The sequence below is a fragment of the Lissotriton vulgaris genome, chromosome 4_1 (assembly GCF_964263255.1).
Source record: "Lissotriton vulgaris chromosome 4_1, aLisVul1.2, whole genome shotgun sequence".
NCBI classification, from domain to species: Eukaryota; Metazoa; Chordata; class Amphibia; order Caudata; family Salamandridae; genus Lissotriton; species Lissotriton vulgaris.
In genome coordinates, this window is record NC_141691.1 from 944,705,318 (window position 1) to 945,858,750 (window position 1,153,433).

Below are 1,153,433 nucleotides of genomic sequence, written 5' to 3' on the forward strand. Positions count from 1 at the left end.
AGTATCGAGATAGATACTCATTTAATCTCAATATTGCATAAGTGATATGCTGTAGGTAATTAGACTGTATATTACCAACAACTAATATACATGTAATATGTACCCTCCAAATCATTAAGCTTATAATTTTTCGCAACAATGGCTTTGTTTGCAAGGAGTATTTGCAATATACAACTTTAATATTGGATATATGTACAATTGTGCAAATGTAATTTTTGCTTATATGTAGATCGACAATGTACACTGCATATATTGGCTACATGTTCTTGGCCTCACAGTTCGAAATTTTTATAGCACCGGGTGACGAGCACTAGGATAATTTTGCCACACTCACTATATATAATCCTGATGTTTTTATCAGGATCAGTATATTTCCACACTACATCGCACTCGATCTATCATAGAATTAAGAGCACTCTTCTGCATCTATCAATGAACAAAATGTCTATTCGTATAATGGACACCTTTGAAATATGGCTGACAGAGACGATAACATTTTACAATTAGGTTTCAGCGAATATAGGTACCGGAAGTATAAGTATCCCTTCCGGGTCAAGGACGCTGACTTTCAAAATACGGAAGTACGCGCCATACACGAAGCAGATTACGCTGCCCCAGGACTCCAAAATATTGGGAGGTAAGATGCGTTTAGATAACGAGTCCTCAGGGATAAATAGATACGATTAAATCACGCAATTGGAAATAGGATTCACACAATTGATAAGTTTTTCTGTTACACTCGGCAGAGGGGACCGACTTTCCTTCGATAATATCACCGGAGGAATGACTACACCACTTCCCTGAATTACTTGATCGGGACAATATTCTCAGATCACAACGGGGATCAAATATTTACTCAATTGAAGGTAAGCTCGTTACCATAACAGTTGATAGCATTGAATTACTATACATGCTCATCTAAATGATGGATTATCACAAAATTTATCCTCTTATGTAAATTTTAGAGACGCCAAAGATACTAAGACCAAGACCCGATAAGAATTTTCACCCATGCCACATAAGGCTGGGTCGGAATTATAACCAGCCAGAAGGTACGTTGCTATGTTGTACATAGCATTCAATATAAATAGTGCTGTATCTCATAATTGATGTGCTGACCCATTAGTTAATTCTATATTATATCACAACTTGGTTATTTCAGGCATAGAAAGTTTATAAGCGTCGAATAGCAGGTAAGCCTGAGTATACGTACTCAGCATTCTAATAAATTAGATAGATCACGTATTCATAAACACCAACCTTGACGATTTAGCAAACCCGGCACGGATAATCACGGAATGATGCACAATACGGGCTAGTGAACGCTGGGGTGAGCACAAGACCACTGAATTTCTAGCAATATAGTACCACAAATTGATCTATTTCACGAACTGTGGGGCATTCTACCATCTCTTGAAATGAGAGATTGTCACTCTTTTCCCTATGGGAGTTTACTGATAATCTCCCTCCTCCTTACTTCTTTACGAACGCACAGATCAAATGCTCAGGGATATACATGTAAAATGTTGACTCACACTTGCTTTCATGTAAATATAATAACTGAGTGTATATTTGATGATCATGAGATAATGTATCTCGAAATTCCAATATTCTTTATATTTTATTTTTTCCCAGCCCTGATGAAGTCGTGGGTTCCTGCCCAATCGACAAAACACGTGTTGGCTGGACTTTGGGAAAGCCTCAAAGATTAAATGAATCATAATTTCTACCTGACTTCTACAATTTTTTGTGAAATGATATACTGTATCAAATTTCATTGCTGAATAATTTATGTTGGTGTGATAGGTCTTGTATATATATACTGAAATCTGTGGATTACTGGTGGGTAAGGATGACAACCCATGACTAGGCACCCAACGACACATATAACTATTAGCGTAGGTGATATAATCAGCCTATTTACTGTTAAGCGCCATAACCGCCGAGATCAGTCATCCCTCTTATCTTCATAACTTTTCGTATTGGTGGGGCAGCTACAGAGGCATAAATAATTTCTCATATCTGACACAATGGATAGAGGTAAAGAAGCCGTGGAACTTTTTGATAGTTTAGCAAGAGGTGAAACAGTTACTACCTCCCTGGCAAGTGGGAATGCAAGCAAGAAAAACGAGGGATTGAGGTTAAAATTTGCTAAATTAGAGAGATTAAAAATAGCGGAAAATTCAAAATGGTGGGATGGAGCGACCCTAGAACAATATGTACGTCTTAAGAGAATTCCTAGGGGACTCCGCTCACAAATACTACCAACTTATGACGATCTTGATGAGGATCTCCTGTTAGCCTGGGAAAAAGAGTTAATTTCCAATTCCAACAATCTTATGAACATTCTAATTGAGAATGCTTCCCGCAAAGTTAAGAAATTGCAAGGGGAAATTGCGCAATTGGAACTGGAAATTAAGGAACTTAACCTCCCGGAAGCAACTGAAAAAAACTATGAAATTCTGAAAGGGTACTAGAGAAACATCAAACAGATATTAAACAGCGTAAAGCTCGTAAGATTAAGCGAGATGAGATTGACTACAATCAAGGTAGGGTTTTTACCTACGCCCGGAAATATGACCATCTAGTAGACAAGAGCACTAAGGGAACGATGGCACAAGCTCAGAACCTGACCCCAGCTAGTTCTGTTTCGACATCTTTGGAGACCCTTCCTAGCGAAAATGAAGGAATCTCATCGGATGATACTGCACAATGTAGTGCATTTTTAAGGGAGGTGAAAAGGAAAAAACGGGGAGACAGGGATCAATCAAGACAAAAGGCAAATACAACTAAAGGACAAGGAGGGGAAAAAGAGGAGGATCCAAATGCAGGAAGACAGGGAATGAGATTGAGATCTTGGAGGAAATAACAGATAATATGAATGAATGTATGGATGTACAAGTGGTGAATCTCAGTGACAAAATACTTTCTCCAAATATGATTTCTGTACTTGAACGTGGTATGGGTTTCTGCCCAAAGGAACAGGGGGATATCCACAAATCTATGATTGACTTATTCAAATTCACGAGAAAATTACAATTGAAGAAACATTTTGATTGTATTCAAACTGTGAATAAAAGCATAGAAACAGAACCCCCTAGTGTGATTCGTGTGATACCTACCATACAAGATATCAGAGATTGTGAAATATTGTTATCTATAATGGATGATGACAGAGACCATATGTCTATAGATGAACTGTTATTTGACCACGATATAGAACAATACCATTTCCAGTGGCCTACACAATAAATCACGATGGACCCCGACCTTACCTAGTGGTAATAGTGTGGATATGTTTCACAAATTAGTCACTGAAGATTTGTATAACCACTTAAAACACAATAGAAAACATAAAAAGTTTTCAGACAACTTAAACACACATGAACGTCAAGTACTAGTGGAACTATATAAACTACCCGATGTTACCATCAAGGAGGCGGACAAGGGGGGTAACATCATGGTGATGAACACGACAAATTACAATACTGAGATACTTACACAATTGAGAGATGTAACTTACTATGAGAAACTGACAGTAAATCCTATGGGACAACTAAAAGTCAACATCAATACTCATCTAGAAAAATGGTGGCAGGAGGGTCTCATTAGCAGGGAAGAACTGACATACCTAAAAGTAGATAAACCAAGGTTCCTCTGCATCTATATTTTACCCAAGATACATAAAAACGCCCAATATCCACCAGGGAGACCGATCATCTCCAGTGTAGGGGGTCCCACTGAGAGATTATCTCAATATGTAGACAATTTCTTACAGCCACTAGTATGCAACTTACCAGCATATATCAGAGATACTAAGCACATACTAAGTATTCTGTCGGATGTAACTTGGGAGGATGGCATGATTATGGCAAGCTTAGATGTCACCTCCCTATACACTAATATTAGAACAGACTTGGGTCTTCAGGCAGCCAGGAAATTTCTTGAAAAAAGGCCAGCATCTCAGTGGGCTCACACTGAGATGCTTATGGACATAATGAATCTAATACTACAAAACAATGTTTTTCTATTTGAAACTGCATGGTATCGCCAAAAACAGGGAGTAGCCATGGGCTCCAGGTTCTCTCCTTCTTATGCAAACCTGTTCATGGGCAAGTTTGAGGAGGAGTGGATCTGGGGGCCCCACGGCGCCAAGTGGAATGAATATATCATTTACTGGGGTTGCTATATTGACGACTGTCTTTTAATTTGGGCAGGAGATATGGACAGTCTCTTACAATTCTGTGAATACTTGAATTCAAATTTGATGGGTATACACTTAACTCACTCCATAAGCACTACCCAACTAGAATTCTTAGATCTATCACTGTTTATTGAAGACAACAAAATACAAAGTAGACTATACAGGAAACCGACATCATGTAATACTCTTTTACATGCTGGGAGTTCACATCCAAGACATCAGATCCAATCCATTCCCTTTGGAGAATTTACCCGAGCAAGAAGGAATTGCAGTAAAAATGATGACTTTGTAAGATGTAAGAATAACATGAAAAGTAGGTTTAGAGCTAGAGGGTACAACATGGACATGATCACAAAGGCGGAACAGAGAATAGACAAAACCTCCAGAGAGGCAACTCTACGTGATAAACAGAAAGAGGATAACATGACAACCAAAATTAGACTAATCACTAACTATGATGATGCAGCAATCACATTGAGGAACAGTATGAGAAAACATTGGTGGATATTACAGAATGACAAATCCTTAAACCAATATATCACAAAAAATCCCCTCATTACATACAGAAAGGGGAGGAGTATAAAATCCTGGATAAGTCCAACCTACCCAATAAAATCTAAAACAGCTCCAGACTGGCTCACACATACAAGTATAGGTTTCCACAAATGCGGAATCTGCAAACTATGTCCCATGGCCATGAATAAAACCAAAACATTCCGCAATTACTTGGGGAGAGAATTTACGATTAAACAACTACTCAACTGTAACAGTTGTTTTGTAGTTTACATGATTAAATGCGAATGTGGCAGCTTTTATATAGGCAGTACGAAAAGATCTCTCAAAGATAGGATCTTTCAACATGTAAGAGCCATCAAACATCATGACACAAGATATAACACTGCCACACACATCAATCAATGTCCTAAACAAGGCAAGAATAAAACAATCAGCTTCTGCACAATAGATCAGGTAAAAAATGATCCAAGAGGGGAGAATAGAGAATTGGCCCTGAGACGTAGAGAAGCGTCATGGATACTCATTATGCGTGCAGTAGAGCACGGTATGAACTTAGACCAGGAACTGCACTACTATTTGGGTGGCTGATACATAGTATCGAGATAGATACTCATTTAATCTCAATATTGCATAAGTGATATGCTGTAGGTAATTAGACTGTATATTACCAACAACTAATATACATGTAATATGTACCCTCCAAATCACTAAGCTTATAATTTTTCGCAACAATGGCTTTGTTTGCAAGGAGTATTTGCAATATACAACTTTAATATTGGATATATGTACAATTGTGCAAATGTAATTTTTGCTTATATGTAGATCGACAATGTACGCTGCATATATTGGCTACATGTTCTTGGCCTCACAGTTCGAAATTTTTATAGCACCGGGTGACGAGCATAAGGATAATTTTGGCACACTCACTATATATAATCCTGATGTTTTTATCAGGATCGGTATATTTCCACATTACATCGCACTCGATCTATCATAGAATTAAGAGCACTCTTCTGCATCTATCAATGAACAAAATGTCTATTCGTATAATGGACACCTTTGAAATATGGCTGACAGAGACGATAAAATTTTACAATTAGGTTTCAGCGAATATAGGTACCGGAAGTATAAGTATCACTTCCGGGTCAAGGACGCTGACTTTCAAAATACGGAAGTACGCGCCATACACGAAGCAGATTACGCTGCCCCAGGACTCCAAAATATTGGGAGGTAAGATGCGTTTAGATAACGAGTCCTCAGGGATAAATAGATACGATTAAATCACGCAATTGGAAATAGGATTCACACAATTGATAAGTTCTTTTCTGTTACACTCGGCAGCGGGGACAGACTTTCCTTCGATAATATCACCGGAGGAATGACTACACCACTTCCCTGAATTACTTGATCGGGACAATATTCTCAGATCACAATGGGGATCAAATATTTACTCAATTGAAGGTAAGCTCGTTACCATAACAGTTGATAGCATTGAATTACTATACATGCTCATCTAAATGATGGATTATCACAAAATGTATCCTCTTATGTAAATTTTGGAGACGCCAAAGATACTAAGACCAAGACTCGATAAAAATTTTCACCCATGCCACATAAGGCTGGGTCGGAATTATAACCAGCTAGAAGGTACGTTGCTATGTTGTACATAGCATTCAATATAAATAGTGCTGTATCTCATAATTGATGTGCTGACCCATTAGTTAATTCTATATTATATCACAACTTGGTTATTTCAGGCATAGAAAGTTTATAAGCGTCGAATAGCAGGTAAGCCTGAGTATACGTACTCAGCATTCTAATAAATTAGATAGATCACGTATTCATAAACACCAACCTTGACGATTTAGCAAACCCGGCACGGATAATCACGGAATGATGCACAATACGGGCTAGTGAACGCTGGGGTGAGCACAAGACCACTGAATTTCTAGCAATATAGTACCACAAATTGATCTATTTCACGAACTGTGGGGCATTCTACCATCTCTTGAAATGAGAGATTTTCACTCTTTTCCCTATGGGAGTTTACTGATAATCTCCCTCCTCCTTACTTCTTTACGAACGCACAGATCAAATGCTCAGGGATATACATGTAAAATGTTGACTCACACTTGCTTTCATGTAAATATAATAACTGAGTGTATATTTGATGATCATGAGATAATGTATCTCGAAATTCCAATATTCTTTATATTGTATTTTTTCCCAGCCCTGATGAAGTCGTGGGTTCCTGCCCAATCGACGAAACACGTGTTGGCTGGACTTGGGGAAAGCCTCAAAGATTAAATGAATCATAATTTCTACCTGACTTCTACAATTTTTTGTGAAATGATATACTGTATCAAATTTCATTGCTGAATAATTTATGTTGGTGTGATAGGTCTTGTATATATATACTGAAATCTGTGGATTACTGGTGGGTAAGGATGACAACCCATGACTAGGCACCCAACGACACATATAACTATTAGCGTAGGTGATATAATCAGCCTATTTACTGTTAAGCGCCATAACCGCCGAGATCAGTCATCCCTCTTATCTTCATAACTTTTCGTATTGGTGGGGCAGCTACAGAGGCATAAATAATTTCTCATATCTGACACAATGGATAGAGGTAAAGAAGCCGTGGAACTTTTTGATAGTTTAGCAAGAGGTGAAACAGTTACTACCTCCCTGGCAAGTGGGAATGCAAGCAAGAAAAACGAGGGATTGAGGTTAAAATTTGCTAAATTAGAGAGATTAAAAATAGCGGAAAATTCAAAATGGTGGGATGGAGCGACCCTAGAACAATATGTACGTCTTAAGAGAATTCCTAGGGGACTCCGCTCACAAATACTACCAACTTATGACGATCTTGATGAGGATCTCCTGTTAGCCTGGGAAAAAGAGTTAATTTCCAATTCCAACAATCTTATGAACATTCTAATTGAGAATGCTTCCCGCAAAGTTAAGAAATTGCAAGGGGAAATTGCGCAATTGGAACTGGAAATTAAGGAACTTAACCTCCCGGAAGCAACTGAAAAAAACTATGAAATTCTGAAAGGGTACTAGAGAAACATCAAACAGATATTAAACAGCGTAAAGCTCGTAAGATTAAGCGAGATGAGATTGACTACAATCAAGGTAGGGTTTTTACCTACGCCCGGAAATATGACCATCTAGTAGACAAGAGCACTAAGGGAACGATGGCACAAGCTCAGAAACTGACCCCAGCTAGTTCTGTTTCGACATCTTTGGAGACCCTTCCTAGCGAAAATGAAGGAATCTCATCGGATGATACTGCACAATGTAGTGCTTTTTTAAGGGAGGTGAAAAGGAAAAAACGGGGAGACAGGGATCAATCAAGACAAAAGGCAAATACAACAAAAGGACAAGGAGGGGAAAAAGAGGAGGATGCAAATGCAGGAAGACAGGGAATGAGATTGAGATCTTGGAGGAAATAACAGATAATATGAATGAATGTATGGATGTACAAGTGGTGAATCTCAGTGACAAAATACTTTCTCCAAATATGATTTCTGTACTTGAACGTGGTATGGGTTTCTGCCCAAAGGAACAGGGGGATATCCACAAATCTATGATTGACTTATTCAAATTCACGAGAAAATTAAAATTGAAGAAACATTTTGATTGTATTCAAACTGTGAATAAAAGCATAGAAACAGAACCCCCTAGTGTGATTCGTGTGATACCTACCATACAAGATATCAGAGATTTTGAAATATTGTTATCTATAGTGGATGATGACAGAGACCATATGTCTATAGATGAACTGTTATTTGACCACGATATAGAACCGGACAATACCATTTCCAGTGGCCTACACAATAAATCACGATGGACCCCGACCTTACCTAGTGGTAATAGTGTGGATATGTTTCACAAATTAGTCACTGAAGATTTGTATAACCACTTAAAACACAATAGAAAACATAAAAAGTTTTAAGACAACTTAAACACACATGAACGTCAAGCACTAGTGGAACTATATAAACTACCCGATGTTACCATCAAGGAGGCGGACAAGGGGGGTAACATCGTGGTGATGAACACGACAAATTACAATACTGAGATACTTACACAATTGAGAGATGTAACTTACTATGAGAAACTGACAGTAAATCCTATGGGACAACTAAAAGTCAACATCAATACTCATCTAGAAAAATGGTGGCAGGAGGGTCTCATTAGCAGGGAAGAACTGACATACCTAAAAGTAGATAAACCAAGGTTCCTCTGCATCTATATTTTACCCAAGATACATAAAAATGCCCAATATCCACCAGGGAGACCGATCATCTCCAGTGTAGGGGGTCCCACTGAGAGATTATCTCAATATGTAGACAATTTCTTACAGCCACTAGTATGCAACTTACCAGCATATATCAGAGATACTAAGCACATACTAAGTATTCTGTCGGATGTAACTTGGGAGGATGGCATGATTATGGCAAGCTTAGATGTCACCTCCCTATACACTAATATTAGAACAGACTTGGGTCTTCAGGCAGCCAGGAAATTTCTTGAAAAAAGGCCAGCATCTCAGTGGGCTCACACTGAGATGCTTATGGACATGATGAATCTAATACTACAAAACAATGTTTTTCTATTTGAAACTACCTGGTATCGCCAAAAACAGGGAGTAGCCATGGGCTCCAGGTTCTCTCCTTCTTATGCAAACCTGTTCATGGGCAAGTTTGAGGAGGAGTGGATCTGGGGGCCCCACGGCGCCAAGTGGAATGAATATATCATTTTCTGGGGTTGCTATATTGACGACTGTCTTTTAATTTGGGCAGGAGATATGGACAGTCTCTTACAATTCTGTGAATACTTGAATTCAAATTTGATGGGTATACACTTAACTCACTCCATAAGCACTACCCAACTAGAATTCTTAGATCTATCACTGTTTATTGAAGACAACAAAATACAAAGTAGACTATACAGGAAACCGACATCATGTAATGCTCTTTTACATGCTGGGAGTTCACATCCAAGACATCAGATCCAATCCATTCCCTTTGGAGAATTTACCCGAGCAAGAAGGAATTGCAGTAAAAATGATGACTTTGTAAGATGTAAGAATAACATGAAAAGTAGGTTTAGAGCTAGAGGGTACAACATGGACATGATCACAAAGGCGGAACAGAGAATAGACAAAACCTCCAGAGAGGCAACTCTACGTGATAAACAGAAAGAGGATAACATGACAACCAAAATTAGACTAATCACTAACTATGATGATGCAGCAATCACATTGAGGAACAGTATGAGAAAACATTGGTGGATAATACAGAATGACAAATCCTTAAACCAATATATCACAAAAAATCCCCTCATTACATACAAAAAGGGGAGGAGTATAAAATCCTGGATAAGTCCAACCTACCCAATAAAATCTAAAACAGCTCCAGACTGGCTCACACATACAAGTATAGGTTTCCACAAATGCGGAACCTGCAAACTATGTCCCATGGCCATGAATAAAACCAAAACATTCCGCAATTAAATGGGGAGAGAATTTACGATTAAACAACTACTCAACTGTAACAGTTGTTTTGTAGTTTACATGATTAAATGCGAATGTGGCAGCTTTTATATAGGCAGTATGAAAAGATCTCTCAAAGATAGGATCTTTGAACATGTAAGAGCCATCAAACATCATCACACAAGATATAACACTGCCACACACATCAATCAATGTCCTAAACAAGGCACGAATAAAACAATCAGCTTCTGCACAATAGATCAGGTAAAAAGTGATCCAAGAGGGGAGAATAGAGAATTGGCCCTGAGACGTAGAGAAGCGTCATGGATACTCATTATGCGTGCGGTAGAGCACGGTATGAACTTAGACCAGGAACTGCACTACTTTTTGGGTTGCTGATACATAGTATCGAGATAGATACTCATTTAATCTCAATATTGCATAAGTGATATGCTGTAGGTAATTAGACTGTATATTACCAACAACTAATATACATGTAATATGTACCCTCCAAATCACTAAGCTTATAATTTTTCGCAACAATGGCTTTGTTTGCAAGGAGTATTTGCAATATACAACTTTAATATTGGATATATGTACAATTGTGCAAATGTAATTTTTGCTTATATGTAGATCGACAATGTACGCTGCATATATTGGCTACATGTTCTTGGCCTCACAGTTCGAAATTTTTATAGCACCGGGTGACGAGCACAAGGATAATTTTGGCACACTCACTATATATAATCCTGATGTTTTTATCAGGATCGGTATATTTCCACACTACATCGCACTCGATCTATCATAGAATTAAGAGCACTCTTCTGCATCTATCAATGAACAAAATGTCTATTCGTATAATGGACACCTTTGAAATATGGCTGACAGAGACGATAACATTTTACAATTAGGTTTCAGCGAATATAGGTACCGGAAGTATAAGTATCACTTCCGGGTCAAGGACGCTGACTTTCAAAATACGGAAGTACGTGCCATACACGAAGCAGATTACGCTGCCCCAGGACTCCAAAATATTGGAAGGTAAGATGCGTTTAGATAACGAGTCCTCAGGGATAAATAGATACGATTAAATCAAGCAATTGGAAATAGGATTCACACAATTGATAAGTTCTTTTCTGTTACACTCGGCAGCGGGGACAGACTTTCCTTCGATAATATCACCGGAGGAATGACTACACCACTTCCCTGAATTACTTGATCGGGACAATATTCTCAGATCACAACGGGGATCAAATATTTACTCAATTGAAGGTAAGCTCATTACCATAACAGTTGATAGCATTGAATTACTATACATGCTCATCTAAATGATGGATTATCACAAAATGTATCCTCTTATGTAAATTTTAGAGACGCCAAAGATACTAAGACCAAGACCCGATAAAATTTTTTACCCATGCCACATAAGGCTGGGTCGGAATTATAACCAGCCAGAAGGTACGTTGCTATGTTGTACATAGCATTCAATATAAATAGTGCTGTATCTCATAATTGATGTGCTGACCCATTAGTTAATTCTATATTATATCACAACTTGGTTATTTCAGGCATAGAAAGTTTATAAGCGTCGAATAGCAGGTAAGCCTGAGTATACGTACTCAGCATTCTAATAAATTAGATAGATCACGTATTCATAAACACCAACCTTGACGATTTAGCAAACCCGGCACGGATAATCACGGAATGATGCACAATACGGGCTAGTGAACGCTGGGGTGAGCACAAGACCACTGAATTTCTAGCAATATAGTACCACAAATTGATCTATTTCACGAACTGTGGGGCATTCTACCATCTCTTGAAATGAGAGATTTTCACTCTTTTCCCTATGGGAGTTTACTGATAATCTCCCTCCTCCTTACTTCTTTACGAACGCACAGATCAAATGCTCAGGGATATACATGTAAAATGTTGTCTCACACTTGCTTTCATGTAAATATAATAACTGAGTGTATATTTGATGATCATGAGATAATGTATCTCGAAATTCCAATATTCTTTATATTGTATTTTTTCCCAGCCCTGATGAAGTCGTGGGTTCCAGCCCAATCGACGAAACACGTGTTGGCTGGACTTGGGGAAAGCCTCAAAGATTAAATGAATCATAATTTCTACCTGACTTCTACAATTTTTTGTGAAATGATATACTGTATCAAATTTCATTGCTGAATAATTTATGTTGGTGTGTTAGGTCTTGTATATATATACTGAAATCCATGTATAAAAACCCATGGGTCCGGCGCATCTACAACCAGGCCACGCACCGGTGGTCTGACCTCCTGGACTGTGAACACGACCTGCTCGACCTGCTAGGTGTCGAGATCCCCGGGCTTGGTGAATAGTAGTAGCTATTTAATTACTACTCTGTTTTCTCCTGCTCTATGTGTTATCATATTGCAAATGTTCGTTTTTTCCGAAGAGCAATAATGCTGCCGATTAGATTGCAGTTAAATTATGTTTCAAAATGTTCTGTGATTGCATTTCAGGTGCACTGCTCTCCTGCTCAGTGGCGGTGCTACTATTCCTATTTGTTTTCAATTTGTTGTGCTCATTTCATTGGCCTGAGTAATTATGTATGAGTGTACTTTACAGAACTGCGTAATGCTAGACACTAAGGGGCAGATTTACAATTACTGGCACATCCCTGCAAATTAGCAGGGATGCGCCAGTAATTGTGCACCACGCCTCCACCACCCATGGTGCACCGCATTTACAATGCGGCGCACCATGGGGCAAAAACAACACAGAAGCGTCACACCTCTGTGCCATAAAGGCAGCGCATTGCTGGAGTTGCGTCGCTACCACGACACACCTCCAGCAATGCTCTGGGGTGCCCCATCTCCCCAATGATGCGTCAAGCCGTACGTCTGCTTCAAGCAGGCGCAGGGTTTTGAGTGATGCAGCATTGGCCTAAAAGTGACTGAGTGAAATCTTGAGATTTCACTCAGCCACTTTTAGGATGCGTTCCTGGGCAGAAATGCACTCCCTTGCGCCGGAACGCCCCCTGATGGCGCAGGGCTTTACAATGTGATGCATCTCCCAGATGCGTCACGTTGTTAATATACCCCGCACGATGGCGCCTCTTTAGCACTGCCGCTGCTTCACAAAAGTCACGCAACGACGGAGCAAAAGAGCCACAAGGGACTTGTAAATCTGCCCCTAGAGACTCAAGTCTAGTCCTTCCTTTGTACACCTGCCACTAAGAAGAGATAGTGGTGGTGGATTGATAGTTTGAGTATTTTAATGACTGGTTATGTAGTAGGAAACTTACTTTTTAGTGTTCTCACTGGTCTGCAATCACAATGGACTTTGTCTGTCACTTCGCGTGCTGCGGAGTGCTGCCTGCCAGAACTAGTCAAACCTTTTTATAGTTGGTTTAGTGAGTTACATTCCTTTCCAAGTCGACGGTCCGCGAATCCAGCAATACTAATATCCTAGTAGACCACATCAGATGGATCAATAAATATAGTGCAATTGTTGTCTATTTGCTATCTCCCCAAACTAATTTGTTATTGTTCTTTTGAAATGTTTGATTTGGTTGACAACAATCATCCATGTTTGGGTCTTTCTTTCATGCTGTACATCAGCTCCCCCAGGGGCAAGAGGACAGAGGAGGAGGAGGTAGCGGCGCCGGCGGAGCAGGAACAGGAAGGCCAGGATCGGTCCGGCGAGGGCTCCCCTGCTGGCCCCAGTAACTTTTCATGGTAATAATAATAATTATACTTCCCTAACTTTTAGAGTACCTATTCTTTACTAACAGTCCTCATTTGATTTTTTCTAAATCGTCTTTGATCTTCTTGTAGACTGTTTCTAAATTCTTATCCTGCCTCTACTATGACTACCTGTGTTACTACTAGATTATTATTATTAGTCTGTCTGTGTAGCTAACTAAGCTTGCACAGTTGGCAAAAGGTGTTAAATGAAACTCCCATTCTATTCAGCAATAGATATATGCACCGAGTGCAGTCCTCTGGGTTGTCCATAATGTCTTTTGAAGTCTTCTAAATGTTTATGCTTTGACAATTCCCAACAATAAAATGTCAATGACCACCAAGAAAGAATAAGATACTAGTTTACTTTTTGATTGGATAGGAGGACAATCCATACTACTATTGTTGCAGGGACAATTCTGCACAAACAGAACGATGAACACTAAATAGTGCATTGTTTACCAATTATAATAGGCGCACTTAGACTTTCCACATACCTCAGTCATAACAGAATTTGAACCCCCAATCTCCTTACTGACTAGCTAGTGTGACAGAGTCATTTAGCTCCCTAATTGATCAATGATTGATCCCCAATGATGATTATCCAACCCAGGACATAAGACAACGGAGTCAGAGTCCCGAACTGTCAGAGCCACGGACTCATGCTTGCAAATTACAAACCCTTTCGCTCACTCACTCATGACTAAAAACCACAGAGTCTATGTAAGTTTTAAAGCTTTATTAAAAGTAAAAACATTTATGAAAATCAAGTTCATCATACAACATAAACGGTGGATTGAAAATGGAAAAGTGCTTAATGATTTCACACATTAATTGTGGGCGAGCCCTCACCTGGTTGGACTTTCAATTCTTCTTTGTGGTGCTGAATCGTTGCTGACTCCGTCCTAGTGATGATGATCTGATCTTGCTCTTGTTTTTAGAAGGGAAGCTTATGTCTGTTATGAGAAAAACAGTGCGTGTTAAAAAGCAAGCATTCATCAGTTGTGCCAAAAAGTGTAGCAAGACAGCACGCTTCCCTGAAAAAAGGGCAATTTTTAGTTTTGACTAGACAGTCACAAATTATTAAATTTGTTTGTGTAGTCGTAGTGACATTTGTTCATTCCTAGACAAAATACTAGGGAGTGGTGTATATGGCATCTAAGAATCTGAAATGTATTTTCTAGGCGGAACATCGGCACAACCATACACCGGTGCCGGGGCCAGCGTGGAGGTGGGCACTCCTGGGGTGGAGGCGGTGCAACAGCCAGCGGAAACTGCTGTGGGGGATGCCACCATAGTGGCGGACAGTGGTAAGCTATTATATTCCTTACTTATTGAGATTGCAGACTGCAGAGTGTGCTCTCTGCACAGGTGTATATGTTGTACAGTACAACTATACTATGCCGTTAAGAAGACCAACAAATTTAGAACTAAGTTTTTATCAACCAGGTAGTAGCCTCCTCTAAATCAACTTCAACTCAGCTGTGAACATTTTTTTGAGAATCCAAGTCAGATCAGAGATGAACTTAATGGATGGGATGAACGAAAAGGCAAAGAAGGGTGTAAGTAAGTGTGGAAGGACGAGCAAGTTAAAAGTAATGATGACTAGCAAAGAATGATACGTGTTTTGAATGCTGCCCGAGGTGCCTGGGAATATGATGCATGGCCGGTTGAAGGATGAAGCAAGAATGGGTGGAACAAGAAAGGGAAGAGGACTGCCTGGGTGGGTGAAACAGAAACTGTATGTGTGCGCAATATATCCTTTGGTTGAAATTCAAAAGCAAGTCAAGCACGGATGCATGGCTTGCGGTTTCCAAAATAAACTGAAAATGTTGTTTTCCCGTGAGAAAAAGTAAGGTTTGCCCAGTTGAGACATTAAGAAGAATGATTGACATTTACTTTGAATGGGTGGATGCCTGGATCATGGTACTATCTGACTCAGAGATAGCATATGTGTATGTCGAGAGAGTAGACGGTCACTGGATGAACTAAGTGTTACTTTGAAGAGCATATAACACCGCACCCGCACGTCCTTTCCAGTTTAGGAAAGGCAAGGAAAAGAAGTTGTAATTTTTCTGAATACTACCATGCATAGTAGCAGTAGTTTGTATTGTAAGAACAGTATATATCCGGCGATTACGGGGGCCACTCACTACCTCTGCTAATAATTTTAGTACAACTCTGTCATTCATGTGTGGCCTATCAGTGTTCACTCAATAAAAACCAAAGCACCTAAAGTCATCCCATATGTAATCAAATACATATCCTGTGAAGGGAAAGATAATCATATTATTTATCGTCTTCATTTTCCTTTTATAGTAGTCATTGGCACTGTAGGGTGAAAGTTAAATTAATTAAGCCCTTGTAACAGAGTATTCTCAGTGCCACCTGTAATAGAAAAGTAAGAGCTTCACCACCTGCATGTACTGGACTGGTGCAGTAACGCAAGCCTGTGTCATCATGGTGTGTGTCTGTTTTTCTCGGGTGCAAGTTGACTGCGCTGGCATTATGCCGGCTTCCAGAAGTTTACGTACCAATTTTGCTAAACAAGAGAGAAGAAGAAGAATAAGACTGGTGTACTGTCATAGTCGACTCCAATTTAGTGAGTCCATAGTGCTCATAGAATTGATTCCTGAAACTCCCACTAATGTTAGAGCAAGGCTGAAGTAGTGGGAGGTTAGGCCACAAATGTTATGTACTGTGCTTGCAAGTTGCTAGTTCTACTGTGACACAACTTTCTGCTGAATTATTTTGTGTTAATCTTAAAGAGCATTGGTTACAGACTATGTTTTTATTTCTTCATATAGATGCTCCTTCAAAACTGTCACGGAAGGAGCTGGCTAGAAGTACCCGGTAACGGAAACTGGAGGCGACTGTCGCTGAATATCGGTGGCTGGTGGCCCAGGAGGAGGAGGAGGAGGACACGCAGTCGACCTCCACAACATCCACAGCGCCAGCTGCATCCTCCTCCGCACTCCCTGGGCCAGCCAGTCAGCGCAGGCCTCCAGCGGTACGGAGCCTTGGTACCGCAGCCACCCGCCACCGCCAAGCATACAAAAAATCAGCTGCCCCCCACAGCAGGTGCAAGGCACGCGTGCACCGCCTAACCCTCAGGGTGTCCTACCTTGAGCAGGAGCAGAAGAAAATGAAAATCCTGCTCAAGAACCTCCGCAAGGAGCATGACCACCTGGCCCAAAAAGTACACCGCCGGCGGCATTTCAATGGAGGATAGACTGTCCCTTGCCCCTTTTTTAAAGATTTTTGGGGGGTGGGAATTGGGAGTTGGGTTTTTTGGACTTTGGGGACTTTTTATTTCACGGACATTCATTGAGGTTAGGTATTCTTGCGGGATAGTTTATTTTTGTTAGGGATATAAATAATTATTACTTTCAACTTAAACATAGCATGCATGTTTTCACTGCAGTTGAGGCTGGAGGGGGGGGTTTAACTGTAAGTTTGTTTTCCTGAAACTTAAGTGGCTTCTTGATTCAAATTGTGTAAGTAATTGCCCAAATGTTTACAAAAGTAAGTCCCTCTCACAGAGTTAGTGAATTCAATTGTCCTAGGACTTTACTAGTACTACCGTCAGTCTCTCGTCTCTCCTACTACTCCATTATTCTTCCTCCCCCAAACGCTTATCTTACCTGTAATTTGTGTTTGAAAGGAATAGGGCTAGGCACAGGGCTGGCTGCATTGCAAATGGCGATTAAGGTTGCCAATCCTGGGCGGATGAAATGGCATCATTGCGGTGGTACTAGTGGTGGTACACAGTGGCAGTTGCAGCATATGAAAAAAAAGAAAATGAAACCTTGATTTGCCTGTGCGGAGCATTAGAACGGTACAATAGATACTATAGCCCATGACAATACACTAGAACAGTGCCATAATGTAGAATTATAAATGATAAATTATTGAAAGTATAACTACTACTTGCGTGGAATTTGACATTGGCTATTACTACATGAAATAGTACTGAAGGTGAAGGACACAGCAGCGTAATCATTTGCCACGTGTAGGAGGAGGATGTTCTTCATGATCAATCCAGTTGATGGCGCCCATGAAAATCTCCTTTGATTTGCCAATATCATCAAATCAAAATAGAGAGAGAGGACTAGATAAGCTAGTCCGGATCCCCATAGAGAGCTTATACACTAGCTTACCCCAAGATGCTACCTTACAAGTACTACACGATCTCCTGATGGACAATACCTGCTAACACCAAACCCCACGTCAATTCATCCTTGACTGCGCTACCCTTGCGTTAAAAGAAAACTATTTTGAGTATGAGGGTAAGTTCTTTTTCCTGACAAACGAAACTTCTATGGGGAGTGTTTTCGCCCCCAGTGTGGCGGGACTTTATGTCCACCATTTTGAAAGGACCTACATTGAGGCACCCACTAACCCTTACTCAGCCAACATAATGACCTGGCGTCGTTATATCGATGACATCTTCATCATTTGGGAGGGCAATAAAGAAACGCTGGAAAACTTCCTCACATGGATCAATAACCGTGACACCTACCTCCGGTTTACTTGCACAAGTAGCTCTACCGAAATTGCCTTCTTGGATCTCAACATCAAAGCAGAACATAATGGCCTGACAACCACCACATATTACAAACCTACAGTGAGGAACTCATTACTCAGATTTGACAGTTTCCACCACAGGCCCCTTAGGGAAAACCTTCCCTTCGGACAATTTCTGCACATTCGAAGCAATTGCAGCAGCATCAAAGACTATAAACAACAGTCTAAGGCACTAGTCCACAAACTGGAGGATCGTGGATACCCCACTAGAATCATCTCAAAAACCTGCAAAAGGGCGCGGAATTAGAATAGAAAGGCACTTTTGGAAACCATTATCAAACCACCTGAAACACCAGTGGTCACATGTGTTACCACCTACAACACCGCCTCTAATCAAGTGTCCAGCATAATCCGCAGAAACTGGAAGATTATCAACTCGGGAACCAGAAACTTAGAGACCCCATGCTTCGCGTACAAAAGAGTCAAGAACCTAAAGGACCAATTGGTGTCTACCAGACCAAGAGCGACCTCTCGCCCCACAGACAACACGATCCTAAATGCTTGGGGCCTACCAAAGCTCACTGGCCACCAACCGTGCAAAAATTGCAGTGTCTGCCACTTGACATCACCCTCAAAAACTCTTGCCCTGGAAAACGGCAAAACCTGGACACAGCGCCAGTTCACCAATTGTAATCCATGAAACCTAGTGTACCTCATAACGTGCTGGTGCGGCCTCAGGTACATTGGTATGACAACTTGGAAAGTCAGGACAAGAATGACTGAACACAGGAGTACCATCCGCTGAGGTAAAAACATAATTAAACTTACGGAACATTTTCTTACTCATAATCACACCCCGAATGACTTCACATGGACAGTGATTGAACAGTTTGATGTGACCCATTTCCATGAAAAGGCCCTCCTTATGAAGGAACAATGCTGGATATACCGCCTAACAACGCATATAGATGGGCTGAACGATTCCATCCCATGGAATGCGTTGACAACCTGAGCAGTATAGTACTTTTAAACAATCAGTATATCAAAACTCCCCCCCATCGCGCATTTTTGCATTTTTTCAGTACATTTCCTACTGATCAGCTGTATCACTGACTGAATCGTATAAATACTCAGTTTTTTCCTTTGTAAAACACTTTTCCTTTGTAAAACCCGACATCCCAGTCTGTTTTTCAAGCTTTAAAACATTGCCATCTGAATGGCCCACACCTTGCGGGCCTATTCTCGGCTTTGAGCTGCCACACGCATGCGCTGTAACCCGGCACTACCATGAGCTCATTGCGCATGCGCACGCAACACTTATCCCGCACGCATGCGCAGGGCTCCAGATGACTCAGCGCTTCTAGCGCGACCGCACCTCTTCCATTTTCATTCCCGCTCCAGGTGTTGCGAATCATACGGGCTATTTAAACCCAACCGGAGGCCTCACTCATTTACCCGGAACATCGCAGAAGCACAACAGGTCTAAGGAGCACGCAGATCGGCAATTCCGTGAGTAAACACGCTGTTCTACTGCTACGATCTAGGTAAGCTGCAGCATCTTTCTCCCTACAGGTTTGGCGCTAATCTCTGCCTTTCTACAATGTCTAGGGTCTTTTCTCCCTGCCAGGTGACCCAAGGAAGCTTTAACAGCAAACAGCAAGTGTGAGGATAATGTATTATACCTACCTGTACCTCACCCTGCACTTACCCCGCTGTTTAGCCCACCACCCCCACCCCGGTTTTACGCTTAAAACCACACCAGCCACGCAACCAGCATGGCCACGTTGTTCTGCAAGTTTTAGGTCATTTCACACACCTTAGTAGCCGGCAAAACGTTGTGTTTTTAAATCATCATTCTAATTGACTCTACCCTGTACGTCGGTCTGTGTCATTCATATTATGTGTACAGTAAAGCAGAGGGAATCCTCCTCTAACACGTAACGCACCTTAGCGAGTGCAACACTTTTAATTACACCACAATTTACTTAAAATATTTATTGTCACCTTCACATACTCATTGGTCCTGAGGAAAGCCAGTTTTAATCAAAAGGCCTGGCTGAAACATGTAGACCACACAGGACGAAGGAGGTCATAATTCACTCCAACACGCCCGTTTGCCTTTTTAGTTGCTAACAGGGGCCCAGTAATTAAAGTTTATCCATACACCCTCGGGTACTGGGACCCACTCTATAGCTTTTAAAATTTCACTTTCACATTCACCAACACTGCACACTCAGCGAGTATACCAGGTCCTCAGTAATCTGGAGTCGAAGCACACCCGGGACACATTCGGTGTCACTGTGGTGGGCCCGATGATGAAGCATGCCACCAACTAGGTTGGTGGGTGAGGGCTTCATGACCAAACCAAATGGTTTGCCAACATACGTACCCATTGAGTCCTTTTACACAACTTAGCTAGTCCTTCTTGATAAACTACATATAACCTAGGGGATCCGGACTAGCTAATCTAGTTCTCTCTCCCTATTTTGATTTGATGATACTTAGCAGCGCACAGCTGCGAGAAATACCTTCTACACGTCATGGCAGAGAATGCAGGCCTAACTTTTACCGAGGATGATGTCAGCGAAATCCTTGCCGACCCCTCTCTCCTGGCAGATTTCAACATATCCACGACCATAGCACAAACTACAGACTGGGACACTCTCACTGAGAAAAAACGGAATAGGATACAAAAGATCTTGCATGGTGTCTTCCTTGCACAAAACCTACGTACCAACAAAGCACCCAAAGGGCTTCTAGTCATCAAGGCACCCAGAATCTTCCTAGACGATGCCACCTTTAGAAAGGTCTGGGCCCAAATTACCTGGCACTGCACCAGGGACTGGCTCATACTAATTATAAAAACTGCCAAACGCCTTTCAGATGCAGTGATCATAGAAATCCAGGCAACTGAAACCCATTTTAAACCCACACTTACGGGTTACAAAAAGAAACTGGACTACCAAAATCGTGAAATGACAGAATACAAGGAATATCTTACTCAATCCAAAATTAAGAAATTTGAGAAAGATCTAAAAAGATTTAGCTACTCCAAGACCTACCCCTATGCTGCTGACGACTACACTATACCCACAAAGGGAACAGATAGCTCAGGAGACAGCAGCTCCGTCTCAAACGACTCTAGCGCAGGATCCATTAAACCTAGAGGGAGACGACGTAGAGGCCAACAATGGCAGCAACCCTGGCAAGGGCCCCCATAACACCATACCTTTGAGCCACCACCATTTGGCCCGATACAGCCACCATATTTTGGATATCCGAACCTATATGCCCCAGGACAAATGCCCTACTATCAAGGCAACCAGAACCCAAGATTTCCTTTTTTAGGCCAAGGCCGCAGACCATGCAGCAAAAGAAGGAACCCTCAACAAGTGCAATGGGCAACAGAGGAAGACCCTGTGAGCTCCAACACACTGAACAAATCCCGGGAGTAAGCGGGACCCAGCAAACAGTAACTCCCCACACTACCAGCCCCCTTGTCTTCAACATCTCCAGTGCGCAACTCACTGACGAGGAGACTGCTGTCCTCAACAAAGGACTCTCCTTTGTTCCCACCACCAGACTGGACACTTTCAAGCTCCATGTGGAGCTAGCTGAGTTTTTTAGGAAACTCAAACTAAAAGCCTTTTTTGAAAAACAGGAGAACACTAGCAACAATACTGAGACTACCAACAAAACCGGCTTGAAATTGAAGTCCAATTTCATCCCCCCACCAGCCAGCATACCGGTAGTAATGTCCACATTCGAACTTGCGGTCTACTCAGAAATTGAGAAGCTACAACCCAGAAATACGTTCAACAACCTCTCCTACCAGGACCGGGAGATTATCAAACGCCTACAAAATGACCCCACACTCATCATCAAGCCAGCGTACAAAGGGGGCGGTATTGTCATAATGAACAAGACTGACTATGATACAGAATGCCGTAGACTCCTGAGTGACACACGGAATTACAAAAGCCTAAAAAAAGATCCAACTGAAGAGTTACAAAAGACAATAAGCCTACTCATTAAAAATGCCAGTGACGTGGAGTACATATCTAAACAAGAGGTGGACTACCTCTGCACCAAAAATGCCAAAGTACCCTATTTTTACACTTTGCCCAAAGTGCACAAAGGGGTCACTCCACCCCCAGGCAGGCCCATTGTGTCGGGCATCCAATTCCTCCTGGATCAGCTATCACGCTTTTGTGACTTCTATCTTAACCCACTGGTTCAGAAGACACCTTCCTACATCAAGGACACAAAACATCTCCTCAATATCATCAAGGACACCAGTTTCAACCCAGAAACGCAACTCCTAGTCGGACTGGACATAGAGAGCTTATACACTAGCTTACCCCAAGATGATACCTTACAAGTACTACACGATGTCCTGATGGAGAATACCTGGGAACACCGAACCCCACGTCAATTCATCCTTGACTGCGCTACCCTTGCGTTAAAAGAAAACCATTTTGAGTATGAGGGTAAGTTCTTTCTCCAGACAAACGGAACTTCTATGAGGAGTGTTTTCGCCCCCAGTGTGGCGGTACTTTATGTCCACCATTTTGAAAGGAACTACATTGAGGCACCAACTAACCCTTACTCAGCCAACATAATGACCTGGCGTCGTTATATCGATGACATCTTCATCATTTGGGAGGGCAATAAAGAAACGCTGGAAAACTTCCTCACATGTATCAATAACCGTGACACCTACCTCCGGTTTACTTGCACACGTAGCTCTACCGAACTTGCCTTCTTGGATCTCAACATCAAAGCAGAACATAATGGCCTGACAACCACCACATATTACAAACCTACAGTGAGGAACTCATTACTCAGATTTTACCGTTTCCACCCCAGGCCCCTTAGGGAAAACCTTCCCTTCTGACAATTTCTGCGCATTCGATGCAATTGCAGCAGCATCAAAGACTATTAACAACAGTCTAATGCACTAGTCCACAAACTGGAGGATCGTGGATATCCCACTAGAATCATCTCTAAAACCTGCAAAAGGAAGCGGAATCAGAATAGAGAGGCACTTTTGGAAACCATTATCAAGCCACCTGAAACACCAGTGGTCACATGTGTTACCACCTACAACACAGCCTCTAATCAAGTGTCCAGCATAATCCACAGAAACTGGAAGATTATCAACTCGGGAACCAGAAACTTGGAGACCCCACGCTTCGCGTACAAAAGAGCCAAGAACCTAAAGGACCAATTGGTGTCTACCAGCCCAAGAGCGAACTCTCGCCCCACAGACAACACGATCCTAAACGCCTGGGGCCTACCAAAGCTCACTGGCCACCAACCATGCAACAATTGCAGTGTCTGCCACTTGACATCACCCTCAAAAACTCTTGCCCTGGAAAACCGCAAAACCTGGACACAGCGCCAGTTGACCAATTGTAATTCATCAAACCTAGTGTACCTCACAATGTGCCGGTGCGGCCTCATGTACATTGGTATGACAACTCGGAAAGTCAGGACAAGAATGACTGAACACAGGAGTACCATCCGCTGTGGTAAAAACATAGGTAAACATACAGAACATTTTCTCACTCATAATCACACCCCGAATAACTTCACATGGACAGTGATTGAACAGTTTGAGGTGACCCATTTCAATGAAAAGCCCTCCTTATGAAGGAACAACGCTGGCTATACCGCCTATCCACGCATATAGATGGGCTGAACGATTCCATCCCATGGAATGCATTGACAACCTGAGCAGTATAGTATATTATAGTATAGTATAGACCCAAGTAAGCTTTAACAGCAAACAGCAAGTGTGAGGATAATGTATTATACTTACCTGTACCTCACCCTGCACTTACCTCGCTGTTTAGCCCACCACCCCCACCCCGGTTTTACGCTTAAAACCACACCAGCCAGGCAACCAGCATGGCCACGTTTTTCTGCCGTTTTTAGGTCGTTTCACACACCTTAGTAGCCGGCAAAACGCTGTGTTTTTAAATTATCATTCTAATTGACTCTACCCTGTACGTCTGTCTGTGTCATTCATGTTATGTGTACAGTAAAGCAGAGGGAATCCCCTCTAACAGGTAACGCACCTTAGCGAGTGCGATACTTTTAATTACACCACAATTCACTCAAAATATTTATTGTCACCTTCACATACTCATTGGTCCTGAGGAAAGCCAGTTTTAATCAAAAGGCCTGGCTGAAACATGTAGACCACACAGGACGAAGGAGGTCATAATTCACTCCAACACGTCCGTTTACCTTTTTATTTGCTAACAGGGGCCCAGTAATTAAAGCTTATCCATACACCCTCGGGTACTGGGACCCACTGTATAGCTTTTAAAATTTCACTTTCACATTCACCAACACTGCACACTCAGCGAGTATACCAGCTCCTCAGTAATATGGAGTCGAAGCATACCCGGGACACATTCGGTGTCACTTTGGTGGACCTGATGATGCAGCATGCCACCAACTAGGTTGGTGGGTGAGAGCTTCATGACCAAACAATATGGTTTGCCAACATACGTACCCATTAAGTCCTTTTACACAACTTAGCTAGTCCTTCTTGATAAACTACTTGTTTTGCCAATAGTCATGGGTCTGTGTCAAGCTGAGTAAGAATATATCCTCAGATTCCTTCACCAGCCTTGAAATGTAATTCATTTTCAGTTGCTATGACCTTATCCTCCCCATCAAGTTTGTGGAATTATTGCTGTCATTTACTCACACATCAATGAAAACCACACAGCCCGGGAGAAGAGGGTTAGGGTTTGGAAATTGGATGGGAATGGGGTTTTTCGGGAAAGATTTGTTGAGAGAGGAAAAAAAAAACACAGCATGGACAAACAACAAATGAAGATAAACAAATCTTTGGATACGAAGATATCCATAAATCTTTTAAGGGACATAAAGGAAGTGCATGCACTACTGCAGGCATGAAGTTGATTGATAAATGGATGGTTAGGTTACTTAAACTAAGTAGTACTTTCTAATGAATGAAAGAATGCTACAGTGCAGGGCTGCAGCGATTATGCATTTTCACTTGCCTATCTCTGCACTCAGAGAAACACTTTGTTCATTAAATTAGTTTGAAAAATAGCAAAGTAAAACTATACAATGGCTGGAGGGATGAATTTAGAAGCAGAGAGCAAAGAAATGCAGAGTCACACTCATAGAAGTTCACAGCAACAACATTACTTAAAAGATAAGGCGAAAATAATGGATACTGTTACTGTATGTTGTTGTACTTGTCCTGTTGAATTTGGGAAGTTGCATGAATCCAGCCATTCCTCCTATTTGCGGTACTCCTCCGTTCCATCTGATGCTCCGTCAATCAATGTTGGTGACCAGAAGACACCGTGTCCACTGCCTGCCTGGCGGATGCTGAATTGTGGCTTGCTAATGTGAAGCCTTACTTCATCCTTTTTTCCATTGCACAGGGTGAAAGCCGCCCTGTAAATGTTGATGGAAAAACAGGAAGTGATATTAAAGTGATATTAAAGTGATATTAAAACACCACTGAGAAAAAAATATAAGGTACGTATGCTGTGTAGTGCAAAAAGTCACACTTTCAGTTTCAGAATCGACAGTACAATAGTTTCGAAAGGGCGTAGAGTCTCCTTTTGAAGTATAAATAGGTATGGGCGAATTTTGCGGATCTTTCCCAAAGCTAGGTCTACTGTAAACTACGATTTTAGAACAAAATTAGACCTTCCTAGCAGTGCTCCCAGACCCTTAAACCGAGACACTAAAATGTAGAATACCCCCAATCAGACCCCAAAAAAAGTGCGATACTGCTACCTGTCTGAGGCTTAGTGGAAAATGGTGACAAAACGTACTTTGAACCTACTTTGAAAGTAAAGTAGGCCCAATACCCCCTTTCCCACCATGGATTTTCTTCAAACCACTTGCAACCAAAATTAGACATTTCTCGACAAGTGCTCCAAGAGTAGACCCTAGAACCCAGTTGCCAAAATCTCGAACACCCCCAAACACATGCAATACTGCTAACCCTAACGAGCCCTAAGTTAAAAATAGTGTCAAACGCTTTTTTCAACTAGGCCCTAACTCCCCTTTGCCACCATGGATTTTCTCCAAACCACTTGCAATCAAAACTATCCATACCCAGCGTTGCTCCAAGACCCCCCAAGACCCCCCAAACACCAGGAACCCCCCGAAGCAGGCCCCCGAAAACACGAAAGTGAGCGAAAACTCTGAAAAGTGAAAAACTTTTTCACCATGGATTTTTTCCAAACACTTTTATCCGGTATTAGACCTTCCCAGCAATGCCCCCAGACCCGTCAACCCAGGCAAAAACAAGTTTAACACCCCAAACAGGCAAAAAGCAAAAATGCAAAAACGGGGACTTTAGGCCTAGTTCCCAGGTCACTCCGTGCGCGCTCTGCAGCTAGGCCCTAACTCCGCTTTACCACCATGGATTTTTTTCAAACCATTTGAAATCAACACTATCCATACCCAGCGTTGCTCCAAGACCCCAAAAACCCCCCACAAACACCGGGAACCCCCCCAAAACAGCCCCCCGAAAACGCTAAAGTGAGCAAAATGTCAGAAAATGGAAAATCGTTTTCACCTCTGATTTTCTCCAAACCACTTTTATCCGGTATTAGACCTTCCCAGCAATGCCCCCAGACCCGTCAACCCAGGCGGAAACAAGTTTAACACCCCCAAACAGGCAAAAAGCAAAAATGCAAAAACTGGGACTTTAGGCCTAGTTCCCAGGTCACTCCGTGCGCGCTCTGCAGCTAGGCCCTAACTCCGCTTTGCCACCATGGATTTTCTTCAAACCATTTGAAATCAACACTATCCATACCCAGCATTGCTCCAAGACCCCCAAAACCCCCCACAAACACCGGGAACCCCCAAAACAGCCCCCCGAAAACGCTAAAGTGAGCGAAATGTCAGAAAATGGAAAATCGTTTTCACCTCTGATTTTCTCCAAACCACTTTTATCCGGTATTAGACCTTCCCAGCAATGCCCCCATACCCGTCAACCCAGGCGGAAACAAGTTTAACACCCCCAAAAAAAGAAGCCAAAGCTCAGATCGCAGATTACAGGGTGGATCCGAGCGGTAGATGGCTAATAGCCAACATCCAGCTCGATGGGAGGGGGTTTACTAAGGGTGAGCGCAAAATCCGTTCCGCTCGCGGATTTCGTGGATTTTCGCTAAATCGGCAATACGTGAATAAACCGAAAATCTGCGAAATCCGCGTGCGGCGGATTTTGGGGGCAAAAGTTCAAGCCTGTTGAACTTGTAACTATTTTAGGATGGCGCCGGCAAGCTGCCAGCGCCATCCTAAAATAGTTACTAAGTTAGCTTCAACAGGAGGCACTAATAGATAAAATAAAGCAGGTGCTCGAGCACCTGCTTTATTTTATCTATTAGTGCTTCCTGATGAAGCTAATTTAGTAACTATTTTAGGATGGCGCTGGCAGATTGCCGGCGCCATCCTAAAATAGTTACAAGATGATGGGCACTGGCAGGCAGCTCACTCAAGGGACCCCTGCGCTCTTCGGTGTGATGGCAAAGTTAATCAGCCCCCCAAAAATGTGAGTTTTGTCGAGGCTGGGCAGGTGTGCGTTCTCCCAATATCTATCATCGAAAATTAGCTTTGATGCTTGATGGAGGCCTTTGCATTATTGACTTTCACGAGCTCAATCCCGGTGCAGTTCCTGTGACCACGAGCTTCTCTGATGCGTGCCTGTCCTTTTATGCACACAAGAGGCATGTGAACTCGCAAATAAGGCTCGCCCGTTTGGCCCTGCCCCTCACACTAGCGATGTGCACCGTTTTCCCACCCTTTACCCACTATGAAGGACAGCTCACTCGAGGGACCCCGGTGCTCTTCGGTGTGATGGCAAAGTTAATCAGCCCCCCCAAAAATGTGAGTTTTGTCGAGGCTGGGCAGGTGCGCGTTCTCCCCATATCAATCCCTGTGCAGTTCCTGTGACCACGAGCTTTTCTGATTTGTGCCTGTCCTTTTATGCACACAAGACTCATGTGAACTGGCATATAAGCCTCGCCCGTTTGGCCCTGCCCCTCATACTAGTGATGTGCACCGTTTTCCCTCCCTTTACCCACTATGATCCGCAAAATCCGCGAATCGGCAAATTTGCGGATTTTGCGGATCCGCAAATCCGCAAATCTGCGGATCGTGGATCCGCGAAATCCGCCCATGCTTAGGGTTCACTCTGGTTGGGTACTATGGCCCTAACCAAGATGACCCTTCCCACCTTGATACAATACAGAATCATTTGATCACGTCTCAGAATCCAGTGATATGGATGGGAGACTTCAACCTGGTCCTAGACCCGAAATTGGATAAATCCCCCAGCTCTAGAGCGGTACCACACAGCAAAGCGAGGTCTACCCTTTTGACTTGTATGTTGAACTTGGGGCTGGTGGAGAGAGCAGGCAACACCTTGGGGGTTTCGTTTCATATTTACAAATACAAGCACAAATCTCGTATTGACTATGCCCTATTCAGCTTCACCCTCAAAGATTCCCTAAAAAGCTTGGTCTACTTTCCCCCTCACTTGTCTGATCACTCGGCTATTCTTTTTTCATTAAAATTAGGCCAGAATGTCACTGACACCTCATGGTCTTTCGATCGTACCATCCTACTCGAAGAAGAGGAGAGCAAATTCCTTATATCTGAGTCCGCTGCTTTTCTGGAGCGCAATTTAAATTCTGCCCCCCTGGTGTCTGAGTGGGAGACTTATAAGGCCTATCTAAGGGGGTACATCTCCAACCGCGCCTCCTATAGAAAGAGGAAATATAGAGAGGAGTTATCAAATATAGAGAGAGACCTGACGCTCATAGATTCGGACGACCCCATATCCTCGGCGAATTCAGAAAGAAGGTCTGTGCTAAAAAATAAATTAGATACTATATTGCAGGAGAGAGTGAATAAAAGGTGGCAGGCTAGCAAGCTTTCCCACTTCGAATACGGTGAGGCTGCGGGCTAATTGCTTGCCTGGAAAATCAAAGCAGACCAAGCTAGAAACTTTAATAAAGAAGTGAGGTAGAGGGCGAAGCCAACAATAGGAACTCAGACTTGGAAATAGGGGACGCCTTTCGGGTCTTTTTTCAGAATATATATATATGGAGGGAATCGGAGTCAATGCTGAGAAGAGAGATATGTGGTTGGAGAGGGTGGGCCTTCCAAAACTAACTAAGAAACAGAGCGAGCATCTGGACAAGGAAATAACAGAGGCAGAAGTCACAAGAGCTATCAAACAGCTGAAGCAGGGGAAGGCTGCAGGGCCTGACGGCATACCCGGCAAACTGTATCGGGTGCTAGACTCGACTATCATCTCAGTCTTGACGGACTTGTTTAACAACATATTAATCAGCGGTGAGGCACCGCCTACGTCATGGGGTGAGGCAAATGTCGCCCTAGTTCCAAAATTAGGAAAGGATCCAGCTGAGTGTGGATCTTATCGCCCGATCTCGCTCCTAAACAACAATTATAAGATCTTTGCAGCAATTTTAGCGACACGTTTATGGAGTGAGATCGGTACGATTATCCACCAGGACCAAAAGGGCTTCATTCGGGGATGCCAGTTGGCTGATTTGACCTACGTTTTGGTCTGGGCAATAGATATTGCTTCAACTTTTGCCCTGCCTCTTGCGATCATGAAACTTGATGCTACGAAGGCATTCGATAGGGTCGATTGGCCCTATCTAGATGCCGTAATGAAGAAATTCCAATTTGGTCCTAAATTTTGTCGAGCAATTAGCCTGTTATACAGTGATCCGAGGGCTAGCCTCTTGAATAATGGCACCCGCACAGAACCTTTTCAAATTCGCAGGGGGACAAGACAGGGGTTTCCGCTTTCCCCCCTCCTGTTCAATCTTTATGTTGAACCCTTTGTTCAGACCCTTAGGGATGATCGTAATATTCTGCCTTTCTCCTTTTATGGCTGGGAGTAAAAGGTCGGGTTGTATGCGGATGATATTCTCATATATACAACTGATCCTGGCCAGGTTTTTCTCAGGGTTATAAAGAGGGCCAAGGAGTTTGGGAAGTTCTCGGGTTATGAAGTCAATGCCGGGAAAACCGATCTCATGGCTTGGAATATTGCAAACCTTCATCTCCTAGTAACACCTTCAATCCGCTATCTGGGAGTCAGAATTACAAAAGACATTGGTATTTTGGCTCAGATTAATTTAGATCAGATTTCCCGCGAATCTAAGGCACTGATGAAAGCATGGTACTTTCTCCCTTTTACTATTTATGGGAGAACGAGTTTAATGAAAATGACTATCCTTCCTAAATATACATTTATCTTTAATGCCATTCCGTTGGCATTTGATTCTAAGCAACTTTTTAAATGCCAACAGGACATTAACTCTTTCATCTGGGGTTTTAGATCTACCAGGTTGGCTTGGAAAAAGTTAAGAAGAAGGAGGGAGAAGGGGGGCCTTGCACTGCCAGACCTGGAATATTATGCTTGGGCTTTCCACCTGTCCCACTCTAGGTGGTTATTAAAGACCCCCGAAGACAACTCAAATGGTTGCATGTTTAAGGCAATGTTATCTGGCTTTAATCTCCCGCTTGATGGATTCTTGTTTAAATTCGGGCACCAGAGATATTTCAAGAGAGTGCGGTTAAAGATCCTATATCTGCTTGTAAAAGAATGGACCCAAATTAAAGCTAGGGTTGGGCTGGCATACTTTTCTAATTTCGCTCCTATTTGGGATCTTCTGGGGCTCTCTCCTCACCTTGTCGATAGCTTTACATCTGTGCTATTGGAGGCAGGGTTATTAAGATGGGTAGAGCTGGTGGCAGGAGGGATTTTAGTAGAATGGGATGCTTTCTCTGAGAAGGTCGGCTCACCTTTATCCTGGTTTATATATATGCAATTGTCAAGCTGGTTTCGAGAACAGATAAAGAAAAAGGGTAAACTCGGGGATATAGTTCTTTAGAGAAAAAACTTGTAGAGAAAGTAAGGGGTGGTAAGGAAGTTGCTTTTTTGTATTGGAACATTATGGAGGAAGCGGATGGAGACTTCAGCCTCCCGGCTGAACTGTGGGGAGAGAATGGAGAAGTCCAGGCGGAGGAGTTATGAATGAGATATTTTAGCCTCCTTCCTGTATAAAGTCATCAAACCTGCCTGGCTGAGGCGCAACCATTTATTTACTTTGCATCGCGCATACTTCTCTCCCCAAAGACTTTCTAAGTTCCAACTAGGGAAGTGCTGTAATACATATCTCCTCCTAGCAGCCTCAAATGTCCACATGTTCTGGGAATGTCCCAACATTAGTAGCTTCTGGCAGGAAGTTAAGGCTTCTCTAGAATCAATCCTCAAAATCCTGATTCCTTTTTCTTGGTCCTTAGTTATTTTTGGACTAAGTGATAACATCGGGGGGTTAGAGAGGTCATTTTTGTTTTATGCTATTATGATAGCAAGAAGTCAAATTTGTAAAAACTGGGTCAACGCCAACCCCCCGACTCATGCAGAGTGGTTGACATCACTCTATGAAATATCCAAAGTAGACATGGCAAGGTCTTGTAGTCCCCGTAGTTTGGCATTTTGTAATTTTCTACTTAAGTGGAGATAAAAACTATTCTTCTTTTTTTTCTTTTTCCCCGGGTCCGATAATTAGGCCCAGTACTCCAGGTCCAACGGGAGGCTCCCCCATGCCACGACGAAAGTGGACCGACAGCCTGATTTAGGCTTTGCCGGAGTAAGATCGTCCGGAAGGTACCTCCCGCCAAGCTATTTGGTTTGTTCCTGGGAAGAATGGAACTATTTTTTAGTTACCTGCCTTTCAAGGACCTTTTTTGGTGGTTAGTTATTTCTTGGATCGATAAAGCGGCTAATGAGGACAAACCCCCCCCCAAAAAAACACCTCCAAACAGCCAAAAAGCAAAACCGCAAAAAGTGAGACTTAGAATAATTTAGCCCTCAATCCCAAATCACTCCGTGCGCGCTCTGCAGCTAGGCCCTAACTCCCCTTTGCCACCATGGATTTTCTACAAACCACTTGCAATCAAAACTATCCATACACAGCGTTGCTCCAAGACCCTCCAACCCCCCCCCCAAACACCAGGAACCCACCCAAGCAGGCCCCGGAAAACACGAAAGTGAGCGGAAACTCTGGAAAGTGAAAAACTTTTCCACTATGGATTTTCTCCAAAACACTTTTATCCGGTATTAGACCTTCCCAGCAATGCCCCCAGACCCCTGCAGCTACCCGCAAAAAAGCAGAACACCCCCAAACAGGCAAAAAGCAAAAATGAGCCTACCTTCAATTCAGTCCAAATATGCACTGCAGCTAGGCCCTAACTCTCCTTTTCCACCATGGATTTTCTGAAAACAAATGCAATCAAAATTAGAATGTGCCAGCAGTGCTCCCAGACCCCAAAACCCACCCCCAAAAACCTAGAAGCCCCCCAAACAGCACCCAAAAACAGGCAAGTGAGCAAAAACGGAAAAACTTTTTCACCATGGATTTGGTCCAAAACACTTGATTCCGATATTAGACCTTCCGAGCTTTTCCCCAAGACCCCTGCAGCCACCCGCTAAAAAGCAGAACACCCCTAAACAGGCTAAAAGCAAAAATGCATAAACTAATACTTAGAACATTTTCTGCCAACCAGTCAACATTGGTCCAAACGCGCTCTGCAGTTGGCCCTAACTCCTCTTTCCCACCAAGGATATTCTTCAAATCACTTGCAATCAAAATTATGCTATCCCAGCAGTGCTCCCAGACCCCCAGACCCTCCCCCACAAATCTAGAACACCCCCAAACAGCCCCCCAAAAACATGCAATACTGGTATATTCAAAACATGGCAAATTGCGCTGTTCACAAAACATTGCTGTTTTCAGCACTTCCACTACTTCGATCCTCTTGAAACTTACCTGGACAGTCACTTGTTCCAGCGATTCATAAGAATCTCAGCAAGGCAGAACAAAATCGAATCACTGCGCTCTTTGAAGAAGAAGAACAAGAAGAAGAAGAAGAAGAAGAAGCAAGTCTACGGCTAGTTTTCACTTAGTTTCCACCCAAACACATGCGCCTGCAAAACACCCAAAAAGGCCAAAATTCTGCCAATTCTGGGCCAAAGAACACCAAACCCCCCTAAAACCTTGCCAACATCATTATGAACGAGCCTGCATCGGGCCCCGAGCCCTAGAATCAGCTTGAACCATACCAATTTAAACCGAAAAAACCCTAGTAAATTGCACTGAACCCTAAATCCTGGATATGCTTTGTCTGTCTGTGTCAAAGAGCCTAGGTATGCTATATCAGGAGGATGCCTCACTCAGTGGTGCCTGCCCATGCTCGCGGCAGGGCCATGCAGACGGTCAAGGCAGGCACCACTGAGTGAAGCAACCTGATGTGGCATACCTGGGCTCTTTGTCAGACAGACAAAGCATATCTAATTGTATGCAGCAAGCCACATAACCCCAATTTTACATGAACTGCTGTCTGGTCTGGAGTGGACTCTGCCTGGCATAACAACAACAGTACACTGCCTCGCCCTCGACCACTACATACCACGAATAGACAGACATGTAGTTCTGCTGTAGTAGTTGTTGTAGACTGGTTTACCTGTTTGCCACTCACGAATTGGCCATAGTTCTTCTGTAAACTGACGCTGATGATCCATCCATCCCAGTGAGTGATTGTAAAGAAAAAAGATATATTATTTAATCAATCATCATGGTATATTGGCAAGTAAGTCCGCTCCAAGGACATTTTGCATATTGTGAAATGCAATATAGTGGCCCCTGAATTTGAAGTACAATTTGAATTAAACTTGGTAAAAAAAAACAGAGTTGTTGACATGAGTTACAATTACGGTGTAAAAGAATAAATAATAAGACAAGACATATGAACCATCATTTCATGCACAAAAAACAAACAGCAATTGGTTTCATCAGAGCCAGACAGCCATTGCTGTCCACTGCATGCCATCTTCTCAATTATTCATTACCTGTTCTACTTTTTGCCTGCATCTTCTTCGGAAAGTGAGGGCCCACAGGGCAGCCTCTCCTGTCAATATCAGAAGTAACTCTGTCAGAAATCAGCAAGCATGTAGTCAGTCAGTAAATTCAGTCCCACTTGAGGGGACTCATCGTAATCCATCCATCTGCCATGAGGGAAATGGATAGGGGGAGTCTGGAGGAGGAGTATAAAGGAGCATGATTGAGTTGTGAAGTTGTGAACCTCAGGAATGCAGACTGCGGCACCTTCAAATCAATAAGGAATATAAGATGAAGACAGTGCTGCTGATGGACTTGTTGTGATTAGGTGATTAGAGTTTTGTTGTGGTAAAAGTTGCAAAACAAAGAAAGACACACAGGAATAAAAGTGAATAAGGACAAAAAATTGAAGTCATTTTCAGGGCTCGTTGTAGAGCTCGTCCTGAAACTCCATGAATTGAGACGGGAGTAGGTCAGGTAACAGAGAAGAACTTCCGTCACCTAAGTCGGTGTCCACTTCTTCCTGCGTGTATTCAAGTACTTTGTAATGTGGTGGTATGAAGTGCTGATTCATCTTGATCAGTGTTAACCTCTCCACATTTTTGGCCGAGAGGCGGGTCCTTTTTGAAGTTACAATGGCACCAGCAGCACTGAAAACACGTTCAGAAGACACGCTTGCGAGTGGGCAAGACAAATATTTTACAGCCATGTTCATGATCAGTGGCCATAGAGCCAATTATCTGTACCAATACAGCAATGGGTTCTTATTAAGGAAGACGTCTGTTGGGTCATCCAGATAGGCATGCACCATCGATTCAAGGTTCTCCACGGTTGCTCCACTATGCGTACCATCTGTGGCCTTTGCAGCACTGGAACGAGCAAACCCTTGATGAGTTAGCCAATCTGCTTCTGACAATATTTTGGCTGGGTCTGGTGCAGGTGAGGATGATGATACAGTTGCTGCTAGTGTCGTTAACGGCTGTGAGGGAAAGTGACTGTCTTCGCCCACAGATTCAGAAGTGGAACTTGACGCCAGGTGGCCTGCTGATTCAGTTGGACTTCTGCCGGCTCCTTGAATTTTCTACCGATCTTTTTCGAACCGAGTGGCTGACACAGCTAGCCAATGTTTGTACGTTGAAACATCTGCTTCATCAAAAGGAATGAATGCGCAAATGTAATGTTGTTCTGTATGTATGTTTTTAAGCCTTTCATTAGCAACTAGGCGGCTTAACAAGCTCTCCGCCAACTGATATGCGTCTTGCTTTTTTTCACCAGCATCTCTGAACGTTGAAGACACCGCCTTCAGTTGGTGCTCTAGCATGACCAGCAATGGGATAGCTTTGCCCAAAGAACAGTCCTCCCTGCTAACTTCACGCGTGAAGACCTCAAAAGGATGAAGCATGTCTATCAGGCTTTTAACTAGCTTTGATTCCTCCAACTCTAGCCTCATGTCTTTCATAGTAGAACCTAGTTGAAAGACATAGTGATTGATTACCATGCACTGCTCAGACAGACTTTCAAGCATGTAAAAGGTTGAGTTCCAACGTGTTGCCACCTCCTGGATGAGTCCTTTGACTGGCACTTTACATTCATGTTGAATGCTCCTCAGCTCCTTCGGGGGCTTAAAAGAATGGCTGAAATGTGTGCAGATTCTTCGGCAGGTGGTCAGTAACTTCTTGACTGTGCTTTCATTTTTCAAGAAATCTTGCACAACCAGGTTTGTACAGTGCGCCAAACATGGCACTCTGAAATATTCACCTTGCTGCATTGCCTTAACTATATTACTGCAAAAATAACAGTTGATGGACAGAATGCCAAACAATGTCATACATTCACCCCAGTACAGAGATCTTTGCCTAAATCCATCGTTTTTTTGCACTCCACACCACCCCAGTTCAGACATGGCCATATGCAAATCAGCCTTGATCCTGTGCCTCATGGGAACAGTCCAGCCCGAACTGCCAAGCCATGTCTTTCCTGGACCGGATTCAAGCATCCTAGGACCGGTTTCTGGCTATCAGCCATCTTCAGCCAGGATAGCTTGACTCCAGTGGTGTGTAGAGCATGGGACTCATGTCTGAGCATACCCATCACACTCGGGGTGACAAATGCAAAAATAACAGTTGATGGACAGAATGCAGAACAATGTCATACATTCACCCCAGTACAGAGATCTGGGCCTAAATCCATCATTTTTTTGCACCCCAGTTCAGACATGGCCATATGCAAATCAGCCTAAACCCTGTACCTCATGGGAACAGTCCAGCTCGAACTGCCAAGCCATGTCTTTTCTGGACCGGATTCAAGGCAGAACAGAGTTCTGCAAGCAAAAAGGAGGGAAAATGTAGCCTTGCTCTCTGAAGTGCCAGTGTCATTCCCACTTTTCCTAGTTGTTACTTTTGGCATTGCCTCATAGTGATGCCACCCTTGAAATGATGGTACAGCATCTGGCTATATTCTAATTGCAGTGCCCTAAACATCCCTGGATACATTGCCCTCACCTTTCACAGTGAGACAGCATGAGAGGGTTCCTTATTTCTAAGGCATTGTTAAGCCACAGAAAGTGACTGACTGAGGACTTGCACTTTAGAATAAGTCCCTATTGCCAACACAACTTCACTGAAACAGTCATTGTGGTTCCAATAGCGGGTGATAGATATGTGCCATTACGAATCTTCATCTATGTGAATATGATGAGCTATATCTTGGAATGTGACATGCAATGACCCCTATCACAGCAAGCTTTGTGCACCCCGTTGACTGTGAGTAGACCTACCAAGTGACACTTGTTAGCAATGCTAAATGGAGACACTACTTGTGGCACACAAATGACTTGACACAAATGTTGTATCACGCTGCACACTGAAATTGACTTGAGTTCAATCTGTTGTTGCGTGCTCTAGGGTGTACTCTCCGTCATGGAGTACTCGTATACAAGAAAATAGCGTGACCCTGTGACTAGGGGACGTCACCCAATTAAGGGTCACGCTATTTTCTTGTACACAAATGACTTGGGCATGTTTCCACTCATGCCTATTCCCATTATGTACATAGGGCAATGTTGTAAGCTTGCAAAAATGTTGTATGTTAGCAATGAGGGCAAGGCTAGTTCCCACATGTGATAAGTACAGGCCTCAGCAAGGCTCGTCAGTGCAAAGGGTTCACCCTTCTGTGCACGAGGTCCTCAGACTATAGAAAGAAATTGGCACGGAAACTGGAAATACAAAAACATGGTTTAATAAACCTTTAAAGGTGGTCCTACAGCCTACACAACACTCTACAGTATTGTACAGGGTAGCACAAAGAAGTCAAGCACATAGCCCCCTTTTATACGCTGATCAAAGACAGATGTGATTTCTACTGAATATGCGCTAGACACACAAAGGGGTCTATTTATAGACTGTTGCTGGGGAGATCTTAAGAGCGACTAGCGAAGAGGTAGGACTCGTCATGTGGTGGGCACATGGCAGTATGTAGCATACAAGATGAAGGACAAAAAAACAAAATGGAGTCTGACCATTACGAGAATTAGAGCGACAAAACGCAACAAATGGCTCATATTATTATGACTTCAGCTAATGCTTAACATTATTGCTGTTTTATTTACAACAGATGACCCTTTCAGCATTAGCTGAAGACATTCGGCTTCTTAGGATAATCTAAATACTCATCGTTAATATCGATGCTCATCATTTCAGCTATCTCTCTAGTCATGCTTTTCCGGTGGACAGTCTCAGTGACAACTCTTTTAGAAGGAACACAAAATGAAACACATAGGGAAGATATCATTGGACTACATTGGATACATACACAACATGAAAAAATAATTGCAACAATTATACAAAGGCCAGTAAGAACTTTCCAGCCCCATGTGGAAATCAAAGTCCAGAACCAACTTGAAAATGTCCAGGTTCCATTTTCGACATGTATATCAGCAGCGATCTTATGTAATTTATTGATTGCTTTGTATACAGAAGGAGTGTGATCAGGAATAAATACACAGCAGCTACTCCCAATAATTCTACAAGCACCACCTCTATCTGCTAACATTACGTCCAAAACCATTCAGTTTTGCAACGCAACAATTCTAGTAATTTGCAGCTCTTCGGTAAGATTTCCTAGGGCTGCAGCAGTTTTATTCATTACGGCTCCTACAACTCTAGTTAATCATCGTATCTTTCTGCTATTCAGAGCATCTCCAACAAAGAAAAATAACCCTAAATTAAAATCTATGTACTGTTGCAAAGTAGTGTCGGTTTGATCTACATCGTCAATAGAAAGAGTTCGCTTATATCTATTTACAGTTACATTATTCAATAATTTCAAGTCTTTATGATATGATGCAGGTGCTAGGAATACAGGCGGCAGCAAAAATGCTACATAACACACTCCAGACTATCAAGCTGGTAATCGGTAATAACCTCTATTACCGTACACAAAATAAGTATTGTGAGAGACCAAAAATGTGCTGTTATTCAGACCATCAATATTCAGCACGATAATACAGTTGCTAACACCTACAGGGATATAACCTACACTCTGAACACATAAGTCTGCTTGTGCTTGAGCAACTGAAATCACAAATTTCTCCTTTCCAACAATATCTCTAGTGTTCGTAAAAATGTAGGGCGTTGAATCATTGTCCGGTCGATACTCTTCCCACTCCCAAATACTTTCATTGGCTTGTGGATAGCCTTCTTTGTCCTGATGGCATTCTTTATTCAGTCTGAAGAGCAGTCTGCCTACTGTAGGTTTTCTTGTAGCAAAAAGCAAGGTGTACCATGATCGACTAGAGCCATTATGAGAGAAAGGGAGAGGTATAAACGGTGTTCCCCCCTTCTTCTGATGTGCTGGCATCATACCCCATATCCAACAGTTTGTAGCATTAGTAGCAACATGGGTATGGTGTAACATCTGGATAAAAGTGTTATTCAAATATGACTGTTGATGTTTCAACTCTTGATATGGAAGCGTATAAAAGAAATGCTCATCTGGCACTGGAGTGGAAACAACATACAACTCACGGGCAGGAATTGCATCCTCGACAAACCACGTGATTGTAGCAACAACTGCTACAGCAGCAATGAACCCTACAGCTCAAAAGATTCTCTTCTTTTCCATTCGAACAAATGCACAAACAACATCTTCCTGAAACTAAAAAGGTTTGTCAGAACTCTTCCCCCAAGGCAGCCGTTGTTTTCTTCACCGATTCAGAAAAGGGGGTGGTGATGAACAGAGTGTCTGAATTAAGCAGACCACTCTTACCCAGTCCAAAGATCAGGGCTTGATCCATCACCGTTTTTTCGCTCACTGCACCATCCCAGATCAGAACCTGGCTACATGCAAATTAGTCTGACCCTGGCCCAGTGCATCATGGGAACAGGGCAGACCAAACTACCAAGCCAATTCTTATACTGGGAAGGAAACAAGCTTCCGGGGACCGGTTTCTGGCATTTCTGCCGTCTTCGGCCCGGCTTGCTTGAATCCTGATGGTGCAATGATCAAGGGACTCACATCTGAGTATACCCTTCCACGCTTATGGTGGACAAAAACGATTCAGAAAAGGGGGTGGTGATAAACAGAGTGTCTGAATTAAGCAGACCACTCTTACCCAGTCCAAAGATCAGGGCTTGATCCATCATCGTTTTTTCGCTCACTGCACCATCCCAGCTCAGAACCTGGCTACATGCAAATTAGTCTGACCCTGGCCCAGTGCATCATCAGAACAGGGCAGACCAAACTACCAAGCCAATTCTTATACTGGGAAGGAAACAAGCTTCCGGGGACCGGTTTCTGGCATTTCAGCCTTCTTCGGCCCGGCTTGCTTGAATCCTTATGGTGCAATGAGCAAGGGACTCACATCTGAGTATACCCTTCCACGCTTATGGTGGACAAAAACGATTCAGAAAAGGGGGTGGTGATGAACAGAGTGTCTGAATTAAGCAGACCACTCTTACCCAGTCCAAAGATCAGGGCTTGCTCCATCATCGTTTTTTCGCTCACTGCTCACCACCCCCTTTTCTGAATCATTTTTGGCCACTATAGGTGTGGCAGGGTATATTCAGACATGAGTCCCTTGCTCACTGCACCATCAGGATTCAAGCAAGCCGGGCCGACAACGGCTGAAATGCCAGAAACCGGTCCCCGGAAGCTTGTTTCGTTCCCAGTATAAGAATTGGCTTGGTAGTTTGGTTTGCCCTGTTCCCATCATGCATTGGGACAGGAACAGACTAATTTGCATGTAGCCAGGTTCTGAGCTGGGATGGTGCAGTGAGCTAAAAAACGGTGATGGATCAAGCCCTGATCTTTGGACTGGGTAAGAGTGGCCTGCTTAATTCAGACACTCTGTTCATCACCACCCCCTTTTCTGAATCGTTTTTGGCCACTATAGGTGTGGCAGGGTATACTCAGACATGAGTCCCTTGCTCACTGCACCATCAGGATTCATGCAAGCCGGGCCGACGACGGCTGAAATGCCAGAAACCGGTCCCCGGAAGCTTGTTTCCTTCCCAGTATAAGAATTGGCTTGGTAGTTTGGTTTGCCCTGTTCCCATCATGCGCTAGGACAGGAACAGACTAATTTGCATGTAGCCAGGTTCTGAGCTGGGATGGTGCAGTGAGCTAAAAAATGGTGATGGATCAAGCCCTGATCCTTGGACTGGGTAAGAGTGGTCTGTTTAACTCAGACACTCTGTTCATCACCACCCCCTTTTCTAAATCGTTTTTGGCCACTATAGGTGTGGCTGGGTATACTCAGACATGAGTCCCTTGCTCACTGCACCATCAGGATTCAAGCAAGCCTGGCCGACGACGGCTGAAATGCCAGAAACCGGTCCCCGGAAGCTTGTTTCCTTCCCAGTATAAGAATTGGCTTGGTAGTTTGGTTTGCCCTGTTTCCATCATGCACTGGGACAGGAACAGACTAACTTGCATGTAGCCAGGGTCTGAGCTGGGATGGTGCAGTGAGCTAAAAAATGGTGATGGATCAAGCCCTGATTTTTGGACTGGGTAAGAGTGGTCTGCTTAATTCAGACACTCTGTTCATCACCACCCCCTTTTCTGAATCGTTTTTGGCCACTATAGGTGTGGCAGGGTATACTCAGACATGAGTCCCTTGCTCACTGCACCATCAGGATTCAAGCAAGCCGGGCCAACGATGGCTGAAATGCCAGAATCCGGTCCCCGGAAGCTTGTTTCCTTCCCAGTATACGAATTGGCTTGTTAGTTTGGTTTGCCCTGTTCCCATCATGCACTGGGACAGGAACAGACTAATTTGCATGTAGCCAGGTTCTGAGCTGGGATGGTGCAGTGAGCTAAAAAACGGTGATGGATCAAGCCCTGATCTTTGGACTGGGTAAGAGTGGTCTGCTTAATTCAGACACTCTGTTCATCACCACCCCCTTTTCTGAATCGTTGTTTTCTTCACCAGCGGGCCAAGACGGGTGTCACTACACTAATGCAGGGCTGACCCCCCCCCCTTGCCTCATTGGCTCTCCGTTTCACTAAACTAGGGGCTGTTCTGACAACATATCACACAACTGCAGGCTCTTTCCTTGGTCGTAGATTGTATCTCCTCACTCCAGGAACTGTCGGTCCGGGAAGAACTTCTCAGATTCGTCAGGTACCACAGCACGGCCTCTCTCCGCAGTCAGGATTTCTCGATGGTCGGTCAATACAGCAGGCTCCACTAGTCTGGGTTGCACCTTCCGACAATGTATGGAATGGATCCAGTTCTTCCGGTTGGTGACTTGGACGGCTGTTCTCAACGAAAGGAGAACTTGCTCGGGACCACACCACCTCGGCTCCAGACTAGTCGGCCTCTCGAATGATTTTATAAGGACGAAATCTCCGGGCCTGAGATTATGGCCTTCACCTGTGAACCGGTCAGGGAGTTCTTCTCGAACCTGTTGATGAATAGAAACCAAGCTGTCAGTTAATTGTGCCAAATAGTCATTCATTAAAACACAAGGTACATCATAAACTGAGCTTGGTTTGGGCACTCCCCATATATTCTTGGGACGCCCAAAAACAATCTCATAAGGAGTGAGACCTGTTCGAGAGTGTGGTACCGATCTCATAGACAAGAATGCCAAAGGCAAAGCATCTTGCCGAGGCAAAGAAGTAGAGGCTTGTATCTTTCCTATTTTAAGCTTCAAAGTACCATTCTAAAGACTGTGGGTGGAACACTGCATGAAATTTCTATTTAATTCCCAATCCTTTCATAACATACTTGACAACGTCCGCTATGAAATGAGGCCCGTTGTCACTCCACAACAATCTACAAACACCATATCAAGGAAAAAAATCCTTCATTAGCACCTTTGCCGTAGTAATTGCAGTATTGTCTTTCGTAGGGTATGCTTCAATCCATTTGCTGAATGCACAAACCACAACTAAGACAAATTTCATTCAGATTATTACAGCGTTCAAGCTGAACATAATCCATTTGCAAAACTTCAAAAGGTGCAGTAGGTGTTGCAAATCCTCCTCCTGGAGTTAGTGTCCCTTTTCCTGGATTGTACTTAAGACAAATCATGCAGGTCTGTACTACTCTCTTAGCAGTGCTAGCAATCTCTGGATGCTCCCAAACTTGTGTAAGCAATTTCACAATTGCTGAAGCCCCAACATGTGCTAGCCCATGTGCCATCTGAACCATAGGTTGTACAAAAGCTATGGGTAACTTCCACTTATCCATCTGCTTATTTCTCCAACAACCTTCATCATCCAACTCTCCATCCTTGGACCATTGCTCCCGCTCTTGATCAGAAGCGGTCTTCTGTATCTCTAATACTTCTTTCCTAGCATCGTGCCATCGCTCAGGTTGTGACTTCACAACTTACATTGAAGTGGAATCAGGCTGCATCGCAGTTTCACAAGCTACTCGATCTACAAACACATTTCCTTCTCCCACTTTATCTGTTACTTTCTTGTGTGCGCTGCATTTCACTATATCTATCTTCTTTGGATACGTCAATACAGTCAAACGATTATGTACTAATTCTCCGTACATTATCTGTGCTCCATGTGATGTCAAAAAGCCCCTTTCTTTCCAGAGTAGGCAAAATTGTGCGCTACTCCAAAAGCATAGCGGCTATCCGTGTAAACATTCACGCATAACCCTGCACTAAGCTCACATGCTCGTATCAATGCTATCAATTCCGCTGCCTGAGCTGATTTCTGCGGTATGCGTGCTGTCTCCACTATTGTATGTAAAGTAGTAATTGCATATGCTGCTGAGGTAGTACCATCTGGTAACTTCAGGCAAGACCCATCTACCCACACCTCTCCATTTACATCTGTATAAGGCGTGTCCGGCAAATCATTATGACCCTTTGTCTGTTCATCAGTCACAAAAATGCAATCATGTGCTTCTTGCGCCTCAGGCTGGGTCACCGGAAAGGGCAACAACGGGGCTGGGTTTAGTGTTGCACATCTCTTCAATGTAATATGAGGAGCCAACAACGTCAACTCATATCCTGTTAGACGAGCGCTAGTTAAATGTTGCGTTTTTGTCTGATTCAAGAGAGCATCAACAGCATGGGGGACCAACATCAATAACTTATGAGATAACACGATCCCCTCACTCTGGCGTATTGACACAGCTGTCGCTGCAACCAAGCAAAAACAACCAGGTAACGCTCGAGCAACAGGATCAAGTACTGCCGAGAAGCATGCGCAAGGGTGCTGCTTATCACCGTGCATCTGCACTAAAACTGATAATGCGCATCCATCTCTTTCATGTACATACAATGTAAAAGGCTTTGTGTAATCAGGGGTGCCTAACACTGGTGCTGAACAAAGGGTCTGTCGTAATTGCTGGAAAGCATTCTCACACTCATCTGTCCAGGGAAGGGGGATTAGAGTGTCTTTCGTCAAAAGTGTCAACAGTGGTTTAACTATGTGTGAAAAACCCAGTATCCACTGTCTACAAAAAGAAGTAAGGCCAAAAATGCTCAAACATCCTTCTGTGTAGAAGGTGCTGGTGTGTCCAAAATTGCTTCAATACGATCTGGTGTGAGTGCACACCCCTCCTTAGACAAAAGGTGACCTAAGTAGGTCACCTTTGGTCTACAATGTTGCAGTTTCTTCTTCGATGCTTTGTGATTGTGTGATGCCAGAAAGGAAAGCAAAGACACTGTACACTTCTCACATTGCTCAGGGGTATTGGCTGCCAACAAGATGTCATCAACATATTGTATAAGCGCCACACCAACAGGCAGAACAAAAGAATCCAGCTGTCGTTTCAACGCTTGACTGTTAATACTAGGAGTCTCTGTATAGCCTTGAGGAACTCTACAAAATCTATACTATCGATTTTTCAAAGTGAAGCCGAAGAGATATCGGCTATCAAGATGAATAGGGATCGAAAAGAAAGCTTTCTTCAAGTCTATAACGGAGAACGTGGTCGCAATTGTTGGAACCAGAGTAAGAAGTGTCATAATGTCAGAAACCACTGGGTATTGAGGTATCACTATCTTATTCACCTCCCTCAGATCGATAATAAATCGATAAACCCTAGTGTCAGTGTCTTTCTTCAGAATCGGTAGGATAGGACTGTTACAAACATTGTATGAAACCTCTTCTACTACCCCCGCTTAAATGAGATCCTGCACAATCTGTGTAAGCGCCTCCTCCCCCTCCTTTGAAATGCGATATTGGGGTAGGCGTGGCAACACAGCTCCCTCCTTTACACTAATGTGCACCGGGGGAAGGTCCATCTGTCCCACATCAGTATCTGAAGTAGCCCACAAGGTGCTAGGTAAAGAGGCCAATGCAGTATCCTCTTTAACCATACACACCCTGTCCATTGTCGGATAGTTGTCGTTTAAAATAACACATACTCCTTCAGGGGAGCAACGTATTGTGGCCCTGAAATATTTGAGCATATCCAAACCCACAATGTTATCAGGCGGGTTTGGGGAGAGCAAAAATGGACATGGTGCAGCAAACTTATCTACATAAAGTGCAAGGGGTTGTGACAATGGGCTAAGGGAAGGTGTTCCATCGAACCCTATCGATGTAATTGTTAAGCCAGACAGGGGAGCCCTCGGAACCAATTGTTTAGACAAATCGCTACGAGTAGCTCCTGTATCAACCAGAAACCGATCAGTAGAACCCAAAACATGTGCTGTTACATAAGGACCCCTCTGATCCACTGGCACTTCAACTGATTCCTTACCCCATCCTACGCAATCCTATGCATACTGTGAATCATGATATTCAAGGCGGTTGTAATCTGATATTTGGCACTGATTCCGTCGATCAAAAACATTAGACCCATCTTGCGGTCGCATATTAGAATCAAACCTAGCACGATCATTCGAGTTTCCCGTGGGCCTGGAAAACCTCCTCTATTTCTCGGTGGTCCTTGACCACGTACTTGCCGCTTCCCCTGGGGCCTGGAAAACCTCCTCTATTTCTCAGTGGTCCTTGACCACGTCCTTGCGCTGTGCGCGCAACAAGGACACTCCTTAGCTCAATGGCCCATCTGCTTACAATACGCACATTGATCCCTAGCCAGATCCGGACGAACAAGAGAAGAACCATAAGATCCTCGACCACCCCTACCAGTACCTCTACGGGGCGGTCCGTACACTTGTGCTAACATAACCTTCGTTTTCAAATCTTTAGACTTCTTTTCTTCATTACTCCTAGCTACTAATTCCTGACGCTCATAATACTGAGCCATTGTCAGAAGGGATGCCGGAGACGAAGTCGTCCAAGAGCTTTCACTCACTTTTAGCCAAACTGCTACTCCTGGCAATAAATTTGAAACATACTTATCATCAAAAAGATGTCGGCCCGTGTCGTCCATAAGCGACTGACCGCTAAAGTCATGAAAAGTTTTCTCAAACCGTGTAAAGAATTCTGAAACTGATTCATCTGCCTTTTGCTTACACGCTAACATAGTCCGATCAATCTTTTTAGGGGGAATAATCGTTTTTAGTTTAGTTATAATGGCAGCAGGAAGTTCTAAAATCGACCCGGGTGGCTTCTGTGCGGGTTTCCTTTCTCTATCCTCATCCTCAAGATCCGCCCATTTTGCCTTAAAAGTTACCAGATCATCTACTTTCCGCACAGTTCTCCACATATCTGGGGGTAATATAAGCCCAAAAAATAAATCTATATCGGCTAATGTCATAGTACAAGAATTTAGAGCCCCCTCAACTTCCTCATAAAAGGCGGCAGGATTCTTTCATTGATCAGGTAATACAGCTTTTAATGCCATAACATCTGCTCTATTCCAGGGAGTGTAAACCAAATTGTAAATGAAATACCCTCTAGCATCAGGAGAAGATTTGTCCGAACTAGTACCCGCTCCTTTAGGGGGAACATACAAAAGGCGCTGCCTCTCGCATAGGCTTAATATGCACTAGCTCGATCTTATCTGAGTGAAAGATAGATGACTGCTTCCCGCCGCCGCTCGGATTCGTTTGCTCCTCCTCCGCTTTCTTTTGGTGCGCTTTTTCTCGTAGCTGAAACATCTCATCCCGCAACGCAAACAGCCATCGTACCGCGTCGGGCACCTGGGAAGGAAGGAAAAGACCTTTACGCAATTCTTTAGAGTCCGATACCACATCATCAGGTTCAAGAACTTCGGAATATTTCCGAAAAGATGTAACCACTTCATCAGAAAGAGATTCAGTAAAATATAGTTTCTCCCTATCCTGCCACCCCTCAAGAGACTGCAATAACTCAGAAAGAGAAATAGTAGCCTTGAGTACTCGATAAGCGAGCTTTCGAAGATCAGCCATACGCTCAGTCGATAACATGGACCGTGTGTCTACCTTCTCTGCGGGTGATCCAGAATCCTCACCTCCCCCTCTTGGGGCGGACGGACCAGCGTACGGAGGCGGAGAGCAATCTAATAATGAAAAATCATCATCAGCTTTATTAAGGACAGGATAATGAGACTGTCGAACGTCATACTGGCCAGATATCTGCAATCTGCTTTCCTTTTCCTTTGTTTCTTCCAATTCCTTTACTCACGCTTTCTCACGCTCACTCTTTCGTTGTTCCTTCTCAATCAGCGCTTTCTCACGTTTCTCGCGCTCACGCACTTCTTTCACCCGCATATGCACACATTCAAACATATCTTGCCTCGCTCGTAGCTTACACATGCACTGCTCCACATACTCAATTTTACGCAAATCAAACGATCCATACAAAGGCCAACGTAACTCAGGATCCTTTTTCGTGTATTTTCTCCACAATGTGCTGTACATTATAGAGGAAAGACCAAACTTCACATACATGTCCCTATTAGGCGTCTCCTCTGGGGGAGCCGGCTGTGATTCCTCAAGTCTTAACCAGTCACTTCCAAAACAGCAGCACCACTTACGGAGTGCGCTAAAACCAGGCATGTCAGAAATAATGCAAAATATGCAATATTATAATCAAAATGGCACTTAAAACTTTGCGCCACTCAAATCCAAAATTCAGGAGAAATATCTCCACATTACCTGCCTATATGTGTTGCAACGCATATATCCCAAATCCAAAACCAAATATGACTAGTCCAACAAAACCAAATAGCCGCACCAATCGTATCCTAAAACTGTCTTGCCAATCCAGGCTTCCAAAAGCTCGCAGCAAGTATCGTACAACGGTTCTTACCAATCCAGAGCGTCCAGATTCCAACTGCCAAGTTGCAAATTCGCCCAAACGGCCACTGCACGGTAAACTGACAGAAGAGGTCTCAGTCGAGGACCGGCGCCACCCACATGGTCAGATCAGAAGGGAAAGGAAGAAGATCCTTGGGATGCCAGGACTAAAAACGTCGCTGGCAGTGATCACGTCCCCGGCAAGGTTCCAATCCTTTGTCACGGCCAGTCCTTCGAGCATCCGAGTCGCCGATGAACCCCACGTGTCGGGTGCCAATTGATAAGTACAGGCCTCAGCGAAGCCCGTCAGTGCAAAGGGTTCGCCCTTCTGTGCACGAGGACCTCAGACTATAGAAAGAAATTGGCACTGAAACTGGAAATACAAAAACATGGTTTAATACACCTTTAAAGGTGGTCCTACAGCCTACACAACACTCTACAGTATTGTACAGGCTAGCACAAAGAACTCAAGCACATAGCCCCCTTTTATACACAAAGAAAGGGGTTCATAAGTAGGCGGGTACAACACAGAGCATGATTTACGACCATATGGACATTTCTAAACTTGATCAATACATGGGTGGAGTTAACGGTTCTCGAAGCCTGTGAAAAGCACATTCCTATCTACGCTGATCAAAGACAGAAGTGATTCCTACTGAGCATGCGCTAGACACACTGTCATGAATCGTACATACCACCACATTCTGCTCTCTAGTGAGCAGTTTTGTTCCCATAAGAAACCCACCCCTGTCCCCTGCAACCAGCACGCCAAGTGTAAAGTATTGTGTGTGACTTTTAAATACGTTTGATGCCATTGATGTTAAAGAAGTACATACTGAACTTTTCAGTATATTGTATTCTTGCTTGCATTCGTTTTTGTGCTAATGCCATTTTTGTCAAAATACTTAATCTGTGCATTTCGAGTGATTCTGCTAGGATAGACAGCTTCGGATTGCATTGCCGTTTGTGAGCCGATGTGGAAGTTTCCAGACGCATGCGCACGCAAGGAAATGGTGCGCAATGCGTCACCGTCTCTCTGGGTGTGGCTTGCCTATAAAAGGCCACACCCAAGGTTTCCTGATGCTTCGCCTCCTGCCGCGCCCCCGTGAAGGATTCATCTGAGAGCGCCCTAGGATTTTGAACGCCAGCCGACGCCCACAGGTCTGCAGCAGAGTTTCTTCAGTTTTCAGTCTTCGAATCCAGCGAGTGTTCCTGAAAGAGAAAGAAGATAAAAGCTAAGTGAAAACTTTTCTTTAATTACCTTAAGGCGCCCAACGCAAGCAAGCAGCCAAATACAGAAAGACTTGAACTTAACTGAGAGGCTTGAATTTACCTGCAAAGAAATTTCCAAAGGCATTGTTTGAGAATTTCGATCTAAGAGACAATAATTTCTCCTGAAAGAAAAGAAAGGCTTTGAGAAAATATCAAAGCGTCGAACATTATTTATGGACAATAATTGTAAAGTAGAATTTTGGTAAATTGTTTTTATGTTCAAGGTTGTTTCTACCTAGGTTGAGAAGATAAGGGAAGAATTAACAGAGTATGCTGAGTAAGTGAAGTGTATAAATGTGGCAATCTTTAAGAGAGTGAACAAACTGTAAAAAGGGAGTAACTTATTCACAAAACATTATCTTTTCTTAGGAGAAAGAGCAAGACTTCCCTTTCTTGGCTTCAACTCTGAATTCCTCCAATCTACTACCTCGACGACAACACGGACGCGACGCTTAGAATTATACCGTCGCAGGTAGGCTTTTAGGAGTAAAAGAAAGAGATCTGTAAGAGAGTTGTACATTGTAAAGTTAGGAGATAATTAGATAAATGTTACAAAGTTTCTTTGTTGCCTCGCAGGTCGACAACTCAGGAACCAGGTAGCGTCCACGATCCGGCCTTCCTCCCTTCTTTTCTATTTGATTACCTAGGTGTTCTAAATAATCACTAGGTGTTGCCTAGAATTTTGGGGAAGTTGGTCCATAACGTCTCTGCGAAATCCAACTACAGGCAACTCACAGGTAAGAGTGCTTGTAACCCTGACACACACAAAGGGGTCTATTTATAGACTGTTGCTGGGCAGATCTTAAGAGCGACTAGCGAAGAGGTAGGACTCGTCACATGGCGGGCACATGGCAATATGTAGCATACAAGATGGAGGATATAAAAACAAAATGGAGTCCGACCATTACGAGAATTAGAGCGACAAAACGCAACAAATGGCTCATATTATCATGACTTCAGCTAATGCTTAACATAATCGCTGTTTTATTTACAACACATGCCCGGTCATCTCACTACCTGTTTGGGACACAGTTGAACATGAACATTTATCATATCTATCTCGGTTTACGTTTTGATGGATTCACTGGCCAACATTTTTTTAAGGTTTCTGTACTTGAATGGCCATAGGCAACACACATCTGTATGACTTAAATATTTTTATTTGCATGTGCATTGACTTTGGTGAAGACTGGCCCAGTACTTGGTCAAACAACCCCACATTTCATAGATGCCCATCAGAGGGCCTTACAGAGTCCTTTGGGGGGATAACATGCCCAGAGGAAGAGGCAGAGTTCAATCAGCAGGCTAAGTGCTGTGTCATTGGGAACAACACAAATTATGGCAGTCCATATCCAGGTCCAAGGTGAGTGTTGACGTGAATCTGAGGACAGTGGAAGCTGATGTTCCGGGCATGATGCTAAGCACAAATCCAAGGAGAAACAGTCCATTTGTCATAGATGAATGCTACAGCTTGCTTCTTTGAAATAATGCAGGTTCATCTACATCTTCATCCTCTGATGTGTAATGTGCCTCCTGTGTGAGTGATGGTATATTGGCTGCAGCACTTTGAAGCTCTGACTCATCAGGGGTCTGAGATTTGGATGTTGAAGCAGCAGCAGCATTCATCTGTGCCAAACCTGGAGGCAGTACAGCTGTGATGAGCAGCTGCAGGGTATGGAAGAGTCTCGGCAAAGTCTCTGTGGTGTGAAGCCATGGCAGCCATTTGTGAGGCTTGCATTCTCTCCTTGTTCTTTTTGATCATTCACATGTGATGCAACTCCTTGCTGACATCGCTGGAGCCACTGAGACTGGAGAGTTGTTCTTGTCTCTGAGTCAGTATTCCAGCAATGTCAGCCATGGAATGCTGGAGAGCATGGAGCGGGCTGTGGGTGTATGTGATGATCTGTAGGTGGTCCCGAATGGGACTGAGACACCCACGTACACAATCTAATTTGGCCGCCAAGCTGTAAAACTCCACCCGCACCTGACCAGCCATCTCCCCCTGGACCTCTACCGCAGGATCTTGGGATACAGCTGTGGTGGTAGGTGCATGCTGCTGGGAGGTTTGTGCAGGGGAGGATTTTCCACGACGCTGCTCGATGGCCCTATTTCCAGAGATAGTGTGCTAATTAAGTCGAGCAGTGGTTGGAGGGTGTCCTGGTTGATGGCTGCATGGTCTTCATCTTCATAATTGAAGAGTGGGACAGGCTGCTGTACAGGAGGTGATGTTTCTACCTCTGCAATGTAAAGGTGAGATGCAGTTGTATGTGTGTTTCAAGTATGATCATGCATTGGATACCTTTACAAGCAGACTGCATGACAATGTCTACTCAGAATGTTAAAGAGGAGGTGCCTATTACATGCCGGATAGTGATTCATTGTACAACATCACAGATGTGACGTTATAGTTGTAAATTATCATCTCACAGTTTACAAGTATGCCAAATGTGAGTGACCAATTTCTACACACATGCAGTACCGGTTGTGTCCTCTATTCAGTAGTGTCAGTGATGTAGTTTGTACCACATTGTTGCCAATGTTGATTAGCTCAGATGTATGTGTCTGTGCACTGTATTGTGGGAGAGTCACCCCTACTCAGTACACCCTGATAATTTTTCAAGCTTGCTCTTTTTTGAGGGGTGGATTGCATGGTGCCACACCTAGCTGTTGGCTATGCAACATAATTGCTTTTGAGCCATGATTAGGGCTATCCCACTGCTGTGATCTTGGTTGATATGATGTGCCACATGGTATGGGCAAGGAGATATGCCTGATTTGCCATGATACACACAGTGTAGTTACTTGTTCATTTTGTTAAGTCAAAGGGAGTGATGCCATCTTAATGGATGAATGTTGATCTGCAGCTTTGGTTTTACTGCCCCTTATCCCTTTCACCCAGGGACCCTTTCACTTATGTGCATTTCCAATGATGAGATGTTGCAAGATTGACTAAATATGCGTCTTGGTCATAGTTGGGACACTTGTGCATTGTTGTCCAGCAGATGTCTTTCTTACATCAGGGGTTGTATGAACATGAGGCAGTTACAGAGTGTGACCTGCTTCTTTAAGGATGTCAGGTCAAGTCAAATGAATTTTTATTGTATACAATTATTAAAAATTATTACAAATACATGTTGTAAAAAGTTAAAAACACATGTGTAGCTATTACTTATATTAGAGTCTGCTGGCCATATGAAGAATAAAATGACATATATTTCAGTTTGATGTTATAATTCCCTGTTCGCCTAGCTGTAGGAGGGATTGTGCTTTCATCATATATTTAACCCCCCTGCAAGCCAACATAGGAGATGATCCATCTGTCGTAATTTGACAATGACTGGGTTAGCGTTAAGCTTTACTACACGTTATGTCCCTTATCTTGGCCTTACTTGTAAACGCCATTTTGTATGTTACGGCGGCCATTTTGGAGAACGAGTCGCCTCGTGCTCATCGTGCCCTTTAGTCCTTTGTCCGTACCACTGACCATTTGAGTTTGCCCAGCAACAAGCTATTTTTAGTAACGGTCAAGCTCGCACATGCGCAGTTCTGACTGACCAGTCAGAACTTAGGAATGTTTCGCCAAACTGACCAGTGGTGTTTTAACCCCTCCCATGAGTTGGCTGTGTTCCAAAAATGACCATATATGTACCTAAAACTCTGTAACCATGTACCGCCTACCTTTTAATGTCTGTAAAATTGTATAAAAGAAGGACTTACACCGATGTTCGGGGTGATACTTCTTGCATTACCGAAGGGTGCTGTAAGAATGTACCACCACCCCATGGGGTCTTAATAAACTTGTCTTTTACATTTTCTAGTTTCCGTGGCAACAGTTCTTATGGTGTAGAGGGTATTCTGCAGAGTATGTAGGCCTGGAGAACCCGATACCACAAATTGGCGACCACGAAAGGACTCATCGGCGACTCGGATGCCCGAAGGAGAGGTCGTGACGAAGGATTGGAAACTCGCCATGGACGCGTACGCTGCCACTGAGTGACCCGAGTCTTGGCACCCACGGTGTTTTCTTCCCTTCCTTCTGATCTGACCTTCCAGATGGCGCCGGTCCCCGACTGAGATCTTGCTCGTCTGCGTTGCTGTGCAGTGCCTGTTTGGCTGATTTGATCAAAGACCTTGGCAGTTGGAACCTGGATATTTGAGACTTGGGTAAGAATTGTGATTGGTAAGGTAGTCTGTGGACGCTTACTGTGGTTCTATGAATATGACTATGATTTGAGTTAGCTAACATTTGAGTTTGTGAATTTGATTCTATATGTGTAGTGCACTTCACATAGGCAGGCATGTAGAGATGTTTCTCTAACTTCGTTTGTACTTTGAGCGGCACATTTGTGTGAAGTATAGTAAGTGCCATTTTTACGGTATCACGTTTCCGTGGTACTTTTTGAACATTCCTGTTTTAAGCACACTCCGAGGGATGTGCTGTCTTGGAAATGGTACCACCTACAGATTAAACGAATCTCAGCCGGCTCCCCCAGAGGGGACCCCTAACCGCGAAATGTACATAAAATTTGGCCTTCCCCCTCTATTGTACAGTAAATTATGGAATAAATACACTAGTTCTGATCCCGAGTTGCAATGGCCACTACATGGGTCGTTTGATTTACGAAAGGTTCAGTTTGTGGAGCAATGTTTTTTTCAGCGCAGGTCTAGACAGGATATGTTTGATTGTGTGCGAATGTGGGAGAAAGCAGTGCGTGAACGTATGAAGCGTGAGATTGCCTTGGCGGAAAAAGAGCAGCGCAAACCTGCTCGAGATAAATCTTTACAGCTGGAGGAGAAGGAGTTGCAGGAGAAGAAAGAGAGGGAGGCACGGGAACGTAATTTGCAAACGGCCGGTCAATTTCCTATTCGACGTCCACTTTATCCTGTCCTTACTAATGAAGTTGATGATTTTTCGTTATTAGATCGATCTCCGCCTCCGTATGTTCAACCTACGGCCCCAGACGAGGACTTTGGTGATGACGATCGGGATAGTACGAGTACCAGGTTAACTGCTAATAGAGCCGCGGAATTGCGTAGTTTCGCTAGGAAACTGAATCTGAATAAAATTACTATGTCAGAACTTAATGTTGAACGGAATAAATGGTCAGAACGAGAACAGATGTGTTTTTTAAGTACTTTTGCAGATGAAGTTGTTGATCGATTTCGCAAGAATTCAGAGGAATTAGAATCTAAGGATATTTCAGTTCATCATGAGCATATGCGTAAAGGTCTATTTGATATTTCAGATGCGGATACCTTTTTCCTACGGTTAGTCCAGCTACGGGATGAGGCGTCCAGATTGTAGGAAGCACGAAAAGCAGCAGAGCAGTCCGTGCCGGGGTCGACGGAGTTAACCAAAGAGTGTTCTATCTTTGGAGCAGATAAGAGTTCTAAAGTGCATGTTATGCCTATGCGTGAGGCTGCACCTTTGTATGTTCCCCCTAAAGGGCAAGACACCAGTGATGATAAATTGTCTGGGGATGCGAAGGGGTATTTTATATATAACTGGGTGTATACGCCTTGGAATAGAGCGGATGTTATGGCGTTGAAAAATGCTTTGCCCGATCCCCGTAAAAATCCGGCAGCTTTCTATGAAGGAGTGGAGGGGGCTATTTCTTCTTGTGTTATGACGCTCGTTGATATAGATCTTTTCTTTGGGTTAATACTCCCCCCCGATATGTGGAGAGCGATTCGTAAGTTCGATGATCAAACAATGTTCGGAGCAACTTTGAAAGATATAAGCCAAGCTGATTTAGACAGGGAGCCTGCATGCAAACCTTGTCAGTTGATTTTAGATCTTCCAACAGCTATTTTGAATAAATTAAAAACGCTTGTTCCCCCTAAAAAGATTGATTGGACTATGTTAGCATCGTGTAAACAGAAACAAGATGAGTCGGTTTCTGACTTCTTCACACGTTTTGAAGAAGCGTTTCATGATTACAGTGGACAATCGTTAACAGATGAAATGGGTAGGCATTTGTTTGTTGATAAGTATGTGGCTAATCTCCTACCGGAGATTACGAAGTGGTTGAAAACAAGTGAAAGTTCCTGAACCACGGCGACCCCTGCGTCTTTGTTAACTATGGCTCAGTATTACGAGCGGCAGGAATTAGAGGCTAAAGAAAGTGTAGATAAGAAAGTGAAGGAGTTGAAGACGAAAGTGATGTTGGCACAGGTTCGCGGTACGCAACTTAGAGGGTATGACAGAGGCAGGCGAGGAGAGGGCAACGCGTCGTATGGCCGTACCGATATTGCTGAGGATCAATGTGCGTATTGTAAAGAGTTTGGGCATTGGGCCGAAGATTGTCCGGTGCTTCGTGAGCAACGTAGTTAGCGTGGTCGAGGTGGTGGAAGGTCACGGAATAGTTATTCGAGAGCGAGAGGTGGTGGAATTGATCGTGGTAGGTTTGAGGCGAGGGGTCGTGGTCAGGACGAACGAAACACTTTTGATCGGCGAAATCAGTATCAGATATCGGAGGATGAGAACGTGGAGAGTCAGGATTATGTGCATGCATAGGATTGCGTAGGATGGGGTGTGGAATCGGTTGAAGTGCCAGTAGATCAAAGAGGTCCATATGTATCAGCGGGCGTTTTGGGTTCTACTGATCAGTTTTTAGTTGACACAGGAGCTACTCGTAGTGCTTTTTCTAAAAACTTGGTTCCAAGGGCTCCCCTGTCTGGCGAAATGATAACATGTATAGGGTTCGATGGCACACCCTCTCCAAGCCCATTATCACGACCTCTTGCATTTTGCATTGATACATTTTTTGGTTTTTGTCCATTTTTGTTGTCACCCCATACCCCAGACAATATTATGGGCATAGATTTGCTCAAATATTTTCGAGCAACGATACGCTGCGCTCCTGAAGGAGTGCGGGTTATTTTGAATGACAACTACCCAGATTCAGGCAGACTTTGTACCATGCAGGAAATTGAAGCATTAGCCTCTCTCCCACACATGTTATGGGAGACATCAGATACGGATGTGGGACAGATGCTTATCCCGCCTATTCGAATTACTGTTAAGGAGGGAGTATCTTTGCCACGTGTACTGCAGTACAAGATATCCAGAGAAGGTGAAATTGCCCTGATGCACATCGTTCAGGATCTGATTATTGCAGGAGTAGTAGAGGAAGTTCCTTACAATGTTTGTAATAGTCCTATTCTGCAGATCCTTAAGAAAGACACTGACGATTTATTATTGATTTGAGAGAAATAAATAAAATTGTCATTCCCCAGTACCCGGTGGTGTCTGACATCACTACCTTACTTACTTTGGTCCCCCCCACTGCCACGACTTTCTCTGTTATTGACCTTAAAAATGCGTTCTTTTCCATTCCCATCCACCCCGACAGCAGATACCTATTTGGCTTCACGTTAAATAATAAATCGTATAGATTTTGTCGTGTTCCTCAAGGTTACACAGAGAGCCCTAGCATTTATAGTCAGGCTTTAAAAAGACAACTCGATTCATTTGCATTGCGGTCTGGAGTAGCTCTTATCCAATACGTTGATGACCTTCTATTGGCTGCAGACACCTATGCATAATGTGAGGAGAGTACTCTTGCCTTGCTCTCCTTTTTGGCTCAGAATAATCACAAAGTTTCTAAGAAAAAGTTACAATATTGTAGACCAAAGGTGACCTACCTCGGTCATCTTTTGTCTAAGGAGGGGCGTGCATTAACATCTGATCGAATTCAAGCAATTTTAGATACACCAGTCCCCTGCACTCAGAGAGATGTACGCGCCTTTATAGGATTAACGTCTTTTTGTAGACAGTGAATAATGGGGTTTTCGCACATTATAAAACCTTTGTTAGTGTTATTGTCCAAAACTACACCAATGCCCCTTGAATGGACAGATGAATGTCAAAATGCTTTTGAACAACTGAGACAGGCCCTTTGCTCTGCACCCGTGTTTGGTACACCAGATTACACAAAGATGTTCACGTTGTACGTGCACGAGAAAGACGGGTGCGCATTATCAGTGTTAGTGCAGACACACGGGGATAAGCAGAGGCCATGTGCGTACTTCTCAGCCATTCTTGATCCTGTAGCACGAGGGTTACCTGGGTGTTTTCGAGCAGTTGCAGCAACAGCAGTAGCTATACGGCAGAGTGAGGGAATAGTTTTGTCGCACAAACTGTTGGTGCTAGTTCCCCATGCAGTGGATGCCCTGTTAAATCAAACGAAAACACAGTATCTTACAAGCGCACGTTTGACAGGATATGAGCTTACACTTCTGGCGCCACATATCACACTAAAAAGATGCGCTACCCCGAACCCAGCCACTTTATTGCCGTATCCGGTTGCTGAGGGCCAGGAGGAAGAACACCATGATTGTGTTTTCCTGACCGGCGAACAAACAAAGGGTCGTGTCGACTTACAGGATACGCCACTTCCAGATGTGGATGGGGAACTGTGGGTTGATGGATCGTGTTTGAGGCTGCCAGATGGCACAACTTCTGCAGCATATGCGATCACGACACTTAAGACGGTGGTAGAAACAGCACGAATACCACAGAAATCGGCCCAAGCGGCGGAGCTGATAGCTTTGACAAGAGCCTGCGAACTGAGTGCTGGCTTATATGTGAATATCTACACAGACAGCCGGTACGCCTTTGGAGTAGCGCATGACTTTGGCCTACTCTGGAGAGAACGTGGGTTTTTGACCTCGCATGGAGTACACATTATGCACGGAGAGCTAGTGCGCGATCTCCTAAATGCGTTACTTTGTCCAAAGAAAGTGGCGATAATTAAATGCAGTGCACATAAAAAGGTCACTGACAAAGTGGGACAAGGTAATGCCTTTGCAGACAGTATAGCAAGACAAACGGCTATGTCACGAAATGACTCCCCAATGTATGTAGTGAAGTCACAGGCCGAGCGATGGCATGATGCTAGAGCAGAGATATTAGACATTCAGAAATCAGCGACTGAGTCAGAACTTGCAACTTGGGCAACAGAGGGAGTACTGGATGATGAGGGTTGTTGGAGAAGTAAAGATATGGAACAATGGAAATTGCCTGCAGCTTACTTGCAAGCGATGGTTCAGATGACACATGGGTTGGCACATGTTGGAGCTCTTGCAATTACTCGATTGCTAACACGAGTTTGGGAGCATCCTGAGATTGCTAACACGGCCAAGAGAGTAGTGCAGACTTGTTTGATATGTTTACAGCACAATCCTGCAAAAGGGACGCATACTCCAAAAGGAGGGTTCGTTCCACCTTCTGCACCATTCGAGGTACTTCAAATGGATTACATCCAGCTTGAGCGTTGCAATAACCTTACGTATGTCTTAGTGGTCTTAGTGGTGGTGTGTGCTTTCAGTAAATGGGTTGAGGCCTTCCCCACGAAGGATAATACAGCTTTGACAACGGCTAAGGTTTTGCTCAAGGAGTACTTTCCTCGCTATGGCGTTTGCAAATTTTTGTGGAACGACAATGGTCCCCATTTTGTTGGGAAAATTGTGGAGTACGTGTTGAAAGGACTGGGAATACAGCAAAAGTTTCATGCTGTGTTCCATCCTCAGTCAGCAGGTCTTGTTGAACGGTACAATGCTACTTTGAAACTCAAGTTGGCTAAGATTGTGGCATCCACGTTTTTGAAGTGGCCGGATGCCTTGCCTTTAGCATTACTCTCTATCAGATCAGTGCCCCATTCTCGAACTGGCCTCACACCTTATGAAGTGGTGTTTGGAAGGCCGATGAATATATGGGGAGTTCCTAAGCCTCGATTGTTACATGATGTGCCTTGTATAATGATGAACGATTATTTGGCACGATTAACAAATGATTTACTTTCTATTCATCAACAGGTTCGAGAAGCGCTCCCTGACAACTCCATTGGAGAGTCTCACAATCTTCGTCCTGGTGACTACGTTATTGTCCGCTCGTTTGAGAGGACGAACAGCTTGGAACCGAGGTGGCGTGGCCCTGAGCAGGTATTGCTCGCAACTCGTTCAGCTGTGCGAGTTACCAACAGGAAGCGGTGGGTGCACTCTACTCACTGCCGTCGTGTCTCTCCGGATCTGGTGAGCCCGACAGCGTTGACTGACTACCGAGACATTTTGGACGAGGAGAAGAGCCCAGCTGTAACGTCTGCCGAATCAGAGGGAGCCTTCCTGGACCACACTGTTTCTGGACGACGAAGATACGATCTGCGACCACGATAAGAAGAATTTTTTTTGGTGCAAGACTGGTTGAGTTACCGCTCTGGGGTTTGTGAAACGGAAGCCGGGAATCTCAAGGGGGGGGATCAGTTCTGCCAAGAGTAGCGACACCCGTCTTGACCCCGGAGAAGAAAACAACGGCTACCTCGGAGCTCAGCACTCACATTTTTATTTTTTTAGTTGTACATTTGAGATATTGTGAACTTTTGAATTATGGCGTCTTCTACAGCACGAGACAAAAGAATCCTTGGTGCTGTACTATTTGTGTTGACAATTGTAGTAATAGCTGTGATAGCCTGGGTAGTGGAACTTGTGGTACCCGTACGAGAACATTTGCTGCCGACTACCCCGGCTCCATCTGAACATTTTCATTTCACCTTACCATACCATGAAGAACGGCACCGACAGACTTACTTGAACAATAGCTTCATTCAAATTTTGCATCACACCCACAATATGACAAATACTTCTAACTGTTGGGTATGTGGGATGTTGCCTGGGCATCAAAAGAAAGGAGGCACACCGCTTATCCGACTCCTGTTTTCCCAAAATGGATCTTGCAATGCCTGGTACCCTCTCCTGTTCACTTTGCGCTGGCCAACAAAAGGGGGGCTACTCTTCCGTTTAAATAAAATATGTTTCAATGATCGGGACGGCTATCCACAAGCTGAGGGTACTAGGGTCGAATGGGAAGAGTACCGCCCGACAATGTATCTGCACCACGAATTTACAGCAATCAACGAAATATTAACATGTCCAATTCTCATGTTATTAATGTCATTGATACAAAGGCTGATCTCTGTATACGTAATAAAGGTACAATTCCAGTTGGTAGAAGTGAATGTAACACCACACTTACCTTTGATAGCCCGAATGGCATTTCATTTGTAGCCTCCCGAAATACGTACTTCATATGTGGCAATAAAGGTTATCATCGTCTCCCGTTAGGATGGTTAGGAACATGTTACATCTCTTTTGTATTGCCCCCTGTATTCATTGCCCCGCCAATGTATCATAATGATTATGTTTTGTACCACAACTTTGTACTGAATAGAGTCAAAAGAGCAGTAGTCCTTGAAGACATAGACCAGACAGATACCGCACTACAACAATATGTAGACTTCAATTTGGGTTTGTTCTCTTTTGTGGGAGCTGCTCTGAACAGTCGGAAAATACGACGACTAACTCGTGTTGTTGAAGCTGTTGCCAATGATACTGCTTTTGCATTGGGGAATATAACTGAGGAACTTCAAATATCTAGAATTGTAATGCTTCAGAACTGGATGGTTCTAGATGTAGTTCTAGCTGATCGAGGGGGGGCATGCCGCATTATCGGAAGTAGTTGCTGTCTGTACGTCCCCGATAATTCACCATCTGTATATGATGCCATATCTAAATTACATAAAATTGCTGCTGAGATACATCCGGACAATGGTACATGGAACTTTTCGGGGTGGTTCTGGTCAATGCTTAGTACATGGGGCTGGAAGTTACTGACAATCTTATGTATAATAATTGGGATATTATTCTTCTTATGCCTATGTATCCAATGTGGGCCTGCATTATGTTCTATGTGTCTATCTGCTTGCATTCCATCCAGACGAGCTTTTGCCCAAAATGAACAAATAATTTGTAAAGAAGTGGCCCAAATTATGTCTATCGATATAGAAGATGAGTATCCCGATTATGTCCACTATGAGGTAGCTTCAGCTAAACGTTAAAAGGGTCGGCTGTCGTAATTTGACAATGACTGGATTAGCGTTAAGCTTTACTACACGTTATTTCCCTTATCTTGGCCTTACTTGTAAACGCCATTTTGTATGTTACGGCGGACATTTTGGAGAACGAGTCGCCTCGTGCTCATCGTTCCCTTTAGTCCTTTGTCCGTACCACTGACCATTTGAGTTTGCCCAGCAACAAGCTATTTTTAGTAACGGTCAAGCTCGCACATGCGCAGTTCTGACTGACCAGTCAGAACTTAGGAATGTTTCGCCAAACTGACCAGTGGTGTTGATACCCCTCCCATGAGTTGGCTGTGTTCCAAAAATGACCATATATGTACCTAAAACTCTGTAACCATGTACCGCCTACCTTTTAATGTCTGTAAAATTGTATAAAAGAAGGACTTACACCGATGTTCGGGGTGATACTTCTTGCATTACCGAAGGGTGCTGTAGGAATGTACCACCACCCCATGGGGTCTTAATAAACTTGTCTTTTACATTTTCTAGTTTCCGTGCCAACAGTTCTTATGGTGTAGAGGGTATTCTGCAGAGTATGTAGGCCTGGAGAACCTGATACCACAAATTGGCAACCATGAAGGGACTCATCGGCAACTCAGATGCCCGAAGGAGAGGTCGTGACGAAGGATTGGAAACTCGCCATGGACGCGTATGCTGCCACTGCAGTGACCCGAGTCTTGGCACCCACGGTGTTTTCTTCCCTTCCTTGTGATCTGACCTTCCAGGTGGCGCCGGTCCCCGACTGAGATCTTGCTCGTCTGCTTTGCTGTGCAGTGCCTGTTTGGCTGATTTGATCAAAGACCTTGGCAGTTGGAACCTGGATATTTGAGACTTGGGTAAGAATTGTGATTGGTAAGGTAGTCTGTGGACTTTTATTGTGGTTCTATGAATATGACTATGATTTGAGTTAGCTAACATTTGAGTTTGTGAATTTGATTCTATATGTGTAGTGCACTTCACATAGGCAGGCATGTAGAGATGTTTCTCTAACTTCGTTTGTACTTTGAGCGGCACATTTGTGTGAAGTATAGTAAGTGCCATTTTTACGGTATCACGTTTCCGTGGTACTTTTTGAACATGCCTGTTTTAAGCACACTCCGAGGGATGTGCTGTCTTGGAAATGGTACCACCTACAGATTAAACGAATCTCAGCCAGCTCCCCCAGAGGGGACCCCTAACCGCGAAATGTACATAAAATTTGGCCTTCCCCCTCTATTGTACAGTAAATTATGGAATAAATACATTAAGTCTGATCCCGAGTTGCAATGGCCACTACATGGGTCGTTTGATTTACGAAAGGTTCAGTTTGTGGAGCAATGTTTTTTTCAGCGCAGGTCTAGACAGGATATGTTTGATTGTGTGCGAATGTGGGAGAAAGCAGTGCGTGAACGTATGAAGCGTGAGATTGCCTTGGCGGAAAAAGAGCAGCGCAAAGCTGCTCGAGATAAAGCTTTACAGCTGGAGGAGAAGGAGTTGCAGGAGAAGAAAGAGAGGGAGGCACGGGAACGTAATTTGCAAACGGCCGGGCAATTTCCTATTCGACGTCCACTTTATCCTGTCTTTACTAATGAAGTTGATGATTTTTCGTTATTAGATCGATCTCCGCCTCCGTATGTTCAGCCTACGGCCCCAGACAAGGACTTTGGTGATGACGATCGGGATAGTACGAGTACCAGGTTAACTGCTAATAGAGCCGCGGAATTGCGTAGTTTCGCTAGGAAACTGAATCTGAATAAAATTACTATGTCAGAACCTAATGCTGAACGGAATAAATGGTCAGAACGAGAACAGATGTGTTTTTCAAGTACTTTTGCAGATGAAGTTGTTGATCGATTTCGCAAGAATTCATAGGAATTAGAATCTAAGGATATTTCAGTTCATCATGAGCATATGCGTAAAGGTCTATTTGATATTTCAGATGCGAATACCTTTTTCCTACGGTTGGTCCAGCTAGAGATGAGGCGTCCAGATTGTGGGAAGCACGAAAAGCAGCAGAGCAGTCCATGCCGGGGTCGACGGAGTTAACCAAAGAGTGTTCTATCTTTGGAGCAGATAAGAGTTCTAAAGTGCATGTTATGCATATGCGTGAGGCTGCACCTTTGTATGTTCCCCCTAAAGGGCAAGACACCAGTGATGATAAATTGTCTGGGGATGCGAAGGGGTATTTTATATATAACTGGGTGTATACGCCTTGGAATAGAGCGGATGTTATGGCGTTGAAAAATGCTTTGCCCGATCCCCGTAAAAATCCGGCAGCCTTCTATGAAGGTGTGGAGGGGGCTATTTCTTCTTGTGTTATGACGCTCGTTGATATAGATCTTTTCTTTGGGTTAATACTCCCCCCCGATATGTGGAGAGCGATTCGTAAGTTCGGTGATCAAACAATGTTCGGAGGAACTTGAAAAGATATAAGCCAAGCTGATTAAGACAGGGAGCCTGCATGCAAACCTTGTCAGTTGATTTTAGATCTTCCAACAGCTATTTTGAATAAATTAAAAACGCTTGTTCCCCCTAAAAAGATTGATTGGACTATGTTAGCATCGTGTAAACAGAAACAAGATAAGTCGGTTTCTGACTTCTTCACACGTTTTGAAGAAGCGTTTCATGATTACAGTGGACAATCGTTAACAGATGATACGGGTAGGCATTTGTTTGTTGATAAGTATGTGGCTAATCTCCTACCGGAGATTGCGAAGCGGTTAAAAACAAGTGAAAGTTCCCGAACCACGGCGACCCCTGCGTCTTTGTTAACTATGGCTCAGTATTATGAGCGGCAGGAATTAGAGGCTAAAGAAAGTGTAGATAAGAAAGCGAAGGAGTTGAAGACGAAAGTGATGTTGGCACAGGTTCACGGTATGCAACCTAGAGGGAATGACAGAGGCAGACGAGGAGGGGGCAACGCGTCGTATGGCCGTACCGATATTGCTGAGGATCAATGTGCGTATTGTAAAGAGTTTGGGCATTGGGCCGAAGATTGTCCAGTGCTTCGTGAGCAACGTAGTCAGCGTGGTCGAGGTGGTGGAAGGTCACGGAATAGTTATTCGGGAGCGAGAGGTGGTGGAAGTGATCGTAGTAGGTTTGAGGCGAGGGGTCGTGGTCAGGACGAACGAAACACTTTTGATCGGCGAAATCAGTATCAGATATCGGAGGGTGAGAACGTGGAAAGTCAGGTTTATGTGCATGCATAGGATTGCGTAGGATGGGGTGTGGAATCGGTTGAAGTGCCAGTAGATCAAAGAGGTCCATATGTATCAGCGGGCGTTTTGGGTTCTACTGATCAGTTTTTAGTTGACACAGGAGGTACTCGTAGTGCTTTGTCTAAAAACTTGGTTCCAAGGGCTCCCCTGTCTGGCGAAATGATAACATGTATAGGGTTCGATGGCACACCCTCTCCAAGCCCATTATCACGACCTCTTGCATTTTGCATTGATACATTTTTTGGTTTTTGTCCATTTTTGTTGTCACCCCATACCCCAGACAATATTATGGGCATAGATTTGCTCAAATATTTTCGAGCAACGATACTCTGCGCTCCTGAAGGAGTGCGGGTTATTTTGAATGACAACTACCCAGATTCAGGCAGACTTTGTACCATGCAGGAAATTGAAGCATTAGCCTCTCTCCCACACACGTTATGGGCGACATCAGATACGGATGTGGGACAGATGCTTATCCCGCCTATTCGAATTACTGTTAAGGAGGGAGTATCTTTGCCACCTGTACTGCAGTACAAGATATCCAGAGAAGGTGAAATTGCCCTGATGCACATCGTTCAGGATCTGATTATTGCAGGAGTAGTAGAGGAAGTTACTTACAATGTTTGTAATAGTCCTATTCTTCCGATCCTTAAGACAGACACTGACAACAAAGTCTATCGATTTATTATTGATTTGAGAGAAATAAATAAAATTGTCATTCCCCAGTACCCGGTGGTGTCTGACATCACTACCTTACTTACTTTGGTCCCCCCCACTGCCACGACTTTCTCTGTTATTGACCTTAAAAATGCGTTCTTTTCCATTCCCATCAACCCCGACAGCAGATTCCTATTTGGCTTCACGTTAAATATTAAATCGTATAGATTTTGTCGTGTTCCTCAAGGTTACACAGAGAGCCCTAGCATTTATAGTCAGGCTTTAAAAAGACAACTCGATTCATTTGCATTGCGGTCTGGAGTAGCTCTTATCCCATACGTTGATGACCTTCTATTGGCTGCAGACACCTATGCACAATGTGAGGAGAGTACTCTTGCCTTGCTCTCCTTTTTGGCTCAGAATAATCACAAAGTTTCTAAGAAAAAGTTACAATATTGTAGACCAAAGGTGACCTACCTCGGTCATCTTTTGTCTAAGGAGGGGCGTGCATTAACATCTGATCGAATTCAAGCAATTTTAGATACACCAGTCCCCTGCACTCAGAGAGATGTACGCGCCTTTATAGGATTAACGTCTTTTTGTAGACAGTGGATAATGTGGTTTTCGCACATTATAAAACCTTTGTTAGCGTTATTGTCCAAAACTACACCAATGCCCCTTGAATGGACAGATGAATGTCAAAATGCTTTTGAACAACTGAGACAGGCCCTTTGCTCTGCACCCGTGTTTGGTACACCAGATTACACAAAGATTTTCACGTTGTACGTGCACGAGAAAGATGGGTGCGCATTATCAGTGTTAGTGCAGACACACGGGGATAAGCAGAGGCCATGTGCGTACTTCTCAGCCATTCTTGATCCTGTAGCACGAGGGTTACCTGGGTGTTTTCGAGCAGTTGCAGCAACAGCAGTAGCTATACGGCAGAGTGAGGGAATAGTTTTGTCGCACAAACTGTTGGTGCTAGTTCCCCATGCAGTGGATGCCCTGTTAAATCAAACGAAAACACAGTATCTTACAAGCGCACGTTTGACAGGATATGAGCTTACACTTCTGGCGCCACATATCACACTAAAAAGATGCGCTACCCCGAACCCAGCGACTTTATTGCCGTATCCGGTTGCTGAGGGCCAGGAGGAAGAACACCATGATTGTGTTTTCCTGACCGAAGAACAAACAAAGGGTCGTGACGACTTACAGGATACGCCACTTCCAGATGTGGATGGGGAACTGTGGGTTGATGGATCGTGTTTGAGGCTGCCAGATGGCACAACTTCTGCAGCATATGCGATCACGACACTTAAGACGGTGGTAGAAACAGCACGAATACCACAGAAATCGGCCCAAGCGGCGGAGCTGATAGCTTTGACAAGAGCCTGCGAACTGAGTGCTGGCTTATATGTGAATATCTACACAGACAGCCGGTACGCCTTTGGAGTAGCGCATGACTCTGGAGAGAACGTGGGTTTTTGACCTCGCATGGAGTACACATTATGCACGGAGAGCTAGTGCGCGATCTCCTAAACGCGTTACTTTGTCCAAAGAAAGTGGCGATAATTAAATGCAGTGCACATAAAAAGGTCACTGACAAAGTGGGACAAGGTAATGCCTTTGCAGACAGTATAGCAAGACAAACGGCTATGTCACGAAATGACTCCCCAATGTATGTAGTGAAGTCGCAGGCCGAGCGATGGCATGATGCTAGAGCAGAGATATTAGACATTCAGAAATCAGCGACTGAGGCAGAACTTGCAACTTGGGCAACAGAGGGAGTACTGGATGATGAGGGTTGTTGGAGAAGTAAAGATATGGAACGATGGAAATTGCCTGCAGCTTACTTGCAAGCGATGGTTCAGATGACACATGGGTTGGCACATGTTGGAGCTCTTGCAATTACTCGATTGCTAACACGAGTTTGGGAGCATCCTGAGATTGCTAACACGACCAAGAGAGTAGTGCAGACCTGTTTGATATGTTTACAGCACAATCCTGCAAAAGGGACGCATTCTCCAAAAGGAGGGTTCGTTCCACCTTCTGCACCATTCGAGGTACTTCAAATGGATTACATCCAGCTCGAGCGTTGCAATAACCTTAAGTATGTCTTAGTGGTGGTGTGTGCTTTCAGTAAATGGGTTGAGGCCTTCCCCACGAAGGATAATACAGCTTTGACAACGGCTAAGGTTTTGCTCAAGGAGTACTTTCCTCGCTATGGCGTTTGCAAATTTTTGTGGAGCGACAATGGTCCCCATTTTGTTGGGAAAATTGTGGAGTACGTGTTGAAAGGACTAGGAATACAGCAAAAGTTTCATGCTGTGTTCCATCCTCAGTCAGCAGGTCTTGTTGAACGGTACAATGCTACTTTGAAACTCAAGTTGGCTAAGATTGTGGCATCCACGTCTTTGAAGTGGCCGGATGTCTTGCCTTTAGCATTACTCTCTATCAGATCAGTGCCCCATTCTCGAACTGGCCTCACACCTTATGAAGTGGTGTTTGGAAGGCCGATGAATGTATGGGGAGTTCCTAAGCCTCGATTGTTACATGATGTGCCTTGTATAATGATGAACGATTATTTGGCACGATTAACAAATGATTTACTTTCTATTCATCAACAGGTTCGAGAAGCGCTCCCTGACAACTCCATTGGAGAGTCTCACAATCTTCGTCCTGGTGACTACGTTATGGTCCGCTCGTTTGAGAGGACGAACAGCTTGGAACCGAGGTGGCGTGGCCCTGAGCAGGTATTGCTCGCAACTCGAACAGCTGTGCGAGTTACAAACAGGAAGCGGTGGGTGCACGCTACTCACTGCCGTCGTGTCTCTCCGGATCTGGTGAGCCCGACAGCGTTGACTGACTACCGAGACATTTTGGACGAGGAGAAGAGCCCAGCTGTAACGTCTGCCGAATCGGAGGGAGCCTTCCCGGACCACACTGTTTCTGGACGACAAAGATACGATCTGCGACCACGATAAGAAGAATTTTTTTGGTGCGAGACTGGTTGAGTTACCGCTCTGGGGTTTGTGAAACGGAAGCCGGGAATCTCAAGGGGGGGGATCAGTTCTGCCAAGAGTAGCGACACCCGTCTTGACCCTGGAGAAGAAAACAACGGCTACCTCGGAGCTCAGCACTCACATTTTTATTTTTTTAGTTGTACATTTGAGATATTGTGAACTTTTGAACTATGGCGTCTTCTACAGCACGAGACAAAAGAATCCTTGGTGCTGTACTATTTGTGTTGACAATTGTAGTAATAGCTGTGATAGCCTGGGTAGTGGAACTTGTGGTACCCGTACGAGAACATTTGCTGCCGACTACTTCGGCTCCATCTGAACATTTTCATTTCACCTTACCATACCATGAAGAACGGCACCAACAGACTTACTTGAACAATAGCTTCATTCAAATTTTGCATCACACCCACAATATGACGAATACTTCTAACTGTTGGGTATGTGGGATGTTGCCTGGGCATCAAAAGAAAGGAGGCACACCGCTTATCCGACTCCTGTTTTCCCAAAATGGATCTTGCAATGCCTGGTACACTCTCCTGTTCACTTTGCGCTGGCCAACAAAAGGGGGGCGACTCTTCCGTTTAAATAAAATATGTTTCAATGATCGGGACGGCTATCCACAAGCTGAGGGTACTAGGGTCGAATGGGAAGAGTACCGCCCGACAATGTATCTGCACCACGAATTTACAGCAATCAACGAAATATTAACATGTCCAATTCTCATGTTATTAATGCCATTGATACAAAGGCTGATCTCTGTATACGTAATAAAGGTACAATTCCAGTTGGTAGAAGTGAATGTAACACCACACTTACCTTTAATAGCCGGAATGGCATTTCATTTGTAGCCTCCCGAAATACGTACTTCATATGTGGCAATAAAGGTTATCATCGTCTCCCGTTAGGAGGGTTAGGAACATGTTACATCTCTTTTGTATTGCCCCCTGTATTCATTGCCCCGCCAATGTATCATAATGATTATGTTTTGTACCACGACTTTGTACTGAACAGAGTCAAAAGAGCAGTAGTCCTTGAAGACATAGAGCAGACAGATACCGCACTGCAACAATATGTAGACTTCAATTTGGGTTTGTTCTCTTTTGTGGGAGCTGCTCTGAACAGTCGGAAAATACGACGACTAACTCGTGTTGTTGAAGCTGTTGCCAATGATACTGCTTTTGCATTGGGGAATATAACTGAGGAACTTCAAATATCTAGAATTGTAACGCTTCAGAACTGGATGGTTCTAGATGTAGTTCTAGCTGATCGTGGGGGGGCATGCCGCATTATCGGAAGTAGTTGCTGTGTGTACGTCCCCGATAATTCACCATCTGTATATGATGCCATATCTAAATTACATAAAATTGCTGCTGAGATACATACGGACAATGGTACATGGACCTTTTCGGGGTGGTTCTGGTCAATGCTTAGTACATGGGGCTGGAAGTTACTGACAATCTTATGTATAATAATTGGGATATTATTCTTCTTATGCCTATGTATCCAATGTGGCCCTGCATTATGTTCTATGTGTCTATCTGCTTGCATTCCATCCAGACGAGCTTTTGCCCAAAATGAACAAATAATTCGTAAAGAAGTGGCCCAAATTATGTCTATCGATATAGAAGATGAGTATCCCGATTATGTCCACTATGAGGTAGCTTCAGCTAAACGCTAAAATGGTCGTCTGTCGTAATTTGACAATGACTGGGTTAGCGTTAAGCTTTACTACACGTTATTTCCCTTATCTTGGCCTTACTTGTAAACGCCATTTTGTATGTTACGGCAGCCATTTTGGAGAACGAGTCGCCTCGTGCTCATCGTGCCCTTTAGTCCTTTGTCCGTACCACTGACCATTTGAGTTTGCCCAGCAACAAGCTATTTTTAGTAACGGTCAAGCTCGCACATGCGCAGTTCTGACTGACCAGTCAGAACTTAGGAATTTTTCGCCAAACTGACCAGTGGTGTTGTAACCCCTCCTATGAGTTGGCTGTGTTCCAGAAATGACCATATATGTACCTAAAACTCTGTAACCATGTACCGCCTACCTTTTAATATCTGTAAAATTGTATAAAAGAAGGACTTACACCGATGTTCGGGGTGATACTTCTTGCATTACCGAAGGGTGCTGTAGGAATGTACCACCACCCCATGGGGTCTTAATAAACTTGTATTTTACATTTTCTAGTTTCCGTGCCAACAGTTCTTATGGTGTAGAGGGTATTCTGCAGAGTATGTAGGCCTGGAGAACCCGATACCACACATCTAGCCATCGAATTACTGCTTGCCTACATGTCCGAATGTTCAATTTGTTAAAAATGTCCTTTAAAAGCCGTCTCCTCAAATCCTTAAGCGCTGGGCAAGCACATAATAAGTGAGTTAATGATTCATTTTGATATCCACATAGATGACAATGAGAGTCAATGTAACAATTTTGCCAGGATGGTAATAAGTCCTTTGAAAACTGTAGGCCTAATCGATGTTTTATATATCTTTGTTTTAGGAACCTATTGAAGTGACTTTCCAGATACGTCTGTGGCTTTATCCCGGATTATGAATTTATCACGGTCCACCCGTGTCGTCGTTTTGAGGTTCTTGTTTTATGTTCCAGATAGGATTCCCATTTGACCGTGTTGTTTGCAATTTTGTCAAAGGCATTTCTATCTGGCATTGAGTCCCAAGTTTCTTCAATTCCTATACAGATCAAGGATTGGGACAAAAAAATCTCCCCAACTGTTTGGCATGTGTTGTTTCTGCTGGGTAGCGATTTCTTTCCAACACAGGTTGTCCAGTGAACCTTTTTCTGATGTTCGTATTTTATGGCAGAGTTTCCATGCTGCAAAACTTCTGGTTCAGCAGGCCAAATTCTAGATGAACCTACGCCGGTGCTGCCGATTTTGGGAGGTTTAGGGCTGCTTTGTATATCTTTGTTTGTAAGCTGTTTAACAGCCCCGCTTCTTTGCCACACCAGGTGACCAATGCATATGACAAGGTGGGTAGGGATTGAGCTTTCATCACTTCCAGCAGATGTCTGTAGTTTGGGCAGCTTAGTTTTTTTTGCAATTGTCGGTATGCGTAGATCAAAGACTGTGTTTTTGCTTTTAGATCTGTTTTGTGTTCTTTGTTCGTTTGGCCTCGCCCCAGTTTCAGACCTAGGTACTTATATGATGTTTCCTCCTTTATTGGGGTACTATTTGCGTACCATTTGAATGTTGTCTGTTTTGGACCCACGATGCGGACCACTTTGGTTTCGTCTTTATTTAGTTCCAAGCATTCGTGTTCCAAATAAGTTACCAAGTTGTTAATCATCCTTTGCAGGCATATTGGCGTTTGACTCAGAGCGACATTGTCATCTGCATACTACAGGAAGGGGATTAGGATTTTTGACAGGTAGGGTGGATGACCTTCCCCGACCTCCATGTGACTGACAATGTCTGCCATATATAGGTTGAATAATCTTGGTGCCAGTACACAGCCTTGTTTCAGGCCCTGTTGTATTGTAATTTCGGCCGTGACGCTGCAACCGTCTCCAATTTAACTCGAGCCCAGGTGTTACTATACAAGCTTATAATTGCCTCCAGTAATTTCTTCGGGAAGCCCCATGATCTTAGTTTTCCTCATAGTCGGGTTCTGTTCACCCTGTCGAAGGCTGCTCGCAGGTCTATAAAACAAGCGTACCGTCTTGTCTTCCTTTTTTCTGCTTTTTCTTTCAACAGAGACAGGGTTATCAGGTTTGTTAGTGTACCGGTTCTTGGCCGGAAACCCGTTTGGAACATTGGTATTATATTCGTGTTTTCCATCAAGTCATGAAGGTGTGATAATAAGCATGACCCATATAGTTTTGCCTCCACATCCGTCAGTTAAATCAGCCTGTAGTTCTCAGGCTCATTGTGAACACCTTGTTTGAAAATGGGGTGAATTATGCTCCTGTTCCAGGATCTGGGAAGTTTTTTCTGGTTGTAAATTGCGTTAAAAAGTGGTGATAAATATTCTGCCCAGAATTCAGGCGAGTGTTTAAAGATGGAGTATGGAAGCCCGTTGGGACCCGCTGCCCCCTCTTTTTTCAGGCGATTTATTATTGTTTTTAGCTGGTCTGTTGTTACTAGGGTGTCGGGCACTGTGTCTACTAATTTTTCTGATTTACTAGTGAGAGTGTTTTCAGATTTCCTTATGTTCCAATTTTCACAACCCGCAGTTATCTTCGGAGTTTCTTCTGGTGGTCTGTTTCCTGTTCTTAAGATAGTACCCGCATGTTCGGAATTTCTAGTGCAAGTTTTACAATCTGATATACATTGCCGGTTTTGACCATCTGCCCTATCGATAAACATGTTTTTGACATGTTGGATCCACTTACATTCTCCAATGCCTGCCTCCTGTCTTAGGGTGTAACCCTTTACCAATTTGTTGATGATACCCCAAAATTTTCGGGCGTTTTTGTGTTTCCCGGCAATTAGTAATTTAGTCCAGATTTCATCTTGGTGTGATGTTTTTGTGCTACTCAGCATGGTCTTGTATCTTTTCCGCATGGCTTTCAATTTCAACTTGTCTGGTGTTATTCCACTTTTTATCATTAATACCTGCTTCTGGACTTCTCGTGCGATTTTCCTTTTTTCCTCTCTCAAGGTAATATTATACCAAGGCTTTTTCCCAGTACTGATTCTTCTCGCATTATGATTTGTGATTGGGGGGCATCTTGTTACTACTTCACATAGGTATTCCCATGTTTTTATTGGGTTTTCTTTTTCTTCCAGTGTTAGTCTGAGCAGTTCGTTTTTGAGTTTATCCATTGTTGGTTTTATGTCCTTTCCTCCCCATTTCAGTTTACGCAGATTGAATTTTTCAGTATACTGACTGCTGGTGTTTTGTTTTTCCGTCTTACTTACCAGCTTTTTTATTTTGGTAATTAATGGAAGGTGGTCACTTTCCACGCGTTGCCCCACCGAAAATGAGCTCACCTTCGATATCAAATTTTTGCTCATTATTGTGAAGTCTATTGTTGACTTCCGGTTGCCGCTTACAACGGTTATAGGTATGCCATTGTCCCCATTGTCATTCTTGTTCAGGATAAAAAGGCCCAGTTTACAGAGAGCTTGGATTATTTTGTCATCTTTTGTTAGATTGCTTTTAAAATCCCCTGAGATAATCATGGAATATGACTCATGGGTGTTTTGCAATGCCCTGATCAAAGTTAGTAATGTTATCAATTTTTCATTTTTCTCTTTCTTTTCCGGGTGTACATAAACATTAATCACTAATAGGTTACGAATACATGGACCCTGGTCCAGCTTCTCCGTAAGTTTTATTGCTCGTATCCAGTTCACCCCAGTGTCAACTTCTTCTGCTTGCCATCTGTATTGTTGGGCGATGTATGTTCATAAGCCTCCTTTCGGGTGACCAAATTTTGATAATTTCTCAGCGAGGACGTGAAACTCAATATAACCCGGGATGGAAGTTTGATGCAGGTTCCAAGTTTCTTGTGACAATATTAGGTTGTGCTGTTCCAAGAAGTTTGCGGTTTCATGGTCGTGCCCCATACTATTAAAACCATGAACATTCCAGGAGCAGAGGCTAATTGTATGTGGGTTTGTATCAATTAAATCCTTTCGGTTACAAACTGTTATCTGTAGATCTAATTTTCTATTTTCTTTTAAATGTTTAGGCTTGCTAGGTACACTTATTGCTCAAAACCGATGCCACCCAGGACCAGTCAGTAATCTGTCCCTAAGCTCCTCCTTTCACCACTGCCATTTCTTGACTTCTTGTGTTTTGTGATACTTTTTTGCGGGGTTACTGAGCATGCTCCCTTTAGACATGATTTTTGGGTATTCCCCTCTTCCATTTTCTTTTTGCTTGTGGTTATGCTTTTTAAAAGTGGGAATGTGTATTTTTTCCGTTCTTCGCGCCTTAGTCCTATTCCCCCACGCTTCCAAAGACGTGCTTGTAGCAAGTATTCTATCAACTATGTCCTTAGACGACCAGGTGGTTAAAGACTCTTCTACTTTTGTTTTGTTTTTTGTGTGTTTAAATTCTACAGACAGAAGGTTTTGGGATGTAATGTCGTCCAGTTCTGGTATTTCTCTCAGCAGCCGCATTATATTACCTCTGTTCAAAAAGTCTTGACCCCCTGTTGTCTGGTAATCTGGTGTAAATACCAGTTTGTCGTTTGTATCTGTTAGTATTTGTGAATTCCATTTTGCTTCTTCCAAATTTGAATCTTGTGTTATTTCACCGTTTACGATTATTCTTCTCCCTTGGCTCAGAGTATTTATTGTTATTTTTTCATTGAAATCGGCTGTTCTTCTAGGGTGGGTTATGGGTTCGTTAATCCTGTCCGTGTTCAGTTTATAATCCTTGTTATTTATTTTATCCATGATTTTGTCGATATTTCTATTTTGGAGTATCTGAGTGCACATGGTTTGTTTGTTTGTTTGATGAATACTGCAGGTTCGTCCATCTTCATTTGAATTAATTTTTATTGGTGTTAAGTTTTCTTTTTCCTCTACACTTTTTATGGATTGCCTTTGGTTGTGTTTGTCTATTACATTTTGTATGTTGTCCGCATTGATTGCGGCATTTTGATGTCTCATTTCTTGATTTAATGATTTTACCTCAGGTATTTGCATTTCATCTGTCTGGTGAATCGTTACTATCCGATTTACACAGGGCTCTTGAACTAAAACCCTTTCGTCAACCTCATCTTGAGAATTGTCTTTATCCTGCGCTCCTGCAATGGGGTGGATTCCAGCCTTCAGTTACTACTAGGACCGTTTTCCTGGTCTCCTTGTCGTCTATGACTGGTTTGTAGACCTTGGCTGATCTTTGAGTATGCTTCTAACTGAGATTGGTTGTTATTTTCTCTTCCTGTGTGTCTGTCCAAGCTTATGTCATCAGGTAGGGAGAGGGAGGTTAGTCATGAGTTGTCCTGTGAGGCATTATGCTCAGCCCCCAATTTATTCCCCGTTATTGTTTCTTTCACCTTTCCCTTATCCTCGATCTTTATTTCCTCGACTCTTTCGTGAATTTGGGAGTCATTCCTGTTTATTTGGGCTGTTACTACAAGGGGCTTACAAGGGCCAATGTTGATGTTTTGCTTGGCAGGGGACCGAGAGATTTGTAGCTGGTCTATTGGATTGTTTGTTGGACTATTCTCACTATGAGTACCTTGTGATTCTTTTTTTTCCACCTTCTTGGTGGTAGATTGCTCCTGCGCGTTCTCTTTCACGCTTGGTGCCGGTATAATTGGCTAGGTTGTTCCTGCGTTTGTCCATAGATGGCCGCCATGGGGTCCTTTAGGTAAAAGAATGGCACTTTAACTGAACAATTCTTGGATTCCAAAAATTCTTATCTATTTGAAGGTTTTATGGACATCATTTTCCCCATTTTAGCAAGAAAATTGTTTATTCAATGGAGGTTAAGCACCCTGCCCTTTAAAACCTTTACTTGTAAATGGACAATGAGGGATGATAAAATCTGTCCAGGGTGCAGTAATCATGATTAACCCTGGGCGTAGTTCGCGGAGTCGGACTCCGCGGAGCTACGCGAAGACGTAGTTGCACTCCACGAACTACGCGTAGCTCCGCAAGCATGCGGAGTTGCTTGCTGGGCCCGTTCGCGCGCCGTTTTTCGTCTTCGGGAGTGCGGTGCGCGTGTTCGGGGCGTTGCCTGCATGCTCGGGATGGCTAGCGCGCTAAATTACCACAGAGGTTTGTCCCGCCTGCTTGCGTTCCCTTATTTCCTGTTCCGGGTCACAATTAACGTGGTCGCGTTCGCACAGCTGCACGGAAGGGTTTACAAACATGGTGGCCGACGCGACCGGGAAAAAGCGAACGCAGAACCAAGGTAAGCCATTGCCGCGCACGCGATAATGTTATTTAGCGCGCGACAATGTTATTTAGCGCGCGACAACTACGCTCCGCACCGGATAGCGGAGTTATCGGCAGCTACGCGAACTCCGCGGAACGCGGAGTTGCCAAAACTCCGCAAACTCCGCAAACGGAGCATAGTTCTTCGCCCAGGGTTAATCATGATGAGGAGGAAATTCACGTTCTGTTTTTTGCCCAGCTTACAATAGACCAAGGAAATACTGGCTAGCTCCATTATGCAGGAACTTGGGCATAAGGAACCATTTACACTCATACAGAATACTGAAAACAAGTACCCTGCCCCGCATAGTCTTTGCAGTTGCCAAGTTTATAATGGCTATGTGGCAGATAAGGAGAAAATTAGCAAAAGACTGAACACTGATATGAATTGTAATGTTAACTCCTACTCATGTCCAGATTCTCCAAGGAAATGAATTCTTATGAAATGTACATTGGCATGTTTTTATTGTATGTGGATGTTTTTTAAATATTGAATGTTTTTATTGTATCTTTTATGGTCTGAAAGGCTGAAATAAAGAATTTTTGGATTGGATTGGAAAATAATTTTTTGATCCCAATGTTACTTTGTTTTGGGCTTGGAACTGCTAGCTCAGGTGCAGACACTAGTCTCTCTCTTTGTTGTGCTATCCTCTTCCTTTCTCTACTTGCCTTTTGTATGCCCTGGTACGTATCTGCCTCGTTTTTTTTTACCTTACACTTATATTCAGCCGCACTTTCCCAGATCTAATTCTTTCCATTTTTAATAAGGTCCGTCCGGCTACCTATGCCACCTCTGATCCACTTCCTACTCCACCTCCACTCCCCCTCCCAAGCCTGTCTGCCCCTATGAGTAGGAACAGCTGCCGTCAGGGAGGATAGTGAGGTGTGATTACGGTGTGTAACATATGGGTTGGGGTGATTGCTGGCGTTGAAAAAGCACTTGGGAAGTCAGGATATGGTGGAGCCCAAATGGAGCCCGATGGAGCTCTGTCTTGCGTGAGATGTTTTAATAAGCTGTTGGTCTGCTGATACCTGTCACTGCTGTTAAATAGCTTGTCAGGTGGGCAGTTCCTTAGTTACCGTATGGCCTGTTATAGACCCCGACAGCTGTTGCTGAACTTTAGCTGAAACTGTAGGCCGTAGCCTAATCTGCAGAGTCTGTTGGATTGTGGCTGCACGGCTACACGCTACTGCTGTGTCACTCTTTCACTGTTGCTGCTGCCCTCTGCTGCACTCTACTCTACTAGCTGCTCTACTGGCCACTAGCACAGGCATGGCATTGGCACTAGCACTAGCATCAAACAATTGTTTTTTCCCTAAATCAGCCAACAGCATTCAGGCGCCAGCGAGGGACTGTTCCGAACAATGTGGGGTGGATATGGGGTGAAAATAGTGAAAATAGTCTCGTACCCCACTCACCGGTGCTCGCCGTAAGATGTTGCAGTCCGTGCTCTGTAATCTGCAGCGACCATCCTCCAAGACCGCCGAGATGATCGCCCTCCCACAGTTGCAACGACGTCCTGCTTAGCGTCCTTAGCGTCCTTCTTGCTTGTTCTGCCTCTGCCACTGCTCTCTGCTCACTTTCACTGCTGCACTCCGCTGCTCTCTGCTCCTGGACCACTAAAACACTCTAAGAAGCTGAAAGCGTTTCACTCCCTGTTCACTGAGCTAAGCAGCTCTCTCCCGCTGTCCCCTGCGGTCCTGCTGTTCTCTGAGCTAAGCAGCTCTCACCCGCCATACCGAAAAACATATTCTACATTAGTCCTGGTGTGAGTTGCCCATGACACCTTGATGTGCAGTGGCAACGGACGGACGTGCGTGAATGCCAATCTGAGGCTAATGAGAACAAAAAAAAACAGGTCAGAAAAAAATAGGAGTAAGAAGTAAAATGTTTGGGGATAACCCTGCCAAAAGGCCCATTTCCAACAGAAACCCTGTTTGAAAGCATGTTTTGAGGCCCCTAGTAGGGCCCCCTTTCCCTTGCGGCCTCCGGTTGGGGGCCGAGTAGGCCCCAATGGTATGTTATGTTATGTTATGTTAGCTACATTTATTTTGCGCGCAGCTGCTCCAGCGAAGGAGCATCCTGGCGCACCCCCCTGTTATTACAAACACCTTGGGGCAGGCACCTTGAGGTGCTTGCCACGGGGTGCAGAGATTAACACAATCTCCCATTTCCCCATGGGAGCTAGTGTTATGGCTGGTTTAAGGCTGTAACACATGCTTGCATAGGGAAATGTGGGAATGCAACTGCACCATGTGCCGTCTCATCATATTTAGGAGGTCAGGACCACAGATCAGAGGTCAGTCCGTCCCGTTTCCGCAATGGTGTTAATTGAAGAAGACTCAAACCGAAATCGTAATAAGGCCCATAGCCTCTTCATTCCAAGCCTTAGGATCAGAAATACCATTCCTATAGAAATACCTGGGGCTCCCAACCCTGTGGATTTCAGGAAATCCCAAAACAATCTACTCTTCAAGAAATGCCTCATCAACATGTGAGATACCTGTTTGAGAAATGAATACCAACATTTGCTGGGCCAAGTGTCAATTGAAGCTCTCAAGTGCCCAATTGACTTTTTAGATACATTAATGGAGTAACTGCTTTAGCTTAATATTGCAGACCTCTCCAAATACTGGTCCTTCTGCCTTGACTGTGCTCCTTCTTTTCCTGGCATGCGAATAAACTGTTAAAAAGGTCTTACAGATAACTTTTCGTAGCATAGTATGGTATTTAGTAGTAACATGCATAAGTACAAGAATACAGCACAAAATAGTTACTGCACGTACCGCGATTTTGACCAAATCTGTTGGACTCAGTAACACTTTTATGTAGAACTCACATATGCCACAAGCCCCTCATTTTCGTTTTTTTCTGTACATCTCTTTTGCTAATTAGTGCTGTGCTCATGTCTGCCTGATGTATGCAGAATGCATCATTGCATCCAAGGTAACGGATCCACTTATGGTTTTATTTTATGTGGGCCATTTTAGAATACAGAAGGACCTACGTCCATTCTTTACAGCCTATCTGCATTGAAAGAGCTAATGCCAATAAGCCAAAGGGGTAAAACACATTTTGGCGGATAATGTTGCATTCAAAATAATGTAAAAATAAATTGGGAAATCTACCAAATTGTCATAGCCAACTTCATCTGAATGTCTACTCTCCCAGTGAAAAAAAACCAGAATCCACTGCATCCGTTAGACTTCGGCCTAATCAATTGCCTAATTTCTCCCTTATTCACCACAAGAATAGGAGAAATTAAGGTGGCAGTGGCTCTTTGGCAACAGTGCTAAAAGGATCTGTGGACTGGTGACCATGGCATTTTTGTTGGATCACTGACATAATATCGATGTCAAAAATATAGAACTACAAAAATATTGAATCAAAAATATCGTTGTAAAAAATATAGCTAGTCAAAATATCAAATTTTTTAAATGTCTTAAAAGTCATTTTAAATTAATATAATAATACATATAATTAACTTAAACATACTTAATATACTTAAATAACCTTACAACTAATAAATAATTAATGTAGCTTAAAAAAGAAATATTAATAATTAATATATATATATATTCACTAAAAAAACAGAGGTTTCACACCAGTTATAGTTAGGAATTAGCATTTAAAAAACCTAAGAAATTCACTGAAAAAACCATAGGTTTCACACCAGTTATAGTTAGCTGGAAATTTTACTGACATAAAACCATTGAAATTCCCACGTTATAGTTAGTTGGACTCACTATAACTTGCGCGTGTAATGCACTGCTGATGACATCACATATTACATCACTCATGACATGGTCAGTGACATCACTCATGACATCACTGATGACACCATCCTTGTGAATGTGTGTCTTTCTGAAAAATAAATATGTTTTATATATGTATATGTAAAAGTTGATTGAAGAATAAATGTTTAAATAAGTGTCTAAATGGATTTTTTTTTTAAATTGATTGGTTAACTGGCTTATTAGGTGTATCTCAGTGAATACATATATTAGCGAATAATGTTTAAAAATTTAAATATATGTATCAGTGTTTCGTTTAGTGTATAAGTGGCTGCATGGGTTGCTGAGTAGCTACGTGTGTGTATATGGGTTATTAGATGTTTTTTTTGTATCAGTATGAGTGTCTGTATGGTTTGGTGGGGGTGTTACTTAGCACATAGATGTATCAATGACTGACTCACTGTTTGTATGTTTTTTGAAAACAGCATATGTGCAGGACTGTATGAGTGGATGAGTGTGTATATGTGTGTGTTAGTGATTGAATGCCTATCTCACTAGTGTGTTTATCAGTAACACGATATATTTTAATCTAGTATATGTGAGTATTGATGTATATAAGTCAGTATATGTGAAAGTGAGAGATTGTAAGAGTTCCTGTTTAAATAAGTATGTGTTTTTATAAGTGATTGTTTAAAAGAGTACATATGTGTAAGTTTCCTTAGAAGTAAGGTGGTAGTGTGTGTATATCTGTATATGCAAATAAATGGATGTTTATTAGTTTATTTGCATATGTGAGTATATGTGTGAGTAACTTTTTGATGACTGTCGGTGTGTAACAGGATGAATAGGTGTATCACTACATATGATGAGTGAGTATATGTATGAATGACTATATAAAACTGTTGGTGAATGTGAATGTGTACATAGATGGTGAAATTACTGAATTGGTTGTTGTAACTGGTATGGGTATATCCACTTTTTTAAAAATGTTAGTTTCTATTTTTGAATATGTGTTTCAAGGGTTACTTTACAGTGAAAGGAGATCAGTCACTGTGTCACAAGGATGGTGTCATCAGTGATGTCATGAGTGATGTCACTGACCATGTCATGAGTGATGTAATATGTGATGTCATCAGCAGTGCATTACACGCGCAAGTTATAGTGAGTCCAACTAACTATAACGTGGGAATTTCAATGGTTTTATGTCAGTAAAATTTCCTGCTAACTATAACTGGTGTGAAACCTATGGTTTTTTCAGTGAATTTCTTAGGTTTTTTTAAATGCTAATTCCTAACTATAACTGGTGTGAAACCTCTGTTTTTTTTAGTGAATTTTATAGGTTTTTTAAATACTAATTCCTTTCTATATCAAGTTTCTATCCTTTTTTTTTTTTTTACAATTTGCTGTTTTGTGTGAGTATTCATTTTTTTTTTTATATATAATTTTTTTCTTTTGCGCTCTTGGTGCGCGCTCCGGTAAGCTCTCCGGTAAGCTTTCCGGTAAGCTAACCGGTGAGCTCACCTGAAAGCGCACCCAGAGCGCTACTTTCGTTCGTGAAAAAAAAACATGAATGAAAAGTTAATAATAATGCAAAACATTACGTACCATACAAATAAAATCAGTTTTTTTTAAAAAGGAAAATGATTATGCTTTTCCGTAAAAGTTTAATGATGTCACTTCGGCGCGCAACGTAAGTGCCCTCGGAAGTGCCTACGTTCGCGCCGCGTAAACGCACCCGGAAGCGCCTACGTTCGCGCCACGTTTGCGCACCGGAAGCGCCTACCTTCGCGCCGCGTAAACGCACCCGGAAGCGCTCCGGAGCGCGCAGCGTAAGCGCATCGGGTCATGTGACCTTAAAATAACACTTTTCATTGGTTGCTAACAGTTTTTTTTACAAAGAATGAAATCCCCACCCATTTCCTTCACTTCTTGTTTCACTTTTGTGACTGAAAGACCTGCCTTTTTGCTCCAGGATATTTCTTGGTTTTTCAATGGCTGCCAGACAATCCAGCAGTGAGGATGAACCAGAATTCATCAATGAAGAGCCTCCTCAACGAAAAGTTAAGGAACATTTCATTTGGAAATTTTTTATAATCCCACCTGGACTCAAAGAGGTAAATGCTCCAAAAGTGCAGTGCAAGATCTGCAAAGAAAAGCTGTCACGAGGAAACCCTTTGAAAAAGTACTCTTTTGGGAACTTCACAATGATCCGGCATGTGGAGAGGAAGCACCCCCAGAATTTTGCCCGAGAAAGTGTCAGGGCTCTGGCACAAGAGGTTCCCAGTGATGGGGCCTCTACATCCACCGGAGGAGCAACTTCTTCTGGGAGGGGGCAATCACAGGAGCAGGTGCCAAACATTCAACCTGCATTTAACCATGGTGTCCTCAGATGCAGATACTGCAATCAACTCCTCACCTATGTGGAGCAAATTGTCCAGCTCATGGTTCGAGCATTGGAGAACCATCGCTGCCCTTCCCACCCCTAATTTTTTTTGTTTTATTTTGCTCCTGTTGAGCAGTTTCCATTCCCTGTTTTTGTTCCTGTTTTGAAAAAAGAAGAAAACCAAAAGTTCTTTTCAGAACTACCTCCAATTCTCATTAAAGAGCTATATTCTTAAAAAAATGAAAAAGAGTAAGTGAAATAGAGTGCATTGATAATTGAAAGGAGAATGAGTAAGAAAGAACAGAAAGGTATGAGAGGAAAAAAGAAGTGAAGTAGGAGGACTGAAAGAAGGTGAGTGTTAGGAAAGAAAGTTATAAGAAGAAGAGTGAATATGGGGAATATTGTAATTCAATGAAAATGTTGAAAAAGAACAGGAGTGTTGAAGGATAAGAAAAGATGCATTGCTGGAGTTGAAGGTAGAAGGCCTCATTTATGAAGCCATGCGTCATTTTAACGCCACCAAAGCATCACTTTTTGTGACACAACATTCCAATAAAAAATGCACCTTATTTATTCATATTTACAAAGTGGCGTTTCTTGGTAAATACATCACTTTGTAAACCCCTGTGCCACATTATTCCTACGTCAGGTGTAATGTATGCAAAAGGGACGTATTGACGCAAGAAAGGGTCATAGAGGTGACACAGTGAATAAACTGGAGGCCTCATTTCTGAAAAGTGACGCATCGCTACGTGAAAACAGTAATGCATCACTTTTCTGGGCGCACTCCTTACGACATTCCAGATATGTCATATTTAATTTATGACTAATCAATTCGCAAGGAGTTACAGATACGTCAGTATTTCTGACGTATCTGTAAACACAAAAGTGACGCATTGCTGGAGTGCGTCACAAAAGTGACGCAACTCCAGTAATGCGTCCTTTCACATGGGGAAAGCACCATGTAAAAGGTCTTGCGTCAGTCTTACACCTGCTGTGAGGCAGGCGCAAGATTTTGACGCAACAGCATCTTAAAAGTGACGCAGTGAAATCTCATATATTTCACTGCGTCGCTATTACCAAGCTTTTTGCGGGGGAACGCCCCCTCTGCATACATTATACCTGACGCAGATATAATGTGGCGCAGGGTTTTAAAAAGTGACCCATCTACCTAGATGCGTCACTTTTTAAATATAGCGCAACGAGGTGCATTTTTTACACCACTGGTGCGATGCGTCACTTTTCAGGGCGCACTCCTTACTACATTCCAAATGTGTCATATTTAATGTATGACGAATCATGTCGCAAGGAGTTACAGATACGTCAGTATTTCTGACGTATCTGTAAACACAAAAGTGACGCATTGCTGGAGTGCGTCACAAAAGTGATGCAACTCCAGTAATGCGTCCTTTCACATGGGGAAAGCACCATGTGAAAGGTCTTGCGTCAGTCTTACACCTGCTGTGAGGCAGGCACAAGATTTTGACGCAACAGCATCCTAAAAGTGACGCAGTGAAATCTCATATATTTCACTGCGTCGCTATTACCAAGCTTTTTGCGGGGGAACGCCCACTCTGCATACATTATACCTGACGCAGATATAATGTGGCGCAGGATTTTAAAAAGTTACCCATCTACCTAGATGCGCCACTTTTTAAATATAGCGCAACGAGGCGCATTTTTTTACACCGCTGGTGCGATGCGTCACTTTTCTGTGCGCACTCCTTACGACATTCCAGATGTGTCATATTTAATGTATGACGAATCATGTCGCAAGGAGTTACAGATACGTCAGTATTTCTGACGTATCTGTAAACACAAAAGTGACGCATTGATGGAGTGCGTCACAAAAGTGACGCAACTCCAGTAATGCGTCCTTTCACATGGGGAAAGCACCATGTGAAAGGTCTTGCGTCAGTCTTACACCTGCTGTGAGGCAGGCACAAGATTTTGACGCAACAGCATCCTAAAAGTGACGCAGTGAAATCTCATATATTTCACTGCATCGCTATTACCAAGCTTTTTGCGGGGGAACGCCCCCTCTGCATACATTATACCTGACGCAGATATAATGTGGCGCAGGATTTTAAAAAGTGACCCATCTACCTAGATGCGTCACTTTTTAAATATAGCGCAACGAGGCGAATTTTTTTACACCGCTGGTGCGATGCGTCACTTTTCTGTGCGCACTCCTTACGACATTCCAGATGTGTCATATTTAATGTATGACGAATCATCTCGCAAGGAGTTACAGATACGTCAGTATTTCTGACGTATCTGTAAACACAAAAGTGACGCATTGCTGGAGTGCGTCACAAAAGTGACGCAACTCCAGTAATGCGTCCTTTCACATGGGGAAAGCACCATGTGAAAGGTCTTGCGTCAGTCTTTCACCTGCTGTGAGGCAGGCACAAGATTTTGACGCAACAGCATCCTACAAGTGACGCAGTGAAATCTCATATATTTCACTGCATCGCTATTACCAAGCTTTTTGCGGGGGAACGCCCCCTCTGCATACATTACACCTGACGCAGATATAATGCGGGGCAGGGTTTTAAAAAGTGACCCATCTACCTAGATGCGTCACTTTTTAAATATAGCGCAACGAGGCGCATTTTTTTACACCGCTGGTGCGATGCGTCACTTTTCTGTGCGCACTCCTTACGACATTCCAGATGTGTCATATTTAATGTGTGACGAATCATGTCGCAAGGAGTTACAGATACGTCAGTATTTCTGACGTATCTGTAAACACAAAAGTGACGCATTGCTGGAGTGCGTCACAAAAGTGACGCAACTCCAGTAATGCGTCCTTTCACATGGGGAAAGCACCATGTGAAAGGTCTTGCGTCAGTATTACACCTGCTGTGAGGCAGGCGCAAGATTTTGATGCAGCAGCATCCTAAAAGTGACGCAGTGAAATCTCATATATTTCACTGCGTCGCTATTACCAAGCTTTTTGCGGGGGAACGCCCCCTCTGCATACATTATACCTGACGCAGATATAATGTGGCGCAGGGTTTTAAAAAGTGACCCATCTACCTAGATGCGTCACTTTTTAAATATAGCGCAACGAGGCACATTTTTTTACACCGCTGGTGCGATGAGTCACTTTTCTGTGCGCACTCCTTACGACATTCCAGATGTGTCATATTTAATCTATGACGAATCATGTCGCAAGGAGTTACAGATACGTCAGTATTTCTGACGTATCTGTAAACACAAAAGTGACGCATTGCTGGAGTGTGTCACAAAAGTGACGCAACTCCAGTAATGCATCCTTTCACATGGGGAAAGCACCATGTGAAAGGTCTTGCGTCAGTCTTTCACCTGCTGTGAGGCAGGCGCAAGATTTTGACGCAACAGCATCCTAAAAGTGACGCAGTGAAATCTCATATATTTCACTACATCGCTATTACCAAGCTTTTTGCGGGGGAACGCCCCCTCTGCATACATTATACCTGACGCAGATATAATGTGGCGCAGGGTTTTAAAAAGTGACCCATCTACCTAGATGCGTCACTTTTTAAATATAGCGCAACGAGGCGCATTTTTTTACACCGCTGGTTCGATGCGTCACTTTTCTGTGCGCACTCCGTACGACATTCCAGATGTGTCATATTTAATGTATGACGAATCATGTCGCAAGGAGTTACAGATACGTCAGTATTTCTGACGTATCTGTAAACACAAAAGTGACGCATTGCTGGAGTGCGTCACAAAAGTGACGCAACTCCAGTAATGCGTCCTTTCACATGGGGAAAGCACCATGTGAAAGGTCTTGCGTCAGTCTTACACCTGCTGTGAGGCAGGCGCAAGATTTTGATGCAACAGCATCCTAAAAGTGACGCAGTGAAATCTCATATATTTCACTGCGTCGCTATTACCAAGCTTTTTGCGGGGGAACGCCCCCTCTGCATACATTATACCTGACGCAGATATAATGTGGCGCAGGATTTTAAAAAGTGACCCATCTACCTAGATGCGTCACTTTTTAAATATAGCGCAACAAGGCGCATTTTTTTACACCGCTGGTGCGATGCGTCACTTTTCTGTGCGCACTCCTTACGACATTCCAGATGTGTCATATTTAATGTATGACGAATCATGTCGCAAGGAGTTACAGATACGTCAGTACGTCTGACGTATCTGTAAACACAAAAGTGACGCATTGCTGGAGTGCGTCACAAAAGTGACGCAACTCCAGTAATGCGTCCTTTCACATGGGGAAAGCACCATGTGAAAGGTCTTGCGTCAGTCTTTCACCTGCTGTGAGGCAGGCGCAAGATTTTGACGCAACAGCATCCTACAAGTGACGCAGTGAAATCTCATATATTTCACTGCGTCGCTATTACCAAGCTTTTTGCGGGGGAACGCCCCCTCTGCATGCGTTATACCTGACGCAGATATAATGTGGGGCAGGGTTTTAAAAAGTGACCCATCTACCTAGATGCGTCACTTTTTAAATATAGCGCAACGAGGCGCATTTTTTTACACCGCTGGTGCGATGCGTCACTTTTCTGTGCGCACTCCTTACGACATTCCAGATGTGTCATATTTAATGTGTGACGAATCATGTCGCAAGGAGTTACAGATACGTCAGTATTTCTGACGTATCTGTAAACACAAAAGTGACGCATTGCTGGAGTGCGTCACAAAAGTGACGCAACTCCAGTAATGCATCCTTTCACATGGGGAAAGCACCATGTGAAAGGTCTTGCGTCAGTCTTACACCTGCTGTGAGGCAGGCGCAAGATTTTGACGCAACAGCATCCTAAAAGTGACGCAGTGAAATCTCATATATTTCACTGCGTCGCTATTACCAAGCTTTTTGCGGGGGAACGCCCCCTCTGCATACATTATACCTGACGCAGATATAATGTGGCGCAGGATTTTAAAGAGTGACCCATCTACCTAGATGCGTCACTTTTCAAATATAGCGCAACGAGGCGCATTTTTTTACACCGCTGGTGCGATGCGTCACTTTTCTGTGCGCACTCCTTACGACATTCCAGATGTGTCATATTTAATGTATGACGAATCATGTCGCAAGGAGTTACTGATACGTCAGTATTTCTGACGTATCTGTAAACACAAAAGTGACGCATTGCTGGAGTGCGTCACAAAAGTGACGCAACTCCAGTAATGCGTCCTTTCACATGGGGAAAGCACCATGTGAAAGGTCTTGCGTCAGTCTTTCACCTGCTGTGAGGCAGGCGCAAGATTTTGACGCAACAGCATCCTAAAAGTGACGCAGTGAAATCTCATATATTTCACTGCGTCGCTATTACCAAGCTTTTTGCGGGGGAACGCCCCCTCTGCATACATTATACCTGACGCAGATATAATGTGGCGCAGGGTTTTAAAAAGTGACCCATCTACCTAGATGCGTCACTTTTTAAATATAACGCAACGAGGCGCATTTTTTTACACCGCCGGTGCGATGCGTCACTTTTCTGTGCGCCTTCCTTACGACATTCCAGATGTTGCAACAAGGGGGTTACTGGACTGTTCCTAAACGTGACTGAGGGAAAGATTAGTTGGCGTGACCAAAGGCGATTTGCTGTAAGTAATGTAAATAACCCTTCCCGCCGAGCTCTCACATCTACTCGAGCTCGGCGGAGAAGGGTAGGTCAAGCAGCCGGGGCGCAGGAGACTAGAGGTGAGTGCTCCAGCGGGACGAAAGGGCTCTAGGCTGGGAGCCACTCGCAGTAGTAGACACTGCTAGTTCATTAATGCTCGCCTGGCTGTGTTGTTTTGTTTTAAATCCCAAACCCAGTCTTGACTATATGACTCATACACCGCTTGTGCGATGCGTCACTTTTCTGTGCGCACTCCTTACGACATTCCAGATGTGTCATATTTAATGTATGACGAATCATGTCGCAAGGAGTTACAGATACGTTTACACTGCTGGTGCGATGGTGCTTTCCCCTTGTGAAAGGACGCATTACTGGAGTTGCGCCACTTTTGTGACGCACTCCAGCAATGCGTCACTTTTATGTTTACAGATATGTCAGAAATACTGACGTATCTGTAACTCCTTGCGACATGATTCGTCATACATTAAATATGTCACATCTGGAATGTCGTAAGGAGTGCGCACAGAAAAGTGACGCATCGCACCAGCGGTGTAAAAAAATGCGCCTTGTTGTGCTATATTTAAAAAGTGACGCATCTAGGTAGATGCGTCACTTTTTAAATATAGCGTAACAAGGCGCATTTTTTTACACCGCTGGTGCGCCCCAAAAAGTGACGCACAGGCTGCGCAAAACTGGCAGCACAAGGCCTTCATAAATATGGTCCTGAATTTTCCCCGTGCTTCGCTCCCCGGTGCGCTTCCCGGTGCGCGTACCGGGCGCTCCCCCCGCGAAAATCGAAAAAAAAAAAATGTTGAGACCCCGCGGGCCCTTTAATGGCCCCCACATCAAACCTAGGGGGACAGGGGGTGTCTACTCTGCCCCCTTATGGTCTTTTACCCCTTTGTTTTGGCCACCTCTCATGTCTCGATCCTACCGAGACACAAGATGGCGGCCGCTCCGGACTGTTTAGAATATTTACAGACAACCGACAGCCAATCAGCTTTCCGTGCGCAAGTCGCGTGGCGCGCCCGGAGCGCGTACCGGTGCGCGTACGGGGCACGGCTATAGATATATATATTTTTTTGAACCTAAATTACTCAAAATCCACTGGACCACATATCTTGAGACATAGCAAAGGCACATCGGGCTACCAGTCCCTACAATTTTGCCAAGTTTGGTGTAAATCCATTCAGCCGTTCGGGCTAAAAGTGAAATCGACCGCCTTATGGAAATTAACATGGGGAAAACGTGTTTTGGGACCCCCCTTTTATCTCGGCCCCCGCTTGACATATCCCCCCGAACTTTCAGGGAAGGACCAGGGCGCCACGAGGCTATTTTCAGGAAATCTCAGGCAGATTCGTCAACCGGCGCCAAAGTTATTCCAAATAGAATTTTGAGATTTAACATTGAAAAAAATCCTAACTATAACTACCTACTGGCGACGGCCAGTAGGTAATATATATATATATATATTACCTACTGGCGGTCGCCAGTAGGTATATATAGTTAGGATTTTTTCTCCATGGAACTTTTGAAAATTCTATGTCTAATAACTTTGGCGTTTGTGGACGGAATCGGCTGAAATTTTCAGGAAAATGGCACATTTTGTTTATGAGCAGCCCCAAAAAATTTGGGGGGTTTCATCAAGGGGGGGCCGAGAAAAAAGGGGGGTCCCAAAACGCATTTTTCCCATTCATTTTTCCATACGGCGTTTGGCCTCACTTTTAGCTCGAACGGCTGAATGGATTTACACGAAACTTGGCAAAATTGTAGGGACTGTTAGCCCTATGTGCCTTTGCTGGGTCTCAATATATGTGCTCCAGTGGATTTTGAGAAATTAACTTTAAAAAAACAGATATATCTGTGACAGCGTCCCGGATAGTGCTCCAGATCACGTACTTTTCGCGTAACGGAGCTTTGCGAAGCGAAGCTGATTGGCTCTCCGGTGTCTGTCAACATTCTAAACAGTCCGGTGCGGCCGCCATCTTGTCTCTCGGTAGGATCGAGAGACAAGAGGAGAAAAACGAAGGGGGAATTTAATGAAAGGGGGCAAGGTAGACCCCTCTTGACCCCCTAGGAATGATGTTGGGGTTATTAAAGGGTCCAGTGGGGCAAATAAAAAAAAATGATATTTCGCGGTAGCAGCGCTTCCCTGTTCGCGAACCGGGTTGCTAACTGGTAGCGAAACGGGAATTCGCCATTTTGTGTTTCGATTTAATTAAATTAGAAGATGGAGGAAAAACAATGTGAGAAATGGGTATAAGGGGGTACAGGAGACGTATCCTGACCCCCTATGTTTTCTGAGGGTGGTTGAGGAGGCTCATATATGTTGATACTTGTCTTCCAGCGGCTGCGCGTGAGCATTTTTTTTTTTTTTTTTGCTGCGTGACGTCTGTTAACGTTCGATTCGAAGGAAATCAGGAAGTGTTGACCGCCATTTTGACACTGCGAGTAAATATATTGTTAAAAATAATTGTTATAAATTAATCCGTATTGATAAACATTGTCTGCGCCATCTTGCTTTTTTTCCAATGCCACACTTTTGTCGTGCACGGCAGCCATTTTAGATTCCTTGACCAGACCCACTCTCTGTATGCCGCCGATCGTGACGTCTGTTAACGTTCGATTCGAAGGAAATCAGGAAGTGTTGACCGCCATTTTGTCAGTGCGAGTAAATATATTGTTAAAAATAATTGTTATAAAATAATCCGTATTGATAAACATTGTCTGCGCCATCTTGCTTTTTTAACAATGCCACACTTTTGTCGTGTACGGCAGCCATTTTAGATGCCTTGACCAGACCCACTCTCTGCACGCAGCCGATCCTCAGCATGGCTCCCCACCTTCGCAAGCATCTCCCCACGCACTGGTCACACACGCTCACTCTCTCATGCATGGGCCATAAACCTCCTCCCATATGCGCTGCTCTTCCCTGAGAATCACACCCCGTGCTGAGGAAAATTCAGCCCAGATTACAACCGATGCCCAGGCTGCTGGCACGAGACGCCACTTAGTTCCCAAATAAAGAGACGGGCGCTGGAAGCAGGAACACAAGAACAGAGTTTTATTTCTCATGAGGAGAGCCTGTCATTTCAAAACATACATACATACACACAAACTCGGGCGGGGGGAGACAGTACATGTATTATATACAAAATCCAAGACAAAACATAGAACAGTTGCTGGCCAAAAAGATCTCTTCCTGCATGCTGCGCATCCTTAGCATCCTACTTAATTCATCTGGGGGCTGAGCTCTTTTTACCTTTTTCTTCTCTCTTATCGTCGGCTGCCTTCGCTGGTGGCTTTGGTTGCAAATACTTACACCTTTGCCAATTGGTCGGGAACTAACCTGGTCGGGCTAATAGGGGGGATCTTCGAATCATTTTTAGCGAATGGGTTTCCAGGCTGAGGCAACGGTAGGTGTCAGTCGGGAGAACAATGGGGCAGCTTTGAGTTTCATGTCTATGAGGGTGCGAGAAGGAGGTGGTAAATCTTAAACATTGGCAACATTCCTAGTCCTCCAGACGGAGGGTACTTGGGTAAACCTAACCTCGGAATATTCCTTAAACTTTCCCTATTTATTTAAACGTAGGAATTTATTCATTGGTGCACGTCATTCTTGGTTGTATTATTCGGGGTGCCAAGCGAAGTCATATTTTGTCATCCTGTAATAACCCGTCAAGTTTCTGCTTCAGGCTGCCCTCCCAAGCGCTGGGTTCAGAGAGAGACATAGTCATTGTTTGCTCGTCGTGTATAGGCACCATATTCAAACCCTTTTTCTCATCCCATCGGCCGTTAAGTCACCATTTTTCCGTACTATAATCGACGTTCCGAAGTGACCTGCAGAAAAGAGGGAAAAAGAAGGGGCGGGGGCAACGTTTAAAACACATCAGCGCGCATAAACCCGAAAAGGCTTTTACTTACTACATACTCGGTCTATCTCCACGGGATGCAGTCCCTACCATCTCGGCGTTTAAGCCCAGGGGGGACCGGTAATGTGGGAGAGATAATTATCGGAGGCCTGTGGATAGCATAGGTCGCCCAAGTGTGGCATTACGGATCGTGTGCAGGGGAGGGTCAAAACAAAGGGCAGTCGGTGTAAAGTGGGGGCGAGCTCGTGCTCTCCTTTGAGGAAGAGAGATAACCTACAGTGGTACGGGGTCGTTTTCGTTCGTACTAGGGGGGCCAGGTGACATTCCTTCGGGGTGGCTTAGGGGCATTTAAAACAACTTCCCTGATACAGGTAGCATATAAAGTAGAGGCTAAATACCAGGACCTTTATCGATTGCTTTATGCTGTACAAAAATGAAAAACACATACAACAAACCTGGACCATTCATATTTGCAATGTTTCTGCGTACTATACTTTTTAACCCTTAACTAATCGAGCTGCTTCATTTCACCTGCTTTTTTTTTTTTTTTTTAAATCCGAAACAGTGGCCATTTATTCGAAACTTACCAATCTACGCGTTACAACTACGTTTGCTTTTTCAAAAACCTTTAATAAAAATGTTGGTGCACAAATACGGGCCTACAACCCCGTGGGCCGGCCACGGAGCATGCTGGAACTGTAAATGGGAGGGTATTTATTTGTGGAAAACATAACAGAGTCAGTGGTCGTTGATTTCATAGTAAAAAGTGCGACAAGTGCAACAAAATCATATCGATAATTCATTGTGAGCAAGTACCAAAAGTGTCGACAATTCGAACCTTCAATAAATACAGTAATCAATGATGCATTAGAACTTAATTTCAATTCATTGTCCGAACGTGTAATCAGTACCCGTCCCATGTCAATTCATTGTTCGAACGTATAATCAATACCCATCCCGGATCAATTCATTGTCGGAACATATAATCAGTCTTATCCCATATCAATTCATGTGCTAAAAACTGCATACATATCTCATGATATCAAGGCTGAGCAATCGGGGCACAACAAGGAGTTGAGAGTTTCATTTGTACCGGCGCCATTTTGGGTGAGGTCAGGAAGGTCCAAGTATAGTTTAAATGTCTCCACCAACTCGTGGTTGGACCGGGACCTCTTTCGGCAGTCCAAAAGTTTTCGTTGAAGGGTAGCAGAGGGGACTGGCGACATGAACCATCAGTCAAAGTGGGGTGGGAGGCAACAATCTCTCCTACCGGGTCATACTGGTGTCCCACCGGAACTGATCAAGTTGGTAGTCTTGCAGGATTTTGGTCATTTCAAGACTGAGGCCGGAGCCGTCATGAGCGCGCCGACGTCCCGCGGCTACGTCGTGGTCGTTCCGTGGGTGATCATGGCAGTCATTCCCCATTGGGGGTGTCTGCGGGGGTCGGGGGCCCCCGTGGCTCTTATAGAATCTTCAAAATTGAGGAGAACGTTTCTGGACGCAGGAAACTAGAAACGCCGTTGCAACAGTGGCGAGACCCCCGCTGGGTGAGCGGAGCATCATTGCCTTGCAATAGTGGACGAGACCTTTTGTTGGGTGAGTGGAGCGTTAGGGGTACAGCTGAGGGGCCCCCACCTGGGGGGGTGGGAGAGGCTCGTTCGTGCTGCCTCTCCCTCCCAGCGCACCCCACGCCGACACCTGGCGTTGATATCCGTGATGTCCGGACCAGGCGATAAGAGGGGGGGTCGGAGGTAGAGGGAAGACATCCCCCCCGTGGCCTGCAGGGCGCCGCTTCAGGACCGAACGGGGAGCTCATACCAAGCCGGGGCCAGACCAGGAGATAGGAGGGGGCATGTGCAAGACATCCCCCCCCCGTTGTCGCAGCCATTATTGAAGAAAGAAGAGGGATCCCGTCGGCCTCGGCTCCTCTCCTGGCCCAGGGGGGGGGTCGGTGGCATGTGCAAGACATCCCCCCCCTGTTGTTGCAGCCATTATTGAAAAAAGAAGAGGATGGGACAAGGGATCCCGTCGGCCTCGGCTCCTCTCCTGGCCCACCTTACACGACGACCTCCCCGGCCGACGGCTGCCAGCAGGACTCGCCCTACACGTGCCGAAGGCCTCGTCTTCCGGATGGGCGTAGCTGCGAACCTGTTGCACTTCGGGAGTTTCCGGAATGGGGGTAGGTATCTGCTGATTTGTATCTATTTCATGTTACCGTTATTGGGCGTGGCGGGCGGTGGAACAGATATGCTTGGAGCAGTGGGGGGGTGGCGGAGCCTAGCTACCTCGTGGCTGCCGTAACGTCAAGCTTGGCTTCTCTCACCACTTTCATGTTTCTTATTTCTAGCGAAGTCAAAAACTCATCAGTGGCCTACTGATTTTGTTCGATTTCTTTCCCTTCCTTTTCAAGTGTGTTTCATGCTAAAGTTTCTGTTTAACAGGATATAGTGATTACTTCGTATTTGACATATGTCTTCTTTATTAGGGGTACCCTCCGGTTGAGCCAGATGATGTACCTCTAATAAATGGTCCGGGTGGAACTAGTTTATCAATCAGTGGGGAGTAGATGGGCATCACAGATTACAACGGGGTGCAAAGGTCCGCATTACCCACCCTTCACTACTTGCAAAGACTAGACAGAATATTTCTATTCCACGTTATTTGCAAACAGAGAATACCTCGAAAGAACTATTCCTTGAACAATAAATGTCCAGCCAATCAATCAATCAGTGGGGAGAAAAACAGGCATGACGGATTACAATGGGGGACAAAAGTCCGCATTACCTATCCTTCACTATCTGCAAAGTGAGACAGAATATTCCTATTCTTCTCTTTTTTTAGACAGGGAATATCTCAAAGAGCAATAATCGATAAAAAATGAGTAGGATTATAACACTTTCATAACTTATAAATATATACATCGCAACAAAAACAGTAAACACCTTAAAACATTTTTTATTAAAACAGAAGCAACAATGACAACTAACAGTAGTGATATCCTGGGCGGGTGATGAAACTGGGATTGTTAATGGAAAAACATCTACAGAGAAAGCTATTGGTGAATTATACTTCTCCGGAAATTTAATACTCACAAATGTTTCATTTGTGTAATCGTTTCATAAACATATACATTAAAAAACTAAATATGCTCCACGGTTTTAGAAAATCTTTACAACTTGCTAGATCACCCTTTAAAGTTACAACTACGAAAACCTACTTACTTAAGCTGTTGAATTCGGCTTCAAATGTAAAGCATAAGTTCAAGCTAGCATATCATATGTCTAAAAGGTGTGACATAATTGATATGCAAATTTAAATACTACCCTTTCTTAATGGTGACACCTTATCTCTCCTATATCCCACAATTTCCATGAGCAAAGCTAAAGAAATTCTGAGGCCCTGAAGAAATAAGGCTTACTGTGGGGTTCAACTCAATCTGGTGTTTGTCACGCACCTACTAAATCCTTCATCAAGATACTTATACATCCACTCATTCTTCAATATGTAAGACATATTTTAACTTTACAGAAACATCAGGTCACTGGGTGTTGTCATCAGTGATGTCATCAGTGATGTCACGGACCATGTCATGAATGATGTAATATGTGACATCATCAGCAGTGGATTGCGGGTGCGCGATATATAGTTATTGCAACTAACTATATATGTGAATTTCTATGGTTTTGTGCGAGTAAATTAAGGTTTTGTAAATGCTAATCCCTAACTATATATAGTCTATAACCTATGGTTTTTTCAGTGAATATATATATATATATATATATATATGTATATATATATATATATATATATATATATATGTATATATATATATATACACATAACATTAACAGAAAATATACAATATTTTTACCGTAGGATAGCGAGAGGGTTAAATTTACTATTACCACTCCAGTGAGTGCAACAGTAGAGAAAACATTGGATAGCTAAAAGGTCAAAATTACTATTCCCACTTCAGAGAGTGCAACAGTAGGGAAAGCATTGGATAGCGTAGGGGTGAAAATGACTATTCCCACTCCAGTGAGTGCAACAGTAGGGAAAGCGTTGGATAGTGGGACAGTAAAAATTACTATGTCCACTCCAGAGAGTGAAACAGTAGGGAAAGCGTTGGATAGCAGGAGGGTAAAAATTACTATTCCCACTCCAGAGAGTGCAACAGTAGGGAAAGCGTTGGATAGCACAGAGGTACAAATTACTATTCCCACTCCAGTGAGTGCAACAGTAGGGAAAGCATTGGATAGCGTAGGGGTAGAAATTACTATTCCCATTCCAAAAAGTGCAACAGTACGGAAAGCGTTGGATAGCGGGAGAGTAAAAATTACTATTCCCACTCCAGAGAGTGCAACAGTAGGGAAAGCATTGGAAAGCGTAATGGTCAAAATGACTAATTCCACTCCAGTGAGTGCAACAGTAGGGAAAACATTGTATAGCGTAGGGGTAAAAATTACTATTCCCACTCCAGAGAGTGCAACAGTAGGGAAAGCATTGGATAGCCGGAGAGTAAAAATTACCATTCCCACTCCAGAGAGTGCAACAGTAGGGAAAGCATTGGATAGCGTAGGGGTAAAAATTACTATTCCCACTCCAGTGAGTGCAACAGTAGAGAAAACGTTGGATAGCGTAGGGGTAAAAATGAATATTCATACTCCAGAGAGTGCAACAATAGGGAAAACGTTGGATAGCGGAAGAGTAAAAATTACTATTCCCACTCCAGTGAGTGCAACAGTAGGGAAAGCGTTGGATAGCGTAGGGGTAAACATACTATTCCCACTCCAATGAGTGCAACAGTAGGGAAAGCGTTGGATAGCAGAGAGTAAAAATTACTATTCCCACTCCAGAGAGTGCAACAGTAGGGAAAGCATTGGATAGCGTAGGGGTAAAAATTACTATTCCAACTCCAGAGAGTGCAACAGTAGGGAAAGCATTGGATAGCGAAGAGGTAAAAATTACTATTCCCACTCCAGTGAGTACAACAGTAGGGAAAGCGTTGGATAGCATAGGGGTAAAACATACTATTCCCACTCCAATGAGTGCAACAGTAGGGAAAGCGTTGGATAGCAGAGAGTAAAAATTACTATTCCCACTCCAGAGAGTGCAACAGTAGGGAAATCATTGGATAGCGTAGGGGTAAAAATTACTATTCCAACTCCATTGAGTGCAACAGTAGAGAAAACGTTGGATAGCGTAGGGGTAAAAATTACTATTCCCACTCCAGAGAGTGCAACAGTAGGGAAAGCATTGGATAGCGAAGAGGTAAAAATTACTATTCGCACTCCAGTGAGTGCAACAGTAGGGAAAGTGTTGGATAGCGTAGGGGTAAAAATTACTATTCCCACTCCAGTGAGTGCTACAGTAGGGAAAGCGTTGGATAGCGTAGGGGTATAAATTACTATTCCCACTCCAGAGAGTGCAACAGTAGGAAAAGTAAATACTTCATATATGAATACAAATAAATTCAATTAAATATTAATACCATTAACAAATAATTTAAAATAATTAACAATTTTATATAATATATTAATTATTAATTAACAATACAAATGAAAATTAATTATAAAAAAAATTACCTACTAACACAAATTATTTACAAATTAACAATAAATTATTTAACAAATAAAAAATAATTAAAAATTACAACAAAAATAACCAATAAATAACTTTACAAACGTAATTATTTACAATTCAATTACTTCCCACCCTATTCCCTATAAACCCAAAACCCACTAATGAAAAGAAATTAATAAAATTAACATATGTATCAATTAATCAATTAAATACAATTAATTACCAAATATATGTTAATTAATTACCAATTAATATTTAATTAACAATTAATTCAAAATAAATACCAAGAAATAAATTAACATATTTATTTAATGATAATTAAATTACTTCCCACCCTATACCCCTATTAACCCACAACCCGCTACAGAAAGTAAATTAAAACAATTAACATAATTATCAATTAATCAATTAATTAAAATTAATTACCAATTATATTTTAATTAATTAGCAATTAATAATTAATTAGCAATTAGTTCAAAATAAATACCAATAAATAAATTAACATATTTAATTAATTATAATTAAATTACTTCCCACCCTATTTCCCTATAAACCCACATCCCGCTACAGAATTATATTACGCAAAAATTAAATACCATAACATTAATTAATTAAAATAAATTATAAAATAAATCTACACTTTTCACACATATAGTAACATAAAAAACACTTTAAAAAATTCATATTAACTTACTTACCTCAAATTCAATATTTTTGTTGTCTACATTCTATATTTTTGTTGTGTATATTCAGTCCATTCGATATTTTGTCCATTCTATATTTTGGATTTGATATTAATGCTATTCTATTCGATATTTTAGTAGTTTATATTCTGTCCATTCGATATTGTGTTCATTCTATATTTTTAATCCGATATTAATGTAACTCGAAATTTAAAACTCAATATTTTGAGTGTATACCATTTTTTATCTCACAAGACATCTAGGAATCACGTGATTATGGTGGCAATCTTGAGCTTCGTTGAATATGCAGACTGTGGCTGAAAAGTCTAGTTATTGAGAAGTTTTGTCAAGAGAGGACTGCATTACCAGCCTAGCTTTGCAGATTGCGTTTTCAGTCTAGCTTTGCTGAAACCTATCTGATTTCAGAAGTTTGTAATACAGTTCATCTTTCAGGTTCATTTACAACTGATCAACTGGTATCAGCACAAGAAAACAAGAGCCAACAAAGAAGATAGCGAAGTAAGGGATTGTAAAATTGTATTAATGTCCGTAATAGGTTTCTACTTACGTATTAAATTGTCGATTATAGTGGATTATGTCAACACAACAGACAGGTTTGTCTTGCTGTGTAGATAAGACAAACTTTAAGAAGAATAAAAGACAGTGGAAACCTTTTAATATTTTTGGACTAAAAACTAACATAATTTTGAATTGTATAAGAACTGGAAAATGTTAGGTTAATAGTCATACGCTTATAAATTAACATTACTGTTTTGACAGAACTTTGAAAATAAACAACTACAGAATAAACAAAAGAGAGCATTTCAATTCTGAGTGAAGTCAACTCAGATATTGTAAACCAGTTTAAATCATAAGGTGAATGAGAAGCTGACATGTAGTGTGATAAGTTGAAAAGAGGAGAAGCAGGGTGTTCCAAATTCTAAAGAGTGGGACTGACTCACTAAGGTAGCGTACACTTTTGAGCCGTGGTGAAGAAAATTAGAGCAAGGAATTTGAGGGGCCACACACGGACACATGTGCACTCACTCACACTAATGCATTCACATCGCACATACACATACGTTCATACATACACACACGCATGTATGCACCAAACATTAAAAAACAAAACGTACCTGCTGTAGTGTCTCAGGGAGGGAAGCCTCAGTGGTTCCAGAAAGGTTGGGACAGCTGCTGCTCCCTCCTCTCATTGGCTGACCTAAGGGAAGCCAATGAGAGGAGCCAGCAGTTCCGTACATGTAAGAGAGGGGGGAGGGGTCAGGGAAAGTGCTAATCCCATCCCTCTCTATGATGAGGTGTCAGGTATAGCACACGGTTGCATGTCCTCAACACGATTATCTGCCAGGCTGGCCTTTGAACAGCCTGGCAGACACTCTTTATGTTGGGAGGAAGGTGAGGGGTTCCGCCCTTAATGTTAGGCTGCTGCTGCTGTTGGGTAAGTTTACACTTTGGTGTAAGTTTACTATTTTCTGAATTCACAAACTCCGAGTTTAAGCTGACTATAAAGTGTATGTTACATGGCTTAATTCCCAGAGTAAAGCAATTGGCTTACCCCTGCGTGGATGTGACATGCCTCCCTATGCCCCTCCCTGATCCTCCCTAAACCGTTCATACTCATACCTAATTCCATCCCCCTTAGGAGCAAGTCTGCCCCTTTTCCCGCCCAACTCCTTTGTGTCCCTCCTACATTTACTACTGAAATCTTGACCTACTTGTGCGGAGATTCCACAGTCTGGGTGGACAACTCTACACACATAAGTATAGGTAAAACATACATTTTGTAGTATGTTTTGTAGTACTACAAGAGATTTAGGGGCCCATTAGGATGTCGGGCGGATTCCCCCCGCCAGGCTAGTGGTAGCCACCGCCAGCGTGGCGGGGGCAATCCGCCCGACATCCATACTCATTTTCCCCCCCGCCATATTAGTATGGCGGGGGGACCTCGGCGGATGGAAAGACCGTCCGCTGCTTTTCCGCCCGGTCGCCTTGCGGCCAGGGTGGAAAAGGAAAATATGGAGGCGGTGTCTATTAGACACCGCCAGCCATATTATGATGGTTGTTTACAGGTGCCTTTCCGCGGCGGCGATGCCGCCACGGAAAAACATGTGGTCTTCACTCTGAGGGCCCCCTGCGGCCCCCAAAGTGAAGGAGAGGTGGGGGTGCACACGGGGGGTACCTGTGGTACCCCCCTTCATTTACATTTACAAAGCAGCAGGCACTGCGCGGTGCCTGCTGCTTTGTAAATGCAAATGCTGAAATGCATTTTTAGCATTGTGGCGGGTGGTGCAGAGAGCACCGCCCGCCGCAATGCTAAAAATACAGGATGTGCCCGCCACAGTGGCCGGCACATCCTAATAACCCCTACGGTCCCGCAGACCGACAGGATGGCGGGTGGACTTTGTCCGCCCGTCATCCTAATGACCCCCATAGATTGTACTCAAACCCACAGTGTTTATATCTGCATTTTAGAATCCTCAAAAGGTGTGTAACTCTTATAAACAGAAGCAGTTTAAAGTCTTGAAAGCATTGACAGTGGTATATGCCTGATGAAGAATGATCCATACAAAGACATCCTGGTAATGAGATTTAAGTGTAAGTTAAAAATTATTTCAAAGTAATGGAATATCCATGTTTTTGAGATGATAGGCTGGTTCACATGTGTAGCTATCAGACCCCATAGTGCTAATTCTTCCATTGAGTAGAAACAAGTGTTTTGTGGTCTTTAATAAAAGGAAGAAGAAGTTTTCACTTTTCTTTCTCGATCGATATCAAAAGATATTTATTATCGGGGTGCAGTTGGGACCTCACGAACATTGGTCCCTTGCCACTTCACCTGCAGTCCTATTGATAGCACTGCCCTTGCTCCTCTCCCTTCCCTCTCGCCCCAGTCTCCTTCCGCCACTCCTTTCAGTTATCCCCCATATCTACTTCCAATCTCCCCCCTCTGTCTAACATGTCATCTACTTCCTGCTTTTATAGCTTTTACCTCTTCTTCTCCTTTACCACCTCCTTTACTTCCCTCTTACTTCCACTGCGCGTCTCCCCATCCTCTTTCCCCTCTCTTCTATCTGTGTCTTAGACTTCTATCCCCCTTTCTATCTCTCACACCATTTTCTACTTCTCATTTTCCCTATTTCCTCTCTTGCATACGATTAACCCACTTCTTTCCTTGCTCCCCCGTACCTTTACTCTCTTCATCATGTCTCTTTAGTGTCTCCTCATATTTTTGTATTCTCATGTATTTCTCTCCGCCGCATCATATGTTCTTTCTCCCTGGCCTTTCTCTCTACTACTTAGGGTGACCAGACGTCCCGGATTTGCTCGGACAGTCCCAGTTTTTCGGCAGCTGTCCTCGCAGATTTCAGGAAATTAAGCTCATGTCCCGGTTTTTTTAGAGGGTCGGCTGAAAAGGGTGGGAGGTATTTGTTAATGTTTCACAAAGCAGGAATAGTTAGGAGCTGTTATAAAAAAAGCAATTTATTAACAAACAAATGACCTTTTATGTATTTTCTTACCGTCTTTTCCTTAATTTTCGTCTAAGGGGCAATGTCATTCTGTATGTGCACTGTGTTGAAGTCAAATTGTAGTCCTTTCTATGTTTGGGAAATGTCCCGTTTTTTTGCTTTATAATTTCTGGTCACCCTAATTACAATCCGCACTCCATTACTTTACTCTCAAATCTCCCCCCTCTTTCACTCTTTGTGACAGCGACTTCCGCAGCACGAGATAGGCCAGAGGCACTAGCACAAGAAATTATTATACCTACTAAGTGAGTTGACTTTAAATAAAATGCAGCTGGTGACTAGAAGGGCGGGCAACACACCACCCTGGACCCTGGTGTAAATGCACCTGCTGCCCCGCCTGATTGCTGCCGCTTTTCTTGCTATGCCCAAGATCTTCTAACCTTCAAAATGCCGTCGAATTCTGATGGTTTGCGACAAGTTATGATTGATAATGAGCAGTAAATTCCTTATCAGTGGTCAGAGGCTCTTCCAAGAAAGATCATGTTGTCCCCAGGCAGTGCATTATTCTGGTTTTACGACTACACGTATCAATTTTGCAGAAGCACTTCCTGTGACGTGTCTTGATAACGACTCGCGAGCACGAGCAGCTGTTGCGTAATTTGTTCAACCTTCTATCAATACTCCGGAATATACGGAAATGGAATTCATGCCTAGTTTTGATAACGTTCGTCATTCGCAGAGGCCGCCTTTTGGCTGATGAAGTGAATACACAGGTATTGCATTGACGGGTACAGCAGTGAGGGACTGAAATCTCTGGCGGATGTACCGTACCGTACGCAGCTTCTGATTAATGGCTTGCATGAAACGAAAACATTACCCTGACATGATTTCCAGGAAGACAAAATAATGTGTTGACACAAGAATGTAGTTGCAAACACATTAAGTAAATTAATAACTCAGATAATTGAAGATTAGCATAATCACTTTTGGGAGTTTGCATTAGAAAGGGAGTTCTTCGCCCGGGCTCCGCGGAGCTATTGTGTTTGAAATATGTTCCAAATAAGCCCACAGAGCGTGCGCGGGATTGTCAATGTTAATTTTCAGCATTATGGAAAGTACCTTGGTGATATACTTTAACTCATTCACAGTTTAAATAACTGTCCCTGTGTGTGAAACAGATGATTTCAAACTGAAGAACTTTAAGAATGATTAATGGCAAAAAGAGGCCAAAAGGGAGAATATTGAAGAAGGTCAGAACTGGAGTAGCATCATTTTGGATCCATCCTTTTCACATTTAGCCAGCACTTATGTCTCTTTACTTTTGGACTTATGCACCCATGTGTTCCAATATTAGCAATGAGATGGGGCGCACCAAAGTCATAGAGAGTGCATCTTTTGTGTGCTCTGACATATATGTTTGTGTGTGCATCAGCCGAGGCCGGTGCAGGTAACTGCAGTGGGGGGGATAAGGGGGAATTTTGAAGGATGATGTAGAGGGAAAATTAAATAAGCATCACATATTCCCCGACACATCATCCCTCGGAATCCCCCTTACCCAGCCCCATCCGCCTCACCTCAGTTATCTGCATGGACCGCGGCTGGTGTGCATATTAGCATTTTCTTTTTCAGAGATACCTGGATTGTTGTCCTTAACGTTCTATAGGTTAAGATTGTAAGGTGATGCGCTAAAATGCATTTTATGCAGTGCATCTGCCAGGGATTAGTAAAAATTAATCACATGTGTTCACTTCTTTGTTTATAAATTTTAAGCAGTTGTCGTTTTTAGTTAATAGTATACATGTATTAACTTATTGTGCTGCATACAAGAGTACAGTATAATATATTTGATATTTTCATTAAAGATTTCGGGGCATATTTACGAGTTCTGGCGCATCTCTGCATATCATCAGAGATGCGCCAGAACAAATGCGTCATGCAAAACTGCCCTTGTGCCTCGGCAGATGCTCCGCATTTACAATTTACAATGCGACACGCCGTGGCGCAAGGGTAAGTAGATGCGTGACGCATCTCGTGACGTAAGGGCGGCGCATGGCTGGAGTTGCGTCGCAAGCGCGACGCAACTCCAGCAATGCTCAGGGTCGCCCCATACTTAACATGCTGCGTCAGTCCTTACGCCTGCTTCAAGCAGGCATAAGGAATTGACGTAGCATCTTCGCGGAAGTGCCTGCGTGAAATCTTGTAGATTTAACGCAGGCACTTTTGCGAGGTGCACAGGCGCCGGAATGCCCACCCTGCGTGGGAACGCCCCCATTGTGGCGCAGGGCTTTACAACGTGACACATCTCCATAGATGCATCAAGTTGTAAATGCCTCGCAGGGATGCGCCACGTTTATGCCGCTGTCGCATCATGCAAGGCGGCGTAAACGTGGTGCAAGGGGCTTGTAAATCTGCCCCTTCATTTATTGGATTTTATGTAGGGCGTAGAATTCCTATACATTTAAAGAAAACTGTTAAGGTAGCCTGATTGTTGGCCTTAAGATTAAAGTCGAGACATACAGTACTAACGTAAAAGTTGTTTTTCAGCATGTTGAAGCCCTTCATTACTTAGTGAAAAGCACAGTTTATTTCAGAGATATTGAGGCGAAAAAAAATTGGCAAGGAGGAATGATTTTAATAAATAAAAAAGTGAGTGTTGCCAGTTGGCACTATCAGATGAAGGGAAGAATCCTGGGACACAATGGAAGCGGAGACGAATATGAGAGTAGCGTTAAAAGTGCCAAGTTCTTTATTGGGAACTGGAAAAGTACTGTGATATGTATGAGGTCATGTTTCTCAAATGTTCTTTGTGCATTTTAATTACTGAACCCTCCTTGGGCTCAGTGAGATCCCCTTTAGACTTAGAAAGGTACAGACCTCTCTTCTCATCTCCGATTGTGTGGTTTCATGCTATACATTACTCCTTACTTATAGAACTTCTACAGAGGTTCTGATGCTGACACCTTTCTTGCTTCCTTGCTTAAATAGTGTTTTCCCTATCCTTAGGTTAGTGTATGGTTTAGGAGATGCTAAAAATATTTTCGATTTATATTGAGAAGGATCGAAATCATTAGTCTAGTCATCAAATTCTTTTCCTTATTTTTCATATTGCTGCCACTGAAATTCTTATATGCTCGGTGCTGTTGAGGACCAACATTTAATGCCACGTTGGTCTTCCTTTAGTGATTTTGTACCTATACAGTATGTTCTTGAGATTGATTTATATTAGACTGGCTTTGAATCAGTGATAAACCTCTTAACTTCAAGTTATTGACTCAGACTTTTCAGTCAGTCAGTCAAGGATCTTTATTTCGATTAATTAAAATCATAAAAAGCAATACAAGCAGCGTAAACCTCCACAGTTTAAAAATATTTAAGAAAAAGACAGTAAAAACAAGCATTCATTATTTACATTTCATAGATACAAAATCTAAAATCAATAAATACAGGGAATAGAATGTAAAAAGACCAGTAACCAACGGCTATTAGATCTAGTATAAAGTGCATCTTTGGGTAATTCAAGTTAAAGCCATGAACCCCTTTTAGTCCCACTGAATGATTACATTTAGAGGGGTCTTCTTTTGTTTAGCCGAGCTGCGGCCGTCAGAAAGCTGAAAAAAAAAAAAAAAAGATAACAATGGGGGGAGGTAGAGTATAGAGATAGGATTCTCACTCCACGGGCACTGGTAATTAAACAAGAAGAATCCTACTCAGAGTGCACACCTCAGTGATGGGGGACACTCAGTGTTGTGAAAAATACCCCTCACACACCAACAGGCCCCTTGGTGTCATGCTTCATCATTGGGGTCTTCGCATCCCGCTAGAGGGATGCGGCGTGCTACGACCAGCGACTACGCGGGAGCACTGTAGAGGTTGACTATGTGTGGTGTGTGTTAGGTGCAAGTTATGGGGTATTTGAAATGTGAGTGAAGGGTGTGGTGAGGATTAAAAAGTACCTGGCTAGTCGGTTCTGTGAAAAAACTTTATTCGAGACCCCTAGCTGGTGCTATTAAAAAGAAGTGCAAAGTGAGGTCAGTTGTCTTTATTATGGACACTACCTCTGGTGTGCGTCGACATGTTTCGGAACTCGGTGTTCCTTCTTCAGGACGGGGGCACAACTTCCCAACCCTACTCACGTGTTTTTAAGAAAAAATTTATTTCTCTTAAATTAGAAAAAAGTGAATTTATTTACAGTGAAAAAAAGGCTACTATGTGCCCACAGCGGTTTCTTTGGGGTCATGCAGTTGCATGTCTCATAGTGACTGTTGTGTCCTGCCTCATGAGCATATCCAGAACGCCAGGGTAGGTAGGTGGATTCTTAATAAAATCCGCCTGAGTCGGCCTCCTTCTACCACCCTGCGCTGACCATCATTTTGAGTGGTTAACTAAATCGAAAGCTGAAGAAAGGTCCATAAAACCTAAATATAAAAAGACCTCACTAGCCAAAGTATTTTTGCTAATGAGGAGGTGTAAATTAAGGTATTGATCCATAGTGTCCCTATGTTCTCTGAAACCGTACTGAAGGTTGGAGAGCACCCCCCCTGCCCATAAGCCAATCCCCCACTCTCTGAAGAATGACCCTTCCCAAGATTTTAACGGCAGAGTCCAGCAATGAGATTGGCCTATAGCAGGAGGGGTCCCCTCTATTCCACTTCTTAAAAATCGGTACGATCACAGAGGAGGACCAAGAGGGAGGGAAGCCAGCTGTAGAAACCGCATTAAACACGTTGGTCAAGATCTTAGCCCAAAACTGAGGATATGTGATATACAAGTAAGCGGGAACCCCATCTGGGCCTGGGACCTTGTGTCTAGTTGTCTATCTAATAGCCTTTTCTACTTCAGTAGAATCAAACCTCAGCGGTAAGGCATGCTGCACAACAGATGTGAGGTCCGGTGATAATTCCCTCTGATCAGGGTCATAAATGCTCTCAAAATGTTGGAGCCAACTATCGTCGGGGATCATGCAATCCGTGTCTGGGTTCTCTTGTTCTGAGAAAAAAGGCTGATTAATGATGGCCCAGAATTTCCTGCTGTCTCTTAGGACATCAATGGATAGAAGGTTTTCCCAATACTCCTCCTTAATGTTGCGTTTGCGAGAGCAAATAGCAATTTTGTAGTCCTTACGAAGTTGAGCTATTAAAGCTTTGTCCTTGGCTTATTCTTAAGCTCCTTAAGTAAGGCGCTGTGGGCCTTTGAGCAGTTTGGTGTCAAACCATTTAAAGGCCTTGCTCGGATGTGTAATATCGCCCATTTCTAAATCGTTGGCAATCTGCTTGCATACCGCAACATAGGCTTCCACAACTTGGGCCTCTGCAGCAGTATCATCCAAGCAGATGGCCAGATTAGCCTCACATTTAGTGGCAAGGACCTCAAAAAAAGCTTCAGGGGCGACCCTATTCCATTTGATTTGTCTCCCCTGATCAGTGGTGAACAGGAGCCTCGGTGCCCTCCTTCTTAAATCACTTTGCACCCTAAAGACGCCAAGATCAACCTCAAGCTCAACAGGGTTGTGGTCGCTAAAAGTCGAGGTGACTACTGTATAAGTCAAGGGTTTGGCTAGGATGGCAGGAGATAAGAAAATATAATTGATAACAGAGTTTGCACCTCGCCCTATGAAAGTGGCGGTTCTGTCCTCACTCGCACCAATACCTGGTTCAGATAAGTTCATGTAGGAGAGGAGGGCCTCAAGGGCCTCACCCTCTTTACTATGCTCAAAATAGGGAACTCCCTCCCCGGGTGACCATCCGTACTCTCCACTATAACAGTCCCACAGGCAGGGGTGTATATTAAAATCTCCCAGAAGTATCACCTCAGGGGTGGAAGACTGCTCCTGATTGTAGACTAACAAATAATGCTCCAGGGCCTTAAGGTGCTCATTTTGAGTTGAACCATCCCTGGAGTTATAAAAACTGATAAGTAAAAATTTCTGCTGATCTGGGACTATCCACTCAATTATTAGAAAATTATTTAAATCAGCCTCTAGGTGTTTGAAAACCCCTACCAAATTGAGTGAAAGCAGGACGAGCAAGCCCCCTTTAGGTCTGCCCACTGGTCCAGAAATAGCGGGGATAGCAAAGCTAAGGTAGCCATCCAACAAAAAACTGTTTGAAGTGTCCCAAGTTTCTTGGAAGGCAAGAATATCGTGCTGCCTAATAAAACCCAACCAAATAGGGTCTGTGCCTTTGGATTTAATACCCACCACATTCCATCTTAGATGTTTACATACGGGTGGGTGCGTGCCTGCCTAAACCCTCTCTTTACCCGGTCCACAAGGTAGTCAATTATTCAACTCCATCGGAGACAGGGGGGATAAACGATTAGACAAACCTAAGTCCAGGATAGGTGTCCGGCTGTGGTGAGAAACTGGGGAGTTACCCGCAAGACCCCCAACCGCCCCCCTTACTGATTCTTGAGTGGTGCTAAAATGTAGGATAATGTTGGACTGGTGCCCTGGAGGTTGTTGACTGTTGCGGGGGACATGTTCCCGATGTTGCTTCTGAGGAATGCCAAGAGCCCTATATGGCCTGGTTGGGGGTTAAAAGAACCCCAAGGGATAGATTTTGAGCAGCGCCCCACCCAGCTAACCCTTCTTGCCATAATGACGGAGCTCATAATATCTTTACCTCCGCTACTAAAGTGAGAACACCTTTCCCTGGCCAACAACATGAGATCATGGGTTATTTCTTTTGAACCTACCCTTAGAGGGGGGACTCCTGTAAAGACAGCCACAAGAGGGGCAGCTCCAAAAAACTGTCCCTAAAAGGAGCCGGGCTATGCTCCTCAAAGTTGATATTATTCCTATTGCTAGAGCCAGAGTTGCAATGAGCAGAACCAGCCCTCGTAGCCCCGCGCCCACTATGAGCGTCTTCTTTAACCGGGCTTCTATCCCTTGGGGGTTCTAACACCTTATACCTCATGTTGCCCGTGGCCTCTTTGGTGAGGATTGTATTGGAATGAACCGGTGACCCATTAGTTCCTGAATGTTGTTTCAAGAAGGCATTGATTTTCTCACATTTGGACAATATCCCTGCCGCACAAGTGTTTACTTTGTACACAATGTCTTTTGCAATGGCTACCAGTGCTGGCTCCAATCTAGAGACAAATAGGTCCTCAACCATTTTGCTAACATGGTGCCTTAAGCTGACATCCGAATACGCGGACTTGTCCTTGGGCTTGTTCCTTCTGGGTGGTTTTCTCGTGTACCTACGAGTGCGTGTGGAATTCAGGGGTGTAGCCGAGGGGGGTATATCCGTGTGGGGCGGAGGCAAGTGTGAAGCACTTGACTGCGCTTCCGTGGCATCCGTGGAGGAAGGGTTCGATATCATGATTGAGGGTTCAAGCGGGACCCTGGGGCAGTGTTCTCTTACTGGTGCAGGCTCGGTCTCAGCAGGAGCCAACCCAAGTTCTTTCTCAGCACTGGCAATTTCTTTCGTTAAGACCCCCACCGCAGATGTCAGGTAGGATATAATGGAATCAGATTTCCTGGAAATCTTAGCTTTTTTGCTCTCGTGATCGCCCCGAGATTGCTGTTTCCTCTTACCCATGATGAAATATCAGTGGGGTGGCCCAGCCAGGCTTAGCCCGGCGCCGCCCGCGACACGGAGGAAGCTGTCGCTGTTTAAGCACCTCCGGGCGCACTAAGGCGGAAGTGGGCGGTGCTGGTCGCTGTGCAGGCTGGGAGCTGTAGTCTCCCCCCACAGCGGCCGTGCGTTGTCACGAGCAATGGCGGCGGGGGAAACACACAGCGTCAGGGCCCCAGGAGCAAGTGTGGCAGCAAGTGATGCGGTGAGTCTTCGTTGCTCCTCGCAGGTTTCTGATGTCCCCGCTCCACCGAGGGAGCTGTCGCTGTTTAAGCGCCTCCGGGCGCGGTAAGGCAGAAGTGGGCGGTGCTGGTCGCTGTGCAGGCTGGGAGCTGTAGTCTCCCCCCACAGCGGCCGTGTGGTGTCACGAGCAATGGCGGCGGGGGAAACACACAGTGTCAGGTCCCCAGGAGCAAGTGTGGCAGCAAGTGATGCGGTGAGTCTTCGTTGCTCTCGCAGGTTTCTGATGTCCACACTCAGACTTTTATTGTGTGGTCCTAATGAACACCCTGTATTTTAAAATGAGAATTGTTATTACCTCCTTTTCCTCTCGGGATACTACAAAGGTATTTTGACCAGAATTACATTGGAAGATATAGCTCAGAGAGTTATCAGATAAGCATACCAAGGATGGATAGTACCTGAAGTAGATGGGTTATGTTAAATTTGGGGGTATCTAGTGGCACAGGTAGGTAATTGTGACAAATAGGGACCCTTGCCTCTAGTCAGGGTAAGGGGGTACACTTCTAAAATACCCCCTGCTCACCCCCTTGGAAGCTTGGCTGAGTAGACAGGCTTATCTTAGAGGCAGTGTGTGAAGCATTTGTGACCACATACAGTATTTAAGTGACAACACTACAGATGGACACCACAGAGGTTTTATATCAAAAAGAAGTATTCAATATATACACTTATCACAAGACCATAAATGAAAAAAATCCACAATACTGTAATTAAAAATGATAGTTTTAGCTTAGTTCTGTTCAGTTCTCAAAATGTAACACTTTAAGTCAATGTACCTACCATGCGTGACGCTTCCACAACAAAAGTGTTGCAGCGATGGAAATGCGGCAAAGTTCTAGTGCAAAGAAATAAAGACGTGAAGATCCTCTAGATGAGGCACGCTTCTCCGATGTTACGAGAAGTCTTGGCTCGACATTCTTCTGCCTCGATGCAACAGCTGCAGTGCCAACACCCTTGTTCAGGGATGCAACGACAGCGGCTCCGACGGCGGCACGCTTCTCTGTGGATGCGAGGCGCTTTTCTTGATGCGGTGCAATGTGTCAGCTACAGCAGCAGTACCCTTGTTCTGAAATGCGACAGCAGTGGCGGCGACGGCGACACGCTTTTTCTTTGGTGCAAGACGCTTCTCTTGATGCGATGCAATGCATCAGCTACAATGGCGACACCCTTGTTCAGAGATGCAATGGCAGCGCCTGCAACAGTGACCCGCTTCTTCCTCTTGAGACGCTCTTCCAACTCCTTGCGACATGCAGTCCCTCAGAAGGCCCAAAACAGCAGCAAGCCCTTTGAAAGAACTCTTGGGGAGCTGAGGGTTGAAGTCTGTTGTCCCTGAGACTTCAGCCTTAGGCAAGCTCTTCTCTCAAGCCCTTGGAGATCCTTACAAGTTGAAATAAAGTACACAAAGTTCCTTTCTCCTTCCTTTGGCAGTCAGGCAACCACTGCAGGCCAATCCCACAAGCAGCACTTCAGCTAAGGAATAGTCTCTCCTCAGTTTCTTCAGGTACCTCTCCTCAGTAAAGGTTTCTTCTTGTTTGTCCAAAAGTGACCTAATTTCATGGGAACCGGGTCCCAATATTTATAACCCAAAATCCTTTGTCATATAAGGGCAGACAGGCCTTTGCCCAGTCCAAATCATTTCTGGAGCACTCTGTTGTCAAGACTCCTTCTTTCCTTTCACATTGCAGGGCAGAGACATCAGCCACACCACAGGAGGTGGAGCCAGCATTGTGGAGGAAAGGCACAGCCCAATTCAGGTCCCAGGTGCATCTGCTCCCACCCATCTAGATGCAGATCTCTCTATTCACCACTGGGTGACTCATTCTGTCTCCTGGAACCCCAGCCATGTCACTCAAACTCCAGACAAGGAATACACAACCTAGCAAAGGCAGGCTTGGGTAGTTAGACAAGAAAAAACCTACTTTCTAAAAGTGTTTTTTTTTAAACACAGAATGTTAAAATCAACTTCACTAAAAGATGTATTTTATCATTCTGACTTCAGCCATACTACTCTAATTTCTACCACGTTCTCTGAGTCAGTTAGGATTATAAAATGTAATAATCTAACTGCCCATTCTGGCCTATGGAGAAGAGATAGCCTTGCAATAGTGAAACAATGAAAATGCCTGTAATTCACTATTAGGGCATGCCACACACACCAGGGCATGTCCTACCTTATACTTGCAATGCACCCTGCCCTTGGGCTGACCGTAGGGGTGTCTGATATGAATAAAAGGGAAGCTTTAGGGACTGGGAGGTGGGTGCAATTGCCCAGGCAGCATGGCAGTACCAGACTGCACACAGGGTCTGCAATGGCAGGCCTTAGACATACTTTTATAGGCTGCTGCTGTGGGTGGCACAACCAGTGCTGCAAGCCCACTAGCAGCATTTGGTTTACAAGCCCCGTGCACTCCTGGTGCACTGTACTAGGGTCTAACAGTTAAAACAAACCAGCCAATCATGGAATCACAAATTCATACATCAATTTACAATAGGGGGCACTTGCACTGTGGCACTGGACAGCAGTGGCACAGTGCCCAAAGCATCTAACACCAGAAAAAACACATGAAGCAACAGCAAAACATGGAAGGGAGACCTGTGTCAATGGTGCCAGGTCTAACAGGTTAATAAACTACTACTTTACTATATTCTGGATCCAATCTCAGTGGCTTATTTACAAGCCATGTGTATTTCGTCATTCTACGAGCGTGTGAAAACCGTGTGCCTTCCAGTATGCCTTCCCAGGGGTGGCATACTGAAGAGAAATAATATTATTTCTTCTTGTTATTTCACTTTCCATGTGAGCTGCATATGCAGCACACAGAGAAAGAGGAAAACACCTCTAATGATTGTTTTTCTGAAGGACGGTGTCCCTTCCTTCATAAAAACAATCATGTCAACAACACAGACACCTTTTCACCATGGTGCAAGGATGCCTGCATTGGTGCATGGCTGCTAATTGTGCAGCAGCTGAAAGCACAGGAATGCATGATATTCTGTTAATGCGGTGCATTCTTGCTCTTTCTAATTGGCGTAGGGCACAGCAGAAAAATGACTTGCAGATCTACGCTACACTGATTCCTTTTAAATAAGCTCCTTAGTTCCCAGTGCCATGTTTAGACTGGGAGATTTGAAATTGGGACAACATTACAAGTTTGGTGGTGCGGGAGCAGGACCGCCCTACTCCCGCACTGCCAAACACGTGGTGGAACCACCTGTCAGATTGGGAGTTTTCTCCTGTCTGGCAGGCGATTCTTTGTCATTTTCACGCTGGCGCCTATGAAACAGGCACTGCAATGGGAACATCAAAAACAGTCCCTGCACAGCATGGACTGCTGCATTCCATGTCCTGCAAGTACTGAGGTACCATGGTGCAGAGGCATAAGCCCCCTCTGTTGCCTCACCGCCACACTTTTATGGTGGTCACACTTGTAATATGCTTGGTGGGGTCATATTGTGGCCTCTTAACTGCTACAATACTGCCAGGGATCTCTGGTCCCTGACGGTTGCAGTGGTCCCAGGGTGGTCATAATAGGGCGGTCCCCCAAGAGTTTGGCAGTCCATAGACTACCCTACTCGTAAAAATGCCCTTGGTGTTAATGATGGCATGGTGGTTGTAACAACGTAGGAGTGAGCATTCATAGGGTTGTGTATAGGCAGCTGATGCGTACCTTGCAGTGTCTGTGTCAATCTTCCGATGTTTTTAAGAGATTGCATGATATGATGTGATAATGTTTTAAATGATCGAGTGAGTGTAGCGCTTATTGCGAACAAGTTGTTATCAGGTCTGATCTCAGACCGTATTCGATCTTAAAAAACGCGGCAGGATCCGAGGAACTATATAATATTCCCCCAACGGTGGTCTCCAACGTCGACACAAGTCTAGGCTGGGAATGGCTTCCAGCAATCCTGTCAACCAAAAGCTCACATTGACCCTCTGAAGTAGAGCTTTCTGCCGATAACTACAAACCCCAAGCAATGCCAATTCCACCAGTAGTTACATCTACAACCGCTCCAATTCCAGAAGCTGATCCAATTTTTCTTATATGTTCTTGGAACATTAGCGGCCTCCACCAGAAAATTACGCACCCTGACACTTTTTCTTTCCTATGCGAACATGCCGTAATAGCCCTACAGGAAACCTGGGCTACAGAAGGATTTCCTGTCATTGGCTATATTGAATTATGGAAACCCGCACTCAGGGACAGCCGCTACGGCCATGCCAAAGGTGGCCTTTCAATATACATATCAAATAACCTAAAGGCCCAATCTCACGACTAAGTATCAAGGAAGACTGGCTACTCGGGGTTAAAATTAACTCGTGGCGAAAACAGCGCCCACTTCTTCTTTTTAATGTATATATCAACCCCAATACACGTACAAAAAAAGATCACCTGGCGCGCCTAACGGAAATAATGAGCGACATAGCTGCGGAACACCCCGACTCAGACTGCATTGTCACGGGGGATTTTAACACCAACTTATTCCAGGGGGACTTAGCAGACACCGACGGGCCCTTCTTATTCCCCATTACTGAGGCCTTGACACAAATCAAACCAACCAATCAAGCCTATTGCGGTCTGGGTGAGATCTGTGTGATGAAACTCTACAGCGCCGGCTACCTGGTAATGAATGGCAGGTCTTCGGGGGATATCCCCCCGAATTGGTCCTGGTCTAACGGTAGCAAACACTCTTATCTGGATTACACCATCTGTAACGCGGACCTGCTTCATTGTCTGACCAGCTTCTGTATCCTTCCACGTTCTGAAAGTGACCACAGACCCCAGGTCATATCCCTTAACACAAACACAGTGAAGCACAAACCCGCACCCTCAGCGTGTCTGGGAACATATACGGAAAATCTTAAGCGCCCTAAGTGGAGCGATGATATCAGCCCAATTATCCTACAGGTATGCATGGAACGTATAAAAGGTGGAAACGATCAAGATATCTCCCCTATCGTAATATGGACAACGCTGTGCTCCCATCTGACCAACTGTTTTCCAGTAATACAGCAGGCCCGAAGGACAACTCAGCCTCACAATTTCAAACTTTCATTACAGTCAAAGATACTTAAGAAAGCCAGGAACAAGGCCCTGCGGTCACTTGCAAAAAATCCTGGGAACAGCGAATGTTTAAATCTCTATCAAGCTGCCCAAAAGTCATTTAGGTTGGCGACCTTCAAAGACAAACAGAACCACGAAAATCAATTTTGGTGCAAACTGGTGTGGGAGAGTAAGAGCAAAAACCCAAGAAAGTTCTGGGCCCTAATAAACCACACCAATCCGAGCACCAGCAGCTTCGGATCAGCAAATATCCAAGAGTCTGAATGGGCATCATTCCTCACAGACCATTTCAGTTCCCCAGAACATCTAGGACCCATAGGATGTGGTCCGTTGAGAGAGACCGTGATCGGGGCCAGCACCCAGCGGAACACACCCATTGAGCCATCAAGCTCACTCAATATGGATCTTCAGGTGTCCCAAGACAGAGTAGCGACGGTTGTGACTAAAGCAAGATCAGATGGAGCACCGGGCCCAAATGGCCTGCCACAGAACCTTTTCAAATCTGATGTAGCTTTTTGGTCAGGAACTCTAACAAACCTTTTCAACTACGCCCTGAGAACCGCAACCATCCCAGACTCATGGCGGGGTGCAATAATACATCCAATTTATAAATCAGGATCTCGCGCTGCCCCTAACAACTATAGACTCATAGCTCTTTTGGACATTGAGGCTAAGCACTATGCAGGCCTCCTCTTGGAGGACCTGAAGCATTGGGCAACGGAACACAACCGGAATCCGATGAATCAAACCGGGTTCGTTGCCAACTCAGGGACTATGACCAATCTCCTAGCAGTGTCAACCATCGTCGACAAAGCACTCTTAACATCCAGGACAGTGCTATGCTGCTTTGTCGATTTCAAAGCAGCATTTGATAGGGTTTCTAGGGCGGCTCTATGGGAAAAGCTAAGGAAGTGGGGGATCCCTGACAAACTACTGGAGGCCATGATTCAACTTCACTCTCGTACCTGGGTACGAGTGAAGTTAGGGTCCGGCACGCATCTCTCCCGGAAAATTATGACAACGAGAGGTGTAAAACAGGGATGCGTGCTGGCCCCCCTTCTCTTTAATCTGTTTATAGCAGATCTGTCACAGACCCTGGATGAAACTAATAGTCATCCTCCAAAGGTGGGCGGCACGGCACTCAGTAATCTGTTATATGCCGATGACCTAGTTCTTTTCAGCCTCACCAAGGTCGGGCTGCAAAGGCTCCTTGACACACTGCTTCGCTACACAATAGCGAATCAATTAGAAGTCAATCTAAAGAAAACCCAAGTAGTCCCCTTTGGGAAGAAACGACATGTCTGCGGTGGGTGGACTTTCAACAACATAAGCCTCGCGATTGGTTAATCGTATAAATATCTAGGCGTCCACCTGGATTCAAGGGGCAACCTTTTAAAACAGCGCCATGAGATTGCAGTTAAAGCCACGACTCTTGCAGTATCTTTAACCAAGCTTTCGAAAAACCTCTCAGGTCCAACCCTTTCGCCCCTCCTGGAAGTCCTGAGAGCGAAAATCGGCCCCACCCTATCATACGGGATAGAGTCATTCAAGGGTAAATTGAATACGGCCCTAAACCAACATACCACCAAAATCTATAAAAAGGTCCACCAGTTGCCAACTTCTGCATCTGCTGCACAGATAAGACTGGAGATGGGGCTACCAAACTATGAGGTTTTCAATATTGGTGCATACCTAAACTTGTGTCACAAGCTGAGGCAGGCTAACCCAGGCTCACTAGAATCTCTAGTCTGGCTGGAAATCTCCCAGAAAAATCCAGGTGGAACGTTTGGTCGCCTTTTTAAGGACTACATTCAACAAATGTCAGCAGGTGACCTATGGGCTCTTAACCCCAGTCAGACAGCGTTTAAAATCGCCATCAAAAAATGTGTAAGAATGAGATCACTCATCACAGACAAAGCACTCTTCTCAAAACGCAGCCATTCTTGGGCCCTTGTAAATTCTTACAGTCGGCTACTCCCCGCCGCTTACTTTTCCTGCACATATCCACTGTATCTAAAACGCACCCTTATAGCCATTAGAATGGGTGATTGGCGTTTTCTGCAAGATTTACCTCCTTGGAGACGGACAGTGGAAGATCTAACCTGCAGAGGGTGCGGTAAAACAGCCGAAACATTGCTACACGTGGTTTGCCTTTGCCCAGCCTTTAACCTCCAACGCAGGTGCAAACTAAAAGCCGAATGGAATAGGTTGGGCGCCCGAACCTGCAGGCAAGCCATCATTGTGGCTCTGAACCCTGAAAACACTGACTTGAATATCAGACTTACAAAGTTCATCCAGCAAGCATATCGTAATTTTAACTTAAAGAGGTCCTGCTAAATCCTCCCTCTTATTTCCTTTTTCCTTTTTATTACTTAATGATCCTTACGATACATCCCAAATTTCTAGGGGGATGAAACGAAAAGAATATGAGTAGTACCCCTAGGAGAATTGGGTCGTTTTTTAGTTGTTTGATATCCAATTCAGTGAGAGTAAAGAAAATGGGGTGAAGTTCCCTGTATATTAGATTTTAACTTTTGTATTATTTTTTCTTCTGGTTTTTATCCTTTATAAAAAAAAAAAAAAAAGTTTTTTTATGGACCTAGGAGGCTGAGGATGCGGAATTTTTATCATGCCTGGCTAATTGACTGTCTTGTTGTTTTTATTTTTAATAAGTTGTATACAACGTGAACTATGTAATCCTCTTTTAAAGATATCTGTGTTATATCTAAATAAAGAATTTCTACCCAAGGTCTGATGTGACCTAAGATTCCCGGATGACATTTCGAAAGTATAGAAGACACTGTATTGTAATTGTCTGCTGAGGTTTTGTGGGGTTTGTTGTGAGATATTGTTGCGAACCAAAACAAGATAGGGACATTTATCTACGTGTAAAAGTGAGATATGATTATTGTGGCTGACCTTTTGCACAGAGGAAAACTGTACTGATAAGAATGATTCCCTGCAGGAGGAGGTTTGATTTAAATGTGTGTTTGTGTTACTTTCTCATGATTGATTTCTGTTGATTCTTTAGTAAGCCGACAATTATTAATTGTTGCTATCGCATTGTATTTTGATTCAAGTGTATTGCTGAAGAGTGCGCTTGTGGAAATTGTAAAGAGGGTGAGCTGCTGCGAGGAGGGATATTGTTATCACAGTGTGCCATGCTGGGATAGGTCAGTTGGTGCGAAGCTGCACTGTTCTTGGCAGTATATGTCCTAGGGTGCCGCATTGTTATTGGTTGATGATTTGAAATGAGATTTTAAGCAAAATATTGATTTTTTGGTCAAAACGAACACATTTTTATGAAAATTAAATGTTTTAATTTTGTACAAGATTTGTTTAGAGGAGAAGATCTGATACATCTTAGAGGAGGGAAGAAACCCTGTCCGAAGACACAGCAGGTCATTATATGGTGATTCATTTAGGGTTACGTACAAAGACACAAGTTTACTGAGAAAGGAAGTGCACTAGCTTTTCCACGTTATGCTATATTCAATCTGAGAATCATTGAAAATTTGAGGGAAATTCTATTTGAGATAAAACTACAGTATAGACCCACACAATTTGAATTGCTGAACGCTTGGGAGCATGCGTCTCCTGTTTCATGTGAAAGAAAAAGAGGAATATCTGGGACGAGTGAAAAGACAGTGCAAACTTATGCAGATGCAAGGTGAGATGCAGAGCAGAAAAGGTGGAGAAAAGATATGATAGGAGAGGAATTATATCCATTATTAGAAAGTGGAGTAGGGGCAAAAGGGACCAAAAAGAGAATGAAGGATAAACCAAGATAATTCAGAGGGAAAGATGAAAACAGTGATAGTGACGCTTGTAACAGCCTTTTAGTTGTAATAATGTCTGAGCGACCACCTCCATATAATGAGATTCAAACAGAGGGAGGTGGGAATGAGGCTGCAAGTGGGAATGCCGGATTGCCTAATGCACCAGTGAGCATGAGCTTTGGTATAATAGGTAATTCCCTTATGCAGAAGGATCAGAGTGTGATGGTGACTATTACAGTGAATCCATACATGATAGGATGACATTCGGGTCTGGCATTCCTGAGTCCTCCACTGCCTGTACAGTTGCTGATGCACTTACAGTTCCTGTTACCATTGGACAACTGCATTTGGACCTTCAAGGTAATTCCCTGGTTTACCAGATCTGGGTACACTTGCTTGGGAACTGCCTTTACATAAGCAGAGTAGCACACCTCAAGTAAAGGTAGTTTCTAAGGACCCTGTGATACATCTTGGCCTTAATGTCCAGGAACCTGAAGACTTCTTAAAGGTTCTTAATGCTACATCGAATGAGAGTGGGAGTATAGAAGTGAGTCAGGGAACTCTTCAGTCCACTTTGAAAATAAACTTGGCTAATATGGGAAAATGCAAGTTGGAATTGAATGAAATGATAAACAATTGTCTTGCATAAGATCAAATACAAACTTAACAGCAGTGTAAACTTTTTTGTGAGTTGTAAGGTTGTTACTCGAAGAGCAAGTCAAGCCCATAACAAATTACTACGAGAACTATTCTGGTACTAAGAGCATCGTAGAAAGGATGGAGTCCCACCCTAGAGTAGAACATGCAGGGCTGCAGGATCTAGTGGTGGGCCAGATTCAATGTTCCTTAAGAGGAGACCTGGGTGTTCTTTGTTCGAGGCTATGAACTTATTTAGGACTGGGGCTACTGGCAGACCTGATAGGTCAGTGCCTAAGTACTGGCCTCATCTACAAGGGTTACCTTGCTCCACTTCAGGTCCACCCGTGGAGCTACCTTGCAGCAAGTTATATATGTTATCAACTTTGTTTTTAAAGAAAGTGGCTAGCTCCTTATATCTCTCCTTCGAGAATTGATGCGGAGAGATACCTTGCTCTATTGAAGTAAGTGACTTCACGATTTTAAATAATTCCTTGGGGGAGTTATAGGCCATGTTAATTCTCTTCTTGAAGTGTGTGGCCTGGGCTTGCTTTATTTCATCATGGTATTGTCTGATGGATCTTTTAAAAAGAATCTTAAGTCCTTGGGTGTAGGTCTTTCTTCAGTTCCTTTCAAGTTTCTTGCAATTATTTTTTTAAGGAGGCTCTTTTGGACTTGCATTGCAACCTTGGTCTGAGTTTCTGAAAGCATTGGTCCACTGTCTTATTGATTCAGTCTGGCCAGAGCATGTCAGCCTCGCTAAGGACTTCTGTTGGTGGGGTGGAGGACTCTAAGGTGTTAACTTCACCCATCTTTCTGATATGACACTGGGCCATTTTCTGCCTCAATTTGTTTCACCAGTAAAGGTGATTGTGTGGGTGTTTTTGAATTTAGAAAGGGTATAAAGCAGTGGTCGGACCAAGGGACTGTTAAGGGTTTGAACATCAGTATTTTAGGGTCATAGGAAAAGATAGGATTGAGAATATGCCATTTCTCATGTGTGGCAGAACCCACAAGCTAGATAAGTAGCATGGCTTCCAGGTCTAATAGGAGTCTGCTGGTGGATGGGATGTTAATTTCATCAATGTGAATATTGAAGTCACCTAGCATGGTGACACCTCCTTTCTCTCCTTACAAAGTACTGGCTAGGAGATCAGGGAGAGTATCTAAAAACTTGCTACACGGCCTTGGAGGCCTGAACATTAGAATTCCGGAGAAAGAGCATGCGGAGGAAAGTGTGATTCTGAATTGCAATGTCTCAGTTAGTGACTATCAGGGGGGTGATAGAGCATCTAAACTCCTCTAATGCATTGCTAAACCACTTGACTGAGAATTGAAATAAGGTGTCCCCGAAAAAGTTGTACTACTGTTTGAAAGAAGTCTTCTATCTTGGTCATTATATCAAGAAGGGTGTGAGAAGGGTGTCACAAGAGAGAATTTTGGTGATCATGCAAATGAACCCTCCAACAACACAGAAAGAAGTCAGGATGTTTTTGGGAGTGCTGGGCTACGGTCGTCAGTGGATACCCAACTTTTACTGATGGCTAAGCCTTTACAGAGGCTGGCACACAAGGATGTGTCGGATCCAGTGCCTTGGGAGAATAACTGTTTGGTTGCCTTTTTACAGTTGAGAGAAATGTTCTGCTGCACTGCGGCACTAGGAATGCCTGAATACAATGAATCATTTTTGCTTTTCTGCAGTGAGGGAGAGCGCTGCACTCTTACAGTGTTAACACTGAATCATGGAGGTGCCCAAAGACCAGTTGATTACTTCTCAGGAGTGTTAGATTTAGTGGCTGACTGGCTGCTTTAACGCAGTGGCAGTGCCAGGAGTCAGCTTCAAAAGGTGTGAAAGTATAGTAATGGCTCATCTTTTAACTGTATACGCTCCTCATTCTGTTAAACCTTTGTTAACTAGAACGAGGACACAGGACCTTACAAACAGCCGCCTGATCTGGCCTGAGCAAACTATGCTGGCGGCCGAGAACGTATTTCAAAACAGTGTTCCATTTGAATCCAGCAACTTTGCTACCTCTTCTTGAGAATGACAATGATGATGGTGAGGTGGAGCTTGATTGTCTTGATGTCACTGAACTATGTAACAGGTCTAGTTCATATATACAAGTTGAGCCACTATCTGAATCTGATTATGTACTATTTGTGGATGACTCATGTTTACGAGATTACAAAGAAAATTTCTGAGCTTTTTATGGAGTCTGTACTGTTTCAGGAGTAGCGCAAGATGCTTAGCTACAATGAGCAGTTTCTGGCCAAATGGCTGAATTGATTGCTTTTACATGAGTATGCTAAGTTTCAGATCAATAACAAATGACTATATTTACCGATAGTCAGTACGGCTTTGGTGTGGTGCCATGACATCGGACAGCTATGGTCCCAGAGGGGATTTATGACATCATCAGTAACCTCTAGCTGTAATAGTGAGTGGGTAAGAAAACTGTTATAGGCTTTGAAATTGGATGCACAAGTTGTGGTTGCAAAATGATCTGCATATTGCAAGGAAGATGACTATGTGACAGTTAGCAAAAGATATGCCAAAGAGGTTGCAAGGTACTGCCCTTACAATGCTTGCATTTTTAATGGTGAGTATGCAGATGAAGTAACAGATTAAACCAATTACAACCGTTTGCTCACAGCAGCTGATACTCGGGAGGTAGGTACGGTATTACAGCAAGAAGTGTCAGAAGCAGAAGAGCAGAGTTGTGTAAAAGCAGGTTGTGTTAAAAGAGATATAGATGATATATGGGTTTTAAGAGATGGCAGACCTGTGTTGCCAAATAGTTTGTTGCAGCTAATGGCTGGACATTAAAATGGTCAGACTTATGTAGAGAGGGATGCCATGTTCAGATTGTTTCACAAAACATGTATCAATACAAAACTCAGGTTGATGGTGGAAGTGTTATGTCACAGATGTGTTGTGTGCCAACAGAACTTGGTAGGGAAAAGATCCACTGTGACATTGATTGTTTTGTGCATATTTCACAGTGGATTTTTTGAGTTTGGCAGCCAAATATTCAGGTTTGCCGGTGTGCAAGGCTTTGTGTGTGAGGCAGGTCTGTAGTTCCCTTTCCAACATGAGGCGCTCCTCTCGCTGCTGTGTTTTCAGGGAGGTGGCCAACTCGATGCACTTACCACGGACTATCGCTTTGAATGTGTCCCAGGTGTTGGCATGAGAGGTAAGTTTGGGATAATTCTGCTCAAAGAACTCTTTAATGGTTTGCCTAAGTTTATTTCGCAGAAGTCTATCCCTACAAGGGAGGTGGGGGTAGTACCAACGTACTTGTTATGGGCGTGGGTTCAGACAGGTGAGGGTCAGCTCGAGGGGGGCATGGTCAGCTAGGCATATCGGGTGGAAGTGTGTCTGTAGTACCGAGGGGAGCAGAGATTGGCTTGCAAATATGTGATCAATGCGGGAGTATGTTCTGTGGGAGCGGGAAAAGAAGGAAAAGTCACGTACGGTTGGATTATTATTCCTCCACACGTCCACCAGCCCCGTATGCTGGAGTTTTGACCTAAGTACCTTCCCAAAAACCCCCCTCCCTCCCTATGTGGATGGGTCATGCCTAGCCCCTGGTCCCAGACAAGATTGAAATCTTCCATCAGGAGTATGTCCCCTTGTGCAAAGTTCTCCAAGGCCATAAGGAAGGAGAGTATAAAGTCCTGCTGTCCCGTATTTGGTGCACTGCCAACCCTTCAGGTCCACCCGAACCATGATGTACCTCCCTGCTTTGTCAGTTTTGGTATCATTGGCTTGAAACAGAACCCCTTATGGAAAAGCAGTGCTACCCCATTCTGTTTTGAGGCTCGAGAGGATCTGAATATAGGAGGGTAAGCTTTATGTGGAGAAGTGTGGCTCAGGGGTTAGAGGAGGCAGACCCGGAAGCTGAGATCGGTCCTGGACCAGGGTTCAATTCCCCGCCTCGGCGGGTCTTGGGCTCAAAAATTCCACGGACTCGATAATTCTCGTTCCGGTGCCTACTCGACTCACGGGTTCACACTCTACGACTCTGGGCAATAGCTTGCTTAATCTCCACTATAGCCCCTCGCGGCGGGATGCCTGGCTTTCAACTTGTGGATACCCTGCTGGGGTAATCTCACAGGGGAATACCAGGACGGGTTCCCAAGACAAGTGCCTTGATGCCTTCGGGTGATACGTGCGCTATATAAATCGCAATACATTTACATTTTACATTTATGTTTCAGACAGTGTTCCTCATATTTTTGGAGGTGGGTTTCTTGGAGAGAGGCCACTTGGATATTATGGTCGATTACATATTTTCAAAGGCATTGTCTTTTGTTAAGGGAGTTTAGGACCTGGATATTCTATGTTAAAGTCCAGATAGCCATATTGTCTGGATGCTCCCCTACCTCCCCAGGCAGGACCCCTGCTCTTGCTTTGGCCCTGGTGCCCCCTCCACTCCCCATCCCTGCAAGTGAAAAGTGTAAAAAAAGGCACCATGAAATCTAACTAACGTAATGAAACCAAATAAACAGTAAAATTGAGTCCAGAGAGTCCCCCTCGTAGAGGGGAACCTCCTTACCAGAACTGACTCAAGAAAATGACCCATTCCCATTCCCCCAGCCCGTAAAACATTAGCTGTTAAGGTATATGCATAGTGAAATTATACAGTCACCCAATGGCTAACACATTCCCGAGCACCCCTGCATTAGTTACTCAAGTCTGTCAGCTCTGGCTGCTCCATAACGGTCCGGAAGATTGCAAGTCCTCTGCTCCAGCCACTCTCCCAATGTAATCTCTTTACCACAATAGTGACATGCAGCTTTTCACTTCGTTCACCTCAAGTGCAGCTCGTGCATATGGCCCAGGGGCCACAAGCATCAGTCCTAAGTCTACATAGATGTGACCAGACTAATGGTTTCACCAAAGTTATGCGAAGGCCAATTCCTCCTCTTCATCCAACTCTCCACAACAACAACTGGCTGCCCCCCATGGGGTGGGGGGATAGAGTATTTTGTCAACTGTAAATAGTCTGGTTGTGGGACCCTTCATTCTTGAGATTCAGTCGAGATATTTGTTGCTCCCTTGCCCTACCCCCCGCTACTAGCCTTTCCCCTTTCACTCTCACGGCCTTTCCCCTTGTAGTTGCTGCGCCGTTGGGCACAGGGATCTTGGCTCCCAAGATATCTGCCGCCTCAGCCAACTCGGTACAATGCAAGTGTTTATTTTCCCATTGGAAGGCGATCCAAAATGGATAGGTCTTCCTGTACTTGACCTTCTTCTCTCTCAAGCAATCGGTGATTGGGTGGAATTGCTGCTGGCGCATAAGAGTGGCTTGAGCCACGTCCTGGTAGAGTACACATTGCATTCTGGAAAGAGACTATTTTGGTGTTTCTAGTTTTTTGTAGGACCAGTTCTTTGACTTTAAATGACCTTAATTTTGCCATAATGTCTCGGGCCTACTGCCCTCCCCAGGGAACCAAGGCACCACTCTGTGAACTCTCTCCAGGTGGATCTCGGGGCCATCCTCTCCCAAGACTGTTGAGAAAAGGCCCACCATGAAAGCCTCCAGATCAGGACCCTCGCAGTCTTCCACCAGGCCATGGACTCATATATTATCTCAGCAAGATCTATTTTCTAAGTAGTCGCCTTTAAGCAAGGTGACTCATAGCTGTCCACTTAAGTCCGCAGAGCCTTTCTCCATGGGTTGAATGCAATGTCAATTCTTACACTTTTGCCTCAAGATCAAGGGTTCTGGTGCCCACCGAGTCCATGTCGGCCTGTAAGGTCATCAATTTCTCCCACATTTCCACCCTAAACTAATCAAAGGAGACGTCCATTTCATCTTTGATGTCTGCTCGGAGCTACTTTTTGAACTCTCGGAGGGAAGCCAGGAGGTCCTCCCTGGTGAGCACCATTGCTCCTGTAGATTGCAACATTTCTTCTCCGAATGACCCAGCTGTTTTCTCAAGCTTACTACCGATAGCACTGCCTGTCCTTCGACTGTCCTGTTTGGTTCCTTCTACAGCGCCATGAAGCCTCCGGGCGTACGAGCGCTTAACAAATCCCAACTAACATAGTAACATAGTAACACCCAAAGCGGCAAAGTAGTTGGAGACCTTACTGTTAGGGGCCTTTTTCAGTGGCATAGGTGGAGGCTTTGCTTGGTCAGCTCTTGGCTGCCCCAGGTGCCGCGCGGACCCAGGCAGTGAGCTCTTCGACCAACTGAGGGTCTGATGCCGGGCCTCTGCCGTTGTAACCCCGGTGCTGCTTGTTAGGGCTCTAAAAGCTGGTCAAAGGGCCCTCTTGGTGATGGCAGCATGCATACTAAGTATGGGACGCTTCAAAAAAAGAAGGCGGCCATCTTCCACCCGTCTCTAGCGCCTTTCACTGGTCACAAGGAAGTGGGTCTTGCAAAGTAGCTCTAATATTGCTGCCAGTGTTCTGCCAGTGATGGTCCTCAGAGTGTGGTGGCCACGTTGGGGTCAGGCAACAAGGGGACAGCACCTCGCAGAAGAGTTGACTTTAGACCCCCTCCACTCCCAAATGCTTCAAGACCATGGGTGACCCTACGCTGGAACATTCCAGACCCCCACTGCCACTCATGCCCCCGTTTCATCAGAATTCTTCAAAAAGTCCTAGCCAGCTGTCCCAGAGACCTTGCAGGCAGGCTGGTTGTTCTTGAGGCCACCAGGACACTTTAGGATGTAGCAGGAGAAAAAGCCAGCACTCCTGTATCTCCTCCGCTGTCTGAGCTCTTCTTTCAGCTCCAACGCGCCATGGCGGCGATCTTAAGGTCAGGTACCAGACAGCCCATGTTGTTTCACTGAGTCATCCTTTGCCCCATGTGTGCCTTTTGAAACATTAAGAGCCCCCTAGGTGCGTTATTACAAGTTATTGTAAATGTGACTGCGCCTCAAATCTATTTGTAAGCATTTCAAGGCAATCATGTGGGCAGATAGTCTAGTGAGGGTTGGCTGGCCTATCCCTCTCAATCCAGCTTGGATCGTATTTCCTCGTGGGTCAGAGTCTGTGGACCACATATTCCTTTTGCTCAGCGCTGCCTTCTAGTAACTCTGCCTGCTGCCATGTTCCATTCACCCACTCACAGGAGAAGCCCCAGGCACAACGCTCACCTCGCTAGCTCACGAGTTACCGCTGCAGTGGGAAAGCCACCATTTCAAGAGAGCTGGGCTCAGGGCAAACACCAGTGTTCTGGGCCCCATGCATGAGGCAGTAGGGGCTCACCACAGTTTGGGGACAATTAGTGCCTGTTTCTGAGTATTGTGCTGTAGGTGGGCCCCCACTGCTAGAGTTGCTCTCCACTCTCAGATAGGGTCGCGGCTATTTTGCGGGTGACAGACAACTGCTCAGCCAGCTCCATTGGACACTTGCCACACTGCTACAGCAGCACTGTAGGGCATGTGCCGGGGACCGCCAGTGCTCTGCTCACTGCTCCCACGATCCGGTTCTCAGGAGCATCACCCCTGGGAGCCCTTTGCAAGAGGGGCTGCCATTTTGCACCAAACGCCGTGGGGCAGCCACAATCCGCCGACTCCTCTCTGCCCGTCCCGAGGGCTGAACCGGACACCAGAACCTTCCAAGGCGGTTCCCCCACACCAGGCTGTGTATGGGGGTGGTCGGGATCAGCATGGCAATACCTTAATTCTTCATTACAACAGGGACTGGGACGGAGCCGATCAGAGGCACGTCCGATCGGCCATGTTGCCTGACCACGCCACCAAGATTTAATTTTAGTGATAAGGGATGAGGAAGATTCGGAGTGTAGAGACCCATACATTGACATAGACATTGATGGTAAGCCTATGAAGCTTTTAGTCAACTCGGGCGCTAAAATGACAACTATTAAGGAACACTAGTACAAAAAAAGAGTTAATTGCACCTGATAAATGCCCTGTGTTTTATGATGGCAAGAGACTTGATTTACTGAGATATTTATAAGCTTCTGTGCAATTTAAGAGGAAAGTCATTCATGGGAAGAGTTATGTTACTAAGAAAGGACTCAATATCTTGGGCTGGTATCACCAGGGATTGTTTGGGATGACTTTAAGGCCTGGTAAAGAAGTTCAAGTTTCTCTAGTAAGAGAGAATATTAGAGATGTAAACAATATATGGATGGACACATTTCCCAACATGTTTGAAGGAAGATTGGTAAATATCAGAGTTTTTCAGAGCAAAATTAAAGTTCAGGAAAATGTGGTACCCATTAAACATAAGTTGAGGGGTGTGCTGTTTAGTATCAGAGAAGACCTAGCAGATGTGAATTGAAGAGATTATTGAGCCAGTCAAACCATCTTTGTGACTGTTCCTTTTAGTTATTGCCAAAATTGAGATTTGAGTGTTTATATTGATCTACACAGTTTGAATAAATCAATTTCGGTGTATTCACATCCTTTGCCACAGATTTACAATATTCTCACATGTTTTGCAGGAGCAAGCATACGTTTACCACCAGGTGGTATTGGAACAATCTTGTAGACATTTCACTGCCTTCACTTCTCCTGTATGCACATTTCAGTTTGAAAGGCTGCTTTCTGGGCTTGCATTCGCTGGCTTACTTTTCCAGCGCATCATGGAGTCTGTATTGAAGGGCATCAGTGGAGTTGTTGCTTTTTAAAGATGAAATACTTATGGCAGGGAAAAAACATTCAGGAGCACAATTAAAATATGTCCATGGTTCTGAAAAGATTAGATTAGGCAGGAATTGTTGCTAATATAACGAAATTTGAGTTTGCCAAGCCAATTATTGAGTATCTAGGTCTTGTAATTAAAGTTAGGGTAGAACCACAACAAGGTCTGGTTGGAAACATTAATATTGCTTTCATCCCTAGCAGAAGGGAACAAGTTGCATCTTTTTTGGGTGTTTGTGAGTTTTTTTGTAAAATGTATTATAGGTGCTGTAGATAAAATGGAAAATTTGTGAGCACTACCTAAAAAACAAAATAATTTTCACTGAGATGAGAACTGTCAGCCAAAGCAAGGTGTGGGGGATCATGGTGGCTGGTTCCCAACGGTAGAGGGGGGGAGAGGGGTGGTGGGGGGCACAGGGTGGGGAGCATTTGGGAAAAAAATAGATTCTCATGACAGTTTGTTAGGTTTGTTAGGTTTAAACAAGGACATATCCATAAATCCATGTAGAGAGGAGCGGGTAGGAGACCACCCTACAGGTGTTAACCTGGAATGTAAATGGTTCTAGATCTAATGCTAGGCAGAGATTAGTCTTGAATGATCTGGAGGAGTCTAAAGCACAAGTTATTATGCTGAAAGAAACCCAAATAAAGGCAAGAGAACTATATGCTAGGATAAAATGGATCGAGGGGTTTGAAGTTTCAGATCAAGCTGAGTACTGTAAGGGGGTGGCTATATTGATTAGGGGGGCTCTGGAATCAGCCTAATAGCCCATAAAACGGACAACATAGGAAGGTGGGTTATAGCAACTTTAAGATGTGCCAGCATGGTATTTACTTCTGTGGCTTATTACGGGCCAAATATAGACGACCTCCAGAACATAATCCCCTCACACTTGCTATTAGCTGGCGTTTCTACTCCTAATAATATTGGAGGAGATTTCAAACCTCTACTAGATCCATTATTAGATAGATACAATTATAGGGGTAGCGGACAGACTCAGGCACCTAAAACAAGGCAAGCCCTGAAGCACATGATTTATGAGATGGAGTTGGTGGATGTATGGAGACAGGTAAAAGGGCAAAAACAAGGGTATACCTTCCGTAGCAAAAAGTACTCCCACTTTTCTAGGCTAGATTACTCATTAGTAGATCGAGTATGGGTGGGGAAAGTAAAATACATAAGTATTCTTCCAATCCATATCTCAGATCATGCCCCGGTTAGCACTACATTAGTTGGGGTGAGAACAGGCTTAAGTACAAGATGGACTTTAAAAAGATCAATTCTACTAAAGGCTGAGGTCTCCAGGACTGTGAGGGAAAGGACTAAGGAGTTCTTTAGGGAGAATGCCCGCTCCGCTTCCTTAAACATAATATGGGACGTCTTTAAGGCATATATGCGAGGGTTATTACAAAATCCAGCATCATACCTAAATAAATGCGACAACGTTAAATTGAAGCATCAGAAAGAAAGAGTTGGGGAATTGGAATTAATGATGCAATCTTGTGATCCCTCTCATCATGTTGAGTCCCTAATTAAACAACTGGAAGAGGCAAGATTAGATTATAGAATGGCCTTAGAGGCTAAGTGCAGTGAGAAGTGGGTGACCGGTAATATGGATCTATTTGAGTATCGGGAGAAAGCTGATGTATTGCTAGCCTGAAAGGCTAGGGCTGATAGGTCCCAGAACTCCATCCGAGAACTAGTTATCAATTGCTAAGGAGACATTTCAAATAATCAAGACGAGATGAAGGCCTGTCTGGTCTCCCTCTCCTCGGAATTACATACTGAGGAAATTAGACCAGAAGAAGCTATAGTAAAAAACTGTTTGGATAAACTAGATCTACCAGTCCTCTCAAGAGACGGTAGAGAGACTAATGGAAGCAGAAATAACTGAAGGCAAAATTAGAGAACAAATTAAACAGCTAAAAAGAGGGAAAGCAGCAGGCCCGGACTTCTTGCCAGGAGAAAGTATATAAACTAATTGCGGAATAAATAGCCCCAGAAATGTCAGTATTGTTCAATTCAATCTATAAGGGGGAGGAAGAAGTCCCAGCCTCATGAAAGGACGCCATAATTATATTGATCCTTAAACCCACAAAAGATCCAAAGAGTGCGGATTTTCTGGCCTATCTCCCTGCTAAATGTCGACTACAAAATCTATGCCTGCATTTTGGCGGGGAGATTGGCCAAGGTAGCTCCTCAGCTAATCCATATAGATTAAAAGGGATTTGTTCCTAGGAGACAGATTCAAGAATTGACTCTGTTCATGATAGGGATCATTGATTTAGCAATTGTACGATTGTTTCCCCTGGCAGTAATCACTGTAGATGCTGCCAAGGCATACGATGGTGTATGTTGGACATGCTTTTGGGCGGTGTTGGAATCAATGGCATCAGTATGGTATTTATTAAGGCCATAACAAATGTATATCAAAGCCCTACAGCCAAGATACTGGTAAATGGAATGCTGACTGAACTTGTTAAGAATACTAGAGGTACGAGGCAGGGCTGTCCATTATTCTCCCTCCTTTTTGATTTTTACATTGAACCGCTAGCTCATCTTCTACGGAAGGATGATCAGATTGTTCCAATTCACTCACCAGGTTTTTGCTGAAAAATAGCCCTATTTGCAGATGATCCTATAATATATGCCTCCGACCCAGATAAATCAATACCAAGGATGGAACAGCTGACTAAAGAATTCGGGGGAATGTCAGGATATGTAGTAAACACCACTAAAACAGAGGTGCTGGGACAGATGGGAAGATAGAAGCTGTATGGAGGTGAAACATTTGAGGATCAATATAATGAAACATATCAAGGATATTCCGGCCAGGAACCTAACTAGAGTGGGAAAATAGAGAGACAGAACTTTGGCTAGATGGAAAAACCTCCCTCCTACCATCTATGGGAGGGTGAATTTAATAAAAATGTCTATCATCCCCAAATCAACATATATATTAAACTGTATCCCGCTAAAATTCCCCAAGAAAATGATCAGTAAAATTCAGGGGAAGGTAACTAGTTTTATTTGGGCCCCTCGAGGAGTACGCTTTACATGGAAGAAGCTAAGAAGACGACTCCATGGGGATGGCCTAGCATTACCAGATCTTAAGATTTATTGCAGGGCATTCCAATTTAAAAACTTTTGAATGCTTATAGGGGAACCCGATTTAACTACATGGAGACTAATACTGCGGGAAATGACGAAGAAGTACGGAACAGCTTTTTTGTATAAATTTGGGGCCCAGAACATTTTGAAAAAGGTAAGATTAAAAGTTTGGATGGCATCTCTAAATCTTTGGTTCATAATGAGAAAGATGCTAAATATAGGATACTTCTTGGAGTTTGCCCCTATCTGGGACTCGTCCGGTACTCCGGAATGCTTAAAAGATGGTTGATAAAGTGGGGCTAACTAGTATTCGAAGGTAAACTGATTTCCTGGGAAGATTTGAAATTTCGAACCAAAAATAAAATCGAAATTCAAATTTATTCAGCTGAGCTCATGGCTTTTCACAAATTCCTTCGAGATAGGATCAATATGGGATTTCGAGAATGATATCCAAAATACAAGGGCAAAAAAAAAAGAAGTCTCCAAGTGGTATATGCGATTGGGGGAAGCGGAAGGTAGGAAACTAGACCCCTCATATACTATCTGGCAAGACATACTTCAGGAAGAGGATATCCTGACAACCTAGAAGAGTTCTTTAAAAATGCTATATTCTCTGGTCACACCAGCAAATCTTAAAAGACATCATATCTTCACAATAAATAGATTGTATTGGACACCGTGTAAATTTGCCAATTTTGTACTTCAACCAATTCCCAGCTGTAATAGATGTAAATCACCAAAAGCCAACGATATTCCTATTTGTTATACATGTCCTGAAATAGAACAGTATTGGAAGGTGGTAGAATCTACTCTCTGTGACATGCTGAGGACACCATTAACATGGTCAGTGACTCTTGTGCTCCTTGGGGTACACTGTGATCTGGATACAACGCTTGATAAGACTTCAAGAGAGTTGCTTTTCTATTTGATATTGTTGGCTCGACGAGAGATATGCAAATAATGCAACAATATCACACCATCCTCACCCCAATGGTTGGTTGGCAGCGGTCAGGTGGATATGTAAAACAATACCAAATGGCAACTTACCGTGAATAAGGGAAGTGTGGAAAGCCTCAATGGGATGCCTCTTTTCTTCTTGCCTTTTTTTTCTGGTGTCCTATGATTACAGCACTAAAGTGGGAAGGTTTCTATCCTCTGGGCTAAAAGAACATTCTAGATTTACTGGACTTGAGTCACATACCAAAAACCGATGCATGTCTATCAATGTGAACTTCAATTGGATTTGTGACTGGCGTTCTAAAATGCTTATTCAAGACTCCTACAACTTGGATAGTTTCTCCCTACAGCCTTCTGTAGCTTTTAGGTATTATTGCAACAGACAAATTACTTCGGCAGTGTGGCTTTGTTACCACACTCTTCTTCAGCCTACTTCAGGCTGAAATAATTTCCCGGATTCCTCAGGTTACTCCGTTCCTGAACTTCCAGACAACATAAAAACTGGACACTAACTTTTCACATTATGATATATAATATTTAATCAATAATCATTACTAAACTAATCAATAACTAAACCATTCTCTGCTATCAATAAACTGATCCAGCGCAAGGTCAATACCTGATCAGTGATCAATATTCAAATCCGAGAACTAGTTATCAATTGCTAGGGAGACATTTCAAATAATCAAGACGAGATCAAGGCCTTTCTGGTCTCTGTCTTCTCGGAATTATATACTGAGGAAATTAGACAAGAAGAAGCTATGGTAAAAAACTGTTTGGATAAACTAGATCTACCAGTCCTTTCAAGAGACGGTAAAGAGATAATGGAAGCAGAAATAACTGAAGGCAAAATTAGAGAACAAATTAAACAGCTAAAAAGAGGGAAAGCAGCAGGTCCGGACTCCTTGCCAGGAGAAAGTAGATAAACTAATTGCGGAAGAAATAGCCCTAGAAATGGCAGTATTGTTCAGTTCAATCTATAAGGGGGAGGAAGAAGTCCCAGCCTCATGAAAAGACACCATAATTATGTTGATCCTTAAGCCCACAAAAGATCCAAAGAGTGCGGATTCTTACCGACCTATCTCCCTGCTAAATGTCGACTACAAAATCTATGCCTACATTTTGGCGGGGAGATTGGCCAAGGTAGCTCCTAAGCTAATCCATATAGATTAAAAGGGATTTGTTCCTAGGAGACAGATTCAAGAATTGACTCTGTCCGTGATAGGGATCATTGATTTAGCAATTGTACAATCGCTTCCCTTGGCAGTAATCACTGTAGATGCTGCCAAGTCATACGATCGTGTATGTTGGACATGCTTATGGGCGGTGTTGGAATCAATGGGCATCAGTATGGTATTTATTAAGGCCATAAAAAATTTATATCAAAGCCCTACAGCCAAGATACTGGTAAATGGAATGCTGACTGAACTTGTTAAGAATTCTAGAGGTGCGAGGCAGGGCTGTCCATTATCCTCCCTCCTTTGTGATTTTTACATTGAACCGCTAGCTCAGCTTCTGCGGAAGGATGATCAGATAGTCCCTATTCACTCACTAGGTTTTTGCAGAAAAATTGCCCTATTTGCAGATGATCCTATAATATATACCTCCGACCCAGATAAAACAATACCAAGGATGGAACAGCTAATTAAAGAATTCGTGGGAATATCAGGATATGTAGTAAACACCACTAAAACTGAGGTGATGGGACAGATGGGAAGATAGAAGCTGTATGGAGGTGAAATATTTGAGGATCAATATAATGAAACATATCAAGGATATTCCGGCCAGGAACCTAACTAGAGTGGGAAAAGAGAGAGACAGAACTTTGGCTAGATGGAAAAACCTCCCTCTTACCATCTATGGGAGGGTGAATTTAATAAAAATGTCTATCCTCCCCTAAATCAACGAATATATTAAACTGTATCCCGCTAAAATTCCCCAAGAAAATGATGAGAAAAAATTCAGGGGAAGGTAACTAGTTTTATCTGGGCCCCTCGAGGAGTACGCTTTACATGGAAGAAGCTAAGAAGACGGCTCCATGGGGGTGGGTTAGCGTTACCAGATCTTAAGATTTATTGCATGGCATTCCAATTTAAAAACTTTCAAATGCTTATAGGGGAACCCGATTTAACTACATGGAGAGTAATACTGCGGGAAATGACGAAGAAGTACGGAGCAGGTTTTTTGTATAAATTTGGGGCCCAGAAAATTTTGAAAAAGGTAAGATTAAAAGTTTGGATGGCATCTCTAAATCTTTGGTTCACAATGAGAAAGATGCTAAATATAGGATACTTCTCGGAGTTTGCCCCTATCTGGGACTCGTCCGGTACTCCAGAATACTTAAAAGATGGTTTGATAAAGTGGGGCTAACTAGTATTCAAAGGTAAACTGGTTTCCTGGGAAGATTTGAAATTTCGAACCAAAAATAAACTCAAAATTCAAATTTATTCAGCTGAGCTCATGGCTTTCCACAAATTCCCAAGAGATAGGATCAATATGGGATTTCGAGAATGATATCCAAAATACAAGGGCAAAAAATAAAGAAGTCTATAAGTGGTATATGCGATTGGGGGAAGCGGAAGGTAGGAAACTAGACCCCCCATATACTATCTGGCAAGACATACTTCAGGAAGAGGATATCATGACAACCTAGAAGAGTTGTTTAAAAGTGCTATATTCTCTGGTCACACCAGCAAATCTTAAAAGACATCATATCTTCACAATAAATAGATTGTATTGGTCACTGTATAAATTAGCCAAATTTGTACTTCAACCAATTCACAGCTGTAATAGATGTAAATCATCAAAAGCCAATGATATTCCTATTTGATATACATGTCCTGAAATAGAACAGTATTGGAAGGTGGTAGAATCTACTCTCTGTGACATGCTGAGAACACCATTAACATTGTCAGTGACTCTTGTGCTCTTTGGGGTACACTGTGATCTGGATACAACGCTTGATAAGACTTCAAGAGAGTTGCTTTTCTATTTGATATTGTTGGCTCGACGAGAGATATGCAAATAATGCAACGATATCGCACCACCTCACCCCAATGGTTGGTTGGCAGGGGTCAGGTGGATATGTAAAACAATACCAAATGGCAACTTACCGCGAGTAAGGGAAGTGTGGAAAGCCTCGATGAGATGCCTCTTTTCTTCTTGCCTTTTTTTTCTGGTGTCCTATGATTACAGCACTAAAGTGGGAAGGTTTATATCCTCTGGGGTAAAAGAACCTTCTAGATTTACTGGACTCGAGTCACATACCAAAAACCGATGCATGTCTACCAATGTGAACTTCAATTGGATTTGTGACTGGCATTTTAAAATGCTTATTCAAGACTCCTACAACTTGGATAGTTTCTCCCTACAGCCTTCTGTAGCTTTTAGGTATTATTGCAACAGACAAATGACTTCTGCAGTTTGGCTTTGTTACCACACTCTTCTTCAGCCTACATCAGGCTGAAATCCTTTCCCGGGATTCCTCAGGTTACTCCGTTCCTGAACTTCCAGAGAACATAAAAACAGACCACTAACTTTTCACGGTATAACATATAATAAATAATCAATAATCATTACTAAACTAATCAATAACTAAACTATTCTCTGCTATCAATAAACTGATCCAGCGCAAGGTCAATACCTGATCAGTGATCCCTATTCAAATCGTACATTTACAATGGCCCATACACATTCACCCAGAATCCCAGATGCGCTGGGGTCATATTGTTACGTTTAATGTTTTTCTGCGAACCATGTGAAACGTCATTGGAATACCTATCAATTTAATTAATCAACTTTCCTTCTACTTGGTCGATGGACCAATTAGTTGAATAGTTGATGATAATGATTACCCTCCCTAAATTAACCCTAAATAACTAAATAACCACAGACGCTTGGTAAAATTATGAAACGTTATCTTAATTATATATGCAGATTGCTCAATGCATAAAGTCATAAAGTCATAAATGTAAATAATGACGCCCTCAAAGGGAGAGATACACATCAGCAACATAAATGAATTTCAAACTCATCTCTTAAACCAATGATATTATGCATGAAGGAGTGGATAGATTAAGAGACAGAAGTTTCAGCGAATTCATATGCAATAACTGGATACACCTAACGGAGGGGATAGATGAAGAGACAATAGTTTCATCTAAAATAATAAGTTCAATGTGTCAAAATGGAGTGGATAGGTGGAGATACAAAACATTCAGAAATCAATAAATTTGCAAATAAATTAGCATGTGTGGGTCAGAGACAGAATGCAAACCAATTTGTCTGTAGTAAAACCACCTCCTGGGCCTAGGAGATGATGGAGTTTCCCCAAAATAGGATCAGGGAACAAAGGTTTAAGAGGACAGAAACGGGACAGGTCAGGAACAGCTAGGCCTCTCTGCAAACAGACGGACAGCGATTCATCTCCCCTCTCTCTCTCTCTTGCCAGCCTAAGGGTAAACCACACCCCTAAAGGCACCCGAATTATAACCTAAAATTGCCATGTCCATCCCACATGTGTTGCAAACTTTCACAGAACTCGCAAGTGGAGTGGTGGGCTTAGAGGGTGGCGTTATCACACCACTATGACGTCACCTACGATTTAGCTAATTTATTATTCCACATTCTTTCCCAGGGTTTGGTTCTTAGCTTGTTCTCATGATTTCTTAGACATGTTACATTTAGACAGTCTTTTATTCATAATTTTAACATCATCCGCAGAATGTCTCTCGGTCTCACGACTTGATCATCATTTGGCAGTCGATCAGTATTTTATCCTTCAACTCCTACAATTTGATCTGTGGTGTACAGTGCTTCTGCTGCGCTTCTGACAGATCAAAGTCACTCCTCAGCTTCTCCTCCCACTTCAGTCAACTTAATGTAGAGAGCACATTTCCAGCACACTGAAACAAATGAAATATGAACACACATTATGTGATAATGAAACCTTCACTGTTTACTACCCACATTTGCACTATTCCCTGTTAGCATGTTTCCCAGCATAGCTTGAGGCAAAAACAAAATTAATTAGTACTTCAAAACAAGATGCAACATGCAACTACTGATGCACATATGGCCTAGTTGTGCAATACTTCTCGATTACACAATGTTGTTACAGTTTTAATTCTTTAATTTATTTTCGTGTTAGTTCAGGCATGCGCAATGCAATTCCCTTGTGTTTATGTATGGTGTACGTTAGGCTTCTATTTCTACTTACTGTTAGTATGTATTATAGGGGTATTAATCTGAGCAGGTTTCTTTTTTCGAACCCCTGCTCCATCAATGGATAAACAAGGGAGCAAGAACGGCTGCTCAAGACAAATGTAAACTCCCTAACTGAGAGTAATCTCCCTCAGAACACGGCTGTAGGTTAGGATTGGGAAAACAGTGTTGATTTCGCTATTGAAGCGGTTTGAACCTCTTCTAATGCTGGACAGAGAGAACTATGAGTACTTACAATGATTCTGCAAGCACCCTCACCGACGGCTCAGGCAAAGAGTGAAGCAGTGCTATGGAGGCTGTGAAGGAGGCACCACTGGAAGGGGTTTCACAGGATAACCAGGACAGAACAAGCAGCACTGTGGAGGAAATCCTTTCAATCCTACAAAAAGTCATAATGACAAAATTTGAACTCTCTGAAGCTAATCAGAAAGAAACCAATGGGCGATGTGGTACCTTAGAGAGAAAATTTGATGACTTGGCAGCATAAACTGCTACTCTGGAGTAGAATCTAGGAAAAATTAGTCTTGTTGCATGTTCTTATTCTCAGGGGATTGAAGGAATAAAGTTGCAAAATAGGACATTAATGGATGACCTAGAAAGGTTGGGAAAATCATTTGAAGGAGAATAACCTGCGGCTACTGGGTGTTCCACAGTGATTGGAGGCAAATGATCTAAAGGCTAATGTGATGGCCATTTGAAGGAGGGGTTCCCACAGTTGATGCCAATAACAGTGGACTGGGAGCAAACTAATCTCAAGTGGTTCATCAGATCGAGCAAGTGGTAGGGTTTGCTTCCATGGTGATGAAAGACAATGAAAAAAATGTTTTGTGTCATTGAAAAAGATGGCATGTTGTTGGGTGGTTGAAAGGTTTCAGAGCTTTATTTTGGGAAGTAAGTTTTTGGTCACCTTTAACATCTTTTAGTGGTGATGTGAAAGAAGATGATGAAGAGAGTATAATAGCTGCTGTTGATGTGAATGCTAAAGGGACTTTTGATCAAGATGAATGGTTAACCAGTTTGGAAAAAGTGCTGCAGATCGTCCGTAAATAGGTGGTTAAAGGGTGGTGAAAAATTTTTTTTTGCCAGGTGATATGCAACCATTTTTTTTAAAATTACAGATGAGTTGACTTTGCGAAAGAGAACATCCTCTTTAGAGGAGACATATTCATATGGTAAATAGTTGAATATCGAGTTTTTATTGTCGACTTGCACTATTATTGATTGCAAAATATCGGGATACCAAAATATCAACTGTCAGAATATTGTGGTACAGAATATCGAGTCTTAGGTAAGTAATAACGTTTTTAACAATATTTATGTAATTAATATTGTTTAAAAAAATATCAAAGTCATTACTATAATTGCAAAAATATAGTTGTTAAAAATATTGTTTTTTAGTTAGTGTTATGTATTTTAGTATGTGTTTTCAGTGTATGTGTTCTATTTTTTTTGTTTAAGTATTGTATTTGTTTTTTAATATATGTATTACATTTTCAGAAGTTATTATTTTATTCTAAGTAAATTTTGTATTTTAGTTCCATAGCGGGTTGTGGGTTTATAGGGGAATAGGGTGGGAAGTAACTTTATTATAATAAATGCATTAATAATTTTTAGAGGTTATTAATTTTATTTTAATTAAATATTGCGTTTTAGTTCTGTAGCAGGTTGCAGGTTTAGAGAGAAATAGGGTGGGAATTAATTTAATTATAATGAATTATTTAATGTTTTTATTCATTATTACCTATGTGTTTATTATTTTATTATTAATTTTGCTAATTAATTTATTATTAATTGTTTATTAATTGGCTGTTTATTATTAATTAATTGGTAATTATGTTAATGTTGTCATTTTTTTAGGAGCAGTTTGTGGGTTGAAAGGGGAGTGGTGTGGGAAGTAATTAAATTATAATTATTTAATGATTACTCTTTATTAATTAATATTTTTATATTTGATATTTATTAATGCTAATTGTGGTGATTACTTTATTATTTTTTTATGAATGTGTTGTTCATTATAATCAATTAATTGGTAATGATGTTAATAGTGTAATTTTTTTAGGAGCGGGTTGTGGGTTGATAAGGGAGTTGGGTGGAAATTTAATTTTAATACATTTTTTATATTTTTATATAATATTTATTTAATGGTATTTTATAGTGTTCTTTGTGTGAATTAAGGTATTATTAATTGTTTTTATTTTGCTTGTTGATTCTTATTAAAAAAATTGTTAATTAATTAAGTTATTTGGGTAAAGTTTTACAGTATTGGTGGCATCACTTATAGGGGAATATGGTGGGAGATACATTATTTATAATTAATTGATTATTTGTAAATGCATGCTAATTTATAAAAAAAATATAACATATGCTAACTGTGGAATAACGTTAATGTGTGCGTTGTGGGGTCTATAGCTGTAAATGTTGCAAAGATTTTTTTTAAACTATTTAATGATTTGTTGTTAATTGTTATTAATTTAATAATTTAAAATTAGTTATATGAATTGTGTACATATCTTTAGGTGTGTGTTTTGGTATTTATTGGGGTAGAGGGTGGAAAGTATTTTGGTTTAAATAAATTAATCATTAGTTAATCATTAATATTTATTTATTAATTGAAAAATATTTTGGTAATTGTCCTCTTTTTATTTAGTTTGGGGATTTATGTTCTATAGATGTAATCTTTGGTTGTATCCCCTCCACTATCCAACACTTTCCCTACTGTTGCACTCATTGGATTGGGAATAGTAATGTATTCCCCTCTGCTATCCAACACTTTCCCTACTGTTGCACTCATTGGAGTGGGAATAGTAATTTTGATCCTTCCGCTATCCAACACTTTTCTTACTGTTGCACTCGCTGAAGTGGGAATAGTAAATTATTCTCCTTCACTATCCAACACTTTCCCTACTGTTATACTTGCTGGAGTGTGAATAGTAAATTATTCCTCTGCGCTATCATACACTTTCCCTACTGTTGCGCTTGTTTGGAGTAGGAATAGTAATTTTTACCACTACGCTATCCAACACTTTCCATACTGTTGCACTTGGTGGAGTGGGAGTAGTAATTTTAACCCCTCCGCTATCCAACATTTTCCCTACTGTTGCACCCATTGGAGTGGGAATATTAAGTTTTACCACTCCGCTATCCAACACTTTCCCTACTTTTGCACTTGGTGGAGTGAGAATAGTAATTAATTCCCCTCCACTGTCAAACACTTTCCCTACTGTTGCACTCCCTGGAGGGGGAATAGTAATTTTGTCCCCTTTGTTATCTAACACTTTCCCTAATGTTGCACTCATTGGAGGGGGAATAGTAATGTATTCCTCTCCACTATCCAACACTTTTCTTACTGTTGCACTCTCTGGAGTGGGAATAGTAATTGTATCCCCTACTCTATTCAACACTTTCCCTACTATTGCACTTATTGGAGTGGGAATAGTAATTTATTCCCCTCCACTTTTCCTATTGTTGCACTCCCTGTAGTGTGAATAGTAATTTTAATCCCTACGCTATCCAAAACCTTCCCTATGTTAACACTTGCTGGAGTGGGAATAGTAAATTATTCCTCTCTGCTATCCAACACTTTCCCTACTGTTGCGCTCGTGTGAGTGGGAATAGTAATTTTTACCCCTACGCTATCCAACACTTTCCCTACTGTTGCACTCACTTGAGTGAGAACAGAAATTTTTACCCCTCCGCTATCCAACACTTTCCCTACTGTTGCACTTAGTGGAATGGAAATAGTAATGTATTCCCGTACAATATCCAACACTTTCCCTACTGTTGCACTTGGTGGAGTGGGAATAGTAATTTTTTCACCTCTGCTAACCAACACTTTCTCTACCGTTGCACTCTCTGGAGGGGGAATAGTAATTTTTATTCCTCCGCTATCCAACATTTTCTCTACTGTTGCGCTTCCTGGAGTGGGAATAGTAAATTATTCCCCTCTGCTATAAAACACTTTCCCTACTGTTGATGTCCCTGGAGTGGGATTAAAAAAAATTCCCCTCCACTATCCAACACTTTTTCCTTTGAATAATTGGATGGTTGAAATGTTCAATGACAATAACAACAACTTCCTGTTGGAAGCGGTTGCAACGTACTGTGCCTATAAGCTGTTGGATTGAAGCTCCACGAAAAAAAAAAACTGTCAGCTTCATAGAAGTGTAATGGAGTGAGGAAATTATTTTTCCCTTCATGTTGCATATGTTTTGACACTATACACCAATGTTGAATTTTGCCATGTTTATGATTTACTAATTCAGATATTACTCCCAATTATTCAGTTTGGTGAAATTTTGAACTTGGTTCGGTCTCATTCGAACTTGAACTCTGCATTCTAAATATTGCCCCCGCTATTGTGCATTCTCCGATCAATGGAGGATGTAGTAAGTGCTAGACCTTGTTGCCCACATTGTTAGGTTAGCATAGGCTTATTAGAAGTTTAAACACTATTTTACCTTTTTTGCCGCTTTTGCACACAACACTGCATATAACTGTTGTTGCAATTTAGGCTGCTTGAAATGCTTCACATGAAAATGGCTTGTTAACTTTGAAAATTGTCGGCAGTAGGTCTCGTTGGAGCAAGATGGCGCCCACCTAAGTGGATTCAGCGAAGCTAGTTGGCAGTGGTCCGGAGCGTAATGTGCCCATTGTGAGCAGGCTTGCTCGTCTCCCGGTTTGGCTTCCTGCCCCCCTCCCGTCTTAACAGCGTAGGATGCTGTACTCACCCCCCTGCTGAGGTTGAGGTTCGACGGCATGCGGCAGGCGGGAGGCGCTCTCACCTCCTTGGAACGGGTTTCCTTGTGTGGCGTTTCGTCTCTGTGTGACTGCGGCACCTGCTGCTTCAGCTCACCAGCGCCCCCGTGATAGCTCCGAAGATTGCGGCCAATGTTTCATCGAAGGCATCCGCGGCGGCTGCCGTAAGAAGAGCGCGGAGCGAGGCAGCTCCTACAGCAAATGAGTACGCCACGGCAAGCACGGACAACTAACCGGGACAACCCTCTAAACAACGTCCAGTGGAGCTGAGGAGAGCGAAGGGTGGTACAATTGCCGGCAACAGTAGGCAGAAACTAGGAGGACCCTCGGTGGTCGAGCTGCTGCAACGGAGCAAAGAGCCAGGATTGACTGTGAGTACTGCTCCTGTGAATTCGCTCAAGGGATGCGCTTGGGGCAGCGGTGGGTGGCCGGGCTGCAGCCGGTGGAAGAGCAGTAATAACGGTTCATCCAGCCACTGTAATACCTGAAAAAACTATATGCCCGGAAGCCTCTCTCAATGCTGAAAATAAGGGGGGTCATCAACAGGAGCTATTGCAGGGGCAAACTGATGAGAACATGCCGCTTTCAATAAGTATTGTGTCCCCTAACCTAGATGATATCCCCCCGTTGGAAGAAGGAGCACCACTCACTAATAAGTTAGCAAAGGAACTGGATAGACCCCCAACAATGTTTCAAGAGACAGTATGTCAAAAGGGGCAAGGCGCGGTTACTATGGTACCGAAGGACGGTGGGGAAGACGAGAAAGAACAGAGTGATTGCTTCTTCTCACTGACTGAGGAAGCAGAGTGGTCAGAAGACACCTTAAGCATGTCAGAGGGGGCTAGCAGCTTGGAATCAGATTTGGATTCTGAAAAGAGCGATGTGGACCTACCATCTACAGCAAAAAAGGCTTTAGGCCGCCCGGGCAATGCGAGTAAGCATAAAAAAGACCTCTCTTGGGACTATTCTGCTAACACCCCACTGTCATGAACCAGCGAAAACTCTGTTGCCCCCACAAAACCTGAAGGACCCTCTACTTTGGAGACTATTTATCAAGCCATTTTGGCCCATAGAGAGGAGGAAAACCCAGGCAGGGCTGCGGAAAATGCAGGGAGTAGTCCGCAAACTATCCAAAGCTTTTTCTACTATGGGTGAGAGAGTTACTCACCTGGAGGACAGGGTAATGGGCGCTGACAAGGAAACGTTAAAGGCAATTACAATGGTGGAGGCACATGAGGCCCATATCAAAGACATACACTGGAAGCTGGAGGAATCAGAGAACCGACAGTCATCGAGAAGACAGTCATCGAGAAGACAGTCAACACACAGCTGGCCGCCTTCCTCGAGACGAATGGATCCCTCGACCACTCACAGTCCGGCTTCCGGGCCAACCACAGCACCGAGACCGCCCTCATCGCAGCCACCGACGACATCCGAGCCCTGCTCGACAACGGGGAAATGGCGGCCCTCATCCTTCTGGACCTCTCCGCGGCGTTCGACACGGTCTGCCACCGCACCCTAGTTCAGCACCTGCACAACATCGGAATCCAGGAGAAGGCACTGGAGTGGATCATCTCCTTCCTCACAGGAAGAACCCAGAGAGTCCGCCTCCCCCGTTCAGATCAGAGGCCACCGAAGTCATCTGCGGCGTACCACAAGGATCTTCACTCAGCCCCACACTGTTCAACATCTACATGAGCCCCCTTGCGGCCATCGCACACCAACACAACCTCAACATCATCTCCGACGCCGACGACACCCAGCTGATCCTCTCCCTCACCAACGACCCTGACACCGCCAGAACCAACCTACACGAAGGGATGAAAGACGTAGCCGAGTGGATGACGAACAGCCGCCTGAAACTGAACTCTGATAAGACGGAAGTTCTCATCCTGGGATCATCACCCTCCGCCTGGGACGACTCCCGGTGGCCCCTGCCCTCGGCAGTGCACCCAAACCAACGGACAATGCACGAAACCTGGGCTTCATCCTGGACTCCTCCCTCTCGATGACCAGACAAGTCAACACCGTCTCCGCGTCATGCTTCAACATCCTACGCATGCTCGGGAAGATCTTCCGGTGGATCCCCACCGAAACCAGAAAGACGGTCACCCAGGCCCTCGTCACCAGCCAACTGGACTACAGGAACACCCTTTACGCCGGAACCACAGCCAAACTCCAGATAAGACTCCAGCGCATTCAAAACGCCTCAGCACGACTCATCATGGACATCCCCCGACACAGCCACATCTCCGGACACCTGAGAGACCTGCACTGGCTCCCCGTCAGCAAGAGAATCACGTTCCGACTCCTCACCCACGCTCACAAAGCTCTCCACAACCAAGGCCCAAGTTACCTCAACGACCGCCTGACCTTCTACACTCCCACCCGCCAACTCCGATCGACCACCCACGCCCTCGACGCCGTTCCTCGCATCCGAAGAGCCACAACGGGGGGAAGATCCTTCTCCTACCTGGCAGCCAAGACATGGAACTCCCTCCCCATCTACCTCCAACTGACCCAAGACCACCTCTCCTTCAGGAAGCAACTCAAGACCTGGCTATTCAAGCAGAAGAGGACCACAGAACCGCCTTGGGACCCTCCGGGTGAGTAGCACGCTATATAAATGCTTTGATTGATTGACTGTTTGATTGACAGAGAAGGAACAGCTTAAGAGTTCTCGGAGTGCAGGAAGGAGTGGAGGGGTTCGATGTCAGGAGCTATATCATCACTCTGTTTTCATCCGCTTTCCCTGAACTATCAAGCTGGGACTGGGCTTCTGAAATACAAAGGTTCATCGTATCCCTTTTAAACTGCATCTACCGACGAAGGAAGGAGACAAACCAAGGGCCATCCTGGTCTTTTTTGGAAATTTTTAATTGAGACAATCCATATCGGATAAGACAAGACCGGACGCCAGGAGGACATGTGGGGAGATATATTTTTTTGTTAGGGTGGATTTCTGCCATATTACGGTGGAGAGACGTTGGAGACTCAGGCAGATGCTAAAACCATTTCAGGACAAAAAGATTCAGGCTTTTATGATTAATCCGGCGCAACTGAAAATTATTAATCAGGGGGTTACCCGATACTTCTCATCGGAGATCAAGGCCAAGGAGTATCTGGACTCTCTGGGTTAAAGCTGTTTGGGGGTATCTATCTTTTTCTTAAAAAAAAAATGTGGGTAGAAGACAGTGGATAAGAAGAGTGAAGTTTTGAAAATGCTGGGGGCTGGGGAACGGAGCAGGGTATTATCTTTTTCTGGGAAGATACACACCGGGCACAATGGTTAGAATTGTATGGGTGTTCTATTAGGACCCACTGCCTTCTAGGCTCGCGTTCATCACATGCACAGACTAAGGTCTGAGCGCTCCCTGCGAGCGGCAGGTAGCTTCCAGAGGGGTGGGGGGTTGGGGGCTGGAGTTCACAGGGTTGAAGGTGGTAGGGTGCAGGGTTTGGGCACTTTTGGGGGGTGGGGGAGGGGTCGGAGGTGAGAAAAGAGGAAATTATTGGAATCATGTGCAAAGTAGATATAATTCTAAGGTTGAAGGGTCAGTTCTCTGCAATAAGGCATCATGAAAAAGCTTAGGATCTGTACGCTGAACATTGGGGGGATGAATGATGAATGATGGGCTCAAAAGGCAGAAACTGGGGCATTTTGCAACATTGAATAGCTTACATGTTATCTGTATTCAGGAAACGCATCTGCCATGGTCAAAGAAAAATTTGTTAAATCTAAAAGGTTTTGACCTTGTGGGCTGTTCATAGTATATTAGTCAAAGCAGAAAATCCCCTTTAGTTAATATTCACACTTGCATCATTTACTTATAAGCACAGCCTAAAAGCATAGATGTTTACCAACACAGCATTAAAAAAAGGAGCAAAAAGTGAACATATAAAGATAATAACAATGAAAAGTGCATAAAAAGGTATACAATTTATTTCAATAAGAAACATTATACATTGTTAAAAAGACAATAGTCACCATTAATTAGTTACAAACATACAGTGGGAACAAAAATAATAAGGAAAATATTTCCTATTGTTAAGACAGAGCTACACTAGTCAAGAAACACAATCACACTACACAATTCGTATAGTATCATAGTTGGAGCGGTTGTAATAAAGACTTAATGTAGTATAACTCAAAAGTTGCATCGACGCGTTTCGGTGGGCATGAAAATAGAGACCTGGTAATATAGTCATTAAACCACCAAGAGTTGCAGGCTTAAACCACTATGGCACACATTGCATAATATCAAAACAAGATAAAAAATGGAAAACCTGAAAGTAGTTTTTTGGAAAAATATATATATATACTTTGTGTATTTATTCAGATGTAAACATTTTATCACAGTGATAACAAATCATTAAAAAATATACATATAGTACATTAAACATTTCATTAAAAACATTAAAAATCACATGAAATAAACATTGGTTAAAAGTTCAAAAGAACAAGGGTCGACGCAGCGTTTCGGTTACGGGCTAACAATAGATAACCTTCTCAGGACCAAGTTCTAAAAGGAAACAAAAAATTACTTTTTTGCATTTCCAATTTTTCAAACAAAGCATTTTTCCAAAACAACACTATTGATTGGCTACATTATTTGGTGGTTGGCGCTAATCAAAAATAGGTGGTGGTTGACACTATTGGTATTGCTAAAGCACATAACATTTTATTAGTAGTACCCTTTCGTGAGTTCCAGTTTATAGTTATCGGGAACAATTTCATTAGTGTAGACATTTTAATATTATTGTCTTGTCCTCGAAGTTACCTGTATTATGTTAATGGCTTCCAGATAGATCCTGGAATGCCGTGAGCCGGTTCTAGAATCCGGTCAGGAACTGTTATAAGTTCGCGATGTTTAAACATACGCTGTAACGGTATCTATAAATAATAATAAAGTTTAGATCAATACTTTGTGTGCTCTATTTTTACTTAGGAGTGATACATTAATATAGCACGTCACTACCTTGTATTTGTATAAGAATGGATTTTGCTCTGGTAGTAGGAGCCACCGATATTGGACTTCAGTTATGCTGTAGATAAATACACCTATTACTATATTGTAATCAAAGGAGTGATTATCAAGTGTCAATTCGGTTTTTAATTAGTTATACTCACCCAGATTTCAATGACTGGCAGCTATATATAGTCACAAGCTTTTCAATGGGCTTGTGTATCGGATTTGGCGTTCATACCATGGTGGGGGTTATCCTGCCACTGTTTAGTTAAAAAAATGGAACGTTTGTTAAAATCCCAGTTTATTTAATAGCACATTTAAAGTTTTTTAGCATGGGGTTTCTGGTAAACAACCTCCCTATTAATTTGATATTTTCTACCATGCTATTAAAAATTTTCCTTTACACAAGTATTATGGCTGACTAAATTGTTATTAGGCTTATTGTCATGGTGTTACTGTAACTGGTATTTCTGTACCTTTTTGTAGGGACATTTTCTACTCAAAAATAACATCGGCATTATTATCGTGCCCAAAAGGTTAAACAACACGTCGGACTTGTAATTATGCTCATGACGCGTGTAGACCGTAATTACATGTGATTAATATAACACTAGGCAGGAGATATCCCCTACAGCCACACCTAGGGTTTAACATCATAAATTCTCACCTACTCTTAGGTACAATGCTGTGCTGGATAACAATATCCCATACTCCCAAACATTTTATTTAACACATATGTGCCAAGTTGTGTAAAAACAAGGTCTATGCAAGATGCAGCTAAATTTATAAACTGTATAACACAATCATTTATGCCATACATCTGGCACAAAATAAAAAAATATAATGGTCAGTCCGAGTGCTTATGCAATCCTTATCGCCAATACTTCCAATTTACCGATACATATTAAATATGGAGACTCCCTGATCTATAGATTAGAGTCGAGAGTGGTTCCTACAATCAGGGAATCCTCATCCGATTTTTAAACAATACAGCACTGCACTACTTATAAATTACTGGCAATCTGACAGAACATCGAATTTAACTTTATTGAAAAATTCCCGCTATTTCTGTAATATCATATATTATTCCACACATGCATCTGATCACAACGCGAGAATCGCGCTAGATAAAACATCACTGGTACATGTCTGTATATAAACTTGACAGGTCAGGTGACACTGTGTCGACCAATAACAACCAGGGATTCCGGTTTCCAAACAGTACTGCACTACATCACTTAGAAAATACCGGTGAGTTTATAGTTAATCGTATTCTTCCTCACTTAATAATCATCTGTTGGTATGAGGAATTTATACATTATTGTGTAAATCATCTATACTATAATGATATAACCGCGATAGACAATAAACCACTTGTGAGCGTTTACAAACAAACATGGAAGGTCAGGTGACATCATGTTAACCAATAAGGTAGGGTGTGATTAACCGCCCAATTAGCCGCCTTGTACTATAAGTAAAGCAAACACATCGCTCCCTTGATACTTTTATTCTGACCCGACCCGAGAACACGCTGACGGAGTAGGAGCAGGGAGGCCGAATTTAAAGCCCGAGGTAAGCAGAGCGCTTTCGTTCCTATTACCGGCACATTCGCCCTTACGCTAAACAGAATCTGCTCGTCATGCTGGCTGTTTTGCGCTTTGATAATCTGTGTTTCCTGCATACCTTCGCCTAATTAGAACGGCGAGATTCTTGAAATGAGCTGTATAAACACTTAGCGGGAAAATAATCATAACGCGCTGGAGCCATTCACGATAGCATGCGTGACCTCTATGGTGCCGGAGAATTAATTACGGTCTACACGCGTCATGAGCATAATTACAAGTCCGACGTGTTGTTTAACCTTTTGGGCACGATAATAATGCCGATGTTATTTTTGAGTAGAAAATGTCCCTACAAAAAGGTACAGAAATACCAGTTACAGTAACACCATGACAATAAGCCTAATAACAATTTAGTCAGCCATAATACTTGTGTAAAGGAAAATTTTTAATAGCATGGTAGAAAATATCAAATTAATAGGGAGGTTGTTTACCAGAAACCCCATGCTAAAAAACTTTAAATGTGCTATTAAATAAACTGGGATTTTAACAAACGTTCCATTTTTTGAACTAAACAGTGGCAGGATAACCCCCACCATGGTATGAACGCCAAATCCGATACACAAGCCCATTCAAAAGCTCGTGACTATATATAGCTGCCAGTCATTGAAATCTGTGTGAGAATAACTAATTAAAAACCGATTTGACACTTGATAATCACTCCTTTGATTACAATATAGTAATAGGTGTATTTATCTACAGCATAACTGAAGTCCAATATCGGTGGCTCCTACTACCAGAGCGAAATCCATTCTTATACAAATACAAGGTAGTGACGTGCTATATTAATGTATCACTCCTAAGTAAAAATAGAGCACACAAAGTATTGATCTAAACTTTATTATTATTTATAGATACCGTTACAGCGTATGTTTAAACATCGCGAACTTATAACAGTTCCTGACCGGATTCTAGAACCGGCTCACGGCATTCCAGGATCTATCTGGAAGCCATTAACATAATACAGGTAACTTCGAGGACAAGACAATAATATTAAAATGTCTACACTAATGAAATTGTTCCCGATAACTATAAACTGGAACTCACGAAAGGGTACTACTAATAAAATGTTATGTGCTTTAGCAATACCAATAGTGTCAACCACCACCTATTTTTGATTAGCGCCAACCACCAAATAATGTAGCCAATCAATAGTGTTGTTTTGGAAAAATGCTTTGTTTGAAAAATTGGAAATGCAAAAAAGTAATTTTCTGTTTCCTTTTAGAACTTGGTCCTGAAGAAGGTTGTCTATTGTTAGCCCGTAACCGAAATGCCGCGTCGACCCTTGTTCTTTTGAACTTTTAACCAATGTTTATTTCATGTGATTTTTAATGTTTTTAATGAAATGTTTAATGTACTATATGTATATTTTTTAATGATTTGTTATCACTGTGATAAAATGTTTACATCTGAATAAATACACAAAGTATATATATATATTTTTCCAAAAAACGACTTTCTGGTTTTCCATTTTTTATCTTGTTTTGATATTATGCAATGTGTGCCATAGTGGTTTAAGCCTGCAACTCTTGGTGGTTTAATGACTATATTAGTTGGTTTATGTTCTGTAATTCAGCCCTGTGCATCTTATACAATTGTGTGATTGGTATTGCTAAACATCAAAAATTAACTTGGTACCATTATTCCACTCCTTACCAATTTAGTGGTAAATTTGTGGGACAATTTTTGTTTACAATATATCTCCCCTGTCCCAAAGCTGACAGACAAGGGGGCCTCCTTTCTACTTTCCATGAAAATAGAGAGCCAACACCTTCTTCGGGATTAAAATACAAAGATCCCACACAAAGATAAAGTATCTGCAATATAAAAAAAATACACAATATAAGATAAATAATTCATAAAATTATAATTAACAACACTTCATAGTTAGATCACTACACTTCACTAAATGCTCCATACCAGTATCTTCTCAAATATATATACAGTGAAACAGTTTTTTATATACATACAGCATTATCATAATTGCTGCACATAGTCTTGCATATAATACTAAACGCTCTTTCTGTGATGTTTCTATTAGTTAATACAATACTCTAAGCCTTCATCATCATTCCACTAATAGTTGGAATTGATTTACCACTGTTAGGATTATAAACGTGGTCAATCACTGCTACATGTTGCATGGCCTAGGCATCCAAATCAAAATTTATACATAATTTACCTCATATAGTTCGCCAAATGGTACTTCAAACTCCCCCATATTAGACAGCCATACCATAAAATGGTTATCTAAATATAGGAGTAAGGGAAGGTACGAATTAATATTAATGATAACACAATAATGTTGCATAAAGTAAATAGCCATTTCTATTAGGCAACAACGCGATAAAAAAGAATTTAGAATCAGGACCTATCAACACGCACCTTAAGCAAGATTGTGGTTAGTGTATAATGTTCATGATGATCCCAGAATTACAGCAGTATATTCAGAAGGATGTCAGTATTTTATTTAGAAAAATATAATAAGAAAATATGAGGATGTATCACCCCTTCCTTCTAAGTGAGAATTGTCACCAGATATATTCCTATCTCCTCAAGATAAATGCATTTACTGCATTTAGCTGAATCGAACAGCTTCTTAGGCTACATACGATGTTCCTATCATTTATTCTGAGACAAAAATGATATATAGAACATAATCTGAAAGGGTCGTCATTCCCATCAGCAACCCTATTACATATGTTGGGAAGAAAGAAGACTACTATCAACATTTTATCAGAGTCGAAAATACCATCATACTGCTAATATCCATATTATTTTACTTGATAGTGCCAATATATATTGGGAGCATCAGCCCACAGGAAATTTCTTGTCTACCAATTGTGTTACTAGCACGGCAGGGTATATAGATCATAAATCTCGAAGGCAGCCAGAACCGCCCGTGATCTAGGAACATAAAAGGGAGAGAAACGTATGACTAATAAGCGTCTTTCCCGTTCCCTATGTTACCAACATATGTCTAAGACCTATCAGACATAATATCATAAGTACGAAGCATAAGGCATTTTACCTGACGGTGCGGATGCTTTGGGGAACGATTATAAGCTTAGACAGTCACAAAGTGGTTTTCTGTTTGAAAATGGCACGGATGGTATTGATCCCGAGTCTCTTTGTGAGCATGACCGCCCGCAGTCTAGCAAACATCCATGATAAGGGGGGTTGCCATTTTAATCAAAAGCTATCTCGGAGGATGTAAACGGTACCTATCAGATGTGTGGGGTATATGGGCCATTGTGGAATTAAATATAGGTGTCACCATATGTACAATCTATTGGTCAAACCAAGATGATGCTGACATGTTTGATAGCTTGGAAGTGGAACTACTTAACTGGCCACATCCGATGGTAGTCTGTGGGGACCTCAATATCTTGGCGGATTTCACGTCAGGACTAAACTACATCAATTATGTTGGTCATAAACCCAAGGTATTTAGAGAGGTGTCAGCATTAGTCAACACTCATTACCTGCTGGATGTCGGGGGTTACAAGGAACCGCAAAACCCGGGATTTACCTACTTTTCCTATCCCTTTAAAAAATATACCAAGCTTGATTATGTGTTCATTTCACAAACAGAGGTAGGAAAGATAGACACACGTAAATTGCCTAAAATAATCTCTGATCATAGTCCTTTGGTTTTATTATATGATAATGATAATCTATCCCCTCCACCTTTTAAATGGATGTTCGAGAAGAGATTATTAGCTAACCCAGACTATGTGAACCATCGTAAAAGCTGGGCTCAGGGTTATCTCGATATAAACAGGTATGGTGCCTCTCGCAACACAGTTTGGGATGCGTTTAATGCGGCATTAAGAGGGGAGACTATTAGCTTAGCAGCTCTCAAAGAAAAAAAGCATGGGAGATTCATCAATCTCTCATGGATCAGCTGGCTCAGTGTGAAGAACAACATCTGAGAGACATTGTGCAGATGAGGGATACTAGCGAAAGCCTGAGTAAGATTCTAGCATTGAAGGCGGGAATCTATAAGGCAGATGCTCAGAGATGTGCCGACAACTATCAGATTTCCAGGGGTAAAATGTATGAGACAGGAGAACAAGCCAGTAAGCTATTGGCCTTGAGGATAAGGCAAGGAGTAAGCAAAATCCATATCGCTAATATTCAGTCAGGCAACCAGGTTTATACAGACCCTGAGGATATCAGACGGGTGTTTAAGGAGTTTTATCAAAATCTGTACCAAGAGGCCAGGGCAGATCGCACAAGTTTGGCTTTTGATGACCTAGGGCATCCACTTTCGGCGTACGAGAGGAACATGTAAGATAGGGATATCGAACTGGATGAAGTCCTGTTAGCTCTCCAGAATGCACCATCCGGTAAAGCCTCAGGACCCGATAATATTCCTGTTGAAGTATATAAGTGCCTGCAAGATATACTTGCTCCAATACTATTGGATTTATTTACAAGCATTATCTGGTCGGGTACTACCCCGGACTCATGGAAGGAAACCAACATCATTGTCTTCCATAAAAAGGGCAAAAAGAGGGAGGATCCGGGGTCGTAAATTCTGACACGAAAGTATATGCCATGGTCATGGCTAATAGGCTGGCAGGGGTCATCGGCGGACTGGTCTCCCCTTGGCAGCATGAGTTCGTGCCGGGTAGGGGCACAACAGACCATACTAGACGCGTCATTGCTTGGTTTGATGCCCTAGCTGCCTCGGGGGGACGCGGCGCCATGATCCTTCTCGAGGCCTAAAAAGCCTTTGACCGTGTAACCTGGCTATATTTATGGGGAATATTGGAACAGAGGGGCTTTGGCCCTAAAATAATTAAGGCTATAAGGGCTATGTATGTATGTATGTATGTATGTATTGGCATTTATATAGCGCACTACTTACCCGTAGGGTCCCAAGGCGCTTCGACCGCTGCGAAACCCTTCCTGGCTTCCCTGAGAGATGGTCCCTTAATGGGTATCTCCAGGGTGAGACCAGGCATCCCCGGCAGTCTGGTGGGGCCGTTAGTGAAGATGAGGCAAGCTAATGCCCAGAGTTGCCGAGTGTGATTGCTGATCAGAGTGGGCACCGAGGCGAGAGAATTATCGAGTCCGCTGACCCTGGTCCAGAAACCTGCCGCGCCGGGAATCGAACCCTGGTCCCGGGCCGTTCTCTGCTCTCGGGTCTGCCGCCTCTAACCAGTGAGCCAGTGCAAGTATACAGCTAATGGGAGGGGCGTCGGATAAAATCTTGATTTCCCGTGGGACCAGGCAAGGATGCCCCTGTTCCCCGTTCCCCGTTAGTAAGAAGGATTTTGGGCAGCAGGGTCTTTAATCCATTGGTAGTGGGTGGTTATGAGACCAAGTTGTTGGCTTATGCGGATGACCTGGCAGTTTTAACTCCTGAGCCCGCCACTGCGATGTTGGACTTGGAGGCAATAACTACAGAGGTTGGTCACTGCTCAGGTTACCTACTTAATGTAAACAAAGCCCAGATAATATGTACAAGTAACATCTTCAAACAGGATATTAGATACACAGACTCAGCAACTTATCTGGGGGTCAAAATTAGCCCGTCGATGGATTTTTTACTCAAAGAAAACTATGACCCGTTGATCATGGCAGTTACAGTGGAGCTAAAACGGATTGATACTATCCATCTCTCATTAATAGGCAGAATTAATGTTTTAAAGATGACTATGATGCTGAGATTTCTGTATCTTTTCCGAGCTATACTGTTAATGCTGGCGGAGAGAGTTCTCAAATCCATCGAGAGCACATTCACCAACTTCCTGTGGCAGTATGGTAAGACAAGACGCGCACTAAAATATCTAGCGCTTCCGCAGGAAAAAGGTGGCCTAGGTGCCCCCAGCGTTAGGAGCTATCTTCTTGCTTCCCTGTTTAGCCAAATGGCGATTCTTCTGGGCAATGCCAATATAGTTAGTCACAGGTGTCCAGGGAGCATCTCCCTACCCACTATTTATGAAGTACTGCTGGGGAAGGAGGCTGTGGGTTCACTTCTATGCAATACTGATTGGCGATATTACAACAAAAAAATATATAAAGTATTGGATACGGCATGGTGGGTCTGGAAAGAAGTCATAAAATCTTTAGGAATTCCGAAATTTAATTATTATACACCTTTATGGAATTCCAAACTTTTTCCCTACCTTAGCAGGGATGGAGGGTGGTCTGAATGTGAATCCCTGGTTATTAACAGAATTGGGGATGTATGGGACGGCTCCTCCCTAATGGGTTTTCCAGCTCTCCAACTGAAATATGGATTGGAAACAAAACATAGCTTTAAGTTTATGCAACTACATCAAACACTGATGGGCATTAGACCTAGACTTAACCCAGGTGGAAGAATTAACATCCTTGACTTTCTCTTGGGTGGGAGGACTAGGATCGGAACACTCTATGAGGCCCTCTCCGAGACATGTTAAGATGATATGGAAAAGGTCGAGGCCTCGTGCGCTGTTAAACTAAGGGGATCCGGATGTGGATTTGGACAGAGCGCTGCTGATGGCAGATAGCTTATTCCGATCCACAAACCTCAAGGCAAACCATTATAAAACCTTATTTAAACTGTACTACACCCCAGCCAAGCTTTTTGAATGGGGGAAAAGAGAGGATTACAAGTGCCCTAGATGTTTGGGGGGGCCGGCTAATTTAGTCCATATGTTTTATGATTGCAGCACCTTGAAACAGCTTAAGTGGGAAATGGAAACATTTTGGGAGGCGCTGCTAGGGATCAAGATCACCCTATCTCCCGTCCTGACGATATTTGGATTAGATTCTAAGCTAAAACTGAAAAAAGAGGCAGAAGCTTTTGTATTTATCGGTGTTGCAGTCCTTAAAATATTGGTGGCGGCACGGTAGAAGGACTCCACTGCACCCTTATTCCAGATGTGGCTATCCAGATTACTCGGTATTCACAATATTGAAGCCACCTTATATTCCCGTAGGGGCAGGAAGATGAGGGTGCTAGGGCAGAATATCTGGGCCCCACTTAAAAGCTGTAGAGACGCCAGTAAGCCCTAGGGGCAGATCAGTTATGTATTTCATGCCTTCTTAATTGTTTTAAATATTATTTGCACCGAATTGTCCTAATTCATTATGTGTATTATTGCTTTAAGCTATTTAAAACGAATCGGCCATAAATAGTCGGAGAACTGCTAGAAAGTTCTTTTAGTTTTTAGAAAATTTTAGATCTCGCCCAATCTTTGTATCTCTTTGTATCTATATCTTTTTCATGATATGCACGGATTCACTTTACAACATGATGCTTTTTGTAATCTATATGAGTTATTTAAGATGAAACGAACCCGACTGTGTAAAAAGAATTAATTGGATGTATTTAATGGAAAGATTTTGGTTTGTTCACATGATTTCAATTTTAATTAAAAAAAAGAGAATGGCTTGTTTTCAGCATCCCTAGACTTACATCGTGACTCTAGTCTGCACACTGAGTTCTAAAGCCTCCAAGGTCATTATAACCAGGTGTTTAAGGGGGATGATGAGCGTGTTAGGTGTTACGTCTTTAGTATCCTTAGGTTCAATCCTTTTTTGTATAAACAAAATCAAAAGAGTCCTTGCTTTGTAGAAAAGTTGCTCTTTATTTGTGTAGATAAAAGCGTGGACAGCCGACACGTGTTTCGCCCCTATGGCGAATTGCGCCAGGGCTTTTTCAAGGCTATTTACAGTGTCATTGGCGTGCTCTTGGAAGTCTCTCGTTTCTTCTACCGCTATCATGAAAATCCTTTTTCGTGATAGCGGTAGAAGAAACAAGAGACTTCCAAGAGCACGCCAGGGATTCAACCCCTAATAAATTTAAACCGGATTTGATGTTGAAAAATACTATGTATAAAATGAGGAAGTGTACAGAACCAATGACACTGTAAATAACCTTGAAAAAGCTCATCATCCCCCTTAAACACTTCATTGTCTGAAAACTCAAGAGGTCCAGAGTTTTCTTGAGTGTGTTACCATTATTAAAACCTCGTGAAAACTAATGTGGACTTGGATTCCTCTGTGGACCACCTCCCCTCTGTAGAAAATCATTATAACCAGGTAGCTGTTATTCTGGCTCATCTGCTAACGTTTTTAGACATAACATAAATGCAGCTGCAACCAACGTGATTCTGGCACCTTTAATATCACACTGTAAGCATGATTTCAAACACTTGGAAGAAGCCTGTTTTTCCAGAGAGACAGAGATCTTTTGCAGATCATGATGTGATCCATTCCTGCTGATTTTAGAGGTATGGAGTCCCTCGTACAAGCCTAAGAGACCTTCTATATTTTATAAAACATAGTTCCTAGCTAGGGAGTGTGATTCACTAGGTGCTATAGAACCTATTTTCACCATCATTGTAATATGATTTCTCCCTTTGTGTTTTATGGAATTGTAACAATGCTGATCATATTATTTCTAATCATATGTCTGCTTTTGTTAGCAAAGATACTGCATCTTAGAGAACGTCATTAAAATAAATATTTTAACCCTTCCTGTATCTCTTTTTTACTCCTGTTGTGGACTGGTATGAGAGTATAACGAAAGAGCGTTCTTGCTTCCCACCATTCATGAGTATAACCTAAGTCGCATGTTCTGGGTTGTCTAATCATTGGTACCTTTGCTATAGGATGAAGAGCTAATGTGACACTGATGCTAGCTGGTTAGGGTTTCTAGGCACTAAGGTGAGTTTTTTGGTACACCACCATTCACTGAGGTCCTGGGTCTTTGTGCACAGTTCTGTGTAGGAGCATAATCCCCGAGATAGTGGCACCCACTCCCAGGCTGTGCGAGGTGTCATGGGGACCCATACCTTTGTGTGTTGTACACATTACCACTGTGATTGCCACCTGTACATTTCAGAGCACGAGGCATGAACACAGTTGCAGGGGTACATTGTGTATGACATGTGACATACACCCTGACTCTTAGGTGGAATGGCATGTGTGTCACAGGTGTCACAGTGCCACAAATGTGATGTTCATCCACAACATGTGTGCATTTAGCAATGCAGATGACTCTGATTTCATGTGCTCAATGTCAAACGGTCACCACATCCATGAGTGTTGTCAATGTAAGTTGATGTTGCATCTGTGTAATATTGTAAGATTTTAAATAATCACCACAATAAACTACTTTGTACTTGTACTTGCATCTGTGTATCACAGACATCCAGGTATGACCTGCAAACAAATCAGGTGGCACTTCATGTGGGTGTCATGTGTACATTGCGGCGTGTACATGAGACGCTACATCATGATAGTGGCCTTTTGGCAATACATGGTCCCTGTGTGTGTGTCTGTCAGAAACCTGTGACGTGGGAGAGATATCTGTCCTCACTAGTCACTGTGGTGTGTGTTTGGTATGTGACACTGGTACTGATGTGCTGTGACAGAGCCCATAGATTTGTCACACCACAAAATTGACAATGTTGTGTAGACATGTAGAGCTGAGATGTCAGATGATGGGCATGTATCTGGCATATGTGCTCATACCCAAAAGCACAACATCAGATACTTGTGTCCTGTAATGTTGTTTCATATGCTATTTTGCATGGACACAAACATAGATAAGGGAACTGACAACCCATTTGTTACTCATCTATGAACTGCAGGAGACCAGCTGTCCACAAATCGTTCCCTGGCCTTGCAACCATGGTTGAACGTGACTGCATCCGAAGGTACCACTTCACTAGGGCCACTGATTGATGATTTGGCGGAGCAGTTGACCCTAAACTTGCAATCTAGCCGGCCATACCCTACAGCGCTAACCCCTAAGGTGAAGGTGATGGCAACCCTACACTTTTTTGCCCCGGTACCTTCCAACACACTGTGGCTACTGCTAGTGAGATGTCACAAACCATGTTCAGCCGTGTGCTTTGAGATGTGTTGAAGGCAATGTTGCATTTCCACAACCACCACATCCATTTCCCAACACCACTTCAACTTTCTGACATCAAGAGTGACTTCTATGCACTGGAAAGGATGCCAAATGTAATTGGCTCCATTGATGGGATACATGTGGCTTTGGCTTTGGTACCACCACAGGCACATGAGCTGACATACCGAAACAGGAAACATTTCCACTCAATCAATACTCTGGTGGTATGTCTGGTGGACATGACCATTTCACATGTGTGTGCACGTTTCCCAGGTTAAGCGCACAACGCAAACAGACTGTGGAGTAGTCGCATCCCGACGATTATGTCACAGATGCAGTCCCAGCGTTCCTGGCTTCTTGATGTGTACTGACTGTTAACCATTGTGTGTGTTTTATTGAAGTTGTTCCCCACCCTCTTTTCAGATTTATCTAATGTCTAATTGTGTGTATGTAGGTGACTCTGGATACCCCAACATGCCGTGGTTGCTGACACCCCTCAGGAACCCTGTGACACTGGCGAAGATGCGTTACAATGAGGCACATGGTCGGACTAGGAGAGTGATCGAGCAGACATTTGGTCTCCTGAAAAGCAGATTCCGCTGCCTGGACTAGACCGGAGGGGCCCTCCCATATGCACCAGCTATAGTGTGCAAAATCTTCATAGTGTGCTGCATGCTACACAACCTGACAGTGAGGAAGAAATCTCCTCTCAGCCAAGATGACGATGACCAACATCCGCCAGCCGTGGAGGATCCTGCCCAGGGGCATGATACCAGTGATGGAAAGGGTGAAGTCCGGGCCCAGCTGATCCACAACTTCTTCTCATGAATGTCAGTATACAGTGATGTATTTTCAAAGTATTGTGTTTGCCTGATATATGTTGGTGGTGCAGTGGTGCTGCTTGAGTGTGGCTGTGTGCTACTTGACAGGATGATTGCTGGGGTTTGTCCTTTAGTATGTACTCCCAGACTGTGTTTACCTGATTACTAGGTTGTGTTTACATAGTTTGGGATTTGTTTTGGGCATGTACATTGTAGTTTTATGCTGTAAATCTGTGTATTTGACTATGTTTTCTGTATGTCCTTCACAGGGTACTTTGGCTGCTCTATGGTGAGGTCTGAACCCTGACACCCAGATTCCTGTTCCAGAGTGCAAGTAGTCGTTTCCCAACCAATGATGTGCCACACACCCCTAGACGTTCACTTTCACTTTAACCACTTGGTTACTTTTAGATCACTGTCACGTGAGGTTACCTTGGATCCGTTGTGAGATTCTCAGGTTGTGAATACTCAATAAACGTGTGCTTCACTTTGGGATGTGCTTCATCTGTATACACACATCCAACAATCCTATGTATGCTGTACCTGTGGGCTGATTGCCACTTAATACGGATGGGTGTTGTGTATGTGCATTCCACTGTATTTCCTGTCAACATCAATGTAGGCAATGAGTTAGATGGCCGTGGTGAGTATGTGTTGTGTTGCCCTAGTTGTGTGTCTCCCTTATATGTGTCACATTACCATGACTCACATAACGGTGTTCACATTGCTGTAGTAGTTTGCATGCACAGTGTTCTTCAGCAAATCATCATCTCCATGGCACCAACCAAGTTTAAATCACAACTGAGACAAGTATTGTGTGCTTATGATTTTAATTACAAACATGCATGAGGATAGTAAACAAAATTGAAGTGCTGTACAGTGTGATGGTAATCCAAAGTTCACAGGTGAGTTGGTAGTGTTGGAAGATGAAATGTCCATATTAAGACAACAGTAATTTGATGCATTGTCACAACTTAGACCCTTCATGTCAAGTGGGTGAGTTAGGTGTCAATCAATAAGTTCAAATGGTTTGCCCACAAAGGACGATATCAAGAACAGGTGTTGAGTTCCTGGGGGATGTCCATGGCCATCAGCATCTCACTTGCCCTTCTTCGGATGACTCCTCTTCTTTCTCGGGGGACCCTCAAGTGCAGGCTGCTGTGGTGGCCAGAGTCCTCCTCCCTCCCTGTGGCAGTTGCGGATGTTGTGGCAACAGATGTCATGGGCGCACAGGGAGGTGTCATCATGTTGGTGCTGATCTGGCGGAGACATGTCAGTATGTCCCTATATACCACTGTTAGATCGTCCAATTTGTCCCACTTGGATTCCATGCTGGACATGTGTATCTCCACCCGGGACATGTGGGAGTCCAAGCATGCATAATGGCAAGCCTGCTGTTGTTTGAGGTCCTTGAAGATCCCCACTACCTGGCTAAAACCTCCAGTGCTTTCACGATACCCATCTATGATGCGTCCCAGGTGTGGGTCATCATGCAGTCCAGCCCGCTCTGCAGGCTGTGACCTCTGCCTGCCCCCCCTCCCACTGCCACTAGCCACACAGGCAGGACCTGCCATGGCAGTCACAGGTTATACTGGGCCCCCTTGGGTGGTGGCACTGGTGGTGTTGTCTGTCGCTTTCAGGGTTCCCTGTGTACCTGTGCCATCAGTGGTCTGTGGCCTTGGTCTGTCCGTGTGGGCAGGGGTACTCTCTCTGTTGTCAGATGCTGCAGGAGTGATTGCAGGGGGTGCTGATGTTCCTACTGCTGGTGCTGCATGACAACTCACACCGAGGTGCCCGGTCGTTTGTGGTTGTCATCTGAAGAGGACAGAGACTGATCCACACTGGGGAGCTCCTGGTCCGCCATCGTCTGGAACTCTTCTTCAGCTCTTGCTGTGTCCCCAGCATCCCCTGTGGTTGGAAGAGACACACATTGTATGTTATGGTTCTACTGACATCAACGTTTCACACACATGACAGTTGCCACTGGACATCATTATGAGAGTCTGTACATTGCATTGCCCTAAGTTGTGACAGACAGAGGTTGATATTGTTAAAGCACTTTATCCTGGCAAGCTGAAGCATTTCAATGCGCACATCAAGCTGTGTGCTTGACCAGCTCAAGTATTGATCAATTGTGTGTAGATGGCCAATGCTACACAAGTGCCATCACATGCCTGACACAGCTGTATCATCCCTGTCCACATTTGTGCTTTAACAATGACATACGTACAATTCCACTTAGGGTATGTTGCAAGCTTGGGGCATGTGTGGTGGCAGTTTGTGCTTGTCTTTGTGCGTCACATTGGTCTGTCTGAACAACATGGTTATGTCTGGTATGCCTGAGATCTAATGGGAGATACTATTTGGTTGTCTGTGTTCCTAGTTCACATCTCATTTCATGAAAGTCATGTGGTTACCGTAGCTAATGAAACTGCAGCTGAGTTTTGTCCATGCTGATGTCATTTATCTCGTCACGTTCCTCCATGGAGAAAGGGAGTGAGCACAGCAACTTTCTTGCTTTTCCATGCTCATGGCAGTGATGGGCAGAGGTGTGTGTGTGTTGCAGTTCTGCTGCTGTGAGTTGCATGCCTCCTCCAATGCATTCCAGGTCAGTCATTGTGTTTCGATTGTCTATGAAAGTGAGTGTTGTGTTGTGCGAATGATGCATACAATGCAGAACAATGTGGGATTGAGATACAGCTCACAACTGCACCTTTTGGGAATGACATCATGCTACTGTGTCAGCTATGTTGGTGTGCACATTCTAGTCACTGTCAGGTGTTCCCTGTCAATAATGTCTAGGTGACATTGTGTGTGCTTGGTGCTAGGTACTATGTCTGCATCTCCCCAATTGTCATATACGAGACACATCTTCACAGCCAGGTCTGGGGACACCACAGGGACACTGCATCCCCAGACCGTGAGAGAATACCTACAGTTCCAATGGCTGTGAGAGTAAATGTGTTGGAGTTTGCCAGTGCGTAGGTATGACTTGCAGTCAATTCATACATCAGGAGCATGTGTCAGCCATCATGCCAAGACATTTACTTTCGGAGTGACTGGTTCCAAGGGTGCTATTTGTTCTGGCTGAGAAGGTGTGTTTTGAGCCGGCCTTGATATAATTTGGAATCATTGCAGGACCTCCTTTCACCCACAGAGGCCAGGTAATCCCCCATGTGGCATGATTACATTGCAGGGAGTCACAGTTTACGTTCAGGGTGTCAGGACGTAGTGTCCTGTTGTTTGTTTGAGCCCAAGTCCCACCAGGGCCTTGTGCTCCCCACAGCAGGGCCTGGTGTCAGCCATCTTGTCAGTACTTTAGCACTCCCTGTGAGGTGAGCATGGTTCACTGTGAGCTTGCTGGAACATGTGGGTGGGGGACTGTTGGCTGTGACTGCAACTCCCATTATGCTGTTGGCTACACCCACCCTCCACAATACCTAACCTTCCTACCTGTGATTAATTTTCCCTGTGTGGTGGTGTGCCTGTGCTGACAAGATGACAGACAGTGGTGTCCTGGTGTTTGTTTGAACACGAGTCCCAGCAAGCCCTTGTGCCTCACACAGCAGAGCTCATTGTCAGAGATCTTGGAAGTGGCTTTTCATTCACTCTCTTTTGAAGCATGATCCCAGGTGTGTTGTTTGGTGTTGGTGGGAGATGGTGTCTGTGTCAGGGCCTGCTGGTAGATGTAGTCAGAGCTGGCAGTACTCCTTCCCACTAGACCAGATATCCCACCATGAGACATGCTTCCATTGCAGGGAGTGGAAGTTACCTTTCAGGCTGTCAGGCATTGGGGTCCTGTGGTTTCTTTGAGCCCAAGTCCCAATAGGGCCTTGTGCTCCCCACAGCAGGGCCTGGTGTTGGCCATATTGTCAGTACTTTGCCACTCCATATGAGGTGAGCATGGTTCAGGGTGGGCTTGATGGGCCATGTGGGAGTAGGACTGTTGGCTGTGACAATGACTCCCATCATGCTTTTGACTACACCCACCTTCCCTGCATACCCAAGCTTCCTTCCTGTGAATCAGCTTACCTGTGAGGTTGTGTAACTGTGCTGGCAGGATGACTGACAGTGGTGGCCTGGTGTTTGTTTGTGCAGAGTTCCCAGCAAAGCTGTGTGCGGCCCACAGCAGAGCCCAGCGACAGACATCTTGTAAGTAGGTTTTGACTCACTATCTTGGGGAGCATATTCCCAGGTGTGTTGTTTGATGTTGTTGGGAGGTGTGTGTGTGTCAGAGCCTGCTGGTAGATGTAGTTAGAGATGGCAGTATTCCTTCCCACTAGGCCAGATATCCCACCATGAGGCATGCTTCCATCACAGGGAGTGGAAGTTACCTTTCAGGCTGTCAGGCATTAGGGTCCTGTCGTTTGTTTGAGCACAATTCCCAGGAGGGCCTTGTGCACCCCACAGCAGGGCCTGATGTCAGCCATCCTGTCAGTACTTTGCCACTCCCTGTGAGGTGAGCATGGTTCAGTTTGAGCTTGCTGGGACATTTGGGTGGGGGGCTGTTAGCTGTAATTGCAACTACCATCATGCTTTTGGCTACAACCACCTTCCCAGCATACCCAACCTGCCTTCCTTTTGACTCTGCTTCCCTGTGAGTGAATGAGACAGCAAGAACAAGATGACTGACAGTGGTGTCCTCTTGTTTGTTTGAGTACAATTACCAGCAGGGCCTTCCACTACCCACAGCAGAGGCCATTGTCAGAGATCTTGGAAGTGGCTTTTCACTCACACGCTTGTGGAGCATGATCCCAGATGTGTATTTTGGTGTTGGTGGGAGGGGTGTGTGTGACATGGACTGCTGGTAGATGCAGTCAGAGCTGGCGGGCCATCTCCCCCTGTAGGCCAGATATCCCACCATGCAGCATGCTTCCATTGCAAGGAGTGGAAGTTAAGACTCAGGATGCGAGGCTGTGGTGTACTCTTGTTTGTTTGTGCACAAGTCTCTCCAGGGCCTTTTGCTCCCCACAGCCGAGCCCATTCTCAGCCACCATGTCATTTCTTTTGAACTCCCTGTGAGATGTGCCGTGCTTGGGGTGGAGCTTGTTGAACCATGTGTGAGGGAGGCTGTTAGATCTGACTGCAACTTTCATCAGGCTTTCTGGTACAAGCACATTCCCAGCAGAGCCAACTTACCTTGCTTTTGACTCCGCTTCCCTGTGAGGTTGTGTGACAGTGGTGGCAGAACAGATGACAGTGTTCGTTGGTGATTTATGCCACTGCCTTGCAGTAATTGTTGTTAGGTTTGTATATGCCATGACATAGTTCCATATTACTATGTTATGGCAGGACTTGCGTCTGTGTAACTGGCATATATGTCACAGGATACTTGCCTTTCTGTTAGTATATCGTTGCTAACAGTACTTGGTTTCACTTTCCCCTTGACAGTGATACATGTGTATTGCCGCACAATATTGAGTATATTAGCTGTGTACTCACCAGGCTCTGGTACTCCTGTTAATCACTGGATGCTCTCTGGTGGTAGGATGGCCCACACCTTCTCCTCCCAGGACCTGAAGTTTGTTGGTTTGGCAGGAGGGCCACCGCCCGTCTGCTAGCTCAAGGTGTGCTCCCTGTTGCTGAGCTTCTTGACCCTCCTGTGCACATCAGAGTACCTCTTCTAAATATGATCCTTTGTGCGCAAACAAGGTGTTTGTGCGTTGATCTTTTCGCCGATTTTCTCCGACATGGGGACATGTGGGTCTGTTGGACCAATTTGCCAAACAACTGTGGCTTTACTCTGCGGATTTCATCAGTCATGACTTCCAACTCACTATCTGTGAACTTTGGATTCTTCTTGTGGGCATAGTGCTGAGTGGGTGTGGGGATGATGTGTGTGAGGGTGTAAGTGAGTGTGTTTGTGTGAGTTTTTTCTGTGAATGTGTGATTGATTTTTTGTGAGGTGCAATTGGTGTAGATGTTATGTGGTGTGTGAGTTGTGGTGTCTCCGCAGTGTGGTGCTTTTGTCTGCTGTCCTATGTCTGTAGTTTGCAAAGGATCGTGGTAGGGCTGTTTGGCCTTTATGTAGGTGGAGTGGTGGGTGTGTCTTTGTTCCTTTTTTTGAAATGTATTTATTGGCTTTGTCATTGCTTGTTTGGTCCCTTTTTGTCTTTTTTCCTTTGGTTTTGTTGGACATGATGGAGACGTTCATTTGACCAGGACACACGCTGCCAGTGGCTCTTGCGGGGTAATCTGAGTCTGTCACACTGACATTCTGCAGTTTTTCTACATTGGCATATGCTTCAGTCGCAAGGGAGTCTATTGTTTGCTAGTCACTGTTTTCTGTATGTCTTGGTCTTCCGGATTGTGCTCTGTACGAGTTAATCTTGTTTCACACGCGTTGCATCATACTTCATGTGTCGTACTGCGCGGGTACGTGTCGGTCGGTTCTATTCCTGATGCGTATTGGTCAGTTCGATTCCCGGTTCGTTTACGGGCGACTCACAGAATACCGTATGGTTCGGTCATGCGGCTTGTGTTCCGTACGGGTGAGTTGTTATGTAGTGTAGTTCCTATTTTCCCAATAGGCTCTGCGCATTGGAATAACATAAACAGCAGTGTAGACGTAGGACTGAGGTCATCTAGGTCTCTACTGACTATGTTAAACTTAATTCAGGTTTGCGCCAGCTAGCTCAGAGGTCACTAGAAACTTTCTTGAATGAAGAGGGAGGGGTGAACTTCCCTGACTCAGACAAGAAGGGATTCAGTTTCTGACAACCGTATAAACATGACAACTTTGTTCCTTCAGAATAAGAGTGTATCTCTAGAGTCGTGTGAAAACAATAGGCAGCTATTTCACTCAGTCAATCGTGCATACTAGGGGGCATATTACCAAGCAATAGCGATAATTATCGCTATTGCTTGGTTAGCGGGAATAAAATATCGCTGAGCACCGAGGATTTTTACCGCTGAGATACCTTGATATTATCAAGGTTTATCTCAAAAGCGGTAAAAATCCTGCGAAATGCATGAATATCGCTGAAAAATCAGCGATATTCATGCATTATCGTGACAATGCTCTTAGCCATGTTATCCACCTTCCATTGGATAACATGGCTAAGAACTGCTTTTAGCAGGCGTTAACTTTTGGAGATATTTGCGCTTAGCGCAAATATTTCCAAAAGTTGTTAATAGGAGTTAGAGATGTTAGCGACTGTTTTCAGTCGCTAACATCTTGGCACGCCCACTTTGCATGTCATTAGCGATAATTATCGCTGACATGCAAAGTGGGCGCCTAAATGCCCGCTATCGCCTACAAGCTGTCGCTAACTGGTGTTAGCGACAGCTTTGTAATAGGGCGATAAAATTATCGCCGCATTAGCGGGAAAAAGTCCCGCTAATGCAGTGATAATGCCCTTGGTAATATGCCCCTTAGTTTCACCAGAGTGCAGAGAAATAGAGAGACGGGCGATTTCAATAAAAAGGTGTTATTTATTGAGCAGTCTTCTTTCTCATGCAAGAGAAATGAATTGCAAAAATTGCAATACTTATCATAAAGTAAAGTGCGTATAGTAAAAGTAGTATTACGAAATAATACTGTAAAAGCATTGATATGGTTTCTTAGCCATATGGTACTTTAAAATGGATAAAATATATACATACATAAAACATTGACTAACGTACTCAACTGGTGCTTCTAACTACGCCTACCCCGGTGTACCTGACCTAAGCCTAATACTTGGGAAGGAGTAAGTAAGTAGCAGTTTAAGTTAAGTTGGTTAAGATAGTTTTGCCAAGAATCTGCATCAAAAATTCTCTTAAGGGTTTAGCCAGCTCCGTACCTTGATAATAGAATGTGGGAGGCCTGGTATCTCTTTCCTCAGGACTCGATATCCCAGCCACCTGCAAGAGTAGGCTGGAAACACCGGAGCTGGATTTTCTCGGCTGGAGAAAAAGACAGCGTCTCTCTCAGTGCGTCAAACGGGAGGGGCGGCTTCCGTGGGCTCTCGCATCAGCTGGGCTCTCGGGCAAGTAGATGGCCGCTCTGCTCCAAACCACTGTGTATTTGCTTACGGCAACCGTTAGTATATTTATACCTGAAAGGGGCCGGGTTTGACGTAATGTTGAACATAAGACGTCACTAAGAACTAACAGTTCTTTCTGGACTCCAGGAGTTCCTGCTCAAATCAAAACAAAAGCAGGGGGGATTTCCCGGGCTGCTGGAGGCTTGCTTTGTTTAAAGAACGCGTTCTGCTTTCTAGGAGTCGATGGGAGTAGCCGTGCTGTGTTTTGGACTGCATGGGCTATTACTGAATATTGATCTGGTTCTTATGCCTTTATCAGGATATTATTGATTATAACCTCATAAGGGCATGAATCGGGAATATCGAATTAGGGTACTAGATATAAACATAACAGTTATTCACACGCGTTGCACCGTACTACGCGGGTCGTAAGGCACTGGTATGTGTCGGTTGGTCTCCATTCCTGGTCTGTGTCGGTCGGTACGGTTTACAACTGGAATCGGAATCGGCCCTGCAGTGTGAAAAAATAGATGGGGTGGACGGCTGGAGTTTCATGGAAAGAGCAGCAGACCATGCTCTGTTTACCAAGCAGAAACGCAGGATAAACTCTTCCATAGAATGTTAAACCACAAATAAAGGACTGAAAAACGAAAAGGGAAAATAGTTCCATAACAACAGCAGTGGAAGGATACATCCAATCCAGAGCTTTGGTGAAAAAAAAAATGCACCAGAAGAGGGAAAATCACAGGAATATGGAGGAACGTCCTCCAACCAAGTGCAGGAAATGAGTAAGATCTGAAAACCATCCATCATGATCAATAAGCTGACTCAAAAAACACTCTCTGTGTAGTGCTGTATGCAATGGGTTGTACTCTGTAGCAATATCTGAAAATGGACAACGTTAGCTACAATGCTAAGATTGCTGATCAATAACCAAATACCATTTTCATTGGTTAACTTACTCTTTTCAGCCACATTCATAAAATAATTTAGGGGCATATTACCAAGCAATAGGGATAATTATCGCTATTGCTTGGTTAGCGAGAAAAAATTTTCGCCGAGCTGCAGCGATTTTTATCGCAGATAAACCTTGGTATTACCAAGGTTTATCGCAAATGCAATAAAAATCGGCAATAATGCATGAATATCGCTGAAAAATCAGCGATATTCAGGCATTACCGAGCTAATGCTTTTTGCCATGTTATCCACCTCCCATTGGATAACATGGCTAAGAACTGCTCCTGGGCAGGTGTTAGCTTTTGGAGATATTCGCGCTTAGTGCGAATATCTCCAAAAGTTGGTAATAGGAGATAGCGATGTTAGCGACTGTTTCCAGTCGCTAACATCTTGGCACGCCCACTTTGCATGTCATTAGTGATAAATTTTTCTGACATGCAAAGCGGGGCCCAAGATGGTTGCTATCTCCTACTAGCTGTCGCAAACTGGTGTTAGCGACAGCTAGGTAATAGGGAGATAATTTTATCTCCGCATTCTTGGCTTTTAAAGCCAAAAAAGCGGAGATAGATCCCTTGATAATATGCCCCTGAGTTCTTTATTTCAAAACAGACTGGTATTCTTCTTACTTCAGGTTTCAACATGTGCGCATTGCCATTATATGAGGTTAAAAATGCACTTTATAGAACTCCTTAAAAACGAATTTCAAGCCACCTTCTTTCTTTCCTATTCCCCATGAACCTTGGTTCTGTTTACCATTGTAGGAAAATTGTTTGCATTCACTTGACCAGAGTTTGAATGAGCTCTTTTCACTAATTAAATCTTCAAGTTTTATTGCATTTGCAAATTTTATCGTAGTATGTCCTTAATTGCACACAGACTCAATGTCAAACATTAGTCATTTTCAAGTATTCATAACACTATAAAAATCAGTATTATCGTGTTTGTAGATTCGCTTAGGCTTGTGGTGGTGTCCTCGAGAATATGAATTCATTATGTGCGCCTTTGACGCATGCCTAACCTTTCAATTATTTCTAGGACAATAAAATCTGCCATTACAGTAATGTCCTCAAGCCAGCTGCCTGTTCCGCTTCTTTAACAATTTCATCTTAGTTTCTTCCACAATATGTTGATGTTTGTTATGGTCTCTGGTCTTCCACTGCGCATTTTTTCTTCCGACCTTACCTCTGAAAATTAATAAACTGCACGTCCAATATTTTAATTGATTAGAGCACCAGTTAATTAAGTTGTATTGATTCTCATAAAACTTCGAGTTTTAGCCAAAAATCATGTTTCACTATTAAAATCTCAGCGCACAACCAGTAATAAAAATATTATGGGAGCACAAGAGCAAAGTGTTTGTCCTTCATAATATCTGTTTATGTTTATATTTACATTAGGCATACCAAACAGCAGCCGCGTCCTGTGAATGTAACAGCGGTGGGGTCACTGCTGTTACCTGCACGGACCGGGGCTGTAAAACAGTGCTGGCCTTTCATTACACAATATGATTTTGCACGTTGTTTCCATAGATGTGTATCTCTGGCCACCTACTGTTTTGGGGTGAGCCTTCAAGCCTACCTATAAACCGTTGTCTGCTGCTCAGGGGCTGTCTTAATGCACATCTGTTCATAAAAACGCTACTGGTCAAAGTGGCGATATGAACCCTGTTACCACTAGTGAGATCATAGGTGACTCCTTGGCCCACCCTTAGTCCCTAGTGTATTACTATTTGTCCATTTTTTGCTGTTGAGGGGCTAGGGGAAGAACAGGGGTTTGAAAGGACAGCTAGTAAGCATGGACTACAGTGCAATGTTTATACTTTGCTCATGCTTCACACTTCATGACCACTTACACCCAGGGACGTAACATAGGCCCCTGCAGTTTAACTTAACCCGTTTCTTGCTTCAAACGTTCTGTGCCAGTGCTGAGCGTTCGAAGAAACGGGTGGGGCTGTGTCGGTCGTTGGACATGTGCAGCACTACGAAGGTAGTGCTCGCAACGTCCAACGACCGACGGCAGCACTAAAGGGGTTAAGAGTGAATGTGTAAAGTATTTTTCAACAATTCAAACAATAACACAATGCAAACACCATAAAAATACTCCACATCAAGTTAGAATATTATATCATATTTTTATGAGCAAAACATGACCAAAGCGACAAAAGTCCTATAAGTAGAACCACAGTTATTCATTTTAAAGCATATTTTTAAATCTAGTGTTTAAAATCATGAAGCATCAACCAGGGCTATCTGATTGCACTAGACAGGATCAAATCCAAAAGTTCAGACATGATGGAGTACAGGTCAGATACATGTGCCCAGTAGGTCCCGCTGAAAAGTACCTTGGTTGGGCTGTCGATGGAGCAGAGATGTGTGAAGTAGGAGGCGATGCATTGGCACCAAATTATGGGTTTCATAGGTGATGCAGCATCTTTGAGCAATGTAACTCAGGGAGGCATTGTCATAGAGCTGTGAAGGCTGTAGGCGATGAGCCGAACTAGTAGATCAAAGCAGCACAGGCAGCAATGGGATGTCCTTGGTTTTTGTAGTTTTGGCGATGCATCAGTGTCGAGAGCGATGTGGGTGTTCAGACAGCTGCCAATTTGTTGATGAATGGATTTTGGCAGATACAGCACTTTAGGCTCACTTCAAATGATCCAAGACTGGATGGGCACCACATGGCAGGGCAGGACTCACAGATGTAAGCGTCCAGTTGATGTTAGTGAGTGGAGCAAAGTCTATGATGTCCCTGAGAATTCAACCAGAGGCAAGCAGACAAGCCCATTGAGCAACCCCAGGTTCGAGTGATGTAGGTCCAGTCTTTCTCACCCAGGCAAGGAGGGCAGCAGGCGACAGGTCAGCACAGCAGAAACACAGTTATTCTAGAGCAACAGTCCAGCAGAGTGGCAGTCCTTTATGAGCAAAGCAGTCTTTCCTAGCAGAATCTTCGCAGGTCCAGAAGTGTACTGTGTTAGTGGTATCAGGGATCCAGTACTTATACCCAGTTATGTCTTTGAAGTGGGGTAGACTTCAAAGAGAAGCTTTTGAAGTGCACAGTGTCCCCGCCCTTCCTGTCCTGGCTTCAGACTCATGCAAGGGGATATGCAGCCCTTTCCTGAGTATTTGAGGCTGTGCTCTTCTCCGCCTCCCCATCAAGTCAGTTAATGGTTCAATAAGGCTCATCAAGTCACACCTAAGCTCCCATTGTGTGTAGCTGTCAAGAGGTAATGCAAAAAAGCCCAGCTGTGTAATCAGAGAGAGACAGAAGGCACCACATGGCTAAAGTAAGAAATTGCCAGTTTTTTAAAAGAACCATTTTCAGAATTACAATGTAAAATGTAACTTCACTATAAGTTGAGATTTTGAATTGTGATCCAGAGACATCAAACGTGGGAGTCCAATGCCTTCCCAATTGGAAATCACACTTATAAGATGTAATAAGGTAACCCCAGTGTTAACCTTCAGGAGGGGTAGGCCTTGTAGTAGTAAATAAACACATTTAATAGTTGTTCACTATTAGGAGAGATAAAACTTAAAAGAATCGATCAGACTTTTTAAATACATTGCACGCGGCCCTTCAGCAGTCCAGGGTCTACCTTAGGGATGACACATGTATTAAAAAGGAAGGTTTAAGCCAGGCAACAGGGTTACCATGCCAGGTTGACATGGCTGTTTAAAACTGCACATATAGCCTCTGCAATGGGAGGCCTCAGACATGTTTTAAAGGGTACTTAGTGCGTAGGGTACCAGTGCTGCAAGCCCACTAATAGCATTTCATTTACAGGCCCTTGGCGCACGTAGTGCTTATTATATGTGGACATGGAAGTCAATTAAATATGCCATGTGTGGATAAGCCAATGTTACCATGCATTAAGTAGTGAGCACATGCACTTTTGCAATGGTTAGCAGTGGTAAAATGCCCCGAGTCTTATGGCCAACAAAAAGAAGGTCGGAGAAGGCAAAATGTTTGGAGGGTGACCGTGTTTAAAGTGCCAGGTCCGACTCTTATTCAATGATTACATTTATGATAGTAAAAAGAAAGCACCACTGTGGATTTCTCACTTTCTTGCGTGCTGTTATGGGTCATTAAATGTTTGTATTGAAGTAAAAAGTAATACATTTTAGTGTATTCACAAACATTTCCAATAAAGTTCTCTGCCAAATTTTTTATGTAAAACTAGTTCATAAAGACATTTGTAGAAGCATGAATCCACTTTTAATACACTGGCTCAAATTAGTGCAAAATGCTGAAACTCAACATATCTTTGCCTAGTAACGACTGCTACTGAACAGATGTGGTGGGGTGGGGCAGCTAAGGGGGGGATTAAAAATAAAATAAAAGGACTTACCTGGATGCCGCTGGCCGCCACCTCATCTTCTCCATGCTTCAACAGGAAGCACACAGCCTTCCAGAAACGCCTGGCCAATCACAAGGTTGCCTTGAAGTAGCATTCTGATTGGTCTGAGCAATGTGGTTAGGTGCTCGGACTAGGACATGGAGGCTGTGCATGTTCCCCATCAGGCTGTGTAATACAGCCTGGCGGGGAACATGCAAAGTGTGCGCAACTTTTTGGCTGGCCAAAGAGGGCCAGCCAAACCATACTGCGCACTTTAGAGTGATCTCAACACTCCTCCCCCTGGCCCCTGCTCTGGCGAGCCCAACCGCACCTGTCCCACCCTGCACCTGAGCAGGATGTAAAATTAAATGATAATAACATTAGTTATTATCATTTTAGTCTTACTTTTTAAACTTCTAGCAGAGCAGTGGGGCGATGCTGTCAAACAGTGTAATCTGATCGAACAGTTTTTCTTAGTAATTAAATTGCTACACTGAGTAATTTCTTCTTATCCAATTGTGGCATGCCTTACCTTATCTTTGAGCTTTGAGTTGCTCTAATGGTCAGATTCAAACTCTCATGAGATTTCCTGTTCTCTTCTTCAGAACCTGGACTAACCTCTCCATGAACTTGAAGGTAGAGTGGTCCTTCAAGAAATTTAGGTCAAAGTCTAAAATCCTTGCTGATGTTGCAACTGTTGTCCTTCAGGGAGTGCTGCATTGAAAACTGAAAACTTCGAGTATGGGGACTATACAAATGTAGGTATTTAGTTTAGTTAGTTAGCTACATGATTTTGGATACTTTGGGGGTATAAGAGTTTATTCAGTGGGAAACATATTTTTACTGTTTTTGAAAACAGTGAATATGTAAATACACTTTCTGTAAGTATGGAGTAGTAGAAACACTCCTGAAAATGTGTAGTTAACATTGATGTCAAAGAGTATACCTTGGTTTGGGTGTGAGTTTCAGAATATTCATAAATATAAATACTTCAACTAAAGCTGTACCAGAAAATGAATACAAATACACGCGGTAGATGTCCACCTATCATTTGCATAGATTTGCACCCTTTGTCAAATTAACTGCATTTCAATGAGTATGTAATAGAAATATATGAAAATTATAGCTTTACAGACATACTTCTGTCCGCTTATGTAGTCTTGGGCCAGTGCCTGCAGAAAAAAGTAAACAAAAGTATGAGCTTAGATAATTTCTACATTTTTGTGTAATTAATATATTACTAAATTGTGCAAATTATGCCAGAGGTAAACAAAATAGAAATGTTGCACAATCCTTACTATTGTAGAAGGACATTTCACATTGCTCATAAGTCTGTCTGAACTCATGATCATTGCTTACCTTTTCTCTGGGTTACCTTTCATCCAATTTAATTCCAGGGTTAACTTGTATCCTATTTAATGTCATACAAAAAATCACATCTACAAGCAGATTATCCAGAAATCAAAGGCAGCCTTTGGACTGCCATAATAAAAAACAATATATGGTTTAGCTTGCCATTCTGATAAACATACACGCTAATGGCACACGCTATGTGCTATTAATTGCATTTTGGCCACGTAAGAGCTTTGATTAAAAAATTGGGTCATCTCCACAGTTTAGTACATTAAATTCGTAGTGCTTAATTTGAACCAGTGGTTGCCGGCGGGGGCCACCAGCACTCATTTGTAGGAATCAGCTCTTATATTTTTTGACAGTACATTTCCCCAGAGCTAGAGAGAAAAAAACACAGAATGGGCAAAGAAGGACAAAGAAAACGACAGAAAAACCGCCACAAAGGGAGAAAACAGGAACTTGCAAGAGTGAGATAAAGAGGAAGGGGTGTTTGGTACTGGATTAAAGAGGCATGAGGTGGATTGAAAACAGACAACATTCCCAAATGGGAAGATGGCTAACGGGGACAACTCCTCCTTTGGGAATGGGTTACAACTTTCCATGAGGACTATGTAACTTCTACATGTTTTGCAACCAACATTGCTGGTGCAAACCATTGATGAATACTGTTTCAAATCATAATTAGAAGTGAACACCTGTTTCACATCCCTTTTCTAATTACTGTTCGAATAAACCAGAAAACCTATTTTGTGAGTTGGAAATGATTTTCCAACACACAGAAGGGGTTTCGCGCATTGAAAAATGACATTTAGCACTTGTAAAGCCTTTGATTTTGATAATTACAGGATTTAGGACTGAAAATGCCTTTTTACATCTGTCACTTGCTGCCCTTCGTATTCTAGAGCTAATGACCAATTTGCCACCAAACACGGATACAATGATTGTGATAGATGATGTTAATTACTGGCTTGAGTACTCCCAAATTTCCAAAATCAAAAATCTGAATATGCATTTTTTTACATTGGTATTATTCAACATTTCATGACCTTCATCTTTTTAAAGGTCACAATTTGGAAGCAATCTGTGCCTAGAACGACATGGATAAAAGCGTGGCGATTAAAGAGATTTCACAATCTGACCACGTTTGTATCTAGTTCAATATTTTCATCAGCATTCCCATCGCCTTAGAAGAGCAGTACATTTCTCGTAATTGTTGCAAAATTGATATTCCTACTTTAGTCCAGGCCCTAAGATGATCCCTCCCGTCCTTTTCTGTCTTCTTTGTGACAGGGTAATATAAGGCCTTCTCATCTTGAAATTCGAAAGCGTCAGAGTCAATCAACCCAGAGGAAAGTGACACTGAAATCACTCATTCTAAACCGACCTCTTGTTCTATTGAGTGCTGTGTCTCTTCGCGGATACAGGAACATATGCTACAAACTTCGGCAATGATTTTATTCTACAAAAGAATCCCAAAGCATATAACTCTCTTTAAAACTATGGGGTTTATTTACATGGGGATAGCTCCACCATAAAGTCACTTTAGCGACGTGCTTGTGGCACTACGCCCTTCTCCATATTTATAAAGCGGTGTCAAGCCACTTTTTATGGCTTAACGCCACCTTGTAAATTAGCGCCCTTTACATGTATCACTTATCGTGAAAGGTGCGTGTAATGGGTGTTGCTGTGGGCATTCCACCGCAACACCTATTGCTTTTTGACACTGCCCCGGATTTACAAGGAAGTGTAAATCTGAGGCAGCACCAAAAACTAACCCCATGCAGTACCAGGCGTTACAATAGGGAAATGAGGAGAAATTATTGTATTTCTCCTCATATTTGCTTTTTTATGTGTGCTGCATACTGCAGCACACATAGAAAGAGCAAAACGCCATTAATGTTTGCTCTTGTGCAGAAGGTGTATCTTTCTGCACTGAAACAATCGATAAATATGGATGATTTGCTACAGCACTCATAGAAGTAACAAAACACCATTATATATGTTTATACGCAGGAAGGGACACGTTCCTGCACAAAAACAATAATTCCCTGCAATGCAGGCACCCTTGCACTATGGTGCAAGCATTGCTGCGTTGGCGCTAGGCAGCTAATCTGAGCACCAGAGCAATGGAAAACACAGGGATGCATTGTATTGTTGCAAACAAGGCACATCCCTGCATTTTGAAAATGTAGGAGCGCTGCTCTGCCAAATTTGGCGCAGCTCCATGCTCCGACATTTCCTTGTACATATGCATCTATTTCTGAAGTCATTAGACATTAACAGACAACCCTACAGTACACCCGCCTTTCACTTCATCCAGAAATCTTTGCAATTACATCAGAAACGTTTTCTCCAAGAACATTCTTTCCATTTGAGACCCTGTACATAAAACCAAAGCTTTGTCGAATAACTCTGTTAGTACATCTCTGAGTGAAATGCTACTAATCATTGAGGGCCAGATGTAGGACGGCAAATACCAGTCGGTAACAGACGATTTTGGCCGTTACCGATCGGTATTTGGGTTTTGACATGTAGGTGGCCTTAATTTTACCGATTCGGTAAATCCAGATGTAGGTGGCACTTTAAACAGTGCCACAGGCCATTTCCGATTAGTTATTTACCACCAAATACTAATTGGTGGTAAATAACGAATACCTGTGTACATGCACATCTGTGCATGTACACCTGTGCCATATGACACACATACATGCCTTTAGGGCATGTATGTGTGCCACATGGCATACAAGCCAAAATCAGAGGTGCAACAGGGTGTCAAATTGACACCCTGTTCCCCTTGACAATTCTGTATTTTTACCAAATCGGTATTTACCGATTCGGTAATGGACATTGATTCCTATGGGCCTCAAGGCCCATAGGAATCAATGGCAATTACCGAATCGGTAAATACCGATTCGGTAATTACAGAATCCTACTGATTCAGTAAAAAATACCGAATTTTTAGCTGGATCTCATTTACCGAATCTAGAATACCCAATCGGTAAAATTTGGTATTTTAGAGTCGGTAAATGAGGATTACCTACATCGGGCCCTAAGTCCTTATGATCTTTGGTGAACGTGATCATTAATCATTGCGTTCAACACTTTCAATCTTACATGTTGGGGTTTCAGCTAATGCCAATCCTATAACAGCACTTCAACCTAGCTATTTTACAGTATGTTAAATAATTTCGGAACCATTCTTTGAGGTCTTGTCTGATTCTAGAACATTTGAAACATGTTCTTTTCATTCCAACTCTAAAAAGCAATCCAAATGCCTAACCTGGAGACCTTCCCGAATTTCGTCCAGTATTTTGTCTCCTTTCTTTTTACAAAACTTTGGAAGATCCTACAACTGTTAAAGATTAGCAGGAAAATAAAACTCGTGGTAACAGGGACATTTTAAGGATTTTGGGGGCAATGGGCCAAGCATACTTTGGGGACCCCTTAGAGTAATAATTGTGAATTTATGATCCCATTTGAGTTCTGTCATGCTCTATTTGGCCGAGTCACTGATAGTGCAATGACACACGTGTACAAACTCTAACTGTGTTTACAGGCAATATTCGGGGATAGTGATGTGTTTTCAATATTGTAACACAGAAGCTGATCGCTAATTTTTGTGCAAATTATCTCTGTGACACTCTCCCATTTCTCACATGTGAGGTCCTGATTTGATCTAAAAGAAACTATTTTATGAACGTTGCAGGAAACTAACATATTTCTCTACAAAATGGCTATCGCGCATACTGCTGCTGCGCTTTTTAACTTGTGTGGTCTGAGATTTCAACTCAGCGCTGCTGGCATTGCGCTCGCATTAATTTACCTAGCTCCTAAAATCTTTAGCCTACCTTAGACATCGTCGCTCCTTAGGCCGGGGAAAAGTTTGGCTCACTGGCACAATAATTGTATCTCACCCGCATTCGGCGGGACATAGGCAGCATTAGCGGGTCCGACCGCCATCTTGGGTGGGTTCTGAGGCGAGAGGCACTTTGGGCGCCATCTTGCATAGGGAAGGGGCTCAGGAGGCGGACTTCCGCACTTGGTGAGCTTACATAAGCCACCCTGCTGAGGTCAGTGAGATCTCCTCGCTATCGCGCATACTGCTGCTGCGCTTTTTAACTTGTGTGGTCTGAGATTTTAACTCGGCGCTGCTGGCATTGCGCTCGCATTAATTTACCTAGCTTCTAAAATCTTTAGCCTACCTTAGACATCGTCGCTCCTTAGGCCGGGGAACAGTTAGGCTCACTGGCACAATAATTGTATCTCACCCGCATTCGGCGGGACATAGGCAGCATTAGCGGGTCCGACCGCCATCTTGGGTGGGTTCTGAGGCGAGAGGCACTTCGGGCGCCATTTTGCGTAGGGAAGGGGCTCAGGAGGCGGACTTCCGCTCGGCGTAATATCATAAAAGGATGGACATACAGGCGCGCAGCGTCCGCGCACAGCGGGCATGACGTAGGCGCGCCGGAGGTGCGCCAGAGGTAAGCCCGTTTGCGCCCGTTCGCGCAACGGGCGCGCTTAGTGCCGCCACCTCTGGCCCCTCGCATCTATCACGCATAGTCTACTCTCGGTCTGAATTATTGGAATGTAGGCCGAGTCAGGCGCCCGTTAGTCAGCAGGCTAGTATTCCCAAACCTAGCTATATCACCTGTGGACTGCTCAATGTTCGGTCCCTTTGTAAGCACCACACTGAGCTTGCCTTCCTCATTGAGTCCGCGGGCTTGATGTTCTATTCCTAATGGAAACCTGGACCCGGGAGGATTGTGAGGTCGAACTGGGCTTGGCCTGCCCTCCAGGCTTCAAAATCAACCATACCCCTTGTGTGAAGAACCGGGGTGGTGGGATTGGTTTTATTTTTAGAGACACGCTAGCTCTCTCCCAGCTCAAGATTAGAGAGGTATCGGGCTTTGAGCTGATGGGGTTTGCTTTCAAAGGTCATGAGAAGTCACTCTGCTCAGGTGTCTTGTGCTATCGTCCGCCGGGCAATGCACCCTCCCACCCCGACTTCATTGACCTGATCTACGACCTCTCGAACACCCACTCTAAGTTGGTGGTCCTAGGGGACTTTAATCTGTGGCCGGGTGGTCTACTGGACAGTGCCTTCTCCACTCTGTGCCAAGCCTGTAATGACATCCAGCTGCTACAGCTTGTCCGTTCTGACACACATCGGAAGGGTCATGCCTTGGATCTTGTATTTGCAGATGCTCAACTAGTGACGGTGAATGACATCTTCTGTCAGTACTGGACGGATCACTCACTGGTTGCTTTTTCCCTCTACTTGGAGGATTACTCATCGGTGGAGGCCGGGTCCAGACAGGCCAAGATGGGCAGGCCCTGGTCCCGACTGTTAAAATCCGCGCCCTTGCCAAGCCTACTACCGGACAATTTTAGTCTGAGAGATTCGGCTGAGGAGAGCTATACCGCCTTATGCAGATCCATTTTGAACTCTTTGGACAAGGTGGCACCACTCCGCAGGTCTAGGGGTAGGCTGAATCGGGCTTGCCCCTGGTACACGGATGACCTGCAGCAGTTAAAGCTGAGCTGTAAACGCGCCCAAAGGGCATAGAGGAAGCAGTATTCTGACTCTTTGAAGGCCATCTTTAGACAGTCATTGCAGGAATACAAGGCACAGATCATGGTGGCTAAGGCGTCCTATTTGGAAGCCACCTTGAATCAGGCTTCCAACAAGTCGCAAGCACTGTTCAAAATTGTCAGGGACCTGACCCATCCTTCATGCGCGGCCAATAATGTCCCTGCGTCGCAGGCTCTGTGCGACTCCCTGGCGAGTGCCTTCGAAGAGAAGATTGCTAAAATCTTGGAAGGTTTACAGAGTCCAGCACCTAACCCCCCTGGTCTGGGAGTTCCGGACGGCTCGCCCAGTCGACCCCAGCTGAGCGGCGCTGCTCTCAGTTTGGGAGCTCCGGACATGTCACCTAGTCGACCCCAGCCGAATGGCCGTGCTCTTAGCTCGGGAGCTCCGGCGATCTCATCCAGTCGACCCCAGCTGAGTGGTCATGCTTTCAGTCTGGGAGCTCCGGACGTCTCAGCCAGTCGACCCCGGCGGAGCGGGCCTGTCTCTAGCTTAGGAGCTCCGGACACTTCGCCCAGTCGACCCCAGCTGAGTGGACATGCACTCAGCTTGGGAGCTCTGGACGCTGTGCCCAGTCGACCCCAGCTGAGCTGTTTCCCTACCCCCTCCTTTGAGGAGTTTTGTAGTGTGGCACAAATGGTATCATCTGCCTCCCCTCTTGATCCACTCCCACCTAAATTTTGGAAAGTGTTTCAGGACGAACTCTTCCAGCCTTTGTACTCCATCTGCCTCCAGTCGTTTGACACCGCAACGGTTCCAAAGTGCTGGAAACTGGCAGCTGTGTCTCCTCTCCTTAAGAAATCCACCTTGGACCCCGCCTGCTTGTCTAATTACAGACCGATTTCCTTGCTCCCCTTCCCCGTTAAGATCATGGAGAAGTTAGTGACCCGTTCATTGTCTGGCTTCCTGGAAGAAAACATCTGGTTCGATGAGGCACAGTTTGGTTTTCGCCCAGCACACGGGACGGAACCCGCGCTGGTGACCGTGCTTGACAACTTACGTTTGCGGGTCGACAGTGGGCGGGCAGCCTTTTTGGTGCTGCTCGACATGTCGGCCGCGTTCGACACGGTCTGCCATCGTACCCTCATCAGGAGGCTGGAGGAGTGCGGGGTCACGGCATGTGCAAGGGACTGGCTGGTCTCTTATCTGAACAATCAGCTGCAGGTGGTGGCGTTGCCTCCTTTCAGTTCGGAGGTGCTGAGAGTAGGGCAGGGGGTACCTCAGGGCTTGGCCATCAGCCCTATACTCTTTAACCTTTACCTCGGCCCTCTGTTCCAACTAATTAAATCATTTGGCATCGCCGCATTTAATTATGCTGATGACACCCAGTTGGTCTTTTCGCTGGAAGGGAAGAACGCGGTCCCGCTGGAGGCTTTCCACCGATGCATGTCTGCCACAGCGGATTGGCTCCGGTCCAACTCCTTGCAGTTTAATAGTACAAAGACTGAGGTGTTGTATTGTTCCATGGACTGGATTCCTCGTGATCTCCCGGAGAACTTCTGGCCCTCGACCTTCCCTGAGATTGTGTCAGCTGCTGAGTCGGCACGCAACCTGGGGGTGATTTTCGGCCCCAACTTGCAGCTGGATATGTACGTGAACAAGACCACATCCACGTGCATGATGCTGCTTCGCATGTTGGGTAAAGTTCTGCCCCTTCTCCCTGAGCAGGCCAGGCCTGAAGTAGTGCGCGGTACCATCTTGAGTCGTCTTGACTATTGTAATCCTCTACTTCTGGAGGCTCCAAAAACACTGCTGGGGAAGTTGCAACAGGTGCAGAACTTGGCCGCCAAGCTGGCTCTTTCCCGCCCTAATCATAGCTCTTCAGCAGCAGCCCTACGGGATCTACACTGGCTGCCTGTGCACCTACGCGTCTGTTATAAGGCTGCATGTTTAGTGTTTAGGGCGGTGCATGGACTAAGCCCGGTTCCATTGCAGAATATATTTGTTTGGTACTCCTCTTCGCAGTCCTTACGCTCTTCTTCGGCTCAGCTGCTTGTGGTACCGAGATTCCAGAGAGTGAGGATGGGTGGCCGTTCGTTCAGTGTCGCAGCGGCCAAGCTCTGGAACTCCCTGCCACTGTCCCTAAGAAGCCAAAGGGACTTCTTCCCGTTTAGAAAAGCCCTGAAAACCCATCTTTTCCCCAGGGTTGTCTGAGCAGCGTATGTGGTGTTAACGTTGATTTCAAGCGCCAGGATGCCCTTGGGGTGACAGGACCGCGCTATATAAGTACACATACAATTACAATTACAATAGACACACATATCACTGCATTGAAAATAAAGCAAAGGAAAGTGGTATTTAAAACAATTTGTTTAAGAATCATTCACTGCCATCAAGGCTAGACTCTGCATAGCATATCTGATTCTATCAGGGGCCCAGTGAAAGGCTGGGGCCCTAGGCCAGAGCCCACCTTGCCCATGCCTTAAAACGTCACTGCATGGTAAACTGGATTCTGTGCAAACCATAGCACTGGGAGTCCGTACTAGCAAGTAGCTCAGGGGAGTTTGAGAAAAGAGGTGTATGCTGGCAGCATTGGAGCTTTGATATTAGACCTTGCTGCAACTCTTGACACCGCCTTCTCCCCTTGAACACCTAGGGCCAGATGTAGGTGTCCAAATACTGGTCGGAAACGGCCGAAAATACCGATTTTCGGCATTTTCCGACCGGTATTTGGACATTGGCATGTAGGGGTTGCAAAATCATACAGAATCGGTAATTTTATCGAATCGGTAATTTTACAGATTCGGTAAAATTACCGATCGGAAAAATTACCGAATCTGTAATTTCTTATGTAGGTAGCACTTTAAACAGTGCTACAGGGCCTTTAGAATTCGTTATTTACTACCTAATACCATTGGGTGGTAAATAACGAATTCCTGTGTACATCTGCGCATGCACACCTGTGCCATGTGGCACACATATATGCCCTAAGGGCATGTATGTGTGTCTCATGGCACACAAGCCAGAAACAGGGGTGTAACAGGGTGTCAAAGTGACACCCTGTCCCCCTTGCCAATTTGGTATTTTTACCGATTCGATAATTACCGAATCAGTATTTGCTATTGATTCCTATGGGCTTCAAGGCCCATAGGAATCAATGGCAAATACCGATTCGGTAATTACCGAATCGGTAAATACCGAATCCTACCGATTCGGTAAATATTACCAAATTTTTACCTCTTATTTACAGATTCATGAATACCGAATCGGTAAAATTCGGTATTTATGAATCGGTAAATAAGATTTACCTACATCTAGCCCTCAGTCTCTAGAGGAGTTATCGACATTTCTTTCACTTAGATATATGCTCCTTCCTCACTGATTGCTCAAAACCTCTTACTCATTCATCTTTTACTGCAGAGGCTCGACCTTTAAATGATGGTGTTACACAAGGTTCTGCTTTGTAACACTGTCTCTTTCATATCTAAGTTGAGCTTCTGGTTAATTCCATCGATTTGTTTGATACCAGCTTTATCATCTGCCTTTCGTGCAAGGGCTCACTGGCTATTGGTTCACAAACACTCCTTTCTCAATTGTCAATTCAAGGAGTGGATGGAAAACTGCTGTGTCAAATGTAATGCCAGGTAAACCAAGATTCTGATTGCACCTTTTTCTGAACATAAGATATACATTTTTAATGAGCAGTAAATTGGGTCCATAAATAAGTTAAAAACGAAAGCATGGCTATCAACTTTAATTTAAGCTTGGCTCCTGAGCATTTAAAAGTAGTTTTCATCTTTATTTTCCGGTTTGAAAATTAAAGTATGTTTTCCCTTTTAAACTGCTGATGAGAGATGAACTGAAATAAGTGCAATAGTTGATTACCCCCAGGTCCCTCATGTCCTCACCCCATTCATAACAAGTGGGATAATCCTATCTCACGAACAGAAAAAATACAAAGGAATGCTAGATTCCTACCCCACCCCCTCCCACCGGGAAGCCATTAGCGTAGTTACCCAGCATTCCCTCTGTTCTTCTGAGATTCTGGCGGGTTCGCGTCTCCGCTTCTGGGTGGTAGGGGCATTGCTGGTATCTTGTCTACCTCTCTGCCAGGCTTCACCTTTGGGTCTTTGTTGTGGTTTCTTCTTGTTTGCTATCCACACCTGCCTTGTTGCTGGGCTCATTGGCAGAGTGTCCTTTCCTGGTGAAGCAGCTCTGTGCTCCTGGGGAGCGCAACACTTCCGAGTCTTGTTGCCTGGTTTCTGGTGGTGGTTGCAGTCAAAGAAGTCAGGAGCGTTCATGCCAGTCCGAAGCTCGGGACATTTGGATTCCCAGGTCCCATTACTTGGTTTATCTGGCGGCTGCTGGTGAGTACCGCATAGCGGTTTTGTTGAGTGCTGAGTCAGTTTGACTGGGGTGTGCCTTGGCTGGTGTGTTACTCTTACAACGCATCTATTACAACGTAATGCTGTTACAACGCAGCTATTACATCGCAAATACCATTACAATGCATGCCATTACAACGCATGGCATTACATAGCAGATGCTATTACAACGCATACCATTACATCGTAAGTATTGGTAAGTATTTATTTTTTATTTTTATTTTATTTAATATTTTATAATTGATTTAATTATTATTAATTATAAAAAAATATTTATTTCGTTTTTCAATATTATTAATTAAATATATTAATTTAAGTATTTTTTTAAATAAGTATGAGTATAGGAGTATATGTTTTGGGGTACTGATGTATATGTTTTGGGGTGTTTGGGTATTTTTAGGATTTAGGGCAGTGTTTGGGTTTTGGGGTACAGGGGTGTTTTTAGGTTTTAGGGCATGGTTTGGGTTTTGGGGTACAGGGGTGTTTTTAGGTTTTAGGGCATGGTTTGGGTTTTGGGGTACAGGGGTGTTTTTAGGTTTTAGGGCATGGTTTGGGTTTTGGGGTACAGGGGTGTTTTTAGGTTTTAGGGCAGGGTTTGGGTTTTGGGGTACAGGGGTGTTTTTAGGTTTTAGGGCATGGTTTGGGTTTTGGGGTACAGGGGTGTTTTTAGGTTTTAGGGCATGGTTTGGGTTTTGGGGTACAGGGGTGTTTTTAGGTTTTAGGGCATGGTTTGGGTTTTGGGGTACAGGGGTGTTTTTAGGTTTTAGGGCAGGGTTTGAGTTTTGGGGTACAGGGGTGTTTTTAGGTTTTAGGGCAGGGTTTGGGTTTTGGGGTACAGGGGTGTTTTTAGGTTTTAGGGCAGGGTTTGGGTTTTGGGGTACAGGGGTGTTTTTAGGTTTTAGGGTAGGGTTTGGGTTTTGGGGTACAGGGGTGTTTTTAGGTTTTAGGGCAGGGTTTGGGTTTTGGGGTACAGGGGTGTTTTTAGGTTTTAGGGCAGGGTTTGGGTTTTGGGGTACAGGGGTGTTTTTAGGTTTTAGGGTAGGGTTTGGGTTTTGGGGTACAGGGGTGTTTTTAGGTTTTAGGGCAGGGTTTGGGTTTTGGGGTACAGGGGTGTTTTTAGGTTTTAGGGCATGGTTTGGGTTTTGGGGTACAGGGGTGTTTTTAGGTTTTAGGGCAGGGTTTGGGTTTTGGGGTACAGGGGTGTTTTTAGGTTTTAGGGCAGGGTTTGGGTTTTGGGGTACAGGGGTGTTTTTAGGTTTTAGGGTAGGGTTTGTGTTTAGGGATAATTAAATTATATTTACCATTTTAAAATTGATTGAAATATATTTAGTAAATTATATTAATTATTTTACACTAATTACATTTTTAAATTAAATTAATTAAATTAAATTAATTATTTTACACTAATTAAATTTTTAAATTAAATTAATTAAATTAAATAAATAATTATTATTAATTTAATTTAATTTCATTATAAAAAATATGTACTTTAAACTAATTACTTTTCTTTATAAAATTAAATTAATTACTATTTTTAATAAAATTACATTTATTAAATAGATATTATTTATTAAATAGATATTATTTAATTAAATTAATGACAGTTTTAAAATGTCTTTTAATTAAATTATTTTAAATAAATTAATTACAATAAACTAAATAACATTTTTTAAAAAAGGTATACTTACCTATACTTACGATGTAATGCCATGCGTTGTAATAGTATTTGCGATGTAATGCCATGCATTGTAATGACATCCGTTGTAATGGATCCCGCGTTGTAAAATCTGCGTTGTAACGGAACGCGTTGTAATACAACGCGTTGTACTGACACCAATCCGCCTTGGCTGTGCCTTGGCCTCTTTTGGTGTCCTTGATGCTGTGACCTTTCCTCGGCTGTGTGTTTCCCGATGCTGGTGTTTATCAAGCTGGACAAACATTCCAGAACACGCAAGTATTTGGAGGATTCTCTATCTACCTCTTCTGGATCCTCTTCTTCTCCTCCTCTGGCACAGTCAAAACGCTGCAGGAAGGGGGACGATGCCCATTTCAAGCGTCTTGTCAGAGATACTTTGCTGGAAATAGGTGGGGGTCCGGCCCAAGAGCGCTGTTCATTTTCTGCCCTCTCAATATTTCCAGTTTGGACGAAGATGAATGGATGGGGCTGAGGAACATTAAGGGAAATATGTGGATAAAGACAAGTTGCCTGAGTTGGTGCAGCATGTTAACTCCAACACAGGCTTTCCTGAGGATGAAGTGCCCAGCACATTTGGGGGTTCTTCACTTCGCCAGTTCCAGAGTATGGCCCCGGTGGATGTGTATGTCCATCCCTACATCCATGAGGTGTTAAAGTGAGAGTGGAAGGATCCAGATTGAAATATGATGCCCCGTTTTATGTCCAAGTTATATCCTCTTCAGGACATGTCCGCGGTCTTGCCAGACTCTATTCCCATTGATTCCTTTGTAGCCAGCCTGGTGGGCCAGACCTTGTTGGTTGAGGACAGTTATTAAAGATCCTGTGGATAAGAAGGTGGATGCGTCCTTGAGAAAAGTTTTCTCTGGGTCACATCTGGTCCTACGTACTGGGATTTATGAGACGTGTGTTGATCAGTCCCTGCTTTCTGATGTCAAAGCTCTTTTTCAGCTCCTGGATTATACCACAGACTGTGCGCGGCTTTGAGATTATATTGAGAGAGGGTTGAAGTTCCTTTTGGATGTGTCCGTTGATGTGGTGAGGGCCTTGCTCTTTCAGGGGGTGCCTGTGTGGCAGCTCGCCATAATTTGCTTTTGAAGGATTCGGAGACTGATTCAGCTCAAAAAGCCTCTGAAATGCATTTGCCTTTTCTGGGGACTATGATGTTTGGGAAGGATTTGGAGGGCAAGTTGCATAAACCTTTTAAGGAGAAGATGAACTCCTCTTTTTTTAAGCAGTCCACCGCTAATAAGGGTTGTTTGAAGCCTAAATGCCCCTTTGTTAATCCTCAAGGAGGCAGTTGTCTTGAGGTCATGAGAGGGTTTCTTCTGGTTGGGGTCAGGACAGGAAGGTGAAGTTTACCCAGCCTAAACCTCACTCCTGACTATATGATGAACGTCCCAGGATTGTTGTAGGAGGACCGATTGAGTACACTTTTCCAGCCTGGTTACAGTGTTGGGTTCCGGACATTGTGCTCTAGGGGTCCCGCATCGTGTTTGAGGAGCCCTTGCCAGATTCCAGGTTTGTCGAATTACTTGGCCATCCTTTCAGTCCAGGAGGATTTGCGCTCCTGCACAAAGGGGCAGGTTAGATGGTACCTCCTCTGGAGAGGGCAAAAAGGGTTTACTCTCGGATCGTTCTTGAGCCCAAGTTGACCGGGGGGTTCTGTCTGGTGCTGGATTTGAAGTTTTCTCTTCGCATGCCTTCAAAATGGAGACTCTTCAGCAACGGATCATGTTGGTACTCCCAGGGCATTTCCTGTGCACCCTGGATTTGCAGGACACTTACTTTCATGTCCCAATTCATCCCAGCTGCTGCAGGTTTCTGCAAGTTTGCCTCTGCAGCAGTCATTTTCATTTTCAGTTTCTGCTTATTGGCCTTTGGTCTGCCCATAGGGTGCTCACCAAGGTGGTGGCTCTATTGGTGGCTTCCTTGCATCTGCAGAGGATCCTGCATTACCCTTACCTTGATGATTAGCTGATCCATGCTCCATCCTGGGGTTAGCTGCTGATCAAACAGAGTATGTGTGTTTGGCATTGGAGGCTCATGGGTTTCTGCTGAACCTTCCCAAGTGTCAACTGGTACCCTCTCAGGCCCCGACATTTTTGATGCCTGCTTTTGCATGGGCGTGAATACGATGTTCTTGCCAGACTACAGAGCTTTGATCTTGGGCTCCCTGGTCCTGTGCTTCTTGCGAGGGGTCTCCTTTCTGTTTAGGCTTTGGGTGAGTGTTCTGGGGCTCATGGCAGCAACTGTGTACATGATCCCTTGGGCCCTATTTTATCTCAGGTCTTTGTGTGTGCATCTGTTAGCTCATTTGATTTCCCTGTCACAGATTCTCTGGTTTGTGGCTCCAGTGTATCCTTCTCTTCTCCCGGCTCTGCATTGGTGGACAGTTTTGGCCAACATTTCTTGGGGGGTTGACATTGCAACCCTCTCCTCCTGTGGTCCTGACAACGGATTCCAGTGCTTTCGGCAGGGGGCGACATTGGAGTTGTGTGCACTGCAGGGACATTGTTATCTCCAGGAGGGGAGGCGCTTCTCCGATTGGAGGGAGTTGTCTGCAGTTTCCCGGGAGGTCCAGTGGTTCCGGCATATGTTTTATTTTTTATTTTTATTGAACAGAGCAATAGGTAGCCGATGGTACAAAACATATTTCACTTTAAATTTCAATATCAATACATTACAATACATTTCTAAAAAACCTTTGGATATAAAACAAGAGATAAAAAGAAGATAAAAGGGAGCGAGATTCCTCAAGATAATAAAAACAGCCAATATCATCATTAGAGCTTTCAAGAAATTATGTGCGAAAACCACAATTTATAAAACTGCAATAAAGTGCTACTGCAAAGTGCAAACGGTACAATAAAGTGCAATCTTATAAGTGCTAGTGCAAGCTAGTGCAAATAAGCAGAAGATATTAATAAAGTGCAAGTGTCCTAAAAAAAAAAAGAACACCTGTAGCATTCATAGATGAAACGGCTGATAATAATGAAAAAACTTGTATTATCTAACCTCGATTTTTTTTTGGAATCATCCTCCCTTCAATTGTTCTAGATTCCCAAAATATTTCAATTGTTTTCAAATCTCCCGATGGCTCCCACTCTGCCAGCATAGGCTTTTTCAAAAAGACAAGTTCTCCTCATTTTGTTAAACCATTTTAATTGTGATGGGATCTCCCTGGATATCCAGTTTTGACGTATTAAAAATCGAGCAACAACACAAGATATAAAAATAAATACTTCTTCAGCTTTATTAAACATACTCCTCTCCTTGCATATACCGAACAGGGCCGCTTCTACCACTGGCAGAGCTGTTTTCCCAACGGCCTGTTCGATATCCGCAAATATCCCAGTCCAAAAAGATTCTAGCTGCGGACAAGCAAAGAAAATATGGTGCCATCCTCCCTGACCACTAGCCATACATTTAAAACACTTGTTCTCAGCTTCAGGGTACATACTCTCCAGATCCTCTGGTGTATAATATGTTAACCAGTGAGATAAAAAGGACATCCTCTTATAATTGGCTGCGCGTAGAGATTTATTTCCCAGCTGGCACAGAACCTCCCAATCCTTAGAAGAGAAATTACACTGAGTTGAGAGGCTTATTTTCTCCAAATGTCTGTCTACTAGTGCGGTTTGTCCAGAGCAATGAAGCATCTTGTACCAATGTCCTATACCTTTATTTTTTTCCTCTGTAAAGGGCTGTTAACAAGACATTAGGAGAATTAAGCAGACCACTTATCTCTTTTGTAATGAAATAGACAATCTGTATATATTCAAAAAAAGCCGGTCGCCTGGGATTATTCGTTCTAGCTAACACTTCCTGCCAGCTAATTACCCTGTTTTGGACTACCAGATGTCTCAACTCGCGGAACCCGCAAAGTTCCAAATTTTTTATGTGGTTCAAACTTACTTGGAGACCTATTTGAGTATATTAAATTAAACTTAAATAATGGGAGCCTTCGGAACCGTGTTTTTTAAAAAAGAGCGACAGTCTTGACGCATATTCTCTTAGTGTCTTGTATCTTAACCTCTTTGGAAACTTTGCAGTCTTCAAAAAAATTGGGATTTGAGAACCTGCCTCTTGTAGCATCTTTTCAAGAAAGAAATGATCTCTTGTCTGATTAACCCTCAGCAATCCTGCCACTATATCAAAAAATGCAGCTTCATAGTAGGTCTTTAAATGGGGTAGAGCCAAACCTTCTTGATCTACTAAGAGTTGTACCACTGGCAGTTTGACTCTCGAAGCTTTATTGTCCCAGATAAATCCTCTCAGCATTGTTTCCAGCTCTTTAAAAAAACCTAAATTAATTTTAATGGGAACATTGATAAACAGAAATCTAAGCAGGGGCAGCACTGACATTTTAATCAATGATACCCTGCCTATAACTGATAGAGGAAGTAAAAGCCATTGATCTAGAAGGTTCCCAATTGTATTCTTCATTCTAGTATAATTCAGGACAAAAAGCTTATCGTATTCACAAGTCACTAAGATACCCAGGTATCTAATTGGGTCGCTTCTTGCAGCTTGGGCCTGCAAATAAATAGGAAGAAAATGTAAATCGGTGTTCAAAGCAAGGACCTCGGTTTTTTGGGAATTTATTTTATAGCCCTCTATCTTTTCATAGTCCTTGAGCTCTCTCATTAGGTTCTCAATATTTTCTTTTTAGGTGTTATATAAAGGATAATATCATCGGAAAACAGCTTTAGCTTTGACATACCAATGATGGGGGGCAGAATAGCCATATTGTCCCTGATCTTTACCACTAGAGGCTCAATAAAGAAAGTGAAGAGCAAAGGGGAAAACGGGCAACCCTGTCTTGTTCCTCGATTCACCTTAATCTTCCCGGCCTGTTTTGCATAAATTATTACTTGAGCCGATGCTCCCTCATAGATATTATGCAACATCTCAATATTTAGGACTGGGAATCCAAATTGGCCGAGAGAATAAAACAGTGCTGCCCAGTTGACCAAGTCAAACGCCTTTTCCGCGTCGACCATTAAAATACAAGCTGGAATCGAACTAATATTAAATTAGTCCAATGCCTGTATTAGGAACTCGGTGTTTGCTGCCATATAGCGTCCTGCAATGAACCCAGTCTGATCTTGGTGGATTACTTCCTGGGCTGCGAGTACAAATCTTTCCGCCCATATTTTCATGAGTATTTTATAATCCGAATTTAATAAGCTAATTGGCCTGTATGAATTCACGTCGTCTTGGTTTTTATCTTTTTTAACAAAACATATAATTGTGGATTCTTTAAAATCCACAGGGACATGCCCACCTAATCTAATAAACCTAAATAACTTTTTCAACGGTGTTACTAGTTCTTTAAAAAAAAAAAACTTGTAGAATTCAATTGGGTACCCATCTTGTCCGCATGCCTTTATACATTCTTGTATTTCAGAAGTACTTATATCGAGCCCGATTTGGTTAACCCGATTTTCTGAAATTCTGGGGATCTCTATATTTGCAAAATATTCCTGGATCATTTTTTCCTCTACCTGGTATTCCGTAGAGTAAATTTTTTCGAAATGGTCCAGGAAGATCCTTGAGATCTTGTCCCCATCAACATCCTCCAGTCCACTCTGAGGGTCTCGGATTTTCACTATCTTTGATGACTCCTTCCTCTTTCTCGCAGAGTTAGCCAGTATTTTCACCACCAACTGGCTGTCTTCTTAGACCTTTTGCTGGAAGGCTTTCGAGCTATTTATCTCCTCCACAATAAAAAAATCCTGTAAAAGTGCTTTGGCCTGCTCTAATCGATTTGAGTGCTGTTGGAACTGTAGGGCATATTCCTTCTCTACGGCTAACTGTAGCTTAGATATTTTTAGCTTTCTTTCATTCGCCTGAGCACTAGTATACGCGATAATCTGGCCGTGTGCTGCTGCTTTAAATCCGCCCCATACTGAAAAGGGTTCAGCAGTATTATCATTCATTTCAAAGAATTCTGTAATCCACTCTCTGAATCCTGAAACCCAGTCTTGATTTTGGAGCAGGGTACGATCCAGCTGCCACCTGGGACGCTCCCCATCCACCCCTCCAAATACTAGCTCGAGTTCGATTCTGCCGTGGTCAGAATACGTATTGCACCCAATCTGAGTTTTTGAGATCTGAAGAGATCTAGATATCAAAAAGAAATCTATTCTGGATGCAGTCCGAACCGGAGGGAATAGCATGTAAACGATTCTTTTTCTACGTTCCTGCAGCGCCAGGGTTCACGTAATTGATATTCAAATAAGAGCGCTTCAAAAAAACATTTTGTTTTAGGTTTTAACTGCTTCTTTTTCTTATTAGACGTGTCCCTTATCAAATCTTGAATATAGTTGAAGTCTCCTCCTAGAATAATCTGCACTGGGGCTCCCCTTAAAACTTCGTAAATTTCTGTCAACCCAGAAATGTCATCAAGGATGGGGCCGTAATAGTTCACAAAATTTACTACTTTCCCTTGAAATTTTGCTACAACCCATAACCAACTCCCCTTGGAATCTTTTTGAACCTGTAAAAATTCCCAGGGCAGAACCCTCGAAAAGTAAATAGCGACTCCTCTCTGGGCCACCCCTGATGATTAAAAAAAACATGAGAAAAGTATCTTGGGATAAACAACTTAAGGGCATTAGACTTTAAATGTGTCTCCTGAAAATAGACCACCTGGGATTTAAGAGATATTACCCATTTCAAAAGAGCCCCATACTTCTGTTTATTTAACATTCCATTAGCATTAATTGGCAGGATATTGCATGTATTAAATTTCATCTAAAAAAGGTCTTTTCTTGTTAAGTACCTACCATTAAAAATTGAAGAAATGCTATACCTATTGCACATGTTCCTTTTTACTGCATTTACCCCCTCCCCCTTCCCCCCTTCCCCCACCCTACCCGGGAATGTGGAAACTCCCTTCCCTTCCACGCTGTCCACATTCCTCCCACTTCTTCTATTTTGGGTGTCCTCTTGCTACACCCTGAGTGACCCGTTAATCTGGGGCCGCCCCATTCTTACTATTATTTTACGATTAACGCTAGACAACGCTCCTCTTTTACCCCCCCAAAAGGGGAAAGAAAGAAAGAAAGAGAACAAAAGAAAAAGAACAACTCAGAAGATCAAAGCATTGCAAACCATGGCTTACGTTTTTAGGCCCTGGACCCTGTAGACATCTCCTTAAGAAGAGATTGTGCCTCTTCTAAGTCAGTAAACAAGAAAAACTTTCCCTTGACCAAGACCTTCAACTTAGATTGCTGTGCAATCGAGGCTTGTGCGCCATTTGCTTTAAATAGATGTAAAATGTTAACAGATTCCTGTCTCCTTCTTGCAGCTGCTGCTGTCATGTCAGAAAAGATCCTACATTTTGTTGTTTCTGACACCGAAAACGGTCGTTGTTGATAGGCTCTAGAGAGAATCCTCTCCTTAATCCTATAATCAGCAAAATTTAATAAAATAGTTCTTGAAAATGTTGAATTTGCAAAGCGCTGTACCGGGACCCGGTGAGCCCTTGTCATAGTCAAATCCCCCTCAATTTCAGGTAGAACTGTTTGCTGAATAAAAGAGTTGACCCACTGAATAGTGTCCGAGCCTTCTGTTCCTTCCGGAACCCCTACAATCCTTAAATTTGATCTTCTGGAGTGGTTTTCGAGCTCCTCAAGCTTGTTTTCAAGAGAGTTTTTCTTCTTGGCTGCCTCTCTAGCTTCCCCTGTGACCAGGTTCATTTGATCTTCAAGGGCAGAGATCCTTGCCTCTGCCTCCTGTAATCTACTAGGGAGCACCAAATTTGTCCATCCTTGAATGTAAGGCAGCTATCTCCACTTGCTGATTATTCTTTATTTCCCGGATCTCATCAAGGATCAAATTCAGCATTTCACAGATATCAAGCTGATATCTCGCCTCAGATCCTGGGAGGCTGAATTTTTCTGCCAATAATTCAACATTGGTACTCATGTTTCTCTCATTAGGACTCAGCTGCACGTCTTCTCCCTCTACTCCTTCTACCCCAAATACTCCGCTTTGTAAACTCGGTATTTGAGAAGAATCTTGCACAGAATCACCATTGTCTACCATCTAATTTGTGAAAATTAGGGGAGATTGCGGTAGGGATTAGAGCAGAGGTTCAGGTGGATGTATGACGTTACAACGCATACCATTACAACTACCTACCATTACAACGCGACCATTACAACGAATACCATTACAACGCATAGCGCTTAGAGGTGCTGGATAGTGGTAAGTATAATTTACTATTCCAACTCCAGTCCCCGTGGACACTAGGGAAGGTGTTGGATAGTAAATTAAACGTATTCCCTATCCTAGAGCGCCCCCCAGCGCAATGCGTTGTAATGGTATGCGTTGTAAAAGTTGCGTTGTAATGGTAGGTAGTTGTAAAAGTTGCGTTGTAACAGGTCCCTGTTCATGGCAATGCGTCTTAGTCATTTTTGTCAGACCTGAGTCTTCGGACATTGCAATGTTAGCTGGTGTGGCAGCAGGAATTGGGGCTATAGGGGATTGTGAGGGGAGAGACTTCGGAGTGGTTTTCTTTGCAAAGAGTGGGTAATCCTTCATCTCCTTTCCTCCAATACCACTCTTATTTTTCCCCTCTTCAACCTGAGATGGTGTTTCTGACACAGATACCAAGGTAGAAGCTGGCACTTCTGCTTCTAATTCAGATTGATTTAGAAAAGGGGGGTGGTGATGAACAGAGTGTCTGAGTTAAACAGACCACTCTTACCCAGTCCAAAGATCAGGGCTTGATCCATCACCGTTATTTATCTCACTGCCCCATCCCAGCTCAGAACCTGGCTATATGCAAATCAGTCTGTCCCTGGCCCAGTGCATCATGGGAACAGGGCAGACTAAACTACCAAGCCAATTCTTCACCAGAAAGGAGACAAGCTACCGGGGACCGGTTTCTGGCATTTCAGCCTTCTTCGGCCCGGCTTGCTTGAATCCTGATGGAGCAGTGAGAAAGGGACTCATGTCTGAGTATACCCTGCCACACCTATAGTGGCCAAAAACGATTTAGAAAAGGGGGGTGGTGATGAACAGAGTGTCTGAGTTAAACAGACCACTCTTACCCAGTCCAAAGATCAGGGCTTGATCCATCACCGTTATTTATCTCACTGCCCCATCCCAGCTCAGAACCTGGCTATATGCAAATCAGTCTGTCCCTGGCCCAGTGCATCATGAGAACAGGGCAGACTAAACTACCAAGCCAATTCTTCACCAGAAAGGAGACAAGCTACCGGGGACCGGTTTCTGGCATTTCAGCCTTCTTCGGCCCGGCTTGCTTGAATCCTGATGAAGCAGTGAGAAAGGGACTCATGTCTGAGTATACCCTGCCACACCTATAGTGGCCAAAAACGATTTAGAAAAGGGGGGTGGTGATGAACAGAGTGTCTGAGTTAAACAGACCACTCTTACCCAGTCCAAAGATCAGGGCTTGATCCATCACCGTTATTTATCTCACTGCCCCATCCCAGCTCAGAACCTGGCTATATGCAAATCAGTCTGTCCCTGGCCCAGTGCATCATGGGAACAGGGCAGACTAAACTACCAAGCCAATTCTTCACCAGAAAGGAGACAAGCTACCGGGGACCGGTTTCTGGCATTTCAGCCTTCTCGGCCCGGCTTGCTTGAATCCTGATGGAGCAGTGAGAAAGGGACTCATGTCTGAGTATACCCTGCCACACCTATAGTGGCCAAAAACGATTTAGAAAAGGGGGGTGGTGATGAACAGAGTGTCTGAGTTAAACAGACCACTCTTACCCAGTCCAAAGATCAGGGCTTGATCCATCACCGTTATTTATCTCACTGCCCCATCCCAGCTCAGAACATGGCTATATGCAAATCAGTCTGTCCCTGGCCCAGTGCATCATGGGAACAGGGCAGACTAAACTACCAAGCCAATTCTTCACCAGAAAGGAGACAAGCTACCGGGGACCGGTTTCTGGCATTTCAGCCTTCTTCGGCCCGGCTTGCTTGAATCCTGATGGAGCAGTGAGAAAGGGACTCATGTCTGAGTATACCCTGCCACACCTATAGTGGCCAAAAACGATTTAGAAAAGGGGGGTGGTGATGAACAGAGTGTCTGAGTTAAACAGACCACTCTTACCCAGTCCAAAGATCAGGGCTTGATCCATCACCGTTATTTATCTCACTGCCCCATCCCAGCTCAGAACCTGGCTATATGCAAATCAGTCTGTCCCTGGCCCAGTGCATCATGGGAACAGGGCAGACTAAACTACCAAGCCAATTCTTCACCAGAAAGGAGACAAGCTACCGGGGACCGGTTTCTGGCATTTCAGCCTTCTTCGGCCCGGCTTGCTTGAATCCTGATGGAGCAGTGAGAAAGGGACTCATGTCTGAGTATACCCTGCCACACCTATAGTTGCCAAAAACGATTTAGAAAAGGGGGGTGGTGATGAACACAGTGTCTGAGTTAAACAGACCACTCTTACCCAGTCCAAAGATCAGGGCTTGATCCATCACCGTTATTTATCTCACTGCCCCATCCCAGCTCAGAACCTGGCTATATGCAAATCAGTCTGTCCCTGGCCCAGTGCATCATGGGAACAGGGCAGACTAAACTACCAAGCCAATTCTTCACCAGAAAGGAGACAAGCTACCGGGGACCGGTTTCTGGCATTTCAGCCTTCTTCGGCCCGGCTTGCTTGAATCCTGATGGAGCAGTGAGAAAGGGACTCATGTCTGAGTATACCCTGCCACACCTATAGTGGCCAAAAACGATTTAGAAAAGGGGGGTGGTGATGAACAGAGTGTCTGAGTTAAACAGACCACTCTTACCCAGTCCAAAGATCAGGGCTTGATCCATCACCGTTATTTATCTCACTGCCCCATCCCAGCTCAGAACCTGGCTATATGCAAATCAGTCTGTCCCTGGCCCAGTGCATCATGGGAACAGGGCAGACTAAACTACCAAGCCAATTCTTCACCAGAAAGGAGACAAGCTACCGGGGACCGGTTTCTGGCATTTCAGCCTTCTTCGGCCCGGCTTGCTTGAATCCTGATGGAGCAGTGAGAAAGGGACTCATGTCTGAGTATACCCTGCCACACCTATAGTGGCCAAAAACGATTTAGAAAAGGGGGGTGGTGATGAACAGAGTGTCTGAGTTAAACAGACCACTCTTACCCAGTCCAAAGATCAGGGCTTGATCCATCACCGTTATTTATCTCACTGCCCCATCCCAGCTCAGAACCTGGCTATATGCAAATCAGTCTGTCCCTGGCCCAGTGCATCATGGGAACAGGGCAGACTAAACTACCAAGCCAATTCTTCACCAGAAAGGAGACAAGCTACCGGGGACTGGTTTCTGGCATTTCAGCCTTCTTCGGCCCGGCTTGCTTGAATCCTGATGGAGCAGTGAGAAAGGGACTCATGTCTGAGTATACCCTGCCACACCTATAGTGGCCAAAAACGATTTAGAAAAGGGGGGTGGTGATGAACAGAGTGTCTGAGTTAAACAGACCACTCTTACCCAGTCCAAAGATCAGGGCTTGATCCATCACCGTCATTTATCTCACTGCCCCATCCCAGCTCAGAACCTGGCTATATGCAAATCAGTCTGTCCCTGGCCCAGTGCATCATGGGAACAGGGCAGACTAAACTACCAAGCCAATTCTTCACCAGAAAGGAGACAAGCTACCGGGGACCGGTTTCTGGCATTTCAGCCTTCTTCGGCCCGGCTTGCTTGAATCCTGATGGAGCATTGAGAAAGGGACTCATGTCTGAGTATACCCTGCCACACCTATAGTGGCCAAAAACGATTTAGAAAAGGGGGGTGGTGATGAACAGAGTGTCTGAGTTAAACAGACCACTCTTACCCAGTCCAAAGATCAGGGCTTGATCCATCACCGTTATTTATCTCACTGCCCCATCCCAGCTCAGAACCTGGCTATATGCAAATCAGTCTGTCCCTGGCCCAGTGCATCATGGGAACAGGGCAGACTAAACTACCAAGCCAATTCTTCACCAGAAAAGAGACAAGCTACCGGGGACCGGTTTCTGGCATTTCAGCCTTCTTCGGCCCGGCTTGCTTGAATCCTGATGGAGCAGTGAGAAAGGGACTCATGTCTGAGTATACCCTGCCACACCTATAGTGGCCAAAAACGATTTTGAAAAGGGGGGTGGTGATGAACAGAGTGTCTGAGTTAAACAGACATCTCTTACCCAGTCCAAAGATCAGGGCTTGATCCATCACCGTTATTTATCTCACTGCCCCATCCCAGCTCAGAACCTGGCTATATGCAAATCAGTCTGTCCCTGGCCCAGTGCATCATGGGAACAGGGCAGACTAAACTACCAAGCCAATTCTTCACCAGAAAGGAGACAAGCTACCGGGGACCGGTTTCTGGCATTTCAGCCTTCTTCGGCCCGGCTTGCTTGAATCCTGATGGAGCAGTGAGAAAGGGACTCATGTCTGAGTATACCCTGCCACACCTATAGTGGCCAAAAACGATTTAGAAAATGGGGGTGGTGATGAACAGAGTGTCTGAGTTAAACAGACCACTCTTACCCAGTCCAAAGATCAGGGCTTGATCCATCACCGTTATTTATCTCACTGCCCCATCCCAGCTCAGAACCTGGCTATATGCAAATCAGTCTGTCCCTGGCCCAGTGCATCATGGGAACAGGGCAGACTAAACTACCAAGCCAATTCTTCACCAGAAAGGAGACAAGCTACCGGGGACCGGTTTCTGGCATTTCAGCCTTCTTCGGCCCGGCTTGCTTGAATCCTGATGGAGCAGTGAGAAAGGGACTCATGTCTGAGTATACCCTGCCACACCTATAGTGGCCAAAAACGATTTAGAAAAGGGGGGTGGTGATGAACAGAGTGTCTGAGTTAAACAGACCACTCTTACCCAGTCCAAAGATCAGGGCTTGATCCATCACCGTTATTTATCTCACTGCCCCATCCCAGCTCAGAACCTGGCTATATGCAAATCAGTCTGTCCCTGGCCCAGTGCATCATGGGAACAGGGCAGACTAAACTACCAAGCCAATTCTTCACCAGAAAGGAGACAAGCTACCGGGGACCGGTTTCTGGCATTTCAGCCTTCTTCGGCCCGGCTTGCTTGAATCCTGATGGAGCAGTGAGAAAGGGACTCATGTCTGAGTATACCCTGCCACACCTATAGTGGCCAAAAACGATTTAGAAAAGGGGGGTGGTGATGAACAGAGTGTCTGAGTTAAACAGACCACTCTTACCCAGTCCAAAGATCAGGGCTTGATCCATCACCGTTATTTATCTCACTGCCCCATCCCAGCTCAGAACCTGGCTATATGCAAATCAGTCTGTCCCTGGCCCAGTGCATCATGGGAACAGGGCAGACTGCACAGTTATATTTAAAATGTTTTCCCGATCCACAGCTGCCTCCTTTGGCTCTGTAACTTGCAGAGAGGTAGAAGAGAGGGGTAGGTCATCATCAGAGGACTCAAGCGTGGTATCCTCAGTCGAGTTCTCTTCCCTATTTTTATCTTTATTTTTATCCTTATCCTTGGCTGCTTTTCGTGAAGCCTTCCTGGCTAAGGCAAATCGGGTCTTTGTTTTCTGGCGTGCAGCCGATTCAGCTTTACTAGGCTTTATAGACTCTTCTCCCTCCTTCTGAGGCTTGCCTATTATGCCCTTTAATTTAACAGGAAGAACAACTTTTCCTCCACGCGGTTTTTATATTTCTGCCAGCCAGCCGTTACTCACAGTGTATCCCTCCGTCAGCAGCTTCTCCAGCCGTTTCTTCACATCCTCAAACACTCCTGCCCTTGCAGAATAAAATTTCTTGGGAATCGCGTAGAAGCCACAAGCAACAAGCCACGAGCAAGCCGTAGAAGCTGTGTATTTGAGTCAGCGACAGGTTCAAGGATAAGTTCAAGCACCCCAGCTTTCTCACTCAGTTTGCGGGAAGTCGGTGTCTCGGCCCCCGTGAAAATCCGCACAGCGCCGAGAAGCAGGATCAAAGACGCAGCAGCAGTCCCTGTCCCAGTCCGTTAGCTAGCGTTTCTCTGCCGCCATTCCAGGGGCGGGGTCCCAGGTCACGGGTCAAGGGAAGCTACACGGAGGCGTGGTACTCTGTAGCCATCCTCCCTCCGGTTCCGGCATATGTTGTGGGGGAGAATGTGGTTGTGCGGTTCAATAACATGGTGACTGGGGCCCAAATGAATCATCAAGGGGGATCTGCTTTCGGTCTGTGAATGCAGTGGTGGTTCCCTTATATTGTTGAGCAGGAGCACCTATTGTCTCTGACAGTGGTTAACATCAGGGGGGTGGGCGATGGAGTAGCAGATGCCCTCACTAATTTTTTGCCCACTCCCAGAATTTTTCTCTGTCTCCAGAGGTCTTTTTGGAGGTGTTGAGGTTTGGTCATGCCTTGCTCGACTTAATTCCTTCCTGGCACAATGCTCAGCTTGCTCATTTTTGTTCCAGGGTTCCTTGGGTGGGGGCTCAGGGTGTGAAGCCTCCCTGTTGTATGCCTTCCCTCCCATTGCTCCGATCTTCCAATTCCTTACTCACCTGGTGCAGGAGTCTCAGGAGGTGGTTGTGGGGATGCTGTTTTGCCCCATCAATCTTGGTTCCCCAATCTGAGACTGTTGGCTGTTCAGGGTCTGTGGTTGCTCCCCTGCTTTCCGTGTCCTCTGTGGTCGGCTCCCATGTTACCTCTCCTGCGGCTGCCGGTTTGGAGGCTGAGGGGCAAGTGTTGCAGTGTAGGGGTATCCTTGAGCATTTAGCTTGGGCTATTCAGCAGTCTTGCCGGCCTTCAACTCTGAAATCCTACAGAAAGGCACTGGGGAAGTATCCAGCACTGCTATCATGTTCTAGGGTTGTCTCCTCTGGAGTGTTCTCTGCCGGAAGTGCTGCAGTTTCCCTGGGATTGATTCGAGAAATGTTTGACAGTTTCCAACATGTTGGCTGAGTGGACCTCAAATAAGGTGTTTCATTTCTTTTGGGGAAATTTGTTGGATGTGGACAACTTAGTCTCCAGATTGCTGACAGTTTTTTTGTTGTCCCAAACTCTGATGAGGCCTTTATTCCCTTTATGGGACCTTCCCCTTGTGTTGCATGGTTTGGTGGCAGCTCTGTTTGAGCATTTGGCTTAGGTGGACTTAAAGTTTGTCACCTTGAAGGTGTATTTTTTTGGTAGCGATAATTATGGCCCGGTGGTTGGCAAGTTGGGGTCTCTGATGGAGCTGGAGCCCTTCCTGTCTTTTTCAGATGATGAGGTGGTGTTGCGTTTGAATTCCTCTTTTTTACGAAGGAGCCTTTATAGTCCCATCATTCCCAGGAGTTGATTTTACTTGCCTTAATCTGGGGTCCGTTGTCTTGGGGATGATCCTCCTTGGTCTTTACTGAATTTCAGTTGTGCCTTGCTTGTCTATCTGGATCAGATGCCTCCTTTCTGGAAGTTGGCCTTCCTGTTTGCCTCTTTTAGGGTTTCATTCTGGGGTGGGAAGGCTTCTTCTTTGTCCATTGGCCGTTGGTTGAGACAGGTCATGGAGATGGCTTACTCCCTTTCCGGTTCCCCTCCTCTGGTTGGGGTGCAGGGCCGTTCTAATTGTGGAATGGCAGCCTCATGGGCTGAGGTGCGGGGGTTTCCCTGTCTGAGATCTGTAAGGCTGGCACATGGGCATCCTCTAACACTTTTGTTAGGCAATATCGGATCCAGAATTTGCTGGGTGATGATGCTAATTTTGAGTTGGGGTGCAGCAGGCTGTGAGCTCCTGACTTTTTGCTTCTGTGTTCTAATAAATCACTGGGTGTTGCTGTTTTCTTGCGTCCTGGTGGTTTGTTGTTGATAAATACTGATGTGCTGCTTGGGTATTCCCACTTGTCCTAAATGGGACAAGACAGGAGGGACGTGGGGGCAATGCCCTATTACTTACTAGTAATCTTCATTACTCCTGGTCCTGGTGTCCCCTCCTTCTTAATTAATTCCCTTCCTCCTGTTCTGCCGGCCTTCATCTGGGTCTAGGTAGTTGGAAGTAAATTCTTGGTGAGTACTCCTATGTACTCCCGTGGGAGTGGGTGGGGTAGAGGGTCCAGCTTTCCTTCATTCTTTTTTCTGTTGGTGATACAGGATTATCTCCCTTGTCAAGAATGGGACTAAGAGATCGGGACCAGGAGTAATGAAGATTATTAGTAGGTAATATGGCATTATCTCACACATTACTCTAATGCATAATATCTGAACCCAGTTCAGGATTTTGTTCTGAAGTACAAATTCTTCGGAATCTCACTGCCCATATGATTCCTCATGCCCTAAACGTTTCAATTGATGATCCTCGTCTCCACAATGTGCATATTTTTCTCAATTCAAGCCTGCGTTTAATTAAAAGCAATCTGAGTCACCCATACATTTGTTCATGGAAAAACTCCTGATCTCATTGGCTTCGGACTTCAGCCATATAATCTACAGCACCCTCTGTGATGCAATATAGCCATATTATTAGCTGTAACATGATTTAGTGTATCTTGGATAGGAGCTTGATGTATTCGATGCTGGCATCCTACTCAGTGGAACTCGATTTTGAACTCGAAGTCCACTGTCATCTAGTATTCTGTCTACTAATAACTGATTTGCTTGAAAAATAAATGGATTGCATCAGTAATTAGTTGAAATTGCTTCAAGCAAAGGTATCTTCAGTCTTTCCTGTAATGAGAGCTACTTCTGATCAGTGAAAACTGTCATGAGCTACTGAAGGCCAAGTAACTTGTGAAAACTGTCATCAGTTACTAAGGTACAATGTTACCAGACACCCCCTCGCCCAGCTTCATTGACTTCAAACCCAATGTCCATTGAGCCCGATACCTTGGTTGGAACAAAATACAGGGACTAGGGGTTCTAGTATAGGATTGTCATGAGAGTCAGTGAGATTGTGGTCTTTGGGGATATCTGAACATGTGTGTGTATAAATGGAATATAAGTGTATGGGTCACTGAGAGCCTCTGTCATAGGTACTTATGTCACAGGACATACCTTTTGCCATATGCAGCATCACAAACATTGTCACCTTTTGCCATATGTGGCAACACAAACATTGAATCATTTATTTTTAAATGGGAGACATTTAAAGTGCAGAATAAATTTCAGCAAAAATGTTCAGAATAAGGAACATTTTTCTTTACTTGATGGAACTTGATGCACTTTGAATTTCACCCATTTAAAAATAAATGTCTGTATTTTTTAGTTATAAATATGGCAGTGCGTCTACCAGCCACTGGGAGCAAGATGGCTGCTGTGCGTAAATGTGACACTTTGAAATGGGATAAAATTGAACTGAAGAGTTAGTTTTATGTTTATATGCATTAGGCAAAAGTCATAATTTAAATTTTCTCCCATGCCAGAGTGTGTTTACAAACAGCAGTCATATTACTGTCAGTGGTCTATAGACACAGTGCCATATTTGTAAGAGGAAAATACAGTCATTGTTTCAATATGAGAAATCCAAAGTGAAGAAATATGCTTCATATAATATTAGGACTTAATTGGCTTAATTTAAAGTGGAGAAAAACATTTAAACAATGTTTCATAGATACATTTGTCTTCACTTTACTGTCCCCCCTTATAAAGGAAAATTACTATATTTTTAGTTATAAATATTGAACTGTGTCTACCAGCCACTGGGAGCAAGATGCATGTTATTGCATACTTTGGAAAAGGAGAAAGTTGACATGAAAATGTAACTTTATGATTAAAGAAACGTTTTATTAGAATTTTCTCTCCATTGAAAGCCTTCAGAATTACCATGTTGTTCTCATGCTCCAATATTGAGTCAAGAATGACTTTTATTTAATAGTTAAGTACCTCAGTGCTTCTGCTCTGATCTTCTTTGACCCACCTGGCTCATAAATCTGAGCAAAGCGCTTCTCATTATCATGCTCTGCTATCTGAAGCCTGATAATAATGTAAAATAAACATGCCCTTCCTTTAGATTTAATAGGAAAATGCAGCACTTACTTATTGTGGTTCTTTTTAAATTAACTTGAGGCTGGGAGCCACTCTGAGGGTTTCTGCAAGCCACTGGTAGCTCACAATCAACTAGTTTGAGACACCTGTTCTATCACCTTAATGATGGGAGTCAATGTTGTGCATGCAATAGGAGACAAGTAAAATGACATACCATAGCCTAACATGTAGAATAACGTAGCATAACATAAAATAGTAGTTCACTCAATTCTTATTTTTTTGCATAATTTGGGGAAAGGGCTATTGTACAGGAGACTGGGTTACTCGTACTGATAATTACTTGTGGTCCTCTCATTTTCACACACTATTGCCTCCAAACTTTATGATTTTTCTTTGTCTATGCTTTCTGTATGTACCAATTCCATTCTGGAAATTAGCATTCTGTTTTCATTTTGAAACGTTGAAACACAATCGTCTGTACTCCTAGTAGTAATTTGTCAGTTAAATCAATACAGAGAATACATGTTTGATATTTATATAGTGAAAGTGGTATTGCTTCTATCAATTAACTCTCTGATGTCATCCAAATTAGGTGAAAAGTGCCCCTGTACAATACATTTTTGGGGAGTTTCATGAACTGACGGTCTTTGTACTCTACTGTCCGAAATTAATTATGGGCTTATGGAGTTCTGGGTTTGAGACAATTGTGATAATTTAAAAGTGTTCTGGATAGAAATTGGATCTTTAGTTGGCAGAGGTATGCAATCTGTCCAAGTAGGGACCACAATCCTAGTCAGGGTAAACTAGATGCGCTCTAAAAGATAGCCTGTGCTCACTTTCCAGCAGCTTTGAACCGAGCAGTCAGGCTTATATAAGGAGGCAATGTGTAAAATATTTGTGAAACACACAGTAACATAATGAAAACACTACGAAAATACTCCCTAAAGGGTTAGAACAATAGAGAATAATTGTATGAGTAAAACAAGACCAAAAAGACAAAAATCCAATAAGTACAGCTGGAGTTATGAATTTGTAGAGAGTTATCCAAAAATAGTGCTTAGAAGTCAAAAGCGCTAAGAGGGTAATTGAGGGTGTGCTAGATTGTGGTAAATCCAAAGTTCAGGCTGACTACTATGGAGGGCAAGTCAGCTACTGTTTGCAGACTGGTCTCGCTGACAAAGTAGCTTGGATGGACTTGTGAGAGGAGTCGAGGTGGCACAGCATCATCATCGATCCCATTGAGGGAGGAGAAGCAGTGGCACTGATCCGCACAGTCGAGTAAGGTTTTGACATCAAACCCCTTTAAAAGCAGGTGCTGAGTCAATGTCAAGCAGCACTGTCCATTGTTGTTGAGGCGCGCAGTCCGTCGAGGCGATGTCACAATTGTCTCCTGCGCCAATGTCGAAGGGCAATGCATTGGTTCCCATCAGCACAAAGTCATCACTGTGTCAATGCTGATGGTTCTGGACTGTAGAAATCACCTTTCAAGGTCCCAGGGTTGAATTGACATCTTTCGGCAGGGCAGAACTCACAGATGGCAGAGTTCACTTGCTGTTGCAAAGTTGAAGGAAGACTTTGATGGCCCTGAACAGCAAACCCCTGGAGTCACTCTGGGCTCAAGTGAGATTGGTCCAGCCCTTGTTCCCAGCAGGGAAGAAATCAGCAGGCAGCAGGACAGATCAGCAAATCAGAAAACAGTTCCTTCAGAGAAGCAGTCAGAAAACTTGGCAAATCTTGTAACACAGAAGTCCTTACTCCTTGCAAAGTTCTTCACAGGTCTAGTAGGGTAATGTCTTGGTAGGGTCAGAGCCTTAGTGCTTATACCTAAATGTGCCTTTGTAGTGGAGGTGACTACAAAGCAGGCCCTTGAAGTGCACATGTCCTCTTTCCTCCCAGCCCTGTCTGCCAGACTATCAGTAGAAAGGGTGATCAGCCGTTTGTGTGGGACAGAGGACACTGCCTATTTAGGTGTAAGCATCAGCCTTCCCTCCCACTTCATGTCCAGGAAGAGCTATTAGTATGTAGATGAATGCAGATGAATTCTCTGTCACACCCACCCTTCCTGTCTTTGTGGCTGTCTAGAAGGACAGCAGAAATGTTAGCTGTCATCGATCAAAGATGTGTATTGGAGATAGGCTGCAAGGCACACAGAGCAGTAAGAGCTGAGAAATGTAACCTTTCAAAAAGTGTCATTTCTAAAACAGTAATGGTAATTCCAACTTTACCAGCAAAGACAATTTACCATTACCATTCCAATGATATGACACATGAAACAGCTACTTCTTTCTAATCAGGAATTACAGCATAAAATGGTTTTAAGGAATTTTCAAAGTTAGTCTATGGGAGAAGAGGCCTCACAGTGGTGAAAAATGAATGTATTTGTTGTCACTACCTGGCAATGTAAAACTTAAATGTACATGTTCTACCTTTAACTTATGCTGCATCCTTCTTTTATGGATACCTAGGGCTTACCTTAAGGGTGTCTTATATGTAATAAAAGGGGAGCTTAAGGCTTGGTAATTGGTTTAAAATGTCAATTCAATGTAGCAGTAAACTGCAGACACAGGCCTTCCAATGGCAGGCCTGAGGCAGGTTAGAAAGGCTGCTTGTGTGAGTGGCTCGTCCACTGTTGCAGGCCGACTAGTAGCAGTTAGAATACATGCAATGGGTATATGTTATACCACTTTGCAAGGGAACTAGTGTAAACTAAATATGCCAATCATGTATACTCTAATGTCACCATGTTTGGGAAGAAGCACATGCACTTTAGCATTGGTCAGCAGTGGTAAAGTGATCAGGGTCCCAAGGCCAACAAAAAGATATATCAAAAGTGGAGGTAGGCAGGTAAAAAGTTTGGGGTAAGACCACCCTAAGTTAACATGTCTAACATTTCTACTTTTAGAATTTCAGATGTATGTATATGTATGTATGTATGTATAAACCATTTTATTACGCGCTCCGTTACTTGAGAGTATCCTGGCGCGGGTACAGGAGAGGCAGACAGCAAAACAAAAAGAAGGCATCTTAGCTTACACTCTTGAACAAATGTGTTTTCAGGTGTTTTTTGAATCCAGCCACTGAAGGCATAGAGCGCAGATGGAGAGGGAGAGCGTTCCAGGCCCGAGCCCCGATCACGGAGATCGATTGGCCACCGAGTCTTGCTTGTTTGAAACGGGGAAGGTACAATTTGAACAGAGAGGAAGATCTGAGGGTGCGTGCAGGGACATAGCTGGTGAATCTCTTTCTCAGATACAGGGGGCCCTGATCGTGAGTAGCACGAAACGCAAGCACCAGGGATTTAAACAAAATGCGTTGTGCAACAGGAAGCCAATGGAGCGTGCGTATCTCTGCACGGACGCTCTTCCATCTAGGGATGTTAAATAATAGACGGACAGCCGCATTCTGGATAATTTACAGGCGTTTCACCAGATAGGCCGGAATGCCACTGAACAGTGCATTCGCGTAGTCCAGCCTTGCCAGTATAAGTGCCCGAGCAACCGTCTCCTTAGCATCCCTAGGGAGCAAGGGGAAAAATTTGCGGAGCATTCTCAGAGTGGCAAAGCAGGTGCCTGTAAGTTTTTTAATATGGTCCTCGAATCTGAGATCCTCTGTAAACCAGATGCCAAGGTTTTTGGCAGGTCTCCCCATCTCTTTCGGGCTGGGAATGTTTGGAGGCCACAGTGTGTTTTTAAACGAGGGGGGGAAGGAACCATAGAAAAGCACCTCAGATTTTTCCTCGTTGCATTTCAACTGGGCCTGCGTTAGCCAGCGGAATACAGAGGACAAACACAGATGAACTGCCGACGTATACAAATTATAGTCTGGCCAGGTGAACAGCGGTTGGGTATCATCTGCATACCCTATGATCTTAGCCCCAAACTGTTCTGCCAAATAAACCAGGGGGGTAATATAGACATTGAACAGTAGGGGGCTAAGAGTGGACCCCTGCGGGACCCCTGTAAGCAGTAGTTTAGGCTCAGAGGCGTGAGGAGGCATCCAGACCTGCTGGGTCCTGTCAGATAGAAAAGAGGACAGCCAGTCTAAAACAACCCCCCCAATGCCAATGGCCGACAGCCGGCGGATGAGGAGCTCATAAGGGACGGTATCGAACGCGGCAGAGAGGTCCAATAAAATTAGGACCGCTCTGCCGCCTCCGTCTAGGCAGTCCCGAATTGCCTCGGTCATCTCCACCAGCACCGTCTCAGTGCTGTATGCGGCCCTGAAGCCTGATTGAGCAGGGTGGAGGGCATTGGAGGCTTCAACAAAGCTCTCCAGTTGTTGAAGAACTACCTTCTCACAAATTTTCATGAGTGCCGGTAAAAGGGAAATGGGCCGGTAGTTTCCGGGAACCGACGCATCCAGTCCTGGTTTTTTCAGAAGTGGCAGCAGTTTGGCCTGTTTCCAAACTGAGGGCACCGCGCCGGCGGCCAGGGAAAGATTAACTATCTGCGTGATCTCAGCGCAGACTGTTTCCGCCACTTCCGAAAGCACCCAGGCCGGGCACGGATCGGCTGGAGAGCCAGACTTCAGAGACTGGAGGAGAGGGAGAACAGTACACTCCGCAATTTGCGCGAAGTTCGTAAGCTGCTGTCCCGGACATGGACATAGTGAAGGACCCAAGTCAGCTGTTAGGCAGTCGGCGGGAAGAGCCGCTAGAAGGTCCTGCTGAATCCTCGCTATTTTAGTAATAAAAAAGGTGGACAACTCCTCGCACCATCGCGCAGAAGACGGGAGGGAAACAGCATCAGCAACAGGTGACACAAAGCTTTTAACGATAGCAAAGATCTCTCTGCTATTGTTATCCGCCCTGGCGATGCGCCCTGCATAGTAGTTCCCCTTAGCTACCTTAATGGCTGCATAATAGTCTTTCTGGGCGAGCCGTAGAGCGGATTTAGCCTCAGAGCTATATCCACATCTCCACGCTCGTTCTAGTTTTTTGCACCCCAGTTTCATCTCTCTCAGTTCAGGGGAGAACCAGGGTTGGGAGGGAGAGCGCCTGGCTCTAGTCAGCGTGCTTTGCTTAGTGGAGGCAGTAGCCGCCTACCGAACCCACTCGTTAAACTCGCGAGCCGCAACGTCCAGAAGCGTCTTAAGTTTTGGGCGGGTTCTGGACAAAGCCTGTCTAAACGCGGGCAAGTTAATCTTTTGAGGATGACAGATGGGAGGTGGGAGGCTGGGTTCTGCCATTTCCCACGTAAACCTGACCAGATCGTGGTCGGACCAGGTTGTTTTTTCAACAATCACGGACTGAATGGGGAAGTTGGAGCAAACCAAATCGAGCAGATGACCACCCGCATGCGTCGGGGCAGTCACCCATTGTTTGAGCTGAGCAAGCTCGAGGATTTCACCAAGTCTGCGGGCTTCAGGGGAATCAGGAACATCCATATGAATATTTAGGTCGCCGACCAGCAAAAACTTGGGGAAGCCTAAGGCCCGCGGCACTATATATTCTTCTAGGGAGTCCAGAAAATGATTAGCCTGGCCCGGGGGCCTATAGATCAGAGATCCACCTAAGGTGAAATGGGGAAAGTTTTTATAGAAAAGTGAAGAACCTCACCCCCTACATCCGCAATCGGAGGCTCAGAGGCGAAGCTCCACCCATCCCTAAAAACAACTGCTAATCCACCCCCTCTGCCCAGGGGTCGATCTACCCTAGCTATCTTAAAACCCCTGGGGACAGCAAGTTCCACACTGGGAGCGGAAGTACTGGTCATTCACGTCTCCGTGAGGAACAGTACCTCCAACTGGCCGTCCACCAGTAGTTCATAAACATCAGCGGCATGCCTCACCGCAGATCTAGCATTAATCAATCCCGCCCTAATGTTGGTGACAGTGGCGTTATTGACTAAAGGTGGGGGGAGGGAGGGTTGGGGGTGAAAACCACAGTTGGGGCATTTGGCCAGAACACAGTCTGGAACCGCACGTGGGCAAGGCAAACCCTTGACGGGGGGAGCAAGTCTCCAAAGATCGTTGCGTGAGTACTTGCGTTTCTCTAACATGGCCATCCCCATAGGTCGCCGAGCAGAGTGGCTGGCCCTAGGCCCGTCCGGGGCACGGACGGGCAGACGGCCCTCCTTTGGCGCTCCTTCGGCGCGCAGACGGCACGCCCGCTGCGCGCGACCGCTGCGCGCCCTGTGGGGGACCATTATTTAACACCCAAGCCCCTCCCCGATCTGGACCGGTACCTCCCGACCAGCCAGGGACCGGGCCTCACTCAAGATGGCGCTGCCCGACCTGGCCCTCCACTACAATCAGCACAGAGCAGCCGCGGTGGAACAGGGCACAGGGGAACCGGGAAAACAGTGCAGGAATTAAAAGCGGGTGCAATACATACAACGCAATTAGTAAATTCAATTGAGTGTAAAAGAGCAAATTAAATTTTTTAAAATAGCGCTACAGCTACAGTGCAGAAAAGCGAGTGGGCAGAAGAGTCAATCTTGCAGTCTGCCCGTCTTTCTCCAGCAGCGTTTCAAAGTGCTGCCACCACAATGATCAGCCACGAGGGTCAGGAGAGCAAAGGATCTATTTAACACCCAAGCCCCTCCCCGAGCTGGACCGCTACCTCCCGACCAGCTGGGACCGGGCCTCACTCAAGATGGCGCCGCCCGACCTGGCCCTCCACTACAATCGGCACAGAGCAGCTGCGGTGGAACAGGGCACAGGGGAACCGGGAAAACAGTGCAGGAATTAAAAGCGGGTGCAATTTAATTAAAAATACATACAACACAATTAGTAAATTCAATTGAGTGTAAAAGAGCAAATTAAATTTTTTAAAATAGCGCTACAGCTACAGTGCAGAAAAGCGAGTGGGCAGAAGAGTCAATCTCGCAGTCTGCCCGTCTTTCTCCAGCAGCGTTTCAAAGTGCTGCCACCACAATGATCAGCCACCATGGTAGCCAAATTAGTGTTGTTTTGTTCTGATGACTCAGATTGTTGTGTATCTTTACACATATTCTGGAAGGTAGCCATATTCAGGTGTAAAAGACTATCCCATTTCCAAGACTTACTTACATCTTGGCACTGACAAAGTCAATAAAAACTCCCCTACACAAAATATTAGACCATTTTGGAGACTAGTTAAAGACATTCTGGGTCTAGGGACCCTGTCGGTGGAGAAAAGATAATTGCTACAAGCAAAGGTCAGAGAGCTAACAAGCAACACATTTTATCAACTTCAATATATATGCACCTCCCTCGTCTGGAGTAGTACATTTTTTACTGAACATCCGAGAGAAGGTAATAAAGCACAGAGGTCCCTAAAACTCAAAGTAGAGTTACAGAAGACGTAACTGGATTAATCAAATCAGAATCCTAAAAGTGGAATTTAGGAGAATCCAAACTATGAAAACCACAATTTAAACTGAAAGCGCAAAGATAACAAAAATGCAGATATTGTACAGCTGCATGTAGAATTGACAGCAGCGGGGCAAACCGAGACAGAATCTGGTGTAGCCAAGCAGTGAGCAACCATGTAAGCCACTAAATATTTTTATTCAAGCTCTGCTGCCTCAGAAGTGCTCTGTATAAACATCCTAATTGAGACACCAACTAAATGTGAGTATTCAAAATGTCTTTGCCTCTGTTTTTCCTACCATTGCACAGAGTGAACCCATCCTGGTTGTCCAAGCAGATACTCTGGGCCCGATTCACAGAAGTAACTTAAGACAAAATCCTAAACTTACTACCATTTTGTCATTCACAGAAGACACTTACTCATTTTGGTATTCACCGAAGGCACTTACTCATTTTGGTATTCACAGAAGTTAGGAGTGCTAACTTTAGGACTCCTAAATGCCTTCTGTGAATACCGAAAGTCTTAAAGTTAGGATTTTTGTAGTTTAGGAGCAATAAAGTTAGAACTCCTGACTTTTGGACTCCTAAACTGAGAAACATTCTAACTTTAAGACTTTCAGTATTCACAGAAGGAATTTATGAGTCCTAAAGTTAGGATTCCTAACTTTTGTGAATACCAAAATGAGTAAGTGCCTTCTGTGAATACCAAAATGAGTAAGTGCCTTCTGTGAATACCATAATGGTAGTAAGTTTAGGATTTTGTCTTAAGTTAGTTCTGTGAATCAGGCCCATGGACACTGAACATGAAGGTGCAGGCAGTAGGATCCCCAGAAGAACCTAAACGAGATGCTAAAACCTTCAATCCGACAGTCAAAAAAGGCTGGACAACCATGTCACACTAGCGGACCAATCAATGAGAGCTCAAGCAGGAGGTAGCTTTACATTCAGAAAGCCCTTGTTTGCTGCTTTGTATTATGCCATACAGATTCGAAGCTTTCAGACATTTGACTTGACCCATGGTACAGAGGAAGCAAAATAAGTAGTCTATGCAGATTAAAACCCAGCAAATAGATAAAAATGTCTATCATCAGAATTCTTCTGCATAATGTCTACAATGAGAATGCATTGATACAGTTAATGAAGGGATAATTCATTTAATATTTGATTGCTAGATATACCTGTTTAGACTCATCATCTGACTGAGGATGGTAACTTATTGATTTGTGTCTTGAGACACCCAGGATATGTTACAAGGTCTACCAAAGTCTTTAAAGAGAGTACAGAATTCTCCCAAAGACCACAAAGACAGACTACTATTCTAGAATGTAGATGCAACTTAAGGAGTCTCATGGAATTTCCTCAGTGGACTAGAGTAGCCTTGTTTTGTTACATAAAGAACAATCATTCATGGGGTATTGCACATTTGAAAGCTGGAATATCAACAGTGAAGTCCATTGATATGTTTTATCTAGGACACATTGGTATAGCTAAAACAATATGAGATCCATGAGTTTGACATGATCTCTGTTTCTTTGTACACAAATGACACAGTAATTGACAATTGAGGGGGGGGTCCTTTAGACTCTGGTAAAGCATCTGACAAACTGCTGGTGTGGACCTTCAGTCACCCAATGGCAGCCTGTATTTGCAGATCCCCGTCACTTTGGGGGACGTTTTTGATGAGAGTATCACATTTGTCAAATGTAACAACAGCTAAGCAACTGTGGCATGATGTCATGATAAGCTGGTCTGCATTTATTTTTGTTGTGCATAAACAAACCCTAAAATAGGGACTTTTCTGAGAGAAAAAAGACATGTCCATGACTCTCTGTTATTTTATTTCCAGTACCTAAGACTTTTATTTACATGTTTCATGTTTACGCGCACCATGGTTTACATGACAGTCACACTCATGCAAAATATACTTCAGAAAGCACATTTTACAAAAGGCCAATGTTTCAGATGATGGGGCCAACTGGTGATCTGATGTCAGAAACCCTGTGGTTAACTCACTACTAAATGAGGCAAGATGACATCAAGTTTGATAGAATTGGACACCCGTCACTTTATGACAGATATAAATTACTGCCAAACTCTAAATGACCTCCATAGTCTTGCACATTTTGTTGTAAATGGGATGATCTAAATGACCTAATATGTCAATTGTTCTGCGAATTTCTGGATGTCCAGCCAAAAGTGGTCATAACACCTTTGCAATATTGTTTTTTGTAGTTTTAGAGTAATTATATATATTTTTTCCTCTTTATAGATATTGTTGTATTGTATTCCTCTTCCTTTTTTTTTATTAATTTTTTTATTCATCATCATCAAACATAAGACATTTCATTATTCAATTGCTTCCGCCAATTTATAGATCTCAATCTTGTATAAGTAAAAAAAAGAATACATATCAGAAAATTATACAATATATCTCTACATAATAAAACAACATACTAAGCAAATTATCCATTTGTAATTAGGCTACAGAAAAGAAGAGAGAGAGAAGAGAGTGAGAGGGAGATAAGAGACAAAAAGAGCGAAGGAGGAATATAGTCTTCTAACCATTTTCTAGCCTTTGTTTCCAATCAGTTATAGGTGCCCATATCCTTTTCCCCAGTTACTTTATCTTCCAACCCTTTTTATCATACATCGCATTTTCTAATACATATATCGCTTGCAACCGTGATAGCCATTGTTGAAATGTTGGCGGATTTCGATCTTTCCACATTGTTGCGACACATAACCGGCTTAGAGTCATTGCTAAGTATACAAATTCATATTGAGGTATTTCTACATCGTCCCTGGTAACCCCTAGAACCATAACTTAATTTGTTATGCTAATTTTAATCCCTAATTCTCTATCAAGAAATTTCTCTATTGAGTTTTTAAATGAGTCCAGGGCTGGACATGCCGCAAACATATGTATAGTGTCTGCCTGAGTTGCTTGATCTAGGGCAGACAACCCCCGTTGTTCCGCCCCATTGAGCGATTCTGTGTGGTGTATAATAGAGCTCAAACAGGGTCTTGTATTGCTGAGCTTGTAGATTGGTTCCTCTTAACACTTAATTTAATAGCTGGAACGATTTTTCGACCTCATTACCAGATAAATTTAACTTAGTATTCCATTTTAGTACGGCCTTTCCACAGTCATCCTCCTTAAACTGACTCCATTCCCCGTAAATCTGGGATATCGAACAACCCTTCCTATCTCTTAAAAATTCCATAATTTCCTCTCTCTTATAATTGATGTCCCCTCCCTGTTTTTTTGCCAATGCTGATCCTATTTGTAGATACTTGAAAAAGTCTCTACGATCTAAGTTAAATAGCTGCTGTAGATGCTCGAATGTCATAAGGCCTGTCGTATCTGTAAGGTCCCCAATGATTTTTACTCCCAATGTGTCCCATCTCTTCATTACTTGGTCATGAAATATCGCCGGTAGGAGTTGATTCTTAAATAAAGGCGTATAATAATTCATTCTCCCCATTTTTATTTTCTTCCTGAGGGCGGACCAGATTGATATTGCTGGTCCGAGGTTCTTGAACTTGACTTTTTTGTAATAACTGGCTTCATTAAATGTGAGGAGCCACTTGTTAGAGCCCTTAATTAATAGCTCATATGTGTCAGGGACACTCCCCCCCCCCCTCCAATGGTCCACCATACTCCCGCCCACTAACCCTCTGATACACTGCAAGACAGTCGCCCAGTAATAGGCCTTGAAGTCGGGAACCGCAAGGCCTCCTCGTTCCCTTGGTAGTGACAGGAATTTTAATGCTCGCCGTGTTCTGCCCTTGGCCCAAATCAAGCGATTTGTAACTCCCTCTATTTCGCCAAACCAATTATTATTAAATTTCAGTGGAATGGTTCAAAACAGATATAGTATCTTAGGCAGAAATGTCATATTTATTAAGTTGCAACGAACAATTATTGTTAAGTGCAAATTGTTTAATCTGTCTAGATCCTTTTTGGCCTTTTTAATCAACGGTCCCAGGTTCATTTCGACTACCTTAGAGAGATCTGAGGTTATCGTTACACCTAAATAAACTGCAGAATCCGTTATTCTTTGATCTACCATTGTTATCTTTTTATTAATTACAATTTGAGTTTTACTTTGGTTTAATTTATAGCCCGACAGCGCCCCATATAGGTTTGCTTCTCTTTCTATTTCCGATAGCGCCGTAGCCGGATCAGCAGATGTTACAGCTAGATCGTCGGCATAGCCTAAGATTTTTGTTTCAAATCCGTTCAAAACGATTGGTATAATGTTCTCATTTAGCTCTATCGTTCTAATAAAGGCATCAATATAAAAGGGGAAGAGCAGTGGGGAGCAGGGGCACCCTTGCCTAGTTCCTCGTCCAATGTTTATGGTCCCACTCTGTTCCCCCATTATCCTGAGTCTTATCGTCGGGTTCTTATATAAGGCACTTAGAGCCTTGATGCAAACATCGCCGATATTTACCTTTGCTAATGCCGCCCAGAGGAAACCTCACGAGACCCTATCAAATGCTTTTTCGGCATCTAGCAATATTAGAGCCATAATGTCTCGTGAGGCTGCCGTCCCATCAAACAGCGTGCACACTCTTCTAATGTGGTCTGCCGTGCCCCTGCCTGGAATGAACCCATGTTGTTTGGGGGATATAATTTTACCTATGAATGAGCTTAATCTATTGGCTAAAATCTTAGAACAAATCTTCGTATCACTGTTCATCAGACTTATAGGCCTATAGGACCCATGATCAGTTGGAGGTTTATTCTTTTTCAGGAATACCACCATAGTGGCCTTCCCCCAAGTCTCTGGAGGTGCTGCTCCTTTCTGTATCGACACCATAATCTGATAGAGATCCTCTGCAAAACTGGGTAAGAAAATTTTATAAAATTCCAGCGGGATGAGATCGGGGCCCACAGCTTTTCCAGCAGGTAGATCTTTGATTGCTTTTTGTATTTCTTCTATCGTGAAGTCCATTTCCAGCCCTGCTTTTTCCGCCACTGTAAACTTCTCAACTTGTGCCCTTTCTAAATAGCTTTCTATCTCCCCGCTATCGGCATTGTTGTCAGGATTATATAAATTCTGATAAAAATCTTGGAAGATTGAGCAAATCCCCCTTGGTGTTGTGGCTGAAAGCCCTCCCTCAGAGACAATTTGTGAGATTTCCCCTTTAGTAGTCGCCTGACGGGTTCTGATAGCTAATATAAGACAAATCTCTTCGCTAAACTCATATTGGTCCTGCTTCCATGCCATATACTTTCCTGCTGCTTTAACTGCGAGTGCCTCACCTACAACTGCCTTTGCTATACCCAGCTTTTGTAGTATCTCTGTTACATCGCGCTTAGCCCTGATTGCATCCGTTACTTCTTCTTCAGTGACAGCTATTATCCTTTGCTTTCTCTCTATTTCCTCCTTCTCTGTCTTGTTTCTCTTTATCGAAAAGCTGATAGTTTCCCCCCTTATGCCAGCCTTCATAGTATCCCAAACTATTGCGGGAGAAGCAGAGCCTCTATTTATTCTTAAAAATTCTTTTAGCCAGCAGTCCATCTGGGCCACATACTTGGGATCGTATAGCAAGGCTCTCTCAAAGGTCCAATTACATTTTTCTTTTTGATGATTTGCAATAAAAATATCTAGGACCAATGGATTGTGATCCGACATCATCCTCTTCCAAGGTTCTTGTTGAAACAAATACTTGCATTATTGGTAGCTTGTTTCTGCTGTTCTACCAGCTAGGTAGAGTAGCCATTTCATATATCGAATACATGCTTTAAACTTTATTTGTGGTTGGTAAATCCTTCTCATTGGGAGACTACCAACAATTTACAAATCACTGATTCCAGGTCAATATGTGACATAAAATATGTAATTATATAGAAGAGTATCAATCAAGGCTTTTGTTGGTCAAAATGTTTTCATTGTTTTCAGGAACCCAAAGGTCTTATGGTCTGTATATATCCTCTTCCATTTTATGTAACCATCCAGTCAATACACCTTTGATTTGAAGTAATTCTGCCATGTTTGGTTTTCTTACCTGCTGGTGTTGTCAAAGGTTGCAATATTAAGCAACTGGAAGTAGCGCTTCTCATATTGGGCTGCTTTATGACAGAACAGTAAGCAACACTGCGGCGTGGATGAATCAGTCTCTACAATAAAAGTCAAACCTGATTTTGGATGATGAAAGGAGCACATTGACGTAAAGTCTTACTTTAACTTCTACAATACTTGTTTATTTCTGAACTCCAAAGACACTTGACAACTTTATGGATGAAAGAAATAATGAGAGATATAATTTTGGTAAAACAAACGTGTTAGGTATTTTTCATCATATCTAACACAGTTTTTAACTCTTTCAATGGACGTCTGTTTTTATTTGTTATCACAAATTCCCAAAAGTGCATAACTGAGTTTTTAAAGATATTTTTTCCAGTTTAGAAGAAATTGAATGTTTTAGTAAATCAGAGATCACCTCATTCATATGGATGCATTAATCTTCCTCTGATGATAAAAACATATGTACCTCATACAATGCCTAAGGAGTCATATATGTCCAAACTGATAATACGCCTATGTTCTGAAGGAGCTTAAAGATTCTGACAGGCCTACCCAAACATTAGAACTGTTCATAATGTGTTTAAATGACTCATTCGTCCTTGTCTGCTATTATGAATAAATCATAGATACCTGCACTATCTAGTTTGGAAAATACTGCAAATTACGTTAATCACAGAGGCGGAAAGATAGAAAAGGAAGAGAACATGATTCTAAACAATAACGTGTTCATTTATTTATTCACTAACTTAATCATTTAGTTGATTTGTAACACACACAAAGGTTGACAAGGCTAATTCATAGATCAGGTAAACAGTTTCAGCAACATTTTTGTGAACAGAGGAGGACAAAAGATCATGCAAATATCAATTGCAGAAAAAATAGGCAGTCTCAAATGTTATAAAGGACACTTGCTGCTTTAATAATTACATACGGCCAACGCAGGTTTCACTTTAATGCGACTGCATTACCCGCGCTGCTACATTTTTAACCTGAAGATTCGGCGCCAGAGAACATGGCCCATGAATGGCATCATAGTAGACAGCTTTCACTCTCGCTACACGACAGTGTCGCGACCTCTGGAACCCCGCAAGCCACCCCCTCCCCACGCATTCGTTGCCCTTTCACGTTGATAATACTTTCCTAAAGATTAATGACTAACCTTGCACTAGTTTCGTGTTTATTTCTATTTTGATTCTACATTTCTGATGGCTTGTTCGACTTCAGCATTTGAATGAACGTATGCATATCACCCCTCTTTTCAAAATGAACCCTAAACTCTGTTACTACTGTGGCTACAATACTTTACTGGGGTTTACTACATATACATAAAACGTGTATATAAATTTGCTATAACCGCACTAATACCATGATGACTTCATATTTTCAAACATAACTTTAATCATATGACATCTTTACCATGTATGATGTTATAATATCAAATATGGGGCATGTTTATGATTTCGATATGTATTTTACATACATTGTCATTTTATATGCATCCACAACTGGTGCGCATTGCGTGTAACTTAGATATTGAATCACAGTTTCTTCCTTTCTCTTCCCTTTCGATTCTTAACTGTTTTGAATTCCCTAACTGATTATGTCCTTTATTATTTTAGCATTTTTGGAAAAACGGATAACCGAATTTGGCAATGTGTGTTTACTTTGATATGATTTTTCATTAACGGATTTATTTTATTTTGCACACATTTTTCTGTGGTTTTCTTTGCATTTACATATCAGCCTCGAAAAATCCCCAGGCTAGCAAGCCAAGAGGGGGCGAAACACGTGTTGGCTTTGCCTCATAATTGTTTAGGCTCTCATGATTCTGTCACATTAACCCCTTCCATGCTGGTGACGAACCCCAGCCGTCATGCACTACGGTGCTCGTGTGCTGATGACGGCTGGGGTTCGTCATGGCCCGCCCGTGTTCGTCCGGCGGCCGCACACGGGAAAAATCGCGGCCGCACGGAAGGGGTTAAGAATCACTTTTTGCAAAATAAATACCAGATGCCTATATTCAAACGATTTTTCCAGTTTAATATGAATAAACCTACTTGTGCTTGCACACTTTCGCATCTACGTAACCTATGAGGTCAGCTGTTGCTTGCTTGACCGGCACTCTGGTGCTACAACAGGACCGTACTAATTATGGTCTTACATTTTTGCAGAGAGCAAAGCTATGGAGCTTTTTTAACTTGACTAAATCAGGCGCTACTTTCAGGTAGGAGAATCTGGCAAAACAGAGCATTCAAGAATGACTGACTACTTTATAGTGTACAAAGGCCGCTTTAACCCCTTAGCTGCGGTGGAAGGAGCCTCGGGTGGGCTGTGCTTGTGACGTAACGGTTGCATCACGGCCCGCCCACTTAATAGAACGCACCGCACAGGTGCGAAATCAGCTCCGCGCAGGCGCGGTGACTGGGCCGTGACTGAACCGTTCGGTCACCAGCACAGCCCACCCGAGGCTCGTGACGGAGCGGTTCCGTCACGAGTATGCAACAGGTTAATGAGACAGGTGCACATAGGATCACAATCCTTGGCTTTAAAGCTTTACATACTAAAACAATCTGTTCTCACTATGCATTTTGTAATTATCCATAAACCCTACCTCCCCTCTCCCCTAAACAACCCTTAAGAATTTCATCCACCAAAATTCACAAACTCTTGTCATTCAACTCTCCACATCTCAACCTCGTGCCTAACCCACTATTGCCATCTTGCTCCATTCCTGCAACCCCCCCCCCCACCACCAGAAATAACACTGAGTTCTTCTGTTCCCACAAATAGGTGTTACATTCCTGTTGGTAAATGCAGCAGCCCAGCCAGCATGCTATGCACCTGCGCCAGGTATAATTATACACCAATGTGAGACAGATGGAACCCATCCTCACAAACTAAATCTACTGCCTCATACCAAATGTCTGGATGTTCCTTGAACAAGAAAACATCTGTTTTGCAAACTTTTCACAACTCTCTGTTCCCCTTATGCCTGGCCCTGACAATCGCCCCTGGCTTAGTAGCCCACGACAAGTTCTCCTGGGCAGAAAATAATTGAAAACCACTGTGGTCCCTGACCAAAATGCTTTAATCTCAAGCAAATCTTGTTTTACATTTTTTAACAAGGCCAAACGTGTGAATTGAAGCAATTCATTTTCTCCCAGGTTCAGTATCAAAATGTCTCAGAAATGAAGACCACATGAAATGGAATTTAATTTTGGCAGTAGCTCATGCCACCTCATGCCACCTTTTCCAAACCATTTTAATTGGACAGTGGTCTCAGGCAGTCCCAGTTGGAGTCCTCTTTTCCTGTTGTCAGCATGCCTCACCACCTATTTCACAAACGAATGCCCACAAATACAAACTTCAATATGGCCCCTTGCCATGCCCACAATGCAACCTAGGAGGTAAGGAATTACGCTACTGAACATCATTGAAAACCCATGTCGTGGTGAGCCTCAGCCAGGCCTACCAGTGCTAGGGGTTCGCCCTTCTCCGCACAAGTCCTCAGACCAATAGAATAGAAGTTGCCACGGAAACTGAAATATAAAACAAAGTACTTTTATTTACCTCAAGAGGTGGAACTACATTCACACAACACCCTTCGGTAGTGTATGAAGTAGCACACTGAACAGAAGGAACATGGTCCTGTTATACCCACACAGGGGCTCAGAAGAAGGCGGTACAAGTACAGAAAAGAAGGTTTACATACATAAAAGGTCTTACAGAAATGCACAGTCAACAGTAGGGTGGAGATTAGCAGTTTGCTAATTGCAGTAAAAATACCCTGACAGATACAGACTAAGACATATGTTAACAATTGCCGTGTCTTCTGCGCAAGTGCAGAGTAGCAGAGTCTAAATATAGTCTGTCCATAAGTAGAGTACAAGAGTAAATGATAGCAAGGAAGGACAGAGCACATGGTGAGCACATGGCAGACAAGTTGGATGCCGAAAACAAGATAGCTTCAACTAAATGCTAACCCTGATCGCTGCCAAATTACAACAGACGACCCTTTTAGCATTACCTGAAGACATTTGTTCATTTAGGGTAATCTGGATTCACATCTTGTACATTTATTTTCATTATTTCAGAAATCTCTTTATTCAGCATGTGTTGGGCTTTTATTTCTGCAACTTTTCGCTTGGCAGGTGTACAGTCAGTAATGCAGATGGAGCAAAACATTGGACCACATTGTATACATACATAGGGAGTAAATAATATCACTAGTATTACACATAGGATGGTCAATAGCTTCAGCTCCAAGCAACAATCAATGTCCAAACCCAGCTAGCAAAATTCCAGGGGCCAGTCTCTGGGTGAATGTCAGCAGCAATCTTATTTAGCTTAGAGATTGCATCAAACACTGAGGAAGAGTGATCTGGAATGTAGACGCAGCAACTACTACCGGTGATACGACATCCGCCACCTCGATCAGCCAGACAACATCTAAAGCCATACAATTTTGGAGTGCTACAATCCTCGCAACTTGCAGCTCTTCTGTAATGTTTCCAAGTGCCATAGTTGTCTGATTGATAAGAGCTTCCACAACACAAGTCAATTGACTTATCTTTCTGCTGTTTAATGCGGCACCCACAAAGAAAAACAAGCCCAAATTGAAATCAACATATTGTTGCAAGGTGGTGTCAGTCTGGTCCACCTCATCAGTGCTTGTTGTCCTCTTATATCTGTTCTTAGAAATATCATTGTATAGCTTAAAATCCTTGTGATACGATGCAAGAGCCAGAAACACAGGGGGCAACAGAATTTGAATTTAAAAACACTTATAAAGCGTGCTTTTACCTAGCGGTTTCTTGGCGCTGGCGGACTTAGAACCTGAGTGGTAGCTTTGAGAAAGCTAGACTGGGAATGCTTGCAGAAAGAGATGGGTTTTTAAGGCCTTGCGAAATTCAGGGTAAAGTGGGATGGATCGGATATTGAGGGGGAGGGAGTTCCAGAAAGTAGGACCAAGGACCGCAAATTTCACCCCCCCCCATCCTCTTTTTCCTGAAACGGGGAACGGAGAGAAGGGACTGGGAAGAGGAGCGGAGCTCTCTGACTGGTGTATAGCTGGAGATTGCCGAGTTGATGAATGCTGGGGCAGTTCCAGCTCCGGCCTGAAACGCAGAACAGCCAAGTTTGAAGAGGGCCCTCTCCCTAATGGGCAGCCAATGCAAGTTCTTTAATACAGGGGTAGCATGATGGAGTTTAGGGAGACCATGAATGAGGTGGGGCGTTTGGTTCTGAACCAGCTGTAAACGTCGGAGGGCATAAGCCGGAATGCCGTTATACAAGATGTTACCATAGTCCAGCCGTGATAAAACCATTGCCATCATGATGAGTTTAAGGGCAGGAGGGGAGAAAAATCTAGAGATTTTCCTAATCGTGCGCAGAGTTAAAAAGCAGGAAGACACAACCATACTGATCGGAGAGTGCAGGGTAAGGTTTTGGTTTAACGTGATCCCAAGTGTTTTGACTGAATAAGAAGGTGAGGGGGGGGACCTAGTGAAGGGGGCCAAAACATAGGGGTCCAGGGACTGGATGCACCACCAGTCAAGACCAGCTCAGTTTTGTCTGGGTTGAGTTTGAGGTGGTTAAAATTCATCCCGTCCCTGATAAAGATCATAATTGATTGGAAATTAAAAATAGATTCAGGAGAATGCGAGAGGTTGAAGATCAACTGGAGGTCGTCTGCGTAATTGAAGACAGTGACCTCCAGTTGTTGTAGAGCAGAGATAAGAGGGAAGATATAAAGATTGAACAAAAGAGGAGAGAGGGAGGAACCTTGGGGGACACCACACTGCACCTACGTGGGGGAACAGAAAACCCTTCTAGATGGATGGCCTGGGTGCGGTCCCTCAGGAAGGAGGTAAGCCAAGCCAGGGGAGGCCCACTGATGCCCGCTGCCTTGACACGGGTGAGAAGGATGGAATGGTCAACCGTGTCAAAGGCAGCGGACAAGTCTAAGAGGACCAAAGCCTGAGGGCGACCCCCATCCATTCCCTCCCTGAGGCTGTCCAGGACCGAGACCACGACCCTCTCGGTAGAGTGGCGAGGACGAAATCCGACCTGGCAGGAGGCCAAGTAGCCACTGTCTTCCATAAAGGAACTGAGGACAGAGGCGACATGACTTTCCAGAATTTTTCCCAGGTAAGGGAGAAGGGAAATAGGGCGGTAGTTAGTGATGGAGGCAGGGTCAGCGCCGGTTTTTTTCAGTAAGGGAATGATTATGGCTGATTTATGAAGGTCAGGGACTGTACCGTTCCCGAGAGAGTCGTTCAGGAATGCCAAGGGAGGAGAAGGGCAAACCCGAAAGATTTCTCTCAGGATTGGCGCTGGACAGACGTCGGAAGGAGAGCCTGATTGGACTCTCACCACCAGAGAAGATAGCGTTTCTCTGGTCAGTAGAGGGATGTAATCTAAATGAAACCGGTTGGGAGGGGGTTCAGGGGCCGGGGGGAATGGGGGGGGGTATGTTGGTCTTAATGGATTCGATTTTCTCCACAAAAAAGTTGCTTAGGGAGTCGCAGAGGGCTTGGGAAGGGGAGGGTTTTAGGGAGGTTCTGTCTGACAGGGCCAGCTCATGAACAGTAGAGAAAATGTCTCTAGACTGATTTCCCGATGTGAGTATTTTATCAGAGAAATAATGAGTCTTGGCTGAAAGGATAGCGCTTTAATATGCGTTAACCGTGAGCGAGTAGTGGGCTTTAAAAATTCGGCAGTAGGTGCGCCTCCATGCACGTTCTGCCTGGCGGGCAGCTAACTTCTTTCCCTTAAGTTCATCGGTGAACCATTTGTTAACATTCTGAGCACGTTTCACAGAAATGCATTTCAGAGGGGCTACCTGATTACAAGACCTCGATAACCAGTCATTAGTAGCAGTGACCTGAGAAGACGGGGAGATTTCCTCCAGGGCCGGGTAGGAGTTTTGAAGAGAAAGACAGAGGGCAGGAATGCCAGCCTTGTTCCAATTACGGGCCCAGACATTCCTGGGGAGGATTGGGCGCGTAGGCCGATGGAGGTCTAAAGTGAACGAAATCAAAAAGTGGTCAGACCACAAACAGGGTGTAATGGTAGGGGGAGAGACCGAAATGTTCAATGACCAGATTTGGTCTAAGATGTGACCCTTGATGTGAGTGGGAGCGGACACGTGGGGAGTAAAATTTAGGCTAAGAAGGGAGTCTGTGAAATTCCTAGATGCTGCGTCTTCCGCAGGGTCAGAAGGCCAAAAGTTAAATTCGCCAAGAACTAACACAGAAGAATTGTTGACTGTTAAAGTGGCCAATAGTTCCTGGAACTCAGTTAAAAAGTGGGGGGCAGGGTTTGGTGGACGGTAAACAAGGACACAAGTGATGGGGGTTTGAAAAGAGGCGGAACGCATCATCAAGCACTCAGGGCCCGATTCACAGAATGAACTTACTACTTTTGGCATTCACAGAATGCACTTACTACTTTTGGTATTCACAGAATGAACTTACTCATTTCGGTATTCACAGAAGTTAGGACTACTAACTTTAGGACTCCTAAATGCCTTCTGTGAATACCGAAAGTCTTAAAATTAGGATTTTTCTCAATTTAGTAGTAGTAAAGTTAAGACTACTAACTTTAGGACGCCTAAATGCCTTCTGTGAATACCGAAAGTCTTAAAATTACGATTTTTCTCAATTTAGTAGTAGTAAAGTTAGGACTCCTAACTTTAGGACTCCTAAATGCCTTCTGTGAATATCGAAAGTCTTAAAATTAGGATTTTTCTCAATTTAGGAGTAGTAAAGTTAGGACTCCTAACTTTACTACTACTAAATTGAGAAAAATCGTAATTTTAAGACTTTCGGTATTCACAGAAGGCATTTAGGCGTCCTAAAGTTAGTAGTCCTAACTTTACTACTCCTAAATTGAGAAAAATCCTAATTTTAAGACTTTCGGTATTCACAGAAGGCATTTAGGAGTCCTAAAGTTAGTAGTCCTAACTTCTGTGAATACCGAAATGAGTAAGTTCATTCTGTGAATACCAAAAGTAGTAAGTGCATTCTGTGAATGCCAAAAGTAGTAAGTTCATTCTGTGAATCGGGCCCGGAGTTCCCTTGATGACCGGACAGGAAAGGATTTGGAAGTGGAAATCCGACCGGACAATCAGAGCAACGCCTCCGCCTGCTTTGCCCGGCGGTCGATCGGCCCGTAAGGCATAGTAAGTGGAGGGTAGTGATGCGAGTATGTTGGGAAGGGAATCTGGACAGAACCAAGTTTCTGTCAAAAATAAAACATCCGGTTTGTGGAAATCCAGGAAATCAAAAAGTTATAATTGGTGTTTCACAGCTGATCTAGTGTTTAAAAGAAAAGCCAAAATAGCAGTCACTTGGCTTGAAGGCTGGCCAGGTTCTAATGAAAGGGGGGGCGAAGGTGAGGGGAAGGGCCGGGTGGGTGAAATGGGAGGGATAGACTGGGGCAGAGCAGGGCCGAGGCAGGAAATAGTGGACGCTGAAGCAGCGCTAAGGGTTCCGTGGCTTTGATAGCAGTGAGGGTCGTCTGAGGAGTAAGTTAAAAATTGGGCATAGTAAGGTGCCCCTTGCCCCGGCCAGCCGCGGACGGGCGCAGACGGGCTTGCCTTTGGCGCGCAGCCGGTGCGCCCGCTGCGCTTGTCCGCTGCGCGTGCGCATGGGGCATCGCTTTTGTGTCCTAGGTGCGCAGTAAACTAGAGCGCTACCCTAGGGAATGCTCTGCCCCTCCAAGATGGCAGCCGCAACCCCGTCAGCCCTCCGGGTCAAGCGGCACTCAGCCGTGCCGGACCGTGGCTAGGGGAGTGGCGGTAGGAGTGAGAAAGCAGCAGCCAGGTAAAGGGATGAAAGTAACAGTTTTAAAATCAGCAACACAATTAAAATGCTAAGCGAGCCCACAAGCACCGCCGCAGCCCCGAACCAGCTGCCACCAAGTTCAGGCAAGTCCGCTGCGCGTGCGCATGGGGCGTCGCTTTTGTGTCCTAGGTGCACGGTAAACTAGAGCGCTACCCTAGGGAATGCTCTGCCCCTCCAAGATGGCGGCCGCAACCCCGTCAGCCCCCTGGATCAAGCGGCACTCAGCCGTGCCGGACCGGGGCTAGGGGAGCGGCGGTAGGAGTGAGGAAGCAGCAGCCAGGTAAAGGGATGAAAGTAAATTAAAATGCTAAGCGAGCCCACAAGCACCGCCGCAGCCGCGAACCAACTGCCACCAAGTTCAGGAGCGTCCGCTGCGCGTGCACATGGGGAAAGGACACATAGCATACTCCAGACCATCCAGCAGGTAGTTGGTAATATCCCTTGTTACCACAGACAAAGTAGGTATTATGTGAGGATATGAAACTACTGTTATTGGCACCTTCAATAGTCAGAACTACAGTACACTCACTTCTTCCTACTGGAATTCTCCCAACACTGCCTATACACAAGTCTGCTTTTGCTCTAGTAAGAGAAATCACAAATGGTCCATTGTTTTTAATAGTTCTCATCTTTGGGAAACATACGGCGTGGAAACATTTTCAGGTTGATACTCCTCCCATTCCCATTTAGTCCCTTCAGCTCGAAGATAACCTTCTTCATCTGGATAACACACTTTATTGAGATGATAATTGACCCATCCTACTGTCATCCTTAAAATGCTAGCCTTTTCAGAGGCAAACAAGAGCGCAAACCAGGTTTGCTTAAGAACCTTTATGCGAGAAAGGAAGAGGAATAAAAGGTGTTCCTCCCTTCTTCTGGTGAGCAGGTATCATCCCACACACCCAACAGTCAGTATTATTTGTGGCATTGTGAGTGTGATGTAACATCTGAATAAACGTGTTGTTCAGGTAGGATTGTCAATGCTTTTGCTCATGGTATGGAAGTGTATAGTAATGATGCTCAGCTGGTACTGGAGTAGTGGGGATCAGAAGCTGTCGAGCAGGAGCCACTTTCTAGACAAACCAGGTTGTCACTGCTACAACTACCATAGCAACAACAAATCCTATAGCAAATATGGCACAGATCTTAGTGACAGTTGATCTCCCTGCAGACATGATCACTCCGTTGTTGAATCAATCGTTGGAGCTCTAAAGTCCTGGGCAGCCTTTGGTTTCTTCACTGAGGGTCAAGACGAGTGTCACTATGTAGGACTGATCCCCCCCCTTGCCACATCAGCGCTGTTTCACAAACCCAGGACGGTAGCTCAACCAGTATTTTTCAACAATGTAGACTCTTTATGTGGTCTGAGTTGATATCGGGATACTCCAGGGATCGTGTGGTCCGGGAAGACTTCCTCAGATTCGTCAGGTGATATGGCGTGGCCTTTTTTCGTATCCAGAATCTCGTGATGGTCAGTCAGCACAGCAGGTTCCACCAAAGTAGGCGATACTTGCTTACAGTGAGTGCTGTGAACCCAGTTCTTCCTGTTCGTCACTCAAACTGCTGTCCTCCTGGCTAGGATCACCTGTTCCAGTGCTCGCCACCTGGGCTCCAAGCTGTTCAACCTCTCGAAGACCTTGACCATCACGTTCTCACCGGGCTGCAGTTCATGGGCCTCACCTGTGGACCTGTCAGGAAGAGCTTCTCGAACCTGTTGATGAATAGAAATAAAACTGTCAGTCAACTGTGCTAAGTAATCACTCATCAGAACACATGGTACATCATGTATCAGGCGTGACTTAGGAACTCCCCAAATGTTCATCAGTCTTCCAAATACCACCTAATAATGTGTAAGCTCAGATCGTGAATGTCGCACTGATCTAATAGACAACAATGCCAAGGGCAACACATCAGGCCAATTGAAAGACGTGAAGGCCAGTATTTTCACAAATTTCAATCTCAAAGTAGCATTATAACTCTCCATCAATCCTGCTGATTGTGGGTGGAAGACTGCATGGAAATGCTGTTTGATTCCTAATCCTTTCAGGACATACTCAACAACTTGACCAATAAAATGAGGTCCATTGTCACTCCACAAAAGTTTACAAACACCAAATCTAGGGAAGAATTCCTTTAAAAGCACTTTTGCTGTATTGAGAGCCGTATTATCCTTTGTAGGGTATGCCTCTAGCCATTTACTGAAGGTACATACCACCACTAGGACATACTTATGGCAGCGTTCAAGTTGGATGTAATCCATTTGCAAAACATTAAAAGGTGCGGTTGGTGTATCAAACCCTCCTGTAGGACTCTGTGTCCCTTTACCAGGATTGTACTGCCAACAGATCAAACAGAACTGACCCATCCTTTTAGCTGTGTGGGCAATTTCTGGATGCTCCTAAACTTGCGTAAGCAATTTCGTTATTACTGAAGCTCCAACATGTGCCGGCCCATGTGCCATCTGAACCATAAGCTGTAAATAGGCTATTGGCAGTTTCCACTTATCCATCTCTTTATTGCGCCAACAACCCTCATCATCCAATATTCCCTCTTTAGACTATTGCTCTAGTTCTTCCACAGAAGCAGATCTCTGTATGTGTAGCACTTCTTGTCTAGTATCATGCCCACGTTCAGCTTGTGACTTCACTACATACATCGATGTAGTGCTTCGCTGCATCACAATCTCATGGGCAGTGCGATCTACAAAGGAAAAGCCTTGTCCTGTCTTATCAGTCACTTTCTTGTGTGAGCTACACTTAACAATAGCTATTTTCTTCAGATATGTCAGTGCAGTCAAAAGATTATGCACTAGTTCTCCGTGCATTATCTGCATCCAGTGGGATGTAAGAAAGCCTCTTTCCTTCCAAAGTAGGCCAAAATCATGTGCCACTCCAAAAGCATAGCGGCTATCTGTATAGATATATTCACACACAAGGCAGTGTGAAGTTTTGTAATTGCATCTGCAGTCGTGCCATCTGGTAACTTCAAACAAGACTTATCACCCCAGAGTTCTCCATCTACATCTGAAAGAGGCATATCTTGCAAATTGACGCAACCCTTTGTCTGTTCCTAAGTAAGGAATATACAATCATGAGACTCCTGTGACTGAGTCTCAGTCACTGGATATGGCACAAAGTTGCTGGGTTCAAAGTCACACATCTCTTCAGGGTAATGTGAGGGGCCAACAGTGTCAATTGGTTTCATGTCAAGCGAGCACTAGTCAAGTGTTGCGTCTTAGTCTGGTTCAAAAGGGCATCAACTGCATGGGGTACTAGCACCAACAATTTATGTGACAAAACTATCCCTTCACTCTGATGTATAGACACAGCTGCTGCTGCTGCTGCAACTAAACGGAAGCAACCAGGTAATGCACGAGCAACGGCACCCAGGTAATGCACGAGCAACAGAATCAAGAACAGCTGAAAAATATGCACAGGGACACTGCTTGTCACTGTGTGTCTGCACTAAGACTGACAATGCACACCCACCTTTCTCGTGTACATAAAGTGTAAAAGCCTTTGTGTAATCTGGAGTGCCTAACACTGGTGCAGAGCAAAGAGCTTGAAGTAACTGACAAAAAGCATTCTGGCATTCAGTCGTCCATGGAAGTATCTTTGGTCAGGAGTGCCAACAAGGGTTTAACAATGTGTGAAAAACCTAATATCCATTGCCTACAAAAAGATATAAGACCAATGAATGCACAGACAACTTTCTGAGTAGAAGACACTGGTGTATCTAAAATTGCTTAAATGCGATCTGCTGTAAGTGCACGCCCCTCCTTAGATAGAAGGTGGCCTAAATAGATAACCTTCGGTCTACAATATTGTAATTTCTTCCGTGACACTTTGTGGTGGTGTGAGGCAAGAAAGGAAAGCAAAGACAAAGTAAATTTTGCACACTGTTCAGGCGTATCGGCTGCCTACAAGATGTCATCGACATATTGTATGAGAGCCACTCCTTCAGGCAAAAGGAAAGAATTAAGTTGTTTTTTCAATGCTTGGCTGTAAATACTAGGACTCTTAGTATACCCTTGAGGAATTCTACAAAATCTGTACGATCAATTATTCAAAGTGAAGCCAAACAATTATCGGCTATCAGGATGAATAGGAATGAAAACAAAAGCATTCTTGAGGTCAATCACAGTAAATGTAGTTGCTGTCAGAGGAACTAAGGTAAGAAGAGTCGTTATGTCAGAAACCACGGGGTATTGGGGTACTACAATCTTATTAACCTCTCGCAAATCAATGATGAATCTGTAAATCTTAGTATCAGTGTCTCCTTTCAAAATGGGAAGAATAGGACTGTTGCAAATCTTATAAGGAACTTCTTCCACAACCCCTACTTCAATTGAATCATGAACAATGAGTACAAGTGCTTCTTCGCCTTCTTGAGAAATTTTGTATTGAGGCAAGCGTGGAAATGAAGCGCCCTCCTTTACACTAATATGTACTGGCGGAATAACCATCTGCCCTACATCGGTGTCTGAAGAAGCCCACAAAGTACTAGGAAGTGAAGCTAATGCAATGTCCTCTTTAAAGAGACAAGATCTCTCAATCGTGTGGTAATTGTCATTCAAAATAACACGTACACCTTCTGGAGATCATCGTATCATAGCCCTGAAATACTTGAGCATATCAAGACCCACAATATTGTCCAGAGTATTCGGAGAAAGCAAAAATGGGCATGGAGCATGTGAGGAAGTCACCGCCACCGCCAAACCCGGGACCTCCAACATGGCGGCAGCGCTAAACCAAACCAGAAGTCAGGGCAGCGTTTTAGCTGCTGACGCACACCCCAACGAGGATGCGACCAGCAAGCAGGCGGATAAAGAAACGCCGGTGATGGAATCGGGAGCTTGGCAAGAGGAGTCAGAGGAAGAAAGAAGCGGCGAGGTGACGAACAGGGAGGGCGACGAGACGGAGAGTGAAGGAGACAGCGAGCTGAGGAGCAGCCGTGTCGGGGAGCAATCGGCCACAGGAGAGCGGGAGAAGGCAGAGACCAACGGCTATACGAAAGGACATTTCCTGGTTCTCCCTTCACCATGGCTTCGTAGGATCGTGATCACAGGAAAGTGCCATTAGCACGTTTCCTTTCATTTAAGGGCAGGTGCAAGGGGTTGAAAAGCAGCACTTAGAGCAGTCACTTGACTCCTTCTCACCCTAGGCACTACACAATCAGAACACGGGTGAAGGTGTGCACAACCCCCCCATTTTTTATTTGTTCTATATAACAGGCCAGCTGCCTAATATTTGTTTTTCTTGTATTTCTTTTTCTTTTTGCTTATCATTTTGACTTCTTCTGCGACGCCACGAACAACCCATCGGGAGAAAGCAAAACTCCCCTTTTTCCTCCAGGAAGACTCAGATGACAGAACTGCACTAAGTGGGACACTGGCGCTACAACCATTAAAACTGGCAAATCATATATATATATGCATTTCCTGCATTTAACTTCTTTTCTGGATTAAAGACCTGTCATCCATCTTGTGGTCCGTCTCCTGCTTTTGCGCTTCGCCGATCTGTAGGTTGGAAGTGGCGTGTTGGGAGTTCTGTTTGAATATATATATATATATATATATTCCATATTACACCATCGGAGGAATGGGATTTAAATCAACGCCGGTCCTGTGACCCGAGATGACACATTGAGCCACGGAGGCAGCCCAGAAAAACCAAGGGCGGAACTTTTCGTAATTCAGCAGGCTTGTGGAACCCTTCTGCACGTCTTTAATGGGCGCAATCCTTTGAGAAAAGTCCATGCGGACTGAAACGCGTCAGGAATGCCTAATTAAAATTATCCGGAAATAAAATCCTTTTACTGCTGAGGTAGCGGCTCGTTTCCCTTCTTCAAGGAGAAAAAGTTTGTTTTCATATATATATACAACAGCTATTTAAAGAACTTGAAAAACTCCGCAAGTCGGAATGCACCAAGTGGTGGGAGCACAAATCCCTGAGTAAATATGAAGAGGTGGGCCGAGTCCCTCGTGGGCTGCGCATTTTATTAGCGCCCAGTTTCGACAAACCCGACCCGGCCATGTTACAGGAGTGGGGGGAGAGCAACCTGGCGGCATCGATGAACTTGGTGTGTATCTTAATCAAATACGCCGCAAGTGACCGCTTGAAACTCTTAGAACAAATAAAAGCTCTAGAATCTGAAATAAACGCCCACCCAGACCAACAAGAAGTCCAGAAACTGACAGATAAAATGACTGAGCGCCTTCGGAAACACGAAGAGAAAATAAAGGAGCGAAAAGCCTCTAAATTTGCACGGGACGCTGATGATTACAGCCAAGGTCGCATTTTTACATTCTCCAGGAAGTATAATAATGCTAAGCGACAAGCCTATTCCAACAAGAAATCTGGGGAAAGTTCCGGTAATAAAGGCATACCTGTCTCCACTCAGCAAACCAGCTCTGGCAATGTAGCTACCTCCATATCTAACGACGAGAGCAATGACTCCACACCACTACAAAGTGATTACAGTAGTGATGCATCATCTAGGGGCTCCTCCACAACAGATTTAAACTTACAAGGACTTGCGAGATTGAACATACAGCAAGAATTGGATTTTGTGGTGGAGGAGAGACTTCAGACTCTGCGCTCATGGCAGCCCAATCAGCAAGCAGACAAAGGCGAAACCAACGCCGGAAGGCAAGAAAACGCAAGTGGAAGCAACGCCGGAGGGCAGCCACAGAAAAAGAAAAAGAAAACCTGGGGGAAACGGCGATAGCGGACAACACCATCGTAAATTTATCCAACATCGTCTTGAACAAAGCAGAAGAGCAACTACTCTCCCTAGGCCTCAATTTCTCGCCTATACAAAGTTTCAATTATGCGATGACAAGAGTGGACTTATTTTGTTTTATACGCAAATTGAAACTAAAAAAACATTTTGCTTTGAAACCCACTAAAACCGCTGACGTATCCGACATCGCTAACCCTGCATACAACTCAGATGGCACCGCTCGTCTAAGCGCAGCAGACACTCATACTTTCTTGGATGCATACGAACTAACCACCAACCTTGAACAAGTGGAAACTGATTCTGATATAGCTACGCAAAACCGTCTACGCAGAATTTCCATGGAACAAATAGGGGCGGGCCTAAGTCCATTCCGCAGCAAGTCCAAGTTTATACCTATGATGCCAAGAGACGCCGTGGATACATTCCATGACTGCGTTGTTAATGACATAAAAAAGCTGTATGTAAGATCTAATAACAAGTTTCGTAAAAAAGAAATACACAGGAGAAAAGCATTTGACGCACTAATGAAAAAGTTAAGCAAGAACCATGAAATTGTCGTCAAAAAATCAGACAAGGGAGGCAACTTGGTGATCTGGCCTAAAGCAGACTATATCTTGGAAGCCAAACGTCAACTAGATGATTCCAGCTGCTACGAGAAAAGCTCACAAAAGGACTATGAAAATGCCAAAATGAAACTGCACAAAATGCTAGGCCAGTGGAAGCGAGAGGGCCTTATCTCTTCTGAAGAGTATAAATTTATGTGCATCGATCACCCTATACTGCCCTCCCTGTATCTCATACCAAAAATCCATAAGGCTGTCACACCAGTGCCCGGGAGACCCATTGTGTCTGCCATTGGAAGTGCAGGAGAAAAGGTGGGAGAATACATCGACTATTTTCTCCAGGACTTTGTCAAGGAACTACCTAGTTTTGTGAAGGACACCAGTGACTTTATTAAGAAGATTGAGAACATCACATGGAATACAGACATGTGGCTCATTTCCCTCGATGTGGAAGCGCTGTATACTAGCATAAATCACAAGCAAGGACTTTCAGCTGTACAACACTTTTTATCCAAGCGCCCCATTGAGTTATACGAACATAATAAGGTCATCATTAATTTAATGGACTGGTGTCTCCATCACAATTTCTTTTCCTTTGGTAAAGACATATTCAGACAGCTTCGGGGTGTGGCGATGGGGGCCTGCTTCTCTCCCAGCTATGCGTGTTTACACGTAGGCTGGTGGGAGGAGCAGGTCCTCATGACATGCCACAAGGCCTGGATGGATACACATGTCATCAGTTTTTTACGTTATATTGACGACATTTTCATAGCATGGCAGGGCACTAAGGCGGAAGCTATTGAATTTATAGATGACATCAATCAAAACAATCTTAATCTCAATTTTACCGCCCATGTGGAAAAACAACGTATTCAATTTCTAGATGTGGAAGTGTATATCGAAAACAATAAGGTAAACACCACCTTACACAGAAAAAAGACAGCGGGCAATGCCACATTACACTGTACCAGTATGCACCCTAGACATACCATCACAGGCATTCCTTACGGAGAAATGTTAAGGCTTAAAAGAATATGCAGCTCCAATTCTGATTTTGAATCAAGCTTAAAAGACCTCAAATCCCGTCTTAAAGCTAGGGGATATTTGGAAGCACTGCTAGAAAAAGCCTACCAAAAATCTTTATCTCGTACTAGAGAAAGCCTGTTCCCTGAGAACAACACTGATACTGAGAACACCACCAGCAGCAGGCCTCCAGATATAGGCCCTCGTATGGTCACTACTTTCAGCAGAGAAGAGAAGAAAATCAGGGCCATCCTGAACAAAAATTGGCCAATAGTTTTAAGTGACCATATTCTCGATCCAGTGTTACCTCCTACTCCTTTAGTGTCTTTTAGGAGAGCTAAGACCATGGGCAGCTACTTAGATACTGCTGCGCCTGAACTAAAAACCAAAGCAGCGTGGCTACGTCCATCTAGAGGATTTTATAAATGCTCCAGCTGTCGGGCATGCAAATTTGGCATGTCCACTACTCACTACACTACCCCATTCAGTTCTGAAGACAAACCTATACTGGGTAACTACTCCTGCAAAACTGACTATGCCGTGTACGTTTTGGTATGTACCTGCGGACTTCGATACGTGGGGAGTACCAAACTCCAGGTACACATGCGCATATTACAACACCTACGAGCCATCCTCCATAACGATCCGGCTTACCCGGTCGCAAGGCATTTTAACCACACTCACAAAAGAGATCTGTCTTGCCTTTCTTATTTTGTAATTGGCTCTGTACCTTTGTCCAGGAAAGGTGGCAATAGAGAGCTGTTACTTAGGAAGTTGGAATCGAGGTTTATACTAGAGTTAGATACCCGTTGGCCCAACAGGCTTAACAACATTGAAGAAATGCACCACTTTTTAGAATGATAATCCATCCCATGCATTTCACTTCCAGTCCATAAGTACATCCCTGTAAGCTCTCAGACATCTCAAGTTAGGTTCCCTATTTGTGATGTCCCAATATATGTGTGCCCTTTTCTTACCCAGTTATATACACCTTTGTCCTTCAGACCACTAGTTCTACATAAGTTAGGTTCCCTATTTATGTATCAATCTAATTTGAATCTATTTCCCTGCCATGTCGCATCATTTCAGTATTCTAACTCTGTATCCTGATATTGGTGTGTTGATTCTTGCACTGTGTATAGTACTGTATATAACTGCTTTTTACATATTTGCACAATCCAACCCTGTATTCATGATCATTCGATCTGTCTAAATTGATTGTAGATATTGTTATATTTATAAGAAAAATTTTTTTTGATACCTGCTTTTTAACACTATTTTAACACTCTTTTCTACACTTTTGATACTTCTTTTACCTTCCACGACATCGATTGCCTTTATGTATTTATGACCTATTTTAATTCAGGGCTCTGAATTCAGTTATATTTGCTGCTTAGGCTTCCGTTGTTCTGGTGGTATTCGCGGCTTGACATGTACTTCCATAGATGTTGCTCATCTTTCGTCGCAATCACTATTTATGCACTTTTTTGTCACATATGCACTTTATTATGGTCTATTTGCTGCTAAGATTACATTGCTATATTTTGCACACTTACACTATGGTTCTGACGTTTTTGCACTGATTAGATCCCTATTCCTACATCAGTAACATTTTTTGTACATTCAAGGTGTTATGTATGCAAATACAATTATGAACAATTCTGTACAAATGTGGATTTAACCAGTCATCAAGTGCAACTCATTAACGCTGTTAAATAATTCAGGATTTAACCTGACATTTGCCCTCTTGTTTTAAGTGTGCTTAGAAAGATTTCCAATTCAGCGATAGTCTTTTTTCACTTATATTTATCACGTGATATGGGAGGTTACCACCAGGGGGTGGTAACTTACACAGGTGACATGCATTTAAAAATGGCTTGTGATTGTTTTATTCTTGCATCGCAGCGTGAGCAAGGGCATCCGTGCTCGAAACGCGTCGCTGACAAATGGCTGTGTGAACTGCAATAAATAAACACTATTTGCCTGCCAGATTGGTGGTTCGTCTTTTCCTTCCTGTGGTTGGCGTGGAGGCTGTGACCGCGTACGCAAAGCTGGAGAGAGGGAATCCTGTGCTCTCATATATATATATATATATATATATATATATATATATATATCAGTCCTGAATATCCTGAACGATTTCTCGTTTGTACCCGTCCACGCGGATACTGCTGAGGACACAGTGCAGGACAATCAGCAGCCCAATGTCCAAATTTCTTACAGGACGTACACTGGTCAGAAGACAAAGTCAGATGAGCATAAGGAGGAAAAGACGGACCATAAGACACATGTCCACCCTATCACTACCTCTAGAAGGCAGACCATAAGCCTGAGCTAACATAACCTTTGTTTTTAACTCATTAGTCTTCTTATCCTCATTATCCTTCGCTTCTAATTCCTGCCGTTCATATTACTGAGCCATAGTCAAAAGAGAAACCGGAGAAAAGCATGGAGTAACATGGGGGAAAACATGGCAGCCGGCTAGGAGTGGGTCGGGGTGTCAGTAAAGGCGGTGGTGCGGCGATATCATGTAATGCCCTGCACGAGTCGGGAATGAGCGACTGACAGTGCAATGATTAGCGGTTACCTTGATGGTTTCTTTTCTGTCGTTTTGTTCCGGGAAATTGCGGTTCGGCGGTGTATGGCGGCTCCGGCTGCAAGGGGCTCTCGGACACGAAGGTGGAGACGGATCCAGTAGTGGAGATGGAGCTCTGCTGGGGAGAGCAGGATTCTGTTCCGGGGAGGAGGCATTCGTGGAAGAGGCAGGGAGGCATTTGCTTTAGGCAAAGAAACAAAAGAAAAGCAGCCGCCTGTTTTAAATGCAGCGGACGATTTGCAGGACTTTGGAGGTATAGAGCAAATTGCGGGCGCTTTAAACTCTGAAGCTCAGACTGTAGCTCGGATTGGGATTTCTAGATACGCATTGAGGAGTGCTGCGAGGGGGGGGTTTGAGAAGTTGCTATCTAAGCACAGTGGTTCACCTAAAGCAGGCATTAAGGGCCCGATGTAGGTAGGGCGTTACCGATCGGTAACGGCCGAAAATACCGATTTTTGGCCCTTACCGATCGGTAAACAGCCATCGAGATGTAGGGAACCAAAAACAGAAAGAATCGGATAGAAAACCGAATCGGAATGAGTACCGAATGGGAAAGAATCCGATACGTACATACCGAAAATCGGATATGTAACGAATCGGAAAAACACCGAATCGGATGTAAAGACCAAATCGGTCCAATTACCGAATCGTTAGTGACACCGAATCGGGAAATCACCGATTCGGTCCAATTACCGATTCGTTAGTGACACCGAATCGGGAAATCACCGATTCGGTCCAATTACCGATTCGTTAGAGACACCGAATCGGAAAATCACCGAATCGGTCCAATTACCGATTCGTAAGTGACACCGAATCGGAAAATCACCGATTCGGTCCAATTACCGATTCGGTACAAATACCGAATCGGACATGATCCGAATCGGAAAACATGCCGATTCGTATGATTCTCCGATCGGGAAATTCCCCGATTCCGACAGTTGGGGAGATGCAGGGAGGCACAGAAACACCGAAATCGGCTCAAAATCGGTAGAATTCACTCGGTATTTACCATGGATTGCAATCAGGTGGTAACCAACTCCAACCCATATAAACAGTCCCAAAATGCATTGCAACTTGCAGGATGGCAGCTTTCTATGTCATTGCGAGGCGGCTACGGCTACAGCAGGAAGGACAGAGGGAATGGCTAAGAAATGAACAGGTCTACAGACAGAGGGTAACCCTGTTCATGCTCACTGAGGCTGAGATCCTACAGAGATACAGGCTGGACTCTGACACCATACTCGAGCTCATCAGGGACCTTAAGCCATTCTTGGACCACCACACCCCAAGGGCACACGCCATCCCAGCGCACGTCCAGGTGCTATGCAGCCTACACCTGCTTGCGTCTGGCAGCTATCCAAGTGGAGTAGCAGCAGCAGGAGGGGTGAGCCAGAGCAGCCTGTCAAGGTTCTTCCACATATTCCTTGACGCCATGATAGACAGGATGGACCAATACATCTCTTTCCCTGCAACCCACGCAGAACTGCTACAAACTAAAGCTGACTTCTACCAGATGGCACAATTTCCCCAAATCATCGGTTGCATAGATGGCACACACATTCCGATTTGCCCACCAGCGGACACCGAATACATATACCGCAATCGGAAATCTACACACATCATCAACGTGCAGGTGATCTGCAATGCCAAGTGCACCATCACAGACCTGGTAGCAAAATTTCCAGGGAGTACCCATGACTCCTATATATTCCAACAGAGCGGCATATATGCACGGCTGATGGCTGGCGAATTTGGAGAAGGATACCTCCTAGGTGAGACACATCATCAGACCCCCATAACACATAGTAGGTAGGTGGAATACATGTATGCATGTGTCTAATGTGACCCCTTTCTCTTCCAGGCGACAGTGCATATGCCCTCCGCTCATTCATACTCACCCCCTACCTCAACCCCTCCACACCCAGCCAAAGGAGGTATAACCGGGCCCACATACGCACAAGGAATGTTGTCAAACGGACCTTTGGCATCTTGAAAAGTAGATTCAGATGCCTGCACAAGAGTGGAGGTGCAAGGCAGTATACCCCCATCACCTGCTGCAAGATCATAGCTGTATGTGCAATGTTACACAACCTTGCGGTCAAGAAGGGCACTGAGGTGGAGTTGTCTGACTACGAGGACTATGACGACGACGAAGCTGTGCCACTGACACAGCCAGCTGGGGTGTGTACGCCAAGTGATGGCAGATACAGACGTGAGGAGATCACTGAGAACTATTTCTGACTGAGTACAGATGCAAAGACAGCTAAATGTTGCTTGCAAAAAATCAAATTTTAATAGTGATGCACCACAGTTACAGCACTGATGTGCATCAAAAAATGGAGTATGTAAAATCAAATAAAGTCCAGGGTACTGGTTTGCTCATCCCCCCTTGCCAGGCTATTTTTTGGCCCACTTGCCAGACCCACTGGGGTGTCCCTCGGCCCCCTCCGAATGCCCAGCAGCATCAGCGGATCGCCTGGTGCTCCTCCGTGGTTCAGATGCAGCGCTGGCCGGGCTGCTGCGGCTGCTGCTGTCTCCAGCATCACCCAGGTCCAGGGCAGGATTGGAGGCGGTGTTTGATATTATCATGGCCTCCATGGCCGTGGTGATCCTGGCCATCCCCCTAGTGAGCTCAGCCGTATGCTGACTGAGCACAGATTCTTGGTTGGAGCTGCGATGGCACTGTTGTGCGGTCGCCGCTGCAAGGCGGGCCATGGCCCGGTTCAGCACCCGGGCATCCCTCCTGCGTGCAACCTCATGCTCCTCCTGTCTGGCAGATGAGTGGGTGATGGCAGTGGTCAGCCTGCCTAACCCTGCTGCCACCTCCTTGTTGCTGTCCACAACAGCCTGGAAACCCTTCACCAACTCCCCCATCTGCATGTTGTGCTGCAGGAGCTGGCGTTGGCAGGCCATGGTGGATCTGGCCTGTTGGCGCTGGATTTTAACCATCTGTCCCTCCAGGCCCAGGAACACACTGCCCTCCCGTGCTGGTGCAGCAGTGGTGGTGGTGGCACGGCGTCGGGCACTGCTGCTTCCGGCCTGCTGAGTGGGCTGGGGTGCCACTGGTGGGGGTGTGGTGCTGGCCGGTCCCGGAGCCCCTGCTCCCAGGACAGGTTGGACAGGTGGCAAGGCCACGGTTGTGGCAGGAGCTGGTGTAGGCGGAATGGTCTGCCTTGTAGGGGAGTTTTGTGGTGAGAATTGCAAGGGGGGTGTGCTGGGCAGTACTGGTGAGTGCACTGCTTGGAAGTCAATGACCAGGACTCCCTCCATTCCTAGCCCTGGGGTGTCTCCTTCCTCATCCTCCTCCTCCTCCTCCTCCTCCTCCTGGCCAGCCTGGCTGGTGCTCGGCCCTGCGACTGCAGTGTTGGATGTTGCTGCTCCCTCTGCTGTCGCAGTTGTTCCGCCTGATGGGGCCCCTAGGTACAAAGAAGCATTTGTAAACTGAGTGCCGATGTATTACAGTCAGTACAATTATGGCATTCCACATGTCCTTGCATCTCCTTACACCGTGTCACACTGTTTCCTGTCTTGTGATTCTGCACTGACATATTTGGCTAACTTCTGCTGACTACATGTACCATGATGCTTGTCTCTTGTATGTTGGTGACAGTACAGTGCTGGTGTTTGCCTATGCATTGTGTCTAATGGGGAGGTGTCTGGTAGGGTGTGTCATGATGCGCATGCTTCTTACCTGTAGCTGTGGCTCTCGCAGAGCTGTCCAGGGTCCCGATTCCTACGATACTCTCCCTCTCGATGGTGCTGGAGACAATTTCCTCCAGCTCGGTGAGGGGTGGCGCCGGGTTGTTGCCTCCTCCAGTGAGTCCAGCCTGCCTTTGAATGTCAGCCAGCTTCCTCTTCGTGAGGCTGCGGATGTCGTAAAACCTTTTTTTCAGTTCCTCTATGGACCTGGGGGTGACACCCGCAGCGTTCACCTTCTGGGCGATGTCGGCCCAGATTCTCCTCTTGGTGCTGTCTGGCACGTTGAGGGACAGCTTGCCAAACAGCTGGCGGTGCACCCTCACCACCTCCTCAACCAGCACCTGAAGTTCGGTGGTGGTGAACTTGGGCTTCCTCTTCTGGGAGGACTTCTGGCTTCCTGACTGATCTGCCATTTTCTCCTGTTCAGTTTGCAACCTCCTTCTCCCACTGCTGCTAACTGTGTGTGTTGGGCTCAGGCAGGCTTTCCAGAAACTTCCAGAAACTTCTTAATTAGCTGCACCTGCCAGGGTTGCCACTCCCTGTTTGGGTGGGGGAGGGGGAGCCACCTCATTGGCTGAATCGCCTATTGCCGATTCGGCTTTTACCGATTCGGTAATATCCGAATCGGTAAAATCCGATTCGGTATTATCCGATTCGGTAAAGGCCGAATCGGTTCATTCAATGCATTCCTATGGGCTTTTTCGCCATGGGTCTATGATTGCCGAATCGGATTTTACCGATTCGGCTTTTACCGATTCGGTATTCGCCGATTCTGGAATATCCGATTCGGTGGTAGCCGATTCGGTGATTTCCGATTCGTTGTTGGCCGATTCGGTACTTTCCGATTCGGACCGAGCAGAATCGGAACGTACCGAATCTCATTACCGATGCCGACCGAATCGGTATTCATTCGGTTTTTTTTCCCTACATATCGTTTTCCGATTTCACAATACCGATTCGGCCCGCCTCGGTATTTTGAAATCGGAAAATCGCGTTTACCTACATCGGGCCCTAAAAGTGTTACTGAAACCAAGTCAAAAAATATAGTAAAAAAAAATAGTAAGCAGGGTAGCAGGTGTAATAAGCTGGGGAAGGTAGGCTCACTGGAGCGTAAGATTAAGACAACACCCTCTCTCACCTCATTTTTTATAGTCATGTCAAGGACTTTGATATTAAAGGGAGAGTCTCCACCGAATTTAACATGTTTATCAGCATCTCTTAAATCCAACCAGGCTTGTTTGAGTACCAATTGCACTTTGGAGGGGGACAGGACTACTGGGCAGGTGTCTGCGGATATAAATTTGTTAGACTAGTCTAAGCATTTGAGTCCCAATCGCTTTCAGGTCCTTTCTTTAGACATGGAGGAGGCAGGTCATGGCCTGCAGGTTCAGATGGATCCAACTGGCAGTGCAGAGGGCAGCACAGAGCAGCTCGCCCTTTCCTCAAATGTAGTTGTCCAACTCCGGGGGAGATATTAGGGTACAATTAACAAGGAAGGGAGGTAGAGTACAAAAATAGGATTCCTACTCCACGGGCACTGATAAATAAACAAGAAGAATCCTACTACCAGTGTGTACCACAGGGAAGGGGAACACTCAGTGTTGTGTAAAATACCCCTCACACACCAACAGGCCCCTTGATGTCATGCTTCATCATCGGGGTCTTCGCGAAGACCCCGATGATGAAGCATGACACCAAGGGGCCTGTTGAGATATTAGGGTATTCAGAGAACATGAGTAGCCCGAGCTTATCAGTTGTTGAGGAAGAGAAGTCTAATCACTTAAGTTGTCATAGTGAGGAAGGGCTTGAGTTAGATCCCCAACCAGTACACTGGTATCTTACCGGTATTGCACTCCTAAAGAAATTAAATATTGACATGCATAAAAGGTTTGAGGTCTCCAAGTTGAATCAGGAAAGTATTCGTGCTGCCTGTAGTCTGCTAGAGAACAAAGTTGATGATTTGAGTTCCCGCACAGTTGTTTTAGAGGCGGAAGTTAAGGATCTAAGGGAGGAAGTCATGGTCAACCGCAAAGAGCTAGATGCCATCAAGATTAAGGACAGGGAACACGAAGAGAGGGTAGAAAGATTGGAAAAGATGCAAAGGAGGAATTACTTGAAGATTTTAAAGCTGCCAGAAGGCAAAGAAGGGGCTGATATCAAGAAATATGTAGTACAGCTACTTAAGACTGAATTGCACCTGGAGGAGGGTGAGGAGGAGATTTTTAGGGATATCCAGAGAGTGCACCGCGATCCCTTCAGGTTGAACCCGAACCGTGCCAAGCCCAGAAGGATTCTGATTAATTTTTTGACTTATGGTCTGAAAGAAAAGATCCTGGGTGCTGCTCTAAAAATAGAAATTATTGAGGTAGATGGTGCTAAGGTAGAGGTAAGATCTGATTTGTCACCGGTAATTGCTAACAGGCAATGGGAGTTAGGTAAGTGGATTGAGCCGTTGAGAAAACTGGGAGCTTCAGTCCAATTTAAGTTTCCGGCTTTCCTAAAGGTCATGTGGAAAAGCAAAATGCATTTGTTCCGATTTGTTGAGGAGGAGGATAGTTTTCTGGAACAATGCCAAGCTGGGAGTTTATAAGTAAGCTAGCACTATTTTATGGATTTCTTTTGTTAGGACCAATTTGTAGATGCTGTGCAGGTATACTAATAATTTAGTTTAGTGTTTATGCAGACCGTCCGCTGTAGGCACCCAAAGGGACTCAGCCATGGGTAGTTTGGATGGGTTTTCCGGGGTGGGGGGGGGTTGGGACTTCAGGGGAGGGGGAGAGAGGGGCAAGGGCAGAGGGGAAGGGTAAGGGTAAGGGGAGAAAAACTGGGAAATTCATCAGAAGCTTTTTTGCTGTCAGGTTCTATGATCTAGTTGGTTTAGGCTATCATGAGTGGAGTTAACTTAAAGGAGCTGAGAATCCTATCTTGGAATGTAAATCGGCTGTGTCTGAAACAGAGGAGAGAGTTAATCTTGAAATATTTAAGGGATTCTCTGGCTCAAATTATAATATTGCAGGAGAGTCATTTTTCGGGGCTTGAAAGTAAGGAACTTTTCTTGGCACAGCGGTGGGTGGCCCAAGCAGTTTATACGCCTCAAACAGCGGTCACGAAAGGTGTTGCAGTTCTAATCAGGCAGGGGGTAAATATCTCGGTGAAGGGTAAAGCTGCAGATGTAAAAGGGAGATGGCTGATTGTGAAATAAAAAATGGGAGGGCAAATGTTTATTATCATTGGTCATTATGGAACGAATCAGGACGATGTAGGTCCTTTAGATGAGCTGGCCAGGGAACTATTGAGTTTTTCTGGTAGTATAATTATGGCGGGCGATTTCAATACTGTTTTGGATCATAAGTTAGATCAATCGGAAAAGAGTAGAGCAATGGTTAACTCTAAAATGTCGAATAAGGTTAAGATGTTGATCGCCCAGCTAGGCTTGTGTGATATTTGGAGATTTAGGTCTTGCCAGCAACTAGGATATATATTTTATAATAAAAAAATATAACCATAAATCTCGCATCGATAATTTTTTGCTGGATTCCAGGCTGATTGATTGTGTGACCCATGTGGGTCATGTCGGTGCGCCCCTTTTGGACCATTCAGCCATCACATTGTCGTTGGAATTAGAGGACGGTATATCGGGTTCAACATAGAGGTTAGATCGTACGGTCCTCTATGACCAAGAAGCATTGGAGGTTTTGAGTGAGGAGACTGATGTTTTTCTTGATAAAAATTTGGGATCAGCTAGGATCGAGATTGTTTGGGACACATACAAGGCATTTTTGCCATGGGAGTGAAGAAAAGGAGATTTTTTTTATAGCAAGGTCACGGAGCTGGAGGAGAAAATCCATCAGCGTGAGGCTGATATGGTAAATCTTGGTGGGTCTGTGGTGGATGAAAGGATCTTGCAAAAGTTAACAGAGTTAAAATCAGATCTAGCGGGAATTCTGAGTCAAAGGGTTAAGGAGAAATGGGATGCCAGTCAACTTGCGCACTTTGAATATGGTGAGGAGAGCAGTAAACTGCTAGCCTGGAAGGCGAAAAAATATCAAGTTCGAAATGTGATTAGAGAAGTAAGAGTTGAGGAGTCAGGTTTGACGATCACGGACAGTAAAGGAATAGCGGCTGCTTTTCACGAATATTTTGTGAAAGTTTACAATGAGGACCTTAGGGTTGAAGAGCAGGCGTTAAAGGGCTGGTTAGAGTTTCTGGAGCTTTTGTCTGATGAGTTCAAGGATGCACTAAATCAGTGAGTGATGAGGCTGGGCCCCAATTTTTGCCGATGGATCCAAATCCTGTATCAGGCCCCCCGTGCAAGGGTACGACTGGGGCCTGCCCGCTCAGAGGAGTCGCAGTTGGGATGAGGTACCCGACAGGGGTGTCCCCTCTCACCGCTACTCTTCAGGCTGGCTATAGAGCCTTTAGCCGTTCGGATCCGATCGGAGATGATGCAATGGGGCATATGAGTGGGAGACACCTGTAATGTTATATCCCTGTATGCAGATGATGCTTTGTTTTACCTGAGGGCCCGAGCGAGGCACTTCCAGTGTTGTTACACCAGCTAGACAGGTTCCGAGCTGTGTCGGGACTAAGACTCAATAGACATAAGTCCCTGATCTATCCGCTGTCGGGACTGGTGTCAGTGCCCCGGGAGGATCTGCCAGAGCTAGGGCTGCGATGGGAAAGAGATAGCTTTAGATATTTGGGTATTCATGTGGCCTCCACGGTGGTGCAATCACAGGCCTGTAATATCGATAGAGTATTTAAGTCCCTGAAGCGCTCGGTGTCTTTTTGGAACACCCTGCCGTTATCACTCATGGGGCGGTTGGCCGTCGCTAAGATGGTGATGTTGCCTAGGACACTTTACATATTTCAGAACACGCTGTGTCCTCTTCCCCCGAGGGTCTTTTGGACTCTAATTATGCTCCTTACTTCTCTACTCTGGGCGGGCAGGCTGAGCAGAGTTGCCCTGCATACAGTGGTGTGCCTCTACGAGGAAGGAGGCCTAGTGGCCACGCAATTTGATTTGTATTATTACGCGGCGCAGCTGCTACCGGCTGCTAGATGGTTTGTGGATATGGAGGTCTGGGAGACACAACTGTTGGCAGGTAGGGCAACGGTATGGGAACTGTGGGAGGCTTTGCTGCGAGGCAGGGGGGCGAGTGAGACTTTGCCTTACGTCGTGAGGCACACTGCGAGCGTTTGGCACCGATATGTAGAGAAGGTGTTGCAAACAGCACCATTCCACAGGGACTTACCGATCTGGATCCTGGCACCCATGGCGATCATGGAACAACAGATGTCCTTCCGGGCCTGGCGAGAGGGGGGGCTGCGATACACTGGCCGACCTGTACCCCACCAAGACCTTTCTGACCTACGATCAAGCAGAGGAGGCCTTTGGTCTCCGGAGAGGGCAGTACCTGCATTATCAGGGGCTGTGGGACATAGTGCGGTCGCTTTGGACTCATTATCCAGAGGCGCCCCCAATGACTCACACCTTAACCATTTTGCTGTCTTGTGGCAGGGGCCGTAGCCTTATTTCCCTACTATATGATTTGATGCACCGGGACTTGGCCCCGCCGGTGCCACCGACGTGGGTGGCCCGGGAAGCGGACATAGGTACACCAATCGACCAGGAGCAACGTAAGCAAAAAGGGGCCCTTACACGAAAGGTATCCTGTAACGCAAGCTTTAAATGATTAGATTTTAATTTCCTGCACCGCACATACCTCACTCCGATCCTGCTGAAGCGCTGTTCCCCGGACAGGGGTGATGCTTGTCCTAGATGTGGCGTGAGAGGGGCAGGGTTCCTGCACTTGGCTTGGGTCTATCCGATGATTCAGAGGTTTTGGGTGGGAGTAGTAGAACACATAGGGGTCACGACGGGACTACGGCTCACGCTGATGCCTTTGCACTGCCTGTTGGCACTGGTCCCTAGGCCAAAGAAACAAAAGCTGTCTTATAGACTACCGCAGTTGATGATGGTATGGCCAGACACAGGGTGGCTATCACCTAGATGGGTCAGAGGGCCCCGAAGATATCCACGTGGCTCAGGGATGTGAGGGAGTGGTCCCTAGCTGAAGAGACACATATGCAGAGTAGCAAGAGGGATGAAAATTTACAAGAGGATCTACTGGCCTGGCGGGTTATGTGTGCTACAGGGTCGGGGGGACAGGGACACTCTTCCCACAGCGATTCCAATGGGGTGAGTGCAGAGCTATTCATGCCGCGGGGATCGGAGTCTGAAGAGGAGGTTGAGGGAGTCACCTAGGGGGGAGATAGACTAATGCGAAGTGTATGGAATGGTTATGTACTCTCAGTAACGCAACTCTTGTATGTTATTCTGCTATGCCTTTGGAGGGATCGTGTGGCTCAGTGGAGCCTCTAGCCAACAAAAGTGCCTTAATGAGGTAGACGATGTGAACACGTGCAGTTTGGATGCCATTTGAGGGGGGATGTTGTATGTTGTACACTACAAACTGAAAAATAAAGTTAAAAAAAATACATTATTTGTCACCAAAACAAAAAATATCTATTAATTAGGAGAGAGTTGTAGCAGAGATTCTATTGGTTGGCAACTGTTAGATCTGGCACCATAGGCGTGGCTCTCCCCTGCATTTTTTGCCTTTGTCTCCTGTGTTTTTGCTGTATGATGGACTCCGTTTTGATAGTCTAGATGCTTTGGGCACTTTGCCACTGCTGTTCAGTGTCAAAGTGGAAGTGTTCCCTGTGCAAATTATTGTTATGGATTGGTGTTTCCATCATTGTCTAATTTGATTTACTAGCAGGTCCCTAGTACAGTGAATTTTGAGAGCCCAGAGCCTGTGAATCAAATGCTGCTAGTGGGCTGCAGCACTGATTGTGCCACCCACCTAAGCAGTCTGTGAATGTAACTATGACCTGCCATTGCAGAGCTTGGGTGCAGGCCAGTATTTCCTTGTCAACTTGGCAAGTGTACCCACTTGGCAATCCCAAACCTTCCATTTTCTTACATGTTAGTTACCCTTAAGGGAGGCCTTGTTGGCAGGGTGAATTGTACGTGGAAGGTAGAACATGTCCTGGGGTGTATGCCATGTCCTGGTAGTGAAAAACTGCCAATTCAGTGTTTTACTATTGCAAGGCTACCTATTCCCGTAGGATAGAATAGGGAGTTTATTTATAACATCTTATAAACATAACTATCCTTGGGAACAAGGTAGGAAAATACAGTTTAGTATGCTTGAACTCAGAATGTTATAATGCATCTTTTATTGAGGGTGATTTTTACATTCTGTTGTTAAAAATACCACTTTTAGAAAGTGGGTATTTTATTCTTTAGCCATCCAGTGTGCCTCTGTTAAGTTTGTGGATTGCATGTCTGACTTTTGGATGACAGGGGCTGGGGAGGAGCAATGGCTCCAGAGAGCTTGATGAGTCTGGGCTGGGCTGAATAGACCTGGGCTTCATTTAGAGCAGGGGGGGAGATTTTTGTCACCTGAATGGGCCTGTTCTGCCTTCAACAATGCTGTCTTCATCTCCTGCCAGGAAGATGTACCGGAGAGGACAGAACGATTTTTGACCAAGCACAGGGCTTCTCTGCCACCAGAGAACAAAGGATTTTGTAGTATAAATATTGGGGCCCAGAACTTTAGATCACTTCTGGGAAATCAAGAGGAACCTTTGCCAAGGAGAAGAGCCGTAGAAGCTGAAGAGGAATACTGTCTCTGTGCTGTTTGCTGTCTGGGGTTGGCCTCCAGTGGCTATTTGCTGCCAAGGAAAGGAGAAAGTACTTTGCTGTTTGCTGTGTCCCCTGCTTGAAAAAGATCTCCAAGGGTTTTAAACTAAGCTTGCCTTCTGTTCTGAAGTCCCAGGACACAAAGACTTCACCACAAGCTCCCCTGAACTGCCTTACTGGGAGTTCCGTCCTGCAAAGAGGTGCCTGCTGTTGTTTTTGACCTCTAGAGACTGTATTTGGCATTGAGCTGGAAAATCAATGCAATACTGAAAAGCGTGATGCATCTATACCTGTTTCTGAAGCATCGCCGAAGAAATCACTGCATGCCGCATCGAGTGCAACAATCTCTGAAGTCTGAGATCACCGCACTGATTCCAACTCATGCCCTGCTGTACGGCTTCAAGAATCCACGCATTGTACTGGATCATCACATTGCGACGCATCACCTCCGTCAGAGCATGGAACCAATGCATCACCTTCCCTGAGTGTAAGGAACCAACGCATCACCATCCCAGCGGCCCGTTTTGTTTGTTTGCGTGACACATACAAGGTACTTTGTGTGAAAAATGTTGCACCTGCACTTTGCTTTGAACTGAACTATTTCTACCATCTGCAAGTAATATTTGTATTACTCTATTGTGGATTTTTGTTGTTTGGTCTTATTTTGGGTTTAGATAAAGATTACTTATTTTTTTAAACTGGTGTCCATATGCAGTGTTTTCACTGTATTACTGTATGTGTTCACAAATGCTTTAGACACTGCCTCTGAGATAACCTTGTCTGATCGTGCCAAGCTACCATGGAGGTGAGCAGGGGTTATTTTAAAAGTTTATCCCCTTACTTTTACTAGAAGCAAGTGTCCCTAGTTGAACAAAGATACCTACCTCTGCCAAATAGAGACCCCCATTTCTAACAACAACAATCATTAGTTCTGTTTTGTTTGGGTTGAATTTCATTTTTTTTATTTCCAGCAAACTGTTAGGCAACTAGGGTTCCATAAAAGTGGTCTTTTGATCCAGAATGACAATCAGTTTATCGTCATTGAGGTAGCTTATAGCTTTATGATCAAAAGAGCCAATGGGTTGATGCAGAAGTCCAATATATATATTAAAGAGCTAAAATGACAGGGTAGAGTCTTGCAGAATCTTACACTCTAATCTGAAACAGAACAGAAGGGGGGACGGGGAATTTTCGCTCCATCGGTCATCGATGCAGCTGATAAATCTTAATTTTTTTCTTTATTTTAATTTTTTCTGAACGCCCACATGTGCATTCAATCCCTCCAAGTGGTCACACTTTACTCTATGCCCATGCTTCCTGGCCAGGAGGACTCTGAAGCTGTCCTTAAACTGTGTGGCACTTACCGGTTCACCACCCATCCCATCAATGGTTCCCTCGTTACTGGGCATAGGCGCATGAATTCCTCATTACCTTCGCTTCTGTGTGACTGCAGGAAACTGGGGGCATATTTACATGAAAATTCTGCAACCTGGTGCTGGAAGCAATTTTGGTGCACTGAGTGGCATAATTTTACAAATGCAGGGATGTGAAATACTCACAAGAATATGGTGCATCCCTGTGATTACCCCTGCACCAGAGCTAAAAAAGCTGCTTAGCATCAACGCAGTCACCCTAGCACCCTGGTGCAAGGGTGACTTTGTTGCAGGGATGGTTGGGTTTGCAGAGAGAGGGAAACCTTTCTCCACAAAAACAATAATCAATACCGTGTTGCTCCTTCTATGTGTGCTGCAGAATGCATCATATGTAGAAAGATTTTAAAAAAATTATTGATTCTCATTGCGCAACATTAATGCCTTCTTTTGAAAGGCATTAGCTTTTGGTGCTGCCTTAGATTTTCAGATCCTTGTAAATCTGGAGCAGGTTCAAAAAGCCATGGGTGTTGCTAGGAACACCCAGAGCAACACTCATTGCTTGCCCATTTGCAGCAGAAAACTGCATTGCAGACGGCCATATTTACAAGACTCTGTTAAGCCACACAAAGTGCCTTAGCACGACCTTGTAAATACAGACTAGCTTAGAGCGACACCGGAGCGTAAAGGAAAGTGACTCTCTTGTGGTGTTTGTAAGTATTCCCCCTGGTGTTAAGGGCACTGTGCGCATCTCAGTTCACTGAGAGTTCTCCTCTTCAAAGGACTGAAGTATAAATACATGTCCTCCCATTTGTGTAGCTCAGATGCCGCTCTGATGGGGTCTGCAATTAGCGCTTCCTTGACCACCACTGCTGTGCACATGACTGCACACCCACTCAGTCGCTTGACAGAAAGACGAGCATGACAAGCAACCCAGGGAAAGACAAGTAATGTTCCCTTTGCTGAGCTTTTTTAATGTTTTATAGTGGTTGTATCATCCTTATTGCCTTGATGATATTTAGCGGATTGGGGACATTGAGGAAAGCCTCACTTTTCCACTAAATCTTCAAAAGCAGGCCTGGATTCTACCGGGGGGGACCCTGGTGGCCCATGTTTGGGATCCATTAGTAGCCAAGGAGTCCGATCTTTGGACTAGGGGCTGAGCCCAGCCCTCATGATAGTTACTTGCCCTTGTTGGGCATTGTGGTGGCAGTGCTGGGGACACCTGGACATGAGACTTGGAACCGACTCCTTGTTTAAACTTGAAGTGAGTCTTTGGAACCAGTGAAGCAAGCTCTGATAACTGGTTTTAGTGGAGGCAGCGGCGATAGTAGTTGTGTGGGCTATCAGTCCCAAGCATAAGAAGGGAGGAGGTAAGCAGCTTTGTAGTGTGATATGAGGCCTCCCAAGCATTGGCAGGCCCTGTGCATATGATAGAGGGGGGACTTGAGAAGCACCACAGAAGGGATTTCACAGATGTAGTCTATGAGAAAATGCTGCAAGCCAAAGCTAAAGCATGGGGTGGCTAAGCCCAAAAGAGGGGTAGTTGAGGTGATGCAGTAAAAAGGCATCTGCCACAGGAGCCCTGTCATAGTGACACTGCTGGGAGTATCATTATTGGTTCATCAGATGTAAACACGATCATTAGCATTCCAGGGGAGGAAGACCCCAGCGTAAAACTGTGAAGCCACCGGAGGAAGTAGGTGTGATGCCCTTGGGACAATCCATAAAGGAGTTTGTAGGTAAGTATTTTAAAAAGAAGTCAAGTACCTACTGTCAGTCTATTTTGTCGCCAAAGTTACTCACTGAAGAAATAGATGAGAGTGGGGGAATGTAATAAGGGACTCAATTCACTGGAGTCCGTGGCGGACCACATCCTAAGGAGAGAGTTGGGCATAGAGACTGTGGGGAGGCTTGTGCCTGAACCAAAGTTCTCCTCCTCACCTTCTCTCTCTCCTTTTGTGGTTAAAGGTTTTCTTGTGGATAAGGAGGGTCTATCCCAGGAAGAGGCTGACTTAAGGGAGGGCAACACAGGAGAGGGGAGATTAGGTCATAGGATAATCTAAGTACAGAGGTTTATCCTTGGTGGAGCCCCTCCCCCTCCTCTCCCTAAAGAACTAAGGGGTTTGACATCTCAGCAACCCCTTCCTCATCTATATTAGAGGAGGTAGGCCTCATTTACGAGCCCATTGTGCCATCTGTGCATCACTTTTTTAAGTGCACCAGTGACGCAGTGTGCCTGCCCATATTTCTTAGACGACACAAAGTCACTCTGCGTGGATTTTCATGGTCTTGTAAAGAGGTGCCCCTTTCATGCATTACCATGCCTGAAAGGGTATTCCATGGGAGTTGGTGTGGCTGTTCCCACACAACATTCATGGAACCTGACACATCCCAGATTTGCAAAGTGTTGTAAACCTGGGATTGTTTCATAATCCTACACCTCCCCAGGGGTGGCGTGGAATGGCGCAATGAGGAGACATACTTTTATTTCTCCTCCCTTTTTTTCTTTTTATGTGTTCTACACCTATAGGAGGAACATATACTCTTTAACTGTTCATGTGCAGGAAGGCGTCCCTTCCTGCACATAAAACAATCATCCCTGCAACCCAGGAACTCTTGCATAGTGGAGCAAGGGTGTGGCTCACTGGTTAGAGGCGGCAGACCTGAGAGCAGAGAACGGCCCGGGACCAGGGTTCGATTCCCGACGCGGCAGGGTCTTGGACCAGGATCAGCGGACTCGATAATTCTCGCATTGGTGCCTACTCCAACCAGAGATCACACTCTGCAACTCTGGGCATTAGCTTGCCTCATCTCCACAACGGCCCCTCACAAACGCCGGGGATGCCTGGTTTCACCTTGGAGACTCCCAGGAGGGACTATCTCACAGGGAAAGCCAGGACGGGTTCCCCAGCGGTCTATAGCGCTACGAGGCCTGCGGTGCGGGTAGAAGTGCGCTTTACAAGACACACACAATTACAATTACAATTGCTCTGGCACGTGGCTGATGTTTGTGCACAGGGGAGAAGGATGGACATGTGCCGTATCTTGTAGATACGTGCTTTAAATGGGCCCAATCCCTTCTTGTTCATAACCTTGTAGATACAGTGCATTCCTGCCCTTTTATTTTGATGCATGGCAGTAAAGCAGTAAGGCTTGCTATGCTGCTGTGCATCAAAATACAGTAAATTAGACCCCCTGTTAATGCAGAAAATGTTACAAGCAATATTAGAAGTGTTGATGGTAATCAATGGGCTGGGAAAAGTTTAAAAGAGTGAGCTACAGGCAATTGCTGGGAAGTTAAAACAAATCTATAATTTTATGCCTACCTTAGTTAGCCCTGTGATGGAAATATATCTAACCATGGAATGCCAAAGACTATGGATTCCAGTTAAGCTGCTAGAAGAAGATACATTAGGACATTTCCCTTGGCTTGGGGCCTAAAGCAGTTCAATGTCTGCCAACAATACAATGGTCCACCCTCAATTCCAGTATGGGGTGGAAGCACTAACCTCATGTGACAAACTTGATTGGAATTATGAAGAGGGTAAAAGTGTGAAAAGACTCCTTGCATTACTACCTTCAGCTATTGTTCAAGCAATAAGAGTGGAGAGCTGGCTTACGGCTGGGAGTTATTTGGGGTTTGTAGCCATACTAAGGTTCTGGCAGAGATTATCAAGGGAATGTACTTCTAAAATATAACACTTATGTAAAGATAAGGTTGAGAACAATGAGTGGAAATGGTCTATCCAAGTGAGAAAAGCACTTAATGAAATATGCAATAGCCTGACAATAAAGCTGAACCAGTAGAAGCAGGGGTTGCAGATCTCCAAACCAGAGCTACGTACACTCATAGATAACTGTGTTAGAGAGGAGGAGCTGCGGTATCTGAGAGGAAGATATTCCACTCAATTTTTGTTAAAAGCTTTGAGCAACGGCATAGTTTTCCGTACATTGAGGCCTTACTTTACCCCAACCTCAGGGATGCAGTATTAAAATGTAGGGTAGGTATATATCCTTGTTATGCTGATATGAGGATGGTTGGACTTGGCCCTTTTTTCAGGGTTATCCCCAAACCTTTTGCTTCTTCCTCCTATTTTTTCCTGACAAGTTAATGTTGGCTATATGACTCTGGGCACTTTACCACTGCTAATCAGTGCTAAGGTGCATGTGGAATCTGTGTACATTGTGTTTACGGATTGGTGTTTCCATGATTGGCATATGTGATTTACCGGAAAATCCCTAGTAAAGTGCACTGAGTGTGCCAAGGCCTGCAAATCAAATGCTACTAGTGGGCTTGCAGCACTGATTGTGGCACCCACGAGTTGCCCTGAAAAAGTATCTCAGACCTGCCACTGCAGTGTCTGCGTGCAGTTTTTAACTGCCATGTCGACCTGGCAAGCGCAACCACTTGAATGTGAAATAGAAGGTTGTCACTAGCACCCCAAAGGGTACAAATCAATAGTCCTGGGAGTAAACAAAAATGTTTATGACAAAAGTGAATCAAACTGAAGCCTGCTACACGGTATCTGAGGGCTGGCAGTCCCTCGTGTGATGTGAACGTGTAAAGTGCTTCAAGACAGTATGTCTAGACTGACATGTGCACAGCTATAAGAAAATACACTTGCTATACCAATTTTTTAACAATGTGTACACAATTTCATACAACATATAGTAAAAACAATGGTCTCACACTGAAATAACCATTGGTTTTCATTTACTTGCAAGGAAATGGACAATTTAACAAGATTCAATGTATGCACGTACAATTATCATTGCTTCATGATAATCAATGAAGACAAAACATGCCATAGTTAAAGCATTATTGTGATGTAAAGAAAGAGAGTGGCGATTGATTTTCTTCGGCCCAATGCATTTCTGGACCTCGTGTTACTTCTTCAAGGGCCACTTTAAGCGAACAACAAACATATATCTTGATTGTAACAATGCAGAATTATGCACTGAAGTTTATACACAAACAAAAGGGGCCATTATCCAGCAACACAGCAGGTAACTTGGCTCGCATAAATAGAGAAATGTGCACCCTATACACATTAAACTTATGTCAACCGGTGCAGAACACAAAAGAACAGTGGTGACACTCCAGAAGACGGGATAGGTCACATGAAGGCACACCTAGAAGCCACTAAGAGTAAAGGTAAATGTGAAAAGATACAAAGAGAAACCCACCTGGGTAGCACGCAAGTGTTCAGATGGAGCAATGCCAACAAAAGAGCTGCGTAACACTTACTTGAGCAAATACGAAAATCTGGTACCCTGAATGAAGGTGTCTAACCACGAGCTACTGAGAACAAAAAGTGTGGTATATGAAACAGGTGAAGCAGTGAAAAATGTCGAGAATGAACAGTGAAATGAGGAAATGGACATACCTATTGCGCAAGGGCACAAAGGTTGACTATGCTTAAAAAGCGGATCACCTGAAACGACAATGCAATACACTGAGTACCGGTACGTGCTCAAAACTGTTATTAAGCCATTGCGGGAGAAAACTGTGGGGTAAAACAGTAACTGACCTTACTGTCTTGAAGCACTTAACAAGTGCAACCACTTGCCAAGCTCTAACCTTCCCTTTTCTTACATGTAAGACAACCCTACGGTAGGTCCCAGGTACCCCATGGGCAGGGTGCAGTGTATGTGAAAGGAAGGACATGTACTGGTGTGTGTGACATGTCCTGATAGTGAAATACTGTCAATTTCACTTTTCCTATTGAAAGGCTATCTGTCCAATAGGAAATAATGGAAAATACTTTGCAAAATCTTTCAAGTTTAACTTCCCACTGGGACAACAGAGAGAAGTAAAGTTTAGGCTCTCTGAACTGAGATTAATACCACCTCTTTTAGTAAAGATGGTTTTTAAATTGTGTGTCTGAAAACTAGCACTGTTAGAAAGTAGGCATTTTCTTGTTTAACCATTCTGTGTGTCTCTGCCTGTTTGTGTTATTGACTGTCTGGTTTTGGAGTGACAGGGCCTGGGGATGTCCATTTACTGTAGACAGCCATGGGGATTGAGGTGTGCCTGGCCCTTCCTGGATGACTCGGAGCTGGGCTGAATCAACCTTGACTGAATTCAGAGTAGTGGGAGGAGATTTCCTTGCACCTGATTAGGGCCTGTCTCCCTTGCACAATGTTGTCTCCACACTCTGTGGTCATACTGCATCATTAAGGACAAAACTGGTTTGGAAAGGGCTCACAGACTCTTGCACAAAGAGAACAAGGACAAAATGGGGCATAAGTAGTATATCTTACACCCCAGAATTTTAGATTACTTCTGGGCTTAAGAGGAACCTGCCCCTTTGCTGTGTGCTGTGTTGAGTTGGCCTACAGTTGATGTTCTGCCAAGGGGAAAACAAAGACTGGAACTTTGCTTTAAACCTGCTTTATGAACATCTCCAGGGGCCTGTGTGTGCTGAAGCCTCAGTGTCACAAAGACTTCCCCACCAACTCCCCTGAACTCTGTTGCTAAGAGTTTTGACAAGCCAAAGGTATCTGTTTCAGTTTTGGGCCCCTGGAGGTTCGCCCGGCTGATTGGGAGCTGGAAGACAAGAAGAACTGAAGAAATCGATGCATCGCTCTTCTTGCGGCTGTTTTTCTGACGTAACATCGCCGTGCACTAAGAACCTACATGCATTGCTCGCAAACCAATGCAGCGCTGCTCGACGCTGCCGCATCGATCGTCAATGCATCCTGGATTTCCAGGCATTGTACCTGCATAGCAAGTTTTCCAGATGCATCACTCATGGAGTAGAAGTGCCTCCCTAGCCCCCTACAGACTGAATTTGACACACCACTTGTCCTTCATGCAGCAGAACTGTCACATTGCCTCCCCATGGTCTCAGGAACTGCTGCATCTCTGCGTTTCTCAATACCTCACATCATGGTGGCTGCTTGGTCTTGTGAATTTTTACGCATCTACAGGTACTTTGTGAGAAATCACGCATCCATAGTTTTCTATGGACCCAGGGGCATATTATCAAGACAGGAGATAAAATTATCGCCACTTTGTCGGCAGAAAACTGCTGATAAAGCGGCGATAATGGGCTTGATAATATGCTCTATGTAATTCCAATCGAAGCCCATGTTAGATGTCTTGACATCTAACATGGGCTTCGTTTGGAATTCCATAGAGCATATTATCAAGCCCATTATCGCCGCTTTAACGGCAGTTTTCTGCCGATAAAGCGGCGATAATTATATCTCCTGTCTTGATAATATTCCCCCCAGTTGGTTGAAACCTTTAAAAGTCCTGTTCTTATAACATGTATGTTGGATTGTTGTTGTTTTGGTCTTGTTGAGTTTAGACAAAGATACTTTATTTTTCTAAATTGGTGTGGTGTCAATGTGTGGTGTTATCACTGTATTACTGTCTGTTTTGAGAACAAATACTTTACACATTGCCTTTGGGGTAAGTCTGTCTGCTTGTGCCAAGCTACACAGGGGTATCTAAAGTGTGTATCACCCTTATAGTGACTAGAAGCAGGGGTCCCTATTTGGACATAGGTATCTACCTCTGCCAACTAGTTACCCCCATTTCCAACAAGGACAACATCAGCAATGAGAGATGAGCAGAGTAGGTGCACTTCTGGGATGAAGAAAAAATGTAAAAGGGCACACATTTTAATGATTGTTAATAGTTTGTTAATGTGCGGAAAGTATTTTTAAAACCAATTTTATCCAATATAGAATTATAATTCGTGATCAAGCCCACAGCTTATTTGTGAACATGAGGTTTCTGGATGTTACGGGTGCAATTTGGAGATTTTTTAACAACAATCAAGGGGATTTAAAAAGATTTGGGGCTTAATTTACAATATTTTTCCATAGGGCAGTGCCACCAGCCTTCCTGCTGCACTGCACTACAGCAAAAGAAAAGGGCAGGAATGCGCCGTATCTATGAGAGATGGTTCCTTCCTATCCTCTTTCCATGTGCTGGCACTGAAATGGCTGCCATGCACCAATGCAGGTACCCTTGCACCATGGTGCAAAGGTGACTGCGTGTAGGGATCTGCAGGAAGGTAGACCTTCCTGCACAAAAACCTTCAATGGAGACGATTGTCTCTTCCAATGTGTGCTGCAGAATGCAATATGCAAAGAAAGAGGGAAGAATTAGAAGAAATAATGTTATTTCTCCAAGTTGCATCTCCCTACAGCAACCCTGGGGAGGCGTAGGCTGTTGATAGATTCCCAGGTTTATATCTTGTTGTTAAATCTGAGATTGTGTCAAATGTCTTTGGTGTTATGTGGGAACACCCACAGTAACATCCAGGGCACACCTCCTCATCAGAGCGTGAGGCAACGTTGCCTCACTCCATAGCTACAAGGCCATGAAAAGCCATGCAATGTGGCTTTACGTGTCATTGTAGATATGGCTAAGCCCTATGTGTCATCTTAAGGTCATAAAAAGTGAAGTTTCAGCAGTGCACAGGGCTCGTAGATGAGATCCTGTGTGGAAACCACGTAAGGAATTAGTGGGTATTTATTAGATCCTCAATTCCGCTTTATTTAATTTACGTTATTGCGTGTATTACTTATCAAATGTATTTTTATTAACTTTTAATGTATATATTAGTTTAGGAAGCATTTCTGGTGGCTTTAACAGACTATGCCCTAAATAAACAGAGTTTTTGACTGACTACAGTGATCAGACCAGAAGGCTGTCCAAATTAAGCTGATGGGTGTTGGTTAGTTTCCCCACATATAATGGGGGAATGGTTGACGATGGAGTGCAATATACTCTAAGCATCAGGAATCCTCAGGGCTACAGCCTTGCCACTGGGTCAAGCAAAAGTATGCAAGGAAAGTGCTACTCACTCTCCATTCTAGACGGGACACCTGGGGTATGCACTGCTCACAAGCACCCTGGGAGCATACAGCCCCAGTTAGGGATTTCTTCACTGCTGTGGGTGCTTCCTGGCACAAAGCAACCAAGGCACAGCTATTGAACATTATAAACAAGTGGCTTAATAAAGAGGGATATTAGAGGACTCCATGGACAAAATTGCACGTATTTCGCAATGTTTCACTCCTGATTGGGCACTTCAGCCGCCATCAGAGACAATTGGAGTCTCACCCCTTCAGTGAGAAAGATTTCAAAGATGTGCCCCTGACAGCCTATTTGGGTTCTATCAGACTCTGTCTGAGGAAATGCCCAGGTTGTGCTCCTGGTCTGGGGAGCGCATGAGGGAAGCTGACACCCCAAGGGAGTGATTCTTGAGTGGCCTGTGCTGGAAAATGGCCCACCTAGTGTTTCTGCAGAATTCAGGAGTGCACTGTACCAAACCATACATAACAGCATATATATTGAAAGTCTACTGTAGGCTCAAGCAATTGAGTCATTGTAGCAGTAGCAAATCCTGATTAACTCAGAGGCCACAATTGCTCCAATTGTCCTTGCCACAAGAAACTCAGGGCCTCATTTACAAGCCCATGTACGCCTATGGAATGTCACTTTTATTGATGTTCCAGTGGTGCACATTGCAGTGCCATGTCTTCAAGGCCAAAGAAAGCCACCCTGTGTGTCATTTCATGGCCTTGTAGGTATGGTGTGAGGGAACACAATGCAAGTCCCTGTTTTGCCTCAAACTGTGATGTAGAGGCGTGTCATGGTCGTTATGGTGGGTTTTCTCATGTAACACACATAGCATTTGACACTTTCCCAGATTTTGAATGTTCTGTAAACCTAGGAATATGTCAAAATCCTAGGACACCCAAGGGGAGGCATAGGGGAGGTGCAACGGGGAGAAAGAACTCCTTGTTTTAGCCTCTCTCTATGTGTGTTACATTGAGTGGCATACAAAGAAGAAATAATTAATTTCCAAACTGCAACCACCCTTACACCATGGTGAGAGGGTGCTTGCGTGGACGGATAGCAGCAATTTCTTCTCCATCACTGGGGAAGAGGACAAGAATGTGTCATATCTGATAGATATGGTGCATTCCTGGAAAATTCTTTTGCCGTAGGGCAGCATAGCAAGAAGGCTTTTGGCGGTGAACTATGTCAAAAGTTTGTAAAATGGGGCCCTCAGACCAAAAGCCCCAACTACCATCACCATCACGCGCTGCAGCAACCATGGACAGTTGTGTTGCTGAAGTTGGGTGCTGCTATGAATGCTGTCCCCCTGAGGCTGGCCTGTAAGATTTATTCTGAAGCAAAGTGGTCACTGCCACTTGTCTTGTAGAAGGAGAGGAAAGCAGTTAAAGTGGGACAAGAGTCTGAGATGTGCGCAAGCCCAAAGCAGACATCTGAAGCTACTGTGGAAAGAAATGCTAAGATACATTAAACTGAGCTGCACTTTGGGACAGTGAGAACTTTTTGAGAAATCTGCTCTTGAGCCTATTCTTGCCGTCCACAGAGGAATAATAGCTGGAAACCTGACCCTAGCAATAATGGGAAAAAATTACCAGGAATGAGGGGTGTAGGGGCGCTAGAGGGCGCATAGCAGGATAGACGCACTGTAGTGCAGCTCCACCGCCCATCTTCAATTTCCTGCATATATCCTGCTCCCTGGCAATCATCCAAACCCCACAGCGTGAGACAGCACTTATAACACCATTTTGATTCGATCTAGAGATCTGCGTGAGCTCTTACCAGCCACCCGAATGGATCCTGGAGTGCTAGGCCCCTGATAAAATAGCGGTGCTGGAATCGGCGAAGGAGGTGGTTTCTGACTGATTGGGGATTCGAACACTGACTCGATCTGGATACATCCTGAACTACGCTCTGCACGAAGGCTGCGGTGGGAGTGCTTGCCGGCCTGTTGGCTCGACAGGGCGCGGAGTGGGACTAGCGACAAGAAATGACTGCTGGAATTGCTGCTGGCCTGTCTGCTGAACTCTGGCATACCAGCACCGAAGCGGAGTGCAACTGAAGGTACCTGCACCCTTTACTGGACATAGCCCGCGACGTTCCCTACCACAACCTGCTCTGAGTGGCGGCTGTGGTGGTGCTGGCGCTGCGGGGCTCAGCCTCCCTGTCAGCCGACTGTTGGGCCTTTGCGCTGCATCCCCCTGTTTCTTGCTGAGGCGTGGGCACATGTGGAGGCTGTGCGAGCTATCAGCTTAGATGAGCTCCTGCGGTGTGCAGCTAACTTTGCAGTGAGTACCCATATTGTGAGAGTGAGGCTGGTGTAGTGTACAGTACCTTTAATAGACTTAACAGCAGACTGCGCATTGGGAACATTGTCAGCCATGGCTGCCCTTAAGTGAGGCATACAATATCAGCGCCAGATTGTGTAAGTGGACTTGCATGCGGACTAGATAGACGATTGGGCGATTTCTGTGGGCTCCCTTCGGACATCATGCACACATACGGTGTGCCTGGTGCGTGCGGCCTGTGTTTGATGCACTGATCACTGTCTGTCACTTGGTCCTTGCAATTCGAGTGCGTGGTTTGGCTCTGCTGTGGTGCACGTGGGCTGGGACAATGTACTCCACCACCATGGGCAAACCGGACAAGAATCAACCGCGGCTCAACTTTGACCTGCGCAAATCTGTTAGATCTGGGCAGTCTGTGGCCTCGGACTCAGACCTACACACCGCTAGTGCACCACCAACTGCTTTGGAAAAGACATTCAATGCTGTACAGGCCAGCCTGCAATCTATAGATGGCAAAATTGAAGCCCTGAAAGGCTGCATGGATTCTATATCTGCCAAACTGGACAGACATGCTGTTTGCATAGGGAAAGCTGAGCAGCGAATGTCAAACACTGGAGATGGGCTGCAGCAGGTCACCACGAAGCTTTCGGACATGGCAAAGGTTCTGACAGTAATCCACGAAAAAAACAAAAACTTGGAAGCGCGATCACGGCACAACAACGTGCACATTTTAGGGTTGCCAGAATCTACAAACGTGGGCAGATTGGAGACCTTGGTAGAATAAATGGTACACAAAATGTGTGACACCGAAAATCTTTCAAACATGCTAGTTGTGGAGAGAGCCCACCGATTGTTGGCCTCTCGTCCGCCCCAGCCAATTATTGCTCGCCTGCTAATTCACAGGGACTGGGATGCAGTTCTACGTATTTCATGTCAAAAGGGAACTGTCTCCTACCAGGGCAATACCCTATCCTTTTATCCGGACTTCACAGCCACTGTTCAAGCAGCGCGCAAGGAATTTCAAGAGGTGAAAAAACTCCTAATGAATGAAAACATCCAATTCGCCATGTTATATCCGGCCCGCCTATGTATTGGGGTGGAAGACAAGGCCCGGACATTTGACAGTCCCAAACGTGCCATGGAATTCGCTAAGTCTCTCTGCCGCAAGAAGAAACCCCCTCCAGATATGTCAGACAACGATGATTAAAAAGGGGCCAGATGTGCTAATTTGTGGGACTCATGAGGCTAGTGGGTGCTGTTGGGTTCTGCTAACTAGGGACGGATCCTAGGCTCCCCATTCAATGACTAATTGATTTAATGGTTCCCACTATGAAGATGATAACTTACCGTTTTCTCCTGTTGCCCTACTTTATATGATAGGGGGAGTGTGGCTCACCAAACATGCAGACTATGTTCTCAGTTACTCTGATGTGTTGCCCTCACAAAGGGGTATCTTTGACATGCTAGAAATATAACAGGAATTATGTTATTGCAAAAACAGCCACCTCCCTAGGTCATCAGGGAGTTGTTGTGCCACAGTGTCCCCCAATGGGTGTACCCCATCACCAGTTTGAATGTGTTCTACATGAGCGAATTTGATAAAATTTGGGACTATGGCTTTGGTAAATTGGGGCTCCTAAAGTGGGAGGGGGTGGGGATTAGCCGAAGTTTTAATGGTGAATTGTTTTTTTTGTGATTGCACTTACACACATGCCACAATACATACCTACAGTTGCAACCATATATGCTTTTATTCAGAACTCGCTTCAGCTCTGGATTGTCCTTCTCGCCAATGTGCGATAATTACAATTGCATGACTAGGAATGTTAGAGGGCTTAACACCCCCAAAACAGTTTGCCAGGTTTCGGCATCCCTGGACAGAAAAAAAGGTACAGATAGCTCTCCTACAGGAGACACACCTCACCAAATCATCTAAGGCTAAGACTGCTGTTAAATGGGCGTGTTGTAAGGTAGAGTCTTCATTTTCCTCATATGCAAGGGGGGTTATTACAATGTTTAAAAGGGGACAGCTTTTTACACCTTCTAAAACATACACTGACGACGAAGGCCGGTGTGCCATGATTCATGGAAAATTAGGGGTATCACACCTGGCCATAAGCTGACATTTTATTGGGAGGGGGGGGATTTTAACACACATTTGGACCCAGCTAAGGACAAGTCGAACTCACAGGGAGCACGTACCATAGAGGTCTCTCAATGCATACTAGATGCAATGGTGGAGTTGGGGCTGGTGGATGCCTGGCGGGTACGCAACAACGACATCAGGAGTGGTACACATGTCATGCCCGCACACAATAGCTGGTCCTGATAAGATTACTGGCTTCTGAGCGAAAAACCGAATGGCTGGATCACGGATGTTGTTCCCCTTCAGCGCACCCTGTCAGACCATAACCCAGTGAAATTGGGTCTCAGTATTCACACCACTATACACCGGCCGTTCACTTGGAGCTTTAGGGCTGAAGCATTGCTAGATCCTCTCTATAATAACACCACACAGAAGGCAATAACCCAATATTTTAAAATAAATGTGGGGACGGTTGAAAGTCCTCCCCTTTGTGGGTGGCCTTTAAAGGTCACAGTGCGGGGGACTGTTCAGGCACGACTGCAGGTATATTTCGGGACTTACGGGGTCAACTTTAAAAAATTGAGGCTACACTCATGGGTCTGGAACATGACTACACGAGGGACCCTAACACCGACATATTAGTACAAATTCACGAGCAAGTACTGGAATACAACACACTAGCAGGCTCTGAAACCCCCCACTTATCACGTCGACATGTTGCAAGAGCGTCTGCTGAAGGAGGTCGACCTGGTAGACAACTGGCCACTCAAATTCTATTCAGATCTGAACACCAACATATTACAAAAATAGTGGACTCACAAAGGGAGGAACATTTCACACCTTGCGGAATAGTGGAACAATTCAGGTCCTGCTAAATAGAAATGTACATGTCGCGGGGGAGCATGGATGAGGATGCTCTCGGAGATGACCTCTCGGACATTGCTTGTGCATGACTAGCAGATGGCCATCGCGAGTACATGAGCCAACCAATTGACAAAACTGATATTTAAGCAGCGATCCGATCCCTGCCAAATAAAAAAGCCCCAGTCCCGGACAGACTCACAGCAGAGTTCTATAAGGAATATCAGATCTCTTAACACCCTACCTTCTAGAGGTGTATGCGGAAGCTCATGACACTGGAATGTTACCACCATCTCTGCAACAGGCTCAATTTATTAGTCTACTGAAAAAAGATAAAGCCCCAATGCAGCCTGACTCTTATTGCCCTTTGTCACTTATCAACTTGGATGCTAAAGTACTAGTCAAAATACCAGCCACAAAATTCCAACCGGTAAAGTCCTGCCTGGTCCTACCGGATCAATCCGGCTTTATACCGGAACGCTCTACCTCCCATAACTCGAGGACATTATTTGCCATGTTCCACATTTTAAATCCAGAGCTCCCAGCGGGCGCAATCATGTTGGATGCGGCTAAGGCCTTTGACTCCAGCGAATGGCGCTATATGTTTTTTATCATGAGACACATGGGGTTCCTGAATGTTTTCATACGCTGGGTACAGTTGCTGTATAATAATCCATTGGTGAGAGTAAGGGTGGGGAGTCTTACATCCGAGCCATTTTCCATTCATCGGGGCACACAGCAGGGCTGTCCACTCTTGCCGCTCTTGTTTGTCCTCATGTTAGAACCACTAGCTTGTTCAATTCGTCAACGCCATAGGGAATCAATGCTAAATTTTAACCATCGTCCTATCGGCATATCCCTATATGCAGAGGACATGGTGCTCTTCATTCGTGAACCACAAAAATATCTGTCCCCTGTTCTATGGGAATATATCCATGTTGGCTTATTCTCCTTTGAAGTCAAACACTACACCCCTACGGATGGAATATCCGCTGATATGGTCCACTGATCCTGTGAAATATTTAGGAGTGTGGGTACACCACGATCAAGAGATTGTGGTACGGGAAAATTATGGCACAGCTTGTGCTGCCCTTGAACTTCAAGTTAAAAGATAGGCCTCATTGCCACTCTCCCTGGCCGACCACATTGCCCTTATTAAAATGATCGTGTTGCCACGGTTTCTATATCTGTTTAAAAACATCCCAGTCCGGTTGCCGATGCAACTCTTTCACACCCTTTGCTCCCACTTACTTAGACTTATCTGGAAGGGTAAGCAAGCTCAGATAGACTGGCACACACTTATCCTGGACTAAGCCCAAGGAGGCTTCTGCCCACCTGATTTATACCTATACTACCTATGTGCACAGGCACATTACGCCTACTAAAGATACTACCCACATGCTTTTACACCACACGTCGCAGTGGAGGATGGGGATGCGCATCCTGTTCCATTGGCTGGAATCCTCACACATACACGCAGGGGTACACCCAAGACAGAGATAAACACAGTGGACACCACTATAGCTGCTTGGCAATCGAATCGCAAGCTGGCAAAGTAACTCCTGATTTATGCGATCGGCCATGCCGATCGCACACCATGCCTCACTTTCAGTCATGCAGGAGATAGGTTTGATCCGCCCGCTGCAAGTGGTTGATATCCAACATATGCATGATATCTTCATATATTGACACTTTCTCACATCTGAAGACCTGCAATACATTACAAACCAAACACCCTTATTTCGCTTCACTGTCCATTGCTTGAAACTTGTTCTCCAAAAATATTATGAGTCATATCCCGTGGAGTCACCCACATTGCAATCTTTGCAGTTATTGTTGGTGGCACCCTCGAGGCAGGAACTGGCAAACAAATTATATAAATCAGTATGTGCTGAAACTATACATAGGGAAGACTGTAGCTTGATTCTATGGAACACTGTACTAGATATCCCGCTGACCCCGACGGAGGGGGAACACATATGTACGTTAACAGGCTGACTGACACCCAATGGGAACCTTAGAATAATTCATTTCAAATACATTCATCCGATCTATCACACACTGTCCAAACTACACATGATAGGCCTTCGGGACACAAATAATTGCAAATGATGTAATGCACAGGATGCATACTTTTGGCACTTGACATGGCACTGTAACCTTGTCTCACACTACTGGATGGAAGTCATTCACTATTTGCAGGTCATGTCCAATCAGGTCTTGCAGTGTAAACCGGTGGCCTGTTTGCTATGTTATGTACCTTACATTAAGGGCACCATGGGGAAGTGTTTGAAGATTGCTCTGTTACTAGCAAAACAGCGGGAGGCGTTGATGTGGGAGAGCTCATTGGCCCCCATGTTGATCACTGGCTGAAGGACATGGTGCATTGTAGAGAAACTCTTGAACTGTATGCAGAAGAACTCCCGTCCTCCTCTAAGCCCAAAAACACCTGGGAGCCATTACAACAATATCTTCTAACGAAAAAACAAAGTGACCACATCTCTGATGTTTAAATAGTAGATTGTTGCAACAAGACAATATTGCTCTGTGATGCAGAAGTAATGCGGGCCTTTTATCTTCAACATATTTCCATAAGGTAGTAGCAACCACACCTGTTTGTTGTTGTTCTTGTTCTCATTGAAGTATGCCGTCCTGCGTGACAGGTTCTGAGTACTGTCGCTGCTTGAAAATTAAAAAAGAGAATTTAAAAAAAAAAAGAAAGAGGGTTGTAGTGCTCCACTTTCAGGTCACAACATTGGTAGCTCTGTAGAAATCGTTATTGAATTCTGTAGTATTTGTTTATGCTCTAAAATTAAAGCAAAAAGAACAGATGATAGACGGAATGCTAAACAATGCAAACATTCACCCCATCACAAATCTGGGTTTAATCCATTGTTAGTTTGCTCAACACACCACAACAGTGTGGACCCAGCCATATGAAAATCTGTCTTCACCCTGCTCCTCACAGAAACAGTCCAGATCGAACTGCCAAGCCAGGCCCTCCCTGTATTGGAAACAAGCATCCTGGGGTCGGTTTGGGGGTATCACCCTTCATCGGCCAAGCTAGCCTGAAACCAGTGGCACAATGAGCATGGGGCCCATGACTGGGTATACCCTTCCAACTAAGGGTGACAAAAGCAAAAAGAGCAGATGAAATACTGAATGCTTAGCAGTGCAACCATACATCCCCAGTGACAGATCAAGGTTTAATCCAATTTTTTGTTTGCTCACCATGCCACCACAGTAGGGAAGAGGTGTGGTGCTGCGGCCAGGGCGACTGACACCGGCCGCTGGGGCTCACGTTTCTGGGGTTAGATCCCCAGCACCGGTGGCAGGTCAGCCCAGCACCATGTGACTCTGGGCAATAGCTCGCTTAATCTTCCCGACGGCCCTCAGCGCCAGGATGCCTCCGGGTAGCTGTGCGCTTTACAAATACTGGATTTTTTACATTTACAGTTTGGACCCAGCCATATACAAATCCGTCTTCACGCTTCTCCTCCTATGAACAGTTCAGGCCGAACTCCCAGGTCAGGTCCTACATGGACTGTAAAAAGCAACCTGGGACCAGTCTTGAGGGATTTCCCCTCATCAGCTAGGCTATTTTGAATCCAATTGGACAGTGAGCACAGGACCCCTGTCTAGGCATACCCTTCCCACTTAGGGTGACAACAGAAAAAAGAACAGATGATGGATGGAATAGTGAACCTTGCAAACATTCATCCCTAGTCACAGATCTGGGTGTAATCCATCTTTTTCTGCTCACCAGCCACCCCAGTTTGGACCCAGCCATATGCAAACCAGTCTTGATCCTGCTTCTCATAGGAACAGTCAGCTCGAACTGCCAGGCCATGTACTCCCTGGACCAGAGACCGGTTTTGGGATATCATTTCTCATCAACCACACTAGCTTGAATCCAGAGGCACAGTCCACAAGGGATTCAAAAAGAACAATTGATAGACATAATGTTGAATCAATTTCAAACATTCACACCCAGTACTGAGATACGGGTAAAAATTTCTTTTTGTTTGCGAACCATGCATTCCAGTTTAGACACAGCCATTTGCAAATCAGTCTTGACCATGCTCCGCATTGGAACAGTCCAGCCCAAACTGCCAGGCCAGGTCCTCCTTAGACCAGAAACAAGCTTTCTGCTGCAGATTTCAGGGTATCGGCACTCATCACCCAGGCTTGCTTAATTCTATTGGCACAGTGAGCATGGGGTCCAAGTCTAGGCATACCCTTCCCACTTAGGTCACCAAATGCAAAAAGAACAATTGATGGATGGAATGTTGACGCTATGCCAAACTTTCACACATAGTATAGAGATCTGGGCCTAAATCCATCATTTGTTTGCACACCATGCCAGTTGAGTATAGAACCAGCCATATACAAATCGGTCTTGATCCTGATCCCTATGGGAACAGTCCAGCCTGAACTGCCAAGCCAGTTCCTCCCTGGACCGGAAACAAGCATCTTCATCAGCCAAGCTATCCTGAATTCAGTAGCAGAGTCAGCATGGCACTATAGTCTGGGCATACCCTTCCCACCTAGGTTAACAAAATCAAAAAGAACAGATGACTGACAGAATGATGAACAATTCAAACATTCACCAACAGTCGCAGATCTCGATTTAATCCTTCATATTTTTGCTCACCGCATCATCCAGTTTGGACCCAGCCATATGTAAATCAGTCCTTGACTCTGCTTCTCATAGGAACAGTCCTGTCTGAACTGACAGGCTAGGTATTCCCTGGACAGTAATCAAGCATCCCTGTACTGGTTTCAGGGTATCACCCCTCATCATTCAGGCTAGGTTGAATTCAGTAGCACAGTGAGCACAGGACCCATGTCTGGGCATACCTGTCCCCATTGGGGTGACAAAATCAAAAAGAACAAATGATGGATGGAATGCCAAACAGTGCAAACATTCACCCCCTGTCACGAATCAGGGTTTATGCCATTGTTTTGGCTCACCACGCGACCACAGTTTGGAACCCGCCATATGCAAATCAGTATTGTTCCTGCTCCTCGTAGAAGTCTAGCCTGAGCTTCCAGGGTAGGTCCTTCCTAGACCTGAAGCAAGCATCCTTTGACCGGTTTCGGGATATCACCCCTCATCAGCCAGGCTACCATGAATCCTATTGCACAGTCAGCACAGGACCCACATCTGGGCATACGCTTCCCACTTAGAGTGCGGAAAAAAAACAGAAGATGGACGGAATGTTGAGCAATGCAAACATTCACCCCAGTCACAGATCTGGGTTTTGCCAATCATTTTATTGCTCACCACACCAGTTTGGAGCTAGCCAAACGCAAATCAGTCCTCACTCTGCTCGTCAGAGGAACAGTCCAGCCCAAACTGCCAAGGCAGGCCCTCCATGAACTGGAAACAAGCATCCTGGGACCGGTTTGGGGGTATTCCCCCTCATTAACCAAGGTAGTTTGAATCCAGTGGCACGGTGAGCATGGGTACCACGTCTGGGCATACCCTTCCCACTTAAAGACAACATAAGCAAAAAAAACAGACAATGTATGGAATGCTGTACAATCCAAACACTCACCCCAAGTCACAGATATGGGTTTCACGAATTGTGTTTTTTCCTCACCATACCACAAATTGGACCGAGCTATAAGCCAAGAGCAGATGATGGACGGAATACTGAATAATACAAACATTTACCGCCAGTCACAGATCTGAGTATAATCCATTGTTTATTTGCTCACCACGCCACCCAAGTTTAGACCCAGTTGCATGAAATTTTGGTTTGACCCTGTTCTTCATAGGAACAGTCCTTCCTGAACTGCCAGACCAGGTTACTCCTGACTCAAAACAAGCACCCGGGGACCAGCTTTGGGGTATCACCCCTCCTCAGCCAGCACGGATGAAATGGAAACCAAAATCGGCCCTGGCAAAGACCTCAGCCGGCCCCTCGGGGGGGTGGGGTGCTACCAAGCTGCAAAAACGGCCCTGTAACAAAAACGGCCCCAAGTGGCCAAAATTCGGCCCTCAGCCTGGCGGCCCACCAGGGAAACACCCAGTGCCCGCTATGGCCAGTCCGGCCCAGTCAGCCAGGCTAGCTTGAATCAAGTGGCACAGTCAGCATGGGACCCACGTCTTGCCATTCCTTTCCCACTTAGGACAACAAAAAGAACAGATGAGCGATGGAATGCTGTACAGTGCAAACATTCACCCCCAGTCACAGATATGGGTTTAGTGAGTGGGTTACTGACACTGCATTGGTGCTTACATTCATTCCTGTCGAGACAAATGCTGATTTGTGCACTAATGTGTCGATAACTTTACATACTGGGTGAGTTCCATGCATTACCGTAATGTAATCGAGCTGTATAAAATGGTAGGTATATGTATTATTTGCCAAGTGATGGTGCTTCATATTCTATTTATTTTACTGTCAAATTGGTGGTTGTTTTCATGATGCCGGGAATCTGGATTACTGAATGCATAACAGAGGTATTTCTGGCTGCTTGATCTGTAGTGATGGTTCATATGTTATGGTCAATATTGGTAAGTCTCATGGTAATGGTGCTTTAAAAGCAGGTGGTTTTATTAATGACTGTTTTGGAAATTGTATTGTGCATACAGGAGTTGGTGTGCATTTTTTGTGTGCCAATGTGTGCTTTGTGGTTATATATACTACTGTGACGTTGATTTTAAACTGCAGAGGAATACCGCACCTTGTACTGCCGCAGACCTTTGTATATGGGCATATTTCAATCATTTGAATTCCAAAACAAGTATGCAGAACCAATAGAAATTTGATTTGGAAAGAGCCTTAGCAAAGCTAGCTTTCTGGTACAGCGTTGCAAGCAACATAACTTTGCACCATACCAGCTCGCGTGGTCTGCAAGCTTCACGCTGCTTCATTTACTTTTCCGGACAGAAGAGCCGCTCAAGTGTACACAATTTCTAAATGTAATGGAAATAGAACATTAATCTTGGAGCAGGAATCAATACAAGATTTCATAGGGGGATTCTAGGAAAGCTGCCGCCACTTCAATTGTCTACACATGGCTGCTTTTTCCCTGCTAGGAAACTGTAATTAGGTGCATACCGTATGTAAGTGCAAGCGAGGGGAAAATACCACTGAGAAAAGAGTGGGGAGCCGTGCGGTGCGACACACGCATGCATATTAAGAGCTTTTGCGCCAGCCCTGTCTTAACAACGGGCTCTTTCTCAACAACAGAACATTCAGATACTTTTGAACGCAGATGGAGCGTGCGTTATCCATAATGGGGAAGTGAATAAATAAGTGACACAACATAATAAAAAAGAATTACTGCTAAATATGTATTTAAAAAGGTATCACATCACAGTTTATTACGTTTTCTTTTTACAGCTGCTTCCTGGTGCCCGAATAAGTTGAGATTTATTACAGTGAAGAAAGATGATAAAAATAAATTTAGGAATAGTGGGGCATATTATCAAGGGGGTTTATCTCCGCTTTTTTTGCTTTAAAAGCCAAGAAAGCAGAGATAAAATTATCTCCCTATTACCTAGCTGTCGCTAACACCAGTTAGCGACAGCTAGTAGGAGATAGCGACCATCTTGGGCCCCGCTTTGCATGTCAGTGATATTTATCACTAATGACAAGCAGAGTGGGCGTGCCAAGATGTTAGCGACTGGAAACAGTCGCTAACATCGCTATCTCCTATTACCAACTTTTGGAGATATTCGCGCTAAGCACGAATATCTCCAAAAGCTAACACCTGCCCCTGAACAGTTCTTAGCCATGTTATACAATGGTAGGTGGATAACATGGCTAAGAGCATTAGCTCGCTAAAGCATGAATATCGATGACTTTTCAGCGATATTCATGCATTTCAGCCGATTTTTATCACTTAGGAGATATACCTTGATAATAGCAAGGGTCCTAAGCGATAGAAAATCGCCGGAGCTTGGCGATAAAAATATCGCCGCTAAACCAACATAGCGATAATTATCGCTAGTTGTTGGTAATATGCCCCAGTGTTTTTCTTGTTTGGTTCCCTTGTCCTCTTTTTTCATGATTGAACCAAGTCTGGCTCTGATGAACAACGGAGTCACATGCCATCTTTTGCAAAAGGTCCTTATGTAGTGCATCATTACAGGTTGCAATGTAATTCTGATGGAAATTTGGACATGGCTGGTAAAAGGAGTTACCAATCCCATGGGAATTACGAAAGCTGCAGGGATTTAGAGAATTTAGGGCATATTATCAAGGACGGCATTAAAATGAGCACTGGCTTAGTGGCTAAAAACTGCAGCTAAAGCCGCGATAATAGGCTTGATAATTTGCCCTGAAGAATTCCAATGGAATCCCATGTTCACACCAGAACATGGACTTCTATTGGAATTCTCAAGGGCATATTATTAAGCCCATTATCGCCGCTTAAGCAGCAGTGTTCTGCCGCTAAACCGGCGATAATTTTTAAGGCCGTTCTTGATAATATGCCCCTTCATGACTTTCACCCAGGACCTTCTCTTGAGATACTGAGAAGAAATGGGGAATAACCAGAGAAATCAACACAGAATTAGTGATGTCTCCGGTAATTGCCCAATCCTAAGAGGACCCTCAGCACCCACGTAACACTTTGTACCTTCCCCTCTAATGTTACAAATTCAAGCAGTATCTGTAACTTCTGATGGGGGGAAATGGGGTAGAGATTCCGGGCAGCCAGAAAGAGGATCTTAGAGTTAGTTGTCAATTGCAAATACAAATTCATTAAGTCAATTGAACCATACTTAACATGACTCTGATACTTGGGAGCATATTTACAATGAATGGTGAAGCGCAATGTTAAGCTAAAATTTGCTAACGCAGCGCATTCTGAAACCGCAGGGATGCGCCGTATTGACAATGATATGGTGAACCACTGCGTTTTCCCTAGTGCTGTTGCTAAATTGAGCTGCTTAGCGCCAACGTAGGCACCCTTGCATCAGTGCAAGGGTGTCTGCATTGGGGAATGATTTTTTTCAGTGCAGGAAGGTGTCCTTTCCTGCAACCTAAACAAGCAGTAATGGTGATTTTTAACTCCTATGGGTTCTGCATTGTGCAGCACACAAAGAAGTTGCAAATCATCATTTTTTTAAGCACATAAACAATCATTCATGGCGGTTTGCACTTTTTATGTGTGCTGCACAATGTAGCACACATAGAAACAGCAAAAACAAGGAGAAATTAATAATATCTCCTAATTTCCCCATGTTAAGACCAGTTTATTTTCGGTCTTATTTTTGGCGCTGCCCCATATTTATGTCACCCTTGTAAGTAGGGAGCAGCATTAAAATCAATGGGTTTTGCAGCGGAACAGCCACCGCAATACCCATTGCCAGACATTTTCATGCTAACTGTAGCTTTAAAGGGGGCCTTATTTACAAGGTGGCGTTCCTGGCTTAATGTCACCTTGTAAATAAGATGAAGGGTTTATCGCCACAAGAACTTCACAAAAAGTGACATTCTTGTGATGATAAGACCTTGCAAATATGCCCCCTGGTGTAAAGTGCTGGTACTGCATTAGAACTGCAGTAATATAAGTGTAAACCCGTTTTCTATCGTCCATTCTCCACTCAATGTTAAATCTGTGGTAGTGCTACGGTAGTAAAGTGCAATAATAAACATATACATGAGAGATAATGTTATGAAAATTCCAACAGAATCTAAATAAGCCCATGAGGTGGCAATAATCTACATGCAGTAGGATGTAAAAGCATTAACCAAGCATTATCAAGGCCAATAGTTCTTGCCTGTGACAATTGGGCACAGACATATTGGCTTTGCCAATGCTTCCTATAGAGCACGCAGCACCAGCAATAAATCAATGTCCAGCCAAATACTCACTTTATAATAAAAAACAGAAGTATTTTATTTCTATCTCTACTCATTCACAGGAAGAATCCAACATTTACAAATAATAACACATTCTCCCTTGGGGGTCGGGGCTCTAGTGTTTCTATGGCAATTCTCAGTCTCACTCTTTCCTCGCAGTGTAATAGGGGTTATTCACCATTCACTGTTAGCTACATCCAAGGAATGCTTATCGAGCAATCCATTACTCACAAGCCCTCTCTGACTCTTAACATCAAGTCAAGCCAAAAGTGTCTTAGTGCTGCAGTACGCTCTTTGCAGTGTCCTCCTGGGGCCAGTAGACCTGAAACAAGTCTTACCTGCTCAGCTAGGACTGAATCATGCAGATTCTTGTTGAGCGCTCTGTCTGCAAGTTCTGTGACATTTGTCAGTGGTTTTACAGCACTCTTATTGCGGGGTAAGTTTCCATGCTCCCAAAAGGGAGGGGGTAATTCCAGTCCTTCTGTCCTCGATACGAATCTGGGGTGGCAATGCTCCCACAACATCCTCACTTGTTCTATAGGGTTGGGTCAGTTACAGTCCTCATTGCTCCTGGTCACCTATGGGCCACCACTGCTCACAGTCTACAGGCTCCTGCCTGATTAACTCAGTAAAAGTTCTCCTGGCTGCCCCTCCTGGCATACAGGATTGCCACACAGCTGCCTCACAAGGCTGCAGACCTTACTCCATGGCAGTCTTTACAAAGACAGCCTTTCCAGGCATACGGGTCACTGCAACAGTGTTGTGCAGGCTTCGGCCCTTCTCCACAAGGCAGTATTTTCCATGCTGACCCCTCCTTGCACACCAGGTTGCTGCAACAGTGCCATGCAGGCTTTCACATTTAGTGCACAGCTATTTTTTCTATGGCTAGCTTCTAGGCGGCTGTCTCCTGGTAAACTGTAGTCACCAACTCAGTTCTGCACATAGGCACTGACCCGATCAGTGCAGAAGCTGTTTTCTCACACCTCACACTGAGAGTCCACTCAATAGGGCTACCCAGGGAAATTTGCTCCCTCCAATCCTCTCCTCTTTCTCACAGGGCACATTGGTCTTGGCATGCAGGCAGATGCTAATGCTGCAGACTCCAGGGCAGATCGTCTTGGTTTCCCAGGATGATGTCCCTCACCCAGCAGTGATCCTAGCAAGTCTTGGTCCCCAATCCTGCGCACAGGCAAAAGTGCTTGAGAGCTTTCCCTTTTCAAACATCTCATATGGCTGCTTGGAAAATGACAATTTTTAGGGTCTCAAACTCCCCTTTTCATAGTCCATTTCCAGACACCAAATGTGATTTAGGATCTGGGACTTCGAAGTTTTATGTTCAGGTTCTGCTTTTTTTAATTACATACTCCTCCGCTCCCTTTTCCACTCGAAAAGCCGTCTGGCACAACAGGAGAGACTCCAAAGCTGATTGCGCCGCAACTCAGGCCATGGGAGCGATTAGAGTTTACACCTGGATGTCATCCATCATGATATGTGCATCAAAAGGTTAATATTGGGCTCCCAGCCTACTCTATATGATTCCCTTATGAGCCCCACCTCCTTCTTGAGATGTGTCCAGGCCCCTTCCTTGTGATCTATGACTGAATCAAAGAGCACCCTTTGAAGTGTACAGGTAAGCCTTGCTCTCTCCAACATAGTGTGTCCTACCCAGTTCACAGGAATGCAGCAGTACACAAATCTGTCTGAATGATTACTCTACTTCCTCATGCCATCACAATGCAGGCCTGGTCTCCCAAAATGGAGCCCAGGGTCATATATACAAATATACCATTAGGCGCGCACTTGCACTCAAAGCATGTACACAGTACACACACTGTCTGGCACTGTTGCTTCCATGTATTGTGCCACAACATGCACACATACTCCTAGCACACACACACTCTATGCATGCACTGCATAGCACTGTAGCATTTCTGTAATCTGCATTTGGAAGGACACATACACCCAGCACTCAGATTCACCATGAGCATGCTGCACAACACTACATCTCACATGAGCTGTACTCCTCACAAGTACACTTACTCAGTATATGCACTCACTATGCACAAACTGCACAGCACTGCCGTAGCCCTGTATTGTACCCTTTCCAGACACACATACACAGTGGAGTGTCACCATTCCTGCGCTGGCCAACACTTCACATCCAACCGCTGTCGGCCAAGTAACAAGCTAAGCAAACAGAAGCGGAACTTTAAGAAGTGAGTGAGCCTGTAGGCTTCACTCCCAATACACAGATTAAAAATGATCTGTTTGCTGCAACAGAACACTACACAGTATGCTGCCACTACTTCGCTTCTGCTGCTTAACACCTGGTGAAGGCAGTAGCCTTCCAACACTTATGAGGGTGGCACTTTGGGTGCCCCTCCTGGTCCAAACTAACCGCAATCTGTCCAACATGCCATTGTCATGGCGCACAAGCATAATTGATGTTAGCCGATGACAACAAAAATCAACATGACGGATCCAGAGAACAGTCAGTTGGGCACTTAGAGCAGGGATTCACTTCCATTACCATGAAGAGGACTTGTGAGTCCCAACAGTTATATACTTTCACTCATAAGAAGTCACCACCTGTTTTCTATTAAGATAAGCACTGGAAAAGGAGAAAAAACTTGCCAGCCTAGTGAAAATAAATCAGGACCAAGCTTACATAGCCACATTTTATCCTATAGAAATAGAGGGAAGAACCTAGTAGTATACACTGACTTGAAAATAAATCCCTTCCAAATTATAAGTAGTTCTCCAGGTAATATAGTAGTTATATTTTTTGCATTACCATCTGCTTGCAAGATTGGTTACTTTACGGACATAGCCCATGTTTTCTTCTCCAGCTGGTTCCCTCCTTTGTGCCATGTCCAAATATGCTAAAGCTGCATGCATTAACACATTAAGCCCAGGCCTATTGGCTTTCCCAAGGCTTCTCTATTGTTGTTCATCTTACTATGCTGGTCAATGTGCACAGCCATTGGCCTAAAAAAATAAACACATAATTAATCTCGAATAAGATCACCCAATTTCCATATTTTTCTGTATTTAAATATAAATATAGACATGAAAACAGATTTTTTTTCCTCTCTTCATGTGCAAAATTCAGTAAATGCGGGAAAACAGGAGCCTCAATTATAATACATTTCAAACATTTTAGCTGGTGAGAAACAATAACATCTTTCTTACTCCAACCACCACTGTTACAGCAGCAGCTTATGCATATCATATCATGCAGTATTGGCAAGAATAGAAAGTAAACACCAATCCAAGAATCCTTATTAATGTTTGCAGTTTATGCCTTTTGCTCACCCTTTAGTCTCATTAGCATACAAGATGTTATGGGGCTAAAGACGGAACAAGTGGTCAACCATGTCACTGTTAGTTAAAAACTGAGGACCATATGAACGAAGGCATTTGGCATTTCTTAACACTGTGATTCGCAATTTCAGGCCTTTAGGAAATACAAAATTCCATTCCCGAATATACGAAATGCTGTTTTGGTGGCACAAAATATGATTTCTATCCAGGGTGAATTTGGTAATGGTTTTTAACTGCGTAGGCGAACTGCTGACTCAATTAAACAGTGGGCAGAACTGCTTCTGTAATGTGACCAATGGTATTCCTTCTCATGCTCTTAAGGAGACAGTGCATATGGCTTATGTCCCTGGATACTCACACCATACCTGACTCCTAGAACAAGAAGTTACAGTTAGTACAACAAGGGACACTAGACAACAAGCTTCATCATTGAAAGACCATTGGGATTCTGAAGTAAGGTTTTGTTGCCTCCACAAGACTATGGGAGCACTACTGTAAGGGCCTGAGACATGCTGTATGTTCATTGCCACATGTGCCATACTGCACATCACCATTGATGATGAATCTGACTCAATGACTCTTCGCACATGTTGTAGCAATCCAATGGTCTTGTCTCTTCTACAATTGCTGCATCGACCTTGACATGTTTAGCAGATGCCGATTGACAGTCTTCATTTGTTTGGTTTGCAGGTGATGTACAGAGATGATGGACTTCTCCAGGCCCACAAACACAGGAGAACTGTCTGCTATGGGCCAACTTTTGTGTACTACAACTCCTGTGATGCATTGCCAAAGGTAGTGCAAGCATCTCAATGGATGATGTTTTATTTGAAGAATTATAAACATTACATTATGTTACGTAAGTAAAGGTAGCTGACGTACCCTGGATGGTGCCAGCAGGATTGGAGGTGTCAATGTAAGACACTCCCACCACACTTTCTGGCTCCAGTCTCCCCTCGATGAGTGTCTCCATGGGAGTGGGAGGTGAGTGTTTTGAGGATAAACCACCTGTGCCATGACCCTATGCCACCCTGCTGGCCACCTTTTTCATTTTACGTGATCTCAGGTCATACCAGCGTTTTAAGATTGCAGAGATGGCCCTCTGTGTGACACCAAGAGAGTACACCTTCTCCAAAATGCGGTACCAAATCTTGGTCTTCTGGCTCTCTGGAACAGTGATCTCGGCATTCCCAAATAGCTGGTACATTTAGGAGCTCCAACTCCATTATCGAGAACTTCACCTTCCACTTCCTGCTCCCAGTATCCTTATCCCCATCTTCCTTGGACATAGTGCAGTGCAATCACTGGTGTTCCCTTCCCAGTAGTGAGACAGATGCACTCCCCCCTTCCAGCACCTTCCTAGGTTTTTAGGTTGTGGCCACACCCTCTATTTCTTAACTTCCTGGTCTGACATCAGAATTCTGCATCCAGAACGCACATTTTTCTATTTTGCAAGGGTACATATATCTCATATTCTGATTCCCGTATAAAGATTTCTACTGATTCACTATTTGGAAATTGCAAAGCCTGACTTTTGTTCCTTTGGACCTGAGTGACATCACTTTTGCTTCCCCTAGTTTTTTAGGGAACTGATATCCAGGTAGGTAACAGAGGAGCACCAAACAAGAAGATTCCTGTACTCTATTCTATATCCATCTGAGGAATTTAATGGCATCCTGCTCAAAAAGCAGGCTCTGGCACTTACCTGTATCCAAGGAGTCACTGACAAGGATGAGTCAAATATCAACTAGCAAAGAGGCAGAGACCCAATTTTCGTGTACACCTACTGTAATCCTTATTTCAATTTAATTATTGCTTTTCTTCAGTCAATTGATTCCCTTCCATGCCCTCCCTACCTGTAATATTCAAACTAATTCATATTTAGTTTCCTTTCTAATTTCAGGAGAACCTACCTGACATTTGCGCATGTATGGAACTAGAATCCATGTGTATGAATTAGTGATCCAAGGGGCCAAATGTAGATATTCCACAAAATGAGGACAACGAGAATTTCCCAGAAATCCCATGCATGTGACTGACTACAAGAGGCAGACACATTTGGTAGCATTGTCATTTATGCCACTGCAGTATTACATGTTGAAAATGTAAAGCAAACAGGTGACAAACTTTGCTCATATTTACAAGAACATGAAACCATTTAAATTCACAGTAAGAGACTCGGGCCACTTCCATGATTTTCCAAACATTGTTTTCAAAGAGGCATTGATTTAATGAGCACCTTATCGAAGAAGAAGAAGTCATGGGTACTGCTGTTTGTACATGTCATTATATTTTAAAAACAAGTTCTAAACCTTGCACACTTTTGATGCTTCCTCTGATTGGTGTTGGATCACTGCTGACATTAAGCAAATGCAATGGTAAAGGATGTCAGTGAGAAGTCTGCTGTCTTTAAGCTGCACCTTTGCAGGCTTTTAGGTTATATGTGTTGCTGTACAGGCACCACTTGCATACAAATACCGCACACAGGGACATATGTACAAGGACTGGTGATAACTACCCCTCCTGCCGTACACCACTGAAAATTATTGCATGGTTACCGACGTATTCACAAGACTTTGCTACATGGCGATGGCTTCAGAAATCAGCAGTGAAAACTGCCAGTAACATTAACATGATGGCGATAGGAATTCAGGTGTTAGCGGGAGAAAACTAACTAAAGGCCCATTAGCGGCAAAAACCGCATGTTAGTCAGCCCTAGGTGAGATTTGTTTGCCTCTATAGCCAGAAATAGCGTATCAGTCATCCTCCAAAGGCAAAAAAACAATGGAATTCAGAATGGAGCAGCCAGGGCCAAGTGCAGCACACATCAACAACCCCCTCAAGACCCTAAACATCCAGGATGACCAGCCAGAGTCCCAGGGAAGGAGGAAATGCAGGGCTGCACCATGAAAAGAAGTGCATCTGGGTGCAACACTAGTGATGTATCACTTCTCATTGTGCACTCTTCGCAACACCATGGCTTCCAAAACCCTGAAAGCACGACAGTCCTTGGGGTCTGGAGGCCTTGCTGGTCCTGTGTCTGTAAGCCTGGATGCTTCGCTGATACTGCATCTGGAGCCTTGATGCATTGCTGGACCTGTATCTGGAGCATGGATGCCTCGCTGGTCCTGCGTCGGGAGCCTGGAGTGGGATATGCAGGTGCTGTGAAGTCAATGAGCCATGGCGGTAGACATTGAGGTGCGATGATCGCCCTTACCTGGTGGTGAAGTCTGGCAGGGTGCACGGACACATATTGTTGACCTGTGTGAGAAGACTGCCTTGAACCCCTTGGAGCTGTGAATGGTAGAGGCGCTCCTGCGCACAAATTTAGGAAGGACTGCATTGCATAATACGATCCACCACTATCCCCGGGTGCATGGAGGGGATTACCAAAGGTGGGTTGTGCCTCTCTGCATCACAGTATTTACAACAAGGGGTGGTGAGGGACAGAGTCTCTGAATTAAGCAGAAAGCTCTCACCCAGTCAAGAGATCAGGGCTAGATCCAACACAGTTTTTTAGCTCACTGCACCATCCCAGTTTCAGAACCTGGCTGTATGCAAATTAGTCTGTTCCTGTCCCAGTGCATGATGGGAACAGGGCAAACCAAACTACAAAAGCCAATTCTTACACTGGGAAGGAAACAAGCTCCCGGGGACCGGTTTCTGGCATTACAGCCGTCTTCGGCCCGGTTTGCTTGAATCCTGATGGTGCAATGAGCAAGGGTCTCACATCTGAGAATACCCTTCCACGCTTAGGGTGGACAAAAATATTTACAACAAGGGGTGGTGAGGGACAGAGTCTCTGAATTAAGCAGAAAGCTCTCACCCAGTCAAGAGATCAGGGCTAGATCCAACACCGTTTTTTAGCTCACTGCACCATCCCAGTTTCAGAACCTGGCTGTATGCAAATTAGTCTGTTCCAGTCCCAGTGCATGATGGGAACAGGGCAAACCAAACTACAGAAGCCAATTCTTACACTGGGAAGGAAACAAGCTCCCGGGGACCGGTTTCTGGCATTACAGCCGTCTTCGGCCCGGTTTGCTTGAATCCTGATGGTGCAATGAGCAAGGAACTCATGTCTGAGTATACCCTTCCACGCTTAGGGTGGACAAAAATATTTACAACAAGGGGTGGTGAGGGACAGAGTCTCTGAATTAAGCACTATAGGTGTGGCAGGGTATACTCAGACATGAGTCCCTTTCTCACTGCTCCATCAGGATTCAAGCAAGCCGGGCCGAAGACGGCTGAAATGCCAGAAACAGGTCCCCGGTAGCTTGTCTCCTTTCTGGTGAAGAATTGGCTTGGTAGTTTAGTCTGCCCTGTTCCCATGATGCACTGGGCCAGGGACAGACTGATTTGCATATAGCCAGGTTCTGAGCTGGGATGGGGCAGTGAGATAAATAACGGTGATGGATCAAGCCCTGATCTTTGGACTGGGTAAGAGTGGTCTGCTTAATTCAGACACTCTGTTCATCACCACCCCCTTTTCTGAATCGTTTTTGGCCACTATAGGTGTGGCAGGGTATACTCAGACATGAGTCCCTTTCTCACTGCTCCATCAGGATTCAAGCAAGCCGGGCCGAAGACGGCTGAAATGCCAGAAACCGGTCCCCGGTAGCTTGTCTCCTTTCTGGTGAAGAATTGGCTTGGTAGTTTAGTCTGCCCTGTTCCCATGATGCACTGGGCCAGGGACAGACTGATTTGCATATAGCCAGGTTCTGAGCTGGGATGGGGCAGTGAGATAAATAACGGTGATGGATCAAGCCCTGATCTTTGGACTGGGTAAGAGTGGTCTGCTTAATTCAGACACTCTGTTCATCACCACCCCCTTTTCTGAATCGTTTTTGGCCACTATAGGTGTGGCAGGGTATACTCAGACATGAGTCCCTTTCTCACTGCTCCATCAGGATTCAAGCAAGCCGGGCCGAAGACGGCTGAAATGCCAGAAACCGGTCCCCGGTAGCTTGTCTCCTTTCTGGTGAAGAATTGGCTTGGTAGTTTAGTCTGCCCTGTTCCCATGATGCACTGGGCCAGGGACAGACTGATTTGCATATAGCCAGGTTCTGAGCTGGGATGGGGCAGTGAGATAAATAACAGTGATGGATCAAGTCCTGATCTTTGGACTGGGTAAGAGTGGTCTGCTTAATTCAGACACTCTGTTCATCACCACCCCCTTTTCTGAATCGTTTTTGGCCACTATAGGTGTGGCAGGGTATACTCAGACATGAGTCCCTTTCTCACTGCTCCATCAGGATTCAAGCAAGCCGGGCCGAAGACGGCTGAAATGCCAGAAACCGGTCCCCGGTAGCTTGTCTCCTTTCTGGTGAAGAATTGGCTTGGTAGTTTAGTCTGCCCTGTTCCCATGATGCACTGGGCCAGGGACAGACTGATTTGCATATAGCCAGGTTCTGAGCTGGGATGGGGCAGTGAGATAAATAACGGTGATGGATCAAGCCCTGATCTTTGGACTGGGTAAGAGTGGTCTGCTTAATTCAGACACTCTGTTCATCACCACCCCCTTTTCTGAATCGTTTTTGGCCACTATAGGTGTGGCAGGGTATACTCAGACATGAGTCCCTTTCTCACTGCTCCATCAGGATTCAAGCAAGCCGGGCCGAAGACGGCTGAAATGCCAGAAACCGGTCCCCGGTAGCTTGTCTCCTTTCTGGTGAAGAATTGGCTTGGTAGTTTAGTCTGCCCTGTTCCCATGATGCACTGGGCCAGGGACAGACTGATTTGCATATAGCCAGGTTCTGAGCTGGGATGGGGCAGTGAGATAAATAACGGTGATGGATCAAGCCCTGATCTTTGGACTGGGTAAGAGTGGTCTGCTTAATTCAGACACTCTGTTCATCACCACCCCCTTTTCTGAATCGTTTTTGGCCACTATAGGTGTGGCAGGGTATACTCAGACATGAGTCCCTTTCTCACTGCTCCATCAGGATTCAAGCAAGCCGTGCCGAAGACGGCTGAAATGCCAGAAACCGGTCCCCGGTAGCTTGTCTCCTTTCTGGTGAAGAATTGGCTTGGTAGTTTAGTCTGCCCTGTTCCCATGATGCACTGGGCCAGGGACAGACTGATTTGCATATAGCCAGGTTCTGAGCTGGGATGGGGCAGTGAGATAAATAACGGTGATGGATCAAGCCCTGATCTTTGGACTGGGTAAGAGTGGTCTGCTTAATTCAGACACTCTGTTCATCACCACCCCCTTTTCTGAATCGTTTTTGGCCACTATAGGTGTGGCAGGGTATACTCAGACATGAGTCCCTTTCTCACTGCTCCATCAGGATTCAAGCTAGCCGGGCCGAAGACGGCTGAAATGCCAGAAACCGGTCCCCGGTAGCTTGTCTCCTTTCTGGTGAAGAATTGGCTTGGTAGTTTAGTCTGCCCTGTTCCCATGATGCACTGGGCCAGGGACAGATTGATTTGCATATAGCCAGGTTCTGAGCTGGGATGGGGCAGTGAGATAAATAACGGTGATGGATCAAGCCCTGATCTTTGGACTGGGTAAGAGTGGTCTGCTTAATTCAGACACTCTGTTCATCACCACCCCCTTTTCTGAATCGTCTCGCATCACAGGCCAGATAAAATTGCGTGGCCGGACACTGTGGAGGGTGAGTCCCTTGAGCTGCTCTGAACTTGTGTGGCAGGTGCGCTCCAACTTTATGCCTAAGAGTGCCCTGCTGCATCCCCTGCATCAGGAGGTTTTCCAGCAGATTTGGCGGTGATTGCTGTACCCAGGCTTGTGAAATCCCACCTAGCTGAGACTCCTGCTGGCTGAGTCACAGATTTGGAGGGAGTGCAGCTGATTCTGCCACAGTGTCAATGTTCAGGTAACGCGAAGGTGGTACGCGTAGCAAAGGAGGACCGGGGGTCGAGTCGCCCAGGTATAGCACCTGGTGTGGCACACCCCCAGTGGTGGCTCATCCGTAATGATGGAAGAGCACACCGCACTGCTTTCAAGCAGACCCAGGCGAGCAGAAGCAATGAGGACATGGGACACGGCCTGGAGGTAAGATGTCTTTCATTTAAATATTTGCAACACCCGCTCACACACACACCCCAGTGTCCCTGCCTCATCCAGTGTCCTTTCCGGTCTTTCCCTCCTCCCAGCTTTCCAGTCCCCCAATGCACTTCTCTATGGCGGGCGCTGTGTGACCATGCGCAGCAGGCGTACCACTGGTGTGCCAAAGGTATATATGATGTTGCAACGCATACCATTACTTCGCATTCCATTACAATGCATTCATATATACTCATATTGCAACAGTAGGGAAAGTGCTGGATAGCGGAGATGAAAACATTACTATTACCACTTCAGTGAGCACCAGGCTAAAACTAACCCTTGCCCCCAAAACACATCCTGGACCCAAAAATTCATCTTTGACCCCCCCCCAAAACACACCCTAAAGTTCATATTTGACCCCAAAACAACCCCCAAATTTAATATTTTACCCCATAATACACCCTAAATTTAAACTTTGACCCCCGAAACCCATACCCACCCTAAAACTGAAAAAACACCATTACTAACCTGACAATGCGTTGGAATGGAATGCAATGTAAAGGCACCTGCGTTGTAGTTGCGTTGTCAAGGCATTACGATGTAATGCCTGCATTGTAATGGACACCTCCCGTGCCAAAGGAAAGCCTGTCTGCATCCATCTGCCCCTGGACTACGCTCAGCACCAACGCCCCTTCCTCTCGGTCACTCCACCGCTATGATGCCAGAACCCTCCTCGCCATCAAGCCTGGACGGCACATCGCCTGACAGGACCAACCTCTGCTCTTTACCAGACATCGCTATCGCCATCACTGACGGCTACTAACTCATCCACAAGGACCACCCTGACCATCCAGGAGGAGGTATTGCCATCACCTACAGAAGCACACTCTGACGAACTACGCACTCTAATGACCCAATGTGACCATGGAACACGTCAACTTCCAGATCCGGACCAACCCCATTCTCTACGGCACCCTCATCTGCTGGCCCCCCAGGCCATGGACCCCCATTCTCCAATACCATTGTAGACCTCATTGCACCCTAGGCTCTCCCATCTACCAACAATATCCTACTCCACAAATGTTACTTCTACCTGAACAACCCCAGTGACCAGAACACCACCCCTTCCTTAGGAAGCTTGCCAACATCAGACTCAAGCAGCAAGTCACTGCAGCAAGCCACATAGCAAGACACACGGTAGCGCACATCTCCGCCAGTTGTAACTTCAACTACAGCCACACCACCGGACTCTCGTGGACTGCATACATTGTATACATCATGTCTTCACCATGCCCACCGTACACCACTGCCATCACCCCCCCCCCATCGCAGCTGGATCAAGGCCACTGAAGAACTTCTCATCAACTCTCTCTGCTTCACCACTCTGCCAATGTTTACAGGCAATAACACTGCAGCGCGCAACCACCAACGATGGATCGCCAACTGAGCTGACACCCTGGCAGCCCTCAAGAAAAGACCAAGCAAAATCTAGCACCATGTTGTGCTGTATTTGCAAAGTGACGCATGTAGGCATCTGCATGATCTTGTGAAGCCCTGTGCCACATCATACCTGGATCAGGAATGATGTATGCAGGGTGTGCGTTCCCACATGACAAGGCCTCATAGGAGTGCCACATTGAAATCCATTATATTTCACTGCAACAGCTGTAGGATGGCACTGCGTCAGTACCTTACACCTGCCTGATGGCAGGCGTAAAAGTGATGCAGTACAACATGTATAGTCTGGCCCCCTGCATTGCTCGAGTTGCGTCATGCTTGTGACACAACTACAGCAATGCGTGTGTTTAGTGCAGCCAGATATGTCAGGATTCCAGACTTATATGTCATTACTTGGGTCATGGAGCACTGTCCTCTGAATACACCACATCCATGGTGTTCCAAGAAGGGCTTAGTAAAAAGTGTTGAAATATTGTCTTGTCACAGCGCTGCAACACTTTTCCTGACTGAGGCCAAGGAAGGCACACTATCTGATTGATGGTGTGCATTCCTGCCCTGTAGTTTTGTCGCAGTGCAGCACAGCAACATTGCTTGCAGCGCTGTCTAGCATCAAACTATGCTGAAATGAGGCCCCAAGTGTTGTCTCCATTTTTAAGACCAGCTATTTTCTGGTCTTAAAAAACTGCCTCTAACTGCGGTTGGAGGCAGTTCTGTTGGTCCTCCTACCTTCAAGAATTTCTTTGTTAATATTGCGAAGTAGGGTTAAAGGCCCTTTTTCACGTGAACGCCTCCCTTGCATGTCATTATCGCTAACAGAAGTGGCGATCTTTTCTATGGAAGTTTTTTCTGAAAAACTGCAGCTAACAGAGGTTAGCGACAGCGTGTACATATGGCAATACAAATACTGCAGCCGAACCATTGGAAAAGTGCAGGTAAGGCTGCGTTAACTCCTTTTACATATGCTCCACATTGTCTTGAGCCCATCATAGAGGTGGTATACAATCAGGTACTGCACTAATGCGAATTCTGGTCAAGGGTGCACAAACTGACATTTTCAAACTTGAATGGTTCACACAAAAAAAATCTGTGTTCTTTCCGTAGCATTTTGTAACAGCACTTAATCCGCTAAATGAAGATATATGGCATTTAATTGCATCATGCATGTTTTACTAACAGAGAGTACGTTTTTTGTCTCTTTTTTTTGCCAACATCGTCGTCATAATTGACATCAGAGAAATCATAAAGGGAAGAGGCTCCTCTGAGAAAGACATTTATGTTCAATTGAGTGATGAGACTCCATTGCCACTCTTGACAATGTTCAAACGTTTTTTATCTTTCCCAGATTCAAATTCTTGCAGGTTGAAGTGCTTAACTGATGTCTGCAATCCTATGTCACTACTACAAGCAAGCTCAGAAGTGGATGGACTCCAACTGTAATCTTTGGCCAAACAGCCAGTTTTAGTGAGGGAATGCTGTATAATTCTGGGTGGTTATGATGATTTCAGGTAGAAGCGAAGCCACTGAAGCAAGTTAAAATTTTGCCACAAACCATTAGCCTCGAATGCTTCTTACTCAGACACTGGCAATCATTATTGCTGAACTTTCAGCATTCTGATCGTTTGTTTTGGCATCCATTGCCTTCCATCCATAGGGATCCTATACTATCTAAAAATGTAATGCACTTTTGGCCCTATTGTTTTTTTATATTGCGTTGGTGATTGTGTGACACCTTCAGTATGACCCACGAGGATCATCAAAATTGCATTGTCCTGATGACGATCTTCCATATATTTAAATAAGCAAAACAATGTCAAAGCAGATAAGATGAGCCCAGGGCGGTCTAACATTACATTGGAAGTTTCCTATTGTATTCCTAGACATAGAAAAAACTCAGGGGCATATTATCAAGCAGGGCGATAGGCAATTATCGCCGCTTTAGCGGCCGTTTTCGGCCACTAAGCGGCGATAATTATATCGCCCTATTAGCAAGCTGTTCGTAACTGATGTTAGCGACAGCTTTTAGGCGTTAGCGAGTTTTTTGGGGTCCGCATTGCATGTCAGCAATGTTTATCGCTAATGACATGCAAAGTGGGCGTACCCAACCAGTTAGCGACTGAAAGCAGTCGCTAACTTCGCTATCGTTAGCAAGTCAGGCGTAGCGATGGAAATATTTGCGCTAAGCGCGAATATCTCCAAATACTAATACCTGTGCAGACCAGTTCTTAGCCATGTTATCCAATGGGAGGTTGGATAACATGGCTAAGAGCATTTTGTCGCTAATGCGTGAATATCGCTGTATTCTCAGCGATATTCACGCATTTCGCCGCTATCGCTGGATATTTTAGCACAATGGAGAAAAATGTTGCTAATAGCATGTTTTCTCTGCTAACATATCCAGCGATAGGCAGCGATAAAAAAAATGCGCTAAGCGCATTTTACAATAAATATCGCTATTCCTTGGTAATATGCCCCTCAGTTTGCACCTCTTGCACCAATTGTAGAATTCTTGTATATGTACAATTTTCTCCATATGTACTATGTCAGTATGTGAACCTTTTAGAGCACATAGCATTGCACGATAACAAAAGTCTATTATCTTCATCTCATTATTGTAAATAATATATTTTTTGTGATTATTAGTTGACAACCTGGCTATGTTATATGCCAGCTTAGTGTGGAAAATGCATTCCAAATGAACCCAGGATGAACCACAGCCTGTGTGTATACAACCGTTAGTAACGGCATCCGTGCTGTCAGAGCTATTGGTGGTAATGACTCAATGGCTTTCTGTTGTGGTTGTTATGACATTTTGGAATCTGAAATGAAATCTAGAACACCAATTGGAATTCCATTCAAGGGCATTTGCAAAAAGGATGCCAGTGGTGAAGTAGTGGCAGCTGCCACCTTAAACTCACTCAATTCTTGCAGCATGTGAGTATTATTGACTTAACAAGTGGCGATGAGTATACCTGAGGAGCAGGAACTCGTGTGTGAAGGGAATACTGCAAACTTCAGAGGCAGACTTCTAGTGTGAAATAGAGCCACGGTTTTGAGGATCTTCAATGCAAATGTATTATGTTAATTGTTTAGTTGTTGCCTTCACTCTGGAGTCTTCACTACGAAATATCGGGTGTGATTGCCTCGTCTAACAGATTGGTAGATTGATTGGAACAAAAGAACGGTAAGCCCTCATTCTTTTGCTTACCTATGGTGCTTCCATTTTGTTGTTATTTGAATCCTTGTGTTTTGAACACTCATGGATGTGCTATCTCCTTTCCTCTGAGGTACTGAATGGTGTCTAGCTCGGTACGCTGCTGATGTCACCGGGGTCACTTAATGTAACCTTGCATGTCAGCTATATTGAAGAAGGCATCAGAAGTACAGTTGAGGTAGCACATTTTTCTTTCAAGCATGCCTATTCATTTGGAAGAATGTGAAGGTGAGGTGTTATTGGACATGGCCCTTCTTAGGGGATTTCCCTAAAAAAATATATTTTCCTCCTCTTGGTTTTTGTTGATTCTCGTTTCGTGGCCTTAGGACTCTGGGCGCTTTCTGAATGTACCCACGCTAGGAATCAGTGCTTACTTGATTGTTTTAGGTCTAAATGTAAATTGATACCTGTATAGCTCACTACTCACCCGCAAGGGTCTCAAGGCACTTGTACGAATACCGATGTGGAACCCATCCTGGCTTTCCCTGTGAGGCGTCCACTCCTGGGCACCCCCAAGATGGAGGCCAGGCATCCTTAGCGTTGTGGGGGCCGTTGTGGAGATTAAGCAAGCTATTGCCCAGAGTTGCAGAGTGGGACTGACTCCATGATTGGAATAGGAACCGAGGCGATAATTATCAGGTCCGTGGAATTTTTGAGCCCAAGACGCGCCAAGGCGGGGAATTAAACCCTGGTCCCGGGCTAGACCTCTGCATCAGCGTCCGCCGTTCTAACCATTAAGCCACACTTCTCCTGTGAGTGCCCTGTAAATAAATTCACCTCATACCCAGGGCTGGTACTGCACTGACTCATGGTGGGACACAGTACTGATTGTGCGACCCACCAGAATAACCATTCAAACATGTATGAAGCCTTCTATTGCAGGCCTGTGGGTGCACATTTATGCCTATGCTCAGGTAGTCATTTCTAACTCATTAGCCAACCCTGAGTGGGCTTGCACTACTACTAGAGCATCCCTAGGGTAAGCCCTGAGGAGTGGAGCAAGTGGTAGGCGAAAGGCAGGGCAGGTACACATGGGTGTTCCCTGCCCAGGTAGTGAAGAACTCCTATGTGGGTTTTTCTTACCTAGGAGGTCGGCTCTTCTCATGGGACAAGAACAGGGATTTTATGATCCTCTTTTAGTGTCCTTAGGGTTCTAGGCACTTTCCCATTGTAAATGAAGTGTGATCGTGCACAAGACCATTCTACACACACTTGGAAAGGGTGCTATCCTTATGTCTTTATACATGCCTTAAAGCAGCCATTGCAGGCCTGTGGGTGCACACTTGTACCTATGAGGTTTTAAAGCATGTGTCAAGCCTGCTGTTCCAGGCCTGTGTGTGACCTTTCACTGCTACTAGGGCACCCCTGGGGTAAGTCTTAAGGGGTGAAGTTGGTGGTATGTGAAAGGTAGGACAATTACACGTGTGTTCCCTACCCAGGAAGTAAAGAATGCCCATGTGTGTTTTCACTACCTATGAGGTTTTCTATTCCCATAGTTTAACATGGGGGAATGGCTGAAATGTCTTCATGCTTACAGTAGTGCAGCCTCATAATGATTCCTATCATTGGATTCACAATGACAAACCCTCCCCTGTGGTAAAGAGGGATTTTTCATTATTAGCTTAGAAATTTCACTTCTAAAAAGTATTACAAAAGGGGGTGGTGATGGACGGAGCATCTGAACCAATCAAATACTCACACCTAGTCAAAAGATCTGGGTTTGATCCATCACCGTTCTTTAGCCCACTCTGCCACCCCAGTTCAGACATGGCCATATGCAAATCAGTCTGACCCTGTGCCTCATGGGAACAGTCCAGCCCGAACTGCCAAGCCATGCCTTCCCTGGACAGGTAACAAGCTTCCGAGGACCGGTTTCTGGCATTCCAGCCATCTTCGGCCCGGCTTGCTTGAATCCAGAGGCAAAGTGAGCAAGGGACTCACGTCTGAGCATACCCTGCCACACTTATGGCGGCCAAAAGCTGTACAAAAGGGGGTGGTGATGGACGTAGCATCTGAACCAATCAAACACTCACACCCAGTCAAAAGATCTTGGTTTGATCGCTCACCATTCTTTAGAACACTCTGCCACCCCAGTTCAGACATGGCCATATGCAAATCAGTCTGACCCTGTGCCTCATGGGAACAGTCCAGCCCGAACTGCCAAGCCATGCCTTCCCTGGACCGGAAACAAGCTTCCGAGCACCGGTTTCTGGCATTCACTTGGATTAGCTGTTACTAGTTGCCAGTGCTACCGTTATTGTGCAAGGAAAAACACTTACAGCTGCCTGCTGCCTGCGCTGCTAATATTGGGCGAGGAAAGATCAACCAACTCTCCGTGTTCCGAGGTGCTGCCTCCCCGAGGACTCGCTGGTGTGAGCGAGAGCTGCATTCGGCAGGCTCCGTCCAACGCTCCCAGCTGGAGTCCACAGGGTGAGAGGCCAGGAACTACACGCCCAGCCCGGGGGACTGCGAGGACCAGCAACCCCTGATCCGATCTGCTGGTTCCTCTTCCCCCAGGCGACATGCCCACGGACACGCCCACCGGCGAATTTTGGAAATAAAATTCTTGACACCCGCTTCGCGGGCGCCACTCACTTGGATTAGCTGTTACTAGTTGCCAGTGCTACCGTTATTGTGCAAGGAAAAACACTTACAGCTGCCTGCGCTGCTAATATTGGGCGAGGAAAGATCAACCAACTCTCCGTGTTCCGAGGTGCTGCCTCCCTGAGGACTCGCTGGTGTGAGCGAGAGCTGCAGTCGGCAGGCTCCGTCCAACGCTCCCAGCTGGAGTCCACAGGGTGAGAGGCCAGGAACTACACGCCCAAAAAATCAAACACTTTCCAATATTTACAAAATCAAGCGAATTAAACAACGTTATAAATGATTCTGCACCAGATACTCAGGAAAAATATACTACCATTATATCAAATCAAGGAAATGAAGAAGTGATAGCTAAAACAGCACAGGAAAATAACACAGAAGGAAAGAAAAGAAGGCGGAACAAACCAGTAAGAAGGATTCAAAAAAAGAAAACCCGCAAACTAAAATTCCAAAAATCAGTTATAATACATAACTTTGAAAAGGAAAAATGTGACGATATAATAACATCTCAAAAGATCGAAAAACCAGGAATCATTAAAAACCTCGTCTATTCTTCCCGGGATTATACTCAATGAAAAAGAGATACTACATAAACATGGATATGATGTGGTTGAAAGAGAGGAACCAACGGCTAGTAAAAACTCAATTCGGTATAATGCTCAAATACGTGCACTCTCCAACTCACACTTGAAAGCATACCAGAGAAATTACGATATGATACAAGATTTGGAAAATACGTGCTCAGATACAAACTCTACAGGGCAAGAAAATCTAAAGATTTCGGTGGATAAAGGTCAAAGGGCAGTCTGGTATCATGCACCTAAAGAACTCGATAATAGTAACAGCATAAAGTCCTGGGCCTGGGTCTCTGAGACTCTGAATAGTAATAAAATTAAGAACTCTCAACATCAATCTGTTTAGCACCGGCTTAAAAATCACATCATGGAATATCGCTGGTAGAATTGAGAACAAACTGTCCACAGCCATGAGAAATTTGCCAGATATTCTGATCTTACAAGAAACATGGGCAACTGAACCTATCACTCTTAAAAATTATTACGTATATGAAATCCTAGCAATACCAACTAAACGAGGACACGCTAAAGGTGGTTTAGCCATTCTATTGAGCGAAGAATATCTATGGGCGCAGGAAATAGTAGATACTAATCTAGAAAACCTACAGTGCATTAAAATCTCCATAAAAACATATAGTACGGCCTCTTTAAAGACAATTCTCCTCTTTAACGTATATGCCCCTCCAGGGAAAAAATATGATATAGTATTCCTTGAAATCATGGAAAAGATAGTGAAAATAACAGAAAACCATCCATATTCATCCTTCTTAATCGCTGGTGATTTCAATAGTAAAATCTCTAACTCTGAAATCAACAAGTGGGCTACACTATTTTTAGAAGAAGGAATGGAAACTATAACTCCGCAATTTCCTGGGGGTATATCAATTGATAAAAGAGGTAAATTGCTATTAGCAACACTGACTAACCTGCATGGAATAATAATGAATGGTAACATAGAAGGGGACATCCCAGCAAATTATACCCGACGGGGCAATGGGACTTTTTCCATTATAGATTACATTATTAGCAGTATGGACCTATTTGATACAGTTACGTATTTGCTTAACCTTTTTTGCCAAGAGAGTGACCATGCACTAATGCATTTAACCACAGATTGGATACCCATAACCTCACCAGGCTGTCATATCATTTACCGCAAAAGTAACATAGTGATAAACAGCAAACAGAGACGCATCTTCTGGAATTCCTCGACCCTTGATAAAATTACTTCATTGATAGATCACTCTCAATTTCTAACAAAACTTCTTTCTGAAAATCCTATTGAAAACTTTGAACTCATTATAAAAGACTATAAAAACCACATCCTAAATATGATAACAAAGGAGGCAGTAGGTAACAGCAAGAAGACAGATACAAATACGCGTAACTTAAAGAACTCTGAAGTAAAGAAAAAATTGAATAAACTTATACGCGCCCAATATATGAACCCTACACCATATATGAAGAAGGAAATAAATAAATTCAAAAATCAATTGAGACGTAAGAATCAAAGAAATAAAAAAGCTTTACAAGATCGCAATTGGGTCGATATCCAGATAGCAGCGAACAAATATAATCAGCGCAAATATTGGTCCCTGATTGCAAAACTAACTGGATCAAAAAAGAAATTACAAACAATACCGGTCCTTCCGAACGACTGAGAAACTTTTCTGATAGATCTTTACAAAGAAAACATAACAATATCATCAGACAGTAGTGAAGTTAATACCTCAGAAAAAGATAAATGCCCAATAATTAAAACTACAGCTATATCGGTTGAACTGAATATACGTAATGCAAGAAAAACGGGAGCTTCTGGCCCAGATCAGACCCCGATCAAAGTACTGCAAGTCGCCCCGAAGGAATGGAGTCAGTTTTTATACCCCCTTTTCAACTATATCTTTGACACAGGCCAGGTACCACAATCATGGCAGGGAAGCATAATCATCCCCATTCACAAAAAGGGAAGCAAAACTCAAGCAAGTAATTACCGCCAAATAGCACTCATTGGCGCTGTGGGAAAAATATTTGCAGCAGAAGTATTACACCGCTTGAAAGAATGGGCCTTTTCGTCAGGTCTGATACCCATGTACCAAGCGGGTTTCAGACCCAAACATTCGGTAACAGATAATATTGCAGTTATCCAGGTCATTCATGATAAATACGTAACCCGAAAAACCCAGGTCGTTTACGCCGCATTTATAGACTACTCTACGGCGTTCGATCGGGTAGATCGACCTACATTATGGAGAAAATTAAGGAGGCTTGGAATACACGAACAACTGCTACAATCTATAGTAAGCCTACACACCAATACCTGGTGTCAAGTTCAAATGGGGGGAGAAGAAGGTCTTACAAAAAGAATCAAAACCGAAAACGGATTAAAACAAGGGTGTCTTCTAGCCCCAATCCTATTCTCCCTCTACTTAAGTGACTTGTGTTACCATCTGCAATTAGGCTCCAGCCTACCTCCAAAAATTGCTAATCATAGCATACATGCATTACTATATGCTGATGATATAGTGTTGTTGGATCTCACTCCTTTCGGATTACAAATATCATTGGATATTCTGCATAAGTATTCCAACGAAAACTACTTGGTTCCAAACATCAAGAAAACAAAAGTGATAGCTTTCTCGAGGAGGAAACAAAATGCCAAATATACCTGGAAGATAGGAGGAGAAAAGATAGAAGAAGTCAATGATTATCCCTACCTTGGAAGGATCCTCTCTAAAAATTAAAAAAATACAGCGCAGTTGAAAAATTTAGAAAGGAAATCTGACATACATGCTGCAGCCCTCCTGAGACTTTATAGTGCAACAGGGAGTAGGCATTTTTCCTCACTGATAAACATCTACAAAGTAAAAATACCACCTGTATTATCCTATGCGTCAGAGTACATTCCCATAAAACAATGGGCATTTATGGATCGCAAAGAAGGAAAGATTCTAAGAAAAATTATGAAAGTATCAGATGCTGTACCTGTCCAAGCATTGAGACTGGAACTATAAATCACAAACTCCTATGCTGTAGCAATCGCAAATGTAATCAGGTGGGCCTACAATCTATTACATGCAAAAGAGAACACCTTAAGGACATTGCTGAAAAAGGAGACTTTTGGGTCTGTCGCTAAAAAACAAATTTTCCTAGAGAACATGACTGAAGCATTTCGTATAGCAAATATAAACACAGAACTGCTGCTTACTTGGACACCAGCACAAGTAAAATTGTTTTTAAAATGCTTCACCCCAAAATTAAGTTACGAAGTGGATTCTCGACACTGCAACAAACTAGCCACTTATAAACCCTTTGCTGACTCAATAGACTATAAACAAAGCCGGTCCTATATCGGGTTTACTCTGACTCATGGCGCAAGGAGGGCAATTGCTATGCTTCGCTTGGGCATCCTACCCGTATCAACATATACCTCAAAATGGACTCCGGGAGGATCTCCAATATGTACATTGTGCGCAGGGGGCGATCAGACTTTAGAGCATGTTCTATTTGTATGCCCAAACCTGAAAGTAACCTTAGCCCGTACTAGATTCTTAGATCCTATCTATCGCTCTTGTAGAATCACAATGGTAAGAGAACTTATATCTCTGTGTAAACAACCCCCAAATGAATTTGTCTGTTACAACTTGTACAAATTTTTAAAATCTTTTTTACCTTTGTATTGATAAAATTGAATCTTTCTTTTTTTTTTTTTTTTTAAATGCAAAATGTAAATTTTCTTTTTGTGGTCCTCTGTTGAGTACCAACACAGATAAACTAACTTTGACTTTGACTTTGGCATTCCAGCCGTCTTCAGCCCGGCTTGCTTGAATCCAGTGGCAAAGTGAGCAAGGGACTCATGTCTGAGCATACCCTGCCACACTTTTGGCAGCCAAAAGCGGTACAAAAGGGGGTGTTGATGGACGGAGCATCTGAACCAATCAAACACTCACACCCAGTCAAAAGATCTGGGTTTGATCCATCACCGTTCTTTAGCCCACTCTGCCACCCCAGTTCCGACATGGCCATATGCAAATCAGTCTGATCCTGTGCCTCATGGGAACAATCCAGCCCGAACTGCCAAGCCATGCCTTCCCTGGACCGGAAACAAGTTTCGAAGACCGGTTTCTGGCATTCCAGCCGTCTTCAGCCCGGCTTGCTTGAATCCAGTGGCAAAGTGAGCAAGGGACTCATGTCTGAGCATACCCTGCCACACTTATGGTGGCCAAAAGCGGTACAAAAGGGGGTGGTGATGGACGGAGCATCTGAACCAATCAAATACTCACACCCAGTCAAAAGATCTGGGTTTGATCCATCACCGTTCTTTAGCCCACTCTGCCACCCCAGTTCAGACATGGCCATATGCAAATCAGTCTGATCCTGTGCCTCATGGGAAAAGTCCAGCCCGAACTGCCAAGCCATGCCTTCCCTGTACCGGAAACAAGTTTCCGAAGACCGGTTTCTGGCATTCCAGCCGTCTTCAGCCCGGCTTGCTTGAATCCAGTGGCAAAGTGAGCAAGGGACTCGCGTCTGAGCATACCCTGCTACACTTATGGCGGCCAAAAGCGGTACAAAAGGGTGTGGTGATGGACGGAGCATCTGAACCAATCAAACACTCACACCCAGTCAAAAGATCTGGGTTTGATCCATCACCATTCTTTAGCCCACTCTGCCACCCCAGTTCAGACATGGCCATATGCAAATCAGTCTGACCCTGTGCCTCATGGGAACAGTCCAGCCCGAACTGCCAAGCCATGCCTTCCCTGGACCGGAAACAAGCTTCAGAGGACCGGTTTCTGGCATTCCAGCCATCTTCAGCCCGGCTTGCTTGAATCCAGTGGCAAAGTGAGCAAGGGACTCACGTCTGAGCATACCCTGCCACACTTATGGCAGCCAAAAGCAGTACAAAAGGGGGTGGTGATGGACCTAGCATCTGAACCAATCAAACACTCACACCCAGTCAAAAGATCTGGGTTTGATCCATCACCGTTCTTTAGCCCACTCTGCCACCCCAGTTCAGACATGGCCATATGCAAATCAGTCTGAACCTGTGCCTTATGGGAACAATCCAGCCCGAACTGTCAAGCAATGCCTTCCCTGGACCGGAAACAAGCTTCCGAGGACCGGTTTCTGGCATTCCAGCCGTCTTCAGCCCGGCTTGCTTGAATCCAGTGGCAAAGTGAGCAAGGGACTCACGTCTGAGCATACCCTGCCACACTTATGGCAGCCAAAAGCGGTACAAAAGGGGGTGGTGATGGACGGAGTATCTGAATCAATCAAACATTCACACCCAGTCAAAAGATCTGAGTTTAATCAATCACCGTTCTTTAGCCCACTCTGCCACCCCAGTTCAGACATGGCTATATGCAAATCAGTCTGACCCTGTGCCTCATGGGAACAGTCCAGCCCGAACTGCCAAGCCATGTCTTCCCTGGAACAGAAACGAGCTTCCGAGGACCGGAACACCTGTGACACCTGGAGAGCATTGCCCTCTTAAGTGCCCACATCGTCTGCTGGATTCCAGTTGGTAGGGCTGTATGAGCTAGCCTTAGTTCGCATGACTAGGTGTAATTGGCAATTGGTATTTGTGTATTGCTCCCAGACAGTGAGAAAGGGGAATAGGTTTTGGTAGGATGGGCATCTCTGTATTAGTAGGGGGCAGGACCTGTAATCTACCACACTTGCATATCCACACTTCCAAAACCTATTCCCCTTTTTTTCTCACTGTCTTGGAGCAATACACAAAGACCAATTGCCAATTACACCTAGTCATGTGAACTAAGTATTGTGCCTGGAGACCGTATTGCCTGGCGCATTGCCCCAAAAGTACTGCTCACATCTAAGGTGTGTGGCCCCTGCATCATGAGTCCTCTACACACATAAATGTCTTGTTGGTGGTGAGCGGATTCACCGGTTGCAGGACCCTGCATGGCCTCTTCTTCTGCCGTGCCGCATGTCTCTTGTGTAACACCCGACTGCATGCTCATGTGTGCAGTGTCTGATTCACAGGCTCCAACCCTCTGAGGTGAGGGCATCGTCATAGTAGTACCTCATTCTGCCTTGTGCAGCAGTGCTGAATTTGTGCCTGTCTCAATGCGCACCAGACATTGTCCCTCATTTTTGTGGAGTTACTGAATTTGCAACTCTTCGGTGTGTGTCACGGGAATTGCCTGGTGCGATTCAGATTAACTCGCACCAGATGTTATGCCTCATTTTCAGATGAGTAAAGTATTTTCAACACTTCATTGTGTGTGATCGAAATATTCTGGTGCAACACAGCTTAACGCGCAAAAGACGTTATGCCTCATTTTCAGGGAGGTGCTGAGTTTGTGATTGCATTGTGGGTGACCAGAACTCTCGGGTTCTACGCATGCCAATGAGCACCAGACATTGTGCCTCAATTCCAGGGATGTGCAGAATAGCGGATTCAAGTTCCATGGTGCCCATATTCCAGGGCCACTTTGATTGGCGTGTGTCTGTTGGGGTACCTCTTTCTTCCAAGATGCTCCCCTGCTTTATCCCCCATTCATCGAGTGCTCCTTTTGTGCCCTCAGTCGGGCGGACCAACTGCCCTCTCCCCACCCAGCCTCGACGACTTTGTGTTGCCAGGTAGTATTGCCTGCCTCATGCCTGTGCTGTAAGAGTAATGCACAGGGTTATAAATCGCTTCTGAAAGCAATCAGAAGTGGGTCGAGAGACTGCATGACCCCCATTCTTTGCAGAACTGGGCTGGCGCCAGAAGGCATAGTGTGGAATCCTTTGATTGAGTGACTATTGTCCTCAGCCTTCTTCTGCTCCGCATACCCTGGGTGAACGTCCAGTGTAGTGTCCAAATCCCCATTTGTTGAATTCCGCCAAATTAGTCCTGCTGCCTATACCGACCTATTCGCTATGGCCCAAGACTAAGTCAGAATCTGGCAGCAATCAGCTTAGTGTCAGGGGGAAGGGTAGACGGATTTAGATCAAGGATGGAGGAGGGTTGGGTGGGGCCACGGGGTCTGAATGTACAGTATCAAATGACCTGTCGGATATCAGTTGCACCCCTTTGTTGTGCTGTGTGTGTGTGTGAGTGTGCACCATATGGACCTGCCTGATATTCTTGGTACCACGTATCGGTGCTGAGTGTATGGGAGTGACTGCCTGTGTTTAATAACACGGTAAAGTGGTGTTGCTTTACACGTTGATATATTGCCAAAAGAATAGTATACTTTGATTGACATTGCTTTCTTTTACCTGTGCAGCCTTGGCTCAAGGTTCTGTTTAAAAGTGTTGTAATTTTTGTGTGTACATGTTTCTGATATTGTTGTGATATGAGGTGCCCCTTATAACTAGGTGGTATTGAATTACAATAAATGTCAGGGTGGGCCTTGTTCTGATAACATTTTTCACCTCATAAGGGTGCTGGTGGGTAAAATAGTATATTTCCGGAGTGTGCATATTACTGATGTCATTTTAACATGGTTGGGCCTAGTACTGCTAGTGATATTTCCGAATGAGATTTATAGGCAGAAATACATGATGTTCATGTTGTTTTTAGATAATGTGTCGCATACAAATTGTATTTACATACACCACTTGTGAAGTCTCTTTTGTGATGCTCAGTGTATTTATTGTGTGAGAGTGATGTGCCAATGCTTTACGCATTGCCTCTGGGATAAGCCTGACTGCTCAGTGCCAAGATATCCAAGGGTGAGCGCAGGTTATACAGTGAGCGTAATCACCCACTCCTGAAAATAGTGGAAGGTTCTGCCTGGATAGAGCCTCTCCTCCCCCAACCAGAACGTGCCATTTCCTACAGGTGTGGAGTGGATTTCAAGTAGACTTGGTACACTGTAATGTCTCTTCAGCAATTAACAATGATGAACGGGGAATGGAATAGAAGAATGATAATGTGTTACCAGAGATTAAGTCAAACATTTTGGATGGTTGACTAAAGAAGGACATTTTGAATGTGCAGATCAGACCTTTTTGGGAAGTCAGGTCTTTGTTAACTGTGGACAATGGAACTCTTTTCAGAGGTGACAGGTTTATTCTTTCTGGTGTGTTACATAGAATGTTTATAGATCTATGTCATGAAGGTTTTTTGGAAAAGTTAGAAATAAGTGCACTGGAAATATTATTTCGGTGACCTAGAGGTAATTTGACTGTTGAAAGGCTTGTAAGGGATTGTTTGGCTTGTTCTATGGTCGATAAACCATTACGCACTGTACGACCTCCCATGAGTTTCAGTTTTAGTCCCAAACATCCATGCAAATGTATTGCTATAAATATCATGGGTCCACCCATGATTGTTCACGTCTCTTCCATTGTACATTTCTACACGGATTAAGAAGGAAACCACTTGTTATATTTACCAAAACATACTAACATATTTTGAATGTTTGTGATCATCTTGTCGTGCGGAAATATCGTTCACAGCAATACATTGGTTGAACATGGTTTTCGCCCTCTTTCTGTAGTTTCCTCTGTTTTTGCTAGGATGTAGGAGTGGGCTGAGAGGGCAGACTCTGCCATGTGGCGGAATCTATGTTTTTTCCTGAACTCCGGCCCCCAGAGGAGCACGGAGTTTGCAATTTCTGCAAACTCTGCAGGAGGAGTGGTGTTAACAGCCCATCCCATAATGATTATTGTTTGCTTTCTTCCAGAAGCGCTTCGAATGAGTGCAGAGGGTCAGCATTTACCTGACCACATGCTGAGGAGCTTTCTCTGGACTTTGCTACCAAGCCTCCTTTACCAGGCTGTGAGGCCCTCTGACTTGATGTCTCTACAGAAGTTTAAAGGGGCTAAACCTAAACTCCTTCTATGGTACCTCCCTATATGCAGACAGCAGCCATGGCAAGAGGCCATCACACTTCTGCCTCAAGGGCTCTGATAGGCCCATTATCATGCCTTGCAGAGTCATGTTGAATCGTTCCACAAGCTCATTGGTCTAGGGATGATAGAGTGTGGGAATGTCTTAGCAACTCTACACTTTTATCCCACATGGACTTCATGTATGATTACATGAAGTTAGTACCCTAGTCATAAACTACCTCCTTAAGGAACCCCACATGGATAAATATCCCTATCAGTGCCCTGGCTACTGCAGGGTCACAACTGTCATCAGAGGTATAGCATCTGGGTACTGGGTGGCATGGTCCACCATGACCAGGATGAACCTGTTGCCCAGGGCTGTTTCGGAATCCAATGCCCAATAATGTTGATGCCCACCCTTTCAAGAGGGGAGGTGAGCAAATGGAAGGGGAACCAGGGGAGCTTTGCGTTTTCGTCCTGACTTGCCACTGGCCTGGCAGGTGAGACATGACCTGCAAAATGCACATAAAGTCACCTTCCACCAAGACCATTATTAGTTGGTGACAAGCCCACCAAAGGTCTTGTCCTTCTCTAGGTGACTTTCGAGAGGAACATCATGAGCCATCTCTAGTAAGATGGTCCTATAGCGGAGGGGGACAACTAACACATAGGTTGTATCAGGCTTAGGAACCTTAGGCTTTCTGAACAGGAAACCATTCTCCCAGTAAATCAGGTGATCATCAGAGGTGTCGCTAGCTGCCTGGGCCTATTGCTGTAGGCCCTCCAGAATGGGGCACTCCTTCTGCACTCTGCAGAACTCCTCCAACCTCCTGCCAACTGGCTAGTTCAGGTTGGTTTCCCAGGGCTGCATTACCCTCGGATTCAGCCGTATCCCAGCCCGTTGGAATTTCAGGAGCTGATTTCCCATGCCCCTTGCTCTTCCTCCTTTTGGCAGGCAGCTGGGCCATTTTTTAGGTCCCGGGCATCTTGAATACCCTCTCGGGCAGCCATGGACTGTGTGGTCAGGCACACCCAGTAAGGCAAATCCAACATCTCTAGGTGGGACTGTACCAGAGTGCTCCTTGTCATTTCCGGGTAGACAGTCCACAGGCAAGGATCACAGCTACCATTAAGGATCCTGAGACCCATACCCCAATCCAAAGGGAACCAGAGCCACTGGGTAAAGGGTGTGATTGTCAGATACTATAACCTGGTGGGAAACTTGAGAGAACCTGATCTAAGGACAACAGATGGCATCCGGCGGTAGTCATACTGGCTTCTGTCACCAACTGCTGACCACTGATGGCGATCCACTGACAGTACTTGTTAGTGTTCCAAGGTCAGTCGGCCTTTGGCATCATCTCTCCAGCACTGAGGGACACTAGGGTAACCTTCACAGTTCCCCCATACTAACTGGGGTGATCACCTCCCCCTGTTTTATGCTAGTCTGCCCTGCTGTCTTCCCACCACTGGGGTGCTGTGCCCTCTTGGGACACTTAACACCACCCTTGAAGGGCGCATCCTTATGGCACTCATAGCACTTACATGTGAACTTCACTGAGGACCTATGATCAGGGAACCCATTCTTCTCAAGTGGGGATTGGGAATCCTGCTCCATGGAACTTTTTGTGAGATCTTTAGAGAACTCCTTTTTTTTCATTTCCCCGTCTTTCTTCTGGTGGGGACCCTGTCATGCGTTTGGTGATCCTCTCCAAGTACCTTCTTGGTCACTCTGGTGCTGACTCTCCTTTGCCAGCTCTCTGAGATCAGTGAGCTTGCCATCAACCAGGTGCTGGTGCAGCTCAACAAAACATGTACTGACCATGTGATCTCTCAAAGCAAAATTGTACAACCCAGTAAAAAACAATCACTTTGCTGCCCCACACCCAACCATTAAGTGCCTTACTGAAATAATAAAGGAAAATCACTCAAAACTGGGTTTGCTGTTCCTAACAGTCCCAAAAACTCTTGTGGTACTTCTCCAGGGTGATTATAAACTTGGCATCAACAATGGCTTTCAGATAGGCATACGTCATCCGGTCTCCTGTCTCTAGTGCAAGCAGGGTGCCTCTCCTCACTCTAGGTATATGCTTCCAAAGACTCGCACCCCAATGCTCTTCAGAAAGCCTATGTATCCCTACGGCTACCGCAAAGGCTGAGAACTTATTGTCAATGTCAATCCCTATCACATAGCCAAGCACCAGGCCTTTAGGAATGTTGACTGTTTTATATCCATTGGACACTACAAACTAACTGCTACCATCTTTGCTGGAATTCATTTGCTTTACCATGAGTTCCTGCTCTTTAAGGCTACTTTCATGAGCCACTTGCTCCAAAGCAAGTTTTGCCTCCTTGGCCAGTTTCTTTTCTTTTCAGCTAAGGCACTCTCAGCTGCAGCCTTTTTCTGCTCTGCCTCAACCGTTTCCAATATGAGTTTGGCCAGCTGCAGTTTGAGCTGTCGCTCAGTCTTCCTGTCCTCAGCTCCTCTGGGGACTGGCTATTGGAAGATATACTGCTCCCTAGCCTTGGAGGGGGTACCACTCCTGTGGGCATATTGTCCCTCCTCCTGGATGCTCCAAATGGAGACCTGTGCCCAGGTCCTTTTCTTGTCCCTCCAGATCATCTTTCATCTCCTGGGCCACTGCTGTTTTCATTGATTGATAAACTTCTGCCCAGGCCTGCATAGTCTTTTGAAGCTTCTACTTTCTGATGTTCCTCTTGGCTGAAAGTCCCTTCTCCTTACAGAATTCTTTAAGCTCAACAACAGTCTAGTTATCCAGGTTGGCAAGCTCAAATTCTATCCTTGCATGTGTAGACACAGGCTTAGTCAGCAAGGTAGAATGATGGAGAATTTGGAAAAAGCGAAAGAGTCAATGAAATATAATTTAAAATAAACTCAAAATTGTATTGAAGTATATATCTGAGATTTTAGTGTTACACAGCATCACTGTATAGCAGTGCACAAACAAGTATTGAATCACACCACTGAACACCAATGTAGGAAATTGAGTTGCTGTTTGCGGGGTTTGAAATGCTGCTCAAGCAGCAACCACAATTCTTGTCAGGGTGAAACACAAGCAACTCCCAGATTAACCTATCTTCAACCATCTGGTAGCTTGGCAGAAAAGCAGTAAGGCTTAACGTAGGGGCAATATGTGAAGTAATTATGCAGCACTTCAGACATAAATAAAGTAAAAACACAACACAAGAAAAGTCCCAAACCAATTAAAAGAACTAGAGTACAATTTGTAAATTATTTGAGTCCAAAACAAGAAAAATCCAATTAGTATGCCCCGATTTGCATAATGATAAAGGCTTGTTAAAATCAAGGACTGAGAAGCAAATTGTGACAACATCGGTTATCGGGTCACTGGGTCCAGTTCACAATCTCAGGCCAACTGCGAAGGTGCACAGCTGTATACATGACTGAGTTGAGTCCACTGAAAAAGAACCTTATGGACTGGACGTCGATATGCAAAGTCTGTCATCAAGATATGCGGGCTGATGTCAATGAGCCATTGACGAGAAGCTGTAATGAGAGGGCTGGAGTTCAGCTCCATTACCTAGTGGCAGAGTCGAGGACCATCAAGGATGAGCTGCAATGTGCAGTCCTGCGTCATCACCGAAGGAGCTGTTTGGGTTTGCGCAGACTTGCGCTGTGCCGGAGCAGGGGACAAGAAGCATCACAGTGGGCCGTGTCTGCAACATCGGTGTCGATGAAGACACTGGTGCTTCCAAGGACTTGCACTGAGAAGTGTTGAGGACAAACTGCGTCAAAATGGGTCAGATTTGATAGCTGGCTGCATCGTGTTGTGATGAGATGAGTGTGGGGATGCGCTGACAATGAAGAAGCCTGTTATGTCCACAGGTCCAGAAGTGATCTGAAGAGATGGGTCTGAAGGTCCACTATTTGTACCTGGTGTAGACATTGAACTAGAGTCCTCCCCCTACAAAGGTCTCTGGAATTTCCTGCCTCTCTGCCATCACCTCAGCTTGCCTAGGAGCACAAAAGACTATTGTGAAACCCCTTTGTGAGTGTGCTGAGGCAGACTCTTTGTGATATGAAAGTGTAGTAGATTACAGGTCCTGCCCCCTACTAATACAGAGATGCCCATCCTACCAAAACCTATTCCCCTTTTTTTTCTCACTGTCTGGTATCAATACACAAAGACCAATTGCCAATTACACCTAGTAATGTGTACCAGAATACAGGCTGCAGGTACCAAATAGTCGGTACAAGAAACTGCCAACTTTCTAAAAGTGCCATTTTCAAAATGTTGACTTAAAATCCAACTTTACGATTAAAGAAGATTTTAAATTACAATTCTTTAGAGACCATCCTCAACATTCATACCTGTGCCCAATTTAAGGTTATTTGTAATCTATACTAATATAATAAAGAGAGAGCCCAAACCTTTGAGGCGGGTAATCTCAGGAACCACAGCACCAATCACAACACCCAATACAGCGTTGGAAAGGGCAGTTGCGGCAGAAGGACATAGGCTATGCAGATGCCCACCATATATATTTAAAAGGTAAAAGAACCATGCCAGAAAAGTAGTCCCTTGTGGGCGTGTGTGCGTTGTGCTGTGGGCGTGTGCTGGGGGCGTGACAAATGCTGGGGGCATGTGGTACGTTCCACCCTTCATGCCGTGTCTCATATTGTGTGCTAATCCCACCCTGCTTCCTTTAAATACCCCTGCACCCCATAATCATAACCCACCCTTACCCCTTAAAATACCCCAACACCCTTAAACACTAACACATCTTAACCCTATAAATATACCCTGTACCCCAAAACCCAAACCTATCCCTAAACCCTAAAAATACCCCTGTACCCAAAAACCCAAACCTAGCCCTGAACTCTATAAATACCCATGTACCCCACAACAAAAACCTAGCCCTGAACCCCAAAAAATACCACTGTACCCCAAAACCCAAACCTACCCCTGATCCCTAAAATACCCCTGTAACTCAAAACCCAAACCTAGCCCTGAACCCTTAAAATACCCCTGTACCCCAAAACCCAAATCTACCCCATAACCCTAAAAATACCCCTGTACCCCAAAACCCCAACCTAGCCCTGAACCCTAAAAATAACCCTGTACCCCAAAACCAAAACCTACCCCTGAACCCTAAAATACCCCTGTACCCCAAAACCCAAACCTAGCCCTCAACCCTAAAAATACCCCTGTACCCCAAAACCCAAACCTAGCCCTGAACCCTTAAAATACCCCTGTACCCCAAAACCCAAACCTTCCACTGAACCCAAAAAATACCCCTATACCCCAAAACCCAAACCTAACCCTGAACCCTAAAAATACCCCTGTACCCCAAAACACATACCTATCCCTAAACCCTAAAACTACCCCTGTACCCCATAACCCAAAACTATATCTGAACCCTTAAAATATCCAAATACCCCAAAACATATACCTCAGTACCCCAAAACATATACCCCTATACCCATACTTACCTTATCCAAACATAAAAAAACATGCTTTTACCATTCATGCATTTACAACGAATTTCGTTGTAAATGTATGCGTGGTAAAAGCATATAAAATGTAATGTTATGCGTTATAATGGCATTGCGGAGTCATGGTACTTTCGTAATGAAAGTATGCGGAGTGATGATATGCAGAAAGAAAGTTGCGGAATAATTTGTGTTTCCCCTCCCCCGGTAAGTACATTGGTGGCATGGCGGCCCACATCTCCAGCAACATACTCATATTTTTTCACCACCCATTTGAAAAATGCACAGGTCTCTCTCATTGATAGCCAGCACCGACATACACTTTTAGACACACCTCCCGCCACAAGTTCTAGAATTGCGAACTTTAGAGCTGGGGATCTACGTTTGAATCTTGGCATCAGCTCAAACTCATGTGATTCCAGGCAAATCGATTTGTCTCCCCGTGCCTACCACAAATGAATATGGGCCCGATTCACAGAATGAACTTACTACTTTTGGCATTCACAGAATGCACTTACTACTTTTGGTATTCACAGAATGAACTTACTCATTTCGGTATTCACAGAAGTTAGGACTACTAACTTTAGGACTCCTAAATGCCTTCTGTGAATACCGAAAGTCTTAAAATTAGGATTTTTCTCAATTTAGTAGTGGTAAAGTTAGGACTACTAACTTTAGGACGCCTAAATGCCTTCTGTGAATACCGAAAGTCTTAAAATTACGATTTTTCTCAATTTAGTAGTAGTAAAGTTAGGACTACTAACTTTAGGACGCCTAAATGCCTTCTGTGAATACCGAAAGTCTTAAAATTACGATTTTTCTCAATTTAGTAGCAGATAAACAAGGAGAAACAAAAGTATTTCTCCCCGTTGCTCCATTCTGCCACATTCCCAGTTTTACAAAATGTTGTGAATCTAGGAATGTGTAAAGTTCCATGAATGTTGCGTGGAAACACCCATAGACACACCCATCGAGTAATGAATGAAAGGGGTCCATATTTATAAGGCCATGAAAAGTCACACAGGGTGGCTTTACCTGGCCTTGTAAATAGGGGCAAGACCTTTGCGCTGCCAGTGCGTCAAAAAAAGTGACGCACCAGCGGCACAATGGGCTTGTACATAACCACCTGTGTGTGTGTCCAAAGTTAGGATTTGTGACTTATTGAGGATGAGGCTTAAATTGTTTTGGTTTGGTAACCAGGTGTGAGGAGTCTAAAATAAATCAAAGGAGGAACATGTAATATATTTCAATGGCCCTGAACGAATCACAATTCAATTATTTATTTATTAGTGAAATTATTATTTTTTTACCAATATAGAACACACTTTGCTATTTGCTCTTTTTAAATTTTACATTTTATGCTAAGTTTATATTTACAAAAAGCATCTGTCTATTTCCCCCAGCAAATGTACAGTTCCTCCGTAAACAATGTTGGATAAAAAACATGCTCTTGAATTCAGGAACTTACAAAATGCATTTTCTTGACAGCTAAATCCGCCAACAGCTCTTAATAATTTATTTTGCCGCGCAAAACATTAATACCTCCAATTAACATCGCCCACAGTAGCTGCGCGAGATATATTTCTGCTTCACTTGGTAGCATAATAAATCAGAGAATGAGGCGTTCTTCAGCTCGCGGATAGATCTGCGCTGTTTGCCAAAGGCTATAAATAAAACTCTACACTTTGATGGCAAGTGTGCAGGCTGTGGAGGGGAGGATCTCTGCAAAGCTGCTCGCAACGATAGATGAATGTTATTGTGAAATATGTGAATGTGTCCAGGCCCTCCTGATTGAAGCTAAATAGATTTAATCCAACCAGCAGATGAAAAATAAATGCAAACCATCTGCTCTGCATTAGGTCCTGGGATTGATGGTTTCCTTTGGAGGCTGTTGTTCAAAGCAATGTCTCTTTTTTCCTCGACATAAAGAAAAGCTAGAGGATTTATTTGTTTATGTTTATTTTCATTGACAAATACAAAGAGTGAGATCCATGTTCTCACACAGATGACAACACCCTTTCATTCATATCAGCACCAAGCAGGGGTAAAATGGCAGACTGAAGCTGTGGGCATCTTTGGAGCTTCCTGTAGCAAGTAAACCTTCTGCAAAGGGACTCTCATGCATAGATGCATAGTTCACATTATCTCACATAAACGCAGATTATGCAAATGCACTTAAATGTTGGCACTATTTTTCTGTTTTATTAGCCTTTCTTCTGTCATGGAAATAATCGAGTATACTACCTCTAGCTATTCACAACTCCAAGTGGAAAGTTACTCATAAGTGTAAGAGTAAATTTCACGTATAAATTACTCAAAAGTATACATTGCATATGTAAATAGCACTTGCAGTTTGTAACGAGCCTCCAGGTCCTTAAGCTTGATGGAGACATGTAGGTTACACTTTTAAAGCAATATTTACACTCAGATCTTTTGAAAAGTGAAAAAGTAGCAAACGTATTCAAAGGTGCAAATTACTCAAACTTATGACCGACCTATGTGAATCAAGGGCAGTTTCTTTGCCAACATGCCCTTCACAGATGCCAAGTTAACATTCAAATTTACACATACATTAAAACACACCATCATGCCACCTCAAGAGTTGCCCTTCATCCTCCGGTCAAAGATAACTCCATTGTCAAAGGAAAGTTCCACGTGTTGTGATGTTTCGGCAGCACAGGAACTATTGCAACAAATCTCTATGGGAAATTCTAAGTGCCTACACGTTTTTTTCAGTCTCAAGATATTGGGCCTTATTTATGAAGGCCTTGCGCCGCCGGTGCGTCACTTTTTCCCATTTTAAAAGTGGCGCACCGGCGGCGCAAGTGCTTCATAAATAAGGCCCATTATGTCAATATTAGACTTTTCAATTTGCTCTCAAATGTTTCTTATATGTTTTGTGTCTGCTGGTCTGGATCCCTATTTGGGGGTTTGCTTGTCTTCGCATATTTGTTTGAGGCAGATTTGTCTTCTATTGCCTTTTGGTTTTGTTTAGCTAGTGGTATAGGTAAAGGTGGTGCCCTTTATCTTCTTATCTTTAAAACTTTATTGTTTTTTGGGATCCGAGAAGAGGGACAGATTCCTTTACCGGTAGTGTCCTGGAAGTTCTGGTAACTGCTGCAACAAATTCGGACTTTTCTGACCTGCAGATATTGTTGGGTTGGTATGGCTCGATGTTATTTATTGTTGTATTGCAGTCTTTTCGACTAGAGGTTATTTTTTTATCTATATCCGATCCCTTTACTCTGCTGCTCTGCTGTTCTGTTTCTCTGTGTGGTTGTAAGCTACCTATCTATAGACAATTGTGATAGGCTAAATAGGCTGGATAGTTCCTTTCTATTTGCCTGTTCTTTGGTTTGCTCTGTGTCTTTTGTCTTGCTTCCTTTTTTGTGTTGGTTTTCTCCTTTAGAAAAAGGAAGAGGGGGGGGGGGGGGGTTGTGAGGCTGGGGGCATTAGGCACCTAGTCATAGTGCCAATTAAGGGGGAGGAATGAAGCATGTCAGATGTGAGCAGAGACGGCGTTCTGTCCATAGTGGCTGCTAGGGGTGGGTGGGGTCACAAGGGTGGAAAAGGGAGCTTAGGGGAAAACTAAGACCATTCATTCAAATCCATACACATATACATCCATTTTATGTCAATAGACTCTCATTCTGTCAGTTCGCAAATTGGGCTATTCTCCATAATTTTTTCCATAGTGTTGTGGTATACTGTCTTTCAATGTTGTTAAGGCGGCTAAATATCTTCTCTATTATCAATGGCTAGAAAGGAGATTGTGAAAGTGGCCTCCTTCAACGTTAATGGCCCTAATAATAAAAAGAAAATGAGGGCAATTGAGGCGTGGAATAAGACAGAAAATCCAGCAGCTATTCTATTACAAGAAATCCATATGCCGGCAGAAAAATTACCAGACTTGCCCTATTTAGGTCCGGGTTAGCCTATAGGGAGTTTTCCTCATCTTCAGCATCCCATCAGGGCACGGTGATATTCTTGAGTAAAAGACTTCAGGCGGAAGCTGTCAATTTTGCCAATGATCAGAGTGGACGATGGTGCTGGGTTACCTGTAACGTAGGGCATAGGCTTATAACTTTTGCCAATATATATGCCCCGGTTGGGGATAATCCAAAACCGCAGAAGAATTCTCTCAATCCCTGATTCAAGCATCCGTCGAATTGATCCTGGGAGGGATTTACATTTTATGTTGTTGTAAATAGAAGCTGGAGCCTGGTATCATGTAGGTTACTTTATTCAAGTCTTCAAGATGGTAAGTTAAGTTACAGAGAAGACCCACCAGGAGTGACTAGCTTGCCGCTCAGCCTGCCTGGTTCCAACTGCCAGTTGTCACCAGGCTAAGCCCCAAACACTACATGATGTCACCCAAGGTTCTAGTGGTGACATCATGTGAGTGACCATGAAATCCCCAGAGGTAGAAAGAAGACAGGCTAAATAAAACACATCTCCTTTCTTTAGGGAAATCAACAAGATGGAAATATAATAGATAAAATTAGCTTGTGTGTACACATCCATATGAAAGTACACATAGCATCCATTCCACAGATGGAGTTACAAACACATCCCAAATAGATAAAATTAGCTTGTGTGTACATATCCATATGAAAGTACAGATGGTAAGTTAAGTTACAGAGAAGACCCACCAGGAGTGACTAGCTTGCCACTCAGCCTGCCTGGTTCCAACTGCCAGTTGTCACCAGGCTAAGCCCCAAACACTCCATGATGTCACCCAAGGTTCTAGTGGTGACATCATGTGAGTGACCATGAAATCCCCAGAGGTAGAAAGAAGACAGGCTAAATACAACATATGTTCTGTCCAAAAAACATCTGAAACTGAAAACGTTAATAAATATACAAAACTATGGCGTGACTCTAGACATATTGAATCCTTGGAGGGTGGCATTTCCAACTAGAGATCGCTTATACTTGTCTGTGAGGCAGATTTCATACCTCATCACGTATCAATTTCTTTCTTATTTCTAGGAGACAGAGTTTCAGCTAGTAGAGATTCCTTCCAAATGGATTCTCAGACCATGCAATGCTGATTTATTAAGTTATAGTTAGGGGTTTATATTAGGACCCCTAAAAGATGGATGCTAAGTAGGCAATCTCTATCAGAAGAGAATTGTTTGCTTTTTATTGAAACCGAGAATAGGGTATTCCTTAGTCGAAACCATGAATATACGCCTTTAAACGTGATCTGGGACTCACTCAAGGCCTTTATTCAGGGGCTGGTCATTGGAAAAGATGCTTAAATTCTCAGGAAAGCCAAGGAAGAAAAGCGATCTCTAGAGCAGACAGTTCAAAGGTCTCTAGACGCATTTCTTAGCAGCCCCACAGTTACCAACCAGCGGCAGCTTGATTAGGCTAAACGGGATCTTAGTGAAAGATACTATCTTAAGAGCAAATCCTTCTACAAGCATCAAAGACAAAACATTTATGAAGAAAGTAATTATATGGGTAGGTTTCTTGTCTGGCAGGCAAGGGAATAGGCTGCCACTAACCAGATAAATGCTTTAAAATGTAAATGTAAATGTAAATTGATACTTGTATAGCGCACTACTCACCCGCAAGGGTCTCAAGGCGCTTGTACGAATACCGCTGTGGAACCCATCCTGGCTTTCCCTGTGAGGCGTCCACTCCTGGGCACCCCCAAGGTGGAGGCCAGGCATCCGTAGCATTGTGGGGGCCGTTGTGGAGATTAAGCAAGCTATTGCCCAGAGTTGCAGAGTGGGACCCCGTGATTGGAATAGGCACCGAGGCGAGAATTATCAGGTCCGTGGAATTTTGAGCCCAAGACCTGCCGAGGTGGGGAATTGAACCCTGGTCCCGGGCTAGACTTCTGTATCAGGGTCTGCCGCTCTAATCATTGAGCCACACTTCTCCACTATGTCCTCCAAATGTCCTTCAACTCCGTCCCGTATTGATGACCCAGTAAAAATAGGTGATATAATGTTACAACATTATAGGTCTATATATGGCCAACAACAGATTGTTGATATTACATCCCTGAGAGGTACCGTTCAAGGGAATGAATTACCGCTACTCTCGGATATCGAGAAAATGACCATGGCAAGGCCCTTCACAAAAGATGAGCTGGAGGGAGTCATAAAAAATCTTCCAAAACGGAAAATAAATGTTGTTGCGTGCACTCCATCACCAAATGCGATGCAGTGCACGCAACGAAATTAGTTCTATTTATTTATGTTTACTTACCTGTTAAACTCCGTAATCCATACATTACTACCCCCACCCTGCCCCTCCCCACGTAACCGCCCTGCCGGTACTCCCACTACCAGCCGCGGCTGATTATATGCCATCCTTCAAAAATGTCTTTGTGTGTGACCAGATTTAACAACCCACATGCAAGACACTTCAAGTTCTAATGTCATCAATATGATGAGGAAATAAGTGTTTCATCTGATAACATTTAATATTTTAGCATTCTGTCTCACATTCATGAAAAGTAGTCTAGAGAATTCAGGTGCCTTAGATCTTTACTCTTCCTTTGGTTGACACGTAGCACCCCATTCCAGGCATAAATGGCTCTTGTCTGTGCCTAGTGCAATACATTAATGATGAGTCCAGATGTATTTCTTATGAGCGTTCTACATTCCCCATCATTTAGGTAATATCTTAATGTGGCTTGACAGGTGAATCATTTGAGAATCCCTGTTTCTTTGGACAACCAATGACTTAAGTTGAGCACGCATTAAAATGAGCATGCTGCAGCATTCCTTCCAGCACCAGCCTGGACGTATTCTGAGTTGGGATGGAGAGCTCCTATTAAAGTCTGTTGAATTCCCCCACTTTGAGTGCAACTACATACCAAAAAACCCTAACTTCGGCCTTAAGAACCATATTGACCAAAAAAACATTCAGTGACAAGCACTTTTCCTCAATTCCATTCTGTGACTTTTTCTATGTCTTAACTAAACTGTTGATATCACAGTTGACATATGTGTCAGAAAGAAAACAAACAGTTCTATGTCATTTGATATATAACTGTACTCCTACATTAGGGTACACGACTAACTTCTGGGGTGTTTATGTAGAATACGTGGAGCTACAGCCATGCCAGCAGGAAAACCAATCCCTTTAGGTTAGAACACCAATATTGGTTGTCCTGGTTATCATGCTTGTAGCCACTTGAAGGTGCTTACATTATTCGAAAGTTGAGACAAAGCGGACATTCGAAAACAGTGTCATCTTGGACAAGCTCAAATTAAGCCATTTACCCTTAAGCACTATGTAAAAAGCATGAAATTAGTTTCTAATATTGTATTATTTTGTTCTGTAGGCTCTGTTAGTAGTAAGTAGCAATACTTTAGGGCCATGTTAGTTTTATGTGACCAGTGATTTTCATGATGAGTCCAGATTCATCATGAAACTAGTGCAACAAATACAACCCTGTGCACAAATGTTTCCCAGAATTCCGAAAATAGTTCATAGTCAATAGTTAAACCGATTACACTGACAATTCCATCCACAGCTGTGGCTTCAGGGTTAATACAGATTAATTACATCAGTAGAGCATCACAATACCCTAGTCCCCTTGCACATCAAGCAGCCTCCTGACATTATAAATTGGTAAAGTGGGGGCATCAGCCTAGCCTTTGTGATATGCCCTGATCAGCTTCTCTGCATCAATAACCTTTCGATTAGTACCTTGACCAGTACCACATCCCTAGGTTGACATGTTTCTGCCAACAACAATGCCCAAACCAGTTAGTGACCATTTTCTAAATCAGAGATCCCTAATCATTTCCTTACACTTGCCAAATATTTTTTGTAGAGGTTTCAGGGACAGTATCATGAGAGCACTAAAAATAAATACATATTCTCGAAGTAATATATATGTCAATAAATCAGGTACATAAGAGTAACAAATTCATTAGCATAAAGTATTTACATTTTGTAACTATGTAAGTATTTGCGTCAAAAATCAGATTGTGAATGCTACACCCCCAAGTATCACTGCAAATAGTCAGAGTGCTGCAAACTTCTAATAACCAGAAGAACATAACTAGTGGTACTATCATACCCTAAACCAAGAGTAGATCAGGCTCCATTAGGGAGAGAGAGAGAGTAAATACTTCCCTGTAGTCAGCCACAGGATGGGATTAATAGGAGACTATACATTTGAATATTTGCAAAACAAATCTATCAGAGTGTGGAAAAATGAAATGTACATAAAATGCACTGATATGTCTTTCTCACTCTATCAAGGGTAGGCACCAGCCATGCACCTATCCATTGCTGTCCACGGGCAGCAAAATGTAAGTGCACTGGCAAAGCTTCCAGAAATAAATCTCTAAAGGTATATGTAAATGCAAATGCCTGACACAATTGCTCAGTGATGCATTATGCCGAAGGCGTTGTGCATTTTGGGCCGGATTTATATTTTGGCGGACGGGGGCGTGGCTTGAGACACCACAAGATGGCTGCAACTCTTTCAGGCTCCGCGCCTCGGCGGGACCGATTCTTTCTCTGGAGTGGCTGCTTTTGAGTGGCGTGCGGTGAGGTTTTCGCGATGCAGACATGGAGGCACAGGTAGCTGTTTTTTTTTATTCTACATGCTGTTTTTCTACCTTGTTCCCCCGTGCTGTGCTTCCCTCAGATTTTCTGCTGCTGCCGCCATTTTGTATTGTAGTGGGAGGCAGCGGTGAACAGCTGCCATTTCTTAATCTGGCTCTGTATTTAACCCCATAAATGAAAAAGAATTCCGAAAGAAGAATCTGCTCAAAGAGACAAAAATAATAATAATGTGAAACAAAGTTACAATTTGTTAGCAAAATACAAAGTCAGCATCAAGTTTTCAGGTTACAGGAAGTTAAAGTGCAGCTCCTTGACCATTTTCAAGGTGTTCTTGACCATATCAGTGGAAATTCGGGCTGTTTCTGCAGCTGAAGCCATTCCCATCTGAGCCGAGATTGACTCTGCAAACAGGTGCTTCTGTTGCTTATAAAATGAAGGTACTCATAAAATGACGGTGCTCTGAGAAGGTATTAGCTATGTTCAGGAGAAGAGGCTATTTTGAAATATTAAAAAATTTGATTCTGTATCTCTGGCGGACTAAAGAGTTAGAGGCTTTCTACTGTGGCTGCCATTTTGAATATAGTGGGAGGCAACAGTGGATGGCTGCCTTCTCATATTCTGGCATTGTTGTTAATCTAACAATTAAGATGATCCAGAATATTACTGGAAACACTCTGACTGTATTGGACTTATCATCTTTAAATAAAATCCTGCTCTTTGTATTGGAATACTGGCAACTTACTCTTGTGGCTTTCATGTTCCCATCAGCCTCTCAGTTGTTTATTCATGAGATTGTGATGAGGTAAAGGAGAGGTTTAGTGTTTAGCTTTTTGATTACCAAATTCTGGTCTTTGCAGGCATAAAGCAGTCATTACTCTGGTGCCTACTGAGGTTGCGACATCTAGTTTCCTGTCTCTATATGGAGCAACCTCCCCCTCTAATCAGAGAGATTCTACGGCTACCATGTCATCCCTCCGTAAAGACTCCACCACTGCCGCCTCTTAAAGTCAAAAGAAAGACCCTGGCTCTCCCACAAAATCCCCTCTGCCCATACCTTTGGATGAGCTCATGGAGTAAATAAAGCTTATGAAACCCTTGGATATTGACACCAACGCTACTCTTCAAATACTAGAGGAGAAATGGTCTAATTAGGAATCAAGGGTTTCAACAAATGGAGGACTTGAAAAATTGCAACCGGCGCACCAACTGTAGAATTTACGGAATTCCTGAGGGGGAAGAGAGCAGACATGCTTACCTTTCTTAAAATCCATATTCCTAAAATAGTTGGTCTCAAGGAGGGTACCATACTTTATAGACAACAAGCGCATCATACTGGACCCAGGCTTGTGGGTTCCTCGTCTTCGTCGCCAGTCAGTCGCCCCAGAGTGATAATTGTCCTCTTTCTGGAATATACTGACTTGTTAATGGGTTTGTCTGCTGCAAAGCAGAGGAGGCAAATGCCTTGGTCTGGCCAAAATGTTTTTATTTCTTAAGATGTTGCTTGAGCCACTGCCTCTCTTTGAATGGAAATTCCTATCCTATCAACCTGCTCTTCATTCTATGAATGCCAGATATGGACTTGTACATCCCTGCTTCTTTATATTTTTGGTGAACGGATTACTCTGTCACAATAGTGACGGTCATCCCGTCCCCTGAAATATAAATTCAATTGTATCCAATTAAATTTATATTATGGCAAAGAGGGATATCCGTCACTGTTGTGGCGGAGTAACCTGTCCGCCCAAATATAAATCAGGCCCTTTGTCTCATTATGTTAGGAGATGGACCAATCTGCAATACAGGGCCACAGCTCTGTTCACAGTGGATGTCCCAGAACAGAAGACAGATGGCAGTATGTTACCGTGCATTAGTGTAGAAAGATTCTGAGACAGATTTACAAGTCCCCTGCGCCACCAGTACATCACTTTTTGTGACATACTGGTGGTGCATATTACTGCTCCATATTTACAAGGACAGGAAAAGCCACCAGGCATGGCTTTTCCTGTCCTTGTAAATATGACCCTTTACACGCAGCACTTTGCGTGAAAGGGGCGTCCCATGGGTATTGCTGTGGGTGTTCCCATGCAACACTCATGGAACGAGACACATTTCCAGATTTACAAGGAACCGTAAATCTGAAAATGCATCAGTATGCTACACCCTTCTAGGGGTGGCGTAGCAAGGCGCAACGAGGAGAAATGTTATAATTTCTCCTCGTATCTTTCCTCTTTCAATGTGTGCTGCATTATACAGCATGCATTGAAAGAGGAAAATGCCTGTAGTGATTGTTTTTGTGCAGGAGGCTGCCCCTTCCTCATGCACAAAAACAATCTCCCTATGGCTTAGGCATCCTTGCACCATGGTGCAAGGGTGCCAGCGCATGGCAGCTGTTTGTGCGCCAGCGCAGGGAGAGCACAGGAATGTGACATATCATTGTAAATTTGTTGCATTTCTACGTTCTGAAAGTGCTGTAGTGTGGCGCAGCCAAAGTGCTTGCGGTGCCGCGCTGGGACACTTTCTTGCAGATCTGCCCCTCTCTTTTGAAAGAGACCTGATATAATGAAGTTTCATTAAAACAAAACAGTTATAGCTCATTCACGCTAAAAAAGGTCCAGAACAATTCATTCTCCTGATAAAGAGCGAGAGTGCTGGAAAACTATGAGGTCTGGTATCTCCTTCGCAAAATCATGGTATAAGTTGTTGTATTGGGTTAACAATAGTTTTAAGAATAAAGCCAAAATAAGTAAAAAGGCTAAACAGTTTGTTTTTCAGAGATCTCTTTTGGGAGAGGCCAAACATTATTTTAATTATACAGATGAGATCAAGATTATATACAGCTTTTTTTTTAAAGCAGGGAATATCATCTTTAACGCCAGTAATACGAGTGATCAATATCACCATTTACGCCATATTTTGAGCTTTATTGTAAGCCGAAACATGTAAATAGGTAGGAAACATCCTTTTCCTGGTTTGGTTTTAAATCTTCTCAGTGGCACCCGTAATAAAATCATTTGGGTGATTCACTAGGAAATTTCAACAATATCCAGTTGATTCTTATTCACTATTGTGTGTAATATATATGAGAGCTCCCAATTTTGTTCAAGCTTATTTAGGCAAAGATGTGCCTTGAAAGTGAAAAGTTCCTTATGATGAGGCATATCATCATCAGTGGGTGAAGGTTCTCTGTCCATCACAATCATGACACAGTTGAAATATTTGAGTTTTTAATTTTATTACTCCAATTTGAACACAAATTTGAATTACCCCAGCCAGAATAATTCCAAAAACAAAATATTAAGATAACAAACAAACATTGAGCAAAAAAAAAACAATAATGCACAAAAAAACAGGTGCTAAAAATTGACAACAAAAAGAATATATACATACACAGGCAAACAAACAGTGACCATCATTAATTTAACATTTGTAGGTAATTTCTTATTAAAAGCAAAACACTACTGCACCCAATACAAAAATAGTACAAAGCATAATGTAACAGGTCAGAGTGTACGTCGACGATGTTTCGATCCCATAAAAATATGAGATCATCATCAGGACTGAGCATGGTATCAATTGTTATGTTACATGAAGCACAAGATTTTTCAACAATCTGTAATTAGGCAAACAGGCTTTTTCAACACAATTAGTGCTTGTTCATGACTATCATGTGAAGATGAAGCACCTAAAATAAACAAGAAGAGAAAAGGAAGGAATGGGAATGAGAATTAGGAAAATGAAGAAATCAATTTTATTTTTAAAGTATGTATATTAGGGCCATGCACCTAGAGAGATGAGTAGTGCAAAAATCTCTCTTGAAGTAGTGGAAGCAAAGGACCACAAAACAATCAAGCATGAACCATGAGAGAAGGGCAACATGCTATATTGTGCCCTGTCAACAAATGATAACTAGCAATGCACCGATCAATAATCGATAGCGTCAAGATGACTGGTAAGAATGTGATAGTGAAATTGTGCTGTGTTTCCTGTTTGGCAGTGAATATATGCCAGACCTTGTATCAACCTGACTCAGAACTCACTGAAGTTAGAACTCAGCCAAAGCATCTCTTACTGTGCACTGAGACTGGAGATGTTGCCAGCAACAGATTAGAAATCCTAGGATAGAGTAAGGAGGGCTCAGAGTGCTCTACTGTTATCAGCATTAGCATTTCTTACAGAACCCTTGGCACTGAGCTCAGGAACAGTATTGCATTTTTTCCAGGGCATTGCAGTCCTTTGGGGATGCAGTACATGCCATTGCGTGCTGCAGTTGTATAAGGAGCTTCAAAAATGACTGTGTCTGTACTATAACAAATTCAGTGTCATTATTAGGTGATGAGTGTCTTGCCTTGCCCTGCAAATCCTGTCGGTGAAAGAGGAAGTTTATTTTTTGTTTGTTATTTGCAGTTTTATATTGTGCAAACTCAACCTGAAGGTATCAGAGTACTATACATGAGCACCAGGTGCATTACAGACAGACACAGACAGACGCATTTACTTTTAGGTACTGGGAGATTTAGGGGCAGATTTATGAGTTCTGGCGCATCTCTGCAAATCAGTAGGGATGCGCCAGAACTGATGTGTCACGCAATTCCCTCCTTGCGGCACCACAGATGCGCTGCATTTACAATGCAGCGCACCATGGTGCAAGGAAGGGCAGATGCGTGACGCATTTTGTGGTGTACGGGCGGTGCACTGCTGGAGTAGCGTCGCAAGTGCGACGCAACTCCTGCAATGTACAGAGGCCACCCTTACATAACGTGGTGCGTCACTCCTTACGCCTGCTTGAAGCAGGCATAAGGATTTGACCCAGCAGCGCCGTAAAACTGACTCCGTGAAATCTTGTAGATTTCACTGCGTCAGTTTTACGGGGCTTTCCTAAGCGGGAACGCCCACCCTGCGACAGAACGCCCACATGAAACCTGACGCAGGTTTCATGTGGCGCAGGGCTTTACAACGTGACGCATCTGCCTAGATGCGTCACGTTGTAAATAGGACGCAGGGATGCACCACGTTTCCACTTCGTTGCGTGACACAACAGCGGCGTAAACGTGGCGCTAGTCTGACATAAATCTGCCCCTAAATGTTTTGCTCCGAATCAAAGAATGTTTCAGCCTTACGCCAGACTGAGACCTGGTTCCCACTCTAGCCGTTAAGTCAAATCGTAACATTGTTCAGGCCACCTTCCTTGTTGAAGAGCAGCTGAAAAAATAGCTATATATTTGTCCCCCCTTTGTCAGATGGGTACTGAATTAGCAGTGAGTTAATTGTGGTGTACCTATCCTGACACAGACCATATTCTTGGGCACATGAACAGAGTGGAGCTCTGATGCCTACGGGAACAGACATTCTAGCTGATGTGTCATGTGAGAGCCAGGTGCTAATGTACCCCCAAACAGCTGCATGTACAGAATGATTTTGTGATCACAAACCCCGTGTTTGGCAAAAAACACAGTTTTTTCAAAAACAAAATATCTCTATCAAATATACAAAACTCTTTTTAGTAGCTGGAAAGGTATTTCTAGCTTCTAAAATGGTTGTTGTGACCATAAAGAACTAAAGTTTAGAAGCAGAGTAAAAGGGTTGTTACTTCCAAATTGTGATTCATATGTAATTTATCAACTGTTGAGACTCGGAGTGTGCGAAATTTGCATAATATCCTTTTGCTTAATTTTGTGATATTTCTGGAAATAATATTTGAAATTATTCGTAATTACTCAAAATGCACAACTGGCATTTGGTTCTGTAGTTTAGCGCGAAATGTGTCCTAGCATTCACTTTGGACAAACACTGCATACAAAAGATGCTTGCGTTCTGTTGTTGTTTAGTCCTTTTCCATTCATAGTAAATTATTACAGTGAATGACACACTTGCTGTAAATTCTTATAGGGAAGGCCACAACTTTTCAGGACTTGATATAATTGCATAGTTATGGGATTGTCGTGCAACAAGAGTCACACAAAATTACCTAAATTAAGCTTGGTTACACCTGCATAATAAAAAATGTGTCCAGGCGTAGTTGAGGTTGCAATTCGAATTGCAAACCATTGAAAAATTACAAACACCTCAGAGGAGGTGGTAACTGATTCATTAAGGAGAATCCACGCCTTTTAAAAAAAAAAATATTTATTTGTTTTATTTAACTTGCAAGAATACCTCTCTCCCCTCACCCCCCTCAGACAGGTAAAAGGATCAGTACATAATTCATCAGGTGCAATAAATAACAGCAACAATCATAAGATAACGGTAGGCTTCCCAAGAGTATTAATCCTCCGGGTGCAATCCTTTGAATCTCTGTTTAGGTAGTATCCATAAAGGTGCATGTGATTTCAAAAAGATTATAAAACATGCATCGACTCTAACAAGACCCGCTACGCCCTTGCATCCATTTGATCAGAGGATCCAAGATTTTCATGCCTTTTTTACATGCACGACACCCTTTCCTTTTATATATGGCTACCTCCAGGCTACAGGTTGCCAACAATCTGGCAAGCCATTGTTGAAAAGCCGGTGGCCTTGGATCCAACCAGGCAGAGACAATGCATATCCTTAAGACAGCCATAGCTAAAAAAATCAGTCCATGTCCATTCCCTAGGCAATTTGTTCCTTACCTACCTAACATTATTTCATCTTCTGATACTTCTATTTCCATTCTTAACACTTCTGATAAAAAATATTTTGCAGTATATTACAGGATGCGGACATGTGAATGATGTCAGCTTCATAAAGTGCACAGAGTGGACATACTCTTTCTTTTCCAGACCCGTATTTGCTATCTTATCAAGTATATAATACAACGAAAAACATGTCATATAAAATTGTGCTTGCACCCTAGTGGACATTAAAGGAGATTGTGACAGTTCATAAGCGTGCAAAAAAAGTTTCAGCTCAGACCCCCAGTTTGACCTGCCAATTTGAAGAGCATTTGTCCATATTGTCAGCCATAGCAGCATTGATAAAATCATGTATTTCCCCGAAAGATCTAGTTTTATCTCTAACTATACTTTTAATGTTTTCTACTCTCTGAAACTTAACTCTTCCCCCTCCCTTTCGCCAAAGAAAGTCCCTAACCTGGATATATATTTAAAAATCTAGAGTATAATCATTTTTCAGTTCGTCAAAAAACTTAAGCCATGAAGAGGAGAAAAAGCAGCCAATCTGTGCAATGCCACCCTGAACCCATTTATCCATGTATAGATCTCCCAAAAGCTTGGGGAGATTATCGTTGTTGGATATAGGTATATAAAAAGATATTCAACCAATTCCAAGGGTTTTAAGTACGGTACTCCATACTTTATAGCTACTAAAAAGAGTTTTATAACAAAAGTTCTTGTAATAACGGTCGTGTATTTGCTGACACGGACACCCTCCCGCCTCCCCCCCCCCCCCAGTATGAGTTTAAATGGTGAGGGAACATTAGTATTTGGCCTGTTGTCCATATTTGTCCTAAGCAACTCACAGCTGTAGATTAGTTTGGTGGCCCAATAAAATAATTTCAAATTTGGGAGAGCCAAGCCCCCTCTGTCCCTCAGCAAGGTGATAAACCTAAATGCTCTGCGAGATTGCATGTACACCCATATAAACCTGGAAAACATACCCTCTATTGCCTTAAACCATTAAGGGGAAAATACCAAACATGATGGCCTAAAAAAGGCAACCATTTCGGGAGAAACAGCATTTTTACTACATTGCATCTACCCCAATAGATAAATGTAAGTTTTTCAGCCTTAAAAGATCCTTTTTTGTATGTTTCATTAAGGGTTCCATGTTATTCTTAACCAGATTATTCAGTTTAGAGGTTATACTAACACCGAGGTACGTGACTCTTTCAACTACCCGGTTGTCCATCGTGATTTTTTCATTGAGTACAACCTGTGTCTTGTCCTGATTCAAAGAATAACTGGAAATATGCCCAAAGCGCCTGGCCTCATCTTCGATTATCTTCAGGGCCATATTTGGAATAGATGCAACCAATGCGATATCATCGGCATGGGCCAAGGTCTTAGTTGGCCAATTCTGTGACCAGATTGCTGGTAATAGTGCATTATTCTCCAGCCGATGGATAAAGGTGTCAATAAACACGGCAAATAAGAGAGGGGAGCACGAGCAACCCTGTCTGATCCCTCTAGTGATTACCATTTTCTCCCAGAGTGTACATGTTCACCATAAATACTGCTCACGGTTCAGTATATAGCATTTGTACTGCTTGACAAAGCCATCCCTTTTGCCATTTCTATACCAACCGGTCCACAAATATTGCCAGGAGACCCTATCGAAGACTTTCTCAGCATCCAACAAAATGAGTACCATAAGGTCTCCTGCAACGTTGCTGATGTTGAATAATGTAATCACTTTCTGGATATGGTCAACCAGGGACAAACCCATGTTGGCGATCCGAGAGGACTTTGTGGATTACTGGGGCATGTTGGCTGGCCAGTAACTTTGAATACATTTTAGAGTTACCATTAATCAGGGCGATAGGGCGATAAGACCTCAGTTGTAGGAAGGCCTTATTTTTTTTTAAAAAGACCACAATCTTCGCCAGAGACCATGATCACGGAGGCCGCCCACCATAAAAAACATGAGTGAACAGATAATGGATTATTCCTTTTAGCTGCTGGGAAAAGGTAGAATACAATTTGGTTGGTGTACCATCTGTGCCAGCTGCTTTCCTTTTAGCTAAGCTATTCATAGAGAGTATAATCTCATCCCACTGTGGCTGACAATCTAAGCTATCCTGATCTTCTTCCTCCAACCTTAAAAGTGGGATTAAATCAAAATATTCCTCAATCTTAATCTGCTCCTCCCATGTACTAGCCTTATATAATGTTTGATAGTACCTCTGAAATGGTGCCCTGATCGCTTCTGGTTTGGTCGTCCGACCATATTTCAGGTCAATAATTTCTCGTATTATATTAGATGTGATTTGTTGTCTTGAAATAGCCACAGGGATTGCAGAATCAAGGACAGGGAGGGCTCGGCCAATTTCCCTTCATTTGTTTGCACAGGCTAGCCCCTGGATTCTCCCTTGGAGATTTCCCCTTTTCACTTATTTCATGTGGGTAACAGCTGAGTGGCTGAGTATTCCCAGCCTAATTTTTTCTCATCCTCTCTATCCCCACGAGCTCTCTTACTGATTCTTTTCACTGATGTCTGTTAAGTTTTTTTTGGGGTCCCATTTTCCCTTTGCATTCTGCTATTACTTGAAGGAGAAACTCCGCCATCACTACCCACAGACATGCTAGTATCAGAACCTCCTGATTCCTCAATTAAAGAAAATAAAAAATCCAGAGAGTCAGGGCGAGAGGTATCCTGTCTCCAAGATCTTTCTTTTGGGGGTACCACCTGTAGCTGTGCCATGCCTAATTTTGCTTGCCATGTCTGGTGTATTAACACCCATGTCATCCTCTGGTTTATTGATGGAAGTATTGAGGGAGCAGTTATTATTTAGCACAGTTTCCTTCTCTTTCCCATCCTCAGAACGAATATCTAAGGGTGCTTTGAGGATAGTACTTTCACAGTTTGACAGCCATGTAGTCTGGCTCTGTGCAGGCAGACTCTCATCCTCTTCCTCACCTCGTACCCCGGGCATTGCACTCTGTATTGGATTGCACAGCAAATCCCCCACATTGCGTGTTTCCCCACTGCTGTCATTATTTCTTTGATTTTTCTGTCTCTCTCACCCCTTTCCCTTTCGCTTATGTCTAGGGGTAGAAACATACTTGAAATGGAGGGTTGCAGCCTTCCAAGTTCCTCAGATATGCCCCTCAGTCTTTTCTTTTTCCTCCTTGTTTCCCTTACCGGCACAGATCTGCTTCCTTGCCCTCCGTCTTAGCCTCTGGCTCTTACCGGTGTGGCTGTGAAGGGATAGTAGCTGACCGCATCTTCTCTCGTCAACGGGCGGCCATTGCCATAGCTTCGGTTTTCTGAGCTTCACAAGCGTTCCGGTAGCCAGACAACTAAAGCCGTCGACAACAGCTGTGAAAGAGAATCTCAGCTTGTGTTGCAGAATCCAGTCCTTCTCCTTTACGGATGATCCCTGCATCTGCTTCGCTGCTCCTCCGGTGTCAGCCCACAGTAATCACCTAAACGATGGACCCCCAGGCGCACTATCCATATTTCACACAGAGGGAGAACCCGACGGGAAAGAAGAGAGGCGATCGGTATGTGGTGGTGGCCTCACACTCAAGCGCCGCCTTGCCCCATGGTGCATCCATTCCTGTTTGAGAATTGTATTGGCAGTCTCTTGGGGAGAGGGAGCAGTCAATGGTCCTGGGAACCACTACCTGCTCTCCTGATGTTTTTTCAGATGAAAAACTTTAATTTTTAAAGAAGCACAGGTTCCTTTAAGGAAATAAGGGTTGCTTCAAAATTAAAAGACCATTTGGTAATAGAAACCCAGGGATGGTTTTTGCTGTTGCTTACAGTGCAGACCAGTTACCAGAGGGTTGCAAATTGTCACCTGCCTAGCTAATAGTTATTAGACAGTTTGATCTGTGACCCCCTTCAAATGGTGACCTATTGGTATGTAGTGAGTAATTTGCGACCACCTGTTGCAACGGAAAGCTTAGTACATCGGGCCCTAAGCACCTAACTATGGGGCCGAATATGATAGCGGATAATCCGCATCCTCCGTGCCGGCGAAAGCTACCGCCGGCCCGGAGGATGCAGATTATCGGCTGCGGACTGAGAAAATACCCCCCGCCAGATTAGGATGGCTGGGGCATCTTTTTTCAGTCCGCCGCTTTTCCACCGGGTTCGCCTTCCGACCACAGTGGAAAAGCTCTAACATGGCTGGCTTTGTCTATCAGACACCGCCAGCCATATTAGGATGGCGGCGCTCCTATGCCTTTCCTATGGCGGCATTTCCACCGTGGAAAGTCATATGGTGTTTTTTTGGGGGGCCCCAAGGAGTGAAGGGGGGGTGGGAGGTGCACATGGGGGTTACCTATGTTACCCCCCTGCCTTTGCGTGCACCAAGCGGCAGGCACCACACGGTGCCTGCAGCTTCATGCATGCAAAGGCAAACATGCATTTTTTAACATTGCGGCATGTGCTGCTTCAAGCAGCACCCGCCGCAATGTTAAAATTACAGGAAGTGACCGCCAGAGTGACGATCACATCCTAATTATCACGAAGGGACCGCCGCACCCCCTGCGGACGGTCCCTCCTCCTCTGAGGTGGCGGACGGACGCAGGTCCATCCGCCATCCTAATAGGCCCCATAGACACACAAAAGTTCAGTAGTCAAAAAGACTATCTATACAATGTGGAATATCACTTTGCACTGCACCTGCTAGAGCTGCTTTAAGCACATTATGATTCCCTGTTCCCATTCTATCCTCAAAACTACCAATGGCGTGTAATGAAAAGGACACACACAGGCTTGGAGCACCGCCCTGTGCTCCACAGAAGCGGCCGCTCCTCACGCAGCTCCCTGCCCTGCCCCGATACTGGTATCGTTGCGCTTTACTGGAAAACTGCTCTTCACCTTCTGAGAATAACTGCGCTCCTGATTGCACTGCTCCTGCAACTATCTATGTGCCTGAATGCAATTGTATTGTAGCGCTTTTCCTGAATGCAATTGTATCGTAGCGCTTTACCATTGTGCTGCGCTTTCATCGTTTTACTCGATTGTACTTTGCTGTCTTACCTGCGTGTGTAGTTTGTGCCTGTGTGATTAATTTCTGCCTTTGCATAGCGTTTTGGGGTCACGGTATAGCCGTGTTTGGCTGTTGACTCGCTGCCATTTTGTTGTTGTTGATTGTTCCTCCCAGCCCGGCCCTCCACCTAGATCCCGCCTCCCAGCTGCCCCTCCCTCCCACAGATCGATTAGGCTATACTCTACAGAGATAGCGCTGTGACCGCCCTGTGCTCCACAGAAGCGGCCGCTCCTCACGCAGCTCACTGCCCTGCCCCGATACTGGTATCATTGCGCTTTACTGGAAAACTGCTCTTCACCTTCTGAGAATAACTGCGCTCCTGATTTCACTGCTCCTGCAACTATCTATGTGCCTGAATGCAGTTGTATTGTAGCGCTTTTCCTGAATGCAATTGTATCGTAGCGCTTTACCATTGAGCTGCGCTTTCATCGTTTTACTCGATAGTACTTTGCTGCCTTACCTGCATGTGTAATTTGTGCCTGTGTGATTAATTTCTGCCTTTGCATAGCGTTTTGGGGTCACGGTATAGCCGTGTTTGGCTGTTGACTCGCTGCCATTTTGTTGTTGTTGATTGTTCCTCCCAGCCCGGCCCTCCACCTAGATCCCGCCTCCCAGCTGCCCCTCCCTCGCCCCACCCCCTCCACTATCCACTTATGACAGATGCATTTGCGTGCAGCGTTCACGCGCAGCAGACGCGCCCCATGCGCGCCAAAGGTGCGCCAAAGGTAAGCCCGTCTACGGCCATCTGCGCCTGGACCGCGCCTAGCGCCAAACCCCTTGGCCCCCGCAAACCGCGCTACTCCCTCATAAAGTATGATGCTGCCACCCTCCTAGCCCTTAACCCCGGACGCACACCACAATGCTACGAGGCTGCCCCAGGACGTACCCACGGTCCCTCTGCCTGCCACTCCTGCAAGTTCACCTGCATCAAGACCCACACCAAATCCACTAACCCCAAACACAAGCTCCGAGCCTAACCACCTGAAGTGCATCCTACTGAACACCCGCTCGGTCCACAGACACGCCACTGAACTCTGGGACCTTCTCGACACTGCTTCACCGGACATCGCCTTCCTTACAGAATCCTGGATGAACGCATCATCAGCACCGGACATCGCCATAGCCATCCCGGACGCTTACAAGATCATCCGAAAAGACCGCACCAACCAAACAGGAGGAGGCATTGCCATCGTCCATAAGAACACCATCAGAATCACGACCAGCTTCGACGATAACCTCGCAACCGCCGAACACCTCCACTTCCAGATCCACACCGACCCCAGGACCACACTTAGAGGCACCCTCATCTACAGACCACCAGGAACCCGTAAACAATTCAGCAAAGACATCACTGACTTCATCAGCCCACACGCCATCACCTCTGAACTACATTCTACTGGGAGACCTCAACTTCCACCTGGAAAAGAAAAACGACAGCAACACCACCACCCTTCTGGACAACTTGGCCAATCTCGGACTCAAACAACTTGTTGACACCCCCAGCCATGTAGCAGGACATACGCTCGACCCAATCTTCACCTCCAGCAAGCACATCTCCTTCGATCACACCACAGCTCTCCATTGGACGGACCACAGCTGTGTTCACTTCAGCTACAAAACTACCTCGACCCACAACCCCCCACAACCTATTCCACGAAGAAACTGGAACAAAATCACCACCGACCAACTCCTCACATCGCTCAAACAAAACCCTCCCGCCCTCTCATCGGACCCAAACCAGGCTGCCACCAAACTCAAACAATGGATCACTCACAGCGTTGACGAATTAGCACCCTTGAAAAACCACCAAACCAAACAGGGTAGCGAAAAGGCCCCCTGGTTCAATGATGACCTTAAGAAATCCAAGACACTATGCCGTACTCTCGAGAAAACATGGAGAAAAAACCCAACCACTGACAACCTGACCACCTTCAAGACAGCCACCCGCAAACACCACCAATTGATACGATCCACCAAGAAATCAGCATTCAAGGATCGACTCGACAACAACGCACATAACAGCAAGGAACTATTCAACATCGTCAATGAATTAACCAACCCCACCACAGCCTCTAATGACATTACTCCCTCCCAAGACCTCTGCGATTTGTTATTCTTTTTCTTCTACAACAAAATAGCCAACATACATAACAGCTTTCAGAACAATTCCAATGAACAATCCACTCCACCCACCTCCGAACCTAAACCGCCTTCTAACAACCTTAGCTCCTGGAACCCAATCACCACTGAAGACACCATCCGCCTAATGAACTCCATCCATTCAGGTTCGCCAACCGACCCCTGTCCCCACCACATCTTTAACAAAGCAGACTCCATCATCGCACCCCATCTCCGTGATGTCATCAACTGCTCCTTCAACTCTGCTACCTTCCCAGAAAGCTGGAAACACGCCGAACTCAGCGCCCTCCTGAAGAAACCCACAGCAGACCCCTCTGAACTTAAGAACTACCGCCCCATCTCCCTCCTCCCATTCCCTGCCAAAGCCATTGAGAAAGCCGTCAATAGCCAGCTCGCCGCCTTCCTTGAATCCAACAACTCCCTCGACACCTCACAGTCCCGCTTCCGAGCCAAACACAGCACCGAAACCACCCTCATTGCAGCGACAGACGACATCCGAACGCTTCTGGACAACAGAGAAACAGTTGCCCACATCCTACTCGACCTCTCCGCAGCCTTCGACACAGTCTGCCATAACACCCTCATACAACGCCTCAGCAACATCGGCATACAAGGAAAAGCCTTGGACTGGATCATCTCGTTCCTCGCCGGGAGTCCGACTCCCCCCATTCAAATCGGAGGCCACCGAAGTCATCTGCGGAGTACCACAAGGATCATCATTCAGTCCCACCCTCTTCAATGTTTACATGAGCCCCCTCGCATCCATTGCACGACAACACAACCTTAACATCATCTCTTACGCTGACGACACCCAGCTGATCCTTTCCCTCACCAAAGACCCTAACACCGCCAAAACCAATCTTCACGAAGGCATGAAAGAAGTAGCTGAATGGATGAAAAACAGCCGCCTAAAACTTAACTCAGACAAAACGGAAGTCCTCATCCTAGGATCATCCCCCTCTGCCTGGGACGACTCATGGTGGCCATCGGCCCTGGGCACGGCACCCATACCCACAGACCACGCACGTAACCTAGGCTTCATCCTAGACTCCTCCCTCTCGATGACCAGACAAGTCAACGCCGTCTCATCCTCTTGCTTCAACGTACTTCGTATGCTCAAGAAAATCTTTCGTTGGATCCCCACCGAAACAAGAAAGCTGTCAACCACGCACTGGTCACTAGCCGACTGGACTATGGAAACACCCTCTACGCCGGAACCACAGCCAAATTACAGAAAAAACTCCAACGCATCCAAAACGCATCAGCCAGACTCATTTTGGACATCCCTCGCCAAGCTCACATTACCAGTCACCTGAAAGACCTCCACTGGCTTCCCGTCAACAAGAGAATAACGTTCCGTCTCCTCACCCACGCACACAAAGCCCTCTACGAACTAGGACCCAAATGCCTCAACACACGACTGTCCTTCTACACACCCACCCGCCAACTAAGATCCTCCAATCAAGCCCTCGCCGCAGTTCCACGCATCCACAGATCCACCATGGGAGGAAGATCCTTCTCCTACTTGGCGGCCAAGACCTGGAATTCTCTCCCCACTCACCTCCGCCTTACACAGAACCACATTTCCTTCCGAAAAGAACTTAAAACCTGGCTATTCGATAAATAATGCACCCCCTCCCCCAAGCGCCTTGAGACCCTCTGGGTGAGTAGTGCGCTATACAAATTCCTGAACTTGAACTTGAACTTGAGCAGTGCTAATGTTGGCACTGGGCCCACACAAAAGTCAGGCCATTGCTAATTCTTTGTCTATACATTTGTATAATTCCTGCACTCCATAAATTCTCAATTAGCCTTAACCGTTTTGATTATTCACTGATCCTACTTTTATATTTGTATATTACTTGTATTTGTTCTTAATCAGTTTTTTTTATGAACTGGTTAGTACTTTTAATGGTGGTATGTAGCATTACCCAAAATCAATATAACTCAAATTACAGCAAGGTCTATTTATGTCTAATTAATATACCATAGGATTATGTGGTCAATCCTGTTGATGGTAGATCTGCAGTTACAGATGTTGTTTAAAGTGTGTGGTTCCAGAATATTGTCGGCAGAATATCATCTGTTATAAATATTGTATCCTGCATATTTCCTACGAAAAATTGTTCGATTGACATTAATAGAAAACAAAAATATACATGAAGCCGGATAATATTTTTAGAAAAGATGCTTAGGATGAGATATGTACTTCTATTCAAAGCATTCTCACGTACAACTAATACAAGAGAATCATTATTCCATCGCCCATCAAACAATTCCTTAATCAGTCACTCATATTAAAAACAATATTATAGACATATAAGTGCAGTGATAATGAGCATAGGGAAAATATTCTAATTAGCTTCACTGTAAATACAATTATGAAACATGCGCGAGGGATACTCCAGAACTGACTGCTCAGATGTCAGCAGGCTTGACAAGTAAGGGCCTGCTTACGAGTTTGATGGATAGGTTACACTCCATCACAAACATGACGGGGATCCTGTCGGCTATAATATGAGTTCAATTTTATCCAGTGGAACACAATGGAACTCGTAATATGGCGGACGGGATCTCCGTCATTTTTGTGATGAAGTAGCCCATCCACCAAGCCCGTAATCAGGCCCTAAGTGTGTTGAGCCTGCACTAGAGTGTAAGTATTCTGACTCCACGAACGAGCAGTCTTGTCGACTCTTCTCTTAATTCTCTTTTAGTTCCAAGGATAGATGGCTTTTGTGATTACCAGCCCTAAAAAAATAATAAGCTGAGTGTGAGTGGGTATCACCGGCTGTGCGTTAGTGGTTTAAATGCTGGGAAAACTGCTGTGTAAACTTTGCACAGTGATTCTACATCACCTGTTGAAGGCCAGAATTATTAAATCCCGCCATAGGATTGGTAACTTACATGCCTGGAGCTATTGTACATTACTTGCAAGACAAATACGATTTAGTTTGCAAAGGGCAATTGTTGAATACTTATGTGCTCTTTCAATATCGATTCAACAATGGGAGAGATTATCAGGGAAAGAATATGAAATATAAAATATCGACAGGCAATTAAGACTAGAATTTCTATAGCTATCTCCACATATATGTACCTAAACCAGTTCATATATCTTCAAGGTACTTAGATGTGGAGTTAGGAATAGTAATATCAATACTTCCCTATATGCACTTACCTTTTAATATTTTGTACTTCAATATTCTGTCCTCGATATTAGTATACCACAATATTGTTTGTGTTGACATTCAGCAATGCATTCTTGAATACTGGCATGGCAGTTGTATATACTGAGGTCAGTGTGGAGTGGGTGTGTTGTTGGGCATCATGGAAGTATCTGGGGCCTCATTTATGAGGACTTGCGCCAGTTTTGCGCTGCTGATGCGTCACTTTTTATGACGCATCGGCGGCGTAAAACATGCGCCTTGTTGTGCCATATTTAAAAAGTGACGCATCTAGGTAGATGCGTCACTTTTTAAACCCCTGCGCCACATTATACCTGCGTCAGGTATAATGTATGCAGAGGGGGCGTTCCCCCGCAAAAAGCTTCGTAATAGTGATGCAGTGAAATCTATGAGATTTCACTGCGTCACTTTTAGGACGCTGTTGCGTCAAAATCTTGCGCCTGCCTCACAGCAGGCGAAAGACTGACGCAAGCCCTTTCACATGAGGCTTTCCCCATGTGAAAGGACGCATTGCTGGAGTTGCGTCGCTTTTGTGACACACTCCAGCAATGCGTCACTTTTGTGCTTACAGATACGTCAGAAATACTGACGTATCTGTAACTCCTTGTGACATGATGCGTCATACATTAAATATGACTCATCATTGGTGTTGCAAGGAGTGCGCAGTGAAAAGTGACGCATCGCTGATTTCACACAGCGATGCGTCACTTTTCATAAATAAGGCCCCTGGAATCTGAGGGAAGAGTTCAGTGACTACGCAGAAGCCCACAATGAAGTGTAGGTAGACTAAATGCATTAACTTTCCTTATCGCTTGCAAAATATGAAGGTTAAAACTTTTTTTCAGAATTGATGACATTTGCCAAATGTTTATTAAGGGTGGCAATGAGTTAATGAAATCGCGAGAAATGGGAACCACTTGCCCTCGCACCTTGATTGGTTAGTGAAAGGCATGCATAGTTAAGGTTCAGTAGGCCCAACATAAGACTAGGTGTGATCGTCCTGGTGCCACTGCACGTGTTACTTGTTACACTAAGGACAGCTACATTCCTGAAAATTGTACAGCAAAGTGAACTGTTTGGATCGTTTAGTGCCAACATTTCCTGGTGGTGGAGATGGAGGGATGGAGTAATTACTCGAAACAGCTAGGAGAGTATAATTTTTTCTTGCCATTCTTGCTAGTAGGAACATTTTCTTTACGGTGTTATCAGTTTACATTTCATCTTCTTCAACAGCTGACTTTTCAGAAAGACTTAGCAACAGAAACGTCCCACTTATTTTGCAGATGTGTTTTTTTAATCATGGGTCATTTGCTTGTGAACTATTGGGAAAACTAGTGTGTCTGTATTCCTTTATCAATCTAGTGTTTTGTTAAGGTCCAGCCATTTTATAACCCTCTAGCTGCCCCACCTCCTAACCTCGATATACCTGTCTGAGCGAGCCCTGCCTTATCATTACACAGTGGCGGCTGGTGACATTTGAAAGTGGTGGGGCGTTAAATTCTGGTGAAGCATTGTTGTGCACATGCCCAGCCTCTGTGCAGCTTTATGCACAAGGCCAACCTCGATACAGTATCCTACACACAGAAGGACGTTTCACAATGCTGGTGTAGGGCCTTCTAGGGCAGAGTAGACTGGCACTCCTTACACAGTACCGTGCACAGTCACCAGAGATACCACTGACGGTAAGCATCAATCCCGAAACATCATTGCATGCACGATAGTGCAACACTGTGCACTTTTAATCTTCTCACAACACAAGTGCATGCTATCAGACCCCTCACACTACCGGGCATACAGCACACCCCCACAGCGTTGTTCACTCCCCTCACAGCACTATGCTCAAAAGCAGCCCGGGACACCCTAGCATCTTTGGAACAACTGTGTATGCATTTTGGCACTGAACATACAAGTTCACACTCAACACTGATGCAGCACTGGCAGTGTACACAATGTCTCCTCTCCTACTGCACACTTGGACAGTCAATACAGCACTGCCTTGTACAGTCCGTGGATTGGACTTCATTTCCCGACGCTACGCAAACACCCATTTAGATCGATGATAAAATCAACCGCAGCTGTCTCCAGTGCAGACACATTAAATTCCGACAGAATCTCTCATGTTTGGCGGGTAGAGTCACTGAAAGCCTGTGGTGTCAGGATGTACCTGCCTGCGTCACAAAACGCCTATCTCGTTCTGATTTTACTATTATTAGCGTGTTAATTCTCTTGTGGAAAATCCTCAAGTGACTTTTGGGGCATCCACAGAACTGCTATCAGCTGCATGGCGGTTGAATCCAGTTTCATTGTGGAGCTGTTTGTAAGGGGTTGTGGTTTCCCTCCATGAAGGTAAATATAGCCAGCTGCAGCTGGATTCATTAGGATGATTCAGCAAAGAGGACCGAGGGCACTATAGCGCATGCACGCCCACAAAGCGCCTTTAGACGCTAGAGTGTGTAGAGCTTCAAGAGGGTGAAAAGTGTGGGGAGAGGGGTCCTATAAACGGCTGCGGGGCCACATAAACATATCTACGAATAATTAACAAGAGGCAAATGCATAGACCTAGTCTACAACGTCAACTACAGCCCTGTGTTTTGCACTTATTTAAATATCAGATGAACGAGTAAAATACCATGTTCCATCCACGTCACTTTCCTGTAATCTGTGCTTTAGGCACTTATGCCATTTTTCTCCACACCACTCTCTTCCTGGAGTGCCTTCATCTGCAGGTGTCGCGCATCTTTCTCTCCATCGCTGTCTTTTCACGCTTTGCGGCATGTATTCCCTTCGTCTCCGCACGTCATCATCCCCTTTCACTAACACACGCTGCATTTATTTATTTTCCCTTTGCCACTGTCAATATTTCACTGCTGTGCAACTCGTACCCGTACTTAGTTAAAAATAGTAATTACAACTTTCAGATTAATCAGCACTGCTGCTGTGTTTGCAGAGAGGCCAATCACTAGATGAGCATGTCGTCTAAATACCTTTATGAACAACAGAAAGGCACTTGAAAAACTCAAACAGCCTTCAGTGTCTACTCAGAGCTCTCAAAGTTACCCCAACAATATGATCCAGGCACAACCTGAAATCACCAAGGCGCCTAGAGGCAGTTCAGTTTGCTTTATGTGCTATACAAGATTCAAATTCAGAACGAATAACAAAACTACAGAAAAAATACGGGAAAAGGACTACTCCTAGGAAATAAAGGTGCATGTAGCATATAGTAGTAAATAAATCGTCTTTCCTCCCGCCACTTAAAGACTGAGATTGCATGAGCTGAACCCCTTAAGTGCTACGTTGTTCCACCGTCAGTAGTAAAATATCATCTGGGCAGTCGCGGCCGGCATTACGAGCGGGGGCGGGGGGAGGTTGGAAATGGGGTCCCACTCACGACGACCTAAGGGGATGAGGGGGGAGGGGTTTGGAAACGAAAACATATATACCAAATAAAATAAAGTAAACTTTACCTACCACCCGAAGACTCCCGCCATCCTCGATTTCAAGTCCTGCAGGCAGCACGTCATCAATGAGGCGGCGCGGCAGACAGCCTCCCTTTTCACCACCGCGTTTTTGATTGGTGCGGCCGGCTGCCCCCGGCTACGTCATTTTCTCTCTGTATGCTGCTGCAGCATACAGAGAGAACAGGGAGGGAGAGTGAGTGGGTGGTGCGTTACTCGAGGGCAGGGGGAGTGGCTTGGGGGAGTGGCTTTCTCACTGTAGTTAATACTGTCTGTTTGGGCGGCCTCAGGCTGCCCAAACAGTCAGTATTAACAACAGTGGGCAAGCCACTCCCCCAAGCCACTCCCCCCTGCCCTCGAGTAACGCACCACCCACTCACTCTAAACCAGGAAGTGTTCTGCTTTCTCCGTGCGAGAAGGCAGAAACAAATGGTAGTTATAAATAACTACCATTTGTTTCTACCTTCTCGCACGGCGAGAAAGCAGGGGGGGCGGCGCCCAAACGCCCCAATGGAGGAATCGCCACTGTCATTACACCTTTAACCAAACTGGCTGTCACTCAATACATTTTTAGCATTTTCAGATCGCCATTTTTCTTTTCAAACACGATGGTCTGCTTGAAAGTTTTCATCCCAGAAGAGCTGCTGGAGCAGGAACCTAATCACTGAAGGTTTCTTTTCGGAAAGCAATCTGCTCGCCTGTCAACACGGGAAGCTCACTCATTTTAGATTTTTCTTGCCAGTGTCCTCTTTGCTGGTTTGAAAGGAATTTTAAACTGCAGAAACTGCGTTGCTTGTTATATTTTGATAAATGGTAGCCTAGAAAATCTGTCATATATTTGTCCTTTATTTTCTAATGCTACTTAGCTATGAAAATAATTACGAAATCATGGAGAAAAAAAACATATATGATAAATTTCACTACTCATTATAAACATTGTGCGTGTTAAAATAGTACCCCAACATGATAAAACAACAATCTTACTGTTCTTCAAATCCTGCTCATTTGTAAGTGTAAGTTCGTGCTTGTCCATGCATCTATGTATTCTATAAGTGGTTTATGGATTTATTTTGGAGTGTTCTCACTCATTAACTACTCCGTAACAGGTATCAATCACATCTATGGATAATGCACTCTTTATGACTAGCACTAACAGTGTGAACCAGACAGTAGTAGAAACATTGTGCTGAAGGAAGATACTTGAAGGAAAGCATGATGGAACAACACATGCCTTTACTACGCATGCCTTTACCATGCAGCCTTTACCATGCATATACTGTTACGATGCATGTCTTTACCAGGAACATACATAGGGTAACATCATAATTACCATTACCACGCATACCGTCACCAAGCATACTAATACCACACAAACCTTTACTACGCTATGTTTTTTCTATAGCAAAATGGTGATAAATATAGATTAAATAAATGGTAATAGATAAATATGTGTCTGAAACTATCTAATTATGGGGTAACATTTTATATCATTACAACATTTCTATGAATAAAACGAGTTTGTGTGGCGCATCTCCATGCAACATAACACAACACAACACAATATATCTCAAAATGACGCAATCCATCCTAGCCCTACGCAAATGTTTCCAACAGAATACTGCCACACAATCCAAGCCAAAACATCGCAACAATATGCTAATTTCTGAAACAATATTATAAATCGTCGCAGCACGACACGAAATATAAAAACCCTTATCAGATATTGTAACATTTCCCAAAAATAAATGAAAATTAAAAACACACATCATACCATAGTAGAAACATATTATACAGCAGTTTAACAGTTTTAACCTGTATACATTCCTCCATCTTTGATTTCAATATAAGTATTGACTCCTGTACTCAACCAAGATGGCTGTTGTATACTGTGAAGAACGTAAAACATTTATCATTTTTAGGAACATTTAGTCACGATTTAAACCATGAAATAAAAATACTTTACAATACCAATTTTATTGTGAATTATCGAATATCCCCTAAAACATATAAACGCAGCCATCCATCATTCTGTATTCAGTGGTACACTGCCTGCTAACATGACCACATGCAACACTGAGACCAGAAGAGTACATAATACCCATCTTCAAATATTGCCATCTATCTACACAAGTAAGTATAACCGTAACATAAATCACTCTATTGAAATACAAACAATATAACCAGAAAAAATTATATAAAATAATTTACATTTTTCACACATTGTCAAGGTTATCTTCAAACTACTGTTTGACTGCCACAATGTTCCAAGCCACTCACCTGAAAACCAGGCTGTTCCAATAGGGTGATATTATTCCCCGACTCCCAGTTAAAACTAATGGGGCAGAGATGAAAAACACCGCTCCCTGGGAGCTCCCAAGGGGAAGGGGGGTTGGGATGAGAAAAAGAGAAATACCAGCTGAGAAAAATTTGAGCAGTATTAATATTAGCTTTTGTACATCAGAAACATACCCAGAATGCCTGTCTAGGAACAGCTACATAGATCCATTGATCAAGGTGGCAAATAACAGGAGATCTATAGGGATAATCAAAAAGTTAACAAGATCAAAATTTACCACAATCCAAATCTTAAACATATAAATCCTGATCTCAGTTTTGAGTCACACCATACCATAACGTGTCTTTTAGAGTTAGCAATTCCTGTATAAGTTCCAAGGTTGACTTTGCTATTACAAGAAATAGGGCATTCCAAAGCTCTAACGCACCGAAAATGAAGGCAGTGTCCTTTGGAGATTCCAGAAGCAACTAAGTTCCTAAATATTCTCAATGTGCACTTTCTTAATGGTGCTGTTATTAGAGGAACTATGTCTTTCCACCGGTAAAATGCACTAAGAGTGAAGGTAATGTGTCTTTGTAAATAACATAAGAGATCTAGGACCCGATGTAGGTGGGCGATTACAGTTCGCTAACGCTGAAAATCACAGAATTTCAGCGGTAGCGATCGCTAAAAAAACATGTGAAATGTAGGAGCAGAAACACTGAATCGCTAAATAAGGAATCGCTAAAAATAACAGAAATCAACTAGCGAATCCTTATCTTGTGAATATGCCACACCGACTCACTATTTACTGACTCGCAAAATAAGGAATCAGTAAAAAAATTGCAAACCTATGTACATAAAATTGCTATTACCGAATCCCTAAGAAATTCCTAATTAAGAGGAGCAAATTACCATGGACTCAAATCAGGTGGCAACCAGGTGCACAGCATATAAACAGTCCCAAAATGCATCATCTTAAACACAATAGCGGTCCTCTACATCATTGCAAGGCGGTTAAGGATCCGAGCTGCTGTTTAATTGACCTTACAACAGGCAATTGTACAGCACACCCTCACACCAATGATGGCCTCACAGTGCCTCATCAAGCACAGCATAGCATAGTCACCCCCCCATGCAAAATCACCATCCTTGTGTCCAATGGGTTACATCACCCACCACACAATGGAAAGTGGTGGCAGTGCTCTTCTCCTGCGCCTACACGCACCACTTCTGCATTCAGCAGGAACACTGCCCTCACCAGTGCAGTGTCCTGCGGCAGAACCATGTCTAACACTGCGCCTCCTGTTCTCTGGCAAGGGGGGTTATGCTGCTGTGACTGGTTGCCTCTTCACTCTCAGCCCCGTCCACTGTTCCGGTGGCAGCAATTTAGTTTGTCTGCAGCACCTCTAAAGCATTAGTGACTGTTACCAGGCCCCGAGTGACTTCACGGCTGCACTTTGCCATTTCCAGTTGCATGGCCACTGAGCGACGACTGAGCACATGGGTTGTATTGCACAGCCTGTTGACCGACTTGGTGTACCCTACAAGTTGCTGCCTGTCTCTGCGCCTTGCAGCACGTTCAGAATCTATTCTGCCGCACAACAAACAGTCTCATTGCATCTGACATCTCTTTCATGCCCTCTGCTACAGTATTATTGAGGCAGTATATGGCCTCGTTCATGTGGTCAAAATTTCTGTTGTTTGCCACCATCTGACCCCCATTGTCTTTCCATGCAGGCACTGAACTTTGAGCATCTGCCCCTCTAGACCAGAGAAGACACTAGACTCCTCAGCGTCAGGACTCTGTACCCTTTTTCCCCGTCTACGGGCACCTGTGTTGCCATCCTCCACGGGGGACTGAGTCACAGGTGCCTGTGTGTCATCGTCCGGCATGGTCTGTTGTGCTCTCTGGCTGGCATCCTCCGTGCCATCTATCTCCTGGAGGCTAGCCACTGTATACCTCCTGGATCGTGCGGTGGTGGTGATGGTGGTGGTGATGTTGGTGTGGTGTTAGAAGGTGATAAGACATCCTCTGCAATTGTATTTGCCTTCCTGGATGCATCGCCAGTCTCCCCTTCTGCAGTCTGGGGCGATGTTCCACCTGTAGATACAGAATGTACTATTACTCACTTTTCTGCCAGCATTTGTTTGCAAATACATTTCATGACTGACAATCCAGCTGTCTGTCTTCTGCTAGCTCATCGATTGATGTGTGTGACTTGCCTATGCTTTTTGATGGCTGACTGACTTGCTAATAGTTGATAGGAACTACATCTCCCATGATGCATTGCTGATTTTAGGCAAAACCTTTCTGGAGTGGGACTCTTGCAGGGGGATTGGGTTAGGAAGGGGAGACAGTAATGCTGTGCATGCATCTTACCTTGTCTGTTGGATGCTGTTGCTGAGCTGTCCACGTCCCCAACAGCAGTGACGCTCTCCGGCTGGAGGGTGGACTCAACCATTTCCTCTAGGGCAGTTGGAGCAGGCACTGTAGAAGTTCCCCTGCCTGTCTTCCTGGCTTGTTTCAGCTGGTCAGAAACCCTCTCCTTGGCACGTTTCCTCAGATCATACCATCACTTCTTTAGGTCGTCTGTTGAGCGATGTGTGATACCAATCGCATTGATCTTCTGCTGGATCCCCAGCCAAATCCTCCTCTTATGTGCCTCGGGGACGTGCAGGGATTTTATGCCAAATAGCTGTCCATGATCTTTGACAACCTCCTATATGAGGGCTCCAACTCCCTCTCAATAAACTTGTGCTTGCGCTTTCTTTCGCCAGCATCCTTCCCCTTCTCCGGTGAGGCCATGGTGCAGTTCCTCTGTGTTAGCTGGGTGGTAGCTGTGCAGCTCCTGTGCTCTTGCTCCTGCTCCCTGCCTCTCCAATAGCTTCAGTATCAGTGCAGCTGCATGGGTGTGGCCACTTCCTTGTTGTGAGGTCATGTGGAAGCACAGGATTGTCTGATTCGACAATTCGTGATTTTTCAAAACACCAGATTCGCTAATTACCGAATCGATATTAAGAAATCGGTGATACCGATTCGGTAATGGGGGTTCAGTAATTTATTTTGCGATTTTTACAGAATCGCTAAATTTTACCCATTTTTTTTCTACATCTGAAATACCGAGTCCTTAATTACGAATAAGTAAAATTCTCTATTAAGGACTAAATATTTTGGTTTTACCTACATCTGGCCCCAAGTACCTTAAAACACAATACTTCCAGTCGCATGTGCTAATACAAAAACAATGATTTTTTTTACCTGTTTCTGATATGCAGTATACTGAGTATGCAATGGAACAGAGAATTACTTTTAAAATGTTTTTCTCTCTTATCTGGTGCTCTTTTATTACAGGAACTACAGGATCTTGCAATCTGGCAGAAGAGAGCCAGAAAACAACCAACTCTTGAGACTGCTGGAGCGGAGGAGGGAAGGCAAATGCTGGAGAAGAAGACCGGAGCTGAAGGGTGAAGAGTTGCAGATGGAGAGATGCCAATGCTGGAATCAGGATTCAGGTAAGAGGTTGCTGCTCTGTTGCAGTGTAACGAAGTCAAGCATTGATTTCCTAACAGCATCTCGTTAAATAACCACAGAAGGACACTGAAAAGCATGTGGTTCCACATGCTAATGTTTTTAACATAATGGCACCTGTTTAGAATATTACTGGAGCAGATATGATTAAGGTGTGCCCAGGAAACAGTTATGCAAAAGCATTATTTTGGAAATTAGACACTTGTTCCATTTGGCAGTTTACACGAGTCTGTAATCAGGCAAATGAAATACTGCATGCTGCTGACATGCACAATCTGCCTGTAAACAAGCAGTTTATCGGCCAACAAGCATTGGTGCATTCAATTGGTATTATATGCCACATATTAATACTACCATTGTTTCTGCGCTTCTAACACCAAAAAAGAGCGCCCTATTGGTATTGCCCTAGAGTGTAGAGGATTGTACTTGGGCAGTGGCACGAGAAACTTGCTGAGGTATTATACTCATGACAACCAACAAAGTAAGTTAACATTCAACCATTTTTGTTCTCAAGAAAAATGATTGCAAAATTATAATTTAATTAGAACATATGGCCTACTTTGAGAAGGTGCTGGGCAGCTAATGAGCCAAAATCACTATTCTAACTCCACCAAGTACTTACCTTAATGAAGCTGCTGGGCAGTAACTGGGAGAAAAATTACAATTCCACCTCCTCTGAGTACTTAACACAGAGAAAGTACTGGAAAATGACAGGAGGGCAAAATTACTATTTAAGCTACGCTGAGTACTTACCTCAGGGCAGGTGCTGGACAGAAATTGGGGGCAAAATGAATACTCTAACGGATAAGATACAAAAGCTTGAGAATAGGTGTTATGAACTTACAGTGAGCATGGTAATAAGCATGATGGATCTGACAGTACAGTGGAATTCAACACTACAAGTACAGATTCTTCCACAGTTTCCTACCCAGGGGTTTCAGTGAACAACCTGCTTTCTTGCATCAGTGCACAGGAACATGAGCAGGAGCCGATACCCCATCTCCAGACAATAGTACACTCCGCAATATACACATCAACACCCGCCGCTCATGCATATAATTGGTTACACTGCAGTGCAACTATGTCACACCCCACTCCCTTCCACATCCACAGTGTCATCATTCATATTACGCAAAAGATACATCTGATGTTGGCCCCAAATTTATTTCGCCCGGTTGCGAAGCGGCATGAGATCATGGTAGGCATTTATTTCGGCATATCAGTACATCATGTCAGTATGCCTCTCTTGCAATGTGAGGAGACGCCCCTTTATCTGGCGCATTGCTCTTCTGCGCTGTGCCAGCAGTAGCCCTATAGCAAAAAGCCACCTTCAGGCTTTTGAACCGTCCCTGTCATAGCCTAATATCCTAAAAGTGATGCACATGACAGGTTTCACCTGGGAATTCCTGCAGCTCCCTGAACACCTTGAGTGCTGTATACCAGGGCAATATCTCCAACTATATAGAAAGCAATAACATCTTACATGATTCCCAATCGGAGTTCCATGCAAACTGTAGCACGGAGACAGCTTTGCTCGAGATCACCGATGCCATCAAAGAGGCGCTCGATCTGGGGGGAAGGCTATTCTGGTTATGCTGGACTTGTCAGCGGCGTTTGACACCGTCCCCCATGCCGGTCTCCTTTCTAGACTCTGGGAGATCGGTTTTCGTGGGACGGTGTGGAACTGGTTTAAATCCTTTCTGAGCGGCCGTTGGCAAGTGGTCTGGGCACCGCCGTTCTCCGTGGAAATGCCGCCGCTAGAGGTGGGGTCCCTCAGGGTTTCATCCTGAGCCCCACCCTTTTTAATATCTATATGGCCCCTCTGGCGGCGGTAGCGGAGTCCTTTGGTGCCCGGATCATATCCTATGCTGATGACACCCAGCTCCTTTTTACATTTAAAAAGGGAGAGGCTTTTGATGGTAGTCTGATCAGGAAATGCCTGGGTACAGTCTTCGACGGGTTTCGGCGGCACAATCTGAAGTGCAACTCCGATAAGTCGGAGCTGCTTTTCTTCGGTTGTCCGCCGGATCCCACTTGGAAGACCTGGTGGCCCCAGGACATGTTTCCGCCTGATGTTGCCTCTGTGAAGGCCAAAAACCTTGGTGTGCAATGTGATGACAGCCTTTCTTTCGGATCCCAGATCATCGGTCTGTCTGGGAAATGCTTTGCCATTTTGAAAATGCTTCGGAAGTTTCTTCCTTTGCTGCCTCTGCAGCACAAAAAAAATCATAATGCAGTCTCTAATTGGCTCGCGTCTGGATTACGCGAATGCCCTGTATATCGGGCTGCCTAAATATCTGTTGGCCTGATTGCAGATTGGGCAGAACTCGGCTGCAAGAGCCATTTTCAGTCTCCCACGCAGGGCAAAAGCCTAGGAACTACTAAAGAGATTGCATTGGCTGCCTATTGCTATAAGAATCACCTTTAAGGTGTTGACCTTGGCTTTTAAGGCCCTCCACTCAATTGGCCCAAAGTATATGGAGAAGCGCTTGGCTTTCTATGTCCGAGGAGGACGCTCTGGTCGGCCTTGTTGGCCAAAGCCGTCGTTCCCCCGGTTAAACTTGCCCGGATCGGAGGGCGTTCCTTCCAATACTGGGCCTAGCGCTGCTGGAATGAGCTACCTGTCTCCTTAAGAAAGTCAAATAGTCTTCTTGCTTTCAGAAAGGAGCTGAAAACTTGGCTCTATTCAGTATGATCTTCTTGTTGGCCCTCTGTGAGCTGCTGTGTTGTGTTCTCTCCACTACAGTTCTCTTTGCCAAAGCGCCGGGACACCCCCAGGGGTAGCCGTGCACTATAAAAGAGACCCAAACATAAGATAACATAACATAACATAACATAACAATAGCATCCCATTTGTGCAAACCTAGCACCATCCCTTCCAAATCCCGGACATTAAGAATCTTTGCGCAGGCCATATCAAAAGAGTCGAGCCTGGGTGTAATACACACAGTTAAGATACTTGAAATGTAGCAGTCAATGATGACCATTCACAAATATGTAACACACAAAAATCGAAAACTTCGAAGAGAACCTGCCCAAGGGGATAGTAATACGATACAACGAGAATCCACTGTAATCGCTTACTAGAAAAAATATTTTCTTTCTAGAGACCCCTCACCCAACAGGGTTACCCCTAGGTGGTATGATTCATCATTGGGGTTCATCCCACTTCTCTTTGGATTGAGGTGTGCTGTGACTTACCGACTACGCATGAGCACTTGTTCGTGTAGATTAGCTGAAGTAAACGGGAGTGGAAAAAGGTGTTATTAAAAATACCTTACTAATGGCCCACTATTTTATTCCCGCCCCTAGTTGGTAAGGTTAAAATCAGGGTTTAATACTGAAAAACAAAAACCATAATGAGTCTGGTTGTCTAAGTAATGGGTAGCCAATATGTTTCGAGCCGTTCCCGTATTGACTCTTCTTCAGGTCTCCACGGGAACCATGCCCCGTGTTTTCCACCCCTAACAAATCCTATAGTAAGGGAATACTAGTGCACATGTAATATGCATGCACTATGTATACATACCATTTGTTATTAAAATATCCTGAATCTGTAATAGCAAAAGGAAAATAATTAAAAACATAGACCTGTCAGTCGGGCTGGCAGGTCACAGGAGGTCATTCTGAACCATGACTATGCTACTCCCGTATATTGTTAGTTTTCCAAAGGTCTAACCAGTGATCATTCATTTTAGTGTGTAAAATTGTTGCCACACTTAGTGGTTTGTGCAAAAAGCACTCACTCGTGAGACAATACACCACCAGACATGGCATTCAAAAATAGGGTCCAGAAGGCAGAGCAATAATAAACCAATTGTTTGTCCCTGATTACTGTATGCAATTCCTCTTGCCAATCCAGTTGAACCTTGGTGACCCCAGGCTGCTTTGCCTCTTGTGAAAAAGTATATAGTTTGGAGATCATCCCCTGGGGTGATGTCACTTGCAACAAATGAGTCAGAGCGGGTATCTCCAAGGCTTTCACTAGATACTCACCCAGCAAGGTACGGATCATGTGGCGTGAAATATAGAAATTCTACCAAGTACTTTCCTGAGAGAAGATGCTGGACAGTGACTTGGGCAAAATTGCTGTTCTAATTCCACTAAGTACGTACCTCAGGGAAGGTGTTGGACAGTAACCGTGGGCGGGGGGGGAATTTACTATTCTAACTTCACCGACTACTTACCTCTTGTTCTTTCACTGAGACCATAAAACAACAAAACAAACATTGAAAGAGGGAATCATTTTTATAAACGGTGGACAGCATTCTCGTCCACTACTAAAAACCCTTCATTGGCTTCCCGTGGTCGAACGGTGCAATTTTAAACTGGCTGCACCATCTTTAAAGCATTGGCTGGCCTTGGTCCGGCCTTCATCTCCTCTCTTCTCCATCACTATGTTCCCTCCCGGAATCTCCGGTCTTCCCAGCTTGCCCTACTTAAAACTCCCATTTTCAAACCCAAGAAACATGGAGGGCTAAAATTCTCGTTTCTTGCCCCTTCTTTTTGGAATGCACTCCCTCTAGAGCTCAGGCTCACCACCTCCTACCCCGCTTCAACACATCTGTTCCGTAAGGCACACAATTAGTTCCCTTTTCTTCTGCCTCCGCCTATCTCTCTCTGTTTCCCTTCTGCCTATAGCGCCATGAAACCGTTGGGTGTAAATGCGCTCTATAAGAATTTTTTACATTACATTACATTACATTACAATTAAGGTCCATCAGTGGAAGAAAACATACTCAATTTTATAAACCATAAACGCAAAAAAGCATCAAATATTTCACAATTTTCGTTCTAACCTGAAATAGATCTCAAAGAAAGAAGAAATCCAACTAATTGAAAATCTGTGCAATTAAACATTGATTTTTCTGGACCACAAAGGAGCAGAATAAGACTTACCAGATAATACTTTTTTCCAAAAATATAAACTGCCAAACTCTTGTTACACAGAATACCACCCCAACACTTAGTTTTCTCTCTTTTTGAAAAGGATTACCAAATAGTTTCCCCCTCAACAGACTGTATCCATGAACCATACACATTTCTTTCCTAAGCAGATAGAATTTCCCCAATCAAAATTACCTGCACTTTTAGTACATTGCATTCATATTGTATATTCTCTTTATTTCTAACAGATCCATGAAACATGGAGAATCCAAAGCAAGCAAGCTACATTCATTCAATATATGGAAACAGACTGTTAAAGTATGGTGGCTGCATTTATTGTAAAGTGAAATTAAGGAGTTATTGTAGCTGTGTTGAGCAGTTACTCTGGGTTACACAGTGGCAAGGACCATTGAGCATAACCACTCTGCCTCTGCAATCAAGATTACATTTTGGAACAACATCAAACAAATAAAAATACTAGCAGGTGCCTCTGATGAACCCAGTGGCTTGGTGTTTAGGGAGGTAGCCCGAAACATCCCCATGCACGTTTCTAGTAATAGGCTTACAAAAACTACTTTCAGGAGAGGCAAAACCGGGTGAGTAATCCCCTAAGAATTACACCACCCTACCACTATCATATTAGCACCCCTTGAACTTACAGTTTCTTTTACTATTGAACCTTTCTTACTGTATGACAACAATAACCCTCTCAAACAATCACTAATCTTTAGCACAATCCATAATTTAGTAAGCCTGGAGAATGCAGTAATTTGGATGATGGATGAAACTTTTAAATTAAGTCCCCATTCATTCACTCAAATTAACACTATTCATGCCTACATTAACAGCACTGCCATCCCATTAGTGTACAGCTTACTTCCTGACAAGCAATCCTCAACACAGTGTGAATTTATAGCAATAGTAAAATCTTAAACACTGACTAAAATCCAAGTAAAATACTAATTGACTTCAAACTTCCAGATGTTTAATACAATTACTACAATTTACTCTGATACACAAATTCATAGTTGTTTATTTCACTTTTCCTAGACATATTGCAAAACATTAAACAAACAACCTAAGCTGAGGATTACACGTCAAATAGTACACTGCAATATGAATTAAGAAAACCAGCTTCATTGTGTTCACTGTTCATACCTACATATACTTACTTATATGCTTACCCAATAATGCATGGTAAACTGATGAGTGGTAAAGGCATTTGTGGTAAAGTTATCTACATAATGATGACATGCGTGGAAAAGGCATGTGCAAGTAGTAAGTGTAATGCATGGGAAAGACTGTTTGGTAAAGGTTGCTCCCTACTTGAAGTAGTGTGACAACCAGGCAGTACCAAATTAGTAAATGGTATTTCTCAGGACACCCCTGTAGGTTGGTTAACATCTCAACTGTGTCCCTTATGGTTATATTAGTTTCTGGCGGAGTTAACTTCATTTTGAAATCCATGGTCAAGGTTGTCAAATGTAGGCAGGGGGTAAAAGAATCCACACAAATCCTTGTGACTGTTTATTTTCCGAACATGTGGCCCAATCTTCTACATTCTTGTCAATACATTTCCATTAAAACCTACATCAACAAGTGTCTATAGTCTCATGAACTAGTATGATTCTAGCTAACCATGTATTGTGGCAAAGTTGTCGATTTCAGAACTGCAACAGTTCCTAGGGAAGTATAATTTGTCAGCGTGGTGCACAAGTCAATTGACATTTTGAGGTCGATTCCGATTCGGGAAAAACCGCTCTGAATAACTGTTTGGAGAATTTTTCCCCTACGAATCGTACCCTGCAACGTCCCCCGTACGTACGACGAAGTAAGATTTGTACCAGGAGCTGGAGTCCGTACGAATCAAACAGAGACCGTACGAATCAAATCCCCGTACGAATCTCCCTCGGAACCAGCTGTATGCGACATCTGAACGGTTCGCGGCTGCTTTTTCCGACCCGGCAAGTACGATTCATGTCGGGTACGCACCGTATGACCCTTTTTCTACAGGAGCTGAAAACAGCTGTAAAAATAGAGTTTGCCCCAAAACAGGTATGGAACGTCCCCCCTTGGTATGGTGCGTACACCCCATGATAGCAGGGGTACCCCTGCGATCCTGGGGTGTAAGCACCGTACCCCGCGATCTTGGGGTGTACGCACCGTACCCCATGTTTGCTGGGTATGCGGTGCGTACACCCTGCGGTTACGGGGTACGGTCGGTGCGTACACCACAAGACCGCAGGGGTAGGCACCGGATCCCTGGTATCATGGGGTGTACACACTGCATGGTGTCTAAGTGATTGTGTGCTTTTCTGTACGAATCGTCCTTACCTGACGTGGACCGTACGAATCGCGTCCTCATACCCCGGTCCGGTCGTACCGCATGTGTACGAGTCGTACCGTTCACTGTTTCAGCCTTGCAATATGTACGGATCGCGACGATTTGGACGGATTGATGGAATACCGATTGCACTACATGACTCGGACGGACAGGTACGAATCGTACGCGATGGCTCCAGATGAAAATCGTACGGACGTTTTTTTTCCCGAATCGGAATCGACCCCTTAGTAGTAGGTGAAGATGCAATTTGTATGTTAAGATTACCTAAATCAATCATGGCCTTTTGTGGAAAGTGGTCTAAAGTAAAACCTTAGATCCAAATGTAACAAAGTGGAGATAATAACAGCAAGGATTGTAACATGATTTCTATACATGTTTTGCCAAAAGCAAGAAATTCATTTTACTTTGCTTATAGAGTGGATTATAATTGATCACATATGCAAACCTGGAAAAAATAACATCCATGTTCTGTGCCCAACCTTTGGCAGTGAACTCATTGCAGAAAGATGGTCAGTGATGAACTCAGGTCTGGAGAGAGGGAAGATCTGGGGTTTTCCCTTATGTAGCATCTTCCCCGCCTGGTTACCCGCCAATGACAATACCACCCAAGGAGCTTAATTTTGCACAGCTTTATTCTGCTGAAAGCTTATTCCAAAATAAGCTTTCATGGCACTGCGCTCTGACACATATGTCACAGATCTACGCAGTCCTTTAGGAGCTAAGAGGGTTCTGTTATAAAATATTGCAGGACACTAAATATTCCCCTCTATTAAAATGTATTTTTACAAATCATCAAATATGTATATGCATAAAATCAAATTTCTTTAATGAACCTTCTTAGCGCTTTGATTATTCATTTTTTTTATTTTTTATTTTATTGAAGTACATGACATTTCCTTTTATTACAATTAGTCCAATGTAAATACTAAACAATAGTATAACAATGAATAAAATACATTTCTGGGAGAACATATAAGGAGAAGTTCTGGCATCTGAAATCGTATTTGCTAATCATAAACAAATAACAGTCTAATCAAAGTAAGATTTCCAAATTTTTGTAAATTTCCTCAATCCCCCAATCCTTTGAGCAAATATAAATTCATTTGTTCTAACTCTCTTGATTTTTTGATACCACTCATCCACAGTTGGAACCGTCTCTGACCTCCAGTACTGAAGTATTAATGATCTAGCAACTGCTACTATGATATACATATGTTTCGCCAGAGATTCGGGTAATTTAGGCTCTGGATCAAATCCATGTATAATTAGCTTAACGTGGCAAGGAGACGTACATTTTAGAATAAGCATAAAGAAAGGTGAATATTCCGTCCCAAAATGCCTTAATTTTGGGACAATAGAGCATTATATGAGACCAGTTGGCTATGTCAAGTTGATTACATCTAAAACAGGTGGATGAAATATTACTATACATTTTCGCAATGGCTACTGGAGTACGGTACAAAAGCCAATTACTAAAAAAAGCATTTTTCACCAATTGGCGCCTCTCAAAACACTAAAATTATATTTATTTAATATTGTCCAAGAATTGTCAGTTAATTTAGAGTTTTCATGTTTGTACCATTTTTTTATTGCTTTAATGCTTAAATCATCCTCCCTGCTTTGCACTAAGCTACTTCTCCATTTTCCAGGGTTCTTCAAAAAGTGGAGACCAGAAAAGATCATTGGTTAACTGTGAAGATTGATCTATCAGAATTAAATCAATTTGGACCAAAGTCTAATAAAACAAATTATATGAGCTTATCAAAAAAACATTTCCATAGATTTGCATAGCCATCTCATTCGGAGTTAGCCAAGATCCATTTTTCATAAAGTTAGAAAGTGTTAAGAACCCAGATCTGTTCCAGTTAATTATAATTTCTGCTCCTATTTTAATCCCAAAACCAGAAATAGAGTCACTTAATGGAGCCATTAAATTCATGAGGGAGAGTGAATACCTTTTCAACATACCAGCACATTTTTAAAAAAAACAATTCAGTATCTTATAGCTAACTAATTTGGGTGATTTAAACATCAATAGTGGGGAGGGAATCTTAGCCTCTTTACAGATTAAATCAAAAAAGAAATAAATAAATAATACCTGACTTGATACAGGGTGTTTAAATCCAGATAGGTATTGTGCAAAATATGCATAATAGTAGTCTTTGAGATTCGGTAGACCAAGACCTTCTTGTTCCCTATCTGCGGATAATGTGTTGATAGCGATTCAGGGCGTCTTTTTTGCCCAAACGAAAAAAAGCAGAAATTAAAGACTCGACTTTTGAAAAGAAGGAGCCGGGGAGGGAAAAGGGTATAGTAGAGAACAGAAAATTAAATAAAGGAAGTACTGACATTTTGATTAATGCCACCTGACCTAGAATAGATAAGGGCAGGACATTCCAGCGTGTAAACATATCACAAACCTTTTGAATTAAAGGTTCAAAATTCAATGTATATAAATCCCGTACTGAAGAGGAAAAATATACTTCCAGATATCTTTTAGGTCTATTATTAATACAACTCTGAATATCAGGGTGCAAATCGGGATTTGTGCGGCCACAAATCAGAATTTCAGTTTTCTTTTTATTAATTTGATACCCCCCAATGCTTCAAATTCTGAAAAAACAGAAAAAGACAGTATTTGTGAATGCATCTCAGGTTTCAATAATAACATTATATCATCCGCATAAAGTGTGATCTTAGACATGGAGGCAAGAGGTGGAGAAATATCAGTGCGGTTCCTAATTGCCACTGCTAAGGGCTCAATAAAAAAGGCAAAGAGGGCAGGAGACAATGGGCAGCCTTGCCTCGTCCCCCTCTGTACTAAAATCGAGCCTACCATAGATGCATTAACAAGAATATGAGCTTTTGCACCCTGATATAGATTTTAAATTAAGTTAATAATTTGTGAGGGGATGCCAAAACGCAGTAAAATAAAAAAGAGTGTATCCCAAACCACCAAATCAAAAGCTTTTTCTGCATCTAAGAGGAGAATTAAAGACGGAACCTTTCGTGTTTCAAAATAATCTAATGCCTCAATGAAATAGTGAGTATTAGTAATAAGTTGACGACGTGCAATAAATCCATTTTGATCCGGTTTGATCAGTTGCGGGAAAACAAAGTTAAAACGGATAGAAAGTAATTTTGTGACAATTTTATAATCTTAATTAAGTAATGTGTATTAATTAAAACGTTATTGTTTAGTTAATTAAAACCATAACAAAAATGAACATGGAAGAAATTTTAACATTACAGTGAAATCAATAACATTTCTGCATCGTACAGTTTAAATTGCAAAATTTAAAATGATGCTGGTAGGAGCTTTATCCAATTGTTTGTCATTCAAATAGTTAATAAAACTGAACATCTTATTTTAAAATATCAAGAGCTTTCAGCCGCTTTTCAAAGGCTATCACAAATTTTATAAATTTGCAATTAATTATTGGTTCAGTTGAGTCTAAGTCACCAATAATGGCAGATCTATAGGTGCGTAAGTAATGTGATTGGTCTATAATAATTTGGATCTTAGGTCCCTTTCGCTTTTTCAAAAAGCTGACCACCGTTCCATCCTGAAAGGACGCTGGAATTGGGCCGCCCTCCAACATGGAATTTAATAACAAAAGAAGAAGTTCAGCAAGGGAGCTACAAAATGTAACAAAAAATTCAGCAGGAAGTCCATCTTGGCCATAGGCCTTACCACGTGGGAGACCCTTTACTACTAACTCTAATTCATCCCTAGGAAATGAGGATGCCATTGTTTCTTTATCCAGATGAGAGAGACTGGGGAGAGGATATTTATCTAAAAAAGTTATTATGTCTATATTGATCCGTGGTATGGCGTGAAGTATAGAGGTTTTCGTAATGGGACAGCATTATAGTCCCTATCTCTCCCGGATCGGTGATGTCCAAGTCATTAATTGGGGATTTTAAGGAATGAATTATTTTAGCTGCTGCTTGTTCCTTGATCTGCCATGCCAAAAATTTACTAGTGAAGTTACTGTGTACATATATTTTTTGGGACTGTCTACAAAAAATGTTTTCACTTCTTGCGAAATAGTATGTGCTTAGTTCCCGCTTTGCAGCATTTAATTGATTCTGAATACTCTCGGAGGGATTATGATACTTTTGATCTATTAGAGCCTGGATTTTTTGCTGTAATAAATTCTTTGTGTCCCTTACAGCAGCTGATTCCCTTGCGTCCCTTCCTATGACAACCCCACGAATAAACGCCTTCAATGAATCCCATATAACATGGAGAGGAGCCGTCCCCATATTACGATCAATAAATTCGCTTATCTGATTTTTAGGTGATGTGACCCAAACTTCGTCGAACAGATAAGTTTTATTAAAAACCCATCGCTTTAGCGTTTTCTTACTATCCTCCAACACAAACTCGGTTATTAACATCGCATGGTTGGAAAAGCCATTGTGCAGAATCCGATGACACTGACTTTTAAGTTTTGAGGAAGCAAGGAAGAAATCAATTCGAGAAAATGACTTAAACCTTCCTGACCAGCAAGTAAATTCCCTTTTGGAAGGATTCGAAAGACGCCAAGGATCAACCAAATCAAGAATGTTTATATTATTAATTATTGATCTCAATAAATTGGGTATCAGCTGTTTTTTCCCACCAGTAGTAGAGTATAATTTAGGATTCATGAGGATATTAAAATCTCCCCTGATAACAATATCTCCACCTACCAACAATAATGACTGAAACAATGGCTCATATATTGTAGGGTTGTCATTCAAGGGTGCGTATAAACTCGCAAACGTTATGGGCGATGGTCTATTTTTTAATTTATAGGTGGCCCAACACCAACGACCCTGGCCTCCCGCTTCAGTTTGGATAATCTCAGCTTCCATTTTCCTATTTAGAAAAAGTGCGGTTCCTCTCTGAGACTCAGTGAAAAGGGAGAAGCCACGATAGGAAGCCCAGGTTTTAAACATCAAAAAATTATCCATTTTTGAGACAGGAATATGAATTTCTTGTAAAAGTATAACTGCAGGGTTCTCAGTCAGGATCTATGTTTCTATAGCCCATATTTTCTTCCTATTATTTAGACCATTCACATTAAAGGAAATAATTTTCAATCCTGATCTAACAGACATTGAAGCAATTAGCTAAATCAAATAGCATTTCTTTAAACGAAAAACATCATGATCTGTTCATTCGGAAAACCATATATATTTTTTAATCTCCAGGAATCACCAAAGGTTGCAAGGGAATACAGAAAGAAAAAAGAAAACAACAAATTGTTGTCAAGGACTTCATTTTTTTACTTTTTACCCACCCCACCCCCCTCTACAACTTCTGGCTTTCTCCTTACTCTACCTCCCCTACCCACGCTAGCCACGGGTTCCTTTCCCCTAACATTGAAGTGTCATGTAGTTACACCCCTTCAACCCCTAGGCCGTGCCCCCCCTCTCCCTCCCCTTCCATTCGCCGAGTTATATAAGCTGTAATGGAAAACATAATTCTTAAATTTTCAGTTTTTCAATCCATCTATCTAGCCATTTTGTATCCACAAAGCAGTTCCTGTGCTCCCTCAACATCCGAAAGCATATAGAATTTCCCCTTAATCAGCACTCTCAGCTTTGACTGTTGTGCTATCATGGCTTGAGCTCCCTGTGCTTTAAAAAGGTGAAGGATCTTAACAAACTCTTTCCTTCGTCTAGCTGCAGCCGCAGACATATCGGAGAAAATTCAACATTTCACCGTATCATTTACCTGGAACTGCCTCTGTTTAATCGCCCTAGTCAATATTTGCTCTTTAACACTGACATCTCCAAAGTTTACCAGAATGGTTCGAGGAAGGATAGAGTTTGAGACCGGGTGGGCTGGAACCCTATGAGACCTAGTTATAGTTATAGTCAGCCTCAAACAACATCATGAAAGAAAGCTTAGTCATGAGTTGGGTCGGGTCGGTGGCCGCTACGGCGGAGTTCCACGCCTCCACGTAGCACCTGGGTGCTGTAGCTCCTCCCTCCTCCCTCGAGGTCGACGATGGTGGTGGCCAGCGTTTCGCTGGAGTTTTGTGGCTCCTGCTCCTGCTCTGACCTTTGCTGTGGCTCTCGCTACCCTGATCTCTGAATTCCGATTTCTCACTTTCAACTCGGAAAACAAAACAGAGGGGGATGCAGCAGTGCTAATTTTTGTGATCCTGTATACGGATGTCCATGAGGGAGCACACTACAGCGTATTAATACTACACTTCGGCGAGCTGAGGTGAGCTTGGGAGCGCGGATATAGAAGAAGCTGTGCTTATTTCAAGAATCTGAGACTCCGGGACTTTTTTAGAGGCTGGAGGCGACTGAATCCTGATGTGTTTAAATCATGTTTAAAGCGAGAAGTGTGAGTTAAAATGCTGACACGTTTCTTAAGGGAAGGGAAGTCAGCCTCTTTCGCCTACATCTTTACCTGAATATGCTACATGCTACATGCTTTATTCAGTGGAAAGTTTAACAGCGCTATACCTACGCCAGCCGCAACTCTGCTATTCAGACTCTAATCTTAAAAAAAAAAACTCTGAATAAAAAAAGCTAAAGTATCTGAAACCGGTGAAAACCTTCAGTGTTTTTGAACCCTTGCACAATTATTTGGATATCTGATTATTATCCAGTTTATGCACTCTGGTGGCGATACCTAAATTTTGTACAGTATGGGGAAACAATTGAATGCCCGTACCAAGGCCATGCAACATCGACAGCAGGCAAAGGAAGCGGAAGCAGCGGCTAAACTAACAGATGACAATACCAAGGAGGATGACGTGATATATTCATCAGAATGTTCGGATGAAGGGGAAGGACTAGAGACAGAAAATTCAGTTCAATCCGGTATGGGGCTTAAAGATGATGACTCTAATCTGGTGGATAAAGTGAAGACATGCGAACCTTCTCAGCCTTTACAGCCCTCTAAGCAATTTCCCCTGTTTGTTAAAAAATCAATTTTACTCCCACCAAGTGCCTTCCCCTCCCTAAGTCCGGAAATTAGTCAAAACCAGAGCTTAGAAACAAAAGATGCAAAAGATGCAAGTACTGCTGTTGCAAGCACTGTGTTAAATACTGTTGCACCTGATTCAAAGAATGTAATTAACTCTGCGAGCTTAAAGGAAGAAGAATCAACGTGCACTGTTGCACCCCCTTTAGAAAATAGCAATGAGATACTTGGTGGGGGCGCGGCGGACCCTTTTAGCCGTCTGCTGCAAATGGACAATACGACAGAGGGTGAAATGAGGATGTCCGTAAAAGATATGTTGAACTTAATTCTAGACGAAGTAAGAGAGATTAAGAGGTCTCAAAATGTTGAACTGGCCGCTATTCACCAGAGACTGGACAAAATGGACAAAATTGAGAAACTAGTCTCTACTTTTCCAGCCCGTTTAGTGGAAGCAGAGGAAAGAATTTCTACTTTGGAGGACCAAATGGTTACAATGAAGAAAGAGACTAAAGATGTATCTAAAACAACAAGGGCCCTGGAGAGTAAACTGGACGATTTGGAGAACTATAATAGAAGATCCAATTTACGTATAGTGGGGGTACCTGAGGGAATTGAGGGGTCCGACATGCTTCTGTGGGTCACTACGTTTCTTCAGCAGGGGGTGATACCGGGATATAAAGGCAATTTAACTATAGCTCTTTGATTATTGAACACAATCTGGTTTCTGGAAGCTGGGAGCTGACTTCTTCACTGTCAGAGATCTTCCAAGACAGTGAAGAAGTAACAACAGTTACTTGGGTTTCAGGTTCAGTCTTTCCAAATTTTGATCAAAAGACCGATGAATCAAATGCTGAAAATGCTGAAAATGAGAAAAGCCTTGAGTCGTAGACTTCTCAGGATGATGGGAAGTTACCATATGTCCGTTTATGGACACAACGTGGAAAGGTGCAGCATCATATGCTGCATTTTATTTTCTCCTTCGCAGTTGGCCGGTGATCACTAGATTTCCTGTCTTAATCTAAATGTTCTTGATAGAAAAATTAAGAGTCAGAGCCATAATTTGGACCACTAATGGTGTCCAAGCCCTGGGAAGTGGGCCCGCTCCCAGTGGTTCTTTGCATGTTGCCTCTTTTCAGCATAGGCTTACATCTTTCTTTATTAACCAAGTCCTTTATTCGAGTTGTATTCTCATTCCCTTCTCTTTTGTTGATCCATTGAGGTAACTTGGCTGTTATTGCTCTCTAAAACATCAAAGTTGTAGGTCTTTCGCATGTAGTTGAGTGAGGTGTTGAACAACATGCTTGTAGGGTGGAATATAACACAACTTGTAGATTTAGCCTCTTAAGAACTGTACACTGTCCTGCTTTCTTTAGTGTACACATAAAATGATCAACAAGCCTGTGAGCCTGCAGCCACTAAGCTGTACTCTTCTGATGCTTTACATTCATATGCTCCAGAAAATCCTTGTATACTCGACTGCTAAATGGCGGGCCATTGTCAAACTTCAAAATGCCCCAAGTTGCAAAAATGCCGTCAAGTCTCTCAATGACTCGCTCATTAGTTGTGATTGAGAGATCCTCTATTAATGGAAATCAAGAGTACTCACCCACAATTACCATCAGATGATATCTATTGTCCAGTATACCAAAGAAATCAATGGCTATTCTCACCCATGCATGCTTAGGGAGTTCTTACATGGTAAGAGTTTGTTGAGTAGTGTTAGTAGAGAAGAACTTACATAGATAACAAGCCTTGAGGTATTTTTCAACCATCTCAAGTAAATATACTTGATCTCAGGGGGCTCTCTTGGTGGCAACAATACCACAATGTCTTTTGTGAGCCACTTAAATTATTTTCTGTCTTAAACTCTCCAGAATTACGATTCTTGACCCTCGCAGTATAACTCCTTCCTGAGTTATAGACAGTACATCATTAACATTTTTGTACTTTAGCAGGATCCAATGTCACACCCCCATCAGAAAAGATAAGGCCAAATAATTTTTACTTTGTCTTGTGTTACTTACACTTGTCTGCATCATAATTCAGGTCTGCATCAGTCAGTAAGTGACATACTTTGGTGAGAGTTTTATCATGCTACCTCTGTGTAGCTCTGAAAATCAATATGTTTTCGCTATAGTTAAATACATTCACAACCGACTGTATGACACATCGAATGATGTATTGGAAATATTCTGCAACCGATGACACGGCAAAACTAGTTTTTTATATTGAAACAGACCGGCATATGTAGAAAAGATTGTAATAAACAAGCAATCTTCTTCAAGTTGCACCTGATCATAACCTTTAAATAAATCAAGGCAAGAAGAAAACTGTGGAAATGGATGTTGTTCTCATTCAAATGACTTGCTTGCTTGGTGAATATCAGTGCATATGTGCACAGCTCCTTCAGTGTCCTTTATGGGCATTACTACTATGGGAGAAATCCATGGTGCAGAACCTGTGGCACGCTCAATAATGTCATTCTTATTTAACAATTGAAGTTCTTTTTCAACAGCTTCTTGTAAATAAAAAAAGAAACTCACCTATGTCTCTGAGCAACAGGACAGACATCATCATTAATGTGTAACTTTACTTACATAGTCTTTAGCTTTTGCAAACCATAAAACTATGTAGGAAATTGACTTTCTAGTTTGTTGTGAGCCTTCATGTTGTAATTCAGAAAATCCAGTCCCATATTATCAGCAGTACTGAAAATGAGCAAACAGTCACCTACTTCTGTACCTTGAAGTACATGGGTGGGTGCTTGCACTATTGTTTTCTTGTGTTTATTGTCGCTACAAATAAACCTTGACTTTCTATTTGTGTCAATGCAGCCCAAGTTTACAAATTGGGTTTCAATGACATAAGTCGAGGCAATGGAGACCATTTATTGTATTTCTTTTCAGACATTATGTTTACCGATGCTCCACTGACGATGATGAAAGGTATCAAGCAGTCATTTCTTTTCAATGTCATTTTCAGACAATGTTTGTATGACTTTGGTGCTTTGGTAAGTCGACTTTTTTGTGACTGACATTTTCCCTCGCATGCAACCAGACCAACATGTGCAAGTTTCTCTGAGGTAAACATTGACATGGAACAACCGTCTTTCTCACTTTCATTGAACATTGAGGCTAAAAAACTGTTTGATGATGATTTAGATGACAATCCACTTCCTTCAATGTCAATTTGCCTCAATTGATTTCACTGCTTGACCTTATGTGCACGCTTTGAACGTTGCCTCTAGGAATGTTCCGGTGGCCATTTTATTGTGGTGCACTCCGTAGTGCAAGGGTGTCTGCGTTGAGGGCAGGTACCTGCACAGAAACAATCTTTCAATGCTGTTTTGTAACTTTAATGTGTGCTGCCTTATGCAGCACACATTGAAGTTGCAAAACAGCACTTTTTAAAATGATTGTTTATGTGCAGGAAGGAGGACCTTACTGCACATAACCAATCAAAAACAAGGAGAAATAAAACAGTTCTCCTTGTTTCGCTTATTTAAGACCAGGTTTCCCCTATTTTGTTACTACCTCCTATTTACATTGCTCTTGTAAATAGAGCGCAGCATCAAAATACATTGGTGTTGCAGTGGAATGCCCACTATAGCATCCATTGCCCACCGCTTTCACACTAAGTGCAGCGAGGAAGGGATTCTTATTTCGAAGGCATCGTTAAGACACGTTAAGTGTCTTAACGCTGCCTTATAAATATGTCAAAGCTCCTTTTGCCAACATAATGTCACTAAAAGTGACTTTGTGGAGGCGATAGGTGCTTGTAAATGTGCCCCCAAAAGTTTCTCTCAGCATTCATCATCTAAATGAATCTGACAACCATCCATAAATAACTCTGAGTCACATAGCTTCATCATCATAAAATTAATTGAACTTTCAGTGTTTGATGAGGGCATCAAGTCTCTACACAAGTTCATCACTGGTTTTACAAATGTTTTGGTTTTCTTGACTGAAAATGTATCTTTCATAATCGGCATTTGGTAATGGATTGAACATTCACTGTTTCTTAAATCTGAAAATATGTGATTTCACTGCATTTTTTATGACTTCTTTCACACCATCACAGCAAGATTTTTTAGAAACCTCATAATCCTTCTGTTATCAGTCTCTTCAAGCGCATCAATGAAGTCCTTTTTGGGCAATATAGAAAGATGATGGTGGTTTCAGGAATGCAGCAGTGTTGTAGACTGGTGTGGAAGCTACTGACATCTCGGGTGGATCCCTGTGACTGAGTGTCTGCAAGTCATTTATAAGACCTTGTGACATACTGGCCTCTGACTCATCTTTAATGAGAGCTGAAAATGATTTTCTTGGCACCGATATGAAAAATTTCACTTTACCGAGGGTAGGTCTTTGCTCCCTATTTTCTGTCAACCTGTTAGGTTGTTCTGATCCCCACTCAGCAATTTTGTGAATGGATCCCTTTTAAATATGGACTGCACATCCCAAACACCTCCCAAACACTTCTCCTTGAGCCACCTTCATGGAGTGGGGGAAAACAGCCATTACAATTAATTTTTTACAACGCATGCCAACTCAACGCAACTACCATTGCATTGCAATGCCATTACAATTCATGGTATTACAATGCATATGCCTTTACCACGCATGCCTTTAAAATCATTTTTCTTCTAAAGGCATAAATGGTAAAGGCACGTGTTTTACATGTAAGTATGAGGTTAGTATAGGGTTTATGGTGGGCTTGGGTTTTGGGGTATATGGGTATAAGTTTTGGGGTGCCAACTTTAATTTAAGGGTTCAGGGTGGATTTTGGTTTTGGGGTGCTAAGGGTAATTTTAAGTTTTAGGGTTGGTATGGGTTTTGGGATAGTAAAGGTAATTGTAGGTTTCAGGGTTGGTTTGGCTTTGGGAGTGCCTAGGGTAATTTCAGGATTCAACATGGATTTTGGGTTTTGGGGTGCAAAGGGTAATTTAGGGTTTAGTGTGGGTATGGGTTTTGGGGTGCCTAGAGTCATTTTAGGGTTCAGGGTGGGTATGGATGTTGAGGTGCCCAGTGTAATTTTAGGGTTCAGAGTGGGTATGGGTGTTGGGGTGCTAATAGAAATTTTAGGGTTCAGAGTGCAATTAGGTTTTGAGATGCCAATGGTAATTTTAGGGTTCAGGGTGGGTTTGGGTTTTGGGGTGCCAAGGGTAATTTTAGGGTTTAGGGGCTATGAGTATTTGGGTGGTAAGGGTAATGCAAGAATTTTAGGTTGTTCTTGGGGTACAAAGGGTAAATTTGTTGTTTCAGGGGTATTTACATATATATATATCACAGCACTCCTCTCGGTGATATATATATTACCTAGTGGCGGTCGTCAGTAGGTGGTTATAGTTAGGACCTAGTTTCCATAGGAAATCCATAACATTCTCTTTGGTATAACTTTGGCGCTGGTGGCCTGCTCGTTCTGCTCCTTCCATGAAAGTTTGGGGGTGATTCGTCAAGTGGCGGCCGAGAAAAAAGGGGGGTCCCAAAACGTGTTTTCCCCGTGCAATTTTCAATAAGGACCTTTGGCCAGGGCTACAGCCCGAACGGCTCACCAGAATTATACCAAATATGGCAGAGAGGTAGAGTTTCGTTCGCAAATTGTGCTTTTTGTTAAATGGTGTAAATCCGTTCAGTAGTTTCTGAGAAAATCAAAAGTAAAATCATAGTGATATCTAGAGACGGAGTTCTGCACGCGTACGGAAATTCGTACAATTACGAGCATGAGCTGCATGCTGATTGGCTGTCAACTGTCTGTCAACACTTTAAACCAGGAAGGCAGCCATCTTGTTCATCTCTAGAACCGAGTCACAAGAAAACAGTAAAGCAAAGTTGAGGAATAAGGAAAGGGTGGAAACATGCTGACCCTGTAGGCTTGCTCAGGGGGTCGTACATGGATTTTTAGAGTCAAATTTGTTTAAAAAAAATGTTAAATCACGGTGTACGCATATGGTACTTGTATGCGGTGAAAAAGGGCAAAAAAAGTTGAAGTCTGTTTTATTCATTAGGTGTCGGGGCAATTTTTAGAGCTATATTTCTATGATATGTAAAACTTTCCGTTTTTTTTGTGCACCAGTTGTACTTTGTACGTATGTGCAGCCTTGTTTGCAAGCACACTTTTTTTTCTTTTTCTCAAAGTTTGCCGAGCAAACCTCTCCTCATTTCAGGTATTACATTTGCCGCTTTTTTTTTCACAGTTCGTGTTCGTGTTTGTCATCCGCTGGTATGCTTTTGTAATATATTAATAAACATATTCTATCTGTATTTATTTGGAATGTAGTGTCGAGGCACCAAACGTTGATTACATAGTCCACCCAACCGCCATTTTAGTAGTTTTCCTCCGTTATTTTTATTATACCTGTTACTTTCATTTTACCCTTCTCATATTTTCTGTGTGATCGATGAAATTTCCTGCCACAGACACCACGGTGTTTGTCCTTGGCCTCTGATCTTATCAGACTTTTTAACACGTATAGCTAGAAACTAATTTGAAGGACGTACTCTCTACGGATGCGCAGCCTAGTGTCCAAGCGCACGTTTTTTTTCTTTTTCTTCAAGTTCGCCAAGCAAACCTCTTCTCATTTCAGGTATTAAATTTGCCAATTTTTTTTTCCGGGTCGTGTGTGTCATCCGCTGCTATGATTTTGTAATATATTAATAAACATATTCTATCTGTATTTATTTGGAATGTAGTGTTGAGCCGCCAAACGTTGATTACATACTCCGTCCAACCGTCATTTTAGTAGTTTTCCTCCATTATTTTTATTATACCTGTGACTTTCATTTTACCCTTCGCATATGTTGTCTGTGATCGATGAGATTTCCTGCCACAGACACCACGGTGTTTGTCCTTGGCCTCTGATGTTATCAAACTTGGTCACACGTATACCTAGAAACTAATTTGAAGGGCGTTAACCACAGCCATTACAACGCGTGTTCGTCAACACAAAGAGATTATTAAGATTATGCTTTTATGATGCGCGGTAAATACATAATAGTTGGAAAAGCATGTGTGGTAAAGCCATATGTGTGGTAATGGCTTCTTGGTGACGATCAGGCGTTGTAATGACTGTTTCCCCCAGGACACTGCAGAAACCGGGTCTGGGCCTGGTGGACTCCAGGGCACCAGGCGTAGGGCCACGCAGCCCCTCTCATACAATATAGAAGTCTTTGTGGGGTTAATGTTTCAGTTGTTTGAGGGGCCTCATTGAGGCCCACACACTTAATTTTGTAGGGGCGTAGGTATTCCATGGGGAAATGTCGCAAGAGGTTTGTAAATGTGGTACACATTTTGTTTGGTATTAGTTTGATTTCTTTACCATGTTGTAGTGTATCCAGAGAAAATATCTCAGGAATTTTCAATGCTAGTCTTTAACATCTTACTATAGTACTTCAAGATTATAAATATTTTTATATTTTTATTGTGGATCGTCATCCCCCACACAAAGAAAAATGAGTATGTAGTTTTTTTTATTAAGTTTTATTAAATGAATAACTGTAAACGAAACTTAATGATAACTATATAATAAACACCTAGATAAATAACTTTAAAAAAACAATAGCATAAACAAATTGGGAAGTTGACTCCAAAAGATGTATGATTGGTAATCTGCAAAAGAAAAAAGAAAATTAGAGTTTCAAATTATGTAGTTGTGACTAATTGAGCTGAAGCATTACAAGTCAAGGTAACATAACGATTTTACGTGTGCAGTGTGTCTGGTATATTTCAGTTCAGTTATAGTGCCACCTTCAAGTGGTGTCTATATGAATGTGCCTACTGCGTTAGTTTCAAGAGTCCTGAGGAAAATGAAACTTCTCATTATTGATGAGGTAAGCATGGTATCAAACTTAATGTTTGCTTTTGTGCATTTAAGAATGCAGGAAATTCTTAAAACAGAGTATGATGTATTGTTCGGAAGAAAACACGTCATAGTTTTTGGAGATCTTCTACAACTTTCTCCGTTAAAAGGACAGCAAGTGTTTAAAACACTGTCGCATGAAGATAGCAGAAAGTCTTTGGGGAGCATTGGAAATGTAAACATTTGGTCATATTTTGAGTATAAGGAACTTATTACAAATATGCGACAGGCAAATGATACTGATTATGGAACTATTCTGCAAGACATAAGAATTAGAAAAATGACTGAACATGGCAAACAAGCTTTACAGAGACAATTACTTTCAATTTTTTTTCCAAATGAAAATATTGTCATAAAGAAAATATACATGAGAATTGCAGAAAAGCAAACTGTAATCTGCTTAATTCCAACACTACGTGAATGTTCTATATTCAATGAAGAAATGTTAAAGTTGGAAAATGAAGAAATTATAAAATTGGAAGCTATTGATAAAATAGAACATGAAGGAATCACTATTATTTTGAATGAAAAGTTGAAGAGGAAATTGGATTCTTTAGAGATATCGATAAGTAAAACTGCAGGTTTAGAAAAGAATTTGTACGCATTTGTAAACTGTAGGGTAATTTTATGACGAAATTTGAATGTGGAAAAAGGTTTAGTAAATGGAGCAATGATTACAATTGTTGATTTTGTTAATTATGTAAATAGAGATGGGATTGAATTTTTGAAAATCACATTTGATGAAATTGCTGAAGTACAACAATTTATTTGTTGTTCATCTCGGTTTTGGCTTGTAAAATATTTGTATGTAACTAGAAAACAGTTTCCTGTTTGCTTGGCATATGCGGTGACCATTCATAAATCTCAAGGTTCAAGTGTAGATAGTGCTTTAGTGAATATTGGAAGTACCCTGTTTTAAGAGGGGATGGCATATGTTGCTTTGTCTCGAGTCAGAACTTTATCTGGATTGTACTTGATTGATTTTGATGAGACAAAGGTTAGTGCAGATGCAAATTGTGTGAAAGAGTATATTAGGTTAAGAAGAGAATATGCACCAAATTTAGGTCAATATCCAGTATTTGAAAAGCATGTGGTAGGTGGAAAAAGGAGATTTGAGAATATCTGTAGTGAAACTGTAGAGAAAGAAAAAACACGATGAAGTTGCGCCTGGAAGCAAAAAGAAAAAGGACAGTGTTGAAGAGAATGTTGGTTATCGGTTTGAAAATAGTTGTGGTGTCAACTGCTATGCTAATGTAGTTGTTAATGTTGTTTTTATTCTTAAAAGATTGCAATAGCAAATCGTTGCAAATCGGCACGAAAGATTCTGTTCATTGTTGTATTCTTGTTATGAGAAATGTAGTAGTGATAAAAGTAAAATACAAAGTGTGTCTGATATTCGAAATGTTTTGGACATATGTTCTGGTTCTAGTCAATTTACGCAGAATATTCAGCAAGATTGTCAGGAATTTTTAATGTTTATGCTTGGTGTCCTGGAAGATGCAGGTATAGATATTGAAAACCTTTTTGGCCTTTCTTATAAATGGCACATGATTGTCAAAATTGTTTGTTTACATGTAGCACTAACATAAACACTGAAAGATTCATATATTTGACGTTACCTGTCTGTGAATCAGTGTCTTTTAACAATCTAATTAGAGGAGCAACTCAAAACATGGAGTGTAGCCAATGTAAATCAGAAATGTCATCAACATTGTTTATACAAAGATATGGACAGTATGTAATTTTAATGCTGCAACGTTGTAAAACTGATGGAAGAAAAGTGGAAACTTTAATTAAAATTTTTGTAGCTGGGTAAGTTTCAATATCAGGAAGAACTTTTGAGCTGTTGCAATTATATTTCATGATGGACCTTCTACAACATCTGGACATTACACTGTTTATTTAAAATGTCTGAAAGGTTGGATACATTGTAATGATAGTCAATTAGTTTTTAAGCAACTTTTGCCTAAAGAGTTACCAAATTCTTATCTAATATTTTTAAAGCCAACATTTTAAGTTCAAAATTTTGCCTTTTTCAGGATTACTGCTGTTAAGGTACATTAGTCTGGTGTTGTAGAGTATTTTGTAAGTGAGGGTGAGGAGATTGAAGGTGACCCTCTTGTTGATATTGAGGCAGTGTACGTGTATTAGGTGGTGAGTGATATGGCTGCAGCAGGGAACATTGATAATCAGTCAGGTGGTGGTCTTTTGGATTTGTTGTAGTTGTTTGGCTGGAATTCATGTGTAGAGTGTTTTGCCACAGTGTAGTCTGCTGCTGATGAGGGACTGTGTTACTGTTCTTCTTCTTTTGGTAAGGATCCACTTGTAAATGTTGTGGAGCATGTGAAGGGTGTTATGGCAGTACGAGGAGATGGTGTAGACTTGCCTACACATGGAGAGGGCGGAGTTTAGGATGAATCCTAGGTTGTGGATATGGTTGGTAGGTGTTGGTAGTGTCCACAGTGTAGTGAGCTAGCAGGAGTCTTCAGAGGCTGAGGGGATGGGTCTGAGGATGAGTACTTTCGTTTTGTGCGTTTTCATGTTTAGAGAGCTGCTCTTTATGTAGTTGGTGATGTCCTTCATTGTGTCGTGGAGGTTGCTTTTGGTGGTATGTGGATTCTTTCTGAGGAAGAGGATGAGCTTGTTTTCGTCGATGTAGGAGATGATGTTGAGGTTGTGATGGCGGGTCACTTGTGTGAGGGTGGTCATGTAGATGTTGAATAGCGTCGGGCTGAGGGATGAGCACTGGGAGACGGAGCAAATGGTGTTGGTGGTTTTGGATCAGAAGGCTGGGAAGCAGACGCTCAGGATTACTATTGAACAATTAGCAAACTAAGAATTTGACGCATACTATTTGGCCATGTGGAATAGGTTGTGAAACCACAAAGGACTTGTTGTTATATATTTTGTCAGCATATATTTGTAAGTAATATTATTTACAGTGTATGAAAATTAATCATAATGTTTTGTTATGTTATGATTGTTTGAGATGTGTCATATTTACGTAAGAAATTGCTCTTAGAGAAAAACATTTAAGATACGTTTTATTTCTATTTTTTAGATTGTTATTGAGAATGTTGAATGTTTTTGTAGGTCTCGCAGAGAGACCTATTGGGGTGAAACCAGAAAGTTAAACCAGGCGCATTGCGAGTGCAGATTTCCAACAGTTCACGTGAAACCACGTGACCACAAGCACGCGTTTTTTTCCCACATCAAAGCCTCAGCCTCCCTCCCACAGGCTTCCCCAGTGCGCTTGCCATATTTGCATCAGACCCGACCTTACCATTTGCTCCTGTGCTTCCCCGCCCACTGCTTCACACTTGCCTTGAAGGCAATCTGCTTCTCCGCTCTTCAAAGGCTCTGCTCCCCACGCCCCCTCCCGCTCTGCTCACTCTAACGTGACTCACATTTCTCCTCCCCCTCCCCACAGCGATTCACTTGAGATGTGTACTCTGTTGTTAAATAAGCGGATGTTCTGATTCAGGCTTCGACACTCAACCACATTCTACAATGATCCACGTCAAATTGTCATTCTTATTTAACAATTGAAGTTCTTTTTCAACAGCTTCTTGTAAATAAAAAAAGAAACTCACCTATGTCTCTGAGCAACAGGACAGACATCATCATTAATGTGTAACTTTACTTACATAGTCTTTAGCTTTTGCAAACCATAAAACTATGTAGGAAATTGACTTTCTAGTTTGTTGTGAGCCTTCATGTTGTAATTCAGAAAATCCAGTCCCATATTATCAGCAGTACTGAAAATGAGCAAACAGTCACCTACTTCTGTACCTTGAAGTACATGGGTGGGTGCTTGCACTATTGTTTTCTTGTGTTTATTGTCGCTACAAATAAACCTTGACTTTCTATTTGTGTCAATGCAGCCCAAGTTTACAAATTGGGTTTCAATGACATAAGTCGAGGCAATGGAGACCATTTATTGTATTTCTTTTCAGACATTATGTTTACCGATGCTCCACTGACGATGATGAAAGGTATCAAGCAGTCATTTCTTTTCAATGTCATTTTCAGACAATGTTTGTATGACTTTGGTGCTTTGGTAAGTCGACTTTTTTGTGACTGACATTTTCCCTCGCATGCAACCAGACCAACATGTGCAAGTTTCTCTGAGGTAAACATTGACATGGAACAACCGTCTTTCTCACTTTCATTGAACATTGAGGCTAAAAAACTGTTTGATGATGATTTAGATGACAATCCACTTCCTTCAATGTCAATTTGCCTCAATTGATTTCACTGCTTGACCTTATGTGCACGCTTTGAACGTTGCCTCTAGGAATGTTCCGGTGGCCATTTTATTGTGGTGCACTCCGTAGTGCAAGGGTGTCTGCGTTGAGGGCAGGTACCTGCACAGAAACAATCTTTCAATGCTGTTTTGTAACTTTAATGTGTGCTGCCTTATGCAGCACACATTGAAGTTGCAAAACAGCACTTTTTAAAATGATTGTTTATGTGCAGGAAGGAGGACCTTACTGCACATAACCAATCAAAAACAAGGAGAAATAAAACAGTTCTCCTTGTTTCGCTTATTTAAGACCAGGTTTCCCCTATTTTGTTACTACCTCCTATTTACATTGCTCTTGTAAATAGAGCGCAGCATCAAAATACATTGGTGTTGCAGTGGAATGCCCACTATAGCATCCATTGCCCACCGCTTTCACACTAAGTGCAGCGAGGAAGGGATTCTTATTTCGAAGGCATCGTTAAGACACGTTAAGTGTCTTAACGCTGCCTTATAAATATGTCAAAGCTCCTTTTGCCAACATAATGTCACTAAAAGTGACTTTGTGGAGGCGATAGGTGCTTGTAAATGTGCCCCCAAAAGTTTCTCTCAGCATTCATCATCTAAATGAATCTGACAACCATCCATAAATAACTCTGAGTCACATAGCTTCATCATCATAAAATTAATTGAACTTTCAGTGTTTGATGAGGGCATCAAGTCTCTACACAAGTTCATCACTGGTTTTACAAATGTTTTGGTTTTCTTGACTGAAAATGTATCTTTCATAATCAGCATTTGGTAATGGATTGAACATTCACTGTTTCTTAAATCTGAAAATATGTGATTTCACTGCATTTTTTATGACTTCTTTCACACCATCACAGCAAGATTTTTTAGAAACCTCATAATCCTTCTGTTATCAGTCTCTTCAAGCGCATCAATGAAGTCCTTTTTGGGCAATATAGAAAGATGATGGTGGTTTCAGGAATGCAGCAGTGTTGTAGACTGGTGTGGAAGCTACTGACATCTCGGGTGGATCCCTGTGACTGAGTGTCTGCAAGTCATTTATAAGACCTTGTGACATACTGGCCTCTGACTCATCTTTAATGAGAGCTGAAAAATGATTTTCTTGGCACCGATATGAAAAATTTCACTTTACCGAGGGTAGGTCTTTGCTCCCTATTTTCTGTCAACCTGTTAGGTTGTTCTGATCCCCACTCAGCAATTTTGTGAATGGATCCCTTTTAAATATGGACTGCACATCCCAAACACCTCCCAAACACTTCTCCTTGAGCCACCTTCATGGAGTGGGGGAAAACAGCCATTACAATTAATTTTTTACAACGCATGCCAACTCAACGCAACTACCATTGCATTGCAATGCCATTACAATGCATGGTATTACAATGCATATGCCTTTACCACGCATGCCTTTAAAATCATTTTTCTTCTAAAGGCATAAATGGTAAAGGCACGTGTTTTACATGTAAGTATGAGGTTAATATAGGGTTTATGGTGGGCTTGGGTTTTGGGGTATATGGGTATAAGTTTTGGGGTGCCAACTTTAATTTAAGGGTTCAGGGTGGATTTTGGTTTTGGGGTGCTAAGGGTAATTTTAAGATTTAGGGTTGGTATGGGTTTTGGGATAGTAAAGGTAATTGTAGGTTTCAGGGTTGGTTTGGCGGCTTTGGGAGTGCCTAGGGTAATTTCAGGATTCAACATGGATTTTGGGTTTTGGGGTGCAAAGGGTAATTTAGGGTTTAGTGTGGGTATGGGTTTTGGGGTGCCTAGAGTCATTTTAGGGTTCAGGGTGGGTATGGATGTTGAGGTGCCCAGTGTAATTTTAGGGTTCAGAGTGGGTATGGGTGTTGGGGTGCTAATAGAAATTTTAGGGTTCAGAGTGCAATTAGGTTTTGAGATGCCAATGGTAATTTTAGGGTTCAGGGTGGGTTTGGGTTTTGGGGTGCCAAGGGTAATTTTAGGGTTTAGGGGCTATGAGTATTTGGGTGGTAAAGGTAATGCAAGAATTTTAGGTTGTTCTTGGGGTACAAAGGGTAAATTTGTTGTTTCAGGGGTATTTACGTATATATATATCACAGCACTCCTCTCGGTGATATATATATTACCTAGTGGCGGTCGCCAGTAGGTGGTTATAGTTAGGACCTAGTTTCCATAGGAAATCCATAACATTCTCTTTGGTATAACTTTGGCGCTGGTGGCCTGCTCGTTCTGCTCCTTCCATGAAAGTTTGGGGGTGATTCGTCAAGTGGCGGCCGAGAAAAAAGGGGGGTCCCAAAACGTGTTTTCCCCGTGCAATTTTCAATAAGGACCTTTGGCCAGGGCTACAGCCCGAACGGCTCACCAGAATTATACCAAATATGGCAGAGAGGTAGAGTTTTGTTCGCAAATTGTGCTTTTTGTTAAATGGTGTAAATCCGTTCAGTAGTTTCTGAGAAAATCAAAAGTAAAATCATATGATATCTAGAGACGGAGTTCTGCACGCGTACGGAAATTCGTACAATTACGAGCATGAGCTGCATGCTGATTGGCTGTCAACTGTCTGTCAACACTTTAAACCAGGAAGGCAGCCATCTTGTTCATCTCTAGAACCGAGTCACAAGAAAACAGTAAAGCAAAGTTGAGGAATAAGGAAAGGGTGGAAACATGCTGACCCTGTAGGCTTGCTCAGGGGGTCGTACATGGATTTTTAGAGTCAAATATGTTTTAAAAAAATGTTAAATCACGGTGTACGCATATGGTACTTGTATGCGGTGAAAAAGGGCAAAAAAAGTTGAAGTCTGTTTTATTCATTAGGTGTCGGGGCAATTTTTAGAGCTATATTTCTATGATATGTAAAACTTTCCGTTTTTTTTGTGCACCAGTTGTACTTTGTACGTATGTGCAGCCTTGTTTGCAAGCACACTTTTTTTTCTTTTTCTCAAAGTTTGCCGAGCAAACCTCTCCTCATTTCAGGTATTACATTTGCCGCTTTTTTTTTCACAGTTCGTGTTCGTGTTTGTCATCCGCTGGTATGCTTTTGTAATATATTAATAAACATATTCTATCTGTATTTATTTGGAATGTAGTGTCGAGGCACCAAACGTTGATTACATAGTCCACCCAACCGCCATTTTAGTAGTTTTCCTCCGTTATTTTTATTATACCTGTTACTTTCATTTTACCCTTCTCATATTTTCTGTGTGATCGATGAAATTTCCTGCCACAGACACCACGGTGTTTGTCCTTGGCCTCTGATCTTATCAGACTTTTTAACACGTATAGCTAGAAACTAATTTGAAGGACGTACTCTCTACGGATGCGCAGCCTAGTGTCCAAGCGCACGTTTTTTTTCTTTTTCTTCAAGTTCGCCAAGCAAACCTCTTCTCATTTCAGGTATTAAATTTGCCAATTTTTTTTTCCGGGTCGTGTGTGTCATCCGCTGCTATGATTTTGTAATATATTAATAAACATATTCTATCTGTATTTATTTGGAATGTAGTGTCGAGCCGCCAAACGTTGATTACATACTCCGTCCAACCGTCATTTTAGTAGTTTTCCTCCATTATTTTTATTATACCTGTGACTTTCATTTTACCCTTCACATATGTTGTCTGTGATCGATGAGATTTCCTGCCACAGACACCACGGTGTTTGTCCTTGGCCTCTGATGTTATCAAACTTGGTCACACGTATACCTAGAAACTAATTTGAAGGGCGTTAACCACAGCCATTACAACGCGTGTTCGTCAACACAAAGAGATTATTAAGATTATGCTTTTATGATGCGCGGTAAATACATAATAGTTGGAAAAGCATGTGTGGTAAAGCCATATGTGTGGTAATGGCTTCTTGGTGACGATCAGGCGTTGTAATGACTGTTTCCCCCAGGACACTGCAGAAACCGGGTCTGGGCCTGGTGGACTCCAGGGCACCAGGCGTAGGGCCACGCAGCCCCTCTCATACAATATAGAAGTCTTTGTGGGGTTAATGTTTCAGTTGTTTGAGGGGCCTCATTGAGGCCCACACACTTAATTTTGTAGGGGCGTAGGCATTCCATGGGGAAATGTCGCAAGAGTTTTGTAAATGCGGTACACATTTTGTTTGGTATTAGTTTGATTTCTTTACCATGTTGTAGTGTATCCAGAGAAAATATCTCAGGAATTTTCAATGCTAGTCTTTAACATCTTACTATAGTACTTCAAGATTATAAATATTTTTATATTTTTATTGTGGATCGTCATCCCCCACACAAAGAAAAATGAGTATGTAGTTTTTTTTATTAAGTTTTATTAAATGAATAACTGTAAACGAAACTTAATGATAACTATATAATAAACACCTAGATAAATAACTTTAAAAAAACAATAGCATAAACAAATTGGGAAGTTGACTCCAAAAGATGTATGATTGGTAATCTGCAAAAGAAAAAAGAAAATTAGAGTTTCAAATTATGTAGTTGTGACTAATTGAGCTGAAGCATTACAAGTCAAGGTAACATAACGATTTTACGTGTGCAGTGTGTCTGGTATATTTCAGTTCAGTTATAGTGCCACCTTCAAGTGGTGTCTATATGAATGTGCCTACTGCGTTAGTTTCAAGAGTCCTGAGGAAAATGAAACTTCTCATTATTGATGAGGTAAGCATGGTATCAAACTTAATGTTTGCTTTTGTGCATTTAAGAATGCAGGAAATTCTTAAAACAGAGTATGATGTATTGTTCGGAAGAAAACACGTCATAGTTTTTGGAGATCTTCTACAACTTTCTCCGTTAAAAGGACAGCAAGTGTTTAAAACACTGTTGCATGAAGATAGCAGAAAGTCTTTGGGGAGCATTGGAAATGTAAACATTTGGTCATATTTTGAGTATAAGGAACTTATTACAAATATGCGACAGGCAAATGATACTGATTATGGAACTATTCTGCAAGACATAAGAATTAGAAAAATGACTGAACATGGCAAACAAGCTTTACAGAGACAATTACTTTCAATTTTTTTTCCAAATGAAAATATTGTCATAAAGAAAATATACATGAGAATTGCAGAAAAGCAAACTGTAATCTGCTTAATTCCAACACTACGTGAATGTTCTATATTCAATGAAGAAATGTTAAAGTTGGAAAATGAAGAAATTATAAAATTGGAAGCTATTGATAAAATAGAACATGAAGGAATCACTATTATTTTGAATGAAAAGTTGAAGAGGAAATTGGATTCTTTAGAGATATCGATAAGTAAAACTGCAGGTTTAGAAAAGAATTTGTACGCATTTGTAAACTGTAGGGTAATTTTATGACGAAATTTGAATGTGGAAAAAGGTTTAGTAAATGGAGCAATGATTACAATTGTTGATTTTGTTAATTATGTAAATAGAGATGGGATTGAATTTTTGAAAATCACATTTGATGAAATTGCTGAAGTACAACAATTTATTTGTTGTTCATCTCGGTTTTGGCTTGTAAAATATTTGTATGTAACTAGAAAACAGTTTCCTGTTTGCTTGGCATATGCGGTGACCATTCATAAATCTCAAGGTTCAAGTGTAGATAGTGCTTTAGTGAATATTGGAAGTACCCTGTTTTAAGAGGGGATGGCATATGTTGCTTTGTCTCGAGTCAGAACTTTATCTGGATTGTACTTGATTGATTTTGATGAGACAAAGGTTAGTGCAGATGCAAATTGTGTGAAAGAGTATATTAGGTTAAGAAGAGAATATGCACCAAATTTAGGTCAATATCCAGTATTTGAAAAGCATGTGGTAGGTGGAAAAAGGAGATTTGAGAATATCTGTAGTGAAACTGTAGAGAAAGAAAAAACACGATGAAGTTGCGCCTGGAAGCAAAAAGAAAAAGGACAGTGTTGAAGAGAATGTTGGTTATCGGTTTGAAAATAGTTGTGGTGTCAACTGCTATGCTAATGTAGTTGTTAATGTTGTTTTTATTCTTAAAAGATTGCAATAGCAAATCGTTGCAAATCGGCACGAAAGATTCTGTTCATTGTTGTATTCTTGTTATGAGAAATGTAGTAGTGATAAAAGTAAAATACAAAGTGTGTCTGATATTCGAAATGTTTTGGACATATGTTCTGGTTCTAGTCAATTTACGCAGAATATTCAGCAAGATTGTCAGGAATTTTTAATGTTTATGCTTGGTGTCCTGGAAGATGCAGGTATAGATATTGAAAACCTTTTTGGCCTTTCTTATAAATGGCACATGATTGTCAAAATTGTTTGTTTACATGTAGCACTAACATAAACACTGAAAGATTCATATATTTGACGTTACCTGTCTGTGAATCAGTGTCTTTTAACAATCTAATTAGAGGAGCAACTCAAAACATGGAGTGTAGCCAATGTAAATCAGAAATGTCATCAACATTGTTTATACAAAGATATGGACAGTATGTAATTTTAATGCTGCAACGTTGTAAAACTGATGGAAGAAAAGTGGAAACTTTAATTAAAATTTTTGTAGCTGGGTAAGTTTCAATATCAGGAAGAACTTTTGAGCTGTTGCAATTATATTTCATGATGGACCTTCTACAACATCTGGACATTACACTGTTTATTTAAAATGTCTGAAAGGTTGGATACATTGTAATGATAGTCAATTAGTTTTTAAGCAACTTTTGCCTAAAGAGTTACCAAATTCTTATCTAATATTTTTAAAGCCAACATTTTAAGTTCAAAATTTTGCCTTTTTCAGGATTACTGCTGTTAAGGTACATTAGTCTGGTGTTGTAGAGTATTTTGTAAGTGAGGGTGAGGAGATTGAAGGTGACCCTCTTGTTGATATTGAGGCAGTGTACGTGTATTAGGTGGTGAGTGATATGGCTGCAGCAGGGAACATTGATAATCAGTCAGGTGGTGGTCTTTTGGATTTGTTGTAGTTGTTTGGCTGGAATTCATGTGTAGAGTGTTTTGCCACAGTGTAGTCTGCTGCTGATGAGGGACTGTGTTACTGTTCTTCTTCTTTTGGTAAGGATCCACTTGTAAATGTTGTGGAGCATGTGAAGGGTGTTATGGCAGTACGAGGAGATGGTGTAGACTTGCCTACACATGGAGAGGGCGGAGTTTAGGATGAATCCTAGGTTGTGGATATGGTTGGTAGGTGTTGGTAGTGTCCACAGTGTAGTGAGCTAGCAGGAGTCTTCAGAGGCTGAGGGGATGGGTCTGAGGATGAGTACTTTCGTTTTGTGCGTTTTCATGTTTAGAGAGCTGCTCTTTATGTAGTTGGTGATGTCCTTCATTGTGTCGTGGAGGTTGCTTTTGGTGGTATGTGGATTCTTTCTGAGGAAGAGGATGAGCTTGTTTTCGTCGATGTAGGAGATGATGTTGAGGTTGTGATGGCGGGTCACTTGTGTGAGGGTAGTCATGTAGATGTTGAATAGCGTCGGGCTGAGGGATGAGCACTGGGAGACGGAGCAAATGGTGTTGGTGGTTTTGGATCAGAAGGCTGGGAAGCAGACGCTCAGGATTACTATTGAACAATTAGCAAACTAAGAATTTGACGCATACTATTTGGCCATGTGGAATAGGTTGTGAAACCACAAAGGACTTGTTGTTATATATTTTGTCAGCATATATTTGTAAGTAATATTATTTACAGTGTATGAAAATTAATCATAATGTTTTGTTATGTTATGATTGTTTGAGATGTGTCATATTTACGTAAGAAATTGCTCTTAGAGAAAAACATTTAAGATACGTTTTATTTCTATTTTTTAGATTGTTATTGAGAATGTTGAATGTTTTTGTAGGTCTCGCAGAGCGACCTATTGGGGTGAAACCAGAAAGTTAAACCAGGCGCATTGCGAGTGCAGATTTCCAACAGTTCACGTGAAACCACGTGACCACAAGCACGCGTTTTTTTCCCACATCAAAGCCTCAGCCTCCCTCCCACAGGCTTCCCCAGTGCGCTTGCCATATTTGCATCAGACCCGACCTTACCATTTGCTCCTGTGCTTCCCCGCCCACTGCTTCACACTTGCCTTGAAGGCAATCTGCTTCTCCGCTCTTCAAAGGCTCTGCTCCCCACGCCCCTCCCGCTCTGCTCACTCTAACGTGACTCACATTTCTCCTCCCCCTCCCCACAGCGATTCACTTGAGATGTGTACTCTGTTGTTAAATAAGCGGATGTTCTGATTCAGGCTTCGACACTCAACCACATTCTACAATGATCCACGTCAAATTGTTACACCCTCCTTTCTTAACGTGCGAAATCTCCATGTACAAAGGTGTTAATTTTTCTGGGAAGTTAGTAGGATATTTATCTATCTTACATAGGTGCATTTGTTACTCTATTGGTTAAACTGATTATCTTTCCCTGTTTCCTCATATATTCATGTTGCCCTTTGCTTTCACCTCAGTAAAGGTATCACAGTGATCAAGGAAAGAGGCATTAATCAATCTCAATGAAAGTGTTGTAGGGACAACTTTAGGTAGTGTTCTTTGGCGTGCGTGCAGACTGTTAGTATAGATGCCTCTGAGCTGCGAAGCTGCCGCCCACCCCCTCCCGCTCTGCTCCCTCTAAAGTGACTCGCATTTCTCCTCCCCCCACATTTCTCCTCCCCCTCCCCACAGCGATTCTCTTGAGATGTGTACTCTGTTGTTACATAAGTGGATTTTCTGATTCAGGCTTCGCCACTCAACCACATTCTACAATGATCCACGTCAAATTGTTGCACCCTCCTTTCTTTACGTGAGAAATCTCCATGTACAAAGGTGTTCCTTTTTCTGGGAAGTTAGTAGGATATTCATCTATCTTACATAGGTGCATTTGTTACTCTATTGGTTAAACTGATTTTCTTTCCCTGTTTCCTCATATATTCATGTTGCCCTTTGCTTTCACCTCAGTAAAGGTATCACAGTGATCAAGTAAAGAGGCATTAATCAATGTCAATGAAAGTGTTGTAGGGACAACTTTAGGTAGTGTTTTTTGGCGTGTGTGCAGACTGTTAGTATAGATGCCTCTAAGCTGCGAAGCTGCCGCCCACCCCCCTCCCGCTCTGCTTCCTCTAACGTGACTTGCATTTCTCCTCTCCCCGCATTTCTCCTCCCGCCTCCCCACAGCGATTCACTTGAGATGTGTACTCTGTTGGTAAATAAGTTGATGTTTTGATTCAGGCTTCGCCACTCAACCACATTCTACAATGATCCACGTGAAATTGTTGCACCCTCCTTTCTTTACGTGAGAAATCTCCATGTACAAAGGTGTTCATTTTTCTGGGAAGTTAGTAGGATATTTATCTATCTTACATAGGTGCATTTGTTACTCTATAGGTTAAACTGATTATCTTTCCCTGTTTCCTCATATATTCATGTTGCCCTTTGCTTTCACCTCAGTAAAGGTATCACAGTGATCAAGGAAAGAGGCATTAATCAATCTCAATGAAAGTGTTGTAGGGACAACTTTAGGTTATGTTCTTTGGCGTGCGTGCAGACTGTTAGTATAGATGCCTCTGAACTGGAAAGTTGCCGCCCACCCCCTCCCGCTCTGCTCCCTCTAACGTGACTCACATTTCTCCTTCCCCCGCATTTCTCCTCCCCCCTCCCCACAGCGATTCACTTGAGATGTGTACTCTGTTGTTAAATAAGTGGATGTTCTGATTCAGGCTTCGCCACTCAAGCACATTCTACAATGATCCACGTCAAATTGTTGCACCCTCCTTTCTTAACGTGAGAAATCTCCATGTACAAAGGTGTTCATTTTTCTGGGAAGTTAGTAGTATATTTATCTATCTTACATAGGTGCATCTGTTACTCTATTGGTTAAACTGATTATCTTTCCCTGTTTCCTCATATATTTATGTTGCCCTTTCCTTTCACCTCAGTAAAGGTATCACAGTGATCAAGGAAAGAGGCATTAATCAATCTCAATGAAAGTGTTGTAGGGACAACTTTAGGTAGTGTTCTTTGGCGTGCTTGCGTGCAGACTGTTAGTATAGATGCCTTACTCTTTCCCATTTTTGCATCGTCTGTGCTCTCATTCGGTATGTAGTGCTACTGCAAAGGGGGTTGCAAAGGATTTCAAGCTAGGTACTGTTTTTCACGGTGTTGGGTGTAATGTCCGCATCATTTTGGTTCTTGTCAGGCTGCAGACATTAAAGAAATGTCACATTTTGTTTGGGTTACCTTGCGAGGATTGTGATGGATAAAGCCTTGTTGTCTAACCAGGGCTTTTCTCATCGTTAACAAATATTAATAAATATGCTAAGAATTGTGGGCTATTCATTTTTCCCTTTTTGGTTTGGACGGGGGGGCAGGGAGTGCTAGTATGACACACTGGTGCTGGTGCATGAACACTGTCCATCAGGCCGCGGTGCAGGGGTGCGCATTGTCTTTCCAATGCCAGAGCTTGCCTTCACCCTAACACACCCTCTCACACCCCTTCACATACCCTCACCCTCCCTCACCCCCTCACCCTCCCTCACCCCCTCACCCTCGCTCACCCTCACACCCCTCATCCTCACACCCTCACACACCCTTTCACCCTCTCACACTCAAACACACCATCTCAACCTCACACCCCCTCACACCTCTACCATCACACCCCTACACCCCCTCACCCCAACACCCCCTCACCCTCACACCCCCTCACCCTCACAACCTCACACACCCCCTCAACCTCACACACTCTCACCCTCACACACTCTCACCCTCACACACCCTCGTCCACCCTCTCACCCTCACTTACCCTCTCACCCTCACACACCCTCTCACCCTCACACACCCTCTCACCCTCACACACCCTCTCACCCTCACACACCCTCACACTCTCTCTCACCCTCACACCCTCACACTCTCTCTCCCTCAAACCCCCTCACCCTCACCCACTCACACCCCCTCACCGTTACACACCCTCACTCAAACACCCGCACCCCCAAACAACCTCAACCTCAAACACACCCTCACACACACCCTCACTCTCACACCCTCATCCTCACACCCTATTACCCTCACACACCCTCACACACCCTCTCACCCCCTCAAAACCCCTCACCCTCAACACGCCGTCAGCCTCACACCCCCTCACCCCCCTCGCACCCCCTCACCTTCACTCACCCTCACCCCCTCACCCCACCCTCAAACTCCAACCTCCAACTCCACACTCCAACTCCAACTCCACTCACCAACTCCACTCTCCAACTCCAACCTCCAACTCCAACCTCCAACCTCCAACTCCAACTCCACCCTCCAACTCCACCCTCCAACTCCAATTCCAAAATCCAACTCCAAACTCCACCCTCCATCTCCACCCTCCAACTCCACCCTCCAACTCCACTCTCCAACTCCACCCTCCAGCTCCACCCTCCAACTCCACCCTCCAACTCCACCCTCCAACTCCACCCTCCAACCCCACCCTCAAACCCCACCCTCCAACTCCACCCTCCAACTCCACCAACCACTCCAACTCCACCCTCCAACTCAAACTCCACCCTCCAACTCCAACTCCACCCTCCAATTCAAACTCCACCCTCCAACTCCAACTCCACCCTCCAACTCAAACTCCACCCTCCAACTCCAACTCCACCCTCCAAATCTACCCTCCAACTCCACCCTCCAACCCCACCCTCCAACCACACCCTCCAACTCCACCCTCCAACTCAAACTCCACCCTCCAACTCAAACTCCACCCTCAAACTCCACCCTCCAAATCCACCCTCCAATCCCACCCTCCAACTCCACCCTCCAACTCCACCCTTCAACTCAAATTCCACCCTCCAACTCAAACTCCACCCTCCAACACAAACTCTACCCTCCAACTCCACCCTCCAACTTCACCCTCCAACACCAAATACACCCTCTAAATCCAGCTGACACTCTATCTATCTATCTATCTATCTATCTATCTATCTATCTATCTATCTATCTATCTATCTATCTATCTATCTATCTATCTATCTATCTATCTATCTATCTATCTATCCATCTATCTATCTATTTATCTATCTATCTATCTATTGCTCTCACTCTATCTATCGCCTTCACTCTATCTATCTATCGCACAACCACAGCATCACTCATGGGCACCACAGCATCACTCAGGGGCACCACAGCATCACTATGCGCTGCCACAGCATCACTGAACGCCACAGCATCACTCGTCGCCACCACATCACTCCGCACCACCACACCATCAATCTGTGCAACCATTCAACAACAACTGCTTTAAATATGTTCCCTCAATGTTTCAAACTTTATTACAAATGTCACAAAAAGATGTTAATATTTCACTTCTGTTCCTGGATTTTCGTCACAATAAAATACACTGAACATAATCTTCACAAGTTATTTCCAAAAGTTTAAGCTATTACTATAATAAATTACAAGAACTTTTATTTAAGTATTAATTATTTAAAAAAATTAAAAATCATTGTTATTTGTAATATCAATACATCTAAGTCACGGAAATACAAAACATGTTCCATTACAAATGCTATAAGTGTCATATTTGCAAAAATGAAAAGTATTGACATTGTAAATGACAAAGCTATTCATTTCCCTATTTACAAAACCAACACATAAATAAAAAATGTGTTATTTACAAGACCAATAGCTCATATGTTCCTATTGCGAGACCTATTGCATTGCAAATGCTTCTTTAAGATAATCTTATTGATTGTCTTTTTTTTCGCCTGCTGTTATTTGATGAGTACAATTGAACTCACTGTTTCTAGTGATATTCAATATTTTCTGAAAACAGCAAAAAAACAAATGTAATACTTTACAAATTATTTTGTGTTGTAAAAGATATTTTGTAACTGTATTTTTTTGTGTCTTCCACAGATGGCAATTTTATAATATATGATTTTTGTATTAATGAATATGCTTAAGGTAAGTACAAGTAACTGCTAAAAATGGTTGATGAAAAGTGCTTCAAACAAGCTCAAATAACAAAACATGGACAAGAAGGTAAGTGTGTAAAGATGGTTTGTATCTTTTAAGGATATTTCAAAAAACGATATACTGGGTGTACATGCCAGAACCCCTCATCAATCATTGGATATGATAAAAACGTATCTAAACCCTAGCTGCTGCAGAAGAGATGAAGAATCCGCAAAGAAACATACTTGGAGTACTTTAGTGGAACAGAGGAATTCTAAGATGGCCGCCTCGAGTAAAGAGGTGGTGGCGGTCTAGTCATTTAGCACACACCTGTGGAGAATCCTTGGTGAGGCGCGCACTCCCTAACGAGTGCGCACTTCACCTACAACGTTCCTGAGTTCAGACCCGTTTTCAATTGCTCAATAGATATTTCTGAAGAGAAAGCACAAATATTTCTGAGAGAGTTAAAGGAGGTTCCCGGTTAAACTTACCTTAGTTATCATGCCAGCAACTAGAATTCAGCTTCCAAGTTGGAAGAAGCCCACTCATTACATAGCGGTTGATTTTCCTGTTGTGAGTCCTTCAGGGCAGATGGTCTCAGTCGTGTTCAGCATCTGAAGAGCATATAGAGAATTAGAAACCATACAAGAAACCTAAGTGATACCTTATAGTTGACAAAGGTATATTCTTGGAAAATAATCATATGACAAGTTACTGAGTGACTAAACTTACCTGACATTATAGAGAATATTGAATATATTCATTCAATGTATTTTCTGTAACGTAAAACGAGAAACGAGAAAATTCGTGATAAGCAAGGTCTTAAGGGAAAAGAACACATTGAGTAAGGAATACTAGAAACACTGTTGAATTAACCTCTTCGCCGCTAATGACAAGGGTAACTCGTCATGCTCTTTTCATTGATTTCAATGGAAATTCAATGAAAAGAAAAATATTGCCTTAGCAGCCAAGTGGTTAAGAAGGGATGTTAGTGAAAAACACAAGATATTCAAGGATTGACAGAATAGATAAGAATCAACCGCATAAACAAAGGTTAGTAGAAGAACACAAGAAAATTAATAATATGCAAATTAGATAATAAACTGAGAGGCCTAGGTTAATGAATGTTACGTAATTATAGGTTATAAGCAGTGAGAAAAATAAAGAACCGCCAGCTAGAAGGTTGCAGATAAATACTAGAGGAGAGTCTAGTTTGAAAGTTGAAGAGGTAGGTAATTAGTAGGGTTAGGCTAAGTTATAGATGAGGAATCGAGATAGAGTAAAGACATGTAGTATTCAAAAAGTAGTGTGATAATGATGTCTAAATATACACAGATACACAGTGTTATTCTGGACAATGAATAGTATCTTTTGCATTTTACTAAAACACATTTATTATTTTGGAATGGGTAAGGTGCATAGATATATTCTACATTTTTTAGTAGTGTATTTTAGTATAATTGCCTGAGTCTTTTCCTATAGTCATAAGGAGTGACTGGTTTAGAAATTTAAGAAAAGCTAAGAACAGTATATTCTTATAAGTAATTATATTTATATAGCTTTGCAAAGGAGTAAAACTCTAGTAATGGAATGTTATTAAATAATAGTATTTATATAGTATTTTTTGTAGGCCAAAATAGTTGAAAACTGTAGTTTTGTATTATATCTTATGAAAAGTGATAAACTGAACTGTTTATATTTTTATAGAAGGAGCAAGAACATAAAGGAAAAATTATGGAAAGAGAACAGGCCATACTGAGGAGATTATGGATATTATCTTGAGTATAATTGAAGAATTAATCGTATTTGTCACAGGCAATGACAGTGAAGAAGGGGAAATTAGTGCTGGAGAAATGAGGTGTGATTTCAAAGACGAAAGCTTTGATGGAGATTTTCTGGAAGTATTAAATTATGTTGAAATTTTAGAACAAATTAATTCACAAACTGCTAACGAGGGAATTGATCTGAATGACATTTCCGATGAACATCTATTGGAATTTGTGTCAAATTATGAGATGTTAATGGAATAAATGTATTGTTTAAAAATAATAAAGGTTTGAGCACTATCTACTAATGTATTTATTGTACTAAAAGTGAAACACTTATAGATTCAGTTATATATTCTTTAAATGTTTGTATGGATTTAAAATATGCAAATTAGGTCTGAGGGTATGGATTGCTTAAAATCCGTATGAAGTTTACATGCAGTCTTGTATGCACCTGTAAACTTGGTTTTATGCCTTCAATTCCCCAGTCTGTATCCTTAGACTTCCTCCAAACACTCTGACACTGCTGTTTTAGTATTGAAGTGAGCCAGTCAGCAGTATGTGGTTTTCCATTGTACCGTGGTAAAACTGAAGCTGTAATACATTTTGTGAGGAACTTTCTTTGCAGAAGAGTAATGATCCAGTCAGTATCTAGATACTCATGGATTAAAAGAAGCCTTAGTCCAAAGGCTGTTTCACACCTCTATAGACTGTGCATGTACTGTTCTATGCACCAGCAAACTATGTTTTATACGTTCAATTCCTCAATGTGCATCCTTAAACTTCCAGCAAACATTCTCACACTACTGTTTCAATATTGTAGTGAGCCATTCAGCAGTATGTGTTTATCTGAATACTGTGTTAAAACTGAGGCTGTTATAAATTCAATCAGGTTCTTTCCTTGCAGAACTGTGATCATCCACTCACTACCTAAGTACTCAGGCATTACAATAGGCCTTAGGGCATAGCCTGCTTCAAACCCTTATAGACGATGTATGCAGTCTTCTATGTACTTTGTGTTTTATACGTTCAATTTACCAGTTTGTATCCTTACACTTCCACCAAACACTCTGTCACTGTTGTTTTAGTTTTGTAGTGACTCATTCATCGGTATGTAGTAATCCATTCACTACATTAAAACACTAATGGGCACATATACAAAACTGGCATATCCCCAGGAATATGTCAGTTATTGTGCTTCGTGACAACACCACAATGGATGTGCCGTATTTACAATGCAGTGTACCATGGGACAAACATGGCACTTATATGTGATGTATCTGTGCTGTAATGGTGGTGCATTGTTTGAGTTATGTTGCAAGTGCAACGCATCTCCAGCAATGCTCTGGGGGCCCTATGATCAGACTGTTGTGTCAATCCTTACACCTGCTTCAAGGTAGTGCAGGGTTTAGACACAGCATGAGCCCAAAAGTGACAAAGTGAAATCTTGTAGATTTCAGTCAGCCACTGTTAGGAGTTGTTCCTACACCAGAACGCCAGCCCCCCCCCATGTAGGAATGTCTCCTTCTGGTACAGGGATTTCCAATGTGACGCACCTCCCAGATACGTCACATTCTAAATACAACATACCATCGCGCATCTTTTGCACCACTGCTTCATCAGAAAAGTGATGCAACGGCGGTGTAAAAGAGGCACAAGGATGTTGTAAATCTGTCTCTAACAAACACTTACAAATTCACCCAGGCAGTTTTACTAGCAGTGCATTATTTTTTAATTTACTTTTGTTGTTATTTTACATAAAAAATATGGAATGTAACTTTAAACATAAAATAAATATAAGTATTTATAATAAAAATGTAGGAAATTACTATAAAAAGAAAGAAGTTTAATAATTAGTACATTTTAAAATTATTATTTACAAAACCTTAGAAATTCACTGAAAAACCATAGGTTTCAGGCACGTTATAGTTAGGAATTAGCATTTAAAAAATCTTAGAAATTCACTGAAAAAAACGTAGGTTCCAGGCACGTTATAGTTAGGAATTAGCATTTAAAAAACCTTAGAAATTCACTGAAATTTTTTTTAAAAACCTTAGAAATTCACAGAATAAACCATAGGTTTCAGCCACGTTATAGTTAGGAATTAGCATTTAAAAAAACTTTAGAAATTCAGTAAAAAAGCCATAGGTTTTACCCATGTTATAGTTAGCTGGACATTTATCTCATACAAAACCATTGAAATTCCTCCGTTATAGTTAGTTCAGCTAACTATAACTTGCGGGTCCGCAATGCACTACTGATGACGTCACATATTACATCACTCATGACATGGTCAGTGACATCACTCATGACATCACTAATGACATCTCAAATGACATCACTGATGACATCATCCTTGTGAAAGAGTGGCAGACCTCCTCTCAGCGTAATATAACCCTTGAAACAGACATTCAAAAATAGAAACTAAAATTTTTAAAAAATGTAGATACCAATACCAGCTACAACAACCTATTCAGTAATTCCGAAATCTACATACATATCCACTCATTCACCAACAGTTCTATATAGTCACTCATACATGTACTCACTCATCATATGTTCTCATACACCTATACATCCTGGTACACACCGACACTCATCCATAGAGTTACTCACACACATACTCACACATGCAAATAAACTTTCAAACATCCATTTGCTTGCATATATAGCTATATATGCACCACTACACTTATTTGTACAGAAATTTACACATACTAACTCTCTTAAAAAATCACTTATAGATACACATATTTAGTTATACAGGAACTGTTCTAATCTCTCACTCTCATATATACTCACTTATATACACCAATATTCACATATTTTGTCTCAGTATTGAGACAGTCATTCAGTCACTTTCACACCTATACACACACTCATCCACCTATACAGTCCTGCACACATGCTGTCTTCAAACCACATATAAACAATGAGTTTCTCATTCATGCATCTATGCGGTAATATCCCCCACCGAAACATTTAGACACTCAGACACTTATACTGATAATCAAAAAAACAACTAATACCCTTTATAGACACACATGTAGCTACTCACCAACCTATGCAGCCACGTATTCAAAAAATGAGTGAGACTGGTACAGATTTTTACATATTTAAACATCGCTCAGTAACTCATGTACTCATTAAGATACAATTAATCAGTCAGTTATACAATCAGTTTTAGAAAAAAAACATCCATTTAGACACTTATTTACCCATGTATTCTTCTATCAACTTTTAGATATACATATATAAAAAAGATTTATTTTTCAGAAAGAAACACATTCACTGGATGATGTCACCAGTGATGTCATTTGAGATGTCATCAGTGATGTCATGAGTAAAGTCACTGACCATGTCATGAGTGATGTAATATGTGACGTCATCAGTAATGCATTGCGGGCGCGCAAGTTATAGTTAGCTAAACTAACTATAATGGAGGGATTTCAATGGTTTTGTATGAGAGAAAGTCCAGCTAACTATAACATGGGTGAAACCTATGTTTTTTTTTAGTGAATATATATATATATATTACCTACTGGCGGTCGCCAGTAGGTAGTTATAGTTAGGATTTTTTTCAATGTTAAATCTCAAAATTCTATTTGGAATAACTTTGGCGCCGGTTGACGAATCTGCCTGAAAATTTCCTCAAAATGGCCTCGCGGCGCCCTGGTCCTTCCCTGAAAGTTTTGGGGGATTTGTGAAGCGGGGGCAGAGATAAAAGGGGGGGTCCCAAAACGTGTTTTCCCCATGTTAATTTCCATAGGACGGTTGCCCTCACTTTTAGCCCGAACGGCTGAATGGATTTCCACCAAACTTGGCAAAATTGTAGGGACTGGTTGCCCGATGTGCCTTTGCTATGTCTCAAGATATGTGCTTCAGTGGATTTTGAGTAATTTAGGTTAAAAAAATATATATATATGTCTATGGCCGTGCCCCGGTATGCGCTCCGGGGAGCACTCCGGGCGCGCCACGCGACTTGCGCGCAGAAAGCTGATTGGTGTCTTGGGTGTCTGTAAACATTCGAAACAGTCCGGAGCGGCCGCCATCTTGTGTCTCGGTAGGATCGAGACACAATAGGTTGCCAAAACAAAGGGGGAAATTACCATAAGGGGGCAGGGTAGACCCCCCCGATCCCCTAGGTTTGATGTGGGGGCTATAAAAAGGCCTCGCGGGGCAAAACAAATTTTTTTTTTGATTTGCGCGGGGGAGCGCCCGGTACGCGCACCGTTGAGCGCACAGGGAAGCGCACCACAGAGAAAAAAGAATGCCAGAGTTTAAAAAATATTGGCAATATTTTATAAATGGGAGGTAGTTCTGAAAAGAACTTTTTTTTAATTCTTTTTTTTGTTTTATATTTTTTTATTATTTTTCTGAATTTTTTTTTATTTTTTGTGTTTTTGAACAATTTTATATTTTTGGTTTTTTTTTTAAGGGAACAAACAAAAAACAGGGAATTGGAAATAGCTCAACAGGAGCAAAAAAAAAAAAAAAAGAATTACTGTTTTCTTTCCTTGCTACATTTGTGGTTGTCTATAGCATTATTTATTAAGGTGACGCTAAGTTCACCATAGCATAAAGTTTTGCCACAGAAAATGCAAAGAAATTTGACCTTGACAAATTTTGGCTGAATATTTGGCACCATTTGCCGTTCTTCAGGACCAGAAAGCTTTGTGGCCTGGGTGTTGAGTGAGAGACTCCTGTCCAGCCATACCCCTAGGCTTTTGATGTTATCCTTCGGGGCCGGGGGGGGACCTAGACAGGGGGGCCGGAATGAGTTGAAAAATTTGGGGTCGGCAGGGCCCAGGAGCATGAGCTCCGTTTTGTCACCATTAAGTTTTAATGATGACTGAGTCATCCAGGTCTTCACCTCCTCCAGACATTTGGTAAGTCCCCCTGATCGTGATTGAAGAGCCTCCTGCGCTAATGAGACCACCAGCTGGGTATCGTCCGCATAGGATATGATCTTGACTCCATACGGACGAACTACCTCAGCCAGTGGCCTCATATAGATGTTGAAAAGCACGGGGCTTAATGAGGAACCCTGCGGGACTCCGCACTTCAGGGGGATGCTAGAAGACACTGTCTGTCCATCAAACACTTGGAATGACCTGTTGCTCAAAAAAGATTTTAACCAGAGCCACGCCTTGTCCACAATGCCAATATTTGAAAGACGGTTCAGTAAGGTGGCATAACTGTCCGTGTCGAATGCCGCACTGAGATCAAGGAGGATCACTGCCAATGATCCTCCCTGATCAAGGATTTTCCTGGACTCCTCGATGACCATTAGGAGGGCGGATTCTGTTCCATGCTTAGGCCTGAACCCTGTCTGGATGGTGTCTAGCAGCTGGTTATCCTCAAGGAAGCCGACCAGCTGGAGATTGACATACCTCTCCACGATCTTACTCACCCAGGGAAGCAGGGAAATCGGACGATAGTTCCCAAAGTCCGATGGTTCCAGATTGGGCTTTTTTATCAGCGCTCGGACCATCGCCCGTTTCCAAGCAGAAGGGACAATGCCCGAGGCAATGGAGGCATTTAGCAGGTTCCTAATGATCGGTAGGACAGTCTGAAAGACCAGCATCATGGCCTCAGGGGGTGCCGGATCAGATGGAGATCCGGATTTTACTTTCCGAGCCATGGACTCCAATACTTCGAGATCCATGCAAGGAAAGTGACTGAGCAGAGGTGGAGGGGCTGAAGCGGAGTCTAAGGTCTTGATTTTATCCTGAATTAGCGGAGGGGTGGGAGTGAGAGTGCAGGGAAAGGAGGCAAATATTTTATTTACTTTTGCTGAAAAAAATTCAGCCAAGTCATTGCACTGGGAAACAGACTTTTCCTTCAACGCAATTGGCGATGGGAGTTTTGTAAGTTTTTGCAGGGTTTGAAAAATTTCTCTAGGTTTGGATTTTGCAGCTAAGATCTTGTCAGAGAAGTACACTGCTTGGGCGGCTTTTAGTTCCCTTTTATATGCTTTAATCTCCTCTCGATATCGAGTCTTTTCCTCCATGGAGTAGTCTAAGCGCCATTTTCTTTCGATTTGCCGGCATTGACGCTTTTTGTTCCTAAGTGCCTCCGAAAACCACGGTGCTGTTTTATGGAGGCGTTTTACCGTTGATTTCTTGAGGGGGAGGATGGATTCGAGAGAGTGCAGGATCCAGTTTTCATAGGCCTGGTTGTTAGGGGGAGGTTCTTTCATAAGTAAGTTTTTCCATTCCTCTGTAGGTATCCGTGCCCAGGATCTGGCAAGTCTTATCGATGGTTTTACCAGTCCGGATTTCTGAGTAAACCAAGTAAAGGGCACCAAAAAGTGGTCAGTCCATGGTAAGGGGAGCGGAAACCCAACCACAAGGTCCTCGCAGTTACTGAACACTGGGTCTAACAGGTGACCCTTCACATGGGTTGATGCTTTTACTCGTTGGCTAAGTTGCAACGCAGCCAGGTCATCGGCTAACGTGATAGCCAGAGAATCCAGCGGTGAATCAAAATGAAAATTGAGGTCACCTAACACGGTATAGTTGGCGAAAGTGCTAACGTGTGGCGCCATAATTACTGGTAAGAGATTGTGATATTGTTTAGGGGGACCAGGTGGGCGGTATATCAATGTGCCCGAAAAGCAATGGTTAGGGGAGAACTCCAGCGAGAAAGTGAGGCTCTCACAGTCTGGGATAGTTTCAGGGATGAGTCTACAGTGATATTGTTCTTTGAATATAATTGCTAACCCTCCACCTCTACCCTCCGAACGATCTTGTCGGATGATTTGAAAGCCCGAGGGGAGGGAGGTTACAACAGCCAGGTCAGAATCGGGTGTCAGCCATGTTTCAGATAGAAATACTGCGTCCGGCGAACGATCTTCTAGTAGAAACGAAATTTCCACCTTATGTTTTGGCAGAGATCTGCAGTTTAATGAAAACATATGGTATTCCTGCTTCGGTGATTTGGTCTGCCACCGGGTAAAAGGGGCGTTGCAATGTGGACAAATGGTTGGAAGGGACGTTGCCTCGTAGCGATGCAGCTCACAGACCGGACCTGAGGACCTCATGCCATGGAGGACCTCCGCACTGTAGGCTATGGGATGTTTGGCATAGGATGTAGGGGAGGTGGCCCCTGGCCCGGACTCGGCGCGGACGAGCGCAGACGAGCTTGCCTTATGCGCGCCTTCGGCGCGCAATCGTCGCGCCCACTGCGCTCGGCCGCTGTGCTTCCTGTATGGACACATGATTTATAGCTGGCAGGGGGGATGAGATGTGGGCGTGGCCTGGCCAGGTGGGCGTGGCCTATGTCCTGGGCAATGGCAGCAGGGAAACCAAAACAAACCCTCGCCAGAGGTAGCTTTTAGCTCAGCTGTCAGAGGCTCGTGAAAGCGCGAGGTGCTCAGGGCAGGTGAGTGCAAGTTTTAAAAGACAAAAACAATTCTGTCACTTTAGATTTAAAAATACACAAATTCGCTCTACTCCCGGCTCAAGCCTCAGGTGGTTCCGTTTTTAATAGATGCAGCGCTTGCAGTCAGCGCTGTCTATATAGCGCGGGAAGGTAGGAGTGGGCGTGGCCTGGCCAGGTGGGCGTGGCCTATGTCCTGGGCAATGGCGGCAGGGAAACCAAAACAAACCCTCGCCAGAGGTAGCTTTTAGCTCAGCTGTCAGAGGCTCGTGAAAGCGTGAGGTGCTCAGGGCAGGTGAGTGCAAGTTTTAAAAGATAAAAACAATTCTGTCACTTTAGATTTAAAAATACACAAATTCGCTCTACTCCCGGCTCAAGCCTCAGGAGGTTCCGTTTTTAATAGATGCAGCGCTTGCAGTCAGCGCTCTCTATATAGCGCGGGAAGGTGGGAGTGGGCGTGGCCTGGCCAGGTGGGCGTTGCCTATGTCCTGGGCAATGGCGGCAGGGAAACCAAAACAAACCCTCGCCAGAGGTAGCTTTTAGCTCAGCTGTCAGAGGCTCGTGAAAGCGCGAGGTGCTCAGGGCAGGTGAGTGCAAGTTTTAAAAGACAAAAACAATTCTGTCACTTTAGATTTAAAAATACACAAATTCGCTCTACTCCCGGCTCAAGCCTCAGGAGGTTCCGTTTTTAATAGATGCAGCGCTTGCAGTCAGTGCTCTCTATATAGCGCGGGAAGGTAGGAGTGGGCGTGGCCTGGCCAGGTGGGCGTGGCCTATGTCCTGGGCAATGGCGGCAGGGAAACCAAAACAAACCCTCGCCAGAGGTAGCTTTTAGCTCAGCTGTCAGAGGCTCGTGAAAGCGCGAGGTGCTCAGGGCAGGTGAGTGCAAGTTTTAAAAGACAAAAACAATTCTGTCACTTTAGATTTAAAAATACACAAATTCGCTCTACTCCCGGCTCAAGCCTCAGGAGGTTCCATTTTTAATAGATCTGGCATCTGAAATCGTATTTGCTAATCATAAACAAATAACAGTCTAATCAAAGTAAGATTTCCAAATTTTTGTAAATTTCCTCAATCCCCCAATCCTTTGAGCAAATATAAATTCATTTTTTCTAACTCTCTTGATTTTTTGATACCACTCATCCACAGTTGGAACCGTCTCTGACCTCCAGTACTGAAGTATCAATGATCTAGCAACTGCTACTATGATAAACATATGTTTCGCCAGAGATTCGGGTAATTTAGGCTCTGGATCAAATCCATGTATAATTTGGTTAACGTGGCAAGGAGACGTAAATTTTAAATAAGCATAAAGAAAGGTGAATATTCCGTCCCAAAATGCCTTAATTTTGGGACAATAGAGCATTATATGAGACCAGTTGGCTATGTCAAGTTGATTACATCTAAAACAGGTGGATGAAATATTACTATACATTTTCGCAATGGCTACTGGAGTACGGTACAAAAGCCACTTACTAAAAAAATGCATTCTTCACCAATTGGCGCCTCTCAAAACACTAAAATTATATTTAATATTGTCCAAGAATTGTCAGTTAATTTAGAGTTTTCATGTTTGTACCATTTTTTAATTGCTTTAATGCTTAAATCATCCTCCCTGCTTTGCGCTAAGCTACTTCTCCATTTTCCAGGGTTCTTAAAAAGTGGAGACCAGAAAAGATCATTGGTTAATTGTGAAGATTGATCTATCAGAATTAAATCAATTTGAACCAAAGTCCAATAAAACAAATTATATGAGCTTATCAAAAGAAAATTTCCATAGATTAGCATAGCCATCTCATTCGGAGTTAGCCAAGATCCATTTTTCATAAAGTTAGAAAGTGTTAAGAACCCAGATCTGTTCCAGTTAACTATAATTTCTGCTCCTACTTTAATCCCAAAACCAGAAATAGCGTCACTTAATGGAGCCATTAAATTCATGAGGGAGAGTGAATACCTTTTCAACATACCATCACGTTTTTAAAAAAAACAATTCAGAATCTTATATCTAACTAATTTGGGTGATTTAAACATCAATAGTGTGGAGGGAATCTTAGCCTCTTTACAGATTAAGTCAAAAAAGAAATAAATAAATAATACCTGACTTGATACAGGGTGTTTAAATCTAGATAGGTATTGTGCAAAATATGCATAATAGTAGTCTTTGAGATTCGGTAGACCAAGACCTCCTTGTTCCCTATCTGCGTATAATGTGTTGATAGCGATTCGGGGCGTCTTTTTTGCCCAAACAAAAAAAAGCAGAAATTAAAGACTCGACTTTTGAAAAGAAGGAGCCGGGGAGGGAAAAGGATATAGTAGAGAACAGAAAATTAAATAAAGGAAGTACTGACATTTTGATTAATGCCACCTGACCTAGAATAGATAAGCCGGGCAGCTAGCATCTCTGCAATAATGCGCAACCTAGTATAAACAATTGCTAGGCTGGACAACCATTTGTGTTGAATCACTTTTTTTGTTTCATAAAAGTTTATGAAACAAGTTTTTAAGCATCAAAAGATACACCACAACATTTGCAAAGATTCACAAATACATTCAATAAACCGAAAAAGACAAAGCAAAACAAGTTTTCAAAACAAAACAATTGTGAAAAACAATTAACATGGACAACTGTACAATACCTCAAACTAATCAATCATTGAGGCACCAATCCTGAATATAAACTGAACAAGTGCACTAACGGAATGAAATAATAGCCTACTTGTCACAACCTACACAAGATACACAGTCATAAACTTTTATAAAACAAAAAAAGTGATTCAACACAAATGGTTGTCCAGCCTAGCAATTGTTTATACTAGGTTGCGCATTATTGCAGAGACGCTAGCTGCCCGGCTTCTGTTTGTGTTTATTTCATAAGTGTGGTCCAGGCCGGACAGTGACAGGACCCAAGTCTTCCCCAGTTTTCCCTAGAATAGATAAGGGCAGGACATTCCAGCAATGTATATAAATCCCGTACTGAAGGGGAAAAATATACTCCCAGATATCTTTTAGGTCTATTATTAATACAACTCTGAATATCAGGGTGCAAATCGGGATTTGTGCGGCCACAAATCAGAATTTCAGTTTTCTTTTTATTAATTTGACCCCCCCAATGCTTCAAATTCTGAAAAAACAGAAAAAGCCAGTATTTGTGAATGCATCTCAGGTTTCAATAATAACATTATATCATCCGAATAAAGTGTGATCTTAGACATGGAGGCAAGAGGTGGAGAAATATCAGTGCGGTTCCTAATTGCCACTGCTAAGGGCTCAATAAAAAAGGGAAAGCGGGCAGGAGACAATGGGCAGCCTTGCCTCGTCCCCCTCTGTACTAAATTCGAGCCTACCATAGATGCATTACCAAGAATATGAGCTTTTGCGCCCTGATATAGATTTTAAATTAAGTTAATAATTTGTGAGGGGATGCCAAAACGCAGTAAAATAAAAAAAAGTGTATCCCAAACCACCAAATCAAAAGCTTTTTCTGCATCTAAGAGGAGAATTAAAGACGGAACCTTTCGTGTTTCAAAATAATCTAATGCCTCAATGAAATAGTGAGTATTAGTAATAAGTTGACGACGTGCAATAAATCCATTTTGATCCGGTTGGATCAGTTGCGGGGAAACAAAGTTAAAACGGATAGAAAGTAATTTTGTGACAATTTTATAATCTTAATTAAGTAATGTATATTAATTAAAACTTTATTGTTTAGTTAATTAAAACCATAACAAAAATGAACATGGAAGAAATTTTAACATTACAGTGAAATCAATAAAATTTCTACTTCGTACAGTTTAAATTGCAAAATTTAAAATTATGCTGGTAGGAGCTTTATCCAATTGTTTGACATTAAAATAGTTAATTAAACTGAACATCTTATTTTAAAATATGAAGAGCTTTCAGCCGCTTTTCAAAGGCTATCAAGAATTTTATAAATTTGCAATTAATTATTGGGTCAGTTGAGTCTAAGTCACCAATAATGGCAGATCTACAGGTGCGTAAGTAATGTGATTGGTCTATAATAATTTGGATCTTTAGGTCCCTTTCCCTTTTTCAAAAAGCTGACCACCGTTCCATCCTGAAAGGACGCTGGAATTGGGCCACCCTCCAACATGGAATTTAATAACAAAAGAAGAAGTTCAGCAAGGGAGCTAAAAAATGTAACAAAAAATTCAGCAGGAAGTCCATCTGGACCACAGGCCTTACCACGTGGGAGACCCTTTACTACTAACTCTAATTCATCCCTAGAAAATGAGGATGCCATTGTTTCTTGATCCAGATGAGAGAGACTGGGGAGAGGACATTTATCTAAAGAAATATTAAGTCTATATTGATCCGTGGTATGGCGTGAAGTATAGAGGTTTTCGTAATGGGACAGCATTATAGTCCCTATCTCTCCCGGATCGGTGATGTCCAAGTCATTGATTGGGGATTTTAAGGAATGAATCATATTGGCTGCTGCTTGTTCCTTGATCTGCCATGCCAAAAATGTACTAGTGAAGTTACTGTGTACATATATTTTTTGGGACTGTCTACAAAAAATGTCTTCACTTCTTGCAAAATAGTATGTGCTTAGTTCCCGCTTTGCAGCATTTAATTGATTCTGAATACTCTCGGAGGGATTATGATACTTTTGATCTATTAGAGCCTGGATTTTTTGCTGTGATAAATTCTTTGTGTCCCTTACAGCAGCTGATTCCCTTGCGTCCCTTCCTATGACAACCCTACGAATAAACGCCTTCAATGAATCCCATATAACATGGAGAGGAGCCGTCCCCATATTACGATCAATAAATTTGCTTATCTCATTTTTAGGTGATGTGACCCAAACTTCGTCGAACAGGTAAGTTTTATTAAAAACCCATCGCTTTAGCGTTTTCTTACTATCCTCCAACACAAACTCGGTTATTAACATCGCATGGTTGGAAAAGCCATTGTGCAGAATCCGATGATACCGACTTTTACGTTTTGAGGAAGCAAGGAAGAAATCAATTCGAGAAAATGACTTAAACCTTCCTGACTAGCAAGTAAATTCCCTTTTGGAAGCATTTGAAAGACACCAAGGATCAACCAAATCAAGAATGTTTATTTTATTAATTATTGATCTCAATGATTTGGGTTTCAGCTGTTTTTTCCCACCAGTAGTAGATTCTAATTTAGGATTCATGAGGATATTAAAATCTCCCCTAATAACAATATCTCCACCTACCAACAATAATGACTGAAACAACGGCTCGTATATTGTAGGATTGTCATTCAAGGGTGCGTATAAACTCACAAACGTTATGGGCGCTGGTCTATTTTTTAATTTACAGGTGGCCCAACACCAACGACCCTGGCCTCCCGCTTCAGTTTGGATAATCTCTGCTTCCATTTTCCTATTTAGAAAAAGTGCGGTTCCTCTCTGAGACTCAGTGAAAAGGGAGAAGCCACGATAGGAAGCCCAGGTTTTAAACATCAAAAAATTATCCATTTTTGAGACAGGAATATGAATTTCTTGTAAAAGTATAACTGCAGGGTTCTCAGTCAGGATCCATGTTTCTATAGCCCGCATTTTCTTCCTATTATTTAGACCATTCACATTAAAGGAAATAATTTTCAATCCTGATCTAACAGACATTGAAGCAATTAGCTAAATCAAATAGCATTTCTTTAAACGAAAAACGTCATGATCTGTTCATTCAGAAAACCATATATATTTTTTAAACTCCGGGAATCACCAAAGGTTGCAAGGGAATACAGAAAGAAAAAAGAAAACAACAAATTGTTGTCAAGGACTTAATTTTTTTACTTTTTACCCACCCCACCCCCCTCTACAACTTCTGGCTTTCTCCTTACTCTACCTCCTCTACCCACGCTAGCCACAGGTTCCTTTCCCCTAACATTGAAGTGTCATGTAGTTACACCCCTTCAACCCCTAGGCCGTGCCCCCCTCTCCCTTCCCTTACATTCGCCGAGTTATAGAGGCTGTAATGGAAAACATAATTCTTAAATTTTCAGTTTTTCAATCCATCTATCTATCCATTTTGTATCCACGAAGCAGCCCCTGTGCTCCCTCAACATCCGAAAGCATATATAATTTCCCCTTAATCAGCACTCTCAGATTTGACTGTTTTGCTATCATGGCTTGAGCTCCCTGTGCCTTAAAAAGGTGAAGGATCTTAACAAATTCTTTCCTTCGTCTAGCTGCAGCCACAGACATATCGGAGAAAATTTGACATTTCACCGTATCATTTACCGGGAACTGCCTCTGTTTAATCGCCCTAGTCAATATTTGCTCTTTAACACTGACATCTCCAAAGTTTATCAGAAAGGTTCGAGGAAGGATAGAGTTTGAGACCGGGTGGGCTGGAACCCTATGAGACCTAGTTATAGTTATAGTCAGCCTCAAACAACATCATGAAAGCAAGCTTAGTCATGAGTTGGGTCGGGTCGGCGGCCGCTACGGTGGAGTTCCACACCTCCACGTAGCACCTGGGTGCTGTAGCTCCTCCCTCCTCCCTCGAGGTCGACAATGGTGGTGGCCAGCGTTTCGCTGGAGTTTTGTGGCTCCTGCTCCTGCTCTGATCTTTGCTGTGGCTCTCGCTACTGTGGTCTCTGAATTCCGATTTCTCACTTTCAACTCGGAAAACAAAACAGAGGGAGATGCAGCAGTGCTAATTTTTGTGATCCCGTATACGGATGTCCATGAGGGAGCACACTACAGCGTAATAATACTACACTTCGGCGAGCTGAGGTGAGCTTGGGAGCACGGATATAGAAGCAGCTGTGCTTATTTCAAGAATCCGAGACACCGGGACTTTTTTAGAGGCTGGAGGCGACTGAGTCCTGATGTGTTTAAATCATGTTTAAAGCGAGAAGCGTGAGTTAAAATGCTGACACGTTTCTTAAGGGAAGGGAAGTCAGCCTCTTTCGCCCTGTTTGTTAAAAAATCAATTTTACTCCCACCAAGTGGCTTCCCCTCCCTAAGTCCGGAAATTAGTCAAAACCAGAGCTTAGAAACAAAAGATGTAAAAGATGCAAGTACTGCTGTTGCAAGCACTGTTTTAAATACTGTTGCACCTGATTCAAAGAATGTAATTAACTCAGCGAGCTTAAAGGAAGAAGAATTAACGTGCACTGTTGCACCCACTTTAGAAAATAGCGATGAGATACTTGGTGGGGGCGCGGCGGACCCTTTTAGCCCTCTGCTGCAAATGGACAATACGACAGAGGGTAAAATGAGGATGTCCGTAAAAGATATGTTGAACTTAATTCTAGACGAAGTAAGAGAGATTAAGAGGTCTCAAAATGTTGAACTGGCCGCTATTCACCAGAGACTGGACAAAATGGACAAAATTGAGGAACTAGTCTCTACTTTTCCAGCTCGTTTAGTGGAAGCAGAGGAAAGAATTTCTACCTTGGAGAACCAAATGGTTACAATGAAGAAAGAGACTAAAGATGTATCTAAAACAACAAGGGCCCTGGAGAGTAAACTGGACGATTTGGAGAACTATATTAGAAGATCCAATTTACGTATAGTGGGGGTACCTGAGGGAATTGAGGGGTCCGACATGCTTCTGTGGGTCACTACGTTTCTTCGGCAGGGGGTGATACCGGAATATAAAGGCGATTTAACTATAGCTCTTTGATTATTCAACACAATCTGGTTTCTGGAAGCTGGGAGCTGACTTCTTCACTGTCAGAGATCTTCCAAGACAGTGAAGAAGTAACAACAGTTACTTGGGTTTCAGGTTCAGTCTTTCCGAATTTTGATCAAAATGCTGAAAATGCTGAAAATGAGAAAAGCCTTGAGTCGTAGACTTCTCAGGATGATGGGAAGTTACCATATGCCCGTTTATGGACACAACGTGGAAAGGTGCAGCATCATATGCTGCATTTTATTTTCTCCTTCGCAGTTGGCCGGTGATCACTAGATTTTCTGTCTTAATCTAAATGTTCTTGATAGAAAAATTAAGAGTCAGAGCCATAATTTGGACCACTAATGGTGTCCAAGCCCTGGGAGGTGGGCCCGCTCCCGGTGGTTCTTTGCATGTTGCCTCTTTTCAGCATAGGCTTACATCTTTTCTTTATTAACCAAGTCCTTTATTTGAGTTGTATTCTCATTCCCTTCTCTTTTGTAGGTCCATTGAGGTAACTTGGCTGTTATTGCTCTCTAAAACATCAAAGTTGTAGGTCTTTCGCATGTAGTTGAGTGAGGTGTTGAACAACATGCTTGTATGGTGGAATTTAACACAATTTGTAGATTTAGCCTCTTAAGAACTGTACACTGTCCTGCTTTCTTTAGTGTACACATAAAATGATCAACAAGCCTGTGAGCCTGCAGCCACTAAGCTGTACTCTTCTGATGCTTTACATTCATATGCTCCAGAAAATCCTTGTATACTCGACTGCTAAATGGCGGGCCATTGTCAAACTTCAAAATGCCCCAAGTTGCAAAAATGCCGTCAAGTCTCTCAATGACTCGCTCATTAGTTGTGATTGAGAGATCCTCTATTAATGGAAATCAAGAGTACTCACCCGCTATTTATCGGACATTCCCTAGCATAGGGTCCGGTCGGGAAAGTATCAATGGGACCCACCATCAGTCTACTCTGCTTGTCTTCCCCCCCTTACCTTGGACGGGTTTGATAAACTTGCGTTGCAAGTCAAATCTGGATCTCCATCCGATCCAGTAAGGCCTGCTCTCTTTCGAGATCAGGCTTTTATGGGACGTGCAGCTGTATGTTCCCTCGTCAACCTTTCCTTGGAAATGGGAGTAGTTCCAGCTAAGTGGAAGCAAGCTGTGGTGTCCCCAATTATCAAAAAGCCCTCCCTGGACCCGGCCAAGCCTGAAAGCTATCGCCCCATTTCGTTGCTACCTTGGCCAGCCAAGATCACTGAGGCCCATGTCAACTTGGCCCTGTCTGAACATCTTGTACGGACCAATGCCCTCGACCCCACACAAAACGGATTCCGTGCCGGCCACAGCACGGAAACCGCGTTACTTGTGATGGTGGAACATCTCCGTGCAAGGTTGGATGCTGGTCAAACGGCGGCGCTTATATTGTTAGACCTTAGCGCCGCCTTTGACACGGTAGACCACAGCATCCTCCTGCATCGGCTTGAGGAGACCGGCATTGGCGGTCAGGTGTTGCAATGGTTCCACTCCTTTCTAGATAACCGCTCCTTCTGTGTTGCCATCCCTCCCTTCAAGTCCAATTTCCAACCGCTGGCCATGGGGGTTCCGCAAGGGTCCTCGCTGAGTCCCACGTTGTTCAATCTTTACGTGAGACCGCTGGCTGATGTCGCTAGGCAGTGGGGCCTAACTTTGGTCTCATATGCCGACGACACACAGCTGGCAGTTACTCTCAGCGGGGATGCGGAGACTGAGGCCCCCAGGTTTCAGTCTGGACTGAAGGCAGTGGCTAGCTGGTTGACAGGCAACTGCCTTCAGCTAAATGCCACAAAAACAGAGGTGATGGTTGTCGGTAAGGGAGTGGAGCTGTGGGGTGACCAATGGTGGCCCTCTGAGCTGGGACCCACTCCGACCCCGGTATCTGAGGTGAAAAACCTGGGGGTCTGGCTGGATGCGGGCCTCTCCTTTGTAGGGCATACTAAAAAAACTGCGGCCTGTTGTTTCGGTCTCCTAAGGGGCTTGAGACCTGTTCTCAAGTTCTTTGACGCCCCGACCAGGCAGCTGGTGATCCAGGCAACTATCATCTCCCGCCTGGATTATGCCAGCTCTCTTCTGGCTGGGGCTAACCAGGCCGAGCTAACCCGTCTGCAGCGGGTTCAGAATGCTGCGGCGAGGGCGATTGTCGGCCTGCCCAGATTCAGCTCGGTGGCAACTGTCCTTCGTACCCTACATTGGCTCCCTGTCAGGAAGCGCATCCTTTTTAAGGTCTTGTGTCTCGCTTTTAAGATTCTGAGAGGTATTGGCCCGGAAATCCTATCCAGCTGTCTTTCCTTTTATGTTCCCACCCGCACCCTCCGTTCCCAGGGTTTGGCCCTTGCGGTGGTCCCCAGATTTAGGCTTAGTCGCATGGGTGGCCGCTCGTTTAGTGTAAAGGCCGCGTCAGCATGGAACTCCCTTCCTGTTGAAATTCGTCTGATGGAGGACCTCTTGACTTTCCGGAGGGCTTTAAAAACTTTCCTATTTTAGCTGCTTTCATGTTTTTAGTTTCCTGTTGTGTTATGTTCTACCTTGTCTCTGCGCCGGGACGCCCCTTGGCTGGGGTATCTGTGCGCATAATAAATCAATATAACATAACATATAACATAACATAACAATTACCATCAGATGATATCTATTGTCCAGTATACCAAAGAAATCAATGGCTATTCTCACCCATGCATGCTTAGGGAGTTCTTACATGGTAAGAGTATGTTGAGTAGTGTTAGTAGAGAAGAACTTACATAGATAACAAGCCTTGAGGTATTTTTCAACCATCTCATGTAAATATACTTGATCTCAGGGGGATCTCTTGGTGGCAACAATACCACAATGTCTTTTGTGAGCCACTTAAATTATTTTTTGTCTTAAACTCTCCAGAATTACGATTCTTGACCCTCGCAGTATAACTCCTTCCTGAGTTATAGACAGTACATCATTAACATTTTTGTACTTTAGCAGGATCCAATGTCACACCCCCATCAGAAAAGATAAGGCCAAATAATTTTTACTTTGTCTTGTGTTACTTACACTTGTCTGCATCATAATTCAGGTCTGCATCAGTCAGTAAGTGACATACTTTGGTGAGAGTTTTATCATGCTCCCTCTGTGTAGCTCTGAAAATCAATATGTTATCGCTATAGTTGAATACATTCACAACCGGCTGTATGACACATCGAATGATGTATTGGAAATATTCTGCAACCGATGACACGCCAAAACTAGTTTTTTATATTGAAACAGAACGGCGTATGTAGAAAAGATTGTAATAAACAAGCAATCTTCTTCAAGTTGCACCTGATCATAACCTTTATTTAAATCAAGGCAAGAAAAAAACATGGAAATGGATGTTGTTCTCATTCAAATGACTTCCTTGCTTGGTGAATATCAGTGCATATGTGCACAGCTCCTTCAGAGTCCTTTATGGGCACTACTACTATGGGAGAAATCCATGGTGCTAAACCTGTGGCACGCTCAATAATGTCATTCTTATTTAACAATTGAAGTTCTTTTTCAACAGCTTCTTGTAAATAAAAAAAGAAACTCATCTATGTCTCTGAGCAACAGGACAGACATCATCATTAATGTGTAACTTTACTTACATAGTCTTTAGCTTTCGCAAACCATAAAACTATGTAGGAAATTGACTTTCTATTTTGTTATGAGCCTTCATGTTGTAATTCCAAAAATCCAGTCCCATATTATCAGCAGTACTGAAAATGAGCAAACAGGCACCTACTTCTGTACCTTGAAGTACATGGGTGGGTGCTTGCACTCTTGTTTTCTTGTGTTTATTGTCGCTACAAATAAACCTTGACTTTCTATGGGTTTCAATGCAGCCCAAGTTTACAAATTGGGTTTCAATGACATAAGTCGAGGCAATGGAGACCATTTATTGTATTTCTTTTCAGGCATTATGTTTACCGATGCTCCACTGACGATGATGAAAGGTATCAAGCAGTAATTTCTTTTCAATGTCATTTTCAGACAATGTTTGTATGACTTTGGTGCTTTGGTAAGTTGACTTTTTTGTGACTGACATTTTCCCTCGCATGCAACCAGACCGACATGTGCAAGTTTCTCTGAGGTAAACATTGACATGGAACAACCGTCTTTCTCACTTTCATTGAACATTGAGGCTAAAAAACTGTTTGATGATGATTTAGATGACAATCAACTTCCTTCAATGTCAATTTGCCTCAATTGATTTCACTGCTTGACCGTATGTGCACGCTTTGAACGTTGCCTCTAGGAATATTCAGGTGGCCATTTTATTGTGGTGCACACCATAGTGCAAGGGTGTCTGCGTTGAGGGCAGGTACCTGCACAGAAACAATCTTTCAATGCTGTTTTGTAACTTTAATGTGTGCTGCCTTATGCAGCACACATTGAAGTTTCAAAACAGCACTTTTTAAAATGATTGTTTATGTGCAGGAAGGAGGACCTTACTGCACATAACCATTCAAAAACAAGGAGAAATAAAATAGTTCTCCTTGTTTCGCTTATTTAAGACCAGGTTTCCCCTATTTTGTTGCTACCTCCTATTTACATTGCTCTTGTAAATAGAGTGCAGTATCAAAATACATTGGTGTTGCAGTGGAATGCCCACCACAGCATCCATTGCCCACCGCTTTCACACTAAGTGCAGCGAGGAAGGGAGCCTTATTTCGAAGGCATCGTTAAGACACGTTAAGTGTCTTAACGCTGCCTTATAAATATGTCAAAGCTCCTTTTGCCAACATAATGTCACTAAAAGTGACTTTGTGGAGGCGATAGGTGCTTGCAAATGTGCCCCCAAAAGTTTCTCTCAGCATTCATCATCTAAATGCATCTGACAACCATCCATCAATAACTCTGAGTCACATAGCTTCATCGTCATAAAATTAATTTAACTTTCACTGTTTGATGAGGGCATCAAGTCTCTACACAAGTTCATCACTGGTTTTACAAATGTTTTGGTTTTCTTGACTGAAAATGCATCTTTCATAATCAGCATTTGGTAATGGATTGAACATTCACTGTTTCTTAAATCTGAAAATATGTGATTTCACTGCATTTTTTATGACTTCTTTCACACCATCACAGCAAGATTTTTTAGAAACCTCATAATCCTTCTGTTATCAGTCTCTTCAAGCGCATCAATGAAGTCCTTTTTGGGCAATATAGAAAGATGATGGTGGTTTCAGGAATGCAGCAGTGTTGTAGACTGGTGTGGAAGCTACTGACATCTCGGGTGGATCCCTGTGACTGAGTGTCTGCAAGTCATTTATAAGACCTTGTGACATACTGGCCTCTGACTCATCTTTAATGAGAGCTGAAAAATGATTTGGCACCGATATGAAAAATTTCACTTTACCAAGGGTAGGTCTTTGCTCCCTATTTTCTGTCAACCTGTTAGGTTGTTCTGATCCCCACTCAGCAATTTTGTGAATGGATCCCTTTTAAATATGGACTGCACATCCCAAACACCTCCCAAACACTTCTCCTTGAGCCACCTTCATGGAGTGGGGGAAAACAGCCATTACAATTAATTTTTTACAACGCATGCCAACTCAACGCAACTACCATTGCATTGCAATGCCATTACAATGCATGGCATTACAATGCATATGCCTTTACCACGCATGCCTTTACAATCATTTTTCTTCTAAAGGCATAAATGGTAAAGGCACGTGTTTTACATGTAAGTATGAGGTAAGTATAGGGTTTATGGTGGGCTTGGGTTTTGGGGTATATGGGTATAAGTTTTGGGGTGCCAACTTTAATTTTAGGGTTCAGGGTGGATTTTGGTTTTGGGGTGCTAAGGGTAATTTTAAGTTTTAGGGTTGGTATGGGTTTTGGGATAGTAAAGGTAATTGTAGGTTTCAGGGTTGGTTTGGCTTTGGGAGTGCCTAGGGTAATTTCAGGATTCAACATGGATTTTGGGTTTTGGGGCGCAAAGGGTAATTTAGGGTTTAGTGTGGGTATGGGTTTTGGGGTGCCTAGAGTCATTTTAGGGTTCAGGGTGGGTATGGATGTTGAGGTGCCCAGTGTAATTTTAGGGTTCAGAGTAGGTATGGGTGTAGGGGTGCTAATAGTAATTTTAGGGTTCAGAGTGCAATTAGGTTTTGAGATGCCAATGGTAATTTTAGGGTTCAGGGTGGGTTTGGGTTTTGGGGTGCCAAGGGTAATTTTAGGGTTTAGAGGCTATGAGTATTGGGGTGGTAAGGGTAATGTAAGAATTTTAGGTTGTTCTTGGGGTACAAAGGGTAAATTTGTTGTTTCAGGGGTATTTACATATATATATATCACAGCACTCCTCTCGGTGATTAGATTAGTTTATTCCAAAACGTGTCTTTCTCCTACACGTTTCGAACTGTAGTTCCTGATCACAGCAGTATGTTACCATACTGCCATGATCAGGAACTACGGTTCGAAACGCGTAGGAGAAAGACACCGAGAGGAGTGCCGTGACTTTATTTTTTGTGAAGAATAATTGCGAGACCCTGTCCTGGTCTCGACACGGGCACCAACTGTGAAAGTTTTCCCACTATACAGTACGCTATGAGAGAAGATATATATGTATATATATATATATTCACTGAAAAAAACATAGGTTTCACACCAGTTATAGTTAGGAATTAGCATTTAAAAAACCTTTGAAATTCACTGAAAAAACCATAGGTTTCACACCAGTTATAGTTAGGAATTAGCATTTGTGATGTCATGAGTGATGTCACTGACCATGTCATGAGTGATGTAATATGTGACGTCATCAGCAGTGCATTGCAGGCGCGCAAGTTATAGTGAGTCCAACTAACTATAACGTGGGAATTTCAATGGTTTTATGTCAGTAAAATTTCCAGCTAACTATAACTGGTGTGAAACCTATGGTTTTGTCAGTGAATTTAATAGTAACCCTGGGCGAAGAACTACGCTCCGTTCGCGGAGTTTGCGGAGTTTCGGCAACTCCGCGCTCCGCGGAGAACGCGAAGTTGTCGAATACTCCGCAAACTGCTGCGTAGCGTAGTTCTCGCGCGCTCAATAGCATTTTCGCGTCCGCGAGGATGCTTGTCGGTAAGATCGAGTTGCCGAACATGCAGAAACAGCAATCTGGCACAGAATAACTCGCGAACACGTTAGTAGTGACCGGAAATAAGGGGACGCGAGCGGGCGGGACAAACCTCATGAATAACTTCGTGCGCTACACTTCCCGAGCATGCAGGCAATCAATCAATCAATCAGGATATTTGTATAGCGCGCTACTCACCCAGAGGGTCTCAAGGTGCTTGGGGGAGGGGGGTCCGCTACTGCTCGAACAGCCATGTCTTGAGTTGCTTCCTAAAGCATAGGTGGTCTTGGGTCAGGCGGAGGTGGATGGGGAGGGAGTTCCAAGTCTTGGCTGCCAGGTAGGAGAAGGATCTTCCTCCCATGGTGGATCTTCTGATGCGTGGCACGGCGGCGAGGGCGTGGCTGGTCGATCGTAGCTGGCGGGTGGGAGTGTAGAAGGTCAGGCGGTTGTTGAGGTACCTGGGGCCCAGGTCGTGGAGGGCCTTGTGTGCGTGGGTGAGGAGTTGAAACGTGATTCTCTTGCTGACAGGGAGCCAGTGAAGGTCTCTCAGGTGTCCGGAGATGTGGCTGTGTCGGGGGATGTTCAAGATGAGTCGTGCGGAGGCGTTCTGGATGTGTTAGAGTCTTTTCTGGAGTTTGGCTGTGGTTCCGGTATAGAGGGTGTTTCCGTAGTCCAGTCGGCTGGTGACGAGTGCCTGTGTGACCGTCTTCCTGGTTTCGGTGGCGAGCCATCGGAAGATCTTTCGGAGCATGCGTAGGATGTTGAAGCATGATGATGAGACGGCGTTGACTTGTCTGGTCATCGAGAGGGAGGAGTCCAGGATGAAGCCCAGGTTGCGTGCGTGGTCCGTTGGCTTGGGTGCGCTGCCCAGGGCAGGGGGCCACCAGGAGTCATCTCAGGCGGAGGGTGATGATCCAAGGATGAGGACTTCCATCTTGTCTGAGTTCAGTTTCAGGCGGCTGTTCCTCATCCACTCGACTACGTCTTTCATTCCTTCGTGTAGGTTGGTTCTGGCGGTTCCTGGGTTGTTGGTGAGGGAGAGGATCAGCTCGGTGTCGTCGGCGTAGGAGATGATGTTGAGGTTGTGTTGGCATACGATGGCTGCGAGGGGGCTCATGTAGACGTTGAAGAGGGTGGGGCTGAGTGATGATCCTTGTGGTACGCCGCATATGACTTCGGTGGCCTTGGATCTGTACGGGGGGGAGACGGACTCTCTGGGTTCTTCCGGTGAGGAACGAGATGATCCTCTCCAGTGCCTTCTCTTGGATTCCAATGTTGCTGAGGCGCTGCACCAGGGTGCGGTGGCAGACCGTATCGAATGCTGCGGAGAGGTCCAGGAGGATGAGGGCCGCTGTTTCCCAGTTATCGAGCAGGGCTCGGATGTCATCAGTGGCTGCGATGAGGGCGGTCTCGGTGCTGTGGTTGGCGCGGGAGCCGGACTGCGAGTGGTCGAGGCTGGTTGGGAGAGCGCAATTGGTGATCCACTGTGTGAGGTTGTTGGCTGCTTGGTTGGGGTCCGTTGAGCTGGCGGGAGGGTTCTGGCTCAGTGAAGTGGTGAGCTGGTCGGTGGTGATCTTGTTCCAGTTCCTGCGGGGAACCTGTTGCGGGTGGTGGTGAGTCGTGGTCTTTCTGAAGCTGAAGTGGACGCAGCTGTGGTCTGTCCAGTGGAGTCCGGTGGAGTGGCTGAAGGAGATGTACTTGCTGGAGGAGAAGACTGGGTCAAGCGTGTGTCCGGCGTAGTGGGTGGGGGTGTTCACCAGTTGCATGAGTCCGAGGTTGGCGAGGTTGTCCAGCAGAGTGGTGGTGGTGTTGTCGTTGTTGTTCTCCAGGTGGAAGTTGAGGCCCCCTAGGAGGATGTAGTCAGCGGAGGCGAGGGCGTGCGGGCTGATGAAGTCTGCGATGTCTTCGCTGAATTGTGTGCGAGGTCCTGGGGGTCTGTAGATGAGGGTGCCTCTGAGTGTGGTCTTGGGGTCGGTGTGTATCTGGAAGTGAAGATGTTAAGCGGCTGTGAGGGTGTCGTCTGAGTTGGTCGTGATGCGGATGGTGTTCTTGTGGACAATGGCGATGCCTCCTCCTGTCTCGTTGACGCGGTCTCTCTGGGTGATCTTGTATCCGTCCGGGATGGCGACGGCGATGTCGGGCGCTGAGGAGGCGTTCATCCATGTTTCCGTGAGGAAGGTGACGTCTGGAGATGTGGTGTCGAGCAGGTTCCAGAGTTCCACGGCGCTCCCGAAGACGAAAAATGGCTCGCGAACGGGTCAAGCAAGCTACTACGCATGCTCGCGGAGCTATGCGTAGTTCGCGGAGTGCAAGTGCATCTTCGCGTAGCTCCGCGGAGTGCGGCTACGCGAACTACGCCCTGGCTTATTTAATAGGTTTTTTAAATGCTAATTCCTAACTATAACTGGTGTGAAACCTATGGTTTTTTCAGTGAATTTCAAAGGTTTTTTAAATGCTAATTCCTAACTATAACTGGTGTGAAACCTGTGGTTTTTTCAGTGAATTTCAAAGGTTTTTGTTAATGCTAATTCCTAACTATATAAGACCTGAAAGCCCACCAGGAATCTCCAGTATGCGCGAGGGAGCTGCATTGCAGAGAAGTGTAATGAGGCCACACCCTTGTTACACCTCTCTGCAATGCAGGCCACTGGCGCGTTTGCAGAGGGGGGACTAATTCCCCTTGCATACTGGGGGTCCCTGGATCATATCTGCCCAAACACCGATATTTCGAACGATTGTAAATGACTTTTCTTGAGAAACATTTGGATTTGGATTATCATGTCCTATACTTTGGAATTTTTGAAAGACTGACTTTGAGGATGCTATAAATTACTCAAGTCTGCCTGAATTGTGTGGGTAAAATTGATACCTAGTCACTTTGAATAAGAATATACTTATGTCTCGTCTAACATTTGGAAGAAATATCTAGTTATATGACAACTGGATACCGACATAACTTGAAGGAAATAAGAACGCCCTGAAGAAGTTCTGTTGTACAGAATGAAACGTTTTGGCTGGCTGTGGTACATAAACTTAAGGAAAATAAAAGCATTTCAATATACACCAAGATTCAGCGCCTCAATAAGGACTCTAAGTGATATGATTTGATTGGACTCATTGTGAAAGTGGTGCTGTGCCAAACTTTGGAATGTTCTCCACTACTCTCTACTACTTACTCTCTCCTACTCCACTACTCTCAAATACTCACTGTCTACTACTCATTCTCTACTACTCTACTACTCTCTACTACTCCCTCTCTACTACTCACTCCCTACTACTCGCTACTCACTACTCCCTACTACTCACTATCTACTACTCTCTACTACTCACTCTCTACTACTCTCTCTACTACTCACTCTTTACTACTCACTACTACTCTCTACTACTCACTCTCTACATCTCACTCTCTACTACTCTCTACTACTCACTCTCTACTACTCTCCCTCTACTACACACTCTCTACTACTCACTCTCTACTACTCTCTCTCTACTAGTCTCTACTACTCACTCTACTACTCACTCTCTACTACTCACTACTATTCTCTCTGCTACTCATTCTCTACTACTCTCTACTACTCACTCTCTACTACTCACTCTCTACTACTCACTCTTTACTACTCTCTACTACTCACTTTCTACTGCTCTCTACTACTCACTCTACTACTTACTCTCTATTACTCTCTACTACTCACTCTCTACTACTCACTCTCTACTACTCTCTACTACTCACTCTACTATTCACTCTACTACTCTCTACTACTCACTCTCTGCTACTCTCTCTACTGCTCTCTACTACTCTCTACTACTCACTCTCTACTCTCTATTACTCACTCTCTACTCTCTACCTCTCTACCTCTCTCTTCTTCTCTCTCTACTAATCTCTACCTCTCTACTGCTACCTCTCTACCTCTACACCTCTACCTCTCTACCTCTCTCTACACGCACACATATACACATATATGCATTACCTACTGGCGGTCGCCAGTAGGTAGTTATAGTTAGGATTTTTTTCAATGTTAAATCTCAAAATTCTATTTGGAATAACTTTGGCACCGGTTGACGAATCTGCCTGAAAATTTCCTGAAAATGGCCTCGTTGAGCTCCGGTTCTTCCTTGGAAGTTTGGGGGGGATACGTCAAGCGGGGTCCGAGATAAAAGGGGGGTCCCAAAACGCGTTTTCCCCATGTTAATTTCCATAGGGCGGTCGATTTCACTTTTAGCCCGAACGGCTGAATGGATTTCCACCAAACTTGGCAAAATTGTAGGGACTGGTAGCCCGATGTGCCTTTGCTATGTCTCAAGATATGTGCTGCAGTGGATTTTGAGTAATTTAGGTTCAAAAAAATATATATATCTATAGGCGCTCTCCGGTGCGCGCACCGGAGAGCGCTCCAGGCGCGCCACGCGACTTGCGCGCAGAAAGCTGATTGGCTCTCAGTTGTCTGTAAACATTCTAAACAGTCCGGAGCGGCCGCCATCTTGTGTCTCGGTAGGATCGAGACACGAGAGGTGGGCAAAACAAAGAGGGAAATGACCATAAGGGGGCAGGGTAGACCCCCCCTTGACCCCCTAGGTTTGATGTGGGGGCTATAAAAGGGCCCCGCGGGGCATTTAAAATATATATTTTTTTTTTCGTTTTGCGCGGGGGAAGCGCCTGGTACGCGCACCGGGGAGCGCACCGGGGAGCGCACCAGGGAGAAAAGAGAATGGCAGAGTTTTAAAATTTAAGTCATTTTATATAAATGGGAGGTAGTTCTGAAAAGAACTGTTTTTTTATTCTTTTTGTTGTTTTATATTTTTTTTCGGAGTTTTTAAACTTTTTTTGCTTTTTTTTGGTTTTTATGAACATTTTTTGTTTTTTTTGTATTTTTTAAGGAGAGAAACAAAAACCAAGCATTTCAAACGGGCTCAACAGGAGAAAAAAAAAAGGGCAACAAATTAATATTTCCTTTGGCACTTGTGGTTTTCCCAAGCACGATTAATAAGAGTGATGCATTGCTCACCATAGCAAATCATTTGACCACAAAATTTACAAACCATTTTAAAATTTGAAAAGTTGGTTTGTATGATGGAGCATGTCTCCCTAACTTCCGGTCCTGATGGGGTGGGAACCGTAGTTTTGGAGGTTCTGGCAGAAGATTGTACAGGGTTTTTGGCTAGTTCCCTGACCTCTGCCCTAGAATAGTTGTTGGGATGTTTTCTAACCATATGCCTAATCATTGTGTGGTTGCCGAAGGAGTACTTCTTGTTGGGATTCCCCCTTGACATCTCCTGATGACAGATAAGGCAGGTTGCTTTAGGTGCATTCACTTTTTTTTGTCACTCGGGATAGAAAAAAATTGCCAAATGATGTGCTCTTTTGGTTTGTATGTTATGTTGTCCTCTGGGACGAATCTACTGTCCTCTTCGTCCTCATCCTCCTCCTGTTCTGGATCTCCACCACTGTGAAGTTGAGGAGGTCCTTGTGGTGGTGGTGGTGGTGGTGGTGGTGGTCCAGAAGATCCAGCAGCTGCAGCTAATGTAGCCATTTTCGACAGATATAAGTACAGGTCTTCCTCTCTCAAAGCAAAAAGGTAGAATAAGGAAAAAAGGTGGGGGCTTTCCTCATTTGAAAAAAAAAATATCATGAACCAATGAGAAGTGTTAATTTTAGGTCACATGACTAGGGGTTTTATCATTATGAAATAAAAACTGTTATGAACCAATGAAAAGTGTTATTTTTAGGGCACATGACCCGACGCGCTTACGCTACGCGCCCCGGGGCGTGCCCGGGGGCGTGCTCCGGGTCGCGTAGCGTAAGCGCGTCGGTGCGCTTGCGTCGTGCGTTTCACGCATACGCGGCTACGCGATACGTCACGATCATGTTTTCGTTCGCGATATTGGCGCTCACGGGACGCTCCCCTGAGCGCGCCCCGGGGCGCTTTTCAAAAATACGCTCTTCGGGGCGCTCCCCGGGGCGCGGTCCGGGAGCGCTCCCCCCAAAATTTTTTAAAAAAAATGGGATAATTGTAGGGACAGGTAGCCCTATTCTGAAGTGGTTTGTAAAAAAATTAACTTTAGAAAAATATGTATTGTGCTACATTGGGCTTAATATATGTTAGAGCCAAAATGTAGCCCAAATGTAGCCCAAAGTAGCCCAATGTAGCCCAAAGATGGCCACCAGAGACCAAAAATTGTAAATGTACCCCAAATTTCAACTAGATGTAGCCCAACTGTAGCCCAATGACAGAATGTACCAGAGTGTTAAAAAGAACAACTAGAGTGCTAACAGTCTTATTTATAAAGTGAAACTTATAGTTAGGAATTAGCATTAAAAAAACCTATGAAATTCACTGAAAAAACCATAGGTTTCACACCAGTTATAGTTAGGAATTAGCATTTAAAAAACCTATGAAATTCACTGAAAAAACCATAGGTTTCACACCAGTTATAGTTAGGAATTAGCATTTAAAAAACCTATTAAATTCACTGAAAAAACCATAGGTTTCACACCAGTTATAGTTAGCTGGAAATTTTACTGATATAAAACCATTGAAATTCCCACGTTATAGTTAGTCGGACTCACTATAACTTGCGCGTACAATGCACTGCTGATGACGTCACATATTACATCACTCATGACATGGTCAGTGACATCACTCATGACATCACTGATGACACCATCCTTGTGACACAGTGACAGACCTCCTTTCAGTGTAAAGTAACCCTTGAAACATATAATCAAAAATAGAAACTAACATTTTCAAAAAAGTGGATATACCCATATCAGTCACAACAACCAATTCAGTAATTCCACCATCTATATACACATCCACTCATTCACCAACAGTTCTATATAGTCACTCATACATATACTCACTCATCATATGTAGTGATACACCTATAAATCCTGTTACACACTGACAGTCATCAAAAAGTTACTCACACACATATTCACACATGCAAATAAACTAATAAACATCCATTTATTAACATATACAGATATACACACACTACTACCTTACTTCTAAGGAAACTTACACATACTTACTCTCTTGAACAATCACTTATAGAAAAACATACTTATTTAAACAGGAACTGTTTCAATCTCTCACTCTCACATATACTGACTTATATATATCAATAGTCACATATACTAGATTAAAACATATGTAGTTACTGATAAAGACACTACTGAGGCAGTCATTCACTTACTAACACACACATATAGACACTCATCCACCCATACAGTCCTGCACATATGCTGTCTTCAAAAAACATATAAACAGTGAGTCAGTCATTGATGCATCTATATGCTAAGTAACACCCCCACCAAACCATACAGACACTCATACTGATACTAAAAAAACATCTAATAACCCATATACACACACATGTAGCTACTCACCAGCCCATGTAGCCATTTATACACAAAGTGAAACACTGATACAAACATTTAAATATTTAAACATTACTCGCTAATATATCTATTCACTAAGATACACTTAATAAGCCAGTTAACCAATCTTTTTTTTAAAAAAACATTCATTAAGACAATAATTTAAACATTTATTCTTCTATCGACCTTTACATATACATAAATAAAACAATTTATTTTTCAGAAAGACACACATTCACTGGATGGTCTCATCAGTGATGTCATGAGTGATGTCACTGACCATGTCATGAGTGATGTAATATGTGACGTCATCAGCAGTGCATTGTACGCGCAAGTTATAGTGAGTCCGACTAACTATAACGTGGGAATTTCAATGGTTTTATATCAGTAAAATTTCCAGCTAACTATAACTGGTGTGAAACCTATGGTTTTTTCAGTGAATTTAATAGGTTTTTTAAATGCTAATTCCTAACTATAACCGGTGTGAAACCTATGGTTTTTTCAGTGAATATATATATGCATATGCATTTATATATATGTATGTGTATGTATAAAAAAAACAACAAAACATTTTTTTTTTTAAACAGCTACTTTTAAAACTGTCATTCTTTTTCCCCATGGTATGCTCCCCGGTACGCCCACCGGTGCGCGTACCGGGCGCTCCCCCCGCGAAAATCAAAAAAAAAAATTTTTTTTTTGCCCCGCGGGGCCCTTTTATGGCCCCCACATCAAACCTAGGAGGTCAAGGGGGGGTCTACTCTGCCCCCTTATGGTCATTTCCCTCTTTGTTTTGGCCACCTCTCGTGTCTCGATCCTACCGAGACACAAGATGGCGGCCGCTCCGGACTGTTTAGAATGTTTACAGACACCCCAGAGCCAATCAGCTTTCTGCGCACAAGTCGCGTGGCGCGCCCAGTGCGCGTACCGGTGCGCATACCGGAGCGTGGCTATAGATATATATATATATTTGAACCTTAATTACTCAAAATCCACTGGAGCACATATCTTGAGACATAGCAAAGGCACATCGGGCTACCAGTCCCTACAATTTTGCCAAGTTTGGTGGAAATCCATTCAGCCGTTCGGGCTAAAAAGTGAAATCGACCGCCCTATGGAAATAAGCATGGGGAAAACGCGTTTTGGGACCCCCCTTTTATCTCGGCCCCCGCTTGATGAATCCCCCCCAAACTCTTAGGGAAGGACCGGAAGGCCGCGAGGCCATTTTGAGGAAATTTTGAGGCAGATTCGTCAACCAGCGCCAAAGTTATTCCAAATAGAATTTTGAGATTTAACATTGGAAAAAATCCTAACTATAACTATATATATATATATATATATATATATATATATTACCTACTGGCGATAGCCAGTAGGTATATATAGTTAGGATTTTTTCTCTATGGAACTTTTGAAAATTCTATGCCTAATAACTTTGGCGTTAGTGGACGGAATTGGCTGAAATTTTCAGGAAAATGGCACATTTTGTTTCTGAGCAGCTCCTGGAAATTTGGGGGGGGTTCGTCAAGGGGGGGCCGAGAAAAAAGGGGGGTCCCAAAACACGTTTTTCCCATGTTAATTTCCATAGGGCGGTTGGCCTCACTTTTAGCCCGAACGGCTGAATGGATTTCCACGAAACTTGGCAAAATTGTAGGGACTGTTAGCCCGATGTGCCTTTGCTAGGTCTCAATATATGTGCTTCAGTGAATTTTGAGAAATTAACGTTTAAATCAAGATATATATCTGTAACAGCGCTCCGGGCAGCGCTCCGGTTCGCGAACTTTTCGCGTATCGGAACTTTGCGAAGCGAAGCTGATTGGCTCTCCGGTGTCTGTCAACATTCTAAACAGTCCGGAGCAGCCGCCATCTTGTCTCTCGGTAGGATCGAGAGACAAGAGGAGGCCAAAACAAAGGGGGAAATGAAGGAAAGGGGGCAAGGTAGACCCCTTCTGACCCCCTAGGATTGATGAGGGGGATATTATAGAGCCACGCCTGGCCCAAAAAAAAAAAAAAAAAAAACGATTTTTTCGCCGTAGAGACGCGTCTTGGTACGCGAACCGGGCAGCTAACCGGGCAGCTAACCGGGAAGCTAACCGGCAGCGTAACGGGAGTCTGAGGAGGAGCTGATTGGCTGTCAACATTGTAAACAGTCCGGAGCGGCCGCCATCTTGTCTCTCGGTAGGATCGAGAGACAAGAGGAGGCCAAAACAAAGGGGGAAATGAAGGAAAGAGGGCAAGGTAGACCCCTTCTGACCCCCTAGGATTGATGAGGGGGATATTATAAAGCCACGCGGGGCCAAAAAAAAAAAAATCCGATTTTTTCGCCGTAGAGACGCGTCTTGGTACGCGAACCGGGCAGCTAACCGGGAAGCTAACCGGCAGCGTAACGGGAGTCTGAGGAGGAGCTGATTGGCTGTCAACATTGTAAACAGTCCGGAGCGGCCGCCATCTTGTCTCTCTGTGGGATCGAGAGACAAGAGGTGGAAAAAAAAAAGGTGTAAATGAATGAAAGGGGTAAGGCAGACCCCTCCTGAACCCCTAGGATTGATGAGGGGGCTATTAAAGTTCCCTGGGGGGTGAAAAAAAAAATGTGATTTTTCGCGGTAAAGGTGCTTCCTGGTACGTTAACCGGGCAGCTAACCGGCAGCGTAACGGGAGTCCGACGTGTGGATTTTGTCTAATTAAGGTAAAAAAAATATATATATATCTTTAAGCGTGTTCTGGCGCACTTACGTTTTGGGTTTGGTTTGCGCTGCAGAGACGATACGTCACGGTTATGCGATGCATCATGAGGCGTCTCACGGGCTACGTGATACGTCACTTAATAAAGAATATATTTTACAGCTATAGATATTAGCTTTTAAAAAACCAATGAAATTCACAGAAAAAACCATAGGTTATAGACCATATATAGTTAGGAATTTGCATTTACAAAACCTTGAAAATTCACTGAAAAAACCATAGGTTATAGACCATATATAGTTAGGGATTAGCATTCAAAAAACCTTATTTTATTTGCACAAAACCATTGAAATTCCATATATAGTTAGTTGCACTAACTATATATCGAGGACCCGCAATCCACTGCTAATGATGTCACATATTACATCATTCATGACATGGTCAGTGACATCACTGATGACATCACTGATGACATCTCAAATGACATCACTGATGACATCACTGATGACAACACCCAGTGACTGTATGTTTCTGTAAAGTTAAAATATGTCTTACATATTGAAGAATGAGTGGATGTATAAGTGTCTGGATGAAGGATTTAGTAGGTGCATGACTGACTGTATGAGAGAATGATTAAATGTGTCTCACTGAGTGCATGGGTTAGTGATTAAAGTGTCTTAATTTGGCAATCATTATTTATGTTCTTCTGTAAACTGCTGCATGTTTAAAGCAGTAGCTATATCAGTAACTATATGGGTTATTGAATGGTTGCCCAAGTATTTGTATGGGAGACTGAGTATGTGTGTGGGTGGCTGGGAGGTGTATAACTCTGTGCATAGATGTGTGAGCAGTTGATTCCCTAGGTGTATGGGTTCAAAAGTGCATGTAGAAACAGCTGTATGGACAGTTGACTGTGTGCATGAGTATATTGGTGAGTGAATGGATAGCTCAGTTCTACATGTCAAAGTAAGTACATATGTAAAACACACTCCATGTGAGAGTTGACATATATAAATAACTGAACATAAGAGCCAGTGAATGTGAGAGTGGCTGTATGAATCATTGTGAACTTGTATCAAGGATTGTATAAGAGAGTAAATATGTGTTAGTATATGTTTGAATAAGTAAGGTGTGTATAACTGTATAGTTGAGGAAATGGAGGTGTGATTGATTCTTTGCATGACTGACTAGGTGTGTGAGTAACTCCATGGATGTGTGACAGTCTGTGAGTGCCTGTTTACACTGAGTGTATCTAAGGTTATATTAGAGTCTGAAGATGTATTATCACATAAATGATATCATCAGTGATGTAATCAGTAATGTCAAATGAGATGTCAGTGATGTCATCAGTGATGTCATTTGAGATGTCATCAGTGATGTCATCAGTGATGTCATTTGAGATGTCATCAGTGATGTCATCAGTGATGTCACTGACCATGTCATGAATGATGTAATATGTGACATCATTAGCAGTGGATTGCGGGTCCGCGATATATAGTTAGTGCAACTAACTATATATGGAATTTCAATGGTTTTGTGCAAATAAAATAAGGTTTTTTAAATGCTAATCCCTAACTATATATGGTCTATAACCTATGGTTTTTTCAGTGAATTTTCAAGGTTTTGTAAATGCAAATTCCTAACTATATATGGTCTATAACCTATGTTTTTTTCTGTGAATATATATATATATATATATATATATATATATATATATATATATATATATATATATATATATATATATATATATATATATATATATATATATATATATTCACTGAAAAAACCATAGTTTATAGACCATATATAGTTAGGGATTAGCATTTACAAAACCTTATTTTACTTGCACAAAACCATTGAAATTCCATATATAGTTAGTTGCACTAACTATATATCGCGCACCCGCAATCCACTGCTAATGATGTCACATATTACATCATTCATGACATGGTCAGTGACATCACTGATGACATCACTGATGACATCTCAAATGACATCACTGATGACATCACTGATGACAACACCCAGTGACTGTATGTTTCTGTAAAGTTAAAATATGTCTTACATATTGAAGAATGAGTGGATGTATAAGTGTCTGGATGAAGGATTTAGTAGGTGCATGACTGACTGTATGAGAGAATGATTAAATGTGTCTCACTGAGTGCATGGGTTAGTGACTAAACTGTCTTAATTTGTGCATCATTATATATGTTGTTCTGTAAACTGCTGCATGTTTAAATCAGTAGCTATATGAGTAACTATATGGGTTATTGAATGGTTGCCCAAGTATTTGTATGGGAGACTGAGTATGTGTGTGGGTGGCTGGGAGGTGTATGACTCTGTGCATAGATGTGTGAGCAGTTGATTCACTAAATGTATAGGTTCAAAAGTGCATGTGAAAACAGCTGTATGGACAGTTGACTGTGTGCATGAGTGTATTGGTGAGTGAATGGATATCTCAGTGCTACATGTCAAAGTGAGTACATATGTAAAATACATTCCATTTGAGAGTTGACATATATAAATAACTGTGCATAAGAGCCAGTGAATGTGTGAGTGGCTGTATGGATCATTGTGAACTTGTATCAGGGATTGTATAAGACAGTAAATATGTGTTAGTATATGTTTGAATAAGTAAGGTGTGTATACTGTATAGTTGAGGAAATGGAGGTGTGATTGATTTTTTGCATAACTGACTAGGTGTGTGAGTAACTCCATGGATAAGTGACAGTCTGTGAGTGTCTGTTTATACTGATTGTATCAAAGGTTATATTAGAGTCTGAAGATGTTCATTGTATTATCACATAAATGATATCATCAGTGATGTGATCAGTGATGTCATTTGAGATGTCATCAGTGATGTCATCAGTGATGTCATTTGAGATGTTATCAGTGATGTCATCAGTGATGTCACTGACCATGTCATGAATGATGTAACATGTGACATCATTAGCAGTGGATTGCTGGTGCGCGATATATAGTTAGTGCAACTAACTATATATGGAATTTCAATGGTTTTGTGCAAGTAAAAGAAGGTTTTGTAAATGCTAATCCCTAACTATATATAGTCTATAACCTATGGTTTTTTCAGTGAATTTTCAAGGTTTTGTAAATGCAAATTCCTAACTATATATGGTCTATAACCTATGGTTTTTTCAGTGAATTTCATTGGTTTTTTAAAAGCTAATATCTATAGCTGTAAAATATATTCTTTATTACGTGACGTATCACATAGCCCGTGAGACGCCTCATGACGCATCGCATAACCGTGACGTATCGTCTCTGCAGCGCAAACAAAACCCGTAACGTAAGCGCGCCGGAGCAGGCTTACAGATATATATATATTTTTTTAACCTTAATCAGACAAAATCCACACGTGCACATATCTTGAGGCCTTGCAAAGGCACATCAAACAAACAGTCCCTACAATTTTGCCAAGTTTGGTGGAAATCTACTCCTTTAAATTTTATTTTACTGTTTCTCTTGATTTTCCCCTTGTTACGCTTACCGGAACGCTACCCGGTATGCAAACAAACGCTCCAAAAACACAATATGTCGGACTCCCGTTACGCTGCCGGTTAGCTGCCCGGTTAACGTACCGGGAAGCGCCTCTACCGCGAAAAATCACAATTTTTTTTTCTTTTGCCCCTCGGGGAACTTTAATAGCCCCCTCATCAATCCTAGGGGTTCAGGAGGGGTCTACCTTACCCCTTTCCTTCATTTACACCTTTTTTTTTTCCACCTCTTGTCTCTCGATCCCACCGAGAGACAAGATGGCGGCCGCTCCGGACTGTTTACAATGTTAACAGCCAATCAGCTTCTCCTCAGACTCCCGTTACGCTGCCGGTTAGCTGCCCAGTTTGCTGACCGGTTCGCGTACCGGGACGGGCCTCTACGGCGAAAAATCGAAATTTTTTTTTTTTTTGCCCCGCGGGGCACTTTAATATCCCCCTCATCAATCCTAGGGGGTCAGGAGGAGTCTACCTTGCCCCCTTTCCCGCATTTTCCCCTTCGTTTTTCACCACCTCTTGTCTCGCGATCCTACAGAGAGACAAGATGGCAGCCGCTCCGGACTGTTTACAATGTTGACAGCCAATCAGCTACTCCTCAGACTCCTGTTACGCTGCCGGTTAGCTGCCCGGTTAGCTGCCCGGTTCGCGTACCAAGACGCGTCTCTACGGCGAAAAAAATCGCAATTTTTTATTTTATTTTTTTGCCCCGCGTGGCTCTATAATATCCCCCTCATCAATCCTAGGGGGTCAGAAGGGGTCTACCTTGCCCCCTTTCCTTCATTTCCCCCTTTGTTTTGGCCTCCTCTTGTCTCTCGATCCTACCGAGAGACAAGATGGCGGCCGCTCTGGACTGTTTAGAATGTTGACAGACACGGGAGAGCCAATCAGCTTCGCTTCGCAAAGTTCCGTTACGCGTCAAGTACGCGAACCGGAGCGCTGCCCGGAGCGCTGTCACAGATATATATCTTTTTTTGAACGTTAATTTCTCAAAATCCACTGGAGCACATATATTGAGACCTAGCAAAGGCACATCGGGCTAACAGTCCCTTCAATTTTGCCAAGTTTCGTGCAAATCCATTCAGCCGTTCGAGCTAAAAGTGAGGCCAACCGCCCTATGGAAATTAACATTGGAAAAACGCGTTTTGGGACCCCCCTTTTTTCTCGGCCCCCCCTTGACGAACCCCCCCCAAATTATCAGGGGCTGCTCAGAAACAAAATGTGCCATTTTCCTGAAAATTTCAGCCAATTCCGTCCACAAACGCCAAAGTTATTAGACATAGAATTTTCAAAAATCCCATAGAGAAAAATTCCTAACTATATATACCTACTGGCGACCGCCAGTAGGTAATATATATATATATATATATATATATTCACTGAAAAAAACATAGGTTATAGACCATATATAGTTAGGAATTTGCATTTACAAAACCTTGAAAATTCGCTGAAAAAACCATAGGTTATAGACCATATATAGTTAGGGATTAGCATTTACAAAACCTTATTTTACTTGCACAAAACTATTGAAATTCCATATATAGTTAGTTGCACTAACTATATATCGCGCACCCGCAATCCACTGCTAATGATGTCACATATTACATCATTCATGACATGGTCAGTGACATCACTGATGACATCACTGATGACATCTCAAATGACATCACTGATGACATCACTGATGACAACACCCAGTGACTGTATGTTTCTGTAAAGTTAAAATATGTCTTACATATTGAAGAATGAGTTGATGTATAAGTGTCTGGATGAAGGATTTAGTAGGTGCATGACTGACTGTATGAGAGAATGATTAAATGTGTCTCACTGAGTGCATGGGTTAGTGACTAAACTGTCTTAATTTGTGCATCATTATATATGTTGTTCTGTAAACTGCTGCATGTTTAAATCAGTAGCTATATGAGTAATTATATGGGTTATTGAATGGTTGCCCAAGTATTTGTATGGGAGACTGAGTATGTGTGTGGGTGGCTGGGAGGTGTATGACTCTGTGCATAGATGTGTGAGCAGTTGATTCACTAAATGTATGGGTTCAAAAGTGCATGTGGAAACAGCTGTATGGACAGTTGACTGTGTGCATGAGTGTATTGGTGAGTGAATGGATATCTCAGTGCTACATGTCAAAGTAAGTACATATGTAAAACACATTCCATGTGAGAGTTGACATATATAAATAACTGTGCATAAGAGCCAGTGAATGTGTGAGTGGCTGTATGGATCATTGTGAACTTGTATCAGGGATTGTATAAGACAGTAAATATGTGTTAGTATAGGTTTGAATAAGTAAGGTGTGTATAACTGTATAGTTGAGGAAATGGAGGTGTGATTGATTTTTTGCATAACTGACTAGGTGTGTGAGTAACTCCATGGATAAGTGACAGTCGCTGAGTGTCTGTTTATACTGATTGTATCAAAGGTTATATTAGAGTCTGAAGATGTTCATTGTATTATCACATAAATGATATCATCAGTGATGTGATCAGTGATGTCATTTGAGATGTCATCAGTGATGTCATCAGTGATGTCATTTGAGATGTCATCAGTGATGTCATCAGTGATGTCACTGACCATGTCATGAATGATGTAATATGTGACATCATTAAAAGTGGATTGCGGGTGCGCGATATATAGTTAGTGCAACTAACTATATATGGAATTTCAATGGTTTTGTGCAAGTAAAATAAGGTTTTGTAAATGCTAATCCCTAACTATATATGGTCTATAACCTATGGTTTTTTCAGTGAATTTTCAAGGTTTTGTAAATGCAAATTCCTAACTATATATGGTCTATAACCTATGGTTTTTTCAGTGAATTTCATTGGTTTTTTAAAAGCTAATATCTATAGCTGTAAAATATATTCTTTATTACGTGACGTATCACATAGCCCGTGAGACGCCTCATGACGCATCGCATAACCGTGACGCATCGTCTCTGCAGCGCAAACAAAACCCGTAACGTAAGCGCGCCGGAGCACGCTTACAGATATATATATATTTTTTTAACCTTAATTAGACAAAATCCACACGTGCACATATCTTGAGGCCTTGCAAAGGCACATCAAACAAACAGTCCCTACAATTTTGCCAAGTTTGGTGGAAATCTACTCCTTTAAATTTTATTTTACTGTTTCTCTTGATTTTCCCCTTGTTACGCTTACCGGAACGCTACCCGGTATGCAAACAAACGCTCCAAAAACACAATATGTCGGACTCCCGTTACGCTGCCGGTTAGCTGCCCGGTTAACGTACCGGGAAGCGCCTCTACCGCGAAAAATCACAATTATTTTTTTCTTTTGCCCCGCGGGGAACTTTAATAGCCCCCTCATCAATCCTAGGGGTTCAGGAGGGGTCTACCTTACCCCTTTCCTTCATTTACACCTTTTTTTTTCCACCTCTTGTCTCTCGATCCCACCGAGAGACAAGATGGCGGCCGCTCCGGACTGTTTACGATGTTAACAGCCAATCAGCTTCTCCTCAGACTCCCGTTACGCTGCCGGTTAGCTGCCCAGTTAGCTGACCGGTTCGCGTACCGGGACGGGCCTCTACGGCGAAAAATCGCATTTTTTATTTTTATTTTTTTGCCCCGCGGGGCACTTTAATATCCCCCTCATCAATCCTAGGGGGTCAGGAGGAGTCTACCTTGCCCCCTTTCCCGCATTTTCCCCTTCGTTTTTCACCACCTCTTGTCTCTCGATCCTACAGAGAGACAAGATGGCAGCCGCTCCGGAGTGTTTACAATGTTGACAGCCAATCAGCTACTCCTCAGACTCCCGTTACGCTGCCGGTTAGCTGCCCGGTTCGCGTACCAAGACGCGTCTCTACGGCGAAAAAATCGCAATTTTTTATTTTATTTTTTTGCCCCGCGTGGCTCTATAATATCCCCCTCATCAATCCTAGGGGGTCAGAAGGGGTCTACCTTGCCCCCTTTCCTTCATTTCCCCCTTTGTTTTGGCCTCCTCTTGTCTCTCGATCCTACCGAGAGACAAGATGGCGGCCGCTCCGGACTGTTTAGAATGTTGATAGACACCGGAGAGCCAATCAGCTTCGCTTCGCAAAGTTCCGTTACGCGTCAAGTACATGAACCGGAGCGCTGCCCGGAGCGCTGTCACAGATATATATCTTTTTTTGAACGTTAATTTCTCAAAATCCACTGGAGCACATATATTGAGACCTAGCAAAGGCACATCGGGCTAACAGTCCCTACAATTTTGCCAAGTTTCGTGCAAATCCATTCAGCCGTTCGAGCTAAAAGTGAGGCCAACCGCCCTATGGAAATTAACATGGGAAAAACGCGTTTTGGGACCCCCCTTTTTTCTTGGCCCCCCCTTGACAAACCCCCCCAAATTTTCAGGGGCTGCTCAGAAACAAAATGTGCCATTTTCCTGAAAATTTCTGCCAATTCCGTCCACAAACGCCAAAGTTATTAGACATAGAATTTTCATAAATCCCATAGAGAAAAAATCCTAACTATATATACCTACTGGCGACCGCCAGTAGGTAATATATATATATATATATATATTCACTGAAAAAACCATAGGTTATAGACCATATATAGTTAGGAATTTGCATTTACAAAACCTTGAAAATTCACTGAAAAAACCATAGGTTAAAGACCATATATAGTTAGGGATTAGCATTTACAAAACCTTATTTTACTTGCACAAAACCATTGAAATTCCATATATAGTTAGTTGCACTAACTATATATCGCGCACCCGCAATCCACTGCTAATGATGTCACATATTACATCATTCATGACATGGTCAGTGACATCACTGATGACATCACTGATGACATCTCAAATGACATCACTGATGACATCACTGATGACAACACCCAGTGACTGTATGTTTCTGTAAAGTTAAAATATGTCTTACATATTGAAGAATGAGTGGATGTATAAGTGTCTGGATGAAGGATTTAGTAGGTGCATGACTGACTGTATGAGAGAATGATTAAATGTGTCTCACTGAGTGCATGGGTTAGTGACTAAACTGTCTTAATTTGTGCATCATTATATATGTTGTTCTGTAAACTGCTGCATGTTTAAATCAGTAGCTATATGAGTAACTATATGAGTTATTGAATGGTTGCCCAAGTATTTGTATGGGAGACTGAGTATATGTGTGGGTGGCTGGGAGGTGTATGACTCTGTGCATAGATGTGTGAGCAGTTGATTCACTAAATGTATGGGTTCAAAAGTGCATGTGGAAACAGCTGTATGGACAGTTGACTGTGTGCATGAGTGTATTGGTGAGTGAATGGATATCTCAGTGCTACATGTCAAAGTAAGTACATATGTAAAACACATTCCATGTGAGAGTTGACATATATAAATAACTGTGCATAAGAGCCAGTGAATGTGTGAGTGGCTGTATGGATCATTGTGAACTTGTATCAGGGATTGTATAAGACAGTAAATATGTGTTAGTATATGTTTGAATAAGTAAGGTGTGTATAACTGTATAGTTGAGGAAATGGAGGTGTGATTGATTTTTTGCATAACTGACTAGGTGTGTGAGTAACTCCATGGATAAGTGACAGTCTGTGAGTGTCTGTTTATACTGATTGTATCAAAGGTTATATTAGAGTCTGAAGATGTTCATTGTATTATCACATAAATGATATCATCAGTGATGTGATCAGTGATGTCATTTGAGATGTCATCAGTGATGTCATCAGTGATGTCATTTGAGATGTCATCAGTGATGTCATCAGTGATGTCACTGACCATGTCATGAATGATGTAATATGTGACATCATTAAAAGTGGATTGCGGGTGCGCGATATATAGTTAGTGCAACTAACTATATATGGAATTTCAATGGTTTTGTGCAAGTAAAATAAGGTTTTGTAAATGCTAATCCCTAACTATATATGGTCTATAACCTATGGTTTTTTCAGCGAATTTTCAAGGTTTTGTAAATGCAAATTCCTAACTATATATGGTCTATAACCTATGGTTTTTTCAGTGAATTTCATTGGTTTTTTAAAAACTAATATCTATAGCTGTAAAATATATTCTTTATTACGTGACGTATCACATAGCCCGTGAGACGCCTCATGACGCATCGCATAACCGTGACGCATCGTCTCTGCAGCGCAAACAAAACCCGTAACGTAAGCGCGCCGGAGCACGCTTACAGATATATATATATTTTTTTAACCTTAATTAGACAAAATCCACACGTGCACATATCTTGAGGCCTTGCAAAGGCACATCAAACAAATAGTCCCTACAATTTTGCCAAGTTTGGTGGAAATCTACTCCTTTAAATTTTATTTTACTGTTTCTCTTGATTTTCCCCTTGTTACGCTTACCGGAACGCTACCCGGTATGCAAACAAACGCTCCAAAAACACAATATGTCGGACTCCCGTTACGCTGCCGGTTAGCTGCCCGGTTAACGTACCGGGAAGCGCCTCTACCGCGAAAAATCGCAATTTTTTTTTTCTTTTGCCCCGCGGGGAACTTTAATATCCCCCTCATCAATCCTAGGGGGTCAGGAGGGGTCTACCTTGCCCCCTTTCCTTCATTTCCCCCTTCGTTTTTCACCACCTCTTGTCTCTCGATCCTACAGAGAGACAAGATGGCAGCCGCTCCGGACTGTTTACAATGTTGACAGCCAATCAGCTACTCCTCAGACTCCCGTTACGCTGCCCGTTAGCTGCCCGGTTAGCTGCCCGGTTCGCGTACCAAGACACGTCTCTACGGCGAAAAAAATCACAATTTCTTTTTTTTTTTTGCCCCGCGTGGCTCTATAATATCCCCCTCATCAATCCTAGGGGGTCAGAAGGGGTCTACCTTGCCCCCTTTCCTTCATTTCCCCCTTTGTTTTGGCCTCCTCTTGTCTCTCGATCCTACCGAGAGACAAGATGGCGGCCGCTCCGGACTGTTTAGATTGTTGACAGACACCGGAGAGCTAATCAGCTTCGCTTCGCAAAGTTCCGTTACGCGTCAAGTACGCGAACCGGAGCGCTGCCTGGAGCGCTGTCACAGATATATATCTTTTTTTGAACGTTAATTTCTCAAAATCCACTGGAGCACATATATTGAGACCTAGCAAAGGCACATCGGGCTAACAGTCCCTACAATTTTGCCAAGTTTCGTGCAAATCCATTCAGCCGTTCGAGCTAAAAGTGAGGCCAACCGCCCTATGGAAATTAACATGGGAAAAACGCGTTTTGGGACCCCCCTTTTTTTTCGGCCCCCCCCCTTGACGAATCCCCCCCCAAATTTTCAGGGGCTGCCCAGAAACAAAATGTGCCCTTTTCCTGAAAATTTCAGCCAATTCCGTCCACAAACACCAAAGTTATTAGACATAGAATTTTCAAAAATCCCATAGAGAAAAAATCCTAACTATATATACCTACTGGCGACCGCCAGTAGGTATGTATAGGAATGATTAATAGGAATGATTAATTGTTTGAGTTACATAGCCATGTTAAAAGAAAATTATGCATTAGTATTGCACGGGCATTGTAAATACCCTCCTATGTGTGCTTAGCAATTTCAAGTCACTTCCCCCGGGTTCAAGGGCCTTGTAAATACGTCCCCATGTGTGTCTGGTCATTTGAAGTCACTTTCCTCGTAGTGCAAGGCCCTTGTAAATACGCCCCCATGTGTGCCTGGAAAATTTTCATTTTGATTGTTTGAGTTACATAGCCATGTTAAAAGTTATTGAAAAAAAGGTGCAAGTTCCTTCAAAAAACGTTTTCATGTGTATTTGGGCATTTTAAGTCAGTTCCCCATGATTGTAGGTGTATTCTTGTTTTACAGAAAAGGTTTAAAAACTTTTTTTGAAATCAAATTCATGCACACTTAGGGCCCGATGTGGGTGGTTGTTTCAGGCCATTTACTGACCGGTTTCGGCCGATATCGGCCGTTTCCGACCGGTAAATGGCCAATCGGTATGTAGGGGCCTAAATCCAAGGCCACATGTAGGTAAATCTACATTTACAGAATCGGAAAAATTATTGGTTCGGTAAAATACCGAATCGGTAATTTTACTGATTCTGTAAATTTGCTATGTAGGGGGTACTCTTCTAAGTCTCAAAGGCCTTAATGAATCGGTATTTTAGCATGAAATCAAACTTCATGGTAAAATACCGATTCCGGTGTGCATGCACATGTGTGCTTGCACACCTATGTCATGTGAAAGGCAGACCTGCCCTTAGGGCTGGTATGCCTGCCACATGGCACCTGAGCCTGGTTTGAGGGTGCCAGGGGGTGTCAAAGTGATTATTGATCAGGCTTTCGAAATTAAGCGAAAGTTATTTATTTTGGTAATTAATAGAATTAGGAAACTAAACAAGGTAATCTATGTTTTCAAATCTAATAGTAGATGGAAGTGAGAAGTAAATCGAAGTAATTTTTGTGAAGTTTTCTTAGGAGAATGGATGCATAGTTCAAATAGTGAGGCATTTTTTAATGAGGAGAGTTATTTTCAGGACAACGTTTTGGTGCATGCAGTTGACAGCAGTGGTCGAGCATATGAGGTAAAAGATGGTCATCCAGTTGAAAAAGAAATACTTGTGTCTGCAGATGCAGAAGAGGCGCTAAGTGATGAGGTTTTAGGGAGACGTCCTAAGGGACCAGTGTATACCTGGAAGTGTAGTTCTATTTGCAGTGTGCGACAGGATTCCATCAATTTGCTTTGTGATTTTATACGGACATTTCATAAGAAAAGTGTAAAGCAAAAAATAAAGTTGTTGCAAGAATTAGATCCTTGCAGAGTGAGACAAGTGACAGGTTTGCGTGGTCATTCACTGGCTTGTCTTTCTAGGAGAGTATGCCAGAGTGTATTTCATCATTTCAGGATGCTAGCAGTGCATCATAATAAAGTGAGGAAATTAGTTAGAATGTTGTATTATGCTAAGAGTCCATTAAGCAGAGCTCTTTTGCATGGTTCTGAAGTAGATGTGAAGAATATTTGTCAAGAAATTGAGTTCTGTTACTTTGCTGGTAAAGAGAACAATGTTGATATTGAACCACTAGAAGAAGGTAATGTGGAAGACAGTGTACAGATTTTCAGTACAGATAAGTTTCACAAGGAAATTTCCACGTTTATGGTGAAATCAAGTGAGAGGCCTAATTTCACTTGTGTGTGTTGTCGACGGACTTATTATAAGAATCAGACTAAGTTAGTGGATATATATGCAAAAAGTGATATGGAAAACAATAGTGAATGGAAGGATTTTGCCACATACTTGATGGTAGAAAATTGTTTTGATTTGGGAGCGGACCAACGTATGTGTACTTATTGCTATAACAAATTAAACCAAAACCAGATGCCTGCTAGAGCGGGTTATAATAATCTTGAATTAGATGACATTCCTTCTGAATTGAAGGATTTAAATACTTATGAATCTATTTTGATTCAAAGTGTCCATCCCTTCCAGGCTATTGTACGAATGGAGCCAAAGACAGGGAAGTTGCCTCCATCAGATTTACAGAGAGGATTAAAGGGAAGGGTTGTTTATTTGCCTTTGGATTTGAAGAAAAACATTAATACAATTGGAGTAGAGAAAGTGGAAGAGGAACCTCTGGTTATCATAGTTAATGGGGTTCCGACAAAGAGTAAGAAAATCTGGCAAGATTTAGTGGATGTTAGGAAAGTCAAAAAGGCAACATTGTATTTGATAAAAAATAATAAGTACTACAAGAATGTATGTGTTGCAGAAGAGGAAGTAAGTGAAGAAGAGGACAGCGATTTGTGTCCTGGACAAATTGAGAAAGTAAAAGCCTCTAAAAAGGAAGAAATATATGAACATTATAGTGTTCATCCTTTGCATTCCAAGGAAGTCATGGGGAATGCTATTGAGTTGTTTCAAATGAAACAAGCCAAAGGGAGTCCCATTAGTGTTTGGGAGGAATGTTTGGAAGCTCGATGTTTCCCACAGTTATTTTCCACAGGTCGAGGAGGACGATATGATGAGCGACCTGTTCAAATTCCTGCTTCAGAATACCGGACTTTACGATTGTATACAGAAGATCCTAGGTTTCGACAATGCATTCCCTATTTATTTCATCTACTGTTTGAAAGTGATCTCTCTGGATTGTCTTATGCAGTGAACCACATCTTGAAAAGTGGTGTACAACTGCGAAATATCTCGGCAAGGGACTTTATGGATAAAGTCAATGTGCAAGACAGTATTTTGGATTCTCACCTGATTAATCTCATGGCTTGTCAGCGTGGTACTAATGAGTATTGGTACCGCCGTCATGGTAACTTAAAATGTATGCTGAGGAACTTAGGAAATCCCACATGGTTCCTCACTCTCAGATGTGCTGAGTATGGCTGGGAAGATTTACTTGAATTTCTACGAGAGGTAAATGGAAACATTGAAAATATTGAATTCAAGACACCCGGAGAACTGTGCTCTTTGGATCCAGTGAATGTATGCAGGTACTTCAATCATAGATTTGAAGCTATGATGTCTTTCATCACGAACAAGAAAAATCCACCTCTTGGAGAGGTGTTGGATTTCTTCTGGAGAAAGGAGTATCAAGCAAGAGGTGCTCCTCATATACATATGCTGCTATGGATCAAAGATGCACCCAAATTTGGAACAGATCCGGATGACTTAGTGATGAGTTTCATAGAACAGTATGCTACATGTGCTGTTCCAAAGACAAACGAAGACAAAAGTCTAAGAGAACAAGTTTTACGGTTTCAAAGCCATCATTGTGGAAAGTACTGTCGTCGTAAATTCAGAAACAAGGACAAGTACTACACCAAATGTCGTTTTGCATTTCCACGGTCGGTGATATCAAAAGGAAGAGTTAACAATTTGATGTCATCGCTGCGACATAATGTGACGAGGAAATCACCCAAAAACACATACAATTTGAAAAGAAATGAAGAGTCCAAGTACATCAATGACTACAACCCAGTGATTTTGTCCATATGGAATGCTAACATGGATATACAGTTTGTGGCTGACAACTGTATGGCTGTGGCTCGGTATGTGACGTCTTACATCACCAAAAAAGAAAAGACAGAACTGAAGGATAAGTGGGAGGATATTTCCCATGAAAAGAGCCTCAGTAAGAAGTTGTACACTTTCAGTCTGAAGATGTTGTCGCATCGAGAAATCGGAGCTTATGAATGTTCTGACCGGTTATCTTCAGCAAGTCTCTATGCCAAATCTAGGAGTATCATTTGGGCGAGTCTTGGTCTTGCTGCAACGCGTAATCGAGTTCTAAAACCTGTACGGGAAATTGAGTATTTGGCGGAGAAGGAGCCAAACAGTACAGATATTTTGAAGAGCAACATGTTGGATACATATTATCCAAATAGAAGCAGTCACCTGGAGAATGTTTGTCTGTATGATGTTCTTCAAAATTACGTTTTCAAGAGGAACATCAAAGAAGATATTGATAAAGGAGTGTATGCTGTAATTGGAAGTGAGGGATGTCTGGTCAAGCAAAAAAAATGTCAATTGATAAACCATCGAAAATTGGATTGCGAATCTCCAGAAAGAAAAGAGTTTTTCTATTTAGCTCTTTTGCAACTTTTCAAACCTTGGCGTGCAGAAGAGGAACTGCTTGGGGATTTCCTCTGTTACGAAGACTCTTTCAATGCAGCCAAGGAGTCCATAGAATGTCCTGTTTTTCCAAAATATCTAGAAATGTTGAATGCAGAAATCGAGCAGGAAGCAACAATTGCAGCCGAGATTGCTAGAGACAGTTCTCAGGATAGTCAGAGTTCTGTTTCATTGAGTCAGGATCCACTAGGAGAACCAGTTATTGAAAATGAAGCTGCCACTGCCATGATTGAAGTGGAAAGAGCCATGGCACATGCTCAGGAGGATGCGGTTAACTTAGAAGATTTGGAAAGACAACTTAACGTTGAGCAGAGGAAAAAATATGACGAAGTTACCAACCAAATTGAGCATGGATTAAGTCATGAGAAGAAAGAGTGCTCATGTACGTCGTTGAAGCCTGTCCGACTATACGTGAGTGGAGAAGCAGGAACTGGAAAAAGTTTCCCTATTAAAGCAATTTCATGTTATCTGCAGAAAAGGACTGAGTCATCGCTGTCTTGTGTTGTGACCGCTCCAACTGGACTGGCAGCTCATAACATTAAAGGGATTACTTTGCATCGGTTACTGATGCTGCCAGTGGAGCATGATAACAAATTACAATATCACAAGTTATCTGGGGATGCTTGTTGTGAAGTATCTAGAGTGTTGAAGAAGATGAAACTTCTTATCATTGACGAAGTAAGCATGGTTTCCAATGTCATGCTTGCCTTTGTGCATTTGAGAATGCAGGAAGTTCTTAAAACAGAGTATGATGTGTTATTCGGTGGCAAACACATCATTGTTTTTGGTGATCTTCTGCAGCTGACACCAGTGAAAGGACAACCAGTGTTTAAACTGCTTACACATGAAGATACCAAGTAGTGCCTAGGGAGCATTGGCAACGTTAATATATGGTTAAACTTCAGTTATGCTGAGCTGCGTGAAAATATGCGTCAGGCGAAGGACGAAGATTACAAGAATATTCTACAAGATGTTAGAATCGGGAAAGTGACTGAGCGTGGTAAAGAAGCTTTACATGCACGCTTACTGTCAAATTTATATCCAGAAGAAGACGTTTTGCCAGAGGATATTTTTCAGAAAATTACTGTGAAGAAATCGGGAATATGTTTGATGCCAACTCTTGCAGAATGTTCCATCTTCAACAACAAAATGTTGAATTTAGAAAAGCAAGAGATTGTGAAACTGGAAGCTATTGACAAAATAGAGCATATGGGAGCAACAATTATTTTGTCTGAGAATTTGAAATCTAAATTGTATTCATTAGAGAAGACTATGTCTAAAACTGCGGGTTTTGAAAAGACTTTGAATGTGTGCTTAAATTGCCGAATCATTTTAAGAAGGAATTTACATGTTGAAAGAGGTCTGGTAAATGGATTAATGGGTAATGTTGTTGATTTTGAGAAATACAGAAGTAGAGATGGAATTGAATTTTTAAACATTAAATTTGATGGCATTGAGGAAGTACAGCTAATTGGTCGTTGCTCTGCTAGGTTTTTGCTTGTTAAAGACTTATATGTTCGCCGTAAGCAGTTTCCTGTTTGCTTGGCATATGCGGTGACAATTCATAACTCGCAAGGTTTAAGTGTAGATACTGCTTTAGTGAATATTGGCAGTTCTGTATTCAAAGAGGGTATGGCTTATGTAGCATTGTCACGAGTCAGAACTTTATCGGGATTGTACTTGATTGACTGTGATGTCACAAACATTTGTGCGGATCTAGATTGTGTTAAGGAATACAATAGGTTAAGAAGAGAGTATGCGCCACATTTGCCTCAATATCCTTTGTTTGAGAAACGTGTGGTAGGCCGGAAACGAAGAAATATCAGTAATAGTAGGGAGGTTGTAGCAAAAAGACCAAAAGTCGATGAACCCAAAATTGTAAGCAGGAATAAAATGAATTCTGTTGAAGATGTTGTTGGTTTTAAATTTGAAAATAGTTCTGGTGTCAACTGCTATGCTAATGTAGTGGTTAATGTTCTCTTTTCACTAGAGACTTTCAAAGAACAGATTGTGATCAATTCGGAACAAAGTTTATGCTGTTTGTTGAATTCTGTGTTAGAGAAATGTAGTGCTGATAGAACCAGAGTAGAAAGTGTGTCTGAAATTCGTTTTCTGTTAGACGAATGTTCAGGTCAAACAGAATTCTCTGAAAATATTCAGCAGGATTGTCAGGAGTTTTTAATGTATATGCTTGATCTATTGCAAGATGAGGGTGTAGATGTAGATTATCTATTTGGCCTTTCTTATCAATGGCACCATGACTGCGAGAACTGTAGGCTATCAAGTACTACTAGTGTAGACTCAGAAAGATTTATATATTTAACTTTGCCTGACAGTAAATCAGTATCCTTCAATAAGCTAGTAAAGGCAGCCAATCAAAACATGGAGTGCAGCCAATGTAAGTCTGGAATGCTGTCCACGTTAATTTTACGAAGTTATGGCCAGTATGTCATTTTGATGTTCCAACGATGTAGGCCTGATGGAACTAAATTGACAACTTTAATTAATAATTTTGTGGCTTCGCAGTTGTCAATATCAGGAAGGACTTTTATAACTACTGCAATTATATATCATAACGGTCCTTCAACTAATTCAGGACATTATACAGCTTATTTGAAATCTGGAAACGGTTGGTCATTCTGCAATGATTCTGTTTTAACTTTCAAAAAAAGATTGCCTTTCCACCTTCAAAATTCTTACCTGGTGTTCTTACAACCAAAATTTTAGGAAAGGAAGCTTGGGATATGTTTAGAGGAATTTACAGAGGTTCTAATGGCTCCTACTCTATATGGCCTTGTGGATAATTGTAGTACAGAGCGAAAACTGTTTGTTTTTATAAGCAAAGTCAAGCAGCAGATCAAAATAAGGAGTAGAGGAAATGTAAGTCTGCAATGCTGTCCACATTATTTATGAAAACTTATGGGTGAAATGTCATTTTACAATTTCAACTACATAAACTGGAAGAAAATAAGTTGTCCAGTCTAATTAAAAATGTTTTGGCTACACAGTCATCGATTTCAGGAAGAACATTTGCAACTGCAGCTAATATATAATATGCTGGTCCTTTGACAACATCTGTATATTACACAGCTTATTTGAAATTTAAAAAATGGTTAGTCTTTCAGCAAACATTACTAATTGAGTATGAAGCAATGTTGCCTTTTGACTTGATTTTTGAAGTCAGAATTTAGGGTAGGTAATTGGACTGTAATGATTCTAGGTGTTGCTGTAACTTAGTGTGCTGTTTTAAATTGCTTTGTATGTCTCAGTTTTCTTAAAACAATTGAGTTTATCTTTCAGAAAGTGGCTGGCAGAAAATAGTAACAGCACAACAGAGTATAAGCTGTTCATAGGATATCCTTTGACGTCATAGAAAGTAAGTTACTTTGGAGAAGTTCCTATTTCTGCTTATTTATATTATTTGGGTTTTTTAAACACAATCATTTTGATTGTGTTTTTTTTCCCCGCTGTTATATGATGAATACCTTCAACTCACTGTTTTCAGTGAAATTTGATATTTTCTGATAACAGCAAAAATAAACCATTAAATATGTTTAATTAATTTTCTACTTCGAATTGTGATTTCTAATATGTATATGGATTGGTGTGGCTCACTGGTTAGAGGCGGCAGACCCGGAAGCAGAGGTCGGCCCGGGACCAGGGTTCGATTCCTGACGCGGCAGGATCTTGAGCCATGGTCAGTGGACTCGATAATTCTCGCCTCGGTGCCTACTCCAACCATGGGTCCCACTCAGCAACTCTGGGCAATAGCTTGCTTAATCTCTACTAACGGCCCCATCAGCGCCGGGGATGCCTGGCTTCACCTTGGGGATGCCCAGGAGGGACCATCTCACAGGGAAAGCCAGGATGGGTTCCCCAGTGGTATACAGCGCTGGGACGCCTCTTTGCTGGGGCAGCTGTGCGCTTTACAAGTATTTAACATTTAACATTCATTTTGTCTCATGCTCACTCTTTTTTTACCACCTTGTATTAATTTAATTTTTTTTGTTCTTTCTTACACAGATTAAAAGTATAAAAATGATAATACAGTACGGTAATGGCAATTATAAGGTCCACTGCTTCTTTTCTTTAACCCTTAGTTTCCTGTATTTGCTACTTTCTTCATTTTTTTTTCTATTACTTATTTATACTACTCTTTTCACTTCTTTTATCAGTCCCTCTTTTAACAGTAACTGTGTGTTACTCCCTCTATTTGTCTTTCTTTTCACATTACTCTCTGTTTATTAACTCGACTTTTTAAAAAAAAATTTTTTTTTAGATCGCTCCCGGTTCGCGTACCCGAACGCTAACCGGGAAGCGTATCAAAAGAAATGGATGATATCATTAATGTGATAATACAATGAACATCTTCAGAGTCTAATATAACCTTAGATACAATCAGTATAAACAGACACTCACAGACTGTCACTTATCCATGGAGTTACTCACACACCTAGTCAGTCATGCAAAGAATCAATCACACCTCCATTTTCTCAACTATACAGTTATACACACCTTACTTATTCAAACATATACTAACACATATAATAACACATATTTACTCTCTTATGCAATCCCTGATACATGTTCACAATGATCCATACAGCCACTCACACATTCACTGGCTCTTATGCACAGTTATTTATGTCAACTCTCACATGTACTGTGTTTTACATATGTACTTACTTTGACATGTAGCACTAAGAAATCCATTCACTCACCAATACACTCATGCAGACAGTCAACCGCCCATACAGCTGTTTTCACATGCACTTTTGAACCCATACATATAGTGAATCAACTACTCACACATCTATACACAGAGGCACACACCTCCCAGCCACCCACACACACACTCAGTCTCCCATACAAATACTTGGGCAACCAATCAATAACCCATATAGTTACTCATATAGCTACTGATCAACACATGCAGCAGTTTACAGAACAGACATAATGATGCACAAATTAAGACAGTTTAGTCACTAACACATGCACTCAGTGAGACACATTAAATCACTCACTCATACAGTCAGTCGTGCACCTACTAAATCCTTCATCCAGACACTTATACATCCACTCATTCTTCAATATGTAAGACATATTTTAACTTTACAGAAACATACAGTCACTGGGTGTTGTCATCAGTGATGTCATCAGTGATGTCATTTGAGATGTCATCAGTGATGTCATCAGTGATGTCACTGACCATGTTTTGTAAATGCTAATCCCTAACTATATATGGTCTATAACCTATGGTTTTTTAGTGAATTTTCAAGGTTTTGTAAATGCTAATTCCTAACTATATATGGTCTATAACCTATGTTTTTTTCAGTAAATTTCAATGGTTTTTTAATAGCAAATATGAAAAGCTTTAAAATGTCAAGTACGTGATACATAAAAACATTTTTGTGTTTATGCACGCTGATGTGCTTTGAACGCTGCCCCCCCCTCCTCTTTTCTTTAAGGAGTATTCTCTCTTTGCAGATAGTGAAGGGTAGGTAACGCAGGCCTTTGCCCCCGTTGTAATCTGTCGTGCCTGCTTCTCTCTCCATTTCATTGATTATTATCCAAGCATTTACTATTTTAGAATTGGTTCTCTTTGTTCATTCTCTATTTACAAACAAGCACAGAGTCGCAATACTCTGTTTAGTCTTTGCAGATAGTGAAAAATCGTTAAAAAAACAAAAGGAATCAAGCAAAATCAGTAGGCCACTAATGGGATCTCTTTTTGACCTCGCTAAAATAGAAACATTAGGAGCAACCCCTCATGAGAAATACGAAACTAGTGACATGAACTGAGCTCGACACCATGATGGCTGCAAGACAGCTCAGCTCCGCCACCACCCCGCCCAAAATAACGACAAACCCTATGCAAATATTATAAATATATACAACACATTAGCAAAGTAACAGGGTAAAACGTTTTATTAAATAACTATTTACATGGCAGCCTGCTGCAACATCCATCACCATTCCTGTCGAGGTAGCATAGCTGGCGGCCTAGGGGTGGAGAACCGTGTAGTGCAAATTGCCCGGGGACGACACCATGCGCCAAGACTCGTCCCCAGTACATCCAGAGCTGATGTCCGACAAGTTGTGTGTGAGGATGCCTTGCTGATGCCGCCACCCCCACCACCACCTTTTTGTTGCCTGATCCGGCTAGCTCAATCGATCGAGCATGAGACTCATGCACTCTGATCTCCTTGGCCTCAGTCAAGCATCAATAGTAACATTTTCATACGTGAGTGTAGGTTCATGGTTTTCCATCCACAGACTAAAAGCCTGGAGTGGGAGTGAAAGAACCATAACTAGGTAACAAGGAAGGCAGACGCTGTGGGAAGGACTCTGGTTATAGTATGTTCCTTGGTCCCTAAGTTACTTCGATGTCACTGCCTTGCACAAATGGCATAAGTCCTGGATGTTGGGGGCCATAGTTGAGGGTTCCGAGCAGCGCTTGTAACACTGTCTGAAGTTTATTTGCACCTGCTGCAGCGTCACTATTCTCAAAGTAAGTGGGGGCTGTTTGTGAACCTGACTGCATTGGAAATCAATGTGATGCGGTGCCTCCCTGAACCGCTTGACGGAGGCCCCCGAGGGGCAGTGTGATGGCGCCGACCCCCTCCCCAAGTCTTGTTGCCCTGGTGTGGCCTGAAATCGCCCCCGACATAGGCGGCCGGCTCCCGGGGTCAAGCGGAACTTTTTGCCTTTTGGTGACTCTTCCATTCTGAACATTGTCCCACAATCCGTTTGACCTGAAGACACGTCCTGCGGTGCCCTAGTCCGACCATCACATATTCCTGCGCCAGGAGACGGCGTGGGATGCACTAGAAGGGAGAGGCGGCGCAAACGAGCCTCCCCCACCTCCCCAGTTGGAGGTTTCTCAGGTACATCCCAGCGCTTCACGCAACCAGCTGAGTTGCGCCCGCTCTTGCGGCTACAGCGTCTCGCCCACCATCCACTTGAATTGCGCCCACTCTTGCGGTGCAGCGATAGGCGGCTGCAACAGGACTCTCAAAATGGCGGCCGGCTCTTCGGATTTAGGCCTAGTCCACTAAAATGGCCCTGGGACACCTTGGAACTCGGACGCTTGACTGCTAGGGCATGGACCCCATTCCCAAAAGCGTCCCCTCAGCCTTGAAGATTTTACAAAAGTCACTGGGGCCTCTGACTCCCGCAGACTTCCGGTGGCGAGCGACTGCCATGATTGCTCGCGGAATGGCCACGACGTAGCCACGGGGTGCTCTCATGCTGACGCCAGCTTCAATCTGAAACATCCAGAAACACTGTAGACTACCAATTCGATCAGTTCCGGTGGAGCCCCAATGTGACCCGGTAGAGAAGAACTTGCCCTCCCCTCTTTGACTGATTGTTCTTGTTGCCTGTCCCTTCTCTTGTCATTTAACAGAACTTTTTGGACTGCTGAAAGGGGTTGTATTCCGACCGCTGGTTGGTGGAGACATTTTGACTATATTCTGGACCTGCGTTGTCGCGTAATGCGTCATATGACGCGCCGCGTTAGCGCACCCGGAAGTGCTCCGGTGCGCAAGGCGCAGCTTCCCGGAAACGATCCAGAGCGCGGCGCGTAACGTAAGCATAACAGGTCATGTGACTTGTTAATAAAACTTTTCATTTTACTTTTGTTATTCTAATGATGAAAGGCTTGGTCATATGACCTAAAAATAACGCTTTTCATTGCTTTCGAACATTTTTTTTTCCCAAATGATGAAAGCCCCACCTTTTTTTTTCTCGCTCTGACTTGTAAAGCAAAGAACCCAGATGCATTTACAGTTTATCACTAACAATGTTCCAGGCTACACTGTAGAAGAACGTAACGGGCGGGCCATTAGGTTGCAAGAAGTAAGGTGTCTAACAGTTGCGGAATCGATGGACGTACATTTTATAATTAAAGTACGACAGGGCCAGTTACAATAAAATTATCTAGATATACATTTGCGGGCAAGTACCATGGGTGACGTTAATTCGAACTTTCCATAGTACAGTAATCAATAACACATCAGAACTTAATATGAAAAGGAATGTCCAAATGTTCAATCAGTACTCGTCCCCGCCCGCCATGTGTTTCAAAACTGCATATGTATCTCGTGAGATCAAGGTTGGGCAACCAGTACACAACAAGGAGTTACGAGTCCCATTTATACCGGCGCCATTTTGGGCGAGGCTGGGCAGGTCCAGGATATAGTCAAAATGTCTCCACCAACCAGCGGTCGGACCAGAACCTCTTTCGGCAGTCCAAAAAGGTTCCGTTAAATGACAACAGAAGAGATAGGCAACAAGAACAATCAGTCAAAAGAGGGGACGCTTTCGTGAATGGGGCCCATGCCCTAGCAGGCAAGCGTCCGAGTTCCAAGGTGTCCCAGGGCCATTTTGGTGGACCAGGCCCAAATCTGAAGAGCCGGCCGCCATTTTGAAAGTCTTGTTGCAGCCGCCTTTCGCTGCACCGCAAAAGTAAATGCAACTCAGCTGGATGGGGGGTGAGGCACTGTGCCGCAAGAGTGGGCGCAATGCAGCTGGAAGGCGAGTGAAACGCTAAGGGGCGCCCCACTGCAGATGAGGTACCTCCACCTGGGGAGGCGGGAGAGGGCCGTTTGCGCCGCCTCCCCCCCCCCCGGGCACCCCACGCCGTATTTTGGTGCAGCATTGTAGGATAGCCACACCAGTGCCGCAACTTGCTGGACACCACCTCGGTGCCATCCGGATCTCGGCGCGTTCGAGTCGCTGTACCGCAAGAGTGGCCGAAACTCAGCTGGATGGCGGGTGAGTCGCTGTACCGCAAGAGTGGGAGGAAAACAGGTGGATGGCGGGTGAGTCACTGTACCGGAAGTGCGGCCGCAACTCTGCTGAACGGCAAGTGAAACGCTAAGAGGCGCCCCACTGCAGATGAGGTACCTCCACCTGGGGAGCAGGGGAGAGGCCCGTTTGCGCTGCCTCCCCCCTGGGCACCCCACGCCGTCTTTCGGCACAGCATTGTAGGATGGCCACACCAGTGAAACTTGCTGGACACCACCTTGGTGCCATCCAGATCTCGGTGCGTTGTGCTGCCTTCGGCGTACTCTAGCAGCAAAAGTAACAGCAACTCAGCTGGACACGCCGTCTTTCGGCGCAGCATTGTAGGATGGCCATACCAGTGCAGCAACTTGCTGGACACCACCTCGGTGCCATCCGGATCTCGGCGCGTTGTGCTGCCTTCGCCCTACTGTAGCAGCAAGTGCGGACGCAACTCTGCTGGACGGCGTGTGAAACGCTAAGGGGCGCCGCACTGCAGATGAGGTGCCTCCACCTGGGGAGGTGGAAGAGGGCCGTTCACGCCGCCTCCCCCCGGGCACCCCACGCCGTCTTTCGGCGCAGCATTGTAGGATGGCCACACCAGTGCAACTTGCTGGACACCACCTCGGTGCCATCCGGATCTCGGCGCGTTGTGCTGCCTTCGGCCTATTCGCACATCGGTCCGCTACTGACGCCGCCTCATGGGCCAACGGATTTTGTATGCTTTTTATAGCCCAAAGCCGCATAACAGGTCATGTGACTTGTTTATAAAACTTTTCATTGGTTCATTTTACTTTTGGTTTCCTAATGATGGAAGGCTTGATCATATGACCTAAAAATAACACTTTTCATTGGATTAAAACATTTTTTTTCCCAAACGATGAAAGCCCCACCTTTTTTTTCTCACTCTGCAATCAAAAAAGGTTCCGTTAGATGACAACAGAGGAGACAGGCAACAAGAACCATCACTCAAAAAAGGGGAGGGCAAGTTCTTCCCTACCGGGTCACGTTGGGGCTCCACCGGAACTCATCGAATTGATAGTCTACAGTGTTTCTGGATGTTTCAGACTGAAGCTGGCGTCAGCATGAGAGCACCACCATCTCGTAGCTCCGTCGTGGCCATTCCGCAAGCAATCATGGTAGCCGCTCCCCACCGGAAGCCTGCAGGAGTCGGGGGCCCCCAAGACTTTTGTAGAATCTTCAAGGCTGAGGGGACGCTTTCAAGAATGGGGCCCAAGCCCTAGCAGACAAGCGTCCGAGTTACAAGGTGTCCCAGGGCCATTTTAGTGGACCAGGCCCAAATCCGAAGAGCTGGCCAGCATTTTAAGAGTCCTGTAGCAGCCGCCTATCGCTGCACCGCAAGAGTAGCCGCAATTCAACTAGATGGTGAGCGAGACGCTGTAGCCGCAAGAGCGGGCGGTAAACAGCTGAATGGCGGATGAGGCACAGTGCAGCAAAAGCGGGCAGAAAACCGCTGAATGGCAAGTGAAACGGTAAAGGGGCGCCCCACTACAACAGACGAGCCTCCACCTAGGGAGGCCCGTTCACGCCGCCTCCACCCCCCCCCCCCGGGGCACCCCAAACCGTTTTTTGTAGCAGCATTGTAGGATGCCAAGACCAGTGCGGCAAGTAAAGGACATCACCTGGGTGCCGTCCTGATCTCAGCGCGTTGTGCTGCCTTCGGACTATTCGCACAACAGACCGCTACTGACGAGGCACAGTGCAGCAAAAGCGGCCGGAAAACCGCTGAATGGCAAGTGAAACTACAGCAGACGAGGCCCGTTCACGCCGCCTCCCCCCCCCCCCCCGGGGCGCCCCACGCCGTTTTTCGGAGCAGCATTGTAGGATGCCAAAACCAGTGCGGCAAGTAAAGGACATCATCTGGGTGCCGTCCAGATCTCAGCGCGTTGTGCTGCCTTCGAAATATTCGCACAACAGACCGCTACTGACCATTGTTGCTTCTGTTTAAAAAATTTTTTTTAACGTGTTTACAGTTTTTGGTGCGTTGTATATATTTATAAGTTATTAAAATGTTATAATCCTACTACTTTGTTGGAGTACTATATATTTTTAATGTGACACATAATTGTGAAGACTTTGGTGTACAAAAAGGCATCCCTGGAATCTTCCGCTTCAGGCTGGGTCCCACACACCCTCACAGTGAGAATCCCCTCCCCAATCACAATACAGGATCGTTATCAGATAGTAGGAACGCGTGTGGTGTGACGGATCTCATGGGGTGGGGTCCTTGATCTACTATAACTCCTTTGAAGAGGGGTGATTCTTTACAGTTGAGGCCATAAACTACATCCGCAGGGCTAGGTGATAGCCTGGGACCGGCCTGGACAATCAGACACAAAGGAAGAGGAGTGTCAGAGGGTGCGGTAGTGAATAGGGTGGAAGGGAGGTGTCGGGCGGGCACAGGGTGTGATTCTCAGGGAAGAGCAGCGCAGATGGGGGGAGGTTTATAGCCCATGCATGAGAGAGGGAGCGGGGTGACCAATGCGTGGGGGAGATGCTTGCGAGGGTGGGGAGCCATGCTGTGGATCGGCGGCGTGCAGAGAGTGGGTCTGGTCAAGGCATCTAAAATGGCTGGCGTGCACGTCAAAAGTGTGGCATTGGAAAAAAAGCAAGATGGCGCAGACAAGGTTTATCAATACGGATTAATTTATAACAATTATTTTTAACAATATATTTACCCGCAGTGTCAAAATGGCAGTCAACACTTCCTGATTTCCTTTGAATCGAACGTTAACAGACGTCACGATCGGCGTCGTGCAGAGAGTGGTTCTGGTCAAGGCATCTAAAATGGCTGCCGTGCACGACAAAAGTGTGGCATTGGAAAAAAAGCAAGATGGCGCAGACAATGTTTATCAATATGGATTAATTTATAACAATTATTTTTAACAATATATTTACTCGCAGTGTCAAAATGGCGGTCAGCACTTCCTGATTTCCTTCGAATCGAACGTTAACAGACGTTACGCAGCAAAAAAAAAAAAAAAACGCTCACCCGCAGCCGCTGGAAGACAAGTATCAACATATATGAGCATCCTCAGCCACCCTCAGAAAACATAGGGGGTCAGGATACGTCTCCCGTACCCCCTTATACCCATTTCTCTATATTGTAATTTAATTAAAACGAAACACAAAATGGCGAATTCCCGTTTCGCGTCCCGATTCGCTACCCGGTTCGCGAACCGGAAAGCGCTTCTACCGCAAAAAATCTAATTTTTTTAATTTGCCCCACGGGACCCTTTAATAACCCCAACATCATTCCTAGGGGGTCAAGAAGGGTCTACCTTGCCCCCTTTCATTAAATTCCCCCTTTGTTTTTCTCCTCTTCTTGTCTCTCGATCCTACCGAGAGACAAGATGGCGGCCGGTCCGGACTGTTTAGAATGTTGACAGACACCGGAGAGCCAATCAGCTTCGCTTCGCAAAGCTCCGTTACGCGAAAAGTTCGCGAACCGGAGCGCTACCCGGGACGCTGTCACAGATATATCTGTTTTTTATAACGTTAATTTCTCAAAATCCACTGGAGCACATATATTGAGACCCAGCAAAGGCACATCGGGCTAACAGTCCCTACAATTTTGCCAAGTTTCGTGCAAATCCATTCAGCCGTTCGAGCTAAAAGTGAGGCCAAACGCCCTATGGTAAACTCAATGTTAGAAATGCGTTTCGGGACCCCCCTTTTTTCTCAGCCCCCCCTTGACGAACCCCCCCAAATTTTTAGGGGCTGCTCAGAAACAAAATGTTCCATTTTCCTGAAAATTTCAGCCGATTCAGTCCACAAACGCCAAAGTTATAAGACATAGAATTTTCAAAAGTCCCATAGAGAAAAAATCCTAACTATATATACCTACTGGCGACCGCCAGTAGGTAATATATATATATATATATATATATATATATATATATATATATATATATATATATATATATATTACCTACTGGCGATAGCCAGTAGGTATATATAGTTAGGATTTTTTCCCTATGGGATTTCTGAAAATTCTATGTCTAATAACTTTGGCGTTTGTGGACGGAATTGGCTGAAATTTTCAGGAAAATGGCACATTTTGTTTCTGAGCAGCCCCTGAAAATTTGGGGGGGGTTCTTCAAGGGGGGGCCGAGAAAAAAGGGGGGTCCCAAAACACGTTTTTCCCATTCATTTTTCCATAGGGCGGTTGGACTCACTTTTAGCCCGAACGGCTGAATGGATTTGCACGAAACTTGGCAAAATTGTAGGGACTGTTAGCCCGATGTGCCTTTGCTAGGTCTCAATATATGTGCTTCAGTGAATTTTGAGAAATTAACGTTTTAAACAAGATATATATCTGTAACAGCGCTCCGGGCAGCGCTCCGGTTCGCGTACTTTTCGCGTATCGGAACTTTGCGATGCGAAGCTGATTGGCTCTCTGGTGTCTGTCAACATTCTAAACAGTCCGGAGCGGCCGCCATCTTGTCTCTCGGTAGGATCGAGAGACAAGAGGAGGCCAAAACAAAGGGGGAAATAAAGGAAAGGGGGCAAGGTAGACCCCTTCTGACCCCCTAGGATTGATGAGGGGGATATTATAGAGCCACGCGGGGCAAAAAAATTTTTTTAAAAAAATTCCGATTTTTTCGCCGTAGAGACGCGTCCCGGTACGCGAACCGGGCAGCTAACCGGCAGCGTAACGGGAGTCTGAGGAGTAGCTGATTGGCTGTCAACATTGTAAACAGTCCGGAGCGGCCGCCATCTTGTCTCTCGGTAGGATCGAGAGACAAGAGGAGGCCAAAACAAAGGGGGAAATGAAGGAAAGGGGGCAAGGTAGACCCCTTCTGACCCCCTAGGATTGATGAGGGGGATATTATAGAGCCACGCGGGGCAAAAAATTTTTTTTAAAAAAATTCAGATTTTTTCGCCGTAGAGACGCGTCCCGGTACGCGAACCGGGCAGCTAACCGGGCAGCTAACCGGGCAGCTAACCGGCAGCGTAACGGGAGTCTGAGGAGTAGCTGATTGGCTGTTAACATTGTAAACAGTCTGGAGATCGAGAGACAAGAGGTGGAAAAAAAAAAGGTGTAAATGAAGGAAAGGGGTAAGGTGAACCCCTAGGATTGATGAGGGGGCTATTAAAGTTGCCCGCGGGGCAAAAGAAAAAAATATTGCGATTTTTCGCGGTAGAGGTGCTTTCCGGTACGTTAACCGGGCAGCTAACTGGCAGCGTAATGGGAGTCCGACATATTGTGTTTTTGGAACGTTTGTGATATGTGCACATGTGGATTTTGTCTAATTAAGGTAAAAAAAATATATATATATCTTTAAGCGTGCTCTGGCGCGCTTACGTTACGGGTTTGGTTTGCGCTGCAGAGACGATACGTCACGGTTATGCGATGCATCATGAGGCGTCTCACGGGCTACGTGATACGTCACGTAATAAAGAATATATTTTACAGCTATAGATATTAGCTTTTAAAAAACCAATGAAATTCACTGAAAAAACCATAGGTTATAGACCATATATAGTTAGGAATTTGCATTTACAAAACCTTGAAAATTCACTGAAAAAACCATAGGTTATAGACCATATATAGTTAGGGATTAGCATTTACAAAACCTTATTTTACTCGCACAAAACCATTGAAATTCCATATATAGTTAGTTGCACTAACTATATATCGCGCACCCGCAATCCATTGCTAATGATGTCACATATTACATCATTCATGACATGGTCAGTGACATCACTGATGACATCACTGATGACATCTCAAATGACATCACTGATGACATCACTGATGACATCTCAAATGACTTCACTGATGACATCACTGATGACAACACCCAGTGACTGTATGTTTCTGTAAAGTTAAAATATGTCTTACATATTGAAGAATGAGTGGATGTATAAGTGTCTGGATGAAGGATTTAGTAGGTGCATGACTGACTGTATGAGTGAGTGATTAAATGTGTCTCACTGAGTGCATGGGTTAGTGACTAAACTGTCTTAATTTGGCAATCATTATATATGTTGTTCTGTAAACTGCTGCATGTTTAAATCAGTAGCTATATGAGTAACTATATGGGTTATTGAATGGTTGCCCAAGTATTTGTATGGGAGACTGAGTATGTGTGTGGGTGGCTGGGAGGTGTATGACTCTGTGCATAGATGTGTGAGCAGTTGATTAACTAAATGTATGGGTTCAAAAGTGCATGTGGAAACAGCTGTATGGGCGGTCGACTGACTGCATGAGTGTATTGGTGAGTGAATGGATATCTCAGTGCTACATGTCAAAGTAAGTACATATGTAAAACACAGTCCATGTGAGAGTTGACATATATAAATAACTGAACATAAGAGCTAGTGAATGTGAGAGTGGCTGTATCGATCATTGTGAACTTGTATCAGGGATTGTATAAGAGAGTAAATATGTGTTAGTATATGTTTGAATAAGTAAGGTGTGTATAACTGTATAGTTGAGGAAATGGAGGTGTGATTAATCTTTTGCATGACTGAGTAGGTGTGTGAGTAACTCCATGGATAAGTAACAGTCTGTGAGTGTCTGTTTATACTGATTGTATCTAAGGTTATATTAGAGTCTGAAGATGTTCATTGTATTATCACATAAATGATATCATCAGTGATGTGATCAGTAATGTCAAATGAGATGTCAGTGATGTCATCAGTGATGTCATTTGAGATGTCATCAGTGATGTCATCAGTGATGTCACTGACCATGTCATGAATGATGTAATATGTGACATCATTAGCAATGGATTGCGGGTGCGCGATATATAGTTAGTGCAACTAACTATATATGGAATTTCAATGGTTTTGTGCGAGTAAAATAAGGTTTTGTAAATGCTAATCCCTAACTATATATGGTCTATAACCTATGGTTTTTTCAGTGAATATATATATATATATATATATACATATATATATTACCTAGTGGCGGTTGCAAGTAGGTGGTTATAGTTAGGACCTAGTTTCCATAGGAAATCCACAACATTCTATTTGGTATAACTTTGGCGCTGGTGGCCTGCTCGTTCCGCTCCATCCATGAAAGTTTGGGGGTGATTCGTCAAGTGTGGGCCGATAAAAAAGGGGGGTCCCAAAACGTGTTTTCCCCATGCAATTTTCAATAGGGACCTTTAGCCAGGGCTACAGCCCGAACGGCTCACCAGAATTATACCAAATTTGGCAGAGAGGTAGAGTTTTGTTCGCAAATTGTGCTTTTTGTTAAATGGTGTAAATCCGTTCAGTAGTTTCTGAGAAAATCAAAATCATAGCGATATGTAGAGACGGAGTTCTGCACGCGTACGGAAATTCGTACAATTACGAGCACGAGCTGCATGCTGATTGGCTGTCAACTGTCTGTCAACACTTTAAACGAGGAAGGCAGCCATCTTGTTCATCTCTAGAACCGAGTCACAAGAAAACAGTAAAACAAAGTTGAGGAATAAGGAAAGGGTGGAAACATGCTGACCCTGTAGGCTTGCTCAGGGGGTCGTACATGGATTTTTAGAGTCAAATTTGTTTTAAAAAAAATGTCAAATCACGGTGTACGCGTATGGTACTCGTATGCGGTGAAAAAGGGCAAAAAAAGTTGAAGTCTGTTTTATTCATTCGTTTTATTCATTAGGTGTCAAGGCAATTTTTAGAGCTATATTTCTATGATATGTAAAACTTTCAGTTTTTTTTGTGCACCAGTTGTACTCTGTACGTATGTGCAGCCTTGTTTGCAAGCACACTTTTTTTTTCTTTTTCGCAAACCTCTCCTCATTTCAGGTATTACATTTGCCGCTTTTTTTTCACAGGTCGTGTTTGTCATCCGCTGGTATGCTTTTGTAATATATTAATAAACATATTCTATCTGTATTTATTTGGAATGTAGTGTCGAGGCACTAAACGTTGATTACATAGTCCACCCAACCGCCATTTTAGTAGTTTTCCTCCGTTATTTTTATTATACCTGTTACTTTCATTTTACCCTCCTCATATTTTCTGTGTGATCGATGAAATTTCCTGCCACAGACACCACGGTGTTTGTCCTTGGCCTTTGATCTTATCAGACTTTTTAACACGTATAGCTAGAAACTAATTTGAAGGACGTACTCACTACGGATGCGCAGCCTAGTGTCCAAGCGCAAGATTTTTTTCTTTTTCTTCAAGTTCGCCAAGCAAACCTCTTCTCATTTCAGGTATTACATTTGCCACTTTTTTTTTCCAGGTCGTGTGTGTCATCCGCTGCTATGATTTTGTAATATATTAATAAACATAATCTATCTGTATTTATTTGGAATGTAGTGTCGAGCCGCCAAACGTTGATTACATACTCCGTCCAACCGCCATTTTAGTAGTTTTCCTCCGTTATTTTTATTATACCTGTGACTTTCATTTTACCCTTCGCATATGTTGTCTGTGATCAATGAGATTTCCTGCCACAGACACCACGGTGTTTGTCCTTGGCCTCTGATGTTATCAAACTTGGTCACACGTATACCTAGAAACTAATTTGAAGGATGTAAGCCACAGCCATTACAACGCGTGTTCGTCAACACAAAGACATTATTAAGATTATGCTTTTATGATGCGTGGAAAATACATAATAGTTGGAAAAGCATGTGTGGTAAAGCCATATGCGTGGTAATGGCTTCTTAGTGACGATCAGGCGTTGTAATGACTGTTTCCCCCAGGACACTGCAGAAACCGGGTCTGGGCCTGGTGGACTCCAGGGCACCAGGCGTAGGGCCACGCAGCCCCTCTCATACAATATAGAAGTCTTTGTGGGGTTAATGTTTCAGTGGTTTGAGGGGCGTCATTGAGGCCCACACACTTAGGGGCCGATTAGGATGGCGGACGGGCCACCCCTGAGCGGCGGTCCCTCCATGGCAATTAGGATGTGACCGCCACCCTGGCGGTCACATCCTGTATGTTTTACATTGCGGCGGGTGCTGCTTGAAGCAGCACCCGCCGCAATGTAAAAAATGAAAGCAGTGCATTTGCATGCACAAAGCGGCAGGCACCGCGCGGTGCCTGCCGCTTTGTGCACGCAAAGGCAGGGGGTACCATAGGTACCCCCATGTGCACCCCCCAAGCAACCTTCACCCAGGGGGCCCGCAACGGGCCCCCAAAGTGAATGTCCGTATGCTTTTCCTCGGCGGAAAAGCCGCCGCGGAAAAGCATTACTTTCCCTACATTCTAATATGGCTGGTGGTGTCTGATAGACACCGCCAGCCATGTTAGTGCTTTTCCGCCGTGGTCGCCTTCCGACCACGGCGGAAAAGCAGAGGACAGATTGTGAGACCCACCAGCCATCCTAATTTGGCGGTGGGTCTTTCAAGCCTCCTCGGCGGATTTCCCGCATCCTCCGGGCCGGTGGTGGCTTCCGCCGGCCCGGAGTATGCGGGAAATCCGCCATCATAATGACCCCCATAATTTTGTAGGGGCGTAGGCATTCCATGGGGAAATGTCTCAAGAGGTTTGTAAATGTGGTACACATTGTTTGGTATTAGTTTGATTTCTTTACCATGTTGTAGTGTATCCAGAGAAAATATCTCAGGAATTTTCAATGCTAGTCTTTAACATCTTACTATAATACTTCAAGATTATAAATATTTTTATATTTTTATTGTGGATCGTCATCCCCCACACAAAGAAAAATTAGTATGTCGTTTTTTTTATTAAGGTTTATTAAATGACTAACTGTAAATGAAACTTAATGATAACTATATAATAAACACCTAGATAAATAACTTTAAAAAAACAATAGCATAAACAAATTGGGAAGTTGACTCCAAAAGATGTATGATTGGTAATCTGCAAAAGAAAAAAGAAAATTAGAGTTTCAAATTATGTAGATGTGACTAATTGAGCTGAAGAATTACAAGTCAAGGTAACATAACGATTTTACGTGTGCAGTGTGTCTGGTATATTTCAGTTCAGTTATAGTGCCACCTTCAAGTGGTGTCTATATAATTGTGCCTACTGCGTTAGTTTCAAGAGTCTTGAGGAAAATGAAACTTCTCATTATTGATGAGGTAAGCATGATATCAAACTTACAGCCTGATTCATCAATCTCCCGTTTTGCGAGCCCCTAATAGCGATTCATAAGGAATCGCTATTAAGGACTTGCAAAACGGGATTCATGTAGGAATTGCTAAATAAATAGCAATTCCTACACAATCCTTATTTGCGAGTAGCAAATTGCTAATCGCAAATAAGGAATAACTCCCTATTCATTCCCATGGGCCAAAAGGCCCATAGGAATGAATGGGGAGTATTCCTTATTTGCGATTAGCAATTTGCTACTCGCAAATAAGATAGCGATTTAAAGGGTGCCAGGGGTGTCCAAAGGACACCCTGTAGCACCCCTTAAATGCAAATTGAAACAGGTGTTGCGCACACACATGTCCAAAGGACACGTGTGTGTGCAACATGCAACTTAGAAAAATGCTTTTAAAAGCATTTTTCTAAGTTTTTGCTATTTACCGAGAGGTCTGACCTCTCGGTAAATAGCGGCCCGAAATTGCGAATTAGCAATTTAAAAATGGTTGATGAATTGCATTTAAGGAATCTCAAATAGAGATTCCTTAAATGTAATTCCTCGCAATTTAGTGAATTAGCAATTACCGATTTTTGCATTTGGGATGATGAATCCCAAATGCAAAAATAGCGCTCGCAAAGGGCCAGATTCTCAGAATCTGACCCTTTGCGAGACGATTTCGGCTTGATGAATCAGGCAGTTAATGTTTGCTTTTGTGCATTTAAGAATGCAGGAAATTCTTAAAACAGAGTATGATGTATTGTTCGGAAGAAAACACGTCATAGTTTTTGGAGATCTTCTACAACTTACTCCGTTAAAAGGACAGCCAGTGTTTAAAACACTGTCGCATGAAGATAGCAGAAAGTCTTTGGGGAGCATTGGAAATGTAAACATTTGATCATATTTTGAGTATGAGGAACTTATTACAAATATGCGACAGGCAAATGATACTGATTATGGAACTATTCTGCAAGACATAAGAATTAGAAAAATGACTGAACATGGCAAACAAGCTTTACAGAGACAATTACTTTCAATTTTTTTTCCAAATGAAAATATTGTCATAAAGAAAATGTACATGAGAATTGCAGAAAAGCAATCTGTAATCTGCTTAATTCCAACACTACGTGAATGTTCTATATTCAATGAAGAAATGTTAAAGTTGGAAAATGAAGAAATTATAAAATTGGAAGCTATTGATAAAATAGAACATGAAGGAATCACTATTATTTTGAATGAAAAGTTGAAGAGGAAATTGGATTCTTTAGAGATATCGATAAGTAAAACTGCAGGTTTAGAAAAGAATTTGTACGCATGTGTAAACTGTAGGGTAATTTTATGACGTAATTTGAATGTGGAAAAAGGTTTAGTAAATTGAGCAATGATTAAAATTGTTGATTTTGATAAATATGTAAATAGAGATGGGATTGAATTTTTGAAAATCACATTTGATGAAATCGCTGAAGTACAACAATTTATTCGTTGTTCATCTCGGTTTTGGCTTGTAAAATATTTGCATGTGACTAGAAAACAGTTTCCTGTTTGCTTGGCATATGCGGTGACCATTCATAAATCTCAAGGTTTAAGTGTAGATAGTGCTTTAGTGAATATTGGAAGTACCCTGTTTAAAGAGGGGATGGCATATGTTGCTTTGTCTCGAGTCAGAACTTTATCTGGATTGTACTTGATTGATTTTGATGAGACAAAGGTTAGTGCAGATGCAAATTGTGTGAAAGAGTATAATAGGTTAAGAAGAGAATATGCACCAAATTTAGGTCAATATCCAGTATTTGAAAAGCATGTGGTAGGTGGAAAAAGGAGATTTTAGAATATCTGTAGTGAAACTGTAGAGAAAGAAAAAAACACGATGAAGTTGCGCCTGGAAGCAAAAAGAAAAAGGACAGTGTTGAAGAGAATGTTGGTTATCGGTTTGAAAATAGTTGTGGTGTCAACTGCTATGCTAATGTAGTTGTTAATGTTGTTTTTATTCCTAAAAGATTGCAATAGCAAATCGTTGCAAATCGGCACGAAAGATTCTGTTCATTGTTGTATTATTGTTATGAGAAATGTAGTAGTGATAAAAGTAAAATACAAAGTGTGTCTGATATTCGATATGTTTTGGACATATGTTCTGGTTCTAGTCAATTTACGCAGATTATTCAGCAAGATTGTCAGGAATTTTTAATGTTTATGCTTGGTGTCCTGGAAGATGAAGGTATAGATATTGAAAACCTTTTGGGCCTTTCTTATAAATGGCACATGATTGTCAAAATTGTTTGTTTACATGTAGCACTAACATAGACACTGAAAGATTCATATATTTGACGTTACCTGTCTGTGAGTCAGTGTCTTTTAACAATCTAATTAGAGGAGCAACTCAAAACATGGAGTGTAGCCAATGTAAATCAGAAATGTCATCAACAGAGGTGGTTGCAGTCCTTGGTCCCCTTCTCACTGGCCCTCCTCACTTGGTGCTCCCCCGCTTCCAGTTCCCAAGGTCAAGACCCTTGGCATTTTCTTGAATCCTTCACTTTCCGTTCACTCTCAGGTCAATTCGGTTGTTTCCTCCTGTTTCTTTTCCCTCAGAATCATTAGGAAGATCTCTCGCTTTTTCTCTCTACCGGCCCTAAAAATCATAGTGATGGCCATGGTGCTCTCGCGCCTTGACTATGGGAACATCATCTATAATGGCGCTCCAGCCTATGCCATTTGCCGCCTGCAGCTAGTGCAGAAACAGGCTGCTCGCCTGATTCACGGCCTGCCCAAATACCATCGAGCCACCCCCCTATTGCAGGCCTTGCACTGGCTGCCTGTGAAAGAGCGTGCCTTGTTTAAGCTTGGCTGCACCACTTTTCAGGCTAAAATGGGCACCGCCCCGGAATTCATTTGCTCTGCCATCACTCCCTACACGCCAGGAAGAGAGCTTAGGTCCACTCATCAGGCCCTGTTAACCATCCCCCGCTTCAGCAAGAAAAAGACTGGCGGTATGAAATTCGCAGTGCTTGCTCCTGCGTTTTGGAATTCCCTTCCGACGGAACTCCGTATGTCATCCTCCTACATCGAGTTCCGGAAGGGTCTCAAAACTCTGCTCTTCTCCCGAGCCTACAATGCTTAAACCCCCTCCGCTCTTGCCTGCCTCCTCACAATCCAAAAGCGCCAAGAAACCGCATGGTAGAAGTGCGCTATAGAAATGTTTTTAAATTCAAATTCAAATTCAACATTGTTTATACAAAGATATGGACAGTGTGTAATTTTAATGCTGCAACGTTGTAAAACTGATGGAAGAAAATTGGAAACTTTAAATAAAATTTTTGTAGCTGGGTAAGTTTCAATATCAGGAAGAACTTTTGCAGCTGTTGCAATTATATTTCATGATGGACCTTCTACAACATCTGGACATTACACTGTTTATTTAAAATGTCTGAAAGGTTGGATACATTGTAATGATAGTCAATTAGTTTTTAAGCAACTTTTGCCTAAAGAGTTACCAAATTCTTACCTAATATTTTTAAAGCCAACATTTTAAGTTCAAAATTCTGCCTTTTTTAGGATTACTGCTGTTAAGGTACATTAGTCTGGTGTTGTAGAGTATTTTGTAAGTGAGGGTGAGGAGATTGAAGGTGACCCTCTTGTTGATATTGAGGCAGTGTACGTGTATTAGGTGGTGAGTGATATGGCTGCAGCAGGGAACATTGATAATCAGTCAGGTGGTGGTCTTTTGGATTTGTTGTAGTTGTTTGGCTGGAATTTATGTGTAAAGTGTTTTGCCACAGTATAGTCAGCTGCTGATGAGGGACTGTGTTACTGTTCTTCTTCTTTTGGTAAGGATCCACTTGTAAATGTTGTGGAGCATGTGAAGGGTGTTATGGCAGTACGAGGAGACGGTGTAGACTTGCCTACACATGGAGAGCGCGGAGTTTAGGATGAATACTAGGTTGTGGATATGGTTGGTAGGTGTTGGTAGTGTCCACAGTGTAGTGAGCTAGCAGGAGTCTTCAGAGGCTGAGGGGATGGGTCTGAGGATGAGTACTTTCGTTTTGTGCGTTTTCATGTTTAGAGAGCTGCTCTTTATGTAGTTGGTGATGTCCTTCATTGTGTCGTGGAGGTTGCTTTTGGTGGTATGTGGATTCTTTCTGAGGAAGAGGATGAGCTTGTTTTCGTCGATGTAGGAGATGATGTTGAGGTTGTGATGGCGGGTCACTTGTGTGAGGGTGGTCATGTAGATGTTGAATAGCATTGGGCTGAGGGATGAGCACTGGGAGACGGAGCAAATGGTGTTGGTGGTTTTGGATCAGAAGGCTAGGAAGCAGACGCTCAGGATTACTATTGAACAATTAGCAAACTAAGAATTTGACGCCTACTATTTGGCCGTGTGGAATAGGTTGTGAAACCACAAAGGACTTGTTGTTATATATTTTGTCAGCATATATTTGTAAGTAATATTATTTACAGTGTATGAAAATTAATCATAATGTTTTGTTATGTTATGATTGTTTGAGATGTGTCATATTTACGTAAGAAATTGCTCTTAGAGAAAAACATTTAAGATATGTTTTATTTCTAATTTTTAGATTGTTATTGAGAATGTTGAATGTTTTTTTAGGTCTCGCAGAGAGACCTATTGGGGTGAAACCAGAAAGTTAAACCAGGCGGATTGCGAGTGCGGATTTCCAACAGTTCACGTGAAATCACGTGACCACAAGCAAGCGTATTTTCCCACATCAAAGCCTCAGCCTCCCTCCCACAGGCTTCCCCAGCGCGCTTGCCATATTTGCATCAGACCCGACCTTACCATTTGCTCCTGTGCTTCCCCGCCCACTGCTTCACACTTGCCTTGAAGGCAATCTGTTTCTCCGCTCTTCAAAGGCTCTGCTCCCCACGCCCCTCCCGCTCTGCTCGCTCTAACGTGACTCGCATTTCTCCTCCCCCCACATTTCTCCTCCCCCTCCCCACAGCGATTCACTTGAGATGTGTACTCTGTTGTTAAATAAGTGGATTTTCTGATTCAGGCTTCGCCACTCAACCACATTCTACAATGGTCCACGTCAAATTGTTGCACCCTCCTTTCTTTACGTGAGAAATCTCCATGTACCAAGGTGTTCATTTTTCTGGGAAGTTAGTAGGATATTTATCTATCTTACATAGGTGCATTTGTTACTCTATTGGTTAAACTGATTATCTTTCCCTGTTTCCTCATATATTCATGTTGCCCTTTGCTTTCACCTCAGTAAAGGTATCACAGTGATCAAGTAAAGAGGCATTAATCAATGTCAATGAAAGTGTTGTAGGGACAACTTTAGGTAGTGTTTTTTGGCGTGCGTGCAGACTGTTAGTATAGATGCCTCTAAGCTGCGAAGCTGCCGCCCACCCCCCTCCCGCTCTGCTCCCTCTAACGTGACTCGCATTTCTCCTCTCCCCGCATTTCTCCTCCCCCCTCCCCACAGCGATTCACTTGAGATGTTTACTCGGTTGGTAAATAAGTTGATGTTTTGATTCAGGCTTCGCCACTCAACCACATTCTACAATGATCCACGTCAAATTGTTGCACCCTCCTTTCTTTACGTGACAAATCTCCACGTACAAAGGTGTTCATTTTTCTGGGAAGTTAGTAGGATATTTATCTATCTTACTTAGGTGCATTTGTTACTCTATAGGTTAAACTGATTATCTTTCCCTGTTTCCTCATATATTCATGTTGCCCTTTGCTTTCACCTCAGTAAAGGTATCACAGTGATCAAGGAAAGAGGCATTAATCAATCTCAATGAAAGTGTTGTAGGGACAACTTTAGGTAGTGTTCTTTGGCGTGCGTGCAGACTGTTAGTATAGATGCCTCTGAACTGCAAAGCTGCCGCCCACCCCCTCCCACTCTGCTCCCTCTAACGTGACTCGCATTTCTCCTCCCCCCGCATTTCTCCTCCCCCCTCCCCACAGCGATTCACTTGAGATGTGTACTCTGTTGTTAAATAAGTGGATGTTCTGATTCAGGCTTCGCTACTAAACCACATTCTACAATGATCCACGTCAAATTGTTGCACCCTCCTTTCTTAACATGAGAAATCTCAATGTACAAAGGTGTTCATTTTTCTGGGAAGTTAGTAGTATATTTATCTATCTTACATAGGTGCATCTGTTACTCTATTGGTTAAACTGATTATCTTCCCCTGTTTCCTCATATATTCATGTTGCCCTTTCCTTTCACCTCAATAAAGGTATCACAGTGATCAAGGAAAGAGGCATTAATCAATCTCAATGAAAGTGTTGTAGGGACAACTTTAGGTAGTGTTCTTTGGCGTGCGTGCGTGCAGACTGTTAGTATAGATGCCTTACTCTTTCCCATTTTTGCATCGTCTGTGCTCTCATTCGGTATGTAGTGCTACTGCAAAGGGGGTTGCAAAGGATTTCAAGCTAGGTACTGTTTTTCACAGTGTTGGGTGTAATGTCCGCATCATTTTGGTTCTTGTCAGGCTGCAGACATTAAAGAAATGTCACATTTTGTTTGGGTTACCTTGCGAGGATTGTGATGGATAAAGCCTCGTTGTCTAACCAGGGCTTTTCTCATCGTTAACAAATATTAATAAATATGCTAAGAATTGCGGGCTATTCATTTTTCCCTTTTTGGTTTGGATGGGGGGCAGGGAGTGCTAGTATGACACACTGGCGCTGGTGCATGAACACTGTCCATCAGGCTGCGGTGCAGGGGTGCGCATTGTCTTTCCAATGCCAGAGCTTGCCTTCACCCTCACACACCCTCTCACGCTCACACCCCCTCACATCCCCTCACCCTCCCTCACCCCCTCACCCTCCCTCACCCCCTCACTCTCGCTCACCCTCACACCCCTCACCCTCACATCCTCACACACCCTTTCACCCTCTCACCCTCAAACACACCATCTCAACCTCACACCCCCTCACACCTCTCACCATCACACTCCTACACCCCCTCACCCCAACACACCCTCACCCTCACACCCCCTCACCCTCACAACCCCACACACCCCCTCAACCTCACACACTCTCACCCTCACACACTCTCACCCTCACACACCCTCGCCCACCCTCTCACCCTCACTTACCCTCTCACCCTTACACACCCTCTCACCCTCACACACCCTCTCACCCTCACACACCCTCACACTCTCTCTCACCCTCACACCCACACCCTCACACTCCCTCTCCCTCACACCCCCTCACCCTCACCTACTCACACCCCCTCACCGTTACACACCCTTACTCAAACACCCGCACCCCCAAACAACCTCAACCTCAAACACACCCTCACACACACCCTCACTCTCACACCCTCATCCTCACACCCTCTCACCCTCACACACCCTCTCACCCCCTCACAACCCCTCACCCTCACACCCCCTCACCCTCACCCCCCCTCACCCCCTCACACCCCCTCACCTTCACTCACCCTCACCCCCTCACCCCACCCTCAAACTCCAACCTCCAACTCCACACTCCAACTCCAACTCCACTCACCAACTCCACTCTAAAACTCCAACCTCCAACTCCAACCTCCAACCTCCAACTCCAACTCCACCCTCCAACTCCAATTCCAAAATCCAACTCCAAACTCCACCCTCCATCTCCACCCTCCAACTCCACCCTCCAACTCCACTCTCCAACTCCACCCTCCAGCTCCACTTTCCGAATCCACCCTCCAGCTCCACCCTCGAACTCCACCCTCCAACCCCACCCTCAAACCCCACCCTCCAACTCCACCCTCCAACTCCACCCTCCAACTCCACCAACTAACTCCAAATCCACCCTCCAACTCAAACTCCACCCTCCAACTCCAACTCCACCCTCCAACTCAAACTCCACCATCCAACTCCAACTCCAACTCCACCCTCCAACTCAAACTCCACCCTCCAACTCCAACTCCACCCTCCAAATCCACCCTCCAACTCCACCCTCCAACCCCACCCTCCAACCACACCCTCCAACTCAAACTACACCCTCCAAATCCACCCTCCAACCCCACCCTCCAACCCCACCCTCCAACTCCACCCTCCAACTCCACCCTCCAACTCCACCCTTCAACTCAAATTCCATCCTCCAACTCAAACTTCACCCTCCAACACAAACTCTACCCTCCAACACCACCCTCCAACTTCACCCTCCAACACCAAATACACCCTCTAAATCCAGCTGACACTCTATTTATTTATCTTTCTATCTATCTATCTTTCTATCTATCTATCTATCTATATATCTATCTATCTATCTATCTATCTATCTATCTATTGCTCTCACTCTATCTATCGCCTTCACTCTATCTATCTATCGCACAACCACAGCATCACTCAGGGGCACCACAGCATCACTCAGGGGCACCACAGCATCACTATGCGCTACCACAGCATCACTGAACACCACAGCATCACTCGTCGCCACCACATCACTCCGCACCACCACACCATCAATCTGTGCAACCATTCAACAACAACTGCTTTAAATATGTTCTCTCAATGTTTCAAACTTTATTAAAAATGTCACAAAAAGATGTTAATATTTCACTTCTGTTCCTGGATTTTCGTCACAATAAAATACACTGAACATAATCTTCACAAGTTATTTCCAAAAGTTTAAGCTATTACCATAATAAATTACAAGAACTTTTATTTAAGTATTAATTATTTTAAAAAATTAAAAATCATTTTTATTTGTAATATCAATACATCTAAGTCATGGAAATACAAAACATGTTGCATTACAAATGCTATAAGTGTCATATTTGCAAAAATGAAAAGTATTGGCATTGTAAATGACAAAGCTATTCATTTCCCTATTTACAAAACCAACACATAAATAAAAAATGTGTCATTTACAAGACCAATAGCTCAAACTTTCCTAATGCGAGACCTATTGCATTTCAAATGCTTGTTTAAGATAATCTTATTGATTGTCTTTTTTTTCGCCTGCTGTTATATGATGAGTACTATTGAACTCACTGTTTCTAGTGATATTTAATATTTTCTGAAAACAGCAAAAAAAACAAATGTAATACTTTACAAATTATTTTGTGTTGTAAAAGATATTTTGTAACTGTATTTTTTCGTGTCTTCCACAGATGGTAATTTTATAATATATGATTTTTTTATTAATGAATATGCTTAAGGTAAGTACAAGTAACTGATAAAAATGGTTGATGAAATGTGCTTCAAACAAGCTCAAATAACAAAACATGGACAAGAAGGTAAGTGTGTAAAGATGGTTTGTATCTTTTAAGGATATTTCAAAAAACGATATACTGGGTGTACATGTCAGAACCCCTCATCAATCAGTGGATATGATAATAACTTATCTAAACCCTAGCTGCTGCAGGAGAGATGAAGAATCCACAAAGAAACATACTTGGAGTGCTTTAGTGGAACAGAGGAATTCTAAGATGGCCGCCTTGAGGAAAGACGTGGTGGCGGTCTAGTCATTTAGCACACACTTGTGGAGAATCCTTGGTGAGGCGCGCGCTCCCTAACGAGTGCGCACTTCACCTACGACGTTCCTGAGTTCAGACCCATTTTCAATTGCTCAATAGATATTTCTGAAGAGAAAGCACAAATATTTCTGAGAGAGTTAAAGGAGGTTCCCGGTTAAACTTACCTTAGTTATCATGCCAGCAACTAGAATTCAGCTTCCAAGTTGGAAGAAGCCCACTCATTACATAGCGGCTGATTTTCCTGTTGTGACTCCTTCAGGGCAGACGGTCTCAGTCGTGTTCAGCATCTGAAGAGCATAGAGAGAATTAGAAACCATACAAGAAACCTAAGTGATACCTTATAGTTGACAAAGGTATATTCTTGGAAAATAATCATATGACAAGTTACTGAGTGACTAAACTTACCTGACATTATAGAGAATATTGAATATATTCATTCAATGTATTTTCTGTAACGTAAAACGAGAAACGAGAAAATGTGTGATAAGCAAGGTCTTAAGGGAAAAGAACACATTGAGTAAGGAATACTAGAAACACTGTTGAATTAAGAAGGGATGTTAGTGAAAAACACAAGATATTCAAGGATTGACAGAATAGATAAGAATCAACAGCATAAACAAAGGTTAGTAGAAGAACACAAGAAAATTAATAATATGCAAATTAGATAATAAACTGAGAGGCCTAGGTTAATGAATGTTACGTAATTATAGGTTATAAGCAGTGAGAAAAATAAAGAACCGCCAGCTAGAAGGTTGCAGATAAATACTAGAGGAGAGGCTAGTTCGAAAGTTGAAGAGGTAGGCAATTAGTAGGGTTAGGCTAAGTTATAGATGAGGAATCGAGATAGAGTAAAGACATGAAGTATTCAAAAAGTAGTGTGATAATGATGTCTAAATATACACAGATACACAGTGTTATTCTGGACAATGAATAGTATCTTTTGCATTTTACTAAAACACATTTATTGTTTTGGAATGGGTAAGGTGCATAGATATATTCTACATTTTTTAGTAGTGTATTTTTGTATAATTGCCTGAGTATTTTCCTATAGTCATAAGGAGTGACTGGTTTCGAAATTTAAGAAATGCTAAGAACAGTATATTCTTATAAGTAATTATATTTATATAGCTTTGCAAAGGAGTAACACTCTAGTAATGGAATGGTATTAAATAATAGTATTTATATAGTATTTTTTGTAGGCCAAAATAGTTGAAAACTGTAGTTTTGTATTATATCTTATGAAAAGTGATAAAATGAACTGTTTATATTTTTATAGAAGGAGCAAGAACATAAAGGAAAAATATGGAAAGAGAACAGGCCAAGTATAATTGAAGAATTAATCGTATTTGTCACAGGCAATGACAGTGAAGAAGGGGAAATTAGTGCTGGAGAAATGAGGTGTGATTTCAAAGACGAAAGCTTTGATGGAGATTTTCTGGAAGTATTAAATTATGTTAAAATTTTAGAACAAATTAATTCACTAACTGCTAATGAGGGAATTGATCTGAATGACATTTCCGATGAACTTCTATTGGAATGTGTGTCAAATTATGAGATGTTAATGGAATAAATGTATTGTTTAAAAATAATAAAGGTGTGAGCACTATCTACTAATGTATTTATTGTACTAAAAGTGAAACACTTATAGATTCAGTTATATATTCTTTAAATGTTTGTATTGATTTAAAATATGCAAAGTAGGTCTGAGGGTATGGATTGCTTAAAATCCGTATGAAGTATACATGCAGTCTTGTATGCACCTGTAAACTTGGTTTTATGCCTTCAATTCCCCAGTCTGTATCCTTAGACTTCCTCCAAACACTCTGACACTGCTGTTTTAGTATTGTAGTGAGCCAGTCAGCAGTATGTTGTTTTCCATTGTACCGTGATAAAACTGAAGCTGTAATACATTTTGTGAGGAACTTTCTTTGCAGAAGAGTAATGATCCAGTCAGTATCTAGATACTCATGGATTAAAATAAGCCTTAGTCCAAAGGCTGTTTCACACCTCTATAGACTGTGCATGCACTGTTCTATGCACCAGCAAACTTATGTTTTATACGTTCAATTCCTCAATGTGTATCCTTAAACTTCCAGCAAACATTCTCACACTACTGTTTCAATATTGTAGTGAGCCATTCAGCAGTATGTGTTTTTAGCTGAATACTGTGTTAAAACTGAGGCTGTTATAAATTCAATCAGGTTCTTTCCTTGCAGAACTGTAATCATCCACTCACTACCTAAGTACTCATGCATTAAAATAGGCCTTAGGGCATAGCCTGCTTCAAACCCTTATAGACGATGTATGCAGTATTCTATGTACTTGCAAATTTGTGTTTTATACATTCAATTTACCAGTTTGTATCCTTACACTTCCACCAAACACTCTGTCACTGTTGTTTTAGTTTTGTAGTGACTCCTTCATCGGTATGTAGTAATCCATTCACTACATTAAAACACTTATGGGCACATATACAAAACTGGCATATCCCCAGGAATATGTCAGTTATTGTGCTTCATGACACCACCACAATGGATGTGCCGTATTTACAATGCAGTGTACCATGGGACAAACATGGCACTTATATGTGATGTATCTGTGCTGTAATGGTGGTGCATTGTTTGAGTTATGTTGCAAGTGCAACACATCCCCAGCAATGCTCTGGGGGCCCTATGATCAGACTGTTGTGTCAATCCTTACACCTGCTTCAAGGTACTGCAGGGTTTAGACACAGCATGAACCCAAAAGTGACAAAGTGAAATCTTGTAGCTTTCAGTCAGCCACTTTTAGGAGTTTTTCCTACACCAGAACGCCGCCCCCCCCATGTAGGAATGTCTCCTTCTGGTACAGGGATTTCCAATGTGACGCACCTCCCAGATACGTCAAATTCTAAATACAACATACCATCGCGCATCTTTTGCACCACCGCTTCATCAGAAAAGTGATGCAACGGCGGTGTAAAAGAGGCACAAGGATGTTGTAAATCTGTCTCTAACAAACACTTACAAATTCACCCAGGCAGTTTTACTAGCAGTGCATTAGTTTTTTAATTTACTTTTGTTGTTATTTTACATAAAAAATATGGAATGTAACTTTAAACATAAAATAAATATAAGAATTTATAATAAAAATGTAGGAAATTACTATAAAAAGAAAGAAGTTTAATAATTAGTACATTTTAAAATTATCATTTACAAAACCTTAGAAATTCACTGAAAAACCATAGGTTTCAGGTACGTTATAGTTAGGAATTAGCATTTAAAAAATCTTAGAAATTCACTGAAAAAAACGTAGGTTTCAGGCACGTTATAGTTAGGAACTAGCATTTAAAAAACCTTAGAAATTCACTGAAATTTTTTTTAAAAAACCTTAGAAATTCACAGAATAAACCATAGGTTTCAGCCACGTTATAGTTAGGAATTAGCATTTAAAAAAAACTTCGAAATTCAGTGAAAAAGCCATAGGTTTTACCCATGTTATAGTTAGCTGGACATGTATCTCATACAAAACCATTGAAATTCCTCCGTTATAGTTAGTTCAGCTAACTATAACTTGCGCGCCCGCAATGCACTACTGATGACGTCACATATTACATCACTCATGACATGGTCAGTGACATCACTCATGACATCACTAATGACATCTCAAATGACATCACTGATGACCTCACTGATGACATCATCCTTGTGAAAGAGTGGCAGACCTCCTCTCAGCGTAATATAACCCTTGAAACAGACTTTCAAAAAAAGAAACTAACATTTTTTTAAAATGGAGATACCAATACCAGCTACAACAACCTATTCAGTAATTCCGAAATCTACATACATATCCACTCATTCCCCAACAGTTCCATAAAGTCACTCATACATGTACTCACTCATCATATGTTCTCATACACCTATACATCCTGTTACACACCGACACTCATCCATAGAGTTACTCACACACATACTCACACATGCAAATAAACTTTCAAACATCCATTTGCTTGCATATATAGCTATATATACACCACCACACTTATTTGTACAGAAATATACACATACTAACTCTCTTAAAAAATCACTTATAGATACACATATTTAGTTATGCAGGAACTGTTCTAATCTCTCACTCTCATATATACTCACTTATATACACCAATATTCACATATTTTGTCTCAGTATTGAGACAGTCATTCAATCACTAACACACCTATACACACACTCATCCACCTATACAGTCCTGCACACATGCTGTCTTCAAACCACATATTAACAATGAGTTTCTCATTCATGCATCAATGCGGTAATATCCCCCACCGAAACATTTAGACACTCAGACACTTATACTGATAATCAAAAAAACAACTAATACCCTTTATAGACACACATGTAGCTACTCACCAACCTATGCAGCCACGTATTCAAAAAATGAGTGAGACTGGTACAGATTTTTACATATTTAAACATCACTCAGTAACTCATGTAATCATTAAGATACAATTAATCAGTCAGTTATACAATCAGTTTTAGAAAAAAAACATCCATTTAGACACTTATTTACCCATGTATTCTGCTATCAACTTTTAGATATACATATATAAAAAATATTTATTTTTCAGAAAGAAAAACATTCACTGGATGATATCATCAGTAAAGTCACTGACCGTGTCATGAGTGATGTAATATGTGACGTCATCAGTAATGCATTGCGGGCGTGCAAGTTATAGTTAGCTGAACTAACTATAATGGAGGGATTTCAATGGTTTTGTCTGAGAGAAAGTCCAGCTAACTATAACATGGGTGAAACCTATGTTTTTTTTAGTGAATATATATATATATATATATATATATATATATATATATATATATATATATATATATATATATATATATATATATATATATATATATATATATATATATTACCTACTGGCGGTCTCCAATATGTAGTCATAGTTAGGATTTTTTTCAATGTTAAATCTCAAAATTCTATTTGGAATAACTTTTGCGCCGGTTGACGAATCTGCCTGAAAATTTCCTCAAAATGGCCTCGCGGCGCCCTGGTCCTTCCCTGAAAGTTTGGGGGGATTTGTGACGCGGGGGCCGAGATAAAAGGGGGGACCCAAAACGTGTTTTCCCCATGTTAATTTCCATAGGGCGGTCGACCTCACTTTTAGCCCGAACACCTGAATGAATTTCCACCAAACTTGGCAAAATTGTAGGGACTGGTAGCCCGATGTGCCTTTGCTATGTCTCAAGATATGTGCTTCAGTGGATTTTGAGTAATTTAGGTTAAAAAATATATATATATCTATGGCCGCGCCCCGGTACGCGCTCCGGGGAGCACTCCGGGCGTGCCACGCGACTTGCGCGCAGAAAGCTGATTGGTTCTTGGGTGTCTGTAAACATTCGAAACAGTCCGGAGCGGCCGCCATCTTGTGTCTCGGTAGGATCGAGACACAAGAGGTTGCCAAAACAAAGGGGGAAATTACCATAAGGGGGCAGGGTAGACCCCCCCGATCCCCTAGGTTTGATGTGGGGGCTATAAAAACGCCTCGCGGGGCAAAACACATATTTTTTTTTGATTTGCGCGGGGGGAGCGCCCAGTACGCGCACCGTTGAGAGCACAGGGAAGCGCACCACAGAGAAAAAAGAATGCCAGAGTTTAAAAAATATTGGCAATATTTTATAAATGGAACGTAGTTGTGAAAATAACTTTTTTTTTTGTTGTTTCATTTTTTTTATTATTTTTCTGAACATTTTTTTATTTTTTTGTGTTTTTGAACAATTTTATATTTTTGGGGGGGTTTTAAGGGAACAAACAAAAAACAGGGAATTGGAAATAGCTCAGCAGGAGCAAAAAAAAAGAAAAGAATTACTGTTTTCTTTCCTTGCTGCATTTGTGGTTGTCTATAGCATTATTTATTAAGGTGACGCTAAGTTCACCATAGCATAAAGTTTTGCCACAGAAAATGCAAAGAAATTTGACCTTGCCACATTTGGCACCATTTGCCGTTCTTCAGGACCAGAAAGTGAGGGTACTGAAGAGGAAGTGCTGGCCACAGGGGGTGGGTTGGTACGAAGGTCTTGGACTTCAGCCTGAGCTAAATTATTGGGATGCCACCTCTCCATGTGGCGGATCATGGTATAATTACCAAAAGAATATTTCTTTGAGGGATTGCTCCTGGAGAGAACTTTGTCACAAATAAGACAGGTGACTTTGGGGGTGTTCCCCTTTTTTTGGTCATCTGGAAAAGAAAAAAATTGCCAAATGAAGTGCACTTTAACGTGCCTTTGTCTGGGTTCTTCTGGGAGGAAGTGCCTTCGTTGTTGATCCTCCTCCTCTTCTTACTCCTCTTCTTCTTGTCCTCCAAGAAACTGTGGTGGTGGACCTTCTTTTCTTGGTGGTGGGGGTGCTGGTGGGGGCGCACCAGCTGCAGCAACAAGTGAAGCCATTGTTTCCTCCAAAATAGCTCTTGGTCTCTCAATGAAGAAAGTAAGAATGAGGAAAAAAGGAGGGGGCTTTCATTATTTGGAGAAAAAAATGATGAGAACCTATGAAAAGTGTTATTTTCAAGTCACATAACCCGATGCGCTTACGTTACACGCTCCGGCGCGCTTATGTTACGTGCTCCAGGCCACGTCGCGGAGCGCTTCCGGGTGCGTTTACGCAGCGCGTCATAAGACGCATCACGCGGCTACGCGATACGTCACGCTTACGCGACGCGTCACAATGTTGTTTTCGATCGCGACATTGGCGCTAATGGGACGATTCCCGGTTCGCGCCCCGGGGCGCTTAAAAATACCACGCTTTCCGGGGCGCTCACCGGGGCGCGCACCGGGAGCTCTCCAAGACAAAAAATTGAAATAAAAAAATATATTTTAAAAAAAATGAAAAATTGTAAGGACTGCTAGCCCGATGTGCGTTTGCTATGTCTCAAGATATATGCTCCAGTTGTTTTTAAGAAAATTAACTTTAAAAAAATATATATTGGCCTACTTTGGGCTTTATATATGTTAGAGCCCAAATGTAGCCCAAATGTAGCCCAATGTAGCCCAATGTAGCCCAATGTAGCCCAAAGATGGCCACCAGAGACAATTACAAATGTAGCCCAAATATCAGCCAGATGTAGCGCAAGTATAGCGCAATGATAGTATGTACCAGAGTGTTCTAAAGAACAACTATAGCGCTAACAGTCTTACTTATAAAGTGAGACTTTTAGTTAGGAATTAGCATTAAAAAAACCTTTGAAATTCACAGAAAAAACCATAGGTTTCACACTAGTTATAGTTAGGAATTAGCATTTAAAAAACCTATTAACTTCACTGAAAAAATCATAGGTTTCACACCAGTTATAGTTAACTGGAAATTTTACTGACATAAAACCATTGAAATTCCCACGTTATAGTTAGTTGGACTCACTATAACTTGCGCGTGTAATGCACTGCTGATGACATCACATATTACATCACTCATGACATGGTCAGTGACATCACTCATGACATTACTGATGACACCATCCTTGTGACAGAGAGACTGACCTCCTTTCACTAAAAAGTAACCCTTGAAACACATATTAAAAAATAGAAACTAACATTTTCAAAAAAGTGGAGATACCTATACCAGTTACAACAACCAATTCAGTAATTCCACCATTTATATACACATGGACTCATTCACCAACAGTTCTATATAGTCAGTCATACATATACTCACTCATCATATGTAGTGAGACACCTATACATCCGTTAACACACCGACAGTCTTCCATAAGTTGCTCACACACATATTCACACATGCAAATAAAATATTGAACATCCATTTTTTGGCATATACAGCTATACACACACTACCACCTTACTTCTAAGGAAACTTACACATACTTACTCTCTTAAACAATCACTTATAGAAACACATACATACATATGCAAATAAGTGGATGTTCAATAATTTATTTGCATGTGTGAGTATGTGTGTGAGTAACTTTTGGATGACTGTCGGTGTATAACAGGATGTATAGATGTACCACTACATATGATGAGGGAGTATATGTATGAGTGACTATATAGAACTGTTGGTGAATGAGTGGATGTGTATATAGATGGTGGAATTACTGAATTGGTTGTTGTAACTGGTATGGGTATCTCAATTTTTTTGAAAATGTTAGTTTCTATTTTTAAATATGTGTTTCAAGGGTTACATTACACTAAAAGGAGGTCTGTCACTCTGTCACAAGGATGGTGTCATAAGTGATGTCATGAGTGATGTCACTGACGTTGTCATGAGTGATGTAATATGTGACTTCATCAGCAGTGCATTGCAGGCGCGCAAGTTATAGTGAGTCCAACTAACTATAACGTTGGAATTTCTATGGTTTTATGTCAGGTATACGCCTTTCCCATGCATACATTTGTGTTGTAATGGCATGAGTGGCAAGGGCATATGCGATATAAAAGTGTGCATGGAATGCTACACGTTGTAGTACCACTTGCGATGTTACAACAACGTTATAATGGCATGCGGTGTGTTGGCATGCGATGTAATGTCATCGATTCTGGAGTGAGTTTGTACGATGACTCTCTTCGGGGCATTCACTAAATCATTTATTTCTTTTCATCTAAATTTTTTGTAGTACCTGGTTAATCTCCACCTTGCAGAGTTTCTGTTCCCATCCTTATTTTGGGAGTTGTGCTTATAATAAACTGCACTTATAAACCAGGTTGAATCTGCTTTCAACATTAACACTCCATATACTGAACAATTTTATCTTACGTCGCGGAATGGTACCTTTATGATAGGCTAGGCAAACAGGTTCTCAACCATAAATGTGTAAATTCTTTGCAACGCTTCCCTTGTCTACATTTGCTTCACATCAGCAGGTGTTGCACTTTAACTCCACATGCATGAAGTGTCGATGCTGTTCTTTTACAGCGACACGTGGCATGCATGAGCAGTTTGATTGGACCATGGGAAACTCTCTGGGAGAGCACTGTAATTCTTTGGGCTACTTATCACACACTTGTTGCCATTGGTAGTGTCTTTCCAGTCTGGGTACCCACCAAGTACCACACCGCACACAGAGCTTAGTATTACATGTCTTTATTCTGCTACATGTATTTGCAAACTCAACATTCTAAAACCATCTTTCCTGGCATTGTGCTCTGACACTGATGTCACAGCTCTATGGAGTATGTTAGGAGCCAAAAAGGTTCAGTCATGAAATATTGCAATACACTATACCTTACACAAGATAATTCATGGACCACCAGCCATATCTTGTTTGGAGGAAGAGATTGGTTGAACAGTAATAAGAATAATGAACTAAAAGATGTGCCTAGTCTCCTCAGGAATTAACAAATTCTTTACATTGTGGTAGATGCAAAACATAGATGTAGACGACTACAGTACGCAGGACAGGCTCCAGGGCAGTGCAATCGATGCCACCGCACCGGGCACTGACTTGGGATGGGGGCGTCATTTTTGCAAGTACATTATCATTTTAAGAGCACCTGCTACAGTGTTCCTGGCCTCCAGCAATATTCAGGCATCAATTAAAATGTCAAGATAACTGTGGCATGGAAAGAGACCAGTGGTTTGTTTAGTGGAAGTTTGGACCAATCCTAAGGTATTGCAGAGGCTTAAAATGCCTGCTGCTAAGAACATGTACCATGCAGCTAACAAACTGCACATAATGCAAATATGTCTGTGTGTTACTGCTTCTGTAAGAGAGCTCCTTTTTTTACTTGTCATTATAAGTCAAAATCCTAATATAGAATATTCAGCTATTCACTGTCATCAAAGAGATGTATGCCAACTGCAAGGTATATGTTAGAGATATATGTTTTTTTGCCCAGTCTTTCATTATCCTAATATTGGATTTGGGTAGAAAACAATTCTTATTATTGTAATGGTGTTACATTTTAAAATCTGAATTTGTGCTTTAAAGAATAAGGACTCTTAAACTATATTGCCTACCAGTATTGATGACATGTCACTCCTACATTACACCTCGTAGTCCTGTCTGATGTAGCATTTCCTATACAATGATTTACACACATATGAATGTCTATGTGCAATGTGTGTGTGATGTAAAGTGCTCTGACACCTTACACTGGTATGAGTGGTGCTATAAAACTAAATTAATCTGAGAGACAGTGGATATAGAGACTAGAGGGGCACTGTTAAATGGTGCATTTTGAGGGAATCCGTGGGAGAGGTGGTCAGGGGGCGCCAACAAGCATTGTCGCACAGGGTGCCACAAGTGTTAGTGACAGTACGCTGTTGGAAACATGGCTGTTGGTCTGTGAGAGACTGCTAATATTTAGTATGAATTATTGCTGAGCTTCAACAAAGTCAAAACAATCCTATTAAGGAAATATATCACTGAGGAATCCTTAACTTAACAGGGCCATCCTAAGAAAAAATGCATAAAGTACAAGACCAGCCACAAGGAAACACTAAATTTCAGAAAGAGGCTAGTTAAATGTTCCCACCAATATAGGTGAGTAAATAGAATCGCATGTTAAATGTAAGGATCAGAGCTGATTACATTTGATGCACCCCCACGAATATCAAACACACTATATCAGTGAGACAGAATACCGAGAACAAAATATCCCCAAAAATGTATGAACATGTAAGTCAGTTAAGATTTCTATACCTAAATATATATCTATATCTGTACCTACATAGTAAACATATCTTCATGGCATAAATACGTGGGCGTAGTTATTTACACTCAGTCGAAATGTAATTATGACGTAAAACACTACCTGCAGGCACTTTGGGGCAGATTTATGTTAACTGGCGCATCCCGAGGGATGCGCCAGTTAACATGCGCCACAGTGCGCCACAGCTACGCCACCCATGGTGCGCCGCATTTATGATGAGGCGCACCATGGGGCAAAAACGGCACAGATGCGTGACGCATCTGTGCCGGAAATGTGGCGCATTACTGGAGTTGCGTCGCAAGCGCGACGCAGCTCCAGCAATGCTCTGGGGGGGCCTATTCTTTCAATGCTGCCTCAAGCCTTACGCCTGCTTCAAGCAGGCGCAGGGTTTTGACGCAGCATTGCCCTGAAAGTGACTGAGTGAAATCACATAGATTTCACTCAGCCACTTTCAGGAGGCGTTCCTGCGCAGGAACGCCCCCCCTGCGCAGGAACGCCTCCTCATGGCGCAGTGCTGTACAACGTGACGCATCTCCTAGATGCGTCACGTTGTAAATAGGGCACAGGGATGCGCCACGTTTCCGTGCCGTTGCGTCACGCAACGGCGGCGTAAACGTGGCGCAAGCCCTTCATAAATCTGCCCCTTTGTACCAAGGTATTTCGTAGCATATGCAAATGATCTTTTTTGGGTAGGGGCTTCTGGGCTAATATGAATAAACTCGACAATAGCCAGTTCAGCTTTACACACGCTGAATCAGTTCAGAAGAAATAATGCAAAAACCCACTTACATTTTTTTTCACAGAAATGTATTTGGTGTTATACTACTTTTCAAACCATTAATGTTGTTGTCGTTTATTAAAAGAATCACTTTATTTTCTCCAATTCCATTATAGGGTAACTCATCACTGTTCTCTTGCCTCTTGCCTCGAAACATTTTATGTGCTAGTTGAATTCACGGCTGGCTTACATCAGCGAGCAATATAGAGATCTGAGCTTTAAAGCTCCTAACATATATCTATTTTGATATTTCTTCGCCTTGTTTATTGAAATGTATGAATTCATTTAAATCTTTGGGGCAACTGAGGAAACAGCTAAATCACACAACTTGTACTCAGATGACTGCCCAGTTATACATGTTTATAAAAAATAGTTTTAGAAAACGAAAAGCTGTAGCTTTATATTAATTATTGCTTTATGACCGGTAAAAAAAATAATTTACAACTGGTACAAACTAAGGCCCACTTGCTTTAAGGGCCATTCTGTGCAGAGAAAAAATACCATTCTGTGCAGAGAAAAAAATACAACTCTCTGCACACATTCCTGCATTGGTTACAATTATCACCAAAAGGCATTCGGACTTCCCCCTTTAAAAGTTCAGTGTTCATAGTAATAAAACATTGGAAGCGCCTAACCTGTTCTCAAGTGGAAGCTTAGAGGTATCAAACAGGCCTGCTATCGGTTCCTTCCACCCCATTTAAGACCTCTTACTTACTGTATATTAGATATAATTAATAAGTCTATCTTTAATAGCAATACTAAGCATTGCATTTGCTCACATCTTTTTGCAAACAGATTTTATTGTAAATTTTTCTATCTACATTCAATATACAAAGGGGAGTACATAGCATCACATAACGAGGGTGCACCTCCAATAATGCATTACAACTCCTCCAAGAAAGATAACATCCCTCCATATATATGAGTTCCATATCTTCTCCCAGCCAAATTACCGGGCAAGCTTGGAATGTATCATTGCAATCGGAGGATGCCCCCCTGTTCATGTAAAACAACCAAATACCCTCCATCCCTGAAACCTGTGGTATTTATACCTTTCACTCTTCTTTCCATTTGATGTGCTGGGACGAGTGGACTGAGACAACATTCGGCAGAGGCGGGGGTGCATTTTGGTCACTACCCAAAATCACCCAACCCACCTTGGGACCGGGGCAACCAAACAACATCCAAGAGCCACCCCCAGGTGGGCACCCTCAGCTGAAAGCCACCCTAGGCTGATCTATAAGGCAACTAACCCAACTCACTATCCCCATTGTGTCCTCTCTGCTCTCAATGCATCAGTTAGCTCCTCCCAAGCCCACGCAAAATCAACAGGTCTCTTACCCTGGTGCGCTTCCAGAAGAAATGTGCCCCTCTCCCAGCCCATCCATTCAAGCAGATCAGCTCTCCAGCGCTCAACCTTAGGGCCTGCAGTATCCTTCCACTGGATTATAATCCACCACTCAGCCAGCACCAGGGCCAAATCACTGAACCTGTATTTTACTCTATATTTAGCCAGCCAGGGAGAGATCCCCAGCAAACATAGCCTGGGGAAGAGGTCCAGCGGGCCCTCTGTGACTTCAGCCAGTAAGCCCAGCGCCTTGAAACAAGAAGAGGCCAGGTGGACACAGCCCCATAACATGTGGAGTAGGCCTCCACCTTCTGCGTGGCACCGGGACATGCATGTACAGTAAAGAATATTATAGTGAATAAGGTTGTAGGGGCATGGCATGACATCCTAGGTAAAGCCTCCTTAATTTTGAGCCAGACTCCATCCATCGAGGGCGACCCCAAATCGGCCTTCGATCTCTCCCATAGGTGAGTAAGAGGCAGTGACATGCATGCCCGGAGCGCCCCGTAAAGCCCGGACATTAGTCTCCGAGTTGCTGCATCATCACAAATAAATTGAGAACTACAATGCATCGGTGTTCAGGATCCCGCTAACCCCCAGAGTCTCTGCACCGCTGCAGTCAGAGTCCCATGCTGTAGAAATTGCCATGACGGGAGGTCAAAATCCTCCAATGGGTCCTCAAAGGAGTGCAACTCATCCTCTGTATAAAGTGCATCCACTGGATCTACAACCACCACTACCCAGGTCTGCAGGCAACCTCGCTTAATCCCCCGACCCATGTGAGTAGGTACTGAAGTGGCAATAGTTGGGAAAAGCAGCCGCACATCTGTGTCCAGCTGACCACCCTAAACCAAATTTTAAGTTGTACCAAAAGGTGCTGCTGACCCAGAGTAGGAGCCCCGATTGGGTCAAGCAACAGAGTCCAAAGTAGGGCCCGGCTCCAGCTCCTGAAACCAACCCATACACCACTGCAGCTGGCAAGACTCAAGGTCAAGGGCACCCATCCCCAGGTCCACACACGCTTGCTGCAGCTTAGATAATGCCAGCCCCTGCTCCAAATGAGGCCAATCAGAATTGTGTCCAATTCCCAAAATACATCCTGGACCACAATCACCAGGGGTACAGCAAAGAAATAAAGAAGGTGGAGCAAAATCATCATGTTAGCTATTGCTAACCGGCCAGCTACAAGAGTGGAAGCAGCTTCCAGAATCCCACAGTAGCCTGAAACACTGCTGCTGCTGCCCTCACATTTCCCTCCAAGAACTCATGGACAGTCTGATGCAGACAGACCCCCAGATATTGCACTTGCCCCTGCTCCCAGCGCATGCCTCACAGATTTGGGGGCATACACAGATATTCCCGGTCCTGGAATAAGCTGGTCTTGAGCCAGTTGACAAGCAGGCCAAAGGCCTCACAAAAGTATTGACAAGTCGCACCACTTTTATTGGGGTGGGGGTTATATAGAGTGAACTAGACTCGAAGGCTTCTGAGCACTTTACATGAACACCAGTTGCATTACAGACAGACCCATTAATTTGTTGTTAGGCCTATGGAGATTAAGTGATTTGCCCATAATCACAGGATATTGAGCGTCCCTACCGAGACTTGAACCCAGTTCCCCAACTTTGATGTCAACCGCTCTCACCATTAGGCTAGATCTTCTCCAATTTCTCAGGGTACATGCGCACATTCTTGAGAGAGAGGACCCTATGATCAGCAAGAATGGAAATATAATGAGTAACCCAGTGGCGGCTGGTGAGGTTTGGGAGTGGTGAGGTTGGGCTTGTTCGGCAGGGGTCAGGGTGCACAGCCTTTTTTTGCCGGGGGAGGGTGTTAGTCACCATTGCAAATCAAATTTACCAAAAATGCGATAAAAGATGCTTATTCCTTTCTCATTTAAAGAAGAAAAAAGAAAAAAAAATAGCTTTCTTTGGCCTGGCAGGCAAGCCTGACTTCCATCTTCCTGACTTCCTTCTTCCAAACGTGAGCTCATCCCTGGCCAGGCTCAAAGAACAGGCGCTTCATCAGATCAACAAGCTAGACAACCTACCGGGAAGCTGCATGGCCAAGCCTCTCACTTCTTGTGGGATGACCCTTTTCCCAACGTCCTCACTGAGCACCTCTTGAAATGAGGAACCCTCAAATTTCTCTTTGATCCTACTCCCTTTTACAGCTGTGGAAACCGATAAATGTATCTAGTTTAGAGAGGCTGCATCAAAGGCTTGACTTCATAGACACCAGGGAGAGTCAAGAGGAAGAAGTTTCATGACTCTCAGAAGATCTTCCTGGCCTGCACTAGTATCTCTTGAAAGGTGTGCCACCACCCTCATCTAGCACCTCTTCCCCTCTCTTGCTTTCTCTTCTCAATACATCCCTTGATCCCCACTTCCTACCAGATAGCCAGATGCCTAAGACGTAGCTGCTCATAGTTCACTTCTGCCCTGCCCTCTACTGTATGAGTGCTTTGGTGGAAGACCACAAACTCTTCAAGGCTCCTTCCTCATTGGGACTGCATGTTTGCCTTCCTTACTCTTAGTCCCTCATTTCCATCTATGTCTCTTTCCCATCCGTTGGTATCAGTCCCCACTCACCTCGTCCCTCTGTGGTGACACAATGGTGATGTAAAGCACTGAGTAAATAAGGACTATATTATAACTTAACACATGCCCATATACAGAAAGTCCCATATGTAAACAGAAAAAAGTGAGTGTATGCTAATAAACCTACACATCTAAACACAGAGACAGATATGGCAAAACCCACATTTGTACTTAAGTGTGTTGGCTGTGCATGCTTGCATGCACATATATTCACATGACACACACGTCCATTAATGCACATGTGTATATACAATAAGAGATACGTGTACTGATAGGGGCAGACAAGTGTATGCGCGTTCCAGTGTATATCTGAAAGAGAGTCTCAGAAATACTGCATGTACATTTGCATGCATTAAGTGCTACCAACCACTCATGCTGCAGTCTCATGAAGCATCTGCTTTGAGAGTGATGCACGCTACTCCACTCCACTACACATCAGAATGGTGTTAAAACAATTTCAGCATTTCTCAGCTTGCACCAAGTAAATAATTTCATGTGGTACAATAGTACCATTTAACACCGCTCTTAAACCGGCTGCCTAGATCACAAATGGCATAGTACTCACACATTTCGAACACACTGCATAACACATTCCACCTCACAATCCACATACTCATGCATCCCACACAACAAATACCTCACACCCACATACCACATGTGTGCCACAAGCACATATACTGACTTTCTGCAGTTTTCTCTTGCCAGAACACATATGTGCAATATTGGTGTAAACCTCACACTACTAAGCCCCTCATCTGGGTATTTACTATTTACTGTTAAGTTATTTGGGTAGATGCACAGCAAGTTGATGAAATTTTAGGCGTTTTAATTAAGTTTAGGTGCTACTCAAGTGACGTCTGGTGTCCCACGACGTTGAAATATAACCATGGACTGTAGGATCAGTGGGTCACTGGTCCCATCCTTGGGTGCACACTGTAATTCCTCTATAATTCACAGAGGTTCCACACTTTGTTCATTGTAAATTGTTCATATTTATTTTTTTCATAAACATGTTTAGTATGGTAAGTTATTCCATTTTCAACATATTGGCTTTATGGTTAGCGTCAATCCAATGCATTTCGGGGCTATATACTGCCCCTTCATCAGGGAAAAGGTACTGTAACAAAGTTAGAGGGAAAAGGTGTAAGTGGTGATAGGTAAAAAACGTCATGGGTATGTGGTGTTGGGAAGACACTAGGGAGTGTGGGGGGAGGGGGTGGTGTGTATCAATTGTAGGATCACCTTAAAGAACTGTTGTCTGCCCGTGTTAAAAACAAAACCAAAAGCATGCTTTCATTATGGCTTACGTATGCTGTGGATATTCGAGTTGTGCCGATATGCTGAAAAAGCAAAGGGCGCGTTTCGTAAGTCTTAGTTTAAATTAACGAAAAGCCATCGTACTATAGTGGTTCATGCGGTCCACTAACCTGGTAAAAAAGGAGGTTAGACTTCAATGTTCATCCGCTCGTAACGCCGGTCAGGACGCGAAGCGTTTCCTGCCGCGTTTGGTCAGTTACGTGTGTGACGATCACGTGGGTGATAGACAATGAAAACAGACTCGCGTATGTGTGTGGTCTGGCTTCGAAAACTGTGATAGACAATTAGGATTAACCAAGTGAAATTAAAATTGGGGTTTCATGCAGTGCCCGAAAGTGTCAAGTGTAATGTTAATATAGCGGGTGTGGTAAATAATGAAAGTAGAATACAGGTGAGTATTAACAGTGTCCGGTGGGGACATGTGACCCGTGTTAAACAATAGGGGGGGGTGAGAATCATTACATACATAGAACTAAACTTTGGACTACAGTGCATAAAATGAATAACGGCAGGAAGCCTTTTAAGGCTCCATGGGCAACACTCATAGGTAGCAAGAAAGTTCGATTCTATCATTAAGGCCCATTGGCTTCTGTGTGGAAAGTCTTTGGATCCAGGTGTTTTCTCATTGCAGGAGGTATTTGGTGTTATCTCTACCTTCGATTTTGGCGACAGTTTCCACTATAATGAATTTTAGCTGCGAGATGTTATGTTTTTGTTCTTCAAAGTGGGTGGCAATCGAAGATTTGGTATTTTTCTATCTTATATTAGACTTATGTTCTGTTAATCTAATTTTGATTTTTCTTTCGGTCTTGCCGATATACAGTTTCCCACAGGGGCATTTGAGGGCATAGATTACGTTGCTCGAATCGCAGGTTGCATTAACTTGTAGTTTGATTGTGTTACCCTTCATAGGGTGGTTGATAGTATTGCCCTTTATTATGCTATTGCAATTCCCGCAGTTGAGACAGGGTTTGGTACCAGTGTGTTTGACAGTCACAATGGGTTTGTGTTGAACCAGTTCACCTAAATTCTGGGCTCTGGTGAATGCGAATAATGGGGGTTCCAAAAAGATCTGGTTGAAATCCGGTTCCAGATTGAGTAGTGACCAATGCTGGTATATAGTTCGTTTGAATTTCATGGTAGCTGTAGAGTATTTGGAGACTACCACTATGCGTGTCTGTTGTTTTTTAAGACCAGGTTGTAGCAGTTTTTGTCGGTCCATGCTCAAAATTTTCCGTTTTGATTCATCAATGAGGTTCGGTGGATATCCTCTGTCCCTGAATTTGGTGGCAATTCGTTCAATTGTCTGTGTGGATTTCACAGGGTTTGATACGATCCTTTTGGCTCTAGCCATTTGTGAAAATGGAAGGTATCTTTTTAAATTTGGTTCATGAAAACTCGTGTAGTGGAGCATATTGTTTCTGTCGGTGGGCTTTACAAACAGGTCTGTCTCAAATCCCTGTTGGGTAATTGTTACTCTGACGTCTAAGAAATTGACGCTCTCCTCCGAAATTTCCCACGTGATTTGTATGCGTTCATCTATGTTGTTGAACTGTGTCAATAGGTCTTGTAATTTTTCGCTAGAGTTCTTCCACACGATGAAGATGTCATCAATGTATCGTGTTAGTAGCACTAGATTCTCTGTCCATTCTGGTTTTTTGAAGATGTGGGTTTCTTCATATTGTTCCATGAAAAGGTTGGCGTATACCGGCGCCAATCCAATGCATTTCGGGGCTATATACTGCCCCTTCATCAAGGAAAAGGTACTGTAACAAAGTTAGAGGGAAAAGGTGTAAGTGGTGATAGGTAAAAAACGTCATGGGTATGTGGTGTTGGGAAGACACTAGGGAGTGTGGGGGGAGGGGGTGGTGTGTATCAATTGTAGGATCACCTTAAAGAACTAATAAGTAATGGAACACATAATGGATACTCAAACATACATGAAATTGGAAAAGAACCCCACACAGGAGTACATGACGACTTTGAAAAACATTATTGACAAAGCCCACGACAATGGAACAATAAACGATAGGACAAAGAACTTCCTTATCAAGACCAATCCCAAGAGCCCCACACTAAGGATGGTACCCAAAATACACAAAAACCTCATGGACCCCCCCATGAGACCCATAGTCTCAACATGTGGAAGTATCCACGAACCGATCGGACAAATACTTGACAAATACCTACAACCAGCAGTACAATCAATGAGAACTTACACAAGAGACACCACAGATTTAATTTCCAAATTGAACAACGTGCAAATCAATCCTGAAGACAAACTGATTCTATGTACCGCGGACGTACGATCCCTCTACACTTCTATACCACACTCTCTAGGCATAGAAGCCATCGAAAAAACCCTACTGAACTCCACCATAGACAGTCAATTTCAATGGTTCTTGATGGAACTCATGCTCTTTACCTTATACCAAAGTTATTTTAAACACCAAGAAACTTGGTATCAACAACTGGTGGGAATGGCCATGGGCAATTCTGCGGCGCCGGTATACGCCAACCTTTTCATGTAACAATATGAAGAAACCCACATCTTCAAAAAACCAGAATGGACAGAGAATCTAGTGCTACTAACACGATACATTGATGACATCTTCATCGTGTGGAAGAACTCTAGCGAAAAATTACAAGACCTATTGACACAGTTCAACAACATAGATGAACGCATACAAATCACGTGGGAAATTTCGGAGGAGAGCGTCAATTTCTTAGACGTCAGAGTAACCATTACCCAACAGGGATTTGAGACAGACCTGTTTGTAAAGCCCACCGACAGAAACAATATGCTCCACTACACGAGTTTTCATGAACCAAATTTAAAAAGATACCTTCCATTTTCACAAATGGCTAGAGCCAAAAGGATCGTATCAAACCCTGTGAAATCCACACAGACAATTGAACGAATTGCCACCAAATTCAGGGACAGAGGATATCCACCGAACCTCATTGATGAATCAAAACGGAAAATTTTGAGCATGGACCGACAAAAACTGCTACAACCTGGTCTTAAAAAACAACAGACACGCATAGTGGTAGTCTCCAAATACTCTACAGCTACCATGAAATTCAAACGAACTATATACCAGCATTGGTCACTACTCAATCTGGAACCGGATTTCAACCAGATCTTTTTGGAACCCCCATTATTCGCATTCACCAGAGCCCAGAATTTAGGTGAACTGGTTCAACACAAACCCATTGTGACTGTCAAACACACTGGTACCAAACCCTGTCTCAACTGCGGGAATTGCAATAGCATAATAAAGGGCAATACTATCAACCACCCTATGAAGGGTAACACAATCAAACTATAAGTTAATGCAACCTGCGATTCGAGCAACGTAATCTATGCCCTCAAATGCCCCTGTGGGAAACTGTATATCGGCAAGACCGAAAGAAAAATCAAAATTAGATTAACAGAACATAAGTCTAATATAAGATTGAAAAATACCAAATCTTCGATTGCCACCCACTTTGAAGAACAAAAACATAACATCTCGCAGCTAAAATTCATTATACTGGAAACTGTCGCCAAAATCGAAGGTAGAGATAACACCAAATACCTCCTGCAACGAGAAAACACCTGGATCCAAAGACTTTCCACACAGAAGCCAATGGGCCTTAATGATAGAATCGAACTTTCTTGCTACCTATGAGTGTTGCCCATGGAGCCTTAAAAGGCTTCCTGCCGTTATTCATTTTATGCACTGTAGTCCAAAGTTTAGTTCTATGTATGTAATGATTCTCACCCCCCCTATTGTTTAACACGGGTCACATGTCCCCACCGGACACTGTTAATACTCACCTGTATTCTACTTTCATTATTTACCACACCCGCTATATTAACATTACACTTGACACTTTCGGGCACTGCATGAAACCCCAATTTTAATTTCACTTGGTTAATCCTAATTGTCTATCACAGTTTTCGAAGCCAGACCACATACGCAAGTCTGTTTTCATTGTCTATCACCCACGTGATCGTCACACACGTAACTGACCAAACGCGGCAGGAAACGCTTCGCGTCCTGACCGGCGTTACGAGCGGATGAACATTGAAGTCTAACCTCCTTTTTTACCAGGTTAGTGGACCGCATGAACCACTATAGTACGATGGCTTTTCATTAATTTAAACTAAGACTTACGAAACGCGCCCTTTGCTTTTTCAGCATATCGGCACAACTGGAATATCCACAGCATACGTAAGCCATAATGAAAGCATGGTTTTGTTTTTGTTTTTAACACGGGCAGACAACAGTTCTTTAAGGTGATCCTACAATTGATACACACCACCCCCTCCCCCCACACTCCCTAGTGTCTTCCCAACACCACATACCCATGACGTTTTTTACCTATCACCACTTACACCTTTTCCCTCTAACTTTGTTACAGTACCTTTTCCCTGATGAAGGGGCAGTATATAGCCCCGAAATGCATTGGATTGATGCTAACCATAAAGCCAATATGTTGAAAATGGAATAACTTACCATACTAAACATGTTTATGAAAAAAATAAATATGAACAATTTACAATGAACAAAGTGTGGAACCTCTGTGAATTATAGAGGAATTACAGTGTGCACCCAAGGATGGGACCAGTGACCCACTGATCCTACAGTCCATGGGTATTTACTATTTACCTCAGAAACAAGAAACAGGGCGATGCAGCAGGTATGCAGATTTCAATTATGGGGTGCACCCTGACACAGGGTGTAAAGAAGACCCTTACAATACAATTTGCCCGCCCAACCTCATTTGCTGTCATTTCTTTCTTTATTTTTTTGTTGTTGATGCAACACGTGCAGGAGCGTAGCACAGAGAGGCAGGGTGCTATACAACATGATAGCAATATTAGCACAGCGCAGGGAAATAGCCAATGTCCATTCTCATACGGAGTTAGGAATGCATTTACATGGGGGGGGGGAAACAGCATTGACAAATACATAATGTCACGTTGTGCTGAAGTAGAATACGTGAGGAGTGTTTGAGTGGGATCGCTTTAGATGTCATGCTTAGGCATACCAGTTTCTGTGAAAAGTGAAGTCCTGTCAGAACAGAAGCCAACCTAGGAATGTACAATTTATAGCTAATATCAGCAGGTTTCCACTCGCCCACTACCCCTAAACATAATCCCAACAGTTCATTCAAAGAGGCAGATGGCCCTGCTGGAATTTTTTAAACTCACCTCGACTGTGTAATATATACACTGTCCCTGTTCCTGGCCTCGCAATAAAACTCATCATGCGTCTTGTGTAATAAAGTATTCTTCTTTTGGAGCGTCCCAAGCCAATTATTTTTAAAGGAAGGATTCGTGAAATTTGTCAGGTCGTCTATGTCTCACTGACCTTGCTCCCCCACTGGCACTGTCACCACCTTAGCTGGCCTGGCAGTAAACAATTCAAGTGCCTGAATAGACGCACGCACGCCGGTGCAACAATGGAGTCAAGGATTAATCCAGGCGGGAAATAGTCACAGACACCTCAAGTCAAGTCGAATCTGTGCAATGAGTCTTACCCCACCCTTTCCCACCCCGTCACAGGGTGAGTCCCACCCCACCCTGTGAGGAGTTGGGAAAGGTTGGGGGTAACAATGCTCTCCACTCCCTGATTGACATGGAGGCGCAGAGCTACAGGGCTTGCATCTGAAACGCCCGGGGCTCACTTCACCTCCACGTCATCAGGGTGTGGAGACTGTGCCTTGATGAAAGGTGTTTGCCGAGCTGATGACCTCACAGACCTCAGGGCTGAGAGGTTGTCTGCCTGGCAAATACTTTCTAAACTCTGAGCCCCCCCTACCCCCACCAGGGGAGCAACTCGCAAGTTTAAGAAAAGTGACCATCAGGGTCATAGCATTACAGTGAGTGGCAAGTATCTGTTTATATGTGCAAATACAAAGTTTTAGAAAAATGCAGATTTAGCATGCACATTTCTTTCTTTTTCTTCGTGAAAGTAAAGGGGGCACTGCCCCTACGCCCTGGTACAGAAACCACCACTGGAGTAACCCCACAATATGAAATACTTGCATTAAGAATGCCAGCAGGGGTCCTGCATGGCTGTGGCTCTACCGCTATGGCTTAGAGCAGTGGGGACAATGGGCAATCCTGCCTAGTGCCCCTCATCACCTTATATTGCCCTGAGGTAGACCTCCCTGTGCAGACCCGTGCTGCTAAAGACACATAAAGCAAGCTAATCCACTCCAAAAATCAACATCCAAATCCTAGCTGGGTAATGAAGGCTCAGAGAAAGTCCCATTCCAGGCTAGAAAAAGCCTTTTCGACATCAATAAACAGACAGCAGCCCAATCTGGGAGGAGGGGGCCATCCCTCATAATAACCAGAAATCTCCAATGTCCAAATGTTGGCAGCCATACTACAGCCAGGGATAAACCTCGACTGATCTGTGTGGATCAGACCTTCCATTTTAGGCAGTAATCACTGAGCCAGGATGCCTCTGAGGATCATTTAATTGACATTCAACATTGATAATGGCGTTTACACTTTTAAATAGGTGGATGGCTTCCCAAGCTTACGCAGGGGAATAATGAGGACCTCACACAAAGGGAAGGTAAGGCCTCAGCCTCAAGTGCCTCCTAAAATAAGGTAGCTAGGCGTGGCAAGCAGGTCAAGGTAAGCCCTATAAAACTCCAGGAGCCAATCTGTCCCCAGAAACTTGCCCCAAGCCATGTGTCTTATCTCTGCTCCAATCTCCTCAAAAGATATCTCCTTTGCCAGGTCTTTGGCCTCTTCAGGTGTAAGTCAGTGCAAAAGGAAGGGCTGCTAGACATCTCTGAATACTGAGTCCCTTTTACCGCCCATTGTTGGCATACAACTGGGAATGGTAATCAGCGAAGACACAATTAATTTTATCTTGCTTACAGAGCTGATCTCTTACAGCTGGGACCATTTCGAGGATAAAACCTCGCGCCAGACAGGGTGGGCCAGCCACACCACTCTCAGCATGTTCATGAATCATATATTCACTGTGGCTAAAACTGCAGAGACTCTTCATGTGTTCTGCTACCCTCTCTGTGGCCTTTAACAAAGTCTGCTGGAGTGGTTGTTCAGGCTTTAGCTACTCCAGCTCGAGCAAAGATTGCTCATTCGTAGTAATCTCTATCAGCAGGGGCTGGCGGACTCCAGCTAACTCCGATATACACTGGCCTCGAACGATGACCATAAAGGCCTCCCATTCACTGAACTCCAAAGACTCTAAACCTGCATTTTCAGAAAAATAATGTTGCATCCCCTCTCAAAAGGTTTTCCAGAATGCCTGGTCTTCTAAATTGTCCATCTTAAGTTACCAGCCTGGGATACAAGCATGCATGCCTCTCCATTGCAGGGATAAAAGAAGGGGGTAAGATCAGAGATGTTTCTAGACAAGTACTCCATGCCTGAGAGCACACGCAGTATATCGGGCGAGCACAGGAAAGTATCCAGTCAAATATGTAACAGTAATCCCGATCCCTAGGGTGCACAATAAGGAGGGGAAAGGGAGCCGGAGAGAGGTCCAGTACCCTTGCTCCCAAGAACAAATATGCATATAACAGTAGGGTATCTGTTTCTAATACAGTGTGTTTTCAGGTTAACAAATGCTACATGGGAGGGGATATTCCTTTTTAGGAATCAGTGCCCTCACACACCTGTAAGGGTGTCATGCTTATCGGGCGCATGCTCCTCGTGGTGTTGGCGCTGCAAGATCCGACGGGCCCCACAAGAGGGTTTTTTGGCAGAGATCTTTAGTTCTAAAAGCCTGATGGTGAGTGCTGATGTGCTGCACAAGTGAAATAGTGAGTTAAAAGTAACTGAGGAGGACTTAAAAACAGATTTATTCTAGGTTCCCCTTGATAACCATAACAGCAATGTCTAAATTGATTGCTCCTATTGTTGAGGATAAAAAATTCAGTAATGAGTGTAGGTAGTGTAGGCTGCTTAGGCCCAAGTGCACACCCAGTGTATCTGGCGAGCACATGAAAGTATCCAATCGAATATGCAGCACATGGACAGCAGAGTGGTAGCAGTAATCCCGATCCCAAGGGTTGTGAGGGAACCACCCATCAACCAGCCCCCAATGGTGCGGCAAGTTGGAGAATTTTTCAGACAGTTGCACGGCGGGGGAGTCCCATAGCTGGAGATGCGATCGATCCAAGTCTATATCGGCCACACAATTGAAGTCACCACCAATAATAAGGGCCTGGGCAAGAAGAGGAGCCAGAGTACAGGACATGGCATCGAAAACAGTGTGGCCTGGTCTACATTAGGTGAATAAACATTGACAATACAAATATCTTGACCTGCCAATGAGCCCGTCACAATAGAATACCTCCCTTCCAAATCTGTCTTCTCACTAGTGACCTGATAGAGAACACCCAAGTTCACCGAGATGAGAGTCTCCCTAGCAAATGTTGAAAACATAGTATAGATGTAATCTGACAAGAGACACCCCATCCAGTGCATTCAAGTGAGTTTCCTGCACTATCGCTTTATGGACCCCATGCTGATTTAGATATGCCAGTACTTTGTAAATCTCAGATGTATTATTCAAGTTGCGCAAGTTACAGGAGATTATTTTTTTAATTATCAGAGTTACCTACCATTGGCAGTCCTCAGAGTTTAAAGACACCCCCACCAGCCCTGCGCAGAAGAATGATGATGCCATGTCTCATCCTGGCAGGGTTCAAAGGCAGGGCTGACAACTGCAGGGTCACAAAAATAAACACCCCAACTCCCGGACTCTAGGACAGCAAGGCAGCATCCCCCATCAAAACAGAAATGCACATCAATGCAAACCAGTAGGTCATGTAAACCAACTTCTACACACCGTATGGGGAAACAAGAATAAGACACTGTTAGAAATGGGGTCTCTAGTTGGCAGAGGTAGGTACCTTTGACCAAATAGGGACCCTTGCTTCTAGTCAGGGTAAGGGGCAAACACACGCCTAATGACCCCTGCTCACCCCCTTGGTAGCTTGGCACAAGCAGACAGGCTTATCCCCAAGGCAATGTGTAAAGTATTTGCACCAACACCCACAGTAACACAGTAAAACACCACAAAAGGACACCACACAGGTTATTTATAAAAATACAAATATCTTTATCTAATTTTAGGCAATACCAACAAAGACAAAAATCCCACGTACATAGGTAATCTTTTCTTGGAAATCTTCCTTGTGAAAATGAACTTGTAGACTCAGTATCTCTCTTCAAGCAATTAAAATAAAATATTGCTTATAGTGTTCTCTGTAGCACCTGCACAGTCTTGCTGTTATCTGCACAATTCTTTTGTTGGTAACAAACTTTCCGCGACTGGCTTCGGTCTCCGTGGGCTGTAATTGTCAAAGAAAAATGCCCCAGCAATACTTTAGGAGTGTTCTGAAACAAACAGGCACTGTGGACCGGGCCCCGGTACCGCTGCTCGTCAGGTGGGCTGGTACGGGCTGTATTTACTTTCGGCTGGGGTTCCCACCACTGGCAATTATCCGCACAGTCCTTGACAGGCCCGCTGAGTGAACTAGAGCTACAGGCCGCCCGCCGGTTCCTAACCCGCCTGAATGCAAGCAGAGCAGCACAACGGCCAGGTATGTTACCTTGGGAGCTAGTTTAGGGTGACGGCCCGCACCGGTGGACAGTGCTGATGGGAGATCTCCTTTCTTGAGATCGACGTGCGGGGGGCAAAGCAGTCCTCCGAGACTCAAACGCGGCTCCTGCCGGTGACGACTCTACTCGTTGCTAGGCGACGCCTCAGAGCTTCCAGACGCCAACACAGCTCCTTCTGGTGAGGAGCACCCATGTTGCTAGGTGACACCTCAGAGCTTCTTCTCTCTCAGGGAGGCTCTTCCTCCCGATTTGGGCCGAGCAGTGAAACTCACACAGTTCTCCCTAGGTCCTGGGCTAGTGGCGGTCATTTGCTGGCACACAGTATTTATATCCAGTCACGTCCGGCAGCACCCTCAGCGCTTTCAGGGTCCCGGGCTGGTGGCGGTGATTTCAGTCCCTTTGACTGTTTTGGGCAGTGCGCTGACTCGCACTCTCCAACGCAGAGATGATCTTGGGAAGAGTCACACTGAATGCAAGGCATACCTTATGCTGGGCATCCGCTGTGTGCCAACCAGCACACCGAGCTGGCCAAAATACGGGCAGATGTAACAGAGGTCAGGACTGGAGGCCACAGTCTGTACAGAGATAGGCACACAATGATGACGGTATTTTCTTCTGAGAAACATTTGTATACCTGAGTTTTTGAAACAGGGGGCCAGCACTTCTCAGGCCCATAGAGACTCTTGTCTTCAGAAGAACAAACCCCCAGCACAGTTCCTCTTCAATTAGGGGGACACAGCACACATCAGCAAGTCCCTTAGTCCTCTTCCTTAGCAGAAACAGCAACTGCAGGTCAGCCCCCAGACACTTAGCAATGGCAGCACTTTTCCTCAGTCTTCTTCAGTGGTTGTCTTTGGCAGGGATTCCTTCTTGATCACAAAGTTTCCTAGTCTAAAGTTTAGGGGTTGCAGCTCTGATATTTATACCTCAAAAGTTTTTATTCTTCATGTGTGAGGGGTCCTGGATCCAGTCCAAAACAGTTCTGGACGCACTCTGCCAGGGCACATCTTCTTCCATTGTGAGTGTGGGACAGGGCCATCAGACACACCACAGGGGATGGAGCCAGCATTGTGGAAGGCAGGCACAGCCCTATTCAGGCCCAGGTGCTACTCCTCCTACCACTCCAAATGCAGATAGGTTTATTCAGCCTAGTGCTGACTCACCTTGCCAGGCAGAGGCACACAGAAAGGTTGAACAAAAAAATAGTCACTTTCTAAAAGTGCTATTTTCAAATACTGAATTTAAAAACCATCCTACCTAAAAGCTGTGTTATTAAAATCTGAGTTCAGGGATACCAGATTCCAAATTTCTATCTTGCTGCTATGGGAAGTAATGCATGTAAACATGTTACATAGCATTCTCCATTCTGTCCTATGTGCAGGATAGCCTTTCAATAGTGAAAAACAAACTTGGCAGTATTTCACTATCAGGACATGTTACCCACACTAGTACATGTCCTACCTTTTACATACACTGCGCTCTGTCAAGGGGGGTACCTTGGACCTCCCATAGGGGTGTCCTATGTGGAAGAAAAAGGAAAAGGTCAGGCCTGGCTAGTGTGTACACTGGCCAGGTCAAAATGGCATTTAACAAACTCCGCACAGGACTGTGGTGGCAGGCCTGAGACACCATCTTAGGGCTACTCTAGGGGTGGCACATTAAATCACTGCTGCAGGCACACTAGTAGCATTTGAATTACCAGCCCTGGCACACTCTGTGCAATTTACTGGGGACCTACTCGTAAAACAAATATGCCAATCATGGACAACAAATCACAATAACAATTTACACAGAGAGCATATGCACTTTAGCACTGATTAGCTGTGGTAAAGTGCCTAGAGCCCTATAGCCAACAACTACAGGTCAGGAAAAACAAAGGAGAAAGAAGGAAAAAGTTTGGCGATAACCCAGCAAAAAGGACCATTCCCAACAGATAACATCTCCAACAGGAGGGAGAGAGCTAGCAGAGCAACTCACCCCTTGACCAAATATTAACCAGAGGAAATACACCTTGATGAATGCACCCCTCAGGCACCTGCCCCGTAAAGACACTAAACATGGGAGAGCAGGGACCACCCTCTCAAACCCCCCACTTCCTCCATCTGCAATGCAAGTTCAAAGATTCAGTGAATATCATCAGTGGTCTCCGGGTGACAAGCTGTAAGTCTACACCATTGGCGGTGTCCAAATGGAGTCCGAGTTCCACCCTGACTCCGTGTCCGCCACAGCATGCCTCAATGGTGATGGCAGCCTCACAGAGTCCAGGGTCATATGTTTCACAGCCACTTTCACATCGTCCTGACAATCACAATGCACCTAAGCTGCTGTAGGTGCACTGCCTCTGAGGCATTTGACATGGGGCGAGTCTGGGGATGTTGCATGTCTCTCTCAGTGGCTGCAACTCAAGACAGTCAAAAACCTCCCAGGGTTCTGAGAAAAGTTGATTTCCTTTGACAGTGGTAATCCAAAGTCTGGCAGGGTACAACATTGCATATGTGATGCCTAAGTCACAGACCTTACACTTGGCGTCTGTAATCAAGGCCCTCTGTCTCTGAACTGCCAGAGTAAAGTCAGGGAAAATTATAACTTTTTTGTTTTCAATACTCAGTTCACCAATCTCAATGGCACATTTCAGGATGTGATTGTGATCCCAAAAATGAAGGAGGATTGCAACCGTTGGTCTGTGCACCACGCTCAGTGGCAGTGGTGTGCGGCACACCATGCACCCGCTCCAGGGCAAAGAAAGGGGACGGGCCCCCTGTGGCCAGCACTCACCCGAGCCAGTCCTCCAGGAATGCCACAATGTTCATCCCCTCTGCTCGCTGAGGAAGTCCCATCACTCGGATATTATTACTGCGGGTGAGCCCCTCAGATTCCTCTGCTTGTGCCTCCAGGACCCTGACCTGGTCCGGCACCTCCCTCAACTGTACCTATAAATCTGTGTCACTGGGACAACCTTCTGCAGTTTGTGCTACATGGTCTTGATCTGCTGAGCCAGTTTACGTTGGTCGGAGCGGACGAGGTCCAAATCCACCACCAAAGTTTCCATCCTATGTTCTAGTGACATGGTTGCAGCGGTGTGGTGCACAGTGGACACCGAAATCCCCACCCTACAGATTGGGGCCTTCAATCAGCATGGGCTTCCCTTTAGCAACCAACACTCATGCCGCAGTCCGTCGCAGCACTTCCAGGACTTAGGCAATCACCCCACTGCTCTTGGAATTTTACCTACAGGTCTAACTGCCACGGTTAGGGGTGCAATGAAAGCTCCAGGCTATGCTTTCCATCAGGATGTGTGCGCAATGCCCACCAGGCACATCAGGGGAGTGCTGCATCACTCATCAGCTCCAGCTCACCAGACTCCTCTACACATCAGACTTTGTAGTCCCCATATAGTGCACTGTGGGGTGCCACCACTTTGGCGAGGGTCGGGGCACCCACTTCACTGCTTCAAATGTTCTTCAGCTAGCTCCACCATGGCAAGATCTAGTGCTGCGCCTCTTTGGTCACCCAGCCCAGACACTGCCATTTTGTGTGCGGCCTTGAATGCATTCCTGGCCCTTGGTGGCAGTGTGGGCTGGGTGATGCAAGCGTCCTCACCAATGACTCTCAGGGGGTGCAGGGAGGTGTAACAGATGCTGCATCAACCCCCCTAGTTGGCAAGGGCACAGAAAATCAGCAGGATGGGGCAGAATGTGAGAGTACCACCAGGAGTGCTGCAATCCACATCCTAATCCATCGGCATCAGGCCACGATCCCCTTGCATGTGATAACTTATGAAGAAACACAAACCTTTGCCATTATGAAAGCCATCACATATTTTGAAATTAACATTAGTTTATATTTAGAAGGTTCACATTTACCAGACGCAGATTCAAATTCTCTAATTGTAGTGAGACACTGTCATTTAGGTCACTTCTCCATGGTAATTGTCAAATCACCCAGCAATGAGCAGGTGTGAGTCAAGCTACACCTAGGACCTTATGGGGTTACTGGAAAAGTCAGGTCTTGAGTACTTACGGAATTCAAGTAGTGACAAGAAGTGTAGCGAAGGATTGTTCTATGCTTTAGAAGTGAAGTAGGAGAAGACTCGACCACCAGATCTGGTTTTCCATATGCGAGGGAAGTGTGCAAGTAGGAATCCAGATGGGAAAAGATGTCCAGAGGTTTTGTGAAAGCAGATGCTAAGTTTGAGATATGCTGGGCCATTGGTATGTAATGCCCTTAAACGGTGGGTGAGGTGTTTGAATTGTGTTTGTTTGTGAACTGGGAGTCACTGGAGCTCCTTCATGTGCGGTGTGATTTGAGCTCAGTGTAGGAAGTAGAGGATGATTCTGGCCGCCATGTTATGAATGGTCCGCAGCCTTCTGATGAGTTTGTTGTTGAATGGTTTTTGTTATGCTTTTTAAAAAACACTTCCAAGATGACTACTGTGCATACACATGTATGGGCCATCTCAATTGTTTTTGCCGCAAATAATGACAAATCGAAAACAAGAATTGCCAATAGCAAGAACTGCTGATTTTGCCATTACTTGTTTTGAATTTGTGGTGTCAAATCTGGTCTCTGAATGTTAATAAAGGATAGGACCACTTACAAATTGCTGAACAGTTTAATGATTGCCTGTAACACTTCAGGTGATTCTCTTTTAGCCAGATGAAAGACATCCCAATGACTTTCCTACAATTTGGGTTAACTCTGCCATAAACGATGATGGCTCTGCCTCCACGTCTGGCAGATGTAACAGCAGCAAAGACTGCCATGGGAATGGTAGTAACAATTGACAGAGGCCCATGTACTGCTTTTCTTAAATGTTGGAAACCAACTGGCAGTTTGGCCAATAGAGGAGCGACCTAACATTGAAAACGTATAAACAACATATTCCCCCCCACCCCCCATTACCGGTTGGGAGTTGATGTCTTCTCAATGTCCACTTGTTGACAAATATTCCATCAGTGACAAGAATATTTCAATTTTCTACCATAGTTTTCATTGTAAAAATGCCTCCCCCAATGTCAAAATCCCCTACTTTAGAGGAGAAATCTAACTTTATTAATGCTGTTTTCTCAATTTGAGTGCAGCTGCAGAGGGTGAAGCAGGTAGGTTTTCACCACGTATTATCCATGGTCTTCTTAAAACTATTTATTCATTGTGAACTCAGTGCAAAATAAATTTAGGTCTTCAATACGAGTGGACCCATAAACTTGCACAAGTGAGGTACCTACTTTTAATGCACACATTAAAAATAACAAGTTTTATGATAAACATCAGCAGGTGAAACCAGCCGATAATTATGCATGTTTTAGTGATGTAAGTAATGTAAGCATCAACAGCCATTTTATTCCTCAAAAACTCTTGAAAGTCGCTGCCTCTTGGACCAAATAAATATGGAACATCCTGGTGTTTGGTGTTCGGTTTGTTATCCGACGCCATTATTTATGCGTCCAGTAGTGGCATTTACCATCTTACAAGTGTTAAGATATTCTTGACTTTGCCTTGGGAAGCTATTAATGGTGCAGCAGGAGCAGTAATGTTAAGGCTCAGTGCTGTTAGTCACCAGGCAAGTCGCCCCCCTCACCGCCACGCAGCCCCCTGTGTGACCTGAGCACAGCTGCTGCTGCCGCCAGTTGATCGGTATCCCGCCTGCTCTTTGCTTTATTTCACTTGCCTCTGTACTGCCTGCCTTGTTTTCTTAACTGTTTTTCTGTGCCCCCACTGCTGATATTTTGTGGTCATTTTTCTCCTGTGTGCCCCCTTCTCTTTTTGTCCCTTGCCCTCTGTGACCCCCACCCACTCCCCCTTCAGCTTCCAGCCCCTGCTCCCCTGCGGCCCGCCCCACTCCAAACTCATTTGCCACCCCACCCCGCCTCTCAGCTCTCAGCTGCTCCGCCCTCCCACAGTCCCTCATAAGGAGGCCGCGCAGCCCGTCTGCACCCGTCCTTGCCTGGACCACGCCCAGCGGCAGGATCCCTGGCCCCCGCACACACCACAAGGCCCGCATCCACTACCACTCCAGCACTCTCCACGCACTCAACGCCAGACGAACTCGCACTGGCTACCAGGCCTCCCTGACACGCACCCAAGGACCCTTCTCCTATCGAATCTGCAGCTTCACCAGCATCTGGCCCGCCAACCCGCCCAAAAAGAAACCCAAATTCCTCAGATGCATCCTGCCTAACACCCGCTCCGCCGGCACACATGCCATCGAACTCTGAGACCTACTCGACACCAACGCCCCAGACGTCGCCTTCCTGACAGAAACTAGCTGAACCCCTCCTCGGCACCCGACATCGCTATAGCCATCCCAGAAGGCCACAAGAGCACCCGCTAGGACCACACAAATGGAGTAGGAGGAGTGTTAGAACCTGGGATGTCAGGTCACCTAGGGTAGCCTGGCCTAGGGTAAGACATGCATTTCAGAGGCACAAGTGTGAAGATTGCAATCCACCCAGCAGTAAATCCACACAATAACACCACATAAAAAGGACGCTACACCAATATTGGAAAAATAAGTACTGATTTATAAAAATAATATCTTTGTTCTTTTGTTTTCAGAATTCGCCACTACATACACTACAGGTTGTCTTGGAAATAGCAATTCGTCAACTAACTTCAACAGTACATTACATCTTGAGGTTCCGTGACGATTTGAACCCGTGTTTTCAATATTGTCGGAAATACATAATATTGGTATCAGCGAACCGCAAATGAACCATTTAGCATATCCTGGTGTTTTCGCTATGCTACGAGCAAGAGTACTCCTGTTACAAACACATTTCCGATCTACCCATGGCATCCATCTTAGATCATGGCAGCCATTTTGTGTTTCTTGCCCTCACATACGCAATAACCTCTGATTACTTCATTTCGATTAAGGACACGTAGCCATAGCTGGCGATTCACCTTTCTAGTGACACGCACACCTTAGAACAGAACACGCTGTAGCTGCATGACTCGACAAAGGCTGCCTCCTCTGCCCGAGGCCAGTCCTGCTATACTGGTTCTTGTATTCGTTGGCCTGATCATGATTAGGCAGCCGAAGCTGGTAGCCTTGCCCATTTACAACCTACAAACATCCCTTATCCTGCTTTTCTATCTTCTGCACCTGGCTCTGCTCCTTTCCTTCTGGGCCTTTATTAGGGGGAGGTAACGAAATTTACGATGAGGCGGTCCGGGTCTTGAATGAAAAGTTGACATGAGATTATGATGGAAAAGTGGGAACCCCTCGTTCGTAATGTTTTGACATCAGATATTGTCGACGATTCCTGTGCAACGCCAAATATCTATTGTTTAGGACACAAAGGTTTGGGAATGTATTACATGTAAAGAATTTGCCTCAAGCTCAAATTTTAGTATATAAGGAGCAACCCTCTTTGTACAAATCGAACAGGCTCCTAGATACTGCTCGTGTGTAGTTTCTGTGACTTCTGTGTGCCTGCAGTAATAAACCTTTGGTCTTTGACGCCACCATCGAGAAGCCCGTGTTTCTGTTTATTCGTGCACCGAGACAGGTAGAACTCCGGGGTCTTTGGGTGTTGTCCCCTGACACCTCTGGACGGAACCAAAAAAGTCCAGAACTCCAATTGGCGCCCAACGTGGGGCGACGTCATTCGGTACCGGTCCAAAAGCCTGAAGAGTTCAAGAAGCTTCGTGTGAAGATTCCTGAGGGAGGCGCCCCACTTCATCGATCCCGGCATATCGCAAAAGTGGCCCGAAGTTCTCTTCCACGAGGGTTCCCGTTCAGGACGGCTGCAGTGGGCCGTTGCCTTGACCGTCGCCCTGTCTTGGACCCGAGGTGCAGTCCTTAGTACGGCGAAACGTGACGGGTTTTCTCCTTGGTGACGTCTTCAGTGCCTCAGTTAAGTATTTAGTGGTTGCTAGCTGGTTACTTCGTGAGGGTTGTTAAAATCCTTTTTGGTTCTTGGTTTGGTTTGGTTTCGTAAGATTATCACTGGTTGTTGTTCTGGTTACGATAATCTATTGGTTTAGTTTGGGTATCGATACATCAGTTCGCTTTTGGTAGGCCTAAGTTCTTGGTTCGAGTGCACATATCTGTTTTTTGTATTGTTCGATTCTGTGTTCCGGATTACAAAATGGTAAGTCGGAAAAATTGTATGTTGTCGTGTTTTGGTTGCAACAGTGATTCACGATTGGAGGACTCATGTCTGGTTCCTCCGATTGGGACTCCTCTATATGATCTTTACTGTAAGCATGGTGTGGGTCCTATATCGTATAATGAGGTGTGGGTCCGATACACTGAAAAGGATGGTGTCCTTAGTTGGCCACTACATGGTAGTTTTGAACCCGAAATCCTTGACAATTTAGAAGTGAAATTGTTTAAGAAGAAAGCCCGGCCGGCAATGTTTGATTCTTTCCGTTACTGGCGAAAAGAATCTAAACAGAGAGAAATTAAAAGGTTGAAGAAAGAACAGAAAGAGCAAGAGTTGACTTTAGAACAGGCTGTTAAGCAGCTGCAAGTCAACGAGTATGAGAAGGCCGTAGAGGTGGCCATTAGAGAGCATAATTTAGCGATTGACAAGTGCTATCCTGCCTTGCCATCGAAAACAACTAAGATAGTAGAGGACCCCGAAAACGATCCTCTGTTGTCTTACTTGTTACAGTCACCTCCACCGTATGCACAAGGTGCTACGGCTCCACCTGTACCAAATGTTCAATTGCCGGTTGCTGGACAACCTGGTATTCCTGCTCCTGCCCCTCAGAATCAAGTTCCTGTACCTCCTGTGGTTAATGTAAATGTTCCTTCGGCACCTCCACTTCCTGGGTTGCCGGCTTCTTTACCTATACCTGTATCGCTTACACCTACTGTTTCACAAGCTATCTTACTTGATACTCCTACCGTCCCGCTATCTGTTCCTACTGCTTCTGTGTTCTCTACATCTGCTAGTATTATGACTCCGCTAACTGTTCGTCGAAGAATCACTGATTCTGTCTCTAATATTCTGTCTCCTTTCTATAAAACCTTAATTAAAACTCCTGCCTCTGACTCTGTACAGAGACGTAGTCAGCTTCCAAGTACTGAGGAACGGGGAATATTAGATTCCACGGCTCTCAGATGGATTTCGAAAAGTAGGAGATATAGTACAAGAGATGTACTAGATACATTTATGCAATGGAATGAACCAACGCAACGATATGTTTTTGACGAGATGTGCTCTCTTTTACGTGAGGAACTAGAAGAAGATGACTCTGAATCGAATTTAGAAGACTTAATTAAAGTTCAGAAAGAGTTTGCTGCAGGAATGATAGTAGGTCCGAATATAAAAGAAGCGATGGAACTGATTTTAAGTTATAGGAATGACCCATCACTTCGTTCACCGAGAGACTTAGAGAAAAGTAGTACGAAGCAGAATCGCCAATATCCAATGAGGGAGGTTCCTCCAATTTGGCGCGATGCTGTACAAGCTGATGCTATTAATGGTATTGCAGCCGCTCCGGCGCAATTCCAGAGAGTATGGATACACATTCCATGGAAGCGAGCCGAAGTGTTAGCAGTGAAGCAGGCCTTGCCAGATCCGCGTAAGAATCCTGCTGGGTACTATAAGGAGTTAGCACAAACAGTTGAGGCCTGTGTAATGAATCTGGCGGACATTGACATGCTATTTGGGAATGTAGTTCCACAACCAATTTGGGCTAGGATACGTAAAGAGAATCATCCAGTTGCCCTAGGTGGTGATTGGGCAGCTATCATTGCAGCGGATGGTCAGCAAATAGGTGGTTCCAAACCCGAACCTCTAATTGCTAATCTTCCAGGTAGGATAATCGACTTAATGAAGACTCTGATGCCAGCATTGCGTGTTAATTGGGACAAGTTGTCCGCATGCAGGCAAAAGAAAGACGAAAGTGTCTCCGACTTTTTCACGAGGTTCAAAGAGACTTTTGTAGATCATAGTGGTCAGGATATGAGCACAGAAGGAGGACAGAGATTGTTTGTCGATAAATTTGTACACAATTTGTTACCTGAGCTATGCAATAAATTAAAAGATTCCGAGAGTGCGTGGGCTGTCTCTACAACTGCGCAAATACTTGCAACTGCACAGTATTATGAAAACAGGGATAAAGAGGAGAAAGAGAAATCAGATAAGAAAACGAAAGACTTAAAGACTAAAGTTCTTTTGCAACAGGCGTATCCGCCTCGCATGAATCAGACTAATACGCAACAAGGGTCGTATCAAAGGACAGATTATGGTTCTCAGAGACCACAATATCAGTGGAATCAGTGTGCGTATTGTAAGAAAGAGGGTCACTATAAAAATGAGTGTCCAGTCTTAGCGCAAAATAACGCAGCCGCAGCTCAGAGAGGTCGTGGTGGTTTTGTGCAGAATTCTAGAGGTCGAGGACGAGGTGCTATGCCTCCACAGACGAATGATCGCCCTTCCAATCACTTTGATCAACGAAATGGACAGTCTGCCCAACAAAATAGATCTCAACAGTATCATGTTGAAGACTATTGTGAAAATGATGAGGGATTTCAACAAAATGAGTACTAGGACAGCCATGGACAGAGAGAGGGAGTAGTATCAGTTCCAGTGGATCAGAGTGGGCCTTATGTCGCAGTAGCAACATCAGGTGTAGTCGAACCGTTTCTGTTGGATACTGGTGCCGCAAAAAGTTCTATCATTCATGCGAAACTCCCTGGCGCACCTTTGTCCGGCTTAACAAATGTTTCTGTAGGTTTTTCAGGCGCCCCTGTTTACAACCCCGTATCTGGTCCTTTAGCTATTTCTGTTGGGCCGTGTCAATTGAAAGCACCCCTGATTTTGACGACAGGTTGTAATGAAAATCTGCTTGGTTTAGACTTGTTAAAACGCCTATATGCGACATTGTACTGTTCTCCGGAAGGAGTACAGCTTACATTGGGTAAAAGAATCACCTCTCCGATGTACTTGTCAATGGATGCACTCCCGCCAGAGCTGCGTTCACTCCCTGATACTCTTTGGGCGACTGGTCCTAATGATGTAGGCCTTTTGGAAATACCACCATATGTAGTCACTTTGAAAGCAAATGTAAAATTTCCACGAATTCCTCAATACAAGATCTCTACTGAAGGTGAACGTGCACTTTTACTGATTGTGCAAGATTTGATTAAGAAAGGTGTGGTTGAAGAAACTAGGGGAAATGTCTGTAACAGTCCTGTATTACCGATTTTGAAACGTACTGATCCGACAAAGCCTCTAGTATATAGGTTTGTTATCGATCTAAGAGAGGTTAATAAAATTGTGGTTCCGCAGTTCCCTGTGGTCCCAGACATTACTGCCTTGTTAACATTGATTCCTGCTACAGCCACATGGTTTTCAGTCATCGACTTGAAGAATGCCTTCTTCAGCATTCCGATAGCCGAGGAAAGCAGGGATATTTTCGGCTTCTGTCTAGGAGGTCGAAGCTTCAGATTTAAACGCGCTCCACAAGGCTATTGTGAGAGTCCGTCCATTTACAGTCAGGCATTAAAAAGTCAGTTAGATTCCTTTGTACTTCCTCCTGGTTCTGCTCTAGTCCAGTATGTAGACGATCTTCTAGTGGCCGCCGATGACAAGGAAACTTGCAAAGCAGCTACGATTTCGTTATTGCATCATTTGTCTAATTTGAATCACAAGGTGTCACCTTCGAAAATGCAATACTGCTGCCAAGAAGTGACCTACCTAGGTCATCTCTTGTCAAAGGAGGGAAGGAAGTTGACCCCAGAGAGAATAAAAGCAATTACACAGATGAGTGTTCCCCGCACGCAGAGAGAAGTACGTGCCTTTTTAGGTATTACCTCGTACTGTAGGCAGTGGATCCCAAATTTTTCTCTTTTAGCAAAACCATTGGTAGCTTTGACTGGGAAAGGTGTTCCGAGTCCGGTGCCATGGTCTGATGAATGTCAGGAGAGTTTTTCTGAGTTACGAAAAGCATTGTGTTCAGCTCCTGTATTGGGTACACCTGACTACAGTAAGCCATTCACGCTCTATGTTCACGAAAGAGAAGGTTGTGCGTTGAGTGTTCTGACACAGAGATTTGGTGATAAACAACGCCCTTGTGCGTATTTTTCATCAACATTAGATCCGGTAGCTAGAGCGTTACCTAGTTGTTTGAGAGCTACAGCGGCAGCTGCGGCTTCCATTCGACAATCTGCTGGTTTGGTGATGAATAACATGCTAGTGGTTATGGTTCCTCATGCTGTGGATACACTCATGAACAGAACCAAGACACAACACCTTACCAGTGCTAGATTATCTGGCTACGAGCTGACACTGCTAGCGAGTCATATTCAGATAAAAAGATGCAATGTATTGAATCCAGCAACTGGAGTTCTGGACTTTTTGGTTCCCTCCAGAGGTGTCAGGGAACAACACCCAAAGACCCCGGAGTTCCACCTGCCTTGGTGCGCAAATGAACAGAAACACGGGCTTCTCGATGGTGGCGTCAAAGACCAAAGGTTTATTACTGCAGGGACACAGAAGTCACAGAAACTACGCATGGGCAGTAACTAGGAGCCTGTTCAAATTGTACAAAGAGGGTTGCTCCTTATATACTAAATTTTGGCCTTCAGGCGAATTCTTCACATGTTGGTACATTCCCAAAACCTTTGTGTCATAAACAATAAATATTTGGCGTTGCACAGGAATCGTCGACAATATCTGATGTCAAAACATTACGAACGAGGGGTTCCCACTTTTCCATCATAATCTCATGTCAACTTTTCATTCAAGACCCGGACCGCCTCATCGTAAATTTCGTTACCTCCCCCTAATAAAGGCCCAGAAGGAAAGGAGCAGAGCCAGGTGCAGAAGATAGAAAACCAGGATAAGGGATGTTTGTGGGTTGTAAATGGGCAAGGCTACCGGCTTCGGCCGCCTAATCGTGATCAGGACAATGGACACGAAGACCAGTTTAGCAAGACTGGCCTCGGGCAGAGGAGGCAGCCTTTGTCGAGTCATGCAGCTACAGCGTGATCTGGTTTAAGGTGCACGTGTCATGAAAGAGGTGAATCTCCGGCTAAGGCTACGTGTCCTTAATCGAAATGAAGTGATCAGAGGTTATTGCGTATGTGAGGGCAAGAAACACAAAATGGCGGCCATGATCTAAGATGGATGCCGTGGGTAGATCAGAAATGTGTTTATAAAAGGAGTGCTCTTGCTCGTAGCGTAGCGAAAACACCAGGATATGCTAAATGGATCATTTGCGGTTCGCTGATACCAATATTATGTATTTCCGACAATATTGAAAACACGGGTTCAAATCGTCACGGAACCTCAGACCCTCCTTTTGCCCTTACATAGGCAATTAATTAATCTATGTCAGAATCTCAAAACACCCAATCCCCCCTCAAATCAACAACCCACAGTTGCCAGATGCAATCAAGTAGCTTGTTTTTTTCAAAATAAAATTACCAATATCCTACAGTCACTTCCTGTCAAAGCTAACCACGTCGTCCCTTACCTTGTCTTGACTGAAGTTCTCTTGGAAGACGTGGATGATTTCGCAGGGACGCAAGGGACCAACTTCCCAAATCACTAACTAAAACTTACTGAGTTAAATATTAACAGCAAGATTTTAAACTAGGAATTAGGGAGGAGGGCCGGTACTGGGCGTTGAAGAGGAGACTTTGGTTCTTGCTGTCGACCTGCGAAGCAACAAGCACCAAGATTTTAGTGTTCAGTTTTAGGAGTCTGCTTTCCTAACCTCCTTAGCCTCCTTCACCACAATCTCTAACTAAACGGAACTCCTATAACCTAGTTTAGTTGTTCGAAAATCCCCCTACCTGCAATCAGCAAGTTGAAGGCCCTCGCCCAGTATGTCTTGGTAGGGATGTAGGGTTGTGGTGATAAAGTTGTCAGATGTCCTCTAGGATAGTTGGTTGTCCGATGTTAAGTCAGCTTGTTCGTCTGTAAATGTTCATAAAAGAAAGGAAGGATTAATTACTATTTTTAAGAAGCCCTTTGCATTCTTTCTGTCTCTTTCCTAACACTTACTTGGTATTAGCCTTTGCTTCTTTGTCTCGGGGTTTCTGTTCCTTTTTGTTAATGGAGCTAAAAAATAAGCTTTAAACAAGACACACCAAATCCTAGGTATCTTTCTTAAATCCCACTTTTCTTAAACAAAATCTAAAAGTTCCTTGTAAATCACTTCACAATTTTACAAACATAAGTTCTTTGTAATTCTCTTCACAAAATAACAAATATAAAGTTCTTTGTAATTCTCTTCACTTTCTAATAAACATAATGATCTGGCAAATAATCCTCAAAATTCTGTTAGGCCTTGAATGTCCGAAGTCTCTTCTTCATGAAGGCTTTCACAAAGTAAATGTTCCAAAAATTAACCTTTCTTGCGAAGGGCGCCTTAAATGTAGCAAAAGTACTTAGCTTTCAGAGTTAGTTCCTAAGACTTCAATCTCCAGGAAATAAGAAGCACCGCCGTGGAGTCCTGCCAGGATAGAATTCTCCTTCAGGTGAGTTCCTTCCACTGACGCGACCTTCTCCGAGGGAAACCTGAAGGCAAAGCGCCTTCCAGAAGGCTGGGTGCGGTTTAAATACCTGGCCGCACCCAGCCGCTCCCAGTCACGTTCTGCTAACGTGCGCGGGGACGCTGAATGCAGTCCCAGTTCTAGCGCGCACCAAAAGGCAGCGTGTAGGGATGCGGGGAGAAATCAGAAAGACCTTCGCGAGGGCGTTGTCTTTCACGGAGCCACAAACGGAGCCTACCAAGCACATTAAATGAGCTCCAGAACTTCGACAAGCATATAAAACAATACCACAGTGTACAAGCAAAAAGGGGGATATGCAAAGTCAAGAGTAGTAAACCTTAAGAAGGTGACCATCATGTAATAAGGCACATATAAATGTAAGCACCGAATCACACTGACAAGAAGCGTGCGTGGAGCACGGGACAGGGGTGGGTTTTCTAAGGGGGATATCAGCACATGTCTTAGGACGTGTGTGTTAGGGGTAAGTGGAATCATGACAGTACTCCCTCCTCAAGATCCCTCCCAGAACGGTTGAAATGGGCTTTGGTTTCTCAGGATGCCTTAGATGGAAAAGTCGGATCAATCTAGGGGAGTTTTTTAGATGGTCTAAAGGTTCCCAAGACCTTTCCTCTGGGCCATAACCTTTCCAATCTATGAGGTAAAACAGTTTTCCTCGAACTCTTTTGGAATCTAGGATAGTTTTTACCTCGAATTCCGGGTGATCATCAATCATGATGGGGGATGGGGATTTGGACATGCGGGTCTGGGGATGGAATGGCTTAACCAGGGAGACATGAAAGACCGGGTGTATCAAATACTTATCAGGGAGATTCAGCCTTACACATACCGGGTTAATTATCTTCTCAATAGGAAAGGGACCAATGAATTTTGGATTGAATTTCCGATTTCCTTTGAGTTTCAGATTTCTTGTACTCAACCATACTTTTTCACCTACTTGGTATTGCGGTTGCTCAGATCGATGTCTGTCCTTGGCCTCTTTCTGAGATTCTTTCGCCTTTGCCAAGTTGAATTTGGCCTCTTCTTGGATAAAAAACACTTTGGATACATAGTCAGAAATTCCAGGTACTGAATCAGAGCTTAAAGAATTCTCAGGAATGCTTTTGGGATGGAATCCGAAATTGCAAAAGAACGGAGACATTTTGATAGATGAATGTTCTGAGTTATTATAAGCGAACTCTAGGGGGCTCAAAAGGTCAGACCATTCTTCAGGAACATTGGGTAACATACATCGGAGATATTGCTCGATTGTCTGATTAGTTCTCTCAGTTAAACCATCTGTTTGGGGATGGTAACTAGAAGACAAACGAACGTCCATTTGTAACAATGTACCCAACTTTTGCCAAACCTTAGAGATAAATTGGGAGCCTCTGTCTGAAATGACCACAGATGGGATTCCGTGTAATCTGATCACGTGTGACATAATTAAATGAGCCAGCTCTAAGGCAGTGGGAAGTTTCTTTAAGGGAATGAAATGGGCCATTCTTGTGAACTGATCCACTACAGTTAAAATTGTATTAAATCCCTTCTTGGTTTCAGGTAGTTCAACTATGAAGTCTAGCGATATAGTATGCCAGGGTTGAGGTGGGATAGGAAGAGGCATTAACAAACCACTAGGAGCTTGATGAGAAGTCTTATGTTGTATGCAAACACTACAAGTTTCTACAAACAACTGAATGTCTTTGAACATCAAAGGCCACCAAAAGGTTCGTCTTATTAGTTCCATGGTCTTCAAGATGCTAGGATGGGCAGATAACATTGTATCGTGGTGAAGCTGAATTATGGATTTTTGAATTTTTTCTGTAGGAACGTAAATCAAACCATGTACCATCATCAAATCATCTTTCTCCAGGAGATAAGGATGATCTCTTTTCAACATCTCAACATCCTTATCTTTCAAGGCCTCCTTAATATCATTAATGATGTTACTAGTGGTTAAACTTCCCTGAAAACAAGAAGTCGGGATTACAGGATGGATAACTTCAGTTTTTTCTGGGTCTTTATCACCAATTCTAGATAGAGCGTCCGCTTTCAAGTTCTCTTTTCCAGGGCGATAAGTTATCACAAAGGTATAGTCATTGAAGAACAGAGACCAACGTAACTGTCTAGCAGTCAAAGCCTTCACAGATCTTAGAGCTTGAAGATTACGGTGATCAGTATAAATTGTTACAGGATGTCGAGCCCCTAACAGGTAGTGGCGCCATTCCTCAAAAACTGCCTTAATTGCTAATAATTCCTTATCGGCAATGGCATAGTTCTGTTCTGCTTCAGACATTTTCCTGGAAAAGTAAGCTATGGGGTGCATTTGGCCTGTATCGGAATTTCGTTGTGAAAGAATCCCTCCCAATGCATATTGAGATGCATCTGCTTCTACAATAAACGGTAGATTGGGGTCTGGATGACACAAGATTGGGGCCATAGTAAATCTTTTCTTTAAAATTTGGAAGGCTTCTTCAGCATCAGAGTTCCACAAGAATTTCACTCCTTTTCTCAACAACTTGGTTATAGGTGTAATTATTTGAGAAAAGTTCTGGATGAATCTACGGTAAAAGTTTGCAAAGCCTAGGAAGCTTTGGATCTGCTTCACAGAAGTTGGACTGGGCCAGGTTGTTACCGCCTCAACTTTTTTGGGATCCATTTCAATACCTTCGGGACTGATTATATAACCCAGAAAGTCCACCTTGGAGGTATGAAACAGACTCTTTTCCAATTTTACATAAAGAGAGTTGGAGAGTAGTCTTTGAAGAATGGCGCGGACCTGTTGTACATGTTCTTCCTCAGTGTCTGAGTAGATGAGAATGTCATCAATATACACCACGCAACAGATGTCAATAAATTCATGCAACACTTCGTTTATAAAAAACTGGAAGGCGGCAGGAGCGTTACACAGTCCAAAAGGCATGACTTGGTATTCAAAGAGACCGAACTTCGTGCGGAAAGCCGTTTTCCATTCGTCTCCTTTTCTTACCCTGACTAAATGGTAAGCTCCTCGCAAATCCAGTTTTGTATAAATCTTAGCTTTCTTAATTTGATCCAAAAGTGTTGGGATCAAGGGTAAAGGGTACCTGTTCTTGATGGTGACATTGTTTAACTGCCTATAATCAATGCACGTGCGCAATTCCCCTCCCTTCTTTGGAATGAAAAAAAGAGCTGAAGATACTGGAGATTTAGAGTGCCTAATGAACCCATTTGCAAGATACTCGTCAAGGTATGCTCTCAGGTGAACGTTTTCAGCTTCCGTAAGAGCATAAATGCGACTGCAGGGTAAGGTTGCTCCAGGGACGAGATCTATTCTACAGTCGAAATCTCTATGTGGAGGTAGAGTGTTGGCTTTTCTTTTGTCAAATACATCAGATAAGTCGCTATACACCGATGGAACCCCTTCCAAAAGCAGGACATTGGGTGATTCAATTCCGAAATCAAAACCTTGAACTATGTCCTGGGACCTATTGATTAGGAAGCACTGCTCAGTACAAAAGGTGGACTTAAAGGTGATTAACCTGGTTACCCAATCTATGATTGGGTTATGTTTTATTAACCAAGGTATTCCTAAAATCATCTTGAATTGAGGGGCATCAATTATGTCAAATTGAATTCTTTCTCGATGTATGGGAGAACAATCCATCTCTAACAGTTCGGTTTGTCTGTTTACCAGCCCTGAAGTTAATTCCTTGCCATCAACTGCTCTGACTGTTTCTGGATGATCTTTTAACACAGACTGAAAGCCCAACTGTAAGAAAAATTTGGAATCAATAAAATTACCTGTAGCCCCAGAATCTATAATAGCTTCCACTTTTCTTGTGTTAGATTTAGGAAGCAAATCCCGGAGTTCTACTAAGATTGAAAAGTGTCTGAAACCTGCAGGGGGAAGAGTCGAGGCCAAACTAGAAAGACCACCCGATAAACTGACCTCTCCCTTTACCGAGTGTACTAGTTTTCCGACTTTTCCTGTGTGATGGCTACATCGGAAGTCTTGGTTTTAAGCTTGTTAGGTCGAGTAGGACATTCTTTCACGAAGTGTCCTGTCTTTCCGCAATATAAACACTGGTTTAAACGTCGTCTTTTATCTTTCTCCTCCTTAGTTAAGGGTCCACGGATCGAACCAATTTGCATGGGTTCGACGGAATCAGATTTTGGACCTGATTCTCGATTTGGGGTTGACCTTTCCTTAAAGAAAACTACTTTATGCTCAGTCTTCCCTCTTTCTCCCTTTCGTTCGGAAATACGATGATTAAGTTTTACCACTAAGTCAATGAACTCACTTATGTCTTCTGGGGGTTCAAGAATCTGAGTAATCATGTCCTTTAATTCTTCTCTTAGACCTCTGTAAAAGATGGAAACTCTCTTGTCGTATGGCCAGTCAGCCTCTAAAACCAGACGATTAAAGGTGGATATGTAATGTATTAGATCCGAAGATCCCTGCTTTAAACTTAGAAGCTCATTGTCTGCAGATTGAACGAAGAGATGCTTTGCAAACATTTTCTTTAAAGCCCTCTCGAAATCTTTAAAATTATACAAAATTCGGTCGTCCTTTTCTACTAATGGAACTGACCAAAGAGCAGCATCTCCACCCATATAGGATAACATAAAAGCTACTTTAGAAGAATCGTCTGGGAAGGCTGTAGTCTTGGCAATAAAATGTAGGTGACATTGCTGTAAAAATACAGAAAACTTATTACAATCCCCATAAAATCTTTCTGGTGGGGCTAAAGGAGTGGGGAACGGGGTTACCACTTGGATCTGGGTTGTGGTATCTGTACTGGATGAGGGACTCAGAAAAGTGGTTGGTTTTTGCTGAATAGAGTCTTGTAGAGAGGATAAATCTCTACGTAAGGCTGCATTATCCTGCCGAATAGCTTCTAAAACTGCTGCCAAATCCTGCATATTTACTTGATCCATTGCGTCCGGGCGAAATTATCAACGTGGGCTTTGCCTTCTGTCAAAGCTAACCACGTCGTCCCTTACCTTGTCTTGACTGAAGTTCTCTTGGAAGACGTGGATGATTTCGCAGGGACGCAAGGGACCAACTTCCCAAATCACTAACTAAAACTTACTGAGTTAAATATTAACAGCAAGATTTTAAACTAGGAATTAGGGAGGAGGGCCGGTACTGGGCGTTGAAGAGGAGACTTTGGTTCTTGCTGTCGACCTGCGAAGCAACAAGCACCAAGATTTTAGTGTTCAGTTTTAGGAGTCTGCTTTCCTAACCTCCTTAGCCTCCTTCACCACAATCTCTAACTAAACGGAACTCCTATAACCTAGTTTAGTTGTTCGAAAATCCCCCTACCTGCAATCAGCAAGTTGAAGGCCCTCGCCCAGTATGTCTTGGTAGGGATGTAGGGTTGTGGTGATAAAGTTGTCAGATGTCCTCTAGGATAGTTGGTTGTCCGATGTTAAGTCAGCTTGTTCGTCTGTAAATGTTCATAAAAGAAAGGAAGGATTAATTACTATTTTTAAGAAGCCCTTTGCATTCTTTCTGTCTCTTTCCTAACACTTACTTGGTATTAGCCTTTGCTTCTTTGTCTCGGGGTTTCTGTTCCTTTTTGTTAATGGAGCTAAAAAATAAGCTTTAAACAAGACACACCAAATCCTAGGTATCTTTCTTAAATCCCACTTTTCTTAAACAAAATCTAAAAGTTCCTTGTAAATCACTTCACAATTTTACAAACATAAGTTCTTTGTAATTCTCTTCACAAAATAACAAATATAAAGTTCTTTGTAATTCTCTTCACTTTCTAATAAACATAATGATCTGGCAAATAATCCTCAAAATTCTGTTAGGCCTTGAATGTCCGAAGTCTCTTCTTCATGAAGGCTTTCACAAAGTAAATGTTCCAAAAATTAACCTTTCTTGCGAAGGGCGCCTTAAATGTAGCAAAAGTACTTAGCTTTCAGAGTTAGTTCCTAAGACTTCAATCTCCAGGAAATAAGAAGCACCGCCGTGGAGTCCTGCCAGGATAGAATTCTCCTTCAGGTGAGTTCCTTCCACTGACGCGACCTTCTCCGAGGGAAACCTGAAGGCAAAGCGCCTTCCAGAAGGCTGGGTGCGGTTTAAATACCTGGCCGCACCCAGCCGCTCCCAGTCACGTTCTGCTAACGTGCGCGGGGACGCTGAATGCAGTCCCAGTTCTAGCGCGCACCAAAAGGCAGCGTGTAGGGATGCGGGGAGAAATCAGAAAGACCTTCGCGAGGGCGTTGTCTTTCACGGAGCCACAAACGGAGCCTACCAAGCACATTAAATGAGCTCCAGAACTTCGACAAGCATATAAAACAATACCACAGTGTACAAGCAAAAAGGGGGATATGCAAAGTCAAGAGTAGTAAACCTTAAGAAGGTGACCATCATGTAATAAGGCACATATAAATGTAAGCACCGAATCACACTGACAAGAAGCGTGCGTGGAGCACGGGACAGGGGTGGGTTTTCTAAGGGGGATATCAGCACATGTCTTAGGACGTGTGTGTTAGGGGTAAGTGGAATCATGACACTTCCTCCTTTAACTGATCACACCCCCCAAGCCGTTCCACCAGTTCTCATCACTAGCCCAACTTTAGACAGCTTCACCCAACTGTCTAATGACGACTTTTTGAAAGCTCTCTCCAACCTGAAAAGTGGCTCCCCCAACGACCCAGCTCCCATTCGCATTCTTAAACAAGTCGGACCTACAATCTCGCATCTGGCTACCAACCTTATCAATGCCTCCCTTAACCAAGGAGTAGTCCCCCCAAAATGGAAACATGCCATTGTAAAGGCTTTACAAAAAAAAACAGGTATGGACCCTGCAGACCTCACTAACCTCCGCCCAATTTCCCTCCTACCAGGCTTAAGTAAGATTGCGGAGAAGGTAGTCAACCAACAACTGTCTGCCTTCCTAGAAACCAACAACCTTCTCCGACCCACACAGACAGGCTTCCGTCCTGGTCAAGGAACCGAGACAGCCCTTCTTAAGGTGGTTGAGGAGGCCAGATGCATCTTGGATTCAGGGGGATCGGTGTTACTGATCCTCCTGGATCTAAGCGCTGCATTTGACACGGTTGATCACAAAACTTTGATCAAGCGCCTCTCCAGTCTAGGAGTGAGGGGCACAGCCCTTAACTGGCTTTCATCGTTCTTACAAGACAGAACATTCCAGGTTTGCGAAGGGAATGTGCGATCCGACACTCTCCCTCTCCAGTGTGGGGTACCCCAGGGCTCTTCACTGAGCCCTACACTTTTCAACACATACATGGCCCCCCTGGAAGACGTGGTCTCCCCTTTTGGGATAAAAGCCGTCACATATGCTGACGACACCCAAATGATCGTATCATTCTCACTTGAAGAGGATAAGCTCAAAAATCTACATGACTGTCTAGAAGGAATTCACGCTTGGATGACCACCTCAAGGCTCAAACTCAACGGCTCGAAAACTGAGCTCATGCTGCTGGGAAACAAAATTTCATCCCTTCCCTCTGCCATGTGGCCAGCCTGTTTGGGCCCTATCCCACAACCCAAGACTGAATTAAAAAGTCTGGGTTTCTGGCTTGAACAAGACCTATCCCTGAAAACGCAAGCAAAAAAAACAGCTGGCACATGTGTGGGGTTACTGCGTTCCACCAGAAAGATCCTCCCATTACTTCCAGGTCCCTCACAGAAATTGCTAATACAAGGTCTAGTCTTATCAAGACTGGACTATTGCAATGCCCTCTTTTTGGCGGCCCCAGAATCTACGATTAACATCCTTCAAAGAACACAGAATGCTGCGGCCAGGATCCTCACGGGGACCTCCCGTAGAGCTTCAGCCAAACCTGCCCTCAAGGCACTACATTGGCTGCCGATCCGCGAAAGGGTCAAGTTTAAGGCCCTGTGTACCACTCACAAAGCTATGCAAAACCAAGGGCCTTCAATGCTGAAAGCAATGATCTTCCCATATACACCCAACAGGCCCCTACGCTCAGCCCAACACCATCTGGCCACGGTCCACAGAATCAAAAAAGCCAGAACGGGAGGACGCCGCTTCTCGGTCACAGCGGCTACCATCTGGAATGCTCTGCCATCTTATCTTCGTTCTGAAACTAATCTCATGAAATTCAGGAAGCTTCTTAAAACGTATCTGTTTCCTTTATAACTTTCCTCCCTACCACCGGCCTTCCCCCCCAGAGGTTCTGCAATCTTCAGCGCTGGGACGCTCACGGGCAGCCATGCGCTATAGAAAACCCAAATTTCATTTCATTTCATTTCAATCTAATTCTATGCTCATCAGGTCAGTGACATGCTGTTGTATCATCATCCTTTCTCGTGCCTTTTCTCCAAACGCAGGTGGTTTTCTAAGACAGGTTGCAGCACAAAGACTACACAGAGCAGGACCACACTGGATAATCAGGCAACATGAGAACAGGAATACTAAGATGACACCAATGACCAATAGAACCTTCCATCCCCACGCTGAGATCAGAGTCCAAAACCACTCCATGAAGGACCAGTTTCCCTTGTCTACGTGAATAGAGTCGGAAATCTTGTGTAGCTTAGAGATCGCCTCATAGACTGTTGGAGCATTATTAGGAATAAAGACACAGCAGCTCGATTGGATCATTCTGCATACCCCACCTCGATCTGCAAGGATAACGTCTAGAACCATACGGTTCTGCAACATCATGAGTCTATCCGCCTGAAGCTCAGCTGTCAAATTGCTAAGGGCACCAGCAGTTTCGGTAATAGTAGATTCAACTACCCGTGTTAGCTGACGTATGTTTCTACTATTGGCCATAGGCCCCCAGAACGGAAGGAAGCCTTTGAAGAAGTCTCCAGCTTCCTGACCAGCAGTATCTTCCTTGCTGAAGACACCTCTCGCTACTCTAGTTCTGTGGTAATCAGATGAAGCAGTGTATGTCGGAGGCAACAATCGAGCAATATAGCATGATCCTGAAAAGTCGGCAGGCAACCATGTATAAGCTCTATCTCGACAGATGAAGTAGGTACCCCTAGCAGTAAGAAAGGCAGGGGAAGAGTTAGCCGGAAACACATAAGTCTCTACGCACTCACTCCTCCCTAGCTGAGCTCTCGGATTTCTCCCATTCCCTTGCAAACAGACCTGACCTCGGTGAGGTACGACCCAGATTGGAGTTGAGCTTTTGCGCTTGCTTTCTCCTAAACTAAGGCGATACTCTGAAGTATTCCAACTTAAATATTCTCGCAGTTCGTCTCTAGGGTAAGATGGAGTATTATTGACGTCCTTGATCATGTCAATAATTCCCTGGACTAAAGCTTTGTTGGCAGAGTTATATTTAGTGGAACGTGGTGGATGTGGAGGATAAGTTTCAAGGGCATAAGCAAAGATGGTTTGAAGGGCCTGAAATGATCCATTGTAGCTGAAAGGCAAAACCAGATAAGGAATACCTTTATCCATAGTGTGGGGTATCAAGCCACACACCCAGCAGTCTGTAGTGTTAACTACCAGTTGGTGTTGATGCAAGAGCTGTACAAAAGTGTTGTTAATGAATTCTGAGCGTCGGGCTTGCTCATGTTCGGGAAACGAATGAAAAGAGTGTATAGAAGAAACAGTAGAAATAACAGGATCAAGGGGAGGTACTGTAGTAACTGGCACAAAAATCAAATTTATACTGAAAACGATTCCACCCACCAACGTTATCAAAACAATCAAGAATGTAATGGCACATTGTATCAAAAAGCATTTGCTGTGAAGGATTCTGTAAAGTCTGTTTCTGCGAACATAAATCACATTTTCTCGTTGCAGCGCAGGAAGCTCCATCTTCTACAATCCGCTCGCGACCACTGATGATGTGTACGTAGATGAAAATGCCTCTATCAGCCCTGGGAGTTCCCAGAACCAACAGAAAGATCGACCTTGTGTCAGACCCCTGCAAATTCAACTAGGCACACAGCCACGACCCTACGGCTACCCAGACGGCAAGGCAATTTTAAAACAACAAAATAATAGCAAACTTCCTGGCTGAAGGCAAAAGTTCAAAATTTCAAAATATCACAATGGGCAGTTGCCTGCTTTATTTGTCCATTTTACGGTTTCGTAAATTATATCTTTGCTTCGCAGGTACTGTCTGATCGGCAAATAGCGTTTCACTGGTAGCTGTTGCAGTGTTCAAGTTCGCAGATGACAGAGTTTTTTCTGATGCAGGGGACAAATGTTCAGAGTTCAAAGGAGTCTTTTCTGGAGGAGAGTCAGAGCTTGGAGTGTCAGTGATTAATTCGGCATCGCTGAAAGGGATGAATTTTGGCGTGCTTTCAAATTCGGAGGAACCAATTCCCTTCTTCACCCAGTCGTCGTAAGGAAGTGGCAAAGGTACACGCTTTACGTGGGATGCATGCACCCAATGCTTGCGACCAGCCACACGAACTGCTGTTCTTGTTACAAGCAGGACCTGGAAGGGGCCGACGAATCTCGGCTGAAGGTTCTTCGTCCTCGCGAAATTCCTGATAACCACAAGATCTCCTGGTTTCAGCTGATGCCCTGGACTCTCCGGAGGCTTTGGTAAAGCATCGAAAACCTGTTGGTGAATAAGACTCAATTTAGCAGTCAAGTCGTAAAGGTAGTCTATCAACATAGGATATTCTAGAGAACAAAACTCCTTAGGCCTCGGCACACCCCAAATATTTGCCGGACGGCCAAACACTATCTCATAAGGGCTAAGCCCCACTCTAGAATGTACAGTTGCTCTCGTTGATAACAAAGCCAAAGGAAGTGCGTCTGGCCAGGCTAAACCTGTGGATGCTTGTATTTTAGCTAGTTTCAGCTTAAGGGTGCCATTGTAACCCTCCACTAAACCAGCAGACTGGGGATGGTTCGCACTGTGGAACTTTTGTTTCAGACCTAGGCCAGCACACACACTCTGCATAACTTTCCCTATAAACTCACTTCCGTTATCTGACCATACAATCCGTGGCATACCGAATCTAGGGAAATATTCTTTGAGAAGAATCTTGGCAGTTGATAGGGCAGTATTGTCCTTTAGTGGGTATGCTTCAATCCACCTGGAAAAAGCACAGACTACCACCAGGACATATTTCAAATTATTACAGCGATCCATGTGAATGAAGTCTAACTGAATCACTTCAAAGGGGCAGGAAGGAGGAGCGAAGTGACCAGCTGGAGTTGGAGTTCCCTTGCCAGGATTATGCATCAGGCATACCATACAATTTTTCACCACTCTCTCTGCACACTTACTGATTCCATCATTCTTCCAGACTGGAGCCAACATTTTACAGATTCCTTTAGAACTTATATGTGCTACTCCATGTGCCATCGTCACTACTGCAAGCACATACGCATCAGGCAACATCCAACGCTGCTGTTCTGTCAAATCAATCCAACACCAATTCGAATCCAACTTGCCCATACTTTCTTTCCATACACGTTTTCCTCCTCAGTTGCTTCTTTCTGAATCTCTTTCACACTTTCCATAGTATCCTCACACATTCCAGACTCAGCAATCCATCTTGCAGACGTAGCAACATACATTCTGCTCATCGTGTCTCTAGCTGTCTGTTTAGCAGTTTCATCAGCAAAAGCATTCCCGCGACCAACATCATCCGTGATTGCTTTACGAGCACTGCACTTTACAATCGCAACTTCAGTCGGCAAGGTTAGAGATTCCAACAAGTCGTTAACTAGCTGACCATGTTGAATCTTAGTCCCATGGGACGCAATGAAACCTCTTTCTCTCCACAAACGGCCAAAACTATGGGCCACGCCAAATGCGTACTGACTATCTGTAAAGACATTCACTCTCTTTCCCTTAGCTAAAACACACGCTCTTGTTAGAGCTATTAATTCTGCAGCTTGGGCAGAATTCTGACTCACTCTTGCAGTCTCCACAATCGTCTTCAAAGTCGTTACTGCGTAAGCAGCAGTCACATCACCATTCTCCAATTTAAAACATGACCCGTCCACATACAGCGTGCCATCTGGATCGGATAACGGAGTATCCTTTAAGTCAATGCGTCCTTTTGTCTCTTCCTCCGTTTTAAAACAACAATCATGTGGTTCGGAATCACTCGACTCTTGATCCGTCGGCAACAGCGTTGCTGGATTCAATACATTACATCTTTTGATCTGAATATGACTCGCTAGTAATGTTAGCTCATAACCAGATAGTCTCGCACTGGTAAGGTGTTGTGTCTTCGTTCGATTCATGAGTGTATCCACCGCATGAGGAACCATGACCACTAGCATGTTGTTCATCACCAAACCAGCAGATTGTCGAATGGAAGCCGCAGCTGCCGCTGTAGCTCTCAAACAACTAGGCAACGCTCTAGCTACCGGATCTAATGTTGATGAAAAATACGCACAAGGGCGTTGTTTATCACCAAACTTCTGTGTCAGAACACTCAACGCGCAACCTTCTCTCTCATGAACATAGAGCGTGAATGGCTTACTGTAATCAGGTGTACCCAATACAGGAGCTGAACACAATGCTTTTCGTAATTCAGTAAAACTTTCTTGACATTCATCAGACCATGGCACCGGACTCGGAACATTTTTCCCAGTCAAAGCTACCAATGGTTTTGCTAAAAGAGAAAAATTTGGGATCCACTGCCTACAGTAAGAGGTAATACCTAGAAAGGCACGTACTTCTCTCTGTGTGCGTGGAACACTCATCTGCGTAATTGCTTTTATTCTTTCTGGGGTCAACTTCCTTCCCTCCTTTGACAAGAGATGACCTAGGTAGGTCACTTCTTGGCAGCAGTATTGCATTTTCGAAGGCGACACCTTATGATTCAAATTAGACAAATGATGCAATAACGAGATCGTAGCTGCTTTGCAGGTTTCCTTGTCATCGGCAGCCACTAGAAGATCATCTACATACTGTACTAGAGCAGAACCTGGAGGAAGGACAAAGGAATCTAACTGGCTTTTTAATGCTTGACTGTAAATAGATGGGCTCTCACAATAGCCTTGTGGAGCGCGTTTGAATCTGAAACTTCGACCTCCTAGACAGAAGCCGAAAATATCTCTGCTTTCCTCGGCTATCGGAATGCTGAAAAAGGCATTCTTCAAGTCGATGACTGAGAACCAAGTGGCTGTAGCAGGAATTAATGGTAACAAGGCAGTAATGTCTGGGACCACAGGAAACTGCGGAACTACAATCTTATTAACTTCTCTGAGGTCGATAACAAACCTATACACTGGAGGCTTTGTGGGATCAGTTCGTTTCAGAATCGGTAGTACAGGACTGTTACAGACATTTCCTCTAGTTTCTTCAATCACACCTTTCTTAATCAAATCTTGCACAATCAATAAAAGTGCACGCTCACCTTCACTAGATATTTTGTATTGCGGAATTCTTGGAAATTTTACATTTGCTTTCAAAGTTACTACATATGGTGGTATCTCTAAAAGGCCTACATCATTAGGACCAGTCGCCCAAAGAGAATCAGGGAGTGAACGCAGCTCTGGCGGGAGTGCATCCATTGACAAATACATCGGAGAGGTGATTCTTTTACCCAATGTAAGCTGTACTCCTTCCGGAGAACAGTACAATGTCGCATATAGTCGTTTTAACAAATCTAAACCAAGCAGATTTTCATTACAACCCGTTGTCAAAATCAGAGGTGCTTTCAAGTGACACGGTCCAACAGAAATAGACAAAGGACCAGATATCGGGTTGTAAACAGGGGCGCCTGAAAAACCTACAGAAACATTTGTTGAGCCGGACAAAGGTGCGCCAGGGAGTTTCGCATGAATGATAGAACTTTTTGCGGCACCAGTATCCAACAGAAACGGTTCGACTACACCTGATGTTGCTACTGCGACATAAGGCCCACTCTGATCCACTGGAACTGATACTACTCCCTCTCTCTGTCCATGGCTGTCCTAGTACCCAATTTGCTGAAATCCCTCATCCACTTCACAATAATCTTCAACAAGATATTGTTGAGATCTATTTTGCTGAGTAGACTGTCCATTTCGTTGATCAAAGTGATTGGAAGGACGATCATTCGTTTGTGGAGGCATAGTACCTCGCCCTCGACCTCTAGAATTCTGCACAAAACCACCACGACCTCTCTGAGCTGCTGCTGCATTATTTTGCGCTAAGATCGGACATTCATTTTTATAGTGACCCTCTTTCTTACAGTACGCACATTGGTTCCACTGATATTGAGGTCTCGATGTACTATAATCTGTCCTTTGATACGAACCCTGTTGCGTATTAGTCTGATTCATGCGGGGCGGATACGCCTGTTGCAAAAGAACTTTAGTCTTTAAGTCTTTCGTTTTCTTGTCTGATTTCTCCTTTTCCTCTTTATCCCTATTTTCGTAATACTGCGCAGTTGCAAGTATTTGCGCAGTTGTGGAAACAGCCCACGCACTCTCTGAATCCTTTAATTTATTGCATAATTCAGGTAACAAATTATGCACAAATTTATCGACAAACAGTCTTTGTCCTCCTTCTGTGCTCATGTCCTGACCACTATGATCTACAAAAGTCTCTTCGAACCTCGTGAAAAAGTCGGAGACACTTTCGTCTTTCTTCTGCCTGCATGCGGATAACTTGTCCCAATTAACACGCAATGCGGGCATCAGAGTCTTCATTAGATCAATTATCCTACCTGGAAGATTAGCAACTAAGGGTTCAGGTTTTGCACCACCTGTTTGCTGACCATCCGCTGCAGTGATAGCTGCCCAATCACCACCTAAGGCAACTTGATGATCCTCTCTACGAATTTTAGCCCACACTGGTTGCGGAACTACATTGCCAAATAACATATCGATGTCCGCTAAATTCATTATACAAGCCTCAACTGTCTGTGTTAATTCCTTATAGTATCCAGCAGGATTCTTACGCGGATCTGGCAAGGCCTGCTTCACTGCTAGCACTTCAGCTCGTTTCCACGGAATGTGTATCCACACCCTTTGGAATTGCGCTGGAGCAGCTACAATACCATTATTATGGTCAGCTTGCACAGCTTCGCGCCAAATTGGAGGAACCTCCCTCATTGGATATTGGCTACTTAATTTCATTTTGCCTTTCTCTAGATCTCTCGGTGAACGAAGTGATGGGTCATTCCTATAACTTAAAATCAATTCCATCGCTTCTCCTATATTATCACCCACTATCATTCCAGCAGCAAACTCTTTCTGAACCTTAATTAAGTCTTCTAAATTTGATTCAACGTCGTCTTCTTCTATCTCCTCACGTAACAATGAGCACATCTCGTCAAAGACATACCGTTGCGTTGGTTCTTTCCACTGCATAAATGTTTCTAGCACGTCTCTCGTACTATATCTCCTACTCTTCGAAATCCATCTGAGAGCCGTGGAATCTAAAATTCCCCGTTCCTCAGTACTTGGAAGCTGACTACGTCTCTGAACAGAGTCGGAAGTAGGAGTCTTGATTAAGGTTTTATAGAAAGGAGACAGCATACTAGACACAGAATCAGTGATTCTCCGACGAACAGAAAGTGGAGTCAACACACTCGCAGATGTAGAAAACACAGTAGAGGTAGGAACAGATAATGGAACAGTAGAAGTATCGAAAAAGATAGTTTGTGGAACAGTAGGTGTAAGCGAGACAGATACAGGTATAGAAGTCGGCAACCCAGGAAGAGGAGGAGCCGTAGGAACATTTACATTGACCACAGGAGGTACGGGAACCTGATTCTGAGGGACAGGAGCAGGAACACCAGGTTGTCCAGCAACCGGCAATTGAACATTTGGCACAAATTGGGCCGTAGCACCTTGTGCATACGGTGGAGGTGACCGTAACAAATAAGACAGCAGAGGATCGTTTTCAGAATCCTCCAGTATCTTAGCTGTTTTAGATGGCAAGGCAGGATAGCACTTGTCAATCGCTAAATTATGCTCTCTAATGGCCACCTCTATGGCTTTCTCACACTCGTTATCCTGCAACTGCTTAGTTGCTTGTTCTAGAGTCAACTCTTCTTTCTCTTTTTGTTCTTTCTTTAACCTTTTCATTTCTCTCTGTTTGGATTCTTTTCGCCAGTAACGGAAAGAATCAAACATTGCCGGCCGGGCTTTCTTCCTAAACAATTTCGCTTCTAAATTGTCAAGAATTTCGGGTTCAAAACTACCATGCAGTGGCCAACTAAGGACACCATCTTTCTCAGTGTATCGGACCCACACCTCATTATAGGATATAGGACCCACACCATGTTTACAATACAAGTCATATAGGGGAGTCCCAATCGGAGGAACCAGACATGAGTCCTCCAATCGTGAGTCACTGTTGCAACCAAAACACGACAACATACAGTTTCTCCGACTTACCATTTTTCAGTCCGGAACACAAAACAAATAAAACACGAAACAGATATGTGCACTTGAACCAAGAACTTAGGCCTACCAAAACGAACTGATGTATCGATACCCAAACTAAACCAAATAGATTATCGTAACCAGAACAACCAGTGATAATCTTACGAGACCAAACCAAACCAAGAACCAAAAAGGATTTTAACAACCCTCACAAAGTAACTAGCTAGCAACCACTAAATACTTAACTGAGGCACTGAAGACGTCACCAAGGAGAAACCTGTCACGTTTCGCTGTACTAAGGACTGCACCTCGGGTCCAAGACAGGGCGACGGTCAAGGCAACGGCCCACTGCAGCCGTCTTGAACGGGAACCCTCGTGGAAGAGAACTTCGGGCCACTTTTGCGATATGCCGGGATCGATGAAGTGGGGCGCCTCCCTCAGGAATCTTCACACGAAGCCTCTCGAACTCTTCAGGCTTTTGGACCGGTACCGAATGACGTCGCCCGACGTTGGGCGCCAATTGGAGTTCTGGACTTTTTGGTTCCGTCCAGAGGTGTCAGGGAACAACACCCAAAGACCCCGGAGTTCCACCTGCCTTGGTACGCAAATGAACAGAAACACGGGCTTCTCGATGGTGGCGTCAAAGACCAAAGGTTTATTACTGCAGGGACACAGAAGTCACAGAAACTACGCATGGGCAGTAACTAGGAGCCTGTTCAAATTGTACAAAGAGGGTTGCTCCTTATATACTAAATTTTGGCCTTCAGGCGAATTCTTCACATGTTGGTACATTCCCAAAACCTTTGTGTCATAAACAATAAATATTTGGCGTTGCACAGGAATCGTCGACAATATCTGATGTCAAAACATTACGAACGAGGGGTTCCCACTTTTCCATCATAATCTCATGTCAACTTTTCATTCAAGACCCGGACCGCCTCATCGTAAATTTCGTTACCTCCCCCTAATAAAGGCCCAGAAGGAAAGGAGCAGAGCCAGGTGCAGAAGATAGAAAAGCAGGATAAGGGATGTTTGTGGGTTGTAAATGGGCAAGGCTACCGGCTTCGGCCGCCTAATCGTGATCAGGACAATGGACACGAAGACCAGTTTAGCAAGACTGGCCTCGGGCAGAGGAGGCAGCCTTTGTCGAGTCATGCAGCTACAGCGTGATCTGGTTTAAGGTGCACGTGTCATGAAAGAGGTGAATCTCCGGCTAAGGCTACGTGTCCTTAATCGAAATGAAGTGATCAGAGGTTATTGCGTATGTGAGGGCAAGAAACACAAAATGGCGGCCATGATCTAAGATGGATGCCGTGGGTAGATCAGAAATGTGTTTATAAAAGGAGTGCTCTTGCTCGTAGCGTAGCGAAAACACCAGGATATGCTAAATGGATCATTTGCGGTTCGCTGATACCAATATTATGTATTTCAGACAATATTGAAAACACGGGTTCAAATCGTCACGGAACCTCACAACATTGTTGCCGACTAATCAAGAGTCGAGTGATTCCGAGCCCCATGATTGCTGTTTTAGAACTGAGGAAGAGAGAAAAGGACGAATTGATTTAAAAGACACCCCATTGTCAGAACCAGATGGGACGTTGTATGTTGATGGGTCATGTTTTAAATTGAAGAATGGTGATGTGACCGCTGCCTATGCAGTAACGACTTTGAGAACGATTGTGGAAACTGCAAGAGTGAGTCAGAATTCTGCCCAAGCTGCAGAGTTAATCGCCCTAACAAGAGCGTGTGTTTTAGCTAAGGGAAAGAGAGTGAATGTGTTCACAGATAGTCAGTACGCGTTTGGCGTGGCCCATAGTTTTGGCCGTCTGTGGAAAGAAAGAGGTTTCATTACGTCCCATGGGACTAAGATTCAACATGGTCAGCTAGTTAACGACTTGTTGGAATCTCTAACCTTGCCGACTGAAGTTGCAATTGTGAAATGCAGTGCTCATAAAGCAATCACGGATGACGTTGGTCGTGGGAATGCTTTTGCTGATGAAACCGCTAAACAGACAGCTAGAGATATGATGAGTAGAATGTATGTTGCTACGTCTGCAAGATGGATTTCCGAGTCTGGAATGTGTGAGGATACAGTGGAAAGTGTGAAAGAAATTCAGAAAGAGGCAACTGAGGAGGAAAAACGTGCATGGAAAGAAAGTACGGGCAAGTTGGATTCGAGTGGGTGTTGGATTGATTTGTCGGAACAACAGCGTTGGATGTTGCCTGATGCGTATGTGCTTGCAGTGGTGACAATGGCACATGGAGTAGCATACATTAGTTCTAAAGGGATTTGCAAGATGTTGGCTCCAGTCTGGAAGAATGATGGGATTAGTAAATGTGCAGAGAGAGTGGTGAAAAATTGTATGGTATGCCTGATGCATAATCCTGGCAAGGGAACTCCTACTCCTGCTGGTCACTTCGCTCCACCCTCTTGCCCCTTTGAAGTGATTCAGTTAGACTTCATTCACATGGATCGGTGCAATAACTTAAAATACGTCCTGGTGGTAGTCTGTGCATTTTCCAGATGGATCGAAGCATATCCACTGAAGGACAATACTGCCCTATCAACTGCCAAAATTCTTCTCAAAGAATATTTCCCTAGATACGGAATGCCACGGATTGTATGGTCAGATAACGGAAGTGAGTTTATAGGGAAAGTTATGCAGAGTGTGTGTGCCGGTTTGGGCATTAAACAAAAGTTCCACAGTGCAAACCATCCCCAGTCTGCTGGTTTAGTTGAGGGTTACAATGGCACCCTCAAACTAAAACTTGCTAAAATACAGGCATCCACGGGTTTATCCTGGCCAGACGCACTACCTTTGGCTTTGTTATCCACGAGAGCGACTGTACATTCTAGAGTAGGGCTTAGTCCATATGAAATTGTCTTTGGTCGTCCCGCTAATATTTGGGGAGTGCCAAGGCCAAAGGAATTTTGTTCTCTGGAATATCCAATGTTGATTGATTACCTTTACGACTTGACTGCTAAATTGAGTCTTATTCACCAACAGGTTTTCGATGCATTACCAAAGCCTCCGGAGAGTCCAGGTCATCAGCTGAAACCAGGTGACCACGTTGTGGTACGAAATTTTGCGAGGACGAAGAACCTTCAGCCCAGATTTGTCGGCCCCTTCCAGGTGTTATTGGCGACGAGAACTGCTGTTCGTGTGGCTGGTCGCAAGCATTGGATCCATGCAACACACGTCAAACGTGTGCCCCTGCCACTTCCTTATGACAACTGGATTAAGAAGGGAATTGGTTCCTCTGAATTCGAGCAAACACCCAAGTTTATCCCTTTCAGCGATGCCGAATTGATAACTGACACTCCGAACTCTGACTCTCCTCCTGAAACTACTTCTTTGACTCCTGAACACTTGCCCTCTGCATCAGAAGAAACTTTGCCATCTGCGAACTTGAACATTGCAAACTCTATTGACAACACACTGTTTCCTGATCAAACGATTCCTGCAAAACTAAGATACAACTTACGATCTCGTAATATGGACAAATAAAGCAGAAAACTGCCTATTGTGATATTTGAATTTTTGAAACTTTTGCCATCAGCCAGGAAGTTTGCTATTGTTTATTGTTTTTAAAAATTGCCTTGCCGTCTGGGTAGCCGTAGGGTCGTGGCTGTGTGCCTAGTTGAATCTGCGGGGGTCAGACACAAGGTCGATCTTTCTGTTGGTTCTGGGAACTCCCAGGGCTAATAGAGGCATTTTCATCTACGTACACATCATCAGTGGTCGCGAGCGGATTGTAGAAGATGGAGCTTCCTGCGCTGCAACGAGAAAATGTGATTTATGTTCGCAGAAACAGACTTTACAGAATCCTTCATAGTAAATGTTTTCTGATGCAATGTGCTATTACATTTTTAATTGTTTTGATAACGTTGGTGGGTGGAATCGTTTTTAGTATAAATTTAATCTTTGTGCCAGTAACTACAGTACCTCCCCTTGACCCTTCTACCTCTACTGTTTCTTCTATACACTCTTTTCACTTGTTTCCTGAACATGAGCAAGCTCGACGCTCAGAATTTATCAATAACACTTTCGTACAACTCTTGCACCAACACCAACTGGTAGTTAACACTACAGACTGCTGGGTGTGTGGCTTGATACCCCACACTATGGATAAAGGCATTCCCTATCTGGTTTTGCCTTTTAGCTATAATGGATCATTTCAGGCCTTTCAAACCATCTTTGCTTATGCCCTTGAAACCTATCCTCCGCGTCCACCACGTTCCACTAAATATAACTCTGCCAACAAAGCTTTAGTCCAGGGAATTATTGACATGATCAAGGACGTCAATAACACTCCATCTTACCCTAGAGACGAATTAAGAGTATATTTGAGTTGGAATTCTTCAGAGTATCGCCTTAGTTTGGGAGAAAGCAAGCGTAAAAGCTCAACTCCAATCTGGGTCGTACCTCACCGAGGTCAGGTCTGTTTGCAAGGTAATGGGAGAAATCCGAGAGCTCAGCTAGGGAGGAGTGAGTGCGTAGAGACTTACGTGTTTCCGTCTAACTCTTCCCCTGCTTTTCTTACTGCTAGGGGTACCTACTTCATCTGTCAAGACAGAGCGTATACATGGTTGCCTGCCGACTTTGCGGGATCATGCTATATTGCTCGATTGTTGCCTCCAACATACACTGCTTCATCTGATTATCACAAGACCAGAGTAGCAAGAGGTGTGTTCAGTAAGGAAGACACCGCTGGTCAGGAAGCTGGAGACTTCTTCAAAGGTTTCCTTCCGTTCTTGGGGCCTAACGCCAATAGTAGAAACATACGTCAGCTAACACGGGTAGTTGAATCTACTATTACCGAAACTGCTGGTGCCCTTAGCAACTTGACAGCTGAGCTTCAGGCGGATAGACTCATGACGTTGCAGAACCGTATGGTTCTAGACGTAATACTTGCAGATCGAGGTGGGGTATGCAGAATGATCCAATCGAGCTGCTGTGTCTTTATTCCCAATAATGCTCCAACAGTCTATGAGGCGATCTCTAAGCTACACAAGATTTCCGACTCTATTCATGTAGACAAGGGAAACTGGTCCTTCATGGAGTGGTTGTGGACTTTGATATCAGCGTGGGGATGGAAGGTTCTGATGGTCATTGGTGTCATCTTAGTATTCCTGTTCTCGTGTTGCCTGATTATCCAGTGTGGTCCAGCTCTGTGTAGTCTTTGTGCTGCAACCTGTTTTAGAAACCACCTGCGTTTGGAGAAAAGGAGCGAGAAAGGATGATGATACAACAACATGTCACTGACCTGATGAGCATAGAATTAGACTCTGACATAGACTGAGTAATTGCCTATGTAAGGGCAAAAGGAGGGTCTGAGGTTCCGTGACGATTTGAACCCGTGTTTTCAATATTGACGTAAATACATAATATTGGTATCACCGAACAGCAAATGATCCATTTAGCATATCCTGGTGTTTTCGCTTTGCTACGAGCAAGAGTACTCCTGTTACAAACACATTTCCGATCTACCCATGGCATCCATCTTAGATCATGGCAGCCATTTTGTGTTTCTTGCCCTCACATACGCAATAACCTCTGATTACTTCATTTCGATTAAGGACACGTAGCCATAGCCGGCGATTCACCTTTCTAGTGACACGCACACCTTAGAACAGAACACGCTGTAGCTGCATGACTCGACAAAGGCTGCCTCCTCTGCCCGAGGCCAGTCCTGCTATACTGGTTCTTGTATTCGTTGGCCTGATCATGATTAGGCGGCCGAAGCTGGTAGCCTTGCCCATTTACAACCTACAAACATCCCTTATCCTGCTTTTCTATCTTCTGCACCTGGCTCTGCTCCTTTCCTTCTGGGCCTTTATTAGGGGGAGGTAACGAAATTTACGATGAGGCGGTCCGGGTCTTGAATGAAAAGTTGACATGAGATTATGATGGAAAAGTGGGAACCCCTCGTTCGTAATGTTTTGACATCAGATATTGTCGACGATTCCTGTGCAACGCCAAATATCTATTGTTTAGGAAACAAAGGTTTGGGAATGTATTACATGTAAAGAATTTGCCTCAAGCTCAAATTTTAGTATATAAGGAGCAACCCTCTTTGTACAAATCGAACAGGCTCCTAGATACTGCTCGTGTGTAGTTTCTGTGACTTCTGTGTCCCTGCAGTAATAAACCTTTGGTCTTTGACGCCACCATCGAGAAGCCCGTGTTTCTGTTTATTCGTGCACCGAGACAGGTAGAACTCCGGGGTCTTTGGGTGTTGTCCCCTGACACCTCTGGACGGAACCAAAAAAGTCCAGAACTCCAATCTAGTCACACACCATCACCATGACTGGCAGGTAACACTTAACTTTTCATAGGCCAGTTAAGTATGCACTATACTCTACAGTTGGTCTTAGAAATAGCAATTATACTTTTAAACTGCTACGCAAATCATCAATTAATTTCAGCAGTACATTACATTTAGTCATGCACCATAACCCTGTCTGGCAGATAACTCTAATTCTTTCATAGGTTATTTACATATGCACTGTACACTCCAGCAGGGGGGCAAGCTGTCACAGTTTTGTCAAAACCCAGGGGTTTAATGAGGCCTTTATACTTCTTGCACCCCTCAGATAAAATCAGGCTTCTTGAATCAGTGAGTTGTGAAAGTTTTACCACTCGTTTTTCAGGCCCTCCACCCCTTCCTCTAAATCAATGTTGCTCAGTGCGGGGAAGAAGTCAGACGATCAGGAGGCCTAACCAGCTCTCCCTCGCCACCCCTCACTCTTCCCTGCTTACTTGGGAGGGTGGCCAGCAGGCGGTTCTTCCGCTCACCCCCTTTTCCTGAAGACGCTTCTCCTCCGGTGGTCGGCCTCCCCGCCCCCTTCACAGAGGAGCGGAGGCCCTCCCAGGTGCAACCAGGGCCGCTGTTACGGTGATTCAGCCACTCGAGCGGCAGCTCCTCACCAGCAAGGATCTGTCCCTCGGCGCGCAGATCGGTCCTCAGCCACTCGATGAAGACGCCTCCTCTCAGCTCCCCTCAGCGGCGAAAGCCGTCGTTTCCCACACACGAGGGTTCTTCCGCGCATGCGCGGAGGTATAGTGTCTCCGCACTGGGCCTGCTCGGTCCTAGGCCCCTCCTGCAAGGCAGTCCCCCATTCAGTGGGGATTTAGCGCGCTGGCGCCGGGCATGAACACTACGCCCTCACTCTTCTGAGCCCACCGGTGCGCTGTCACAGAGCGCGGTAGGCGCCCCCGGGGTCCTGATCACGGCGATAGCCTACAAGACTTCCCAGGCTAAATGGGACCTTCCTCCACTCTCCACCACCTTGATAGTTAGAAGAGTGTCGGCTCACTACCAGTCCTGACACAGGTAAGAGGTGCCCAGCGCCACCCAGGCCAAAAGCTTGCTTCTTGCCCTCAAAAGGGAGGGGGGATCAAAGGGGCTTCCACAGGATTAAGCCACTGCCTGACTGTCCAGATTGAGCGCCTCGTGGTGCGCGCAGCGCTTGGTATCGTTAATGTGTTTTGGTGCCTGCTTGACTTACTGCAGCGTTTGTATCGCGCCTAACATCGTTATTTTGCACACGTAATTTGTGCTCATTGGCCTGCATTGCGGGAAGGTTTAAAGCGCCTGCACTGTGTTTGAGATTTAATTGTACAGCATTTGGTGTACCTTGTCTCGCATTCCGGCTTTGCCCCAGTTTCGTTTCTGCTGCCGGGCGGCCATTTGGTGGAGTGTTTGTTGACATTGTATCTGCCCGTGTCTCCTCCCAGCTCACGCCTCCCAGCTGCCCCGCCCACGCTCCGCCCCCTCCAACATCCATTTATGGCCAATGTCCCAACGCGCAGCGTCCACGCCGAAGGTGCGCCAAAGGTAAGCCCGTCTACGCCCGTCCGCGCCTGGACCCCGCCCAGCGCCAGACCCCCTGCCCCCCGTGCTGCCCAGCCCTCCCGCATTACCTACGATGCCTCCACCCTCCTAGCCCTTAACCCCGGTCGCGCCCCCAACTGCGTCCAAGCCGCTCCTGGACACACCTATGGACCTTTCTCCTGCTACTCCTGCAAATTCAGCGGCACCGACAACATCTCCGCTACGACCACACCACAGACTCCCGACCCCAATCACCTACAATGCATCCTTCTCAACACCTGCTCGGTCCACAGACACGCCATCGACCTATGGAATCTACTAGACACCATCTCTCCAGACATCGCCTTCCTAACGGAAACATGGATGAACGCTTCCTCCGCACCAGACATCACCATTGCCATCCCTGAAGACTATAAGATCACTCGCAAAGACCGTACCAGCCACACAGGAGGAGGAATCGCTATTGTCCATAAGAAATCAATCCGCATCTCAACCAGCTCAGACGTCAATCTCGCCAACTCCGAACACCTTCACTTCCAGATCCACACCGACCCCAAAACCACACTCAGAGGCACCCTCCTCTACAGACCACCAGGACCCCGCGCAAAATTCAGTGAAGACATCACGGACTTCATCACTCCACACGCGCTCCCCTCCAAAGACTACATCCTTCTGGGAGACCTCAACTTTCACCTTGAAAAGATCAACGACCGCAACACCACCACCCTCTTGGACAACCTCGCCAACCTCGGACTTAAACAACTAGTCACTTCCCCCACCCACATCGCAGGTCACACACTCGACCCCATCTTCACCTCCAGCAATCATGTCTCCTTCAGCCACACTACGGAGCTCCTCTGGACTGACCACAGCTGCGTTCACTTCACCTACAACAAGCCAAAACCCACCAACCACCTCCAACCAACTCTGCAAAGAAACTGGAACAAAATCACCACCGACCGGATCTCCGCATCGCTCCTTCTAAACACCCCAGCCCACTCTTCTAACCCAAACCAAGCCGCCGCCAACCTCACCCTATGGTTATCCAACACCGCCGACACCTTAGCACCACTGAAAAAACGTCAAAGCAAACCTGGCAGCAAGAATGCCTCATGGTTCAACGATGATCTTAAGAAGTCCAAGAAACTCTGCCGCTCCCTTGAAAAGGCCTGGAAAAAAGACCCAACCACTAGCACCAAGGACGCCTTCAAAAACGCCACCCGCACTCACCACCAACTAATCCGAAAGGCCAAGAAAACAGCATTCAAGGATCGACTAGACAACAACGCCGACAACAGCAAGGAACTCTTCAACATCGTCAACATCGTCAAGGAATTTTCCAATCCCTCGGCCAACTCCAACGACATCACCCCCTCTCAAGCCCTCTGCGACTCCCTAGCCTCATTCTTCCACAACAAGATTGCAGACATCCACAACAGCTTCAACAACCATCCCGGAGACCAACCCACCCAACCATTTGCTGAACATTCTCCCCCCGTGAACACCCTTAACGACTGGAACCCAATCTCCACTGAGGACACCATCCGCCTGATGAACTCCATCCACTCAGGATCCCCCACAGACCCATGTCCTCATCACATCTTCAACAAAGCAGACTCCGTCATAGCACCGCACCTCCGAGACGTCATCAACTGCTCCTTCAACTCCGCCACCTTCCCGGAAGACTGGAAACACGCTGAACTCACCGCCCTTCTGAAAAAACCCACAGCGGACCCCACCGAACTCAAAAATTACCGCCCCATTTCGCTCCTTCCATTCCCGGCCAAAGTCATCGAGAAAGCTGTCAACAACCAGCTCGCCGCTTTCCTCGAAGCCAACAAATCCCTCGACTCCTCACAATCTGGCTTCCGAGCAAAACACAGCACTGAGACCGCCCTCATCGCAGCAACATTCGAACTCTACTGGACAATGGAGACACAGTCGCCCTCATCCTCCTCGACCTCTCTGCAGCATTCGACACAGTCTGCCACAATACCCTTTTACAACGCCTCAATAACATCGGAATACAAGGAAAAGCACTTGAATGGATCACCTCGTTCCTCACCGGAAGAACCCAGAGAGTCCGCCTCCCACCATTCAAGTCCGAGGCCACTTAAGTCATCTGTGGCGTACCACAAGGATCCTCACTCAGCCCCACCCTCTTCAACGTATACATGAGCCCCCTCGCGGCCATAGCCCGCCAACACAACCTCAACATCATCTCTTACGCGGATGACACTCAACTAATCCTTTCTCTCACCAATGACCCCAGCACCGCCAAAACCAACCTACACGAAGGAATGAAAGAAGTTGCCGAATGGATGAAACAAAGCCGTCTGAAAGTGAACTCAGACAAAACAGAAGTCCTCATCTTAGGTACATCCCCCTCTGCATGGGACGACTCTTGGTGGCCGGAAGCCCTTGGAAAAGCACCCATCCCGACAGACCACGCACGGAACCTAGGCGTCATCCTGGATTCTTCACTCTCAATGAACAGACAAGTCAGCGCCGTATCCTCATCCTGCTTCAACATTCTTCGCATGCTCAAGAAAACATTCCGCTGGATCCCCACCGAAACAAGGAAAACAGTCACCCATGCTCTGGTCACGAGCCGACTGGACTACGGAAACACCCTCTACGCAGGTACTACCGCTAAACTCCAGAAGAAACTCCAACGAATCCAAAACGCCTCAGCCAGGATCATATTAGACATCCCGCGCAACGAACACATCTCTGGTCACCTGAAAGACCTCCACTGGCTACCCGTCAATAAGAGAATCACTTTCCGACTGCTAACCCACGCACACAAATCACTCTACGACATCGGACCCGAATGCCTCAACTCACGACTGTCCTTCTACACCCCCTCCCGCCAACTACGTTCCTCCAGCCATGCCCTCGCCACTGTACCTTGCATCAATAAGACCACCATGGGAGGCAGATCCTTCTCATACCTGGCTGCTAAAACATGGAACTCACTCCCCGCTTACCTTCGCCTTACCCAGAACCACCTAGCATTCAGAAAGCAACTTAAAACGTGGATATTTGACAAGTAATCCTCCTCCCCTTTCTAAGCGCCTTGAGACCCTCCGGGTATGTAGTGCGCTATATAAATTCTCTGACTTGACTTGACTTGACAGTGCACTTTTCCAGCACTAAACCACCAGCCCTCCTTACTGGACAGATAAAGGGGCACAGGAGACCTCTTAATTCAGTTCCTAGATCACGAAAGTTAACCCCTACCTAACTGTCCAGGGTCAGCAGAATGAACTAGCTTGGCTAGGACAACAGGAATGGGCGGTGGAAAAGCCTTGACAGAGGGCTACTCTTGTAGAGCAATCCACCCTTCAGGATCCTACCCCTACCAGACCTCAGCCTTCACTCTAACTGCTCCTCACTGACAGACAAAATGGCTGCCCAGCATTCCGCCTTATATAGGCTGACCCTCAGTGGTCCAGAATGGACCAGAAGGTTCTGGAACGCCCTATACTAGTCTATGGGCAAGTTCTGGGTTTGGCAGTTAGGGCAGTTGGTAGCCACCATTTTGTGTGGTTCCAACTATTTTCCTGTCAGAACAGGCCTCTGGGCCTGAGGTGAAAAACTATGAGGGGAAAAGAACACCTACCCCCTTGACCAACACCTAGAAAAAGTCAGTGGACAAAAATTATTAAGGGTATGAGGGGCAAAAAGGGGACAAAATAAATAATAAATTGGAGGGACTACGCAACAAGCCAGACAGGTCTAACACGCGTCCCCCCCAGCTGAAAGTGGGGAGAACTACCCAACCCCTTGGGAGTCCTCATCACTAAGGCGGAAATACCTGGAGAGACCGTCTGCATTGGCGTGGTCCACTCCAGGCCGATGTTCCACCCGGAAGTTCATTCCCTGTAGGGAGATGGACCACCTCAACAGCTTGGGATTTTTCCCCTTCATTTGCATCAGCCAACGAAGGGGTCGGTGGTCAGTCTGAACCAGGAAGTGCGAGCCAAAGAGGTATGGCCGCAGCTTCTTCAGAGCCCACACCACCGCAAAAGCTTCCCTCTCAATTGCACTCCACTTCTGTTCCCGGGGAAGCAGTCTCCTGGATAAGAAGACTACAGGCTGATCCAGGCCCTCTTCATTTAGTTGCGATAACACTGCCCCAATGCCATGTTCTGATGCATCTGTTTGGACAATGAACTCCTTGGAGAAGTCTGGGGCCTTCAGGACCGGTGCCGCACACATCGCCTGCTTCAATTTCTCAAAAGCTTGCTGACAAGCTCCCGTCCAAACTACCCGTCGAGGTTGTTTCTTTGAGGTGAGCTCTGTGAGGGGCGCTACAACAGTGCCATACCCCTTCACAAAGCGACGGTAGTAGCCTGTGAGGCCCAGGAAAGCTCGGACGTCAGTCTGTGTCTTGGGGGGTTCCCAGGCCATGATTGCCTCAATCTTCGCCTGCAGGGGCTGCACAGTCCCCCTACCCACCAAGTGTCCTAGGTACACGACCGACCCCTGCCCAATCTGGCATTTGCTGGCCTTGATTGTCAATCCAGCTTGTTTCAGGGCCTGGAGAACTGCTTGCAAATGCTGCAAATGGTCCTCCCAACTGCTACTGAAGACAGCAATGTCATCCAAGTAAGCAGCAGAGAAACTCTCCATTCCAGAGAGGACCTGGTTCACCAGCCGCTGAAATGTGGCAGGGGCGTTCTTGAGCCCAAAGGGCCTCACACAGAACTGGAAGTGTCCCTCAGGCGTGGAGAAGGCTGACCTTTCCCTTGCTCCATCTGTCAAGGAGATCTGCCAGTACCCCGAAGTGAGGTCAAAGGTACTCAGATATTGGGCAGCTCCTAGCCGGTCAATTAATTCATCCGCCCTAGGGATCGGATGAGCATCAGTCTTTGTCACTGAGTTCAGTCCTCGGTAATCCACACAGAACCTCAGTTCAGGTGTGGTGCCTGGTGGCGCGGCTTTTGGCACGAGCACCACCGGACTGGACCAAGGGCTGTTAGAAGGTTCAATAACTCCCAGCTCTAGCATCTTGGCAACCTCTCCATGGATGCTAGCCTTCACCTTGTCGGACAGCCGGTAGGTCTTCGACTTCACTGGTGGGCTGTCCCCTGTGTCCACATCATGGGTACACAGGTGAGTCCTTCCCGGGACAAGGGAGAACAACGTAGAGTACTGCTCCAGGATCTGGCGGCAGTCCTCCCGTTGCTCAGGAGTTACAGTGGGAGAGAGAATCACTCCCTCCACTGACCCATCCTTCTCTTGAGACAAGAATAGATCTGGGAGAGGCTCGCTTTCCGCTTCCTCTTCCCCGTCAGTCACCATCATCAACATGACTTCGGGCCTCTCATGGTGGGGTTTGAGACGGTTGGCATGCAGCACCCGTAGGGGCTGTCGAGGGGTCTTAAGGTCCACCAGGTATGTGGCCTTACCCTTCTTCTCCAACACTTCAAAGGGGCCTGTCCAGCGATCCTGGAGGGCACTAAGCTCTCCAGGCTCCATCACCCACACTTTCTGGCCAGGCTCCAATTCCACCTGGTGAGCATTGTGGTCATACCACTCCTTCATGACTGCCTGGCTGGCCTCCAAGTTGTCAGAAGCTTGCTTCCACAACTTCGCCATTTGGCTCCTGAAGGCCAGCATATAGCTCACCACATCCTGGGGGGGTTTCCTGGGAGATTTCTCCCAACCATCCTTCACCAGGCTGAGAGGACCGCGTACAGGGTGCCCATACATAAGCTCAAAGGGGCTGAAGCCCACTCCCTTCTGTGGCACTTCCCTGTAAGAAAAGAGCAAACAGGGTAGGAGGACGTCCCATTTCCTCCGCAGGCTTTCGGGCAGACTTCTGATCATGCCCTTCAAGGTCTTATTAAACCTCTCAACCATTCCATTTGACTGGGGGTGATAAGGAGTGGTGAACCGGTAGGTCACTCCACACTCCTTCCACATTGCCCGCATGTAAGCTGACATGAAGTTGGTCCCCCTGTCGGACACAACTTCCTTGGGAAATCCCACTCGGGTAAAGATCCCCATTAGGGCTCTAGCCACTACAGGTGCAGTGACTGTCCTCAGAGGAATTGCCTCTGGGTACCGTGTGGCATGATCCACCAGGATGAACCTGTGACCAGCTGTGGTTGGTGGATCTAAAGGCCCTACAATGTCGATGCCCACCCTCTCAAAGGGTGTGCTAACGACTGGAAGTGGTTCCAGGGGAGCCTTCAGCTTCACCCCTGTTTTCCCACTGACCTGGCAGGTTACACATGTCCGACAGTAAGTGTTGGATGCCACTTTCATCTGAGGCCAGTAAAAGTGGAGGACAAGCCGTGCAAAGGTCTTGTCCTGGCCTAAGTGTCCTGCCAGGGGTAAAGCATGAGCCAATTCCAAAAGAAAGGCTCGGCATTGTTGCGGGACTACCAAGGCCCTTGATGAACCAGGCAAGGGTACCTTGGGTTCACTGTAGAGGAGTCCATCCTCCCAGTAAATATGGTAGTGTCCCGTAACATCACCTGCTGCTTGGGCTTCAGCCTGTCGCCTCATTCCCTCAAGGGTGGGGCACTCCCTCTGCCCCTTACAGAATTCCTCTCTGGTAGGACCTCCCTCCACATGCCACTCAGCAGGGATGGGTAAATCCTCCAGAGAGTCTACTTCCCCCTCCACGGACTCCTGGTCCACCACCGCAGGTGGCCGATCTGTCACATGGGGTGTGGAAGCCGGAGCAGGCTTTCCCTGTCTCCGGGTCTGTCCCTTTTTAGCAGCGGGTTGGGCCATTGTTCCAGGCTCCAACCCAGGCGAACTCCCTCTCCGGGCAGTCGCAGACCGTGTGCTCACACAGGCCCAGTCAGGTGTACCCAGCATCGCAGAATGCGTCCGATATTCCACCTCTCTCCAAGTGTTGTGCTCCATGTCATTCCCCAACAGACAATCGACTGGCACGGCAGGGCTTACGGCAACACAAAGTGAACCTGCAACCCTCTCCCACTCAAAGGGAACCTCAGCCACTGGATAGTGGCCCATTCTGCCGTCAGCCATTGCGGCGGGGTGGAGTACATTAGGAACCACCTGCTCTGGAGACACCAGTTGACTTCTCACCATAGTCATACTGGCTCCTGTATCTCTCAGAGCCTCCCCTCTCTGGCCATTGATGGTGACCCATTGCCCATACTTTGTAGTATTTGGGGGCACCTGGATCTTTGGAACCATCTCCCGCTCTCCCAGGGACACTAAGGTGACACCCACCCACTCACCCCCCTTATCTAAGGGCAACTCCTCCCCGGGCGCTACACTAGCTACTCCCGGTGCCACTCACCCCCCTTATCTAAGGGCAACTCCTCCCCGAGCGCTACACTAGCTACTCCCGGTGACTTTCCTCCGGTGGGAGGGGGTGGTCTCTTTGGGCATCTGACATCTCCCTTATAATGTCCAACACCACCACATTCAAAACAGTGGAGAACCCTTGGCTGCTGGCTTTGGCCAGGATTAGGGTTTCTGGGCGGGTTTGCCTTAGGGGTGAAACCTGCTCCCTTTCCTTGGAAGTTATTTTGGGGACCTTTGGAGAACTCCTTCTTTTTATCTCCCCCCTGGGGATGCGCCCTGTCCGGCTTTTTGAGAATCCCCTCCAGTCCCCTTTGAGGACACCCAGGTACTTGCCCAGGTATCCGCCTCCTCTGCAAGCTTCCGGGGATTGGTCAGCTTGCTGTCCACCAGGTGCTGGCGCAGCTCGGGAAAGCATTTCTTGAGGAGGTGTTCTTTCAAAAATAGATTGTACAGCCCCTCATAATCCTTCACCTCGCTGCCCTGGACCCAACCCTCCAAAGCTTTCTTGGCGTAATCCAAGAAATCTACCCAATTCTGGGTACTCAGTTTGTGACTTCCCCTGAATTTCTGTCTGTATCTTTCAGGGGTAAGTCCAAACTTCTTCACCAGTGCCACCTTCATTGTAGGATAGTGAGTTTGCTCCTCCTGCACCAGAGCCAACAAGGTGTCTCTGCCAGCAGGTGGCATGTATTTATACAGCCCACCCCCCCAGTAATTTTCTAGGATCCCGTGAGCCCTTAAAGAAACTTCGTATGCGGCTAACCATTTGGCAATGTCATCGCCTGTGGTGTAACTGGCAACAACATCTTTGGGTAGATAGGGTCTGGATTCCCTGGTATTTACCTTAGTTTCGCTGCCACCATTATCTGAATTGGAAGACCTTAGGGTTAAAGCTTGTAGGTCCATCTCTTTAATGGTTCGCTCATGGGCTAACCTCTTGTCCTCCCTTTCCATATCCATTCTAGCTAATTCCAACCTCATTCTCCTCTCCTCCCTCCTATCCTCTGGCTCGGCGTCAGTTAAACCCCTCTCTGAGACGCTGCTGCCCACCCTTGAAGGTGTCCTGGGACCTGTCAGTAGATTCCCCCCTCCAGCTTGGTAAAACATTGCAGTCTCAAGGACAGTGTCCCTGTCACTCCCTTCTGGGTCCGGTTCCTCCCCGGAATGAGCCTCCACCCATGCCCTTATGCTTGTCAGCAACTCGCCTTTCCTGGCACCTTTTTTAAAGAATACCCCCTGTTGCTGACACCATTCCTTGAGTTGGGTCACGGTGTAGGATTCTAGCTCCTCCAAATTTAATTCCATTTTTCACTATGGAATAAAATTAACACACAGGAGAAAACCAAGAAGTGACCTGAGGTTAACCTCCACCCACCACCAGAAACAAATTTGGAAAAATAAAAAAGACAAATTAGGAGGGCCGCAAGGAGAAAACTTCTGGTGTAGGTCAGTGTATTGCGTTGAATTACTATTGAGTAGCTGCAACCAAGTCAGAATCCCACCGCTAGGCACCAATCTGTTAGAACCTGGGATGTCAGGTCACCTAGGGTAGCCTGGCCTAGGGCAAGACATGCATTTCAGAGGCACAAGTGTGAAGATTGCAATCCACCCAGCAGTAAATCCACGCAATAACACATAAAAAGGACGCTACACCAATATTGGAAAAATAAGTACTGATTTATAAAAATAATATCTTTGTTCTTTTGTTTTCAGAATTCGCCACTACATACACTACAGGTTGTCTTGGAAATAGCAATTCGTCAACTAACTTCAACAGTACATTACATCTAGTCACACACCATCACCATGACTGGCAGGTAACACTTAACTTTTCATAGGCCAGTTAAGTATGCACTATACTCTACAGTTGGTCTTAGAAATAGCAATTATACTTTTAAACTGCTACGCAAATCATCAATTAATTTCAGCAGTACATTACATTTAGTCATGCACCATAACCCTGTCTGGCAGATAACTCTAATTCTTTCATAGGTTATTTACATATGCACTGTACACTCCAGCAGGGGGGCAAGCTGTCACAGTTTTGTCAAAACCCTGGGGTTTAATGAGGCCTTTATACTTCTTGCACCCCTCAGATAAAATCAGGCTTCTTGAATCAGTGATTTGTGAAAGTTTTACCACTCGTTTTTCAGGCCCTCCACCCCCTTCCTCTAAATCAATGTTGCTCAGTGTGGGGAAGAAGTCAGACGATCAGGAGGCCTAACCAGCTCTCCCTCGCCACCCCTCACTCTTCCCTGCTTACTTGCGAGGGTGGCCAGCAGGCGGTTCTTCCGCTCACCCCCTTTTCCTGAAGACGCTTCTCCTCCGGTGGTCGGCCTCCCCGCCCCCTTCACAGAGGAGCGGAGGCCCTCCCAGGTGCAACCCGGGCCGCTGTTACAGTGATTCAGCCACTCGAGCGGCGGCTCCTCACCAGCAAGGATCTGTCCTTAGGCGCACAGATCGGTCCTCAGCCACTCGTTGAAGACGCCTCCTCTCAGCTCCCCTCAGCGGCGAATTCGTCGTTTCCCACACACGAGGGTTCTTCCGCGCATGCGCGGAGGTATAGTGTCTCCGCACTGGGCCTGCTCGGTCCTAGGCCCCTCCTGCAAGGCAGTGCCCCATTCCGTGGGGATTTAGCGCGTTGGCGCCGGGCATGAACACTACGTCCTCACTCTTCTGAGCCCACCGGTGCGCTGTCACAGAGCGCGGTAGGCGCCCCCGGGGTCCCGATCATGGCGATAGCCTACAAGACTTCCCAGGCTAAATGGGACCTTCCTCCACTCTCCACCACCTTGATAGTTAGAAGAGTGTCGGCTCACTACCAGTCCTGACACAGGTAAGAGGTGCCCAGCGCCACCCAGGCCAAAAGCTTGCTTCTTGCCCTCAAAAGGGAGGGGGGATCAAAGGGGCTTCCACAGGATTACGCCACAGTGCACTTTTCCAGCACTAGACCACCAGCCCTCCTTATTGGACAGATAAAGGGGCACAGGAGACCTCTTAATTCAGTTCCTAGATCACGAAAGTTAACCCCTACCTAACTGTCCAGGGTCAGCAGAATGAACTAGCTTGGCTAGGACAACAGGAATGGGCGGTGGAAAAGCCTTGACAGAGGGCTACTCTTGTAGAGCAATCCACCCTTCAGGATCCTACCCCTACCAGACCTCAGCCTTCACTCTAACTGCTCCTCACTGACAGACAAAATGGCTGCCCAGCATTCCGCCTTATATAGGCTGACCCTCAGTGGTCCAGAATGGACCAGAAGGTTCTGGAACGCCCTATACTAGTCTATGGGCAAGTTCTGGGTTTGGCAGTTAGGGCAGTTGGTAGCCACCATTTTGTGTGGTTCCAACTATTTTCCTGTCAGAACAGGCCTCTGGGCCTGAGGTGAAAAACTATGAGGGGAAAAAGAACACCTATCCCCTTGACCAACACCTAGAAAAAGTCCGTGGACAAAAATTATTATGGGTATGAGGGGCAAAAAGGGGACAAAATAAATAATAAATTGGAGGGACTACGCAACAAGCCAGACAGGTCTAACAAGGAGCAATTGCCATCATCCACAGGAACACTCTCAAAGTCTCAACCAACACCGACGACACCCTCAGCACCGCCTAACACCTGCAATTCCAGATCCACACTGACTCAAACACCACCCTCAGAGGCACCCTCATCTACAGACCCCCCGGACCCCTACCGCAGTTCAGCAACTCCATCGCCAACTTCATCAGAACACACGCCCTCGCCTCCACGGACTACATCCTCCTCGGGGACCTGAACCTTCACCTCGAGAACAACAATGACCCCAACTCTCCCACCCTGATCGAAAACCTCAAAAACCTCGGACTCAGACAACTCGTCATAACACCCACCCACTCTGCCGGCCACATGCTTGACCCTATCTTCTCAGCAAGCACCCACGTCTCCTTCAACCATACCACCAAACTCTACTGGACTGACCACCGCTGCATCCACTTCACCTTCCGGAAACCCACCACACCCAACAGATGCCATGCTGCAAATAGAGCAAGGTCACTGAGGACCAGCTTACCACCGCCCTTGCCCAGAGCCCACCCTCAGACCTGACCAACTTCAACGCCACAGACCGCAGCCTCAGACAGTGACGACTGCGCCAACACCCTGCCCTGCTAAAGAAACCCTCCAACACCCACACCAGCAAGAGAGCCACCTGGTTCACCGAAGACCTCCAGGCCTCCAAGCAATCCTGCTGAAAACTCAAACAGAACTGGACCCGTGAACAAACACAGAAAAGCTACACAGCTCACAAGAATGCCACCCGCAGACACCGCCGTCTCATCAGATCTGCCAAAAAGACCTCATTCAAAGACCCCCTACACAACATCGCACACAACAGCAAAGAGCTCTTCAGCATCGTGAAGGAACTCTCCAACCACAGCTCCAACACCAACGACATCCCACTGCCTAAAGACCTATGCGACTCACTGAAAACCTTCTTCCATTGCAAGATCGCAGACATCCACAACAGCTTCAACGCTGTCTCCACCCCAGCAACCGCTGAGACCCCCGCTCCCATGACCACCACCCGCACCAACTGCCTGCTGGCCTGGACCAACATCAACGACAACGACATCAAGATCATTAACGCTGTCCACTCCGGATCCCCGGAAGACCCCTGCCCACACTACATCTTCAACAAAGCCAGCAGCACCTCCGGAAAACCATCAACATTTCCTTTGAGACAGCGACTTTCCCGGAGAGCTAGAAGCACGCAGAGATGAACGCCTTATTTAAAAAACCCAAGGTGGACCCCAAGGACCTCAAAAACATCTGACCCATCTCCCTGCTCCCTTCCTGGCAAAGGTCATTGAGAAGGCAGTCAACAAACAACTGACAAGCTTCCTCGAGGAAAACAACATTCTGGACCCGTCCCAGTCTGGGTTCCACAGCAACCACAGCACCAAACTGCCCTCATCGCTGACACCGAAGACATCAGGACCCTGCTTGACAATGGAGGAACCACGGCCCTCCTCCTCCCGGACCCGTCAGCAGCCTTGGACAAGGTCTGCCACCGCACACTAAGAACACGCCTCCACGACGCCGGAATCCAAGAGAAGGCATTGGACTGGACCACCTCCTTCCTCTCCAGCAGAACTCAGAGCGTCCGCCTCCCCCCATCCGCTCTGAAGCCACTGAGATCATCTGCGGCGTCCCCTAAGGCTCATCCCTCAGCCCAATACTGTTCAACTTCTACATGGCACTGCTCACCCACATAGCACGACGACACGACCTCAAAATCATCTCCTAAACCGACGACACCCAGTTGATCCTCTCCCTCACCAAAGACCCCCACACTGCCAAAACCAACCTCCACGAAGGAATGCAGGCCATCGCCGACTGGATGAGAAACAGCCGACTGAAGCTGAACTTGGACAAGATGGAGGTCCTCATCCTCAGACCCACCCCCTCGGCCTGGGAAGACTCCTGGTGGCCAACTGCACTAGGAGCACCCCCAACACCCACCGACCATGCACGCAACCTAGGGGTCATCCTCAACTCCATCCTCTCCATTACGAAGCAGGTCAACGCCGTCTCCTCCTCCTGCTTCAACACCCTCCACATGCTTCGCAGGATCTTCAAGCTGGAAATTTTCAATTATTTAGACTCTGTGAAACCCAACATACTGTTGTTGACCGAGACCTGGCTCAACGCTGAATCTACTCTGGATATCCTTGCCGCTATTCCTCCTGGCTACTATATTCTACAAGCAGATCGAGCCTCTGGCAGGCCAGGTGGAGGAGTAGCAGCCATTATTACATCCTCCATTAGATTCTCCTCTTTAACCACGGTCTGTATTCCTTCGGTTGATTACCTTGTGCTAAGACTGGAATCTACAGCCACACCCCTCATCGGTGTGTTAGCATACCGCCCTCCTCAACCTATGCCTAATTTCTTGACGCTGTTTGGCTATATGCTTTCCGAATTAATCATTAATAATTCCAACATCTTAATTTTAGGAGATTTTAACTATTGGCCTTTTGATGAAAAGGAGACTGCTTGTTCCACTATGTTCTCGGATCTTTTATCCGGCATGAACTGTTGTCAACACATAAATGTTCCTACCCACATTAAAGGTCACGTCTTGGACCAGGTCTGGACATCCAATGTAGAGATTTCTGCTCCCCTTATTTCCCCCTGTCTATGGTCAGATCATTTTATAATCTCTTTCTCCCTTATAGCTACTTTCTATTCTAGCAGAGCTTTGGAGAGTAATTTTCGAGCCCGGAACTGGAATAGGGCTGACTTTGGTAAATTTGTTGATTTACTTAGAACTTCTCCTCCCTCTGCAGCCAATTCTATCAACACCCAAGCCTGAGCTCTTACGCATTGGCTTGAAACAGCCAGTAATGCTGTTGCCCCGCTTAAACACATCAAGCTTAAACGTCTCCATGACGCACAAAAGTGGTTCACCAAAGATCTTAAAGTCTTAAAGCTCGAGCTCAGGCAGGCTGAGCGCCGTTGGCGGCGAGGTTATGCAGCGGACACAAAGTTGCGGTATTTGTCTCTGCTTAAAGAATATAAAACAGCGATTCTCTCTGCTAAGACCTTCTACTTCTCACAAAAAATTGTCAACTCTGCCACCAAAACGAAAGACATCTTCACCATTGTGGAGGAGCTATCACATCCTGATAGGGTCACCATTAAACTCCTGCCTTCCCAAACGCTCTGCGATTCCCTTAATCAGTTTTTTGTGGACAAGATTGTAAACATTAAAAAGAGCATTTCTCTCGCTGGTCTCCCTTCCCCCCCTAGGCCCGATTTTTCTCTGCTCTCCCCTAACCCGCAGCAACTCACCCAGATCCCCCCAATCTTGGAGGATGAATTTTTAGCCTTGTTAAGTAAGGTCACTTCTGGGTCCCCTACTGACTGTTGTCCCCCCTTGATTCTTCGCGAGGTTTTTACAGCCTGTCCGCTTCCCCCCTTGGGACTTTTGAACCTGTCCCTGTCCTCTGGCTTGGTCCCCAGCTCTTTTAAGGTTGCCGAGGTCGTGCCCATTCTAAAAAAAACCTACGGCGGATCCCACGGTTATGAGCAATTTTCGCCCCATCTCCCTCCTCCCCTACTTCAGTAAAGTGCTTGAGTCTCACGTTACCAACACTCTGAGTTCTTTCATTGAACACTCCCAATATCTTGACTCCCAACAGGCCGGTTTTAGACCCGCCCACTCTACGGAGTCAGTCATACTTTCAGTTATGGAAGAACTGAGGAGAGGGGTGGACTCTAACATCAGCCAGGTTCTGGTGCTCCTGGATTTGTCGGCCGCCTTTGACACGGTCGACCAAGATATTTTGGTCGACCGTGTCAGGGAGGCTGGCATCCGGGGCACCGCTCTGGATTGGGTTCGCTCCTTTCTGTCCGACCGCCATCAGGCGGTCCAGCTCTCTCAGTTCACCGCTGACAGGGTAGGCCTAACATGTGGCGTCCCGCAGGGTTCTTCTTTATACACTCTTCTTTTTAATTTATACCTGGCCCCCCTTATCCGGTCCTTACGAGGCAATCACGTCACCGCGTTTAACTACGCGGATGACATCCAATTGATCTTCAACATTGATGGCTCGGCGGAGTCCATCCTTAATTTCCAGTCTACCCTCTGCCACATCAGCGACTGGATGGGGGCTAACCACCTTAAGCTTAACCCCAACAAGACAGAACTGGTTCTTGTCGGGGGGCCGCCAACCCATGGAAATCCACCTTTTGGCCTGTGAGCTTAGGTCTTCCCCCTAGTCCAGTCAACTCAGCAAAACGTCTGGGAGTTAACATCAGTAATGATCTCACGATGAAGCCCCAGATCAATGCTGTAGTCTCCTCTAGCTTCTTTCAGCTCCGGAAAATCCGGAAGATTGCCCGTTTTCTGACCACTGAGGCTCTTACCTTAGTTCTGTTAGCTTTAGTCATCTCGAGGATTGACTACGCCAACTCACTCTATGTAGGTATCTCGTCTTATTTACTGAAGAGGCTGCAGCTCATTCAGAACCAGGCTGCACGCCTCATTCACCATCAACCCAGGCACCAACATGTCAGTCCTCTGTTAAAGTCCCTTCATTGGCTCCCCGTGTCCGAGCGGTGTAAATTTAAGCTAGGCTGTACCATCTTTAAGTCCCTCGCTGGCATGAGCTCTTTCTTTATTGCCTCACTATTACACCCTTATGTTCCCTCTCGTAATCTCCGCCTCAAGGTCCCGGCTTTTAAACGTAAGAAACATGGAGGATCAAGATTTTCATTTCTTGCTCCTTCCTTTTGGAATTCACTCCCCCTAAGCATTAGAGTTGCCTCTCCCTACGCACGTTTTAGGTCTCTTCTCAAAACCCACTTGTTCTGTAATGCTTATCACTAACGCCTTGTTCTTGCGGATTGTCTAACCCCTTGTTGCTCGAGCGCCAAGAAACCGCTAGGTGTTAGTTGCGCTTTAGAAATAATTTTTACATTACATTTTACATTACAAGTGGATCCCCACTGAAACGAGAACGGTCACCCAGGCCCTCGTCAGTAGACTGGACTACGGCAACGCACTCTACGCAGGAGCCCCGGCCAAGCACCTGAAACGGCTCCAACACATCCAGCACGCCTCAGCCCTCCTGAACCTTGACATCCCTCGCCGCAGCCACATCACACCACACCCCACCTAAGAGACCTGCACTGGCTCCCCATCAACAAGAGGATAACCTTCAAGCTCCTCACCAATGCACACAAGGCACTCCACAGCTCCGGACCAGTGTACCTCAACAACCGACTCAGCCTCTACATCCCCACCCGCCAGCTCCGCTCCGCAGACCGCGCCCTCGCCACCGTCCCCCTCATCTGAAGAGTGACCGCCGGTGGCAGAACATTCTCACACCTCGCCGCCAAGACATGGAACACCCTCACCATCCGCCTGCGGCAGACCGAAGACCTCCTAACCTTCAGGAGACTTCTCAAGACCTGGCTCTTCGAACAGTAGCAGCATCCCCCCCCATCCCCCAGTGCTTTGAGACCCTCATGGGTATGTAGTGCGCTCTCTAAATAATATGATTGATTGATTGATTGGTTAGCGTTGCGCCCCAATTATAGTTGCCAATGTTCTTGGAAGATATCAAGTTATTTTTGCTCATTTAAACCTTGATGGATATTCTTAAGAATGTAGCTAGTTCGCTGTAGAAGTGCGGTGCCTGTTGAAATTAGATTTTTTTTTTTTAAACAAGCGTTTACCGTTACCTCATGTTCCCTTTTGCTCCATCGTGCTGACGTATAGCGCCATTACGCATGGATCATTCGTAACTTACGTACTAATTGGGGTAAACAGCACTTGCCGATGTGCATTACAAACCTGGCTAATGGCGCTGCGCTGTGGCATTCTGCGGCACGCTGATGTTAATGCGCAATGATAGATTAGCAGAATGCCAATAACGTTTGTGCTACAATTACAGTGTGCATTAAGTAAGCAGACAGTCTCATAGCAATGCATTTGCTGTACAAACCTTGTTAGTGGATTTCCATTCCACTTTAATTTGTCACACTAAGGCAAATGTTTAATGAAAGATTAACACAAAGCAAATAATTTTCTTTTTACAATTATATCATACATTAGCGACGTTCACGGTACCAAATTAATGCGTATAGAAATGTGACCACTTCATTTCTTCTTAATCATATGATGCATAACTCACTTTATTATTCTATAATAGTTTGCTAAAAAACAAATGGATACTCTAAGATGAATTCGGCTAATTGGTATATTTTCCAAACGAAAGAAGAAAACAAAGCTTTAAGCTACAGTTTCTGAGTGCCCAGAGCTGAAGAGAAGATTCCTTTCTTATCAACATTTAAAGGTATGAGGGAGTTAGGATGAGGTGGGGGTAATGCTAATGCAGGTAGAACATGAGTCTGGAGATTTGTATTTGTAAGGACAAGCCCTTTCTCCAGATGGGAAATGAAGCGCGTAGTGCCTCGACCAGTGATGGTGGTGTAATATGAAGGCTGGCCTTGTGGCCGATTTACCTGTAGTGTCTCGACTCCTTCATGGCAGTGAAAACACAATAATACATTTCAAACAACATAAATACTGTATTGGAGGACTTTGGGTCTGCACTCCTTATCCGCTTGTCTGTTCACCTGTAATTCGCCTTTGGTTCCTTCAACCACAGGACACATCATGGGGAGATAGGTCATCCCCTCTTCAGGCATTGACTGCAAGTGATGTCATGTTTCCTGGAATAAAGAAGTAAGAATGAAATGCAAATTCTGTTTGAATGGGATTCATTTTCAAAATGCAGGTTTACTTCAGAGATTGGCATTTCTTTCGGCTAGAACTCAAAACATAGCTAGAATACAAATGGTTTCGCATGATTAGAAAGTAATGTGGAAAGCAGTGAAATACCTCACAGCTGGAACTAGCAGTACCATCCTTAGCAGGCTCATCTGCCTGGAAAAATATTAATCAGCCCCTGGCAAAGAGGATCTTTGAAGGCCAAGTCAACATATTCTGCAAGGCTCGGTGAGAATTGAGCAACATCAATTTATACAACCGCCCAAAACCATACTCTGAGTGGGCCTCAACTAGCAGGCTATATCACTGATTGGTAAGACTCACTATGGTTCAGACTCCTTTAGAGATAAATAATGCATTCCTTGTCACGTCCTCCCCGGCCCAGGAGCATGCACTAGAACACGCCACACACAGAGTTTGCAACCAGCGTCTTTATTCAACAGCGTACAACATGCAACCAAAACTCTCATCATCTCATAACCATTATTTGTATTTATTAAATTAGCACAGTTAATTAAAACCATTGCAATGAGGTTGTCTTTGTAGCATCTTAACCGCATTAAAAAAACAAGACGGAACAACCGTCAGGTTTAAGGCACATGTTACAAACAAAACATCTGATGCCATGGCCATAGCAGTAGTTCAAAACAAGAAAAGATGAGTCTTTTGGATCATAACCATTAATAACCACACTTTCACACTCCCAAATGATTATGTCATTCTTTCATTGAGTCCATCCAGGGCTGGGGGGTCCTGGTGCTCACAGACGTAAGTGACTAGGGGGCATATTTACAAGGAGATTGTTCCACCGAAATGACACTTTTACCAACATTCCGATACCATATTTACAAAGTGGCGTTGAGCCACTTTTTGGGGCTTAATGTTGTTTTGTTAATATAGTACCCTTTCATGCAGGTATCTGCAGGAAAGAGGCATGCAATTGATTTTGCTATCAGGTGTTCCACCACAACAACCACAGATTTTTGATGCAGTCCCAGATTTACAAGGATCTGTAAATCTGAGGCAGCATTACAAACTAACGCCAAGCAATAAAAGGTGTTAGAATGGTGCAACGAGGAGAAATACCTTTATTTCTCCTCATTTTTGCATTTTCTATGTGTGCAGCATTCTGTTGCACACATAGAAAGGGCAACACTCCCTTAATGATTGTTTATCTGTAGGAAGTATTGCAAAGTCATCCTGTGCCCTGAGCATTCCCAACTCTTTGCTGATAGGTACTGGTGGTGACTGACTCTTACTGACTCTGGGCTCTGCCTAATCAGGCCCAGGGCAGTGCAATGCTGAAAAGACACCTAGACTACAGTATAACCACCTACACATACAAGCATTCACTATGGTTTATGGTACCCCTATGATTGGCATCACTTCCCCTATAATACCAAAGTACATAATAGGGCAGGGAGATTAGAACTACCTTTAAGACCCTAGCATTTAATAAGGCATTGCAGTTTAAAGGCCAGCAACTTTTCTGAACTTGCCTGTGTGCCCTGCTAGATCCTGAGGTCATTTAAAAAAACCCTGTGTTGCAGGGGAAATCGAACATTTCACTGTCAACATTGTAGTAAAGTGCTTCCCAAATTCACTGTTGTCCTAGGAGCACTGTGGAATGAGGATCCGAAAGATTTTTATATATTTAGAACCCCTAAAGTGTCTCCTAGGTGTTCCAAGGGCGTGGGTACTGTAGATATAGGTAGGGTCCTTATAAAAGATGTTTTATAAGCCCTGGTGTTGGAACATGTGCTTAAGTCATTTCTCCCATGGCAAATCCCCAGCCACAGAGGGAAACATGGCAAGAAGGTATTAAAAAATAACTAACATCAAGCAGGAGATAAAAATATAATTAAAAAACTCAATAGAATGGTATTGATAAATACAACAACATACTATTGTTGAATTTCTCCTAAAATTTATTGACAAGTGGTTATAAGACTTTCTTGTCTGTAAGCCAAAATTCTGCCTTCTAGTGATCTGATCTGATTGGACAGAGTTAAGTGGATTAGCAAGGCTGCTTTAATAAGGTGATAAGTAGCTCAGGGGTCCAAGGAGCCATACTGGGTTCTGCTACATAGGAATGTTATAGCAGGGGGAGGGGTCATAATACATCTTCTTCAAAGAGAGGAGGGGACAGACAGTGTAAGTAAGGTCCAGTTACAGCCCTACAATCTGAATCCAGCCAGATGGCAGGCTTGAGACAGGAATTTCCAGATGTCAAGTGGAGGGGGTGTAACTAGATGAACCATCCCGTAGGCTGGTTTAGTTTGCTCTTCTCTCTCTGTGGAAAATCAGCCATGATGAATTTTGGAGAAATGATACTTTCTGGGAGAAAATATTGCTACACTTTGGAGGGTGTGGTCATCTCCCGGGGTGTTTCCCTGCACCTCATTTGACAGGAGAGCCCTCATGCTTGACCCAGAGAACTTGGAATAAGTATCTGAGAGGGGCAGAGCCTCTCAGCTCTGTTGCTAGAAACTGAGAGAAGAAGGATTGCCAAGCTTGAGACTTGATTTGAACAATCAGGCCCTGCACTTTGAAAAGACTGCACTTGTTGCATTATCTGGAACTACAGCACGTTGGATGTACCGTGCTTCAAGAGGAATAAAGGGTGGGCTCCCTGCAAGCAACAGGTTAACAGACCTCACTTGCATCAGCTCCACCAAGAGTCCCATGCCTGAAGAATATCCAGTGGACTTTTCGGTTGTTGTCCAGGTGCAGTGGGGGAATTGGTATACAGTCATAATATCGAGTAAAAAATATAGCATGAGCAAAATATCGAGTTAAAAATATAAAATGTGCAAAATATCGAATGGACAGAATATAGACTACAAAAATATCGAATAGAATAGCAGTAACAATGAATCCAAAATATAGAATGGACAAAATATCGAATGGACAGAATATAGACAACAAAAACATAGATGGACAGAATATGGACAACAAAATTATAGATGGACAGAATGTAGACAACAAAAATATCGAATTTTAGGTAAGTAAGTCAATATAAATGTTTTAATAATATGTAAGTGTTTTTTATGTTAGTATATGTGTTAAAAGTGTATTTTATAATTTATTTTAATTAATTCATTTTATGGTATTTCATTTTTGCGTAATATAATTCTGGAGCGGGTTGTGGGTTTATAGGGGAATAGGGTGGGAAGTAATTTAACTATAATTAATTAAATATTTTAATTTATTAATTGGTATTTATTTTGAATTATTTGTTAATACATTTTTAATTGGTAATTAATTAAAATATAATTGGTAATACATGTTTATTAATTGATTAATTGATAATTATGTTAATTTTATTTATTTATTTTCTGTAGTGGGTTGTGAGTTTATAGGGGAATAGGGTGGGAAGTAATTTAAATATAATTAATTAAATATTTAATTTTGTTTATTTGTATTTATTTTGAATTAATTGTTAAGAAATTTTTATTTGGTAATTGATTAAAATATAATTGTTAATTAATTTTAATTAATTGATTAATTGATAATTATGTTCATTTTATTAATTCATTTTCTGTAGTGGGTTGTGGGTTTATAGGGGGATTGGGTTGGAAGTAATTTAATTGTAATTAATTACATTTTTTAATTTATTAATTGGTATTTATTTTGAATTGTTAATTATTTTTCAATTGTTAATTAATTAATTGTTATTGGTAATTTATTTGTATTAATGGGTAATTATTTATTAGTAATTCATATATTTTTTATTATTTTTTATTGATTAATTCTTATATTATATTAAATTGGTAATTATTTTTAAATAATTTGCAATTGGTATTAATATTTAATGTATTTACATTCCCTACTGTTGCTGTCCTTGGAGTGAGAATAGTAATTTTTACCCTCCCGCTATGCACTGCTTTCCCTACTGTTGCCCTTCTTGGAGTTGGAATAGTAATTTTTACCCCTACGCTATCCGAAGTTTTCCTTACTGTTGCACTCAGTGGAGTGGGAATAGTAATTTCTACCCATACACTATCCAACCCTTACCTTACTGTTGCACTCCCTGGAGTGGGAATAGTAATTGTTACCCCTACGCTATCCAACGCTTTCCCTACTGTTGCACTCTCTGGAGTGGGAATAGTAATTTTTACCCCTACGCTATCCAACACTTTCCCTAATGTTGCACTCTCTTTAGTGGGAATAGCAATTTTTACCCTCCCGCTATCCAACCCTTACCCTACTGTTGCACTCCCTGGAGTGGGAAAAGTAATTTTTACCACTACGCTTTCCAACGCTTTCCCTACTGTTGCAATCTTTGGAGTGGGAATATTAATTTTACACTACAGCTATCCAATGCTTTCCCTACTGTTGCCCTCCCTGGAGTGGGAATAGTAATTTTTACCCCTATGCTATCCAACGCTTTCCATACTGTTGTACTCCCTGGAGTGGGAATAGTAATTTTTACCTTTCCGCTATCCAACGCTTTCCCTAATCTTGCACTCACTGGACTGGGAATAGTAATTTTTACCCCTACGCTATCCAACGCTTTCCCTACTGTTGCACTCTTTGGAGTGGGAATATTAATTTTTACACTACAGCTATCCATGGCTTTCCCTACTGTTGCCCTCCCTGGAGTGGGAAAAGTAATTTTTACTCCTACGCTTTCCAAGGCTTTCCCTACTGTTGCACTCCCTGGAGTGGGAATAGTAAATTTTACATTCACGCTATCCATTGCTTTCCCTATTGTTGCACTCACTGGAGTGGCAATAGTAATTTTTATCTCTACGCTATCCAACGCTTTCCCTACTGTTGCACTCTTTGGAGTGGGAATAGTAATTTTTACCTTCCCGCTATCCAACGCTTTCCCTATTATTGCACTCACTGGAGTGGGAATAGTAATTTTTACCCCGACGCTATCCAATGCTTTCCCTACTGCTGCACTCACTGGAGTGGAAATAATATTTTTTATCCCTACGCTATTTAATGATTTCCCTAGTGCTGCACTCTTTGAAGTGGGAATAGTAATTTTTACCTTCCCACTATCCAACGCTTTCCGTAAAGTTTCAGTCACTGGAGTGGGAATAGTAATTTCTACCCATACGCTATCCAACGCTTACCCTACTGTTGCACTCCCTGGAGTGGGAATAGTAATTTTTACCCCTACGCTATCCAACACTTTCCCAAATGTTGCACTCTCTTTAGTGGGAATAGTAATTTTTACCCTCCCGCTATTCAACGCTTTCCCTACTGTTTTACTCCCTGGAGTGGGAATAGTAATTTTTACCTCTACGCTTTCCAACGCTTTCCTTACTGTTGCAATCTGTGGAGTGGGAATATTAATTTTTACACTACAGCTATCCAACGCTTTTCCTACTGTTGCACTCCCTGGAGCAGGAATAGTAATTTTTACCTTCCCGCTATCCAACGCTTTCCCGAATGTTGCACTCACTGGAGAGGGAATAGTAATTTTTATCACTACGCTTTCGAACTCTTTCCCTACTGTTGCACTCTCTGGAGTGGGAATAGTAATTTTTACCCTCCCGCTATCCAACGCTTTTCCTACTGTTGCACTCCCTGGACTGGGAATAGTAATTTTTACCCCTACGCTATCCAACGCTTTCCCTACTGTGCACTCTTTGGAGTGGGAATATTAATTTTTAAACTACAGCTATCCATCGCTTTCCCTACTGTTGCCCTCACTGGAGAGGGAATAGTAATTTTTATCACTACGCTTTCGAACTCTTTCCCTACTGTTGCACTCTCTGGAGTGGGAATAGTTATTTTTACCCCTACGCTATCCAATGCTTTCCCTACTGTTGCACTCCCTGGAGTGGGAATAGTAATTTTTACATTCCCGCTATCCAATGCTTTCCCTACTGTTGCACTCACTGGAGTGGGAATAGTAATTTTTATCTCTACGCTATCCAACGCTTTCCCTACTGTTGCACTCTATAGAGTGGGACTAGTAATTTTTACCTTCCCGCTATCCAACGCTTTCCCTATTTTTGCACTCACTGGAGTGGGAATAGTAATTTTTACCCCAACGCTATCCAATGCTTTCTCTACTGTTGCACTCATTGGAGTGGTAATAGTAAATGTTACTGTCCCGCTAACCTACGGTAAAAATATTGTATCGTTTTTTTATTAATATTATGTTTATATATATGTATGTATTTAAAAATCAAATTGTATGTTAATTTATTTTTTCCCATAAATTAATTATTTATTAATTTCAAGGTTATTTAAGTATTTTAAGTATGTTTAAGTTAATTATATTTAATATATTATTATATTTCAATTACTTTTAAGACATTTAAAAAATTTGATATTTTGACTATCTATATTTTTTACAACGATATTTTTGATTCAATATTTTTGCACTTACCTGTTTTGGAGATAGGAGTTCGATATTTTTGTATTCTATATTTTTAACTCGATATTCTGCTACATCGATGTTTATGTTATCAATATTATGCCAGTGATCCGAGGGAATTGTGGTTCCTAGCATTCAAGGACCATTGTGATGATTCCAGACCCTTGGATTGTGTTTTGGACACTTTGAACCCTCATTGAATCCAGCCTGCTGGAGGAGGCTGCATGATGTCTGGTGAAAAATCCTTCAGAAAAGTTTCTAAGTATGAAGGTAAAATCTTGACAGGGGCCTCCCACATTGTGCATCAGACCAGAGCTCCATCGCGGTCAGCCTCAAACTTTGACTTTGTCCCAGTCAGAGGCGACCAAATGCCTAGAAGTTGGAACTATTGGTTTCTTAGCACTAGAAAGTGTTTAATCTTTAAAAATTCATATCTTTAGTTATCTACTGTGGATTTTTTTCTTTTTGGTGTAATTTTAAAGATACAAATAGTTGCTTTTCTTAAAATAAATTGGTGTTGGATTTTTATTATGTGTTGTGTCTTAATTATTTACTCAATTGCAGTCTCTGAATATAAGCCTGCCTGCTCGCAACCAAGCTACCAATGGTTGAACATGGGAATAATTTTCTGAGACCTAGTTTGTGTTAGTGGCCTTATTGCCAGCGGGAGATGTACATTTACCCCTACCAATAATCCATGTTCCAACAGGAAGAGACACCTTTCCGTGCATACACAATCATTCCCTGCAATGAAGGGAACTTTGCACAATGGCACAGGAGTGTCTGTGTTGGTGCTAGGCAGCTATTTGTAGCGCCAGTGCTATGATAAACACACAGGTGCACCATATTGTTGTAAATACGGCTCATCCCTGCATTTTGGAAATTGCAGAGCACAGTGCTGGGAAATTTACCACAGTGCCATGCTCCACCATCTTCTTGTAAAATGCCCCAATATCTCTGACTGAGGAGTTTCAGTTCAGAATGAAGTGCTTGAAGGAGATATCCTTGTTCTACCTATCTAAGATAAAACAGAAACATGAAAGTGGTTAATGTGCAATTTGCTCAAAGTTTGGAATTCTATAGTCCCAATCCATTTGTGCTCAAAAACTGAAAAAAAATCCCACAATTGGGCCCATGGATGAAAAAGAGATGACTTTTCACCTCAACATCTATGGTGTGTGTTTCACAGCAGTTCATCCAAAGGTGTTTTAGTAAATGCATCCAATTATATCCAGTCATATCCTAAAGGACATCTCAGCAGCATGACAGGAGAGGAGAGGAAGGCATCACTTATCAGGCCTACTTTTTAGCAGAACGTTTGAGTGAAACATATTTTAAAAATGTAAGCCTCACATAAATGGTCTTATCAAGCTACTCAGCAAGTGAGGTGAGAACAGCGTTTCTAAAGTTGCTGATTATGCCACTAGTAGTATGAAAGTCACAGCACTAAACACTGCCACTGTTAAGAGTGTGGTGGAAGGTGAATGTACTTCTACAGCCATTTACTTTTATGAATGATCAGTTTCTCAACCACTAACCTTCATGACAATCCATCTTCACATACTCCCTGAATAGATTACCCAACCTCTAGGCTGCCTTACACGTCCAAATCTACCGCATATCTGTCGTCTATTATGTGCAGGTATGTTTTATTTGTCTATAAAAGTAAATAGTGCTCAGAAGAGTCTTCTAAGTTATAAGTCTGACAGTATATAAAGGTGTAAACAAACACGCTGCAGGTAAGATCAGTGGGGTCAGGTTAGGGGGGATTTCGAGAGACAACCACGAGGGAAAATTAAATAAATAAATCATTTTCCCTCGTGGTCGTCTCTAGAAATACCCCCTCACCTGGCCCCACCGCTCTTACCTGCAGGGGCCGTGGATGGTGATAACATAACTCAGTGATGCACCTCCTTTGGAGTATTTATATGACTGGTTACATGCCCTACATTCAATTTCCTACTAGGTCATCCATGAATATTTCACTTATGAAGCATCACTTTCTGGACTAAACAACACATGATCAGTTAACACTCAAGGGAAGCTGTTTCTCCCATGTTTATTGGCATCTGCCTCAATTTAGGACTCGTTTTTGCTGATCTGAAAATCATTGTCTTATTCGGAAGAGCCAGAAACATGTTGCGTAATAGACAGTCCAAAAAAGTCACGTACTGACATGATCCTCCTGTGTACGTTTAGAAGAGTATTGCACTACTTTTGTGCATCTCAATGGGAGTGATGGAGCGAAAGGTGACAGGTCCACCATACCATGCTCTTGAAAAGGAATGCAGACATGCTGTTTTGGACCTGCCCAATGATCTCACTGCAATGGGCTTCACTTTATGCATGTTGTCGTTTGTTCCCAACTCCATTAAAGATGGTAATGTCAAAAGTCTGATTGTGGACAGTACTTTTTTTCTGTTCAATGGACACAAAATTTATGAAAGATTGGCCTGCTTCGCGGAGGAGTGAATTTATGTTGTATGCTCAATGTCTCTCCAGGATCAGGAGAAGGAAAGTATTGTAAAGTGTCCATTTAAGGAGTCTCATTCCAGTTGCATTGTACAAGTATTAGTCTTTGCTGAACGAATATACAGAGCAGTGTTCAATCACTGGGTCATGAATGCTTGTGACTTCACAACTCCAGCCTGAGGCCAGACCGACCGCCCTCCCCCAATAAGGGTTTGTAGTGATTATACATACCAGACCCATCTCAATAACCTGTTTGTTTTCCGGAAATTGCTCTTTCTCGTGCTAACAAATTCTTTTGTGATCAGTAACGAGGGATTGAAGGAGGATTCTGCCCAAATAAAGTGGAGACAGGAAATAGACAAAACAAATCTGTACACCAATCACAATAATGTGTATTGGTTACCTTGATAAGCAGATCATAGGTCATGAGTTAGCACCATCATAAACTAGTACACTCGTAAACATTGTTCTCCACCACAAATGCCACTGCCATTGTTATGGTTACACAATCTACATTATGCTATTTTGACAGCTTGTCTACTTCATCCTTTTTCCTCTCTCCTTATGTGATGCTGTAAAAATCAAAGTCTCTTTTTAAACACTTTTCATTGCCAATCGTATTTACCTCTGTTTGTTTTTCACAATTGGATAAAAAATGGCCCAGCAAGTGCATTGCTTGATTAGTGCCAATGGGCAGTTCTAACGTTGTTTAAAATAGTTGCTATTAAAGGGAAATTTCCAAATAGCATTCGAAAAGGAAAAGTGGGTGGGTGTCAACTGACTATGGCCTTGGTATATACAGCGTTAAATCTCAAATGGGCAGATTTACAAGCCCCTTGCGCGTCACGTCAGTGATGCAGTAGCGTTGTAAACAATGCGCCACAATGTGACATATTTACAACATGACACATCTAGGGAGATGCGTCATGTTGTAAAGCCCTGTGCTACATTATACCTGCGTCAGGTATAATGTATGCAGGGTTGGTGTTCCGTCGCAAGGAAGTCTCCTAAAAGTGACTCAGTGCAATCTACAAGATTTCTCGGAGTGACTTTTACAACGCCACTGAGTCAAAAACCTTGCGTCTGCTTGAAGCAGACATAAGGAGTGACACAGCATGTTAGGAATAGGCATTCCTAACCATTGCTGCAGTTGCGTTGTGCTTACGACATGACTCCAGCAATGCGTTGCCTTTCCGACAAAAGATGCGTCACTCACTTGTCTGTCCTTATTTTTTTCAATATGTTTATTGGATTCAGTAAGCATGGTGACAATCAAATGTGCATCGTGCATTTGAAGAATAATGTACATCAAAAACAAGCATGAGTGGAGGATCAGAAACACATTTGAGGATAGGGCTTCACGTGATAAAGCAACTCTCCCCCAGACAGTAAGGGCTTATACAAAACAGTTCATGTCAAATCTGGATGGGTGAGCAAAAATGTAGTAAGAGGGGCCCAGAAATCCTTGGGACGTGAGGCTTCTGGTAGTTCTTCAGCATAAATCTCCAATTGATCCATGCAATAAAGTAAATCACGGATCAATTTTTTCACAGTTGGAGTGGCTTTCGCTCCCCAACATAGCGCAACAGCTCTCTTGGCAAACAGGGTGTAAATTGCATCTATTTGTCTATTACAGGGCTTTAAGTTTGTCACATATCCAAGCAAGCAGAGTTCAGGTGTACAGTTCACTGGTTCCAGCACAATATCAATGAGTACACTACCCACTCGAAGCACTAGTTTCTGGATCGTGGACTTGGATTATTGCTGACCTGCCAGCCCTCCGCTGCAACAAGGGCGCCAAGGTACTCTGCAAAACCCCTTCAGAGGCTGTTATATACAGGGGCCGGGACTGCGAGACCCAGGTTGCAGCGCAGGATCATCAGAGCGCACCTGGAGTCTCTTCCCACCCCTGCTCCGTTCTGATTGGCTGGTGGACTGGGACCGGCCTGTGATTGGCTGTTTGTCCCCCTAACTGCTCGCGGCCCCCGCTTCGCGGGAGCCGCTCGAAGCACTAGTTTCTGGATCGTGGACTTGGATTATTGCTGACCTGCCAGCCCTCCGCTGCTACAAGGGCGCCAAGGTACTCTGCAAAACCCCTTCAGAGGCTGTTATATACAGGGGCCGGGACTGCGAGACCCAGGTTGCAGCGCAGGATCATCAGAGCGCACCTGGAGTCTCTTCCCGCCCCTGCTCCGTTCTGATTGGCTGGTGGACTGGGACCGGCCTGTGATTGGCTGTTTGTCCCCCTAACTGCTCGCGGCCCCCGCTTCGCGGGTGCCGCTCGAAGCACTAGTTTCTGGATCGTGGACTTGGATTATTGCTGACCTGCCAGCCCTCCGCTGCTACAAGGGCGCCAAGGTACTCTGCAAAACCCCTTCAGAGGCTGTTATATACAGGGGCCGGGACTGCGAGACCCAGGTTGCAGCGCAGGATCATCAGAGCGCACCTGGAGTCTCTTCCCGCCCCCTGCTCCTCCTATAAATTACGCTCCCTTGACGCTTAGCGGGACGCGTGCGGGTCGCCGGGCTAAGCCCGGGCAAAGGGCGAGCCGTCTGTGGCCGTCCGAGGTCGAACTAGGACAGGACGGGCCACTCCACTAACCATTTGCTCCTGGTAAGTCTAATCTACATCTGACTTATTCCCCTACTGGTGCTAATTCCTGCATGAAAACTACGAGGGATCCGAAGTAATCAAATACCTATAGAAATGGTGGTAACAACAAGAAATGGGTTTTAAAAAACTACGAACCAGGACTATCTTCATGAAACGTATGGGCACGGAGGACGCCGTTCGTAAATCATCTGATAAATCAATAAAACAAGGACGCATTACACGGACCCCGGCCATTACTGAATACTTTGCTACTTTAACATCTAAAGACGAAATTGACAAAAAAGTACTTCTGGTAGAAGAAATACCCAACTCATTACTGCATACAGGGCTAGAAGAATGTGTGCTAACCAAACTTGGGTTAAATCCACACTTAAATTCAAGCGACATTGTATCGGACATTATGCAAAAGTCTCTCAATAACTCTAGAGATTTACAAATCCAGGGTCACGAGGAAAATCAGTTAACATCTCCAACACCAAAAAAAGGCTCAGAAAATACCTGTCACCTGGAAGAATGTTGTGCAAATAACTCTAAGATAACACAAAACCAACATGAGTCAAAAATGACAAATAGTCCCCCTCTACAAAAAAACCAAATGCAACCTCAAACACTTGAATCATCGGTAGACCCTTTTACACTAAAAACCAACTACTCAGCTAACATAGTTACACCTATGTCAAAAGCTTTGTTTTCCTTACATGAAATACTTGAGTCAGTCCTTTCCTTTTTAGGGAATATATTAGAAAATTCAGACCAAACCCTGGATGTTCAAATCGGTATCCTTAAGCATCTAGTTGAGGAAAAAAAGAAAAGAAAAGAACTCCCTGATATGGAAAAAAACCAACTGAAGTCCAATGACAATGATCAAAGGAATTACACAAGCCACAAAAATAGCGAAAAAGACCTAGAAAAAAATGATCGTGGTACACAAACATCAGTAATTCCAAAACACAAAAAAGAGAAGTTAATACGACAACACGAAACACCAATATTCTCCCTGAAAAGACTTTTCAAAGAAAAACCTGTAAATGACAAACAATATCCAATTTTCGCAAAGGTTAAGAAATTGGATATACCAAAGGATGAAGATTTGGATGAAAATACCCTAAAAGTTACTTTTAACAATACATCTGAAAGCAAAAAAGGAGAAAAAAAAATAAATCTATAAATACTGACCAAGTAGAAGGAAAAAGAAAGAGGAAGAAACCAATAAGACGTATACATAGGAAAAACAATCGTAAGCTGAAATTTCAAAAGTTTATAACTGCCAATAATAAACAAGAAGTACCAGAAATTGAACCTATTAAGCCCGGGGCTACTGGCAATATGGAAATGAGCTAAAAAAAAAAGAGATGAGAAATTGAAACCACTAGATCCGGCTGCAAAGGTTTTCGTCTCGCATAATGTCCCTGAAGAATTACAACTCCAAAATACGATCATCAGTACAAATAAAGGAAACAACCAACATGGAGTAGGAACATCAAACTCCAGAACTCTTCAACTTGAAGAACTTTTTCCAACGGATTTAGCACCACTAAACAGAAGAAGAATTATTAATCTCCTCCATCACATCAAACCTTTGGAATCCCTGAATAGCAATGAGATTGACCTAGTAATCTTTCCACAAAAAGACAATAATAAAATAGCTACAGTAACCTTCTGGTCAAAAGTTATACCTGGAATCATAATTAGTGAAAAAGAAATACTACACAAACATGGATACGACGTCTATCTAAGAAGGGATCTCAAAGAAAATAGATTTCCCCCTAGATATGACGAACAAATATGGAGAATCTCTAACTCACAATACAAAAATCCTCTGGGAGAAACTAACGTGTCCCAAGTAACGAATTCAGGAATCAAGTATTCAGGGAAAGACACTTTGAAGGTAAAACTGGAAAATGGTGAAAGGCTAGTATGGCAACAAGACCCAAAGGGAAAGGAGTACAGAGAAAGCATCACATCTTGGTCATGGGTATCTGAGAACTTGAACAGTAATAAATTTACATCATGCTCGGGACAACCTGTTTAGCGAAGGTCTCAAAATAATATCATGGAATATGGCGGGGAAATCTAAGATCAAACTAACGGAAGCCATAAACAACCACCCGGACCTTTTGATGCTACAGGAAACCTGGGCTACACAAACATTTTCGCAAAATAACTACTACGTTTATGACATCCCCGCCATAGCATCCACTCGAGGCCACGCAAAGGGTGGTCAGGCCATACTACTGAAGGAGGATTATATGTGGGCTCAGGAAATTATCCAGACCAAATCACAAAACCTGCAATGCTTAAAGATTCTTCTAAAAACACATGATGTAGCAACAATACAATCATTTTTGCTGTTTAATGTCTATGCCCCTCCAGGCAAGAAATACGATAAGACCTTTCTAGTAATTATGGAATCCATCATACAAATTGTCGAAGACCAATCATGTATTCCATACATAATAGCAGGCGATCTAAACGGCAAAATTTCAAATACAGAAATTGGTAAATGGATGCAACTTTATGATGACGAGTTTGCGGAGTTCTCAGCCCCGCAATTCCCCAAGGGTGCAAAATGTGACAAAAGAGGGAAATTATTATTATCGACACTCCCCGCACTACGAGGTATAATTCTGAACGGAAACATAGAAGGAGACATTCCGGCATCGAATACCAGACAGGGTAAAGGAAGTTCATCCATTATTGACTATATCATTTGTAATATGAATTTAATGGAGACTGTTACCCACCTAAAAATACAGCTAAACCAAGAGAGCGACCATGCTCTGTTAATTTTAAAAACTGAATGGAGGACTCAAACAGCTACCAGCAGACAGCTAATTTTTCATAGAAGCTCTGTTGTGGTAAATAGTGCCCAAAGAAGAATTTTCTGGAGCTCTAAAGTATTGGACAGAATAACGACATTGGTCGAACAGAAAGATCTATTATTAGAAACTATTTCGGATGATCCAATAGAAAATTTCGAACACATCATCAATAAGCTAAAAAATCTGCTATTTGACAAACTGCAATGTGCCCCTAAAGGTGTGAACTATGAGAATAAGAGCTGCAACAAAAATAACACACTAAATACCCAAACATCTATAATTAAGAAAGAATTGAACAGACTGGTACGTGCACAATATCTGAATCATTCTTTGTCAATCAAGAAAGAAATAAATAAATTAAAAAACAAACTCAGAAGAAAAAAGCAAAAAATAAAAAACGAAAACCAAGACCGTAATTGGGTGGACATCCAAGAAGCTGCAAAAGATATGAATTCCCGAAAATACTGGTCTCTAGTAGCTAAACTAACTGGCACGAAAAAAAAAAAAAAAAAAGCTACAAGCAATACCTGTTACACCAAAGGATTGGGAAACTTACCTAACAGACTTATATAAAGCAAACCCGATTAACTTTGAGGGGAAAAGTACAGAACAAGACAATAGAGACGCTGACTCACAATTATATAGAGTTACTGCCATCTCAGTAGAATGGAACATAAGAAAAGCAAGGAAAACAGGAGCCTCTGGTCCTGACCAGATCCCAATAAAGATCTACCAGGCAAATCCAATGGAATGGAGTAAGTTGCTAGCAAACCTATTCAACCACATTTTTAAAACTGGACAAATGCCTATATCTTGGCAAGAAAGCACCATCATCCCAATACATAAAAAGGGAAGCAAGACAATCGCAGGAAACTATCGGCAAATTGCCTTAATGGACGCCGCTGGGAAAATATTTGCAGCAGAGGTTCTACAAAGATTAAAAGATTGGGCTTTTTCATTGAACAAAATTCCAATGTTTCAAGCTGGCTTTAGGCCAAAACATTCAGTTACGGATAACATTGCTGTAATACAAACTATAATAGACAAATACGTAACTGGCAAATCTCAGGCGGTATATGCAGTTTTCGTAGATTATCCGACGGCCTTTGATCGAGTAGATCGCCCTACTCTTTGGTATAAACTCAAGGATCTTGGCATTCCAGATTTACTACTCCAAACTATAGTGAATCTTCACACCGATACCTGGTGTCAGGTCCAAATGGGAGGCGAAAAGGGATTAACAGAAAGGATCCAAACATCCAACGGCCTAAAGCAAGGGTGTCTTTTGGCACCATTACTATTTTCCCTATATCTCAGCGATTTACCTAAGCAATTACAACAAGGCTCAAATCTGTCCCCAAAAATTGCTAAACAAAACATACAAGTGCTACTCTACGCCGATGACATCGTGATGCTTGATCTTACACCCTATGGTCTGCAACAATCCCTGGACATTCTTCACGATTATTCAAAATTTAACTTTTTAATCCCCAATTTAAAAAAAACAAAAATTGTGTTTTTTTCAAGGAAGAAATCTACTGTTAAATATGGATGGAGTTTAGGTGGGGAAAAAATAGAAACAGTAAGCGAATATCCATATTTAGGCAGGATCCTTTCAAAAAATATCACGAATGGGAGATATAGAAAACCTAATGAGGAAGTCAGAGGTGCATACTGAGGCCCTCTTAAGGCTATATCAGACAACTGGGAATCGGCATTTCTCCTCTTTAATAAAAATATATAAAGTAAAAATTCCTCCCGTTTTGTCCTACGCAACAGAGTACATTCCTATGACACAATGGACCTATATGGATCGTAAGGAGGGGAAAATTTTAAAAAGGATAATGAAAGTCTCAGATTCTACACCAGTTCAAGCGTTACGCATAGAACTCTCGATCACGAGCTCCTATGCCACGGCAATAGCAAATGTAATTAGGTGGAGCTACAATCTTCTCCATGCAAAGGAGGGCACATTAAGACATCTGTTGAGACAAGAAATGCTTGAGGGTGCATTTAAAAATCAGACGTTTTTAAAAAATATGACGAATATCTTTCAAATGGCAGAGATCACCCCGGAAATGCTAAAAAGCTGGACAAACGCCCAAATGAAACTTTTCCTAAAATGCTTCACTCCAAAGTTAAGCTACGATTTAGATCACCAACACTGTAAAAAATTGTCAACATACAAAGCTTTTGTAGATTCATTGGAATATAAACAAAAACAATCATATATTGGGTTTTCATTGACTCATGGTGCAAGGAGGACTATCACCTTGTTAAGATTGGGCACCTTACCCATACTAACTTACACAGTAAAATGGCAGCCAGAGGGATCTTCAATTTGCCCCCTGTGTGAAGGGGGAGACCAAACCCTAGAGCACCTGTTGTACGTGTGTCCCAACTTGAAGGTAACTACTGCATGGACAAGATTTCTCGCTCCGATTTACCGATTCTGTAGAATCACCCGAGTGAATGAACTAATAGATTTATGCAAACAGCCTCCAAATGAATTTGTCTGCTACAACTTTTATAAATTTCTTAAATCTTTTTTACCATTGTACTGATTAAAATGTGTAACTACTTTTAAAATTCTTGTAAAATGTAAATTTGTGGTCCTCTGTAGAGTACCTTTACAAATAAACTTTTGACTTGACTTGACACTACCCACCAAGGATCAAAATGCAAATATGCTAGCACACTTCCAGGCCACATGCAAGAAATCAGCGTCAGCATTTCCACACCACACCTAATTAGCAGACTCACGCAGACCATACTTACTAAGTTGCAGAGTGGTATAATATAGTTGATGTAAATATTTAAAGTGGATAATACGGAGACTGCAATTCACCATGAGGCAACCAGTTAGCTCACAGCCAGTTTTCCAAAGGTCCAGTGTAAGAACAGGCCCCAATGGAGTCTGCCTTCTAAGATAGGAAGGTTGCTCCCCAAATTCCTGCTCTCATAGGGAGGCATTGTATAATTTGATAATTAGGCCCTTACGCTCCTTCCCCACCAGCCTAGGCTGCAGTGCCAGCAGTCACAGGTTCAGCCAGGAAATCCGGGTAAATAGTTCTAACAGTTTGCCGGACTCTGACATAGGTGAAACTTAACATGAATCAATGAACTTTAGTCCCCGGTACATCTTGCAATGACCTGAACCGACCCTGTTTATACGATCCCCCATCCGGGATATACCTAAAGCTGCCAGCTCCAGAAGGGTGGGATAATCCCTTGCAGCAGAAATGTCAGGGCGCGAGGCCAGTGGCAACAGTGGGGCATACAGATATGAGAGCTGCGCCTTTTTTGCAAGCATCCTCCAAGCCATTGCAGTGCATAGCACTGGGTTAATTTCAGTCCTAGGGCCTCCCGAACCCCCCAAAAGGGTCGCTGCCTGCAGATGCATTGGGAGAACAGCATCAGATTCAATAGCAAGATGAGGTTGAAACCATGGCGGAAAATGCAAATAGTGCGCAAACTGTGCCTTCGCGCACAAATAGTATAGTTGGATGTCAGGAGCCACAAACCCACCCCACTCAAATGGCTGCACCAAAACCTCCCAACTACATCGAAGCTTCGTCCCACCTCATACAAAATGTAAGGATTGCAGATTGGAGCATCTGAAACAGTGCAATGTTCAACTTGATTGGAATGTTAACAAAGAAATAAAGCAGCTTATGTAAGAAGGTCATTTTTACAACTGCGATCAGGTCTGCAAGGGAAAGGGGCAAGCACCCCTACTGCTCTGCCTGTTTAGTAATGCGTGTGATAGCCCAACCATAGTTTTCGGATATCACCAATATCTGAGTCTCTGTGCAGCCGCACCCCAAGGTATCACACAGGATCATGAGTCCACCTCAGCATGAAATTCAGTTCCACCTTCCTAGTACCAGCTGTCAGCAGAAATACCACTGACTTTGACCAGTTAATACTGAGGCCCGAATTTAGCTCAAATTTTACATACTCCGGTAGCAATTCTGGTAAAAAGTAGCAGGGTCACAGACATATAAAAGCATCTCATCGGCATATAAGGAGACCACAAGTGGTCTCTGACAAAATCGTAATGTCGCAGCTGCATGCCTTTGTCTAAGTTTACAGGCCAGAGGCTCTAGAGCAATTGAGAAAAGCATTGGCGGCAGGGGGCATCCCTGCCGCGTGCCCCTGCCTTTGAAAAACGCTGAGGATATGTCCAAAAGAAGGGGAGGTAGTGGATCAGGATATGATCCAAGGGCTCAGATTACCATTCACGGAAAATTGAGAATGGGAGGTCCAGCCACAGTCAGAGCCCCAAAGACAGCAACTGACAAACGCGACTAGGCTGTTCCTAGAAGAAGAAAGAAGGGAAATAAAGTGGTCACGGGAAGGGCAGGGATAGTGCTCAGTGGAGGGCTACCCTGGGTATCCAATTTGTTGGATGTAATGGCCTCACACACCCTTGCGAGTGTCATGCTTCATCATAGGCAATGCTCCTCGTTGGGCAGGCGGTGCAATGCCCAATGGGCTCACCTCAAAGAGGGGCTCTTTGGCGGAGATCTTTTATCCAACTGCCTATGGGTGAAGTGTGGGTGAGGGGCCAGAAGGGAAGGGATAGTGTAAGTGAGTTTAAAATGTGGCACAAGGTACCGGAGATCAATTTATTTTGGTGGTCCCCTGCCACAAGTAAAAAAAGTGGGTAGCCTGTGATCGAAGGATATTAGGATTCAACGTCACGATCCGGGACTACAGTGCATATCGTGTGGTCAACATGTTTCTCGCCTAAGCAGACTGGCTGCGATTCTTCAGGACCTAATCAGTAACTACTATCACAAACAAACATGACCTACTGGACCCGGTAGTGATGGGTAGGCATAACGGGCGCTGACAGAGGCAGACAGAAACTTAAACCCCTATGGTTCCCCCTTGATGTCAGACCTACCGGGTACTGTTGACACCTATACACCTTGACCATTAGGCAAGAGCAGTACCATACAGGTAGTACAACTGTAAACATAAACTGATACTTTGTTAGGTCATGTTTGTTTGTATGTTTGAGCATTGCCTATGATGAAGCATGACACTCGCAAAGATGTGTGAGGCCATTACATCCAACAAATTGGATACCCAGGGTAGCCCTCCACTGAGCACTATCCCTGCCCTTCCCGTGACCACTTTCTTTCCCTTCTTTCTTCTTCTAGGAACAGCCTAGTCGCGTTTGTCAAATGCTGAGGATACCGAACCATTGACCCGCACACGTGCGACAGGTTCAGTGTACAGCACTCTAAGCCATTGAAGAAAAATGGGGGTAGACCCATTGTAGTTAAAACCGTGAACATGAAATCCCAGTGGAGGGAGTCAAAAGCTTTTGTGGCATCAAGCAGCACTGCTACCACCTGGAAATCTGGGTTTAAATAGTGTAGTGTAGAGAACACAGTATGCAGGTTATGTGTAGTACAGTGCACAGATACAAAACCTGACTGGTCAGGCAAGACTACGAGAGCGATCAACAGTTGCAGCCTATTTGCAATCATCTTTGCCAGGACCTTGGTGTCTATATTGATGATTGAGAGAGGTCTATAGGATTCACAATGATTGGTGGGCTTATCCAGTTTTAACAAGGATACCAGCAAGGCCTTTTTAAGGGTAGGCGGGAGTTCCCCTCTTCATAAACCTCTGCAAACACAGCCAGTAGCCTAGGGGCAAGATCTTCCACATAGGTTTCTAAAAAATTCGCTAGCCCATCCATACCAGCTACCTTACAGGTAGGTAATGACATAATAGCCAATTTGACGTCCTCTACACATCAAAAGGCTGCATTAAGTATTCCCTGTGCGTTTGAAAGCCACCCTAATGCAACGTCTTCAAGATAGGAATCTATCTCTGCAATAGATGGGACATCCCTGGCAGCTTAGAGTGCGGTGTAAAACTTCAAAACTATATCTCTAATTTCGGGAGTCGAGTGGTGTGCATCCCCCTCCTCATTTAAGAGTTCCGTAATACACTCTTGACTACGTGGTACTGCCAATTTCTGCGCCAGGGATCGGATAGGATGAACCCTCTCCCCATAGTAGCGAGCAGTACTGCGCCTAGAGCGATGCAACAGTTCCTGAGAAACAGTTTTATTATGGTCAGTGACCAGAGCTCTAATCTTAGCTAGCGTGTGTGGTGAGAGATTCTTCTCATATTCACGCTCAAGTGTAGAGATATCAGACGCCACTTTATTTATTCTGCCTCGAAGATCTCGCAACACTCCAGATTGCGCTCCGATGCACATCCCACGAATAGTCACTTTAAACGCCTCCCACAGCACTCCGGTGCTCTCAAATGAACCCTCCTTTTCTCAAAAAAAATTACGAATTGCCTTGCCAATAGTGTGCTTAAAAACCGGGTCAGTCAATTCAGTAGGCTGAAGCCTCCATGTAAAAGGTGGTCTCTGACATGTGGGTACCTGCAATTCAAGAACCACTGGAGAGTGGTCTGAAAGTGTATGAGCCTTGTGTGCGACCTGCACCGTCAAGGTGCAGACAGCCTTGGAGTCAAGCCAAAAATCTATGCGGGACCAAGTTCCATGTACTGAGGAGACAAACGTACTTTTGCAGCCCCCCGGATGTTGGAGATGCCAGATATTCTGTAGTTGACCAGCATCCAATATCCCTAAAAGCGACTCCGCTGCCTGCTTAAGCCTCCCTGTTCCACTACTGACCCTATCTAAGGTTATATCTAGACAAACATTGAAATCACCCCCCCAAATTATCTCAGGCGGAGGAAACCCAGAAATTCAGCACCACACATCAGGAAAAAAGGGCGGATCGTCAGTGTTTCACATTAGCCAATAGCACACTTGTGTCCCCCAGTTGCCAATACATAATTGCCACTCGCTCATGCTCATCCTAGTCAGTCTTAATCGTAGTGAAAGGGAAGCCTTTTTTAACAAGTAATATCACACCCTTCAATTGGTGGAATACGAAGACTCAACACTCGCACCTGCCCAACGCCTACCAATTTTTTGTGCTGATTCCATAGTGAGATGCATCTCCTGGAGTACGGCTACCCGCACCTCCAGTCTATCCAAGTATGCCAAAACAGAACTTATCTTTTTCAGAGAATTGAGTCCACGCACATTCCAAGTAATGAACGTAACCATACCACTCATACCGTCCACACAGCATTATATAAATATCAGCGCTATACATCATGTCATGCATATCTAAAGTGCCGTAACCGATCATTACAGCACATGCACAGAATAAATACAACAGCAGCCTGCCCCATCGAATCCTCCATACACAACCCCCCACTCTCTTCAGCATCCCAAACTTTGCCAAAGCCATCCCAATTCAATGAAACCCCCCTACAACAAGAACAAGCAAAACACATTTGTATTTGGGGTACACCCATTTGGGGAACATAGAGTGCTACTAGCCTCCCAACCAATGGGAGGTGGCCAAGCAGGTCTAGTACCTGTGCCAAAGTATCCAATCCACAACAGCGTGCATTATAACTTGAGCACAATAGCTTCTTGAGGTGGGAGACACCCCACCAGTAAACATGTACCCGTACAGAAAAATACACATAGTATATCCTTGAGTGAGCCATAACAATTACAAAAGCAATAACAAGGATCACTTCTATAGATCAATCCTCTTCATCATGGGGTGTGCTGGACTTGCGTCACCTGCATTTTCAATTGTTTAGCATGCTCCAGGGCAGCCTTAGGGTTAGAGAAAATGTTTGAATTACCATCTGGTCCTATGCGCAGACGTGCAGGATATAGCATTACGTATGGAACCCCTTCCGATTGTAGTAATTTTTTAACTGCACTAAATTCCCTTCTAGCGGATTGCACAGCCATTGTGAAATCGGGGAAAAAAGCCAAAGTATTGCCCTGGTTTTGATAGTCCCTTTGTCCCTGGCTAAACGCAAAACAGTTTCCCAGTCTCTATAGTTTAAGAGTCTTGCTATAATGGGACGAGGAGTGGTGCCCAGAGCCGGTCTCGCCGCAAGAGATCGATGAGCCTCCTCAACAATGAACATGTTAGATAGTTGCTCAGTACCAAAGATATCTTTAATAAGGTTCTCAGTATAAGTCTCCATTCTCCCCACATTGGTGGACTCCGGTAGCCCAGTCAGCCTGATGGTATTGCGCAGGGACCGCGCTTCTAAATCCTCATTCTTGGCTTGGATGATGGACAACACCTTTTCCATGTTAAGCGTCTTGCCAGACACCTCACTCAGCCCATCCTCTGTTGCAGAAACATGTTGCTCAACTTCTCCCATGCGGACATTTTGTTTCTCAAATTGTGCAGAGAAATTATCTAGTAGATGGTTCACAGCACCCATCGGGCCCTCAATAGATTGAAGGCTACGTTGTATTGCTAATAGAGTGGCTTCCAGTGTGGAGGTGGTTATCTCTATGAGCGTTTGCCTCCAAGTCTGAGGCAGACTTATGTGAGGAATTAGAAGGTTTTCGAGCCTCAAACATGAGGTGAGGCTGTGTCTTGTCCATTCTCCCGATAGTAGACACAAGTGGTGCGCCCCCGCCTCTTGGGCAAGTCACAGAGTGTTCACCCGACAGCCCGGTGAATAATAACAGGAGGTTTCCCACAAAGAAGGAGCCCCTCAACACATGAAGAGTAGAAAGGGTGCACCAAAGACAAGTGCCAGAGATAGTAGGCCCACAACAGGCTAGAGGCACCCAGAGGCTTAAGACACAGCGGCACCCCATCTCAGACCAAACCACAAGCGTCGGTGGTGCACATATGAAGGGCAGAACCAATATTAGACACCAAGGGAACAGTGTAGAGCTCAGCCTCATTGTTCAAGTCCACACAGTCCCCACAGGCCACTCGGCAGCCAAATCTGTCCGCTAGCTGTGTAGACACCTCACACGCCAGGGACAACAGCAAGATACAGGCAATCAAGGGCAATATGGGCTCAGCTTCCCATAAGCCAGCAATAGGCCCAACAGCAGTATTGGCGACATGTCGGTAGTAGGCAGTGCGGCGACACAATTCCACACGGCCTGTAGAACCAGCAGGTCCGCTGTGCGCACAGCCCAAAAAGCCCCGCAGCAGCTTGCGGAGCGCGGCACCAACCCAGGGCCACCACCCACCTCCACAGCTATGGGCCCCGAAGCCGCCACACCCCTCTCACCACTGCCGGCCTCGGGAACTGCTCAATCGGCAGCCAGGCACCGTCAACAGGTCCAATGCGCAGGAGACACAGTTGGGCGACATTTTGTGAGCACTCGCTGAGGAGTCTACGGGTCCGCATTTTCGGTGCTGCAGCAGTCAAAAGTTGTGAAACTTGCTCCCATCAGTTGCAGTAGGGCATCACAACGCTGCCCAGTCCAGTTTGGGAAACGGATGCAGCAATCTCAGGCAGATAATGGACGGATTGTGGACAGGCCAGGCAGAGCAACACTAGGGTGCCGCAATCTTGCCGTGCGCCCTCTAGCTTCATCGCATCTGTCTGTCCTTGCGCCATGGTGCGCAGCATTGTAAATGCGGTGCATTCATGGTGGCGCAAGGCTATTTTTTCATCGCCGCCAATGAACTTGCGCATCTCTGCAAATATGCAGAGATGCGCCAGTTCTTGAAAATCCGAACCATAATACATTGTTGTTCTGCTAACATATTGGGGCAGACTTACAAGAACTGGTGCATCTCTGCATATTTGCAGAGACGTACCATTTCATTTCTGTGATGAAAAAATAGCCTTGCGCAACCATGGATGTGCCGCATTTACATTGCAGCGCACCGTGGCGCAAGGACAGACAGATGCGTGACGCATCTTTTGTCGGATAGGCAACGCATTGCTGGATTTGTGTCATAAGCAGAACGCAATGCCAGCAATGGTTAGGAATGCTTATTCCTAACATGCTATGTCACTCCTTATGCCTGCTTCAAGCAGACACATGGTTTTGATACAGTGACATCGTAAAGGCCACTCAGTGAAATCTTATAGATTTCACTGAGTCACTTGTACGAGGCTTCCTTGCGATGAAACACCCACCCTGCATACACTATACCTGACGCAAGTATAATGTAGTGCAGGGCTTTACAACGTGACGCATCTCCCTAGATGTGTCACAATGTAAATATGTTACATCGTGGTTTATTGTTTACAACACCGCTGCTTCACAGAAGTGACGCAATAGCGCTGTAAAGTTGGCGCAAGGGGCTTGTAAATCAGCCCCTATAATTGTTGTTGCACACTCCGTGACCAGTAGACTATTTGAGTTATTTGGAAAGAGTTGGAAAGAGACAGACCAACTTAAAGAGTTTAGCCAAGGAATATGTGTTAAGCCTGGCAGTAAAACTGTTTTGAATAATGTTCTGTTCTATCAAATATTAACAAGGTTTAGCACATTAGGTACATTTTGATGTAGCCATTGTTTACTTCAAATAGCTTTAGATATCTTTTATGATTTGTTTCTTACATTACCTGGTGCTCACACATCAGTAATGCCCTTTCCACAAACTATAATCTAAACAAATAACTGATTCCAACCTCTATCTTCCCGACTAAATATATGTCAAACAATGGCTTGAAACAAGTCCTAATGAATGCTAACATTTCCTTACTTTTCAATAACTTAGAATTAGCCAATTGAAGCACACAGTTCTGAAATTTGAGATTTGCAATTCACTTTGCATACTACTTCTTTCTCTTTTGCTTCAGATTGTCACTGCAGAAATCCAGAGAAAACTTGCAAATGGTAAAATGGTTTGCAGCTGTTGTTGATATTTAAATTATAATGAAAATAGAATCTACCAGCATTGTTCTTAATGAGGACTTCTATCATTGTAAAACATTATTTATTAGAGGAATTCCCATTTGTTTTTTACAAACAGATGCTCAGATTTTAAACGTCAAAGTCACGACTTGCAGTGAAGCTCAAAGGGTTAAACCACACACAACCACTTCAAAAGAACATTGTTGGTGTTTTGGGTGATAATTTCATGTTCCTAAATCTGAGTTATAAAGTAAAGTAATTGCCTTTTTCGAAATTGATCACTTTGCCTCAGAAAAGTATTCCTTGTCACAACAAAGAAAAAGATTGGCAATTGCATCAGAGTTAGGCTGACACAAGTGGTGCTATAAAATGTAATTAAGCTTGCTTGAGTCTTTTGCGCCAGGTGCTAGGTAATACATTGCTACATATTTATAAACAGGCCAGTGAAGGGTTGTCAGTGACAAACAGAAATGTTTTCAAGAGAGCACGCTCCCTAGCTCTCTTACTGATACCAGGCTTGCAAAAATGCCAAACTTGGTGCTGTGAGAGAAAGACCATAAACAAAATCATATTTAGGCAAACACGGTCAAGTTAAAGAAAATGCATGCCAATTCCTAATCCTATTTACATTAAAGCCACGCTGTATTGCAATTCCTTAGTGTTGTGGGAAAGCCCATGGATGGGATCCTTTATACTGCTTTCGCCACAGGTGTCTGTTTTAGCACGTTGTGGAAACCAGAGTGTTGCCCAATACCAACTTTGTCCCAAGGCAAACCTCCAGTCCAGTACAGGTCTTGCCGGCTTCCCGAGGAGAAGTGTGTTTGCAGAACGGTTGCGACCGGCTGTGTGTAAGCACCGACCCGCCGCCGGAGCCGACCAACTGCCGAACCTCCCGCTGAAACTCAGGCAGAAAATCAAAATAAGCCCACCACTCGGCCCACTTGGCCCCTCTTCATCGTCGGCGTCAGTGCAGAACGGATTTGAGCGGCTGTGAGAATGCCAGAGCTGACCCGCTGCCGGACCCGCAGAAGCAGCATTTGAAGCAGCTGAAGCAGCAGAGAGTGAATCGGGCCCCCCACTCCATTAGAGGTGAGCGACCGGACTTTGGTGCTGTGGGGGGCAGTTCGGACCCACGAGGAGCTGCTGCATGATAGAGCCCTCCACTTGGTCCCCAGTCACCGGAAGAGTGGCGGCCTGACTTTTGTTATGTTATGTTAGTGCTATTTGTATTGCGCACGGCTGCTCCTGCGAAGGAGCGTCCCGGCGCACCGACAAGGTGGCGAACACAACACAACTGGGGAACAGAGATAATTATTAAGAAATTGGGGAGCGAAGGATTTAACAAAGCTCAGAAAATAAATGAGTTTTAGCGGCCTTGCGGAAGGAGAGCAGGTCACCAAAGGTCCGGAGTTTCAAAGGGAGAGCGTTCCAGAGTGCGGCTGCCCGCACCTTAAAAGAGCGGCCCCCCACCCGACTGAGTTTGAACCGAGGGGCTACCGCTAATTCTTGGGCTAGCGAGCGCAGAGTGCGGCCCGGGATGTAAGGGCGCAAAAGTTGGTGCAGTAAGGGAGGTGATAGGCCCTTCAGAATTTTGAAGGAAAGGCACAAAACTTTAAAGTGGATCCGCTGCCTAACGGGTAACCAATGCAAGGCTCGCAAAGATGGACCGGCCGAGCAAAACCTAGGAAGACCTACGATCGCTCTGGCCGCAGCGTTCTGCACTCTTTGAAGTCGAGTTAACTCAGCCTGGTTTAATCCTATAAAAAGGGAGCTGGCATAGTCCAACCGCGCCAAAACCGTTGCTTGCACCACCAATTGGCGAGTTGCGCATCGAAGTATTTAAGGGCAGGGCGCAGATTGCGCAGGATGCCGAAGCAGCAAGCCGCCGTCCTTTTGGTGTGGCCAACGAAGTTGAGGGAAGGGTCCAGCCAAACACCAAGGTTTTTGATCTCCGCAACCGGAGTGGGGGTCGGCCCCAGCTCAGAGGGCCACCAAGTATCTCCCCATAGGTCCGTCCGCTTCCCAAAGATCATCACCTCCGTTTTTTTGGCGTTTAGTTGGAGACAGTTGGACGTCATCCAACCAGCCACCGCCCTGAGTCCTTCTCTGAATCTTGGGGCATCCATCCCAGAGTCCCCACTGATCGTGACCGCTAGCTGGGTGTCATCTGCGTACGACACCATGGTCATACCACAGAGCTTCACAACCTCAGCCAGCGGCCTCACGTAGATGTTAAACAACGTGGGGCTCAGTGAGGAGCCCTGTGGGACCCCAAGAGACAGAGGATGACATTTGGACTGGTAGGGTGGGGACGCCACACAGAAGGAACGATCCCTGAGAAACGAACGGAACCACTGGTGTGCAGTGCCGATCACCCCTATCTCCTCAAGACGTTGCAGGAGAATGTCATGGGAGACCGTGTCAAAGGCGGCGCTAAGGTCTAACAAGACAAACGCCGCCGTTTGACCTGCATCCAGAACTACCCAAAGGTGCTCGACCATAGATAACAGTGCTGTCTCCGTACTGTGGCCAGCCCGAAAACCATTCTGGGTGTCGTCCAGAATGTTGGCACGCGACAGATGACCAGTGAGGGCGGTGTTGACATGCGCCTCCGCGAGTTTGGCTGGCCACGGGAGAAGCGAAATCGGGCGGTAGTTCTCCGATTTTGTAGGGTCGAGAGATGGATTTTTCAAAATGGGCATTACTACCGCATGCTTCCATTTCAAAGGCACCTGGCCTGATGCTAGCGACGTGTTGATTAAGTCGCAAACCGGGCAAGCAAAAACCTGGTCTCTGAACATAGGTGACTTGAGCGGGTCGTCCGGCGACCCCGACTTAACTCGGAGAGCCAAGGCTGTGTAAGACTCCAAAGAGAGAGAGGGGAGAGAGTCTAGCACCACCTGATCCAGCCGGATGGGAGGCCCCATACTGGTTTGAGCAGTGGAGGAGGGGAAGGCCCTATATATGGTCTGGACCTTCTCCAGGAAGAAAGCCGCCAGCGCTTCACAATGAATATTGGAGCTGATGGAGTTACCGGCCGGCTTCCTTGCCACAAGGTCTTTAAGGGCCTTAAAGATGGTTTTAACAGGATTCCCACTATTGCGAAACTCCAGAGCGTAGTATTCAGCCCGGGTTCTACAAACCGCGCGGTGATAAGACTTGACCGCAGCCATATACAGGGTTTTTTTGCTGCTGTCGTACCTCTTCCTCCAGTCTCTCTCTGCACGTCTGCAGACACTTTTCAGAGCCCTCAGATTGCCATCATACCAGGGACTGGGGGCGCGGGAGCCACACTTACTGGAAACCATCGGGATAAGGGAGTCGAGGGCCCTGGTTACCCATCCGCAGAAATGGTCATAACCAGACTCCACGTTCTCCACTGCACCCAGTGGGTCGTCAGTGAGAAGGCGGTGAAGATCTTCCGCCTTTAATTTGCTCCAGCGCCGTCTGGGCATGTCTCGCAGTGGCACCTTAAGTGGGGCTTCGTCAAGAGGACAGTGGATGGTCACGAGTGAGTGGTCTGACCAGGTCAGGGGGACGGGGGGGGCCACTGTAACCCCTTCTAAGTTAGAAAAAAAGGGGTCCAGAGTGTGGCCACCACTATGAGTGGGGTCCGAGACCAGCTGGAACAATTGAAGGGCCTCAAGGTCCGCCACCATCCCTCCCACAGAAGAAAGACACGGAGTGTCAAAATGGAGATTCAAGTCACCAATGATAGAAAAATTGGCAGACCCTACTGCTAGTGAACTAACCGCCTCAGGAAGAGCCTCTCGAAATGCCACTGAACTACCAGGTGGACGGTAAATCAGCAATCCTGACAAGGTAAAATGCGGAGTAACCGCGACCTTGAACAGGGCGCTTTCGCAGCCCGTGATGTTCTGCACACTCCAGGCGCAAGAATAGCACGATTTAACAGCCAGAGCGACGCCACCCCCTCTCGAAGAGCGGTTGAGCGTGTAGATGGAATACTCAACGGGGAACGCCAGATTCAATACCGTAGAATCGGTGTCTTGCAGCCATGTCTCTGTCAGACAAAAGATGTCAGGGGGGTCATTGTCCACAAGATCAGCAATATCCTGATAATGCTTGACCGCCGATCTGACGTTTAAATTCCAGATGGTGAGATGTCGCGGAGAGACCTTACTGCTTATGGCAGGCTGCACTATACAAGACCCCAAACAGGAAGGGGCTTCGAGTAGCCAGCCGCCACAAGCACAGCGATGGGGGCCACACAAAGGGTCAACACGGACTTCGGCGCAGAGAGGCAGACAGGTGTTAAATGCCAGGAGACTATCCCTGGTATACATAAGCATGGCTAGAGAAGCACCTGATGTAAGTATCGCCGCGAAGCCAGCGCAACCGAGCGCGGACGGGCGCAGACGGGCAGGACTCTGGCACGACTCCGACCACGCGAGGACACGCCCGCTGCGCGATCCCGCTGCGCTAGGGGAGGAGCCTTAAATAGGTGTTCCCAGGCGTCACATGCACATTCAAGCGCTGTCAGCTGGAAAAGCCTCACTCCACTCACCCCACTCCAAGATGTCTGCCAAAAACGAACCAGGCAACCACCCCAGGACCAGACCCGCCAAAACGGCGGTGAAGGGGCACAATTTATGGTGCAGGTAAGGGGCAATTTAAAAAAGGGTCAAAATGACCAAAACAAACAAAAAGAATATATAACGTTTTTAAAACAGCAGTTTTACTGCAAAAACGCGCAAGCGCTCTCGCAGCAGCAGCTACCTTGTCAGGGGCTGAAAGCAGGAGGGACTTTTGTGTTGTGGTGGGTGCCTAGACAGGTTCCCATTGAGTCGTGTCCCTGTAGATCTAGTTTGTGGTTCCCGTGGTTTCCAGCCACCGGCACAGCGGCAGCTTGGAGCCCAAGCAGCAGTAGCAGCACGCAGGGCTTATCTCTCCGCTCTGTCTCCGGCCCCCCCACCCGACACCCTCCCTCGGCTCCCGTTTCCTCGGTCCAGCCCCGGTTCCAGACCCGTAGGGAGAACACCGCGAGCCAGCAGGAGGCGGGCAGGCAGGTCTCGACTCGTAGCGCTGCAGGAGCAGCTCGGCTGCAGCTGCAGCGGCGGGGCAGTGACCGGTCTCCCGCAGGAGCAGGAGCCAGGAGCCATGAGGGGCCACAGAGACCGTGGAGACCACAGAGACCACAGAGACTGGCTCAGACCCACAAAAGTCTGCACTGAGAGGAAGCCATAAGGAGCCATAGCTCCCACGGTAGACTATCCAGATAGAAGAATGACAAAAAAAGAGAAAGAAAAAGCAGCCAGCAACTAGAAAGTGGCCATGCAAAGTCCCTACATCAATCTAAAGCTTCACCCAGAATTTTAAGAAGCACAAAGTCTGCAGAACAGGATAAAAAGGTTTTTTTTAAATCGCCACCAGGCGGACTCATAATCCAATTTTTGGTTAAACAGAAGGCCAACCCAGAGAGCACCTCAGACATGGTAGCTCAACAAAGAGCCAAGAGAAGAGACGGGTTGGACAACAGTTTAGGGAATCAGTTCCTTCAAATGCTGCCAAATATACAAATACAAAGTATAAATACAGGAAGCACACGCTCAGAACGAAGACGCTCTCGCTCTTGTTCGGGGCAGGGACACTTATCTGGAATGAAAATTAGACACACAAGTGACCAAGTAAGCGACAGCACCGCACTAAATAGCAGAAAGACAGAGCAAGTTATAATGGCCCAAATACACAGCCAGGATCAATTGATTCTTCACTCCCCGGTGCAGAGGCCGTCGCTATCAATTGTAGGCTCCAGTTTAAGAAACTCAGGTGTGCCAGAGTTGTTGCAAAACGCGGGTTGCCTATCCCCTACATTCCTCCAAAACTTGGAATCCAAGATACAAAGCACATTGGAGCTGACTCCAACTTTCTATAGAAGCTCTAATGAGAACCAATGCACACCTTCTTCTACACCAAGCTCCCAAAGTCAAAAGCTCGAGGATAGCAGTGCCATTTTCGATCAAGGAGCATCCCCTCCTGGAGAAACAGTGCAAAACATGGCCAGGTCACTGCTCTGGCAATAGAAGAAAATGGAGTTACAAATTGATCTTTTAGCAACTATCGCGCAACGTCTAGCGGAGCTGAACAATAAGGTGGACTACTTGGAGAAAAAGTTTCGCGACATTCAGAACTATAGTATTGGCTCCTGTTTGTGCGCAGCTCTCATGGACACATGGGCAACACTGCCAGAAATTCTCAAAGGTTTGGTACAAGCACTAAAATTTCAAACAGGAAGTACGATGTGTCCAAGCAAGAAGAACAGCTCCATCCCTGCTTTAAACCTAGAAAACCAGTTAGGTATAGCAGGTGGAGGCAATTCGGGGAATCCAGCAACAAATTCCGAGGCACAAGATTCTTTGATATCGAACAAAACTTTTAGCAGACCTGTCAGCTGCAACTCCAATAGCAGTAATTTTTCCCCGGGAAAGCAATCTGAAGACAACAACTTCAACCAGATAAGGAAGGAGAACCCACTGTCAAGGAGGGCTAAGAAAAAGCTAAAGAAACAGGGAAAAAAAGCTAAGGCATCAAAAAAACGTGCCCTCCTTTTACCAACTCACTTTCAAAATTCACAAAGTACCACAGAGATTAGACGCCTCTTTCCGATCTTTATAACAAGTCAAGCCTCAAATAATTCAACAGGCACAGCTCCATCCCCCCCGGGGAAGATAGAAGCGAGGGATAGTTTCAAACAGTCACACCCTCGTATAGAGGGCGGTCAAAGCCCAACAGGTTCTGATATTAGAGTCCAATCACCCCCAAAGAAAATCAGAGGGAGCACGTAAGGACCAAGTACTCGAGACTGGGGCTAGTATAACTAAGGGATACCTAGCCCCAGGTGGGCAGAAAATGAGTGACCAAGCAGAACAGCCGATCCAAGGTTAGGCCCAGCAGCCGGTCTTAGGCCAATGGAAATGGACCCTTGGTACTAGTCACAAAGCAAGCAGCAGTGAAAGAGAACCAAACAATCAGGGCAAAGCAAATCAAACTCGTAAAACAACGTACGAGGTGATTCTAACCCCTAGATATTACATCAAAGGCAAACATGATATTCTAAACAGGGGCAATTTGCTCAGACTTTTCAAGCACATTCCGTCCCTCACGGAAATACAATCAAACGACTTAGTCTGGGTCAAATTCTTAAGTCTAACCAGCGACTCTCATGGAGAATCAACCTCGATTGGATTGAGTCGACACGCCCAACTGGGGCTCACAACTGATGAAACAGCAAAATAGGCTGCCTGGGATATTGACATAGCATTTCCCATACCCGAGAAATACCCACATGTATTAGCAGTAACCTCTCCAACAAAGGAGGTTTATTCGGTGTTAAAGGGGACGGCAGAAAACAAACAGGGAAAAGCGCTGCCACGGATCCGATACTTTACAATGCTTATAAGATAATAAGCTCAGCAGAGCAAAGGGCAGTGCTCCACATGGAACCAAAGCACAGCACAAGGCAAAACATGCTGACGGGTCCGGGAGATTTGAGCCCTCGACGGCACATCTAACAGTAATAAGGGAGGCAGCTATTTGAACAAAAACTGAAGATGGGGGAATAACACTCTCCTGTCCATCTTACCATGAACGTCGAAGGGCTAAAAAGAATGCTCAATTGTAAAACAGCTTGTATGCACCTTCGAGAAAATTACATACTTTGTCTACAAGAGACATGCACCACTGAAAGTCTAATTCTCTCAGGTTACTATGAGATTCACACTGCAGCAATAAAAGTAATATCTTCGGGAGAGCAGCAGGTGGGCTCTAAATCTACATCAATCACAACCGTAAAATAGAGGTAAATTCAATAGAAACTAACTCAGCTAATCTCCAAGCAGTACTGATCTCCGGATTCAAAAGAAAACAATACCTCAATTCGCTTGTTGATAATCAATTGTTACATAAATCCTGCCACAAGGCAAAAAAAGCAAGCAATAAAACTATTATCAAAATAAATGGACCATCTGATAAATAATTATGCCTCTCATCTCCCAATCATCTCAGGGGTTATGAACATCAGGAGTCTGGGAGATGATACGAGGAACACTCCAAGCATAACAGAACTGGTGCCTTTACATCGGCTGTTGTTTGAGCATAACATGGTTTCTACCCATGATTCCAAGAAAGCAGTGGACCCTCAATGGCTTCCCTTGCCACACTTCAAGAACAAGTCAACAATCGATTACATTTTTATCGTCAAGAAACTTGTAACATACTTCAAAGACTTCAAGGTGGGAGACAGGGAGGAAAGTGATCATAAGCCATTGAGGGTCACATTTGATATAAACGGGAAAACCGCAAAACACCTCGGAACATTGGGTACTTCAACCGAGGAAGAGCACCATACAGTATTGAATAGAATAAAATGGACTACAAAATTAAGTCCAGTACTCATGGAGTGGGTCACCCTTAAAGAGCAGTGCCAAACATTGGCACCTCCCCCGGAGCATTGGAAGGAACTACTTGAGGAACTAAAATTGGTCCTAGGACAGGTCAGTGGTAATCCGAAGCTCAGGGCCTTTACCCGCAAAACCACCCATTACAACCAAACCTCAGGGACTTAGAGCAAACCAAACGAAGTCTCTCAAAGGCCTTGAAGGCGAGAAGAAAAGGAGTGACAAATCATCTCAGTGTGGAAATAAAAGCTTTACGAAGAGAACATAGGAAAAAAATATGGGAAATTCGAACAAAGAAAATCAAAGCAGAGTGGCTGAAAATCTTTAATATGCTTAAAGAAAAGGGTCCCACTCGACTCTGGAGATACATCAGACAATTAAGCCACACTGGCCAAAGCAAAGAAAATGGGGTGGCAGCCGCGGAGTGGGTCAAGTACGTAAAGCAATTGTACACAACAGACCAGGAAAGGGGGGTCATGCAAGAACAACAAAATCTACTAGACAAAGAAAAAGAGGACAAGTGTCTGTTTTATTAACACAATAGAGATAACCAACTTGTTCAAGAAAATGAGGACAAACAGCGCACCAGGCCCCAACAGAGTGCCAGCGGCAGTGTTCAAAGTGTCATACGGATTCTGGGTGGACCAGTTAACCCCACTCTTCAGGCATGCCTTTGAAACTTCCTCCATTCCATCATCGTGGAAAGGCTCAATACTTTTCCCTATATATAAAAAAGGAGACCGCACAAAACCTGAAAATTATTGGCTTGTGGCTTTGCTAGACATCGAAGCAAAGGCATATGCTAGAGTGATGTTGAAGGAATTAGAAAGCTGGGAAGAGGAGGATAACATCCTTCCATTTTTTCAAACTGGATTCAGACCACAATGTTCCACAGTAGATAACATCATAGCACTGGGATACCTGTCCAGACGTGCAACCCGGCCCGATCAACCTCCCTTGTTTTGCTGTTTTGTAGATTATAGTGCAGCATTTGACCGAGTGGATCGTGGTATATTATGGAGAAAACTCACCAATTGGGGCATCACCCAAAAGTTGCTAAAGGCGATAAGGACTCTATACGAGGGGACCTGTGTAGGGATTAAGACCAGTCAAACTTCGCTGACCACTAAGGTCCCAACAAATAACAGCATTAAACAAGGGTGCGGTATTGCACCTTTACTTTTTAACATCTACACATCCGACCTGGGTCAGGCACTGGTTGGGACAAATCTAGTCATTCCAAAGTTTGGGAAAGTGCAGCTTCAAATCCTTCAATATGCTAACGATCTTGTAATTTAGGATCACACCAGGATAGGCTTACAGTAAGCCTTAGATGCGCTACACAAGTTTAATCAAAAGAATAATTTATTGGTAAACCAGGAGAAGACCAAGATCCTTATCTTTGGGAAGTTCCATCGAAATCAAACAGCTCAATGACGCCTAGGTGACCAGCAAATCAGATCTTGCAAAAATTATAACTATCTGGGTCTCAGGCTAACAGAAGGGGCAAAAACAACAGCTCATTTGAAACATCTAAAAAATAAAGGAGCAGGAATCATCTGCAGTCTGAGAAGTCTGAATCGAAAATTACATAGCCCATCCACAGTATCCATCTTGAAAGTCCAAAAGCAAAAGTAGTGCCCTCAGTCAACTATGGCCACTTAATCTTCCCTGGTGCCCTTACCAACTTTTACATGAGTTTCCAAATTTCCATATATAAGAAAGTGTTGGGCATCCCACGACAGGCCAGGAGAGCTAGAGTAAGGCTGGAGCTGGGTCTTTCTCGCCCAGATATCTCCTGTCTGGGAGACACAATAAAATACTATATTAGCACCTTGAGAGCTCCAGCAACAGCCTTGAAAGCGCAAATTAAAACAATCTTCGAAGAAAGCGGATCCCCATGGCAAGCGCAACTGACAGTAGCCATTTATCTGCTAGAAATAGAGGTGCAAATCCTGGTCAATGCTAAAATTTCAATAGCTGCATGGAAAAGAGTAGTGAACAGACAGGTCAAGCATATATCATTCGCAAGAGATCTCGAAGGCCTGCATCACCATCCAAATCTTTCTACATTGGTGCCTCTTATAAAGTGGGAAAAGCACAGCCTTATCTTGAGCAAGCACTATCCGTCCAAACCCGAAAAAAGATCACTTACATGAGGCTACTCACATTACCCATAGCGGAGTTTATTCAAAGTTGGGCCCGCGTGGATAAATCAGCAGCATGCAGACTTTGTGATTACCATCAGGAATCATGGTACCATTTGTTGTGTTGCTGCCAAAAGCTAACCAGTGAGAGGCACTGTTTGGTCACTCCAATGTGCAGAGCTAAGGGCCTCACTCGATGCAGCGAAATCTCTGACTTGTGTTCTTCAACAGCAAGTCAAACAGTAGCACAACTGGGGAAATTTATACACCTAATTCGCGCAGCACTCTCCGCAAATGCAGACCCCCATAAAGAAAACTGTAGGACTGGAAGCATTGGAGTGGCGGATACACCTCCCACTTAAAAATCAATGCACTTTGATCTTAAACTGTATAGCTAGAATATGATACTTTACTGAATGTTTAATGCTTTATAAGGCTGTGGTAATAATTAGGGATTTTAACTTATTTGGTTTTAAGACAATTATTTTATATTGTTAGCATATTGTAATGATTTTAAATAATCGAACATTAAAAGGCTTTTTCACGTTTCACGTTTCACGCTTTGTCCCAAGTCACATGCACTTATTGATTGGTGAAGTAAACATGTGTGTCTACTGTAATCGTGTTAGTGCAATCCCTTTGAACTTCAAATCACTTCATCACATGGATGGCTGACAACATTTCACGTTTAATTGTATTTGCTTAGTTAATTAAAACCATTGCAACACAATTATTTGACACTGCAAAACAATTCATTCATGATTATTAAAATTCATTTTCCTAAAACCAGATTAAAAAGTAATCGGCAAATTAAAAATTGCAACACTCATGAAATGTAATCTAACCTTATGTACAAAAACAAGCACAATGAGCCCTGCATTACAAATATGGTTCTTGTAATAAATTGTACAACAATATTTTATCTCTGCAGAGACCTGCTAAGGAGGAAACCATTTACCAAAGTGCTTTAATGCCTGTAAAACATTTTCCCAATGAGTTTTCAGACATCTCTGCTACTTTCTGACTTCTATGGTTGTCACCTTTTTCTCCATGATCTTACATTTTTTTGCCAGTGCGCGGGTAAGCGTAAGATCCGCAGAGTTCAAACAAGCAAGTGCAGCTTCTCTGCCTAACCTTATTTCTCACGTGATGAACCTACTTCCCAGTAGTTTCTGACATTTGTCTAAGGTAATCTTGCAAAGGCACGGCACGTGTATGATATCGTCAAGCTCCTTTTCGCAGAGCCTACATTTGTTGCCAAGATTAAGCATGAGCGAATTTTGCGGATCTCGCGTTCGCGAATTTTGCGGATTTGCGGATTCGCAATCCGCAAAATCCGCGAATTCCCGCGAATTTGCGGATTTTTTTTTTTTGTGTTCGCCCGTGTTTCTGCCAGTTCGCGAGGGTTTTTACAATTTCGCAATTTGCGAACTTACCTGTCGGGTCGCAAGTTTTGCGAACTTGTTGTTTCTACGTGTCCAGCCTGTTTGGGACACTCTTCTTCATCACTGCCACTCTCTGTCACCACTGCCACTCTCTGACTACTCATGCCACCCTCTGGCCCACCCATGCCACCCTCTGTTTCATCACCACACCCTCTGGTTGTCCAGTGTACATTATTTTCGGCAAAGCAAAGCACACCTTCCCTGCCTCAAGTGACCTGAATTAATTTGGGGCTGATTAATGTGTCACAGAATATTTTTTTAGCTGGCACCTGCTTCCTTAGTGCGCCCTGATTAGTGATCTTTTGCACTTGCTAAGTGCTTTCATTGTTGCAAAATTAGTTACAACACCTGCCCTGCCCCAACTGACAATAATGAATTAGGGGCTGATTAATGGATTTTAACTTCCAGCCTGGCTCCTGCTTGTCTCCCTTAGCTGTAATTCAGGACCTTTGTGGCATATGTGTAACTATTCTGAGGTTCAGAGCAGGGTCACATAATAGTTTCAACTGGCAACTGAACTCTGGAGGGGCCCCTCAGGAAGCACTACAGGAAATGGCTACTAATGATGAGCCTGAACTTTTGAACCTGGTAAGTAGTTACTTTCAGTTTTGCTAAGATCGTATTTCTGCAATTTTGCACTTATTCGCGGGGCGCGAACTCACGCGAACAGTGCGAGCAGTGCGAGCAAAATCCGCTGCTCGCGGATTTGCGGATTTTGCGGGAGATTCGCGAATCTCGCGGATTGCGGATTTCCCGAAAATCCGCAAAATCCGCAAGCGGAACGGATTTTCCGCCCATGCCTAGCCAAGATCCTTTCTTTTCCAGGGCATGCACCAGTACTGGCATGATTCCTAACCCGTTTTTTGAGAACCGTTTTTTGTGTGCGGATGCTGAAAGGTCTCACGAGGTAACCTTGGTGAGATAGTTTCTTGAAGTTTTTGAGAGTTAGGCCCACATGCATCAATATGGGCTTTTGCGATTTCTAATTTGCGAAAATTAGGGAATCGCAAATTAGAAATCGCAAAAGCCTATGCATGATTTTTCTCGCATTTTTTTTGCAATTCTGTAAAAATCGCTATTTTTACCGAATTGCATAAAAAATGCGATTTTTCAATTGCGATTTCGCAATCCCCATTCATTCCTATGGGGTAAAATGCCCATAGGAATGAATGGGAATTGCGAATTCGCAATTTGAAATCGCAATTCATCAAAGCATTTCAAGGGTGGAGAGGGGGGTCCAAGTGACCCCCCCCCTGCACCCATGAAATGTACTTTTAAGTATAATTTACATACACACATGTTCTAAGGACATGTGTGTATGTAAATTAACAGTTTAAAAAATGCATTTTTGTGCATTTTTAAACAATTTCGCAAATTACCACGAGGTTCAACTTCGTGGTAATTTGCACTTGCAATTTCAAATTTCGCAATTTGAAATCAGATGATGCATAGCATTTCAGAAATCGCAAAATTGCGATTTCTGAAATGCTATCGCAATTTTAGAAATCGCAAAAAAAATGCAATTTCTAAAATAGCATGATGCATCTCAAAAAGCATTTTTGGAATCGCAAACGGCCGATTTTAAGGAATCGCACCGTTTGCGACTCCAAAAATGCTTGATGCATGTAGTTCCTTAGTCTCCTGTGGTTCCGTCTTGTCAAAGTCTGCTTGCCCTCTAGTAAGTGACTTTATTTTAGTGTTTTATTTTATTGTTTTCTTTACCTCACTGCGGTTCTAATTCTGGGCCCAGAGAGACGAAAGTTCCAAGGTGTCAAGTGAGTTTTGAAAGAAGGCTCTCATAGGTGATATTTCCCTCACCTGAATCTCCAGCTGGAGATAAATACCCAAAAAACCCTCCTTCGCAAGTTCGAGGCTTTGGCAGCAACTCACGAAAGCTGCCTGCCTGCCCAGAGTTTGTTTGACCAGGACACATATGCCGGAAGATGGAAGACTGCTTTGTAAAAAAATTTTAATTTGTGGCATTGCGTGTCATACTATCCCAGCCACTCAGGGCCTCGCTTCCATAAGCTAATGTTGGGAGAATTCTTGATTGTGCCACCTGGAGCATTGGACAGAAAGAGGAACACTTCATTTTCCTGTCGAACATCCCCTAGCCTGCACCCAGAGCTTTCTGTTTTCTTTTGATTTTTTCTATTTGGGGTGCAAATATTCCATTAGGATAGACTAGGTTTCCTACGTGCTTGGATCATGAGGCAAGATGGTATCTGAGTGACAACCCTTCCGCGATGCTCGCCGATCAGACCCCTAAAAATCAAATTTTTACTCCCCATTTACCCTTGAGTTACAAACCAGACTGCATTCAAAGAGATTAGCTAATGAAACTGCCCCAGCATCCGCAAATCTGCCTTACCTTCTTCGCTAAACACAAGACAGTACTAGCCGGACAAGCATGGAAGCATTACTAATTTCGGATCAACCCCGAAACCCCGGCTCGGACACCCTTGATGCTCCCTGCCCTGCGGCGCGATTTTCCTGCCACACAGTCACGTTGCAGAATACCATTGGTGATCCATAGTGGTCCGCTTGCCTCGAGGGAAGCTTTCCTTGCACATCAACTACATGCACGGTGCGCTGATGTCCTGGCAGTTTGCTGCATCATTGGGATACTTTGTAGCAGCCAGGGATTCCACCACATACAAGTAAGGATGGCTGGTAGGGGGGGTTAAAACAATGAAAGGCAAAAATATGCAGCCACTCAACTCTTTAACGCAAGTAACACCGCAGCTCAGCTCCACGATGGCCGAGAATCGTCAAAAATGGATTGACACCCGCGGGGTGAACTGAACTAACAAACTGAGCAAACTGTGCTAAATGAAACTGATTATCCAATTGCTCCCTCTTCTACAGAGCAGGAGGTCATAGTATGCCCCGAGCTGCATTCTACCTCAGTGTCCAGCCTGGCACCTGACCATGTATTGATCACCTGCCTAACTCCCAGTCAGGGGGCCCCTGATGACCTACAAAAGCATAAAGATGAGGATCATACTGGTGGCAAAGCAGATGCAGCTAGCAGCAAATGGCTTAAAGGCCCAAAAGTTGTCACAGAAGTAATGCGAGGCGCAAGATGTAAACCCCCTTGTCCGTCACCCAAGACACCTGACAATGTAGAGAAGTTTTATTCGTTAACTGACGAGTCACAAAATATCGGATATAAGTATCTCCACTTCTAGCGAGGAAGATGGGCCTAAATGGAACAGCAGTTCAAATACAGATCCACCATGGGCAGAGAAAACTCCCCCAAAAAAAGGGGGACCGGCAAAGAAGAAGTGAGACCCCCGACAGAGGAAGCGCTGGAGACCTCAGATGGGATTACTCAGCTTCACAACTTACAGTTATGTCAGACATTACTGACGCTTCAACAATTAGGAAGGAGAACATGGGGCTAAGAAGGAGCCTGTATTGGCAGTCGTGTTACAGACTATTAAGAGCTTCCAGGAGGAGGTCAAATCAGATAACCGTAGATCGCACCTAGCCTAGCCATCAATACCTACAAGGGGCCGTTAGGAAGGTTGCCAGAACTTGTGTTGAGATTGCTGATCTAATGACCTCCGTAGAGGTACGGATGGAAAATCTGGAGAAAGACCTAGCCACTCTGAAGGCAGAAGGAGACAAACACGAGGGCATAGTCAAGGATCTCACATGGAAGATGGAGGAACAGGAGAATAGGCAGCAGCTCAACATTCTGCGCTTTTTAGATATTCCAGAAGGTGCATAAGGGAACGATCCCAGGAGGTTTATGATCATGCTCCTCAATGGGGCATTCCGAGAATTAGACACTTGGGACTAGGACAAAGAGATCCAGCGGTCACCCAGATTCCAGCTAACTCCCTCAAAACGCTCCTCTTCGACTCCTCACCACCCTCGCACTATGCTTATATACTTTGGGAACTTTCTCCTGCGCCAAGCATATGGCCAGACCTACGAACAAGAGGGATTTAACGGAATCACTTTTTTTCACTAGGCCCGGCTTTGCTCATGCCACAGTCGAGCGCAGATGGAGGCTGAGACAGCTTTTTACCCCCGTTCAACAACTTGGAGCCGATGTGTAGCTACAGAATCTTGCTCGGCTAAAAATTGGAAACAAATGGACTACGCGCAGTTTAGTATCCGAAATACAGGCCCAAGCATACTTACAAGAGATTACTGAACGAAATGGAAATAAGTAGTAGCAGTCACATGTCTTAAACCCAGGCAGCTTCAAAGTTGCATTTCTATAATGCCATTTCTTACCATTAATGACATTTATTCGCTATTTTGTTTCTTCAGACTTTATTTTCTTGGTCTTTATATCTTCATCCCCTTATTTCCTTACTGTCGCTAAGTCATTCGTCAGCATATAGACCAATAGGGAAAGGGGAAGGAGGGGAAGACATTACAGCTCGTACTGATCAATTCTGGACTTTGCAATTGGCGGTCACAAGGTCTTGAGCTAGAATATGTTGAATTCTATACTGTTTCTTGTTTTATGCATGCTCTTTTTCAGTCACTTAGGGTAACACAATGGTGGGGGTAAGATCGGGGAAGGCGCAGGGATTTGATCTCTCAGATGCCATTTTCCTGGTCTTGGCCAAGCCAGATAATCTCAGTTGTAGGTGGTGGGTAACGTGGGGAAGGGTGGTGGGGGGGCATGGGGGAAGGGTTGGCTCAGCAAAGAGAAGATCTGCAATTTTGTTTTTCTCAATAAGATACGATTATCCATTAAATACAGATGAGTAGGTTACACATAGCTAGAATTAATATCTCTGGTCCCAATGATCCCCAAAAAAGTTGGAACAAAGCAGCAGGACTGTGGTTATTAAAGGTCAATGTCATTTCTATGCAAGAAACACATATTGAAAATGCACAGAAACACTTATTAGGAACACTTGATTATACATTGGTGGGGGCCACAATGTAAAATTCTCGTACACATGGGATCGCAATTCTGACGTCTAATTGCACTTTACAATTCAGTCACACTGTAGTGGATCAGTTCGGGAGGTGGGCAATCACTGAATGCAACAGGAGCAATGTAATGTTATGTTATATTATGTTAGATAGTCTTGTAAAGCGCTCAGCGGCCCCAGCAAAGAGGCATCCCGGCGCTGTTTCCAACTTAAAGACAGAAGTTTAAGGGATCAGCAAGGCAGGTATACAGAGAGGTTTAGTTAAGGGGAAATAAATATGTTTTAATTGCTCTACTGAAGTCTAGCAGGTCTTCCACTTCACGAATGTGAGCTGGTAAAGCATTCCATAGTTTTGCTGCTAGGAGGCGGAAGGAACGTTTGATCCGGGGTACGTTGACCAAGTTTTGACCAGCCGAGCGTAATGCACGAGTAGGAACATACATGTTCAGCGGAGTACCAAGCATTTTGGGGGTAGCAAGTTTTAGAATTTTAAACGCAATGCATAAGGTCTTAAACTGTATCCGCTGAACTACCGGGAGCCAATGAAACCTCCGGATGTATGTCGTTACAACGCATACTTTTACTCCGCGTACCATTACAACGCGGTATTTACAACGCATACCGCTACAACGCATAGCGCTTTGGGGTGCTGGATAGTGGTAAGTATAATTTACTATTCTAACTCCAGTCCCCGTGGACCCTAGGGAAGGTGTTGGATAGTAAATTAAACTTACCTCTTATCCTAGAGCGCCCCCCAGCGCAATGCGTTGTAACGGTATGCGTTGTAATGCCTGCGTTGTAGTGGTAGTGCGGAGTAAAAAATGTGTTGTAACAGGTGCATACCGAAACCTCCGGATAGTCGCAGAGATGGAGCTAAACTGGGGAAGGTCTACTAAGGCTCTGGCCGCCGCATTTTGAATGCTTTGCATTCGGGCAATTTCCGCTTGATTAGCACCTAACAGCAGAGAGCAGGCATAGTCCAGTCTAGACAGGACCGTGGACTGGACAATTAGCTGCCTCATTGCTGGATCAAAAAATGTTAGGACTGGTTTCAAGCTGCGCAGTATGCCAAAGCATGTGGCAGCAACCTTTTTCTTGTGAGTACAGAAGCTGAGAGTTGAGTCTAACCAGACCCCCAAGTTTTTAACTTCTGTCTTAGGTGTAGGGGCTTTACTCAAGGTAGTTGGCCACCAATGATCTCCCCATAGGTGAATATTCAACGAAGACCCAATTACTATATGCGCCATCTATGGTAGCAATTTAGACGACCCAACAGTGTTTCATCATATTAACAATGAATTAGCTACCTGGCCACTCCCGTTAGTAATATGCGGGGAATTCAATATAAACCTGCCTGCTGGTAAGAATTTAAGACATGATTCAGGCTGGATATACACTGATCGTAAACCAAAGGTGTTTCGGGGACTAAGGGCACTCTGTCTGGAACATGCGCTCATGGAACCCCACAAACCCTGTCTTTGCCTATTTTTCGTACCGGCACAATAAATATGCAAGAATAGACTTTATCCTACTGTCTCACTCCCTACTGCATGACTGCACAATCAAAAAAACCCTTGCATACTGGCGTACCATATTCGTTTATTAGTAGAGATTAAGAGGGGAGGGCTCAAGCGGGGTGCAGCTTTTACGTGGAGCTTTGAGCAGGCTCTTCTATTCAATGAAGAATACTGTGAATATATGAAGGGGCGGATACCACAATTCCTTAAGGAGAACTTAGGGAGCGCCAGAGTCGATGTCCTTTGGGATACGCTCAAAGCAGGAGTACGAGGGGAAACACTTAGGGGCATATTACCAAGGCGGCACCATAAAATTATCACCGCTTTTGATGCAGATTTCGGCCGAAAAGTGGCGACAATTTTGTCGCCTTATCAGCAAAGACACGCTATAGCGTGTTTTGATGATTTAGTGCCCCTTACAACAACGCCCAGCTTTGCATCTCTAATGAGATACAAAGTAGGAGTTCCGTGCCAAAATAACTAGAGAAATGTCGCTAACCGACATTTCTTCAATTATCAAGCTGTACGCAAACAAGCAGAGCGTTAAGAAAAGTAGCGCTAACTACAGTTAAAGCTACTTTCCTAACGCCTGCTTGTAACCTGACTTAGCCATGTAATCCAATGGGAGGTGGATTACATGGCTAAGTTCAACCTGCCCTATCAGCAAGGTTTCACTGGTTGCAGTGTTATTATCACTGGATTTACAGCAATATTCACACTGTTTTCCAGCTAACGCATGGATTCCTATCGTTTGGGAGATAAGCATTGCTGATAGCACGCTATCTCCGTGATAGAATCCAGCGTTAGCCTGCAATAATTATCCTCGCGCTAAAATCGCTGAGCGATAATTATCAAAGGACCTTGCTTATATGCCCCCTAGATTTTCACTCTCCCTGAAAAAAAAAGTGGGCTGCAATGAATGACCTTCTAGGTAGATTAGCTGCTGCAGAAGAAGAACTGATCACAGCAGTGCAAAATGGGGGCAACCATATTGAAGCGCAAGTGAAAGTCATGGCTGCTAAGTCGGCAATTATGGGGATTATAGCCAAAAGCGCATCTGATAAATTCGCCTCTTGGTGGAAGAAAGCTTATGAGTGCAGTGAGCAAGTGGGTCATCATCTTGCCATCAGAGCCAGACAAAATTAAACTCAGAACTTAATCACAGAAACTCATCTGGAATTCGAAAGGTATTCTCTTTCGATCAAGAGCTTTATTGTGAGAATACATTAGGAAACTCAGAAGATGTGGCGGCATATCTTAACCAGATTCCCACAGAGGAATTCCCACAGGAGGACCAGCTACAACTGGAGGAGCTACCCCAATAGCTAGAGATATTAATGTGCATTACCAGCCTCCCTTGCCGTAAGGCCACTGGCCTTGATAGCATACCTCTCGAGTTCTAGAAAGAATTTGCAAAACAATTGAAAGAGTGCATGACGCAGCTATTTACACATGTATTTAGGGGTGGCAGACCACCAGAATCCTGGTCACAGTCCAAAATCATAGTTTTCCTTAAAAAACATAAATCACTGACAGTGCCTGGGTCATACTGTCCCACAACATTAATTAACACTGACAGCAAGATTTACTGAAAAATCTTAGCAACACGCTTGGCCTCTGTAATTCATACAGTTATAGCGAAGCAACAGCATGGGTTTATACCTGGACGGGGACAACAGATCATATCAGAAGGGCTATTACTCTTGAAGCGAAAAGCACTACTAGGGACCCAATTGCACTAATATTATTGAATGCAGAGAAGGCCTTCAACAGAGTCTCCTGGCCTTTTTTTATGGGAGGCTCTGTCAAGAGTGCGAATTGGAAAGGTATTTTTACAAGCTTTCAAAATGCTTTACTTCCACCCCACTGGCAGGCTCTTTGTTAATAGAGAACTTACAGACACTTTCACAATATCGAGAATTACCCGGCAGAGTTGCCCAAGCTCTCCGCTGTTATTTGCAATAAACGTTGTTCCCTTTCTATGCCAATTGGAATGCAACAGTGTTATTAGGGCCATCGTAACCAACGGTTGGGAAACAAAATGTCTGGCCTTTGCCAATGGTATTACTTTGATGACCCGCGACCCCGATGTGGCTATAGGCGAAATTTAAGTAGAGGCGGCAAGATTTTGTTCGCTCTCAGGGTACTCTCTCAATCGTAATAAAACACAAATTATTTGTAATAAGAATTTTATGACTAATGATGATCGAGCAGTTAAAAATGCATTATATCTGTGGTAGATATCTCTGCAAACATAGATTGTATTGTTAAAGATCATGTTGAGCCACTAATTGCCAAACCAAACCAGAATTGGTGAGATTGCATTACTTACACTTATCCCTTATCGGCAGATGCAACATCATCAAAATGTTGTTTTTTCCAAAGTTTCTGTATCTGTTGCATGCAGTCCCTCTCAAATTTGATACCAAATGTCTTAAAGGAACTAAGGACCTATTCTCCAGATTCATCTGGGGATATGCGAAGCCTAGAAGAGCATATACATTTCTCTCTTGACCCAATGAAAGGGGATGTCTAGCTCTACCAAATATTCGACTCTATTACTAGATCACTACAATATTTTATAATTTAGTACTTATAAAGAAAAAAACGAGAGATAACAGGACAGAAGAAATACCAACCCCACTCGAACTTGTTATGGGGACAGAAGCATGGGGTTGGGTCTGGCATTACTTAAATGACAACCATTTCAAGAAGGTTTGTTTCAAAACATTACAAGGCGGATGTAGAATTATGAAATCTATCCAGAAACTAATTGGTTTGGGCTGTTTGATTAACTAAGCTTGGAGCCTTTTTTTCTTCAATAGGGCTAGTCTTTTTGAAGAATCTTAGAGAATGGTTTGTGTTCAATAAGAAAGATTTTTTCAAGTTTCTACAAATCCAAGACTTTTTTATTAAGAAAGAGGGGGGCCCGTTCGGGTTTGCTAATAATGAAATTATAGATAAAGAAAGAAAGAATATAGATCTAACCATTGGAACTGTTTATATTTTATCTCACTAGTGCCAGATGACATGGAAGATAGAGCACTAAAGTGGAAGGCAGAGATTTGAATCCCGGAAAGCATATTTTTTCACTCAGTTAATCTAGCATACATTATTTTAATACCGGCCCAACTTCAGGCTCAATACTACAAATCATGTTTATCGCTCTATTACACCGCAAAAAAGATTGGTAAATGGGGTCGGGGAGAGGGACCATTTGTCCTCATTGCGCTTTGTTACAAACTGCTCTCAGTCACATGTTTGCCTCTTGCGATGCTTTGAGCAAACTAAAACAAGAAATTACTCGTTTTTTCAAGGAGGCTATGGCGTTTGTCTGTTCCCTACCTCCGACATTAATTGGACTCGGGGTAGATAAGGTTTTGCAGGGGAAGCCCGGAGAAGGACTAGTGTTCATTGGAATAGCAATCTTGTGCTTATGTTTAGCATCTGCCTGGTTGGATCCTAATCCACCAGGGTTTCAGCAATGGCCCTCCTGGCTACTTGCAAACTATAATTTAGAAAAAGCTATTTATGCAAGAAGAAGAAGGGGACCACACTCCTGAATTAAAGGTTTAGAAATCTGGGTGCCATTGACTAGATGGATTGAGAAGAATAGGTGAATGATAAAGTGCAACTCAACTTACACCCAAACCTAAAAAATAATCAGAGTTCGGCCCTCTATTAGGGGGGTGGGGGGGGAAGATATATATTAATGATTTACCTTTTCTTTTTTTGTCTGTATCCATGGTTTCTTGGTCTTTTTTAAGATACTTTCTATGCATAACGTAACTGTTGAATATATTGGTATAATTTCTGCATTAATAAAAAAATAAAAATAAAAATAAAGGATAGACTAGGTTTCCCAGATATTTGTAAGTGTATGTTTGTTCCACTGTTTCCATGCCAAAGCACAATTCATGATTTTTCCATAATTTCCTTTGGAACGTTAGAGTTCGGGTCTTTGTCTGGTTGAAATATTCGAAATTTGCATCAAGGAGCCACTGCATTCCCCCCTTTGTTCTACATATCAGACCTAAATCATCCGCATATAGGAGGTTTGATGTTATGAAACCTCCCAGTTTTGGTGGACAGCTATTTACTTTGTTTAGTAACAGCAACATATCAAAAAGAAACAGATTAAAAACGGTTAGTGCCAGCGCACATCCTTGGTTTAGACCCTCTGTTGTAGGTATGTGCCTGGACATGTGAGAACTATTTCCAAGTTTTATCCTAATTCATGTATCAGCGTGCAAATTTGCAGTGCCTTTAAAAGGTCACCTGGTTTGTGCCATCCTGCTAGTTTTTGTCATAACTTGCTGCAGCTTACCCTGTTGAATGCGGATTCATAATCTATAAAACACAGGTGAACAGGCTGTTTATATGTCATTGCAAAGTCACTCAGCAGGGATAGGGTCATGAGGTTGGTTATAAACCCTGTTTGTTTTATAACACCAATCAGTTTTTGGTGGAATCATGTAATAATTCTCAGCCCACTGCTGTAGTTCCTCAAGAAAAGCTCCTGTGAAGTATTTATCTTCATTGTCAATTAGTCATTAGGCAATAGTTCTCAGTTGTGTTTTTATCCCCCCCTTGAATATTTGCAAGATCCCTGAGTCATTCCAAGAAGCGGGGGTCCTGCCTCTAGATAGAAAGGACTTGAGGATTAGGATCTGCCATAAAACTTGCAGGGAGAATGCCCTTTGGACCCAAGGGCCCTTCCCTATGCCCTTTAGCGTTTTGCCTCCAGATTGTCTGTACCCCGGGAATTTGCCTAAGATTTGTTTCACTTTCAAGTTGGAAACTAGATTGATGATTTGAGGTCTCACTGTTTGGCTTGATTGATATGTTACTGGTTATTTTTGGCCCTTGTTATTTTGCCCTGCTTGACCATTCATGCCCTTTTTCACTTGTGGCATAGCTTCTAGGAGGTGTATGGTCTGGGTCTAGTTCCAAAGTTGTTCCTCCTGATCCTAAGGGCGAGTGTGCCATTCAGTTTAAATGCATTTGGGCACTTGTGTTGGAATGAGTGACTAGAAAGCTGGCCAGGTGGCTTCTGAGATATTTGATCTTAGCATCCGCTGTAAGGGGTTGTTGATGTTATTTACTGCCTGCCAAAAGTAGGCTGAGTTGCTTCTTTTTGCGCCACAGAGTAACTTTACCCAGAAGGCTTCGGTGCTGATCCTCAGTAGCTCCCACTTCTTTTTTTTTAAATCATTTTTTGCTTTCCTTAGGTGATTCTAAAAGTTTAGATCATTTGGGACTTTCCTCAGTGCTCTCCAGAGTAAGTTTAATATCCTTGTAAATTCTCTAATATGATGGTTTCTCCTTAAGGTACCACGTGGGATGGCATTAGCTACAGGGCCTTTACTACAAGGCACTACTGTTGCTGCATAGAGTCTCACATATTTAGCTGTGCAGTGTTCTGTACATTATATCCAATGTGTAGAGTAGGTCTTTCGCTTCTTGGATCAGGTGTCACGGTTAAGCCAAAGAGTAGTGAGAAACTAAACAACTACATCTCCCAGAATGCCTGAAGTTTTGTCCTACTTTCCTTTCCTTTTCCTTTTGCCTATCTAATTCTGCTCCTCCCTTTCTCCGGTGCTTGTCACCTGAGGACTTACTGGATTTCCCCAAGCCGAGTTCTCTTGTTTGTCTTTCCCCTGTTTGCTGGGGTATCTGTGCGAGACTATTTTTGAACGCCGCGCTGGAGCGCCTTCGCGTTTGTTTACACTCTTCAGTGTTTTGAGACATTGGTGTCAGTGCCGGAGCGCACTCGCGGTAACTGCCGCTTCTTGTGGTATTCCTTGTGCCTCGTGGAGAGTACTACGGAGTAACGAACAATTTACTTTTGTCTGACTTGAACAATTCTTATACGAAAAGGATTTAACTTTGGCAGATATGCGGTGTTGACTGAGACTACATTTGCCATCACTGTGTACCGCTGTTTCTGAAGGAAGAAGCAGCGCTTGACTACAGATTTGGCACACCTGAAATTGCATGTTCTGCGTAAACGGTCTTGTGGGCAGCTAAGTGCATTTTTTAATATTTGTTCTTATTGGCTGTCATCTGAAAGGTCATGCTGTTAACTCCTGGATCATTCTTCGTAAATTCCTTACTTGGAATGTGGCGGGTCTAAATGCAAAGGCGCTGGACCCCATATGGCAAGAGTTTGTAAAACAATTCGACATAGTGGGTTTGCAAGAAACCTGGGACACCACAACTAATTTTGCACTAGATGGCTTTCGTAGCTTTTTTACCCCTGCAGCCTCTAGTGCAAGAGGTAGGGCAAAAGGTGGCTTACTTACACTGTGTTCCCTGGAGCTGGTAGGGGCATTCAAACAATTGGAATCTGCACCTGCAAACACGCTAGTCGTGGAGTGGACCTTACCTGGCTTCCAACCTTTTCTAGTGGTTAATTTTTATAATTCCAGGGAGTCTTTATTTGTGCGACTTTAAATCTATTTGAATTTGCCCAAAGTAGGAACGATCCCAGAGCCCCAACCTTCGTGGGGAAAGACGCTAATACTATTATAGACTTCATTTTTGTTTCATCTGGGGTACTAGCTAAGGCACGCGAGTACATGGTGGTCACTGCTAGTTTCAGCGATCACAATCCTGTCCTCCTGATGCTGGACCTAGACTGTTTCCGGACCCATAATCCAACAGATGTGGCAGCCCCAAGGGACTTGATAACTAAAGACCAGGGAAGGCGCCTAAAATGGGAACAAATAGTACCTGAACACTTCTTCCATTCACTTGCCCAAGAGTCAGAGGCAGATATGGCAGTATGTCTGGACCCAACTGCTCGAGGCCCGGATGTAGTAGTCGCATACGAGGAGATATGCGGAAGGATTGCTAAGAATCTGGAGCTAAGGTCTACCCGGCAAAGGATTAAGAAACCCCAGAAATGGTTCAATAAAGAATGTTCCCAGAAACATAGTGCTCTGATGAAAGCTCTAAAACAAAAACCTAGGGACAGGACGTTGGTGGCCAATTTAAGGAAGGATTACAAAACTGCAGTTCTTAAACGCAAATCTGGAATCAAGGAAGAAGCTTGGGAGAGCCTTTTATCTGCGGATGTATTGAGAGACAGCAAAAAGTTTTGGGCCATTGTGAACCAGCCCTTCTTCTCCAATGAAGGGAAGACCGACATGGACTGTGTGATAGAAGATGATAGATGGGTAGCCCACTTCGAAAAGATCTACGAATCCACAGCACCTGGTCTAACCGATAATGTCCATAAATCCCCTAACATGGTTATGGAATTTAGTAGTTCGGAGGTTGAAAGGGCGATTAGAGACACAAGTAAACACAAAGCCCCGGGACCTGACGGGGTTCCTGCAGACCTCTACATCCAATACCCCCAATTTTGGTCGAAGATATTAATGAACGTTTTTAACGCAATACCCTCAGCTGGTTTTCCTTCCTCTTGGTCCACCTCTATCATTGTGCCCATATTCAAGAAAGGGAACAGGGGGGACCCGGCTTGCTACAGGCCAATCTCCTTGCTGGACTCTGCCGTTAAGATCTTGGGCAGGGTCATTTTGCAGAGGCTTGAGGACTGGCTTGGAGAGAGCAGGATCCTCTCGGAGTTACAGTATGGCTTCAGAGCACACAGAGGGACCATGGACCAATGTCTCAACCTCCACCTAATTATCAGCAAGTACACAGTGGCGAAGGGGGGACTCCTTTATTTGAGTTTTATGGACTTATCATCCGCTTTTGATTTGGTCAATCGTTCTAAACTGTGGACTATTTTGGGCAATATGGGTTTGGACACAACTTTGGTTAATTTTCTGCACGATCTTCATTTAAATTTATTTGCATCTGTTAGGGTGAACAGGGATGGAAGGTGCACAGCAAAGTTCAAGTCTGGAAGAGGTGTCAGACAAGGCTGCATTCTGGCACCTCTCCTTTTCACACTGTACATCAACTCCCTGGGTAATTCACTGAACTCAGTCACCCCAGACATTCCGCGTATGGGGGGGTACCTATTCCGGTCCTCCTATACGCGGACGACGCCGTCCTCTTAGCTCGGACTGGCACAGGCCTCCAAAAACTCTTAGATCACTTTGGCCTCTTTATGGAAGCTCTCGATCTTAAAATTAACTCAACCAAATCCCATGTTATGGTTACAGGTTCACGGAAAAAACACACGAAGATCAGATCTTTTAGCTGTAATAGTTCACCAATTTCCAGGGTCCCTTTCTTTTGCTATCTGGGCGTCACCTTCGATGAGAAAGGAACATGGGGCGCACAAATGAGATTAAAAAAGAATGGAGTTACTAGATCCACTACAGCCCTTCTGCATTTCTCTAAAAAACTGGGATCAAAACCTATGGAAGCCATGACCCGTATCTATAAAGCTAAATGTTTGGCAATTGCCTCTTATGGGGCTGCCATATGGGGCTATGTCTCATGCCCAGGCATTCAGATTGCAGAAAATAATTTTTTACGAGCCTTACTATCACTACCTAAATCTTCCCCAATACACACAATTCATAATGAATTAGGCTTGGGTCACGTTACTGACCTCTTAAAAATGGCCCCAGTGATATATTGGGTTAAAACGTGGACAAACGAGGAAATCAGTTTAAATCATTGTATCCTCAAAGATTGTTTGTCTCTGGATAAAGCCAATAACATCCTGTGGCTGGCGTATGTTAGAGCGGCATGCGCGAGACTAGGGCGTCCAGAAATGTACTCTTTACCACACAAATTAAAAAAAGAGGATGTAAAGTGGGTCAAGCTGCATTTCCAAAACTTGTTGGAGTCTGAAAGGGAAACGGTTGAATTAGGTAAACCAATGGTACGATCACTTTTTCAACTCTCCTCAACTTTAGCCATGGAACCTTATTTGAAATATGTTACCAAGCCTTACCATCGCTTTCTACTCATAAGGTTCAGGTTTAATTTAATACACCTAGTGCTTGGCTCACAATCAAAGTGGGGCTTACCAGAGAACTTACCCCCCTGTACCTGTGACTGTTTTTCCATACAGGACACCCTCCACTTAGTTATGCTTTGTGAACATTATTTGGTGGCTCGCAAAAAATTTCTGGTACCTATTCTGAAAAATTTGAATTTTGTCCAGGTACGGCCAGCATTATTACATCTACAGATGCTGAACTCAGTACAGACAACATATGGGGTAGCCTGTTTTCTGGCAGCAGCTGCCAGACAAAATAAACTAAGAATGGCTGCTACTTCTAACAACCAAAATTTGACACTTGTATAACTTTTGTTGGACACCATGTAAACTTGCTCTTACAGTCACTTATTTTTAACAAAATTCGGTTCTTTGTACTTTTTATGAAGGTGTAGTAATGTCTTTTCATATATGTTTAATTGAATTTTAAACTTGTTTTGTATACCATGTCTTGCTTTTATGGTTTTAAATAACCGAATAAAGTTTCTTTGACTGACTGACTGACTGACATTCTTCGTCCTTGAAAAGCTTATAGACCCTACTGATTTCTTTTCTTTATTTTTTCATTTTGTACTGTTTTTGCTTGGAGCATGTGGGGCAGTATTGTTAGTAAGTGTCTAGTTGGATGTTTCTTACTTCAGTAATATCTTCTTTACAGGGTAGGGTGGGGTCTCACTTACGGTTTGTTTGTGTGTGTTACATGCAGGTACACAGGGGCGTGTAGAGAAGTGAAGACTGCTACCTCCCTTTCATGCCAAGTCTTTTGATTTACTGCACCAACGTTTTGTTTCCTTTGTCCCTTTTTACCCTTTCCATGGTATATATCTGTGAGTTCTATCATTAGACTCACAGGTATTGCCAGAGTAGGGGGATTGGTATCCTAGCATCGTTCCTGTTGTATCCGGCTGTTGAGGTTAGTGAACCTCCACTTTGTGACAGAGCGACAAGACCACGGTGAACTACAACCCGAGCGATGGACACAAACACAGTGCTCACTTCAGTGCTGGAAACTATGACAGCCCTGAGATTAGAAGTAGATGCATTCAGGGGAAAAACAATGAGATGAGAAATGAAATGGGGATTATGCGACGTGAAACTGCTGGTCTGTCACGTACGGCTCCCAGTAGTACTGGAGGGCAACCATATATTAGAAATTGGACTCTGCCTCCTCCCGCCTCCTCATTTAGCTCTCCTGAACAGGAGGGAGCTATGGGTACGTCCACAGTTCAAATACTACAGCCCCACACGTTACCATAGACACCTCCTGAGAGATTCCTTGGGGATCCTAAAAAATTTGGTATCTTTTTGGGGCAGTGCAAATTACACTTTATGTGTAAACCCGCTATCTTCCCCGATGATCAAACTAAAACGGCATTCATGATGTCATACCTAGGTGGGAATGCGGCTACTTGGTCATTTACGCTAATTGAGAGAAACGACCCTTCCCTAAACGATTTCACTGCTTTTTGCGATGAAATGAATCAGCGGAACAAGCATTTCAAGCGTTGAAATCACGATTCATGAGTGCTCCTATATTATGTCATCCGGATGCAAGTCAACCGTTCATGATGGAAGTTGATGCCTCATATTATGCCGTGGAGGGCATCCTGTCCCAAAGACACCCTGGCACGGGGCAACTTCACCCTGTAGCTTTCTTTTCCAAGAAACTGACCACCAGCGAAGCCAATTATAGCATTACAGATAAGGAGCTATTGGCTTTAAATAAAGGCTGTGAAGAATGGAAACACCATTTGATGGGGGCCCGTCACACGGTAGAGATTTACACGGACCACAGAAATCTACTCTTTCTGAAAAGTGCCAGAGCTGTGACCCCGCGACAACTACGGTGGTCTTTATTTTTCTCAGACTATGATTTATTGATAAAATATCGAACAGGGCCTCAAAACGGCAAGGCTGACGCCTTATCTCGAACCTCTAATTCGGTGAAGGAAACCACTGCAAGACAAGAACCTCCCACTATACTTCGAGAGTCATTGTTTCAAAGAGACCAATTGGCTGTCATCTCGAGTACTGATTTTCTGGAAGCGGTGAAGACACAGCTAGAAACACAGGAAACCAATGCCTGGATCGCTTCGAATCCCACGCATCACTCAAGCAAGGACAGATTATTGTTTTATGATAAACAACTCTAAGTGCCAAAAGGGCCTCTACAACGGCAGGTTCTTGAATGGACTCATGATTCTGTCATGGGTGGGCATTTGGGACAACAGAAAACTTTGCAATCAGTGTCGAGATATTTTTGGTGGGACTCCATAAGAAAAGACACCAAACAGTACGTCTCGGAATGTTCTGTTTGTACGCAAGCCAAAACATCGCATCAAAGACCTAGCGGGTTGCTTAGGCCAATACCCACTCCTCCTGCCCCGTGGCATACTCGATGGACTTTATAGTCGAAATGCCTCCCAGCCTTGGTAATACCACGATTCTAGTAGTGGTGGACCATTTGACTAAGATGGGTCATTTTATCGCTTTGCAGAAACTCCCCACTTCAGGTGAGTTAGCTACGGTAGTGTTACAACACATAGTACGATTACACGGAATTCCTTCTATTTTCATCACAGACAGGGGGTCCCAATTTACATCTAGATTCTGGAAGGCCTTATGTGCTATTTTTAAAATAGACGCTAGACTCTCTACTAGCTACCACCCCCAAACCGATGGTAAAACCGAGAAGTTGAATCAAACCTTGGAGCAATGCCTGAGGTGCTTTACACTACAATACGGTGAGGAGTGGAGTGGAGAAATTTACTATGGACTGCAGAGTTCGCATATAATAATGCTGAGCACTCGTCATTAAGTTGTTCCCTTTTTTTATATCAATGGGTATCACCCCAACATGTTGCCATTGGAACTGCCCAGAATATCAGTTAATCCCACCATTGAAGAACATCATGCGCACTTGAAACAGGTCTTAATTGAGGCTAAGGCACATTTAGAAACAGCCAGGGCAATGGACAAAGCCAATGCAGATAAGAAAAGAATCCCGGAACCTCTTTATCAGCTGGGTGATAAGGTTTGGTTGTGTACCAAACATTTGAGGATAAAGGGTAACCACAACTTCAGCCTAGATTCATAGGTCCCTACCCCATTGTTCGGATTATCAACCCTGTAGCCATGGAGTTGCAAGTACCCTCCCAATAGCGTATACATCCAGTGTTTCATGTGTCCCTTTTTAAACCCTGCCTCTTGGGGTCTTGTCTGCCTGTGAGACCGGCCCCAATTGGCGTAGATGGTGAGGATGAATATGCGGTTGAGGTTATACTGGATTCTAGGAGAGTGAGGGGTGGCTTGCAGTATCTTGTGGGTTGGAAAGGGTATGGCCCTGAGGTCCGCACGTGGGATCCCAAGTGCAATGTACATTGTCCGCGTCTCTACGATGATTCCACACCTTATACCCTCGTAAGCCTGGTGGTCCGCCAAGACGTTGGATGTTGAGAGGGGGTTTTGTCACGGTTAAGCCATAGAGTAGTGAGAAACTAAACAACTACATCTCCCAGAATGCCTGAAGTTTTGCTGGGGTTTCTGTGCGAGACTATTTTCGAACGCCGCACTGGAGCGCCTTCGCGTTTGTTTACACTCTACAGTGTTTCGAGACGTTGGTGTCAGTGCCGGAGCGCACTCGCGGTAACTGCCGCTTCTTCATATCTTCTTCGGTATTCATTGTGCCTAGTGGAGAGTACTATGGAGTAACGAAGGATTTACTTTTGTCCGCCTTGAACAATTCTTATACGAAAAGGATTTAACTTTGGCAGATATGCGGTGTTGACTGAGACTACATTCGCCATCACTGTGTACCGCTGTTTCTGAAGGAAGAAGCAGCGCTTGACTACAGATTTGGCACACCTGAAATCGCATGTTCTGCGTAAACGTTCTTGTGGGCAGCTAAGTACATTTTTTAATATTTTTTCTTATTGGCTGTCATTGGAAAGGTCATGCTGTTAACTCCTGGATGATTCTTCGACCTTGAAAAGCTTATAGACCCTACTGATTTATTTTCTTTATTTTTTCATTTTGTACTGTTTTTGCTTGGAGCATGTGGGGCAGTATCATTAGTAAGTGTCTAGTTGGATGTTTCTTACTTCAGTAATATCTTCTTTACAGGCTAGGGTGGCGTCTCACTTACGGTTTGTTTGTTTGTGCTACATGCAGGTACTCAGGGGAGTGTAGAGAAGTGAAGACTGCTACCTCCCTTTCAAGCCGAGTCTTTTGATTTACTGCACCAACGTTTTTGTTTCCTTTGTCCCTTTTTACCCTTTCCCCGGCCGGCTATGGTATATATCTGTTGAGTTCTATCAATAGACTCACAGGTGTTGCCAGAGTAGGGGGATTGGTATCCTAGCATCGCTCCTGTTGGATCCGGCTGTTGAGGTTAGTGAACCTCCACTTTGTGACATCAGGATTGTTGGGGAGGTGGGTGTTCATTTAATCCTCTTATTACTGATTGTGTATGATGCAATTTCCTCATCAACTGGTGGCTCATGTTCCAATGGAATGATTGATAAAACTATCTCCTGAGGCCAATGATCACTTTCGATCTTCTGTCCCGGGGTAAACGAGATTATCTTTTGCAGTAGAGGCGGGACCATTAAGGTGTAAACGATCAAGGAGGCTCCAGTTTTAAAGAGGTATGAGCCCCAGTGGTTGGTCACCCAGAACGTGGTCATTCAGGACCCTGAGTACAAGATGTTCCATGTTCCCTATTAGCAGCTGATCTTCGTTGTTATTTTTTTGCCTTTTTAGGCTTACTTGATGCTGTAAGCCCAGGCTTGTTCTTGTGCTGTCAAGACCTCATTGGATAGCATAGGTCGCATTAGATACATATTAATACCTCTCAAAACTATAAAAGAGATGCTCCCACACTCAACTTTTAGACTCAGTTGCACTTTCGTCAGAGCTTTTGAGAGCTCCTGTCAATTTTCATCTCAGGTGAAAGTAGATATTCATTAGCATAGCGCCAGGCAAGGCGGCGGGCCCAGATGGTATCCCTGTCGATTTACTATTATATGATCAAAGGATGTGGGCCCTTTTCATCCTCCAGGTAATGAATCTCATTGCGAGTGGCCATCCTGTTCCCGATTCCTGGAAGGGCGCAGAGGTAGTGACCATATTTAAGAAGGGGGAGAGGGAGGACCCTGCCTACTACAGACAGATAAGCGTAATCAATGTAGTACAAAATGTGGTGGGCAGGGTCCTCCTAACAAGGCTAAGGCTGTGGATGGAGGAGGAGAACATCCTCTCACATTTTCAGGCAGGATTTAGGCAGGGGGTTCGCACGATGGATCAGGTCTTCAGATTTTATACGATCTACTGGAAATCTGTGATTATAGAGAAAGGCAGCTTATATTTAGCATTTATTGACTTAAAAACGGCCTTCGACCTGGTCCCACGTGCCAAGCTTTGGCAGGTACTGTCTGACCTAGGCACTCACCGCCTGATTCTGGACTTCATCAAACGTTTACATGAAGGAAACTACGCCAGAGTCAGGTGGAGCGGCCAGGGGGATTTGACAGACAGGGTAGCGGTAGAGAGAGGAGTACGCCAGGGTTGTGTTTTGGCCCCAACTTTGTTCTCTCTCTTTGTTAATAGGGTGGTAGACCATTTGAGGGAGGACCCAGCCGATGCCCCAACCCTGGCGGGAGAGAAATCCCCCACGTTGCTCTTTGCTGACGACACCCTCTTGATTTAAAAAAACCCCAATGGGTCTCCAAAAACTACTGGATCGGTTTAGTCAATTTTGTGATTCCAGGGGCCTATGTATCAATACATCCAAAACCAAGCTTATGGCCCTGGCCCCATCCAAACGATTCAGGAATACCATCAAGCTGAATGACTCCCCATTCGAACTAGTCGATACTTTCGACTACTTGGGTGTACGGGTCAACAACTTGATGAAGTGGAGCTCCCACTTGTCAAAAATGCTGCTTAACCACAAACGAGTTTCGAGGGCAATTACTAAACACCAGCGACTTTCACAAAGTAGGCCAGTTGCCCCCGCTATCAAGGTGTATGAGGGAAAAGCCCTGCCTTTGTCCCTTTACGGGCGGAACTCTGGGGATTTGAGAACACCATGGATTTAGTGAGATCAGAAAACAAGTTTTTTAGGGACCTGGTCTCACTCCCTCCATCGACCCCACTAGTTTCACTCCGCCATGATTATGGGAAACACCCAATCAATGAAATCGCTAGGCTACACCCTCTATTATTTTGGGTGTGCCTGAGAAGGACCCCTGAATTGTCTAACTATGCCTCTGCCCTGAGCGAATTAGTCCGTCTAGACACGGCCCATAAGATTACCTGGATAGTTTAATTGAAACAGCTTGTGGTGGACATTGGGTTGGCGGCGGCATGGGAAGGCCAGACTCGCTAACAAAACAGGCAGTGAAGAAAGCTTATTGGGAGTGGGTCACCCTAGAAGCTACTACAAATTCTAAGCGGGGCACACTGACGGAGCAATTCCTAGACCACAAACCCATTGCCAAAATGGAGTCATTTCTCAATTTTGTTGAATCCACGAGAGATAGGACACTATATCTGAAGTTAAGGCATGGAACACTCCCACTCAGTGAATTCACTGTAGGGTGGAATTCTAGGGTTGCAAAAGCTAGTAACTGCCCCGGTTGCCCTTCTCCCACAGAATTGCTTCCACACTTCCTTTTTGCCTGTCCGGCGTACAAACTCCAGAGAAGAAAATGGTTGAAACCCATTTGCATCAACCTGGGAGCTAGGAACTATAGGGAGGTGTTACGTATCTTAAAATCTGACACATCCTCCCTTAGTACAATCTGTGGGACTGCAAAATATTTGGGCTGTGCCTGGTTGATCAGAAGCAAGTTATTGAAGGCTAATGCGGTTTAAAACTAGGATTAATAGGGAGGCCTCCCCTTGTATCTCTGGACCTTAGGATATATGAATTGTTTTTTAACTTGTATAGTTTTTAAGGAATGTCCACATTTTTTGCATATTGTTCCTAATCAACATGAATGTGTTTTATTGTTTGATGTATGACATTGCGATATTGCTCCTTTTAACTCTGGATGTTTTTAATTGGATGATCTTGATTTGATTTGTTGATACTTTTATGATATTTTTATATTGAATAAAATCATACAACAGATATTCATTATTAATATGGTGAACGCCCAGGCATCCGAGGCTTTCTGGGAGATTTCCACAGTTGCATCCCTCGTTGTTAGACCTGGCATCTTCAGCGTGTTTTCTCCTGTTTTTTTTGCCTCTGACCTCCTGTTTTACTTGTGTGATGCATTTAGTTTTTGCTGGTTTTAGAACTCTGGGCACCTTACCATTGCTGATTAGTGCTAAAGTTCAAATACCCCCTGTGTAAATTTTAATTATGATTGGTTATCCATGATCAACATGTTTGATTTACTGGTAAGTCCCTAGTAAAGTGGCTGTATGTGCCCAGGGCCTGTTGTTCAAATGCTATGTGGGCCTGAAGCATTAATTGTGTCACCACCACTGCTCCCTCTAGGGCGCACGTGCGCACGCTCACCTCTCCTTACATCCCCGTGCACCGACTCGCTAGGAACGCGCACTCAGGACATCGAGCAAGAGAGTCGCCGCCGGCCGCTTTGAAGAAGTGAGCGGTGGGAACATGACGAGTGTAGGTAAGGAGGCGGGGGGCTGGTGGCTATGTGGGAGTGCGGGCAGACTGTGGCCTTTTGTTTAAATATTGCTGTTAATCAGAGCCCCTTCACGGGCTCCGATTAACATCAATACTTAAACAAAAAGCCACAGTCTGCCCGCGCTTTACTAACAAAAGCGCAGACACTTTTCCAAACACAGCGTGTACTTTAGCACACGCTGTGTTTAGAAACTGTCTCTACGCTTTTGTTATCAAGGCACGGGGCAGACTGTGGCTTTTTGTTTAAGTATTGATATTAATCGGAGCCCGTGAAGGGGCTCCGATTAACAGCAATATTTAAACAAAAGGCAACAGTGGGCAGTCAGGAGGGCGGGCCGCAGGGGGCACAGCGGCTGGGTAAACGAGCTGAACAGAAGGCAAGAGGGGCATAAAACAAGGAAAAAAATGAGTGGGACAGAGGGCAGAAGGGCACAAAAACGAGTGGGACAGAAGGCAGAAGGGCACAAAAACGAGTTGGACAGATGGCAGAAGGGCACAAAAACGAGTGGGACAGATGGCAGAAGGGCACAAAAACGAGTGGGACAGATGGCAGAAAGGCACAAAAACGAGTGGGACAGAGGGCAGCACAAAAACGAGTGGGACAGAGGGCAGAAAGGCACAAAAATGAGTGGGACAGAGGGCAGAAAGGCACAAAAACAAGTGGGACAGATGGCAGAAAGGCACAAAAACGAGTGGGACAGAGGGCAGAAGGGCACAAAAACGAGTGGGACAGAGGGCAGCACAAAAACGAGTGGGACAGAGGGCAGAAGGGCAGAAAAAGGAGTGCGACAGATGGCAGAAAGGCACAAAAAGGAGTGGAACAGAGGGCAGAAGGGCACAAAAGTGAGTGGGACAGATAGCAGAAGGGCACAAAAACAAGTGGGACAGATGGCAGAAAGGCACAAAAACAAGTGGGACAGAGGGCAGCACAAAAACGAGTGGGAGAGAGGGCAGAAAGGCACAAAAATGAGTGGGACAGAGGGCAGAAAGGCACAAAATCGAGTGGGACAGATAGCAGAAGGGCACAAAAACGAGTGGGACAGAGGCAGAAGAGCACACAAACGAGTGGAACAGAGGGCAGATGGGCACAAAAATGAGTGGGACAGATGGCAGAAGGGCACAAAAACTAGTGGGACAGAGGGCAGATGGGCACAAAAACGAGTGGGACAAATGGCAGAAAGGCACAAAAACGAGTGGGACAGAGGGCAGCACAAAAACGAGTGGGACAGAGGGCAGAAGGGCACAAAAACGAGTGGGGCAGATGACAGAAAGGCACAAAAATGAGTGGAACAGAGGGCAGAAGGGCACAAAAACGAGTGGGACAGATGGCAGAAGGGCACAAAAATGAGTGGAACAGATGGCAGAAGGGCACAAAAACGAGTGGGACAGAGGGCAGAAGTGCATAAAAACAAGTGGGACAGAGGGCAGAAAGGCACAAAAGCGAGTGGGACAGAGGGCAGAAGGGCACAAAAACGAGTAGGACAGAGGGCAGAAAGGCACAAAAACGAGTGGGACAGCGGGCAGAAGAGCCCAAAAACGAGTGGGACAGAGGGCAGAAGGGCACAAAAACGAGTGGAACAGAGGGCAGAAGGGCACAAAAACTAGTGGGACAGAGGGCAGAAGGGCACAAAAATGAGTGGAGCAGAGGGCAGAAAGCTACAAAAACAAGTGAGACGGCGGGCAGAAAGGCAAAAAACGAAGGGAAAGTGAAGTGAAACAGAGGGCAGAAAGTTACAAAAAACGAGGGGAAAACGAAGTTGATAAGGCAGAAGGGCACAAAAACGAGTGCAACAGAGGGCAGAAGGTCACAAAAAAGAGTGGCACAGAGGGCAGACAGGCACAAAAAACTAATGGCACAGAGGCAAAATACAGAATACAGAAATATAGGGGCAGCTAAGAAAGGAAGGCAGAACGGGCAGATAGGCACGGGGCAGCGAGGCGAGGGGAACAGAAGGGAAAACTGGGCAGAGACACGGGCAGCGAGGGATACAGAAGGAAAGACTGGGCAGAGAGAGCACAGGGATAGCGAGAGGAACAGAGGGAAAAAATGGGGCACGGACCACGCACAGGCAGCGGGGAAGACAGACAACAGCAGTCAGAGACACAACAATGAAAATACAGGCAATACAATACATTTGCAAACTGCCTTTAAGACCTTTATTTTGACTCTGTATGTGTGAAAATGCACCATCTTTTCACTTTTTAAAGTAAACATTTTGAGTGCCATTTGGAGCCGCAGACACGCACAGTTTGGTTCCTGGCACACATAGCCATGGTTGCAGCTCACAGAGACCCTCCACTGCCGCACACAGAGGAAAAAATTAGAAGGAACATTGGTCACCACCCACATGAGTAGCCCTACAACCATGTATCAGACCTGCCACTGCATTGTCTGTGTGTACAGTTTTGAACTGTTCTGTCGATCTGGCAAGTGCACCCACTTGCCAGGCCCTAACATTCTCTTTTACTACATGTAAGGCACCTCTAAGGTAGGCCCAAGGTAGCCCCCTGGGCAGTGTGCAGTGTATGTGAATGGTAGAACATGTACTTGTGTGTTTTGCATGCCCTGATAGTGAAATACTGCTAATTTTGTTTTTCACTTTGCAATGACTATTTCTCTTATAGGTTATCAATGGCGCTACCTTGTAACCTCTTAGAAGTGTAACTTCCAATTGGGGAGAGATAGAGATTTGGAGTTCCGGGTCTCTGAACTCACAATTGAAAAACACAGATTTTAGTGAAGTTGGTTTTTAAGTTGACACTTAATGAAAGTGGCCATTTTCATGCTCTACCATTCTATGCCTTTGCCTGCCTGTGGAATCCATGTCTGGTTTAGACTGACAGTTGGGCTTTTTGTGCATTCACTCTAGACAGTCACACAAAGGGAGCTGAGGAGTGCCCTGCATATTCTTATGGCACATAACCAGGCTAATGGTTGTTCCCGAGCTAGAGTGGTTGGGGGAGTTTTTCTCTGACAACTGATAAGGCTGTGCCTGTCCTCACACAAAGCTGTCTCCACTAGCTTTCTGTATCTGGAGCCAGGTCAGGTAAAGTCAGAGTCTTGTGCACTAGAAAGACTTTCTTTTGAAGGTTTCCTACTTCAATGGCAGAAACTGGTATAAGTACTGGAGATGTGACGCCATTACGTCAGAACACTTCTGGACTAAGACGAGATTCTTTCGAGAAGAAGAGCTAGAGAAGATCAGCTTTTTGCTGTGTTGTGCTGGCCTACTGCTTGCTGCTTCTGACTTGGACAGTAAAAGGACTGGACTCTGCTTTATTGCATCCTGCTTGCCAAAGTTCTCTAAGGGTTTGTGTGTGCTTGCCTCCTGTTAAGAAGTATCAGGGCCATCATAGACTTCTGCTGCAGCCCCTGACCTCCTCTGCTTGGAGTTCTGACTTGCACAGTGGTGCCAATTTCAGTTCTAAGCCCTTGGAGGTGGTATAGCTCCAAAGAAGGGAAGAAAATCCACACAGCAATCTTCAGCACCTGTTTTTCCTGATGCAGCACCGTGGTAGAGATGAAAAAAACAACTCATTGCTGTGGTGCGGCTGAATAATCACTGCAGTGCTTGCAGTGTGGCTGAAAGAACCACAATTCTTGAAAGTCTCCACCTCCGGCATGACTTTTTGTGCAAATTCCTCAGAGCTCCAAATAACTTTGGTATGTTAGCTGTGATACCCTGGTCCTGGACATAGGAACTCAGCTACAAGAATATCCATTTTTGTTACATTCCCTAATACTGGTATTAAGTGAGTGAGCTTCAAGAAGTTGCCTCTATTTAAGATGCCGAAGGAACCTTTTGAGATTTACATTTGCAATTGTGATCAACCCCACTTGTTCGTTAATATCCAGAGGTTTTTATTGAAGGGTGATGTGTCCAGTTTGTTTTTAGAGCCAAGTTTGTCTCTATACAGGAGCTCAATGTAGGCATGCTTTCAGTAACCCTCATAATTTCACAGGGAGTTCTCATTCCCCCAGGTACTGTTTCTTCCCCTGATGAATCATTATCATATACCTTTGAGGACTGCACCTGAGGGATCAATGTGGAAAAGTTTATTTTCTTTGTCCTAGCTGAGGCAGATATATCTGCGGTATTTGGGTTCACGTTTGTGCTAATTTCCACTGCTTCACCATTATGCAGTCTATGAATGAATGAATGAATGTGGACTTATACCACGCAACTTAGCCCAAGGGCATCAAGGCGCCTACAGGATGATACAGCTTGTGAAATAATCAAATGCGGGACTATAAATAGGCCTCTATAGAGAGCCATGTTTTCAGAGCTTTACGGAAGAGCACGATGGAAGCTTGCCTTTTTAGTTCAGGGGGAAGAGTGTTCCACAGTCTAGGATCAAGAGAAGAAAAAGCTCTCCCTCTCCACCTGACTTTGAGAAACCGGGGGACAGACAGAAGATTTTTATTAGAGGAGCGAAGAGCTCTGCCAGGGGAGTAAGGGAATAGGAGGGACCTACTACCTTCTGGGCGTGTTCCATACAAGGCCCCATGGGTAATGCATAGTATCTTAAACGAGATCCTGGCCTGAATGCAGCCAATGCAGGCTCTTCCTTGCTAGGGAGGCTGAAGGAAATCTGGGGACATTAAGAACAAGCCTGGCCGCCGCATTTTGCACTACCTGTAAGCGCTGAACGAGCTTATTGTTTATGCCTGAGTAGAGCACATTACAGTAATCAAGTCTCGAGGAGACAAGGGCTACAGTGACCTGCTTCCGGGCTTCAGGAGAGAGATAGTGTGCAATCTTTCTCAGAATTCTGATAACACCACAGCAGGTGGACACAGTCCTGCTGACCTGACGGTCGAAGGAAAGCGATGTGTCTATCAAAATGCCCAGATTTCTGCCCGTTTGAGAGGGCAGGGGGCACGCTCCGAGAGACGGAGGCCACCAGTCAGTCGACCAGATGTCAGGTTTGCCCCCAAAGATAAGAACCTCGGTTTTCTCTCCGTTCAACTTCAGGGAGTTCTGAATCATCCACTAAGAGACGGCCTCCATACAGTTCCTGAAGTTGAGAGCGGAGATACTCACCGATTGGAAGAGTCTACCTCCTTGTTGATGCAGCGCCTTGAGACCCTCACGGGTGAGTAGCGCACTTTATAAAACCCTGATTGATTGATTGGTTAACTGATTGATGGAGTGGTCGACTGTCTTCTGCTATTTGTTGCCTTGAGGGGCCTTTCTAATCCATATTCTAATTGGTTTCCATTTTATCAGAAATACTTCTAATCAATGGGCAGAAATTTCCATTTGAGGGGTTTTGTTGTGCTCCTTATATGACTGATCTTGAAGTTTTGATGTTGGTGGATTCCATTACTTGTTTGTATAATACCAGGAGAGAGAGTGCATATGGGTGCTTGACTTTGACTTTTTTTTGTTGCTTTACTTTCACTTTGTTTTGTTGCTTTGACCTAAAAAGGGTTGTTTTGGGTCACCTTGTTGCCCTGCATTTCTTTGACTTTGGATTTCTCACTGTCTTTCCTAGTGTCATTGTCCTCTACAGGCTCTGAGATAGGAGGACCTAGTTCTTCTGAGGCTGAATTTGTCAGCTGTTCCCAAATATGAAGTCTGAAGATTGGGTAATCTGGCAGCCGAATCTGCTGTTCAGAGATTTTTATTTTACCCTTTCCTCATTTTTACTCTGTTAATTATTTCCTTTGGCCCAGACATATAGGGTACGCCCTCCGTAGTGATGTCCTTTGTCCTTGTCCCTGTCAAGTTTGGTGATTTTTCTGTGATGATGACAGGTGACGTTGTTTTAGCTGCCCCATGGCCTGGCCCTATCATGTGGCTTTCCCCCTGTTGGCATTGTATGCTTGAACTTGTCGCTTGTGCCTCATCTGTCTTGGTTTTAGCAATTGAGGCTGTTCCCAAGGCTGTTGGCCATTTGCCACCTCCCCCTGTTAGAGTGATGGAGCCATTCTCACCAACAGTGGGACCTACCGGCTTATTGGTAATTTGTTGTGCTAGTTTGACTTTTAGCTCACCCACAAGCTTGGTTATTGCTTCTGGGAAGCTGGCCAGTTTGTCCAAGACCAGAGAGCAACTGCATCCTTGCCATACCCATTGTGTGACGGCTTGCACTCTTCTTATCAGGCTATGAAGGTATGCAATTTTCTCATCAATCCCTGCAACGTATATAGCCGGAGTATTCAAAAGACTAATTTGATTGTCCATTTTGTTTGCCTGGTAATTCAACGCCTCAACAGAGCTTCGTAGTGTTTTGAGAAGTAAGGCCCAATGTCCTCCACTTCCTATTGTGCTAAAGCTGATAATGGGTGGTAGATCTGTATTGTTTTTTTTATTCATTTTCCCATTCTCTGGCCTTGAGGCATGTAAGGTCCTTAGCAATACCGGACTTGCAGCTTGTTGTTTCCACCCTCGCTCTCTTTGGCGTGTTTATTCACATTAGAGACTCATTTGCATCATGAACGCTCTTCCTCACCTACGCTGAGGCTCCATTTTGATTTTCATTCACTTCCTCAGTTGGTTCTTTTCCCAGCATTGGGCCCTTGATCAGCATTTGCGTTAGTTGCCTAGTTTCCTCCTCTTTGAGGCGATTTGTTAGGTGGGATAATTCCTCTACGCCCAGAGATGAGCTAAGTGAATCTGTATGGGAGCCCTGCTCAGGCTTCAATTTTTCCGATGCCTCTGTGTTTTTATGCAGTTTGGTGGTTGTTAATTTGGTGGTTATTCGTTTGTTCTCTTTGGCCCATGGATGAGCTTTTTCCAGGAAGGTTTGAGCTTTTACTCAAGAAGGGAATAGTGGGCTTGTTGTTGAGATTATTATGACTCAGGTATAATCAAGCTTTCCTTTGGTATCCCTACTCCTTGCTCCCTCCCACTGCTTTGCCTGCTTTATTACCTGTGCAGTGGGACTGGGTGATCTTTCCAACAGTGTTTTCAATATTTTTATTAGCACAGTCGAGCTAAGCGGCTGCAGGAGCCCAGTGATATTTCCATTGCTAGAGTATATTTCAGCTGGCATCTTTTAGGTATTTAAACTTTGCAGTTATGGTTGCATTGGCCTTGATTCCATGTCAGGAAATAGGAATTCAGGGCCTTTGCCTAGGCTTCTCCACTTCATATTTGCTGGTGTATTTGTTGGTGTTAGTGAGTTAGTTTGCTTTCCAGCTTTAATCTCTGGCTGTTTTCCCTTTGTGTGCCGATATTGCACGCCTACTGTGCCTCAAGTTCAACCAGAGCACATATTTCCGCCAAACTGCGCCTTATTCTACCAAATGCATTGAGCCAAATTTTTGATATCGGGACTTCCAGTCACTCCAAGAAGTTTTCACATTTTCTAGAATTTGTCTAGTAAAAAGAGGACATTGTTACTAAGTTTGCTTTAGGTGCTTGTGCAGGTTTCTGCGAGTTGCAGTGTCCCCTTGATACTCTAAAGCATTTCATTTGGTTTAAGTTCCCTTGTGCCTGGGGACTCAGCCAAGGCTCTTGAGAGGTGGGAGCTCTCCCCTAGTTTCAAGCCACACCCCACCTGGCTGGGCCGCTTCCGTGGTCAGAGGAGCTCAACCAACAGAGGCGATGCTAATCGCTCTCTCTTCTCTTGACCTGGCTCTGTGCCCCATATGTTTCTTTCCTACTTGGGACATGCTGCTCAGCAGGCAGATGCCTTGTTGGGTGTACCAGGGAGCAAGCATGAGGAGCACATAGTCCACAGTACACTTTCCAAACTTTTTATCGCTACTTAAGGACACTATTTCCCCACACCCTTTTCAGCCAGGCTTAGTGATACAGTGAGTCAGTACACCAGGTCACTATTTAAAGGGTCCTTAAATTATGATTTGAGTGTAGTCTCAGTGCTTCTGATCAGAAATAAAACTTGGTGGGTGATCTCACCAATATAAAATATATTGTATATGGACCTTAGTTCCAGCGTGGGCTTCTGGCAGACTCTTCGCCCACTCAACCACAACACTGAACTCATTTTAACTCTAAGCTAAAGTCACTGTGAGGACCAGTGAAGCTAGTCAAAAGTCATAAGGCCATATTCTCAAGGAGCTATCACCGAATTATCGGCATCCTAACACAGCCAAATTTGTGATGACCTTACCACCCCATTCACAAGCTGGTGCAAACAGCCGATATCACCATTTTTCCAGCAATAGCAGCTGCAAAAATCATTGCCAAGGACGACCCGGCAACTATCGCTAATGAGATGCAGAGGAGGCATTCCTGAGCAAAAAGCTACGACAACATCACACCACAACATTCCCAACACCCAGACAGATCGGCAAAAACATCACAAAACATGAGATAAGGAGTATTAGCACCAGAAAAATGAACACCTGCTCCGACCTTGTGCAAAGTCGGACTACAACCTGCACCACAACAGAGAGCCCAGCCCAGAGCCCCACCCGAAGAACAAGAGATGCCATGGAGCCACAGAATATGCATCCCGGAGCCCCAAGAGGGCAAAAATACCCACCGCCGTCACCCACAGAACCCCACCTTCCCCCCTGGCCCCACTCCAGGCAACCTCCACCCACTCCCAGACAAAGACACTGCACATCAACTGCACGAAAACATGAACAAAAGAACATGCCTGATGTCGCACAATTACAACAATCAACATACATGTGAGCACTGAAATCCTGATTCATACATTTACCATAGAAAGACCAAACAAAATGTCACATCCTAATTTGCCAACAAACAACCATTTTGAAGAGTCATGATTGGGCATCCCTGCACAATCTGTGACTCACAGCCTGCAAGACAATATCCAAGATTAGAAGATGTGTCTCAGGGACTCAGCAAAGTACAGGGAGAGAGAGAGAGAAAGAGAGAGAGAGAGAGAAAGAAAGAGAGAAAGAAAGAAAGAAAGAAAGAAAGAAAGAAAGAAAGAAAGAAAGAAAGAAAGAAAGAAAGAAAGAAAGAAAGAAAGAAAGAGTGAGACTGAGCAAGGAGCGCAAGGCCAATCGTGCCCTTGGCACATGCAAACATGCCAACAGCTGCGTGTGTCTCTAAATCTGTGCACCCCAAATCACAGGCCTGGCATCAAAGTCAGCGCGAAGTCAATATCACATTCAAGAAATGCAAGCAATAGTCAGACTGATATCAGTAATGAAAGCCCTTTTTCTCAACACACAAGGCTGAAGGCCAACAGTTCCCCCGAACTTGGTCCTGATTACAGCTGGCACACCCTGCGTGAGATACCATACCAGCTTCCGATGACTCCCACACCACGAACTGCACCAAGGAAACACCAACGTGCCCACACCCCACACACACTTGTCCCTGCATGACCCACACCTGCAAGGGATGGCCTAGACACATAGGGTAAAGAATACCCACAGGCCCAAACGATGCACAAATATACGACTCATTGCCCAGAGCTGTGGCATATCGTCCACCAAGCTTCTGCCGATCTGAGCAGGGCCAGTGCCATGAGCCCAACAAATGCAATGGCAGGCATTCCTGGGCACATGCCCAACCCCTGTTCATGTCGAACTGTATCATGCATGAATGCTAATCTGTTGGGATCCCTGCCAATGGCAGTGTTGCAAATCAGTTTCCGTCTGAGTTTCTGTCTTGCCTGTGTCACCTATGTCCAGCCCTGGTTCGACTGTCGATTATGCATATTCGAGTGCCCCATGGAGGTCTGCCTATCTAACGCAACAGTAGCTGAATTAGATTGTGACCTGACAGTGCAGCCCCTGTTGGTCCACAAACAGAAGTGTCATGGGGATAGCCATGCATGGATACACTGATCTTTGGTGTATGTGCTGGCAGTTGCGCATGGAAGATTGCACAACTCCTCATGTGCAGTGACCACATCGAGGCTCTACTGTATTGGGCTGTGTTGCGGATTGGGGAAACGGCATGGACTGAGCAAATCTGCCCAGAGCAGTTATTGGATTAGCTCTCCCTCGTGTTCCTTGAACCTGACAATAACGTACTATTGGAACACATTGCACATGAGGCTGCGCTGGCATTCATAGACGAGTAACAACGTTCCTGCAAACACTTCGGATTGTCACCCACAGCACAAGTCCCAACACCTTGTTGCATTGTGGGGAATGCCCACATATCCAGCCACAACAGAGGACATGTCTGCCTTCGTCTGGACTCTGAATGCATGTGCGTGGAACTACGCGTGTGTATAAACACCTGTGCAAGGTGGTGCAGTTCCCTGGTCGGAGCAGCACAGCGTCATTTGGCAAAGTTACAAATTTGGACACACCGCTGGGGAGAGAGCACAGACAAGGCAATGTAGCACGGCATGTGACCCTGTTGGACACTCTTACCTGATCACTGTCAGCAGAGCAGACAGACTGCGCAATCAGGTAGCAGGGCACTAAGCAGAACCCATGGCCTGTAATGTGTGCCCTCTCACACAGGGCAATGGACAGACGCCAAACAACACATGACTCGTCCAGCAAGCCAAGGTGGGCTGAGACCATTGCCAACCATAATGATTGGTGTTCAGCTCTGACTTCCCATTTCCTGCACCTTGAAAGGTTCCTATGCTGCGTGCAAGTGCCTTAAGCATGTCCCTGCCTTCTGTGACTGTTGCCTCGTCCGTACTGACACACATATGGCAATAAAGTCTACACAACTTCACTGGTGTCTAACTGAGATGAGTGTTGATTAAGTGGACCACTCGGGTGCCACAAGGAGCAATGTCACTACACAGGGAGGGTCTCACTGATGCATGTACAATGGGGGTGGGTCCCTGTTGAAAGATCCACCTCTTTGAGCCAGACATTGTTTTGGGATAGTTCCTGGCAGACCAGTGCATTTACATGTCTTCAGCAATGTGAGTATGGTGTCCAACCTCTGACCAAGTTGAGCAATGTCATTAAACACAACCGAATGTGTCCACACAGATGTGTGTGAGCAGGTATGCAACCTGATGTTCTGTTGTCACGTGTGATGCAGGACAACACTCCTGGCCGGCTACCAATGTGGTCATTCCTACACTCAGCTCTATTCAATACATTGACTTGTGCCTATGTTGGGGGGTTAAGGGATAGCTGTTGATGTGCAATGGGGACACAGCTAGTACCCATCTTCACAGTCATCCAATTGGCTGTGTCTCAGGGATAAACATGCGCATTGATGTCATTCACCATCAGGTACCTTCTTGTGCAATCATTGTCCCTACATCCAGCCATACTTTCATACATGAGTGGACATATTCATGACACATCTGTGTGACTGCGAATGTTTTATTCATATTCTGGTGCATGACGGAGCAGGAGCTGTACATGGTCATCCAAACCCACATAACATGGGAGCCCAGTGGTGGGTCAACCAGAGTCCTTTGGAGATTGAAAAGTGATTGGAAAGAGGCATAGTGCAGTCAGCAGCAAGATTGCTGTGTAATTGTCAAGCAGTGTAGATGTGGCAGTTCATGTCGGGGTCCGGTTGGATGTCGCAGAGTATTCCGGGAAACAGTGGGAGGTGTTGTCCCAGGGCATGATGCATAGGGCTGAACAGGCCCTATGGATGAGGTGATGGATGCTACTACCTCCTTCCTCACACAGTAATTCCCATCCGCATCTTACTCCTCTATTTATTTATTTTTTTTATTTGTGGGTTTGTAATGCTCTAGAATCGACTCCCGAAGGAGTATCTCTGCGCAGTAGACCGCTAGGGAAACCGTCCTGGCTTTCCCTTTGAGATGGTCCCTATTGGGTATCTCCAAGGTGAAACCAGGCATCCCCGGCGTATGTGGGGGGCCGTTGTGGAGATGAGGCAAGCTAATGCCCAGAGTTGCTGAGTGTGATCCCTGGTTAGAGCAGGCACCGAGGTGAGAATTATCGAATTATCGAGTCCGCTGACCTTGGTCCACGACCCTGCTGCGTCGGGAATTGAACATTGGTCCCGGGCCGTCCTCAGCTCCCGGGTCTGCCGCCTCTAACAAGTGAGCCACACCACTCCACACTCCACTGATACTTCTTCAGTGTTCAGTGTGTCCGGTGTGTGTGGGGGTAATGGCTTCATCACTAGGTACGACTGACACATCATGGTGCGAAGGTGATGGGACTGCATCACTGGGTGCCACTGACACATCATGAGTTGGAGATGTGTACTTCGAAGTTCCTGCTGCAGTTGTCTGGGACTGGCTCAGTGGTAGAAATGTCAAGATGATGAACTGCAGGGCATGGAAGATCCCAGCTACATCAAGCTGGTGTTCAGCCGTGGCAGCCATACTTCCAGCCTGCATCTGCTCCATGGACTCCATTGTCCTCTGCATCTGTACCAACTCTGTGCTGTCATCGCTGGTGCCTGTCTAACTGGACAGTTCCTGTATCCGAGTAATTGCCCCAGCGAGGTCAGCCAAGGATTGTCGGTGAGCATGGTGCGGACAGGGGGGGTCTGTAAGGGACTGTATGTGGTCCCTGATGTGACTCAGACACCAACGTATGGCCTGGAGTTTGGCTGCCATGACCTCGAAACCCACCGGCAGCTGATCTGCCAACTCCACCTGGCAACACAACACACGTCTTTGGAATTCCATGTATTGTTCATGGGGATCCTGGGAGACAGCTGGTGTGTGTGTTTCATGCTGTATGGCCTGTGCAGGTGGTGAGGTCACCTCGAGGCAGCTGGCCTGCCCTGTTCCTGGGGGTGGGGTGCAGAGGCTGTCCATTATCCATTGGAGGGTGTCTTGACATATGTGCAGGTTGTCCACTTCATCATCACTGATGGGATTTGTGGTCTGCTCTGCAGTAAGTGTTGATTGTCCCTCTGCAATGTTAAGGGGAGATGCAGGTTAGCAGAGTTTCCCCTGTTTACATACAGACAGCATGACAATGCAAATTGTGACTATTTTGGTGGAGCTGGCTATTTGATTGCAGACAGTGGGATGTTCGACTACATGACGGATGTCTGGTAGTGAAGGAGATTACTGTTCAAATGGTTCTACCTAATACAAATGCTCAGGAGGATGAAAGAGTCAGTCAGAGATGATTTGAGTAACACCTGGCTATGGAATAAGTCCCCTCAGCCCACCACTCTGGCGGAGCATCGTCATCTGGGAGACAATGGAATGAGATCTGTGTTGTCAACCTGTCAGTAAAATGGCTGAACAACACTAGACTTCTATCCAATAGTCAACTTTGGCCAAAGTGTTCTCAAAACAGTGGTACTGATAGTGTGCAGTGCAAAGTGAAAGTGATAACTAAAAATGACTTTAAGGACGAAAAATATGTTTAATCAGAATCGTCCAGATGCCAAGATTAAAAACAACCTAATAATGTGAAATAATGACTATCTTTCAGCAATAGACGAAAGGTCAACATGTTTCAGCCGTAAAGGTAACTTTGAGCGGCTTTCGTCAGGACCTCAAAAGAGTGTTATGCTACTGCAATAAAATGTAACAAAATTCAAAATATTTCTTAATAGAATATTACTTAAAGGATTTAGTACATCAATGATTGTGAGACACCCTACCAGGACCTGGTCTGAGCCGTGGTAACCGGTAGTGGTGTATGGAGTCTTCCTTCCTAAAACAATACAAAGAAATATTGTTTTGTGACATCAAATGAATGAACAAACATCCTACTGAGCAAAGATGAAAAATTAGATATTAAACCAGGCCCAAAAAAATGTGGCCGAATAAATTAATGGAAGTAGTACTCACCCAGCTCTATGTGGGATTGCCCCTCACCTCACCCGGCAACTGCTCGGTAGATGAGGCCTTGCTCTATTTGTGAATGGAAGAAGGAAACACAGATGAGAAACCCATGGAGTGCTCCTTCTTACGCAACTAAATCAAATAAAACCCAAATTGAAATTAAGTGGAGCATTATTTGTGCACTATCGCAATACACATGAGTGGTAAATGTAATGGTCTGCCCGTTCTGAGGACATTGCCACTTACCATATAATGACCATTTTTACCATTCACATTGATGAGTCCATCTATACTGTGTCTCAAAAAATGCAATGCCTACTGAAGGTCAGCAAATTACGTTTTTTACGTTTTCTTCCCTAATATTGACCTGTGCAGACTCGGATTCTTGAAAGAACACACTTTTTGTGAGATACATGTGTTTTATACTCATATTGGGACCAGGTCGTTTATCCTCAGGTGATATGAAGTACCAAAATGATTTATCATAGAGCTATACTTACCAATAGCCCATATACCTTATTACCAAAAACAAGTCAATCATCAATGGAGAAGGTTCAATCTTTTATTTTGCAAAAGCGCCCTATATAGGGGAGTCACCCTCTCGCCCTCTCCCTCAAAGATGTGCAGAGGAGACTGCTGGATTACATTTAAGACAGTGCATATATACTTTCAGCATACGTTACAAAAACTCCTTACATGGAAAAGTACCACTTCTCATGAAGCCAACAGGAAAACCCATATAAGGCACAATTGATGGCTTTGAAACTCAGCTCTAACTATTCTGGGGGTAGGTCAGTGAAGATGCCTCCCTTTCGTTCTGGGACACGGGAGTACAGGCACGGCGCCTGTAAGAATGTGCTCATCCTAACAGAAAGGCAAATGTAACCTTGAGTTTCCTAAGTTAGAATCAATGGTCTGTTCACAGCCCAAGGCAGCCTCTCTGGAAACCAAAATGGCGTTTGTTCAGTCTAAGCAAGATTCGGAATGTATACATGGTTCGAGTGTATTTACAATGGGTTTTCCTAATAGAAATTTTGATATGTATATATTGGATGCATTAGGCCAACATTGTACTATATTGATTTATATTCCTTCAGACCGTCTTTTTGGCGTGATGCAGCCAATATATATTTGCAGGAAAATAACTAGCTTTTAATCCAAAAATACACCTTCGTCTATTTGCATTAGACCTGCAACTTCCTTTTGCACTAATTGTTTCTTAACTTTCTCCTGGCAGGAAACTGTCAACGAGGAAGTGAGCCTAGAGCAAAAATAGGAGCAACAGTCTGGCCCACAATGCTGGCATAGGCAACAGATAAATATCACCCTAATTACTCCTGCAAGGATCATTAATATCTTCCAACCCCAGGTAGACAAGAGGTCCCAGAACCACCCTGTTAAGGACCAGATACCAGTATCAGCATGAACTTCTGCTGCCAAGCGATGCAATTTCTGAATGGCCAAATGTATAGTTGGAGCAAAATCAGGTATATACACGCAGCAGGTGCTGCCGATCACACAGCATGCTCCTCCTCGATCAGCTAGGATGGCGTCAAGCACCACCCGATTCTGAAGCGAAACAAGCCTCGTGGTTTGAAGCTCTACCGTCAGATTAGTCAGAATTCTAGCAGTGGTTTGAACTACAATTTCTACTACTCTGGACAAGCGTCTAACATCTCTACTGGTAAAAATAGGACCCCACATGGTAAAAAACCTTTCGCCACATCCACAAACTGCTGTAAAGTGGTGTCAGTCTGATCTGTACTGTCAGTACCAATACTTCTACTAATTCGAGTGGAATCTAAATTTCGTTTAGTCAGCTGGTGATTCTTATGATAGTTAGATGGGGCTATATATACTGGAGGGTAAGGAAAAGACCGGTAACACTGTCTAGACCATCCTCAGGAAAGCCAAGTGTAGGCGTTTTCACCACATACAAAGTACACATTAGGCGGAGTTATTAAAGGCGGGAGCTATCCGTATGTAAAGAATAAGTGTAATTACATCTACTATCTCCAACCCTAACGTGACCTTTACCTCTAATTCAGACTGAAGCAGTACTATTCAACTGGGAACTGGCATTGCCATATCGTCAGTAACATTTCGATCTTGAAAATACTGAAAATATTGCGTAGAATTAAAATGTTCAAAATCTGACATTTCTTCCTTCAACCAGGTGGCATTCTCGTAAGTGGTATACATATTCATACAAGCATCTGGATCTAAAGACCCTTCTCCCTGGTTTCCCATAACGTCAAGTCCTTGATGTTGTTCTATATATTTTAAGATAGCTTCGTAATCCTTTTCAGTATACCTTTTGGGGTCAGTTACATAATGTAAATACATGAGAGATAGTAACTGAAACCAGGCCTCACAACTTGTTAAATGTGATAATGGCAGAGAAATGAATAAATCGCGACGATGCATTACAGATGGCAAGCGGCTACATACCCAACAGGTTGTCTTATTAGTAGTACTATGAGCTTGATGTAACATTTCAATAAATACATTTTTAGCATAAGTTTCTCGATGTCTTTCCTTATGGGGAGGCAAAGTATAGAAGTGATGCTCAGGCAGAACTGTTGTAGTACCCAACACCTTCTGCATAGGATATTGAAATTCCAAATACATAAACACACTTATTAATGTTATCATGATTACTGTAATAGTTATCACAAAGGCTATCTTCACTCTGATAGCCCAACCAACCAGAAAACATAGGGACATTTTCAAGGAAAGGTTGGGGTGCAAGAGGTCGTTCATCTTCAAGGGCGAACCGGGCAAAGGGGTACATTCTAACCAAAAGTCCTAACTAAACTCGGGGAAAAAAAGGTGCAAGCCAACTGCCAGGGGGTTTCTTCTTCGTGTGTCCGTTTATAGCCTCACAGGCAGGCTCCTATCGTTCATCAAAAAGAACACAACTTCACGTTCTTATTCCAGAACACAACTTCACGTTCTTATTCCTTTTGTTGCAATTTAGGCCCTTAATGTATCACAGTCTTTCTTGCTGAACAAAGCAATACAAGAGTTCCAAGCTCTCCACGGGTTCAGTCCAGTGTCTCACTCAGTACCCCAGTAAAAAGCTTATCTTTTAACCCTTCAACTCAAGTCTTTCCCTATTTCCTAAAATCCGAAACTGGGGTACCGTGTTGCTTTCGGGCCGTAAATTGTATGGAAGATGATCAGGTTGTTCCTGGTCACGAAACAACACAGCAGCAGGGACATTCGGTGCAACAAGGTTCTCAGAAGCCTCTGAGAAATCAGCTTTATCAAGGGATTCAAGAACTGGGGCTGATTTGTTTCCTTGCGGTATCAACATTCCTTCCTCTAGCCGATTTCAAGGGGATCCGAGAAAGGAACAAAACACATCCTCCGCTCTCCCTCTTGTGTTAGAACTCCATCTTGGTTCTGCTGGTCAAAAGGAAGCGGAAGAGGCAATTTCTTTGGATGAGAAACATGTATCCAATGCTTTTTCCCATCCACTTTTACTGCTGTTTGTGAGGCCAAGAGGATTTGATAGGGACGGCTTCACCTCAGTTCCAAACTCAATTTCCGCAGGTAATTTCGGACTAGGACCCACTGTCCTGGCTTCAAACGGTGTCCGGGACCCTCCGGCAGTGGCTGCTGTACAGCTGATACCTGTTGATGAATAGAACGTAAATCTTTAGTCAAAGCGTACAGGTAATCTATCATCATTGGGTAATCAATATCACAGAAAGATTTAGGTCTTGGGACACCCCATACATTAGCTGGACGACCAAAAACAACCTCATAAGGTGACAGTTCCGCTCGTGAATGAGGGGTTACTCTTAATGACATTAAAGATAGGGGTAAAGCATCAGGCCAACTCAAGCCTGTGTTTTCTCGTGTCTTTGCCATTTTTAACTTTAGTGTACCATTATATTTTTCAACCAGTCCAGCAGATTGCGGATGTTGTCCTGCATGAAATGTTTGTTTTATCTGTAAGCCTTTGCAAATATATTTGACAAGGTCTGCATTGAAGTGTACCCCATTGTCTGTCCAAATGACTTGAGGCAACCCAAATCGGGGCAGGAATTCTTTTATTAGGGCTTTTGCAGTGGCCATAGCGGTATTGTCTTTGGTAGGATATGCTTTAACCCATTTACTAAAAGCACATACCACCACTAGCACATACTTATGGTTGTTTACTCTTTCTAGCTGAATATAATCCATTTGTATCACTTTAAGCGGTAAAGTAGGAGGCGCAAAATTTCCCGCTAAGGACTGTTTTCCTCCCACCAGGATTATACTGTAAACAAACCATGCAATATTTAACCACATGACCAGCAGCTTTTGAAATATTCAGATTATTCCACACAGGGTCTAAAAGTGCACAAATGCCTTTTGCCCCAATGTGAGCGGGACCATGTGCCATCACGACTACTGCATATACCAGTGCTTTGGATAAAAGCCATCTCTGTTTCTCAGTCAAATCAATCCAACAATTGTTTTTATCCAACTTCCCTGTTTCCTGCTCCCATTTCATTATTTCATCAGGGGTCGCTTCTTTATGCAGTTCTTTAACGCTCTCAATAGTATTATCAAACACTATTGTCTTCGCCACCCACCATGCTGATACACTGGGGGACATAGCAGACATTTTAGTTTGTGCTGTATCTTTTGCTACTTGATCGGCAAAGACATTTCCCTTTCCTGTGGTATCAATAATTTTCTTGTGGGCGCTACACTTGATAATGGCCACCTTTTCTGGCAAGGTTAATGCATTCAATAATCTTTCAATCAAGGGGCCATGTTGTATTCTCTGACCATGAGAGGTAAGAAATCCTTGTTCTCGCCACAGCTGCCCGAAAATATGGGCCATGCCAAAGGCATACTGGCTGTCTGTGAAAATATTTACTTTTAGGCCTTCGCTTAGTTCACAAGCTCTTAACAATGCTATTAGTTCAGCTGCCTGCGCTGAGTGATGGGAAACCCGAGCCTTCTCCACTTCAGTTCTGAGGGTGGTTATAGCATATGCAGCTGTTGTCGTGCCATCTGGTAATTTAAAACATGAGCCATCCACATACAACTCCCCTTGGGGTTCAGATGAGGGGGTGTCGGTGAGGTCTACTCGTCCCTTCGTTTCTTCTTCAGTTCGAAATATACAATCATGGACATCGTCCTTTTGGTCATTCGAAGGGAGGGGTAGTAACGTGGCTGGATTCAGAGTGGCACATTGTTTAATAGTAATGTGAGGTGCAACTAGAGTCAATTCATAACCAGTCAATCGAGCACTCGTAAGGTGCTGAGTTTTTGTTCAATTCAGTAATATATCCACGGCGTGCGGTACCATCACTGTGAGATCAGTATTCAGAACAATCCGCTCTGATTGTCGAATGGCCACTGCCACAGCAGCGGTAGCCCTTAGACAGCTAGGAAAAGCTCTGGCCACATTATCCAATACTGCCGAAAAATATGCACAAGGTCGCTGTTTTTCGCCAAAGCCTTGTGTTAACACTGAAAGTGAGCAACCGTCCACCTCATGCACGTAAAGTACAAAAGGCTTTCGGTAATCTGGAGTACCCAAGATGGATGCAGAGCAAACAGAAGATTTGAAAGATTCAAAAGCATCCTGACATTCATCCTTCCAGGGCAAGGGTTCATGCACATCTTTGGTTGTCAAATGCAACAAGGGTTTAGCAACAAGAGAAAAGTTAGGAATCCACTGGTGAGAGTAAGAGGTTATGCCAAGAAAAGCGCGAACATCACATTGAGTACGAGGTACAGACATGTTAGTAATAACAGTTATTCGTTCTGGAGTTAGTCTCCTCCCCGATTTCGACAGCAAATGACCAAGATAGGTCACTTCCAGTTGACAATACTGAAATTTGGACAGGGATAATTAATTTCCGTTAGCTGCTAGATGAGTCAATAGTTTGACGTTGGCCTCCTTACAAGCTTCTGATGTGTCCGATGCCACCAATATATCATCCACATACTGGATGAGAACATTACCAGGTGGTAGGACTAGTTCATCTAATACTGCTTTTAAAGCTTGGCTGTAAATACTAGGACTTTCTGTATAGTCTTGAGGAGCTTGACAAAATCTAAAGCTACGGCCAGATAACGAGAATCCAAAAATATGTCGGCTGTCAGGGTGGATTGGAATGCTAAAGAAAGCATTCTTTAGATCTATCATGGAAAAATATTTAGCAGTAGGGGGAATCATAGTGAGAACTGCAGTGATATCCGGAACCACAGGATATTGGGGAACCAATATTTTGTTAACCTATCTCAGGTCAATCACAAAACGATAAGTATTTATGTAATCTGGGTCACCATCCGATGGAGCTTTCTTCAAAATTGGTAAAATGGGGCTGTTACAAACATTAGTAGCTGTTTCTTCCACTACTCCTCTCTTAATTAAGTCACGAATAATATGTAATAAGGCCTGTTTACCCTCCGACGAAATTCGATATTGTGGAATACGTGGCAAATGTGCTTTTGGTTTCAAGGTAATTGATACAGGTGGTATTTTTAACAATCCCACATCCGTGTCTCCTGTTGCCCAAAGGGTCCGGGGAATTTTAGAAAATTCAGGTGGAAGATGTTCAACTTTAACAAACATTGAGACGTGCATGTAGTTGGAGGTTGCATTGTTAAATAAACACCATCAGGGGAACAGTAAATGAGTGCATGCAATTTTTTCAATATATCCAACCCTAAAAGATTCTCACCACAACTGGAAGTGAGCAAAAATGGAGAGCCCACAGTAACCGGGCCAATAGTAAATGGAAGTGGCTTAGAAATGGGGCTTACTACTGGGAGGCCTAAGGAACCCACTGATACGTTATTTTGCCCAGACAGAGCAGCCCCCGGGACCAGTGAATGGGCAACAGAACTATTCATTGCTCCAGTATCCACCAAAAACTTCTCAGATGTCCCCATCAATAGCCCCTTTACATAAGGCCCCTGTTGGTCGACTGGTACTGATATGTTGCCCTTGCTCTGTCCGGGGCTTTCTCATGCGTAGCCGTTTCCCTCATAATCATCCTCCTGATAATCCTCATGGTAGTATTGCATTCCTTGAGGATCCTCAAAATAATTTCTTCCTGACTTCCTGATTCACCATCGTACGTTTCCCGTTGCCTCATAATATTTCGATCAGTACCACCTCGTCCTCTTCCTCTTCCTCTATTGAAAGTGCCTCGTCCATACAATAATGGACACTGAGCTCGCCAGTGTCCTACTTGTCTACAATTAGAACACTGATTTATCCATATGTTAGTAGCTGGACCCATTCCTCCTCCACGTCCTGTCATTGCCCTTCTTATAAATTAACCTCTTCCTCTCCTTCCAGCATTTTGTCCTCTACTAACCTGTTGTAGCTGTTCTCGAGTTTTTAATTCTTTGACCCTTATATCCGACTTGTCCTTACTCTCATTTTCCCTGTGTTCATAATACTGGGCCATGCTAAGAATAACTGAAGGGGCCGAAGTGGACCGGGTACTTTCAGCAGCTTGTAATCATGTCAATATTTCAGGCAATAAATTAGTAATAAACCTATTCACAAACAATCGTACGCTCCCTTCAGTGGACAAATCGTGTCCACTAAAATCAATGAATACTTTTTCAAAACATGTAAAGAAATCTGACACACTCTCATCCTTTTTGTGTTTACAAGCCGTTAATTTATCCCAATCCACTTTACGTGGGGGAATAAGGGTTTGCATGTAGGTTATAATACGGGCTGGTATGGCTAAAATCTAATTTTTTGGTTTATCACCTGGCTTTCGATCCTTATCCCAAACTTTAAACTGGTCCCAGGTCCCTCCAAGTTCTGGAGCATGATCTGTGTCATGTATCTATCGCCATATGTCAACTGGAATTAAAAGGCCGGAAAATAGCTCAACGTCAGCTAAGGCCATAACTTCCGAATTTGCAGCTTCAGTTAATTCTTTATAATAGGCTGTGGGATTTTTACGAGTGTCAGGAAGTTGGCCTTTCAATGTAAGGATCTCACTTCGCTTCCAAGGGGTATAAACACATTGTTCTTGAAATCGCGACTCTACACGATTCCTAATTACTGCTCCACCAACATCTTTTAACTCAGGAATTTCAGGATGAAAAAGGGGGTGCACTTCCCTCATAGGATGTTGTGTCCCCCAATCTGGACGTTTATTGTACATTCATTCCCGATAATGTATCAATGTTTCAACATTCCGGAATATTTCTTCAATTTGTAATTCGAACTTAAAAGCTCGATCCTTTATATCAAATAGTACCTGGGGAGCCAGTCCTTCATCAAAACATTGTTCTCATTGGGAAATTAATCTAATCTCCATATGTTCTAGTGCCCATTGTTGCGCTACTGGTTGACATTGTCTCATAATACTCCAAATGTCTTCTATAGTATAGATTGAATTCCGCATCCATTGGAATGCTTGAATTGCAATCCTCTGCCTTTCCTCAGTTCCCAAGGCTGATCGAGTAAAAATTTGTCTACCTTCTAAACCCCCCATGGGATGTTTTGGCGTATCATCTATAGCAGCAACAGTCACTCCCGTAAGGGAGACCGTCGGTCCCACGGCTGGGGGTGTCAAAAAGACTTGGGACGAGGGGGAAGGGGAAACAGCAACTGACCGTGGTAATAAAGTAAGTAATTCTGAGGTAGCTGGACGAAGGGTAGGAGGGGGAAATAACGGAGCTGGACGGTGCACGGCTACCGGTGCTCTAGCAACCGAAGGCACTGCTGCGGGAGGCGGAGTTCCGGTTACTCCTGTTCTAGCTATTGTAACTGCTGGATATAAACCTTGGGGGGCATATGGTGGTGGTGGAAAGGCTTCTAATAATTCTGCAATATCATCTTCTGTCTCAGTTCGTGTCATATAACTCTTGTCTGTCTATAGCTGAAATTGTCTATCTTTCTGTTCGACACTTTTTTCTACTTTTTCTTTTTCATATGCCACTGCCTTTTGAGTAATAGTCTGGCCTACTTTAAAGTTTTCCAATTTTTCTTCTCTTATTCGTCGTTGTTTCACCTCCTTTAACCATAAGTTCAAAGAGTCGAACATGCTTTGACGGCATTTTTTCATAAACAATTTGTTTTACAAATTATTAATTTTTTCTTCATCAAAATACCCTGTTAAAGGCCACTGTAGTACCTAATTATCTTTAGTATACTTATTCCACAATGTACTAAACAAAATGGGAGAGATACCATGCTTTACATACATTTCAAAACTGGGACTGCCTTCCGGAGGAGCAGGCTGTCTGTCTTCCAGACGTCTACTCCGGCGACAGCAACATCCAAAACATAGTTTACTAAAGCATGACATTTTTATGAATCTTAATGACTTATATTGTTGCAATAAACTCACATAGATACTCTACTCATTTCATACCCATTTGCTCTTCAATCATACAGTCTCACACATTTCTCATACATATATTTCATACATTTTCGATTGATAAGCAATGTTCAGTTCCTATTCTTAATACAAGGCCACCATTTCCAAAATTCCAAATGACATGTCTTCTAAATCGAACAGAGCCCGTCGACTCCTGTTTGGGGAACCGATCACCCTGGATACCAGACCAAATAAATTCACAAAAGAGACAGTCCAGAGACTTCCCTGAGATCATCAGACAGGCGAACCATGGACCCTCTTACAGACCATCCCGTAGTCCTGTGCTGGTTGGGCCGGGTGCCTGGGCACGGGCTCCAGAACCCAAGCTTACCCAGTTGATCCTAGGACTTTTCCGAAGAGGATCCGGCCGAGTGAGCCCCCCGTGCAACACTAATGCGTCCAATGTTGTCTCAAATAATCACCAAACAAGTCTGTGGGGCATCCGCTCATGCAGTCACTCCACTGCCACTTTAGACCACAGATTCCCTGTGGTTCATTAACCACCATATTCCATATACAGTTAACTGTTTCCATAAGCCACTTCTTCAAAAGTGCTTGTTCCAAAGACGTCTGTATACATACAATACTTAAGCTACTTCTACAAAGTGCTTGTTCCAAAGACGTCTGAATACATACAATACAATTCTCAGACTCATGTCTGATTGCGTGTTCTCCACTTCCGGCTCCTTTATAGACCGACACGGTCAGCTTGTTCCAGGTTAAGCCCGAAGGACTCCGGCGAAGTGTTATTTAGCAGCTGGGAAGGTCACTGGGCTCGAGAGTGGAATTTCTTTTTCTACCATAAACTAGTTTTCTCAATTAGGATCCTTTTACAGTCCACCCCCTTGACCAGAATCCAACCCTGTCCCTCTTCTCCTGTTTACAGGAGGGGACAACCCTATCGCGGAGTCCCGGCGGAGTCGCCAACTGAAGTACCAAAATTATTTATCATAGAGCTATACTTACCAATAGCCCATATACCTTATTACCAAAAAGAAGTCAATCGACAATGGAAAAGGTTCAATCATTTATTTTGCAAAAGCGCCCTATATAGGGGAGTCACCCTCTCGCCCTCTCCCTCAAAGGTGCGCAGAGGAGACTGCTGGATTACATTTAAGACAGTGCATATATACTTTCAGCATACGTTACAAAAACCCCTTACATGGAAAAGTACCAATCTTCGTGAAGCCAACAGGAAAACCCATATAAGGCACAATTGATTGCTTTGAAACTCAGCTCTAACTATTCTGGGGGTAGGTCAGTGAAGGTGCCTCCCTTTCGTTCTGGGACACGGGAGTACAGGCACGGCGCCTGCAAGAGGGTCCTCATCCTAACAGAAAGGCAGATGTGACCTTGAGTTTCCTAAGTTAGAATCAATGGTCTGTTCACAGCCCAAGGCAGCCTCCCTTGCTCTCTGTATACAGTATCAGGTTACGTGTTTTCCTAACCAATGAAAGAGTCACGGGAGGGGAAACCAAAATGGCGTTTGTTCAGTCTAAGCCCGATTAGGAATGTATACATGGTTCGAGCGTATTTACAATGGATTTTCCTAATAGAATATTTTGATATATAAATTGGATGCATTAGGTCAACATTGTACTATATTGATTTATATTCCTTCAGATAAAACCCTTCATTTACATCACATTGTATGCTGTGAAGATATGAGATCTATCTGGGTTAGACATTCACTTCCACAATCCTTGCTCCCCCACTATCGACTTGTGCTGACTCTGATTTTTGAAACAGCACGTTTTTCGCGAGATACACGTGTTTTACACTGATATTTTGACCAGGTCGATCATCCTTAAGTGATGAATCCCTTTATTTACACCACATTATATGTTGTAAAGACATGAGATCTGTCAGGGTTAGACATTTTACTTCTACAATCCCTGCTGCCCCATTAGCGACTTGTGCTGACTCTGTCACCCGGTACAGCACTTATTTCGCTATAAGCTTAAATCCCCCGACAGCGCAGGCGCACTCGGTGGGTTACTGAATTAGCAGCATGCGCGATTGCACCTAATGGGTTGTGTTCGATTGAACGTGCATGTGCAGTGCACATCGGGACTGCAGGCATGCGCCGTATGTGCTGACTAGCGGCCGATTTCCTCCGCTGAGCACGTAACAGTGCTTGTTTGAGGGCTGTGCACACGTATATATCTACGCGGTGCCACGGGTTGTACCAGACTCGGGGAGGACAAGCCATAAGAACGGTTGTGTTCTCTGGCGTCCTGTACACCTGACACCAGTGCGAGCATTTGTAACTCATAAACTCGTGATTGTTTTCCCGCACTTAAGGGGACACTCTCCACAGATTATACAGGATTGGTAAGGATCCCTCTGACCTACCGCCCTGTAGGGGTAATAATTTTCCCCCAGATTACGGGGGGACCCCGAGAGAAACCGAATGCGACGGTCCTGACGAAGACCGGAGTGACCATACAGGCGCATCAAAAGCGGTCGAAACATGTTGACTCTGGCAGTGGTAGGAGGGAAGCCTTGAGGTTCCTAATCATCTCCTGAAGGCATTTTCCCATCCTCTGTTTTTTCATCTTTTTAATCCTGGTAGAGGTGCCAAGTAAAGTTTAATACAATTGTTTTTCTAGTTGACACCTTTAATCAGTCTTAAATCACTCCCTATACTGCACTATTTCTTTGTCGCACTTTTCGGTTTTTGAATACACAAGGTGTTTGCACTAATTTCACCACAGTGGATGCACTAAGTATTGTGTCTGTTTAGTCTGTTTGATTATATGTTGTGTTAAGTGGAATTTATTATTTTTTCCCCCTCCCTTATGCTCCGTCCTGTGTGGGGTACACCAGGGCGTATTGTAAGCAGGCCCGATGATGAAGCATGTCACATACCTCGGTATGTGAGTGAGGGCAGCTTTCTCAAATAGAGCGACTTGCCCCAATGGGGCTGACTCTATTCTTTACCATATTAATATATACGGGATTAATATTTACTCTTCCCACCCCTTTTTGTGTACACTAGTGTTCTCTCGGGGGTCCTGGGGTGGCGGAGTATAAACTGTCTTTGACCCTCGCCCCTCTTTTGTGATTACACTTGTTTGAGGGCTCCCAATCAGGTTTGCTCCTTAATTTCAGCCAATTAGAGCCAGTATATAAGCCAGGCTGTTCCTGCCGTCTGGTACCTCCCCTTCGGCCTGGACTAAATCCGTAGGAACCCACGGACTGGCAATCAGCTGGCTGGCGTTCGTGCCATTTTTCATAGCCTTTCTTTATCGCCATTTGACTGAAAGTTATACTTTAGCATCCCAATGATGAGAAGATGATGTATTATATTTCTTTATTTCTTGGTCTATGAAAAGTGAGAGATTAATTGGCCACTTTAAATCTCGCCATTTATACATGTTGACTCAATGCAAGAGTGGAGCTGAGTATCCATCTAATTTTCCACCACTACCCCATACTCAAAACAGTCCTGTTGTTTGTAAAGCCCTCTAGCAGACTGTCAGAACTTAATTTCAATTGGGGTTTTATTTGATTTAGTTGCGTAAGAAGGAACACTCCATGGGTTTCTCTTCTGTGTTTCCTTCTTCCATTCACAAATAGAGCGGGGCCTCATCTACCGAGCAGTTGCCGGGTGAGGTGAGGGGCAATTCCACATAGAGCTGGGTGAGTACTACTTCTATTAATGTATTCGCCCACATCTTTTTGGGCCTGGTTTAATGCCTAATTTTTCATCTTTGCTCTGTAAAATGTTTGTTCATTCATTTGATATCACAAATCAATATTTCTTTGTATTGTTTTAGGAAGCAGAACTACATTCACCACTACCGGTTACCACGGCTCAGACCAGGTCCTGGTAGGGTGTCTCACAATCGTTGATGTACTAAATCATTTAAGTAATATTCTATTAAGAAATATTTTGAATTTTGACACATTTTATTGCAGTAGCATAACACTCTTTTTAGGTCCTGACGAAAGCCGGTCATTCTTACCTTTACGGCTGAAACATGTTGACCTTTCACCTATTGCTGAAAGATAGTATTTTTTTCATACTATCAGGTTGTTTTTAATCTTGGCATCTGGACGATTCTGATTAAACATATTTTTCGTCCTTATAGTCATTTTTTTCATCACTCACTTTGCACTGCACACTATCACTACCACTGTTTTGAGAACACTTTGGCCAAAGTTGACTATTGGATACAAGTCTAGTGTTGTTCAGCCATTCTACTGACAGGTTGACAACACAGATATCATTCCATCGTCTCCCAGATGACGATGCTCCGCCAGAGTGGTGGGCTGATGGGATTTATTCCATAGCCAGGTGTTACTCAAATCACCTGTCACTGACTCTTTCATCCTCCTGAGCATTTGTATTAGGTAGAACCATTTGACCAGTAATCTCCTTTGCTGTTTTTCATGTATCTGATTGGGGGTTTGAGATGATTTGGTCGGTAAATATTATCCCCTAGACCCTCCTTTATATAATTGTTTTCGGGATGTGTGGTAGTACCTGTAAATTATCATCACACAGTGTCAGTCAATGCCAGATGTGAGTGGCCAATTGGTACTCACAAGCGGAACCTGTTGTGTCCTCTGGCCTGTGGTGTAGGTGTTGCACTTTCAACCACATTGCCATCATTGCTGATGTTCTGTGATTGCTATGTGTGTGTGCTGCATTGTGGGTACTTGCCCCTGCAGCTCTGATTTCGTGTACCCTTCTCCTTTTGAGGTGGTGTACCTTTGAATTGTGTGCTTTTAGGGGGGTAAAATGTTTGTGACTTGGGTCATATGTGCTCTGGGACAGATTCTGTGGCTCTGTGCATTGTTCTTCGGCTGCGTGTATTGGATGGCATGGGTTGTGGGTGCACGTGGCTATGTCAGAGTGTGACCTGCTCCTTTACAGATGTGATCCACACTGGGCCACCTCCATGTCGATTTGTGCACCATGTCATGTATTTTGGCTGGTGCCATGCTATCCGTCATACAGTGTCACTTGCATAGTCAGTGTGGCTCACACAGCCACTACTTTTTTGTATCTATCACATTGTGCTTAGCTCGGTTGTGTCATTGGTGATTTGGAGGGGGCTCATATGTGCACATAGTGGACGGGGGCCTACTTAGTGTTCCTATGTGTGCTGCAGTGTGCCAAGGGTGTCAGGGACATGTTCCACACTCATTGTGGGTGTGCAGTGTGCGACACATGATTGTGCATGTGCGCCATTGTGCCGATCTCCCCCAGTCCCCCAGTCCCTGTTGGTTACTCACCCTGTTGCTGGTGGGTCAGGTCATTTCCAGCTGTGTCCATGCAATCAACTCCTGCCACTGTCTCCACACTGATGACTGTGACCACCATTTGCTCCAGCCCTACCAGCTCCTCCTGTAGCGCAGGAGGCCCTCCTCCAGTCACCCTTGCTGCCTTCCTGTTGGCGGCAAACATCTTCTTGGTTTGGCTGTGCACTTAATAACAGCGCCTCTTGATCTCCTCCATTGACCTACTCAACACTCCCACTGCATTGACTTTGGTGACGATGGACTGCCATATTTCCGTTTGGGTTGCCAGTGCCGCAGTGGAGGTGATGAACACTTGTTGATGGTGTTCTATCATCTCCTTGATGATGAGCCGGTCTTCCTGAGCACTGAACTCCGTCTTCCTCTTCCTCTTCTCCTTGCCCTTCCCCTGACACGGGGTTCCTGGCTGGTCCTCCATGGGGCTTGTGGAGTTTGTCTTGTCCTCTGCACTTGGTCCAGGTGCATCCATGGTGCTACGCGGTTTGAATGGGTATAGGTGGTTTTTTTTTGTGTTTTTATAGTGCATTTTACCGCCAGATGCGTGGGATTTGCAGGCCTGTAGCTGTTTTTTCCTGATTTCAGTATCGCGATTGGCCTCATTGCAGCTTTTTTTGGGTTCGCGTATCGCATTTTTGCGGCGTGGCGTTGATTTTGACGCTGCCATTTGACCTGTTATCTGGTGACTATTGCATGGTACCGCCGTGTTGTGAATACTTGGTTAACATGGCGTAAGTTTCTCACAATAGACTGCCATGTTGAGGGTTGCGTTAAGTAACTTTTGAGATGGTTATCACATGTTCTTGAGAATATACCCCATAGATTCTTTTTTAGACATCACATTTTCAGACATCACTTGCGAGCCGGGACAACTTGCTTCCTACTCTACTGATAGGCATACTTTTCCGCAGTCTCCATAGAGTCAACTAAAAAGTTAGCCAAATACCTAAATCTACCAGTAGATAATTCTCTTATGTATAGAGACTTCAATCTTGAAACTTGGAAGATAACTTATTTATTTTATTGCGATTGTTCCAATTTTCACCAATTACTTTAAAGCAATTCTAGTTGGTTGACTTCTACTGTTTTTTATTTCTGCCTTATTTTATACTTTGGGTTCGTTATTTATAATTTGTTTCCCTTGGTAGTGTCATTGACTGAAAACATGGTTATCCTGTGCATGATTTTCAGGTGAGTGCAGCAAAGGTGCATTCAAAGGGAATCTATTTTAACCACTGACAGGCTCTGGGTCATGATCATCCATGAATAGTTGGAGTCAGATGTTGTTCAAGCTTGAAAAATGCACATTACTGGGTTATATTATCTTCCATTTCTTTTTTTTCCAGTGTCTGCTTCAAAGCAAGTTAAAATGCTAATTCCCATACATAAGTATATTACAGATGAATGTTTCACTCATCCTTCGGGTGTTCAGTAACATGCAGGGTATATGGGGAAAAGGTATGGTAATGACCTCTCACAGTCATGTAATTTTGTGTGGTACCCTAATACGTTCTAGGTGTTGTCGACTGGTCTTGCTTCCATTGAACTAGTTAGACTAAAACACCTGAAATCATTGTTTTGTAGATCATAAGTTAAGGTTTGAAGGCAGTGCTCATATTGACCTTGAGTGAGGTGGACACGCAAGGAAAATGCTGTCTCAAAAGGAAGGAGTTATAAATCAGAAAACTCATTTCGGATTTTATAAAGAAACAGATGCAAGGAAATATGTAGGTCTAAAAAATGTCAGACATGATGAATGCATTTAAAAATGTACTTCTTAAACATTGCAGTATATAATGCCCTTCAGGAAGTTTAGTTTGCCAGTGGGAGGCACCGACACTCGTTTGGGGGTGATTAGGTGTTATTTTTCATCAGCTTGTTTATACCCACAGGGAGAAGGAGAAGATTACCCAGAAAGAAGGAGAGACAGATTTTACCTGATCTTAATTTTGGCGCTGCCTCCTATGTACATAACCCTTGTACATAGGGAGCAGTGTCAAAATGAATGGATGTTGCGGTGGAACCTTAGTGGGCCTTATTTACAAGGCAGCGTTAAGCCACGTTAAGCCGTGGCTTAACGCTGCGTTGTACATAAGACCCTATTGCCACCACAAAGTCAATATAGGTGACGTTGTGGTGGCCAGGGGGGGGCTTGGACATACATACGCCCCTGGTGCCTATGAATGATTGTTTTACGAATTAGGTACTAGTTACGAACGCTTCCGGTGTACATTTGCACACTCCATCGACCACTGGCTCTATTTCTCGTCCTGAAAAAGCATCGACGTTTGTCATCCGAAGAAACATACATTTGCAGGCAGATATTTATTACACACACGTTGAACATAAAACGCATTGCAAATTAGAAACGTCAGGATCAAAAGGAAGATGGCGAAAGTCTACAGAGCTCACAGTTTGTGTTCAAGTGATGATTTGCGCCTGCCAGTTTCAGAATACATTCCTAATTGCGTGCTGAAGAAGAAATAAATGATTGATGGGCTCTGAATCACGCGTTAGTGGGAAAGCAGAGAATGCTCGAGCCGCCGCCGCCGCCTTTGGATGCTAATGAGCGCGGCCCAGTGGAGGGCCTTTGATGGCGTGGGGTGGGTTCAACAGCGCTAAGCACCGCAGCTTCACTGGTATCAGCCGCGGTGCCCAGGGGTGGCCGAGACAGACGAATGAGGACAATGAGTTGAAAGCAGGCAGGCACGCAGAGATTAAAGAGCAGGGTGAGGCCTGCTGAGCTCTTGAAGCTGGGGAACTGAACACATCCATCTCTCATGCCCCTACTTCAAATCCAGCTTACTGTTTATATTTTTTTTACTTCATTTCATTGACACTGATAATAATTTGCATATTATCATGGCGGGTATAGAAATGAGAAAACAAATCAGTGCGAAACAGAAACAATTACGTATCCTAAAGTTTCTTCGATTCCCTCGTCCTGAGAAATGAAAACACCGTTCTTCTTTATTCCGGGTTGCTGCCGCTCAAAGCCTATCGGCGTTACACGTTTACAACATTGCGATTAGATTGCTCCATGCACCGCCATGTGAAATGCATATCAGTGACCCAGTAACACGTGGCAAAAAAGTAAAACAGTCATAATCGCTTGCAAGTGTGAGTTTTATTCGCAAAATATTTGGCACAAGAAAAGGCCGAGCAATCACTTTTGACAGTGTACTATCAATTATAACAAGCATTGACAAAGTCAGTAGGTCTTGCGTTAGCCGCAAGGTTTTTGTCAATTTTTGTTTTGTTTTGTCATGGTTTTTAAAGTTTAGAAAACTTTACTGTTTGAGAAACTTCAGGGCCCTTGTAAAATCTGAAAAAAATATATTTTCTAAAGAAAAAATGTTTTGGTCTCAAAAAGAATACATTAGCATAGTATTCTCTGGCACTGATGAAAACTACTTTGTGTGTGGATGTGCTCCTCGTGAAAGGACTTATAGGGAAGTCAGTCAATGGCTGAAGTGACCTGACATCTAGCCCCTTGATGCATGCTGGAGTGGGTGGAAGAAAATATTTGAATGACGCAATCACAGACTACCAGATGCAGTCTGTCTGAAAACCATTGTAAGCAACTAGGTTACCCATACTTTTAGTAAAATCAAAAGGTCTTAGATAACAAAGACCTAAAGAAGCCAAATGGTCTGGCAGCTCTTGCCTTTGAGAAAGGAGGTAAAAAAGAATAAGGTAAGAAAGAAAGGACGAAAGGAAAGAAGGAAAAAAAGACGTAAGGGAGGCAAAAAAGGAAACGTGAAAAGCAGGCAAAAACAAGCATTTGCAATGCAATAGGTCTCGCATTAAGAAAGTTTGAGCTATTGGTATTGTAAATGTCAAATTTTTTATTTATGTGTTGGTTTCAAAAATTGCGAAATTAATAGCTTTGTCATTTACATTGGCACTAGTTATAACTTTTGCAAATGTGACTCTTAGCATTTGTAATGCAATGTGTTGTATTTTCGTGACTTACATGTATTGATATAACAAATAACATTGGCTTTTATTTTTTTTAATAATTAATACTTAAATAACATTTATTGTAATTTATAATGGCAATAGCTTAAACTTTTGTAAATAACTTATGGAGATTATGTTCAGTGTATTTTATTGTGACGAAAATCCAAGAACAGAAGTGAAATATTAACATCTTTTTGCGACATTTGTAATAAAGCTGGAAACATCGAGAGAACATATTTGAACCAGTTGTTGTTGAATGGTTGCACAGATTGATGCTGTGGTGGCGCAGAGTGATGTTGTGGTGGTGACGAGTGATACTGTGGCGTTCAGTGATGCTTTGGTGGTGAATTTGTGCCCCGCTTGAGGGGCATATCATAATTGTAGTGTGAGTTCTGCAGATTTATGCTGTATTAGTAATGCCTTTTTTTTTATTGACAGCACAAGCAATTATTCATTACAAAAATAAAGCACTTTCAAAGAATAAAAAATTATAGTACATACACTTCCTTAAAGACTTAATCAAATAGCGAATAGGCAAAGGATTTACAGTATATCAGAGAAATATACGTCAGTTTCATCTTGAAACGCATCAAATGGGCTCACAGCCAGCTTTTAAACCAAAAATTAATCAATTGAATAAGGATTACCAAATGTTAATAGCCGGGTTACTAGTTATCTTAGCCAAACAGCATCCTTAATCGGCAAATGTCATCCCTCGAGTTTGCTAAACAACATAATCAGATTAGTGCTAAACAGTTAAAATCATGCGCGGAAAGGCTGTAAATCCATGTCCTTAAATAATAAAGTGAAAGAAAATAGAAGCTATTCCCAGATCTAATATAACAAAGAAAAAGTCGTTCATTCGATAGGAGGAAACAAGATACCCCATATTTCGTCCACTTTCTTTAAGGATCGTTTCCCTCGAATTTTTGCGGATGAAAATTCCATATCGTATATCTCATTTATCAAGAGCCACCCTTCGGTTACCAATGGTGGTTTGTCTGAAATCCAAGCCCTAGCAATTATCAATCTGGCACAGGAAGTTAAAATAAACAATAAGTCCTTGTAGATAGCAGTATTTGGTTCTATTCCCAAAAGTATCATCTCGGCAGAAAGTTTACCGAAGATCATTTTATTCAGTTTCAGCGCTTTTTCTATTTCGTCCCAAAATGTTTGCAAAGCCGGGCATGAGAAAATTATATGTACTAAATCAGCAGCTAGTAGGTCACATTTTGGGCATTTTGTACGTTCGGATAATGCATTGTTCCCTGACCACTTAAAAAAGTGAAGCGACGTGTAGTATAGCTGACATAGAGTGTTGTAAGATTGGAGTTTTAAGCTAGAAGTGTGAGTTAAAGAGTTTCTGTTATGAAGAAAAGTGGAGATGTTATGCGGGGAGATAGGCATTCCTAAATTAGTGGTCCATTTCTGTGCAAGTTTAATACAGTCATCAGGTTTAGATTGACAGAGGCATTTGTACCCCAAGCTAATTATATCTTTATTTGTTTCCCCGTAAATACAAGTCCATATTTCTGAGTCTAAAATTTCCTTTAATTTCACTTTATTCACAAAGAAGTCACGTATCTGTGTGTACTTGAATAGCGCGTTTTCCGGTAGTTTATAAAGTATTCTTAAGGTATCAAATGTTAAAAAGCCTGATGCACCGTATAGGTCAGAAAGTTGGTTTATACCATGATTAGCCCATATTCTAACTATTGGATCACTAAAAATCTCAGGTAAGCCCGGGTTATTCCACATGCTTAGCTTAGGGTGAAAAAACTTAATTTTATTGATAGCCATGATGGTATTCCATATATGAACCGCATCTTTAGCGGTCTTAAACTTCCCTCATTTAAAGTAGTTCGGGTCGTTGCTTCTAGCTAGAAATTGTACAGAGTTTGCCCCAAGCATAAATTGGTGAAAAAAATAAGGGTAGCTAGAGGAAAGAAGGCTACGTATCCGACCCAGGAAAGAAGCGTAAAAATAAAATTTAAAATCGGGGAATTCAAGGCCGCCCTTAATAGCTGTTAGTTTGAGAAGAGAAAGAGCTCTGCGATTTTTCTTGTAGCCCCAAATATAGCTGCCTAGAATACCATCCAGTTTTGTAAAGAATAAGTTGTTAACAAAAAGAGGGATAGACCTAAATAAATACAAAAATTTAGGCAGGATATTCATTTTTATAAGGTTGATTTGTCCAAGCAAATTTAAGGGAACCTTGTGTCATTTTTTGAGAAGCTCTGTTGTCTCCTTCAGTAAAGTATCATAGTTTAGAGCCATAATTTATTTTAAGTTAGATGTTATTGTAATACCCAGGTACTTCGCTGTATGACATACCCCCAAAACTGGGGCCGGCAGCTTGTAGTTAACAATGATTTGCGTTTTATTCAAATTTAATTTGTATCCCGAAACCGAGCCGAATTCGTCAGCTTCCTTAATGATCCCAGCTATGGCTTTCGGCACATCAGTTGTATAAATTGCCAGATCGTCTGCATATGCAGTCATTTTGAGAGAGTTACTACCATGAGTAAATGGTATAATACATTCTTGAGTCAGTATCGCATTAATAAAAGGCTCCATTGAGAGAGCAAACAAAAGTGGAGACAAGGGGCACCCTTGTTGTGTACCTCTTAAAACCGGGAAACTGTTAGAAATTAAATTGGTATATCCTATTTTTGCATTGGGGGAATCATACAGTACTTGAATCCTGGTTAGAAACTGTTTCCCAAAGCCCATCCTCCTTAATATAGCCAAGAGGTATTAGTAATGCCTAATGCAGTGCTGGTGTTCAAAGATGGTGTAGTGGTGGTGAATGATGCTGTGTTGATGCTGTTTAATGATTTGGTGTGCTGAGTGATGCTCTAGTGGTGTTGACTAATGCCGAAATGGTATAAATGATGCTGGGTTAGTGCTCATTGACAATTGTGTGTACCTTGAGGAGAGATGGGAGAGGGGAGGGGAGAGAAGGGAGAGTGAGGAAAGAGGGGAGAAAGGGAGGAGAGTGGGGAGAGAGAGGAGAGAGAGGAGAGAGGGTGGAGGAGAGAGGAGAAAAGGGAGAGTGTAGAGAGATATGGGAGATGGTAGAGGGGAGGGGAGAGTGAGGAGAGGGGGAGAGAGAGAGGAGAGAGAGAGAAGACAGGAGAGAGGAGAGTGGCGAGAGCGGAGAGTGGTGAGAGGGGAGAGTAGTGAGAGGGCAGAGTGGTGAGAGGGGAGAGAGGTGAGAGGGTGGAGAGTGGTGAGAGGGAGGAGAGTGGTGAGAGGGAGGGTAGAGTGGGGAAAGAGGGGGAGGGGAAAGTGATGGAAGAGTGAGGAGAGAGGGGAAAAAGAGAGGGGAGGGGGGAGTGATGGTGAGAGGGGAGAGTGGTGAGAGTGCATAATGGTTAGGTGGGATGAGAAAAGAAAGTTGTTATGGGGAGAGTGGTGAGGGGAGAGTGGTGAGAGGGGAGAGTGGTGAGAGGGGAGAGTGGTGAAAGGGTAGAGTGGTGAGAGGGGTGAGAGGGCAGAGTGGTGAGAGGGCAGAGTGGTGAGAGGGCAGAGTGGTGAGGAGAGGGGAGAGTGGAGAGGGGAGAGTGGTGAGAAGAGGGGAGACTGGAGAGGGGAGAGTGGTGAGGAGCGGGGAGAGTGGTGGTGAGAGGGGAGAGTGGTGGTGAGAGGAGAGAGTGGTGAGGAGAGGGGAGAGTGGTGAGAAGCGTGGTGTTGAGAGGGGAGAGTGGTGTGAGAGGGGAGAGTGGTGAGAGGGGTGGAGAGAGTCAGGCCTGGGGAGAGTGAGGAGAGGGGTGAGTGAGGAGAGGGGAGAGAGGCGAGAGAGGGGTGAGTGAGGAGAGAGAGAGGGATTGGAGGGGGAGTGTAGTGGTGAGTGGTGAGAGTGGAGATGGGGAGAGGGGTGGGTGAGGAGAGGGGTGAGTGAGGAGAGGGAGAGAGGAGTGAGTGAGGAGAGAGTGGGATTTGAGAGAGGGAGGGGAGAGTGGTGAGAGGGGAGAGGGGAGAGGTGAGGGGAGAAAGGGGAGAGAATGAGGGGTGAGTGAGAAGAGAGGGGGAGGGGAGGTTGAGGAGAGAGGGAAGATGGGAAGGGGGAGAGTTATTTTTCACTTTTCAAAAAGCCTTTAAAAAAAATCTCTCAACCTTTTTTATTTGCAACTTTCTAACCAGTCCTTGGTTCGAGGGCAGCTAAGGTATGCACTTCCTGGAGACAAGCATATGATTTATGAGGTATTTGTTCTGGACTTGATAGCCGTGTTTTTGCGTCTTTTATCAGTTGCTGGAAACTTCCCTGTTATGGAGCCCCCATGTTTGTCTGGCATGAAAGTGAGATTTACCATCTTCCCAGCCCCTTGCCAAAGCCTTCCCGGTGTAAGCTCCACATAGGCAGCTTTGAATTTTCTTTTTGCCTACATATGTAATGCCTGTGCAACAAAAAACTTGTGCTGCAGACAGACTGAGTGTTTCTTATACCTACATGTTTGATGCCTGGGGGAAATTAACCCCCACTGGGCTGAATATTGTTAAAGAGATACCTAAAACTCTTATTAGCCAAAAAAACATCATATTCTCTAGTCAATGTTAAAGATTTTGAAGGCTAGCGCGCATCTTTGGACAAAGCCTTTAGTGATGTTTGAAAACTAAACAAGAAGAACTGTACAGCATGTATCTCGAACTCGCATATATCAAAATGGCAGCATTACCGTTGCTTCTTTCTGCTTCCGCCGCCTCCTCCAGTCCCTGCAGCAGCCGTGCAACACAAATAAGTAATAATTACAGCCACAGCGACCTGGAAAAGCTGCCTCCTTCAGCCAGGGTCACAAAGCTCTCTGGCCACTTCCCACGGAAAGCTGAATATGGCGCTCATATCTGTGGAGAAAGTCCCGGCGTTAACCTTGCTAAAGAAAGCAAGGAGGAATGGCGGGTGGCGGCGTGCGATACTGATGGTGGGTGGCAGTAGGGGTGATGAAGGTGGGGGCATGACACAGACGTGCATCGATATTCAGCGCAACATTAAAACCTACTTAATTATACACAAGTAGAACTGAACAGCAAGTATCTCGAACTCGCACATATTACGTGGAAGGAGGGAACAGGGAGAACAGGGGAATGAAGAGGATCTTACATAATGGCTGGAGTGGGAGACTGATGCGGGGAAACAGGATTTGAGCCAGCACTGATACTTTTGGAGTACGGGTACAACAGTAAAAAAATTAAAAGTTAAAACAAGCAGTGCATAAATCATGAAAGGAGCAGGCAATTACTGAAAACTACAAAACAAGCTCTTGGCATTGCTGTGGGGAGGAGAAATGCGAGACACGGCCTGCCGGCCGTGAAAAGTGTGAAGCAGGGGAGGGGGGAGGAGAAATGCGAGACACGGCCTAGCGGCCGTGAAAAGTGTGAAGCAGGGGGCGGGGGAGCGGATCCCTTTGAAGTGAAGCTCTCGGAGGCAGGCGGCTCGGGCAAGCGCGTGCACAAACACATGCACTCGTGGAAATCCGCTATGGTTTCAGAGCTTGGTTGAGCCTCTATACTCTCGAATATTATCGCTTGCGAGATTAATAGGACCAGAGCTAAAAAGAAAAATGGAAGGCAAAAAAAAAGGAAGGACTAATAAAAGGAAGGAAGCCAGTAAGAAAGCCTGCAAAGGAAGGAAGACAGGAAGTTAGGCAAATAAATAAAGAAAGAAGGGAAGAAGTCAAAAAGAAAGAAAAGAAAAAGGAAAAGAAGAAAAGGAGTCAGAAATATGGGAGGAGAGAAAGAAGGCAAAAGGGAAAGAAAGAAGGCAATGAAATAGAAAGAAGACAAGAAAGAAGGAAGAGAAAGAAAGGAACTAAAACTGGAAACAAGGCAAATGAAAGAAAGAAAGAAAGAGAGAGAGATAGAGAGAGAGATAGAGAGAGAGAGAGAGAGAGAGAGAGAGAGAGAGAGAGAGAGAGAGAGAGAGAGAGTGAAAAGAGGGCACTAAATAACGACTGGAAAAAAGATTGAATGGGAGTAGGCAAAAAAGAAAGAGAAACTGAAAGAAACAAGGGAGAAAGGGAATAAAGAAGACAAAAAGAAAGAAGGAAAGAAAGAAAGATGAAGAGAAGGAAGGAAAAGAAATAATTGAAGAAAGAATGAAAAAGAAAAGAAGGCTATAAGAAAAAAGGAAAGAAAAATGAAAAGATGGAAAGAAAAATGAAAGAAGGTGAAAAAGAAAGAAAGAATAAGAGAATAAGGAAAGAAAAAAATTCATAAAATAAAGAAGGAAAAAAGGAAGGCAAAAAAGAAAGTTGGAAGGACAGAAAAAAAGAAAGAAGGCTAAAAAGAAAAAGAAGGAAAATAGGAAAGAAGAAAGGGAAGGTAAGAATAAAGAACGAACAAAGATTGAAAGAACAAAGAATAGGGAAAGAAACAAAGAAAGAAAGAAAGACTACCCCTTCTTTGAGTCTTTGTAGATTTATAGGTATGATCATCAAGTGCTCACCATTCCAAATTATCTGCAGTAAATGGAGTGAACCTCTTTACTAAAATTGCCAGTCCTCTAAACCCTGATAAACATCTGTGTGTGTCAATAATTCATACTGTCCTCTACCAATAAATCCACAATTATTCCAGACTAGATGCATCTCGTGCAATAGTAATACGTAGGTTATGCCTAAGTAGTATTTTGGGTACTTTCTCACAAGTTAAATTACTGCTTAACCGGTTGGCATTCCGCATCACAATTTCGACTCTAGTTTTTGGTTGGGCTATCTCAGACCTTTAAAAATCATTGCATGGATGAACATTCACCCCCTCACCTGGAATTCAGGAGTAAGCCAGAAGTAAAGCACAAGTAAGCCACACATTCCCATAATAAAGTGACTGTAAATCAGGCCTAGTGAGTTTCCGTGGCTGTGAAAAGCTAGCATTTAAAAAAACCTCGAAGAAATTCACCACATGGGGCCTGATTCACAAATAAGTGGCTATGAGTAAGTGTGACTTACACTTCTTGTACTTCTGGCTTACTCCTGAATTGCCAGTATTCTTTGCTGATGCTTGACAAACTCCCAGATTCTATGAGTATCCTAAGAGTAGTACAAGAGCAAAATCAAAGTAACATGTTATGTGCTTCGGGCCCATATTTATGAAAAGTAAATCGATTTCGTAAAGTAATTCAATGTGACTCATAAACCCCTTACCAAACTAAAAGTATGTACAAAATGCTCCTAGTGTACTTATGATTTCTCACAACCACTCTGTGATGCATTCAGTTAGTGATCAAGCGGTTTTGGTATCAAAGCCCAAACTGCATTTAAGCAGCAATAGTTCAATGGCTGGAGTTGCAAAAAACAATTTCACATAAGAGTCATGCAAAATTGATTATTTATTTATTTATTTCAAACTTTATTTAGGTCATTTACGACCATAAAAGTGCAATGCATACAGTACAACATTTGGAGACTGAGTTCGTAAAAAAAAACATTAAATGTACCACAATCAACCCCAAAAATGGCAAGGCCATAGAATACACATCTTCAAGTTCGAGTACATGAAAAAAGAAAGAAACCACTAAATACCTTTCTGAAAACATTGATTAAAGATTATTTCAATCAGATAAAAAGACAAACAAAATGACAACTAAGATGAATAAAAGTAGCACGGCCATCTTAAAAAGCCCTTTTTGATGAATTTAGTTTCCCACTGAGAATATTGCATTTATATAAACATTAATATGACCACTCATGTAGTAAAAGGTAATAAAGGAGAAAACGCAATTTTTAGTAAATGAGACAGTGTGAAATAGTTCCATCGTCCTAAACATGCTCCAACAAATGCATACAACCGGGCCACAATAGTATCATGCTTGATCCTGCATCTATCGTGCTATCAGCGTATCACGGGTAAGACTATCAAAAGTGCACATAAGAATTAAATATATATAATTAACATTTTAAAAAGTAAAATATAGCACTATAACTTCCATTTTGAAGTCGAATTTCAGCTAGACCTAACTTACAAGTGCCCAGACGGGGAGCATTGTAAATAAGATGAGAATAGTAAGGGATACACTCAAAGTATAAAAACAGCCTGAGTATATTTTCTTGGAAGCCCAGCATCAGCTACATATAAGCCTCATACGGCTGTGGGCTGCCAGGTTCCTGTCAGGACCTTCCTTCTAATTAACCATGCATGGCTTAAAAACTTAGCCACACTGCAGATAAAAAGTGGTCTTTGGTACCATCTAAGAATGCGCAAGGCAACCTGATGCTCCTGAGTGCCCAATTGCTGGCAAACCGGTTTTAACCACTTTGCCCTAGGTGTGGAATATGCCTGGCAAACAAACATGACATGACCAACACTTTCTATAGAGGCCTTGCAGCATGGACAATACTAAGGGGCTGGGTTGCATGTGTGCCATTTAGCTATGGTTTCGTTAACAGGAAGTGTGCCAAACCTGAAATGAATATATAAGAACCTATCCTGCGGGATCTGAATTATATCTAGGGAAGGCTCCAAATGTCTTTCCTGCTTGTGGGGATAGAATTCTGCAGTCAATCTCCCCAAGTTTGGGATGCTAAATTCTTGCTGGTCCACCCAATTTCAGTAGGAACACTTGAGCATTTCTTTCCTCGGCTGGGTCCTGTTTATCCCATTTGAGCCCTATGGCTGTCATCAATTTCCTGATATTGGCAATCCAACCCACTTTACTACTTGTGTCCAACCGAATAACCTCGGAAAGGGCTTCCACATAAGGCAGAAGCTCCTCATTCCTCCAAACAAAGGTCCAACAAAAGCATGGGTCGCAACCTTGCTACCTCTCCTATAGAACGTCTGTCCATATCGAGCATAAGGGTTATAAGGGGAACACACTTTGGCAGCATGACTAATTCCCTAAAGAATTTGTGTTCTGATCTGCAGAGGCCTTTGGTCTTTCTGAATCCCCACAACTCGGCCCCATACAAAGCTGTGCTCACAGCCTTTGCTTTGTATGCCTGGAGGGCTGGCGCAACCGGTCTGCTGTGCAAAAGGCGGTGTTCCTTTCCAAGTGATCCCGCTACCCTTTTGTGGTTCATTATAATTTTTTCAAGATGATTTACCAAGACATATTATCTGCGAGATGGATGCCAAGGTAATCAAAAGTGCTCACTCTTTCTAGAGGTTTCCCACCAAGCAGAAGACTGCCTCGAAAAGACTTGGGGGGGGGGGGTTAAAGGCCTTGAGTTTTGTTTTGTTATGTTCACCAGCCCTCTTGAGTCGCAGAAAAGTTGAAACCTGTTCAAACGACATTGTAACCCCTTGGGGTCTTAGACACCAATAGGGTGTCATCTGCGAACAAGAGGGTCAGTACCTTAACCCTCCCCAGACTTGGTGCATCTGCAGGTTCTTCCAGCAAAAAATTGACCACTCCATTCACAGAAAGTGAGAATAGGGTAGGGGCCAGTACGCAGCCCTGTAAGACTCCCTTGCTTACAGAAACACGGTCAGTCAACTGGCCCTGCGTCCCCCACCTGACCTGCGCATAAGTATCTTTGTGTAGCCTAATTATAAGGTCATAGATGAACAAAGGAATACCCAGGTCTTTGAGCACTGACCATAGTTGTCTCCTTGGAAGTAGGTCAAAGGCAGTCTTTAGATCAATAAACGCAAAATAAAGACTGCCTTTGCTAATCACCAACTCTTTCCAGTAGATGGTCTGCAGCCGAAAGTCCTGGTCAATAGTCCCCATCCTGGTCCTAAAGTTGGCCTGAAACTGTGATAAAATAGCGTAATTGTCTCCACTGCAGTATCCTCTGCAGCACGACTCTACTAAACACCTTCTGGAGGGCATCGATCAGGCTTTAATGCCTATAATTTAAGGGGTCATCCGTGGCTCCCTTTTTATAAATTGGAACCACCTCTGCTCCTTTCCGAGACCCAGTGACCGAGGCACCTTTTGCTATTACATTTGTCAAGTGAAAGATGTATAGGGCCCAGTTGGGAATGTCAGATAAAAACAAATCACCTAGTACGCCATCTGGGCCTGCTGCTTTGGACAGGACTTTTCTATCCATCGCGGTCTCAATTTCACCTAGGGTAAAGAGCTCTTCATCTGTATGATGTCCTAGAGGCTCTATCATCTCTTACAAGTGCAAGTCCTCCTTGACTGAATAGAGCTTCCAAAATGACTGTGCCATACTTCGGAGATGTTATAGTTGGGTGGCGAAGGAACGCCCGATTTGCTACCCCAAGTGACTAGAGACCAAAATAAATGAGTGTTCTTTGCCACCCTTACTTCCTTCAATTGCTCCCAATGAGAATCGTCCCATGCTACCTTAGCCGCACGCAGGGTGGCCTTGTAGCGTTTCCTTGCAATTCGTAGGCAATTTTTATCTTCGATTGATGCTGCTAGAAAAGGTCGCTCACTTGGGCAGTCCTTGGTGTAGCGTGAATAAGCCCCTTTTGGCTGCTTATTTTGCTTGCGATCCGAACCAGGAACTACAAAGTGGGCATTAATGTGGTCAAAGGTTCTGGAATGGACCACGGTTGCATCAGCCAGATCTTTTACGCTGGCAACCTCGGACTCATGTTCTCGTGTGCCCACTACCAAGTCAGGCCCTATGGCTAAGTTCTTTTCTCTTTGCAATACCACCTTCTGCCATTTTAGAGCTCTCTTATTGTTCGGGGGCATAATGTCCCGAGTTAGTATTGGGGCTGAGTGAGTCTTGGGGTAGTAAGGGGTTTACAACAAGGGGTTCATAGTTAAACAGAGAGGGTTGTGGTCGCTCTCTGTGGTGTTGTTCACACTCATGTTGACTAAGTTTCCCCTTAACCTTACATCTAAGAGGATGTAATCAATGTGAGAGGGGCAGCTCACTCTATTATATGTAATGGCGCCCTGCCTATCTAAAGGGCTCTGTCATTTCCTTAGGCCAATCTCCACATTTAGGGCATTAATGTGAAGTGCTGTCTGTGTAATTTTTTTTACTGGTGCCAGGAGTAAAGAAGGGACAGCCTATTTATTATGAACGGCCTCAGTGCCCAAAAGATCTTATTTGTTGAGTGGCTCAAAAGTACTGTTTAGATCACACGCAACATATCACTCTAGAGTGAGGTGAGCATCTGACTAGGCTTTCCTCCAAAAAGATGATAGTTGGCAAGGTCCTACCGCCCTTAGTCCCTCTTGTATAAATATTAAACAAATTAATTTGTGCGCCCTAGAATCCCCTAATACCTAGTCGCAAAATATCTGGACCAGTGCTTGGACGGAGTGTAATCTGGCAACCCAAAAGCAATGCGCACCCAAATAATCAGACCCCCAGACAGACGCCCTATTCCGATCGTCGTGGCAGGAGAACAAAAGCACGTAAATTCTGACTTGAACAGGGGGACCAGGCTCCTGAAAAATACAGATGTCATAACTTTCAACTAAGTTGTGCCAGTGGGGAAGAGCCATTCCACTATTTAGCCCAGCCACATTCCAAGAAATCACCCTGAGTTAGTGATGACTGGCAGGGATGGGGGACTGAACATCATTTGGGTTAACCTGAGGTTGTCAGTGGGCGGACAGAACCTGAGATAGTACCTGGGGACTATCGCTTGCGCATTTCTCTGCATCTGCCGGTCTAATACTACTGATAGAGGTGTATTGCGTACCTAATTCTACTAAAGATCGATCATCCGTTGGATTATTGGGAACCTTGAACCGATAGCAATGTGTCACCCTGGGTGTGGTGCCAGAATATTATTGTCTGAATGCTGTGCGACATAATTATCATATACTAAATGTTAGATCTGTCAGCCTTAGAGTGGCCCTCCCCCGAACCTTCTGCCTCTCCTCCTCCACTTTACTGAACACATTTTTGTTGGCCTTGGGACTCTTTGCATTTACCACTGCTAACTAGTGCTAAAGTGCTTGTGCTCACTCCCTTAAAACATGGTTATATTTGGCTAATGCCCAATTGGCATATTTAATTTATCTGAAAGTTCCTTGCAGAGTTGTATACCATATACCTAGGGTCTCTAAATTAAATTCTACCAGTGGGCCTACAGCACTCATTATGCCACCCACTTAAGTATGATTTTAAAACAAGCCCCAGGCCTGCCATTGCAACCTGAGTGCAGTGTTAAACTACCTTGTCGACTTGGCATTCAAACCCCCTTACCAAGCCTTGGGCTCCTCTTTTATTGTATGTGAGTCAACCCTTAGGTAGGTCCTGAGTAGCTCATAGGACAGGGCACTGTGTAAGTGATAGGTTGAACATACACTTTAAAGTTTTACATGTCCTGGTAATAAAAAACTCCTACATTTGTTTCACTTTACTGTGAGGCCTACCCCTGCCTTAGGACAACATTGGCTATTATTTATTACATATAATTACCTGTCATTTTCAATTTGGAGCAGGTAGGTATGTCATGTTTAGTGAAATTGTAATAATAAAGCCTCTTTAATGGTAAAGTTGGATTTTTCCTAACAATTTTGAAAATGTCTTTTCTAGAAATTTGGCATTTTCCTGCTCTTAGCCCCTTGTAATAATAAAACCTCTTTAATGGTAAAGTCGGATTTTTCCTTACAGTTTTGAAAATGCCATTTCTAGAAAGTTGGCATTTTCCTGCTCTTAGCCCTTTTGCACTAGTAGCTTGGCCTTGGTTACATGACAGGGTGTAACCGACAGTTAGACCTTGTTAATTCCTGCCAGACAATCACATAATAGAGGTATTAGGTGTGCCTAAATAGGCCATCTGGTTGCAGCATTGGGGCGGAGATGAGCAAAGGCTCACTTGCAACTAAATAACCTATGCTCTGCCTTCACACAAAAGGCTTAACAACATCACATTGTCGGTGCAGCCAGCTTGGTACCAGGGCAGGGAAGACAAGAAATTCCATGTACATCACAGCCACTGTCTCAAACTTACCCCCATCTTCCAGAACCAGGGCAACAGGATATAAAAAGGGAACCTCAGACACCAACTCTTCAGAACACTCATGACCTGTGGCTACTCTACCAGGAAGAAAGTGCTGTGCTGCTTTATGTACTGCCACTCTGCCAGACTGCTGCTCTGAAGGAACTGCAGCATTGTGTTGATCTGCTGCCTACTGGACTCTTGGTTTACCTGGTAACCTGAAACTGCCCCAAATTTACTATTTTCTATTTTTGGAAGTGAGCTGATTAAGTTGCCTGTGAATATCATTAAGTCATCCGCAAATAGTGCAACTTTCTTCTCCCATCCTTGATAAGTGAAAGGTATAATCTCTTCTTCTCCTCTTAACAGGCAGGCTAAGGGCTCTATATAGAAATTAAATAGTAAGGGAGACAGGGGGCAACCCTGTCTAGTTCATCTTTTTATCTGCACACTCTCTGTGAGGGCCTCATTTACCAGTATTCTAGCTATTGGGTTTTTTGTATATGTTCTTTACCGCATTCTCAAATTTATTCCCTAGATCAAACTTAGCCAAAGTGGCGCTCAGGAAGTGCCAACTGACCCTGTCAAAAGCTTTGGCAGCATCAAATGTTATGACTGCCAAAGGTGTATGATATTGTGTCGCGATATCTATAGTGGCGATAAATTTGTGAGATAATTCGGAAATCTGTCTGCCCTTAATAAATCCCTTTTGATTTGGGTGGATTAGGGACCCTGCTACAGCCCCTAATCTTTTTGCCAAGATCTGTGTGTAGGTCTTATAGTCACAGTTTAAAAGAGAAATGGGCCTATATGGCCTGCTGTACTCTTGCCTATGTGGGAAGAGAACTGGGACTGCAACTTCACCCTTTAATCCAGGACACCATAAGGAATCAAAGTGCTAGTCTGCTTGTTTCCTGATCTGAGCCTAAGGGTCATGAAAGGCTCCCCAAACTCATGCATCAGCACTTGACCCAGCTGAAGTGAGTTTCTGATCCCAAATTAGCCCCCCCTGTCCTGGACCCTTGTTGTGGCTTAGAGAGCTGTATTAAAGTTTTGGGCTCTCTGCAAATGCGTCTGTTGTCACCAAGACCTTGCCATATGCACCGAGATTCAACACAAAGCTCCGTCAGCCCGACCCTTTGTGATACAGCACCGACTGCTCGCAGGGACCTCCATTGCAAAGCTCCTGCAATATCTGTCCATGATGCCTGGCCTGATCTTTATGCTACTAAGCAGCCTCCTGCAACGCTCTCCCTGATCCTTCTGGCCCCCTCCACTATGAGTAGGGCTCTTGACATGCATTTGAGAAGGTAAAACTTCAACAGGTCTGATCTGGTGACTGTAGTCAACCTGTGCTCGATCACAATCAGCCATACTTGTGACCTTGACCTTTTCCAGCGCAATCAGATATTCTTAGTTGCCGCTTCGTGATTTTTAGTTCCATTGTTACAAAAAATCTTTCAAAGTGTATACCTCCAGTTCTACAAATTGGATTATTGTTGCTTTGATGTCAAATAATTTATTGAATAATACTCTAAATTGGTTTGGGATTTTTCTTGTGCTGTGTTTTTAATTTATTACTGTGTGTGTTCCTTATAAATACTTTATGCATTGCTTCTAAGTTCCTTTTTCCCTCAGGCGATCGTGCCATTTACAACTCTTCTCGAGTGTTACTGAGAATTTCTACTAAACTGGTGAATCCGCACCCCCCTCCGCACCGGTCACATCACGCGCTTTAAACATAAAGTTTAACCCTTTCTTTCCTCTTTAGGGATAGCCTTGCTCACCCTCAACCGCGCTGAATTAATTCCCTTCGGTCCTTATTTTAATCCGGACCTCCCTACAAGCCGCCAGCAATAACTCTAGCAATTCCTCATTCTTGTTACCACTGTTAATATATGTTCCTCCGCATTGGAATCGTTAGAAACCCAACATTAGCTGTTATTAGTGCCTTTAAATGCATTGTACACTGGCCAGGCTTGTACCATTCTGTGAAATGTGTCCTGATTATTGTGCCTCCACTTGCATGACAACTCTTTCTGCCAATCCACACTGCACTGGCCATACATCTCTACACATCGGTAGCCCACTGTGTTGAGGTTAAATGTACACTCGCGAATTTACCACTCTGCTAATTGTCTGAGCTATACTTCTCCCCTTACAAGGAACCTGATCATTGCACAGTCACCTGCGTGACCCCTCTATCTCGCAAATGCACGGCACGAAGGTCTCAATATCACCGTCATGACCCCCTGTCTTAACAGACAAAACGTAGTTGGTCCGATTAACCATCTTGGCTCCTGTGTTCTCTTCCTAAGAGATCCATGGTTCAGACACTAGAACTCTGGTTCCTTGAACCATCTAGACACCAGCTATCTCCATCAACAGTGTCCCATAACCGATCTCACTTACCCACATGCCTTAACTCCAATGTACCACATAGAGCCACCTATGTCCTCCTCTAGAGATGCATGCTGCATTGTCACCCTTTACTCTCTGTACTTATCCTACGTTTCCTAATTTTAACATCCTTGTATTTTCCTTCCGTATTTTCTTTCCCTAGGCATAAGAGGCTCTTAATTATTAGGCATACTATCTATGTCCTGATGATGATCCGCTTATTTCCTTGCTGGATCGAAATGCAGTCGACACTTTGAAACACCTTATACACACAAACTCTTTGTATGCTTAACTGTAAAGGTGTATTATGCAATTTGCTGCTTTTGTCATTGCTTATTCCCCATGTACAACAAACCAAAAAGCTTTGACTAATCCCCCTGATTGTCCTTTCCCCCCCCCCCCCCTGTTCTGTTTTCCATTTGCTAAGTAGGGCACAGGCGTGTGTCCCACTTCTCGTATTGTTTTGTGATATTTTCTCCTTTTCTTAAAAAGTCAATATCAGACCTCTGTCAAGCTGGACATGTCCATTCAATATAGTAATGACTGAGTCTATATTCAGTGCTCGCATATTTTCACTTCTCCAGGGGCTACTGTTGTTTTAAAGAATTCCCAAGGTCCCTGGTCAACTTATTTGGGTTCCCTTGTTGCTTTAAAATTTGATTCTAAGTTCTGCCTGACTGCTTTTTGTGCCAAGCTAGCCTGGGTTAAGCACATGCTGATTTAGTGACTTTTTGTGGTTCACCCTGAAAGAGATTATGGCTGTTGCTTGACTAGTGCTCACACCCTAGTCAACCAATAACCCAGTTTCTCACACTAAATAGCATGTACAAAATGTCACCACATTGGATTTAATGATAGAAAGCCATATAGTATCATTACAAATTTGGCGGTCTTCCTGCAGGCCACCACCCCTGCTCTCCCCAGGAAGACCTCCAAACCCGTAATCAGACTGTCTGCCAGATTAAGAGTATAATCTTGGGTGGGCAGTCGGAGATGCAATGATGTTATGGTGGTGCCTTTCTAAGGCACATAGATGTGCCTTAGACAAGCACCGCCGTGAGACCGCCACAGCCCCTTCCTGCATGATATGGAACACACAAAGCCATGCATTCCATAGCTTGCAGAAACTGGAGGTGTGAATGTACAGAGGGGTAAAACATGTGTGCCCCCTGTATGCCCACCTGACTCAGTAGCGGCAGTTTGCCCATTAGACCCCCCTTAGTTTCCGCCACCCTTTTCAAGGCAGGCTCATGACCATGAAAAGGCAGGGAGGTGAGGAACCTCATAATATGCTCGGCCATGTCGCAGCGCCACCACCAGCATATTACTGCCTCTGACCACTGCCCTGGCACCACAGGATCATGGATCTCTGGCAGTTGCAGCAGTTCTGCAGTGGTCCAACCAGTCAAGTTGTAATAAGTCAGGTGGACCTTCAGTCTGGTGGTACATGGACAGCCACTGTGACGACTGCGGTCCAATTGATTGCCAAAGTGATAATCTGGACCATAGAACCTCAACCTAAGCTAATTAATTAAACTGTTTTGAATATAAAATTCATCCTCACTTGACCCTTTTCAAATATATACTAAATGGCTGCAAAATAAATGAAGAAATTAATGTAAAGGCATACCTTATCCGATCAAAGAATTCTGACATCATAGTGAACAAAAGGTAATGTAGTAAATATATGGTTTGGGTTCTCATGAGAGGACAATATATTTTTTTCAAAGTTTGAATAACCTGGTAGTTATTTATTGCATATTTGCATAAGGGGCCTTCACTTTACTTGGGTTTTTGAGGCAAGGGATTTTGTGTAATTTGATTTAGGCAACTGGGATGATATTTTAATGGAATATTTATGAAATAATGTTTATGTCACACAATATTTCTGTATATGATAGACAGATGAACAACATCACCATGAGTTATTCATGAATTGCTTTTTATATAAAACCTTTCTTGTGACCTTTGATAAAATATATATTGAGCGACAGAAGACTGAGGGCCTTATTTAGGGCTTGGCAGATGGGATACTCTATTAAATGATGGCAGATATCCTATCTGCCTTATTACATTATCACAATAATTCACTTTTCATACAGGGTAGAGGACATCCCCAATGTTTGTGACAGATTATCCCACCCACTAAACTCTGAATAATATCCCTGAGTCACTTCTTTCAGATGGAGAGATCGTGGCTTCATAATAAGCAGGTTATGAGTTAATATAGTTTCATATGAGTTTAAGCAATTTTTAGTCAGACCTGGGGGCACCAAGTTGCACCTGTACAATAGACAAATTATCGGATCTTTTTTTCAGTAATGAAAAATGTCAATATGTTTTAATCTACATCTGTTGATAGTGAACCATGTTATCAAAATGTGTTTGTTAACTTAAAAAAAAGCTTTGAAGTCTTGAAGCCCACAACTGAGCTATTCTCCTTTCATTTTTAACTAAGGTCTTCACCTCTCTTGGCTTTTTATTGCTCTCATTGCTGAAATTGTTCTCATTGCTGTAAACCTAACCATCCTTCTCAAGAAAGGTTTGTAAAAAAAATAAAATTGTTTAGCTATTTAGAACAGTAATCCCACACTCCTGATGTGAGTTATGACAAAATTAAAATAATCTGTTTTTTGTGAGGAATGGTAGAGGCACCCTTCTATGATTTCAAACCTTAGTAGAGCTACTGCCACCGGATGTGGCCCAATGATTGACACATATTGTGCCAAACTAAGCAATTGCTTAAATAGTCATAGCAATATACTGGCAAAGATAAGTGAAGACGAAGTAGAAATGGAAGGGAGGAACAGGAAAGAAAAAGATGTTTGGTTGGACCAAGAAAAGAGGGTGACTGTGGACTCACTAGGAGTACTACGCAATGCAAGTAACACAAAATGACAAAGCAACAACATTTTTTTAATGAACTTTAAACAAAATATTAGTAATATAAATAAGCACCTTATTAAACGTTTGGAGGTCTTTGTCTTGGCCGTGGTCTCAGGAAGACCATCAAGGCTTTGGTGCACCTGCCCTCCTGCTTCCAAGTTGAATCCAGGGTGGGTGGGTGGTGCAGTGTTGTCACAGCAGTGGCATGTAAGGCTCATAGGAGAGCCTAACAAGCATACTGCTGCAGTGACAACACCTCCAGGTCATGCGTGCACAGTGTGGCATGTACAATGTTGTGCATGCTACACAGTGCACACACAACCTTGCACTTTGGGGGGCACATCATGTGTAACCCCCATGCACCCCCTTGGCGATTTACTGCCAGGGACCCTGTTGAGGGCATTTCACCAAGCATTTCATGGTGTGGTCACCGCCATGAAATGCTTGGAGGAATGGCAGGTCGTATTCGGCATGGTAGTGCTATGGCCATTGCAGATCACTGCCTTCCCCACTGCCTCCCCATAGGGATCCAGGATTCTGGCTGTGGTGACAATCTTGTAGCGGTTCCACTGCCACACTCGTAATACAGTGGTTGGATCGCTGAGGTGGATGATTACGGTGGTCACAGGACTGACATACTCGTTATTAGCCCCTAAATATAGAAAATCAAAACAGATACATCTAAAATTGAAGCTGCACAAGAGTAGCAACCAACATTATTGGAAATAAAATAGTACATGGAACACTCTGATTATTGATGCTTTACTTGGCTAAATTTTTAAGGTTTTGCTGTGAATTACTCTTGAAGTGCTTAAGAATTCCATAAAAAACAGGAGTTATGCCAAATTAAGCCACACCTATTAACAGTAACATCTTTGGTAACAGGACACTATGGGCCCGATTCACAAAGGTAAGGCTAGACTTTTGGTCTACGTTTAGACCAAAGTCTAATTTTACTACTTTTCCAGATTCACAAAAATACATGATGAGTGTATCTTTACGTCAACACTGATCCGCCCTGTGTGCAGATTCCACCCGAGTGTAGAGAATCAGCCCGAGCACAGATGTAAATATACTAAATGTATCTTACCTTTGTGAATACCAAAAGTTGTCAACGTAGTACTTTTGTTTTAAGTTTACTTTGTGAATCGGGGCCTCAGTCTGCTTAGTAAGTCAGCTACAGGGCAAGATTGAAACAGAATACTTTTTAAGTGTCTAATGCAGTTCTGAGATACTGCGAGGCAGATTTATCACAACTTTGGTCACCCTAAAGTCAAGCACAGTGATGCAAATTATGAATGTGCTTTTAATTTCCATTGCACAAAACTTTTTTTCCCTATGGAAAATTGTCTTTTTGTAGCACAAATAACCTTTTTGTGCAGCTTTGCACTACTTTGGCTCAAGCGGCTTTTAAAAGGCAGTAGCTGGGTATCCCAGGGCGACCTACACTCCCCCTTGGCTTTTAGATACAAAGTCCTATCTACTAAAATTGTTTAACTGGGGATTTGCATAAAAGAAATAATGGCATTTTGAGGCAAATGAAAAGTGTTTCTTATTTCTCCTTATGTTTCCCACATTCATATGTGTTGCACTGTAACACACAAATCCAGTGTGTGATTTAATAAAAGAAACATGTAAGCATAAGATTTTGTATGTGAAGGCCAACCTTTCAATACAAAACATATATTAGGCAACACACACACACGCACACACACATCTTTGGGCTAAAGATCAAAGGTGTGTGTAGGTCGCTAGGTAGCCTTAAAGAATACAAAATATGACAAACGCATACAATATATTATAAGATAATATTGTGACAAGAATATCATGAGGTCAAAAACATTGTGGACAGAAATATCCTGGTAAAAATATCATTTTAAGTGATGTTTTAAAAAATTTTGAGAAAAATATTTTTTTCTAAATTATTGTTTTATGTAATATTGTTTTATGGTTCATTTATTAATTTTTTGTAGTTTATAAATAGTGTTGTATGTTAATTTTTGTGTTCATATTTTGCTGGTATTTTATTTAATGTAATTTGTAAACATATAATTTTTTAGATTCATTTTATATGCGTATAGGTTTTATTATATTATGTTGCAAGATATTGGTTTCTGTAAAAAAAATTCTGTAAGAGTTATAATATGCAATTTAAAATGTAATGTTTTAAATGTATAGGAAAATATTTGTTGAAGTTGTATTTATTTTTTATTGATAATTAATTTGTTTTGCAATGCAGATTTTGTCTTATTTTTAATAATTACTTAGGCCCACATTATGATGTCGGGCGGAAAGCCATCCAACAGTTCGTCGGAGACTCTCCGCCCTATAAAGGAAGTTTCTACCTGACCGCAGCATTACAATACTGGCGGTCAGAGGGTGGATCATAATCCACAGAATGAAGGTAGTGCCTGCTCGTGCACCGCTGTGGGGGTTTCACACCGCTTTTCAATGGCAGTCTGGCTGCCATAGAAAGGCTGTCTGAAAACAGAATTTGGGAGCCCTGGGCAGGGCTCCATTCCCCCCTGGTCCTCCACTATGGGGTCTGGGGGGCACATGTGGTGCCCCCTAAACATCCCTGCATCATGTGGCAGGCACTGCATGGTGCCTGGCACAAGGTGCACGCTTGTTTGAAAAACTCAATTTTTATATTGTAACTTGTGCTGTGGCCTTTTTCCACCAACCGCACAAGCTCCCATGGGAAAATGGTTGTTCTCAACTGCCCATAGGGCGGTCATACCCGAATTTAGCAGGTGGAACCACCGAGTAATAGTCTGGCGGACTACATCCTGCTACGGTGTCAGTCGGATTCTCGTCCGACTGACATCGTAATAGGCCCCTTAGTTGTTGTAATACATTTGCTACATAATTTATTATTATATACATTTTGTTTAAAAAACATATGTTAACATTTTTTTAAATATTAATTTCAATGAATGTTTCTTACAAAATGTGTATAGTGATTGAGGAATATTTATTATATTTTGTTATAATTTTTTTTATTTACAGTTCAATATTGAATGAAAGTTGCAAATAGTAGAAATAATAGTAATTTATATTGTTGTACACGTTTCAAATGTTATTCATTTTGTGTGTTGTGCAAAAAGTAAATTCATTATGCAATGTTTTTTGTTTAATGTATGGAGAACCTGTTATTTAAAAAAAAGTGTTTGCGTTGGCTGTGTTTTCTTTATATATTTAGTTATTGTTTGTGGGCCCGATTCACAAAAGTAATCTAAGACAAAACCTTAACTTTACGACTTTCGGTATTCACAAAAGTTATTTAGTAATAGTAAAGTTAGGATTCCTAACTTTACTACTACTAAACTGAGACAAAATCCTAACTTTAGGACTTTCTGTATTTGCAAAAGGTATTTAGTAGTAGTAAAGTTAACACTTTACTACTAGTAAATGCCTTTTGTGAATACTGAAAGTCGTAAAGTTAGGATTTTGTCTCAGATTACTGTTGTGAATCAGGCCCTGTGTTTTTATTGTGCTAGTTCAATGTGTGTGATACAAAATGAATATATACTAATTTGCATTTAATAAATATTAATATATTTTTTGTTGTTGCAGTATTTAATATTAATGTACGTTTTTGTTTTTTATAGATTTAGATGTTTTGTTTATTCATAATTAATGTGATTATCTATGACCTTTTATGAATCTTTTTACTCACAAATATATGTTTTCAGTGTTAACACCTTGGCTGCTTGAGATATTTGTTTGCTGTGCTGGATCATAATAGAAATGGGTGTGTTCATGACGAGCTCAGCTCGTCATGAGCACACAAGCAGTGTGCCTCATGACGAGCTGAGCTCGTCATGATCACAGAAGGGGTTAAACATATACTGTGTTATCTTTATTGTTAAACACCATCAAAAATGTATTTAGATTGGGCTGGGAATAGGTAATGTGACCACGTTAGTGTCCTAAATGTTCTCTTAAATAATTGAATTCGGAGTAGGAATGGTAAATGTAAATTCTTTAATGTCTACAACTTTCCCCTAAATGTATTATATTGGATTGAGAATATTAAATGTCACCCCTTAAGTATCCTAATCTCCCCCTAAATGGTTTAGTTTGGAGTGGGAATAGTTAATGTCACCCTTTAGTGTCCAACCCTTTCCCCTAAATGGTTTAGATTGAAGTGGGTATAGTCAATATTGCCCCTTTAGTTTCCAACACTTTCAGCTAAATAGCTTAGATTGGGAATAGGAAATGTGACTCTTTAGTATCAAATATCTTCTCGTAAGTTGCTTAGGTTGAAGTGTGAAGAGTAAATTTGAACTCATTAGTGTCCAGCACTTTCCCCTTAATGTATAGATTGGAGTGGGAATGGTAAATGTCACCCCTTTAATGTCCTTTGCCTTCCCCTTCATGACTAAGATTGGAGTGGGAATAGTAAATATCCCCCTTTGGGGTCCAACACCTTACCCTAAATGTCTTAGATTGGAGTGGGAATAGTAAATGCCCGTCCCCTCCCTACTTGGGCCACAATTCTGAGTCTGGCAGTCCACGGACCTCCAGACTCACATGGCGGTCAGTGTCGGCCTTCCCACCACCCTATTACGAGATGTGAAGTGAGACCACCAGAGCCCCACCGCAGTCTCCAGGGAACCTGTAATGATGATCTCCCTTAGCCAAGATGTAGTTTAAGATGAATGTAATAATTCTCAGTAACAGGTTGGAAAGTTTATGTAGAGCAGCCCCACCAGGTGCAGCCTGCCTGCTGCTCAGCCCATACTCCAACTGTCACACCTCATCTCACAGGCACTGAAACGTTCCATTCATCATCACCACACCAACATTCCATGCAGCACATTCACACAGGCTGAGCATCTGGAGAGAAAGCAACAGGAGAGAAGTATAAATATATATGCAGGATAGTACATATCCTTCCCCTTTATATAACACAACAAAAAGAAACTGCAAAAACAGGGCAAAATATTGACAAGAAGAACGATAAAAAGCGATATTACGCCAAAGTACAAAAATTGAGGAAGGAATAAAGCATTAACCAAAAGAACCATAATGAAACATTGAGAAAAATACAAAAGATAGGATAGATAAATATACAGTGAAGAGCAACAAAATAGCATTGAAAATCTATAAAGAAGATGCATAGGAAATATAAAAGAGAAAGTGAAGAAGTGTAGATAAAAATACACAATAAAATAACACACCTCCTTCCCCTTTTATAAAAATCATAAAATATGACAGAAAAAACAACATATTACATAACAAACAAAATCACACCTATGACCACCTCTAACCACACCCACTGGTCAGACAGGCATGATAGGAGGCACAACATAGCATGACAAGAAGTAGCTGTTTGAACGACAGACACACATATGTAGAACAAAAAAGTAATGGGTGAAGTACACCTGACCAAACATCCCCAAACAGGGGAGAATGGAGTAACCTGTAACAACAAGTGACACTCACACACAACAAACATCCTTAGAGTAAGGTCAAGTAGGGACAACTGTCAGGACTTGGTGAGGGTCCTGATGATGCAATAGGGGTCCACCCCTTGACATCCCCAAACTCCAACTAACAAGTTACATAGTATCAGGGCGATCAAGTGAGAAATAGAAAAGGATGGGAACAGCAGGGAAGAGAACCTAGAAAAGAAAACAACATTAATGAATAATACAGGCTTACACAAAATTACTCTCATATGATCCCACTAAAAGAACCTGTATACCTTATCCATCAACGGACTAGCGCCCTTCTGTAAGTAATTTAAACAGAACAGAGTGTTCCTCTGGACAAATCCTATGAAAACAATAAGCATACGATTAAGAAATTCACTAATACGATCTCCATGCCTCCCCTCCCACCTCCTAATGAGCCTGGTGCTTAAACACCCCCTGGTCACACATCCTGCCTTACTCACGGGTTCTCTAAATGAGCACCACTCAGGGTAAATTATCAAAATCTCGGAAATAGTAAAAGAAAAAGAAATGAGATATCCCAGCTGCTCCTGTAAACCGAGCTGTATTATGCGTTTCCTCACCTCTGCTCTGTAACTCAATATTGTCCCCAGAATTCATTGTAGGTGTCTGTGGTTTCCTCACCGCAACCCAGGATTTTTTCAGGGAACTATAAAGGCGAAGGCAAAGGAGGTCCGCGGTTTCCTCACTGCCGCCCGATTCTTCCTTCAGTTCACTCATCACCCTTTTAACTCCAAACATGCTCAGCCAGAGGACCAAGAAATACTGCAGCTCGTTCCCAGCCACCTTCTAAAACTTCCATCAAAGCAAACATAATTACGCTTGCTTGATGTGTTTTCGATGCGGATTCTTGTAGACGAGTTCTCCTCTCCCATGGCCTCCTGAGAGTTGTAGTGCAAACTTCTAGGCAGACGCCTATGCAGCGCAAATCCTGACAACAACTGTGAAAATGGGTGACTGCTACCCCTACAGTCACTTCTCACATAAGGTCAGCAAACACACCATCCAGTCATCCCTCATGTAAAGGTATAAAATGTGATCTGTAGAAATGGGACTAGTGCCAATTTAGACACCCCTCATGTAAGAGTCTGTAGAAATGGGACTTTCACCCATTTCCATTCCTCATGTAAGAGCATGTAATGACTAACATATAAATTAGCGACTACCACCCACTTAGTCATCCCTCACATTAGGGCAAAAAGGCTAAGCTACAGGATAGTACAGAACCACCGTTCCCTGGTGGTGTAGAGGCATCCATATGCTTTGTGGTACCACCGCTGTCATTCCAAGCATGTAGGAGTTTCCTCTCCGACAGGGTTTTCTTGGCAGTTCCTGCTCCATGCAAACCCTGGCCAGGAGGAAACAAAGCTTGGTGCCTCTGAGCCCTGTGGATGCGCAAAGGGGGGCACAACGTGTGCCCTTGTTTGCATGCACACCAGTTCCTGCACGGCATGCACTTTTAAGTCAATGCCCTGCAGGAACTGTTATTGACGTTCCCATTGCAGTGCCTATTTTCAGAAGAACCATCGTGCAAACGCCAAAAAAATACCCACCAGACAGGAAGAAACTCCTAATCTGGCATGCAGCCCGACTTCAACTTTGTTGGTGTGGAGGTGCATCCGTGGGATTGACCTGTTGCTGCACAGCCGAAGTTGTAATCCAGCCCTTACTGTTCAACACCTCCTCCAAAATGGCTTGGATTGGAGTGGGAAGAGTAAGTGTCGCCTCTTTAGTGATCAACATCTTCCCCTAAATGTTTAGATTGGAGTCATACTAGTAAATTTCACCCGTTTAGTGTCTAAAGCCTTCTCCAAATTGGCTTAGATTTGATTGGTAATAGTAATTGTGATCCATTTAGTGTACAACGTAGCCCACAAATCAGTTTCAAAAGAAGTGGGAGGAATAATTGTAACAGATTTAATGTATACCATGTTTATTATAATGTTATGTCACAGTGTATTAGTTTTAAAAATTTAAGTTTTGCATTTTCCATATGCATCATTAGTATTGACTTAAAAAAACAAGAACAGTAAATGACAGTTTATAATTTTTACATTTTCTTTGTTTTTTGATTATTTATTTTGTGTTTATTTTCATTTTATAAGTCTCCCTTTTTAAAACATAAAATGAAATTTTTTTATTGTATCAAAAGCTTTCTTATATTTTATTAAGTAGAAAACACAATATATCAATTTTTACATTGATTCAAATACTGGTATTTTTCAACATTTTTGCAAATATGGTGCATTTTTTTAACCATATACATTTTTATGCATACATTTTTATGAAATGGTTTACATACGTTTTAAACACATTATAAATAATAGTTTACCATTTTATTTCTTTTTTTTAGTACTATTTATTTTATAGTTCACAAAATTATTTATATTTTTAATGCATTTATTGACACTTTTTAGATATCTAGTACCATTGGTAAATATGGTACAAGATATTTAAAAAGTGTCAATTTTGTGACATTGTTACATACTTTTAAAATATTTCTTAAAAATATTTCATTAACATTTCATTGTTGTCTCTAGGGATTTCTATGCATATAGCAGTACTTTTTTGTGCTACTTTTTTTTAAAGCTAAGTATACTTTTGTAGTCCTTTCCTGTACGTTTGTATTGAATTTTCTAAGGGCTGCCTTTATAAGGTTTTTCAATTTGGTTTAGGGAGTAGAGAGCATTTGGATAGAACTATTTTTAAGTTCAAATAATTTTATTGAAAGAAAACAAGATGATCATACAAAATATACATTCTAAATCTTACAACATCACATTCCAGTCTTGCCGCTTAGAGAATAAAGGAATTGGACGGATAATACAGAAATGGAACATAAGAGAAAGCATTGCACATTACATGAAACATAAGTATTATAAAAATTCGAAAGAAACTTATGGGACTATTAAGGAAGTTAGGGTGGTTTGGGGACCTCCTGTTGAGACGGTTGTGGTAAAGAACACCTCTTGGCACTAAATTCAATAAATGTTGTAACAGGTGACCACAGATCAGTGCGTTTTGTAGCCATTTGAGGTGGAAATACAAAGGCAGTGTTCAACCTATGATTATGGCAAACAGTGTACCACCAAGCTCTGTATAAAATGTTCGAGAAGTCTTTCTAATTGATAGTAATTTATTGAAAAGCAATTGCGAACAATAAATCGATAATCTTGGTGTTAAATGAAATCCCGTCCTATATAGAAGAAAGACTACCCAAGAAGATATGAATGATAGGAAAAGGAAATGTAGTGTGATAAATAGGTTTAACTTGTGACCAAACTTGCTTCCAAAAAATTTGTACTGTGGGCAAATGAATAGCATATGAAACAAGTCAACGTTAGGGGAAGAGTAACATGAGCCTGGAGTGGCTGAAAAACACTTACATAAAGTGGCTGGCGTGAATAAAAGTCTGTTGTAAACAAAAAATAATGTTTGTGTGGTGTTTGCTTCTCGAGAGGTTTTATGTATTCTGGACCAGATGTCTTTCCACAGTGAGAGGGGCCAGCATATCGCAAAGTCTTTTTCCCAAGCGTCTTCAGTTTTTGTTTTCTATCTATGAGTGTTGATGCCTTGTAGGTGTTTGTAAATAGAAGAGGCTTTAGGTTTGGCCAATAATAGGGCATGAAGTCGTGAAGAAGGTTCTGAATTATTGGAGGTGGTGGGTAGGCTAGGGAGATGGAAATATGCTTCTAATACAGCTTGTTTGAGTACATTGTATTTATGAAGAAAGGAATTTTGTAAGTTGAAAACCTGCATGAGCGTAACAAAAGGCAAGAATTCTGAGTTTAAGAATAATTGATGAATCCATATCATCCATATCAAGCCCCTATCTCTCTAAGTCCTCCAATAAAAGGGTCTGTATGGATCAATACATTTTTATTATGCCAAATTGTGGAGTTCAAAAAGGAATCCTTAGAATCAAGAGTAGAGTGAGAAGGTAAGTCAAGTAATTTGGAAGAATACTTTAGTACAGGAGTAGAAATGGACTGTGGCTTGCGTGAGTAAGAAAGATATTCACAAAATGAGTAATGAGATATAAACAGACGATCAATTGAAGTCCAGAGAGGGCATTCATCCGCAGAGTCAAGCAACCGGAGAGAGGCTTGACGCAATAAGTAGGCTTTGTGATAAGCAAGAAAATCTGGGAAGGTAACTCCACCCTCTGTTTTGGGTCGGCTTAGTTTTAATAAAGGCATTTGGGATTTCTTATTATTCCATGAGAAAGCGGATAAGATAGAATTCATTTTTTTAATTCATTTGGAAGAAATGGAGATTGGGATATTCGAGATAGCGTATAATACTATGAGCGATAACATCATCTTTATGGTGTCCAAGTGGCCCCATCAAGACAAGTAAAGGGGATGCCACTTAGAAGTCAGTTCTGTGATCTTTTGAAGACACTTGTTCATACATAATGTTACTTTTTCTGAAATTGAGGGTGTAAAGTGTAAACCTAAATATTTATTATGATTTGGACTCCATTTATATTGGAAAGCTTGAAATTGTGAACTGAAAGTATGTTTTGTTAGCGGTAGTATTTCGCACTTATCAATATTTAATTTGTGTGAATAAGATTTCACCTCCGCTAAAAATGCTGGAATTGATTCTTCTGGTTTGGACACAAAAAGGAGAATATCATCAGCATATGCTGCAGGTTTGATATGAACATTTGGTGTTTGGAATCCATAAATGTTCGCGTTTTGCCGTAATTTGGATAAAAATGGCTCTAGGGCCAAGTTAAAAAGGAAAGGAGAGAGAGGACATCCCTTGCGTACTCCTCTGCCTATGTCGAAAAATTAGGAAATCAAACCATTGGGGGATATTGCTGCGCATGGATTAGAGTAAAGAAGAGACAATAAATGTATAAAGTTGGGGCCAAATCCAAACCATTTTAGGGTATAAAATAAATATTTCCGCTCAACCCTATCAAAAGCCTTTTCGGCATCCAGGGCAATTGCCGCCAAAGGATGGTCCAGATGCGAGGATTTGGATAAGATATCAAAAAAGAGCTGTGTGTTATCCGTGATTACTCTTCCTTTCACAAAGCCAGATTGTTCTTTACCTAGTAACTGTGGGAGATAAGAATCAATACAAATAGCTAAGGCTTTAGGGAAACTTGTGTAGTCAATATTTACCAGCGAAACAGGTCTGTAGTTTTTACAATATTTAGAGTCTTTACCTTCTTTATGGATAAGACATATGTGAGCTTCGGAGAATGATCCAGAAGAATTATTTGAAGTGTAGAGAAATTTATAAGTGAATGTTGTTTAGGTATAAAAAGTGTAGAAAAATGGGTATAAAATTCAATGGTAAAGCCAGCCGGGACCAGGAGCTTTGTTTTTTTTGAGATTCTGAAGGGCTTTTAGAAGTTCATGCTGGGAAAGGTTCGATTTTAAGGAGGAAAGATCCAAATGGGCTTGTTGAAGCTGTTTTTTGTTAGAGAAGAATTGTGATAGGAACTGCTCTGTAGGTTGGGTTTCTGATGAGTATAAAGGTTTATTAAAGAGATAGAACTCATGTAAAATTTCAGCATGTTTAAATTTCAAAATTGAGTGCTCATCAAAGATAGATTCAATGTTTAGTTTGTTTTGGCGAATCTTTGAATAATTGGCTAACATTTTTCATGCCTTGTTTTTACCTCCATAAAATGTATTGTATTGTATTGTGGCATACTTGTATAGCGCAACCTGTCACCACAAAGGGCATCCTGGCGCTTTGACCCGTACTCAGTGAAAGACAGTAGCTCAGCCTATCCTGGGAAAAAGATGAGTTTTTAGAGCCTTTCTGAAAGATAAGAGATCTCCAAGGCTTCTCAAGGATATAGGCAGAGAGTTCCAGAGTTTGGATGCCGCTACTCTGAAGGAGCGGCCCCCCATTCTCACTCTCTGGAATCGCGGGACTACCAGTAGCCTGGATGACGAGGAGCGTAAAGCTCTAGCTGGACAATACCAGGCAAACATTCGCCGCAAAGGAATGGGGCCCAGATCATGAACAGCCCTAAACACAATACATGCTGCTTTGTAGCGCACTCGTAGATGAACTGGCAGCCAATGAAGTTCTCGCAGTGCTGCCGTAGAAGAGCTGTGGTAGGGGCGCGAAAGGGCGAGTTTAGCAGCAATATTTTGCACCCTTTGCAACTTGCCCAGGAGTGTTACCGGGGCCTCCAGAAGTAGTGCGTTACAATAGTCAAGTCGACTTAGGATGGTACAACGCACTACTTCTGGTCTGGCTTGCGCAGGGAGGAGAGGAAGGACCTTGCGCAGCATGCGGATCAGCATCATACATGTTGAGGAGATCTTATTCACATGTAGATCCAGCTGCAGATTGGGCCCAAAAGTGACGCCCAAATTGCGCGCTGATTGTGCCGCAAACACTGTCTCTGAGAAGGACGGAGGCCAGAAGTCCACTGGAAGATCGCGAGGAACCCGATCCGCGGAACAGTGTAAGACCTCCGTCTTCGTTCCGTTGAACTGTAGCGAGTTCAACCGGAGCCATTCCGCTGTCGCCTGCATGCATCGGTGAAAGGTCTCCAATGAGACTGCATCCTGTCCCTCCAGAGAAAAGACCAGCTGGGTATCATCCGCATAATTAAATGCGGAGATACCGAAGGTTTTGATGAGCTGGACTAGGGGGCGGAGGTAGACATTAAAGAGTATGGGGCTGATGGCCGAGCCCTGAGGTACTCCTTGTCCCACTCTCCGCTCCTCAGAACTGAAGGGGGGTAACGAGACCCGTTGCTGACGGCAGTCCAAATAGGAGATTAACCAGTCCCTGGCCTTGTCACTGACCCCGCACTCCTCCAGCCTAGAAATCAGGGTGGGATGGCTGACCGTGTCGAACGCGGCCGACATGTCGAGCAGCACCAAAAATGCTGCCCGACCGCTGTCGACTCGCGCCCGCAGATTGTCTAGCACGGTCACCAACGCGGATTCCGTCCCATGCGCTGGGCGAAAGCCAAATTGCGTCTCATCCAGCCAGCTGTTCAATTCTAGAAAACTGGACAGAGCGCGGGTGACCAACTTTTCCATAATTTTAACCGGAAAAGGAAGCAGGGAAATTGGCCGGTAGTTAGAGAGGCAAGCAGGGTCGAGCGTAGGTTTTTTTAACAGCGGGGATACCACTGCCTTCTTCCAGCAGCTTGGAACAATAGCTGTCTCAAATGACTGACAGCAGATAGCGTGCAGGGGTTGGAAGAGGTCCTCTTGAAACACCTTCCATAGTCTTGGAGGGAGAGGATCCAAAGGCGAACCAGAAGAAATCGTCAGGGCTAAGTCGCCGAACTCCTTCAGGGATGGAAGGGGGAAGCTACTCAGCTGGGGTCGACTGGCCTCGCTCGCAGGAGCTCCCAAACTGAGAGCCGGCTCCAAGGAAGGAGAAAAGGGACTCCTCTGCTGGGGTCGACTGGCTACGGTCTCCGGAGCTCCCAAGCAGAGGGCCTGATCCAAAGTGGGGACAGAGGGGCCACTCAGCTGGGGTCGACTGGCCTCACTCGCCGGAGCTCCCAGGCTAAGAGTCTGCTCCACAGGAGGAGGAAGAAGGCTACCCTGCTGAGGTCGACTGGCTACAATTGCCGGAGCTCCCAAGCAGGGAGCCGGAACGGGGGCTGCGAGGGGAGAGCAGTTCAGCTGGGGTCGACTGGCCGCAGTCGCCGGAGCTCCCAAGCTGAGGGCCTGATCCAAAAGAAAGAGAGAAGGGCTACTCAGCAGGGGTCGACTGGCTTCCGCCGCCGGAGCTCCCAAGCTGGGGGGCTGCTCATTTGGTCGGGGTCGACTGGAGGGCATGACCGGAGCTCCCTGACAGAGATTAGTAACCCTCTGCAGGGGTCGACTGGCCAACTCCTCCGGAGCTCCCGCCTCAGTGGTGGAATTCCGTGGGTCCTGCAGACCAGCTAGAATTTTACGGATTTTTTCCTCAAAGGCATCCGCCAGAGAGTCACAGAGAGCCTGCGACGAGGGAACAGCACTGGCCACGCACGTAGGGTGAGCCAGGTCCTTAACGATTTTAAAAAGGGCCTGAGCCTTGTTTGGGGCCTGATTCAGAGTGAGTTCAAGGAAGGTCGCTTTCGCTATCTTAATTTGAGCTTTATATTTATGCATAGCAGACCTAAATGCGGTTTTCTCAGAGTCTAGGTACTGTTTCCTCCAGACCCTTTCCGCGCGTTTGCAGTCGAGTTTGAGCTGGCGAAGTTCACTCGTGTACCAAGGACTAGCTCGGTTCACCCTCCCTCGCGACTTCCGAAGGGGCGCTAACTTATCCAGCGAGCTAGCAATAGACTGACAGAAGAGGGTATAACTTTCTTCGACTGTATTGCCAAGTTTGAAGTCCTCGTCTAAGATGTTCGGCAATGGAACCGTGTTTAAGATGCGGGACCAAGGTCTCTCTAGCTTAGCTAGAGGTAGTCCAGCCTTACGCGAAGTAGGGTCCTCCGACCAAAGGGAAAACCTAACCAGAAAATGGTCCGTCCAATATTGGCACTTGATGTCCACGAGTGATGCCCATTGAGGATCCGCAAACACCAGGTCCAAGGTGTGGCCTTTCTGATGCGTGGAGGCGTTCACCAGCTGTACTAAGTTGAGATCTGTACAAGCTTGGCTAAGAGAGAAAAATGCATTGTCCAGCGAGCTGCCTGCCCACAGATTGAAATCTCCAAGAACTAATAACCTGGAGTGGGAGCTGGCAAGTTCATAAATCAGGTCAATGAGAAGAGCAATGGATGGTGCTGGTCCCGGGGGACGGTAACAGAGGACACCCGAGCAGCAGATCGACTCCTGCTGTTTGACTGAGAAACCCATCAGTTCAAATCCCGGTACCTCTCGGATCTTTAACAGGGAGAGGGAAAGCGAGTCTCTGTGAATGTATCCGATTCCCCCTCCTCGGTTGAGTGGGCGCGGTGAATGGCTGATTTTATAGCCTGATGGGCAGGCTAAGCCCAGCTCTACCTCACAGTCCTCCCGAGTCCACGTTTCTGTGAGAAAGAGGACATCGAGCTGTTCAGACTCAATGAGGAAGGCTATTTCCGTGTGGTGCTTGCAGAGGGATCTGACATTAAGCAGACCACAGGTAATTGGCTTAGAAGTGGAAAATGTGGCCCTGAATTTTAATAAATTAAGTGAATCGTCCTTTTTTTGTTAAACTTCAGCTTAGCATTGCTGAGGATCTTTAAGAATTCCTCTTAGTGTGATGTGTAATATGAATGTTCTAATGCCTTAATGTCTTAAAGAATGTTATTATAATTTTATGATTCAGAAAAGGGGGTGGTGATGAACAGAGTGTCTGAATTAAGCAGACCACTCTTACCCAGTCCAAAGATCAGGGCTTGATCCATCACCGTTATTTATCTCACTGCCCCATCCCAGCTCAGAACCTGGCTATATGCAAATCAGTCTGTCCCTGGCCCAGTGCATCATGGGAACAGGGCAGACTAAACTACCAAGCCAATTCTTCACCAGAAAGGAGACAAGCTACCGGGGACCGGTTTCTGGCATTACAGCCGTCTTCGGCCCGGCTTGCTTGAATCCTGATGGAGCAGTGAGAAAGGGACTCATGTCTGAGTGTAGTGTAGTTCCTAGTTTCCCACTAGGCCCTGCGCATTGGAATAACATAAACAGTAGTATCGACGTGGAACTGCTTATATTCCAGGCCTCCACTGACTATGCTAAACTTAATTGGGTTGTGTTACCAACTAGCTCAGAGGTCACTGGAAACTTTCTTCTCTGCATAGGAAGTGATCAGCTTCCTTGGCACAGACAAGAAGGGATTCAGTTTTCCAACAACCGTGCAACATGACAACTTTGCTCCTCAGATCAAGAGTCGATCTCTAGGGTCGTGTGAAACAATAGACATAGATTTCACTCAGTCAGTCTAGTGCAGTTTACTTTCACAGTATGTAGAGAATAGAGAGACGGGCGTTTATCAATAAAGGGTTAACATTTATTGAACAGTCTTTCTTCTCGTACAAGAGAAATGTATTGCCACAATTGCAATAATTGTTATTATAAAAAGTACGTACAGTAAGATAAGTATTGCGAAATAGAACTGTAAAAGCATTGATATGGTTTCTTAGCCATACAATGGTTTAAAAGTAATAAAACATATATACAGTCATATATACATTAGGCTAACATACTCAACTGGTGCTTCTAACTAAGCCTACCCCAGTGTGCTTGACCTAAGCCTAACACGTGAGAAGGGGGAGTAAGTAAGTAGCTTAAGTTAAGTTGGTTTTGCCAAGGTTTGTTTCAAGATTTCTCGTCTAAGGGTTTAGTCAACACCATACCTCTGAATAGAATGATGGAGGATTGGTATCTCCTTCAGGGGTCTCTCTCGATATCCCAGTCACCCGCGAGGGTAAACCGGAAGCGCCGGGACTGGATTTCTCTGCACGAGAAAGGCAGCGGCTTCTCTCAGCGCGTCGAGGAAGGAGGGGTGACAGCGTCCGCGGGCAGCTGGGCAGGATGTCTTCGCAGAGGACGGCTGCTCGGCTCCTCAAGCGTACTGCACCATAGGTCGCGCTTTAGCGGCGATAATGGTAATCAGCAGCTTCACCACCACAGGATAGCAGGCTGCAGCGACAGAGTGCTAGTTTTTACCAACACGGGGTCATGCAGGCAGCTGGCATCAGCAACATGTTCGCTCGCAGCTCACAGCTCACATTGCTTAAGGCAACGTTGGTAATATTTATACCTGACAGGTGCCGGGTTTGACGCAAGTTTGCTGGACATAAGACGTCAATTAAAGATGTCACTAGGAAGTGACAGTTATCAGTTGCTCATTAGAGTTCCATTACTAATCAAAACATAGCAAGCGGGGATTTCCAGGTTTGCTAAGTTTTTATCTTGTTGAAGAACTCGGAGTGTTATCTAGGAATATCAGATAGTGGCTGCTGCTCTGTCATTGCACTAATTGGTCGCAAAGGAAGTAGCAGAGAGTCATGCTGGAATGTGGCTCTGTTCGTGTGAGGCCAGAGATGACTTTTCAGAAAATCGCACTTGAACGGTTATGCCAATATAGGGAATAAATGGATTTATAGCCGAATAGGGGCATAAGGTCACAGTATCGATCAGGAACCTAGATAAGCACGCAACACCCACTCCACGTTTTCATGTCCATCAAAATTACTAAAACTAAAGCAATTAGATGCATGTGTAACATTGCCCACCCCAAAATACATAAATGCATTCGAAATAGGCGTACTTGTAATACATGGAATTTAGGTACTGTACGTTTTTTAAAGCATAGTGATCATTCAAAAAATATTGCATATGAAATCAATGAACGATTATGCAAAAAGAATTACACATGAAGTATCTCTGACAGAAGAAATGCGAGATAAATCATCACATAAAAATGCATAGTAATAACATGTGTGCTAGAGGCTGGTGTTATGATGTTATGTCTCTAGATGTGCTTAGAAATAGAAGTGTGAAGCTTCTGTTCTCTAAGAATAGTTTTTACGTTAAGCAAAGAATTGTTCGTGCCAAAAAGGGTTAATATTTGAAAAATTGTCCAATTCAAAAGAAAATAGATTTCCAAAGCTCCTGGCAGTTTTTGTTGATCAAAACTGAAGGCCGAATTCAGAGTTCATGGGAACGCTGTGTGTCGGAAAGCTTTTCAAAAGTTATTGTTTCTCTATGGGTGAGAACATCGTATCAGACAGGCTCGCAAAGAATTGGTCTACAAAATCAGGTGATAGTTCAACCAAATTAGATAGCGCTGTAACTTGGCAGGTGTGAGAATGATTGCTGTCATCGAAGGCAGGACCAGCAATGCTCACAGAACGTTGTACCTGGATGATGTTGCTTTTGTCACTCGCTCCACTGTTACCACTTGGCTGTAGTACAGGAGTCTCCACGAATGCCGTCATCAGGATTGGTAGCCGCTGGGGACAACACAATGCGTGAGCCGTTATTGGACTGAGCAAAGTATCGACGTCCATTGGTACTGCTGATGGAAGTGAAAGACAGATGTCCAACACGCATTCATCACCGCAAAGCATACACCGTAGCACAGGTAAAATGCAATTTTGCCATATCGGTCTGAATGAAAGGAACCAGGTCATGTTTAGATCTCTCAGCCTGGCCAATCCGAGGACGTTAGTTATCCTGTCCCTGTAGCGCATTGCTAGGATTGTTTCTTCCATTCCCATGGGAGCTATGTCTGAGCCGAGGCTTGCCATATCGTAGCAGAATGGTCAAAAATAGGATCCCTGCGATGAGTCCCAAAAATAGTGGAATGCCGCCAAAGATGGAGTGCACAAAATTAGGAAAGATTCCCAAAATTGCCTGGAAGGGTGTTAGCAGTCCCGTAAAGACTGTCTTAAATATGCCTGGGATGCTTGTTGCACTAGACATGTTAAGGAGTTGGCTGAACATTTCTACGAAATGCACGGGGCAATTTGTTGATAAAAGGTCATGGACTTCAGTAGCCGTCCTTGCGACTAGAAGATCATACGTCTCTTTAGATAACGTTATAGGCACGGTTGTCTGTAAAAGCACAGATTTCATTTTGCTTAATGTATCAATTCGTATAGAATAGAGATTCAGACGAGGCCAGAGGGGAGTCACTATGTCTGGAGGCCCGCTCGGAAACAATGCTTGCATACAACATTTGACCATGGACGTTAGTTGTACTAGATAACTTTTTCCGGGCGCGAGGCCACAGCACCTGTGATCCGTTCTAAGAATGTAACTCCCGTTTGCGAGTTGCATAAAGAAGGGCTGTATCTGAGTTGCAGGTGTGACTAGCTGGTGGCATGAAAGGTTGTTTGAATTTCCATCACATGCTCCGTGTAAATTAATACCCTGACACAAAAGTATACCGCTTAGTGAATGTTTACAGTTGTCACCACTAAGAAATACATTTTTGTCGCTGTCACTATAGCAAGAATGAGTGTATGGTAATTTCCATTCGGATTTAACATATCCCTTACCCAATTGTTCATATTGGCCAGCAGGTATGTACTCAAGGCATTTATGAAATCGGAAAGTTGTTATCGGAATTGTGATAATTCCGTGTATTATCCATTCAATGACAGGACTCTCTGACATTGTCAATGGTAATCTCTCGAGTTTTTCGATGCTCAGGATTGTATAGTCTGCTCCTTTCTGTGCCAAACTGATCTGTTTATCAGTAAGGTTAAAAATGGAAAATAATGACGTTGTGTTGATTAAACGCCAAGGCACATAGCCTGAACGAAGATTTTGCAGCGTCCAGCCTAATTCTATAATAGAGCGTAATTGAGATTGGCCATGTTGTAACATTAGCAAATCTCTGTCTATCACATCAAAGGCAGATGATACAATATTGTCCAAAGAATATATTCTGGAAGACAGAGTCATTAACCCATTGTCTACCACAGAAAGTGATTTTTCCAAATTAATACGATCAATTTCTCGTATTTTTTCAGCAGTTTCAATTTGCTTTACTTTCCAAGCCTCGTTGTAAGCAGCATAGATACTGGTCGCTATGAAACGCTTTTGACGCTGTTTGCGTGGTCCAAGAATGAAATCGCGCAAATCAGCACCATCTTTTAATAAAGACAAGTGTTGCTTAATTTCAGCCAGTGTGGATGTAGTTAGCCATTCAAGGCAGAGTTTCCCTACACTGTATGTTGTTATAATCCCTGGATGTTGTCTCTGGGAATATCTAGGGTCTAATCTGGTCATTTTTAAACCCTGTGTTTTATTCAGGAACCTATCTTGACAGCTATTTGTGTCTGTAGGCCAGATTAACCACTTTTTCCAATAAGTATGTGTTCTGTTGAAATTTAAAATTTTTGACACGTCGAACTCAATATCAGCGGTTGCATTTTCAGGTATTGGCTTTGGTATAGACAGTGTTTTAAGGTCTTTGTTCTTGGCTAGGCCAAGACAAGAGGTTTGGTGTACTGTGTCATTTAAAAATAACATTTGTTCAGGTATCATGCAGGTTCTAAATAGTGCTTCTTTGCCTTGCACCTGCCAATCTTTTGTACCCCAAATTGTTTTAGTTTCAATATTATTTTTCCAATAATCAAAACCAAATGTCATCATTTTGTCATAAAATGCTTCTGAATATATCAATTTAGAATTTGTCAGCATTGTTTTCATTCCTGTTTTATCTAACAGTTTGTAATAAAACGTTTCTGCATCACTTGTGTTAAACCCTGAGAAGTATTTGAATCTCTCAAAAAATGCTTTAGAACTGCTTTTAGGTGGTGTAGCACAATGTTCCCATTGATTATACATAAAAACATTTCTAGGCTGTGCAGATTTATGCAAGTAATGATCCCCATAATGGGTGTAACAGAATAACTGCTCATAACTAGATGAACCTTGTAAATAATCATGATCTGTGAATCTAGCTGACATTACTAAATCAGACATCATGTCATTAATACTGTTAAAGTCCCAATCATCAGAGAATGTACTTGGTGTCACAAAGTCACTTAAGGAAACCTTTAGTTGATGAGGATACTTCAGGATTTCGACCGGACCATAGATCTCATAGTCTGTTTTCTCCCATACTACCCCACCAGGTATTGGAATTGCTGTGACATTTACTGTTGACAGTTCTCTTTTCTTCACGTGGGATGATCTGTGTGGTTTCAGGACTAGGTTGATGTTCTGACTTGCTGTGTCCATTGTAATATATTTTCCTTCAATGAATTTTCCCAAACACAGTACCATGATGAGCCAAAGCAGGAGGAAAAATACACCTAGACCGAACCAGAACTCTAGCCAAGGGGAAATTAGGTAGATTTCCTTCAGTTGATGAAAGAGTTCCGTTGCTTTTTCTTTAAAAGACTTTTTTGTTTCTGGCATCACTTCGGGGTCGTTTAAATCTTCAGAGAAGTTGTCGAAGTTGATGAAATAACCAGAGGCAGTTCTGTCAATTGATGGGATTGTTCTTTCAATCTGTCTCTCGGTAGCACTTTCTGACGCCACATCATTGTAGACTGGTGTTGTTTCTTGACGAACTGTTTCAATCTGTGTTTCAAGAGGCACGAGTTCCATGGCTGTATTGCATAGTCCTTCATTGTGCACTGCAGGCTGATCGAATGTGATTAGTCTTTCAGTTTGAACCGCTTGCATTGTTGCAAGTTTGGGTATTCTGTTGTTTCTTGGGAGTCCACTGGGCCTACTGTTTATTTATTTATTTATTTATTTATTTATTTATTTGAAAGTTTTATATAGCGCGAACAGGATCTTTGCAGATATCAGAGCGCTTTACACGGCTGGGAATGCCAGCAAGAGATTGGGGTTACACATAGGTAGAACAACACATCAATAATACAGATATAAAAGTTAACTGTGTGCATAGATAGTCAGTAGCATCGATAATGCCAGCAAGAGATTGGGGTTACACATAGGTAGAACAACACATCAATAATACAAATATAACAGTTAAATGTGTGCATAGATAGTCAGTAGCATCGATAATACAGGTGAGATACATAGTCATAAAGTTCGAACAGCGATTTAAATGTGTGCGTAGATGGTAGTAGCAACAATAATTCAGGTGAAATACATAATCATACATGATCATACATGCATAGAGTTCGAGCAAAGTAATACAGGTCGGAGTAGGGTCTTCCGAAAACCATGCTAATCGGTCAAGTGTATTTGGCCATAAAAATGGCTTTTACTTCTTTCTTAAAAAGAGTGAAGGAGGAGATGAGCCTAGTTTCAGGGGGGAGTGAGTTCCAGATCCTGGGTGCCATTCCTGAGAAAGAGCGTTTATATGTTTTTACCTTCCGGAATCTTCGAGGTTTTAGCAGAAGGTTGTCTGTGCCTCTAGTGATTCTAGAGCCGCCAGAGATTGACAGCTTCTGAGTGAGGTATCTGGGAGAGCTCAGGTGTAGAGCCTTGTGTGTCATGCAGGCGATTTTCAGATGTATTCTGGCTTCAAAAGGCAGCCAGTCCAGTGTTTTCAGATCAGGGGTGATGTGTGAGTGTTTTTTTGATCCAGTGATGAGTCTGGCTGCAGCGTTTAGAGAGGCTCTTAGGGGTGCAGTGCTGGTTAACGGGAGACCGCAAAGGGCGATGCTGCCGTATTCAATTCGAGGGATAACTAGAGCTTGTACTGCAGTTTGGAAGTCTTTGGCTGGCAGGAAGGGTTTAAGCTTCCTCAGTGTATTGATTTGGAAGTTTGCTCCCTTAGTAGCCTTGCTGATATGATGTTGCATGTTAAGGTTGGAGTCGAGGGTTATGCCTAAAGATTTCGCTGAGTCCACTATGATGGGTTGGACATTGAGTGCAGTTAACTGTTTAAGCCAGGTTTGCGTGATGGGGATCTTCGCCGGGGGTGAGATCAGCAGGAATTCTGTTTTCAGAGCATTGAGTTTGAGATGATTATCAGCAAGCCAGGATTGAGTGCTTCTGATCGTAGAGTTCAGTAGTAAAATGTCGTTGGGGGATTGTAATTTGAGATATAGTTGGGTGTCATCTGCGTACATGTGAAAGAGTACATTGGATGCTTGGAGCAAGGTGGTGAAAGGTTCCATAACTAGGTTGAACAGGGTTGGTGATAGGGAAGATCCTTGTGGGACGCCTAACGATACAGGTATTGGAGAGGACATCCGGTTGTTACTCTTGAATTTCTGCGACCTGTTGTGTAAAAAGGAGGTGAACCACTTGAGAACAGTCCCAGAAAGACCCATTCTTGTGCTCAGAAGCTCGAGTAACTTCTCGTGTTTGACAGTGTCGAATGCTGAAGAGAGATCAAGCAGGATGAGGAGGCAGGTATCACCTTGATCTAGAATTTGAAGGGCGTCGTCAATTATGTGCGTCATAGCTGATTCAGTGCTGTGTCCTGCACGGAACCCTGATTGATGCGGGTTGAGGAGATCAAACTGGTTGATATGTTTAGTCAGTTGTAGTTGAGCGCATTTTTCCAGTAATTTGGCGAGAGTGGGAATATTGGTAATGGGACGGTAGTTGTTTAAGTCGGATGGGTCGGCAGTAGGTTTCTTTAGCAGAGGTGTGACTTGTCCAATTTTGAGGGAGTCAGGGAAAGTTCCTTCTTGGAGCGAGCTGTTGATGATTTTAGTCCAGAGGGGAAGGAGCAGTGGGATGAAATCTTTGACAGCGTTGGCAGGGAGGGGATCCGAGAGGTGATTGGAAGGTTTCAAGGTGCTGAGCAGTTTGCCTATTTCTTCTTCGGAGTAGGTTTCAAAGGTTGACCAAGTTGCATTGTTTTTAGGTTCGGTGGGTGTTATGCAATTGAGAGTGCTGTGGAGTCTTGCGTCCGCGCGGAGGTCATTCTTTATGTTGTCAGTTTTTTGGGTAAAGAAAGTGGCGAAGTCATCACATGAGGGTGCTTCGTGCAAGGTACTGAGAGGTTGGGGTTGTTCCTTGGCTTGTGTTCTGATTAACTCAAACAGTTTTCTAGGGCGGTTTTTTGCTTGGTCAAGCTGGAGGCTGAAGAAGTTTGCTTTCGAGCGCTTTATTTTCCTGAAGTAGGCGTTTCTCTTTGTCTTCAGGGTTTTTAGGTGTAGTGCAGAGGGAGCTGTCCTCCAGGTGCGCTCTGCCAGTCTCATGGCTCGTCTATCTTCATTGAGACTCCCATCGTACCATGGTTTGGAGATTTTAGCGGGGACTCTTTTTAGCTGCATGGGAGCAGCCTCATCAATTATTGAGGTCACTGCACTAAGATAGTGGTCAGTCAGAGATTGGACATCTGTAGCGCCAGTAGGGGGGAGTAGGAGGTCGCGACTGTTCTGAGGTAAGGATAATGGGTTGAGTCTTTTCAGGTCTCTTTTCCAGACTTTAGGTCTGGTGGGTTGAACAGAGTTGAGTTTGACTTTTTCATTGATGTGAAATGTAACAATATGATGGTCTGACCAGTCACAGGGTTGAATAGCCTCAAGTTGAATAGCGCCCTCTTTGGCGATGATGAGGTCGAGGATGGAGCCTTTCACGTGGGTCGGGCTGTTGCATAATTGTGTGAGGTCCAGGGCGCTGAGGAAGCTTTTAAGACTATTTACCACCGCATCGTTAAGATCGTTCCAATGGAGGTTGAAGTCGCCCAGGTATATTTGGGTGAGCTGTCGTCCTGCGTTGGTTGAAATCAGGTCCATCATTTGCTGGGCGAAGGTGAGGTGGTCTCTGGGAGGGTGGTAAATGCTATGGAGAGAGCAAATCGGTTTGCCATCACTGATGATATCGAGGCAGATGTATTCGTAGGAAGTTGGAGAGGGTAGGGACGGCATGGGGACTTTCAGAACAGAAAGGCTGTTCCTGTATATGCATGCGATTCCGCCACCTATCTTGCCAGACCTGTCAAGCCTAATGATGTGGTAGTTAGGGGGGACCAGAATGTCCATTATAGGTGTAGAGGATTCGGTTAACCAGGTTTCAGTCAGGATGATTAGGTCAAGGTCCAATCTGAGGATGAGATCAGCGATGGCGGCGGAGTGTTTAGAAGCCGATCTGCAGTTTATGAGAGTGCATTTGAGACGGGGTATGTCTGGAGAGGAAGAGGGTGCTAGAGAGAGGGGGACTTTTCTAAGGTTATTAGGGACGGATATTCTGTTGTTGAGAGTGGAGGATCTACGGGGGTTTGAGTGTATTGTGGGGATGGGGAGGTGCGTAGCCGTTGTGAGGTTTAGGGGAGCTTGGTCATAGGAGCGGAGGAGGGAGAGAGTGTCGAGGTCCGAGTGGGAGTTGCATGAACGAAGGGGGCGGTTGTTGAGATTGTGGGAGGGGATCGCGGTCCAGTGAATGTGGCGGTTGTGCTTGTTGCGATTGTGGGCATGGATCGCGGTCCGGTGCGTGGGACATGGCTTAGGAGCGTCGTCCGGACGGGAGGGGAGCATGTTGAGAGGGGAGATGGTGGTGGGTGAGGCGAGTCTATGGGGTGTGGTGATCAGCTCTTTGATGATGTGCATGTCTTCCTTGATGGTGTGAATTTCTTCTTTGAGTTGTAGGAGGCAGGACATAATCTTGTCTAGCGTGGGGTGAGTATTAGTGCTGGGGTGGAAGTCATGGTTGGGTGGCTGACCTGGGACTTAGCGTGCGGGTGGGGGGGAGGGTTAGTGTTCATGCAGGGCTCCGTGTTGTCGTTAGGGTTGGTGTTAGGTTGAGTGGGTAAGGGGGCGATGGGAGTGGATGAAGTATGAAGGAGATTGGGGGCGTGGAGGCGGGGATTCATGGCAGGCGGAGAGAGCGGGGTGGAAGTGGAGTGTATGATGGTGGTGAAAGGGGAGCCTGAAGGGAAGTGAGGGCTGAGAGTGGGGGGGGAGTCGAGGTTGGAGATGGTCCTGTCGTGGGGCGGGGGGGATACGGTAGTAGATGTGGTGTGCTCTGTATGGTTAGTTAGCGTGTGGAAGTGGGGGCTGAGAGAGGGGGGGACAGGGTGTGGGATTTGTCGCGATGTGTGTCGATCTGGTGCTGAACTAGGTTAGAGGGGTTGTGGGCGGGGTCTATGATGTCAGGGGGGAGAGGATGGGTGGGAGTATAATGAGTGGGTGTCACCGGGGTGGGAGTGTGGGGTCGGCTGATGTGTGATGGGAGGTTATTTATGTCTGTGATTGCGGAGTGTGGGGTGGTTGCAGCAGGTGGGTGAGTGGCTGTTGTGTTGGGGGAGGAGGTGAGGTGTGTGTCGTTCTGGTGCTGAGCTAGGTAAGAAGAGTCGTCGGTGGGGGCTGTGAGGTCTAGTGTGATAATACTGGCGGGGATGTGAGTGGGGGTCCGATGGTTGGAGAGGTACTCTTTGAAAGTGGGGAACAGGTTGTCTAGTAGTTCCAGGTTCCTGTCTGTGGATTGAATTAGGACAATCCCGTTATTGTAGATAGTAATAGTGGTTCTGCCTAGGAAGAGTTGGGAGGGTGTGATGGAGAGAGTGAAGCAGTGAGCAGATTTCCTGGTGGTGGAGACAGTGAGCAGCGTAAGGAACATTTTTCTCCATTGAGCTCTGCGAGAGGTGTGGAAGATGATATCGATGTTAAGGGATCCATTGACTGGTGAGAAGTAGGTGTCGACAAAGGGGATTTCAGGGTGAGACCTCAGGAAGTTGTGTTTAAAGCGTTTAGCGGCTTTTTTGGTGAGTGCGGGTGGGTAGTTGATTTTAAATGTGTGCCTGCCGATGGGCTCCATGCTAAGATGGCGTTATATGTGTAGGTGAGTGTGGCGGTGAGGTGGGTGTGGGAGGGTAGATGATAGTGCTACACACAGTGTACACTAATGAGTGAAGAAATATGTGTGCCTGCCGATGGGCTCCATGCTAGGATGGCGTTATATGTGTGGGTGAGTGTGGCGGTGAGGTGGGTGTGGGAGGGTAGATGATAGTGCGACACACAGTGTACACTAATGAGTGAAGAAATATGAGGTAGCTGATGGTACAGCTTAAATAATGTAGCGAAATATGAGGTAGCTGACGGTCCAGCTTAAATAATGTAGCTAAATATACAAGAATATAAAGGTATGAGTGGTGTCAAACGGTGCATAATGAGCAATAATAATACTAGTTATTCACCAGAACAATTTGAGGTAGTGCTAGTACATTGACAGTGAAGAAAAGTGAGAAATGTGCAAGTTTACAATAAACGAAAATGTACACAATACAGTATATGCGTCAAAAATCTGAATCAAAGAATCGAAGGTGACATTAGTTAGTAAACAACCATAAATGGGGTCGTACTCTGAGCGTTATTATGTTCAGAATATAGGTGAAATTATAATACTGCAATAATAGGCAGAGAATCATTCATATATGAGGTCGCAATCTGCATTGCAAACGTTCAGCATATAAGTAGGATTATACTGCTGCAATAATAGGCATGTATGAGGTAGCAATCACAAGCCGTGCATTACAAAACATTAAAATACAGGTAGGGGAATAATAGTTTCATATATGAGGTAGCAATCTGCATTAACACTGTTTAAAATATAGGTAGAATTATAATACTGCAATAATAGGCAGACGATAATAGGCAGCCTGTTCAAAATATAGGTAGAATTATAATACTGCAATAATAGGCAGCCAATCTTTCATGTATGAGGTAGCAATCAGAGGCAGTGCATTACCGAGTAACCAACAAACCAACAACCAACAAACATCCTTTCACCAGATGGTGTGAATACCCAACTGAGCACTGAGGTAGAATTATAATACTGCAATAATAGGCAGCCAATTTTTCATGTATGAGGTAGCAATCAGAGGCAGTGCATTACCGAGTAGCCAACAAACCAACAACCAACAAACATCCTTTCACCAGATGGTGTGAATACACAACTGAGCACAGTAGTTGGTAGTTGAGATTAGTCTAATATGCTAGGTTCTTAGTGTCTGTTCAGATAATGATCCCCGCCCGAGAGAAACTAGTCAAAAATGGCCGCCAAATAACTGGGTTAGACAGTAGTCCTCTGTTTGTTGCTGTTGCTTGGAAGAGCAGTTTCCCTTCCCCTACATGCAAGCAGTGGAGGAGGGGATATTAGTCCTCTGTCTGCTGCTGTTACTTTTAACATAGGGGAAGGAATTTCACTCTCCGTCTAAGCCAGCAATGCTCCAGCTCGCTGGGTGGAATGCTTATCTCTGTGTGGGGGAGTTAACTGAGGAGCCTCGTGGACAGAGGTACCGGAGGGGATTTATTGCTACAGGTTTATGGCTCCAGCCATTTTGAACAAAGGAGGTATTTTTTAAAAAGTGAGCAGGCGGGAAAGAGAAATAAATACCTTACGTCTCTGTGTGCCTTTTTAGTTTGCCACCAGAACTTTTGAAGCAGTTGTTTAATCCATAACGTGACTCAGACCCTTCCGATATATGTAAATTGTGTGTAATTAACCTCTTGAAGCAGTTGTTTAATCCATAACGTGACTCAGACCCTTCCGATATATGTAAATTGTGTGTAATTAACCTCCAGGGATTAGAACATGGCTCCAAGTCTATTTACCGTGAGGGCAGCGCAGGCAGTGGCCCTGAATCCAACAGGGCCGAGGGGGGCAGGCTCCGGTCTTCAGTCGCATCTACTGCTCTCGTTGTTGTTACTCCCTTCAGACGTTCCTCGCTGGGTGGCGGCGGCGCCTCAGCCTCCGGTGGTTGTTGATTATAGGCCACATGCTTGTGGTTTTACCAGATCGATAGACACGACTCTGTTCTCCTTTTTACCAGCAAGGGGCGGTAGCACAACTGATCTTGTTCCGGTGACTGCTAAGACAGGTACTGCTTTTCTGTAAGAAGGCCCAAATTCCTTCTTAACCGCGATCTTTTCTCTGACTAGATCCCCAATCTTTGGAATCCAGACAGGCCTTGCTGGGGCTGTTGCGGGTGGTGCCTCGTCAGTGGTACTTGGCTGTTGCTTTAACTTTATGTTGCTTAATGATTTTCTTGTTTCATTCAGTTCCTGTAAAACAGCCAAACGGTCTTTTACTTCAAACTGCTTTGTTTCTTCTTGTACCACTGACATCTGACTATCGAGGTCCTGAACGTTCATTCTAATTCCGAACAATAGTTCGTATGGGCTGAAACCTTTTAGAGAATTTCTTGGCATGTTGTTAAGACTAGTCTGGACACTTATTAAATGTTTGACCCACCCAGCGCCTGAACCTAATACCTTCGCAGTTATAGATTGCTTTATATCCCGGTTTTTTCCTTCTACCACACTTGTGCGACGGACAAGAATACCGCAACCCAATTCCCATGCTAGCCATGGCCCCCCCATAAGCTCGAGAGCTGAAAGCAGGACCCTGGTCAGAATGGAACGTGGTAATTGCGTATGTGCCGATATGGACTCGCAAATCTTTTATAACCGTTCTAGCGTCAGCCGAGCGCTGGTGGCCTCATTTTTAAGTGCTTTTCGTCTTAATGGTGTACACTGGGACGCGCTTCTCTTCTTTGATTGCGCAGATAGACCGCCTTATGCTGTCTAGAAGGGATCCTGAAACTACACTGGCCTGTTCATTACTGCGATCTCTGTTGCAGTCTTCACAATTTTGAGCAAAACATTGAATATCTATACTCATTCCTGGCCACCAGTACTCTGATTGCAATTCTTTCAGAGAGGCTTTGATTGTTTGGTGTTTCAGACCCAACCCCATGTGTGCTTCCAGTAAGAGGAAGCCCCTCCTGCTCCTGTTTGGAATTACTCTGTCCCCCACTCCAGGGATTCGAGCAAAAGGAACGGAGTTTGCATCGATTATGTATGCATAATTGAGTGGATAGTTTACGGGTAGTGCTGCACAGTCGCCTTTTACGGTCGTTTTTACTGCCAGCATGGTTTCCCCGTCTATGTACTTATCTGTACGCTTTTTTGTGGCTACGGAAGCCGGGTTAGTTGCTTCCGCTTTGGCTGTATTAGCCAATGAATTCCCTGCAACGTGAACGCCATCACGTTGAAGACTCTGTGCGTGAATCACGTGAGTCTTTTGTAGTTCTTTACTTAAAAGAGCTACCTCGTTCCAGAGCAATTTATGCTTTATTGTGGCACCTGTGTCATCTTTGTAGTCGTTTTCGATCCAACTCTGCAGTTTGTTATTGTAAGAATTGACGCAAAAATGAGAATCGCACACGATAAGTGTGGGGAATTCGCGTTCTGCATTTTCGAGCGCCATCTTTAAAGATCTGATTTCAGTTCTCTGAACCGAACAGTTTCTTACAGATTCAGTTTTTGTTACTTTCGGTCTGAATTTACCGCACAGCCAACGACCTTTAATGATCGCACACGCTGCATTGTAGGATTTGCTCTCTACGTTGAAATGCTGTACAAAGCTATCTGTATAGATTATACAGGCGTATTGTGGGAGAGGCAGAATTTCGATTGGCAGAGGATATTCTTCTTCATATTCTAAATCATTCAGTTCTTCAAATTGCGGGGCGAAATAGTATTTCACTTCTTCCGCTCCAAGAGAATCTATGCACTGTATCCACTTCGGATCCAGTGACACTGTAGGCAGGTTTACTGGGCTGAATAGCGCCTCGAAAGCGGATTCTGCTGTAAGGATATTAATCCGTTTGCCGTGTGCTAGTTCTCGTTCATTTGCTAATGCGATTTGCACTGCGTTCACAGTTCTTTCTGTGTGACTGAATGTTTTTTCTGCTTGTGTGTACAAGTGAGATTTAATTGAAATTGGTACCTTTTCTCCCTCATTAGAGGTTAGGTATGTGAATCCGCATCTTCCTGGGATGACTCGGATTACAAGATCACGTGTGTTGTCACGTGTATCTAATTTTGTTTTTGCTAACATGTCTGTTTGCAGTGATCTCAAAATTTCTGTGTGTTTTTGAGTCCAATTGATTTGTTTTAAATCAGGTTTAATTAGTTCGTAGAGAGGTTTAACCCTCTCTGCGTAATTTAGTATGTAAGTTCTTCCGAAATTCAGAAAACCTAGTATTGATTGTAAATTCTTCAGCGTTTTTGGAGCTTGGAGTACAGCGCACTTCTCTAAGAAGTTGTCCGCTAGGCTTTTCCCTTCACTTGATAATTCGTACCCTAAAAACAGTACTGTCAGATGGGCAATTCGGGATTTTTTAAAGTTGAATTTGTAACCCTCTGCTGCGAACCCAAGTATAATGGTGTTCACTCTTTTCAAGTGAGTATCCAAGTCGTCGTCTGTGAGATAAATATCATCCACGTAAGATAATGCTTCATCATCATAGATTTGTAGTAACTCTGTTACCCTAGCTGAGAATAGTCCTGGGCTGTTCTTGAACCCCTGTGGGAGTCGACAGAATTTTTTCTGCGACCCAAATGCGGAGAAAGCGGTCAAGTATCTGCTTTCTGGTGCAATGTTTTGACAAAAGAAACCATTAGAAATGTCTAATGTCGTTTTATATTTTTTCCTAACTATGTTATTCATTAGGGCTGCACTATGCAAGTTTTGTACTGCAAAAGTTTTGCAACATGTATTAAGATGTCTGTAGTCCAAAACTAGACGATATGAATTGTCTGGCTTGGAGACAGGAAACAAAGGATTGTTCATTTGAGAGGTGCATGTTTCAATCACCCCCTGGTACTCAAGTTGATCTAAGATCTCCCTGACTTGTTTTTTAGCTTCTTGCTTTATGGGATACTGCCGTTGGGCAGTTGGTTCATTTTTTAGTTGGATTTTGTGAGGCGGTGAATCCTCATCCCATCCTACATGATTTTTATACAATGCAGGTGCCTGGGCTACTGCCCATTTCCTTGCATATGTATATGTTTTGTGAATCGGTATGTGATTCGAGAAGGCAGGCATAATCACTTCTTCGCCACGAGGGCACTCCCTGACAAACTCCGGGGGCCAATCTTTTTCAGCTAACAGAATATCATAGCCTTTTGAGAGCTTATCCCAAAATAGACCCTTAATTTTCCTAGTCTTATCACCCTCCATACGCAATGTTATTTCGTATATTTTATGGGGCTCGCTAAGTCTGGCGTCGGCAGTTTCAACCTGAATGTATTCATTCGTGTCCACTGTCTCCAGATGACTCATCAAGATCTTGCGCGCTATACTGATCTCTGCGGCACTGTCCAACATTGTCAATGCCCACTCCCCGTTTTTCAACTGTGTCCTCAGTATTCTCGGCATGGTTGATTACTCTAATACTGGCTACCTTCTTTTTCTGAAATTGAGATTTCTTATTTTGAGCAGGTTCCTTGTCTTTGGACTTGGTGTGCTCTCCTGGGTCTGACCGTCCTCTTCTTTCCGAATTCTGTGGAAAAGATCGAGAGGGACGTGTATCAATACTTTGATATCTATCAGGTTTTTTTAGATTATCCCTATTTCTAAGGTTATATCTTTTCTCAGAGGGCTCCCGTTGGGGAGACTGGCGTTCTCGAGTCGGAGTTCTTTCCCTCCGTCGAGGAGACCTTCCTCTGGACTGGAAAACTTTTTCCTTGGGAGTGGATTGTTTATTTCCATCCCAGCTCTTTTTAGGAGTGTTTGAATTATTTTTAATAAATAATTTTTCCGGATTTTCGAGCAGTTGGGGCTTAACAGGTTTTCCACCCAAGCTGTCTCTACCTAATTCTTCATAGCATTTTTCTATGATTTTTGCAAGTTCAACAGGATCTTTTATATCTGTTTCCCTCAACTTCTGGCGAATCGCCACAGATGCTGCTTCTCCTTTAATGTTGGCTAATAATATAGCCGTGACCTGCTTGAAGTCTTTCAGTAATTTCATACCTAGATTTAAAGCGGGTTCTGGACCGAATTCATTTTGAATCTGTTTTAGCACTTCTGGTATTACCGCCATAGACGGAACACCGTGTGTTTTTGTGTAAATGGAAGCAAAGACTGTACCCCAAGTGTCACAGTCCTCCACGTGTGGTGCGATTCCCATAGGAAGGCAGATGGTCAAGATTCTGTGTTTCTCAATAGGGGTAGTATCAGGAAATACTGCCTCTATTTGAGTGATTTTCTGGGCTAACCAGAAAGGAATTTGTTCCCGTTTTACGGGTGTTTTACCAAGACATGACTGTATGTTCTGTGGTGTAATTTTATTTGTGTTCCCCTGGTGAGGGGTCAGCTGGTGTGAATTAACAGCTGGCTGGACTGTTGCAGTCCGTATTACATATTGGACTAATTGCCTATGTATTTTTATTAATGTGTTTAGCTGTGCTAGCAGCTCTTCTCTAGACATTCTTGCAATGTCAGGATGTGGTGTGTAGCTGGCTAGAACCGGCCACGTGGCTCCTGGTCTACCTAGTGGACCGAGCCTAGTAATGTGATCATTGTGTTTTAGGGCGCCATTAAACCAGAGCAGGTGCTCTTGAAATTTAAGTGGGATTTCAATCTCCTCGAAAGGAGCGTACTCTCCCGGAGGTTCCTCTATTTTGTAATAGTGAAACTCTTGTGTTATAGCGTTTACCGCTGGAAAGTTTATCCATGAATAGAATACCTCTGTCTGCCGATACTCGTGAGCCTCTATCACGAAAATTACTGTACCACCTTGAGGTGGCAGTCCGTTTTCTATAAGTTTTAAAGTTATAGATCTTCTTAACTGGACCGGGATGATAATAGCATCCGGGTCTGCCTGTAGGAGACTCGAGTCCTCCTCTATTAGTATGGAAGCCAGCCTAGCTGCTTCCCTTTCTTCTTCATTGTCTGACATTTAAAAAATGCAGGCTTTGCAGAGTAGGTCTCCAAGGAGACAAAGATTAGATGCACAATATTTTGGAACACTGTATCCTTCAACGTTGAATAAACCAGAGCTTTACATAGGAATCTCTTCCTACTAAGGTCGGGACGGATTTTAACCTTTCACCCACTCCAGACGTCTATTGGAGTATTTACGGGAGAAAAGGGGTGTGAAATATGCACGACTGAGTTACCCTACAAGTCTTACGTTAGTTTATCGCCTTACCAAACGTTGGGCGCCATGTAGTGTAGTTCCTAGTTTCCCACTAGGCCCTGCGCATTGGAATAACATAAACAGTAGTATCGACGTGGAACTGCTTATATTCCAGGCCTCCACTGACTATGCTAAACTTAATTGGGTTGTGTTACCAACTAGCTCAGAGGTCACTGGAAACTTTCTTCTCTGCATAGGAAGTGATCAGCTTCCTTGGCACAGACAAGAAGGGATTCAGTTTTCCAACAACCGTGCAACATGACAACTTTGCTCCTCAGATCAAGAGTCGATCTCTAGGGTCGTGTGAAACAATAGACATAGATTTCACTCAGTCAGTCTAGTGCAGTTTACTTTCACAGTAAGTAGAGAATAGAGAGACGGGCGTTTATCAATAAAGGGTTAACATTTATTGAACAGTCTTTCTTCTCGTACAAGAGAAATGTATTGCCACAATTGCAATAATTGTTATTATAAAAAGTACGTACAGTAAGATAAGTATTGCGAAATAGAACTGTAAAAGCATTGATATGGTTTCTTAGCCATACAATGGTTTAAAAGTAATAAAACATATATACAGTCATATATACATTAGGCTAACATACTCAACTGGTGCTTCTAACTAAGCCTACCCCAGTGTGCCTGACCTAAGCCTAAAACGTGAGAAGGGGGAGTAAGTAAGTAGCTTAAGTTAAGTTGGTTTTGCCAAGGTTTGTTTCAAGAATTCTCGTCTAAGGGTTTAGTCAACACCATACCTCTGAATAGAATGATGGAGGATTGGTATCTCCTTCAGGGGTCTCTCTCGATATCCCAGTCACCCGCGAGGGTAAACCGGAAGCGCCGGGACTGGATTTCTCTGCACGAGAAAGGCAGCGGCTTCTCTCAGCGCGTCGAGGAAGGAGGGGTGACAGCGTCCGCGGGCAGCTGGGCTGGATGTCTTCGCAGAGGACGGCTGCTCGGCTCCTCAAGCGTACTGCACCATAGGTCGCGCTTAAACGGCGATAATGGTAATCAGCAGCTTCACCACCACAGGATAGCAGGCTGCAGCGACAGAGTGCTAGTTTTTACCAACACGGGGTCATGCAGGCAGCTGGCATCAGCAACATGTTCGCTCGCAGCTCACAGCTCACATTGCTTAAGGCAACGTTGGTAATATTTATACCTGACAGGTGCCGGGTTTGACGCAAGTTTGCTGGACATAAGACGTCAATTAAAGATGTCACTAGGAAGTGACAGTTATCAGTTGCTCATTAGAGTTCCATTACTAATCAAAACATAGCAAGCGGGGATTTCCAGGTTTGCTAAGTTTTTATCTTGTTGAAGAACTCGGAGTGTTATCTAGGAATATCAGATAGTGGCTGCTGCTCTGTCATTGCACTAATTGGTCGCAAAGGAAGTAGCAGAGAGTCATGCTGGAATGTGGCTCTGTTCGTGTGAGGCCAGAGATGACTTTTCAGAAAATCGCACTTGAACGGTTATGCCAATATAGGGAATAAATGGATTTATAGCCGAATAGGACATAAGGTCACAGTATCGATCAGGAACCTAGATAAGCACGCAACATGAGTATACCCTGCCACACCTATAGTGGCCAAAAACGATTCAGAAAAGGGGGTGGTGGTGAACAGAGTGTCTGAATTAAGCAGACCACTCTTACCCAGTCCAAAGATCAGGGCTTGATCCATCACCGTTATTTATCTCACTGCCCCATCCCAGCTCAGAACCTGGCTATATGCAAATCAGTCTGTCCCTGGCCCAGTGCATCATGGGAACAGGGCAGACTAAACTACCAAGCTAATTCTTCACCAGAAAGGAGACAAGCTACCGGGGACCGGTTTCTGGCATTACAGCCGTCTTCGGCCCGGCTTGCTTGAATCCTGATGGAGCAGTGAGAAAGGGACTCATGTCTGAGTGTACCCTGCCACACCTATAGTGGCCAAAAACGATTCAGAAAAGGGGGTGGTGATGAACAGAGTGTCTGAATTAAGCAGACCACTCTTACCCAGTCCAAAGATCAGGGCTTGATCCATCACCGTTATTTATTTCACTGCCCCATCCCAGCTCAGAACCTGGCTATATGCAAATCAGTCTGTCCCTGGCCCAGTGCATCATGGGAACAGGGCAGACTAAACTACCAAGCCAATTCTTCACCAGAAAGGAGACAAGCTACCGGGGACCGGTTTCTGGCATTACAGCCGTCTTTGGCCCGGCTTGCTTGAATCCTGATGGAGCAGTGAGAAAGGGACTCATGTCTGAGTATACCCTGCCACACCTATAGTGGCCAAAAACGATTCAGAAAAGGGGGTGGTGATGAACAGAGTGTCTGAATTAAGCAGACCACTCTTACCCAGTCCAAAGATCAGTGCTTGATCCATCACCGTTATTTATCTCACTGCCCCATCCCAGCTCAGAACCTGGCTATATGCAAATCAGTCTGTCCCTGGCCCAGTGCATCATGGGAACAGGGCAGACTAAACTACCAAGCCAATTCTTCACCAGAAAGGAGACAAGCTACCGGGGACCGGTTTCTGGCATTACAGCCGTCTTCGGCCCGGCTTGCTTGAATCCTGATGGAGCAGTGAGAAAGGGACTCATGTCTGAGTATACCCTGCCACACCTATAGTGGCCAAAAACGATTCAGAAAAGGGGGTGGTGATGAACAGAGTGTCTGAATTAAGCAGACCACTCTTACCCAGTCCAAAGATCAGGGCTTGATCCATCACCGTTATTTATCTCACTGCCCCATCCCAGCTCAGAACCTGGCTATATGCAAATCAGTCTGTCCCTGGCCCAGTGCATCATGGGAACAGGGCAGACTAAACTACCAAGCCAATTCTTCACCAGAAAGGAGACAAGCTACCGGGGACCGGTTTCTGGCATTACAGCCATCTTCGGCCCGGCTTGCTTGAATCCTGATGGAGCAGTGAGAAAGGGACTCATGTCTGAGTGTACCCTGCCACACCTATAGTGGCCAAAAACGATTCAGAAAAGGGGGTGGTGATGAACAGAGTGTCTGAATTAAACAGACCACTCTTACCCAGTCCAAAGATCAGGGCTTGATCCATCACCGTTATTTATCTCACTGCCCCATCCCAGCTCAGAACCTGGCTATATGCAAATCAGTCTGTCCCTGGCCCAGTGCATCATGGGAACAGGGCAGACTAAACTACCAAGCCAATTCTTCACCAGAAAGGAGACAAGCTACCGGGGACCGGTTTCTGGCATTACAGCCGTCTTCGGACCGGCTTGCTTGAATCCTGATGGAGCAGTGAGAAAGGGACTCATGTCTGAGTATACCCTGCCACATCTATAGTGGCCAAAAACGATTCAGAAAAGGGGGTGGTGATGAACAGAGTGTCTGAATTAAGCAGACCACTCTTACCCAGTCCAAAGATCAGTGCTTGATCCATCACCGTTATTTATCTCACTGCCCCATCCCAGCTCAGAACCTGGCTATATGCAAATCAGTCTGTCCCTGGCCCAGTGCATCATGGGAACAGGGCAGACTAAACTACCAAGCCAATTCTTCACCAGAAAGGAGACAAGCTACCGGGGACCAGTTTCTGGCATTACAGCCGTCTTCGGCCCGGCTTGCTTGAATCCTGATGGAGCAGTGAGAAAGGGACTCATGTCTGAGTATACCCTGCCACACCTATAGTGGCCAAAAACGATTCAGAAAAGGGGGTGGTGATGAACAGAGTGTCTGAATTAAGCAGACCACTCTTACCCAGTCCAAAGATCAGGGCTTGATCCATCACCGTTATTTATCTCACTGCCCCATCCCAGCTCAGAACCTGGCTATATGCAAATCAGTCTGTCCCTGGCCCAGTGCATCATGGGAACAGGGCAGACTAAACTACCAAGCCAATTCTTCACCAGAAAGGAGACAAGCTACCGGGGACCGGTTTCTGGCATTACAGCCATCTTCGGCCCGGCTTGCTTGAATACTGATGGAGCAGTGAGAAAGGGACTCATGTCTGAGTGTACCCTGCCACACCTATAGTGGCCAAAAACGATTCAGAAAAGGGGGTGGTGATGAACAGAGTGTCTGAATTAAGCAGACCACTCTTACCCAGTCCAAAGATCAGGGCTTGATCCATCACCGTTATTTATCTCATTGCCCCATCCCAGCTCAGAACCTGGCTATATGCAAATCAGTCTGTCCCTGGCCCAGTGCATCATGGGAACAGGGCAGACTAAACTACCAAGCCAATTCTTCACCAGAAAGGAGACAAGCTACCGGGGACCGGTTTCTGGCATTACAGCCGTCTTCGGCCCGGCTTGCTTGAATCCTGATGGAGCAGTGAGAAAGGGACTCATGTCTGAGCAAACCGGGCCGAGGACAGCTGAAATGCCAGAAACCGGTCCCCGGGAGCTTGTTTCCTTCCCAGTGAAAGAATTGGCTTGGTAGTTTGGTTTGCCCTATTCCCATCATGCACTGGGACAGGAACAGACTAATTTGCATATAGCCAGGTTCTGAGCTGCGATGGTGCAGTGAGCTAAAAAACGGTGTTGGATCTAGCCCTGATCTCTTGACTGGGTGAGAGTATTCTGCTTAATTCAGAAACTCTGTCCATCACCACCCCTTGTTGTTAAATATTTTGTCCACCCTAAGCGTGGAAGGGTATACTCAGATGTGAGTCCCTTGTTCATTGCACCATCAGGATTCAAGCAAACCGGGCCGAGGACGGCTGAAATGCCAGAAACCGGTCCCCGGGAGCTTGTTTCTTTCCCAGTGTAAGAATTGGCTTGGTAGTTTGGTTTGCCCTGTTCCCATCATGCACTGGGACAGGAACAGAGTAATTTGCATATAGCCAGGTTCTGAGCTGGGATGGTGCAGTGAGCTAAAAAACGGTGTTGGATCTAGCCCTGATCTCTTGACTGGGTGAGAGTATTCTGCTTAATTCAGAAACTCTGTCCATCACCACCCCTTGTTGTTAAATATTTTGTCCACCCCAAGCGTGGAAGGGTATACTCAGATGTGAGTCCCTTGTTCATTGCACCATCAGGATTCAAGCAAACCGGGCCGAGGACGGCTGAAATGCCAGAAACCGGTCCCCGGGAGCTTGTTTCCTTCCCAGTATAAGAATTGGCTTGGTAGTTTGGTTTGCCCTGTTCCCATCATGCACTGGGACAGGAACAGACTAATTTGCATATAGCCAGGTTCTGAGCTGGGATGGTGCAGTGAGCTAAAAAACGGTGTTGGATCTAGCCCTGATCTCTTGACTGGGTGAGAGTATTCTGCTTAATTCAGAAACTCTGTCCATCACCACCCCATGTTGTTAAATATTTTGTCCACCCTAAGCGTGGAAGGGTATACTCAGATGTGAGTCCCTTGTTCATTGCACGATCAGGATTCAAGCAAACCGGGCCGAGGGCGGCTGAAATTCCAGAAACCGGTCCCCGGGAGCTTGTTTCCTTCCCAGTGTAAGAATTGGCTTGGTAGTTTGGTTTGCCCTGTTCCCATCATGCACTGGGACAAGAACAGACTAATTTGCATATAGCCAGGTTCTGAGCTGGGATGGTGCAGTGAGCTAAAAAACGGTGTTGGATCTAGCCCTGATCTCTTGACTGGGTGAGAGTATTCTGCTTAATTCAGAAACTCTGTCCATCACCACCCCTTGTTGTTAAATATTTTGTCCACCCTAAGCGTGGAAGGGTATACTCAGATGTGAGTCCCTTGTTCATTGCACCATCAGGATTCAAGCAAACCGGGCCGAGGACGGCTGAAATGCCAGAAACCGGTCCCCGGGAGCTTGTTTCCTTCCCAGTGTAAGAATTGGCTTGGTAGTTTGGTTTGCCCTGTTCCCATCATGCACTGGGACAGGAACAGAGTAATTTGCATATAGCCAGGTTCTGAGCTGGGATGGTGCAGTGAGCTAAAAAACGGTGTTGGATCTAGCCCTGATCTCTTGACTGGGTGAGAGTATTCTGCTTAATTCAGAAACTCTGTCCATCACCACCCCTTGTTGTTAAATATTTTGTCCACCCTAAGCGTGGAAGGGTATACTCAGATGTGAGTCCCTTGTTCATTGCACCATCAGGATTCAAGCAAACCGGGCCGAGGACGGCTGAAATGCCAGAAACCGGTCCCCGGGAGCTTGTTTCCTTCCCAGTGTAAGAATTGGCTTGGTAGTTTGGTTTGCCCTGTTCCCATCATGCACTGGGACAGGAACAGACTAATTTGCATATAGCCAGGTTCTGAGCTGGGATGGTGCAGTGAGCTAAAAAATGGTGTTGGATCTAGCCCTGATCTCTTGACTGGGTGAGAGTATTCTGCTTAATTCAGAAACTCTGTCCATCACCACCCCTTGTTGTTAAATATTTTGTCCACCCTAAGCGTGGAAGGGTATACTCAGATGTGAGTCCCTTGTTCATTGCACCATCAGGATTCAAGCAAACCGGGCCGAGGACGGCTGAAATGCCAGACACCGGTCCCCGGGAGCTTGTTTCCTTCCCAGTGTAAGAATTGGCTTGGTAGTTTGGTTTGCCCTGTTCCCATCATGCACTGGGACAGGAACAGACTAATTTGCATATAGCCAGGTTCTGAGCTGGGATGGTGCAGTGAGCTAAAAAACGGTGTTGGATCTAGCCCTGATCTCTTGACTGGGTGAGAGTATTCTGCTTAATTCAGAAACTCTGTCCATCACCACCCCTTGTTGTTAAATATTTTGTCCACCCTAAGCGTGGAAGGGTATACTCAGATGTGAGTCCCTTGTTCATTGCACCATCAGGATTCAAGCAAACCGGGCCGAGGACGGCTGAAATGCCAGAAACCGGTCCCCGGGAGCTTGTTTCCTTCCCAGTGTAAGAATTGGCTTGGTAGTTTGGTTTGCCCTGTTCCCATCATGCACTGGGACAGGAACAGACTAATTTGCATATAGCCAGGTTCTGAGCTGGGATGGTGCAGTGAGCTAAAAAACGGTGTTGGATCTAGCCCTGATCTCTTGACTGGGTGAGAGTATTCTGCTTAATTCAGAAACTCTGTCCATCACCACCCCTTGTTGTTAAATATTTTGTCCACCCTAAGCGTGGAAGGGTATACTCAGATGTGAGTCCCTTGTTCATTGCACCATCAGGATTCAAGCAAACCGGGCCGAGGACGGCTGAAATGCCAGACACCGGTCCCCGGGAGCTTGTTTCCTTCCCAGTGTAAGAATTGGCTTGGTAGTTTGGTTTGCCCTGTTCCCATCATGCACTGGGACAGGAACAGACTAATTTGCATATAGCCAGGTTCTGAGCTGGGATGGTGCAGTGAGCTAAAAAACGGTGTTGGATCTAGCCCTGATCTCTTGACTGGGTGAGAGTATTCTGCTTAATTCAGAAACTCTGTCCATCACCACCCCTTGTTGTTAAATATTTTGTCCACCCTAAGCGTGGAAGGGTATACTCAGATGTGAGTCCCTTGTTCATTGCACCATCAGGATTCAAGCAAACTGGGCCGAGGACGGCTGAAATGCCAGAAACCGGTCCCCGGGAGCTTGTTTCCTTCCCAGTGTAAGAATTGGCTTGGTAGTTTGGTTTGCCCTGTTCCCATCATGCACTGGGACAGGAACAGACTAATTTGCATATAGCCAGGTTCTGAGCTGGGATGGTGCAGTGAGCTAAAAAACGGTGTTGGATCTAGCCCTGATCTCTTGACTGGGTGAGAGTATTCTGCTTAATTCAGAAACTCTGTCCATCACCACCCCTTGTTGTTAAATATTTTGTCCACCCTAAGCGTGGAAGGGTATACTCAGATGTGAGTCCCTTGTTCATTGCACCATCAGGATTCAAGCAAACCGGGCCAAGGACGGCTGAAATGCCAGAAACCGGTCCCCGGGAGCTTGTTTCCTTCCCAGTGTAAGAATTGGCTTGGTAGTTTGGTTTGCCCTGTTCCCATCATGCACTGGGACAGGAACAGACTAATTTGCATATAGCCAGGTTCTGAGCTGGGATGGTGCAGTGAGCTAAAAAACGGTGTTGGATCTAGCCCTGATCTCTTGACTGGGTGAGAGTATTCTGCTTAATTCTGAAACTCTGTCCATCACCACCCCTTGTTGTTAAATATTTTGTCCACCCTAAGAGTGGAAGGGTATACTCAGATGTGAGTCCCTTGTTCATTGCACCATCAGGATTCAAGCAAACCGGGCCGAGGGCGGCTGAAATGCCAGAAACCGGTCCCCGGGAGCTTGTTTCCTTCCCAGTGTAAGAATTGGCTTGGTAGTTTGGTTTGCCCTGTTCCCATCATGCACTGGGACAGGAACAGACTAATTTGCATATAGCCAGGTTCTGAGCTGGGATGGTGCAGTGAGCTAAAAAAACGGTGTTGGATCTAGCCCTGATCTCTTGACTGGGTGAGAGTATTCTGCTTAATTCAGAAACTCTGTCCATCACCACCCCTTGTTGTTAAATATTTTGTCCACCCTAAGCGTGGAAGGGTATACTCAGATGTGAGTCCCTTGTTCATTGCACCATCAGGATTCAAGCAAACCGGGCCGAGGACGGCTGAAATGCCAGAAACCGGTCCCCGGGAGCTTGTTTCCTTCCCAGTGTAAGAATTGGCTTGGTAGTTTGGTTTGCCCTGTTCCCATCATGCACTGGGACAGGAACAGACTAATTTGCATATAGCCAGGTTCTGAGCTGGGATGGTGCAGTGAGCTAAAAAACGGTGTTGGATCTAGCCCTGATCTCTTGACTGGGTGAGAGTATTCTGCTTAATTCAGAAACTCTGTCCATCACCACCCCTTGTTGTTAAATATTATAATTTTATGGGCAATTTTTTTTTTTTTTTACACAAAATCTAAAATAAAACCCCTTGCTGATGACTTAAAGACATCCTAAATGACTACAGGTGAAAGGGAGTCTGTATTTTTTATTTCAAAATACTCCTTGGAGAATGAAGCAAAAGCTGTAGTGAATTTGGGGTCTAAAAGGAGTGCATTATTAAAACGCCATCTTCTAGGATCATTATTCCTGGGAATTATATCAAAGTTAATAGAAACCGGTGCGTGATCCGATAAGAGAATAGGGTCAATTTCTGCATGTGTAAGGGACTGTGAAATGTTATGAGATACAAAAACATAGTCAATTCTTGATTGGGTATGATGGGTTGAGGAATATATGAAATATTTCACTACGGAAAGTAACGATCCAATTCAATAAGAGAATAAAACAACAAGAGAATTATTCAAACTTGCAGTGCAAAAGTCTACTACATTGTAAAATCATTGTATAGCATTGAAATAGATAGAAAGAAGAAGAGAGTGTGAAATACATTTAGGACAATGAAAAATATAGAATGTAAGTGAGCAGAAACAAGAAAAAGTGAAAGAGTAATATATGGAAAAATCCGAACATAAAACACCAAGGTCTAATCCATTGCAGAAATGTTAGTTAGTGTTGTAAGAGATACTAAAGTGAGATAGAAGAAAAGAAAGTTCACAATGTTGAGAAATAAAAACAGTAGATAAGTAGATATAGAAATGGAAAAAGAGAATAATCACACAAGAAGGAATAAATGAGGAGATTAGATGGTACAAGAACAAAGTAAAAAAGATAACACAACACACAAAACAAAAGATATATGAAAGACAAACCGAAGAACGTAGAAAATGATCATGTCAGAAAAGATGAACAGGAAAAAATCAGCAGAAGGTGGAGGAACATGAGAAGATAAAGAAAAAGACACAAAAACTACAAGAAACACATACCTACATACAGGGAACTATGAAGTGGGGAGGGATGAAACCACTTGGAGCTGACGACACATCCGGGAGAAACTGAACAGGACCGGGCGAAGATCAAGTCATTACTGTAAAGAAAAAAAAAGCTGTGAAAGCGAAAAACATCATATGAAATGTAATGTAATGGTTTGAACAATAAACAGAAGAGCAATTAAGAATGAGTAAATGTAACTAAAAGAATGCAACAAGATTGTAGAGCTTATGCGTGAGGATAAGAGAAAGAAAATTATGAAGAAACTAAGAGGCATCAAGTAGTTTCAGACTATGAAGGGTAAGTATGACTATGAAGGAAAGCAAGGAGGTCCATTTGAAAGCCTGAAGGAGGATCCAGAAGACTTCATATGACTAGTATTGTGCAAGTTAATGAAGCTTTGCAAACGTACTGGGTCCTCGTATGTAGTAGTTCTGCTGTTGTACATAACTTTAAAAAGACAAGGTTGAAAAAGACTGTATCTGGCTCCCATTGAACAGAGGTCTGGCCTCATATTCAAGAAGGTTTTAAGCGTGGCTGCTGTTGCTTTGGCATAGTCTTGGGCAAAAAACAGACTTGAGCCAGATCAGGAGATCCGTTGTGTGCTTTCAACTGTTGCCAGTACTTCTAATAGATCTGTGTATTCTAGGAAATAAAGGATGACTCCTCTCGACCTCTGTCATGGTGAGGTGCCTGAGGGAAGATGACCCAATCTATGTGCACGTTGTATATTGAGTACAGTATCTACTGGTAGGTGTAACATTTTTGGAAGAAATGATTTGAAGAAGTTGATGGGCTCCGTACCTTCTGCCTCCTCCACCAGACCATAAATACGTATATTGTTCCTTCTATTTCGATTTTCGAGATCCTCAACCTGTTGAAGGAGTGTTGAAACTTGGGATTGCAAATGGTTAATAGTTTTAGTAGTTTTGCTAATTGAGGAAACATTTTGCTCCACTGCTGTAAGTCTTGTATCCAGTTGGGACCAGCTATGTGAAAGGAGTTGTAATTTAGAGTTAGTTTCCTTGACGAATGGCTGAAGCGCTCTTATTTCCTGCAGCAGTAGTTCCATGGAAGCAGGTGAGGTTAGTTTAGGTGGCTAAGATGGATCAATTTTTAACCGTTTTGCGTTGGACTTATTAGGTAAGGCCTGGGCTACGTCCATTGTTGCGTTAATATCCTCTTTCAGAGGTGAGTCTGAGCCTTCCAGTTTGGAAAATTCAGTAAAGAGTTTGGAATTTTTGACGTAGGAACGTTTTTGTTTAGATGCTTTGAAATATGAGCTTTTCAATCTGCCCATTTATCCTGAGGTAAAAATGGAAGAAAGAGTCTTGAAAGGCAGACCGCACTATGACAAATGGTAGAGACTAAGTTTAAAGGCGAGCATAAGCGAATGAGGGATAAATCTTAATCATGTTTGCATTGACAGAAAAAGTGCTTGTGACAACAAGGGTCTTCGAAATTATGAAGTGGTTGAGCCCTCAAAGTACAAAGTCCAGGTCTATGCTATGGGATTACAATTATGCGCTCAGAAGAAATTGCAGTAAAATATTGTGATAGAGGTCACACAAAATGGCGGTCATAACCACATCGCCTCATAGGTTTTAGCATAGTGTGGGGAAACTGGGTCAGAGGACCATGTTAAACCTAGTAATCTCCAAAATTACCATAGCCAAATTCAGAAGTGAAATTAGGGAACTTTGAAGTAAAAACTCTCATTGCTGCATTCGTGGAGATCAATTCACGGCAGATTACACAATCAAAATGACGGCTGCGATGTCACATTATGTTATGTTATGTAAACCATATTTATTGAGCGCACAGATGCCCCAGCAAAGGGGCGTCTTGGCGCTGGAAGAACCGAAATCCGGACACAGGTAATACTAAAGAGGACAATACAGCAACCTTAAAGATCCAGTGGAAAAAGAAAAGTTTTTACCGCTCTCCTAAAAGCCAAACGATCGCCAATAGCACGGATGTACACAGGAAGAGAGTTCCACAGCTTAGCAGCAAGCACACGAAAGGAGCGGCCGCCAGTTCTGGTCCTCTTAAAGCGTAGGACTGTAGCCAAATGAAGACTAGAAGACCCCAGAGAGCGAGTGGGAACGTAGGGGAAAATGAGGTGCTTCAGGATCTGAGGGGACGCATGTTTAAGAATATTAAACGAAAGACAGAGGGATTTGAGCTTAATTCCGGCACTGAGATCAAGGAGCACCAGTGCCGCAGTGTGACCAGAAGAATCTACCACCATCCGAAGATGTTCGACCATAGAGAGCAGCGCTGTCTCGGTGCTGTGACCGGGCCGGAACCCATTCTGCGAAGGATCTAATATATTCGCAGAATGAAGATGGTTAGATAAGATGGCATTAACATGGACCTCGGTCAATTTAGCAGCCCAGGGGAGGAGGGAATTGGGGCGGTAGTTTTCCGGTTTCAGAGGATCTAGAACCGTTTTTTTAAAGATGGGAATAACCTGAGCCTGTTTCCAAATGGCCGAGACCATGCCTGAAGATAGAGATAGATTAACAAGATCTCACAGTGGAGGAAGACAGAAAGAGGCGGACTCTCTAAATTGAGTTGGTCGTAAAGGATCAATAGGGGAACCGGTTTTGACTTTCACAACCAATTTACTAAACTCCTCCATCCAAAGTTCTGAGGAGTTAACAATTAAAATGAGGAGTTAACAATTAAAATGTCAGGCATACCGCGGCATTATTGTGAAGCGGAATTGAACTCATCCTGGTCCGCTCGTATTCCGACGCTTGTTCTTCCGTTTGTAACCACTTTCAAGGCGAGGAAATGCGGGAACTTCGCTCTGGTCCGTGGAGCCTCAATGGAGAGCCGCCATGCCCAGCACGCGTCAAGCCACGCCCCTCTGGATAGATCTATTTAATGGTAGTTATAGTGTTGGCATTCATTTTGGGGGTTATTTAGTCATAGTTTGGGTTATCTTGTTTAGTATTGTTTAGCATTTGGTTTACTTGCAGTTTGGTAGTAGTTTTGTGTTATTTTAGATATTGTCCTGTTATATTTTGTGTTTAGTATATTTGAAATGTAATGTTTATTTTGTTTTTGAAAATTGTGGTTTGTGTGGGTGGGTATTGCATGTTTTTTAACAAGCTGACTGGTTGGAAGTCATCCCACGGACTTTTGGTTTTTGTGATCTTTTTAGTGAAATAATTTTGCTTTCTACTAGGCTACTATTGTTATTTCAATTAGAGATTTCCTAGAGCTTTTTTTTGTTTCAGCTTTGTGGATTTTCATAGTAATTCATGACACTGGATTACTTTAATGGATTTACATTTGAATTTTTCATTATTGCATTATTTGGGGACTTTTGATTTCATGATTTTCCTTTTGGTAGATTATATTTTGACAACATGGATATGAAAGAAGATGTACAGCCACACAACAGTAAGTTTATTTTAGTTAATCGAGGGTGGGAAATGTTATATTTTATTACGCATGTATATTTGCTGTAATTGAAATTTGTTATTTTACATTTCTGTGTGTTGGATTTACTGGGTTCCATTTTATTTTTATTTGTAATGTACTTTGTGGTAGTTGATGTGCTGCTATTTAATAATTACTAAATATAGTATTTCTATCAGTCCTTTTTTCTATGTTATTTATATGTTTTGTTTATTAATTAGTTAAAATCATTAAGCTATGGTGGTGTGTACCTTTGTTAATGTTTGTTGGTTAATGTATAGGTAGCTAGGTATTTTTGAATAGGGATTTTACTATTGATTCAAATAAGTGTACTCCTTTGTTGTTAATAAAGATACTAACTTTAAATGGTAGCATGTCATAAATTCTACTGGGTTGTTTACTTATTTTAGGTTTAATTCTTGTTACTGATTACTCGGATCCTAGGGGCTCATTACGATGGTGGGTGGCCCTGAGTTCACCCGCCATCTTTGTGGTGTTTGGGACTCCAATCAGGATGCGCCAGCCATACTGGCGGACGCATCCAGGGCCTTTACCATTGCGGATGGTGCTGCTGGCTTCTGCACCGTACGCAATGTTAAAATGCTATGCACTGCATTTCTCTGCACTACGTGGCAGGCACCATGTGGTGCCTGCCATGCGGTGCAGGGAAATGCAGGGGGTACCATCCCCCAGTGCCACACCACCTCCCCGCACACCAAGGGGGGCCCACTACGGACTTCGAATCCCTATGCATATTCTACATTTGCACTGCATATTGCTGGAGGTGTCACCAAATGCTTTCATTAAAATGGTAGTAACAGCCTTGAATGGATATGTTTGAGTGTAGTTTAACTATAGTTTGTATCATGGCTTGTTCAAAGTCAATAATTACATTTGTGGGGAGTAGTTTTTGTAGTAAGTGCTACTTTGTTTATAAGGCAGTAAAGCGTATATAAGGGGTATATTAGTGGTTTTTGATATTCACAATGTAGGGTGGATGGTTTATGGCACATTTTTAATGTTCTGTCTATCATCCATTGTTGACATGGTCTTATTTTCAATAAATGATCTACTATATAAAATATAATAATGTGCTTGCCCTTATTAACCCATTGGACGCTCATGACGAGCTCAGCTCATCATGAGGCACAGTAGAGTTGCGCTCATGTTGAGCGGAGTTCGTCATAACCACCACGGAATGCCAACGTGAGTCATGATCCACTGTGCAGCGTGACAAGCTGAACTCGTCACGAGCACCGCGGTGCCGCGTGCGGCCCCCGCATCGCAGGGGAATTATCCCCCCAATGATGGGGTTAAATTTGTCATGTAGGATGGAGGGTTCATCATTATGTGGAGTTGTTAAGTGTTTAGGACTTTTGATGTCTTCATATCTTCTAGGGGAAGTAGCACGGCAGCAGGAGTGTAATACACGCCTCTGTAGCCCCTGTGGCGCGCGGGGCCCCAACCCTCCAGGGGGTCCCCATTCAGCCTACAGCCACGGAATATCTGTGAGATATGGGAGACTCAAGGGTCCTTCTTCCCATTCTACAGGAACGTCCCATCATGTTGTGTTATGCCTCAGGGAAACAGGAGTATCACTGATGGCTTTCTTAGTTCATCCTATTAGGAGTTTTAAAGTAGGTATAGCTGGTAACTGACCTGTGTTGTGTTCAGATACTCAAGGGGGTGTATCTTTCAGAATTTCAGTAGTGGGATCTTGGGAACTAGTGCTTGCCTCCATTAAATCTTAAAGTACATGTCTTACTTCGATTTTAATTAATTTTTGGGGGTGTTTGTGTCATATTAATACCAACATAATGTTTCATAGTACCACTTCCATAACGAACATTTGAGCGGTATTCTTACAGTTCGAACAAACTCGATACTTATGCCTTTTGGCTGTGGGTGTAGCAAATATGCGAGAGTAATTGTTTGCAGTTCTGTGATGTGATATACCTTGCTCTTTCTATCATTCTGTCTGAATTTAATTTAATGATGTAGTTAAATAAATTGTAAAGTTGTAACATTTGCTTTGTAATAATACGACAATCCTTTGGCATTTTATACTTACATATTTATTTTGCTTATAATTGCAGTTCTTTTTTGAGTTTTTCATTGAAGGCTTTCCAATGTTCTCCTGTCCAGCTTGCCAGCGGACTACTACCCTCTAGTGCCTGTCTACCTGCTGCACTCTGTGCTTCCTCTGCTCATTTTTTTCCTTGTTTTGCTTGCTTTTTTGCCCTCTGTTTTGTATTTTTCTGCTAGTTTCACAGCTCTCTGTATTGCCTGCCCTGCTTGTTTATGTGCGCTCTGTTTTGCCTTTTCAGCTAAATTTTCTGCCCTCCTTTTTGCCCTCCTTTTTGTCTTTTCTGATCATGTTCTGCCATCTCTTCTGCATTTTGCATTTTCTGCTTATTTTTCTGCCCTCTGTTTTGTCTTTTTCTGCTCCTCTTGCTGCCCTCTGTTTTGCCTTTTCTTTCCTGCTTTCCCTTTTCTGCTAATTTTTCTTCCCTCTATTTTGCCCTCTTCTGCTAGTTTTCTGCTCACTCATTTTTCTGCCCTCTGTTTTGCCTTTTTCTGCAAGTTTCTTCCATCTTTCCTCAAGGCCTGGCTTTTTGAAGTATACCTAGCACCCCAACGCCCTGATATCCCTAGGGGTGGTAGTGTTATACTCTGGTGGTTTGTTTTCTGCGGAGGAAGAACATTTTACTAGTTATAGTTAAAATGTTTGGTGGGTAGGTTGAGGGCTTTTAGTTTTATTTTAATATGTTAAAGGTTTAGCTGTTGTTTAGCGCATTGATCTTACTTGCTTTCTTATATGCCTTTCTCCAGGGATTCGAATATTTAATGTGATTTGCGGCTCTGTAGGTTGTAGGTGGTGTTAGAGAATTTAGCTAGGTATTTGTAATTTAACATTCTTTACATGAGTTACTTACATCTAAGTTAAAATAAATGTTTTCCTTGAACAGGTGGTAACATTTTCTTACATTTTTTATTTTTTTGTTTTTTGTTAGCTTCCTGCACAGAGTTGCTGTCTTGCAGCATTAGTGTTTTGGGGGTGTTTTTCCGCTCCTTTCATATTTCATTTTTATTTAATTCCATATTTTTATTGTCTATTTTGCTATACAGTTGTTTTATTGGTTAGTGTTCAATTAGTTTCAATTTTGTTTTATAGTTTTATGATGGATACTTATTAGTGTTTTTTTTAATGTTTAATATATGTTACTATTTTTGTGTTTTTGTTTTTAATATTTGCAATAATGTTTATTTTTCATATTCAATTATTTGTAGTTAGTATTTTTTGTCTGTTAATTGCTCAATGTTTTAAAATGTATTATCATTTTTTGCAGGTGTTTAAACAATATTTAGTTGCTATAAAATTAAATAATGTAGTTACCATGCATTAATTGATGCAGAATTTAATTGTTTTTATTGTTAAGAGTAAAAAAGATTCATGAAATTTGTTTCTGATTTTTTGCTTTATTTTTGGCAAAATTAGTGTAATCAATATTGTGTCTTTTGATTTTCTTTTAAATATTTTATATATGTATTTATTTTAAAGATAATTTTGTTTCCAATATTTGTGGTTTCGACTTTACTTGAAAAACATGGCGGCCAGTTTGTAACGAGGTCGCGAAGGCTCCAAAGGAAAGAGACCCGAATGATGACCTCACAATAACTCAGTGGATGTTCGGGGCAAGTAACGCTTTCATTCTGAATCAGGAAAGCTCTAAGATGCCCTTAATGGTTTTTTTAGGGTGCATAATACGAACAAGTAGGAATTTGGTTAAAAGCTTCCCTTGTGGTTTCTGCCCTGTTTGCGCAGTGTCTATGGCTTGGTCCGAGATCCCTGGAGGGGCGGGTGATCTCGTAGAGGCTATGGGGCCAGTGGACCAGGACTCCTGATGGGAGCTTGCGGCTTGGGAGCTGGTCAGGGGTCAGGGGGCGGTGGCTCGGCGCTCCATCCGGGGCAGCTGGTGTGGCTTGGGCAGAGGCAGCACAGGCGCTGGAGACGCGTGCTCTGGCAAAGTAGAGAGTTTGCCTGTTTTGCGTGCAGGACAGGAGTCTCCTGGGCCCGCGAAGCCTTCTAAGGCCGGGAGGCCCACTAGGTACACGGTGCCAGACACAGGTCAGTCACACTTAGATGAGACAATTGATGTGGGAAGAAGTGTTGAGGGGATCGGGAAAGGGAAGGTGTTGTGTTAACAAAGTCAGGAAACACCCTGCGCCTAACTGAGCATAAAAGCTGGCAGTGACCCAAGTGTGGCAGAGCTAGTGGAAAAAATCGCTCTGCTTGACAGATATAATTTGAGAAGCTTCGACGCCAGAAATTGTACAAAGATAACTCTGAATAGAACCCATAAAAACATCATTGGGTCAGAACCTGCTCCTTCTTTTAAAGCTGAAGAAGGAGAGTGGGTGACCCCAAAAAGGAGAAGGTCGAGTGGGAAAAAGGGAGCTACAGACATCAAACTTAAAAATAATCCCCTCATTAGGACTTTTTTAAAAGTAATACCAAAGACTTTGCAGTTAAAAAAACGACTTCAGTTTATCCGGGGGAAAAGCTGGAAGGAGAACAAGACATCGTTAGTCCAAACAGATTTCAGGTGTTGGGAAATTCTTTGGAGTCCAAGGTAATACCTCCCCCAGGAAGACAAAAAATAGGTCAGGAAGGCTCAGTGGTGTTCCTCCATTCTGGAAGTATGGATCTTTATGTCTCCCACCCACAAATACCAGTTGGGGAAGGCCCACCGGAATCTCAGGAGTGTGGACGGGAGGGGTGCCCGAACGATGTATGCCAAAAGCAGAAGCAACACAAGCTCCAAGATCAAACACAACCTCAGTCAGTGTCGGATCTTATTCAATTGTTAACCACTGAGGTTAGGAACAGATTTGAAATTTCCAAAACTAATCAAAAAGAGATTAGAGTCTCCTGTGATAGTTTGGAAAAAAAGCTAGATGACATCGCAGTTAGGACATCGCAGCTGGAAAGCTCAGTAAGATACTAAAGATTGCAGTCAGAGGCTAACTCGAAGGTGATCACTGTCCTAAAGGAGAATGAGATACTGCTGTAGAAAAAGATGGAATCATTAAAGAACAATAAGAGAAGAAATAACCTTATTTTAAAAATCCCAGAAGGGACAGAGGGAGAGCATACTAGGGCTTTTGTCGCACGATTGATTAAACTGGGAGTGCATATGGAATGCTTCGAAGAAGACCTGGTTAAAGACATGCAGAGGGTCCATAGAGACCCTTTCAGGTTAAGTTTGAATAAACCAAAACCTAGGAGAATCCGTTTGCTGAAGTAGAGAGGTGAGATTTAATACATTTGGGGATATTTTTCACGCGATTTGTTGATTTATTACACAGATATTATAATGTGTTTTCATAGTGTTTGCAGGAGCTTGTCATCATATGGTATTGGACTACGTACTTTTCCAAGAGATTGGTTGGTTTTAATTTGGTTTGGTGTCAGATACGGGAGGCACTAACACGATTCTATGGTTTGTTTATATTATGTTTCTATATCTCTTTTAGGATTAATCACTGAATGAATAAAGCAGGAATCTGAATATAAGTGAGTTTGTTTGGATTTAGCACAGTTGGGACTTTGACTAAAGATTTGTTTTGGGGATGGTTTCTTACTTTGTTTTCCCACCAGTTTGTGTGCACTATTTGCTTCCTCTTCTTCTCCTTTTTTAAACTTGATAGGATATTAGCATCAATATGGCAATGTCTCCTCGAATGTTGTACTTATTTAATCAAGTACGTATTTTGGTAATTTCTTGTGAACTTGATGATATGCTTCCCTTTAGTTGTATTACATGAGTTTATTGTTTGTATTATTAGAGAAATAAGGCCCTAAAGAAGGGCCAGTCAGCCCGAAATGCATTGGGCTGGCATCTGACGGATCGATTACATGGATTTAACTTACAAAAGAAAGATGTTTTCCTAAATATCATTCTGTGACTGTACCAAAATGAATATTTTTGTGTATCAAAAGCATATGGCAATGTTCTTTGGTGTTTAAACTACATGGGGTTTTCATATCTAATTATGTGTTGATTTTTTAATTATTGCAAATATATAGTTTTCAACCTGAATATAGCAACAGCCTTCAGGCTATTGTGCACAGAGGTCAAGTTTTTAGACTTGAGCTATGTTGTAAATTCGAATAAACCAAAACCTAGGAGAATCCTGGTTAACTTTCTTACCAACAAAGTTAAGGAAGAAATACTCACAAGAGCCTTAAGCCAGAATAAGCTATCAGTAGATGGAATCAACTTTGATATTAGATCTGATGTCTCTTAAATTACAGCTAACAAGCAATGCAAGTTTGGTAACCTGATTGAACCTTTTAGAAAATGGGGTGCGATGGCACAATTAAGATTTCCTGCTAGTTTGAGGGTGATGCATTACAATAAAATGCAGACCTTTCACAGGGTAGACGAAGCCGAAGAACTCTTTGGATCTTTGTCCAGTACTGGGGTGAAGTAGGAAAATAGAGATTGTTTCTCTCTGTATGGTCTTTTTGGACTATTTTCCTGCAGAGTCTCTATCCTCCTAATTGTACTATTTTTTTGTGTCGTCTGCACTTAGTCCCAAATAGAGAATCACTTGTTCCACTGGGGAGTATATATTTAAGAATAGGTCTCTTAACCTCGGAAAGTCTCCTAAGGCTTAGGCTATGAAGAAGGAAGAGTAGGGTTTTCCACGGGAGGGGAGGAGGGGGGCACAGGCTGAGTTGAATGCATAGGTGAGGGAGCAGAGGGAAAAAACACACACAAAAAAAATTGTCCTCAATTAATGTTCTGGAACTCCGGCTGTAAGAGATTTGCGAGAGTAAGGAACAAAAAATGGGTACCACCCGAGGGGCTCAGATAGAGTTATTATCATGGAATAATAATGGCCTGAGGGTGAAGCCAAAAAGGGAGAAGATTCTACAGTATATAAGAGATGCCCCAGCCCAAATTATAATCCCCCAAGAGACTCATCTAACCAGCAAAGAAATGACTGAGATTTTGAAGTCTAGAAGATGGCTTCAGAGAGTGATCTGTACAGACCATCAACTTACTATAAGAGGAGTGTCGATCCTTGTAAAAATAAACCCTCAGATAATCATTGAAGAAAGTAGAGTAGATAAGTCTGGTAGATGGTTAATTGTTAAAGTGAGATGCTATAACCAGATTTACACCATGGTCGGCTATTACTGCCCAAATTTATATGATCCTACCCCGTTTGGTAATCTACTCTTGGAACTTTTGGACTTTACGGACCCTAACATAATGGCAGGAGATTTTAACATGTTCTAGATGATAGGTTAGATAGTTCCACCACAAGTAGAGCGACTACACATAATAAATCACACTCCTTAATAATAAACACAATAAAGAATCTAGGCTAGTGTGATATTTGGAGGGAAAGGCAGATGCCCCTGAAAAGCTTTACTTTTAACAATAAAAAATAAGGACATCAATTGAGAATAGATTTTTTCTTGATCGATCCATTTATAAAGAGTCAGGTTAGGGACGCCAATCATGTGGCATCTCATCTGTTGGATCAATCTGCCATAACAATACTTCTGCCCGCTTCAAACACAGTGATCCAAACGAGATGGCCTATTGATCACACCATACTGTCTGATGAGGAAATGATGGAGAAATTGGGGCTGGAATCTCAACAGTTTTTTAACATAATTTAGACAGTGCCCAAATGGGTATTGTATGAGAGGTCTGCAAGGTTTTTTTAAGAGGGAGAATAACATCTATCCAATCCTACAAAAATAAACAATGGAGGGCAGAAATAGCTAATATTGAAGAGCAGATTAAGCGGCTAGAACACAAGATACAGGATAAAGAGATAGTACAGGAGTCCGGGGTAGCTTCTATTGAGGCCCTTAAAAATGGAGTTAGTAGGCGTTCTAGAAAGAAGAATGCAGGAGAGATGGCAAGTGGGCAAACTGGCCCGTTTTAATTACAGAGAAGGTTGTGGCAAGTTACTTGCCTGGAAGATAAAAATGACTAAGTAAAAAGCTTTTTAAAACAACAAAAGTATAATGGAAAAGGATGCCTAACTAGGTCGAGCGAGGGTTTAGAAGAGGCTTTATTAAACCATTTTGGGATAGTATATTTCGAAAATCTATTTACACGGGGAAATGAAGTGGCAGAGTGGTTGTGTCAAGAACCTCCCCATAAGGTGTCTGAATCTCAGAGGGAAGCAATTAATAGCCCAATTATGGAATTCATAGTTAGAAGGGTTATTAAAACAGGAAAAGCAAATAAGGCTGCCTGAACTTGGATCTAATATTAGAAAAATATACCCTTGTGAGGGAGGGCTCCCTTCATCTCTGCTTTGTGGATTTATCAAGTGCCTTTGACTTGGTGAACCATTCAAAGCTATGGGATACACTAAGGGTAATGGGCGCCCCGAATGATATTGTTAGTTTCCTATCACAGATTTACGGTCGGTTATCGGCAAGGATACGATATGGAATACATGGGGAAAGCACAAAGCACTTTAAAATAAACCGTGGAGTACGACAGGGCTGTACTCTTGCCCCCTACTGTTTTCGCTTTATATAAATGGGGTTGACACTTTATTACAGAATAGTGGAGTAGATGTCCCAATGATCGGTAAGCGGGCAACACCCCTATAAGAATATTAAAACAAAATCTCACTTTATCAACGGGACACGTTTTCTTACTTGGGGATCATTTTTAATAGTAAGGGCAATTGGAATAAGTATATAACCCTAAGCAAGTTGAAATTTGTGAAAACGGTGGAGGTCATTTTTAGACTCTCCCCAAAAATTGGTAAGAAACCTGTTCGGGAGATTCTTAAATTGTACGGAGCAAAGTGCGTTGCAGGGAGTTGTTATGGGGGGGCCCTATGGGGTCAGATTGATACTTCTCCATTACAGACTCTTGAAAACAACTTCCTAAGATGCTTGTTAGCTGTCCCCGGTGCCACACCCTTTATTATTGTGCACAGGAAACTGGATCTCCGTACATATGTGATTTAATTAGTATGGCCGCATTAAATTTGTGGCATCGAATCTGGGTTAGGGAAAAGACTCATTTTACGAGGGATATTATTTTTGATTGCATGTCTCAAGATGGTTGTAAAAAAATTCCGTGGTTAAGTTATATTGCTGGTCTTTTAGAGGACTGTGAATTATCTGTAAATAATTTTACTCTGGTAGATGATCAATATCCCATTAAGACTGATTAAAAGGAGATTGTTGAGTCTAAGGGCCGCTCGTAGAGATGAGGCCTCAAACTCTAAGAAAACAGTTACTTGTTATCTTGAGGGTCCCATGGCTATTGGTTTACAACCATACCTCGTTTTTGTAACCAATGTGCAACATAGATTCTACCTAACCAGATTAAGATTGTGCTTCTTGCATTCCCTAAAAGGGTTAAGTGGTGCGCCATCATGCCGAATTGTCCGTGCGATGGCAGGTCCAAACAAAGTACCCTTCACTTTTTACTGTTTTGTAAGTTTTATATTGAAATTAGAAAAATGTATCTCCGTCCTAATTTTAAATCTAATCGCCTGTTTTCCGATAAAACTGCTTTTAAATATTTACGGCACCTGGATAATGCTTCAGTTTGTAACGCCGTTATCTGTTATATATTGAAGGCAATGAAACAAGGGAATGAATTTCATTTGGAAAGATTGAATTATGAAGTAACGTAAGCATATTTTTTAGCTTTGTGCTCATTTAATTTAAATGATTAATTGATGTTTCCAGATGGTTTTTGTATAGTATGCTTTTGTGGACATATTGTAGGATCTGAATAAAGCTTGTTTTGATTTTGTCTTTGGCTGCAGGACCAAATGGTCTTCCGGTCAAAGTTTATAAAAAGCTGGAGTACTATATAGTCTCCGTAATGGTCACGATGTTTACTGAGATCGTTAAATGTGGTAGGGAAATCCCACCTTCTTGGAATGATGGCGTTGTCACTCTGATCCTCAAAACAGATACACCACCTAACTGTTGCGACTCCTACAGGCCCATCTTACTTCTTAGCTCAGACTATAAGATCTTTAAAAAAATATTAGCAGATAGGCTGAGCGGGGTGTTGGATTTGCTGCTACATGAGGAACAAAAAGGCTTTGTGTGTGATAGGGGAATTAAAGAATTAACGTATAACTTAATCGGAGCTATTAAATGCCACTTGCAGTTTTTCCCGTAGATGCGACTAAGGCATTCAACTGGGCTAATTGGGCTTATCTGCAGGAAATTTTGAGTTGATCTAACTTGGGGGAGAACCCCTGTAGGGCAATAGCACTCCTATATAAGAACCCCACAGCCAGGGTTTGGTGAATGGAAACATCTCAAATAATTTTAACATCTACAGGGGGAGTATGCAGGGGTGCCTGTTGTCCCCCTTACTTTTTAATTTGTACATTGAACCACTAGCTGAAAAGATAAGAGGACACAATTGCATTCTTCCTTTTAGATTTCGGGGATGGGAGGAAAAAGTAGGGGTCTATGCCGATGATATACTGGTGTACACCTCAGATCTTAACACAGCATTACCAACAGTGTATGATTTGGCATCAAGGTTTGGGCGGGTCTCAAGCTATGAAATTAATGAAAATAAAAAGGTTGTAATGAAGTGGAATATTAGCTCACAATTGAGCTGTGTGAAGGAAGAAATGATGTATTTAGGCATCAAAATTATTCAGCAAAGTGAACAAATCCCAGACACCAACTTCCAGAAGGTTAATAAGGCAGAAGGGAAACCCTTACTTAGCTGGTCCCACCTTCCTCTAACGATTTAAGGTAGAGTCAATCATGTAAAAATGACAATCCTACCCAAGTTCACTTTTTTGTTTCAAAATATATCAATGGCCTTTAAGGAAGAATGGCTTAAAAAAGCCAATTCAAAGATTACTAGCATTATCTGGGCGTCAAAAGTTACGGGAATTGCTTAAAAAAGCTTAGACGGCAATACGAGGAAAGGGCCTAAGACTGCTGGATTTATGCTTGGGTGTTTTTATTAAAGGGAGGAAAATGTCTATTAAGCAAACCAGATTGTTCTGATATTGGGAAAATGTTTAGAGCTATATTATCCAATGTGCAAGAGGGCGAGCATGATTTTATACATAAATCTGGAGACCCACGTTTTTTCACAAAGGTGCAGCTTAAGACTCTGCAAAGCTTTGCAATAACTTGTCATAAAATAAGGAGAGAATCTAACATTAACTACTATGGTGGATTGGCCCCTGTTTGGGACTCTCCGGGATCTCCAGAGTGGTCAAAGGATTGTTTGGCTCATCCATTAAAAGAAGCAGGGATAAAAACCTGGGGCCAACTGATGACAGATGGAGTATTAATCTCTTGAGAGGAGGCCCAGGAGATAGCTAATGGGCAACTGTCAAGATTCAAATATCTTCAAGTAAAGAGTTGGAGCCTCACAGATGGGTTAGGCGTGGGACATTCTAATGAACTAGAATCCTCAATAAAATTCGAAGGATCCCGTGGAAAAGAGGTGGCAAGATGGTATTGGATCCTAATGGAGAGTTGGGACGAAGACTTTAAGTTACCAGCAACACTGTGGGAAAAGAGCTTGCCGGGAGAGCAGTTGACAGACCTATGGCAAGTATCTTGTGACATGCTAAATTCCACGGTACGTGCCGCAAATTTATGGCTGAACCATCTTTTCTGTCTCCACAGGGTTTACTGGACACCATATAAGCTGGTAAAATTTGCAAAAGGCGTCACGCCAAGATGCCCTAGATGTGGGAAAGAAAAAAGTTATGACAAGCTTATGTTCATAGATTGCCCGGAGCTCCAAATTATTTGGCTGGATGTGAGTAACAGTTTCTTTAATACTTGGAGGGTCGCTCCAGGTAAGCAAATATCTTGTTTTTTTTGGCCTTCTGGATAATTATGAATCTTTGTCACAAAGTAGAAAATATATATATATATATATATTTATTATTGTTTGCCCTTAGAGAAATATGTCAGAATTGGATAAAAGCTACGCACCCGAATAAAGTAGAATGGTTATCCTCAATAAAATATATGGTTCTGCTAGATAGAGGTTCTAAGCTTAAGCGTAATGAGTTCTGTCTTCCCTATGAGAACTGGGTAAATTCCTGGGCACTTTCATAGTCCGATGATTAGGCCTTTATACAATTTGTGTTTATGGCCGGGATACCCGTCACCCCCTCCCAACACAATCCCCAAGGATGGGAGGACGAAAACAGTTCTTGACTTTTGGAAGGCGGGAGGGAGTTACCCTCCCAGCCGTATTTATTAAAATATGAAACAAAATCAAAACATTAAAATAACAGTTTCATATCATGTACAATTTCATTTTCACATTACGATGTTTATTGGCTAACCTTAACACAGCTCTAATACAAAGGTTCTCCTAGCCGATTCTAAACATCCTGCAAATGCATATACTCAAAATTAAATTGTACATCCTAACATTACGGGCCAACGGCAAGGTCGTAACCGGTGTCAGATCCCTAATACCAGAACTCCCCCCTTACTTGTAAGGGGCGGGCGCACAGAGGACTGTACCTCTGTGCCAACTTCCAATTTCCCTTGTCTTAACGGGGGCCCCATATTTACTTGACGCCATCTTAGTGGTCGTCCGAGGACTCGTGTGAGGTGTCTAGAAGGTAGCGTAGACCCCCCTCCCACCCCACACTGCTTACCACATCCGCCGTCGCGGATGTCCTGGCCCCGGGAAATTCCCAGGAGGGGCCTGTAGCCCCTCCTCCCCAGGGAGGGGCCTATGACCGCCTTCCCTTTCGGCGGCCCCATCCTTAGAGGGGTACCGCCTCCCCGTGTGAGGGGCCAATGGCCGCCTCCCCCCGGGCGCTCCCATCCATAATGGGTGGCGCCCCACCTCTAGGGATCTTCCAATTACTGCTCACCGATCATGACCTTACCGCCACAGGCCGGATAGTTGACCGGCTATCCGGACCCCCCACAAACTCCTACTAAAGGTCATGGCTACACAAACACTTTAACCAAGCTATGAAGTCTCCTATGAGTAAGACATTCCCCTCCCGGGACAAATGGACCCCATCTTCAAGATACATATGGTCCCCCCGAATACATCCATGTGGAATACAATGCAACTGGCCTGAACGAAACAACCTACTAAGTTTGTTATTAACTTTCTTCACCGACTGATTTAAAGCTGGCACAGAGAGGGCCCCCCGCCACACCCTTCTAGGAATCATGTGTGACCATGCAATCGTGCACCCCGGAGCCCTTCTTGCCAACCAACTCACTGTGGATAAAACTAACTCGAGAAGTACTCGTCGACCAATGGTTACCAAATCATTGCCCCCAAGATGTACTATGATTACAGACGGCGGTGACCTCGTCCGCCCTAGCAGTCCCTCCATAAAAGTTTGAAACTGGTCAATACAGAGTCCGCCCCTTCCGTGGAAGGTCACCCTGCACCCGTATTCCCCAGCCACGTGAATCATGTCACCTGCTTTGAATACGTCCGCGGCTCGCCTCACATATGAGTGGCCAACAGCCCACACCATTCTTCCCTCAGCCGGTGATCTTTGACCGCTGGTCCCCAGGTGTCGGGTCAACTGCACAGTCCGCCCCGCAAAGCCTGCTCGCGAAACTGTAAACCAAACAGAAAACAAGAAGCGTGAGTGCATGACATTAGCTTCACAACATGTGCAACCGCACATACCTTTTATAACAATTCGAGGACCAACGCCCCAACTGTTTCACCTTTTCAACACTCAGACCCCTGGCTGTAGCCTCTGTAGCAGCCCCTATCCGGAAGGAATGGGTCCCAAAATCGCTCGGGTTCAAGCCCGCTGCTGCGATTGCCATTGTTAACACCCGCTGGAACTGAAACCTAGTCAGTGGGGTGGCGTCGGTGTACCTCAGCAAGCTTCCCCCCCATGATGCCGCCCTTTGCGCTAAATACTCCTCCACGCATTTTACCGGGCACATGGGAGATCCTGGAATCCGCTGGACTACCACACAGTCCCCGATCGCTCCCTGATCGGTCTTGGACCTGGCTATCGAGACTACCATCGTCTCCCCCTTAATTTGAATGTGTTCTCGACACAGACCTCCCCCCGTATCCTGCTTATTCCTCGCCACCAGTTCGCTTACCCGCATAGCCCCATGGAATGCTAATGCAAAAGCGGCCCGGAACAGCACTGTCTCTGATTGAGATGAACATGTCGCAGGGAGTACGGACATTAACAGGGACAACCTTTCTAGACCTATCGGGTGCCTCTCATCCACCCTACGGCCCTCAAGGCGTTGCCACCCACGCAAAGCCTTCTTTACGAGAAAGGACGATGTGGGGTCCTGGATGCCATGCGCCTGAGCCATGAAGGCAATGGCGGCCCTGTGCCTATTGGCTGTTGCCAGTGATCGGCCTGCCTGATGTAGTGATACCAGAAATTTCAGGACATACTCCTCCTGCCCCCAAAGCTCCCCCCTAGCTGAACCCAAAAATTCCCAATAGGAACGGAACACCCCTTCATATGCCTTCCTTGTCCTGGGTGCTAGACTCTCTCCCATGAGGTTTTGTAATCCGGGGCACCGAGAGACCAGAGAGCTTCGGGAAATGGTGCCGCCACCAAGTCCGCTGAGGGCAGAAAACCCCGGAAGGCCTGCATGTGGGAACGAGAGAGCGCATCAGCCGCCTGGTTCAGTACCCCAGGCACGTGTCTTGCCCTAAAGTGGACGTTTAGTCTCATACATAGCAATACAATTTCTTTCAGTAATCTCAAGATCCATTTGCAGCCTGCTGCCTGATTATTGATACATTCAACAACGGTCATATTATCAGACCAGAACACCACAGTGCGATCACGAAACCCCTCTGGCCATGTTTTCAAGGCCACCAGAATGGGGAACAGCTCAAGAAACCCAATGTTACCTGTGAGCCCACCATCGTGCCACCAGGCCGGCCATGTTCGTGCCGACCATTGATTACCAAAGATGGCGCCAAAGCCCACACTCCCTGCCGAGTCGGTCCACAACCCCAGCTCCTCTGAGGAAGCTGGCGGTTTGTTCCACACGATGCGACCGTTGAAATCCGCCAGAAATGCCAGCCATATGCGCATATCCTGGCGAACCTCTGCTGACAGTCGTGTGCGGTGGTGCCCTTCCCTGAGGCCAATCATGGCTTGTGCGATAGAGCGGGAAAAGGGGCGTGCCATCGGTATCACTCTAAGGGCAAAGTTAAGCTGACCCACCGCTTGTTGCAACTGATGGAGAGTTACTTTTTTCTCGCTGAGGCACATTTCAAGTGAGGTTTTAAATTTTATTACCTTCTCTTTGGGCAAACGGAAGCACCCCTCTACAGAATCGAGCTCAATTCCCAGAAACTCGAGTGAAGTAGATGGCCCTACCGTCTTACCTGGTGCCAGTGGCACGCCAAAACGTTTCATGAGATTACAGAACTCCCTCAAAGCCTGTGCACATTCCGTGTCCCCAGCTGCCCCCAGAAACAGAAAGTCATCAAGGTAATGCATAACCTGCGTAAAGCCTGTGGCTCTGGTGAACGCCCATTGCAAAAAAGTACTGAACTTCTCAAAATACGCACAAGAGATGGAGCAACCCATCGGCATACATTTATCCATGTAGTAGCGTCCTTGAAACATAAAACCTAAAAGACGCTGGTCGTGTGGGTGTACCGGGAGCAACCGGAACGCTGACTCAATATCTGATTTAGCCATCAGCGCTCCGGGCCCCAGGCGATTCAACATGGCGACGGCCTCATCAAAGGATGCATACCGCACCGAACAAACTCCCGGGTCAATCGCATCGTTTACCGAAAGACCCCTAGGAGCGGACAAATTATGGATTAACCTGAACTCACCCGGGTCCTTCTTGGGGACCACTCCCAACGGTGAACAAACAAAATTAACAAACGGCGGGTTTTCATATGGACCCGTAACCCGACCTCGGGCCACCTCCTTTGCAATCTTTGCCTGTACCACCGCTGTATTTTGTTGAACCGATAGTTGGTTCTTACACTGTGCTTCCCCCCAAAAATCCCCCACCGGGATGCGGAAACCATATGAAAAACCGTCTCGCAACACCCCGGCAGAGACATGATCAGGATATTCGTTCAGCCAAGGGATCATTGCCATGATATCAACGGGAGTAGGTAACGGTGCCCCTCGGTCGATGTTAGACCTGTTTGGCCCCCCCTCTACCTCCTGTATCACCATTCTTGGCTCTGCACGAACTCTCGGGTGTGAAGACTGTCCGCACCCTGCACACTCATGCCTGAACTTGCATGTCCCTTGTGGCCTAGTGCACTTGCCCCTGTTAAAGCTCCAACAGACCCCTTTTCTACTCGAGTTCCCGTTACTCTTTGTGTGCTGATCGCTGTTGGCGCCCGCCCGAAAGGGCGCCACCACATAATGGCGGGAAGGCTCCGCCCCATTCCCGCCGAAAGAAGACGACTTCGTCGTGTTCGGCATCACCTGTTTTTGCCAAGAAATGGAGTCGAAACAATCCCACGTCAGGGATGAGTCGTGCTCCTTGGCCTTACAAAATTTGTTATCATAACCCATCCATTGATTGCCTTCATACGTCTCATAAAATTCCATTATACGTGTCTGGTAACAGGCTAATCCTGACAATACTTCAGGCCTACGTTCCCCCATGATTGCAGTGAACATTCCAAACGCTCTGGCCCAATTAGCGATCGTTTCGTCTACTCTGAAACCCGCCATTTTTGCACGCCATACACTCGGATGCAACAACTCCTTCTGATTTCTAACGTGCTCTATCTCATAGTGATCGGTCAACAGCGAAAACATGTTCACATATTTATCCGCCCAAATCCTTTCTTTCACATCCATCGGGATATGTTGGACCACCTTTTCCCTCCTTGAGGGTAACGATCCCTCCCCCGCCATTGGCAACGGCTGCTTACCCGAACCACTAGCTGGATTTGTTGTTGCTGCTGTTCCAACGCTCGACGCCGGTTGTTCTGAGGGATTCTGCGGGGAAACAAGAGGACAAGGTGCCTTCGCAGCATCTCTCGAATGCCGCAACTGCTTCATTATTAATCTGGCCTCCTCGGCCGTGTCTCCCAGTGCCACTGCACCCTCGTTGCTCTTGCCTAACCACGCCGCCAACTGGGCGGCCAGTTCGAGAGGCATATCCCCCTCGTTCACTGGTGTAACTACCACAGGGATCGGCTGTCCCGCGTTCGGGATCGGAACTGGGTCCTCAACTGGACTGACCGGGCTCGCCGGAGGTGACTCGGGCACCGGGGCCTCCCCCCCTGCCGCCCTATTCCTGGCCCTTTTACCTCTCCCGGCAGGGACTACTCCCGGCAATGCTGGCCCAACGACTTTCTTCGGTCTACCCGTACCATTCATTGCCGCCATCTGCTTCTTCATGTTCGCCATGTCTTTCACCAGCATGCAAAGCATTTGTTCGGTCCCGACCTTCTTTCAGACCTTCTTGCCAGGCATCGTTCGCAGTTATTCGATTCGAGGTCCTGGATCCAAAGCTTCGGAATCACTGAAATGAGAAACACAAAAATTACAAGTTCTCAAAATTGGCTCCTTGTTCCGTCTCGGGCTCTCGTGCAACAAGGAGGTGCAGCTTCCAAGCACAGGAACAAGAGGATGCTTCCTTAGATTGTTGCTCTTTTATTCTTCCTCGGGAGGGCGTGTACCCTCCTCCGATCCGCCTACGGGGCGTGGCCAACGGTGCAGGTGTCTAGGACAACCCCTCTTGGGCGGGAAAAGGCGCGCCCCGGCTACGCCGCTTCAGGCATACCAGCCGGGACACGCCCCCCGCCCAAAATGGTTTCCCGGGGGGGTCAGGGCACCCTACCATACGTTCGGGGGGACCGAGTGGTCGCCCCTTTCCATTATTTCTGTGGTGTCTCCGCAGAGAGGGACTGGTCGATAGCAAGTCTTCCTATGGTTGGAGTACAAGAAGCAAGGTATAGAGTGACCCATTTTAGGTCTAATAACAAAAGGGCTCCGGATGGTGCTATATCCAGGGAGACCCCGGAGTACGGTTCTTCTTACCTTTTGTAGACCTGCACTGATGAGCACATAAAATATATATATATATATTTGTGGTTTCAATATTAGTAGAAATTGATATTTTTAACTGTGATATTTTATTCATCGACATTTTAGTCCATGTCAATTAGGCAAACCAATTTTCTGCAATATTTTTGTGAATCGATATGGTTTTCAACAATAATATGTCATTGATGCTGCAAGTGCAGGGGAGAGCAACAACAGACTATATTATGTAAATATCGCTTCTGTTTCGCTCTCTCCTCCAAGCGTAACGCAACACAGCACCCATATTGCACCCATATTGCGCTTCTGTGTTGTAAATCTTCCTTTATGATTCTTCTGTCTTTGATTGCTACTATATAGGGCCTGATTCTGATGAGGTTGGGAAAGCTTTCCCACCTGGGGTCTGATTGTGATGCGGTTAGGAAGGCCTCCTAATGGCATTTGTTCCTTACAAATTGGATCGGGAACGTGTCTTCCCGACCCAGGGCCCAAGTATGATGCGGTTAAGAACATATGCTCTCATTGAAGTCAATTATAGTCCAACCAAATTGTATCTGGAAGCATTTGGATGCATCATACTCCATCGGTCTGACTCTCCCGATCCGAGTGGGTTGGAAACCATTTCCAAACTGATTTGGTGGGGAAGCTTTCCAACCCGCATCAGAATCAGGCCCTATGCGGGTTGTTATGTATATTTGATTTATACTCCAAAGATAGTTGATAAAACATGAAATTGATATTGACATATTTTTAGACTGTTTGCTTCTCCTTAGTGCCTGAGGATATATAATACACTCTCTGAGTAAATCAAAGCATAACATATCAAACAGAAGAATCCTATTAAAGTTTGATAAAGGGTTCAATTCACAAAGAAATTGCTGTAACTTATTCTTGGATGCCTCCTGGCTTATGAATGAATGTCATAAGTACTTCAAGAGTATGTTGCAACTATTCAAAGCACAGTCTTTATGATCCATTCCCTCAGTATTTTCTAGTGTGTAGATGATTAACTACCTAGGTGGAGCAGCAGTGTGTGAGACAAAAGTAAGCCATTGAATCTAGTCACAAATAATGAAAATAATGATAAGCAATGATACAAGTGTGAAAGCATCTTCAATCAACATGCATTGGAATAATATTAACAGCCCAACACCTTATAGATATAATTATTTTTAATGACAAGTGTATATTCCATAAGTTGTTTAACCAAAGCAGTTGTGAAATGTATTGACCAGGATTCCGTATGAAAATATGGGGTTGCATTGTAAGCCTGTTTTGTGGCATCACCTCAGCCTCAGTGGGAGCAGTATATCTGTTTTCAGTCAGTCAGTCATTTAACTTTATTCATTACTTTTAAGTAACATAAAAGTACAATACACAAGAGGGTAGAAGCACTTAGAAAACCATTAAAACACATTTTATGTATATGATAGATTGTATATGCCAGATGTAATCTTTACACTGGATTTTCCAACACTGTAACCCCCTTGCGTTTCCCTATTTTCAGGACTTGCCACAAATAGGAAGATTTTGCATAGCATTTAAGTGGAGTGTGCAATTGTGATACAAATAAAAGAGCTGGCCTACATTGTCTCAAATTAAGAGTTTTACAAAATAGATATAATATATCTCCTCCTTGATACTACATAATATTTACAAAGAAATATTATGTGCAAGTTAGTTATTGAGAACGTACTATCACACGGGCACAATGATAGCTCAGGCAGAGTATGGCAATTGGCTGGGAAGAACCATCATCAACGAGAGCTTTTTTGCCCTAAATCAGGCTACGATGAATCTTTGCAGGTCATTGCCAACCACTGTTAAGTATGATTTAAAACCCTCTTGGGGGATCAGAGTATTATAAGTCAATACAGATAGTCTTGTTCCCTCCACCAGTTCTCTCTTTTCTAGTAGTATGTACTGGAGAGGCTGTTCCAGCTGGTCTTTCCTAAGCATTTTACAAGTTTCTGGGTCAAGAAAGAGTTTTTGAGAACCGATCACCTCACAAGTGGATTTAATGTAACCCAACCATCTGTTTTAAGAAATTGCACTGTATGCAGTGAATGTATCCTACCAACTTTACTCTGCATATTAGCACCCACACTGCAGGAAGCACTACTCAGATACATGGAGTGGTGATTTCCATTGAGCAAAGGAAAACCAGGGGGAGGGATGAGTGACTCAGAGGAGGAGAGGAAGAGGAGGGCAGTGTGAGCCCAAAACCAAGTCATGACAGTGCTCAGTGTCTAACACCCTAAGAGATGCTGGGAGTAGAGATCGTGTGGTAGAGGTCAGGGGAGCTAGAGAGAAAGCAGGAGTGTGCTCTATGAGAAGAGAGAGCAACAAGGAGCAGAACATTGTTATCTTATGTTAAAGCTATTTGCTTTAGCGCGTAACTCACCCGGGGGCATCTCGGCTCTGCTGTGCATCAGAACAGGAAAAACGAAGCAAATGGTTCAGAGAAGATAGGCTTTGCGTACTTTCCTAAATTTACAGTATTTGGGAGCAGATCACAAGGGGCAGGGGAGTTTGTTCCAGTGCCTTGGGGCAAGATAGGAAAAGGCCTTACCCCTGTTGCTCGTTTGGCGGATGCAGGGAACACACATTAATGGTTTACCGCCGGATCTGAGGTTGCCGCCTATGCTATTCTGTTAGTTTTGGGGGGGGGGGGGGTGCTTAGTAGATGGTTTTGGACTGTCATTGGCACCGCTAGTAGGGGCAATGGGAGTTGTCAGCTGCAGTGGCCTCTTGACGAGGGCTCTGGAACTTGTGTTTTTTTACAAATTAACTACTGATGTACCCACACATTTACCCATGGATTCTGACACATTCTCATCTTTACCAACATTGTTGCACTTCAGAATGCATCAGAATTGTATGCCTCATGACTAGAAATTCAACGAGGAGAAATATCTTTATTTTTGCGTGTTGCCTCTTTTTGAGTGTGCTGTACTTTGCAGCACACTTAAGTGGAAAATGCTTCTGAGGATTATTTTCGTGCAGGAAGGTACCCCTTCCTGCACAGAAACAATCCTCACTGCAACGCAGCTACCCTTGCAACATGGCTCAAGGGTGCCTGCTTTGGCGCTAGGCAGACAAAAGTGAACCACCGCTAGGAAAAGACAGGATTGTGCTGTATAATATTAAATATGGCACATTCATGCCCTTTCGCTTTCATGCATTGCCGCACAGCGCAGCAAGGAGGCCTGCTACATTGAGTTGCATGAATACTTGATAAATAAGGCCCATAATGTTTTGGGGGAGGTATTCAGGGGGCATTGAGAGCCTTGCCTAGGGTTTTTGCAACGATGGGCTGAAAATGCAAACTCTGCAATAGATATTTGATTAAAAAGATTCGTTTTAGCCAATTTTGTTACGCCTGAAATTGGTGCAAATTACTGTGCAAAATTGACTAGCACCATTAGAAATGCACATAATGTTGCTTATACTTTTTTAAAATTATTTTTTCCTAAAACTGAAAACCTTTCAGTTTATGAGTACTTAACCATTACAATAAATACACGTACTGCTTAATAATTCTATTTTCAGGGAACGGGTTTTTAAGTATTGAAAAACATGCCATCTCTTTTCAATAATGTGCTGCATTGCTCAAAAAAAGTGGCCGGCTTTCTTATGCTTAGCAGTTGCCGATAAAAAGTTCACTTCTGTTGTTCAGAAAAATCACTTTTGGTAGGCAGCACTTACTTTTCAGAAACATTTTAACGCATGGGGGTCTTTTTGAATTATACCACTCTGTCCCATTACTAGTCAGCTGTCAGGGCAAGCTCGGTACAACGTCGTGATGCACACCATCAGTCTGCTTTACCCATTACGGTTGGTCTGCCCTCTTGTTGAACCGGCAGACATATACAGCCAACTTCTAGAACTATTTATGGCTTCGTGAGAATTTAGAGTACGCATAAATTAGGCCAAGTGAAGGTGATACTCTATTAAATTAAACCAGATGAGTCAAACAGTTGATGAAACAACCTCACTTTGCATTACTATATTGCAGTCCTATATACTGCTGAGTTGGTGTTTCTGGCGTGATTGATGGGCATTCCACGTTTATAGTTGTGTTGGAATAAACGCATTAGTATATCACTATACCTATTTTAATTGACTGTGCCAACTTTTTATGGAATGATTTCTTGTCAAATCATTAGATGAACTAAATATTGTTATTTCCAGTGCACATTAACACCCATTCAACAGACTTTAGGCTTGCCACTAAAACATTTGATCAAGAATCAACAGTTCTGCAGATTCTAACTTGTTAAATATTTCATCTTCAAGGGACTGCCGCTATATATTTTATAAAGCTGTGTAGGTACAAATACAGTTTCTTAGTGTTGATTTCGACCTATTGGATATACTAGTTATGATTTGACGTTGTATTAATCTGATATAGTAACACAGTATTTCTTATCTGTCTTCCTTATTTTTGCGTTTGTCTATATGCAATAAACTTTGTTTAAATGAAATGAATGTGAAAACAAATCGTGTGGTCATTCATTTTTTTTGTCCGAATGGTATTCTCTTTTTCATTAGCATATTACAACTTGAAAATATATTACATGTGCTTACCTTTGAATGACTATAACATTAAATTATAAAAAAAGCCACTCAGTAGCACTCATGTATTGAATGTATGTTTAAATTGTATGAATCAAAATGTTCCTATTTGACATTTGGAATTGATTAAGTTAACAAGGCTAGACAACAATGGGTAGAGGATGTGGCCTAATGGCTATGGCTCAACATCCTGTGATTCTGGGCAAATCTCGTAATCTCCCTGTACCTAACTAAACAAGCATTTGCAATGCATTAGGTCTCGCATTTACCCGGGTTTCAGCTATTGGCATTATAATTGACAAAGCCTTTTATTTATGTTTTAAAATAAAAACAAAAATAAAAGGCATTGTCCTATGCAATGTTAATAGCTCCAACTCGCGTAAATGCGGAACCTATTGCATTGCCAATGCTTGTTTCATTCCTGCCTTCACCCTTTGTTACTGCATTCCTGTCTGTACCTCTTCACCTTCTCTTGCGCTAGTTTAAACAAAGCAAATAAAAAATGCGTGCCGTTGGTCCTACCTGCGCAAATTAAGCACTAGCACATACAACATTGGTAGTTGTAACGTAGGCTCGTCCCCCACTCACAGGAGCAGCATAGATAACAGCGTTTAATGTTCCTTAACTGTTGTTGTTGAACAGCTGTGAAATCCATAGAGACCGGGTCCTACAGCCAGTTTTTTTGCACCAAGGAAGGGGATCTCTCAAGACCACATGGCGAGCAGTGCTTTTCGAGCAGCTTCTTTAAATAGTCAAACACTTCACAAACACTGGGCATATTAACTATAAAATCAAAGTCAACTACAGCACATACACCTTTAATGTCGCAAAATATAAATGCTGCTATCTATAACAACTGTAAGGTCGAAGGACTGTAACCCACCTCATTACGCAAGCAGTGTCGATTTGGTGAAGTATTTTATAATCATCCTTAAAATCTCAACCAACCAATCATATAAAGCCTGCGCCCATCGGAAACTGTGAATATTTCTTTAAAATGTGTTGCACGCATGAAATAATAAAGGGGCATATTATCAAGGACCGGTGGTAAAATTATCGCTGTTTTATCGACAGGACACTGCCGATAAAACGGCGATAATGGGCTTGAGAATACGTCCTTGTAAATTCCCATAGAAGCCCGTGTTCTGGTGTTAACATGGGCTTCTATGGGAATTAACAAGGGCGTACTATCAAGCCCATTATCGCCGTTTTATCGGCAGTTTCCTGCCGATAAAACAGCGATAATTTTAACACCGGTCCTTGATAATATGCCCTTAAGTTTTGTCCGTCATGGCTGCGGCTCGGTGAGGCTGTCAGAGAGAGCTGTGAAGGGTCGAGCACTGCCGGAGCCTCACGCACCCTGCACCTCTTTTAAAAGCAGCTCCACATCCGGGCCGGGGAGGAGACCTCGGAGGGCGAGGGCTGCCCGCGCATGTGCGGTACCTACAACTTTTTACCCACATTCATGTATCGAGTCAGCCTGACGGCGCACGGCCAGGGAGGGGGCCGCCAAAGCACCCGAGGCAACATTTTTTTAAAGCAGTAGAGGAAGCCTGGGGAGAGCCCACCCCGCCTTCGTGAATGCCGCATGGTGCGGCCAAAGCAGGATTTCACGCGGGGCTTCTGTGATCAAGACATAGCCCTGCTTGTTGCTGCATTGACCGGCTGAAGACGCGAGACCAGCCGAGGAGCAGCGTAGAATCCCCACAAAAGCCGGTAAGTGAGGTGAGGCATGCTCTACGTGTAAAGCGCATGTGCATTAAAAAAAATTAAATTGCATGAGGATTGCGAGGACGAAAGGGGAACAAGAGATGTGCACATCGCGTGTCTGTATGTGTGTGTTCACGGGCGTGTTCATAATTGCAGTCCTCCCTGCGCGTGCACATGTCCTGTCTTCCCCTCTTCTGGCCCTTTGGTGGGATTGGAATTGGGACATGATAGTTAGATTTTAGTTTTACTTTTTTAGGATATTTTGATCATTGGTTGGGGATGGAAGGAATTGTTTAGGGAGAGGCCTGGGCGAGTTTAGGGCTGAAGGGGCAGGTTTATATTGTTGTTGTTAGGGTTATAAATAAATGGGTTTATGCTTCAAATATTTTTCCAGTATTTTACTTTACACTACTGCCAGTTTTAGCTCAGCAGCAGACTATATGTAAGATCCTCTGATAGTGTAAAATTGTTATGTGTACCCATGTTATACTCCTACTCTCCTAGTCTCTGCTGTCTGCAACCGACCACTAAGGAAAGGTGGGAGGGGGGTTTACAACTTTCCATTGCCTATATTTCCTTCAAGTACAAGAATGTGCTCCATAGTTCTCTTACCTGAATAGATGACGCTAGGGCTGCATGGTTTCCCAATGTGTCATGGTGGTGGTAGTGGCCAGTGTACTAAAAGTGAAGGAGAAGCGAGGACACACTCCCACCTAGGGAAACTACAACTGTAGGATAAATCGGAAGGACTATTCAATGCAGGCAACTAAATACATTTAAATAAAAACTGAGTTAAGGAGTTATATATGTTATTATATCATAGCCTTACAAACAATCGAGACCAGACTACTATGCAACAAAGAATACCTGATAGTAAAAATATAACATGCAGTACTAAATTATTCAGAGCAATGTCGAGCCAGTACTTTAATTAAATCTAAAGGAGTGAATACTCTTGATCATGAAAAGGACAAGGTTAAGCATTTATACAACACAATGCCTGAATGATGATGCTGACTAAAGATGTTCTTCAATATCTAAAATATCGATACACTTTTATGCTTGGGTGGGTAAATGGGGCCTGTGTGTGTTATTGTTTCAGTAATAGAAGCAGAAATTAAGATCCTGCACCGAGTTGGTGTTGCTTTCACCACATCTGCCCCACCAAGTGTGTGATCTAGTGATGGTGTAAATTATAAAGTTACACCTCAATAAATCACACAGACTGGGGGAAGAGGTTTAGGGGTTTGATAAATGGAAGGGAAAGCGGATTAGGGGAAAGGTGTGACAAAGACAAACATTACACAAAGACAATATTGATCTGGGTGATGACCTGCCAACCATCATCAATCTGTTGAGGGAGGAAAGGAAAAGGAAGGAATGATTATGACACAGTTAACTTAAATCAATGCAATGCAACCCAAGGAGTCTGCCAGCCCCAGACAGGCCCAACTTATTAATTATTTATCTAAATGTTCTGTCACCTAGGTTTGAAAAATAGTAAATACAAACTATAATGGAGTGAGGCGAACAACAAACACAGTTCTAGTAACTTATAATTTAAAGAAAAATTATACTGCATTGCCAAATTGGGAGGTGCATCTGCCATCTTTTGCATTGTCTGTAAATCTTGTGTCTCTGGCTGATGCGGTCAGGTAAGGTAAGCGTGAGTGCTATCGTGCTTTTGACTTTTTGTGCAGTAAAAGTGAAGGACTTTGGATTGTAAAACAAAAGTGATATCGTAGAATCAAGGAGAAGGACAGAAGTTAAACTTCATAAGGAGTGCACAGAGGAGACTCAGAGGAAGGCAAGAGAAAAGAATAGTCCTTTTTGTGATCAATCATTTTATGACTTATGTGTGATCAATTAATTAGGTGAAAGCAATACAACAACCAATCATCACGGGCAGTGGCCACATGTACTATCAAGCTGATAAAACTCACAACTGTCATGATCATCATAATAATAATGATGATATGTAGCCTAGCATGTGCATAGTGTGCTGATGACATGTCTGCCTCCAGTTACCTACAACAACAGCCCCCTCAGCCAACCACAACATAGTTTCAAATTTGAGGCAACAAGCAACACACACATTCCAAATCAAGTAAAATCAATGCCCCTCTCCCAACAGCACTGCACAATGTTGAGTAGGCCTCTAAGAGTCATCATCACCAAATGCTAGTTTCTATGAAGTTTATAACTTACAACTTCTGGTGGCAGTTGTTGAAGTAACACTCCCTGAGTCCTTCCCTCTTCCTCCTGACTCCATGTAAAGTGTACAACTCCGTTCCGACTGAGTCCCGAATCAAACACAATAGATTGACCTGTAGCGCATTGCTGTTTATGAAAAACAAGAGAAACATTGAATAATTGTTTGCGTAGACTAGATTTGTGCTTGTTAGCTGAAGGGACTGGTCAGGTCATGGAGGAGTGTGAAGCAGAAAACAAAGCAGTGTGGACCCGGCAAACAAAGTCATTAAGTGTCGCAGTGGAAGGAAAAATTACCTCAGGAAAAAGATGATCACCAGTCATTAGGCCACCTGCATTGTAAATCATCACAAACACAACCAAGCTTACTAGTTATAGTTAAGCAAACACCCACTGTCACTCCCTGCCACCACATGAATCATCTCAACACACTCACAAACAAACACCAAACTGACTGTGCCTTTAGTCAAACATTATTTGGAAAAGAAACATACAGCTAATAAAATCAGATGGCCCATACTGGAGAAAATTGAAATATCACAGGAAAATATAAGTAACAAAATTCGAAAAAGATTTGAAAGTTTCTTGATGTTTGTTCTAGATACTTTCAAATGGGGACTTAATAACGAGATTGTATGGAGAATCCCATTGGGTGTAACACGTAGTGTTGAAGGGACACAGTATGGCATTCTTGCCCTTGAACCTCTGGCAATTTCTATAGCAGTTCTGTCTTGATTTAGCTTATTTAGATATACTCTTTTCATTTATGGTTATTTGCCTTCTAAGGTAATCCCCATAGGGAAACCAGCGTTCTCATTTCTTGTTTTTACATATTTGGCTAGTGGGACAAAAAAAGGGAAAAAAATAAAATAGATAATTTTGTTCCCCTTGAGGGTTTGTATGCTCTTCTAGGAAGCATCACATTAATCAGTTCTATGCAGATATTATTACCCACATTAGTTTATACATTGTTGTAATCTTTGGCCAATGTAAAGTCTTTTTCTTTATTCCTAGTTAATGTACTAGTGTTTTGTATCCAAGCGCCTGTCAGCTTTTTACTCGTAATTTCCTGGTAGAATCCCTATAAGTATGCCTTTAACTGTCATTCATTCAAGTTTGTCAATTTGTGAGTGGAAGACGACAAGCACAGGTGAGGTGTCGTGTGGGTGCTTGTGAGAATATTTTCCTTTGACATGCGTTACTGTAGTCCCAGACTCCCTTAAATGGTTACTGGGGTTTTCTAAATTAGTAGCTCTGCTACTTCCCATTGATCTAGACATGCGGCAACGTAGTCTCAGATTCCATTACGGGGCACCAGGGTTTCTAAATACCTAGTTCAGCTATGTGAGTTTCTTTCTCCATAGCTCCCGCATATGCAGACTCCTCGCAAATTCCCCTCAAGACAAGAACTAGCGTGCACTGTTTCCATGCCCTTATTGTCTCATTGTAATGATCCGTATTTTCCAATGATAAGAGAGGTTTGCAGTTATTTCTGAACTGGGTCTGAAGTGTTACCCTGAAACTGGTCCCAGGATGCTTGTTTCTGGTCCAGGGTGGACCTGGCTCGGCAGTTCGGGTTGGGCTGTTCCCATGAGGCACAGGGTCAGGACTGATTTGCATATAGCTGGGTCTAAACTGGAGTGGCAAAGTGAGCTAATGAATGACGATGGATCAGCCCAGATCTGTGACTGGGGGTAAGTGTCTGAAAAGATTTGATACAATTGTTCAAATACTTAGGGAATTATGGAAGTTAATATCCACTTGTAGTGAAACAATTATCTGCAGTCTCTATGTCCCAAGATAGGAGCCATCATTTTATTGATGGGCTCGTAGTTACTTGAAATCCAGTCTGATCACTTCAGGAGCAATTTTGTCAATTGAGCCCAGCTTTACGGTTCGCCCAGTAGTACTCTAGAACATTGCCTCAATGACAAGCAAGGCAATCATCCAGTAGCTAGAGTCCTGGAGGAGCAAATTTGTTATGCAGGGGATGAAAATTGATCCCGTTCAAGAATCTGGGATCATGAAAAACTGCAGGTAGTGATTGTACAGAGAATGTAAGAATTGCATTCTATAGGCCAGACCTTCTCAAAATATTGTATAGGGAAGTCTATTTGCATCTGGGGTCCTATTCAAACTTCAATCCCTGCTTATTTCTTCCACCCTACTTGAGTTAGTATCCATCTGAGGAACTATAGGAATGCTGTTGGGAGGTGGTTAGGAGCCCTAAAATATCCATATGTTATACATTTTTAATGCACTCATTCTAGACCTAAGGTATTATACAGTTTCCATGCACGTTAAAATCCATATGCTCCAAAAGGCTATTATTTGCCAGGAACTTCTAAGTGCCTTTTTCTTTACAGTTGTCAACCAGCTTATTTCACTGCTTCTACATCTGTTTTCCAACTTTAAACTGGTGGCCTCATTTATGGCATTTTGGCATAGGGCAGTTCAGCAAGGAGCCTTGTTGTGCTTCCCTATGCCAAAGTGAAAAGTCAGAAATGTACCGTATTCAAGCAATATGGTGCATTCCTGTCCTTTCTGCCTGCCCTTGCACGATTTCAGCAGCCTAGTGCCAATGTAGGCAACCTTGCATCATGGTGCAAGTGTGCCTTGCTTGCAGGCAGGATTGTTTTTGTGCAAGAAGCTATTTCCCTTTTCTTTGTGTACTACAGAATGCAGCACACATGGAAAGAGGAAAACACAAGGACAAATGAAGTTATTTCTACTTGTTACTCTTCACCTCTGGAGATGTACATGTTTGCCACTTCCCCAGGTTGACATGTTTTGTAAATGTGGGACAGTGTCAAATTCCATTGGCACTGAGTGGGAAAACCCATCACAATGCCAATGGAATGCCACATGGGTGCAGAGTAGGGCAACACAACGATTTGTCGCATTACTCATAATTTATGAAGCCACTCAAAGCCAATCCGAGTCTTTATGAGAACCCTGCGTCACGTATGTTCCTCTTTACTTTACATGGTGTGAATGTGATACAGAGCTCTTATAAATAAGCCCTCTTTTTTTTTTAAATATTTGCGTCATTTATGATTCTTATCAGCCCTGGCTTTATTATCAGTCTGTCCATTCAGTCTCCTCCACGCCGCTTTATTCCCTTTGAGATTCGAAAAAATGACGGGGCACATTAACAAGGCAAGCGATTTGAAATTATCGCCGCTTTTGCATCCGTTTTCGGCCGAAAAGCGGCGATAATTTCTTCTCCCTATCAGCAAATCAGCTATTGCGTGTTTTGCTGATTTTGCGTCCTTGTCAATAACGCCCAGCTTTGCATCTCTAATGAGATGCAAAGTGGGCAGTCCAGGGCAAAATAATAGGAGAAATGTCGCTAAGCGACATTTCTCCTATTATCAAGCTGCTCGCTAATAAGCAGAGCGTTAGGAAAAGTAGCGCTAACCACAGTTAACGCTACTTTCCTAACGCCTGCTTTTGACCTGTACTTAGCCATGTATTCCAATGGGAGGTGGATTACATGGCTAAGATTGTCTTGCCCTATCAGCAAGGTTATCGCCATTTTCAATGGAATATTGCTGGAAAACCAGCGATATTCAATTGAAAACAGCGATAATCCCCGCTATCGCTGGGATTTTTATCTCCATGGGGTTAAGCGTTGTTAATACCATGAAGATTATCGCCAGGGATAGCGGGCCATAGATTTCCTCACGCTAGCAGCGGTCAGCGATAATTATCGCTACCGCTTGCTAATATGCCCCGACATTCTTTAATTTACGTCACTGTGGCCAGGATGTTAGCAGGGTAACTTCTGGGACTAGCAAGAGATAGAGACCACCACTCAGCTCCAAGCTTCTTTCCTTTCATGAGTTTGCTTCAAGTTTGACTGGCTCAACAATGAACTAGTGTGGGTAGAAATAAAAAAATCAGCAGAATTATCACTTACTCCAGAAACCCAAGAGAATGCTTCACTTGGAAGGCATTATGGGGCACATGCATCAAGCATTTTTGGAGTCGCAAACGGTGCGATTCCTTAAAATCGGCCGTTTGCGATTCCAAAAATGCTTTTTGGAATGCATCAAGCATTTTTAGAAATCGCAACATTTTTGCGATTTCTAAAAATGCGATTGCTTTTAAGAAATCGCAAATTTGCGATTTCTTAAAAGCAATGCATGATTACTTTCATAATTGCGAATTCGCAATTAGGGTGTCAAATTTACCGAGTGGTTGAACCACTCGGTAAATTTGCAAAAAGTGTTAAAAACGCTGCAAAAGCATTTTTTACACATTCATGTTACGGACACACATGTCCTTAGGACATGTGTGTGTGCAACATGATGCGAAAACAAACATTTCATGGGTGCAGGGGGGGGCATTTGAACCCCCCTCTCCACCCTTGAAATGCAATCAGGATTTGCGATTAGCAAAGTGCGAATTCGCAATTCCCATTCATTCCTATGGCATTTTAGCCCATAGGAATGAATGGGAATTGCGAATTCGCACTTTGCTAATCGCATAATATTTGAGAATCGGTAAAAATTGCGATTTTTACCGATTCTCAAATATTTTGAGAAAATGTACATGCATCCCATTTTGCATTTCCTAATTTGCGATTCCCTAAAAATCGCAAATTAGGAAGTGCAAAATGAAACAATGATGCATGTGGGCCTTCATGAATTCATTTCTTACTTATACGAAGAAATTCTTCTTTTACCTTTTTATCCTAGGAATGCTGCGCTGCTCTTTAGGCGTTCTCACAAATGAAGGTAGCAAATTTAAATTTGAAAAGGAGCAAATATATGCCTTAAAGCTGCTCTGTCACGCCTGCATTCACCTTTAAAATGTGAATTATTCTGCTACACGTTCGTAGCACAACAAGCAGGAAGCCTTTTGCAACATATTGAAAAGGCTTCACAATATTAAATACTCTTTTGAAGAGCTAAACACCAAGCCTTAATTACCGGCTAAGCAGAAACAATAGCCCTGCAAATGCTTGCCAAGATTGTCGGACTTGTGCAATTCAAATATTTAATTGCACGACTGGATTGCCTACCTGCTCAAAGAAAGCTGTCCAGTCAGAAAGAACAAACTCACCCATAACAATCACCTGGCATAACCTCGCAACACAAAAATAGGATAGAAGTCAAAGGTTCCAAATGCGTTTTCTGGAAGACAGGCCTAAAAGGCAATACAATAATGAAGTAAACTACAGCGACACTAGAAGGTCCTTTCACATTAAAATCAACCTACTGCATTTTTTTTTCAAAATGAACTTACAGATCTTTTATACAAAAATGCACTATTTAATTCGAAAAAGAAAAATGTGGTAGTCAATTAATTTTCGAAGAGACCAAGCCTCTGGATGTATTCAGTGAATCATTTTATATTTCCTAGATTTCTCGATTGCACTGCCAACCAAGCATTTGATGAATTAATTTTTTGTAACTTTTAATAGAAATAAATTGGTTCATGTATGCTGTTTTAAAATCCCCTACAGACATTTTTCTATGTGACTTGCTGCTATAATGTGCATTCTGTTGCCAATTACTGTTCTTAAAACCTCTACCCGGACATAAATATTGATAATTTTACAATACTTCTCAGTCACTTTTTCAATCATAGCATTTACAAGGATTTTGTGACCCCGAGGAGACACTTTCTTTTGATTAGTTGCTTCTTAGAAACCAGAAACATTTACTGGCTGAAAAGTTTTAAATGTTCCTCTGCATACTTATTGGTACATGTGGAGAACAATTCTGACTTTTAGGAATCTTATTTGGCTCTTCCCATTCTGAAACCAAATAGGCTTTTAAATGCGCTTTTGATAGGAGTAAATCGACAAGCATATTCGAGGTGGGAAACTTTTGCACATTTTTAGTGAACACCCACAAGCATGTGAATTTGTAATATTCACAAATATTTACTATAGACCCCGAAACAGTAAACTTCGAAGGCAAATGGATAAGTAGCTCGTTCATTCCATTATTTATTTTTGCATTTTGGTACTCGTTGTCATGGCTGTATAATGGGGTGCACAGAACTATGCATTCCGGAATGAAAGGCACAACCTAGGCAGAATGAGCTTCTCACGCATGAATATAGGAAACTGAGTGGACTGGTTAAAGATGGCCGCTTGGGGCTGTCTGCTGCCATATATACCAGCCAGGAGCTCTCTCACAACCTCAACAAGAGAGGACAACGGTTATGTTCTAGGGATCAGACTAAATTGATATGATCGATCTTAATGAATCTATTATTTTTCTATGAGACAAGACTGAGGAAAGTAGAAAAATACCTCAAACCCCTCACTTCAGAAGTGATAAGTAGTTGATAGGCAGCTTGTGGCCTGATTGTTACTCTACAGTGACATTTTGACAGTTTTGCTGCTCCCGCCACGGTTCTCATGATTGGTATGAAGCCTAATCTGAAGTGGTGTTCTGTCTGCCTGTCTTGGCTAACAGAGATAAATAGCCTCTCCTGAGAGCTCCAGACAAAAAAAACCTCAAAAACACAGGCACAGTACCAAATGCCCAAAAATACCATATTACAGGCCCGCTACTTGACTGCTCCGCTTTCTTGCAAAGGGTGGGATGAGCCGAGGGTTAATTGCAACACAACTTCCGGCCCCCCAGGGCACCATACTTAGCTACATTGTAAGAACTTCAGAAAACTTGACTTTACCATACGACATGGTGTAAGGATCCATCCTCCTGTGCTGAGTTTGGGGATGAACTCCAGACATTGATGCTCTTGCGCTGCCGGTATCTGTGCAAACCAGGTGGAGGTCGGTCAGGTGTGCTGAAGAGAATAAGGCAGAATAGGGAGGAGACAACGCAGATTCAGAGATCAGGTCCGGCAAATCCATCTCTCTCCATAGCAGCATCTGCACCTGTTTCTATATTGCAGGGCTCATTGAGGTGGGTACTAAAATGACTTTGGGTATAATCTTGACTTCCCTTCTGAGTGTTACCAGAGAAATGTGCAGTTTCCAACTTATTTACATAAACCCTAGGGGCTTCAGCCTTTTACATATGTGGCAGGCACACTTAGGGCTAATGAGACTCAGAGGGCCTCCTCAGTTATGCCTCTCATCCTTCCTCATTACTAGCTCAGCGACTGGCTTTTTAACTAACTTAGGGGACTGGAAAGGGAGACAAAATTGGACAATGATGAAACATTGCTGCAAAGAGTCCAAGGAGACCTATCATAAAGATAGCTGTTAATGGAAATATTGAGAATACTGAAACTAACAAGAGATCACAACCCTCTAAAAAGGTACTAGAATCCAGCAAGTCAATATATCACCGGAGCAATTAGATGCTAGTGATGCTGAATCGCAGTCAGATCACAAAGGGAGTAATCAGACTCTGTTAAATGACTAGAATGATTTAACAGATTTCAAAATTATTGAAAAATCCCACCTGAGCATCAGACATTGTAGGGCCTCAGATTCTCATTTATTCTTTCAGCAGCCCACTTTTTCTTCTATATATAATCTTCTGTGTTTTTATCAGGAGAAATATAACTAAAATATGTTACTTTCTTTAAAACATCTCACTTAGGTAATAGTATGAATGTTAACAATATATTCTGGGATCCAGAAATCCTCACAAGCTAATCAAGAGTAGGATGTTCAGCAAGAAGACCTTCTAGGGATCCCTGAAGGAGCTGAGGGAGATGATTCCAAAGAGTAAATTTTTGGGATTATTTCTACAAGCTATTACAGAACAAGCTGTTCAGCACGAAGAAAAAATAATTGATCTTGCTTTTAATATGGACTACTTGAAGAACTGAATGAGGTGAAACACTTTAGGAGTTTTGGGGATCTATTAAGGAGCTGAGGGAATTGATCCTAAAAGGTACACTGCTCAGTTTTCCAACCAAGCACACCATCCCTAACTGAATGGGACATCGATTGCCAAGTGCAAAGAGCACATCCTTTTCCCTTTCAAAGTCTGCATATATTGTATCTCTGGGCTAACCTCACCTTATATATGTTGTGAATTTTATTTTTCGGAGAAATAGTATGTCAAGCAGTCTGTCCAAGTAAATCGGTAAAGGCTGGTGGTATTGATTTTTTGTTCAACTCGAATTCAGTCACTAAAACAAGTATGGCAATTACACTGGCTGATTACTTCAGTAAAGAGAGGTTGTGCTCAAATGTATGCACAGGAGGCACCTAAACTGAAAACTGTCTGCAAAAGAGATTCTTCAGTCAAACTAAAGCGAGCATTAATGAGGTGTTGCCTCTTTGTACACGACTCATGCATCAGATGTTGATTAAAGTATACGTTAGCAGGTTCATTAGGGATGATGAAAAGGAAGATTTGTTTTGGTTAATTCACTGTCTTTAATCATGTTTTTCATCTTCTTCTTGGGTGAGTGGAATGGGAGTTATTTCTCCTGCAGAGTATCTAGAGTGGGACCCACGTATGGTTATCACTAATAGGGACATAGGGTTTAGTTTGGTTCATGGATGACTCTCTTTGGAAGTGCTAAAAATATGGGAGGAGTTAGGGTTGAGGTGGGGAGGATGGTATAGGATTAGGACGGGATGCTAGGGAGGAGGAGCAAGAGACTGTGGAATTAGGAGAAGTGCTTAAGAAAATATGTAAAAATGGTGATACAACAATTGTTTGATAGCAGCGCAATGCTATGCTGCCAGTTTATGAGACAAGGTTCACTTCGGTTAATATATAAATAGGAAAAGTCCTGGTAATCCAGGTGGAATGGAATGGAATGGAATGGAATTGGATTTATAGAGCGCATGTCTGCCCTTGAGCGTCCCAGCGCTAAAAACAGATTAATAACAGAGCGGATGAGGAAGAAAATTTAGGGAATTTTAGGTGCTCGAATCCCTTTCTATAACATTAATGTAATGTGTTCCCCTTTCAATCTAAAATACCTACAAGAAGAGCTAAAACATTTAGGGGCCCTGATTATTTGTCTCTTGGACTCTCACTCAGCTACACGTAACATGGTCTGGGCTTCAAGATATTAGACTCTTATATGTTTGACAAACTATGTTGGGGGTAATGCTACTAGCTAGGGAATACAGTTTGTCTGCATCACGGATACAGACTTACCTACAGCTGGCTTATAGCAAGAATGATTAAGTAGGATATTGGTCTTTGAATTTGCTCAGCATATGCTCCAGATATTGATGATCTGGAAATGTTTGGTAATCTGCCTACCAAACTGACTTCATGATGGGCCCTCTAAATCACTTAAGAGACTTAAGTGGGCCCTTCCATTCTAACAATATGCAACACTTGAGAAATTCATTATTGCAGTTATTTTTGCAGATATTAAATAAATAAGGACATATACATCGATAGTGATGTAATTGGTCAGATAAGCCAAGATATACTTATTAAAAAAATCCACATAGGACATTTTGAAGAATTGGGCCACCAGGCTTGTGGGGTGTGGTGGTGGCATGGCAGCAGTGGTGGTCCAGTCACCATCGCACCTGTGGTCTGACAGCCGCATGACAAATTTGGCGGTCGAATCACAATTTGACTGCTGCAACCACCAGGGAACGACGTTCCCTAGTGGTGGCAAGGTGGTCAGGGACTCAGAACATGATGGTGGTGCTGCTGCAGCACATGCCATGCATATTTTGAGTTTCCCCTCTGACAGCCTAAAATAGTGGTCAGTACCACCATGTAAACGCTGGCAGTGGTGAAACAAAGTTGACTCTACAGGGCCCCCTTGCCCCATGCAAGTAGGTGCATGGAGGGAGGCACACGTTGTGCCCACTCTGTGCAAGAACCCCCCCAGTTCCAGCAAAGCATGGACTCTACAGTCCCTGCTGTGTGGGAACACACTGTAGTGGTCCCATGGCAGGACAGTAGTTAACGTCATTGAGCGTTATTACTGCACTGCCATGGGATAGCAATGCTGACCTTGCACCAGACTTGACAGATTTGCATTGTAATGTAGCAGGCAAGTAGCATTCAGGTTTGGTGGTGCACAAGTGTGGCAGTGCTGCACCACTCCACTCCTGTACTGCCAAACTCATAATAAGGCCACAAGTCTGTTACTCTTTATAAGAATATATCTGAGAATTAATTCAGATCTTTATCATCACACCTTGTTGACCAGTTTTTCCTAGGGTAATATTACAGAAGACACTGACCCTCAATCCTCAATTAATATGTTTAAACTTCTTATCAGTTCTTACCAGGTTTATTGTCTGACTGTATCAGCAAATTTAAAGCTGTACGGCAAGACAAAGTTGTGCCTTTGCTAACACATTTGGGAGCCATATAAAAGCAAATTTAGCCTCTCCCTTAGTGTCATCTTAGCAGGGAGCAAATTTCTCCAGCCGTCGCAGCTCAAAACTTTACAAATACGCAAGTGAATCCTGAGAATGCTCCTCCTGGCAGAGCAGCTGACGAGTCCTTGCAAGCCAGTTGCCCAAAAGTAACAATGTTTCATGATCGTTCACACATTGTGCAAGCAGAGAGTCAGCCAACTAACTTACTCACAGATCACACCATTTTGAACCTTTCTCCAGCTGCATGCCCATATGTTGTGGTGCTGACAAGTGGTCCCTCCTTGTGGGAGAACCATGAGGAATCCCACACTGAGTTGTGCAATAAAGTATTGCATTGACTAGAGCGAAACAGAGATTTTCCTCCTGTCTAAGGAGATTTTGTTTGTGCGAAGGGTGGGATGGATTGGGTGAATCCCCTCTACTGCCCCTTACTGGCAAAAGTGATTGTGGTTGCATTGTTATAAACTTTAAATCCCCCCTCTGTAGCAGCATACATATTATCCTGGAAAGAGATTTAGGATTTCTGCCCAGTTCCATCACTCCTGGTTCCCTAGGGCACTTTTATAAGCTCCACCATTTGTTTACCCCTGCAGGTAACACATAGGCTGGGACAAATAGGAGAATGGAGGTGTTGAATAAATACTCAGTGGGTGGCTCCTTTCCAAAGGCTTTCCATCCAGCACTCTCCACTGCAACTTGTAATCTGTTCGCTATTCCAGTGAGGAACCGGTTTGATGTTTTATCAGAAGTCAACTGACTGCAGCAGCTTTCCATCAGACATTCAGCTCCCACATTTGTTGAAGTGACAAGTGATTTGGGATATGAGACTGTGTCTGTCTCTGTTGGTGTGAGGCACTCCTTTTCTCATGCCAGTTGGAATGTTGCTGAGCTTGAAGATAAAGTTCATCTTCTTGAATTGGCTGGATTTTATTGATAGGTTCGAGTTTTTCATCCTTCAGGAAGCTTGGGCTTCTACAGAAATTTCATGCAGGTGTTTCTCGTGCTATTCTTCCCCCTCTATACTCTCTACCGATGGAAGAGTTAAAGGCGGCCTACCAATTTGAATCAAGTTGAGTTTCTAGGTGGCTGTAATTTTTTTTTTATACCAATTGCCCTGCATTCCAGGTGGTGCTAATTAAGATATAGAGGGGTCTTTCTATTTTTATTTATTACATTTTTATTTTAATAATTTCTTTACACAACCTTTTTGAAGAGATGTTTCTGTTTATTGCCAGTCCCAAACCAATTGGCTTCAGTGGCACCTCCCAGCCAACATTTCTGATTCATGGTAATTTCAATGCTAAATTGGGGAACCTACAGGATGATTTAGATCCAATGGAATCAGTAAGCATTTAAAGAGGTATGGATTCTAGAAGAAGAAAGTTGATTGCTTTCCTATTTTTACAAAACTTAGTGGATGCATTTGCTGATCTTCATGATAATGACTAGAGTGCACCCACCTTCATGGGGAGGGGCTGGTCCATGGTCTTTGACAATATTTTTACCCTAAAGAGTTATTCCCTGTGGATCATTAACTTTATCACATCTGAGTCTCAATGGGGGGAACCATCATCCTCTACATCTTGAAAAAGTTCTTCCATTGAGCAGGGAAATTGGGCCTCTAGTGGACATTTTATTCAATAAGCATTCCAGTGATGTCTTATGGTCATATAGTCTCTTAAGGATCCAAAGGCCATCTTAAGTTATCTACTAAAAAAGCAATACCTGTATCTTTGGGGTGTTTGTAGGAAAGCATAGGTCATACTTTAGTAGAGTTTTTCAGAGTCTTTGCCTATGTAGTAGGAACTTTTTAAAAACCCCTTCACTCTGATTCAGGCTGTCCACATTGGGTTGACGGTTGGTGCTCAGAAGCAAATTGTTGCCTGCCGAAGGCCCTTTCAAAACAATCTACTGACACTAAGGAGGTGTGGGGGGCTAGAAGGGCCGACTACTGTGCTATCAAAGATAGGAAATTGCATCTAAATAGCAGGGATTGGGGCTCCCTAGACAGAGCATCCTCACAGAAATAAAAAAGTAACGCTTTTTGGATTATTAGCGCCAGGTTGCATCAAAGGGACGTACTGCCCCGTGAACTATTGGACTGCAATAATTCTGCCACAGAATGGATTAGGCACTTTTCCTCAATTTGCCAGCTTGTTAAAGACAAGAGTTGATTTGGGAAATCCCTCCTCTTTACGGTTTCACTTATAGAAACTAATCAGGAAATAGACAGAATACATTGACAAATGTATTCAATAATGCATTTTGTACTAAGCCACCTAATTCTTGAACTAAAGCAATTATAGTTCCCATTTTTAAAAAAACGAGACCGAGGTTCACCTAAGTGCTATTGTCCCATTTCACTAATTGATAGCACAGTAAAGATCGTTAGGGGAGTAATATTTAAGAGTTTGCAGACTAGGGCTAATGGTAATAACATCTTATCATCCTGCCAGTACAGCTTTTGACCTGGGCCAGGTACAGTGAAGTGGTCCTTAAACTTACATCTGATAATTGGAAAGTATATTATCCCTAAGCACTTCGTGGTGTACCTTGCCTTCATGGGCCTATCTACTGCTTTTGATAGTGAAGACAGGACCAAGCTGTGATTAACCCTCCTAGACCTTGGGGTGGATACCGTACTGGTGAATTCCCTTCTTGAGAACCTAGGGCAGAGGTTTGGTTTGGTCGCTCAGGGAAAACCACAGATGCTTTCTCCCTTGGCAGGAGAGTGTTATATTGTTGTATTTTAGCCTGCTCCTCTTCATAATTTATATAATTGGATTAAATTATTACTTTCAAACAGCAACCACAAACATAACTAAAATAGCCAACACCTTGGTCCTGAGGTTGCTGTACATGGATGACACCGTTCTAATGGTGCATACACCAAAAGCCCTGCACATTTGGTTTAATCATTCATAAGCTTTATGGGGAACCTAAATTTGACAACCAATTTTGGGAAATCCCATATTTTGGCTTACGGTTCAGAGAAGAGGAGCCTGGGGACTTTAAGTGGTTTACATCAATCCATGAGTTCAGTGCAGAGTTTGAACTATCTGGGCATAATTTTTGATTCTTCTACTTCTTGTCAGTCTCAGGTGTATGCCGCCCGCTTAAGACTAAGTAGGGCTGCAGGCTCTTTGTTCAACCTTACCCATAGAGAAGGTAGAGGCTTGGTTGCCCCTTAGTTTAAAATGTATTGTTTACAGTACATACCCACAGCAAAATACGGGGCTGAGGTTGTGTGGTTTCCACAGTGTTTCTTCTTTACAAGTGGAGGAAAACTGGTTTTGTAGGCAGCATCTTAAGCTTTCTCTAAACACATCAAATCACATCTTGCATTCAGAGCATAGCCAACGCTATGTCTCTGACATATTTAAGTTGGCCCAGCTTCCATTGAAGGTTAAAGTATGGTCTAGTATGGAACAAAGTTTCAACAAGAAAGTTATTCTGGACTGCCTTAGCCTTGAAAAGGATCTGTCCATACCCTGGCTGAAATATGTAAAGCGTTATTCACAGATATTGGGCTAAGTTAAATGTTCACAACTTCAGCTAACCTACAAAAGTATGATAGGCAGCTAGTTAAGTGTTCTGTAGAGCGTACCAGCTCTTCGAGAATAGAAACTGAGCTCAGTAAGTGCTACTCCAGAGATTAGTACATCTTTTTAGCTTCTGGGGAAATGGCCTCTTGTCAGTGCCTGGAACTTTCACGTTGGAAAAAGTCACTTCTTTTCAGATTCAGGTCAGGCACAGTTTGGTGTTTGTTGTGCTTTTTTGAAGTGTCAAATCCAAGACGGGTCGTCTGCTTTTGATGGGTTGGCTGCACAGACTTTAATGCATTTTTGTTGCAACTTTTATAAAAAAAATATCATAGGGTGCCTTAAGCATGGTTTGAAACTTACGTCTTTTTATAGATGTACTGACGCAATTTCATATTTACAATTGCTTGTTAGCCTATTGGTTTGCTACAGCGTTAGCTGTTTTCTTTAAGTATCAGTAAAGAGCAGGAAAACAATGGACATTATGCAGCGGTCTCTTGGTAGCTGTAGGAAATGTGATTTGGCTAGTTCCTACTTGACAACTGGAAAGGGGATCACCACCATTTTAGAGACTATTAACTGTTACATCATGTCTTGATGCGATGATTTGATGTTTGATGTTATTGCTTTTATGCTCCTTTATTATTTTATCTGTAAAATAGAAGAAAGATATCTTTGAAATGTAATTGAAATGTAATTGAATAATAAGGACTCCATTTCCTTCTGCTAGAACATGAAAAGTTCTCTTCATTAAGTTTAGTTTGGATTGACTTAAAAGCTACCTCTCAGAGAGACACATGCGCATTAATCTTAACAGCTGTTAGATATGGATCACATTTATGCTGGCTGTATAAGAGAACAATGACCATAAACTTGTAAGAAATCTATATAATCAAAGTTACTTTACAAATGTCACTCAAAGAAGTGACACTACAAGGAATGAGAAGATTGCAAAACATGCAGTAACTGATTGCTTAAGAACAGCAGATTAAGTGCATACTTTTATGCAGTTAATCATTCTCAAATGTTTAACTGATCAACACAAGGGTGGTAGGAGGTAGACCGGTCCCTCTGTTGGCCTATGTCAATGATACGGTATTGATGACCCTGCCGACCAACGGCCTTATTTATGAAGGCCTTGCGCCACCGGTGCGTCACTTTTTCTCATGTTAAAAGTGACGCACCGGCGGGGCAAGGCCTTCATAAATGAGGCCCCAATAGTTTACAAAAGGCCCTGACAGCCTTCACTGACTTTATGTTAGGTCTGGACCTCAAAGTAAATTATGGCAAATCATTTATTATGGTTTGTGGTCCAGAAAAAACTAAGACTAGGAAGTTAAATGTTAATGGAAAAATCATTGAGAAGGTGCCCAATTTCACCTATTTAGGTAATGTTTTTTTAACAACAAATTGAGTTGGGATAAACTAATTATGAGAAGAGCCCAACATGCCAGCAGAATAACAGAGGGGCTGTTTCGTTTTGCATGTAAATTGGGACATAAACTGGTTACAGAAATTATAATTTTGTATAAAGCCAAAGGTTTATCTGTAACTACTTTTGGGGCGGGAGTATGGGGTTATCACAAAAGTTATCAGATTCAGGTTTTAGAGAACACATTTCTAAAAAGGCTTTTAATGAGTCCAAGTAGTACTTCAACCTCATTTTGTCACTCAGAGGTGGGCCCGGAATACATGAAAGATAGGATAAACATTGCACCCCTTATCTATGGGTAAAAATCTGGCCCACAGAGACTTTGACATTCACTAGGAGTATCCTTTAAGATTGTATAAACCTGGATAATGCAATCTTGCTCCCTTGGCTGTGTTATGTTAGGGATGCTTTTTATAAGATTGGCCTAGAGGAATGTTATAATAACCCATATACTATTGAGTCTAAAATGAAAATGATTATAAAAAATGCATACCACACTGAATTAAGGATGTCCAGGGCAGGGGAATGTTAGATGATGGGGCATTAGGTCCCCAGCAATTTTATTTGTCTTTTACTTTGCATGTACCATTGCGTTTTATGTTGACCAGATTTCGACTGGGAACACTGCATTTTTAGTGGCCTATCCCAAACAGGCTGGCTGGTGTGAGAGACTATCCCCCTGTCCTAGTAATATCCTGGCCAAACAGAGTACAATGCATTTTATGTTGTTCTGTTCCCTGTACAAATACGCTAGAGCACATTTTATTAAACCTATATTGAACGTTATTAGGCCCTTCTCCTATCAAGAGCGCTATGCCTATTTAAGGGCACTATCTACAGCTGTAATTTCTAGTGCAGTACTTAGTTTTATTAGAACTGCATTTATAATCAGGAAATGCTATGAAGTTTGAAAATGAATCTAATTTTATTCATTTTACTAAGAATTTTGTATTTAGTCAATTGTACAAACTGAGGTTGGGATAGCTACAATGGTTTTAATTTTGCTGGTTTATTAAGATCTATGGAAGGGAACATGTGCACATTTTTTATTTGTTTTTAGATGTTTTATTGTGTAAACTTTATGATTCTAATGAATCGAATAAAGTTCTTTGAACAAATATATGAACGAACACAAGGGTTATCAGCATCCCTTACTATGTTTGCTGAGCTATGTTAGTCTGTTGCTGAGTTGCCTACTGGGAGGGCTACTGAGCCACATTCTATACTAATTTTATGAAACTTTCTAACATATTTCCTTTCCATTTCTTCTTAAACAGTGTAGCTCATTTGAGGAATCATTCCTAGTTTGTGGAAAGTGATATTGTTGTAACCTCCCAAAAGTCAAGGATCCTAACCTTGGTTGTTTTTATAGACTCATATATCTAATTAATTGCTACTCCAAAATTCATATAAAGATCATATCCACTCATCTAGCATCTCTGATAATAAGGCTTGTTAATACCATGCAGCATGGCTATGTCCTCACAAGGGACACAATATGACATAGCAATTAAGCCACATATGTATTCACAATTTTTTTTTAGACTTTAAGTATCATGGACTTTGGCTTTTTTTTAAGCAAGACTCATATCTCTAAATGATATGGTTCCAAAATGATTACAAATCTCCTATCCACTTGTCCAGCAGCCCAGATAAAAGAGCTTGTCAATCCCATGCAGTTTCGGTTTATTCCTTCAAAGAACACCATGTCACATACCATTTAGACAATATTAACTAGACATTGTGGAGTAATTGAAAACGTTGGCCAGGATTTTCCTACTGGATTCAGATAAGGCATTCAACGGGGTTTCCTGGTGGTTTCTTTGCTATACCTTAAGGTTCATGGGACTTGGGTTTCTTTTTCTTCAGTGATTAGAAACCCTGTAGAGTGATATGATAACACAAATATGCTGTATGGGGTAACTATCCACCAAGTTACAAATAACTGGGGAAAGTAGACAAGGTTGCCCTCTCTCCCCTAAGTTATTTGCATTGCACTTGAAACTTTTCTGTCAGCTTGTTGATCACTGCCCTTTAATTCCTTGTTTCGAAATTCACAAGGCTAATGCTATGGTGATGGCTTATGCTGATGATACAGCAATTCTATCATTGGACCTATTCTTAACAATCAATTGTTTTAAAGCACTTTCTAAAAAATATGTATAGGTATCTGAGTACCCTTTGGTTTCCAGTGAGACCCAAAACTTGAGTAATCTCTTAACAAATAGGGTGGATGGAAGACATGTACCTTGAGTCTCCTGATTAGGTGCTACAATTAGGCCCAGGCCACAAACTCTGCTCCCCTCACTGAGTTTGCAGAATTCGGACACTTTGCAGTTAGTGTAGGAGTGCAGAGTTTCTTAATTACTCTTTCCAAGTACGAAGCACTTTTGTTTTGGTACTTGATAGCGAGCACCGCAGTACTCTCAAAACTTTGCACCCAATCACATGGCTTCCAGCCACAATGGCACCAGCATAGTGCTGATTGTGGTTGCAAAAGCACTATTTGAGTAGCTTTGGTGCTCACGAAGTAGATAAAGAGGTTTTTAGAGTGGATTTTCTTCTCCATTTAGCTGTTGGAGGTGTCTTTTGTATAAAAAGCATTTTATGTTTGCTTTTTATTTCCAACAGGAAAATCCAATGTACTGCGATGTACAGAGAATCCAATGTACTGTTTCCCTTCAGCAGGCTCCTCCAGTGCATTGTCCATCTCCTGGCCACTTGTCCTTAAGATTTAGACCTGGAAGGACCACTCTCCTTGTTTACTGTATATATACCATTGGATGTAAGGAATTTGTTTTTGAGATTTCACCCGTAAGTTAAAAAATCTTCTATAAGAGAGTTGTGTATTTCAGCTTGGCAGTTCGGGCTGGACTATTCCCATGAGGCACAGGGTCAAGACTGATTTGCATATGGCCATATCTGAACTGACATGTCTTGGTGAGCAAAATACCAATGGATTAAACCCAGATCTGTAACTGGGGGTGAATGTTTTGCCATTGTGCAACATTCCGTCCATCATCTTGTGTATTTTGCTGTGTATTTCATTGAGGGCACGCACCAGTATTAATTTATACTTTTATTCAATTTTTTAAGGTTATTGAATGGGTGGCCTTTATTTTCAGTAGGGGTTGAGTTTGACATTTGCATTTAATTGTTCTTCTTTTGTAAAGGAACAACGTTGCACAGTTCAGTAAATGTTCTCCATGTTTGTAAAATGTGCAATATTTATTTTACTATATGGCCTAGTCTTTGAAGGGACAATCCAGTAGACCCAGGCCATGCTAGTCATGGGTGCATGAAACAACTGTTTCTGTAGTACATGTATCTCTCAAACACAAACACAATTTAGGGTTGAGATAGCATTGAGATAGCATTGGATTGAATCAAAAATGTGGTGGATTTTTTTTGTATTTCCCTTTATTGTTTGTGGGTATGAGTGGGTTAAGATTTGATGCCTTGGGAGGATATGTGTTGTTGTAAATCTTGTGTAGCTTAATTCATTTTATGCATTGCTGAAGGAATGTTAGTGTTTTTTTCAGTGTTACCATGTCTGTTTTGTTTGTCCAGTGTGTGTGTGTGTTTGTGCATATGTGTGTGTTTGCAATTGGCTTCCATTGATTTGTCTTTGTTCTCCATGCCAAGTGGAGGGAGCCATTTTGTGGAGTCTGATCCCATAGGCCTGAATGTGTTCTCTTTGTTCCCCATAGCTCCTTTCTTTCTGCTGTTTGGCCATGTGTCTGGCAGCTACTTTGTGCATCCAGCAACTGTGCCTTTGCCATAGGCTTGCTTGAGCTCTTTGTTCCACATTGCCCAGGCCTCATGCTTACTGTGGTTATTTTAACATGTGGCTGGCAGATATTGTGTGCATCCAGACCGTGTGCCATAGTCATAGGCTTGCATGTGTTCTTTGTTCGCCTTGCCTCCTTGCTCACTGTTATTATTTGGCCATGTGGAACTGGCTGGCATCCATTTTGTGTACCCAGCCAGTGTGCCTTTGCCATAGGGTTGTGCTATTTGTTCCTCATGCCACCTTGCTTGTTGTTGTTGATTGGCCTTACGGCTGGCAGCCTTTCTGTGCATCCATCCAGACTGCCTTTGCCGTAGGCTTGGCTGTGTTATTTGTTCCCTACTCTTCCTTGCTTGCTGTTAGTGTTTGGCCATGGAATTGTCAGCCGTTTTGTGCATCCAGCCAGTCTGTCCTTGCCATAGGCTTGCAAGTGTTCTTTGATCCCCATGCCTCCTTGTTTGCTACTGTTGGTTGACCATGTGGCAGTAGCTGGCAGCCATTTTGTTCAATCAGCCAGTGTGCCTTTGAAAAAATGCTAGCATAGATGGTTGTGATATTGGTTTACTAAAATGCTTGAGGATCAGTGTAGACATTATAGCAAATGGAAGACTGCCTTCAGATACACTGGTGAACTTTACCTGTAAATCTAATAAAATAGAATCTATCCTAGACTATGTGGCAGTGGGAAGTACCTCCTTCTTCTTATTGAAAGATCTTAAGGTCTCCAAAACTCTCTACAGTGAACATAAAGTACTAACTCCCACTGTAAATCTAAATTTAATCCTGAGCAATCCATGGGCACTAAACAGTGAATCTGTTGGTTTTGACAAGAGATCAGGGAGATGTTATTGGGATACCAAGGCAATCCCGGGCCTGGAAAGTATCTTAGAGGCAGCTGTAGAGAACTTGTCTAACTGGAATGGATCGGAAGTTGCCAGTTTTCATACCTTCATGATTAAGGTGATTGCTATTGGAAAGAAGTCGAATCAAAGAAGAAGTACTAAAGTAGTCCCCAGATCTCTACGTCTGTTTAATATTGAAATAAACAAATTAATTAGAGAACAGTACTTGACCTACTCCTCTGATAGATATCATAGAATATCACTATTAAAGAAGAGGAGGACTAGGGCAAAGGTTAAGTTGAAAAAAGAGAGGGAAGATAACATCTGGATTGAATCACTGTCGAAAGGCCAAGTAAGAACATATTGGTCTCTCATCTGGGAGGGATGTGGTGATAGATTGAGACCATTTCCAGTTGCTATTGAGGAGCATAAATGGGTTGGCTATATTCAGAACTTATATGCAAGTAATGGAACTGTAATTGATTGAATTGGACTACAGGAAGACCCCTCATCGTATGGCTTGCCATCTGAAAAAGATATTGAAATGGCGATCAAGGGAATACGATCCTCCAGGCACGATTGGCCCGGAAGAGCTACCAATTACAGTTTGGAAACAAAACAGTACAATGTGGAGTAAAATCCTTTACCCGGTTGTCAATTACTACTATGCAAAGAAAATGGTCCTCCCGTCTTGGAAGGGGAGCATATTAGTCCCCCTGTTCAAGAAGGGAGACCGAGATGTTCCACATAACTACCGTCAAATTACAATTTTAGATGCAGTAGGTAAAGTTTTTGCCAAATGCCTCTCGATGCAAATTAATGACTGGGTGGACACTGGTAAAATCTTACCTTTTGAACAAACTGGGTTTAGGACAAAGCATGGAACTATGGATAACCTAACGGCACTACAGGTAATAAATGAAAAATATGTTAAATTTAGAGGCGGAAGAGTGAACACAGCATTTATAGACTTCTCCACAGCATTCGATAAAGTAGATCGTCTTTTGATCTGGGGAAAGTTGTCAGACCCGGGCATGCCGGCCATCCTTTTGGAGTTAGCCTGCGCTCTCCATACTGATACTTGGTGTAGAGTCTTGATGGGAGGGAAAAGAGGTCTCGCCCAAACTATCCACCTATAAATGGCTTGAAACAAGGATGTTTATTGGCCCCTCTGTTATTCTCTCTATATATATCTGACCTCCCCTATGCTCTGTCTCTGAGTGAGGGTATCGTCCCATTACTGGGGGTAAAACCGATTGTCTGTTTACTTTATGCTGACAACATACTAATATTGGATCTGGTGCAGAGGGGATTAAATAGTTGTTTGCAGGTACTACATAAATATGCAGAGGCCCACTACTTAAAGATAAATGTATCTAAAAGTAAAGTAATGTGCAGGCGCGGAAGAAAAAAGTTGAAGTATGGGAATTTTGTTTGGTCTGTAGGTGGACAAAAATTGAAACTTGTAAAATCGTATGTTTTCCTGGGAAAAACGAAGTGTGGAAATTTAAGTGATAAAGCCCATATAGAAAATAATATCCGTAAAGCAATTAACAGGGGAAAAGTCTGGGTTCCCTCTATAAATCAACAGGAAGAAGACACTTTGCACTCTTATTAGAGGTATTTTGTGCTAAAATTCCTGCTTCCCTGTTGTATGGTATTGAACTACTTGACTTAGGAAAATGGGGCTTTTTAAATACAACAGAAGGTAACATTTTACAGAGCCTATCCTCAGTTAACTCTGCTTGTCCCGTGGCTGCACTAAGGTTGGAATTCTGTATGAGAAGTAGTTGGGTACAGGGTCTCGCAGGGATAGTGCGATGGGTTACAAGCTTTGTAAAGGTGATCCTGGTACACTAAGATCTTTTATTCAGAAAGTATTATTAGGAAGCTTAAATGAGCAGTCATTAATTGTTAAAAAATGTAGAATTGCGTGTCACTTGCTACAACTGGATGAATCTGTACTTTTTATCTTATCGCCACATCAAGTAAAGGCCACTTTGAAACAGGCCACCTGGAAATTAAGTTTCACCATGGATAGGGAAGCCTGTATTCTAAAGAGATGCACTCATCCAGCTATTGATTCCGGTGCGATAATGAAAGTACAAGGTCATATCACTTGGAACCTCCCCCATGGAGTGCGCTGCTTTTGGTAATTATTGAGGCAGGCTATACTCCCTCTAAACAACGTATTATCTAAATGGTATGGTTCCTTCCTAGCTTGTATTTTGTGCAATAATTCCATCCAGGATGTCACCCATGTGCTATTTATCTGCCCCGCCCTACTATTGTATCGACGTAAATGGATGAGGCCAATCTGTTTACAATTTTCCATTTTTGCTGCCCCTACATTGACAGACTCCATTTATGAACCACCAAATGAAATGTTTTGTCATAGGATTTTTACCTTTTTTAAGTGCTTTTTAGATATGTATTACAAATTTATATGAAGGTCATGAATATTAATATTGGTTTTATCTGATGTTTTATAATATTTAGTGCATTTGTAAATCATATTTTACTGTTGTAAATGTATACTTCATTTTTTATGTGGATCTCTTTAGAGTTCCAAAATCATAAAATAAACTTGAACTTGAACTACCAATGTTTGACCATGTGGCACTAGCTGGCAGCCATTTTGTTTAATCAGCCAGTGTGCCTTTGCCATATGCTTGCATAGATGGTTGTGATATCGGTTTACTAAAAAATGCTTGAGGATCTTTATGGTATGCATGTGAAGAATATGATAGTGCTTATATATTACATCCTTTTCTTACATTTTTTTAGAACGTTCTCGCCCCACAATTGGTTTCTTTACATCCTAACTTACAAACATCAGCAATTATTCTTTTATATTTAAATTGTAAACTTTATATATTTTTATTTTAAAGTTTTTTTAATACGTTTTTCCTGCAACTTTTGTATTCAAAATTTTCTTTGACATTTTTTAATTTACATTTATTTGGAGGGGAGTTTCCATTTTGCCTCTGCCATCCATCCATCATAGGCATAGAGACACACAACATCATTCAGTATTTTTAAGGTATAATTCTATTTCCTCCTGGACACACTGGCTGTGGTGATCTTCAGACACATAAGAATGAGTTTTTTTTTAAATGATTATTCCAATTGCCACCTGGGCGGATTTTTTAAATGTATTTATTTAGTTGTATAGCGCAGCTATACCCTAAGGTATCTAGGTGCTTGTCATCCAACAGCATGCCATCACTGAGATTATGTAAAGGCTAGAGTCTGAATATAACAAAATGATGTAGTAAATAACCAGGCCTTCAAACCTTTTCTAAGGGAAAGCAAGTCAGGCAAATGTTTAAGCTTATGTGGCAGACAATTCCATAGTCTGGTTGTAATATTTATAAAACCTTTACCGCCCCAGTTTGAGAGTCGGAGTTTGGGGACCTCCACCAACATATGTTGAGAGGATCGAAGATTTCTGGTCGAGGTATTCCAGCAGAAACGGTCAATCAAATGAGTGGGGCCATGGTTGTGCAGGGCCTTAAAGGCGATGCAAAGGGCCTGCCATAGGTGCACACTAACCTCCATTTTTTTCTTAAATATTATTATTCCATTTACCCATGGATTTCCCCTGTGTTATCCTGATGGGGAAAACATTTTCTGGTGTGCTTGTGTGGTTTTTATTTTAAAGTGATTTTATTACCTAAGCAACAAACCACACTAATATTGTCTCTGTCTGTACTAAAACTGTGTTTCACTCAATGTGTTTCTGGCTTTCTTTAAGGCACACAAGAGAAGAAGAGACATCACCTGCACCAGTGTCAAACAGAAGGCCTGTACAGTGATGTCATAATTCAGTCCTCCAATCTCTTCCGATTGTGCATCATAGTGCTACTGCCAATTGAAAGTTTTAAGCTGGCCCCAAAGAAAGCTGCTACGAAGAAAGTATTCAGAGAGAAGAAGTAGCTTCCCACCGGTGACATATCGGCCCAAAATTTTTTAGGATAATTAGGATAATATTTTGTGCCTGCCGCACCGCCCCTCCCCCCCCCCCCCCCCCCCCCGGAGCAAGCTGGGAGAAGCAGGCCAGCATTAACAACACCATCCCAGCCTAAGCAGAAGACCATATCTGTCAGTGAGGCAGTCATTGCAATGATGGCGACTCCAACAAGCAGTTATATTGAATTGGATTTATCATTTCGCAAAGTAGTACCCAATTGTTTCAGGTAAGAGAGCAAAGTGGACAGCAGCCATAGCCAGCAAAGGTACATCTTACTGATGTTGTAGCAGAACTGGAGGTCGAGCATCCTGCTAAACAAGAACCTCCTCTTTCAAAATCATTGGCTCCCAGACCTCCAGCAAGGAAAAGAAAGGGTACTACTCCACCTTCTTCTTCAAGCATCACTTCAGATGATGATGATAGAGACACGGCATGGGCCCTGCTAGAGTCTGGGAAATGCCAGAAGAGAAAAGTGAAAAGAAAAGTTCCAGATTCTCACCCGGCCACGTTGGTCGGAAGGTCACTCCGACTGACATCGTAATGAGGGCTTTAATATTAATTGAAAAATTAATTATTAATTAATTATAATTAATTAAATGCCCACCGTGTCCCCTATCAACCTGCAACTAAAATTGCAATTAAAAAGAAATACATTTCACATTTAACATAATTATCTATAGATTTAATAACTAGTATAAATTGAAAACTAAGGGGCCGATTACAATGCCTTCGACCTTAGGTAGGAGGCTTTACAACCGTCATCATAGGTTTCACTTCCGACTGGCTGATTACGATACAGCAGGTCGGAATTAAAACCGGCCTGTTATTCTGGCTCACTTCCAATGGGCTCAAGGAACTCGTCGGCCAATCGGAATTGGCTCTTAATCCATATAGGCGGTGGTTTACGTTGTCTGGATTATTACATCTGGATTACAATGTGGGTTTCCATGTCGCCCTCTCTGACTTGGAAGCCCTGTCAGAAAGCATATGTTTACAGTTTACAGCCGTAACCAAGCTCCAATAGAAAAATGGGATATGTGACCGCACCATGTGCTGTAGCATCATATTTAGGCGGCCGGGACTGCTGACCGGAGGTCGGTCGGTCCCATTCAGCCACATTGTCGGTTAGAGGAAACTCTGACCAACATCGTAATAGGCTTCTGTTTGATTATAATTCAAATTACCTCCCACCCTGTATCCCTATGAACATCACAACAAGCTACGCTACTAAAAATCACATTTTATTACATTTAATTCAATAAATACAAAAAATGTAACAACTATATTAAAAAACAGAATCAATATTGACACAAAAAGGAGCATCATATACATTTAAAATCTATGCTAAAATACATAACAATAATTGAAAAATCTTTTTATTAACAACTACATTTTTGTAAACAATACTAATTACTTCAATATTTTCGAAATCCATATTGTTTACCTTCAAATTGATATTTTTGCAGACGATATTTTCATATCACAATATTTTGTACACAATATTTTGGTAGGACAATATTTCAATATATATTGTCTGAATACCACTTGAAATAGTCCAAATTGACCAGAATTCACACATAGTCCCTCCAGGCTAAATAGAGCACTTCTTCGCTTGTTTCAATCAAACGGTTGCATGATAAAGGAGGCCCCATTCATTTTTATGCTCTATCAATGCAAAATAAGATTCTCAAATCAGAATAACTCGAAAAAAGGTTTTTCATTTAAGGGCAGCTCCAAAAGATTTGAATTTAGAGACAATAACATGTTTAGAATGGTCAAGGAATATGCCCAAGCGAGGAGCAATTACACTAGCTGATCCATCGTTAGTAGAAGGGCTATATCACAATTTACCTCACTTTGCCAGTAAACAGACTGACAAAGTTAAAAAAAAATTCCTTGGAAGACATATTTCTAAGCATAAAAATGGCTGATTGAATTTTAAACATTTCCCAGGTAAAATTTCATCAGTAAAAGAACCAGTAACTCCTATATGATACATGGGATTTTACAATCCCTCTACAAAAGTTTGCTTCTAATGTTTTTATAACTTATGATGCACCAGTTATAAAGATGTGACATCAGAACTCAACTGTAATAACTGATTACTGCTGCGTTCTGACATCACATTACCTGGTGCAACAGCCAGCAGGAGACGGAAAAGGCAGGTCAGGTCTCAGAGCATAATTAAAGCTGCTGAAAATAAAATGTTGCTTTTCTTTCTTCTGCTCTGTTTACCTAGCTGTGCAGTGACAACCAGAAAGCAAATATTTATTAGACTTGGGTGGAGTTCATGAGTGGCCAAAAGGATACATCGCATTACACAGTATTCCCCAAGCGGTGGACGCATTAGGTTACATGTTTCACTCTGATTTGTAGTGCTGAGTGTTTGTCCCGCGCTGGAAAATCAGTATGAACAGCACCACCATGTGCAGCACAAAAGGGCACTGCTTCGTTCTGCTTCTTGAGTAGATGTTCTACTCAAGCGGCACCTTCCACAACATGAACAGAAGGTTTCTCCAGGCGAGCGGTAGTGCCCAGCCCCGAACCCCATGTTCAGAAACCTTGCTGGGAGGTGAACTGAAGTAGGATTTTCCTCGCTTGCGCTCACCAACTTAACAATGGTGAGCGCAAGCAAGGAAATAACTATGCTCTGACATTTTCAGAACTGTGCATGCTACACAGAGTGCAGAATGGGGAAAAGTCTGAAAACTCCACAAACGGAGCAGAATTTCAAACCCAGGCCTCATATTTATGGCAACATGTTTATTTTGTTTGCATTTCCTAGATAATTATAGAAATGTTAGAATCTTTCTGCATGTTTCTAGGTATTTAGAGCAACGGTGCCTTTTTTTTTTAAATTGTATAAAAGTGATTCTAATTTATTCTTGCAAAAAAAGTGAACGCTTTGTTTTTGATGTGATAAATTTTGCACTAGAGATTTTACTTTTATTTTTCATGTTTGCAACCAAACTCTGGTTTAGATGAAAGCGCTATGTACCGTGGGCCTCATTTATGAGAAATGACGCATTGCTGCGTGAAAGCAGCGATGCGTCACTTCTCAGTGCGCACTCCTTACGACATGATTGATGCGTCATATTTATAATATGACGCATCATGTCGCAAGGAGTGACAGATACGTCAGTATTTCTGACGTATCTGTAAGTGCAAAAGTGACGCATTGCTGCAGTGTGTCACAAAAGTGACGCAACTCCAGCAATGCGTCCTTTCAAACGGGGCAAGCCCCATGTGAAAGGGCCTGCGTCAGTCTTACGCCTGCTGTGAGGCAGGCGCAAGATTTTGACGCAATGGCGTCCTAAAAGTGACGCAGTGAAATCTGATAGATTTCACTGCGTCACTTCTACGACCCTTCCTTGCGTCAATACGCCCCCCTTGCATACATTATACCTGGCGCAGGTATAATGTGGCGCAGGGGTTTACAAAGTGACGCATCTACCTAGATGCGTCACTTTGTAAATATGGCGCAACAAGGTGCGTTTTTTACGCCACTGGTGCGTCACAAAAAGTGACGCACCGGCGGCGTAAAAGTGACGCACAGGCCCCGTGTATTTAAGTGGTTTGTGTAAAAGATGATGGTGTGATTATGTATTTTAAAGACGAAAGTACGTCTGCCTTGTGTGATATGGCTATTAGAAGTCACCCTAGAGTTCCATAATCGTATAGGGGAACTGTGCCTTCAAATGTGCTTATTATTTTCATTAGGAGATTCTCCAAACATCTTCCATTGTCACCTTGGGTTCATTTATTTTGCATTTGTTACTGCAAGACTATTCATTGCTAGTGTATGGCTTCAATCTCATCATCTAAATGTGATAATAGGCTGGAGCGAATTTAATGTAATATGAGGCTTAGGAATATGTCTATTTTGTAGAGTAATGAAAGCAAGCATGCTCTAAGGGAGACTTCGGACCTCATCATCCAATGGTGGCTGACACTGATTATCATCAAGCTGATGATCTTTATTTTTGGATTTTGGATGTTATTGGCCATATATCGCTAAATACCTTTTAAACATTTTTTTGTGGTATTTTTCTGATAAAAATGAGAGTTCTGTAGAATAACACCAAAACGGCCACAAACCTCTTTCAGAGCAACGTTTCAACATATTGGTTGCACTTAGTATCCACAATCTGCACATTGGATTATTTAATCCTACTACAAACATTATTTGTCCCATAAGTGTTACTTTGTGTTCAATTATGGTCTATTAGGTGTATAGCCAGTTATGCAAATTGTGTGTATGATCATCAGGTTCAAAATATTTTAATGTGATGTGGTTCTCCAATTAAAATTCTATATTTGTCTGAACACATTTATTCGTTCACCTTGAACAATCATCTGTGTTCCCTTGTATGAATAATTTGATTATTAGTTAGGATGGATGACGGGCCACTCCAGTAATAAAGCCTATCCTTGTCAGGTCTTGTAAAGGTGTCAGTAATTTAAACCTAAGCTCAACCCTGGGAGATATGGCTTAGAGCAGACAGTCTGAACTCAAAACCCTTTAGAAGTGCCAAAACATTTGCAAATTTGAAACACAAAGCAATTAAAATTCTGATAAATTTATAGCAGAAGAGAACATTTTAATGAACAAAATGATGCCAAAACTACAAAATTCAACAAGGAGAACTAGAGCTATGAATGCTTTAAATTAAAATAGGATGAAATAAAATGGATCGGACCAGCAATTTGAAGATGACAGCTTTGGCTTGACAGTGGTCCTTGTCTACTTTCGGATCTTTAGGTTCCAACATTTCCACTTCAACACCAGCCAAGGGTTCCAGGACCTGAGGAACAGCGCTTGGACACAAGGGCTCAATGCAGAAGAAGCACCAACGGAATCCAGAGCAGGTCAACTCAGCTAGGCTCTTCAGAAAAGTGGGCTTCTTTCAGCTTTTGTTTCCCTGCTGCCTAACAATAGGTCAGCCCAACTGACCCTTAGAATCTAGTTCTTGGTCCTGGGTACAAATGCGAACAAGTCCAGCCTTAGGGTTCTCCTCACAGGCCACAACAGCATATGAAGTCCTATGTCTTCACAAGTTCAGCAGTGTTCTGAAGAAGGTGCCCAGGGGTTCCACATGTATTCCTGGTGCTAGTCTGTTAGTGGGGGGGACTCCTGGCCCACGCTAAATACCAGGAAAAAATTCCAAGGAGTACATGTACCCGCATTTGCAGCAGCCCCTGCTTGCCCTATTTCAAACAAGCCCAGAGTGTTCCGCCTCTACCTAAATCCAACATGGCTTAACCTTTCCTCTCCTGCACAGAGCTTCTGTGCCCAGACTAGGTGTGTGGCAACAGTAATCAGCAAACTTTTCCCTGTTGTCACTAAAAACTGGTTCAGGGGACAGCACCTCTGCCACTGGGATTGGTGACTGAATGATGAGAAGGACAATAGAGGTGGAAGGCCAAAGTATGAGCTATATCTACCTTTGAAGATATGCAAAGGACCGGCCACCTCCTCTAGGCCATCCTGTCAGGGAAAAGTCAACTTCTGCCCACACACAGGCCTTCATCTAGTCACGGAACTATTGAGTTCCTTGGTGACTGTTTGAAACTCAGAAAATAGGGCTTATAGATGCTTTTTGGCAGGCTAAAGTTGACTATTCAAAAGTACCTTTTGTAAAATATCTGTTTTAATTCCAACTTTATCAATTGATTGGGTTGGTTATAAATATTTTAGAAAGTCCAAGAATCAACTTTTTAGCTGGCTCCTAGATGGGGATATATTTATTATAAGGTATCCCCACGCTTTCCTAAAGAACAGCTGATCCCGCACAGTGAATATCGCTTCTAGGGCATTGTCACTGTCAGGATTAAGAATGGGCAGAAAATGAGTTCCGCTCGCGGAATTTGCGGATTTTCCGCAATTTCGCGATCCGCAAATTGCGCAAAATCGCGGCAAAATCCGCAAATCCGCGAGCGGGACGAATTTTGCTTAGGAAACACTTACAGGGTTAAAGCAGGTGCCCAAGTTGAAGCTAATTTCTTTGTAACCATTTACAAAATGGTTAGAAGGAAATTAACTTCAACTTGGGCACCTGCTGTAACCCTGTAAGTGCTTCCTGAGCGGCGCCTCGTTGCCCACTTGCAACTATTCTCTGACCCTGCTCTGACACTCGAAGCAGGGTCAGAGAATAGTTACAATTAGGCAACGAGGCGCCTGTCCCAACAATTAAACCTCAGCGGGAACCACTTACAGATAAAAAAAGCAGGTGCCCAAGTTGAAGCTTAGATTCAGTAATGCATTATAATCAGCCCAAGAATCTAGTGAGCACGCTCGATGCTAGGCAGGTGTGCTTTCTCTCCAGATCTACCGTCTACAATTAGCTGTAATACGTGATGGGGGTCTAGGCATCCATGAGTTTCTCAAGCGCAATCCCCCTGTACTTCATTTGACCAGCACTTACTGCTTTTTCCTCATTTGCTGCTCTGATCGGTCTCTGACCCTTTATAAACGAGAGGCATGTGAACTCGCACAGAAGGCCCGCCCGTTTGGCCCTTTCCCACATGCACCAGACTATGCAACCTCTTCCCTCCCTTCTCCCCACTGTGATGGACAGCTCACTCAAGGGACCTCGGCGCCTATGGGCGCGGTTGGCAAAGTTACAGACACACGTGGTCACTGAAGACAACTCTTCTGGGCCATTACGCAGTTGTAGTGTAGAAAAAGCACAATACATTTACCCAACGAGGTAGCACTTACTGCTTTCTCCTCATCTGCTGCTCTGATCGGTCTCTGACCTTTATAAACAAGAGGCATGTGAACTTGCACAGAAGCCCGACCCCACACATACTAGGCTATGCAACCTCTTCCCTCCCTTTTCCCCACTGTGATGGACAGCTCACTCGCGGAACCTCGGCGCCTATGGGTGCAGTGGCAAAGTTACAGACACACAGGGTCAACTCTTCTGAACAATAACACAGCTGTAGTGCACGAAAAGCACGATACATTTATCCAACAAGGTAGCACTTACTGCTTTCTCCTCATCTGCTGCTCTTATTGGTCTCTGACCTTTATAAACAAGAGGCATGTGAACTCGCACAGAAGCCCGGCCCCACACACACTAGGCTATGCAACCTCTTCCCGCCCTTTCCCCCACTGTGATGGACAGCTCACTCGAGGGACCTCGTTGCCTATGGGCGCAGTGGCAAAGTTACAGACACACGGGGTCAACTCTTCTGGGCATTTACGCAGCTGTAGTGTAGGAAAAGCACGATAAATTTACCCAACGAGGTAGCACTTACTGATTAGCCAGTAGAAAGTACTCCAGTTGAGTATAGTGCAATTGCCGAAAAATCCGTGATTTCGAGGGGAAATTCGCGAATTCGCAGATTTTTTTGCAACTTCGCGCGAATTCGCGAACCGCAAATTCGCTTAATTGCCCATGCTTAGTAAGGATGGTTATCATTAAACTTTTACATGTCCTACTCTTAAATATTGTGAACCCTGCCTTATTGACATGTCATATCTACTTAGAGGTGACTTATAAATATTTAACGGGGTAAGACCTGATGGAGCAAGGTTTCATAAGTACAGAAACTTGCTCTGATTCAATCCTCTCAAAGTAACATGTAAAGAATTAACCAACATATTTTGTGAATACTGAAACTGCACAAATACAACATTTCTAATAGGTAGGGGAAGCTTGCATATGTCTTTTTACTAACAGTAACCCGAGTGTCTAAAAATGGCCGCCGGAAACGCGGGAACCTTTCTACGTGTGCGCCTGCCACATCTACGTGGTGTGACGTATCTTTCGTTTTTGGTGGGAATTTCTTGCAGCTGCGCACTAGTGCCAAGATGGCCGCTTCATGTTTCACATACTAATGCACATGCTCCTGCTCCAACTAAAACTTGTGTGTTATGCCTAATCATTAATGCTATAGTTAAAATAAAGTAATGGGGTTAGAGTAGAGACAAGTGGTATACAGTGCATTCATTTATTTGTTTTTCTTTAACTTTGTTATTAGTTTGTATTTGGGCCTGAAGGGTGTCCGAAGACTCGATTTTGAATCTGCTGTACATGCGCACTCAAACACCATGAACCTTGAAGCCCATGACATTGACAAGCTGCCAAAATCTGTCCTATCCGTGATGTTCCTGGGAAACTGACCCCATAAGAGGAAGAAATTTGAACTGTATTAAATACAAAGTATATGATTTGAAACAAATATTGCTGGGTTGAATAAATTCATGGGAAAGTGAATTAGGGGCGGGAACATTGATCAACTTTATTGAATGGAAATAATTTCATCTTAGTATGATGTAATGACCTTTCCTCGTCTTTCTGACCAATCAAATGAAGGGAATACACAAATTTGCAACATTAAGGGGGTGGTACACACACTGAATTGGTATAACTAAGGTAGGCCTAGTCAGTTAGATTGTCTGACTTGTCACAGACCTGTCACTGACCCAAAGTATGCTGAAGGAGAATCGAGAGCAGAGTGCTGATCGAGCACTCTGAAAGAAGAATCGGGAGTTTGGTGAGGAAGAGTCGGTCCGAGAATAGCCGTAGAGAGGGGTGAGACGCTGGCGTTGCACTTAGCGGAGGTTACCTGTCCTGTTCTGCACCTGTCCTGTCCTGTCCTGTTTGCACTTGATTAGTCGGGAGCCCTTCTCTTCTCCCAGCCCAAGTCCAGGATTGTCATTGCACTATTAATAAATAAATATATTCTGTGTGGTATGTCCTTGTGCCGTTTCCCTTTCTCACCCTTCCCTGGTCCTAATGTTTACAGGCATCATCTTAAAATCCTGCAGGATTTATGTTTAATTGTTATTTTCCTACTAGCAAAGTTTCTGATTACTCTATTGTGGCCCTTGACTCATAAAATATTGCATGGATATAGTGTTTACAACTTCTCCCAAGTCTGTGGTTATTTCCATAAAGGTAAATGTCAAATCGCTACCTATTGTTCTAACTCCTTGATCCTTAAACTTAGGACTTAAAGCATTAGTGACAAGGCTTGGGTAAGTCATGTTATAGGTGTAAGTCCTAGGGTGAAATAAAATTCAGATAGGCAGGAGGTTAAAGGTGGATTACAGGTTCAAAGTGTAAATGTTATGGGCCCATGTGGCTATGTTTAACTGGACTGGTAGTCCCGCAAAATCAGACTTTCAAAAAGGGTTATTTTAACAGATCAAATTTGCAGTGTAAATCTGCAGTGCCAAGTTACTGGTGGCAGGCCTGCATTCATGTCTTGCATTGTCACTTTATTTGCGGCATAATGAGCGCTGCAGTTACTAGTGACATTAAACATACATGGCCTGTGTATACTTTGTCCCATATACTAGGGAAAGTTATTACCATATATAGCGTCTTGTGAGTTGGAACTGACAGAAACCTTCTGGCTTCTGATGGACTCCGTTGAAGCATGAAGTAAGTGTTAGAGCAGAATGCAATAAAGGGTGGTTTAGAATGTCGATTTCGCAGTTACACGCAGGTGAATGAAGATGAGTAATTCTAAGCTCCATGTATGGCATGGACATTAACAGGTACCAAGACTGTGGAGGATGCTACAACAATTAGATGTATACAGATTCAACATGCTTTAGAGTTTAAAGCAAATACAGTGTGCACTGGAATGCAATGTTCAAAAAGCTGCTGAAAAACCTAATAAAAGGTAGGGGTGACCTTGCAAACAGAGGCATTTTTGTACACATTGTAAAGCATCAAATACACCATCTCAATGCCTTTTAATAACTTGCATTTTGTGGTGAATAGTCTGCAGTTTCCTACCTGTGAAATGCACTTGAAAATCATTCCTTGCCAATGAATTACACATAATAATTATAAAGATAGCCTTGTCAACCACACATAACCATATGTTGTCAATGAGCTGATAAGCGTTCAAATAAATGGTGACAACATACTTAGAGAGTGTGTGAGCCTTAGTTATAACACTACGCGCACTGACTTTCCCCATGTAAATCACACACATTAGTAAAACACCCTAACGAATGAGTCTTTCAATTTCAATCACATGCCAAAATACTCAAACAAGTAGAAACTCAAGTTTAAAAGTAAGTGCTCACCAAACGAGCAGGCAGCTATTTACAAAGTCAGTGAAATACTATGAAAGATTTTGGGCCCGATGTAGGAATCCTAATACCGGTCGGTAACAGCCGAAATGACCGAATTTCAGCCGTTACCAACCGGTATTAGGCATTTGGGATGTAGGTGGCTACATTTCAGATTCGGTAATTTTCTGAATCTGTATTTAAGAATTCGGTAAATTACCGAATTCTTAAATACCGTTTCGGTAAATTACCGAATCTGAAATGTAGGAAGCACTCAAGTGAGTGCTTTTCACCTATAAGGATTCGTTATTTACCACCAACTACAAGTTGGTGGTAAATTACCAAAACCCTAAAAAAAGCAATTTTTTTGCATTTAATAACAGTGCCATGTGGCAGACATACATGCCCTTAGGGCATGTATGTGTGCCACATTTCGGGGGTGCAACAGGGTGTCAAAGTGACACCCTGCCACCCTTGAATGTTTCCCCCCTCTTACCGAATCGGTAAATACCGATTCGGTAATTCCTATTCATTCCTATGGAGCTACAGGCCCATAGGAATAATTGGGAATTACCAAATCCGTATTTACCGAATACCGAATCCTACCGAGTAATTGGTATCAGTGCGTTTTAAAACATTAATGAATAGAGTAGTGAAAAACATAGTATCCGTGAGTTATGCGGGTGAAAGGAGGCCTTTTAACGAAAGCTTCAAGATGTAACTGACGGGCCCTGTACAGCACTGTAGGCAGTTTACAAAGTTAAGTACAAGTACGCAGACTGGGCTCCTGGGATAACCGAGGAGCATGTTAACAATATGAAGTTGGACTGGTCATACGATGTGGAAGTGAGTGAGTGAGCTGTATGCTTAACACGATTTGAACATTATTTCTCTCCCTTACTACAGCACTGACCGAGGGCAGTTGTTCGGTACCTGCAACAAGGCTACAGGCACCGGTTTGTGCTGATCCATTTACGGGGGCGCTGGTACATAAGCATACAGCTGCTACATGAGGAATAGAAACATGGTTTAACGAGCGCATTTTACTGAATTGGAAAATGTTGGTTTCTCCAGAGGCCACAAGCAAGAGGTTAGTGTAATGTGGGCAATGAGTGTGAGCGGTACTGTTTTATGTACAACTACAGGTACAATAAATGGAGAATTGACGTGCAGAGAACGCGGAGAACCAAAACCCTGATGAAATTGCCGGCAAATCTATCACGGCAATGAAACATGTTGGTATGGTTTTAATAGAGCGGGCACACAGCACTGAATAAAAGTAATTTAGCTAGTGGAGCTCTGCCCTTTTTAAATGGTGGTGAAGTCACACTTTGAGATCAGAGTGGTCGCACCGCATTGGGTCACTTACACAGAGCACATATTTGGCTTATGTTGTCTGCACTATTTGTTATCCCTTCCTTTGTTATAGTTGGCAGATGCTGATGATGATAACGTGAGGACACAGACGAGTACCAGTCTGTTTATTCCTCCGCGGGTGTTGCTCCCGTGAGGCACTGCCAACTCCCCCTCCCCCTTTTTTTGAAAGTTGTTTCCTTAGAAGGAGTGGTGAGGGTGCTTAGTTGTCTGCAGTATCACACACAGTTATAGACAATTTTTAGCTTTGAGCTCATGACTATAATGGCATAATTAGGCAGGAGGGTAATATTTACTCACTGTTTATTGACACTTTATGAAAGGGGTCTGTTAAGATATATGGGAAACAGTTGTTTCTACATAATATAGGGACAGGTCTTCTGTTGTTGATACAGCCCTATTCAGGTCAAGGAGCTACACCTCCCCTGTACTCAATGCAGATCTCTCTATTCAACCCAGGCCTGACTCAGCCTGCCTTGCCCGTAAAAACCCAGACAGCCAATACACATAACAGCAGAGCACACTGGAGGCTTAGGCAAGAAAATACCTACTTTCTAAAAGTGGTGTTTTCAAACACAGAATGTTAAAACCAACTTCACTAAAAGATGTATTTTATCATTCTGAGTTCAGGCATACTAAACTCGAATTTCTACCTTGTTCCCTAAGTCAGATAGGACTATTAGATGTAATAGCCAATCTGCCCATTCTAGCCTATGGAGAACAGGTAGCCTTGCAGCAGTGAAAACAAAATGGAGGGTGATTAACTACCAGGACATGCTACACATATCAAGACATGTCCTACCTTACACACACAATGCACCTACCATAGGGGTGACTGACATGATTCTAAGGGAAGGTTCAGGGGCTGGGAAGTGTGGGCACTTCACAGCCAAGATGGCAGTTCTGGACAGCACGCAGAGACTGCAGTGGCAGATCTGAGGAACACTTTACAAGCTGGTTCTGTGTGTGGCGCAAACCAGCGCTGCAGGCCCACAAGCTGCATTTGGGTTATCAGCCCTGGGCACACACAGGCCACACTACTAGGGACTAACAGGTAAACCAAAAAAGCCAATCAGGGATATACCAATTCACAGTCATATTTACACATGGAGCATTTGCGCTGTGGCACTAAATGGCAGTGGCACAGCGCCCAGAGCATCTAATACCAGCAAAAATAGAGGAGACAACAGCAAAAAATCGAAGGGACGCCCACGCCAATGGTGCCAGGTCTAACAGTGGCGTTCCCATAGTCAAGTCTAGAGAAGACTAGGGTTTAAACTTTTGTCGTAAATTCATCCTGAAGGATGAAAGGTTTAATGTACTTGAGGTGTTTTAGGGAGTACAGTGCACCTTTGGCAGATTGTTTGAAGTTGTCTTTCATTGACAAGTTCTTGTCCAGGGTAATGCCTAGTGACTTTACAGAATCTGAGAGGATGAGGGAGCAGTTTAGGGCATCCAGATTCTTGAGCCACTCTTGTATTGGTAAGTCATTGTTTTTCGGAGAGAACAATATTAATTCAGTTTTGTCCGGGTCAGGTGGTTCAAGTGAAGACATGATTGTATCTTCGTTAGTGTGTCATTGAGGTGATGGATATTACTGGGAGATCTTATTTCGTAATAGAGTTCGGTGTCATCTGCAAATAAGTGATATTTAACTCCAGTTTGCTTTAGTATGCTTGTGATTGGTTCCATGAAGAGATTGAAGAGTGCTGAGACACCAAGCGTTTCTTTTGAAGGCTTAGAGAGGCAGGAGTTAATTTTAATTTGTTGTGATCTGTTTTTAGGTAGGAAGTGAACAATTAGTGCCAGAGCATCTTTTTAGTGTCTCAAGTAATGCTGTATGATTTATGGTGTCTAATGCTGCAGATAGGTCAATAAGGATGAGAAAACAAGCTTCACCTTTATTTAGGGATCTGTGGATATCATCGGAGATATTGAGCATGGCTGTTTAAGTGCTCTAGCCCTTTCTGAAACCCGATTGAAAGTATTCAAAGAGCCTGAAATCATCAATATGTTTGTTGAGTTGTTGGAGGACGCATTTCTCTAGCGTTTTAGCTAGGAATGGGGGATTCACTATAGGTTTGAGGTTGAAATCATTAGGGTCAGCCCCTGTTTATTTTAGAATAGGTGTGATTTGTCCAAGTTGGAGGGAGTCTGCTACACAGCCTGAGGTGAGAGAGGAGTTAATGATGTTTGCCCTGAAGGGGGTGATGAAGTGGTTGAGATTTTGTACTATTGTGGAAGGGCAGGATCAGTGGTGTGGAAATTGGGCTTCAGGCTCGCAATTATGTTGAAGACCTATTTCGGATATGGTTTTGAATTTGGCATTATTTTTTGTATGGTTGGGTTTCAGGATATCCTCAGCAGAAATTAGTCCAGTTTGGTTGGAGTTGAGCATGGTGGGGCAGGATCAGGGGGGTACCTTCGGGCTTTGGAAGAAGGATTGAGAAATGTATGTGATCTTCTCTGCGAAGAAGCTGGTGATTTATTTGAAGCTTTAATTGGTGGCTATTAAGTCCTTCAAAGGTGTGTGGTTAGTTTGTTTTTTAACAATGTTGAAGAGTACCCTGGATCTATTCTTAGCCAGGTCAAGCAGGTTACGAAAAAAGAACGCATTTTCTCTGAAGATGTATTTTTATATGACACCCTGGGGGTTCTAAGAGGATCAACGTGAATATTTGAGGGTTTTTGTCTCCATGATCTTTCTGCCAGGTTGAATTGTCGTATATCATTATTGAGATTCTCGTTGTACCAAGAGTTTGATTTGATGGATGTTGGTTGCTTGATTTGAGTGGAGCTATGAGGTCCATGGCTGTGTGAGAAGGGTGTCGAGCTGAAGTTGGTCATGAACCTTGGATTCTAGTTCTGTGATGGGGACTTTTTGATGTATCTGGTCCAGTGTTTAGGTTTGGCAGACCGTGTTGGTTTGTTTCTAGCATGTGCTTCGATATTAAACAATATGAGGTGGTGATCGGACCAGTCAATCGATCCTAAAGATACCAGCTCATTTTTAGTGATGATCACATCTAGAGTGGCACCTTTGATGTGGGTTGGTTCATTGCAAAGTTGTTTAAGGTTGTTGATTTCAAGCAGGTTGGAGAGGTTCTGGAATGTGGTGTCTTCTGGATTATTCCAGTGAATATTGAGGTCCCCTAGGAACATGTCTTTTGTATCAGTTAGTGAGAATTGTGTTATTAGGTCAGTTAGTTCTTCGACAAAATGGGCATGCTCTCCTAGAGGTTTGTAGATGGTGTGGAATTTAATGGGCCCAAATCCGTTGGTTGTAAGTTCAACACCAAGGTATTCAAGCATCAGATATTCTGCATTTCTTATGTGGCAAGTTGAATAACTTCTTGGTGAATGATAGCTAGCCTGCCATCTGCTCTAATTGGTCTGTCCTGTCTGGTGATATTGTAGAAGGGCGGGGGAGTATGTCTAGGAGGGGGGAAAAGAGATCATTTAGCCAGGATTGGGTGAGGAAAGCTATATCAATTTTGTCACTGAGTATAACTTCAGCAATATCTGTGGTGTGTAGTACTGTTGAGAAGCATGCATGATATAGTATAGGGATACACATTACTGGAATTTACGGTAAGACTAGTAATGTATTGAGCCTGTCGGCTGGGAGAATAGACAATTCTGGAGGCTCTGCTTGTGCCGAGTATTACCGGGATTGAGGAGGGAGCTTTAATCTGGCTCATTGGGAGGTAAGAATTGTTGATATTATAACCTTCGGGCATTGAGAAAGGATGGAGCGCACAGGGGTGACATTGGGCTTGGTCCTCCAGGGGAGTAGGGAGCCATGCAATGTCTCATGGGGCCATGGGGGAGTCAGTGTAGGGGGCGGTGTGTAGCTACCCTCAGTGTGTGACCAGGATAGCTTAATCAGACAAGGACGGTCTTGTCTAAGAAGGAGGATGTCGGCAGCTAGAGAGTCAACTCTTTTTTTCATTCTGATCAGTCGTTGTATAAGTGAGTCAATTGAGCGACTAGACTTTGGTGGGAGTAATGTATGTATAAGACCAGTGGCAGGAGAGAGTACTTTGGGTATTAGGTTATGTGGGAGGGTGGTGTTAGGACTAGGAATGAGGATTGGGTGCACTGGTGAAGTCAGATCATTGATGCTTCCAGGCTTAGGGTTGAGAAGGGTCAATGGGGGGCCTGAGTCAGAGATATGCACATGTGCGGTGCTCAGAGGGAGGTCATTGTCCTTCGATTTAGCAGTGGCTTTGGTAGTGGGGGGGTTAGGGCATGTGGAAAGAGGGGGGTGTTGGGGTTAGAGATAATTTGAGCATGCAGAGATGTGTCTAATGTGGTCTGGAGGGGAGTGCAGCAACTGTGGTTGGTGTCCGTTCTGCCTAATGCAGGATGAGCTTTGGGGGGTTTATGAACAGAGTATTTGTTGGTTGGAATGGGGTTTGTTACTGTCATTATGGTGGACATTTGTCAGGGTGTGCGATAATAGGGGAATTGTGATTGTAATGGGTAAAGATGGATGTTTCTGTGTGGGATAGTGAATTGGCTGAGGGGGAAAGGGTTCTGGGTTTGTAGTCTGGGGAGGGGTATAGGAGAGTGGGTTAGGTGCTTCTGTTGAGTTAATGCAGAGAGTAGTGTGGTGAAGTGATGGTCAAAAGAGGTGAGGTGAGGGTCAGTGGCCTGTATGAGAATAATTCCAGTTCTGAAGGTGGAAATGGTGAGTTCCCCTCTAAAGGTGGGGAGGCAGATGTGGATATTTTTTAACCGTAGGGTATTTTGGTTGTCTTAGTGACTTGGAGGTGGAGAAGGAAGGTGTTTTTTCTATTTTGTAGGGCGTTAAGTGTAGAAGATAAAGTCGGTTTTCTTATTGCCATTTGTTGCGCTGTGGTAGTTGTCAGATATATGTGTTTATCAGTGCTGTTTCAAAATTCTGTGCTTGAAGATTTTTCTGCGTTATTGGACATATTTTCAGGGTAAGTTATGGTCTATGAGTTGGGTCTGTAGCGTACAGGTGCCACATTGATGAAGAGATTGAGTGGGAACATATTTGGCAATTGGTTGCGAGGTTAAATTCTTTATCTGTAACGCTTCCTGGGGGTGTTGTGGTTTACCGGATACTTTGTTTCTCTGAATCCTTGATGGGGATAGTAATCTTCTTATGAATGTATGAGGGACCAGCTAATCCAAGATAGTTGAAAAATGGTCTGCCCTGGGGGGCTCAGGTTACGTAAAAGTTAGGTGACTGCTGAGGTGTGGTAGGGGGTACATAAAATGGGTTAGGATTTCTTTGGTTTATTGTTAGTTTAGCTCTAGGGAGTTCGGTAGGGGAAATACTTTAGACGTTAGGTAATAGTTTTTCAGTAAATTGGGGTAAAAATCATGAGCATCGGTGATTTATGGGTCCACTGTAAGTATGTGCCATTCCAAGATGGCTGCCGTATTAGAGAAGTACTAGTAGTAAACAGGCAGCAGTGGAGCAGGAGATGAAGGAGAGATGGAGGAGTTATCAGGGCTTGCTTAGTCCTTTGTAAGTTTTGGATGCAAGTAGGAGGTGAAAGGCCAAGGGCCAAGATTAAAATGGTGCACGGAGTAAGTGAGGCTGAGGGCAGAGATTAAAATGGTAGCCTTTGATGGGTGAGGTGTATTGCAATCGAGCGACAAGAAAGATTTTCCAAAATCCTGTGCATGCTTCCTCCATCCCCGACTACCCAGCTGACCAAGAGCGAGCATCGACCAGGCACTAGTGTGGACATCCTATTTGCCAGTGTTAAAATGGTCATCCTCCCCTACCATAGAGAAAAAAAATGCCAACCTCTGTTTAACCAACCTGGGGAGATTGCAAGTTGGACACTGAAGTCCATTTAGAAATGAGGAATTACAGGGGGAAAATGTAATGCTAAGTTCAATTCAACAGTAATTCTTCATTTTTTCTCAGGCTTCAGCCAGAGGTTTATACCAGCCAAAACCTTTGAGTGTAACAAAAAATCTATGTGTGTTACTCCTGATTCCACAACTCTGGTAGAGCTGGCAATTTGTGGGAATTCCCAGGCCTCTGGGGATTAGGGTTATCATCACTGGTTGGTTCCGGCTGCTCTATGATTTCTAGAATTGTTTTAAGTATGAGAAGTAGTCATTTAGGAGTACTCACTCTTTTAAGCTCTTAAAAAGCCATTAGGAAATGGTCCTGAGGAGCCCTTCTGCATTATTAGTATAAATGCTTTGAAGGGACATCTCTTTCTGTTTGTACTAATTATATATGAGTAGTCCCTGAATATTCCCATTTTAGATGATTTGGGGACAATCACAAAGGCATGTAAGAGTCCATAAAAGTGTACAACTGTGTACTACTGGAGTACTACTTTAAATATTCTAAAATATTTTTTTAAATAGACCCCTGTGAAGACGACAGGGACAGGAAACCCCACTTACTTGTCGTTCTGGATGGAATGACAGCTACTAGACATTGCCAACACCTAGAAAGAATAGGAAGACAACTGGTAGAAGAAGGTGAGGGAATAACATGTAAACAAGACAAAACATTGACGGAGGACTTCAATGCACAGGAAAGAAGGGGAGGAGCTATAGGTAGAAAAAGGGTGTCTGAGGACCGGAAGGGCAGGAAGAAGATAGAGATTAAGAATCATGAGGAAGACACAGAGAACCAGGACCAAAACTAGGAAAGGTGAGACAGCGATAAAGAAATGACTTCAGGACCCCAGATCAGACCAGAGTGTGGAAAGTCGGGCTGGGGTTGCAAGTGAGGAGGCAGAGAAAAATTACAGCTGGTCAGAGGAGTGGTGGTTGCCGCTGACATCTGTGAACAAACCTCCCAGAACTCGGGAGAGTTATGGCTATAGGGGTGAGTGAACCAACCCTAAATACTGCATTAAGATGAAGGTGACACAAGTTGAAGAAGCGAAGGGCAATGTTTGTAAATAAACAGAACTTTCACAGATGCACTTAGGCCAATGCTGGAGAATGAAAGTTGAAAACATAGGATAAGGCACTGGTGGTTGTATAAATAAGTTCCGGACAAGGCATTCCAATATTGATCCTCCACAAATAACCTGCTAGTATGTGAATAACCTGCTAGTTTGTGACTCAGTGATAAGGTTAAAGACAAGCGAGTCACTAGTACGACTCCGTTGAGAAAAAGGGGAAGCATAGAACTCACAGAAACTAAAGAGAGCACAGTTTATTGGTGGTCAGAGCCCTCCTATACTACCCAAGGGCTGTCTCACACAGTGGAACACACAGGCACTTAATGGGATGAGAAGGGGAGCAAATACTTAAAACGGATAGCTTAGCTCCCATTTCCTTCCTTTCAGTTATTTTTACTTTTTGCTTACCTGAAAATTCTCCTGTCTTGAGAGGCATCGGTGGTGACCACTGACTCAGACCTGAAGAGGAGGAGAAGGAAAGACCTTATAGGCAAATTTAATACAGAAGATATGCATTACTCCAGAGGGAAACAGTATTGGTGGAATCATCTTGTTACCAAATTCACATCCCACCCTGTTTATATGTGACTTTAGTATATTCAATAAAAGCCACAATACTTTCCTTTTCCTGGTCTCAAAAAAATTCCAATTCATGTTTGCAGAGGACATGCCTCATATCCTTAATAAACTGAACTCTTATCATTATTAATATTACTATCTACTCTTTGACAACATTGTGAGGACTCATTGCTCCTTAGTGATCTGCTTGAAACATAGAATAATGATTCATTCACACTATCTAGCACCAGGTGCTCCCAGCATCAAGGAGCTACAGCATAATATGACATGAAGTAGGATGAGATGAGATGAGATTAAATGAAATGAGATAAGATAAGATAAGATCCAAATGTCCCTGTTATTATTTTTTTATTTTTATTATTATTTTATTTCAATAATCAATTTGTATAGCAGAAATATGCAAAGCTATTTTTCTTAAGAGTCTATTTGATTATACTGATTGGCTTTAAAAGATTCCAGCTCCTAAAGAGCAGTGCAGTGGGATACAATTTCTTGAGAGCATGGTTCATTATACATATAATAAGTAAACAAAATAATATTCAAAAAAGAAATTACAGCTCATCTCTCCTTATTAAACAAAGTGCTAGTGCGTCAAATAAATAAGTACAGCAGCATTTTTCTAAAACGATCAATTTACTGCACCGCAGGGAGACAGGACAGAGAATAAAAAAGGAATCAGATATATATTATAAGCATCACTCTCAACCCTTGCCCTGTCACCTTGAGAAGGGCGAAGTCAGAAAGCAGGTAATCCTATGTTGCTCTGGATCCTAGACCAACAAATGATGGCTCCCTGGGACACCCATGAATAAACTACCCAGGGAAAGCTCTCAACTTAGGCTCTCACAGACGCTTCAATCACTCACCTAGCAAACAGGGTCCAAATTGTTCGTCCTAAGTCTTTTTTCCTTCATCCTTTCAGATAATGTAAAGAGGTTTCTATATTGTATATTGCTTAGATTTTAGCACGCCAACTATTAAAAGTGGGAGGATCGACACTTGAGTGTGACATAGAGGTGAGCAATAGCCATAGCTGAAACCAGAAAGCCTGTCTCTGTCATTACCACCTTACCTGTATCCATACTATCTAAGATCCTCAAGTTATTAGGGCGGGTGTGATAGAAACTGACACACCTACATTTTTTTCCCAAGAAATCCTCAATATCCTGGAAGAAAAAATCAACTTAGGGCAAGAATAGAACATATGAAGGGTTTCTGCTGAAATTAACCCACATATATTACATTCACCCCAGTGACCTATTTAGCTACTTTTGCAGGTGTATAGTAAAGGACAAAAATCAACATAAAATGTTGACTACTGAGGCTCCCTGATATTAACACCTGACTTGCTAATTTCAGAGAATCTTGTATATAAGTTCCCTCTGTTCCCAGCGTAACTTCTCACTTTGCGTTCTGCACCTCTATATCATCAGGGGATGCATTCATCAATATCTCATAGATTTTACCACTCCGAACATTGGTCTTCACAGCTTCAACCACATATATTTTCAGTGTTGCTAACTTTCAATGTTTCTAGTGAGGAAGGACCGTAAGGGTAGATATTTTAAAAAATCTCCTCTATCTAACCCATACAGATTTTGCAATTCTAGGAAGGATAGCAGCTTCCCTACCCTATATAAATCACCCAGAAATGTGATCCCCCTCCTCCCCCATCTAAACATTACTCGGTCTTGGAAGATTGATGGAAGGGTACCTGCCGCAATCAATGCCGAATAAACATTTCATTTTGGGATATTTTGTTACCCCTGACCTGCCTCCATATTTTGTAAGCTGATTTTAAGATTTTAAATGTGGTCTTTTTATAATGACTAGGTTCTAATAGCTTAATCAGGCAACCTTTAATATCACTCCCCAATCCTAGTTTGAAAATAGTCAGTTTCTCTGCATCACGCATCCATACTGGACTCCCAAAAATCAGGATGTCTATATGTTCCAACATGCAAGCCCAATAATAACACAGAAAGCTGGAAATTGCCCAGCCACCTCACTGCCTTGGGAGAACCATCCATGTAGATGCCCTCCTGGGTTTCCGATGCCCCCATAAAAACCTATAGTATACCCTTTCCAGGCTTGACATCCAAGATGAGGACATTTCTAGACGGATAGTCCTGAAAACATATAACCCCCTAGTCAGAATCCACATCTTAAGCACATTACTCTTACCAAACAGTGAAAGATGTAAATGATCTAATCTTTCTAATTCTCTGCTGACAAGGTCTAAGATTGGGGCCAAATTCAAATCAGCAATTTTATCAATGACAGCTGTAATTTTGACCCCTAGATAAACCACCTCAGAAACTACTAATGTATCTACGCTCTATAAATTTTCTGAGCATAAGATCTTCTTTTTGTCTACATTTAGTTTCTATCCCGAACAAGCTCCAAACTGATCAGCTAGGGTCTTTTAAACCCTGAGAGTGCCATAAACAGGTAAGTGCCTCTATGTAATTTGCATATGCCAATGCTCTATACTCAAACCCATTCACTATGACCAGTGTTATAATAGAAATTATCTTAAGTTTCCCTAAAAAATGGTCAATACATAGGGCAAATAGCAGAGGGGAGCATGGGCATGCTTGCCTAGTTCCCCTCATAATATCATAATATCTAAAATAACTGAATCCTGTTCTGCTATGTAGATGGAAGCCATCAGTAAAGAGTATAATGCTTTGATTGCCTCGACAAACTCCTTGCAGAAACCTTTCCAATTAAGGACTACCCAGAGAAATTCCCATGAGACCCGATCAAACGCATTCTCAGCTGTCTAACAGGATTAGTCCTAATGGTGCCTTTGTGCCCTGTGCCCAGTCCAAAAGGGCTATGACCCAGTGGACATGATCTGTAGTATCTCTACTGGTTATGAACCCATGCCAGAGCATTGAAACTAGAGGGGTAATAATCTTTCCCAGCCGACTTGCAAATATCTTATAATAGATTTTGCTATCGCAATTGATGAGATATGAGCCAGGGCTCAATTCTGGTTTCCCTTTTTTTAAGCACAACTATGGTGGTCCTCTGCCATGAGGGAGGCACATATCCACTCTGAGCCTGCAGAAAGATATGCAGTATGTCCTGTTGTAAAATCTGGGAAAATGTTCTATAAAATTCCAGAGGGATACTATCAGGTCCAGAGGCCCTACTCGAAATGAGCGAGTGTATTGCCTCTTCCATCTCTTCCCTACCTACTATGGCCGATAGCCTGTCATTTTGTCCAGATGTGGCTTTTATTGTCTCAAGGTTTTCAAAAAAGTGTTCAGAGACCTTGGGCCATAATTAAGTTATCCCATCTATATATTATAGCTTATAATGCTCCTTTAAGACTCTCAGCACCCCCGGTGTTGACTCATGCACTCAACCTAACTGATCTTTGATCTCAGGAATTTAGTTGGTTACTTCTTGCTGTCTCAGACATTTTGCTAATAGCCGTCCAGTATTTTCCCCCAACTCATAGGATTCAGTCCTATGTTGCACAAATGTCATTGCCACCTCGGCCCCAAAACATGAATTGATTTCGGATTTTAAAATTGCTATTGCTTGTTGGCCCCCCTGAGCATCTTTCTCCTTAGTCACTTTGCCCAAAGGTTCAATTTGTGCTGTTCTTAGTTGCTCATACCAGCCCCTGGTCTCGGCCTGCAGCTTCTTCTAATAAAGAAGCGAGAATCTAAGGGTTTTCCCATGAACCATGGCTTTAAAGGTATCCCAAACTATAATGGCTGAGGCTGTCCCCCTATTAATATTGAAAAATCGACTATCCCCTTAGCCATGTGATCTCTGTATGTATGATTTAATAAAAGCTTTCTCTTGAAGGGCCATGAAATTTGTTCTCTATTGACTCCCATCATTGGAAATTCTATCACTAAGGGATTATAATCTAAAACAGCCCTTGAAGAAACTCTCAATCCTAACTTGCCCCGCTAATGTATTTGAAACCAAAAAAATAATCCTCCAGACTACTTTTAGCTTAGCTGGATTCATTAGATAAACCTGAGCTCCCTTGCTCTGAAATGGTTAGATTAGCTGGAATAACTGCCAGCAACATTTCACCGTGTAATTGCAGAAGTCAGGTCTCCCAAAAAAAGGTATGACTGTGAAAGGAGTGCTACTGATTTGGTCGAGCCAGATCAAAAATCGCCTGAAGGAGCAGAACATTTCCAATATATCAGGATTGCTCGAAATTTGCTCCCATCTGTTGCAGTAGACCTTTTCTGCTTAAGCGCGTTGGATTTCCTGAACCCAATACCAGTGCCCAGCTCGATGAGAGCACCTTCAAAAAGGTCATGACAAATTTCAGCACATTGTCCCGCTCTACTCCCTCTGGGATACCTAAGGCCCTCAAGTTATTTCATCTCAGTCTATTCTCAAATTTCCATTGATTGTCCGCCATTTGATTTTCCAGGGAAGCTGTCATTTCTCTATGTGATGAAGCCTCATTTTCCATCATGACAAATCTATTCTCCACCTCAGTCATTCTCTCAGTAAACTCAGAGCACAATTTAGGAACCTTGTGGATAGCCCCCTGCATCTTCCTACAAGCGGTCTGGACTCTACAGCTTTCTAAATGTCTCTCTTCCCTGTGAGCCATAATACTCTGATACACAGACTCCAGTGAGGCAGCCTCCGCTCCTCCCTGTAAGGTATGCCAGTTACTAGTACTAAACCATCTTCTTCCAAAACTGGGGAGATAGAATAATCCCTGAGAAGCCCCTGAGCTCTTGCTTCAATTCTGCATGTTACTTCTTGTGAAGATATTTTTTTGCTCCTTTTCACCATATCTGTGTCCTGTGGGATATCATTTTGTTTCCCTTCTGCACTGCTGGATTTACTCTCATGACTATGACTTTTTGCGTCTGACCAATCAAAAATATCTGATAATGAGAAGAATGCATCCCCACCCTCCGCCTCCTACCCCCGTTTACAGCTGGATTTTCCACTAGGTGTGCCCTCCCTACATAAAAGACGGGGGACAAATGAACCTTATGAGTCATGGTTGGAGTCAGTTTATCTTACCTATGCAGGGTGAAGATCTTGCCTTCCCTTCCTGGTTCTTCTGGCCCTTGTTACAAAGATAGGCATGACAGATTTCCAGTAGAGAGAGCTTTTCTCAACTCTTCTCCTATGATCGCCGGCTGGAATTGGTCCATAGAGAACGCTGAATCCAGATGTTGTGGGGAGCAGCCGTTTGGGCCACAAGTATTGCCTTTTTTCACATTCTCCCAAAGTCCACTGGGAGGATTGCTCACGCATTGCAACTTTCCAAGCAGGAGCTTTTCCACTCTCATTCAAGGTTGTGCATGAGTGCTTCTTAAATAAGTTTGACAAAGGTCCCTCAGACTCAATTGCAGCAGGGTCCTTTGTGACGTCCCCAAATCCAAATGTACTTTAATTACAGGCTTCTTTGACAATACACCTGTTTCAGAGCGAATGGGACCTAATTCAGAGCCTGTAGCCAATCCACGGCTCTTCATGCCTCTTTTTTTTATCTACAATATAGTCCTGAGAGTAATGTATTTGAATTTAATTCAAATTTGTAATTTGGTTACCCCTCATTGGATATCCAACAGCCGACACCCTAATTCCTCACCCTTCTATGCAGCAAGCAGGGTCCATCGGAGGAGCAAAGCCTCTATGGGTGTAGTAGATACTGAAATCCAGAGCAAGTTATATAAATATAGTAATTGAGCCCAGGTAAAACCACTGCAAAACGCCCATAAAGACAACACAAAAAAGTCCCTGAGCTAAAAACTTCCACTGTGGTCTTTGTCTGGATTTAGCTAAATCATATTGATAATCCACCAAAAAATGCTTCTTATTCTTCTGTTAGATTTGGGGGTCTCTAGTTGGCACAGGTAGGTACTTGTGACAAATAGGGACCCTTGCCTCTAGTCAGGGTAAAGGGGATACACTCCTAAAATAACCCCTGCTCACCCCCTTGGTAGCTTGGCACGAGGCAGTGTGTAAAGCATGTGTGACCACATACAGTAATCCAGTGACAACACTACAGATGGACACCACACAGTTCTATATTAAAAATAAGTATTCTTTATACAGACTTAAGACAAGACCATTAAACAACAGAAATCCACAATACTATACTTACAAAATGGTAGTTTTAGCTTAGTTCAGTTCAGTTATTAAGATGCAACACTTTGCGTCAAAGTACCTTACGATGTGTTGCGCTTCCACAACAAGTAATGTTGCAGCGATGGAATTGAGGCAAAGTTCCAGTGCAAAGAAATAAAGATGTGAAGATCTTCCAGAAGCGGCACGCTTCTCCAAGAATGTGAGGAGTCTCAGTTCGATGCGTCAGCTGCAGCGGCGAAACCCTTGTTCAGCGGTGCTACGGCAACAGCCTTTGCTGTGGCAATCTTCTCCGATGTTGCGAGAGGCTTCCGCACAATACGACAAATACAGCATCCAAGATGCGACGGCAGCAACTCTGACGGCGACGCGCTTCTCTGGGGGATGCGAAGCGCTTTTCTTGATGTGGTGCAATACGACAGCAACAGCGCCGACATCCATGATGCGACGGCAGCGACAGTGAAGGCGACACGCTTCTCCCTTGTTGCGAGATCTTCTCCTGATGCGGTGCAATGCGACAGCTAAAGTGGGGACACCCTTCCTTGGAGTTGCGACCTCAGCAGCAGCAACGGCGACACACTTCCTCTTCGGTGCGAGATGCTTCTCTTGCTACGGTGCAATACGACAGCTACTGCGCTGACATTCACAATGCGACGGCAGCAGCAGCGACGGCGACACGCTTCATTCTCGTTGAGTCGTACTTCCAGCTCCTTGCGACACGCAGTCCTTCAGAAGGCCCAAAACAGCAGCAAGCACTTCCAAAGAACTCTGGGGAGCTTAGGTTTGAAGTCTGTTATCCCTGAGACTTCATCAGGAGGCAAGCTTTGTTCCAAGCCTTCGGAGATCCTTCACAAGTTGAAAATAAAGCGCACAAAGTTTTTTTGCCTTTATTTGGCTGTCAGGCAACCACTGCAGGCCAATCCCCCAAGCAGATCTTCAGCTTAGGGATAGTCTCTTCTCAGTTTCTCCAGGTTCCTCTCCTCAGCAAAGATTTCTTCTTGTAGTCCAAAAGTGATCTAATTTCTTGTGATCAGGGTCCCAACATTTATACCCCAAAATTATTTGTCGTCTGAGGGCAGAGGGGCCTTTGTTCAGTCCAAACCAGTTCTGGAGCACTATGTTGACATGACTCCTTCTTTCCTTTCACAGTGCAGGACAGAAACATCAGATGCCCCACAGGACGTTGAGTCAGCATTGTGGAGGGAAAGCACAGCCTTGGAGCACTTTGTTGACATGATTCCTTCTCTTCTTTCACAGTGCAGGGCAGAGACTTCAGATGCACCACAGGGTGGAGGCAGCACTGTCGGGGGCAGGCACAGTCCTATTCAGGTCCCAGTACAACTCCTCCCTCCTATCTAGATGCATATATCTCTATTCACCACTGGGCGGACTCACTCTGTCTCCTCGAATCCCCCAGCCCTATCACTCAAACTCCAGACAAGGAATACACAACCTTGCAGAGGCAGGCTTTGGATAGTTAGACAAGAAAATACCTACTTTCTAAAAGTGGCATTTCAAACACAGAAAGTTAAAATCAACTTCACTAAAATATGCATTTTTTTAATCCCGAGTCCAAGCATACTAAACTCCAATTTTTACCATGTTCCCTTAGTCAGTTAGGATTATAACCCTGCAAAAAGGCCCAAGTCCAACATCTTATAAAACCAAGAAAAAATGTGTTTGATTAACAATTGCTGTCAGAATACTGGATGTTTTGAAAAAGTACTGAACATTCTAAAACTGCCAGGTGTTTTATAGAAAAGGAATATTTCCTTAGAATATTCACCAATGAAAAATGTATATTCATCTTCTCTAGTTTTTATTTTATGAATTTCCCAACAGTTTTGAATGATGTTATATTTTACATTATTAAACACAATGGGTTTTGTTGAGTATTCTTTGTGGGATTACTTAAAGGCATTTGGGAGTAGCTGTAGGTCAGGAGTAAACTCAAATACTTTGGAAAGAAGAGCCCTAGGTGTCAACCATCACTTGACAACGTTTTTAAATTGTGTGATATTAAAAACAATGCATGCATCTAAAGACTAGAATCTTGCCAGATATTACTTACTTACTGTTTGTAGTATTTACCTACTGCAAAGTCCTGTCTCCTAACGCTAAATTCTTTGGCTCAGGTATACCATGTACTGAGGATGATTGTTGCATGCAGTGATGTATCTGAAAGGATTGTGTATGCTCCCCTTTGCTGTTTTGGTTATATTTAAATGAATTTTGTTTGTTCTTTAGAGGATGACATAAGAAGAATGTTTTCACAATATCATCAGAGACATGTGGTTTTGACGCATCCTGAGCTTGTCCTTGGGGTAGAGGTGAGGGAGGGGATGGGAGGCATAGAGGCGGGACGGGGAATGTTCAAATTACTTATTGGTAATCTTTATTACCCTGTCTCGTAGACCTCCATGTCCCAGTGATTGGCTCAAAACATATGGACTGGGACGAGGAAGGAATGGTGAGGGGACAAGGTTTGTTTCTGGAAGTGGGGAGCACCGTATGCTCCTTTCTTTCAAAACAATGAAGCCAGTCAAAAGGCTCTTGCAATTTTTCTGACAGAATTATTGACCAGACAAATCAGGCATGGTTTTCCCATACCCAGAAAAACTGAGGGGGATATTCTCAAGAACGTGTGATAACCATCACAAAATTAACTCAACACAACTTCCAACATCACAGTCTATCGTGGAAAAATAACGCAGTGTTAACTAAGTATTCACAACACGGAGGCACAATTCGATAAGCCCCCGACAACGTGTCAAATGTCCATGATAACCTCAAACATGCGAGCCACGAACACAAAATAACTTGCGAAGAGGCCAATTGCGATACAAAAAGAGGCGAAAACCAGTTGCAGGCCACCAAACCCCCCTCCTCTAGTAGGAACATGCACTATGAAAGCAACCAAAAATACACACCAAAAACATTCCAAAGTGCGTAGCAACATGGATGCACCCTGACCGAGTGTAGAGTCGAACGCGAACCCCTGGACACAGCTCGAGTGGACCTGACCCAACATCAACAGGGTAAGTAACGACCAGGGACTGGGGCAATGGGGGAGATGGGCACAATGGCACACATGCACAATGATGTGTTGCACACTGCACACCCACAATGACCCTGGATCATGTCCCTTATCCCCGTGCCACACTGCAGCCCCAATACATAGCAAGAACAGCACATCCACATTGACAACAATGTGGTACAATGTGCAACCTCGACACTGCAGAACGGAGGACACAAATGGCTCCGTACCTGCACAGAAACTGGGCAACTACATCTCACCGAGCAGGAAACTGTGCGATGGGAATGTACGCGTTCAACCTCTCTTCCGTCATGTAGTCCAAATGTCCACTGTCCACCATCAAAATCCAGCACCCCCAAACAGTCACAATGTACATTGCCATACAGTCTGCATGTAAACCAGAACAATGCGCCAACATACATGTCAACACAATGTCAACATGCATCTCCCCTTCACATTGAAGAGGGACATACAACACCTCCAGCAGAGCAGACCAGAAAACTCATCAGTGATGTTGGAGAGGACCTCCACATCTATGACACCGACGCACTACAACATCTCATGGATATCTCAGGCAACCCACCACCAGGAGCAGGGCAGCCAAGCTACAGAGAGGAGACCCCAGCTCCTGCACAGACCACAAAGCAGGAAGCACCCACCACCACAGCTGGCTCCCAACATGTCACCGAGGCACACATTGCATTCCAATGCCTGGTGTCAGAATGCCACAAGGAGATGTCTGAACAGGTGCGGGTGGGGTCAGAGCTCTTGGAAGCTGGACTACATCACAAACGGGGTGTCTAAGCCCCATTAGGGACCACCTACACCCCACAAAGGAGACCCACACTGCAACAGAGACTCATGCTTATGCACATTTCCAGTACAGAACCACACCAGGAGGCACGCAAGTATCATTCACACACCCACGTTGGCTATGCGTACAATAGCCCAGTCCACTCCTCTTATGTATTGAGTGGGTGACGACAAAGCTACATGTCCAAGCTCTAACCCGCTGCCTGCGGTAACATGCCTGCGTCTGCTGTACACAGCATAATGTAATGTCACAGGGCCTGGGGCCCTGATGCATACAACTTGACCAAAGGGACACACGTGGATAGTATATGGAACTGGCTATGGGCATGTGCGCCCGGCCCTTTTATTGAAAGTGACGCCTGTGCTGGATGTGTGTGAGGTGAGTGTAAGCCAGCCCACACGGAGTGGTTGGTGCTGGCAACAACTTGAACACTGAACACCATTAAAACGGAGGCTGAAAACAGCAGCATAACAGGGACAACTGCTGAGCAAGATGGAGGTAGCCGGAGCAAGTACAGAGGTCACCCAATATGCTAACAAAAGTGTCTGTGAGTTGCAGTGCACTGAGGTTTGGGACACTAGAGCTGAGCACGCTCCTGTGTACAAATTGTCTAGGATTGTGTCCCTTCGGGATATACCTGATGCAGCTGCAATGGGATGTGTTACACTTGCATCATCTTCCCCATCATCGTCCCAGGTCTCCCACACTGCCTTAGGTGACTTTGCTGCGCAACCTCTCCACAGTACCCAATCAGTAACGGTCCATGGGTTGCAGTGCACTGAGTGAGGGGCACTTGGAGTGCTGAGCAGGGTATCAAGCAGATGATGGCATCCACGACAGGTGTGAGCAACTCCTTCAGTCTGCCAGTACCACTGTTTCAACTCTGGCAGATGGTGGTTGGAGTTGTTCCTGGCTATGGTGGCATGTGCCTCCTGCGGTGATGTTCAGGCCGGTCAGGACTCGATGTGATGTGTGAGCCCTGGTGGACTGCAGTTGAGGCCAGAGGCAGCCAACAGCGCAGGGCCACAGACACATGGCATTGATGACCCCAAGGCCATCGTCCCAGAGGACATCAGATATTCAATGAGACAGGGTCCCAGACTTGAGCTGTACAGAGTTAGTGGCACCTGATGCACTGCGGCTGGCAAAGGCACACCATCAAGAGACGAACTGTAACTTTCGGCCCACTGAGGTAGGGCCATGAGGACTGAGCGGGTTCTCAGCGATGTCCAAGGGGAATGTGGTGGAGGGTTGCTGGGTACAGTGGAAGGTGACCTCTAGAGCATGATGCAGAGGGCAGTAGCCATCCAGAAGCAGCAAATGGAGGAGTTGAATGCTACAGCCTCGTTTCCACCATCAATTCGGTATCAGCTACATGAGGATGAAGACAACTCCCTAGTTCATAGACTCAGACGCCACCAAAGTTCAACCAGTGAATGTCCATGAATACCGGGGAACAGACTTAGTGGCACCTGGGCTGAGAGGGGATGCAGTCTGTGATGATGCTGGTACAATGATATGGACTCTGCCATTGCTAAATCAAGACTCAGTTCCAAATGTATGACCTACTCTACCACAGTGTAGACCTGAGGCAGCCGTCAGCAGTGGCCCACAGCCACGTGTCGTTGGCTCGCGATACACAGAGTTAGTGACACCAGGGCAGTTGTCGGTAGTGTTCGATCAACCTTCGTAACGATTAACCTTTTTTCCTCCTGACTGACACGTGTCATCCTCTTACACCTCTCCTTGCGTGCAATGATATTTACTCTGCCATTGAGATATCGATGCTCAGTTCCAACTGTGCGACTAACTCGGCCGCAGTGTAGGCGGTAGGCGTTTCCAGCAAAGGGCCACAGAATTGTGTGGTTACGATGCCTTACATAGACTTGGTGTCACCACATCGAAGGGAGTATAGTGATTTAAAGTCTGCATTGCCATGTGTACTCGGCCATTGCATCAAGACTCAGTTCCAAATGTGTGACCTATTCGAGCTTAGTGCGGCCCAAAAGCAGTAGTCCGGGTGGACCCACAGACACTTGTGGTTATAATGCTATGCACACACTTGGTGGCACCACATTGAAGGGGGTATAGTGACTTCAACTCAGCCATAAACATCGTCCTCTGTCATAGTGTAATCAAGACTACTAGTACGCGGTGTATGCCGGTTAAGTACGTAAAAGAGAAAGGAGTACTGCGGGCCAGTGTAGCAGAGGCAGTGATGGTCGGAGCAGGCTGCCAGGGTCGCAGGCCTTGGGCTTTGAGCTTGTACCGGCATGTAGTGGGCCCTTTTTCACACACGCCAGTGTCAGCAGGTGAGCAGTGAGTCCAGGGTGCACATGGGGGTGAAGTCGGTATTCGGGAACCAGCGGCTTGGGATGCAGCAGGTGCACATGATCGCAGGCAACACCACTCACGGTGACGGCGTCGGCCTCGTGGCAGGCTGAGGGGCACCACCCTGGCAGAGATGTTGGGCAATCCAGAAGCGAACCACGCCCAGAGCTACGTACTTTTTATTCACACCCCTACGCTGGCCTGGTGTACGCCAGGCCAGCCACTCCACTCATTCTTATGGGGGGGAAAAACAAGGTACATTTCTGCAATCTTACCCACTGGCATGGGTGATATGGTTGCGTACACAGTCCACTACACTCCATACACCAGCGGTGTATGTCGACATGTATATGTGTGGGGTCTGCATAATGCAGCCAGGCCAGCACATCCACACTACACTTGGTATTGTGTACCGTCTCATTCATGGGTCACTTGCCTCTTTCGTATATGCCAGGTTCCCACCTCTCCCCACATTCAGCTATTGTGTGGCTGAGGTGCCATGCCATTGATGGCTTCTGCGCATGGCTGGCCCAGGTTCCCACAGTAAGCTGTGCTGTCATGTCTGGTGGGTGGGCATGTTGTTTGGCATGTTGTATGTGAGTTTGTAACATGTGCATTCCCAGTGTTGTGAGATGCATGATTGTGGATTTGAGGTGTGTGTTGTGTTCATTTGGTACTCTCCAACAAGCAGTGCTTTTCCTTCGGTGCCATCCTGGTAACGCTGGTTGCTGGTGTACGGTCGGGAGATGTAGGAATCATGCATACTGCCTGGGTGGTTGTCATCAACGTTGGTGGAGATTTCCCGGGGGACCGCTATTGCCTGAACATTGATGGAATGCATGTGCTTTCTGTTGCGGTTATTGTGTACAGCGTTGCCAGGGGGCACCAGTGGAACACATCTGTAATTAATAGCCCCCAAATCGTGTGGGAAGCCAGCTATGGCATAGAAGCCTAGCTTGGTCTCCAGCTGTTCCTGCGCAATGTGAGGTATGTATACGTATTGGGGTACCAAGCTGATGATGTCATCCATGACCGGTGTGAGGAACTTGGATTGGGCTGGCTATAAGACTTCTCCGACTCTGGCAGTTGTTGGTTGGTAGGTACCAGAGGTCAACACGTGCAGCACGGCCAGCAGCTTTGTCTGAGGTAGGATGTTGGTTGCCACTGTGTTGGTACCATCAGCCTGTGGGCAATCTTGTTCAGGATGAGGAGGATGGTTATCCCTTTGGGCCTGTGGTGGGCAATATCATTCTCTGGTGTTAGGTCTGTGAGGTTGGTACATTTTCAGGGGATCGCTGTCTTTGCCAGAGCAGCCTCAGTGTTGGTCGGGCAGTGCGTTTCCGGAGGGTGGGGTGTGGTCCTGGGGATGTTGGTGATGGGTGTTGTGGCCCTCTTGGGTGTCCGGTCTGCTTGGTCAGTGGCTCTATGACATCTGCTGCCCTTCAAGTGTAGCTCTGGGCTGGGCTCCCTTTTCTGGTGCAGGCTGTCGTCCAACTTTACACCAGGTTGGAGCAAGTGTTAGTTTCCTGCTGCTAACGTGCCTTAACGGGTGTTTGGGGATCTTATCGCTGATCTGCATGGTCGTTGAGAATGTTGCAGAGTGGTGTTGTTGCAGCTTTTTGCACGGGAATGCCTACTTTGCATCTCATTAACAATATTTGCCGGGGTCATCTGTGGCGTTGTTTTTTGCAGCTGCTATCGCAGGTAAACTGGTGATATGTGCTGTTATCACCAGCTTGTGATTAGGGCGTGAGTTTTATCGCAACTTTGGCTGCGATAAAGTGATGATAACGTGACAATAGTTCCTTGAGAATATGCCCCTGAGTGTGGGAAATCCTATCCACTAACAACCTTATTTATACTTGAGCAGAATATGAAAGACATGAGGAAAATATGAAGGAAGAAAGAGTAGGACTTCACTCTTTTTTTTCTTATTTATAACCTATCTGCATCAGGTTTCAGTGCCTGTAAACCCTTGCCGGTGAATAGTAGTGCTTTATAAATCCTGTTTGATTGATTGATTGACCAGGGAATAATGGGTGGTGAAAGCATCTCAGATATTGCATTGTTCTGGCATGCAAGGTGAGGAGATTGTGCTTTAAATGCACAGTTTTTATCTCACTCTTTTTAATTCACATTTTCTTTCAATCTCTAATACTTTCTAAAAGCTGTCACTTGTTGGTTTTGGAAAGTTTTTTTATTATGCCTGGTTTGAGGTGGCGGTTTCATCTCATCAAGCCGCCAGTGTTGGCTTTTCCGATCTGTTCAACTTTCCTCGGAGAGGGCATTTATTTACCTTTGCCCCGAGGTAGCTGTTTTTATTAAACATAAGGAAAGGGAACACAAGCATGTAAATAAAAAGCTAAAAGTAGCATGAAAACAACTTAAGTGTAACGATATAACAACCAAAAAAGTCAAAGCAGAGCCTTTTATATCAACAATTCAATTCAATTCAATTCAGTTGTCTTTATTTCGATGATTTCATCATAAAAGACTTTGTGCATATAAAAATACATCCATGGGGAAAGGAGTACAATGATTCATATAAAATAGAATAAAATACAAATTCATGAGCATTAAAAAAGCACTAACTTTAAAATTTTGAATTAATGCGATAAAAACATAGTAAAAATGTAGTAAAAATACAGTGTTACAATGGAAATAAAACTGAATGGAATCACTACACAACTATGGCCTGGCCCGAATGATCCACACCCAACCTAGAAATCTTTCCACAGCAATTACTATTGGTTCGCTCGTGTCGTACCTCAGGATCCTCAGACCCCACCCTTGTGCCCAAAATTCTACAAATGGGTTTTAGCCATTTAACACGTGGGGCTTCATAAGTCAGACATTCAAAAAATACATGACCAATGGATTACCTACGGTGAGTGCACCAACGACAGAATTCGGTCACCTGTCCCTTCCAGTTTTTGGTGAAAGTTCCAATGGATAGGGACCAACCCTTAGCTGGTGATAGAGTTTCCTGTCGCTGGACCTGGTAATAATGTCCCAATATTCTTCTAGCGAGGGGTCACTTTTGAACTCCAGGAACATACCAGTAAGCGAGGTAGCTGACCATTTTTTGAAGAGATTCTGGCCTATCAAGGACCAGTATAGGCTTTTATATAGTTTTTTGGAGGGGAAGGGATTATTAGCAGGATCAGACCACATATTACCCAGGCCCATTGACTCCAAGAGCAACCTAATTTGCTTAAACCATGGTAAATTTCCCGAACACAAAATAGATCTAACGTCTAGTATTGCCTTAGCGTGAGGTGCTAGTTCAGGGGTGGTCCAGATCCTCCTCCATAGGGCCACTGGTTTGAATCGTGCAATGTAATCAATAGAGTGACAGGCTAAATTCATTAATAGTGGACCAGTGGGGCTAGAACTGGGAAGACCTGTAAGAGTCCTTAAAAATGTGTTTTGTATTTTGACCAGAGAGGATAGGTCCCCAAATCACCATAGGTCCGCTCCGTACAGGATCGCTGAACCTATCCTGGAGTTATAAATCTTCAACGCGGGGCCAATCCTTTTGGTCTGGGACATTCTCTGTTCTTTAACCAAACACCCTGAAAGCTGGGAACACTTGAGGGATAGAGTTTCAATTTGGGGCTTCCAACTCATCTTGCTCTCTAAAACGATCCCAAGGTAGGTCATTACATAAGTCTGTTCAAGCTTGGTGTTGTTCAGCGTGACAAGGCCCACCACGGGTCTCCCCTTACTAAGGACCATAAACTTGGTTTTGGTGACATTAACCTGGAGGTCATGGACTTGGCAGAAAACATCAAACCTATCCAAGGCAGCTTGCAGGCCCCTCTGTGTCTGCGAGAGTAGGAGGGTGTCATCCAAAAACATTAATAATGGATACTTTATGCCACCCAAAGAAGGAGCCTCTGTCGAGAAAGAAGAAAAATACTGCACAACTATGTTTATATATAACAAAAAAAGGGTAGGTGCCAAGACGCATCCTTGTCTTACACCCCGTGACACTGCAAATCTGTTAGTTACCTGCCCTTGTTTGCCCCAATGAACTTGGGCGTAGTTTGCCTCATTGAGACTAACTACGACATTTAGAAGGTCCGGAGGCATCCCCAGGCTCTCTAGGACCCCCCATAGTTTGGCCCCGGGAGCTAGGTCAAATGCTGACCTAAGGTCAACGAACGCAGCAAACAGAGTGCCACTACCTAGGCTGACTGTTTTCCAATATATCAGCTAGAACCTAAGGACCTGCTCGATGGTACTGATACAGGACCTAAACCCGGCCTGTAGGGGTGATAGAATATCCTCCAACTCTATCCAACTCTGTATTCGAGCCAGGACAATCCTGGCCACAGTTTTTTTAATACAGTCGATTGAACTGATTGGGCGATAATTCCCCGGGCTAGAACGATCACCCTTCTTATATATTGGCAGTATCTCGGCTCCTCTCCATGTGTCTGGGATAGCGGCCCCCCTGGCAATGGAGGTGGCCAAGAAAGCAATGTAGGGCACCCAGTTGTTTAGATCGAATTTGAAGAGGTCCGTGTTCTTGGATTTAATTGCAGAGGCCAGTTTACCATAGAAATCCTGGCACAGTTTGTTGCGCCTTGGTTGACTGTTTTTGTTATTTGGGTTAAGGGGTCTGGAAAAGTGTGTTTTAAGGCCAGAAAATAGATCTTCATGAAGTTTTGTGATCTCTCTATTAATATGTTCCTGGGTTGGGAGAGAGCGCAAAACTACAAGGGCCCGTGTGACTTCCGTGCTAATCTCTGCTAGAGCCCCAGGGTCAACAGCAACCCTTGCCCAGCGTACCCTACGTAAGTTGTTGGTGAGTAGGGCATCAGCAGTGACTATCTCTGTGTGAGCTTCACGTCTGGGGGCACTGTTTAGCTGGAGACTGACTACAAGCGGGATGTGATCACTTTCCGGGCGGTCCAAGATCTCCATATCCCTTAAAAATGACCACTATTCGATTTTTAGGAGGGCGTAGTCTATTCTGCTTTTACGTAGGCCGTTATCAAAGGTGTTCCTGCCTGTTTTGTCGGAGACAGTCCATCCATTAGCCGCCCTGTAATCGCGCTCTAAACAGAGGCCCATCCACTGTAGGGCCGATTCGGTCCATTTCTTGATGGGTATAAGATCAAGGATTGGGAGGTTCCATTGGGCATCCGCTTCTGTATGCAGAGTTTCCAAGTCTACACTCAGAGCCTCGAAAGAGCAATTTAGGTCCCCTACTAATATTACATTAATATCGGGACTAACTGAATCCAAGAACCCATCCAGTTTTAGGAAGGTCTCAGTACCACGCCCTCCAGGTTGGCCTCTATTGTATACGTTGACGATGAGGATATCAGGACAATCCTGGAAGTGCAACTGAATAACTAAAAGATCCAAACTGTCAATGACTAATTCAGTGGGTCTGCAGTTAATACTTTGCCTCACCCATATGCTAAGGCCGCTGAGGGTCTTCCCTTTGCCCATCTAACTGCTGCTTTATAAAAGTTAAGATAACCAGGTAGGTACATGGGATCCGCAGCCCACGTCTCCTGGAAGACTAGAATGTCGTAATTCTCCACCCAGGTAGACCACTCGGCTATAGGAATTTTACTCCTTAACCCTGCTATGTTCCATGAAACCACAGTGAGCAAATGGGCATCCCTGTCAACAAGCTCTTGGGGCAGAGATGTAACGTGTTGAGTATTCAAATCGTCGATGTTACCATAATTTGGACACCCATGCTCGCGAGAGCTGGGTTCCTTGGACGTACGCTCTCCCATTTTCAAGGGGTCCTCCCCAAAAAGTGGAACTATAACGGGGTTCAAAGACAAAGAGCTAAATGGGTTCATGCCCAGAGCGCTCACTGAGGGAACAGAGCTGGATTTAGAGTCCCAGTCTAAATTTCGACACAGGGTGAGGTGGCGGGGCAATGTTAGGACACTCTTTCCCTACATACAATTGCCTCTCCTTTAGGCTGCTACTAATTAGGTTCTCCTCCACGACAGTACAACCTTTCCCCCTAAGCCTAACTGGCATTTTGCGTTCATGGCTATAGGCCAGTCAGTCCACCCCCTCCAGATTACTCAATGGCTCAAATCGGTTAAAAAGAGGGAAGTGGGACACCTGTCTGGGTAGACCATAAGGTCGTCCGGGGATAGTTTCCCAGCCCTCACTCTGAACATAATGCTCACCACAAAAAGATTTGGGGTAAAAATATCATCAATCAAGAGTAAGAATTCCTCTAACACCCAGATTTCTAGGGTGGTGACAAATGTGCCTAACCACTCTAGGGTCCCTAAAACTTATAATTATACAATCACTCTCCAAATCCTTTGGTATGGTACCCAACCAGTTCACCCTTCTACAGAGCAAAATTTCTGCGCTTGTGTAGGGAGGGAGAGACCTGTTTTCATTTAACCAAAAGGTGACCTTATTCTTGAGCTCAATATGGGACTCTAGCCGGTCTTGTTTAAGCTCTGGGACTCCTGTCATATTTACCGTATAGGGTGCTGACTCTAGGGGTAAGTTAATACATCGGGGCTTTGATGATAATCCTTCTTTCCCAGGGGGCTTATTCTCTCTCTTTTGATTGCTACTATAAACTGTGGTAACCGACTTCCTCCTGTCATCTCTGGCAGGAGGTGCAGCTGCCTCCCTAGTGGAGACAGTGACAGAGGAGATTTCTTGGATTTGGGGGTAGCTGTATGGTGGTGTTGAGCAAGTTGACTAGGTGGAGTGGGAATGGGTGTACCGGTCGTTATATTCTTAGGAGGTACAACCATGCCTTGGGGCGGAGGGGCCCTGAGACCAGAGGGGAATTCTACGTTTTTTTCCAAGATAGCCGTGTTTGCTAGGACAATTCTTTCCAACTTCCCAACGTTCTCATTAAGTTATTTAACTCTTTAACTAGTAATGGAAACAATAATGATTTCAATAATTGTTCCAGGGATTACTATATTCCTATAGGGAGATCGACTTCTACAGAATGGGAAAGAGTTGACTTATGGATCCTACATCTAGAATCGTTTGTGGGTATTGGGTGCTGTGCTACGGGAGGAATAGGATGTGGCTGGGTGGAGTTTTTTGAAACTTTGGCACATCTCCCCTTTTGGGACCCTCCCCCACGTTTTCTTTTACCAGCAGTCGACTGGGATGGGTTTCCCTTTCCTATAGGTGGTGCCGATGGTGTAACTACTTGTGGCGGAATGAACATGACAATAGGATTTGGTACAGAAGATCTTTTCCCTAAAATGGAAATACTATCTGAGGTGGAATCTAAAAAAGAACTGTTGTTAGAAATATCGTCCCCAACCTTCGCCAAGCTAGGGCACGGACTAGATTCACTGTCTAACTGCATTGTCTTTGGAGAAACAGCTGCCATAATTTTACCCAAAGAGGATCTCTTCGCCAATAGCTCTAGAGACAGCCTCTTTTTTTGTAAGTGCAATTTCGTGCTCAAGGACAACAGCTGCTCTTTACATAAATTTGTTGAGTGTTCCGGACACGGAGCCCCCCACACAGCCCTGTACAATCTTCCTCCCATTTCTTAGGTGTAACGCCATTACTGGACGTGGGGTAAAGGTATTAAAATATAAAAATAAGCTACTTAGAAGCACATATAAAATTGATCACACGATGATGTGAGCAGGGGTAACGCACAATACTTGGTATTACTTTAGAAAATGTGACCCAGGCTCAAACTAAGTAGAGAAACAAAAGTTCCAGTCAATAGTCCCGCTATGTATGATGTCATAGAGTCTTACATTTCAGGCGAATATCCAGCATCGCAGGTGAGAGGGAGGGGGTCCCGTCCCGGCCTCATCTGGCCCGGATGACCACAGACAGCCCGCCCTATGCCCGGGCTTAGCCCGGCACGGCCCGCGGGGTGAGGGATCAGGCGGGGCTTTATGCGTCTCCTAGTGCATGGTATTCAGCGTCCTGCCCCAGGGGATCCTGGGTCTTGTAGGCAGCAAGACCGGCGGAGCCAAGCCCGGCCGGTCAGTAGAAGCTCCGGTGATGCAGGTACAAAGGAGCAGGGTGGCGGAGCCAAGCCCTGCAGTGGGGAGAAGACAAGGGAGCCAGAAGACGACACCTCAGCACAATCGAGGGAACAGCAGCAACCAATAGTCACTATCAAAAAGGGGACCAGAGTCAAACAGTAACAGGTCGCTCCAATGCTGTTCAATTCACAGCAGGTAAGAGCGTGTTCATAGAAAGGTTCCTAACGCTGTATTTTCCAGCACAGCGTGAAGTTAATTACAGCCTCACCCGGTTTAAGAAGCCACCGGAGGGCCTGCTTACTAAATGCGCTGCGTGCAAGTAGCGTGCACAAACAAAAACCAAAACCAAAGCAATATTGCAGGAAAAAGTACTCGAGAGAAACGTTCTGACACTTCTCTGTATAGGCTAACATGGTACCTGAATGCCGTTTAACGGCCGTCGGGCTGGGAAAATAAACACACGGGTGCTCCTCTGGTCTTTTGAAGTCCTCAGCTCGTTAGAAAATGCGGCTCTGTGGGGTGACAGTTGGTAGACGGTCCGATTCAGAAGAAGCACGCAAGTGCTTCATGGTTCCTTTGAAGTCCTCGGAGAATCCCAAAAGGAATGCTGATATCAAATCCGTCCAGTAATATTAACAGTTGACCTGTACCAACTTTTTTCCTGCTGTCCCTTTACGTGCTGCATTAGATAGGACTTGCACAGCATGATTGAAAGCAACAAAGCAAGGCTCTTTGACCCACTACAGTGTGTCAAAAAGCAGATATAAATAAAAAACGTGGAAATCTAATGCATGCACCCTAGCATGCTCAGTTCAGACAGTGCTGGTGGCAGAAACCACCCTCTAATTCAGTGTGATGACATACAGGAAATAAACCCTCCATAAAAATGCATCTTTCAACAAAATGTGTTTTTCTCTAAATCTAACGCAACACCTATGACTGCCTATGTGGAATGGTTAACTCGGCATGTGTGGACAGTTGGCAAGAAATGAATGAATGTGCTGTAAAGTGTGCCATAAAGTATAAGAAAGGGTGGCAAAGTAAGGCAGAACAAAATTCCTTGCAGTAAATTTATGGCCGCTGTGTGCCCCTAGGGCTGGCGCTAGGCATGGGCAATGTGGGCAGCTGCCCAGGGCCCTGCATTCACCTTGCTAACATGGGGCCCCACACCAGTGCACCCAGTGGCGGCTGGCACGGATCTAGAGTTGTGGGGTTGGGGAGGGATGTGTAGAAAAAAAATCACTCACCTCTTTGACTGGTCGTGTCTTTCCTCCGCTTCCCTTCCGACAAGTCCCGAAACGCAAGCAGGAAGCACACTGGCTCCTCTAAGCCAATCACGACTCTGCTGTCACCATCACAGTATCTAACAAATAATAAGAAGGGGGATCCCTGGGAAGATACTGGCAGGTAAGGCAAGGGGAAATGAGAGCAACCATCAACAAGAGAATACCTGCCCAGCAATTTCAAAAAGGCCCTAGAAGAGGGTCCTGATACTAAGAGCACACACCGGAGTGGACCAGAGCTGTAATCAAAAATAATCAATCAACTTGAGTTTCTCAAAAAATATAGTCCCTTTATATTTTATTTTTCAAATTCACAAAAATATTTCATCAATTATTTGGCAGAAATTAGATACAGTACAAAACCAAAACTTCAATAAAACATAAATACATTAGTCATGTCCCACATATCATATTCACACATCACAATCATACTAACATCAAAAAGATCCTCCTTCACCTACTATCTCTCCTCCGCCTCCCTCAGTAGAACTTCTACTGAATGAAATATGGGCTCCTAAGCTGTATATGGAGGAAACAAACACTTGTTTACAAGGTTTGGAGGATAATTGGTTTTCACTTCAAAGTAAAATCACTCTGCTACTGTTCCGGGGGTAGCGCTGTGAAGCATCCCCATTCCCCACCCGCTTGCTTCATCGTGGAACCCTGTGGGGGCAATTAAACACACCGGAGTAAGGACTCCAGGTCCCAGGGAGCGACGGGACTCAACGTATCTGCCCTGCATCACGTTTGGACCAGCAGCCTCTTAACACCTTGCATCTCCCGCTTCACGGGAGCCGCTGCGCTGTTGTGCTTTTGCCTGCCAGCCACACCCGAGTAAGGACTCCAGGTCCCAGGGAGCGACGGGACTCACCGCACCTGCCCTGTATCACCTATTGGCGCTGGGCGAAGCCTGGGCCAAGGGTTTGAGTTTGAGTTTGAGTTTAAAAGCACTTTTAAAGCGCACGTATACCGGCGGTTTCTTGGCGCTGTAGCTAGTGGGGGCTGAGGTTTAAGAGCAAGGAGAGAGGAAGGTGCATTTATTCAAAGGATTTTGTGAATAAGTAGGTTTTAAGACTTTTGCGGAATTGGGGATAGAGGGTGATAGCACGAAGATGAAGGGGAAGGGAATTCCAGAGGGTAGGTGCCAGAATAGCAAATTTGGAGCCGCCCCACTTCTTTCTCCGGAAGCGAGGGATGGTGAGGAGGGACTGGGAAGACGAACGTAGGTCTCTGGAGGGGACATAAGGAGCAATCTCAGAGGAGATGAAGGCGGGTGCCAGATCCAACCGGGCCAGGAAAGTGATGGATGCGTGCTTAAATTGAATTCTAGCCCGCACAGGGAGCCAGTGAAGAGATTTCAGAAGTGGGGTAGAGTGGTGGAATTTGGGGAGGTTGAAAGCCAGGCGGGCCGCCTGGTTTTGGATCTGTTGTAGGCGACGCAAACTGTATGCAGGAATACCGGCATACAGAGCGTTCCCATAGTCCAGGCGGGACACCACCATGGCCAGAATGATGAGTTTGAGAGCAGAAAAAGTGAAGAAACGGGACACCTTGCGTATAGTATGCAGTGAGAGGAAAGAAGAAGATACCACAGACCTGACCTGGGAGTGGAGGGTGAGTTGGGAGTTAAGTTTAATGCCTAGTGTTTTGACTGAGGAGGAGGGAACAGGAGGAGAGCCAAGAGAGGGGGGCCAGAAGAGGGGGACCAGGGGCTGGATGAACTACCCGTCAATACCAACTCGGTTTTGTCCGGGTTGAGTTTGAGGTGATTGTGGCTCATCCAGTCCCTGATGTGAAACATGACGGTTTGAAAGTTAAGGACAGCAGAAGGAGAGGAAAGATCAAAGACCAGCTGGAGGTCATCCGCATAGTTAAATACGGCGACCTCCATCTGTTGGAGGGAAAAAATAAGGGGGGCGATATATAGATTGAACAAAAGGGGGGAAAGAGATGAGCCTTGAGGAACCCCGCACTGAACTTTCCGGAAGTCCGCTGTGAAGTCACCCAGGCGGACAGCCTGGGTGCGGTCGCTCAGGAAGGAGGACAACCAGACCAGGGCAGTCCCCTCGATCCCCGCCGCCCTGATACGGGAAAGTAAGATGTTGTGGTCCACCGTATCAAAGGCGGCTGAGAGGTCGAGGAGCACAAGGGCCTGATGCTGATTGGTGTCCATACCCTCCCTGAGGGTGTCAAGGACCGACATGACAACGGACTCCGTAGAGTGTGCAGGGCGGAAACCGGCTTGGCGGGAGGCAAGGGCTCCATGTTTCTCCACAAAGGAGCTCAGGGCGCAGGTGACGTGGCGCTCGAGCACCTTGGCTAGAAATGGCAGGAGGGAGATGGGACGGAAATTGGCAGGGACAGTGGGATCTGCCCCAGGTTTTTTCAGGATGGGCACAATTACCGCAGACTTCAAGGAGCTGGGGACTATGCCTTGCGTAAGGGAGCTGTTAAGGAGGTGAAGGGGGGGATCTGGACAAGAGACAAAGATGTGACGGAGGATGTGGGCAGGACAAGGGTCAAGAGGGGAGCCAGATTTGATCAAAGGCACCAGTGAAGCCAGGTTTTCCCGAGTGATAGGGGGAAAGGTGGTCAGTTTGCCTTTGGGAGGGGGACATTGGGGATCCACAAAAGATGGGGGAGGTGGGGAGATATTGGCCTTAATGGTGACAATTTTGTGGATGAAATAATCATTAAGAGAAAGACAGAGGTCATTGGACGGGGCTGGTTTTAGCGTAGTTCTGTCCGAGAACGCCAGGTTGTGAACGATGGAGAATATCTCCTTAGACTGGTTCTCCGCTGCTAAGATTTTGGAGGAGAAATAAGCTGTTTTGGCCTCCAGGATGCTTTTTTTGTACTGGTTGAGGATGTTGATATATTCCAGTTTCAAAGTGGGGCAGTAGTTTCTCCTCCAAGCCAGCTCTGCGCGGCGAACTGTTAGTTTGGTGGCTTTAAGCTCTTGATTAAACCACCGGTTGGCGTCTTTGTCGCGTTTAGAAGTAATGCGCTTGAGCGGGGCAACGGAGTCGCAGCTGCAAGGGCGGACCCGTTTGAGCCCGTACGAAAACGGTTGAAGGCGGGACAGGCCCCCCTCTAATATTTACAGGTAAAGGTCAGTGCACATTTAAATACTTTGTCAGTTGATATAGACCTATATTTATTAGCAATTCTAAGGAGTTGGTGTTTTTCTATTATACAATGACCACCCCTAAGGCCGGGAAAGGCAGAAAATCCATCACTGGTTGGTCAATAGTAGGCACTTTGGACCAGTTTCTTACAAGAGCGTGTTCTATTTTAGCCCACGAAATTGAGCAGACAGAAAAGAGACTGTTTTTAGATATTGCATTTGATAAACGATCATCCATGGGAAGTCTGGCCAAGGTATGGTCGCCAAACCCTCAATAAGTCATTCACTCTATCGTGCCAGGCAGCATTGGTGAGGGTGAGGGGAATCAACTATTGTACACCGTTTGAAGCTTGCCTTGTCTTCCCGCAAGTGAAGATGCCTCACTGGGCACCAGAAATGTACCTAACCCTCACAACATGCATTCCGGATCTCCGACATTAAGTATCAAGACTCGATCCGCCTATAGCTCTAAACCGGGATTATCTCAATCGACGGCAGGCTTAACTTTAACATCAAAAAGGAAGCACGGGGGCGCCCATGCGAAAGGAAGGAAAGCTAAAATCCAGAAAGCTAGTGTAGTTGATGAGAGCACGACACCAATAGCTTCCCAATAGCTTTCCATAGTCCTGCCATATGTCAACCCATAGTGAAGCGATTACATTGTCATTGAGTCCTGGCGATGGGTTACCTGCTGAGCTGGGGTCCGACTTCTGGACCAAATTGGAATTCATCTTTAAAAAGACATGTCTCCCCATTTATGACAGACTTGACATCATAGAAAATAGACTTGCATGCCTCGAACTGTCGTTCGCTTCGGCACAGGCACGGGTTACAAAGCGGGCCAAAGGAGTAATTGATAAACAAATGAGCTTGACAGGGCATACTAATGAAGTTGTTCACCCCACTGTCCGGCTGACTGCGACTAAAACAGTTGAAACCCCTGTTCCTGCTGTGACACTGTATATTTCCCCTCCACTACCTTCGAGTAATCAACCAGTATCTAGACAAACTGTGTTGAGTGGAACGGCAGCAATAGGGGAAGGTAGCAGGGTAGCAACACATCATTTCCAATCGTATCTTGATACCCCTCGTACCCCACTAGCAAAATGTCTACAGTGTATAGATCTTCCCACCGAATCTATCCCATATGTGGTGGTACTCGTGGGGGTCCCTTCTTTGAGCTAGGATAAAAGGGATATTTATATGGAGCTCAAGAATAAATGTATGCACTGGCTTAATTTCCACCGACCACATCCCACCATGGTATCGGCTGAAATTTTGTTCGCTAGACGCGTAGATTGAGTTGGACATCGTAAGAAGTCTATTGAGGGAGACTTTGTAATTATTAACTTGAGGGATAGAAGGGCTGCTGAACATATTTGTAAATGGGCCCCGGTAAGCTCAGCTACGCTAATACACTCCTTACCCCTAACCTTTTTCTACCAATCAACACATATTACCCCATAAATATGTCATCAGATGGGGGGCTACAGTACTGGAGTAACGCAGGGGGAATAAGGATGACCAGTAGATTTAACATGTTGTCTGGTTTGGAAGATTGTTATTGACGGTCACCTGTGCACAGACAGAGGGTAAACTCAGTAGTGCCTAAGGATGGCAAACCAGTAAGGAGAACTAACTCAACTGTGGGCAAGGTTAGCCTCCAGGTTGGGGCATTAGTTACCCAGCCCAACGGTATCCAATCAAATGTAGGGAAAATAGCTTTGGGTCATTTGGATTGTGAGATATTATCAAATCAACCAATGGGAGAAATAAAGCTGACCTTACCTCCTGGGCCAAGCATAGCAAATAGGAGATTTAATCTATCGGGATGGGTGGATAAGGTTGGTGGTTTGCCTGGTAAAAATGGTCCTATCTCAATGGTATCTTGGAATTTAGCAGGTTTGAGTTCCAGATTAGCCTCGCCTGACTGGTCTGATTTCATAAAAAAATTTGACATCTGTCTCTGTCAGGAGACATCGTCGGTGCACCCTGTTTTTCGGCTGGGTTATCTTAATTTTTGTGTCCATGCGGTAAAGAAGGATAGGGGGTCGCCCGATAGGAGGGCTAGTGATTTGGGCTAGGCAAGTTCTAAGCTATAACGTACAACAACGTCCTGTATTGAATAACGATATTCTCGTAGTGAGACTCAGTTTTCCCTCAGGGAAAAGCATAGATATTTTGAATATCTATGCAAGAGGCCACCGGGGGGTAAAAAAGTCAGAGGTATTAGCAGTCCTATAATATTTGTAAGAGGCCATGCCTAGCAACACTCTGCCACTTGTAGCGGGGGACTTTAATACGACGTTTGACCCGTTAAGGCATGATGATCAGAGCCTTACAGAGGAGGAAGAATCCAGGTGGGCATCCCCTATCTTGAGTTGGCACCCATAAAAAAATTGATTGAGGTGGCATTTAATTGAAGGGGCTATGTATGGGGAAACAATTGAGGGTTGCCAATGGCCGAACATCATCTGATAGGCAGGGTGCTAGGACATACGATAATGGCCACAGGTCTAGTTGTATAGACTATTTGCTTGTCCATTTAAAATTGTGGCATTATCTTATGGACATGGCAGTAATGGGTCGTATAGAAAGTGATCACAACCCCCTGACCTCTTGTTTTAATTTGTTTACAGATGAAGTTGCACCAGTCACACACGATGCAGTTACGCCAGATTTTATTCTAGCGAATGACATGCGCCATCTTAAATGGAGCAAAGTTATCGAACAACCTGAAACCCTGGTTGCTATAATAAATGATGTAAATAATGTACTAGTTGCACTGGGGTCTAGTGCCACCAAGGAGAATTTTCACTCCTTTATGATTGATGCTCACATCAAACATTTTGCTCGACTAAAAACTTATTTTTGTAAGTCGGGCCCAGGTAGACGTAAAATGAGTAAGAAACCTGAACGTTGGTACAATGAGGCTTGTCGGCAAGCACGGGCCAAGCTGGGCTTGGCTCTAAGAACGAAGGATGCAAGTAATATAAGGGCGGCACAGGGGTGTTATAGGAAAACACAGCTGGAGGCCAAAAAACTTTGGGATGAGTGCAAGTGGAAGGAACTCAAAGACGCATGTGCGGCTACAAACCCAAAATTGTTTTGGGACACATACAAATGGGACAGGGGAGGGTGTCCGGTCCGCCCTCAGAATAATGTAGCTCAGCATCAGTGGGTTGATTATTTCAAGCCACAGTAGGCTAGTAGTAGTGGTGAAGAGAGCTATAGAATGCACATATTATGATGGGGTGGCTTTTACCCCAGAAGATGTTGATAAGGCGCTAGATGTAATTGAGGGAAGAGCACCGGGTATAGATTGTATCCCTGCCAATGTTTTTTTTAAATGACAAAGAAACCTGCCGTTTATATATTGTTGATTTGGCAAATGTATTTGCCCATGGAGCTGCTGTCCCCCCCTCATGGAAGGGGGTGGAAATTATCCCGGTGTTCAAAAAAGGAGACAAGTCTGTTGCAGGCAATTATAGGCCAATTAGCCTAATCGACTTGATGCAGAAGATCATGGGTAGATTAGTTTTGTGTAAGGTGCAGACCTGGATGGATGAAAACAATATTTTGAGTCCACTGCAGGCTGGTTTCCGCCCCCTAACAAGCACGATTGATCAAGTTTTTCACTTTATCACCCTGTATTGGAGGACAGTGGTTTTGGGAAAAGAGGCTCTGTACGCTGTGTTTATTGACTTGAGGGCAGCTTTTGATCTAGTACCGCATAGTAAATTATGGCAAGTCTTGGGAGAGTTGGGGATGGCCCCAGAGTTGCTGACTCTGATTGTCCGCTTGCATGAGGATAACTTTGCCCTGGTCCGGTGGGGGGCACACGGTGATGTAACAGAAACCTTCCCCGTTGACATAGGAGTGCGGCAGGGATGCGTTATGGCACCTACCCTGTTCTCGGTCTTCGTCAACGGGGTGGCAGATTACCTTTCCCTGGCACCCACGGATGCTCCGGTGCTGGCAGGTATTCGTATCCCAATCCTCATATATGCGGACGATACCTTGATCATCTCCATAACACTGAGTGGCCTCCATAGGGCCCTGCAACGATTCGAAGAATTTTGCCTCCTGCGCGGTCTAGAAATAAATACTGCCAAGACTAATTTCATGTCCTTTAACGAACATAAATCCTTTAGAGGTAGAGTGTATATGAACAAATTCCCCCTGGAGCAGGTTGATGCTTTTACATATCTGGGTGTCGCCCTGCAGAAGGATATGCGTTGGAATAGCCAACTCGATCTGGCTGTTTTGAAGCACCAACAGCAATCAGGGATTCTTCTAACTAAATTCATAACCTCCTTAACCAAACCGATTAGTCCTGTACTAGACATTTATGGCATGAAGGTACTGAGTTTGGCCCTATACGGAGCTGAATTGTGGGGGTTTGAAAACCTAAAGCGCCTGACCTTGGTGTAGAACGCGTTTTTACACAAAGTCACTAGCCTCCCACAAAGTACTCCCCTGAGACCACTTTTATTGGATGCTGGTAGGAAACCAGTGGAAGATCTAGCCAAGCTTTGCCCCTTACTATTCTGGTGTAGAGAATGGTGCACAGAGGAACTTTCACACTATGCCCAGGGCCTTATGGATATTATAAAAATCTACTCCATCCATAAAATCAAATGGTTGAAGGAGATTAGATCCTTGTTAGTAAGATTGGGCATGACTAAATTATGGGATGATCCTTTAAACGCAGTCTTTCCTTCTAAAAAAATCTTGAAGGGAAGATATTGGGAACTGGTTTTCTCATTGGTATGTTCTAAAGGACTCTCTACCTAACTCACCGGACGATTTCTTGAATTTAAGTCCTGGCCCGCGCTTGAGAAGTTCTGGGATTTTATTGAAAAGCTATATGATCGTAAAATTGTATTTCCATTTCAGGGTGGGTACGCTCCCAACAAGGGTATTCACTTGTAAATGGGGGGGAGCTATTAATGACAGACGTTGTAGGTGTTTGGATCAGCTGGAATCAGTAAGCCATATATTGTTCTTCTGTCCATTATATGCCGTACTACGTTGTAAGTGGATAAAGCCTATCTGTAAATTAATGGGCATCAGAAGATATGCTGAGGCCTTGCGAATTTGATGTTCAGACACTACCCCACCTATAGCTACCGCTGTGGAGAAGTACTTGAATTGGGCTTGGTCAATTTGATCAAAAATGTTGCTTCTGGTTAGCCAGTAGTTGGCCCCTTATGTTATTTTTAGCACCATGACGGCCACGTGTGAACGTAGTCCCATGTATTAGTAAGGGCGTTACGAGTTTTCTCCGGCAGCGGCAAATCCCTCGTTTTTTTAATTACACCCTATCCTGTATAATGAATTATTGAATGGTGGTTGTAATGTTTTCTAAACTTGAAAATAATAATTTTTTATTTAAAAAAATTATTTTTAACAAAGTACTTGACAGTTGTCTAAGGAATTTAATTGTATCTTAAATATTTATTCAAATGGTTTTAAAATGAAAGTTTTTAGATTGTATCGAATTTTGATGAATGTTTTTTATGCTTGTGCTTTTATGACTTAACTGTCGAATAAAGTTTATATGATATGATGGAAATTGCTGCTGTGGAAAATCAAATTGAGTCACTGCAAATCTCCTCACTGCAAATTCCCCCTATGAAGGCAGATATATTACAACTTCAGAAACAAGTTGAAAATCTTGAGAATCGTAGTAGATGTAACAATCTCCGTATTTATGGTCTATCGAAGGATTGGAAGGATCCAACCCTTTAGCCTTTTTTCAATTGTTTCTCCCCAACTGCTTGACATTCCAGAATCTCCTCCATTGAACATACAAAGAGTTCACAGATTAGGTCATCCTCTACTTCTTCACCTCAACTCAAACCAAGAGTTGTAATAATCTACATCTTAGAATATACTGACTTGTTAAAAGTTTTGCAGGCAGTGAAAATCAAATGTCGTATTTCCTGGCAAGGTTCACAGCTAATTTACTGATAAAATTATGCCAAAATCACTGCATATAAAAGGAAAAGCTGTCTTGCAATGCAACCAGCACTACAATGTTTGAATGCCAGATTTGGTTCGATACACCCATGCCTCTTTAAAGTGATTTATAAAAATAAAACAACCACATATGAAGATCCAGTTTCCATTTTAAATCTCTTACTGATGTATTTATCTCATGTCTTCCTTGTTCATGACAAAATGAACACATTTTGTCTCCTTCTTCATATGTCTTCCCTTCCAGGTGTTATCTCCCTCCTGTTTCTTATCCTCCATTGTATAATATTATCTAGACCATGTGGCTCCTCATGATATCCCCCGGAGATGTTTTGCTGGTTTTGTCCTCGCGTCCTGTTTCCTCAACATCCTCCACCCATGTTTGAGTCTCTGGTATGTTTTGGCATTCTTCTTTTACCTTTGTTCTATATTTACTTTGTCTATCCTTTCCTATCTCTCTCCTTTGTTCCACTCTCCTCTTTTCCTTACTTTTTTCTATTTCAACATCTTTTTCTCCATGTTTGTAACGTTCTTTTTGAAAAGCTTGTTACTATATTTTTCTCTCTCTGTATTATGAATTGCTTATTACATTTACGCTTTTGTTGTAATATTTTAATAGCTTTATTTCATATGATTGATTAATGATGTTACGTGTTACCTCTTGAAATGTTAAAGGTTTGGGTACACCTATTAAACAACAACGAGTACTTTCCCACTTATCTAATCTTAAATCAGACATTGTGTTCCTACAGGATTCCCATTTAATAGCTTCAGAAAATCTTAATCCTAAGAGGCAATGGGTGGAACATGTTTTTCATCTCCAGGCACTAGTAAATATATGGTACAGTAATTCTTCTTCATAAAAAACGTAAAGTTTCTCTTCTTTCTCAAGATTCAGATGATGATGGTCGATGGCTCGTTGTTCACCTTAAAATCAAAAATATACCTATTACTTTATTTCACATATATGCACCTACTATAACTGTTAATACTTTTTGGCCACACATTTCTTCCCTTTTGATGTCCATTGATACACCATACGTAATTTTCAGTGGGAATTGTAAATAATTATTGATCCTCATATTGATTGTACATCTAAAACATCTTTTATTCCTTCACCCATACATCATTATTTTATCAATCCCATCGCTCTTAGATTCCTCATTGACTCCCGGAGACTCTGCCACCCACAACTTCGTGAATACACCTTTTTCTCCCCCACGCACCTTTCACAATCACACATAAATTATTTATATGTCTCAAAGGCTCTAACACAATCTATCTTGGAAGCAGACCTTGGATCCATTCTGATCTCTGACGATGCTCCTGTATATTAGACTTAGAATTACTTTCATTTACTAACTCAAATAAAAGATGGCGCTTTAATACTTCTTTATTAGCTGACCAATCTTTTACTTCCTCTTTTGAAGAATTCATTATTTTTTTTTTTACGTAATGTATCCTCTGTTTCATCCTTTTCTATTGTTTTGGACTCCTTTAAAGCTTCAGGCAGCGATTTCATTATTTCTTTTGTTGCTAAAAAGAAACGTCAAAATTCCCATAAAGCAAACAAACATCTTAAATCCAATAAATTAATAGAATCTCTCTACACGTCAACCAATTTTACGACAGACCTTAATAATCTAATCCAGGAAAATGTAAATATAATAACGTATCCACAGAAAATACTTCCGCCTACCTTCTCTGAGGCTGTGCCAACTACTATGGTGGTCAAAACAAAGTAGGCCAGCTCCTTGCTTTCTACCTTAAAATTTAAAAGAAAGTTTTAATATTGATTATATACTAACTTCTACCTCTGTCCCAATAATTAATATTTAGAGATAGAAGACAAATTCAATAAATACTATACCTCCCTTTATACTCCTGAATCTTCTACAAATCCTATAGATATAAAAAATTACCTTGCTTCCATACAAAAACAATTTGCCTCAGATATTGATTTTTCTCCACTAGAGCAAAATATCACTATCGAAGATATTTCCCAGGACTTAAAACTTCTTAAGATGGGGAAAGTGCCTAGCCCAGAGGAATTCCCTGTGGAATTTTACTCCCATTTATCCAAGTCCCTTCTCCCTTATCTCCTCTCATTGTTATTACAGTTTATTTCGTATAAACCATCCTCTGGTACCTTTCAAGGATGCTCTCATTTGTTTAATCCCTAAAGAAGGAAAAGATCCTAATTTCTGTAAAAATTACAGACCGATCTCATTAACTAATTCTGATTATAAAATATTTGCTAACATTCTAGCTCTTTGATTAGAGCTTTTTCTACAATCCATCATTTGTAAAGAACAATCTGGCTTTATTAAAGGACAGAGTATCTTGGATAGCACCTGGACTTTATTTAATATATTACATAAATCTAATAAATATCCCCATTCACCTGCAGCCACCTCTTTAGATGCAGAAAAACCTTTTGACCGTAAATGTAAATGTAAATGTATTTGAGCTTATATAGCGCACAGCTACCCGCAGTGGGTTTCCCGGCGCTTGCTTAGGGAACCCGTCCTGGTATTCCCCTGTGAGATAACCCCGGCAGGGTATCCACAAGGTGAAAGCCAGGCATCCCGCCGCGAGGGGCCGTATGGATTGGTCTTTTATTTTTCATACATTCTATTGGTTTGGCTTTTGTCCCAAGAGTATTTCTTATATCTCTTTATTATACACCTCACTAAAAGCCTTTGTTTTTGTAAATGGTTATTTTTCTAACTCCTTTACGTTACAGAGAGGAGTTTGGCAATGATGCCCCCTTTTCCCTCTTCTTTTCATACTAGAACCATTTCTAGCTAAAATTAAACGTAATTCAAACGTACATGGTTTCCAACATGACAATCTTCATGTTAAAATGAGTGTCTATCCAAATGATATTCTATTATTTTTATCTAAACCAGAAGGCTCTATTTCAGCTTTCATTACAGAAGTCAATACTTTCTCTTTACTTTGCGGTTACAAAGTAAACCAAGATAAATGTGAAATTCTGCCATTGAATATTCTTTGTTATAAACAGGATTTTATCTCTACAAATTTTTCATGAAATTGACAAAAAAATAAATATTTAGGTATTCGGTTTGCTTCCTCTATTAAACAAACACTGTCCCTTAATATGACCAATGTGTTCTCTACTTTATCCACTTCTACTTCCAAATGGCAGCCTTTATACTCATCCTGGTGGGGCAGACTTGACACCATTGAAACAATGTTTGCTACCATTATTTCTTATATGATTTTGGCTATCCCTCTTAACCTTCCTGCATACTTTTTCAAAACAATTAATTCTATCCTCTCAATATTTTTATGGAACAAGAAAAAAACACGTATGTCTTTAATTAATTTAAAACATCCCACATCATAGGGTGGAGTTAATTTTCCAGATTTTCAACTCTACCATAAAGCTTTCCTTCCTCAACAACTCTCTAAATCCTTAAATGATTCTACTCCTAACGCCTCCCCATTATGGAAAGATCTAGAATATTCTTTTTTATCTCCCTTTTTCCTTGATGAATACCTCACTTTCACTCATAAATCTCATTTTCTATCTTGAGCTATGCATATTACTGCTCACAAAATATTTCATTATTTTATGTTGTCACACCTCTCAGCTAAAGACCAATTTCTTAACTCATCTATCTGTCATAATAACCTTCTCAAAATTAAGAACAAACCTATTTTCTGGAAAGCTTAGCGGGACAGAGGTTTACTATGAATACATCAGTCATACTCAAACGATTCTTTCCTGACTTTGTCTGACGCAAATTACTATATAAGCTACCAAAATATTTTTTTGTTAGGTTTAATTTATTGACTCAACATATAACCAATTCTCCACTCTTAATATCCTCTACAACCCCCTCATCTCCTCAATGCAACATTCTCCCCATTTTAAGTGACTAAACTATTTAGAAATTCCTCAATACACCCATTGAATATAGACCTAAAACTCATACAGAACTCCAATGGGAATCTGACCTCCATTATACATGGCCTATTACACTTTGGGATAAACTGCGGTTGAAACTCCTCAAGACCTCAAGATCAGCCAGCACGATACACACATTTTTCTTCCTATATAATTGCCTTACGTTGACACCAATGTCCTTATCTAAATTTCGACCCTCACTTTCTTCAGTTTGCTAGTCTTGTAATGCTTCTCATGCAGACTTATTTCACATGCTCTTTTCTTGCCCTTCTCCACATCAATTCTGGTTGAAAGTATGGTCTTAAATTAATACCATCTGTCAGACTCACTCCCCCTTTCCCCTGAAGCTGTATTTTTGGGTACATTATCTGATCATTGGCAAACCCTCTCTCATAACATGGATATTGTGTATTTATTACTTGCAATTGCATTACAACAAATAATGAAAAATTGGAAACATTCCACCCAATTTTCTTTCCAGTCTTGGTGGTATAGTGTATAGTGTATGTTAAAACCATCAATATCTCTCATAGAAGTTTTAAGCTTTTGCCTTTGCATGTATATGTGCAACTACGTTATTAATATCTCCCTTGCTTCTACCTTCCCTTCCCCCAACTTTTTTCCCTTCCATATGTTACTATAGCAAAAGTTATGTATGGAACTATTTTCTATTTCTTTTTTCTTGTTTCTATTTTACATATGTTTTAGCTCACCTAATATTTGTAATTGTTTTCTGTTAACTTTTTCATTGCTTGTACTTGGTTGCATTATTTCAACAATAAAAAGTATGTTTAAAAATAAAAATGATTAGTTATCCACGATTGGCATATTTGATTTCCCTAGTAAAGTACACTGTATGTGTCCAGGGCCTGGCCTGTAAATCACATGGTACTGGTGAGCCTGCAGCACTGATTGTGCCACACATCCAGGATCCATTCAAATGTTTCTCAGATACCCTACTGCAGTGTCTGCATTCAGTTTTAACTGCCATGCCAGACTGGCAAGTGCACCCACTTGCCAGGCCTAACCCTTCCCAATTACTACATGTTTGTCACCCCCTAAGGGAGGCCCAAGGTACCCCCATGGCAAGGTGCAGAGTATGTGAAAGATAGGATATGCACTAGTGTGTGGTACATTACCTGATAGTGAAATGCATTTGGTTTTTCACCATTACAAAGGCTAGCTCTCCCATAAGCTAGTGTTGGAGCTGCCTTGAAACAATTGTAACTTATAATTGGGAAAAGCTAGAGATTTGGAGTTTATGCTCTCTGAACTCAGATTGTAATAACACACCATTTAGAAAAAGGTGTTTGTTTAATTGTGTGTTTGAAAATGGCACTTTTAGAAAGTGGACATTTTCTTGTTTAACCATCCTGTATGCCTCTGCATGTTTTTGGTATTCACCAACTGGTTTTGGTGTGACAGGAGAAGGGGTGTTCATTCACTCTAGACAGTCACAAGCGGGGTTGAGGTGTGTTTTGCCTTTCCTGGGTGGCATATAGCAAGGTTGAATAGACCTTTCTGCATTTATTGTGCTGGGAGGAGTTTTCACTAGCACCTGAATAGTCTGTGTCTGCTCTGCACAATGATGTCTCCACCACCTGTAGTGAAGTTGGACCAGGGAGGACAGAACTGTTTTTTACTGAGTTCATAGACTCCTGAAACAAAGACTACCAAAAGAAAATGGGATATAGGTAGTAGACCTTGAACTCCAGAACCTTAGATGACTTCTGGACTAAGAGGACCCTGCCAAGAAGAAGAGCCGAAGAGCTGCCAGGAGAGGAGTACTGCCCCTTTGCTGGGTGTTACTTTGTTTCATTGGCCTGCAGTTACTGCTTCTGTCTGTGGGCAGAGGAAAGGACTGGAACGTTTGCTTTGCTGTGGTTACCTGCTTAAGAAGACTCTCCAAGGACTTGAAGTAGAGCTTGCCTCCTGTCCTGAAGTCTCAGGGACACAAAGCCTTCACCTGCAACTTGCTAAACAGCATCTGAACTCATCTGCTGGCCTCCTGATTGCCAAAGGGTGCCAATTCCAGTTCCCGGACATTTGCAATCCAGGAACTGGATTCTGACAGCTTTATTTTTACAATAATGGTTCTAAAATGTGATATCTTGATATATGTATTGTAGATGTTTGTCATTTTTGTCATGTTTGGTTTAGATAAAGATACTTTTTTATTCAAAAGTGGTGTGGTGTCCATTTGTATTGTTTTCACTGTGTTACTGTGTGGTTAGGTATGCATACTTTACACATTGCCTTTGGGATAAGCCTGTCTGCTTGTGCCAAGCTACCAATGGGGTCAGCAGGGATTATATAAAGTGTACAACTCCATATCCTAACTAGAATGAAGGGTCCCAACTTGGACAAGGTGCATACCTCTCAACAAGACACTTCCAATTCTAACAAGGACCCTATAGGTTCTGCTGCTTGCAAGGTGGTCTGGACCATTACTTCCTAATTCACTGCTTTATGTTCCTACTGCTGCTATACTGCTCTATGTAACTGCCTTACAATTTCATGAAGCTGCACTTTCTTAGCCTGGAATACAGATATTGCCCTATACTAATTCTCCACTAATCATTTATGGGTTCTGGAGTAGCGTGCTACTCGTCGTAAAAGCGATTCAACACCTCAGCAGGGGTAGCAAGCGCTATATAAATTCACACCTTTTTCCCTCTTCTACCTCTCCACTATCCTTCTCAATCCAAATAACGGACTAACATATCCACCATTCAAATTACTTTCATATTTCACTATACTAATTCACCACTAATTCTTTATGTGTTCCGGAGTAGTGTGCTACTCGCTGAAAAAGTGTTTTGACGCCTTGTCTGGGGTAGTAAGGGCTGTATAAATGCAATTACAACACAATTCAATATGCATGGGAACATAAACGTCTATAACACTATTACTTTCTAACATAAACTACACAAGGTGGTCAGGTCCACTATTCTGCAGCTCTGGTATACGCGCTATACGCGACCTTATGTTACGTGGCTGAATTTCAGTTAGTCTTTTGTATTCAGCCTACAGCACTGAGTAAACTGAATGACAATCTCACATCTCTGCTGAGTCCCCGCACACAGTAGCGGTCGGTGGTGGGAGTAGCTGTCGGGCGGTGATGTGGGGAAGGGAAGGGGCAGGGTGTGGGTTAGTAATCTATGGATTACAGGTAAATAAACATATCAATAAATAAATAAAACAAATTTCATTGCGTGCACTGCATCGCATTTAGGGATGCAGTGCACGCAGCAAAATTCGTTTTATTTATTTATATGTTTACTTACCTGTAATCCTCCATAATCCATAGATTACTACCACCCACCCTGCCCCTCCCCATGTCACCGCCCGGCAGCTACTCTGACCACCGACCGCTACTGTATGCACACCTGTAACCAGAATTCCTTCAATAGGGATCTGGAGAAAAGACACAGGGCATATGGCGATCTCCATCTATGCACTGACGATATGGAATGATATCCTCATCTCTTCAAAGAACAGTTCTCCAGTTCTGTAGCAGTTAAACAAACAGCTACCCATTCAAACACACGTTGACTGTGCATTTTCCTTTGACCCTGTACAGCTCTTCACTACCTTTCTGTTAGGTTTGCATCATATAAATACCACGTACACACATAATAACCTAAAAATATAGGTTTGTAGAAACCTGGGCAACGCTTTTGCAACCCATGTGACTAATATGATGTATTTTCACTTCTTATTGCTTTAAAATGTATGTACGTATTTTAATAGGGCTAATATTCTTGTTTTAATTGTTTTGCTAATCTACACATCAGGGAAGGGGCGTCTTGCAAAGTCGTTTAAGCAATGCCAGAGGATTTATACTCCATTAATGACACGTCCTGTGATGTCACTACCTGTGATGTCACAGTGCATGCAAATTTGAGGGCTCTGTCACATTTTCTTTCTGGCCCGGGACCCAAAAATCCTACAACCGGCCCTGGTGTGACCCTTCGTCCTCGCTGTCATGTTCATGAGGTCACCACACTCATTCCCCTCCTGTTGGAAATTTCCTGAGAACACATGCAAAACGGGCTCAAAGAGCTTTTGCACCCATTATTCCTCACTTTTGGCCTGTCTGTAAATCCTTTTCTTTAGCCAACAGTATCCAGCAAAAAGGCAAATTCACTGAGCTGTGTCGGAGCTTTTATTTACCGGTCAGAGACTTTTGTGACGGAAACTTCCACTTCTGACCTATAGGTGAGTTTATTGGAAGCTTTTGTAGCCTTCAAAATGAGTACTCACCAACCTAATGCACTGAGTCATTTTGTTCAGATATGACTCAATAAACAATTTTAAACCCAAAGAGGAAAATATATTTCGGTGGTAATAGTGTTCAACTTTTCGTCATCTTTTACAAGCCCCGCTGAGCCAGGCTTTTATCTACCGGTTCGACGGCAAAGGAAGGCTGATGCAAAGCACTCTGAATCCGTGGGAGCCTTGATTTCCAACAATTTGAACTATTACAACACATTCAGCTGAAAGGATTGAATTGCTTTGAGGATTTTTAAAGACACTTGCCATGAGAAAATGTGGTCTTAATGGTTATGTAATGACCAGGGCCAATAATTTAGCAAAACAAATAAAGCTTTATGAGGACAAAAGCAAGTTTGCTCTGTCCATCAAACTGCCTTTAGAGATTGGTTGCAGTGCATGCATCATCACTACAAAAGGAACAAACTGAACACAAATGCAGTGCCTGGTGGGAATGGATGTGCGCAGGGCAAGTAAACTATCTGGATGGATGAATGCTTGGATTGCTCTTATTGAATATGTGCCCTATTCCTTAGGACGAAATGGAGGCTTTCGAATCAATAACTTTCGTTCTCCCCGGGAGATACTCTCTATGTCGGTTCTCAATAGCCTTGTTGATTGGAAGGAAGTCTAGACTTGTTTAAAAATAACATCAAGCGCGACATCGTTTCTCGTATTTATCACACCTCAACGTTTACCAGAAAACTGTAACTCACAAATTCATATGTGTTCACACAGTTGACGATATTAAGCTCGCAATTAGGGTAACAGCACGGGTGCTTGAGGCAGCTGGGCTCTGTGATGACGTGTGCTCCAGAAAGAACCCTCGTATACTAGTTAACATGGCAGCTAAGACGTGTTTACTCCTGCGCAATGTCCCAGCGATGCATCTCTGAGGTGTGGCGCAGCAGCCAGGGCAGCTGTCTCCGAGCAAAGGGACAGATTTACAAGCCCCTTGGGCCACTTTTGTGTCAGTTTACCTATTTTATAAGTGCCACAAAAGCGGCACATGGGGCTTGTAAATAAGCCCCAAAGAGTTCACCGCCGGCATTGCTTCAGTTCAGCACCATGCGACTCTGGGCGCTAGCTCACTTAGTCTCCCCAAGGGCACCCAGCGCCTTGAGACCCTTAGGGCTGAGTAGTTTGCGCTTTACAAATACAGGATTATTATTATTATTATTATCTCTAAAGTAAGCCGGGACAGTGACGGGGAAAGGTTGCCATGGGCCTTAATGGAAGCATGGGAAATAGTCTGGGTTTGTCCCATTTGGGCAGTAGCGCAAAAGGCCCCATCCAACCACACACAGGAGCTATCAAGCCACTGTACTCAACTGGGGGGCGGGGGGCTGGAGATTGCCCCCTCCCCCCTCTGTGGGGGCCTTTGTTACACCACTGCAGTTTTGTAGTAATAGAATCTGTAAGGAGGGTGCATTGCCTTTGCAGATCCTCTTTGCCCAGGTCCCTTTGCACCTGTTGGGTTGACGGGGTCGCGGTGGCTCACAACCTCGTCAGATGAGGTGGGCTGATTGCAGGGACCTCAGGGGCAGAATAAAGGACAGGAGCCTGGAATGTAGTTGCATGGCTAGCACGGTCATGCGCCTAACTGGTGTTGCGTACGCGTGCCACCATTTATTTTAACTCGGTCACATGACCCTATGCAGTGTACCCGTTATGTCACAGGTATGATACAACATTCCTCCCCAAAAAACATTGAACAACAATCAGCTTACAGTGCTTAGGTGAAGTAATGCTGCAACCTGCGGGTCGGCTCAGGATTCTCTCAAAGTTGATACTGGGAATAGCTACGCTCACTGGGCTTCCTCTCCTCTGCACCAAACTGCGAGTCACCTCGATTTTCAGAGAGCCTACAGGGTCCGTCACCTGACGCATCATTCACGGACCCCTCTTCAGGAGTTGAGGCTCTGCCAGGGCCCTCCTCATGCCCGGCACTCTGGATGTCTCTGCTCCTGTGTCCCCATTAACCTCCCTCTCTCTCAGGGGCCACAGGGAATTGTCCATGGTGTTAGACCTGTCCGGCAGAAGGGTTTGCTGGAATCTCTTAAAGTATGACACGTTTCTTGTCACTGTTTTCGTCCTCTTTTTGCAATAAATCTTGTGCCCTTCACGTCAACTACAGTCCAAGGATTTTTTCCATCGGGCAACCGAAACTTGCCGCTGGTTAGTCTGTTTTTGAGTAGCACAAGGTCACCTATTGCTCTCTGCACTGGCCGGGTACGTCGCCGTTGGCTAACTTGAGCATGGGCCCATAGGCTTTGTGCCTCCACGTGAGCATTGTCCGGCACCTCAGGGTACCACTGGGGATGATGTGAAATAGAGTCTGTGATTTCTCGCCCCATGAGTAGATGTGCCGGGCCACACCAGTGGTGGTGTGCGGCGTCTGGCGGTAGCTCCGTAGACAGATGAAAATGGCCAACTCCATGGACTGACATTTATCATGGGCGATGCATATTACATTATTCAAAGTTCGCATGAATCTGTCTACTTCGCCATTAGATTGTGGCAACCGTGGTGCGATCCTCCGGTGCCGAATGCCCAGCGCACTGAGGTATGGCCTTGGAAGGGGGGTCTATTTTCCGTTCTCAGCTCCTGAATGAGGCCGTGAGTCGCCATGATCTTTTCCAACTTTGGGATTACTTCTCCAGCATTTGGTGATGCTATGATCTGGACCTCCGGGTACTTGGAGTGATCATCAATGGCTACAAACATGTGTCGACCCTCTGGAAGGCTGTCAAAGTCTAAACTGACACACTACAAGGGTTTCTGAGGTCTCAGCTCAGCAATTATCGGAGCAGGGCGAGGAGTTTTCCCCGTTGCCTGGCACCACTGGCAGGGGCGGACAGTGGGTTCTACTAGCTCATCAATGAGAGGGAACCATACTTTGTTCCATAGCCGAGATTTTGTCTTGACTATCCCCTGGTGTCCAATGTGGGCCAGCTGGCCAACCCGGGCACTCAAGGCTGATGGGATCACTAGTCAGTGTCCTGCATTAGACACCCCGTAGTGTCCTCAGTGAGTTCTTCCCTGATGTTGTACGAGCTGTCCATGATGCACTGTGCTTTTACGGGGAGTATCTTCCACTCTGTGCCAGTTGTCGTGTCTTAGGGCTAGGTTCGCGAGTTGTAGGCAGTCGTCTTTAGTTGTCTTCTCTCGTAGGTCATCCATGGAAATTGGGAGAGGGCAAGACCCTGCTGTGACACACCTGATGAATTCCTCTGTATCAGCGGCATCTTCCTTTTCCTGTAAAGTAGCCGCTCTTGGATGGCCTGACAGATAGTCCCACAGGTTCCTAGATCCCACCTGATACTCCACTCTGCAGTTGTAGTTTTCCAGCTGCAGCATCTATTTTTTTATCCAGGTTGTGGTTTGGTAGATGTCCTGGAAAATAGATCTACCAGGGGTTTGTGGTCAGTTGCCACAACAAACGGTTTGCCATATACGTAGAGATGAAAGTGACGGCACCCCCAGTGTATCGCAATGGCCCCTTTCTCTATTTGGGAGTACCCCTGCTCTGTGTCTGCAAGGGACCGGCTGGCGAAGGCTACAGGAACCCAATCTTCTTCCTGGTGCCACCTTTGTGGCAATACAGCTCCTAATCCGGTTGGACCAGCATCTACGGCAATCAGTGTCATCTTCCTGGGATCGAAGAATGTTAGAGTAGTTGCCTCAGAGAGGACATCCTTAATGTCCTGCAAGGCATTAGAGTGTTTCTTGTCCCATTTCCAGGGAATGGAGTCCTTCATGAGTTCCCTCAGTGGTTGGGTGAGTGTTGTGAGGTCTAGGATAAATCCCCCACAATAGTTCACCATCCCAAGGAAACTGCAGACTTCAGTGACGTTGGTGGGGGCAGCCGCATCTTTAATGTCACAGACCTTGCCAGGATCAAGATTAACTCCTTTGGTGGAGAAGGTAGCCAAATAATTGTAGTTACCGCATTTTTCCCGGTGTAGAGTTAGTCCGGCGTCCTGTATTCGGCAGAGTACCTGAGGCAGACGTGAATTGTGTTCGGAGATGGTCTTGGCATGAACCATAATGTCATCGCTAACATTTATGACTCTGGGTATGTCCATGATCAGCTCGTGAATCACGTTTTGAAAAACTTCCACGCACTGGACACCCCAAAGCTCAGGCGGGTGTATCTCAGAAGACCAACATGATTTGAGAATGTGGTAATATTGCGGGAGGCCTCATCCAGTACAAGCTGATGGTACCCGGATCTCAGGTCCTAATTGGAGAACAAACATGCTCCCGCCATCTCCCCGATCAGGTCATCTATGATGGGAGTAATATGACGTTCTCTTTTAATGGCTGTATGATGATTTTTCAGGCAAGTGCAGATGGTGAACCTACCACTAGAAATGGCTCTATGGGAGGTATTGTAGATATGATGACTCTCTGTTGCCCCTTGCTAATATGTCCTCTTCCTTGCATGCTTTGCATAGCAGTCCTGATGGGTACTGCTCACCTTATCTACCCAGCGCTGTTGGACTTCCTAAGCCCTGGGCGACAGATTGGTGCACTGCTCCCCCTGTGGTTGGCTGCCTTGCCCTCTGGTGCACGCTAGAGTCTTCTCCTCCACCCAATTCTGTCCTTCCCCCTTCAGGACCACAATATACGGAGGTCACATGTGGACAATACTGCCAATGGAAGCTGTGTGGGCCAAAAGCACATGGTAGAGCTTAATCGTAAGCCCGTGTGTACAGGGCATGCGCGTGCACCACTGCCGATGTGGCCTTGCGCCAATGAAGTGCCTCACATGTGGCAGGGGTCTTAGGGCAGCAAACAGGCAGTGGCTCACTGTTATGAGGGTGAAGTCGGCCCCCTTTACAGATATGAGGGCGAAGTCTGGCCCCCTTTGCAGAGCGATCCGCCACACTTCACAGGCTCGATCGCACTGTGGCAAGAGCACCGCTAGGTCAGAGATATTCCTTTGCGGCCGCCACGCGGTGCTGAGATGGAGCACGCCCACCCTCATCACCAGTTGTTGTGTTGACGGGGTTGCGGTGGCTTGCAACCTTGGCAGATGAGGTGGGCTGATTGCTAGGACCACGGGGACAGACTAAAGGACAGTAGCTTGGAATGCAGTTGCGTGGCTAGCACAGTCGTGCACCTAACTGGTATTACGCACGCACGTCACCATTTATTTTAACTTGGGTCACGTGACCCTACGTACCATGCCCGTTACGTCACGCAGCACCTACTGCACCATCGATACCTACACAACTGGACAATCCAATCCTTATGGCTGAAGGGAAAATCTCTGTATATATGAATAACATACTTCAGTTCAAAATAATATATGAATAACATACTTATTTCCTATTTCTTTTAAATACAATCATGTCTGTTATCAATAGGGTCACAAGCGGGCTGCAATTCTAATAAGGCAACTGCTTAAAATAGCATATTTGTTTGATTTCTGCAGAATGAACCGGTATATAGTGTCAGAGATCGTAATTTCTGCTCCTTGCAGGAACGTCGTTGCTAAGCTTGAATTCGAATTAATCATCTTATTTCATGGTAGTAAATGTAAGACTTATTCCATGGTGCAGGACAGGAGGGTGCGAGGCATTTTTCTGCCATGACCTGGAACAGACATCACATTCTCGCACAGAGACAAGAAAGGCACATTGTAGGATGTTTAATATAAAATAAGCAACTCAGTATTTTGATTTATCGACTCATGTAAAGATCATGTGGAAAAAGATTTTATAACTTTTATTATTGCTGTTGGCCCTGTAAAACCACCAGGAGCAATTCTAACATGTTAAACTAACTCAACAGAGATCATTCTTAGGGAAAGGTGCTGTGCATTTCCCTGGTGGGCTGCTGAAATATTTCCACCTTGTAAGCAGTGGTACTGGAACAATTTTCGGAGTGTGTGTGCTGACATTTATGTAACATCACTGAAGTCATAGGGATTGTGAAAAATCCAAGCGTCTTACAAAGAGCAAGTATAGCAAATGAGACACACTAACTCAGCAAATAATGGTAAGGCTGTGGTATAAAGCCAGCGGAAGAAATTTAAGTGGCCTGGGTTGTGCCGGGTCTGAACCTATATTCATCCACTTCATTTCCAGAGACAAAGAAAATGCAGACAGCAGCAGGCATGGAGAAACAAAGGGGTCTATTTAATATGATTTAATACTGAGTTTACGTCTCAAAAGTGATACAAAACAGCACAAACTCTTTTGTTACCTATTTACTTTCCAGTGAAGAACCTGTTTTACACTGGAAAATCACTCGAAAGTAATGAAAAGCAGTGAATAGCGTTGCTTTGAATTACTTAGATCGGGGGGGCACACCATGGGTGGTGCATGGGCACTCCCATGCACCCACGCAAGGTTTCTGATGCTAAACCTTATGGGCCTTATTTATGAAGGCCTTGCGCCGCCGGTGCGTCACTTTTAACATGGGAAAAAGTGACGCACCGGTGGCGCAAGGCCTTCATAAATAAGGCCCTATGTACCTAAAAAAGAAGGCAAAGTTTAGAATCAGAAAATAGTGCCCATTTCAGATAGGCGCTATTTGAAGGGGAAATGCTTTGTCCCCCTTTTTTCCGACTTTGCATGTTTGCTGCACTGTACAGCACACATTCAAAATGAAAAAATGTTTAAAGTTAGTCTAAGCATAGTATTTTGTACTGGTACGGTATCCTTCCAAGACATAACATATGCTAGACTCACAGAGACTAATGTACAAAGTGGTTTTTGTGGCACACAGCCGCACGTTTCAGCGCCGGCGCTACAGAGAGTGCCATGTTTCTGCAAATATGGCACTCTCCTATTCTCTCCTTCTCATGCAGTGCAGCATTTGTGGCTGCTGCGCTACGTGAGAAAAAGGGGAATCTGCCTCAAAATCTTTCCCAAAGTGAATGACAGGTAGGGAGGGAGGCAGTACCTGGCTCACCATACACTTCCCCCAGTATCTCCCCAGCCTGCACTGGAACAGTAACAGCGAAAACAAAGCAAGGGTCTGCGGTACTACACCGTAACTGGCAGGGGGCTGCTGGCCCATAGAGGGCGCTGGAGCGCAGCCCCACTAACCATCAGAAATGCATGAAGAAGGTTTCTTTTTTGCAGCTAAGACAGCATGAATAACAACAGACAAACTGACACACCTGTCACTCTGAATACTTTCATTTCTGTTGTCTGTGTGCGCTGTTATGGCTAAGTGCACATGTCAGCAGTAAAAAGGAAAATACTTTCAGTAGAGTTCTGGGGACTGTGCATGTTGTAGGGCTCTTTACATCTCAGCTCCCTTCAAACATTTGCAAGCCATAGACATGCTGCGCATCCCCAAATCAACGTAGCATGTCTGAAGAATGAAGCCTGCTCGGGCAGTGAGGTATTTTCAGTCCAGCTATCCAAGCACCCTATAAGAAGACAGGTTAGAGCAGGATGAAGCAGTTCAGTCCCAGCCCTAAACTGACTTCTGATCTGTTGTTCAACTGACCCACTTCCAGTGGGATAGGAGCACATTGCTCAGCTTGCAAGATAGCTACAGGTAATAGTCAGGGATTTCCAGCAAGCACTAAAGGTAAACAAAACAAAACACTTGTTGACCGTGCCTACGTATATAATAAAAGCATCAGTTTTTCAGTGCATAATGTTCCCTGTAACTGTGGAGGTTTCTTTCCATGTCTCACTCATAGCACTTTCTCCCACAATTTATGTTTTCATTTGTTACCATGCACCAATGACTACTCATGGGACATACGCTGACTTTCAAATCAGAAGACACAGGGGCATATTCACAAGCCCCTATCGCCACCGCAACGCCACTTTCAGTGAGGTTGTGATGGCAATACGGGCCTCGCCTTATTCACAAGGCAGTATTAAGCCACTTAATGTGGCTTAATGCTGCCTTGTGAATACGGCACCCTTTCACGCTGTATTTAGCATGAAAGGGGAGGTTAGTGGGTGTTGCGGTGGGCGTTCTACCGAAACATCCATTGATTTTGATGCTGGAGGCAGCGCCAAAATTAAGACCAGGAAAATCCTGGTCTTAAACTGGCGAAATGAGGAGAAATGCCATTTCTCTTCGTGTTTTCTTTTTTCATGTGTGCTTCCTTGTGCAGCACACATGGAAAAAGCACATTGCCATGGTTTGTGTTTGTACAGGAAGGTGTCCCTTTTTAAAAAATGCAATTCTGTCACTTTCATGTGTGCTGCATGAGGCAGCACACATGAACGTGAGAGAATTGCATTTAAGATTGTTTATGTGCAGGAAGGGATACCTTCCTACACATGAACAAACCTCCCCTGCACACAGACACCCTTGCACTCTGGTGCAAGGGTGCCGGCATTGACCCTAAGTTGTTAAACTTAGCGCCATCGCAGGTAAGAAACACAAGGCTACACCATATCCTTGTGAATGTGGTGCAGCCTTGCGTTTCCGAAGTGGCGGTGAAAGGAGTTAGGCCAAGAAGGCTAACACCTCTCTCCGTCACTTCCTTGTGACTATACCCCACAGTTTTTAATTACCACACTCCAGCTGCCTAAATGTGTGATTCCAGGAAAATGCTTTGCTTCAAGTTGCATGTATGCTAATGAACATGGAGAGGCGGGTTATGTTGCACTGACAAGAAACATTAGTACAGTTTAATTTTGTTTTTTATGTGGAGCGTTTTTATTCAAGATATTTACAAAATCTAAAAGTATGTGCCCTTTCCAGGCAGACTTTAGTGGCGTAGCTTCCCTATTCCTCCTGCCACCATTGCACCATCCCTTCGCACCTAATTCTCAGCAGGAAACTGAAAACACTTTTCATATGTCTGTGCAGTATGTTCACAGATTTGTCAGTGCCATGAACCCGTTGATGTTTGCACCCTCTGCCAAAAACTCTAAATGTAATAATATAAAAAAATAATATTAAAACGCATCATTCAGGCTGGGATAAGATGTTCAAAAATAGACTTCCATGAAGATTTGTGTACATAGCTGAGCTAAAGGTCCCAGAGTTACATACTTTTTAAATACTTATTCCAAATCATATACAGGAAAGGGAAGTGATACTATGCCAATGGCAAATTGTGCACTATAAAAATGGTAACGTCATTACTACAAGCACAAAAAAGGGAAGATGACCAGGTGCAATTACTTGGTAAAACAAGTTGCGTTAACATACGTATTTGTAGATCATCACTGTCATAACGGTAGCTCCTACGGCCTCTCAGCCTATTGAAATGTTAACATGTTTTTGTTACCTTCTTAAAGGATAATCAGCCATTGAAAGATGAAAGACTGAGTGGATAAGGCAGAATCAACTGATTTGCCTTGCTTGTACATATTCCACCAAACTACCAGACCCAGCTTGTGCACCAAAGAACTATAAGGTCAACTTAAAAGGAAAAAAAACTGTAATTACGTGAAACCTTTCAAAAACATCCCTTCACTATTGAAATACCTTTGAAACAATTGTGTGTGCTTCATCTAAAAGGTGTCTGAGGGCTACACTGCTGGGAAAGAGAATTTTAACAACTCGAAACGTCATCCCTGGGATGCACTGCTAGTGCAAAGCTTTGATTAACAATCAGAAAGTAAGCCTATGACTGCACAGCTAGTGCAACCAATGTTTTACCAATTCAAAAATATTTCCAGGCCCAGACTGTTTTCCAAGTTTCAAGGAGGAAGATCCCCATGAATCCCTTTCAAGGAAATGGGGATTGTTCACTACGCTTACTGAATTAGATCTAAGGCATGTACTTTCACCTCACCACTTTCCAAGTTCACCAGCCGCCCCTGGTAACTGGCCTGACAGCAGCTGATTTTTAGGTCTCGCTGAGCCAGCGCATGCGCTGTCTGCGAAAACATTTAGTGAGTTGCTTTTGAAAGTACTACCAGAGGCTTTTGATGGCCTCAAGCTTGCGTTCAAGCGTGCGTGCACACGTGCAGCCACCATGTGGGTTTCTGTCAAGGCTCATTAATCCTTGCGTGCCTCTCTCAACCTTGTTTTATTTACTTTTGGCACGCGCGCATACAACTCCCAGTCGCGGCTGAACTTCTTGCTCGTGATCACTTTTTTTTTCTTTTCGCGTTCTTGTTTTTATTTCCTTTTTGCATGCGCGCACACAACTACCAGTCGCGATCACTTTCGCTGCACCCCGCACACACAACTCCCGGTCATAATCACTTTCGCCGCACCCGTACTCGAAAGCTTGCCTGTAATAGGTTCTAAGTTGTGCCCCTGCCAGATTGTCCAAACAGTGACTTTTATTGCTTAAGTATTACGAAATCACGGTTAGCGATGTTAACATGGCTACTGTGATTGGTATATGTATTATTTAAATGTTGTTCCTCTTACAGTCCACATTGTTTTTGGTCTCATTAACATCATTAGTGAACAGCTCACTGAAAATATGTCCTATATCCTTTTTTATATCTTTCTGTTTCTTTCTCCTTCTCTCTCACCCTACTCAGCCACTCTGTATATCTCTCTGGCTGCTTCTCCCTCTCCATGTATCTCCCACCCTCCCCTTCCTTTTCTTTTGCCATTTATCTTTCTCCAGTCTCTCATGATTATTCTCCTTTCTCCTCTCCCTGTGTTATATCCAGTTTTCCCCCTTTCACTCTCTCTCTCTCTCTCTCTCTCTCTTCTTTCTCTTTTTGTCTGTTTCCTCACTCTTTCATTTTTCTTGTTTTCTCTACATGTCTTTCTCTCCATTTCCTTCACTGTATCTTCCCTCTAATGTTCTTTTTCTCATTCTCTTCCTTTCTCCCTGTCTTCACTGCTCCCTCTCATACTCGTGCGTGTCCTTTAAAAGACTAGAAGACCTGAGGCCTTACTGAAAAGTCTTGGTCCTTCTGTCCAATTGAAGATCTAAGATCAGTGCAAGAAGTTCGGAGCTGTCTCTTCAAAGATATAGCAGTCTAGCAATGAAGTTCTGATTCTGTCCAGATAGAAGTACTGGCACTTAAACCAGCTGTAGCCCCACAGCAGCCCCGCTGAGAAGTATTGGTACTTTTCAATTAAAGGTCTAACATCCCTGTGAGAATGGTCTTTTTAAAGATATAGCAGCCTAGGAGAGCAGTGTGCATTCTATCCAGTTTCGAGTACTGGCACTTAGAGCCGACTGCAGTACTCTTTAAAACTAAGCATACCAGCCCTACTGAGGTTTACTGCCCCCTTCCAATTAAAGATCTAACATCACTGTGAGAATTGTCAATTATTGTCTCATTAAAGATATAGCAGTCCAGCAGGGAAGTGTTGACTCTTTCCAGCTAGAAGTTCTGGCACTTAAAACCAGCTGCAGTGACCCATTAAAAGCAGAGCAGCCCTAATGAGAAGTGTTGGCACTGTCCATATAAAGGGCTTACATCACTGTGAGAATTGTTTCATTACAGATATAGCAGCCTAGGAGAGTAGTGTGCATTCTGTCCAGTTCGAGGTGCTGGCACTTAGAACCAGCTGCAGTGACCCATTAAAAGCATAGCAGCCTTACTGAGGAGTACTGGTCCCTTCCAATTAAATGTCTAACATCATTGCCGGAGTTGCGTGTGCTGTCTCATTAAAGGTGATGATATTCCTGAGGGAAGCGTTTGAAGTATAACCACTGACAACTGACTGTACTATTCCTTTAAAAATTTAGAAGGCTTGCTGAGAAGTCCTGGAAATGTCCTACTAAAAAATAAGCAAGCAATGGCATAGCCAATAAGTCTCGCCTTTGGGACCTTATAAGGGTTTAGTCATGCAACAGTTGATGTTGTTGCACCAAGGATATTGTGCTGCATAACTTAAAATCTATAAGGTCCTAAATGCGACACCTTTTGGCTATGCCAATGGTGATTTATTCTTTGTTTGCCACCCAGGAGGAGGGCAGCTCTGTCCCCTCTCCTCCCACTCAGAGACATCGGGTTAGCGTTCGTCATCAAATCAACAATGGTAGCGCGATAGAGAGATGCCATAATGGGAGAGGATGCAGTGTTATGGCAATAGATGCGGACCTTGGAATTGGAGAACCAAGTTCGAGTTTCGATCACAGCTAGATTTCCTATGATTCTGGGCAAATCACTGAATCTCCCTGTGCCTAGAACAGCAAATGTGACCCTGTGTAATGTAGCTGGTGCCCATGTAAAAAGCTCCAATTCATTTTAGTCAAGTTTCCACTATATAACCAACATGCAAAGTGGATGTACTTTTCTGTTTGCTTGTTTGTTTACTACTGATCTCTGGAGCAGGAACAGGGCAACGCTTGAGAAAGAGCAAATGGGTAAAGGCTACTTCCGGAGAGTTTAGTTGCTGCAATGTCCTAGACAAGCAGCGATTAAAGCCTGGTACAGACTGATTTAGGTAACAATGCTGCATTGGGTATATTATACCAGAGTTTGTATAAAACAGGGAAAGTATTAGATAAGAACTGTCTGTGGGGAAGTGCTCAAAAAGGGACACTTGTACATACCCTCTGGGAGTGCCCGAAACTAGGCAAATTATGTGAGGGGGTGACCCATAAATTAGAGGGGGATACTGATGCTTGGATTACTCCGGAGGCCACCCGGGTGCTGCTAGGAACATGGAGTAAATCAAATGCAACCTCTTACCAGTGTATACTAATTAATTTGGATTTTCTCTTAGCTAAGAGTGCTAATTGATGATCAGCTGTGACCCCTAAGTAAAAAAAAGACTAAGAAATATAAAATGGACAGGCATGAACAGGAAAAGCGGTATATTAAGGAAGAGGATGCCCAAAGAAAGTTTATAAGATTTGGAAATGATGAATGAGTGTGGTATAATTGCTTGAGCCGGTGACCTCAGTGGTAGGAAGTGGGGGGATGTTGGGGATTGGTGGGGTGACCAACATATAGTTACTGTACTGTTTGGACAAATCAATAAAATGTTTTAAAAGGAGTGTTTAGTTGCTTGTCAATGGCATGGTCTCATTTCAACTGACTGTCCTGTGCTATTTAGTCAATCACTGCTAACAGAAGATGGCTTGTGTTCTGCACTTTTGCAATGACCTTTGTGAGGAACTTGAGGAGGGAGTCAAGAGTGGGCAATAACACAGCTTTCTATGTGGCAGCAAAAAGCAGAGGGGGCGCCCTCTTTTTGAGCAAAAGTAGCAACGTTTCTTCTCTGATGAAACTCAGCTTTATCCATGCCTCAGCTCCAGATAGTATATTGTTTTGCATCGTAATTCATTTAGCAACCAGAAGAACCCTTGGAGGCGTGTAAGTGTCTGCCCGTACTTTGCTGCAACCCTCCAGAATGTTTATTCCCTCAATGTTTTTTTAATAGAGATTCCATTCTGGTTTATCATTCCTATGTCAGTGGAACTCCAGCAACACTCTGAAAGTGAACAACTAGTTTAAGATACAAAGCTTTGGTTTTGGTGAAGGCCACATCACATTGGTGAAGGATTTCGCATTGTGGTGTGGCAGGGAACAAATATATAATGTTGATTAACTGTACGAGGAATCAAGATTTGATGTAATTTATTGGCAGCAGTGTATAAATAAAGTTAGGGGTGAGACTCAATGTTCCTCTAGCAGAAACTCGTGAAGCAAAACCGCAGGAAAAGTGTTGGCTAGTAAAGAGGAGACAGTGTGCTGATGCCGAAGAATGATGTACTGCGAAGTACAGCCAAATAAACACAATCAATGTCTTGTTCGATTTTTGGAACTTTTGAAAAAGTTTACTAATGATTTTTTGGGCATACAGTAAATGATAAATATAAATGATTTTCATTGCCTTTCAAAATTTTACATAAACCTTGTGAAGGGTTGTATTGCTTTTGATGCCGTGTTTCTTTTTTTTTTTTGTCCTCATATTTGCCACCAGAATATATTTGCTCTAGATGGGTCTCACTGTTGCCTCTTATACTGTTATTTTTCGAGTCCGCCATGGAGACAGTATCATAGCATACAGGGATGTCCCAGAGGTAGGCTGCTTTCCTTATCCTACTCTTCCAGGCCTATATTAGGCACCCTAGGCCTGGTGGAGGACAGGACCGACTCAACCTCTGGCATAATCACAGGACCGTTCACCTATTTATCCAGACCACCAGTTTAGACCAAACGTTCTCAGTGTTCTCTTTTCGACCAGCCAAATCCATTTTACAGACTTCCATTATATACTTCAGGCATTCTGCAAAACTAGGGGGAGACACTGACTTCCACTCCATGCAAATTTGTCTCCTAGCAATAATTATTATATAAAAAATAAACTGTGAATCCAGACTATTGATATCATAATCTTTCGATAAACCGAACAAAACAAGTCTATGGGAACAAATAATAGTCGTTGAGAGTACATCACACAAAAAATCCATTACCGCTTTCCAGAAGTCTTGAATGACTGGACATTCTAAAAAGATATGAATATCGTCAGCTGCATTATGTTTACATCGGGGGCAATAATAGTTGTTTCGTGTGATCTTATGCAGTTTGGCCGGAGTCCAATATACTCTATAAGCCGTAAATAGATGGTTACGTCTTAAATTTGCTGGTTTAATTAGCCTCGATGACAAAAAAAAGGAATCTAGCCATACTTTATTAACTTCATCGGGGATGTCAGGTATACAATGTCCCCATAAATTTATAACCTCTGAATTGGTTGTACTCTCCTCTTCTTTGATCACCAGTTTGTACCAAAATGAGAGTTCTTTTACCCATTTCCCCCTCCTTCCTATAGAGTCAAGAATATCTGTGTCTTTCTCTTTTTGCATATTTTGACTGGACCACCAGGAAGATAGTTGATAATATTTGAACCTAGTCAACTGCCCATCAGTAAGTTGTGCTAAAGAATTCCAGTTCACCAGGCCCGAATCCCCCCAGAGATCACCCCATGTTTTTAACCCAGCATTTCTCAAAGGTTGTGACAGATGATCTTGGAGGCATAAAGGTGTACCAGGAGAGTCCCATATTGGGGTATATGTATGGTAATATGGGATATCAAATATCTTCCTGATGAACCCCCAATTTTTTAGTGCGGTCAATAGGATTTTAAGGCGAATTTAAAAAAAAAAAAATTCTGGCCTCCGAATTTAAACAGAAAATAATCATGGTCATAAGGTAAGTCAATTAATAATGCTTGAAACAAGCGGCCCTGTGATGATGCATCTAACTTATTTGCAAGAAGTCTAAAATTTCTGAAATGAAATGCATGACAATATGACAGAAGATCTGGGAGGGCTAGCCCTCCTATACTTAAACCCCTCCTCAGTTTCTTCCATGCAATTCTTGTAGATTTACAGGCCCATATAAATGATCCAATTTTCCCCTGTAAGGTATTAATGTCTTTCAGTGAGAATGATAAGGGGATACAGTTGAATAGGAAAGTCAATTTTGGAAGAATAATCATTTTAATGAGGTTGACTCGACCGTATATATTCAAGGGCAGGTTTCCCCATCTTATTAATGTTTTATTAATATCTTTAACCACCATATTCCAACTGAGTGATGTAATATCTTTTAATGATTGGGTTAAGTAGATTCCCAGGTACCTCATTTTCTGATTAGCGCCTGATATAAGTGTGTTGTTATTCCATCCCATGATCTCCGTTTTCTCCTTATTTATCTGGTAACCTGACAGTTTCCCAAATTCTTCCGATAAATAAAATAACCTCGGTATTGCTACTGAATGGTCGGAAGTATATAAAAGAAGATCATCTGCGTACAACGCCACCTTCAGGGGCAGATTTCCGAGCAAAAAAGGTTGAATAATATCGTCCTCTCTAATCCCACAAACAAAAGGCTCCATATAAACATCGAACAAAAGAGGGGATAAGGGACAGCCCTGTCTAGTACCTCGGGATATATCGAACCATTCAGATAGAATTCCATTAACTAAAACCTTTGCCTTTGGGTTGTAATATAAGGATCTAACCGCCTTTATGAAGATTTGAGGGAACACAAATGCCGCCATAGAGGCCCATAGATACTTCCAATTGACCTGATCAAAGGCCTTAGCTGCATCTATGGCGACCAGGGCCAGTGGGAGATTTTTAACGTTAGCGTAGTCTATAGCTCCTATTGCTTGAAATGTTAGTTCATTTAACTGTCTCCCTGGGATAAAGCCTCTCTGATCAGGATGGATTATAGACTTAATAACCTTCGATAATCTAGTTGCTAAGATACCAGAGTAAATCTTCATGTCTGTGTTCAGCAAATAAATGGGTCTATAAGACTCTACTCTTTTAACATCCTTATTTGGTTTTGGTATAAGTGTTATAATGGCTTCTCCCCATGAGGGGGGTGTTGAGAAACCTTGAATCAGTAAAAGGTTGAAAAGTTCCTTTAATGGAGATATTAATTGGTCTTTGTTATCCAAGTAGATCTCCACTGGCAACCCATCTGAGCCTGCCGCTTTCCCTCTTTTCATTTTCTTCAATTGACCCAGGATTTCCCCTTCTGTTATCTCACTTTCCAGGTATACCTTATCCGTTTCGGGTATTTGCGGCAGATGTTTTGTTATCAGCCAGGATTCTAAATCTTCCCCCTTAGGATCTTTATCCTCAGTATAGAGACTTCTCATAAAAGATCTTGCTTCTTCTCTGATTTCTATGTCTGTTTCCAACAATTCTCCTGTCTGTCTTTGTAATAGGGCTTTGACGTTATTTCTAGTTCTCTCTTCTCTGGCTTTCCAAGCTAAGAGGGCTCCACATTTTTCTCCGTACTCAAAATTTTTTAATCTGCTAGACTCCCATTTTTCTTTAAGAATTCTCTCATCCGATACTTTTAATTGAAGCTGTAAATCGATGAGTTCCTTCTCTATCAAGTGTGCTCTGCTGGAGTTCTCTAAAATTGCATTTTGTAATTCTTGATCCTTTCTTGTTATTACTGCCAAATCTTCCCTTCTTTTTATTTTTATGCTCTTTCTCTTATAACTCATTGGGGAGGTTAGAACTCCCCTCAAATAGGCTTTATATGTTTCCCATACAACCTGGGGGGAGGAAGATCCTAAATTCATCGTGAAGAAATCTGATGTTTTTTCATTAACTTCTTCTTTTATTTGATTATCTAATAGGAGTGATCTCTCCAGTGTCCACCTAGGTTTTAACGAAGTTATGTTCAATTCAATTGCCATTTCCAGTACAGCATGGTCTGATAGACCTGTAGGTGTGAAGGAAAGGTAATTAATATCCTTAAGGAAGTGCTGATCTACTAGAAGATGATCTATTCTAGAGTAGTTCTTGTATTTTTTGCTGTAAAAAGTGAAGCCTGATTTATTTTTGTATTTTTTTCTCCAAACGTCTACTAGGGTGAAATCTTTCATTAGGACATCTAAAGTGGCAAGTGATTTTAAGGGAGCATGGTATTTCACCTTAGAAGTTCTATCTAATTTTTGGTCAAAGACCAAATTGAAATCACCACCTAAAATTAAAGGACTAGTTGTCGTAAAAAGTGCTAATTCCAGTTTAGACAGTGAAACCGGATTGTCCTCCTTTGGACCGTAGTACACTGCAATTGTATAGGGGGTATTTTGAATAAATACTTCCGCAGCTAACCATCTTCCAGATTGATCTGTCTCGAATTTTCTCAGGCTTATCCCGCTATTCGCTCGAATTATAATAGAAACACCCCTTGTAACACCTGATTGCCTAGAGATGATTATGTCTTGAACCCACCTTGATTTCTTAAAGAGAGAATTGCATAGTGCAGCCTCTAAGTGTGTTTCCTGTAGCATTATAATTTGAGCATCTGAATTTTTTAAGAATTCACAAATTCAATTCTGTTTTATTTTTTCCCCTATCCCGTTAATATTCCATGACAGGACCTTAAGTTTGTATAGGTTAATCATGGGTCTAATATAGGTTCGTGCCCATCCAAGCCTTTGTTCAGTGTACAATTATTTATATATGAGGATTTTTTATTTTTTATTTTCCCCCTTGCACCCCCCACCCCTTGAGCCCCTCCCCCCTGAGGAACCCCCCCCCAGCATACCTGGCGATGACTTTGCCTTTCGGAGCAACCGGGTGGTGCCCGTGACCTTTAACTGTATTTTGGTGAGACAAATTAAATCACAAATAAATCATCATGTCCCTCAGTTTTGTCATACAGCATATTTATATTTACCTAACGTTTCCCTTTTTTTTTTTTAGTTTTGTTTTATTAAATTCATCCTTTAAAGTAGTCGCCAGTTCTATCCGTTACTATTCCGTGTTTCTTGCTGAAATCAGGTATTGTTTGTCGAGTTAGACTTTATGTCTCTGTGAGACAAAGGATTAACAATAAACATGGTTTAGATCATGCCTTTATTATTACATAGGATTTACAAAAAGGGGGTGGTGATGAACAGAGTGTCTGAGTTAAACAGACCACTCTTACCCAGTCCAAAGATCAGGGCTTGATCGATCACCGTTATTTATCTCACTGCCGCCTCCCAGCTCAGAACCTGGCTATATGCAAATCAGTCTGTCCCTGGCCCAGTGCATCATGGGAACAGGGCAGACTAAACTACCAAGCCAATTCTTCACCAGAAAGGAGACAAGCTACCGGGGACCGGTTTCTGGCATTTCAGCCTTCTTCGGCCCGGCTTGCTTGAATCCTGATGGAGCAGTGAGAAAGGGACTCATGTCTGAGTATACCCTGCCACACCTATAGTGGCCAAAAACGATTTACAAAAAGGGGGTGGTGATGAACAGAGTGTCTGAGTTAAACAGACCACTCTTACCCAGTCCAAAGATCAGGGCTTGATCCATCACCGTTATTTATCTCACTGCCCCATCCCATCTCAGAACCTGGCTATATGCAAATCAGTCTGTCCCTGGCCCAGTGCATCATGGGAACAGGGCAGACTAAACTACCAAGCCAATTCTTCACCAGAAAGGAGACAAGCTACCGGGGACCGGTTTCTGGCATTTCAGCCTTATTCGGCCCGGCTTGCTTGAATCCTGATGGAGCAGTGAGAAAGGGGCTCATGTCTGAGTATACCCTGCCACACCTATAGTGGCCAAAAACGATTTACAAAAAGGGGGTGGTGATGAACAGAGTGTCTGAGTTAAACAGACCACTCTTACCCAGTCCAAAGATCAGGGCTTGATCCATCACCGTTATTTATCTCACTGCCCCATCCCAGCTCAGAACCTGGCTATATGCAAATCAGTCTGTCCCTGGCCCAGTGCATCATGGGAACAGGGCAGACTAAACTACCAAGCCAATTCTTCACCAGAAAGGAGACAAGCTACCGGGGACCGGTTTCTGGCATTTCAGCCTTCTTCGGCCCGGCTTGCTTGAATCCTGATGGAGCAGTGAGAAAGGGACTCATGTCTGAGTATACCCTGCCACATATATAGTGGCCAAAAACGATTTACAAAAAGGGGGTGGTGATGAACAGAGTGTCTGAGTTAAACAGACCACTCTTACCCAGTCCAAAGATCAGGGCTTGATCCATCACCGTTATTTATCTCACTGCCCCATCCCAGCTCAGAACCTGGCTATATGCAAATCAGTCTGTCCCTGGCCCAGTGCATCATGGGAACAGGGCAGACTAAACTACCAAGCCAATTCTTCACCAGAAAGGAGACAAGCTACCGGGGACCGGTTTCTGGCATTTCAGCCTTCTTCGGCCCGGCTTGCTTGAATCCTGATGGAGCAGTGAGAAAGGGACTCATGTCTGAGTATACCCTGCCACACCTATAGTGGCCAAAAACGATTTACAAAAAGGGGGTGGTGATGAACAGAGTGTCTGAGTTAAACAGACCACTCTTACCCAGTCCAAAGATCAGGGCTTGATCCATCACCGTTATTTATCTCACTGCCCCATCCCAGCTCAGAACCTGGCTATATGCAAATCAGTTTGTCCCTGGCCCAGTGCATCATGGGAACAGGGCAGACTAAACTACCAAGCCAATTCTTCACCAGAAAGGAGACAAGCTACCGGGGACCGGTTTCTGGCATTTCAGACTTCTTCGGCCCGGCTTGCTTGAATCCTGATGGAGCAGTGAGAAAGGGACTCATGTCTGAGTATACTCTGCCACACCTATAGTGGCCAAAAACGATTTACAAAAAGGGGGTGGTGATGAACAGAGTGTCTGAGTTAAACAGACCACTCTTACCCAGTCCAAAGATCAGGGCTTGATCCATCACCGTTATTTATCTCACTGCCCCATCCCAGCTCAGAACCTGGCTATATGCAAATCAGTCTGTCCCTGACCCTTGCTCATTGCACCATCAGGATTCAAGCAAACCGGGCCGAAGACGGCTGTAATGCCAGAAACCGGTCCCCGGGAGCTTGTTTCCTTCCCAGTGTAAGAATTGGCTTTTGTAGTTTGGTTTGCCCTGTTCCCATCATGCACTGGGACAGGAACAGACTAATTTGCATACAGCCAGGTTCTGAAACTGGGATGGTGCAGTGAGCTAAAAAACGGTGTTGGATCTAGCCCTGATCTCTTGACTGGGTGAGAGCTTTCTGCTTAATTCAGAGACTCTGTCCCTCACCACCCCTTGTTGTAAATATTTTTGTCCACCCTAAACGTGGAAGGGTATTCTCAGATGTGAGACCCTTGCTCATTGCACCATCAGGATTCAAGCAAACCGGGCCGAAGACGGCTGTAATGCCAGAAACCGGTCCCCGGGAGCTTGTTTCCTTCCCAGTGTAAGAATTGGCTTTTGTAGTTTGGTTTGCCCTGTTCCCATCATGCACTGGGACAGGAACAGACTATTTTGCATACAGCCAGGTTCTGAAACTGGGATGGTGCAGTGAGCTAAAAAAACGGTGTTGGATCTAGCCCTGATCTCTTGACTGGGTGAGAGCTTTCTGCTTAATTCAGAGACTCTGTCCCTCACCACCCCTTGTTGTAAATATTTTTGTCCACCCTAAGCGTGGAAGGGTATTCTCAGATGTGAGACCCTTGCTCATTGCACCATCAGGATTCAAGCAAACCGGGCCGAAGACGGCTGTAATGCCAGAAACCGGTCCCCGGGAGCTTGTTTCCTTCCCAGTGTAAGAATTGGCTTTTGTAGTTTGGTTTGCCCTGTTCCCATCATGCACTGGGACAGGAACAGACTAATTTGCATACAGCCAGGTTCTGAAACTGGGATGGTGCAGTGAGCTAAAAAACGGTGTTGGATCTAGCCCTGATCTCTTGACTGGGTGAGAGCTTTCTGCTTAATTCAGAGACTCTTTCCCTCACCACCCCTTGTTGTAAATATTTTTGTCCACCCTAAGCGTGGAAGGGTATTCTCAGATGTGAGACCCTTGCTCATTGCACCATCAGGATTCAAGCAAACCGGGCCGAAGACGGCTGTAATGCCAGAAACCGGTCCCCGGGAGCTTGTTTCCTTCCCAGTGTAAGAATTGGCTTTTGTAGTTTGGTTTGCCCTGTTCCCATCATGCACTGGGACAGGAACAGACTAATTTGCATACAGTCAGGTTCTGAAACTGGGATGGTGCAGTGAGCTAAAAAACGGTGTTGGATCTAGCCCTGATCTCTTGACTGGGTGAGAGCTTTCTGCTTAATTCAGAGACTCTGACCCTCACCACCCCTTGTTGTAAATATTTATTATTACATAGGCCATGCCCCTTGTAAAAGACTACTAGTCACGCCTATTTGGGCACACCCCTTTTGGAGACCCCATTTTTTGCCCCACTCATAGAACTGGATAGGGGTGCATTTTGGAGCACACATTTGCAAATATATTATTACTACTGCATGATGTGATAGCACACTGAAATTTAAGGACCATGTATTTTCCATTGAAATGGCAAGAAAATGCACACTGACATGCAATTCAAACTAATGCATGTACTATAATGTGTGAAAATTGGGTTTCAGTGAATATTTCTAATTTGCTTACCACCCAGTAAAGTGTCTTGATTTGGAATGATCTTTTTTAAATCTTTGTGTCCATCACACCGTCGAATTATGAGAAAAGACTCATTTGTGCTTTCCTAGCTGCTTAAATGTTTTGAAATATTTGCACAGGTTATTTACAGGTATTCGAATGATGTTGGTTGTCAGAAAAAAATAACATCCTACAGCCTTTCCTCTCATTCCCTCTGTCCCCCAGGATGATTTTCAGATAATTTACCTAAAAAAATTCTCTAACATTGCAGTCAGGGAAAGAAATGTAAACGCCACTCAATCGGCAAGAAACAACTTAGGCAATCATAACTAGAGTTTAATAATAAACACGAAAATATTAAAGGAAAGAGAGCTACCAGTGAAATCAGATTCTGATATTTATTAACATATATATTAAAAAGAACATGAATTTCATGTACATAAAAAATCATAACCAAATCAATTAATCACTGTACATAAAAAAGTTTTTAAATCAACATAACACACAGTTATTAACTTATCACAAAAATAGTTCATAAATAAGGAGTGGCACAATAATTCTCGACGCGCGTTTCGGCGACCAGCGCCTTCTTCTGGAGGAGCCACGTGTTTTCTATAGATGAATTTGTAAAAAAATGTGCGGGGCTATTTGTTTTTCAGATATATTGTATGTACCATGTATTTGTGATAATTAATTCCCTTTGCTTCATTTCCTTGTCTTGAACATCCTTGCTTTCTCTCTTCTATCTACTTCCTGGCCATGGCCCTACAAAAGACGTTTGGTTTTACTGATGAAGAATTTGAGACACTTGTAGGTATGCCCACCCCATTTGGTAATACACCTAGGGGACCTAACTATAATAACAATGAAATAAAGAAACTTATAGACCTAAAAAAGAAACTTAAACGTATTGAGGCCCATGGAGAATTTATGTTAGCCTATCGTTGGTTAGGTATAATTCCAATAGGTATCCATGTTCGAAATATTCCTGGCCTCTTTGTTCACTCTAAAGCCTTTCTAGATAAATGGAGTAGGATTGCAAGTAGGTGCTCACGCGATCTGATGATTTTGATCGTTGCAACTGCAAAGGAATTAGCAGTCGAAGTGAGAACAGAGATTGACGAATTAGAAGACAAAATAAAAACGATTGGTAATATAGAAGAGGCTTTGAAGAAAATTGAGGAATATAACAAAGAACTCAAATCATTTTCTACCTACTTAGACAAACGTAAAAATTATAAATTACTGAAATATAAAAGGTTCTCTACAATTGAAAACACTTACCCCTACTTAAGACCAGATTTCTACCAACAAAATCACTATTTTGAAGAAAATAGAGAGCAACAACAACGAGTGAATACCTTCTCCGAAACCTCAGACTCCGAGAATGAGAATAATGAAGGGTATTATGAACCTGAGGCTACTTATAATCCAACTCAAGAAAGAGGTAACCGTAGACAGCCTTTTTTAGGGAACAGCGGGATGGGTCGCGGACGCCCGAGGGTCCTTTTTCAGGGTCTACCCAGAGGGAATTACAAACCCCAGCACCAAGATTCAAAAAAGGAGGAACCACAATTCATACGAGAGACCAGGAACCGACAATACTGGAAACTGGGCATGTAATTCCTATCTTTAATCTAAGTAAAACTAAACTAGATGATTCTAGTACTACATTACTATCTAAGGGTTTATCATATGTCCCTCACTCCTCTTTAAATCTGTTTGAACTTTACTGTGATATTATATCTTTTTTTCCGTAAAGTTCGCCTAAAAAAATTCTTTATCTCAAATACCCCAGTGGAAGAAGAAAATATTTCTATGAAACGACTTAGCCTTCCTTCAACATTTAGTCCTTCACTTGAGCACCTGGGACCAGAAGTGGCCACTTTTGAATTGGTAGTGTTGAAAAAACTAGATCAAGCTTTACGTTTTATCCCTAAGCCTACGTATAATTTAAGTAAGGATGAACATGAAGCCTTATCTTCTCTTTCCTTTGATGAAAGTCTAACCATCAAAGGATGTGATGAAGGTGGCGGAATAGTCATTATTGACACTGCCCAATATGAGATGAATATGCTCAAAATGCATGATAATTTAGAATTTTATAGCCCTATCAAGAAACATTCTACTTTAGCTTTGTCTAGAAGAATCCAATCCCTAACAAAAGAAGCTCTAGAGAATGGAGATATCTCCGTGAAAGAATACGATTTTCTAAATCATAATCAAGGTAAAATGGCATGCATATACGGATTACCGAAGGTACACAAGAATCAAAATGATCCCCCCTATCGTCCGATAGTTTCTACTATTGGTACAATAACAGAACCTTAATCCAAGTATGTGGATAATTATTTACGTCCTTACATACCTAAAATTGATTCGTATGTACGTGATACAGGCCACATGACTGTTAAGACTGAGGGTTTGGTATTCAATTCCAACCAAGATCTGTTAGTTATTATGGATGTTGAATCCTTATACAGTAACATTCCCCTCTCAGAAGCAATGAAAACCACGGCATGGTTTATTGAACAACATAGCATCCCTGTCCAGTGACCCTTGTACTTGCCTGTCTAGAACTTGTTCTCACTGAAAACATTTTTGAATTTGGACCCTACATACACCGGCAAACCAAAGGAGTAAGCATGGGTGCATCGGTAGCCCCATCAGTTGCTGATATATTTTAATGAATGCATTCGAAAAGAAATATATCCGAAATGAAGTTGCCCCTTTTTTTGAATCAATCTCCCATTGGTCCAGGTATATCTATGATATATTTTTTATCTGGACTGATGGGAGAGAAACCCTGGAGGAATTCATTGCTTGGATAAATGTGGCGGACCATAACCTACGTTTTACCACTTAAATCAGTGCTGAAAAAGTGAAATTTCTTGATATTGTCATAATGAACAATCAAGGGGAATTAAAGGTTGACCTTCATGTAAAACCGACATCCAGAAACACCCTCTTGCACTATAAAAGCTTTCATCCTAGGATGCACAAGGATAGTATCCCCTTCTCACAATTTCTGCTTGTTAGAGGCAATTGTACAGATCTGGCTGATTTTGATAAACAAGCGCTAATTATGAGATCCAAATTTATTGAAAGAGGCTACTCTGACCGGCTGGTGAGGCATTCATACAAAAGAGCCCGATATTACGACCGAGATTGCTTGTTGAGGACTAAAACATCTAGAACTAGTGAGCAGGTTGTCTGCATTACCAAACATTCTACTGTAAATGCTAAAGTAAAGCAGATTATCAACTCCAATTGTCATATTCTTAACAGCAATTGTTCGGGGGAGCGGAAATTAGTTAAGCCACTTTTTGCACACAGGCAAAATAAGAATATTAAAGAACACATTGTGGATTATATTTAAGGTGGACAATAAGCTTCGCCAGTTCCGCTCCCTTAAAGAAGCTTGTCAAGTGCTAGGTATCGATGTGCCGACGGATGGGGATGAACAGCCGGCTTCTCAGACAGGGACGGGAGAAACATTGTCGCAATCGCGCCAGCAGCGGAACCCGAGACGCGTCAAACGGCCCCCGAAGACGGAGATTGAGAGTGGCCGTAGGGCGGCGGTGGAGGCGGTGTCTGCTGACTTATCACAACAGCACCTCGTGTTGGCATTTCTGGGGGTCACATATGCCCTTGGGAGGGTCGACGGGGGGGCGGTGTGAGAGACTGGACCTTCTTTCTCCCCGGAAGTAGTTTGACCGGTCATCTGTGAGAGATGAAGGACAATAGTGGACCTTTTGGTTCTCACCCTTTTTGGTTACTAGTTTTGGTGTGTTGGCAGGGGAAGGGACGGGGAGGGGAGGGGGGTGGTTGGGGTTGGCTGGGGGGCACACGTTGGGGCCTTCTTCTTCTCCTTTTTTTGTTTTGCGGGAGGGAATGGGTGGGGTTCCAGGTCCTAGGGGGTTCGCTAAAGTTCACTGGCATGAGATTCCACTACCAGGTGCGGAGTCGGGCCCGGTCACGACCCAACGCTGGGCGGGCTCCATGTAGGGGTGGAAGCATAGAATCCGGGGCAGGCATCCGGACTATTGGGCAGGGAGGGTGGAGTCAGATCTATGGCCCCCACTGAGGTACGCATTCTCTCCCTGAACGTGAGGGGGCTTAACAACCCAATCAAACAGCGAGCAGTGTTATCCTGCCTAGAACACGCGCAGGCTGACATTTGTCTCCTGCAGGAGACACATTTGCTGCAAAAAGATTGCTCCAGGATGAAGGCGCGTAATTTCCCACAACAGTTCTTCTCATCTGCCCCAAATAAGAAAGCGGGGGTGGCGATCCTAGTGGCTCAGAAGTTCCGCCGAAGGGTGTTGCGCAAGGGTGCAGAGATAAAGGGGAGGTTGCTGTCCTACCATTTCTCACTGGGAGGGACAGACTTCACAGTCTGCTCAGTTTATGCCCCAAATGAGGGTCAAGAAAAATTCCTCCAGAACGCGCTCAGCGTAGTGGCGGCGTCCGAAGACAGGCATGTCCTTTTAGGGGGTGACCTCAACTTGGTGCTAGACTCCACATTAGATAGATCAGCGCAGCGTACCACCCAGGCCGGGACTTTGTCAGAGGGAAGTCGGAGGAGGTTGGAAGAATTGGGTATGGTAGACCTATGGCGAAGCTTCCACCCTAAATCTAGAGCTTATTCATATTTTTCCAACGCACACCGCACATACGCCAGATTAGATTATTTTCTGGCCTTTACTTCCCTCCAAGCCCTGACGTCCACTACGGACATAGGGGTGGCTACTCTTTCTGATCACGCCCCATCTTGGTTACCTTTCTTTTTCCTCCGGTGCAAAGACCCTCCAGATGCTGGCGGCTCAGGGACACACTCGTACAGCGCAAGGAAACATCCGAGAAAATCGCGCACACGATTGAGGAGTATCTGCTACACAACATCACTTCTGACACTTCCCCGACGACTCACTGGGCAGCCTTGAAGGCGGTACTTAGGGGGGAATTTATAGCTTTATCCTCGGCTGAAAATAAGGCAAGTGCAGAGAAAAAGGATGAGCTAACGCAGAAGGTCAGGGAGTTGGAGGGAATTCACCAGAGGACATGCGCGCCCAGGATCTAGCGGCAGCTATCCCTGGCGCGGAAACAGTTAAGTGCGCTAGACCAGGACAGGGCAAAATTTGTGGCATTGCGAACACGCCACATGTACTACACAGGGGGGGACAGGTGCGGGCGCTTATTGGGGCGCGCACTTAGAGAGAAGAGGCAACAACACATGGTGAAGGGCATTAGAACATCGGGGGGACACCTTGCTACTGAAGACCGGGAGATCGCTGCTGCCATTGGTGATTTCTACGCATCCCTGTATACGGGGCGACACTGGACCACGCCACGAGCGTATCGTTCCTGGATTCCGTCCAGCTACCGGTCCTCACGCCGGACCAAACGGTGGCCCTCGAGAGTGCTATCAGACCCGAGGAAGTCATCTCGGCCATTTCCAGACTTAAGCTGGGCAAGGCCCCGGGGCCTGACGGCTTCCCGGCCATTTTTTATAAGACCTTTTGTGCCCAGGTGGTGCCGCTCCTGACCATCCCTTTTAACTCCTTTTCGGAGCCGGGAGTGATATCGGAGGATCTCCTGGACGCCACCATATCCGTAATTCCCAAACCGGGTAAGGATCCATCGAGGTGTGAAGCCTATCGACCCATCTCACTGTTCACTATTGACTTGAAGTTGTGCACGAGTATCCTGGCCGCACAGCTGGCACCACTGATGCCTAAACTGATAGTTCCGGACCAGGCTGGATTTATTTCGGAGCGGCAAACGGTGGACAACACGAAGAGGGCACTCCACCTTATCGAAAAGGCCACACGCACGGAGGGGGAGTATATGCTGCTTGCCATTGATGCAGAAAAGGCGTTTGACCGTGTCCATTGGCCGTATCTGGAGGAGGTCTTAGTGAAGGCGGGACTGGGGGACAGATTCCGCACCTGGGTTCTGAATTGCTACTCACGACCCTCGGCGACGGTCCGCGTCAATGGGTGCTCCTCACCCCGATTCCCCATAGAACGGGGCACGAGACAGGGGTGTCCACTGTCACCCTTGTTATTCGCCGTGTACATGGAACCCTTGGCTCAGGCGATAAGACTCGACCCGAGTTTCATGGGATCAAAATGGGTGCCTTCGAACATACCATCAGCCTATACGCGGATGATGTTCTACTATCACTGTCCTCCCCCCGAGTCTCGCTCCCGGCCTGTGTGGCCATTCTGGACGACTTCGCAGAGGTAGCGGGCTTTAAGGTAAATCTTAGCAAGTCCGTGGCGCTTGACCTCTCCCTGGAGGAGTCCACGAGGGCGCACCTGCAGGGGCTCTTTCCGTTCCCGTGGGCGTCCAAGGCCATCCCGTATCTAGGTACCCAGCTGGCAACCACTCTGCAGGCCACAGTTTGCCTTAACTACACGAGACTGCGGCAAACCATCCGGTCAGAACTGGGCAGATGGAGGCACCTCCCATTGTCGTGGTTGGGCAGGGTGGCTGCGATAAAAATGACCATCCTACCACAGATCCTCTATGTGTTCCGAGCCATCCCTATGTGGCCCCCTGAGGGGTGGATCCGCCAGACTCAATCTGAATTGGCGCAATTAATCTGGAATAGGCGTAGCCCACGGATGAAACTTCGCCTGGTGATGCTGCCTCCTGAGAGTGGGGGATTAGGCCTCCCTGATCTGTTGTTGTACTACCAAGCAGCACAGTTACGAACGCTGGTTGAGTGGAGTAAATGGGAGTCAGAAAAGCATTCCAGGACCAGGCGGTAGCGGGCCGCACTGTGCAGGAGATTCCCTTTATGCGGCGGCGGCACTGCCCACCCAACCTCTACGCCTCATTCATAACGAGGACACCTTTGGAGGTGTGGGACCGGGTGAATGTGGCACATGAGCTGACATCCTCCCCTTCCCCACTAACACTCTTGCTAAACAACCCGGACTTCGGCCCTGGTATGGACACAGCGGCATTCGCGAGGTGGGCTCCGGCGGGATGCAGAGTGCTTGCACATGTGTATGCAGCAGAGGGGGTCATTCCCTTTGGCGCCTTCCGTCGCGACTATGATATGCCAGAAGAAGAGCGCCTTCGTTACCTCCAGGTGCGACATTGGGCCCTTCATGCGACCACGAGGGACGGGGCAAATCGCAAACTTAGAGAATTTGAATATTGGCTGCTTTCGAGGAAACTCATTTCAGATCTCTACCGTATGCTGCTAGAGAGATACACTCACATCCACAACCCGGGGAGAGCAAGATGGGAAAGGGAGCTGGGCCGTGCGTTGGGTAACAAGGAATGGGAGGGAATTTGCTATAGAGCCCGCCACTCGGCACACCACATGGGGCTAACAGACACCCTCACAAAAATCACCACCTATTGATACTACACCCCGGAAAAACTTCATGAGCTAGATCACACACGAGAGGCACTGTGTTGGAGGGGCTGCGGGTGGAGAGGTACGCTGGTGCATTTATTATGGGATTGTCCGTACCTACAGGCTTATTGGAACCAGGTGTTGGATGAGGTGGACCTACATTTGGACACTACACTTCTGAGATTCCCCACGTACGTGTTACTGGGCTCCCCCAATCCTATCACCTATCAGCTGCACTCTCATCGGGGCAGATTGATAGCCATAGCCCTGGGATCTGCGTTGCAAAATGTTCTCACTTACTGGCGCACTGCTCACATCCCCACCTTTCAGGGCTGGCTGCACCGTCTTTGGAATGTTCTGGGGATGGAAAACCTGTCTCTGGTGGCTAGGGGAGAGGGAGATAAATATCCAGACCTGTGGCGGCCCTTTTTAACACTCCTAGCCACGGAATTCAGGGAGGTGACCTGTCCTAAGTTTCTGCGCCTTCTCCGACTGTCGCACTGTCTTGCCACAGAGTCGACTGACTAGTCAATAGCGCCTAAAGTGGATGTTGTTTGGACCTGGAACTGGGGTGGGGGGTGGGTAGTGGGGGGGGGATGCGGGGTATGGGGTGCACAGTTTTGAGGACTTTTCGTTCAGAGGGACTTTATCTTGCAGCCTTAGAGGGATTAGGCCGGCTCAGCAGTTGCCTTGCACTGAACTTGTGAGTTCCTCTTTGCTTATCTCCTGGTGGTCCTCTGGAGCCTCTGTTACCCACACCCCCGAAATTGGCCAAGATCCCCGATATACATGTACCTTGATGAGGCTATCCCTCATGGTTACCGTTGTATTCTGTATTTTAAAAGCTGCATCAGTACTGGGTAGGCCGAATGTTGACACTGAACCAGTGGATAACGCATGATATTGTCTTTGATCTATATATATATGAATTCCCTTGAATCAACTCTGAAAGGGTCCACTCCTGACGTCCCACGCGTGGGGGAGTACTCGGTATCAGTACTCCTCTACGCGGACGACGCGGTACTGCTTGCCCGCACTGGGGTAGGGCTGCAGAAACTTTTGGACGACTTTGGGGAATTTATGTCTACTTTGGACCTGCAGGTAAATAATAAAAAATCCCACGTTATGGTTGCGGGGAAGCGCTCCAAATATGTAAAGGTGGGAAAGTTCCTTTGTAATGGTGAAGAAATTTCGAGAGTCCCGGTCTTTACCTATCTGGGCGTACTTTTTGATTAAAAGGGCACCTGGAGACCGCAATTGAATGCTAAAGGCCTAGCTGTCATTAGAACTAATTCTGCTATATTGAGGTTTGCAAAACGCTTGGGTTCACGTCCATTAGAAGCACTGTTGACAGTCTACAAATCAAAAAGCCTATCTATAGCTAAGTATGGTGCCTCTATATGGGGCTACCTACCACAAGATAAAGTCCAGGCGGCAGAAAATAAGTTCTTAGAGCTCTTTTAGTGGTCCCCCAATCAACCCCAGTATTGTCAATCCATACCGAGGTAGGTCTTGGCTACATTAGTGACCAACTGCAGCTGGCACCTTTGATCTGCTGGGCCAAGACCTGGTTGAATCCCGACATCAGTCTAAATCACTCCATTCTTTAAAGACTGTATGTCGTTGGATAAAGCCAATAACATCCCTTGGTTGGTTTACATTAAAAATACCTTTTCTAAGTTGGGGAGGCCAGAACTATATTTTTCCCCGAGCTCCATCAAGAAGGGTGATGTACTCTGGATTAAGAAAAACGTTTTAGAATGAGTGACAATAGAACGAGAGGAACTAGAGGTCCAAAAATCGGGGGTTAGGGCTAACTATATACTCCAGACCACCACTAAGGTGGAGCCTTATTTGATAATTCTTACTCGACCTTACCACCGTAATCTCCTTGTGAGATTTAGACTTAACATCATACAGTACTCCTTGGGGAATTATCCAGTATGGGGAAAATCTGATACATCTTTCCCCTGTAGCTGTGATAATTTCTCTGAACAGACACTGATGCACTTTATTATGTTTTGCGGCCATTACGACGAATGTAGGAGATTGTTTTTAACACCTATTTTGAGAGAACCAGGGTTTAGACAAATTCGTCCCGCTCTCCGCTATTTACAACTCCTGGGTAGCATCAGAGTAATATATGGGGTCGCAAGCTTTTTGGTTGCTGCTATGCGAGTTAAGTCTAGAAAACTGAAATCAAATAGTCCCTGAAACGTGCCAAATTTTTACCACTTGCTAGTCTAACTATGAAATGCTCTATTTTTATGTAAATACATGAATTGTTTTTATAAGAAATGTTTTTAAATACATGAATTGTTGATTTTATATGTGAGGTAATTGCTTTTATGATTTTAACTAATCGAATAAAGCTTGTGTTGACTTGACTTGACTTGATCTATGTGTGCAGCACAATAAACATACTTTAAACATAAAATCACGCCTTCAACTTCCTTCCACAATTATTGAAAAAAACCATGAACATAGAATTATCCAAATTTATTCAGGATAATCAACTTCTAGACTCAACACAGTTCGGATTTAGACTAGGGCATAGCACTGAATCTGCCCTGGTTAAAGCAACAAAAGTGATAAAGATGACATTAGACAGAGGGGGATACCCAGCCCTTATCCTTTTGCATTTATCGGCTGCGTTCGATACAGTGGACCATAAAATCCTGAATCACAGCTTTGCCAAAATAGTGATTAAGAACAAGGCCCTGGCTCTGTTCACCTCCTTATTCACAGATAGGAAATAAACTTTAGGGCTGACTAAATTTGAATCAACACCATATACTCTAGCTTGGGGGGCGCCGAAGTGATCGTCATTAAGCTCGACCCTTTTTAATGTCTATGTGGCTAAGTTGTCCCCACTTATCAAACATTTTAACTTGGAGCTAACTTCCTATGCTGATGACACTCAATTGGTAGTCACTGCCTCTAATAATGATTCTTCAAGTCTGCAAAGATGTCAAGGCTATATTGAAGCAGTCAGCTGTTGGATGAGCAGGCAGAGTTTAAAGGGAAATACAGAGGTTATTGTATTAGGGAATCCATTCCCATTCCTGTCCTCAAAGCTAAAAACTTGGGAGTCATCAATGTATGACAAACTCAATATGGGTGCTCAAGTGTCCTCGGTGGTATCATCAGCCTACCAAAGCCTTAGAAAGATTAGGAAAAATATTGCCACACATTCCCAATACCTTCAGGAATAATGTGATTACTTCATTAGTCCTTTCAAAACTGGACTAGTGTAACAGTCTCTATTTGAATGTGCAAGAAAAACAAGTAAGTAGAATGCAACTGGTACAGAATGCTGCAGCCTGAATGATGCTGAATCCGCTTAAATTTCATCCTGTCTCTCAGGTACTCAGAAAGCTACATTGACTTCCGAATAATTGTTGGACTAAATTTAAAGCCCTATTCCTTGCAGATAAAGGACTTTACAATACAGGTCCAGAATTTCTTAGGAATGCATTCAGATGGTACATCCCTAATACATCTTTACGATCCGCAAATTCTAAAACGTTGGTAATTCCCAATATCAATAAGGCTAACTGGGGAGGCAGGAGTATCATATTCTGCAAAGCAAAATTATGGAAAGGCCTCCCAGCACGAATCAGAGCCATTCCTTCCTTGTTGGCATTTAGGAAGGAAGATTAAGATCTGGCTTTTTAACTATTAATTGCGTTAGCTTAGCATGTTCAGCTTCTCAGTCAGCGGCAAGACACCTAAGAGTAATTGACCGCTTTACAAATATCCTTTACATAACATTACATAACATTTAACACCCCTACTGACTCCACACTGCCTGGCAAAATACGTGAGATTTACAGAAATCCTGTATTAAATGGTCTCAGTAAGGACTAATCAAAATAGCTGCCAGTGTATCATTGGTCTTAATTACACCACAATGTTCTGGTAAACGGGCTCATGAGCTCGGTCCAGAAAGAAATTTCTATAAGAGTGCGAAGCTCCTGTTCGGTTGGTCGGTCTGTCTGCCTGCGTGCCTGTCTGTCTGTCTGTCTGTCTATCTATCTATCCCAGGTGTTTCTACTAGCAACGTCAGGACTTTATCTTTTACTTGAGCCACATTATCTGTGTGAATAGGTTCATGAGGATTCACTTGCACTAAGCCTAATAATTATACTTCTACCAGTACATATGCTTCATCACTTGATTTCAGAATTTCCACCTCCTGGCAATACTGACTGTTATCCCAGCCATTCACCTGAACATCTCATTCAATCAATCTACAGCCCTTCCCACGCACATACAAGAATAATTATGCTATATGATTTGAAGTCTCAGAGGACCCTCTATCTGTTTACTGCTGTGGCTAAGTCACAGGCGTACTACTAAGATAAGTAAGGGACCTACCCATAAAAGCATTTTAGAGTACTCTAGTAAATTGTACATACTCTTTCATGGCTTTGTGAATTGCCCCCAAAACATCTGAAAAGGGAACAAAACGGGAATATCCAGGGTATATTTGTATACAATTAGTATGAACAAAAGTGGCTCTGCCCTCCTTGCACTTTTATTAATAGTGAACTAGAAATTTCAGGGTTGATTCACACAGGCTTATAAGAGTACATAAAGAGTATTCTGTTACCACTAATTTCCCTAAGAATTTGTAAACTGAGCCCAATGTGCTGCTCTTTAAAATGCATGGCCTCTATTGAATAACATGAGTTTTCTGATTAACTACCCTCTCAGTAGTGTTGCCATGTCAGCTATTACCCTGATGTACTTTCAAGTGCTTTTTACACAATGTATCCCATCTTGCCACCGAAGAGTATGAATATTTATGTATTGGATGATGAAGTCATATGCATTGATCTAGCCTTTAGATGTTTTATGCCGCTCCTGTTGACCCCTATTCTACTTGTTATATGAGCCAGTCACTATGGTCCGTTTTCTTCACCCTTTTCTGAGACAGGTTTACTGAAACAAAGCATATCTTTAGTAACATAGGGGCTATACAATAATACACCATGCTTCTGTTGTTGTTTACTGACGTAACGTTAGAGACATTAAGAGAGTGATATGTGCATTATTATTTGTTCTAGACCTCCATGCCCTAGCAGCAACTGTAATGATGTGTGCAAAAAAAATAACTGATGCATGTATTGGATCTATGTTTACAACAAAAAATCTGATGCTCCTATTAATTGTTGTTTTCTTGCATGAAGGCATGAAGTGGTGGTAGATGCCTTAGTCACAGTACCATGCACAAAGCATGTATTAAAAACATTTGTGGTTCACAACAAAATCATGTTGGATAATTACTTAGTTTCATGTCAAGACTGGCCATCTATGACATGCTCAACGCACCGCATCCACCGTACCAGGGAAACTCCATCCTTACTAGGCAGCACTGGAGCAAATGAGGAGGGGCTCCCTCAGGACTTGAGTTCTCTAAATCACTGTGGGAAGCCAAAGGTGAGGGACATGCCCGGCCCAAGACCAGGCCTAGTGCCAACCCATCTGCAACCCGGAGGAGGCTAGTTCATCTCTCTTAGCCCTGGTTTTCTTTTGTTAGACAATTTGCTGTTGCTCTCCTCTAAGCACCTATGGGTATAAGGAAGTTGCACCTTCATACAGGCAAGGAGAGGCCTATTACTGACTATATTGTTCATTACCTGACTAGTACCATGTGAGCTAGTGAACATGAGCTTGACTCTGTAACAGACAAGATTACCACAAGCAATTCTACTTTTATGCTCATCCCATTGATAGCTTCATGGTCAGTTGAGGCTAATTTGGGCTGCCCATATAGAAGAGCCTCAAGGGACAACCCCTGTGTACTAGCCACACCCTTTCAATTGAGGAGGATGAGCTGCCAGGCTCTAGAAATGTTTGGAATTACATTGTGTTTCAACAAGATGAAACATGTTCCGGTTGCCCCAGCTAGGTTTATCCCCAAAAAGTTTAAATTTTGCCACCTACTCAGTGCATTTGTAACAGCACTAACAAACCATCTATTAAAGATGTTAGGAATAAAGAAAGTCCCAGTTCAGGTATAGGCCATCTGGAGGAATGGTTAGGCACCTTTATTGATACAATATTGAATCGGCTTGGGGCAAATAAAAATGTAGGTATGAGTCTTAACCCTAGTGCTGGGCTCCTATTAAATTGCAAAAAAAGAGGGGAATCAACTTTGACATGTAGCGGGGAACTCCCTCCACCAGTATCTAAATAAAGGGAACCACCCGCACACTAGTTTGTGCACCTCTAGCCACATTGTCCCTTCACAATGTAGAAACCTAGAGGATCCCTTTATGCGGAATGCAAATAAGCGATTTCTGGATCAGATTCTCCCTTCACAATTTTTACTGGGGTCCCGGTGTAACAAAACTTGAGGCCCCCCCTGTAAGGTACATGGTGGGGACCACTCTGAACTCAATTAGGAGCTGTCTGGCCAGAGTACTGTGCTAAGGGGGCCTCCTGGAGCTTGGGGGCCCACCCCACTGCGGGGGCTGCGGGAGCATGTGTTACGCCACTGCTGGGCATGTGGAAAGACACAATCAACTACTCAATAAAGTCTTGCACTGGTTTGCTACTCAATTGAATGCCAGATCAATATCACAACAGGATATTAGTAATGGTACAAGTAGTAGCATGGATTAGCAAAAGCCCTAAACCAGATGAAAGCGACTGTTTCATTGAAATCTCAAATCTAAATTCAAGGTGAAAAGCATTTTCTTGAGACTTGGTAACAACAAAACGAGACACAGAAAATTTAAGCAGTTCCATTGCAGTTCTTCTGCAAGCCCCAGTTTCTTTTATAGCCTGGGATGTTCAAGGGCACAGAGATAGGGATATCACATTAATCCAGCGAAACTGATCCCTGTTTGGAATAGATATGCTGTTATAGTTGAGTGTGATCCTGTTGACTGACAAACAACATTTCGCCTCTTCACAGCTAATAGAAGGTTTGACTCTATCCACGGACCACTTGTGGTTTCAACAAACCCTTAAGAACAAACACAAGACAAGTCTGGATTGACATCACACAGTTTTGAGGTACCCATACCAACTAATCAAGGGGAAATAAAATCATGGAATGTTTATGGTTTGTATTTAAAAACAAGTATTGTACAGTGTTCAGACTTAATACGTGGCCATGACATATTTTCCATACAAGAAACGTGGTCTATCAACCCAGGGTATTTGGAGGGTTACGTGTTATTTTTTACACCGGCATCACTGGGAGTTTGTGGCAGGCTCAAAGGGGGGGCTATTGATCTTAATATCAACCACATTTCCTAGTCAAGTTATTAAGACAGATATTGAAACTAGCTCTTTCCAGTTGATCTCACTGGAGCTCCACTCTAGGAGAATATTGTTAATTCATTATTATAATAATTTCTTTGATGATCAAAATTGTTAAATTGCCAATGCTGTGAGTATCGAGCTAGAGAGATCACATAATTGAGAGGTGTCCCTTTCTTTGTTGTGTTTTGGTGATTTTGATATCCGATGTTGAAACTGTATTGGTCTAGGTGTTTGCATTTGGGTGATGTGCATAATGGTCTTCTAACCCACTTTATTCATAACCCTTATGGGGATGGAATTAGTAAGCTCATTTGTTATTCACACTTGATTCATTAACAGTCTTAGCAGTTTTAAAACCTCCAATTACAGGAAGAGAATGTTTTAGCATCATTAATTTTAATTTGTTCTCTGATTATTTGCTTAGCCTTTTCTCCAGTTATGAGATGCAGGAAAATGTACTCAGCAACCATAACTTACTTAATATATTTTTATACCTGTAGTGAACCACATGGGTAGCTCTAAAGAATGCCCATAGCCTTACTGTCCTCCAGAAATCAGGGCATTTTACAGACGTGGGAACGGGTTGACAAACCCAAGGTCTTTAGTAGCATAGGTATTCTTAGACTGAATCTGGATTTATTTATGTGTTTAAATAATGAAAAGTCTTGTTATATTTCATATTGGTACCCTAATATAGGTCCAGGGAAAATCGTACACCTTCCCTACATCATCTCCCCTTCATTTCCTATGAATGAGCCTTATAAGGTCATAACTCCTAATAAGAACGTACTGCTGTATAGGGACTGAACACCTTATAAGGACTGACGCCTTTTATGGACGAAACCTTTCACCTACTTCCATGCTGAGGGATTGTTCTTTCCAATCGATATTGCTAAGACATCATCCCTAGTGCATATGAATAATTTATAAGAACGATACCCGGAGTCATACTTCACCTCTCCTATCCACGCACAAGGTTTAATCCCCAACGTCATCCTCATACTAAACAATAGCTACATGCATGCACATGGACTGCATAAATACAGCACCTCTTGCTATCAGTAAGGAGGAGGGACAGAGACTTCACGTTGGCACACTGATCAGAGATGCTGCAGCTCCGACATGCAATCGCCCCCGCTGACAAATGGTCTGACTATCCCTTGCGGGGTGTCTAATTCGAGTCCAGGACGAAGTCCCACACTTTCACTATTCAGGTAATGGGGTTCGACCAAATACTAGCAGGCGTTAGGTACATCTAGACAGGCATCGTAGGAGTACGCACTATCTTTTATAAATGCCTTTTATATTATTGTATCTGTTCATGACTATTGCGAAATGGTAGAACTGTACTATTCCTTTTTATTCACTGTACTGCTGATCTTATATCTCTGCTACAGTGTAACAGTTGTAGCAGCGCATATATTTCACATAAGAAGAACAATGGTATAATACATTCTTATTGTAAACATGTCCGACAGTTTCTTCTATGTATCTCTCTGAGAGAAAATGAGCACGCACGAGTGACTGGGTGAAAAGTAGTATATTGTTTGCACAAATCTGAGGAATCAGGGTTTGTTGTGTTTTGAGGTTGCAAAAACTAATCTCTGATAAAAGGAAATTCTAGTGGCACTGTGAGCTAGCTGATGCAGGAATAGGCTAACATACTCGCAGGGTGCACAGAGTCAGTCTGCCACCAGATCCACAGTGTGTTATCCAAAAAAAGCGCAGGTCCTGCATAAAGGGTACTATAGGAACTACACTACATGGCGCCACCAACGTTTGGTACTTAATTACCAGTAGAATCTGAGTAGCTCAGTTGTGCTTATTCTCGGAGACCCTACTTACAAAATCCAGAGACGTCTGGAGTGGGTGGGCCTAAAACTCGGCCACAGCTGAGTAGGCGAGATAGCCTATTTATTGGCTGTTAGTTAATCAAGCTTCAAGGAATTTTCCCAAATGTTTTCATAAAACCTTATCCTAATTTCCTTGTACAAATAGTCTATGTTCTATACACAGTGGCTAACGAAGGAGGAACTTTAAACTCAATAAACCAGGCACTTAATCAGTCTGAAGTAGACGTTGCCAATGCAATACAGATTGCACCCACTGTAAGACATACTCTGAAAGTTAAACTACTCAAAAATGGGTTACCACCCAGAGGAGGTGTAGTAATATTCGTGATAGAGGCACACAAAGATTTCCAAATGGAGGTATTTTACTCATGGGTTATATTCCCAGAAGCGAATACCGTACCAGAAACTTTTCATTATTACACACATGAAGAAGTTCCAGCGGTCTACACACCGTTTGCGGAGATTGAGATTCCACTTACCTACCGTGAATTTTTATTCTGGTTTAATGGCTCCCTACCCCACGTTGCAACAAGAGCAAGGCTTGGTCCTTTAGGAAGACCAGGAGCAACATGGCCGATATTAGCGACCTATGCACCACATCCTGACATTGACACAATGCCACGTGATGAACTGCCTGTTCAACACAAAGAGTTGATAACATTTTACAGCAATATGACACACTTCGTCTTGAGGACACTAGCGGTCCAACCTACAGTAATTACACCTAATGCAGCTCTTACATAGAGCACAGGTTCTAAAATTACTCCACAAACACAACATGCAGTAGTGGGCAAAGTACCCATAAAACGTGAACAAATTCCTTTCTCGGTAGCTCAGAAAATAACCCATTTAGAAGCAGTATTCACAAATACAACACCATTTGAAAAACACAGAATGTTAACAACCTGCTTGCCCTTGGGGATTAAACCACAGTTAGAGGATTGTACCTCTTGGGCTACAGACTTTTCTGTCATATATACCAGAACCCATGGTATTCCTTTCCTAGCAGTAATACCAGAACTATTAAGACAAATACAAAATGAGTACGGAGCAGACCCTGCCCTGAACCTAGGGATGACATTATTAAATATCTACGATCAGGTATCAGCCAGAATACTAGCTAACATTAAAGGGGAAGAAATATCAGTGGGAATCTGCCAACGCCTAAGGGAGCTCTCTCCACTAATTCAGGAGAATGAACTACCCAAAATAATCTAAACGGCTTATGCAGAATTAGGCAGGGATAGTTTGGGGGAAAGAGCTTTAAAACTTCAACTAATGGGCAGTCCTAACATGGACACTTCTAAGCAGACACCTACGTCTTCCAACAAGAAGTGGGATATTAAAAAAAAACTGTAAAGACAAGAGATCTCAGTCCTGAGGTAGGTCTGCTCCACAGGAGCACTCTGAAAAGAGGTAAAACCTTACGAATAAGGATAATACTAGGAAACCTGACAGGTATCAGGATACTGATACACGTTCCTCTCGTTCCTTTCAGGGCTCGAATAAAAGCTCCAAAAGAGAAGGACGGTCGGAAAATAGAGAGGAGCGCACACAGTCCAAAGACAAACAGTGCGCTCAAGACTTTACTTCTAAAAAAGAAGATAAGCAAAACGCAAAACCTCAATTTAAGAAAAAGAAAGTTGCTGGTCTGAAAATCAGACATGGTCAGAACTCTGAGGACACAACTTCAGAATGGGGAATGGGCTCTGAAGATGCTAAACAGTGGGGCAGAAGTAGCAATAGCTCGCCGGAACCTGAAGGAATTTCTACTGACAGCAGACTTGAATGATTACATCACAGTGGAAACACGAGTTACCAGGGTGAGTGTCCCACATAAGTTATATGAAATAACACTCCGGATGGAGAACGACAAGCCCAGGAACATAAAAGGTCTTTTTTGGAAGAACCGATCGTCTGCTTATGACATCCTGTTAGCAGAACAAGATTGTCCGCCTGCATTCGTAATGGAGTGCCCCAGGGGAGAAAGTATTATTTTTCCTGCATTTTCTGATCATGTTCCTGTTCACCTTAAACATACATATGCATAGGAGTGGGCATTAGCCCAAGCTCCAGCACTGTACAAAAATCACACTGCATGGGATGAGAACTCAACCTATCACGTGATCCCGTTAAAAGTTTCACCTACTGCTCAGAGGTAATATCCAATAAAGAAAGAAGCTAAAAAACAGGTCAGGGAGATCTTAGATCAACTTGAATACCAGGGGGTCAAAGAAAAATGTACCTCTCCAATGAACAATCCCTTTTTTCCGTCTCCAATCCCGACAATACATATCGTCTAGTTTTAGATTACAGACAATTAAACTCATGCACAAAGACATTTTCTGTCCAAAATGCACATAGCGCTGCTTTAATGAATAACATTGTGCGCATAAAATACAAAGCCAAACTTGAAATCCCAAATGGATTTTTCTGCCAAAATATAGCTCCTGAAAGCAGTTATCTGACTGCATTCAGTGCGTTAGGGTCACAACGACAATTTTGTCGACTAGCCCAAGGGTATAAGTATAGCCCCGGTGTATTTTCAGCAAGAGTAACAGAGTTACTTCAAAAATGTGATGAAGAAGCGTTGTCCCATGTGGATGATATTTATCTGACAGACAATGACTTAGAGAGGCACCTGACCAGGGTAAGCACCATTATTATGGGATGTGCCACAGAGAGCTACAAAGTTTACTTTAAAAAAACTAAATCAGCCTACCTCAATGTCCTATTTTTGGAATATGAGCTGTCAACGGAAGGCAAAAGTCTGGCAGCTAATTTTTTAGAAAAGTGTGCGCTGCTCCATGCCTTCAAAATCATTAAAAAATGTACAATCAATACTTGGATTCCTAAATTCCGGCAGGACATACATTTAAGATTACACGCAAAGGGTAAAACCTTTCTACAACTTAATAAAACCCTGACTTTTCAGTCAGAGTTTGGATGCAAGAACATACTAATATTCTTTGTTTACTCCAGGAAGACATGATTGCTTCCAAACACTTCCAAACACGCGTAAACGTACGGTACTTGGTGATCCGAATAATTGCAGGTCAATGCAAGTACACTTATTTGACCTTCAATGAAACAGAAACAGTACCAATCGCATACAAGTCACACCTGTACACAAATGCAGAAATGCATTTAACTTCAACAGAAAAAATCCTGACAGCCGTTCAGACTGCTGTAGCAAGATAAAGAGCACTGGCTGAGGGGAAACGCATTATTGTCGTAACTCCAGTTCCGGCTTTAGAAGCTGTTACGAAGGCCAGCATCTCAAATGTTAAAGCGTTACATTCAAGATGGATTCAATGGGCTAATTCTCTTACTGCAACCGACGAGGAATACATATTTGATCCAAAGTTAAAAAAATTCAGGCATTCCTGCAATATGAACAAGAATATCCTCTACCAAATTAAATGTTGTCTCTCAATCAGTATGAATATATTATTTATACCAACAGATCTGTGCAACCAGCCATAGGAAGTAAGCAGCAATATGTTTGTGCGTGTGCTATCATTAAAGGTCGCATGCGTGATGGCAAGTTCCATCCTAATTGCACAAAAACGCAATCTCTAGGAGATTGCACGGCTCAGTTTGCAGAATTAAAAGCACTGATAATGGCACTAGTTAATACGGATCACGAATTCCCCATATTATCGTGTGTGATTCCTTTTACTGTGTACAGTTATACAATGAGTACATACAACCGAGTTACCAACGTGATGGCATTCATATTGCAGGGAATTAATTGGCTGATGAAGGCGCAAAGGGGGCTGTTCGCAATGCTACTGTAGCTGCTCTGACTGCTTCAAAAACGAGAATAGACAAAGCTATTATGGTATCCGTCATTGATTCACGCAAAGGCAGTACAGCAGTACCTAAAAAATTTCCATTCAATTACTCCTACAAGTTAGATCACAAAACATTCCATATGCTCATATTCCTAGAGTGGGGGATAGAGTAATACCAAATATGGATCGTGGGCAAGGTTTAATACTAGCTGCATACAGGGGTTTGGGCTCTGTGCACACAGGCATTACAGCGATTATTTCTTTACTGAACCAGCGCTATGGTGGCCCGGGTTAACTGAGCAAACTAAAGACCATGTCTTTAAATGCGTGATCTGCCAGCAGATGAAAGGCTCAACCATTGCACGCCCGGCACAGATGCCATTATTAAAATCGGACAAACCTCTTCCAAGTGTGTACTTGGACCACTGCGGCTCCTTACAAATGGACGGGGCTTACAAATATATCATGATTGCAGTGGATTCATGCTTGAGATTCCTATGGGTATGGCATCAGCGCTTTGCTGTCGCTTGAACTGTTATAAAAGATTTGCAAGTCTTTATCAGAACATACGCAGTTAGCACGTTACATTCTGACTGCGGCCCTGCATTTTACTCACGGGCTTACAAAGAGGCCATGAAAGGAATGGGCTTCGCATTGCGGTTCCAATCTCCGTACCATCCAGGGGGATTTTGGTTGTGGATAGAAAAAATGGGACTGAAAGCAACCTTTAACAGCTAGGGTGTTAGGCAAGGGCGGTAGTTGAGCCAAACACCTTTATGAGGTACAGCAGGCGTTAAACAACGCATATGAGATCATGTTTGGGACACGTGTGTGGGTACCTGATCTTGATTGTGAAGGCACAGTGGTGGATGAAAACCATTTGATATCCATGATTGTTTGGCTGTTTTACAGGGTCTAAATGAATCCAGGACAAAACAAAGCAATGTCCGTCTAAAGCCGACCGCCACTGAGGAAGTCAAGGTAGTCACGGCAAGACCTGTCTGGATCCCAAAAGTCGGGGATCTGGTCAGAGAAAAAATTGCGGAAAAAAAGGAATTTGGACTTTGATACAGAAAACCTATACCTGTCCTTGCAGTACAAGGAACAAGAACAGTGCAGTTCCTGCCTCTTGCCGGAAAAAAGGAGAAAAGATTTGTCTCAATCAACTTAATCAAACCACACTATGTGGCCGATACTAAACAGTAGGCCTAGTGGCCTCCACTGTAGCAGACGCCCTCCTCTAGCCACAATCTAAGAAGTGCAAACAGAAATACTCATCATGTTTGAAGAGCCATCTGTAAGAAATTAAGGACTATGCAACAATGCGATGGAACTTGTTCCACTTGAACCAGACATTCAAACTCAAAATTAAAATCTGAATAATTCACAATTTGCAATTTGATCTCATACAGATGTCTACATCAACAGAGTGAGGCTGCAGGACTTTTGGGTTGCGGCAGCAGCTGGCCCCCGGAGACCCCATTGTGAGGCTGAAGGACTTCTTGGGTTCAGCAGCAGCGGGCCCCTGGAGACCCCAGGGCAAGGCTATAGGTCTTCTTTGTTCAGCAGCAGCAAGCCCATACAACCTGGATGCGGCTGCTGACTATTTTGCAACGGGGCAGATGCACGCCCCTGCTACCCCCAGAAGAGGGGGCAGGTTATCTCCGACGAGGCATCTGGCAGGATCCCCTCACAACAGCAGGGCCATCACGCTCACGGCCGCCTGCGGATCGAGGATTCAGGGGCCAGTTAGTGTCGAACATCTCTTGGCTGCCCTGGGAGAGAAGTCGCTACGCAGCCCCACCCCCTAAGGAGCAGCGCACAACAACGCAGATAGCGCGTTTAGTTTGGATCTTATGACGGAAGTCTTTAATTAAAAGAATATGCACACAGCGTCCATGGCACCCTGGCAACATAACCCTCAGTCACCAAAGAGGGCCTTGATGTAACCAGCAGCTTGATCAAACTATATTAGAAACGACTGCAGCAACGACATTGGGGTCGATGTAGTGGTACCTTTGTTTATTTGATTTTATTTTTATCTCGACCTTCATTTTCATGTACGTCTACACACTTATTAGGAGGGCAGTGGCTCTGGATCGTACTTTCTCAAAATGGCCGATGGCATAAATAACATGGGCAAGGGGCCTCCCCATCCACTGGTCGCTCTTAAGAGTGTTTAACAGCCTAATTTCTTGAATCTAATCATTACAATCGAAATAGGATCATATTCCTTAACTGTTTGATAGACAGTGAAACAGGACTACACTGGTTCTCCCACAGTTCCTCAACAGTTTGATGGACAATGAAACAGGACTACACTGGTTCTCCCATAGTTAATGGAAACAAACAGAGGACTGCTTAGCTGGTTAGGAGGATCTCTCATAAGGAGTCGGCCATATTAGACTGACATCACTACAGTGGTATAGCCCATAGCTTCTACGGCTACCGACCTCTCTTCCTTCTCATTTCAGTTCAGAATTTCATTGCATTCTTCCCTCAATTTATTTTAAACAATTTCTATGCCGTGTTTTTTCTTTTCTTTTACCTAACACACCCCACATCCTACTCTGCACCCAGCTCCCATGGTGCAACCATCAGGATACTAGAGATCCAACCCCCGTTTCCCCTTCAGCCAATAAGCTAGCCACCTCCTCAGTTGCTATTTTCACCCTCCCTTACCCACCCACCTTCCCAAGCACTTCAAGCCGCATAGCATGGATCATTCACGAGACAAGCACCATACACACTTTGCGCCCCACAACATCTCACCAACTGGGCTGGTCATATCATGGAGCTGACAGACACAAGTACCTACATCATCACTTATCCCCGCAACCTCTCAAGAAAATCAGTCAAACGATTCAAGCACAATTTTATAAAACTTCATCCTGAAACTCCCTTCGCTGATACCTATTTCTCACTACACAACAGGAACACAACCACTGATATCATTTTCCACATTAAACGAAGAGCCCAATGGAGGAAAGCATTCCCATAATGGAGGAAAGCATTCCCATCCTCATTTATGATCTCCTCCACTAAGAAAACCGCGCATGGTCTAGTTATTTGTATTTCCCCCTCCCAGCTCCTCCAAGCGACAGCAACCATCACCATCTACAATAACGGAACAATCCTCATTCAATCCACAGACCGTAGTTTAAATCTCCAGGATAACATCTTCCCATTATCAAATAACAAGTGTTTAAACCCCAAATTGCCACCCAAGCTACTCCCACCACCAGTACATAAGATGTCACATCTCCAACCCCTTCTGACAGCCTCGCCCCTCCACTACCCTGTGCACTAATGGCATCCGAATCATACGCTACTTCCACCCAGACTATCCCTCCCATCAACACACCTCACATCACTTCACCAAACCCACAAACTTTACTTACACCCAGCACGACTGAAACAGCATACGCACCTCCGATATTGAATCCCCTCCGTGTATGATCATAGCTCCCCCAGCTAACATCATCCCTTCCATAACCAACTCTCCTGCTACTTCATCCTTGCTGCACAATGATACTCCTAGCACGTACACCCCCCATTCCAGCCAACTCCCCAGGTCAGTTATGGGTACATAATAGGACACCCCATTACCACTTAGAAAATACGCCGCCCTCAGATCTCACATCGCTCCCAATTACACTTCCCACACCCACACACCAGCCAGCCACACCCACAACTTAGCCATCTACATCCACAAGTCATCCATCCACATACGTAACATTGCCTCCAACTCGACTAATACCTGTACCTAACGACAGACTTAACCAGACCACATCGCAGCCATCCACATTCATAACACAGCCACCAACCCCATTCATAACCGCTCCAGACCCCAGACTGGATGAGATTATGACAACACTTTACCAAATCAAAGAGAAACTCCAAGCTTTTAAAGAGGTGATATCGAGACAACAATGGCGCACTAGGTCTTCAAGACCGTCTAAATCGAGCGAGCTCCCGAACCACCTAACATTCACCTCAAAACTTACTCTACCCAGTTGAAAATGAGTTCCCTCCCGCAATATATCAACCCGCCCAATTCAAAGTACCAATACGTTTTCGGAGGGCGATCTACTTTCTCTACTACACTCTTATAAACCCTCTCTCATGAACCCCATAACTCCCACTACTATGACCATCCCTACCATCCACCCCAACCCTCACAGGTGCTCTGCACACAACAATAGAGAAATCATCAACAACAACCTAAGACAAGTCACACTCATTAAGGATCCCACTTCATCCCTCATCACACCCTGCCTTAAATGCACACTCCTAAACTGCAGATCGGCCTCTAGACATGCAGCGGACACAGCTGACCTCATTATCTCTCAAGAACTGGACCTGTTAATGTTAACCGAAACCTGGCTAACAAAATCCTCCACTCCAATCATCGACATTCTAGTACCCCAAACTATGACATCATCAGACTGGACAGATCTGATAAGACAGGGGGAGGTATCGCCTGTATACATCGTAGCAACATCTCTGTACACAGAGCCATATCCCATGCATTCCCCTCTTGCGAATACATATGCCTCAACTTCAACAGCAATGGCAAACCATTATGCTTGTTACACATCATCTATCATCCACCTGGTGATAGCCTCATCTTCACCGAACACCTCATGGATGTGGTCTCAATGAATACCGGGCGGCAAAATACCCAAATATTCCTTGGTGACTACCACAATGATGCAGTGGTCAATAGTCTCAAAAATGTCCTCGATGCTCTAGACCTCACCCAAATTTGCAACAGCCCTACACACAACAAAGGCTCAATCCTGGATTTAATAATCTCCAAAAGTGAATCCATTCAGCTTGAGTCGATCCAACCCTGTGACTTGTCAGACCATCATTTTATCACCTTCTTTATCAATGAAACAGTGAAAATTAACTCGGTTCAATCCACGAGACCAAAAGTATGGAAAAGAGACTTGAAAAAACTCAACCCTAACATATTACCTTCTTCCAGCTACAACCTACTTCTGCCCCCTGCAGGTTCTTCCGACGTCCATGATCTCACCAACCACTACCTCAATTCCATGACCTCGATAATAAACGAGGTGGCCCTCCTTCAACTACAGAGAGTCTCCACAAAAAACTCTTAGCCCTGGTACAATGGTCTATTTAATGAGGATAGATGGTCTCTCAGAACTTCTGAATGCAATTAGAGATCAGCCCCATCTGCCAATCACCTCAAGATTTTATTTATTTTCAAAGTTTTATATAGCGCTGGCTAGACCCAGAGGTATCAGAGCGCTTTACATGAGGATCAGCGAGTTGCAGGATACATAGTTATATCAGTTGAATCACCGAGTTACATGTTACATAGTTACATCAATTTGAATCAAAGAACCACAGGGGGATCACCTCACCGATCCTCTCCCCGCAAATGCTGTTAAAGACTTAACTCCATTGCTTCTGGCTCTCTGGACCAAGATCATTAACAGTTCACTTCAACAAGGTTGCATCCTGGACACTCTCAAAGTTGGACAGGTATCACCCATCCTAAAGAAACCCACGGCTGACCCTACGGACCTAAATAACTATCGCCCTATTTCCAATATTCCTACCTTGGCCAAACTATTGGAAAAATGTGTACACCACCAACTGACAAGGCATATTGATCACTTTGACCTTCTTAACAAACACAAATTAGGCTTCGGAGCAGGTCACAGCACCGAATCTGCCATGGCACACATAATTGACGATGAGCTACAAATCCTTGACCAGAATGGAACATGTCTACTCATCCTGCTAGACCTCTCCGCAGCCTTTGATACGGTCAAATACGAGAACTTGATAGATCTTCTGCGAAATAAAATGGGTCTATCAGGATCAGTGCTAAACTGGTTTACCTCTTTTCTCCCAAACAGGACACAAAAATTTAAGGTCAACAACACCCTGTCCAAACCCGTTGGGAGTCCAGCAAGGGTCTTCACTATCCCCGACATTGTTAAGTCTGTTCATGGAACCACTCACCGCAATGCTACATGCGTCTAACGTGCAATATCACATGTACGCTGACGACACAAAACTATACCTTAAGATCCACACCCTAGAAGACATTAAATTGCTTAACTCAACGCTTAGGAACACCCAGACATGACTAGCAGAAAACCATCTCAAATTGAACACTCTAAAAACCGAATTCCTCCTAATAGCTCCAACAGTGAAAGTCCTCATAATGCAAGACTGGATCAAACATCTTACTGCACTCAACGTTCAACCAACCATTGTGGACTCTGCGAAATCATTGGGAATAACTCTTGACAACAACCTCAATATGCAGAAACACATTAGCAAGGCAACAAAGGGAGCACACATCTAAATAAACACACTGAGGAAGTTGAAACCCTTCCTGCCAGTCAATGACTTCAGGCTGGCAGTACAAGCTATAATTATCCCTCATGTGGACTGCGGAAGTGTCTCTCTGTGTGGCCTTCCAAAAGCTACAACAGCACCCTAAGATAAATGCTGCAGCGAAACTCATCACTGGTTCGAAAAAAGGTTCCCACATCTCCCCAGACTTAAAACCCTTGAATTGGCTACCCCTTCAAGCCAGAATTCACTTGAAAATAGCGTGTATGACACTTAAGGCCATGCATCACATTTCTGCCAGCTATCTGGCACAGAAATTGATGATCTCTGGTGGGATACGATCCTCAAAAAGCGCGGAAAACCTACTACTAAAACCGCAAAGATTCAACAAGAAGAAAACATATAAGCAAACCTTCTCAGGGATGGCGTGCAGGATATTGAATACACTACCCCCAGAAACCAGACTGAATACTTCTACTGCTTCTTTCAAAAAGGAAGTAAAATCAATTCTCATGGCAAAGTTCACCTGAGCATAGACTAAAGAAATTTTGAGACCAAACGTACCCTTGCTACTAATCCTTACTATGACAAGGGTCCAACTAGACAACCTAGTCATTATATCGGCCCTTTACCTGATTCAACGGGATTGTTCTGTTTTGTATCCTACTGTGGATAATTTCTGGGATATTGTTTTTTCTTTTCTGGCTAGGTTTAGTACTAACTTAAGGTATGCTTATTAATGGACACTATCTTCAACAAAGTTCCACGGCCCTAAAGGTCAACATCCTACTGAAGCCACATCCATCATCACATTGTGAACAAAGAGACTTGCCATCCGTGAACATTACAGCTGTTCCTATACCGGATGGTATAGTATGGGACAAGGTTGATTTTAACATTTTCGGCCTGACCAAACTTTTAAAAATTAATCATGTATTTAAAATTGTGTTAAGCGATTTCATTACCTCCAGTACATTTTCTGATGATTGGGACACTGAAACAGTAAATGACATGTTGTCTGATTTAGAGAAAACTGCTGCATTTTCTAATAATGGAATGTTAGAGGGGGTCATCAGATTATGACAAATTGTACTGTCACCAACATTATGGTCATCATTTCCTGCACAAATACATTTCAGCTAGGAATGTTTTTTTTTAGTACCATCAGTGGGAACATTGCCCAACACCACCAAAATGTAGTTCACAAGCGTTTGCACAGAAATGTGCATAATTTTCAGGGTTTAATACAACAGATCCAGCTTCATATTATTATAAGGTTGCACCAACATCAGCAATGAAAATTTAGCATATAGATTTTGCTACCGGAGTGGGGATCCAGAAGTGTTTCTTAGTGGTACAAACTGCAAGAATGCTTTAAGTGGTTCTCTCATGTGCCAAGATATCATTTTGCACGGAGCCTGTAATGGTTCAATAGCGAATCTGTATTGCCACATGAAAGGAACTCCAGCTGTCATGATCATGTCAGAGTTTGAGTTACTTTCGAATGGGAGTTACTTGATTCTTAACAATCAAGGTTGCTGTTGTATGCTCCTGGGCATTGCCTATCTGGTCACCGTGAACACCAGAGCTACTTGCTGTATGCAAGTATTGTTTCCTCCGACAAATACAGTTATGGAGGCCATGCTATGGCCTTCACTGAATGTTTCTTATTTACAGTGTGATGCTTTGAGCAGAATGAAAGCCATGTTTCTACAGCAGACCGTGCCATTAACCTCCGCTCGTGAAACCTTTGAACTTCAAGTCTCAAGGACCTTGACAGAGATACAGGCGCTAATACATACTAACTGCCCCGACATTTCGTAGAAATGGTGGGAGTGTATTGTTAATATGTCAGAGCTAGAGCAGGTGGAAGTTATGACCTATTTAGGGGTTGTTTTAGAAAATAGGCTCAGATGGAAACCGCAGCTTGATGCACTCGGCTTGAAATTTGCTAAACTAACTGGGTGCCCAATTAAGGAACAAAGATCTTCACTAACTAAAAGGATAGCTCCCGCATTAAAAATATATAATGCCAAAATAAGTTCAGCAATCCCGTACGGTGCGGACCTATGGAGCTTCTCGGATCTATCCTCGTTGGTCAAAGTTCAAAATAAATTCCTCCGTAACCTGGCTGGCCTTCCCCAATTCAGCCCTATGAAACTCCTGTTGGTTGCCATGGGTTGTCATTCCATTGATGATGTTGTGCGGTTCAGGACGGTAGCATTTTGGAGGAGGATATGGACAACTCCGGAATTGTCACCTTTTGCTAATGAATTCTCAGATCTTAGATCTATAGTGGGATCAGGTAATCTTCCCTGGTTTAGTAATGTAAAATCTATATTAAGAAATATGGGCCTTAGTCAGCTGTGGTTGGCCCCAGGAAATAACGTTTTTCCTTCCAAAAAGGAATTTAAAGCACTTTACTGGGCGACCGTAAAACACCAACTTGTTGTCCAGTCAGATTCTACCTTTTTGACTGGTAGGTTTTTGGACCACAAGCTTGACCCCTCACTGAAGGATTACTGGGATGTCATCACTAAGAGTAGCGATAGAAAGCTATATCACCAGTTTAGGGTGGGGTCGCTACCCTTGAGATCTTTTACCTACAAATGGCGTGTTCAGTCCTCAGAGTATTGCCCTTGGTGTAGTGATCAAAAGGAGTCAATAGGCCATGTTTTTTTTTGCTTGTCCTGTTTATCTAGCCCCCCCCGTAGAAAATAGTTAAAATCAATTTGTAACAATCTGAGAACACGGGTGGGTCAGGAGGCACTGTGGCTTCTGAGGACCAACACATCAGATAATGTGGTCATAGTGGTGGCAACGTTTTTGGGATGGGCATGGATAATTAGAACTTCACAGCGGGGTAGGGATGCACACCATATTTCTCCAAATTTATCCTAACGTTCCAACTGAAGGCATGCTGAATGGCTAGATGCCATGCCCCAATGGCAATCATCTGTTGGAGAGAAATGAAGATTGGTGTTTGTGAACGGCAGTGGCAGTGACCCCTGATGAAGGGCCCCAGCGGCCCGAAATGCATTTGGTTTTGAAATAAACTTTCACTGCCTTGGACAAATTTGTATCTTTCGTGTTTGTGCAAGAGGTTCGGATGGCCCAGCATGAGCATTATGTCTGTGACTGAGACAGGAAGCACACCTTCTTTTTTATTCTTAGTCACTCTTAATCTTATCTTTTCAACATGTTTCAAGTTTGCGTGCAGATTGCTAATAGCGCCATGCCGCATCGCACTAAGTTACTAGTTACACACATGTGGGGCGTGGTCACGTCCCAAGCAAATGCACAGCACGTCGTGCCTGTTGAGGCCTGTATATGTATATATCAACCTTTTGACTTATACTCCAAGTTATACTTGACATTACTTTTTAACATTTCTCTCTTTGGTGTCCCATTTTTCAAACACTGAAACGAGTCCGCTTGTTACGTGTACATAGCTGTTTTCAAATTCTTATTGTTCCAACTGTGTCTATCCAGACCTTCCATAAGAACAAGACTGAAGCTTAGGTTCATTCCAGGCAGCATTTATTCAATAAAAAAATGACCCAATGCATTTCGGGCACAACGCCCTTCTTCGGGGGTCGCTGTAAAAAATCATGAAAAAACGTCATTACCAACTGCATTTTACAAAAGCATCCACAATTGTCATCTCCATACCCTGTGTATTCATACTCCGTTATATGCTTTCAAGGATTAAATCACATCCCTACACGTTCAACATGTTCCGAATTACAAAGAGTTGCCTCTAATTATTTTCTACGCCTCCGTTTTCCTCCGTTCAGCTCATATTCTATGCGCATATTTTCCCTTTATGATTGTCAAACAAATAGCCTCCGAATTTAAACCTTTACTCCTTGTCTGGTCTACATCCTCTATATCGCTCTAGCAGTATACAAACAGTGTATTACCCTTCGCTCTAATCTTGCCTCACCCATCTTCCAACTCCTTTCTCTGCCCACCTTCCTCCTCACTTCGGCCTTATCTTCCATATTTACATTTTCAATCTGCCCATTCACGGTGCTAATTCACTTCATAACTCCATCTTACACAGTCTTAGATTCCCCCTCATTACACTAGTCCGTGAAACATTTCCATTAGACTCATTTGCATACCTGCCGTGCGTCGTTAAAATTCCTCCACCCTCACTGTTTCTTCAACCAAATCCAAAATGCGCCCCACAATCCCTTTCACTTTATAACCGATCCCCTTGAAACACCCCATTGGTTCACTAGTTCAAAAGCAACCAGACTCGCCCAGTTTTGCGATTCTTTTCACCTGCTCCCTCCCCTTTGCAAAACTCCATATCCCATAATTCAGTCTGTTAACCATTTCACAAGTTGATGTAGCCCATTCCCTGAGAATACAGTCACTATTGTAACACTTTAATTAGCTGGGCATGAATATTAAAGAGCATCCAAATGCGCGATCATTTCCTCACAAAATTGTCCATATTATTTTTTTATCACACCATCTGTCATGAACCATGTCGTTGTTCCAAACGTGAACAAATGAAAAAAAAATGAAAATGAGCATACCACTCCGTGTGTGGAGAGAAAAATGTTGATAATGAGTTGAATACAATGTTTATTAAAAGGATTACGAGGAATACATGAAGAAAATTGGCATAATCAAATGATTGCCAAGATGGCGACATGCAGCTGTGCGAATGGTTGGGGCGAAATCGATCCCCTGTTTAGCCATGGATAATTAGAGCCAGGTACCCTCATGAGATTTGACAAATCGATTGTTTTTATCTGTAATATATATTTAGTACGTCTTTAATTACAAATTTAATCATGTTTTATGTACTTTACCTATGTTGTTTGTATGATATATCCAACACACCTTTTAGTGAAAATCTGTGGGTTGATTTTAATATATGTACACAAGGTTTTATCAAGGTTTTATTACCCAGCCATAATGCTTTTTTACTGAAGGGTATATGTTATATATAGATAAGAGCATAGTCTGTTATGTATGTTTTTGATTGTCTTTTATGATGGAATATTTCGAAATAAAGACATATGAACTGAACTGTTAATATGTCAGATGCAAGTGGCATAATCATCGATTTAAGACCATAGGGTCAGGATTACTTAGCAACTTTCAACCAATCCTCTGAGTTATTCCTAACTTTATACACTCCGTCTTTGGAAGCATTTTTGGGGGTCTACCCTGAACATGCTCACTGTATCTGGAATCCTGATTATCGTCTACCTGCTGTGCAATGGACGGACCATCTGCCAGCGACATTGCAGAAGCTCTCCTGGAGAGATATTACCGTGAGTGCATGATACAGCATCTGGGTACACCTCGCCTATGAGAACTAAGTGAGTGCTTCTTGGTTCTTATCCTTCAGACAAGTCTTTGAGGACTGAATCGTACCTGTCTTTCGATGCCTGTTCTGCAGAGGAGAATGCGAGTTGAACATCTGTCTGACACCTCTAATGGAGACGCCAGCGGACTTAGACTTCAGGCTGGAACCACTGCGGTCCCATGCTCGACTCTGTCCTGAGCGTATTCTCATCTTGACAAATGCATTCCTCATGAATCCGCAGGTGCCCTATTCAACTGAATTGAATTTTAGCTCCAGCATTGGCACCAAGTTATCGAATTCAGCACCGGCTGCCTCCACACCAGCTGTTGGCAGTGAGGAGTTTAATCTGTGCACCGTTGACATGCTATGCAAGGTACTGCAGTGTTTGTCCCCTGTGGTAGCTGGCAACAATAATATTATGTCTCCCAGCCAGGGCATTTAATCTAAATCTGGCTCACCATGTGCTGGGAACTAATTCAGAACGTTTTCTTTCCCTTTTTCTTCAAATTAACTTTTTTCAAATTGACACTTTCAGAAAGCATGGCCTTCTAAGTACTCTTGCAGTAGTTCAACTTGTGTGATCAAACTCATTTAGATCTGTGATTTGTGAACCTTTCAATAAAAATCATATTTCAAGAGAACATTTTTTCTCTCTCGTTGTTTTTTAAACTGTTTTTAAATGATTTTTAACATTTTAGAAACATTTTATACGACTCATTGATAATCTTATGCACTGACACCGTTATCAATGTGTATTTTAAATTGTGCATTATTATTGTTCAGTATTAGGTGGAGTTGGTGTTATATTTCATATTGGTACACTAATAAAGGTCCAGGGAACATCGTACACCTTCCCTACATTATCTCCCCTTCATTTCATATGAACGAAACTTATAAGGTCATAACTCCTTATAAGGACATACTGCCTTATAGAGACTTAACACCTTATAAGGACTGATGCCAATCAATACTGCTAAGACATCATCCATAGCGCATAATATTTTATGAGAACGATACCCGGGGGTATACTTCACCTCTCCTATCCACACACAAGGTTTAATCCCCAACATCATCCTCATACTAAACAATAGCTAACACATGCACATGGACTGTATAAATACAGCACCTCTTGCTATCAGTGAGGAGGAGGGACCGGGACTTCACACCGACACACTGACCAGAGACGCTGCGGCTCCGACATGCAATCGCTCCAGCAGACAGTGGTCTGATTATCCCTAGCAGGGTGTCGAATTTCAGTCCAGGAGGAAGTCCCATACTCTCACCATTCAGGTAATGGGCTTCGACTAAATCCTAGCGGGATTCTTCTCTCTTAGGGTCTTTCGCACCTACTCACATGCTAGGTACACTTAGGTACATATAGACAGGGATTGTAGGAGTACGCACTATCTTTTATAAATGCATTTTATATTCATGTATCTGTTCATGACTATTGAGAAATGGTAAAACTGTACTATTCCTTTTTATTCACTGTACTGCTGATCTTATATCTCTGCTACCGTGTAACATTTGTAGAAGCGCATATATTTTACATAAGAATGGTACAATACATTCTTATTGTAAACACGCCCAACTGTTTCTTCTGTGTATCTCTCTGAGAGAAAATGAGCATGCAGAAGTGACTGGGTGAAAAGTAGTACATTGTTTCAACGAGTCTGAGGAATCAGGGTTTCAAGGTGCTCTAAGGCTCATGCAGAGTTGCTGAACTCAGTTAAAACAATACCTCCGTACAAAGAACAATGTAGGGAGTGCTGCAGGGAGTACATGGTGACTCTTGCTAATAGAAAAAGTGAAATTGGATCTGAGGTCGTAGAGTGTTTGATGAGAACCATTAAACTGAAAGACTCATGATCCTTTTGGAAGGTGGTTAATAGTCCTTTTTTGCAAAAAAACCACCTGAGTCTTAGATTGCAACCATGATCGCCCCTGGACATCTGGGTTAAGCATTTTAAAGAAGTGTTTGGCAACCCTTTATTGTACATTTATCCTTTTGATCGACTTGTAAGTAACTGGTCATTAAACAAAACTGTAATGGAAATTAAGTTGCATCAAGTTATACTTATAACTATACTAATTGTGGCTAAAAAGAAGTACCCTACAGGCAAACCACCTGGACCTGATGGGTCCCAGCCTATTTTCTTAAAGATAACACTAGTTTCTGGGCACCCCTGCTGACGGCTGGCAAGATAGGGCCCCCCAAATCCTGATCACACTCAGTAATTGTGCCCATCTTCAAAAAGGATAATTAACCACCACAGGAGCAGCCCTAACCACCAGAACCAAGGACAATTAGTATTTTATCCTAACAATGGTTCAAAGTGTACAATAATTTTTTTTATACCAACACAAACATAGTTTTACAGCAAATAATTAAATCACACAACGGGGCACACCAAAAGAAAATATTCAAAATTCTGCCCATATACAAAAATATCTAGAAATACATACAAAATGAATTCAGTATAAAAGTATTGTGAGGCTCAGACATATAAGCTGGTACATATAACATATGGTGAACATACACGACCAGACAAGTGGCATACACAAAGAGGTTACATAAAAAAAGGAGTTCCAGAACAACACTGGAACTACAACTTGAGTTGCTGCCCGAATTCAACCTGCATTTGTTCGGGTGCTTTCCAGGAAGTGTAAAGAAAGGGAATTTCTGTCCAGTGGTTAGTTCTGATAAACTCATTTCCAGCAGTTTCGGAAGAAAAGTAATGAAGGTATCCGAGTTGTAAACTGATCCTCCTCTTTACACAAACATAATTGTATCTATACAAGCATTGATTATTACAGTGCTTGTTTTCCTGTGATTAGAAATTGTCTGGTGGGATGCTCAGTTCATTTTTTGTCCTGTAGATGACTGTGTACTAATGACAAAGGTTGAAACGTCGTTGACTCAACTGTGGCCGCAATTTATGGAGGGCACATTGTTTTGTATGATGTACTTCCAGTGTTGTTCTGCAAGTCCTTTTTTATGTAACCTCTTTTTGTATGCCACTTGTCTGGTTGTGTATGTTCGCCAATTGTTATATGTACCAGCTTATAAGTCTGAGCCTCACGATACTTTTATACTGAATACATTTTGTATGTTTTTCTAGATATTTTTGTATATGGGTTGAATTTTGAATCTTTTCTTTTGGTGTGCACGGTTGTTTGATTTAATTATTTGCTGCTAAAATATGTTTGAGGTATGAAAAAATAATCTTGTACATCTTCAAAAAGGGGAATAGAGGTGATCCCAAAAGCCATCTCCCCATCTCTTAATAAATCAGTTGCAAAGATAATGTGCAGAATAATTTTAGACCGATTTGAGTTTTGGATCCATGAGAACAGCATCATCATTCCGGATTTTCAGTATGGGTTTGGGGCGGGACTTGCCACCACTAAACAGTGTCTAAACATACATCTATTAATCACTAAATATAATCTAGCTAAATCAGGAATAATCTACTTAGTTGTCATGGATTTAAAATCTATTTTCGACCATGCCATTCGAGCTAAACTATGGGCTACAATGACGGGATTGGCTGTTGAGGCTAACATAGTTAACTTTTTTTTTTAATAAACTGAACCTTTATTGATTTCAAAGCAAATACCATCCCACCACATTTACATAAGCTAGAACATGGACTTTAACCACAGACTGCACATTATCACACCATGCAGAAGCATGTATTCCAAAGCATCCCACAATACGACAACCATTTCTCCCATACCTGTGCTTGTTTTTGGGGCGTCCTTGAGCCGTGTACACTGCTCTCTCTTGTGTGGCACACCAATTCATTGCTTGCCTCCAAGGAGCTACCAGAGATGGGGAGGTCCACTGCCACCATCTAGTAATGTCTTTCTTTGCCAACGCCATCCTGACCCCCACCAGAGTTTAAACCCCAATGAGGTCACTAACCCCCTCAAGGACTCCTAACAAAACAAGCTCCATGGATATATCAATGTGTTTTTCAATATCTCTGGACAGCTTGTCAAGTATTGTACCACACTACCCAGTGATCACTGGACACTCCCACACCATGTGGTAGAAATGAGCAGGCATCCCTGAGCAGCACCAGCATGCCAGTAAATCTAGCACATCGATGTGCCATAGCTGCACTCATGTCTTATAGGTCATATGTAATTAGGTGAGTAGAGTGAGCCAGAGCCTTGAAGAGATGACCGGCAACTGCTGAACCTCAATAGAGTGGCGAAATGGCCCATTCAAGTGCAAGTCCAGAGAGGAGTTGCAAGTGTGACCCGCCAGCCCCAACCAGTCCACAGCAGACCGATATACCAGGTTCCAAGACCCACCCTCCTGGTCTTTTACAGGTCCAACCTGTCCACCATCAGACTGGAAGGCTGGGTCCTCCCAACTCCCACTCAGCCAGTCATTGACCAACAGCAGCAGAACCGCCCAGTAGTAGAGTTGCATATCCAACATCTCAATCCCCCATCCCAGGTAGATTGGGTGCATTTCCCACATGATATACATGGAGGCCTATTAAGCCATAAGAAGGCACAGATTTTGGCCTGCAGTTGCTGCCACCAGAGTTCCGTCTAAAGCAGAATATAATTTTGTAATTTAAGCAGCAAAAACACGGGAGGGCAATAATCTGAAACAGCGCAGTGCTACCCAGAGCATTAAGTGGTAGCTCAACCCACTGGGTCAGATCCGTCACGAGGGAGCACAATAGGGGTTGAATATTAAGACTGCAGGTAAGACCCAGTTCCTGGATCCACTTACATTCCCAAGTATTGGAAACTCAATCTGTGCACCATAAACCATGGCGAACACTGCGCATCAATCAGTGTCAGTCAGGAGATATATAGAAGCACCTCATCAACATAGAGAACAAAGCAATCCTGTAAGGAAGTGGGTTTCTGTTGCAGTAACCCCCCCACGTTTTGCCTGATAACTGATGCACTTTTCCTTGGTTTGCCCTGGGTCACTGCCATTCAGGTACCCACGGCCTGTGTTCCTTCCCTAAAAACTGTACTAAAGCCTAAACCCAATTGGCATCTGTGGCCACAGGTAAGCCCCTGGTAAATGGTACCCTAGGTACCCAGGGCACTGTGACCAGAGAAGACCCCTGAGGGCTGCAGCATTTATTGTGCCACCCTTTGGGGCCCTGTACCCTGACACAAACACTGCCTTGGCAGGCTGAGTGTCTTGGTGCAGAACTAAACAAAGAGTCAACATGGCACACATCTCTGTGTACCATGCCCACAAACCAACTGCCTTAGCATACCTCAGTCACCCCTCTAGCTGGGTGCACTATGCCAGTGGTGTGGGCACAGGTGCATGAGCCCTGTGCCCCTATAGTACCCAGGGCCATTCCTGGGCACTATAAGTGCATTGATGCCATTAAGAGTATATGGTGCTGGCAGGTTGTCATTATGAACTCCACAGCACCATAATGGCTACACTGAAGACTGAGAAGTTTGGTATCAAACTTCTCAGAACATTAAACCCACACTGATGCCAGAATGGGATTTAATGAAAAATGCACTACAGAGGGCATCTTAGAGATGCCCTCTGAAACCTCACCAACTACCATTGTCCTGACTGAGAGGCTGCCTAGGCTGCCACACAGCAGACATGTTGATGGACCTCTGGGTAGAGAGCCATCCGCTCTCCTGGGCCTGCAACAATGCACATCCTGAGACAAGGTGATAGGTCTCCTCCCCTAGGATGGGCAGGGGGAGCTTCAAAGGCATCCCGCTTTTGTGAGCTTCTCCAAGCCACTTGCTGTACTCAGCAATTGTCCCCCACTGGTTCTGACCCCCAATCTGGCGGGAACACAGGCGGGAAAAACAAAGGAAGGAAAGGGGGTGTGCCAGCCTCTTCCAACCCCATCCCTCAGGTGGGGGAGGAGAGGTAAAGCACAACCCCGGGCTCTTGCCATTTTGAGAATGGGGAGCCCTGCCCAATCAGAGATAGGCTCCTGCACCCCTCCCACAGGAGAGGATCAGGATAGGGAGTATACTCACCCCAGGACAGGGACCCATTGGTCCCTGCCCTTACCCTACCTGTAATACCCCTAAATGTAGTATTTAGGGGCACCCTGAACCTTCCTTCCTCAGATCCCGATACCGAAAAAAGCAAAAAGATCAAGAAACAAGAAGACCTGCTGTGCAGCTGCTAAGAAGAAGACAACACCAACTGATTTGGCCCCAGCCCTACAGGCCTGTCGACCCTCAAACCTGCTGCTGCTAAATCCAGACGCCTTCAGTGGTCAGCAACCTCAAAAAACCCGGAGGACTTGACTGCTTTGTGACGCTACCAAGACTGTGACTCCCACAAGCAGCAACAAGCAACACCCCTGGTGCCAGCCAGGAACCATGAATCCAGCACACTCTGCTTACGCCGAGCCCGGCCTGTGCCTGAGTGGGCAAAGACCACATTGACGTCCCCCTGGCGATTGTGACCACAAATCCAGTGCCCATGGACCCTCCTTGACGACCCAGACTATGCCTGCAGCCTCATAACCAGGGATCCCTCCAACCGTGGCCAGTTGTTGAGGGTAAGATTTCCTGGCGTCAAAAGACACCCCTGCACCCGGCGCCCCACGGCCCACTGTCCCCAACTCTTGGATGTCTACCTATCCTCCCAGATCCCAACTTACCTCTCGAAGTGGTGGTCGCACCGGAAGAATCTCCGTCCCCGAGCCTGCAGCCTTTATTCAACTTCCAGCTTTCCCGTTGAATAACATTGAGTGCTCGACGGCTCAAAAGCACCCTGCACCCAGCCGCCCGAGTGCCCCTGGGAGTGCAACCTCTGTCCCAATCTACTTCCCCATTTGCCATGAGCAAGTGACCAGAAGCCCAGCTCCCACAGCCGTGTTGCCTGCTTGTCAGTAGCCACCAACCAAAGACCCCCTGCCGCCTATAGGCTAACATTGGGCCTAACTCTTTCTGCACCCGGCTGCCCCTGTGCTGCTGAGGGTGTAACAACTGTACCTGCCTGACCCTGGGAGCCCCTTGAGTCTATGCCCAGAACCTTAACTCTGCCAGGTGAGTACTTACCCAAAAGCTGATAACTCACTTTTCTTCTTTAGGGTAACATTGACTGGTTTCACTTGGAAATTCTTCTAAGTGCGGAGTTTTGAAACTTTAAAATATTCATCTAAAATCAGCCGAATCACGAAAATGAAAATACTCGCCTGTTATCAGGAGAAATCCCGGTGCTGGATCTTGGTGTCCAGCACTGACCCTGAAAAGTAATCATAAATGTACTTACCAGTAACTTGAAAGTGTTGATTTTTGAAACTTACAAATATTAGTTAAAGAGCGCCTGTATAACATAAACACATTCTTTCAATTGTTTACAGGAGATAAACCAGTGCTGGATCCAGGATCCAACACTGAGTAGGAAAAAGTAACGATAACACTACTTACTTGCTAAGTGAATTTCCTCCCATATGATAACATTGGTGATTCTATGTGAACAAGTTTCTAAGTGTCAACTTAGAATATTCCTTAAAAATCATAATTGTAACCAAAACACTTTTACTTAACTGTTTGCAGGAGATGTCCCAGGACTGAATCTAGGATCCAGTCCTGTGGTTAGAAAAATAATCAATAAAGTAATTAATTGCATTTAACTAGAAATTCCCATTGATCTCAATGTCACATTGTGTTTGAAATTGTGTTGCCTATTTCAACAACTGTAACTATTGTACTCAAAAGTTTATTGCCTATTTGAAAAGTTCTTAACTAAAGTAACTCATTATGAGAAAGTATATTTAGACACCTATTGTTGGTTCTAAAATAAAACAACTATATATTTTTTATACAAACCATTGGCCTAGAGTTCAGTTCTTGAGTGTGTGAGACCATTTGCTGACTGAGTGTGTACAACAAATGCTTTACACTGTACTCTGATACTGCTTTACTGCTCGACCAAGCTACCACTTTAGAGAGTAAGGTTATATCTAACTTTAGCCTCTACCAAACTTCTGGGGACTGTGGACTGTGTGCACACTGTACCTTACTTTGGTCAAGTATATACAGAGCCACTTTCTTACAAATCCTCCATCATCACTCCCCAGTAAAACCCCTAGATCTGAGCATTGTACCGGACCCAAGCTGCCAATGGGTAGATTGTCAGATCCAAAAAAAGTGGCAACAATGCACAACCATGACGTGTTCCTTGGCCAATCGTGAAGGTGACAGATAGGGTGCCATTGGCCTGAACCTGGGCCAAAGGGGTTTAGAGTGGAGGCCCGTCAAAGCTGCAAAATTGTGGCCCCAGGCCCATTTTCCCCAACACCTACTCCAAAAAAGCCCAACTAAAAGAATCAAAAGCCTTCTTAAAATCTGAATGAAATAGAGCCAGTGGGTCCCCCAGCAAGGAGAGGTGCACCAGTGCAATGTGCACCCTGCAGAGGCAATGTCTAGTACTTCTACGGGGCATAACACAAACTGATCTGGGTGGAGCAGCTGTAGGAGGATGGTGAGCTAGGGATTGATCAATATTTCAGTAAGGATTTTGAACTTTTAGTCAAAGAGTGCGATCAGGTGATACGAAGCACACCGAACCATGGATGACCCGATTTAGGCAAAACCACAATGGTCACCACGTCAAGCTCAGGAGAGAATTGCCTCTATGCACCGCCACTTGATAGAGGCCCAGAAAGGAGGACATCAGGTGGACCTGCAAGTGCCTATATTACTCCGTGGGTAAAGTATCTGGGCCCGGGGTCTATCCTGAATTCATGTCTTAGAGGACAAATCGATACCTTCTGCCGTGAGGGGATGATCTAGGTCAACCCGTTCATTTGTGGACACTGCAGCCATTGGGATGTCTAACATGGGATCCACATTCTGGGAGCATATAGGTCCCTATAGTAGGCTGCAAACACAGTTGCTATGTCTGTGGCCATAACAGCCACAGCCTCACCCCAGTCTTGATAGAAGGAATGACTAGGGAAGCTGACTCCTGACTCACAAGCCAATATAGGAGCTGTCCCCCATGCATAAACCCTGCACATCTAGGCATCCAGCATTGGTTAGCCTTCTCAAGAGCCAATTGCCTAAGCAATCTCCTCTTCAAGGACAGAGGAAATGGGTAAACCACAGAAAGATGGGAATGTTGCCAGCAAACCCAACAAAGCTGATATTGCAGCCCGCCTTAAGGCAAAAACTCGTCAAGCTCTGGCAAAGAATGCCTCGCTTTGGGCTGCCAAGGAAAAGGAAGGGGGAAATAATTCCACCTCTCCAGGCTCGGATACCACTCAGGAATGCTCAGGAGTGAGCTCTCTCCCACCCCTGCTCCTTCTATGCCCCCACAAAGTGGGGGACATTCTGACACAGGGATATTATAAATTGACCAGGCTAAGATTAAGGCTATGTCAGAACCCCTAGAAGCAGCTGAAGCAGCTTTTACAAGTCCAGTGAAAGAAGATCAAAGGAAAGGTGCAAAAGAATTAAAGGAATTTCCTCTGTTTACAAAGAGAACTACTCCAAAATCTTTGAATCCTCAGACCTCCTTTTCAACTTCTCCCTCAGTCTCCAAGCCAAGAGATATAGAAGTGGTCTCAACTGGAATGCGAGCTCCTATAGATTCTGGAATAATGTAACAAACTCCTGAAATGAGGGGTTCAGGCGCCCTGCAACAGCAAATGGATAAAAATTCTGTACAAGCACAAGAACAAACCCCGGCAGCATCTGGCGCTTTTTCCTAGAGCACAATAGAGGATGAAATATCAAGGGTAGATCCCTCTTCCTTTCAGGAGGTGCCTAATAAAAGCTGTGAGGCTATGATAGAGACTATGGCAAATCCCTCACCAATTCGGCCTCATTCAGATTCAATGACTGCTATCTTAAGCAAGAGTACAAGAGAAGTGCTATTAGAAGTTCCACTGGCTCCTTCGATTCCTTTGGTTCAGATAGATCCTGAGGCAGGAACCTCAAGCATAGACAGGGACATTTTGTCCCATGATGTCTGTCAAAGTTCTGAGACCAAGGCAACATATCAGCTAGACATCAGGGATATGCTGAACTTAATCTTAGAGGAAATATGCGAAATTAAAAATATGCAACAAATAGAGATTGCTGTCCTGCACTCAAGATTGGGGAAAATTGAAGAGTCAATAGCTGGATTCCCGAATAGATTGCAGGAGGCAGAAACTAGAATCTCTGTATTGGAAGATCAAATGACCTTGGTTATCGAAGAGGCTAAGGAGGCGGCGAAAAAGAAAAATTAGCTTGAGGCCAAATTGGGGGAGCTCGAGAATCATTCTCGTAGGTCAAACCTCAGGATCGTAGGGTTTCCCGAAGGTATGGAAGGAACCCAACCAATGAATTGAGTGAACTCATTCATCAAACAGAATGTACTCCCGGAGTTTGAGGGCGACCTCCCAATCACAAGAGCTCACCGAGTCCCCGCTCAACGCTTCCCTAACTCTACCACTCCCAGAACTATTGTGCTGAACTTTGAAGACTTCAGAATTGAGGAGAGAATCCTATCAAAGGCATTCCAGTAGAGACAATTTCCAGGGACAGAGATGCTGTATATTTTCTGACATGACTGCCGTTGCTGCCCGGAGGAGAAAAGAATTTGTCAAAATTCTTCATTTATTTAAAGTCCACGGTGCTCAAGCATCAATTCGGCAGCAGTCGAAACTCAGAGTTTTAGTGAAAGGGAAATTTGTCATGTTTACAGCATTAGAAGAAGCACAGGACCTTCTGAAAGAGATCTAGTAGCTAATTATTCATATATGGACTGAGGTTTCAATGGTAATATATCTCTCCCTGTGTAGGTTCGTTTTAGCTTACTACTGGGATGCATATTCTGATGGAGAGGTTAATTATGATTGAGTAGACTGATTATATGATGAGGAATTGCCTGCCAGATCTATATTTGGTATATTATCCTATTCTTCCACTCTGATAACATGCTGAGCTGGTCAGGTAACTGATTGATTAATGGTGAAAATGTTGCGGGTGGTCAGGGGATCAGCCAAGACACTCTGGGTGTAATTTCATAACTCCCATTAGGGTTGATGGGAGGGTCGGAATGTGGATAGCATGGCTGTTAGGGGTTTTCCGCATCTCAAAGGGGTGGGTTGCTTTTCTTTCGGTGGGAGGGGGGTTGCACAGCAGAAAAAAAGAGCAGGAGCAGAAGGTTCAGGAAGATTGGGAACATATACTGAGAATAGTTAACTATAGAAACTAGTAAATGAAAGATCCTGTCAGCCAATGTAAATAGAAAATTGAATAAAAAGAAGCATGGCGCACTTATTAGATGGCTGTCTTCTTTAAATCCCCATGTTGTTTTTCTCCAAGAGACCCATCTGAGATCTAATTCCCCAAAACCTTTTTTACCTAAAGTATTTTTAAAAGTGTTTTTTGCATCCTCTGGTTTAGCAGTCAGAGAGGTAGCAATTTATTTCTCAAATAAACTTCCCTTGGAAATATTACAAGTCCATAGGGATATACATGGGAGGTGGATATGGGTGGTAGCTAAATTACAGGGGAGGGCGTTAAATTTGATAAACTATTATGGTCCCATTTCAGATGAGGATAGCACCGACACGGGTTGTGTGGGTGTCTCCTAGGGCACTGACTTGAGTGCTGGGAAATCCAGCAAAAGTCTATCAATAAAGTTATTCTTTGAAAACGCTTCTTGTGTATATCCAAAGTATTTTATTCATACTTATATGGAAATCCTTTGAGGGAGGGGTTCGCACTCCGACTCACCCACCAGCAGGTGTGCCCCAGGAGCATCATGGTAGATGCAGTCTCTTGATAGCGTGTGCGCTATTGCGATGAAAGTGTGTCGTAGCAAGGTTGCAGCACCAACTCTGGACACCGGTGTTTCGGAATTGTTGTTCCTCATCAGCAGAGTGTAGGTTATTCGGGGGTTAGCTGTGCAGGCTGCCAAGTGTTCTCAGGTATGTACCTCTCAGGCGCGGGTGCGTCATCCGAGCTCGTCAGCTCTAGCTCGAGGGAGCCAATCAACTTTGAGGGAGGGGTTCGCACTCCGACTCACCCACCAGCAGGTGTGCCCCAGGAGCATCATGGTAGATGCAGTCTCTTGATAGCGTGTGCGCTATTGCGATGAAAGTGTGTCGTAGCAAGGTTGCAGCACCAACTCTGGACACCGGTGTTTCGGAATTGTTGTTCCTCATCAGCAGAGTGTAGGTTATTCGGGGGTTAGCTGTGCAGGCTGCCAAGTGTTCTCAGGTATGTACCTCTCAGGCGCGGGTGCGTCATCCGAGCTCGTCAGCTCTAGCTCGAGGGAGCCAATCAACTTTGAGGGAGGGGTTCGCACTCCGACTCACCCACCAGCAGGTGTGCCCCAGGAGCATCATGGTAGATGCAGTCTCTTGATAGCGTGTGCGCTATTGCGATGAAAGTGTGTCGTAGCAAGGTTGCAGCACCAACTCTGGACACCGGTGTTTCGGAATTGTTGTTCCTCATCAGCAGAGTGTAGGTTATTCGGGGGTTAGCTGTGCAGGCTGCCAAGTGTTCTCAGGTATGTACCTCTCAGGCGCGGGTGCGTCATCCGAGCTCGTCAGCTCTAGCTCGAGGGAGCCAATCAACTTTGAGGGAGGGGTTCGCACTCCGACTCACCCACCAGCAGGTGTGCCCCAGGAGCATCATGGTAGATGCAGTCTCTTGATAGCGTGTGCGCTATTGCGATGAAAGTGTGTCGTAGCAAGGTTGCAGCACCAACTCTGGACACCGGTGTTTCGGAATTGTTGTTCCTCATCAGCAGAGTGTAGGTTATTCGGGGGTTAGCTGTGCAGGCTGCCAAGTGTTCTCAGGTATGTACCTCTCAGGCGCGGGTGTGTCATCCGAGCTCGTCAGCTCTAGCTCGAGGGAGCCAATCAACTTTGAGGGAGGGGTTCGCACTCCGACTCACCCACCAGCAGGTGTGCCCCAGGAGCATCATGGTAGATGCAGTCTCTTGATAGCGTGTGCGCTATTGCGATGAAAGTGTGTCGTAGCAAGGTTGCAGCACCAACTCTGGACACCGGTGTTTCGGAATTGTTGTTCCTCATCAGCAGAGTGTAGGTTATTCGGGGGTTAGCTGTGCAGGCTGCCAAGTGTTCTCAGGTATGTACCTCTCAGGCGCGGGTGCGTCATCCGAGCTCGTCAGCTCTAGCTCGAGGGAGCCAATCAACTTTGAGGGAGGGGTTCGCACTCCGACTCACCCACCAGCAGGTGTGCCCCAGGAGCATCATGGTAGATGCAGTCTCTTGATAGCGTGTGCGCTATTGCGATGAAAGTGTGTCGTAGCAAGGTTGCAGCACCAACTCTGGACACCGGTGTTTCGGAATTGTTGTTCCTCATCAGCAGAGTGTAGGTTATTCGGGGGTTAGCTGTGCAGGCTGCCAAGTGTTCTCAGGTATGTACCTCTCAGGCGCGGGTGCGTCATCCGAGCTCGTCAGCTCTAGCTCGAGGGAGCCAATCAACTTTGAGGGAGGGGTTCGCACTCCGACTCACCCACCAGCAGGTGTGCCCCAGGAGCATCATGGTAGATGCAGTCTCTTGATAGCGTGTGCGCTATTGCGATGAAAGTGTGTCGTAGCAAGGTTGCAGCACCAACTCTGGACACCGGTGTTTCGGAATTGTTGTTCCTCATCAGCAGAGTGTAGGTTATTCGGGGGTTAGCTGTGCAGGCTGCCAAGTGTTCTCAGGTATGTACCTCTCAGGCGCGGGTGCGTCATCCGAGCTCGTCAGCTCTAGCTCGAGGGAGCCAATCAACTTTGAGGGAGGGGTTCGCACTCCGACTCACCCACCAGCAGGTGTGCCCCAGGAGCATCATGGTAGATGCAGTCTCTTGATAGCGTGTGCGCTATTGCGATGAAAGTGTGTCGTAGCAAGGTTGCAGCACCAACTCTGGACACCGGTGTTTCGGAATTGTTGTTCCTCATCAGCAGAGTGTAGGTTATTCGGGGGTTAGCTGTGCAGGCTGCCAAGTGTTCTCAGGTATGTACCTCTCAGGCGCGGGTGCGTCATCCGAGCTCGTCAGCTCTAGCTCGAGGGAGCCAATCAACTTTGAGGGAGGGGTTCGCACTCCGACTCACCCACCAGCAGGTGTGCCCCAGGAGCATCATGGTAGATGCAGTCTCTTGATAGCGTGTGCGCTATTGCGATGAAAGTGTGTCGTAGCAAGGTTGCAGCACCAACTCTGGACACCGGTGTTTCGGAATTGTTGTTCCTCATCAGCAGAGTGTAGGTTATTCGGGGGTTAGCTGTGCAGGCTGCCAAGTGTTCTCAGGTATGTACCTCTCAGGCGCGGGTGCGTCATCCGAGCTCGTCAGCTCTAGCTCGAGGGAGCCAATCAACTTTGAGGGAGGGGTTCGCACTCCGACTCACCCACCAGCAGGTGTGCCCCAGGAGCATCATGGTAGATGCAGTCTCTTGATAGCGTGTGCGCTATTGCGATGAAAGTGTGTCGTAGCAAGGTTGCAGCACCAACTCTGGACACCGGTGTTTCGGAATTGTTGTTCCTCATCAGCAGAGTGTAGGTTATTCGGGGGTTAGCTGTGCAGGCTGCCAAGTGTTCTCAGGTATGTACCTCTCAGGCGCGGGTGCGTCATCCGAGCTCGTCAGCTCTAGCTCGAGGGAGCCAATCAACTTTGAGGGAGGGGTTCGCACTCCGACTCACCCACCAGCAGGTGTGCCCCAGGAGCATCATGGTAGATGCAGTCTCTTGATAGCGTGTGCGCTATTGCGATGAAAGTGTGTCGTAGCAAGGTTGCAGCACCAACTCTGGACACCGGTGTTTCGGAATTGTTGTTCCTCATCAGCAGAGTGTAGGTTATTCGGGGGTTAGCTGTGCAGGCTGCCAAGTGTTCTCAGGTATGTACCTCTCAGGCGCGGGTGCGTCATCCGAGCTCGTCAGCTCTAGCTCGAGGGAGCCAATCAACTTTGAGGGAGGGGTTCGCACTCCGACTCACCCACCAGCAGGTGTGCCCCAGGAGCATCATGGTAGATGCAGTCTCTTGATAGCGTGTGCGCTATTGCGATGAAAGTGTGTCGTAGCAAGGTTGCAGCACCAACTCTGGACACCGGTGTTTCGGAATTGTTGTTCCTCATCAGCAGAGTGTAGGTTATTCGGGGGTTAGCTGTGCAGGCTGCCAAGTGTTCTCAGGTATGTACCTCTCAGGCGCGGGTGCGTCATCCGAGCTCGTCAGCTCTAGCTCGAGGGAGCCAATCAACTTTGAGGGAGGGGTTCGCACTCCGACTCACCCACCAGCAGGTGTGCCCCAGGAGCATCATGGTAGATGCAGTCTCTTGATAGCGTGTGCGCTATTGCGATGAAAGTGTGTCGTAGCAAGGTTGCAGCACCAACTCTGGACACCGGTGTTTCGGAATTGTTGTTCCTCATCAGCAGAGTGTAGGTTATTCGGGGGTTAGCTGTGCAGGCTGCCAAGTGTTCTCAGGTATGTACCTCTCAGGCGCGGGTGCGTCATCCGAGCTCGTCAGCTCTAGCTCGAGGGAGCCAATCAACTTTGAGGGAGGGGTTCGCACTCCGACTCACCCACCAGCAGGTGTGCCCCAGGAGCATCATGGTAGATGCAGTCTCTTGATAGCGTGTGCGCTATTGCGATGAAAGTGTGTCGTAGCAAGGTTGCAGCACCAACTCTGGACACCGGTGTTTCGGAATTGTTGTTCCTCATCAGCAGAGTGTAGGTTATTCGGGGGTTAGCTGTGCAGGCTGCCAAGTGTTCTCAGGTATGTACCTCTCAGGCGCGGGTGCGTCATCCGAGCTCGTCAGCTCTAGCTCGAGGGAGCCAATCAACTTTGAGGGAGGGGTTCGCACTCCGACTCACCCACCAGCAGGTGTGCCCCAGGAGCATCATGGTAGATGCAGTCTCTTGATAGCGTGTGCGCTATTGCGATGAAAGTGTGTCGTAGCAAGGTTGCAGCACCAACTCTGGACACCGGTGTTTCGGAATTGTTGTTCCTCATCAGCAGAGTGTAGGTTATTCGGGGGTTAGCTGTGCAGGCTGCCAAGTGTTCTCAGGTATGTACCTCTCAGGCGCGGGTGCGTCATCCGAGCTCGTCAGCTCTAGCTCGAGGGAGCCAATCAACTTTGAGGGAGGGGTTCGCACTCCGACTCACCCACCAGCAGGTGTGCCCCAGGAGCATCATGGTAGATGCAGTCTCTTGATAGCGTGTGCGCTATTGCGATGAAAGTGTGTCGTAGCAAGGTTGCAGCACCAACTCTGGACACCGGTGTTTCGGAATTGTTGTTCCTCATCAGCAGAGTGTAGGTTATTCGGGGGTTAGCTGTGCAGGCTGCCAAGTGTTCTCAGGTATGTACCTCTCAGGCGCGGGTGCGTCATCCGAGCTCGTCAGCTCTAGCTCGAGGGAGCCAATCAACTTTGAGGGAGGGGTTCGCACTCCGACTCACCCACCAGCAGGTGTGCCCCAGGAGCATCATGGTAGATGCAGTCTCTTGATAGCGTGTGCGCTATTGCGATGAAAGTGTGTCGTAGCAAGGTTGCAGCACCAACTCTGGACACCGGTGTTTCGGAATTGTTGTTCCTCATCAGCAGAGTGTAGGTTATTCGGGGGTTAGCTGTGCAGGCTGCCAAGTGTTCTCAGGTATGTACCTCTCAGGCGCGGGTGCGTCATCCGAGCTCGTCAGCTCTAGCTCGAGGGAGCCAATCAACTTTGAGGGAGGGGTTCGCACTCCGACTCACCCACCAGCAGGTGTGCCCCAGGAGCATCATGGTAGATGCAGTCTCTTGATAGCGTGTGCGCTATTGCGATGAAAGTGTGTCGTAGCAAGGTTGCAGCACCAACTCTGGACACCGGTGTTTCGGAATTGTTGTTCCTCATCAGCAGAGTGTAGGTTATTCGGGGGTTAGCTGTGCAGGCTGCCAAGTGTTCTCAGGTATGTACCTCTCAGGCGCGGGTGCGTCATCCGAGCTCGTCAGCTCTAGCTCGAGGGAGCCAATCAACTTTGAGGGAGGGGTTCGCACTCCGACTCACCCACCAGCAGGTGTGCCCCAGGAGCATCATGGTAGATGCAGTCTCTTGATAGCGTGTGCGCTATTGCGATGAAAGTGTGTCGTAGCAAGGTTGCAGCACCAACTCTGGACACCGGTGTTTCGGAATTGTTGTTCCTCATCAGCAGAGTGTAGGTTATTCGGGGGTTAGCTGTGCAGGCTGCCAAGTGTTCTCAGGTATGTACCTCTCAGGCGCGGGTGCGTCATCCGAGCTCGTCAGCTCTAGCTCGAGGGAGCCAATCAACTTTGAGGGAGGGGTTCGCACTCCGACTCACCCACCAGCAGGTGTGCCCCAGGAGCATCATGGTAGATGCAGTCTCTTGATAGCGTGTGCGCTATTGCGATGAAAGTGTGTCGTAGCAAGGTTGCAGCACCAACTCTGGACACCGGTGTTTCGGAATTGTTGTTCCTCATCAGCAGAGTGTAGGTTATTCGGGGGTTAGCTGTGCAGGCTGCCAAGTGTTCTCAGGTATGTACCTCTCAGGCGCTGGTGCGTCATCCGAGCTCGTCAGCTCTAGCTCGAGGGAGCCAATCAACTTTGAGGGAGGGGTTCGCACTCCGACTCACCCACCAGCAGGTGTGCCCCAGGAGCATCATGGTAGATGCAGTCTCTTGATAGCGTGTGCGCTATTGCGATGAAAGTGTGTCGTAGCAAGGTTGCAGCACCAACTCTGGACACCGGTGTTTCGGAATTGTTGTTCCTCATCAGCAGAGTGTAGGTTATTCGGGGGTTAGCTGTGCAGGCTGCCAAGTGTTCTCAGGTATGTACCTCTCAGGCGCGGGTGCGTCATCCGAGCTCGTCAGCTCTAGCTCGAGGGAGCCAATCAACTTTGAGGGAGGGGTTCGCACTCCGACTCACCCACCAGCAGGTGTGCCCCAGGAGCATCATGGTAGATGCAGTCTCTTGATAGCGTGTGCGCTATTGCGATGAAAGTGTGTCGTAGCAAGGTTGCAGCACCAACTCTGGACACCGGTGTTTCGGAATTGTTGTTCCTCATCAGCAGAGTGTAGGTTATTCGGGGGTTAGCTGTGCAGGCTGCCAAGTGTTCTCAGGTATGTACCTCTCAGGCGCGGGTGCGTCATCCGAGCTCGTCAGCTCTAGCTCGAGGGAGCCAATCAACTTTGAGGGAGGGGTTCGCACTCCGACTCACCCACCAGCAGGTGTGCCCCAGGAGCATCATGGTAGATGCAGTCTCTTGATAGCGTGTGCGCTATTGCGATGAAAGTGTGTCGTAGCAAGGTTGCAGCACCAACTCTGGACACCGGTGTTTCGGAATTGTTGTTCCTCATCAGCAGAGTGTAGGTTATTCGGGGGTTAGCTGTGCAGGCTGCCAAGTGTTCTCAGGTATGTACCTCTCAGGCGCGGGTGCGTCATCCGAGCTCGTCAGCTCTAGCTCGAGGGAGCCAATCAACTTTGAGGGAGGGGTTCGCACTCCGACTCACCCACCAGCAGGTGTGCCCCAGGAGCATCATGGTAGATGCAGTCTCTTGATAGCGTGTGCGCTATTGCGATGAAAGTGTGTCGTAGCAAGGTTGCAGCACCAACTCTGGACACCGGTGTTTCGGAATTGTTGTTCCTCATCAGCAGAGTGTAGGTTATTCGGGGGTTAGCTGTGCAGGCTGCCAAGTGTTCTCAGGTATGTACCTCTCAGGCGCGGGTGCGTCATCCGAGCTCGTCAGCTCTAGCTCGAGGGAGCCAATCAACTTTGAGGGAGGGGTTCGCACTCCGACTCACCCACCAGCAGGTGTGCCCCAGGAGCATCATGGTAGATGCAGTCTCTTGATAGCGTGTGCGCTATTGCGATGAAAGTGTGTCGTAGCAAGGTTGCAGCACCAACTCTGGACACCGGTGTTTCGGAATTGTTGTTCCTCATCAGCAGAGTGTAGGTTATTCGGGGGTTAGCTGTGCAGGCTGCCAAGTGTTCTCAGGTATGTACCTCTCAGGCGCGGGTGCGTCATCCGAGCTCGTCAGCTCTAGCTCGAGGGAGCCAATCAACTTTGAGGGAGGGGTTCGCACTCCGACTCACCCACCAGCAGGTGTGCCCCAGGAGCATCATGGTAGATGCAGTCTCTTGATAGCGTGTGCGCTATTGCGATGAAAGTGTGTCGTAGCAAGGTTGCAGCACCAACTCTGGACACCGGTGTTTCGGAATTGTTGTTCCTCATCAGCAGAGTGTAGGTTATTCGGGGGTTAGCTGTGCAGGCTGCCAAGTGTTCTCAGGTATGTACCTCTCAGGCGCGGGTGCGTCATCCGAGCTCGTCAGCTCTAGCTCGAGGGAGCCAATCAACTTTGAGGGAGGGGTTCGCACTCCGACTCACCCACCAGCAGGTGTGCCCCAGGAGCATCATGGTAGATGCAGTCTCTTGATAGCGTGTGCGCTATTGCGATGAAAGTGTGTCGTAGCAAGGTTGCAGCACCAACTCTGGACACCGGTGTTTCGGAATTGTTGTTCCTCATCAGCAGAGTGTAGGTTATTCGGGGGTTAGCTGTGCAGGCTGCCAAGTGTTCTCAGGTATGTACCTCTCAGGCGCGGGTGCGTCATCCGAGCTCGTCAGCTCTAGCTCGAGGGAGCCAATCAACTTTGAGGGAGGGGTTCGCACTCCGACTCACCCACCAGCAGGTGTGCCCCAGGAGCATCATGGTAGATGCAGTCTCTTGATAGCGTGTGCGCTATTGCGATGAAAGTGTGTCGTAGCAAGGTTGCAGCACCAACTCTGGACACCGGTGTTTCGGAATTGTTGTTCCTCATCAGCAGAGTGTAGGTTATTCGGGGGTTAGCTGTGCAGGCTGCCAAGTGTTCTCAGGTATGTACCTCTCAGGCGCGGGTGCGTCATCCGAGCTCGTCAGCTCTAGCTCGAGGGAGCCAATCAACTTTGAGGGAGGGGTTCGCACTCCGACTCACCCACCAGCAGGTGTGCCCCAGGAGCATCATGGTAGATGCAGTCTCTTGATAGCGTGTGCGCTATTGCGATGAAAGTGTGTCGTAGCAAGGTTGCAGCACCAACTCTGGACACCGGTGTTTCGGAATTGTTGTTCCTCATCAGCAGAGTGTAGGTTATTCGGGGGTTAGCTGTGCAGGCTGCCAAGTGTTCTCAGGTATGTACCTCTCAGGCGCGGGTGCGTCATCCGAGCTCGTCAGCTCTAGCTCGAGGGAGCCAATCAACTTTGAGGGAGGGGTTCGCACTCCGACTCACCCACCAGCAGGTGTGCCCCAGGAGCATCATGGTAGATGCAGTCTCTTGATAGCGTGTGCGCTATTGCGATGAAAGTGTGTCGTAGCAAGGTTGCAGCACCAACTCTGGACACCGGTGTTTCGGAATTGTTGTTCCTCATCAGCAGAGTGTAGGTTATTCGGGGGTTAGCTGTGCAGGCTGCCAAGTGTTCTCAGGTATGTACCTCTCAGGCGCGGGTGCGTCATCCGAGCTCGTCAGCTCTAGCTCGAGGGAGCCAATCAACTTTGAGGGAGGGGTTCGCACTCCGACTCACCCACCAGCAGGTGTGCCCCAGGAGCATCATGGTAGATGCAGTCTCTTGATAGCGTGTGCGCTATTGCGATGAAAGTGTGTCGTAGCAAGGTTGCAGCACCAACTCTGGACACCGGTGTTTCGGAATTGTTGTTCCTCATCAGCAGAGTGTAGGTTATTCGGGGGTTAGCTGTGCAGGCTGCCAAGTGTTCTCAGGTATGTACCTCTCAGGCGCGGGTGCGTCATCCGAGCTCGTCAGCTCTAGCTCGAGGGAGCCAATCAACTTTGAGGGAGGGGTTCGCACTCCGACTCACCCACCAGCAGGTGTGCCCCAGGAGCATCATGGTAGATGCAGTCTCTTGATAGCGTGTGCGCTATTGCGATGAAAGTGTGTCGTAGCAAGGTTGCAGCACCAACTCTGGACACCGGTGTTTCGGAATTGTTGTTCCTCATCAGCAGAGTGTAGGTTATTCGGGGGTTAGCTGTGCAGGCTGCCAAGTGTTCTCAGGTATGTACCTCTCAGGCGCGGGTGCGTCATCCGAGCTCGTCAGCTCTAGCTCGAGGGAGCCAATCAACTTTGAGGGAGGGGTTCGCACTCCGACTCACCCACCAGCAGGTGTGCCCCAGGAGCATCATGGTAGATGCAGTCTCTTGATAGCGTGTGCGCTATTGCGATGAAAGTGTGTCGTAGCAAGGTTGCAGCACCAACTCTGGACACCGGTGTTTCGGAATTGTTGTTCCTCATCAGCAGAGTGTAGGTTATTCGGGGGTTAGCTGTGCAGGCTGCCAAGTGTTCTCAGGTATGTACCTCTCAGGCGCGGGTGCGTCATCCGAGCTCGTCAGCTCTAGCTCGAGGGAGCCAATCAACTTTGAGGGAGGGGTTCGCACTCCGACTCACCCACCAGCAGGTGTGCCCCAGGAGCATCATGGTAGATGCAGTCTCTTGATAGCGTGTGCGCTATTGCGATGAAAGTGTGTCGTAGCAAGGTTGCAGCACCAACTCTGGACACCGGTGTTTCGGAATTGTTGTTCCTCATCAGCAGAGTGTAGGTTATTCGGGGGTTAGCTGTGCAGGCTGCCAAGTGTTCTCAGGTATGTACCTCTCAGGCGCGGGTGCGTCATCCGAGCTCGTCAGCTCTAGCTCGAGGGAGCCAATCAACTTTGAGGGAGGGGTTCGCACTCCGACTCACCCACCAGCAGGTGTGCCCCAGGAGCATCATGGTAGATGCAGTCTCTTGATAGCGTGTGCGCTATTGCGATGAAAGTGTGTCGTAGCAAGGTTGCAGCACCAACTCTGGACACCGGTGTTTCGGAATTGTTGTTCCTCATCAGCAGAGTGTAGGTTATTCGGGGGTTAGCTGTGCAGGCTGCCAAGTGTTCTCAGGTATGTACCTCTCAGGCGCGGGTGCGTCATCCGAGCTCGTCAGCTCTAGCTCGAGGGAGCCAATCAACTTTGAGGGAGGGGTTCGCACTCCGACTCACCCACCAGCAGGTGTGCCCCAGGAGCATCATGGTAGATGCAGTCTCTTGATAGCGTGTGCGCTATTGCGATGAAAGTGTGTCGTAGCAAGGTTGCAGCACCAACTCTGGACACCGGTGTTTCGGAATTGTTGTTCCTCATCAGCAGAGTGTAGGTTATTCGGGGGTTAGCTGTGCAGGCTGCCAAGTGTTCTCAGGTATGTACCTCTCAGGCGCGGGTGCGTCATCCGAGCTCGTCAGCTCTAGCTCGAGGGAGCCAATCAACTTTGAGGGAGGGGTTCGCACTCCGACTCACCCACCAGCAGGTGTGCCCCAGGAGCATCATGGTAGATGCAGTCTCTTGATAGCGTGTGCGCTATTGCGATGAAAGTGTGTCGTAGCAAGGTTGCAGCACCAACTCTGGACACCGGTGTTTCGGAATTGTTGTTCCTCATCAGCAGAGTGTAGGTTATTCGGGGGTTAGCTGTGCAGGCTGCCAAGTGTTCTCAGGTATGTACCTCTCAGGCGCGGGTGCGTCATCCGAGCTCGTCAGCTCTAGCTCGAGGGAGCCAATCAACTTTGAGGGAGGGGTTCGCACTCCGACTCACCCACCAGCAGGTGTGCCCCAGGAGCATCATGGTAGATGCAGTCTCTTGATAGCGTGTGCGCTATTGCGATGAAAGTGTGTCGTAGCAAGGTTGCAGCACCAACTCTGGACACCGGTGTTTCGGAATTGTTGTTCCTCATCAGCAGAGTGTAGGTTATTCGGGGGTTAGCTGTGCAGGCTGCCAAGTGTTCTCAGGTATGTACCTCTCAGGCGCGGGTGCGTCATCCGAGCTCGTCAGCTCTAGCTCGAGGGAGCCAATCAACTTTGAGGGAGGGGTTCGCACTCCGACTCACCCACCAGCAGGTGTGCCCCAGGAGCATCATGGTAGATGCAGTCTCTTGATAGCGTGTGCGCTATTGCGATGAAAGTGTGTCGTAGCAAGGTTGCAGCACCAACTCTGGACACCGGTGTTTCGGAATTGTTGTTCCTCATCAGCAGAGTGTAGGTTATTCGGGGGTTAGCTGTGCAGGCTGCCAAGTGTTCTCAGGTATGTACCTCTCAGGCGCGGGTGCGTCATCCGAGCTCGTCAGCTCTAGCTCGAGGGAGCCAATCAACTTTGAGGGAGGGGTTCGCACTCCGACTCACCCACCAGCAGGTGTGCCCCAGGAGCATCATGGTAGATGCAGTCTCTTGATAGCGTGTGCGCTATTGCGATGAAAGTGTGTCGTAGCAAGGTTGCAGCACCAACTCTGGACACCGGTGTTTCGGAATTGTTGTTCCTCATCAGCAGAGTGTAGGTTATTCGGGGGTTAGCTGTGCAGGCTGCCAAGTGTTCTCAGGTATGTACCTCTCAGGCGCGGGTGCGTCATCCGAGCTCGTCAGCTCTAGCTCGAGGGAGCCAATCAACTTTGAGGGAGGGGTTCGCACTCCGACTCACCCACCAGCAGGTGTGCCCCAGGAGCATCATGGTAGATGCAGTCTCTTGATAGCGTGTGCGCTATTGCGATGAAAGTGTGTCGTAGCAAGGTTGCAGCACCAACTCTGGACACCGGTGTTTCGGAATTGTTGTTCCTCATCAGCAGAGTGTAGGTTATTCGGGGGTTAGCTGTGCAGGCTGCCAAGTGTTCTCAGGTATGTACCTCTCAGGCGCGGGTGCGTCATCCGAGCTCGTCAGCTCTAGCTCGAGGGAGCCAATCAACTTTGAGGGAGGGGTTCGCACTCCGACTCACCCACCAGCAGGTGTGCCCCAGGAGCATCATGGTAGATGCAGTCTCTTGATAGCGTGTGCGCTATTGCGATGAAAGTGTGTCGTAGCAAGGTTGCAGCACCAACTCTGGACACCGGTGTTTCGGAATTGTTGTTCCTCATCAGCAGAGTGTAGGTTATTCGGGGGTTAGCTGTGCAGGCTGCCAAGTGTTCTCAGGTATGTACCTCTCAGGCCTTCATCAGGGAAGTCTGCAAGGCAAAGAATATGTCTATAACTCCTCTATGTCACACAAATCGTAGCATATTTAACATAAATAAATATTCATAAAGAGTACCCGTAATTAATTACGTGACCACATTTCAATAATGATGCAAAAGAACTATGAGAATACTTAGTGCATGGTAACCCATTACTTCATGTAAATGATGTGTGTAAATAATGATGAAAATGACTACGGGTTTATATAAATCATGGTGTCACATGCTACTCATTTAAACACGGTATGTGTAAACGACCAAGGAGGTCAAGAAGAAAGAAACAATATAGAGAAGGAAAAAGATCCACCACAGACTCGGAATGTTACAGCGAAAAAGGACAACAAGAAGAAGAACCGAACGTAAATAACCTTGTAATTAACATTTCCAATATTAATCTTTCCAAACTACAGATCAACACTTTACAGAAAGGTACGTTATTTTTCCCAACAGCCCATACGAATCACTTGGAATTAAATATAAGCTTCTTCAAACTCATGAGAAAACTGAGGCTTCGTCATTTGTTTGAAAATGTAGTCACGGAACGTCAAGAACCCAAGGAAGATCCCTTAAAAGGACTTACTACCACTAGCACCTATATGGCGCCTCTCAGCCATAAGACATTAGATCTATTTGAACAGTTAGTCAAACAGGACTTGTCCAAAATCAACTATCGAAAACAGACTAAAACCAAAAATCTTTCACAAAAAGAATATGCTGTATTACAATCAATAGCGAGCAATAAAACCATCATCTGCCAGAGGGCGGACAAAGGAGGGGCTCTGGTTATAATGAATACAGACTATTACAACTCTCAAGCCACACTACATTTATGGGATGAAAACAAATGTATGGGTTTGGAGTGCAATCCCACTAAGGAGATACAAACAGCTATACAAAAAAATCATCCAAGATGCTATAACAAAGGGGATTGTGAATGAAAAAATGGAAAAATACCTCACTACTGATTACCCTAAAGCTCCTAAGTTTTACCTCACATCTAAAATCCACAAGGATCCAGTCAGACCTCCATGCCGACCAATAGTATCTTCTTGTGGAAGTGTTCATGAACCTGTGGGTAAACTAATTGATAAATATTTACAGCCCTTTGTCAATACAATGAGCTCATTAATCAAAGACACTACCGACTTTTTGAATAAACTGGCTACCATCAATCTAGAACCCGATGAAGAAGTCATCATGTGCACAATAGACGTCCAAGCTTTATATACCTCTATACCACACCAACTGGGTATAGAGGCAGTGGAAGAAGCATTACTATAAATGGACTATGAAGAATCAATGAAAGTGTTCCTTTTGGAACTTCTAAAATTTACACTAATGCACAGCTACTTCAAATGGGAGAACCAATGGTATCTTCAGAAGTCAGGAACATCTATGAGCAATTCGGCAGCACCTTCGTATGCCAATATTTTCATGCATCAGTATGAAAATAAACACATTCTACATAACAACCAATGGAAAACAGCTTGTGTCTATTCCTAAGATATATAGATGATATATTCATTCTATGGAAAGGAGCAAAAGAAAATTTGATCACAAACATAAAAAAACTCAATTAGGTGGATGAACGTTTACCATTCACATATGAAACTCATGATAACAAAATCAACTACCTGGACGTTACTATAATGAAAAAGAACAACAAGTTTAAAACAAACATATACACCAAAAAGACTGATCGTAATAATCTGTTAGCCTACCAGAGTTTCCACCCATCACCACTGAAGAACCACTTACCGTACACGCAGTTGTTGCGAGTCAAGAGAATAGTCTTGGACCCGGAGGAATTCAAGATGCAATCTCACAAAATGTTACGTGTCAGGGACAGAGGTTATCCGGAGCCAATTTTAAAATCCGCATTGGAAAGAGTCCAATCCAAAGATAGAAATGTCTTATTAAAAGCACCGAAAATCAATAAGGAAGTAAAAATCACTTGTGTCAGTAAATTTTCCACTATGAGTCCACTTTTCAAAAAAACAATCAAAAAACATTGGTCTTTACTACAGGCAGAACCGGACTTCAAAAATATATTCGCGGAAATGCCCACTTTTGCATTTAACAGAGGTAAAAATTTGGGAGAAATTATAAAACAAACTCCTAATACAGTACCTTAGGTAAACTTCAAAGGCACAATTCCTTGAAGAAATTGCAGCAAATGCAATAACGTAATTGAAGGCAAGAGCATCAACCACCCCATGAAAGGGAATAAAATTAATTTACATGTAAACGCAACTTGTGATACAACTAACACAATATACATGATTAAATGCCCATGTGGTAAAGCTTACATTGGTCAAACGGAACGCAAACTCAGAGTAAGGCTTAATGAGCACAAAAGCAACATCAGGACTAAAGCACTGAAATCAGTGGTGGCAACACACTTTATTGAGGCGAACCATCAAATAAGCCAATTAAAAGCCTGCATATTGGAAGTGGTGGAAAAAAGTCATGACAGAGACAATAAGAAAGCTTTATTGAAGCGAGAGAATTATTGGATATAATATTTACAGACTCTGAAACCAAGAGGAATGAATGAACGGACAGAATTTGGTTGTTATTTATGAACATTGTTAATTCAGACTATTGTACCTATTAGCTCGCAGTGCAGACCAGTCGCTGATTTCTACCTTGCATGTTTTAGTTTTATTTACTCATTGTGTAACCACTCATTTTCATTTTCAAACTTATTTAATCAGATGTATATACATTCACTGTCCTCTATACATCCCCTATCTTTCTACTTAGGTGTTGCCCACTTAAGTTTTATTATTGAGGTATATTATCTGATATACACCTGAGTCCTTATTGACTATCAATGGTAACTTTGTACACGACGATGTTCAGAGAGGTCCCTTTAAATCATTTGTTTACTTTTGTCATCTCGCGATATGGTGAAAAAACACTTCTTTTCTCAACATATACGTCACACGCCGGCTTCTCCCCGTGATTTACAATGGCGGCAGCTTCGTAAATGGAAGCAGTCTTAGACGGAACACGGTAAGAATTAAATCTAGAATTATGGCAACAGAATCACTGAGCCGCTGTACATTATAACTAAGCACGTATTCTTATACGTTTATTGTGGCAACAAAGTTAACATTAGCTACATAGCATTGTCCGGACGGGTTGTTCTCTCATAGCGAGCTCGCTCAGAATTAGTTTCAAAAAGCCACATAATACTTTTAGTATTTGCGTATAGAATCAATTGCCTTTTTTACCAACGTAATACGCCATATTTTTTACACACACCGTGTTTAAATGAGTAGCATGTGTAGCATGTGACATCATGATTTATATAAACCCGTAGTCATGTTCATCATTATTTACACACATCATTTACATGAAGTAATGGGTTACCATGCACTAAGTATTCTCATAGTTCTTTTGCATAATTATTGAAATGTGGTCACGTAATTAATTACGAGTACTCTTTATGAATATTTATTTATGTTGAATGTGCTACGATTTGTGTGACATAGAGGAGTTATAGACTTATTCTTTGCCTTGCAGACTTCCATGATGAAGGCCTAATGCCGAAATGCATTGGAAGGATTGTTGTGATTTATCTAATATGGAGAATTGTATGAATAAAATACTTTGGATATACACAAGAAGCGTTTTCAAAGAATAACTTTATTGATAAACTTTTGCTGGATTTCCCAGCACTCAAGTCAGTGCCCTAGGAGACACCCACACAACCCGTGTCGGTGATATCCTCATAGATTTTCATTATACTCCTGAGCGGGGAGTAATCCTAGGAGCACGATATACTATTACACCCTATTGAATCCATTGAAGCCATCACATTCTACCCATTTCAGATGACACAGGACCTTTACTACAAATATATGATTTATTATTAGGAGCTCCTGGACAGGTTATAATGGGAGTGGATTTTAATTTTTTTCAAGACACAAGAAAGGTATCTCGAATAAAAGTAAAAAACAACTAAAACCAAATACAAAAAAAATATTGGGGGCCATTATAAAAGAATACCAACTGGTGGATTCATGGAGTAGAATGAATTCAGATAAAGAATGTTATACTTGCTATTCGCACGAATTTCGAACGGCCTCTCAAATAGATTTTTTTCGTAACTCCAGATCCCTCCAGATTAAAGAAGTTGGTATAGGATGTAATCCGTTTTCAGACCACGCATACGTAGGGATGGAAGTAATGCTCGGGGGAGAAAGTAAGGAACGTCCCAGATGGCAGGGGAAATGTCGTGTACAGCGCAGTCGTTACATCGCGATGCCATTAAATCGTGGTTTTTAGAATGCAAGTTGTTACAACGACTTGCACTGGATGGCGCTGTAGGACAAGGAGTAGTATAATTTATTATCCAACACCTTCCCTACTGTATGTAGACTGGAGTCGGAATAGTAAATTATACTACTCCTAAGTCCAGTGCCCTCCAACGCAGGTCGTTGTAACGACTTCCGTTGTAAAAACCGCAATGTAATGGCATACAATGTGTCATACAACCGATGGCAGCTAGATTGTCTCCTCCTTCAAAATGAGGACTGTGTTAAAGAATTTAGAGAATGGATTCTAAAATTTTTCCAGATTAATCAGAATACCGCTACCCCATTCTCTGTCTGGGGAGGGTTCAACGCAGCAGCCTATGGCCGGATAATAGCTTATACAGTGGCCTAGTCTAGTGTATGGAGGGGCAAGATAGCTCAATTGCAATCAGAATTGGACCAGGAATATGCTCTTCAACTCCAGTGTCTCCCAAATAAATATGAACAGGCAAGAAGAGCATTGAAATAATTTTTTATTCTAGAAGAGGTATGTAACTCGCAATTATTACAACAGAGGGTCTATGAGGAATGCCGGTTAATTGGCACATTCTTGGCAAATTCCACCAGGAAAAGGCAAGAATCAGCTATAATATAAAAAATCTTAGATCTCCTGACTGGTTTAGAAGTGGTTGATACCAGCGACATCTATCAAACTTTCATGGACCATTTTCGCCGGTTGTACTCTACTGAGTGTTGTGTGGACGAGGAGTTAATTCAGGAATAATTCGTAAATATGAATATTCCAAAACTCTCGGAGAACAGGATTGGCGAATTGGAAACGGAAGTGGAGAATAGTGACATTTTAACAGCTATTAAAACAACAGAGGGGGCAAAAGCTTGCCGGCAGGATGGCTTCCCCATCGAGTTTTATAAAGTCTTTTTGAAAGAACTTACTATTCCCTTGAGAAATTTATTTAATTTTGTTAGAGAAGAGGGCTTGGTTGCAATTGTTTTTAAAGAAGCAATAAATGTTTCTTATGTTAAAAAAGATGAAAATCTGGAGGACTGAAGTCATATAGGCCTATAAGCCTTTTGAATTCAGATTACAAACTAATGATGAAGGAATGGGCAGAGCGATTTATACATGCTGCTCAGGAGGTAATACACAGGAATCAAACAGGCTTTATAGCGGGTAGATCAATGTCACTAACACACAGTTCTTAATACATGCCTTGGATTATATTAGCATAAATTATATTCCGGCAAGTATTGTAATGGTTGACGCAGAAAAAGCCTTCAACCTAGGGAACTGGAAGACCCTGTTTGCTACCTTGGGTTGGTTTGGGTTTGGCGCACAAGTGATAGATATGCTGTGCAATATCTACCAGCCAAAATTATAGTAAATGCAAATTGTGCAGGTACCATTAAAATAAATCGCGAGACCAGGCAGGGCTGCCCACTTTCACCTTTACTTTTTACCTTTTTTATTGAACCTTTGGTTTTAAAGATACGGAACAATGCTGCTATTCAGTCGGCGATCCCTGATATGGCTAAACTCAAATTATTTGCAGATGACATTATTTTATATTTAACTCCAGATAGATGTAATTTAGATAGAGTTCTGAGGGAGTTCGCAGAGTTTGAAAAAATAGGCGGGTACAAAATGAATGCGGATAAAACAGAGGTGCTCGCACTTAATGCGGATCTGAACTCTTTTCCGCCCTGTCTGAAACCACAAGCAATAAAAGCTCACCTGATCAGGTATCTTGGGATATATGTTTCTGCACAGTTTCCTCAATTATTTGAACTAAATTATTTGAGAATGAAGAATAAGATTAAGAAGCTATTGGAGCAATGGACACTACTTCCGTTATCGATAGTGGGTAGAATATCATTAATTAAAAGGTCCATACTTCCGCTCCTAATATTCTTGTTCTCAAATGTCCCGATCAAAGAAAACCAGCCATATTTTAGGGAAATATACCTTATTTAGGCAATTTATTTGGGGAAAGAAAGCGCACGGGTCAAATTGAATGTGCTACAGCTACCAATAGATCAAGGGGGCCTAGCAATGCCGCACATAGGAACATATCATGAGGCAGCTTTTTTGGATCTAGTGTCCGGCTTGTTAGGATCAAATGGTACTAGTGACAGCTTCTTTTTAGATAAATGTTACAAGAAATTGGTTCACTAACTCCAGTATTTTTAAAAGCTTCAAAACGTCCAAAATAAACACGGTATAAAACTTTAAAAGACTATCTTTTTAGATTCCAGTCCTTTTATACAAAAGCAAGTTCGCTGGGTTTCCAATACTTAAAAATTAGAGCATGTGCCAGTCTCAGTCTCCAGTTACAGGCAAGGCACATAAATTCCTGGGAAGGTTGTAGATTGACTGAGCTAAGGCATGTTATAATACAAAATAGGCCAATCTCTTGGCATGAAGTATTAGCAAGGACGAAGAGCCATTGAAAGCCGACCTTTTTGGAATATCTACGCATTGTCTCTTTTTTGTAAAAATAGAGTTGTATACTGGATTACCCGATCTTATGGTGGTTGCCCTTCATGGGGCAAATATAAAAGGGGTAGGAAACTGGTATAGACTGCTGCATAAATCATGGCAATCCCCGATTATAAACAATCACCTAGAGAAAATAACTCGGGAGACCGGATGTAGGCTGTCTGGAAAGGAGTGGGAGACAGTCGGCTATCTAGAAAGAAAATCACTACGTGTCACCAACTATAAAAGGATGACTTTTCTGTCATGATGGCTCACTTATTTAACTCCAGCCGTTATAAGCAAAAGATTCCCGGGAGTAGAATATAGGTGTTTCCAATGCCAAACAGATGGGGAAGGCAGGTGACACCACACTTTTTTTTCATGTCCAAGTTTAAGGATTTTTTGGGCAATCGGGAAAAAAATCCACTTGAGGGCGAAGTTGCCTTATTTGAAATCTATAGAGGGGATATAATTCAATCTGAACCCCAAAAAAGCTTTCCTATGTATTGCGAGCTCGGTAGCTCGCTTCCTAATTTTACAAAATTTTGAAATCCAGAGAGGCCACTTCCTATTTGAAATGGTTTAACAAAATGAAAAGGACCTGAAAATTTGAGAAAGCCTATGCAGGGAAGGTAGGAGCCACTAAAAGATTTGAAAGAAATTGGAAGTTTTTTAATGATTTAGAGAAACTTAAAGGGGGATTATAATACTGGAATTAGCAAACTATTGTGGCAGCTTTTAATTAGGATATATTTGAATTGGTTATCAAATTGTATTCCTTATGGATATGAGTTTTATTTAGGCCATGTGCTTGTTAGCAGCTATGAAGGAATTGGTCAATAATAGGGCACTAGCACTTTAGTCAGGTTGCACTTTAAAGGCAGTAGGAAAACTTATTTTTTTGTTTGCTACTATTTCTAAAGATAAATGGCATGTTTGCACTTTGTTTCATGAAGGACTATAGGACTAGCTGATTTAGCTTTTTTTAAACTTGCACTTTGCACGCTTGCACTTTATATAGTCAATGAATGTAAGTCTAGTTTCGTGAATAACTATAGGATTAGTTGTTTATAAATTAAAAAAAATTCACTTTGCACTTTATACGTCGTATGTATATAGGTCTGCTTGCATTTGCACTATTTTTTATTGTCCACTACAGGCGTATCAGGAAACTGTTTTTCTCTCATTGCTGCTATGAAAATCTAAATTTTTTTTTGCTGCTCAAATTAAGAAGCTGTCTAACTGTTTTTAATTGCTTTTTTTTCTCAAGTATATAATGTAATATGAACCATATGCTCTGCTCAATAATCCATAAAAAAAAAGGCCAGGTTGTGTAGCTCAGCTCCGTCCACACCAGCATAACCTTTACATTCCAACTGAAGGATACTAGACTCTAGAGCAATAATCTGTTGCCGCTGAGTACACTTCTGTCTCCTCAAGAAAGACCTTGCCAACCCCCTTATAACCTCCTTGAGGGCCATCCACTGAGTTCCCAGGACGCTCACTGTGCAGCGGTTCAGGTCAAAGTATTTGCCCATCTCTTGAGCTAGGAAGTTCTGGAATTCCTGTATCTTCAGAAACCGGGCATTGATTCTCCACATCAGGCTGGGCCCAGTGGGTTGCCTGCCGATGGAGACAGTCACAGAAGCAGGATCTTTTAATCCCTCAGGGCAAGAAATGAGAACCTGTGGTGCTGGTAAGACCAGATGCTGGAAGAAGGAATAGGTCAATGTGACATACAGATTTGTGAATTGCTGAGTGATGGGGATATGTCAAGGTTCTGGGGTTCCACATGCTCCATCTGTCACAGAGACCAAGGTTTTACAACCAGTTGTATAAGCCCCTACCATCTCTCCCCCTGGCATCACCCAGCCCTAATGAGTCTTCCTTTGGGACCATGATTTCAATAAAATTCCCTCCAATTAAGGTTGTCCCATTAGGGAGACAGAGAGCCTACCTCTGCACCTCCTTCATGGTACGCTGTACCAAGGTGGGGTGGATATATATGCTATAATGTGATATATGTGCTTTTGTAGCATACCATTCACCACATGATACCTCCTCAGAGGTTCCAGATGGGTCTATGAGACCACCAATGGGAATGTTTTATGGAAGAGCACTGATGTACCCCTGGATCCACGGGTGTGACCGGTATGAAAGACTATCAAACTCATAGCAAACCAGGCAGGAACAATTAGTGGCAAGCAGATGAGTCTCTTGCAGGAACAAGATCGCAGGCCATGCCGTATAGATAAGTAATGCACCGCCCGTGCGACATGATCGTTAAGACTTCTGATGTTCCACATCTTCAATGTGTCTGGGCCATCACCTAGGGCAGGACATACGTAGCTAGTATTGACCTGGGTGGATGCATGTTCAGGTCATTGTGACTCATCCCTGGTGTGAAAAGAATAGGAAAGCGCCGTGCTTGTGGTGCCCAAATTGTTAACAAACAAAGGACAACACTTCTGAAACAGTAAGAGGAATAACTGTTGCAGCAAACATTGCCTTCCCCCATCAGCACCCCACCCCTAGCTTCCTCCCAGATGCATAATAATTCCTATTTGTAAAGTGCAAACATATCACTCCCTTAAGGGTTTCAAGGTGCTGGAGGCCGTCGGGTAGATTAAGTGAGCTATTTCCCAGAGTCACCTGAGGCTGTGCTGCTGCCAACCCCAAGAACGAATCATGACCCCCCTTACTCTGGAGCCAGCTGCTTTGGTCACTGCACCACATCTCTGGTGGGTGGGTGGTCGAAGCATCTGTTGCCCACCCTTCAAAACTGTAACTCAAACTTAGGGGAACTCTGGGAACTTGGTCCTGCACCATCACTTCATGACTAAGGAAATTGTGATACTGATGTATAACAGAGAAAAGTCAGGAAGAATTCAGGTCCTGTCCATCTAATCTGCTGATAAATCATGGGCTAGCGTCTGGTTGGGCTGCTGCTGCGTCAAAAGCCCCTTGGAGTATCGCAGCCTGCACCCAAGCCCTGTTTCTTCACCTCTGAGCCAGAGTCCACCGTCGATCCCTGAAGGCCCCGTCTCTGTGATGTCAGATGTTGATCTGAGAAACCACTCCCATTGCCCCCAGGGGCCGCCCTGGTGGGTGGTCCCTCCTATTCTGGCACTTGGTTCAACACTTAGGCCTGCTCAGTGGCCCTCTCCCAGGCTGATTCTTGAGTATCAAAAAAGACAGTTTTGGAGTTATGAATGACCCGGAGGCGTGCAGTAAGCATCAACATGTACCTCTAGTTCAGGGAGCCAAGTTATGTTGTGACTTTGTTGTAGGAATTCCGGGCCAGCTGTACCTGATGAGTGTAGTCCTAGAAGATCATGACTCACTGTGCTCCATGAGCAGGGTTCCCAGTCTGATGGGCCACCTGCAGGATGTGGTCTTGAACCCTATAATTCAGAATGTTGATCATGATCAGGCAGGGTGGGGTTTCGAGGGGTAGCCTGGGTGGCGAGGACCTGTGGGCCCATTCACTCCCAAAGTAGGAGGACAACTGGGATGCTGGCACCCGAGAAGTGATCCATATTTACAAAAAGCGTTCCATAGCGGACCCCTCTACGCCCTGTGGAAAGCCCACAAAATGATGTTTACAGAACTTAGCCCGATACTCTGCCTCCTCATAATGTTCCTCCAGGCACTGCGTCATGCTCACCAGTCTCGACACCTTGTCCTGTAGTTAACCCCGCATGCTCTTCACCATGGTTAATCGTCCCTCTGATTCCATCACCCTGACAGCTACCCCTCACAAATCCTGCCAGATACCTCCACCTGACCTCACCATTCTTGGATTCCAATGCCAGCCGGGAGACCTGACTTGCCAGCAGGATGGCCCCTGAATCCTCTGCCATGTAGGGGGGCCTCTGGTTGACCGTCAGCTAGTGTACCCCACATGTGCTGGATTAAGGGACAGTAAAGTGTTGATTATGTGTTTTCTCTGTGGCCCTGCCGGCTAGTTGCACTTCATCAGTTTAGGCCCCAGAGAACACCAACATAGTCCCCAGCAAAGTATTCAGCAGGCAGAGAGTGCAGAGGCAGGAAGGTCGTCCTCCACACTACAGCCCGCTTCCACAACCAGCTCCAAGTGGCCAGCAGAAGCACCAGATCCTGCCCCTGCCTCTGTAAACTCCCCCTGTGCCTAGGCTTGTCCATGCTCTTCCAGGGACCCTGGCCACACAGGATAGGGCCTCCGCAGTATTGCCAATATTGACTTGGGAGTCAAAATAGAGGAAGTCTCTGCAGGAAGATAGCTGCCAGTACTCAGCACTCCTTAGGCCCGTCTGCAGTGGGCACAGCCCTCACATCCAGGAACACAAGGTTGCTCTCATCACAGAAGCTGCAGCCCTGGCCCTGCAACTGTCACACCTCTATCCACCACTGCTGCGAGGCTCCAGTTGACACTCCGGGCCCATCAGTACTAGGGTGACAGAGGATTCAGCACTTCCGAGAAGAGTTCTAACAGAATGTAACCACCATCTTGGCTCGTCAGGCAATGCCCCAATATAGTTAACTTCGTAAGGTTACAGCAAGTGGGATGTATTGTCCAATGGGTGAAGTCATGAACTCCCATCAACTTCTTGAGGTGATCAACAAGAGCGTGCCCTGGAGCCATTTCTGTTAACCTTATATGTAAAATTGCCTGGAAAATGCTACCTTTTAGTCTTAAGGCTGATATCCTGTATGTTGAAACTTGTCCTGGTCCTGTTTTATCATATGCAGATGATGCTGTCCTATGTCACTAGAAAAACAATAGGGCTGCAGAAACTCCTCGATAATTTTATCAGTTTTATGAATGGCTTGGAGCTAACTGTTTTAAAACCCATATTTACTGGACTAGGGGAAGCGGAAATAGGTCCTTTTTGGTTAATAGTAATAAAATTACACCAGTCCAATATTTTCCATATCTAGGGGTGTTTTTTGATGACATCTGCACACAGTATTTACTATGCTCTGCCGTGGCAGGTAAATTTGCATGGAGTTTGGAGACACTTTTCAAGATCATAACAAACTTAGGCTCAAAACATCTTAGTGAACTGGTGTAAGTCTACCAAGACGAATGTAAATCAATTGTGTCTTATGGCTGATAGATCTCAGGGATTAAAGGTTAGCGCAGGGCTTTAAGTGGGATGAAAAAAATCGAGGGTCTCTCAAAGGGACGTGGCCAATGTAATCAAGGGCATGTCTTAAAAACACATAAGCTAAACATCTGTGCCAAGCATAGTGCGCCGCCCGACTTATATTTTGCTGTTTCTGTCATTGAATCCAGACATATGATACATCAAGCCACATCATACCTACAACAAGTCAGGACTATTGGCTTTGTTAATGGTTTTTAGTTGCATGTGACACCTCGACAATGTTGCTGCTCCTGAGTTTCAAAAAGAGAAGGGAAATCCAGTGAGAAAATGGCTCTCTTTAAAGGATTTCCCTTCCCCTACAACGCTCACCTGGCATGACGTCATGCCGTAACTTCTCAGCTAGTGAAAAGTGAGCAGTGTGAGCACATGCACATCGATTTGCCTGCTGTCACTGTAGTCCGGAAAAAAACAGACCGCCTGTGCCAGGGCACAAAACAGAGCCCGACAGAGACCCGTTTCGGGGTCCCCTTTTAAAAACTTGCTGGTGCTCACACCTGGTGAGACCGGGCCCACTTAATGCCCTGGGTTAGCCTATTAAACAGAGGGTCAACAATGGGTGTTTAAAGAGACTGTTGAGGGTTCCGCACAGCACATCCACCCTGATTTGCCATTCCGAATTTGATTGTGACTGTCTGCAATGTTATCAAGCTTCGATCACTTTAATGTTGTTAGCCATCTGGTCTAAGCTCAAAACCGACTTCAATTGTAGAGGACCATGGATTGTGTGCAGCTAGACAAAGTCTGCAAAATTCCATGGCTAATGTAAATTAAAAACACCAGTATGACCCACGGTATATCTGAATTGTATACTAACCGGACGATATCACTGGCCTGTGAGCAAAAATGAAAGGATTACTTATAGAGGTTATCGAGTAATAAAAGGTATAGCACATAATCTACCAAAAGCAAAGTTTCCCTGTACAGGCTCATATCCTTTGGACCTGGTATGGAGCGCTATTTTGTTGGATAGATAAAATGTTTTGCGGGTCCTGATGGCCAGGTTAACTTTAATCACCCTGCACTTTATGGTTGCCTCAGAACCTGTCAGGGTTGCATCATCTCTTGATGTCTGTCCCTGTGATGGTTGCACTACACAATCAACGTTGCACTTTATGCTGTTTTGCACATTTTCTCATGATATAAGGAAATGTATGTTAATACCACTCTTTAGGGAAGCAAACTTAAGATTACTCCAGCAAGCTTTTGTTTTCTTTAGAATCATTGTCCGCCATATGTATATGTTTAACAGTAGCACATTTTAGTCAACGTGCTATCAAATGCAGAAGTTTGCTTACCTTGGACAGATAATTTACCTGACAGCTATATTGTATTCATTGAGCTTGAGCTGATATGAATTTTTAATAATTTTATTATTGCTTTAACCAATTTTGTCGTTACTATTTTATATATTTTTATCATTTTATATTTGTTATCTGTGGCTTGATTGTGTGTTTTATTTGCACCTGCCTTTTAAGGCATTTTTTTAGCCAAATAATGTGATCAATTGATTGATTGACATCTTTAACTACTAGGCATTGATTCTGCCAGATGAAGAATTGACAATACATTATTTTGAAGTTGTTCAGTTCACATAGCTTCACTAGGTACACCAACGGATTGGTGCCTTCTTCCTAGTAGGTGTTCTATTCTCAATCATATAGCTCTAGAAACCATGACATCCTTCTATATGTATTCCAATACTCTGACTGTAGTAGTGAATATCGAATTCCAAATATCAGCGGGACAAAATATTGTTTCCAGAATATCGAGGGATAACATTTTAAAAGGTAAGTGCATTTAATATTCTAAACTCCACATCTACAAACTTTAAAAATATATATCACCGGGGGCGTGGCTTGTACCCGTTGAGGATGGCGGCAGTATTGTGACTCTCCCAAGACGACGGAGAGAGGACCGGCTATCGGGTTATTTTACCCACATGCAATGACCTCTTCAACGGAGAATAAGGTGTGCACAATCTTCGAGCATCAAAGGAAGCCCACTGTGAACTTTTTCTACGTTCATAACCATCTTTAATTTCGATGTGAATAGCAGCACGGCTTCTGAGACACCTACGCCCGCCATTTTGTGCCGACCGCCGACGGACATGATTCCAATGCTGTCCCTTCATCGTTGTCACGCATGTCTGCTCACCTCAAGATGATCAGTGCGACCTTCAGCTATTTTCAAGGTACCTCAATTTCAAGCATTTCTGCAGCATGTGGGAACCTTCCTAAACGTGAACAGAGCTCCTTTTCGCTCCGTTGAGCTCATGCCCACCATTTTGTTTCTTTCTACCGCCGACGGAGCTTCCCTTTAATCCGGTACCTGAATTTCCTCTTCATTGCGCAGATAAGTGCTGAATAAGTTGGAATTCTCTTCATATGATGTCTTTCACAGCGTTTGCCTTCCGTTACACCCAATAACTGCATTTTTGTGACATTTGCTGACAGAGCTGCTGTGTTATTACAATTGCTGATGTCTTTTATGACCTCAAGGGGCATTAAAGGCTCCATCATTTAAAAAATGTTCAAGGCTTCAGGGGATTTTTTTTCTCATTTGCAGGGCATATTATGATTCCACTGAGCTCATGTCCTTCACTTTTGCTTCTTTCATGTTCGAAGGAATCTCTCCAATGTGCTATCTATATACCTTATTCAATGCACAAATGAGCGCTGACTAACTTCATGATACTGCAAGTATTGCTCTTCATAATGAATGTGTGATACCATACCTTCGTTTGTACTTCTGTGGTACTTTCAATAGGAACTTGGCATAACGCATTACTTGTACTTGTCATTAAATTTCATTTTGCTCAAGCTCTGTAGTCAATTGATGCTAGTCTCTCTCAATTGTTGACTGTTCTTTATTCAAACAGGACATGTCTCCTCTTTTTCTTGTATAAATCAATTATTTTAGCTTTACCTATTCTTAGTAAGGCGTAGGCCTTATACATCACCCTTTCCCCGCTTGTCTGCTGATTACACACTTGGACCACTCCTTCCTCTTGAAACATTACCAGTGTTGTAATCATTTTGTTTTGTTAGTACTTCATTTGTGTACTTATTTGCATGTTTCATTGATTTTATTATACTACGGTGTTTATTTCTAGACACTTGTCACTTGAGACCTTGCTATTATTGTTCTTCTGCCTTGAGATTCATTCCTTTCTATTTATGGGAAGGCAACTTAAAAATTTACCTCATCCTACAATTTTGTCTCGTAAATTCCTACTTCAAACCAGCTCACGATATCAGTGTCTAGCCATGGATGATTCAGTGAGTACTTCACCTAAAAGTGCAACGCGTCAATGATTTATTTGACTTCTAACTCTACCAAGATGTCAACTAAAAGGTTGAAAAAAGATCCCCCTTCTCCTCCAAAACAATCCTCCTCCGTCACAATGGACTTACTGTTGGAGGAAATTAGGGCTTTAAGCCCTCATGTTGAGGAGACTAGCTCAAAACTTCAAGTGCTTTCTAACAAATGGACTCACATGGAAGAACGTGTCCCACCTTGGAGCAGGCTGTTGATTCCTTATTTTCTTCCACGTCCAAAGTGGACCCTTTATGTTCCCAAGTATCGATGTTGCACAAGCAAGTAGAACATTTGGAAAACAGAAACAGGAGGAATAATCTCCATATTTATGGATTGCCTGAAGGAACAGAAGGCTCAGACCCCAATGCTTTCTTCCAAACTTTCCTTCCAAAACTTCTCAAGGTACTGGAAAGCACCATTCTGAATATCCAAAGAGCCCATTGCTTAGGTCGAGCAGCACATAATAAGAAAACCAAGGGGGTGATCTTATACTTTCTTCAATATACAGACTTGTTAAAAGATTTGTCTGCAGCTAGAGCAATGGATAAAATCACCGGGCAGGAAACTCCTTATTTTCACTCATGATTATGCCAAATCAATGGCAGATCGTCGTAAGAAGTTCCTATCACTAAGGCCTCAACTGCACTCGATAGGTGCCAGATATGGTCTTTTTCACCCTTGCTTATTTATAGTGACCATCAGCAACAAAACCAATACTTATGAGGACCCAACAAAACTTAAAAGCTTTCTTTAATTGTATCAGGCTGACTCAAAGGATACCACATCTTCACCAAGCTTCAAGTAGACAATTTGGACTTTATTTAACCTTCTTCTTTCTTTTTAAATCTCAACTGGGATAGTGGTTTATTTATAGTCAATTAAGAGGTTTGCATTGAGAATCCTAGCTTTTTCTGCTCTGTAGAATGCATTTAACATATTCCTTTTCTTCCAACAGGTTGTTTCTGCGTGCAACATTTCCCTCTGTGTTCTGAAGTCCTTTGGTTCTCTTCTCCCCGTTTTCCCAAGTGGGTCTCAGACGCGTCATTGTTCCTTGTGGCCTTCCACCCCTCCACCTCTCGTATGTCCTAGATTACATGTAAGTCCTTTGTTTTAAATCATCTTTTTCTCTCTTACAGTATCTTTTTCCTTCTACATCTTTTGTCTCTTTTCCTGTCTGAATACTTTACCTTCATTTCGATTTATTCCAAAAATGTTCTCTATCTCTTACAACTCTTCTGCTCTTCCACTGTTAACTACCCGTTATACTTTCTCTTATTGCTTCTTCTCTCTTTCATCTCCGCTGCCTTATTTCACATACAGTTGGTTTGTGTTGAATATGGTTCTAATGGTTTAAAGTCTTGCTTCATTCCATATTTATCATACTGTTACAGTTTTATTTTATGCCTTTAAAATTGTTTCTTGGAACGTCAGAGGTTTACACTCACCTATAAAGCGACAAAGAGTTTTAACCCATTTAGCCAAACTGGGAACTGATATTGCGTGTATACAGGAATTTCATTTATCAGCTGAAGAATCTGTGAAGTTGAAGAGGGCTTGGGTAGGTGTGGCACTCTTCTCTCCCGGCGATGGTAAACGCAACGGTGTTCTTGTCCTTTTCTGTAAATCTCTCTCCAATAAGGTGATATCACACTGTGCACATCAAGTGGGTAGATGGATATTTGTTAAATTTTTGGTGGACAATGTTCCAATCTCCTTACTGAATATTTATGCACCTACAATTGGGGACCCCTCTTTTTGAAAATCCTTGGCATCACAAATCACACAATGTTACGATGATAATTTTATCCTTGCAGGAGATTGCAATGAAGTTTTTGACCCCTTTCTTGATTGTAATTCCACAACTCCCTCTGTCCCTCACACTTCCCAGAAATGATTCACACAAACGATTAAACAACATAAGCTTTCTGATGCTTGGAGACTTTGCAACCCCACATTGAGGGAGTATTCCTTTTATTCACCGGTGCATCACACCCAATCGCGCTTAGATTATTTCTTCATATCCCACAATCTCTCCCAGTCACTAGTGTCGGCAGATATTGGCTCCATCTTTATATCAAACCAAGCTCCTGTCCCTATGCATCTCGATGTTCTACGCAAACCCAAACTATCTCGTAAATGGCACTTTAACAACACTTTGCTTCTAGATCCCATTTTTACGTCATCCTTTACCTCCTTCTTTAATGAATATTTTCTTTTTAATCAAATAGGTACCACTCCTTTTCATGTGGTTTGGGATGCCTTCAAGTCCTCGGCCAGAGACTTCAATATTAGATTTATCACAAAGAAACGCCATAAGGCACAGCAAACCACTAATGCACTGCTGGCCAAAATTAAGACATTGGAACACTCTTATTACTCCTCAAAATCCAAAGATTCCCTATCTGACCTTATCAAGGCCAAATCTCAATTTAATAAAGACACAACTAACAATGCCTCAAATTACTTGCTAAAATCTAGCACAAAGTATGATGGTGGTCAGAATAAAGCAGGTAAATTATTAGATAATTATTTAAAGGTTAAGCAAAATAAACTCAATATAGAATCTATTATAGGCCAAGATCATCAACCAATACTTAAAGATGAGGATATCTTAAATGAATTTTACAAGTAACTTTATATCTGAAACTATGTCCTCTGATCATTCCATTTCCCAGTTCCTTTCCAAAATCCAGTGTAGCCCCAACTCTCGGTCGGACCTTTCGCCCTTCGAATTTGATTTAACGCAGAAAGAACTCAATGCTGCCTTAAAGACACTAAAAAAAGTTAAAGCTCATGGTCCAGATGGATTCACGGTGGAACTTTTTACTCACTTTGCACATTTACTTATTCCTAAATTACATACGCTTATACTCGCTTTCTTGCAATCTGGTGAATCTTCTGGTTCCTTTTCTGATGCACTCATTTGTCTTATACCTAGAGAGGGCAAAGACCCACAACACTGAAAAAACTATCAACCTATTTCTTTGGTCAATATTGACTACAACATGTTTTCAAAAGCTTTAGCTTTGCGTTTAAAATCTCAGATGCCTGATCTGTTAGGAACAGAACAGTCTGGTTTTGTTAAAGGAAGACTCATCACAGATAATACTTGCTTATTTTTTGACATTCTTTCTAAGGCCTCTCATCCCTCCCATCCCTTGGCTGCCATAGCCTTAGATGCTGAAAAAGCATTCGATAGATTTGAATGGCCTTACCTTTTTCGTACACTTCAGTGGTTTGGCTTTGGCCCAAAGATTATTGATTTAATTACTATATTGTATTCCAATCCAAGAGCAGCTGTAACAGCGAATGGTGGCATCTCTTCCTACTTTCATCTTGGAAGAGACGTCACACAGGGCTGTCCACTCTCCCCTTTCCTCTTCAATCTTGCCCTGGACCCTTTTCTGTTAAGGATTCATCAAAATGATAATATTCATGGTTTTACCTTTAAGGAGACCACTGTTAAAATGGCGGCTTACGCTGACGACGTCCTTTTATTTTTATCACAGCCCCAAGTCTCTCTTCCCACTTTTTTTAGGCGAAGTTGACTCTTTTGCATCTGTCTCTGGGTATAAATTAAATAAAGATAAATGCGAGATTTTAGACCTTACCAAATATATTCTCAAAGCTGATTTCGCTGTCTCAGGGTTCACATGGAGTTCCAAAAACATCAAGTACTTAGGTTTACATTTTACTCCCTCCATATCAGGGACGATATGTCGTTCTTTGGAAAACTGCATACAAAGGCTGTCATCTTTAACGGCGAAATGGCACCCCCTTTATTTATCTTGGTGGGGCCGCTTAGTCACTATAAAAATGATGCTCTCTCCCATAGTTTTGTATACAATTTCTAATATTCCTCTTTCCATCCCCACAAAATACTTTAAGAAGCTTAATACTATTTTATCTTCCTTTTTATGGGATAACAAGAAATCACGTATATCTGTCTCAAAATTGATTCGCCCAAAGTCAGAGGGTGGGACAAACTTTGCTGATTTCCCCACGAACCACAGATCCTTTTTACTGCGTCAAGCGTCAAAATGGCTCTCTGATCTTTCCGGTAGTTGCCCCCTTTGAATTATGCTTGAACAATCTCTCTTTCACTCGAAAACCTCAGTATGTTTCCACACCTAAAATCAAACATACTTCCAAAATAATCCTGACTGCTTTACTGCCCTCCTTCTTCAACTCTCCTATATAGCATAACAAATCTATTTTGATAAATAATAAACCTTTTTTCTGGAAATCTTGGAGCCGGCGAGGTCTGATCTGGGTGCGTCAATTATATGATCAGGACCAAATGATGTCCTTTTCACCGGTTAGCACTCTTTTCGCCCTACCTCCTTCTCTTAACTCTAAATACTCTTGTCTAATGAAAGCTATTCAAAATGCTCACGCATAATATATACCCCCTTCAGCCAAATGCTTCCGCTGAATTTGTTAATGCAGATAAATTAAGGACCCTTATCATTATTGAATCTAAGGCATCCACTATATATCAATTTTACATACTCCGTCTCATCCAAACGACAAAACTAAGGTAGAACTATTGTGGGAAAAAGATTTAGACTATTCCTGGTCTGTAGACTTCTGGGATAGAATTTGGCTTAAGCTTAGGAAGTCCTCTAGGGCTGCAAATACCACACAGACTCTCTTTTTCATATACAACAGGCTCCTTCTTTCACCACTCATTCTCAGTGCAAGGCATTCTCACCTTCCAGATACTTGCTGGTCTTGCTCGTCACCACATGCCGACATATACCATATGCTTTTCACATGTAACTTTGTTCAGAATTTTAGGAAAGGGTATGGTCCCAAATTAAATTTATCTTTGGTTCCAATCATCTCTTTTCTTTTTCACACAACGTTTTAGGCAGCCTGTCCCCTATTTGGGAAAATTGTGATTCCAATGTCAAAGTAATAGATCTGCTGTTAGCAGTGGCCTTTCAACAAGTGACTAAAAATTGGAAAGACTTCACTAAACTGTCTTTTCAAGCGTGGTGGTACGCTATCTGCTATAATCATAGGCTTGACACAACATTTGTATATCCATTGCACATCGCAACAAAACATCTAGACTTGTGGTCACCTGTCATGCTTTTCATTGACGCAAGTGCTAGACACTCTTTGTCTCCTACACCTCAACAATAAGAAGTAACTAAACCTCCATGACTTCCTTTATGTTGACATTATGTGGATTAACTTATTCTCTCTTTTTGCATATCAATTTTTTTGTTTATATAATGTATGCGATATAGATTTTTCATTTATTGTTCTTCTCTAACTTATGCATAATATGTTAGACTGTATTTAACTCAAACCATTTTTGTTCATTAACTTTAAAATTGATATATTGTATGTAATTCCTTTATTTCCATTATTATGTTATTTTATAACTCACTGTATTACTTTACCTTAATAAACTTACTCTTGAACTTAAAAAAAATATATATCACCAAATTATGAGATGTGGAATTAGATATAGAAAATAAATAGAAACCTATCAATTGAAATGTTGTCCCTCGATGTTGTGGTAATGATATTCAGTCCAATTGGGTGAAGAGAGGCACAGCGTTCAGAGTGGTTGACTCTGGAGCACGGGGCTCTCGGTTCAATAACCAGCCACAGCGCAGCTCAGCTCAACATCATGTGACTCTGGAAAATAGCTCACTTAATCTCCCTTACGGCGGCCAGAGCCTTGAAACCTTAGGGGGTGATATTTTTGCACTTTACAAATATGGATTCTGGATCAATATTTGGAATTTGATATTCCCCGTCACATCCACTGATCTTATTTAAGGTAGCAGAACATTGACATGGGCCATATTTATTAACATTTTGTCACCATATAGTTAGAAATGGGCATTTTGCGAGGAACCATCTTTCTTTACCCAGAATTGTGTCAATCAGGACATTTATCATTAAAAATAATTTCTTCCCTCTTTAGGACTTTTATGGTTGTGTCTGGGTGTTGCTATGTTTGCTGTGTTCAAACACACAAAGATGCATATTTGTGTGTATTTATTCATGCTTTTCATGTTGCTGTGTGTTTTAACACCAATGTTACATATACGCTAACATTCAAGCACAAATTTAGCAAATGTTTGCGCTGATGCTCTTGCGGAGCATCACAATGCAGACATCAGCAACAGATGAAATGTCACACACAAAAACTATTTTCCCGGGGAAGATGACCTTCGCACAAAGCCAATTTCTCTTTGCACCCCCCCCTGTTAAAGTATAAAAGGAGGCGTACCTGTGGTGAGCCAGCGCAAAAATCCCAGATTTTTGCATGAAGCCAGATCTAAAAAATTTGCATGATCAGGCTTTGCCCCAAATTCTAATGCCAGGTATAAGCAAGCACAAGCAAGGGATCAAATGGAATATTGCCTTATATATCTATTGGTACTGTGGTCTGTTTACATAAATCACATATCTTACATGTCTGATCCTTGTATTGTTGTATTCATGAATGAATGTGTACAAGAGTTTGTATCTCTCATCAGGTACAAGCAAGGGGTAAAGAGGTATGTAACTTGGTTTACCTACTAATAGTATGTATTCTTTCTCCTAAAACACACAAATTAGATGTGTGACCCCTGTGCTGTTGTGTACACATGGAAAATTGCACAGGAGGGTGTTGGAAAGTGGGTTATTAGTAGTGGTAAATATATATCTACCACTAGCAATACGTTGCTTACTTACCTTACTCACTACAAATAAGACCATTAACACAATATAGGGCTCAGTCTATGGTCTCCGAAAAGTATTCCCCTGCTCACCCCTTGGTAGCTTGGTTGCGTGCAGACCGGCGTATCTTCAAAGACAGGTATGTTAAGCATTTAAAAATACCAATTTAGTAAATAATTAAGACACAACACACAAACAAATCCAACACCAACTTATAAAAATAGGAAATATTGAAAAAATGAAAAAAAATCCAATATTGGGAACGGAAGATATGAATTTTTAAAGATTTAGAACTATATAGCACATAGAAACCTATACCGCATATTGGGATATCTGGTCGCACGAGACCAGGACAAAGTCAAAGTTTCAAGCGGACAGCAATGGAGCCCCACGTGGCTACCCCTTGCGGTAGATCTTAGTTCAAGTTTTTACTAACCCTGGGCGGAGTTGGCGGAGTGGGGCTTCGCGGAGCTACGCGAAGTGGGTGAGAAACTACGCCCACCTCCGCACTCCGCGTAGCCCCACTCCGCAAACACCACTGGCCACCAGCCCCGCCACCCGCCTTGCTCCCGCCCTCCCTAAATACTTTAAATTAAAGGAATGAAATAATTTAAAACGCACTTACCTTGCCTGCCGCTGCCCGCCGCGTCCCCGGGGCTCGCTATCTTCCGTCTTCCGTCTTCTTTACTAATGCGCATGCGCGGGCGGCCGCGCATGCGCATTTCTATGAGAAAATGCGCATGCGCGGCCGCCCGCGCATGCGCATTAGTAAAGAAGACGGAAGACGGAAGATAGCGAGCCCCGGGGACGCGGCGGGCAGCGGCGGGCAAGGTAAGTGCGTTTTAAATTATTTCATTCCTTTAATTTAAAGTATTTAGGGAGGGCGGGAGGGAGGCGGGTGGCGGCCAGCTACGCTCCGTCTGCGGAGCGTGCGTAGTTCCGCCTGGCTACGCCCGCTCCGCAAAATGCGGAGTAGGCGGCACTACGCACACTCCGTGCACGGAGCGTAGCTGGCCGCCCACCCCTAGTTTTTACTTTCTGACCTAGAAATTTTTCTGGAGCTTTTCTTACTTATTTATTTATTTATTTATTGACTGACATTTATAGAGCGCGAACGAATACCCGTAGGTGTCTCGGCGCTAGACTGCAGTAATGTCTCTCCTCAGAGGTGAATTCATGCGGACTGGTATACTGTATTATTGGTTGAATAACCACGTCTTCAGTCTTTTCCTAAACTGTAGGAGTGAGGGACTGGCTTTTACATGGTATGGCAGGATATTCCAGATTTTGGGAGCCGCAACTAAGAAGCGGCGGTCGCCCCAGGTGACTGTTCTGCTACGTGGGACCACTAGTTGATTAAGTGATGAGGATCGGAGCTTTCTGGCTGGGTTGTAAGGTATTAATTGGTCTTTTAGGAAGCGAGGCCCTTGATCCTGCATCACTTTGTAGACTGTACACAGTGATTTAAACTTTATCCTGTTTTGGATAGATAGCGAATTTAGGCTTTTTGGACAGCAAGCGTGCAGCCGCATTCTGTACCGTCTGCAGCTTTTTTGTGACTCTGGTTTGTGCATTCAGAAAGAGTCCATTACAATAATCTAATGAAGTTAAAACCAATGACGTGACCAGGGTCTTGGCGGCCGTGTCAGGCAGAAAAGGCAAGATTTTCCTTATCATTCTGAGTTTAAAATGGGCCGTGGACGCTACCTTATTGGCATGTGCCATAAAGTTGAGCTAGTCGTCAAAGGTGACTCCCAAATTTTTAACCTTGGAGGTAGGACAAGGTGGAGTGCCGAATGCTGATGGCCACCAAGTTGCAGGCCAGGATGGCGAGAGAGTGCCAAAGATGACCACCTCCGTTTTATCGGAATTGAGCTTCAGGCAGTTTCCTGACATCCACTCACCGATAGCTGTCATTCCTCTTTGGAACCGTTCTGCCACCTCCTGTCCATCACCCTTAATGGCCAACACCAACTGCGTGTCATCTGCGTATGAGGTTAGGCTCATCCCATGTGCTTTGATGACACTAGCAAGGTCCGACACGTAAATGTTAAATAGTGTCGGACTTAGGGATGAGCCTGGAGGAACCCCACACGGTAACGACAAATTGGCAGATTGGAATGTCCTAATGTGACAGCCTGAGTTCTATTAGCCAAGAAGGAGGCAAGCAGGTCTCTCGCAGCGGACTGAATACCCATTTTTCCGACACGGTCGACCAAGGTCTTGTGGTCAACCGTGTCGAAAGCTGCCGAGAGATCTAGGAGTACCAGCAGTGCTGTCCCTCCTTGGTCCCGGATGAGTCTAATATCATCCGTTGCTTTGATGAGAGAGGTTTCCGTCCCATGGTATTTACGGAACCCGAACTGAGTATCATCAAGCAGGTTGTTTCTCTCTATGTGTTCCGACAGCTGCTGGTTCATGGCCTTCTCCGTCACTTTGGCTAGATAAGGGAGACTTGCTATAGGCCAGTAATTTTTCAGTTCCTGTCTATCGAGATTTGGTTTTTTGAGCAGAGGTTTAATCAGCGTGTTTTTTAAGGTGTCTGGATAAGTCCCAGAGCTCAATATTGTGTTGCAGACGTGGGTGATAATTGGAATAATAGTGTCTGATAACATGGCTAGCACCGACGTGGGGCAAGGGTCCAGAGCTGATCCTGATTTAATGGAACTCAGTATGACCTTTGTTTGATCGGCCGTTAAGGGTTTAAAACTAGTCATAGTGTTGCTCAGGACGGTCTGGGAGGTAGGGGCAAAACTAATATTTGGTTCTGAGGTAAAAGCTAGGTATATATTATTTACCTTCGCGAAGAAGAACTCAGACAAGGCATCGCATAGTGATTGTGATGGAGGGGGATTTAAATCCGGTGTGTTACCGGATAGGGTTTTGGCTATGTTGTACAGTTGTTTGCTGGAATTTTTGGCTTGTTCTATATGTAGTGAAAAAAAGTGCTTCTTTGCTGCCGTTATCATAGTTTTATAGGTGGCTAGAGCTTCTTTATATTTGTTCTTATTTTCGCTATCATAAGTTCGTCGCCAGTGCCTTTTCCTGTTTCTCGTTAATTGTTTTTGTATTTTTAACTCTTCTGTGTACCACTGAGCAGTCGGCGTGCTCCTATTTCTTGAGTGGGACTTGGTGGGTGCCAACTGCAACGTGGCATCACCCAACCATTCATGGAATTGGTGGGTCGCAATGCAGGGATCGTTAGATAGGTCAGGTCTAGTGTTATTCAAAAGTATATTTAAATTATTATAGTTTATGTCCTTCCATGCTTTAAACCTGCCTAGCTTTGGGTAGGAGATCTTCTTCCTCGACGATTCTTTAATGGTCAAACTACTAAATATGGCCGAGTGATCTGTCCAGGTCATGGGGAGAATTTCGGTTACCAGGGTCCCTCGAATCTCTTAGCCAGTCCAGATTCGGTAAGGATTCGCCGGCTTGCCTTGCAACGAGTTCCCGGTCAAACTTATAGAAATCACACCTCTGGAGTGTTCCAGCGGGACCAACCAGGTATCCAGGCCAGCTCGCTGTTAAAGGTGGGTCGCTTGACTCTTGCGGTTGGTCCTGGTCATGTCTCCTACGTCGTTGGAACTTCAAAACTTTCACGGTGCTTTTTCTTGCTGGGCCCCTCGATGTTCCTCACCAGGCTGGATTTGGTGAGGGTTTGCCAGACTTGGGTTTCAGCCAACTACAGGTCAAACTCTGGCAGTTGGACCTCCGGAGCTCTTCAGTGGGACGAACCTGGTGGGCAGGCCGGCTCCCTGTTGATCGTTTGAGGGTAGACAGCTTGTCTGGCCAGGTTGATATGGTCTACTTATAGAGCTTTCTTCCAAAGTTCTCCAAACTTCTGGAACTTCTTCCTGAAGTTCCCCAAAGGGCCCCAACGTGTCCATAATGTAATCCAAGGGTCTGGCAGCTTCAAGATGGTCCTTGAAAGTTTAGTACTGCAGTTCCCACAATCCACTTGGACAAAACCTTTACAAATCCACTGGTAGTACTCCAGGCTGAGGATTCTTGGTGCTGATGGTACAGATGAGCTCTTTTAACCTGCAGCTTGCAGGGAGTTCACTATTTAGTCCTCTAGAAGCAGGTTTGATCCACAGGGCTGTAGTTCCAGATTTTGCAGCTGGTGCAGTCAGTCACAGTGCAGGGCCTGGTTGGTGCAAATCAAACTTCCAGCATGGACCCTTTTACTTCCTGAAGTTTCAAGCAACAGATTTGAGAGGTTCTGCCCCTCTCAGATACTTATTCCAGGTTCTCTGTGTCAGACAGGAGGGCACTCCTGTCCAATGAAGTGCAGGGCAACATTCCTAGTTATGACCATATCCTCATAAGTGTGGCCTTATAGTCTATCAGACAGCGCCATTTCTTCAAAATTCAACAAGGCTGATTTTCCAGCAGAGAGAGAAGAGCCAGCTAGACCCACATCCAGGATGTTTAATCTCCACAGTCACTCCCCCTTGCATCTGCTCCTTCCTTTCTTAATCCCACTATCTGGCTGGGTTAAAAAAAAAGTAAAGGTGTAAATGAAACTGGCTTCTCCTGCCTGTCTCCCCATTCTATTGAAGAATATTGTTATGACCCTTCCCCTTCTCCGGCATTCCTATGTAGCAGAACACTGCCCTCCCAAAATCCCAGGAGCTACTTATCACCTCATCACAGAAACCTGGCTAATTCATTTAACTCTGACCAATCAGAACAGACCACCCCCTTGACTTAAGTTATTATTTAATAAGTTCTTGCCATGTTAACCTATGTGGCTGGGGATCTGAATTGGGAAAAGTGACTTGAGCAATTTTTTCAACAGCAGGCTTATAAAACATCTTTTATGAAGACCCTGCCTAAATGTACAGGATCCCAAACCCTGGTATACCTAAGGGAGACCCTGGGGGTACCTAATATGCCCAAACATTATAGTTTAATTATTTGCAAGTGGCCTAAACACCAGCGATGAGTTTGGGCAAAATTTGCATTTTAAAAGCAGTCCTGCAACACAGAGCTGCTATTAAACTGACCTCAGGCTTCAGCAGTACACACATGCAAGTGCAGAAAATCTGTTGGCCTTTCACTGCCACTCCCTATTATACACTAGGGTCTTAAAGGTAATTTCAATCCCCCTGAACTATTATGTACTAGGGCCTTATAGAGGAGGTCATGCCTCTTCTATTATAAGTGTCTTTTCACCATATCACTGGCCTTGGACCTGGTTAGGCCAATCCCAGGGACAGTCAGAATCAGTTTCCACCAGTACCAAAGTTGGGGGTGCCAAGTACACAGGATGAGTTTGCAACAGAGGGTGTACCTCCAATACAAATACTAAGATAGACTCCGCTGGCTCATCTTTGCATAAGAGCACAAGCAGAGCATCATGAATGTCAGCTAGATTTAGCACGAGCACCACCAATTATGTATTAGCTGGTGATTGTTACTCATTATGGTGCTGCTCTATACTAAGCCCTTCTCGCAATGCATTGCCCCTAGTTTTCAGTCAGTGCTCTTTTGTATGATGGGCAGTAAATCTATGACACCCTCAGTTATACCATCATTGCCTAACAACATTTAATGCATGTGTCCATTGCTACCACATTCCCTCAGATTGTTTTGGGCTGGGAGCTGAGTGCAGTTCTGATACCTATGGTTAGCATGGCATTGTTTGTGTGGTGTATAAATTAATATGTTGTGCCACACTTATACCAGTACGAGCATAGATGTCATTTACGGATCGTCAGGGGTTGCATCTGTGCTCCCTGGCTTGCCCCTTAGTACAACAGGTAAATAAAGAACACATTTCTCCTGGGAAAAGTTACACCACACTAGAATCAGTGATATCAATTAGTCTAGACCATGCAACCTAATTCTTTCATCCACGAACATCCACAGCATCTATAGTATCACCAATCACAACCCGCCAGGATCCCAACAGTCAATTATGTGAAACAATACTCATAAGAAACTGATAGGCAAAAAAAGACAGATTATTTTATTAAAATTACATATAGCTTACAAAATAGTTTAAAAAAACTCATGTGAGCAAATTCAGAATGTGTACAAAGAATAAAAAAACAAATATGCTTGACAATAAAGAAAAATAAAAACGAGAGATCCACATAAAACTGTGTATAATCATAAAAACATCCTAAATTCGTTACTCCCCATAGAATTCATTATTGTATATTCAGGGTGTCCATCAATCATGTAGTCTATTCAACACCCAGTCAGATCCTTGGATGTAACACCATATAATACTTTGACGCATTTCAATGGCACTTGTATTATTGTAAGCCACCTTCTTCAGGACAATGTATATAAACCGTTCTCTCTCAATAAAAATCATGAATGTATCCTCTTGATATCACTGGGGTAGTTCAGAAGGTTTTTGCTAATTCTAAGAGTTTAGCGGGGCTTCCTAGGGCTACAATCGCTTCTAATGCTGCTACAGTAACATCAGGGTATTATGTCCTCCACTGAAGTGATATCAAAATTAAGCGGGGCTCCTTAGGGCTCCAAGCGCTTCTTAATGCTGACAAGGTCAGTTCGGGGTTATCTTTCCTCCCCTGAGGGAATGGTGTTTCGCCGATGTAAAAGAGAAACCAACGTCTTTTCTATAGCCAATCCTGTCCTGTCCCGTCCTGTGGATGGGTTTGGCGCAAACCCATCCACAGGACGGTCGGGAGGAAGCTGTAATTCCGCCGTAAGATTTACCCCTCTCATTATACTAAAGAGTGGTCGTACACTGAGGACACAGACTTGCGAGCTGTCCCGCATATGCCCATAGAGCCATTGGACCTGGACAAAAAAACATTATCATCCCAACCATTCCCTATAGAGAAGACGTTGGTTTCTCTTTTACATCGACGAAACACCATTCCGTCAGAGGAGGAAAGATAACTCCGAACTGACCGTGGCAGCATTAGGAAGCGCTTTGTAGCCCTAACATAATTGACTGTTGGGATCCCGCCGGGTCATGATTGGTGATACTATAGATCTTGTGGATGTTCGTGGATGAAAGAATTAGGTTGCATGGTCGAGACTAATTGATATCACTGATTCTAGTGTGGTGTAACTTTTCCCAGGAGAAATTTGTTCTTTATTTACCTGTGGTACTCCTTCTCTTGGGTGTGGGGTCGCTCCCATCCTTTCTTTTGCCCCTTAGTACCTCTGGCATGGCCTTTGTGACCCCTGGCCTCAGAGGGTGCAAAGTCAGTGCCTGGAACACAGAAGCAGCTCAGATGGACGGATGTTGTCTGGTGCTCCATTTTCCTGGATTTCTTTTAAATTGTTATTACACAAATAGTGAATGCAATTATTCACTATTTGTGTAAAAAACAATGGAGTCTAACTAGCTGGAATATAACCGTATCTGACAGTTTCAGTAAGTAAAAACTGCTTTTAAATGTATGTTGTATGCATGCTTGTAGGTGAGTTTGCTTATCTGAGAGAGGTGCGCCTGAACGTGTGTGTATGCTTAAGCATGTGTGTGTGTGTTTCAAAGTAAAGGTAAAATGGTGTGTGATGTCACTTCCACTACCCCAGGAATCTTGGTGAACTGACACCCATGAGTAAGAGGCATATATTTCTCTAATTAGGAGTCTTTCATCTATTTTAACAAATTATTATGTTCAGTTGAAATTGTGACTTTCAAATCCCTCGGCACGTTATAACAGATATAAAAAAGAACACAGTAATGTCTGCATACATCAATACTATTGCCCACAAGAGCTGGCTACTTGTTATGCATGTCTGTATTATTTTCCTTATATCACTAGTGAAAGCTAGACAGATTTTACTCTTGATTCCTGAAGTTCCCATTGAAACTGTGGGGCATATTCATAAGGGGATATTGCCACCAGAACGTCACTTTTAGACATGTCTGGTGGCGATGCACCCTTCTCCACATTTACAAATCAGTGTTAAGTCACTTTTTGTGGCTTAAGGTTGCCTTGTAAATAAGGCCCCATCACACTCACCAACTTAGTGTAAAGTAGTGTTCAATGGGTGTTGCTGTGGTCATTTCAACTCAACACCTATTTTTTTTTACTCTGCCCCTGATTTACAAGGAGGTTTAGATCTGAAGCAGCATCAAAAACTAACGCAATTCAAGGAAACTCTCCCTTCAGCTTTACTTCTAATGTGTTCATGTTTGCCTGATACATAAATATTTTAGAGCCGCCGTTAGTACTACGTTATAAGAAGGCATTTTATGTTCTAAGTCTGTATGTATATTTTACTTGCCAGATAGATTGGACTAAACTAGTCAGCTTGTTTTTTGTGGTGAAAGTCATCACTGTTACTGTTGTAAATGATTTAGACACCTTCTACCCCATGAAGCAGTCTGTACATCAATCAAGTTGTTCTGCCCATTGTTGAGTTAATAAAGATCACCTGAATAACTAACTAACGCAATTCAAGAGCAAGTATTAGAATGGTGATATGAGATGAAATACTAATATTTCTCCTCGTTTTTGTTTTTCCTATGTATGCTGCATTCTGCAGCACACATAAAAAGAGCAAAATGCCATTAATGATTGTTCATATGCAGGAAGGTGTCCCTTCCTGCAAATAAACAATCATTAAATATTGACAATTCGCTAGTTCTATTTGTGCTGTATTCTGTAACATGAAAGGGTAAGGATACCTTCAAGGGATTTTGTTTTTGTTGTTTCCAACGTTTTTGATAAAGTTGTCACTTTGAGACCCTAATGAATGTTGGTCTAATGTGTAAATATACAACAGTTGCTAATGATTCAATTTATAGTAGTCACAACAAGTGATCCAAAGATAGAGAACAAAAGTGGGTGTATATGAGGAGTTGGTATTTAATACATTTAAAAAATCAAACAGAAAGGGTACAAACAATATATATCAACAGTGTTGCAAGAAGTACATGTTCTCACAAAATAAAAAACTTCATTGAAACACTTGTGTGTGCTTGTCTTCTTTGAAACAATTTATGCAATAAGTTTGACAAAGAAAAAGCGAGAGTCAACGTTTTGGTCTCTATAAATTGATTGATGAGACCATCGTCAAGACAAAAAAAGATATATGCGAAGACCCCTAAAAAATATAGAATAACAATTATTGTTCATTCTATATCATATCCAATATTAAAAAACTTTGCAATATATACCTTTACTTAGAAGCATATAACACCCAAAATCTACCCACTTTGAATAGATTATATATAAAAAAATTGAAATTTCTAAACTTATATCATTCTCTAGCCATAGCCCTTTATAAACATATTTCATGCAAAGTGAATTTAATCAAAATAAAAGGAAACATATAAAGTGCAAACATCAATCTTTAAACTACTATATCGCTTCTTGTTCTCTGTGAAAACTTCTTTCTTTGTGAAAATAAGTTTTACCAGCAACTTAAGGGAGTTGCTATGGGTGCAGTTTATGCCCCAGATATTGCCAATATATATGTGTCCAATTTTAAAAATTAATACATCTTCAATATATCCAACCCTTTTTCTAATAACATCCGAAAATGGTTGCGATGTATAGATGATGTTTTCATCATCTGGCATGGCACTAACATACAACTTCAGGATTTTCATGTCTGGTTAAATACAAGAAGACAACATCTTAAATTTACTCTGGGGCACAATAACAATAAAATGAACTTTCTAGACATCACCATGAAGATTGATACTTCAAACCATCTTTACACAACTCTCTATACTAAGCCCACGTCCTGAAATACTTTACTTAATTATCAGAGTCATAATCCCCAATCCCTGAAGGAATGGGCTTCCCTTTGGTCAATTTCTGCGTTTACGCAGAAATTATACTTTTAAAGATGACTATTTCTGTGAAGCTAAAAAATTAAAAGAGAAGCTAAAGACAAGAGGTTATCCTGCAAAGCACTTGAAAAAGTCAACAAACAGAGCATGGTATAACGACCGTGATGCTCTTCTAATGGTTAAAGACCGCCCAAAGAAAGATAATTTGATTTGTGTCTCCACGTTCGGGACACACACGAATGCAATTAAGAAAATCCTACTCAGACAATGGAATCTCCTTGCATCTATTCCAGAGTTTGTACAAAAACCTATGTTTGCACTCAAAAGAGGGACTAACCTACAGGATCGCCTTGTGCGTGCCTATGATAATAAGACTGAACAGAATATAGTTGAGAACATGGGACAACTGGCTCCAATCAAAGGCCATTTCAAGTGCAACAACTGTCTTGCGGGTCAGACTACTGTAACAGTCAAAACTTGCAGAATCAATGATGTTAACTTAACTTTGAAGTCATTTTCCAACTGTAATACTACAAACGTGGTTTACTGTATTAAATGCCCCTGCAACTTACATTACATTGGCAAAACAATCCAACCTGTCAAAAAACGGATTTTGCAACATCAGCCCCGCATCAGATGCAAAAAATAAAATGCCCCCCTTGTTGAACACTATAATCGCCTTGGACATGCTTGCAATCAAATGACATGGTGGGGGATCGATGTCATCAAATCGACCAAAAGACAACACAACGTGGACAGGACACTTACAATGAGGGAAGGGAAACTAATCTGCATTGCAGATACCATTGAAAGGGGGCTGAATAGTGCGACTGAAGATATTTCATCCAGGCCATAAATAGAAATTTCAGGAGGAACAAATTGACTTGTCAATGATGTTCATACTTATATGCTAGGCTCCTAAATTTCTATAGATAGCACAGAACTACACTCATTGCCAGTACAACCAGCCATTTTGCAGGAATTCTGATATGGTTCTGAAAGAAATGATAACCATATACATAACTGTGTGAACCTCTTTTTTATACTAATGAACAGTGGACTCGGCTTACCCTCTGTATATGGTCTTTGTCATTGAACATATATTTTTGTTCTATGTATTTATGACATTTTTCTTTGCATAACCTTATATACGTTAGATCATGAGCTATTATGTTGGTATTTTGTATGTTGTAATTAATTCTGCATTGAATGAGTAACAAGGGCTTTAGACAACCTAATTCAGTTTTGGTACACCATGTATGATTGTTTTATATTCAGTTGTACTAAAATAAACCTCATGCTGAAGCAATCGGTCACAGTATTTAGGAATCAAGCCTTTAACGATATATATATATATATATATATATATATCTTTAACAAAATTATTTAGCCTTGTGCGAGAATATATGTCTTGTGTTCTTTTGAAATGTCATTACTTGTTGGTCACAATCATATTTAAAAACAATAAGCGGAATGAGGAGGAGCCTAGCCTGCAGCCGTGATGGCCGCCTGATCCCTCGCCTCCGCCGATCCTTCCGTCTTCCTCCCGGCCTGCACCTGTTTGTTACCAGCATCATCGGGACCGGGAGGCGATTCTGCTTCCAGCGGTGTGTTTCTTCGCGCAGCCCCAGCAGTAGAAGTGCCAGAGCGCCCTCGTCCCCATTCAGGCGCTGGCTACAGCAGATCGGGTCTTTGTCCTGACGATGGCCGGCCATGTTTTCACTCCCGTTGGACACTGAAGCGGGCAGAGGAGACCGGCGGGACCGGCTGCTCTGATGTGTTCACAGCCGCGTGGATTTGCTTTGCTCTTCTCAATCCCGCGCTTGGGGGAATTTCGAGTCTGGAGTGCAACATTGTGTCTCCGACTTACTGCAGGCACTGATTGGTCGCCTTCCTTTCCAGGGTCCCGGGTGCTGCCATCTTGACGATTGTTCCCTCGGCTGCTGTGCTTACTCCGGGCTGCTGCCGGTGACGAGGTTCGATTACCCACATCGCTCTGGCGCTGTGCAGGGGGTCGACATGGGTTGTGCTGCCTCAGTGCCCCCAGTCATGTCGTTTTACGCGGAACCCAGATTGGGAGACCAGCTTTGTGGCGGTGATGGTGGAGACCAGCCTCAAGGACTACGACACCTCCGCGAGCCTCGCATGCAGAGACCCGTTGCTCCTCTTCCCTCTACTGCACCACTGACGGAGGTAGAAGTCCTGTGTGCCTTGGGTACTTTGAGATCTGCCCTACAAGATATTGTCCGGGACTTAGGGGACCGGCTGGACGCTATTTCCACCTATATGCCCCCCGTGGGACGGGTTGTCCCTCGATTGCAGGACACTGTGCCATATCCTGTCCTTGATTGCGATGGAGTGTCTACCCGGGTGTGTTCGGAGACATTGAAGATGTGTGAGCCGGAGGACACTTCAGTGTTGATTGGAAAAGTGGCGGAATGGTCTGAGGACGGCGGGCCGGCTGTTACATCCTCGGAGAGGCTTGCAGTTTCTGGAGCTGCGATGTGGCTGGAGGGAAATGTCCGGGCGCCACGTTTAGCGACTCCTCGCGGGGTTACTGACATGGCTTGCTTTTCTGTCCTGGAGTGGCTCTTATTGACTGGGCTTGCTGATTTTGGTGGTTCACTGAAGGGCGTTGCATCTTCCTGTACCATTGTCATCTACATGGCTGTGTTTCGGATGGACTTTGATGGACACCCCCCCGCTCGGATGTGGTCACTTTGCTCGCTCGCCTCTTCCAAGATGTCTACCATGAGGCTGGACTATGTCGCTGCTTCGCATCGCAGGGGGCAAGGTTGAGGTTGTCTCCTCTTATGTTCGGACTGTTTTTGCTTGTACTGCTGGGATAGTGATGGACTGCCGGGGTCTTTGAATATAGGTATTGTGTTGGTGGTGGGGTCTGGGATCGGGCGGCCGGAGTGATATGTGCTGGTAGTTTGGGTTTCATCTCTGTGGCCCTCCTCCGGTCTTCTGTGAATTACGTTACTTCTTTTCTTTTCTTCTTTCCCTTTTCTGTTCTAAATTTCGGGTTCTATTTCTGGGCGACAGGCACACTGCTAGGGGGGGGGGGTAGGCCGTAGCCTCCGCATGCGTGCAGGCTGGGGGGTTGGCGGTGGGGATTTTGTTTAGTTTCAGTTTCTATGGGCCTTAATTTTTTCCTTTTCTTGGTTTCTCTTCCTTTTTCCTTTTTTCTTTGGGTCAGACGGGTGTTTAGGGGTAGCGCGGAGTATTCTTTCTGCTGCTCATTCTTTTATTATTGTGGATTTGGGAGTACTGAGTCCGTGGGGCGGGCGATCGCCAGCATGTATTGTTTGTTTGTGGTATTATCCTGAAGCGTATTATTTTTTGCTGCTTTTTCAATTATTCTCTCTCGTACTGTCGCTGATTTGCTGGTTCGTTGCCTGCCATCTGCTTTGATAAATTGTCCGCGTCTGATCCTTCTTATCTACAAAATATAAAATTAACCTAATTCCTCCTTTACCCGGCGGTCCCTCTTTCCATATGCCATGTCCTGGACACTTTTCGCATTTTGTTGTTTGGGACTGCTGGACTGCCCTATCCTTACTTTTTGTGCTATTAATTGCTTCGAGGCCGGCCCGTGTGGTTGTGGGCCCGTAACTGTATTTCTCTAAAGCACAATAAAGGTTTCAAAAATTAAAAAAAAAAACAAAAAAAAACAATAAGCGGAATGTCAATATAATAAGAATCTTTTCCAAAAAAACCTTTTTTTGCTAAAAATTATCTATATATATAGCTTGATGCAATTGAGGTTGGTAATTAAAACAATACCCCTAACAATAACAAAATGTATGTTCGGCACTCAGTAAATTGTGTTATCGTCATCAAGTTGAAGGAACCCATTTTTTCATCGAACATTATACCGGTTAACTCTATGATTCCTGTGCTGATCTCTAAAGGACCACTGTATGCTATTTACGTATACAAACTCAAATATGGCCGATAACATTTTACTCAATTGCAATACGGCCGCCAAGTTGAGGGTAATACGAGTAAGTCCTCTTTCGCGATCCAAACGCCTAAATAAATAGAGTTCGGCCGCGTTCAACTTCTCTTGCTAGTTACTGAGCTGCTGGATGATACGACCTGTTCCGCTACATAAGGTGAGCTAAATCTGGGCTGCTAAAATACTTAACTGTTTGGTCGCTCAAGGTTGTTTAACATGGCATCACAACCTTTGTTATTTGTTGATAGGTACACAGACCTTCAACCCTGCCAGTTATTCGTTACAACTTTGCACCCATAAATCTGAGGTAGAACTACAATGTTTTTTTTCAATTCTGCATCCTTATAACTTTAACTTTAAGTGTCGAGTTTGTTACTAAAATCGTGTTTAAATTACGGGCATGGTCCAGATCTAAAACATCCTAAATTTGACCTCTTTAGAACCGTATAAAGTCTTTGACTATCTGGAACATAAACCTTAGTCATGTAAAGCCACTCATGTGGAAACTAACCATATATGCGTACATTAACAGGAAACATCTTTTTACTAGGTTTTCAATATATTTACACAGCCAGGACTCTAACAAGAAGTCACTCCATATTGATTCAGCCGCATTCAAACTTGGTCTTTTTTTAAAAAAAAAGGTACCATTCCCATGTTCATAAGACTATGTATGCTAAATTGAATTCTTTGCATAAATAGTAAATATGTTTATATTCGATTTAAGTTAGGGTAATGAAGTTCGTCAAGCAATTACAACTATCCAGCTGCCATTCTCCACATTTAAGTGGCAATTCATAAAACCAAGAATAGTGCAGAAATGCTTTAAGCCATATATATGTCAGAATGTATTATGTGATCAAAACTAAGGCTCATATTTCAGGATTGACAGATAAAGCTATACTCTTTCGATGTCCTGTACCCGAGTCAAACTATTTTGACATATTGTTTATTCTATACTGAAGGCGTTTACTCTTGACCACATGTGTCACCTATGTGACGATTGGGTTCACATTAATCAAGGTGATATGCACTTTCCTAAATGCATCACGGTCTTTTTCAAATAATTTTTTCCAACATGAACCTATATGAAAGGGATAATATTATCACCATTCCGTTTTGACTAAAGCTGTCACATTGGTGACTAAAAGTGATAAATATATGAATGACCACAATGTTTATCTGGCAATGAAATCACATCTAATATTGGATTTTATAAATATATTTATCTTATAGAATTGCTCAGTTTGAGAAATATTGGCGAAACATCATACACCGAAAACAAAATTTACGAAATGAATCTCTTTTACTGACTTGAGTTTTTACTTCTAAATTCAATGTATCAGAAATGTGAAAAACAAGAAGCGATATCGTAGTTTAAAGATTGCTGTTTGCACTTTATATGTTTCCTTTTATTTTGATTAAATTCACTTTGGATGAAATATGTTTATAAAGGGCTATGGCTAGAGAATGATATAAGTTTCTAAATGTCAATTGTTTTATATATAATCTATTCGAAGTGGGTTGATTTTGGGTATTATATGCTTCTAAGTAAATGTATATATTGCAAAGTTTTTTAATATTGGATATGATATTGAATGAACAATAACTGTTATTCTATATTTTTTAAGGGTCTTCGCATATCTTTTTTGTCCTGAAGATGGTCTCATCAATCAATTTATAGAGACCGAAACATCGACTCTCGCTTTTTCTTTGTCAAACTTGTAGCATCAATTGTTTCAAAGAAGAAAGCGCACACAAGTGTTTCAATGAAGTGTTTTATTTTGTGAGAAGATGTACTTCTTGTTATTATTATTATTATTATTATTGGGACATTTGTAGAGCGCTGCGTTACGCACACCGGCGTGTCCACGCGCTGAAAGTGGGAGAGGCAGCAAGCAGGGGACACAAAAAAAAAAAAAGTGTCTTGCAACACTGTTGATATATATTGTTTGTACCCTTTCTGTTTGATTTTTTAAATGTATTAAATACCAACTCCTCATATACACCTCCTTTTGTTCTCTATGTTTGGATCACTGGTGTGACTACTATAAATTGAATCATTAGCAACTGTTGTATATTTACACGTTAGACCAACATTCATTTGGGTCTCAAAGTGACAACTTTAACTTTATCAAAACCTTGAAAACAACAAAAACAAAATCCCTTGAAGGTATCCTTAACCTTTCATACTTTTTGCCCAAACCCTCAAGGGTATATTGGGTTGCTCGCTTCCTTTGTAGTATTCTGTAACACACACATAAGTAACATTTCACCATTAGCAATTGTTTATGTGCAGGAAGGGACACATTCCTGCACATAAACCATAATCGCTGTAATGCAGGCACCCTTGCTCGGCGAGTGGCACTGCCAAATTTGGACCAGCTTCACGCTCTGACATTTTCTCGTAAATATGCTCCTGTGTGTTTCTGAGTAAACACTCTACTGGGTAAATATAAACATAAACCAGTGCAGCCGCTTTGCCAACGGATAACCGTGTGCAAGTGCAAGTGCATAAGTCCTTTAAAATAGCTTAAAATCAAGCGTGATAAATAATGTGTCACTGAAATGGTGTCGTCCGACTTATGCTTACCTTCAGGGCCCTCTTCTGCAGACAACACTCTAGGGCATATTATCAAGGGGGGCGATAGGCAATTATCGCCGATTTAGCAGCCGTTTTCGGCCGCTAAGCGGCGATAATTCTATCGCCCTATTAGCAAGCTGTCGCTAACTGATGTCAGCGACAGCTTTTAGGCGATAGCAATAGGTTGGGGGCCCGCTTTGCATGTCAGCGATGTTCATCGCTAATGACATGCAAAGTGGGCGTACCCAACCAGTTAGTGACTGAAAGCAATCACTAACGTCGCTATCGCCTATTAGCAAGGCAGGTGTAGCGTTGGAAATATTTGTGCTTAGCGCAAATATCTCCAAATACTAACACCTGCCCAGACCAGTTCTTAGCCATGTTATCCAATGGGCGGAGGATAACATGGCTAAGAGCATTTCATCGCTAATGCATGAATATTGCTGTATTCTCAGTGATATTCACACATTTCGCCGCTATTGCTGGATATTTTAGCACAATGGAGAAGGCAGCGATAAAAAAGTTGTTGCTAAGCCTATTTAGCGATAAATATCGCTACTTGTTGGTAATATGCCCCTCTATGTAATATTTACAGTTTGCCGAAACCAGAAATAAATAACAACCTTAAATTGTATAGAATACATTCTAGAATGGTTTGTCCATTGTATGTGGACGTTTTGAAGTGATTTCTCATTTTACTGTTCCTCCACAGTGTTATACCTTTCTGTGTCTTTTTACCGACATAGTTTAAAACAGGAAATTGTATTCAAAGATGAATTTATCTAGATAGGTTAAACTGATCCTGTTCAGATAGGCACGTCCCATCAAATGGCATTCAGACGTTTAAGTAAAACAGAATGGGGAAAACAGTAGTTTCATGAAATTGTAAATGATGTGAAAAGAAACACAGTAATTGCCCTGGGTGCCGTAAGCACACAGTTGATAGTTTATAGTCCCCGGCAGGACTCAATAGTGGAGGTATTTGTAGCTCAGAAAGCACACATTTTAGGTATAACTAGGTAGCAACCCACATCTTCACACTAAGGGTGTGCCAGTCTCCTAAACCGAGTGATATTGCTTCACAGCATAGAGGAAGGCTCTAAAATGTGTCTTTGCAAGACGTCCTAAAAATCATTCTACTCTGCTCTATTAAAGCTGACCTGGCACATCTTGAAGTTTTCTGCTAGCCATGCTCAGCTAAATTACCTAATACCATTGTAGGGAATTGGACGTGTAGGCTGTGCGAAAGAAATAGTATTTACATTCTAGATGTGTTTTGGGATTGAGCCACCAAAGAACTCAAACAATCTGAAAATGCAAATGTTTTTCTATGAGGAATCAATGTCTCTCATCCACATCTTAACACAGGCAGTAAAGTCTTCTTTGGGGAAAATGCACGTGGTTTGTGTGCAGGAACTAGCAAAACCACAATACATTCAAGAAATAAAGATTGTAGATAGGCAAAACAAAATAAAGAATAGAGATAGACAAAACATGATTAGGAAAAATGCCACAAAATGAATAAAAGTTAATAACAATGTGTAAGGAATAGATTTAAGGCTTAGAAAAAGACATTCAACAGTATAATGTTAGAAACACAAATGGATATATATACATATATATATCAAAATATCTTTGAAGTGTTTGAAGTGGACCACAGCACAAAGTAACAGCACATTTGCGAAAGCTGGTGGTTGGTCGAGTGCGACAACCATTTGGGCTGAGCTCTGGACCATTCAGTCGATGATTGAGTCTCAGGACCTCCAGGATCATCACCATGCCGATATAAAAGTAAAGAAGACAGGGTTAAAGTAGACAGTTGAGGTTGTGGGATCTTATTACTGTCCTGTGATTGGATGTATTGCCATGGAGCTGCTAATGTAGGAAGGTTTAGGAACCCAGTGTAGTGTCTACGCTCATAGATCACACAGACACGGTAGGTCATTTCAGGAGCTTCTTTATTTCACGTCGTCGCTCTATCATCCCACTTTGTAACTCCCCTTTTTCTGACCCCTCCTGTTCTGCCCGCCTCCCCTTACATCTATGGGGAGTCGAGCAGGTCCTAGTGCCCCAGCACTGCCCACTATATTACATCTCCCCCTTTCTTAGCAAAATACCAATCACAGCTTACTTGCAAATTTAAACATGTATAAGTCATACAACATAGTTACAGTTCTTAAATCAGACGAATCGGTCTGCGGATAGTTTGTCGTGGCCGCAGATGTGTATCTGGAGGATTCAACTCTTTTCAATCAATGCTCTGAGACACAGGCTGACTGGAGGTACTGGGCTCAGGATGTCTAGATTCTCCACTAACAGGACTGCTCAACATCTCTTTAACTTTGGGAGTACACTTCTGAAAGTGGGACACGTTTCGAATAATCTTTTTGGCATCAGACTCGGCAGTAATCACAGTCCCCTTTTGTCCGGTCAACAGCAGCGGAGCATTATGATAACGACAGTCAGTCTTCTTTTGTTGTTCTTGTTGCACTAACACCCAGTGTCACCCTGATCGATGAGGGTGCGGCTCCTCTTCAGTTGTCAGCATAGGACTTCATCTTTTCGTTTTTTAGTCGGTCAATTGCAGCGACTCCTGCGTGCTAGGAATCATGAGGGACTCTTCCTTCACTCCAATCTACCATGGGTATGAGGGTGTGCACTGACCGACCTAGCATCAGGGTTGCCAGACACTTGCGAGTGGTGGAATGAGGTGGGTTTCTATAGGCTTGCAACACCTCATTTAATGCTACTTGAGTATCTTTCCGAGATAGCTCAGCTTGTTGAATCATTTTCTTGAGTGTTGACATGAATCGCTCGACCAAACCGTTGGCCTGTGGCCATAGGAACGTGATCTTACGGTGTCTAAAATTGAGAAAGTCTGCAAAGTCCTGACTTTTGAATGGGGGCCCATTATCAGTTTTCACAACGTTTGGAATGTCCCAGGCTGCAAACACTTCATCCATAATGGGTAGGTTACTGGAAGCTTTGGTTGATGAGATGAAACGTGCGAGGGGAAAACTGGAGTATTCATCCATGATGACTAGGATGTACTGATTGGATTTGAATGGGCCAAAAAAGTCCTCTGCAACATGCTGCCAGACACCGTCCAGCAGTGGGGACATCTGCAAGGGTGCAGGTCGGTTTACCAGTTGACACTGGGGGCAGTCCTTCAACGTGAGCTCAACCATGTGGTCTAGCAGCGGAAACCAGACTCGTTCTCTCAAAGCACGTTTAGTGGCTACAATGCCTTGATGGCCTTCATGTGCCAGGTTGATTACCCCTTGACACAGTTGCTTCAGGATGACTAGCCGATTGTCTCTTAGAATCAAGCCGTTTGCAGCAATTGTTTGCTGCTCGTTCACATGCTTGAAGGAGGCTAGTTCTTGTACGTCAATTCGGTCATCTTGCCCCAGGTCATCCAGATGTCGCCAACTGCTAGTCTGTATGCGCCGTTTTACATCATGTAAGGTGCTGTCATCTCTAGTGTCATCATGGCATCACAGATGGCCTCAAGAGGAACCGATGGAGGTCTTGACTGGGCCACCACAAAGTGTACATATTCCTCAGCTATTGATGGTTGGGACGTAGCTGTTTCCTTGGGGTGTCTTGACATGTAGTCAGCAGGGTTTGCAGCTTTTCCTGGCTTATGCACAATGGTGTATGTGTACTCTTGGAGACGAAGACCTCATCTCTCTATCCTTGATGGCATCTTGGCCCTGGGATTGCCAAAGATTGTGATTAACTCTTGATGATCTGTTATCAATGTAAAATGCTTGCCATATATGAATATGTGAAAATGTTCGCATGACCACACAACAGTCAAGCTTTCTTTCTCTGTTTGAGAATATGCTCTTTCGGTGTCCGTTAAGCTTTTACTTGCATAAGCAATGATGTATCACTGATCACTGTCCGTGTTATATTGAGCTAAGATGGCTCCCAGTTCAACTGGACTAGCATCAACTCTGATTTCAGTCTTCTTTTTCGGGTCAAAGTAGGCCATGTTGTTTTCTGACTCTACGGCCATTTTGATTTCCTTGAATGCTTGTTCACATCGGTAAGACCACTGAAACGGATGTCCTTGTTTGGTGAGTTTCCGGAGGGGATAGCTGATGGTTGCATAATCTTGGATGTATCGGGCGCAATAACTTGCCATCCCTAAAAATGAACGCACATCCCCAGCATCACGGGGACTCGGAGTCTAATTGAGGGCAGCCACTTTTTCAGGGTCAGGCCTCATTCTTGCCCCAGAGAAGATGTGCACGAAGAATTTCTGAGTTGACTTGTGAAACTCAAATTTTTCTTTGTTTAACATGAGATTGGCTTCCATGAGAGCGTGACAAACAAGGTCCAGGGCAGTGTCATGTTCTTGTGTTGTAGATCCATAAATCAGGATATAGTCACTATAATTTAAGGCATTTGGGATATGGTGAATGATTTTCTTGATGGTTTCCTGAAAGATTTCAGCCCCTGAAAAAACCCCAAAGCTTAGTCTTTTATACCTTAACAGGCCTATGTGTGTTGAAAAAGTGGTAATGTATCGGGATCTTTTGTGCAGTTCTAGTTGATGGTAACCTTTGTTAAGATCCAATTTAGAGAATATCTTGGCACCGTTTAACGAGGCAATCATGTCACTGATGTGAGGTCCAGGGTGTCGTTCTCTCTCAATGGCCGTGTTGGGTGCCCTCAAGCCCACACACCAGCGAAGCTTGGCAGGTTCTCCCTTGTTTGGTACAACGACAACCGGAGAAACTCATGGGGTAGGTCCTTCTGTTCTTTCAATGATGTCCGCCTCAAGTAGATCCTGTAATTCCTTTTCTACAGCTTGCTGAAGATGAAAAGGGACCCTTCTGTGATGTTGGGCTACTGGGGAGACCTGTTCGTTTATGTTTAGCCTGATCTGACAATGAGCCATTTTTCCGAGCCCTTTGAACAATTTGGGAAATTTCTGAACAACATTCAGTTCATCGTCAACTTTGTATAGTATATCCACTAGCCTAAGTCGTTCAGCAGTCGGAAAACTTAAGAGACAGTCTGCCTCTGGCCCATCAATGACATGGATGTATGCTGGTATTGTGCGATCTTGATATGTGAGGTTGGTAGAAAACTTTCCTAGGCACAGAAGTGGTTTCTTGGACATCCAGGTGTAGACCCGTACATGAGCTTTGCTTAGCTGAGGAGGTCTTTCCATCATGCGATATTCAGTCACAGGTATGTAGTTGAGGGAAGCCCCGCTGTCCAAAACAAATTTTTCCCAATGAGACCCAATTCCAATATTGAGCTGGGGTATTTCTTCAGACAATCTGGGTCAGCAACCATAAATATGTATTCATCGCTGTCTTGCTAGATGGGTGACAGTGACCTTGACTCTTGGGAAGATGAGGGCCGGGACCTATATGTTCTGTGAGACTGGCAGCTGGAGTGAGACGATCCTGTAGATGAGTCTCTACAATCTCGTACTGCTTTGGCATGATGACGACTGCTCATGGGTCTAGATGGTCTTTCCTGATCATGTCGCTTTTTTTTTCTCGATGATCTACACACGTTCTCAAAAGGATTTTCTCTCCCACACTTTCTACATCTTTGACCCAGCGCAGGGCAGGCATCAGCGTGGGGAAAATCGTAGCCACAGCGGTAACACTTGAGTTGACGCTCTTGTCGTTTGTGGGTGGTGCTCGAGCTACGATGCTGGTAGCCAGCAGACTGACGTTGACCTTTGGACCTGGATGACCTTGATTTGTTAGGTGAATAAATGTGTGTGCTATGAGACTGGAGCCTGAAGGCTTGTTCCCTCTTTTCACTCCGCCCCACTTCCATTTTCTTAGCATGGTCCTCGGCTTGGTCATGTACACGTGTCAGCTCCTCAATTTCATATAATGAATAAATCTTCTTGAGTAGCTTCCTGCATAGTGACTCCGACAGGCATGCTTCAATAATTCTTAGGCGAAGAGCATCCTCAGTTGAAAACGAGTCAAACTCACAATAGCAAGCCAAACGTCGCAGGTGGGTGATGAAGACGCACATGGACTCATCTTTCTCCTGAGTCGCTAGATGAAATGTATATCTCTCATAGTCAATGTTCTTTTTATGCAGAAACTTCCTATTTAAGGCCTCACACACATCCGTGTAAGACAACGTCACTTCTGGCGGTAGTTCCGTTATGATCTGGCCAACTTCCTTCCCAATCAGATTGCGCAATGCAATCAACTGCTGTTTTTCATCAGATTCGTGCAATCCTTTCATAAAGTCCTCAAAGTCCTCAAGCCATTCTTTCCATCGAAGGCCTATTCCTCCGCCGGTCTCAAGTGCCAGCAGTTCAGGTAGAAACGAAACTCCTAGTACCGCCATGTTACCAGCGGTGTTTGGCACTGGGCCTTGCGGAGGCGGTGGTGTGGTGGACATTGTAACACTGCAGGAACTTCCAGGTGTGAGGAAGACGGTCACCGACACAGGACACTCAGCAACCTTCCTGTGGCACACCTGTTGCTAATAGCGTCAATAACCGCTACACCAAAGCTCCTCACTTAGTTACGAAAAGGTAGTTCTTCTAAAGTACTAGATGGCACTTTTTTATGTTGCATTTGCCAAGTTTGCTTGGACTCCTCAATAAAACGCTTTCTCCCACCACTTGCACAACCTTATATATTATATTTTCCAAAGTCTTTGGTCTTTCTTAGTAGGTCCACCAGCGTTATCCCTCTAGAAACAAAGTTTTCAAGTTGCTCTCGCCATTGTTTGATTACTTTTGTGCATCTGCCTGACTCCAAGATGGCCGCCAATTAACCCTCGCAGGGGATTGGTGCAGGTGCCTGACCTAAAGATGGCCACCACCGAAATCTCACGGAACTTCGTGTTCTCCTCCCTTTACCGAGGACTTTCACCACTCAGGACCTCAGCCAAGCACTTACCGGCAGGTAAGGCGTCCCGCGCAGCACGCAACTGGGGTGGGCTCCCAGATCGCGACTCCATGCAAACGCGACTGAGGTGAGCTCCCAGGTCGCGACACCACCAGGCACAGCGCGATCGTACTGTGCCTCCAATAAAAGGGGTGGGCACCCTGGCTCCAGCAGACCATGCTGGAGACCCGCGGCCGGGGTAGGCTCCCGCACCGCAAACAGCACGCGAGCCGCAGCCGCTACCACCGCCACTCCACAGCTATGCAAGCCACCAGATGACCAGACTCCTGCGTGTGCCACCAACCACGTGACACAGGCACACTCCTGGGCGATCGTGACCACTCCTCATAGCCAGATGTAGTGTCTACGCTCATAGGTCACGCGGACACGGTAGGTCACTTCAGGAGCTTCTTTATTTCACTTCTTCTCTCTATCATCCCACTTTGTAATCCCACTTTGTAACTCCCCTTCCTTTTTCTAACCCCTCCTTTACCGCCCGCCTCCCCTTACATCTACGCGGAGTCGAGCAGGTCTTAGTGCCCCAGCACTGCCCACTATATTACACCAAGTAACGAATAAGATATGAGCAGCATGCAATAGGCCAGGAGAGGTACTGTCTTTCAATGAGTGTACTAATAATATGACAGGTACATTCTCCCCCTTTTTCTTTTTCACATCTTCCCTTTTCCCCTCTCTAGTATGAGCTTTCATCCCCACAACTGATTCACTTCATTTTCCCAAGTGGGGATTTTTCCGTGACAAATTCACTTGTTAAGATTTATAATGTCCATTTTCTCAACCATTGACACCATGCAATAAGCAAAGACTGCAGACCACAAGCGTCCACGAGGATGATGTGCAATCATTAATTGTGCACTAATGGGATGAGTTTTCACTAAATTGGATGGTGGCCCTCACCCACAAGAGTGGCATGCTTCATCATCCAGTCCCTCCTGACTGTGGTCCTCATTGAAGTCTGCAGTGGGCTGCCCAGGAGCTCTTGATAGATTGCAGTATTTCAGATATGAATAATATGCCTCCCTACAGGCAACATATTTAATGATGGACCTTCTTGATTAAAGATGGAAGTGTGGCTCACTGGTTAGAGGAGGCAGACCCTGATGCAGAGGTCAGACCCGGGACCAGAGTTCAATTCCCGACGCGGCAGGGTCTTGAGCTCAAATGTCCACGGATTCGATAATTCTCGCCTCGGTGCCTACTCGAATCATGGGTTCACACTCTGCAACTCTGGGCAATAGCTTGCTTAATCTTCACTACGGCCCACCGCGATGGGATGCCTGGTCTTCACCTTGGGGATGCCCAGTAGGGGTTATCTCGCAGGGAAAGCCAGGACGGGTTCCCAAATCAAGCGCTAAGAGACCTGTTGGTGATTTGGCGCTATATAAATCGAAATTAACATAACATAACATAACATGTGGAATAGTTTATTATTAATCAGTTAGTGCCAGATTCACAAAGAGCTTTTGCAGTCTCATACTCTTTAATTTGGAAAAAAAAAACAGGATTGGCAACCATAAAAACCTTTGTATTATATATTAAGCCCAATTTGAGATTCAGAAGGGATTTTTTTAGGATGGCCAAATGGGTTTGGAAACCATTTCTGAATTGCTGTATGGAAAGGCAATATTAGGAACGTTCATTCAAAATTGCGATTTAGTAACCTATTCATCAAAGGTTTGTGACCGTAATTTAGGCCGCAAACCATTGACCAGTTACTGAACCCATGTTGGGATTGTAGGTGATTGGAAATTGGAAACTGGGGCTGGAGCTTCAGGACTAGTAGGCAATGGTAGAAGTGGATAACTGCCTGCTCTCGCTACATTTTCCAAAATAGAAACCTTTTTTTGAATTTTAAAGTAGTCCCAATTCATTTAAGGACTTTGGGCTGCTTTAACAAATATTTTGTATATTTGAATGCAATGGTAGATATGGTGGGCTTCTGGACATGCAGGCCACCACCCCTGTCATTGTAGCAACTTACAGGAGGTTGCAAATTGTGACCTGTGTAAAGGATATTACTAGGCAGGTTGTTATGCAAACCCTTATAGTTTCATACTTATGGTTGGAACTACCATTTTAGTATAGAGACAGTTTTCAAAGTAAAATACAGGTCATAAAACATCTGTGCACAATTTGCAACCACTTTAGGTGAATGATATCAAGTACATGTGGTCCCTAATTCTCTGACCTTCTTACCACAATGTCCTAAAGATCTTGCATAGAGCAAACCCCAAGTCTAGCCCAAAATCGTTTCCCCACTTAAATTATAGTTCTATCCAGGTCTGGGACATTCTTCATGATTGGTCCCTAACCCCTCCTAATCCTGTCCTTCTATTTCATAGAATTGCTATCCTAACCTATAGTGGGAAAGACGAAAGAAAAATATTAAACAAACACACTTAGGGCCATATTCATGGGCAACTCATGCACTACAGCACAGAAAGTCACCATGCTGCATTGCACAGTGTGACTGGGGAAGGACAGGAATGAGCTGTAATTACGTTAATATGGGCATTCCTGCCTTTTCCCCATACATTGGTGCCATTTTGGCTGCTTAGCGCCAACACCGACACCCTTGCACTGTTGTGCAAGGTTGCCTGCTTTGTAAGGAACATTGTTTTAGTGCAGGGAGAGCCACCTTCCTGCACAAAAACAATACCCTCAAGCTTTTTCCTCTTTCTATGTGTTCTACAGAATGCAGCACACACAGAAAGAGAAAACAAGGACAAATAAAGATAATTGTCCTCGTTAAGCCTCACCTGTGGAGGTGTAGGTTTTGGGAACATTTCCAGGTCTACACCTTTTGGTAAATCTTGGAATGTGACAAAATCCATGGATGTTGCCTAGGAACACCCACACATCACCCATGGAAATGCTGCCCTAGTTTAGATTAATGTAATGCAGTGATTTGTGCTGCATTGCAATACTCAAAATTTATGCAGCTGCTCAGGGCCATGCAAGGTGCCCTTGTGTGACTTCATAAATATCCTTTTTAAGTTGTGTGACTCTTGCATCATGTTGAGGGGTGCAAGAGTTTCACAAAGAGGCTTCTAAATGTGCCCCTTAGTACATACAAGTAGTGACAGCCCACCATTAAGGGCAGAGGGGCCTGCCCCCCACCCTATTGAAAAGCATATAGATTGCCTGTCAGGCAGAGCAAAGGCCATCATGGTTGAGTCAGGCAGCCAGGTGATTTACATGTTACTAAATTACCAGGTGCCTGGCATCCTGAACCAAGCTTTGCTGGGTTGAAGATTTCATAGCCCTGTGGGAATGGCATCTTGAGCCCGGCAAAGTGCTCCACATTTCCCCCTCATGACCAGGGGGATTGTCATTGATGTCTCAGACCAGACGCTTCAGTTTTAAACTTTGAAGTGACAAGGGTGTCTATCATGATGCCTAGTCACAGAGTGGGGTAAGGTCTACAGCTGAATGGTGAGTATATGTGTGAATACATGGGTGTGAGTGAGCGTGCCTGTGGATGAATGTATGTGTGTGCTTGTATGTGCCCACTACTGACTCTCATTATGGGCCACCACTGCAACAAGTGTCCTAGTGTATCGCACTCATGGAAATGTGCACTGCCCTTGTGACAGTGGCCCACAATACCGGAAAACAACTGTAAGAATTTAAATATTGTTTGGGGTGGATGACTACCCACCTCAAAGAATAATTATAACCCTTGTCAGGATTAACCCTTAAAATGATTAAATGTACCTGAGTTTAATCCCCTGGCAGCTATGGCACAGAGCAGACATGCTTAATGTTAAAGGCAATGTTTGAAAGGTTTATCTACTACCAACGCAGTAATAAAGTAAAATCACTAAGCAATAAAAATCACAAACTGAACTAGAAAATAGAGTACATTTTAATAGAGACAATTGCACTAAAATGCTAATAATTGCCTATGGGGAATAGAAGATATGAATTTTTTTAAGTGTAACATAAAAATAGTGCAAAAAAGCACTAAGTGCCAATGCAGGACAACTAGACTTGGCAGACCAGGACCTAGGCATGATAACCAGCTGACTGCAATGGAGAACGGGATGAGTATACCAACCAGGTTCCATCCAGTTTAAGGTTTTACTTTGGAACTTAGGGCCTGATTCAGGTCTTGGAGGAATAGGCCCCACCATGGCTTTTATAGCGGTCTTCCAGACCACCATTTTGGTGTTCTCTCATCCAAATTTAGATGTTGGCAATTTCATACGCAAAAGACCGGTAGACTCCACCAGGATTCCTGGACAGTATCAACAGTGAAAAATGCTGAAACGGCTGGCGGCGTGACTCCAGTCAAGATTCCCAAAAGGTTGATTACGATGTGCTGTTCAACTAGCCCAACTTTGGTAGGAAGACCTCCTACTTTCAGGTGATGGAATGGAAGGAAATGAGGCAATAAGGTACCCATTTCCTGTTTCACACTTACATTTTCTACTTCTACGCATTCATCCAGGTCCCCCCTTAGCTGCACCAATACCACCACAATGCCAAATGAGTCAGTTGTCGCCTGGATCAAAGGCACGCCACTCATACATTGGTTCTATGTATAGTATGGGGGTCATTCAGTGATGTGTAAATGTTGTGTGAGCGGCAATCAAAACATGACACAAAGGGGCAAACCGTATTGCCTACATATGCACAGTATACTAACATGACACATATGTATATAGACCCATAACTAAGTTGTACTCACCGGCCTTCATTGCACCAGGACCTCACTCCACCGAGAAACCTCAGCATGCTGACCACCAGCCCAATAGGAACATCCAAAGAAGAATGGCACAATACCGCTGGCCTGATGGCAACAGAGTCAGCAAAGAAGACTGCCACCGCAGCAGCCTTCTGTCTCTAGCCACAACATCTAAATATGGCAGGCAGACCGCCATCACCACAACGGAGTACTGGAGACTGCCACAAGGTGGACCGGAGGGTAAGACACCCAGGGTGATCAAATCAGGTCCTGAGTCTCAAAAAATGTTAGTCAAAATCCATCAGCAGGGCAAAGCAGCAGGATGTGTCTAAGGAATGCTGAAAGACATCAGGTTCCATTGAAGGCTTTGAGTTAGGCAGTAAAAGCTCTAAGGGGAAAAAATCCAATTTTGCAACAGGAAAGTCCTTTTGCTGTTCTAATACTTTTGGCGTCTTAGCCCTGTCAAGATTTCTATGTTTGCACTCCCTCCCTTTTTCAGAACTTCTAAACTTTCAACTGGGCAAGGCTGCAATCTCTATCTGATGAGGGTTCTACTAGGCCAGATACCATCTCACCGAAATTCTGCTGAATTGAATTTGCTCCTGCAGAGAGGCTCCCAGTGGGAGAAAGCTGTTTGTTTGTCCAATCGGCCACACACATTGTTTCCAAATCTTCAGAGGTTTTAAAGTCCAATAGGTTTTGGAATCACAGGTTTTCGTTTGTGGTAGGAGACGTTCAGCCAGACAAGGCCAAGAGTTTCAGGAATTTGGAAACAGCACTTGGGGGTCAGGACTTACTCCAGCAGAGGCCACCTGCAGGGTCCAGGTCAGGTCTATTTAGTACTAGTAAGCTGGAATGTGCAAGAAGAAGCCTCACGTAGCCTTTTAGCCAAAAAGGATAACAGTCGACTGACCCTTGAAGTCTACTGCTTTGCCAACAAAAAAGAATCTGCAGGTCTTCAAAAGGAATATATAAACAGACGTATGGGCAGTACACACCACAGGAGAGCACAAACAAAGAGGAGTCTCAATTAGGAGGACAGAATCCCATCACCCACCAAAGTGCCATGCTTCATCATTTGGGATATCCTCTTGGCTGCACACTAATGCAGCCAAGGAGCTAAAACTCCCTGCTAGTGTAAAGGAGGAGCTTGCGGATGTTTTGATGTAATCCAGAACTAGATCACCTAAGATCGATGAAGAATAAGGCAGTGTGGTGAGAATACGTGGTGCAGTGGGTGTAATAAGTGTGTTAAAATTGACTACCAGAAGAGACATTTTTTTTATTGGGTATCTCATGGTGTCAAGGGTTAAAAAGCAGTAAGGATGCGATCTGAATGAATATGCGTGCGCGCTACTGAGAAGGTCTACATGTTTCAGTCAGGGATGTGCCTCGTTTCATAAATGAGGACCAAGATTTTCCTCATACTGGAGCAATTATGGATTAGAATATTCCCAGACACCATCCCCATATAGAGCAGCTGGAACCACAAACCTTTATATACTGAAAGTAAAGGCAGCATAGTTGTGCGACCTTGAAGCTACAGTAAATTTAATATGGCTCTTGCGGATTTGGACACCGTCAAACCGAGAAAACTGAGTGCACCGAGTAACTAAACAGTCAAAATAAATTCCTAGATATGTGAAGTTATTACCCCCCTCAAGATGTTGCAACTGATGGGAAATTCCAAATGTTAATTTTACCAGTGTTGCAAGCTATAATATAGATTTGCTAAATTTTCAAGCTAAATCCAGTTCACTTTCCTATTTCAAATTGCAGATTTAAGGAAATGTCCTCCATCCCAGGCTGTAGGAATAAATCTTTACCTAAATTCACATACTATGCTTTAGTTTCTGATGGAATAATGCTTCCTTTCTCTGTCAAACCCGATGTTTGCATTCTATTCAACTACAGGGGTACCTAGCATATTACAATTGTATTAGCAGCTTTATACTGGGATACTGAATTGCTCCTAGTGTTTTTGTACACGGTATTTTTATTGCATGGGAGATATAAAAAGTTAAACAAATCAGAATAGTATGTAAACTGGCAGCAGCATTTTCTCCTTTACTGCTTTAAGCAATTTTGCATCTGGTGTGCCACTTTTAAAAAATTCAGGAAAACATCTGTTGGAAAACCTTTGTAGTTCTTTTGCAGGGGCAATCCCAAGCGATATGAACAAAAGCGACTGTCATTACTGAAGATTGACTGGCTTATCTTTTTTAAACCTTAGGTAAGACACGTTTCATGAGAGTGTCGGCTTCTTGAATTTCCACTTCTTCTATATCAGATGGAGAACTCAGGGGATAGCTCAACTGGCTTAAGTGTACCGTAGATTGATTTATCAGCTTTTCCTGCGATTAAACAAACATCACTACATTTTTACACACACCATATTGCAATAACAGATTTCAGTGCACTCGCAAGTATTGTTTCCACGCCAGTGTCAAAGTTCCCACTATGGCCATTTGCACATGCCCTCACTGGTAAATCATGGGTTCAGTTTCATAGTTTGTCTTTTAAAAAATAGACTTTCATATTTGTTGTAAAAATAAATAAATGCATACAAAATAAAAAATATTTTCATACACAAGAAATATTCCTAATTTGAGTATATCATTTCTTACTTAGATTGCAGTTTCTTAGAAACAATGTTTTACCATCATCGCCCAGCTGATAAACTACCAGTTTAATTTAAAGCCACTCACACTCCAATAAATCAATGGAGTTAATCATTGAAGGTGAATATAATTATTTATCGGCTTAATAAAATGCTGTTGAAAACTTTCCTCAATAATACCATTTAATGTGACTTGAATTTTTCCAATTATATTGTCAACATTCACTTTTTCAACTTTGTTTTCCAAACGACTTGCAAAATTCATAATGTACAACTTTGTTTTAAAAATCATTACTATTATTGAACTTAAACATGCTAAAATGTAGTATCTTAATTATAGTTCATTGTCTGAAGTTCTTTTGAATGTGCTGTGTAGGGGGAAATAGTGCTTGCTATAGACAATGCCATATTGGAAACGAATACAGTAACAGAATCATATGTCTGATGTAACTAATTTGCCCCCCTCTGCTGGGGGCTAGTGGGGGTAATGTTGCTTCACCCACACTAGCCTTAGTCCTGGCACTTTGATATACCTCTGTAAAATAATTGCTGTCCAGAGATTTTCATTTTTGATCTGTGTTTTTGTATAATTAGAGAAGTAATTTAGCTAGGGTAGGCATTGCTAAACCGGGGCAAATCTTTCCGGATTGAATTTTTAAAAATGGGGGATGTGTTACAGTGATGATGTAATATTTCTGGAATCACAAGACCTATATACTTAATTTGGTTGTCAAAACATAATTTTTAGGGGTCAAGTATTCCTATAGAGACAGAAAATACCTCCTCAGATCAACCCTTCCACCATTTTCCAAAATGGTGGCTCTATAATGATGTGTTTTAGCCATCATATTGGTAGTTTAATTAAATTTTGTTTTTGTTTCAGGTTTATCAATGATTCAAATGTATAAACATGAGTAAAACATGTGGTAGCAGAGGACCTTTACATCCTGACGGAGTGTTTCTAACTAGGAAATCCTGGGGCAGCTCCTTCGCTAAGGCAAAGGAGCATTGCCCGACTGCTCTCCGAGCAGTGAAAAAGGAAAATTAAAATGATAATGACGCAACGTAATTATCATTTGATTTTTCTGACTGCAGAGGCTCAGTTGTTTCCTGTGGGCAGGGCTGGGCTCTGTGACACCAGAGCACTGCAGGTGGAAGGAGAGTTGACACTTTCCAAATGCGCATGACAGTTTGGTCGGCAGCCTCGGGCCAGCTAAACAGTCATACACACTTGGCATGTTCCCCACCCAGGCTGCATTACAGCCTGGGTGGAGAACATTCCCAGGCTCCCAGTCCCTGACTGAGAGCCAAACCATGGTGCTCAGCCCAATATTAATGCTGCATTGCAGCATTGTGATTGGCAGAGGGGAGCCCAGCTGCTTCCTGCTGCAGAATCCAATGAAGAAGATGAAGAGGACAGAGGAGAGGTAGCAGGCTGTTGGGAGTTCGGCCAGCTGTTCTCTGGTAAGTGTTTTTTATCCTTTGCATTTCACCCCACCAACCTCCGCCCTCCCCGCCCCACCACCCCTGACTGGGAGCAGCCACTAATGTAAGAAATCTGAAGACTCCTGCAACAAAGAAAAATATGTCCTATACCAAACAAATCTGAAAGAACAGTTAACATTTACTGCCGCTGGGCAGATGTGAGTTTGAGATGCTACAGAAATATGGCAAGACAAAGTTCACAAAAGATTGAAACAGATGGGTGAAGAGGATCAAATATTTTACGCTGATGACACTCTGCTGTTGTTCACCTGCGCAAAAGGTGTCTAATTTGACGGCAACTTAATTAACACCTGTCTTCTCCTGGTTAAGTCACAACCATTTAAAATGCAACTCCGAGAAGTCTGAGATTATCTTTTTCGGGCCTCAGCCTCCGGATATTTGGCATGTATGGTGGCCCCGGGATATGTCGCCCCCTGTGTCGGCCGTTTCCACAGTGAAAAATCTGGGAGTTAAGCAAGATTCTACTCTATCTTTGAAGGCCCAGGTACACTCGGTAGCTGGGTTATGCTTTGGGCTGTTGAAAATGCTGTGAAATTTCCTGCCATTGCTTTCGATCTCATGCAGGAAGACAATGGTTCAGACACTGATAATGTCCGGATTGGACCACGTTAATTCCCTGTATCTCGGTCTTCCTGAATATCTTCTGAGCCGACTTCAAGTGATTGAGAAGTCGGCAGCCAAAGCCATTTTCTTGACAGGTTCTAGAACCCATACGACCCAGCTCTTGTCTTCACTTCTTTGGCTTCTGGTACGGAAAATAATTCAGTTTAAAGCCCTGGTCCTGGTTTTTAAGGCTTTCCATAAGATCTAAGCCCCTTATCTTAGAGACAGATTTCCGCCTTATCTCCCTCAGCACACCTTGAGATCCTCATCTCAACTTTTGATCATCACTCCTAGGGTGCTACGTGCCCAGATAGGGGACAGATCTTTTCATGCAACTGCCTCACGGCTGTGGAACAGCCTTCCGTTCGTGATCAGACAGAGTCTGGATCTTTTTTCCTTTAGAAAAAGTCTTAAGACATAGGACTTTCAGCTGTAAGTCATTATCTGTGGATTGGTTGTGTTCTATGTTACGTGACATTTGGATGTTTTAGCGCCGGGACACTCCAGGGAGTAGCCGCACGCTTTCTAAATAAACGTTAACATAACATAACATAACATAACATAACATAACATAACACAACATAACATTACATCATTGATACAAGTCATATGCAATGGAAAATATTTGGGAAGAAATTGTCAAAAATTTTCAGAAATAAGTGAATCACAACAAGAATCCAAGTCTTCTGAGAAAGTGATGACAACCAAACCCAATGCCCATCCACTTGGAAGATTGATGGCTACCCCTCATCCACCTCCAACAACTTGTGTTATGTGTCGTTTAGCCAGAACAAGAGCCAAGTATGTGAGTCTCAAAGGGCAAACATGTTTTTAACTGCAGCAAGTTTCTTCCAAGATGAAATTTTCAGCTGAGGAGCTGATCTAAACAGCGAGGTGAATGTATCTGCAGTGAATTTGTATGCCCATCTGAACTGCGTGCATGCATACATTAGAAAATATGAATGTACAATGAGCTACCAGCAGCAACGTGACCCACCAGCCTTCAGTTAAAGTTGTAATCTTTAAAAATGCAAATTAAGTTTTAAACCCACTCTTGAGTGCTGGCTACGGGTTCACACTCAGTGAGATCAGAGAAATATCGGTCAACATTCATGAAACTATATTGATCCATAATAATGTAATTCAGATTTTTCTGGTTAGAATGTACAGTGACAAAATTCATTTTTGTCAGTCTAACAAAAAGAATGAGCCACTGGTGCATCATTGTTTATTATCAGCAAAGCAAAACTTTTACTCTGTTTGTGAGTTTGGAACAGAAGCCAACAACGTTGATGATGGATTTGAAGATGTAAGTGAAGAAGTGGAAGACAATCCCATGAACTGACAGGTTTTGCTGTGCAAATGTAATGTCTTTTCCAAATCATATTTTATTAATTATATCACGGCAAAAAGAAAACTCTGATACACATGATGACTGCCCACACAATCTATGAAAAGTACATTAGTAGAGAGCTAATCACTTCAATAAATGGGATTGGTGTATCAACATTTTACAATTACATCATATGGAGCAGGAACTTGTTAGTAGCTCATGCTGTAAAATCTTGTGAATCTGACAGCAACCACTTCCAAGTCACTTTTTACTCCCTACAACTTCTGAGCGGTTCAAGGGACCAGTGTTCATAATGCAGCTAGGTAGTTAAAGTTTTTACTCTTTTTATGTGTCAATCGTAGTTCAGGTCATAGTTTCTTCATTGTTTGATTGTACTAAATTAAGACTATTGGTTCTCTTAGCTTCCATCAAATCTGATGACGTTACTCCATGTGTTGGGCTTTGTTACTGAGAATGCACAGAACATGAACTCCTTCTTCCTGGCACCCTACAATGGAACGGTCTAGGTGCACGAGGAATAAAAAGAGTTAGGATCAACTGCAAGCTAAAAATGACCATGTAACCCATTTGGTCACACAGTAAAGCTCAGAGAATATTGATGGGACTATGTTTGTATATATTACAAATTCAAAGCCAAGCTGATATAAATCAGTCATAGAAACATAGTATGAAAATGCAGAATCACTACAGGAAAGCCAAAACTGCAGATAAGATTGATCCTCAATAACAGACAACAAATGAGAAACTCAGTAGCCAGGAAAAAAATTACACTCTGATGTGTAGATTGACAGTTTGGGTCAGCATAGCAGAATTTCAGTAGAAGTTCTCAAAAGTAAAATATACTGAATAGCATAAAGCCACACAACAGAGAAGTCACAAAGAGGTCGGTCCCACTGAAAGGGAAGTGCTCAATTATACACACCAAAAAAACCTTTGAGAATCCCAGGCCACGTGTCTAAAATAATGCCATTTGTCAAACAAGTAACATAGCAGCTGAACACAAGATGTATTTCCCTGGGTCTACACATTAAAACAGCCTTGGATTCCTCCTGTCTGCATATTCCTTTCAGACAGCGGTCCTCCTTTTTTTTTGTACATCTTCTTCTCTGAGCCAAAGATACTCCTTCAAACCTCACTATCTCTTTCACACAATGTGCCTTTCTTTGACCATGAGATTAGTCATCTGCATCTGCAGAGGAGATAAAAACATTGCATCCAAGCACGCATTGAATTTAAGAATTAAACATTGTGAAATCCAAATGTTTAAGGCCTTTGGTCATGTTTGGTATGACAAGCATTTCAATACACGTTTAAATGCATGATTACAGGTACATATACAGTTGCAATATAGGTGTAAAGCACTATTGAAATTGATACATTTTCAGTTGTAAGATAAATGGAGAGCATTGTTTAAAGAAATACTCAAACATATAAGAAATACAGTGTTATTCAAACCACACAAATTTAAATATATATGGGAACTATAACTCGTTTTTACGATAGAGAAAACATTACCATTCACTGATATAAACATTGAGATTACAGAGCAGATGCACATTTCTGTAACTGTTCAAGTGCATTACCTTGCAGGCTGCAGGTTACGATGCTGTTTCTTTAAGTTGCTGTTTCCTACAAATTTCATAGTGAGGATCAAATCATTTTTCTTTCCTTCTTTGAGTGGAACTCTGGGACTTCATGATCTTTGTTGTCCAATCAACAAATGGATAGTGCATAAAATTCACAATAATCGACGCCTTGATTGAATACTATTCCATCTCCATGTGACTACAATACCTGGAATACACAGATAATAAATAGTCGTTGCTACAATAACCATTCTACATCTCATTTTAAGATGTGATGATGTTCCTTCATCACGAAGGAACGAAAGGCTTTGGCTGTGGGCCAGTTTTTAAATATTAATTTGAATAAAGAAGACTGCCGGACTGAACTTGTTCTCCTGAATAATTCTTTGGTGCGCCTTCCTTTTCAATGAACACCTTGCATTATTAAGGTTACGTCACACAAGTACTTAGGGTCATATGTGCACATATATGTGGCTTACAAAATTGTTACTTAGAAATATCCGAAGTTACACCAAAGATGCATTTGACCTTTCTCTGTGAATCTTTTAATACAGGACATTGTTAGGGCCTTGCCCTCACTATCTAAGCCTTTTAACCACTCTTCTGCGTTTCTCCAGGACATGTCTCACAGTTTCCTTAAAAAGAATAAATACTTTATATGCATTGGTCTGTTGTCCTTATGATCATCCATCTCTCACAATCAAACGTACTTTCAATGAACGAGTCAGCATAGAAAAGCAAATTGTTCTCATTTGCACCAAGGGATCCAGATTAGTTATAGTATTTATGTAAAAAATACACATTTTAAATGTATGAGTTAGTACTATAGTCAGGCAATGCATTAGTCTCAGATGCTCTGAGGAGAATTGAGGTATATGCTTGCAATGATCATTTTTAAGGACTGTGTACAAGTTTTAAGAATCTTGTTGGGAAAATGTTCTTACTCAATAGTCATTCAATAAAAAAGGGTACTAATGGTGGGTTAAATGTTAACACCCAAAAGGCTATTGAAAAAATTGTTCTTTGAATAAAATTGATAAAATTCAGATGAGGATGTTGAGTTTGCCCTGATTCTGAAGCAAATATTGGCACAATAGCTTTCAATTGAAAATGCTAAAGGTAATTTGTTAGTTTGTTCACTGTCATTCTGCATTCATGCATGTGGTAAATTTATGACTGCAGCTTGACCCCTTCATCAAATAATCATAGCATTAACTTTACAGGTAACTGTATGCTTTCTAGAATAATTATGCCTGACACCCATTTGTCTTGTTCTTTTATTGTGCACAACACATACTTAGGGATAGGATAACTGTTATTTTATTTTACAATCCTTCAAAAATATACTTTTCTTATTAATAAAACCCCTTTCAACTCGCACATTGTAAATAGAAAATTGGTCTGAGAAACACAGACCACTTCACTTTCTCTGCTATTTAAACACAGTCCATGTGGGTGCACCATAGTTGTGCAATGCCTACCTAAATTTGTTTGTCTAAAATGTCAAAACAACATGGTCCATGACACTTTTACTTTGCATGTCAGTGGTCTGTGCACATCCTATTCTAATGGCCATTTGAAAATTACATTTGTCATCTTGGCTCATATTTCATGCACATAAACCCCTGATTCTGAATTGTGAGCATTGGAATTCGCCTGTGAATTCCTCTCTGCTCAATTATAAGCCCGGCAGTGTTCACACTCTCACATTTTCTGTGTGGCTGACTTCAAGAACCAATTTTACAAGCAAGAACATTTATTTGATCAAAATGAAAGTGGGAAATTGATGCCTTGAATCCTGGCCAATTCTCCAGACACTTTGAACCATTTCAAAGGTATGAGGGAGCCTTGAATGCTGCTCCTGCTGGCGAAATTGTCCTTTCCCTCTCCAACCATCCCCACGCTTCTCCTCACACCCTTCACTCCACACCAGCTGCCTTGCAGGGATTTACAAATGGCTCACAATGGTTGGTGAATGTCTGTGTTGAACCCCACATTTAGAATTGGGACTTTTGTGTAGAGTTCTATCTGGTAAATATTGATTTGCACAGTTATTTCCTGTTCTGTGCAATTTAACTCCTAACTGGTGCATATATGTGCAGAAATAGTTGGCCCCAATCAAAATTACAGCCACCCAGATTTTCCACAGGTAGATTTGACAAACATCTAACCTGGTCATTCTGTATTTTTTGTATTCTTTGTTGCACATGCACAGGTAATGGGGTAGGCCTTCAGTGCACCAAGGCTAACATCTTTCAGTAGGACCATAAACTTTTCAATAAAAAATATTGGTTGATAGAATTTGATAGAAATATATTGAGTGTGTGTAAAAGCTTGTGTATGCACAAGCATGTTTATGTGTGTGGTTATATAAGAGTGTGTGTGTGTGTGTATGTGTGTGTGGTTGACTTAAAAAGCTTTACCACAAACAGTCAAGCATTCTATATAAAATACCAGATTTACCTTTCCTGATAATTAATTTGTTTAAACAACATTGGCTTAAAGCAGAACGGACATCTAGAAACTAAAAAAGATATTTTACACAGAACTGCAGTTTAAAGTTATTCTTTACCAAACCTAATTTGTCAACAATATGCCAAATGGTACACATACACAAGCAGAGTGAGTTAGTTTACAACAATATGATCAATTATAGAGCACCAAAAATAAAGACTCAATATTTGATCTGATGCTATTTGTAACATTAAGCTTATTTGAGTTGCCAAATTAAGAAAAGGTAAAATCCACCACCATGCTGTATGGAACTGTTTTATCATATTTTAAAGGCACCTAAAATAATACTTCTTTGGAATCCACACAATTGATATCCGGTATCAATCATGCTAAACCCACGAAGCTGGCCTGGCCTTAAAATAAATGTATGTTAATTTTGTATTGTATTGCAACATTTACATGATGCTTATTGCACCTGTTCGGAATGCTGAAGAGCTTGCCTACAAGGCCAGTTTGATGCAACAGGTAGGATGTTGTGGTTGGAAGTGTTTTGTTTTTGTTTTGATCCTGTGAGGTAAGTGTTTCCTTTAAGTGTGTGAGGTCTACCGAGGTGCCATTATCGTGTTATGGGACATAGTGCTTAGCAGTGTGATGGATGAAGAAGTGAGAGAGACAAGAGCACAGTTTATAGTTTTCAGTAAGCTGGCAGCTTTCAGTGGGTCTACAGGTTCCTTCATTGAATTTCCTATGCCCATATTCCACTGATTTGGTCACTGCACTGGGTTGACCATTCAAATACATTCTGTTTACTGTGTAAAGTAGGCCTAGGTTAAAAGGAGGAATGATGGTGAAATCTGCTGAGATGGACATAGTTAATATTAACCCATATCTGACAGTCATTGTGAGATGTCAAGAAGTGGCAATAGGTGTGTAGCTAGTTGAGGGCTGCAGTGGCAAACTAAATTAAAGTCCTTCACGGGCCAGCGGCATGTCTCAGATGTCTTCAACTATTCAGTCGCTAATCAGATGATAATGGATGGTGTATTGCTTTGGACTGGGTGATAGAGGTAACCCTTATCAATTTTTTCTTATGTGTGTGTGAGAGTCTCAAGCAGTAAAAGGGGGTATTATACAGGCTGTCTGAACAACAATCATCTGACTGCTGAGTGTTATGATATTTATTTTTAGTTTGGGGGTATTTATTGTACATTTGTTAGAAAGAGTTTCTGGTTGGCAGAAGTATGCTCCCTATCTAAGCAGGAACCGCAATCCTAGTCAGGGTAAGTCACAACACACCCTAAATTATCCTGTGCTCACTCTCTGGTAGCTTGGCACATGGCAGTCAGGCTTATCTTAAGAGGCAATGTGTAAAGTATTTGTGCAACAATTCAAACAATAACACAGTCAAAACACCATAACACAAATCCACACCATGTTAGAAAAAAAGAGGATAACTTCATAAATAAAAAAGAACAAAATGACAAAAGTCCAACCAGTAGAAGTAGAGATATGAATTTTCAAAGAATAAATGTAAAATTGCCCTTAGAGGCAATAAGCGCTTAACTTGAATATCTGGTTGCATTGGACTGGGGCACAGTCAGATGTTCAGGCCAACTATGATGGAGCACAGGCTAGGGACAGGCACTCACTTGGACCAACTAAACAAAAGTATCTTGATCATGGATGCGTCATTGTCGAGGAAGATGAGAGGTATAACCGAAGTGATGCGCTGGTGGCGAGCAACGCAGTGGATTAGATGCATCGTGTTTCTCCATGCAATTGCAGAAATGTGTCAGTTCCTAGTGTGAGCCACTGGTTCCGAATGTGATGCATGCCTGCTGCTCCCACAGTATATGTGTTGGTTCTGAAGTAGATGTGCTGGTTCGGAAGGCAATGTGTTGGGTCCACTCCACTCAACGACAAAGATGTGCTAGTTATGACTCATGCAAAAGTGATGACACACCAGTTACGATGAGGCTACATGGGCTCTGTTTGTAGCAGCACTTTATACCCACTTCCAAGAGCCCAGGACTGGGATGGCGCCATTTAGCAGAGCAAGACTTACAGCAAGCAAATTCCAGATGCTATAGCAGGATAGCTGAAGTCTTTTATGTGGCTGAGACGTATACTAGGAGGCAAGCCAGCAATCCCTTGGAGTCACTCTGGGTACAAGTGACGTAGGTCCAGTCTTTCTCACCCAGAAAGAACAGCAGAGCAGCTCAGCAAGGCAAGAGCATGGCAAGGCAAGCGTCCTGGAGAGTAGAAGTTAGCAGTGTGGCCATTCTTTCAACAGCACAGCAGTTCTTCTTCTTGGCAGAGTAGTCACAGGTCCAGAAGTGTACTGAAGTCATGTTGTTAGGGGTCCAGTACTAATTTTTTAAATATACATAATGGGTATCCACTCACTAGAATTTAGAACGCTGGAGAGGGAAAGGAAACAGTAAGTCTCTGAGTTATTACCACCAAAAAGAGGCAGAAGGAGGAGAAAACCTATTTTTTTTATATATAACCCTCACCCACTCTATTAGTGGCATTCTTCATCATCTGGTTCACTCAGATTCCTAAAAGTCAGGGTGGGTTTGACTGTATTCCAGGGAGCATTTAGAAAACAGATTGTATTACTTTTTAGGGGGGTATTTTAGCATTAAGATACAAATCCCTAGTTCAACCCCAGTATTCCTTTATTTGTGGGTTGAACGGAGAAGTCTAGTACTAATATACAGTAGTGCCTTTGAAGTGGGGAGACTTCGGGGAAAACTTTGAAGTGCACAAAGCTCCTTCCTTTCTGCCCTGGTGACAGACTCACTACAGGGAGTTCTGCAGCCCTTTGTTTGTGGCCAGGTTACAGCCTATTCAGGTGTCATGAGACTGTGCCCAGCTCCTCCCTCCAATTTTCAAGAAACGCCCATCAAAACCCACCTAAGTTCCCTTTGTATGTGGCTGTCAAGAGAGAATACACAAAGCTCAGCTGTAACCCAACCCAGACTAAACAGAGACAGGCAACATACACCAAAGGGCTAAGGCAAGTAAACGTCAACTTTCTAAAAGTGGCATTTGCTAAAATGTAATTTAAGATCTAACTTCATCATAAAATGTGATTTTAAATTGTGAGTCCAGTGAAACCAAACTTTAAAAGACACCTCTTCACAATTAAAAGAAATTGGAATGTAATCCCAATGGTATCTAATGGTAGAGATAGGCCTTGCAGTAATTAAAAATGAAATTGGGAGTTTTTCACTGCCAAGACATGTAAAACTTGAGTATATATCCCACCTTTTAAAGACACTACACCGTGTCCCATGAGTTAGACAGGGCCTACCTGAGGGGTGACTCATATGTTTAAAAAGTGAAGATTTGGGCCTGGTAAGAAGTGTATCTTACCAGGTCGAATTGGCAGTGTAAAACTGCCTATACAAGCTCTGCAAAGACCGGCCTGAGCCATGGTGGCACAATGAGTGCTGCAGGCCCACTAGTAGCATTCAATTTACAGGACCTAGGCACACATAGTGCAATTTCCTAGGGACTTATGAGTAAATTAAATATGCTAATTTGGATTAAGACAATATTACCATGCTCAAAGTATAGAGCACCAGCATTGTAGCCCTAGTCAGAAGTGGTATAGTCCACATAGTCCTAAAGCCAGCAAAACAGAGGTCAGTAAAATGGAAGGAGGCAGGCAAAAAGTTGGGGAAAGACCATTCTAAGGCTGCCAAGACTAACAGTATTGCCTTGTACTTGCATGTGTAAAGCACTTACTACCCTTGTTGAGCGTGGTACTGCTTTACGTCAGGTAGCACACTGTTCAGAACCTAGCCAGTGGCCTAACTGCACATGGTAATATGTCTTCTCAGTCAGCTACACATGTAGCTCCAGCCCATCGGTTAATAGTAAAGAGGCTGCTTGCACATATACTAACAATGTGATTATGTGTGTATGTCCTGTGTCCTAACACCACAACATTTGGCACACTTTTTTGCTCAGCCCCAGACACATCTCTATGTTATGTTATGTTAGTATGAATTTGTAGAGCGCACGTTCACCCCAGGGTTTCTTGGCGCTGTGTACCGCTGGGGAACCAGTCCAGGCTTTCCCTGTGAGATGGTCCCTATTGGGCACCCCCAAGGTGAAGCCAGGCATCCCCAGCAGCGAGGGGGCCGTTGTGGAGATTAAGCAAGCTATTGCCCAGAGTTGCAGCGTGGGACTCATGATTAGAGAGGCACCGAGGTGACATTTATCGAGCCCGCTGACATTGGTTCTGTACCTTGCTGCGTCGTGAATTGAACCCTGGCCCCGGGCCGACCTCTGCTTCTGGGTCTGCCGCCTCTAACCGGTGAGCCACACTTCTCCACTGCAGCATGAATTTTCAATGTCCTGGTTAGGCTTACATACACATTCTGATGCACACATTTATTAATGAGAGCAGTGCTGTGCAGCACTGAAAGATGCTGAGCTGCATTGCAGTCGGGGAGTGAGTATTGCAGTGCCGAATCTATAAAGATATGGAGTGGCTTCTCCTTTCCCAACATCTAACACTCTTTCAGGCTGCCTCGCACCTCATGCACAATTATGCACCATTATGCAAAGTTGGGTGGGAATGTCTAGCATAGGTGTTGCACTGTAAAGGTGGTCATCCATTACAAAATGGAATATGTAGACTAGCTTTAAAACTTTTCATGCACTGCATGTGTGCTGTACAGTGCAACACACATGGAATGTGAGAAACATTTAATGTTAACCAAGAAGGTTGACGACATCTAGGCTCAGAAATCTTCATTGTGCGCTTGATTTGGAAACTCCTGATTGGAAGCAGCAACACTGCAACTTCCTGTGCGGGCCAGAACCTTGCACAAAGGCTGTGAATGAGCAACATCCAGGAAATTACGTGTGAAAGAGAACTACCCCAAACCAGTTCTGAAACCTTAGATAGTGGATTCAGATACCCTGTCTGGAAAATGAATATAAAAGTATGACTGTAAAATTGTTGATCCAAGAGACAAAAGAGTGGAGGCAATGAAAAGCCTTCATTTATTCACAAAGTCTTATTTCTTATATGGGGAGGCTCTTTCTTGCAAAACTTAGAAGAGTCGCTAGAAAGTAAACAACTGCTCAACTTAACATTAGCACAGCAGCAATTTCTAAATCATGAGATTGCAGGACAGGAGATTTTGAGCACTCTTAAGAAATTAAAGAAGGGTATAGCGACAGGCCCAGATGGCATCCCCAGTCAAGTGAATATTGCACATGTAAAAAAGTTGGCCCCAGCATCGGTTGGACTGTGTAATTCCATTCATTACCTAGTTCACCAATATCTGAGTCATGGAATGAGGCAACAATCTCCCTAATTTTCAAATCTGACAAAATCTCGACAGAGTGCCAATTTTCACATCCCATCTCCCTGCTGCAATGCAAATATAAGATCTTTACCAGTATTCTGGCCACACGATTAAGCAGGCCGGGGGGGAGTTATACACCAGGACCAGAAGGGGTTTGTCTTTGGAAGACACTTACAGGAATTCATGTACTCCCTAATAGGTCCATAGATTGGCAGTAGTGTCAAACATTCTATTGGCTATTCTGACTGTTAACGCGGCCAATTAATTTGACAGAATGAACTGGGATTACCTAATAACAGCTAATTCAAATATTAGAACTATAATATGGATGTTACTAGGTGTACACAGGCCTTTAATAAACCCAGTTTGATTTAATAGCAGCAGAATTTTGGAGTCCACCCAAATCGCTAGGTCTGTCAACAGGCATTTGTTGAAAAACTTGACCTCACAATCCATTAACGCAATTAACCTATAGTTGGCAGGGTCCATGGTTTGTCCAGACTTATAAAAAGTGGCTAAGATTGATCCCCTCCAGTTATATGGAAAGATATAATAAAAACAATAACAGTTTGAAGTTTGTTGGGGTAGGGAGCCTGTTTCTGAAGATTATTTGAAAATTGTACAGCTCTCCGACAGCCCAGGTTTTATTGAAAGATAGCCTGTCACACCGGCTAAAGTAAAAACATGCATCAAGCAAGGGTGCCCCTTTTCCCAGCTTCTTTTCGATCTCTACATAGAGTCCTTGGTCCAAAATTTAAGAATGAATGAGAAGATTTGCTGTTGGTGAGTTCTCGAAAAGAATAACTCTATATGCCAACAACCTAATTGTCTATACTTCAGAGTTTGGTATCCCAAGTAACATGGGGCAGTTTGGGGAATGTGCTGGGTATAAGGTTTAGGTTGCCATATCAGAAATAATAACCTGGAACTCTGGGAGGGAGTGGAGCACAAAGAAGAACCAAGGCATCGGGAGTGAGTATCATAAAGAATCTTGATGATATCACTATGGTCAGTTCGAAGAGAGTCAGAAATGAGGAATATAGGTTCTTCAAAAAACTGGAGAGTCTGCCTCCTACTAAATACGGTCATGTAAATCTGGTTAAAATATCAATTCTACCGAAACTCACCTTTCTATTTGATAGCATCCTGCTGAGCATTAACAGAAAAGAACTGGGACGATTCAAGGGAAGATCACTTTGTTCATCTAAGCAGGTTAAGACATACCGCTGTTGTGGAAAAAGCTCAGGAGGAGGCTGGGAAAGGGGGCCTTGCACTATCCCACATGCAGCTGTATTGCTTGGCCTTCAGGTTTTTTTAAAAGTACAGCTGAAGTGCCACTGTTCAGCTGATGGCCTTCTTTCCTAGGAATTTCATACTATAGCAAGTGATCACCAATATGGGATTCTCCAGGAATGCATGAGTGTATGAAAGACTGTTTACAAAGACCCTTTCCAGATTGCGGGGTAATCAATTGGGGACAGTTCATAGAGGAAGGGAAGGCATTAGCCCGGGACACCTGTGAGAGGATTACTAAAGGGGCTCTTTCAATGTTCAGATATGTCAGATGACCCCCTGGTTGGGAAACCAGGGGGATACATTTGGAGAGCCATGTTATGGAGGAGGAACTGCCTGATTCTATCACAAGGATAAAAGAGGTTGCCATGTGGTATCAGCACTTTTTTGATGAAGCAAAGGTTGACATGAAACCAGCTCACCATGTTTGGGATGATGCTTCAAAAAATCAATTGGGGGGGAAAGGATCACTTGTCCTGAGTAACCAGGTTTTTGTAATATCATTGTCTTCGATTCCGATGAAAAAAACCTCATTCACGTACCAAGGCTCAAATGGCGGTGTATCTTGATTCTCCGCCTTTGTTTTAGCAACGTGACAGCATCATCATCAGTTGTATGCTTACTCCACCCGGAGGTAGACCACTGGTTAGTAAAGTAGTGAGTCGAGATAACAATGCGTGGGATGATTCAATAAAAAGGCTTATATGTCCAGTAGGAGTGAAATTTAATGGATATCGGAGATAAAGCCTAGTTTAAAAAAATTACGGCGTGCGTAGGAAGCTGTATTATGGGGCTTCCGCAGTTACTATTGTCCATAAAAAGGTCGACATGTTTCAGCCAATAGTTGCCCTTAACGGGTCAGGTAGGCTGTCTTCAGGACCTAGTAACTAAAGTGAAGAAGAATAAATTAAGGAAAAATGGGGACCTTATTCTGTAGGTTAATTCCTGGAAAATTTCACAGATTGCGAATAGTCCTGTAAGTACCTTTGAGTGTTCGATTTGACACCTCCTTGGCCGTTCTGAGAGCGCAGTACCTGCTCCTGTCCAGGACAAACACGACTTGTGCTGCCTCTGCTGCTCAGAACTTAAGGGGTCCTACCTGACCCCTTAAGGGCAACTATTGGCTGAAAAATGTCGACCTTTTTGTGGAGAATAGTAAGTGAGAAATAGCAGAGAAAAGTAACTGTTCACCTATGTGCTTAAATAGCAGCTACATATTAAAGCACTGAGGTGCATATTATCAAGACAGGCGAAAAAATTATCGCCGCTTTAGCAGCAGAAATCTGCTGTTAAAACGGCAATAATGGGCTTGATAATATGCTCTATGGAATTCCAATTGAAGCCCATGTTAGATGTGAAGGACATCTAACCTGAGCTTCAATTGGAATACCATAGAGCATGTTATCAAGCCCATTATCCGACTGTCTTGATAATATGCCCCTGAGTTCTAGAATTTGATTGCTGCAAACGTGCTGACATGGGGGGTGTGATTTCTATCCTCCACCCTATAGTGGTGCACCAATGGCAATCAGTTATTTATTTCTCATAGGCACTAGCCAGCTACTGATAGAAAAACCAAATGTCTCACAAGATAAACAAAAGTGTCCTTTCATTTTACTGCTCTGACTCTTCATAGCTTCCTCAAATTCCCAACATTATCATGAACTGTTTCAAGACAAGCCGATTTTAAAGCATCTTAGTGATATTAATTTTGGACTGCATGTGATTTTTGAGTGTCATCATTATATTTAAACACAGACGTACCTTTATTGAATTCCAGCATTGTGAATCCCAAATGAAATATTTCTAGCATAGATATGTAAATCGAATAACTATCACTTCTCATATCAACAGCCCAAGTGCCTCCCAAATGTAGAAAGCCACTGCACAATGGTCTCCTGGGTGGGAGATAGACCACCTTGGTGGCTTTTTTCAGGACTATTTGGGGTCAAGAATGGTGATAGCCTGCAAGACTTAATAACAAATGTCCAGCTCATGCAGCGGCACATGTGTTCATTGCTGTAATGGTTATTCATGATGCTTTGTAGATAAGGTTATGTAGTGCACCTGATTATAAATCTTTGCCCGATATATTGGCCTCCCAATGTGTGGTGTAAACCATATTATTAAGATGCTGAAATTATAATCATTGGTTTTAGATCATGTGTCCTATTTGCAATTTGTAGTTAGAATTAAATTTACCTTAATACTACATTTCCAGGTTTGCACCTTTTGCTTCATTCTGTTGTCAGATCAGTGGTGCTCCTCCGCTAAGGCGGAGAAGCTTTGCCCCACTGAGCAGGCCAACAAGGAAAAAAAATAAATGATGCTAACTCATTGTTATTATAATTTTATGTTCCATCCTTGCTAAGCTGGGTAGGAACATGATGGGGCTGCTCTGCTCACAGAGCAGGGCTGGAGGGGTTTGTCCACTACAAGTGTGCAAGACGCTTTAGCCAGCAATCTGGGACGGCCAAACAGCTGTGCACCCTTTTCATGCTCTGCACCAGGCTGCATTAGAGCCCGTGTGCAGAACATGCCCAGCTTCCCATGCTCTGGCTGAGTGTTGAACCACGGTGCTCAGACAAATCACAACTCTGCATTGCAGCATTGTGATTGCCTATGGGGCATCTGGGAGCTGGGCGCTTCCTGCTGTCTGTCCTGGAACCGGATGAAGAGGAATGAAAGGTGGAGGCAGCGGTAGCTGGTAAGTGTAAAATGTATTTTTTTCATTCCCATCCCCCTGCGACCTGCTCTCCCACTGCCGTTTTATACCAGCCGCCACTGTGTCGGATGGGAGGGTTTTTGTGTTGCATGTGAAATTGTTTGGCCTGCTTCTTACAATTAAATTAAATTCTTAAGATCACTCTGCTCCCTCCCCCAGAGTACCCCGCTCACTCCTTTAAGGTTAGATTTGGGTAGAACTACAATAGTGGATAAGGCGAGGCTTCGCCCATTTCTCTTTTGGCTCCGCATTAAAAAAAAACTGAGCTTCTCCACTATGCGATTTCTACTGAAGAGGTTCACAAGCTGGATAATTTCAGAAAGATTGGCTAGTTTTGTAACATCAAAACCTTGCTTTTTGAATTAGGTCTGGGAAACCTTTGGGAAGAAACGGATTCCAGTTTATTGCCCAGTAGAGAGTGGGTTAAGTTTTATTAATGGAAATGGGTGGCAGAGAGAACTGTTACATATGCAATAGGAGGTTGCCTCACAATAGCATTTATGGAGTTTAAGGTGTTTAGTGTGTATGAACCTTATATGGATTTCATTACTGTCCCGCAAGAGAGGAAGTTATTTATCCAATTTAGATTTGGATGTCTCCCCTTGAACTCTTTTACTGTGTCATAGAACAGGGGCTCCTCAGACACACTTTGCCACTGTCCATGTTGGTTTGAGACAGAGGAGACAAACCAGCATATTCTCTTTGAATGCCCTCCATATAAAAACCCAAGTTCTAAATGGTTAGCCCCCTGCCTGTATACAACAAGGAACCCATAGCCATTTAGAGACACTATGTATCCTCAGAACAGATACAAGGCCACTAATAGTATGTGCAGTGGCCAAATTCCTGGGGGAGAATGGTTTATCAGGAGGCAGATGCTAAATATGAATTAAGCACACTTTCAGATCAAATATTAGTCTTCATTTAGTATCTAGTCTACATCCGATATTTTGTGTACATATTAATATATGATTCATGCCAAAATTACTGAGAGTTTGTGCCATATTATATTCTTGCACGTTATACATTAGCACTTTATGTACATTTAACATTTACGGCTCCATATTTTTTTTTTGTGTTTTTGGCTTTTCATGCTTTTGCCTTGTCACAGCTGTTTTTACCAATCTGTTTCTCGTTTTTAATGGCTAGGTTTCATAATGCTTTGCTTTTGCATAATTTTGTATAAATAACGTCATCCATCTTGACCTTCAATACCTAACATGACAATCTTTCTCTTATCAATACACTGTATTGTACGCCTATATACTTTGATGGTCGTAATGACCAAATAAAGTTTGATGATGATGAAATTGTTTGATTGATCTTGGTCTTCATTGAAGGCTCATTCAAATATGGATGTATATTGCCAAACCAAAAGCAAATTCATCCTTCTCACTGTGGATAAACAACAAACGCTGTTACACATCTAGGTGCTCTTAGTAATGCTGTTAACATTGTTATGCCAAAAGAAGGAAGCCACGTAATCAGTGGTTTTGTGGGTGTTAATCACAAAGTTAGAATTATAGATAGTGAAACAGACCAGTGCATATAGAAAGAATAACTTTTGATGAATCTTGAAAGCATAAATTGGAGCCTAAGTAGAAGCTCCCATGTGATAGCAAATTGATTGAGAAAGCATCCTTTGACAAGTCTACCTAAGATCTCTCTCATTCCTGAGAGTACTACCTGCAACTTTCAATTAACAACAGTCAACTTGAAGAACATGGCACCCTAATCGAGTTTAAGAAAAGCTGCCTTAACCTTCACACCATTATCTCGTTCACAGCCTTCTATATCTCTGACAAATCCCTTGGTAGTAGAAAACCTATTTGACAGCAAATCTATCAATTTGTCGAAAAGCCTTGGCTTAAACATTGAATTCACCTGATGCACACTCATTACATCTGATGAAGCAGTGAAAGCTGTTAGATGATTGACATGTCTGTTTCTAAAATTGCTTGTCCCTTTTTACTTATGGGGATTGGTGATTGAGAACAGATTGGGGCATATGCAGCGTCTGCGCTGAGACTCACATTGGATGCAGGCATAGCCTTGAACATCATGCTTTCGGTATTGCATGAATTCCTTTTCCATTCACTTAGAATAAAGTTTCAAAGGTTTGATTGCATATTGTCCCAGTGCAGTTTTTCAGGACTGGATTTTTGTTTAGCAGATGGGTAACTTTGCCACTGATATACAAATATCCCATCTGCATTATTGTGAGTCCATTATATCCGTTGGCGCTTGGAATAAGGTGAGGGGGATATCATCATGTTTTTGATGGAGTACCCATACACCAAACTCTAAATCAGCCCCTGGAATCACCAGCATATTCCTGTAACTCTCTGCCTCTCAATCTGTTGTTCTCAAAAAACAGTTCTAATGCTATCTGTACAAAAAACTGAAAAGAATATCACTCCATCAAATTGATACCAAAGATGAAGATGTCAAGGTTCAGACACTTTTATCTAGCTCAAATGGCACATTGAGCCAAGACTCCATTTTGTTTTGGTTAACACTGTGGAGCTCGAGCGATTGACTCTTAGAGTTAACAACCTCAAATACACTGAGCGGCCTATTCCTTCAATATCCCTGGCTACAATAATGCCATACTATCCTAGTTATTTAATTCCCAGAAAATGTGTTATCAGTAACATTTAAATGGAGGGGAAGTCTTCGTGCCATTTAACAAGCACCCTCAGATAGTTCAAACACTCATTACTTGAATGACACTCAGGCAATAGCAGCAGGTATGTGTACAATTATTTCTGATATTTTAAGCAATTGAATATTAGGTCTGTTTTGTGTATTTCTTTTATGGTTCTTTAATATTGGGTTCTATACACCACATTTATAGAAGAGACATAAACATCTCGGGCTTCATTGTTGTGTCTTTTTAAAATATGTCAAAGACATAATGCTGATCACAGTGGCAAGCGTTTCATTCAATATAATCTCACAACCACAGTGAAATTATGTGAAGATGTCAATAGCTATTGACCTAGAAATTGTAATAACATCATCAATCTATGCATTTCAACTACAAAAGGATAGTGAGTGAAAAGATAGAGGCTCAAATCTGTCTGCCTACACTTGGGTCATAGCAATGCAAGACAATTGTTATTAAAATAGGTTGCTATCCCAAGTGTAGGGCAGCTGCAGGCAATGCTCAAGTCTAACTTTCAGCAAAAAATGTGCTTCCTCCCCTTCTGGAAAATAGATGTACTGGCCTACTGAGTGACCCGCTTCTGACCAGTTAGATGTAGACATCATCCTAGTCATTAACTAATCTCGATCCATTCTGTTTCAAGTCTGGGACTATTCAATTACCTTGTCAGATAGGCTGGGTGATTTCATCATGCCATATTAACATTGATGGATCCACTGGCTACACTAGAGCAACAATGCTTACCATGGAAAAATAAATAAATAAAATATGGCCATTCATACAATGTTCTTGGATTGTAATTAATTCAGAATAAACAAAACGGAACCTCTGTGTAGTAAAATAGTTTACCCTATTGATCAAATGTAAAATAAAATATGTTTTCAGTGACCATTGCTGTGACATGGGGTAAAACAGACATGCAGGGTCTGGTTCACATAGGGCCTCCACACTCATGGCAGACGCCCCGCACTAGTGGTGGGGCCATGGACTTGGTTAGGGACCTCCGCATTGCAGTTTCTCGTTGCAGAGGTCCTGTCAAAACTCCTTTTGTGAATCAGGCCCACAGAGTTTGATATAGTGCCGTAGTCAAAACTGCATTCCTACACAGGACTGGGCAGCCTGTTGTCAGAGAACTGCAGTCTCCACAGCAGTATCCACAAATCTCCACAGGCAATTCAGCTTGTGAATTCATTTAACTAAATATTCAAGAGAATGAGGCTATGAGAGTCTTAATAGGTGACAATTGGACAAACATCAAAGTCAAAACCATAAAGGTTGATTCGAATTTCAGAGATATTACAGAAGGTTAAAATTCGTTTTCAGATTCAAATTAGCATCAATAATGCATCAAATAATACCAATTGCATTAAGTATCAACCTAAAGTAGACCTCCAAACCAAGTGAATAGCCAGCACAAAAATATATTCAGCAATAAAACAGCATTCATCCACAGCACACACAGAAACAGGAAAACGTTTCTCAGGATTGTTTTCATGCAGGAAGGTCCCCTTCCTGCACAAACAAAATCATGCTTGCAACATAAGCATCCTTGCACCATTGTGCAAGGCTGTCTTCATTGGTGCAGGGTAGCCCATTGTGCGCCAGTGAAAGGGAAAGGTCATGAATGCTCTGTATTGCTATAAATATGAAGCATTCCTGCCCTTTACCGGTGAGGCAGTGCAGAAAGGTGACTTGCTGCACCACCTTATCATAACAATGACCCTAAGTATAATTCAAATAGACAGATTAACATAGAGTCTGCTCAGTTCCGAAAGCAAGAAATATCTGGCACACATCCAAAGTAGGGCAATTTAATAGCTTTCAGACAGTGAAATGCACATTCTCAACAAGGTCAGATCCAACATATTAGGGCTGTACTAATATAGTACCTTTCACATAGACCAATAGTAAAGCAAGAAATTATGACACATCAAATAAAAAAACACTTAGGATCATCTTCTTTTTTTCACAAGTTAAATGGGGAATACTTAGGAAATAATGAAATAACATGACATTTATGCAGCTAGTGAAAATAATACACACTGTAAATGCTTAGAGCAGACCCAAGCAAAGAAACTTGAAGTTTAAAAATATAGGAATATTCAGCACATGGGTTTCTTCTCAAGAAACACATTTAATACATTTCAGCTCTGCAAAACAAATACCACCATAAACCGAATTTTATTTCTGAAATAGGAAAGCACAGAAGAGAAACATTCACGTAGAACTAATTCATGTAATTCTAAAAGCTACGTTTTTCTTCCAGAGCAAATAAATGTCAATGCAAGCTGACTTTGACCTAGTCATGTCACCTGAAACCTGGTTATGCTAACTAAAACACATTTAAACTCAGCATTATCTTCTATTTTTTAACAATGCACTGACAAGGCGCATAACATCTTCCAAGGTACCAGTGACTAGCAGCAGGATCGCATGGTGTCCACTCCTCCAGGGATCTGTCCGACTGGACTCAAACCAAAGCACTGCAGCAGGCCCACTCTCCACTAGGGGTAAATCTATGGATCAGTAACACAAGTCCTACAGAGTGAATCCTGATAAAGCCATATGTATAAGCCTGGGGTGGGCACAGTGAGCATTCTTCCTGGCATGGGCAATAGCATACCCGATCTGTCTAAATCTCTTTACGAGTCTTCTGCCTCTTTCTCTGTTCTTTCTTTCAGTGCAGTGCAGAAACTTGTAGAGGGAGCTGGACAACTTAGCCACATCTCCCATTTTACTACTTTATCCCTTCACCTAAATGCCACACTCACAGGAGACTTTCACACGTCTTCTGGTGTCAGCCCACCAGAAGTCCTGCCCCTACAATCCATTCTAGAAGGAAGCAGGCTAGCAATGGATGTATGTCGTTACTATGCATGCTTTTACAACGCATGCCTTTCCCACGCAGGTTTTACAACGCAAGTCGTTACAACCACTTGCGTTGGGGGGCGCTGGATAGTGAATAGTTTAATTTTCTATTCCAATTCCAGTCCCTGTGGATAGTAGGGAAGGTTTCGGATAGTAAATTAAACTATTCCCTATCCTACAGCGCCCCCAGCGCAAGTCGTTGTAACTACTTGCGTTGTAAAAGTTGCGTGGTAAAGGTACTGCGTGGTAAAAGTGCGTTTTAAACGCTGTTCCCCGCTAGAAATTTTCTTTAACTACATGGCCAGAATAGCTCTGCGGTGCTCACTTCTTCTCCTCAAGGCCATCCGCTCTCATTGGGACACATGGAGACAAGAGTCTTCTCTCTTCTCTTTGTCCTATTTGGGAAACTTGCTGATCAAATTACTAGGAGTAGGGGGGCGTGGCTTAGTGCCCGGAGGTGATGGCGGTCCTGGCGTGAGTGCTCCACCGCGGCTGGGGTTTACCGGCGGACTGCGTTTACCTTTCTTCACACGGACGGCGAATTTCGTCGTCGGAAGACTCCTGCACGGTGATGTGACTCCTTGTGACAGCCTTCGGAGTTATTTACCACCATTTACGGGCGGCGCTCTCCTGTTCGCGGCTCTATGACGGCCGCGGCCGCCATTTTGTGCATTTCTTCTACGTGACGCTCCACACAAACGAGGACTCGTCGCAATTATCGGACCAACAATGAACTTCTGTATTGCCTGACAACTTCTCCTCTCTTCATGGTGGGACACTTATTTTTTATCACATGACTTACTTATCCCATTAGCCTCTTGTACTTGTTTCTAGTACTGCCTTCTCTCATATCTCCTGTGAGCGGCCATTTTGTGACTCAACAAACTTAAATCACAGGTTCATACTGTGCCTACGCTGCCTCAATTATTTGCATTTTATTGCTGCTCTGCCCTCCTTGTTTTTTTTTTTAAGCACCAGGGACTAAATATGGCTTGTCTACAAGGACTATTTGATCGCTCTCCATATTGCTGACACTCTTTTCGTGCTTATTTACAGCATACCTTGTGAATTGCGGTCTTTTGGTCTCCATCAAAGGCTCTCACTTTGTTGCTATTCTACCCGCCTTGGCCCTTTGCAACCCTATGCTCTGTTTATGCCGTCTGGATTCAATCTTTCATTCCTGCGACATTCTTGTACAGTGCTAACCACTCGGTCTGGAAGCTAAGGGGTCCTTTCTTTTCCCCTTTTGCTTGTCGCTTGAGTGGTGCACCTATTACAGATTGTTCTCCTTATGGGCAAACTCATAACTAGTTGCTCCAACAAATCCTCAAAGCGCACCTTTATCAAAAATTCTAAGCTTTTCTCAGCATTGGCTCAGCTGGAAGATTCACTAGACCCTCCTGTTCTCATGTGGAAGCCGATTATGGAGTCCTGTACTCAGTCAAACGGAAAGACCACTGTTAAGGGACTCAAAAAAGACCCTCCCTCACCATCTGCTTCCGCTCCATCTGCTTCTATTGAGCTGTTGTTGGAGGAAATTAGGGCACTCCGTCCTTTTATGGAAGAGACTAATGCTAAGTTGCAGGTTCTAACTGACAACTGGACACAAATGGAGGCAAGAGTCATGTCGGTGGAACATAGTGTTTCTTCTTTACAGGAGTCCTCTGCCAAGGTTTCCAATATGCACTCTTGATTTCTTCCCTCCAGAAACAGGTCGAGGATCTTGAAAACAGATATCGACGCAATAATCAGCGCATCTACGGCCTGGTGGAAGGTTGCGAGGGGAATGATCCCATTGCTTTCTTTAAAACCTTTCTTCCTAAGCTCTTGCATCTTCCAGAAGGCACCATGCTCAACATTCAAAGAGCCCACAGGCTTGGCCGAGTTACTTCGTCTACCTCCACCTCACGTAGACCCAGGGGAGTGATCATGTATTTTCTGCAGTACACCGATCTTTTGAAGGTTCTCTCGGCAGCTAGAGCTTCTCCACGACTTACCTGGTCTGGTTCCCTTGTGTTTTTTGTGCAGGATTATGCTAAAGCCACGGCTAATCGACGCAAAGCCTTTCAGGATATGAGACCTGAACTTCGTTCCATTGGTGCTAGATATGGACTTTTCCATCCTTGCCTTTTCAGGGTAACATATAACAATAAGACGACAACTTACGAAGATCCTGTGCGTCTCCAGAGCTTCCTAAATTCTTGTCGAGGAGCTACCATGGATACTTCTGGTCCTTCTCGTTCTTCTTCTTCATTCCCCCCTTGATTCTTCTGACTAATGCTGTTTCTCTCTTTTTGGTCCCTCGTGTTACACACTTGAGTCTACCTCCATCAACATACTTTCACATGTAATAGTTATTTGTTCTTTGTTGATCTTGTTGTTCATAATGTTCACAATGCCCACTGTTTACCTTTCCTTATGCTTGTTGCTTCTGATGAGATGATCGCCTTGTGGTTTTTGACACTTTTCTTGTTTTTGTTTTTTTATTTTCTCCTGACGCTTTCCTCTTGTTTCCACAGATCATGTTTCTTGTTTCCCCAGCCGGGCGGTTCGCTGGCCCTCACCGTCTTGTCTCCTCTAGTTGGTTCTACCCCCCCTCCTTATACCTATGGTTTCCTCTCCTGGATGTGATCCCTTACCTCCCCTACTTGTAAGTACGTTCTCTCACCTTCTTGAAATGCTAACTTTTGTTTCTTTTCTTACCCCCTCTTTCCTGTTACCCTTTCTTAGTGTTCTTTTCTTAAAGGTGTCACTTTTTCCTCTCAATTTTCAATTTCTCTCTTCTTTTACATTTTCACTTTCTCTTCTGCTTCTATACATTTTGTATTTTCTTATTTCTTTATGCTCTGAGGCTTTCTTTCACTATACTGGTTATCTTCTTTTAATCTCTTTTTAATGTCAGTATGTATTGTTTCTTGGAACGTTAAAGGTCTTAACTCTCCCATTAAGAGACAACGAATTCTATCCCACCTTGCCAAATTGAATGTAGATTTTGCTTTCCTGCAAGAGACTCACTTATCTGAAGCAGAATCTGCTAAGCTCAAAAGAGGTTGGGTGGGAGATGTATGTTTTGCTCTTGGAGATGGTAAGCGTAATGGTGTGGCCATTCTTATTCGTAAATCACTTACTTTCTCCATTTTGGGTAATGAATCAGATTCTGATGGTAGATGGTTGTATGTCAAGCTTTCCTTGAGGGGTGTTACATTCTCCCTTCTCAATGTTTATGCCCCTACAGGTGGTGCTCCAACTTTTTGGCATGAGATGACCACTCGCATCACTAGCCTTATTTATGATAACTTCATTCTGGCAGGGGACTGTAACCAACCCCTTGATCCTTTTTTGGACCGGAACGCCAAAACTTCCTTTATCCCAAACAAGCCTCACAAACTCTTTACTCATGCAGTCTCCCAGCACAAACTTATTGATGCTTGGCGTCTGTGCAACCCCACTGCTAGAGAATTTACCTTTTATTCTCCTTCTCATCATTCCCAATCACGCATTGAATATATCTTTGTTTCTCACCACCTCGCACAATCTCTTACTCATGCAGAGATTGGCCCCATTCTTTTATCTGATCATGCCCCAGTCTCTATTAATATTGATATTCTGCCCAAAGTCACTGAACCAAAGAGGTGGCGTTTCAATAATTCCTTACTTTTGGATCCCAAATTTACCACCTCTTTTACTGAATTTGCTAATGAATATTTTACATTTAACGAAACCCCGTCTATTTCTACTCATACCATTTGGGATGCCTTCAAGGCTACTGCCAGGGACTTCATTATCCAATATGTGGCTAAAAAGCGGAAGGTCGCACGTAAAAATACTAATGACCTTCAGCACAAAATCAAAGATTTGGAGCACACCTATTATACCTCTCACTCACAGGAAAGCTTGACTGCACTTATTGATGGTAAGTTGAAATTTAATAAAAAGTCTACAGAAGATGCTTTTATCTACCTATTGAAATCTAGCTCAAAATGTTATGGTGGGAAAAACAAAGCAGGGAAAATTCTAGCTAATTATTTGAAAATCAAACACAACAAGTTAAATATTGAATCTATACTCGATGATAATTCTGTTCTTAGACATAAAGATACCGAAATCCTTGATGAATTTTCCCGCTTTTATTATACCCTTTATTCCTCTGAAACTCACTCAACTCCTCAATCTCTCTCTGACTTTTTCTCTACCATTCAGCAACCAGACCATTTTCCAATTGACTTAACCCCCTTGGAATTGGACATCTCCCAACAAGAATTAATTTCCGCCCTTAATTCTCTTACAAAAGATAAGGCTCCAGGACCAGATGGCTTTACTGTTGAGTTTTACCTTCATTTTTCCAGATTGCTCATGCCCAAATTGCATTCTCTTATTGACTCTTTTGTTACCCTTGGCAGCTCTTCAGGTACTTTTTCTGATGCTCACATTTGCATAATCCCCAAGGAAGGGAAATATTCTCGGTACTGCAAAAGTTATAGACCAATCTCCCTTGTCAACACTGGCTATAAGATTTTTGCCAAATCCCTTGCAGCCCAGTTAGACCCATTTCTTCCTGAATTACTTGGCCCTGAGCAGTCTGGTTTTGTTAAGGGACGTTTTATTACTGACAATACTAGACTTCTTTTTAATGTTTTATCTAAATCCTCACGTTTTCAAGATTCACTGGCAGCTATTGCCCTGGACCAAAGAAAGCATTTGACAGGGTAGAATGGGCTTATCTTTTTTATGCCCTCAAATGGTTTGGCTTTGGTCCCAAGTTTGTGTCCTTAATTTCTTTCCTTTATTCTAATCCCAGGGCAGCGGTCTGTGCAAATGGTCTGGTTTCTTCATTTTTTAAGTTGGGTAGAGGTGTTCGGCAAGGTTGTCCTTTATCCCCCTTTCTTTTCAACCTAGCTCTGGAACCCTTCCTTTCCAAACTTAGGCAAGATCCTGACATACATGGTTTCCAAACCACGCACTCTCACATTAAACTTGATGCTTACGCAGATGATATTTTGCTCTTTATTTCCAACCCTACTGTCTCCATTCCTGCTTTCCTTGCTAAAGTTCGTGATTTTTCCCACATTTCTGGATATAAGTTAAACAATGATAAATGTGAAATTTTACCCCTTACGAAATACACTTTCAAACCTGATTTTGTTGATTCTAATTTTACTTGGAGCTCCTCCCACATCAAATACCTAGGTTTACATGTCACTCCCTCCATCACAGACACAGTCTCACTTTGTCTTAACAAATGTATCCAAAAACTTTCAGATCTTACCTCAAAAGGGCAGCCACTATATCTCTCATGGTGGGGACGCCTTGATACTATAAATTGATGTTATCCCCTATTGTCTTATACATTATTTCTAATATTCCTGTTCCTATTTCCATGAAGTTTTTCACGAAAATCAACATAATTCTTTCCTCTTTTATTTGGTCAGGGAAATATTCTCATATGTCCCTCCTCAGACTCATACGCCCTAAATCTGAGGGAGGTGTCAATTTTCCTGATTTTCCAACCTATCACAAGGCTTTTCTTTTGCGCCAGGCCTCCTTTTGGCTGCGAGATCCTTATGAACCCTGTCTCTTATGGGTTACTGTAGAACGTCTTTCTCTCTCCCCCTTTACTTTCGCTGAGTTTTTATCTTTCTCCCGTAAACCACAGCTAATATCCAACCCCATACATAAATTCACAGTCAAACTTCTCCTAGCCTCTTCCCCGGACCCTCCGACCTCTGTTGCTGATTTTTTATCCTCTACTATCTGGCACAATAAAACTCTCCTTATCAATAACAAACCTTTCTTTTGGAAACCCTGGAGGCAAAGGGGTTTAATTTGGGTTTTTCAACTTTTTTCTCATTCCACTTTTTTGCCTTTTTCAACGTTACTTCATTCCTTTGATTTACCCGCTTCCTTTGCTCGTAAATATCTTATACTTAAGGAAGCGGTCATGTCTACTTATTCCCAGATCCAGCACTCTCATAATCACTCTTCATCTCCTAACCCCACCTCACAACTTCACTCCTTTTTGGCTGTTTCTTCTGAAGCCTCCCTCATCTACGCATTTCTTCGCTCCATTTCTTCTCCTCGTCTAAAATCTAAGGTGGAGGAGCAGTGGGAATGCAATTTTGCTACATCTTGGCCTATTTCCCTATGGGATAGGTTGTGGGTCAAGATCCGCAAATCCTCTAGATGTGCTGCTTTAACACAAACATTATTTTTCATTTACAATAGACTTCTTTTACACCACATTTGCTTAATAAAAGATTTTCCTGTACCCCTGATTTATGTTGGTCTTGCTCTACACCCAGTGCAACTTTATTTCATATGCTTTTCTCCTGCACAATCGTACACAATTTTTGGAAACAAATTTGGACCCAAATTAACGATATCTTTCACACTCACATCCCTTTTTCTTTTATTCATATATTTTTAGGTAGTCTCTCCCCTTGTTGGGATCTTGTTACTTTTGATGTGCGTATAATTGATTTACTTATAGCAGATGCATTCCAACAAATCACCGTTAACTGGAAAAATGTTGCTAATATATCGGTTAAAGCTTGGAGGTACAATGTATGTCATAAACATAGATGGGATACGGCTTTTGTTTTTCCCCTTCATATGGCAACGAAACGCGCCAGTTTGTGGCTTCCCATAATGTTGTACCTTGATGCTTGTGCTAAAAAATCATTCCATTTGTCTCCCTCTCAGCCAATCAAGGGGGTTAGTCTCCTAACCCCCTTGATTGACCTTACTTGTTCCCTTGTATTCCCTTGCCTAATAGTTTTCTTTATTGTCTTCTTTCTCTTCTTTTTTTCTTCTATTGTATAGCCTCATCATATTTTAATAACCTTTGTACCTTTTATTATATATGCAATTTGTACCTAGATTGTTTTACTTCTTCCTTATATCATATATGTATATTGTATTGACACCTTTTATTGCTTAATAAACACTTTTTGGAACTGAAAAAGAAAATTACTAGGAGTAAGCCACAATAGCCCCTGAAGCTTAAAGCCTACCACCTAAACCAACAGGTGGAAGCCATTCTCCTCCTGAATGTAAGCCTGTTTTGTTGAGGGCCTTTGACCTAGCAGTGGAGGGGACAGCAATTACCCCTTCTTGGGCATGTCACCTGAAAGTGGATCTCGAATAACAGAAGTAAAATCGTGATCCATTCATAATGCGACGGAACTCTTTTAAAGTGAAATTAATCTTTAAAATGAGTTCCAGATTGTTTTAATCAAAAGTTGCATTTTAGCCATAAAGTTTGATTTGCCTGAAAATCTACGGAGACCTGCACACTTTATCGAAAATGCACATTGCTTTCAGTCTGAGTGAGATTCAGTTTTCATTCTAAATCAAAAACACGTTTGAATTTAGAATGGGTCTCATCTGACCTCGCCCATACCTGTGTGCAATTGACATTCATAATCATCAAACAAAGTCACCATAGCTCATCCTTCACATGTACAAGCGGATCGACCAATAGTCAAGTCACATTAGCTGCCCATGGGCATCTGATTTATAAAAATGATTATTATATATATATATTAAAAGATTGTCACTGGATATTGCAGCGCTGAAACTAATTTTATTGGAGCATCTATACCTGAGACTCCAAATATAGTCTCAGATGAGACTTTATTTGGGTCCCCCAGACCTCAGAAGAGATTCTAAAATCAAACATTTTACCACACAACTTGTCAGGTGGACGCATGTCAGCTAATTAATATTACTGCTAGTGCCAAATTTGAAAAGTTAGAACTACAGGGATGAAATATTTTCTTTTCTTACATTTTTTGTCCATTTTTGTGGTTTTGAAACCCTTCAAAACTCAAGACTTCTCTGACTTTCTCCTTACATCTTTCTGCTTTTATACCATGGTGAGATATAGTTCTCTCAGGCTATCCTAAAAACAAAGAAATATACAATTAAATACATGAACATAAAGTCGGATGTGTTCATGATCTTTCCAAGTGTCATCATATAATTCTGAAACTATATATAAAATTCTTAAGTTTGTACATATGTGTAGATATGTATTTGTGCAGCATTTGTATAGTGCAAACCTAGCTAAAAGGCAGTGGAGTGCCATACATGGTTTAAAGACAAAAATACAACCAAGTGTGATTGGAGAGTCAGATTGGTCCCAGGAGCAGACCTGTAATGTTACTGCATTGAAATGTCGTTTTTGTTAACTAGGTTAATCTTTAAATCTTTCCTAAATGGGAGCAGGGCTTGGTTGGTCCTGATGGATGTGGGTACGTTGTTCCAGATCTTAGGTGCAAGGTATAAAAGGCTTGCTACCTTTTTTTTTCCTTTTTACACATCTATGTTTCCAGGCTATTGGGGTATTGGTAGCAGGAGTGCAGATAATGACTGGAAATAGTGAGCTTGTCAGTCAGATAGGTGGGGGCACTTGGTATGATAACTTTGTAAACGATGCAGCTAGTTTTGAAAGTTGTGCGAGTACTGAGGGGGGGACCAGTAAAGTTACATTAGGGCAGGGGTAATGTAATCATTGTTCTTCAGCCCATGGAAAAGACGTGATGTACTCTGTAGTATGCCCTTAACTAAGGGCAATGTGAAGTCTAGGAGGTCATGTTGCAAGATGTTCCTACTATGCCGATTCGAGAGTACATGTCCTAGATTTTCATTCATATCATATCATGCATGACGGTCTTGGGCAGATAATTCCATTAGTGTCCCTCCTGTTCAGAGAGAAAAAAAAATCCAGAGTGTCAGGGATTATGCAAAAACACACTATTGGAGTATTTTTTGTGTGTAAAACAAATATAAGTAGCTAGTAGGGCAAAAACGTCATCGCTCTCAGCATTTCATTCAGCCTACATTGGAGACACCAGTATGGTGACTCTATAGTAGGCTTGAACATCCCGGCAAGCATGTGGCTATCAATAAATCGGGTAGGGTGTCCTCAATCAGGTAAGCAAAGACCATAAGGTCCACTAACCCTCTTGGACCTGAATTCTGTTTGGGCTCAGTCCACACTGTTTTTACTTTTCTAGGTTTTATCAAGTCTTTTAACTACAGTTTGTTTATTTAATCAGGCTACAAAGGAAGCTTTCCTGAGCTCTCTTATGTGGTATTTCGAAAGGATTTCAGAATGGTACCTACCTGTAAACTTGCACTTTGCAAATTGGACCCATTATTACTATTTGATCACATTTTAGAAGTCATAACTTTCATGAAGAGACTGCTCGTATGTGATGCTAATTCCTAAAATTTCCCTTGGTCTCAATATTACTTTTTCACTTAGAAAAATATGTTCATGTTTTTTATAAGTACAACATGGCAGGCAATTGAACACTGAAATGAAATGCATTCCAAGAGACTCCCTTGGTCAAGTTGATTGGTTCTCACCCAAGATGACAAAATATATCTATTACACAGGTTTCCGATTATTGAGACTATAGTATCTAGTGAAGACAGGTCTCTGAGAAGTTTAAGACACTTTATTCCGGAACAAACTCAACAGCTTCACAGCCCAACGCATGCCCCGCTTAGGGGTCTTCAAACCGTTCAACAGCCAACATTCCAACTGTCAGTTGGAATGTTGGACAAGACCAGACAAAAAGAGGGGGGAATAAAAAGAGGGACAAGGGGAAGGGACACAGGTTTTATAAAATACATGCCCCAAATACAACACTTCTCCCGCCATAAAAATGAAAACAATGAGGTTATTTATGAACAAAGAACATAATGAATATACCCTAGACCACAAGGAAATGTGCACAGCTTAGGTCACAATAGAACTAAATAAAACAGCAAAACATTAGCACAGGTTAAGTCACCATAGAAATAAGCAAAACAGTAGTCTTTGTGCCACGTCAGAACATTACAGGGCCAAGCACTTCTGGAAACGTAAGGATCAGGGCCTCATACATCAGGACAACCTGCTGAGATACTACCTTCCCACTGTGAAGGGCAACACATCACCCTGTCCATACTCCATGTCCTCCCATTCTCCAGTACTACCACATTTTTATTAACAGAGATAATCCTCAGGGGTTTGGAGAACTTGGAATCCCCTGTCTGACGCTGGACTCGGAGTTTGATCATAACCATATCTCCCACCTTCCAATCCGCTTCCTTGGTACCATGTTTAATATTATTTCTTTATCAGTATTCATCTTGAAGCACTTTCACCATATTTACTATTTCCGTCTGTCTATCAATTTGGGTTCATTACCCCTAAGCCAACTGGGTGACAATTTAGTTTCTGCTAATCTGCCTTAATGAGCCAAGGAAAGAGCACTTGGATAATGGTATCGGGGTACTATGATATGACCAGAGCATATTCTGGAGGAATTTGTCTGCAGGTTGCCCAGACACACACACACCAGTTACTAACACTCTTTGATCATTTGGTTGACCATTTCCACAAAGCCATTGGATCTAGGACAATACACCACAATCCGAAGGTGTTTTATGGCCATCTTTTCCAGAAAGTCACTTATTTCCTCCAAGGTAAACTGAACCCCATTGTTGGTTATATTAGTGCTCGGCACCCCTTCTGTCATAAAGGCATCAGCAAGGAAGTTATTTAGAGATGAGGTATTAATGTTCCTCACTACCTTGGTCATAATCCAATGAGAACTGTAATCAACCAGAACTAGCATAAATGTACTTGCCCACATAGGAACTTTCAACGGACCTATTATGTCAAGAACCAGTTTGTCCCAAGGTTTGATATTTGCTTCCACTAGTGACAATAGAGCATCTCTGGTAGATTTAATTGTATCGCTAATGGCGCATATTAGGCAATCCTTAACCTTTGTTTCCACAATCATGTCCATCCTAGGGAACCAGTAAGTGGCACTGACTTTAGACTTCATAAGACTCCTGCCCAGATGACCTTCATGAGCTAGCTCCGCTATCTTGTTCAATAACTTGTTCAATAACTCTTTAGGGGTACTTTCTCCTCTCATAACCAGATTCCTAACAATGCTTAATGTATGGTGTACTGACCAGATATCTTTTACCTTCTCATCCAGATTACCAGGTTTAACTGGCCAATCGTAGACAATTTTCTCCTTAACTTTTCTAAGGACTTGGGGTCATATGTATCAAGATACCCATTTGCGATTTCCAAATAGCGATTTTTAAGAATTCGCTATTTGAGAATCGCAAATGGGTATGTATGTACAAAATATCATTTTTTTTGCGATTTCTTAGAATTCCTTAATTGCGATTTGCAAATGGCGAATCACAATTAAGGAATACTTTCCCATTCATTTCTATGGGCCAGGAGGCCCATATGAATGAATGGGAAGTTATTCTCAATTTGTGATTCGCAATTTGCTAATCGCAAATTGAGAATAATTTCAAGGGTGCAGGGGTGTCCAAAGGACACCCTGTTGCACCCCTGACATATGCATGGGTACACATGTGGCGCACATACATGCCCTAAGGGCATGTATGTGTGTCACATGGCACTTTGCAAATTTGCATTTGCAAAGGCCGAAATTCTGTGAATTTCGGCCTTTGTGAATGCAAATTTGCTTGATACATATGGCCCTTGATCCTTAGCCCTGCACTCCTCCCATTCTCCTTTTGAAATACCTGGGACCTCAACTAAACCAACCAGATCCACCACATCTTTGGCAATGCTAGCTTCCCCTTCACACTGCAACCTAGAAAGGCAATCAGCAACCAATTCCTGTTTCCCAGTACATATTCCATCCTAAAGTTATACTCTCCCATATCAATGCGCCACTTAGCAATACGAGAATTGGTGCTATCCATCCCTCTCGTGCAAAATATGTACAATAGGGGTTTATGATCTGTGCGGAGAGTAAATGGCAAACCCCACTAGAAAAACTTAAAATGGTCAATAGCCCAACATGCTAAAGCCTCTCATTCAACCGTGGAGTTGTTATGCCCCGCGTCCTTAAGGGTTCTTGAGGCAAATGCTACAATCATTACATTCCCATCCACAATTTGGGATAAAGATGCATATACGCCATTGCAGCTAGCATCTGTAGTGAGAAAGGTCTCTCTGCTAGTGTCACAGTTCCCTAAAATGGTGCCACAATTATAGCTTTCTTGGTGACCTTGAAGGAACTCTTTCAACCAGAACACCTTTCTTTAGGAAAGCTCTCAAAGGCACTGTAAGGTACGCAAAGTTTTTCACATATTTGGGCATTCCACCAACCCTAGGAATGATTTAAGTTCCTCTTTGTTTACAAGGGGGTTCATCCCTTACAGCTTTTAAAATAGAATGGCCTACATATTCGACCGACTCCACTTCAAATAAACCTTTATCTTTCTTGATTCTTAATCTGGCTTCTTTATCTCTGATAGTACCTCTTTCAGAGTGGAGTTGTGTTGCTGATCTGAACTTCCGTAAAAGCGGATGTCATCTTGGAAACAGAGAACATCAGGTATTCCTTCCAGGATCTTTTGCATCACCCTTTGAAAAACTGGGGCAGCCTAAGTATTTGGGTCATGTATTTGATAAACCCTGTGTCCCTTCACTTCCTCTTTCCACTCTTTATTCCTTTGATATTTTCGTATGGTCTTGTCCAACATTCCAATTGACCGTTGGAATGCATACCTGCTCTCCCTATCCCCACAAAATTGGTTGAGTGTACATTCTTTTTATCCACTCAGGCATTTTTGCATAACCTCACAAAGTGTCCCTTCTGTTACACCTCTTACATAACACAGTACGTGCAGGACCAGTAAGGCAGCAATTGCCTGTGAAACCATATGTTAATTGTTATTGCTCTAGAACAAAAGATTTCCTGGTTGAAATAAATGAAACAAGCATTTGCAATACATTCAGTCTCACCTTTGGGACCATATTTGTATTTAGCTATGCAGACATTAGCCTGGGCGCTGAAACATCTACTGTTCTTTAACATGGAGGGAAAGTAAGCATTAAACTGTGTGACACGCCAGATATGGGAGCATATGGAGAGAAATATTGCCTTTCAGCGAGAAATGGCATAGTCCAAAGCTCTGTTTTAATATAAAAGCAGGGCCTTCGGTGGTCATATCACTAAAAATACACGGGTGCTGATGGAAGACAATTTCTATGGACTGGAATCTAGAGAATGCTAAAGTGATTCTGGTATTTTACTAAGCTCTGCTGGTCGTTTTCTATCAAGAAAGTTCAATAGAGTCAGTTGCCAGAAAAATTAAAAAAATAAAAAGTCTCTCCCCAGAAAGCAATGCTGGTATTTTAATGACCTCTGCTGGTCATTTTCTATTAAATAGAGGCAGATGAACAGAAAAAAAGGCCGTAAGAGGAAGAAGACAAGTCCTCGGCCTGAATTCCAAAGCCCACACACATATATGTATATACTAAAGTATATACAAGAGGTCTCGAATGCTCACCTAAAAAGAACACACTTCAAACAAGTATATGTACTAACAACGTATGCTTGTGCAATCATACTTGCTTCAAAATGAAATGAGGACATGTTTAATTGAAATTATCTTCTTCTACAAAAGCAGAAACCCTGCAGGTATTTTACCACTAATGGGGATCGGAAAAGGAATATGTAGGATATATTGAGCAACTAGCAAGTATGAGAAAGTGATGTGGGCATGCAGGAACAGAGCTGTACGAACGAAATCTACTTGTCTGTTTACCAATTTAAGAGTACATTCCGTACAGAATATTGTCACAAACACTCATGTCTGAGAGCCCAAAGATAAGCCTATTCTAAGTCTTACCCCATTAGTGTTATTGATGTTCTTTATACTGGCCTTTTTAAATGTGCCCTTTTGCCATTTCAAATTGTTCTTCACTGCACCATAATAGTACTCTTCTGCCTCAAATATTTGCTTCACACAACTAGGTATTTCCGGACACTGCAACTATGACATTCTCTCCTTCTAGAGATATGTCTGTCTGTCTCACATATTCACCTTGTTTTTTTCTTTAAAGGAAGAATATTTACACTTTGAATGCTACTTTTTCCAAATGATCATTGATACAAAATGTACTTTTTGTCTTTTTTTATTTCCGTATCTAAAATTGTCATGCGTTTTACCTCGGTAGGATTACCTTTGGTTCAGATGCTTTGTACAAAAGTCCTATAAAATTATATAAATGAGATAATATTATTTTACAGTTAATCAGACGTTTTTCCTTTTCCAATATATAGTCTAATGAGTAACACGAAAAAGGTTGGTGTCAGGACTTTTTGTAGTGGTTTACCAGCTTCTGGACTCTAATGAATTCTGTTATCTGGAGGGATTAGAGCTCAACCTCCACTTTCTTGTCAAATGATGTGATTTTTTTTACCTTATACTGTCATTGTCTTGTCGTGGGATTGTCTTCATCGTTTTTGACTGTCGAACTATGTCACTAGAAGAAACAAACAAACTATAAGCAGTATTTACGGCAAGACCCTACGCATCATATTTCACAGATTGTTTACTCACATTATTTCCTAGTTGAATGCACTATTGATTAAGCTGGTATATCAACCAGTTCAGTGGATGGCCCTTGTGTTGTATCATGTTGTAGTTGTATTTCTGTAGCACTTCATTCCTCTATTAAGTTTGCAGGATGCTTTAGAAGACAGGTTGCATATTACAGCGTAAGTGAGCGATTGATTGGAAGAATGTTACATTTAAGTGGAAAGAACGTTCTTAACATGCACAATTGACCACAGTGGTGCTATTTTCTGCCAAGGTTTGCAGTGCAAAAATGTGTAGTTGAGCAAAGAGGAGTGAGTGATAGAAAGTATATGATTTTCACTACGTTATTCTCAATTGCTGGAACCCTATTGTGCCAGGGTGCCTGCGTTGGGGCTGCCAGCGCATAAAAAGAGCTAAAATGCGCCATATTTTTAAAAAATGGTGCATTTCTGCCTTCTCCCTTTCACACAATGCACCACATCAACTTTGATGGCTGCCCTTCGTTGCATTAAAGATTGGTATATATGCCCCAAAGTGGTTTGTTGTCATGTGTGAAGAGCAATGGAACACACTGTTGATGTTGTTATAATCATGTAGCTCAGTGGTGGCTGGAATACAGGGGGTTTCAGGAGGCGGGCCACCATCTGTCACGCAGAATCCATATTTACTTACTGCACTGAATGCTGCTATATTTGCATAGGCAGTTTGCATAAAAAGTTGAATAGACGAAGTGCACATGTCACGCTCCTTTGATCAGCAATCTGAGAGGTGTCCTTTGGCAGCAACACAGCACATGCTTTTAGCAGCACAGGTCCTCTGCTAAAGTGATTTTGTCATGATGCTCATCAGTGTGTCCCAATAACCAATTTAACGTTAATAGCAGTGGCAGGATCCTAAGTCCCGTGTCTGCTTCTGATCGGGCTTGAACATTAAACTCTATCAGAAGCTGGGAGAGAGCCTGAGAAGAGCCTTCCATTTAGTAATCTCATCCCTACTTTTCTATCAAGTTAACTTGTGCCATGAAGTTCCTGAATTTTCACATCATGAAGAGTGAGTGGTAGATGGCATTTCAGCAGGCTTTTGGAGTTGAAGAAACAAGGTAAGTTAAAAGCATGTGTTTCTGATTTTGCTTTGTGTGTGCAGGTGTGAGGGCATGGGTCTGCGTGTCTGCATGTATGCAGATGGATATGAGAGTGCGTAAATGCCTGGGTGAGGATGAGAGAAAGAGAGAGGCACACGATTATTGTGTAGTGCCCTCTGCCACTTTGTGTGTATTTATAACACTTGCAGAATGTTATATTAGTATCAGTGATGTGTGCTCTACAACATTTATATGATTTGCTGAGGTGGTTGCTTAATGGACCTTAATGGACCTTAAAGTCTGCTACGACACTGTGAGTTTCTGAAGGCTGCCCATTAATGTCCATCGTCTGCGCTCATGTCAGTAAATGTAATCCAGGCCCCACTCTCAGTCCATCTGTCACTTCTAAGAGTGCCAACAATTTCACTAATATTTACTACACATGCTCTTTACAGCACTCTTTGGAAATTAGACAGAGCAACTCATGAAACAAAACAGATTGAAAAAAACACACAACTATACTAGATTTTACTATCTAAATATTTTGGACGGAAACCGGAAGAAAAGGTGTCGCAGGTATTATTACCACTTTACCTGTATTTTTGAGGTTTTATAAGTTACTAATTGTGGCAAATCCTCTCAAAGTGGGCCTAAAAAAGAAAAAGTGGTATACACTCAGACCAGTGAGTGATAGACCAAGAATGTGTGTGTTTTTGTGTGATGACCCTGTCATATTGATGGTAATTTGAGAAATGGCACGCCCCAATGCAGCTCTACTATTTAACACTTGAGAAAATGGCTGGGAACGTGCTGCACAGATGAAGACCATCCCCATTTCAGGAAGATTTGGCCTGCCTTGCCATAACGTTCATCTTGATTTGCATTTGCAACCATAGGATAATAAGAAGAAGATATTGATTGGGTAAAAATAACATCTCCGAAGAACATTCTCACCGCCTTACTCAGCACTATCACACCACCAAAATCAGCAAACGCCAACACTTTAGCATGCAACCTTCACCAACTGATCTTCAACTCCGCCAACACTCTGGAACCTCACACCCAGCAAGCAACACTCCAAGAAAGCCAGCTGGTGCACTCCCGCCCTCCTGGAGTCCAGACACACCTGCAGACAACTCAAGAAGAGATGGAGGAACAACTAAATGCCAGAAACCCAAACAACCTTCAAAACCGCCGTCAACTACACAACCTACCCTCAAAACCACAAAGAAAATGGCCCTCCAAGAAGAAATCAATGTCAATGTACACACAAGCATAGAACTTGCTGCCACTGTCGAGGAGTTCGCCAGGCCCAATAGCAAGACCACAGATTTCCCACCCTCCCAAGACATCTGCAACAAACTCAGCACCTACTCTCATCACAAAATCAGGTAGATCTTCGACAGCTTCGACATCCAAGATCCTGTCACAACACCCATCACCACTGCATGTAACCATGCCACACATCAACACAACCTGCCCAACTGGACTGTGCTCATCACGGATGACACACTCAAGACCATGAAGAGCATCCACTCTAAAGCCCCATCAGACCCTTGCCCATATCTCAACTTCCACAGAGCAGCCACCTCCATTACCCCGAGTTTTGCCGCACCATCAACTGCTCCATCCAATCACCACCTTCCCTCATGACTGAACACACTCGGAGGTCAACCCCCTTCTGCAGACTCCATCCGCTGACTCAACAAACCTCAAGAACTGCAGACCCATCTCCCACCTCCACTTCCAAACCCAGATCATCAAGAAGGCCATCAACGCCCAACTCTCTGAGTTCATTAAAGAGAACCGTGCCCAGGACATTTCCCAATCCGGTTTCAGAAGCAACCACAGGACTGAGACCACACTCCTTGCCATTACCGACAAAATCCTCTCCCTTCTTGACCAAGGCAAAACATCAGCCCTCATCCTACTGGCACTCTCATCTGCATTTGATACAGTTTCGCACTACACCCTGATCACAAGACTCCACAACGCCGGCATCTGCGACAAGGCTCTAGACTGGATTCGCGCCTTCCTTACTGGCCAAACACAGTGAGTCAGAGTGCCTCTGTTCCTCTGAGAACCTACAAGATCAGCTGCGGAGTGCCCCAGGGCTTCTCCCTGATCCCCACCCTTTTCAATGTCTACATGTTCCCCCTTGCTGCCATCATCAGAAAGCACAGACTCAACATTGTCTGCTACACCAATAGCACCCAGTTGATCCTCACCCTCACCAATGATCCCACAGCAGCCAGAATCATTTTTCACAGTGGGGTGAAGGCTGTTGCCATCTGGACGAAAGCTAGCTGCTTCAAGCTCAACTTGAGCAAGTTCGTAGTACTCATCCTGGGACCCGCCCCCTCAGCCTTAGGTGACTCCTGGTGGCCAGCCGCACTGGGAACCCCCATCCCCTAGGATGATGCATGTAACCTCAGCATCATACTGGACTCCTTGCTCACAATGAAACGCCAGATTTACGCTGTATCCTCTTCCTACTTCCACAAGCTCCACATGCTTAGAAAAACATTCAGATGGTTCCCACAGAATCCAGAAAGACGGTCACCTACACACTCATCACCAGCAAACTCGACTATGGCAAAGCAATCTAAACTGGAGTCACCCAGAAACACCTCAGGAAACTATAAAATTTTCAAAACGCTGCAGCCAGGCTGGTCCTCAACATCCCCCGCCCCAGCCACATCACAAAACACCTGCCATGTCTCCACTGGCTCCCAGTCAACAAGAGAATCACCTTCAAGCTCCCCATACATGCCTGAAAAGCTCTCCATGACCTAAGACCAGCATACCTGAATCACCCACCTCGCATTTCATGTACCCACCAGACAACTTCGCTCCACCCAACTTGCCCTGGTCACGTTCCTACAGATCCACAAAACTAGAACCGGAGGAACATCCTTCTCTTACCTCGCCGCCAAGACCTGAAACACCCTGCTCCTCCACCTCAGACAATCCCTATCTCTGACCCAATTCAGGAAGGATCTCAAGACTTGGCTCTACGACTGAACCTCCATGCCTAGACGGATCAGCAGCACACCTCCTCCCCCTCAGCACCTTGAGACCCTCTCGGGTGAGTACCCTGAAGCAGATATATTTAAAGTGATTAATATTGAAAGGAAAGATGTCGGCTTTAATGCTGCTCTGTGTAAGAATATCCACAAGAGGGTTTTAACTACATGATTAAGTGACTGGCTGTGTAGTATATTGCTATCATTTGCGAATGAGATGATTTGCAACCAAATGGTTAAAGTACCCTTTTAGAAGTAATATCACTGTCAGTGCACAGCTGCATTTTCATACTGGGAATAAAAGATGTTGTAGTCTTCCCAATAGGAGTGACCCTCCCTGTCCCTCTGGTTTGTGGAAAGATAGATTGCATTATTCCATTAGAAGTGTTTTCATGAGTAGATATTCTTTCCATTTTCAACACATAGAACATACACATTATAATAAGTTTATGGATTGTCCCTGTTGAGCAATTGTATTAATTTTTAATGATGATGTTTATATTAAAACGAGTAACATTGTATGTTTTTGACTTCTTAATGAAATTGTGCAAGAAATGCAATATTCTCATATTCTTCATTTTTTTGTGAGAAAGTATACCTACCACACTCCTCCTGAGGGTTAGATTTAGCTGTCACATTTCTAGAGTACATAAACATCTGCTGAGCTTTTTATTATATTTACGTTTCTAAAATGTGCTGCTAATGCAGTATTTGTCCTAAGTTTTTTTACTTTCCTGACATAGGTTTGGGGATCCCTGGAGGAAGTAAGGATCGCTCGCTCACTCTGCAATTTGGAGCAGCTGTTACTCTTTACCGTTTCCAAAGTTCAATAGCTGCCACTGATGTAGCTGAATTTATGCCTCAAGTTTAATGATTTAACTTGAGATATAGATATACATGTGGTCCTGCCTACGATATTTGGGAGCAAATAGTCTCTGTGTCTTGTGTAAGTTTTAACATCTGCCAAGTAACTCATAGAGTCTTAGGCCTGATTCAGAATGGTAAACTTACACTTTTGTGTAAGTTCATGGGCCCTTATTTATGGGGCCTTGCGTCAGTTTTCCGCCGCCGGTGCGTCACTTTTTGTGACGCACCAGCGGCGTAAAATATGCGCCTTGTTGCGCCATATTTAAAAAGTGACGCATCTAGGTAGATGCGTCACTTTTTAAACCCCTGCGTCACATTATACCTGCGTCAGGTATAATGTATGCAGAGGGGGCGTTCCCCCGCAAAAAGCCTCGTAATAGTGACGCAGTGAAATCTATGAGATTTCACTGCGTCACTTTTAGGATACTGTTGCGTCAAAATCTTGCGCCTGCCTCACAGCAGGCGTCAGACTGACGCAAGCCCTTTCACATGGGGCTTTCCCCATGTGAAAGGACGCATTGCTGGAGTTGCATCACTTTTGTGAAACACCAGCAATGCGTCACTTTTGCGCTTACAGATACGTCAGAAATACTGATGTATCTGTAAGTCCTTCCGACATGATGCATCATACATTAAATATGACGCATCATTGGTGTCGCAAGGAGTGCGCAGTGAAAAGTGACGCATCGCTGTTTTCAGGCAGCGATGCGTCACTTTTCATAAATGAGGCCCATGATTGTTTGCTATTCACAAATGGATGTATAGGTAGTATATTTGATAGTGTGGAGTTTCCGCACATAAAAGGATAGTCTTTTCATGTGCAGGGATTCACCTCTCATAAAGATACTACTCGTATATCCCTTTATGAACAGCAAACAATTGTGAACTTACACAAAATGTGATCTTCCATTGCAGCATAAATTCAGTGGTCCTCGTAGTAGAGAGACAATGCAAGCCCTATATCACCCTGGCAGCAAAAGAGGAGCAATCTGCTTCTGCTTTCCCCCAATTGAATTTCAACAGGTTTGACCCGGTGAAATTTAATGAAGGTCAAGATATTCTACGCATGCAATAATGATGGGATGTTAAGTATTTATTTTATTTATTGAAGTTTTATATAGCGCTGTCTTTACCCAAGGGTATCAGAGCGCTTAACATAGCAAAACTGATATTCAAAAATACATGACAAGAGTATCAAAAAAGCAATCAGGTAAAATATACAGAAAAAACATAATGCACGTAAAGGTTATAGGAGAGATCAGATAAAGGATTAACAGCAAGAAGGAATAGCATTAAGGGGATGTTGTAACATATTATCATACAATATACATTCAGCTAGGTTAATTTAACCGGCTCAGGCTGGCATGTATGGAGCATGAAAAAGGTGAGATGGGAGTTGAATTAAGTTGCGAAGAAACGCGTAAGGGATTTTCGGGGGGGGGTGAGGTGGGAAGTGTGGAGAGAGGTTGAGAAGGGAGGGGTTATCTCGTAAATGTAATGTGTTCGAGCATATATGGTTTGGGGATAGGTTTAAGGTAAGGGGTAGATGGTGAAGGAAGGAGGGGTATGTGGTGGGTGTGAGGGGGGGGGGAATTGTGGCGACCCTTATCCAAACCAGGGTTGACGCATGGCTAGAATATCACAGCCAATTTACAATACGGGCTTAAATGTTCAATATAATATCAGCATATAGTAGGAGTAATCGTTTATTTTATAATTCATGGGGTGTACTGGACACAAAAGAAGCTGGTTAAACTACAGGCAAAAGGCACAGTAGTCTGGCTAAAGTAAGACATTTTTCGAGCAAATGACCAGTTTACAATCTATACCAAGTAGGGCTGCAGAATCTGGCTTCCTTGCCTGTAACTAAAATGTATTGTTTCAAAATAAAAACTCCCAAATGCAAAGCAAGTGTAAAGCCATCAGACTAGGAACAAGGAAATAGTGGTCGAAGTGGAATTCGCCAGCATCCAAACAATATGTTGAAATCATTGTATGAAATCTGGAAGATAATAAGCTAAATAGCAACCATGTATTGGTAGTTCTAAAGGAGGCAGAAATGTAGAACAAATATATCGAAAGAGACTACTGTATTTGTATGCATAACTGCTACTAATTTAGTTCGATAGTATTGCAATTTCAAACATACATGCCTTTTATGTTTTGGAGACGGTGCGATGTTCCTTGCATAAGGTCTTAAGGGAGTTGGCAGCTTCGAAACTTTGTTGTGAATTGTATAGATGTGTCTGAAAACAAATCAATATCGATGAAATATTCTGTCTAGTCAGAGTACGCACATCGGCCCTGAAGGAGGGCTGAATATAATTTTACTAATTAAACATGCCTGCCAAGTAAAGTATTTTGGCAAAACGGATTGAGCGAGAGTCCCCTTCCTTGCGTGAGGTAACGACGTCATTGATCGATGAGGACAGCGTTGCACGCAGCTCAGGGGAGGACATAAAATATGAATGTGTTTTAAATCTATAACGCACTGAACAGAGGAACATTATTATTGTTACTATCATTATTATAGTTGGTGATGTTGCTGATATTGTTGTTAATCATGTTGTTTATCACACTTTGTGCCTGTAAAATGTCACTAAAAGTGGTGCAAACTGGCAGAAAGTGTTGTTTTGTTATTTACTTTCTAGCGCCAAAAAATGTTTTGGTATTTATAAATCAAGGGGCACATTTATCAAATTTTCATGCAGCACAGTGCAGCAAGCCACCTTGCTGCATTGTTCTGTGTGAAAGTGAAAGGGCAGGAATATGGCATATTTAACATTATACAGTATATTCCTGTCTTTTCTATGTGCTGAAGCTAACTTTGCTGCCTGTCACCAATGCATAAACAACCAGGAGAAATTGCCAATACTGATGTTCTAATTAACACCACACATTCACATACACAAACACATACCAAACTGCATTCACACTCAATGACATTTCTAATTACATTCTATATACATTTCATTTTGTCCTGTTTGACACATTTCATTTTGTATAAATCACAAACAATTGAATATTTTTCAAAGCCTGTTGTTGAACGCTGTTTGTTTGGTATTCTAAGGTCTATGCGTTTCGAACCTAGTAGCTTCAGGTTCTCTTCAGGACCAGATTCACTGAAAAAAACAATTGAAAAGGAATTGTCATGACCTCTTTTTTAAGTATGTCACGTGCCTTACCAAGAACCTGTTTACACCTTAGCCTCACCTTTCCAAAAAGCAAGCCGTTCTTCCAATGTATCCAATAAATGACCAATTCGATTCACCGCTTGACCACAAACAGAAAAGTAATAAAGAGAACCGTGAGTGTCACTGCCAATTTATGTCACCGTCTATGTTGAACTGATTATTTTGCCTTTTAAAAACTTACTTAGGGGGCGTGTACCCAGGTGCGACACCAACAGATTTCTTCGTCTGCACTCTATCCTCAAAATGATGTCTGGCAGTGTCCTGCAAGAATGTTATGGAATTGTGAGGGTGTCGTTCTGGTGCCCTAATAGGTGATATGAACACAATGCCTTAAGTGTTGCATCAATCTCTTACCTCCCGCCGGGTTGAATTGTACTGCTGGGGGGGGGGGGGGATGGATGAGTCTTCGCGTTTCAAAGTTCGCCCGAAGCTGTAACGAGAGAGGGCGGGAAGTGAATCTAGTGTTTATAGTCCAAATTGCTGTTATGAGGGAGCGGTCCGGATTGGTGAGCAAATTGTCCCGTCAGTAATGGCATTGCTTGCTGCCTGTGCGGCCAACAGTGGCGTTATTATCTGTGTAGCCAAATAGAATATATGTTATCCACACACTTTCATTAAGTTCAAAACGACTAAACTAGCCTTTCCATGAGATGGATAGCTCTTACTCTGCTAGTCAGATTGGTCACTCAATGTAAGCATTGAGGGTGGCTCATCTCGAGGACAAAGGATTAGTTTCCAAGCTCTTCGTTTCTTCTCTCCAATACACTGTGAAGCGCTAGGGGGACACTTCCTGGTTTATGCACGCATGCTATTCTTGCAAGTCCCGGGATTCTGGGAATTGTGGTTCTGACGGATATGGCAGCCTGGGAATGTTTCAGTTAAAGATTAGGAAAACAGAACAGGTTGGCTGGACACGATAATTAACAAAAAATTCTGAAATCACGCAGTCAATATGTACTACGTGACCACTGGATTTGTATTCCAAGCAAATTTATTTTCTTTTTAACTTGGATTCCCAAAGTTTCAAAAAACAACAGGCACAAACAAGAAACTGTCAGTACAGTAGGTTCATGTGTACAGTATCTACAAATATACAAATTTACAAATATACAACACTTACAACAACGAATCAAACGAAGCAAATATTGACACACCAAAAAACAATAAAACACATATTGATCCAAATAAATTGCAATTATATACAGTGCATCATTAGTGCATGAAAGAAGAGAAATCCAGTCCTTAGAACTAAAAACCAGGAGACAGGCGGGATTAAGATGGAAAGGGGTGCCTGCCTGTCTACCAAGACCTGTGGTCGAGTGTTTTTATAGGGTTACACTGCTAGGGTCCAAGGTAGTGATATAATTTACGTCCTAGCGGCGCCCTTTGATCTTGCCACAGGGTGGAAATGTCGACGCGTTTCGAACCTAGATGTTGTAGGTTCTCTTCAGGACAGGGACTGGGGACAGTAAGTCTGCACAGGGGCACAGAAGTTGCCGTAGTGTAGGTATATCTCAGTTCGCAGTCAGGTCTGTAATTCACGCAATTGTAGACTGAAGATGTGATGCCCGCCGCGCGGTGCACACTCGTAGTGGAGAAAAGCTCACATTTTGTAGCACAGGTGTTGTTGGCTGAGTTCAAAAGCGGTATATGGGGCGCCTGGTCACTGACCAAATTCAAGCCAGTAAGCGGTAACGATTTAAGAAGGCGGGCATCACATCTTCAGCCAACCTGTTCTATTTTCCCTATTGTTGAGATCCGGGCTGGTCAGATGTAGGATCCAATACCTTCACTGTTCCACAGTCAGTTAAAGATTAGCAAGCAAAAAAATGTTGCAAACGTCTATGTATTGTGTGACTTGTACGCAACGTTTTTGTTGGGACACATTTTCTTAGTATTTTAATTCAACCATGTCTCGTATAGCTATGAGGATGATATATCAGTTGCACTTATGGAGTGTGCAGAAAATGTGGATGTTGTCTATATGAATCGAATGTCACATTTATCAATGAATCGCTTATAATTTATATAGTTTAGAGATCTCGTTAAGCCCAGAGATTGCCGTATTAAATTTGACAATTGACAGGGCTTCACGTTTAGAGAGTTTTCTTCATGATCTCCTCCACAGGGGTCTCTCTCAATTTTAGAAATTATTGTCCACTGCAGATCACGCTCCGTGTGTGCATGTTTAATCCAATGATTTTAGCAGTATTGGCAATTTCTCCTGGTTGTTCATATTCTGGTGCCCAGCCTTACTGCTTAGGGCCACACCCTTTGTTGTTATACTGTCACCAATGCACGCATCCTTGCGCCACCCTTAGCATTGTTTTTGTGCGATACCTTCATGCAAAAGAGCTAGGAGGAATAAAGATATTTCTTCTTGTTACGGCTCACCTGGGAAGGCGTAGCATTTTGATGCATTTTCAGGTCTACCAGCAACTGCAAATCTGGGAGGCAATGCACTAAAATCTATGGGTGGATGTGTAGGAACAACCAGGCTCCATCCATGGAAACCTCCCTGGGGTAGAGTAACACAATGCATCGATTTGCACTGCTTATGTTACTCTGGATTTATCAAGCCAATCAGGGCACGCAAGGTGGCCTTGCGTGTCTTGATAAATCTGATTTAGTAGTTGCATTGCCTCTGTGCCCCTACTTGCGTGGCGCAAGGGCGACCAACTCTTTGATAAACATGCATCTCAATAATATATTTGAATTACTTAATTATATATCACACATTGAATTGAAGTGGATATTGTGCTGCAAAATATTATTTTAATATTTCCATAGTATTTATAAATATTTTACACTAGTTTGTTATGTTATGTCATGTTATGTTATGGTGTTTATGTGCATTTGTATTATGAGCATGACTCACATGTGGAGAAGTTTGGCTCAATGGTTAGAGCTGCAAACTCTGATGCAGAAGTCTGGCCCGGGACCAGGGTTCAATTCCTGCCTCGGCGGCTCTTGGGCTCAACTTCCTCGGACCTGATCATTCTTGCCTCAGTGCCTATTCTAATCATGGGTCCCACTCTGAAAATCTGGGCAATAGCTTGCTTAATCTCCACAATGGCCCCAGCAGCGCTGGGATGCCTGACTTCACCTTGGGGTGCCCAGGAGTGGACATTTCAGGAAAGGTTCCACAGAGGTATGCGTTACAGTGCCAGGACACCCCAGTTGGGGTATTAGTGCGCTCTACAAGTACAAATTACATTTACATGGTAGGGTACCTTGGTGCTAAAGCAGGAGCTGAATGGCTCAAGCCAGGGGTGCAGCTAGGTAAAGAGCCATGTATTTAGTTTCTTATTGAACTTAAGAACTGATGATTTGGCTGTGACATGCTGAGTTAGGACTTCCCAGACTTTAGGAGTAAGGCAGAAGAAGGCCAGATCTGGTTCTGCGTATGCATAGGGTGTGTGCAAGTAGGATTTCGGCTGAGCTAAGTTGTCTGATAGGTTTGTGGAATTCTAGAAAAAGCTTTATGAGTGTTGGCCAATTCAGCTTGCTGGTTATAAAGGCTTGGGTGACAGTTCTGCAAGTGTTGGTGGGGAGACTAATGAAGATCTTCTTGAGAATCTTGAGGTTTGTGGAAGCAGGATATGGAGAATAGGTTCCTTTCAACAGTCATGATGAGTTGGCTGTTGATTACTATTCTTAGGTTCTTTGTGTGGGTTGCAGAGATGGGTGTGGGTCAGAGTTCAGCAAACCAACAGATGGAGTCCCAGAGAGAGGTGATTTTGCTGAAGATTACTACTTCCATCTTGTCTGCGGTGAACTTGAGGAAGTTGGTTTTCATTCATCTTGCAAATTGAGCCGTGCAGGCGTAGAAATTGGTCCAGGTGTTCGGGATATTCTAGGAGATGTAGAGTAGGAACTGGTTGTCATCAGCATAGGATATGATGCTGATTCGGTATGCGTGGCTGATGCTGATGATTGGAGTCATGTAGGTATTGAACAGGGTGAGGCTGAGTGAGTACCTTAATGAACTCCTTAGATGAGATTGAGGCATCCAAGGAGAAGGAGGCTAGGGCGACCATCTGGGTGTGACATGTCGGGAAGGAGTAAATTCAGCCAGGGTGGACCCTCCTTGGATCTTGGCTTCCAGTGGTTGTTGGAAAATGATGGGGTGGGAGGTTGGGAGGTGTAAGTACAGTAGGATGATGGGTGTGGTGATGAGGGTGGTCACTCTACTATAGTTGGGCCTGAATCCTGATTGAGTTGTGTCTTGAAGGTAGTTGTCATTGAGGTGGGTGGCTGGACATTATTTATCATTTCTACCATGACTTTTGCTGAGAGGGTAGCAGGGAGCTAGGCGAGGAGGTGGCTAGTGTCTTCAGGTCTGCTGAGGCATTCCTCTGGCAGGGGAAGACTGTGGTGTGTTTCCAGGCATCCTGAAAGGTGGCAGTGGTGGTTGAGCACTTGGGGATCAAATTGTGGGGGTCCAGTCCTTTGATGAAGCTGTGGTGATGTTGGGGTTTGACACTGCTCTGGAGTGTATGGATTGCATATTTTCTGCAGTTTCTGGAGTGGTGATTGTGTGCCAGGTTTTAAGGTTGGCCATCTGCATGTTGGTTGAGATCCAAAGGAGTACTGCTTGGGTGAAAGAGTGCAGTAGGGCTAAAAAATGTCATGGATGCTAGTGATCTTGTTGCGTAAGATTAGGGATAGCTGGGTGCAGCAATCTTGCGATGGGGTGGAGCTTGCTATAGGAGGGATTTCACTATGGCAAAGATTTCTGTGGTGTTGGTGCTGTTTTCCATGTGGTTGGTAAGCGCAGAGCATTTAGTGGTTCTGACTGCTGATTGTAGTGTCTTAGAGTGGATTTATAGGTGCTCTTGTTGGTGTCATCCTGACTTTGTCTCCATCTCTGTTTAAGTTGCTTGCAGTGGAGTTTTGTGAGATTTAGCTCCTCGATGCACCAACCTACTTGCAGTCTGGTTCTAATGGTATTGTTAGCTTTCAGAAGAGCAAGGAGGTCTGAACAGGCAGTGATCCAAGTGTTGCAAGCAATAGCAAGTATTTTAAACTGTTTTAATGGCATTATGTGCACTATTGCATTCTGCATGTAAAAAATAATGCCCCTGCTTGTAGACAACTAGGTATTTCACCCGACTTGCGGTGTCCGTAAGTAAGAGCAGGCGTACCCCGAACAAGGTAGCCATACTAGGTATTATTGCATGCAGAGGATAAAACAGCATGCTGGGGCGACTGCATAACTGGTGTGCTGCCGGTGTGCCGATGCCACACCAAAGGCAAGCCCATCTGCACCTGTCAGCACCCGGATTGCGCCTTGTGCCAGGAACCGTGCCCATTTTCCCACTTTGCCACTGGTTTCAAGCAAGCCGGGCTGAAGACGGCTGGAATGCCAGAAACCGGTCCTCGGAAGCTTTTTTCTGGTCCAGGGAAGACATGGCTTGGCAGTTCGGGCTGGACTGTTCCCATGAGGCACAGGGTCAGACTGATTTGCATATAGCCATGTCTTAACTGGGGTGGCAGAGTGGGCTAAAGAACGGTGATGGATTAAACGATCATTTGACTGGGTGTGAGTGTTTGATTGATTCAGATGCTCCGTCCATCACCACCCACTTTTATACCGCTTTTGGCCGCCATAAGTGTGGCAGGGTATGCTCAGATGTGGGTCCCTTGCTCACTTTGCCACTGGTTTCAAGCAAGCTGGGCTGAAGATAGCTGGAATGCCAGAAACCGGTCCTCGGAAGCTTGTTTCCGGTCCAGGGAAGACACGGCTTGGCAGTTCGGGCTGGACTGTTCCCATGAGGCACAGGGTCAGACTGATTTGCATATAGCCATGTCTGAACTGGGGTGGCAGAGTGGGCTAAAGAACGGTGATGGATTAAACCCAGAGCTTTTGACTGGGTGTGAGTGTTTGATTGATTCAGATGCTCCGTCCATCACCACCCCCTTTTGTACCATTTTCCCCTCCAAGCCTACACCAGGAAACATCTACTTGTAAAAAATAATGGTGAGTGCTGTAACCCTCATCTATGGGAAGGGAAACAAGATAGCATCCCATTCAATTGTACCTCCTGTAACTTTTCTTGAAAAATCAGCGCTACCTCTAACAAACAAACTAATCACACAGTAAAAACTTCATAGTCGCACCACCCTCTAACAGGGATAACAGCGCTATAGTTAAAGATACTTGAATCACTCTGAAATCATCAAACTCCCTAGATCCCCTGAAAAGAGACCCCCAACAGGAGGAATAACTCCCATGACTCTACTAAAAGAAACATACTACAGTGTATTCATTGAATACCAGATCGTTGATTAACCATAAATACAAGTTTGAATGCATGATGCGGATGCCTAACCCGTACTTGGTTTTCCTAATGGAAACCTAAGCTAATGAAACTTATGAGCCCAACTGGAATATTGCACTACCAGCAGGCTACCAAATAGACAGTGTAGACAGGAAGGGGAAAACAGGGGTGCATCGCCATATTATACCGCTCCTGTTTCAAAACAACCATTGCACCTACCTTACAACTCGCAGCAGATGCTATGATTTTTATTATTCAAATCAATAACACCTGGACCTTCCCAGGCCTACTTCCTTACCAGCTGCCGGGGCTGCGATCCACGAATATACAAACACTCCATACTTTCATGGAATCATGTTTAGATTTACCCACCTTTACAATACTAGGTGACTTTAACTTTCACCTTGAATCCTATACCAATGGAGATACATTCACTTTATTGGATAATATGTCAGGATTTGATCTGACTCAAATCATCATAGAACTCACACACAAGGCGGCCACACTCTGGATTATATTTTTACCAATAACCCTTTTATAAAACTGGATAAAAGACTACCCCTAACATGGACGGACCATAAAGCCATTTATTTTAAATTTCAGATCCTGAAGAGAAACATGTCCCTTTCAAACAGGCCACCCATGGTTAAGTTTCGCCCCTGGCAGATAATTTAAAAAAGGAGTTTGAAGAGGCCCTTGATAGGAACCCCCCATGCTAGTTCCTGACAATGATATGGCAGCTAACAATTTGGATAGTTGGAATAGATCAGTAGCAGAGCAGTTGGCTGCAAAAAAAATAAAGAAACAGAGAAGAAGTCAAGTCTCAGCCCCCTGGTAAATTCTGATCTTAAAATCATTAAATCAAAATGCAGACAACATGAACGTACATGGAGGGATGACTACAGCAAGGAAGGCAAACTTGCCTATAATCTAGCCCTAAAGGAATGCAAAGAATTTATTAAAAATGCCAAAATGAACTATTTCACAAACAAAATAGAGGCGGCTAAGAACTCTTCCAGAGAGCTTTTTAAAACCGGCTCCGTCCTGTCTAAACTCCAATGGGAGAACCAGTTCATACCAGATCAAGCTATTTACAATAGGATCACAAACAGTAGCGGTCGGCAGTAGGTGTTTCTATAGGGCGGTGACGTGGGCAGGAGGAGGGGCAGGGTGGGGGGAAATAATGTATGGATTACGGAGTTTTACAGGTAAGTAAACATTTAAATACATAAAACGAATTTTGTTGCGCACACTGCATCACCAAATGTGATGCAGTGCGCGCAACGAAATTCGTTTTATGTATTTAAATGTTTACTTACCTGTAAAACTCCGTAATCCATACATTATTTTCCCCCACCCTGCCCCTCCTCCTGCCCACGTCACCGCCCTATAGAAACACCTACTGCCGACCGCTACTGATCACAAACTTCTTCCAAACCAAAGTACAAACAGCCTACAATGAACTTTTAGGAACAGCACCAAACTCAACTAATAATCCACCCATTGACAAAAATACTCATGAAATCTAACCCCTTGCCATTTGTCCAGTTTCTCCCTTCTAACAGTTGAGGAAGTAAATGACTTGCTGTTATGGACTAAGTCAGGCTCTCACACTGACCGGTGTCCCCCTGCTATTACGCATCTTTTCTCAGATAAGATCAGCACCCATCTTAACCCTCTCCTAAACAATGTGATTAGCTCTGGGATTTTCCCCTTGTCATGGACAAAAGCGTGTATTAAGACTATTCTGAAGAAACCCTCTTTAGATCCCATCAAAGGAAAAAACTACTGTCCTGTATCATGTCTACCGCTTGCGGCTGAAATCTTTAAAAAATCTGTCAATAAAGAAGTAACTTGTTATCTAGATTCTAATGACCTCCTAGACTCCACCCGACATGGCTTCAGACCATGTCACTCCACAGAATCTTCTCTGATCAGAAGAGATTGGAAAACAGTTAGATGACCTATCAGTAGCGTTTGACACCGTTAACCATTCAGTGATAACTCAGCGGCTGAAGGCAATAGGTATTAAAGTGATGGCTCTAACCCTACTCTCATCTTTCACAAATTAAGGTAGCAGAGGGTGCGCTGGGGCAATCTGAAATCAGAAAGTTAATGCCTCCCATCCTGGGCACTTTGTCCGACCTTAAGTAACATCTATGTCACCCCTCTGGCTAAGCAAATACAAGCACATGGTTTCTGGCTGGTCTCTTATGCTGATGACACTCAGATAGTTATATCTATCTCTTTGAGTGTTTAAATCACAGCCGACAAGTTCCATAATTGTCTGAAATGCATTATGGGATGGATGAATCAGAATTTTCTCAAACTGAACACAGATAAAACAGAGGTCATGAAGTTTGTAAAAGTTCCACTCATATGGAACCAAGCATGGTGGCTAACTGATGCAGGCAGCTGCCCCCTCCCGTCTGCTAAGGCTAGGAATTTGGGAGTGATGTTCGATGACCAGTTAAACTTTGCAGGACAGATTAACCTCTTCATGTTTTTTCTTATCAAAGATCCTGCATAAGATTTTGCCTTTCATTTCCCAGGATCTAAGAAGAACGGTAATAGTGTACTAATTCTCTCAAAAATAGACTATGGTAATGTACTGTTTCTGGGCATTGACAAGTACCAGGTAGTTAAACTCCAGTCTCTACAGAATGCCGCAGCACAAGTGTTGCTTAAAATTCCGAAATTCCACTCCATCTCTAGCAGCATCAGGAAGCTTCACTGGCTCCCAATCCAACAGCCTGCCAAATGTAAAGCCCTCTTCCCTGTACATAAGGCACTGTATGGTGGGGGAGCATTGGACATGCAGAAACTCTTTCTTTGGTTCTCCCTGCGGTGGGATCTCAGATCAGCCAACACATTTCAGGTCCACAAAACCTAGAGGCTGTAGAGGAAGAGAGAAGCCTATCCTACCTTCAACCTGCCTCCCTCCCGCTACCCAGGATGTGGTGTTGTGGCCAAAGCAGGAGACTTGGGAACAGGCAACCAGGTTTGATTCTCAGTGTCAATAAACTGCGATTCTGGGCAAAACACTAAATCTCACATCTGCCCAAAAAAATTAATGAGAGTTTGTGTAATGTCATTGGTGCTCATGAAAGAGCTATAATATTTTGAGCACTATATAAAAACTCCACAAAGATGTTAAACATGATGCCTAAACATAATGAAAGACAAATAGATACCCACTGAGTGGCTGATTTGTATGTATTTATTTTATATTATTTTTCTTTATCATGATTATTGAAAGCACTTCTAAATATGTGAGTTCAGAATATCAGTTGTACAAAAGGTGTGGCTAAAAAAACAATATTCTGTAAGTTTCACCATCAAGGAACCAAATATAAAATAACACGGAACTTAAGTGAAAAATACATTAAAAAAGTTAGTACTCATTGGCAAATGTAATATAGTGCATTATGAAAGTCTATTAGATAATACACTGCAGAGGTCTGTGTACAACTAGAAAGATACAGAATTGGGGGACTGATCTGGCGGTCTAGCAACTGCCAGGCTTGTGATGGTGCAGCAGTGGTGGTCCACCGTCTTGGCAATAATGACTTCTAAAGTCGTACCGGCGCTGGACCTCCGGCTGCACTGGGGAACATTCATTTTCTGGCGGTAGAACAACTGCGCCACAACGGAATATGCTGAGCAAGTTCTTGCACTGCCAACATTTTCATTGCGGAGCCCAGCCATGAAAAGTCTGTCAGTGCAAGATCATAGGGGTCCCACAGGGCCCCCATGACACCCCCACTATAGAGATACATTCAGGGGAGAACCACATGTGCCCCCCTGTCTGTATTCCCACAAAGTTCCAGCACAGCATGGACATCAACATCCATTTCGTGCTGGAACTTTTTTGCCAGGTACCACCCAGGGAAAGTCAAAGGACCACCAGCAGTATTACCCAGTTACACGGGGCATATCAACAAGGGCCTTATCTCTGCTTTTCTGGCTGAAGATAAAACTATCACCCTATTTACAAGTGGGTGCTAACATGCATTAGCGCATGTTAGCACCCTTTTTCCAGACGCCTCACTTTGCATCTCTAATGAGATGCAAAGTGGTCGTCACTGGGCAGTACTGCATGTAAATTACCGCTGATGTGCACATCACAATATTTACAAGTCGGCGCATGCATTTTAGCAGACGTTAGCTTAAATGCTGACTTACGTATACTTAACTCGAAAAGAAGAGTACACTAATCAGCATTCAAAAGACCAACCATTATGCTACTGAACACAAGGGTTATGTGAATATTGGGACCCATGCAATATAATATTATATCTGCTTAGTAAGAAGTGGTAGGAGACAGAACATGGTATGAATGGGCAGCAATTAACATGTGACAGTGCTCCATTGAGAAATAAATCGATCTGCTATTGATGTCTTAAACGTAGGTGTTGAAAACATTGCTAGAAGGCTAAGTTACGTTTTTAGCGATATACCTCACATTATGCATCTTCACCATGGCAGTTAAAATGCTTGCATAGTCTATCATAAAGTCTCCCATTTCAGATCTTCAGCTAGTGATGTGCATGTGTACCTACAGCTTCCAGGTGACATTGTCACTCACCTCACACTTGCTGCTTTCGCCAAATCTTTTTCTGGTGCTAAAGGCAGTCGTGGGTGGTATGCAACTGGCCTTTCTGACACTTCCAAACTTGATAGTTGCAGAATGTTTTAGTAGATATAGCAGCATGATTGTGGAGGTCAGGCTCATGTGGACGTGTGCAGGCATGGCTGTCATTCACCTGGAGGCATGTGCCAGGGTCTTTGTTCTGAGGTCTGTGATAGTATATCTGTCATAGTATTTCAGAGATCATGGCTCATGATAAGAATCACCCATTTATCACACACAATATCCTTGCTGCTTTTCCAATTTTTATACATAGTTCTACACTGCCTTAGTAGGAGCCATATCGAAAAGCATGTCTTTGATATTTTCTTGGATCAAGTGTTCTGCAATGTTGACCCCTATCTCAGTTAGAATCATTAACTTCTCCAAAAGCACTAGATGAACTCTTAGGCCAAGATTACGAATCGGGCGGTCCACAGACTGCCAGACTTGCAGGGGCGCTTTGGTATTCAGACCGCACTATTAAGATATGGGTGATGGGAAAGCCACAGCCCGGCCCAGCTGGAAGGATACCACTGTTCCCTGGAAGTTTTGTAGCAATCAGGAGGCAGTAAAATGCTTGGAGGGCCAAGCAAATTACAAGTTACCTGTCCTCCATGGTTGTCATGACAGTTGCACTGCCATGAAAACAGCAGCAGAGAGGAAACTAAGGGTATGCCCCCTGGTGCCTCCTGCCCTGTGGATGCACACAAGAGAGCACAGCATTTGCCCCCCTGTGTGCATGCAAACCAGTTCCTTCACGGCATGGACTTTTCAGTCCATGAAGTGAAGGAACTGGTTTTGGCTTTCCCATTGTGGTGCCCATTTTTAGGGTGCCACCATGGAGCGCCAAAAACAAAGCCCGCCAACCAGGAGGAAACTTAGGCGCCCCACTGCTTTAGCAATAGGGTGGACCCGGTGCTACACCACCATAGTCCATTGAAACTGTTCCCTTTTATGTCAATTCATCAATTAAATCATGCAAAAGCATTGGTTTTCCATAAGAAAATAACCCTCCCTTATGACTTAGGGTCTGATTATGAGTTTGGCGGTTCTGGTACTGCTCACAAAATGGCGTTGGAATCACCTTCGCTGCGCAGGAGGTATAACCACCCTGTTACGATGCATGCAGTTTCATAGACAAAAGAGTGCCATGGTTCCACCACCAGAAAAATCTCAACTGCAGTGGCAGCTGGATAGACCAATAGGTCTGTCAAAGGGCAGACTGTCAGTGTTACTACTGGCCCAATTACAATATGCCTTCCCAACAACGTGACTGGCTGTCTAACCACCACATCTGACCTGGTGGAAAGGAAGGGACATAAGACTGACACTCACCAGCACTTAGCTTTACACATCCAATAGCATGACCAAGTGCCATGCATATTTTGTAAATGTGTAAGTAAAAGTCATGAAAGCAAATACAGCAGTAACACGATTTGTCACACATTTAGATACAGTAGGTATAAGGTTCACAACAGAAAATGGACACATCTCCATATAAATGTCTACAAAAGTATGACAATCTAACACCCTTCAAGTGTGGAAAAACAAATATCTAACTTGAACACATCAAACACATATCCAACCTACATAACAGGTCGAAGTGCAAGTAAATGATGTTGACATTGGCCAATCCAAGCTGAATTACCATATGAAATATCACCCAATGCGATGTCAGCCCCGATTGGAATTTATCTCACATAGTCATCTATTGAACATTTCCCCTTGCCCTGTGTGACTCCTGCACTGGTTTCAAGGTCCGATTATACTAACCACTTTACATGGTGCAGAAATCAAGGTGAAACAAACACAACTGTTGTCACACATCAAAAAGTATCCAATATCAACAAATTGTTAGAAAGGTAATGGTAGGACTAATGTGTAGAAAAACAAGCAACGTTTTTTATTTGCCAAAAATAAACACATGGAATAAAGCAAATGCCAATGGCTAGTCAATTGTCACAATGGTTGATCTAGTACAGTGCTGTGCCACTAAACCTGCCTCCCATGACACTGCCAGGGGAACCTCCTCAGGAAAGGGCATCTAGTGTGAAGTTTATGCACTTTAATTATGTTACTTGGGAGGGGTGGGGACAATATTCAGAGTTGTGGGTTTGGTTTTGGAAGGGGTGGTCCTGAATTTGAGAGGGGTCTCCTAGGTTTGGGTCTTCTTAGGGGTACGCCTGGGTTTAGTGGTGGGAGATCAGGTTTTTCTGGGGTGGATTGAGATGTGCAAGGGATGGGTTGGGGTGTGGGAGAGGTCTATTAGATTTGAGAGGGGGGTCGGCCTTGACAAGGGTGAAGGCAAGGGCACATGGAACAGTTGGTGAATGCCACCACGCATCGTAGGGGTCACATTCTGGACTTGGTATTCGCGGACCCATCATGGGTTTCGATAGAGGACATTAAGTACCAGTATTGGACAGACCACTTTCTGATCTTGTTTTCTCTCTGGCTGGAGGACCATACCTCACGAGAGGCTGGACTACCCCAAGCTAAATTAGAGAGACCTTGGTCCCGTATTCTCAAAACCTCCCCCCTGCCGAACATCTTAGATAAGGACTTTAAGCTTGGCACTACAGCCGAAGAGAGCTATGCTCGCTTCTGTCAATCAATTTAGAGCTCCTTGGATAAGCTGGCACCCCTTCGGAAGTCACGGGGTAGGGTGAATCGAGCTAGCCCTTGGTATACGAGCGAACTTCGTCAGCTCAAACTCGACTGCAAACGTGCCGAAAGGGCGTGGAGGAAACAATACCTAGACTCGGAGAAAACTGTGTTCCGGTCTGCCATACAAAATTACAAGGCTCAGATCAAGTTGGCTAAAGCGTCCTATCTTGAATCCACCTTGACTCATGCCCCTAACAAGGCACAGGCCCTTTTCAAAATTGTCAGAGACCTTGCCCATCCCACGTGTGTGGCCAGTTCCGTCCCTGCATCGCAAGACCTCTGTGATTCTATTGCCGAGGCCTTTGAGGAGAAAATCCGCAGAATCCTGGAGGGTCTGCAGGACCCAGTCGATTCTCCTACTGGTTCGGGAGCTCCGGAGCTGATGGCTAGTCGACCCTTGCAGGGGATTTCCCACCCCTGTTTAGAAGCTCCAGCCTCAACTACCAGTCGACCCCGACCAGAGGATCAGGCATACAACTTGGGAGCTCCGGCAATCGAGGCCAGTCGACCCCAGTTGAGTGGCCTTCCCCTCTTCCCCGTGGATCAGGCTCTCAGTTTGGGAGCTCCGGCAAGGGAGGCCAGTCGACCCCAGCTGAGTAGCTTCTCCTCGCCCTCCCCGGACCAAGTCCTCAGTCTGGGAGCTCCGGCAAGTGAGGCCAGTCGACCCCAGCTGAGTAGCTCTCCCCCACCCCCCTTGGTCCGGGCCCTCAGTCTGGGAGCTCCGGCGACGAAGGCCAGTCGACCCCAGCTGAGTAGCTCTTCTCTGCCTCCTGCGGACCAAACTCTCAGTCTGGAAGCTCCGGCGCTTGAGGCCAGTCGACCCCGGCTGAGCAGTTCTCCCCTGCCCTTTTTGGACCAGGCCCTCAGTTTGGGAGCTCCGGCAAGGGAGGCCAGTCGACCCCAGCTGAGTAGCTCTTTCCCACTCCCCTTGGTCCGGGCCCTCAGTCTGGGAGCTCCGGCGACGAAGGCCAGTCGACCCCAGCTGAGTAGCTCCTCTCTGCCTCCTGCGGACCAGACTCTCAGTCCAGAAGCTCCGGCGCTTGAGGCCAGTCGACCCCGGCTGAGCAGTCCTACCCTGCCCTTCTTGGACCGGGCCCTCAGTTTGGGAGCTCCGGCAAGTGAAGCCAGTCGACCCCAACTGAGTAGCTTTCCTTTGCCTTCCTTGGAGGAGTTTAGCAACCTAGCCCTCACGATCTCATCTGGTTCGCCTCTTGACCCTCTCCCGCCAAAACTCTGGAGGTTGTTCCAGGAGGAACTTTTCCAGCCTTTACATTCCATCTGCTGCCAGTCATTGGAAACAGGGATTGTACCGGGTTGTTGGAAGAAGGCAGTGGTATCTCCGCTTTTAAAAAAACCTACGCTGGACCCTGCCTGTCTCTCCAATTACCGGCCAATCTCCCTGTTGCCTTTTCCAGTGAAAATCTTGGAAAAGTTGGTTACCCGCACTCTATCCGGCTTCTTGGAAGAAAACACCTGGCTGGATGAGACGCAATTCGGCTTCCGCCCAGCTCATGGGACGGAATCCGCGTTAGTGACCGTGCTTGACAATCTGCGGGCGCGAGTCGACAGTGGTCGGGCAGCCTTTCTTATGCTGCTCGACATGTCGGCCGCGTTCGACACGGTCAGCCATCCAACCTTGATAGCGAGGCTGGAAGAGTGTGGAGTTAAAGACAAGGCTAGGGACTGGCTGATTTCCTACTTGGATAATCGTCAACAACGTGTGTCGCTCCCTCCCTTCAGCTCAGAGGAGCGGAGAGTAGGACAAGGAGTACCGCAGGGCTCAGCCATCAGCCCTATACTCTTTAACATTTACCTCCGCCCATTAGTCCAGCTTATTAAATCCTTTGGGATCTCTGCATTTAATTATGCAGATGATACCCAGCTGGTCTTTTCGCTGGAGGGACAGGATGCGGTCCCACTGGAGACTTTTCACCGATGTATGCAGTCCACAGCGGATTGGCTCCATTTGAACTCGTTACAGTTCAACGGTACCAAAACTGAGGTTCTGCATTGTTCCGGTGATCGAATTCCCAGGAACCTCCCAGACGACTTCTGGCCCCCGTCCTTCTCGGAGACGGTGTCTGCCACACATTCGGCGCGTAATCTGGGGGTCACTTTAGGGCCAAATTTACAGCTGGATCTGCATGTAAACAAGATCACGTCTACGTGCATGATGCTTATCCGGATGTTGCGCAAGGTTCTACCTCTCCTTCCTGAGCAAGCCAGGTCCGAAGTAGTGCGGAGCACAATTCTAAGTCGACTCGACAACTGCAACGCACTACTATTGGATGCCCCTGTAACACTACTGGGCAAGCTTCAAAGGGTACAGAATCTGGCGGCTAAACTCGCTCTGTCCCGCCCCTATTACAGCTCGGCTACAGCAGCACTACAGGAACTCCATTGGCTGCCGATTCACCTTCGTGTTCGCTACAAAGCCGCATGCATAGTGTTCAGAGCTATTCATGGCTTGGGACCTATTCCGCTGCAGAGAATGTTTGCTTGGTATCTTCCAGCTCGAGCACTACGCTCCTCGTCATCCAAGCTGTTAGTGGTCCCGCGCTTCCAGAGAGTGAGGATGGGTGGCCGATCGTTCAGAGTAGCAGCGGCCAAACTCTGGAACTCTCTACCACTATCCCTCAGGAGCTTTGAGGCTCTCCCAGCCTTTAGAAAGGCGTTGAAAACCCACCTCTTCCCGAGGATAGGCTAGTTGCTGAAGCTGCTGTTGGATCAGGGTTCAAAGCGCCAGGATGCCCTTGGTGGTGACAGGCTGCGCTCTATAAGTATACCACAATTACAATTACATAACACGCTTTCCCTGGGAAAATTGGCAGGATGTTCGAGAGGGAGTAGGGGTTGGGAGGTAAAGCTAGTGGAATTGTCAGGTGTAGGTGGGTGTGTTGGTGTGGGTGTCTGTGTGTCTGATGTATCATGTTTGTGTTTTGTAGGTGTTTATTGTGTTGGTGAGCATGTGTGTTTGCATATTATGAGGGTCTGTGATGTGGAAGTGCTGGGTGCTGTGGATGGGTCTGATGGTGCGGTTATTGTGTCTGGGGTATGCTTGTGGTAGTGGATGGGTCTGTGGGTGCGAGTATGGTGTCTGGTGTAATGCTGGCAATTGTGGATGGGTCTGGTGCTGCAGGTGCTGTGTCTGAGGGTATGTCTGGCTTGTGATGGATTAGTCTGTGGGAATAGGTGTGATGTTTGGGGGGTATTTTGGGAGTGGTGGTAGTCATGAGGGATGTTAGTGTTAGGTGAGTGGTTGCGTGCTTGCCTGTTTTCTGGCGTTTCTGTTTACTTGTGCTACTTTGGACTGATGACGTGAATGTGTTTCTTTTTGTGAGTGTTCTTGAGACAGGCATGGGAATAGGGAATTTGGGTGGGGAAGAGGCAGGAGGTGGGGTGGAAGTTTGGGATGGGTGGAAAGCTGCAGAAATGGAGGAGACCAGAGCCTGAAAAGATTTATTTAGGACAAACATACTACTGTGGACACCTTCCAGGTAGGCCACCATCTGTTGCAAATGTCTACCTTGCCCCTGGATGGTATTCAGCAGTGCGGTCTGACCCACAGAGATGTTTCTGAGCAGATCAATAGCCTCTGAACTCAGGTAGCGGGGTTATAGGGGCAGGGGCCGAGGTGACTGAAGGGAAGGAGATAGCTCCCCTCATAGAGGAGCGGACCTGGCCAACAGGGTAAGGAGCAACATTGAGGGTGGAGATGGAGCGGGCATTACATACAAGGTTGGTGATGGTACATGTCCTGTGTGTTCTGCCATCACTAGGGAATGTCCACTTGAGGTTGACTCTGAAGATGAAGACATTGAGGCTGTGTCCCCTGTGGCATTCCCTTCACCCTCAAGGCCACTGGCTCCCTAGTGTCTGTTGTGTTGAGACCGGAGCCACTGTGGCCAGCTGCTTCTCCAACGACGTTGGCCATGTCTCCTCCACTTGCTTGGGGTGATGCCTAAATGACATATAAAATACGTTTTTTGCATCTGCGCTTGACCAACAGCTTTGACCATAGAACATTAATAAAGTGTACTGTAGTCTCCAGCTACAAGGCCCACTTTGGTGGTTTCAACATTAGCATGAGCACATGAACGCATGCTGCACAACCTGTAAACAGTTTCTCACAGTGAAGTCATAGCCACCAACAGCTCCAATTGCATGAGTGAAGTTATGTGATCTCCATCCTCATATATCTAGGATACTTGATCACCTTGTATACTTTGGCTCTTGAAGTCATTCCTACAGATTACACACAAGGCCCTGCAATAAGCAAATGGTCATATACCTAATACCACATCATGATAACATTATGTTCAACTAATACAGCTATGCTGTAGCATAATGTAAAGTAGCAGGAAGAAGGGGACATAGAAATGCTCATTTCACACTGTTGACACTTCCTCATCGAAACTTCTGCATATGTCAGCTGTCAGAATAGTCTCACGAAAGCTGTGCTTAATTACCTTTGCTATGTATCACATGTAGCACAGAAAAGTAGACTGGAGACAATCTGCCCAAAATATATTGGAGATTTGTCTACAAATATCTACAGGATAATGAATCAGCTAGGCCTAGGAACATCCCCAATCCGGCTTGGTTCTGGTGAGAAGACCATTCCTGCATTGCATACCTAAAAGCCAGTATACCATTGAAGGGTGTTGAGGCTGAGGAAATCCCCATTACATGAAAAAGTGGTTAAACATGCGTCCCAGTTGACGCGGGTGAGTGCTTACAATGTTCAACACTCCATCCATCATCCCCTTTGGTTTTGCTTTGTTTGTCCTAAGTTGGCAGGGTATGCCTAGACGTGGGCCCCTTGCTCACTTTGCCACTGGATTCAAGCTAGCCTGGCTGATGATGGCTGATTAGACAGAAATTGGTCCCAGGATGCTTTTTTCAGGTCCAGGTAAGACATGGCTTGGCAGTTCGGACTGGACTGTTCCCACGAGGCACAGGGTCAGACGGGTTTGCACATGGCCATGTCTGAACTGGGGTGGCAGAATGAACTAAAGAATGATAATAGATTAAACCCAGAATAGTTGACTGGGGGTGAGTGCTTGCAATGTTCAACACTCCGTCCATCATCCCCTTTGGTTTTGCTACACACTTGTGTAGCCATTGCTGACTATCCATAGCGGACGTCATGACCTATACTGACAAAGGCAGTCACTAACATTATGTAGCCCAGGGTCATCCTACACTGTACTGTGAGGTGAGCATCTATGAAACACAATACAGCATTGTGACCTTTTGATGGGTACACTACTTGTGAATGACTGTACAGACACCTTTACAGCCAGGACCATTGACTTGATGCATAAGGTCCCTTCAGGCTGGTACCATAGTTTAGACTACGTCCTAGAACCTAGGTCACAATGAAAGGGCTGGCATGTGTGTCACTGAGAGCTTCCTCTCTAGGGATGTGTGGAAAGGTGGACTACCTAATGGGTGTTAATACAACATCTGATTTAGTTTGTGTGGTATGCACTGCCATCACAGTACACATTTTTGTTATATGTAGCACTGTTACAGGGATTCCATTCAACATACCATTGTATGTCTTGTTTGATTGGTTGAATATGGCAAAGCTGGTGATTCGCATATCAAAATCACTTCAGAAGTAACCAACTATCTGCACTGTTAATGTGTCACCTATGTAATAGACATGTACAGTGCAAGCATGACTTATGGAAAAGTGAAAACAGACCTGTGGGAGTCAGGGGCCTCTCGTTAGTAAATATACACATTGACAATGTGGGTCAAGGAAAGAAGTATCAGATCCTGGGTTACCCTCAGTCATCATTCAAAATGTAGTCCATGTAAAAGCAATCAGGGCTAACATTTGTTCAGGAAACTCATTCGGGGAACATGCAAGGATCTTCTGGTCTACAGGGAGATTATTCTGCGCATCAGTTGTCTTGCCATAGTAACTCAGACTGGGCACAACTTATTTTTAGGCCTCACTCTCTTCAAGCTGATCATACTGATCCCATACTAACATCACCTTTCTGCAAATTCAATACAATTAATGTACATCTTGTGGTCATCCAATGTGTGACCTCAAGGTTGTGTGGCACTCTGAAGTGGTCTGTGAGCTATAGCTAGTTCTCATACAACAGTTTCGTAAGGCCTGATGTGGGCTGAGTAATATGTGGGACGGCACACATAGCTAACATCATACTCAGTGCTTCTTACAGTATACATACACTGCTTGTGTTGTAAATCCTATACATTTGTTTGCACATTTACTATGATCTGATTGGGAAATATATCATTAGTACCATGAAATGTATGCATGCATAGATATGTGCATGCAAAACAAGTAGGATCTAGGACTTATCAGACATCTCAATGATGATATTAAATACACAAACTGCAGTGCTCCACAATCCATTAAATGATTGTCCTATGCAAGAACTAAAGAAATGTTACTAAACTAATCTGAATTCGCTTTGGGACTCAGAGGAACATTGTAGCCTGTGGGAATGGAAAGGATGGAGTTGAACAGAGTAAACTATGTATGTAAGTTATTTGTTCCTCAGTTGAGCCATAGAACTGGCCATATAGGGGAAGGACCTCTTCAACAAGTTTCTCTAGCTCATCTGGAGAGAGGGCAAGGGTCCTCTTTCCTGCTTGGCCTGGCATGATTGCTCCCAAAGTTGGCAAACATCAGCTAAAGTGTTAGCAAGCAAATTAGTTTGTTTTCAAACCACAGCGTATATGCATGGGACGTAGGCAGTCATCAGCATAGATGAACACAGCCACTGGGCCACAACCATTACAGTCAACATTGTTAGCCTATGGCTGTGTCTGCTTTGGATGAAACCACCCACCAAGCAGTCGAATATCCAATATGCAAGGTCAGGCATCTGCCATTTGAGCAAGTTAGAAGTGAGGCATTGGTGACTGTTAAGTTCCTCACCACCACTACAGATGTGGTGTTGCATGTGTACATATTTATTACTCTATTTTTCTGTAATTTCCTGTACACACACATCTGTGTAATTGATTCATGTACATAAACACTATATTACCATGGTATACTGTAAATCGGCTGTGACTTTATTTTGTGAGAACAATTCAAACTTTACAAAATTAGGGTGCTCATGATACATTTTTGGATGTATAATATGTACATTTTTATTACAGACTCATATGAAGACCACAAAGAGTACTAAAGGTGGGTGTTGGACAGTAGACAATTATTATGTGAATTATGAATAATGCTTTCTGGAGCAGTTATGTTTTGTCCTATGACTTCTGGCTTATTCTTCATATATGTTACTGTGGACACTGTGACCAAAATTCAAATATGTTTTCACTCTATGGGTACCCTGGGAGATGGAAGAGAGGTCAGCCTCCAGTCTGCCGCCTAGTTTCAGACCTTCAGATCATGGAAGAAAGGGTTGTCATCAAAAAGTTTAATTTGAATAGGCAAACAATACAGGATTTATGTCACAAGTTGGAGACTTATCTCCTTCCTCAAAATACTAATGCATATGTATTCCACCTATTGTGAGACTTATGGCAGTATTGCGTTTTCTGGCCACAGGTTCCTTTCAATACACAGGGCTACATCTGGTGGTATATCTCAACCAACATTCAGTGGTGTACTATAAAACATGCTTTCAGTAATAATGACACACATTGACAGCTACATCCAGTTCCCCAGATGTGAGGATTTAGCCACTGTGAAGGTTGACTTCTATGGATGTGGTCGCATCCCACAAGTGGTTGGAGCCATTGATGGCACCTGTATTGCCTTAGTACCACCGCATGCCAGGTAACAAGTTTACTGTAACAGGAAGCAAATCTATCCCATCAACGTGAAGGTTGTCTGCTTACCAGATGTGCATATCTCACACGACTCAGATTCCCAGGATCAGTCCATGATTCCTTCATATTGTGAAACAGCACCGTACTCCAGTTGAAATCACAACTACTACTGGAGAGGGCCTGGCCCGTTGGTAAGATTATAAATATAACAAGAATGGTTCTGTCGGGTAGAGCAAACATGAGTAAACGGACTCTTTTAATGCTGTCTGAAAATAAGTCTTCTGACCTTTACTTGAGGGAAGAATCTGGAGATAAGGAAGGAGGGCAGGCATCCCATCCAGGACCTGACTTTGAGCAGGACCTCTTTCCTTATCTCCAGATTCTTCCCTCAAGTAAAAGATACCAGGCCATTGCACCTTTCCATCAACCTGTCCAGGATAAATACCCGGCCTCCAGTAGGACTGTCAACCACTCCCCTATCTGTCTTGAGAAAGACCTGCCGTGACCACCCACTGGGACACCACAGGGTCGAAACGTCGACGCTTTACTCTAGGTACAGCATCAACAGGATTCTATACTTGAATAGATAGAAATCTTTGTTCTGGAAACAATCATCTGGTCTATCCTCATTATCGCTTGTACATATGTATATGTTTACACTGTATATAATGTTCACCACCTAAGTTCTTTGCACATTTGTCACTCCCCTCTGTTTTGTATTATCCTTGACAGTCCACATTATCATCTTGTATTTATCAGTGAATGAAGTAATTCCGTGATAAATCCTTTTGTCCAAGCAATTGCTTTTTTCCATGCCTTATTCATTAAGTATGGTTTTGTGTCAGAGGACTTAATTTTCAGGTAGCATTAACATCATCTGTTTACTCATGTTTGCTCTACCTTCAGAACCATTCTTGTTATATTTATATTCTTACCCAGGTTCTGAGGGACACAGGGTCACCCCTTTTCATATAAATTTCGTTGGTAAGATTGATCTGTCCAGTGTGGTTGATGTCAGGCAATATGATCAGAAATTATGTTCCTTATTGTGGCACTTATGTCTGTCTTATGTTTAGGAAACTCAGCGCATCCCAACTGTCCATGGTTGTTAGTATCTCTGAGAAATACAAATATGGCAGGCTAAGTACGCTTCAATGAGGCCCATGGAAAAACAAGATGGCCAGTGGAGCAGGCTTTTGAGCTCCTGAAGCAAAAACAACAACTGATGGAGAGAATGCAGAACAATGTCATACATTCACCCCAGTACAGATATCTGGGCCTAAATCCATCGTTTTTTTGCACTCCACACCACCCCAGTTCAGACATGGCCATATGCAAATCAGCCTTGGCCCTGTGCTTCATGGGAACAGTCCAGCCCAAACTGTCAAGCCATGTCTTTCCTGGACCGGAATCAAGCATCCTAGGACCGGTTTCTGGCTATCAGCCGTCTTCAGCCAGGATAGCTTGACTCCAGACGTGTGGAGAGCATGGGATTTACACGTCTGAGCATACCCATCCCACTCGGGGTGACAAATGCAAAAACAACAATTGATGGACAGAATGCAGAACAATGCCATACATTCACCCCAGTACAGAGATCTGGGCCTAATTCCATCGTTTTTTTGCACTCCACACCACCCCAGTTCAGACATGGCCATATGCAATTCAGCCATGACCTTGTGCCTCATGGGAACAGTACATCCCGAACTGCCAAGCCATGTCTTTCCTGGACCAGAATCAAGCATCCTAGGACCGGTTTCTGGCTATCAGCCCTCTTCAGCCAGTATAGCTTGACTCCAGTGGTGTGCAGAGCATGGAACTCACGTCTGAGCATACCCATCCCACTCGGGGTGACAAATGAAAAAACAACAATTGATGGACAGAATACAGAACAATGTCATACATTCACCCCAGTACAGAGATCTGGGCCTAATTCCATCGTTGTTTTGCACTCCACACCACCCCAGTTCAGACATGGCCATATGCAAATCAGCCTTGACCCTGTGCCTCATGGGAACAGTCCAGCCCGAACTGCGAGACGTAGAGCGGAGGGGCCTCGAGGAGCGGGCGTGAGATCTGGTGCACTGGAGCGTTCACGGCGTACGAGCCGTACCTTCAGTGCGGAGGGAGCTGCGGTCAAATGGGGGCAGGCGCGACATGGGGGGACCAGTACGGGACATACGGGAGGCTCTCAGCGGGCGGCGCGGCCCTCAGGACTCAGGAGTGCGGAGCGGGGCGGCATGGTACATCCCATACAAACGGGCCGTCCTGGCGCTTTAGGCAGCACTCTGGTCCGCTTCCAGCAGGAGGGGCGAGATGCGCTCAGTGCGACTCGAAGGGGGCGAGATGTCGAAGTGCGGGCGGCCCAGTGGGATGTACGGCGAGCGACTCGAAGGCGAGCGAGGCTCACACGAGGCAGGGGTGGCCAGGCACAAGTGTCACGGCCCAAGGAGGGGGCGAGGCGCACTGAGAATCACGGCTCCAGCAAGGGGGGAAGGCAAACGATCGGCAGTAGACAGCGAAGGCAGGATGAGAGCCCAATGGTACTGGGGCTCAGTTCAGGGGGCAAGATCACTTCCAAGCCCTTGGAGATCGTTTCTTTTAGAGAATGCACAAGTTGAATAAAAAGTCTTTCTTAGTCTTTTCCTCCCCTTCTTGCAGCAAGGCACTCACCACAGGCCAGTCTCCGGGGCCAGAGACAGTAGTCCTCCATGCAGCTTTTCCAGGTCCTTCTCTTTGGGCAGAGTTTCTTCTTGGCACAAACAGGATCTGATTTCTTAGGAGCAGGGCTCCTACTTTTAGACACAAAATCCTTTGTTCTTTCAGGCCATGGGGGACTTTGCCCAATCCAGTCCAGTTCCTGAGCATTTTGTTTTGGGCAGCTCTGGCTTTTCTTTCAGTGAGCAGGGCAGGGACATCAGAGGCTCCGCAGGAGGTGGAGCCAGCATTGTGGTGACAAGTACAGTCCAGGAGTACTCTGTTGACAGTCTTCCCTTCTCTCTTTACAAGGTGCAGGGCAGAGACATCAGACGCTCCCCAGGGGGCGGAGCCAGCTGTGAGGTGGCAGAGCACAGCCCTATTCAGAGTCAAGGGGCACTCCCACCACCCATCCTGGTATAATCTCTCTATTCACCACCTGTCAGCCCCAGCCTGATTCCAGGAAATCCCCAGCCCTGTCACACACAGAAACCAGACAGTAGATGCACATCAGAGCAGAGGTGGGCTGAAATGGTTAGGCAAGCAAATACCATTTTTCTAAAAGTGGTATTTGCAAACACAGGATATTAAAATAAACTTTACTAAAAGATGTATTTTATTATTCTGAGTTCAGGCATACTAAACTTGACGTTCTACCATGTTCCCTGAGCCTGCTGGGATTATAGAGTTTAATAATTCCAGCAGCCCATTCTGGCCTATGAGAACAGGTAGCTTTCCAATAGTGAAAAACGAAAATGGCTGTAATTCACTATTAGGACATGCCACACACATCAGGGCTTGTCCTACCTTATGCTTACAATGCACCCTGCCGTGGGCCTACCATAGGGGTGACTCACATGAGGTAAAGGGGAGTTTTAGGGGCTGGCAGGTGTGTGCACTTGCCCAGCCAGCAGGACAGTACCAGACTGCACGCATGTTCTGCAATGGCAGACCTTAGACACATTTTACTAGGCCGTTTCTGTGGGTGGCACAACCAGCGCTGCAGGACCACCAGCAGCATTTGTATTTACAAGCCTTGGCACTCCTGGTGTACTTTACTGGGGTCTGATAGTAAACCAAATAAGCCAAACATGGAATCCAATCACATATAACAATTTACACATAGGGAGCACTTGCACTGTGGCACTGGTTGGCACTGGCACAGTGCTCTGAGCAGCTAACACCAGCAAAACCACATGAGGCACATCAGCAAAAAGTGGAAGGGAGACTCACGCCAAGGTGCCAGGTCTAACAATGGTTACTTAGTATAAAACATGAAATATTTAGGATATGCTTAAAAACCAGCTATGATAACATGAGACTCACCAACTATGCATCTATTTTGAACGAAACACATTGGACCTTTTTGAAATAGGAGCAGCTCCACCCTACCCTATTAGGACATATCACCCGATCAAAATAATTTTACCACCTAAATTAAAGCATTTCTTTTGCACGCTCTCTCTATATCTTCTGATGTCCATTTTTTAAAGATGTAGAGGCATCTATCTTAGCATTCGTATTGAGAAATGCAAGACTTTGTCAGCCCTTCAATTTCTTCAACTTCTCATCTTGAACCTTCTTCAACCTACTCTTTGATTCTATTGCAGAGCAACTCTTGTCAGACACCAAACTTGATTAGTACATTATGTTTCAACAACCTTTCATTTATGGGCGTTTATTTTATCAGTCCTCCTATAATGTTGCTATTCTGTTTCTCCAATCCGAAACTAAATTTCAGAAATTTTAAATGTAAGGTTATTAATACATTGGTCACCATCTGCGAGACATTTGTTGGATGGCAATTTATTTTTAATTACATGGCTATTAACCAATATGGAATAATCCCTGTTTATAGGCTCCTACAAGCTTAAAACTCTTACTCCATTCTTATTTTCAGGGCTCCTTAATATCATTCTCTGATATATTTATGGAATTCAGTATTCCATATTGCGAATACTGCAAATACTTCAAAATTAGAGAAGATCTTAGTTTAGGCCTGACTATGTTAGGTTCATATGCTCTGCCAAGACGATGTGTTTTGTTACTGAATCCTTGGAATGCAAAAATTCCTCATATTAAATCGTTATCATTGCACTGGAAGATCAGCTGTCGCAATTGACAACAACATGGTAATGCTGACTAAGCATGGGCGAATTTTGCGAATCTGGCGTTCGCGAATTTGCGAATTTACGAACTCGCAATCCGCAAAATCCGCGAATTCTCGTGAATTTGTGGATTTTTTTTTTGTGTTCGCAAGGGTTTCTGCCAGTTCGCGAGGGTTTGGTACCAGTTCGCAATTGTGAACTTACTTGTCGGCTCGCAACGGTCGTGACTATGTTGTTTCTACGTCTGGTTCATCATCACAGGTTCCCAGCACCCTCTGTTTCGCCACTGCCACCCTCTGTTTCACCCATGCCACCCTCTCTTACATCAATGCCACCCTCTGGTTCATCATCACTGTAGATTATGGGGGGGAAAGCAAGCACACCTGCCCTGCTTCAACTGACATGAATTAATTTGGGGTTAGTTTATTAATGTGTCACTGTTTTAAAATTCCAGGTCTGGCACCTGCTTCCTTATCAGTAATTTGCTTTCTGTTGCAGTGCAATTTTTTTTCTCCAGGACCTTTGTGGCCTACTTGTAGCTATTCTATGAGCCTGCTGTGTGGGTCAGAGCACGGTCATACAATTGTTGCAACTAGCAACTGAACTCTGGAGGGGCCCCAGTCAGGAAGCACTACAGGGAATGATTACTAATGATGAGTTTGAACTCTTGCACCTGCTGAGTGCTTTCATATTTGCAAAACTCGTTTTTCAGCAATTTCACGGGATTCGCGGGGCGCGAACTTGCACGAGATCGGATTTGGAAGCCGCAAATTTGTGCGAATATGCGATTTGTTTTTTTGCGGCGTGTTAGTTCGCAAGGTTTTGTGCGTTTTAGCGAGCTGCTTGTAGCGCAAAGCGCAAAGTTACCCTTGCGGTCGTTCAAGGGCGCGGCCATCTTGTTTGCATGACGTATTTCCATTTCCGGGCGCGAAGTGTAATCTCGCAAAGTGTGCGGCTCGCTAGTACAAGTTCGCGGGTGTTCGCGAGGAAAATCTCGCGCGAACTTACCCGCGCAGTCGTGAACGGGCGCGGCCATCTTGTTTCTCATTCATTGCTATGGTTCTGGGCATGCTTTTGGTATCCTCTCTGTATCTCTGCCATCCTTTGCTTGTTTGAAGTTTTTATTTATCTATTTTACTTATTATCTATCTCTCTATTTTTCTTGCTCTATATTTTTGTGTTTTCTACTACTTTTGGCTAATTTTAAACTACTTTTTTCAGCTCTTCACTTTTCTTCTCTTCCCTATTCTATTTTCTTTATTATTTAGCTTCCTTTCTGCCCAGACCATGGTGAAGGGAGCGGGAAGCATCCCGAGAAGGGGAAGGGTCCTGCACCCCGTGCCCGGCTCCCGTGCGGGTGTTTGAGGGGGGAGCAGGTCGTACCCCGGGAGATCTTCAGCCCGGAGGAGGTGACCGCACTAATTTTTTATGTTCAGCGCTGGCTCCCCAGGACCATCATGGTAGGCGGCAGGATTGGTAGCGGGTACGGGATCCGGGAGCGCCGGAAGCGGTGTGAGAAGGTGTGCCGGGCCATGTACCACCACTCTCGGGTCCGGCGCACCTACAACCAGGCCACCCACCGCTGGACGGATGTCCTGGACCGTGAACGCGATCTGCTCGGCCTGCTTGGACTTGAGATCCCCGGGCTTGGTGAGTAGTAGTAGCTATTTCTTTACTACTCTGTTTTCTCCTGCTCTGTGTGTTATTATATTGCAAATTTTTGTTTTTTACCAAGAGCAATATTGCTGCTCATTACATTGTAGGTAAATTATATTTCAAAATCTTCTGTGCATTTCAGGCGCATTGCTCTCCTTCTCAGTAGTGTTGCTACTATGCTTATTTGTTTTCGATTTTCATTTCATTGGCCTGTGAAATTATGTATGAGTGTAGTTTAAAGAACTGCGTAATGCTAGACACTAAGGTTCAGATTTTTAATTACCGGCGCATCCCTGCAAAGTAGCAGGGATGCACCAGTAATTGTGTGCCACGCCACCATCACCCATGGTGTGCCGTATTTACAATGCGGCGCACCATGGGCCCAAAACGTCACCAAAGAGTTACGCATCTGTGCCGTAAAGGCGGCGCATTGCTGGAGTTGCGTCGCAACGATGGCGCAGCTGCATCAATGCTCTGGGGTGCACTATCTCCCCAATGCTGCGCCAAGCCATATGTCTGCTTCAAGCAGGCGCAGGGTTTGAGTCACGTATCATTGTCCTTAAAGTGACTGATTGAAATCTTGTAGATTTCCCTCAGCCACTTTTAGGATGCGTTCCTGCGCAGGAACGCCCTCCCTTGCGCCGGAACCCCCCCTGATGGCGCAAGGCTTTACAACGTGATGCATCTCCCATATGCGTCACGTTGTTAATATACGCCGCACCATTGTGCCTCTTTTGTTCTGCCGCTGCGTCACAAAAGTCACACAACAATGGAGCAAAAGAGCCGCAAGGGGCTTCTAAATCAGCCCCTAAAGACTCAAGTCCAGTCCTTCCTTTGTACACATGGCGATAAGAAGAAATAGTGGTGGTGGATTGATAGTTTAAGTATTTTAATGACTGGTTAATGTAGTAGGAAACTTTAGTGTTGTCGCTGATCTGCAATCACGATGGACTTTGTCTGTCACTTCGCGTGCTGCGGACTGCTGCCTGCCAATCCTAGGCAAACCTTTTTAGTACTTTGTTTAGTGAGTTACATAAGAACTTTCCAATTCGACGGTCCGCAAATCAAGCAATACTAATAACTTAGTAGACCACATGAGATCGGTCAATATAGCCCGTGGAATAGTTGTCTATTTGCTATTTCGCCAAAATATTTTGTTATTGTTCTTTTGAAATGTTTGATTTGGTTGACAAATATCATCCATGTTTTCTGGTCTTTCTTTCTTTCATGTTGTACATCAGCTCCCCCCAGGGGCAAGAGGATACAGGAGGAGGAGGAGGAGGAGGAGGAGGGTGCTGTTGAGGATGCAGGCCAGGATCGGGCAGGCGAGGGCTCCTTTGCTGGCCCCAGTAAGTTTTAATTTTAATATAGAGTACTCTTTTTTCCTAGCGTTCCTCATTCGATTTTTTCTAAATCGTCTTTGATCTTCTTGTAGACTGGATCTAAATTCTTATCCTGCCTCGACTATGACTCCCTGTGGTATTACTAGATTATTCTTATTAGTCTGTCTGTGTAGCTAACTAAGATTGCACATTTGGCATTGGCAATTCCATTGGACTCCCATTCTAGTCAGCAATAGCTCTATGCACTGAGTGCAGTCCTCTGGGATTGTCCATAATGTCTTTTCAAGTCTTCTAAATGTTTATGCCTTGACAATTGCCAACAATAAAAAGGTGAATGACCACCAAGAAAGAATAAGATACTACTTTACTTTTGGTTTGGATAGTAGGACAATCCATTCTACTACTGTTGCAGGGACAAATCTGCACAAACAGAACTATGGACACTAAATAATGCATTGCTTAGCTTATCAATTATAATAGGTGCTGTTAGAATTTCCACATACCTCAGTGATAACAGACTTTGTAGTTGAACCCCCAATCTCCTTACTGACTAGATAGTGTGGCAGAGTCATTTAGCTCCCAAAGTCACCGATGATTGATCCCCAATGATGTCAGAGGTATTGACTCATGCTTGCAAAAATTCCAAAACCTTTAGCTCATCCACTCTAGTCTGGAGGACCAAAAACCACAGAGTCTATTTAAGTTTAAAAGCTTTATTAAAAGTAAACACATTTATTAAAATCAAGTTTGTCATAAAACTAAACGTTTAACTGAAAATGGAAAAGTGCTTAGTGCTAACGATTAATTGGACACATTTCTTGTGGTCGAGCCGAGCTCTCACCTGGTTTGAACTTGATCCTGCTCGTGTTCTTAGAAAACAAGCTTCTGTCTATTAGGAGAAAAAGTGGTGCGTGTTAAAAACAAAAAGCAAGCATTCATCAGTTGTGCCAAAAAGTGAAGCAAGACAACAGCCTTCCCTGGAAAAAGGGACATTTTTACTTTAGAGTAGACAGTCACAAATTATTACATTGTATTCTGTTTTTTTCACATTTCTTTCTTCCTCCTAGACCAAATATTATATAGTAGTGAGTGGTGTATTCTAACATTCTTAAATGTACTTTGTAGGTGGAACATCTGGAGGCGGGGCCAGCGCGGAGGTGCTGGTATTGGACGAGGGGAACAACTCTGGGGAGAAGGCGGTGCAAGTGCCGGACATGCCTGTGAGGGTTACCACGGTGGTGGCGGGCAGAGGTAAGCTATATATTCCTTACTTATTGAGATTGAAGTCTGCAGAGTGTGCTTTCTGCATGGGTGTATTATAAATCAACCAGGTAGTAGCCTCCTCTAAATGTACTTCGACTTAGCTGTGAAGTTTTTGGCGAGAAGAATCCCAATCAGATCTGAGATGAACTTGATGGATGGGATGAACGAAAAGCGAAAGAAGGGTGTAAGTAAGTGTGGAAGGACGAGAAATGTAATGATGACTGGCAAAGAAGAATGATATGTGTTTGCTTAGTCCCCGAGGTGGCTGGGAAGGAAAGAATATGGTATGGTGCATGGCTGGGTGAATGATGAAGCAAGGATGGGTGGAAGGAGAACAGCCTGGGTGGGTGAAATAGAAACTGTATGTGTGCATATACTTTGAATGGATGGATGCCTGAATCATGGTACTATCTGACTCTTAGATAGCATATGTGTATCTAGAGAGAGTAGACGGTCACTGGATGAACTAAGTGTTACTTTGAAGAGCATGTAACACCGCACCCGCACGTCTGTTCCAGTGTAGGAAAGGCAAGGAAAAGAAGTTCTAATTTTGTCCAAATGCTACTATGAATAGTAGCAGTAGTTTGTATTGCAACTGCAAGCACAGCATAGATCCGGTTATTACGGTGGACACTCCCTACCTCTCTTAATAACTTTAGTTTAGTAGTAGTACGTCATTCATGTGTGGGTGTATCACTGTTCACTCAATAATAAGCAAAGCACCTAAAGTCATCCCATATGTCATCAAATACATCCCATGTGAAGTGATAGATAATCAGATTATTTAGCTTCTTCATTTTCCCTTTCTAGTACTCATTTGTACTGTAGTGTGAAAGCTAAATTAATTAAGCAGTAGCCCTTTTAACAGAGTATTCTCAGTGCCACCCGTAATAGAAAAGTAAGAGCTTCACCACCTGCATGTACTGGACCGGTACAGTAACGCAAGTCTGTCTCACTCATCATGGTGTGCGTCTGTTTTTCTCGGGTGCAAGTTCACTGCGCTGGCATTATGCTGGCTTGTATAAGATAACGTACCAATTTTCCTAAACAAGAGAGAAGAAGAAGAAGAAGACTGGTGTACTGTCATGGTCGACTGTAATGGAAGTCCATAGTGCTCGTAGAATTTGTTCCTTAAACTCCCACTAATGTTAGAGCAAGGATGAAGAAGTCGGAGGTTACATAGATACTGTCCTCAATAGTTATGTACTGTGCTTTCAATTTGCTACTTGTACTGTGACACAACTTTCTGCTCAATCATTTTGTGTTAATCTTAAGGGGCATTGGTTACAGACTATGTCTTTCTTTCTTCATATAGTTGCTCCTTCCAAATCAAACAGACCATCAAGGAGGGAGCAGGCTCGAATGGCCCGGCAACGGAGGCTGGATGCCACTGTCGCCGAATATCAGCGGCTGGTGGCCCTGGAGGAGGAGGACACGCAGTCTACCGGTACAACAACAACATCCACTGGGACAGCTGCATCCTCCTCCGTGCCCCCACGGGCTGCCAGCCAGCTCAGTGCTCCAGCGGTACGGAGCCGGGCTACCAAAGCCAACCACCACCGCCGAGCAGCAAAGACAGCAGCTGCCCCCCACAGGATTTGCAAGGCACGCCAGCGCCGCTTATGCCTCAGAGTGTCCTACCTGGAGCAGGAGGTCCTAGCCTATAAGAACTTCGTGGAGGGCCTCCGCTTCGACAATGCCACCCTCCGCAAGGAGCATAATGCCCTGGCCGCTAAAGTCAACAGCACCCTGCCGTAGTGTCCCTTGCCCCTTTTTTAGAGACTTTTGGGGGGTGGAAATTGGGAGTTGGGTTTTTTTGGGGACTTTTAAAGGACAATCGTTGGGGTTAGGGAGGGTCTTGCGGGAGATTATTTTGTTAGGGCTATAAAAATATACTTTTTGAAACTTTATCTGACCATACCTGTGATTTACTGCTTTTGAGTCTGGTGGGTGGGGGTTTAACAGTAAGTTTGTTTTCCTGAATAGTCCTAGGACTTTAGTAGTACTACCGTCAATCTCTCGTCTCTCCTAATACTCCATTATACTACCTCCAACCAAACGCTTATCTTACCTGTAATTTGTGTTTGAAAGTAGGGCTAGGCCCAGGGCTGGCTCCACGGGAAATGGCGATTAAGGTTGGCAATCCTGGGCGGATGAAATGTCCTCCTCATTGCGATGGTACTAGTGGTGTGACACAGTGGCAGTTGCATGCCTATGGAAAAAAAGAAAATTATACCTGGTTTGTCCTTACTGTAGCCTTACAACGGTACGATAGAGAATATAGCAGGTACACTAGAACAGTGCCACAATGTAGCCTAACAAATGGTAAAGTATTGAAAGTATAACTTGTACTTGTGTTGGATTTCTTTGACATTGGCTACTACTACAAGAAATAGTACTGAAGCTGAGTAAGTCTTGAATATATCCTCGGATTCCTTCACCAGCCTGTTGCTATGACCTTATCCTCCCCAGCAAGTGTGTGGAATTATTGATGTCATTTAGACACACATCAAGCAAAACCACACAGCCCGGGGGAAGAGGGTTAGGGTTTGGAAAATGGATGGGAATGGGGGTTTCTTTTTGGGTAGGTTTTGTTGAGAGAAGAAAAAAAAGCACAGCATGGACAAACAATAATTGAAGATAAAGAAATCTTTGGGTACAAAGCTAACCATAAATCTTTTAAGTGACATAAAGGATGTGCATGCACTACTGCATGCATTGTTACTGCAAAGTAAGTAGTACTAGAATGCGACAGTACAGGGCTGCAGCGTTTTCACTTGCCTATCTCTGCACTCAGAGAAACACTTCTTACATTAAATTAGGTTTAAAAAATAGCCGAAGTAAAACCTATAGAATGGCTGTAGGGATCAATTTAGAAGCAGAGAGAGATCCAAGAAATGCAGTCACACTCATAGAAGAAAACAATGGATACTGTATCTGTATGTTGTTGTAGTTGTCCTGTTGAATTTGGTAAGTAAGTTGCATGCAGCAAACAATTCCTCTTATTAGCGGTCTCCTCCATTCCGGCTGACGCTTCGTCCATCATTGTTGGTGACCAGAAGACACCCTGTCCACTGCCTGCCTGGGGGATGCTGAATTGCGGCTCGCTAATGTGAAGCCTGACTCCATCCTTTTTTCCCCATTGCACAGACTGAAACCCGGCCTGTAATTATTGAACGAAAAACAGGAAGTGATATATTACAACACCACTGATAAATAAATATAAGGTATGTACGCTGTGTAGTGCAAAAAGTCACACTTTGATTTTCCTAATAGACAGTACAATATTTTTGAAAGTGCGTACTCTGTCTGAGTCACCTTTTGAAGGATAAATAAGTATGGGCAAATTCATTTAGTGGATCTTTCCCCTCAAGCTAGGTGTACTGTAAACTGTGTTTTAGAACAAAATTTGACCTTCCCAGCAGTGCTCCCACCCAGACCCTTAATAAAGCCAGTTGCAAAAATGTAGAAGACCCCCAATCAGATCTCAAAAAACGAGGCCTAGCATAAAACTGGTGACAAAACGTACTTTGAAAGTAAAAGTAGGCCCAAATACCCCCTTACCCACCGTGGATTGTATTCAAACCACTTGCAAGCAAGCAAAAGTATCCACATCGCTCCAAGACTCGAAAACGCCCCCACCCAAACACATGCAATAGAAATACTGCTAACCCTAACAAGCCCTAAGTTAAGAATAGTGGCAAAGGCTTTCTTTAACTATGCCAAACCCCCCTTTCCCACCATGGATTTTCTTCAAATGACTTGCAACCAAAATTACACATTCTCACGAGTGCTCTAAGACCCCAGAACTCAGTTGCAAAAATCTAGAACACCCCGAAACACATGCAATCCTGCTGCTAGGGCTAACCCTAAGGAACCCTAAGTTACAAAAAGTGCCAAAAGGCTTTTCCTTATGGATTTTGTCCCAACCACTTCTATCTGGTATTAGACCTTCCCAGGAATGCCCCAAGACCCGCCAACCCACCCGCCAAAAAGCACAACACCCCCAAACAGCCAAAAAGGAAAATCTCATACTTACAATATTTCTCGGCCTTCGGTCCAAACGCGCTGTGCAGCTAGGTCATAACTTCCGTTTTCCAACACGGATTTCCTGAAAAGCAAATGCAATCAAGATTAGACTGTCCCAGCAGTGCTGCCAGACCCCAAAACTCACCCACAAACACCCGGAACCCCCCCAAAGAGCACCTGAAATGCAAGCAAGTCAGCAAAAACACAAAAAAATGTCTGCCTCCGATTTGGTCCAAACCACTTTTATCCGGTATTAGAGCTTCCCAGCAATGGCCCCAGAGTCGTCAACCCAGGAGAAAACTAGTAGAAGACCCCCAAACAGCCAAAAAGCAAAAGTACAAAAATGGGGACTTAGTCATTTTCTTGCCAATTTCCAAAATCACTCCGCGCGCGCTCTGCAGCTAGGCCCTAACTCCTCTCTGCCACCATGGATTTGCTTCAAACCTCTTGCAAACTAAAGTATCCATAGCCAGCAGTGCTCCCAGACCCCGAAACCCACCCACAAACACCAGGAAGCCCCCCAAACAGGCCCCCGAAAACGCGGCATTGAGCAAAATGTCAGAAATAGCAAAAATAAATTCTGCATGGATTTTGTCCCAACCACTTCTATCCGGTATTAGACCTTCCCAGGAATGCCCCAAGACCCGGCAACCCACCCGCCAAAAAGCACAACACCCCCAAACAGCCAAAAAGGAAAATCTCATAATTACAATATTTCTCGGCCTTCGGTCCAAACGCGCTGTGCAGCTAGGTGATAACTCCCGTTTTCCACCACGGATTTCCTGAAAAGCAAAAGCAATCAAGATTAGACTGTCCCATCAGTGCTCCCAGACCCCAAAACTCACCCACAAACACCCGGAACCCCTTAAAGAGCACCTGAAAGGCAAGCAAGTCAGCAAAAACGCAAAAAAAATTCCGCCTCCGATTTGGTCCAAACCACTTTTATCTGGTATTAGAGCTTCCTAGCAATGGCCCCAGAGCCGTCAACTCACCCGCAAAGAAGTAGAACACCCCCACAAGTGCTGAGTCTTTCTTCATTGGGCGTAATCCAGCCCTCTGCTTTGAGGGAAATAGGAGTCTGGAGGAGGAGGATAGAGGAGCATGTTCTTCTGAACTGGTTAAACCTGAGGAATGCAGACTGCGGCACCTTCAAATCAATAAGCAAACAAGTGAAGACAGTTCTGCTGATGGGCTTGTTTTTGTGATTAGGTGATTAAAGTTTGAATTATATTAACTGCACAACAAAGAAAGATAGACACACAGGAATAAAAGTGAATAAGGACGAAAAAGAAAGTTATTGATTCATTGTCTCATTTTCAGGGCTCGGTGTCAGGGAATAAGAATAAGGCTTCGTCATCATACTCTGCGAATTCAGGCAGGGTGAGCTCAGTGTCACCTAACAGAGAAGAAATTCCCTCATCTACGTTGCTGTCCACCTCGTCTTCATCCGGCGTGCTTTCTCGTACTTTGTAATCTGGTGGTATGAGGTGCTGATTCATCTTGATCATTGCTAACCTCTCCACATTTTTGGGCAAGAGGCGGCTCCGTTTGGGAGTTACAATGCCACCAGCAGCACTGAAAACACGTTCAGAAGACACGCTTGCGAGTGGGCAAGACAAGTAGTTTAAAGCCATGTTGGAGAGCTGTGGCCACAATTCTTTTTTCCCATGCCAATACGCCAATGGGTCAGCATTAACATAGACCTCTGTTGAGTCATTCAGATAGTCCTGCACCATCGACTCAAGGTCCTCCAAGGTTCCTCCACTTTGCTTAACTAGTGCTGTGACCTTTTGAGAACCAAACCCAAGCAGAGTTAGCCAATCCTCTTCAGCATCCAATGTTACTGTTGTGTCTGGTGCAGATGATCCGGTTGCCGGTGTCTTTAACGGCTGAGAGGTCACTTGTGCCACAGCCACAGGTGCAGAAGTGGATTGTTTTGACTGGGGATGGCCTGCTGATGTACAGCCTTTTCCTTCAATGTGCTGCCGTTCTCTTTCAAACCTCATGGCTGACAAGGCTAGCCAATGTTTGTACTTTGTAATATCTTCAACATCAAAAGGAAAGAATGCTCGACCTGCCAGCGCCTTTTTGTAGCGTGGATCCAGAATAGTAGCACAAATGTAATGCTGTTCTGAGTAGATCATTTTAAGACGTTCATCACCTTGTAGGCGCTCTTATAATTTCTACGCCAAAACAAAAGGGTCTTGGTTTTTTACATCTTTTTGAAACACAGAAGACACCGCCTTCAGTTGGTGCTCCATCATGTACAACAATGGGATAGCTTTTCCCAAATTACAGTCCTCCTTGCTGACTGCACGCGTGAAGAACTCAAAAGGACGAAGCGTGTCTGTCAGGCTTTTAACTAGCTCCCATTGCGCCGCATCCATCCTCAGGTCCTTCTGAGCTGTACCCTGTTTTAAGAAATAGTGATCGAGTACCGTATAGTGCTCATACAGACGCTCAAGCATGTAGAAGGTTGAGTTCCAACGTGTTGCCACCTCCTGGATGAGTGCTTTCACTGGCATTCGACGTTCATGTAGAAGGCTCCTCAGATGCTTCCGGGCCTTAAAAGAATAGCTGAAATGGTTGCACATTTTTTGGCAGGTGTCCACTACCTCGCACGCTGGACTGTCTTTATCACTCAAGAATTTTTTAACAACCAGGTTTATACAGTGCGCCAAACACGGCACTCTGAAATAGTGACCCAGATCCATGGCCTTAACTACATTGGCGCCATTATCCGTGGAAACATAACCAATCTGGCGTTTTTTGGGGGACAGCCAGTGAAGGACCTTTGTGTTAAACTCATCCAAAATGTTTTGTGCTGTGTGACGTTTCTCCAAGCCAAACACGGCTAGTGTTGCATGTTTCCGAGCAGCTTTAAAAACTTGGTCCAGGTCAACACCTGCGTTTAGCTTTGCTTTAACCCCTGAAAAAGAGACCCAGTGTGCAGTGATGCACATGTAATCAGCGCCTGCACCACTGGTCCACATGTCTGTTGTCAGATATATAGTGTGAACAGCACTCTTCTGCAAAGCTGCCCCAATCACCTCCAGCACATCTTCATGTAGTGCTGGAACCGCAACTCTAGCAAAATAGAACCTGCTAGGAACCTTCCATTTAGGGCAGACCGCTGCCACTAATTCTAGAAAACCAACCCCTTCTACAAAAGAAAAAGGGAGAAGGTCCAGAGCTAGCATTTTAGCCAGCTCAATGTTATACAGACGTGTCAGTGGGTGGTTGCGTTCATATGGCGCATCTGAACAAAACATGGTTCTAATGTTGCCCTGGACCAAGCATTTACTGGATAATGATAATGATGACTTCTTTGACCCAGTTACGCTCGCTGATTAACTTTTTCGCATTCGTGCCTCACTCTCTCCCACACTCTTAGTGTGGCTCACATGGGGTGTGCTGCTGACAGGGGTACTGGGTGTAAGTGAAGTGTTTGACACGTCTTCTTCCTCCTCATCATCATCAGATGAAACATCAACGTTTTCTTGACGTGCAATTCGGGCTTCCTTGATCGCCTGTAGGTGCGCAAACCATTGGACAGTGTGCTGTCTCTTAAGATGACCTCTCTGGCCTCCGGTAATATAGTTGGTACCAAACTTACCACGACTAACTGCAACCTTACAAATGCTACAAATGGCAAAGTTTTCCCTTTTTGGGCAAACACTAAAGAAGTCCCAAGCTGGGGATTTGAATTGTCTGTGGGGGCCGGAGGAGGCGGCGATACTGTGGTGGGGGTCATGCTGCTAATGCCAGATGAAGTGGAGGATGTGGATTGCCGAACTTTAGTACGTTGTGCACTTTCACCACCACTAATTGAGGTCGAGGTGGATGGAGGTCCCTTCTGGCAAGGAAGAAATATGGAAGCGGTACGTGTTGGTGTACTAGTTAACTCCAATGATTGTTGTGTTTCCATTGCCTCCTCGTCGACATCATCATCACGCTCAGCAGCTTCTCGGGCTAGGGTCAAAATGTCTGTTTGCTGCATGCCCGCTGGGGCTGCAGTGACCTTTATGATGACTGGGTCGTGGTCGAAAGAGCCTTCATCAGCAGCAGTATCCGCCACTTCTTGTTAAGCCTCATTACACTCCATAACTATGAGTTTTTCGACGACCTTCCTTTTACGCTTAACTACCTTTGTCAGATCATGGTGTGCCTCACTCTCAGACGGCCGTGGTGGTTCCCAATTTTCATCCATATCATCAGAAGGAGGTGGGCTTGAAGAAGATGTAGACACCACCCTTGATCTTTTCCTTGCTAGGGATGTGGAAGACAATGAATGATCATCAGGAGGAGTGGATTCCTCAAATGATACCTCGGCTTGATTGTCGATTTTCTGATGTGCCCCTACTTCGGGAGGAACAACTATTGTGGGCACTTGTGACCCTCCATGCACCTCTGCTTGCGCATCTCGTTGCGCTGCCTCTCCTTCCACATGTACTTAGGCTTGTACTTGCACATGTGGTTGTTGTTGCGGCTGTGGTTGTTCAACACTCGTCAGATGAGTTACAACAACCTGTGTTGATTGAGGGACATTGCTGCTACTTTCTTGCGATGAGCCAACATCACTGGTCGATGGTGATTGAACAACTAGACTAAGTGCCTCTGCAGCACTCAAGGGCTTGGACTTAAGTTGGCGTGGTGGTGGTGGTGGCACTGAGACTAATGGAGCGGGGGTGCTGCTCCCAGCTTGGTCCCCAGCAGATCCCGCTGCTGCTGCAAACGTACTTTTTTTTTTACTCCCAAAAAATGTGGCGGGCGGCACACCAGTCTCCTTGGTAACTTGCTTCTTCTGCTCCTTACTGGCAACTTTCTTGCTAGAGAAGCTACGGGGAACTTTTTTTGGGGCCATCTTCTTCAGAGCAGGTCAGAACAGCAGGCCGCAGTTGCACGAGTTGCAGAGTTGTCTGTGGCCAGACGTGACGTCGCGTGACGTTATGCTGCACACACACACCGCTGCAGGACTTCTTCCTGGCACTGGTGGTTCTCTTGAGTCTTGTGCACCTAAAAGCAATGGAAGACAGAGGAACATCAGTTCAGTTATACACCCCAAAGAAATCGAAAAACACAGAAAAATCAGCACAATCCCATGCCATCCATGATGTTTAAATTCAAGACACCCCACAGAAAGACTAGGCACATGCACCACTCACTACCCCATGGTGAAAAGGCCAAAACAACAGCCCAAAACAACGAAAATCACAGAAAAATCAGCTCAATCCCAAGCCCTCCATGATGTTTAAATTCAAGACACCCCACAGAAAGACTAGGCCTATGCACCACTCACTACCCCTGGGCATAAAGGTTGAAAGCTAGGCAAAATGGTTGCAGACCTAAGAACACTGCCTGCATTCAAAATAGCCCCCTCCCTCCCAGCACATGGCCAGGGCCTGTAGCAGCACTCAAAATGGCCCCCACCCACATGGCCTGTCCCCATGAACACCCCAAAAAATCAAAAAACACAGAAAAATCAGCACAATCCCATGCTATCCATGATGTTTAAATTCAAGACACCCCACAGAAAGACTAGGCACATGCACCACTCACTACCCCTGGTGAAAAGGCCACAACAACAGCCCAAAAAAACAAAAATCACAGAAAAATGAGCACAATCCCAAGCCCTCCATGATGTTTAAATTCAAGACACCCCACAGAAAGACTAGGCCTATGCACCACTCACTACCCCTGGGCATAAAGGTTGAAAGCTAGGCAACAGACCGCCCGCAGAAGCTGGAACAAGATCACAGCAGACCAGCTCGCCACCTCCCTGAGCCAGCACCCTCCTGCCAGCTCAGCGAACCCCAGCCAGGCCGCCGACAACCTCACGAAGTGGATCAGCAACTGCGCGGACGAACTCGCCCCACTGAGGACCCCGCCCAGCAGACCCGGCAGCAAGAAAGCCCCATGGTTCACCGACGAACTCAAGAGCTCCAAGAAGAACTGCCGAGCCCTCGAGAAAGTCTGGAGAAGGGAACCGACACCGGACAACAGGACCTCCTTCAAACTTGCCACCCGGAAACACCACCAGCTGATCCGCGCCGCCAAGAAAACAGCATTCAAGGACCGGTTGGACAACAACGCACACAACTGCAAGGAACTCTTCAACATCGTCAAAGAGCTTTCCAACCCCAGCGCAGGAAACAACGACATCACCCCATCGCAAGACCTCTGCAACTCCCTGGCTTCATACTTCCACAACAAGATCGCGGACATACACAACAGCTTCAACAACCAACCAACGCACACCATGACCGAACAACCACCCCCCACCACCACCCTCCACGCCTGGACCCCGATCAGCACCGAAGACACCATCCGCACGATGAACTCCATCCACTCCGGATCACCGACCGACCCCTGCCCTCACCACGTCTTCAACAAAGCCGACGCTGTCATCGCACCCCACCTGCGAGACATCATCAACACATCCCTCGACACCACCATCTTCCCCGAGAGCTGGAAACACGCCGAACTCAGCGCCCTACTCAAGAAACCAACAGCGGACCCCACCGACCTCAAGAATTACCACCCCATCTCGCTCCTCCCGTTTCCAGCCAAAGTCATCGAGAAGACCGTCAACAAGCAGATGGCCGCTTTCCTCGAGACGAACGGATCCCTCGACCCCTCACAGTCCGGCTTCCGAGCCAACCACAGCACCGAGACCGCCCTCATCGCCGCCACCGACGACATCCGAGCCCTGATGGACAATGGAGAAACAGCGGCCCTCATCCTCCTAGACCTCTCCGCGGCATTCGACACGGTCTGCCACCGCACCCTAGTACGGCGCCTCAGCAACGTCGGAATCCAGGACAAGGCGCTGGAGTGGATCACCTCCTTCCTCGACGGGAGAACACAGAGAGTCCGCCTACCACCGTACAAGTCAGAGGCCACCGAAGTCATCTGCGGCGTCCCCCAAGGATCATCTCTGAGCCCCACCCTCTTCAACGTCTACATGAGCCCCCTCGCGGCCATCGTACGCAAACACAACCTCAGCATAATCTCCTACGCCGACGACACCCAGCTGATCCTCTCCCTGACCAACGACCCCGCCGCCGCCAGAGCCAACCTGCACGAAGGGATGAAAGAGGTAGCCGAGTGGATGACGACCAGCCGCCTGAAACTGAACTCGGACAAGACGGAGGTCCTCATCCTGGGCTCCTCTCCCTCCGCCTGGGACGACTCCTGGTGGCCTCCCGCCCTGGGCACCGCACCCAAACCGACAGACCATGCACGCAACCTGGGCTTCATCCTGGACTCCTCCCTCTCCATGACCAGGCAAGTCAACAACGTCTCCTCGGCATGCTTCAACATCCTACGCATGCTACGGAAGATCTTCTGGTGGATCCCCACCGAGACCAGGAAGACAGTCACCCAGGCCCTCGTCACCAGCCGACTGGACTACGGCAACGCCCTCTACGCCGGGACCACCGCCAAGCTCCAGAAGAGACTCCAGCGGATCCAGAACGCCTCAGCCAGACTCATCCTCGACATCCCACGAACCAGCCACATCTCCGGACATCTGCGAGACCTTCACTGGCTCCCCGTCAACAAAAGAATCACCTTCCGCCTCCTCACCCACGCACACAAAGCCCTACACGACCAAGGCCCGAGCTACCTCAACAGCCGAGTCAACTTCTACGCTCCCAAACGCCACCTCCGATCAGCCAACCACGCCCTCGCCGCCGTCCCCCGCATCCGAAGAGCGACTACAGGAGGAAGGTCCTTCTCCCACCTGGCCGCCAAGACCTGGAACTCCCTCCCTACCGACCTGCGCCTGACCCAAGACCACCTCTCCTTCAGGAAGAAGCTGAAGACCTGGCTGTTCGAGCAGTAGCGGCTCCCCCCCCCCCAGCGCCTTGAGACCCCACGGGTATGTAGCGCGCTTTATAAGTGTCACTGATTGATTGATTGATTGAAAATGGTTGCAGACCTAAGAACACTGCCTGCATTCAAAATGCCCCCCTCCCTCCCAGCACATGGCCAGGGCCTGTAGCAGCACTCAAAATGGCCCCCACCCACATGGCCTGTCCCCATGAACACCCCAAAAAATCGAAAAACACAGAAAAATCAGCACAATCCCATGCCATCCAGGCCCTCCATGAAGTTTAAATTCACGACACCCCACAGAAAGACTAGGCACATCACCACTCCCTACCCCTGGTGAAAAGGCCACAACAACAGCCCAAAAAAACGAAAATCACAGAAAAATGAGCACAATCCCAAGCCCTCCATGATGTTTAAATTCAAGACACCCCACAGAAAGACTAGGCCTATGCACCACTCACTACCCCTGGGCATAAAGGTTGAAAGCTAGGCAAAATGGTTGCAGACCTAAGAACACTGCCAGCATTCAAAATGGCCCCCTCCCTCCCAGCACATGGCCAGGGCCTGTAGCAGCACTCAAAATGGCCTCCACCCACTTGGCCTGTCCCCATGAACACCCCAAAAAATCGAAAAACACAGAAAAATCAGAACAATCCCATGCCATCCAGGCCCTCCATGATGTTTAAATTCAAGACACCCCACAGAAAGACTAGGCACATGCACCACTCACTAGCCCTGGTGAAAAGGCCACAACAACAGCCCAAAAAAACGAAAATCACAGAAAAAGCGGCACAATCCCAAGCCATCCAGGCCCTCCATGATGTTTTTATTAAAGAGACCCCACAGAAAGACTCAGTCCACCCACCACTGAGTACCCCTGGGCAAAATGCCCCAACAACAGCCCAAAAATTGAAAATTACAAAATTGGAGTTGCAGCAACTGTAATGCCCCAAACAAACTTACTTGTGAAATTTCTAATCCAAAAGTGATCCAAAGAAAGTCAAAAAGGCCTCAAATCCAAATATCCAGCAGCATCCACAAAAAGTAATCCTTCCAGGTGAAGAATCCGAATGAAAGTGACCAGCACATGAAGAAAGCACTGGGAGGAGCCTGCTGGACAGGAACAGGAAGTTGGAGACTGTGAGGCACTTTCTTCCTCCCCCCCCCCCCAAAATGGACTCCTTGCAAAAAAAAGTGCAGGCAAAAGTCAACTTGAGGAGTTCTGATAAAAATCATCATTTTCAGAAGGTTTATGCTGCTTGCTGGTGGAGTTCTTGTGCAGAATTGCAAATTTTGTATTTTCGCGAGTGCGAGATTGTTGCTGCCCGCCGCATGTACGGATTCGCGATTGCGAACTCCCGCGATACGTGATCACGGCGTACTCGCGTTGACAAACTCTCGCTGTGCAAGGTGGCGAGCGCGATGACGTAATCGCGGTCGCCAAACTCCCGTGGGATCTCGCAGAAAGATCCAAAATGGCGCAGTACTCGCAAAATATTGCGAATACAACTCGGCAAACGCTGAATGACGGTAAGTGAACGCCGCGCGCCGCAAAATTGTATCACCAAGAAAAAAAAATCCGCCGAGTGCGAATTTGCGGATTTTCGGTAAATTCGCGAGCGTTCGCGGATTGCGAATTTACCGAAAATCTAAAAAAATCTGCGAGCGGAAAGGATTTTCCGCCCATGCTTAATGCTGACTAAGCATTGACATACCTCAATGATGTTTAACCAATTTCTGTCTATGGGCTGTTCAGCCACATCAATATCCAAATGTAGATAGCAGAACAATCGTAAAGTATGCAAATTCAATATTATTCTGAAAACATTTTAGTATATCAAGGTGTGATCCGCCAGATTCTTGCCATAGATGTAAAATTCTCTCTGGAGATCAAGAACACACGCTTGCAAGCTACCTGAAATCATATCCTATCAGGATTTCGTTTTTGAAAACATTTCTGAAGCAGCCATTTAACCAATAAAGGGTCTACACTTAGACTTAAGTCTAATTTTGCTTTTTGTACCATTCTGATTACTTCCCTGCAGCTGCAATGTCACTGAAAGGACTGTGGTAAGCAATATTGCATCCTAAGTATTGATGGGTGACAATATTGTTAGCACAATATGGAGGAACAAAACATCGAACAAGTAAGTGCACAGAGAGAGGTAAGAACCCACTATTCCTAACTCCACATTTATGTACCTTAAAGATATTTATATTTAGTGATTCTTGTTTTTAAAATCTTTTTATGAAATGTATAATGATGGGTTTTTTTAAATTTGTATATTGTATGAAGATTGATTTTGAATATGTAATAAATGTTTAACAGAGGTTAATGAACTTCTTGGTGTGGAAAATATCTTTTTAAATATCTTTTTAAATCACTACAAATTGTTCTGTTTGTGTTATTCTCTTAAAAACTAATGCTTATGTTTGAATTTAAAATATGTAAGTTGAAAAATGCTTTTAAGAAGTACCCTTATATATACGCAATTCACTGAGAACTTGGTCACTGCCGAAATATAACATTACTGATCCATAGACTTTGCCTCCCCAGTTGTAAGTTTGCTTTCAGAGATTAATACCCTGAATCTTGTAACTTTACCTTTCCCGCCGAAATAACGGCGTGCTAGTTCTTGGGTAAAATACTCAACCTGTGTGGTTTCTTTGTTGAGGGGACACCCAAGCCTGTTCTAGTCTTAACTTAGAGGAACATTTATTATCTTCTGTACCTAGTCTTGTAACTACCCCACCCCCCGGAATACTTGTTGCAAAGATCCATTGTTGTTATCTTGACTGTATAGTTTTATTCATTCACCAGAAATGTTTTCATTCACACCAGTGTGTACGGCGGACAGGAATTCTGCAGAGTAAAATAACGTCAGTTCCGTCCGACCCTACAAATATGGGTTTTGTTCATATAACTGTACTGGTAATGGGGATATGAGAATACACCATTATCTCCGGCAACGTCTGACAAATAGTGGCTTATATTTATCTTTTATTGCCTCAGAAAATAAAAAAATAAATGTGGCTTTCTTTAAGCCATTAGCTTTGCCTGGAACTGACCCTTCACCATGGATGACAGATTGATATGGGCCCTACTTGAAACTTTAGGATGATTATTGGTCCAGATCATTTAATACATAAGGCTCTGTATTCTCAGTGTAATCTGTGATTGGAAGATGTTGATTCTTTGAACCATTTCAAAGAGTTGGGTAAGGACATGAATTTTAACATAGGAACAATGAAAATCTAAAACATGCCCCCCGAGTCCAGGTCTTAAACAGAGTGAAATGTAGGTAAATTATGTTCATATATTTGGGTGTAGGTGCAAGTCATAAAAACACACTGGGGCAGATTTGCGTTTCCTGGCGCATCCCTGCAAATCGGCTGGGATGCCCCAGGAAAGATGCGTGATGCAAGTTTAACCTTGCTCCACCACAGATGGGCCGCATGCGGTGCATCATGGCTGAAGGATAAACAGATGCGTGTCGCATCTGCCGGTGTAAGGTTGGGGCAGTGCTAGAGTTGTGTCGCGGGTGCGACACAACTCCAGCACTGTTCCAACCTGGCCTATCCTCAACATGGTGCATCACGCCTAACGCCTGCTTCAAGCAGGTGCAAGGTTTTGACGCAGCGGCGTCGGAAAAGTGACTGAGTGAAATCTTGTAGATTTCACTAAGTCACTTTTCCGAGGCGTTCCTGCAACAGAACACCCACCCTGCGCCGGAACTCCCACATGAAACCTGCGTCAGGTTTCATGTGGCGCAGGGCTTTACAACGTGACGCATCTCCCTAGATGGTTTAAGCCGCCACTGCGTCACAGCATGTGTTTTGTTACTGAATTCTTGGAATGCAAAAATACCTCATATTAAATCTTTATCAATGTACTGGAAGATGAGCTGTCAAAATTGACCACAACATGGTAATGCTGGCTAATCACTGACATACCGCAAAGATGTTTAACCAATTTCTGTCTATGGGCTGTTCAGCCAGATCAATATCCAAATTTAGATAGCAGAACAATAGTAACATATGCAACTTCAATATTATCCTCAAAACATATTATTATATCAAGGTGTGATTCGCCATATGCTTGCCATAGATATCAAATTTTCTCTGCAGATCAAGAACACATACTTGCAAGCTACCTAAAATCATGTCCTATCAGGATTTCGTTTTTGAAAACATTTCTGAAGCAGCAATGTATGTCACCCATTCACCATGATGGGGTCAACACTTAGACTTAAGTCTAATTTTGCTTTTTGTACCATTCTGATTACTTCCCTGCAGCTGAAATGTCACTGAACGGACTGTGATAGGTAATATTGCATCCAAACTTTTGATGGGTGACAACATCGTTACCACAATATCGAGGAACAAAATACCGAACAAGTAAGTACACAGAGAGACGTAAGAACTCACTATTCCTAACTCCACATTTATGTACCTTGAAGATATATATATATATATATATATCGCCAATTTGCCTATACGCAGAGTTAGATATAAACTTAACTTTCAAAATTTTGTCCCTCCATATTGTGGTCACAATATTAAGACGTAATGATATTTTGTGTTCGTTCTTCTCATCCAAAAACGATAATATTAGGGTCAATCAATCAATCAATCAATCATTGGATTTGTAAAGTGCACTACTTACCCGTGAGGGTCTCAGGGCGCTGTGGGGGGGGGGGATGCTGCTACTGCTCGAAGAGCCAGGTCTTGAAGAGTTTCCTGAAGGTTAGCAGGTCCTGGGTCTGCCGCAGATGGATGGGGAGGGTGTTCAAGGTCTTGGCGGAGAGTAAGGAGAAGGATCTGCCACCTTATGCTGTTCGTTGGAGGCGCAGGACGGTGGCGAGGACGAGGCTAGCGGAGCAGAGCTGGCGGGCGGGGGTTTAGAAGTTGAGTCTTTTGTTCAGGTAGGCTGGTCTGGTGTTGTGAAGTGCTTTGTGTGCGTGGGTGAGGAGCTTGAAGGTGATCCTCTTGTTGACGGGGAGCCAGTGCAGGTCTCTTAGGTGGGAGGTGATGTGGCTGCGTCAAGGGATATGGAGGATCAGGCACCCGGAGGCGTTCTAGATGCATTGCAGGTCGTGCTGGCGGGCCACTTGTGGGAGGGGGGCCATGTAGACATTGAACAGGGTCAGGCTGAAGGATGAGCCTAGGGGTACGCCGCAGGTAATGTCGGTGGCTTCGGATCGGAAGGGAGGGAGGCAGACTCTCTGGGTTCTGCTGGAGAGGAAGGATGTGGTCCAGTCCAGGGCCTTTTTCTGGATTCCGACCTCTTGGAGGCTTGTTCTTAGTGTGCGGTGGCAGACCGTGTCGAAGGCGGCTGATAGGTCCAGGAGGATGAGGGCTGAAGTTTCGCCGTTGTCGAGTTGGCGCCTGATGTCGTCTGTGGCGGTGATGAGGGCTGTCTCTGTGCTGTGGTTTCTTCTGAATCCGGACTGGGATGGGTCTAAGATGTTGTTGTCCTCGAGGTGGGGGGTCAGCTGTATGTTGGCGATTTTCTCGATGACCTTCGCCGGGAAAGGGAGCAGGGAGATGGGCCGGAAGTTCGTGAGCTCCTTGTGGTCCGCCTTGGGCTGCTTGAGGAGGGCGTTGACTTGGGCGTGCTTCCAGCTTTTCGGGAATGTTGCTGTATCGAAGGAGATGTTTGATGACCTTCCTTAGTTCAGGTGCGATGGTTGCGTCTCCATTGTAGAAAACATGGTGCAAGTAGGGGTCGGATGGTGATCCTGAGTGGATGGAGTTCATGACATTGCGTGTCTCGTCGTCGTTGACGTGGGCCCAGGAGGTCAGCTGGTTCGTGCAGGTGGCGATCGGGGTGGGGTCTGTCGTGGTCGGAGCGGACGGGATGTTGAGGCTGTTGTGGATGTCAGCGATATTTCGATGGAAGAAGGTGGCCAGTGAGTTGCACAGATCTTGCGAGGGCGGGATGTCGTTAATGTTGGAGAGTTCCTTCACTATGTTGAAGAGCTCTTTGCTGTTGTGTGCGTTTTTATCCAGGCGTGCTTTGAAGCAAGATCTCTTGGCTGTTCTGATGAGGTGGTGATGTCTGCGGAGGGCGCCATTGTGGGTTGCGTGGCTGTCAGGTGTGCGGTCGTGGAGCCATTTCTTCTCCAGCTTCCGGCATGTCCATTTGGAGGTCGGGAGTTCCTCAGTGAACCATGCGGCTTTCTTGCTGTGGTGGTTGAAGGAGGGTTTCTTGAGCGGGGTGAGAGTGTTGGCGCAATGTGGATCCACTATCTAAAGTTACGGGTGGTGGCGTCTGGGTCGGTGGGGGTGAGGGAGGAGGTCAGTTTGGCCTCGATGACTTTGCTCCAGCACCGACGGGGCAGCTGTTGGGTGCGTGGTTGGTTTCTTGAAGGTGAAGTGGATGCAGCAGAGGTCTGTCCAGTGGAGTTTGGTGGTGTTGTTGAAGGAGACATGGGTGCTTGTGGTGAAGACGGGGTCGAGCGTGTGGCCAGCGGTGTGGGTGGGTTCGGTGACAAGCTGTTTGAGACCGAGGTTGGCGAGGTTGGCGATCAGGGTGGCAGAGTTGGCGCTGTTGTTGTTCTCGAATTTACTTTGAAAGTATGCCAATTTCCATATATTGATTTTTTTTTTTTTTTTAGCAAAGCATTTTATTTCTCCTGTTTTTATATTTTTCATTATATCATTTTATACAAAGTCACAAATTCATTTCATCACACAAAAATTCAAATGCATATGATCATTGGTACATTTCTTTTATAACCATGATATTTGCCTGTAAGTTTATCAAATACAAAAATATATACATATGTAAAACGTCCACCTGATAAATCAGCTACATACACCCATTCCAATCACACTCACTCACTCATTCTCATACATTTATAACACCACCTCTGTTAGTGGTAAGGAAAGAATTTAGACAGTGAGAAACAAAAAGATATTATTAGTTCTCTTCTGGCAAATATCATGGTTATAAAAGAAATGTACCAATGATCATATGCATTTGAATTTTTGTGTGATAAAATGAATGTGTGACTTTGTATAAAATGATATAATGAAACATATAAAAACAGAAGAAATGAAATGCTTTGCTAAAAAAATAAAAAAATAAATCATTATATGGATATTGGCATGCTTTCAAAGTAAATTTGTTGGTCAATGAGGGAAATGTTTATATAGATACAGATGTTGTTTTCCCCTCTTTTCCCTAACCTCACACTTATTTAGAGGGGGTCCCTTTATTTTGCTGTAGTTTTATTCATACACCAGAAATGTTTTCATTCACACCAGTGTGTACGGCGGACAGGAATTCTGCGGAGTAAAATAACGTCAGATCCGTCCGACCCCTACAAATATGGGTTTGGTTCAATGTAACTGTACTGCTAATGGGGATATGAGAATACACCATTATCTCTGGTAAGCATGGGCGAATTTTTGTTTTTTTGCGTGTTCGCAGGGTTTTTTGCGTGTTCGAGGGGATTTTTGCGTCTTCGCGAGCCGCTTGCATAGCGAAGTTACCCATGCAGTCGTTTATGGGAGAGGGAGAGAGAGATAGATAGCTAGATAGATAGCTAGATAGATAGATAGATAGGTAGATAGATAGATAGATAGATAGATAGATAGATAGATAGATAGATAGATAGATAGATAGATAGATAGATAGATAGATAGATAGATAGATAGATAGATAGATAGATAGATAGATAGATAGATAGATAGATAGATAGATAGATAGATAGATAGATAGATAGATAAAGAGAGGGAAAGAGAGAGGGAGAGAGAGAACGAGAGAAAGAAATTGAGGCCGGATCTCTGAAGGGCCAGATTCCTGAGTTGCCCCTACAGAACATACAGCTTTTTATTTTTAGCAAAATGCATTTGAAAATTGTGCTGTAAAGGTCTCTTTTAGTTTAACCCCTCCTGACAACTCAAAATGGGTGTATTTGCCATCCTCTCCCTTCTTCCTGTTTTTTATATCTGTAAGTGCTTCCTGATGAGGTTTAATTCCTTGTACAGGTGCCTCGTTGCCTACTTGTAACTATTCTCTGACCCTGCTTCAAGGGTCAGACTAGTATCAGAGAATAGTTGCAAGTAGGCAACGAGGCGCCAGGAAGCAATTAGCAGCAGGTGTCCAAGTTGAAGTTAATTTGTTTGTAACCCTTTTGTAAAAGGTTACAGAGAAATTAGGTTCAACTTTTGCACCTGCTGCTGTAACCCTTGCTTGGCTGAAAATTAGTCCCCGCTGATTCGCGGATTTTACCGCGATTTCACGAGATTCGCGGATCGTGAAATCGCGGAAAATCCGCAAATTCGCCCGCGAAACGGATTTTACGCCCACCCTTATTCTCTGGCAACGTCTGACAATTAGTGGCTTATATTTATCTTTTATTGCCTCAGAAAATAAATAAATAAATATAGATGGCCTGGAACTGACACTTAAACATTGATGACAGCTTGATATGGGCCCTACTTGAAACTTTAGGATGATTATTGGTCCAGATCATTTAGTACATAAGGCTCTGTATTATCAGTATAATCTGTGATTGGAAGATGGTGATTGTTTGAACCATGTCAAAGAGTTGGGTAAGGACATTCATTTAACATACGAACAATTAAACTTCAAACATGTCCCCCATGTCCAGGCCTTTAAACAGAGTGAAAAGTAGGTAAATTATGTTCATATATTTGGGTGTAGGTGCAAGTGATAAAAAAACTCTAGTACTTATGCTTATCTCAGACAAAGTAAATACTTGGCAATATACCAGCCATTGTTTTCCCTATTTTAGAGTTGATAAGCACCTTGGATTCATTACTGTTGTTTTATTTTTAACTCAGATGCCTATCCACGAATAGTGGAAGAAAAGATATTTTATTGTTGAGTAAGTGTACAGTGTTTATATGAAGCTAGTTTAGACTGTATGTCATATTACATAATGCACTCCTACCAAAACACAGCAAAATGTACTATCATCAATGGAAATGAAATGGGGAAATGATCAATGATGTCTTGTATCAATGCTTTCTGGTTTTGGGTTTCAACTGATTTTTGCCATTAAGCTTTCTCCAGGGCAGGCCTAGGGAGACAGACTTGCAATTCTTCCCCTCCTCCCCACAAGTGCTACTGGGGCTATTGTTTTACACAGCAGGTAGCAGTGGCTGTGGAGATTTGGATGTGGGACAAGAGCCACCAGCCCTTGAAGGAAGAGGACCCTGCACATGAAGAAACACACATGAGGAGAGTCGCCAAGATCAGCTGCCCAACTCAGTCTCCTACTACCTATGCCTAAGGTAGTTATTCTGCCTGCTGGGCTTTGAGTATCAGTGGGCCTCCAATGATGAGAGAGGTTGAGCAATACTGCCAACTACATCTGGAGTCCTGACACACTAGTATTGTGGATGGTAGTGGATCACTAAACCATGCTTTTCCACTGCACTGAAGACCATCTTGCCTGCAGGTCTTGTGGTCCTAGCAGGCATTTTGTTGTGGGCTGGGCAGAGAGACAACTCTACTTGCTGTGGGGGCATCCTGCTTTCCGGGCTTGGATTACCAACAGCTTCAAGTGATTGCGTCGGAAGAGGAAAACTGCCTGTCAGCTTTGGGTCTCAGAAGCCCAGTTTCATGGGGATGGTGGAGACCTTTTCATCAGCTTCCCAACATAATTCGGGGGTCATTCTGCCTTTTGGGCGCGGGTTTCAGGCAGGTCTCAAGTAAAGGGGGTGGGAAAACATTGCTGACTTCTAGGCTTGGTTTCTGGCACCTGAGTGTTGTGTGGCTGGAAGAACACTATTCCAGGCTCCCCCATATGTGGTGGCCATCCTCCCTGCTGAGCTTGGGCTCCTTGGTGACATTTAATGGCATGCTAGGCTGAGAAACCAATGCTTCTTGACAGTCTTGGTGCCCCGGCAGGCCAGGGTTCTGGGGGCAGGGGAGCGCTTTGTATTAGAGTGACTTCAACCAGTAATTGTTGACAGCCATCTTGGGCCTTGGACTCATTGGATTCCAAAAAAGGTGAAAAGTAACACAAGGGAGCGGGATAGGAATGCTCTGAAGCACTAAGTCTGTTGGTGGGGTCCCACAGTGTTGTTTTCAATTTTCTGCTAAATCATAGTGGATCTGCAAATTTGAAAAAAAGAACGGTCTCCTGCGCCTGCCTGGGTGGGCCAGGTCCTGGGGGTGGATTTTTTAAATCATAAATGGGGGTGCGCACCAAGGAAGATCAAACAGTAAGTCCACTCTCAAAGAACAGGAGCAGGAAATATGTTTCTACCTGCTGGGAGCAGAGTTTTCATCTGTTTCCCTGCCGTCTGTGAAGCGGGCAGAGAAACAGATTAAAAAATGGCTCCCGACCACAGGGAGCATCATGTTTTGTTGCTCCCTGTGTGTGGGAGCAATGCTAGCTCCCATTGGAGGCAGGGAACTGGCAGGGGCTATAGAGACACTGGGGATCCCCCCACGACCCATTTGAAGTCTCATAGTCTTCTCTATAGGAAAATTCACATTATCACAGATTTCAGGAAGAAGACACTCAAGGAACAATCACATTGCCGAAATTAAACAGACACAAGGTCACCGGAGACATTGCCTCATCGCCCTTTATGCTGCTGTCGTATAGAATATGCACCCAAAATGTACCCAATGAGGTAGCACTTACTAATTAAGCAGTAAAATGTACTCCAGATGGGTAAACATTTTGTGCAAAACTGTGGACTCTTCTTAGATGAACACAGGTGAGGTTTTGTTCTGGCCCCTATGCTCATTTCACAGGAATTAAGTCTCAACAGGAAGCACTTTCAAATAAAAACATAGCAGGTGTCCCAGTTGAAGATCCACATCTGTAAAGGACAAATCATCCTAACTTCTTAGTCATGACAAGTGTTATATTCCCGGGTTAGGCCCATGTAGCGAGGTAAACCAATGCAATCCGGTCATTATTTCTTGTGCCCCTTATGCCGATGGCCACTATGAATGGGGGAAATAATGGCATGTAGAAATGGTTGCTCAGGTGGGAGGTCTCTGTCGGACATTCGTTAGCCTGCCCAGGAAGAAGAGGGTGTTACCTCGAAACGCCTTAGCATATGGGGCACAAGTATTAATGACCGGATTTAATTAGTTTGCTTGCCTTGATTAAATAAACCGCAAGGTCGAGTGCATCCAGGAATGCTTTTGGTCTTTGGATAAAAAATGTACGTACCCTCCTGAGGCGGAAGCCAGGAGCGCTACGGTCCTTTTTAAAAATTGTGTGTCACGAATTATTTTGTACTTTTAACAATCGCCCTGTTTCCTGACACCTTACAACTTTATTGCTCGAACTCCAAGCTCACCGCACAGCGGATTTATCGCTGTCTGTGGACCCGAGCTCCAAAACAAACCAGATCGCCATTGCCGGCAAGGCGCGAGGCCACGCCCCCCGCCCTCAACGGTATAAAAACACTGATTGCGAGTGTTTTCCTTGGAACCACGTACCCTCCTGAGGCAGAAGCCGGGAGCGCTACGGTCCTTTTTAAAAAATGTGTGTCACAAATTATTTTGTACTTTTAACAATCACCCTGTTTCCTGACACCTCAGGACTTTATTGCTCAAACTCCAAGCTCACCGCACAGCGGATTTATCGCTGTCTGTGGACACGAGCTCCAAAACAAACCAGATCGCCATTGCCGGCGAGGCGCGAGGCCACGCCCACTCCGAGGCCATGCCCCCACCCTCCTTAACCTCTTGAAAACATGTGCATCCACCGTACGTGCAGCGGACGGGCGCAGCGGGCGCGCCATTTGCGCGCCTAAGGCAAGCCCGTCTTCGCCCGTCATCGCCAAGACATCGCCTCTTGCCAGTCCCCCTGTTCAAATCACTCGGATGGTGTACCACTATGATAAAAACTGCCTCCTTGCACTTAACCCGAGCCAACGATGTGACAAGCTAGTGGGCTGCATTGGACAGACCGATCTACATTGCAAATCCTGCAACTTTGTCATATCCAAGCCGAGCCTACCTCGACACAAAGCCAGCATGAGGAAACGATCCTCCAGCTTAATGTCAGGTCACTGGTAAAACACCACCCTGAGGTTCACACACTATTGAACGATGAGAACCCAGACATACTGTTCTTGTTTGAAACCTGGCTCAAGGATGAGCTAACCAGCATTTCAAATCTCAAGCTGCTGAATGGATACTCTATGATACCCATCAATAGGGACTCTAGGGGAGGCGGCATTGCTGTTATCTACAGAACGCTTTACTCCTGCTCCTTTCTGAAAGAAGACATCACGGGATGTGAGTGCGCCCGCTTCAAAATCACTACTAGCCCCCACTTCTCCCTCTCAGGTCTTTTTATCTATCGACCCCCGGGGCCCTCCTCTAAATTCACGGAGGAACTCCTGGAGGTAGCTCACGCCTTGGTCATGAGCTCCCCCAACTTTACTATCCTGGGAGACCTCAATCTCCACTTTAACTCTACCTCCGACCCCACCATCAGTAACCTTGTGGCGGACCTAACTGCCCTACAACTGATCCGTCTTATCCAGTCCACTACTCACTCAGCTGGTCACCTACTCGACCCTGTTTTCACTAATATCTTAGAAGCCAGAGCCGATCCACCTAAACCCATGGGTTGGACCGATCACTTCCTCATTAAATTTGTGATATCGACCGATATCCAACATAAAAAGGATACTCCTCCTTCCCGTCTTAAACGGCCCTGGCATAAACTACAAAATCAGGATCTCTTTGCTATCTTAGGTGAACCTACTCTCGCAACCACTAACGACATTAATACGTCCTATGCCTCCTTTCAGGACTGGATCACTAAAGTACTCGACGCCCTCATACCTGCCAAATGGTCTAGAGGGCGTAGCACCCCCTCGAACCCATGGTATGATGATAATCTGAAACTTCTCAGAAAGGAATGCAAGGTAGCAGAACGTAACTGGAGAAAGGACTATACGGACATGGACAAAGCTCTCTACCTGTCCAAATTAAAATCATACCACAAAGCGATACGCCTGGCTCGCGCATCCTTTAACGCTAAGGAAATCAACAACAGCCCCAACCCTACGAAAACCATTTTTAAAGTGGTTCAAAAACTGCAAAATTGTGACAACCCTGTCTCGCCACCTTTTTTATCGAAAAGGTAAGAAAAATTTATAACACCTTCCCACAGAATCCTCCTGACCGCACTAGTTCCTCCAACCCATCTCTTAAAGACACCAGACTTACATGTCTGCCTGCAATTTCCCACGGGGAGCTAGCCGAACTCTGTAGTAAGGTGAAATCAGGTGCCCCTTCAGATCCCATGAGACCGGCTCTATTTTTAGAGGCCCTGGACTTCTTTCTTCCATCCTTGGCCATACTCCTCAACCTCTCCTTTTCATCAACAATTGTTCCTACCTGCTGGAAACAGGCTTGGGTTACCCCCATTATCAAAAAGCCGACCCTGGACCCCACAAAACCGGAGAACTACAGGCCCATCTCTCTGCTTCCCTGGGTGTCCAAACTAGCAGAGGCCCATGCCAACACAGTACTTTCTAACCATATGGCCAGAAATAACATCCTGGACCCCTCCCAACATGGGTTCCGGCCAGGGCACAGTACGGAGTCCGCCCTTCTATCCACCACCGAACATCTCCGGAAGGTACTAGATGCAGGTCAAAGTGCTGCGCTGATATTACTAGATCTCAGCGCAGCCTTTGACACGGTCTTCCATAACATCCTGTTGGGCCGCCTGGAAGATATAGGGATCAGCGACCGGGCCCTCGATTGGTTCCGCTCGTTCTTGACGGGCAGATCCTTCCGTGTCTCAGCACCCCTGTTCACCTCCCAATCTCACCTTATCGGCCAAGGAGTCCTGCAGGGTTTGGCTCTCAGTCCATCCCTTTTGTAATCTGTATGTACAGCCCCTCGCGGCAGTGGCTAGAGAATGGGACCTCACGCTGGTATCGTACGCCGACGACACACAGCTGGTTATCACCCTCACTGAGGCCCCGTCAACCTCTGCCAAGAGATTCAGGGATGGACTGGCTGCAGTTGCCCATTGGATGACAGGTAACTGCTTACAACTCAATGCAGGGAAAACCGAGGTCCTGCTCCTTGGCAAGAACATCAGCTGTTGGAACGACCAATGGTGGCCATCATCGCTAGGCCCCACTCCCCCCCCCCCCCCCTAAATCCCTGGTAAAAAACCTGGGAGTCTGGCTGGACTCCTCGCTGAGCTACCAAACTCACACCAAAAGAGTAGCAGCTACGTGCGTTGGCCAACTAAGAAGCCTCAATACCATCCTTGGGTTCTTTGATCCCAAAACACGTCAACTCATAGTCCAATCCATCATCCTCTCCCGGCTGGACTATGCTAGCGTCCTACTGTTAGGCGCTAACAAAGCAGAGACAATGAGGCTCCAACGTATTCAGAATTCTGCGGCCAGAGCTATAGTTGGCCTTCCAAGAAGATGCTCTGCTAGAGCCACCATACGAAAACTCCACTGGCTCCCAGTGGAACCACGAATCCAATTTAAGGCTCTCACCACTGCCTTTAAAATTCTCAAAACCGAGGGCCCCGAACTCCTCCGCCCACTCCTAACACCCTACACCCCCCAGCGCAACCTGCGCTCCCTAGGTCAACATCTTGTAGTGGTTCCCCGCACAAAACTCTGCCGTGTCAGGGGTCGCTCCTTCAGAGCCATAGGAGCAAAACTCTGGAATTCCCTTCCCCCGAACATCCGCTGCCTTGACAATTTACCAGCTTTCCGTAAGGCAATAAAAACTCACTTGTTCCCACTTCCTTAAACCCCGACCCACCCCCCCTCAGTAGGTTATGCTATGGTTTCTCAGCGCCGGGACGCCCCGTTGCTGGGGCAGCTGTCGCGCTTCTACAAACTCGTAACATAACAAAACATATTTACCCAACGCCCTTGCAGTGCTGGATTGCACCACCCCATAAAGAAAGGAGAGGCTGCGAGGTGGGAACGATTCCCCACTCGATATGTAACGCTGCTGTTGTGGCTTAAAAGAATGAACATTTGATCCAGACTCCTACTAAGGTTTTTTTAATTTGCTTTACAGAATGCCTGCAGAATTTACTGTGGATTTAAAATACTCCCGCAAATGAACTACAGACCCCAGCTTGCACCTACAAGAGGACTAACAATTGCATACTTGGCAACGCCCACTATGGGTGGGGAAAACACAATGGGTGGAGAAAACAATGGCATGCAGAACATGTTTCAGCAAGTGGGAAGTCTCTGTCGGACATTCATTAGCCTTCCCAGGAAGAAGAGGGTGTTACCTCGAAACGCGCCAGCATAAGTGGCCAAAGAAATCATGACCAGATGGAATTGGTTTGTTTGCCTTGATTAAATAAACCGCAAGGTTTCAACAGCAGTCAAGTGCGTCCAGGAATGCTTTTGGGCTTTGGATAAAAATAATTATTATTACAGCGCCCTTGCCGCGCTGGATTGCACCACCCTGTAAAGAAAGGAGAGGCTGCGAGGTGGGAACGATTCCACACCCGATATGCAGCGCTGCTGTTATGGCTTAAAAGAATGAACATTTGATCCGGACTCCTACTAAGGGTTTTTTATTTGCTTTACAGAATGCCTGCAGAATTCACTGTGGATGTAAAATACTCCCCTCAAAAGAACTACAGACCCCAGCATACACCTACAAGAGGACTAACAATTGCGTACTTGGCAGCGCCCACTATGGGTGGGAAAAAACAATGGCATGCAGAAAATGTTTCTTCAATTGGTAGGTCTCTGTGGACATTCATTAGCCTGCCCAGGAAGAAGAGGGTGTTACCTTTAAACACGTTGGCATAAGGAGCACAAGAAGTGTAATGACCAAATTAAATTGGTTTGTTTGCCTTGTTTAAATTAACCGCAAGGTTTCAACAGCAGTCAAGTGTGTCCAGGAATGCTTTTGGGCTTTGGATAAAAAATATATATATGTACATAGAATATACTTCTAAACAGTCTCTTTTGTAATAGACTTGGGGTCCTTTCCCTCAGCTCCCACTTTTAAACTAGTAGTGTATGTATTATTGTACATGTTATACTACATTAATTGCAATTTGCTGGCAACATCTTGAACTGCATTCCAGAGCATCAGCAGTCTAGTCTGTCTGTACACGGCAGCGATTTCCTCCATAGCTGCAGTACCTTCATCTATCCCCCTCACGCCACTCTTGAGTCTTAACCAGATTATCCTTTCTTTAGGTCTCTGTCAGGGTATATTGCATCTTCGCTTTGGCCAGTCTAGGAGTTTTAAAGTGAGGATGGGTCTCCTATGGGCAAACAATAGTATAACTGGTCCGCATCAAGGTCTGTGAAGGGTGATGGAGCAAATCCGTAGATGACGTAGCTACTCATCCATATTGTGTGCAGTCTTGATTGACGTGCCTTCTACCCTATTCTGACAGGAACATCAGCTGCTATGTGGAGTAGCATAAAAGTATCTGCAGCTCCTCCATATGGCGGACTCAATTGTGCTCTCAGGCAAAAAGTCACATCAAGTTTCAGGCATGTTCCCGCGTATTAAAAATAACTCTCTGCTTTCCAGGCATCAGAACATATGTTCATTCTAGGGGTTTTCATTGAATGTCTATCGCCTTCTCTAATTATGAATAAGCGAAAAGCTACAGTTAGGTTAAGAAAATGTACCGGCATCTCAATATTCAGGCATGTCAGTTGTCATACCACTGCAAACCCATTTTTCCGTAGCTTTTCTTGTGTTAGGAAGGAATTCGAATGTTCTATGCTACAATGGGAAATAAAACATTACCATATGTTCAAACAGAATATGAGTAGTGTATTGTAATATATACTGAGATCAAACTTCAAACTCTTCCGATGACAAGACAAAGAGAACAATTTACTTTGTATAATTTTAGTTCATTCAGTTCAAGATCTCTGCTCGATAAGATTTCCTCCTGTGAAATAATTTCAGACCCATTGTGTTTGAACTTTATACTCAAAAGCCATGTTTTCGTACAATATGAATAATTAGCCTGGTGATGTTCTAAAATAATGTAATTCAGTTGTGACATTGTTTCATTACCGCGTGAATCATTAACTAAAATCTGTCATTCATTTTTCTTTTGCTGCATGTAAGAAAATTGTCTGAGCTCCTGTAGTTTTTTTGGCTTGATCTTTAATGTAAGTAGATATTCACGGTCCTGTAAGAAATGTGAATTTTCAAATCGCTAAAGGCCTGATTTCAATTTAGTGGACACTGTACTTCATAACCGTGATTGAGGACTTTGTTTGCCAAGCTCTTGGTCTGCCAGCCTCATTTAGAGATGAGTGGATGAAGAGATTTCCGTCATTGGAGCTCCGGTTGGCTCGTTCGTCGCGCAAGAAATCATTGTCCACCTCTTTCTTTTAGGAGCAAAAAAGGCCACTTTATTTTAGGACAGGTGCATCATCATTTCACGAAAACACATTTCATTATTTATTTATTTACAAATTCCAACTGTACAATGATCTTGCGAAACTGAATCCCAAAACCCAGAACGAAAACTCCTACCTACTACCCCTAACCTACCCACGCTACCCTTCAGGATGGCCAACCCGCTCCAGGCTGCCCACCCCCCTACAAAAACCCCGCCTCTAGTTAGCACACCTGCACCCATCCTAACTGTGGCAAGCTAATTAAAGGAGCAGCACCTAAAGTACCGCAAAAGAAGAAAAAAGGACCCCCACCCAAATGTAAAAGAAAAAAGAGGGAGGGTGGGTGGGGCAAAACAAACCTCCCTGATAGCCACCCGCTACGCAGTTCCCAACCGTCAGCCTGACCCCTTTATATCTGTTCCCTAATCAGTCCCACCTGATTTCCTGATTCTCGCGCGAACCTACCCAGGAAGAGACCGGCTCGTGCCTGGCTCTCCCTGGGTCCCCCCTCGCGCAAGAAATCATTGTCCACCTCTTTCTTTTAGGAGCAAAAAAGGCCACTTTATTTTAGGACAGGTGCATCATCATTTCACGAAAACACATTTCATTATTTATTTATTTACAAATTCCAACTGTACAATGATCTTGCGAAACTGAATCCCAAAACCCAGAACGAAAACTCCTACCTACTACCCCTAACCTACCCACGCTACCCTTCAGGATGGCCAACCCGCTCCAGGCTGCCCACCCCCCTACAAAAACCCCGCCACCCAGGAAAACCTTTAGTGTTTTCCTGCCCCACCAAAAGAACAGGAAGGGGCACACCATAACTGAACTTGAAGAACTTTACTAATCAAATCCCTGAGCTCCAACAGGTAAAAAGAAAGACCCAAAGCTGAAAGATGCACTCCGTCCTCACAAAATAAATGATGTTCCGAGACCTGTAAATGATAATGATTCAAACAATATATACCCAAATTATGACAAAAAGGTCGCATCGTCCTGTTCACTTTTCTCCGGGCCTTTTCGAGAGCAGAATGGTTCCTGGCTCCACGCCATTGTAGACGAGGTACAAATTCAGTCCATATCAACACGGTGTTCACCCATGTGGTTCGTATAATTTCCAGGTCTTGCTTCATGAGTTTCAACAAAGTCAACCCCGATAAAGTAACCAGGTCATTCTCTCCCAGATGTAACACCAGGAGATCCGGAGGGCCCCCCAAACACTGGGAAACCAAAGCTGCCAAGGCGGGAAAAAGCCCGCCCCAGCGCATGCCCCCAGTTCCATACCAGGAGACCTCGTGTGACGTGCTGTTGAGACCCAACGATCTCCCACAGAGCTGATTGGCAGCGGCTAAAGCTGCACGTTTAATAAAAGAGTGCCCCAGTATCCACACCCGCCGTTTGCCTCCGGCGACCGACGGCCAAGGACCTAGGAGAAAAAGAAATGTTAGACAAGCCAAAAATGCACTACTTTCGTACATATTTCTCACAGCATTTGGAACGCCAGCGCCCAATGCGCCGGATCTGGGACCAGTCCCACCCCAAACGAGCGGCCTCCGTTGCCGCACCAATTCTAAAGGAATGTGTACCAAACAGAACCGGGTCCTTCCCCAGGCGCAACAACACCTTGCGCAAGACAGCCAACAGTTGGGATGCCACAATGGGACTCCCATCCACGTGACAAAATATAGACCCTTGTACAAAATGCGGAGAGGAGACAAACCCTTCCCATTCCCCAACCGGGCAACATGCAGAAACTCCACTCCTGCCAAGGAACACCCACTTACCCCGACCCAACTGATCAGTTTTGGAGGCCCGCAGCCACAGCCGCAACCTCTCACTTTCCAACACCACCTCACTACTAGTCATGCCTACCCTACCCCGTAACCCCAACAATTCAGATGCCCGGAATGCCCCAAAGAACAACCAAATGAAACACAAACGGAATTTGGCACACTCAAAGGCATCATGACAACACGCCTCCAACCCTGGTAACAACAACTGAAGCAATTCAAAAGTAACAGGCTGCCGGAGCTGGGGACCACCAGCCCGAAGCCTGGCCAAACCTTTCAACATTTTACGAACCAACACCCCCCCAACCGGATCCCTTCCCCACCAAAGCTGCCCATAAAAAGAAATCCCAGCCAATTTGCCCGAAATGGTAGTGGGCGATAAACCTTTGTCAGCCAAATGCAACACAAACTGCATGATGCCCTGTTCGTCAGACCAAACAGCCCCAGGCGATCCCACCCAATCCTTACCGAACTGCAGAAATTCACTCCAAGCCTTCACATACCCCCGCCTCGTGGAGGCAGCCACCGACTGTTCCACCAGTTGGTGAACCCTCAATCCCCCAGGTCCCATACGTACTGTGGGATCGCTGTCGGTTCCAGGTCCGCCCCAGGAGCTAACTTGCGGAACTCTGCCCACTGAAATCGAGACAAAGAGTCAGCGATGTAGTTAGAGGTACCGGGAACATGCCGTGCTTTAAACACAATATTCAATTGCAGACACCGTAGCATGAATGCGCGCAGTAAGCGCAACACCCTTAAATCACGAGCCTTCTGGTGATTGACAAGATGTACAACTGCCAAGTTGTCCACATGAAACAGAACTGATCTATTCCGGAACTCATCCCCCCACAGATACAATGCAACCAGTAGTGGGAAAAGCTCCAGAAAGGCGATGCTACGGCCTTGTTCCTGCCAGTGTGCCGGCCATCCGGCCGCACACCACCGACCGTCCCAAAAGATCCCAAAGCCGTGAGCCCCAGAAGCATCAGTGAACAACTGTACTTGCCACACCATGTCCTCATCCGCAAAAAACAAGGACACGCCATTGAAATCCTGCAGAAACTGAAGCCAAACTGTCAGATCGGAACGGACAGCGGCGGTAATGCGAACCCGATGATGGGGAAGGGTCGCACCGGACATGGACAACCCCAGACGCCTGCAGAAAGTCCTACCCGCCCGCACAACCCGACAAGCAAAATTGAGGTAACCCAACAGCTTTTGTACCATTTTCAAAGCAACTTTCCGTTCCCCCAAGACCAGTTGTATGAAATCTGACATTTCTTGCACTTTAGGGGCAGGCAATCTCGCCATCATAGATAGCGTGTCAATTTCAATCCCCAAGAAAACCAGGGACGTACAGGGGCCTTCAGTCTTGTCAGGCGCCAAAGGAACGCCCAATTCCTCCGCCAGCGCCTGGAAGCTGTTCAACGCCGACTGACACTGCCCGGAGCGACCTTCCCCAATGAAAAGAAAATCATCCAAGTAATGACAGACCAGGGAGTGGCCAGTGACAAAAGTGAATCTCCACTGCAAGAAAGTACTGAAAGCTTCAAAAAGGGAGCAGGACACGGAACAGCCCATTGGTAATACTCGATCCACGTAGAAACAACCCTCAAACTGCATTCCCAAAAGACTGAAATCCCAAGGATGGATGGGCAGTAGCCGAAAAGCCGACTGAATGTCGCTCTTGGCCAGCAACGCCCCAACACCTGCCAGGCGCACGAGCCGTAAGGCATCGTCCACTGAGGCATAAGTAACGGTTGAGTCAGCTGGATCGATGAAGTCATTAATGGAGGTACCCTCTGGCCAGGATAGATGATGGATAAGACGAAACTCCCCTGCCGCCTTTTTGGGCACCACGCCCAGGGGCGAGACAATCAAATCCGGCAGAGGACACGACACAAAGGGACCAGCAATTCGACCAGCCGCAACTTCGGCGTCCAGCTTTTTCCTCACCACCTGTGGACTCTCCTTCACAGACTTCAAATTGTCCGACCACCTACCCACCCTGGGCCCCTGGTATCCGATCCGAAAACCCAGTTTGAAACCCCAAGACAAAATCTTAGCGGCTTCAAAATCCGGATAATCCACAAGCCAGAGATCTAGAACCGTCTGTCTAATAGGAGTAGGAGCCCTTGTGAAAAGACTGCTGCGGCTGGCCCCTACCCCCTGAACCTCGTCCCTGGTCGCCCACTCTTTGTCCAGGAAAACAGTGGGTGAGGGGGTGCTTCCCTCCACACTGAGAACACTCATGCTTGTACCGACAAGCTGGCCTGTTGCAGGAACCCCGGTTAAAGTGCCAGCAAGTGCCAGTGGCGGCTGATTGACCTCTACCTCAAACCCCCGCCCCAGACTGAGCGGGGCGAGCTGGAAAGGGCCGATAATACACTGGCTGTCCGCTAGCCGTGTGAGTCGTAGCAGACGGATTAGCCGATGCCATCCACTGTAACCATAGTTCAGAATCAACCTCCCCCCATGAACGCTCGGGAAAGGCGCTCATGCGGGCCCTGAATTCATCATCATAAGACAACCAGGCAAAACCACCAAAATAACTGTGGGCCTTGCGGACAATATCAGCATATTTAAACATATCAATAGCTTTGTCAGGATGATGTTGACAATAAACACTGGCATAAATCAAAAAGGCCGAAGTCCAGTTCTCTATAGATTTCGGAACCCGAGGCCTCCGAGCCAGTTCCAACTCTTCCTCCTTCGACCCCTCTTTTGCCTGAACATCTCTATGGAGGAGACGAAAAACGTCCACAAAAGCCCCAGACCAAATCAGATTCTTCGTTTTTTCGGACAAATGAGATCCCAAAGGCATCCCCACTCCAGAATAAGGTAACTTTTTCGGTAGGATACTATCCTCCGCAACCTGTGTGGCAACCTTTCCCCCAGTCCCCCCAGTAGAAACTTCATTGGCAACTTGCCCCACAGGAAAATTTGAAATTACCGGCCGCTCAAGCCTTGGTGCCAGAGCGACTCGCTCAACCACAACCCCATCCCCATTAGAAACATTCGAAAATACCGGCCGCTCAAGCCTTGGTGCCAGAGCGACTCGCTCAACCACAACCCCATCAGCAGCATTCGAAAATACCGGCCGCTCAAGCCTCTGTGCCAGAGCGACTCGCTCAGCCGTAGCCCCAACCCCAGTAGAAACATTCGAAAATACCAGCCTCTCAGGCCTTGATTCCAGAGCGACTCGCTCAGCCATAACCCCAACCCCAGTAGAAACATTCGAAAATACCGGCCTCTCAGGCCTTGATTCCAGAGCGACTCGCTCAGCCATACCCCCAACCCCAGTAGAAACATTCGAAAATACCGGCCTCTCAGGCCCTGATTCCAGAGCGACTCGCTCAACAACCCCAACTTCCGTACCAACCGACCTTGTACTTTTCACAGGGAGACTCTCCCTAGGTTGCCACACAGACCACCACCCATCCTTACCTTTGGGCAACTGCTCGGACGGCAGCGTGACAGCCCCACGATCTTTCTGCGAAGGTCCAGACCTCACTGCCCCTCGTACACCTGCATGGTCCGCTCGAGACACCTGCAAAACACGAGAAACAGTGGGTTGCCCCATCCCACCCCCTTGGGCCCGTGCTGCCAAAAGCCCACAAGTTGAGTCTCTCAATTCCCCCTCCTCCAAATCCTCAGCATGAAAATTCCCGCAGAAAGCTTGATCAGAAAAGAAAACTTGGTCACTGCCACTGGGCATAGCCCCATCACCAATACCCCCGTCATAACTCTGCCAATCAATAGGCTGAAAGCTGTTTACATTGAAAGCTGTAGAAGAGCTATCCGCTCCAGACAGCCCCCCGTGAAGCCCACCACTGGAAACAGCCGTGTGGACAGTTCCCGGGCCCGCAGATACAGCCGACAGCCGCCCAGCCGACGGCGCAGCATGAAAACCGCGGCCGCTCAAGCCAGACAAAGAAGAAGATCCCGTAACCTGGTCCCCGAAAACGAAGACGCCATCCTCCCCCGAGGAACGAACCCCCGACGCCAAACCATGATGACCCATCGACCCATACGCAAGTCCACCCGCACCGGCACCCGGCCGACCCCTGGGGACCGGGAACAGGGAGGGACCCGCGCCTGTGTGCGCCCCCCGGGGCAACGGACCCCCCCCACGCGGAGCCGAGGGGGTGGAAACGGCGGGTCCCAGGTCAGACACCCCGGGGTCCAAGGACTGGGCCGCCGGGGGTGGCAGCCCAAAAACTGCAGCACCCGCAGCATGAACAACTTCAGCAGGGGGCGGGTCGTCATTTAGGGAGCAAGCCGGCAACTCGCCCGACAGGAACCGGGCATCAGCCCCACCCTGGGGAGTGGGGACAAAAGAGGGGTGGGGGGCAGTACCGGGCCCTGGTACAGCGGGAGAGAGCAGGAAACATTGACCGTTCAGCCACAGGTAAGGCGAGGCCCCGGCCGACAATTGGGGAACCTCAGAGGCGGGGGCGGGGGGTACCCCCAAAGGGGGGGGAAAAGGCACACGCCCAGGCACATCCAAGCTCCGCCCACGCTTGGGCTTGGGGCCCGCCTGAGGCTTCCCCGACTTCCCTCGTACCAGCCCGCTGGGGCTCGGAGCCTGCCGGCCCGCCGAGCGACCCCTCCTCCCCCCGGGCGCCCCACGTGTGCCAGCACTAAAATATGGTAACGCACATACCTGCTGGGAGGCGCCCGGGGCATCCGGCGGGGGTTCCACATCAACGGCGGGCAATACTAGCCCAGGCCCGTCAGCCGGCATAGCCGCATCTCCGTCGTCCTCCTCCTCACCCAGGTCCTGCGATAAACAAGCCTCCACCGCCCGGGCTACACCCTCAGAAGCCTTGCGAGGTGGGCGAGCCATGCCGACCCACGCCTCCGCCGGGACACCCGGCCGCAGCAAGTCTTCACGCCCTGCTTCACAAAGGATTTGCACCGCCCTCCGGACCTCAGCCGCTGCCTCCATGACCCAGGATACAAGGGAAACCACGAGCGTCGCAAAACAAACCTCCCTGATAGCCACCCGCTACGCAGTTCCCAACCGTCAGCCTGACCCCTTTATATCTGTTCCCTAATCAGTCCCACCTGATTTCCTGATTCTCGCGCGAACCTACCCAGGAAGAGACCGGCTCGTGCCTGGCTCTCCCTGGGTCCCCCCTTGGAAAGCCTCCTCTGACCATCCAATGAGGAGGGGGCTGTCAGAGGAACACCAGTAGACTGCCGTCCTATTCAGTGTGGATGATGTAATGAGCTTTGACAGACTGACTGTCACACCAGGAAACACCTGTTGTTGAGGGACTAAAGAAAAAAACAATCATGACCTTCAATTTGAGAATGTATTTTTGAAAAAGAAACTATTTTTTAAAAGTTTGATAGACAGCCATGAAAACCGCTGGCAGCTGTCCACCAATCTTTCTGTACCTTAACGTTCCCTTTAAGTTACAGAGATGACAAGTTAGCGGGTGTTAATCTGTAAATTTGACAAACTGTAGTCCATCAGGATCCCAGAGGTAATATCCTCCACCACCAATATGGACTGTGTCCAACCTTAACTCAGGCCCTTTGTGCCTTTCTGGGTTTAGTTGATTTTCCTGTACTTGAAGACATTATGTAGGGGAAATTCAATATTTGACTATCATCAACCAGATGTTACAGAACGTGCAACTCACTTAAGTCCTTAGTTTAGTGGTGCAATGTCGTGTTTACCTGTGTAATAGACCATGCTGCCATGATACCTCTGTTTACAGATGAGGCCTAGCAGCAATGCTCATTGTAATGCAGTGCGCCCCCTATCTGTTTCCCCAGTAAAAGCAAGATACAAAGAGTTAAAACCAAGCAAGACCCTGGCTGGAAAATGTCATACTAATACAAATAATGTACAGGATGGCAGGCATAACAATATATATGATACGTAGAAAACAAAATGCAGTTTATTTATACTAAGTAAGCATATATTGAAAAACAAATCAAAGTTCTGCAAACCATCATTTTGTAATAAGAAACTGTGCTAAGGCATTTTCTTCAGATGATTAAATTATTAAAATGCAATTATGTTTCCTGGAAGCTGGAGAAGTATATTGCATCTGTGTTAATATGCTCACTCTACTAGTCAACCACTCATGAATGCTCCAGAGATATTCACCATGAAACACTGTCTGTATCAAATCAAGTCACAGCCTATTTCAAATTTAGGAAAATATCAAACAAATGCACACAAATTCAACATCAAAAAAAGTAAAAAGTAGCAATAGTGCGCTTTTAAAGTAAATACATAAGAAGGAAAATATTATAAGGAAAATAATCTGACAACCGTGTCAGTACAGAGAATGGTTAATTGCACGAGACTGATTTGTCAGGCAAAGGGATGAATAAGCACTATATTTAAATTGAGTCACTCTTTAGTATAACTGATAAATATGATATCATAATTAAAAGAAAACAATATACTGAGGCCAGTTTCTTGTACATGTGTTCTCTGAAATAGATTGCTTTAACAAGGAAAGCGTATGTGTAGAACACCCAGGTGATTACAAAGGTAATATCTATATATATGTGTACTTATGAATAGTAAACTTAATTGAAAAGCAACAGGTCACTGTACAATGAGGGAATATGGTACAGCAGTAGTGCAGTTATAAATAGCATTTGCTTATCTCCATCTGATCCCATGGGGTGGATGGATATTTTCAGGATGGCATTTCTACTCTCAGTGCTTAGCAAGGCCAGGCTTCCTTTCTGATGTTGTCCTCTTTCTCTTTTTGGTCTGGAGCTTACCTATGCCTATGCAAGAGTTTGTGCAATGGTCACTAGAGATCTTTATTTTGCCTGAAAGATAGGTTGGGAAGTTGGAACTGCCTTATGGATGACGCAATCATATCTCTTAAAAGCAATGCAGGCTAGCAGGGTGAGTCAGGGAAGATCTAAGTGCAGTTGTGACTCAGATGTGGTTTGTCAGCCACTTGATAAGTTACAGTGCTGCATTAAGGATGTTATTGTGTAGCATTACGTGAAAGCCTGAGGCACCAATGAACGGGGCAGTAACTTGGCCAGGATGGACGAGATCAGATTCAGAAAAGCAATACTAAAATTGGATTCAGGAAATGTACCTTCATTCAGTGAAGGAATGATATGGCCTATGCTGCCAATACAATATTTCAGTTTAAGGAAACAAAGATCCTAAGCACATTCAGAAATATAAGCAAATGATATATAGACCACAATAGGCTGCTATATATTTTTCCATGTCCAGCCGGACAAGGAATTTATTTTTTAAATGGAATCAAAAAATAAGACTGAATACAAAAGCAGCAATTCTTAAAGTAGGGCACAGTCCTGTACCGTACTAGTGAAGGAAACACAGTGGGAGGAAAGAGATAGTACAGTAAGAGATAGAAATTTTTGCAGGCAAAGAAAGTGAGCAGTCTGGACACTTTTTAAATCAGTGTTGGAAGTGTTCGCCAGAGTAGTACATACAAAATAATACACAATGGTTGAATGTATGTCTACTTAAAAGAGTCGACGTTTCGATCCCGTGCTCTAATTGCAAAGGGATCATCATCAGGACTAAACAACGTTATATTGCCTGGTATAAATAATAATACGCCTCGGCTCGGAGGGTTCCCTGTGAGGAGTAGGATGAGCAACGCTTGTAGGAGCGTGCGATGCTAGCCTCGAATAGGGGGACTCAGTGTTAGGTGTCACAGTACGCTTTATGGAGAGTTGTGCATGGCGATAGGCTATTAACAGCGTTTCCTTGGAGTTTGGCAACCCGGTATGGTAATACTCAGTGCTGCGGGCGGTCTTTAAAATGGAGGATCCGAGAGGCTATGAATGATGTCAGAAATTGCAGGATGGAAGGAGCGTGGATTCGCTGCTGTTCTCTTGCTGCAAGATTAGCCTCATCTTGTCGTATGTTTACAAATGTGCTAGCATACGAACTGTATAATAGTTGAAGGTTAAAGTGAAACCCATGCTGAGTGTTTTTTCTATGTTTATGTTTGCGATCATGTGACCTACACAGGGGGGTGTATCACTATGCAAATATAAAAAAGTACGGCTGACACGTTTTTCTCTGTGTGAGCAAGAGCACTTGGTGCTCAAAACGCGTAACAGAGGAACGAACAAATAAACATCTACCTGTAAAGTCCGCTGGGTCGGATGATTTCATTTCGCCAGCTGGGAAGTGACGGGATCATTAAATTCTGGATATATATATATATATATATATATATATATATATATATATATATATATATATATATATATATATCTATCCTCAGTTCGCCATTCGGGAGGTGCTGGAGGGTTTTGCTCTTTTATATATATATATATATGTATATATATTTTTTTTGGAAGTGTATATATTCAAATTAATAATAGGGGATACACCCCTAAATAGTTAATTTTGAAAAGTAGAAAGTGATTTCCCTGTGTCTGAAATGTAAATATGAAAAATGATCATGATACAGTAGAAGAGTATACACCATAGTAATTGGAAGTTTGTCAAAGTCATCTTTTTAACTTTGCACTTTAGCACTTTATTTATAGCCATTTGTTCCAAATGTAAATAGTTGTAAATACTACACTACAAGATGGCCGCCGTTTCCATGTCGAACACCATCATCTATGTTCATGAAATGAAATGAAGCGGTTGGTTTAAAATGGCTTCAGTATTTTTGCACAAACTGACACTGACGAAGCTAACTGGCGAAACGCGTCTGTCAGGGGTGAAGGGGGGTTTGGAAATGAATAAATCTTGAAAAACATCTTGACATCGGAGTGCTTGCCGTTTTTTGACCTGCATTGGTTGGATCGTGTGAACATATCGAAGCGCCTCACCAGCGCTGGCTTAAAGCACCCGGGACAACTGGAGCGACGGCGGTGAAGGACCTGTGTATGAAACACTTTTTGGCCGTCTGCCCGAGGAAATGGAGCAAAAATACAAGTGAGGAGGGAGGAATATCAACCTCCGACGAGGAAGGATTACAACGGCGAAGAGAACCACTGATCACCCGCATTTCGTGTGGGACGAACGGAGGACGCCGACGGAGAGTGGGTGCCCAACGAACGCAAACGACGAATGTGGTGAGTGATTGCAGTGTGTTAGTTGAACCGCTAAAAAGATAAAGACTTGCGCTCTGCCTTGGTCCCGTTTGATGTGTAAACAATTTTTCCAAACCCCAGAAGCAACACGAGTGGTTTTCCACCGCCCGAGTAAAGAAAATCAGTAACGTATGCACACTCACAAATTAGAACTACTGGCAATGGCTATCCTGGGGGAACTCATGGGGGAAAGAGAGGCGGCCGCTAATTTAATGTTTATGTCAGCAACAGAGAGACCAACGACTGTTAATAAAACCACCGATCTAACAGGGCAATCATCTAGCCTGAAGAGCCTGTTTCAACAACTGGAAAGGCTACAAGAACGGGAAGTGAGAAAATGGTGGGAGGCCACCTCTTTGGAAAGATACATTGACTGCAAAAGAATCCCCAGGGGATTGCTAATTTACACAATCCCATCATACGAAAACCCGGACCCAGCCCTATTGAAAGACTGGGCGGAAGACACAGCGGAATCATCGAGGGGAATGGTCAGAATGCTCATTATATATGCTTGGAGCGACCGGGATAAGTGTATAAAAGATATAGCAGACCTGGAGGCGACTATAGCAAAAGATAAGCATACAAAAACCAGTGATGAATTGAGAACAGCTCTGGCCAAAAGACTAAAGGACTATGAATTGGGGATACGAAAAAGGAAACAGACTAAGTTTCAGAGGGACGAGCAAGACTATTTGTCAGGCATAATTCTAACATTTGCCTGCAAATATGACGCCACGAGAAAAAGACTCGCTCAAGGAATTGAACAAACAACGGCAATAGACACAGAAGAATCTGAAGTGGAAGGGTCCGATGGGGAGCAGAATGCCACTTCAGGTAATAAAGAAAAAGAAAAAGAGAAACAAAAACCTTTTTTCGACGAGTTTCAAGTTATGAAGGAAACCCGTCAAAGACTACAATTAAGGAGCCACCCCCCACAACAAAATCAAAGAGGAGGACGAGGAGGGGGAAGAGGCACAAGGGGAGGTACACAAGATACAACCACACCGATGGTAACACGCAGTGCCTCCAATCGGAGAAGACGGTAACCCCAATACAGGAAAATAACATCATTAACTTGTCAAAAAGGAACCTAACATCGGATGAGATGAAAGTATTACAAAAAGGTCTGAGTTTCTGCCCAACGAGCGAGTTCAATCTTGTTGACACTAAAATAGACTTGTTCAAATACATAAGGAAACTTAAGTTTAAGAAAATATTTTTGCAACATCCGAATACAAGACAAAATGTAACAAATCCGGAAACGGTGGAGAAAACAAGGGAAGATACAACAGAGGACAATCTATTAAATATCCTGTTGACTCGAACACAAGAATTACTTGACCAGGAACAAAATGTGCAGAGTAACAATTTAACAACGAACTCACAAGTCAGAGATCCAAGCAATCTTAAAAATAAATCGAGAAAATGACCAAACACATCACATGATGCGATTGATGTCTTCAGCGAAGCGATAACGGCAGACTTGGAGAGAATGGCTAGTAAAAAAATGGACATGAAAACATCAAATATCACCAGGAAGGAGTGGGAAGCAACGACAAAACAATTGAAATTAAGCCCTCAGATAAGGGCGGAACATTGTTGTCTTTAGCAAGGAGAACTATGAGAAGGAATCATTAAGACAACTGGGAGACAAAGAATGCTATTCCACGGTAAAGAGAGAACAATATCTAAAAAGCACCATGGAATATAGCAAACTTTTAGATCAATGGAAAAAGGATGGCATGATCAGCCATGATGAATATTCTTTCCTTGTATGTGACTCCCCGGTTCTTCCCACCTTCTACCATCTGCCGAAGATCCACAAGAATGCCAAAACACAACCAGGGAGGCCGATTGTTTCGGTTATTGGCAGCCTACTTGAGAACACTTCTCGCTTCATTGATGCATTTTTGGCTCCAATTGTGAAGGATTTACCTTCATTTGTGAGAGATACGCAGGACTTCCTCCGTATCATGGACAGTGTCACCTGGGAAAGCGACATGCTATTAATAACACTTGATGTTGTAAATCTTTTCACATGCATAGATCATGAGCAGGGACTGATGGCGACAAAATGGTTCCTAGATAGGAAACATGAAAAGTACTGCACGCATAGTGACATGATTTTGTGCATGATTCGTTTCTGCCTATATAACATTTTTTTCTTATTCTCTGGTCAACTCTACAGGCAAACAAGGGGAACTTCCATGGGATCGTGCTTCTCCCCCAGCTACGCGAATTTATTCATTGGTTGGTGGGAGAAGCACGAGGCCTGGGGAGGGAACAATGAAAAATGGCAGGACAGAATATTGATGTGGACTAGATGCATTGATGATCTTTTTATTGTATGGCGCGGAGATAGGACCTCGGCTGAGGATTACATCTCCGCTCTTAACAATAACAATCTGAACCTGAAATTCACGAGTACAATAAGTGAAAAAAGTGTATGTTACCTGGACTTAGAAGTGTTTGTGGATAATAATCATCTCCATACTAGACTTTACCGAAAGCCGACGGCTGGCAACGCCATACTGCATGCGGCCAGCCACCACCCAAAAAGTCTGGTCAGTAACGTACCTTATGGCCAATTCTTGCGCCTAAAAAGGAACGGCTCAGCGGAAACAGATTATAGAAATGCCCAAAGTGATGCGAGAAGCAGATTTCAGATGAGAGGCTACTCAAAACACTTACTAAATCAGGCAGCCGCTAAAGCAGATACCATCAACAGAAGGGATCTTCTGTTGGTCAAAGAAACGCATGATGAAAGCGATCAGGTCAGAATGATCACCACCTTTAATGCGAAATCAGGTGATCTGGTACAGTCTTTCAAAAGAAACTGGCATATAATAAAAACAGATAACATCTTAAAAAGATCTATTTCCGAGAGACCTATGATAACATATCGGAAATGCCAGACATTATCAGATCACCTAGTCCATAGCCACTACACCCCCTTAAAAACAATAGTAACCTCAAACAATGTCACTGTATTTTTCCCGTGCCTACGATGTAAGGCCTGCAAGCATAGCCAAAAAGTAAAAGAATATCCTGGTAGAACAGGAGAGAGTAAACCCAATAGAAAAATCATGAAACATCTCAATTGTAATTCTGAGTTTACAATATATTGCTTGGAATGCCCTTGCAAAAAACGTTATATAGGTAGTACCATCAAACCTACAAAACTCAGAATTCTGGAGCATATGAGGGCTATCGCGAACAATGATAAGACCTATCCGGTAGCCCGTCATTTTGCCGAATTCCACAAAAGCAACAGAGATCTGCTCAGGTTCTACTGCATTGACCAGGTCACGAAATCAGAACGCAGTGGTAACAGGGAAAAGACACTGCGCATCACAGAGTCGAGATATATTCTGGACCTCAAAACAATGGCACCGTGGGGCCTGAACAATGATGCAGAAATGTGGGTTCATTTGTAGAAAGGATTGAGGTTTATTCTGAAGGTTTACAGCGTGTACATAAGAAAAGATCTCCTCTCCATGTACCAGTTATGTAAATACATTTGTACATATTTGTCTATGCTAGCGTGGTCCCGGATAAAAACCATACCAGTATGTAAATATCTGTATCATATGAGACCATAGCCCATACAGGGCTCCAAAAGACAACAAGAAAATGAAACAACTGATGTGGAAGTGTATATATTCAAATTAATATTAGGGGATACACCCCTAAATAGTTAATTTTGAAAAGTAGGAAGTGATTTCCCTGTGTCTGAAATGTAAATATGAAAAATGATCATGATACAGTAAAAGAGTGTACACCATAATAATTGGAAGTTTGTCAAAGTCACCTTTTTTAACTTTGCACTTTAGCACTTTATTTATAGCCATTTGTTCCAAATGTAAATAGTTGTAAATACTACACTACAAGATGGCAGCCGTTTCCATGTCAAAACCATCATCTATGTTCATGAAATGAAATGAAGCGGTTGGTTTAAAATGGCTTCGGTATTTTTGCACAAACTGACACTGACAAAGCTAACTGGCGAAACGCGTCTGTCAGGGGTGAAGGGGGGTTTGGAAATGAATAAATCTTGAAAAACATCTTGACATCGGAGTGCTTGCCATTTTTTGACCTGCATTGGTTGGATCGTGTGAACATGTGAATGTGTGATTCGACGAAACGCGTCAGGACTGCCAAACCTGCAAAATCAATAAAGCAAATTACCTCAGACCAGTGAAGTGCGACTCCGTTTTCCTTAAGCAGAGGAGGAAGTGGTATGCAATTTAATACGGCGTGGTTCAGCCGTGGGAGCACCGCACAGTCAGCCAGAGCGCCAACATTTCCTTGACAAGGACCAAAGCTGAACTTCCGTGGTAGCGGAACAAAAGGGAAATTGGCTGCCGCTGGAGACCGGCTCCAGCATGACTCCTGTTTCGCCTGAAGAGGGGCAGAAGCGGGGCACTAGGCGATTTGACCACTGGAGGAACTGAGTAATCACGGAAGAACTACAGTGACCAGCATGCCCACCTGAGGGATGAAAAAAATGCAGCTAAGCATCACCAATTAAAAAGGCTGTCACTGCAGTAACCGGATTCAAACAGAGTGGCACACCTTTGAAAAAGTCGAGTGATTCGACGAAACGCGTCAGGACTGCCAAACCTGCAAAATCAATAAAGCAAATTACCTCAGCCCAGTGAAGTGCGACTCCGTTTTCCTTAAGCAGAGGAGGAAGTGGTATGCAATTTAATACGGCGTGGTTCAGCCGTGGGAGCACCGCACAGTCAGCCAGAGCGCCAACATTTCCTTGACAAGGACCAAAGCTGAACCTCCGTGGTAGCGGAACAAAAGGGAAATTGGCTGCCGCTGGAGACCGGCTCCAGCATGACTCCTGTTTCGCCTGAAGAGGGGCAGAAGCGGGGCACTAGGCGATTTGACCACTGGAGGAACTGAGTAATCACGGAAGAACTACAGTGACCAGCATGCCCACCTGAGGGATGAAAAAAATGCAGCTAAGCATCACCAATTAAAAAGGCTGTCACTGCAGTAACCGAATTCAAACAGAGTGGCACACCTTTGAAAAAGTCGAGTGATTCGACGAAACGCGTCAAGACTGCCAAACCTGCAAAATCAATAAAGCAAATTACCTCAGCCCAGTGAAGTGCGACTCCGTTTTCCTTAAGCAGAGGAGGAAGTGGTATGCAATTTAATACGGCGTGGTTCAGCCGTGGGAGCACCGCACAGTCAGCCAGAGCTCCAACATTTCCTTGACAAGGACCAAAGCTGAACTTCCGTGGTAGCGGAACAAAAGGGAAATTGGCTGCCGCTGGAAACCGGCTCCAGCATGACTCCTGTTTCGCCTGAAGAGGGGCAGAAGCGGGGCACTAGGCGATTTGACCACTGGAGGAACTGAGTAATCACGGAAGAACTACAGTGACCAGCATGCCCACCTGAGGGATGAAAAAAATGCAGCTAAGCATCACCAATTAAAAAGGCTGTCACTGCAGTAACCGGATTCAAACAGAGTGGCACACCTTTGAAAAAGTCGAGTGATTCGACGAAACGCGTCAGGACTGCCAAACCTGCAAAATCAATAAAGCAAATTACCTCAGCCCAGTGAAGTGCGACTCCGTTTTCCTTAAGCAGAGGAGGAAGTGGTATACAATTTAATACGGCGTGGTTCAGCCGTGGGAGCACCGCACAGTCAGCCAGAGCGCCAACATTTCCTTGACAAGGACAAAAGCTGAACTTCCGTGGTAGCGGAACAAAAGGGAAATTGGCTGCCGCTGGAGACCGGCTCCAGCATGACTCCTGTTTCGCCTGAAGAGGGGCAGAAGCGGGGCACTAGGCGATTTGACCACTGGAGGAACTGAGTAATCACGGAAGAACTACAGTGACCAGCATGCCCACCTGAGGGATGAAAAAAATGCAGCTAAGCATCACCAATTAAAAAGGCTGTCACTGCAGTAACCGGATTCAAACAGAGTGGCACACCTTTGAAAAAGTCGAGTGATTCGACGAAACGCGTCAGGACTGCCAAACCTGCAAAATCAATAAAGCAAATTACCTCAGCCCAGTGAAGTGCGACTCCGTTTTCCTTAAGCAGAGGAGGAAGTGGTATGCAATTTAATACGGCGTGGTTCAGCCGTGGGAGCACCGCACAGTCAGCCAGAGCGCCAATATTTCCTTGACAAGGACCAAAGCTGAACCTCCGTGGTAGCGGAACAAAAGGGAAATTGGCTGCCGCTGGAGACCGGCTCCAGCATGACTCCTGTTTCGCCTGAAGAGGGGAAGAAGCGGGGCACTAGGCGATTTGACCACTGGAGGAACTGAGTAATCACGGAAGAACTACAGTGACCAGCATGCCCACCTGAGGGATGAAAAAAATGCAGCTAAGCATCACCAATTAAAAAGGCTGTCACTGCAGTAACCGGATTCAAACAGAGTGGCACACCTTTGAAAAAGTCGAGTGATTCGACGAAACGCGTCAAGACTGCCAAACCTGCAAAATCAATAAAGCAAATTACCTCAGCCCAGTGAAGTGCGACTCCGTTTTCCTTAAGCAGAGGAGGAAGTGGCATGCAATTTAATACGGCGTGGTTCAGCCGTGGGAGCACCGCACAGTCAGCCAGAGCGCCAACATTTCCTTGACAAGGACCAAAGCTGAACTTCCGTGGTAGCGGAACAAAAGGGAAATTGGCTGCCGCTGGAGACCGGCTCCAGCATGACTCCTGTTTCGCCTGAAGAGGGGCAGAAGCGGGGCACTAGGCGATTTGACCACTGGAGGAACTGAGTAATCACGGAAGAACTACAGTGACCAGCATGCCCACCTGAGGGATGAAAAAAATGCAGCTAAGCATCACCAATTAAAAAGGCTGTCACTGCAGTAACCGGATTCAAACAGAGTGGCACACCTTTGAAAAAGTCAAGTGATTCGACGAAACGCGTCAGGACTGCCAAACCTGCAAAATCAATAAAGCAAATTACCTCAGCCCAGTGAAGTGCGACTCCGTTTTCCTTAAGCAGAGGAGGAAGTGGTATACAATTTAATACGGCGTGGTTCAGCCGTGGGAGCACCGCACAGTCAGCCAGAGCGCCAACATTTCCTTGACAAGGACAAAAGCTGAACTTCCGTGGTAGCGGAACAAAAGGGAAATTGGCTGCCGCTGGAGACCGGCTCCAGCATGACTCCTGTTTCGCCTGAAGAGGGGCAGAAGCGGGGCACTAGGCGATTTGACCACTGGAGGAACTGAGTAATCACGGAAGAACTACAGTGACCAGCATGCCCACCTGAGGGATGAAAAAAATGCAGCTAAGCATCACCAATTAAAAAGGCTGTCACTGCAGTAACCGGATTCAAACAGAGTGGCACACCTTTGAAAAAGTCGAGTGATTCGACGAAACGCGTCAGGACTGCCAAACCTGCAAAATCAATAAAGCAAATTACCTCAGCCCAGTGAAGTGCGACTCCGTTTTCTTTAAGCAGAGGAGGAAGTGGTATGCAATATATATATATATATATATATATATCTCCAAACACGCAGCTCGAATTCCCGAGCTGTTCCACAAGTAAGGACACTCCAGCCAATATTCTTTGCCTCTGCGCTTTGTTTATTTTCGCGTGCACACTCAGTCAACAAACGCGTTTCGGCGTTGCCGCCTTCGTCAGTGCTGGCTGACAGAGACATTTTTTTCATTTAAATAAAGTTTACAATCATCACCACGTCACATGTTAAAAAGTAAACATAAAAAGATGCACAATGGTTCATTCGCTTTTGGCGGCCATCTTGTAACATCTCTGATCGATATAAATGTTAAATCACATTTGCCTTAAGTTCAATGCATAGATTTTAAACAAATAATAATTTGCGGAGTAAGCAATGCATTTCATGTAAATTCAGCATTATATTACATCACCCCAAATGGGCTATTTTTTCTCTTTTTTCTTTGTCTCCGCAACCTTGCATTTTTAGACATGTTGTTACCATAAAGTCTTACTGTTACAACACAATGACGTAGGTTTGAAAGAGTGTATATTCCACCCATATTCAACATATCATGCCCTGAATGGGCTTGTTACTCGGCGAACTCTTGAGTCAGAGTGCATCGGTACCGTTACTGATATCTTGGACAACTATGCTCATCTCAAAAAGTGCCTCACAATGCCCTCTTTATTCAAAACTAGTTTGCCCTGAATGGGCTTTCACATCTTAATCAAATAAACTCATTCCTCCAAACATATAGGGGAGTAAAAAAGAGGGTAGAACAGTAATGGGGAAAGGAAGAATACAGCAGGAGAGTTAAGCTAAGCATTATCAATTGTCAGAGGTGGAAGGGGAAGTATTTTCTGCTTTGCGTGTGTGGGTTAGTGTAAATGTACCCACATTTCCTCTTCATTGTTCAGACCTACTGGGTTTTTAGTTTGGAGCATGATAATATAACGAGACTCCAACATTCTTAACTTCTTGACCCAGTCTCCTCCTCTCTCTGTTCTTACCAATTGGTCTAGTATGAAGAAGGACAGCAGATTGTTATTACTTTGATGTACCTTCTCATAGTGCCCGGCCACTGGATAGGTTTGATCTTTCTAATTTATAGCCCTCATATGTTCGAGGATTCTAAGTTTGGTCTGTTTGATGGTGCTGCCCACGTACTTTTTACCACATGGACACACCAAGCAGTATACTGTAAACTCTGAGTTACAGTTCAATAGTTTGGAAATTTGTCTTTTCTGTCCCCTTCGTGGTACCTCATATTCTTTGACCTTTTGGGAATTTCTACAGGCCTTGCATTTCATACATGGGTAGAAACCCAAAGCTGGGGCTTTCTTCTTTTTCTTAACTTCATGATGGCTGTTCACTAGGTGGTCTCTAAGTGAGTGACTTCTTCGATATGTTATCAGTGGGTAGTCAGATAAGGACTTTCCCACCACACCATCTGATTTCAGTATATTCCAATTTCTTCGCAGAATTTGGAACACCTCTGGTGACTTGTCATTGAAGTTTGTAATAAGTCTCAATGTCATATCTGTTTTCTTGACCTTGTCTATTAGTAATTCATTCCTAGGTCGTGCATCACTCCTTTTCTCCGCTTCATTTAGGACCCCTCTGTAATAGCCCCTTGCTTCGAATCTCTGCCTGGATTCTTTTTTGGCCTTTGTATACTCCTCTTCAGTGGAGCAGTTCCGCTTGATACGCAGGAACTCCCCCAGCTGGATGTTATTCACTACACATCGTGGGTGACAGCTACCAGAGTGCAGGATTGTATTAACTGCACGCTAAAATAAACCAAGCGCAGAGACAAAGAATTATTGGCTGGAGTGTCCTTACTTGTGGAACAGCTCGGGAATTCGAGCTGCGTGTTTGGAGATATTGTACGCACTCCACCGTGCAATAAGGAGGCACCCGGGAAAATGAGGAGCGGCAGATGGTGGAAGTGAGTTGCGGATATATATATATATATATATACATATATATATGTATATTACCTACTGGCGGTCGGCAATAGGTAGTTATAGTTAGGATTATTTTCAATGCAAAATCTCAACATTCTATTGTGAATAACTTTGGCGCCAGTTGAGGAATCTGCCTGAAAATTTCCTCAAATTTGCCTCGTGGCGCTCCGGTCTTTCCTTGAAAGTTTGGGGGGGATTTGTGAAGCAGGGGCCGAGATAAAAGGGGGGTCCCAAAACGTGTTTTCCCCATGTTAATTTCCATAGGGAGGGCGACCTCACTTTTAGCCCGAACGGCTGAATGGATTTCCACCAAACTTGGCAAAATTGTAGGGAATGGTAGCCCGATGTGCCTTTGCTATGTCTCAAGATATGTGCTCCAGTGGATTTTGAGTAATTTAGGTTCAAAAAATATATATATCTATAAGCGCGCCCCGGTACGCGCACCAGGGCACGCTCCAGCGCGCTACTACATGAGTGATGTCACTGACCATGTCATGAGTGATGTAATATGTGACGCCATCAGCAGTGCATTGCAGGCACGCAAGTTAGTGAGTCCAACTAATTATAACGTGGAATTTAAATGGTTTATGTCAATAAAATTTCCAGCTAACTATAACTGGTGTGAAACCTATGGTTTTTTCAGTGAATTTAATAGGTTTTTCACATGCTAATTCCTAACTATAACTGGTGTGAAACCTATGGCTTTTTCAGTGAATATATATATGTATATATTCAATTCAGTTCAATTCAATTCAATTCAACTTTATTCGGTTTCAGAAATATAAAACCATAAAAGTTATCTTCACATATTAATTACATAAAAATCACATCTTTTTTTCCTGTCACAAATAAAACACATTCCACAACATTCCAAAAAAAACAGTGAATGAGATAAAACTACAAATTGAGCATTTGAGCATAAGCAGTAAGTTCATTATCTAACAACATGATTACACCGTCCTGTATAACTATAACTGAGTTTAAAAATAACCTCGACCCCTGACAGCAGTTAATATTCAAACAAGATAGGCCCTGGATTTTACCACGGAGTTTAGGTACCCAAGAACAAAAGGGATACACTCATCCTTCAATAATTTTAAAAACAGGAGAGCTGGAAGAGCCAGTTTAAAATCCATCCTTTTCAAAATCAGCGCGATCAAAAACTTCAGAGGGACCACGTAAAAACTACAAAATAAAACAAAGTGTAGCAGATCCTGTGGAGACTCTCCATTGCAGCCACAGGGTGCCAACACTCACCATCTACTTCTCCCCCTAGGTTGCGAGCAGGAGGGGAAAAAGGTCCAGTCAGAACCTTGACAATAAAAACAGTTCATAAGTGCTAAAAGGTCCCAGGAGGTAAGGCTTGATTGATAATGTGGTCTGTAACATTATAAATTTGCGTACGCTGGGTTTACACAGTTCCAGCTCTTCCCTTTCCAATATCCTGAGATTATCAAAGGACTCCCTTATTGTCCCCACATCCTGTTTAGGTATTGAGTCAGGGTTGGTGTACAATTCACCTCGGCCTAACCTTTCAAAGCTCTCCTTGATATATTTGAGCCATGGGATGCCAAGCGCACGGTCCAGGGTCATACACTCCTTTAAAATCATATGACTCAGGGTTAGGTCCTTATTCAACCAGGTTTTTAACCAAAACGCTAAGGGACGCAGGGCCAGAATCATTTAGGAAAGGCACCCCAAATTGCTCGTGTACCACCATGTTTGATGTGCCACAAGGAACACCCAATAGATGTTTCAGGAAACTGTTCCCGACTACCTGGATGTCATCTAAAGGGACATGCCCCCAAAATTTGCTTCCATAGGAGGCTAGTGCAACACTCTTTGCCTGATAAATCTTCAACAAGGCTGCAATAAGTCTCTTTCCTAGCTTGGATGCAAAGTTAAAAATAGCTGCTTTGACCCACATCAGATCCCCCTTCTTTCTTTGTTCAAGTGTAACCCACTTTACATGCGTATCCAAAACGACCCCAAGATATGAAAAGACGTCAGTACATGGCACCTTTGCCAGGCCAACCTTGAATTGAAACAGTTTTTTCGGGTGAATGCCCACTTCCATGACGTAGGATTTAGAAATATTAATAGATAAATCCTGAACTGCCATAAAGGTGGAAAAGCATCAAGTAGGGTGTGTAGCCCCCTCGCAGTCCTAGAAATAAGGACTGCAGCGTCAGCATAAAGTAATACAGGGAGGCCGCGTCTGCCTACATGCGGGTACTCCACTTCTGTAGACAAAAGAACTTTGTCTAGGTTGGTAATATATATATTAAACAGGAAGGGGGCCATAATGCACCTTTGACGAACGCCTCTTTAATATAAAAATCACGAGACACCAGCAGATCTTGCTAAAATCTGATGTTAGCCTTAGTTGCACAATAGAGATCCTCAAGAAAGTGAAAATGTTGCCATCTACCTCTATATCTTGCCAAGATGGACTGCAACAGTTTGGACCTGTTAACACAATCAAAAGTGGAAGATAAGTCCATGAAAGCTAAGTAGATGATGCCAGAACCTGCAACAGTGTACTTGCTAAGAATCAGGGTAGGTTAAGACACTGGGCCACAGTAGACTGGCCTGGGCGTAACCCGTATTGAACGGTTGATAGAATATCGTGTTCCTCTGCCAATCTGGTCAGTCTATCTAGGAGCACACGACCCACTACCTTAACCACCAAATCCAACAGCGATATCAGTCTATAACAATGTGTGTTGTTACGATCCCGCTTTTTAAAAACTGGAACGATAGTCAAGGTGGCCCAGGACTCAGGACAACCAGTCCTGACCACTGCATTAATTAGGGCTGTAAGTCCCGGGGCCCAAAACGATGGGTCAGATTTAAAAAGGTCTAGGGGAATACAATCAGGGCCCAGCACTTTCTTGATTGTCAGCCCTGCAATACCTTCCTCTATATCCCCCAGCCTAAAGGTTAATGTAGTAAAAGCTACTTCCAGACTGGACTCACAAATCAACTTGAGGGGGCTCGCAAGCAGTACTTAATAAGACACCCAGTCATCCTCTGTGATGTTTGCTCATATAGCGCTTCCTTCAACACTCTTGAGGAACGGGCTATTAATGATGCTCCAAAATGCAAAGCTATTCTTCAGAGTGCAAGCCTCAATCAGCTCCCTCCAGGCCTCCTCCTTCAGAATAGACTTGCGCTTGACCTGTTTCATTTTATAATCCTAACGGCAAGCCTTGACCACGATCTGATTTCCAGGACTCCTGTCTAGATCTTCCCGCAAGGATCTTGCCGCCTTTGAACATGAAGAATCAAACCCCCTGGGAGTGGGAGAGACTGTTCTGAGTGCCGGGGCACTTAAGAGATTACTGACTCTGGAGGAAATGGTATTAAAGGCACTAATGATCCCCCCTGGTGAAGTATGCGGCGAGGTACATGTGGCCAGTTCGCTGGCACAATGTTCTATAACCGATTTATGAAAAGCATCTGGAGAGATCTGTGTCCATTTAAGCCTTTATTTACCATCTGTTAATCTTAATAACCCCTTTTCCGCAATACCCATTTTCCCTAACATTAATGGAATTCGCAGTTCAACACACAATGGGTTATGGTCACTGTAAGCATTTTCTTATATAAAGAAACGCTGCGATGAAGATTTCAAGAAACATGAAATTATCATAAAATCAATAATTGTACAACACCCTCTTCCTTTCAAGGAAGGAAGGCTGCCTTACTACAAGGGTCACCTAATGAAAAGAGAGATATCAAATCAAATTCATGAAGGAGGATGCAACTCAAAATGCAGCCCCCTCACCCGAGGGCAACCTAAATCACCCAATCTGGTCAGCATGAGATGTCCACAGACGTGTACATTAAAGTCCCCTGTAATCATAAGGTTTTGGTGTTCAGTTGTACAATGATGCCTAATAAAGGAACCCAACAGACTAATGTTACACTCACCAGACATACTTGATACTGAGTTATAAAAGTTAATGAAGCCCAGTTTTCTCGATCCCTTTCTTAGAGTCAGATATTGTATACAAGGACTATGTGAGGGTGAAACCTGAATCTGACAGTCCAATGCAACAGAAATAAAAATAACTAAACCACCCTTAGGACTACCAGCCATTGGGGGGAAGCCGGGACAAAAACAGACTTATAGCCATCTAAAAATAAGCTGCAATCTACCAGCCATGTTGTCTTCAAACAAATCACTTGAAATCGTCTCATGAAAGCTACCCACAGAGGGTCAGAAAAGGTAATAGCCAAGCCTTTGACATTCCAGGATATAACATTTTTATCATGCTCACAAATGCTTTGATGATTTTTCCCTGCAGTGGTGCGCTGAACAACACAATTTGCCAGGTCCGAGTCCTTGTCCGATGCAGGGGACCTACCAAGTCAATCGCATGTGTCCAATCTAGACATTGGGGTGAATCTGTTTGACAGCTCCAAGGGCAGTAAACCAAAATCCCTGCCAGTACGGGTTTGTATCATCAGAATATGCTGTTGTGGCAAACAGATTCGGATGTACATTTCCAGTAGGCAAGGTTCGCTGCGGCGGATTGACAGGTAGAGCCGTATTAACATGGTTCATGTGTGTACTCCCCCCGAGGACGGGTCTATAAAAGAACCAGAGTGGCAGGGCAACGATTGCCGACTCTTGACTCAAAGAATCAGATTATAATCTGGATGATAAAGTTTTTCTGCCAGGTGTGGTCTGTAAAAATTTACAATGATACAATCCCCCGATAATGATTCATGAGCGCTACCAATCCACTTCACTCTTCGCACCATGATAATATTTTTTTCCACCCTTGATCTGAAATGTGTATTGTGTGATAGCCAGTGTAAAACTTTATTCTTCAACTGGGAAAAGTCCCCTTTCCTACCCCATTGAAGAGTTGGCACATTCCCCAGTACCACAACGTAAGGGGTAGCTATCGAAGGCAGATGTATTACTAGTAGGTCTAAGGGATGAACTCCCCCCCTCGTAGGCCATACCCCTGTTGGATGAGCGCCTGTCTGGGGCCGGGGCTGTGGCTGTAGAGACAAGCTGCTACTTGGGTAATAAGGTCCTCTCTGTGTCGGTAGATGACTTTCGATGTCTTGTCTGCCCTACCTCTGTAACTGGCTGCTGTCGGGATCTTGCGGGCAATCCAGATTGGAATGGTCAGGTAAAGAGTGATTAACAGGTTGGGCAGCTGTGCCTCCATTCTGAACTGTTAGCAGGGATCATTTCAGGTCCAATAAACAATTTTCAATTGCCGTTAACCGTTAAAATATCGGGGCCAGCTTAGAGTCCAAAATGACCTCCATCGTTACCCTGAGGGACTCAAGAGCACCCATCATGTCAAAATTGGGGAGTGTGGGAATTGCAGATGGTTGAACTTTAGGGGGCAGATTAGGTTTTTGTTTTGTGGCCTTGCCCCACATTATTTGTGATTTTCTTTTGGTGCCTGTAACCGTCCCCTTAACTCCCTGCATAGTCAGGGAAGGGTTCCTTTGCGTACAAATGTCAAGTCAGGAAGTGGACATGCAGGGGGTAGATACTACCCCTGTCTGATTTGATTTGGCCTTAGTGCCCCCATGATTATTGATTATAACAAATGGCTAGAGGGGCCTTCGTTGAGCAGTGACCCTACTGCGATCTTGCGTTTCTATGAGGTCTGGGATTTAGAAGTATCATTGTCCGTGCTGGTCAATAACTCAGGTATATCTGTGTGCAAGACAGTTGCATCAGCAACTGGTGACCTAGAAAGGCGACGGTTAACTAACTTGATCTCCTTGTCCAAGACGGCTGCAGCACATTTAAGAAATGAGTCCTTGGTGGTTACTGAGGCAGTAGTGCCAGCTACAGCCCTTCCTGAGGCTAATGTCGCTTTGCGTCTGACTATGATGGATTTAACGCTAGCAGTCTCAACAGCTGTCTGGCACTGGGTGATAGTATTACTCAAACGGGTTGTTAAGTGTTAGGGGATAAGATGAGATGACAATCAGACAAAGCTGGACAAAATGTAGTAACAGGGGTAACCCAAGCACCAGGATAGAGGAACAATCATCAACAGGCAATTCAACAGATATGTGGTGTATTAACAAATATGGGGCGGGACAGGCACCTTCCTACCTTCACCTTAAGCGTTGGAGCTGCTGTGGGAAGGCATGTACCGAGCAGGGGCGATCGGCCTTACTCGGTTGTGCTCCTCTGGGGTATAAGGTGAGGGTTTGATGACAAGCCAAGAGAGTGGTCCCAGCCCAGCCTCCTCTGGCCTCGGATGGGTGCAGAGAGGTCCGCCCTTGGCCCAGGCTTGGCCCAGGCGCAACCCAGGCACACCCATGGGCGTTCCGCACTGCGGGATCCCTGGCCCCCATTAAAGCGTCTCCTATGCGTGGGTGGCGTTGGTGGCTTGCGTGCCGGTGGGATTACAGGGAGATGTTGTCTCCTCCCTCAGGTACACCTCCAGCACTTCGTTGTACCACAAGGGCAAATTTGAAGCAGGACTGCACGGCACAGTTCAAGTGTTCCTGTGCTGCACACAGGAAGCAGGTTTCAAAGGCTTTCCATGTGCGGGAGCACTGGCCCCAGTTAAAGCATCTCCTGATGCGTGGGAGGCGTTGGCGGCGTGCACGCTGCAGGGATTACCTGGGAGATGTGGTTTCCTCGCTCATGTACTCCTCCAGCACTTCGTTGTACCGCTAGTGCAAATTTGAGGCAGGTCTCCACAGCACAGTTCAAGTGCTCCTGCACTATAAACAGAAATCAGGTTGCCAAGGCTTCCCTTTATATATATATATATTTTTTTACCCACTGGTGATCGCCAGTACGTAGTTATAGTTAGGACCTTGATTCTGTTCAAAAAGTGCTTTTTCTTTTGCCAATATCTTTGGCGCTGTTTGGGGAATCTTTGAAAAATATTCAAACTAATGGTTCACTCAGGTCAGCTCCTGTCTTGAAAGTTTTAGGGTGATTTTTCAAATGTGGTGCCCAGAAAAAAGGGCGTCCCAAAATGCATTTACCCATGTTAATTTCCATAGAACCTTGTGACAAAGCTACAGCCGAAACTGCTAAACAGAATTACACCAAATTTGGCAAAAAGGTAGGTATTAATCCAGAAAGCGTGCTTTTTTAAAAATAGTGTAAATCCGTTCAGTCGTTGCTGAGAAATTAAAAAAATAGAAATATTGATATCCGAGGACAAAGGAGGATTCGTAAACTCTCCCGAGCATGAGCTTCATTCTGATTGGCTGTCAACACTCCAAACCAAGAAATGTTGCCAGCGATCTTGTGACTCGGGGATCGTCACTTCACTGAGGCTTAATTAATCATATGCAGGGTGCAGGAGGCCCCCGCTGTCCTTTGGACCACCACCTCCCTGGGCATTTACATTTTATGGCCGGGGCCTCGCAGGCCCCTCAAGCCCCGGAGAACGCCACCTCCCCGGAGCTTTAAGTTATTTAGGGCGGGGGAGCCTCACAGGCCCCTCTGAGCCCCGGAGACCACCACCTCCCCGGGGCTATATGATTTAAATGCGGGGCCACGTGGCCCCCCTCAGCCCAGGGGACTGCCACCTCACCGGGGCTATTTCTGAAAGTAAAGTGTGGGGGCCTCAAGCCCCCCACACTGCCTCAGGGACCACCACCTCTCCAGGGAAATAATGATTTTAATATGGGGCCGTAGCGGACCCCAGCCTGGGGACCACCACCACCCTTGGGCTGTGCAAATGATGGAGCCCTCTATGTCCCTGGTGACTGCCACCCCCCGGGCCCAGCTCTTGAAATGTCCCGGAGTGACCACCACCCGGACATTGCCATTTGCTATGACAGGGCGCTCCCAACCTGCCATAGCAAACACTGCTTTGCTTCTTGAAAGCCCAAGAAGCAAAGTAGAATAGCTTTTTGACAAGGTGAGCTGCATGTTAGCAGCTCCCCTTGCCCAGTAGCCATGCCGGCTCCCGCAGGAGGGAGGGAGCCAGCAGGGACCGCGGGGGAATTTGGGCTACCTGCGTCCCCAACATGAGGACCAGCCCCAGGGGATCGGGTCCTTGGGGCCAGAAGTGGCCCGGAAGAGGGGCCACTCAGCCCCTCCCGTTTGATGTATTTTTTTCTAAATAAGGCCGGGTCTCGGGGGATGGAGTCCCCGGGGCCATAATTAGACTTAGAAAGAGGGCCATGTGGTCTCCCTTCCCCTACAAAAACAGGCTGGCAGGCCCCAGGGGATGGGGTCCCTGGAGCAGAAGTTGAAGAGGGGGGGGGGGGCAGGTAGCCTCTTCCTGGCAAATTAAAAAAATCATTTTTAAAACAATGCCATGCCGCCCCTTACTGTTTTTTGGGGGGAAACAAAAAAATGGAGGATTGGTTCCCAGGGCCCAAAAATAATTGAGGGAAGGGAGGGCCACACAACCCCCTTCCAAAAAGCACATTTAAAAAAAGCAGGCATCTCACTGGAGACCCCACCCCCTCCCTCCACCACTGTGCAAATGCTCTTCCTGGAACTTTCTGAATTGTGGAATTAAGTCCCTTCAATCCTAAGGGTACTTGGGGGCCAACTAGACAACCAGGCACCTCCAGTAATCCCCACATGGTGGGATTGCTGGGATTGGTCTGAGGCAATGCCCCTTTTGCACCACTCTGCAAACACACCTCTTGGCACACTGCTGGTGTGGTGATGAGGTCCTCAGGACACAAGTGGACTTCATTCCCGAGTAGCAGTGCACCAGGAGGCACATTTGCAGAGTGGTGTAAAAAGGGGGTGAGGCCTAGAACCCTCTCAGCAATCCAGCTGTGTGGGGCTTACTGGGGATACCTGGTGGGCTAGTTGACCCCCAGGGACCCTCAGGAGGCAAGGGGACTTCATCCCCCAACCAAGAGCATGGCAGGAGGCACATTTGCAGAGTAGTGGAAAACTGGGGCATGGCCTGTGTCCACCTATCAGCAATCCCATTATCTGGGGCATACTGGAGGTATCAGGTAGTCTAGTTGGCCCCTAAGGACCCCTAGCCACGACATGGACTTTAAGCCCCATCCAATTGCGCTCCATGGAGCATGTTTGAGTGGTGGGAAAGGGGGCTGGCCCGCTATGAGAAATTAACAATGCTGGTGTGAGGTAATAGGTGGGGCAGTTGTCCCCAAGTTTGTACTTGGGGCCAACTACCCCTCCTGTTACCTCCACTAAGTCCCACACAGTGAGATTGCTAAGAGGTCTTCAGAGACCACACCCCTCTTTCTCCACTACTCTGCAAACACGCCTCCTGGCACAATACTGGTTGGGGGATGTAGTCCACTTTACTCCTGAGACCCTTTGGGGACCAAGAAGCCCTCCTGGTACCTGATGTAGGTCCTACGCAGTGGAATTACAGAGCACTGGTTGGAGGCCCAGCCCCCTTTCTCCACCACTCTGCAAATATGACTACCAGTTAAAGAAGCATTTTTAATTTAATAGGTCTTGCATTTTCAAGAATTAGAGCTATTGCCGTTGTAAATGTAAAAGTTTTTCACTAATATTTTTTAGAGTGAAGTGAAATTAAGTGGATAGAAAGTATGTGGTAGTTAGTGCACAGGAATTATGTAAGTGGGATTATCTGTAATGGAGAGCGATTATGTGGTATTGTATCCTGTGTTGGGGAGTCGTAACCTCAGGTTTTGTCTTCCTCATTTCCATGAAATCTAAACTATGAACTCAATGAGACAAAAAAGAAGGAATTACTGAGAAGCACTTATGGACCTAGTCAGAGATATGAGCAGGGCCACTGGAATTATGCAACTGTTTAGCCACATAATCGATCATCTGCCTATTGTGCAGATTTGAACGGAAAAATACTTGTTTCTAGCTCAAACATCTCAAATGTTGCAAAAATGCAGTGACAAGTGTTAGGGCCCATGAGGTCGTATACCAAGATACCATCAAGACCAGACCCTTCAACTGTATGAATATGAGAAATATCTATAGACTACCAAGACCAGAATCCTTAGCGGCAGGCGCACCAGGAAGTAGGAACCAATACGCCCCGCCTCTAGCTTTGTGGACGCTTGGCAGACAGAGTCGAAACCGCTTGGCTCACTGAACCCGTTACCGCCCGGTAAGAATTTCACTTGACTATGCCACCGTACATCGTTTATTAATGCGAACACATATTTTTCACCTCTAGGAGGAGAAAAGAAAACCCGCAATTGGAGCAATGTAATATGTCCCAAACTCGTGATCATTGAAACCAACCAACCCGGGATAAGTGTTCCACGATAATAGTGTAGTTTCAAACAAGCGAATCCCTATCCATCAGCCGCTGCTAAATGATCTTTAATTATATCACAGGGTCTGAGAATACGATCGTTTCTCATGGGGATAACCACAACCGATTGATGGGCCTCAATCCACACACCGCGCTAGATCATTCGGACAAAATACCTTTTATTCACAGTAAGTCACTCGTCTGGAGTGTTATGCGGAAATTAGTGAAGTTTCCCCTCTAGATATGTTGTGAGCACTAAGTACTCTTTATTCTCCTTCTTCTCCTCTTGCCGTGTTGTCTATGTTTGACGCTTGGACTTTTGCATACACGGACTGTAGTTAAAAACCGGAGAACTGAAGGTAGGATAGCGACAAGGGGGTTGTCTATTAGACCTAAGGCCATAGGTCAATTATCATTTGAGTTAGTCTAAATGTTTCCATTTTTTCGTTTTTTATAGATAGCTTTTGGTCCTGAGGAGAACCCAAAAACCTAGAGGGGGTTCGAAATGCGTCGACCAACCTGGTCCCCACACACATAAAAGAATGTTTTGTGTACTTTGAAAATCTTTTCCCTGAAAAATTGAACTAATAGAAATGTGTATACTAACAATACTTTGATTCTTCAATTATACATGTCATTGTGTTAAAGGGACCTTGTTTTATTATATATTTTTTGCCTTTAGGGTGAATGTTCGTGTGAAAGTGATATGATTGATGAATTGGCCATCTATATGGTGTTGTAATTTTTGTAGCGTGTCATTACATTTTTTTCCCTTCCAAATAAGTGTTTATTTACTTGCACGGAAATGCACAACCAAAAATGTTGTTCTTTGAAAAAACAATTTAAAAATTAAATGTTTGTTAAATAATGCACACTGGACTAAATTGCAATTCCTAAAGCATAATTTCATGTTTTTCTTTCATGAAATGATCTTGAATAGTTAAATAAGTGAGTCTCGGTATTGGCAATTGTTTTGTTTTCTTACTATATTGGCGCAGCCTTGCTAAGTGAGAGCCAGAACCCATTATTGTTTTTGAAGCGACAAGTGTTACAGCATAGTGGAAGGTTCTTTGAAAACCTAGAATGGTCACCTGTTCCTTACTGCTAAGTTACAATCTGGCTGTTAAACTGGTACCAATGGTGTACAAGCCACTCTTGCTTCTTTTTGTGCCTCTCTTTCCTTTTCTGCATTTCTGTTGGTTCTTTCTGCACCTTTCTTTCTTTTTCTGCACATCTCTTGCCTCTTTCTGCACTCCTCTCCCCTCTTTCTTCACTCCTCCAACCTTTTTCTGTACCTCTGTTTCTTCTTTCTGCACTTCTTTTGTTTCTTTCCACACCTCTCTTGCTTCTTTTTGCACCCCACTTGCCACTTTCTCTACCCCTGTTCCCCCCTTTTTGCATCTCTGTTTCTTCATTATGCACTTCTCTTGCTTCTTTCTCCATCCCTTATCCCTCTTTCTGCACCTCTGTTGCTTCTTACTGTACTAATCTTGATTCTTTCTGCACCCCTGTACCTTCTTTCTACAACCCTTGTGCTTCTTTCTGTACCCCTCTTCCTTCTTTCTGCACCCCTCTTACCTCTTTCTGTACCTCTGTTCCTTAGTTCAGTACCTCTTTACTTTCTTTCTGAAACTCTCTAGCTTCTTCCTGCTTGCCTCTTGCTTCATTCTGCACCCCTCATGCCTCTTTCACACCCCTCTTCCCTCTTTCTGCACCCCTCTTGCCTCTTTCTGCACATTTATTCCTTTTTTTCTGTACTTCTTTTGTTTCTTTCTGCACCTCTCTTGTTATTTTCTGTATCTCTCTTGCCTCTTTCTCCACCCAACTTCCCCCTTTCAGCATCTCTGTTGCTTCCTATGCATTTCTCTTGCTTTTTTATGCATCTCTCTTGACTCGTTCTGTACCCCTCATCCCTCTTTCGGCACTACTCTTGCCTCTTTCTGCACCTCTGTTGCTTCTTTCTATACTTTTGTTGTTTCTTTCTGCACCTCTCACTTCTTTCTGTTCTGCTTTTACCTCTTACTGAACCTCCCTTGCCTCTTTCAGCTCCTCCGATCCTTCTTTCTGTGCTTCTTTAGTTTCCTTCTTCAGCTCTCTTGCTTTTTTCTGCACCCCTTCCCTCTTTCTTCACCCCTGTTGCCTCTTTCTGCACCTCCGTTCCTTCTTTCTGCGATTCCGTTGTTTCTTTCTGTACATCTCTTGCTTCTTTTTCAACCCCTCTGCTTCTTTCTGTACCACTCATGCTTCTTTCTGCACCCTTCTTCCTCTTTCTGCACCTCTCTTCCCTCTTTATGCGCCTCTCTTGCTGCTCTCTCTACCTCTGTTCCTTCTTTCTTCTCTTCTTTTATTTCTTTTTGCACTTCTCGTGATTCTTTCTGTACCCCTCTTGCCACTTTCTCTACCCCTATTCCCCCTTTTTGCATCTCCGTTGCTACTTTCTGCACTTCTCTTGCCTCTCTCTCCACCCAACATCCCTCTTTTTACACCTCTGTTGCTTCTTTCTGCAGTTCTTGTGCTTCTTTCTGCACTTCTGCCCCTTCTTTCTGCAGCCCTTGTGACTCTTTCTACACATCTCTTCCCTCTTTTTCTACCTCTATTCCTTCTATCTGTACTACTTTTGTTTCTTTCTGCATGCCTCTTGCTTTTTTATGCATCCCTCTTGCCTCTTTCTGCAGTTCTCTTGTCATTTTCGGCACCTCTCTTGCCTCTTTCTGCACCTCACTTGCCTCTTTATGCACATCTCTATCATCTTTCTGTACCTCTGTTGCCTCTTTCTCTACCTCTGTTGCTTCTTTCTGCACCTCATGTGCTTCTTTCTTCACCCCTCTTGCCTCTTTTTCCACCCCTCATCCCTGTTTCCGCACATCTGTTGCTTATTTCTGCACTTCTCTTTCTTCTTTCTGCACCTCTGTCCCTTCTTTCTGCAACCCTTTTGCCTCTTTCTGTACCCCTCTTCCCTCTTTCTGCACCCCTTGCCTCTTTATGCACCTCTGTTCCTTCTTTCTGCACCTCTTTTTATTGGTTCCGCAAGTCTCATGCTTCTTTCTACATGTCTCTTGCCTCGTTTTGCACCCCTTGTGCCTTTTTCACACCGCCCTTCCCTCTTTCTGCACCCCTGCCGCCTTTTTCTGCACCTTTATTCTTTTTTTCTGCCCTTATTTTGTTTCTTTCTGTACCTCTCAATACAGCCACTATCATATGCGCTCATATACCTATACAGACACTCACACACCACCACTCTCCCATACAGTTACTTGCACGGCTAGTCAGTCATGCAAACAATCACTGACACTCCAATTTACTCACCTATACAGTTATACACACACCACCTCAATTATTCACACAGATACTAACACATATTTACTCTCTTATACAATCACTGACACAAGCACCCACTCATCCACACAGCCATTTGCACAATCACTCATTCTCCCATATAGGTATTGATATACTCCAACACTCACATATACTGCCTTTCACATATGTAGTTACTCAAACATGTACCACTGAGACATCTATACACTCAGCAACACAGCCATACACACACTCACCCACCCATACATCCCCTAAAAGATATACACCCAGTGAATCACCCATTCACACATCCAATCAATAACCCATATAGACACTCATGTAGCTACTGGCCAAATTATGCAGCTGCTTACTCACCAACAGACAGACTGATACAGACATTCACTGTTTACTCACTAACCCATACATTCAGTAAGGCACGTTTAATCACTCACTTATACAGTCAGTCACGCACCTACTAAATCATCCATTCAGACAGTCATTCAGCCACTCTTTCTTCAATACACCTTGACCTATATATACATAAAACATGTTTAAATTTTACAGAGTCACTAGATGACATCATCAGTGATGCCATTTGAGATGTCATCAGTGATGTCATCAGTGATGTGACTGACCATGTCATGAGTGATGTAATACATGATGTCATCAGCAGTGCATTGCAGGGGTGCGAGTTATACTTAGCTCAGCGAACTATAACGGCCAAATCTTTCTGCTTTTATATGAGTGAAATGTCCAAAAAAGTACAACGTCAATCATGTAACCTATGTTATTTTCTTGCTTGGTTTTGACCTTCTCTTCCCTCTGTCTGCACCTCACTTCTGTCTTTCTGCACTACTCTTGCCTCTTTCTGTAACTGTCTTGTCTCTTTCTTCATCTCATTTGCCTCCTTTGTACCTCTGTTGCCTATTACTGCATGTCGCTTGCATCTTTCTGTACTCTCTTACCACTTCCCGTACCTCACTTTGCTTCTTTCTGCACTTCTCTTTCCTCTTTCTGTACTTTTATTGGCTCTTTATGCACTTCTCTTGCCTCTTTCTACACTTCTCTTGCCTCTTTCTGCACTTCTCTTGCCTCTTTCTGCACATCTCTTGTCTCTTTCTGTACTTCTCCTGCCTCTTTCTCTACCTTAATTGCCTCTTTTTGTACTTCTCGTTTTCCTTTCAGCACTTCTCTTACCTATTTCCGCACCTTACTTGCCTCTTTCTGTACCTCACTTCCCTGTTTCTGCAATTCTCTTGCCCCTTCCTGCATTTCTCATGCCTCTTTCTGCACTGCTCCTGCCGCTGTCTGCACCTCTCTTGCCTCTTTCTGCACAAGTCTTGCTATTTTCTGCACATCTCTTGCCTTTCTGTGTGCATCTCTTGCCTGTTTCTGCATTTCTTTTTTCTCATTCTTTACTTCTCCTGCACGTTTCTGTACCTCTCTTGCCTCTTTCTGCACATGCATTACTCTTTCTGCAACTCTGTTGCTTCTTTCTGCACTTCTCTTGCCTCTTTCTGTACCCCTGTTGCATCATTCTGTACTTTCAATGCTTCTTTCTGCATCTGTCTTGCTTCTTTATGCACCCCTGGTGTCTCTTTCTGCACACATCTTCCCTCTTTCTCTACCTTTCTTGCCTGTCTCTGCATCTCACTTGCCTCTTTCTGCACTTTTGTTGCTTCTTTCTATACCTCTGTTGCTTCTTTCAGAAATTCTCTTTCCTCTTTCTGCAATTCTCTTGCCTGTTTCTGCACCTCTCTGGCCTCTTACTGCATCTGTCTTCCCTCTTTGTGCAACTCTCTAGCCTCTTTCTACACCTCTCTTCCTTCTTTCTGTACCTCTATTGCTTCTTTCTTCACTTCTCTTGACTCCATCTGCACCGTCTTCCTTCTTCGTACAACTCTATAGCCTCCTTCAATACATCTCTTCCTTCTTTCTGCACCTCTCTTGCCTCTTTCTGCACCCCTCCCGCTTCTTTCTGTACCCCTCTTGCCTCTTTCTGCACATTTCCTACCTATTTGTGCACCCATCTTGCCTCTTTTTGCACCTCTGTTGGTTCTTTTTGCACTTCTCTACCTCTCTTCCTTCTTTCTGCACTTTTCTTGATTATTTCTGCACTGCTCATGCTTCTTTCTGCACCTTTCATGTAAATTTCTGTATCCCTATTACCTCTTTCTGTACCTTTCTTGCCTGTTTGTGTACCCCTTTTGCCTCTTTAAGCACCTCAGTTGCTTCCTTCTGCACTTCTCTTGCTTCTTTCTACACCCCTCTTGCCTCTTTCTATACCACCTTTGCCTCTTTGTGCACCTCTCTTGACTATTTGTGCATCTCTCTTGCCTCTTTATGCACCTCTGTTGGCTCTTCCCACACTGCTCTTGCTTCTTTTTGTACCTCTGTTGCAAATGTCTGTATCCCTCTTGCCTCTTTCTGTACCCCTCTTCTCTCCTTCTGTATCTCTCTTGCCTCTGTCTGCACACCTGTTCCCCCTTTCTACACCCCTTTTTACCAATTTCTGCAATTCTCTTGCCTCTTTCTGCAGTTCTCTTGACTCCTTCTGCACCTCACGTGCCTCTTTCTGTACTTCTCTTGTTTCTTTCTGCACCCTAACTTCTTTTTTCTGCACATCCTTTGCCTCTTTCTGCACGTCTCTTGCCTCATTTGGCACATTTCTTGGTTCTTTCTGCACTGCTTTTTTCTCTTTCTGCACCCCTCTTGACTCTTTCTGCACCTCTGTTGCTTTTTTCTGTACTTGTATTGCCTCTTTCTGCTGCACCTCTCTTGCTTCCTACTGCACCCCTGGTGTCTCTTTCTGCATCCCTCTTGCTTCTTTCTGCACGTCTCTTACCTCTTTCTGCACCTCTCTTGCTTCTTTTTGCACCCTTATTCCGCACATCTCTTGCCTCTTCCTGCACGTCTCTTACCTCATTCTGCACATCTCTAGGTTCTTTCTGTACTGCCCTGGCCTCTTTCTGCACCCCTCTTGCCTCTTTGTGCACCTCTTTTGTTTTTTTCTGTAATTCTCTATCCTCTTTCTGTACCCCTCGTGCCTCTTTTTGCACCTCTGTTGGTTCTTTCTGCACTTGCATTGCTTCTTTCTACAACTCTGTTGCTTCTTTCCGCAATTCTCTTGCCTCTTTTTGCACTTCTCTTGCTTGTTTCTGTACCCCCCTTGCATCTTTCTGCACCTCTTTTGCCTCTTTCTGCACTTCACTTGCTTCTTTCTGTACCTCTCTTGCCTCTTTTGGCACCTCTCCTCTCTTACTTTTTTCAATACTTCTCATGCCTCTTTCTGCACCCTTTGCGCCTCTTTCAGCAACGCCTTTACTTCTTTCTGCATTTCTCTTCCTTCTTTCTGCACTCCTCCTGCCTCTGTCTGTACCTATATTGTCTCTTTGTACACCCCTCCTAACTTTTTCTGCACCCCTCTTGCCTCTTTTTGCACCTCTGTTGGTTCCTTCTGCACTACTCGTGCTTCTTTCTGTACCTCTCCTGCTTCTTTCGGCACCTCTGTTGATTATTTCTGCACTTCTTTTGCCGCTTTCTGCACCTCTGACTTAAAGGTAATTTTAATCCCCATGCCTTATTATGTATTAGGGTCTTAAGGGGAGTTCATGCAATCACAGGGGTCCCCAACCCATAGTTTACTCTAGTGTATGTAGGTGTTTTCACCATTGGCTATGTTTATGTCCTTATCCGTTTTGGGCTCATTTTTTAGTAGTGCCTGTGCGAATGTGTTAGGATTGAATTCAACCCATTTCCTACGGGTGACTATCTGTTTAGGCCTCTCAACCGATGGGCCCTGAAACGGAATAATAAAGGGGATTAAGTGGTGGCCTAACCAAGGAAATGGCTATGGTGACCCCAATTCGATATCTGTTAAATGAGTAAATATTGGGTCTAAGATATGTCCCGCTTGGTGCTTTGGGGCGCTAACCTTCTGAACTAGGTTAAACATCATGAGGTCTTTACATACAGATTGTGCCTCCAGATTCTCTATTTCATCAAAATGTATGTTTTGGTCACCTAAAATGAGGAGTTTCTTGTACTGTAGCGGCGGTTGAATCACTTTTTCCTCCAAGCTTGCTATGAACTTAGTTCCTGAGCCAGGTCAACTGTAAATTAGAAAGCCCACTATGGTGTTATTATCTGCTACTGAGAGAGTAAAAAAGAGACCCTCGCATTTCTCTAGTTTATCTTCCTTTAGGCAACATTTTATTGGTAATTTATAAATTATCGTGATTCCCCCTCCTTTATGTCCAAGCGGTTCTTGTCTCATTATCCCATATCCTTACGGAAGCGCATCCAGGATATCTGGGGTAGAAATATCTTTGAGTGATGTTCCAGTGAGAACATGGCGTCGTGCATTTTTTCATTCAGTATTTCAAAGATCTCATATTTGTGTTTTGTTAGAGACCAACAATTCAATATTAGAAAGAACAATTTTTCCCCCCTGTGTTTATTTGTTTCTATCGGTGTGAAATCCTTGTTGCAATTCTCAAATATCAGCCCCTCCAAATCTGTATTAATGTTGTGCCTACATGCCTTCATAATATGTGGCGCCCGATTAAACAGTTCATCCGCCTTGTATTTAATTCTTTGGTGAGACTTCCAACCGGCAAGGGTCTTGGCCCCTAGACCCAGCCGGGCACAGACGGGCGCAGACAGGCTTGCCTTTGGTGCGCCTTCCTCGCACCAATGGCGTGTCAGCTGCGGCATGCTCAAGATACAGTCAGATGGCAACGAAAGCTAGTCTGCCAACCTCCAACCCCGGAAGTGAGAACTGGGGTTGGTCCCGCCCTCCGCTCAATCAACACAAACAGCCGTGGCGGACCAGAGCGTGGACCAGAGATTGGTAGATTAACAAATGATTTCCCTCAGTTGACAGGTAGGTTCACCTTTAATTCATGTCAATACTTTACAAACTGCTAAAAGTGAGTGCTAATTTAATAATAATGGACAGTAGCTAAAATAAATGGTCAGTGCATCAAGGACGTCCTCACTAGAGGAAATGTGCAAATACACAAAGCGAGCTTCAATTTTAAAATCCAGAAAGCTAGTGTCTACCTGCTAACTATCCCCCAGATAGTAGGATTGCTGACTGGTGGAGACATGCCATGCCTTCTTTCTCCACCACTCTGTAAATGTCCCTCCTGGTGCGTTCTTAGTTAGGGGATTGGGTCCCCTTGAATTGTTAGGGTCTCTGGGGGCCAACTAGCCCACCAGATACCTCCAGTAAGCCCCACACAGCTGGATTGATGAGAGTGGTCCAAGGCCACTCCCCCTTTTTTACACTTCTGTGCAAACACGCCTCCTGGGGCACTGCTGCATGGGGGATAAAATCCACTTTAGTCCTGAGGTCCTCAGGACACAAGAGGACCTTTTCACCCCACCAGAAATACCCCAAGAGGCGTGATTGCAGAGTGGTGTAAAAAGGGCGTGGCCACAGACCAAATCTCAGCAATCCCACCTGGTGAGCTAGTGGTCCCCAGGGACCCTCAAGATTCAAGGGGGCTTAATCACCCAACTTAAAACATACCAGGAGGCGCATTTGCAGAGTGGTGTAGAAAGGGGGCGGGTCCTACAGCGAGAGGCCAGCTCTTCGTTTTTTTGTTAGAAGAGGGCTGTGTGGCCCCCCTTCTCTTAATATTTTGGAGGCCCTGGGGACCCCATCCCTAGGGCCTGACCCATTGTTTTATTTAATTATTATTTTTTAAACAGGAAAGGGGCTGCATGCCCCCCCTGAGGCCGATTTTGGCCCCGGGGATCCTATCCCCAGGGCATGGCCTCATTTTTTAATTTGTATTTATTTACACTGGATGGGGACTGCGTGGCCATTCTTCCCTGGGCCACTTTTGGCCCCGGGGACCCCATCCTCCGGGGCCTGGCCAGACTTTACTTTATTTTTTTATTTTAGAGGGGGACGCTGGCCCCCGTACTGAGGTCAATTATGTACACGGGGACTCCCTCCCCCGGGGCCAGCCTAATGTTTTAAATACATAAATAAATAAATTAAAGGGAGAGGGCTGAGTGGCCCCCTCCAAGGCTACTTCTGGCCCCAGGGACCCCATCCCCTCGGGTCGGTCCTCACGTTGGGGACAGCGGTGGGGAGCCCTATTGCTCCACCGGTCCCAGCCAGCTCACAGCCTCTAGTGGGTGCCGGCATTGCTTTTGTACAAGGGGAGCTGCTCTCATGCAGCTCCCCTTGTCCAAAAGCAATCTGCTTTGCTTCATGGAAGCGAGAGCAGGCTTCCTGCTCTTGCTACCAAGAAGCAAAGGAGAATTCGCAATGACAGAGCTGTACTACCGCCATGTCATTGCAAACTGCAATGTCCCGGGGTGGGCCTTCTGGGACATTGGTGGAACCCGCCCTGGGGGGTGGCGGTCCCCAGGGCCATCTAGGGCTCCAGGATGGGGGGGGCCCGGCCCACCTCCCAACATATAAATAGCCCCCAGTAGGTGGTTGCCCCAAAGGCCGGGGTCCACATCAGGCCCCCATATTTAAACAAGGTATGCCCATGGGAGGTGGTGGTCCCCTGGGCGGTGGGGGGGCCTGTGTGGCTTCTCTCAATCAGTGAAGACCCTGGGTAGTTGGCAGTCCTTCGGGCAGCATGGGGCGCAGGACTCCAATGCATTTTATTATAAGCCCCAGGGAGATGGCGGTTCCTGGGGCTGCAGGGGGACACATGCCCCCATGCATAAATAATAATGCCCCTGGGAGGTGGCGGTTCCCGGGGCTGCAAGTGACCCCACGGGCCCCCGCTACATAAAACAGGATTTCACCCGGGACCTGGCCCACCCAGGTGCTTTAAAAAAATTAAGTGCGGGAGATATCAGGATTCGCGCACCCGGTATGACTCTGGCCAAAACGTTTTTTAAAAACATGCTTTTTTGGCCCACCAGGCCTAGGGGGTCGGGTGTATTTACCCTGCCCCCTGTTCTTCCTTTTTAATGTTTCTCTCATCTTTTTCCTTCTCCCTCGGTACTGAGCACAAGATGGTAGCAAACACTTCCTAGTTTGAAGTGTCGGCAGCCAATCAGAGGCAAGCTGATGCTTGGGAGGGCTCATCCAATCAGATTTCAGAATTCTTGAATATCGATATCTGTAAATCGTTAACCCCCCTTTTTTCTCAGCCCCCGTTTGATGAATCACCCCAAAACCTTCGAGTGAGCCGCTGACCTGAGCGTGCCAACAGTTTTTAAAATGTTGTGAAAATTTGTCAAACGGTGCCAAAGTGATTGGCAAATCAAAAAACGATTTGTGTATGGAAACAAGGTTCTAACTATAACTACCTACTGGCGACCCCAAGTAGGATGGATGGATATATATATATATATATATTCACAGAAAAAACCATAGGTTATAGTCCATATATAGTTAGGAATTTGCATTTACAAAACCTTGAAAATTCAATGAAAAAACCATTGGTTATAGAACATATATAGTTAGGAATTTGCATTTACAAAACCTTATTTTACTCGCATAAAACCATTGAAATTCCATATATAGTTAGATGCGCTAACTATATATTGTGCACCCGCAATCCACTGCTGATGATGTCACATATTACATCATTCATGACATGGTCAGTGACATCACTGATGACATCACTGATAACAACTCAAATGACATCACTGATGACATCTCAAATGACATCACTGATGACATCACTGATGACAACTCAAATGACATCACTGACAACATCACAGATGACATCATTCATGTGTTAATACGATGAACCTCTACAGACTCTGATATATCCTTAGATACACTCAGTGAAAACAGACACTCACAGATTGTCACTCATCCATGGAGTTACTCATACACCTAGACAGTCATGCAAAGAATCAATCACACCTCCAATTCCTCAACTATACAGTTATACACACCTTACTTATTGAAACATATTCTAACACATATTTACTCTCTTATATAATCCCTAATAAAAGTTCGCAATGATCCATACAGCCACTCACACATTCACTGGCTCTAATGCACAGTTATTTATATATGTTAACTCTCACATGTACTGTGTTTTACATATGTACTTACTTTGACATGTAGCACTGAGATATCCATTCACTCACCAATACACTCATGCACACAGTCAACCGCCCATACAGCTGTTTCCACATGCACTTTTGAAACCATACATCTAGTGAATCAACTGCTCACACATCTATGCACAGAGTCACACACCTCCCAGCCACTCACACATATACTCAGTCTCCCATACAAATACTTGAGCAACCAATCAATAACCCATATAGTTATTCATATAGCTACTGATCAACACATGCAGCAGTTTACAGAACAACAGATATAATGATGCACAAATTAATACAGTTTAATCACTAACCCATGCACTCAGTGAGACACATTTAATCACTCCCTCATACAATCAGTCATGCACCTACTAAATCCTTCATCCAGACATTTATACATCCACTCATTCTTCAATATGTAAGACATATTTTAACTTTACAGAAACATACAGTCACTGGATGTTGTGATCAGTGATGTCATCAGTGATGTCACTGACCATGTCATGAATGATGTAATATGTGACATCATCAGCAGTGGATTGCGGGTGCGCGATATATAGTTAGCGCATCTAACTATGTATGGAATTTCAATGGTTTTATGCGAGTAAAATAAGGTTTTGTAAATGCAAATTCCTAACTATATATGTTCTATAACCAATGGTTTTTTCATTGAATTTTCAAGGTTTTGTAAATGCAAATTCCTAACTATATATGGACTATAACCTATGGTTTTTTCTGTGAATTTTAATGGTTTTTTAATAGCAAATATCAAAAGCTGTCAAATGTCAAGTACGTGATAGGTAAAAACGTTTTCGTGTTTATGCACGCTGATGTGCTTTGAACGCTGCCCCCCCCTCCCCTCTTTTCTCTTAGTAGTACTCTCTCTTTGCAGATAGTGAACGGTAGTTAACGCAGACCTTTACCCCCGTTGTAATCCGTCGTACCTGCTTGTCTCTCCATTTGATTGATTGTTATCCAAGCATTTACTGTTTTAGAATTGGTTCTCTTTGGATCATTCTCTATTTACAAACAAGCACAAAGTCGCAATACTCTGTTTAGTCTTTGCAGATAGTGAAAAATCGTGTAAAAAAATAAAAGTAATCGAGCAAAATCAGTAGACCACTAATTCGATCTCTTTTTGACCTCGGTAAAAAACAAACATTAGGAACAACCCTTCATGAGAAATACGAAAATAGTGAAATGAACTGAGCTCCACACCACGAGGGCTGCAAGACAGCTCGACTCCGCCACCCACCCCACCCAAAATAACGACAAACCCTATGCAAATATTATAAATATAGACAACACACCAGCAAAGAAACAGGGTAAAACATTTTATTAAATAACTATTTACATAACTATTTTATACTTTTTATTGCCCGATCCGGCTAGCTCAATCGATCGAGCATGAAACTCATGCACTGATAGCAAGCGCTGAGAGTTTGTAGAACGATGGCTTCAGATTTTCCACATACGGTGTAGTGGCGCGAACTGGGAGGGGGCGTTTGGATCCTACCCCTTCCCCAAATAAGATTTTCATACGTCAATGTTCGTTCATGCTTTTTGTCCCTGAGTTGCTTCGATGTCACTGCCTTACACAAATGGCATAAGTCCTGGATGTTGAGTGCCATACTTCAGAGTTCTAAGCAGCGCTTGTAACACTGTTTAAACCTTATTTGCACCTGCTGCAGCTTCACTATTCAAAGTAAGTAGGGTCCGTTTGTGGACCTGACTGCATTGGAAAACAATGTGATACGGTGCCTCCCTAAACCGCTTGACGGAGGCCCCCGAGGGGCGGTGAGATGGCGCGGACTGAGAGGGGGCGCTTGGCTCCTGCCCCCTCCCCAAGTCGTGTTGCCCTGATGTGGCCTGAGATCGCCCCCGACATAGGCGGCCGGCTCCCGGGGTCCGGCGGAATTTTTTCCCTTTTGATGACTCTTCCATTCTGGACCTTGTCCCACAATCCGTTTGACCTGAAGACACGCTGTAGTGGGGCGCCCCTTTACCGTTTTAGTTGCCATTCCGCCCGCTTTTGGTACTCTGTGCCTCTTCCGCCATTCAGCTGTTTACCGCCCGCTCTTGCGACTACAGCGTCTCGCTCACCATGTAGTTGAGTTGCTCCCGCTCTTAAGATTTAACCGAACTTTTTGGACTGCTGAAAGCGGTTGTATTCCGACCGCTGGTTGGTGGAGACATTTTGACTATATTCTGGACCTGCGTTGTCGCGTAATGCGTCATATGACGCGCCGCGTTAGCGCACCCGGAAGTGCTCCGGTGCGCAAGGCGCAGCTTCCCGGAAACGATCCAGAGCGCGCCGCGCAGCGCGTAACGTAAGCATAACAGGTCATGTGACTTGTTAATAAAACTTTTCATTGGTTCATTTTACTTTTGTTTTCCTAATGATGTAAGACTAGGTCATGTGACCTAAAAATAACACTTTTCATTGGATTAAAGCATTTTTTTCCCAAACGATGAAAGCCCCACCTTGTTTCTGGATGTTTCAGACTGAAGCTGGCGTCACCATGAGAGCACCACCATCTCGTAGCTCCGTCGTGGCCATTCCGCAAGCAATCATGGCAGCCGCTCCCCACCGGAAGCCTGGGGGAGTCGAGGGCCCCCAAGACTTTTCTACAATCTTCAAGGCTGAGGGGACGCTTTCGAGAATGGAACCCAAGCCCTGGCAGACAAGCGTCCGAGTTCCAAGGTGTCCCAGGGCCATTTTACTGGACCAGGCCCAAATCCGAAGAGCCAGCCGCCATTTTAAGAGTCCTGTGGCAGCCGCCTATCGCTGCACCGCAAGAGTGGGAGCAACTCAACTACATGGTGAGCGAGACGCTGTAGCCGTAAGAGCGGGCGGTAAACAGCTGAATGGCGGAAAAGGCACAGTGTAGCAAAAGCGGGCGGAATGGCGACTGAAACGATAAGGGGTGCCCCACTACAGCAGACGAGCCTCCGCCATGTGCTTCAAAACTGCATACGTATCTCGTGATATCAAGGTTGGGCAACCAGTACACAACAAGCAGTTATGAGTCTCATTTACACCGGCGCCATTTTGGGCGCAGCCGGGCAGGTCCAGGATCTAGTCAAACATAATAAATGAGGCTGACGTCTCTGAAGCAGTTGACGAACAGCAGGACATAGCAAATAAACATGAAGTCTCTAAAGCTGTTAACTCACTGCAAGACAAAACAAGTGAACCTGAAACCTCTGGAATAATTGTCGCTCAAAAGAACAACACACAAAACTCTGTAGAGCCTGAAGAAAGAAAAACAGAAGGGCACTGTAGTTTCAGACACACTTAACACTAATGACTTAACAAAGATATCGTCTGTCTATGAAGCAGTTATCATGTTCACAGAATTGACAAAGAAGTGTGCAGACACCAATGCTATTAAGAAACACAAGGAAATCCCTAACGCATCAGCATTCTCGGAAGAGGTTGACACAGATAACATCTTAAACAACAAAGAAAGACAAAATAAGGATGAGGAAGTTATCACTTTAGTTTTTTCATCAGCTAGCGACAGCAAGAAACATATTGTAATGGAGATTAGAGAGGCTACGGATGGATAAATAAATATAGTGCTGCATCGGGAATACGGACAACCCTATTGATGTTGATTTTTCATTATTGATTATTGTAAAGAAATGGCGACTCCCCCCTTTAGCAGATTAGCTAAATGTTTGCGTAATTTAGGCATAAAAGTTATATTATTATTGTTGTTGTTGTTATCGTTATAGTTCTGGTTAATTTTAAAAAATGTTTAAATATATTTACAGTTTTTGTTGCGTTCGTTATATTTAAAAGTTAATAAAGTTTTATAATCCTACTTTGTTGGAGTGCTATATATTTTTAAAAAATCGGGTGAATGGGGCCTTGAATCGGGTTATTGTCATGTGTGGGCTTTGCAAGTGTACTGCTACAGGATCGGACATTTCAAACTCAAATGCACGTTCTTTTTCTTACCTTTCCGAAGCATGGAGCGCAATAGCAGGCAGAGAAAGGGTGATGCACGTGTTGAACACTACCTGGCCTGGCAAGTTGCTGGCAGTGCCCCCCGCCCGCTCCTGAAAGAGGGCACACACACACCGCCGCCCGAGTACTTCACAAATCTTTAAAAGACCATGCGCTTGTTCATGAGGCTTAAATGGTTTATCACCCCTTCTAGAACCCCTGCATCGACCCTCTGACGTTTCCTGGAAGAATTAGCACGTAACACAATACCAAGCCCTGTCAGCTGAAACCCCCGAGGAATCGTGGGGCATATTATCAAGGGTTTTTTTTTCCGCTTTTTTGGCTTTAAAAGCCAAAAAAAAGGAGATAAAATTATCTCCCTATTACCAAGCTGTCGCTAACACCAGTTAGTGACAGCTAAAAGGAGATAGCGACCATCTTGGGCCCCGCTTTGCATGTCAGTGATATTTATCACTAATGACATGCAAAGTGGGCGTGCCAAGATGTTACCGACTGGAAACAGTCCCTAACCATCGCTATCTCCTATTACCAACTTTTGGAGATATTCGCGCTAAGCGCGAATATCTCCAAAAGCTAACACCTGCCCTGAGCAGTTTTTAGCCATGTTATCCAATGGAAGGTGGATAACATGGCTAAGAGCATTTGCTGGATAATGCATGAATATCGCTCACTTTTCAGCGATATTCATGCATTGCGGCCGTTTTTTATCGCATTTGCGATAAACCTTGCTAATAGCAAGGTTTATCTGCGATAAAATTCGCCGATGTGCGGCGATAATTTTTGTCTCTAAACAAGTTAGAGACAAAAAATATCGCTAGTTGTTGGTAATATGCCCCCGGATTTTTCCTTGCAGGAATCGGGAGGCGGAAGACTAGCACTGAAATCAGTAGTCTCACGCCTCAATCGGGAGGGTTGGCATGTCTGGATTCTCTACAGCTGGGGCCATAAACTACATCCGCAGGGCTAGGTGATAGCCTGGGTCCGGCCTGGACAATCGGACACAGAGGAAGGGGAGTGTCAGAGGGTGCGGTAGTGAATAGGGTGAAAGGGAGGTGTCGGGCGGGCACAGAGTGTGATTCTCAGGGAAGAGCAGCGCAGATGGGGGGAAGTATATGGCCGATGCATGAGAGAGAGAGCGGGGGTGACCAGTGCGTGGGGGAGATGCTTGCGAGGGTGGGGAGCCGTGCTGAGAATCGACAGCGTGCAGAGAGTCAAGGCATCTAAAATGGCTGCCGTGCACAACAAAATTGTGGCATTGGACAAAAAGGCAAGATGGCGCAGACAATGTTTATCAATAAGGATTCATTTATAACAAAATATTTACTCGCAGTGACAAAATGGTGGTCAACACTTCCTGATTTCCATCAAATCGAACGTTAACAGACGTCACGCAGCAAAAAAAAAAAAAAAGCTCACGCACAGCCGCTCGAAGACATGTATCAACATATATGAGCCTCCTCAGCCACCCTCAGAAAACATAAGGGATCAGGATACGTCTCCCGCACCCCCTTATACCTAGTAATTTAATTAAAACGAAACACAAAATGGCGAATTCCCGTTTCGCTACCAGTTTGCGGCCCAGTTCGCGGCCCGGGAAACGCTTCTACCGTGAAAAATATATATTTTTTTATTTTCCCCATGAGACCCTTTAATAACCCCAACATCATTCCTAGGGGGTCAAGAGAGGTATACCTTGCCCCCTTTCATTAAATTCCCCCTTCGTTTTTCACCTCTTCTTCTCTCTCGATCCTACCGAGAGATAAGATGGCGGCCACTCCGGACTGTTTAGAATGTTGACAGACACCGGAGAGCCAATCAGCTTTCTGCGCGCAAAGTTCCGTTTCGCGAAAAGTAAGCGAACCGGAGCGCAGCCCGGAGCGCTGTTACAGATATATATCTTGTTTTGAACGTTAATTTCTCAAAAACTACTGGAGCACATATATTGAGACCTAGCAAAGGCACATCGGGCTAACAGTCCCTACAATTTTGCCAAGTTTCGTGCAAATCCATTCAGCCGTTCGAGCTAAAAGTGAGTCCAACCGCCCTATGGAAATTAACATGGGAAAAACGCGTTTTGGGACCCCCCTTTTTTCTCGGCCCCCCCTCGACAAAACCCCCCCAAATTTTTAAGGGCTGCTCAGAAACAAAATGTGCCATTTTCCTGAAAATTTCAGCCGATTCCATCCACAAACGCCAAAGTTATTAGGCATAGAATTTTCAAAAGTTCCATAGAGAATTAATCCTAACTATATATACCTACTGGCGATAGCCAGTAGGTAATATACATATATATATATATATATATATATATATATATATATATATATATATAAACATAATAACATAATAAATGAGGCTGACGTCTCTGAAGCAGTTGACGAACAGCAGGACATAGCAAATAAACATGAAGTCTCTAAAGCTGTTAACTCACTGCAAGACAAAACAAGTGAACCTGAAACCTCTGGAATAATTGTCGCTCAAAAGAACAACACACAAAACTCTGTAGAGCCTGAAGAAAGAAAAACAGAAGGGCACTGTAGTTTCAGACACACTTAACACTAATGACTTAACAAAGATATCGTCTGTCTATGAAGCAGTTATCATGTTCACAGAATTGACAAAGAAGTGTGCAGACACCAATGCTATTAAGAAACACAAGGAAATCCCTAACGCATCAGCATTCTCGGAAGAGGTTGACACAGATAACATCTTAAACAACAAAGAAAGACAAAATAAGGATGAGGAAGTTATCACTTTAGTTTTTTCATCAGCTAGCGACAGCAAGAAACATATTGTAATGGAGATTAGAGAGGCTACGGATGGATAAATAAATATAGTGCTGCATCGGGAATACGGACAACCCTATTGATGTTGATTTTTCATTATTGATTATTGTAAAGAAATGGCGACTCCCCCCTTTAGCAGATTAGCTAAATGTTTGCGTAATTTAGGCATAAAAGTTATATTATTATTGTTGTTGTTGTTATCGTTATAGTTCTGGTTAATTTTAAAAAATGTTTAAATATATTTACAGTTTTTGTTGCGTTCGTTATATTTAAAAGTTAATAAAGTTTTATAATCCTACTTTGTTGGAGTGCTATATATTTTTAAAAAATCGGGTGAATGGGGCCTTGAATCGGGTTATTGTCATGTGTGGGCTTTGCAAGTGTACTGCTACAGGATCGGACATTTCAAACTCAAATGCACGTTCTTTTTCTTACCTTTCCGAAGCATGGAGCGCAATAGCAGGCAGAGAAAGGGTGATGCACGTGTTGAACACTACCTGGCCTGGCAAGTTGCTGGCAGTGCCCCCCGCCCGCTCCTGAAAGAGGGCACACACACACCGCCGCCCGAGTACTTCACAAATCTTTAAAAGACCATGCGCTTGTTCATGAGGCTTAAATGGTTTATCACCCCTTCTAGAACCCCTGCATCGACCCTCTGACGTTTCCTGGAAGAATTAGCACGTAACACAATACCAAGCCCTGTCAGCTGAAACCCCCGAGGAATCGTGGGGCATATTATCAAGGGTTTTTTTTTCCGCTTTTTTGGCTTTAAAAGCCAAAAAAAAGGAGATAAAATTATCTCCCTATTACCAAGCTGTCGCTAACACCAGTTAGTGACAGCTAAAAGGAGATAGCGACCATCTTGGGCCCCGCTTTGCATGTCAGTGATATTTATCACTAATGACATGCAAAGTGGGCGTGCCAAGATGTTACCGACTGGAAACAGTCCCTAACCATCGCTATCTCCTATTACCAACTTTTGGAGATATTCGCGCTAAGCGCGAATATCTCCAAAAGCTAACACCTGCCCTGAGCAGTTTTTAGCCATGTTATCCAATGGAAGGTGGATAACATGGCTAAGAGCATTTGCTGGATAATGCATGAATATCGCTCACTTTTCAGCGATATTCATGCATTGCGGCCGTTTTTTATCGCATTTGCGATAAACCTTGCTAATAGCAAGGTTTATCTGCGATAAAATTCGCCGATGTGCGGCGATAATTTTTGTCTCTAAACAAGTTAGAGACAAAAAATATCGCTAGTTGTTGGTAATATGCCCCCGGATTTTTCCTTGCAGGAATCGGGAGGCGGAAGACTAGCACTGAAATCAGTAGTCTCACGCCTCAATCGGGAGGGTTGGCATGTCTGGATTCTCTACAGCTGGGGCCATAAACTACATCCGCAGGGCTAGGTGATAGCCTGGGTCCGGCCTGGACAATCGGACACAGAGGAAGGGGAGTGTCAGAGGGTGCGGTAGTGAATAGGGTGAAAGGGAGGTGTCGGGCGGGCACAGAGTGTGATTCTCAGGGAAGAGCAGCGCAGATGGGGGGAAGTATATGGCCGATGCATGAGAGAGAGAGCGGGGGTGACCAGTGCGTGGGGGAGATGCTTGCGAGGGTGGGGAGCCGTGCTGAGAATCGACAGCGTGCAGAGAGTCAAGGCATCTAAAATGGCTGCCGTGCACAACAAAATTGTGGCATTGGACAAAAAGGCAAGATGGCGCAGACAATGTTTATCAATAAGGATTCATTTATAACAAAATATTTACTCGCAGTGACAAAATGGTGGTCAACACTTCCTGATTTCCATCAAATCGAACGTTAACAGACGTCACGCAGCAAAAAAAAAAAAAAAGCTCACGCACAGCCGCTCGAAGACATGTATCAACATATATGAGCCTCCTCAGCCACCCTCAGAAAACATAAGGGATCAGGATACGTCTCCCGCACCCCCTTATACCTAGTAATTTAATTAAAACGAAACACAAAATGGCGAATTCCCGTTTCGCTACCAGTTTGCGGCCCAGTTCGCGGCCCGGGAAACGCTTCTACCGTGAAAAATATATATTTTTTTATTTTCCCCATGAGACCCTTTAATAACCCCAACATCATTCCTAGGGGGTCAAGAGAGGTATACCTTGCCCCCTTTCATTAAATTCCCCCTTCGTTTTTCACCTCTTCTTCTCTCTCGATCCTACCGAGAGATAAGATGGCGGCCACTCCGGACTGTTTAGAATGTTGACAGACACCGGAGAGCCAATCAGCTTTCTGCGCGCAAAGTTCCGTTTCGCGAAAAGTAAGCGAACCGGAGCGCAGCCCGGAGCGCTGTTACAGATATATATCTTGTTTTGAACGTTAATTTCTCAAAAACTACTGGAGCACATATATTGAGACCTAGCAAAGGCACATCGGGCTAACAGTCCCTACAATTTTGCCAAGTTTCGTGCAAATCCATTCAGCCGTTCGAGCTAAAAGTGAGTCCAACCGCCCTATGGAAATTAACATGGGAAAAACGCGTTTTGGGACCCCCCTTTTTTCTCGGCCCCCCCTCGACAAAACCCCCCCAAATTTTTAAGGGCTGCTCAGAAACAAAATGTGCCATTTTCCTGAAAATTTCAGCCGATTCCATCCACAAACGCCAAAGTTATTAGGCATAGAATTTTCAAAAGTTCCATAGAGAATTAATCCTAACTATATATACCTACTGGCGATAGCCAGTAGGTAATATACATATATATATATATATATATATATATATATATATATATATATATATATATATATATATATATATATATATATATATATATATATATATATATATATATATATATATATATATATGTATATGTATATATATATATATATATATATATATATATATATATATATATATGTATATGTGTATATATATATATATATATATATATATGTATATATATATATATATTCACTGAAAAAACCATAGGTTATAGACCATATATAGTTAGGAATTCGCATTTACAAAACCTTATTTTACTCACACAAAACCATTGAAATTCCATATATAGTTAGTTGCACTAACTATATATCGCGCACCCGCAATCCACTGCTGATGATGTCACATATTACATAATTCATGACATGGTCAGTGACATCACTGATGACATCACTGATGACATCTCAAATGACATCACTGATGACATCACTGATGACATCTCATTTGACATTACTGATCACATCACTGATGATATCATTCATGTGATAATACGATGAACCTCTTCAGACTCTAATATAACCTTAGATACAATCAGTGTAAACAGACACTCACAGACTGTCACTCATCCATGGAGTTACTCACACACCTAGTCAGTCATGCAAAGAATCAATCACACCTCCATTTCCTCAACTATACAGTTATACAAACTTTACTTATTCAAACATATACTAACACATATTTACTCTCTTATACAATCCCTGATACAAGTTCACAATGATCCATACAGCCACTCACACATTCACTGGCTCTTATGCACAGTTATTTATATATGTCAACTCTCACATGTACTGTGTTTTACATATGTACTTACTTTGACATGAAGCACTGAGATATCCATTCACTCACCAATACACTCATGCACACAGTCAACCGCCCATACAGCTGTTTCCACATGCACTTTTGAAACCATACATCTAGTGAATCAACTGCTCACACATCTATGCACAGAGTCATACACCTCCCAGCCACCCACACAAACACTCAGTCTCCCATACAAATACTTGGGCAACCAATCAATAACCCATATAGTTACTCATATAGCTACTTATCAACACATGCAACAGTTTACAGAACAACAGACATAATGATGCACAAATTAAGACAGTTTAGCCACTAACCCATGCACTCAGTGAGACACATTTAATCACTCACTCATTTGAGATGTCATCAGTGATGTCATCAGTGATGTCACTGACCATGTCATGAATGATGTAATATGTGACATCATCAGCAGTGGATTGCGGGTGCGCGATATATAGTTAGTGCAACTAACTATATATGGAATTTCAATGGTTTTGTGTGAGTAAAATAAGGTTTTGTAAATGCGAATTCCTAACTATATATGGTCTATAACCTATGGTTTTTTCAGTGAATTTTCAAGGTTTTGTAAATGCTAATTCCTAACTATATATGGTCTATAGCCTATGGTTTTTTCAGTGAATATATATATATACATACATATATAAACATATATCATCTGTATATCTATATAAATACAAACATAAATGCATGCATACATATACTTATATGCATACAGATGCATGTTATTTACATGAAAGTTGAAAAAACACTAATAAAAGCAAAGCTAAAAAGCCACCTCATTACAAACAGAATGGCTTTAACTTAAACGAGGGCGAGATCTATTGCATTTTCAATGCTTGTTTACTTTGGTTCCATCAAGAAGGCATTCAGATGTGTCACACATTTGCCATGAATTCTGAATGTTAGCACTCTAGTTGCACATTAGATCACTGTAGTAAAGCTACTGCTCACCAGGGACGTCTGCTGCTGGTATTCAAAGTTAATGTTTCAGTCTGCATGTCAGAATTTTTTTAATGAAATAGAAGAGGATTTGAGAAGTCACTCAAAATTATCCCTAATTTTTCTTTCTGAAGCACTAATCATACTTTCTATGGCAAAATTAACCCCCTCATGTTGTTCCTTTTTAAATTGAGTGTTTTCAGACTTACCACTTCATTCCAATCAAGATGGCTTCTGGTGTGCCATACTTTTGTCATAAGTAAGACTGTTAGCGCTCTAGTTGTTCTTTAGAACACTCTGGGACATTCTGTCATTGGGCTATACTTGGGGTACATCTGGGTGATATTTGGGCTACATTTAGGCTCTTTTGTCTCTGGTGGCCATCTTGGGAGACTGTATGTCAGAATTTTTTAATGAATTTGAAGAGGGTTTGAGAAGTCACTCAAAATGTGCCCTAATTTTTCTTTCTGCAGCACTAATCATAATTCATATGGCAAAATATACCCCCTCATCTTGTTCCTTTTTAAATTAAATGTTTTAAGAGTTACCACTTTATTCCAATCAAGATGGCTTCAGGTGTGCCATACCTTTGTAATAAGTAGGACCGTTAGCGCTCTAGTTGTTCTTTAGAAGACTCTGGGACATTCTGTCATTGGGCTATACTTGGGCTACATCTGGGTGATATTTGGGCTACATTTGGGCTCTTTTGTCTCTGGTGGCCATTTTGGGAGACTGCATGTCAGAATTTTTTAATGAAATAGAAGAGGATTTGAAAAGTCACTCAAAATGTGCCCTAATTTTTCTTTCTGCAGCACTAATAATACCTTCTATTGCATAATATACCCCCTCATTTTGTTCCTTTTTAAATTAAATGTTTTAAGAGTTACCACTTTATTCCCATCACGATGGCTCCAGGTGTGCTATACCTTTGTAATAAGTAGGACTGTTAGCGCTCTAGTTTTTCTTTAGAACACTCTGGGACATTCTGTCATTGGGCTATACTTGGGCTACATCTGGGTGATATTTGGGCTACATTTGGGCTCTTTTGTCTCTGGTGGCCATTTTGGGAGACTGCATGTCAGAATGTTTTAATGAAATAGAAAAGGATTTGAGAAGTCACTCAAAATGTGCCCTAATTTTTCATTCTGCAGCACTAATCATACTTTCTATGGCAAAATATACCCCCTCATGTTGTTCCTTTTTAAATTAAATGTTTTAAGAGTTACCACTTTATTCCAATCAAGATTGCTTCAGGTGTGCCATACCTTTGTAATAAGTAGGACTGTTAGCACTCTAGTTGTTCTTTAGAACACTCTGGGACATTCTGTCATTGGGCTATACTTGGGCTACATCTGGGTGATATTTGGGCTACATTTGGGCTCTTTTGTCTCTGGTGGCCATTTTGGGAGACTGCATGTCAGAATGTTTTAATGAAATAGAAAAGGATTTGAGAAGTCACTCAAAATGTGCCCTAATTTTTCATTCTGCAGCACTAATCATACTTTCTATGGCAAAATATACCCCCTCATGTTGTTTCTTTTTAAATTAAATGTTTTAAGAGTTACCACTTTATTCCAATCAAGATGGCTTCAGGTGTGCCATACCTTTGTAATAAGTAGGACTGTTAGCGCTCTAGTTGTTCTTTAGAACACTCTAGGAGGCTGCAGTAGAACACAAAGGAATCAACTGACAGTCTCTGTCCTTGTTGGATGTACATGTTTTACTGAGAATGTCAGACTTCATTTTCACATGACTGAGAAAGATAATGTGAATTTACAGAAAATATGCTTTCAGTTTAGCTTATAGATCCCCTTCCAAACCACTGTGGAAAAATCCTGAGATATTAGTTTTCTTTCAAACAATATTCATGATATCACAGCAGAAGGTTTTTTCACATGGTAAAATCACCTTAGAACCCACCACAATTCCTAAAACGAGTATGGTACCATCAACAAATGATTTATAATGTAACTAAAGTCCTAAAACCCTCTATTAACTACAATGCTTTTTAATGAGGTGCTATCATGTATATTGGTCCCAAGATGGCTGCCAACACTTCTTGGATGAAGTGCTGACAGCCAATCAGATCAGATGTGTGGTTAGGCTCCGCCCAGATATATATCTTTTTTTGAACCTAAATTACTCAAAATCCACTGGAGCACATATATTGAGACCTAGCAAAGGCACATCGGGCTAACAGTCCCTACAATTTTGCCAAGTTTCGTGCAAATCCATTCAGCCGTTCCAGCTAAAAGTGAGGCCAACCGCCCTATGGAAATTAACATGGGAAAAACGTGTTTTGAGAGCCCCCTTTTTTCTCGGCCCCCCCTTGATGAAACCCCCCCAAATTGTCAGGGGCTGCTCAGAAACAAAATGTTCCATTTTCCTGAAAATTTCAGCCAATTCCGTCCACAAACGCCAAAGTTATTAGACATAGAATTTTCAAAAATCCCATAGAGAAAAAATCCTAACTATATATACCTACTGGCGACCGCCAGTAGGTAATATATATATATATATATATATATATATATATATATATATATATATATATATATATTCACTGAAAAAACCATAGGTTTCACACCGGTTATAGTTAGGAATTATCATTTAAAAAACCTATTAAATTCACTGAAAAAACCATAGGTTTCACACCAGTTATAGTTAGCTGGAAATTTTACTGATATAAAACCATTGAAATTCCCACGTTATAGTTAGTCGGACTCACTATAACTTGCGCGTGCAATGCACTGCTGATGACATCACATATTACATCACTCATGACATGGTGAGTGACATCACTCATGACATCACTGATGACACCATCCTTGTGACACAGTGACAGACCTCCTCTCAGTGTAAAGTAACCCTTGAGACACATATTCAAAAATAGAAACTGAAATTTTTAAAAAATGGACATACCTATATCAGTTACAACAAGCAATTCTGTACTTCCACTATCTATATACACATCCACTCATTCACCAACAGTTCTATATAGTCACTCATACATATACTCACTCATCATATGAAGAGATACACCTATACATCCTGTTACACACCGACATTCATCCAAAAGTTATTCACACACATATTCACACGTGCAAATAAACTATTGAACAACCATTTATTTGAATATAGAGTTATACACACACTTCCACCTTACTTCTATTGAAAATTACACATATTTATTCTCTTAAACAATCACTTATAGAAACACATACTTATTTAAATAGGAACTCTTACAATCTCTTACTCTCACATATACTCACTTATATACATCAATATTCATATATACTAGATTAAAACATATGTAGTTACTGATAAAGACACTAGTGAGACAGTCATTCACTCACTAACAAACACATATAGACACTCATCCACCCATACAGTCCTGTACATATGCTGTCTTCAAAACTCATACAAACAAAGAGTCAGTCACTCATGCATCTATGTGCTAAGTAATACCCCCACCAAACCATATAGACACTCAAACTGATACTAATAAAAATATCAAATAACCCATATACATACGCATGTAGCTACTTATCAACACATGTAGCCACTTATACACAAAGTGAAACACTAATATATGTATTTAAATATTTAAACATAACTCACTAATATTTATTTTTCAGAAAGACACATATTCACTGGATGGTGTCATCAGTGATGTCATGAGTGATGTCACTCACCATGTCATGAGTGATGTAATATGTGATGTCATCAGCAGTGCATTGCACGCGCAAGTTATAGTGAGTCCGACTAACTATAACGTGGGAATTTCAATGGTTTTATATCAGTAAAATTTCCAGCTAACTATAACTGGTGTGAAACCTATGGTTTTTTCAGTGAATTTAATAGGTTTTTTAAATGATAATTCCTAACTATAACCGGTGTGAAACCTATGGTTTTTTCAGTGAATTTCATAGGTTTTTTAAATGCTAATTCCTAACTATAACTGGTGTGAAACCTATGGTTTTTTCAGTGAATTTCATAGGTTTTGTTAATGCTAATTCCTAACTATAAGTTTCACTTTATAAATAAGACTGTTAGCACTCTAGTTGTTCTTTTTAACACTCTGGTACATTCTGTCATTGGGCTACAGTTGGGCTACATCTAGTTGAAATTTGGGCTACATTTACAATTTTTGGTCTCTGGTGGCCATCTTTGGGCTACATTGGGCTACTTTGGGCTACATTTGGGCTACATTTTGGCTCTAACATATATTAAGCCCAATGTAGCACAATACATATTTTTATAAAGTTAATTTTTTTACAAACCACTTCAGAATAGGGCTACCTGTCCCTACAATTATCCCATTTTTTTTTTTTAATTTTTGGGGGGAGCGCTCCCAGAGCGCGCCCCGGAGTGCGCCCCGAAAAGCGTATTTCTGAAAAGCGCCCCCGGGCGCGCTCCGGGGAGCGTCTCGTGAGCGCCAATATCGCAAACGAAAACATGATCGTGACGTATCGCGTAGCCGCGACCGCGTGATACGCACGGCGTAAGCGCACCCGGAAGTACTCGAGCGAATACGATCGCACAACGTAAACTTCCGACGCGCTTACGCTGCGCGCCCCCGTGCGCGTAGCGTAAGCGCGTCGGGTCATGTGAGCAGAAAATAACACTTTTCATTGGTTCATAACAGTTTTAGTTTCATAATGATGAAGCCCCTGGTCTTGTGACCTGAAAATAACACTTCTCATTGGTTCAGGACAGTTTTTTTTTCTAAATGATGAAAGACCCCACCTTTTTTCCTTATTCTGACTTTGTCCTTTGACTGAGGAAGACCTGTTTGTTGCTCTCTCTACTTTTTTGCTCCAAATAATGGCTTCAGTAGTAGCATCAGCTGGTGCATCTGCCCCACCACCACCACCACAACCACCAAGAGGACCAGCTCCAAATTATATTGGTGGTCAAGAACAGGAGGAGGAGGAAGAGGAAGAGGAGGAGGGGAGAAGAAGATGGCTGCCAGAAGAAAATACACCTTACAAACCCAAACCACACATTGTATGGCAGTTTTTTTCAATCCCAGAGGGGCAAAAAAAGGTGAATGCGCCCAAGGTGACTTGCCTCATCTGCAATGATGAACTTTCACGGGGCAACCCAAACAAAAAATATTCTTTTGGTAACTATACCATGATTCGGCACATGACCAGAAAGCACCCAAACAACTACTCTCGAGCAGAGTTCAGGGAACTGGCCAGTAACCTCCCCCAGTCATCAAGGACCCCCTCCCAAAGAAACCAACCCACCTCATCAGAACCAGAAACATCCGAGGTGATGCCTTGCATTCAGCCGAGATTTGCTGATTTTAAAATCACTTGTTCTGCATGTGGCAAGCTTATCGCCTATGGCGAAAAAAGCGTTAAGCTCATCGTCCTTGCAGGTGATAATCACAAGTGCCCCAAAAAGAAGTAATTTTTTGGGTTTTTTGTTTTTTTGCTCCAGTTGAGCCAGTTTCAATTCCCTTTTTTTGTTTCTCCCCCTAAAAAAATACAAAAAAAATATAAAACTGTTTTGAAAAGCCAAAAAAAGTTCAAAAAGTTCAAAAAACACCAAAAAAATATAAAACAACAAAAAGAAGAAAAAAAAGTTCTTTTTAGAACTACCTCCAATTTCTAAATAAAAACTTCATTTTTTTAAAAACTCTGTCATCTTTTTCCCTCATTTTACGCTCCCCGGTGCGCTACCTGGTGCGCGCACCGGGCGCTTCCCCCGCGCAAAACGAAAAAAAAAAAAATATTTTAAATGCCCCGCGGGGCCCTTTTATAGCCCCCACATCAAACCTAGGGGGTCAAAGGGGTCTATCCCTGACGCCTTATGGTCAGTTCCCCCTTTGTTTTAGCCACCTCTTATGTCTCGATTTTACCGAGACACAAGATGGCGGCCGCTCTGGACTGTTTCGAATGTTTGCAGACACCCGAGAGCCAATCAGCTTTCCATGCGCACCTAGCGTCACGCGCCCGGAGCGCTCCCTGGTGCGCGCACCGCTGCGCTGCTATAGATATATATATTTTTTGTAACCTAAATTACTCAAAATCCACTGCAGCACATATCTTGAGACATAGCAAAGGCACATCAGGCTACCAATCCCTACAATTTTGCCAAATTTGGTGGAAATCCATTCAGCCGTTCGGGTTAAAAGTGAAATCGACCGCCCTATGGAAATTAACATGGGGAAAACGCGTTTTGAGACCCCCCTTTTATCTCGGTCCCCGCTTGACGTATCCCCCCCAAACTTTCAAGGAAGGACCGGAGCTCAACGAGGCCATTTTCAGGAAATTTTCCGGCAGATTCGTCAACCGGTGCTAAAGTTATTCCAAATAGAATTTTGAGATTTAACATTGAAAAAAATCCTAACTATAACTACCTACTGGCGACCGCCAGTAGGTAATATATATATATATATATATATATATATATATATATATATATATATATATATATATATATATATATATATCCCCTACCTCGCATCAGTGTTTGGTCGCAGAGAGTACATGCCGCTATGAGAGGAGGTTTGCTGATTTTACACCCTGATTTTAATGATGATTAACGTGCTATGAATGAAACTTTTCCAGGCTTGTTCTGCCCAGCGGGGAAGATATGAGTACCGCTGTGCCGCGCCACAGCGTCGTGGAATGGAGTTTGTCCATGGTGCGTGATCGGCTTTCCGTTGTTTGAGTTTTGCCGTATTTGCATGGAACATTGGCGGTGCATTGTGGGAGCAGTGGTCGTGTGCAGTGGTGTTTCACATGACATTTGACTCTGTATGGAGGCTTGCGATGCAACGTGGTGGACATACCGGCTGATTCTTGGCTTTTAAATATCCATGTGGACACTCGTAGAACAGCTCTAGAGCGGGACGTGGGTGGAAGATGGGTGTACTACCCCGCCTGCACTGTGAAGTATATTAAGCCTGACTTGACTATAAAAATGTAACGTGACTTTAAAATGAATTTCACTTGGAGCTGTTCCGTGATCAATACGTGTGTTTTAATTTCAACATTTCTCCTCTGCCAGAGATTTAGCGCAGTGTGAAGCATGTTTAATATGAAAGTCAGCTATGCGACCAAGTGCTATGGTTGAATAATACGGCCTCGTTTTTCAACTATTTCAATACTAACATGAAGGTATTTTTTATTATGTTGGTGTTCTTTCAAATGTATATCTATTGTGGTATGGGCAGCATTATGTGCATATTGATAATATTTGAGGCATTGTGATATGTTCGATCCACATTGTACATACTTTCAATTAAATATTTAGATAATTGAACACCATATTTTAAGCATGTAACCAATTATGGGTAACAAAGTAACTCTTTTATGTCCATGATTTTGTTGGAGAATAAAGGCCACCATTACAATGGCGCTCACTAGACTGAGAAAGCCTGCTGTGACAGGCGAAACGCGTCTCTCTTTGTTGGGTCGAAGGAGGCATAATTGAATACAGAAGCCTTTACCTGTATAGCCCTTGAGTGCGTACTCTTTTCCTGAAGAGGAGCAGAGGTCTTTGGTTTTGAGATATACATATGTATATATATATATATGTAAATATGTAAATATGATATATATATATATATATATATATATATATATATATATATATATATATATATATATATATATATATATATATATATATATATATATATATATATATATATATGTATATATATATAAAACAAAACCGTTATTCACAGTCATTTCCTCTCCAGAGAAGAATAACGCAAAGTAAGCCCAAAATTCGTGCTAATTCTTCAGTGATTTATTGTGCAAGTTGTTGCCAGCCATCCGCCATATATATATATACATATATTACCTACTGGCGGTCGCCAGTAGGTATATATAGTTAGGACCTAGTTTCCATAGGAAGTCCGCAACATTCTATTTGGAATAACTTTGACGTCGATTGAGGAATTTGCGTGCAATTTTCCAAAATTTTAGCCAGCTCAGTTCTGCTACTTCCCTGAAAGTTTTGGGGGGATTCGTCAAGCGTGGGCTGAGAAAAGAGGGGGTCCCAAAACGTGTTTTCCCCATGTTAATTTCCATAGGACGTTTAGACACGGCTACAGCCCGAACCGCTGAACGGAATTACACCAAACTTGGCAAAATTGTAGGGACTGGTACGCAGAAGTGCCTTTTGTTTAAATGGTGTAAATCCCTCCAGTAGTTCCTGAGAAAATCAAAAGAGAAAAAATATATATATCTATAGCACCTTACTGTAAGCTTACTGTAAGCTTACTGTACTCTGTACCATTCCGAGCACGAGCTGCATGCTGATTGGCTGTCAATGTCTGTCAACACTCCAAACCAGAAAGTGTTGGCAGCTATCTTGTGCCTCGGTAGACTAATGCGCAGGAAAGCATGCAAAGGGACCATGGTAGGAGCACCCTGACCCCCTAGGCCTTCTCAGGGGGTCCCACAAGGACCCCCCAGGCCCCCCAATTTTTTTTTTTAAACAAAATCGCGGGGTACGCGTACATGATAGCACCTCATTAAAAAGCATTGCAGTTAATAGAGGTTTTATACTTTAGTTACATTATAAATCATTTGTTGATGGTACCGTACTCATTTTAGGAATTGTGGTGTGTTCTAAGGTGAGTTTACCATGCAAAAAAGCCTTCTGCTGGGATATCATGAATCATGTTTGAAAGAAAACTATTATCTCATGCTTTTCCCACAGTGGTTTGGAAGGGGATCTATAAGCTAAACTGAAAGCATATTTTCTGTAAATTCACATTATCTTTCTCAGTCATGTGAGAATGTAGTCTGACATTCTCAGTAAAACATGTACATCCAACAAGGACAGAGACTGTCAGTTGATGCCTTTGTGTTCTACTGCAGCCTCCTAGAGTGTTCTAAAGAACAACTAGAACGCTAACAGTACTACTTATTACAAAGGTATGGCACACCTGAAGCCATCTTTATTGGAATAAAGTTGTAACTCTTAAAACATTTAATTTAAAAAGGAACAACATTAGGGGGTTCATTTTGCCATAGAAAGTATGATTAGTGCTGCAGAAAGTAAAATTAGGGCACATTTTGAGTGACTTCTCAAATCCTCTTCTCTTTCATTAAAACATTCTGACATGCAGTCTCCCAAGATGGCCACCAGAGACAAAAGAGCCCAAATGTAGCCCAAATATCACCCAGATGTAGCCCAAGTATAGCCCAATTACAGAATGTCCCAGAGTGTTCTAAAGAACAACTAGAGTGCTAACAGTCTTACTTATGACAAAAGTATGGCACACCAGAAGCCATCCTAATTGGAATGAAGTGGTAAGTCTGAAAACATTTCATTTAAAAAGGAACAAAATGAGGGGGTTCATTTTGCAATAGAAAGTATGATTAGTGCTTCAGAAAGAAAAATTAGGGCACATTTTGAGTGATTTCTCAAATCCTCTTCTATTTCATTAAAATAATTCTGACATGCAGACTGAAACATGCACTTTGAATACCAGCAGCAGACTTCCCTGGTGAGCAGTAGCTTTACTACAGTGATCTAATGAGCAACTAGAGTGCTAACATTGAGAATTGATGGCAAATGTGTGACAAATCTGAATGCCTTCTTGGTGGAACCAAAGTAAACAAGCATTGAAAATGCAATAGATCTCACCCTCGTTTAAGTTAAAGCCATACTGTTTGTAATGAGGTGGCTTTTTGGCTTTGCTTTTATTAGTGTTTTCCAAACTTGCATGTAAATAACATGCATATCTATGCACATATGTATATGTATGCATGCATTTACATTTGTATTTATATAGATATGCAGATTATATTTGTTTATTACCTACTGGCGGTCGCCAGTAGGTAGTTATAGTTAGGATCTACTTTCATGGGAAATCCGCAACATTCTATTGGGAATAACTTTGGCGCTGGTGTACGAATATTCGCGAATTTCTCCAAGAAAATGGCCCGCTCCGCTCCTTCCCTGAAAGTTTGGGGGGATTCATCAAGTGGGGGCCGAGATAAAAGGGGGGTCCCAAAACGTGTTTTCCCCATGTTAATTTCCATAGGGCGGTCGGTTTCACTTTTAGCCCGAACGGCTGAATGGATTTCCACCAAACCTGGCAAAATTGTAGGGACTGGTAGCCCGATGTGCCTTTGCTATGTCTCAAGATATGTGCTCCATTGAATTTTGAGTAATTTACGTTCAAAAAAATATATATATCTATGGCAGCGCCCCGGTACGCGCACCGGGGTGCACTCCGGGCGCGCCATGTGAGGTGCGCACGCAAAGCTGATTGGCTCTCGGGTGTCTGTAAACATTCTAAACAGTCCGGAGTGGCCGCCATCTTGTGTCTCGGTAAAATCGAGACATAAGAGGTGGCAAAAACAAAGGGGAAAATGACCATAAGGGGGCAGAGTACACCCCCCCTGACCCTCTAGGTTTGATGTGAGGGCCATAAAAGGGCCCCGCTGGGCAATTTAAAAAAAAAAAAATTATTTGTGCGGGGGGAGCGCCCGGTACGCGCACCGGGGAGCGGACCGGGGAGCGTACCATGAGGAAAAAAGAATGACAGAGTTTTTTAAAAATTAAGCCTTTTTTTATAAATTGGAGGTAGTTCTAAAAAGAACTGTTTTTTTTCTTCTTTTTGTTGTTTTATATTTTTTTATTGTTTTTTTAATTTTTTTTTCTTTTTTTGGGTTTTCTGAACATTTTTTGTATTTTTTAAGGGGAGAAACAAAAAACAGGGAATTCAAAAGGGCTCAACAGGAGCAAAAAGAAAAAGCGGATCAAATTAATGTTTCCTTGGGCACTTGTGGTTATCCCAAGCACGATTAATAAGTGTGATGCATTGCTCTCCATAGCATATTGTTTGTCCACAAAAAATACAAACCATTTGAAAATTTGAAAATTTGGTTTGTATGGTGGAGCATGTCTCCCTAACTTCCGGTCCTGATGGGGTGGAAACATTAGTTTGGGAGGTGCTGGCAGAAGATTGGACAGGGTTTCTGGCCAGTTCCCTGACCTCTGCCCTAGCATAATTATTTGGATGCTTTCGAGGCATATGCCTGATCATTGTGTGGTTGCCGAAGGAGTATTTTTTGTTGGGATTCCCCCTTGACAGCTCCTGATGACAGATTAAGCAGGTTGCCTTAGGTGCATTTACTTTTTTGTTGTTGTTGGGGATTGAACAAAATTACCAGATGATGTGCTCTTTTGGTTTGTAGGTAATATTGTCCCCTCAGACAAATCTACTCTCCTCCTCATCCTCTTCCTCCTCCTGTTCTTGATCTCCCCCACTGTGAAGTTGTGGAGGTCCTTGTGGTGGTGGTGGTGGTCCAGAAGATCCAGCAGCTGCAGATAATGTTGCCATTTTCGACTGATATAAGTACAGGTCTTCCTCTCTCAAAGCACAAAGGTAGAATAAGGAAAAAAGGTTGGGGCTTTCATCATTTGGAAAAAAAAAATATCCTGAACCAATGAAAAGTGTTATTTTTAGGTCACATGATCATGGGTTTCATCATTATGAAACCAAAACTGTTATGAACCGATGAAAAGTGTTATTTTCAGGTCACATAACCCGACGCGCTTACGCTACGCGCCCCGGGGCGCGTCCCGGGGCGCGCCCAGGGGCGCGTCGCGTAAGCGCGTCGAATGCTTTCGGGTGCGTTTACGCCGTGCGTATCACGCAGACGCGGCTATGCGATACGTCACAATCATGTTTTCGTTCGCGATATTGGCGCTTACGGGACGCTCCCCGGTGCGCGCACCGGAGCGCTTCATAAAACTACGCTTTTCGGGGCGCTCACCGGGGCGCGCACCGGGAGCGCTCCGAGGCAAAAAAAAACAACAACAAAAAAAGCTATATACAAAAAAAAATTGCCAAAATTGTAGGGACTGGTAGCCCGATGAGCCTTTGCTATATCTCAAGATATATGCTCAAGTCGTTTTTAAGAAAATTAACTTTGAAAAAATATATATTGGGCTACATTGGGCTATATATATGTTAGAGCCCAAATGTAGCCCAAATGTAGCCCAATGTAGCCCAATGTAGCCCAAAGATGGCCACCAGAGACAAACAAAATACAAATGTAGTCCAAATATCAGAATGTACCAGAGTGTTCGAAAGAACAACTAGAGCGCTAACAGTCTTACTTATAAAGTGAGACTTATAGTTAGGAATTACCATTAAAAAACATTTGAAATTCACTGAAAAAAACATAGGTTTCACACCAGTTATAGTTAGGAATTAGCATTTAAAAAACCGAAGAAATTCACTGAAAAAACCATAGGTTTCACACCATTTATAGTTAGGGATTAGCATTTTGAAAACCTATTAAATTCACTGAAAAAAACATAGGTTTCACACCAGTTATAGTTAGCTGGAAATTTTACTGACATCAAACCATTGAAATTCCATGTTATAGTTAGTTGGACTCACTATAACTTGCGCGCCTGCAATGCACCGAATTCAGTGAATTTCAAACGTTCTCTCTCTCTCTCTCTCTCTCTCTCTCTCTCTCTCTCTATATATATATATATATATATATACACACACACTCACACACACCCAATCATCTGTATATGGGTGTCTGTGTTTATATCTCTCTCCCTCTCTCTCTCTCTCTCTCTCTCTCTCTCTACATATATATATATATATATATATATATATATATAGAGAGAGAGAGAGAGAGAGAGAGAGGGAGAGAGATATAAACACAGACACCCATATACAGATGATTGGGTGTGTGTGAGTGTGTGTGTGTGCATTTATATGGAGTGTTGTGTCTACTTGCATATATATGTAGGTATCCATCAATTGTCAATGTGAGTTCTCATTCCAAGAAGACATTCCAAGAATAGCATTGTGATTCAATATATTAATAACCGAAAATTAGAGTGATTCTACTATAGCTATGTCTAGGTTGGTATGACCCCAAAATAAACTCAAACATGTAGATATTATGAGTGGGCGCTATCTCTCCCTTCTAAGTAGCCATGCATCTCCCTCTCTAGAAAAGGCTGAGGGAGAAAACTGTCTGCCCACAAATCACCAACTTCAAAGGCTGTCCTTAAAGAAAAACAGAGCGGGCGCTGCTTGGCATGAAGGCATTTCAGCGGGTCAGACATTCTTCACCCAATCAGTGAGCAGAATAGATATTACATAAAATAACATAGATCCTTCCTGGAACAATGTTTGCGCCCTCGTTATGTATTGGCTGTGTTTGTGTTGCCTCTTCGGCAGCACTGGGGCAGAAATAATCCCCCAAAACACAACTAGACGGTGCTCTTTATTCTAAAATTAGAGAAACGTATTAGAGAAGCATCCATTCTGTCTCAGAGAAGCGGTGCGCACCAATTTGCACTCGGCGCCACTGTGAAATGGCCTTTCTTCCATTCCCAGGGCTTTTAATCTGGCAATATTGGGGATTAATGCCCTGTGATATATAGGGTGTGAAGCGTGCTAAATCCATGAACTCATCTCATTTTCATTACTATATTTGTCAGGGGCACAGAGTGCCAGCTGCAAGGGGCGAACAAACACCAGTTCAACTTTGTGGGTACAGTTCTGCCCCTCTCCCGCCAGCCTTTTGGGAAGGGCACTAAATAGTTCCACAACAACAATATGCATTTTAGATATCTGAAAGCGCTGGGGGGGAGAGCTTTCGACGACGGGTTATGGAGTCTGGCCAACAGGTGTTCGAATTTGGCTCAGGGAGACCCTGGGCTTTGTGAGGGAAAAAAAGCAAGGGAGGAAAAGGCTTTGGCTGCTCTCCATGGCGTGGAACCGCAGACAATCAAAATGATATCTTTATTGCTAGGTCCATGTCCTGTGCTTTAACATATCAATCTCTGTCACAAAAGGCACCTGGTATGTCAAAGTTTGCCTTTTTGTGTGTTCTGCGTCCTGGGCTGAAGCTGCCTTAAAACAAGCAAGAGTGAGTGAGAGAGAGAGAGGCACACACGCTGGCTCCACGACAAGTTGGCATGGTTCACCAGTCTTTAATGTGCCATTAACTAATGTGGCCACACAATATGTGCACTGTAAAGCATGACATGTGTTATAATAAAAAAATACAGGCCCTCAAATATCCACTTGCAACCGAGGCTGAGAAGCAAGCAAACAAACAGGCCCCTAAGTCCCTGTTTTGTCTCCCTCTTGCTAAACCCACTGGCAATTAAAGTTAAGACCACTGCTTTCCATGATCAGCCAATTAAATTGTATGGCGCCTAATTTTTCGCATACAGAAAAATAAGTCTTGGTGCTGGCCTCCTAAAGACATTGATTTTCCAGCTATCACCTGGCGCTCAGACCTTATCCTCATTTAGCAAGAAGGGAAATGTCAGGCATTACATGAAGTGACTCTGTTAGCATAAGGCTCTCCCCGTAAAGGCCCATTGTTTTCCCTTATTAATAACTCATTACCAGGGTTTAACAAACCACCCATTATATATGTTTTGTGTCTGCCATATTTTGATTCACATGATTCAGCAGATGGTACGATTGAAAATGGAAAAGTCCTGCGCTACTCCAAGCTGAAAGAGAAAACAAGCATTTACAATGCAATGGTCTCGCCTTTGCAAAAGTTAGAGCTATTGACATTGTAAATTACACATTTTTTATTTATGTGTTGGCTTTGAAAACAGATAAATAAATGGCATTGTCATTTACAATGCCAATAGCTTAATCTCTAGCAAATGCAACACCTATTGCATTTGCACCCACACACACACACACACACACACATAGCCACACACACACACACACACACACACACACACACACACACACACAGCCACACGTAGCCACACACAGAGCCACACACACCACAGAGCCACACATCTCCTGGTGGTATGGGATTTTAACCATCACTGGGATAAGTCACCCAGAGACCCTGTAGAGGCAGGGTTTGAAACTAACCTGTCCTCTCTGGACTTGCTACAACTGGTAACAGGCCCTACTCATGTTAAGGACCACACTCTTGACTTGATCTGGTCTTCTATTCCTCCGGTAGAGATAACCGACATCAGCCCTTGTGTTTGGTCAGACCATTCCTTGATTAAATTATGGGTCCAATGTGACTGCTTACCTCTACTGTCAGATCCTCTATGGAAGAAGGTTAGATCTTGGAAGAGAGTGGAGGCTGAATCTTTAGTCTCAATGCTTCTCTCTACTCCACCCCCAATTATGAGTGAGGGTAACTTAGACCATAAAAGTACAGCATTAATGTCTTGGCTCCAGGCTGCAATTGACACACTAGCCCCTGAACGGATAGAGAGGGCCCGAGCAAAAGGGAAAGGAGCTTCTTGGTTCAATGACACTCTGAGAGAGAAAAAACAAGCTCTGCGCCAAGCAGAGAGGAGTTGGAGACTCAACTATAACCCAGCGGATTCTGACACCTACAAGGCACTCCTGTCTAAATATAAGGCTGATATCCGACTCAGAAAGGCAGCCTTTTATGAGGACAGAATTGGCCAAGCTGGTAATACGCAAAAAGAGATTTTCTCTATCCTGAAGGAACTTACGCAGATGGAGGGTAAAGTCCCAATAAACGATCGCCCGGACTGTGACAGCTTCCAGAAGTTTCTTCTTCAGAAAGTACGGGATATCATCATGGACATTACTAGAATCTTGGCTGACCTCAGCGTACTAGATCCATCTAATACCCCAGACCTGAGCTGGAATCAGAACAGCATTCCATGTCTCGATGAAGCGAGTTTGGCGGCAATAGCTCACCAGATCAAATCAGGTTTCAAAATGGACCCTTGTCCCCCGAGAATATTTCAAATGGCCTTGCCTGGCTTGGAAAAGCAGTTGCTGGATCTATTAAATGAGTCATTAGACTCAGGGTACCTGCCAGTGAATCTGAAGGAAGCTAGGATTATCCCCCTCCGGAAAAAAGTAGGGGCGGATACAAAAGCTCTAAAAAACTACTGGCCTATCTCCAAATTCCCTTTCCTAGCAAAGATCCTGGAAAAGCAGGTCCTGAATACTCTGGGCAGTTACTTGGAGGAACATGGACTTCTCCATGCCAGACAGGCAGGTTTTAGATCACAGCACAGCACTGAGCTGGTGATGGCCTCTGTTGTTGACGACCTGAGAATCAGAGCCGATATTAAACAGCCTTGTGCCCTGATTCTCTTAGATCTGTCAGCAGCATTCGACATGGTCAGCCATGCCATCCTGCTGAACCATGTATTGAAACTGGGAATAACGGGGCAAGCATTTAAATGGCTTAAATCCTTTTTAACTAGCCGGATTCAGAGAAAGCAAATAGGAGATCAACTTTCAGCTGCTAGTTCTGTGACCTGTGGTGTACCCCAGGGATCTGCACTGTCCCCTCTTCTATTTAATATTTATCTGCAACCTTTAGTGGAAGAACTTACGCATAGAAACTGTCAAGTTTTTAACTATGCGGATGATACTCAATTGTTGGCCCAACTTGATAACACCAGCCAGGTGCAAGACTCAGTAAAGAATCTTCTTAGATTCACAGTTAACTGGATGGCAATAATCTCCTGAAGGTTGACCCAGATAAAACTGAGGTGCTCATCATTGCAACACAAGACAGCCCCTGGTGTGAGCTTTTATGGCCCCCCGAATTAGGGGAGGTACCAACTCCGGGAAGATTAGTAAAAAGTTTAGGACTAAAAATTGATGCAGATCTGTCCATGGCCCCTCAAGTCTCCACAGTGGTGGGCTCCTGTATAGGCCTACTTAGGCAACTCCGGAAACTTGTTCCTATTCTCTCTGTTCCGATACTGCAATCCATTGTGTCCGCCACAGTCATCTCATGGCTGGACTATGGTAACGCTCTTTATTTGGGTCTTCCTCGGAAGCTCCTTAGGAAATTGCAGGTGGTTCAGAATGATGCGGCCAGACTGATTTTCTCCCTACTGAGAAAAACAGGGGCGACGCCCCTTCTACAGAAGTTGCACTGGCTGCCCATCGAACATTGAGTGCAGTTCAAGTGTCCCAGTATAGCCCATAAAGCCATCTATGGAGAAGCCCCCAAATATATTAAAGACTGTCTGAGAAAGTACATCCCGGGCAGAGCCTTGCGTTCCTCCAAAGCCTTAAACTAACCCCACTGAGATTTAACCTTAAATCAAAGGGTGGTAGAGCTCTGTCGGTCCTCCTTCCTCAAATCTGGAACGAGTTACCTGCAACCTTGCAAAGGGAGCCAGTGTTATTGCCCTTCAGAACGGCGTTAAAGACCCACTTGTTCAAAAAGACAACATCTTTACTTTAAATCGTCAGTGTGGTCGCGGGCGATCTACCGATGGCTATCTGTTCTGTTTCTTTTCTTTAAAAGCGCTTAGAGACCAGTGGTGATTTGCACTATATAAAACTTTAGTAACATAACATAACATAACATAACATAACATAACATAACATAACATAACATAACATAACATAACATAACATAACACACACAGAGTTACACACACACACACAGAGCCACACACACACACACACACAGAGCCACACACACAGAACCACACACACACAGAGCCACACACATCGGCGATGAGAGAAGACCTGATGGAAGAAATAGGCTAGTCAGAGAATTTATCAGCAAAGCCAAACCAGTGGCCTCTCTGGGCCCTAAGAGCCAGGCATACGCTGAACCAGGCTGTTACATGTAGACCGTCTCATACAGATATATATTTTTAACCGCATCGCTGCTGGAGAGATTCCTCTGCTCTGCTGGACAGCAATAAAAAAGGGTGTGGTCATGACAAGCTCAGCTCGTCATGAGCACAGGAGCACTGTACTGCATGACGAGCTGAGCTCGTCATGAGCATGGAAGGGGTTAACTAAATACTTAAGGCAGCGTGTAGGAGTGAATAGCTGGAATTCCAGCAGCAGCCTCTGGAATTTACCTCAATTAACATGGTGATCGCACCAGCAACTAATACATGCATCGTGACTGGGGTACACATGGCTGTTGAGAAGGAAGTGCAGAATCTGACCCCAACTTCAAAAGACAGGTGGAGCGCAGCACTAGGTGACGAGTTAACAAACATAGAACGGGGCTACTGCTGTGCACAAACAGGTGCTCTCATGGGTAGTCCATACAGAATGAGCCAATATAACAATCCCCAAATCTTTATCACAATCCACTGATTTTATAGTGTTGCAGCTTGGTTATGGATGCAGAGGGTGGACACTGTGGACCTCCCGAGGCTGGCTTTCTGCACTTGGCATGGCTCTGCCCTCAGATATACAGATATTGGTGCACAGTACTGACTCCCTGTCAGAGGCGGTTGGATCACCAGTACCACTGGCCCCTAAGGTTGCCCTAATGGGGCTGGTTAAGGAGACCTCAGCCCCCATGAGCAATCACTGATTCATGGCAATTGCCTTTTTGGTAGCAAAAAGGTTAGGTTTCTAAAAATGTGGCGTACATGTAGTGCACTGTTTCATCATGGATGGCTTAGGGAGTGAAGTTATTGTAATAAACTGATGGAGCATTATGAGAAATCACTGTGAAGGCCCAGGGACATGGAGACCACTTAAAAAAATACCTGACGGGCATGGCAGAGAATGAGGCGCCCTAAGAAATACCCAAGTAAGCATGAATTAGAGTGGTCTAAAAATACATGTGATAATGAACTATGTGCTCTGCGTTATGGCCATGACAGATCTAGATGTTCATGTATATTCAGTCACTTTGATGTATTCATTCATTGATTGGTTCCTCGACATGTTAATTCATTGTAAAACAACGTGTTTATTTCTTATGACCAGCTGCGCTATAAAATTGTGTGAGATGTACCCTCGGTGTTGAAATATTACTGACTGATGTGCTGCAAGATGTAAAACCAATAAAAGGAAATTATAAAACATAAGCTGATCCAGCAAAAAAAATATGAATGTAAATACTGCAAAAGTATTTTCACTTAAATTACATATGATGTGTTAAATATTCAGTTATGAATAAAACCTTGCAATAAAAGATGTGTTTTAAGATTTACAATCCAGCCTCTTAATGCTGAAAGAGAAATTATAAGTCCCGGTAAAGATGGGTAGGCACGAGGGGCGCTGACCGAGGCAGTGAGAACGTTAAACCCCCATGGGTCCCCCCTTGATGTCAAACCTACCTGGTACTGTTGACACCTATACACCTTGACCACTAGGCAAGAGCAGTACCATACAGGTAGTACAACTGTAAATATTAACTGACACTTTACTAGGTCATGTTTTTAGAGATAGATGTAACTAACTAGGGGCCAAATGTAGGAGCCTTAATACCGGTCGGAAACGGCCGATTTCGGCCGTTTCCGACCGGTATTTTGCTTTTGAGATGTAGGGGGCATTTTATATACAGAATCGGTATATTTACCGATTCGGTAAATATACAGAATCGGTAAAATACCGAATCGGTAAATTTACTGATTCTGTAAATCAAGATGTAGGTGGCACTGTAATCAGTGCCACAGGCCCTTACCGAATCGTTATTTACCATGGAACACTATTCCATGGTAAATAACGAATTCCAGTGTACATGCACATCTGTGCATGTACACCTGTGCCATGTGGCACACAGACATGCCCTAAGGGCATGTCTGTGTGTCACATGGCACACAAGCCAGAAACAGGGGTGCAACAGGGTGTCAAAGTGACACCCTGTCACCCTTGCAAAATCGGTATTTTTACAGATTCTGTAATTACAGAATCGGTATTTGCCATTGATTCCTATGGGCTTCAAGGCCCATAGGAATCAATGGCAAATACCGATTCTGTAATTACAGAATCGGTAATTAACGAATCTTACAGATTCGGTATTTTTACCGAATATTCTACCTACATAGCAATTACCGAATAGTGAATACCGAATCTGTAAAATTCGGTATTTACCATTCGGTAAATTGCTATTACCTACATCTAGGCCTAGGTCCTGAAGAATCGCAGTCAGTGTGCGAAGGCGAGAAACATGTTGACCTCACGATATGCAATGTAGTCCTGGATCGTGACGTGGAATCCTAATTTCCTTTAATCACAGGCTACTCACTGTTTTTACTTGTGACAGGGGACCACCAGAATAAATTGATCTCCGGTACCTTGTGCCACATTTTAAACTCACTTATCTACACTATCCCTTCCCTTCTGGCCCCTCACCCTCACTTCACCCATAGGCAGTTGGATAATAGATCTCCGCCAAAGAGCCCCTCTTTGGGGTGAATTGCACCGCCTGCCCAACGAGGAGCATTGCCTATGATGAAGCATGACACTTGCAAGGGTGTGTGAGGGCATTAAATCCAACAAATTGGATACCAAGGGTAGCCCTCCACTGAGCACTACCCCTGCCCTTCCTGTGACCTCATCTTTCCCTTCTTTCCTCTTCTAGGAACAGCCTAGTCGCATTTGTCAGTTACTGTCCCTTGGGGCTCTGACTTTGGCTGGACCTCCCATTCTCAATTTTCCGTGAATGGCAATCTGAGCCCTTGGATCTTAACCTGATCCACCACATCCCCTCCTGTTGGCATATGCTCTGCGTTATGGCCATGACAGATCTAGATGTTCATGTATATTCAGTCACATTGATGTATTCATTTATTGATTGGTTCCTCAACATGTTCATTCAGTGTAAAACAACGTGTTTATTTCTTATGACCAGCTGCGCTACAAAATTGTGTGAGATGTACCCTCGGTGTTGAAATATTACTGACTGATGTGCTGCAAGATGTAAAACCAATAAAAGGAAATGATAAAACATAAGCTGATCCAGCAAAAAAAATATGAAAGTAAATACTGCTAAAATATTTTCACTAAAATTACATATGATGTGTTAAATATTCAGTTATGAATAAAACCTTGCAATAAAAGATGTGTTTTAAGATTTACAATCCAGCCTCTTAATGCTGAAAGAGAAATTATATGTCCCAGAGTGCAGTTTGGTGAAAGCAGAGATAAGCTGAAGGAAGCACACATGACATGGGTCCTCTTTGAGCGTTAGTGATTGATTTCAGGCCAGTTTCCAATTCCCTAATGTGCGTAGCTGCAGGTATACTGTCAGCATAGCAACAAACGCTGAAGGAATTGCAGTTCACTCTATATGTCTCATCACCGTGCCTTTGTGTGCTAACACTTGTGGTAATACCGCTGCAGCATCCCACGGGCCACCCCACAACCCCCTCCATTTCCCCACCTCACTGCAGGGATACAACAATGCTGCAGGCCCCCAACTGGCTCAGCAGGCAGTAAACAACCCCCTGGCTTCATTCACTGTGCACCAGGACAGTTTGTTCTCGGTGCGTTGAAACAAAAAAAGTGTTTGGGAATGACTTTTCTCGCGTGCAGATATCAGGTCGGTCAGTGTACGGGTGTAAGCGTTTGCAGTTCTGTAACAAGTGTTCTTTGCTTATGTACTAACTGAGCATCTCATGTGGAACTTCCAGGGTCTCTCCTGGCCTCAGACACCCCTGGTGAGACCCCGCAGCTGTATTTGACCAGCATATAGACTGAATAAGAAACTTGCCGAGCGCAGTGCAGCATTAGCACTGTAGAATGGTGAGTGAAAGAACTCTGCAGTTTGAGACGCCCAGTGACATATTCCTGTAATTCTTAAAACTTGACATCATCATAAGGCAGCGTCATCTCCTCCAAAGCACCTGGGGCACCTTCAGGTCTCGTGACAATCTGTGGTTGTTAACGAGGAATCAAGATTAAGCATTGCGTAGATTAGTTCCAGCATCCCCAGGCCAGCCAGAGGTGCTGCTGCTCCAGGACAGCTGGTCTGACCGTTGACGGCTCTGTGTATGAAACGAACAATGGTACTAGGAAACACGGGTGGCTACAGGGAGGTGGAAGGTACCTCTGCGAAATAACACAAGAAACTAAACAAGGGATAAAACAGGTGTACTTTGAAGTTAGATGTGCTACGATAGCCCCGATCGACCATGAGATAGGAAAACAATGTAACAAGTTTGTTTCTATTTGTCGGAGTATTACACATGACAAAGTTGGGGTTCAACTGTGTTATGCGGCCAACCGATGGGAAGCATTATGGAGACAATGTTGCTATTTTATCTCAATAACCCTTGAGAAACCATGCACAAAGCTTGAAAGAACCAGTCACCAGGAGAAAGGGTTTTATCTTGTTAATACGATAAGGGGTCTCTAAGCGTTTAGTTCACATTTGTATGGTATTATTCACGTCTCGTGCTAGGTCCCCGGATGACTGTGTATGCACGCGCCGCACTCTGCAGATGCAGGGCATGAGTTCAGGCAACGGCCATGATGTTTGAACACCCTACAAGCATGACCGGCTCGCTCACGCCTTTGAAGAGTAAAGCGAAGCACCACCGCGTGGCGAGTGATACTGTCAATGCCACAGCTCAGCTTGTCTCTGCCCTTCCCTGCTCAGGGTCCATGAGGAGCCAGGCATCCCCACGGGCCAGGCTCAAGCTTTCAATGCCTCACCCAGCTCCAACTATAGGCAGCCCATAGATTTACACCCTCCGACCTGTGCCATTTGGCCGGCAGGAGTAAAGGCTTCAGCCTCCTGGCGCGCGGTAAATGCGAGTGCGTTTCTAAAACGACATTGTTCAACACATTTCTGCCGCAGTTCTTCTGCCCCAACTACACTACTCTTTCCAGTAAAATGTGCGCCTATGTTGTGGGTGGTCCTTTGTTTTAAGAACAGTAAACCCAACACGGAAGCACCCTCTGACAATCACCATTCCAGCAACCTGGGAATCGGTCGGAATCGGTCAGAATCCCCATGTAAAAAAGATATGCACTTTTTTTATCAGCAGGGTACATGTACCTATGCGTAACCCGCGATTTCTTAAAAAAAAGATTGGGGGGGCCTTGGAGGTCCTAGTGGGACACCCTAAACAGACCTAGGGGGTCAGGGTGTTTCTACCCTGCCCCCTTTCTGTTTTTTTCGCATTTCTTTTGCTGCTTTCTTGTGCCTCGGTTCTACCGAGGCACAAGATGGATGCCAAGGCTTCCTGGTTTGGAGTGTTGACAGTCAATTTGCATAAAGCTCCTGCTCAGGAAGGTACAGAGTACAGTACAGAGTACGGTACTTCATCTCTAGATATATCTTCGATTTTACTTTTGATTTTCCCAGGAACTACTGAACGGATTTACCTCATGTAACAAAAAGCGTAATCTGTGAAATGAACTCTACCTTTTTTCCAAATTTGGTGTAATTCCGTTCAGCAGTTCGGGCTGTAGACAATCTTAAAGGTCCTATGGAAAATTGCATAGGGAAAACACGTTTTGGGACCCCCCTTTTTTCTCGGCCCCTACTTGACGAATCACCCCTAAACTTTCATGGAAGGAGCGGAGCAGGCCATTTTCTTGGAGAATTTTGCGAAGATTCGTCTACTGGCACCAAAGTTATTCCAAATAGAATGTTGCGGATTTCCTATGGAAACTGGATCCTAACTATAACTATCACTAACTATAACTATATAAAAAAATATATATATTACCTACTGACGGTCGCCGGTAGGTAGTTATAGTTAGGACCTATTTTCCATAGGAAATCTGCAACATTCTATTTGGAATAACTTTGGCGCTGGTTGATGAATCTTCGCAGAATTTTCAAAACTAATGGCCAGCTCCGTTTTGCTCCTTTCCTGAAAGTGTGGGGATGATTCGTCAAGCTAGGGTCAAGAAAAAAGGGGGGTCCTAAAACATGCTTTTCCAATGCAATTTCCCATAGGACCTTTAGCCACAGCTACAGCCCGAACTGCTGAACAGAATTCCGCCAAATTTGGTACAGATGTAGTCCTTAGTTCAGACTCGTGCCTTTTTCTTAAATGGTCCAAAAACAACTGCCAGTACTGCTCACACTATTTAATCTTATACACAAACAGTTGAGTATACGCTTCTCAACCTAGAAGGACCAGTCATTCAGTCCACACCGAATGTTATTGAATATACATTTTTATTCTCTACTTACAAATTTTTTTGAACTTTTTCAGATTATTTTTCGATTAAAGAACCACCAATCACTATGTACAAAAAAGGAGAAGTTTTTTACACTATACAATTCAATTCACAAAGAAGGGGTTCACTGTGTAAGTAGTGCAAGGGGTAAGAAAGGCACACACACACCATTAATGTACAGTTTAACTCACTCAACAAAGTCTTCACTCATACGACAGTCAAACCACACGCCGTTACTCATACAAAAAGGGGAAGTGAAAAAAGTGAATATTTACAAGTAGGCGGAAGAAACTATCTACTATATACACTAAGGAATGCAAACGAAAGCTAGACTTTTCTTTTGAAAACACAAACAAACAGTCACTATACAACTTAAAGATAGAATTGCTCTATTCAAATGCAATATATGCAAACAAATGACTGAATAACAATTACTCCGGTGACACAAAGTCCCCGTGAGAAGAGATTTTGTGAAAGTTATTATTCAATCTAGAGGGGTCGGCGCGTTTCGAATCCCATTACTCCTTGGGATTCTCCTCAGGACCGAAAGACAGAAAAGATCTGGAAAACATAAAGCTAACGTCAGAAACACACTCACTCGGATGTACGCAAAAAAGAGACTCTCAACTTAACACTCAGCACGACAACACAACAGTACCTGTCCTGTTTCTTCAGGTTCTAATCCTTTGAAAGCTGTGGGGAAACAAGGGAGAGAAGGGAAAGAACCCATAAGTGTTTGTTCGGAAGCCTCGTATGTTCGAACAGAGCGGTGAAGATGGTTTGCTGGCTGACTTACTTGACTGTGTTTCGAATACCCTCGAAGAGTTATCGTTGTAGTCCGGTCAGTGGTAATCAAGTCAAGGGTGAAACTCTGTTCCAAGTCAATCTGTTGAAAAATTGGAGACTTTCAGTATTTTTGTTAAGAATGGAAACCTTCTACCAGCTCTATTTGTCAAGTTTCACTATGGGTCCTTACCGTCCTTGGTTTGTAACCGCAGAATATTCTGGAAACATGACAGTTTCACCAACTGCAAAACTCGTAATGTTGTGTATGGCATAGTGTGCCCCTGTGGCCAGCTATATATCGGGAAAACTAATCAAGAGGTGAGACAAAGAATCTCACAACATAAGTCAAGAATTAAGACCAGAGTCCTTACGGTGCCATTAGTACAACATTGGCTAGATAATGGACATACAGAAAGTGAGTTAAAATGGACAGTCATTTCAAAAATTGAACCTGATAAAAGAGGGGGTGATCTGGAAGCAAAACTCAGACAACGAGAGGCAATGCTGATACTCAAATTCAATACTACTACAAGAGGATTGAATGAAATGTCGGAACTATATCATCTATAAACTACAACAACCAGAAACCCTAGGGGCAATATCCGTTATAAGCGCTTCACAGATGACGCACCAACATGGCACCGGAAATAATTGCCCAATTGAATTCTGCGGTTACAAACCAAGGACGGTAAGGACCCATAGTGAAACTTGACAAATAGAGCTGGTAGAAGGTTTCCATTCTTAACAAAAATACTGAAAGTCTCCAATTTTTCAACAGATTGACTTGGAACGGAGTTTCACCCTTGACTTGATTACCACTGACCGGACTACAACGATAACTCTTCGAGGGTATTCGAAACACAGTCAAGTAAGTCAGCCAGCAAACCATCTTCACCCCTCTGTTCGAACATACGAGGCTTCCGAACAAACACTTATGGGTTCTTTCCCTTCTCTCCCTTGTTTCCCCACAGCTTTCAAAGGATTAGAACCTGAAGTCACAGGACAGGTACTGTTGTGTTGTCGTGCTGAGTGTTAAGTTGAGAGTCTCTTTTTTGCGTACATCCGAGTGAGTGTGTTTCTGACGTTAGCTTTATGTTTTTCAGATCTTTTCTGTCTTTCGGTCCTGAGGAGAATCCCAAGGAGTAATGGGATTCGAAACGCGTCGACCCCTCTAGATTGAATAATAACTTTCACAAAATCTCTTCTCACGGGGACTTTGTGTCACCGGAGTAATTGTTATTCAGTCATTTGTTTGCATATATTGCATTTGAATAGAGCAATTCTATCTTTAAGTTGTATAGTGACTGTTTGTTTGTGTTTTCAAAAGAAAAGTCTAGCTTTCGTTTGCATTCCTTAGTGTATATAGTAGATAGTTTCTTCCGCCCACTTGTAAATATTAACTTTTTTCACTTCCCCTTTTTGTATGAGTAACGGCGTGTGGTTTGACTGTCGTATGAGTGAAGACTTTGTTGAGTGAGTTAAACTGTACATTAATGGTGTGTGTGTGCCTTTCTTACCCCTTGCACTACTTACACAGTGAACCCCTTGTTTGTGAATTGAATTGTATAGTGTAAAAAACTTCTCCTTTTTTTGTACATAGTGATTGGTGGTTCTTTAATCGAAAAATAATCTGAAAAAGTTCAAAAAAATTTGTAAGGAGAGAATAAAAATTTATATTCAATAACATTCGGTGTGGACTGAATGACTGGTCCTTCTAGGTTGAGAAGCGTATACTCAACTGTTTGTGTATAAGATTAAATAGTGTGAGCAGTACTGGCAGTTGTTTTTGTTCATTGAGTTATAGGCGTAGCCTTACTGCTCTCAAGCCAAACCCTCTTTTGTTCCAAGGTTTTTCTTAAATGGTGTCAATCTGTTCAGTAGTTCCTGAGACAATTACAGTTAAAAGCATATATATATCTATGGACGGGGTGAATCCGCGGACTCTGAGCGCACTGTGTGCGCACCATAAGCTCATCCTTCCGATCACGTGCTGAATTCTAATTGGCTGTCAAGTGGTTGTCAACATTCGAAACCAGGAAGTGTTGGCAGCCATTTTGTAGCTCGGTAAAAGTGTGGCTGAACAAGTCAGTGAAAGACGTGTGCAAAACGTAGAAAGGGGGCAGGGTAGAAATACTTTGACCCTCTAACCTGCTTAGGGGGTCCCAGAAGGACCCCCAGGGCCCAAATTATTATAATTGTTTTAAACCCGGCAGATGCGCGTAGGGTGCCAGGACTCTGCCATAAAAAAATAAATAAAACAGAGCTTTTTTTATAATTAGCACCCGGGGGGGTCGAATCTCGGGGGCAAAATTATAAAATGTTATTGGGGGCCCAGAGGGGCCCTACCGCCCTGCGGACCGTCATCCCCTGGGGTTACAAAAAAAATGGTAGGGGTGTTCCAAGGCCCCCAAAGCCCCGGGGACTACCACCCACCGGGGCTTTATGTATTGTGGGAGGGGGGCTGCGTGGATCTCCTTCTGGAGCACTCAAGGACCCTGGGGACCGCCACCCCCCGGGCTGGCTCCTGCAGTGTCCCGCGGTGCCTACCCCAGGACAATGCTGTTTGCTGTGAGAGGGCGGGAGAGGAGGCTCCCGCCTTCCCATAGAAAACTTGGTTTGGATTTTGAAAGACAGAGCAGGGAAACCTGCTCTCTGTTTCAAAATCCAAACCATATTAGTTTTCACATGGGGAGCTGCATGTTAGCAGTTCCCTATGTGGAAAATCAATGCTGGCTACCAAAGGACGCGGGGAGCCGGCTGGGACCGTGGGGGCATTGGGGCTCCCCTCATGGTCGCCAACATTTTAAATAAGCCCCGGGGGATGGGGTGCCAGGAGATAATAGAAATTAGTGATAGGGGCTATTTTTTTTACAGTAAAATTAGGAGCTGCGCATTCAGCGTGGTGCTCAGTGAGGCCCCCTGGTGTGCACGTGTTGGATGCAAGATTCATAATCTGTAGGGTGCACGATTCCAACGCATTTGGTGCACTACTTCTAAGCGTTTGGTACACGAGTCTGAGCCATTGGAGGCGCGACTCCAAGCAAAAAGTTACAAAAACTGTTTTTAGATAAACATCAAGCTTTTGTGTTTAGTTCTTAGGTGGCTCTAAAAAGAGCCCTTGTGTTTATTGAGAGATTTTGGTACCCACAAATAAGTACCTATGCAGAGTCTAAAGTTCAAGAGGAAGACTGTTTCCCTCATCTGTAAAATGTACACCATCTCTCCTGTAGATGCCTTGCATATTGAAACGCAGATTGTTGTGGTGAATGGACCCCATTCTATAGTCTCGGAGAAAGCAGAAACAGATTTATTCACAGGTTTCCTAGCTTTGCCAATATGTGGAAAAATTGATTGGACTAGTTTCCTTTCTGCTTTCGCCATATGTTAGGATAGGCAAAGGCAGTGGAGAAAAGTGTCATCAATTGTCCAAAGGTGTCCTTCATAAGCATTTCCAGACCTACCCCAGTCAAGGTGCCTAGGTCATTGCCACCACAGTGCACAATTATGAGGTCAGGGTATTGGATATGCAAAAAGGATTTAACCAATGGCATCAATTGGTGCCATTTTAACTTTCTCTGTCCAATCCATTAAAAGTCTACATTTGGCAAACGTCGGTCTTTGTGAATGCCTTTGTTTTCTGCATACATTTGGCTCCAGAAAATATAGCTGTGCCCCACAATCCACACTCTAAGCATCTTGAAGGGATGTCTGTATTTACTCAGATGGTCTCTTTAAATGAAATGGCAGTTTGAAAAATAAGATTCTTCTAAAATGGTGGATAAGATGTAATTTTGAAGAAAAAAAAGAAATGATTGGTTGTTTGAGAACATTCTACAATGAAAACTAGGGTGCATGTTTCAATTTTGTAAAGCATGATTCTTATTGCTTAACAAAATCTGATTGAAAGGAACATTACATAGGATAAGCTGATATGTTGAAAAGTCAAGCACACTTGCTGTTTTGATTAGCAACATGGTGTGGTGAACTTTTGACCTGGGTGCTCAGTTAAGTGTTCCATGAACTGTTTCTATGGTAACAGCCAGAAGGCAGATTGGGGGTAGGGTAGACATTTTTGTAATTTGGAAAGGGTTGAAATGTGTAACCAATAAAAATGTGTGTTTGCTTTTGAATTGATGTGGGAAGCAATGTGATTTGATGATTACATGTATATGTGTGCAAAATGAGAGGGAAATGTGCCATCCTTGGCTTTGCTGACAGGTGCACAGTATAGAGATTCTGTATCAGAAAATCTGGTGTGTGACTGACATACTTCTTAATCTACAAAACAATTTGAAAGGTGAGTTATTAATTTGTGAGGGGATGTATGTGGTGCATATTGATTTTAATGAGACTAATGTGTTTTTCCTGCTAAAGTGTAGGAGGTACTTTTTTTCAAGATATTCTTATTGTGAGTGTGTGTGAATTTGGAAACCTTTCTGAGATATGCATTTGTGTATTTCATGTGTTTGCAGAGAGATACCTGTTTACAAATCTATGCTGTTCTAGTGTTTTTGTAGAACTAGAAACCAGTCTTTGTTTATGTACTTGCAAAATGAGTCAAGTTTCTAAAATGCAGTACTCCTTCTAGACTATGAAATGTGTTTTGGTAAAATGCAAGTCAACCAATTATGAATTCACCCAGTGTATCTCCATATAGCACTGTATCATTCAGTCAGTAAGTATGTACTCATGCAATGAGCCAGGCTTTAGGGCATGGAGTGCTTCAAAGTGCTATGTATTATGCATGTAGTGGTGTAACCACCTTCACATTTGTGCTTCAGGGTTACAAATCCCCAGTCACTATCCATACAATCCAGCAAACACAGTGTGACTGCTATTGCAATCCCATAGTGACTCTTTCAGTATCATGTAGTAATCCATTCACCAAAGTAAAAGTCAGCCAATTAAGAATTCACCCAGTGTCACTCCTTATAGTACTGCAATCATTCAGTCAGTAAGCATGTACTCATGCAGTGAGCCAGGCTTTAGGGCATGGAGTGTTTCAAATTGCCATGCATTATGCCTGTAGTGGTGTAACCACCTTCACACTTGTGCTTCAGGCCTACAACTCCCCATTCACTATCCATACACTCCAGCAAACACAGTGTGACTGCTGTTCCAATCCCATAGTGACTCTTTCAGTACCATGTAGTAATTCATTCACTAAAGTAAAAGTCAACCAATTACGAATTCATCCAGTGTCTCTACTTATAGCACTGTAATCATTCAGTCAGTAAGCATGTACTCATGCAGTGAGCCAGGTTTTAAGGTTATGGAGTGCTTCAAACTGCTATGCACTATGTATGTAGTTGTCTAACCACCTTCACACTTGTGCTTCAGGCCTACAATTTCTTGGTCAGAATTTATATGAATTGTGTTTGTATAGTAATATAAAAGTATAATTTATGAAGTTATTAATATACACTTATTTTTGATTCTTTTTTAAAGATACTGTTTATCATCATTTAAATAAAGTTATCATGCCGGAAAAAATAAGACAAAAAAAGAACATAAAAAGGAGAGTTACTTTAAGAAAGGTCAACCACAAGTATTGGATGTCCAACATAATGTGGCTAAAAAGACATAATCTTCTGGTAAGACCACAAAGCAATTTATTAAAAATGTGTGTAGAACTAAACAGAATGTACAGAGAATACTGAAACAACTGACAATGCTTCAACTAGAAAAAATTGTGAAAATAATAGGAAATGAAAAAAAGCAATTTGGACAGTCAAAGGAAACGATGTATGGTAAAAGAAGGTAAAATCAGTATAAAGAGATTCAAAAGAAAATATTTTACAACAGATTAGTACATAACTTACTGAAAGATACAAAGAAGTATAAAAAGAGAGCACTATTTTATAAAAATAAGAAACATATCAAATCCATTGTTAATAAGGCTTTTGAAGTAGAAAGAAAGCTATTCATTTTAGTATTAAACAGAATTAGATGACTAGATAAACCAATCCATTTTATGAAGGCCACAAGTAAGAGGAAAACAGTAATTAACAGAAGTAATTTTGGTGATTGTTTTTTAGGGGAATGGAAACACAGTTCAAGTTCTGAGCCTTTTTTAATGAAGAGAGTTATTATCAGACCAATGATTTGTTGCATGCAGTTGACATCAGTGGTGGAGATTATGAGGTTAGCAATGGTTGTCCAATTGACAAAGAGGAAATGGTTCCCAGAAATGCAGAAGAAATGATAGCTGATGAAGTTCTAGGCAGATGTCCTAAAGCCCCAGTGTACTGTTGGGATTGCAGTAGTATTTGTAGTGTGCGACAAGAATCTAGTGATACATTACGCAATTTCTTACGAGCATATAGTAAAAAAGTGTTAAACAAAAGATTAAGCTCTTACAAGGATTAGACCCTTGCAGAGTGAGAAAAAATACTGATTTGCAAGGTCATTCTCTGGCTTGTCTTTCTAGGAAAGTATGTCAAAGTGTTTTTCACCATTTCAGGAAGCTGGCAGTACATCATACTCAAATGTGGAAGTTAGTGAGAAATTATATTATGTAAAAAGTCCAGCACTAAAGTTAAATGAGTTGAACAGTGCTCTTTTGCGTGGGTCAGTATCAGATATGAAGAAGGTTTGTGATGATATTGAGTTTTGTTACTTTGGTCCTGAACAAGAGAGTGAAGAAACTCAGACATTAATAGAAGAAAATGTTGTATTTTGAAAGTGAAATTACAAAGTTTAAGGTGATTTCAGGTGAAAGGCCAAATTTTTCTTGTATTTGTTGTCGGCGAACTCACTATAAAAATCAAACTAGAAGTGTTGATCTGTATTTAGAAAGTGAAAAAGAAAATAATGATATGTGGAAGGAATTTGCAACCTATTTGTTGTTAGAGAATTGTTTTGATTTGGGTTCTGATAAGCGTATTAGTAAAAATTGTTATAACAAATTAGATGATAATAAAATGCCCGCTAGAGCTGTGCATGATAATTTAGAGTTAGTTGCTATCCCTCCAGAATTGACAGATTTAAACACTTATGAGTCTATTCTCATTCAATGTGTGCACCCGTTTCAGGCTACTGTTCGTATGGAGCCTAAAAAAGGTAAATTGCTTTCTTCAGATTTACAAAGAGGATTAAAAGGAAAAGTTGTCTATTTACCATTGGATTTAAAGAAAAATATTGAAACTATTGGTGTAGAGAATGTAGAAAATGAACCACTAGGTATTCTTGTTAATGGTGTGCCTACTAAAAATAAGAAATTCTGGCAGGAGTTAGTGGATGTTAGGAAAGTACAGAAGGCAACTTTCTATTTGATAAAAAACAAAACATACTATAAAAATGTTTATGTGGGAGATGAAGAAATACTTTTAGCAGACGATACTGAAACGTCAAGTGGACAAATTGAAAAAGTGAACATGTTAAGATGTGTAGAAATCTATGAACATAACAGTGTGCATCCACCTCATTCAAAAGAAGTGATGGGGAACACTATTGAGCTGTTCCAAATGAGAAAAAAGAAGGTTCCATGAGTGTATGGGAAGAGAGATTGGAAGCTTGTTGTTTTCCGTAGTTGTTCCCAACTGGAAAAGGAGGACAATATGATGAACGTCCTGTGCAGATTCCTTCATCTGAATAACGGACAACAGGATTATATGCAGAAGATCCAAGATTTCTACAATGTATTCCTTATATATTTCATCTTTTATTTGAGAGTAAATTGTCTGGACTTTCATTTGCAGTCAATCACATTTCAAAAACTGGAATACATCTGCAAAATGTATCTGCAAAATATTTTATGGATAAAGTGAACATTTAGAATCTCTGCTCATTAATCTGATGGCATGTCAGCGTGGGACTAATGAATATTGGTACCGTCATCATGGAGAACTGAAATGTATGCTAAAGAACTTAGGAACTCCTACATGGTTCCTTACCCTAAGCTGTGCTGAGTACACTTAGGATGATTTCCTTGATTTTCTTCGAGAGGCAAATCGTAGAATAAAACATATTGAAAACAAGACCCCTGGGGAATTGTGCTCTTTGGATCCTGTTAATGTATGCAGGTATTTTATTCATAGATTTGAAGCTATGATGTCTTTTATCTGCAATAAAAATATTCTTCCTCTTGGAGAAATTGTGGATTTCTTTTGGAGAAAGTAGTATCAAGCAAGAGGTGCTACTCATGTACATATGCTGTTGTGGATTAAGGATGCCCCCAAATTTTGAATGGATGCGGATGATACTGTTTTGTCTTTTATTGAAGAATATGCCACATGTGCTGTACCTAAAAGCACAGAAGAAACAACTTAAGAGAACAAGTGTTACGATTCCAAAGCCACTGATGTGGAAAATACTGTAGATGAAAAAAACAAATCTAAGGATAAGTTCTACACCAAATGTCGTTTTGTATTTCAATACACAAACAACAAAGGAGTGACTAGGCACAAGCATTTGGAAAACAATAACCACGGTTCTCTTAACGTGTGGTGAAGGTTAAATAAATGAATAAATAAACCCCCATGGAAAGTGCTCTGTCTTTATCTAAGATAAAATGGTGCTGCCAGTTCCGTTAGTATACCAACTGGTATGCCTCTCACCCTCTGGAGCTAGTAATCTACAGTGGTGAAGCTCTATTCATTTAGAAGGACCCTCACTCACCACTAGTTGGTGACATGCTTCATCATCGGGTCCCCGCTAGGGTGACCGAGTATCACCCTAGCGTGCTACAACGCCTGACTACAGCGGAGCAGGATGTGGTGAGTGGAACAGTGCCCAAATCAAAAAGTGACTAAACGTGTGGTGTCAGTGCAAATTAAAAAATGCAGAGGTTGTAACCAGATCAAAATGTATTTCAATGACATGTGATATCCAAATTAAGAGTGAACAGTTTTTGTCATCTTTGCGACATACCATCACAAGAAAGTCTCCAAAAAATACCTGCAAATTACATAAATGACTACAACCCAGTTATTCTGTCCATGTGGAATACAAACATGGATATTCAGTACGTTGAGGACAATTCCATTGCTGTTGCTCGATATGTAACGTCTTATATTACAAAATCAGAAAAGACTGAATTAAAAGAAATGTGGAAAGAGAGATTTCTCACGAGAAGACTCTAAGTAAGAAATTATACAGTTTCAGTTTGAAGATGTTATCGCATCGGGAAATTGGAGCATATCAATGCTCAGATCGTTTATCATCTGCAAGTCTATACTCAAAATCTAGAAGAATCATTTGGGTGAGTCTAGGTCTTGCAGCAATGCGGAATTGGGTACTGATATTTGTTCAAGAAATTGAATATTCAACAGAAAAGATCCAGAAAGTACAGATATTTTGAAAATGAATATGTTGGACACATACTACACAAAGGGAAGTCATCATTTTGAGAACATGTGTCTCTATGAAGTGCCGCAAAACTACACTTTTAAACGGAATATTTCAGAGAACATCAATGATGAAAAATATGGAGTCTTCGGTTCTGAAGGATGTTTGGTGAAACAAACGAAACTAAATTTCACAGGAAGCTGAGTTGCGACACTGCTGATAAAAGGGATTTCAACTATTTAGCCCTTTTGCAACTGTTTAAACCATGGCGTTCAGAACTGGAATTACTTGGAGATTACCAGAGCTATGGAGATTGCTTTAATGCTTGTAAAGATAGCATACAATGCAGTGCTTTTGCAAAATATGTGAAAATGTTGAACGATGAAATTGATCAAGAAGCTTCAATTGCAGCTGAGATTGCTAGAGACAGTTCTCAAGATAGTCAAAGTTCTGCTGCGCTGAGTCAAGATCCACTAGGACAACCAATTGTTGAAAATGAAGCAACAATCGCCATGAATGAAGTGGAAACAGAAATGCATCAAGCTCAAGAAGATGTAATAAACTTACCAAACTTGGAAGAACAACTAAATGTTGAACAGAAACAAATATATCACCAAGTGAGACTACAGATTGACCATGGATTGCTTCATGAAAAGAAAGAGTGCTCATGCTTATCATTTCAATCTATCCGAATGTATGTGAGTGATCAAGCTGGAACAGAAAAAAGTTTCTTAATTAAAGTCATTACAAGTTATCTACAGAAAAAAACTGAGTCGCATTTGTCTTGTGTTGTCACTGCTCCAACTGGGTTGGCAGCACACAACAATAAAGGAATTACTTTACATTGTTTACTAATGCTACCAGTAGAGCATGAAAACAAAATGGAATGCCACAAGCTATCTGGAGAAGCTTGTTGTGAAGTTTTAAGAGTTTTGAAGAAAATGAAACGTCCCATTATTGATGAGGTAAGCATGGTCTCAAACATAGGGGGAACATTAGGATTGTGGGCTGACTTTGTCCGCCCGCCATCCTGTCGTAACAAGGGAACGCCCGCCATAAGGGCGGGGTCCCGTATGTGCCATTAGGATGCGCTCGCCACAGTGGCGGGCACATCCTGCTTCCCTAAAATAATGGCGGGTGGGGCATTCAGCACCGCCCGCCACAATGGCAGGGAGGCATGCCAGCCTGACGGGGCGATCCGCCCAACATCCTGATGGGGCCCCTAATGATTGCTATTGTGTGAATTTAAGAATGCAGCAAATTCTTAAAAGGAGTAGGATGTGTTATTTGGAGGAAAACACGTCAAAGTTTTTGGAGATCTACTACAACTTACTCCTGTAAAAAGACAACCAGTATTTAAAACACTTGCGCATGAAGACACCAGAAAGTCTCTGGGTAGTGTTGGAAACGTGAACATTTGGTCATATTTTGAATAAAAAGAACTTATTACAAATATGCGACAGGCAAATTATGTTGAATATGTAACTATTCTCCAAGATGTAAGAATTGGACTACTGACAGAACATGGCAAACAAGCTTTGCAGGGTCGATTACTTTCAAAGTTGTTTCCAAATGAAAATGTAGTTCCTGAGAAAATATACATGAAAATTGCAGAAAACAAATCTGTACTCTGCCTAATGCCAACACTGTGCGAGTGTTCTATATTCAACAAACAACTTTTGAAACTGGAAAATGAAGAAATAATAAAAATGGAAGCCATCCATAAAATAGAGCATGAAGGAATCACTATTATTTTGAGAGAAAAATTGAAGTCAAAATTGGATTCTTTAGACAAATCAATATCTAAAACTGCTGGTTTAGAAAAGAATCTATATGCATGTAGAAACTGTTGAGTCATTTTAAGGCGTCATTTCGACGTAGAAAAAGGTTTAGTTACTAAAGCAATGGGCAAAGTTGTGGAATTTGTTAATTATCAGAATAAAGAAGGTATTGAATTCTTAAAAATGTATTTTGATCACATTGAAGAATTTAAAGAAATTGGTCGATGCTCAGTTTGTTTTTGCTTGTTAAAGATGTATATGTCCGTAGAAAACAGTTCCAGTTTCTCTGACATATGCAGTGACTATTCATAAATCTCGAGCTTTAAGTGTTGACAGTGCTTTGGTGAATATTGGAAATACTGTGTTTAAAGAAGGTATGGCATATGTTGCTTTGTTGCTAGTCAGAACATTATCTGGTTTGTTTTTGATTGATTTTGATGACACAAAGGTTACTGCAGATGCAAACTGTGTAAAAGAGTATAATAGGTAAAGAAGAACATATGCTCCCAATTTAGGTCAATATCCTGTACTTGAAAAGTGTGTAGTAAGTCGAAAAAGAAGGTATGAGAATATCTGTACTGAAGGTGTACAGAAGGGAAGAAAATAAGATAATGTTGTCATTGGAAGCAAAAAGAAAAAGGACACTGTTGGAGAGATTGTTGGTTATCAGTTAGAAAATAGTTCAGGTGTCAACTGCTATGCTAATGTAGTGGTCAATGTTGTTTTCTTTCTTGAATCGGGAAAAAAGATTTTGTTCCTTGTTGCATTCTATTTATGAAAAATTGAGAACTGTTACAAGTAAAATAAAAAGTGTTTCTGATATTCGTAATGTTTTGGATGTATGTTCTGGTACTACACAATTTACGTAAAGTATCCAACAAGATGCTCAGCAATTTCTAATGTATATGCTTATCATTTTGGAAAATGAATGTGTAGAAATAGAAAATATTTTTGGCCTTTGTTATAAATGGGAACAAATTTGTGTAAATTGTTTGTATACATGTAGCACTAATGTAGATACTGAAAGATTTTTATAATTGACATTACCGGATTGTAAATCAGTGTCTTTCAATAAATTAGTTAAAGGTACAAATCAAAACATGGAGTGTAGCCAATGCAAATCAGAAATGTAATCAACATTATTTTTACAAAGATATGGACAATTATAATTTTAATGATGCAACGTTGTACAGCTGATGGAAGAAGATTGGACACTTTATTTAAACATTTTGTAGCTACTCAACTATCAATATCAGGAAGGACTTTTGTAGCAGTCGCAATAATTTTCCATGATGGTCCTTCCACAACATCTGGACAATACACTGCCTGTCTAAAAAGTGACAAAGGCTGGACACTTTGTAATGATGCTGGTTTGGTTTTCAAGCAACGTTTGCCTTACGAATTACCAAATTCCTACCTAATATTTTTAAAGCCAAAGTTTTAGGAAGATAATTCAGCCTCTGAGGAATTTATTATTATGATTTAATAGGATTACCATTGGATAATTTACATAAAAAGAGTGCAAAAATACCATTTGGTATCATGGAAAGGTATCTGTTTGAATTATGGACTTTTTCCTGCACTTTGTCTCGGTGTATAGTTTTAAGTGAAAACATTTATAGCGTTTATAAATTAAAGTTGTAAAATTTTCTTAGCAGTAAGGATTTTTTATATGTGTGATTTGTATTACACGGTATATTTTTCGGGATGGATTCTTGTTTTTTTTTTAACAATCTTATTGATTGTTTTTTTTTGCCCGCTGTTATGTGATGAGTATGATTGAAATCACTGTTTCTAATGAAATTCAACATCTTCTGAGAACAGCAAAAATGGCAAAGAAATTACTTTGTAAAATGTTTAAATTATGCTGTGTTGTTAAAAATATATAATTACATGTTATAACTATTCTTCTTTTTTTCAAAGATCCTGATTCTAAAATAAGTAGTTTACCACAATTTACATTAAAAATAACAAGTGAATAAGTGAAGTGTTTTTTAGATGTTTCATTGCTGAGGTAAGTTTAAGTAAGTCTTAAAATGCACAATGGCGTGTATTTGCATACAGTTGAAAAAAGTGAAGATGAATGGAGTAGATTTGTGCCAGAAAATTCCATTGTGGACAGGTATCAAATAGGACACAGATTGAGAGCACCTGTTTGCAGGACACATGGTATGGTATACAATAGAGAGATATGGGGGATTTGTAGGGCCTGGTAATTTCAGAATTATAAGAAGTAAAACTATGTTACTTAAAGTACATTACTGAATGTTTTTGCACATGTCACATTAGGCCCCATCTGTTCCCTTCAGTAATATATAAACATGTCCTATTTGTTTCTTAAAACTTAAGTACTTATACATTTTTCTTGTTCTTTATTAGCAGTACAGAGATTTACTCCTATAATAAGAATTGGCATAGCTAATAATTCTCTTTCATATTTACAAGGAGTGGAAAAGGAGCTTTGTATACCTTTTGTTTTCCATTTAAATACAATCTCATCATACACACCACTTTGCATTGAAAAGGCGTTCCATATGTGTTTCTGTGCGTGTTTGCAAAGAACACTCCTAGAAAAAAACACATCTCCAGTTTTATCAAAAATCATAAATCTGGATATGTGTGTGAATGCTGCACCATCCTCCAATTGGTGTAGCAAGGCACAACAAGGAGAATTGTTTTCACTTCTGCTAATTTTTTCTCTTTCAATATATGCTACAATGCACAGCATATATTGAAGGACAAAAATGCCTTTACTGATTGTTTTTGTGTAGGAAGGTGTGCCTTCCTGCACAAAGACAATGTCCGCATGATACAGACATTCTTGCACCATGATGGAAGGTTACCTGTGTCACCACATGGCTGCTGTTTAAGCAGCTGTGCAGAGGGAAGCACAGACTTGCAAAATGTTTATGTACACATGTTACATCCCTGTGCTTTGGAAGTACAACAGCATACTGTAGGTAAATATTTACAGTGCCATGCTGCAGCACTTCCTTATACTTCAGCACTTATCCATTCTCCATACACCACAAATGCTTTCTTTCAATCAATTATCTACTAGACATACATTCATGTAATCTTTCACACACTAGCATACAAGTGTAGCTCTTTCTTTAACCAGAGTAGTTAATTCTGAAAATAACTTTTTTTTCTTTTTGTAGTTTTATATATTTTTTTAGATTTTGGGGGGATTTTTTGTTTTTTTTTAAATAGAGGGAAAATATGTCAATAGGACAAACAAAAGTATACAGAAGGAGGGAAAAAAAGGAAACTAGAATGGTAGTTGTCTGCAGCACGGCAAACTAGGTTGACTGACTGCTCTCCATATGAAATGAGTTTGTTGCATTGCACACAATGCATCCTGAGTCTTCTAAATTGGGGACGAATATCACGTGGAGATGTTGAAGTTGAAGCAGTTGCCCCAGATGTACTGGCAACAGAGGGTGGTGAAGGAGCATTGTCTCTTAGTCCCCTCATTTCCTCTCTTGCAAAGTTTACTGGATGTTTTGTCTGAAGATGTCTCCTCATACTTGCTGTTCCACAAGAGTATTTTTTGTAGGGTCACCCCTGGACAGCACTGCATTGCAGATTTTGCAACTGACTTTAGAGGCCTTAACTTTTTTCTGCCCTGGAGGAAAATTGAAAAACTTCCACACAATTGAAGAATACCTCTCTGGAGGGGGGCGTTCAGGCACGAATTCTTCATTTCTAAAATGTTCTGATTCAGACGATAATTCATTAGTTGCCATTTCTCCAACTTTACTGAGAAACAGGCGTACAAAATTGAAAAAGAGCAGATCTTGCCAGAAGATGTCTTCTCCTAAGGAAGTTCAAACAAGAGTGATTGAAATGGGTGGGGTCCTTCAATACTTTCAATAGGAAGCGTAATGAACCCATAAAATCTCTTTTTTTTAGACACATGGTGTCCGCGCACGGTACGCGCACGGAGCTCACCCCCAACTTGCACTGGGCGCGACTTCGCAAAATTGCATTTAAAAGAGATGTAACTTCATTGAAAGTTAAAGAATATTATTTTTATAATTAGCTCATATAATGTATTGTGTTAATATTTATATTAAATAAATAGATATAGGTTTTTGAACATTAAAAAAATCTGCAGGGTCGCGTACCCACCGTGTCCGATATGCATATGACGTCACGGGCAACTGCGCAACCATCACGTCACGTAATACGTACAACTTGCGTATGCGCCACAAGTCGCGTACCAGTCGCATACCATCCGCGTTCGGAAAGTCATACTCGTTGCACACCATACCCAGACTCTACACATCAATCCGAAAATGGCGGATACATTCCATGCAGTGAGCAAGAAGGGTGCACTTTGGGTGCTCGACTTCCCAAAAAATAAAACAAAATATATTAAAAAAATATAAAATAATAAAAAAAATGTATTTATTTTTTAAAAATAATTTTAAAAAATGTGTAGTGTAATTTAAAATAAAAATATCTAAAACTAAGTAGATTAAAAAATGTAGTTAAAGAATATGAAAAAAATAAAACAAGAAATATACTTAAAAATTATCATTTAAAAAACCTTTGAAATTCACTGACAAAACCATAGGTTTCAGGCCTTATATAGTTAGAAATTATCATTTAAAAAACCTTTGAAATTCACTTAAAGAACCATAGGTCTCAGGCAGGTTATAGTAGGAATTATCATTTGAAAAACCTAAGAAATTGACTGAAAAAAACATAGGTTTCAAGGGTGTTATAGTTATCTGGGTATTTCTCTCATACAAAATGATTGAAATCCCTCTGTTATAGTTAGTTGTACTAATTGTAACTCTCGTGCCCGCAATCCACTGGTGATTATGTCACATATTACATCATTCATGACATAGTCAGTGGCATCGCTGATGACATCTCAGATATACGGATATTGGTGCACAGTACTGACTCCCTGTCAGAGGCGGTTGGATCACCAGTACCACTGGCCCCTAAGGTTGCCCTAATGGGGCTGGTTAAGGAGACCTCAGCCCCCATGAGCAATCACTGATTCATGGCAATTGCCTTTTTGGTAGCAAAAAGGTTAGGTTTCTAAAAATGTGGCGTACATGTAGTGCACTGTTTCATCATGGATGGCTTAGGGAGTGAAGTTATTGTAATAAACTGATGGAGCATTATGAGAAATCACTGTGAAGGCCCAGGGACATGGAGACCGCTTAAAAAAATACCTGACGGGCATGGCAGAGAATGAGGCGCCCTAAGAAATACCCAAGTAAGCATGAATTAGAGTGGTCTAAAAATACATGTGATAATGAACTATGTGCTCTGCGTTATGGCCATGACAGATCTAGATGTTCATGTATATTCAGTCACTTTGATGTATTCATTCATTGATTGGTTCCTCGACATGTTAATTCATTGTAAAACAACGTGTTTATTTCTTATGACCAGCTGCGCTATAAAATTGTGTGAGATGTACCCTCGGTGTTGAAATATTACTGACTGATGTGCTGCAAGATGTAAAACCAATAAAAGGAAATTATAAAACATAAGCTGATCCAGCAAAAAAAATATGAATGTAAATACTGCAAAAATATTTTCACTTAAATTACATATGATGTGTTAAATATTCAGTTATGAATAAAACCTTGCAATAAAAGATGTGTTTTAAGATTTACAATCAAGCCTCTTAATGCTGAAAGAGAAATTATAAGTCCCGGTAAAGATGGGTAGGCACGAGGGGCGCTGACCGAGGCAGTGAGAACCTTAAACCCCCATGGTTCCCCCCTTGATGTCAAACCTACCTGGTACTGATGACACCTATACACCTTGACCACTAGGCAAGAGCAGTACCATACAGGTAGTACAACTGTAAATATTAACTGACACTTTACTAGGTCATGTTTTTAGAGATAGATGTAACTAACTAGGTCCTGAAGAATCGCAGTCAGTGTGCGAAGGCGAGAAACATGTTGACCTCACGATATGCAATGTAGTCCTGGATCGTGACGTGGAATCCTAATTTCCTTTAATCACAGGCTACTCACTGTTTTTACTTGTGACAGGGGACCACCAGAATAAATTGATCTCCGGTACCTTGTGCCACATTTTAAACTCACTTATCTACACTATCCCTTCCCTTCTGGCCCCTCACCCTCACTTCACCCATAGGCAGTTGGATAATAGATCTCCGCCAAAGAGCCCCTCTTTGGGGTGAGCCCGTTGGGCATTGCACCGCCTGCCCAATGAGGAGCATTGCCTATGATGAAGCATGACACTCGCAAGGGTGTGTGAGGCCATTAAATCCAACAAATTGGATACCAAGGGTAGCCCTCCACTGAGCACTACCCCTGCCCTTCCTGTGACCTCATCTTTCCCTTCTTTCCTCTTCTAGGAACAGCCTAGTCGCATTTGTCAGTTACTGTCCCTTGGGGCTCTGACTTTGGCTGGACCTCCCATTCTCAATTTTCTGTGAATGGCAATCTGAGCCCTTGGATCTTAACCTGATCCACCACATCCCCTCCTGTTGGCATATGCTCTGCGTTATGGCCATGACAGATCTAGATGTTCATGTATATTCAGTCACATTGATGTATTCATTTATTGATTGGTTCCTCAACATGTTCATTCAGTGTAAAACAACGTGTTTATTTCTTATGACCAGCTGCGCTACAAAATTGTGTGAGATGTACCCTCGGTGTTGAAATATTACTGACTGATGTGCTGCAAGATGTAAAACCAATAAAAGGAAATGATAAAACATAAGCTGATCCAGCAAAAAAAATATGAAAGTAAATACTGCAAAAATATTTTCACTTAAATTACATATGATGTGTTAAATATTCAGTTATGAATAAAACCTTGCAATAAAAGATGTGTTTTAAGATTTACAATCCAGCCTCTTAATGCTGAAAGAGAAATTATAAGTCCCAGAGTGCAGTTTGGTGAAAGCCGAGATAAGCTGAAGGAAGCACACATGACATGGGTCCTCTTTGAGCGTTAGTGTTTGATTTCAGGCCAGTTTCCAATTCCCTAATGTGCGTAGCTGCAGGTATACTGTCAGCATAGCAACAAACGCTGAAGGAATTGCAGTTCACTCTATATGTCCCATCACCGTGCCTTTGTGTGCTAACACTTGTGGTAATACCGCTGCAGCATCCCACGGGCCACCCCACAACCCCCTCCATTTCCCCACCTCACTGCAGGGATACAACAATGCTGCAGGCCCCCAACTGGCTCAGCAGGCAGTAAACAACCCCCTGGCTTCATTCACTGTGCACCAGGACAGTTTGTTCTCGGTGCGTTGAAACAAAAAAAGTGTTTGGGAATGACTTTTCTCGCGTGCAGATATCAGGTCGGTCAGTGTACGGGTGTAAGCGTTTGCAGTTCTGTAACAAGTGTTCTTTGCTTATGTACTAACTGAGCATCTCATGTGGAACTTCCAGGGTCTCTCCTGGCCTCAGACACCCCTGGTGAGACTCCGCAGCTGTATTTGACCAGCATATAGACTGAATAAGAAACTTGCCGAGCGCAGTGCAGCATTAGCACTGTAGAATGGTGAGTGAGAGAACTCTGCAGTTTGAGACGCCCAGTGACATATTCCTGTAATTATTAAAACTTGACATCATCATAAGGCAGCGTCATCTCCTCCAAAGCGCCTGGGGCACCTTCAGGTCTCGTGACAATCTGTGGTTGTAAACGAGGAATCAAGATTAAGCATTGCGTAGATTAGTTCCAGCATCCCCAGGCAAGCCAGAGGTGCTGCTGCTCCAGGACAGCTGGTCTGACCGTTGACGGCTCTGTGTATGAAACGAATAATGGTACGAGAAAACACGGGTGGCTACAGGGAGGTGGAAGGTACCTCTGCGAAATAACACAAGAAACTAAACAAGGGATAAAACAGGTGTACTTTGAAGTTAGATGTGCTACGATAGCCCCGATCGACCATGAGATAGGAAAACAATGTAACAAGTTTGTTTCTATTTGTCGGAGTATTACACATGACAAAGTTGGGGTTCAACTGTGTTATGCGGCCAACCGATGGGAAGCATTATGGAGACAATGTTGCTATTTTATCTCAATAACCCTTGAGAAACCATGCACAAAGCTTGAAAGAACCAGTCACCAGGAGAAAGGGTTTTATCTTGTTAATACGATAAGGGGTCTCTAAGCGTTTAGTTCACATTTGTATGGTATTATTCACGTCTCGTGCTAGGTCCCCGGATGACTGTGTATGCACGCACCGCACTCTGCAGATGCAGGGCATGAGTGCAGGCAACGGCCATGATGTTTGAACACCCTACAAGCATGACCGGCTCGCTCACGCCTTTGAAGAGTAAAGCGAAGAACCACCGCGTGGCGAGTGATACTGTCAATGCCACAGCTCAGCTTGTCTCTGCCCTTCCCTGCTCAGGGTCCATGAGGAGCCAGGCATCCCCACGGGCCAGGCTCAAGCTTTCAATGCCTCACCCAGCTCCAACTATAGGCAGCCCATAAATTTACACCCTCCGACCTGTGCCATTTGGCCGGCAGGAGTAAAGGCTTCAGCCTCCTGGCGCGCGGTAAATGCGAGTGCGTTTCTAAAACGACATTGTTCAACACATTTCTGCCGCAGTTCTTCTGCCCCAACTACACTACTCTTTCCAGTAAAATGTGCGCCTATGTTGTGGGTGGTCCTTTGTTTTAAGAACAGTAAACCCAACACGGAAGCACCCTCTGACAATCACCATTCCAGCAACCTGGGAATCGGTCGGAATCGGTCAGAATCCCCATGTAAAAAAGATATGCACTTTTTTTATCAGCAGGGTACATGTACCTATGCGTAACCCGCGATTTCTTAAAAATTGGGGTGGCCTTGGAGGTCCTAGTGGGAACCCTAAACAGACCTAGGGGGTCAAGGTGTTTCTACCCTGCCCCCTTTCTGTTTTTTTCGCGTTTCTTTTGCTGCTTTCTTGTGCCTCGGTTCTACCGAGGCACAAGATGGATGCCAACGCTTCTGGTTTGGAGTGTTGACAGTCAATTAGCATAAAGCTCCTGCTCAGGAAGGTACAGAGTACAGTACAGAGTACGGTACTTCATCTCTAGATATATCTTCGATTTTACTTTTGATTTTCTCAGGAACTACTGAACGGATTTACCTCATGTAACAAAAAGCGTAATCTGTGAAATGAACTCTACCTTTTTCCCAAATTTGGTGTAATTCCGTTCAGCAGTTCGGGCTGTAGACAATCTTAACGGTCCTATGGAAAATTGCATAGGGAAAACACGTTTTGGGACCCCCCTTTTTTCTCGGCCCCCACTTGACGAATCACCCCTAAACTTTCACGGAAGGAGCGGAGCAGGCCATTTTCTTGGAGAATTTTGCGAAGATTCGTCTACTGGCACCAAAGTTATTCCAAATAGAATGTTGCGGATTTCCTATGGAAACTGGATCCTAACTATAACTATCACTAACTATAACTATATAAAAAAATATATATATTACCTACTGACGGTCGCCGGTAGGTAGTTATAGTTAGGACCTATTTTCCATAGGAAATCTGCAACATTCTATTTGGAATAACTTTGGCGCTGGTTGATGAATCTTCGCAGAATTTTCAAAACTAATGGCCAGCTCCGTTTTGCTCCTTTCCTGAAAGTGTGGGGATGATTCGTCAAGCTAGGGTCAAGAAAAAAGGGGGGTCCTAAAACATGCTTTTCCAATGCAATTTCCCATAGGACCTTTAGCCACAGCTACAGCCCGAACTGCTGAACAGATTTCCGCCAAATTTGGTACAGATGTAGTCCTTAGTTCAGACTCGTGCCTTTTTCTTAGATGGTCCAAAAACAACTGCCAGTACTGCTCACACTATTTAATCTTATACACAAACAGTTGAGTATACGCTTCTCAACCTAGAAGGACCAGTCATTCAGTCCACACCGAATGTTATTGAATATACATTTTTATTCTCTACTTACAAATTTTTTTGAACTTTTTCAGATTATTTTTCGATTAAAGAACCACCAATCACTATGTACAAAAAAAGGGGAAGTTTTTTACACTATACAATTCAATTCACAAAGAAGGGGTTCACTGTGTAAGTAGTGCAAGGGGTAAGAAAGGCACACACACACCATTAATGTACAGTTTAACTCACTCAACAAAGTCTTCACTCATACGACAGTCAAACCACACGCCGTTACTCATACAAAAAGGGGAAGTGAAAAAAGTGAATATTTACAAGTGGGCAGAAGAAACTATCTACTATATACACTAAGGAATGCAAACGAAAGCTAGACTTTTCTTTTGAAAACACAAATAAACAGTCACTATACAACTTAAAGATAGAATTGCTCTATTCAAATGCAAAATATATGCAAACAAATGACTGAATAACAATTACTCCGGTGACACAAAGTCCCCGTGAGAAGAGATTTTGTGAAAGTTATTATTCAATCTAGAGGGGTCGACGCGTTTCGAATCCCATTACTCCTTGGGATTCTCCTCAGGACCGAAAGACAGAAAAGATCTGAAAAACATAAATCTAACGTCAGAAACACACTCACTCGGATGTATGCAAAAAAGAGACTCTCAACTTAACACTCAGCACGACAACACAACAGTACCTGTCCTGTTTCTTCAGGTTCTAATCCTTTGAAAGCTGTGGGGAAACAAGGGAGAGAAGGGAAAGAACCCATAAGTGTTTGTTCGGAAGCCTCGTATGTTCGAACAGAGCGGTGAAGATGGTTTGCTGGCTGACTTACTTGACTGTGTTTCGAATACCCTCGAAGAGTTATCGTTGTAGTCCGGTCAGTGGTAATCAAGTCAAGGGTGAAACTCCGTTCCAAGTCAATCTGTTGAAAAATTGGAGACTTTCAGTATTTTTGTTAAGAATGGAAACCTTCTACCAGCTCTATTTGTCAAGTTTCACTATGGGTCCTTACCGTCCTTGGTTTGTAACCGCAGAATATTCTGGAAACATGACAGTTTCACCAACTGCAAAACTCGTAATGTTGTGTATGGCATAGTGTGCCCCTGTGGCCAGCTATATATCGGGAAAACTAATCAAGAGGTGAGACAAAGAATCTCACAACATAAGTCAAGAATTAAGACCAGAGTCCTTACGGTGCCATTAGTACAACATTGGCTAGATAATGGACATACAGAAAGTGAGTTAAAATGGACAGTCATTTCAAAAATTGAACCTGATAAAAGAGGGGGTGATCTGGAAGCAAAACTCAGACAACGAGAGGCAATGCTGATACTCAAATTCAATACTACTACAAGAGGATTGAATGAAATGTCGGAACTATATCATCTATAAACTACAACAACCAGAAACCCTAGGGGCAATATCCGTTATAAGCGCTTCACAGATGACGCACCAACATGGCGCCAGAAATAATTGCCCAATTGAATTCTGCGGTTACAAACCAAGGACGGTAAGGACCCATAGTGAAACTTGACAAATAGAGCTGGTAGAAGGTTTCCATTCTTAACAAAAATACTGAAAGTCTCCAATTTTTCAACAGATTGACTTGGAACGGAGTTTCACCCTTGACTTGATTACCACTGACCGGACTACAACGATAACTCTTCGAGGGTATTCGAAACACAGTCAAGTAAGTCAGCCAGCAAACCATCTTCACCGCTCTGTTCGAACATACGAGGCTTCCGAACAAACACTTATGGGTTCTTTCCCTTCTCTCCCTTGTTTCCCCACAGCTTTCAAAGGATTAGAACCTGAAGAAACAGGACAGGTACTGTTGTGTTGTCGTGCTGAGTGTTAAGTTGAGAGTCTCTTTTTTGCGTACATCCGAGTGAGTGTGTTACTGACGTTAGCTTTATGTTTTTCAGATCTTTTCTGTCTTTCGGTCCTGAGGGGAATCCCAAGGAGTAATGGGATTCGAAACGCGTCGACCCCTCTAGATTGAATAATAACTTTCACAAAATCTCTTCTCACGGGGACTTTGTGTCACCGGAGTAATTGTTATTCAGTCATTTGTTTGCATATATTGCATTTGAATAGAGCAATTCTGTCTTTAAGTTGTATAGTGACTGTTTGTTTGTGTTTTCAAAAGAAAAGTCTAGCTTTCGTTTGCATTCCTTAGTGTATATAGTAGATAGTTGCTTCCGCCCACTTGTAAATATTCACTTTTTTCACTTCCCCTTTTTGTATGAGTAACGGCGTGTGGTTTGACTGTCGTATGAGTGAAGACTTTGTTGAGTGAGTTAAACTGTACATTAATGGTGTGTGTGTGCCTTTCTTACCCCTTGCACTACTTACACAGTGAACCCCTTCTTTGTGAATTGAATTGCATAGTGTAAAAAACTTCTCCTTTTTTTGTACATAGTGATTGGTGGTTCTTTAATCGAAAAATAATCTGAAAAAGTTCAAAAAAATTTGTAAGTAGAGAATAAAAATGTATATTCAATAACATTCGGTGTGGACTGAATGACTGGTCCTTCTAGGTTGAGAAGCGTATACTCAACTGTTTGTGTATAAGATTAAATAGTGTGAGCAGTACTGGCAGTTGTTTTTGTTCATTGAGTTATAGGCGTAGCCTTACTGCGCTCAAGCCAAACCCTCTTTTGTTCCAAGGTTTTTCTTAAATGGTGTCAAACTGTTCAGTAGTTCCTGAGACAATTACAGTTAAAAGCATATATATATCTATGGACGGGGTGAATCCGCGGACTCTGAGCGCACTGTGTGCGCACCATAAGCTCATCCTTCCGATCACGTGCTGAATTCTAATTGGCTGTCAAGTGGTTGTCAACATACGAAACCAGGAAGTGTTGGCAGCCATTTTGTAGCTCGGTAAAAGTGTGGCTGAACAAGTCAGTGAAAGACGTGTGCAAAACGTAGAAAGGGGGCAGGGTAGAAATACTTTGACCCTCTACACCTGCTTAGGGGGTCCCAGAAGGACCCCCAGGGCCCAAATTATTATAATTGTTTTAAACCCGGCAGATGCGCGTAGGGTGCCAGGACTCTGCCATAAAAAAATAAATAAAACAGAGCTTTTTTTATAATTAGCACCCGGGGGGGTCGAATCTCGGGGGCAAAATTATAAAATTTTATGGGGGGCCCAGAGGGGCCCTACAGCCCTGCGGACCGTCATCCCCTGGGGTTACAAAAAAAATGGTAGGGGTGTTCCAAGGCCCCCAAAGCCCCGGGGACTACCACCCCCCGGGGCTTTATGTATTGTGGGAGGGGGGCTGCGTGGCTCTCCTTCTGGAGCACTCAAGGACCCTGGGGACCGCCACCCCCCGGGCTGGCTCCTGCAGTGTCCCGGGGTGCCTACCTCAGGACAATGCTGTTTGCTGTGAGAGGGCGGGAGCGGAGGCTCCCGCCTTCCCATAGAAAACTTGGTTTGGATTTTGAAAGACAGAGCAGGGAAACCTGCTCTCTGTTTCAAAATCCAAACCATATTGGTTTTCACATGGGGAGCTGCATGTTAGCAGTTCCCTATGTGGAAAATCAATGCTGGCTACCAAAGGACGCGGGGAGCCGGCTGGGACCGTGGGGGCATTGGGGCTCCCCTCATGGTCGCCAACATTTTAAATAAGCCCCGGGGGATGGGGTGCCAGGAGATGATAGAAATTAGTGATAGGGGCTATTTTTTTTACAGTAAAATTAGGAGCTGCGCATTCAGCGTGGTGCTCAGTGAGGCCCCCTGGTGTGCACGTGTTGGATGCAAGATTCATAATCTGTAGGGTGCACGATTCCAACGCATTTTCCACTTAAAACGCGCACTGACTACGAGCGCAGCGTTTTGCTAGCTTTAGCTCTTGAGGCACAGCCGGGAGCAGGGACAAATAGCTTATTTTACCTGTACTTAACACTGTTGTGAATTGTTTTAAAATCGCCGATTCTGTTGATCCCTCGCCACTCAGCAGATTGCTTGCTGACGTGGACAAGGTCTTACCAGCTGCCGCGACGTGATTGGCCTGTCGCCAGGACACGCCCACTAGCGAAGCCACGCCCCCTTTCACTTAAAACGCGCACTGACTACGAGCGCAGCGTTTTGCTAGCTTTAGCTCTGGAGGCACAGCCGGGAGCAGGGACAAATAGCTTATTTTACCCGTACTTAACACTGTTGTGAATTGTTTTAAAATCGCCGAATCTGTTGATCCCTCGCCACTCAGCAGATTGCTTGCTGACGTGGACAAGGTCTTACCAGCTGCCGCGACGTGATTGGCCTGTTGCCAGGACACGCCCACTAGCGAAGCCACGCCCCCTTTCACTTAAAACGCGCGCTGACTACGAGCGCAGCGTTTTGCTAGCTTTAGCTCTTGAGGCACAGCCGGGAGCAGGGACAAATAGCTTATTTTACCTGTACTTAACACTGTTGTGAATTGTTTTAAAATCGCCTATTCTGTTGATCCCTCGCCACTCAGCAGATTGCTTGCTGACGTGGACAAGGTCTTACCAGCTACCGCGACGTGATTGGCCTGTCGCCAGGACACGCCCACTAGCGAAGCCACGCCCCCTTCTAACCCCTCCCCACCTCCGCCACAAAGCATGAGCCCCCACCGGAAGCGCAGCGGACGAGCGCAGCGGGCGCGACGATTGCGCGCCGAAGGCGCGCCTAAGGCAAGCCCGTCTGCGCCCGTCCGCGACCGACCGGGGCACGGGGCCACAACCCCTGCTCATCTCTCCACAAATGCCTGCCCCAAAATCTTAATTGGGTACACTAGAGGCGACCTACTTGCCCTCCGCCCTAACACAGGCACAAATTGCTGTCATACGATGTTAATAGATTCTACCATGCCTCACTGTGGATCCTGTGGTTACTCCATTGGTGAGGGGAAGAAAGATGTAGGGAGTCTAACAAATATGAAGTTGATGTTGTTAAACTGTAGATCCCTCAAAAAACACAAGCTAGAGATATACGATCTGATATTAGAGGACAACCTTGATGTGCTCCTCTTAACGGAGACATGGTTAGATGAGGCCTCTACCCCTGAAACCCTTGAAGCCGTTCCCGCAGGATATTGCCTGCTCAGAATTGATAGAGAAAGACAAATAGGGGGGGGATTGGCAATAATTTTTAAAAGTGACCTACACTGCACCTTAGAAAAGACCACATTGCCCAATTGTGAAGGTGGCTTTTTCACGATAAAAGTCAACCCCAAATATACTATTAATGGACTCCTCTTATATCGGCCTCCTGGGAAGGCATCACAGTTCTGTAATCTTTTAACAGAGCTGATAACTATGTATACTCTGCGGCATAAGAAATTTCTTGTACTAGGAGATCTAAATTTACACTTTGAAAACTCCGACTGTAAGGTGGCACAGGATGTGATAGTTGCAATGAAGGCTCGGTCACTTAAACTTCAATCTATGGCCCCGTCTCATCAAGGTGGCCACCTTTTAGATCCCATTTTTGCCAACTGGGAAGGAATTAAAACAGCCACGCCACTGCAAATGGCCTGGTCAGACCATTTCGCCATCCCGTTTGAAGTGGAAGTTGATCCTCGGGATGACAGTGGGACTAAAACTCAGCCTGTGAAACATAGAAACTGGAAGAAGTTTGCGCCAGAAAATTTTAAATCTGCCCTACTTAAAGACCCGCCGCCCCTCAGCGACACCCTGCTTAAGGCTTGGGATCACTATGAGAACTGGGTGTCTAGGGCTCTGGATACAATAGCCCCCTGGTCATCCAAACCTCCCGTTAGGAAAAACAAAAGCGCCCCCTGGTTTTCTAAGGAACTTAGGGAAGCCAAAGCTAAGTGTAAAAATACTGAACGTCACTGGAGGAAAAATTATACTCCAGAGGATAAGTTGCTGTATAAGAAGGAATTAAAAACCTATCATAAATTAGTCAGAGCAGCCAAAGGCGCTCATTACAATGGACGCATTGAATCGGCCAAAAATCCCACCAAAGAGCTCTTTCTGATCTATAAGGAGCTCACTATTCCAACTAGGCTTGACACCCAGGATAACTACACTAATGATATATGTGAAGATATTGCTGACTTCTTCATACAAAAAGTGGATTCTTTACATGCCACTTTCACAGGAGGCATGTTGACCACTGACCCAGTCGTGGGAAGTGTCGGCGCTATAAAGGCCTCTCTGACCCAGTTCACTGTTCCTGAGAGGGCAGACCTGCTAAATATCATCAATGGCATTCAATCTGGCTCCCCCCTCGATGTGATTACCCCCAATCGCTGTAAGACAGTCATTGACTGTATGATTGAGCAATTGGAACACTTGTGCCTAATACCTGGAAAATGGCACAAGTAATACCTCTGAAAAAAAAGGCCAATATACACACTTCTCAGCTACAAAATCTTCGGCCTATCTCTCTCCTCCCCTTCTGTGGGAAGGTTGTGGAGAAGATAGTAAACAGCCAACTTATGAAGTTTGTGGAAGAGAACTCGCTTCTCCACTTTACGCAATCAGGGTTCAGAGCAGGCCACTCCACTGAGTCGGCGGCTCTATTCTCCACAGAATGTTTAAGACAACTTGCAGATGAGGGGCAGACAGCAGCATTGATATTATTAGACTTGAGTGCAGCTTTTGACACCGTGCTGCACTCAACGCTGCTGTCTCGCCTCTCAGATCTGGGAGTAGATGGGCCAGCTCTGAAATGGATGGTATCCTTTCTGGAAAACCGAAGTTTCCAAGTACACTGCCCTCCATATAAATCATCTATCCACAAATTAAAACATGGGGTACCACAGGGCTCAAGCTTGAGCCCCACGCTTTTTAATCTTTATATGGAGCCGCTAGCCCATATAGTGGAATCTTTTGGTGTGGATATCGTCACATACGCTGACGATACCCAATTGACCCACAATCAACCAGAGGATGCCATTAATTTTTCCAATTGCATGCGTTCTCTAGCAGGGTGGATGCATAACAATTGCCTACGCCTTAATGGCGAGAAAACAGAAGTGTTGATAGTGGGCAAATCCCCTTCTGCCTGGTCGCAGGCTTGGTGGCCATCAGAACTGGGCGCGCTTCCCCAACCCGCTAACCTGGTAAAAAACTTAGGAATATGGCTAGATGCGGAGCTTTCCTTTAAGCAACAAATCAGTAAAGTTACGGGTAAATGTTTCGGTATTTTAAAAACTCTCCGGAAAGTCTTAGATCTTCTCCCTATCAGCGCCAGGAAGACACTCATACATGCCCTGGTTACTCCTCACCTGGATTACGGCAATGCCCTTTTTTTAGGACTAAGCCGTAAATGTCTACATCAATTACAGTGTGTCCAAAATGCCGCGGCCCGCATGGTATTGAATCTCCCCCGCAGGGCCTCCGGTAAAACAGCACTACGAAAACTCCACTGGCTCCCTATTGAGGAACGTGTTAAGTTTAAAGCTCTATGCTTTGCCCACCGTATTGCCCAGGGAAAAGGACCCATTTACCTACGCAACCTGCTGACTATTCACCGACCCACCAGGAACCTCAGATCCGCAGGAGCGATGCTGTTTAAGCTCCCTCGCGTACGTAAGACCAGGATGGGAGGTAGCTCCTTTCGCTTTCTTGCAAGTAAGCACTGGAACAATCTCCCACTAGATCTACGCATGGAGCCTTCTGAAACAAGATTCAGGCTCAAACTTAAAACATACCTTTTCCCAAAGTAATATTGATTTTGTACCCATGTACCCGTATGGGCTCCTGATCTCGGCCTCTTGGTATACTGCAGCATTTCTTAGCGCGGGGACACACTGTCATAAGTGTAACCAGGCGCTCTATAAGTGTTTTTATTATTATTATTATTATTATTATTTGGTGCACTACTTCTAAGCGTTTGGTGCACGAGTCTGAGCCATTGGAGGCGCGACTCCAAGCAAAAAGTTACAAAAACTTTTTTTAGATAAACATCAAGCTTTTGTGTTTAGTTCTTAGGTGGCTCTAAAAAGAGCCCTTGTGTTTATTGAGAGATTTTGGTACCCACAAATAAGTACCTATGCAGAGTCTAAAGTTCAAGAGGAAGACTGTTTCCCTCATCTGTAAAATGTACACCATCTCTCCTGTAGATGCCTTGCATATTGAAACGCAGATTGTTGTGGTGAATGGACCCCATTCTATAGTCTCGGAGAAAGCAGAAACAGATTTATTCACAGGTTTCCTAGCTTTGCCAATCTGTGGAAAAATTGATTGGACTAGTTTCCTTTCTGCTTTCGCCATATGTTAGGATAGGCAAAGGCAGTGTAGAAAAGTGTCATCAATTGTCCAAAGGTGTCCTTCATAAGCATTTGCAGACCTACCCCAGTCAAAGTGCCTAGGTCATTGCCACCACAGTGCACAATTATGAGGTCAGGGTATTGGATATGCAAAAAGGATTTAACCAATGGCATCAATTGGTGCCACTTTAACCTTCTCTGTCCAATCCATTAAAAGTCTACATTTGGCAAACTTCGGTCTTTGTGAATGCCTTTGTTTTCTGCATACCTTTGGCTCCAGAAAATATAGCTGTGCCCCACAATCCACACTCTAAGCATCTTGAAGGGATGTCTGTATTTACTCAGATGGTCTCTTTAAATGAAATGGCAGTTTGAAAAATAAGATTCTTCTAAAATGGTGGATAAGATGTAATTTTGAAGAAAAAAAAGAAATGATTGGTTGTTTGAGAACATTCTACAATGAAAACTAGGGTGCATGTTTCAGTTTTTTAAAGCATGATTCTTATTGCTTAACAAAATCTGATTGAAAGGAACATTACATAGGATAAGCTGATATGTTGAAAAGTCAAGCACACTTGCTGTTTTGATTAGCAACATTGTGTGGTGAACTTTTGACCTGGGTGCTCAGTTAAGTGTTCCATGAACTGTTACTATGGTAACAGCCAGAAGGCAGATTGGGGGTAGGGTAGAAATTTTTGTAATTTGGAAAGGGTTGAAATGTGTAACCAATAAAAATGTGTGTTTGCTTTTGAATTGATGTGGGAAGCAATGTGATTTGATGATTACATGTATATGTGTGCAAAATGAGAGGGAAATGTGCCATTCTTTGGCTTTGCTGACAGGTGCACAGTATAGAGATTCTGTATCAGAAAATCTGGTGTGTGACTGACATACTTCTTAATCTACAAAACAATTTGAAAGGTGAGTTATTAATTTGTGAGGGGATGTATGTGGTGCATATTGATTTTAATGAGACTAATGTGTTTTTCCTGCTAAAGTGTAGGAGGTACTTTTTTTCAAGATATTCTTATTGTGAGTGTGTGTGAATTTGGAAACCTTTCTGAGATATGCATTTGTGTATTTCATGTGTTTGCAGAGAGATACCTGTTTACAAATCTATGCTGTTCTAGTGTTTTTGTAGAACTAGAAACCAGTCATTGTTTATGTACTTGCAAAATGAGTCAAGTTTCTAAAATGCAGTACTCCTTCTAGACTATGAAATGTGTTTTGGTAAAATGCAAGTCAACCAATTATGAATTCACCCAGTGTATCTCCTTATAGTACTGTATCATTCAGTCAGTAAGTATGTACTCATGCAATGAGCCAGGCTTTAGGGCATGGAGTGCTTCAAAGTGCTATGTATTATGCATGTAGTGGTGTAACCACCTTCACATTTGTGCTTCAGGGTTACAAATCCCCAGTCACTATCCATACAATCCAGCAAACACAGTGTGACTGCTATTGCAATCCCATAGTGACTCTTTCAGTATCATGTAGTAATCCATTCACTAAAGTAAAAGTCAGCCAATTAAGCATTCACCCAGTGTCACTCCTTATAGTACTGCAATCATTCAGTCAGTAAGCATGTACTCATGCAGTGAGCCAGGCTTTAGGGCATGGAGTGTTTCAAATTGCCATGCATTATGCCTGTAGTGGTGTAACCACCTTCACACTTGTGCTTCAGGCCTACAACTCCCCATTCACTATCCATACACTCCAGCAAACACAGTGTGACTGCTGTTCCAATCCCATAGTGACTCTTTCAGTACCATGTAGTAATTCATTCACTAAAGTAAAAGTCAACCAATTAAGAATTCATCCAGTGTCTCTAGTTATAGCACTGTAATCATTCAGTCAGTAAGCATGTACTCATGCAGTGAGCCAGGTTTTAAGGTATTGGAGTGCTTCAAACTGCTATGCACTATGTATGTAGTTGTCTAACCACCTTCACACTTGTGCTTCAGGCCTACAATTTCTTGGTCAGAATTTATATGAATTGTGTTTGTATAGTAATATAAAAGTATAATTTATGAAGTTATTAATATACACTTATTTTTGATTCTTTTTTAAAGATACTGTTTATCATCATTTAAATAAAGTTATCATGCCGGAAAAAATAAGACAAAAAAAGAACATAAAAAGGAGAGTTACTTTAAGAAAGGTCAACCACAAGTATTGGATGTCCAACATAATGTGGCTAAAAAGACATAATCTTCTGGTAAGACCACAAAGCAATTTATTAAAAATGTGTGTAGAACTAAACAGAATGTACAGAGAATACTGAAACAACTGACAATGCTTCAACTAGAAAAAATTGTGAAAATAATAGGAAATGAAAAAAAGCAATTTGGACAGTCAAAGGAAACGATGTATGGTAAAAGAAGGTAAAATCAGTATAAAGAGATTCAAAAGAAAATATTTTACAACAGATTAGTACATAACTTACTGAAAGATACAAAGAAGTATAAAAAGAGAGCACTATTTTATAAAAATAAGAAACATATCAAATCCATTGTTAATAAGGCTTTTGAAGTAGTAAGAAAGCTATTCATTTTAGTATTAAACAGAATTAGATGACTAGATAAACCAATCCATTTTATGAAGGCCACAAGTAAGAGGAAAACAGTAATTAACAGAAGTAATTTTGGTGATTTTTGTTAGGGGAATGGAAACACAGTTCAAGTTCTGAGCCTTTTTTAATGAAGAGAGTTATTATCAGACCAATGATTTGTTGCATGCAGTTGACATCAGTGGTCGAGATTATGAGGTTAGCAATGGTTGTCCAATTGACAAAGCGGAAATGGTTCCCAGAAATGCAGAAGAAATGATAGCTGATGAAGTTCTAGGCAGATGTCCTAAAGCCCCAGTGTACTGTTGGGATTGCAGTAGTATTTGTAGTGTGCGACAAGAATCTAGTGATACATTACGCAATTTCTTACGAGCATATAGTAAAAAAGTGTTAAACAAAAGATTAAGCTCTTACAAGGATTAGACCCTTGCAGAGTGAGAAAAAATACTGATTTGCAAGGTCATTCTCTGGCTTGTCTTTCTAGGAAAGTATGTCAAAGTGTTTTTCACCATTTCAGGAAGCTGGCAGTACATCATACTCAAATGTGGAAGTCAGTGAGAACATTATATTATGTAAAAAGTCCAGCACTAAAGTTAAATGAGTTGAACAGTGCTCTTTGCGTGGGTCAGTATCAGATATGAAGAAGGTTTGTGATGATATTGAGTTTTGTTACTTTGGTCCTGAACAAGAGAGTGAAGAAACTCAGACATTAATAGAAGAAAATGTTGTATTTTGAAAGTGAAATTACAAAGTTTAAGGTGATTTCAGGTGAAAGGCCAAATTTTTCTTGTATTTGTTGTCGGCGAACTCACTATAAAAATCAAACTAGAAGTGTTGATCTGTATTTAGAAAGTGAAAAAGAAAATAATGATATGTGGAAGGAATTTGCAACCTATTTGTTGTTAGAGAATTGTTTTGATTTGGGTTCTGATAAGCGTATTAGTAAAAATTGTTATAACAAATTAGATGATAATAAAATGCCCGCTAGAGCTGTACATGATAATTTAGAGTTAGTTGCTATCCCTCCAGAATTGACAGATTTAAACACTTATGAGTCTATTCTCATTCAATGTGTGCACCCGTTTCAGGCTACTGTTCGTATGGAGCCTAAAAAAGGTAAATTGCCTTCTTCAGATTTACAAAGAGGATTAAAAGGAAAAGTTGTCTATTTACCATTGGATTTAAAGAAAAATATTGAAACTATTGGTGTAGAGAATGTAGAAAATGAACCACTAGGTATTCTTGTTAATGGTGTGCCTACTAAAAATAAGAAATTCTGGCAGGAGTTAGTGGATGTTAGGAAAGTACAGAAGGCAACTTTCTATTTGATAAAAAACAAAACATACTATAAAAATGTTTATGTGGGAGATGAAGAAATACTTTTAGCAGACAATACTGAAACGTCAAGTGGACAAATTGAAAAAGTGAACATGTTAAGATGTGTAGAAATCTATGAACATAACAGTGTGCATCCACCTCATTCAAAAGAAGTGATGGGGAACACTATTGAGCTGTTCCAAATGAGAAAAAAAGAAGGTTCCATGAGTGTATGGGAAGAGAGCTTGGAAGCTTGTTGTTTTCCGTAGTTGTTCCCAACTGGAAAAGGAGGACAATATGATGAACGTCCTGTGCAGATTCCTTCATCTGAATAACGGACAACAGGATTATATGCAGAAGATCCAAGATTTCTACAATGTATTCCTTATATATTTCATCTTTTATTTGGGAGTAAATTGTCTGGACTTTCATTTGCAGTCAATCACATTTCAAAAACTGGAATACATCTGCAAAATGTATCTGCAAAATATTTTATGGATAAAGTGAACATTTAGAATCTCTGCTCATTAATCTGATGGCATGTCAGCGTTGGACTAATGAATATTGGTACCGTCATCATGGAGAACTGAAATGTATGCTAAAGAACTTAGGAACTCCTACATGGTTCCTTACCCTAAGCTGTGCTGAGTACACTTAGGATGATTTCCTTGAATTTCTTCGAGAGGCAAATCGTAGAATAAAACATATTGAAAACAAGACCCCTGGGGAATTGTGCTCTTTGGATCCTGTTAATGTATGCAGGTATTTTATTCATAGATTTGAAGCTATGATGTCTTTTATCTGCAATAAAAATATTCTTCCTCTTGGAGAAATTGTGGATTTCTTTTGGAGAAAGTAGTATCAAGCAAGAGGTGCTACTCATGTACATATGCTGTTGTGGATTAAGGATGCCCCCAAATTTTGAATGGATGCGGATGATACTGTTTTGTCTTTTATTGAAGAATATGCCACATGTGCTGTACCTAAAAGCACAGAAGAAACAACTTAAGAGAACAAGTGTTACGATTCCAAAGCCACTGATGTGGAAAATACTGTAGATGAAAAAAACAAATCTAAGGATAAGTTCTACACCAAATGTCGTTTTGTATTTCAATGACATGTAATATCCAAAGGAAGAGTGAACAGTTTTTGTCATCTTTGCGACATACCATCACAAGAAAGTCTCCAAAAAATACCTGCAAATTACATAAATGACTACAACCCAGTTATTCTGTCCATGTGGAATACAAACATGGATATTCAGTACGTTGAGGACAATTCCATTGCTGTTGCTCGATATGTAACGTCTTATATTACAAAATCAGAAAAGACTGAATTAAAAGAAATGTGGAAAGAGAGATTTCTCATGAGAAGACTCTAAGTAAGAAATTATACAGTTTCAGTTTGAAGATGTTATCGCATCGGGAAATTGGAGCATATCAATGCTCAGATCGATTATCATCTGCAAGTCTATACTCAAAATCTAGAAGAATCATTTGGGTGAGTCTAGGTCTTGCAGCAATGCGGAATTGGGTACTGATATTTGTTCAAGAAATTGAATATTCAACAGAAAAGATCCAGAAAGTACAGATATTTTGAAAATGAATATGTTGGACACATACTACACAAAGGGAAGTCATCATTTTGAGAACATGTGTCTCTATGAAGTGCCGCAAAACTACACTTTTAAACGGAATACTTCAGAGAACATCAATGATGAAAAATATGGAGTCTTCGGTTCTGAAGGATGTTTGTTGAAACAAACGAAACTAAATTTCACAGGAAGCTGAGTTGCGACACTGCTGATAAAAGGGAATTCAACTATTTAGCCCTTTTGCAACTGTTCAAACCATGGCGTTCAGAACTGGAATTACTTGGAGATTACCAGAGCTATGGAGATTTCTTTAATGCTTGTAAAGATAGCATACAATGCAGTGCTTTTGCAAAATATGTGAAAATGTTGAACGATGAAATTGATCAAGAAGCTTCAATTGCAGCTGAGATTGCTAGAGACAGTTCTCAAGATAGTCAAAGTTCTGCTGCGCTGAGTCAAGATCCACTAGGACAACCAATTGTTGAAAATGAAGCAACAATCGCCATGAATGAAGTGGAAACAGAAATGCATCAAGCTCAAGAAGATGTAATAAACTTACCAAACTTGGAAGAACAACTAAATGTTGAACAGAAACAAATATATCACCAAGTGAGACTACAGATTGACCATGGATTGCTTCATGAAAAGAAAGAGTGCTCATGCTTATCATTTCAATCTATCCGAATGTATGTGAGTGATCAAGCTGGAACAGAAAAAAGTTTCTTAATTAAAGTCATTACAAGTTATCGACAGAAAAAAATTGAGTCGCATTTGTCTTGTGTTGTCACTGCTCCAACTGGGTTGGCAGCACACAACAATAAAGGAATTACTTTACATTGTTTACTAATGCTACCATTAGAGCATGAAAACAAAATGGAATGCCACAAGCTACCTGGAGAAGCTTGTTGTGAAGTTTTAAGAGTTTTGAAGAAAATGAAACGTCCCATTATTGATGAGGTAAGCATGGTCTCAAACATAGGGGGAACATTAGGATTGTGGGCTGACTTTGTCCGCCCGCCATCCTGTCGTAACAAGGGAACGCCCGCATAAGGGTGGGGGTCCCGTATGTGCCATTAGGATGCGCTCGCCACAGTGGCGGGCACATCCTGCTTCCCTAAAATAATGGCGGGTGGGGCATTCAGCACCGCCCGCCACAATGGCAGGGAGGCATGTTGTGCACTGCCATGCACAACATGGCAGGCACCATGCGGTGCCTGCCATGTCTTGCATGGAACTGCAGGGGGTACCATAGGTACCCCCATGTGCACCCCCCACCCCGGAGTCCCTGGGGACCCGCAACAGGCCCACAAAGCAGACTCTGCATGCCTTTCCATGGCAGCATCTGCTGAGACACATTCTAATATGGCCGCCACCATATAGAATCCTTTTCCGCACGTTCGACATGTCAACCGGGCGGAAAAGTGGCAGACGGTCTTTCCATTCGCTGCTGACCCCCCAGCCATAATACTATGGCGGGGGTAATTTCTGCATGGATGGTGGGTGGATTGTCCCTGTTGGGCCGGCAAGGGCTACTGCCAGCCTGACGGGGCGATCCGCCCACCATCCTGATGGGGCCCCTAATGATTGCTATTGTGTGAATTTAAGAATGCAGCAAATTCTTAAAAGGAGTAGGATGTGTTATTTGGAGGAAAACACGTCAAAGTTTTTGGAGATCTACTACAACTTACTCCTGTAAAAAGACAACCAGTATTTAAAACACTTGCGCATGAAGACACCAGAAAGTCTCTGGGTAGTGTTGGAAATGTGAAATTTGGTCATATTTTGAATAAAAAGAACTTATTACAAATATGCGACAGGCAAATTATGTTGAATATGTAACTATTCTCCAAGATGTAAGAATTGGACTACTGACAGAACATGGCAAACAAGCTTTGCAGGGTCGATTACTTTCAAAGTTGTTTCCAAATGAAAATGTAGTTCCTGAGAAAATATACATGAAAATTGCAGAAAACAAATCTGTACTCTGCCTAATGCCAACACTGTGCGAGTGTTCTATATTCAACAAACAACTTTTGAAACTGGAAAATGAAGAAATAATAAAAATGGAAGCCATCCATAAAATAGAGCATGAAGGAATCCCTATTATTTTGACAGAAAAATTGAAGTCAAAATTGGATTCTTTAGACAAATCAATATCTAAAACTGCTGGTTTAGAAAAGAATCTATATGCATGTAGAAACTGTTGAGTCATTTTAAGGCGTCATTTGGACGTAGAAAAAGGTTTAGTTACTAAAGCAATGGGCAAAGTTGTGGAATTTGTTAATTATCAGAATAAAGAAGGTATTGAATTCTTAAAAATGTATTTTGATCACATTGAAGAATTTAAAGAAATTGGTTGATGCTCAGTTTGTTTTTGCTTGTTAAAGATGTATATGTCCGTAGAAAACAGTTCCAGTTTCTCTGACATATGCAGTGACTATTCATAAATCTCAAGGTTTAAGTGTTGACAGTGCTTTGGTGAATATTGGAAATACTGTGTTTAAAGAAGGTATGGCATATGTTGCTTTGTTGCTAGTCAGAATATTATCTGGTTTGTTTTTGATTGATTTTGATGACACAAAGGTTACTGCAGATGCAAACTGTGTAAAAGAGTATAATAGGTAAAGAAGAACATATGCTCCCAATTCAGGTCAATATCCTGTACTTGAAAAGTGTGTAGTAAGTCGAAAAAGAAGGTATGAGAATATCTGTACTGAAGGTGTACAGAAGGGAAGAAAACAAGATAATGTTGTCATTGGAAGCAAAAAGAAAAAGGACACTGTTGGAGAGATTGTTGGTTATCAGTTAGAAAATAGTTCAGGTGTCAACTGCTATGCTAATGTAGTGGTCAATGTTGTTTTCTTTCTTGAATCGGGAAAAAAGATTTTGTTCCTTGTTGCATTCTATTTATGAAAAATTGAGAACTGTTACAAGTAAAATAAAACGTGTTTCTGATATTCGTAATGTTTTGGATGTATGTTCTGGTACTACACAATTTACGTAAAGTATCCAACAAGATGCTCAGCAATTTCTAATGTATATGCTTATTATTTTGGAAAATGAATGTGTAGAAATAGAAAATATTTTTGGCCTTTGTTATAAATGGGAACAAATTTGTGTAAATTGTTTGTATACATGTAGCACTAATGTAGATACTGAAAGATTTTTATAATTGACATTACCGGATTGTAAATCAGTGTCTTTCAATAAATTAGTTAAAGGTACAAATCAAAACATGGAGTGTAGCCAATGCAAATCAGAAATGTAATCAACATTATTTTTACAAAGATATGGACAATTATAATTTTAATGATGCAACGTTGTACAGCTGATGGAAGAAAATTGGACACTTTATTTAAACATTTTGTAGCTACTCAACTATCAATATCAGGAAGGACTTTTGTAGCAGTCGCAATATTTTCCATGATGGTCCTTCCACAACATCTGGACAATACACTGCCTGTCTAAAAAGTGACAAAGGCTGGACACTTTGTAATGATGCTGGTTTGGTTTTCAAGCAACGTTTGCCTTACGAATTACCAAATTCCTACCTAATATTTTTAAAGCC